The 1153433-nt window shown below is 39.6% G+C and overlaps 7 protein-coding genes across 33 annotated transcripts; 4 read left to right on the top strand and 3 right to left on the bottom strand.

The window, feature by feature from the left end:
- The first annotated feature begins 15939 nt into the window (after positions 1-15939).
- SLC39A6 (solute carrier family 39 member 6) lies at positions 15940-38873 on the top strand. Of its 2 annotated transcripts, none has more exons than XM_075084477.1 (10): positions 15940-16057; positions 17544-18293; positions 19589-19769; positions 20044-20213; positions 21479-21691; positions 23303-23372; positions 24594-24971; positions 33296-33376; positions 35395-35585; positions 36390-38873. In XM_075084477.1, exons 2-10 carry the CDS (start codon positions 17574-17576, stop codon positions 36540-36542), a joined length of 2157 nt encoding a protein of 718 aa, XP_074940578.1. In that variant the 5' UTR covers positions 15940-16057; positions 17544-17573; the 3' UTR covers positions 36543-38873. The 2 variants fall into 2 exon arrangements, with proteins under 2 accessions (XP_074940578.1, XP_074940579.1); XM_075084478.1 differs by lacking the exon at positions 15940-16057 and adding an exon at positions 16122-16200.
- A 181-nt stretch (positions 38874-39054) lies between these two features.
- ABITRAM (actin binding transcription modulator) lies at positions 39055-42134 on the top strand. The gene is made up of 6 exons (XM_075084479.1): positions 39055-39194; positions 39266-39317; positions 40644-40773; positions 41569-41645; positions 41717-41786; positions 41855-42134. The coding sequence occupies exons 1-6, from the start codon at positions 39122-39124 to the stop codon at positions 41978-41980; spliced, it is 528 nt and encodes a 175-aa protein (XP_074940580.1). The 5' UTR covers positions 39055-39121; the 3' UTR covers positions 41981-42134.
- A 262-nt stretch (positions 42135-42396) lies between these two features.
- Positions 42397-101293, bottom strand: CTNNAL1 (catenin alpha like 1). 2 transcript variants are annotated; one of them, XM_075084475.1, is made up of 19 exons: positions 101074-101292; positions 81552-81741; positions 75212-75399; positions 70884-71003; positions 68601-68690; positions 68114-68284; positions 66197-66397; positions 63214-63300; positions 59561-59719; positions 57847-57939; positions 57395-57545; positions 51186-51223; positions 47906-47956; positions 47654-47808; positions 46897-46945; positions 46030-46086; positions 45769-45888; positions 43481-43564; positions 42397-43373 (listed from the first exon to the last, which is right to left on the bottom strand). In XM_075084475.1, the coding sequence occupies exons 1-19, from the start codon at positions 101197-101199 to the stop codon at positions 43206-43208; spliced, it is 2298 nt and encodes a 765-aa protein (XP_074940576.1). In that variant the 5' UTR covers positions 101200-101292; the 3' UTR covers positions 42397-43205. The 2 variants fall into 2 exon arrangements, with proteins under 2 accessions (XP_074940576.1, XP_074940577.1); XM_075084476.1 differs by lacking the exon at positions 59561-59719 and having other exon boundaries at positions 101074-101293.
- Positions 101294-152159: 50866 nt separating this feature from the next.
- On the top strand, positions 152160-186287 carry ELP2 (elongator acetyltransferase complex subunit 2). 2 transcript variants are annotated; one of them, XR_012659133.1, is made up of 22 exons: positions 152160-152315; positions 152410-152488; positions 153448-153533; positions 154075-154225; positions 155506-155583; positions 159759-159823; positions 162915-162981; positions 163893-164027; positions 164965-165060; positions 166875-166975; positions 169019-169150; positions 169638-169787; positions 172968-173156; positions 175289-175358; positions 177597-177692; positions 177818-177875; positions 181446-181518; positions 181953-182139; positions 183749-183870; positions 184216-184377; positions 184916-185029; positions 186003-186287. XR_012659133.1 is itself a non-coding variant. In XM_075084474.1 (22 exons), the coding sequence occupies exons 1-22, from the start codon at positions 152184-152186 to the stop codon at positions 186157-186159; spliced, it is 2481 nt and encodes an 826-aa protein (XP_074940575.1). In that variant the 5' UTR covers positions 152160-152183; the 3' UTR covers positions 186160-186287. The 2 variants fall into 2 exon arrangements, 1 of the variants encoding a protein (XP_074940575.1); XM_075084474.1 differs by having other exon boundaries at positions 184235-184377.
- A 37767-nt stretch (positions 186288-224054) lies between these two features.
- GABBR2 (gamma-aminobutyric acid type B receptor subunit 2) lies at positions 224055-715125 on the bottom strand. Its single transcript, XM_075084470.1, has 19 exons — positions 714811-715125; positions 609144-609281; positions 522707-522877; positions 484468-484569; positions 477468-477533; positions 471435-471626; positions 470090-470326; positions 434320-434380; positions 399206-399286; positions 395904-396054; positions 395287-395419; positions 381887-381994; positions 367528-367650; positions 265983-266093; positions 252284-252508; positions 245865-246047; positions 243322-243451; positions 233676-233793; positions 224055-226540 (listed from the first exon to the last, which is right to left on the bottom strand). Exons 1-19 carry the CDS (start codon positions 715123-715125, stop codon positions 226375-226377), a joined length of 2811 nt encoding a protein of 936 aa, XP_074940571.1. The 3' UTR covers positions 224055-226374.
- Positions 715126-719185: 4060 nt separating this feature from the next.
- Positions 719186-772147, bottom strand: GALNT12 (polypeptide N-acetylgalactosaminyltransferase 12). 2 transcript variants are annotated; one of them, XM_075084472.1, is made up of 10 exons: positions 771358-772147; positions 757206-757375; positions 756304-756493; positions 753567-753752; positions 751121-751238; positions 743662-743838; positions 740860-740991; positions 733397-733510; positions 728558-728713; positions 719186-721264 (listed from the first exon to the last, which is right to left on the bottom strand). In XM_075084472.1, the coding sequence occupies exons 1-10, from the start codon at positions 771747-771749 to the stop codon at positions 721160-721162; spliced, it is 1740 nt and encodes a 579-aa protein (XP_074940573.1). In that variant the 5' UTR covers positions 771750-772147; the 3' UTR covers positions 719186-721159. The 2 variants fall into 2 exon arrangements, with proteins under 2 accessions (XP_074940573.1, XP_074940572.1); XM_075084471.1 differs by lacking the exon at positions 719186-721264 and adding an exon at positions 721436-725046 and having other exon boundaries at positions 771358-771927.
- Positions 772148-783361: 11214 nt separating this feature from the next.
- ANKS6 (ankyrin repeat and sterile alpha motif domain containing 6) lies at positions 783362-828314 on the top strand. 23 transcript variants are annotated; one of them, XR_012659119.1, is made up of 20 exons: positions 783371-783841; positions 786628-787127; positions 791185-791229; positions 794541-794745; positions 797828-797934; positions 799382-799530; positions 805336-805546; positions 806124-806173; positions 807205-807408; positions 809611-809776; positions 810380-810549; positions 814037-814226; positions 815654-815770; positions 817655-817722; positions 818992-819108; positions 820232-820328; positions 826726-826932; positions 827300-827459; positions 827543-827588; positions 827903-828314. XR_012659119.1 is itself a non-coding variant. In XM_075084466.1 (18 exons), the coding sequence occupies exons 1-18, from the start codon at positions 783489-783491 to the stop codon at positions 827904-827906; spliced, it is 2799 nt and encodes a 932-aa protein (XP_074940567.1). In that variant the 5' UTR covers positions 783371-783488; the 3' UTR covers positions 827907-828314. The 23 variants fall into 23 exon arrangements, 6 of the variants coding, with proteins under 6 accessions (XP_074940568.1, XP_074940569.1, XP_074940567.1 ...); XR_012659124.1 differs by lacking the exons at positions 826726-826932; positions 827300-827459 and adding exons at positions 821592-821978; positions 823030-823521 and having other exon boundaries at positions 827780-828314; XR_012659120.1 differs by lacking the exon at positions 827300-827459 and adding exons at positions 821592-821978; positions 823030-823521 and having other exon boundaries at positions 827543-828314.
- The last annotated feature ends 325119 nt before the right edge of the window (positions 828315-1153433 follow it).

Genomic DNA, 1153433 nt, shown 5'->3' with positions numbered 1-1153433 from the left:
GCTGTAACTGCTTAGGAGACAGAGCACAGAGAATACCTGAAGGCTTTTCTGAATCCACCAAATGAGACACAAGATAATGAAAAAACACCTTTCTCCTTTCCCTACAATTACATTGTTAGTTAAAACATTGGTGGTTAAAACATTCTCCCTGGAGGACAGGACTTCTCTCACGGCAGGTCTCACTTTTGCTCCATCCTTTCACCAACCTGCAACAGTTAGTCAAAGTTAATCTTTGGGCATTGGGTCAATGGCTTCAAGTAAAGCTTTTAGAATATACCTCAGTGAAAAATCAGACTTACTAGAGCTGTGCTGCACTACATTAGCACATGTTGCCACTCCATCAAGTCAGGACACCCTCCCGGGGTTGGTTGGAGCAGATGGTATAGGCAATGGTTTTCATATATCTGTAGGTCTCTAACCCAAACCTCTGATCTCTGCACTTGGTGAAGTAAGCAGACTGGAGGCACCATCTTTCTCAGGATACAACTTACAAAGAGAACTCCGTATTATCAGGCGGTTTGGAGACGACAACCGACTTGTGTAACCACCACATCATTTGTTATTTCCCTGTTAAAAACATTCTGGTGACTCGTTGAAGAAAATAAACTCTCCTCAACTGTGGAGGAGGGGGAAGAGGCGTGGTCATCTGGTCAATGATTACACAATGCTCATTTTCTAGATGCCCACTTGCAACCTGATTTACAGACAGGCCAAGAACCTCTCACAGGAGCATTTATCATCAGGGCAAGTTTTGCCTTCTAACAAGAAGTTAGTCAGAAAGTATATTGGGGGGGAAACAGAAAAGAAAAACAAACCACAAACTGGATGCCTAGACTATTGTGCAGTAAGCATAAAACCCCTTTTTTTTCTGATGCTACCAGTGCAGCATCTCTGCAGGAGCTCTCAGCGTTGATGGTATTGTTGAGCAAAACCAGTGGCACAACTCAGCACAGAAAAAAACTGGCAAAGGCTTGAACTGAAATTCTTGCACAGAGAAGGATTTTTTGCTGTCTCTCATGCTCTATTTCCAGTTTTGTTTCTCTATTTTACTTTTGCACAGACATCTTGAAAGCACAAATGGTAGGGGAAGTAGTGTCTTTTATCAGTATGTAATTTTGTTATTTTTTTAATGTAAAAGCATTAATGCATTTTTAGTAACTTTGTGTGATTGACTCAGAACTGTGAATAACACCTTCCAATTATACAGTAGTATCTGGATTACTTCAGAATTTTGCAAAGTAGTTTGCTCTCAAGCTGAAGAAAGGAAAACAGGCAACTGTCTTACAAGAAGAAAGTTCAAAACTGAGTAGGACGAGAAATATGAGAAAGTTAGAATCTGAAAATTCTCTGATGTCCCAAACAGAAGAAAGCATTGAACAAGTCACGGTTCATGGCAGAATATGAAGTGAAAGACTTAACAGAATCCAGATGACAGAACCCAGGCAAACTGTAATATCTTAAGTAATCCACCAACACTCATTTTCACAGGGTTGAAGAGCCACCGTTCAGGGTACTAAAGGACAGGCTGCTGTTTCTTCTGGAAGGGACTGTTAAGAACTAAACCTGCGAGCAACAGCTGAAAGCAAAGGAAGAGCTGCAGAATTTGACAGCTATGACATTAAAAGTACCCGTGTACTTGTATGTCTGAGGCAAATAATATTGTACCTTAAAGGTTAAGTTAGGAGAGCATGTTTTAGCTATAGCTCTCAGGCCATCAGATCACCTGAAACAAGTCAGAATGAAAAAGCGAGTGCAGCACAGCATTTAGTGTGCTGTCAGTGCCCAATAACAGATACACTACTTACTGAGCTGTGGTTTTGTTGTCATAGTCTGGCAGCAAGATCATTTGTTTTAATGACCTTCTGCCATCATGTGAAAGCAATAGCTCTTTTGATTGGACATGTGGTAAAATTAAAGGCTAATTCGTATTCCACTGACAATGTACAGTAGGTGCCTCATTGTGCTGTTGACAAGATCTGATGGATGCAGCTTCAAGAACATACAGGTTTAAAGGAAATTAGTTTGATAGGAAAAAAATTGCAGTGCCACATTTTCAAGTTATCTACTAGTGTTCTATTTCACAAGAGATATTATACCATCCAAATTTAATACATACCAGGCAGAAGAAACCAGAATGACAATAATCCTAAACATTATTGTGGCATCTGTCATATGCTGTATGAAGTTATTTTTGTATCACAGTTTTGAAACAAGCACGCCTGAAACAGCAATAATTTAACAAGAGTGAAGACAGAGTACCAGTTTATCAAAACAGGCAAGTCTTTAGGCCAACAACAGCAGTCCTACCCCCATCTCCTTTTTCCTACTAGAGATGTTACAGGAAGTCCTGAACATTAGAGCTGGGCTGCTAGATATCTAGAAACCCTGCATACTCAAAGTGGTTGCAGAGGTGTAGTGTATCTAGAGTGTCAGAAGTGCTACATGCAGTTTTAGAGTGTATCTAGTTATGTACAATTAGTACAATGCATCTTGGACACTATCTATTCTGCAGAACATAAACAAGCAGTTGTGGCATGTCCCAAGACCTACCCAACACATGTCCTATTTCTTTCCAGAAAGCACCACAGAGAAATATTGCAATAATTTTAATCTATAGACTATATAGTAAACGTTTGCATCCGTGATCTTGCATCAGAACAGGTTTGCTTCAAATATTACCTTAATTGCAGTCATAAAAGCTTTACTGATTAGAATTTAAGCTTACAGTATTCATTAGAGATGACCTTTTAAAATGGCACGGGAACTCTAGATCCAGACTGCAGAATGTAAGTAAGTGGCCTTAGATGCTGAGTATCCATTAGCTTCAGTGATTTCAAAGGCATTTGTGTCTGAAAACTTTGATTTTAAACTTGAGATTAGAGTAACAACTTCCTGAACGCATTCCTTCCCATTATCTTCTGCGTCCAGCAGATAGCCTAAAATACAGCAAAAAGTGCTGTGCTCATACATGCTTTCTGAATCCATCTTTTAACTCTCCTAGCTTTGCAAAGTAACATGAACACTAAAAATGTATTCCAACAGTACATTAAGAAGCTATGACTTCCGTTATTACAATCCCTTTTCAAAATACACAAACTAAAGTGGCATCATTTTTCTGTTACGACAAAGCAAAGCACAGGGCAAAACCAGAGCAGAATGTGTCAAATGGAAAGGTGGCCAGCCCTAAATCCAGTACTGTGTTCAGTCCAGGTAAGAGCCACAAGAGAGCTCATCCTAGTTCAACATCACTTTTACAGGACACTGCACCTAAAACTGGAGAGAATAAACGGCTACCATGAACATCACTCTTCACCACAACTTTTTTCATTGCAAGTGAACGTTGCATTGCTGGCTCAGGTAAAGAAGTGAAGGCAATCACAGTGTCAAAAAGCACAATGCTCTCCCAATATGATTTGCAGCCCACCTTTGCTGACTGAGCCAGGGTGTTAGAGATTCAGGCTTCTACTTACACAATCAAATGAGGAAAAAAGGAACAGACAAATGAGGAAGCTATTGCTTCTCTGTTTTTCAAATATAACTTTTTCTAATTAAGCAGAAATTTGTTGACTAAAGAATTGCCACCCCTGTGTTCTAGACACACATAAAACGCAAGTGTTTTATGATGCACAATCTCTTTGGCAACTTTTAGAGGTAAATAAAAGCTCAAAGCTCCAGGTGAAAAACTATACTCAGACACTTTAACTATTAAATTCCTGTAGCACAAAGGAACAGATCCCTCCAGCAGCTGTTCTTAGACACTCCACCTGCCCAGTAACTGGCGGCTGGATCCTCTGGTATCTCCAGTTGCTGGCATCTGGACATATAAACCCCTGAGGCCCGTAGCCCCATACAGGGTGCTGGCACCCAGACCCCTGGTGCACATGTGCACACTGAGGCACACACTTAGACTCTCTCTGGTAACTGGCCTTAGTCAATCTAGTACCTGACCCCTGAATCTCCTGGTCTGACAGTCACCTCATGCACAAACACACAGCAAACAGGCTTTCTCGCAGCTGGTCCCCTGATCCCATGGATCCTTGGACATCCTGGTCCATAAACATCCATAAGCCCAGGCTTATGGATGCTCCAGTATGTGGCTCACAAGCCTCTTATCCTACCAGCCTGCTAGTCCAGCTTAACATTCATTAGCAATTACATGCACTGATATACACATCCACACAATATGCAGGCACTCTGGTCTCTCCAGTTGCTGCCACTGCAGATACACAGACACCTATGACGCTTGGCCCTCTGTCCAGTTGCTGGCACTCAGACCTCCACGCACTCCAGCCTTTCCAGCTGCTGGTATCACAGAAGCATGGGCCTCTGTGACCCCTGGTCCCCTCTCCAGCCACTGGCATCCAGCTGTCCATCCACATAGAACAGATGCTAAACCAGTTACAAATGGAGTTCAGTAACAAGGCCAGACAAGCAGCGGTGATCACATAAGAGAACAACCCCCGCCTTGGAAAGAAGTGGTATTGTATATGTTTAATTAGCATGAATCTAGACTCCTCTCTTTTTGATCCAGCACTGTTTCATGTTTTAATATTTAACCTAAGCTTAGGGACGGGATATCTTGGCCATCAGCAATTATCCATTCAATCAAGGACAAACGTTTCTTTTAGAAGAAAATTAAGGAGTTGGCAAGAGAAAATAACCTTAAATTGTCCTTGGGTAACAGGCGACCATATATATGGTTAAAAAGGGTTACGGTACTTCATCTGTAAAGACCCCCAAAGAGAGGAAGGCATGCACAGAAGAGCCTGAAGTGGAGCCAAGAAGAGTGACTTAATGCTATTATGCAACCTATGTTGATTAGAATGAATATGTATTAGATAGCAGAATATGTATGAACTTATTGTATAAATACGACGAGGTAGCTGGCTTTGGTGTGCCTGATTTGCGGAAAACCACCGAGCACCCAGCCTTGCGCAACCCTGAAATAAATTAGCAATGTCTCTCCTGAGTTTGTGATTATTGACTCATTGCACACCAGGCGATGAATCTGCTTTTTGGACAGCAGTTTTTGGCAACCCAGGTGGGACAGCTGTGAAGCCTTGCCCAGATTGTCTTGCTGGCTGCCAGTAGGGAGATGCTGCTCTTTGGACTCCAAGTACGCACTGACCTGTTGTTTGGAGGACTCCGTGAGTGACCTCCCCATCCGGAGCAGGTAAGCAACTCAAAGGTGCAATGCATGATACAGAGACATTGCGTGGGGTAAAAATAGGTAAAGCTAAAAGTGTTTTGTAAAGTCTTGTGCAGGTCTGGACAGTGACATCTGGAGTGCACGGAGCAACAGGTAAAGGTAAAAGTGATGTAAGTCTTGAGCACACTTGGACAGTGACGACTGGAGCGCATGAAACTGCATTTCATAAAAAAGTTCTTTTGGATTACATTATGGGAGCAGGACAGGGGGCAAGACAATCTGCGGAGGTCTCCCCTCGCTCCCCATTAGGATACATCTTGAAATACTAGAATAAGTTTGGTGGGGTTCCTCTAACAAAAAGGAAATTAAAAGACTATTGTACTCAGTGGTGGCCAAAGTATAAATTGGAAGATGATGAAAAATGGCCAGAAATGGGGTCTTTGACTTATAATACAATCTTGCAACTTATGTTGTTTTGTAAAAGACCAGGTAAATGGGATGAGATTCCATACATGGATTTGGTCTTTACCTTAAGAAACGATCATGAAACAAGAAAGAAATGTAAACTGCTGGTATCTGATTCAAATGTATTAATGATGATGGATGACATGAAAAAGCCTTTGTGGTGCTTGTAGCATAGGAAAAAGATGTTTAAAACTGGAAGATGAGGAAGAGGATATTCAAAGTTGGTAGCTCCAGATCGAGAAAGTGTTATGAGTGGAACAGAAGGTAGAGAGAGGGGCAGTGAAACCTTTAGCCCAGTAGGAGGGAGAACCCCAGCACAGTATCACCCTGTAGTACAGGCCCCCTTCATTGGGCAGTGGGTCCAGACAGTTCCCCAGGATATGTAAAAGAGTCTGCAGGATCCTACTGGGATAATCCTGACAGAATGTACCAGTCTTTTAGGATGATTGTTGAAAATCATAATCCAGATTGGCAGGATATTCAAGTATTGTTAAATAATTTATTTACACCAGAAGAAAAAAGAATGGTCATGGAAAAAGCAAGGGAAGAAAATGGGCGGTGGAACGCCAGCGATGGTCGTGAGAAGTTTATGCCGACTCAGGAGCCCAACTGGAACCAGAATTCAAGTACAGGGAGATTAATGATTAAACAATATCAGCAACTGATTTTGTACAGAATTAAAAATGGGACAGCTAGACCAAAGAATCTTGCCAAATTGTATCAAGTAATACAGGGTAGAACAGAAGATCCATCCACCTTTTATGAGCGGTTGTGTGAAGCAGCTCGAAGATGGACAGATCTGGACCCTGAAGATGATGCAAATAGAATTACTTTTACTGCCTTATTTGTAGGACAGTCAGCACCTGGTATTAGGAGGAAATTACTAAAAGTAGAAGAATGTCAGGAATGACCATATCTCAGTTAATTGAAATTGTGTATAAAGTCTATAATAGGGAGGAAGTTGAAAAGAAAGAATGTGAAAAGAAAAATTAAAATCTCAGAGGAAGAATTCAGCAATATTCGCAGCTGCATTTGTTGATGCACAGGCTCCATTTAGAGGTCGAGAATTCAAGAGGGGACCAGGACAGGGAAGGGGTCAAGGTACAGGGGGAAGATCAGGAATTAGAATTCCACTGGAGAAAGATCAGTGTGCTTTTTGCAAGGAAAAGGGACATTGGAAAAATGAATGTCCAAAAGGACAGCCTAACAGGGTTCCCATCTCAGCTACAGCCTCAGTATCTGGGGAGATGATCAGGATTATGGAAGAGGATTCAGACTGATGGGGACCAGTGGCTGAGGAAATTAAATCCCCAGCTGAACCCCTAGCTGATGTTAAGCTGGGGAATGAAGTTAAATTTCTAGTTGAAATAGGAGCAACCTACCCAGTATTAAATAGTTGCAAGGGACCCATGAGTAAATATTCTATGGCTGTTGTTGGTGCAACAGGGAAGCGGGAGGTTAGAACCTTTTTCCAACCAATTAAATGTAAAATTGGCAACAAGATGTTTGAACATGAACTTTTATACGTTCCAGAATGCCCGATATCTCTAATGGGAAGGGACTTGTTAAGTAAATTAGGGGCAGAGATAACCTTTGACAAAAACAAAATAAAAAGTCCATATCTGGCAAAATAATGCCTGGGAAGTACAAATATGTGTATTACAGGAATTACTTGAGACAGCGGAAGACAACGAGAAGAAGGGACCAAGCAACCCCTTTTTGGAGATAGAAGACACTGTAACCCCTTTTGTATGGGCAACCGAGAGTCCTGGAAGAGCCAGATCAGCTGAACAGGTAAAAATTGAATTAAAGCAGGGAGCTAAACCAGTAAGATGAAAACAATATCCCATAAAAATGGAGGTCGATCGGACTGGAGCCTATAATTAATAACTTTCTAAAATATGGCCTGTTACAAGAATGTCAATTGGAATCTAATACCCTGATTTTGCCTATTAAAAAGCCACATTCACAGGAATACCATTTAGTACAAGATCCAAGAGCTATTGATCAAGTAGCAACTACGTACACCCAGTGGCACCCAGTCCTTATACTTTGTTAACAACCACAGTTGATTCAAATGTCTATTTTACAGTACTGGACTTAAAGGATACCTTCTCCTGTATTCCATTGGAAGAACAAAGTCAGAAGCTGTTTGCCTCTGAATGGGAAAGCCCTACAACAGGATGCAAGATGCAGTTGTGCTGGACAATACTCCCTCCGAGGATTCAAGAACAGCCCCACAATTTTCAGTAACGTACTTACAAAAGAGCTGGAAAAATAGCAAGGTAAAGGAACTAACACTACCTTGTTATAGTAGGTGGATGATATACTGTTGGGGGCAGACACAGCCGAGGAACACAAGAAACAACCATAAGTTTCTTGAACTTTTTGGGACTAGCAGGTGTCAAGGAAAAAAGCACACGTTGTTCAGACTAATATGACATATCTGGGGTTCAAGATTTCCCAGTGAGAGAGAAAGCTAGGGACTGAAAGAAGAGAAGGAATATGCAAACTGCACCACCCCAATCAAAAAGAGAACTTAGAGCATTTTTAGGAATGGCTGGATGGTGTCATTAGTGAATTCCCAATTTTGGATTGGCCAAACCTTTATACAAAGCTGTTAAAGGGCCAGAAGAGCTGCTAAAATGGACTCCAGACTGCCAGAAAGGAATTGATGCTATCAAAATTGCTCTCATGAGTGCCCTGGCTTGAGGTCTTCGGAACCTAACAAAGCCTTTTAAACTTTATGTACATGAGAGAGAGTATCAAGCATTAGGAATACTTGTGCAGCTTTTGCGGAATTGGAAAAGGCCAGTGGCTTACTTTTCAGAACAGCTAGATAAAGTAAGTGCTAGATGGCCAGGATGCCTGAGGGCAGTGGCAGACACTGTATTACTGATCCAGGAGGCGCGGAAGTTGACTTTGGGACAGAAAATCACCGTTTATGTGCCACTTGCTGTTACAGCAGCGTTGGAACAGAAGGGACACCATTGGCTGTCCCTGGGCAGAATGGTACAGTATCAGGCAATACTGCTTGAACAAGAAGACGTGATAATGAAAGTGCCTAGTGCATTAAATCCAGCATCTCTCTTGCCTTCACATGAAGAAGAAGGGTTAACACACGACTGCTTACAGACTATTCAGCAGGTATACTCCAGCTGTGCAGACCTGAGAGATGTCCCCTTACGGGACCCTGACTGGGAATTGCCTACTGACAGGAGCAGTTCTGTCACCAAAGGGGAACAGAAAGCTGGATATGCTGTTGCCACTTTGGAAAAAGAAATAGAGGCAGGACCTTTGCCAGTGAACACTTCTGCACAAAAAGCTGAATTAATTGCATTGACTCGAGCCTTAGAAAACATCGGAAGGAAAGTGAGCTAACACGTATACGGACTCAAAATACGCATTTGGGGTAACACATGCACATGGTGCAATTTGGAAGGAGAGGGGATTGTTATCATCACAAGGAAATCCTATAAAATATGGCAAGGAAATTTTGAGACTGCTTGAAGCAGTTAATAAGCCGAAGGAAGTGGCAGTGGTGCATTGCAGAGCACCCCAATCGGGACAGACTGATATAATTAGAGGAAATCAGAGGGCAGATGAGACTGCAAAAAGAGCTGCTCTATTTACAAGGATAGCAGCCTTAGTTCCTGAAAGAACTTTTGGTATTAATGATCCTGAATATACAGTGAAAGAAAATAAACTGTTAGAGATTCTAAACTGAGTTAAGACCTCTAAAGGATGGTGGAAGACTCCAGATAGACAATGTGTAGTTACTCCTCAAATAATGAGAGAAATTATGAAAAAACCACATGGTGTCACTCATACAGGAGCTGAGGCATTAGCAGAAATGACAAAAAACATATGCATAGGCTTTAACATGCTAAAAATAGGCAAAGGTATTACAAAAGGATGTGAGACTTGTTTAAGGAATAATCAAAAATTTCAAAAAAGACCCTTACCAGGACAGGTGAAAAGAGGCTCTGTACCTGGGAGTATTGGCAAATTGATTTTTCAGAATTACCAAAGCATAAAGGATGTACATATTTATTGGTAATTGTTAATACCTTTTCAGACTGGCCAGTGGCTTTCCCCATGTCGCACCAACAAAGTCAGAGAGATAGTAAAAGTGCTTTTGAAAGAAATAATACCTAGATTTGGAGCCCCTGAGGGATTTTTATCAGACAGGGGACCCCATTTTATAGCAGAAATTATCTGAGAAGTTTCAAAATTTTTGCAGATTAAATGGTATTTACACACCCTGTGGAGACCACAGTCTAGTGGGAAAGTGGAAAGGATGAATCAAACAAACAACAAATTAGAAAATTATGTCAAGAAACCCAGATGAAATGGACAAAGGTTTTGTCTTTGCCATTACTTAGAATCAGAATAACACCACAAACACAATAAAAAGTTAGCCACTGTAGCACCTCTGTAGACTTCCACACCGAAGGGACCTTTGAAATTAACACCAAATCATATCCAGTATTGAATTATTCAAATAATAGTATCCAGGGAAAACAGTTTTCTATGATATGCATAATTATTTGTGAAACTAATAATGAAATGGTTGATTGTTGTAGGTGTTCTGATAATTTGGATGGGAAAGAATGACTCACAAATTATGCTACCCCAATGGGACAGAAATCAAAATCTACAGTAATTACTAGCCCGAGAGGTAACCAATAGATCCTCCTTTTGTACTGGATCTGGGAATTCAGTAGGAGACCTGTGTAGCTCATGCCTGATAGGAGTTCCCGTTCCCCTAGAACTCCAGCACATATAACTGGAGGCCCTTGCTCTATAGGAAGATCAGCCCCTTACTTTTAAATAAAAAAGATATACAACATGAATCGAGAAAAAGGAGATGTTCATCAGCTACCTCTTGACTGTGATTCACAAACCATTTTATATGGTCTAAATGAAATCACAGCAGCTGCCATTCTCACCCCTGGAGTTGGGGCAGCAATGAATTACCATATCCTAAAATTAGTTGTTTGTGTGCTGGGAAAAGACATAAATTTTACTTCATAGGCCTTGGCAGCTATTAGTACTGAAATGACACAAATCCTAGAAGCCACTTTAGAAAACTGGGCAGCTATTGACTGTTTATTGTTAAGACACAACTGTGGTTGTGAGGAATTTAAAGGAATGTGTTGTTTTAATCTCCCAATTCACAGTTACTAGAAAATACGACAATTGAGAAAAGTAGCCTCTGGAGCTTATGAAGGGAAAGATTGGATCTTTCTTGGTTAATCTCATGGCTTCCCAATTTAGGATAGCTAAGCAACTGTTCATAAGTATCTTCCTAATTTATTAATAATCATGACTACTTTTTGTCTTATTCAGTGTATCCTGAGGAGGTTTAAAGGAATGGTTTGAGGCTTAGAGGTGTTAAGACACCTCAAGCCTCAAAAAGGGGGGAGACCATTGTCAAAAAAACAAACCCCCCTTGGAAAGAAGTGGTATTGTATATGTTTAATTAGCATGAATCTAGACTCCTCTCTTTTTGATCCAGCACTGTTTCATGTTTTAATATTTAACTTAAGCTTAGGGACGGGATATCTTGGCCATCAGCAATTATCCATTCAATCAAGGACAAACATTTCTTTTAGAAGAAAATTAAGGAGTTGGCAAGAGAAAATAACCTTAAATTGTCCTTGGGTAACAGGCGACCATATATATGGTTAAAAAGGGTTACGGTACTTCATCTGTAAAGACCCCCAAAGAGAGGAAGGCATGCACAGAAGAGCCTGAAGTGGAGCCAAGAAGAGTGACTTAATGCTATTATGCAACCTATGTTGATTAGAATGAATATGTATTAGATAGCAGAATATGTATGAACTTATTGTATAAATACGACGAGGTAGCTGGCTTTGGTGTGCCTGATTTGCGGAAAACCACCGAGCACCCAGCCTTGCGCAACCCTGAAATAAATTAGCAATGTCTCTCCTGAGTTTGTGATTATTGACTCATTGCACACCAGGCGATGAATCTGCTTTTCGGACAACAATCACATGCAGGAGATGGTCAGAGAAATGTACTGACCAGTAGCCTTTCAGCAGGCCCCTTTTGTCACCTCTTCCCCATCTTCTTCACATTTGCTCCTCCTCAAACCACCCTGATCCTCCTTTTCCCCACTTTGGTCCGTCCCCTGAATATTTTACAGTAAGTCTTGCACAACCTCAAGAATCTCTACCCCTGCATCCCATGATGACTCCAACGTCCCTCTCAGGGTGACGGGGTGTCTCTAGTGACGCAGGGAGCCTCTTCCATTGACTCATCTGGCAAATTTCACACTTGGACATGAGCCTGATCCTCCCCCTTTGACAACCCAAGGTCCAGATCAGGGTGTGTTCCCTGACTAGGTCACTGGAGTTTCATCGCCTGTCACTGCTCCTCTGTGCTTATGGCAATGAGCTTCTGATCACAGCTGATCTTAAACTAAGATACTTCTGTGTGTTATTGTTACATTAACAAGCAAAGTTTAACAATTTCCAAATTATTTTCAATACTGGTATTCCAGATACATCATAAGCACTGAAGAACAAACAGAATAAAAATTACTGAAAACAACTGCAAAGGACCCAAACCATAAAGTTCTTGATTTGTAAATACCTGGTGATCACATGCTCAAATCACTAGCTTTTCCACTGACTTCAATAAATGATGGATCAGGTAAAAGATGTTCTGTGTGGAAAAACCAGCATAACTTTAATATTTTATTTATATTTTTTACTATTTTAATCATTTCAGGGCTTATTCTTTAGAAGTTATTTGTAAACAGGTCCAAATTGAAATGCTGTGACTATAGCCAAAATTTATAAGAAAAATTATAAGAGTCAAAGCCCTGCCCTGGCAGATAGTGCTTCCCCAGGCATTTGAGCAGCTAAGCACAGAACAAAAGGATCTAATGCTCTTGCTGTGCAGCTTCCATATAATTGTTTCTTTTGTTAAAACCTCTCTATTTCTGAGATGGAAGATAATTCGTTGACATAAGAACAAGCCACTAAAGAGAGTTAGGAGCACAGTAGAAGGTCCTTGAGAGTCTCACATAAGGACTTGCATACTGCTTGTTAGCTTCTCTGTTGGAAGGATGTATGTTTATATATGTTTTGTTACTTAAGAAACGACTGCTCTGTATACAAGCTAATTTAAAAATCTCCAAAGCTCAACTTGTAGGTTGCTGAAAATCTGCAGCCATTCAGCAGACCTACCTAGTAACACTATTTTTTTTCCACATATAATTCTAAAGCGTTTTGAAAATCAATATGGAACACACATGAACTAAGGACATTGTTAACTTAAAATATATCTTTAGGACTTAGAATATAATACCGTTAAATATGCAATTGTAAACTAGTTGTTCAGTATGGTATTGGAGAGAGGAAACTATTGGAACAATAATAGAAGGAATTGCTGGTTTGGGCTTTTCTTTACAGTTGTGAAATGCTGTTAACAGAATAAAAGGATTACTGGTGATTTTAAAGAAAAAACATGGGAGTTTTGCATGAGGTTACATCTTTCCAGAAACTGTGTGGTAACAGCTTTCTAGTTTAAAACAAGTATTTTTGTTACTTTCAGAGTTGTCATTTATTTTATACAACATTTAATATTTCTACTCACATAGCTGTTCTCAATGAAAAGTTAAAAGACAGGGAAATACTAAACTTTTCAAATCTCAAGAACCTTTCAGTGGCCGAAGCTCAGAAGGACCACAGCAGAGTGGTCCTCGGCATCATGCTCGTGTCCACTTCCCTGCCCACTTACTCATCATCACCTCCCTTAAGTGTGTAATGTTGGGCTTATACAGCACACTTGTGATGAAGCCTTGCAACAGCTAGCAGTTGCAAGCAAAGACACTAGAACTGCACGAACAGCCAGATCCTCACCAGTCCCAAACTGCTAAGTTTTAGAGCATTTACCCTGACATATACTCAGCAAAGTAATCAAGAACTTTTTGGGCAACACTAGCTGCAACAGTTAAGCAGGTGGCATTATTTAATAAACTTTTCCACTTCCATTGTATTGATCCTCATTCATCTCTTTTCCAACATGAAAAGGCTGTCACCTCCTGAAAGGCCCTTCTCAAAAGAAAAAAATAAACAAAAAATCCCAGTGAGGATTATTTTTTAATTCCCAACATACCCTAATTGAAACAGAGGCCTGGAGCTACACGCTGCAGTTAAGATGCAGTCTTAGGATGGATTAAGACAGAGTTGAACCACTTCCCGGTTTGCTCTCTGCTCACTCTCTAAATGTTTCCCATTTGTCTACAGGTTGAGAGATTTTTATACATTCATTAAACCATCCACAACGCACACCAAGACCCTTGTTTTATGTGATCACAGCTACTCCAAAGCTCATGGCTGGACATGTATTTTGACTAAGTCACTGCATAACAGAAAGAGCAAAAATGACTAAAGTGCTTTTAATTTTACCATGAGATGAACTTACTGAGATTAATTCAGGTACTGTAAGACAGATCTGACCTCAAGTTTTACTGCAAGTAAGCTTTTTAGGTGGACTGTTTTTACCAGCGTGGGTTCTTTTTGCCAAGCTGTTGTGTGTTAACTACTCAAATTAAAATATAATTAAAAAAAAAAAAAAGCATTTTAGCACTGAAGACCAGTTCTATGTGACCTAAGCTCTGACACTTAGATCTGTAAATGACCTTGACAAGATGTGAGAGGAAACTGCAGATTTGACACAATGAAACAGCCGGAGACAGTGAATGCATTCAAGAGGCTAGAAAAACAGGCCCCATCGTTTAGCACCGGTAATTTGAAAAGATTAAAAAAAAAATCATTTACAATAATGAAATGCCTAACATTAGCATTTTAGGGATAAATGCTGTGTTACTGAAATATTACAAAGGCATCTGGTAAACAGTATTCATGCAAAATCAGTTAGCATTAAAGAAAAAAAAACCCCATCCACTCCTGCACTTTATAGCCTCCTTCTCTTCCTCGGGGGTGGGGGGAGGAAAAGTCAGGCTGAGGGACACAGTATTAAAAAAAAAAAAAACAAACTTCAAAAGCCACTGCATGGAATAAATCCATAACCTTCTTACATGTTGCTCTGTGTTTCTGGACTTGTTCACAACGCATACGTCCCTCCTGTCCTTCAGTCAGCTGAACCCATAAATTGTTTTAATTCAGTCAGAGAGTTGGAGGTATTAGGCTTAAAGAAGATAGATCTGTCACGTCCTGACTGGTGAGCAAGGTGGTACTGTCGAGAGCAGCAGACAGCAGGAGAAAGACAGCCAAGAATGGTTTGGATGTTAAATTTAAGTCTCTGGCATAAGATTCAGGAGCCATCAGAAAAGCCAGACCCTACAGCAGGATTCAGCGCTGCCTTCACACTCCATCAAGCTGAAAAGCCTTGGCAATTGACCACACAAGAAAGACCAAATTCCATAGCCAGATGGGATGGGCAAACAGAGCTGCACCCACTGTACTACCAATACTAATCAATGTGATGGTAGAAAGTAAAACTCTGGAAATGGTGGAAGAAGAAATGAGGAAGTGCAAGAGACACGCAGCAGTCATCGGGTCATGGCCAGTGAAGAAAAAGTCGTACAGCAAAGCAACATTTGAAAAATACAGTATGCCTACTCAGAAGAAACCAACATGTCTATAGAAAGTTTCAAGCCTTTCTCTGAGATGACCTCAGCCCTCTCTTACTGACTCTTTGCCCACTTGTGCACAGAGTGCAGTTTTCTTCTACCAGATCATTAATTATAATGACAGGTTCAACCAAACAGCGCTCACTGCAGTGCCCTGGTGCGTGCCAACAAAAAAATGCCATCGCTTGCTGTTTACCCGCACCCCTTATTCACAACCAGCCAGTTCACTTCCAGTCTTTGCTTGCTCGCACATGTACTCTTTTCAAGACCGGGAGTCCTTGTACGAAACCTTTCCAAGACTCTAAGGGACGGTACCACACCCAGCACCTTCACCTACGCCACGGCTGCAAGCTTGCGTTTTTGGTGAGTATTGCTCTGGCTCTCGCCTACAATCAATTTTAACTCTCTTGAGGGTAGGTGGGGGGTGGTGGGGCGGGCGGGCCAGTCTGCCTGCCTGCCCTCCTCTTTTCCTGCCTGCCTTCCTTCCTTCCTCCCTCCCTCCATCCCTTCCTTCCCGCCGCCTTCACAGGCGCCGGCGGCGGCTCCAGCCGGCTTCGAAGCCAGCCCGCCTGCCGGCCGCCGCCACGCGCCCCGCCGCCCCCACGTGACCGCTGCCCCCACGCGACAGCCGCCCCGTTTGCCGCCGGAAAGATGCGTGACGGCGGCCGTACCCGGAAGAGGAAAGCACGAGGGCGGGGAGGGGCTGGCGCGCGCGCGTGGGTAGCGGTGGGGAAGGGTCCGGCGGCGGCGGCGGCGGCGGCGGCGGCGGGGTCCGTCCCCTCCCCTCCTCTCCCGTCCCGGCGGCGAGCGAGGTAACCTCCCCATCCTCCCCCTCCCCCTCCTCCTCCTCTTCCTCCTCCCCTCGCGGCGGCGGGTGGGCCGCGTGCGCGTGTGCGCCTCACGGTCGGGCAGGAGCCGGCGGCGGGTCGGGCCGGGCCGCTGGAACCGCCGGCGGGTGAGGAGGGGCGGGGCGGGGCGGGGCCGGGCCGGGCCGGGCCGGGCGCTGCATCGCTGCGGGGCTGCGCTTGTCCCCGCCCCCGGTGGGCGCTGGCAGCCGGGGGTGGCGGCCGGGCCGGGGGCTGCCCTGTGCTGCAGGGCCCGGGAGCGCGGGTCGGTGGGGACGCCGCCTCCCGCCGGTGCTTTTGGTGACGGGGACGGCGAGCACAGGCGCTGCGGCTGGTCCCGGCGGTGCTGCGGGGGGTTTAAGGCTGATTGTAATCCTATTGAAAACCCTGGAGTTCTCCGCGCCGCTCTGGGAAAGGGCCGGGGCCGCCCTCTGACGCAGCCGTTACGTCACTTACTTTGTGGCATCGGTGGGGTATTCATCTTCTCAGTGCTTATAAATATCTGAAGGGTGGGTGTCAAGAGGATGGGGCCAGACTCATTTCAGTGGTGCCCAATGACAGGAAAAGGGGCGATGGGCGCAGGTTGGAACACAGGAAGTTCCACCTGAACGTGAGGATAAACTTCTTTCCTGTGAGGGTGCCACAGCAGGGGCACAGGCTGCCCGGGGAGGCTGTGGGGTCTCCTTCCCTGGAGATATTCAAAACCCACCTGGATGCGTTCCTGTGCCCCCTGCTCTGGGTGTCCCTTTTCAAGCAGCGGGGTTGGATGAGATGATCTCCAGAGGTCCCTTCCAACCCCTGCCATTCTGTGATGTGTGGAATAAAACACTGTGAACGTTTGTTCTGCAGTAGTGATCTGCCTACTTAGGGAAAAGAGCTGTAGGATGGCAGCGTTAAAACACAGATAGAACATGACAACGTAAGAAATACTTCTTGTGGAGTGCTGAAAACTTGCCCTGTGGGCTTGCCAGGAGCTGTGGGAAATGCACTGATGGAAAGTTGGAATTTTTGATTTTAAGCAGAAACATATAATTTATACTACTTATTCTTTGCTAAGAGTGAAGTTATAAGGCTTCTTTCAAGCACAAGAAAAGCCTAACCTAGAACTCGGTTGGTACACCCTTGAAGATGCTGTCATTGTTTACCTTCTGTTGGAAAACTGACTCGGGCCAAGGTAAACAATGGTAAGCTTACACCTGGGGGGTGCTTATGGCCAGTGACCACATCATGGTATGCAGCTTCATCTCCTGTTGCCAGAGGCCATGCATCTGGGAAAAATGCTGAATGTATGAGAAATTTAAATGGCTTTTCTTCCCTTACTGCATTGATACTTTCAGCAGGGCTTGTTTTGTTTTGTTGTGGGTTTCTTTTGTTTAAGCAAATTATGAGCATCTATGACAGAGGAAGATATGATTGGTTTTATGCGAATGGTTAAAATTTTTTCTTTCTCTAGATTTTCTTTCACTGCTAAAAAGAAACTGCAATGGAGAGTACAGTATCGGTCACCTTCCTTGTATCGTTTTCCATACTACTGTGTGAAAGTTACCATCATGGAGTAGAGACGGCTACTGTTGTGCATACATCGGAGAGAAATTTTCCAGAAAAGGCAGCTGGCGTTAATATTGATTTGGCAGGATTGATACAGAAGTTTCACCTTCAAGAACTTTTTCATCGTTATGGAGAAAACAATTCTTTGTCAATTGAAGGGTTTAGAAAACTGCTCCAGAACATAGGTATAGATAAAATGAAGAGGATTAAAATAGACCATGATCATGACCACGATCATCACCTTCATCATAATCATGTTTCATTTAATAAAAACTCAGAGAAGACTGTTTGCCCAAACCATGAATCTGACGCTAACAAAGACCACAGGAGCGGCCACTCAAAGGACCCTCATAAAGTAGAGATTGTAGAACATCAGCAGAACTTTCTACACAGCAAGAACACCGTTAACGAAATAACGGCATCTATCATCGCTGCTCCCACAGATGGCCGCTCTGAATTACAGAACGTGCAACCTGGAGAAGGCAAGCCGGTTGTTCGTTTAGGTCTGACCAGTTCTAATGCTGTTAACGCCACAGGTGGCAGCAATGCAAGCTGGCTTGCTAACAGCAAAACAAATGAATCTCATACTTCTCTGAAGGACTTGGAAAGAGGAAGTTACCTGTATTCTAAACTGAAAAACCAAAACACCCAAGAGGTGAGACTGGTTCTGTTGTATTCTTGGGGATCCAGCTCCACTGGGAATGTTGTTATGGCTTATTTGTCAGGTGCTTTTCATTTAACTGGGTTTTAACAGCTTTGTGGTGGAACAGTACTCATAGCAAAACACCCACAAACACCTTTCCTTAACACTTAATGTTTTGATGTTGTGTTATGTACACAAGCTCAGAGGAAAATACATATGCAATCTAGTTATTTTTAATTTTTTCTTTTTTCCTGAAAAGAAATAGGTACTTATATTAAGTATAAACGTACACTAGGTTTTAGATATTTATCATTTATATATTATTTTAAAATATTACTAAAAGTGAAAAACACTTCACATTTAAAACTTGCTGTTCTGCGTTAAAGGCAGAATCTGTCTTGTTTTCCTAATAATGTGTTGAAAGTAAAAAAATCTAAAGTACTTCAGTCTTATGAAAGCAGCCTCACAGTGCTAGGTAATCCTATGGCAGATAGTGTAGAACTGCAGTGAAGTAACTGGCACCTTCCTCCTTCAACCCCCTCCCTCCCCATCTTTAAGACTGTATGTAGAGACCAGCTGTGAAAAAGATTGCTGCAAAATGTTATCTGTTACTTTAAAATCGTAAAAATTAGTGCTGATAATGTCTATAGTTGTGTTGTAGGCAGTGTTCTTACACAATCAGATCCTTCTCCATTAAACACTTTGAAAAGCAAGTGTTTTTGGATCTTAACGTATGCAGCCATGCCAGGTAATTCAGAGTGGGTGTTGCGTAGCATATGATCGTAGGTGCTGAATTCACAAGGTGTTACTGTGTTCTGCAGTCAGAGTAGAAGTACTACTGTTACTTAAATCCAGCGAGACTGTAGGGTTGTACTGACTCAGTCGTAGGACTGAGGTTGTACAGTGGGGAACTCTACTAGAGGAGGCATATGCAGAACTTGTTCTGTACACGACTTTCCATAGTAGTCACTTCCATAAAAGGGTATTTAACCTTGTTATACTTCCTTATATGGCCTCTAAAATGGAGTGAAAAGTCTGTTTTATATTTGCACAGCAAAGTGTCTGACCCCCTTGTACTGAGAATGAGTGACCATCTACCAGGACTCCCAAACTAGCTTTCTGGGCCAGAAGGGGGGTGGAGGTACCGTTCTTACTAAATTGGTTTGTTACTAGTTTTTTAATTACTGTTGATACAGCTGTGTTCATGTGGTGCCACTGCATTTCAATTAAAATGGGATGCGCAGTCCTCTTGAGAGATACCATGGTATTTTGGTTCTGGTTAATCTTTAAAACGTGTGTCTTTCCAGTGCTCCAGTGCGTCAAAACTGATGCAGTCCCATGGAATAGGCCCTCAGGTATTGTTGACTGCTACAGAATTTAGTTACCTTTGTCCAGCTCTTATTAATCAGATTGATGGCAAATACTGCATAGTCCATGCAACTAGTGAAAAAGCGGAAACTCCTCCAAAAAGTTACTCTCTGCAAATAGGTAGGTGGTTTGTTTTTTTTTTCATGGAATAAAAGCTTACTGGAAACCCATTTATGTGCGTTACAAATTTGAGAAACTTATTTCAAAGTTGAAAGAAGTTTTTAATTTTCTTTTGGCACTTGACCATGTCTAGAGAGAAATCTTTGTGGTGTACCATTTGTTAACATCTGATTAATTGAATTATCAGGGGGTTTTGATAACTGCAATGTTAAGAAAACAAAATCTCATACAGCTGTTATTTATTGTTGTTACTTTTTGCCTTTTTTTTAAACAGCTTGGATTGGTGGCTTTATATCTATCTCCGTCATCAGTTTTCTTTCCTTATTGGGTGTTATATTGGTACCGCTGATGAATCGAGTGTTTTTCAAATTTCTTCTAAGTTTTCTCGTGGCGTTGGCTGTGGGGACTTTGAGTGGAGATGCCTTCTTACATCTCCTTCCACATGTAAGTATTAATTACTGTTCCATTCATTAGCTCAAAGCAGAGAATTTGATACCTGTGTGTACTCTGAAGTGACAATTTTAATCCCTATTAATTAATACCTACTTGGTGAGTCATTTCTCAACCTTGTAAAGTAGATTATTTGATGGAGAGGTTTCCCTTTTGGAACTGTTTGTATTATTCATTTCATAGTCCTTACAGTGTAAGAACTTCACACCATTATCCCTCAATCTATTTCCTGTTCTTAGTCATATATGCTGCCAAATCACTCATTGTTCCTTGCATGCAAGAATTTTGCATAAATGTTTTTAGTCACTTATTGCAGTGCTGCCTCTGTGTTTTCTTTTTCCAGTTTAACGAACTTCAGAGAGAGTGGAAATCACTCACTGTATACTTTAAGTGTGGAATAGATAATCCGCTATTTTCTGTTATCAGCCATTTATGTTGATTATCCACTCTAATTTTTTATTAGAATCAAGCATTTCTGAAGTCCTGGGCAAACATTACTTGATAGACTTTGGTGTTACATGTTGCTGTTATGTAATATGGACAATGAAATCGGACTATAATGAAATTTCTAACTTTGAAGCTCTTAAACAGATGTTCTCCCTGTCTCCTCCCCTCCCTCCACATAACTTGTTGCAGCTTTCAGATAAGATGAATAAAAAGGGCAGCAGATCCTGTGGTGGTTTCTCAGCCTTGCCTGTAATTCATCGGGTGGTTCTTTTCCCTTTCAGTTAATTTTGCATTTGCTATGGGAGGTTATGTAAATCTAAACATGTGTGACAGAGGTGTCCTAGAAGTTTTTTGACTCTGAACATAACAGGAGCCAGTGAGGAGGGAAAGAATGTCAGAGTTCTTTTAAAGAAGGAAATTACTGCTAAGATCCTTGTAGAAAAAGGTGTCTGATGTCGATGAGCTCTCTTAGATGGGAAAGTAATTGGTGTGCTGGCTGTGACTGCTACTTAAAATTCAGTTTCCTTGACGGTGTCAGGAGTTTTTGTGGGGGCAGTTGTACATCTTGTATTCAGCAGTACGCGTGTAGCTTCAGTGAGAAGGCAAATACGAGACCTACTCTCAGTTCTTGCAGTGTTTCTTCCTATCAACAGATATTTTCCTAATTGTTTGAGTTTGTATTCAGAGCACCTACCTGATTAAAATTGTCGGTTCTGGACTCCAGACTTGAGGAAAAGAATATGAAAAATACTTTTTCTATGTTATCTGTTCTTTTGAATGTAACGACTTTCCCCATTTGGTTCTCCCTTTAGTCTCATGGAAACCATCACCATCACCACGAAAAACCTCTGCTTGAACAAAACAAAGGCTCTATGTTCAAACATCTTGTTTTTCAAAGTTTAGAGGAGAGTGCTTACCTGGATTCTACATGGAAGGGACTTACAGCTCTTGGAGGCTTGTATTTCATGTTTCTAGTGGAGCATCTGATCACTTTAATAAAGCAGTTTAAAGACAAGAAGAAAAAGGTAGAAAAACTATTACTTTTGAAGCTATACTGTATTGCATGATCATTTCTGGATACACTTATAAAAAACCTTTGAGTATCGTATGTAACACTAATCAAGTCAGCAATCACTATTAAATCCAGATAGACAATCTAATTTGTATTAGTGACACACATAGTCTTAAACTACATGATAGCTTCTTTGTGTGGAAGAGCTCTCAGCTATTTCTTTAACCACACATATAGTATAGGCTTGACACCACAGCAAATTAATAAGCAAACATCCAATCGCGCCCTTTGTTTTAAGTGATTTAAAAAGTTACTCTTCATTATTGACCTCCTTCTGACATCTCAAGGCGGTTATATAAGTATCTAAACTGTTGTTATTTTAGTTCTCATACCTGATGAAATAAGATGGCCTCATACAGTTACTGTACTCCTGTTGGGGGGAGGTACTTACACAAAATGAGAAAGGACGGCAGCAAGGGCTTACATAAATAAGCATCCAACTACACTTTAGAAAGTGACTTCACTAGATGGTGTTCCATTTGGAAATGCAGTCTGCCAAGCTGCTCGTTTCTTTCCCTTCTCTCCCCGCAAAATGAAGAGCAATACAGCTTTCAGATTACTATGCTATTTTTTATGTGGGAGATAGATAACCCCTGAATTTTAGCAGGTCATAAATGTTGGTAACTTGCCAATCATTGGTAACTGAGTTCTTTAAAGACTAGTGTAGCCAGAAATAAAAAATGGTGTAAAAGTTGACTCAGTAAAAAAAGATACAGTCACAGCCGGCAATATCTTAAGCTTTGCTTGAAGAAACTGAACTACTAATTACTTAGCTTAAAAATAGCTAATTTCTAGGCTACCACAATGGCTGATAACCTCTGTTTAGTTTTATTGTGAAATTGGTCATTAAGGCAGCAGTCTCAGAGCAGGTGCCATGTAAGCTCTTTGGCTTTGGTCATGGGAGTTTGTGTTGGTATGGTTTATGCTGAAGCTAAACTAACTGCGAGCGACAGGATCGCTTTCCCTATCTTTAGTTAAATTTATTTGCTAAGAGAGGACATGAAGAATTCTAAGCAAAGCAAGTATTTTCTGCGTCCTCTCAGCCACTGGGAATAGGCTTCTTGTTGGACTAATTACACCCTTCTAGATATTGAGTCACTGACTATAAGTTGTTGTGATACAGACATTAGTGAGCAATAATTAGGGATTTTACTTGGTTTTCTTACAGTACAGTAGAAAAAAAAAACATTGCAATGCAGGATATTACAATGCAAAAGAATTAGTGGAGTAACTTTTACTCAGTATTTCCTGTGTTTTGCTTCTCAGATGAGCCCCTCTGCTCATTCCTTGTGCAAAAATGTGGGGTATTTATGCATGTGGGTTTGTTTGGGTTTTGTTTTTTTGATGTTTCCCTCACCCCGCCCCCTTCGGAGCCCAAGGAACCTTCATTGCCTTATTGGACTTAGAAGAGGAACGTTAGAAACTCAGCTGCACTCTTTCTATGGCATCCATGTTGTCCTCTTTCTGTGCAGGCTGCATAAATGTTGTGAATATAAAGTTGCTCATGTATATCCTGAAAAATAAGTAAAATATTCATAACTACAGTATTTTCTTTTGGGATAAGAAAAAAAATGAAGATGATGGAGAAAGTAAGAAGTTTTCAGCGAATGAAGAAAAGATAGATACAGATGATCGTAAGTCTCAGTAATATCGCACAGTTATTTTGTGGCAGCACTGTTTAAAAAGCACCTGATTGATGGCAGCTCATAGATCTTCATACTGTAGGTTGGGTAACTACCTGCTTGAATGCTTTTGAAAACACAACCTGTCTGCATTGATGTGTAGAGGGCTAATTCTATTTGCCGCTTTCCTTTAAAAAGGATCGATAGGTTGGAAGTAGTGAATTTACAGTTCTGAAACCTTTAGCCTTTTAATTCTGGATTTAACAGCAGAAGTTGAACTCGTTCTTTGAAGCTCTTTGGGCTATACCTGTTGCAAATACAGTTGTACCTACTGGCTTCTACACTTCTCTTTAGACTGTTAGATGTTATATGCATGATCCATTGTTTAGATTTCTGTATATATTAAGTCTGGATTTTGTTAGTTTGTTTAAAAGGTTGATAATCTGAAATCCTAGATGTTATTTGAAGTATTTGGACTGCAAATGATGATGTGTCCCCAAGATCATGCTCTAAGCCAAAACACACCTCGCTAGATACTTGTTAGCTCTTGTAGCTATAAGAGGCATTCAGTTTTTCAGAATAATTTTATAACTAATGAAAGAGATGTTGGTAAACCAGAAAAAAGCGTATTTGTTCATTTAATTGCAAAGGAAGAATTTAGCAGCTTGTAGGAGTTAGTTTAAATAATTAGCTGCAGTGTGCCAGTAATGTTTATATGAGGATGTTTCATGGTCTGTGGTGATGACTTTGAATGTTTATTTTTGAGGTGTTCAAACTTAAGCTTCTGTATTTATATGAAATATAGGAGTTTCTAAAATTATCTATAATGTAATCCTCTTCTGCATTCTTATTCCTCAGCCTTAAGATGAATAAATGGCCTATGGTTTCTAAACACTGCCTTTCTTGAAGCAATCGAACTAACAGCCTTCATGGCTTTTTATCTTTTAGGAGGCGTTTGTGGCCATAATGTAGGGGCTGCTTCAGTAGTCGGGAACAGAAACTAGAAGTTTTTCTTATTTTGAACTATTGGGAATTTTCTCAGAAATGGGATTTAAAGAAAAAGTTCTGGAAACCCTTGGTAAAAAAACTGGTACAAGAAGCTGGGGTATCAGTCTCAACTTCTAGACTTACTGGTTTCTTCTTTACTGTGTCACTTACTTGTTGATTGTATCTTTGCATCCTAGGTGATTTTAAAAACGTATAATAATAATATACTCTGGGTTTTTGTCACAGGGCCTGAGGTCTATCTAGGGACAGACTCTCAAGATCCATCGCCTTTCATTTCTCAGCAGCCAACTGTACAAGAAGAAGAAGAAGTGATGATAGCTCATTCTCATCAAGAGGAGGCTGACAATGAATATGTGTCCAGGGGCTGTAGAAACAAATGTCATTCTCACTTACATGATACTCTAGGACAGACAGATCATCTTAGTCATCACCACCATGACTACCATCATATTCTGCATCATCATCATCATCAGAACCATCATCCCCACAGTCACAGTCAGCGCTACTCACGTGAAGAACTGAAGGATGCGGGGATAGCAACTCTGGCATGGATGGTGATTATGGGAGATGGACTGCACAATTTTAGTGATGGCCTAGCAATCGGTAAGTGTTGGCTTGGACACCGCAGCTTTGTTATACGTGAGGATGGTGAAGTCTTCTTGCTGTCACTTATCTCCTTTATTAGGAACATAACTAATTAGTGGTGGAGCTTTAAAGGGTAAAGTTTTTTCTGATAGTAGCTTTGAATGAGTATGAAAAACCTCCAGTTTAACGATCTGGAGGTCAATGACAAATGAAACGGAAATTATGTGCTTACAGCTATGTTTTTCTTTAGGAAATCTATAAACTTTGCTTTATTTTCTACTTTTGGCAAAGTTAAAGCTAGCATTTTTCAAAACTAAAGTTAGGCTGATAAAACATAGGAATTAGAGGCGACTTTGTATTTCAATGCCTGCAAGTGCTCAGCAATTTTTTTAAAATTTATTTTAAGACAAGCTTGTCTTCATGGTCACATATAAAGTAACTGTGGTTTTTCCAGTTCAGTCAGGCTGCTAGTATTGTCGGCTTCTTTATTTCTTTTTTGCTTCCATCTTCACCTGTTAACACAGCAAGGTAAAGTTCTGCACTTTGTACATCTGGCTTTGCCTATACTGGTCCCTGGTTACACATCATGTGTAAGTTTCCCCAGAGCACTGGTGAGAGGGGAGATGGGACCCTGGTTTCAATCTTCTTTAGCCTGAAGATTACCCAAACAGATTAAGCATCATGTACGTGTGATTCTTGTGCTGTGGGAGGTAGGCATGTATTCAAAAAATGAATGCATTCTGTAAAACTTACCTTACAAACTTACTTACACTGTAAAATGAATTTGGTTCCAAGGACTGTGTTCTCTAAGGTGCTTTTACACTTTTGCATAGCAATCCTGTCCAGATTCTCAGATCTTAACCGTCCAATAAAGAGTAGCACTGGAGTTTTCCTAGTGTTTGTACTAACCTTCCAGAGAAGGTCTTTGCTGCTTTTTGTATCGTAGGAATGTGTGTATTAATTACTAGGACATCAGTTAGCTATTATGTGTCAGAAATATGATTCATGGAGAAGATACCTATAAAGTCACTGTATGTTGCCTTTATCCAGATTTTTGGATTAAGAGTGTCTATATCAATTAAAGGAGCGTAGAATAAGTAGGTTGTTCAGATGCTCTGTGTGCTGTACTCAATCTCCAAACAGGCTCAGTCTCTCTTCTTGGAAAAGTATTTTTAAAAAATTATTTTCTGAAACACCAGTCATACTTTACTCAAAATCTTATTCTTAAAGTTGAACATAATAGTACTTTTTTTTTTAAATTTAAACCAGTATAAACAGTTATTTTACATATAAACAGAACATTTATCTTTTTGTTTCCTTTTTGTTCACATTCCAATTTTTCCCTTACACGTTGTAGTTGTTGAGTGTTTTTTGACAGTGCTTCAGTAAAAATACTTCTTTATCACAAAAATAACAGGTTGAATATTATGTTTTGGACTTCTGGCTGGGAGGTCAGGTTTGGGAACTCCCTTGTTTTTTTCTAGAAGGAGAGCTAGACTACAGGTATTTTAAATTCAAAAGATTAAAGCAAGTTATAGAAAGTGAAGTCAAATTGGTAATATACAGTTCTTATGCTAGTCTTTTGTAATCTTGACTTCAGTATTTAAGACTAATCTTTGCAAGTATTGGATTAATTTCCAGCTTGTGTAGCGTACTGGGGTCAGTTCAGAGATATCAGTCTTTCTGTGAATTTTATTGCAGAAACAAGTTCATTCTTGTATGAGGAGAAAACCCAGTAATAACTATTTTCTCATAGCGGTATTTGCAGTTGTTCAGATTCAGTCAATTCAAAGTATAATGTGAAAAGAGACTTCTGATTTAATCTCACTTTTGATGAAAGTTGAAGCACAGAATATAAATTTCCGAGCAGATCAGTAGTGAAGATGTGGTAGAAGGAGGAGGATTTGCATACAAATGACAGGCAGAATCAATTACCTCTTAGCATTAGGAAGATTTGGGAAGGAGCTATGACTTTATAGATATGAAGGGAAAAGTACGAGGAAGGTTAATAAAGGCTTATTGAACAAGTGATGCAATAGCTTTTAGAAGTGCTGCTGCGTAGCTTGTTCAGGCTGATGGAAACGTGGGTTTCCTTTAGTTCTGGATGTGCTCAAAAGTATTATGGAAGAACATCAATTTGATGTTGTGCAAATGCCAATACTACTTGTAAAGTATTTTATCTGTATTTAAATGAAGATATGAATGCTTCTCTGAAGATAGCTTTAGCCAGAGTAACCCTTCACTTAAGTTCATTCAATTCATGGGATTTGATATGCATAACTTCCATCAGTTACTTTTTTACTCAAATCTGTTGTGCCTATTATGTAGGAATAAGATTTTAAGTGTGCTTATTTTTCTATTAAAGCATGGAACAGTTGAATCTAACTTGTACAAAACGATCTTCTGTGATTTGAACTTTTCTGTGTAGCTTCAACTAAATAACTAGAATCCATAGCACTATTTTTACACTAAGCTTGCGTATAGATTTTTTTCTTTAGCTCTTTCTTGAAAGCAATGATGTCTTAAAAGTATATTTGAAGATACCATGACGCTATTAAGTTAACTTCGCAAGTTGGGATAATACCAGATGTATTAACGTAGCCTTCAGTTTGTTAATGTTTCAAGACATCTTTTTAGCAGTGAGAAATAAAAATGGATATTCCTGCTATTTAAGCTTGTACTTTGGTTGCTTTGTATCTGTACTGTATGCAGCCACATCAGCCACCTAGGCACTCTGCAAAGCAGCCAAGTTTTACTTGGCTTGCTTTTGTGGTGGCAAAATTAGATTTACCATGTCTCATTAAGCTGGATTCTTGTATTTTTAGTTTTCCTCTAATAAGTGATAAGACTGGGAAAATGTATAGAGACAGTAATATAGAGGAACTTGTAGATTACTGAGGTTGCAGGCATGGGAGAAGGTAATTACCTTCTGCCCTCCTCTACTTACCTAGTCTCCTCAGAAACTGAAGCCCAATTGAATGCTGATGAATTCTTCTGTATTAGTAGGAGATAACTGGAGCTATCCTGTCTGTCTCTCAAAATCTGACTCTAAAACTCTAAACCAATGTTTGGAGGTAGGGAAAACAGCTGCCTAGAAAAGACTGCTAGTATTCACTAATAGCCTCTTTTGCTAGTCAAGTAGCAGTAACTCCTGTCACTTACCTATAAATTACTTTGTAGACTCCTGTGACTAAATGTTTTATAGTCCAGTGGAAAACACTCCTGCTGAGGGCTCAAGTCAAAATAGCTTTCGTCTTACATGCTGTGCAAGTCTGAATTGGACCGCAAAAAACAGTCATAGAAATGGGTGACCTCTAGAGGTCATCTAGTCGAACCCTCTGCTTGAAACAGCTCTTGGGAACACTAGATTAGATTGGGTCAGTCAAGGCTTTGCACAGTCAAGCCTTGAAAACCTCCACAGATGAGGAGATTCCACTATATCTGTGGCTGACCTCTTCTAGTGTCTCTTAATTGGGGAAGCTTTATTTATCTCCAGCCCAAAGCTCCCAAATTGCGATTTGCAGCCTCTTCCCCTGTTGTGTCATCTGTCACTGCTTTGAAGAGTTAGACTCCTTCATATTTGAGACTGCACTAAAGGTAATTTTAAGCTGCTGTTAGACCACCCCTTAGTGTGATGGAGAGGGAGGTTAAATATACCTAGCTTCCTCAAGCTTTTAGGCCTTATGCTGTAGACCTCTGATCATCTTGTCAGCCTCTGTTGGTCAGTATTCATATCCACCTTGAACTGGGACACCCCAAGTGGACAGAGAATCCCAGGAACAGTCTCACCAGTGCTTAGCAGAGGGGGATAAGAACTTAGTCTTCTGGTCTTGCTTCTCCTAAGACTACAGTTGTGATTCACTGTACTTGCACTGAGAGCACACTGTTGGCTCATATTCAACTTGTTTTCCATGATAATCCTTACATCCTTTATGGGAAGGCTGCTACTCCAGCGAGTCAGTTCCTACCTTGTACTAAGGCATGAGGTTATTCTGTCTCATATGCAGAACTTCTCACTTTTCCTTTTTGAGCTTCATAAGATTTCTGTTGGCCTAGTCTTCAAGCTTACCATGGTCTTTCTTATCGAAAGCTCCAGTGCTTGATGTGTCAACTCAGCCCTTACTTTCTCCCTCCTGCCCCTCAATTTAGTGTCATAGCAAATTTGCTGATGGTGCAGACTGTTTGCTCCAGGCCATTAGTGAAGATATTGAAGAAAATGGGTAGTAATATTTGTCCTGGTGAACTCTACTTGTTAATAGCCAGCCATTGAGCCTGTTAGCCCAGAGGTCCAGCCAATGTGTAATTATCTGTCAAGTGTGTATTTCCTCTGCTCCCAGATGAGACTGCTGTAGAAGATAGTGTCAGAAATCCTACTGAAGTCAAGTTCTCTTATATTCACTGCTGTTGCCATCTCTATAGTCGGTTATTTTCTCAAACTGGGTCAAGCGTTTAGAGGGGGATTTGAAGAGGATATTTAATATGATCTTTCCAGGAACTGAGGTGAGGCTGACTGTTCCCCTGAGTCCTGTTTTTTGCCTTTCTCAAAGATGGGAATAATGTTATTCATTTCCCATAGTTCCACTGGGGCCTTCTATAGCTATGGTTTTCCATAGACGATAGACTGCAGCCTTGCAGTCACATCAGTCAACTCTGTCAGTGCCCTTGGGTGAGTCCCACCCTGGGATGCATCTGAGTGTTTCCAGTTTTTTTCTAAGTATCTTTAAACTGTTGCTTCTCTGCTGCTTGCTGTCCCTTTCTTTTTGTAATGGTGCTGGGATCTGGTATCTGGCTTTGTCTATGAAGACTGAGATTAAGGCAGTGCTGGTGCTTCAGCCTCTCTTGACATCTACTGCTTGGGTTCCTTTCACATCCATCAAGAGATCCAAATTTTTCCTGAACTTTTTTTCTCAGCTAGCATTCCTGTAGAACTCTTTATTGTTAGCCTTGGTGTCTTGGTAGTCTTAGCTCCAGCTGGGCTCCATTCTGGATTGTGTGCCCGATGCTGTTACCTTCACAGCTGAAAACTCTCATGTGAATGGTGGTGGCCTGTGTGGTTGTTCCTAGGTAGCCTTGTCCACCAGCTTTTCATGGTTAAGTGCTTTGTAACTGTATTCCTAGTGTTACTCTGATCTTGACCAAGAGACTAAATAGGCACAGGAAACTGCATTCATACACAGTTTTGTACTGGAGCTTTGTGCAGTGAATGAACTCCTTTATGTAGAACACAAGTCACAGAACCACAGAATGGCAGGGGTTGGAAGGGACCTCTGGAGATCATCTTGTCCGACCCCCCTGCTTGAGAAAGGGACACCTAGAGCAGGGGGCACAGGAATGCATCCAGGTGGGTTTTGAATGTCTCCAGGGAAGGAGACCCCACAGCCTCCCTGGGCAGCCTGTGCCACTGCTCTGGCACCCTCACAGGAAAGAAGTGTTTTCTCAGGTTCAGGTGGAACTTCCTGTGCTCCAACTTGTGCCCATTGCCCCTTGTCTTGTCATTGGGCACTAATGAAGAGTCTAGTCCCATCCTCCTGCCACCTGCCCTTCAGATATTTATAGGTATTGATGAAATCCCCCTGCAGTCTTCTCTCCTCCAGGCTGAACAAACCCAGGTGTCTCAGCCTTTCCTCATAAGGGAGATGTCCCATCCCCTGATCATCCTGGTAGCTCTCCGCTGGACTTGCTCGAGCAGTTCCCTGTCCTTCTTAAACTGGGGGGCCCAAAACTGGACACAGTACTCCAAATGTGGCCTCACTAGGGCAGAGTAGAGGGGGAGGATAGCCTCCCTAGACCTGCTGGCCACACTCCTTTTAATGCACCCCAGGATACCGTTGGTCTTCTTGGCCACAAGGGCACAGTGCTGGCTCAGGGTCAGCTTGCTGCCCACCAGCACTCCCAGGTCCTTCTCAGCAGAGCTGCTTTCCAGTAGTTCAGCCCCCAGCCTGTACTGGTGCATGGGGTTGTTCCTCCCCAGGTGCAGGACCTTGCACTTGCTTTTGCTAAATTTCATGAGGTTCCCCTGGGCCCAGCTCTCCAGCCTGTCCAGGTCTCGCTGGATGGCAGCACAGCCTGCTGGTGTGTCAGCCACTCCTCCCAGCTTGGTATCATCAGCAAACTTGCTGAGGTTACACTCTATCCCATCATCCAGGTCATCAATGAATATGTTGAACAGGACTGGACCCAGCACAGACCCCTGGGGAACACCACTAGCGACAGGCCTCCATCCAGACTCTGCTCCATTGATCATGACCCTCTGAGTTCTGTTGAACTAGTTCTCAATCCACGTCACTGTCCACTCATCCAACCCACACTTCCTTAGCTTGCCTGTGAGGAGGCTATGGGAGACAGTGTCGAATGCTTTACTGAAGTCAAGATAGACAACATGCACTGCTCTTTCTTCGTCAGTCCAGCCTGTCACGCCATAATAAAAGGCTATGAGGTTGGTCAAGCATGATCTTCCCTTGGTAAATCCATTCTGACTGTTTTTTATAACCTTCTTGTTCTCTACATGCCTGGAGATGACCTCCAGGATGAACTGCTCCATCACCTTTCCAGGGATATAACTGGCCTATAGTTCCCCAGGTCCTCCTTCTTGCCCTTTTGAAGATGGGAGTGATATTTGCTGTCCTCCAGTCCTCGGGCATCTCTCCTGGCCTCCACAGCCTTTCAAAGATGATGGAGAGTGGCTCAGCAAGAACATCTGCCAGCTCCCTCAGCACTCATGGGTGCATCCTGTTGAGGCCCATAGGCTTTTTTATTTTCTTTCTTTTCTAGGCAGTCTGTATCTACCCATGACAGGCCAAATGAGCTTTGGTGTTGTCTCCACAGCATCATCAAGGAAGGCTCTGGGGAAGTAGTGGACTTGTAGCTCTGGCTGGCAGGTCTGCCTCTGCACTCTGTCCTGCATGGGAGGGAATCTTCTGTCACTAAAAATCTTTCCTTTCTTTTTATATTGCTGGCCCTAATCTGATGTGCTGAGTGAATATTCTGGGCTAGGCAGAACTCATTTATCCTCTCACTGCTCCCAGGGTCATGACCATGTTCTTCAGATTAGCAGGTGCAAGTGGGGACTGAGGGTTCTTCCTGTCACCAGGCTTCACTCTTGTCAAATTTTACCTGTTTGGGAATTCACGTTTCCTGTTCCAGTGCTACTTTGGTCCTACCTTCCTCTTTAGTCTGAAGGGGCTTGGGCTCTTGCCTCTGTAGAACTTCTTCTGAATCCCCTGTTCATTATCCCTCATTCAAAGATGCCTCCTCGCTACTTCTTGCATCTCCTGCACTATGTGCCACAGCACACATCCCAGAGGTAAAGCTGCTGTTATTGCCACTGCAGGGAGGAGCATCAGTCCTTTTTTGCAGATGAAGACCTGGATAGCAATGTCCACCCTCAGGAGTTACATCTGGGTAGAGGCTGCTGGAGTACTGGGGGTGGTGACCCTAGTGGAGAGAGGGTATTATTTCCCATGGTCTCATCACCATTGTAGCTCTTCCCCTGTGAGCAGTACTTTGGGGTCCCTTGTGTGCCGACTACTGTGACATGGCCTCATGCCTCTTTGACTGCTTATTGGCAGCACCTTGTTTGCTGGCATGCTCCTGATAACAGCTGAAAAGGAAGCTGGACATGGTTCTGCAGCATCCCTCAGTGAGGTTCTCCGTGCAGCCAGGGAGCTTCAGTGCTGTGTGTGAGCTGTGGTTGAGCTCTACAGCCCTGCTGCGTGCTGCTTCCTCCTGAGCTGCTGTCAAATAAGAAAAACAGCAAGCAGCAGGAGTGGAGAAAACAAGAAAGATGAGGACTGTTGGATGCGTTTAAGAGGTTTTTGTGGTTGTTTTTTTCTTCCCTTCTGCTTAAAGCATGGTAGTTCACTGACATGCAACCTGTCTAGAATTCAGTCTTTCACTGCTGATTTCACATGACTATATAGCCTCTCTTACTGCTGAATTGGCATCCCTTTTTCCAGTGCCTGACTCTCAGAGGCGTCTGAGCTGCCTTCTTCCCTTTGTATCTTTAAAAAAAAAGAAGTGTATTTCCTGACAGTATTTCTATTTACTGCATTTTTTGGGGGAGGGTTGTGTTGTTGAAAGGTGTTGGCCTTAGTTCAGAAATAAGAGTGAAATTTGGTTTGCTTTAACTAAGTGGAGGGATTCTGTGTTGACTCTGACTTCGAAACTTTAAGAATCATAAACAACAACCGTTCAGTTAAAGTTTAAATGCTTCCACAAGCATAAGAAAAATTTGAGTGAAATTAATGTCCTAATCTGACACAAGCATGTGCAACAATGCTTCTGTACTTGAGGTCTGAATACGCAGTAATGTTTTTATTTTTTTTTCCCCTGTCTTTTCATAGGAGCAGCCTTTACTGAAGGGTTTTCTAGTGGTTTAAGCACTTCTGTGGCTGTATTTTGCCATGAATTACCTCATGAACTAGGTAAGACCCCAGTGTTTCCATATGCTGCAGATATAGGTACTTACAGATGCACTCTGGAGAATTGGAAGTGATTTTATTCTGTGGCGTAGTAAAACTTTATCAAAAAACTTGATCTATGTCAGACTGTCTACTCAAGAATACTTGTAACTTATTTAAAGACTTTTATTTCTTAATTGAATTAATCTTCCTTTTAAAAATCTAAATATTTCCGCTACTTTGTTTAAAACTCAGTGTCTCTTGCAGTTACTTACAACTTGTTCTGTATAGTTTAGGTGTAGTTTTTATTCTCCTTAGCAACATAAACTGTGAATTGCAGGAGAATGCATGTCAGAATTTGCTTTTCTCACGTCCCTGTTTAATTTTTTTCTTGTGTTTGTGCTGTTAAAAGGAAGGTCACAATTAGTCGAACTCCTTTCCGTGTAACATTTGCTGCTTTTTCATTAAGTCTTGCAAAGAACTGCTGTAGCTCTAAATTAAACCTGGAACTGCTTAGAAATCTTTCCTAGAAATAGCTTGTCTTTCAAGCTCAAGTGATTTAAATTCATGAACGTAATTTCTTATGGGAATGCACGTGTCTTACAATATAAGTTTAGTATTTGGCCCTTTTGCAGGGCAGCTCATGAGAACAGGATATAGCTGCTTAGTTTCACTCAGAACAGAGCCGATCTTTCCAATTGTCAAATCGTTTTGAATGTGCAGCTGGTATTTCTTTCTTAGCTGTCATGGCCACAGTCATACCTGGTATATAGACTGAGGAAAGAACAGTTTGCTTGTGGTTTTTTTTAAGGTTCAATTCCCTAGAAAGCAGAACGTTCAATTTCGTTTAATGGAGCTTATAAACCAGCATGTGTATACATTGAACTATTTATTATACAGTTTGATATATTTATCTGTCTGTACAATAATGTTACACAGAAATACATTACTCTGGAGAAAAACGTACCTGCTTTTATGACACAGGAGGAATTGAGTCTTGTTTATCTTAATAATAATTCTACAGGAATATTGGAACTTGTATTAATTACATGTACTCAGTGTTGTTAGTACGAATATACAAAATAAATTCATGTAACAAATCTGATAATTTTAGATTCAAATGTTCTGTTGGTTTTGGAAGCAAGAAAGATCTTTTAAAATTCAAATCATGCTGCTTTAATCAGCACAGAAAACTTGATAGAAATACCTTCTTTAACAGAGCACATGAAGTGGCGTAGGAACACTGAAACAAATGGGGCTAGCTGAAGTTAGCTGGGGATAAAATTGCATCATTCTGTTGTTAATGCTAAACGATGTTTATAACATGACAGTTCATTTTAGTTGCAATATCTTGTGGGAAAAGCTGTTCTAACAAATCGCTCGGCTCAGCTTTGAAGATTACTTTTGTTTACTTTAACTGGAGATAACTTATGTTTTTATATAGAATCCAAATAATATGCTTATATTTTTACTCTATTTTAGATCTAATTTATCTAAACAAAAAACTTCTGTCCTGAATTACGGAAAACATCTTTCTGGCTGGTAGCCTATAATTTCTTCAAGTAAAAATAAAACATTAAGGATCATTTACTGAAATTAATAAATAAATTATTTCCAAATTTATGAAGCAGCTAGACTTAAAGTACAAAGAGCAGTTACAGGATAATAAGTGGAAACATCACCATTGCTTTAGGCACTTAAGTGGGAATATTTTATTTTAGAAACTTCTTTAGGACGCTCATGCATATCAGGTACTGCAGTGTTTTACAGTGTTGGCTTAAATGCAGACCACACTAAAAGCTGCTTCTTCCAGAAATCCTAAGACTTTAAGGTTATAAACCTACAATGTTTGCTGCTGTGTTGAATCTCACGTGTGCTTTTTAATTTTCTGTCCCTCCATGATTTCTTGATTTTTATGAAGAAAAAGATAAGGTGGACGACAGCATAAAAACAGCTTAGTAGTCTTGTGAGAAAGAGAACTCACAAATTCTGCCATAGTTACCTGAAGATGAAAACTTTGTTTTGTTTTTGCCCTGTTGTAGGAGACTTTGCTGTACTTCTAAAAGCCGGTATGACTGTCAAGCAAGCTGTGCTTTATAACGCTCTGTCAGCTATGCTGGCCTATCTTGGAATGGCGACTGGGATTCTTATCGGTCATTATGCAGACAATGTTTCAATGTGGATATTTGCACTTACTGCTGGCTTGTTCATGTATGTGGCTCTTGTGGATATGGTAAGTGGCTAGGTCTACCTGAGCTTTCCACAACATAGTTCAAGGATTAATGCTAATTATATTTTTATCTCAAAATAAATTCTTCCATCTTTTCTCCCTCAATTAACTTTTTATGTGCCTCCAAGGTGCTGATGAGTATGCAGCATGAGTGCTCAGTTACATGTTCAGGTAGAAGATTGCTTTTAGTTATATTGCTGTAGGAACAGAGATTCCCCCCCCCCTTAGTTATTAAACAGAGGCAGTTAACAGCAGAAATAGAGTAAAAAAAAATAAAAATTGCTTCTGATAGTGGCTAGTGTAGCAGATAGCCAGTAGGGCTGCAAGCTGCACGCTATCAGCACCACCAGATGTGCTTCGGCTTTTGCATGAAATCATTACTGCTTCTTGGGATGAAGCCAGAATTGTATTAAAATCTATACTGTACCTCGGAAGTATGTTTGTTCAGGAGTACGGAGTATTTGAGGGATGTTTGTGAAAGCTTAACTATCTCCTTACGAATAAAATTCTTGGTATGGCTTGATTAAATCAGTTGGTAAATAATCATATCCTGAGTAAATGGCTGACTTAAGACATCAGCATAATTATAATGAAAACAGTAAATTAGAACATTACAGATTCTGTCTCTAAATATGAAAGCAGACTCTGATAATGTTGTTCATGTTGCGTCACACCTAATTCAAGGAGTAGTACTAATGCAGTCAACAGGAAAGCCTAGAGGAGTAAGACTCCGCTGCCTCATGCCTGAGGAACTGGGTTTGGAGTAACTGTTTTTTGAAGGCATTCAATACTTTCTCGTTTGTTTAGGTGCCTGAAATGCTCCACAACGACGCCAGTGATCATGGATGTAGCCGCTGGGGATACTTCCTGTTACAGAATGCTGGGATTCTGTTGGGTTTTGGGATAATGCTGCTTATCTCCATATTTGAACATAAGATTGTATTCAGCATAAACCTGTAATCCTGGTTGCCAGGAAGAGAGCTTGGTGTTAAGTTATAAGTGGTAGGTTGTTTTTTTTCTATTAAATACCCCAATGGAGAGGTATGTTTGATATAGGCTAGGTATTTTTATTGGTGTGCTTTGTTGTGTCCCTCCCTCCCTCTTCCCCCCAATAGAAATGAACACTAAGTTTTGATTTTTTTTTTTTTTTTTTTTTTTTAAACTTAGGATTTAGCATTGCATATGGTACTGTGGAAAGTTGTGCTTAGTAAAGCATGGTGAAAGTGCCAAATCTATTAATGGAATATTGTCTGGGGGGTTAGGGTTTGGGGTTGTGTCTTTTTAGGAAATTTATTTACTGTATGTAATTATACGTGATTTTTTTTTTTTTACTTCAATGGTTTTGTTGGCTTAAAGAAATGAAACGACAGTGGTTTTTATTTTAGCACCATCAAAATCAGTGGATACAAAGCACAGTGAGCACTGTAAAACCAGAAAAAGGCACGTAATGGGTAGCACGTGTTTACATCAGTAGAAACTCATCTCTTCTGCATCCACCTAGTTTACACGGAGTGGCAGGCGAGTCCACTCCATCCTTTTTGCGGTGGTTCTTCTCTCAATAGCTTGTGGATTATTTGCATCTTATTCCAGTTGGTTTCTCCTCCAAACAAATTCTTGTGCTGCCCAGAGAGGTGGTGGATGCACCATCCCTCGAGGTATTCAGAAGGTGTGTAGATATGGTGTTTCAGGGCATGGTTTAGGAGACGTGGTGTTGGGTTGACGGTTGGACTTGATGATCCTAGAGGTCTCTTCCAACCTTCATAACTCTGTGATTCTACGATTCTGTCCTTACCTGTGCTATGTTAATTTCTTGACTTTGTGTAGCTAAGCTCTCCTTAAAACCTGCTTGCTGATCTTCATCTTCAGCTCTGTTCTGCTGAAATGTAGTGACTGAGATGCAACCTCACTGCGTCCTAGGGGGTTTGACAGGGCTTGAGCACAGTGTATAACAGCGGTCTGGTAAACCACCATAAATTCAGTGTGCTTTAGCCCATGGGTCTTTTGCCTTCTGTCCCACACCCTCAGCCCTTACAGAAATGGGGCATGCTCATCTCTTCAATCATGAGGGATTTCAGACTTGGATGAGCTCAGTTCACTTTGAATTTTTTACTAGTGATTTCTGCTAGCCTACAACCTTAAGAGCTGCTGGTTCAGCTGGTCTTCTCTTGTCCATGTGCTGGACATGATATAGAAAGCAGGCACATAGCCTAGTATTGCCCACAAGATTTTAAGATCAATGACTAAACAATGGGGGTAAATCTACAACTTTCAGCCACTGTTTCCAATGGGTTCTTGGCTGGCTTTTGGTGTAATTAACTGACGGTAAAATATCTGCATATCAAAACATATTGCAAATGTAACAACATGAAAAATAAATTGTCTTTAGACCACGTGGGCAGAAATGTCTTGATAAGCTAGGCACAAGTGTCTCATTCAGTGCTCTTTGATGGAGAGGTGTCCATGATGGACAGCTCTCCAAACCAATAATTAAGGAGACCATAGACTGACACCTACTGTAGGTTTGTACCAGCACAATGACAAAAGTTTGGATTTCTTTTCTTTGTCAGCCTTATAAAATAGAACCTGCATCTGTCGCTACATACTTGCGTTGAAAATACTCATGGCTCAGCAAACTGATGGGGCAGAGCCTCTAAGCAGCCCTTTATTTTTATGTGTATATTTTTATGCAGCAGTTGATAATGTGCCTGGCTATTCCAGCAAGTGTCTCTGTTTTGTGTCTCCAACTGTACCTTAATTATAGTGCAGACCTTAATTTTATATGCTGTTACAGCTGCCTTGTTTAGTGCCTGTGCTAGATGTGGGTAAATGATAGACAAACAATGCTGGAATCAAAGTTACCAAACCAGTAACACGTTCTTCTAATGGTTTTGGCCTGTATTTCTACAGAAAAGGTGTCATGTGTCATTACTGAGTGCAGAGACTCAAAACAAAGCTGTTTTGACCTGCCCGGCCCGTGGGCTTCAGGTGCCGGCCGGGCTTTCTCTACTCCTTTGTGCCCGGGCTGTCAGAGTGATGCCGGGCGTGGTGTGGGAGCGGGGCTCGATTATGTTTTTATAAAATAAGGTCGGGACTAGAATGGTGCCTGAATGGAGAATTAAAATTTCTGTGAGGAAAAACTGGGCCATTCTGTTTGCCACAAGCAAGAAACAAAAAGATGTTTTAATGAAATGTGGTTTTATTTAAAATACTTATTTTCTGGGGTACATATGGTTGCTATAGCTAGTATTGTATTGCTGTGTGCTAGAGAAAATAAACCACTGAACAAAATGCTGTTTTTTGAGTGTTTTCCTCACTGATGTAGTTATGGGCAGTCACGTCAGTCGTTCACCTTCTCAGGGGAAGAAAAAAAGTGTTTCCTTACGGTTAGTCAAACCACTTGCCTCCTCGAGCTGCTTCCCCACCTCCGGGGTGGGGAGGAGGGGGAGGAAAGGGTTTTGCCGCGGCGGCCGAGGGGCGGGAGGCGGGACCCGCCCGCCCGTCATCGCGGCGCGCCGGCGAGGCGGGCTCGGCCGCGCGCCATGGCTGTGGCGATGGCGGCGGGGGGGGCGCGGGGCGGCGCGGAGCGGTACTTCACGCGCTGGTACAAGCCAGGTACTGCCGGGCGGGGGGGCCGGGGCCGGGGCGGCGGCGGGGCGGTCACTGGTGTTCGTGCCCTGTTGCAGACGTGAAGGGGCGGCCGTGCGAGGACTTCTGCGTGCTGCAGCACTCCAACAGGCGAGTGGCGGGGCCGGGGCTCGGGGGGGCCCAGGGCGGGTGCCTTAATTGCTACAATAAGAACGGTGGAGCCCGAACTCGTCCCCTCAGAAAGAGGCGGCCTCCCCGGTCCCGCGGGGCTGCTGGGCCGCGCTGACAGCGTTGCGGGCTCCGGCTCCCCCTTGCGGGGAGCTGCGCGGCGGGAACGTGCGAAGAGGGGCGCAGGGGGACGGCTCAGCATCCGCAGGGAGAGAGCCGGCCCTGGCTTCCTCTACTGTTGTGTTAATTCTGGTCCTTGCTCTAGGTTTTAAACTCGTCTTAAAACAGAACAGCTTCATCTCTATTTATTGGCAAGTCCTGCGTTCTCAGTGTGCATTAGGCGTGGTTCTAGCCTAGGGGTGAAGGTAGGCCTAGTCTCTACAGCTGGGCTTGTCTCAAACTCTCCAGTTTCATGACAGGAAATATCGCTATTTTAGAAAAAGATAAAACAGAAGCAGCAGGTTAACTAAAGCCCAGATCAGTAAAGGGTTCATCTGCTGTAACTATTCACTGCTATCACCCTTTAGCTGTTCTGAGAAAAACTGCCTCGTGTTGCATCTTCCAACAAAAGCCTGTGCTTTACGTGATCATCTTACGTGAACATCTAGTTCAGCTATCAGTGGACAATTCAACCATGTATGCTCCCATGGGTACCAACAACAGACAGAATAGCTCTAGCTTATTTAAAAGCTGTGGTTCTGTTTAACAGAGAAGTGTACTGCTTTTGATGATCCAGTCTAGTAGCTCAAAATCTGTGGGAGTTGCTTCAGGTCAGAATGCAATTTTCATTCGGTTTGGTACAGCAGCCAAGTAACATGGCCTGAAGAAAGCGAGTCAGATTGCATCCTGTATCTGACATTTTTTGTAAGCAGGAAGCTAAAATTTGTCTCTAATTGACAGCCAACAATTACCCTCTGTTCTCCTTCATTAGCTCAAGTAAATTGTGTTCTAGGTTACCCTACTCAAGGCCCATGCTGTCACCCAGAGACCTCTGTCCTTGCTTCCTCCCCAAGCCTGGTAGGTGCTTGTCCTGTGACTCCCACTGCATTACGCTGAACTGTCAGCTTAACATTCCTGCTGAGCTGTAGAGGGAAGAATGTTGTGCTTTAAAGAGTGGCAGTAAACAACAGCTTCCACAAGACTGGAAGTCTTGCTAGCATTTCAGACTAGGAGCCCACATGAGGTAGTCAGTGTCAGTTTTAAATCCTGCCAGCATACGCAGAGGTGGTTGTGGAGCTTACTTAGAGCATGTAAGAATATGGCTACTCACACACAACTATGGCATAATAATTATATTTCTTTTTGCAGAATCTGTGTCATCACCTTGGCAGAAGCCCATCCTCTTCTTCAAAGTGGAAAAACAATTAAAAGCATTAATTACCAAATCAGTGCCAACTGTAGCAGACTCCAGAATAAGGTCTCTGGGAAGTCAAAAAGGGTATGGCTTTTTGATTTGGTTAGTTTTCATTTTCATGTCTGTCACTGCCTGAGGCTTTCTGCCCGTTCCAGGATAGAAACCAAGTGACCTTTGCATTTCATTTTAAAACAGCCCCTTCCCAGTCAAAGAAGTTAGACTTTCTCAAGAGGCGCCTAACTGTCCCAGCCAGGGCCTTACAGTGCTGCTGTGGCACTGGTGGTTTCGAGTGTTGCTCAAACCAAGGCTGACAGTTGCTTTTAGTAATTTTTTTCATAGTGTACAGAGGGACTCAAACATCCCTGAAAAGATAAAAATTTGGTTCCACCAGAATGACGGTTGGACTTGATGATCCTACAGGTCTTTTCCAACATTAATGATTCTATGAAAAGGCCAAGGATTTGGAGACTCCCGCTTTTCTCAAATAGACTGAGAGAGCAGCTGAGCTAGTTCAGTGTGCTTCATGGTGGATTTTCAGATATGTGTAATTTAACCTGGTTATAGGAAGTCAACAGTGGTGTTTTTCTCCACTTTCTTCCAGTTTTAATCTGATCAAACTACAAGTCTGTTATTCCACAAGAAAGTCAATTATGACTAAACCTGTAAGCTCTTAAGAAGCTTCCATTCGATTTGTGCACATAACTAAGTTGGCATCTTTCCTTCTGTAGGGAAGCACAGCTGTGTAACTTGCCCTGGCCTGTCGCTATCACACTTCCTTGCTTTGTTCGGAGAACCTTATGAACTGATGTTGCTGATGGTAATACTTAAAGCCCGGTATAATTAAAAATATATGTATGCTTATTTATTTTTCAAATGCAGGGAGCTCAGTTTTTAACAGAACTTGCCCCTCTGTGCAGGATATCTTCATCAGATGGAGAGGAATACACTGTTTACAGGTAAGGTTCTTCCCTTTCTCTTCTCACCTTGACATACCACGCACTGCTGCTGAATCTAAACACGTTTGCAGTTGTATACGAGGGCGACTGATAGAAGTGAATGAAAACATTCTTAGCAATCCCGCTATTCTGCAAGAAAAGGTAAGACGCTTTCTTGCTTTTTATTTTCTAACTTTTATTTCACTGCTAACTTCAGTCTTGCTTCTTAGCCATCAACCGAGGGATACATCGCCGTGGTTCTACCCAAATTTGAAGAAAGCAAGAGTATAACCCAAGGACTTCTGACGCCGAAGGAGTACGAGGAGGTTTTGTTGAAACGCCGTAATTCTTCATGAAATTATTTAGTATCAAATACAGATGGTAACTGTATAAATAAGCTACTTTTAATGTACACTGTAACTTGTGTTGTATTGAAAGGCCTAGCAGCTGTTTGTAAAAGTAGAACTTAAAACTATTCATACAAGAATAAACCAGGTCAAATAGTTTGTATGTTAAAGTGTGCTTTCTCTTTTTTTCTGAATTCTAGCACTACAAGTTTTTAAATAAGCACAGAGTGATACATTGGGGAGTATTTATGTTCCACAGGCAGCTTTGCTTCTGACTCAGAACAAGCATAATACATACAGAAAAATCATGCGATTTAGCTGTCGCCTGATTTAGTTAAACTAACACAATATGGAGTTTGACAAAGGTGAATTGAAAATAAAAATGCAACAGAAGCCTGTGTACAAAGAGCAGATAAACTTGAAAATAGGTATTTCACACCAGGCTGTATTTTCATGGCATCCCAAAGTCAAATAATGCCCTTTGTACAGAAGTTTGTCATAATCAGTATCTATTTTCTTAAATTTTACATGGTATGATAAAGTCTACATAATACTTCAGTGGTTCTAAATGTAATTCAAATTCTGCTCAGTAAGTTTTAACAAAGGAAGCAACAACTGCCAACTACAAATAACAGTAAAAGAAAAAGGGGTTGAGTCAAAAGTATTAATCACTTAAAAATACTTTTGGAAATATGAATCATGTCAACAAGATTAAAATTCAGCGGTGCAGCTGTTGAAAGAGGGTTTTTTTTTTCTAGAACTACTTAACCGCAGGTATAGCTCATAACTAAGAGAACATTTCAGTGCTTTAGGCCGCAGCCTTTCAGACTGTATTCCTGATTCTGCTTTATCAAACACACACACACTGAAACAGGCCAGAGATGAGTTTACAGACTTGAACAGTAGTGTTACATATAGCGTATGCAGCACAAGGTTCTTTAGATAGAATGTCTATTAGCAGCATCTTTGGGTTGAAAAATCCATTAAGACATTCGTAAGCATTGATTACAAAACCAGTATCAATAGTGAGCATAGGAAAGGCATTCACATTACAAAAATACATAACAATTAGGCTAGTCGGTTTTGTAACTGCTAAGTTATGGGACGTCTATTAGACATGACAAAGGTCAACAGTTTTAATTCGGATTCACCTGGTTTGACTTTCCACAAATGAAAGCAATATTGAAAATTCAAAAATGTTACTTTCAAATGGGAGTTCCCGCATTTCTAAGCGCTATAATTTCTTGCTTTCTAAAAACGTCATGTTTGTTACATGATTTTCTAAAGACTTGATGCCAAATGTCTCAGCTCTCCTTCCTGGAGTGTGTGCATTTGTACCAGTTCGTATTCTCTCTTCTCTCCACGGTGGAGCAGGTTTAAGGCAGGTATTTCCTGCTTTATTCTGTATATTTAAAAAAAAAAGAAAATCTTAACAAAAAAACTACAAAAAAACCCAAAAAAAATCCCCCCCCAAACCTTTAAAATACTGCAGATGAACCAAGTACTCACCTTTCTCAGTAATTTGCAGCAAAGTGGAAGAAGTTGGCATAAGACAGTCATCACGTTCCTTGTTTTCAGAATGCATGCATCAACCTAAACAAGACAATTAAAAGTATAGTAAGACCACTCATTTTTATTAGGCAGTTGTTTAATGTGTGAGGTGATAGTTATTTCGAGGTTGAACAGACAATATTTATCCTTCACAAATCCTAATCACCTTTTTTGTATTTATAATACATGTAAAGCGACAGCATCCCTTCTGTTAACCCTACTTGAGCTAGGCAGCAGAAGGGAATGACACACATCCCAGGAGAATGAATAATATATAATATTAAACAGTAATATTGGAAAAGAGCTCTTACCATATAAGTATGATTCATCACAATTCTTCATGTTTTTCCTTTTATGCCCTGTCAGCATGATTTAGAAAGCCATGCATCACGTAAGCCTTACCTTGATAAGAGTTAGACTAAAAGTCAGCTAATTCATAAAGGCATTTGAGTTTATGCCTCAAGCACAAGTCACAAGGCTGGGCCCTCAACAAACATTAGTTTGATAGCTTATTATCGCTGTGTAGTAGTAAATCACTATGAACAGAGTGGAGTTCCCATTTAGTTTATCTAGAGAGCGTAAAACAAACCAAGCAGCAGCCCTGAGGTGCTCAGTTTGGTTTTGAGCGGCTTGGGTGCTCCAGCCAGTTTCAGTCCCTGCTGTAAAATCGAAACACCTTTTCCATAGCCCTTTGGAACAAACATCCAGGTGTACAGAAATGGTCTTGCTCACATTGATCATATTGCTGCTCAGGGATACCTGAAGTTCATCGGAAAGCCTGACCTCTATTCCCCACTAAGGTTTGCGGATCTACTTCTCACAGTAGCAATGCTGAAACTTTTATGGCAGCTGTATACATATTTACTTGTAATAGATACAAATAATATCAGAGTAAACTCTGGGCAGTCCAGGGTAGACTTTACCTACTGAGAAGCAAGCATGTATTTCGTTTCAGTAATAGAGGCTTTGGGGTTTGGAATATGTTACGTTTATGTTAAGTATCAAGAACAACAGAATACCAATAATTATTATAGTGGTGGAAATAAAAATTACCTTCATTACTACTTTGATCATTGAAGTCCTTTCTTAGTGAGATATGCTTAATTACAGTTAATATTTTTCTGAATAAAGTTCTAGTGGATTACCGTATATTATATACAGTATTACTCCAGCTCATATTATTCAGCTGAAAATTCTTAGTTGCAGCATGATGGAATTCCAGTACCTCTCTTTAGCGAGTGGGTAAGTTGAGGAAGATGTTGACAGAAGTTCTTCAAAAAAAGTTCTCAGCCGTAAAAAGCAATATAAAGTAGTGGAAGCCTATGGACAGGTTTCCACCTTTTTTTTTTTTTTTTTTTTTGTCTTTTAAAAGACCAGTCCAGGAACCTCATTGTTTTGGGAAACATTCCTGTAAACTCTTTCAACTAACAGTGAAATCCAAAACCCAAATGATGATTTTGGTACTCTTAATAACAGGAAGGAAAGAAAAAAAAAAATCACATTACTTATTTTACTGATTCTTAGACTCTGACGTTAATAAGCTAGGGGTAGAGAAACTGTCCCTTAAAACATCAATATCAGCGGCTTGTGGCCACTGGGCCAGTTACACAGAACTTGGGTATCCATGCTCCCTAAAGAAAACCTTCATATAAGCCTGTATGGTCATACTATCCAAGGCATCCAGTGACAGGCTTCCGTGTGTGCTGGGTGCCAGTGTACCGTATTTTGCCTCCTATCAAACCCTCAACAGGAAGGAGGGGGTCAGGTCAGGATAACCGTCACTGAAGCCCTTCTCTGGTAGTGGGGGTGGGGGAATTCTTTTAAAAAAGGCTAGAAAATAGTAGCTCTCATGCTGAAGAAAATCCCTTCCTGAGGCAAGACAGCACGGTAAATGGCCTGGATTGCAGTTATCAGTGAGGGAAGTCCCAATAGACCAGACATTCTCCGCAAGAGGAACGCTTCTTACTGTTCTTCCTCTATACTTCGCACATCAGCTCCTCAAGAGACATGCGGTGCGAAACTACTTCAAGTTGAAGTAAATTCCTCTTCTACACAAGGAACAGCAACAATGACGTATTGCACAGCAGAAACAAGGCACAACAGCATAATCTTTATGGTCCTTTGTCAACTGAAGTTCAGCTGTCATGAACTGTTCCATATTTTAACAGGAGCATAAATTAGTAAGTTACTATATTTCAAAACAGGTTAGGTCTTACTTCCAGGAATATATGTAATTTTTACCTTACCTTTGTAAATGTAGCACTTTTACCCTGAACAGAAGCTTTAGCCGTTATCTGGAGCTGCTTGCACATAGAGATCAGTTTTTCAGCCTCCAACAGAAGCAAAGGTTTGTCATCATCGAGTACCTGAAATGTGTTTCAGGAAGACAAACCCGCTCTGGGTTAAAGACTCCAAAATCAAGTTAACGGAGAAGACAGCACAACCAGCTTTTAAGCGGTATCACTAGTGGCATAAGCTGACCGGCGGCTTTAGAGGTCATACGTCACCTGATCAGAAAAGGCATGAAGAGATGAAGCAAGCTTTGTGCCCTCTGTAGCAAAAATCTGAAAGGGGAAGAAAGCATGTAACAAAATAAACCACAATGAAAGATACAGCTCTTCTTCCTTATTGTTTTAATAAGTAGTGTGCTATAAAGTAAAAAGGTAGCAGGAAATACTTGTTAATTACAAATGTATACAACTATCACGAGTCAGCAGTTTGCAGTGACTTCTGAAATAAGCTAAGCTACAAATTGCCATTCTCCCATATAAGCAAAGTTTAAAGGCTTTCCCTTTACATAAAAAAAACCCCTGACTTCCAGTTATTTTTTGCGCTGTAGCAGCTCACAAGAGTTTTGTGGGCAGGTGACACCTGCCATGTTTGTTTATGGTCCTGACAAAGGCAACCAGCCTCCTGTTAAACACAGGCATGTACCTTGGAAATACCACACCACACTCCTTCATTTGGCCCCTTGTCTTTTGTTTTTATTATTCAGATTTTTACATCTTTGTTCTTTCCCATGAAAATACTGCTGCTCAGAGTAGCATGGAGTGTCTCGTAATGCTATCAGGGACTGAGCTAAGTGACACAATGAATACTACTAATGCTCTGAAGTCCACTATGTGCCATAATGCCAGTTTGCTATTCCTACTCCTAACTGGAATCCGTCTGTTAAATGAGTGCTGCCTTAAGCTGCTACTGAAACGCTGAAAAGTTAGCTCTCAGAAAGTAAGTACAGAGTTGGGCTGCTCAAAATCTACAGTTGCCAGTCAATTCATGGTTCAGTGTACTTATGTGCAAGGAGCTGGAGAGTTAAGTTCTAGTTTGTTCTTCACTCAGAGCGCCTATCCCCTATTTTGCTAAAACTATATTACCTCTGCTTGATGAAATAAATCTTGAGTAGTTTTCAGAAGTCCTTCTCCTCTGTGGGAAATAACAAAAGCAGAATATATGTCAGGTATAAACTGCAGACTATTTTGCCTGCTACTTGCACAGTTTATAGCCTCTCTCTCACCCCCATTCATACCACTGAACTGTAAAATAACAATCTTTTAGAGGATGCTATGCCCAACAATAACTTACTACAGGAAATATGTTTCAAAATATTATATAAACACCTCAGTGGCTAGAGCTCTATTGGGAAATTAGCAATGGTTCACTTATCAGCAGAACAAGGACAGAAATCCATGTGTCTGGCATACTGAGTATTATTGGACTAGTAGGTAAAAAAAAATCCAACTCTTAAAAGAAAAACCCCTGAATTCTTCAAATAAGAAAGCTGACATTGCATTGGCAAGTTTTGGAAGAACACCTTTCAGTACAGCAAAGATCAGTAATTCTAATCTGAAGTTATATACTTGTGTTTTAATTCCCTTAACTTTTAAAGTATTTATGGATATACTTCCTAAAATGTTTTCTGTACCCAAGAGGTATTTAAATAGCTGTTCTGCAACAAAACAGATGTTTAGCACAGCTTAGAAATTTCACTTCATAAATTCTTGTAAGGATAGAAATAACTCCTTTCTGAATGTGTCCCAATTATTACACTCTGAAAATTGAAGAGTCTTATTTCTTATAAACACTGTTAATGCTGCTCTTCCCACCAAAACATGCTGCATAAAGTGCAATTACCTGGTAAATAAGTACATGGAGTAGGCCATACTTGACATGCCTTGTCCATGTTGAACGATCTCATTCTCCTGATCCTCCCATTTCTCCGTCTCAGAATCCACATCAGATGTGAGCAGATGCAACTCTAATCCAAGTTTTGCAATTTTTGCCTGTTCCTGTAAATGGTAACCATATTTATGGCACTTGAAAACACATTCTTCAGACAAGGTAAAAAAATTTAGAAATTTTTTTACTAAAATGATGGCATCTTACCTCAGTATCTAGTTTGACTGGCTTTAATGCTTTCAGATTTGCATTATGCTTCTGTTTCAAACAAAAAATAATATTTTTAAATAAAAGGAATTAGTAATTGTTTTACTAACAAATCATAAGAGGTGGCTCTAAACTCAGAGGGAGACTTTGCAGGTGAGTTCCAGCGTTCAAACTTCTCAGTAGAAGCTGAGAACCTGTTCTGATCTGGCTGTCCTCCTGAAATGGCATGTGCAAACAGGGCCTGTGCCTACAGTCACCCTAAAGTTTCAGTGAAAAGACTTCCACAGTTCTCATGGCTCCGCTTCCTCATGCGGTACCACCTCCTTCCCTTATCCTCTAAATCCTCAGTAATACTTAGGACTAAAAAACAGTCTTAATCAAGTACCACTGCACTGATTTTTCTATCACAGATGACACTGATGTAACAGGGACTTGGAAGTTGATTTAGCTAGTAGCAAGCTGATCTAGGGTACAACCCATGCAAATGCTAGTGGGACAATGCAGCTCATTATTCTGCATCACTTTGCTGAAGCAAATACTGACACTATGATCTTTTTATGGGTTTCCTTCTTTTATTTAAGTCATGAACTATCTGAAATACCAGCCTTGCTGCAAGCCAATTATTGGCTCAGATTAAACAGTCTGTGGTACTGATGCTAGGGGACTGTCTGATAAGGCAGAGCTTGCCAACTGCATAACACATACACACAGTAATACATGATTTGTTTCAAATCAGTTTGCATGTAGAGGACAGCAGTTCCTGTCCTTAAGTTCACGTGCCAGCACTGTCACTCTGCAAAGACAGCAAAAGCTAACAGACATGGGAGCTACAGTCCACATTCAGAAATTGCACTGGAGTGCAGAGGAATGGAAAGTATAAAGTTGGCGTCATAACTTGGAGAGGTGTGAGCCACTGGAGGAGGCTGGATGATAAGAGTACACGACTGACACCCTTGTCTGAGAATCTGAAAAGAGCTGCTATTCATTAGTGGGAGTACTTGGGCAAATTAAGCTCAGTAATGCCTGCAGGGGTAAGAAAAAAAAAAAAAGCACCATTCATTGTGAACAGCATCAGAAATAAGCTCCAGGTGCAGTCTTTATCTCTCATTTCAAGAGTCTGACCAAAAATAAAGTAGCACGATTGAAGTTCCTACTGCATTTTGCTGCTCAGTTTAGCTTTCATGCCATTTCTCTTGTCCCCATCCCCAAATTTTTAAATATTCTGAATCTTATGATTGTTGACCCTGAATAGACGCTGTAATTCTCTCTATGTATTAGAAATGCCGATCTCATATCAAAAGATTTAGCAAGAAGTGTAAGAACTGATACTCCTAATTGTCATTTTAAGTTTGAGTATATTGCATATTAGAGATGCAATTCAAGAAATGCTGGTTTTAAGGCAGAGTCTTAAAACAAGAAAGGAACACAAAGCCAAACTAGATTTGTATGTAAACATGAACTACAAGATATTGCAAATATTTCAGCTGCTGAGTGAATGGTACTCAAGAAAACCAGCACTCTGGCACCAATAAGTTTTTCTGTCCACAGATAACTAAGGAAACCTCAGAATGTTCGTCAGATTTGTAGTTTTCTCCATTGTAGGGCTCACTCACACTATTTGAATAGGAAAATTGGCAAAAATCAGCTAAGCAGTTATTCTGCTTTTAAAACATGATTTGACACCTAATACTATAGAGAAAAATATACCTGTGCATTCAGCACACACATGAATCATCACTACCGCTCTGTCCTCAACTATGGCACAGTCTAGGATGCTACTCATTACAAGCAACAGCACAGTTGCAATTTAACAGATGTAACAAGATATGTAATCTAATTAGATCAACAGGAACAGTGTGGCTTCTGTGTAGGGACAGCGTGGACATTAGCCAGGCACAGCAGACCTCTGTGATGGCAGGGAGAGAAGAGGCAGTACCGAGAGTCACAGCACTGGGAAGAGAGGCAGATCCAAAGGTTAGTGCATCAGTTAGGCAAAGCAATTACTCTGTTGCCTTATGGACGTAATCTACATTTCCTGTCTACCTCCAACCTGCACATTAAATCAGAACTCCCTCAAATCTATGCATCTTGCAAAATTCAAAAGAAGGCGGCGACCTTTCAAACAACAACAAAGCAGAGCTGTTTAAATCCTGGGCACAAAGTTTTTATTGAAAGTATTTTTAAAAGGCATACGAATCCATATGTGGCGATCTGACTTCAAACACCGCTCCTTTAAATTTTGGCTGAAGTCCAGAAGCTATGTAGCTTAAACTGGTGAGGGACAAAAAACCCCATCAAAAGTCACTGAGCCAACCTATTTTCCAGTCTCACTATTTAGTTCCATAACCCTGAAATTCACCCATGCCTACCCAGCCTAACATTATTCTATTTAATCTCCAGATTGGATTTATAATGTATGACCTTTTCTGTTTTCATTAAGGGTCAGAAGTAGCATATTGTGTTTGAAGTCACAGAATTGCAAAACAGGAGATATGGAAATGGGATCATTACACACGCAAATTGCTCAACACTACAGGTTAAGGAAAGCAAGGAGAGAAAGAAACAAGCTAGAGCTTAATGTACCTTCAGAGATCATTCTTCCCCTTTTTCCTACCCATGAAAAGATTCCGTATATGGCAAGTGAATGAAATGGCTGATTATATGACATTAGCAATTTTTAGGAGGCTTCCTAACACAGAGATGCTCTTAGAAACAATGTAATATTAATTATAATCAGTTAAGGATATTAGTTACCTCACAACTAAACCTGGACCTTTGGAGTGGCTTTTTTCTCTGCTTTAAAAACATTTAAGATCAAAGAAGGAAACAAAAACCTATTATTTGAAGAGCCTACAACAGGCTCGAACATGTCCATTTGTTCCAAATGGATCAACTCGGGCAACAATGTTAATAAAAATCAGATTACCAAGACTTATTTTAAGTTATGTTACAGCATATTCTTACTGTTTTAATAGTAACAATGCATTTTTTATTATCTAGTGTGACAACTGAGTACGTGGTAAAAATATGTTATTAATGAACAGAAATTAAAGCTCATGTACAGTCAAAGTCATTGAAGCATAACTAGTTACCTTAGTTTTCAGTATGTTTGCTATTAATTTATTAAAATTGACAAAGTTCAATATTTTACTGTCAGCCATTCAGTCAGGATGCAGGTTACCAAGATACTGCTATGTCCTCAGCAAGGCATGACATGGAAAGAAGTCAGTTAGTTAATAGCAGATATCAAGTAAATACAACAATCCCAAAAGCAACTTACCCCTGGTCTGGGCAGTGATAGGTAGACACGCTTCTCTCCTATGAAGAACACACACACATTTACACCAAAATTTGTATGCAGATTTTAATCAGTGGGATCACACGCCTTACTTCATCCTTCCTTAAGTTGCAGCACTACAAAAGCAAATTACTTACCCGTAATTCCTCTTCTTGGAATATTGCAGAGGATTCCCCCTGCCTTGTGCCTCCAGAGAGAGACAAGCCAAGATCTCTGTACCGTTCAGATTTTAGCCCACTGCAACTGGCAGTTACAAAAGCTCCTCTGAACAGTTTCCCCTCAATAAGATTTCTAGTCCCCTGCATGCAATCCACAAGCAAATAAAGAAACTATCTCCAATGACCGAGTAGCTATCTCTACATGCACTCATTTGTTGCGAAGTACAGAACACACAATGGTAGCTCCACATAAGGCCTCTCTGGGCATGGGTTGGATGGTCTAAAATTTGGAGCAGGCAATGCCACTAGTGAGAAATACCCAGGCAGGTTTTTTTTAAGTAATGCCAATAAAACTCTCGTGTTGTACTGTACTATTTGTATCCCACGTTCACTGTATTTTATAAAGCAAAAAGCTTTATAGCATTTCACACACTTATTGAATTATTTCCCCAGGAGCCTCAGATATTCCAAGTCTGAGCAAAACAAATAGAGGGAAAAAACCCATACCCTTTTAGGTGTTACCTAAAAGAGGGTAAGAAGAGTTTATCAGCAAGAGGCAACAGTGCCTGGGCTAACAGCCTAAGATTAGAGCTCCAGTTACCAGTAGGCTTAATTATCTGTGAAGACTACATTTATTACAATAGATTCAGGAGAGGAAACTCTGCTAAATAAAATTAAAATAAAGAAAATAAAAAAACTGAAGAGCTAGTGAAAACCAGATTTTACTCGAAGAAACAAAGGGCATGCTATAATGGATATCGGTACCAGGTTTGCATAGAGATGATGCGTCTCGGCAGACAAAGGACGAGCAAACCCCCCTACAACTGCTATTTCCACTTCTTGTATCAGCTCCTAGGGAAATTCCATTCTGAGTCGTCAGAAGACTGTTCTCTTCTGCATTCGTGCTTTTTGAAAGCATGTTCTTTATCTCCTGACACCACAGAACTCCATGAACTCCATGTCTGTCTAGGCAACTGACCCCTAAAAAATGTCAGTAAGTTGGCAAGTGTCCCTCAACCCTCTTGGTAGGTATGAAAAATATAATTCTTCCTGTCAAAGATCACCTCTTCCTTCCTCTGCCCAGTTTTGCAAGAGATGAAATGAGCTATCAGGGCACAAGTTGCCTAACTATTCTTTTCAGAATGCAGAGTTATTCAGATATTAATTGCCCAAACGTGCATCCAAGCAAGATTTCCCACTAAAGACTGATAACAAATTAAAAGAAGTGCTCTACAACATCCTATGTATCAAAATACCAGCTAAAGGGAGTGTAAGAAAGCATGTAAGACATACCAAGAACAAAAGTTAACTTGCAAGTTTAAAATGCTGTAGCATAAAAAGCCTCCTTGGTGCTATGTAAAAACCCTGTTGTGACACTTAAAAAAGTTCAAACACAGAAAGCTTTGACATAAAAAATGGAATACAAATGCATACAAATGACAGGACACACTACTCGCACTCACAAGGTGGGCATTCAGAATTATGGAAACCAAATGAAAGAGATGGTAAACAAAAACAAGAAAAAAAACCAACCTGTTTTTGCTCTTCAAGCAATTCCCATTATTTGGCTTTGCAAGGTTTAGTTGCTTACCATATTCGAAAGAGGATAGATGTCACTATTTATTTCTTGGAATATTTTAAAAAAAAAACACAAAATAAAAAAAACACCTCAAAAAACCCCAAACCCCACACATACACAAAACCCCTACCTCACTGGACCCACAGATACCAGACCTTTCTAAAGCACAGATCAACTCAGGCCAGAGATAACCTTACTTAGTCAGAAAATACTTAATTACATCAGTACAATCACAGAATTTATATTTTATTCCATTAACAAAATGTATTTTTTCAGGCATTAAATTTCCTTAGTTTGTAAGTCAAATCTTTGCTATAATAGCAAAAGGCTTTTTGCCATATTATGATCTTCCTTTTATTTATTTGAGTCTGCCTTTGTTTTTCCTAATGTGTTTTCTCTAACCTGTTTTTCCTTGTCTATTTCTTTCATTTAAAATTAATTTTTACTATTTCATCTTCTGTCTGTTCCAATTTTCTACTTTCCATAGTTCCAGTCATATTTTTCCCTTCCAATATAGCACTAATTCAACTTCTAAATCCTGCTTTTGATCTCACTTCTTACTGAGAGAAGGATGGCTGCATCCCTGCTTCACCCTTCTTTCTAGAATTCTATTTTCTAAATTTTGAAGTTTTGGTCTGCATCCCCTATTCATTAACTACAGCCCTCCCAAATCCTTATGGTCATTTAAGTCCTCTCAGATCAAGCGGACAAAACAAAAGAGGAGGGCAGAAGAGGAAATTATCTTCATAAATCATTCTCACTCCTGACCAAGTCACAAAGGAGCAATTGGGATTATTCACATTCTTCTCCTGCACGTTGAAACCAAGGAGTTAGAAAAGAAGAGACTATCTGACATCAAACAGATTGGATCAGTGAGAAGTACTTTTGCTGGGCGATTCATCTCAAAGTGCAAGAGCATTAAAGTATCTAACCTACACTAGTAATTCTGAGAACAAACCAATCCCTCCACAGACTGAACCAATTCTCCCAGCTGACGGAAGCCACCCTCTGAGAGGAGCCCGGCACTCTCCTCCACCCAAACCAGCCACGCAACATTTCACACACCAACATTGTGCAGAATGGGCCTCCTCACTGTTGGATTAAAAAGTGTTTCAGGGTTAAGCAGCGGAAGGCCAACGCTACCTCACCGTACAGTTCTGCATAGCACAGAGACATTTTCAAGAGACACGCGAGGGTTACTGGGCTGTGATATGCTCACCAACCTCCCCCACCCCTATGTGCATGTGCACCCCCCTCCCCAAGACCAGCCCATTTCAATTTGGGCATGATCTGGTGTAATTATATTAAAATTGAGTAAAATATGGTGTAATTTCCAAGCTAAATCTGGCTTTCTATCCATGTCAGTTTTGAACCTCAGTATGAGAAATACCTAATTTGCTGATATGAAGGAAACACTAGGTAAAGAGTTATGCAATTGCTTGTAAAAATAAAGAAATTAGTATAAACAATGTGAATCTAGTGTAATCAGAAAAATGCTTCTTTTATTTGATGTGTCCAGCACATTTGAGTCACCATTCAATTTTTGCCTCTTAAGCTGTATTCTGAACGCTCTAACAAAGCCAAACATTTAAATTGGTAGTACAAAAATACAAGTTTTTAAACTGAGGGGAAAAAATATATATACCTTCTTACTGTAATCCTGTCTTTTGTTACACAAAATCACAATTCTACTAGGAATAAAGCACTTGTTACATTTTAGTCCGTAAGATAAAGACACTTTTACCAACCTCAACATTAAGACAAGAATCATGAGTTATGAGAAGAATAAAACATTATAAAATATTGTGAAACTTCATAGTGTTTGGAGGCAAAAGTTTTGTGAATGCCGCTCTATAATCTCTTAGCAAACAAATACTTTAGTTGAGTTTATTTATTGGGTCATCTGTCATGTTTTCTACAAAAAAGTGAAAAAATGTTGGAAGTGGCAAGGTAACTTCAGGGTATTTTCTGGAAGCAGAGAGGTGGGAGTATGTGTGTGAGCCTTCCCCCCTCCCTTTTGGTGATGGTTTTGGTTTTTTGTTGTTGTGGTGGCGGTGGTGTGGTTTTTTTTGGGTTTTTTTTGACAAGAGTCACTCTAAAGTCCAAGAGAAAACAAGCAAACTAAAAAAAGATTAGCCCACAATACAGAGGAAAACTTTGCAGAAGACAGGTGGATGTAGAAGACCAAGTTACTTCTAAAGAGATAACTGACAGTTAATATGAAACAATGCAGATTCAGAGAGAAGTCCCTTACTAGGCCAGGCCACAAGACAAGAAAAAATAGAGACATGATTTCTTAAGCATTGTTCTGGCAATACAAGACCTAATGAAACCAAGGCCATAAAAAGAATACAAGCTACACTTACTATCTTACCAATGGTGTTATCAGAACACTTTATGTTGAAAGCCAGACTGAGGAAACGAGAGACGCTAACAGGAACAGACTCATCTGGCTATGCCAAACAGGAGAAGATAGTCTTCACTGCACCCAGGCCCACACATGCTATAGCCTCCAACATGCTCAGCAACACCTACCCATTCTCTTCTCTCTCCTTCAAGCAATGATATTGGGTTGCCTTGTGAAATGATGCTTTAAAGAAACTGGAAAGTACCGCTTGTGGAAAATGTCTGTTATCTGCTGTCAACAGCCACAAGAGAAGAGAGAGTTACTAACTACAGGAGAGGAGAATCTGCCACAACACTTCAAGTACTATTTATTTGGAGAGCCAAGTATATGCTTTACTGTGGCTGCAAGATTCTTATCCTATTATTTTATGTATACATATATAAACATATCTATATAAAAATATTTTAAAAGCTTATCATTCAACCCTGCTAGACTGAATATGAAATTATAGATATATGAATATGAAAAAATCAGATACTGCATGATCAGTCCTGCAGGTTCCAGATTTATTATAACATGTTAATATTAGAGTAATATCATATTTGAAGTTGCATTATATAAAATCTAAAGCTGTGTATAAAGTCAGTATGTCCTTGGCTCCCCAAACAAACAAAAAGCTCACTGAAAGTTAAAAGGCCCATAAACAGGATTTGATGGCTACACATCTTTATATGGCATTCCAGATCAAGGTGGAAGAACAAGCTAATAATCATATATTTCTCAAACACTCAAATTCCCAATAACCTGCACTACACACAATTATTGTAAACCCGCTCAGAACTTCAATATATGTTTTCCTTTTACAAGTCTTCAGGCTTGCACACATTCATCTAGCCACCATCAGCAACAATTTAAGATATTACTGCCTTGTGTTTGGTTGTTTACTGTCCTCACAACAAAGTTGGCAGAAAAGAACTGCTTAACCAAAGACCTGATCAAGTACAGAAAATACAAAATAAAATGACAAAATAAACTCTAAAAATGAAAAAAAAGAGTCTCACATGAATAACAAGATGAAGTATTCTATCATTGATAAAGCATCACCTAACCTGAATAAGGTTTTTTTTTTGTATCTAAGATACAGAAAAAGTAAAGTCCCTGTACTTAACTAAATCTAAACTTTTAAACCTGAGTGATTTTCTTAAAAATACAAGACATTCATTATTATTATATATTACATTCTATCTGTATGCAATTATACTTTACAGACTGAAACAAACACGTAGCCGCAAGAAGTATGACAGGCTACACTAAAGACGACATCTGAAAAAAAAAAGTTAGATAAAAATGAAAACCAAAATGGCTTCCATTTTTAAGGTAAATTACCCTACACTAACAGTAAACACGGAATTTTTTTTTTCTTAGGATTCCACAGTTTTCTTCTACATGTTGTACAAATACCAATAAACTTACCAACCAGAGAAAATATCCCAAGATTGTGCAGAGTCGCCAGAGATTCCATCCAGCAGAAAGGATAGCAGTTTAAAAATCAAATAACTACATTCACTACATTATGAAGTGAATACAGGGCAAGCTGACAGTTATAGAATACATAAGTATATCTATATTTTCCAGGAATACAGGAAATGAATTAAGCATGTCACAATTCAAGCTACATCTTGGTTGTTATGAACTGATAATGTCCTACACAAACCAAGAGGTGGGATGAAAGCCCTACACACCAAATATTTGGACACCACTGGCAAAGAGCTGTATCAAATACTTTCGTGTCCTTTGAACAGTTCCATTTGATTTTGCTGGAACTAATCACAGTGCAGAAAGTTAAACATGCCTAATTTTACACAAATCAGGCCTTCAAATTTTTGGATGTTTTGAAAAACAAAAATCCAGTAAGCACCCTAATTTGACATCTATACAAAACCAATATATTTGTGTATTGCCACCTAGATTCCACATTGCCATATGGGACGTGGGATTGCTTATTGCTTTCTTCTCTTAAGAACACAGTATTTCCTAAACACACTTAAAATTCTTAGACTATGTGTTTTGAAGACTACATTTTTCTATTTCTACATAGCATTCTTACCTCTTCTTCCTTCAAACACATCATTGATTTCTCTTAACAACATAGACATGTCGCTCAGTTGAGACTCCCAGGCCTCACAGAACACCTCAAGATTTTCTTTTGCAATCTTGCTAGACGGATGTAATGCCAGTGTTTCTGCAGCAGAAATTATCTGGACAGAGAACAAAACATTCGCTATTGGAAGTCCTAGTACATAGTGTTGCACACGAATTCATAAATGCTTTCACAGGCAAAACACAAACTTAAACTGCTACTATTATGTCACATGAATACAATACAAAGACATTTGCAGGCATGATCTTATACATTCTTTTAGCTACCACCCAACATTAAAGTGTAACTCTTCTTAGAACTGCTTTGAACAGTTCAACATTAGGTCTCCAAAACATTAATACAAGTAATTTTTATTGATTTATGTCCAGTAGAAGTGGCCAGATAAAAGCTAAGCATACCTGTGGGCCAGTCACCTGAAAGGTATCTTCTGCATGTATGCAAGTGATCTCGAGAGGCTCAGTTCCAGAAACATGCCTCAATAAGCGACACATCTAAGTATTTTTTATAATTCAAAGAGGAAAGAATGGTAAAAAATATGCTTTCATTAGTAGTGAGAAAAGGTGCACATGCACAAACACACACACAAAAAATTATTGCTAGTCCATTCAAAAAACTTATTGGAGACTGCAGAGCTGGTTGTTTCTCACAGAGCATTTACAACAAAAACAGGGCTAAATCCTGACTCGGAATGTGTAGAAAATCACCAAGAGAAAGAAAATTCTTAATAAATAAATAAAAATAAACCAAGTATCTCACATATTTATGACTGAATAAACCTGAAAGTAATCAGACACCTATGGAACCTGGAAAAATTATAGCATAAATGATTACACCAAAACAGGAAAACAGGCTTACTCAACAATTAGCAACTGTGTGGAAAATTTAGGCCTTCCTCATCCAGGGGACTGAATTATCATTGAGTAAATCAGCATAAAATTAACTTAGGGAATAAATACTGTTTCCTTGCACAGTAAGCAAGAGGTAGTCTTTTTTTTTTTTTAAATGAGACTAAGAGTGAACGTTGGGCTGAGTAGGAACATCAAAGTTTTCAGATCAAAAGGAGAATTTATAAGACAGAAGAGACAGCACATATTAGACTAACTGCACTTTCCATCATCAGAAATGCTATAAGGCCTCACATACAAACACTATTTAACCTCATGGTTGTGCCTAAAAAAAAAAAAATACCAGTGTCTTGCTGGAACACGAATTAGTCCCAGAAAAAGGGGATGTTAAAGCTGAAATTAAAAATTCAGAGTATTGATTTGCCAGTTCTGGAAGTTCAAGGTTGTTGCTTCTGATATTCATACTTCTGGGATGAATCCTCAAGCCCCATATGATATCAGAATTTTTTAGAAATTAATGAGTATTAGCTACCATACAACTACGTCCGCTGGCATCACCATGTTCCAGATCAAACTGATGTATCTTTGCATGGCTCCTACTGGTACAATTACTTCTGCTCGTCTGTTAGACGAGAGCGCAACAAGGTATATGTGGCAGACATCCTCTCCACAGGCACTCCTAAGAGCCATGATCCCTCAGTAGTCTTGGAAGTCCTATTCGTTCACATGTGTGAATACTACCATATGAAACCATGAATGTATTAGTACATGAAACATATAAATTGCTTTTCACAAACAGGAAAAGATTTTCAGTGGCCCTCTTGACTGACAAAAACACAAGATCTTTAAAACAGTCAAGCTCACTGCATTAAGAAACTTAACGTTACATTCCCAGCATTCTTAAAATGTGTCTTTGGATTCAGCTGTTCGCTGGACAGCTACTGCTTGAAAGAAAGGGGCAGGCATCTCTCCTTGGATCTAAAACCAGATTTTTAAATTAATATTTTAGCCCCAATACATACACACAGAATGAGTTTATATCTAGGAGGAAAATTGGGTATGACTGTAAATCCCTTCTACAGCTGTATGCCACAGTGACACCTCTGGCTCGGACCCTACCAAGAACAATACAAAATTCAACAGTATACTGGGAAAAATAAAATAAAGATTACAAGAACACAGCCAGTCTTCCTGAAGACTAGATTAAGATAAATCCAGCCACTCATTTTCCAAGTGCCTTACAAAATTAAAGTAGCCATGAACCCACCTCAACAAGCTGTTCTTTCTGCTCTGATAGCTTGCAAGCATATTCTGCTACAGCTTCAAGATTTCCTTCTACTCCTGTGATTTTCAGTGCTTTAAGAACCATATGATCTGTATGGTATTTTAGCAGATCTGCTGCCAAAGCTGTTGCTGCACTGTGGACCTTGAGTAGCATTAAAAGAAGAAGGAGAGATAAACCTTGGAAGGCAAAAATCTTCATGCAGTTCCAGGTCAAATAAACTTAAGAGACAGAGTAGTTTTTCCAAGAAGCAAAAAACTTACTGCCATGAAAGCTCATATACAACCTGCATGTTATGTGGTGCTTTAATTCTCCAATTACTATTCAAAGTCCAAACATAAATCTGACTGCAGTCAAAAAAAACCCACAACCAAATACGGAGGGAAACAAAAGAGCAGCTGGGTAAAATGAGGACATGAAGCTATTGCACTGCTGCTTTCTAATAATGTTACAGCTGCGAAAAAACACAGGTGCATGAATTTGTGGGGCATCAAGTTCAGCATAAGCATGACACAATGGCCAGTTCTCATAAGAACACACATTAAACTGTGTGAATCAGACTGAAGCCACACAGTATCTGAGTTTGTAATATATTAGAAATTAAGTTCCTACTAATAAATTGAATTCTCAGTGATGCAAAGAAAAGCTTGAATATAATCAGCTTGTGACACAGCCTTAGAAAAGTAAAAGGCATCTTTTCTGCAAGGAGACTGAAGCCAGAGATGGGTCTTGGAGAAGTCTCAAACTCTCCCCTATACACTCCAAACAAGCCAGAAGACGCTTCCCCTTGAAACACATCCCTAAATCCAGACATACTTTCAGACCCATAGATCTGCTGAAATTGTGCTGTGAAGGACTCTGCCTGACAACTGCTATCAGCAACAGCTGCCGCTAGTTCTAGTGACTAGTCATAGTAGGTTTACCTATGCCCTGTAATCAGCCCCATTTTAAAACCATAGGTAAAAACAAAATAGCAACCTCATTAGAAATAGCAGACCATTCCTATGCTCAGAAGACTATTATGAGTCTTGTCATATTACGCTTACTTTGCTGGACTGCACCGAGTATACACACTAACCTTCTTGAACAGCCAATTTTTCAAGTTCGTGTGAATGCAATGAGCTTGAAATTGTGACACTGGTGAGCCTTGACTCTGTAGAGAAGGGCATGTTTACTAGAACGGTATGTTGGTTTTTTCATTCCACTGGACTCTACCTATTTTTACCCCCTTCCCTGGCAGCACTTCCTGTGCAGTACAGAATTAAGGGTTTGTGTTTGTTCTTTGTTGTTGTTGTTTGTTGTTGGGGTTTTTTAATTATTATTTCATGCAAGAAACCTGAATTGTTGCCTCAAAATCTGCTGTGTCTGTTTTTCAGAGAAGAAAAAAAGCTATGACAACCTGTTATAAGCTATTTATATAACGTTGCTCACATGCCATTAAAAATTAGCACAAACCACTAATCTCAGAAATGAAATCAGCTCTGAAGAAAGGATATCTGCAAGGCTTGTAAAGTTAGAATAGGAACTGGCAATTCTCTTTTATATATAGACTACATAAAAATTACCTTTTCATTACATATTCTTTTCATCCTGATCTAAAAAATAAACTTCCTTCTACTTAACACTGTTCTCTGATCACCAGCAGGAAAATCATCTCAAGGAAGGAACATAACTTTCATTTCTTCCATAAAGTGACAGAGATGGGAAAAAACTACTTTTAACAAGGCTGCCTTGTGGTGTGTTCTCAGCCACCCAGGCTCTCAAAAACATTTTAATTCAAGTCACAATACTTAAGCTTCACCCATCGAGATCCTGGCTGGCGACTGATACACTGCAGCACCTGAAGTCACACTGACAGGACAGTCCTCCTCAGCCATGTACAGAAGCGTAGCTACTCTGAGATCAATCCAATCACCACATGGAGAACAAAGAAAATTACGTAATACTCTAAGTTTACTTCTATAAGCAGCATGAATCCTGTGCATTTTAGAAAGCTCTTACTAAGCAAGCTTTCATACTCTACATGTCACTAAAAAAAGTCATACAGAACTTAGGATTTATTAGTTTAGAACCCCACACCCACTCAATTTGCTCCATGATTTCTAAAACACTGTGCTACGTTTTCACCTGCGTTGCTTTTAATATAGAGCTACATCACAGGGCACAGGTAACTTACTATTTTGTATTTTATGCCACCTCTGTTAGCCTGTTTACAGAAGGTAATTTTCTATTGTTGTCACCTGACAAAATCCTTTAACTTAAATGTGGTAAATGTGAGGTCTTTGTTGCATGACATTTTCATAAATAGAAACACAATATGGTATGAGCTGCAAGAAAGTAGAAGATATTAATGATTTCTTCCACATACTGTATTCCAGCCACCTTCAGCTTTATGATCTATGCAATTACATAATCACACACTATTTTGACTGGGAACCCTTCTTCCTCATTCAGCACATGGGAGTGATGTTACTCAAAAAGGAGGATCTTATAGTTAAAGCAGCTGAATGTCACTCCAGAAAAGCTCTGCTACCAACTTCCTACATAATGGTGACCAAAGAAAAAAACTGATTAATCAAAGTGCACAAATTATGCATCGTCCATTTTCTGGGAGCCCATCACACTGCCTGACAGCAGAAGCACAAAGCACTTAACTGCAACTGAAATAGCGTCAAAGCACTGTTCAAATCTTCATGACAGCTGCAGGAATTGTAATCTAGAAGATAAAATGTCTCACTTTGCCTCTATTAAAAATATGCAGCATGATTTTTTGAGCAGTTGAGGTTTTCCAGTTACAGCAGCTGAGAGCTCAGTCCAAGCACGTTCACCATATTTTGCTAACATCTTTGCACTGCTCTGTAGCCTAGTATTGAAATCCTCACTGTCCTTAATTCTCCATCTGTTTAAAGGAACAATAATAGGAAGCAGTTGAAGATATCTGAATGCTTTGCAAATATTATTTTGGAAGATGCCATAAACCAGTAATTCTGTATTTGGCTCAAATCTGTGGGACAAGACAGCAATGCTATCCATTAATGGCGGGGGGGAGGACCCTGATCAGCAAGTGCAGTCCATCCCATGTACCAGATGAGGCAGCTATCTCATATGTGTATGTTGACATGCAGCATGCTTGCTTTTAGGAAAAGAATGATTTACAGCAGGCACATACACAGCTGCCAACTGTACAGAAAAACACCTGAATATAAGGCACTGTCACAACACGTTTCTGCTGTAGAAATCATTAGAACAGGTTAAGTACAAACAGCAAATTTAATTTATTCACTTAAGCACATACTACAAGTATTTAAAACAGTGATGCCTGCATCCCCAAGGAAAGTTTAGCCTTTACATTTAAAGTAATGATTAGATATGCAGTAATTATTTCCAAACATCTTTTTTTATTTACTGTTGTCAGAGTTAGCAAAGAGCCTATGCATCCCAAAGATTTCTAATCGGTTTTAAGTAAGGACACAGAAGATGACTGCATACTAGCTCCCAGATGCAATTCTGATTTAGCTACTCCTATCTACAAATAGATACTAGCCTTTTTGGGTACAAGATCCTATTTTACAACTTCACATACAACAAATAAGACATTCAAGCTTTTATTCAATTTATGCTGCTTAAACTAGACTTACCTCTCTTTTAAGTTCATTCATGCACTGGCATGTTTTTAAAATGGCTACTTCCAAGTCTTCCATAATATCCTTTGTCTTCTGGTTTTGCTACAAGCCAAAGAAAGCAACCAACAAAATATTACACGAAACCCCAGCAAAACCCACCTTCACATCATGTGTCATTACTTCAAGTTGCTTTAGAAGACAGCCTTTTCTTTCTAGGTGTAATGTTTTCATTTGCACATCCTATGTATATTTTACTTGAAAAATTGTTTTATAGAAACTTTCATCACTAAATCAAATGTAGAACTAACAGTGATACAAGCTAATTGGATCCATTCAACAGGAATTTATTCCTAAACCTCACTGACCTTTTTTTTCAGGAAAAGGGTTTCCTTAAGCTTTACAACTTCCAGAAATCTTCTATCTAAACATCCTGAAGTACAGCAACAGCTTAAGGCATTTTAATTTTTTAAATATAAACACCCTTTTAAAATAAAATGATACCTAAAATATTCCACCATATGTTCTACACTGAATTAAAAAAAAGCTTACTTAAAGCATCCTTTTAAGATTTTAGAGCATCTAATTTTAAACATGTACAGTAGCTAACAACATTTTGCTGAGGTAGCTTCAAGACAGAGCTCCCACTTCTGCAAATAGCACCTATCTATGGAACAATACAAACGTCAAGAGGCATACGCTGGGAAAAGAATTAAGTAGCAGTGATTTTGCATTCTACTCCAAAATATACTGGAAACAGTTATCCTAGGTGGGACTGTTAACACAGCCATAGCTGCAGAAAAAACAGCCCCTCAGAACCTAAATGAACAAACACATGCATGCACAAAATGTGTGTGGGATATAGACATGCACACCCTCCATTTTATTTAAAGGGAAAAAAAAACCAAGCCAAGCCAATATGATAATTTTATCAGGTATTCTTAAATGTTCTAAGTCTCAAAGCTACCTGTTCCTCAAATTTAATGCTTTCCTTTAAGCCATTTGTGTAGAAGTGTAACATCACAAGATCACTTTTAACACAAGTAACAAAATGTTTTACACTCACTAGAGTGTCCTTTTTATTTCTTTTACTTATTTAATGTGCATATTTTTGCTCCTTCTATGTGCAACATTTTTTTCCTATTAAACAGAAGTGAAGGAATTATCTAGCCAAAATAAGGTTACAGAAAAACCTAAAACAGAACAGCAGCTTGCGACCTTATGAGCTCAAACATACACAGGAAGGATTTCCGAAACATTTAAAATTCAATCAATAGCATTAGATTATCTGTTGTGCTCCAGCTAGTTTTCATTAACATACAACAGCTCAAAAAAGAGCAGTTCAGTGATGTCAATCTAATTCAGGCTTGACCTCGGTTTCAAGACATTTCTATTTTAAAATACACTTTTGACAGAACACACAGTTACTCTGCTTGCTAAAACCAAGTATGGTGAATGGAAAGGGAAATAACTGGGCACTCTAAGAGCTCTACACATCCCCCAGTTCATGCATCCCCAAAGCATGATAGTTTTGTTTGTTTTTTTTTAATCAACACTCCCACTTGAATTACATTAAGTCACTTGGAAAATATTCACCCTCTGATCAAGCTGCTGAGCTGAAACTAAAAAGCTACCTCAGTGAGCTGATGTTAATTTATCTGCTTACTGCATCTTCAGTCACAGCTAGGCTGGGTTTTTTATTAATGAAGCTACTTAATGCATAAGCACACATGCGCATGCCCAAGTATTTTCACAGGTCATATATATGCATAGTCTTGTACACTATCACTTGAAACATAGCACGTAAATTATTTAAAGGTGATAATTTTCCACCAGTAACAGAACCTAGAAATACCCAAGTGTACTGGCTTTGGCTGGGACAGAATTAATTTTCTTCACAGTATCTGGTATGGTGCTGTTTTGGATTTGTGATAAACGGGGTTGATAATGTGGGGATATGTTAGCTATTGCTGAGCAGTGCTTACACAGCTGCCTACCAGGGCTAACCACCAACACCAAGCTAAACAGTTTTAGTTTCTTATAGTTATGGGATTCTGTGCAATTAATATTTTATATGTGTTTTCTTTGTAATAACAGTCTGTATTATCAATAACATTTATATGCTCTTCAAACTGCACTGCTGCATTAAGAACACCTGACTGCAGGATCTGATTCAAAGAGGAACAAAGGAGCAAAACTGCTTTCTCATAAGTAATACACTCAGTTAAGTAAGTAACCTATACTAGCACACATCTGCCATATTTCAGAGTGTTGATAAGATTTTGTGCTATATGTTTCCCCAGGAACAAGACTGAAAGCACGTCAGCATCAGAAACAGAAACCGCACTGTGCATCTCTGCTTTTTCTCCCCCTTTCACACGTATCTTCTATCATCTTCAATGAACAAGGTAAGACAAATGACAGAGGGAGGCTTAATGTGCTGCTGCTTTAAAATGGAAAACTACCATCATATAAATCTTGTAAAAAGGACAAACAAAAATTGCCTGTAAGTCTTGTCTCTTTTCTCTCCCTCCTCTTTCCACAAGATTAAAAAACAGTAAATTTATTTAGAATATTTCCCTTTTCAATAATTTAAGCATTTTGTTTCTTGTTTTCAACAGAATATTGAATCTGTGGTCACTGCCATGGGATCAAGGCAACTGAAGTGTCTGAACTACTCAAAAGCCCTAACTGTTCAAGACTCTGCAATGACTTTTCATTCGCCTTCTTGTTTCCACTTACAGCTTCAGTATAATTATGCTACCACCACTAGTAGCCTAATTTAGCCATCAGAGAATCAAAGCAGCAATACCACTGGGGCGGCGGGAGGACAGAACACATTGAAGCTGCAGAAGCACAGAACAAACTCTGGCTTCCGGGATCAGCTCTCACTGTGAGGAATTCACACAGTTCTCTCTTCCTAGCCCAGAAGAAACAACTGCATTAAAAATTTCCTTCCAAAGTAGAGGTGAAAAGATTTACTTTGCTAAAAAGCTCTTACAGCTTGCATCCACACTGAAACCAGCTGCTCTAGTTCCATTTTAGCCTGTTTAGACAGCTCCAAAATGTGTTCTCTGTGCTCATGACTGGTATAGGCAGAGTCTGTGAAGTCCTCCGTATGTTCCAGGATAACTTCCAGCATTGTTGAAAGGTTCTCTTTTGAGAGAAAATAAAGATTCTCACGAAGACCCTCCACCTTATTCTGAAAAAGAAGCATTATCAGTTCCTTGAGAATTTATGTAGTTTTACAGTTGTGAAGCAATTGCAGAAAGCAGATGCATTGTTTTACTTTTTTATTATTATTATTCACTTATCTTCAAAGTAATCCAACAATTTGCTATGTGCTGATTTTGGCAGGAACAGAGTTATTTTTCTTCATTGTAGCTAGTATGGGGCTGGTGTTTTGGATTTGTGCTGAAAACAGTGTTGATAACACAAGGATGTTTTAGTTACTGCTGAGCAGGGCTTACACAGAGTCAAGGCCTTTTCTGCTTCTCACCCCACCCCACTAGCAAGGTACACAAGCAGCTGGGAGGCAACACAGCCAGGACAGCTGACCCCAACTCAAAGGGATATCCCACATGATGTGACATGCTCAGTATACAAAGCTGGGGGAAGCAGAAGGAAGGAGGGGATGCTCGGAGTGATGCCGTTTGTCTTCCCAAGTAACTGTTACACATGATGGAGCCCTGCTTCCCTGGAGATGGCTGAAGCAGTGAACGAATTCCTTGTTTTGCTTTGCTTGTGTGCCTGGCTTGTGCTTTACCTATTAAACTGTCTTTATCTCCACTCATGAGTCCTCTCACTTTTACTCTTCTGATTCTCTCCCCCATCCCATTGGGGTGGGCGAGCAGCTGTGTGGTGCTTGGTTGATGGTTGGGGTTAAACCACGACAGCTTGTATGCAGATCTCCAGTTTATGGTTTGGGATTTTTTTTTTTAATATAGTAATAACATCAGCAAATTACTGGCCACTTATCAGAAGAAACAGCAAATATGCTACTGTTCTAGTGCTGTCAATAAAAAGTTTAAGTTCAGTAAGTTTCAGAAATTGTGTATTCACGTTTTGCTTATCTTTCCACATCTGTATCATCTATTTTGATTATTTTTCTAAAAATTTACATGTAGAAAATTGAATACTTTCATAGAATCATAGACTCATTAAGGTTGGGAAAGACCTCTAGGATCATCAAGTCCAACCATCAATCCCATGCCCTGAAGTGCCGGGTCTACATGTCTTAAATACATCTGGGGATGGTGACTTCACCACCTCTCTGGGCAGCCTGTTCCAATGCCTATGGGGCACTCTGAAGTGCCTTTGAGGCACTTAAAAAAAAGTTCAACCAAATTCTAAAGGCAGGGGAATAAATAAAAAAAAATAAGAAAAAGTGACTCCAAAGAAATAAACCACAGTTGTTCATTAACTGTTCTTAACCTAGTATGAAATTCAGAAAAGCCTTTATCAGGAAAAAGCAACTGAGCTACAAGATAATTTCAATTCATAACGTTTCTTCTGAATGACAGTTTGCTCTTTTAAATGTTTGCATGAATATTTTTGTACGCAGTTTTAATAATACTACCAAGCACAAAGCAAAAAGTCTTCAACAACAACTATTTCAATGAAGTTGTGATGGGTTTCCTGATACTGAGGTTTATTCAACGTCAAGGCATCACCTCAACAAAACACTAGTCCCTAATGCATTCTGATTTAGGAGGAGATGGCAAGTATCAGGTGTGTTTTGGCAAAGACAATGAAATTATAATCACCTCTTGTCAGATTCTCTAACATTCTAGGACAGTTATTTAAGTTAACACTGCTGAAAAGAGGAAGCTCCACCCTTTGGAATTTTATTTTTTTTTAATTCTGGTTTTGAGGTAATTTATTAGGATGTAGAAAACAATACTATTTCTACTCTTACCTTGAATTCTTTGATGCCAGAATATATGCTGATGGGGGCCATTTCATTTTCTCCATTTGGTCTAGAGTCAGTTACAATTTCTATTACCTGTTCCAAAGCTATTCTCATACGATGAAAAACTCCATCTTTGTTTATACGAGCAGATTCACAGTCTGGATGCCTCAGACAAGTCTTTTTAAAGAAATCAAAGTAAGTATTATGAAAGAGTACACATGCAGTATAGTGAAATGAATGCTTCCTGCTAAGGCAAGTATAAAAAATGTGTTAGCATACGATAAATTCTTTCTGTTAAACTGCTATTGTGTTAATTAGAATTCAAACCATTACTCAGAATATAAAGATTTGCTTTTCCTCTACTCATTCTTTACTCTTACACCCTTCTTTAGCATGAAGTTTGAAGTGGCGCTAAGAAAGAAGAGTCAGCTATCCTGCCAGATGCCATACTCTGATTTATTCAGGTTGTGTAAGAGTGCACATACTCACTCACCTTTGAAGCGGTTAGGAGCATCATGGTGCACTTCTCAAGAACAGCCCTAGATGCTGCCATTCTTGCCTTTTTCTTCTCATCCTTCAAATCCTAAACACCAAAAGGAAAAAGTGACCTGAATATTACACAGCATCTAAAATGTTCACTGCTTGTGAGACCGGAAAAGGAAACTCTCTTGCAGATGGATGAGTTGTCAGGCATAAAGAAGCTTTCTCACAACTGCTATTTTCAGCCTAACTCATGATCTAGAACTTGCTTTTCAGACAGATTTTAATCTATGCATTTATTCTTGGCTCTATTAAATTCAGACTTCAAAGTACGAAGATCTCAGAGATACAGAGCACGTTATGTAAACTGTCACTAATTTTGCTATCTTGATCATATAGCATTATTCATAAAACAGAAAAATTAGAGGAAAGGGATAGCTGACAAAATATTTTCTGAAATGGGGGAGAAGGTAAAACAGACAGAGAACACTAGCTTTTCATTATACTGTAATGAAGGAAATGTAAAATAAATCAAATCATCTGTCTACTTGAGTGTTATTTGTTACTGGTAGGTAGTAAATATATGATTTCAACAGGCTAAAAAAAAAACAGTTCTCTGTAGAAAGGCATTGAGTACAGAAACTTCTCAAGAACTCTCTAGTGAGAAGGATATACCTGCAAAACCGAACTATACCCCCAGAAAAGCTCACCAAAAGGAAAGAATTTAGAGTCCAAATTCGGACGGGGGTGGGAGGAGGGAAGAGGGCAAGACATGAATCCTTCTACATGTAAGAGGGTCTAACAAGAGGAAGAACTTATATCTACTACTAAGAACTTCGATGCTCGCAAATATAGCTGCTATTTAAGTGTTACACAGGCAACTGAATGGGACCAGCTGAAAAGGGAACAGTTTACAGGGTGGAATTAATCCTAATTTACCCTAGATTAGCAAAAAAAGCCCAGATAAATCACAGCAGCAGTCTTAAGATTTTTGTAAAAATTTTATTTAGCAACTACAGAAACTCTTTAAGACCAAAATCACTACATTTACAAAACAAGCAAACAAAAAACCCCACTCATTTCTGAAATTCTGACATTACATTCTGATAAATCTGACCATGCTCAAGAGTTTCTGGTATACCTATTATAATTATACTACAGAAAAATAATTTGAGGGTTGTCTCCTCCCAATAAAAATAGAAATGCCACATAGCAGCCTACACACTGTACAGTGATCGTATCAAGAAAGTGCTGAAACAATTTAAAAAGTAGTAATGAAACACTCTTTCCAAAAGAGTCAAGTTTTGGAGGGGACAGCCAAAGACCAGTTAACATTGAAAACCAAAAACAATTGAAAAGAATGTAACTTAATAGTAATGCACACTTCTCTTTCCAAGTAACAACTGTTATGAATATTTCAGGGAAACAAAGAGTTCATTTCCAAGCAGGTATTTCCTTTAGTTACAACGTAGCTCTTCCAGAACAGATTCTTTGATACTGAGCATGTACTTAGCAGACTCAGAACACATCAATAATAAAGAGATGTATGAGATTGGCCAATTGTTTATACAAATTGAATTCTGAATATTGCTTGATGTTAGGGACTCTGTATATCTATAATCGAACCCTGGTTCAGTTCCGAATGGAGGATTTGATTGCCAAGAGAAAGCAACTAGAGCTTACAGCAGAAGCCTTAAGCCTCCGCAAACCTTATTTGCGCTGAAGCAGCAGCAAAAAGCTTCCTACATTAATGAAAGGCTTTGAAAAAGTAGCTGCATGCAAGAAGTAAAAAACCATTACCTCAACATAATAAGGTTTTGACCTAAACCTAGAAGAATATTCCAGAATAATTAAAAAAGGCAAGCAAATGCTTTCTTAGGATCTAAATATTTCACATTTGGAGTTTCCTAAAACAATTACTCTACTTTCAAGCCTCTTCACTATGTGCAAACATCAAATGTTTCTGTCAAGTAACAACAGACAAATTCTCTAACACAGTAATAAGCCAGAAACGTTAGAGGGAAAAGACAGCGATTGAAGCCAAAGGACACCTCAAGTAACATGCACCCAGGCTTCCGGAAGACATGCAGATCAAACAACGCAGTGGTATTTCTCAGGCTGAGCTTTAAAATCAAAGCATGTCCTTTGGATGGAGCAAGCAGAAGTTAGGTTTCAGAGACAGGACACTAACAATTGTTTTGTAATACTCAATCATCCCAGAAGAACCAAATCTTCCAGTGAATCAGATGAAAATGATACCTTACAACATCTCTCACAGCTTTTTATTAATACTTACATTCTGACGATCTCCAGTTAAATGGGCAAACTCTACCATTTCATTTCCAAACTGGCTGAATATTTGTACAAACTCCTGGAAACTACTGACTTTTTCTAGCTGTTCCATTGTTGCAAGAACCTGCAAGATAAGGGAAAATACTGTAGATTATCAAGATGCTAAACAGAAAACATTACTAAATCACAAGTGTCTGCAAATAATAATATTCCTAGATCATGCTGTTGAAGATGTATACATTTTTTCACTATTTAAGCATTAATAACTCAAGAGCTGGAAATCAAGTCTAAATTAGTCATCATGCTTCATTTAATATGTTGTCAACCCTCAAAAAACATTTTCCTCACTCTTCCCAGAATCAAGAGTAATAGTATTACAGGATTCACTTTACAGTTTCAGGAAGAATGTTACTGTTATATTAAATTCAAAAACATAAGTACTTGAAATTAATATACAGATTATATCCCTATGTTGTAACTCTCAATTTAAAAATTCAATTTCAGGTACATAACCTTCAAAGTCTAAAACCACAGTTGCACAGATGTTTTGATGGCTGTGTGCATTAAAAAAAAGCAACACCATCCCACAAACGAAAACAAGTATAGCTTTATACTGTCCGTAACAACTTATTCTAACTCTGAAGATTTTTATTAGCTTTATATAAAACAAAGAACTAAAGGAACCCAAGTTGGATCAAACCCTTATTTACATACATAAAAACCATGTGAAATCAGCAATTTTTTAAATATTCAGCAAAAAAAAAATAGCATATAGCTTATAAGTTACAGAAGCTATCCCTCCTGAAGTCACCACAATATGGTTTATAACAGAGATTAACATTAGGGTTTTTCAGGTTAGAGGTATAGTTGCTAATCCCTAAGTGATCTTTCAAATCCACTAAATGTCTTCAGAAAGGCAGACAGTCAAAGCAGTTCTTTATTGTGTTTCAGACTGGAGATAAGCTACCACGTGAAAATTTAACAAACTGTACTTGAAAGGGAGAAACAGAGAAACTTCAACTTATTTTTCCTTTCCTATGCCAAAAGTATCTTCCCCCTAACTAAAAAAGCAGTCTACATACCTGATTACAAACTACCCCTTCCCTGCAACCCAGGCAAACCCTCCTAGAAGCACCCTTTCTTTTGTAACGGAGCAACTGATCAATCTCATAATTTATGTAAAGCAAATGTTCCACCAAATCCTGTGAGCACTGTGGAACTGACTGCTTTGGCACGCAGTATTAGCTGAAGTTTCTGTCTGAGTATCTTATGTTATGTAGCCAGTTCCACAAAGGCTGCAGAAAGATGAACTTTAGTGATTCAGGTGTTGATGCATGAGCAAGGCCGGGAAACAAAGGACTTGGAAGGAAGCTGCACAAAGTTGAAGATATGAAAATAGCAGTATGAGAGTAGAAGAAACAGAACCACAGGACTAGCAAAGTGAGGATGTAGACAAGTGAATGTGGAGAAAGGAGAAAACATACAAGTTAAGGTCCAACTTTCTTTTCTAAGAATGGATTAAAAAAAGATAACAGCAATTATGCTCTATCATTCTACGTTTAGAGGAAGTATAGTACTTAACGAGTACAGTCTTGGTTGCAAGCAACTCTGTTGCAGTTACCCTAGAGCAAGTGTTTCTGTCATGACAAATATCTTGTCAGATAAAAATTTCAGTGAAAGCATATGCATTTCCATTACAGCTTACAATTTTAGACATTCCAGACATTCCAAGAAACTACATACAGGGAAAAACCATATAGTCGGCTCTAAATTTGTCTAAAGCTTATTCAAGAAGCTGTTAAAATGCAAAACACCCATGATGTCTTCATAATTTTTCATTTTAAACTTTCTTCAACATGAAACACACAAATAGTAATTAAAACACGCATTTTTAAATACAAGGTTAAAAATATGCTTCAAAAAAAAGGCTTTAATTTCCAGTTTCTATTAATATCTAAATTAGAACTTAGTATTACACAGCTACTGCTGCACTATGAATGTGGCCTTTCAGATGGTAGTTGTAGGCTGACATCACTTCAGGGCACATCCATATTTTTATCCAATCCACACAGTGCAGCAACACCCCCACTACCTGTCACCTCCCTATTCATTTTTCTGGCACTCCTAACCTGACTGATGACAGTAAGCAGAGCAAGACTTTAAGCTCACTGATGCAGTAACTAAGTCTGATGGACAGCAAAACAAATTTTGTAAGGTAGGAAAGATGCAGACAGGGACTTAAGAAATGCACACAATCTAAGAACACAGGGACAGTACATATGGTGCAGAGGACACAGAAGCAGGGACAGTCTCATTGGGATCATCAACCAGAGGTCGGGTTCTGGAGCACATCACCATTCCAGAAGATTTCAGTTACTTCATCAGTCTATGAGATTGGATGTCCAACCACTAAACAGCTGTTTTTCTGTCCTTTGCCCCTGGTTGACTTAACTACTCTTGATTCATTCAAGGAAGATGATGATAATGAAAATGAAGGTGTTCAGAAAGAGGCAGCAAGAAAACTGGTGCTAAAAGTTTAATATTGGGCATTCAGTCTCTAAGAGGAAAATGCAGCTGAGACGATCTGGAACAGTAACCTACTCCAAGAAGCTGGCATCTGCTCCACTTGGCAGTTCTGATGGTCCTGTTCCTGCCTTTCCATCCTCTACACCATATTATACTACACTGCCTCTGAGTATTTGTGTGCACTTAAGTCCCTGCCCACATCATCCCTCTACCACAATATTCCTTACAGGAAGAACTGCTTTGCTATCCATCATATCAGTGTCTGACCCACTTTTCAGGAGTGTACTCTACAAATATCAGGTTATGCCTCTATAAGACACCATCATTTGTTTCATTTGGTCCTAGAGATGGGAATTGCTCTACACGTAGCATAAACAGAAGCAGACATTCTCCAACACATGTAGACTACACACAGAAAGGAGAAGTCAGTAAAACCCAAAAGAGCACAAAGACTAGGGTGACTATGGCAATCAGAGTCAGACACACTCTGGAATGAGACTTAATTTTACATACCTTCAAAATGAAATCGTACCTATGCTTGCTGTATTCATATAACTGTATATATGACAATAGTTTCATATATATTTAAGACTATCATAAACCATGCCCTGCTGCTGAAACAATATATTTCTCCTTATCCCTTTGTGATACAAGCATTTGCACAGCTGCTCTGTAGCCTAAATCTGTGTTAACACCAGCCACTTTTGGAAAGGTAAATTCAGATCCCTGCATGGCTGCAGATGACAGCAGAAAAGATCAGGAAAGGCAGCAAAAGGTATTAAATACACCATTCTGGTCTCAAGAATATGGACCAAAGCTGCAAGTAACTTCAGCAAATTAATATTGATAAAATTGCTGCCACCTTCACCAACCACTAGGAGACAAGAGCACTAAGACAGCAAATCAGTGCTGCTAAGTCTAAAGCCAGAGTGAAGCAGGTATTACCATAGTTTCTGAATCCTGGATTCAGAACCAAGTGTCTTGGATCTAGAAGCTGCAAAATAGAGACAACAGCATGTCTAGAAAGCAAACTGGGACAAAGGAAGAGAAATAGCTTGAGGAGTCAAAAGAGGAAACAGGGGCTCTGCTCTGGATTACTAATTGAAAATTAATGGAAAAACCCCTACCAAGCTCTCATTCTTCAAACATGAGGTTTTTCTATTTTTGTTTTAGCACATCAGGGAAGGGAAAAAAAAAAGAATATCCTACAGGCAAGACAGGGCAGTACATGAAACAGATTACATTTGAGGTTAAATGGGCCTTCATACATTATTTAAATCAACTAAGTTTTGAGCTAAGTTTCAAGACATAAGTTAAAATGCACAAAAGACTTTTAAACTGTAAACCTCACTTCACTAGCAAGACTTTTATCAGCATTCCTCACAGCTTTTTGCCTTAGACACATTCATAATGCTCTCCCTGTCTTGATCCTGAGAGTACAAACATCCTGTCCTTAGCAAGTAGAAGCTTTTGTTAGCCATTTTACTGACAGACACACTTTCCACCTCACAGCAAACTTAAAGTTAAGTAAGCAGTAACACAGCATCTTCTCCAGCATACTAAGTCAGCCGAGAAATACAGGTCACGTAAAATGTAGAAAGTCACTAAAAGCTGCTGGTTTATTCCTCCTGACTTACAGCCATCCCCTTTCAGACATCTAGTAGGTGAACATGTGCAAGACATTCATTTTTACCTCTATATTTCACACTTCCTCTAGAGATACAATGAAAATACCACTTAAGTTTACCACCATTTTTTTGACTTGACAGCAGGTATCAGTTAAAATAAAAAAGAAGTTACAAATACCTTGTTTCTGGAAGTTATAATTTGCTTAATAACAATTCTGTCTGCTAACACCAGCACCTTTGTGACAGAAGAAAGCAACAACCTTGCAGCTTTTACCACACCCGTTTTGTCCGTAAAGATTGTTATGTGGCTATCAGATTCTGGATGATCCAAGCTTGCCACATCTGTAAGCTGTGCAATTGTTTCACCTTGAGGGAGAAGAAGAAATAATTAACTTTTCATACTTACAAAAAAGATACCAGGCCATTATGCATTCTCAACTTTTATCTTTGAGGGGTAAAAGAACATTTTCAGAGCTACCTATACCTCTTTTTAATGTCACTTTACTTCCTTCTACTGACTGTTGGTGGCACCCTCTCCATATTTAAATTTGCATTATTATTCAGTACTGCCTCATTCTTCCATCTGTAACACACACTAATTTTCTTACAGTTGTCTACAGATACTGGAGATGGAGGGGGTGGAGCTGGGGAGTGTTTTCTCCCTCCATTCATGGGAAATATTTTCCCAATTTTAATAGCAAAAGTCAAATCGGTGTCAATACTTGTAGCATCAACCCACTGAAGGAGTGGGATGTAGCAAGGGAAGGAAGAACTGCAAATTCCCCTCCACTTTCCAAATTTCAGTTAGTATTCCCATAATTTATGAATTTCCTGTTCCTGTAGAAGTTTACAGGCATGAAGAATAAAGAGATCCCAAATAGTAACTTTATAACTTATAGGACTGAAGCATTACAGTGAGACCTTTATGTTCAAAGGAGGGCTACCAGACAGTATGTTGTCAGAGACATGAGAGCAAAAAAAGAAAAAGCAGCACTGATTTTTAGTTCATAAGCATATTTTTATTCAAGTAGCTCTTAATATGATAATAGTTAAATAGCTCTATTTGACCACTTATTTTTACACAGTTAAAAATTCTGTGATCCAAAGCAGACAATGGATCTCCTTGTTTGAGAAAAATGACAGGCCCCTATCCAATTAAATCTTCTGGATTATGCTAGATTATAGTGCAACAGAGGAAAGGCATTGAGCAGTTTCCTATTCCACAACCACAGAAGGACTGATGGGAGACTGAACTCAGGCAAGCTCTGAGGCATGCTTTTTGTTAGCATGCAAGACAAGATGATTAACCCACAACTAACCTGCAGATCATACTTGAAGATAAAGTCTAAGTCATTTGATCAAGTTCCCTATGACTCATCTTCAAAACCTCAACGAGGGTAATTCAGCTAAGCAGAAAAAGGTACTCCAAAAGCCTGATGAAGACAAAGGTCCCATATGAATATGGGAAATACCTCACACAAACACTATGGAAAAAGTAAGGCCTGACAGTCCTTGAAACCGCAATGCTCCACGCTTCACAGTGTATAGAATTCTCTCCTATGACAATTGTATCCCTTGAGCTCCTAAGTTGCCTGAACAGGTATTGCACTATAGCAAGGAACTTCCAGTACTTTTTCTAGGCCAAGGCTGGGTCATAAACGCCATGCTACAATCAATCAGAGGGTGTCTCTAGTATAAGCATGCAGTATGATAAACAGAGTATACACTCTGAGGTGGTGAGTTCCACAGCTGAAGGGCCTGAAAATTAATAGAAGCAAGAAGTGGTGTAGCTATTATCCAGTGAGGGTAGCCAGATACACTGACAGTGAAGCTGTAGGACAAGGTTCCAGTCAGGCAAGGAGATCATTTAACAGCAAAACAGATTGGCCATTGCCTTCTCCACGTCAAATTTATTTCAGTTCAAGCAATCTCTAGTTGGAACTGTTCAACTTTTTCCGGCAATTAACCCCAATCTCTTCCTTTGACCTCAAAATAAATGTGACAACATAAAATGCTGTAGAAACACACAGAGAACAATTAAAATAGACATAAAGTGCTTTTGGTAACCAGAGACAGATGCACAACATCATTATCCCATTTCCTATGCTGTGGGATTCACCTTCTTCAAGATGAAACACCAAATCATAGGTGTAGCATCTAGGTATACCAAGTGTAATCAGAGAATGTAGAGAGAGCTGCAACATCTGCCTGTCAAAAGTTCCAGACAGCCCTAGAAATTTGATACTTTTGACAACAGAACAAATGCTTCCTTCTCTGATGGCCAATCTGCAACTGCAGGAACAGGAATGGCACCCTGGGAGTAAGCTACAAGGAGCAAGACCTGTTAAGGTGAAAAGACTGAGCTAGGGATTATTTAAGCCAGCTGGGCATACACAAATCCATGGGACACATCTCAGAGTCTTAAAGGAACAGTTCAATGTCACTGTAATCTTGCTATCATGTCTGAAAGATTGTGACAATTGTGACAGATTTCCAGTGACAGAAAGGCAACTGTCACACCCATCTTCAAGAAGGGTAACAAGAAAAATTCAGGCAATTACAGACTAGTTAGCCTCACGTCAGTCTCCAAGAATATTATTAAAATAATCTTGGAAGCCATTACCACATGAAGCAGAAAAAGGCAATGGGGAAGAGCCAGCACAGACCTGCAGTGGTGAATACTCCCTTAACAACATGAATGCCTTCTACGAGATGGCACCGTCTCTAAAAAAGGAAGTTATGGATGCTGTATCTCAACTTTAGCAAGGCCTCTAACATGAACTCCCATGGTGTCCTTAACTAAATGATGAGGTATGAACTGGAAAAGCAAACAGTAAGGTGGGTAGAAAACGGGCCTGACTGTTGGGCTCAGGGACAGTGATAAATGGTACAAAGTCCAATGGGCAGCCAGTTACCAGTGGTGTCCCTCAGGGCCTGACATAAGGCATCAAAACTGTTCTCTGGATGATGGGCCAGCACATTCAGCAAGTGTGTAAACAATACCAAACTGGGGGAAGTGTCTGATATGCTGGGGAACAGGGCTGCTAGACAGAGGGACAGGCCACAAAGGTGATCTGACAAGAAGTTTGTGAAGTCCAACAAAGGCAATAATACCAAGGCCTGCATCTGGGCCAGGGTAGCACCATGCAACAGCACAGGCTGGGATCAGCTGTCTACAGAGAACCTTTGTGGGGAAAGACATGGGGGCCCTGGTGGACAAGGTGCTGAACAGGAGTCAGCACTGGTGGTCAGCTGCATGCTGGGTTGTTGCCAGGAATGTAACTGGCAGGCTGCAGAAATGATTCTTCCCTTCTGGTTGGCACTTGTAGTACAGATGCTGTCTCACCATGTCCAGTTCTGGGCTCCCCAGTACAAGGGAAAACATTGACATAGAGGAGCATGTGACATAAGGGGAGAAGCTGAAGGGTGCAGGTTTGTTCCATCTCAAGAAGAGAAGTTTACTGCAGTCTACAACTACCTACCTAATGGGCAGGTATTGAGAAAAATAGACAGACTGCTCCCAGAGGTGCATGGTGATAGGACAAAAAGCAATGGACAAGGCAAAATACTTTTGCCACTGTAAGGGTGGTCAAACACTGTAAGAGGTGTACCAGAATTTGTACAGTCTCTGTTCTTGGCATTAAACGTGCTTTCCAACCTAAGTTATTCTGTGATTCTGTTTATCCATTTTAAATTGGTGTTCAACCTTCTTAGTTTAGTCCTTCTCTGTACTAAAAGACAAGGCAAAAATAGGAGAGAGCTATTTATTGCTTCCATTTTACTCCATGTCTTCCTTTAGGGCTATGTAGTCAACTGGCAGAGAATACTGAAAATGTTATGACACTAACTCATTCTTGACATGTGTTTTCTCTTCTAAATTAACTAGTCTTTCCTAGTTTCAGAGAAAAGAAAAAAAATCACAGATGGGCATCTAAAAATGTGCTTCTTTGAGTTACATTCCACTATTATGCTGTCACTGTAAACACTGACACAGTGCAAGACTAATGTTAGGCAAAATCTGCTACATGACCCTCTGCAGTGTTTTATGGTTCTATTTTGAGTCAATCAAATTACAAGGTTTATTACAAGGAAATAGTCATAACAAGTCTGAAATACTTCAGATCACTGATTATACCCTTCACAAGAGACAGATACAACATCTGTCATCCTTTAAAGCCTCTGCAGGATATGCAATTGATTTAAAGATTCCCTACTTTTCTTAGCAACCGAGACAATGTTCTAAATCCTTTGGTGTTGAAATCTATCTTCTATGCCTAACAAAGTGCCCCTTTAATTTCTGAGGCACAACCTAATTTATTGGCTAAAAAGAAGAACGAACAGCATACTACTTTCTTACAACATCCTCTGTCCTAAACAGGAAGGGCTTTCTGCTGCCTATGCCATCAGAGCATGGGATTCTTTTATACAAGTCAATATTCTTGGCTATAATTGGCCAGGAGATTTTACTGGCTTGCTTGGGAACATGAAAGTTGTTCAAAATGGCAACTAAGCAACGGCATTCAAAGACGGAATTTAGAGGACAGTTATCCATAGGACTTTATCTGCACAAAGACTGCTTTGCTGGACTGTCTTACCTTGTCCAATACTTAACAGTCTACAGAGGTAACACCAGCACAAAAAACCCACCAAACAAAAAATCAGCAGCAGTCATGTTTGATGTACTGACTTTCCCCTGAAAGACTCCAGTTTGATCTCAAATGGATAGCTCAGAAAGAAAAACTGACCCATGCCAAGGTAAATGTGAGGCTTGACAGAAAAGTAAACATTCTCTATCTACCCTCCTCCAGATTGAGGCACATTACTGCATAACAGGAAATAAAACTTACAATGTAAAAAAGTAGAACTATTTGGTACGAGAAAATACTGCAGACTATTTTTAGATTATGGGCTCCTCCTGGGTGTGCTGATAGGGAGAAAAAAAAGCACTTGGCTATAGCATAACTGGCAAGTCAAAGAGATCCAGATTGCACTTCTCTTCTAGCAGCTGAGATTATCAACGTAAACTTTGGCAATTTTGGCTTGTCAGCATTTTACATGGATCTCTGAAGAAAAAACACATGCTTCACATAACAAATGGAATGTTTTCAAATTAGGACATTTCTGTTTGCAGCCAGGTTTACTGGAGCGACTATAAATTTTCAGCCTGAAGTTTATCTAGATTAGTCCTTCAAATCACAAAAACAATCATTCATCATGAGCGTGTTTCTAGACATTGCGACTCATAGTTGAGTGATTTTGAGGATTTCTTACAGTACCATGCCCAATTTGTAAGCTTTTCTTAACAAAAAAACCACCACAAGAATAGTATGCACTGCATCCCCAAAGTTTGAGGCGAGCATGGTGATTCCTCAAGAAATATACCCGCTAAGATAGCAAAAGGCAAGTTTCTCAGGCTTCTGAGGTTATTCAAAAGATAAACACCCACATAAAAGTCCACTGTGTAACTTAACAGATCAATTTTAAGTACAGTAACCCATGTCTTGGAGTAGACTACTACTCCTTTCTGCAGTCAAGACATCAGTGTTGAAGGGTCACTTATTTGCCTCCAGATTCAGAAGCTCAAGATTGTCTCCCTAAAGCCACAGTTAGCAGAATGTCTGTCACACCTGTGGGTACTTCCACCTGCTTAAACAGGAAAAGCTTCAAGTAGAATTTCTCATCATCCAAAGGTATTTGAAAGAAAAAACAAAACCTCACCACCACTAACAACAAATGTTCTAGATATCATCTTCCTGAAGGCTGCACTGCAGATATACAAATATACATTTACGAAGAGCCACTGAAATATCATGCAAGGAATAGCACTTAATATCTAAGAAAGTAGTTTCTAGCATGACACTGACGTTCTCTTACAGTATCAGAAAACATAACCCGCTATTTGCCTAGACAGGGACTTCTCAGGAGAGGAGGAGGACAGCAGGCAACTCAATCAATTATCCATACTTCACATTCAATCCACTCACACAGCAAGTTTGCGACAAAAGCTGAATCCAGCAAGAAGGCACGTACAATATCATTTTCATTCTACTGAGGGGAGTCATCAGATAACTGATATGAGTCATCTTACTGAGTCCTGATGAAATATGGGTTGACATTGACCTTCATTCAGACATCGATATTTAGAATGCAGTGACCTCACTAGCCTAACACTCAAATTAGTTTAAATATTCCACTGTTTTAGCTTGAGAGCAATAAACTCTAAGGTGTATTTTCAACACTCTGCTCTTTGTCTGTAGTAACATCATAAAACAAAGAGCAGTTGGGTAATTCCTTGTGGCAAAAGATCCTATAAAAAAAAAAAATCAGAGCCAACATACCATTCCCTGTTCATAAGATGTCAATTGCAGTAAGTGACAAAATCAGGTAACAGATCAGGCCTTGAGTGAACCAGCAGAAGAGTGTTAAGCAATTAAATAATAAAGTCCTCACATTATTCCTGACACTAAAAATAGCATGCCAAGAACAGCACAAGCACAATTTAATGAGTAACTACATACCTGCTCTCCTTGCCTCAATGCAAGCAACACTCATTTCCTCTTTCAATTCATGATTTTCATTGGCTATAGCTTCACCTACTGTAACAAATCTTCCAACTGCCAGGTTAACTGCTTGGCCCACTCGCTGAATGGCTTGCAGAGTCTTGTCTGAACGCTTTGGTTTATCCTTATGATTAATAAGAGTAGTTATCTGTGAACAAGAAGAGTTAATAATTAGAACTGTACGAAAGAAGACATTTTAACTTCAGTATTAAAGGCAAGTTTTGAACTGAACTCAGTAATAGATTTTTACCATACTTCACTAATAAAATTTAGTGGTGAGTCAGGAGGTATCATTTAACTTATCAGAGAATGAGAAAATATTTTGGAGTATAATTAAGTTTGCTTATCTGCTGTGACCTCAGCTTATCTCACATCTCAAATGAACTGAGGGATTTTTTTTCCCCTCCCATTTGCAATATTAAAATAAGCTTCCCTCGGTATCTCAACGGGCTTTCACACTACACAGTAAAAGTTGAGTCCAAGAGTAGGCACATCAACATCATCTTGGGTTTGCCACCATTGGAAACTTTACAGTGTTTTTGTACTGCCAGGTAACTACACACACACTCATCAACTAGGATTTAGGAGCTTTGGATCTTTTTACAGAAATAAGCCTTTATAAATGACATTTTATCCAATTGATTAAGGCAGGATTTAGGAAAGAACAAGCAGTAGCACACTCTTTACACAAGAAGAACCATTCATCTTTTAGAGGTAGTCTGAAATATTCAAGTCCTGCCCCCATTAAAATATGCGCTCTACTTACAACTTAAACATCCTCAATTACATGTGTTTTCTAGAATTTAGAGAAAGGTTACCATTAAAATATAAGTTATCAGTAAAACATTTGTAAGGACATTCTTATTCTGAACTCCACACCCCGTATTGGCTTTTCTGCCCAGTACTACATCACGCTGTACAGTCCTTCTTGGATCACAGTGACCAGAGATCAGCTGCACACAGGCTGCAGGGGACTGATGATTTGCACAAAACACCAAACATGAAACAATGAGATCCCTCTCTTTCTCCCAAAGAGAAAGGCAGAATTGTTGAAGTAGCTTCTCAACCAAGGCATTAAATAAACATGAGAACAGTGTTGAATACTGCCACTCATAATTAACTCATTACAAACTGCATTACAAACAGTACAGGATCTTTACATTTTTGGTATGACAACCATTTTCTAGTGAGATGCAGGATGGAAGTTGAACTGTGTAGTTTCGAGCATCATAAACCAGCTTAAAAGCCATCCTTGCCAACAAAGATAGTCCTGCCTGTCCTTGCCTCTCTCGATTTTTGCAATTAATGTATCTGGTGTGGGTTAAACCAGAGTTGTGGAGTTGGCCCAGTCCAGTTCACTGCACAGCTTTTGCCACTTCTCTTGGCAAAAGGGAAAAGGTACAGACTGGAGACAGAAAGATGCCCAGAAGTACCCCTTTCAGCAGCAGCAGCATGGTTAAATGACCAAAGAACTGCATTGTAAGCCACATCCACAGGAGGTCAAAGATGTCTGCTGAGAGAATCTCAGAACTACAGGAATTACTGAAGTGTTTGAACACCTCAGCTGTACCAGCTTAATCAGATGTCTTTGCCCGTTCCTCAAAAAGACATAAATCATCATTCACTCATATATTCTCCTACCGGTCAAGTCTGTGGTAGGACAAGAGCACAGAAGCTGTACCTGTAATGCTCACATTGGATCCAAGGACAGAGCAGGAAGCAGTGTAGGAACCGTTCTGCTTCATAATTTGATCAATGCCCAAGGCTTACCCTTCAGATATCACCAAGTTGTATTTCTGGGAAAAAATTTAGTGGTGTTTTTTAACACCTTACTGGGGCTGGTTTTGAATGCCAGGAGTTGGTTTAGTCAAGTTTGCAGTATTAAACTCTTTGCAGTGGAAAATGTCAATATTTCAGAGCACTTTGCACCAAAAGAAAGCGGCAAAAAACCCCAAAAGCCACCAAAAAAACCCCACCAAACCCAACCCAAAAACCCAGAAAAAGCTAAGAACTATTCCAATAAGCAGTGCTGCTCTATGGAAGAGCAGCTATGGGAACAGAAGAATACTGTGTCTTGGTACAAAACATTGCCAGAGAAATGCATCATCTGCCCACTGCCTTCTTACATGTGCCCTACTTCTCCAACTTGTACCTAAGACAAGTTCTAAAGGAGGGCCACTTTCTGTAATTCCTACAACATATCTGTCCCTGTAAGAGTTCCCCAGTTCACCACACTTCAACCACAAAGCCTATGAATCCCTGATGCCCATCCAGTGAAAATATCATCTGATGATGAAAACAGAGTGAATTAAGCAAACATCTGAACACCTTCAGGTTCATTCCAGAGGAGGAATGACATTCCCCAAAACACACAATTAGCATCACTTCAGTGGAAATTCAGATTAATATCAAGTGGATATTAAAAACAGCTGCACTACGCAGCTGTCCTGAATTAGTGCATTGTAGATGTTCCAGGTATACCAAATGATCTAATACCTGACAGCAGCCTAACAACCCCAGCTGGCAAATTCTTAACTAGTTATGGGCAGCAAGCCTAAAAGAGTGTTAGATCAAATGCTGAAGAAAACCAATTTAACAGAGGGTCACAACTTTGTTTCCTCAGCTGATTTTTAAGCAAACAGCAACCCAATTCTATGCAAAGGGCTAATATTACATCCATACAGCTACTGATTTCTCAAAACTATACATAAAATAAAAATAACACTGACCGAAGACAAATAGACTACTAGTTGGATGCACATCCTGGCTGCAAGTGTACCTCCCACAGCATTTTATACCAGTAGAGGTTTAAACATGTTCTGCATAACCCTGAAAAAATGCATAATCAACTAACACTGCAGAGCAAAAGGAATCCCATTGCCTCTTACAAATCATCAAGGGCATTTTAGTCCCATATGCTACTGTAGAGGTATGCAAATTATAACAACCATGAAGCTGTCACAGTTTAAGCTGCTTTATTAAAGTCTTACAAAACACTTTCAGAAACGCTTTCGAGACATGGGTGAAGTTTACAATCCTATCACTTCTTAGCACCCTCTTCAGAGGGGATCATTAGTTTTGCAGAAAAAAAGGCACTCCCTCTACTCCCCTACATAAGGTGAAGCAAGATCAGCAGCTGTTTTGGCAGGTCCATCACCAGGGCCACCTTAACCTCATGAAGTTCAGCAAGGCCAAAAACAACATCCTGCACCTGGGTTGGGACAATCCCCAGTAACAATGCAGACTGAGGGATGAATGGATTGAGAACAACCTTGCAGAGAAGGATTTGGGGTACTGGTGCATGAAAAACTGAACACGAGCCAGCAATGTGCGCTTGCAGCCCAGAAGGCCAACTGTATCCTGGGCTGCATGAAAAGAAGCGTGGCCAGCAGGACGAGGGAGGTGATTCTGCCCCTCTGCTCCACTCTGGTGAGATCCCACCTGGAGTGCTGCGTCCAGCTCTGGGGCCCTCAGCACAGGAAAGATGTGGCCTTGGAGCAGGTCCAGAGGAGGCCACAAGAACGGTCAGAGGGCTGGAGCACCTCTTCTATGAGGAAAGGCTGAGAGAGTCAGGGCTGTTCAGCCTGGAGAAGACCCCGGTGAGACCTCATTGCAGCCTTTCAGCATACAAAGGGGTCTTATAAAAAAGACAAAGAAAGGCTTTTTACCAAGGCGTGCAGTGACAGTACAGGGGACAGTTTTAAACTAAAAGAGGGTAGATTTAGACTGGACATAAGGAGGATTCTTTTTTTTTTTTTTTTTAACAAGGAGGGTGGTGAGACACTGGAACAGGTTTCCCAGAGAAGTTGTGGATGTTGCAGATGCCCATCATTGGAAGTGCTCAAGGACAGACTGGATGGGGCTTTGAGCCACCCAATCTAGTGAAAGATGTCACTGCCCATGGCAGAGGCACTGGACTAGATGATCTTTAAAGGCCTCTTCCAACCCAAACCATTCTGTGATCCTATGATCTACTCTAGGCACCCTCTGGAGTAACTTGTATATGCAGACTAAACCCAGATTGGAAGCCAATGGTTATACACAGTAGCTAAGGCTTTGCAAATACCTCCTAGAATAATGAACTCCTAGCTGGGTAATATAATTTCTTCTCTGACTAGCTAACTTAGAGCCGCTACAGTAAGTAGTTTAACATTAGAATGGAGGGAAGTTTGTTGAGCTCCACCGTTTGTTTTTTTTTTTCTTTCCAAGAAGTCAAAACCTATATGGCTTGCCAGTTAAACACAAAATTGTGAAAGAACCAAAACAGAAGTTGGTCAAGAACTTTGAAACATATCAAGACAGTGAGCTTCACGTAACACCTATTTCAAGTGTTACCAATGTTATGTAGCAAACGCAGCCAGTATTAATATAGTAACATTTGCATAGAATGTTTGTTTTAAAAAAAGTTAATAGCCCTGAAACAGGAGTAGGTAAGTCACAATAAAAGACAGACAGAGGAAGATATGAAGTATATATCGGCTAAAGGAAAGAGGGCTGTCTTTGGCTCTAGAAACATGAGATAGGCATATACCAAATGTAAAACGCTTAATAACAAAGGCATGAAGAAAGTTCTTCAGATACAGATGGGCTTCTCATAACCTTCCACCTGCAGAAAACATTGCTGTGCAAACAAGGAGAATATATAACTCTGAGAAATAACTTTCTCTTTTCTTCATGAAGTGTTAAGAGTGACAGGTATATCCTCCATGTAAGATAACGTTATGAAAAAGCAGAGGTAATAGCAACTGCAGTTTCAGATTCTTTTCAAGACCTAAACTTACAATTAACAATCAGGATTAAAAAACTAACAAGATCTTAGCTGAACAAGGAGAGGAATTTCGCTAGTGTGTTAAGTGATTAACTGAAAGAAACTGCTATGCTAATAAGCAGCACAAAGATTATTTAACCAGTTCAGACCATAGTGAGAAAAAAAAATCCCCAAGCAGTACAACTGGAGGTGTGTTAGGGAAAGGCATACAACACCATTTGCTTCAGGATACAAATAAAGCAATGAGCATTAGAAGGACAATAAGCTAGGCTTCTAAAATAAAGAACAAGCAACATTTTTGCTCCTGACTTTTAAAAACATTTAAAACAGAGATATAAAACTGGACAAGTTAAATGGAAAAAAAGCAAAGACTCACAAGAAGTCTAACAAGGAACTTTCTCCCTAACGAACAACCACCTTCCTCCAAAGATATCCTAAGAGCCTGTCAGAAACTGAATTAGTAAAGACTTGCAGCGTCTAAGGGTATTTCAGAACTGCTTTTCCCCTAGCGGCCCATTCAGCTGCAACCAGACCAGAACTATTACTATTGTGTTTTGCTCAGTTTTTTTAAAAAGGAGGAAACCCCTGTGACTCCAAGAACATTATCTAAGGTCTCCTTTAGGCTTAACACCCCCCAAATATTTAACCTGTTGTATTCTGATCATGTATCACCTAGGCACTAACATTTATGGTGTTTGGGCAAGAGTTAACAGCTGAAAAGATTACCTGCAAGCCCCTTGAAACAAGAGTAGTACACATTGCATGCTGTTTATTTAAGGATTTACTGATCAGGTCCTAGAAAGGAAATAGTCCTTTTGGATGGTACTCATTTAATGTGAGCTCCTACACTATTTCCATGGAATGCTTATCTGAGATTTAAGACAATCTGTTTAAGGAGCATAACTGACAGTTTCTTGAGACTGTACAATCTTTTGTCAATTGTTATAAGCAGCCCCAGAAAAATGGCCTTTTCCTAAGTACTTCACTGCAACTAACATATATAGCCATAATGTATCAAGGTGTACTTCACATTTAAAGAAACAAGCTGTTGTGGCAGTTTTCGAGCAGCTGTTTTCAGAGCTTTTTGAGGGCCTTCAGACACTGACATTTAAGTAGTTATTTGCTTCATGCACAGGAAGCATCATGACAGCATGCTTAGCTAAAAATATTCTAATGTCTATTTATTATCAGTGTAATTAAGTCTTGCATGACAGAATTAAGTGATACTTAAGAGATTGGGTTTCAGGAAGTATTTATAGACAACTATAAATAAAACCAGGGGAAACATAGCTATTTCACAACCACTGCTACAAACACAAGAGTTAAACTGAGAAGTCATGTTGGAAGATACCCAGGGTGGGAGGTGGACAGAGTAAGTACCCACATTGTACATAGGATGATTTAGTCTCTCAAGAGTAACATTTGTTACTGCCTCACACTAATCAGTTTTCCTGCTAGAAAAAAATATTCAAGATGTTTTCTCTATGCAACAAGAATTAGCATCCTTATGGTAACAGCTCCTCTTCCATTTTGTGTATTTTCTGCTTCTTACCTTCCAGTAATTGCATAATGGTAGTAAATGCCTTTCTAAAAAAAAAAAAAAAGTAATACCAGGTATGGAAAACCTTTGCTAAGAATATGCAATGGCACTACATACTAGGGAAGAAGGTACAACCCCCTACGACAGACAGAAGTGTGCTGCAAAGTAAATTTAGTTGCATTTAATAGGACATGCAGAAAACTTGGTCAAAAGGGCCTTTCCCACACTGCTCATTTTATTAGTTCATCTTGAGTTTGGGCACAGGGTGGAACTTCTAATGCTACATAAAATGTAGCTACTGTCCCTCATTAAGTCTTGTGTACTACTTAAGGATAAACAGGTCTTCAGACTCATTTAGCTAGACAACAGCACACATTGTTCCAAGACCCACATCTGCTACAGAACACAACCACACATGTGAGAGAGCACAGAAGCAGCAGCTGGCATTTGACATCCAGTCCATAAGGGTTACAAGCAGAACTGTCACATAGACTTCTCATCACAAAAGATGAGCCTCAGGGACCTTGAGAAGTTAACAAGGACTACCTGCTTACCCATCCTAGAAATCAAAGGTCTCTTAAGATTAGATACCTGCCCAGGCATTAATGAAAGTCTTACTAAGCATCTTCTACAATTTCAAGCACTGAAATATTTTTTAGAAGTCTGGCGAATGTGCAGATTTTTAGAATTGGAAAGCCTTATCTTCTCAGTTCTCATTTTGTAGAAAAATCCCACAAGTAAACTTTTATAGAGACTCGACTTCAAAAGTTTTCAAAGGTTGGAAAAGATCAACCAAAATGAAATGCAACTGCATTAACTACTAATGCTCTAGTTAACTGTAAGAATCCATATTCTATTTATCCTGAAAACATTATTTGAGACAACTGCCTCTGCTTTATGGACACTTGAACCAGAACAGTTTCTTCTACACATTATTATTCAAAATGGGCAACCAACCCCTTCCTGCATCGATGCATTGTTCAGGGCCCCAAGCCACCACTTCTGTAAAAGAACAGCTTCCAAGAAGTGGTATGATCCTGCTACCCCTTAGTTATGTATTTTCCTCATACTGCCTATGCACTGGTGTCTAGAAGGGCAGTACAAGCACGCTGAACGTCCAAGACTGCTGAGTTCCGTTACGCTTGTGGTATTGAGAATGTTGTATCTTCACCTGAAGGTTTTTTAAAAGCATCTTCTCATTGCTTTTGTAACATCTTTCATAAAAGCCTTCAGGGAAGCAAATGAAATAAACTAACCCGTAAGCTGGTTCACTTATCTGTGGGCAAATGCTAACATGCTTAGAGGAGCCTCAGGTAATCTTCCGCATGTAGCGTCTAACAAGCTGATAAGCCACCTCTGAAAAGAAAGAAGGAACAATCCAGAACCTGCAGTGACAAGTAGAAGCTGACAAGCAACACAAGAACAGCCCTACCAAATCAGATCATTGGTATACCTAAACTAGCATTTTATCTCCTATAGTACCCAAACATGGGTGCCTAGAAAAGAACATGAGAATAAAACAAGCAAATGGGACATCAGCTATACTGCAGTTGTAACCAGAGTTTTGGTTAACTGCAAGTTGTACATTTCATTTTAAAAAACCACAACATTTAGTTGTGCACTCTTCACAAACACAAGAGCTTCAACAGGTAGAAAATATTATTTGGAAGGGGTGAGAACAGTCCTCTTCCCCTCCTTCAGATCTAGACTTCAAAACCTACTCTTTGTAAAGTTTGCCAGGAAAGACAAGAGTACACAACTTCAAATTCAAACACACACCCGAGATTATTAGTACCCTTGCCATGTACTTGTTACACATTCTTGGAATTGTTAAGAGATCAAAAGAAAGGATTCAACTCACAGCAAGACCGTACTACAGTAGCAAATACCCTTTCTTTGTGCTGAATGCATTCTTAGAAAACTAAGGGCCCTTTAAATTTCAAGATCCAAACCAAACACCATTGAGAAAATTATTATCCACAATGTGATACTGATTAACTTGTTCCATTCAGATGTAGTACTTTGATGACACGAATTTATTTCCTCCAGTGTGGGTTATTTTGGATTTGGGGACTTGTGGTTTTTATCAAAGTAATAAAAACTCTGGAAACTTCAGAATTTTTTTTTTCCACTGGGATTAAATTATTTCCAACTTTTTTGCAAGTTGTTGTGAAAAGGAACAAAGAAACAAAAAAAAAAAGAAAAGAATGAACACAGTTGACTAGTTCATGCAACCTGTGGATTCTTAGATATTATGTGGAGGTTTGAATTACTTTAACAATGTTACTAAAGTAACACTATTGTAGAGGAGAAATACACTTGCTTTTTAATGTTCACCTTTCACAGAGTCCTTAAAATGGGGGATCCCCAGTGCTTTGCAGATACGAAGAAGGAAAGTACATGAAAACTAACCCACACTCCTGCCATCCTCCCTTCTTTTTCCCCCCCTACACACTGAAGAGGAGAGGGATCACCGGAGAATGCTCAATGAGGCTTGACCACGGATCAAAGCTACCGTGTTTACTCTTATTGTCACATGTCTTACAAGTCAGATGACTGCCCTGTCTTCCTTCCCCAAAAAAGGTGGCCTTAGAATTTCTATACAAATGAGTGATGTTGATAAAGATCTTAATTTTCAGACAAGTCAAGTTCAAGCTTCCTTCTCTGTTTGAAAAGATGTATGGAAGCTTACAGACTGAAATTTGCACCTTTGAACAACTTGACACAAGTTGGCAAAAATTGTTTTTCACATTGAAAGTCCAATTTGACCTCTTCTGATTACATGAATCAACATATGATATGATCACCAAGTATACTGAGCATCAGAAAATACGTGTTTACCTATCATAAAATGCATTCAAAAATAAAATGGCCTTTAGTGCACTTTTCAATGTGGATTGGCTTTCTAACTCAACCTCTGTCTTGACGTTTGCTAAAACACAAAACTACCTCACTAGAAAAGGTGAACCTAAGCTAACAGACCAAATAATGGTTTTTAGGGGTATACAAGCCAGTACATTTTCCTCCCCTCCTGTTGCCCTCTAGTTCAGTATCTTCTTACACAAATAGGTAGATTTCATAAACAAAGCTATTACCCTTTTTCATTCTGCACCTAGAAACCCTGGGCATGAGCAAGCCTAAGTAAACAAAACCAACTCAGAGGGAAGTTCCTTGTTCAAAGTGTACTTTCAGATGTGGTCAAAACAGATGCAGACATGTTTTCAGCACCAGAGAGATGCAAGTCTTAGAAATAACTCAATTTACTATCATGATCAGGTAACCTCAAAACCAGAGACTGAATGGCAAATTATTAGTGTGGCTTTCCTCCCTAACTTGCCTTTGTTAATGTACCTAACCCTCTACTGCTTCTGCAAATAATGCCCAAGCCAGCTCTGAGCTGCTTATTCAAAAAAGGCCACTGCTGTAGAACTACAAATTCAGACTTTGTAATAAAGGATGTAGCAGGGACAACACACTGATATCACCTGCAACTGAGAATTATTCCTATTAATTTTGGGGTTGGCTGCTGAAGATGCAGAAAAATTTGCTTGCTAGTCTCAAACAGGCAGCTTCACTGCCCGAATACCCACCATTCAATCCCTCTGGTACGGCAGGCTGGCAGACAGGACAGTTCCCCCAGCCTTTTTTAGAGAAGACTTACTTAGTAGCACTTTGACATACCACTTCAATTCAGAGCAACACCTGGTATTTCATCTTGAAAAGCACATATTTGCCCTAGGGATTAATAGAGAAGTACAGTGTGCTCTGGCAAAGGCTATGCAAATCCAACTACTATCCACCTACAGGAGTGTAAAACAAAACAAAAACTTCATATAATCCAGAAACCATGATCTTATTTATGTTGAAGAGCCTATATATTTTTCTGATTGCTTCCTTGAAGAGCTCAAGGGCAACAAAAACTCATTCAGTTGGAAAATTTAAGAGTATTTAAATGTAACATTGAGATACAATACAGAATCTTTGATAATTACAAGGGAACATGACCTACATCGGTCTAACTCCTACATGCTAAACACTTGCAACTTTGGACAATATTAGTCTTCTAAACAATTTTGATACCTGTGAATAAAACAAAAAACCACACAAAAAAACAAAACACCACCCCAAAAAAACACGTTTACAACATTACATTACTACAGCACAATTTTACTTTATTGTTATTTGAAAATACATGGTTTGTGTGGTAACATTCATTCTGCTTAACAGAAAAAGCCAATACACAAATGTTTCTAAGACAAAAGCAACTGCATAATTTTTTATTTTTCCATATACATCTCAAAGAACCTCAGGATTTGCTAATACATGATCTTTGTAACTTGTGTTTAGGAGTTATCTTACCATGTGAGAATTCATTTTATGTATAAAACTAAGAAATCATCCCGTTCAGTAGCTGGAGTAGATTAACAGTTACAAGTTAGCACTAGAGTCTATATCACTACTCATTTACCGCACCAGCTTTAAACAAGGCTAGTGATGGAATGTGATACAACTCAATGAGTAAGAGTTATCATTTAAGGCTCTATCTGGCAAGGGTTATGCTTTGTCAATGAACTAATAAGCCTAAAATAAATCCATGCAGAAAGCCACAGGCTCATAGTACCATACAGCAGTTTTACTGAACTATAACCAGAGTTGTTTGCAATCATTAATTCATAATTCATCCTTTGGGGATTTCCCCACCTAATCTGTCTAAAACCATCTGTTAACAATGCTGAGTAGCAAGCAAGCTACTCTAATCCTTTTTGTGCAGGATCACTATGAGGCAGTTTTGATTTAATACTCATTCTGCTGGAGAAATACAAAAACTTGTTTAATCTATAGAAAAGTTGTTAAGCAGGTCTCATAAATTTGAAAGATAAGATTCCATTGAGAAAGAGCAATTGATTTTCAGCTATGTCAGGAAGGAGCATCTTACTTCAGCTACTCGAAATGTTAGTCCTTGATGTGATAAGTGAGTCAGACTAAGGTACTGAACATTATAGAGCAGTAGCCAAGCTTAACTCAAAACCAGTTTCACCATCCAAGGGTTCACAGAAAAAAAGCCCTGGAACCACAGCTGTTTCATGGTAGTGCAGTTGCTTATGTGATAAAATGCTCAAGTATAAGTTTTCTTGTAAAACAGAATATCATTAGTGATTTTAACATCATTAATTCTTAACGCAACAAAATAATTTCAGTTACCTATTTGGGATATTCTGAGGTACTCCTGTGCTCCCCAGCACACCTTCAAAAACACAACTGTAAATTATCTATTTCCCTTTCACTGTTTCATAACAATGTCAGTTCAATGACTAAATATGACTGTCAATTAAAAACTAGCCTCAGTAAAGGGAAACGCACAATCACATCAGCCCAGAAATACAACTGATACTGTGCCTGCAGAAACAGATTATCTACAGCCAGACTACAAACTCATAGGATTAACTTTCCTGCATCAATCAAAGAGAAAGAATCATCTCCTTTAGGAGCACAGAGCACCAAGTGTAGGCTGAACAACAGTTGAGCTGCTACAAGTTTCATTTTCCAGGAAAAGAATTTGTATCAAGAGGAAGATCTGTAATACAAACCACAAGCTCAAAAGTTAACCCACAATACCAATGGAGCCAAAGGGAGGAGAAGAGTCACTGAGTTAGTGACTAATTGAAACTAATGAGGTGCAGCTCTGTACACAGGCAGCATACCAGATGCTTCCAGATTTGACAGCAGTTTACGCGTATGACTCCGTATCCATGGCACAGTTTCTCTGCGGGACAGGATGTAAACTAAGAGTTTAGCAGGAGGTTTGCTTCACTCAGTACAAGTTACAACGCAAGCCTCTACGTCGTAATTCATAATTTTATTACTCAACAGTAGTCCCAAACCTCAAGTCTAAACTGAGTACCAAATTAACAGAAACAAGAAAATCCTGGGAAAGAAGAGAAACAGCTTCTCAAAGCTTGCAAGTTACCAGAATTTTTAAAGTACTAAAGGATAAAGACTAGAAGCATTCCAAAAGGAGTGCACTCAGATTTTTTTGTATTTCCTCAGATGCACTGACGAAAGCTATGAGAGAGACAAATATGGATTACCCTACTTTTCCAAAGAGGAATCTTCCCATCTTCCAAAAAGAGCCATGAGGGACAAAGCGCAAGCCCTGGCACCGTACTGGAGCAAGAACAGCCAACAATATAAGAACCTTTTAGCACCTTAGAGGTGAGAAAGGGAAAGACCTAGTGAAACAAGGCAGCCAAGAGACTTGCTGTAACAAATCTCTCAATGCATCTGCTACATGAGAAATGCAAGTAAGTTGAAATGGATGAGATCTTGGACTGAATGCTGAAGGTCAGGAAGGGAACAAGACTACACACATTCCTTATTCATAAATGTTGTCCAGAGAGTATGAGACACACTTCTATTTAGCCTTTAAAGGAGAAAGAGAATGCATTTGAGTCACGACTAGTTCAAGAGTAGGTATGCAATGAGCCTATACAACAATACAATACTACAAATACAGACAATCAAACATCATCTTATATACAAGACTGATGTATGATGTGGAGGAAAAAATAGGGAAAGCGTGTGTTCCCCCCCTCCCCCCTTAGTTTTTGTAGGCTTCCAAGAATAGAAAGCTAGTGATATCAGGTTAGAGTTCTAACAGTGCTCTTAATATAAGACTCTCTGCTTTAAAGCTGTTAGCAAAACCACCATTAAGACAAATCCATGACGATGTAATTCCCAAGTTTTGCAGCTATTAAGTTTAGAAGAAACAAATGCTCATTGAAAGGTATCATGTATATGTATGTCACTTATCATAGATAAACCTCTTACATAGGTTTTGGGCAGTGTTGGCGCCACACACATGCACATCCCCCCAAAAATAAGCCTTACAAAGCTCCTTTGCTACATCCAGAGGCAATATCCTTCAGTAAGGAGACATACTAAGGTCCACATCTACAAGTATACTGAAGAACTGAATGCAAGTTGCTGTTCAGAGTTCTGTTGCTACTAGGTACAACATGGGCAACCCAGAAGTTTCCAGTCACCTGAGGACTTCCAAGCCAATGAGACCACAAAAGTTCCCCCAAAGACACTGCTAGCCTGGAGACAAAATTCAAAGACCAGTGTCACGGAACAGTAGCATACTGAACTCTATGTTTTACAGTTTTACACTTCTCAAATTTCTCACTTCGATAGAACATGCTTGTTCAGTTCCACTGAGAATAACATCAGTTCCACTGAACATACAGTAACTTACCAGCTATCACAGCCTATTTCTTCAGGAGTTAACCCTGACACACTCAGTTACTCCCTTAACACAGCTTTTCCCTATCCCTTTGACAGAAAATAAGAACAGAGCACAGCAGCTATTCATATTTGTGCTCAACTACAAAAGTAAAGTGATCCCTACTCCAGAATATATCTATGTTTTGTACTTAGAGAATATGTTTGTAATCAAAATGACTGCAGAAAAGGCTATGAAAATATTAGGTAAAATGAACCGCTGCAACAACTCACCTACATTAGATGTTATTCACTACGATTTCAAGGGACTCAAAGATGCAAGGGATTCTATCAACTTTCTCATACAATCTCCTGCTTAAAACTATATTGACAGTTGAGGTATGGAGGTTGCCCAACACTTGTACATGGCAAATCAATACAAAAAAATTAAGAAAAATGGAAGCAGCGGGCACCCAAATAAATATGACGTACTAGCAAAGAGTCAGCATGGTGTTTGTTAAAGGAATTCCTGCCTCACACAATAATCAAATTTCTCTGTAGAGATCACTGATTGCAGGGATAAGGAGGCGCTCTGCTGAAAGAAAACTAGAAAGCAAAGTCCATACTGAAGTTTTCAAAGGACACCAAGCAAGTGTCTGAAAAAAACTAAAAAAGGCCCTTTGTATGAATATTTAACTCATTAAGAGACAGAATAATGAGAAAGAAGATGAAGGAAGGCAGGAAGTAAATGATTGCTTACTTTAATAGAGGGAGATGACCAACGGAGTTTCACAGAAACTTGCGCTGGGACGTGGATTATTCTACATAATCATAAAGAGGGAAGAGAGAGAAGCAGGTAATAATATGATGTAAATTTGCTGATGATCCTAGATTATTCAGAACAGTAAAGATAAGATTTGACTACAGAATAATAATTAAAAAAACCACTGCAGATTAAAGTGATAGAGATAGGAAAGTACCATCCTACCTTCCTATATGAAAGCTAGGTCCCAGCTGACCTTTACTCCTCAGCAGCAAGATCTTCTCATTACAACACATACCTCCATTCAAAAAAAAAAAAAAAGATCAGACTCATTTATGACAAAAGGGACTTCCAGGGTTATCTAGTCCAGCTCCCTGCCCAAACCAGGTCCAGTTAGAGTGTGTTGCTCAGGGCCTCATCCAGTTAGCTCTGAACATCTCCAAAACTGCAGACTCAGTAGGCACTCTGCACACCTCATCCAGCGTCTGACCACCCTCACATTGAGAAAGGGCCTTTTCTTATACCTCAGACTTTCCCACATTCCAGCTTCTGTCCATTGCTTCTTATCCTATTACCGTACATGTCTAGGATCAGTCTGTCTGTCTTCTCCATACCTACCCATTAGGTGGGTAGTTGTAGGCCAGAGTAAACTCTGCCATTGGCCAGACAAAGTTACCACAGATTGAAGTGATACAGATGTGAAAATACCGTCATAGCTTCCTACATGAAAGCTAGGTCCTGGCTGACCATTATGCCTCTTTTTCTGAGGTGGAACAAACCTGCACCCTTCAGCTTCTCCCCTTATGTCACATGCTCCTCTATGTCAATGTTTTCCCTTGTACTGGGGAGCCCAGAACTGGACATGGTGAGACAGCATCTGTACTACAAGTGCCAACCAGAAGGGAAGAATCATTTCTGCAGCCTGCCACTTACATTCCTGGCAACAACCCAGCATGCAGCTGACCACCAGTGCTGACTCCTGTTCAGCACCTTGTCCACCAGGGCCCCCATGTCTTTCCCCACAAAGGTTCTCTGTAGACAGCTGATCCCAGCCTGTGCTGTTGCATGGTGCTACCCTGGCCCAGATGCAGGCCTTGGTATTATTGCCTTTGTTGGACTTCACAAACTTCTTGTCAGATCACCTTTGTGGCCTGTCCCTCTGTCTAGCAGCCCTGTTCCCCAGCATATCAGACACTTCCCCCAGCTCACTGTAGGGGAGTTCATATGCCTGTTAAACATGCTGGCCCATCATCCAGGGAACATTCAGATCATTAATAAAGATGTTAAACAATAGGGGCCCCTGTATCAGGCCCTGAGGTACACCACTGGTAATTGAGATAAAAAAAAAATAAAAGTTACAATTATATATGGACCTCTAGCTTGATCCAGCATGGTTATTCAAGGTCATACCTTCAGTCTGAAAACAGCATCTGTGAGCTTTTCACATAAATGGGAAAGCATCAGCTGTTGGTTCTTCTTTGGGCTCTAATACATACCTCCAGGAACTTCTGGAAAACCAGAATACTGGCAGAACATTATTATGTAACATTATATAACTATATAACATTTACTGAAATGGAAACTTTTTAAGCTAGCTTCACAGCAAGCAAGGAAACAATACCATAGTAAAGAATAGGTTTGTTTTATCCACACCAAGGCATGTGCCACTGTTAACTTCTCCAGAATATAAGACTAACAATAACAAAATTCAGGCACACGGGTATTGTGAGCTTTTTGTAGTTGTTCAAGTTTTCATTTTAACTATATAGGTCAAGCCAATTCCAAAACCTCTGACAGGATCTTCTGTAACAAGAAAGTTGGAAAACCATGTTCAGTAACACGTGGGCACACAATCATTCTCCAAAGTGCCTATGATAAAACAGGCTTTCTGAAGGTCGAGCAGCTAGCTGGAATTACACAGGTCTACCCTCAGGATGTTGGAGGATAGGTCACCTTCAACTATGAACACTGACTTTTTTTTCTTTGGGGAACGTATGCAGACAGAGCTCAGAGCTTCCCCTCAGTGAACTTTTCCCAAGCACCTGACTGTGAAGGCTGACAAAAACCTATTCCAAAGTTTCTCAGAGTGCTTCCTTAGAACAGATCCAGGCAGACAGACTCCTACAGCTGTGAAGATACCCAGCTGCTGCCAGACTAGCAAACAGGTACATAATGGCAGCTGAGGAAGTCACTGGTGGAGCCACATCCTGGAAAGTGCTTTTTCCCCGTCTTTGCCTTTCCTCAACTGCTTAAATGACTTGTTATTAAATGAGTCAGCACTGACCACTTTAAACACCCTTCCTGACTTGTGTTGCCAAAAACTTTCCATAAAAAAATAAAACCCAACGTAATTAGACTGGAAATGGGTAGCAGCAGTGAAGGAGATGTCTAGATTTTAAAAAATGCTGCGCTATAGCTCAGAGTTTCCCATGTAAAAAGACACATATCCAGGAGAAGACAATTCTACATGTTCTAAAGAAAACTGTGGGGTCTGACCCCAAAAGCCATATATTCTGAACTGCATGCCACGTACTTCGCACAATACCATAGAATGATTCTCATCACAGTAGAGAGAGGTAGATAGTAACAAGAAAGTGTTAGCATATATGCTTGGTACTGCAGCTTGGAACTGTTGTCTTCTTTTGTCATTTGTAGCACTATTAGAAAAGGGCCACATCAGGGTCCTAGTTTAACTCTGTAAACAGTAAGTCTTAAAAACAAGTTTATTAATAAATATGTCCAGTAATGACTCCAAGGGTAATTTCTCCTGCCAGGAAAACAGGGCTTTCATACCATTGCTGGCAACAAATATACTGGAACTACATAGTCTGTAAGAAAAATTAAGCTGCAAAGTGCAATTAAGAAAAAAATAAAACAAAAATAACCCTCACATTTGCTGAGTAAGAGTAAGCAGTCAATCACATGTTTACAGTGTTACACATCAATTAGAAATATGTACTATACAGTACAATAATTTAAATAAGAATCAATGCAGCTTTTTCTTTTATTTTATTTTGCTTAAATAAAATAGCTTTAGCTCCACAAGAGAGATTGAAAGTGAGTTTGTCGGACAGGGTGCCTTTTGTTTGCTCTTTGCTTAAAGTAGTGAAAAGCAGTAGCAACATCCTGACTACTTTTTTTTCCAGCAGTGTACAAGTATCACATAGCGCTTCTCAGCTTTTAACAAAAGGGTAAACTGTGAAGTTAGCTTCACAGCAAGAACAAATCCCTTTGCAAGTGTATTTCGTGCAAGTAGAAAAACACATTCCTGAGCACTACTGCTGATATGCTTATGGAGAATATAAAAACAAATTCTGAGATTAAGTACTCTATAAAACACCCTTTCTGCGTAAATACCCAAACAAAGCCAGCCAGTGAGACCTCTAGTGAACAACCTAGATGAAACAGTACAGACAGAACTGATAAAACCAGCACAGTAAGCGGGGCATTGTATCAGGCAAGCTAGGGAGCTACTGCTGATACCATCAACAACTTCAGCCTGAATCTGAACGGAGCTCAGCGCTCACGCTTCAAGGGAACAAGCTTGTCTCAAGACTAGAGTGCTTCACCAGGAAAACAGCAAGCTCTGAGCGCTCACAAACGCTCAGACACCTTACGCTGTATACAGGGGAAGTGAAAGATGCTTAGCACTTCTGGAAGACGCAGTCATAGGTTTTGTGGTTATGTGCAACAAACCCACAGAGAAATAAGACCACTGTTCTTAAAAGAGTATTCCAGAGGAATAAGAATGTGCACATCTTCAGAGAAATCTGTTAAAAGTAAGAATTTAGCATATGCATGTAAGTTCAGCCTTTGCAATCGGAGGGGTTTCTGCTTGCTCTTAAGCTTCCTAAAAGAGGTCTCCATATTTTACCTCTCTCAATTGTTTCAGGAGTAGAAAATTCATTGAATTGTATACTTCATTTTACTTTGCTATGGAACAAGTGGTTTAATCCCTTCAGTTGGGCTTCTTTGGACTGACTGCGATTTCTTCACACAGAGAAAGACAAATTACCATGATAAGTACAGAAACACAATTACCCATCACAAACCCTTCCTGCAGCCCAGCTGTACAAATGCAAAACAAGGCTTAACAACAGTTGGTTTCCAGACGGGCTATGACGGTATAAACATAACTTGACCTCACCAGGACTAGGTTTTTTTTGTATAGCTGTTCCACATTGCTTAAACGATTTGTGCAGATAGGTTTTTTTTGACTTGCTAGCGTTAATAATCAGTACTCAAAGTACAAAAATGCTATACGGCAAAACCGCGCCGTTTTCATACGATATTCGACAAGAAAGAGAAATCTGATAGGGTATATCAAACACCAATTTTGTAACTAAAGATCTTAAAAAAAAAAAAAAAAAGAAAGAAAAGAAAAAACCAACACCGAAGCGGGCATTAATTACTTAGCAGACCACTTGAAAGCCTGATTTTTATCTTTTTTTTAAGCTCCTTTAGCACTGCGCGGGCCACGTGAAGAGATCACCGAGCTACAGTCTGCATATTATTTAACTTCTTAAAAATCGGGTGCTCCCCTCGGGTGCGGCAAGAGCTCCAATCAACGCAACGCTCCGGCCAGACCGCGAAAACACAAAGCTCCGCCGAGCCCCCTGGACGCCGGCCCCGCTCTCCCAGCGCCCGGCTGCGAGGGGAGGAGGCGGCTCCCACGCGCAAAGCCGGCCGGAGGGAGACCCGGGAAGCCGGGGCGGCCCCTCCGCCGGGCGGGCGGCGGCACTGCCCACCAGCCCCCCGGCCCGGCACCCCGGGACTCACACCGCCGCCGGCGGCTCCGCGGCGCCTTCTCCGTTACGCAACGGCACGGCGACCTTGCGGGGAACTTCGGGGTCTTTCTCCGGGAGGGGCGTGCGAACAGCATCCCTTCCCCCCTCCCCATCCCACCTCCACCCCCCCTCCGGCGGCGGGATCCCACCCGCCCCCGCCCCGCCGGGACCCCGGGGCGCCACGAAGGGGGAGCGGCTGGGAGAAGCCGCCCCCCCCACCTCCCGCCAAGTGCCCGGAGAGAGGGGGGTTACGGAGCGCCGCGACCCTAGCGCCCAAACTTCGGCGGCGGCCGAGCTCCGGTCGCGGGTGGGGAGGGGGAGGCGGGTTCCCGCACGCCGGTTCGCGGGTTGGGATGGGGGGGCGGGAGAGGGGGATCCGGCTCCCGCGTCGATATTTCTACCTGCGACACCAACGGCACCAGCGTCTGCTCCACGGAGCGCGTGCGGATCTCCAGCCCCGCGTCCGCCCCCAGCCCCGACGAAGACGAGGAGGAGACGCCGCTGCTGCTGCACGGGGACGTGGCCATGGCGGGGAACCGACCGGGACCCCCGCCGCCCGCGCCCCCTCGCTCCCGCCGCGCCGCGCCGCCCCGCCCCCGCCCGCCGGGGCACCACCGCCTCGCCGGGGCGCCGGGCGATGCCGCGCGCGCGCGCGCTCAGCCCCCCTCGCGGCCCCTTCCACGCCCCTTGGGACGGGATTTAAAGGGACCGCCTCGCATCACCGCCAGCTCTCGGCCACCGCCACCGCCCCCTCCTCGTGTTTTTTCCCCCCCGTCCCCTCCCAGCTTTCCCGCTCCCACCCGGATCCTCCTCCGCCGGCGGAGGAGGAGCGGGCTGGTCCCCGCCGCCCCCGCTCCCACGGAGAGTTTCTCCATCGCCCCGGGCCGAGACAGGCGGGGGCGGCCGGCGGGTCCCTGCGCGGGTGGGGAAGGGCAGACGGGGCGGTGTCTGAGGGGGTCGGTTGGCCCTCAAGGAAAGATGAGTCCGGGCCGGTAACGGGCCCTGGGGAGCAGCGGCCCCGGCTGGCGGGAGCCCGGGGAAAGGCGGTCCCGGGCGGGGGCGGCGGGGCGGGGGGCCAGCAGGGAGCCGCGCTCCCCGTGAGGGGTGTTGAAATCACGACTCGGCTACTTCGTAGCTTCTGGAAGGAATGTCGAGCTGTCTTAAACTAAACTCCGCTGGCTTCCCTCTGAGCAGCCTCCCAAAGGAGGGGGGAAAAACCCACCTCCTCCCTTCTGTATGCTATGCCTGGCCACGGGCTGCTGTCAGGGAGCAGCTGTCGCGTGTGCCTGGTTTCGCCCAGCTTTGCAGCTAAAGCAGACCGTCTATGACGGACCTAGCAAGGAGGCGGCAAAAGTAATTTCAAAGGAATAAAAGGGTGTTTTTCTTTCGGTTGTAGAGTGGGCTAGGCACGCTTCCCCACATCGGTTTGTAACCTGTATTCAAGGAGCATCAATGCATGAATGCTCACTCGTCTAATTTGACTGTATGTATGTGATAAGGCTGATTCTTCTACAGGCTTGTCTGCGCAACACTGTGGAAACAGAAGGGAGCTCTTCTGGCTGTGATCCAAACCACCAAGGTGCAAAGCAGCTCCAGTCCAGAACTGGGGTAACTCAGTGCGGCGCTTGCATGAGCCAACAAGCCCTATGTAGGCTCTGGGCTACTAAACCGCTCTAACATAACTACTTAGTTTCCTGGTCAGAACCGATGATTTGTGTTTGACTGCTCCGCTCGCAGACAACACAACTCTGTAAACGTGTATTTGGCTTCTTTACGTTGTTAGATCAAGGGCTTTGTAACATTTTTTGTCTTAGGAAAGATTTCTGACCTCTTTGACAAAGCATCTTTTACATGATTTTGAAACTTAGCCATAAGATAAAGGACAGCATTTGTTGTCCTTTGGAGTCCTGTGGAGTTATCCATATTTATTATAAAAGAAAATTGCCAGAACTGCAAGTATAACCCTAGATAACGATACGACCCTGTTCGTAGCTCTTCAGGAAATTGGTTTCCAGCATGGTCTCATATTTTCTAAAATGACATCTTATATAACATCAAGTGATACAGGAGAGAACTGAAGGCTTAAATCTGTCGTGGTACAAAAACATCTAAATGATGGTGTAGACTTGAAATAAATGCTAGTTGTGCTTGATCAAAGTGGTTTAGAGCACACTTGAGCTTTCTTGGGTGTTTTCTCCTAAAATTTTCATTTTCTTACAGCATCTTTCATTCTTTTTTGGGTAATTCTTTTTCACTTTACTTCTCAATACCCACATTCTAAGCCTTTGAAAACAATTGTTTTCTGTTATGCTTTGGTAAAGTACTGAGGTCAGGTGTGATTGCAGCCTCCCCAGGACTCTACACTGGTACAGGAAAGTTCTGGATCATATGAGCTGAAGCATACACCAGACAAAATGTCAGTAATACCGGAGAGAGAGAAGTGCATTCCTTTGCCCTCTTCCTCCTGCCCCCTTATACCTGAAGTTGTTTCCTCCTTCAGAATTGTTAATTCCCATTCACTGATGATTTTATGAACATTACTGCAATATAAATTATCTACATCATCAACATGTACAGATATGAATCTACGATTCACATTAGGAATTAACTAGAAACACACACACACTTGGATGCCCATGTGGCTTATAATTTGGTGTGGTCAGCCAAGTCTGCATCACTGAATTTCAAAGACAGCTATCTGTCTTCTGCAGTAACGGATCAGACTCCCCAGGGATGATCATTTCCTGATTCAAAGCAGAGTTAGTAGCAGAGGTTGACAATGAATTTGAAAGATTTTAACTTTGCATTGAAAAAGAAAAGTTTGGCATAAAAATGGTAGCAAAAATAGCAGTTTAAAAATAATTTTCCACACAGATTGGACAAATGGTGGGAACTTTGCAATGCCTTTCTGGAGACGGAAGTCCTATTCCCAATTTACCGCTCTCTTTCCCTGCATTGATTTTGTTTTCACTAGAGAAGCAGCATTAGTGGGTGGTGGTAGTGACAACCCAGTCTACTTCTCCCACTCCTCCTTTTCAGGCGCTTCCAGTTTAAACATGGAAACCACATGCTCTGCTTCTGGGTCCTGTGCTGAGCAAACAGAATGTGTGTTGTGATGGTTTTAATTTAACACAACTGAAAAGCTGTAGCGTGCTCCAGGCTAACGGCTTTGAAGACACCTTGAGGAGATCTTCAAACATGATAGCCCGGAGCTTAATTGTGCTTTTTAATTACGTTAAGACAATTTGAATGAGCCAGTGTGATAGATTGCAACCACACCTTTGGCATGCCACCACATACTTCTGAGGGAGTACTCTAAATGTACAATGCACAGCGCTAGAATATTTTGCATACTATCATTTTCAGCCCATGCGATGGATTCAGGAAAGCAGTAGCCCATCACCCCAAAAAGAATGTCCCCCATGCCTACAGGATGTGAGGACCGCTGGCCATGGCAGTCTCTAGACAGCTACCACTGTTTAGTTCTGCCTTGCATCTGAAAAACATTTGAAGTATAAGGATAGAGGATAGGATGCCTAATCGACTATATTTCTAACTTCATAACTTTGTCAGTGTTCAAGGGGAAGTAATTCATATTCTCATAGCATTATGAACATGTCTGTCTGATCCTCCTCATATTGTTTTCCCGACTTTGCTCAAGGATGTGACAGCTTCTGCTCCTCTGACAATGCGAGTCTCCCGCAAGCTTGGTTTTTGCGACTGATGACAGGTTCCTACACAGAAGGTAAACCAGTTTTCCCTCATCTAGCTCTTCACCTTTGTCTGTCATATCTGAAGCACCTTTTATAGGAGAAAACATTACCATCCAGCACAGTGCCACACCAAAATTCTCAAGACTTTTCTCTAAGCTAATGTCCCCCATACCCTCACAGTGACAATGCTCCTGAGAGGGGTGGCTGTTTTGAGCCTTTATGTGTAGTTAGGCCTCTGACCATGGTTGCTGGCCTCTTAGCTTTGATGGGAATGATATGAAATGTACTAATCAGTAAGCCCATCTAATTCTACCCACACCATGGCTTGGCTGATCAGGCTGTCAGTCAGCCTCAGTTTGATGGACTAGCTAGCACCTGCTCTTACCTTCCAGCTAAGATACGTGTGTTCCCTGGTCTGTGTTAAACAAAACAATGTGGGTAACACTTTAACAGTTTAAATAATGTTTTTGCTAATCTGGTAATTTTGACTGGCATAGGGTCAGTGACAAGGGCAGAAACCTGTTCCACTGTAAGTAACCTTGTGTCTAACCCTTAGGAAACAGGTTGCTATAACTGTTGTGTATGGGCTGTTGAGGCACGTGCAGCAAAGCAGATGCCATTTAACCAGTCAAGACGGGTTTGAACTTGTGTGCTGTGAAGGGCAGCCTAACAGTTTCTGTCCACAAAGAGCAGTTGGTCTCAGAAACACAAACTGCACGGAGAACAAGGAAATACTGCTAAAGGCCAGCCGATGCAATCAGCGGGCTTTTCAGTTAGTTTGATAATGAGCACTTTTCCATGCTTGCTTGTAATGAATCAAATAAGACATAGGAATTATCTAAATTAATAGCACTTTGAGGATGAATTCCAAGAGTGGGTAATTGCTCTTTATCCTTCCATAGAGGCCATCCCAAATGTCCAGGGGTGAGAGGAAGCAGTGCTTCCTTATCTCCCAGCTGCGGTCTGGAAAGCAGAGCTGAGAGGGTTAAGTGTCAGATTGCTCCCTTTCTCTTTCCTCCAGGTGAGAATAAAGTTAGAGCAGTGTGGGAGGGGAAAGCACATCAATCCTCTTTTCATGTGAAATTTAGAAATCCACTCTAAGATTAAACTTTTCCCTTGATTACCTCCAGTTTCTTCTAAAACTTGACAAAGTTGTATTTCTTTTTGTTTTGTTGGGGATGTTTTGCAGGCAACTTGTGAAATCAGTAATTTTAAAAATCACTAAACATTTTAGGCTTTTGAGAAATGTCAAAAGATGGGAGGCAAGCATTGCTTGAAATGTCTAATCCTGATTGTTAGTGGTTATTAACTCCAAAGCACATTACACTTCTCTATAAAACCAATCTTTTATGTTTATTTCATACCTCATAGTAAAACACTTTACAAAGATAACATTACTTTTTTACATGGAGACCATTTTATGTGACTATACAGTGACTATATATTTTTGTCATTTTGTGAATTACCTGTTTCACAATGGGATTGCAGCAGTTATTACAGGAAGTATGAAGAAGAGGGGGACGTAAAAATAACATATAGACATATTCAAAGGACTACAGCTAGTGTCTATCTTTGTTCTGAATGTTTATTCAGAATGCCTGTGTGCCTATACAGCCAGAGCATGATTTCAAGGAGTTTGAGTTTACAAGGTGGTAACTGTCAAAATCTTTAGCAACTAAGAGCTATTTGGCCATGCTACCAAATGTCGTACCTCTCCAAAACATTTCTGTTTCCAATGGCTGTCACAAAAAAAATGAGGAACTTTGTTTGGATCGTCAGATCTTGATAACCCATCGTGGCTTGACTGCTTTTTCTACAGAGCACATAAGAATACATTTACCCATGCTAGTTCTCCAAGAAGTGTAAGGACCCAGTATGCTTCATAAATCCTAGTGCCATCAAGAGACTTCTTCAATCAGTAGCTTATTTTTGAGAATACATCTAGGTATAAAGCATGAATTTCCTGTGACATGCTGAATGCAAAGAGTGCGGAAGCTTTAGTCAACTGATCAGAATTAAAGAAAGGTCATTAAAACCAGAGTCTGAAGAATATATCCTACCTTTTCACTGATGTTTCCTACCCAAGCCCCCTATAGTTGTAGCAGATGTATGTCTGAGGGAGGGAAGAGAGGTGGAACTATTTTCAGTCTTGTAAGATTTTACTTTTTTAGTGATAATATGACTTCATTGGCAAGGAAAGATCCAATGGATACTACTAGAGTCACCCAAGATTTTCTATTGTATGACTCATGCTTCTGGTTGTATATGAATATGCTGAACATCAAAACTTTGGTGTGGTTGTCCGACAGGTGTTTGTCTCAGAATTATTTATTCTTTAATTTTAATTTTCAGAAGAAATGGCATAGCTTTGTTTAAAAAAATAAAAGTGAGACTAGCAAAAAAGGTATTTGGTAAAACTGAATAATTCTTCCCATTGTTTTGCTGAGAAGGTCCAGGCTGGCTCCCAAAGCTGAAATTAGTGACATGTAGGTAAACAGAATGGGACAGTCAGAGAAATGCGTTTTGTAGTCCCTGAACAGTTTGCCTAAATTTAGCTGAAGAATAAATGTCTGAAAACTGGGAGGGGGAGTTTGATATGTTTTGTAGAACTGGAGTTCAACTGAATTTTCAGAAACCTCCATGTCCATGGAGCAGCCTAGTATGTGTGCCAAATGTAAGGAGTAGGAATAAATGGGAAAAGGGAAGGCTGAAGGAGGGCACAGCAAGTGATGTGAGAATAAGGGCCAGGCTGTGAGGGAGATGTAAGAGGAGACAAGTGCTGTGCTAGTCAGAGATTTCGGTGTTCTCTGGCTGCAGGAACTACCTTCACAAGGTCTTGCCTTTGTGACAGCCAGGGACTTGGGACTTTTACATAGGTATGAGGTACTGAGGAGAAGACGAAGGTCTTCTGTAATCAAGCCTGGTATTTTTTCCTTTATTTAGGGTTTCCTTGTGCTGTCCTTTAATAAATATTATTGGTATATGGACATGTGTCTAACACTGACACTGGTGTGACAGCTTTTGGAGATGAAAAGTCTTACCAGTTTAGATTCAGCTGTGAATTGGGCCTTATTTCAAAAGGGACATCTGAAAAATACAGTTTCATCTTGAACTGTTAGTAAAGTGCAGTTTTATAAAATCATACCCTAGGAATGACAGAGTACAGGACCTTTTCAGACTACCGCTATATAGATCTATCAATGCGTTAATATACTCTTCAAAGTTCTCAGTGCTGCTGTAATATATCAGGCAAAATCAACTCCTAAATGATCAGTTCCTATATGCTAAGCAATAATTTGGGGTTTTCCCCTTGCACCCTGTGAAATTCTTCTTTCATACATGTACATTTTTCAGAGGCCTCTTGCTGAGGCTTATTCATTACATCTAGGACCCTGTTCTAAACAAGAGCTGGCACATTAGTTTTAGAGGAAGGTATGAGCAGCTTCACAATCTGCAGATACACAGTAATCATTCCCCGTGAAAGTCTCAAACAGATCTGCAGTTAGGGATTGGATTAAACTTTGATGCCAAATATTTTACCTCTTTCAAATCTTCTATCATCCTAGCACCGAGCGCATGTTTGGTTTTTTGTGGGTTTTTTTTTTTGGTGTTTTTTTTTTTTTTTAATTTTAACCATTCCTGTGGGCTATAAAATAAATATGGAGGATTAAAGGTTTGAAGAAATCTCTAGCCTGCAATACCTTTAAGAGTATTTGCCACCTAGCAACAGCCAGGAACATGTCTCCTTCGAACAATCTGCAATTGTGTGATTCAGAAGAAACCTCCACAGTGTTTATAACTGCAACTGTAACTTACGTAGGAAGGGAAAATGCAGCAAAAGGCTCCAGTTACATCACTGACAAAAGGATTTCATTACCATAAGAAGTCCCCTAACAGGGTGACAAATAATCATGATTAAAAAGAATGTGTGAGACCAGCAGAAAGGGAAACAATGATGTTCCTATTATAGCTGTGGCCTTTACAATAAATGATATGTCAGCTTTTTCATTTTGAATTGTGCTGAATAACTTGGTGATTTTAATTCATCAGCAAATGAATACTTAGATTAGAAGCTATTTTCTTTTCAAATTTGCATTTGCTAGCTTAGTCATGCAATAAATACCACATTCCTTGAAAAGTTTGAATTATCTCTGTATTAGTTTAAAATATACCATTTACAGATGTTAATGATCTAAAAATACTCACAGATACCATGTTAGTTTGCACAGATATGTGAGGAAAGTATGGGAATTATATGAGAGGAAGGGTAATTGCAAGATGCATGAGCTGGCTGACTATCAAAATCCCATTGGTCTGCATTTTGTGATGTTAATCAGATAACAGGAAAAAATTACACAGATGCTAATGCACATGGGTTCTATTTAGACTGCTCTCATGCATAAGTCTTTGCAACATCTAAGAATATGTATCACTGGATGTCAGTTATTCCAGTTGCTCTATTTTTCTCCTTTTTTTTTAACCTCCTTGGAGGAACAAAACTAGGGATATCCAAGGACACTGTGTCTTTCATACCTCCCAGACCTCCACACTGTTGACACTTGTTAGGGAATTTTACCCATGTGACATTGTTAAATTAACCTGGATGTGTTCTAAAAAAAAAATGGACAGCTTCTAGACTCATGGTTATACCACTACTTAAAATTCCCTGTCTGTTTCAGTGTATGTTCTTTTTAAAACATGGGTCCTAGCTTTTCAGTTAACAAACCAACTTAAACCCAACAAAGACATTACTAATGTGCATTACCAACAAAATAATTTTAATGCTAGAATATAGATGGTGTATTGTTGCTAAATTAGACTACTGTACTATTTGGAGAAACCATTAGCCTAACCCCTTACAGGCAGCTGGTAGGATTCAATTCTGTTTCTGGCAGCAGGGGAGTACATGCTGAAGTATCAGAATTGGAGCAGAAAATTGTAAGTGCAGCTGAAATGGAAAGGGAAGCGGCAAGCTATTGCCAAGGGAACACAAGGATTTTTGTAATAAGTACATTCAGTGAGTTTATACTAAATACAAGAAGTTCCAGAAAACATGAAGTAAATAACTGAAAATTTAGAAACCTCTCTTTTTCAGTCATGTTCAAAGTACTTAAAGTATTTCTTAGAACTTGAGATTTGTACTGAATTGCCAGTGTAATGTCAACCATTTTTTGGAACTATCACAACGTAGAAAGGCCCTAATAGGCAAAAGTTTTGAAAGCAAAATGAGGTGTCGGAGTGTAAGGAGCACATTGACAGATTATTTTTTTGCTGTACTCGTTAATGGTAGTCCTTACTCAGCAACGCTTCCATTGATGTAAATTGGTGTGGTGCCAAATGAGGATGCTCAGGACACTGTGCATGTTCCTCTAACAGAGCAAGTTTGCAAATCACAGGTGGAATTCACTTCAGAGTCCAAGCTTTTTTGTTTCACAGTTAGTCTTTTCTAGCAATTAATTAGAATGTGAAACCTAATTGCGCGCTTTGGATAGGGAGAAAATTATTTCCTAATCAAATATTTCTTTAATCCTGTTTATTTAAAAATAATGGCAAGAGTCCTGCTTCTCTGACGACAGGAGAAACCAACTGATAGGAGACAATTTGTGTTTTCAGAGTTTTGTGCTGCTTGTCAGCTATTTAGCCTACAAGTGGCTTCAGGATTGTCAGGTCCTCATTTAGTGTCTATACCTATATATGTACCCATTTTCATTTGTTACAATACTATGTATCTTAACAGAGCAGCATAATTAGAAAAATCTTAGTCTATTTTTAAAAAAAGTATAATTTTTGAAATGTAAAATATCACAGAGTAATATATATTGATGATTACATCCTGATGGAATTCCTCCCTACACTGCCTCTCATGCTCAAATACTGGCACGCATCAGGTGGGGGAATCTCAGCCCTTTCAGCAGGGACTGTGCAACAACTGTATTTTGTCTATTTCTCTGTCCTTCTCAAAAGTGATGATCAAGGTGCTAAGAGAATACAGCAAATGATAATATCCTTTTAGCTCTAGCAGAGCTTGTCCTTGACTTCCAAAGGCAGCAGATTAGGATTCATATATTTTTAAAAATAGGCATGGCAGGGACAAGACAGAAAGTGAAAATCCACATAGATCAATGTAGCCTGGTGTCCAGGTCACACATGTAGCATTCAGAACCTGATTAAAATCCCTTCTCAGCCAGCTTTAGACTGTGGTCCTGAAACTAGATGCCCACTTCCCACATGCATGTTCAGCTGTGGATGTTTCAGGGTGGTGTCTTTATTTGAAGAAGCCTCAGGCAGGCTTTGTCTTCATCCTGATACAAAACTGAAACTGCTGTGTTCCCCACAATTAATTCTTACCTGAATCTAGGAAAAATTAATAGATTCAATAGGAAATTTTCAGTCTTAACATTTTAGTAACTTACTTATGATTTACTGCCCTTTTTATTTCAAAATAGAATTGGGACTAGAAAGTGTGATCTGGAGGAGCTCGTATTATGTTTAGCAATGTTCCTGCAGGTTTATCTTTCATCCCAAATAAATGGTGCTAGATTCCATTTAAGGATTTAAGCATAAATGTTTCTTTCTTCACTCCTTCACTCCTAATGTTCTTTTCAATATATAAAGATGCTTTAAGACACTTGCCCCCAACACCTTCCTAATGGAAACTGGATTAATACTTTTGACTTCTAAGTCATGCATCATTTTGGTTCTTCCTCTTAAAAGTTTCTTTAAAACCCCCACTTGTATATGAAATATGGGTTTCAGAGGAAGTTTACCATACCATTACCATTACCTTACAAAAGGCGTGAACACCTGTCTTCAGACAGGGATTTTGTATATGTAGACTGATCCCAACAGACTTAATGTGCATGATGAAATTGTGCTATAGCTATGCAGTTTGTATTAGACTGTTACTTTTATATCTCTAATCAGTACTCCTTTCCAGTTAACATTCTCCCCATTTACATCTTGAGTTTGTTATCCCCTAGGAGATTTTTTTCCAAGCTTTTACAGAGCAAAATGTTCATATAATTAGAATCCTGTTTGTCATATTCCTCATTTTAATACAGCAAACCCACTTATAGCTGGTTCTGCTATACTTGGTTGCACTCCTCTAGCAAAGAACAAAACCCAACAAACTGTTTTGGTACCTTATACTTCTCCCATTAAGATTCTACTAAGCAAATTCTTTGGTGAGAGTCATAATCCTTCAGACACCAGCCTGAAACTGTTCCCATGGAAGTCAGCAGTCATCTCCTGGGTCGTCTGCATCAGGCACAGGCCAATAAAGGGCACTTTTTTGACTCCCTACTTCCCATAACCCATCTTATAGTAATCTCAAGGTCTCTTCTTCAGAGACTGCTGTATGCTGGCTTCCTTCCACCTGACAACTTTCTTATCTATCAAGGTAGGCTCTGTTTAGCACTGTGCACACTCTCAGTTTTTGGCAGGCACGTTGGAAAGATTACTAGAAGAAATTAGGTGCAGGGAACATGCACCCGCTGCACCTTACAAAATTTATCATCATCATGCCTCTACTTTTGTCCTGTCCTTCTAGAGTTGATAATGAGAGACATTTCATCCCTGTTTGCTCTTTCTACATTTATTTCCTTTCTAATGAGATGGATGCAAACTGCTGGGGGGGGGGGAACAACCCTTCCCTGCTCTCTTCTGATTACGTGATACAGCTGCTCACTCTGAACAGTGCTGAACATCAAGTACCCCAGTAGCTGTAGGGACTGACTTCACCCTCTAATGATGGATATGAGTTATGCCTCTGTTTTTCAGAGGTACAGACACTTCTAGTCAAAGATCAATGACAGCTTCCAACAGAGGGGAAGTAGATTTGCTCCCAGTAGGGAGACAATACCTTCCTCTTGTCCTCTCTTGGCAGTTTTGCTTCAGAAGAATTGGTCATAGATTATCCTGGGATTTTTTTTTTAAAGTTTTTCCTTTGATCCTAAGAATGCACTGAAAGCTGATCCAACCATAGTTAGTGTTCCCTAACTAGTGTTCCCTAGTGAGGCTGATGGAAGAATTGACGTATTCAATTCTCTGGCTTTTACTTTCAATAGATCCCAGCCTTGGAGAGCATCCTAGGTCAGAAGAAGTAGCTAATGGTATTATTGTCCCACAGGACCTCATACTACTCCAAAAAAAGAAAGGGTATGCATGGTTTAGCTGAGTAGGTGTTTTAAGGATTTCTAGTTGAGACATGTTGTTGTGTACATTTTTATCCTTTTCCAGTGGATGGTAGACAAAATTTTGAAACAGTTAATTAAAGGGAAGCTTAGAAGAGTTTGTTGGGTGGGAAAGTAAGACTGTATTAAGTTCAGGCTTGGTAGAAGACAATACCTGGAACTCTGATCAAGGATAAAAAGGCTAAATTTAGTCCATTCCTTTTAATCTTTTATCTGATGTCAAGGTCTTATTGTTAATAGCTCCCTTTCTTTGTGCTAAGTCATGCAGTTTAGGTTATATGCTTCCATATCAAAAAATACCAGTATGATCCAACATAGATATTTAAACTCTTTATACTTTTCCAACCATGCAGCTGTTAAGCACTAACCAGTTCATCATAACCATTCAACCTGAGAAGGCATTATTCAGCCAATTTTAATACTATTTCATGGAAGAGTTCAGTATTTTCAGAGGCATATTTGAAATATAAGCCTGTTTGCAAACAGAGATAGCTGAGCCTCCTCTGTTCCACAGCACTGAAGCACAGAGGACAGGCAAGGCAAGCAGACTAAGCAGGTGTAATAGACAAAGCTTTCTTTTTAGAAAAATTTTTCTAACATATTTTGCTAAGCTATAGGTTGAATATACATGGAATTTTTTGTCCAGTATAACGTAGAGCAAGTAACCTTCAGCTATTGCCATTTCTGACCTAGGGCTTAAATATTTGGCAAAAGCTGTGAATCACTAAATCTGAGCTTTGAGCAGGAATCTGGAATCCTATAACAAACTAAGTTCCCGGACACTCTATGAATATGAATCTTAATGTTTCTAGGTATGTAACACACCTTAGTTCAACAAAATAAAGAGATACTGGATTAAATTACAGTATCTAGTACTAAGTTACAAAGCTGGTAGGTCCTGGAAATGCCTTTGCATCTGAAAGACTCAGGAACTATGTATCGGTTGTGGTAAGGAAAAACTGAACTAGCAGTTACATAAAATTGGAAGTGTTTTTGTGCAGCAGCATCTACTCATGGATGAGTAAAATGGACCAGACACCTGTGATGTCTTAGAAAAGACTATAAAGAACATTATTATTGTTTGCTAACAGCCTATCATATAATTTATAACAGCCTGAAGCAATCAATATAACTTCTTCCATACTTTTTTTTCCAGTGTAGGCTTTACTGGAAAATGTTAAACAAGGTTTTCTTTAATTTCTTATACTCTGCTGTTTGCCATTTGAAAGCAAAAATTAAGCTAACATTATTGGTTATAGATTCCCTGGTAATTTCTTTTACTTCGTTGGAGGTAGAGCTTTTATCAGATTTCTACAGTGATTATTTTCCAAAGTAAATTCAGAATTATTTTCAACAAATATGTCATAGTGAGACTGGAATTCATTTTATGCAAACATATCATAGATGGTACCATTCAAATGAATAAGTGTAGAATATAATGCATAAAATCGATGCATCAAATTAAGTTAAATATTTATGAGAAAAAAATATATCCAATACTCATTTCAGCAGTTTTTGTATCCTCTCATAAAAAAGATTTCCAATCCCACAAACTTTTCTGGCTAGGGATTGGAGTCATGTTCTCAAAGAAACATGTCTTTACATCATGAAGTATAGCCCCACAACTCCTAAGCTTGTGTTCCCTATTAATTTCTCCTAAAGCTATTTTCAAAAACCTCTTATTTTCTTTCATCAATTAATGTGTCTAACCTGTATTCTTTGTAATTATTTTTTATATTTTCTCTGTAATAATTTTCTATGTCATTTATCTCAAGGGAATTTGAACTATTCAAACAAGTAGACTCTATTTTGTCATCATTTTAATGATATAATTTTGATAATTTCTTTATTATTTACCATATAGTTTTATAGATCCTGTCATCCAATAAAGCAGCCCACAATGATCAAAAGCCTGCTGATGAAATCTCTGTGCTTAGATTAGTTCTCTGACGTCTGTCACTTTTTCCGCTAAATGAAATTTACCCAGCGCAACTGAAATATTAGCCGGTGCAAAAAGATTGCTGGAGCACCTCTGCCTCCGGCGCTTTCACCCCCTGCTGCTGCTCAGATAATCAGGTAAGCAGCACATCCATCACTTTCAGCAGACGAGCGGTGCCACTGCCTACTGAAGTGGGAGACCTGGAGGGACTTTACCTGCAAAGGGCTCTTTACACCCATGGTGTTGGACTGATTCCCATACGCATTCTTCCAGGCACAGCTTGCGGCTTCCAGCTCGATTTTTAAATAAAAACAGTACCCAAGTTCTAAATAGTTCTGACTGACATTAATTCTGTTTATCAACAGGTGTACTGGATGTGCTTATAATTGTCAAATTACAAAAGATCCTTATTTATTCACTGTAAGAAAATTGAAGTGGTTTTTGTATATTTTAAATATGTAAAACACATAAGTACTTGCAATCGATGCTGCATCCTATACTTTCCAGTTAAATTCCACTTGGTAGCATTTTGGACTTTACACAGTTCAACTTTTCAGTTACCTTTCATGTCCTGATTCTGCCAAACTAAAGCTTTTTTTTTCTTTTTTTTTTTTTTTCCAGTTCTAATGTGAGAAAAACACATAGCTTTCAGTTTTAGCTAGAATTGTTGTTGACCAAAATAACACAGTTTGCCATTCCTTTCAAATGAATTTCTCAGGCTGCAATGTGGTCTGTGCAGTTAAAAATGTGGCAATAAAATGAATAGTCTTATAAATTCATGTACAAGATGTTCCAAGAATGCAGTCAGAAGAGAAGGAGACAAAGAGGTCTGGTGAAGGATAAAACACTGTGCAGTCTCATTTGCAGTTCTACAGTGAATGCCTTTATGTGGCTGGTGCCTTTCCTTTCCCCTCCTTCTCAAAAGCAAGAGACTTCCAGGAGAGACTGAACTTTAAATTCGTTTTGGCATTTCTTACAGGGAGGAATGTACTAGGAGCTACAGCAAAAAGGGCTAGTGAATTAGGACTAACTTCAACATATTTGCTTTTCCTTTAGCTCCTTAAAGGCAAGACTTTTATTTTATAACATAGCCAGATATTTTTTCTTTCTCTAGTTTGCAGACTGAGTTAGGGGAACAGAAAGAGTTCAATTTACTTTGATATCCACAGCAAATCCATAGCTAAGTCAGAAACATGCCTGGGTTCTTCTGTCCCCTGTTCTAACCACAAGACTCACCGTGTGGTTTTGCCAGTACCTATGTGGTAGCTTGTGGTTACTGTGGGTAGCATTCTGAACAGTTAGGAAGCTGCCCAAGTAGAAGCTGAGTCAGTAGTGGATTATATTTTTAACCAGTGTCATCATCTCACCATCCACTCTACCCAGCATCAGTTTGGCTGTATATTTCTCTTGCAGCCCATCCGTTTGCTTCTACTCTGCTCCTGCCAGAGAGGGTTTCTAAGCTGCTCTGCAGTGCGCTCCACTACTTATGCAAATCTCCTATGGTATTCTGACATACTGCTTAAGAGAAGCTAGCAACCTAAGAGCTACATGACAGGCAATTAGGCATCGTTTATACCTGTAATATAATTCTGATTATAGGGGCAAAATGTGCCAAACATTATATACACACAAAGATAGTACGTGTATAGTTGATGGCTCCTTAATAGGCATTTTTATTGTAGTAAAGCCTGACGATGCTTCAGCGTTACTTTCACACTGACTATTACTACCATTAATGGAGTGAAACTATACCAACCAAAAAATTGGAGAAGTTATCAGTTCCAAGACATTTAATAAAGTTTCATAATTACAGAACAGAAAGATCACTGCAGAGCCAGATAACAGCAAGGAGAGAAGCAGAGGCTGAGTCGAGTTACCAGGGTTTTTTAGTTGTCAAGCAAATTGGAAAGTTGACTAATGTAACAGCTAATGGAAAAAAAACCCTCAAACACTGGTATTGTTGAACCTCAGGAGGAATCACTCCAATCCTTGCATAATACAATGAAGAAGTTTTACCACCCTAAACCAAAGGAAACCCAGAGCAGATACTTTTAACAAAAGGATTTAACTCTTTCTCTCTAAAACAAACCCAGAACACTGGCTTTCCACCAAGCAATTCAACCTATATAAAGGAGAAGCATAGCTAAACTGCCCTGGGAACTCTGACTCACAGTGTCAAGCATCCTCCTTGTTGCAAAGGGGAAACAGTTTGCACCACCCTTTTTCCTGGCACAGCCTGTTTCCTCCTCTCCTGCTCTGGGCTGCAGCCCAGCCCGCTGACCCAAGAGGTCACAGTGCTTTACATCCTCTGCCCACCTCCAAAAGAAGATAAATCGGTCCATCCACAGCTCCTTGAGGTCACATACAGGATGACAGGTAGTCCTTGCTCCTCTCTGCAGGCGTGCAAAAGGGCTCACAAAAGGGCTTCGCATATTTGTACAAATGTTGACGTTTTGGGTGATGTTTGAACTTCATAAAATAGATCAAAATGTTATTAATCTGACTAATACTTTAGTGAATTTACTATTACTTTTTGGCACATTTTCAGCAATTTCAATACGGTGAGAACTTCTGTTGTTCAGTTTATGTCAAATATACTCTGTTAAGGGTGCCAGAAAAGGTGTACCTACCACTTAAATGCATCCAATACAGTTGCTGAGTCTGAGTGCATGGACAAGGTTTTATGCCAGCCCTCCTAAACCCTGACCTTGAGTTCTGGTTTACTGGTCTCCTCTCCTACCCACTCATGGAACAAATTAAATTGAAGGGTACACTCTCAGTTCTGCTGTCATTAAATTTTAAGGTCAGGTAAAGCATCATGAGCTCAGCTACCGATGTGGTACTGGTCCTTTGTGGCACAAACTTCACTGTCAGATGGCCTTCCAAGTCACACAAAGTATATCCAGGTGTGTAGCAGATCTCTTAAGATGGTTCCTAGTTCTCTAAGTTCAGGGAGTTGGATTCGATGATCCTATGGGTCCCTTCCGACTCAAGATTTTCTATGATTCTATGATATGAAGTTGGACCTCTCCCCCTGCAAATTGCATCCCTCTCTTCCTGTTTTCCTCAAACTCAAAGCCCTAGAAAAAATACTGCGGGTAGACCTGGATCCTGTGGTTCTCTGGAGGAGCACTCTCCAAAACTAGTTTCAAACGCAGTGTAACAGTCCTCCAATTTCTTGCCCAGGAAAGAATCTACTCCACTCCCTCCTTCTTCTGTCCTACTCCTTCATGAGCCCTCCCAAGTGAGATCTAACTTTCCTCTCTCCTATCTGCTGGTTTATACCTCAAATAAAACTGGGGACAGATCAAATGATGATGGTGATCCCCTCCAACGAATGTCCACACTTTGCCTGTGCATGTCAGAGCTAGACTATGGCAACGACCCAGTCGTGACTGGGTTTCCAAGCCACTGAGAGTCCGAGATTGTTGCAAGATGGACAGTTTCATTAAGCAGGATATTTTACTGTGAGCAAGCGTGCTAGTGCTTTCTTTTCTGCAACAGCTGGTTGAGGATCGTGGTTGGGGATTCAGAAGTGTTGCTTTAAATATACAAATCTCTAGTTGGCCCACGATTTATTTCCATGAGACTGTATTTTCTCCTGCATTGTGCTACCTCGCAGCTGCCATGTTCAAGTTAGAGACTTTTAGCTGAAGGATCTAGTGGCAGTGCTTTTTGTGCTTTTGCTATTTGTTTGGAAGGGGATTTCCAAGCATGGAGGAATCTGTCATTAGTTCCATCAGTGTATTACAGTTCCTTTTTATCTGTGTCTACATACCAAAAGAGACAGCAAACAATGAATCAATTCCTTCAGCAATATTACATTGCTGTTATCTTTACAGAGAGCTGGCATCAGTGGTAGTCTCCAAATCTCAGAATCTTATTTCTGTTGCATCTTGAGAAGAGGAAATTCTCTTTTAATATTTTTAATAATCCTTTTTCTTCCAGCTTACGCATCTTGTGGACAGATGACTAAAATATACCATGGGTTTTAGCAATGACTTCACAGTTACTGCTTCCCAGTTTAAATTGTAAAACTTCTGACATGGTCCGTAAAGATATCTTGTAAGTTTTTCTCTTACAGTGGATTTTCATTATAAACTGCTTTATAAATTTATCATGAACATAAAGGAAAAATTCATGAAAGCTGAGCACACTATAAGCTGTATTTGGCAGCTGCATTGGGTAATATACATGACAGAAGAATCGAAACAGAAAAATTAATAGAGAGTGGCTATGAATATGATATATGTCAGACTTGTTCTAAATCACTAAGGTTTGACAAAAGATTCATTCTCCAAAGATAACTTCTAAATTATTGGATTTCCATCACTTTAGTATAAATTATCTTTCCTTTGAATATCTATTTGGAAAAGGAAGTAGAGATTAAAGGAAAATTATCAGATTTACTTTCCAGTTAAACTCCAATAATGAGACACCTTTCTAGAGACACATTTCTTTCTTGATATAGGTCAGGTTAGTAAAAAAAGTTACATTATTTCTTTTCTTATTAAAAAATATCTAGCCAAAAAAAAACCCCAAACCATTTATTTCATCAGGATATTTCAGGGGTGGCTGACTCCAACTGAGACAGCTTGGTTTGAAATGTTTTTATTTCTTAGCTCAAATTACTCTCAGTCAGGCAGTCTCCCTGATACAGTGCACTGCAGGGGCCATGGGCAACGGCAAAGGCAATCTGTCTGGGAAGCCCAGACTGTTGAGAAGAATGAGAATACAAGTCACATCTGAGGTACCAAGGGAAGGCCAAGGGACAAGTTAGTTTCAAACCAAGGCAAAATTATGTGGTTTTACATTTCTCAACTGAAATTTGCTACTTGAAAATTAATAAATTGATATTTTGGCTTTTGGTTATCATCCATTTTTCAGCGGTGGAATTCCCAGGAACTACAAATTCTCATTTTCAATAAATACTACTAGAAACTAAAATACATGGTGGACCTCTTAAATACCTTTTACACAAACAGCTACCTAAGAACATCCTCTCATTTAGACTTCAGCGTTACAGGTCACAGGGGTGCAAGAGTAATAGCTTTCTGAACTGCTCAATTGCTAGTGCTGTTTCAGAGGATTTATTTCAGATCTGTCAGAGTTCTGTGTCCTGAGCAGCTGGGCTGTCCTGTGAGTCCTATGGCAATGCTGCAGGGACTGGGATGGTGTAAGGACCTAGTCTGAGATAAAATGGCAGGTCACTGTACAAAGCAGTGGACTAAGGTTTAGGATTCCGGTTTTGTCTTCCTAGGCTTGGCTGCTTGCTGGCTTTCTAAGCCAGTATGTCATTTGTAGAAAGATAAATGTCATATCCACAATGGTGACCGCCAGCATGCCTTGTCTGTTGGAATCAGCTAGCTGTGCCCCATACACAGCAGTCCCCAGAGGGGCCCAGAATATTTAGGAACAGTGCCTTGGCAAAGATGTGCTCTCATTGCTACAAGCAAAAGAATCCCACAGAAACAATTTTTCTGTTCAGAGTATTCTTCATAATTCAGTCCCTACAGCTTTATTCATGCACTTTCAGGACCTTCTAATTCCTGTGTTTTCTATGCTGGAATAGCCAGGAGTCTCTTATTCCAGAGCATTTGCATTTTGGTGTGGGCATAGTGCATCCTTCTGTTCATACAGGACCAGAGCACAGCCTGCAATATGAAATAACAAAAGCTTTAACAGATATGGATAAAATCCTATTCTGAAGAATTTTACCTCTAAGCTGTTACATACTTCCAAGTATTTCACTTTCTAATATGTATCATAATAAAAGCTCGTGTTCATAGATGTTGCTATTAAAGACCACTGGCTGAACCCTTGCTGAATGACATTTTATTTTCCTTGTTTCCACTCAGCATGTATCTTTGGATTCCTCTTTTTAAACATTATCTCAGTCACTATTAAGAATCACCACTTCCCTGTCACTGTCTTTCCCAGAGTTTCCACAAAGCAAACTCCTGCCTGATGTTAACCAGCACTTTTATTTTCCCAAGGCCAACAGTTTCTGTTTCAGTTTAAGAGAAGATGCTCTTTTATTCTTGGACATGAGATGCTGACGTCTTTTCTCTTTGGATTATCTGTGATTTTTGTAGGACTGATGTAGTGGGAGATAAAAGGACAACTGGGATTGGACCAGCGGGGAGGTTGGCTGGGCTGAGTCTCAGGAAGGTCCTATGGCAGCAAAAATATTGCCAAAGTTAGAGGATGGATGAAGAGGAGGTACAAACTGCTGGACAAGCAAATGAAGAAAAGTATTAATGCCTTGGAGTCAGAAGTACCTGTTGGCTTTGGGAATGCAAGGTGCTGGGAAAAGAGAGATCACAGAGAGGAGGAAAATGAAGAGGGAAGGGAAGGGGAGGGGAGGGAAGGGAAGGGAAGGGAAGGGAAGGGAAGAGAAGGGAAGGGAAGGGAAGGGAAGGGAAGGGAAGGGAAGGGAAGGGAAGGGGAGGGGAGGGAAGGGAAGGGAAGGGAAGGGAAGGGAAGGGAAGGGAAGGGAAGGGAAGGGAAGGGAAGGGAAGGGAAGGGAAGGGAAGGGAAGAGAAGGGAAGGGAAGGGAAGGGGAGGGAAGGGGAGGGGAGGGGAGGGAAGAGGTAGGTGTGCCCATTCACTCAAATCTCACTCAGGTTTTGACCTAACACACAGCTCATGCTAAAGCCTGACATATACTTGGGAGCAGTGCTGTCAGGTGAAAGAGAGAGCAACATGTACACTGGACGCAACAGACAGGAAGAGATAAGGGCCATCCTGCAGCCATTGTCACCTGCAGCTGATATCTGCTGCAGCCATCAACTGCATTATTGCAACAGTCCCTGTGGGCAGTTTTTTCAGAGTCCACTGGCTTACAGAGTCAGTATAGACCAAAATTCCAAGCTGGGAGGTATGTCAGCTCACCCAAAAAATTTTTGGAGTGGATCCAAGAGCAGCAGGACTGCTGAAGCTCTCATGCTCCCTGGTGTGATAGCAGGGACACCTGCACTGTGACAGTGGAGGAAGGAGGAGCACTCTCACCCTCGACTGGGGACCTGTCTTGCATATAAACATGTGAGAACGTGTGAGTTGGTAAAGTTTATGAGTTAGGGAATTTGCGAATTAATGAAGTAGTGTCTTGGAAACTTAGCAAGTTACACTACTTTATTAAAAGCTGATTGAGTCCTTGTTTGATTTTTACCTAACGAGCTCATGAACTCAAGTTTAGTTCACAGTTGTCCTGTAAATTTGAGAGGTCAAAATGAACCATGACATTAGGACTGGCACAGTGTGTTGGGGGAAGACAAGTTGTCTTTGTTTGCATGTTTGGGAGAGTGATTGGTTGACTGGTTTAATTTTACACTGACTGTTCTTGCCATTTTTCTGTTTGCTACTGTCCGACAGCATTTTTTTCCAGGCCTTTTGGACTTTGTCACTTCACTACTTGAAATTTACTGGTGTTTTATCTGAGCATGATTTGCTAATGTCAGATTACTTCCCTCAAGCCCACATAACAAATTCCACTTGCTCCTCATGCTCTCATCCCCTTTTATTCACCCATGTAAATTGTTTTCTGGATTTGAACAGAACTTCTTCAGAACAAGGGCTAACAGAGCATGGGGGAAAAGAATAGGAAATAATCAGACCTTACAGCGATCAGCCAGGCAATGGGTGCTGTCTTAAATGTTTTTCAGTAATATTTCTTGGTACTATCTAAGATGCTGGAGCCAACACCAGGTATTTCAAATTGCCAGGGAATGATTACTCTGGAGTCCATATTTATTTCTGAAATTAGCTTTGGATAGTCAGAGGCCAGAGGCTCAAGTGATCTGTGGTTTTACTTTACTGAATACCTTGCCTAGTCCTGTGGTCCCATTTACATTAAAATACAAACATCTTGAAGTATTTGTACTTGGGACATTAAAGAGTAAATAAACTATTCAAAGATGAGATATTCAGCATTGTTATGACAGAGAGAGGAAACAAACACAGGTCTCTCGGTTCTTTGAGGGTAAGGTACTGGGACATTTTGGAGAAGCATGACTGTTTTCCAAGCACCCACTAATTTATGCCTTCAGATAATTCTCCGTAATGTGCATGTGTCGATTTTTTTGTGTATTTGGTCTCAAACTGCCATTTCTAAGCATTCTTGTCCTCTTCTCTCATTACAGAATCACAGAATCACAGAATGGCAGGGGTTGGAAGGGACCTCTGGAGATCATCTTGTCCAACCCCACTGCTTGAGCAGGCACACCCAGAGCAGGGGGCACAGGGACGCATCCAGGTGGGTTTTGAATGTCTCCAGGGAAGGAGACTCCACAACCTCTCTGGGCAGCCTCTTCCACTGCTCTGTCGCCCCCACAGGAAAGAAGTTTTTTCTCATATTGAGCTGGAAATTCCTGTGTTCCAACTTGTGCCCACTGCCCCTTGGCCTGTCGTTGGGCACCGCTGAAAAGAGTCCAGTCCCATCATCCTGACACCTGCCCTTTAGATATTTATAAGCACTGATGAGATTCCCCTGCAGTCTTCTCTTCTCCAGGCTGAACAAACCCAGGTGTCTCAGCCTTTCCTCATAAGGGAGACGCTCCCAACCCCTGATCATCCTGGTAGCTCTCCACTGGACTTGCTCAAGCAGTTCCCTGTCCCTCTTAAACTGGGGGGCCCAAAACTGGACATAGTACTCCAAATGTGGTCTCACTAGGGCAGTCTTCTAGACTTACTGGGCAGTATTCCTCAGTAGTATCACCTACTGGGGATCTCCAAAAATGCAATGACTATTTCTTGCACATCTTCTCTACAGAAAAAATGTTTTCTCTCAACCCAGTGGAAGTGCTCTCCAGGCAGGTCATCACAAAAAGTCAGGGAACCTTATTGTCACTCAGGAGTGTTCAGTCTACATCCCAGACCCAGAAGTGGGGTTTTGTTGTGTGAAACTGTTCTCAAATAGCACGAAAACAGAAGATGCATATGAGAGGAAAAGAGCATGAGACAGCTCTAAAAAATAATTTGCAACTGTTGGTCTCAGTTCCCAGCTCTCTACCATTTCCCCTTACTTCACAACAGCTGCTGTGCAGACCTTGTGGAAGATTTCCAAAATCTTCAACAGATTTTATTATAGAATAATACATATTATTATAAATATATATAATTCATAAAATATATTGATATTGTTATCTGATATATATCAGAGATACATATATATAAAACTGATTATTATATAATAACATGTTTATCCTATAAGAAAATCACAATTTCATTCTTATTTCCAGTTGCAGAAGAAAACAACACCAGCTTCTTGTGGATTTAATCCACAGTCCTCTGAATCCTGAAAAGGCTTTCTAAAATCACTTGGAATTTGCCACGGAGAGAGCTCTACTTGAAGTTCAGCACAACTGCAGTGGAGGAACCCAGAGCAGTGAGGACATGAGGCAATAGTGCAGCTAAAACTGCTCAACCGTCACACAAACATTTCACATTCCATACTCTGATGGATGGCAGCCCTTCAGACTACGCAAGTTGGGGGCCAAATGTGAATACATGTCAGCAGCAGCTAACACAGAGTGGAAGACCACTGAAATTCTCTTGGCTGACCAGCTCCTGCAGGCATCCTACCTTCACATCCCTCAGATGTATCAGTACGGGATGAGAGCAGTAGCTGCTCATCTCATGTGACGAGGGATTTTACACTTATTATTTTTGGTGCTTTGGACAGTTATGCCATCCATTTAACTAATCAGCACTATCAGTCATCAGGGGAAGGGACAATAATCAGTAGCAATGCTTTGACTTGGAGATACTTCTTAAACATTGTCAATGTCCTACCAGAAGCCAGTTACAGGAAGATTATTTATTTCTGTAAAATGAGAATGGTGACAGTATGACACGAAACGACATCAGCAGAAAGGCCTTTAAGGAAAAAAAAAAAAACCAAGGCTCTTAAGAATAGTACTAAAAAGGATTGCATGTTAAACCAGACATTCAAATGCTCCTTAAGAATTCATGCTTATCATTACATAAACTGTCATTTGTCATTAATTTAGGTTTATGATTAACTATTAAATTGTAAGAGGAAGTATGTTGGAATCAGAGAAACACATTAGACGTATTCTTAAAAATCTTTATTGATGAAACCAAGAAATACTATTTACAAGCTCTACTGTAAGGATTTTCAAATGCTACAGCAGATAAAACCTCAGCAAGTTTGCTGATGATACCAAGCTGGGAGGAGTGGCTGACACACCAGCAGGCTGTGCTGCCATCCAGCGAGACCTGGACAGGCTGGAGAGCTGGGCTGAGGGGAACCTCATGAAATTTAGCAAAAGCAAGTGCAAGGTCCTGCACCTGGGGAGGAACAACCCGATGCACCAGTACGGGCTGGGGGCTGAACTACTGGAAAGCAGCTCTGCTGAGAAGGACCTGGGAGTGCTGGTGGGCAGCAAGCTGACCCTGAGCCGGCACTGTGCCCTTGTGGCCAAGAAGACCAACGGTATCCTGGGGTGCATTAAAAGGAGTGTGGCCAGCAGGTCTAGGGAGGCTGTCCTCCCCCTCTACTCTGCCCTAGTGAGACCTCATTTAGACTACTGTGCCCAGTTTTGGCCCCCCAGTTTAAGAAGGACAGGGAACTGCTCGAGCAAGTCCAGTGGAGAGCTACCAAGATGATCAGGGAGGAAAAACTTCTTTCCTGTGAGGGTGCCAGAGCAGTGGCACAGGCTGCCCAGGGAGGCTGTGGAGTCTCCTTCCCTGGAGACATTCAAAACCCTCCTGGACACGTTCCTGTGCCCCCTGCTCTGGGTGTCCCTTCTCAAGCAGGGGGGTTGGACAAAATGATCTCTAGAGGTCCCTTCCAACCCCTACCATTCTGTGATTCTGTTAGAAACAAAGTACAGCCCCCCTCCATCGTGTGTCTGAAGATGTATGCCATTCAGTGAGATACTAATGGAAAGCTACCAACTCCTGAGCAGACCTTGCAAAGTTGTCATACTCACCTCCCAAGTAACACCTGATTAAGGTATCCACCATGTAATGACAGAAATATTCAGACCCCTAGGATCTCCAAGTTTTGAGGGAGGCATCGGTGGAGCCCAAATACCCTTTCTGTGTGTCACCTCTAATCTCTTACCAACATCCAAAGTAGCAGAAACATACCGTGTTTCACAGGAATGCCGTAGTAACTCATCATGGTGGGTCTTTGAGGATGTAGGTGGAATTGCCTGGCAAGATTTAAAAACTCTGGACTTTACAAGAACAATTGAAACAATGTTATCACCTCTGGATGGAAGGAAAAAGGATAACTATGCAAAAACTTCAGGAGATGTTTTAAGCAGGAACTCTGTAAGCTTTAGGTGTACGTTCACAGTTCCCTCAGATATATAATTCTCTACTGAATCTCTCAACACATAGTATTCTTCATACATATTATTATAAAACAACCCAATTCCAGCCTTTTGTCACATTTCAGCCCTTTGATCATACTTATGACATGTTGAAAATTGGTATTTTTTCCACAGTAGGTGGCTGAAAATCTGTTTACTCATAAAAAATGTGAAGTCTGGTTTCTGAGATGAGGTACATTACTGAATTAATCCCTTCTCACACCTTGTGCTGTGTTCTGATGTGTTTCTTAGATAAAGTTACATCTATGACAAAAGAATTTTTCATCAGTTCTTGGTCATAGCACTCTGCAGAGAATGCATCATTTCAGAAACCTCAGCATATAAAATGAAACTGGTCTAAGATTACATCATAAAAAGACTTTTTGCACACTGTAAAAGAAATATAAGTAGCATTCAGTTAGCAAAAGTGGTCTTCTATCATCCGTACCTTCATTGTCTTTAAACAATTTAAAGATTGCCTTTGAGAAATTCTCACCTAACATACAGAGATGACTTACAGAAGCTGGAAAACCCTTTAAGTTCCTTTCAATGGCATTACAAACAGAAAACCATTTCTGGTTAATAAGCCTTAGAAAATTTGTGTATTCTGATGACAAAATGGAACATGTCCTGAAATTCCAACACTTTTTGGTATATGAGAGTGATTAGAAAGCTTTTTTGCATAACTTTCAAATAAAGAATTATCAGTTACATACGTCATTGTTTTATGCAGCATATGATCTGAGCAGTTAGAAGTAAATATTGTTGAATTTATTCAGATAGATATTAGAATATTCCCCTTGTAAACCTATAATAAAATGATTATAACTATTTCATTCCAGTTAGCTAGGGTATCAGGCATCACTAGAAAACTATATCCTTTTCATCAAAGTCTTTAATTTCTACTTTTAAACCAGAAGCTATTATATTTTTTGAAATATATAAAGGGTTTTTTTCCTCCAAATTGTAGGTGAAAGAGTCACCCACTTCAGATTAAATAATCTACTGTCACAATCATGATTCCTTTGCTTGGCACACTTTTATTGCTTCTGTAGAAGTCACTTCTGCCTTTTTCTCTTTCTTACCAACAAAATAAGTTGTTTATTAGCAGAAATGCTGGAATTGATTTTTATTATTATTTATTATTTCATCTTTTACTATGCTGTCCTATGTCTGATGATCCAGCATGAAAAAACTGGAAAGCTCTTATCTTTTTTGATCTATGTAGAATTCTACAGTGAAGGGGTATCTCTTGTTTTGCTGATGGGATGTTTTAATCATCTTTAAAGTCATGGCCATCACGTATATAGGTATATAATTAAACACAAATAGAAGTACATGAGGGTCACAGCCAACCCTAACTCACAATCATTCCTCGCCTCTTTGGTGACTGTATACATGCCTATTAGATAGACAAGCATCACATATGACTGCATATGACATTCTGAGCACAATCCTACAGAGAATTATTACAGAGGGTAATTTTAGCTGAAGATCTTGGAAGTAGACTACAGCTTTTCTGGAAGATACCTAATGTACCTTCTTATACTTCAGCAGCAGCAGCTTTCCATATGAAGTTTATGAACAAACTTATGAAATTTGGGGTTCAGGATTTAATTAAAATCCTAGGAGTAAGCACTCACCATACTTCTCTCAACTGTTCCTAGTCTTCAGAAAACAGAAAGCATTTACATTTCATGCTTTTTGGGGGGATGTACTCCACCTCTGCTCTCTCTGGAATGCTCATGTGGTCTTTGTCCTAAGCTCAGAAGGGCCTCTGCTCGCTTTCTGGTCCCCTCAGGAGGCCATAACTCTTCTTTGTGCAATGTGATAGTGTGTGTGGGAGAATACGTCAGTGACACAGCAGAACCCCCCAGTTGCTGAAATTCTCCTATATTTATAGGATGCTGAGCCTGTTATGAAACTTCCATAAAGCTCTGGTAAAGCCTCTATTTAAAAAAAAAAAAAAATATAGAAACCAGAAGGGCTGTTTTGTTTCATGTTTCTGCCCTTCCCACAGTACTCATTAAACATGTGTAATAAAACATATTAGACTTCAAACAACGTTAAGTATTTTCTGTTCATACAGCCCTATGTGACGCCTTTGAAAGGTTCCTTTTTTGCATGCCATTTCTCTAACTGGGTTACAAATGCAGAAATAAAAGTGTGGGGGAACATCAGTCTTCAATAGCCAACAGCTCAAATACAACTCCACACCCATTACTTTATATCTCCCTGGGCTTTGTCTTTAGATTTTTTTGAAAGATTTAATTTCCTCAGGCTGAACTCTAGCCTGAAACAGGTTTTAGTCAGCAGTTAGGTCCCTTGGTGTTGCCAGGCAAAACTCATGCCAGTAGCATTTGACCGAATGGTTCAGCCTTCTCTATATCCTTATGACAAGTAAATTAAAAAAAAATACGTCCCTTACAATTAAAGATGGAGTGCACCCATGGTGAAAATGGTCCTCCTGCCAGCAGGGAGTGCTAACCCTTGTGGGGTCTCATCAGCCTTCACAGACTTGAGTGCATCAGAATCTGCCCATTTTTTTGGCATTGTCCTTAAAACCTACCTCTGGTTAGATAAGCCCAGGCAGATGCCGGCTCACTCAGAATGTGTTGTCATCAACGATGTAGTTCAGATCAGAATTATGCTTTTGAAGTGATTCTCCTGATTGTGTCCACTTACTGTGCTTTGGTTTGCATCATGGAGAGGTCTTGGCATGTGTGGATGAGGTCTTCCTAAGATCCCTAAAACAAGCTTCCTTTCAGATGAAACCAAACCAAACACATATGCTTCAGGACTGCAGTAAGTGTGCTCCAGCCACTACTGGGCAGTCAGTCCAGGCAACCAGACAAAAGCTGAAACGTGTAATGACAACATTGGATCACCACCACAACCTCGGATTGCTATCCACAAAGTTTGATCTGCCACAACTGCATCATACAACTTTCTGATGTAGACTAGCCTTGGCAGGAGAGAGCTGCAGAGACGTTTGCTTTTAGAGGTCAAAGAAAAACATCTTTTGCATGGAAGAGTCCTATGTTCTGAGTTCATGGCTCTAGTCATCATGCTTTCTGCATTTGCCTTCTAGATTTTTAAATCAAAAGGAGGTTTTGGACATAGTAATCTGGGAGGACACACTATAGCCTCAAGGTGGCCAAAAAACCCAAGCTTCTTGATTTTGTCTTTAATGAACTGTGCCTAAGTCATGATGTCTACAGGCAGGTGCTTTCAGACTGGATGTTGGGAACTCACGGAAGACCTGCAAATTAAAATTTGATTTTAAAAAAATGGATCAATTCACTGCCCCTTTAAAAAAGAGCATTGGACCCAGCTTGAATGAAATGGGAGGTCACTGCTGGCGCATGTTTGCACCTGCACATCTTTGCTGTGAAACATTGTCCTTGCTTAGAAACTAGAGCGTAGCTGACCTTCCAGGAATGGGATAAAAACCTACCTTCTGGGCAGCAATGCCACCGTCATTAACAGCTTTGTTTTTCCCTCCTTGGCAAAGTTTTAAGTTAATTGCTGAGATCAGTGTCGATCTTGTGTCCTCTAAGTTTCGATTTTTCCCTTCTGCTGCAATTTGGCATTGCTTCTCCACTGCCAGAAGGAGCTTTGAGGCCAGTGATGGATCCCAAGAAAATTTTATCAATGGGCAGGGAATGTGATGGGACACAGATATTTAGCAGAAACCCATGCAGCATCCTGTTGTCCCCGCTGGTATTTAGGTCAACCCTGGTAAAATAAAGGGACAGCTGGATATGTGCAGCAGCTATTTTTGGTTTCTGGAACAATCATTTTGGATTAGAGGAAGCTAGGGGCAAATTAAAGAGACCTATAACTGTCTTAAAATTTTGAGGATTAGTGACTAGCCAGTTAGCCCTAAGAAGGGTGAACAGGAAGATGGAAGATAATCTGTTCTAGCAGAATTTGTGAGCTGCATTGTCGTCAGCATTTGCCCAGAAGAAATCTTCAGACACGTCATGTTTACAGCAGCTGTTCTGAAGTCTGAACGATCAAAACACAGATTTCTCCCGACACCCTGAAACTGAAACAGGCCACGCTGAAGCTCCTGCTCACAGATGAAAACTCCCAGCTATTATCTTCTGTTTATTTACCATGCCTGTGGAACAGACCATGCCAGCCTCACATTGATTTCCAGTCCATCCTGCTGTGCCTGCAGAGGCAGAGGCAACACAGCTCTCTCACAGTGGTGGGAAGCAACTACCCAGGCTGCCTGCAAAGGCAATCCTGAACATGGTGCTGGGTCTATTGCTCTGGAGAGCTTGTGCTGCCCGTGGCGAGAGCCAGGATTTCAACCCTGCTGTGCTGAGCAAGACATTGTTTCCTGTAGCAATTCTTCCCCAGGACGAGTGATAAGGAGGAGATTAAACTTTCAGTGTGATCCTCCTTCTGGCTGTTGGAGACTTTTGAAGAGACTGTGACGGTGATCACTTATGAGCTAGGAAATTAAAAGTAGCTTCTCTCCTTTTAAAATGCAGAGACACCACTCTGGTCACGGTGGATGTGAGACCTGCCTGGTTACAGAATAAGGATAAGAGCTCATTTGGACTTAATCCAGTCCAGCGATAGAGAGAAGTACAATGAAATCAAGCATTTCAAAACATAATCATGCCAGAAACAGTAAACTGTGCCCAAAGGACAAATTCTGCACCAAAATTTCAAACCCTGCCTGTTTATGTGCATTCAGGAACAATTTTACATCAAAGCAAATTTTTTTTTTATGATGGCTGAGTCAGAAGGCAGTGGGATTTTCTCTGGAGAGAGCTGTACAGCTTTTTCTTTAGAGCAGCAAGGTCTTGCATGGTTGGCATCGAGTGGAAACCAGGAGAGCTGCTGGACCAAGAGTTGTAAGGAGTGGGATTTCTTGTCCAGATGAGTCTGATTGTGTTAAAAACTACCAAGAGGCTGTAGTAGAGCAGTGGACTAAAATCCAGATTACCCATTATAGATTTCACAAGGCTACAGTGGGTAGATCCCACCCTGATAGAGTGAAATTAAAGGGCATGTTTCAGCCTTCAGGGCCATGAACAGAGCTCGATGAACTGCATTTTACAAAATCTCCTGTTTCTTTTGGGTGTGTGATTAACTAGGCTGGCACCTCCAAGCCATTGAGTCCAAGACTGCTTCATGAGCCATCTGTAGGGTCCTTTGCGCTTTGTTTGCAGCTTAGTCTCAGGCTTCATATGACTGCAAAGACACTGCAGTTTGAGAAATCTTAATATGCTCATTCCTTGAATAGGAATGAGCACCAGTCAGTCTAGGTGCCTAATAACTAATGACCTTCTTATCTGGGTTAATTTCCTAAAACAAATTTTCAAATGCAAACTCATAATTGTTTTTTCTTCTTCTGTTGATTTTCTCAGCCCTGTTCACAGGCCTGCAGGGTTACAAACTCTCTCTGATCATATCCTAATGAGTCATTAGTACTGACTGTCTGTTAATGTGAATAAATCACCCCTTCTTAGTCACTCTTTGTCCAAATAAAGAAGTCTATTCTGATAACAAAAATGCTACAAGCAGCCAAGAATCAGTGAGATAAAATTAGAACAACTCTTCCTCAGGGCTGCCAGGAGCAGGGCTCAGCTGGCTCTGCCTCTGCCTAGCTGGTCCTCGCTACCACTGCCCCCTTGTTTTATCCCCTTGTTTTATTTAAGCATACGTGTTCATTTAACCACACTTTTGAGACTAAGATTGCATAATCGTGTTTCAGTCAGACTTTAACTTCTTTAGATGCCTAAGAACAAAAGGTCAACACTGTTATTAGCTGTGTAGCTTTACTGAAGTGTGACTTTTCACCATAAAATTGGCACAAGGTCATTTTAAGATATTTTAACACTTTCTTAGCAGAGGGGAATTACCCATTCACTTCTGAAGAAGGTTAAATAGCTGACAACAGCTACAGGTTAAATATTAAGCTATTGGTCCTTCATTTCAAGTAAGAAATTGCTGTTGTCTTCAAAAGCACTTGAAAGTTCAGGCAGGATTTTGGAGCCGGTACAAGGAAAGGCCACTTTTAATTAGCACAAGGGAACTGTACAAATTTTGAGCCAAACTCTACTGTCTTGCACTTTCATGCAACTTTGCAAGAATAACAAGGGCATATACTGCTGTTTGAAAAACTCAGCATATTTTTTTAAAGAACAACCAGTGTTTGCTTGTGTTATATTCAGCAGGACTGAAGATGCAATCAGATGAGATGGCCAAGCTGACTTCACAGCTTACTGTTGCTAAAAAATACTTGTTTTTTTCGTTTGGCTTTTTTTCCCTGGGTTAATTTCTACTACTTTCATGAGCTCAGCTGCCTCCTTGGAAGGTCAGATAGCATCAAGTTAGCCCAGGGGAGAGCTGGGGACCACTGGGGTGAGAGGAAGAAGGAGGGCACTGGTGACAAAAAGGAGGAGGAGGAGGAGAGGGAGGAGGAGTGCTCCTTTTAGCAGCCTTGACCTGCTGGATCAGTTTAGCCTATTTAACCTTACTGGACCCTTGGGGTCCTACAGTAGATTTGGAATATCCCAGAGCCTCCACAGTTCAAGCGTTTAGACCCAGATTTAACAAAATGTTTAGGGTCATGTTTTTCTGCTAGATTTGTAACTTCACTTTTCATTTGCTTTTCAAAGAGTTTGATAACAGCTAGGATCTATACCTTATTGTGTTTGGGTCTGTAGAATTATGATTATGCTGATAACCTTGAAAATATGAACTAAGTTGAAGTCACCTGTTTGCTCCTAGCTTGCAGTAATAGCAACTGTAGGGGGTAAAAAGCCACCTTCAGTTCAGACAGGGCCTGTGTGCTTCTACAGTGCAGGATTTTGGTATTTTTTTCCAAAATGTTACTGATTTTGGTGTTTGTACTTTAAAATACACCAGCTTGTTGCATTTGGCCACCAGCCATTTCTCACCCCTTTTCATAGTCAGGGCATGCTTGCAGCTCAGTTTGCCTTCCTGGTTTTCCTCACATGGCTTTCTGGGCTGCCTGAATTTTGGCACATGATGCCTGAACCTTTACCTGAGTATAAGCATATGCCTTCATTTACTATCCAGCCATACTACCAGCCCTGAACTATAGGATGTTCTGGCTTAGCTCTTGAAATCTCCTTGGGGACATGGTTCAGAGCGGAGGCAAGAGACGCAGCCAGCATTTCTAAAGGTGGCCATGACCCATGTTCTGCATGTTGTGGGGCCTGAATGAGTACATCAGGCAGAAACAGAGGCTAAAAGGTGGCAGTCTGTAGCTGTGTAGAAATAGGGATTTTTTTTTAACTGCGTTGAACACCCACAGGCTCTTAATTCATAAAAGTTTAAACTCAAACTTATTACCTTATTTCAGTTGTGTTTAAAATTGCCTTGAAAAGGACTGGAAAAGCTTAAGTGTCCTAGGATGGCCAGGAGGCCATTTAAGAAGGTGAAGTGCCTCAGCTCAATTTTGTGGTCTCCCAAAACACATATGACATTGACTGTAAGTCCTTCTAGTTTCTTCTAGTTCAAACTAAAAAAGATGTTTCCACACACCTACTTAAAATTGCACTGAGATGAAGAGAGAACTTCCCAGAGAGGAGATGGCTGTGTAAAGATCACTTAAAAGCTTTTCCTTACTGCACCTCAAATGCTAGTTGCCCCTGGCTGGCTGAGTAGTAGCTGGCTGTATGCTGATGTGGTCAGAGCAGCAATGGGTCAGGCAGTGCACCAGAGGAAAGGTCCATGCTAAAGATTGGATGTAGATATGCTCAGTGATGCTGCAGGCTTTGCGCAGTGGTAAAAAAACCCTAGCACTTCACCACGGTGATGTTTTATAAACAGCATCTACTGTTGCTTTGCTTTTGATAACTGCTACTTGGCTACTAATGTAAAATTTCTGATATGTTTTCCTTACATTGTATTTTATTGATGCCAGTGCAAATCTGATTATCTCTGACAGATGACTGAGGATGCATCTCTTTCCAAATGCTGAGAGGTGCCCTGCAACATTTGCCAGCTGCCTTAGCCTAGGTCCAGGGGTGGTGATCACAGCTATGGGACTAGATTTTCTTAAGTAATACTCTAATTCATTTAATAATGCAAATGTGGTCCCAGCAGTGCAGCTTTACTGCATAATGACTAATCTCTGTCACAGCAGGATGCCGAGGATGAGTTTCTCTGTGAAGCTGTGGGTATGCATAATGAACAGCTATCCCTAGTAAAGTCTTTTTAACCAGGAGTTTTTCTCCGATCAATTGAATTAAATGAGTTTGCACTTTGTAAACACAAGGGTCCAAGTCTTTGACTTGAGTAAAACACCGTGTCTACTCTAAAGTTAGTGAACATTTTAATAAACTGACATTCTAGTCCTAAGAGTTAACTTTCATGCTCATACGTGTGAAAAGAAAAGCCCATGTAACTCTGTACTGCCCCCAGTTAATGTACATAGAGTATGTGATACTGCTTTGTGTGCACGCGTTTCATTTTCCCTCTAACAACCTTGGAACACAAGTCACGGCCAAGGACTCTCTATTTGCCAGTATATTTCAACCAAATCTGAAAAAAAAAGGACAGAGATTCAAAGACACAAGTTTCCTGTACATTTGAAGAAAGCAGGTGAGAAAGGAGACAGACTGTATGTATGAGTAGTATTCTGAGTACTTTTTAAAGTACTAATTTTAAAGCAAATTTCCCATTGGCCCACTCTTGCTGCATGTCATTTCGTATCATGGAGTGGTCTCAGTGTGTACAAACAGTCTTCCTTTCAGATGAAACTGAACTGGGAGATGCTCTCCCAGATTGTCCTCAATATACTTCAGTCACATATGGGCATACATTCCATGAGACCAGGCAAGGGATGCTCAAAAAGCCCTGAAATGTAGATAGCAGAGACCATGACGTTCCTCTCTACAGACTTGGTCCTACTGGTCTGAACTTGCTTGCTAATATAGACATGGCCATCAGCGCCCTCACCCAAGGCACCCCACCCTGCTTGACATCTCTCAGATGCTAAGTGCTCCCACTTCAGGAAAGCTTCAGCTGGAGCTCATATCTTATTAGATGTTGGAGAGCCTCATCTCCTGTCAAAGCTGGTCTCTTGATTGCACCTCATCAGGGAGATCTGACTGAAACCAAGTAGGCCTCCTGAGGTCTGGTGTTCACAGGACTTCCTGTTTAATAGAAACAGCTCTGCTTCCAGTCTGACAATTATACAAGTATAACTGTTAGAAAAAATCTGTCCTGGTAGTCTGGACCATTGTGGTTGTTCTTCTGTATTAAAAATCACTTCAGCAACACATTTTCTGTTTGGGAGGTTGTATTCCCTGAGGGTTTTGCAATTGAATGTCACAGCATTATAATTAGGCATGAGAATCTAAATGAGTAAAAATGACAAGTTTGCTTTTGATGGCCATCCTGAGTGTCAAGGCCATTAACTTTTTCTAAATACAGGTATAACACAGGTGTAACAGACTGATATTTTATTAATGGGATCACTACCAAGGAATTGAATCTGCTTCTTAATATGACCATTGGCTTGACAAGATTTTGCAGGCTTATCCCAAATTCAGGTGCTTCTTTTCCTTATTTCCCCTGTTTAATAGAAGGTAAGTCTGTCTTGAGCTTCAATAAGGATAATTTAAATTCCCAGTACAGACAGTAAGATATTCTTCTTTCTCCTTGACTGTTTCTATATTGACTACAGAGGTTAGAGCTGCCAGTCATGAAAGTTCAGATGCTGCTGTGGTAAAAGTAATTTTGTAAAAGAGGCTGGAAGCATCTTCTTATTTTTTTTCTTTCTTTTTTTTTTTTTTTGCTACATATTTAATGAAATAAGAAAGATAAGTTATTTTCATGCCAAAGATGCAAAGTAAAAAAGCAGGATCAGTTAATAATTTTTGCCTAATTCCAACACCATTTGCAAATACTGTCCCCCTGGAATTTCACACCGAACAGGTTTTGTAAAAATCTAAGCCTCTAAATCTCATGTCTAAATTTTTTATGACACACAATGTGTCTGGCAGAGGGAAAGCCCATAGCCCACCCAGGGACATCACACAGACTCTGCTGTTGTACTGTATAAGCCAGCAGCTACTGCTCCCACTTTGGGATGGAAACGTTCCAGTCTTCTCATGGAAATCCAGCATAGCAAACCTATTTCTTCTGTTAAAAGCAGAGTTTTGCCTTTATTTTCTGGCAATGGTAACATGTTTAAGTTTTTCTCACATACTTGTCCAGTTAAAACTGTAATTATTGCAAAGCCATGTCTGGCTTCTCTGGTTTTAGAGTTTCACAAAGCAAGTCATCACTAGGATGGGAAGCCCGGGATGGTCTGTTGAAGAGCTGATAAAAACATGTCTAAATTTGGTTACGCATAAAAGAAAGACAAAGGGAACCTCCACGGTTTATCTTCTGGGTTTCTTCCTCCAGTGCTTGATGGCAAGTGTAAACCTGAGGACCATTTCAGAAGGCCAGATCTTTTTGCCTGAATTTTTGACCAAGTCATCTGGATCTCAACCTCATTCCTGTCATGCTATGTGACAGTGTATATGACAACTATAGCGATGTGTCATCTAATATAATGTGCTGCCAGTGAGCAGCAAGGAAACCTGGGAGGAACTACTAGATTAGGCTCAGAAAAAAATCCATCATAGATTATAAACCTGTTTTTTTCTGTGCTTGTTTAAAATCAGATGTGGGGTGTTCATTAGAGGGGAATCTAGCTCATGAATAGTATTTGAATTTTTCTATTTAAGCACAACCACTATCCATTTATTTAAATGTTTAAGAGAGAGAGAGAGAGAGAGAGAGGAATTATTTCCAGTTACCAAATTCAAACTTTTCTCTCACTTGATCTAAGAGACCTTCTTTTGTGAAAGTGAAAATTGATAAACTGGTCTGAATTTCACAGCCAGTCTCAGGAGCTATCTGAATACTATCTGAAAATTAAATAGGGTGTTGAGGCTATTAGTTACAAAGAGATCACCTGAATTTTGTCAGTGGAGTTATTTGACCTGAATTAATTTGTTTAGCAAGGTGTTAGCTAACGTAGAATCATTTATAATGCTGATATTTTTATCTTCACAAACCTACATAAAACTACAATCCATGTAGCTTAAATTGTCACTGCAGCATAAATCAAAGGCATTAGTATATCTCTTCTGAGGATGGCATATATGTTAAATGTCTATTCTAATACACTAGATTAAGTTTTGTAATTAGTAAGATGCAGGAAGACATATACTTTACAGTTATACTTTAAGAAATATACTCACTAATGGTGCCCAGAAGCATTAAAAAAAAATATTCCTTACTAATATGTTTAAAAGCTGTCACTGTGAGCAAAAAATCACAGATATGAACGTTTAAGGGAAATTGTGTCTCTACTCTGCCCTGTGAAGACCAGCCTGTTCACAGCATGGCCAGAACGGCCAACGTGCCTGAGGTGGCTGGTGATCAAAGGTGAGTGTCTCTGGCAGGAAACCTGCAGCTGAAGAGGGATATTTGAGCCCCGGTCTTGACGTGAGGTGGGGGCCCAAGTACTCCAGTTATGAATCTGGCACGAGGACTACTGGTGAGAGAAAAAACAGGTGAAAACTAACAGCATTTGGCTAGTTGCTGAGGGATGCTCTTCACAAGGAAATTCTCAAGTCTTGCTGATGCCTTCATAAAGCTGATGTCTTTATGTTTCAGGAGTCTTGGAGGTTGTTAGGGAAATTGCCTCACTTTCACCTTCAGCAACCAGTAATATTGTATTCTGCAGCAAAAATCTGTTTAAATTCTTTTTTCCTAGGGGCTCAAAAAGAAGCCTGCTTGAGATCTGAGAGAATCACAACTCCTAACCTCTACCATTTCTGTAGCTTGCTAACACTGTTTATTATTACAAAGAGGACAGGAATTTTGGAGGGAAGTCTCAGGTAGGGCTGAACAAGAACAATTGTAAAACTGTATCCTGCAAGCAACCCACAAAGCACTAAATGTTATTGGTAGTAAGTGCTTCGCTCACTGCTGCCTGCCGGACTCAGCTCTGCCTCTGCACAACCTGACTGTTCTCTACTGAGTTGCTGGAGTTTTTGCATTTGGGCTTTTTCATTTTTTCAGGGCCTAATTCTCTTCCAGGTTCTCTAAAATAATCTCCTTTGGATAATTGCTAAAATGATCTGAAAACCATTAGCCAAAGACAGTGTGAAGAAGACAGCATGAGCACAGTAGTTCTGTGTGTTGTTTAGCAAAATGAGAAGAGAGACCTATGTTGCTAGTGTTCACGTTATTTGAAAAAGTGTTCTCAAAGTACATTAATCTCAAGAAACATAATATAGCCGTTCCATTTTACCCCTAGTTTTCCCTGAACTAGTACCATACCTGACCCACCTTTATCATGGGTCTCTGATTTATGGATGTAGGAATGTGAATATTTTAAAATTGCTGCTCCTCAAGAAAGTGAGCACAGCCTGTCCCAGCCTTTATCAGATCACAGTAACAGCATGTGTTGCTGGATGCAATTTAGCCCTAGGTTTTAAATGAAGTGTACATACTGTGTGACAGACCCATAACAACAACAGCTTCAGATGGGGAATAGTGTTTGCCTTTGAAATATTCCAGACTCTGTCCAGGTTATTCAAGTTGTATTGTGAAAGTGAATAAACATTCATGCTTAAAAATACCTCACAGCTTTATTGCCGTAACTCAATCTCACTGTATTCTTTTTTGTTGGATATGAATTGTATACTTTACCAGAAAGCCATGCTCTTCAGGAGAAGTGATTTCCCATTACATATTTCTCATAAGAAAAAATATCAGAGTGATAATGGTTCATCTATTTAAATTGTCAAATCATTTGCATTGTGAAAATAATAAAAAAAAAAACCAACCACAACAACAACAACAAAGGCTGAACATTTCCAAAGAGTCTCTCTGGTAACCTGTCTGTAAAACTGAGGGTGCTAACACTTGATGGTTATCTCTGGCTGGGATCTATACAGCCTTGGTTAACAATAAAGAATAATGATAAGCCTGAACACATGTGCTCTTAGTTTCCAATTCTCTCCATGTTGTAGAGGATTGAGTATTTGTAGAGGGACTCTCTCCCTTTCTCGTGCAGCTGTACCCAAAACACCCTAGAGAGTCTGGAATACGCAGCAGCGAAAACTGAGTTTGCCTTGCATGTTGTGGGCAGTGGTGGTGCTACACGCTCAATCCCTCTCACAATGCCCTGCTAACCACCTTCTGCTCCCAGAGTCCCAACACCTTCTCCTCTACCTCTAGAGAACTGTTTTGGCTGCTTTATTCTTCCATCAAGTGCATTGTGCTGTTTCTTACAAAGATGCAACATCTATTTTAGATAATAATACAAAAGATGGAGGGCGTTTGAAGTTCTTCTGCTTTTCCTGGTGTTAATAGTAGCAGATGGTGGAAATCAATTTGCTATTAATTTACTTTCATGTCAAACACTCAATATAATTAAGCAAAGTGTCATCTAAACTCTGATTACTTACTTTCAAATTAAAATGATGTGTAAAACAGACTCCTAATTATCATGCTAATACTTGTGAAATGCTGTTTTTGGTTTCCAAGCTTCATAGTCTTTTTAGTATCAGACTTCAGAGTCCCCTGACAGGAATTATGGGTAGGAAGGTCAGGACTTAAAGCTAGATTTGTTTAATATTATCCTTCATGTGGGAGCCCTCGTTTCAGTTGTTAATTCCCTTTGCTAAATTCCGCACATGCAATAAAGCATGACTATTGGTGTTATACTCAGGGTACCACTGCTCCACCTGCACACATAAAGAAAAAGTGGTATCCTCCTCCCTGATACTAATAGAAATTATCCAAGTGCATCACAGGCATGATTTAAACCTTAATACAGTATATATCTGTGTTTATATTCAGAAAAAAACCTATTTATGTGAGTATTAATTAAAGCCAAATTAGAGGAACAGAAAAACAAATCTGACTGAGGAAAACATCATCATGACATTTGCTTTGAAATTGTGCACGTAGCTAATTAACCTTCCATAGGCAGGAAACATCAGATAGGACTATCGAGCCCTTTTGCTTATTACCTGCTGTAGTAAAACATTTTTCCTCTATAAGCTATTGCATCCAACCTTGTTTTCAATGTTTCAAGCTAGTGACAATTTTTTTTCTCCTGGGGAAAACTCTGTTTAATCATTTACAGACTGACCAAGAATATGTTTCCAGATACTCACCCAGCCTTTTTTATTCCTCTGAGTCATCCTCCTGTGTCTGCTGCTGAACTTCAAAACAGTATTATTATAAGTGGCTTACAGACTGCAAACTGGATATAGGATAAGCCATTTTAGCTTGATCCTGTCTGAAAAACTGTGAACTAGTAGTGGGAGTAGTTTTTCCAAGTAATAATTTTCCACATAAGTAATGTCTCTTTAGAAATATTGTTGCCTCAAGTAACAGGGGAAAATCATAACAATCGCTGTGAGTGGGAGGGAGGATGATCCATGCAAAAATTCTTTCTCACTAAAATTTCTTGAAAAGGTTTGAAAATCAGCTTCAGCTGAACCACAAGGGAAAAAATCAAGGAGTGGGGCAAAGATCAGCAAGGCTATCATCATACTTCATTAGGTGAGAATACGTGTGCCTTCGTAGCACAGCAAGAAGCAACCTACAGGCAGAAGCTCTTTTCAACCGGGAGAAGAAATAAGGACATCCACTTGCCAAGTTTTAATAAAACCAGCCATGTAGGGCTTTGACCAGCCTGTCAGTGGGAGGCTGAGGACAGCCTGTGTAGACGGTACAAAAGCAGCTCTGACAAAAGTTTCTAGAACCTCTCATAGAAAGTGTTGGGTGACTTGCCTTTATAAGGCTGAAAAAACTCAGGACTGTCCCCAGGACTCCTGACAGCCCTACATTTAAAAAAGCAAAAGGATTTAGCTTCTACTTTGGAGATTAAATTAATGTAAAGTTTGTTATTAGCAAAGTTACAACCTCAGTGTACTGTGGTAAAAGCCATGCTGAAGGCTACCCAGCTTCTACCGTACATTCCGTATATGGTGCAGCTTATACAGGGGCCACATCAGCAGATGCAGGCCTCAGAGTACAGCACACTCCGACATCTTTATTACCTCCTTCCAGGCCTATATAAATGATACCTAGCAAACTAAACCGAGTTTATTTTAAACCAACCTATACTCAAACAAGAATAAAATAAAACCTGAACTTCTTAAGTGCCACCAAAATGATTAGCGTAAGGAAAATGTTTTTTATTAGAGATGCTAACTTTAAATGTAAAAATATTTGCTGGACTCAGGGATGGGACCAAAATACCTGTATGGCAGAGCAATAGGTTTCCAGGTAGTGAAGACCAGAATCACATCTCTCGTTTGCCTTTATGTGGGAGGCCACTTGTTCAAACAGTTCAAACTGACCCCAGTGCTCAGAAGTGGAGGAGAACATTGGGGTCACAGGTATTACCTAAATGACGTAGAATGACTGAAACCAATGACTACTTGAAACCAAATGACACTGAAAAGATGGATAGGTTTTTGAGAGATAGATGCACTTGTGCAAATTTGTGTTATGTGTGCGAAGCTATATAGCTGCTGAGATACAGTGCTCCTGCCTACCTAAGAGTGGTACTCAAACACCTCACCACTGAATGCAAACTGGATTCAAATGCGATATATATTTTCTTCACCTCTAATGTCTGCCAATTAAATAGGAATGGAAACAAATGTATGACATCATGCTTTAATTGAAAACGTAACTGTACTTGCCTTGAAGGAACTTGGCTGCTTACTAGATGTAGCAATATCACAGTATCTCACGATAAAAGATGCCGGTTCTGGAAATCTGTATCTTATTTTGTAGCTGCTGAACAGGAAAGCGGTACAGAAAATAATCATGTTTTCAACAGAGAAGAAGTGTCCTCATTTATGAATGCTGTGTCTTGCCTGGTTATTGTATTTGCTCTGCGGGTTGAGGGGGTTAATTAAAAAACTCAGGCAAAACTTACTGCAGCCATTTAGGAAATAACAAAATGCATCAAGCCACTCTGCACCTTGGCTGCAGGTCGCACCTCGCTAGTGCGGAGCTGGCAGGACAGAAGTGTTTGCTCTGAAACACGGTACAAAGCCTGCCATCTTAAGCTGCATTCAGGTTATTGGATTTCAGATCACCTTCAGCCTTGTGGGGTAGTACACGTACTCCTGGATCCATAGTAGGACAGTACTGATGTGGCGGTGGAAGGCAGAAGGGAAAAAATGCGTTGTCTTCCACTGTGCCCCTCTCTCTATAGAAAGGACATAGGGATGGGAAGGATGGGTGGTGGCCCATGATATGGCCAACTGGAGGACCAGGACTTAGTGTTAGGGATTTCATAGGGATTTCAGCAACAGGTATAATATTGAAAAAGGAACATGAAGCACTTGTAAGGGTTGAAAAGGTTGTCCTCTGAGAAAAGCAAGAAGAGGAACCAGCTTCACTGGTCCAAGCTGGAGAAGATAGATCTAACTAATGCTGCTACCACGAGACGTTACAGTGCTAAGCAACACAGGCAGTTCTATGGAGCAGTTCTCCTTTTACAAATATTTTACAGTAACCTTTTCTTCTTTTGTTAAGTACAAAATGTAGCTTGGTTTAAGAAAGCTGTAGGTCACCAACTTGCTACTGACTCTGTAAGGGAAGAACTGCAAGTGACCAAACTCAACCAGATTTACAGGATGGTGAGCAATTGTCATGCATTGATACAGGCAAAGCCTTAACCAAGTATTTGCTAAGACATTCTGTGAAGAAGGCAAAATGGAGAATTGCTTTATAGAAAAATAATAATATAAATCTCTAAACAGAATAGGAGCAGGGTAAATAGTATATCATGGGAAAAATGGAGGCTATGGGAGAATAGAATATGAAGAATAGGTCATGGTCAAGATTTACTCAGTGTCTTGCCTTTTAAAATTCTGTATGGAATTTTAGAATCTAAGATGATTTGCATACAGAGAGTTTTGTTGAAAAGGGTTTAAGGAGAAGAGAGGTTTGGGGTCAAAATTCAGGAGACAAGAACTAGGTGAGGGAATGCATGATCAGAGAAGATGTCACATGTAACAGAGCAGAGACAAGTCATGAGGATTTCGGTGGAACAGTGCGATGAGTGAGAACAATTCACATCCACATCAGCTGGGAGTCATCCCCTTTGCAAGGTAGGTCACCTCTGGTTTATAATGCTTAACTTGGATTTGGAGCCCAACTTCATGCTCCAAAGATGTGAAAACTTTACATTTCTTTAATCTTCCTGTCCTATAACTCAGAAGACACTTTATCAGATAACTTCTTGTCAAATGAGACATAATCAACAGAGCAATCACAAAATGTAAACCCTAAAACAGATTATCTCAGGCTCCAATGTTCAAGAGGACTTTTGAGTTAAAATGTGATTCTCCTTTTATGGCTATTATAGATAGAAATTCTAAACAATTGCCATATTATTAAATTCTGTAGGTTAATACATTTTGTAGCTGTGTATAATATTTGGTTTGCCACTAGATCTTATAAGAATTCAATCATAGTCAGAATGAAGTAGATCACTTAGCAAGACAATAGCTAACACATTTAAATCCCTTAGACATAACAATATTTTATAAAGTTCTGAAAGGCCAAAATATATACAAGCTAAAAGCAGAAGGATGTCCATGTACTAAGAAGTAAAATATTCATGTGATAATGTGCTTCTAAGAATCAAGGTAGGATTTAAAGTAACTGGAAAGACAGGAAAGAAAGCGAACTATTACATGAGAAAATATGGACAAAAAGAGAAATGATAACCCTACGCTGTTTATTTGAACAAACCAATACAAATAACTTCATTAAATTTATACAAATAACTTATTAAAGTTCATACAAATAACTTCCTTAAAATGTAGGTTGATGTTTTCACTTGGAAGTGAACAGCAATGTGGAATAATGGTAAAACCCCCATTAGTCATTCTTTATTTATTAAATCTTCTTCCAACATATTGTCATATTGCATCTAATGATCTCTTTTGAAAAAAGAAATACTTCTGGACAAAGAGAAATAACAATATATGGAATAATAGTGATGCAGAAAATAGAAGAAAACCCAGGTATTTTACAAAGATACATGAAGATGAGCTATTTTTAATATCTGGAAAGATTTGGATCCAATTATCTGTCATAAAACAACGAAGGTAGATCCTGTTCATATGCCATAAAAGCAAACCCAAAAAACTAACAGAAGGGAAAAATACTGCCTAAGAGGCCTCTGATCCTTTTTTTCAATTTCATGAACGCCCACCTAAAATTTATTCCATTTCATTTCAAACTGCAGCACTGAAAAAAGGCAGATCAAATTTCCAATGTTTAGAAGAGGATATTTATAATGTAATATGGATACAAGATAGCAAAATTGATTTATGTCATAGTTTACTGGGAATATCGAACACTTACTAAAGCAAAGATGAAAAGGCCACTTACTTTCTCACAGTCCAGAGGCAAACCCTCAGAAGATGCAAACAAAGAAAGATTTGCTCCAATAAAAGTAAAACAATTTATATTAGCCTGGGACAACTCCTGTAATGTTTTGCATGTCTAGAGAGAGATTAGGTTTATTTTAGGAATTCCCTGAATCATGACTTGATTAAATAAAGGAAAATAGAATTTTCCTGGATTGATGGAAATAGTGAGAAGGAAAACATACTCTCTTCACAGGTCTCAGAAAAAAAACCAAAAAGGATCATGTTTAAGAAAAAAATATGATGTTTAAAACATTTTCTTAGCATTTTCTAGAACATCAACATCTTTCATACCGTACAAGAAAATCTGTGTTTACATCCTAACAGATGTTACATATTCGCATGGGGATCAGAATATATTTTCAGATATAAATTTTGATACAGAAAGTGACAAACGTATGAGATAGAAATCATAATGACTGTTACATACCCTAAAGCTAATCACTACCTCACGCCATAACTTTTTATCCACATTGATTCCTTTTATTGGGAGAATTTTGAAAAGGTCGTGATAACAATTCCATTGGTATACATCTGGAAAAATATACCTAAGTGTGACAGGATTATTACAGATTATACCATTCAAATACAATCAGAATCTGGCTCTATGGTTTTAGACCTTACCTGCTAATATTTTAGTTGGTTTTATTGTAATTACGTTAGTCATTCCTTCTACTAAAACTCCATAAAGATGACTAATCTTTGATGCAGTTGGATGCAGGCTGTAATAAAGTCCAAGTAAATGACACATATTTTTTTTGGCTCCAACAGGAATGCACCAGCTGATATTTCACTTTTCCTTGAGGCTAAAGATTTATCCTCTTTTTGCCATCCGTATTATTGCGCACCGGTGTTCAAAAGGTAGAACAGTGCTAGGGGTAACACCACCATCTATTAAGCTCGTGGTGTGTGCAGACTGTAACAGACCAACCTGGGGCTCCTGCTTTTTCCTGATACCCACCTGAGGTTGTCCTGCTGCAGTGACCTTGGGTTTGGTGCAGGCTTAGGCAGCTCTCTCTTGCTGAAGACCTGTGGTGGAAAAACTTCTCATTAAGAATAAAGTTTTGCCATCTGTCACAAGTCTCATGTAAACAGTTGAACCAAAACATCTTGGCTTCCCCGGATCCTGGATCCTGAGTGCTTCCAGCAAAAGTCAGGTAATGACTAATGACAGCCAGACCAAAAAAAAATAGGCAAAGGTGAATTGAAAACAGAATAATTTAAAGCCATTCTCAGAAAGTGCTAAACAAGAAGCAGAAAGGTGGGGAGGTAGAAGTCATCTCAGCATCTCCCTTTTTTCTTGTTTGCTTGATATACATTTTTGGGTGACTTGGTAGCATTTATCAAGCACACATGCTGTACCAGGAATAGTCTGGGAATAATACGGAGCTCCCCAGCTCAGTGTAGCTGGTTTCTGTATGGGGCATTTATGCAACTCTCCAGTGCAGATCCGTCAACTTCTATAGCACTCTTTTTCTTCCTTTTTTAAAACAGAATAAAAACAACTAATTTACACAATTTAGGGAACTTGCTATAGTTTGAGAAATGTAAATGCAGTGCAAATGCACTGAGGTGGGTGACAGTGTTTCAGCCCCCGGTACTTGGGCTCTACGCCATCTCACTAGCATCTTGAAGGGCTGGCTTTCGGGGCTGTGAGGTGGGAAGTGAGCTAAGGGTGCAGGGGGGTGGTGAGCCAAAGGGGCAGGGTTACAGATGCTGGCACCTGGGGCAGGGAAAAGGCAGAGGAGATTGTTCCGCACCAGGGAGGGGGTGAGGTGAGCAGGGAGAGGGACACAGCAGGGCTCATTACGGATATCAACAAGAAAGGCCAGACAACAAATGGCTTAATAAAATAGCAGGTTTTGTATGATAGGGTAAGAAAAGGAATATAGACAGTAAGTACATCTTACATCCCTCCAGGTGCTGGGCACCCTGTGGTCATGCAGCATTGGATGGAGCCCAGATGGATTTTCCCAAGGGATCCTGTGCAGAGCAGATCCTGTCCATGGAGAGATGTTCTTTTCCTTTTAATCACTTGAGTTACTATAGGCTTTCCTCACAAGAAAAAAACTCTATTCCCCTTTCCCCTGCAGCTCTGAGGCTCAGCAGATGTTTGTCTTTGCACACTTAGCACTGGGAATTGGGTTTTTCTCATACAATCACATAATGTTGTTTGTATTTCCTCCTAACCGAAACCCGTGACAGCTCCAGACTGGCAGGCTAGAAGGTTATTACTTTTCATATCCGTGCTCACCAAGTTACTGTGTGTGAGACAGTGACAAGCAGCAGGGAACAGTGACGTTATCACACAGATAAAAAGGCTGCCAGCTCCTAGTGCCAGCAACCAGACCCCTGATATGAAGCCTCATCCAATAGTGGGAACCTGTCTGACCACCAAAGGCTTTGGTCAGGCTTGTACTTCTGGAAATTACTGAATATCATATAACTTGTGCAACAGCGCTTCAAGATCAAATCTATTATAAACATATGTATAGAGGATGTGGTCGCATGCATATACATATGTGTAAGCACAAATAAAATCACTCATTGACATTAATTCAATATATTGGGTTTTTTAAATGAGCATGAAGAGGCATGTCAGGAAAATATTACAGATTTTATTTTTTGGTTTTGCGAGATGTTCTTCTATAGTGCGGAACAATACCTTATCCAAGTCATACAAGAACTGATGTTAATGTGGGATTTAAGCATAAAATATGATTTTAACTATTCAAGATTATATTTCTGAGTACTCTTTCTTTTTTTTTTGTGTCTGTGTGTATGTGTACGCCCTCTGGAATGCATGCCTGTTATCATGTCTCCTTTTAGAGCTTCTGCTTCAAAAACATAATGCATAATCAGTTTGATTATGCGACAAGCTGTTTCATGCTTTTTCTTTGTTTGTGGGTTTTTTTTTTTTGTTAATCCAAGCAATTTTCTAGGTCATGTTTGCATTTTGGTCTTCCTTTAAAAAAAAAAAAACAGAGAGATTTTCTGTGGAATTTCTTTCAGCCAGCAATTACAGTCATTCTTTGGAGAGCTAATTTTGATATTTCTAAATAATCAGGGTTTTTTTTTTCCTTTGGAAAATCAGAAATCTGTTTAGGCAGTGGGAACACAAGCCATTCATAGAATACTTAAAATAATGCCTTCAAGAAAAATGTAAATACCTATAGTTAAGATTTGTTCAGGTCAACTTCTGTCACCAGCATCATTCAACTTTCAGCACAATGAATTGAAGAAGTTGTCTCTAAAAGCTTATTCTCAACATTGTAAATTAAATCTATTCAATATCTGCTTTTTTTAAACCTCGAGAAATATATTGAAAAAGGATGCCACAGGCTTACATGATGCTCAGGATACACTGGAAATCTTAACTTTTATTGAATGTCGAACCAACAATTCCAGTGTCAATCAGTGGCAGTTAAAAACTAGTCTGCCACTGAATTTTAATGGACCCAGACAGTAGCTTTAGGAATGGCACTTGTCCTTGGTCATCCCTTCTGGTAGTGAGTCTGGTAGGTGCAGGCTCAAGGGAAAGAAAACCCAGCAAACCCACGAGTTAGCAGTATTCCTCCTGCACCGAAATGCCTTCCAAAGCAGATCCCACAGCTGGCAAAAAGGGAGAGGCTGGATTAATACTCGAGACGTCTAAGGCAGTGGGTTGTCCCTAGCTGTTGTACGGGTACCCTCTGGCAAATAACTTAAACTCATCTTTATGCTTATGGTCACTACTGTTTATTACTTATTTTCTCATGGCTCTGGCTCCGATCCCTCTGGTCAAATCCTGGCCCTGCAGGATCCGTCAGGAGTGTCCCAGCGCTGGAATACAATTTCCAAAACATATGAATGCTTGCAGTCCCAGCTGGAGGCAATGGGTGCTGTGGGTTGTTAGCCCCTCTCCTGAATGCTGTTCTGCGTCTTCCACACTGAGCATTTCATCACTGAAGAACTATGGTGCTTTTGTTATAAATTCTGGTCCTAGGAGGAAGTTGTCACCCAGAAAATGAATATAATACTACCCTAATGGTGATATTGATTGTAAAGAAAAATATAATTAATACATTTTTCTGAGACATTCAGGTACTGTGGCAGTAGAAGTCACAAAAAAAAAAATGCTATGAGGAAAAGGATAGTTCTGTGCTAAGAATTCTGTACAGCAAATTAGGCCTGGGGCCATGATATAATAAATGAGGAGAAACTGAAATACTGAACAGCTGCCTCATTCACCAGGCACTATTCATCCAGGTTGCTATTGGAGGCAAGCAACCTACAGTAAAAATAGCAGGCAGTAATCTGAGTATGAGGTAACTTCATTAATGATTACTCCATAAGGCATGTAGACAGTGAAGACAAACAAAGATAGGCGAAGTTCAACAACTACGAGAAGAACAAGGCCCCCAACCTTTGAGTACTTGGCTTTGCTAATTTAACAACTTTTAAACATTCTTCTATAGAATTAAAGTGCATACAATTAACTTTAAACCTAACATATGATCGCTGCTTTTCATAGTATCATGCAGAATGACCTGTCTATTAATACATACTCCTTTACACCAACAAGACCCCACCCAATAAAGGAAAGCATAAATCTTTGTCTATCAAAGACCAGATTTCTTCTCAACAAGCATTCAGTTAACAATACATGCAATATATATCCAATACTCTCCTCATAAAACAAGAAAAGTAAGATGAGGCTAAATATGCTGTATAATTCGCTGGAAACATTCTGCAGGAAGTGAAAATGTATTTGCAACATTATTATATTTTCATGTCATTGTTTAGACATAATTAGAGAAAGATATTAAATATTATATTTAATTTTTTTTCTAGTGTTGTGTTTTCTTGGTCTCTCTAAAACCTTGCAAGCATAACTGAGTTGAGACCACATGAAAACCACTTAAGCCACCTCTGCCTGAAAAACCTGACTTGTAGACATGAATTTATCATCAAAATGAATATTTTTGCTACTATTTTGCTATTGGAAAGACAGAAGTTATTCCAGTATCTAAGTGGTGAATTTATTTTAAGCTCAAGAAACCTTTTGTCAGTATAAGCAGTATCTCACTTATGGGAACTTGGTGTAACTCCGTTGGCAGAACCAAACTGTGACACATAAAAGATGTGAACAAGGCTATGGAATGACTTATGACTTCTGAAGTCTGCTTAGGCACCATCACAACCTTTTCTCATGTGCAGTGAATTGAGTTCTTTCTATGTCTCAAAAATTACACCAAAGGGGGGAAAAGAGGAAGATTATTTTTACATGTATGTCTGAAAAGTGAAGAAGTTATTTTCTGGGAAGATGAAGAAAAACAGCAAGGACAGATTAGAATTCAGTAAGGTCATTAGCTACAAATGAAGACTGGCAGTTGGTGACTCGCCCAGAATATGTCATTTTCCATCCTTGTAACATGATTGACCACTGCCAGTACTTCCTTATAATGCACGTGTTCCTAAAAGGCACATTGGTTCTGTTATAATTATCTGATATTCTAAATTTCTCATACACTCTCCTACAGATATTTTCATTTTCAGACATAAGAGAAGATCCTGTAATGTCAAAACTCTCAAAAAAATCTTTCTTGGATTAGATTGAAGGCCCAGCACCCCATGTGAATGAGGGCTTGATCAGACATAACACTTAAAGAAAGTAACAAACTGGGCTTGTATAGGCTGGTCTGTCCTAATACACACCCAGCTTTCTACGCTTTTTGGCCATACTGTTGTGGTGGTGTCACAGCATTCCCCACAGGACTTTCAAGTCCATATTCCGTGTTGATTTACCCCCGTTCTCTCGGTGTTGGGAGGCGTTGGGGTGGCACGGGGGTGGCAGTGACAGACCTTTGTGGCAGAAAGGAGGCCATCACTGGCAATACCTGGTGCTAGCAGCTCCCTGCAATGTGCTCCCTCAAGTTGCCTGGGAAAGCACCATTCCAGGGGCGGTGGCCTAAGGCTGCCTGAGGACTTGCCCCACAAAACCCTGCAGCATGGGGCCACAGTGCCCTCGCACCCTCAGACGCGATGCACACCTCCAAACCTCTCCGACACAAGCAGCACCCAGGGTCCTCCTGTTGACAGGACATCATCATCATCAGGTTATCTAACAGATGAGTAAACTTTTTGTGTCACAGAGCAATCATCCACCCAAATCCATCTTGGAAAAGCTTACACTTAGCCCACAATCAGAGTCAGGGCCAGCTTCGTTCCCACAGCAACAAAGGCAACTCCTACAACATGCCCCAGCTTTTTGGCAGAGCCTGACCTCCTCCTGCCAGAGCCTTGACTCTGACCCTGGCAGGGCATGCTGAGAAGGGGGTTGCTGTGCAACCTGACTGCTGGGCAGCCATCCTCGGCAGCTGGGGACAGCACTCCTCCGTTAAAGCACGCTTTGATGCCTGGATCCATGCATTTTTGTGCAAGGAGTCATTTGTTCCCCTAGCAGCTAACATTTCTGGCTGTATCTTGTATGTGATCAGGCACAGTTTCCTTCCTCTCATACCCACTGGAAAAAGCCGTTCCCAGCTGCAATATTTCTGTGTCAGGTTACAGCGCTGCCAACAGCCAGTATTCATGAACATACAGGCACACAGGGAGGTAAAGGCCAGGCAGGAGTGGTTTAGGGTCCAAAGTGTTCCTTGTGCTATGCAGAGTGCTTCCCCTGGATGCCTGCTTGCTTTCTGCTGCTTCTCTTCCTGCTCCCGCCATTCCCTCCACAGCCACATATTGTTGTCTTCTCCCTCCACCATAGGCTTTACAGCTTTTTATTTCAGTTTTGATTATTTCAGGATATCCCAGGTGCAATCTGTGGGCCGGAAGCACACGACAGCTGTAGGTAGTCACATCTCTGTTTCCTCTCCCTTTTCATGCCTTCTCTTGCATAGTGGTCCATTTATACTTCATCCCGGCCTTTGCTCCAGGGCCTTCTGCATGTCCTACATTTGGAGGCAGAGCGGATGTCTCAAAGGTCCTGCTAAGACTCCTGCACAGCCTGTGAGGCAGCAGGTTGCATCTATAGCCACTGGGAACTGGCACAATTCTTGAGCCTGTGAAGCCAAACGGCTCAAACAGTTCATAGCACACCCATATAGTGCAATGTCCTCTAATGATCCCATTTCTTTAGGCCAGTGACCATGCAAGTAATGCCAGAATATCACTGCAGTACTTATTTTTCTTGATTTGGTTTCAATTTCTTGGGCAGGGAGGGCAATAAATATATCAATAAATATCAATAAATCAAAACCCAAAAATATAACAGATGGAATTCGCTAATCTACTGTGATCTCATCTTTTGTCTTGAAACACAGAGATACTCAAACATATTCAGATCACCCCACTGGGGCCCTGGGCATTGCTTGGGTGAAAATTCCCTTAACTTCTATGACAGTTATTCCAGGACATCTGGAATAATAAACTCTAATATTAAACTCAGCCTGAACTCAGTGACTTAAGAATGATTCTTCATCAGAGGGAGGCTTTGCAAGTGACGGAAACGGATCAGAAATGGTTAATAACAACATGATCTCTGATAACTCAGTTCAGCTCTTTCCTAGTTTGTGCAGAATCAACTTCTACGCACACACAAAAAAAAGAGAGCTTTAAACTTTTTAAACCTTTTGAGTGTTTGACAAAAGGTGCAATAAAGATTAAAACTCTCCCCCTTACACAAAAAGCATCCCCAAACAAACTAATTCCCATTCCACTCACTTTTATGCCCCATTTTTCAAGCCCCTCGCCCCCCCGCAGCCCTGCCACTCGCGCCTCAGGCCCCGCCCCGTCGGCCGCCGCGCGGCGGTCGTTGCCAGGGGAGACGCGCGAGGTCACGCACGCGACGGTGAGGAAGATGGCGGCGCCCGTGGAGGTCTGTCACGTCGCCTGCTGCGCCAACCGGGCGGGCGGTGGGGCCCTGTCCTGGGGACGGGGAGGGCTCCTCGCCTTCGGCAGCTGCCGCGACGTCGTCCTCTACGAGCCGGCGGTGAGCTGAGGCGCCGTGGGCGGGCCGGGGCCGGGCGGCGGGGCCGGGGCCGGCAGCGCGGCCTGACTCGTGGTACTTTCTCGCTCTCCCGCAGGCAAGGCGGACGGCCGCCGCCCTCCGCGGCCATGCCGGCAGGGTGAACTGCGTGCGCTGGGTCCGCCGGCGGGACGGCGGTGAGTAGTACGGCCTTTCCCCCCCCACTCCCCGTCCCCTCGGGCGGGAGGATGAGGGGGGTCCGCCGCGGCGGGGGTCGGGGGCCGCTTCCCCTCGGGACCGGGGCCGGTGCTGCCCTGGCCATCGTTGGGGAGGTGAGGCGGGAGGGACAGCTACAGAGGAGCTGCGGTGTAAACTGAAGGAAATAAGGAGCTGCGGCCCTTCCAGAGTATCCTCTTGCCTTAAGCGCGGCTTCCCAGCAGGGATTCTTAACAGGTGGCTCTGCAGGAATCTGACCTGCCAAACCCGCGTGAGCGGTCCTGTAAGCGAGGGGATCCCATCAGGCTGTCTCCTCTGGGCCCTGCAGGCATCACCAGCCCTGGAGGCTGTTTTGCCTGGGGCTGTGGTGGCTCCGACAGACCACTGGTTACGATGCTTGGTGCTGCCACTGGGCTTTTTACAAAGGGCTTGGAGTTTTGCGTATTTTGACTTTGTAAAGTGCTGGGATGAAAACAATCCTCTTTAATAGTGGTATGAACTGCCATCGTTTCAACTGGTTGCACTAAAACATTTTCTTAAAATTATTTGCAGGGAACTTGGGAATTATATTTTCATGTGAAGCTTTGAATTCTATTAGGTTAAATTTCCTTTGCTTTATTTTCTTATCTTCCAAAAAGGCCAAGCAAAAAAGAAAACACTAAATTACACTATTAGATTTGAGAATCTTTTTTGAAAGATCACATTCATATGGAACTCTAAGTAGTCCTGTGACTTTTCTCTTTCTGTTGCCTTAGAGAATACCTTTGCTGTTAAACTATCCTGCACAGTGCGACTCATATTAGCTAAACTTTACTTTGAAGAAGCCTTTGCTTACAGTTGATACCTGATATTTTGTGTGTAGTAACCAATGTAACCACTTATGTTGTTGACTGCTTATACATAGTAAGTGTTCATAAAACTCACCAAAACGTATTTTTAGCTTCTGAAACAGAGTTAATTTCTGGTGGATCTGATAAACAACTCATTCTTTGGGAATGGAATGGAACAGGAACGTGGAATAATCAGGTAAGCAGGAATAATCTCTTTTTAAAGTTGTTGTTCTCTCCCCCACCCCCAATTTCTCACATACCACAAATTATCTGTTTTGCCTGTATTTCTTATTAATATCTTTTCATTTTACCTTGATTATTGAACCCCATGCGTATCTCCTTCAGATTGTTTCTTCCTTTCTGTAGTTTAAGTAAAACATAGTGTGACAGAATACCAACAATGTTTAATCTTTTTTTTTCAAATAAGCTTTCATTAAGAAATAGTGGGGTTTGTAATAGTGTACATAGGAACGTTTAATTCAGCTTTGAACAAAATCTTATTAAGTTAATAGTCATTACTGCTACATCCCGTCTCTGTGTTTTTCTGGAATATGCTATAGAATCTTAGAATCATAGAATTGTTAAGGTTGGAAAAGACCTCTAGGATCATCAAGTCCATTGCAGGTATACGTCTCATTTTCAGTATTAAATTATTTTATTTCTTAAAATGGCTTTAAAAATTCTCCCAGATAAGTTACTGGAATTTAAAACTTTGTAAAACTTTCTGATGTGTTCAGCTTGTGAAAAGCATTCCTCTCAGAGGCCATGCTGATGCTGTTTGTGCTGTGGATGCTGTCTACCAGTCACATGAACCTGATTTAAATCTGCTAATAGCTTCTGCAGCTTCTGACTCTACTGTGAGAATCTGGTCTCGGCATGGTTCAGAAGGTAACTTTTTTTTTTTAACATTGGAGACAATATACTGGCTTAAATAAAAATGATAAATGCTTATCCATTGAAGTACTTGGCTAAATACTAATATCTTTTAACGGAACTGCATTGATTTCTCTTCAAACTTTGGTACATCAAACCACTGTATTACTCTTTGAAAGCCTAGGATTATACTAGTTTAACAGCTTTGGGTCAGATTTGTTCTGCAGAATGATTTATCTTTGTTTTTCATCAGTGGTGTGTTGGCTGAATTTGTTTCCTTTTAAGATGTGTTCAGAATCTGATAATCTGAACATCATTTTGCCCTGTAACATGGGGGCAGACTAGCTGTATGTATGTGTGAAGTAAGATTACTTAGTAAAATGATTAATGCTGGCATTAGAAAGGTGAGGTTAAACTAGTGACTTGTTTGTTACTGTTGACTTGAGTCCAATGAAGTTTGGGATAATCGGATCTTGACCTTCTGGTGAGCTAGGCCCTTCAATGGACGCATGGGAGAACAGCGCTTTGAAATACATAAGAAATAAATAAGGTGGATAATCTAGATTTAAAAAATTACTTGCTAGTTGAGTTGAACTGACTGCATCTCTCAAGCTACTTTCTTCCGTATCTGGTGTACTAGAGGATTTCCCATTGCCCTGCCTCCATGAGAGAAATAGGTGGGAGTTCCCAGTCTTCATTTCCATGTTCTGGAAGGCATTTCTCGTGCTCCCAAAGAACAGCATGAAGTCCTGTCCTTTCCTTTTTGTCTTGCTGTTGTGGGTTCCAGTGGTGGAAGGACCAATTATTTTAAATTTTGCTTCTGTAGAGAGGTTTTTCTGCTGCCCTGTTGCTTACTCTGGTCTTGATGACTTACCAGTTTAACCACCTCTAGGATCACAGGGGTATTTGCAGGAAGGTTGGTTTTTGCTCATCTCTCCATCTGCTCCTGCAGCAAATGGATTCAGTTTTAACTTCTGTGTAGTGAATGCTGTTGCCACAGGATATAATTTGCAATATTTATCGCTTCTGATATGTTACCACAGTGACGCTGTACAGCTTTAATACTCAGTGAGGAATGTGACTTATCTTCTAACTCAACTAAGTCTGGATGAATTTCTGTGGGCCCACAGAAGATACCATTATTATTTAGGCATTTGAAAAACTTAGAAGTTTTTCAACTCTTTAAAATAAAATTGAATTGGAAATTTTAACTACATAATGACAAGAGGAGATGACAGCGTAACTGTAATACTTAATGATAGATGGGATCAACACTGTCTGTTCGTGTTTTCCAGCTAAATGCATTGAAATTCTGCAGTTTGGAAATGGATTTGTTATGGATGTCTGCTTATCCTTCTTGCCTGGCAGCAATGGTAAGTACAGCTGCACATCTTGAATATCAATGCAGGAAACGTAAGATCTAAGAAATCCTTTAAATGTGTAACAGGATTTTCATTTGACCGACTCCAGACCCTTCTGCCCTGTTTCTTGTTTTCTACAGAATCAGCCTAAGCTGCTGCTTGTATTTAAAGATTTTTCACTGAACTCTTCTTAGCAATTAGAAGAATACTGGCTGATTACAGTGTCTTCGAAGTGATGCTCAAATGGAGTTCTCTAGTTGACCTCTGAGACGGAGAGCTGTCAAGGGGGGGTAACAGGGCTGTAAGTGAATGGGATAGGATGATGCTGTTAGTTTCACCCAGTCCTTGTGGTGCTGCTGCCAATGTTTGTCCTTGTTGTTTGGATTGAAGGGCAAGATCAAGATCCAGAAAAAGAATATACTGTCCTGCATCAAAAATTGTAGATTAATGAGCAGTGTTTATCACCTGCTCAGTCTTAAACATGGAAAGATTTAGATGCTGAACAAGTTTAACCTGACTGTTCAGTACGGTTTATATAGTTTTCTCTTAACATAGATGTTCAGATTTTGTAGCCTGCTGCAGACATATTTTTCTGTTGCAAATCTGTAGAAGGTATTTTTTTAAAACCAAATGTATCCTTTACTGCAATGCAAGCCACATATGTTGAGTTAGGCTTGCATTTATGTGTCATCAGAGCCTTTCACCTGGATGGAGGAGTGCAAGGCTCCCAAGAGAAAAGGTACTAAAGCTTTTTACTCTGTCTGGAGTTTTCAACAGTTTGCTGCATGTGTTGTTTGATTGTATGCCTCCAGAACAGTTATACAAGAGATTATTTTATTCTTTGGCTTGTGATAATTCTGGGAGATATGAAAGCTCTATCAAGATGTCATCCCATCTGGAGCTGCTAATGTCCACTACCAGAGTGTATCTCATATCAAAAGCAGTGTCTGCCCACTGAAGAACTTTAAGCCTCTCTCTCTTTCTTTCTCTCTTGTAAATATACTAACAGGTGGTTGTTGAGATGAAGTTAAAAGGCTTGAGGGTAAATTAAAATCTTTACCTCCAGTGTGAATTTTCATTAGAAGTGTCTGTGGTGCCAGTTTTATGAGTATAAAATTCATATTGCAAAGCAATATATTATTTTTTCATCTATGATACTGTACAGGTAAGAAATTCTCACTGCACTTGAGTAGCACATCTGTTTAACGCTGAAAATATATTGTGTACAAGAGAGATGACCATTCATTTTGGAAAAACCTTAGGTGAAGATTATCATATTAGTTGTCAAACTAAATGCTTCTGAAACCAAAATTGCATGGACTGCTTGAAGTGCCTTTAATTGCTGCAATAGCAAGCATTTTGTTTTACTGTGAAAATCTCCCGGAGTCCCCAAAACCCAGTGCTGCTTAAAATTGCATTCAGAGCAGGACAATTCTTTATTATGGCCTCTTTCCTTCCCAGTTTAAATTAGTTATCCAAAACAACACAGCGCTTGTAATCTGAAAGAGTACTTTACTTCTCTGAAGAACATAAATTATTTTCAAATGAGAAATTATTTGCATAGGTTTTGTACAGAAATTAAAAAAAAAAATCCTATTTACGTTTTGAATGCCAGTTCCAATATGAATGATCTGTGCTGCTAAAATTATCAAGAAACAGCTTAGATTTTGAAACATAAATGTATGGTTAGAAATGTTTCCCCTAGAAATCTATAAATGGGCTTTTAATAGAGCATAGGCATATTCTGTGTTTTATCCCTAAACCTGACACAGTAATCCATACAACCGTACTGGTTTTGTTCAGAGGAGTACGTTAATTCTGAAATCCAAATGAAGTAGCTTAAAATAAAATAAAATACTATTAAAAATCTCACTGGTGATCATTTTGTCAGAAATACTAATCTCTAATGGCAATTTGGAATTTTAATGAGCTTCAGGGAAAAATGATCTTTGATAACTTTAGAAGTTGCTCTAAAATCTTTATGAAGGCTGCATTGACAGCTGTATTAAGATTTAAAGAAGTTTTTCTCTTGAGGACAATGTGCAGTTCTTAAGTGAGGAATTAAATCAGAATTACTTTTCTGAAAGTTGTAAACTACTCTCCTGAACTAGAAGCATTTTACAGTAACCTCTGATTTCACCAAGCAAACAAATTAAAAGCTTGCGTTGAAAATGGATTCATACATAATGGGTGCTTTACCTTTCAAAAGACCGTTGGAGTTAACTCACTGTCCTTGAAAATAAATTATTAAAAAAAAAAAAAAGAACCATTTTTGTGAAGAAGTCAAACAGGGAAAGCCAATACACTGCTCATAAAAACCTGAACAATCATTTGCATCTGGAGTACAGCTGAAATGCTTTACTGGCAGCCTGTTAGTTAAGAAATTTCTTTACAGTTGTTTTCCGGGTCTTGAAGAAAAGGTTCCTACTATTTTGTTTGGTTGTTATTTTTGCCTTGCAATGTCTTCAGCAACTCTGTTTCTAAAATACTGGGAATAGGATTTACTATTTTACAGATCTTGATCATATTCTTCCTACCACCTGGGTAATTGTGGTGCCATAGCTTGGCCTCTGACAAATAAGAATTGTCTCCTCAGAACTGAAATGCAACAGGTGAAAAAGAAGAACAAGTAAACTTGAAAAAGCTTTGCTGATCGTATTGTCCCCATTGTAATTGGACCACAGTTTCCAGCTCTTCTTTTGCTTTGTTTTGTTTCCTGTTGCCTCTGCAGGACTTTATCTCAGTCAGATCCAAATTCTATTTCTCTCGAGCATTTATGTAAAAAACTATATAATAGCCTGGTTTTGCCAGTTACATCCTTCTTGATAGGGCTTTTTGAGTGAAAGCATTTGCATTTGTCTGATAGAGCAACTAGGTCATAATCCTCTTCTTGTTTTTGTTAGTCAAACTTTTATTCCATTGAGTAAATATATAATTACTGCAATGTTCCATAAAATGTATTTCTCAGGAAAGCGTAATACAGGCTCCAAGAACATTAATTTTATTGTATTTTGTGGGAAAAAACCTCATTCTTGTCCAATTTTTGTGGACCTGCAGACCCGGTCTTTCTTCAAAACAGCTCATTACCATCAGTCTAAAGCAATCTTTTTTGGCCCCATGTAAGGCAAGGAGGAGATCGAGGTGAAATGTGACTTAGGCTGGCAAGAAGCAGCAAGTGATGGATATGTAAGAAGGTGAAATGTGACTTAGAAGTGCAAGAGGAGCAGCAGATAACTAAGCACAGGTTTGGAACAGACAGAAGGAGGAAATTAGCATAGAGCATAAACTTATGAATATTCAAATTGATTTTTGGTTTATCCATGATAAAGATAAAATTACCCCTTTAAAAAAACTAAATGTCATCCCTTTAAATGAAGTAGCTGACTGTAGCGAAATGTAGCATTTTATTTTCTACCCAGACTTGAGAAATGTGAATATCTAGCCCTGATTTATTTCATTATTTTCTAACTAATTCCTTTTCTTCCACTATATCAGTCCCTGGAAGTACTGCTTCATCCTCATGACCCAAAAAGAGTGGAGTGAGGGTTAACTATTCTTTCCCATCATCTTCTGTGGGAGACATGAGCTAATACACTGCCTAATTTCTGTTGCTTTCCCCTTAGACATAACTTTGTCTGGTTTGATTCAACAGTGTTGGGGTTTTTGTGCACTTTCTGGGTAGCTCGTAGAAGTAAACTACTACTAGTCAAGATTGAGTAGGTGTGTAATAATGTTAATTGCTTTCATATCCTTGTGTACAGTGAGTGGTGGTCTGTTTTCCTTTTTTGGTCTGTTTTTTTTATTTCCTGTATAATAATTACGTTAACTCCATCTGTATATTTATTTCAGTTGATTAAGGAACCTGAACTGTATTAGTTCTGAGTCATTTTGTTTTGCTGATTGCTCCTTTTGTATTTAGAGCAAATGCCTGTTAGTATCAGTAAAATAAACATTATTAATTAAAAATCTCTAGTGTATGGACTTTCTACAGATATGTGAGCTTGAAGTAAACTCCTCTTTATCATCTTAAGTATTTGTAGGTAAAAAAGTGGTATCATGCTTGCCTGTCTGCTGGTATTAATACATTTATTGATATTATATTGATTTTTGTATTATTTATATAGTTTTTCATATCCTATAATATTAGATTTTGTAACTTGAGTAATGAAGACTTTTTTCCTTTCTAGTACCAATACTGGCTTGCGGTGGTGATGACTGCAAAATAAGTTTGTTTATACAGCAGGATGGTCAGGTAATTACAGTTTTTGTCTCTTGCTCAGAGCATTACTCAGTTCTTCTGCTTCTTTTTTCTTTGCTTTTCTGAGCTCTTGAAAGAGGGTATTGATTTATAAAAGTACCCAGGGAAAAATCTTTCAGAAAGCATTATGTGTCTTCCTGCTTAAGATGTTGCAGGCCTATGCGGGAGAAGTAAGTAAACCGGAGGATCAAAATAGAGCTTTAAACCAAAACATTTTTCTGTTGAGCTTGGTTTCTGTGAGAAGATTTTGCAGTGCATCTTCAACTATGTTTCCTCCAAATAATTTGGCCTAATTGAGAAGTGGAATGAAAGACTCAGACATAATTCTGGCTCTTCCTGATTGGATGAAATTAACAGCTGGACACATCTAGTGTCTGGTGGAGGAAAACTGAAAAGCTTGGACGTTTGTTGCCAAATTTGCCAAACAGTACTACCAGGCTGGTCCTGAAGGACGTGTACCCGAAGTGTAGGCAGAGTTAGTGGTGCAGAGTGTGCTGGCCATGTCCACAGACAACCTGGCTTCATTAGTTCTGCCACCTACAGCACAGCTTGATTCTTTGCCTAAAAGTAAAGAGACCAGATTGCTGCTATGCAAAAATGTTCAGAAATTATTAAGACGCATGGGAAAGCCTGCGAAGTAGGTGAGTCAGATCATGAGCTGTTGTTACATTTAACTGTTGGTACTGTTAATTTCTTATGTATCCAGTGAGAACTAAGGGGAAAACTGAAATAGTGAAGGACAGATACAAGACTGCAGAAACAAAATCTGTAAAACTGAGAAGAATGACAGATCAAAATACTTGTAAATATAATCTAGGCAATAATAAAACCATTGACTGAATAATTTAAAAATAATGACTATATGTATCTGCAGGAAGCTTTAAATCGATGCAGTTTTAGAACCAAATACATCTGAACAAACTGAATGTGTGACACCAAGGGACACAGACTTCAAAGAAGATGGCAAAAACAATACTAAAAACCCAAGCAAAAGGGGGTTGGGTTTCCTTGCTGAGCTTCAGTGCAGAGTTCTTATTTTTATGGGAAAAAATATTTTGAAAATTTTGAGTGAATGCATGTTCTGTAGCACAAGAGAACAGCATGCTTGACTGAAAGCTAAGTAGTGCCTAAAAGCCTATTTGGGAAATGACTTAGAAATCTGGGGTGGTATTAATAACCTCAAAGTAATTAGTTTTACTCTTTAAAGAGAAAACAAATGTCTGCTTTTCTTAATAGTTCTGTTTGATGTGAGACGATGAGGGTAACGTAAAAAAAAAGCCACAATAACTTGAAATTAAAAACAGGAAAATGATTAAACGTGTGCTTAGATTAATATTAAAGTCGAGTTTCAGAAGATACGCATGCTGTTTAATGTAAGAAGAACCATAAAAGACAAGAATGTTAGCAACAGTTCAGCCCAAACCAATGTTTCAGCTGGAAATAAATTTACCAACTAACCTTGGTGAATGTAAAATACAAAGCATTATGGCAAAGATCATAAAAATGAATGAATAAATAGGTGTTATATCTGTTTAAAATATGACTTGCTGAAAATATTTTTTGTGTGTGTTAATGTATTGTCAGAAACAGGTGGTTTTCAGAAAAATCTTTAGGTCACTGTTTGATCTCACTTCCTGGGCTGCTCCTGCCTTTATTTACACATAACCAGTTGGGTGTTTAACACAAACATATATCCGTAACGCTGCATCCAGAAGTGCCAGTGAGTGCAGAAGTGACTAGCCAAATGAGGCTTAGGTGGCTGTGAGAACTTGTTCTTAAGAACAGAACTTTCTGATTTGGAAGCTTGTGTTAAGCTGTTCTGGTCATGTATCACGTATACAGATCGTTCTGTAACATTAAGACTGCAAATGTAGAACAAGGAGAAGCTGAGTGATGTTGTTTGATGGGAAGGCGATTTTGGAGAATGTCAGGAACATTGGACCAAAGAGAGAGGGGCTGGTTTTTGAGTATGTTTTCTTTCATACTCATACAAATTTTTCCTTTGGTGAGCTAGTGTTGCTCACCGTCTCCTCTGAAGCTGGAGGCAGAGATTTTGAGAAAGAGCAGCAGCACAATAAGAGGGGCTTTTTTTTACAGATAGGGAAAGAGACCTCAGTTGCAGGCTTGTGCTGGTAGCAGAGGCTATCGTTTAATCTTAACTCTTAGTAGGCCTAGGTAAGGGATTTAGCAGAATATAATGTCAGAAATAACATGATAATTATTCATACTAAACTACACTAACATATTAACTGTAGTGTTTTTTTCAGACATTTTAAGTCAAATTGGGATCAAAAAATGTCATGGAAGTAGGGCTTCTTCTGGGCAAAGGAAACCAGAAATGGTTTAAATGCTAAGTAAGCAGTAAACACTTGCACCTTAATTGAATCAAAATAGAATGGTAATATTTTCATTCATAACATATATAATATACTACTAATGAAAGTTCTTAAAAGGGAATCCATTCCTGTGTTCTGAGCCTGTGTTCATGCAGAGTTTTCCATCAGCAGATACAGTTCTTGATGTATACCTTCCTTAGAAACTTAGTCAATAAACTTAAGAGACATAGGGAATAATTCTAACCCCATAAGTAATTCTTATTAGTAGTATTATATGGCAAATTATTGAAATAATTTTCAAAACATCTACTTGTCTTTTTACTCTTGATTTTACCAGTGTTCATTTTCCACATCATCTGCAGTTACATCCATCTTACATGTGTAATAGTAATTATTTACTATGTCATACCTGCCTTGTGTTTTTCTTTGTGTACTACTATAAGCTTAAAAACATTTTCATCTGTATCATAGAGATACAGTAGCCTCTTGAAGGTGAGCACCTTAAATTCTCATTCTTTCCTGCTCACGTGTGAGAAATGCCATAATGTGACACATGTTTACCCAATTGTGGTAAAACCAAAAAGGCCTGTTTAGAATCTATCAGCATCAGAATCTGTCGTAGCAGCTTATTTTTCCAGTTTCAAATAATAGAAGCTGTAAATATGAAAGACTTGAGAATCCAAAGCTAATTGCTGATATGTGTACGGGAATTAAATGCATTTCTATGATGTAACAGGAATTTTTTTCAGTTTCAGAAAACGTTAATACTCCCTGGCCATGAAGATTGGATAAGAGGCATTGAATGGGCAGTCTGTGGTCAGTATGAAACATGAATAAAAGTGGAATACAGGTTTAATGATAGTACTACTGTTTTACCCCTCCAACTGATGGCTTTGATGCACCGTAGGGCCTAAGCTCTTGTGGTTGTGATTATTGTTTTTTTTTCCCTGAGATGGTGGTACAAATATTAAAAATTGAGATAGAACTTTGTCCTGTTAAAACAGAATTGCTGAACCTCTCCTACAATTATGTTTTAGTTATTAACATTATGGCTACAGTAAGATTGATACAGAATACTCGCATCCCTCATTTTGTCATGCTTGCTTCAAATATGTTTACCTAATTGGCAACTAAATGCAAACAAATAAGAGTTTTAGCAACTTGTCCTTTTCAATATGCAAGTATCTGAGAGAGAAAATGTTGGCTGCTTTGTCAAAGTTGGGGAGAGTAGGGGGAAATAGTACTTTCCTCCCCGCCCCCTTTCCCCTATTTTAAGAACAGGAGATTAAGAGGAGAACCTATTCAGATGTTAACTAATCAAATAGTCTTGCAATGGCAAAAATAAAATAGAAGGAATTAGAAGATGCTACAATCCTGAAGAAAGGAAAGGAGTTTTTCAAGAGTATTGAGGGTGTCAGAATTTTGAGCGCAAAGGCCATGAGTAGTAGGGAAGTATATGTACAATATGTACAGTATTTACCATGTCTTCCATGTCTTAGAAGCAGGGAAAGGTCCACAATCAGCGTGTTATAAACTCATAGAGAGTTTGAAATGGGAGAGTGTGGTGATATTGAAATAAACCAGCAGTTTATGATAATGTGTATAATAGGAAAAATTAGGATAATGCTGGTTTGGAATGTTTAGGAAGCTGGTAGGTTAGTCATGGCCGTGGTTGCAATGAAAAAGCAATGAAAACATGGCTCTAATTTTTTATTTTATTTTTAAAGATGAAGACCTTTTCTTAGCAAGCTGTGCTCAGGATTGTTTGATAAGAATTTGGAAAGTGTGTACAAAATCAAAGCAGATTCCAGAACATGAAGATGATTCCATAAGACTGAAAGAGAATGTTTTTACTGTCAAAGGTAGGTAACAGCTGTAAAATTCTCTTGCACTTTTCACTTGTGTATCTGTTTGTGGTTTCAGGGGAGCTAACAAGGTGGTTACCATCTGATTTGCTTCTTGTATTAAAAGAATCTGAGACCAGTTTGACTGCATTATTTTTATTCAGCTGTAGAAAAAGTGCAGTTATTGTTTTAAAGCTGTGACTATGTAAAGTTAATGATGTGTTACAAAAAATGGTAAAGCAGTGGAAGAGCTTAATACCAAAATGCATTGCTACGCATATTCCAAATGCAGTACATAGGAGATATATTTGTCTGTGGGAGGTGAGCTGTTGGGCAGTTCTCCTCCAGTTTAATAGCATACTGTTGATTTTCTTTCTAATTCAGTGCGTTAAGAGGAGCTACTGTTACTTAAACCTTAGAAAGGTACTGGAGAGAACAGATGAGTATGTGCAGGCTTACTTTATGGTTATTTAACATATTTGAGCACTGTAACATCAGAGGCTTGCAATGCTGACATTTTGGGATCAATTATTAGGCAGCCTAGATAGTATGAAGTTTGTATGGTGTTATGTGTAAAAACAAATCCTCATGGTACTTGCTGCAAAGCCTGATTCGTTGTTTGAATTATCTTAGTACTTGTATTTACAGTCATTTGGAGGTGTAAATATGCTTAAGAGTATAGGTAGAGCCAATGTCAGAGTGTTTATTTCAAAATTGCTTGAGAGTTCTCCAGGAATTCTGTTATACCCGCTGAGCCAACAGGCTGACCTCCTAGCATCAGTCTGCTCTCGGGGCTTGTGGCAAAGTATGTTTTCAAGGAGCTGTTCAATGTCAATAGGGTGTTGAGATACTGGTGCTGATGAAACCAGTTGATTTTTTTCACTAAAGATACCAGAAATAACCTGGTCTTTCTTGGCTTTTAGAAAGAAATGTGCTTTTCTCTGATTTGTGGTAGATACTGATACAACGTATGCAATTACTTTGGAGTCGGTGTTGGCTGGTCATGAAAACTGGGTTTATGCAGTTCACTGGCAACCTTCATTTTCGAAAGGTAAAAAGATAACAAACGTAGCAGTTATGTTAAGTGTTGTATACATACAGTGCAGTCATGTCTTTGTATTGTGTTTGTGTGTTCACTTGTCACGGTGGACTACGAAAATGTTTAAATTCTGCAAATAATCTTTTTTAAGTAAATGGATGCTGCCTTTTACTCAGGTTTTCTTTAGTGAATGAAATAAAATAACTGAGCTATACTGGCTTTATTGTAATTGATTTGTTGTTTATGGAGTACAAATTAGTTTAATCACTATGAATTAATTGCTGCAATAGTTCACTTTGATACGTGTATTTGAAATGTTTGTTCTTCTGAAGGTAAGCATTAACTCCAGAACACGCCTGCCTTTCTCTTGGAGTAGAAAGGAACAAATAGCAACATTCAGAAGGTTAATCTTCAATCTTCCATGCATTAATATAACAGGCTAGGGATTCCTTGAGTATTAGTTTTCTCTAGCATGTAGCTTTAAGGCATGAATACAGACTATTATTGAAAAAAATTATTTACAGTTTGATTTGAATTTTGCCCTAGTCTTTATCTTTCCTTTTAAATCCTTAAATTCTGACAGCCTTTTTTGCAGTACTGATTTGCTGGTGTTTGTCTGCCTGGCACATAAGGGAAGGATATGCTTGAAGAAGAGTTTGACATGCTTGCAGAATCAGAATGCCTCTGTGTATTTGTATTGGCAAAGGTGCCTTTTTTTCTGAGATGTTTTAGGGTTACTGATGGCAGGTGACTTCACCAGTACAAAGCACAGCTTTACCGGTGTACATACAACAGTTGAACAGTAGAGTGTAATTAGAATGTCAAAATGTAGTGAAAGACACAGGACTTGCTTTAGACATTGGGCTTAGTTATCTGTTCATTAACTTTTTTTTTAGACACCAATAAGATTTTTCCTGTTAAAGCAAGGTTTAGGTACAATATAGGCATGTAAGTCTTGCACTGCAATCTGAAAAACTGTCTTGTTAGACCATGAAGTTTTCCAGGTGTCTTTATATCATGCTTCTGCTTACATCATGTTTCGGCATGCATACAGTTGCTTGCGTTCTGTGGCCATGCTTGATCTTGGGCTCCTCAAAAGAGATTTTCTTCTTCAGTAGAGGCAGACTGATCTGTGAGGCGTTCTCAGTGCAGAAGGCAGCAGGTGCTGACATAAGCTACCACCTCATATGATGCCCACCAATGTCTCTATTCTCAAGAAAAGTTCCTCAGTGTTTCCCATAGGGGTTTTGCAACTAGGTGATGAACCAGTTCCCTCTTCCCCGTTCTGTGTGGGGCAGTTGTCTGGAGTATTTCACTGCATTTTATGGAGCCGTCCTTACTACTGTATATATTACAAAGTGCTAGAGTCTGTTGAAGTCTGTAGTGAATCTAACGCTTTAATTTGGAAAAAAAAAACCCTAGTGAATACTAACATAGAAATTCTTTTGTTTTAAACTAAATCTCTTAGTAAAATCTTATTTGAGGAATAGAACTGAGAACTGCTGTGTAGCCTCTCGGTGCAGCTCTAGATTTTCCTCCAAATTACATTTGTTTCAATATCAATTTGGAGTGAATAAACAGTAGAATATGGTTGTTCTCGTCTATGTGTTTTACATTTCCTTTGAGAGATTATGGCTGAAAAATACAATACCTCTTAATGAACGCCTGGCAGGAACGTAGAGCCTGTTAAGCCTGGCATTTATGTACTGCATTGCACATCTCTGATGCTGAACAATATTCTTAGTGTGTTTGGATTTCAGTACGACCAAATTATTTTATAAAGTATTCTCACAGGTTGTAGGGTAATTGTTCTCATTGTACTGTAGATGGCAGCATGCAACAACCAATGAGGATATTGTCTGCATCCATGGACAAAACTGTGATCATCTGGGAACCTGACAAGGAATCTGGAGTTTGGCTAGAACAGGCAAGTACCAGTCTTTCTCACAATACATACTGTATTCAAGTTGTGTTTCCAGCATTGTGTATGTACTGTAGGGAACGGAGACTATAAAGTGCTGGGAGAGAAAGGCAAAAGCATTTTCTTGCAAAAATACTAATTCTGATGCTGTGTTGCAAGTAAAACTATATTTTTTCAAAAATTATGTGATGCAATATGATTTTTATTGCTCGTTTGCTTTCTTATTACCATATTGGGGAGTTTGTGCTCAACTGTTGTTCATGGTATAGCAAGCCAGGTGCTGCATAGTAACACATGTTGTGTACTCCTGGTAAGAAGAGGAAGAAACCCTCCTAAATTATTTGTAGTTAATTCTTGCAGGAATGTGCACCCAAGCAGTTACTACAGAGCAGCTGACACAATTCACAGGCTTGGTTTTACTCACAGTAACTTGTTCATGGTCTGCGTCATTAGGTTTTTCTTCCATTTGAGCTGGATACTCACATGTCACTGCAGTATTCTGAACACTGTTCTAACATGGATCATCCTAAATAAACAAGTAGCACGACCAGATTTGTCTAGTGCTTTGGTAGATGTCTTTATTTTCGGGTGACCAGCTTTTCCAAATTGTAGTAGTTTGTCATAACCCAAAATGAACAATTTCAGCCAATCATTGTTTATGACCTTTTCTGTCACAGAGAAAGTTCTAATCCTCTCTTGGGTGGAAAACAAAAAGAGAATTACAGTAGTGTATTTAATTTTTCCCCTGTTCCATTGAAAAGTTCTTGTGTCTTTCCACTTAAAGTAGAAATTAGTTCATAAAGGGTGATCACACAGAGATGCCATTTGTTGTCTCCACTTGTAACGCTTAGTTGTGGCTAAATTTATAAGCTTCTAAAAATGGGTTGTGCAGTAAAGCTTGTTGCAAGTTGTTACCCTTTCTTCTTACATTCTGTTTGCCTCAGATGTGCGGCTTGCAATTCAGATCAGACATTTTAACTGCAACAGTCCTTTTTGCACTGAGGGAGGGAAACCCTAGCCGGAAGCTTGCAGGGAGGAAGGGCACAAGGGGAACATGCCATTTTCTCTCTTTCATTTTGATATGATGAAAAAGAAGTCTTCAAAATCATTCCCCTGCTCAGAGGTGAGACTAGAATTCTACCTCTCGCATGGCATATCAAAGACACTTCCATATAAGCAATATTGTTTTGAATGAGTGCTAGTAAAATGGACATACTAGTCTATGCTGCCATTCAGAATGAGGTGTAGATTGTCATTGTGATTTTAAAAGCAGCTGGATAATAATGAGGGAATTGTTAAGAGTTCAGCTGGAAAGGAACTGTGGTCTTATCTCTTGACTAAAACTTGAAAAACGTAACTAATAATGTGTTAATGTAATTAAAAACTTGGAAGAGTTCTAGAGCATCCCTAAGGTGTGTGTGAGTGTATGTATGCATACATACATGCAAAGTCATGAGGGAAGCACAGAATGGGGGCCAAAATATGCCACAGAAAGCATGTGGAGCAAATTGACTGATGGAGAGAGAAACAGGGAAGTAGAAATATGGTAGTGAATCTCAGAAATTAAGGAAAAAAAACCCAAACAACAACAAAAAGTGATTGGCAACTACTGTTCATTTGAAAAATTTTTCCATTTGGTGTGAATGGAATGTTCCAAATGGACAAAAATGTTCATTTGAACCATTTTGTCCATTTAGAGCAACAGGAAGGCAAGAGATGACAAGAAACTGTTGCATCCAACAGGATGGACTGAAACATAGAAAAGTTGAGTTCTTGTCTTATCTACTTCAGTGTTTTCTCTCCCGTGGGGGATTGAGCAAGATCCTATCTTGAGATATTTGTGAAGGGAGGCTCCATTAAAGTAGCATGCAGCTTTAATTCCCATGATATTTTAGTGCTTAACTTTACAATTAAAATATTCATTAAATGTATTTTTCTGTGTAATGCAAACTCTTGCTGTAGCTAAATTTTCATCTCATGAGATTAGCATGAGTTTAAATGAAGGCAAGGCCATTTTTGTGGATATTTTACTTCTGATCATTAATTCAGGTGCGGGTAGGTGAAGTGGGTGGCAATACCCTTGGATTTTTTGACTGCCAGTTTAGTCCAGATGGTTCAATGATCATTGCACATGCTTTTCATGGAGCGCTACACCTTTGGAAACAGGCTACAGTTAATAAGGTATGTTGGTTTTGTAATTATTAGTATTACTTAAAAGAATTACATTTATATGTCACTTGAGGTAAGTTTTGTTGTTACTAGAAAAGTGTAACTGGACAATTTAAAATTAGTGATTGAAATAGTCCTTCTGTGCATATAGTATTCTGTAGGAGTCTGGCTCCTGCAGAGAAGGGAGGTTGCAATCTCCCAGGTTCTAAAACCTGTTGCTTCCCTGTGGGAACCATGAAGTCAGTGGAATAGACTGAACTCCTTTGTGGTTGTGCTTTGTTCAGAAGTGGCAGCTGAACCAATAATACAAGTTTCTTTTAGACTGGAGCAATAAATCAGTATTAGTATCTCTTTAGCCATTCCTGAGTTCTAATAATTTGCTGTTTTCAAATGTTTCTTTTTTGATTTCTTAATAAGGACATTGCTACTTTTATTTTGCGTAGAATATGCCAATCAGTCAATTGAAAACCCCTTGCTTTTTTGGTGCCTTTTTTAATAGAAAGAATGGACTCCAGAAGTTGTGATTTCAGGACATTTTAACAGTGTAGAGGATGTAAAGTGGGATCCAGAAGGAGAGTTTATCATCAGTGTTGGTTCTGATCAAACTACTAGGCTCTTTGCTCCATGGAAAAGAAAACAAGAGACAGAGGTATGATATTCAAAGATATTGTGAGCTTGGTAAAGACGGCTTGTCTATCCTGAGTTCGGAACAAGTTAGCTGAATATAACTCAAACCTTAAATTTCCCCAAGCCGTGTTCTGTTCAAAACTGCTTGTGTAAACGCTTGGTTTTGTCATTCAGCGTGTGCTGTTTTCACTTTAAAAATACTACTGACAGAGTTTTAGCAGTCACATAGCATGACTGCTGTTTAATCCTGAGTTCACCTCCGGGTTACCTTTAGTTAGTGTTCTCCCAGGATCTTAAAAATCATGCTCTGCAGTAATTCAGGAGGAGGAATACATGGCTGATTCTAATCACCATCTGTTGCCCTTGTTTAACACTTGACTAAGCACTGCTGCAGGTAATCATAAAGAAACTCAACTTTGGTTGTGTGTTTTTACACAAGCTTAATCTAAGCAAAGTTCTTACTGTGTTTTTACACTATTTTGTTTATGACTCTGTTTTCTGGAATGACTGTCTGAACTGCATGAGTGCAGTTGGTACCTGTGCAAGCAACTTTTCAGGAAGAATTATTCCTGAATAACTTTAGACTTATTTTGGAACACACGGATCTTGGTGTGGGAAACCCTGCCTAGGAATGCAAAAGTTCCTGTTTGTAGTTGCTCATGCATTTTCCTCATCGACAAATACAGCTTTTTCTGGCAGAACAATACTAATGTTCCATTCAAGAAACTGCCAGAAACTAGACTGATTGTAGTAGTGTTGTGCAAGCTGTGCTATTAGTTGAGGGGGCAAAGGGTGGCTATTACAACTGTCTCATCAAAGCTTCTGAAGTGTAGACCAGCACAGGATGTCTGATGTTTCTGGGAGAGTGGATTTGGCATCAGCTCCTTGATTTCCTTCTTCCAGGCCACACGGAAGTGGTGGCAGTCGCAGCTCAAGTGCTAAGCTTTGCCTTGTGTTGTAGGAAGGGCATCTCCAGTTTCCCTCTCTGCCTTTTCCCCCTAATCTGCAATCTGGAGGGTGCAAAAGCTCTGTGGAAAAGATAGTGTGTTGGATTTGACATTTGGAAGCAAAGTCCAGGACCAGCACATGATGTAAGTTGGCAGCATTCAAAAGAGTTTTCAATGGCCTACTGAAGTGTACCACTCTTTATTATGTATGCTGCTTGCTAAATTTTTATCCCGTTTTCTGAAGGAACTGAGCTTTGTATGATTGACCTGCATAGCTGTTCCTGCTGTCCTTGAAACTCTTGAATTAATTGATTTAGCAGAGTGATTGCAGTCTTCATATCTAAGTTTGGTGTGAACTGAATTATTGTACTTCCCCTTCACGTTCTCATGCGGAGCAGCCACCTGGCTAGTTCAACCGGGTGTAAATTCAAGTATCATCAACACTTGTGGCTGCATGGGGTATGGTAGGATCCTGTCGGTGGGGTGGGTTGAGACAGAAATGGGTCATTCAAAGGGGTGTGTTCAAGACTTCTGAACCCTGAAAACCAGGTGTTTAGTTCTGCTGCACATGAACTTAGATAGCATAGGCTTTTAAAATGCCTTGCTTTCTTTACCATAATGAGCTTAGCATCTGAAAAATTGCAATGGATGTCATCTGATGTTTGTCTTAACAAGACACCATGGATGGTTCAAGTATCTATGAAAAGTTAGTATTATAGCTTAATATTCACATTTTCTCTATAAAGTGTTAAATGCAAATAATTATCCCTTCTTAAAATTTCAATTCTGATACTGTACTGGGCTCAAACATCAGAAATGAGGGATAACAATCAGCTTCAATTGGTCATGCAAATTTGCACCCTGATTTTTCTGGAAGAAGTTCTTTGCATGACTTCTGCAGCCCTCTCTGACAGTTTTGGGGTTTAGGTTTTTTGTTTTTTCATTCCTGTTCTGTGCTGTGTTCTGAACTATGCAAAGATGCATGTAGTAAAGGATAAGAAGGGTTTGTTGCACTGTTTGCTTGTTTGTTGTGTTTCGTGTTTTTTTTTAATGATTTTTTCTCATTGGAAAATAATCAAGCTCTTATGAAAGTATGAGATTTTGTAGGATCTCTCAAATATCCCTTTAAGGTTCTATCAGAAGCTTCAGCATTTGAAATTCAGTTGATTTTTAGTGTGATATATGCAGTTTACAGTCAATGTCATCAGTTTCCTTACGTTTGTATGATTTGTAGTACAATGTAAATTCTGGCTTGGATGAAGTTTTTCCAGGCATTGTAATACTGAAATAGTCTAAATTAATTCTAATTGATTAAATTATTTCTAATTCTGCTAGCTGTTAACTCAACTGTATACTGTATTTTTCCAACTGAATTATCATGTAGGAGTAGTAGCAAATGACACTAAAAATCTTTTCATGAAAGTGTATTTGCTTGAAGACAAGGGTTATTTTCTTTCTTTTGAAGAATCAATTTTTTCATGTGTAGAATAAATTAGACTTTTAGAAAAAAAATTTAAATAATTTTTTTTTTTTGCTAATATTCTTTGCTTAGTGTAACTATAAAACTAACTTGTCTGTCTAATTTCTGGTCAGCTGTTAATTCTGGTTTTCTTGGATTAATACTTGAAGTGTAGATATGAATATTTCAGGAAACTAGAAAAAATTTAATACTTCAAATGAAATCACCTCTAAAATCATCAGGATTTTTTCAGTTATTTTCACTATAAGAAGCTATTTTGGTTTTACCAGATTTTTGCAAAGCTTCTATTAAATGGTCTCACTAAAATTGAGTATTTAAAGAAAGGGGGGAAGTAGGAACCTCTAGCCTGGTGACAGCAGTGCTGCTGTGCTTTGTGAAAGACAGAAGAAGGAAGCAAGGTAATTATCACTACCTTTCTTGCATGTTTCAGAGCTACAGTTTTGATAGTAGTAAGTAGCGTACAATCCTCCTTTTGCTTAAGCCAATTGAATCCTATTCCTGACTGTCTAGCATAAAGAAGTTGCAGGAAGTGCAGAGTGCCCTTAGTAACAAAGGTAAGCAAATGCCTTAAGCATATCTGTGCAGGGACACAGTTTGCTAATTACAGGAATTGTTTGGTGGAAAATGGGATTTAACTGATGTATGTGAGCATACATCAGTTTTATGAATGTCAGTAGAAGGTTGCAAGTAAAGTATTAGTACTTTTTTTGGAACTCAAAATCTTGCTGCTTCTCTGGTTAAGAACTGTGTTTTAACTATGTGTCTGTCTGTTTAGGTAACCTGGCATGAAATTGCAAGGCCTCAAGTACATGGATATGACATGCACTGTCTGGCAATGATCGGCCGGTTTCAGTTTGTGTCGGGAGCAGATGAAAAAGTGCTTCGAGTATTTCGTGCTCCCAAGAATTTTATAGAAAATTTCAGTAACATCACTGGTATTCCAATGGAGAACCTATGCTCCCATGTAAGTGTGCTAAAGCTATGCTAAATGAAGACAGTACTCTTTCATGTAAACAAAATTAATGCGTTAGAAAATGCCAAATTGCACTAGACTCCATAAAAATTCTTTTAATGGTTCTGAAACCTTAACCTTGTTTTTCCTTTCCCTTCTATTTGTTTCCATATGTGTTATCTCATATGAATTTTCATGGTGTTGTCTTACAAAACAGGTTGTGTCTGAAACTAAATGAGACCTAGTGTCTGAAGACTGTGAAGGGTATGGGTAAATTTTAAATAAGTCAGACCAAGACGACTACCGTACACACTTGGTGGTTTGAAAGCAAACAATAAAGCCTGGGAATGTGCTTCTCCATAATTTAAGGGTGTAGTAATCTTGTCTAGATGTAATTATTGTTGTGTGGTTATGTGTGGTTGGTTTTTTTTAATTGTATGTTTGGAAATAGTGTAAAGCTTTCAGCACTGTTGTTAGTTGTTACATATAAATATTTATAAATATGCAGTTGTTCATGCTTTATTTCCTCTTAGCGTTGGAAATTTTCTTGAGGCCTTTATATTCCATTCTTAGTTGTCGATAAGTATAATTCCCTACTCTGTGGAAGGATAAGACTGTAGAGTTGCTGTCCTTTTGTGTTGCTCCCCATTTGCTTTAAGATGTAATTCTGTTTTTCTCTGCATTTTGTAGAGCAGACCTTGTTCAGGAAGTTGCCTCTCTGCAGTGCCTTGCATGCTTTTTGCATTTCTGGCTCAAAAGCGGTGTTTTCTGTGCAGCTTCTCAGAGATGGATTAGCCTTTCCATTTCATTTAACAATTGAAACATCTGGGAGAGAAATCTATTCATTTTTGATGGCAAGAAGTTACATAAGTGGCTGTTTAGCACTTTTAATTCTGTAAGACTTTGTAAGCATTTGCGTTAACGACATTGTACAAATAACATTGTGCTTTTTTATAATGCTGGCAGATGTCATTATTTTACTTTTATGTAGAATTTCCTTATCAGCTCTTCCTCTGAGTGCTATTTTTTGATTCATGATACCACGAAGTGTTTCACATGGGCTTTGTTTAAAGAGGAAGGCTTCATGAACTCTAATGATACAGCTACTCTTAAACAGCTTTATTGAAACTGTTTTCTGCGAATGCTTTTTTCAATAAGTGTGCAAGTTTTTTCTTAATTTAGCTCAAACGCCTTCCCAGAAAAAGTACTTAAAACCAAAAAAGCCAGCTTTATATTCAGAAAGGGTTCAGAAGGATTACATTCAGTTCAAGTCCATGGGCTTGTATACTTTGGGTTGCAACAAAGAACCGTTTTGTGGTTTAGAGGCCTTAGACTGGTGTGTGTGTGTGTCATACATTTTCTTACCAATTATCAACGTTTAAATAACTAACATAATATTTTAAGCTGTCAACTAGATTATTAATCCAATTGTGTAAGACAGTCTTTCTTTGAACTTTCCAGACACTGTAAGGGAGGGGTTTTACAGCTATTAAATCTAATCTTTTTCCACCTCTGCACAAAGCACCCCAAGTTAACTTACTCTTTCTAAATTTTGGCTTTTCCTCCCATATCTTTATGGAAGTATTTTCTGTCTGATGATTTGACTTTCTCCTGTGCTGCTCTAAACAGCCATGTACTCCATCCATATACCTCTGCTATGTACTGGGTTGTGTTTGAAGTTGTGGGCACAGGCACTCACCCTCTGTCCCCTTTTCCAAAATACTGCGTTATTATTTCACCTCAGAATGGACTGTGTCCCAGTCCTATTGTGTTATCAACTGCAGTTGACTAGATATCATATATATCCTGGAATAAGTAAGACTGTGGAATAAAACCTGTAATTAGGGCTGAAGACGCATGCTTTACAGCAGAACCCTTGAGCCTTAGAAAAGCTTTTTTTTTTTTTTTTTTCTGGCAGAGTACTGGTCTTCATTTTGTCCAGGGTATGTTCTGGATGAGTTGGGAGTTTTTCAAATTGCCCCTCTTCACTTCTCTAGAAAAGGTTATTTTTAGTCACTCTTTATCACAGGGATTCCTTGAACTGTGGCCTTTGAAATCTGAACTTATGTGGCAACTTGTGTGTAACCGTTCTCTCTCTCTCTCTCTCTCTCTCTTTTTCTTTCTTTCTATTTTTTTTAATTCAGCAATCATCTGATCTTCCAGAAGGTGCAACTGTGCCAGCTTTGGGATTATCCAATAAAGCTGTTTTTGAAGGTATGGCTAATGAAAAATAATGGCGATGGTTCTTCATGTGGATCTTCTTGTTAGGGCTGTTATTGTAAGCTTGACTGCAAGTTTAGAACCTAGAAATAAAATTGTGCAAAGTGGTAATTTCTCTGGTAGCACCTAAATATGGTGCTTAAAAATAATAATAATAAACACCCCCCCAGTGAGAATCTTTCCTTTCTCTGACTTTGATTTCTTCCCTAAACATCCCCTAATGTCTTGTGCAAACCCAGAATGCTCTTTCCCTGCCTCCTATACTGTGTCTTGCACCCCTGTAGGAAGTAACCCCACACAGTCTGCACAGTGAGAGCCCCTCCTGATGAGTTTCACATGGATGTTGGGGCTTGTTGCTCTCCAGTGATGGGTCTGGGAGCATCCAGGGCAGGATATTATTTGAATTCCCCCACCTGCCATTTTTTCCATATTCACAACCTGTGCCTCCCTGCGATGTGGGGGACTGATGACTTTTAGCCAAAAAAAAATTAGTATCGAGTAGCATACTGTGAAAACTAGGTACAGAGTTGTTAAAGCAGAACTACCTGTTGCTACTTGTGGTTTCTCTGTAAAATATCTTGACCTCCAAAGCTATATTCTGGCATCCTTTTCACACTCTCCTCAAATGTTAGGACCCTTGTAGAGGCTTATAGGAGTAATGATGCTTTTAGGGGGATCAGTCACATTTTCTGTTCCAGTGAAAATAGCCAGAAACCTTCTCCAGGTAAATGATGCTTTGTGAAAGTATTTGGGAAGGAAGAATTAGTTAGCCAACAGTAATTAATGTCCTGTTAGTAAAGGCTGGTGAGGCACCAGATTAATTTATTGGAGAGGTGGTGGGAATTGCATTGTGGGGGAACAAGGAAGGAGGGACAAACATCTGTCTAGGATGATAATAATAACTGAGTAGCGTCTTGAGACTGTGGATGGGACTGGTGATCTGGTGTTTAATAAACTCTCTGGTAAAAATGCACTTACACTGGAATCTACAAATTAAGTCAGACCTGCTTTTTCTCTGCTTAAGGTTTTATCAGAAGGTGTGAATTAAAATAGGAAGCATTTTAATAAGCTTTTTCTCCAGGGTCTTCAGTGGCAATACAGCTAAATTTTCTTACGTCTTCCATGAGAGGAAAGCAGCTTTGTTGTACGTGAAGTAACTCATAAAATATATTTTGGCAAAACCTCATTTTTTTTCTGCTTTCTCATGAATCCTTCCAGTGAGAGAAGGAACAAAAATTCCTTCTCCTAGAGTATTGTCCCACACAGAGTAATTACCATTGATTACATGTGACGCACCCAGAAGCAGCACCATGAGTAGAAAAGCTGACAAATTTTCCTGCATTGTTAACCATTTCCCACCCAATGCTGTCAGCACTGATGGCTTGGGTTGAAGTCCCGCAGACCTCTCTTGCTTACTCTGCAGAGGTATCGTCATGGTGAGTAATGATCAGATAGTGGTCTTAAATTAGATAAATGTTGCTAATTTCATTTTCAAGGGGAGAGAAGACAGGATGAATGAGGAGATAGTCTTTCTGTCCTGCTTTTTCTGTACCTGCTCTTTTAAACTGCGATATTTGAAATGTACATTTGGCAAAAGGTTAGATTCTGTCTGAAAGCAACTGTTCCCCAACTCTGTATCTTTTTCTTAAATTGTCCTTCAAAGTGAAGGACAAAGTTGAATTTAAACTTAACTGAGTAATTTCAGTTACTTCTGGTACTTTTGCCTAAAGCTAAGGACTGAGCCCTTGGCAGTTTTGCTGAAGTTTGCAAATTGTAGATACACTTCTGCAAGTATGGCTTTTCATTTGGGGTCTACATGAAATTTAGGAATTCATCACTTGTTTAAGGCAAAAATCTCATACATTTCAAATACAGAAGGAAAGGTTTGACATTGGGGAAGCACAGGTTCAACTCCTGGTGACTGCTTATTTAGGTAAGTCAAAGTCTCTTAAGAATCTCTAAAAGAGACTGTTCTGATGGAGAGAGGCCAGTCTCAGAATAACATTAGATTTTATTTATTTTTTTTCCTCTTGCTCATTCTCGTGTGCATTAGGGTAACTAGATTCTAATAGTCATATTATTGTAACTCAGGAAGCAGAGAAACCTAATTTCAATTACTTATATTGTAAAAACAATAGATTTTTGGTTTTTTAAACTTGTATAATAAGTCCTCATATTTTCCTTCCTGTCAAGTATGGTCTCTCTAGCTAATGAAGTCCTTACTTTGAATAGGAGATATGGCTGTTCAACCAGCTGAGGAAGACGAAACATTTAATACCGTTTCGAATCAGTATCCTGAGATATATTTTCAACCCTTGATCCTTACAGGTATGAGATTCATTTCTGTTGTTGGAAATAGAGAATGAGGTTCACTGGATATAAACTTGAAGCATTCATTGCAGATTTTTAGCTTATTTAGTACCAAATTCGAATGTTGTACAAATGTCTTTTAGAACCTCCCCCAGAGGATCACTTGCTGCAGAATACCTTGTGGCCTGAAATTCAGAAGTTGTAAGTTTTACTTTTCCTTTTAATTTAATTTACAAAACTTCCAGAAAGCTATTGCAACATATTAATGTAGTCTGGTCTTGTAACTCTTCCTATTTTACTACCTGATTTGACTTTGTGTGCAATGCATTGCTTGTAAAATAAATAAATGATATGTATATAAATATTAGGAAAAAATGTAGAAAATGGCAGTTAGAACTGATGTGTCACAATTTTATTTCACTAGTTGTTTCTGTACCGGTGAAATATGTATGTTTTTTAGCCCAAAGCTGTTCTTTTGAATGTGCAGTGATCAGACTTTTGTTGTCCCTTTGGATGTTTGTCTTTTGAAGGTCTGTTTAGGGCACTGATCCCAGTTTATTTCCTCTGTGTTCCAAGAGAATAGAAATAAGAATAAGCTAGGAATGGGAATCCCTAAGAATAGGAATAAGCTATAAGAAACACATGTTCTCATGGTCTTATTTGTGCTTTGGAATGTGGTGGGCCTCTCTTTCTATACTATAGCCTTTGTTTATGTCTGTCCACTCAGCACATCTGCTTAAAACCTTGCCTATACTGAAGGTGTCTCTGCATAAATTTTCTGCTTCTTTCCACTTCATGGCACAGACTTGCAGATCAAGTTTGTCTTTCTGGTATGGAAGTAGAAGCTGAGGCATCAAAGGAGGAGCTTCCACCTAAAGCTTAATGGAGTTGTAAGATGCAATAGATGGAAGCAGCAGCCAAAACAGGATGTGTCTAGTGGTAGAGCAAAGTGATGAATGTTGAGTGAGATGGTTAAAAACCCAATTTGGGTATTGAATGCTGACAGAGTGGGTTGTGGACTGAAAGATAATAAAGTTACGTCGTCATGACAATAACTGTTTTGAGGTTAAAATTCTTCAGCTGTGTTTTGTTCTTTTTTTTCCCCTGAGATTCACAACAGTTTGCAAATGAAGGCTGTCACCTTATTTATTCCCTAAAAATCCTGGTAACGTTAGGCTACACTTTCACAATCCTTCAAAGTTTTAGTATCAATCTTCAAAGTATAGCACAAAGAAATGAATCGTCTCAAGCTCTTACGGGTTTATTTATCTGAATCTCCTGAAAGAGTGGTCTCAGGCAGGAACAAGAATAATGTTGAGCCTTTGCTGATGATTACAGGTACTTTTTATACATACAGTTTTGTGACTTCAGTTGAGAGGGCAGGAAATCAAAAGCTTTGGGAAAACAGTTTGCATGTTGCTTTCATTTGACCAAGTGGGAAGTTTTGTGGGAGCTCATCTTTTACCTTCAACTGGGCAGTTAATATTCTTTGAATGCTTTTAAGCTCTTTTACTGTGTTTGTACTCAGAAGTGCTTCTAGGAGGGAAGGCGGGGGATATTAGACCATACCTGCACGTTCTATAATTTCTAACTGTTAGGTTAACTGCTTCTCCTCTGCATGCTCTGCCCGCTAATGCATCTACTTGCGTAAGTAGTTCGATGAGGGATCTTTAAGTAGTGAAAAGGAGCCAAGGCCAAAATTTTTCTTCATTTGCCTTTGACATTTCTCAAAGTCTAGTGAGACATTAATCTTTGATATTCTGCTACAGGAGTACTGCCTGTCTGCTTTTATATCCTGCATTCAGTAAAATAACTGCATTTTATTATGATCTCCAGGTGACTTACCTGAGCAATTTTTTTCTGTTTTTAGAGACGCTGCTGATGATAGGGATTCTTTTATGCAAGGGCAACAAGATGTAAAGCATTCATAGACTTCCAGGTTTTTTATTCAGGATAATCTTGAAGGAAGTAACATGAAATTGCATAATGTAGATTTCAAGTTGCCATAGCAGCAGAAAAGAAGTGTGAGGAACTGACTTGCTAAAAATAGCTTGTTCGTCATTGACATTTGTGCATTCCCAGCTCTAACTTGACATGAAATTTTGAAGTATTAGTGTTGGATTTTGAAAACTGTTTGCTTGAGTAGGTTTTAGTATGAAGAACTTGCTAAATTTTTTACATAATCTACTAACTTTAAAGTAAAAAGATGATAAATCCTGTGAGAGTATGCTCATCCTTATCCTCTTGGAAAATTACCGTACAGAGTTTATATGCAGCAGGCTGAGATTAAAGCCTGAGTGTTGACATAAATATATATGCTTATGTGTATGGACATTTCATGTAGTACACTGGAAGTCTTGAGAGATATCTTGACACTGGAAAATTGCTGTAATAATTTGTCTGGACGGTTTGAAAGTCCAGTCAGTTTACCTGTGCATAACAAAGAGCTGTGAATTGCACATAGGTAAGGCAAAATTGCTGTGGTTGAAAATGTCATTTCATTATTCATTCATGCAGTTGCTTCTTTCCATTGTGAGCCTTTTTTTTGGTGTTGTACTACAGAATGAAGGGATCAGACTGCATATATGGGGGCAGGGGAGGGGGTTGTACTGAATCTTCTTTACTTGTGAGGCTTGTACAGTCCTGTAAAGATCATTTAGGGGGAAGACATGCAAGAATACCTTCGTCACTGTAAGATACAATGAGACTTGCAAATGAACACTCCAATTAAGCACAGACACCAGTCCCTCTCCCCCTTGAAGGTCCAGGCACAGTTACTCTTCATGAAAATGCAGTTCGTCCCCAATCTTCAGACATGAGTGCGAGAGTCTGTCTATGGGATACGCTCAGCAGCAGCTCTTCTGGACTGTGTTCAGCAGATACAGGTGGTCATTTGTCATTTAAACAGATGGCTGTGGTGGCTGCAAGTGAAATCCCATGACATCAGTCCCATATAAGAACTTCTTTGCAACATTGCTGACCAAAGGAGTTTATTAAGAGAATTGCCCATCTCGTCAGAGCTGGGAATCAAAGGAAACCCTGCCCACAACTGGTATTTAGCTTATATTTGTCTGCTGTTTATAGACTGCATCTCCAATTTTACTCTACTTCCAGTCTGTTTTGTGACTGATTTTAATTTGTGTTAGTTAATGTGGCATTTCTGGTTATTAGTTAAATCCCAGTCCAGGTATGTGAGCTTGAATTCTAGCAGAACTCGAGCAAAGACTGATTAAAAATGTATTTCTGGAGGAAGCTAGAAGTTTTGAGGTTTTTTTACAGTGTTGTTACCCTTTCCCAACATGATTCTTGTCCTCTAGTTCAGAAATCTTTTTTCAGTATTTCACAGAACAGGCGTCCTTTGGCTGTGTGTTTGTGGTATATTTCTTTGGTGAACTTCAAATATGCGGCTTCTGATTTCTATTAATAGTGTTAAAATTGCTTTACAGGAAGATAAGAATACTTTAAATGCTGCTTTAGTCTGCTTTGTTAGTCACTAGTATAGCTCCTGCAGTGCTGGTGCTCTAGGGCTGTGGAATGGGCTGAAGAGAGTGTTGTGTAGTCAGTTCCTAAATGTGAAAGAATTTATGCAGGTGTTTATATTGAATGCTGAACATTATTAGGAATTATTTGGGGCATAATACTGAAACAGTGGTGAGAAGTTCCTGGCAGGTGCCTTTCATTTTTGCAAAGGGATTTAAATTAACTTAAGAACCTTGATACATACTGCAAAACGGCTGTGATGTGTTAAATATCTTTTCACATTTATTTCAGATATGGCCATGGATATGAAATTTTTTGTGTTGCTTGCAATAATTCAAACACTGTAATTGCCTCAGCGTGTAAGGTAAGAAAAGATTCTAGCACCATCTAGTGAAAAGTGCCACCAGATTTCTAGGGCTGACAGAGCAGGAGTCAGAAGTCAGTATGGGCTGAATTCTGCTCTTTCACTTAAATGGGAAAGATTTTGTACAGGTGACAGTTGCCTTGCGAAGGTGGGAGCGAATGCAGCTAAATTATTGTTCGTAAATTATGTATGATTCATTTGAAGGTATTAGTAAGATAAATTCTAACAAATATAGGTATAAAGCATTTTCTTACTGATACATTGTCAGCATTAGTAGAAAGTAGTGAAACAATCTTGAAACTTCCCAGAGGAAAGCTGATTCTAGCTTGATGGCAAGCCTTAAAACAAGCCCCCTAACATCATAGTGTTTTGAAACGTGTTACTTTTATATTTGCTTTCATTAGTTCTCACTGATACTTTTTCCATCAATACAGGCTTCCAAAAAAGAACATGCAGCAATTATTTTGTGGAGCACTACTTCTTGGAAGAAACTGCAGAGTTTGTCATTTCACAATCTGACTGTTACTCAGCTGGCATTTTCTCCTAATGACAAATTTTTATTAGCGGTTTCTAGAGACAGGAATTGGTCGCTGTGGAGGAAGCAAGACTCATCAGAGTCAGGTAAGATATGTAAAGTGGATACACGCATTTGAAGACTTCATGGTTTGTTCAATATTTTTGGCTTCAAATATTTGAAAGAGAATTGGTAAAATATTTTAATGGCCATTTTCCTTACAACATTTCAGAATTAATAGTGTTGTAAGCTCTTGTGGCTTTAAGAAGTGCAATTACTGGTGTATAGGAAAGCTAGAAAGGAAGTTAAATGTGGAGAAGAATATAATCAGGCCTTAAATGCTGTTTGATTGATGGAGGTAATGAAGTCTCCTATTTTTCTTCCTGCCTTCTGCTTGTGATTGTATGTTTCAGATTTACTGAAATCAAGTATAAATGCTGGAGGGTAATGCCTGAACATCAAGCTGGTATTCTATGAAGGAAGACCTTCATCTCTGTGTCCTGTGCAGTCTAGGCTGGAGATTCATTGCTACACCTATGTCCTGAAGAGCTGCCTTGCCCCTGTTTGCAGGGCATAACACTCAGACTATAGACAGGATTATCTTCTGTCTTTGCTGTGGCTTTCTGATAATCCTGCACAATCGATGAATTTGACTAGGACTGGCTCTGCCTGGAAAAAGAGCTGATAGTAAAGATTCAGATGACTTTCTCATTGCGACTTTGAGCCTTGCAAAATCATGAGGAGGTTGCTATTGAACACTTTAATGGGTTCCTAGAACAGGTGCTTGTGCTGAAAACATTTATCATTGCACTGTTGGCTTAATAGCACATTAATGCTACTGGGCTCTAAAGAGTTTTCCTAGAGACTTGGCAGTGAGTTTTGGCCCCTTCAGACAGTGTCCGGTTGTATCCTGGCTTGAGATTTCTGTTCTATTCAGGCTTCTATTCTAAAGCTTGGCACATTGTCTGCAGTAGTTACACAATGTTTCAGGATAAGGAGTATGAATTCTCAGGAAGCAGGGGAGATCTTTTCATCTGTTCATCAATAACTTTTCTGTCTACCAAGAACATAATTATCAGTGTAAAGCAAAACTGCTGATATTGGCATCCTAAGAAGTGGTTATTCAAAATCTATGCTCCAAAATGACAGCCACTTCTACTTAGGAAGATCATTCCTGTTTACTGATCTGCTAATCAGATTTATTGCCTGATAGTATGCATATTAAAGTGGCAGCCTGTCTTTTTGGAAACTGATTAATCTTTACAATTAGATTGTTACGATTTGAGCTCTTGGGGCTTTACTGGTAAATAGGAACTGTAGTGGAAATATTGGGGAAGTGTTTACACGTGGTAAATGTTGCACTATACTAAAACTTTTGAAGTCACTGTTCTTATGAAAAACTTGTATGGAAAGAACCTGAAGGTCTTATACTTTGACTTAAATTCTTCTGAAACAGATATGCATGTAAAAGATCAAACTGTTCTTACTGTTTTACTGATATAAGGGCTGTCTGCGATGGTCTTGAACAGGTGCTAATTATCATTGTGGTAAGTGTTGGAAAAAATATTTGTGGTGCTCAGTATTTCCAGTTCCTTTAAAGATGAGTGCAGTAATGTCCAAGTATTTGCGTAGTTCTTACATAGAGTAAGAGTAACAATTACTTTTAATATGTAAAATAGTTGAATCAAAGGGTTTCCTTTCTATGTTTTATTCCAGGATCAGTTTTCAGTTGCTGTGCAAACACAGACAAAAATACAGCTCTTCACAGTCGAATCATTTGGTCTTGTGATTGGACACCAGATAGCAAGTATTTTATTACTGGCAGTCGGGACAAAAAGGTAATTAATATAAAAGGAATTGAAAAAGCCCAGAATTATTTTAAATGTATTTTAGATGAGCAAATGCTGTGTTCTAATGAGCCCATGTTCTATAAATACACAAAAAAGCTTATTGTGTATATTACCACAGAAATCAGTGAGACTGCCATATGCTAAATAAAGTGCTTGCATATGTATGTACAGGACTGTGGTCTGCCAATTGGACTTTCTCCCTTCTTTTTCATACAGTGAGACAAGCGTATGTCACACAACTCTTATGGTCTCTAAGTTTTTTTTATTTTCATAACAGAATCTGTTTTTGTTGTCAGTATCTTTAATGAAATCAGACTAAGTGAAAATTCCTAGACGATTCTCTTTCTTACAGGTCATTATCTGGGGCCAGTGCGATTTGTCTCTTACTACTGAAGGGAATATGTCGGATTCAGTCAAGCCTTGTTCAACAGTACTGGATGCCGGGGACTCTGTTACTGCTGTTAGTATCAGCCGTGTGCTTACTCCTGATGGAAGGTATTGCTGTTTTTCTGTACTGCCATTTTGTGTTTAATTAAAAAAAAAAAAATTTTTTCCCCTTTAGTCAGTTTGCTGTGGCTAAATGGCTCCTAAAATCTAGTTGTCAAATATTTTGACCATTCTTTGAACGGAATTAAACCTCCTTTTTTATTTCCTAGTCTTCTTTTCAGGTGTATGGTGACTTCTCCAAACAGTGTAATAAGGGCAAAAAAACCAAGAGGGGAGGGGGGCATTAACACAATTAATGCACCTGAAACACATTCATTCTTCCAACAATATTGACTGCTCTGATGCTGTATTAAGCTCCTTATACTTTTCCTAACCAAATATATTTTTCAGGTTTCTGATTTGCTCATTTTTTATGAAGAAGCTTTGAATTAAAATGTGATATTTTTTAATGAAAAAGTAAATATTGATTTGAAGGGGAAGGTGCAACAGAGTGTTTGCTAGTTCTTTTTAGCTTGCACTAGAGCCAGCTTCACTGAGCTGCCTATTGTAATCTCTTTCAGAACTAATACAGTTGTTCTCTTGATAGATATGTTATTGCAGTAGGCTTAGAGAATGGCAAGATTATCTTGTACACATGGAAGCAGAGTGGGCAAGAACCAGCACTAGCTGATTGGACCACAAGTGGTGAGGTGGATAACAGGTATGTCTTCCAAAGTAAGTTAGGAGTAAGGAAATATTATACTTGAGACTAATAGTGCTGGAGTTCTGTTCTTAAAGTATAAAATTATATGAAACTGGTTTATTTGCATATAAAAAAAATGTTATCCTTTTAGGAAAAAGCTGATCCCTGAAAGTCTAAAGATGTCTTTAAGCAAATCCTGGAAATAAAACTATTTCTTATTTAGATTTATTAAAAAAACGCAACAAACTCCAAGAAAAACCAAGCGGGGGTTAAACCCCAAAATACTTCGTGCTATGCAAATGCCTTGATAATTATTCCCCTTTGTTTCCCCATTTTTTAAAAAAAGCTTTGTTACCTTTGGCCATAAAATAAGATGGTAGAAAACACTGAGGAGGGAGGAAAAGAACCACTGTCCAGATATATAAGCAAAACGTTTTGGAGTGGATGACAGCAAGTTTTCAAGAGCAGCTTCCAGGAGAAACCAAAGGAATAACAAGTTATATGTGGTGCTGCTGCAGTGCCAGCAAGAGAAACTCTCTGTAGGGAGACTTTAAATGTTTCACTTGGAGCACTCTCCTAGATTCTTCCTTCACGTACTGGCTTTGGTAGTACCAGAAATGAAAGTTGATGTTGACTTTGGCCCGTGCATGCTTGAAGTGAATTGCAAAGAGACACCAGATAACAGGAAATCACAGGCTGAAAGCCAGAAATCTGTCATATCTCAATAACCGAGATGCTAGACCTGCAGCTTAATGTGGTAAAACTTGAAATCAATCGCTGTTTAAATTATTGATGAGAGAGAGGATAAAATGTCACTACTGTTAATGGCCCTGCTTATTTTAAGAACTTAATACCTGCTGGTTGTCACAAGTCAGTTTTTCCTTAGTTGGTAGTGTTAAGAGTACTAATTATATAAATGTTGATGTTTACACTTGCATACCCAACTGTGTTTGACATTTTGCAGTTACATATGGATTTCTTTTTGTTGCAGCCAAAGTCATGCTCTTGCTGTGAAACGTTTATGTTGGAGACATCATGTGGGCAGAGCTGGACATAATGATCAGAACAGCAGCGAGTGGCTGCAGCTTGCAAGTTGTGGGGCTGATCACTGCGTCAAGATATTCAATGTCAACAGATTTGCTCTTTAGCAAAGACAGCAAGCAGATTCACAACATTTTATTTCAGCTTTAGTAATTTTGATTGTTGAATTTTCTGTTTTCTGCTGTGGAAGGTGAAACATCTGACATGTAACTTATTAAAAGCAACTTTTGTGGTAGTTTGAAATGTCAAATATTTTTCTAATTCTGCAGTTCCAGGAACGTAAAGGATTTTATATGGTTTGGTTGGTGAATATCCTGGAACTGAGTGATGGGAGAAGGATTATGAGACATCTCTGTTTGCTCTGACTCCAGGGGTGGGTGGGAAGCTGCCAGTACTTGGATGGTTCTGTGCTTGGGATTGTGAGCGGAGTACTGAATTGTTTTGAACTCCGTAGTCCTATTGAACTCAGCTGTCAGTTGGCCTGCTGGTGCTGACACTGCATGTTTAAGCATGTGCAGTTAGCCAGAGACCAGAGTTAAATATACAGCTTTCTCTGATGGTCTTCTGAATGTATATTACAGCCCTGATCCAAGTCTTAGACCGCCTTACTTTAGAAGGAGTAGTTTGTGTCTGTATGCTTGGACAGGCCTGCTTGTTTATTTTTCCTGTCTATATTCATCTTTCTTCTGCTATGCAGAGTGCTGGGCTCATGCTTCTTGGTCATGTGGGGCTTAAAGCTTAACTCACAGACTGCTTAAATCTTCTGGTGTCTCCTCTGTGTACCTGTGAGCCCTTCCTGAGCAGAGTGCTATAGAAGAGCCACGTCTTACTCTGTCTGAGGGCTATCCTCTACAGTTTGGGCTGGAAAAGCTTACAAACATCAGTAGGCAGGAGCTGAAAGGTGGCAGCCATTCCTTATATTGCCTTGGACTTTTCCTGACTTTTCATTGCTCCTTATCTATTCTGGTGAGAAGTTGAATCAATTAACTTATTTGTCTGATTGTCTTGTAATTTAAACAGACTGATAATAGACCTCAGCAGGTCTGTCTCCAATTCCAAAGTCCAATTAGAAATCCGTTGAACATTGGCAGTGAAATTATTTTTGTTCCAGAACCACTTGCTACCTGAGCTGACAGTGCAGAAGTAGTCGGAATTGTGCCTAACTTCCTACTGTATTGCATCTTTCAATAACGAACAGTTCTTTCAGAGTGGGCCAATCTCTTTTCAGAATAATTATAGCTTATATTTTAAAGGTTTTTATATTTTAGCTTTTTATTTCAATTCTGTTTCTCAGCGTTTAAAAAAATATCATTCTTTAAAAAAGACTCAGGTGCTTTGCTATGTTTTACCTGTTGTACCCTATGCTGTCCTTACACGTGTGCTTTTTAAGCATTTCAGTAGTGCATTTTACTTGTCCGGGAATTTTTAAACAACCATAGACTGTATCCTGGCAAAAGAAAGACATAACTTGTCACTCATGAGGCTTCAAAAAGTTGCCACAACTGTAACTTGGTATCTTACCTGGAATTTGATGATTACACTCGGTAATACTTTCCAGTACTAGTACGTCTTGCCGTGCAGCCCTTCTTGCCTACAGGCAAAAGTGAAACGTCATATTGTCCCTCTCTTTTATCTTCTGAGATGCTGTCATTAAACGAGTACGAGCTATTGCATGACTCGGTAATCCATTCCGTTACACCTGGGATTTTTGTGACTCAGTCCCATTGAAGAATATATCTCATTGTTCCAACTTTCAATACATCAGATTAGAGTGTTGATCTCCCAAGTCTAAATGTTTGTAATAGACACACTTTATTTTCAGTGAAGTTAGAGGTTGTCAAGAGACACCATGACACATGACTAATATTTTTTAAGCACGTTATCTTTGTTCACACATCACTTTGCTATGAATTTAGTGGGTGTGACTTTTACATATGGTTTTGTCCTGTCAGCAAATCCACTAAAGTTTTTTCAAACTGGCATGTAAATCAGCATCGGGGTAACAAGTCACACACTGATTTCATTGTCTCAGCTAATACCAGAAGATTATTTGGGTCAGTGTAAGTGTGATACCATGGAAAAATCAGTGTAAATTTAGTGATCATTTTGGGGTAGCAGTGGCTGCCTAGTGAAGAACAGAGTACTTTAAACAGCAAAATATTACCCTTTAAGATTATAATAATGAGTCCCTAGAAAAATTGTTTTATCTTTTGTTTGGTTTCTTTGTTTTAAAAAATGAAGAAAAGCAAGTATTTGCCAGACATTTACTATATTCATTCTACTTCATTATTCTTGTTTTGTTGGTTTGATTAAATCCTGCTGGAATCTCAAAACCTGTCTTAATCAGGTTTTTATTTGAAAGAATCTGCTGTTGGTTTTGTCCACTGAATGGCTATTGCTTTTTCTTCCATGTGCTTTTTTTGTGTGTATTTACGCAGAGAGGCTATTCAATTCATTTAATTCATTTTTAAGTGCATACATTCATATATGATTTAATACATTAAAAAAACCCAACCAAAATTACAACTTCAGTCATATTTACCTGACTGACCTGACCATAGACCCATTTACCTACCAAGATGTCTAACTGCTATAGATATATCCATTTTTATTTTTTACATTTTCTTCTATGCTTCCCTGGTGCTCTGGCATTGCTGTTCTCTCTTGTGAAGTGCCATACTACTTTCCATTTCCATTCCTACCCATCCTCCCCCCCGCCAAAAAAAAAATGTTACTGTTTTTTTTTTCATGGCCTCCCTTAAATGAAAACTAATTGCGCTCAGGTGTATTCTGGAAGATGGGGTTAGCCTCTATACTTTGTAAGTTGCTTGCAGATAATTCAATGTCGTACAATAAAAACAAAGTTGAGGTAGATGTAATCTTATTTATTTCTTCCCATTTATCTTCAAGACTACTAAATAAGCCCTGCCAACTACAATTTTAGGAAGCTCCAACTTTTCACAACACAGCCTCCAATATTGCATTTGTTTCCCCTCAACAATGCGATGCAAGACCGCGTGCAATGGTCAGAAGTAAAAACTCACTGTCGGGAACCGTGGTGGTCCCAGCTTTGCTCTTTCCCTCCAGTCCCAAGGTAAGGCATAAGGACATTATTCTGCTGATGGAAGCCCAAATGGTATATGTCAAAATGTGCCTGTCTATAGCAGCTTAATCCTTCACATGAATTTCTCACTCCGGTAGCGTTACATATTTCTGTGTTGCTGTCTTTATTTCTGTTATCAGTTTGGAAAAGGGCAGTGTGTTTATTTTAAACCTCTGTGACATAGCAGGATACAAAGCCGATGCAGCACCCCCTCTGTGCTGAGGCTCCCCATAGTGCTATTTACGCTTTACTGTCCAGTGTTTTTAACCAACCTTTACACCCAAAATGCACAGAACTGGGTCTCTGCAGGTTTAGAGAGCTAAGCTGCTTAGTGCCTCTGCAGCCCTCAGGTGCTGCTTTCTGAAGTACGATGGGCTGATTGACATACGGGCTCATGTACCTTACCACTAAATAATAGCATATATTTAATCAAGTGTTGCCATAAGCACTGGCGCAGATGAGGCCTTGTTTCCCACAGATTTGGGCTCTTTGCAGGTGTGAGTTTTCATCAGTTTTTCCTGTGAACGGTTAGTCTTTACAGCTGTTACATGTGGATTTTCATCTCCTGCACGTGGGCTCAAAGTGCAGCTTCTTGTCCTGACACTGATGGAATTATTTTCTTCTGCCTCAAGCCTATAAATCTGTGGATTTTTACCTTTGAACGCTCTACCTTTCAGGTGGACCTGGGTTGAAATGATCCAGTTGATTAAAGTAACACGTAGGATGTGTGTCCGTGTGTGTGAACAGAGAAACAAGATTGGGGTACTCTTAAGAGACCAGGGGGAAAACTTAAACCCAGTTTACAAAGATGTAACTAAAGGTCTGACAAAATGCCAGCACTCACCTCATGTTTTGCCCTAATGCAATTAATGCTTTAATTGTCACTTTTTATGGTGGTCTTTACCAATAAATATAAAGCTTGCATGGTGCCAAGGAAAAAACAACACAGAACATCTATCTTTAAAACCAGTTTATTTCATCCATATGGTTGCTATTGGAAAACATCACAACAGTGGTACCAGCTTTTATCCCAAAATCTCAATTCCAGGAAGCAAATTGTCTCCCACACTGCAGTTGGTGAGTAAGTTCCCAATTTTTTTCTTTTTTTCATTTTAAAATATGAGCTGTTGCATCTTTCTGCATCGACTATAGCCATAAATACATTTCAAAAGCCTGTAATCATCCCAGTCTGAATCTCAGTGGCATCTGCTTTCAAATACTATACACCATAGTGTTTATTCCCACTGAAATTTTCATTGTAAAGTTATACTGCTGCTTTATCTCCCCCTACCTGATTCAAAGGCAATGTAAATAAGCTGGTGCCGTTAGCCTCTCCAAGGTGTCCCATTAATAACCACCTGGAAAGCGCACCACTAGAAAGGAGAGCGTTGTGTTCTGAGGGACTCTGTGAAGATTCTGGCATCTTTACGTGGCCAAAAAAAAGTCCTTTTGTTGCAGATAAGATGTGTAGAGACTTCTTTAAACTTACACGTTAAAGAGCTACACAGAAGACCAGGAGAACGCAGTTTCTGGTTTCTCTGAGGCTTTTTCCTTTGTTTTAGTGAGCATGTAAGAGCCCTTATTTATCTGCTGCTGCTGAAAGTGAAGCTCTAGAATTATTTAAAGTTCAAAACTTAAGGCTTCAGACTAGTCAAGTAAATAACTGAAAATGAATATTATTTTTACTGACTACAAACCATTATGCACTAGAAGAAAATGTAATAAACTGTAGTCCCCTGGACTAGTCTGAAATAATACTTTAAGAAAAGAGTTGTCTGTAATGGACATGGTGCTCTGAAATTGCCTGCTTGTTGTACAGTGCCACTGAGAATGGAATTGAAAAAACTGATGGGATAAACTAAAGTGTTGCAAAGAATATTCCAATGCCTTGTGATATCAATGTCCTGTCAATATTTTGGATGCACGCTACCAAAAGTATTTTACTGGCTCTACGCCCTTTTGAGGAGACCTTGTGGCCGAGGATATGAACAAACTGGTTTATGTTGTCAGACTTCAAGGAGTAGGATTGTCTTGTCTTACAGCAGAGGCATCTCTGAAAAAGAAAGCAAGAAATGGCCTGGGTCTCGTTATTTATAATCTGAAATCTATAACCAAAATCAAATATTCATTGAGGTTATTCAAAGCCATTTTAAACCTGTCAGTCCAAACTGTAGCCATCCTCAAGTCTGTGATGGCCCAAACAGGCAGGCTAACGCTGACTTCAGTAGCAAGGGTGCTGTGGAGTGCGCTTAGAGCTGAAGGACAAAACCAGCTGCTTGTGTAAACTGGGACGATGAGAGATGCTGACATTCAGCCCTAGGAACACCTGCCTGGGTTCCACGCGGCAGGCTCTCTAAACACTGCTGCCAGTGGCGAGCTATCGATTGTGCCCGTTTTTCAGTTATGAAATGGGAAAGAAGGAACGGGTTCCACGTCGTGCTAAGCCTTAAAAAAAAAAAAAAAAAAAAAAAAAAAAGGTGTATTCTTCTGCTGTCATCTGTCTTGTGGGCTGGGGCTCCAGAAGTAACTAGAAGCTGGTGAACATTTCAAGGAAGTCAGTTACTGAGCTCTTATCTATTGAAAACATCACTGACAACTCTGAGTAATCTCTGTTTTCCCAAATATTTAACGGGAAGAGATGAGAATGCTCCGAGGCTCGCTGCCGATTGCAGCTATTGCGGAGATGAGGGAAGAGGAGGAAACAGCTGTGTCCTCATTTAGACTCAAATCTCGCTTTAAGGAAGAAGTGGCTGTTGCAAATAAGAAAACTTTAAAATAACTGAAATGGGCAGCAAAAATATTGCTTGCTCTGTTTTAAGGAGCATCTGGAGCTGTACAAAGGATGAGACAAAATCTCTGACAGTACAAAAATCTGAATTTGCCTTCAGTGCATTAGGAATCCACTACTGCTGTCTTACCAGCAGTACTTTACCAGGATCTGCAGCGGTAATTTTGAGGTGGCAGGGCAGTGTGTTTACCCCGTGACTTCCCCCGTCCTTGACCCTCCAACCATTCCCACTTTTTCCCTGCGTACCAGCACATCCTCATACAGTTGTGGGACCTTCCTCCAGACCCTCCTCATCCCCAGCCAGGGGCTGCCTTTGTGCCTGTGCCAACCACTGGATTCCCCTTATCCTGCTTCTGCCTTTTCTGGTGAAAACCCTGGAGGCCTATGGGCTCCCTTTGCCAGTCCCTGATACTCACACTCAGGCACAGCTCCTGTTCTTACCTTGTGTGACCAGCTCTGGTGACTGTATTCAAATAGTTTGGTTCAATGGTATTTTCAACCTTTGCGAGCATCACCATTTACTTTTCTGCAGTAACTCTTCTGTGCCATAATGCAGTGATAAAGCTGAAAACGACTTCCTGCTCTTTCTGGAAGGGAACTAGGGTAGAGCATATGACAAAACCCAATGCTGTACCATAACAACAGGGCTAGCTCCGGTACCCTGGGGTTGCTGTACCAACCAACATTGCCCTGGACTTGAAATCCTCTAAGAGAGATGCTCCTTATAATCGGTGTTTGCATGATTCAGCCGTTACTGCTGTATAGAGGAGAGGAGGGAATATGCCCGAGGTAATTGCCATGTTACGGTAGTGTCACCCTTATATAGACTCCAGCTGATCCCAACCAAAGTAACAAGGGATGCCGCAGACAGAATTTTTACTGCAGAGGAGCTATTTCCCCTTGAATCAAGAGCTTGTGCAAACAAGGATGCCTGATCTTGTGGTTTTTTTCTAAGCCTTTTCTCTCTTTGCTCACCCACTCTTCTAAGGAGGCATTTTGCCACCTTAGTCCCTTTTCCATTCTTTCCGGCCCCTAAATCCTCATACAATCAATCCTTATTTTCTCAGTACCCCCTTTTATCTTCCTATTGTTATTGTAAGATAATCCTATGCTTTTAAATACATGATCCTAAGAGAGTTTATACATATCAAGTGCAGCATCCTCTTGGTATTTTCTCTTCTGCTTTCTATGTCTCTGTGTCTGTTTCTTCCTTTGCTGGGTTTTGGGCTTTTGGTATTTACACAGCCTTCCCAGTCTCATTACCTCCTTTTTTCCCTGTCAGGAAATGTGTGAGCAGCATACCCTCCCTCCCTTGCTAAAGCATAAGTTGTCTACCTGCCACTGGGGGCAATTTCTCTCCTCTACAAAAATGAATTGACTGCAGCCTCCCCAAGGGAAGCTCTCCTAGTGATTTTCAAGATAAAGCAATCGTTATGTTTGCCTTTCCATTTCATAATCTTTGAGAGTCTCCATCCTAGGAGTTTTCATATAAAGATGTACCCCTCAGAAGAGTATCCGTACTCCACAGACACTCTTTTTAGAGCATAGGAGCTTTCTGCTGTTTAAGGTCTTTGATTTGACATGGCAGGCAATCCTATATGAAGCAGTTGCCTACCAATTCTCTAGATGCTGTAAGTCTTCACCATTGTCCACTGGGAGCACTGAGCTGCACCACACATTTCTTTTTCTCTGCAGAAAAGTTTCCGCCAGGCAGGTTAAAAAAACTGCAGTGCAGGAAAGCACCTGAGATGCCTGTAGGTTCCTCTGCATAGGTCTTCAGGGTGGGTCTGTCTGACCTACGCAGGCGCTAAAGGTGCAGTGTTGGAACCTGCCACGGGTGCTTTGGTCAAACTTCTGCTTCTTTAGTCTGTGCGTACAGTCTCTCTGTATTGCGAACGTTGCTGTGCCTTCAGTAACAGTTCCGGTTCCCAATGCCCATTGGGATTACTTAAGGTGGGAGCCCCTATAGAGCTGGTGAGCATTGATTCAGGCTGGTAGACTGCCCCTATAGTTACACAGAATGTAGTCTGGTAAAGCCAATCAAAAGGTGTAAATGCTGGTTTTGGTTGGCTGCTACTAGGCAGAGGACAGCTTCTACCCATCAAAAAGAATTTGGGTATGTTTTATCATGTAAAAACTACTATCATAGCTCGAAACAGGAGTTACACCTGGGATGTGGAATTCTGCAATTCTCGTTAATTGCTTGAATGCATTTCTGTAGGTAAGTAGTACTGAAAATAGTTATCGCAGAGGTTTTGTTAAATGAAATAAAGCCAGATTGTAGTTCACAGAGCAATAGGCTCATGGGATTATCAAAATAGGAAGGGAGCTTGAGAAGTATCTAGTCCAAACTTCTGCTCCAGGCAGGGTCAGCTGTGAGATCAGACCAGGCTACTCAGAGCTTCATCCAGCCTGATCTTGAAAATCTCAAAGGATGGAGACCGTGCAGCCTCTCAGAGCAACCTGTTTCACTGCTGACTGTCTTCATGGTGAAAAAGTTTCTTCTTATACAAGCTCTGAACCTCTCTTATTTCAGCTTATGCCCTCTCTGTCATCTTCCTGTAGCTTACCACTGCGAAGAGCTGGGTTCCACCTTCTTCATGGCCTCCTCCTAGGTATCAGAAGGCTGCTACCGCATGCACCCAAAGCCCTCTCTTTCCTAGACTGAACCAGTCCTGTCCCTCTGCATCCCCCCACAGGGCAACTGCTCCAGTTCCCTTACAGGTGGCCCTCTGCTGCACTTGTTCCAGTTTAACAACATCCATCCTGTACAGTGGGACCCAAAACTGGACCAGTACACACAGTCTCGTTACCATAGACCAGTCTAAAGTCTATTGTACAGTTTCCTCCCCTATGAAGTCCAAGTCTATAATACTTTCTTCTCCAGACTAGCCTTATAATGTCCCTTTTCTGCAATATTCTTTTGCATGCACTTGACTCTGTGGTGGCAATGCAAGCCTGAGACTGAGGGCTGCAGGTTTTAACACCTTCCCTGTACCCCGACTCCGACCTCTCCATGAGACGTGAACTCGGACATCGCTTGGACCTTGTGGCTACGCTGCTTCTGGGAACCAAAGAGCCCGTTTCGTACTAGTTAAACCCCCTTGCACTGTGTTTCCACCACTGGTGAGGTGGAAACTGCGGAAGAAAGAGATGATGGCTTGGCTTTGGCTGGAAGCTCTGCTCTCCTCCTGCCCTCAGGCTGAGCACAGGGAGCACGGCTCCCAGCCCAGGAGCATCTCCAGAGCCCACAGCGGAGCCACAATCCATATTAACCATTGCCCTGTGAGCTGGGGTGGCCACTGCAGCCATTTATTTACGTGATCAAGAGCTGAGTACACTACACACAGGAACTATTGTGTTGGTGGTAAAACAGCCCTTCACCCCTACACATTCTGTATTAAAAAGGTACTTGCCTTCTATCTCAGGGGAAAAGAAATAAAATGCTTAAACTGTGGTCATTTTACTGAAAAAATCACTGAGTTTGTTGCTTTCATATGCCTAGGACCACCAGGTGGCAATGTAAGAGAAAGGATAAATATGCATCTTCAGCATCTGCCACGTATACCCGAAAATTCAAAATAAATTACAAATACATTCAAAGGCAGGTATGTGGTCTCCTCTCAGTGTTTTAAATGCAGTGTTTTGGTGATAAGAATTTCTCATCATGCAACGCTGATTTTGAAAGCATTCTTTCTTCTGTTTTGTTCCTGCAGTTGGAAAACTCTGTGCAACTTCAGAAAATGATGAGCACCTCCTAATTACACAGGGTCTTATCATCTGTTATATACATTCTCGCTCACCTCAACATCTCCATCTGAAGAAGATATAAAAAAAATATTTATTTTCTTACTTTAATTTGTTGAAGTTGTCATATTGTCACCATATTGTCATACGGTAAAACTCTCCCAAACTCCAGTGACTTATGTTTCAGGAACGTCTTAAACCAGAGGAATCATCCTTGTGCCTATTAGCTATTGAGGAATTTCTTTTTCCTTCCATGGGTTTGTCCAATTGCTTTTTTAATCCATGCAAACCCCTAATTTCCCCAGTGATTAGTGGGAAATAATTCCCCAGGTTAACCCTGTGCCAATAAGATGATGCATCTCTTGTTTGTTTGGAACGTTTAATACCTGCTTGTTATTGTACTAGAAAAGAAAAAAATGGGTTGTTTTTCTCTGTCTCCATGTCATTCCTGATTTTATAGACCTCTAGCATGTCCCCCACCCATGGATTTCTTTTCCAGTCTGAAGAGCCCTGCTGTAGTTAAGTGTCCCTTCTATGGCAGCTGTACTTTTCCTTTCATGAAACTTATTGTTGCTTCCCCAGCACTACAATATTTCTACCAATAAAGAAGTATTTTTTACTCTTTTTGCACATTTTTGTTTATTAGTATTTGTCTGGGAGTGCCTAGTAACTCAAACTGCTTATTTAAAATACTGGCAATTTTTTTTTTAAACAACTCAAATCTTCCTTATTTGACGGACTTAAGGTATGTGATGTGAATCCAATGCTGTCCTTTGGGCATTTGTGACAGAGTGCAGCTTCTTGCCTTTGGTCTGTTTTATTCTTTTCTCATTTAAATCATAAACTGATTTTTCTAGTATTTTTCTGGTCTGCAGTGACAAGCGTCAGGGGCCTCAGAATCGCTGCACGGTGTGGAATGATTTGCACTTGCTGTTAAAGGATAAACCTAATACTAAAATAACAGGGTATCTGCAACCCAAGACTGAAGGTACTGGCAGCATATGTTTGGGAAGTCTGCGCAGCAGCTGATATTATGCCTCCTGTGTCTTTGCAACTCTGTCAAAGGATCAGTCAATCACGGTGGTGAGAATTTCCTTTATTGACTCAGTAAAAATAGAGAAGGCTGGGGAGTGACTTCTGTGTTTCAGTCAGAGCCTTTCCAGCCACGTCAGGAGAGGGGTTTTCACACCGTGTGGAGAGCCTCCCAGCAGATGTGACGGATTCCAGAAACCTTTTCCAGTTGACCTTGCCTCAAAATTAGTGGAGAGGAAAAAGTTTCCATAGGATTTTACGGATTTAAAAACAAACAAATCATCGATTTTTTTTAAGTACAGATGAAAGTGCTGTAGCTGTTCAGCTTGTCCTTCTGCATAACATAGGAGGGAATTATTGTACCCTGCTGAGTTACTGAGCAGTGCAGTGACTTGTTTTTGTTTTTTTTTTTTTCTTCCGGTGGCAACACTCTGTTAGCCAGAAAGATCTTTTAAAATGCAAATGAAGGTTTGAAACACCTCCTTGCTCCTCCACAACTGACACACTATAATGTGGCTAAAAGAGGTTCTCCAAAAGCAAGGAAGGGCTTGCAAGATTGTGCTGTCCGTCTTAGAGACTTGTTCTGTTACGGTGGTGGTGGAGTTGACTGGTCATCATCTATAAGAGACCAAAATGTGGTCTATTAACCATTAAGAGAAGTCATGTAAAAAGGCAGTACCCACTTGTCTGCACATATCTCGAGGAAGCAAATGAAAGTTTGGTTTTGATTTGCCTGTAAGAGGAAACAAACGTTAAAAAAGCATTGCCCGGTGTTGTCCCTATCCCTCATCCCCAACAGCTTTTTGACTGGGGGTGAGAACTGGTATCCCAGACACAGCCAAAGAGCCAGACCAAACCAGGCAAAAATGTCTGATTTCAGCTCAAGCACAGCTTCAGTGTGGCAGAACCACACCAAATGAAGGTGTCACAGAGTTCTGAGATTTACCTAAGAGCTCAATGGTTGCAAACCCTTCCTTCCTGGGAGCAGACCACACTCTGCTGTGGCAATGACGATGATGTGTGTGTGGAGCATGTTCCACACCTTGCACTTCTGCGTAGGTGGGGGAGAAAGGTGAACATATGCTTTTGAAGAAGCTCTTGTATCCCTGTCTTCTTCTAAAGGTGTCATATGTGCTCTCTGAGTCACTGGGGCGTGATTTACCCTGTGATAAGAGTAGCTTTTGACTGCGCTGCTGGTGCAGCAGGCTCAGAGGTTAATATGGGGGGTGATGGGCTTTTGGATCTGAGATTCATATTCAGCACCATCCCCTCAGCTAGTGGTGGTGACAAGCCTAATCTTGCTACAGCTGGGATATAGGGGCTTGGGGTCATTCTTCTTTGTGGTCTTTTTCTTACAGACATCTTCCCACCTTGTACCGCAGCCAGTGGAAACCCTTTTTTAGGTAAGTACAATATTTTGCCAACAGGGTGGCATCTGAAACTGGCCAGAGTTATGACTTTGACTGTGACGGCATTCCCATGTTCAAATCTCAAAGCAGATTGACATGTCTCATTGAAGCATGTCTGCAGATGACCAATTCACCTCAGCTCCAGAAAGCACACCATGTCCCAGGCAGACGTTGTCTTTTTTGTCATCAGCTGTTCGCTAATATAAACAATATTCACTTCCCAAGTGGCACAGATATGCAAATGAATCTTTCATAGGTTAATGGCCTTATGAAGCTTTGCTAGCAGGCATTCATGACATGTGGAGGCATGTTGGTGCCAGATGCTTGTGGGGTTTTGGCTGTGCTAGTCTCTTTTCCAGTAGGATAGTCAGTACCAGGCTATTTTGGGAGATCCACTGCGGGCCCAGATCAATGATTGGGGCTTCTTTAAAAGCATCAGGCAATAGTGCTCTCCACGTTGCCACAGGATTAGTTGGCCCCTACACAGTGCCATTCTGTTTCCTAAAGCCCTTGGCTTGTTTAGCTGCTATGAAGTCTTTCGCAAACACCAAAACAATGTCATGTTGCCACATCTCTGAGATGTGACAGTCTTTCATGACACAGAATAATGTATCACACTTAGCGAAACCTCAGGAATCATGTTGTGATGGGATGAGCAGAGCTATAACAAAATCATCAGATTCTTTTGTCTTTCCAAACTAGGATAAAAGCTTGTATCACTTTATAGAGTCTTTTATAATGAGGTAAAAGCCAGTCATACTGGTACACATGGAACTGTACATTTTTTGCGTCTTTATTTGTGAGGTTAAAAGACTGCCTGATATATTGAGGTCTGTTGCCTTATCAGATATAAGAAAACATCAATCTGCTTTCTGTTTTTCTTCTCTGAAACTTAAAGCTCACTTAAAGTGGCTGAATTCAGTTTATTGCTTGGCCAGCAACGGCTGTACAAATGAGATGATTCTGGGGCTGGTGACCAAGACAAACTCATAGCTTTTGCTTGTATTCAGATCCCACCCTAACTGTGGAAACCAGCACTTCCACTTCCATCCCACCACTAAATATTGAGGGGCAGGATGAGACAGGTCATTGGTTTGGGAGACCAGAAACAGGAATTGAATCCAAATGCCCACTGCACAGATGATCTTCCCCTAATGCTCAGTATTGTGTATTGGGAGGGGAAAGCAGTAGCTACTGCAGTGCAGCGTGGTCCATACAGACTTACTTGGAGGGGAGACGTTGCCCAAGATGTCTCTGACTTTCAGCAAGTTCGTTGTCAGGAGGACAGGTACAGCCCTTCTTGTGAAGTGTCTTACTATTTGAGTGGCCACAAAGGAGTTGTCCTGGGTTTTACCTTGGCATTTTGCTCCGAACAAAATTAAATTAAAAGAGGGAGCAGGGACAGCAGGGGAGCGCAAAAGTGTCATGGGTGGGTGGCATGGTGGTTTTGAGTGTCCAGAGCTATCTGAACTCTTCTTCCTTCTGCTCACTGCAGAGCTAAGGCTTGCAGGCTAAGGCTGACAAAAATTTTTTCTTATATAGAGGAGAGATCTGTTTTATATCACCCTCTCACTGGGAAGAGTCCTGTCCTAACACCTCTGCCCATGGAGCTGGAGAACCAGTGCTTTGCCTGGTTTTATGTGGGATGGTTAGGGGCAAGAAAGAGCCTTGAGTAGTCTCTCCTCTCCCTAATCCACCTGCGTGTCCTGCCGTTGGGTAGCCAGCCTGCTGCTGCTTGTCTGATTGCCGAGTCCATCACAAGTGCAGTGCTGACACTGGGTTTTTGTGATTACTGTTACCTACTCATGCCTCGCAGTGCTGCTTTTCACTAGATCGTATTTGCTCCATAGGCATCTATTTTAAATAGACCAAAGCTGACTTTAAGTAGACTGATCATTTGAAGGGGCTTGCATTTCTGAAAATGCAGGCAATTATTCCAGCACCAGCATGACTGCTTTGTTTGCCAAACACTGATCTGATTTATCTCTATATTAGCCTGAAAAGCTAATGACAGTCAGCTCCAACATCTTTTCTCAATTGCCTGTTATTGTCCTGAACCAGACTAATTTTCTATTTTCTTTGTTAAAAATGTAGAAGGGGAAGAAAAGGTTGTTTTAGTGATCAGTATTGGACTACTGAGAACAGCCAGAATTCAATCTGCCATCAGGAAAGCAGAACTACAGCCTTGTTTTTTGGTAGTGACTCACTCCATGAATTAAGCAAGATGGTCCCCAAGGCTTAGACTTTTCATGTACTCTGCATCGTGTTAGAAACATTAAAATATTAACAAACTTTGATCCCAGTGCAGCTGGATGCTCGCTCAGCTCTGTTTTCAAGCTGGAATGCACTCCATCTTTGGAGTCTGTAGTAAACATCACAAAACAGCCTGAAAGCCAGAGCATCACCATTCAGCAGCATCTAAACTCCCTGTTCAATTATTTAAAAGCCATTCCAAGAGCCTCTTTGGAGTCATGTTACAGATATTTGTTGGTAATACATTTTTTTTGTGAAAAGGCACACCTCTCTGGCCATCTCCAGTTCTTGTGAATGAGATTGTTACCATTTCTACACAGCAATCCCACCACTTTATTCTCCCTAACACCTTGAAATGATCAATGTGTTTATGTCATGGGGATGAGACCTTAAGTACCTTAAAGGCATTACTAGGTAGCTAGTGGTTCTCACACATAAGAACCACTGAGATCAAGTTTCAGGAAATGAAAGAGAAAAGGTGGTTGAAGGAATATACCTTTTTCTTTCCCTGAATATTTCAACAGGAGCATTAGGTACTGGCAAGCTAGCAAAACTTTCTTCTTTCTCCCATGGACTTCCCCCTTGCAGCCCTTCTTTCAGTGACCTTGGTGGTGGCTGCGGTGAGGAAGCACTTATTTTGTTTTGAAAAGGTCTTCTGAAAATTTTCTTCCGGTTAGGGCCATGTGAAATCACACATCAGAAAGAGGTCTGGTGTTGCAAAACAACATGGCAGTCACCTCTGCATTTCTCTCTCTGAATGTCTTCCAGCATTTCTCCTTCAAATTCCAGCAATACCCTCAGTTTTAATTGTTGCTTCTCTTTGATCTTTGCATAGCAAGTATTTTTCAGACAGCTTCACCAGAGGAAGCTGAAGTGTCACTTAAGGGTGACGGAGAAGGCTGAGGAATAAGCGCACGTCTAGGACAGGCAATTAGGAGGAAATATCTCCTGCTGGCATTTGGGGGTCCCCAAGCGACCAGCAGCTCTGGACCTGTACTTCCTTCTGACAGGCAGCTATTTTCACTCACTGGTGTGAATTTCCAGATCATCGGACAGACATTAAGAAGCCCTTCTCACTATGGACTGGCTGTGAATTGAATGAAAATGAAACAATAATCAAAATAGGCAATTCTGAGTCTTGTCATTGGCAATCAGGATACTACGAAGTGGCTTTGGTGACCCTGAGATAGAGAGCCACTGAGGCTGGAAGGATAATTAAGGAGGGAAGGAGATGTAGAGGATAACACATGCAGACCTCCGGTAGGCTGAATAGAATACAGATCACAACTTTGCTTTATTTCTCTTTTTTTCCAGCAGAAATTTTCAGCGTGTCACTAAACTTCTGGTTCTCAGTTTCCCTCAGACGATGTCCCTGTTCCTCCAACAAATACCTGCTTCAGCAGAAGGACTAGCTGACTGCAATTTCAGAACACTTTATATATTTATTTTCTAAGTGATTACAAGATGCTTTATCTAAAAGTTATGACTTCCTTTCTGTTGTTCTTACAGACAGACTTGATTGTGTTCACAAAGGACACCTCCTACTTGCAAAGGGACAAACAAGCAAGCTAAAAGTGCCTAAACAAACCACGTAAAAATTAAAATATAAAACAGACCTTAGGAATTAGGCTGAGGAAAAAGCACCTGAAAGAATAAAATTGCTTTCTTGCTTGTTAAGCAGCTGGTCTCTATTCAATTCCCAGCCATGTGAAAAAGTGTATTTTCCAGCCTGGCTTGGTTTTATTAGTAATTAAAATCTAAGACTGATCACAAAATGATACGCAACAATGTCACGTTCCCATCACAGGGTGAGTAGTGTTAATGGCAGCAGATTAACGCAAACAAAGGGCCTGGGCTGGCAGCACAGCTTGCTGCATACACACCATAATTTGCTGACAAGGATTCTTGACGCATGGGGTAACCCCAGAAAGGGCCAGGTGTATATGCCCAATGGATGAGCGGTATGTAGAGTGCGTCAGACATTTAAATGCAGCACCAGGCTGATTAGGAAAGGGATATAGCTGCAATGCAGAATGTGCATAAGGGAAGCTGTGGCTCAGGTGCTTGGAAGTCTGGCTGCGAGGATGGCAGCCACCACTTGTCTGTGTTTGGCCAGCAATATGCCTGCCCATCTGCCACCGACCCAGGTGAAGAAAATCTGAGGATGATTTCGGTACCAGGTTGAAATTAGCATGTCTGAGGATTCCTGGCTATGGGGAGAGACAGACCACAGTGTAAAGAGAACAGATGTAGCTGCAACAAAACCTAACGTGTGGCTTAAACATCTTCCCCAGGCTCAGCTTTTCACAGTACTTTCCCCACAGGGCATCTCTCTGGTGAAGTTGAGTTGCCTCTGCTCCCTGGGAGATGGCAAGCGTCTGTGGGTTAATGAGTTGCACCTGCTGCTGAAATTAAGCTGTAATTATCCTGCATTTCTATGCAGAGTTGGGTTACCTGGCTGCAGGGTGGTTGTGGAGGTGTTGCTTTCCTGGGGAGGCTCTGGAGGCTGCTGCAGGCTTTCAAAGAGGAAAAGTCTTGTTTATCCACTGGGTGAAGCTACCAGAAGGGCACGTGAAATAAAATCTATGTGTTTATTAGGAGTACAGAATATGTGTAGGCTGTTCTTGATAAATGGTTTTCTGTGCCTAAACATCAACTGGAAAGTCACTCATGCATCTAAGAAACCCAAGGGAAGCTGTGAAATGGGATCTTGAGAAGATTTGAATTTGGAAAACAATGAATTTGGACAATTCAGTGATTTTGGCAATATGTGGCAAGAGTGGACGGAGGAATACATCTTGGCACTGCTATCTTATTTGTTCTGGAATTAGGGCGGTTGTTTAAAGTCCCTTCCTAATATAGGGAGGCAGGCAGCAAAGATAACAGAAATTGCTATGGGAGCGCATTAGCAAATAATTTGAAAACCAGTATAGTGTACCGTTCTAAAACATCTTTTATGCAAACAGTGGCCCAAACTGTTTTTTAAAAAAATCAAAATAACCACAAAATAAAGTGACAAAGAGTGTTTACTGCTCAGATAGTGTCCCAATTTGGGCTTAAAAGTTGATGTACTCTAATTGCTGCTGCTGTGTGTTTAAGTTGTCCTTTAAAAACAGCAGATGAGTGAGTGTTTCTGGAAATACTGTTAACTAACTGTTTCATAACCTCATTTCATAACGTCAGTATTCAGCTTCTTTCCTCAATTAATGCTTTTGTAGAAAAGTACAAAAATGTTTCCATTTGGAGGATGAAACAAGTACATGGATTTTATTTGACTTAAACAGATGTATTGGGTGTGTGCTTGCAAGTTCCTAGTAGCCAGTGTTAGATATGAAGCTGAAGTCCTGTGCATGCAGGGTGAAAAGCATTGGCTGTGTTTCCATGCTGCTCAGGAGGGAACACATTTGCTTCTTCCCTTGTGTTTAGAGAGGGGACAAACTGTCCTGGATCCTGGCCTGTGCGGGAAGGATGAGGCAAGGGAAAGAAACCTGCCCATTGCAGGGACAGCTGGTGACGAGAGAGAGGAGTCTCAGGAGCAGATTGGTACGGGCACTTCTGAGCGAAGGGGGAAGGTGGGGTGGAGGCAGAAGCTAACAGCTGGTGGGGTACTGGCTGTGCTCTTCTCTAAAACCCTCTGTTCATGGTGGGACTGGGGCTGATAGAGATCGGTTCAGGGTGAGGCTTTAAAATACCTGAATCTGACCACAGCATGTTGGCCTGAAGCTGATCATGGGGTCCCTGTCCAGCAGGTGAGGTGGGCAGAAGCAATACGGTGAGGGAGCAGGCCTAGGACTGGTAAACACAGCCCTTACTTTTCAAAACAAGTCTTTCCTGACAAAATTTTATTCTAAGTAATTTAAAACCTTTGCCTGAGGGTGGGCACTCATGGTTACTGTGGATGTACTGACTTTAACTATCAGCTGATCTTGAGGACACTGGTAGTATCCCTATGCTTTGCTGCCCATATTGTTGCCCAAGCATATAGAGAAACAGAAGTATGGATGCTACGTGGAGCTGCTGCACTATTAGCAGTTCCCCCCTTCTCAGCAGTGCTTCTTGGCAATGAAATTGTCTTTCTCTCTGACAACAAAATTGATCAGCAGGCTCCTCTGGGGTCTAATCACCACCTTGCTGCTTACACTACATAAACCAATTTTTAATATTCTTTCTTCTTTATTCTGTTTTGCTGCATTATGTAACAATTCTGGTTATTATTAAAAATGAAGAGGATGCTTTTATAGACCACTGAGAGAGCTACAGAATCGCCTATGAGTCCACTTCCCCTCTGGTCAGCTATGCCACAGTAAAAGTCCTTGATAATTGGTGTGAAACTACATCAGGATTTTCATCCAAGTAGCAAACCTGTGTCCATCTAGGCTGAAACAAGTGTTTTCCTGAAAGACTGTAGAAATGCTGATTAGAATCCTATATCTAAAGCACTCTACATCAAATTAAATTTTTTGTTTTTCTTTAAAAATATATAAACAGATGAATTAGACTGGGAATCTTGCTTCTGTAATCTGTAGTCAGGGATCAGAGCTGGCAATGGCTGTAGCTCTGCTAGAAGTGAATGAGAAACACAGCAGTTAAATTTTATTTGGGTCACTTGTAACATTTCATTTTCACAGCCAGTTCGGTTGGCAGAATATTTGATTATATATTTTTTGCATAATGAAGCAATGGAAATCCACAGCAGTTCTCCTTGATAAAAGGCAGTGGGATGATACATATTTAAAAAGTCCGCATGGGCTTTCCTGTAAGTGTGAGGCTCAGGAAGGGAGGTTTTTTCTCCTGTTAAAGCCACCAGAGTGGAGCTAGGCCTTTTCAAAATGGTAACAACCCCCTAAGGAAGGAGAGAGATGAGAAATACAGTGACATGAGGGAAGCAGGAAAAAAACGCCCCACCCCAAAATGCAAGCACTTAAAGCCATGTAAGGGCTGGTCCTCTGAAACAGAGACCAGGCAGGATCCCCACCCTCCTTTGCCAGAGGAATAAGAATGGATTTACATCTCATTGGTGCGATCCCCCGGGGCAGGAATCAGAGCTAAACAAAGGCATCATCTGCACTACCGATGGAATCACAAGTATTTTATGTAACGGCTAAGTTTTACTCTTCGGTAGACTGGCAATACAGAGGACTTGACTACAGCCACCACCAGCACACGGCCCGGTCGGTCCAGGCTGCGCAGCACTGGGGAAATGCAGCATCCAACGCCTGAGTGCCTCGGTGGCCACGGTCAGCTGCCAGCAGTGGCCAAAAGCGTCTTGCTTAGCTTTCTGAGTCTTTGGGGTGGGGGAAGCAGAAAGCAAGCAGGTTGCATAAATTCACAACAAAATGAGTATACTGAAATTGCAGCACTTCTATTTCTTCCCTCTGAGTGTGGGCACAAAAAAAAACCATTTTCAGTAGGCAGGGAGTGGGTGCGTGAGAGAGCGGAGTGTTTGCTCCCCGTTCCCACCATCTGGAAAAGGGTGGACGTTTCGGGGGAAAGGATTCTGACAGCAGAGTTCATCTTTGATTGGCACATCATAGAGAAGTCACCCATTTACTATCCTAGTCTTAAGTGGTTGCAGAAGACATTACGGAAGGAATAGACAAAATGACTATTACCAGCTCGCCAGGACTGGAAGACACTCACCCAGGTCTCCTGAAGGAGAATGTAAGGGTGCAAGAGCTGATCTGCATGCAGCAGTGTGCAACCGCTTGTCTAAAACCAGTTTGCTGCTATAAGGCTGTTACAAGCATGATGCCAGTCTTTTAAAAAGGTTTCCAGGGGAGATACTGTTTCCAGAGGGGATACTGTAGGCTGGTAAATTTGACATTTGTGCTGGGAAAAATAATAGGAACTATAAAAGTAAGAGAATTAGTGGACAGGCAGTAAAAATGCCAGACAGAAATGTTAGTGTGACTTTGTGCTGAAGACCTGTCTTATAAATATATCAGAGCTCCCTGAAGGTGGGTACGGCTGGGCTGCTCAGTATAATCCTTTTGGATTTCCTAAAGGCTTGTGAGGACCTGGGTTGCCTGGGAGTAAGGACAACTTCACCTCGGGTTGCCCTGAACAGTTGGTAAGAGATGGTGGGGCTGATGTGAGGGTGCAGCTAATAAAGGAGAAGAGACAGTGCAGAGGTTTGAGTCGCAGAGTGCGGGGAGGAAGGTGTAGCAGAGCAGGGACTGAGTGGGAATAATCCAGGCAAAAGGAGAAGGAAGGAAACCAGGGAATGAAAAACAGATGTGGAGAGGCAGCTGTGCACTGGATTTTTTTGTTTCTAATTAAGAGAAGCTGAAAATGCAGGGGGGCAGTAGGACACTGACCCAGCATCCAACAGTCTGCTGGTGGCTGTGGGCAGGTGTTATGCTGCAGGACACGGTTCCCTGCAGCAACTCAGGCAAGCACCCTTGGCACAGCAGAGGCTTTGACTCAATGCAACCTCCAAAGGGAGGACGCTGGTTCCCAGTGGAAGGATGAGAGGCAGTGGGCACAAACTGAAATATGGGAAACTCTGTTTATACATCAGAAAAATCTTTATGGTGAGTGTGGTCTAACACAGACACAGGAGGACCCAGGGAGGTTGTGGAGTCTCCATCCTTGAAGATATTCAAGATCTATCTGGACATGGACCTAGGGAACTGGCTCTAGGTGCCCCTGCTCAATCTAGTCTAGTTGGACTAGATGACCTCCAGAGATCCCTTCCCACCTCAGCTGCTGTGTGAAGAGGACGATGGGGCTACTGTCTGCTTGTGGAGCAGCAATGGGAAGAGGATAGCAATGGCAAGTGTAGGATCCTGCTTTTTCTCTAAGTCCTTTTTTAGGGGGCAGGACAGAGAAACCAGGGACAGCTAGTCCTCTGTCTGCCAGCATGAGCAAGTTTCACTCTAGTAAGGCCCATGGAGTCTTTTGCTTTACCATGTCTGTGGTTTAATGACGGGTGAAGGAAGGCACAGGCAGTGGCAGTGACTGTGATGGTGATGATGAAGGACAGTGGGAAACTGGCGGTGGCTGCAATGGAGATGGGGTTACCTCCCTCTCAGTGCTGAAGGGACTGGTGGGGAAGGAGGTGCAGAAGCCTTGCTGCTGCAACAGCAGCTCCCACCCACAGAAGCGGAGTGGGGTGCTGGCCCTGCCCCACTGAGAGACCAGGTCCTGGGGGAGGGAGGTGGCAGGCTGGCACCCTGAAGACATGAATAAGTTGTTATTTCTGAGACAGAGATCTCAAAATCCTGATGTTCTTGTGAATATTTTCATTTGTTCAGACACCCACTAGGCACCTGTCCAGTTTGGGCTTGTATTGGGAACTGGTGTCTAATACAACAATCAGTCAAAGGGGTAATGAAAGAACTAAAAAAAAAATCCTTCTCTTAGGCAAAGAGAGATGAAGGAAGAGATGGAGAGGGACTGAAGAAGTCCTGGATGGGGAAGATGGAAACCATGCCTGACTAGCCTGTACAGCTTCTCCTTGTGTCAGCAGGGGCAGGGTGTGGGTCAGAAATTTGATAGGGCTGACCTTAGCAGGTTTGCTTTATACATGGGTAGAAGAATGTATCTGTGTTATCAAGCGGTATGCGGCCTCCTGTTCCCATGTGCAAAGCATTTGTGAAAGCAGCCACTTTGGTGGGGCTTCTTTTTGGTGAGGAAGGAAAACTGAACCTGGGTAGGTTGTCCTCCTACAGCTGGGAGGGCTACGTGGGCATGGAGGGAAAGCTAAACATGTGAGCAGTAATCCATCCCTTTTCACTCCTTGCAGAGTGAAAACCCTTTCTGGATATTACCTCCTCCCTCTGTCCTGGGGTCTTTGCCTAGGAAGCTTAGGGCTGTTTGGGCCAGAGTCTGCAGAGGTCTGTGTCCCCTGTTCAAGTCACTTCTTAGGCTACGTTGTACCCAGTGTGCCTGGAGGTGGGGTAGGGTCCAGCACTATTTTAGTCAGTGACAGCAATCTGTTTGCCTGGGAGAAGAAGCTGCAGGAAAAAAAGTATCTGAAAGGGATCTTTTTTAAAAGGAAGAGAGAGTTTGCACTTAGAGCCTCTGCAGCTTTCACAAGCAGCATAGTACAACCCATCGAAGGAACCATCTGGGACTGCTGTCAGTGGTGCCCAGCAAGACAGAGCAGCAGAAGTAATTGGAGTGCAAGATTTGTGGCATATGCGCGTCATAATATATTATGACCCGGCAAGTGTAGCCAAAGTCATCCTAGCTAGCAATGGACAAATGAGTCAGGTCATCGAGATTTAGCAGCCTGAAGCACCAAACCTATCTGGGAAAGGCAGTAGTTCCTTTGTGCAACAGGTTTATTTCTCCTTACATGGATTTCTTTGTACTTAGGCATTAAAGTGAGAGCATGATACAACCAGGAGCAGGGCTGAAGGAGGACATGGTCAAGCCTCTTACTGCTGTCTTCTAAGATGCGAATACTCTGGGTTTTAGGATTGATTCAGCTTTTCTGTACTGATGTGTTGTCTCCCCTGTTGTCCCTTTCTGTTTGTTTAAAGCTCGTTTACATAATACCACTTCTTCATTCAGCTTATTCTTGAAACCCCAGAAAGTATGATTTAACTTCCAGATTTCTAGGTGAAAGCTTTTAGTGAAGAGCTCTCAGAATTGAACCAGCCCTATTTCTGCCAATCAGTACCCAATACAAGAGTTTTGTTCTTTCTAAAAGTCACTAGTTATGTTGTTTTTCCAAACGCACTGTTTTTCCTTCTGTGAACAAGCGCATCAGTTAAACTGTGATTAACCCCATGTTCTGCATTACATTTTGCCCTTGAGTTAATTTCTTGTTGTTGCAAATTGAAGTACTCCAGGAACCAGTTAAAGTTCTCAAATATCTTAAAGGCCAGCTTTCTCTTGAGTCATTTGGTAGTAACTACAATTGCTTGAAGCATTAAAGCTGACATCTCACAGCTTAGCTGAAGGAAGCTGTGACAAGCGGTATTTTCAACAGAAGAGACCTTGACCTTGGAAACAGCTTTTATGCTCCCGGTACAGGGACTGTACTGTGCATCTGAAGGTTTTGCTGCAAAATTTCCTGGCTGAGAAGAGCAGATATATCAGGAGAGGATGATGGGTGAGACTTACTTAGTGGGGTTCATGGGTGGTTCATATTGGTTGACATTAGCATACGCATGGTTATTTTCTCATTTTAATACATTTTACCTTCGAGCCCAGAGGTTTGGATGACTTTAAATACCTATTTTATGTGTAGTTTAAAAAAAGACAACTTTATCAGTAAGCCATTTAGCTAGAAACTTTCTTCGACTCCCTAGTTAAAGACACCATGTGGTGTCTTGTTAGAAAGCCTAAACGGAGTCAATAAGAGCTAGTTAGGACTGCCATCATCTTTGTATAAAGAGAATTTACTTTCCTAAATTAGAAAGCTATCTAAAGAGAGTGCATCCTCCCTTTCTTGAGAGGAAGACCTCCTACCTTAAGTTTTCAGAAATTATTAGTGGTTTTTAGATACCTCTGTTTTGCATGTCTGATTACAGACTACTCTAAGAGTCAAGTGGTTTTGAAAACAGAAATCCCTTAAATATATTTTGGGCAGTCATCCCCTTCACCTGGTTTTCTTATAGCTCTTAGCTTTTGTCTAGTACTGAATAAGTCACTTTCTCTAAGTATGTGCTCTGTTCTTCATAGCTAATTCTGTCTATGGTTTTACTGGGGAATAGTCCACTTCTTACCACAGGTTTCAAAAGCACCCAAATTAAAGACGACCCCTGAAAGTTCGCAAAAGATAACCTGCTGCCTCCAGAAAACCGACTTTCTAAAGGCTCAATTTGCTGTGCAGTCACCAGTGACATAACAGCACAGACACAATCAAATAAAACGGTGTTAGCAAATCTGAGGCCTGATTGCCTGTCCTCCTCCTAACACAGCCTCTTGCTTTGGGGATGCCTAGCACTGCCAAAGTAGCCTCATGCACATATGCTCCAGCAGTGTTGCAATTATGTGGAGTGTTGGCTGTGGAGACACCACCTGAGCATGTCCTGCTAGCTAACATGTCTTGATTTGAAGGTGCGTTGGGAATGTTTTGGAAAACAAAGGGTACAAGGCAGTAATTGACCTCTAAGTCCCTTTCCCGCTTGGTGTTTCTTTTTCATTAGTTTTTCTGGCTGTTTCTTATCACCCCCAACAAACTAGCTGAAGTCGTGTGTTCTTCACCAGCAGCTGTTATATCCATTGCAGTAAGAGTTCTTTTAAAATACAACAGCAGAAGACATCTGGGCTTACATGTACCACGGTAAACATGAATAGATGTCTAAGGAAAAACTACTTCAGTAATTCATTCAGCTTTCACTGTGCCGTCAGCCTGCTTGGTGGGGTCTGCCATCACGTAGAGCCCTCCATCTGGCTCATCCTTTTGGTGTAGACTTCTGCTCTGTTCTCTGGATTTGGCCGCTCTGAGTATCTGTAGTGACAGAACATAAACCTGGTATTTTCATGTAATTTAGAAACCTTCCAGCTGTCTGACAGACTGTTACAGAGGTGAGGATATGTTATAGACCTATAAATACACATTACTCTTGTAATAACAGAAAAACCTATGTCAATTTTCTTCTCCCATTTGGCAAGAGTCCAAGCATCTGTTGCCTAAGAATATGAACTTTTTGTAGCAAATCAGCATACTGAAACAGGATAGGTCCAATTTTCTCATTCCCTTAGTGACTGGAAAAAAACAGGAAAATTGCTAACAGACAGCAGAAGATAATGAGAACTATGGGGTCAGATTTATGTTCCTTATAACATGCCTCTGGTAGTAATACAAGCATCACATTAGATTTTATTAAAAAAATAACAAAAAAAAACCCTATTCATTTCTTCTTCCTTTAAAGTAAGTGAAAATTGGGACAGGCAGGGAACAGATCATCCATCTTACATTTTGGGACATGCTTGTTTGCTGAGTTATCCACACTCACTAGAAAAACTCATTGTACCAGGTGTTGGGGCTGGAAATATCTTGAGCTTCAAATAAAGGCAGGTTTAAAATTCTTTGGACAGATCTAGCCATGGTCATCATCTGATTACCTGGTCTCTGGTCCCGAGGCAAGCTACCCCTCCTTACTGCTGTCTCCCCAGATTTTCCTGATGCTGGGAAGAAACAAGGGATCCATGCCTCACAACTGAACTAGGAGGTCTGCTCTCCAGCCATCCACATGGCAGGCAGAGGCAGCAAAGAGGGTGAACAGCTCCTGGTGGCACATTGATCCTTAGGTGTTATAGCAATCTCCTGAGTTCATTGAAGTGATTTGCCAGAAGGCTTCAGCAGCAGCAGGAAAACAAATCCAGCTGGAAGCCACCTAGTGGGGCAGAGGAGGAAAAGGGGCAGAAGAACATAAATTATGTGAATTCTCCATGTGGCAGCAGCTGAGTGGTTAAGGACAAAGAGTACTGAACCATGGCTGATGGCTTAAGTCATGCCTTTTGGGGACTGCAGCTGAGGCCAATGATCTAGGTGAACACCAGGCTTTGGAAAGCAGATAGTAACAACAGACATAAGTCTTCCTGCTTCTACCAGGGTAGACAAGTGGTGGAGTGTCCTACCTGCTGGACTAATGCTGCTGCCTGGGGACTCTGACCTTGAGGTAGCAGCAAGATGGCCTGCTAACCCTTCCTTGAGGAAATGATGTAGGAGGCTGTTTGAACCCTCCAGCTGCAAGCTGGGGAGGAAATCATTATGAACTGCCAAATCTGCTAACCAAACAGAAGCAAGGCTGCTGCAGCTCCCTGTCCCCTGCTCCAGCCAGCAGCAAGGCTGAACAGGTACGCCCCTCAGGCACACAGGACATGTATACACATGGCTGGCTGCTCAGATCAACATGGACAGAAAACACAGCACTCATAAAAACACAGATGGCACCAGTTACCTCATCCCGTTTCCCTTTCTGGCTGGTCAGAATGAAAGTGCTTTAGTAGAAAATATATATACATACACAGTATAGACCCCTCCAGTAGCTGGGCTCAGACAGTCAGTCCATCCAGCAGCTGTCCCTGGACACCCAGGTCTCCCCAGCTGCCGGCACCTGGACATATGAGCCCCTGAGACCCACAGCCCTGCTCCAGTTGCTGGTGCTCAGGCACACAGATGCACACTATGGGTGTCTCCAGTCATTGGCCTTAGACCTTCAACCTGGATCCAAGCTGGCCCTTGGATCCTCTGTTCTCCAATTGCCTCAAGCACAGACACATACATACAAAGGGATCTCTTAGTTGCCCCTTAGGTCCCACAGTCTCTTCTGTAGCTGGCTTTAGGTTCCTGGCCCCTCCAGCAGCCAGCTCTCATACCTTCTCGTCTCCCTGTTATCTGTCCCAGACTTCTGCCTGATACAATACCTGGTTGCCAGCGCTCCTACCATGACCAACAGCTGGTCTAGCTTGATGTTTGTTAGTGATTACACAGCAATATACACATCTATGCATGCAGGTAGGCAAGCCAGTTTCTCCAGTTGCTGGCATAGACACAGGGTTCTGTGACTTGTCCCCCAACCCCATTGTTAGCACTCAGTCCCCCTTACACACACATGTGCACAGAATAAAGAGCCCTCAGCCAGAAAAGTAGCTAGAAATGGAGTTTAATGAGAAGACAGGGCAGGCTGCAGTGATCAGGCACAGGTCATGGCTAGATAAGTGTGCTGATGAATAACTTGTTTGCATGCAATCGGTTGCTTTTATCCCCTTCCCTGTCTTTTTTTTTTTCCATGCTTATTCCTCCCAAAGCACCTTGACCCCTCACTGTCCCTGCCTCTGGTCCTTCCTCTAAACACCCTGTAGTAAGTCTTGCACAGTCCCCAAATGCTCTTCCCTTGCATCCCAGAAGAAACCCCACGACCCTTAAGGCAGTAACCCCTCCTCAGTCTGTAAGGTGATCTGAAGAGCCTCTCCCACCATCTCTATGGGTTTCTCACCAGGACGGCAGGCTGAGCATCCTCCCATGATGGGTCTGGGAGTAGCCAGGTTAGGGTGGTCCTCTCTGGTTAAGATATTGGAGTTTGGCAGCCTGTCATCACACATCTGTGCTCCTTTCTGCTGGTGGAGTGGGACCTTTGCTGATCTGACTGCTCTCCTGTGATGCCCAGGCAGTAGCAACGTCAGGGCACTCTGTTTCCCTCGCTATGTTGTTGGGGATTCTCTGCCTGTTATGGTGGGGCTGATTAAGTAAGCGCATAACCTAACAGAAATGACACAAATCCAGGCTCACGTCCGGTAAATCAGTTGCAAAGCTGAGTTTTGATAGCAAAAAAATTAAAATCTAGATAAGAGAACTTGAAGAATTCCACCTTTGTAGGAAGGCTGCTCATCCACAGCTGTCCTTGCAGTTAAGGGGAGGTGAAGCTAATTAAAACTGCTCAGGGTTATTGCCAGCAAAAGTACATGGAAACACTGTATTCATTATTTAGTAAGCTTTGTATGCTAAACTTCACCACATAACCTCACCTTTATAAATTGTAGTACATTCAAAGAGCAGGTAAATGGGCTTGGGTTTTGCCATATGCTCATTTCTCATTCGTTTAATTCTTGACTCATGAAGCTATTTTTGTTTCACACTCCTAAATTAAAAATGAATTGGCCCAAGGTTGTCAATTTAACGTTAATGATTAAAAAAAGAACAACAACAGAGTAAGGAAAATGTATAAAGCCAGGACAATGAAAGCTATTGACAAAGGTAGCTATAAATCTTGGCATGCTGCACAGTAACAATACAGGGAATTGTAACTACTTGCTGGCGATGGTCACCCCACATTTCTGCTTTACCAGAATAGCAACAATTTATAAAAAAATGTATGAGCCTAGAACATCCTGTTGAAAATCCTTATATAATAAATCAAAATAATATTTATGTAATATTTATTAGCTTATGAATATGGGTTATATTAACTCTTCATATAGAACCTCAATGTCCTGAATTTGGCAGCAGGGAGGTTTAGTTCTGCAGTATAAAATCAATGTGCTTGTACGTACGCAACTTGTCAATATGTCCAGACAACAGTTTCTGATGCAAAGCTTTGGTTGGAAAAAACGTGGAAACTTATTCTAAATGTCCTTATCATTTGCTGGAAGACTAACTGATTTTCTAAATTTGCTTTTAATATATGCATCCATACATATGTTTTCCCCGTTCTCCAGACTCTGTTTTGTTTTGCAGTAAGCCCTCACCCTGCTTTATGGTTTTCCATCTGGGAAACCATATGAAATAACTATGGTTCAATATGGAACCATCTTCTCTGCATGTAATGTTTTCTGCCCAGTGACTGGTTTGACCAGCATAACACCTGGGGAGGAGGGGTAAGCAAGTGGTGGCAAACTCACTGTTACTTTTTTTTGTTTGTTTGTTTTTACTGTTTTTGTGATGTTGCTCAGGTTGATCTAAAAAGCGAGTGTAAAATGTTTTCTCCCAAGGAGAAAGAAGGGGGGAAGTATTCCTCTTCCTTCCTCATGTATTCCGTAGTTCTCTTTTTTTCCCCCCTTTGGTGTCCAGATACTTGCCCCTGTTTAGAGTGTTGATTAAAAAATGATCATAATAAGGCAACAGTCTGTCCTCTCCCTTATAGACAAGATTAAATTGTTTTAATAGGGTAAGCCTAAGATGAATTCATAGTGGCGTAAATACTAGAAGAAATGGTGAATGTTAAGGCAGAAGCAGGAAAGTACTTCTTGTTGTGTGTGGTCAGCCTTTTTCAGGACAATTTCAGGGAGCATTGAATTATTTAGTTTATGTAACTCTGAGGATATAGACTCGTTTGTACGGAAAATATCTTGCATCTCACATGAGCTGGTGAAGTCCATGCTCTCTTGCTCTCTGGTGCTAATGCTGGCGGATAGGAGAAGAGGAGCAGATGCGTGTTTTTTCAGGAGATTGAATGACTTGAGATGAAAGAAAAGTCACTTTTTCTTTGTTGAGTTAGAACCCCATGAAATTTTTGTGGGCTTTTGTGCTCATCTTTCCCATGCCCTTCTGGGCCCTAAGGTCAAAGGAGCCACGCTTCCTTTAGAAGAAAGAGTTCGTTGGTGTTAGTGACCCAAATTCTTTACCAGGAGGAGTTCAGTGGTGAGAGTGGGCTTTCTTCCTCCAATCCCGGGTTGGCTTAGCACAGTTATCTTTGGATCTTCCTAGACAGTCTGTTTGGCCACTCTTTCTTGTTGGCAAGCTAGCTAGTTATACAATGATCACTGTGTTTTCTTAGACCTTTATTGTATACGGTTAAAGCCATACAATTGCAGAGTCAGCTTAAAGCTAAAGAAAAGACCAAGTTAAGCAGTTGTTCCCAACCCTTTAGTGATTTTTCAGGCATAGTCAAACCAAGCTCAGAGCTGCCCAAAACACAGCCCAGTAAATCCTGATAGCAGGGTCACCAGTCAGTAAATGCAGATAGCAGAGCCTGCCACTAGCAACAGCAGCATTGTATCTACTGGTTTACATCTTGGACACAGGTTTTGTACTTGGGGTTCATGCCATTTCACCTCTAAAAGAAGGGCTCAGTCAGTTGTCTAACAGACTATTAGGTGGCCAGATGTGTGCTTGGCCGTTGCAAGGAGCAGTTTTGGCCACCAAAGAAACCCAAATAGATGAAAGTGAATAGTCAGAGAAATTCAGAGGAGGCTTCTTAGGGTTTGAAGCCAGAAACTCTCACAAACGGGACTGAAGAAAAACAAGGAGGATGCTAGGTAGGGCGAGAAGGAATATTGTAATTCGTGGGTAGCCAGATGACTGCCTGCCACCTGCAAAAGCAAGTTAGCAGATTGTGGAATGTTCTGCTGCAGAAAGGTATGTCTCCAGGGAAGTGCAGCTCTGTCCACAGCAATTGCATCAGGAGCAGTGCTAAAGTGAAGGGATATGTGACAGACGCCTGTCATCAGCAAAGAGGCATCCATTGTATGCTAAGCCAGTGATCTCTATATTAAATATAAAGTAAACTACAGTGCACAACGTAGTGTGTTTCTTGATGTACCACAAACATCCAAATAAATCTTTGCCAATTAAGTAAATACATCTCTGAGAAACATACGATAGGCTACTCTACCCTTCTCGTGGGATAATGCTATCTTACTGTGACATACAAGCTACCAACAGGAAATTTCTCTGTCACAGATACAGACACCTATCGTAGACCACCGTAGTTTACACAGTGCAGCTTACAACATCACATGTAAGTGGAGAAATACACAGATGTAACCCAAAGAGCGGGGGAAGTTCCATAGCAAATAAAATCCCCCAGGCCACGGCTATCCGTCCATTCAGCATGGGGAGTCTGAGGGTAAAACCAAATTCAACATCTCACCATGCCAGCTATGACAGAAAAGAAGAAAGCAGTCTCATGCCATGCAGCAGAGGACTCTCATCATGGGTGTCAAGTGAGGTGGTGGAGTGTGAAGAAAACACTTTTTAAAAAATAAGCGGGTGACTGGGTTTAACAAAACTAAAAGATGACCTAAAGCTTTGGGATGAGGATCACTGATGACTGCTTCATGTAACGAACTTCCTGCCCCAGGGAGATGGCGATGCTTTTCAAAGGACCAGTTCAAGACTGGAACAGGCTTTTGGAGGAAATTTTGACCTCCATAAATCTCTTTCCCTTTTTTATGGTGTTAAAGGTATTTTTAACTTCCACGATAAACATGAATTTTGTAGTGTAAGTAAAAAAAAAAAAAAGCAGCTACTTTCTTCACTCCACCTTAGTTTTTCTTACATAAATATGAACAGTATAGTGTAAGTACTGTTCCCCTATAGGAATAGAAAAGGGGAAAAATAAGATGAAAAGTCCTTATTTGCATCACTAGTGTAGTGCTAGTAATGTAATGTAATCATAATGAAGGTAACGTAACATCTATTTAGAACAGAGTAAAAGAACTGAATATCAGTAAAAGGAAAGCATTATTCTGAAAGAGAGTGAAATTTATGAGAAACATCTTTTCATCATTTTGAATATACCCCATTAAATTAATTTGAGCAAGGTTGTCTAAAATCTGATATGTTCATAGATGTTTTTACGCATACCAAGCTGAACTAGGCCCTGAAAGAAAAGTGCCTTCCTAGACTCTTTCTGTATATGCAGCCAGAGGAGCAGGGTATTCATCAAAGCCAAAAGCAAAGTGCATAACCAGAGATTTAATTCTTGAAATTGCATTTCGCCACAAAACTTTCAAAACCATGTGGAGAAGGCCTTTATGTAGAGTGTCTTACTGTAGCTTTAGAGTATGATAAACTAAATTAATTCAGCGAATTTATTATTGCTTGCAGTTTGCTTGTGATGAGGGCTGGGACTATGTTTTCTTTTTGGAGCTTGGATTTTAATCTATGTTAATATTCACATCAACAGGGTAAGTTAATGAGGCCCAAGCTCATTTTATTATCTTTTATTTAACTGAAGCTCTGAGCTTCTACCCGCACAGCCTGGGATATGCACTCTGCATGCTGGATGAGGAAAAGCAGTTTATACTCAAGCATTTGTACTGCACAGACGTGAGTGCTCTGTGGTTGGTGTTCTCCATATGGGAAAGTTCATTTTGTTTCTGTCTTGCTTGAAAACAAACAAACAATAAATCAGCAACATGACCATGGAAAAAAAAAGCAGAAAATAGCGGGTATGAAAAAATAATGCAAGCATGCCTGCGAGGTCTGAAATGGAGCTGGTTGTGCACTTTTTCTTTGTAGAAGAGAATAAGTGGTTGATGATTGCTGACGTACACCAGGAAAAAATAGAGACCTTATTTAAAAGGAGGCTGTATTAAAATAGGCAATTTTTAACTCCTGAAACTATTTTTGTCACATTTGGGACTCCTGAAGTGAGCGCTTGCTCCTAACGATTTCTCAGATAAGGACTGACAGCCTTTCCAGAAGGATTTGAACATATCAGATGTTCCAGCATTGGTAACAACTACACAAAGATCAATGGAAGTGGCACATGGAGTTAAGCTGGTGAGGGAGCTGAAAAGAAAAAAAAGATAGAAGGAGAGATGTGCAGCAATGCAGCCTTTCTGCACGTTGCACTGCAGGGAAATGTTGTTTGGAGAGGGTCTGTCCAGCTGCTGAATGTCCCAGCTGCTCTGCCTGCCTGCGAACACACAGGGTGCAGTAGCAGAGTCAAGCAGGTGCAGGAGGATGAAGGAGAGGTTTCACCTTCTTGGTGTATTTAAAATGACTCAGCCAGGAGAGTTTGTTAAAATCTGGAAGCAGAGGGGAGGGTAGTGAGTCTTGCTGCCCTGGGATCAGGTTAGAATTAAGTGCAAAGAAAACTTCTCTTGAGAAGAGTCAATGGACATCTGATGCGACTGCTCCCAGCCTGCAACAAAGCAAGTAACCTTAGCAGGGGGAGATGCCTTTGGATTCAACAGTTTTCCACCCCTAATACCAGAATCCTGTGCCACAGTCCAATTAAATGAATGTCTTTATATGTCTTTCCACCTTCATTACAATTTTACTTGCCCCTAATACAAGTAATTTTATATCAAATGGCAGTATTGTAGAGAGCATAATGGGATGGGAGAGGCGGCAGGCTAACACAAAGCAAGAAAAGGTCTATGGAGAATTGACATGTGCTAGTCTGAATTTCACAGTTAATTCATTCACCTTCAAAAATTTACAAGCCAGTTTTTGTGGGGATGAGGGCAGCTCCAGTAAGCAGTGAGCCAGCAGAGCCCAGCGGGAGGAGCAGTCAGGTTTGATCCCAGGCTGTGGCAGCCTGAATCAGCCACTCATGGATAACTGAGAGCTGACTTTGTCCTCTAACTCAGTGGCCAGTTAAATCTGGATACATTTACTTGATCTTGTTTTTAAATTATTTTAATTTGTCCCAGTGAAATACCTCCAAAAGTTTTGAACTGTAACAACTACTGTTCTTATTTGTTTACACAGATTATTCTGGAACAACACATGCATTTTTCCCACTTTCCTGAGCTTCACTCTCATCCTGAATTTCTTATTTAAGTTCAAATGTTGATTAATCCATAAGTAAATAAATTCTTGGACTTCAAAAGTATAACAAAGCAGTAAATATAGATATTATCTGGGGAGGAAGGAAAAAGACTGAAAAGTCCTCAAAGAATGGGGATGCTTATTAAAGAAATATTCCTTACTACAACAGCAGTATGGGAGCTTTTCAGCTGTACTTTCAGCTTGAAGTTGGAGAGTATATAATCTCAAAGGGTAATTTTGAGGAAGCCTCTGAAAACAGTAAAATGTGTATACCTAGGGAGAATAGTGAAATATGCCTTCTCCCCACACCTTGATTAAGGCATTCCAGTGAAAAACATGTTTCTCTGTGTGTGTAAGAACCAGTTTCCATAAAATTTTCATAAGGATTGGTAATTTGCAAATTTCATGCTCCTGCAGCCCTCCAGTAATAAAGAAAGCCTGGAAACAGCCTAGGCTGTTGAAGTATTAAACTGAATTTCAAACTTTTATCCTACTAGAAACTGAGGTCAAATTTTGGAGGAAAGTTGCTCCCATTTTAGTTACTAGCAACACCGATGGCGGTTAGTGGATGGCATTGGCTTCGGCTCTGACAATTTTAACAGCTTCGTTTTACAGCAAGCTTTGTGGGATGACAGTGACTATCTTTTGCTAGGGGTGCTTGTATCTGATGCTGACATTGATGTGTCTTCCTCAGAAGCGATTGCAGCTGAGTCCCTTGTTCATTTGCATTTTATGATTGTCAAGCCATCTTCTCATATGAGTGTTGATATTTTTTCCCTTTTCTCCCATTAGCTCTGTTATTTTGCCTAAATAGTGTCTTCTAGTGACCTAAGTATTGGTCAAGGCAAACCAAGGAGGATTTCTTTCCAGTGTTGAGAGTCAGGATGAGCTGTGGGGCTTACGGAACTGAAAACTTAAAGCCTTTAACTTTTCTCTTTTCATCCTTCCTCTGCAGCTCTAGTGTGAAGCTACTGTCCCTGCCCCCCCGTTATTGTCCTTTCCCATGTGCCCTCGCTCCACTTGCCATTCATCACAGGGAGAGACAATGCCTTTGGGAATGTGACTGCCTTTAAGATGAGCACCTAAGGCTTTGCTTCCTTTTACCTTTCTTGAGGAGAAGCTGTTCTATGCTCAGCAATTTGATTCTCTGCAGCAGGTCTTTTAGTGGCACCTACATCTGCAGGTGCTCCTCAGAGCATGATGGGCAGGTGGTCCTAGCACTGCTGCCTCACTTGGCTTTAGCTCCTGAACTGCCCAAGAGATTGCTTTCATCTCTACTGTTTTGTCCGTGGCTCCCTGCTTCAGAGGCATCAGCTGTCAGCACAGCTCTAGCAGGGGCTAAAGTGAAGGGTTTGTCAGGTTGGAGGAACAGTTTTGCTCTCTGGGGTAGCAAGAGCTCTGCTGGTGCTGTGTTGTACAGAGGTGTTGTCCTGGTTTTGGCTGGGCGTGGTGCTTAGTTGCAGGCTGGGGTTAAACCATGACAGGTGCCCAAAGAAACAGAAAGACAAGGTTTCCCAAAGAGAGATTTTCATATGCTGGAGAGGGACGTTTTCTTCTTACAACGCTTGTTCTAGTTTGTATTACCAGTTAGTAGCCTACTTAATAATGTGAACTAATTATGTCACCTATCTTATTTGGTGAGGATGTGACATTCCTCCCTCCTTCAGAACAGATGTCTTCATCCCTCTGTCTGTTGGAAGGGGTCCCTGGTGTTTGGAAGGACTGGAGTACCCTTAGGCAGGGTGGAGTAGGAGCCTCTTGGGATAACTGTGCAGCAGAGCGCTTTATGAGTACAAACACAGGCAAGTGTTTCTTGTCCACTTTTTTCCACAGTCTTTCATTTCTTCTTCATGCTCCTTTTTCCTTGGGCCTGGACAAATGTGAAGTTCAGCTGCACAGGCTCAGGGTTTTGCACTGTGTGGCAGAGTGGGCGAGGGTCAAGGAGAACTAGAGAGTCAGGGATGGCTTGTGTGCCTATGTCCTTAGAATGGGTTTTCTTTTAGGTGCTTGACAAATTCCCAGAACAGGGGGTAGCATGGATGCCTCTGCCTTGTCCCTCATGGTGTTTTCCAGGCCATTAATACTGGGCTGCTTACACTTGCTCAGTGTCCAACCAGTGCTCTCTGCAATACACATGCTATTCTCCAGTCAAACTGACTTGCCAGAAGGGATGATTTCATGTCTGTGGGGCAGTTTGCTACCACTGTCAGCTCCCCTGCTCAAGCAGGCATCCCACACTGCTGTCTGCAGTAGTAGGTAGGTGCATGATGTGGTCCTTGAAGTGATTACAGCTGTAGGTTGTAAATTTAGTTGATAGTTTTCTTGGCTTAAGTTACACCCAGTGTGTGTGAGTACAGGGCCCCCGCTGCATAACCTCTTGTCAGGAGATAAAAATCCTCAGTTCTAGTCAAAGCCTGTGTTTGTCGACACATGAAGATGTCTGCCCTTTCTCCTGAAGCTCAAGGTCGTCTGAGCTCCTTTCTGCTATCCTTCTGCTAGTAAGCCAGCCCAGAGGCTGCTTGCTGCTGGTATCTACAGCTGGCACTCCCACCTCCCACTTCTGTCCTCAGATCTCTTTGACCTCTACTGAATTTAGCCTCTAAAGTTCAGTCACTTGTTTAAATGCTTGTGTGATGCTTGGCTGTGATGGCATCAGTAGCAGCCACATTCTTGGGGGTGATGAAGGGTATGCTGAGGGATTGGGGTTGCCTCTCCCTCCTTTCTCCTCCTGCCTGCCCTTCACTCTCTCCCTTCATTTGGCCCACTTCAGCACCTCATCACCAGGGGAAGGGGTTTAAAACAGTCGCCGTTTGCAAAGCTGGCAGCTCAGAATGTCTGTAGGTAAAAGAGGTCTGTGGCAACACTGATGTGATGGTGCTGCCACCCAGGGTTGCCCTTGCCAGCAGCCCAACAGGGGCTCTAGCTGCCTCCTCCCCAACTCTTCCAGATGCTGCCCTGGTCCCTCTATTGCTCCTCTGCAATGTTGTTCAGTGAGTAGTGATAAGCGCAGTAGTGCACCGGCAGAATCCTGAGCGGCTCAAGAGGCAGTGTGCTCTTGAAAGTGCACTCGTGAATAATATTCATGCATATTAAGGTAATGGCCGTAAGTACTACTCACCATCTCAAGGGATGGGAAAAGCAGTCAGTAACTGAGAACTGAACTGTGATAAAAATCACGGTGTTTAAGCCACTGTAATAAAGCTGTCAGTCTTTTCAGGCAGTGAGAAGAAAATCCCTATTAAACAAGTCAGCAACAGGGAGAGTCAGTTTGCTGAATGGGCAGACTGGCCCGTCCTTTGCGTTGTGGTATGAGAGCACAGTAAAGCCCTGCAGATATCCATGTGGTGCTGTGGCAGTGCTGGGACAGGTCTTGCTGGGCTGGCTTCCAGTAGCTAAGCAAGCCTCAGCAGAAAGGGGCGGAAGGACAGAAACACTAACCCACTCCTGGGGAGAACAGGCACACCATGCCAGGATTTGTAATGAACAAACAAGTTCTGAAAAGACCAGAGAAGTTTTAATTATAAACCTTTAAGAAAAGGTGTTATATCTTTTGAAAGAAAGAGAAAACAAAAAGTCTCTCTCTTGCTCTTCCCTTACCACCCCCGATTTTATTAATTATTAGAAAGAAGTGCTACAATTTTAGTAATCTTCCATTAATTCAACAGCAATTTTATGATTTTATAGGAAGCATATTTGCCGTGACTGTGGAAACTCAATAGTTCGAGTAAACTTGCTCCCCTGACATCTCCCTCTTATTTTTTCCTTGACCTCTTAAAGCAATGTTTTGTTTTCTCCTGGTTTCCTATTAGTCTTGAGCAACTCTAAGTTCACATCCTCCCACAATTTCTGGTTGAATATAGGTTTCACAATAAAGTTGGTCTAGATTATTTTTTCCTTTCGTGAATGAGCTTGATATATCTGTTTGAGTTTCTTCTGCCATCTGCTATTCTGCATTTAGATCCACGATCCATGCTGTTCACTCCTCACTGGTATTTTCTCTTTTGTTATGTGTTCAGTGGGACTCCTAAGCTGCATCAGAAACCTACAGAAAACACATTTGTGGTGGCTCTGAATTCCCTCTTCTTGGGCTTTATGTCATTTTGTGCTAGCTTGAGGGTGCTCCTGTTGAAAAGCAAACGACTAAAAATGCTCTTTCCTCTAGCTGGCTCATTGCACTACGTTCCCACCCTCCTCCTGTTCTGCCATGCAGAAGAAGCTGGCTTAGGACACAAAACCCTTCACATGCGTCAAACTGGATGGAGAAGTTTAGTGTTTGCCTTCACAGAACAATTGGTGATTATTCTCAGAAACTTCTCATTTGCTGCAGCAGAGATTTTACTACAGAGCCAGAGATTGGCTCAACATCAGTAATTTATGTGAAATAGTAATATCTTTTTCTCCTGAATTCACACTCACTGTCGTGCAAGAGAGAATAGCGCACCTATTAAGTGTGGTTTGGATGTAAATGTTCAGCATATGTTTGATTATTTTCCCATTTAAAAAAGGGCTTAGTCTTCACTCATGAGTACTGCAGTAATTGTATTTCAGGGCAGAAGCTCGTCTATCTATTTTCTCTAGATGTGAACTCTTCAACTACTAGGATGTATATTTTGACTGTTTATTACAAAGTGGTGTTGTAATAGGATTCCTCCTTCTCCAGGGAGGCTTTTATAGAGATGTATATTTATATATATACTCACACACACACACACACATTAAAAATGGTTTTGCTAAGGGGGAAGAGGGCATTGAGTCCAAAAAGCTAGATTTTATATATTTTATTCATAAAAACAGATTTGCAACAATTTATTAAAAATTGATCTCATGCAGTATAAGGTTATACAAGAAATTCTTCATTTACATTTTATTCTGGCAGTTCCAGTCTAGTTTAAAGCATTTGTGCACTAACATCATTGGAAAATGCCATTGGGGCACAGCCTCTTCATAAATTTACAGTACATTTTTGCTGCAGTATAAAAGAACAGAAACATTAAATAGCTATATTCACTTGGTTGGTCTTGTTATCTGCAGTAAAGTAAAAAAAAAAATGTTATGGGAGAAACTACAGTATCATTGAGACAAAGAATGTACTGCATGGTTTAAACCTAATAAACGTCACACAGTCAGTATTCACGAAGTTACAGACACACACACACACTCACCTCCAATGGTCCGATATTTCTGAATTTTTTTTCCTGCTAAGTTGGAATAATATTTCTACAGAGAACTTTGTGTATACATTATATACAGTATTGTAATTTTCTCTTTTTAAAAATTAACATTCCTTTTAAAATAAACCAGGCCCTGATGATATTAATAAAGCAAGAGAATACTGTCAACACACATTGAGTGACAACGTCAGTGTTTAGTGCTTAAACAGAGTAATGAGTTCTATTTTATCTGTGTTTATACTTACATGGTTTTGTTCTAAAAGCTACAGATATTTCCATAACCTCTCTTACTGTATGTGCCAAGTGAAATATTTTGTGATGCTCCTGATCGTAAGATTCAGATACATATTCATGTTGGTTTTGGCCACTATGAGGTGCGTTTTATTTTTAATGGAGATTTATGCTAGCTTGTCAAAGCTGCGGTTAAGTCCCTCAGCTAATGAACCCCTTCAGCTGTGCTTCAGTCATTGCTGATTTGTAACCCTTTGTAGAAACGTCATTCCAAAGGTTTGGTCTGAGGTGCACAGGTGTTGGTCAAAGAAAACTGAGAGCCCAGTGGGTGCTTCATGTGTCTTTCCCCCCTACTCTTAGCAAACAGCCCTGGCAGTGAGACGCCAGATTTCCAGTCCCTTGGAAAAAGAAGCTGCATGTGTGTCTCACCTGTGCCTGAGAGTTTGGCTCCAGATCTGGTCCAGACGGTATGCCACCATCATTCCTATAGTTCCTCTAATCACTTCGGCCCAGGGGATGGAGCTGAAGTATAAAAACCTTTGTTTTTTCACAGTCCCTTCAGGATTCAGGTAAAATATTCTATTGGTAAATTTGATTTGTCCTCTCTATTATCCACTACAACTGTCACACTCTCAAGTACGAAGCAAACATAGTATATATCCATATCTATGTGCTCTGCAGGCTTCGCCTGCAGCAGCAAAGTGCTGTGCCCTAACCCCTCCCCCCCAAGTCCACTAAATTAATTTTATTGTAATTATGTGTGACATAATTAAAACAAACTATGAGAAACAATCCATCCTGTGACATTAAGACTTTACTACCCATCTGTCCTCAGCTTCTTGAGTTATCAGCACTAGGACTTTTCGAGACAATTTAGTACATTATGGTTGGTGGTGTTTATTCCGAAATAGGTGCAGAAACTTTGCTAAAATGAAGCTACAGATGGTCAGCAGTCGCTACCATCATCCCTGGAGAAGGGTGAAGTGCTCCGCTTCCAACCAGCAGCCCTCCAGCTGGTGACAACTCAGAGCTGGAGCCTCAGCCTCTGCTTGGGTTTCACATACAGCTGCAAGTTAGAGGTGACCCTGCTCACAGCACTGCAGAGTCTCAAGGACACCCAAGGAATCATTTCTCACAATCCTCCTTTCCTACCGAACATCGTCCCTGAAGTGAAAACAAGCAAGACTAACCAGTGCAGAATGTTTCCAGCAATATAACACAACTCTTGTAAAAATGAGTGTATCTTTCAATAAATGTGGTATAGCTCAACCATTGTGTTTTCCTTACATGGATACAGTATAGAATTGCATGTTCTCAGCAGCCACATAAAGCTCAGTGACATTTGAGTGTTTTTTTTATTTTTTTGCTAGCGTCTTTTTTGCAAGATCCGTATTTCCCAGCCTCCTTGTTGCTAGTAGAAATTTGGGAAGAAATGTTTCTCAGTGACTTCTACGTGAAGAAATTAAAAACTCCATGAATAAGGCTACAGATCAAACTCCTTGCGTCCTTCTCCTTTGCCTTCCCACACGAGTTACACGGGCACTCCTGTGATGATGGCCTCAGTGGTAGTTCCTCTGCGATAAGAGCCAATGTTATATGTTTGTAGCAGAGTTCTAGGTCAGATGTTTAGTCCAGTCATTGAGTACTTAAAAGCAGTTCAGGAAGCACTGATCTCCCTTTCCTACAGCCCCGAAACCATTACTCGGAAGGAGGGCGGCACGTGTCTGTGCCGAGGACTGGCACTGGGGCTTACGCATGGACTGGCACAGCTAGCGTCAACTCCTCCTATGGATGGCAAGTAGGCATGATGAAGAATGGGCAGCTGCAAAGACAGCCGACGCTGTATGCTGCGAGAGAGACAGAGAGAGAGGAGGGTTAGCCAAGAGGAAAATGTCATACATTACATGCTTGGTATGTTTGCAGGTTGCTGCAAGGATATTTTCTGTGCCTGCTGCTGTGATAGGGTTAATGCCAAGAGCATTACACTCGCTGCTGTTGAGCTATGCCACCTCGGTGTTCTCTCACCTTGGGGAATTTTTCTGACAGGCTAGACATGACAAAGGAATCTAAGGGTATGTTCTCAGCATCCCACAAGCTTCTGAAATTCCCAGGCACTTTCAGAGTAATTGTTAGCCTGCTGATACCAGAAAAAGTTGAGGGCATATGGCTTAGTAAACCCCCTGCCCCTTGCAATGTGCTCTATTGCATGCAGAGACCCAGCTAACTGCATAGGTATGCACGAGGCCACAGGCTGAGTTTTAAGCCATGCATCACTTAGCACGAGGATTTTAGAATTAAGGATGGCATTTTTGCAACTCCAGCCAAGGCAAACACAGGGGCATGGAGGGAGGGAGGGAATTCGGACTGGTGGCTTTTTCCAAGTAGTTCCCCTTTGCGGTTTTGGTCTCTGCTTTTGAGGTGCTGAATGATGTCGAGTTCCCAGAGTCAGTGCTGTGGGACTGAGGAGCTGTCACTCTAAAAGCAGTTTAACCTACCGCCTACACTAAAACTCAGGATTTAGGAACCCAACATTCTGTACCCAATTTTCCATGCAGATTGATATCATCATAACTGGTGGGGTGTTTTTGTTTGCTTGTTTGTTTAAAGGGACACTACACTGTGCTCACAGTAGCCCAACTAACCCCTCTCTGTGGAGAGGATGGTGCCATGAGACATGGGTTCTGATACCCCCATGCTGTGGATATACTGGCACCATATATAAAACCAAAATCCAGCTGAGGTTTTCAGCGACTAAGATGTCATCATACCAGGATTGCTTCTGCATTTGGAGACATTCACTCCTGAAACACAGAGGGACTTTTTAAAGAGAAGACAGGTGTCAAAGTGACAGAGCTGAACCGAAGACCGGCTTTTTGATTCCGGGAGAAAAATGCCCTTACAAAGCATTGTGTCAGTACAATAGAGTTTTAAATTTATATTTCCATGTTTTCTGATATAATGATTGTGTATAGACAGGCCTTTATAAGAAGTATATGTTTGAAAGCTTGCCTTTGGACAGCCTTTCTGATTCAAATGCATGTCATTTCTTTTTTGCTTTGTGTTAGGAAGCAGAGACAGCTACCAAGGCATCCATTGCACTGCTCGGGAGCCAAGCAGTATAGCTTTCAAATTCAAACAGAAAGAAACGTAATGCTGCTTCTCTTTAGTTTCTTAACTACAGACTAAGGCTTGTTTATACAGACGTGTGGTGGAACTAGTTGCAGTATGCCTAGCTGGGAAACTCTCATTTCCCTACCTGCCCTCCCCTTCAAACTCCCTTTAGAAGTTTGGTGCAATTTTAATCCACAGTGTTGATCATTGTAGTACTGGCAATGCATTCCTGGGACTAAAAATCCATTCATTGTTATTTTGCTACTGTGTCTGACTCTTTCTGGTACTATCAATGAAATCATTCCTCGTTCCCAAGGAGCGCAGAGGTGGCATGGCTCACTGCTTCCATGTGCTGAATCCTTATGAGCCTGATGCTGTGGATAGTCATTCTGTCTCTCGTTGCAGGGTCAATCGCAGAATTGCCTGCGCTTATTTTCCCACCAGTGGAAAGGCTTATTTTGTTCAACTGTTACAGACTTCTCATTAAAAAGCTTTTTGAAGCTATTCTAAGAGAATCCAGTTGCATAATCAAGTGAATGGGATTTTTTTTCCACCCATTTAACTGTTAGCCATACCATGGACAAAGCATGTTTATTTGGCTGTGCCAATGGTGGCTGCAGTGGGTGGCAAATTTTGCTTTAACTGTACTTAAAGTTTACTTTCACTTGAAAACTTGGTTCCTGGAATTGGGGCGGAGGACTGTAGCCTGGAGACTCACACACAATTAACAGTTTAGGCAAAACTCTTAGTGGGAAAACAAAGACAAAACTAAAAAAGTAACAAAATCCCAACAAAACTGCTACTTTCTCCTTAAGCAAAAGTAAATCTTGTACCTTGCCTCATTCTCTGTTGTTGTTTTTTTTTTCTCCAATATCAATGGGTTTTCCCTTCCCCCACCCCTGCCATGTTTGTCAATGCTTTTTGGTGCAACCCCTGCTATAAATACAGGCTGGGGATGAAGGGATTAAGAGCATCCCTGAGGAGAAGTACTTGGGAGTATTGGTGGATGAAAAGCTGTACATGAAGCTGCAATGTGTGCTCACAGCCCAGAAGGCCAACCATATCTTGGGCTGCATCAAAAGAAGTGTGGCCAGCAGGCCGAGGGAGGTGTTTCTGCCCCTCTACTCTGGTAACACCCCACCTGGAGTGCTGCATCCAGCTCTGCAGTCCTCAGCATAGGAAAGATATGGACCTGTTGGAGCAGGTCCAGAGGAGGGCCGCAAAAATGGTCAGAGGGCTGGAGCTCCTCTCCTGCGAAGAAAGGCTGAGGGTGTTGGGCCTGTTCAGCCTGGAGAAGAGAAGGCTCCAGGGAGACCTCACTGCAGCCTTTCAGTACTTAATGGGGGCTTAGAAGAAAGATGGGACAGACTTTTTAGTGGGGTCTCTTGTGATAGGACAAGGGGTAATGGGTTTAAACTAGAAGAGGGTAGATCCAGACTAGATATAAGGAAGAAATTTTTTACTATGAGGGTGGTGAAACACTGGAACAGATTGCCCAGAGAGGTGGTAGAAGTCCCATCCCTGCAAGCATTCAAGATCAGCTTCAACAGGGCTTGGAGCAACCTAATCTAGTGGAAGATGTCCCTGCTCATTGCAGGGGGAGGGGTTGGACTAGATGACCTTTAAAGGTCCCTTCCAATGCAAGCCATTCTATGATCCTATGATTCTGTAATTTTGTTTTGAGTTATCCATACAATATGGATATGTCAAAGCATATATATGGTTAAGTATGTTGGGGAGGGAATGGTTAGCATTAGTGGTTTTGGAATCATAGACAACCACTGAAGGAGATGGAAAGGAAAGGTGGTGCCACACACAGAGCAACCACTCATCAGGGTACGGTGTTAGAATAAGGCATATATCCTCAGCTCTGTACAGAAATGCCATTTACTAGGGATAAGTAAAAGTAAGCAAAAGCTTGACTTCCAAAGTCAATGTGCATAGAATTCTACACAACGCAGTGTGCATGGGAATGTACAATGCTACAAAGGGGGCAGAGGCATTTGGAAAATATTTTGGTTCTGCTATAGAAATGCAATGATGAGATCCATTGGTAAGTGGAGGGACTGAAACAACTGCTGCTACAGTCAAACAGCTGAAGATCCGCGGGAGTGTGTAAACTGTGTCTGAGCTTTCAGGGATCATTTCAGTCGATTCTTCAGCCCATTAATGTTGATTTTTAGCAACTGCTGGGAAACTGGAGAAGTTCTAAAAGACTACAATAAAGCAAGATCTTGTATTAGCAAGTAAGCTAACCATTCTAAATCCACCTTATTTTAACAACAGTTTTGAATAGGATCATAGAGTAATATGAACCACTGTCAGTGAAGAAACTGGATAACAGAGGCATGTTCATACCGAAGCATATGGTTGTAATGCAATAATCCAGTCACAGCCACCATTTTCTGATGAGAGGCTATTTGGCTGTCTTTTAAATGTTGCTAAAAGCAGAGCTTTAGTTCAAAAAAGTCAAGGCAGTCTCCCTTATAAGCAATTAGCTGGTTTGCAGGTTACAAAGATGACCGCATACAGGAAACAGTCTATCAAAATGGCAGGTTTAAGTGGGGTCTTGCAGAAATCTATCACCACCTTTACTCAGAGATCCACAAGGCTGTTACATATTGTTACTGTTAAAATGAGAACAGTATAAATTTTAACAGTCCTGAAACCTAATTCACTGAATGTAGGTCACTGATGAGATTGGACAATGTGCAGGAATGAAGGTGCACAGAAAAATGTCTCTAAGGGTCACAGAAGACATCCTGCTGAATGTATTTGTGTGGCCATCGTGCAGATAAGCTGACTGATGTGATCCTTAGATAAGTAAGCAGGACTGCCCAGCAGGAAAGAGTTGACTTTGCGTGATAGACGCCCTAGCCTGCTGGGAAATGAACTATTATATCTATTCTAAATTGGTGCAGGCTGATCTCTCAACCTGAAATGAACTGGCATGGTGCGGCCTCCATCCATGCAGCTAAGCTCCCTCCAAAAAGGATTTACAAATACCAGATTGTGCCTGAGCATTAGCTGGGAGAGCACAAGTTGATACAACTGTGCTAGGGAGTACACTAATATGCACCATGGAAAATCAAAGTGCAGGGCTTGAGCCTGTGCACCAGTACTGCTTTGCCTATTATAAGAAGTGTTAATTTACACTGTGTAGCCAGTGTGAACAGGAGAGAAATCAGCCAGGACCCACTTTTTACTCCTCATGTCTGATGGTTTGACTGGGTATAGCAAATTTTACATGGCACTGTCAATAACCTAACGGGTCCTGCCCAGCAGGAACAGGAATAAGAGGCAAAGGGAACTGTGAATCACCTATATTAATGCTCTACGGTTGCCTTACAGTCATACAGACTGCATTTTCCTTAGATGCAGGGTTCTAAATCTGGGCCAAGCACAAAACACCTGTTTTTCACATTACCCCATCAACAGATGTGAAACAACTTCCTGCACTACTCAGCCTGAAGTGTATGTGTGGTACTGTGCCTTCACTTTGGACACAACTGTAGAGTAAGGGATCATACTTACAGTTAGTCAAAGGCAGCACTAGTGGTAAGAAAGAGTGAAAAAATCCCAAATCAAACTCTTTTCTGCACTCTACAAGAACTTTCATACTGGAGGAGGTCACCTCTCCTGAGTGCTGTCAGTAACAGGAAGCTGGGATGCTTTTTCTTGCTGTAGCCATTAAAGAGTTAACATTCCTGCAGGCAAGTTATTATTTTCATGTCATCCTTTCATAGGTTTGTGGCAAAGAGGAAATCTTTTTCAGACTAACGTCCTTGAGATTCATGTTCTTGAATAAGAAGTAGGTTCAGCAGACTGTGTGACTCCCTCTCTAGCAGATGCCTCAGGTATGCAGTGAAATGAGAAAGGGAAGGCACAAACTACAGCTTGGCTTTAACTCTTTTTTTTTTTTTTTGACAAAAACGATATGTTTAATAACCATGGAAGGCCAGAAGTGCTGACAGACGAGTTGAAAAAAGCCCATGCATGCAGAAGGATATTCTTAAAGAGCACCAGGTTTGAAACGAGGCAATCTCTTGCAAAAGAGAGGGAATCACAAAACCATAGTCCTGAAGACAGCTACACTTCCCCTCTCTTGTGGATCCACTGTGCCTGGGTGGTGTGGCTCTGATACCCAAACTGCCAGTGCATCTTCAGGGGAGATGCTTGTGACCCTTGGACAGTCACAGCTATGAAAGTGGTGAATGACAATGTTTTAATTTAGCAGGACTTTATTAATTGCTTTCTATAAATGCCAGTGACTGTCCAGATTTGTACTGATCCGCTCTTTAAGACCTTTAGGAAATCTCAGTCTTCTCATGAGTTACTACTATCCTAGAGGAGGTTCTGTCATCACCAAATGTTGGTGTGGTTTTTTTTTTTTTTTTATTAAATCTATATCGGGACAACTGGATTATCTGAGTGTCTGTGTTTTTCTTAACATCCTTCTTAATGTAATGGGGCCACATGCGGATGAGGCTGCATTCACACTACATTATTTCTGACAAATGGTGCTGGAAAAAGACAGACCTCTAATAGCTATGCATTAAAGCACTCTGCTGACCCCATAAAGTCACAGGAGCTTTCTAAGTAAGAGCTCTGCTTTTGTGAAATAACCATATATTCCAGCTACTGGGGGCTTTTTTTCTCGTGTGTACCTGTGCTTGTGTGTGTGGATGAGCTCCTGTGCAGGTTTGGGTTGGGTTTTTTCCTGAGTGCAAGGACAGAGTTAGAAATCCACGTTTTCCTGCACCAGGTAGTACAAAGCAGTAACTGCTATCTGAAATCAGGTTTGCTGACACTGATGTAACATGTGACTCAGTCTAGTAATTTGTTTAATTTATTCTGTTTTTAAATAAGCTTTTAAGTTGCCTGTGTACAAACCAGGAGTCTGACAGCTATTAGCTCAGATCCTGATGAAGTGGTGCCCATGTAACTAGGCTGCCGTGGGGAAATGGCTGATCCAGGGACAAACAAGGACGGCGCTGCCCTGAGCTCTGGCCCACAGCGGGCCCTGCTGAGCTGATAGAGGGTAGTACATGAGTTTATTGTGTAGGTTCCTGGAAAGAAAAGCTGATACCGTAAGACTTTTTCCCCTCCATGAATCTAGCAAGTGCTTTGTGCCATCCTTTCCTTGTAGCCACAGCATTGTTTCTAAGGGAATCTACTTGGTGTGGGTTTTCTCATGCCAAAACTCAGGGCCAGCTGCTATGGCAACGTTGAAAAGCCATCAGACTGTTTTTATTTCTCAGCTAGCTTAAGACCAAAGGAGAGCAAAATGGCTATGTAAACCACAAACCCCCCTAGCTGGTGTGTGGAAGGACTTGGACCTTTGACAATAGTCATAACATGTGTGTGCACATATGTATATCCTCCTTTCTCCTTAATATATGTTGGTGGTTGGGCACAGCTTGTCCTGTAACTCTGTACAGAAACTTTAGGCACCATGTTATGGATGTTTGCCTTTGGGGCACCTTAGGATCTAGCGCCCCTGATGTCCTCTAAATTTGGTGGAGATGGTGAGCTGGCGGCAGGGAGGCATCACAGTATGACATTGCTGCCTACTGGTGCTTCAGGAGGTGCCATTCACATCTTCCGTTGCTGATGGTCCTGGCTCTCTCTGTAGCTGGGGCTGGCTGAAAGGGTTTACAGTGAAGGTTTTCCCACAAAAATGCATGAAAGAGAAATATGGGTTTTGATGAAATGTAATAATTTAAATTAACATCTTATCAGCAGGGCAGCTGATGTCCAGGATGGAATTTATGGCTAAAACAGTAGAAGGTGTGCATGTCCAAGCACATGCATACCCGAGAGAGCAAGGGGTGCCTCTTTCTGTACCAGTATGTAATGGTGTATACTTACTGTTCTGGAGAGTTGATGTCTTCTATAGGATCTTTGCTTGTTCTGGAAGGGTCTGATGAGCCCCACTGTGCTGGTGGATTTTGATCAAGATGATTTTTCAAAATGGCTTTCTCACCATCTGGATGGACAACACAATCAATTTTACTTTACTGTGAACAAGTGACCGTCTTAAAATGGCTTAATTTTAAAATTTCCCAGATGTTCATAATGCCACAAGTAAACTCTTTCTGCCTATATTCCAATACAGTCTTAGGTTTCCCTGAGAGTTTTGGGTACTCTTATGCTTTTAATAATGTGCCCCTTCATAGGAACTACTGTGAAGAAACAGAAAAGGGACAAAACCTCTTTTCTCCTTTCTTTACTTCCCCCCACCTGTAAAAAAAACCCACAAACCAAACCTTGTTGCCCACCTCTGTAGCGCTATCATGCTCTCTCACCAAGTCTTAGGCAGTGTAAAAAATTAATGTGACTGAACCATCATATTATCTTGCACTCAAAAATTGTTAACTTTTCATATGAAAAATATCCCCATATTTAAGTCTTTTCCTAGAAAAAAAACCAATCTAATTGATATATAAAACCTTGGTACTCTTGCAATCACATAAGCAATTAAGTGCAATCATTTAACTACCTGCTATCATTTAGCACGGAAATATGATTCGTATCAGTTGCACTGGTCCATAGGCTGTCTGCAGGAAGGACAGCTAATGATTTCATTAAAATTTCTCCTGCTGTTCTCTTTTCTGCATAGCGATAACATAGAAGATCATCATTTCCCCATAGGTATCTTCACTTGATTCCCCTGGGAGTCATGGGAGTCCCTGGCTAGCTGTGCTGAAGCCTGTGGCATTGGTCCCCCATGAGAAACACGGACAAACACAGCCATTTTAAGAAGGCTGTCTTTGCTGGGGATCCTTTCTGCTCCTGCTCGCTTTTTCAAAGTCTCTTACTGTGTTAAGCCAAATAAAGTCACATGGAAAACATCTGAGTAATGAGGGCAGTGCACAGTTTTCATAAATAATTACAGAGCCGCTCCAAATCCATCACCGGCAGTTGTTTGCCACACACACAGAGAAACAGTGATTGCTGCAGGCATTAAGGCAGCATGGAAGAGGACTCAAAGGTAAAATCTTGAAAAGGAAACTGGAGGATTTGAATGCAAAAATGGGTGTGAGGGGGAAAAGAAGGAAAGTGATATAGTGAAAAAGTGAAGAGAAAACGAAAATAGCATGAAAAGCCCAGTGCGTACTGAAGGCTTAAGCTGCTTCTCTGTTGTACTAATGCTCAGAAGCCCCCCCAAAATGCTTAGGTCCCAGCATGCAAGGAATATATACATTATTAGCAAGCACTGGTGGGACAAAACAAGCAGCAGGAACAAAGAGGGAGGACAGAAGCTGGAAGCAGAAACAGGAATGTTTAAGGGAAAACTCCCAACACATATAATTGCCCTCCTAGCGCGGTCATCCCTGGCATTATTTTGTAGCATTCACTTTCTGCTGTGAAAAATCTAACAAGGAACTTGGAAAGAAGTGAATAGGTGGGGATGCAAAAATGTGCAGGCATGGGATTGCTACGGCTCAGAAGAGCAGGAGAGAAGATTTTTCACTTATGTTGCATGGAAGGGAAGGGTCTGGGTGAGAAAGGAGGCGACCAGAACACATGGAGCTGCTTCTGTTGGGGCAAGAAAATGTCAGTAAAAGATAGATAAGGAATTCAGCTGTAGCAAGAAAGAGTGCTTAAAAGGAAGATATGACAGGATTCAGTGATGGCTTAGATGTGAAGGGAAGACGGCAAAGAGTCAAATCTGACAGTGGCTAAGATAAGCAATGAAGTCTATCATCTTGGGGCAGCCTGTAGTTTGCTGGTGTGGCATTTGCTGTCACAATAATGCAGCTTTTATTTTCCATATACTGCATTTCTATGTATATTGAGCTTGACATTTGCATAAAAGCCTTGTGGTGGCTATAAACAGACACGTAGAAAAGAACACTTTTTACTTCCATGATTAAAAATGTTCAATGCTGAGCCTATCTAAGCTGACAATGGAAACGGCTGACTTTATGATATAGACCAAAGTTAAAATTTGAGTAATCCTTGTAATTAGGGATGGATAGGAATAGATGGTCTATTATTTAACTATTTTAGAGTTCCAGCTCCTTTCGCCAAGGTAAGCAATTTAACCTTTTACAAAGCCACTGAAGATACCATTTTTCATCTAGTGATTGGAATATGCAACTGTTTGGCTTCCTGAATATGTGGTTTTGTATATTAATGTGTTGTATGCCCTTAAAGGGGTTTCTTGTGCTTTCAGTTATGCTGAGAGAGAGAAAGAGAGAGAGAAGGAGGTGGTCCCTGTCAAAAAGGTGGGGGATTTAGTTTAAAGTAGAGCAGAAATCATGTATTCTCTGCCTACTCACCCCTCAACACCAACTGCCCATGTATCACTGTGTGTTATTCTTCATAGGCCCTTTTCTACCACTTTTGCAGATGACTCTCCCTTAATACATTGCATAAATTTCTGTATACAAGGTTGCCATATACAAGTTTTAATGCATATGCATAAAATACAGACAAAATCCACATAAAAATGCTACAACATTGACCTTTTTTTCTTTTACATTTGCTTCTTTCAAAATAAAAAAATATTGGCTAATTTTTATTTGTTAAGCTTTTTGGGAGAGGAGTTGTTAGATATTCATTCTGCAGCTATGGAAACTAGAATATCTTTTTTCTGTTCTTTTTTTCATTTACCTTTCATTTAAATAATGAAGAGCAAGATTCTCACTTAGTCATATGCTTCCAGGAGCTGGAGCTTAAATAAAAAACACTATTACCATATGCACTCAAAAAACTTAATGATGGAAGAAACTGATTTTATATATACGAACTTCTGAAGGAAAATAAATTAAGGGTAATGGTAAACATTTGAGTTCCCAGTTTCTCCTGGGAAGTGTAGCACTGCTTTTAGTACTTCCCCATCTTTCCTTCCTCTTTCCATTAAGTATGCCAGCGGAAAAATGCCCTTCATTCTCAGGGTACTGCCTGCTACTGCAGATGCTGCTGAATAAGTTGCACTGTGATGATCTATCTAACTACCCTTAAAACTGAATTTACATTAGCCAGAAGCACTTTCTAAGTAATTTTCACCTTCGTAGCCCTCAACCAGAACTCAGAAGTCTGGATAAGTGATGCCTGAGCACTTTCCTTTCAGAAAACCATCGGGATAAAAGACAAATAGATCTCAAGGGCCTTGCATGGCACTCATTGATGGGTTCATTAGAAAACAAAACCTGCTGCCCAGTTGACAGTGAGAGCCAGAAGGCTTCAGCTCAGGACCTTTGCCTACCTGCAGCAGAGAAACAGCTTCCAATTACAAAGCTCTCAGCTGCAAGAGCACATCCAATGCTGGCTGTGGCGAGACTCAGTGTGGAAGTCACAGCTTCCAGCTGCTTGCCTCGCCCTCTGTCGGGGTGACGCTCTACTTCAGACCTGCCGTACATATAACCTCTGCAATGTGGTGCTGTCAAAATTACCTGGGCTGGCTTAAATGAGTTGTGCATTTTAACGACTTCCGTTCATCTGCAGGCAAAAAACACCAAGTGATGGCCACTGCTGCAATTTCTTCCAATATTTTAGAAACCCTATTTCTTTAACTAGAAGCTTGGGTTTTTTGACATTTGTACACTGCAGCTTTATTGAACATCTTCATCATTATGCTTTAGTGGCAATATTCCTGCGATGGCTTACAACTAGATGGCAGAACTGCTCTTCACCCCACATCTTTCAATTTCACTGTTTTTTTCTCTTTGCTAGAAAGCATATTTTATGCTCCACAAAGAAGTTAGTGTGGTTTAATAATGACTTGTAAGAGCTGGCAGAGAGAACCTTGCTGATTTACTAAAGAACTCTGGAAACTTTAAAGCTAGAGGTAGCTTTTTAAAATCTACTGTAATTTTTCCCAGCTCCTGTGTTTGGACGGCGAGACATGACTAGCCAGTTTCTGTTTTTCATGTGAATGGGATGAAAAGAGAGTAAAATGAATGAAAAAATTAAAATGATCCCATCACCTGCTGGGTATATCAGAGAAAGTTGTCCTGAACTAAGCACACAGCACTGGGCAGTCTAAATCATGACTTCTGATAGTTATGTTTTGAAAGGAAGATTTTTTAACAAGAAAAGCCAGCAAGATTATTCTCTGATTTATACTACTTTAAATCAGAAGAAACTCCCTTTACTACAGATTTATATCTGTGCAAGGAAAGGCAGGCATTGAACCTCTGTTTGGTCTCCCTGTTGAAATAGAAAAAAGCTTCAATTTCAGGATTGGAATCCATTTGCTAGGCTTCATAGAAACTACTATACCTCTCTCTATATATCTTTATATACAAGGGATATAATGAACTCTATCCTTTCTTCAGAACAGCGTTCCTTTAAAGGAGTTATTTCTGAAAGCCTTTCCTTTGAATCTGTGGTTTCAATCTCAAGCTTAATGCTTGAACTGCATTAACTTCATAGAAGTAATATCTCCCCCTCTATCACAGATGAACTCTGTTTTGCTTCACATTTATGAGCAACATGCCTTTGAAATCTGTTTTTCTTTGGGGAAAACTGTTTTACGTGGGGAAAAAACTAACACTAGGAAGCATTGGAGTGGGGTGACAACTGACAGAATGTAGGCATATCTGACATGCAAATGAATGTTCCCAGTCCATTTACAGCAATGAGTAAAGATTGTTTTCTGGCTCAAAACAGAAGAGGCTTTCTGGGCAAGTAAGGGTGCCTGCAGAGAGAGAACTTGCAAAAAGGGTTTGTTCATAAGTGGGGACTATTGCAAGGCTGTCTCTTGCTTCTTATGTACGTTCTATAGAATGGTTGTCATTCATTAATTTCCCTAATGCACTACTCTTAAATGTACTGGCAAAGGTTGAAAGAAATGAAGATTCTTCTGCAGGATTTCTTCTGCGATTGGCTTTATATGAAACTCTTGCAATCTAGGAATCATTCATGTAGAAATAGTTTTGTGTAATGTCAAATAGAAGTCAGAGTAAGATAGTAAGGTTCCAAGCACAGCAAATTATCCAACCACCCCAAACCACATAGTAGCTTCCCTCTGTATTTTTCTCCTCAGTAAATTTTATGCCTGCAGGAACCTGCACAGTAGAAATAACTTCTATCTTCATGACGTCTCTCCTGTTTCTGGCACACCAGCACATGGATGCAGGGAGCCCTTTTGGGAAGCTCTGGTTTGTGCCCATGCCAGGGTCTTTCTTTCCTAGAGTGGTGCGGCACAACCTTGCTCTTTACATGGCATCACTGTTACAGGCATTTGTCCTCCTTTTTCCAAATGTCAGCCTGGAAAACTCAGACGTGCCTCCAAGTTTGGCTCTCTTTGCTGAATGGCACTGCCAGTTACAAGAACTGCCCGAGCCAAGTGTGGGTCTCACCCACAGCCGATCCCTGCCTCAAACACAGGCTGTAATGAGCTCTGCTGCTCCAGCAAGGTGATCAGATCCTGCAAATGGCAAGCCAGGGGAGAAGCTAACGTTGTGCTGTGCACAGACCCGAGGTCACTAGCAGACACAGTGAATCAAAATCTTCTGAGGAACATATCAGATGCAGTTAAGGGGATGGCCTTCTAAATTCAACTGGAGAAGCCATTTGGGGTCCCAGAGCTGCAGTCCATGGAGCAATGCTGAGAACTGCATGACCACACAAAGCTGTCTAGCAGCACAGACAAAAGCCTGCGTTAAAAAAAAGCAATCGAACTGTAAACTACAAACCAAATTTCCTAATTGCTTTTCTTACATAGCCAATTGCCATAGATATCTCAGGTACATGATGCGATTGTGAACAAGAGATGAGTGTCTTGGATAATATCTCTCTTTAAATGAGATGTACTGAATTGAAATGTGCTGTAAAGAAGGAGTCTGATGCCAGCAAAGAGCTCCTCGGATACACCAGGAGCTGTTGCTGTTGATAACTAACCAGGAACTCCAAAATAATGAAACTTTGCCTGAGGTCCCACAGCTAGGGGAGTGCACAGCTGTGTCTATCTGTTTGGGCTGAAGTAATTTAACTTTTGTATCCTAAATCTGTATTTGATGTAAAAGAGGGTGGTGGGGAAAGAAGGGAAGAATCAAATAACCTCCTTTGGCACCTGGGTGTAGGAGTTAGGAATTTTAACTCTGGGCAATTTTTACAGATCAGAAACCTGCTGAAGTGTACTATGACATTAAAGTTTGATTAGGACTTGTTCAAGATGCTTTGCTTAAGTCCTGTGTGATTAGCTGTTCTCTGAAGAGCAGCGCCATGAATTTGTGTAAGCAATAGCAATGGGGATATACTACATTGCATTCTCTATGTGAACTTCAGAACAGCAAGGTATTTTATAAAGAAGATTGACATAGGATTCAGCAATGTCCAAAATGCAAATGTGGCAAGTGATTTGCTATGATTTTTAGCTCCAAGTCAGCTGTTATTTTTAGTATCTCTCTTCACTGTCCTACTCCCTCTCTCTCTCTCTTTCTCAGCTCACATTTTTTTACAAGGTCCAAGGTAAGCATAATTCTTGTCATCACCTTAAAAACATCATTGGACTGGCTTCCCCAGTTGCACAGTGGAGGCAAGAGATGTGGTCACTTCTAGTTCATGCTAATAAATTATTTACAATTCCAAAGCTTCACTCAGGTACCATCAGGGATGCCTAATTCCAAGGTTCTGTACTTTCATTTACAGAAAGTTACATGAAATACATAGCTACAGAAAGCATAGTTATGTCAGTCAGAGTTAGATTTCCTGTATCCATAAGGGCCAGAATTTTTTAAAGTACCATTTAAGAGATGTCTGTTTGCATCTGCACAGAAGCAGCAGTGACTCAGCAGCATGAATTCTCCAAAGCCTTGTTATTTTGATTGGAACGGCAAATTTAAATTAAGCACATAGGTTGACTGTTGGGAATGGATGCAGTGGGAGAAATGCAGAGGAGGTTTAGACATTTAGGTAAGGGAGACGGAAACAGGGAAAGACAGAAAACAAGAGGCAGAAGAAATGGACATGGAGGGCAGAAAAAGGCTAGCAAGGGTTGCTGAGCATGGTAGCCCAGAGCCTGGAAGTATGAATATTTGATGTCACTCGGGCTGGGATCAGGATACTCCATAATACTCATGCTTGGGGCATTCACCACCAGGTGTGGGACCAAGCTTTAAACACCTGCTGCAAATTGGGATCCAGGTCTTCCTCATTCCCAGGTGAACGGATACTCTAACCTATTGCATATAAGGATGGACAAGGGAAAACATCCCTAATTTCCTTCCCCCTTTTTGTGCAGAGCTTTATGTGCTAGGTCCGTTCAGAAAACTGTGTCCGGCAACTTCAGTATGCAGAAGAATATCTACCCTGTAAATCCTGATAGTGCATAGTTCCAAGTGTCCTGGTTTCAGCTGGGATAGAGTTAAACTTCTTCGTAGTAGCTAGTATGGGGCTGTGTTTTGGATTTTTGCAGGAAACAGCGGTGATAATGTGGAGATGTTTTAGTTGTTGCTAAGTAGCACTTACACTGGTCAGGGACATTTTTTCAGCTCCCCGTGCTCTGCCGGGTGCACAAGAAACTGGGAGGGGACACAGCCGGGACAGCTGACCCCAACTGACCAATGGGATATTCCATACCATGTGACATCATGCTCAGTATATAAAGCTGGGGGAAGGGGGGACGTTTTGGAGTAACGGCATTTGTCTTCCCAAGTAACCATTACGCATGATGGAGCCCTGCTTTCCTGGAGATGGCTGAACACCTGCCTGCCCATGGGAAGGAGTGAATGAATTCCTTGTTTCGCTTTGCTTCCACGTGCAGCTTTTCCTTTACCTATTAAATTGTCTTTATCTCAAACCATGAGTTCCCTCACTTTTACTCTTCTGATTCTCTCCCCCATCATACCAGGGGGGAGTGAGCGAGCGGCTGTGTGGTGCTTGGTTGCTGACTGGGGCTAAACCACGACACCAAGTTACTCAGTACATTAAGGCTCAGTATGTACAGGTGATTTAAAATATGTATCCTGGAGCAGAAATGTAGAAGTTTGGGAACTGTACTGGGGGAAACTTAGGAACACAGACAATATTGGATGCTGGCATGTAATGCAGCAGTTAGGCATCGATGTCTTTTGTAGATATAGCCACAAGTAAGTGCAGAAAGGTTATATTTTCTCCTTGATTTCTTTGCCAGCATCCTACTGCTAATGGAGTGCAACCTGCTGTGGGAAGCATCCCATCCTAAATTTATACCCAGCGTATCTCTTGAGGATCATTTTTATTTCTCATACCCATACTCAGATGGGCATTTGGCACAATGTAATGCATCTTTTCTGCTTGAAATATTATTCATGAGTTATCATTTTCCTGCAGCATCTGACATGAGTGGAACATTCTATGTGTTCCTTTCAAACACTTGGTAGAACTGCCTCATCCCACTCACTGATGTTAGTTCTTGCTGCTGATTTCAGCCCAATAATCACACGCCTCCAGCAGCTATTTACGTTTTCGTTTTCCTCCTTTCCCCCCTTCTGTTTTTTAATTTTAAAAAGGACACTTGGAACTCTATGGAGCTCTTCCTTTTTTTTTTTTTTGGCCACAAGTTACACAACTGAGTGTATACCCAGGCTAAAACAAAGGGCACATGAAAAGGTAACCTTATTCAACCAAAATTTCAATATACTTCAAAAGCATATATGAACTGTTGCTTTTGTTTGTAAAATTATTCTTCAACACCTATATTTACAGGAGTAACTTCTGTTCCACTTAACCAAGCTTACGCAAGCCTAGCATGCAAGTCTACATACAAGTCTACGGCTTCCCAAAACGGGGCAATTAGTTTTCCACATACTATAGTAATATTCAGCTGTACAAAGCCATTTGCCAAAAGTCACAAAGTAGATCCATTCTAGAGTCAGAAATGGAAGCTGGGTGTCCTGGCTTCCACGTTATTGCACTATGCACCAGATCTTATTGCTTCCCAAAAGTGAAATAGCTTTAATGGAAGTAATTCTTTTGCAGATATTTCTTCAGGGAGCGATGCAAAAGACACAGTAGAAACAACTTATGAATATTATGGTCATCATGAAATCTTTTTTTATCAGTTCCTAGGGAAGAATTTTCATACATGAGTGCCTTCAATTCTGCATTTAAAGTCCAAATCAGTGCTGAAATATTTACATGCTTCTGTTCTACTTGCTTGATAGCAGTGTCCAAAAGCAGGATTTGAACGTCCTACTCAGGCGAGCACATAATAAACTGGGCTTCCTACTGCTGAAGTGTGGCACAATTAACTCTCACAAGATCTGAGTCACTGTGACTTTCCTCCCTCTGTGCAGCACAGAAAACTTGACCTCTGAACCCAAGTACACTTTTAAAATTTTCCCACTTTACCATGTGTATTATAGACATATCGCGTACAACAGAAGACACAAGTACAGAGAAATATCTACTCAGTGGGTACTGTATAGCTTATTATGTGAATCTGCATTCTTTCTGTAATGCAACCAAAATACTTAAAGCTCTATCTTACCAAGGTCCGAGTGCTCTGGAACCAATCTAATGAGACTGCTATTCAAAATCTTGGTGGGTTAAGTCACTAATGGATGTTACTAACTCTCACCTTTGCTGTCTGTAAAGTTCCGTATACTAAGAATGTCATTAAGATCCTGATAGTGGTTCTGCTTAATGTATGTCGTTTTCTCAGGAGTGTCCTGAAGCTGCATTGTGACCTCTTCCAAGTCTTTGTCCAGCTGCAAAACAGAAAGAGTATGAATCCCTACATATTGAAGAGTCACTGCAGGTATCTGCAGTCACTGCATAGCTTTCTATAATTAGACTAGAAGGCAGGTGGTAATGCAGTTGTCACACTGTGCCAAATAAAGTTTTCTTGTAGCACTACAACACTACCTCTAGAAATCATTCTACAAGTAACAAACCGCGTTCAGCTGTGATATTGCACACAGGCTCTATGAGAAGAATAAGCTTTAGTAGTTGACAGTTGAAGCAATTCAGATGTACTGCTGAATGGGAAAGAAACGGGCATTACAAAGCCCAGTCTGAAAACCTCCCAACTATTTATTATTTATGCATACAAATGTGGCATACATAGCTATAACCACTTTGTTAAGTCCATCAAATTATTGAACATAGAAGAGAATAAAAGTGAACTATGGCTTCAGGGGCATGTCCAGCCACGTGAGTGACTGCAGTCAACTCTACCAGGAATGTTTTGTTTTCCTAAAGATTATTGTTACTCCTTTTACCTTTCTTAGAGAGAAAGACTCCTGCTAGAATTTTTATTTGTGTCTCTGTGTGTGTGAAACTTTGAAGAAAATTGAACTCACAGTTTTTAGTTTTCGGGTTGAGAATACTCTATACTTTTGTGATTTGAAAATCACCTCCATATTTTTTATCTTTTGTGTCTTAAACTGGGTAATCTGATAGCTAGCACTAAGCTGTCATTGCAAGCATAACTTTCCAAGAGGGAAAAACATGGAAATAAGAGGAGGGGGAAGAAATAAAAATCCCACCCTCCCCAAAAGCATCCTTAAGACTACAGGGGGAGAGAGAGAAGCACAGATATGTTCTGACTGGAAAAGCCACAGCACAAATGCCAGGTTGGTACACCCCTCGCTTTTAGCACTGAGCTGAACACAGGGTGCTCTCCCCAGATGCTAACTTGCATTCAGTTGGCTACAGCCTCAGGAGAAAATAACCAGATACAAGCATCCTAATGGTGATCTGGGATGCTCTCTGTGAAGAGTTGTCCAGGATGCAGCATCCAGAGTATGTCCCAATCACTACTGGCTTAACCAAGTTTTAAAAGTGCTGAATTTAGGTTTACATTGTTTCCTTCTGGAACTGGGACATAGCAACTCAAGGTAGATAGGCCAGAGATGTAGCTACTAGCCAGGGTAGGGCATGGTCCAAATCCCTTTGACAGTGAAACTCTTATTTAGACCTACTGCTTCTGGGTATTTAATTTAATCTATTTAAGCAAAGTCTAAAAAGATCAGCAGGGCCCTGCGCGCACTCATATGGCTCAATTGCCCTGGCCAGCCTTACCTGTGATCCCTGTCATGAGCCTTGCGGCACATGCTGAGATCTTGGAGTTAGGAGGCTTAGTAGAAAAAACTACAGTAGGATAAAGAAATTGAAATAGCCAGAAGACAGCTGAGCCTTCACTGAAAATTGCAAGGCTCTCACAGGAAAGGGTCCTGGCAAAGCTGAACTAAATTTCTTTAACAAGGCAGAAAGAACTTTTGCTTGGAGTCTTTGGTAGTCTGAGTAAATGCCTTTTGGTTACCTCGGCAATTGTCATTAGTTAAGATCCAGATGAAGAACTAATGGTCGCAATAAAATACCTTTTCTTCAAGGTATAAGAATACTTCACAGACTAGGCAAGAACAGGTTAATTGTTTGTAAGATATAGATCAGTTATGGTTATCTTGTCTCACAAATTGGCAGTCTTCAAGGTTGATTTGTCATCATTTGAGGTCTCCTGAGCAAGGCTGGACATAATTAAAAATACACATTATAGCTCTAATGGAATTCATGCACTCCATGTACTTAGCCTTTCTCTTGGTAGAGACTGAAGAAAGTTCATGGCTTTTGTGCCAAAAGGGTAGGCTTACATGAGTGTAAAGGTCTTTTCTACTTTAAGAAAATATGTAATTCTGTTTCATGGCAGATGTAAAGATCTGTCTAGCAAGTCTTTGAGTGAACTCTCAGAGAGGCTGAGAAATAACAGCAACAGCAGTCTCTGAACTCAGCCATAAACAGGAACAAAGACAACTCTTAAGTGCCCCTAGGGCTGTGGGTCTCTGTTATGCTTGCATGTAAAGGTTGCACTTCCAGAGCTATTGCTCTATGGTGCTCAGCACGCCCATGTGAAGCAGCAGCATAATTGGCCTGTTACAAATAAATAGGGAAGTTTCTTTTTAATTTGCTAAAGCACATTTTCATTTTATCACACCTGCTAAGTATTTGCTGTATTAATTAGCTATTCATATAAATAAACTGTTTCCTATTATTTCAATATTTTTCTATGGGGAAAGCTAATTTTTCCTCTAAAGAGTAGCCAACATTTAAGCAGATTACAGAATTGCAACAAAAAAAAAAAAAAAAAAAAACAGCCGAGGCAGTATATACAATAAACAATACCTCTGTAATTTTCATTCTCAAGCGGTGGTTCTCTGACTGCAACCCTTCTAGTCGAGATGTGCTGGCCTGATTGACACTGGTGACCGATGTTGATGTTTTTGAGTCTTCTTTCTTTTGATTTTGAGTGAACTGAAATCGTCTGTTCTGTGTGGCTGCATCTGGATTTGTCCTCAGTGTGATGAGCTGAAAAGTTTAAAAGCCTTAAGAAATCCTGTGCACAGTTTTATTTTTGCAGCTATTTCTTTTGTATCTCAAAATATTGCAAGGCAAATAAAAAGTTCCTTTTTGACTTTCGAGTACAAAATTCTGGAGAGTGAGCTTTGCTTGCTGTATGCAGTACTTGAGATGATTTCTGAATAACTTTATAGAATAGGTTAAACCAAAATGATTTTGCAAAGAGAAGTGTTAAAAAATTAGGAAAAACTCATTTGAAAGATATTTAACTGGATTTTAATTATGTTAAAAATATATTTTAATATTTAATCAAACACATTTTTTTTCCTTCACTGATATCTTTATACTTTCAAAGGATATTTTTCTTCTTTAAGAAAAAACAACCCACCAAGTTCTTCTCTTCCCAAGCACAGTTTCATCTGAAATTTCTCCTTTCCTACTGTTACAAGTAACACTTAAGTAGAGAGAGGCATGAAGCAGGAGTATTAACAGAAAGAACTCATGGGAGATTGCACTCTGGAGATAACAGAAACTTAATTAGGTTTTAGTGACCCAAAATAAACCAAATCTGTTCAAATAAATTAAATAAGCCACTTAAGAAAAGGTTAACCTTAAACATATTCAATTTAAGCAAATAAGCAAGTAAGATTTGACGCTCAGGGACAACTTGAAAATATCACCTCGACATGAGGAGAGAAAGCTACTAGCTGTTTTGCAAGGTGAAGAGAGCTTCTCAGATTACTCTAAGGAATACAGAATTTATGATTTCTTGCCAAGCAGCATACATATATATTTGTATACAGACAATGCTGAAGGAGCTCCCTGTCCTGAGAGCACAGGCATGGCATCATAAATCCAAAGGTGTTGAGTTGCCTGAAAAGAGAGAAGGGGCAATCATTTTGTAAGCACAGAACAGCCAGATTTTGTGCTAAAGCCCCATTTTGGAATCGGTTCCTCTTGCTCTTCAGACCGTGAAACTGTTCTGCAGCTGCTGTGGCATGAAATGAGGACCTAACTTCTGACAGCGAGAGATCTGACTGATCAGACACTGAAGCCCTTCGTCCCTGGCATGTATTTACAGACCAAGTCTGCGGATCAGGATGATGCTTGAAGACAATAAATTTCCTTTCTCAGGTGATAAAGGAGGTGGAGAAGGCTGAGGCACTCAGTGTCTTCTTCACCTTAACCTTTACTGGTAAAATTTGCCTTCAGAAATCCTGGACCCCTAAGAGTCCCAGAGCAACTGAGCACAAGTTCACGCAACCTGATGAGGTGTGTCCCTGAGGTCTGAGGGAGCTGCCTGATGTCATTGCGAGGCCACTTTCAATTACCTTTGGAAGGTGATGTTGACTGGGAGGGGTTCCTGAGGGCTGGGAGGAAGAAAATGTCACAGCTATGTTAAAGAGGGTTGAGGAGGAGGATCTGGGAAATACTGCGTCGTCACCTTCACCTCAGTCCATGGAAGGTGCTCCAGCAAATCCTCCTGGGAACCACTTCCAAACATAGTAAGAGCAAGAAGGTGATTAGAAGCACTCATCATTGATTTATGAAGGGGAAATACTACCTGACCAACCTGGCAGCTTTCTTCAGTGAGATATCTGGGCTGGTAGACGAGGGGAGAGAGATATTTTTCTTGACTTAAAGATTTCAACACTGTCTCCCATAACTTCCTCACAGTCAAACTGGTCAAGCAGTGACTAATTAAGTGGCTGGACAGGTGGACTGAAAACTGGCTTAACTCCCATACTCAGAGGATTGTGGAAGCCAGTCACTAGTGCTGTACCTCAGGGGTTCATGCTAGGACCAATACTGTTAAACATTTTTACTAGTCACCTGGATGGTGGGACGGAGCGCGCCCTCAGCAAATTTACAGATGATCCTCAAAGAGGAGGAGGGGCTGATACACCAGATGATTGCACTGCTGTTCAGTGGGATGTCAAGAGACTAGAGATCTGGGCCAACAGGAATCTCCTGAAGCAGAGCAAAGGGAAATACCAAGTCCTGCCCTTGGGTAGAAAGAAACCCCAAGCACCCACCCAAACAGGCTGAGGTGTGTTTGGATGGAGAGCAGCTTTTCAGTACAGGCATTGGGGATTGTGGTGGACACCAAGTGGAACACGAGCCAGCAGTGCCCTGGGCCAATGAAGGTGGTCCTTTCTTTCTGCTCAGCCCTAGTGAGAGCACACCTGGAGTGTTGTGTCTAGGTTTGGGCTTCCCAGTACAAGATTACTGAAGAAAGCCCAGTGAAGGGCCACAAAGATGGTGAAAAGGATTGGAGCCTTTATTATACAAGCAGATGGTGATGATTATTAAGCCTTGAGATGGAAAAGAATGGGAGGACATTATTCATGTGTATAAGTATGTGATAGGAGAGAGTAAAGAGGATGGAGCCAGACTCTTCTCAGTGGTACCAAATGAGAGGAAGGGAGGCACAAACTGAAGAACAGGAATTTTAATTTAAACATCAGAAAAAAACCTTTTTCTACTCTGAGCATGGTCAAACGCTGGTATAGCTGCTCGGAGATGTTGGGGAGAATTCATCCCTGCAGATAATCAAGACCCAACTGCTCAAGGCCTTGAGTAACATGCTGTAGGTGAGTCTTCCTAGAGCCTCCTGCCTTTCCTCTCCCCCATTTCTTTGATCCTAATTAGGCTAGTTGTAATGACTTGTGTGTCTAACTCCCAGACCAAAAACTACATTAAAATGAAGTTAAAGGTGAAGAATGGTAATTACAAGGCTTCTTAAATTAGCAGGCAAAAGTGTTACAAGATAAAATCTCTGCAATTTGATGTGGTCTAAGTTCAAACTGAATATAAAATAAAAGTATAGCCATCCATCAATTGACTCATCTTCATCTGGGAGTTTATAGCTAAAGACTGGATGTTTTGCCGCAAGGACATATGCTCTAATGAACCCATTCACATGGCATGTATTAGATGGAAAAGTCCGTGGGCAATGTTGGTAGTTCACATTGTACAAGGGATGAGGTTAGATGATTTTTTTTCCTTTTTTTGGCAATAAGGCAGTGGAACTTGTGTCTTGATGCCTCACACCTGTACAGTTTCAATTTCTACAGTCAACGTTGAACGTCTACAAAGAGTTGGTGCCAAATGACAAAACATGCTACCAACACAGAAAACCAATGTTCTAGTTCTAGCGCCCTAGAACTGATTTTGCCTTGCTGCTCTACAGGAAACTGGATCAGAATTAATGTGTTAATGGCATTACAGCCAACAATCGTATGTGCTCAGTGGGTGACTAGAAGCGAACATAGTGTTCTGTCTCAAAAGGGATGGAGCAGAAAAAACAGAAGGACACAGAAGTTTGATAAACATGGGAAAATTACATCATGAAGGGACAAGACATATTAGGATCGTTCTAAAGAAGTAACGAGTGTGCTGAAAAAATAATATAGACCTATTGGTCATTGAAAAGATAATTAGACATAGCAGTTAACTTCTAACAGGAAAAATATACATTATATATATGTTTAAAATTTGCAGATCACTTCTACAAGATATTCTTGACCCCAGAATTCTATAATAGTTTTTAAAATGTTTGGACATTTTTTTATCAGATAACAAGAAGGTCTATCTTACTCTACTATGCGATTTTCCTCATGCTTTTCTGAGGCACTTGATGCTGAACAAAATGGCAGTGGATAAGGTGGACATTTAACTGGAGAAGTATATTAATTGCTTTGTTATAAGCAAATAAGATTAGTAGAACTGACATGAAGTAAGGGGAAAAAAAATTGTGTTTTTTTCCCTCGTTTGTCTACAATGTTGAATAGTTGCCTACTGAGATGCATAAAAGGGCTGTGGGACAAAACTGAATTCCAGCACTGTTGGCCCAGGAGATTGCTGAAGATTAGTTAAAAAGAATGTGTTTTACTCTGTATAGCAGAGAAGTACTCACCAGGCCAAAAACCACATTACTGCTTGTGTCTGTCTGGCCACAATCTAATAAATGAAAAAGTGTGATCCTCCAAGTCTTCAGGATCATCTCCTGTGCTTGATAAGCCACAGGCTTTGGCCTTTCACCAGCGATCTTCCTATGTCACCAAAATTGTACTAATTGACTACACAGTTGTTAAGGGAAGAGATTTGGTGCCCATCTCACACAGACATCTTACATAGATGTACAAACAGTGTGGTGTCAGATCTAGTCTTCTGTGGGGTCCAGACAGGCTATTGTGAAACCTGTGCTGGAGCAGGTTGCAGGAAAGAGTGCTTGCCAGCCATCTTGCCGTAACTGTGGCACAGTGTGGCGGGAAAAAGTGTATGGCAAAATGTATGGGTGCAAGAAGAGCTCTCCAGCTGTGAAAGCACTCGCATGGGCATTGGAAGTGCTGCATTCCAGCTTCTGCTTCAACCTGTTTTTTTGTACCTTATCCAATGATCATTTTTAATGCAAAATAGATAAGCAATTGGAAACCTGACAATACATGGAATGAGATGAAGTACTTCATGCTAGAAAGCTACGGTTCATGTTTGTATTTTGAGTAGAAAGGACTGAGAGGAAAAATGAGGGCAGGGTAACTGGGGCTTAAAAGAAGAGCAGATGAAGGGGTTAAAAAAGGAATCAGAAAAGTCATTTAAGAGCCTGTGGCAGCAGCAAAGAAGGACGGGCAAAGGAGCATAAAGGCAAAGGGGCAGAAGAGCACGTCACAGCATTAATATTATTTTCTCTTTGAAGAGAGTTCTGACATTCTGTGGAGGTATTTTTGGCACCAGAGTTTTAATCTGCATTTTTGTACAGCTTACACACTTAAATTTTGCAGTATTTCAAAGTACTTTCCATTGCTGTGGTTGTGAATATTCCCTTAACTAGAATGAAGTTGTGATTCTTTCCTAAGATCCAGAATAAAAATATGACTACATATGCCTGTACAGCCTCTTAATATTTGAGAATTGAATTGCAGAACTTGTAAAAACATCCTGGTTAGTCGGTCCTGGAGAAAGAATTACTTCGCTTTTTTGCAGATCAGAAGTCAGCTTCTATTGCTAGTCTGTGCCTCTAATTTCTTTCAGAGGGTACATTTTGAGATAAATTTATTAGCTTGTTTCTTTTTTCATATATAGTTCTTGGTCCCCCTGTTAGAACCATCACCAGGGATGCCACTTAGCACCAGAACCTACTCACTATAATTTGCTCAATACATTGATTGAACATGGACCAGTAAAGAGTCACAAACTTTTTTATCACTACTCATTTGAAAAACCTGAAAACAGGTTCCAGAGGTGAAAGGACCTGCACCTTGACTCTTGCCTTGCCAATGTTTCAGACATCCAACTGCATATGCATCTGATTTGGGGTGATAAGCTAGGTTTATGTAAGTCACTTAAAATGAATATAATTATACATTTTACTTCAAAATATCAAATACATTCTCCAGAACTTGAGGTTTGCTAAAGTAAGCTTATGTAGAAACAAGTTTTTTCCTTCATTCAGGATCTGCCATACTCATGTCTAATGCTTAACTCTGTGAGTGAAATGATCAAGTTCCAGCCCCCTGTGGGTCAGTGTCTTCTCAGTTCTTCCAACAATGTGAAACAAACACATCCTCAGAGCACAAAAGAGCAAAAAGAAATGAAAGCATATGCCTCCCAGTCTGTGCCTCACTTTTAGTCCATTAATATACCCATTAACAAATATATCTTTAATGTCAGCATCTGCAGTGTATACACAGTTTTCCTCTGAAGGACTGATAAGGCCTATTGACCACCGTACTTGAATACCTTAGAGGTTTCAACATAGCTGACCTTACAGCATGCCAGTGAACTAAAAATGTCTTACTGTTTTGTAGGTATATAAGCAGAGATCCTGATTGTCTTGCTTTGGGTGCATAAGATAAGTGGCAGAGTAGACAACTGGACCTCTCCCTCCTGAATCCCCACTTACCACCCTTTCCAAAAAGTTCCTAAAAGGTGGAAATGGAGACTATTCCATTGAAATTACAGAAAACAACTGTTGTTATCCCAGTCACATATTCAGTAAAGACATAGGCATTAGAAACTCATGCATTCACACTCCTGTAACTTTGCATGTCACACTTTCTCCAAAATCTCATGAAGCTTTGTTCTTCCTGTCAGGATCCAGAGACATGAGATTGTAGATGGGCTTGGTTTAGAATTCACAGGCATCCCCTGTACTTGAAAAGGCAATGAACTTTTACATATTAAATCACAATTACAAAACAGAAGGAAAAAAATCCAGACCCATGCTAAACAAATTCACCTACCTTAGGTACAAACACAAGGCAGAGCGTAATGGTGCTGCAGAATATTATGACTAAAGCAACAATGCAGAACTGCACATTGGGTTGGTCCCGAGTAAGAAATGAAACAGCAGCACCAATAATGCACATTATCCCCACGTTGTACACACTCATTCCAATGTACTTGCTATCATTCAAAGCAGGGATGCTGACATTTCGTGTCTCCCAGGCTAGGAAACACCCAAATAACTGAAATAGTAAAAAAATGAAAAAAGATTATAATTATAAGAGGAATTGGCTGGCATCCAGAAAAAGCATTAATTTAAAGCTGGTATGTTTTCTAACTTGACAAATATAGGTGATATTACAATACAGAGATACACACCTACCTTTTACCCAACATCTAATTACCTTTGTGATATTTCTTGCTCACTAGGACAGAATCCTGTTCTCACAAGAAAAATGTGAAACTTGGAATTTGTTGTGATGGAAACATATTTCTTTAAATCCTATGGCTATCTTCCTTTTACACTTTTAGTAGTTTTTGAAGACAGTCCTTCCTGTTTGCTTTCAAGGATTCCAGTAAGGATATAATGTGCATTGTTCTTTTAGCTATTTTTAGCAGCCCTTCTTAATATACTTTTATCAATCCAGTCATTCATTGTATGATTATCACCTACATTAATAAATGGCAGTGCCAAGATGTGTCCCATGGGAGACAAATATACAAAGTAGAAAGTGTCACCCTAGTTGTTCAGACTGCAATTATAATGTCTTTTATTATAGTGGGAGTTTGTAATGGCCTTTCAATTGTAGTTGTCTAATGATTTCTGGGATAAACTATTCTTGTGGCAATTTTTTGTTTGCTTTTTTATTTGGTGTATTTTTAAGTTTTAGCCCCTTTGTTATTTGCAATATGCTTTTGCAATTCAGCAGGGGAAAGTCTTTAGTGTAAGGAAGCTGTCTTCATCCCTTGAAATTTAATTAGATTTTTCTACAACATGAACTGCTGCAAACCATTATTTTCTTCCTCTTCCATTCCTCAGAGAAAGTCTGGCAACGCAATGAAACCATAAATGAACTCAAGCCTTTGTAAATAGGTAACCCAGCCTACGGTCTAGTTAAAGCCCGGTGAGAGTGTATGGTGCCCTGGGAAGAATGGCAGATGGTATTGAAGGGAAGGCAAGGACAGAGAGATAAGCCATCACTAAGACCCAAGATATGGTTTCTGTGTTTTCTAGCTTTTTTCTGATCACACCGCAGGGACTGACAAGAAGGAGAAAGAGAAAAGGTGCACTCCTATTGACCTTGGTACCCTTCCTCCCAGACCATCACATTTGTCCACTGCCACACCATGGAGATAATTGTCTCTTTTATCCAACTGAAACAGATGTAGTAATCCAGGAAATTAGAGGTCTATGATGATGCCATTTGGGTGTAAATTGCAGATGCTTAGTAAAAATTTACCTTCCACGTTTTTCCTAAGGGACAAAAACGTTAAAAATTCCAAAGGCAAATAACCTGGCTAGGAGAACACTGTGTAGCTGCCAGTCAAGCACGGGAAAGTTAGGAACTGACAGATTCATGATTGCTGTACAAAGTCAGTTTTGCCATTACATGATTTCAACTGTAGTAACAACTGGACATTAATAACTGCAAATTTCCTTGATTATTTGCTTGGTTTTTACCTCAACTAACAATGGCAACAAACCCAACCATTTGTGACTCAGCTGCTTTGCACTCCTACAGAAACTAGCAGGCTGCAGCCACCTACCTACTCACCCAGGCACTTGATTCCAGGACTTACTGTTGAACTGCCAGTCCTGCCCTCCCATTGCTGAGCTTGTCTGCTAGCTTATTTCATTGTCTTGCCTACAGCACATATGTTACTGTGCCACATGTTCATGAGCAGACCTGGCTGGAAGGCTTTGGTGGATCAGGCATCAACTCTCAGCCATGGAATGTGCCAGGCTAGATGTGCTCAACCACTTTCCAATGCTGCCATCACTGCCGCAATCTGAGTCAAGATTTGTAGACAGGGGTGGCCCTTCCCAGCAACAGCAGAAGCAGTTGCCCTTGCAATCCTTACCCAAGTCTTCCTCAGCACCGTTCCCACCCTGCCCTCTCCACACACTCCTGGAGGAAATGGTCCTCTCCAGGGCACTCCCTTGCCTCCTTGTTACAGACCTACCTCTTCTGTTTTACCCATTTCCTCTTGAAGGACTAGAGCCCACACCTCATCCCAGTCCCTTGCTTCTTCCCCTGCCCTGCCCAGCAGCCTAAGTGCAGGAAGAAAAGTAGTGGCTGCGGCAGGAGGAGCATGGGGCGGGGCTGCTCTTGAGGAGTTGAGGTAAATATAGACAGCTACCTGGAGAGGAAAGGGTCTCAGAGCCATTCAGGTAGGGCAGCTGAGGTGGTAAGTTGTTTATTGAGCTGGGTAGCTTTGTGTCAGAGAAACAGCTTATCCCCTAATACGTTTTCTAGAGCCCCTCAGGTAACAAAGATGATGCTTCCAATAAGGAAGGATGCAGGCAGCACTCCTCTGCCATTGGGTCTGGCACTGTGCAGAGATGGAGCAGGGAACGTACAGACTCCTTTACAGGTTCTGCAGAAGCAAATCATCCACTGTATTGACCTGGCTGCACTGGGGACATACGCTGACGATACCTTTATTCAGGATGCAAACATACTCCTCCCAGACACTCCACTTTCTCAGCGGTTGCCTGTCCCACATTCCCTTCACTCTTGCTGCTGTGCAGCTCAGCTGTGCTGCAGATTTACACTTTGCTGGCCCCTGAAATGACAAACAGGCTGGTCTGGGCTGAGCTGTTTTGAGGGGTAGAAGAAATCCTTAAGTGTGTGTGTGTCTATATCATGTTTTTAAAGGGGTGAGACCCTGATTAACTATGGAGAAGATTTCTATCTTCTCCTGCAACAACTGATTATTAATGAGATTTTTTTTTTTTAGGGTTGTAGGTATCCCTTATTTTACCCCACTTCTCCCAGTATGAACACATTCCCTTCCAAAATCATTATTCTGGGAATACAGCCAACATACTTAAATGAGGCCAGCACTTATTACAAATAATGGGCATGAATTTATAGCTGAGGCAGTTATAAAGTGATCTGAAATATCAGTTATAATGGAAAAAGATCATTTGAACAGTGTTGGGGGGGTTATGGTTTGACCCATTCTCATTTATAATTGAGAACAGCATGGAAAACAGTTAAGTATCTTCCAGATGAAAGGAAGATATTTATTTATATGATAACTAAAGAAAGGGAGAGGGTCTTGCAGCAAGTGAGTTTCCTCAGAATGATGCACTATAAATTTGAGAGCATTGTTTTTCATTTTTATTGGCATTGTGGATCAAATGCTTGCCTCAGGAAGAGAGCTCTCCTTTTCTAAAAGTCACAGCTCATCTTTGAAACTCAAACACGGATAAAAGCTGAGAGTTTTCTGCAGCCTGCTGCCAGGACAGTGGTGATCGCAGAGGTGCTCCTTGTTTGCCTGCTACAGCTGTCTGCAGGGCTCCGTAGGGTTGATAAGATTGCTCCTCGGAGACAGAGCCTTCCTGAGGGAACATGACTCTTTGCTTTCTCTCCATCTGCCCTTCTCATGTTCCCCTTTCCTGAGGCTTAGCCAATCTGTAGAAATGCAAGATTCACTTTCATGACTGCAAAAATCCTGAAAAATCCCTAAAATGGCTTGGTTGAGGAATGGGATGCAGATGTTGCTAGTGAAAGGTCCAGATTTCCATGGTTCCTTGACAAGTTTTGAATATTAAACATATGAGTTCCAGTTAAAAACACGGAATCTCTATACCCCAATTCAGCTGCTCTCTGCTTCTGGTACCTGAACTCTAAACATTAATCTTCCCCAGCTATGTAACTCATGCTTCTTATTATGCTTGGGGGCACCTAAGTCTTGAGACTGCTGTGCAATTTAAGGGATATTTGATATTTAAGGCCTGCTGGGATTTGCAACGCAGCTGTCTCTCCTCCTATTGCTCCTGGAGTGCTCAAGCCGGTAAAGGCTTCTCAGAGCATGTCTAACGGCTTGGGCTCCACACAAAATACAGCATCAGCCATCTTCATTCAAGACAACGATGCTGGTCATGACCATTGCATATCCTCATGTTTGGATAACATGGCACAGTTCCAGCTTTTGCCTGAGATGTGCTCCCTAGCCCCAGACTAGAGGCTGTCTTCAGAAGGAGCTCTCAAACTTCTTTCAGAGCTGTCAGCTTTTATGTAATGAGAGACTGACTGTCTTAATTACTTGGGCACTTGTGTGGGATGTTAGTTCTGATATCTGCTGAAAATCATGATTAAACAGTCTTTAGAGAAGGCGTGCATGAACACACTGGGATGGAGACAGGCAGCTCTTACCAATGTTGATGTGCTAGATTTGAGAGGGGTAGGACACACCTGTCCCCACTGTTTTATACCAGCTCGCTTAGGCAGCTCCTTGCTGGCAGTTACAATTCCCATCTTGAGGCCCTTGATGGATCCTGTGCATCACAGAAGGAGTTTGAGTAACTCAGGGCTACACATTCTCCTATAGAAAGCAGTTATCTAAAAGTTAAGGAGCACAATAGTCAAGTCTAATGGTCTAATTTAAGTCCCTTTGAGGATCTCAACCAAACACACACCGAGAATGCAACTAGGAAGGCTTCCTACGCCATTAGTCATGAACTTAAAGTATTTTCCCATTTTGGTCTACTAAATACACATCTTGTTGATGTAGAAAGTGTCATAAAATGCTGTTTTGGGTTTTCCCCGAAGGTATGGGCTGTACAGGCAAGATTGGTTTGTTTCGCCTTTTGTTTGAGGGTAGGCAGCTTCCATTTGACACTACACTGATTTAGCGTATTAACTTTGTAGCAGTTGATATGGTGGGTTTAGACTGTGTTTTCAGTGCACCTAAAAAGGCTGTAAGACAACCATTGTATAAATTTGGGGAAAAGAGTATCTGAAGGCAATGGGATTATACCACTGTGACTAAAGACAGAATTCTGGTCACTAAGAGAAATCTGTATTAGAGTCTTAAAGGGATAACAGGACTATGGAGAATACAATATTTGTGTTTACAGAGTTTAACAGGCAAACTTTAATTTTTAAAAATCTTGTACTGACTAAATTGTGATAGACGGGAATATAATAAAAGTGTTTATAGCTGAAGTTTTGGAAAACATTTAATTCTGTCTTTCAAGACTCTACTAACTAGTTCATTTTGAGTCTTGTTCACCAGAATTACTGCTAAACACAGTAACGATTACCTACTGATCCACAACGTGTATTCACACAATCAACTGTCTAATTTGCTATTGGACTGCATAGACTGGCAGATTACAGACAGGAAATTATTTATCCTCCTTTATTCCCTCTTGCCCTGTACTGCCCTCAAACCATTTTGTCTATATGTATCATTTCAAAGTCATGTCTGCTTATACATGGGTTATGAGCAGTGTTAAGAAAGAGAGATAAAGAAAGAGAATTATACTGAGGATATCAGACAAGAGCAGAGAAATACCAGAGGAAAAGTATTCAATCTTACCAGAAGTCATGCTTGCCCATAACTAGAGAGGGTATAGTTTTGGAAAGGTTATGTATTGGACCAGGCTGCAGCTTTGCAGCTAATTACTGTATTGTAGTAGCACTTACTGAGCTCACCTGTGGATCACAGCCCTGCTGTGCTGCATGAAAGAACAGAAGCAAACCTTTACTTCAAAGAGCTTACATCTGGGGATTTCTGCTTTGTTTTGGTTTGGGGTTTTGGGGGTTTTTGAGTTTGTTTTGTTTTTTTTCCTAGCCAGATTACTGGCAGATTTTCCCTCCTGCCACCCCTTAAAACAAAGGCAGTTCTGGACTCTGGCCTTAAAAACCTCTCAGTCTAAAGTAACTGTGAAACTGGAGCTGCCTCGTATCCCTACTCTTGTTCATTCATTAAATCCAGATCATCACTGACAAAGGCACATTTTTATTTCAGTGAAATGGCTACAGATTTTTTTTTCAAAGAGAATTTTCAAAGCTAAAAAATAAGCATTTTGATTTTCAAGTTTTCACTGCAGAATTGGGCAGTAAAACATACTGAGCAGTTTTCAGGAAGATGCAGGGAAAAGCGATTTTTTTTTTTTTTTTAATCACCAGCATACCAAGTAAGGTTAGCTAACGGAAAGACAAAATATACCCTTGTAGGTCTCCTACCTTCACAGTCAGTACAATTTGATGTTAAACCGTCACTCACTCCCCTGATCAGGTATGAGTCAGCTGCATATTTAGTTCATTTTCACACAGCTGCTCTTGATAGTACTAAAGGGAAGCTTAATATTTCTATTGAGCATTAGGATAATAGCTAAATATTTTTTTAATTGCAAGATACGATATTCAGCTATTCAGCAGAGGGCTTTCTTTGTAAAGGTCTTGGCAAAGTCCTTTACGCTGCAGGGCTTTTAGTAGGGACCTGCCCAGAGCAAGATGGAAAAACAGCTGCACAAAGAAATGGACACTAACATGCATCCAGAAAAAAATTTCCATTTTATACTCCAGCCTCCCAAATCAGCAGGTTAATAAAAATCTTTTCCCTTTTGCCTATGCAGACTGTATTTGACTTTCTTCCACGTAACTTCGGCTTAGTCATGAAACACAATATAGTAACTAAGTTGAAACAAATGCACAATTGATTATGAGCAAATATCCATTTGGAATAGCTTTATATTGTCTCTGGCATAAGATTACCACAGACAATCCCAGCACTGTAAAACAATCAAACACCTCTGATAAAAACAAGTACGTGCTACAATTTATATCTATTTCTGCTATATAAAAAATGATGCCAAGATATGTAAGGGAATACTGCAATTTCTGCAATATTTCAAGAATGAATTTGAAGTTTCCTTATGGTCATAGTAGGGAAAAATTTATCCTACAAAACCATATGGTAACTTATATTTTGGATGCTAAAACACTGTCAATGTTTTATTAAAGATATAACAAATATCTGGTACCACTATAAACTATTTTCCCCCACAAAAAATCTTAACTATCTTCCTCTCTAATGAGTGTAAGATGGGACAGATGGGTTGGTGCTAAAGCCACCATAAATATGAGCTGGAATCGTGCAAAGTAGGCAAAGAAGGCATCAGTCCCTTCTTCTGAGTACTTTTTTCGGTCATGAAGGGAATTAGGAAATAATGCAAATAAATGAGTTAAAAATCAAAGGTATTTTCAGGAAATAATTATGAATTTTAACATAGCCTGGAAACTATACAATATTTCTATACAGGAAATTTATTAATTTGATAGAGAAATTAATTAAGAATAGGCAATTTTTTTTTTTAATGTAGTATCTTAAGCTAGTTGGGAGGAACTTGAGGAAATCATCTAGTGCAATCTCCTGCTGAAAAAGCAGTCTCAGCTGCTCACAGCTTTACCCAGTTTGGCCTTGAAAACTTCCAAGGCTGAGTGTTGATCAGTCTCCCTGGGCAACCTGCTCCACGGCTTCACTTTCCTCAGACAGAAAAAAAATTTCTTTATGCATAGCCTCTATTAAGTATAGTAAAACGATAAAAATGAGGAGCACAGGTTACACGCTGCAGATGTGTTGTTCATAAGCAACTCCTGGGCTAGCTGTACAGAGAGGGCTCAAGCACCTGAAGAGGTAGTGAGAAGCTACATCCAGTGTCCAGCAAGACCTGCCAGGCCATCCCTCAGCATCATCTGTAGGTGTTTCTGCTTCTGTGCACACTAACAGCTGCCTGGACTCTGCTTACTGGTGCCTGCCACACAACCGACCTCTGCTGGCATTCAGAGAAGGGGCATTTCAGGCTAGAGAGGTCCATGTACCGTGGCCAAGACACTCTCCCCTCTTGCCCACCAAGGCAGGAGCACCAAGTGCTGAAGGAAGACTGTGCCGCTGAGCACTGACTGCAGCCCAAACTCTAAACCATGGTACCTAACTCCTTTTTGAAAATCTACTTCCAAGCGCAGAAAACCATCAGAAAAGTAATGTTTATGGATTAGCCATCAAAGTGAAGAAAGCTACTGGGGAAGGGAGCAGGGGAAGCAAAAGGAATATCTACAAACAGCAACTGAAAGATATTTGGGTATGTGGTGTAAACAATCTGCCCTAAACTTCATAAACGTAAAGAAGCTTTCCTTACTTTAGCAATTGTTTTGGTTGTTGTGGAATGTAAAAAAAGCAATAAAATTGGGTGAAGACTAGAGAGAATGTAACAAATGTTAAAAAGAGGAAATGCATAATAATGATTATGAAAGAAAGTTCTAAAATACAGATAGTGGAAAGGGAAGTTAAATATATAGTAGAAAATGAATGGCTAGCAGCATTAACAGAATTCATAAAGATTTCTATAAATATATGTGGAGAAAAAGGAATCCTAATAATGATTCATTCCTTGGAAGATGGCAAAGTCAATAGTAATGATGCATTTTAAGATGTGCTTAATGAATATTTTTGTCCTACATTTATATAGAGGCGGAACAATGCATTCGCGTCTTGCCAAACCAGTGAAATGCAGCTTACTACAGCAGTAAGAGAGCCCTTGAAAACCCTGTCAAGAAAAGCTGTTGTGATCAGAGATCCAGTACCTTGCATGCAGGATTTTAAGGAACTGATTTAGAAGTTGTCTGACCTGCTGGACTTAATTGTTGATATTTATTGGAATTCTGGCAAAGCTCCACTTAAGATATAAAGAGGCCACGTGGGAAAAGAGAAAGTGGAACATCTTCAGTGATTACAGAGCTATTATGGTAATTTCTATCCTAAGCAAATTAATGAAATGGCTGATACATGAACTCAGGCAATAAATGACAAAAAAAATAGATAGCAATATCATTCAACATGCTATTTTATTTCAATGAGATTGCAAGACTGAATAAAGATAATCATATTTATGCAGCTTACTTGGATTTCTCAGTAGTGTTTGTCTTAATACTCCACAGTATTATTATTTTTAAATAGTATGTTTCAAAATCAATACAACAAATTTAAACCAATTGAAATCTAGGTGATGGTTCTCAACATGTAACTATTAATGAGAAGCTGCTGAAAAAATGGGTTGGTTTTAAAAAATTTCTAACCTAAAGCTGTCCCATATTTGTACATTGACTTGAAGGAGGCTATATCACTATGGCTGAAAATGATGCAGAGGAAGGAATCGTAAATGGATTAATAGGAGTCATTTTCATAAAGTAGTACGATTTTTAGTAAAGTTACAGAAATCTGGCCAAACTCAGGGTAGTTTACCTAGAAACAAAGGCATCAGGTCATTTTAGAGAAAGGGGGATAACATATACGTAAGACCCACCAAGGTCCAAGGTTTGGAAGTCAGAGGTGGGCAATTTCAACTTAGTGATTAGAGAGCCTCAGAAAGCAGAGGGATTCTTTCAGACTTGAAAGTAAGATTGAACATTATCCCAAAGATACATTTAAATTGAATTAATACTGTTTTTTTGGCTTCATAAATCAATTATGGAGTTGTGTTGTGCAGTGTGCCATCTATAGTGACCAAAACAGAATGCTGGAATATGAATTGTTACAAGGAATTAAATTTCTTATTTTTAGTGACCTTTAGCAAATCCCAAGATGTATATGCTTCAGTTTTTCCTATTTCCACCATGAAATATCCATGTTTTCACTCTGAGCAAGGTTAGCTAAGGATGATACATTAAAAACTGTGTATCAAAAGTGGTCAGTAATACTAGTTACAGTTTAAAAACCCCTCAATTAACACAGGATAAAAGTAGGATTTGATATGCAGAGCAACAGCCAAACCGAAAATATACTTTGGCCTTGAAAGCCTGTTTCTCAGTAGCTAAATAATATGTACTGTAATAATACATCAGCAATAAAATGAAACTTCCAACATATGTACACCTTGAGCCTAATGTTAATTAAACGCATTATCAGAAAGAGGGGAATCAAACTGTAGACAAGTCTGTCTAGTGTGTATAGTTAATAAGGAAAGTGCCCTAGAGGAGTCCAATCCATCCTTAATCTGGTGTTGTTCTGGCTGAGATCAGAAAAATAATTCATACCCCTCAGAAAGATATTAGTGTATTCACTAATAATGCACCACTGGCAAGTTTAAGATGGTGTGATTTCTACCATCCTTTGGAATCTATGAAATAAAAGTACTTTTCAATCTACCTCATCAGAAATCAACAGCTAGACATCCTGCAGCTGATGATCACCATGTACACACAGGCAGACCTTGAACTTGTACGTAGCCTTTTAGGAGCTAAACCTGGAGATGGGGAAAAAAACTGAGTCCCATATGTATCGTGAGACTTGGCTAGGGTCCCTAAGACAGCCAATACAATGACAAAGGCAAGATTTAGGACAGTTATCTTCCTTTTATTCTCTGGTCACCAGTCCTGAGGAATCTGAATCCAATAACTGAGAAGCCTTCATGCAGTTAGTAAGCATTTCTTCACATCCTTTCAAAGGCAATTGGAGAATCATGAATCTGACTTTTAATGTTTGCTTACTTTAACATAGAAGGAACCTGTGCATCCCGGTGAGTAATGCCTTCCCTTATTTTGCCTTGCCTTGCCTTCCCTGCCCTTTTCTGCCATTCTGCGCTCCACCCTACTCTGAGTGATTTATTCACTGCATCAGTGATTTTATGTCATCAGAATTGACAGTATTGCTTTATGTCTTCAAGCCAAAAAAGAAAAATGCTTTTTTAGGTTAACCCAATTTTTTGTATTCTCATTTTGAGACAGCAAGAGGTCATTGTAAATAATTTTGGCCGGGGCAAATCATTAAGCCCTTTCACCTTGAATATTGCATTGCACTGTAATTAGCAATATGATCTCTTTAGTATAAGATATGTTAGAGATAAGTATTTTATTATTACAAACTGCAGAATTTTGTATTAGATAACCCTTTATAAAGTGATACAGGAACACGAGAGGTTCTGGTTTTGTTCTGAAGGCAATGTGTAGTATACAGAAACACCTTTAGTGATGAGATAAAATGCATCAATCCTGTGGCCCTCATATAACTCACCACAGCAATTATTTAAGAGATTCAGAAGAGTATCTTCCTTTTTCATATGTAGCGATTTGTGTGATAAAAGGGCACTGGAGTAATAAGAAGTGTGTATTTCACTGGTGGTTATGAAACACTGTGTGCCTGGAATAAGTATAGTGAGTAATGCCAAGTGGCATTTGCAAACTTAAACAAACTGAGTCACATATCTTGTAGAAAACAGTCCAACATACATGCCAAGAAAGCAATCTAGGGCAAAGGACTAGTGAGAAACAATGCAGTTTGGTTGCTGCCCAGCAGGACTAAAACTTGAAAGAAACTTCAGAGAAAATTACCCGAGAATGTATTTTTAAAATATATAATGTTATTTCCCCTCTTTAATAACTAATTACAGATTTTTTAAATTGAAAACATTATTGAAGTCACTTTTGCAAAAACCTCCACCATTTGTTCACCTCCTTCAGTATTTTTAAAGGAATTTTAATTTCATTTGTTCATTTACACTGCTTTAAGTGAACCAAACATATTTACTTGTTTACTTTTCAAACAGAACCACAGAGAAAAATGTCTTAAGCACGTGTATAAGGACCACTGGCAAGTTCTACCTGGGAGAACACAAAATGAACTGTTCAAAATTTCTATACAGGCAGATTGGAAAGTAACAAAAGTATGGGAAACATTGTTCCTTTTAACAAACTATCTAAGAAAAATATTGTAAAATTAAATATGCAAAGTGAAAAATACTCTCCCAAGGGAAGAGCAGGAATTTATTGGCAGCTATGGCAACCAGTAATAAAGTAATATACTAGAAAAGGAGCTAAAAGTTAAGAACTTCATGCCTAAAGATAAATAAATGACCTAACAGATAGAAACCATCACCACATACAATATAAATATTGCAATAAAGTTAAGTACCTTGCCAGCAATTGGGTACTAAAGCTATGCTTTTCAGTTTAGCTGTGTCTCTTTGGAAGCTTTGGCTTGAAAGAGACAAAATCAGAAACTGGCACTATGCAGATTAGGAGGAATCAAGCAAAGAAATATAAGTAGGAATTTCAGAAGCTCTCAGCTCCACGTGGGGACTTGCAGATGGGCCCTGCTATGGTGCAGGGCCGTGACAACCTGATGGAGCCCTTGTTCCCTTTTGTTCCCTTTTATTTGCAACGATCATCCTGTTTTGAGCTGGAGTAGTTCACTGGTGTCCAAAGAAGCTCCATAGACAATGTAGTGGTACAATTTGGGGTTGTGTGGTGTTTTTGCATAAAGCATGATGTTTTATGCCAACGGACAGTTATATCTTACTGTGGCCCCAGTGCTGGTCAGTGTCACGGCTCCTAACCTCTGGTGGCCTTGCCTTCAAAACAAAAATGCCTCAATGCTGCGCTACACGCTGACATTACTGTGAATACAGAGCCACTCAGAGCTGCCCAGTAAGAAATGCTAAGATGTGGAATCTCTCCTAATTCCTGATCGTTTTGGGGAGATGAAGTTTGTCCTAGCTTTTAGTTTCACAGCCTGCTTGGACATTCTCCTAAAAATAGGCATCTACACAAAACGTTGCCTTTTTTTTTTCTTCTTCTTCTTTTTTAAATGGGAAGGTGGGAAGGCTTCCTTTTGTCCTTTTGGTTGGTAGCTCCAGGATCAGAGCTCACACCTGGGAATGGAGAGACATGGTGGTACTGCCTTCTCTACCTGAAGGCACTCCCCAGCAGAATAGTCTGAACTAAAAAAACCCAAAAGCTATCATTTCGACCTGTTGAACCTCATATTGCATATTTAAAGATCTTTCAGCCCGAAAAAAGCAGCATGAAAAGCAGCAGCACCCTGCAGCCCAGCAGAGCAGTCATTCAATGTGGAGAGGAAAGACAAGTACTCCAGGCACCGGCAGCTCCCTCTCCCTGGCTTCCCCCAGGGCAGCAGCACCAACCACGCTGAGTGGAAGCAGCTGGCCCAGTCCTTCACGGGTGTCCTGATGAGCAGGCATGTTACAAATACACAGAACAGACTGAACCCTTTGGGCAGTGTAAACTACTGTTTATCTAGGTTTAGGATCCAGATGGGGCTCAGCTCAAGATAGGTGTTCAGCTGGTCAGTGCTGTCAAAATCAGATGTTTTTAAAACCCTGATGCTTAGGAGCTTTTAATCACTAATAGTCACCTTTTTTTTTTTTTTTTTTTTATTTTTTAACTATCAAGGTTCAGGATTCCTGGTTCCTGAGGTCCATTTTAGTAGCTAAATCTTTTTGTGGAGATGGGCCTCAAGTAACACAAGGATTATTTTGTTTCAGGCTCCAAATTAATCTTGCTTCTCCTGTGACTGTTCCTGAAGGACATTTGCTACTCAGAAGCAATAATCTAGAATAACCTAGTCTCACCTTTTTGGAGAACCTAAAGGAATTCAGATGATTGGGCTTCTTTGCTTACAAAGCTGTCTCATTCATAGACCCATCTTTTCACTGTTGAATTTCTTGATTTGCAGTATATCTATAGTATTCAGATTAAGTGCTGTTAGAGTCTCATTTATTTTATGTATTCATATATCCACATATTACCACCTAATGAACTTTAGAACAGGTTCAATTATAAAGATGTATTCAAGGAAGTTTTAACTCACTCCCAGCCATCAGGAAAACAACTACAATTCAGTTCATGCCTACCAGCAAAAAGCAGCTTGAAGTCAGCGTTGTGCAGAACAAGCTATGCTTACCATCAGCAGCCCTTTATAAGCATAGACAATCCCAAGCCAAATTGTCATGTGAGTGTTTTCACAGTGCTCCAAGATTGGTCGGATAGAGATATCTCTGCCCGCAGGGTCCGGCTGCAAAAACAAAAGGTGAAATATTTGGATTCAGGTTTCATTTGCATTCACACCTCAGAGGTACTTAAATCTATTCTCAGTAGATTGAGGATGTGTAGAATACGTAGTGGACAACTTTAAAGTAACTTGTGACGACCGCAGACCCACGAACCTGCAAAGGAATACAGTGAAAAGCAAAGGTCTGCGGAAACAACTGCATGATAGCTACCACCAGGTGAGGTCACCTCTACTGCAAACCAGAAAGAAAATGTCTGAAGTCACTCTGTCTTTAACAGTGTCAGTCACATTTATGAGCTTTAGGACATCTAATTTTTCTACAAGGCAAATAGCTTGAATGCACAGGCATGAAAATAAATGTGCTTAAAGTCATCCCTCCTTTCACCTGCAGTTCTGTGTCACTGGCAAATGGCTGATAAACAAAGTATGAAACACTGCTGTGCTTCAGGTGTTTTTTGTTGATAACCATGAGGTAAATCAAAAACCGTTTACTATGGAAACTGCATCAGTAGCTTAGAAGAAAGTATAAATCATAAAAAAATCTGTAAAAGACAACCTTTAGAGCAAGTGAATGTCTATGCAAAACTTAATACTGCTGGAATCTTTGTAGCTTTCCATTTATTTTGAAAAGGAGATTGTAGAAAAAGTGTGGAATCGAGAGGACTTGCAGACTACCAGGACTGTTTGTATGAGGGAGAAGTTATAATTAAGACTCAGAGAAACCTGCAAGAACAACCCTCAGTCTCGCTCACTTTTTAAATTTTTTTACAAAATGAAAAAAAACCAAAACAGTTGACAGAAGGAGTGAATGGGTACTAGGTACTATGCCGTCTGTGATTAGCATATATATTAGGGTATGGTCCAGCTGCTCTTTAATGGTGTGCACTGTGTAAGAACACAAGGTGCTTCTCATATGTGATTCTGAGAGATCCTGTTTTAGTTACATACCACAGAATCGTCCTGTTGGTTGTTCTGAGCTGTGTGTACCTACGGTCTGTTTTGCTTTATGGAATACACTGAAATACTGGAAGCCATTTTTCCTTTCTACTTTGCAACACTGGATCTGAAGTTCAGCTAAACTAACATCAACTCAGACATAACTTTCTATACCTGGTTGTCCCAGTGGGCTTTGCAATTTCCCTTTTTGATGAATAACACATGCAAACCGTCTCATGCAGAAGTATAATCATTAATATATGAGATAAGGCAAAATCACATTTTCACCAACTGAAATGTAGAATTGTGTGTGGAACTTTAGGGAGATCTGAATAATTTCCTAAAGTTTATTCTTGCTGCCTCTGATGCTGGTATGAATTTTGCTATGTATTTTAGCGGTCACAGCATTAATCTGCAGCTCAGTTTCTTCCATCAGTCCTTTTGTATTGCCCCTGACCTCATACACTGTGAAAAGATAATGTAACAAACAAGGAGGTGGAAATGGGGGACAAAAAACCCCAGACAACCTTCTGCTATGCACTGCAGAGTCAAAGGATTGACAACTTTGTTTGCAAATCCTGCAGTAGGCAAGACATTATCATTTAAAACTTTTTCGTATCCTGGACTTCTATAGAAATCTTGACCAGGAGAATAAAGAACTTTGAAAAAAACATGTCCTAAAAGAACATAAGACAAAAACCAAGAAGACAAGATTAACTCTCCTAGAGAGCTTGTGACTCCGCTCTAACTGTTGCTGAAGAATTTAAATGACTGCAAACATTAAGTGCCATCACAACATTTAAGATGCTACGAATGTTTGTCTGACAATCTGCTGAACTACCTCATTCCCCCTCATCGATGACAAAAGCCCACTGCTAAAATTTAGGTGCACTGAAGGGAAAGTACCCTTTCATGTCAAAGTTACAATCTGCGATGTTCAACATCATTTTTGACTAGTAAGAAGTAAAGTTCACATGACAAATCATTCAAATGTAGCTCTGAATGTGTAACTGATGTGTGAACAGGACTGTACTACAGAGACATTTTTCTGGAATTCTAAACTACACCTGAGCCTGCTATAAAATTATTTTTTCCATCTTTGTGTTACAGTATGCCAATAGTTACATCCTTCATGGCCTGGAATTGTGGAAATTACATTAAATTTCAGATTGTGGTCGTCAGAATGTCTTTTTTTGTTTGTTTGTTTTAATTCACACTGGGGAGTCAGCACAGGATGTCTCTTAATTTCCCCAGCTCTATGTCCTTTCTGCCATGCACTCACTCGATTTCAGTTTCGTACTTTTGTGAAACAAAAAGGTTTATAAATAATGTAGACTTCCACTCGGTGCGATGGACGATGCCAAGTGGTTTGTTTCCCTTGTCCCTGGACTGAAACCTTCATTCACACTTAGCCTGAAGCATTCCACGACTTTTAACCAACTATGAGCAATTGGAATTGTTCCTTATTTTGAAGAATATTCCTGAAATGCAAACTCCTATTTGGTCAGTGGCAGATTATCTTTTTATTTTCACTACACGGTTATTCTCTAATGCAAACTTGCTTCAAAATTGGAAAGCATATATCCATTCATTACTCAAAAATGAGAGACCCGGGCAGAAAAATGATGAAATGGAAAAGATAACTTGTTTTCCAATCGTATTAGAGAGAAAGAAGTTGAATAATTTATTTAGTAGGAAGATTGCCAGAATTTATAAAGCAATGATAGTTTAAAAAATATGTTAATTAAATAAAACAGTGTATTCAAATTTTCTATGTGAGATAAAAAATTCTTCTGAAGTGCTATAGAGGGAGCAGGAAAAGAGAGAATCCTGATTGCAGCATCAGCAAAAGTGTACATGGGACAGCGCTTCTTTCAAAACACTTTCCAGATCTGCAAGGTGGTAGCATTTTCAACAAAATTTTGCTGAATACTTGTGCATGTGGAATGAAGCGTTGGCAGGTAGCAGTAATTTTACAGTGAACTGATTTTCCTGATTATTTATTGCTACTGCAAAAATGACACTCCTGTTTTACTGCTTTTAATTTGCTATTCTGTTTCTTCACTGATTTTGCATGAATTAACTAATCATCGCAAAAGCTGGGTTAAAAAAACATATGATATTTTCTGATGTCAAAAGAATTTTTAAAAACTCTACAATTACAGCTGAATGGAGCACTTCACTGACCTCTCTAATCATCCACCATTTGTGCACTTTGTCACTGCTTTAGAGAGGATGACAACATAAATGCTACCAGTGATTATATATGTACTGGAAATTTGCCCTTTCCTTTTATAGAAAACAATCTAAATGCCCTTCAGATGTCATTCTCAAAAGCCTGAAGAACTCCTATCTTGTGATTAGGCTGAAGCTTTCCTACCTCTTATGAAACCTAATAAGGTTTCTGACATTGACATCAAATTCTGGAGTGTTTTCAGCAGTTGAACATAAACAGTTTAATCTGTTCACTTCATACAAGAGTTGTGTATCACCAGTAAAATGCTTGTTTTACATGAGATCTGCTAGGTCTAGAAAGCAACCCAAACCAGTAAACCTACAGAAGGTTTATATCCCCTCTCTGTGCATGTTCAAATAATTATTAGTCACTTCTGTAGCTCTGTTGCGCTTTCATTTACTTTGCTCTTCAGTCTGCTGGTGGACTGGCAGATCCTTGTCGTAATAGGTGGACGATGGCTTAGGTGGGTACTGCCAGAGGGAGGAATGAAGCTAAAAACTACCTGGAACCAGCAGGGAAATTTGCAGGAGACACCAGGGCAGGAGCAATGACAGAGACCACTGAGTGCCTCCTGCCTTCCTACACCTTCTCAAAATAATGAAGCAGCAATGAGGCTCTTGTTTCCTTCCTGTATTTATTGATTATAATAAAAAACTACAGGCTGAGTTTAAGCTGCTTTCCAGAGTGGTCCATGTTAGGGAAGCAGAGTGCAAGTGCCATTTTTGTGGAACAATTATCTCCGTTCCTTTAAGATCCAGCTCTACTTGAGTAAACAAAAGTAGGCAGCGTAATGAACAGCTTTCCTTATCTCAAGCGAGGGTGTAGGAAGATAGGGCAAATCACCCTGAGGCACCTGTGCCTTCTGGGCATGATGTTATTTGATCCATATAAAGACAGCACGTCTCCTTTTTTCATCTGTAACTATGATTTCTTATTGGCTATTACACTAGTCAAAATCCCTTTGGAAAAGACCCTGTTCAGTGGGGAAGATATTTGTATCACAATTAATGTATCATTGACTTACTTTGTGTCTTTATTGCCATTCCCTCTCTATAGCTCCCCCTCTCTATAGCTTCCCTCTCTAAGGAAGGGTCTATGTTCCATGAGGCATGTAATCCAGCAAATGTCTGCGAAGAACAGACTGGGCCACCACACGGTATCCAAAACTCCTTGAGCTTCTTAGGGTACTTCTATGTGGTTGTGCTGCTACTACAGAGTTGTGGTGCTGCTGAGCTCATGGGTGGACAATCTCAGCAAGCTGTCTAAGAAACTTTGCAGCAGATTTCCAGTGGGAAATCTTGCCATTTCTGCAGCTGCAGTTTCATCAGTGAGAAAATCAGAACGTTAGGCCTCAGCCTTCTCCAAAGATGGATATGAAACATAAGGTAAATAGTTGCAGCTTCTGTTTACTAGGTTTAAAATAAAATGTGCAGCTCCCATAATATAGGAAAATACAGGATCATACTCTTCTGTCACACTGTTAAAATGGTCTTCATATACCATCCCACTTTCTGTTTTATCTTCCATTGAAATGGCTTCTATCTAACTGGCATAATGACTATACTATCGCTAGTCTGCAGCATGAATTAGACATCTCTGGCGTTTTTAATTTGGCACATTTACCAAACATATGGAGCCCAAATGTGATTCCTTATTTGAAAATCAGACTTTGCTAAATCAGAAGATTATCCTTACTTCTTTTTAAATTCACTCCCCCCCACCCCCCCAAGGATAATTATAGCTAGTTTATACTATAAATTCTGTAAGAAATTAAATTTACTTGCACATTGTAACAGGCCCTCCTCTGTGCTAATCTGTAGGGAAAGGTGTTCCACAAAAGGATTTAAACAGCTTTCACATGCAGTGTATTGTAGCCAGGCTCTCAATTACCGATGAAAAGAGAAAGAGAAGGATCAGAGGCTGTCTACTTCTCAATTACTTAATAATTTGAGGGTATTTTTAGAGAAAAACAACTGTGATATGAGAAAGAGACTTGCCAGGAAATGGATCCCTTTTGTTTCATATATTTTTTATTTTGTGTAGTCATACCTTCCATGAATGCAAAATAGCAAATGCAATGCTAAACTGGGGTAGCTCGCTTGGAATGTCTTCCAATGAAATATTTGGTAGGCAATGTAGAATAAAAAGCTTGTTTGTCTTCGTTCATATCTGAGCTTGGGTTCAGATACATTACAAATCACATTGTATGTTGTATTGTAGCTCAGCCGAGTACAAAACCATTACTGGATTCTTGCGGTCCAGTGATCAATTTAATTTCTCCTCAAGATTAATTGAGAAGTTAGGTCATTTCTGTAATAGCCTAATGATCCAGGACAGTGACTGATTTAAAGACTTTTAATGTATTTTTCTTTGATTCAGAGTCATGGGACTATTTTGTCATGGAACAGAAAATCAGCTTTTAATAGGTAAGCACAGTACTATTTCATATAGTAAGGGCTGTTTTGCAGTATAGGAATGAAGGATTTCCAGTATAGGAATGAAGGATTTCCAATACAGGAGAATCCAGTGCAGGATTTCCAGTATAGGAATGCAGGATTCTGTTAATAAAACCAGGCAACAGCCCTTACACCTGGTCACTCCATGACTCCTGCAAGAGGAATGAGAAACATAAGTCTTCTGACTTCAGGAGAAGGTAAGGACAAGGTTCTGAGTATCCCCAATGTCCATTGCATCCAGTGTGCATACCTGATGCTCTCTCATGCAGGACCCCAGGAGAACATTGTTTTAGACTAGAATTTAGATTTGGTTTTTTCAACTTTTTAAAATAGTGTTTATATTTGTAAAAACATTTACAGTTGAGACTATGAATACACAACTGTAGCAAGATAGCATGCTTTATCAGTTCCCATCTGAATAGAAAAACTTCTTATAAAGATCAAAAATTTAGGAATGTTATTTTTATTCCTTTCCATAATCTGTGGTGGAAGACAAAATTTTATTTCATTAAATAGTTACAAGTGCTTCACCCTCTAATCTGTGTGTTTACCTAATTTGTACGAGACCAATGAATTAATGCTCATGGCACTATCAGAAAGGAAGCTGTTATTTTTGTAGTTGAGAAGGAGAAGCCATATGAAGGTTAAGCAAACTGCCTAGGAAATCAGAAAGGAAGCTGTTATTTTTGTAGTTGAGAAGGAGAAGCCATATGAAGGTTAAGCAAACTGCCTAGGAAATCTGAAAGGAATTCAGACTGTTATGCTGTTCCTCTTAGAGTTAGAAAAAACACCTTTCTTTCTGATAACTATGATGAATATAAAAAGTATCACTCCAGTTTTTATTGCTCCAGAGATAGAAGCAGTTTTCTACAGTAAATGTCAAATTAGAAATTAGAATTAGGATTTGCTAAAATTCTAATTCTGATTTTTAGTTAGATATTTACTGGAGGAAACGCTGAAGAAAACTTTCTTTATTTGAATCTTTTTTAATATGGAAAAGGATCAATTTCAATAAATTTAATGACTTGAAATTAGATTTAAAAATCAGTTTTGCAATCCCTTATGATGTCCCTCTGCAAAGTTATTTAAAATTAAAACATGTGATTTTTTAATTGTGACTAACTTTTAAAACAGTATTTTTTTATATTAATTATACAGGCTAAAAAAAAAAAAGAAAAAAGAAGGCTCTGTGTTTTGTGAAAGTTTTAGAAACCTTAAGTTTATTGTAGTTTGTAACAGAGAAGATTCCAGCCACTTCATATACATTAATGCATGAGGTTAGGGATTGCACTTGAGGTTTCCAGTGGTTCCACAGTGTGATAATTACTGCAGCAAGGCAGTAAAGCAGTATTATTTCAAGCTATAACCCCACTGCTTAGGCTCAGGTGGGAACTGTGTGGGACAGAAGTCAGCCTTGGGCCCTTCTTTCCAAACCCACAACAGGAGTGGCCCAGTGGAGTCCTCCGGAGGAGTATTTGCACAGAGCTGTGGTATAAAGTGTTTTGGGGTGCAAGGTTTCTCATGTAGATCTGAATACATACCTCCTGCGCCGGTGATGTGAAGTACAGGATATCTTTAGGTTATCCAGGGTGATTACAGGTTATTTTCTGCTTCATTAATTTTCTTATATTGAAATTCAGCTCCCTGCCCCACTTCAGTCAGTGGACTAGACTTAAGCATTATCTGACTTCACAAAAACTTCAAAAATTAAAGTCTTCCAACAGTTCAGAAGAAATCCTGTTTACATTGTAACTCCTAAAACATCTTCATTCCGAGTGGTATTTTAGCATAGCCTACACATGGGACAGTAATTCTGTAATGGTTGGCTAGCTAGAGATCATCACAAAATGAAGTGACATTTGCTGGAATATCAACATGTATATCTCTTTTTTTTCTTATCTGGTCACTTTTTTACTTTCAATTTGGTTTTCTAAAACTTAAAATTTATGTACCATATAAGCCAAGGAAAAAAATACCAACACATTTTGGGGCTTCAAGGATATTAATGTAGTTATTGTACACTACTCAACTTGCTAAAAATACAGAATCCAGGTCTAACTTTACAAGTGGATGGGAGTGAAGAAAGAAAGCAAAAAAAAAAGAGAAAACATGTTAGAGATAACCACTGTAATTCCTATTACCCCAAAATGATAAGGTCTGGTAATACAGTCACAGTGATAGTCACACTGTAATATCTTTAAAACAAACCTACTTTCTAGCTCCCCATCTGTCTCTTGCACAAATAATTCTGTAGAGCAGTAAGCATAAATACTGTAAGTTAGTGTGATTGAAAGATGATAAAATGCCAGAAGAGCTATTTTTAAGGTCTTATATTGTGAATGTGCCCATATATTTACTTTTAAGGAAAATCTCTCAGCAGAATTATTTATAACATCACTTTACCTAATGATTTTTATTTTGCTGTGTGGTGCTTCATTTTTGTTTAAATAAAACTGTTTTGTGAGAGCCAAAGGTTCCCAGAGATTTCGTGTTATTTTTATTAATATCATCCTCTAATCCAAGCAGTTTCATTTATTTGCATTAATGTAAAACACAAAATAAGAGATTAAACTGTGTAAAGAAACCTTTGTGATCCCTGCAAAGAAATGCAGACTAGCAATGAAAGGGAAAAGGCAAAATTCTCTTGTACCATGGAGTGTTTCAAACAACTGTGACTAAGTCTTCCCACTCTGCACTCGGTGGTCTCTTCAGTAGAAATTTTACATCATATTATTTCCTCAGAGAATGTTGCTCCAATTACCTATCTACAGACTGGATAATGAAGTGTTTCTGCATATGTGCATGGAGGCAGCGGGACAAGTGTTACAAAGACTTAATAAAGCATTCTCAGTAGTAGAACATGTGTTATTCTTTGAAGGGAGGGCAAAAGGCCATGATACATAAGAAAAGCAGGTTAGAGAAGTGAAGACCTTTGTCACTACCCAGACCCTCCTGCGCTGCACAGATCCTTCCAGAAATGTGCACTTCACAGTATCAGCTTCACAAGCTGAGAAAGAATATTTTCCCCTCCTTTCCTGTCAAACTGCCTGGAATCATGGCTGACAAACTGGACGTGTGGTTTCTTCTAGTTTTTTTTTCCCTTTCCTAACTAGATTTCTTACTACACTGGAGGCCATGCCAGCCACTCTTATTGGTGGCTGGAACAATTCAATACCTCCTGGCCTACAGTAATGGAAACAGCATTAATGTACAGCAAATGCATGAAGGAGAACAGTAGAGCAAAATTGCAGAGGACAGTAATAGACAAAAAGTTAGGGTGACCCCAGCAGGAACCAAGGCAGAAGCTCTTTTTGCAGATAATTTTCTAGTGGGTAGGCTTTGAGTTATAAGCAAGGATATGACTTATCTTTCTTTCTGTGGAACTTAGAGAAACACTATTTAGCATTTTTCCTGTAAATAAGCTAGATTTGTACCCAACAGCTAACAGAATCTATTACTGATTATTCCTCCCAACAAGAAAAACCCTCACGTCCTCAATTGTGCCCAGCTCTTTGGGCCAAGGAGGGCAACAATCTCACCCCTGTAATCATCTTAGGTTTTCTGTTCAGTGCTGTAATTCCTTTGGTTTATGGATTCTAACAATATTTATTACTATGCCTATTTGCATTGCAGTGACAACATCAACAAATGGACACTGACTTCACGCAGAAAGTGAAAAGTCCATTCCCTAAGAGGATTTAAAAACATACATATGAGGTGTGGGAGAAGAGAGAAGCATAAAGTAAGGTTGTATGATGTTTTCAGAGGCGAATATCAGTGGAGACCACTGTCCCCCTGTGCAGGCACTGACACATGAATAGTTTCTGGGCTGTGGCAAATAAAAAGGATTACTTCTCAACATGAAGGACATTTTAATTTCCTCACTTATTCTTTCATACTCTTCAGAATGCTTAGATGATGGTCCATCAACCCACTACTGGAGGATTTTGTTGCTATTTTTATGACTGCACTAAGATATAATTCAGAAACCGTGGTATTAAGTGGAGGTCTTTCCTTTGTTTTCAAAAATTTTGAGCAGATCTTTAATTTCTAGATGCTAAGACTCGCTTAATATGTATATACTCATACTTACATCACAATACTTGTATCAGAAGGACCTACATCTCCTCCAAAATCTTTCTAGAATTTGGTTATTCAACTTCCCCTTCACAAAAGTTGCTCTGTCTAAAATCAACTCCTAATTTCTTGTTGACAGTCAAATATAAGGTTCATCTTAATATATGGAAGTACGTGAAAACATTTGTCTCTCATAAGAGTGTTGAAGATTTCAATTTTTTTCTCCTACCTTACAACACTAGCAATGTCTCGGTTATAAACATTTTTACATACCATCATCCAAAAACTGAATGGATGAATAAATAAATAAAGATCAAATCAACAGAAATATTTTCATTACTTCAAAAGATTTAATTTGTTTTTGACCTTTTAAAACTGTTAACCTTATTTGATATAACCTAACTCCATTTTTAAAAGAAATGTCATGTTGAATTAAAAGAGATTTTCTTTAGTTAACAAAGGTCAAAAAGAACATTTTAGCACTTCTCTACAAAAATAATTCTGCATGGGGAAACTCACTGGGATCCCTTTTTTCTTACAACCATATAGATCTTATGACTACTCAGTGTTTTCTGAGAACAATATCTCAATACCTAAATTAAGGAACATCATCACCAATAAGATTGTAAATCCATGGTCTTGCTCGTGATGATTCACACTTGATAGTGTAACTGATCCTATATTAGAGCAGAATGACACCAATGAATGAACCACAAATCTTTACAACTTTTACAGGCATAATTATTCCAGCAAAGCCTACAGACTGGAGGTAAGTACAGGTGACTAAAGGTACAAAAAGAACGCCTTCATCTTTGGTAGAGTCCTGCTTCAGCTGTGAAAGATGTAGCCCTCAGCAAACTAAAATTACTCTTGGAATCTTAAATCGACACCTTTCTGTCTGAAAGAAGGAATCAGAAATGAGGCTTAGGATTCCATAGTCATATTGGCATTACAGCTAAATGAGGCCATTTTGATAATTGTCTCATCTTTAGCAAAACACAGGTTGTAGATTTCTCTTGCATTAACTCCAGTTTGAAATAAAACAACTTTTAGAAAAGACCATGAAGCTATATAACTCTTGCTGAGTCAATTCTGTTGACTGCAAAAAAATTGGCCCTCATTTTGCTCCTCATTTCTAAAATGAATTCAGCGTCAGCTTCCATTAGTTCTTACCATGTTTTATCTAGTGAATTGAAAGGTTATGTAACAAAATTTTGTTCCAATGTTGGTATTTACAGATTTTAGCCCAGTAAACTCTTAGTGTAGTCCTTGGTAAGCTAAATAATGATCTCCTAGTGTTTTTTCACTATGGACATGTTTTATCTTTCTTTAACTAGTCTCATTGCTCTTCATTGGACCAGCATGTTTCCTGAATTCTGAAGAGTGGAACAGAGCACACTATGCTGGTCATGGTTGCCCTGAAGCCATATCCAGGATTAATACCACCATAACACCCAAGGTCAAGTTAGACCAAAGTGTATATATGAAAACGCAAATGCCATAGAATATGTTCATTTCTCTTTTCTCTATTCTAAATGAATAGAGAAATGCTAAGATAGTTTAAAAGCTTTAGAAAAGGAAAAATACTTATTTGCCAAGTATTTCTCCTGATTTCATAGGAATAGTTGACATAACTAAGAACCAGTAATAGTTGCACTAAGCTACCTTGAAAGTTACATGACCCCAAAATACAAAAACGATAGTTATGGATACTCTTTTATTTTTCCATTGCATTTTTCTTCTACAAATAGCTATTTCAGTGTTGCCACTTCTATTGACGTTATTCAGAGCAAATCAGGTAGTCATGGGAATTTTTTGTTTCTCTCAGTTCAGTCAAACTTTTATGCAACATTTTTCTTAAATAATTCATCTTCTTTCAGCATCTGTCAGACCAGATTTCATTTAACACAAGTCTACCACACACTTTAAATGTTGCAGGTCCTTTGCTCTGGTATACAACAGAAGAATTTTCAGTTGGTAAGAAAGCAAGCCCACATGAAACAAAACCTAGCAACCATAAAATCCATTTTATATTTACATAGAATTGTTTTTTACATTGTTGAGCTCCATATCATATAGTTGATTTTTTTTGGCTTTTGAAGCATATGTTTGATATATATCTAGTACAAGCAGATAACTCTGAACCTACTCTACCTTGCAATTCCGGCATCAACTTGACAAAGTATATTTTTTTTATTTATAAAGATTATGTTTCAGTGAATTCACGTATTCAAAGATCTGGATGAGATAAAATGCTTATTTTCAACCTAAAGAATTGTAGGAAGCATTGATCTGTAACCATTCTCTGATGTATTTTCATATTTTTTTCTATAAGCATAGACTGTATATCTATAGCTGTACATTATTTCTCTTGTTGTGTGAACTTTAAGTTTCCTTGGTAGATACAGATAATCTTACCTACAAACATCTTCCCAGTACAGATGTGTCAGGTGTCAGTATAAAAGGATTGTTTCGGGATCCAGTATTGGCAGCAAAGCTTGTCATTTTCACTGGCCTTGAAGAACTCATCGAGGTGGTTACTTCTGAGGTAAAGTGCTTTAACCGTCCTCTGAATCTATCCATCCTTTTTTCTACTAGGCTGTACTTAGGGATTTTATCATTCCTCCTGATATTTTTTTTTTAGGAATGCCTATTCCATCATTCTATTTTAGCAGGTGAGCATGTGTAATTCTCCTAGAGCACCTCCAGAGCTGACATAAAAGCCCTCAAAAACTCTTTCTCAGCACAGCCCCTGGCAGCTTACATTTACACCCAAGTGTTCATTTTTGAGAACAAGGCATTGAAAAGAAACAGTAAGTGGATCAGTGCTTTTGTTCTTCCATACCATTTTTCACTGTTCCCTGAAAGACAGGCAGAGGACGAGATAAGCACAGGCAGACAGGCAATATCAGCACGAGAGCAGGAAAAAGCCGCATATATCTGAATGGTGATGGTTGGTGCCAGCTAGGTTTGTCTGACGTGGCATTCACCTCCTTTGCGGTATTCACACTAGCCTGTCACACATTTCAGGACAAACCTCTTCTGTTTGAGCTACCTGAGCAATTATTATGCTGTCACCATATCCCCTTAAGGTAGCTCTGTGACAAGACTTTAGCAGAGGAAGGAGTTGTGACCTTCTGGCACTTTGCACAGGACTGCGTGCTGCAGTGCTAGAGGACTTCCTTGGAGCAGGACCAGCCTAAATAGCTGGGTAAGATTAAGCAGGAGTGATATGGCCCCAGGAAATCTCCATTTTGCTGTTGTGGTTTGAGAAGCTAAGGAAAATGCAGAGCGTTCTCCTTCAGAGCTCTTAGATGATTTTCCCCAAAGTAAACCTACACTGAGGATCTCTGGAACAGCTATGGCAAGAGTCAAATGATCCTAGCTCCTCTGCTGGAAGAAGCTTTCCTCACCAATGAGAAACTGAAGCTGGAGCTTGCCTTCACAACTCATCTGAGGCTTGAAAAAATGTCAGTGGTGACTGTTCTCAATCACTTGATTCTCTATACAGCAGAGCAGACATTTGGTAAATTGATCAGAAGATGAAATAAAAGCCTTGCAAATACATCAAGGATAGAAATGAACCTTGGGAGATATGCTGAGATCTGATGGAACAAGGAAAATATTGAAATCCTAAGAAGACTGAGACATCAGACCATTTTGGTTCAAGACGACTGTTGGGAAGATGTGAAATGGTGGTGAAAATATTCCCTTTTGCCTGCCAAACTAAGCAGAAATGGAGAAGGGGGCGAGAGGATAAAGTGGCCAAGTTCACATGCTCCCCCTAAACAGCATCTCCTTCTGCCACTGCCTGCAACAGCTAGTGGGATATGAACTGACTCAGCATCAATCCCTTACAGAGTGCCCCAGTTAACATACATAAACAAACCCAGAAAATAGTTTTTTCTGTAACCTGGTCAAAATTTTTCTGTCTAAAAAGCAGGATTTTATTCTAAGTGTATTAACAAATTCATTTCATCTTTTGATGAACTTTTATAAAAGTGATTTTTCTTTTGGAAATGTGTTTGTGTGAGTAAATGTGTATTTCCATGGCAACAAGGCCTGATGTTCCCACAATCACCTTGACATTATTTTACGAATACATCAGGCATTCAATACAACAAATAAAACAATAGCAATTATTTCTTAGAAATGCAAACCCCACTTTCTTAGAAGGTGATTGAAGGGTACGAAATTCACATCTATAGGAATCGGAAACTATATTATTATTTTAGGAACACGTACTCCTAACCAGGCAAAATAGAAGTGCATTGTTTTGATCTTGACTTAATAAAACCAGTGTGTATCAGCCTGAAAAAAAATCCGTCCAGTGTTCCCATACAGTGAAGAATGGACAGGGACAGACATATGACAGTTATTCACACACTTGTTTATCTTCCACTGAACAGTGCTAGGATATCAATAGGATGGACAAATATAAAGATTTGAGTAGACCATGATTTAGCTAAACTGTTAAAACTCCAAGAATTACATGTTACATAGAGTACATAAGTGGCTTGGTTTGTCTGCATATAATTTAGGGATTAGAACATTTATTGTCCATGAAAAATTTAAAAACTACTGCCAAAGTAAAGTTGGTTCAAAGTACTCATACTCTTATTTTCAGGAAAAGAAAACCCAAAATTCTTACCTTAAATTTCAGAATATTAGATTTTTCATGTTTTTACTGGGACTTATACCAAGTAAACTTTATAAGGTAAATCTGGACTTTAACTTTAACCTTTAACCTTTAACTTCAACCAGAGTTAAAAGATACATGAACCTATTCCTTACAGACAGTTTGTGATAGCCTTCCTCAATTAAGTAGTACCATATTCTACAAATAATTCTCACTGTAGTAGTTAGGGAAATGTGGAGTTCAGTATAACTAAAAATTAATAAGGATATCTGAATCCAGCACTTCAAAAGCAGATAGTCCACATTACCTAATTTGCATGTTAAATGGTACCTTAGTGCTGTATGAGCAAACTGTCACAATCTGGCCCTATGCATTTAAATTTTATGGAGGCATATTAACTTCTTATTGTTCTTTAAATATTTTTTCCCCCCAAAGAAATAATGTCTGTCATATCTCGATAACTATATCTACTAATTAGGACTAGATAAAAGGTTTTAATTTACAATGTAGTATATTTAAATCCACTGCTTTCAAGTACTGTGCCAAATAAAATAGTCACACAATACGCAATTTGGATTGAATCAAGCAACCATGAATCTAGATGTTGAGGTATGCATTGTTCATATGTGAATCAAATGAAACCTGAGGACCACTGTCTCTTGTGACAAGCAATAACAGCTTCCTCCAATACTCTCTGATCTCTATTAGCTGTGTAAATATGTTCTTTTTAATTAAAAAGTATAGTCTTATAATGCAGATGTTATAGTTTAATTTCTATTCCCAACATATTTTCACAAATATGACTCCTGACTCTCTCTTTAATAGGCTCTATGTTTGCCAAAATAGTCTCAAAAGAATCCAGTAACGTTTAATTCCATGGTTAAAATCATTTGCCTATGTTACAAAGACACAGCATGTCGCTTACAGACTGAAATCTAATCCACCAGGTACCATTTTTTGCTTCTGGATTTTTTTTTTTGCCAGAATATTTTACTTGGTGGAGAATTAATATAAATATATACCTGAAATTCCCTGACCAAACTCCTGCCTATACGGACATAACAGTATCTTTACTGCCATCTCCCAGAAGAGGAGTTATTTGCACGTGTGAATGGCTGTCTTCAACCCTTAGCCTTCCAGCATTATCTAAATGAAACAATAACAATAGAAGTAGTAGATACACAGATGAAGGTCATGACTGAATACACTTTTTTCCCATCATCATTTCACTTATTAACAAATAATGAACACTCACGTCTGTACAAAACACTGTCTAAAATGGCTGTAAAAGACAGACAGGTACAGGTTGTTAGCAGAGGAATTTATTTTGTGCATATGGACAGTGGCAAACAAACATGCTATGATGTTATTAAAGCTATCCATTAATATGACTGTCCAACAGTGTTAATGGGACTTTACTAAAAGGTGCAAAAAGGTGTATTTTTCTAGCTCTGCAGACAAGTGCAATTCAGAGTATATTATGACTTCGAATCCCGTATCTAAAAATCAATTGCTGTAGTTGTTCATTCTTGTCACCCAGCTGCCAAGGCGGGGAGACTGCCTACTCTGGGTATAATATGCCTTCCCCAAAGTGAATGGGAATCTTATTTTTCACTTTAGTGGAGTCAGGATTGCACCTGTGATCTTTTGTATTTTTCAAGCTTGACAGGGATCCTAGACCTGCAGCTACTTAGAGTCACCCTCTGTATCACATTCTGGGCTAGGCATGCCTATTCAAACAAAGTTCTGTGACCTGAATACCCACCAGTGGATGGAGCATGTTAGGCACACTACTGGAGCACAACTTCTGGTTTAGTTTCACTGGAAAGGACGCCAGTTCTTGTCTTCATCTCTGAGAACCATTCCAGACGTGCATTCCCAAACTAAAACGCTGATGCAGACAGACTCAAAGATCCTTGGGGAGGGAAGCCACTTCATATCATAAGTCAAGACTTAGATCAAACTGAATAATTTGCATTATCAAATGTACAGGTGTGTATGTGTGTCTATAGTTTCATATGACATTTGTCTGATACGGATTTTTTTTTTCAAGAGGAAATTGACATTTAAGAAGCTGCAAGCGAAGACTCAGAGTTTCTCTTTTAATTTGCATTAGAATGCTGAACTGTAATTTAACAAGAATATCAAAACAGAAAACCAAACCACCTTACAAAAGCTGTCTTTCAAGCATGTAGAGATTCAGAATGTTTTTGTAAATTGCAGTCTTCAGGCTGATTAGACATTTGCCACGACAGCATCACCACAGACAGAAACCTGGAGGGTTTTTTAAGCTATATCCTCACTCTAGATCTGTGCTTTTTAACCTATGTCAAATAGTGATAGCATAGTATCTTGTATGGTACACCTGATTGGTGAGGGTAGGTCCTATGTACCATAATACAAAACTCTAGTCATTCTCAGTAGTTCCTTAGAGGTGTTGCATCCAGCCAGTCACTTGTGATACTGTAGCACGTACAGGTATGCCTGTGCATGTGCAACAAGTCCAGGACTTACTGAAGACGATCAGGAGAAAAGCCACAGTGTGCTATTTTCTCCTTAGTGCATACAGCTTAAAAAGCCAATAGTTTGAGCACCTAGTAAAAAGGATGGTCCCCAAGGATTTCTTCTTATGGCCAAAAGAGTGTCTTGTGAGGGAACTGGCAATTTTTGGAGCATCATGCAAGCTGCATACTTTCTAATACTCAGCATATGGCAAATCCTCAGTGCACGGAGAATGAGGATAAGGGACTGGAATTTCTCCCAGTGTGCTTTCCTGTGTTTTTTGCTTTCTATCTACATCTTCTGAAGAACTTCTGTAGCTCAGTGGACAGACTGTTGGAGGGGCAACACGGTATCAGGCTATTCACGTATTCCATCTTCAGGGAATCATGGAACAGCTGATTTCAGAAGGCACATATGGAAGTCATCTTGTCCCCTCTGCTCCAAACAGGGTCATCTAGGGTCAACCACATACCATGATCTTCTGTGGTGGTATGCGGGGCCTTTCTAGAAGTGACTCCATATTCAGCTTGTTTGCCCAAAGCTGGCCAAGCTGTAGTGCTGCAAGTGAAGATAGGATAGTTGGTGGCTCAATTAGCTTAGGCCTGAGTTTCTGGCTTGTCCTGAAGTTTGCATAGAAATACTTTGGTCTTCAAGTGTGGACTTTGGTCTGCACTCAAAAACAGCATAGATATGCCAGTGGAATATTCTGTACACAGATCCGCAGAAAAAAATCCCATGTATTATCTTCAGTTTAGTGTTCATGTATATAGCTTTTCCCCTAACATATGTACCCAGTTCCCAAAGTGCTGGGTATACTGAAAATTTATGCATGCTTTACATTTAATTTAAGCATTTCCATGGCAACTGCTAGATGTTAGGATGTTTTACTTTTCTCCCAAGATACAGAATAGATTATTCTCAGAACAATTTCCCAGGTTGTGTTTAGCCACATTCATATGACTTTCTACAATTCAATTTTCAATGAAAATTACTGTATCGTCTACCAGAAGCAAGAGTCTTAACAAACAGGTTGACTTTTATGACTTCTTCCGCCTCACTCTATATTTAAACAAGTAGTCCTGCATCAAGTGGAGCTAATGAAGCCAGACTGCTCAGAATCAGTGTTTTTGATTGATAGATGCAGGGGTTTAATAAGGTCCAAGTCCCAACCGACACAGTCTTCACTCTTGGAATAGATCAAAGATGTGTCTCCTCCTCTGTTTCTCTCTTTTTTCCCTGCCCTCTGTGCCTTTTACACAGATGTTCTACTGTCATGAGAGTCTAAAGGATGAACATGGTTACCTAAGGTCTTGACATTCGACCAGTGTTCATACTGACGTAAAGACAAGTAAACTAAATATATGACTGCCTGTATGCTGAAGTCTGGAGCAAAATTAAAGGGACTTGAGGTGATGTAAGGTACACCTAGCAGTAATGAACTGAGGACCCATACTTCTGTATGGGTGACCTTAAACCACTTTTAAAAACATCAGAGATTCAAGTTGGAATAAAAAATACAATACAGGTAAAAGAGGAAACACATATACAAATAAAGGAAAACAGGGGACATATGGGAAAGAAGATCTTCCTTGCAAATGTTCACTTCTTTCTCGTCTGCATCTTACCTTTCTAAATTGCACTTCCGAAAAGGATTCCACAATTGCAAGCTATTCTTCCTGCCCCTTTGCTGTCACAATAGCAAACTTCCATCATATCTGATTCAAGTTCCAGGAGCACAGCTGCTACAGCATGCACCTTTTATACTGGTATACCTCCATGAACAGCCAGCATAAAGCACAAATCTAATGGAGAGTAGGCGAATGAAGAATTTAAACTTGCCATGAGGTTACGCACACATTACCTTCATTTCGTGCAAGCAGTAATGCCTAAGCCAGGTGGTGAACAATCAGGCTTCCTATCCTGTCAGGCAGCAACCTGATGCTTTACTTGCCTGATATGTCACACAAACCTGAGCTGCTATGTAAACAGCAATAAATAACAGAGAAGTGGGTGGTGGCACATTTGCATTTGCAACTTGCACATTTCTTTCAGTCTCCATCACTTTCATCCCAGGAAGCAAGCAAGGCAGTAAAGAGAGAGGTACTCTCAGGATCCTGGCAGGCTCCAGGATATAACCATCAAATAAATCAATTAATTTAACCCTAATGTAATTATCTGCTTTAGATGAAGGGTGATTTTAGCTTGCTGAATTCACTTATAAGATGAAACAGTTATCCTAATAAGTTTATACTGTTCTAAAGATGATAGTATTCTCAGCGGCCCTGGTACAACTCCAGTGGCTTGAGTGGAGCCGCTATACACTTACATAAATGAAAGCAGGTTTCATTCAGGCAGCAAGGATTTGATTTCCAATTCAAAAATAAAGCCTACCATTACATTTAAACTGTTGTGGGACCTACAGTGATCGTGTATCTGTAGCACTGAAATTATGCTTAATATATGGATAGAAATTTCAACAACAGATTTAAAATCAAAGCCATTTCTTCTGGTTTCCATGCCTAATCTGTCCTTGGGAGAAGGGGCTATGGGTGAGGTTCACAGCCAGGACCCAGGGTATTAAATGTTACAATCTAAAGATCTGCTGGGTTGTTTGGTATTTCTTTTGTAAAAATGAGGAGGAACAATGTCAGATGAGGATTCATAAAAACTGAGCACTTGGTTAAAGGGATACGATCTTTTCAGCTCCTGATCACACAAACAGAAAGGCCAAGTTACTTTTCTAAGAAATGTGATAAAAGCCAGAACAAAAATTTATAAATGTGCATCCTACATTCCCACAAGTTATTAGAGTAAAGAGACTACCACTGCTGTGGCCTCTGTTTTGAGTCCTCTAATGCAGACAACATGCCCCAAGAGTGCAAACAGAAGATAAGATGGAGGAGTGTTCAGTCTGTGAACCCTGGCAGAGGTGGAGGAGCCCAGCTGCTCAACGGCAAACAAGGCTTAGGCAGTTCTCCCCTAGAAATGGCACTTAGGCGTCTGAAAAGCATAAGAGCTAGGATTTCAAAAGCCTGCAAGGAGAACTGGCAACTATACCGAGGTCGTGAGAAGGTTAATTTGCACTTAGGTACCTATGAGGCATCTAGGCAATTAAGAATTTAGATTAATTTGGGGGTCTTGGCTCTGTATTCCAACATACCTCCTAGAGCGCTTTGGCTATTGCTGGCTTTCCCCGAACAATGCACCACCATGCAACAAATACTATTGCCAACTCACAACCAATGTGTCTGCTGCCACCACCTCCTTTCCTTCTGCTTCCGCCACTGCCCATCTTCTGTCCAAAGGAGATCCCCTCATTAGCTCTGAACATCTTCCAGGTAGCTAATTAGTTTAATTCCTTTCATCTTGGCATTTGTGGGCACATTCTCTGTTTATGGCTCCCTTCCTTTCTGGTGGTGGAGGTGAGAACAAAACAGCCAGGTTGCTATGAGGCTGAGAAAATCTGGGAAATGCTAGGGAGGCAGCCACATTGCCTTGTGGTCTGGGGCGGCTCATCCCACGAGAGGCTGAGCAACAGGCAATCCATTATTTGTGGTGTGTGGGAAAGGGATATAGATGTCTGAGAGGAGACTGGAACAGTAAGACTACAAAAAACTGGTAATTGCCCACTGCACCTAGAGCTCCCCAAGCCAAACAGAAGCTATCATGTTTAACTTAAAAACTACATGTGTATTCAGCCCATCTGAAACACGAAGTTGGTAGGCTATAGAGACGACCGCCAATCATAAAACGTCTATTGAACATATAATATCAAAGCAGATAAATGGCAACTGAAGCTAATAAACTGTTAATAATGTATTATTTCAGCTATCCACACATAAACTGGTCAAAATTCACACTGGGACAAAGTTTAGAGAAGAAATTTCTGTACAAATTAAATGACTGCCTCAAGCAAGACCTAGTTCTGAATACCGAGATGGCGGCATGAATCTCAACCAAAAATAATGACTTCAGCTAAAATGAATTTGGACATTATTATTCTGAAACTATACAGGCTACACAGATTAACAGTAAAATAACCAAAGGTAGTAAATTATTTAAATATTTCAGTTCGTGTTTATTTGCAGCTCAGTTCTCAGTCCTAAATCTAGAAGCAGAAGTTCATTTCAGCAGTAACTAGAGTTGAAACTTAAATAATAATTAAAAGCAATTTCCTTGGAGGAGAATAGATAAGGATACAATGCAAATGCTATTTATATCTATCATGAAAATTCAAACCCATCTCAAACACAGCCATTAGAACATGAAGAGCAAATGGGTATATAGACACAGGAATAAATAGCAGGTGATTCTTTTAAATGTATTAGATGGAAGATATTTTATGAGACTCTTCTCACCAGGACTAAAGACAGCAAAACAGAAAAATTAAGGCAGAGAGAACTGCTACAAAGATGCTCAGTGCTGTATTTACAAAAGGGACAGGGTGCTGGGTTTCAAGGATGCGTGTCTGTCATTTTGTTATCACTAGTACCTGTGGGGCAGGTCATCTCTGTAGGCACCTGATTCCTGTGAGATATCAGTTTCCCCTGCAAACATTTCCAGAAGGCACCTTCATTTCCGCAGTTAGGTGCATGCATGGCACCTCAGGACATTTGTTCACCTGTAGCCTGTCATGATCAGCCTTACCACAAAATGTTTCCCAACTGGCTGATTTGTGGGGACTGATTTGGTAATGCTGCTTAGGCAGCAGCTATCCCTCTGTAAAACACAGCTTGTGGGAAGGAAGGGGAGGCGTCCTTTTCCTCTTCCCTCCCCCAACCTAACTCCCTAACAGGACGGAGGAGGGATGGGCTCCAAACTCTCTTCTACCTCATCAAACTTGAGGCAGTATCTTCCACTTGAGTCCTCTAACCTGCTGGAGCGCAGTAAATTTTAAAACCTCCTACCCAAAGTGGAAAGACAGACCATGAGAGAAAAAGCCACCTCCTCGTGTGCCCTACACCTTGATACACAGCTGTCAACTGGAGCATAGGAGATGCAGAAATAAGGTACTTCAAAACCTGATTTGGGGTCAGGAATTCTATTAACTGGTGCAAGTACTTGAAAGGGGACCCCGTTCTCCATGTGGCTGAGCAGCGGTGAAGGAAATGGGAGGAAGGCAGGCAGCTAGCCAACAGCAGGGTATGCAGGTTAGGAAGGAGGTTGAGAAATTTTGAGATGGTGTACTGGAATATGGAAATCACTGGCCATTGAGTGTCTCTAATCCTCTTCTATTTTTGGTCTAACATTTCATTATAGGTGGCACAGAAATCAATCCTGCCAGCTGTTTTGTTGGCTTTAAAAAGGAGAAAAACAAGTCCAAAATGTGCTAGAAGTCAAGGTAAATTAAACTTTCTTGATAAATCACTGTATGACTCAAATAAGCAAGAAGGTAATAAAATAAAGAGACAGCATGGTCATCAACAGTCTGAACTACGATCAACAGATCTCTTCATATTTTTTAAATAAAATTATCTCCAGTGCCTGCATGTGCACAGTAAACAAATAATTTCTTCTAAATGGGAGTAATGCTGTCATACATTCATATACTAGTCACTTTTTGAAAAGATGGTGACAGGAAGATGCATGTGTACTATCTATATTGACTTTTTGAAATCATTCTTTCAATCAACAGCCAGTGCCTTTAATTTGTTTCCTGGGGATGAAGACAGCTTCTACAGCTAATCCTGACTTTAAGTCCTTAATATTCTAATCCTTCTCATACATGGGCAACACTTGATTAGAGGTAAGCTGCATTTGGTAGAATATGAAACCGCGCAATTATCTGTGTCATCGTTCAGCTGGCTGGCAAAAAGAGAGGAGGAAAACCATATACTTTTCACAGGAATTTGGTAAGAACAACAAGAACTGTCACAAAGACATTTTACCATTTACCTTATTTTAAAGTAATAAAAAATGATACCTTTTTAACCCCCCCAGTAGAGTACCCTAACATAGATGCTTTTTAAAAATAAACATATCTTTTATTTAAATTTTCCCACTCCCAGTCCCAACAGCAGAGTACCTCCAATATACCTTGAAGAAAAGAATGATTATCCCATTTTAGTGGTAGGGAACTGTGAAAGAGTAAATAGATTGTCCAAAGCCACAGAGGCAGTAACTACGTTCCAGTGGACCTAACTGGAATCCTGAGTTAGTTATAAGACCATTATGCCAATCTACTACCCTGGTTATCAATAGCTTTGATTGTATTTTGCACTGAGCATCATAAGATCCCACATGTAACTTGCTGCAAAGCAATTTTTCATGGCATAAATTACCATTATTGAATTAATATCAAGGAGAAACCTGGTAAGAAATGAAGCTTCAACCTTACACTTTGGTATCTAAAGAGCTTCTGAGAACTGGGTGGGGGGAAATGAATGATCTACCCAGAAGTGTCATGACAACATATAAGCAGCAGAAACTTCTGCTGTGGTAGTAGAGTTGCTTCATTTATATAAAGAATTGCTTTATTGCTGCTAGTAAAGAGCATTTCATTTCATGTAAGTGGACCTTAAATAGAACATCACAGAAAAAGTCATGTCTTCTTTATTGCTGTTGCTATTTTGAAGCAGTGCTCATCTTTCACAGAGGCAGGTGTGAATCTGCACTTAAAGTCATCATTTCCCTCAATGTTTTTGCATTTTTAGGATAATTAATATATCTGCACTGCACCACAGCAAAGACAAAGGAACTGTCACTGTAGATGAGACCAATAGCCAGTTAGCTGCTTCCAGAGGTGCTTTGCAAAGCGTACAAAACTTGCTAGCCAACCATTTTTCCAGGAAAAAAAGTCCTTCCCTCAAGCTGCTGGAATTTTGTTTTTTTCTGAAGGAGTAGAAAAATCTTTATTACTTATATAAAGGTTATACTTTCTTTTATTTTTTTCTACTGCACCTTTTAATTTTGTATTTCTTACAGAAGTGAGTTCAACAGGTTAATTATGCATAGTCTGCAAAGTACACCCTTTTATCTTTTAAAAATATGTTGATAAAATTAAGGCTTCTGCTGTCGGTTTGCTTATGTCACATTAGAAAGAGTAAATACTCACACTCTTTGGCCTTTTTCACCATTAATTATTTTATATACTGCTGTCATATTAGCTCCTATGTATTTTCTGAGTTTTTAGAAAGCACCCGAACTAAACTCTTTTATGATTTTTATTTGAAATTTCTCTTTAATCTCTCTGTTCTTGCCTTCCTACATTTTCCACTTTCATCGCTGTGTGCCACAGACATCTATCATTGTTATCAGCTATAAAATTGCTCTCCAAAATGGAAACAGTTACATTATGCTTCTCTCTGCTGCCCTTTCCTCCGTCCTTTTAAACTGTCTCACAACACCCCTAAATTTAACTGAACTGATTAACTCATGGTGAGCTGTAAATTCTGCTACCTAAATATTCATGACAACCTTTATATAAATTTGTTAAGCAACTCTGATCTTCACACTGATTTTGAGGCATTTCATCGTTCCATCAAATCTATACATTTTTCTGTTTATTTCTAACTGATAGATGTATGAAGCCAGCCTTTTCTGAACCGCTAGCTGCTTTTTGAACTAAAGTAGCAGAACAAAAGCACCATCCTCTGACTTTCACTATTAAAATGTAAAGTAATAATACCACAATGCATTTTTGGTAACAGAATAATGACTGCCTGGATCATGAGTTTATATAATACATGTGAGTTCTTTTCTTGTGATATATTTACCACTTAGTGCCTTGTGGTAAGAGAGACAGATGCTGTAAGAAAACCTTTTGAAAATGTATGCCGTTGCTCAAGTCTGTATACAGTCAAATTTTTTCTCAGGTATTCTTGAGAAGAGAATATTTCAGTATAATATATGTATGCATAAAGTGCTTTAAAGAAAATACGAGAGACAGGAACACTTTGCTGTTTTTGTGATGTCTGAAAGGAGCGGTAATCTCGTATTCCTTCAAAACACCTCAAAGGTGTTTGAAAGCAGGCCATTTCACTTCCTGCTGTACCTGAAAAGTGGAACTCCAAAGGTATCCTCATTGACTACTGCACATTTTATTTATTAGAATTACATTTCTTTCTAGGCTTCATACTTGAAAGTGGGAGGTTTGTCCTATAAAAGTGTTTGAAAGTTTCTACTTTCTTCACGTATGACTATTAGAGCATGTAGAATACATTTAGTTTCTGTTTTTCACAACTGGATGTAGTGACTCACGCTTTGTGGCTGTTCTCTTCATTTCAAAGCAATTATTCCTGAAAAGGCTCGTATATCGAGGTTGTCAGCTAAATATTTCTTATATGCCTGAAAAGAACGGGCATCTTTTCAGAAACCCATCATTTGACAGTTTGCTGGAGTCTATGCTAGTGTTATATTTCATTGAATATTTCAGTTTGGATTTTAATCATTTTTGCTTATAGATGTTAAATTAATAACGTGATAAATCCAGGACCAAATTCAACCTTGATGGAAGCATAGATTTACTACCTTAAAGCAAGTTTATTCACAAAAACAACATCAAGAAGAAACCTTCAGGGAGCAATTTATTAAAATGCACTTCTCTATACTAAGTACTTAAAGCATACAGAAAAGAAAAGCTACATTTCAAGCTTGTTCTGTGGTCACCACAAATAACCTGTATTTTAAACACGTAACTCAACAGTACATGAAATCTGTAAGCACATCTCATGTAGGATTTTACCCTTCTGGCTGGGGAAGAAGAGAAAACTATGACAGTTAAAATATTTAGCTTCTTTATGCTCAGTTTTTTAAAACGAATGGTAGAAGCAGAAGCAACCCATTCTAGTGCATAGCCAGCGTTACATGAGGATGAGACACTTCATGAGTTCCTCTTGTCAGAACTTCCTGTGACTGTAATTATTCCTTCCCAATGTCAACCTTGCTGTAGACATTTCCATGCCTGTGACAAGGAGAGGAAATTATATTCTCCCGCGGCTTTAGGGATCATTAGGTATAATCATGGCAAAGCTCCTTTATCAGAACAAATCCAGTTTAGCGTGACATTTTTGGAGGTCTCTTGAGATGGCTAAACCTTAGAGGTTTTCTCGTGTAACTTTTACTGTGTCAAAATTGTGTTTCTGACATACTGCTAGCCAGTTTTCCTTTAAAACAATGTATCACAGGTTCACAGGAAAATTCTAGTTGAAAGGGACCTCAGGGACCTGTCTCTAGTTTAACCCACTACCCAATGCAGGGTCAGCTATGAAATCAGACCCACTTCCTCATCCAGTGATCTTAAGTCACCCTGAAGTTTCCTCTTCTTGAGGCTGAACAAGACCCATACCCTCGGCCTCTTCTCTCAGGTCAAGTGCGCCAGCCACTACCATGTTGGTGGCCCTCTGCTGAACTTGCTTCCGTAACAGGCTTACAGATATTTAGTATGTGGTAGTGTTTTGCTTCAATCCCTGTAATAGCACAGCTCCCTACAAGTCAAAGAAATTGTATTCCAAATAAAATTAAAATTTTTTTGAATCACCAGTGGTATAGAAGGCATGCCAATTAAAATTGTAATCACACACATTTTAGACATTAAAAGCAGGGATTTTAGGACCAATAACTGGCCCTGTCCTAGTTTCTTCCTTCATCAGACTTAAGAATACATGTGACCTAGCCCACAAAAGAATGTTAATTTGACAATCTCTGTTTAATGTGAATTATGGCTTTGACAGGTGGATGTGGGCATGTTTGTAAACTCAGCAGCTCTACTTGACTGCTGACAGTGAGTAGCTGATTCTGTAAGACAGAACTGCAATAAAAGGCTTCTGCACGCAACAAACCAGGTGAAAAGTACAAAGGAGTTAAGGTTCATTCCGAAGCATCTGCCATGGTTTATACTTCATTTGAGATAAGGATTTTAAAATTGATGTCCAACATAGGAAATTATCTATTTTATGCCAGCAAACACATTGTGGTTTTTTTTTTGTTACATTGTTTTTACAGTGAAAATAGTTAGCAACAAGGTTATGTAATAATTTGAAACCTGATGAAAGGGCATGGGGAATTATCTAGCATTTTTTTTCTGAGATGATGAGACATCTTGTTGAAAGATCTTCTAGACAAAACAGCAGCTCATGGACTCATGGACACTCATTCAGCCCACAGCTACCTCCATGTGCTCCTGAGACCAATGAAGAAGCGGACCGCAGGCAGAAAATGCGTTAGACCTTTATGGTGAATGAGCAGGAAGGTCAGAGCAGCCAGACGTGTACAATGTGATTGATCTGAGGACATGGAGTCCACCTGATGCTTCAGGAAAGCAGGGGGTGTGTTATGCAGGCCCAGACAAATGCAACTGTGCTGTAAAGAAGGGGATGAGGTGATGTGGGGAGAGGGTGTGCTAAATAGCTCCCCCCCCAACACTGCAAGAAAGGTGGATTGCCCTGCAGAAGGATATAAATAAATGGCTTTCCAACCTCTTTTCCAGGAAAAGAGCTACACCATCCAACACACTCAGCCCTCTCATAACAAGTTCCCTATTGCGTATTTAATTAAATACATAGAGGTAATAATTTAAACCAATAGAAAACAGAATAACTATACTTCCCATTGTTTCCTGCAAAGAGATAAATCTTCCCAGATATTTCTCAGGCTAAAAGATGCTTGAAATTCTGAAAGAAGCTTCTCTTTGCCTGCAAGACTTGGAAATTGGAAATTTCACTGCCTGAATTTCTAACACTCTCTTTAAATTCTGATGCAAAATATAGGTGGAACACTTTCCGAGTGCTCTTTTAGAAATGTCAGTAGGGATATGAGTACTTAACAAAATGTATCTCACCTGGAATTAAGACTGAGAGTTTTTTTTAAACTTAGATGAATCAAACAAGATTTTAATGAACCACATTTGATGTGGCTCATACAGATTTTCCCCAATTTTTATCTTACTGTACCTAAAAAAAGTAATTTTCTGTTAAAAAAAATTATTTCATTTGCCCTTAGAGAAAACCCTGTTTCAGAAACTTGTTAAAAGAACAATGCTAAAGAATGTCTGAACTCGCCAAACAAAGGCGAAAGGATGGGTTCATTCAACCATTCAGGGATTTACAGCTCAGGAGCTCCAAGCTCAGATGTCTCCTTGGGTTGAGGGGATCTGAATTTCCAATTCATGCCTCCCCAGAAAGTGCATTATCCCGCTGCTATAATGGCCAGTGTGCTTTGCATTTCACTGTTGATGCCCTTTCACTGCATTAATAGACAGTAACTCATATGAACACTGATGCATATACTGCCTAACCAGCAAATGTCCCAGCCACATGGCTGGAGAATCAGTCTCAGACGGCTCTAATTTTTTGGTGTAATTATGTCAGTATTTAATAAATAATGAAACAACCTCAATGGGGAAGAGTGAGGAAGCTCTTGTTTAGAATGTGGTATAATCTGGTCATCTGTACCTCCTCCTCAGCCTACATCCAGCCTTCAGTCTTGCAGAGGGTGGATTTTAATAGCACTGAATCAAGTCCCTTCCAGTCTGCCACAGTACTCTAACCCGAGCCAGCAGGCAGAGAGATGCTAATTCCCCTTCTCTAGCTCAAGCATGCATCTGATGCATCTGGTTGAAGTGTTTGTTTTTTTTTTTTCCCCCCACATGAAACTATTTAGTGAACTGGATGTACACCTGTAAGATGTTTCAGAACAACTGAATTTGCACTTTGAAGTGATTCCCATTTTTTCCCACAACAGTTGGGAAAAACTGTCCAGCTCTGTCATAACAATAAGCCTCGTTAGTGAATACTGTTTGGCAAAGAATAGCTACAACTGCATGCCTAGAAAGCTAAACACAAAAACAAAACGGAGAAAAAAAAAAACAATATAAAAAATTAGGACACCATCAAGACTTTGCAAACAGAAATTCTAAGAATAATAACCAAAGGAACATTGCAAAAAGGGTATTTTGGGTTCTGTACGTGAATACAGCAAAGCACTGCTGCTAATACCCACCAGGTGGCTCTCCACGCTGGCGCACAGCAGATGGTAAAAATCCCCTTTTGTAAGAGAAAGGGGCTTGTGCGTACCCAAAATTACTAAGATTTGCTTTTGAATCTAAATATCAACCTCAACTTCTGAACAGATGCTCAGCCTAAGAGACGGTGCAAAAGCTTCACAGTCAAGTCTTCTGTTTATTTTAAGGCTGTTATTTCTCAGCTATTGTTCTGGCTCTGGAAGGATTGTAACCCCCTGCTTACTCAACTCCGCATCCTGCAGTGTATGCAAACAGGATGTACATCCGAGTTTGCTGGATGCCTGTCTACGGTAAAAAATAATACAGCTAAAGTCTTGTGCACCACTAACATCCCAATTAAAGGGTCACGCGATCTGACCTTTAAACTGTTTTTCTTGCTGGCTGAAACTTATATTTCTCTCAAAATCTTTTCTACCTCTACCCATGACTGCCTGTTTCCATGAATTCTCTGAAATAAAGCTCTGATTCCTTAATCATGGAATATATTGTCACTTTATTATGGTGGCAGGCATTTATAAGATGTTGTTTTCTTCCCTGCCCCTGCATACCTGACATAACAACGATTATCAAAGTCATCATGCTAAACCTAGATGTCATTACTGTGTTCGAGTCTGAAAAGGATGCAGCAGAGAAAATCATCTTTATGAGGGCCCAAATCCTGCTTTAATTGAAGGGCACAGCAGAATGGCTCCTGTTTCACTAACTTTAAATGACCTTGGTCGTCTTTGCCATTTTAGAGGAATCCACCGTCTGAGTGCTTCATTTTTTCATACCTCACAGCATTACATCATCTTTTCCCCTCTGCCTGTTTAATGACAAGGTTTTAACATTGAGAAACAAGCTTTGTCTGAGAGCAACAGCAGTGGAGACACAGTTATGTTTGTTTTCTTTCTCATCCCAATTTTTCTTTTTGTATTGATTCTTCATAATGCTGGCACCCGGACAAAGAAAAAGCACTTTGCAGCCTGGCATTGCTTCTTTGTGGGGTTATCGCATAGCCCTCATTTCAATCTTTACAGAGCAGCTGCTTGTAATGTAAAATGTTATCACTAAAGCAAGCTAACAAAAGAGATTAATTTACTGAGAAACCAAAGCTATTCTTACAAAAATAGGAATATTTACTGATGTTATGAGATTGCTGTGAAATAAACTGAAGTGGTGAGTATGTGAGGAGATAATCCCTGAACCAGCTCACAGGTGCTGCTTTTTTTTCTCAAAATTCTAACCCAAATTTCATAATCTGGGGAAACATGAACCTATCCGCTAGGTATAATGTGTTATATAATAACTAAGTATTTAGAGAGTGTATATATTTATAAATACATCTTTGGGCTTTTTTTGTGTGGGGTTTTTTTTTTGTTTGTTTTTTTAAGTAGGAAGACTCCCAAATTCAATGCTAAAATGAGGAGCACAAACTGCCTGCGGCTGAAGACCAGGTTCTGGTTTGCCCACTTCTGTGTGTAAAGTCTCATTAACTTGCTACATCTTACCAGGTGCCTCACCAAGAATCATCATTCTGGCACGCTGATGTTGCACACAAGGAAGTGGAAAGTACATAGGCAATCTCCTGGGGAAGCAACATGACCACACTCTTCTCCACTCAAGGATGTTAAGAGAGAGAATGTGGCCATGGCAACAGCAAAGGGATGGATGGGGCCTGCCTCCTAGGAAATGCAGAGAAATCACTCTGCCAAATAGCGCATATGTCACAGATGGTGGTAGCATGGGCGACCCAGGGATGCTTTCTGCCAGCAGCAAGTGTGTTTCCACACATACACCCAAGCCCACTCTATGGAATTACAGTTGACAGGCTTTTAAAGAAATACAAGAGTTCTCTCCCAGTAGTCTGTTCTACCTTAAGGTGCGAGGGCCAAAGCAAAATGTAGTACTTAACTTCATTAACATCCCTAGTTTATCCCTACTTTAATCTTAGTTTATGTATTTGTAAAATATATATGGTATTGACTTCACAGACACTTAAACAAAAGCTTAAAAATATATATATATCTTTTTTTTTTAATGAGAAGGCTACATATGTCCTAAGGATAATTAAGGGGACAATGAAAAAAGCAGCAGTCCCACATTTTTTAAAATATGCAATGAAGAGCAGACTGTCTAATGTCAGGAATGAGTTCACTTCTAATTTCAAAGTATGGCCAAGACATATATGCTAATCATGAGAAGTATCCTGTTAAAATTAATAGTACACAGAAACCATTTTGAATAAAGGCAAAATTTTTCAGGAGAGGAGATAAGAAAGCCAAGACAACCCTCAGAAGCATGAAGCTCATGATAACATCATGAAAACTGCAAGGCAGTAGGCTGATCTTTCTTATTTTCTATGACTGAAATCCAGCTGCACTTATAGATGTATACCTAACCATCTTTAATGTTACCTGGCATTATTATCTGAAGCCAGAACATTATTTCTTCACTTTCTGCTTTTGTAGTGCTTTTAAATTTGTGATATGGCTGTACTAACATAGTTTTTGCATTTGTTCTTCTTGTTGCTTTGCATTGTCATGAGGAAAAACAGAATAAGAAAAAACTTTCTGCAGTTCTAATTGTTACCAGCCTAATGGCCCATGGGGCTCCTGTTCACAAAAACTCTGGATGCAGGTCAAGTTCAGACTTGCCTCTTTTTGCCTTGAGGCATTTTTCTGCAAGGCTAATTCTATAGGGCAGAAGCGCATAACATTATTCTCAGACAGACAGCTATTTTTAGTGGTTGAAGACATCTTTTTTTAACAATGAAAGCCTTACAATTTGCAGAATAATTGTGCTATGCAGCAAAAATTACAGATACCCGGAATGTGCAGAAATGGCATCTTTTTCATGACTGCACTTGTCTTCTGCCCTTGATAGTGACAGCTTATTTATTTTTATTTTTTTTTGTAAAGACTCCGGAGTGCCTGAAACACAGTGTTTTTCACATAAAAACAATTCCAGCAGCAGCCTGATGTGGAAGTTCTTCTTACAATCAGGTCAAACACAAAGAATGCAATATTTTAATAGTGGGAAAGGCTAATCATGTAGGAAGCACTGTTTTGTAGCGTAAGCAGTATTAGGCAGCAAACGTTAGAGCAAATTGCCACAAAGAATGAACAAAGCTAGGTTTTAAGCACTTATCAAGTGCTTTTTCCAATCCCTGTTACTGTTCATTATCTCTCTGGGGATGCTCTTATAAAAATGGAGCTGGGGAATTTCACATCTCCAGCCAACAGAGGAGTATCAGAGAGGCTGATATCTGTCAATAAAACTGATATTTACAGCAGAACAAAACATGATGAAAACCAAGATACAGATGTGTGTGAATTACCCTTGGTATCCCAAACAAGGAGATGGAGTGGAGCCCTCCTAACAGACAGGACTTGCCTGCTGATCCAGGAAGATAAGCATTTGAAAAGAGGCTATCAAAAGCCACTCCTGAGCAGTCTTTTCTTCCAGAGCAATTTTCCTTGAGGATACAGGAAATCAAGTGTTCATTGATAATGTTTACTTTGTAAAGGAGTCATGTGGGCCAGATTATCAGATCCACTTCACTTACTTTTCACAATTCAACCAGCAGCGAGGATTTAAAAAAGAGACACATTTTGCCAGCTAGGGATTCTTTTGGTACAAGACAGTTCATTATCATCACAAATACAGTAGTATCCCACCATTCCTAGCAAAGGAAACGCGTTGGAAAGGGCTATAGTTTTCTTGCACTCTGCTTAGTTTGGCAAACAACTCCTTCAGGCCAGTTGCTAATTAGCAGTCTTCAGAACAGCACTAAATTCTGCAAATGCCATAACCCATGCAGAACCATCCCCAGAATCAGAAGCCAGGCAGTCCAAGCAATGCTCATCATGAATGTGAAAACAAGTTTGTTACAAATAGTCATTTTGTTCTATGAAAAAATTAGATATTTTAATTTTATGCTAATTCAGAACAAATACAATTGTTAAAATACCTTAATTTCTTCAAGACAGTTTTTCCTTGGAGCCTCAATTGAGACCCACAGCAGTGTCTGTCTTAATAACGCTGTATAATTCTTCCCCTTGAATTAGAAAGGTGATTTTTCTTTGTTTTGCATCAAGAATATGACATACAGGTTATGCACAGGCACAGAATGTGTGCATGTGCGTGTGTGTGTCTCATCTATGTCTTAATTATTGATTTTTAAAATAATTTAAATTTGGGAATATGGTTTTGTTCCCTCCAAGTGTCTGACTTATTGTGTAACTATTTTGGTCATAATAAATAGTTGACTGGATGTCATTCACATTTTCAGTGTTATGAAAGTAATTTTCAGACACCTCTGATCATATCCTTGAAAAAATTATGCTGTCACCAAGAACAATTATGAGTGACTGCTTCTTTTTCCTGTCTTTCCGATTATATTCTGTTTCCCTTTAGTTTTCTCTCCTTGCTGGATGGAAAGATGAAAATTACCCATGCTCTCAATTAATTTTCTCACTCTGCAAATTAAACTTCCTGAAAATTGTTCCCTTAAAAATGAATTTGTTACTCCTGCAACTGCAATCAGTCTGCACCCAGATCACCTCATCTTCACCCTCTCTCACAAATACCTACTAGTCCCCAGTGGTTCCACTTTATTATGCCCAACTGTGGCATTAGGAAAGTCATGCAGAAAAGGGTGAGTTCAGCATAATCAGGTGTTTGCTTTTTGTTTTGTTTTTTTTTTTTTCCTTAAATCCAATCCTTACTACAAAGTAGAAGTGTGCTGTTTGGAAGACACTGGCTGAACAATATTGACCTTCACCAGCATTTGTAAGATGCTAAAAGTTATAGTCTGCTTGTTGTTGAGATGAAAAAAGGTAAGTGACATTTGACTAGCGAAATCACTGAACTGAACAGAGCCTCAACGGTGTGGACATGTAACCTCTGTGTATTACACTAAAAATAAAAAATGTTTTGCATTTTTCTACAAAGGATTGCAAAATGCCTAAGCCACAGTAATATGTTTGGAAATGGTTCCCAGGGTAATTTACTCCTTCACCTCCACAGGGATTAAGGTAAGGCTGACTGGCCTGTAGTTCCCTAGATCCTTCTGCTTGCCCATATTGAAGGTAATGGTGACCTTTGGTTTTCCCATCCTCTTGGGCCTCCCCCAGTTACCATGATCTTCCAAAGATAATCAAGAGTGGCCTCACAATGACATCAGCCAGCTCCCTTAGTCCTCATGGATGCATTCAGTCAGGTCCCACAGATCTGTATGTGTCCACTTGGTTTAAATGGTCCCAAACATGATCCTCCTAACTGAGCATAAAACTTCATTGCTCCAGACCTTCCCACTGGCCCCAGGGTGTGCAGTTCCTCAGGGAAAATTTTATCAGTCCAGATGGAGGTGAAGAAGTCGTTGGATACCTCATCCTTTTCCACGTCCTTTGTCATAAGGTCCCCTGCCCCATTCAGTGTCAGGCTCTCATTTTCCCTAATTTCCCTTTTGCTGTTGGTGGGCCTATAAAGGTCCTTCATGTTGCCCTTCCTGCCTCTCCCAAGATTCAACTGCAGATGGCTTTAGCCTTCCTAACACCATTCCTGCACACTCAGAGAGCGTCTCTATATTCCTCTGGTTTGACTTGTCCTGGCTTTCACCTCTTGTACAATTCCTTTTTTGGCCTGAGTTGAGTCAGGAGCTCCTCCTTATTCATCAGTGCAGGCCTCCTGCTGCTTTGGCTTGATTCCTTCCACATTGGCGTTCATCACTGTTATGCTTGGAGGAGGTGATCCCTGAAAATCAGCCAGTGCTTCTGGTTTTCTCTCCATGACCATCTCCTGTGGGATCCTTCCAAGTAGGTCCTTCAACAGGACAAAATCTGCTGTCCTATAATCCAGAGCTGTGCTCCTTCTATTTGCTGCCTTTTCTTCTCTTAGTATTAGAATCTCCACCATCATGGTCATGGTCACTGCAGCCAAGATGACCCCCAACTTTCATATCCCCAACCCTTCCTTGTTTGCAATGGAGTGTCGGCCATTGTTGCATCACTGGTCACCACTGTTAGGAATTTCTCAACAATGCATTCTATGTATCCCCAGGATTGATTGTTGAATGCTAGGTTGTCATCTAGCACGTATTAGATCCCCCATGAGAACCAGGCTTTTGAATATAAGAGTTCTTCCCCTTGTCTGAAGACAGCCACATCTTCTTCCTCATCAGGCAGTCTGTAGCAGACATCTGCCAGAACATGGTCTGCCCTCTAATCTTAACCCATAAACTGTTGACTGGCTCATTGTCTGTCCTCTAATCTTAACCTATGAACTGCTCACTGGCTCATTGTCTTTCCCAGGGCAAGGCTCCATGAATTCATGCTAGTCTCACAAAAAGCTGAATGCCCCCACAACCTTCTCCACCTGTCCTTGCTAAGGACCACGTGTCTATCCCTTGCAGCATGCTGGTTGTGGGAGCCTTCCCACCACGTCTGTACAAGGTCATAGTCCTGCAAAAGTACACATGATTTTGACTGCTCCTGGTTTTGTCCCATGCTACATGGATGCATTGGTGTAAAGGTATTTCAGAGAGGTGCTCCAGCCTGTTGATTTCTCAGAAAGTATGAGAGCTCTCCCCACGATGCTGTCCTCTTGGTTCTTCCCTTCAATGCATGTGCTTGAAGTGAGCCTCCTTCACTTTACTTTGTCATTCTTAAGCCCTCTCTTGTCTACCCTTTGCACTTTCTTGCCAACATAGCCCACCGCTTCCTCAATGGACTGTGGGTCATCACCTCCCTTCACCCCCCTATGCCGAGTTTCAAGGTCTCCTCAGCAGGCTTTGCTGCCAGTCTGTTGGCAGAGATGCTTTTGCCTGAATCCACCTAAGAGCTATTTCCTATAATCCACCTAAGTACTAATTTCAGACATTTGCATTACTAAGTGGAAACCACACAAAGCTAGGCTGAAAGAAATCTCTGAGACAGGATGAAGTATACGCAGCTCACTCTTGATTACACATTCATCTAACGTGTCCTCAGAAATCTCCAGTGAAGGAGACTGCACAGCTAGCATGTTCCAGCACAATCTGTCCCACACTTACTTTTTCTTAGCATCTAACTTAACTCTGTCGGGTAAATTCAGCTAACTACCTTTGTCCTATCTTCAGTTGATTGGAGGAAATTCTGATTTCTTGCAATTATAATAATCTTAATATTTCACTGTTCTTTTTATGACAAGTTTTCTCATATTTGTTTAGTTCAAAACAAAGAAGGCACAACAAATCAGCAAATTCTCAAACCTCCCTCAAAAGCCATTTTCTAAACCTCTCATACCTCTTCTGACTTTCCCCTGGACTCTTAGCAATTTGTTTACCTTTTCCTGAAATCCAAGCATCTGACATAATGCCCTCGTTAAAATATCATGTGTAAAATAAAATACCTCTTATCTCCCATGCTTTACATACATTCACCTGCTTCTTTTTTTTGCAGCATTATCAAACTGTGGTTTCATATCTATATTGTGATCCACCCCTGTGCCTTTGTACAGTATTATCAGACTTATTACAAACTTTCTGTGTGGGCATTTTATTCTTTCTTAGTAACTGTAGCACTTCTTTCATGTTTTCTGAATGTAATTTTATTGATTTCAGACCACTTCTTCAAACTACCATGACTTCTGAATTTTAATCCTGTCCTCCAAAATATTCCCTTCTAATCAGCAGAAAAAAATATTGCAACTTTTTGTGGAGCATTTTCTGCTGATTAATGGAACTGGAACAACACACAGGAGAAGTCTGTAAAGCACATTATATAAAACACCTTCCCAATTTGATAGTGAACTGTCATAACTATTTTTTAGTATGTTTCTGCAACAAGTGGGTGCACCCTGCAGATGGCAATTTCATCCAGAACATTTCCCTAAGTTGCTTATGAGAATGTAACTGCTGGTGTGTCAAAAGCCTTATTAAAGTCCAAATATATCACATCCACTGCTTCCTTTATGTCCGCTAGGCCAGTTATACTGTCAAAAAGGAAAACAGATTGATTTGACTTGATTTGTTCTTGATGAATTGATGTTGGCTGTTTCGTATCACTTTGTAATTTTATTATCTATGTGCTTATAAACTGATTACTTAACAATTTGTTTTGGTAACTTTTTGGCTATTGAAGGCAAGGTGACTCTTCTATAATTTATATTTTGTCATCAGCAATGTTTTACAAAATGAAGATAATTTCTATTGTTGTCAAAGCATTCTCGAATGCCCAAGTTCAAAGTCAACAATTTATGATGTAATTGTAAATATTATACATTGTTTTAACTAAATTACAAATTCTAACAAGAATTTGTGTATCTCTGTCCCTGCTTTTGTATTTGGGTTTTGTCTTTTTTTAATTCTACTATTGCAATTGTGCCTGCTCCAAGCCTGTTTCTTTACGATGAAAAAAAAACTAATGAGGACTCTACAGAGACATTTCTGAATTCCTTCTCTGAATTAGGCCACAAATCTCCTTTCTTACCCTCCTTCAAAGTCCTTCTCAGGAAGATCTTCCTTCATGATCGCTCCTCAGAGTTAGTAAAACAAAAATAGTTTGCTTTGGGCCTGCCTGCAAACTCCTAACAACGATTAGCAAAACAAAACCACGGATTGGATGTTTTATCCTTCCTTTGCCAGTTGTCTCTGTACATCACAAGCGTTTAGGAATTCAAACTGTCTCACTGTTTGGACAGTGCAGCCTGACAGGACTAAACAAGAAATCCAGTGGGATCTACCTACAGCAATCTCAATTATAGATCTGCTTTCACCTCCAAACCTTTTCTTCATTTTCAGCCTGACTACATGGAGCGAGGAATCTGTAACTTCTGAGGGGCAACAGTTTTAATTAGTTCATAGTACAATGCAGTGCAGCAAAAGACTATGAGAAATAATAAACTAGCAAGTGCTTCAGCCTCGAGACAATATTGCTTACAAGTGTTATTCTTACAAATACCTTCAGTAACAGAACACTTTAAGGTTGCTATGAAAAATCTGGATGCTTTGAACGACAGGTTAGACCATTATGCTGTGAACTGTCTGGTCTTAATCATTATTTGGAATGGTGCCCCCTTACTGCATGACTCCCAGGACTGCTCTGGATGGACTAGGAAGGCAAGGAGTTTCCTGTGCTACACAGTCCTACAGCTTTATCTTATTTGAAGCTGATGGAGTAATGGAATATATTATCCAATACTTGCATGAACTTAGCACTCGGGTGCTACGCAGCTAACCAAGTCAGAGATAACATTGTCCCAATTTATATCAGCAACTTCTTTTAAACAGGAGAAATTCCTTGTAACACAGGGCCATGCTACTTTTGGTTGGCCATGCTGCTCCTACACTGTAATGCAGAGACCAATCGACTCCCACATGTTGCTTCCTCTTCACTGCAGGATTTGTCAAAATAAGGTCACTGTAATGCACTTTTCAGAAAGAGTTTGCCTGTGATGCCTGAGAGGTTGAAACAAGGTTACATGGAAGGATGAGTAGGAGTTAAGCCCATTACACTACTACTTTCAGCACCACTGTACTGGCCTCCAGTGAGCTCCCGGGTAGAAGTGAAAGGACAATTTAAGCCTATAAAGCCCTAAACAGTCCAACAAGGGTCTAAGTAATAACGGCAAAATCCACTTTGGAAATAATTGTTCTGTACTGCAGCCTCTGAGGGTACCAGAGAAGCAGAGTCTCTGCAGAAGATGTGACAGGCAGCTAGCATTTTGCCCTGAGAGATCTTCAGTTTTACTCTCCTCACCCATGCCATTTGTTAACTTTTAGCATGTTGTAACAACCAATATTCTTCTTCTTGTATTTCAGAGGAAAAGGCAAGATCAAAGTTAGAGAAGGTGAGGGATAATTGGTGTAAGTATACAACAGAGTACAGACCTATGTGGGCACCTGTAACTATTGCTGAAAATCCATGCGTTCATGCTTTCTGATCCCAACATCTATGAAAACTATCTATGCAAACTTGCAGATAAAAAAGTTTTAAATTTAATCTAAAACTTATTCAAACAAGTTAAATCACATTAATGCCAGTTCACAAGCACTTCAGTCATATTTCCCTCTCTTCAGGTCTCAGACAAGTGATACAAAGACAAGACAGTTGATCAAAGTAAAATTTAACTGCCTGTGGCTGAGATTAGGGAAAAAGTAATAATTGCTAGATGGGAGAAGGCACTTGCCTGTTCACAGATGCACAAAAACCTTAGGTCTATTTGAAATGCTGTGAACTTCACAAGTTGGGGGAAGGCTTGCATGACATTAACTGCATGCTGCTTGGCACTTAGGGGGACAGAAAAGCTGCAACAATTAAGTATTCAAGTATTGGGTAACTTGAATTTAAAGTTTCAATTGCTGTTTTAATCATTGTTGTGAGTGGATAGGAATTCCTACGAAACAGACTGCCAGGAAACTTGCTTGTTTTCAACACCCTTTGTGTTGCTGTCAAAATTGAAGCGGGGTAACTCCATTTGTCAGTCACTTTTCATCTTCTCAGCCCTTTCCTTTCGTTTTCTGCTTCTGCTATTTACAGAAGAAAAAAAAACCACAGGAGCACACACAAAATATTTTCTTCTCCTTCATCACTGCACACTCCTTCCCACAAAAATCTGCAGTTTTGAAGATCGTGCAATTTCCACAGAGGACAATGTAATCTAGCAATTCCTCTAATGTACTTCAAAATGTGTTTACCATGTGCTGATGCTATCACTTGTTACTCCACAGGGTATTGCAGGAATTCCAATACAGAGCACTCATGAAGTTGTTTTTGCATGGAAAAGTAGCGTGAGCTGTGTCTGATCTCTCAGAGCTGTTTAGCACTGATCTCCATTCTCAAAAGAAGAAAAAAGTTTCAAGACTTCCTTCAATCCCCTAAATAAACTCTTCCATTATATAAACATAACTATGAATAGGAGACACACATTTTCTTCATGCTTATTTGAAGGCGAATGCCTGCAAAGATTGAGTCAGGTTTCTGAAATTCGTGTTTCTTTGCATACCATGTGATCCAGGACAACTTATACTGTGTTTCACAGATGTACTAGCATGAATGGGCGACTTTTATGAATCCAAATACACCTTGGAAAAATACACACTAAATCAGTGTTAGAAGGAATGCTCTCTTCTCCTCCAGCTCACCATTTTCCTGTCTCTAAGATGCCAAGGAAAGCATACCAACAATACAGGTGGAATTAGAGAAGCTTAATATGAACATGTTGCCTTTTGAGGTAACTAGTACTGATACTTCTTTTTTCTGACTTTACACTATATTTTGTCATTGATTTTCTTTTTAATGTTTCCATCTGATATGCTAACTTTGACAGCAACAAGGGTCCCATTCTGCTTGGAAAACAGTCCCATGCAGTGCTGCCGGAAGCTCCATGCCTTTTGCCTCTTCTCCCCATGCTTTAAAAAGACATTGCTGAATGTTCTTTTAGGAAAGAAAACACTTTGAATGTCCCATGGCACGGAGGAAGATGGGGGCTGGAGGGAGTGGAAGAAAAGTAGGAGACCTGGGCAGTGGAATTGGTGAAAGAGAGAGTTGAAAATTATTCTTTGAATGTTTGCTGAATGTTTGTAGAAGAAAACGTTACCATGTTTCAGTACTGTCCCTGGACAGGGTCTCCTGTTCTAGTCCTTCCAGATAGAACAAGCCAGGTCTGGGGCGTATAAGGCAGTGACAATAATGTCGGTGTTACTGAATTAAGGGAGAACAGTGTCTGATCTCCACTGGATTAAGGTGCTGGTCTTCAGATGGCATCCTGGTCAGGAAGACTTTCCACTTAATGAAGGCAACTGAGATGCCTGAGTTAGGAGCATAGGGTTCAGATATTTTAAGTGGAGGCTTTGCAAAGTAACTGAGATAGCACCTGCTTGCAGGTATAAGGTTCACTGTGAATCCACATATAATCCAGTCGTCTGACTTCGACATAGATACCTTGCTATTTGTACCACAGTTCTTTACTCATGTGATGATTAACAATGAGGTTTCGTGCAACCAGTACATTCCTTGAGGAGTATTTTGTTATAATGAAGATTGTATTCCTTTTTTAAATCAACAATCCTGTTAGCATAAAACCAAAGAACTCAAGCTGTTAAAAGAGAATAATATTTTGGAGGATGAATATTAACATTGTACATAACAAAAAACTAGCAAGCTGATTTCTTGTCAGCGCTTGAATTAATGTTTTTAAATTTTGCACTGATTTGCTAATTTGAAACTAATCAGAGTATCAGTTCTGCTTACTGAGCACTATAAAATTAACATCTACAGGCAGTTTTTCTGCAGCTTGGCAATGCAATGCATCAGTCTGAAACCCATGTTATACCAAGTTACACCTAGAGAAATTACAATTTCCTCAGTTTCTAAATAGAGGCTACCTAAATAAATTGCGATATTGTTATGATGGTGTAGGTAGGTTACTTTTAACAGCATTCAGAATTGCATGCAGCTAATTTAGTATGCCTCCCCTTTACAGGCATCTGATAAAACAGAAAGTTTATTGCTGTGTAAAGCTCTGAAATAAAACAATTTCTCCACTTCTGGAGCACACATTTTTAACCTAATTTACCTCAGCAAAGATTAGCTGCTGCTTCTTTTAATAACTGTGCTCTTCTGAGATGTGCCCTTTCATGTGGAAGCTGTATGTACACACACAACACATGCAAGACAATATATGCCTGTGTATATGTATAAAGGCCAAAGCATATATGAAGAGTATTACATAACTGTAGGTTAGAACATAAGTAAATTGATAATCAGTAAACAAAATCAAGTTCAATTAGAATGATAATATCAAAGAGGAGCAATTTTGTAGCCTGATCTGTAAATGGTATATTGTAGCAGATGCTACTCAAAACTTGTCCCTCAGTGCTCTACCGAACCACTGGATGGCATCAACCCATAATGTAATCAGTTGCTACTGCTTTTATCTTTTTACGATTCTACTGATTATTCTACCCTTTGCAAGTGCTTTCTACAATCTGTGCACTCTTCATCTAAAATCCCACTCCTGTGGGTCCATCCCTTTGGGAAAAAAGTTAACACAGTTTATAATCCTAATAGAGATACTAAGTGTGACCTTATCACCATTTCAGTAACTGATTTTAATTATACTACAATATACAGCACTAGCTGCACAATACTGGAATAGAAACCTTTTGTTCTCATTTATACAGTTCACAGAGCCTAATAAACTCTTTAAGGACTCATGATCCTTTTATGGTGAACATACTTTTGAATAAAAATATAGTTGTAGAGTATGAAAGCATGTACTGTCAAAGAAATGTCTTGGTTTATATCTGGCATTATCTGCTGGTAAACCAGGAGAACTATATATCTAGTCATATTCTATGAAGAAGACATACCGCTTTTTTTCATTTCTGAAATTCAAATACGGAACTTTTACTGAATACTCATTCCTAATGGCTGTGAAAAGCCATGCATCTCATGTTCAAAAAACTTCCCTCTTGTCAAAGGTATTGATTTTGCAGAACCGTACATCTGGCCATAAAGTTAATGCTGTCAGTGGGAATCTTTGTAGGCTGAGTTATTTGCATGCACATCACACTTTGCAGGAATGGGGCCTTTATGGACTCAATTCTGCCTTCAAGTATATCTGAACAACTCCATTTCAAGCCAATGCAAATTAGAAAGAAGAACTGAGTGCTGTTTGTATAGTTTGGCATCACTGATAGTTGTCTTCCAAGGAGAGGAAAAGTGCTTGACTGGGATGGCCAGATTGTTATAGATAAATGTTGAAATTCACTGGCTCAGCTGAAATGCGATACTGTCAAATCTGTACATGAAGTTGTACATACTATTCCAGCTATGCTGTGTACATCCAGCGTGTGGTACTTGCATGGATGGCCATTGCAATAAAAAAGCCCCAAACTAAATAGGACTGACAGTATGTCTTATGCACTACCTAGAGAAATTACAAACTTGCTCACTGCCTGTACAGGGTGTACTAGCCAGGATCTACTGGTAGAAGCCTCATAGTTCTAGTTCATGTTACAGTTTGCAATCTCATGCCCATCAGTGTTTCTGCCTTCATGCTGTTTCTGCTTCACTTGAGGGCAGGAGTCATCTCCGTTTATCTCTGAAATGTTCAACAATGAGCATCCAGTAACAGTCCCTATAATTCATTTTGGTCTGTCTTAATTAAAATGAGATTTATTAGAGAGAAAGAATCAAATTAAACTTTAAGCAGAGTAAAAACATAGTCAGATTAATGTCATGATAAATTTAACTCTCTAGGCCAGACTCTTTCTCTTTTTTAAGGTTGCAGTTTGTTAGACAGAAAAGAAGGAATTTAAAAAACTACATTTCATAAAGTTAATTTGCTGTTGCCCAACAGCAATGTGCTCTTAAGGCTGGATCCAATAAGTGACGATCCCAAAAGTAAGGCCAGGGATGGCTATCTTTCAGGCATCTGTCCTCACAGGTTTTGTGGCTAGATTAGATATATGGACTTAGATATATAACCTCAAATGGGAACCAGAACAATTAGTATCTTAAGTGGAAAGCTGCCTGGATTTAGGCAACAAGATAGCAGGATCATTAAATCTTGCCTCTTAGGAACATCATCCAGATTCCTCTTTTTTTCTCCAGCACAAAATCCCCTCATCAAACATACCTCTGAGCTTTTCTTTAAAAACAAAACCAAGAAGTGGTATTCCATTTCTACAGAAAAGCTGGTGTCTTAGAACACTGATCAGGGAAAGGGGCCTACCTTGTGGTTCATTGAATAAAATGCAAAAAAAGTAACCTTGAGATTATGGATCAGTCATCTACAAAGATATCTCCAATCCAATAATGCAAAGTGACATAGTTTTCTAGGAGACACACAAACATTCCTACAAAGAAGAGTCAATGCCTGGTGATTAGGGCATTGATTGATTGATGAACTGGGAGCTTAAATGCTGAGGACAGAACTGAAACTGGTGTCCCAGTTCCTTGGCAAAAAAGTTTATGATCATTTTGTGCTACATAAAAGGTTGTGTTTTACAAGACAGGAGAAACTGTCACAGAGGGTTTTTTTTGATGTCTAAGTTTGTCAGAGTGAGTTAAACCTAATGGTGTCTGAATTAAGCTGCTCAAGCTTAATTACAGGAGTGATGCTTCCCTTCCAATACTGGGGTAAAACAAGGTAAGAGTTTGTTCCATTTTGCCAAGACTGAGGCAACTTATTGTGTGTGTTATCATTCTGGAGGATTTTAAAGCAACAAATGGAATGTTACTGGTTTAGGTGACAGCTGCACAATTGTCTTCAGCAGTTTTGGATTTAATTACGTAATTCTGCTCAAGTCCCAGTTAAGGTGCTTGAATATTTTTCTCTTTAATTTCAGTTTTTAATTTGCCTGTTGAACTTCTAGCTTTTTTTTTTCATGTTGCATACTGGCTCAGCATTGCAAAACTAAGAACAAAAGAAGGCAATCAGTAATATTAATCTGTGGGCCCAAACTTCTCTTCACAGGTTCTCAAGTCTTAAACCAAAATTTACTCTACCCTAATATAACTCAGTCTGTGAAGTAGGTTGGGCTGATGATTATGTACAAGAGTCCAAGATATTTGGACTCAAAAAGTGTCAAACAGAGCAGCTTTAGCACTGGCTGATGCAGATATCAGAAAAAGAGAGAAACTGGTCTTTCTGGCCCCAGAGATTGCTGGCACTGAGGGATGGAGTCTCAGCTTCAGTTTCCTGCTACTTTGTCCCATCACAGCATGGAGAGGTCATTGCCACTGCATGTACCTATTCAAACAAGAATAAATAGTGCCTGGAAAGGTCTCTGGATATGTCTACACCAATCAACTACTGTAGGTAAGTACTGCTCCAGCAGTGGTGCACCTTTTGGGTTAAAAGGGAGTTATCTCTCAGGGAAAAAAAAAAGCAACTTTTTAGTCTACTTTGCTATGACAACTGACTTGGGGTGATGCAGAAGAGGCCAATACTGTTAGTGTGCAACAAACTATCATCATGTCAGCTGGTAATGTGCATCTCAGTCCAGAATCTCCACTGTATTCACTTCTGCAGAGCTGCTCTGGCTAACTGCATATCATGGTCCATATTGTTCTTTTTAGTAAGTGTGGTTAAATCCTATCTCTAGCTATGTGATAAGAGTGTGAGAAAATCTCATTGTGAGGTTTCTGGTAAAATCCTTTTTTGCCTCAAAAGTCAGGAAAATGCTTTTCTCTACACAGTAAGGGACGTCACCCCTCCATCTCCTCACAGGAGATATCAATAGGATGGAGGACATGCAACAGTTTTAGAAACTGACCTCAGAATTCAGGCATTCAATTTTTAGGCTGGATTTGAGACCATTAAGGAATTATGGTCTTGTATTTTCATCTCAGCTATACAATCTTACTCCTATATTATTTATATTGGGTAAGGGAACACAGATTTGAAACAGATTTATACAGAATAGACAGAGACCAGATTAAAATAGCATATCTGAATATTTTATCTAGTCTGACTCTCTGGAAGGCTCGTCTAGATTGGTTTAGTTATATTGAATAAAAAATTACTTTTCTAAGAAAGCATTTTCTTCTTTCCCCTCTTTGACCTTTTCAATCTCTCATGCTGTCAGTTACTTCTGGATTAAATCCATTTTTGTCCTGAAATCCCAGCCCAGTGAGTCTGTGTCATTTGCTTGTAAAAGTCTGACAGTATCCATCATACTATCAGAGAAACTGATTGTAACTCTATCACCATTCCAGCGATACAGTGTCTAATCGGGTGCTCTGTCTGAGGTGGGTAGAAAAGTTTTTTGCTCCTGGTAGATTAGCCACGTCTCCCATTTCTGCTGCATACACGTCTAGCTCTAGTTGTGCTTCCCAGTTCCATCAAAATTTAATATTTCAAATACACCTGCCATGCAACTGGTATGTTACTCAGCGAAAAGAGGTCAAGGTCCATGGATCTTGGATGACATTTCAATTATTCTTGCCTGAAGACAAATCATGTGGTTTGTCTTTGTATCTTAAAAGAAAGGGTCCATAACCCATGGATTTCTGCCAGCATGTATTCTTCTTTTTATTAAATATGAATTATTTATAAATTTCATAGGTTTTAATCTGTCATAGTGTTAAGCAGGTTAATGTAAAATATTCCATTCCAACATTTGCTGAACAAATCCATATAAATGCTAGCACCTTCCGTCATGCCAAAAATAACCTGAAAACAAATAGCCAGCCACTTATCAAAACAACAAAAAAATTTTCTTATTTATTGCTTATCACATAAGTACTGTTTGAATTTCCTGCATGGATGATTAATACTTTACAAAAAGAAGAATGAATAGTGGACAAACAATGTGTTGGAAAAACAAATTTGCTCTCTTAATATGTATTAATTTGCCGTAAAGTTCGCAATGTTTTTAGATTTGAGAATAGTTTTGCTAAGTATTTTAAACCTAAATGCAGAATAAATAAAGGCATCACAAATGACAGAATTATATTGAGCTAGTTAGGGAAGGATTTTCTAACTAATACAATAGCTAATCCATTATATTAATTATAACAATGTCAACAGTATGAATGTCTTCGTAGCAGTGGTATAGCTTACCAGGAGAGACACCAACAATTGCAAAGATAACATTGATTTGCACACACATAGACTTCAGAAAAGGGATAGGACTTCAAAAAGAAATTAAATAATCCACGATATTTCTATATAACCTCTCCTCCCACCAACCAAAGAAGCTGACATATTCATACGTTCACTGAATTTACTATATGCACTGTTTTATTAAATATTTGTCTTTATGTATTACATAGGGATATTTTCATAGCCCTTATACTCTTCGGCTGGTGCATACATCTAAGGACTTCTAATGCCTCATCTCAGAGATATTAGAAACTTTTATTCCGTCTACCACTTTCAGTCACCCTAGAAGCACGGGGAGGTGATGGTGTAGAGAGAAAGTAAAGTAGATAATAGGGTCCACATAGACAAAACATTTTGAATGTCATTTCTTAACAGCAAATAGGTTTGGATTCAAGTAATAAACGTTTTTAATAAGGATGCCAAAGGACATCTCAGAGAGGGCCTGTAGTGTGGCCTCCTATGGCACAAAATGGTATGTTTTCATCTCATTACTCATTCTCCTTCTTGTACTGGCTGGACTGGCCTTTCACATTACCTGGCAGCCTGGGGATCATTAACTGTTTGAAATAGTCTCGTGGGTGGTTGTTTACACCTGGTAACTGCTGTGCTGAGCAAGTTATTTCTTGCTGAATGTATAAGGTTGAAAATTGCTCCCTTACACAGTGAATACGGCCAATGTAACAAACACAGTGCAGTCTGTCAGGATGTGAAGTGTGACTTCTTTTTTAGGAGAACAAAATCACTGCAGACAAACTGGATTGTTGAGTTTCAATATGTTTTCAGGAAGAGTGGATGACCATGCCTTCTGTTTGCATGTGTTGAGGCATCTGTTAAGACCATACATTTGAAGGGAGAGGAATATGATGCTGAGACTGTCTGTGTTCACCACCCCTGTGTGAAGACAGTTCTAGAGAAGTGATACTATAAATGCCCATATGCTGCTTCGGACTGTCAGCCAGCTCTGAAGTAGCCTCAGGTGGAATCTTGGAAGTGAAGTCATGTGGGATAATGATTATAATCACATAGTGATGCAAGGATTTATGGTGACTATATTGATGATATCAACCTGAAACCTTGCTGAAACTACTCAGGATCCCAGGGTTGCTCCTACAGAACCAAGAACGGAGCTGAACTTGAGAGTTGCAAAAAAATCCTGAGATCCAGATGAGCATGAGCAAGGCCAATGTCACCATTCTGAGCTGAAGGTCCATATGGGGAAACTGACCGAGCTGTATTGGTTATAGCCCTCCATTTTCTCTTGGATGTGCAGTAGGAAGCAATACAGCTAGCAACAGAAAGTTCTTCTGGAGCTCTGAGATGGAAGTAAGATATGTAATATCTTCATGAGGCATTGGTTTACAAAACCTATTTGCAAATGATTTCAGGTGTTGGAGAAGAAGAAATGGCAACTGCAAAATGCGAGAAGGAAGGTGTGGGGCTCTTATTAACTTGGCTAAACATGCCTCTTTTCCTTAGGAGATGAGACGTCTTGTGTCTTGCCCTGTTTGCAGGACGGTCTTGTGTTAGGATGTCCAATACCAGTTCATGTATTAAAAAAAGTTCCTTTTATCTGTTCCATTAATTGAAGTGTGGGCTTGAAGTCTATTAAAGAATAGAAGTTTAGCTGTCACAAAGAACTTTCATCCTTTCACTGACATCTGTCATTAACTGTAATGCTTCAACAACTTGTATCTATGAGCCATGATGCATTACACCATAACTAGGGGCCAGAAAGATGCATGTACATAGATGGAAAAAGGTGTGTACCTTTTTTTTTTTCATTATTTTCAGTACTTCAAAAAGATTTCTTAAAAATGTTAGGGAAGTAAATGTGACTTTGAGCAACATCAGAATAAAGCATTAAGGAACGGGGCAGAGACATTAAATGCAGGAAAACATTCCATAGTAAAGGTACAATGTCAATGTGATTGACAATGATAATGTCAACCTGAGTCCAGAGACATGTAAGCAACAGAACTGATAATAAATACCAGATTTTTCAATGCTACGGATTTCCCAATCCATCTCATTTCTTTACTTGTCTGATCTGTAACATATTTTCCAAGAAAAACACCTCTATTTAACCAATGCAGGACTCCTGTAAGCCAGAAAAATCCTACCTTATGGTGGCCATTGTCCTTCTACACTGTCTGGATACAGTGAGATGTGGAAAGAGGAGAGTCCTGATAACTGAATTGCAATACTGAAGGCAATTTTAATGGTAAATCAGAATATGTCTTTCACAGAGATTGAACTCTCTAAGGAGGAAGTTACAGAGCAATTAGAGATGCAATTACAGTAAGTCATCAGGACCAGATGGTATTTCATTCAAGGATTGAAAGGAATTACGTGAAAGAATGTACTGAAGAGGATATTCATTCTGTAGCTTCCAAAGAGGCAGGCTTCACTCTCTCAGCAGAATGAACAGCGTACTGAATAATCACTGACAGTTGTCCACTGAGTCTCTGGTGACACAAGATCAAGCACCTGTCTCTGGGTCCTTACAGCTCCCCGAGTAAAGGAATGAGTCTTACATGGTAAATGAAAGTCAACACATTTGGACACTGAAGAAAATTTTACTTTCACAGAGAGTGATTTCTACAGAGAAAAAAGGTTTCAAGAGGTCAAGATGAAACTCACCAATATTACCACAATCTCAGATAGCAAAATTAGTAGAAATGCAGAAGGCACTGCATTTGTTCCTTCCTGAAATAGGTAAGCCATGTGGTTCAAGATAGACTGGTTGCATCTGTGAAGTAAATACAAAACTAGCTAGTAAGAAATGTCTCAGTGCAAAGGGCCAAACTGTGGCTGATGTATAATGTGCAAACAGGTGCAATGCATCTCTCATGGCAAGGTCTTGGTACAGGATTACAGGATTACCAAAAGGAATATTGCCCCACTACCCCAGAGTAAGCCATATGATTCTTCTTAACTAAGACCAATCCTTCCCTGCGAGTTGTCCCTAAAACTCCCCTTGTTTCAGTTAAGTGTTACATGTTTTTTGACCACAAAGAATTTTGTCTCATATGGCCTAGAAGTTGGGATGGGTTCTGTGCATTTCCATTTTTGGCTGCTCAAAGTTTAGCATAAGCCTCTTGTCTACAATGATGCAGAAGAAAACTTTCGCTGAACGTAAAAGAAATAAAATACATAAATGAATAAAGACATTTATAAATGTTTTAATTTATAGCAGTTTCAGAGTATTTCATGTGTCATATCTCATCTATCACAGTAATCCAAGAGAGAGACATTTGGGGGGTGTGTGATATTTTAATTGCCATTTTACTAATGGTTAAGAACTAAGCAGCTTTGGGCTTATGATGGTAATAATGAAGCAGACCCACGTCTGTTCAGATAGCTACATATGACACAATATTTTCTTATTTAATACCAAAGACTCAAAAGGTTTATTGGGTAAAAGGTAGAACAGATGAAACTGATGTAAACGTCTGGCATTCAGACCTTCAAGATAGGTAACAACTATTTCAGTAAGTAGGCTTTTACACTGAACAAGCATGTATTTCAACCATGTTATGCTGGCCAATAAGAACTGATTAAATATTGAAGATTAAATCAAGCCCTAACATTTAACAGCTAGAAAACATGTTTCCTTTTTTTTTCTGGGCACTTGTGCATATTGAGCTAGCTCTACGATATATCCAGAAAACTGTGTGCATAATCCAGTGCAATTAAACTTACTGTTTATGCAAGTTATTCTTAAAAACAGCAACTGTTTCTAAAGATAGCAAAGCTGCTCCTAAAAAGACAATCTTGGAAACTGTAGATAGAAGCAACTTAAATCAGAGCCAGGGAAACTGTCTGAGAATCTAGTCAGTAAGTTAGTAAAGCACTGATAGATACAATTTGAGATGATTAAATTTAACATCTGATCTATCAGATAAAACAAACAAACAAAAAAAGCACAAACTTTGGCACATTTTGTCCTCCCTGAAGTGTGCCTGTACTTAGGGTACTTTTCTTGGGTGAAACATCTGTGCAGTAGCCCCTAGTAGTCTCTACCCAAAAAGCCAGTGTCATTCCTGGGTGTCCAAAGTATAGCTGATAAATAAATAAAGTGACAATGAGCGTAGCATATACTGGCTTAGAGCACACAATAGCAGGAAACTGCCATTTTCACGCTGTTCAGCAGGGTGAAAGGTCAAAATGTTATATCCTTCAGAGCTAAAATAAGTAATACTTATTTTACATATTTATATAAAGAGACAACTGGACTAAAGTTTGCGTTACTAAAGTTTGCTGATTGTACTAAATGGTTCCAGCCATTAAAATACTACAGAGGACTTAAACTACAGAAGGATTTGCACAAATTGGGGGTATTGGACCGCCTTACACCAGATGTTACAGAAACGAGCTCTTTGCCTTCTGAAAGCACTATGCCAACATTCACTAAATCCCTGGAAAACCTTACTCTGATTTGGGCTGTATAGGAGTATGAATAAATAATTTTTATGACACAGGTGGGAAAACTGAGACAAAAGCTTATGCCGGCTAATACTATGCCAGGTTTTTGATTCCAGCAGTTCCAGGGCATTCATCTATATTCCTCAAGAACACTATCCATATACATATATTTGTAATTTTGAATGCACAGTTGAAACTACAAGATGGAGCTTTAAGGTGCACATAAAGCCTTTCTTATCAAGACCCAAGTCTGTGGCCTGCTAGAAAGGAAATAAAACTTTGGAGTGTTGTGGACAATACATAGTTCACCAGCCATTTAAACTATGAAGTAAAACTAAAAACTGTGTACTCTTTATATTCTATTAAAATCCTTCCTGTCCCCTCAGAAAACAATGCTGAATATAACTGGACAATTTTCAGAACATCTGGGATGTAGAACATGTTAGAAAATAAGACATATAATCTGTTTCATTTAACAATTTACCAATGTTTACCTACAGGATTTGCGAGGGCTGCAGAGGTGAGCAGCTGAGATGCCTCTGTGCTTTGATGGTTCATTGGGATGAATCCTTTCCTTTCTGCAATATGTGGAAAGGCAGAGACTGGCTCTGTCACTCTTTTTCCAGGCATGGCAGTTTCAAAACTCATCTGATGGAGCCTGAGCGTGGATTAGTGTATCTGTTCTCTGGCTTAGTCTTTACCTACATTTGTTCAGCTCTTTGGAATTTTTGGCTGGTAGGACGGCCTTCAGTTCTCCAGGAGAGCTGGCTTATGCACAGCTTGTTATGCTGTAACCCTATTTTGGATAAGATTGCTGTCACTCCTGGCCTGAAACTGTGCCTCCTCAGTTATCATCCATGCAGTCTGTTCAGCTCACTCACTAGATAGGTGAAATATCACCAGCAGACAGATGAGACAGAGTTATTTGAATGATTTGTTCCTGAGACGAGAGAATCCTCCACAGAAAGCACTGCAGGGAAAAGGCCGTAAAATGACCATCCCAGGAAATGTTTTTTGCAACATTAGCAGCTCTAAAGGAAAGACTGTAATCCTGATACTGTTGACTCACAGTGAGGATTGCAGTAGGGTGCCTGAAGCTGTTGTATAACCATGCTGAAGGATGGCTGAACCACACCTGAAGCAGCCCCTAAACTGCTGCAGAAGATAGTCTGACAGATACCATAACTTTTTCCATCTCCTGGGTTGCAAAATTCATGTGTAGTTCAGCTACACCTGCTTTGGAAGGGGCAACACCTGGGGCTAGGGGTGGGAAAACTGGTAAAGGCAACATGCACTTCTGCCATATCTGTTAATTCACTCTGTATCAACTCAATTTGGTTGAAACAGCAGGGAAGAACAGTGATCAGTGCACCAACCTGGACAAGTAGCTACACATCGTTTCTCTATAGTGTGAACTTGAATGCTTCAGGCTAGTTCATCAGACTGTGAATTGGTATAGACAGAGCATGTAAATAGATGGTTTACCAGCTCTCTGCTCTTTTGCAGAACAGAAAATAGCTTGTGATCTTCCAATGCGATCAGCACTGTAAGAGGTCTGTAAGGTGTTCTTTTTTTTTAACTGAAAACTAATAACATGTAAGGGTGGTCAGCAGCGTCTTCTTTTAGCATTGATAGTAATGTAAATCTTCTGTTTGTAAATTTAAAACAAAAAAGATAATATATTTCTCTCCTACCCCAAAACACATAAAACATTGCAAATCTAAACAGTTTTGCAAATCTTGATTCTGGGGTGCTGTGTTTTGGCAGAGGAAGATGTCGGTCTGTATCAAACTGTTTAACCCAATCCTCATATTAAGTTTCAGGGCCACACTCAACCCAGATGCAGAAATACAGCTAACTGTAGCAGTCTTCACAGTAATGAGAGCAAAATTTTAGCTACAATAAAAATAAAATGGCTACTGCAAAGGTAGCTGTCAGTAACTTCCAGATTTTGGATGTTCACGTGTGCCCCTGGCTTAAATAGAAACAATATTACTGCTTATCTTTCAGGGGTACTGGGAAACAAATAAAATGATTGTAATTCTTCTTGGGTTTTTTTTTTCCATAAGTCAAAAGTTAATTACTTCACAGATGGCAGAATGGCAAATGGAACAAATGCAGTCAGCTTGCCTAGGAAACTAGATTCCAGAACATGTGCAGTGAAATGAGACAGAAAAAAGGGCTGGCAAACAATAAATATCTATTTCCTTTTTACTTTAAATAGACTAAAAGGTCAAGAGAAATATATGACATATTTATCCAAGTAAATAGTATTACATTACTAGGTATACCGGTCCACAAGCAATCTCAGAAAGAGGGATGAGCACTGAATTGGCTAGTAAAAGATATCACTTCATAATAACTGATTTCTTTCATAGTCTTTAATCAGAATAGATTGAAATGAATAGTCCTAAGGTTCACTGATATTCTGCCTTATTGTTAACAGTGATAGAGATCAAGATTTTATTACACATTTAAGGGATATAAAGAAAATATTTTCAAGGTTTTAAAGTGTTTTATATGTAGGAACACTACAGACAGCAATTGCAGCAGTCATGGTCTGCACATACGAAACATTTAGTACCCATAGCAAAAGATTCCCTTTCACTCTTTTGTGCCAAAGTTGTATGCCTCAGTGAATAGCAATTTAACACTGACACCCTATTAGTGAACTATACTTTTAATGAGAATGGCTAAGGCATCCCAGAATGAGCTAAGCTAAAATATTAGGGAGCTAACATTAGAGACAAGACTCTAAAGCTACATAAGTAATGCGCCAGTTTTGGCTAAAATCATCAGGCATGTCTACACAACTGCACTGAAGACAACACGTGCAAGTGAGTGCTAGGTTCTCCTTAGACCTTAACTTAATCTATTAGGTTTAATTATTTCAAATATTATATTGTATGGGCTTATGCCATGGCCATCAAAGCCTTCCCATGGAAGCCTACCACCGCCCTCACACATCACCTGAGTTTAGGGAGAGGGTGTGTTTAAAATCAGCTGTGTTCAAAAAGCCATACACAGGTGATACGAAAGATGAATGAAACATCTACTGTCTGAAATAAAACACTTCATCATTAATTTGTTTTAAATTCATTCATTACCATGGGCAACCTGATCTCCTTCTATGACCAGGTGACCCGCCTGCTGGATGAGGGAAAGGCTGTAGATGTTGTCTATCTGGACTTTAGCAAAGCCTTTGACACTGTCTCCCACAGCATCCTCCTAGAGAAGCTGGCGGCTCATGGCTTGGACAGGTGTACTCTTTGTTGGGTAAAAAACTGGCTGGATGGCCAAAGCCCAGAGAGTTGTGGTGAACGGAGCTAAATCCAGCTGGCGGCCGGTCACAGGTGGGGTTCCCCATGGCTCAGTGTTGGGGCCAGTCTTGTTTAATATCTTTACCAATGATCTGGATGAGGGGATTGAGTGAACTCTCAGTAAGTTTTCAGATGACACCAAGTTGTGGGGGGGAGTGTTGAACTGCTCGAGGGTAGGAAGGCTCTGCAGAGGGACCTGGACAGGCTGGATTGATGGGCCAAGGCCAACTGTATGAGGTTTAACAAGGCCAAGTGCCAGGTCCTGCACTTGCGTCACAACAACCCCACCATGCAACGCTACAGTCTTGGGGAAGAGTGGCTGGAGAGCTGCCTGGCAAAGAAGGACCTGGGGGTGTTGGTAGACAGCCAGCTGAACATGAGCCAGCAGTGTGCTCAGGTGGCCAAGAAGGCCAACAGCATCCTGGCTTGTATCAGGAATAGTGTGGCCAGCAGGAGCAGGGAGGTGATAGTGCCCCTGTACTCGGCACTGGTGAGGCTGCAGCTCAAATACCGTGTTCAGTTTTGGGCCCCTCAGTACAAGAAGGACATTGAGGTGCTGGAGTGTGTCCAGAGAAGGGCAACGAAGCTGGTGAAGGGTCTGGAGGCCAAGTCTTACGAGGAGCGGCTGAGGGAGCTGGGGTTGTTTAGTCTGGAGAAGAGGAGGCTGAGGGGAGACCTTATTGCTCTCTACAACTACCTGAAAGGAGGTTGTAGCGAGGTGGGTGTTGGTCTTTTCTCCCGAGTCACTAGCGACAGGATGAGAGGAAGTGGCCTCAAGCTGCATCAGGGGAGGTTTAGATTGGATATTAGGAAAAATTTCTTTACTGAAAGAGAGGTCAGGCATTGGAACAGGCTGCCCAGAGAGGTGGTGAGTCACCATCCCTGGAGGTGTTCAAAAAACATGTAGACGTGGTATTTCGGGGCATGGTTTAGGAAGCGTGGTAGTGGTGGGTTGATGGTTGGACTTGATGATCCTAGAGGTCTTTTCCAACCATTATGATTCTATGATTCTATGGTAAGAGTTCTTTAATTACAATCTGTAAGGAGCCTCAGCTCTGAACTGGTGTTGTATGAACTTGGATAGGCTGAGTCTGTCAGTAACAGCTTTGTGATCGGATTTTGTCAGTCAATGTACATGAAACATTTTCCACATCCACTTCACAACAGTGACAGCATTTATATAGCCATCCATGGATCCCATATGGTACTAATGGAACAGTATGATCCACCATAAAGGATTTTTATTTTGATGTGATACTTTGGCACCTGAAATGATGTGATCTACACTAATTTCTAACAGTAAATTTTTCATATGTGATAAAACATCCATTTGACTCTGAAGTGTAGGTACTGATTCTATTGCATTCATCAGAACATCAGAATGAAGCAAACTGTCGATGCAATAACCAAGACTTACACACAAGTCAGCAAGAGTGACACATCCCTGCTTAGATGAACTCTCAGGTATAGCAGCAGTTTCAGCACCCTTGAAAACCTAATGGCAGGATGTGGCATGCTGAAGAGTATGGAGATGAAACTGGTGTATTCCTGCAGGGACCCTGGGTACTTGGCTCAGGATTCATCCTCTACAATGAATCATTCTTCAGGAAACGCCTTTTAAGAGGGCAGATTGCAGTTTTCATTTATGTAATAGTCATCCTCAGTACAATAATTTGTAGTCTATTACGAAGTCTTTGTCCTGCTGGAATTTCGCTGTATAGGTAAGACTGCAAAAGAATCTGAGAGATTTAAGCACCTGACTCCCTTAGCTACCAACTGGGACTTCAGTGTATATTTCTTCCACACCCCTTAAATATCATAGTCTGGGGAGAAAAGAGTCTGTTTTGGAGATGGATATACTTAAAAAGCTAGTTACAAAAATTAAGTCCTATTTACGCACAACCATGGTTACGCTCGTATTTTTAAAAATTCCAGGGCTTGATCTTGGCAATTCTAGGCCAATAAACCTCACATCTAAACCTGGCAAATGGGTTGAAATGATAAATTAAGCAGAATGAAGAGAGACCTGAGAGACCAGGCTTGCTGGCATGATCTAATTGGCATGGATTCTGCAAAGGAATTATCTCTTACTGTTCTTTGACTGTAAATAAAATAGTGGGTACGGAAGAAAAAATTAATATATTTCATTTAAAATGCATGTTTTGACAAAAGGGGTTATGCAAAGCCGTGAGGTGGTAGGCAAAATGCATGCAAAATCAATGAACTGCAAAAAGATAACACCAATGTGACTTGAAACAATGGGCTGATTCCAAACATCTACTTTAAAAACCCAGTATAGGTGTGAGGGGGGTTTGTGAGGTTTTTGCTGATGATGCTGTTTCAAAGGCAGAGTGATTCAAAGTACCTGGGTATCAAAGTATCTGAGTTAGACATTTAAATTCCCAGTGCAGTCAATGACAGATTTACAGTCTCTCTGTGGTATCTGGGAAATAATGAAGATTCAAGAGGTCACCAGTTGGAGCTGTTTACCTCTGGCACAGGTTATTGCCACTGTAGCAGATGTGGCAGAATGGATGATATACTTGCTGCAATTCAGTGCTCACATATTAACTTAAAACCACAGCTGAGTTTCTTTTAGGTTAGTAACTTAGGCAGCACGCTGTGGCAGCCAAAATGTCATTCTGTCACTTCCGTTAATGATCTGGAGAGCCCTGGTAGAGACCAGGCTTGGGTGTTTGGTGGCAGTAAATTGTCCAGAGACCATCTGCTAGAGCACAGCTGATGGCAACTGAGGTGCTTCTAAACGGCATTTCAATGTTCTTTCAAAGTGGAAGCTATCCCAGAAGGAGTGCTAAGCAGTGCCTGACCAGCTGACCCCTCCCAGGTGCTTCAGCTCATGAATGAAGGTTGCACAGTAGGCACTTCAGTCTGCTCAGATCCAGAACTGAGAATCCTCTTCTGCAGGTACCTGCTTCTCCTTTCAAACAGGAGAAAGACTGCATATACACTAGGCAACAGCACTGAGTAATAGCAAACTCACCAAAAAAGAGGAATTCCTAGTATTCTTGTTGACATGGACCTGTCTCCGTACAAATGCCAAAGAAAGTAAAAAACCGCTGGTTATGAAAGAGCGCAGCTGGATTTCGACCCCGCTCCCAGAAGTCCCCATTTTCCATCACAGAAATGGGCAATATAAAATACAAAAAAATCTATTTAATGAATGGATTATGCTAAGTAGATTACCCTAACAAAATCTCATTCATCTGCTGCAATTACATACAAAGAATGCGTATGAAAGAGAAGCAGCAAACAATGGTACATCCAAATGTAGCCCCTTCAAAGTTAATGAGTGAAACGAACACTGAAAACGTAGCGCTATTTTGTGACCTGAAGAGAAACTCTTTGCAGAGCTGTACAAAGAAATAAACCTGGAATACAGGGTAGGACACAACCCTGTTTATTATCTATGCAACAAAACCTTGGTTACTCTACCAAAACCTGATATTACTCTGTCAGTCTTCATAGAACTCAGATTATCTCTGCAAAGCATTAGTAGAGCTGTTCATCCAGCCTTCCAGTTACATAGTGAAGACTACATAATTTACTTGTGGTAGTATAGGATCACGCTACATCAGCTTTTCCTCTAACCTCATACTTATATATAGAAAGAAATCCTGCAAAATATAGCTTCACGGCACACAGACAGAAAATATGGAAATATGTCAGGTGTCTTTCTCTTCCACAGAGTGGAATAACAGCAGGTTTTTTTATATTCAAGCTTTTCCAGCATGATTTTAGATCCAAATCTGGAAAAAAAACTCCACCACTTAACCATATGCTTCTCTTTAAGTATGAGTCACCTGTTGACTTCAGTGTGACTACCCATATGCTGAAGGTGTACAACATATTAAAATACTGTCTTGGTTTGGAACCAAAGTTAGAAACAAGATATACCCTTCTTCTAGAGACCTGAAATGGTGTGAAGTTCCCAATGTGAAAGATTTACAGATTGTATCAGGATAATAAAAAATAGAAAATAATTATCAACGTAATTGGGAAGACGCAAAAGAAAGGGATTAGAAAATGGCAAGGAAATGTCTATATTCTGGGATGACTAGAAGAAGATTAATTCATGGTAATACAACATTGGATCACTATGTTTTTTGTAGTTTGAATGCTACAGACCACTCTAATTTCAAATTCCTTACCTCTTACCCAGAGTCAGTGAATAATTCTCTGATACTGCAGACTCACCACAGTGAATGTTTTTGGAGATAAACATGGAAATGCAAGGTTATAATGGTATCCTCAAGGTTAATTCCTAATAAATACCAAAACTCCCCAACCCCAAGGCCAATCCTTTCAGCGAAATTAATACTATGACATTTGAAAAGCAAACAAGCAAAAGTTAAGACATGTCAGATAATATTTGGCGTACAACCAGTTCTTTCACACTGGTCATTTGGGAAAAAGTCCTTTAGGGAAAATAGGACTGAATCACAGTACAAGCTCACAGCAATAATGAATTACAGTTGCAAAGGTATAAAGGTAGAAGGTTTCCTTCCCAATTTATTCTAAGATCAAGGTGACATATTGAAATGAATTAATTACTGTGACTCTTACTAGCAATGAAACAGTCTGCAAAATCAGTAAGTATGGAAAACATACCTAAAATATTCTAAAATTCTAAATTATTAGCAGACAATAAAATTTTAGGTCAATTATGGGAATATCAGTTATGTTTGTTCTATGAGGAAAACCAAAGTAAAACACCTAGACTTGCGTGAGTAAGCTAAGTATCTTACATTTAGTCTAACAAAGAAAACTGACAGATTCCTGTCTTTCTAAAAATCATACCAGTGTAGTCATTCAACTTCCACTTTAGTTACATAAGCTCTTGACTGTCTCATCAAAATGAGGCACATATGAGGCAAATTCTTTGTATTAATCAGTATCTCTCATATATGTAAACTCTGTTACTGGGTTGCTGAATGTTATGTAGATGCTTAAAGCACAGAAACCATATATTTTCAGGCCAAAAGAGACTGTTAAATAATCTGCCCTGTTCCGTCAATGAGACAACGCCTTTTTTCCAGTGATACTTCACAGAAAGAATTTTCTCCTGTGTTATGCAAGTGAAAATGATCTGCCCTAGAGTACATTTTGGAGAAAGCCATCTAGTTTTGAATTGAGGGTTGCAAAAAGAGAGGAATTTACTACATGATCAGAATGGCCTAATGTCTGATTACTGGTGTATTTAAAATGTCCTGTCTAGCTTCTTAACGTGGGCGTTGCTAATTTTGATTGTCACTCCGTAAATCATGCTCTTTTTGTTTACCAGATGAAAAGGCTAGCTAACTTGTACCTTTTCTCTGTGTATAGGTATTTCTGAATGCCTTAATATTGTATTTGAAAATACACAACCCAGACTGCTGCAGCTGGCACAAAAGTTAGATCAGGCTCTGAAAAGCTCAAAAGCACTTGGTAATGCAAACCAGCAGGGTTATGAATTGTATTTATTTGGGCATTTGGAAATTGCATTTGATACCTTTTCCAAAAGGTATTTATAGCTCGGAGGAATATTCACTGAGCTGCGCAGTCCCAGCTCTCCCACTTACATATGGTAATATTTCTGAACTTTCAAACTCCTTAGCATCAGTCAAGACCTCTTAGTGCTATTGTTCAGGAGTAAGTATGTATCATGCATTTTACCCGTGAGGTTACATAAGGATATTTTAGGCGGAGCTGAGCATAAACCCCAGGTTTTTCATGACACAGCTACAAACATTTTCCCTTGCTACACTGCACCACAGAACAAACTTCCTAAAGATATGCAATATTAGTGTTGTTCCAGCTCTAGTGTTTTAATGACATAAGAAAAGCAGGTTTTGTAGGAGGAGGTGGTATGTTTTGTTAGATTGACTGATACTACTGGAAAAAAGCAGATAAATGTATGGGTTTATGAGCTCATTATCAGGTCTGAAAAGGAAGCAAAAATTTCAAACTAATAAAGGAAGAGAAGGAATGTTCTAAGTTAAACTTAATTTTGTTATGTACTTAAGACAATTTGAGACAAATGGGTAGTTAGCACGAATTGCTAATATTTGTTCTGAATATCAGAGAGATCCAAAAGTGGAAAAACTATTTATGGCCCAGGATATTGGATAGATAAATGCAACAAGACTGACCTAAGGAGTACCTTAGCTCAAGCACTGCTCTAGATTTTGACTACCCAATGACATATTGTGGTCTTTTAAAATTTACTTTATTTACAACTAACACTAAACTAGCATTTTCTCTTTTGGCCTCATTGGCAATAAAACAGTTCCTCTGTATAGTATCTACTGTACTGCAGTCCCATTCAGTAGGATGCTAGAGCCATTCTTGCTTAAAAGACTAAGGTGGTGATCTTTGTTGGCTGTCAGATTCAGTTTCCCTATCCATCAGCATGGTCTGCATGCTTACTGGAAAGCCACAGCTGCGCAAATCATTGTGACTGAAATGCCTATTACCCACAGAAGTAGTTCCTTCTCCCTCCTGGTTTTAGTTTGCTGGCAGACCACTGTAGGAGAAAACTTAGTCTTAATCCCAATCTGTAGACATAAAGCTTCACTCACTAAAACTACCCACTGGTACTGTTTCATCAGTACTAAATATATATGGAAGAAGGTAATCTTCAGATTAATCTGTATTTAAAAAAAAAATGTAAAAGAATTAATGCATAATGCATAATGCAGGTTACAACTGTAGATAATAGGGAGAGCTACTCTCATTACCTCCGGATTCTGCACTACAAAGGACATCATACTACCCCCCTTTCAGACCACCACTAAAAAAAGATCAGATTTTCACCAGAGCAACTCTACCCTGTCATGTATCTGGAAAATATCCAGATCTCTGAAGGACTCAAGTTCCGTTTCCAGCCTTCTGCTCTGCTCTCCCCACTAAGCTAGGTTATTCAATGTGGTTATACTGGCAGTATACACTTGACTGCCCTCCTCTCCTCAGTGCAGTAAGTAACCACAATGAATGCTGAAAATAAGCCTGTTATGAAATTCCTTCCCCTTCCAAGGTTCTTCCTTAATTTCCAATGACAACTTGCTCAGTCTCAAGAAGGGTGAATTTATATATCCAGGCTTTCTCAGAAACTGCCAGAAGTATGTGTTAGGAAGTAAACTTTCTCTTTCCCTAGAAACAGTCCAGATGATTTCTTTACATCTGTATTACTGACAGACAGATTGTAAACTTATGAAAGCAACAGAACTCATAAAAGCAGCTTTGAGAAGACTGATTAACTAGTTCTATCATAGGAAGTTTCTGTTTTCTTAGTATATAATCTATTTTAATTAACCATGAAGTGGAATGTTAATTACTGTTGTCATTTCATTTTAGACAGTCACATCAGTTTCAGAATGGACTTCAGTGGATGTTGTTGAAAACGTATTTCAAAACCAAACATGTGACAAATTAAAGTGTTTTAAACAGGCACCATTCAAATTCTATCCTGCAAGTAGGTGGGGAAATAATTTTGGTCTGCAGCCTAGATCCTGGATGGCATGTCACTGAAGGAAAAGCCTCTGTGGCAAGGAGATTAACATATACAGTGATTTAATTTTCCACTTAACCAGAATTTTTGCAGTAGACACAGGCTGTATAGACATAGATGGGCAGGGCAAGAGGAGGAGGGGTATTTCTAGACAGAAAGCTTCCCTCAAGAATTTTGGAATATTTTCTTGTACCAGCTCATGTGTTTTCTTATCTGCACTTTGCAGCCGTCTAGCAGACACTAATGAGAGATTTCATGTTCATACCAATTACTTGAAATGTTTAATGTCCTTCTTAAGGTGCATTTACACATCAAAGAAATGACTCAGTCCAAGCATTCCACAGTGCTGCAGAGCGAAAAAAGATGTCGCTACTTTGTACAGTAATAGACATGACTTTGAGTTCTCCTGTAGCTAAGGCTACATCATCAGTTTTATTTTAGACCTTCATTTTCAGAGGTTGATAACCCACGACAAAGCACGGTATCCATACAATTCTGGGTAGTTAGTATATCGGCCAAACACCACAGTCTTACCCTCCTTAGCCAGCTAGTGACATTTTTAGGTGGGCAGAAGTCAGGGTCCCAAAACAACTTGGACACAACAATAGTGAAATATGCAGTGTGTAACTGATAGCCAGCTGGACTCTGAAGGAAAATTGCCCATCCTATGCTAAGCAACTAGGATGTTGGATATCGGTTTTGGAGGTCTGGGACAAATCAATAAATTGCTTTGTAAATACACCCTTCTGAAAATAATCTTCCTTTATCGGTTTTCTTAGAACTAATTCGATAATATTCATAAAACACTTCTGTGAAGAACACTGGGTGCTAATTAACCTTTTGTTATTTAAAAAAAAGTTACTGAAACAATAGGTTTTAATAGGTTAGAAAACTGTTAAACATGTAGGTTAGGTTCCTAGTGATGTGTTGCAGTGATGGTTGCCAGTAAGTCTGGTAGCAAGTCTCAAATGTATAAGATTTTTTTTTTTTTATAAGCTGCTAGAAAATATATCCAGCCATTTCTACCATAATCAATGTGAAACCAAAGAATGCCAAGTTTGTTAAGTGAAAGGATCCAATTCATTGTATATCAATCTCATTTTGTGTACTACTATCTCATTAAAAAAATTCTGATCATGCAGCTCAGGGTAGTTGGTTACAAGTCACTGTTGCCTATGTGTGTATTAACCTGCCCCTGCCTAAGACGGTCTACAACTACAACATTTCTAGTTGGTGAACAGGGATGTGATCCATGCAGAAGGCATGATCAGCTGGATGGTGAGCCCAGCAGTGTCTGCATGACATACCAGGCACTGAAGCACCCTCCCTTCATTGCACCATGAGGCTACCTCCATCCTGCCATTTTCCATCCAAAGAAATTGTTATTATTGCCATAGATTGTTGCTCACAAAGACATCTTACCCTCAGTACATAAACATTATCTGAATTTAGCCTCACATCCTTTAAGGTCTTATTAGATCTGTCTCTGGTAAAAAAAACACATTCAGCTGTTAGATCAAATAACATTTTCCTAACACACATATTTCAATGGCTGAGTTTGGTTCACAGTTTACTGCTTCACTCTGTATATACTTCAGTCTTTTTAAGAAATACAAGTCAGCACTGGGAATACATTTTCAACCTTAAAATAGCTGGAATCATAATTGTAATTAGCTGTTTTCTTTAAGAATACTAATACAAATAAATGAAATCACAAATATGAGGTGTACTTCCCATATGAAAAGAAAGTTTATAAATAATCTCGGGATTTGAAAATCTGTAATTGCCTCCCATTTTTCACTGTTATGAAGAGAATTTAAAATCTTACACTCATGGAAATTAAAAATTAAAGTATCAGTCTTTGAAAGACAATATAGTTCAAACTATAACAAAAAGACTGCATTTTATTTTGATGGGAAAGTGTTAATATTCAAAATACCCTATGTTTATCTTCTCTATACTGAATCTGACAGTTCTTTTTTTAGTAAAATACATACTTGTCATTCCATTTAAAAAAAACTAGTTACAGAATTTGGATGAGAAAATTTGTTATTATTAGTGCAGGCAGTCTTGGTGTGATTTGTATGTCAGATAAAAAATAGAAGTCCCTTTGACTTTGTCAGTTTCATGTTTAAGCCTTTTCCTCAGTTAGTACTCCTTTAGACTAGAAACTATTAATCTTTGTGGTTTCTCATTCCTAAGAAAAATTAGCTGTTGGTACTTAACCTTCTTTTAAATAACTTTTATTTACTTTCCTGTGGTGAAATACATCTGAAATGGTTGAGAGGTGCCCTTTAACTTTTGTGACTGTGTGGTCAGTATTGTTCCAGGCAGAGAATAAAGAAATTCAGCAAGTTTCCCAGAAAACATTTGCATCCTCGTTCAGAACCCAGATATTACACTGTCAAAATGACATTAAAGTCTCTGCAGAAATGTGCAGCTGCAATGGAAACCAGATAACACTGTGTGTAGTTTCACAAAGAGGTGTGCGGGGTGGTGTGGTGGGTAGGAAGAAAAAATCTACCAAAAGAGGTTACTGATATGACAAAATCCTGGGACTTCAAGGGAACCAGGAACACAATTGTCACCGGTCTCCAATTAGACCTGGGAACTAAATACTTTCCGGTATCCCTTTTGCAAGTTCAGCTGGAATGGACACAGGATACGCGACAGGACATGATACAGCCATAAGTCAGCCACAGACTGCTGTAGCAAACAAATAAACTCTCTGTATGGGTCCATAACAGCATGATTCATGTGTGTGTGAAGCTTTCACACCATCTTCTGAAGCATTTGGTATTGCCTGTCACAGAAAATTAAAATGGATCATATCACTAATGTATTTCTTCACTGTATTATAGGATAATTGGTATATACACCAGACCTGGAGGTGATAAAAGACTGTGAAGTATAACTATACCCACAAAAGGAAAGAGAATGCAGAGTTAAGGGAATTGCAGGGCATGAAATACAAAGGGATAAAAAGGTAAAATTACCCACAGGATACCTGTAATACCAATGCCAATAAAAATTCTGCAGGTCAGAAACTCATAATATTAAAGAAGAACTGTGTAGAGAGTGAACCAAGTAGATAAAAGATTTTAGTGAGATACTAACAAAATCTTCATCCCTGTGCTCAGTTTTAATGGGCACAACACACTTTCTAGAAGAGCCATGATGGGATCACCAGCATATGGCTTTCCCTGTTTGGAGCCAGAACAGTTGACAAAATAGGAGGAGCAGTGTAACAAAGAGGAATGATCATAAGATTGATAGGACTTAAGTAGTTAATTTAGGAATAAATATAATTAGCATAGTTACATGAAGTATATAAGTGTGTCCTTACCTGTCTTGCAGGTCCCCACCTGCAAGAATTTAAAAGGGGTAACCTTCAAGAAGGTATTTCTCTATATTGATATAATAGTATATCTAAAAAGTGTTTACAGGTAAACTAAGCAAGGGAAGACTTAAGATTGCTAAGAGCAGATACTTTATGAAAAGTGACGTGTCTCCAGCTGTCGAACGGTCTTGGAAGTATGATGATGTTGGAGGATACTTTACACTGTGTGGGGCTAGCATTGCCATTTTTGATATTTCTGAGCACCAGCACATAAAGCAAAGAACCAGTACAGAGAGGAAGCAGAGGTGGGAAGTGATGATCAACAAGTGTAGGTAGTGCCCCTGCGACTCAACAAGAAAAGAGGGCAGTCTGGTCAGGGCATTTGGCATGCCCGGAGCCCATCAGCTTCTCCGAGTCACTTGTCCCAAGAAGCCCTGCCCTGCCGCCTGTGAGCCTGCCTGTTTACCAAACCCATGACTAGACAGGGCTGCCTCAATCGGGTAAGCACTGAAATGGACAGAGCTACAGCATTTAGTGTGAAGCGCATTCCTGCAATGCACAATAGATGAAAGAGATGACTCGAGTGCTGTCTTTTCAGTGTTTAGTTTCTGTGTGTCTCAGATTAAAACTGTAAAGGCGTGTTATGCAAAAGGACACAGGCACAGTGTGAGACCCGGCATTGCGGTGCCTGGCTTTGAAGAGGCTGACATCTGCTTCTGAAGCACAATCCACAGCCCCATGTTAGCCGCCTGCGCTCTCTACGGTGGTCATCTGAATGAGATTCAAAGCAGCAGCACACTGAGCAGTGAGCCACAAACACTGCTCCAAGGAAAGAGCTAACAAGAGAGGTGTGTCTTAAACCGCACCCTCCTTCAGCTTTGGACTCCCAGAAAAGGATTAGCTGTGCCAGGGAGTCACACACTGGAATCTCTCTGGGACAGTAAACCATCTTCCTAGCTTCAGCTTCTCCACTGTGTAGAGAGCCTACTCCAAACTTTTTGGACTGGGACACGCAGACAGTGCAGCTGCAGTAATCCCCAGTTGTATAATACATGTCTTATTGAGGACACATGGAACTGTAGATGCCGAGAATCTGAACCACCATCTCACTTGCAGTCCCACCTGCAGAAACTGCTGTTGGTCCTAACAGAAACCATTCTGGATATGTTGGGCTACAAAGAGAAGGAAAAAGGTAGCACAGTACAAAAGTCAGGCTGATGGGGAACATCCCAGTTAGTGTGGCTAAACCAAAGTAGTTCCTCTACTTTTTTAACAAAAGCATCTGGCACTGCTGAGTTTTCAGCAGACCCTATTCCACTTGTATGTATTAGACTTGCTCTGATGACATACACTAGACTGAATGCCTAAAGGGATATATGAAGAGAAAGGCCTGAGGTACAACATGGGTACTGAACTTCAACTTACATGGGGTATGCGCAGATGCAGAATTTTAGGCATGAGAGAACTAACTGGTGAAACTGAAGCGTCTGCAGACCAAGGGGCAGGGATTTCTAAGCAAAGGATAAATACTGCTAAAATCCCCAGAAAGAGTCCAAGTCCTTTTGTCTCCTCAGAAGTTGAAATTGAGAAACAGGAAAGGACAGAACTGGAGGAAATACCAAACAAATAATGAAAAGTAGTTTTCGTTTTTTGTAAATAGCAGAGGCACAAACAATGGTGTAAGTTACATGTGAATTAGACAAGTACAATAGCTGTGCTGAGTACATACAGACCACCAGAGCCTGCCCTCAAAGGCTACAAAGCAAATAATATCAGGTTAAACAGTGTAAGACATGACAGGAAAAAGTGAATGCAAACCCAAAAATTATGGGAAAAAGATCACCACTATTTTCATTGTGAGAGTGCTTCAGAATCTGATACAGGATTATATGCCACTGTGAAGAGTGCTGCACACACAGGAAGAATATTATTCTTGCTTTCTAAGAGTTAAGCCTATGAAAAGTGCTAAATCATATACTAAGACATATGGATTTTACTAAATGTAAGAATTTGTCGTAGATGTCATTCATTCACCTTTGCCAGTTAACATAACCAACCAACACCATTGCTGCACTTTGTCTCTATTCTTCCTAGTTCTCACTTGTGTACCCCTGACTGCTTTTCTCCTTGTGCAAGGAGGCATACAGATGTGCACTGACAACGAGGAATACACTGTCCTTCTCATAATGTTCCACAATCTTAAAAATAAAATAGAAATAAGAAGCTAAGAAAAGGAATTAATCTTAACGGCAGAACAACAGAAGTGATGTTTGGCACATTCTATTTTTGTGCATGCATACAATGCTACTACATACACCTTATGTACAAAAAAATCCCTGCATTACAAAAGATGGATAAAGTTGCAAAGTAGTATTTAAAGGATAGAAGCTTTATCTCTTTGAAAGATTACGGGTGTGATTTGGATTCCTACTGTAGCTCAAATATTGTAGCAAACTTTCCTGTGACTGGTACAGCTTATTCTGAGTCGAAAAGTCATGACTTAAAACATAATTCCAAGCACTGCTCAAAACCCCTCTACTGCAGTTAGGTGGATCCTTGATGGTTAATTGGTTCATGCAACGATGACATGCAGGCAGAAGACACAAAACAAATACCCCAGAAGAATAAAGGTGAGCGCTATTAACAAATCCAATTACATTTGCAACCATAGGTGACAGGTCCTTTCCCTCACAGGCTGGACTCCTCGGTCAGCAACTGCTACCGTCTTTGGTGAACGGCTTTTTGTCTTGGGCTACTGAACAGTGCTGACAAACACTGGCCTTACTTGACCATGGTCATTAACTATGCTCACCACCATGAATTTAGCAGCACTTCTGTTTTATGCTACTTTCTCTGACCCATTTCTTCCTGGCTTCTCACTCAGACCTGGCTCAGGGTTCCTCTTTGCCAGGATGAAGCCTCAGTGTGAAGTTTTCCCAAATGTCTGTGGGTTTTTTTTCAACCTGTGACCTGGCCTGGATGGCTAAATAGAAGAGGCTCAGCAGTCTGTCAGGTCTGACAGTTCCCCCAGGCTAGAGAAGCAGACGTGGCTCTTTCAAGATGTATTGGAGTGCCAAGGGGATTATTAAGAATAAAAAAATAAGAAGGGAAAATAGTCCATTGGGTCCTACTTTCTGAGCATGCAGTGTGGAATAAAGAAATTTGTGTCCTAAGTTTGGGACACCACACAGGAAAGCAAGGTGTATACAGGAAAATAAAAACGTAGGTTTTCTTGCATTCATAGTTACAGAGCATAGTCATCCAGGTAGTTCAGCTTTTCACAATATACATTTCATCTAAGAAAATTTTCTATGTTTCTCCACTCAACTACTAAATTATTAGACGCAGTTGTGCAAAATTTCATACTAAAGAGTGATTTCGCTAATTTGATACTGTCAGGGGCTACGTTTTGTGGATAGAAAATATGCAGCAGTCAGAGAAGAGACCTGAGTAAAGGGAAAAAAGATAAGCACCATAAAAGATCATACCTTAAAATATCATTGGATCAGAAATCTCACTATTGTTGGGATGAGCTGATAGCAGCGAGCAGCGGAAATGATGTATTTCAGGGAAGGATAAATAGGCTCTTCCTTAAGTGTCAGCTATTTGGACTCTAATAATAAGCATGTATAGGTTAATGGAAAGAATGCAGCTTAAACTGTCAAAGGTGGTTGGCTCTACAATTTATAATCTGGGTGTCACCTCCAAAACTAGAATATTTCTTGGAACACAAACCAGCCTTCCTGGCCGCTCAGGACAGCCTTGCCAGTGAGGAGTCTCAAGTGAATTATGATGTTCTCCCATTCATCAGTGAGGATGAAATCAATAACCCATTGTTCAGTGTTAATAATAATCTTTATATAACAGCAATTTAAAAAAATGACAAGAGTATTTATGAAAAAAATCTGATTTATCGCACATTGAGAATATGCTTTGCCTGCAGCAGCCATCTGTCTATGCACTTCACAGCTCTGTTTTCTGTAGAAGACAGACTGTCATATGAAATGTTTCTTTCTGCTGTTTATTTTGGGGTTCTCAGTTTGAAGGAGATCAACTATTTTGTATCTTTTTTTCAGCACAAGAAGACATATTTGAAGGCTGACACATGAATCAAAGGCCCAGGGAAGGTGTTAAGCTCGCATAAGAGTTTAAGTGGAAGCGAAGACTGGGTCAGAAAACTGTCAATGGCTGGAAAAGCTTTAGAGCAAAGAGCCTTAGAGAAGGGTAGTACTAGTGTTCAGATATGAATGAACCAGTGTACTGAGCAGAGTCATTTGGAAAAACAAGTATGTTGCCTGTTCCAATACCGATATGACCATTTTAACTTTTGACGGTGCAACTATGGCAAGACTGCCTTTTTATCATTCTCTCCAAACAGGCATTGTTTGCATGGATGAACACGGAGTTCTATTAAGAATGTATATTGTTATCTCTCTAAAGATTAACTCCTTTCTTTAGCTTTTTATTTCTTTTTTGTTGTTAAGATTCTGGAATTTTGTGGGAAAGGCAGTGTCTTCACAGTTGTAGGTGCACATCTATATGCCGCATCGTTAACTATATCTACATAGACATAAAAGGGAGGCTTCTGGGTGAAAAAAAAAAAAAGAGAGAAAAAAGAGAATAGCTTCAGATGTTGATAAAGATCTAATCTGTATTTGATTTATATGTTTCAGGGAGAAAATAGGGGGTGCGCTTTCCAGCTTGTTCTGCAGCAATATGGCCAACTTTAAAACTGTAGAAGTAATAATAATAAAAAACCCCAGTAGCAGTGACACTAACATTTTTGCTGGACAAACACGTTATGGAACATGCAGCTGAGCAAAATCAGTGCATGCCTCGCTAGATACAGAGGTAAGGTAGCAGAAAAGGAAGTACTCTAGTTAACCGAACACAGGCATGTCCTCAGGAGAGGAGAGGCAGGCAAGCATTTTTCCTTGAAGGAGGAGTAAATGTAAGCTTTCAATAGCAAAAGCTGAGGTAAGAGACACAGTAGGTTAAAAATTAATGAATAAAGGCAGTTATATGGAAAGGACTCAGCTGAAACACTGAAAAGGAAAAATGCAAAAGAGAGAAAATAGATTAAACCAAGGAATGAAGGGGAGAGAAGAAGAACTTTTAAGTACTTATCTGGATCAGCCTAAAGCCACTTATTTCTGGAATACTTTTTCATCAGTTTCAACAGGAATTGACTCAGGGTTATAACTTGAGTTTATTTTTTCTATTAGACATGCAATTGTATGCAGAAAAAGGAAGAGATTTTCCAGGATCCGGTTGTTTCAAGATAAACAGGAATTCTGGGCTGGAAAGTTCAGGGGAAAATGATCCTGCCCAAGTAAGCATTAAAATGGCTTAGAGCATATTCTGGGTTTACATCCGTGTCACGTGGGTTCAGTTGGAAAGACTGTGCAGATGTGGTGAATACACACCTCACTGCTGCTCTGGTGGTTGTGTTGGTTTGGAATAGAAGTCCATTTAGGACAAGTTGCACCTGGGAGGGAAGCAAGAAATAGAAGACATTTCTGGTACAATTTTGTTAGATACTTGCAAAGTAAAAGGAGAACATGTATGTTGAGATGGAAATGCATGCTGTAAGTGTTATAAAGTGAAGAAGGGCTTGGACACTAACTCCTCCTCAGGGCTTAGGTACACAGAATCCATAATCCCTTCAGTTTAAAAATGGGTTTTTGTTGTTGTTGGGTTTTTTTCCCACTTTTTAGTGGCAAACAAAATTGAAGACGCCTCATCTCAGGCAAGACAGTCTCAGATTCCACCTTCCTTCAAGGTCAAATAAAATAACCAACAAAAGGGCCAAATTCCTTTTTCTGAGAAGTGTAAAGTAGACTCATTACATTGGCGCACCAAAGTCCACAACTGCAGAGAACTTAACTCAGGAGCAGGGGTAGCTTATAGTGATGGCGATGGAGTCAAACTTTTGATAACTGGCAGCAGGGCTGCTTCTTTCCACATTCCTGTATTTGAAAAATGGATCCCACCTCTCTGCTCTTTCCTCCTGTCCTCCTTTTATCTGTGCAACAAGCCTGGGGAGAAGGTGGGTAGGAGGAACACAGGGGAAGAGGGAGCAAGCAGACTTCACAGGAGACATCTGATGTGGAAGTTGCCAGGGTGCATAATTAATTGCTGAACTGGTGAATCAAAAAAAGAGTGTGGGAAGAGCACAAGCAGGCCAGACTTCTTATAATAAAAACACCCAGTGGAAAATGAAAATCTGTAGTATATTAATAACGTGTAAGAAGATAAAAGTTTTCTACAAGTTACTTCAACACACATTTTCTCAGGACAGCAACCTATTCTGGCCTCAAAGGAGCTACAGCGCACAGGTTGGGGACTTCTGGAAAGAGCATTGACAAGGCTGAGCTTCTGCGCTGAGTGCCATTGTACTTTCTCTACCTTACAGGAAGAAATTCAGCAGATACATCTGCAGTCAGATGAATTTTGAAGTAGAAGTCATGTCCTCCAAACACCCAGTAAGTTTTAAGGCTAGGCAATACATGATAACTACTTTAAGTCAGCAAAAGTTTTTGTGTTAATCATCTTAGTGCCCCAGCCAGGAGAGCCACAGGTATTGCCATAATGCTAAATGAAAAGGAAAAAACCATACTTTTTCTTGCCAAAACATGAATATGTGCCAAATGCTTTTCAAATTTTTAAAAAGTCAAAAAACACGAAAGTGTATTTTTGTGTTTATAACATTGCTGGATATTGGGAAGCAGTCCTGATAACAGACATCTGTTACATTAAAATGACAAGCAGGAAAAGGAAAGGATAGGTTTGTAGTTTGCCTAAACAAAACTCCCGATCATGATCAGATCTCTGATCATTTCTATTACTCACAGCTCATTCCTTCAGCAGGTGATATCACCTGCTGCTATAGCCCTTATTCCATCAGAATTACCCTTTGGGCAAATACTGCAGCCTAGGGATAGCCTGATAAATAGCAATCCCTTCACACTGAACAGCTTTATTTGGCAAAACTAACAGAGAAGGAGATCAATCATAGGGTCTGCAGCTGTTCAGCTGTACCAGCCAAAACAGAGAAAATAGGTCACATAAGGGGCTACAGCTATTCTGTAGCTTGAAGACCTTGGAGACTTTCTCTTGGGATAATCCACTCTTTCTAGTGTTCTAAAGTCAATTATTTTCACCCAAATTTCATGTAGTTCCATAATGAATCAGCAGAAGGCTGGTTTTCACAGAGTCTATAATCTCTTTTTGATGATCCATGTAATTTCCAGTGGCTGTGGTTCTTAGTAGTTTCTGAGTTCCTGAGTTCTTTCTGCTTATTAGAAATTAGTTAGAAAAAAAAAAGCATAAGTAATACAAAATATTTCAGGTTGCTTGCCAGTGTCCTAATGCTATTCCTTATAACACATTACAATTTTTGGTAAACGGCCTCTCATTGGAGTTTTTCCAGTAGTTACTGACTTTACTACACATGCCACCTTCATGTTTTTGCCCTCTGTCACTGGGTTTCCATCCTGGAGCTCTAAACCAGCACTCTTTCACCTGGACTGTCTCAAGTGAATATTTATTTTCATTGATGAGAAGCAACACAAATAATGAAAAGGGGAAAGAGAAAGGGGAAAAGAAAGGGAAAGAGAAAGGGGAAGAAAAATCCCATCACCTCTCCCGGAATAATCTTAAATTTCTCAGTGCAGAGTCTGGTGGTGAAAGGAATACTGCATGTGTTAAGAAAAGTCACAGTTCAGCCACTAAGCACATGCTGGTGGCTGTGCAGAATAGCTTGCAGAGTCAGGGCCTGAATCAGCAGTATAACTGGTAAGAAAAAAAGATAGACACCAAAAATCTACAACATATGTTATGAGGAGCTGCTTCATGAGATGCAGACAGCAAAACACCATTCTGTGCTCTGGGTTTAAGGACAGGAATTTCTAACAGTAGTTTTACCCAACTCTTTTTCAAGTACTAAACATTAGGTCAATAAACTTCACAGTCTGCGCTGGCCATATTAATTACATACTTTGTTTCACAGTGGTCTTCTACCTAGTCTCCGGAAAGAAATACCTGTGAACAGTCAATACTTTCTTTTTAAAATGTAAGCAACAATTGACAGTGAAATTCTTCCAAGCCTCAAATTACTCTTAAAGCAAGATCTAAATGGTGGATAGTTTCACTGGTCTTATCCTCTGTGCACACAACAGGTTGCAGAAAACATTATACTGTGTTATTGTGTAAAGATGATACTAGTAATAAATCTAAGATAATGAGAAATTACAGACATTCAAAAAAAAAATGCAAAATACCAATCCACACAGTTTTGCATTCAAAGACATACTTCTGTTATTTTCTCAAGCATTCAATGAAGTGAGCAATAGTATTTGTTTTATTTATTATCAATTTACCTTATTCAGTTCCTCATTCCCTTGAGAAACTACTTCTAGGCTTCATTACTTGATTTCTTCTGCTTCTCTGCCTTTGGTTCCATGGCAACCAAGGTAAAATGAGTAGCAGAGAGGAAATCCCAAGCAGTCCTGAGCTAGAATCTTAGGAAACTCACTGTTTTGTTTCACAGAATCAAAGAATCACAGAATGGTTGAGGTTGGAAGGGATCTCCAGAGGTCATCTGGTCCAACCCCCCTGCTCAAGCAGGGCCACCTAGAGCAGGTTTCCCAAGACCATGTCCAGACAGCCTTTGAATACCTCCAGGGATGGAGACGCCACAACCTACCTGAGCAACCTCTGCCAGTGCTTGGTCACCCTCACAGTGAAAAAGTGTTTTGTGATGTTCAGAGGGAACCTCCTGTGTTTCAGTTGTGCCCACTGCCTCTGGCCCTGTCACTGGGCACCAGTGAAAAGAGCCTGGCTCCATTTCTTTACACCTCCCTTCAGGTATTTATATACATTGATAAGATCCTCCTCAGCCCCAGCTGTCTCAGCCTTTCCTCATGGGAGAGATGCTCCAGTCCGTTCTTCATTTTTGTGGCTCTTCGTTTGATTCTCTCCAGTATGTCCATGTCTCTCTTGTACTGGGGAGTCCAGACCTGGACACAGCACTGCAGGTATGGCCTCACCAGTGCTGAGGAGAGAGGAAGGATCACGTCCCTCGATCTGCTGGCAATGCTTTGCCTAACCCAGCCCAGGATATCACTAGCCTTTTTCACCACAAGGACACATTGCTGGCTTCTGTACATTTTGGGGTCCACCAGGATGCCGAGGCCCTTTTCTGCCAATCTCCCTTCCAGCCGGTCAGTCCCCAACCTGTACTGCTGCCTGGGGTTGCTCCTCCCCAGGTGCAGGAATTTGCGCTTCCCCTGTTGAGCTGCATGAGGTTCCTGTCAGCCCATTTCTCCAGCTTGTCGAGGTCCCTCTGGGTGGTAGCGTGACCCTCTGGTGTATGAGCCACCCCTGCCAGTTATGTGTCATCAGCAACCTTGCTAAGCGTACGTTCCGCCCCATCATCCAGATGACTAATGAAGAAGTTGAACAGGACTGGACCCAGTAATGATTCCTGGGGTACACTGCTAGCTACTGGACTCCAGCTAGACTTCGTGCCACTGATCACCAACCTCTGGGCCCTGCCATTCAGCCAGTTTTCTGTCTGCTAATCCAGCCCCTACATCAACAGCTTCTCTATGAAGATCTTGTGTGAGACAGTGTCAAAAACCTTGTTGAAGTCTAGGTAGGCAACATCCACTGCTTTTCCTTCATCTACCAGGCTAGTAATTTCATCATAGACGTTCATCCTCTTTATTTAAAAAGGAGGATGTTAAACTGAATGTGTGGTTTGATGAGATAACTAGTTCTGTATCGGGATTTATGCGTAGTGAAAATTGATAAGATATCTGTACTTAACAGCCAGTCCTTAAAACACCAAAGTGCTTGGAGAGCCACCAAAACTAGCAGAGTATCAGGAGCTACAGTTTCAGGTCAGTAATTGTTGAAAGCACTTGGCCAGCACCCATTTGAAAAACAAAACAAAACTAAAGAAGCAAAGCTGGAAGAAATAGAATTGTCACCATTTTACAGGTTAGGATGCAAAATATGTATTAATCCAAAAATATCTGCAAGTACGTTTGTTTGAACTTCTCTCTGGCATATGAAGACATGGTGAAAAGCTTTGCTGTTGCTGTGACTATCACTGCCATGGGACAAGCTAAGATGAAAACTTTTAAGCATGCAGTTGCAGGGAACAGTTTGAAATTCCTGTCTGTTTCATTTATCAGGCCAAGAGCTAATTAGTTGGAATAAGTAAGAAAACTTCCCTCATGGCATATTAATTCACCGTGCATATTCATGGGGGTTCCTACTCATCCTCTCAAGCATCCTAGACTTCCTACAGAGAGGCAGCATGGTTTGCCCTCCAGTACTGCCCTGCAGAAAAGTGGGTATAACACCACTTACTGTGTTTTGAAGTCTAATTAGCTGTTTGCAAAAAGAACTGAGGTCGGCAGATTAGAAGTGCTTCAGAAATGCAAAATATTATTATTACTATTAATAATAATAAAGAACATGCACCAAGTAATTATCATAGCAAAATAACACTGATAATTTTATAAGGTTCCCACACCGTATGAAATGGATGTTAAAGGGAAGTTAGGAAAATACCTTCTTTTCCTTCAGCAAAACCACTTAAATATTATTGTTCTTTGTTTTTAATAGATTCTGTTAATAATACAACTGGCATTAAATGCTATGCATAAGCTAGGTGACTTTTCTAAATAGACAAAATAATATGGGTAATGTTTTAAAAACAAGTCTGTATTAGGTTAACAAATACTGAATGTTAATCAGGAGGTTTTCCAGATTTTCAAGCACTGAATTGGCTGGTCTCTTGAAAAACATGACCTATTTTTAAACACTGATCTTCAAAACGCTCTACTTACAGTCTTACGTTCAAAGTATTAGGCTGCAAGGTTTGGAACAATCTAAATAATTGATGATCTCCTAATCAAAAGGGACATACATCAAAGAGGAAAAGCTACAGTTCTGTTCATTGAAAGACTTAGGCAAACATGGAAAAAAAGAAAAAGGAGGGTAGTGACCGAAAATGTGGGGAAAAAAAAAATTAAATCACTACTGAATGTGTTTTTACAGACCACTCCTATGATAAATCCCACAAATTGTTTATGATGAATAATTCAGTTGACAATACCAAGAAAAACTGAATCCCAAAGCAAACTAAATTTTCACTTGATTTCCATAAGTCATACTTTTTATCCCTTTGCACACAAACCAGTAATAGACCCTAATCCAAGTACTCAGATGTCTAATACTTCAAGATGCAGAACTGCATAAGAGAACAAGATTCCAGGCCTTCAACTTATTCCACCTAGTGTGTGTCTTTGTGACAAGGAAGTTGCTAGCTTGGAAATTCATGGCTTCCCTACATAATAAGCATCACTGGCTTAATTCAAATCAGTTAAAAATATGTAAGTTAAAATGATGAAAAAAATTGCAGAATTAGAAAAAGGTTTTACATTAGTAACTGTACACTGGCAAGAATTCTGATGTGAATTAAATGGGTATAAGCCAGGTCAAAATCAATTTAGAGATGTCACAAAATATGTCCAATTTAGAATACACCTTTACTTAAGCCCTCCCAACTTCATATGTAAATCTCACCTAGGGATACAGAGACATCTTAAATCTTTCAGTACCAATGGAAGTAATTTTCCATGGATTCTAATTTATACAAAAGGAAAATAGCATCTGTTCCATATAGGTGTGGGGTATTTCTAACACAGAAGAATAATATTGACATCACTTCACCATGCAATTTTCTGAATAGATCTTTTAAGGCAAGAGTGTTCTTTTTAATTAACGTTTACTAACTGCACTATAATTGTCTTACTTCCAAAACACACTACAAAACCCCATAATTTTAATAGCTAGACTTCATTAACCTTTTAAAAATAATCTATTCATGTACTGCTTTGATGTCTGTGTCTAAGACAATAGAAAAATTGTCTTGGTATTTTCTTTATGGATGTGTCTTAGGTATGTCCAAGCAGAGTCATTTGCCCTGGTAGCCACATATTTTTGCCTTGTTTTCTTTGCTGGCTTCTGGGACTCTGATCTGAAAGAAGTGTCTTCTGCTCCTCTTAACTTTTTTCCTTAGGTCACCTTCACCTTCACTCCTCTTTCTTATGTTTTTGGTCAAGTAAGATTAACAGAAAAGGGCTTCTTGTTTTTCCGTATCACTGGTGTACATAGGCAGCCTTATAATTCAGAAAAGTTTAGAAGATTCTGAATCATACTAACATTAAATTATTTTAAAAAGATTAATATGTAGTTTTTAATCTGTTTTATGGGTTAACCCTACCATTATAAAAGTAGCTCATTTTTTTGTCCTTTCTAGAGCTTTTATGCAGAGCTCCAATAAAGCTGTATTCTCAGTGAGCTGGATATGGTGCAAACATATGATGGAGAGTCTATGACACAGGATGCAGGACTGCAGCCAAACAAGTTTGCTTTGTGTGAACAGCTACCAGACACCTGGTGAGGTACATCAAAACCAGCGAAGAGGAAGTCTTGATAGCACAATTCCCACACCCTAAGGCAACCACATCCATAATTTTTACTACAACATCTTGGAAAACAAAATACTTTTGAGAAAAAAAAATATTAAATTAAAGTTTGTCTTTTACAGGATACACATACGTAATGCCTTGTACTATCTGGATACAAAGAGAAAATTTCCTGCAACTCTCCCGCACCCACCACAAATATAAAAAGAACAAATGAAAATTTTCTTCTAGCTAACTAGAATGTTTTACAGGGTGACAAAAAAAGGTCAGCACCTACACTTGGCACTTTCCCTGATACACACATACATGTTTTCCCTCTTTGTCCCTCTAAATCACTGTCAGGCTTTGAATAACACCAAAATAATAAGTAGCCATTTCCTCTAGCTGTCCCCCCTTTCAAAACTGGAAAATAAAGGAAGACAGTACAAAAATTACTAATGAGTTACTAAGCTATTTGAGAATATGGGCTGAATGTCAGATGCTAAAATCAGATTTTATTCCCAGACTTAAGAAAGGAAAGGTCTTGGGAACAGTTACAGACTGGATAGCCTAATAGCTTGGTATCTCCCATGTCTGAATTGTACCCAAAGACTAAACTAAAAGCTCGCCATGCAAAAGAACAAGACTCTAAAGATCTATAAAGTTGCCTTTTATCCCACTCTTGAACCTTTACAATAATTTACTGAAGGGAAAGTCAGAGCCAGACTTGATATAAAAAGGGCACACACCTTTAGTTCTTCTCCAAATTAATGAGAATTGGATGTCTTAAATGACATACTAGGGTCCTATTGCCATGTGAAACTGAATGCAGAAGGACATACTTAAACTGTAAAATTTCCTTTCACTTCAGGATGTCAGCATGACACTGTAGTTAACAATGAGGGCTGTTGCAAGTGCAGAAATGCAGGACGTAAGTGGAGGATGTTCACTTACAACTAAAGTCTCTTGGCTTGCAGCTCAGTCAATTTCCCATTAGATCTCAAGGTAGGCAATATGGTTCTTTTCTTCTCTACCTGCTCCAAAACATGGACAATAATTGCCTTGTAATGAAAACAATTAGCTTAAAAATTATGCCATTTTCTGTAAACTTGACAGTCATGAGAAGTCGCAGCAGTATTTGGTGGTAAATGTGAGGTTCATTCACCAGAGTACTGACTGGTTTGCTTCAAACACAAGACTGCTAGTAAGAAAAGGGAAATGTTTTCCTTTAGCCCTTCTCATGATTATTCTATTAAGTTCCTCACACAAATTAGAGTACACTGCTCCTAGTTAAAAGGTGGCAGCTCGTTGCTGAAGGACTGGTTGTCACTATTAGACGCTTTTGTCCCACAGTTGGAAGCACCTTAATTCTGAGTTTAGATGAATATGCCTCTCTTTCACCAAAGGTGGCACAAAACCTGGGGAACAGTTTGTTGTGAGCATTGACACAAGTCTGTCACATTTTAAGCGGTATATTTTTTTGTAATTTTCCTTGTCTTGCTTTTCCTATTAGTTTCTACAACGTGCTGTGACAGTTCAATAGATTCAAAGCCCTAACAGTAACTCATAGAGCCTTCTCATGTAAAATGAAAACAACTATTTCAAATAGGTTAAATACATTTACACACACACACATATATAAAGACGTTTTGAGGTTCGCAGATGTGTATTACTCCATGTTGGGCTACCGAAAAGTAGCAGTGATTTAAAAGAGACTTTATTTAGCTATGCTTTTATTTCTCTGCATTTGGTACAGCCTTTTACTTTCCTAGTCAGCAGCATGCCACCTGCTCTTTCATTTCCTCAAAGTAGGTCAGCAGTCAGCCATCAATCTTTCATCTTCATTACAGCTAAACCCTAAAGCCTGAGGCAAATGAACCATTTTAAAGGAGAAGCAGTGATAGCTGTGGTATTCTCTCTCTTGTGTTAGCCATTTGTGGCTGAAAAAATATCACAAAGTCCAGATGAAGCTAGCCAGGCTTTAACTGGAAAATAACAGGAATGCAAGCAGTTTTCACAAGTTCTTTGTAAAAATCTGAGCACCAGTTCAAGAACACAGAAATGTGGGTCCAGTCTCCACATCATATAATCTCTGATTATTAAACTCTGAACTTCAAATGTTAAATTATGATCCCGCTACAAAAAGACAATTCTAGATGTTCGGTATGTAGTGCCTTGAAAACATCTTCCTTCCAGCTTCGGTTTGCTCAGGATTAATTTTTAACTATTTTTTCATGTCTCAGTACTGACATACAGTTTGAATAGTTCATCTCCCCTCTTGGTCTTTAATATTCCATGAAATATTCCAGGAGGAGATAGTAATCATATCTCCTCCTAGCATCAATTCTGCAAAATTAAGCAAGCTATACTGTTTTAGACTACTTTAATAAGAGAGGTTTGCCATTTTTCTGATTAACCCAACATTTCTTGCATGTACCTGTTCCTTCACGAGTCCATTTTTTGACCAGAGGTGACTGGTTTTAAACAAAATACCATTATTCAGAGTTTATCAACAAAGTTTGTTGAAATTAGATTTTTTTGTCTAATAATTGTACATATTTATACTGAACCTTGAAAGCCTTTTGCTTTCACACAGCACTGCTGTTTCTATAAGTCAATGAAGCAAAGTGAACTTCAGAGAAGCATTGAATGGTTTTCAGAAATACAGATATCTGACAATTTCACCAGATACAGGCAATAGCTCTCTGATTTTTTTCTTGAACAGCAAAAGACTACACAGAGTGAGGTAGACAAGAAAGAGCCTGAAAACAACAGAACGGGGTGGAAGGAAGCCAACATGAAGTGTATGCATGCAAATTCCAGGAGGAGAGGAGTGAAGAGAACAGTAGGGGAAGCATTCATGCTTCTTCTGGGAAGTCAGCATGATGGAGCATGTCTCTGAAGTGCCTGTACACCAATGCACACATGCAGCATGGGGAACAAACAGGTGGAATTAGAGGTATGTGCATATTTGCAAAGCTACATCCTTACTGGGGTCACAGAGATGTAGTGGGAAAGCTCTCATAACTGGAGTGCTGCAACAGCTAAGTAGGAAGGAACAGGCTGGGAAGGGAAAAAGGGAAAGTTGCCCATTACATGAGATAGCAGTGGGAATACATTAGGCTCTGGCTTGGGATGGATGATGAGCCAGTGCAGAGTTTAAGGGTTAAGATTAGAGGGCAGAACAAAGTGGTGTATGTTGTGTTTGGTGTTTACTACTGACCACCTGATCAGGAAGAAGTTGTTGATGAGGCCATATTCAGGCAATGGGAAAAAGCTTCATGTCTGCAGGTCCTGGTTCTCACATGGGACTTAATCGCCCTGATATATGCTGGAAACACAACACAGGAACCCACAGATCCTGGGGTGCATTGACGAGAAGTTTCTGACACAGGTGATGGAGGACCTGATGAGAGAAGGCACTCTTTTGGACAGGATACCTAGAAAAAAGGCGGAAGTGTTGGAGGAGGAGAAGGTCTGTAGCAAACTTGGCTGCTGTGGGCATGAGATGGTGCAGTCTGTGACCCTGAAAGGAGGAAACAAGGCAAATAGCATGATAACAACCCTGGGTTACAGGATAGCAGACTTTGGCCTGTTGAAGGATCTACTTGGAAGGATTCCACAGGAGATGGTCATGGAGAGAAGAGCAGACCAGGAGAGCTGGTTAATTTTCAAAGATCAGCTCCTCCAAGAATAAGAATGGACCATCCCTACATGGAGGAAACAAAGCAACAGCAGCAAAAGGCCTGCATGGATGAATAAGGAACTCTAGACTCAACTCAGACCAAAAAAGGAATTGTACAAGAGGTGAAAGCCGGGACAAGTCAAACCAGAGGAATATAGAGACACTCGATATGCGGGAATGGGATTAAAGAAGCCAAAGCCCATGTATGGTTAAATCTTGGGAGAGATAGGAAGGGCAACATGAAGGATTTTTACAAGCCTTTCCACAGCAAAAGGGAAATTAGGGAAAATGAGAGCCTGACACTGAATGGGGCAGGGGACCTTGTGAGAAAGGACGTGGAAAAGGATGAGGTATCCAACGACTTCTTCACCTCTGTTTGGACTGATAAAATTTTCCCTGAGGAACTGCACCCTGGGGCCAGTGGGAAGGTCTGGAGCAATGAAGTTTTATGCTCAGTTAGGAGGATCATGTTTGGGATCATTTAAACCAAGTGGACACACACAGATCTGTGGGACCTGACTGAATGCATCCATGAGGACTAAGGGAGCTGGCTGATGTCATTGTGAGGCCACTCTTGATTATCTTTGGAAGATCATGGTAACTGGGGGAGGCCCAAGAGGATGGGAAAACCAAAGGTCACCATTACCTTCAATATGGGCAAGCAGAAGGATCTAGGGAACTACAGGCCAGTCAGCCTTACCTTAATCCCTGTGGAGGTGAAGGAGTAAATTACCCTGGGATCCATTTCCAAACATATTAAGGACAAGAATGCATTTGGAAGTAGTCAGCAAGAATTTATAAGCAGGAAATCCTGCTTGACCAAACTGATAGCCTTCTATGAAAAAATGCCTAGCTTGGTGGATGAGGGGAGAGCAGTTGTCACTGTTTATCTTCACTTGAGCAAGGCTTTCAACACTGTCCTGTAACATCCTCATAGACAAACAGATGAAGTAGGGACTAGACAGGTGGACTGTGAGGAGAACTGAAAACTGACTAAACTGCCAGACTCAGAGGATTGTGATATCCAGCAGCATGATGTTCTACTGGAGTCCAGCCATGAGTGGTTTATCCTAGGGATCAACACTGGGGCCAATGCTGTTTAATGTGCTAATGATGTGGATGATAGGACAGAGTGCTTCCTCAACAAGTTTGCAGATGATACAGAAGTGGGAGGAGACATTGATTCACTAGATGGTTGTGCTGCTATTCAGCAGGATGTTGAGACGCTAGAGATTTGGGCTGACAGGAATCTCCTGAGCTGAGCAAAAGGAAATGCCAGGTCCTGCCCCAGGGAAGGCAGAACCACAGACACCCATGTGTACAGGCTGGGTGGTGTTTGGCTAGAAATCAGCTTTGCAGTAAAGGCCCTGGGGTCCTGGCAGAGACCAAGTGGCACATGAGCCTGCAGTGTGCCTTTATATTAGGAATAGTGTCACCTGCAGGCTGAAGGAAGTGATTCTTCTACTCAGCCCTGGTGAGATCATATCTGGAGTATTCTTTCCAAGCCTGGGATCTCTACTGCAAACGTGACATGGACATACTGAATTGAGTCCAGGAAGGGACCCCTAAAATGCTCAAGGTATTGGAGCATCTGACTTGAGGAGAGGCTGAGAACTGAGGTTTTGCCTTAAGACAAGAAGACTAAGGAGAATCTTATCCATGTGCCTAAATACAGAATGGAAGGAAGTAATGAAGATGAAGCCAGATTTTTGTCAGTGATATTCAATGGAAGAACAAAAGGCACAAATTGAAATGCAAGAAATGCCATTCAAACACCAGAAAAAAAGCCTTTTTTATGATGAGGGTAGTTGAACACTGGAACATGTTGCCCAGAGAGGTTGTAGAGAGTCCATCATTGAAAACACTCAAAACATGACCGGGCGTGGTCTTGAACAACCTACTCTAGGAGACCCTGCTTTGAGCAGGGGTATTGGACTAAAAACGTCCAAAGGTCCCCTCCAGCCTCAACGATTCTATTCTATACTTCAGTTCTTGATTTCAGTTTCCTTTTCATGATTCACAGTTTTGTATTAATTAAATACAAATGGATAAACACTGGAGACCTCTTCCTCTTTATGACATATTAGATGAATATGTTTTCCCATTGTAGCACAGTTATCAAATGCTATAAAAATATGATATTGTGACATACTTGGAAAAGAATGCAGGACACCTGGTGTTGAGAATTACTTCCTAAACATTCCTTCATCAATGTTCAGAAGTGCTAGCTGCAGTTTGTCAGAACACCTCCTATTCTACAAAAACATTATAAAGAACAGAAATAAAATTAAATGCAAATAGAATTTAAAAATTACAGAAGTATCCCCTCTCTGCATAGTTGATGCATATAACAACAATTATACTTGCTCACAAATGTCCGTCTAGCCCAATATGTGTCTAAAGTCCTAACGTACCATCCCTTCCATTAAAGGGATGCCTAGGGAAGAACCTGAAAACAGGTCAAGCATATAGAAACAATTCCCTAGAATATTCTAACTCTCTGCCACTCAAAGATAGCTTGAGAATGAGGTTATGTCTTTAACATCTCTTGACATATTGTTATTCCATGAATGTGCCCAGTTGCCCCCGTTGCTACATTAATCCCACGTAAGCCTTTAGGATGGACAACACTCTGCAGCAAATAGTTCTCCATCTGTTTTGTGTGTTTTTTTGAACCTGCCAGTTCCATTTCATGCTCCTTAGCTCTTGTATTGGAATAGACTATGTGTGATCGTTTCTATTCACATTTTCTAAGCCACTGAAGATTTTGTACTTCTCTGTCCTCATCCATCTCTCTTCCAGACAGAAGGGATGCCAGCCTGTTCCTTGGATGGAGGCTATTCCACACTTCTTTTCAATCCTCTACAAAGCTATGTCTGTACCTTTTCCATCTCCTGAAGGTAGGGAAGTATTCTGGAACTGTACACAGTGTAGGCATAACTCCACTCTGGATTTATATACTGGCATAATATTGCTTTGTGCTTTGTTCACTACTTCTTATAATTCCTTATGCTTGATTTGCCTTTTTGACTCCTACTGAGCATCAGGATGATGTTTCCCTATAACTGTGTACTATTGTATCAAGATCTTACCATCACCTGGCATTTAGTTTACATTCAGTTGCACCTACCATTTAATTTTCACTGAAAACAGAAATCTTGCTTGAGATTTAATTTTATTAAATAAATGTCACAGTGACTTGTGGAAATGACTTGTCAAAGTTCATAATTTTAACCATTTAAATAATTACTTTGACCATTTCTGTTATCACTGTCATTTCAGGATAATTAAAATCTTATTAATTTATTGTGAAAGACCCTCAAATACTAGCAAAATTGGAAAAATATCCAAATTATTTCACTCCTGCCCCCACAGTGAACTTTTCCATCTTGCTCCAACCTGATTCCTTTGTAATGCCATTTGTTATAATGTTGTTTGATGATCTGCCATCATACATACATTCCCACCCTGAATGTTTTCTCCACAGTGCTTTAACTGGCTGTTCTTTCTTCTATATTAGTATATGCAAATGAAGAATACAAAAAAACCCTTTGCTTTAAAACTTTGCTCACAGCACTATTGTAAGATTAGACTCCAGTGAAAATATTAAAGATATGTGCCTTCAACCTATATAACAAAGCTGAAGAACACCTCCAAACTGGCAGTAAGAAATTTTCATTTTGCTTTCATCTCCTGCACAAAATTATGTACTAGCTCAACGGTATCATTGCAAATAGAAAATTCCATAGTAAATTACTTTCTATCATTAGCTCTATAAATTTATTATGTAGGTGTTCTGTTCCACTTTTATTTGCAACAGTCCCACAAAATGAGAGGGGTTTAATCAAAGCTGTTAGACCAAAATTCCTTTTCTCCAGAGAAGTAACCAGCACACAGGAAAATATAACAGGGGAGATATCCAGCTTTTCGCCTATCACAATCAGACCGATGCGTTGTTTCAGCTATGTTTGGTTTCTATACCATTCCATAAGAGATTCTTGAAATTCACATGCAAGACTGCCAGAAAGCAAAAGAGACTCCCTGCTCTTTCTCTGTGCGTCTTGGAGAAAGACATGTACGTCAAGTTTTAGAAAGAGGAAAAAAAAAAAAAGACATCTTTAACTGGATGCGTGTCCATCTGAGTTATCACTGACCAGATACCAGAAATGAAACAACAGTCGAGACATTAAATATAAACATGCACACTCATTTAATACATATATGCATATATACGCACCATACTGAAATTAAATATTTAGAGAAGCATTTTTTCACATATATGTGCCTTTTGGAGTACCTAATTTTGTAGCATACATCAGAAGAGATTCTTCTACATGGCTAAGAATTACACACTATTTTATTTCTTAATGAGAAATTATGCAAAGGCATGCATAATGATTTTAAAGTGTAAGACGGAATTTTCATGGAATGAGGATTCTAGCCTTGTAAAACCTAACCTGATACAGTAATAGTAACAAAGGAGCTATCAACTGCTTTAGAAAGATTCTCCAATCTCTAAAATTCTTATTTGGGTCAAAGCTGCTGCATTAGAAAGCAATAAAAATATCTCAGAGTGAATGGAAATTATTGAATAAACCAGCAATACTAAAGAAACCAGTACACCAAGACACTTACATCTGAAATGTTATTTGAGATAACCAGGGGTCCCTCAGAATATAATCATAATAAGGAAGTTGATAGAAAAAAAGATATATATTGGAGAAGAAATTATATGAGAAAAATTGGGATGGCTAATGCATGTTTTCAAGAGCATTTAGCTAAAAGACAATAGTGAATTTCTTTATATGTACCTGAAAATAAAATATTGGACCCATGACATTGCTGGAGTTAAGGTGAAAGTAAAGATGACAGAAGAATGAAGACTCAGCATTTTCTGTTGAAGAGAATGTTGACAAAATTCCAGTACCACATTTTTCTTTTCAGGTAACAGAAATTATTTACTCCACAGGGATTCAGAAGATTTGAAACAGAAAGATATATTAGGTATTCATTATGTAATGTATGCCCAGGGATAATACTGCTGTTTAATTGTGAAAAATAAACTAAAAATGTAGTTTGACAAAGACTGACAAAAATATATAGGCTTTTCATGCAAATTGCTTTCAAGCTGGAGGGCTGAAGGGTAGTAAGTGCTGCTCCTACCTTTCAAAAGCTGTAAGGGACATGGTATGAGAACAATTCCTGGGAATACATAGAAGCACTTGTGCAAGCTGTGAGATGACTGCCCTCACACTGGGATGGACTTAGACACAGACTTCATAAGCATTGGTGTAGGACAGGTAAGCAGCTGCTACAGGTCACAGAAAAACTCCTGTGGGGTGCAGTACTCTTACTGCCTACCTAGCCTATACAAAGAGGACACTGACTGTCAAGTAGACTACCACCAAAAAGCAGGGCTGGTAGGCAACTACAGCTATGGCGACCAGGTCTCTCCCTTTATGAGGCACTGTTTCCACATCTCTTGGGCGCACAATCAGTGACAGCAGCAAGCCCAGCTCTTGCCTGTGCCCTCCAAATCTCCCTGACTCTTCTCAGCTACCTTTGGCCACTACCACCTTCCCAAATCCTGCAAGACCTTCACCTTAGCTCACATCCCACTCTTGGCCACTAGGAACTCGCTCCACCACTTCCACATAATTAAGTTAGTAAACATTTATATTTGATTCTTACCCCAAACCATTAAATCAGGTCATATTGAGAAGCCTTGAGTTGACTGTCTACAAGCATGTCAACACGAGCCCGATGATACTTAAACCATGGCCACCTGCAGTGAGGTCATTACCAGTCTTCAACAGCTGCTCACTTGTAGGCACCAATCTAAAATGGTGCTGACCACAAGTTTGCTGTCTTTTCATGCAGTCGGTTTTATCAAAGAGCTGCAGATTATGGTAGTGAAAATGAGCAGGAGGTAAAACTTGGTAAGTATGAGAGTTCATGGACACAGGCAGGAGAAAGTATTATAGGAGGGTGGAGAAGCATGAGAGGAAGGCATGTACTTCCCAGGGTGCAGATGCAGCTGCTGGATGTGTAAGAACCAGGACAGTTTGTAAAGTAGATGTTAGGGTGATTCAGACCATTATAAAGCAAAAAAAAAAAAAATCCGCAGTTTTATAGCTTTTAAGAATATATGTGTCACTGTAGCATTGCTAATGCATATTGGTCCCATTAACAATGTGGTTAACAGCTATTATGTGTTTCTTCTCTTTTCTCCAGGGAGAGAAGAATATACAGCAGGATGTTTTAAAATAAAAATACATATGCATAAACACATTCTGCTGCATATTTATGCTGAAGAGAGCTAATTTGGAAACAAACCTTGCTTTTGTAGAAATAAGGAGATTTGTGATAATCTGCATTTTTTGTAGAAAAGTTCATTCTAGTGTTAGGCAGATCCCAAAAAAGCTTTTTCTCACTTACATATGAAATATACATTTGAAATTTTAGAGTGTGCTTATCAGAGAAGAAACTACTTTACCTTCTGAAGAGAAGCAATTTTTAAACACATAAAGGGCATCCAAAGGCCTTGATTTCCTACTGTATGGGAAATCCAAGCAGAGAATGGCCTAAGGCACTCGCAGTAAATATCCTGTGCTGGTACTACTGTTTTTCTTAAATAGTTTTCAAAATATCTATATTTCCATGTCCAAATATATTGTATTGGTGTTTTGCAGATGATAAGGTATAAATACCTAAGACTGCATTGCTTTGCTGGGGTGGGACAGGGTCTTCAAGGTTTGGGTACAAATATGGCATCCATATACTTACGGATGCTGCTCTGCAAGAGTGCTTAGCAACAGTGAGGAACTCAGGAGGATTAAATACAGAAGTGAAATGACTTGTAGTGCACAGACATAAAGAGGATGGCTTTGTGCATGGAAGTTCTTCTCCAGGCCCTCTCCCCAACAGCATAAAGTCTGTTTTATATGGATTGTTTCCAGCACTCAGCCCTCTGCTTATTGCCTCTGTGTGTGCCCATGCTGTCTAGCTGGTTCACCGAGCGTCTCCCTGTGTATGCTAGAAACAGAAATGCTACACGTGGCACTTCGCCTCTAAAGTAAAAGTGCTTCAGCACCTATTAAGCTTGAGAAGCACTGAAGTGGTTTTAGTGCAAAGCCAAGGCACCTCTTTCAGATGAGAGTGTATTACTTCATGGTTAAGCGCTGCATAAAGTTCTAGTGGCAGGTGACTAGATGGCTTGCCTCTCCCCATTGACAGCAGGGCTAATCCATCACTGCCATTAATGCATTTCAATACAATGTCTTGGCCAGAACTCAGGACATTCCGGGTGAATAATACTGGCTATAATCACTTATAATTTAAACTGAGGCTTGCCTTGACCCTCAGATTGCTCATGACTAAAGGTATGGTTTTAAAGGAGTGCCATGATACTCAGGATGTGTCGTTTCAGTACCAGCCAATTAAACATTTGAAGGAACAAGGGAATATTCTTCCCCAAAGAAGCATTAATTACATTAGACAATTTTTTATCGTAAATAGCTATTTTAACACAAATTTGTTATCTTCAGAGAAGTCTGATAGAAGGATTTTATTTGTCTCTACTGCAGCCTCAGCATATTCTCAGAGTAATTCATTATGCTTCATTTATTCTGCATCAGCATCTGTTTCCTGACATAAGCATTAAAGTCTATCTTTCTCTATACAGTGGTGTTTGCTTCCACAAGACAACAGAGGGATGTTACAGACCTAGAAAACACTGAAGATTGAATGTCCAGGATAGAATGCAACAAGGAATATTAATCAGTTCCTGGAGTCTGTTTTCTGGAAGTTTTTCTTAATCAGGCTTTTGTGTTTGATGGAGGGAGAATTTTCTTGTCTTTCTTGCTTCTGATATTAAGAACAACTCAAATCACTGACAAAAGAGCGAAAAATGTTCCTGTCTGCATTATAATGCCTCTAAATCTTGACACTTAATATTCTGTCCAAGTGAAAATGCGTCCAGAGATCCCTCAGAGATTTATCTCTGAAAGAACAAGGAAAGCCTGTGAGGAGATAAGCTTCTAAGCCCTTGCAAGTGTAGCACTACTGAACAAATGCTGAAATATCCTAAAGCCAGGTATATTGCTATTTGGTAATCAGTTCCTGACTGCCAGAAAACATCAGTTTTGTCCTACACCAACTCTGTTGCTGTTTGTAGTCTTATAAGGGAGCATAAAATCAATGTAAATTTTGGCTGTGGCTTCAGCCTTCAGAGGAATAAATCTGATTGAATGTATCCTATGTGTTTGAAGTTTAAAGTGAGGAAGCGCCACTGGGCCTGTCATATACTGGGCTTCATCAGTGAATGAACAAAACTGTCACAGTGCCTTCTGTGTGAACCAGCCAGGTATCAGTGACAGATCATACCTCTGTTGCTTTTAATGCTGACTAGGTTGTGATTCATTTACTGGTAGTCTCACACTACACACAGCAATCTCAGCAGTGTTGTTACCAAAACCAGTAAATGGGTTCTTTTAGTCATCCGTATGTGATGAATTTATTGGTGTTAGATATCTCCCACCTGATTTCCTTTCCTCCAATAGGCTATTTCTCTTAGGACTGGGGATTATACCTTGAAATACCAAAGGGACAGCAATAGTCTGGATTGCCAAATGCAGTGGAAAGGATGGGTCCTGCTGGGTACCTCTGGTAGCTCAGTCCTCAGAACAGGAGGAGCTACAGCAAAGTGTTTGCAAAGCAGCAGCAACATGCCAGAAGTGTGACTACATAACAGCAGAACAAGTAACAATAATTATACATTTTTTTAAAAAAAGTATCATACTTCCATATTCCAGAGTAACATTTCCACTCTAAGAACCATAATTCCATACTAAAATCAGTGTTGCTCAACAGCACAAGCAGGAAAGCATGCAGACAAAAATGTTGAGGTTAATTGAGTCTAAAGATTTGTGAGGAGAGTAACTAAGATGAGTGGGCCATATGATGACAAATGGAATTCAGTTTCAGTAAGTGTAAAGCCATTTCAACCTAAAACCAGTGGAACTACTTATACATTTTCTCAGGGTCTTAATTAGTGCATGGAAGCAATCTGGGAATCACTTTGACTGCAGAGTCCAAAATATTGTTTAATGGTGTACAACAGTGAAAAAGAATACACTAAACATAAGGAACAGGATGAAAAATGGATAAAACCATTACACAGATCTTCTAAAATATGCAATATTAGTCATCCTAACTAAAAAGGATGCTTTACAGTTTCTATGTCATAGGAGGAAGAGCTTAATAAGATCAGGACTGTCTACCAAAGAGAAAAGAGGAAAATAAGGTTGTAGAGTAAACACACAGATGTATAGTAATGACTGGTACTGCAAAAGTAGATGTGGAAGATTCAAATCTTTTTTTTCCCTAAAACAAAAATAATGTATGTTCAATGGGAATGAAAAGCAACATTTCCAAAACTGAAAAAGGAAGTTCTTCACACAGTGCATAATTAGCAATTACACTGAACTGTGAAGTTAGCAGGAGTCAAAAATAACCGACATTTATGGGAATAAAAAAAGTATTCAAACAGCAAGCATACAAAACAGTTATGAGATACATACAACCATACATCTGAAGTCACTACTCATTATGAACCATTGCTAAAAATTTAAGCATGACAGATGAAGTCTTGGATGTGCACAACACATTTCTAGCATCCACCTCTCAAAGTATTTGTGCCAGCCATTGTTGCAAACAAGCCACTGAAGAAGACAAACTACAAGTCTTGTTGATGATAGTGGTTCCTGTGTTCCTGAGGTTGGGAAGTAGCGTTTATTGGGAAGTGAATAATGGAGCCAGAACTAAAACTGGGATTGCTTACTGAAGAGGAATAAATGCGAGCAAGCCTCATCTTATTAAGTAGCTGAAGCAGCAGCCATTCATCCTGCCATTTTGGAACTGACCCTGCCCTATTTCTTTATTTTTGCCAATTTGATACTTGTTTCCATGGGAACAGAAGCAGGACTAGCCACCAGCTGAGTCAATCTCAGCTGCTGGCTCCCAGTTCTCACGTTTTGTTCCGTTTCCTTGGAAACTGATGTCAAATGAGAAAGAGAAGTAAACCAGCTTTTGCTCTTTAATATTTACTCTTTCTCTGGACCTGCTCTAGATCCTCTGGGCCGGCGGAAGGTTTACAGCTGACTCTAATGGCCATTCATTTTCCTTCTCTCTGGAATGGCTGCCAGCCACCGGTGGGCCCCACAGATGCAAGTAAGAGTTTTCAGTTTCAGCTACTGCTGGCGGGCCGCCTGCTGTGAGCTACAATGTCAGGGTTTGAAAGCAGGCTACAGATTTCAGGAGACATTTGGCTCCCACAGTCTGTAATATTTCAAATTGGAAGGAAAGAGATTAAATTTATTTAAAAAATAGTAGGGGAAACAGATGGGCATAATGATATTTAGAGAACAAATTGACTAACAAGCTCTGACCTGCATTAGGCTGAACACCCCCAGAAACTACTTCAGCCAATTATATTCTTAATTTCATAATGTACATTTGACAGAGTTCTCTCTAATCCAGCTGTTAGCTGACTGAACAGCCCAACAGCACAATGTAAACAACAACCCCATAACACATCTGTTTATGCATATGTACATATGCAGAATGAGAAAAGAACATGATCTGATTGTTTCAAAATGGCAAGGAATCTGCGTAATTCTACTTCAGCATGTGAATTTGAACCAGACATCTTTACCAATTCCAGGCCTATGTTAATCCCACGTTTTTCTCACGCGTATACAAACACACGCCCATTCCCCTGTATATAATTTTGGGCCAGACTATTTTTCACTTCCTATAGCAGCAGTGTCATGACTGAAGACAAGTATTAAAGAAAAAAAATCATAAAAGTTGCAAAAAAACCCATATTAAAAAAAGAATATTAAAGAATATGAAAGAACCCTGGAAAAGCATGCAGGCAACTAGTCTAGGACTTAGGTAAAATTTTGTATGGAAATGATACTCAATTTACATCTGTGCACTTGAATCCAAATTTTTGTATATTTTGTTTAAAAATGCACAGACAAATCAATTTCACGAGACAAAATCCTGTCATGAAGAAAATTTTTATGTTTGGTGGCCTCTGCTCTTAGCTAACTGGTCTAACTATTAGGCTGTAGCATCATGCTCACCTCGGACATGCTTTTACCCTTCCTCTCCTTTTATACCTAATACATGAACTCCTTCCTGAGTTTTCTCTACATCACATCTCAGTTACATCCACACAACCTTCACTGATCAGTGGCCTGACGTTAGTACCTTGCATAACTTCTAGAATCATATATTTAGTTCAATTCACCTATAGCCCAAACGGTAACTCTGTAATATTCATTATTCAGCTACTACACTAGGAACAGCCTCAAAGAAAAGGCAATCAGATACTCAAGAACAACATTTATTCCTCCAGTCTTGTTGCACCTGCATCTGTCTACTGAGAATATACTCAACATCTTTGGGCATCCGCAGAGTTGTGTCAAGTCAGCTAACATTGTGATTTTGTTCCGGCTTAGTTATTTGAATGAAAAACTTAGGCAGTTTTAGTTGTTTAAAATCAGGCTTATTACAGAATCACAGAATCACAGAATGGTAGGGGTTGGAAGGGACCTCTGGTGATCATCTCGTCCAATGCCTCTACTTAAGCAGGGACACCTAAAGCAGGGGGCACAGGGCTGTGTCCAGGCAGGTTTTGAATGTCTCCAGGGAAGGAGACTCCACAGCCTCCCTGGGCGGCCTGTTCCACTGCTCTGACACCCTCACAGGAGAGAAGTTTTTCCTCATATTCAGGTGGAACTTCCCCTGTTCCAACTTGTGCCCATTGCCCTTGTCCTGTCACTGGGCACCACGGAAAAGAGTCTGGCTCCATCCTCTTGACACTCACCCTTTTGCTATTGATAATCATTGATGAGATCCCCCCCCAGTCTTCTCTCCTCCAGGCTGAACAAACGCAGGTCTCTCAGCCTTTCCTCATACGGGAGATACTGCAGTCCCCTGATCATCTTCATAGCTCTCTGCTGGACTCGGTCCAGTAGTTCCCTGTCTTTCGTGAACTGGAGAGCCCAGAACTGAATACAGTACTCCAGATGTGGCCTCACTATGGCAGAGTAGAGGGGGAAGATAGCTCTCCTCAACCTACTGGCCACACTCCTTTTAATGCAGCCCAGGATACCATTGGCCTTCTTGGCCACAAGGGCACAGTGCTGGCTCAGGGTCAGCTTGCTGCCCACCAGCACTCCCAGGTCCTCCTCAACAGAGCTGCTTTCCAGCAGTTCAGACCCCAGCCTGTACTGGTGCATCGGGTTGTTCCTTCCCAGGTGCAGGACCTTGAACTTGCTCTTGTTAAATTTCATCAGGTTCCCCTGGGCCCAGCTCTCCAGCCTGTCCAGGTCTCACTGGATGGCAGCACAGCCTGCTGGTGTATCAGCCACTCCTCCCAGTTTCGTACTATCAGCAAACTTGTTGAGGGTACACTCTATCCCATCACTCACATCATTGATGAACATGTTGAACAGGACTGGACCCAGCACAGACCCCTGGGGAACACCACTAGTGACAGGCCTTCAACCAGACTCTGCCCTGTTGATCATGACCCTCTGAGCTCTGTCTTTCAGCCAGTTCTCAATCCACCTCACTGTCCACTCATCCCACCCACACTTCCTTAGCTTACCTGTGAGGATGCTATGGGAGACAGTGTCAAATGCCTCACTGAAGTCGGGGTAAACAACAGCCTCTGCTCTCCCTTCACCTTCCCAGCCAGTCATGCCATCATAGAAGGTCATCAGGTTGGTCAAGCATGGTCTCGCCTTGGTGAATCCATGTTGACTATTTCTGATAACCTTCTTGTTCTCTACATGCCTGGAGATGTCCTTCAGTATGAACTGCTCCACCACCTTTCCAGGAACGGAAGTGAGGCTGACTCGCCTATAGTTTCCCGGGTCCTCCTTCTTGCCCTTTTTGAAGAGGGAAGAGACACTGGCTACCCTCCAGTCCTCAGCCACCTCTCCAGTCCTCCATGACCTTTCAAAGATGATGGAGAGTGGCTTAGTGACAGCATCCGCCAGCTCCCTCAGCACTTCTGGGTGCATCCCATCAGGGCCCATGAGTTTGAGAGGATCCAGTTTGCCTAGGTGATCTCTAACCCAATCCTCCTCAATCAAGGGCAAGTCCTCCTTTCTCCAGATTTTCTCTCTCACCTCTGGGGGCTGGGATGCCTGAGGGCCAGCCTTAACAGTAAAGACTGAAGCAAAGGCAGCATTCAGTAATTCTGCCTTCTCTGCATCCTGCATCACCAGGGCACCCACCTCATTCTGCAGCGGGCCTACAGTTTCCCCAGTCTTTCTTTTACTACTGATGTGTTTGAAGAATCCCTTCTTATCCTTGACTCCCTTGCCAGATTTAGTTCCAAATGGGCCTTGGCCTTCCTCCTTGCATCTCTGCATATCCTGACAATGTTCCTATATTCCTTCCAAGTGGCCAGTCCCTTTTTCCACATACTGTAAACCTCCTTATTCCATCTGAGTTTCTCTAGAAGATCTTTGCTCATCCATGTGGATCTCATGGCTTCTTTGCCTGACTTCTTCCTCCTGGGGATACAACGATCTTGAGCTTGGAGGAAGTGGTACTTGAATATTGACCAGTTTTCTTGGACCCCCCTACCTTATAGAGCCAAACCCATGAATAAAACTTTATTCTGTTGTATACAAAGAGATGAAGGATGTGCTGAATTTACCTAGTCTATTTATGGGTTTCCTCCGGCTAAACATAAAATCAACATCTAAAATCCCATCTTTCTTTGTATCAGTAACACTTTGCAGAGCAAACAAGATAATAACCTTTCAGTTTGCTGCTGCAGCTGCAATCAAGAAAGACCATTTCACTTTATGTTGAGCTTTGCCATATCCCTCCAGAATTCTTCACAATCAGCCCTCATTTCTACTATCCAGAATAACTTACTGTAACCATTAAAATTTTGTCATCTCATGATTCACTTCCTCTTCCACTGAACAATATGAGTCCCAGCACAGGCACAGAGACTGGGACTTGTCCTGAAGGACTCTATGGGCTACATCCGTCTTTCCTGGAAAATGGGCTTTTAGTTATTCCTTATATTCTGTTTCCTTTTTCTAAAGATTTTTATATCCATTTGAGGGCTTCTGTCTTGTTCCATGGCTGTTTAATTTCCATAAGACCTTTGGTAAAAGAAATCGTTGAGTCCTTTTTTGGAGACCTAGCAGGCTGTGTCGCTTCTGTTCACATGCCTGATGGCTTCTTCAAAGGACTTCACTGCGTTTCTGAATGATTTGTTCCTTCACAAGTGATATGTCAACCCTTCCTCAATGTAGCATATTTATTTTTAATTCCACTCCTGGTTATAATTTTTATAAGTTGGCCTGCTATAGACATTAACTTACAAGTTTGAGGTTTCTATTCTGTCTTCAAAATATGGCAAGACATTTGCAACTTTTCACTCAGATATCAAAGCAGTTCTGAGCTAATGATTATATACTGCTGTCAGTAGTTTGACAATAACTCCTTTGAATTGCTTTAGAAAGCCTGGGAGAATATAATCTGTTTCCAGTGATTTATTTCTGATCATTTTCTCTATTCCTACCAGCAGCTCCTAGCCACTCTTCAGTGAGTTCATCAGAAGGGTTCTAGCATAGCAATCTCCACAAGCTCTTCCATAAAGAATTTAGCTGAACAAAGCAGCAGAACAATCATTTAATCATTCTACATGGCCTTGTTTTCTGCAAGCAATGCTCTTATATTCTGATCAAATAGATTCCCTGGCAAACTTCCTGCTACCGATATTTAGAGAAAGATTTAGTATTAATTTTTTTTAAGCTTTTGCAAGATTTTTTTAAGCCTGCTTTATTGTGCTCTAGATTTAACTTACCAGACTTTATGATCCTTTCTGTTTTCCTCATTTGGATACAACTGTGGTTTTTTGAAGGATGCCTTCCTGCTGTTTCATCATGCTGAGTTTATTCTTTTTCCGGTCTTACTTGATGTGTGGCATGCATTTACACTGTCTCCAATGTGATATTCTTAATACTCTCTAGGCCACCTGCAAAGTTTTAATTCTCTACAGTGTCCTCTTTAGCATCTTTTTAAGAGGCTTCCTCAGTTTTATGTTCCCCTTTCTGAAGTTGAACAGCACTCCACTGATATTTTTTGGTTGTTGTTGCTTCTTCAGAGCTATCAAAGTTATGAACATTTTATTTGCAGCTACAGAAAAGTCCTTCAATATAAATACTTTGGAACAGATTCTGTATGCTATCTAGAATGAAATCAAAGGTTAATTCTCTCTTTGTGAGTTCTCTAATCTGTTGAATTATGAAGCAGCCACTGCTCCTAAATGAGTTAGTCTGAGCAGCACATTTGTCCAGTTTACATAGCCATTTTTTGCTCTTGCAATGTTTATGACTCCCTCAACATATCAGCCAATGCTGACCTTCTGGCTTGTTGGTTAGTAATATATGTCTGATAGCACAGTTATACACTTGAAATGCATAGAATTCTGCCTCTCTCACTGGAATGATTAATTTGTTAATCTGAATTTACTCCAAGTTTTCTCTAACAGACTGCTCTACTATGCCTCTGGCACAGCCTGCTCAGTCTTTCCTGCATGTTGATATTTTTGTTACAGCAATGTGCTCATACAAAGATGGGCATTCTTAGTTTCCACATTTAATTTCTGTATCAATGCTAGAAGCCCAAATAGGATGTGTCTCACTGATCTGTTTTTCTCTTCTGTATCTTCTAAAATGGCTCTCTGTTCTGGTTTTTTTTGGTTTTGTTTTGGTTTTTTTTCCTCTCCATTTCATGTTTATTGCCATCCCAGGACAATTCAGTGTGAAACCTTAAATACTGATATTCCAGATAGAGAATAAAGTCTATTTTTAAATATTGCTAATGTTAACATACGGTTGCATAAGAGGAAACATCACAGACATAACTACATAACTGGAACTAAGACATCAAGGAATGCAAAGGTTGCTGCCCTGGATAAACAGATTTTAAAATACTACAAGAAATACTGGCATCCAGTATACATAGTAGGACTTTCCTTGAGTCTAACAGTAATGCAAGACTTTTTTCCCTTGGGAACTATAAAATCTAGTCCATCTACCCTATTATACAATTTCTTATTTATTAAACATTATCATTGGTTTCCTTCCAAGGCCACAGTGATTCAATCTTTGTCATAGATATTTGTGTTGGGAGAAGACAAGCCAGTCAGAGGCTTTCAAGCTAAACTCTAGAGTAAAAGAATTACTACACCACTGTATTATGAGTGAGAGGTGAGTGTGACTATGTCTACGCGCAGACTTACTGAACTGTAGTAAGTACCTAATTGAATTATGATATGGCTATTACACAGGGAGAACAGATTCCATACTGTAAAGGATGTTTCTATTGCAAACTGTGCTTTCATTCCAACACAGGTGTACCAGTGAGCAACTGAAATTAGAGCTAGCTCATTTCCTATGTATTTTTTGTCTTGTGGCTGTATCCTCTGTGTCTAATTAAGCGTGAAGCTCCCTTGTAGCAGGTTATTTATAACGTTTGTCTTTAGACAGAGAGGTAAATTCAGTCTGTGACCCTCCTTTTAGGGGAGACACTACCAGAACCTCTCCTCCACACAGCTGGCTGTTTCCATCAAACCTGTAGCAGTGCTATGTCCTTAACAGCTGTATCTGTTCTGTCAGGTTTGACTGAAACTGGCAAAGTTTGTTAGGCAGTAGGAAAAAACATGCAGAACGACCTTGCACATAAACATTGCCTTCTTAAGAAATCAGGACAAAATCCAGATGGTTGGAAAAAGGCCTTGCCACCAGGGCAAAGCTCTTCCACAGCTGCATACACAAAAGCACTGTAATTTCTCATGGCCTGTTGAGCCCAAGAACCCAGCCAGTGGGACAGCGAAGGAGGATGCACTCCGGTTCACACAACTAGGAGAAACTTGGTCTGGCAGGAACCTAGTTGAGATCAGATCATATCCTCAGAGCATTTTGATTACGACAAAAAAGGTGAATTATGATGAAAAAAGCAAATTCCAAGTTCAGCCTAGGAAGAAGCTAGTGAGAAAAAAAGCTATTGGTCTCTTCACTGGTCTGAAACATTAGCAAAAGGAGAAACATTACAGCCAATGTAACAAGCAAACCAGATGAATAGAGGTAATGTTATGGATTAATTCAATTTATTTTTACACTGCTGCTTGAAGATGAGAAGCATTTTGTGTCAGAAAATGCTTCTGTGTTATGTGAGAATCAAGCCTACCATACTCTGTACAAAGTGTACGTAGGGGAACCTTACAGTTCTGCTGGAGATCAGCGTACAGCTATGGAAATTTTAAAGTGGTCCCTGCCACTGTAACATATTTCTCTGTAAGCTTTTTGTTTTTATCCAATGATTTTATTGTCTATATCATATACCAAAGAACTGCCCTACTCATGTTGGTGGATGTTTTAGGGCTCAGTCATCAAAACTTTTACCATGATCTCTTATGGCAGCCATAGATGTGCTATTCATAAGGAAACCTGACATCTAGAGTCAGGATGCCAGGGACCAGTCTGAAAACTGACAGACCCAACATCCCATCTGATTTCTTCCTTCTGTCAGGGGCAGAGAGTCACCACAAGTGCCTTCGCTTCCCTTTGTATTTTTAGATACATGCTCAGCTTTTGAGGCATGGATAGCTTGACTTTACAAACAGCTCTGGAAAAGGAGCCTGGATTTTTATTTAATGCTTGATAATTCACTGGTGTTGGTATTCAAATGGAATATTTTGTGAATAATGCCAAACAGCAAAGGACACAGATATTAGGCTCCTCATCTTGGTTACTTTGATGTGTTTATGAAGACACAGCTAACAGAGGACCACCTGTTAGTGGCCAAATGCAGAATTTTCACATATGAAGCCGATGAGTATTTATGGTTAAAACAGCACTCAAATGGTTCATTAGCTAGAATGACTGATTGCATTCGTACCTTTGGAGCCTACATGTAGTTTAGTCTCTGGATCAGTTGATCATCTGGATCAACTTTAACTGAGACAAAATATCCCTTTAAAATTATTTCATAGAAGCGAGTGGGACAAGGAATACATGACACAGTATTCCTGAAATAAAACAGAAACTTGCCTCCAGTATTGTTTACTATGTGATAAGTACTTTTCAAACACAAAAGATAATACCTGCTTTAGCAAGCACAGCTAAAGAATTCACAATTGCAGAATACATTTTAAAAATCTAAAATTAAAAAGAGCAAACTAAAATAATTAAAAAGAAAAAGGCAAATACAATTGTCATTTGCTTTGACAAAGGTGTTCTGAGACATGAAGAGATCTGCTTCAGGAAAGCAAAGTGCAGTTCACCTCACTCACTGCTTATATAAGATAAAAACATATGTACAGTATTTTAATGACCAAATTTGCTTGCATAATACTTTCATTTCCTTCCCTCCCTAAATACATTAGCTTAAAAACCATTCTGCACAACTTACAGTAATAGCAAAAACCTCTAATAGCAAGTTTTAGTCAATTGTATGCTGAGTGTTCAAAATATTACAAATTCTCGTGTGCACATTCAGTGAATGCGAGTTTGCATAGGCTTACATAGTTCCCAGAGAATTCCAGTTCTGATACAAAGTTTGGGCAACTGGTGTGCAGCCCCATGGTTTAGATAGCACTGAACATGGAATAAGCATGCTAAGTTCTCAGTGGTATACATTACACGACCAAAGATTATACGCTGATAAATTCAGATGGAAACTGCAATCATTGAAAACTGCAATAAACGTTATATTTCAAATATCTGGTATTTGCGGTTTGATAACTTCACAGTTACTGCTGCTGTCTACAGAAATTTTACCTGCGAGGTTCTGCTAAGACCAGATATCAGGATCTTTAGTAATAGCTTCTCTGATCTGGGAAGAAAGTAGAAGTCCTTCTAACTCATTCAGCCACAGCACTGAAATCAGCAGTATTTCAATTGGATTTTGTGACTACTCATCATATTATGTTTGGTTTTATATGAGCAGTGAGACAGTTAACAACACTGATAATGGAAATATCAGTTGCAATGCAGTTGGAACGTAGTGAAGCAAACAAGGCTAAGGACAAGCTGTGTTGTTTCAAGCTCTACAAACATAGACCAGAAGTGTCTCCACAAGACAAATTTCAGTTACAGTTTCCATTTTTTATTGACAACCGTAATAACGGGGGAGTCTCTTCAAAAATAGTTCAAACTCTACAGAATGACTGAAAGGTATCTTTTCAGACTCTAAAATTATTTTGAAAGGCATCCCTTGCAGTTTAGAAAGCATCATTCTAGAGATATCTTCTACATATTATATTCAAATAAACAGTTAAATCTTCTCCTAATAAAATTCCAGAACTACACTGCAAAGCAGGAACAAAGTAAAAACAACAGACAAAAATATCATATCTTTTCTTGCAAAGGTTAACATCAGAAACCTACCATTCTTTTTCTTACTGATTGCCAAGTATTGGAGAATAGAATAACACTTCTAGACTGCCCTCCTATAACCTAATTTTCAGATATCACTGGTTTCCTTGTTGGACGTAATAAACTCTCAGACACGGCTAATCTGCATACAGACATTTTTTTTCCCTAGTTCTGCATTGTTGGTGCCATTGTTCTTTCTGCCAGTTTGTCCAGAAAGCTCTACTTCTAGACACCAACCAGAACGCTGGAAAATTTGTACAAGGGGAATTAAGCTATTACCTCCTCTCTATCAAAATCTCTAGCATGATCTTTCTGGAAATGACACTAAAATAGGAACAATGAGTATGTGTGCATGCACACACTATTACTGAAAATAAATATAACAATAGGTAACATAATTCCTGAACATCTCCACAAAGAATGCAGCCTAAGCAGTGACCTCTCCTGCACTTATCTTGAATGAGCTCTTCCTGAAATCTGCTAATGGGTTCTGGTAATCTATTATTTATTGCAACAGACTCTGATAGGCAGTCTTAGCAGAGGACTTTCCTGTGTTTACAACACTTTCATCTAAAATCTCTCACAAGTGACAGAAACGTGGCACCTTCAACCTCAGATACATTTTCTTCTGGTTGCAGTTATTTAATTTCTATTTGCTTTTAAAAAACAGAACCATTCCCCGCCCCCCCTCCAAATACACAGCTTGACCTGCTTGCATATAGCCTAGAGCATCTTTAGCTTGGTCTTACAGAAAGCTGTAGATACTGATATGCAACCGTAAGTATTACTTGGACTTGAGGACATACCTCCATGTTATACTTTTCCACTGTCCTTCTCAAAGGATCCACAACCTGCCAGCAAATCAAGATGCAAAGATCAATCAGTAGCATCCCTCCAACTATCACCAGTAGCTTCTGGTCTTTAATGATCTGGAGAGACAAAAAAAAAAAAAAAGGAAAAAAAAGGGAGGAGATTCCCATGAGCCATAGATAGATCCCTGTACAGCTTTATTCCTACATAGGGAGGAAAACACAGGTTGCTAATAAAAAGGTTTTTTAACAGTGAGCAAAGAAAAGTTTCAGAAATATCAAAAGATGAAAGCAAGATGACACAAAACTATTTTAGTTTGTTTCATATTTATTCAAAGTATCTAAAGTGCATTCTGACTTCTAAAAAGAAACTGAGAGGACCCTTAAATATTAATATTGAAGTGCAGGTTTAATGTTAACTCCTGGAAAAAGAAAAAAATATATTCTAGAGAGCCACTATTGTGTTTCTGTACTCAAATGTGGAAAAATGTTCATTACAACTTGCAGAGCAGCAGGAGCTAAGAAGGAATTTAGTTTTCACTAAGATTTACAGTGTTCACTTTTTCATAACCTTCTTGGATGTGGAAAACATACTTGCAAGGTATTAAAAGATAAGTTCATTTTTGAGGGTGGGTGTGGGAGGGTGGGTGGGTGTGTTTATCATTTGCCTGTTACCCAGGGAGCAAAAAGGGTTGTTGTACTTTTTCTATACTCCAAAAGTTAGTCTTTTATGCACATGCAACTTAAAACATGTTTTTAATTTTGCATGATTTTGGGGTTCAAAAAAGAAAACTAGATTTGCTAATAAAAAGAACAATCCAAACCATGTATTAGTCTTGTATAGCTGCATGCAATCCCTGTATTACTTCTACTGTTATAGCAACACAGAAAAAATACACTGCAAGTACATTACTTCAGTTGCAAAGTTGTAAACATGTTCAAATATCAGGCTTCAGTTAACTTTATGTCAGTCCTCTTGTGCCTATGTTAATGTTTTTTAAATTAATACATACTTCCATTATTAATGAGCACTCCTCTAATACTCAAAAGGTATTGCCAGATTGTTTTAACATGGACAAAACTCACATATTTTTCTCTTGTTTTAGTTTCTAGAAAGAGCTGGTTTAATCCAAATGAAATATTCAGAAATATTAAGCCTGAGCAGCTTAATAAAGCTGTGATTATTTCAGTTCAATTTGATGAACTTGTTAGGCTTTTGAAAATGCATTACAAAACCAGAAGTGTCAGCTAATATTAATACAGGCAAGGCTGGTATTCCTGCCTAGAATAAATTGTATTTGCATTGAATTCCTATCAAGCTTAAGGAAATTATAAAAATGAATACAATTTGAAATAATGTAAGAGGAACTTTAGAAAATTTGTTTTTCATATTATCTAATTAGATACATTCTTTGTTTTGAAAGATGTTTCTGCAATATTGTGCACCACTCTTTGTTAATCTGCTAGTTTAATTTATAAATCATTTGGAGTAAGCTAAGTGTAGAACTAAGGCTAGCAATCAGAATGACTTAAAGGACTTGAAGCATTTTTTTTAATTTCCAGAGACCAGTTATTTAAATCCATGTAACTCCCATCATCATAAAGGACCAGAAAATTATGCTTTCCACATGTCTGCAGCAGCAACAAAGCAGTATGTCCATCTCATCAGAGATAGCACAGGCATGCCTGGACAGGGAGGGGAAAGGGGAAAGGTGGTGGTATGTCTTGCTGTTGGATGGTTTGGCAGGGAGAACTTCGCAAGGAAAAGGTGTCTTGGTGGGAAGTGCAGCGGGAGGAAGACTGTTGCGATGTGTTTCCCCATTAAGCTAACAGGAAAGCAGATTTTAAGCACAAAGATTCTCAGACACAACTTGGTCCCTCGTCTTCTTTGGAAAAACATAACTGCCCAACCTTTTAGCCACTTACCAAGTTACAGTCAAAGCTGAAAATGGACTGATAATCACTGAGGCTACCCTCTGTAGAAAAAGCCCATGTATTTTTTATCTCTTTAAGACTGCCTCTAAACAAGTCTTGGGTGAAACATACCTAGTGCTGCTCCTAGTATGAGTAGAGACATAGGAGAGAAAACCATGGGGAATCAAGTCCGAAGAGAATTTGAATTTACATGAAATTTAGACACCTCAAGCCAAATTTATTTTTCTCCCTCTTTAGTGGCTAGGTCATTTGTTTTATTGGCATATTTTGGTTGCTCTTTTGTTTTAATTGATGAGGTTTATTTTACTGAAGTTGGCTGTTTAAGCATTATGTGTCCTGCCACTCTCAGTAGCCCGTGGGCAGAGACAAAACCCTTCAAAGGACAATTCCTCCCACCTATCTTGGGTACAGTTTAGGATCAGAGAAGTCAGTGTTCTGAAATGTGCCCTTCCCTCCCCTGCTGTGAGGGTGTGAAGACAATTAACTTGAACTAAAAATATTCTTTGGGAAACCCAAAGCTATGTGAAAAGAATCTGCCAGAAATGTTGCCCTCTGCTCTACTGAACCATAAAAGTTCCTTTAAAAAAAAACCACCCAAAACATCAGTAATGATGTCCTATCTTTCTGACAAAAATAGTGAACATTTTACCTAACAGGTAAAATACAAGACAACTAGCCCACCGTATTCTAAATTTATATGGACCATAATGATATTGAAAGTAGGGCTGCATAAGATGCAGATTTACAAACATGTGGCAATATTAATCAAACTGGTACAGCAACACCAGAAACAAAAGAGTTAAAGGATACTATTAAAAGCAGTAATACTGATAATCCACTCACTAACAGGGTCAAAAGCAATCTCATATTAACACTTCCTATTCAGGATGACATTGCTACCTGTCCTTCCTTACTCTTGTGCATCCTTCATTTGTACCTGACCTTGTACTACTGCAGGTCAATATTCATATTTTAGCTCACATGCAAGTTTGGTAACCTTTTCTTTGGGGCAGGTAATTAGTAGAAAAATAAAAGCAGAACTCCCGCAAAGAGCGGAGCTCTTCCTTGGATGCCTCTTGCAGCATTTTTTTCCTGTGTTACATTGTGAATGGCCCTTTTCTGGACAGAAGGGGAGAGGTGCATAGCAGCAGCTGTCACTGGCAGCAGGTATTATTCATCCCTTACTTCTGCCAGACAGCCAGGAGGAAGACAAGCAAAACAAAGCCCATAAAATAACCCAAGGAAGCTATCTGTGTTACTCTGATGGGCCCTGTAGAAGACAGTGCTACCAATGCTGCGTGCAGGGTGAGCAGGCTAAAAGCAGGGGTCCTGAAGCTACCTCATGCACCCATCACAGCCCTGCTCTGCACTTGGCAAAACTGTTGCAGTAAAACAGCTCTGAAGAAGAACTCTTCACCAAAATGTTAACTTTTCAGAATGAGACATTGAGCATTGAGATTTAATTGTTTTTTACTTCTGCCAGTGACTAGCAGTTTGTCCTGACATAAATTTACTCTGAGAAATGCCATTGGTATATCACTAGCAGCAATTCCAAAAGGCTTGCTGATCTCCCTCCACCCTCAGGAAGCCCAACTTTCCCTCTCTCCAGCCATCACTCCCACCCACCAGCACTCCTTAAGTTCAGTACATGCACTCCTTGGGAAACACCAGATGCACTGAAGGACTCTTGACTCAGCTCTTGTGAATCCAACAATTCCTGTCTTACAAAAGAAAGTAATGAGCAACTGAGGCTCCTTACAATCAAATATAACATTTGTCTTTTACAGGAAGATTCTTATTTTTTCTCTTTTTCATCCTCCTTCTACCATACAGTAAATCAGCCTTGGGAGAAATGCACAGTAGCTAATAAAATCCATTTTTGCAAGTGCTCCTGAATCCTTGCTGAAGCCAAGCTCTCATACAGCAGCATCTGTGAGTAATATTTTCTACCATCTGCGATTGGATAGGTGAATCTGTCTCATCCTGGCAGATCTGCCCACTGCTATAAATGCCATTGCTACCAGTCTGGACTATATATCTGGATATGGAGCTAACTGTCCTCAAAACAAATTCACTCAGAAAAGAAACGGGTAGGCCATTTTCTTCTCCTCAGCAACATCGCTATATGAGCAAATCAAAATTCTTCTGAAAACTAGTGACCATGAAGACAAGTTCAAGTTCAAAGTCCTTGCCTTCCATGGACCTTGCGGTATGATCACAGGAGGTATAAAGTCTGCCTGAAGCTCTGGGATGAAGTTTCTGCTCATGCAACTGTTGGGGATTTTCTAGAACTATCATAGGCTGTACTACCTGCCACGGCAACTTCAACTGTCCATCGGTTATTATTTCATACTCCTATCGGGGGACTTCTGTTCATTTGCTTTCTAAAGCCATTGCGCCCTGCAGGACCCTATCCTCAACCAGCTTATGGGATCACCTTGCAACTTGGAAAACAGCAGCAATTAAACATTAGGCTCACTTTGTGTAGTTAAGGCTAACGCAAACTTTTCATTTCTTACCTTATTGGAAACCAACTCTGCAAATGGATATGGTACGGACATTAAAGCTGATCTCTGTTCTTAACCAAGAACAAGGAGTCTCATATATGGACTCACCCTCTTCTCCAGGACGCAACATTAGCTTTGTACTCTCTGAGTTCCACAAACAAATTTCCAGCATGGATTGAATAGTTCATTTCCTCCTGTCTTTTTTTCAGAGTTACTTACTTTGTTACCAGGAATGTCACCTCCCTTTGTTAGAATAAAATATCTTTAAATTTAAAGGAAGATATGTTAGCTAAATCTTGGTGGTTGTTTTTCTTTTTTTTTTTAATTCACTGAATTCACGAAAGCATCTATTTATAGGTTTTGAGATAAATATAGGTTTTATTTTTCTTTCAAAATTCAGATTTTTTCTGTTTAAGAAGGCAATTCTGGTTTCTCTTCTGTAGATCAACCCTTTCTAGTCCAGCTGACAGATCTGTCCCTTGCCTTCTGGCACTAGCTGGATAAACACTTAATGCTATTCAGTAACTTTTTTTTTTTTTTTGGTAGTTGTCCCTCCCCCAGACTCCTGGGACAGAATCTGTAGAGAGAAACCTTTAAATGATCCCTCTGTGAAGCTTCCTAGACCTTATTCCATTGAAAGAGTAGCACTGACAGCAATTATTGAAGCTCTCAGAAATCTGAAATCCAATGTTCCTCTCCCTGGTACATACAGAAATCATGCTGATAGGAGTCCTCCCTCCAAACTGGAGGGGAAAGAGAAAAAATAACACAGTTTGTGGGGAAGAAAAAATATAAAGCCTGCAAGTCTGGAAAAAGGGACCATACACTTGCCTTAAGCATATTATCTCTATTGCATAAACTACCCTTTCATTTCTCCCAGTATGATTAACTGGGAAACACCTTAGGGTTGCTCCCCTACATTTAGTGGGACAACACAGGTGGGATGGTGCCATGATGTTGGTGATGCAAAGTCAGTGGCAGATAGGTGAACTTTGCCATATGTGGGCCAAGGGAGATATCTATCTTTGAGCTATTAAAGCCATTAATATTTTAGAGGACTATTCAGTAATACATTCTTAATTTCTATTGTGTAATGGAATGAGAAAGAAGGACTATTGAAAACACATTAGGCACTTGTTCCCAATAACTCCAAAATGCTTTTTCGACAGCTATTACGAATATTTCCTATAATAGGTTCTATGATTAGTATTGGGAACACTTTTCACACTGCAATTACATTAGTTTTAATGAGTGAATACTAACACTTTAAAAAGCATATTTTGCAGTGGCAAGCATTTTTGACCAGTAAGTCACTTGCAGTAGGAAACTATGCTTAAGACAATTAACTCTCTTAGGTACTTTGATTAATTTGATGAAAGATTTGTATATCTACTTATAAATTAGAAAAATAAATTTGGTTTCCGTGAGGATCTACTGTGACCCCTGCAGTCTGAGAACTTGATGATTTTTGCTGCTTTCCTGGATAGTGGAGTGAGCGATACTACTGATAATAATGGACAACTGGATATGACCAAAAAGGTTGGGTTTGAAAATTAAACAGCCATAGTCACTAGCCTGCTAAAGCACACATTTCTAGAATATTTATTCTTTGCTGACTCGTGCTCAGAATAATTCTACCGCATCTTTGGGCAGACTCACCCTCTCAATAATTGCATTGTAAATGCGAATGTGTTGACTCTATGCCTTGCTGCCAGGAGAAGCTATCCATTCAGAAAACACCTTTCACCTATCCAACGCACATAAAAGACAGGTGGAAGATCCTAGGGATGCTTCCTAGGGGAAGCAGCAGATAGAAATTTTACAGAGGTTAGAGAAGGGGAGGGATTCAGTGACAGCTTTAAGACATTATAAAATTCTTCATCTTTGAAAGCTTGTGCCTCAATCATGTCTACAATGCATTGAAGAATTGGAGAGATGACTGTTTTACTAACATTGCTAATTCAGCCTCAGGGAGCACACAGAGCAACATGGCTAGTTTCACAAAATGGTCTTGAAAGTCTTAAAAACCAAAATGGCAATAAAGAAATCAGACTTGACAGTGTTAGAACCAACCATTCTTGCTATTCAATGATTTGGAGAACAGCCTTAGAAAGGGACCTTAGCATCGTGTTAACTTCTGCACTCATAAGTAAAGCTGGCTATGCTGCTTCGAGCTCCATATCCCATCAAAAAGCAGGTCAAATTCACCTTTGAGAGAAATCCATCTGCTGAGCCCAAGGTTGCATCGTCTATAAGTGTGGAGGAATTTCTACCAGGGATGTGAATTTTCATTGTTAGCACTAAAAGGGAGCCCATTGTTTAGGAAAAGAGTGTACAAAGGATTTGAATGGTCTGGAAGAAATGTTCTGATTTTGTTTGAGATAACATTAAAGTATCTAGACTTTAATATTTTCTTTAATGAACAATTCTGTGTGAAAGCATACTATATCGCTACCAAATAGCTGGGGACATCAATGCACTTGATTACATTTACAATCCAATTTCAAGCTATTCAGGAATACATTGCCTCATACTGTTTAGTGACATGTTCTTTATTTCTCTTTCATCCATTAGTCTCATAATACGAGAAATTATGGTTGTAGCACCGTTTATGAGCAGTTACGTTTCACAGAGGGTTTTCATTGTTTTCGTTGCTACTGAGGGTAAGCCTCATCAAACTGTACCATGCAGAAATTTACATACGTAAATTACTTCAAAAGCAGATTTTTCTCCTAGATGTACAGTTCATTAGCTCAACTTCTTCCTGTGACATAAGCTTGAGATTTAGCTCCCGATCCATACTTATATGAATGTAAATTTTAGAAATGTGATTCCTATTGTTCCCTGGCTGGCGTTTTGGCTGATCAGCTCTTATGAAAAACATGATGCTTATTTTACATCTAAATATGGATTCTGAGATTACATTGACTATTTTCAAAGCTTTGGACTTAAAATTTATAGTTATAGCTATTCAGGGAAAAAAAGTAATAAAGTAATTTGGTTTCCACTTATATCGCTTTAGGAAATAATATATCTGTATATTAATAACCCATGAAGCTGTACCTGAATAATTTACACTGCATTGTAAGTAAAATGGATTACTTGGTCCAGTGGTAAATATTCATAATGGAAAAAAAAAAAAATCCCCTAAATAAACAACTTTCAAGCCACTGTCTTCTTTCTTTCTTTCTGTCAAAGACCGAACAATAACGCTGAACATTTCTTTAGGTATCCATATGTTCATTCATTTTCAGCAGATGGCCCCTAATAGATTGTTGTACTGTTGGTATGGTTACCCAAAACTAATTTTTGGATCCTGACACATCTCCTTTTCAGACTTATGATCTCTCACATATACTTAGTGAAATACATGTGTATCCTAGGGTAAATCCAGCATATAGCTTTTTGTTATACACACAAAAAGCTCTAGCTAGATTGAAAAAAATGTCCTGGAAAAGTATAAATATTTACAGTCTGAAAACTAACCTGGAAAAATATTTTATAGCACTAGTTAGAGAAAGAATTGATTAGGTAATATAATCTAAATTTATGCTAATACAGAACTACATCTACAAAGGCGTTTATTGAGTAAATAAGATGTGGCCTGTGAGGTTCTTACCTAAACCCTCTGTCAATATAACATGGAAAACTTCGCTTTGCCTATTTTTAAATAATTAAGATATTGAGCACCTTTTTTAAAACTCCTTTAGGACTTCTGTGAGAAAGATTATAGGTTGTAATAAATTCTAAATTCCTTAGGTGGCTTGAAAAACCTATAGAAAAGTTTATAACTAGAGATTTCACTCATCCCATAAACTTTTTTGCAGAGGTTTTCAAATGAGGAATGGGGATAGCAATAATCAGAGACAAGTTATGAAGGAAGGCAGCAGCACACATGCTCATAAGTGTGTGGCCTCCAGCTGCTCTCTTCTCTCTTTTTTTCTTTTTTTTGTTTGTTTTTTTTTTTTCCCCAGGGACACTGTGCGATTGCAGGTATGACAGTTTCTCTGCAGCTGGTACCACGGGGTGAGAGCACACTGCCAGCTGCTGCCCTCCCCGACTGGAGGGGTCAGGACCGGAGGCTGCTCAGAGCAACCCATCCCAGAAAGAACATGGGTGCTCTCTTACATCTTCCAGTCTTCCATGCTTCTCAGTTTATGGACCATTAAGTATGTGAATTAGGGAGGTGGGTTGGGCAAACTTGTGTTAAAAAATGGAGTGCAAAGGCAACAAGCTAAAAGTTTGATAATTCCTGCTCTGCTTCACGCAGGTGATAAATTTGCCTCTCAAACCCCAGTTCTATCTGAAAACTGTGCTCAGAGAGATTTCTAAAGCATAACAAATAATTCTGGCAATTAATTCTTTTTCTTCATGCTGGCATTTAACCATCTTATACCCGAGACCACCTTTCTCAAAACTCCTTCCTTTTTAATTTTGCATTTTTTTCTGGTTTCAGTTAAAAAGATTCCAACAGAAAACTACTTCTTCTTATTATACACATTGAGTGTGTCCTAGTGCACACTCAGAGCAGACTCACTGTGTCTGCTCAATGACACTGGCTTAGTGTCATTGCACTAGTGTCAGTAAGCACATTTAGAAAACTAAGGCTGCATTGGTGTCCTAATGATGCACATGGGAGAACAAATGTACATTGCAGAGATCCTAGCAAGCTGTAGGTTTTCAATGATTGACAGTTTAGCCACAACGTAAACCTTTTGACATTTTCATGAGCCCATTCTTTTTAAAGAAAATGAAAAGAAAGATAATTCTTACAGAGCACGCTGCATGCATCAGCGAAAGAAGCCTTCAGATCTTTGCACACCTCATCAGCTTGAGCTAAAAGAATAACTAGTAGCTATCATGAGTTGTACAACAGCATAACAGGAAGACAAGGCACATATTTTGCCTGTAGGTTTTACAGATACATTGTAATAGAAAAAAGAAGAGTGAAACTCTAAAATATTCTGTTCAGTTTTTATGCTCTGCCCACACTTCTGTGCAACCATTCTGGCCCGTCCTAATTTCAACTTTTTCTTGCCTCTTATTCCTTTCCCACCCCTACCTTCCTTTCCCTGCCTATGTCCCTACTTTTCAGGCCTACCATCCTGCCTCTAAATTTCAATCTTAATCTAATTTTAAACTAGGCCTAGTCTTTCAACTAGAGTTTGCTACTTGAATCCCAAACTCAGGCTCTATGTTCCACCACACTCAGTTTCCTTGACCACTTCTTACAGCCCTCCCTGCCCCATTCAACTTTTTGCTGGCTCTCAATCTTAATTTAACTCTGGGAATTTTTATCCAAATACAGTCTTCTTCTTCAACTCCTTCTCCCAGTCTACTATCACAAGCTTTTCCCTGTTCTTTTTATGCAGACAGGCTCCCATTCCCTCTGAAGCCCTTAGCAGCTCAACCAATTTCTCATTCTCAGCCTCTTCCCTGCTCCCTACCTTCTGGCCCCGTGGTTCTCTTGCAGTGCCAGCCTCCCTTTCCTGTGCTAGTGTCAATGAAATAGGCTGTACAATCTCCTGTCTGTCTTTGCAATGCATGAAGACCACATCTGTCTTCAGAAGCCCTTTAACGACTTAGTAGGAAATTAAGAAAGTAAGTTTTCCAGACTGCAGATTGCTAGGCATAGCTAAGTCAAGTTGGACTTGTAAACCTTTTTTCTCTGATTGTAACTTTCTAACCCTGGGATAGTATCAATACCATTTCTCAATACTTGTTAGGCTCTCTAACCCTTTCTCTAACCCTGTAGATTGAGAACTTTACAATCACATAGTAAATTTAAGAAAAACTTACAAAATATTATCAATGAGTAGAATAATGTTGGCAAAACTATAGCAGCACAAGTCTTAAGAAAAGATGCACTTATATTCTGTGTTTACCTTGTAACGACATTTTCAACATGAAGACACATGCCACCAGAAGTCTATAGCAGTAGTAATAACTGAGTACATTGACAATATTCTCAGTGCAAATTAAACATAAAACATCCCTCCCCGACATCACATTCAAAGGATTAAACACAAGAAGACAGAGCTAGAAAGTACTATGTTACAGGTAAGTCAAGCTTATCATAGCAGCATCAACTGAGAAATACTGCACTTTCAAATACGAGCTGCAACAAGCAACATTGTGATCCAGATCATCATGCTTTATTGTATTCACCTACAAAAGGTCAAATACTTGTCTTTGTAGGGGCAGAATATATAAAGCTTATGGGGCTTTAAATACCGCTGCTTTGAGTTTGTTTTTATTCTGGTATTTGTCAAAAATGAATAGTCTTTATTTGGCATACTGGAGTTGTGCAGGAGCAGTCACTATGTGGGACTGCTTTAACACCCCCTAAACCTAAGACAGTGCAGTTCCCATCAAAAAAGACAGATTCACAACCTTCTAACTTTTTCCAGAAGTGCTGGCTTCTTCAAATGGTTCAGCTAGCTAAAGATCCCCAGGACACCACATGTTTTCCTGCTGCTGATATTCTCCTCTCTCTCCTCTTATCCACTACCAGTCCTCCTCTGCTGGTGAGGGAAACATAAAAGCAGTCCCCATCTCTCACTGAGCAGAAGATATTCTGCTGTCCAAACCAACAGACAGGAGATCTATCAAAACCAAAATTGCATCTCAGTTATAAGTGTTACAGTTATTTTTAATACTAATTTTATTCTACTTTCCATTATCTGTACTAACCTCTTTAAAACTCAAAAATAATTCATCCCCCCTACTGATTTGGTCATTTCCATTTGCCAAAAATTGATTCCCTTCCATCTCTCTTTCAGATCCAGCTAAAATTAATACATTTTTAATTTGCTTCCTTTGAGCCCTAGCAAGATCAAAGATGGTGACAGAGCTCTGGGAATCTTGCAAAATTTATCAGTTAGCAGCCTGATAGCAGAAGTGTATGTTGAATTTTATTGTTTATTTTTTCCCAGTAACAAAGGAGTGGATGTATAAATGGGTGAAAATAAAAGAGATTTGTGAGAGCTTTATGAACAGAAGTTATCACAGATCTTCACCTAATTCAAGACACTCTAAATCATTTAGTTCCACTCTCCACTGCACTAAAATGGAGCTATAGTGTATTATTATTTAAAACTCTACACTTTTTCTCAGAGAGAGAGAAAATCCACTCATCTCTTCACAAAGCCATGGTGCACAAATAGGGTAAGTGTCCAGTAAAAGTTTGGAAGCAAGCTTGCACTATCTGATGAAGATAAATAGATTCACTCATTACATCCTTCTGTACTTACTTAATACCTACTTCCACAAAATGAATAGACTAGTATTTTCAAAAGCTGTGCAGAGATTCTTCCACTTTGTGAAAAAATTTCACTGTTTGGAAAATTTTCCTGATGAAAATATCCAGGATGACAGGCAAAAAGTGGTACACCTAAATGTCAGATTTTACTGACATACTTTTATGCAGGTGGAAACTGAAGCAATCACAAATCGATAGGATCCACAGTACTTAAATAACTTTGGCACTTTGTACTCCTCGTATTGAAATGCCAGTCGTCTGTCACGGCACAGCTAATTCAAAAAACATTAATGTGTTTTTTCATGCAGCAGTACTTTTGTTTATTTGTCAGTTTAGATATTGTTTGCGAAAATTTCTATTGTCTATGCTTCCATAGATACAGAATGCTTTGTCTGTAAACTACATCTACTGAAAATAGAAATGTCCTTCTTGTAAGACATAAGTAAAGAATACCATGTTTTGCAATCAACTCATAAAACCAGCTTTATCTATCCTGGCAAATCAAAGACAGAAAATGTATGACTAGTAAACATTTCTTATGGATAGCTAATTTGTTTTCCATTAAGAAAACTTTTGTCTTTTATGATTCATGCTTGTGTTCTGGAGTGGTATATTCAAATAAAGCAAACCAAGATAATTCTGTGGAACAGCCATTCTTTTAAGTTTACAGGACAGAATGCGTCATTTACTTAATTCCAGAATATTGTCTAAGGTGCCCTAATAGCCTTGACGTTTCCAGTATCACTCGGAGTGAAGCATCTCATTGGTCAGCTTCCAGATGTCTGAAAGTTTGTCTCCCTTATCCTGGTCAGTGTCTGATCTTAAACCATTTTTAACATGCAGCTGTGAATAAACAGTAGCAATCTGCAGTTGTTGATGGGCCTGTTGAAGAACAGGCACTATGTAGAATTTGAGGATTATGTTTAATCAACAGGCAGCGAAATTTAATATTGAGTAGCAACCTGAAGTTTAAAATCAAATGTTTTCTAAAAAACAATAAAGCAAATACTTAGTGACAGTCCAGTGAAGTACCTGATCATCCCTATGTGGAATAATATGTATTGTAGAAATGATAAAACTCTCAGGAAAATAAAGGTAATTAAGTGAATGCTTTTATGGTTTACACTGGCAGTATCTTGTGTAACTTCACTAAGTTAAAAAGATTTGTACCAATATATGAAAACATATTTGCAATAGAAAATTTCATTTTTTCAAGGAAGTAAAATACTGGCTCAGCTTTGGTTAAAAATCTTTAGCACAGGAAGTGTAAGAACCTTGAAAAATGCATACTGGACTCCAGTAGCCTAAATGGATGGATTACAGTGGGATCTTTGCACAGGTGCAGAAAGGGTGGTCTGCACTTCACTCCATCCAGAGTATCCCATTTCCGGTACAGAAATTTCTTATAATTTTAGTCAGTTTTAAGACATTTGATACTTTTCATTATTTTTCATACTGAATGATATTTGGGATATAATTAACAAATATTTAAGCAAACCTGACAAGACCGAATAGTAGAGGGAAGGACCAGGTGGTTGTCTTGTTAAGGTGCCAGAGTGCTAGGTCCCGTTCTAGCCACGACACATATTTCCTTTATAACCCGAGACATAAATCCTCTCAGAAACTGAGTTAACTCTCTCTCTGGCTATCTAAAGTCCAAACCTTTTCAGGAAAAGGTGTATCTTGTGGTGACAGCAACTCCCTACACGTTGCAACTGTAGAAAAAGTAACGTAGTACTAACAAAAAAAAATATAAATTAACACAGCTATTCCATGACCCCACACAGAGGGGAGCAAACAGAGGAATCTGATGAGGTTTTGGAATGTTGTTCTACTTATTTTGGGTGTAAATGACTCTTTGCCACTTATCAGAATAAATCTATTCAGCTGCATATAGGAACTGCATTTGGCACTACTTCTCACTCTATAATATATGAATTTTGTTTCTGTTTCATGCACATTTCTCTTAATGTTTTTTCCATCAGAATGACTCCTATTAATCAGTTTTCCCATTTTTAAATAAAGCTATCTGATTAAAAGTACTTAATGTGGCAAAAGAAGCTCCATGGGAAAAATATCAAGTGAACAATACATACATGAGGTGTTGTACTACTCCTAAGCTGAGCCTAATTCTTTACAGAAAATGTTCTGTACAAAAATGCCAGAGACGACTACTGTGATCCAATTCCAATCAGTCTTAGGATGAGCTTATGCAATTTCAATTAAAATTAGAAACAGAAAGCTGTATAAACAGCACTTTCTCTTGCTTCCTCCTACCAATCCATGAGAAACCTGTCTGTAATACCTGTATCCCAAACAGACGTATGCAGAAAACATTTTATAACAGCAGTGAATCTACCACAAGGATGCTGAAACAACATACTGAACAACAGCGAGGATCTGAATTCACTTTGACAGTTTACAACCATCTCTGCTGTCCACTTCTTATAATAAAGATTGAAGGGCTGACGCTCAACCCTTACTCTCAGACACTAAAAAGGAGCCCAAGAAAGCCTCAATATCAAATGACTCAGAATCTTTGAATGTGACACATGAACAGAGTCAGCGCAAGTACAGCCACCCAGTAAAGATAGCAAAAGAGCTAGAAAATTACATTAACAGGGCAAAGAGAAAAGAGTTTACTTCCCCTCACCTTTTTCTTCATTTTTACATTTTTGAAAATTGCATGAACTCTCCACGTTTTTGCAAACATTGCTCCAAATGCAGTTGTGTATCCCACTGTAAGAATCCAGGTTCGGACCTAAAAAAGTATATATACAAAGAAGACAAAGCCATTTAATTTTCAATAGACAATATGGATATCATCATTTCAGCCAAATTTTTTCTCAAGACTTTAAGAAAAAAATATTCAAAGAACTTCACAAAAGTGTTCACATTTCAGAACTGTTTCATTCATTGCTTTCTTGCTTTTTTTCCTCCTCCCTCCATCCCCTCTCCAAGTATAATAAATCTGGATGCTGAATTAACCATCTTTTCCACATACAAAAACACAACTCTCTTAAAATATTCTGCATTTTTTCACTTTTATTGTGTTCTGTGCAGACAGAGGAAGGAACTAGTGGAGGAAAACAAGAGACTGAGACTATAAAAACTACCCAGGGAGCTATTATTAACAGCAACATTTTGAACAGAAATTAAGAGAGAAGTAGAGATGTTATTCAGAGTGAGTAAGAGGAAATTGTACCATGTGAGGTACACATCACTTAATGCAGACCCTGAGCATTCTGGAAAGATAAGAAAAACTGACGTCAAAATTATCATATAGGGAAAATGGCAAGACAGGAACATAGCCTTGGCGAGCAGGCCTTGGGGACAAGACTTGAATCAAAGATAATACCTGCCATATGGGTTTAAGAAAAAGGGGATGGTGAACTTACACAGAACAATGGAGTAATGGGACCCTGAGCTGGCCACAGCTTTTACTTACACCTATCTAGACATCTTCCCTATAGTGAGCTTCCCAGAAGAAAACAAAATATTTTTAAACTAAAAAAGACATGATGTCTTCAGAGAAAAAACTAGAATTACTTATTTTTTTAATAGAAAAACCTCAAATTGACCAGGGCGGAGAGAACACAAGTTATAAAAGCTTTTTTGTGCAATTCTCTCCCTGCCCATAGCATCCTTGTACGTAGGTCCTCACTTTCAGAGTTGGTTTCTGTAACTGCGACTTTCAGAACTGTAGCAAGCTCTCCACAGCCCCCTCTAATTCCTCGGAAATTTCTTGTTTCATTACCCTGGAGGTCTGACTGTTTGAAAGCTTTTCTGCCCTTAACAGATTATTTTCTTCCCCAAAGAGGGACTAGAGACTACAGAGCGTAGCAGGTGGAAGACCATGCAAGGGGCACAGCAGGGAGCTGGAAGCCTACAGCTGAATCCGAGAGCCTGAGAAATCACACTGAGGAGGAACAATCTTCTTCTCCCTTTAGAGAGTCCACCTGGGCTGGCTGTCAAAAAGGGAGCCCACACAAAAGTGAACAAAGAAGTAAAAATATAATGCACTGTGAATTGCAGATGGAAAAACTGGGGGAGAGACAATGGCTGGAAACAGGGAAGGCAAAGCTAGAAAAGGGGAAAACAAGCCTTCTTTTGGCCATGTGGCCCATGCATCCTTGGCCAGTAGAGCTGGGGTTTTTCTGATATAAAAACAATCTGATTTGTGGAAACCAGGACATTCTGAGAAAGGATTTGGAAAAAAAAAATCTTTAGATGACCCAAAGGCAACGTTTTTCATTGGAAACCAGCCTGGTTTCACAACTAAATTCTAGAGACTTTCAGATTTTTAATTTGTAACTTTAGGACATACAGATTGATGAGAAACTAGGTGCTTAGTAAGATGCAAAACTTGGGAGCTAAGATGACTATTGGGAATAATCTAAGAGTTTCACTTCTAAATACATGTTACCTAGATTTTGCCTTTCCACACATCTTCAGAATTTCCATTTTTGTATTCAAAATGTGATTTCTTCCCCCCCCCCAAATGTTCTATAAAATAGAAATTCTGATTTTTAGTAAGCATTACTGACTGGGCATGAAGGCAGAAAAGAAAAAAAAATATGGCTTACTCAAATAAAAATGGCAAAGAAATAGGAGAAGTAAAATTACTACAGTTCCTTAAAATAAATAAATACAGACCGTAAGTATGGTCAATAATGGTGAATTAGGGAGAGAAAAGTATGTACAGAACAGGCACCTTGGGTTTTGGCAAAGAGGAGGGTATGCAAATGGACAACCAAAACTGTCTGAGAAGGTATACGCCCGAAACTGGTACACACACCTTGAGTGTGCAAGCGCGAACTCGGTGGGTGCGGTCGCACTGGCGTGGGCATCGCCCAGATGTGTACAGATACACACAGAGGCAGAGAGCCTGCGTCTCCTGCAGGGCGGGTATGTACAGGGGAACCTGCACGCCCAGAAGAAAGGGTCTGCTGGTAACCCTTGTGTCCTGTGAGCAGCAGGTGTAACTCAGCGTGTGCGTTTATTAGAAAACGTTGGGATTTCGTATAGAAGACTGTTTAGATATTTGTATGTATATAGTAATATTTTATTAGCATCTAATGTGGTTTACCTGTTGCATTGCTGGTATTGACTTTGAACATATAGTTCACATTGACTGCTGATTAATCTTGTTATTAGTAAAATCAGCAAACCGACTGTGATTTGATTCAAACTACATGAGTTATGACACTTTGTGACTTCCTTGAATGTGGTATTGAAAAAAAAAACAGCCCGTAGCCAAAAAAAAAAAAAGGGAATAGATATTTTGGGCAGCAAAGTAATATTTTTACCTTAAATATTTTTTGAACTTTTTGTTCATTATCCATTACCATACATTAAGATAACAACTTAAGTAAAACCACAGTTAGATCAACTCTGAGTCATTTAAAAAATACATTTCATATCAACATGTTCATATTAGCCAGTTACATCTTTTTTTGACTTCCCATCAACTGAGCTATGATAACATTCTTAGCATTCAATCTTTTTGCTGCTATTAATAAGTATTCAGCTCTTCTGTGTACAGTTTAGTGATATATTTGGCAAACAGATACATGGTATTTTCATGTCTCTAGTAAGACTCTGTTTTGTTCTCACTGAAACAGTAATTGCCTCTTGGGAATAGTAATAAATTCAATTATGCTCATAATAAGTTTCTAACTCGATATTCAGAAAAATGTTATTTTTATCATGTTTGGTTCAGAAAGTTTTATGTATTCCTGATCTGTATTATGCAAATTAGAATAATATAACTATTGGCTATATTGGAAACATTCTGGCTTAAAGATATCGGAAGATTTTGTCAAAACGAGATTGCTGATGCTAAGAATGAGATGATAAGTTTCAGATGAGAATAAATTTTTAATTTTGAAAAAAATGATCTCAAATTTGTCTGTTATAATTCATTAATGCAGCCAGCAAAATGAAAAATTTAGAAAACAGCAAGAGCCTCTGAAATTCATTTATCTGCCCATTTATATTCTTGAATATATTATACCTCCAAACCCCACTCATTTGAAAGAGCATGATAAAAATAACACCAATAATTGGAGAGCATGACCATGGTGTCACACAACTGATCAGTAATTCTCTCATCTTGGAAGTTTTTAATGATGCATTTCGACAGAAGCGGCTGAGGAAGATCACCCTCCCTCCGGTACCCACCAAATGAGCAGGAAAGGCACCTACTTAGAAGGCAGGAAACTTGCATTCAAATCGCGACTCCAAACTAGACACAAAACCTGAAAACACCCCTATGCTTCCATAGAAGGATCATTCATAAAAATAGCTACTCTTTATCTTTTTCTTAAGAGGTTAGGTCATTATAAAATTCCTCATGCCTTCACTGAATTTTAGGATATACCTTCAATTATCTGCTTATATTTCTTGGTTACTTCTTTTTTTGAATAAGATGTTTTGGCTAATTGAATATCTCCTACCCTTTTTATTGTCTGCTGTCATTCAAAGGCAACTTGCAAGTGTCAAAGGAGACAATATTGTTTTGAATACAACAATCAAGTATGTCTACACAGACGCTAAAACGTAGTTTCCTAGTTTTCTTTATGCTTCCTACACTATTTTGGTTTAGGGTCTATTTTTGAAAGTATGATGTATGGACCCATAATTGGAATTTGCACTTTTTATAAATTATTTGATAGAAGCTCTTACAGGTTCATTACTTGTTATAGCTGAAAAAGCTAGAAATCATTTATTTAGTGGACAACACAGCTGACGACCACCAAACACTGAAAGTGTCTCTGCAAAGAAGCAGGCCATTCTGGGTAATTTTCCAGACCTGGGACAGATATGATGTTTATTTAAAACAAACAAAAAACCACCTTTGTTTAAACAATGTTGTAAAGTTCAGCTAGAGAATCACTGCATTTATGAACACGATGCTCCTTACATCTTGTAGGAGCATTTCTTCCCTTCACAACAAAAAGCCGCTGTTTTAAACCTGTCCATAAGGTTCTAAAGATCTTTTATTTTTTTTTAAGTAAGACCATTCTTTCATCATATAATAAGCACAGATAGCTTAACAGCCTTATATAAACTTACTTCCATCTGGATCATATTTCCTCTCAACCTTGAGCTTTAGCTGGCTAGTCTATGTTTTGAGTGCTGCTTCTTGATATCTTCACACAAGTCTATCTGCACCTTTCCCATCACCTTATTATGTGAATAGTGAAGTGATTACTGTTTATATATCTGTCTAACAGACCTACAAAGCGATTTGATATTACAACTCATTATTAATAGAAGAAGCCATCTAATTGTGAACAATGAGTTAGTAAGGGGAAATTAGTAAGTGGTGAAAGCTTCAGAAACGTTCTGAACAAAGAAATAAAAGTCTCTATGTACTCTAAGAATGAAGCTTACAAACAAAACCACTATTTTAGCTACTGTTAACTTTCAGATAAACAACAATCTTATTTGAATTTATTTTAAATCATTTATTATAATACAATTACAATTCTATATAAAATTATAAAATAAGATTATCTTGGAAAATGGACTGAATTGATGAAAGGTCAAAAGTTTCACTTTTAAAGAAGTTCTGTTATCTTCCCATATTTGACCACCACTGCATATGCATTCAGACAACCACACAGTCATGAACTGACAAGGAATGCCTGAGAAGGTATTGAGCTCATGAAAGCAATAATAAAAATGTCAAATTAAGTTGATCAAGACAGTGATGTATTTTTCTCCTCTGTTAAGTTGAAAGAAAAAAAAACAACAATCCTTTGAACAGAATATACTATGCATTCTCTCTTTTTTTTGTGTTGCAGTTTTAAATTTGCTATACTAATGCAGTTTGCCAATATCAGGCAAACAACAAGAAGATGGGATTAAAGACTCAGAATGATGAATAAAGAAAACCAAATATCAGCACAAAGAACTTCCATGTGTTGCATAAAAAGCTACAAACTTAACACCTCTCCAGGTCACGATTTTTTTTTTTTTTTGAGTAACAGTTATTTGAATGGGGTAGTGAAACAGATTGGTTAACGTCTTTTTCAGTTAGCAAAACATTTAGATTATGTTCCTGCAGAGGAATCACTTAGATTTAAGATTCCTTAATTCTTGAAAGCAGCATTTTTGCCATTTCAAGACCTTAATTGTAATGATTTCTTTCAAACAAAAACTTTCAAATCTTTCACAGGACTTGATGCTCCAGACCCTCTCCAGCATAGGTTATGAGACTCAGGCAGATTCAGTTTGGGAATATCAATAATTAGCCAGTTTTTCACACGCACTGGGTTGGATGCTGTGGTGCCCACAGGGTTAGGCTGCAGCTGAATGTGAGTGCTGAGCAGCTTGCTGGCATCTTAGTATTAGACTTAGGCACTTAAAAATGACAAACGCAGAATAAACCATGCTGTGGGTTTAGGCCTGGAAAGCACAATTATCTTTAAGGAGGCAATTCTGTTGATTTCTGTGGACTACTCATGAGTTGAAAATTAAGCACCTTCTATTTTTCTTGGCAAACTGGGGACGTAAAGGATAATTATGATGAACAAAACTGTGCCTTCTCAACAAATTTTCACTGAGGCTTGATCCTGCTTCTATTAACCATGGCAAAATCCCCAGTGTGAGGACAGGCAGGCCCCAAAGAATGAGTTTATTAATTTGAATTATACTTTTCTCATTTATATCAAACATTTTTTAACACATGTTTACGACTTTAAACTAATTCTTTAGAATTTGTGTGGCACCGGCACATTCCTTGTAAAACGTAAGTGGCAATAACACTAGAGAATTGAATCCTGCTGTTTTCGCATAAATTAAGTACAGTGGTTCTTCACATGCTGTGAGATCTCCTGTGGTGATTTCTTAATATATTTCAGACCATTTTTCAGAATTAATCCATGGGTAGTGTAACAGATATTACAAATACTCCTGATTCTATAAGAGGGCTTTAAAATCTGGCTGTTGTCCTCCTGAACAAGAGGCAAAATGTTCTAAAAATATTACCTTAATAAATCTCTGGCGAGGTTGTTGTGTATTTGCTTCAGCATATGAAATAATTTTGTTTCAAGGATCTATTCAGCCTTGTAACTTTTGTCTCTACTTTTTTCCCCCCCTCCAAGAAAATGCCATTTATTAAAATAGAAACTGATCAGGCTCATGTTAAACTCAGTAACAGAATTGCCTTTGAATTAAATAGGAGTGAGATCAGTCTTAGACTGAACAACAGTGAGGACAATTATGGAAGTGATTATACAGAAAAGGGAGATTAAAATTAACAGCTAAACAAATAAATAGGAAATAAACTAGAGAATACACGCAAAATGAAAAAGGCCAGACTAAAAATACAAACAAAGGGTATGGTTTCCAGAGACAAAGAAATGGATTAGAGGCCCAAATCCTTTTGCAGTTCAGTAGAAGCTGAGTGTCTATCTGTTGCTTTTTTAATTCCTGGCCAAAATTAAAACAATTTAAGGAAAATAATTAGGCAAACAAAGTCCAAAAGGGGGAAGAACCCCCAAAACCTATGGCAATGCCTGAAAAGCATAAAGAATACGAATAAGGAGCGCATCATCAACTACTAACCAAATATCAAGGCTAGATGCTATTTGGTAGCATGGGGTCTAGTCCAAGTGGCCTTTGCCCAGAGTACACCAGCACAGCCACAGCTTTGAGGTGGCACTGCCCAGACATTTGCCTTTTAGTCAGTTCCCCCAAAAATGGTTAAACAGAGAAAACTGGAAGTGACAAGGGAAGACAAAGCAGAAATAAAGGAACAGACAAAAGGTTCCTACATCTTTTCCCTCTCCCTGCTTTACCATTAAAGGGAAGTCCCTGCTTCCAGAGCTGCTTTCAGCCAGCTCCACAACTTTCACAGTTCTAGCGAATTGCCCAGCATCCCCCTCACCCTGCAGCTTTCCCCCATCCCTAGGAACCCATTCCATAACGTCTCACACCTGGCTTTTCTTCCCTGCTCCTCACTGCAGTCTCTCAGTCTCTGTTTGACGTGGCTTTCAGGATCTCTCCGCTCTTATACCACCCTGCAGTCCTCATCTTGTACAGGTTCAGGGTTCCCAAGAAAAGGTGCAATGTGGACCTTGGAGTTCCACCCTGCCTAGCTGTTCTCGCAGCGGGGCAAATGTATGACTATGAAAAATTGGTAAAAAAGAACAAAACTTGCCTTTCACATTGCTACAGGACACAGAGTCAGATTTCATGTGTTTATGATCTGTAATTAAGAATAATATTAGCCAAAAAACCCCTAAGTGCTTCTGGATAAATACACTCTTGAGAAGATAAGGCCTAGAGCATCTACTGTTGCCAAGAATGTACATGTTCTCAGGATGTCTGACTGAGAAAAACACAAAGTCCGGATAGTCACACACACTACAGTAGGTAGCTGGACTTTATCAGTGGTGTACCTACTCTTTCCTTCTCTCTTTCTATCTCTTCACCCCACCTCACTGTTTGGTTCCTTCTTTCTGTATAAAGACTGTTTCCAAATGCCTGCATCATGGCTGAGAACAACTGACCGAAATCCGAAAGCCTGAGAGCAGCCTGGGATGGATGAGGGCACTGTTGAACACCACAGGTGTGCAAAAACCTTCATGTGCTCTATTTACTTTATCCAAGGCGAAACGCTGACAGGGCTCAGTGAGATCACCAGGAATCACAGAATATCTGCCTGGTTCTGGCAATTCATATCAATTATGCTAATTAATGAGATAAACAAGATAAAGCATGGTTAATTTTAGTGACTGTGTAAATTGCAAGACTTAGATCCTCTTATCTTTGATGTAACACCTTTGCAGAACTCTGGAGTGTAAAGTAGACTGGAAGGTAATTGCTATCTCCAGAACAGATATCTCCCAGAACAGCGTGAATCCTATATTGAACTATTCCAAACAGATCATTTGCCCCTTCCCTATCACTCCAATCACCCAGTGCAGCACACTCTTCAGGATAAAGTGCGGCTACACGTCATGACTACCAGGACAGAGGAGAAGCAGAGCTTTTCAGTCTACTTCAGTACTACTACCTAACACATCAGACCTTTCTGGGTGGAAACTATGGGCATTTGACTGCAATCTGGAGTACTTAAAACAACCTTCTTTTCAGCCCCAACCTAATCAGTTATATCCAGATAATATGAACATCATTTTATTTGCATACTTCAGGGAGATGCATAACAGAGAAGAGGAGACTATGGTCCTTCTTAGGGCCATAGTAGCCTTTCTTCCCATAGCAGTTCCAACTTGCAAAGACATTACTCGTCTTAAATATAAAGCATGAAATTCTCAGTAGAATGTATTACAGAAGTCTAAACGTTATGATCATATCTAATATTCTATTTTAAGTATCTCTATTTAGTATGTCAGCTTAAACTCTATTCATAGGATATGTCACTGACATTGCTAATTTTGAGTCTCTCTCTTCCATATAATGAATGCTTTCAATTATTTTTCCACTTGCTTGCATTTTTCCAGTTGGCATCACATCTCGTTTCACACCCTTATTTCTAACTTCTTTTTTGCTATGATACCATGGTAATTCTGAAATTAAAAACAAAGATAGATCATCCTCATTCTCTCTCTCTCCCTCATATCTGAAGCACTTTCTACTTTGGCATGCATATGCATTTAATGAAATACTGTTTTGCTTTTCCTTTTTCTGTACAACCAATAAAGTTGCTATTAAGTAAGACATGATCTAACGGTTCTATAATACACTGACCACTTTCTCAGAATTCACTGCTTTGGACTGAGTTAATTCCATGTAACTGGAGTTTTACAATATGACAACTAATCTCTAATTCTGACATGGAACTAAATAATGCTACCTTTGCTATTATGAATTCTTACCACAAGAACACAAATTATTAGGTATTTGAATATACTTGATTGCTTTTCCATAGGCAATGGGCATACCAAGATAAAAATGAGTTAGTCTGGGAACCAATTACCCACCCTAGCACAGAGTAAACTCTATATCATCTCAAAGACTTACATAATACCCCTATTCAGCAAATTATTTGACCATATGTTTAAAGTGCTTTGCTGATTCTCAAATACATTTAACACTTGGTTCTGTATTTCAGCATATTGACTTATATACCACATCCTCCTACAGCCAGCACCTTACAGAGTGGAAAAGAGTGGTACAACTTACCGAAGAAATCCTTTGAAATTTTCAGGTGTTACTGGTGTAATTTTGTAACATGTTTCAGTGTCCCTGGAATATTACAGTGTGAAACACATGCCATATGTAGATGTAGGTTGTAGAAAAGCCAGAAAAGACCAGAGATTGCAAAGCACTTCACCCTCCAAACAATGCTACAAACACGGTGCTATAGAGGAAGAACTCACAACAGATTTGGAATGTAATACCTATGATTTGGAAACCACTCTTCCTGAATCTTGTGGGTAGACTCAGGACTATTTAAGGACCTTCTATAAGTGTTGTCAAAAAGTTATCAGAAAATGAAACTGTAAGACAGAAGGATCACAGAAACCATGTATAACATATCTAATTAAAGAAACTTGCTATCTTGTATATACTGCTGCTCTGGCGAGACCTAATTGCTTTTGAAGTATGGAAGACAAAGAGGATGGTTACTTAGGTTAGAGAGGGGATAACACTAATGACAGCTTTTTAGTTTTACATGTGCTTATAAAGGCTAAATCAAAAATTTTACTTCCCTAAAAAAAAAAAAAAAAATCCCCCTCCATTGACATGACTCTTCTCTGCGCCTGAGATGTAGTTATAGTTACACTCACATGTTTTTGGCTCAATAGGTTTTTATGACCAAACTCCATTGTAGCTGGTTCTTTCAAGGACTAAGTCACAGTCTTGCATAAAATGGGAATTTTAAACTAATCTTTAATATGGCTGGAATGGGTAATCAAAATTATGCATTTCCAGAGAAATGGATGATCAAGAGACATTTGTACTGGACTGATCCTGTAAGAACCATAACTGTAATTAGTCCTTATGAAACCACTAAGCATATTGCCCATATGGAAATATGGATGTTCATGACATGGCGCCAAATGTACATGCTCTACACAGCATTTAGGGGATGTTTTTGGGGGAAAGGAGAAGAGACAGAAGAGTTACTGTATGGAAAAGTGCGTTTGTCTCCCATATTTATGAATTCCTTAGCATTAATTAAGAGTTTTCTAGATACAGGGAAAGTGTGTTGTCACAGTCAATGGTGGCCATGTAAAGACCATTTCTAAGTGAAGCATAAGCTATCCCATTGAAAATATTATAATTGGAAGGGGAAATTTTATAAGATTAATTTTAATGAGCAGGAGGTTGGAAAAATTTCCTGAGAGGTGGCTTCTGAAGGGTATCTTGCATCTGTGATTGTAATACTAATCCCCAACAGAGCTGTAATTTATAAAATAAATCAATAGCCATGTTCAGGAAGGTGCAATCAGAAATGTTTCTGTGCTGGATTGAAAACATGGAAAGCTAAGACTGAGGAGGAGTCTCATAGACTCTGCTCTGTTGATATAAAATTTAACTATATCAAAACAAAAAATCTCTGATTAAGGCATGTGGTGATACCTCTTAACCAAAGCCTGGCTTTAAAAATACAGTATTGTCCCCCACCCCTTTCTTTTATTGGTCAGTTAAGTAAAGTAGTTATCTTATTCAAGTGCCTGTCTAGATCTTTCCCTCCACGGCAGACAGGCAAAGAACTTAATGTAATGTGACAGATACAAACTGGGGAGACAAAAAAACCAAACCAAACTATGTAAGATAACACAGAACAAAGCAGCCCTCACTTAAATTTTGTTGCATTTAGAATATGAGAACAGTGACTACATTTTGAGAAGCGAATTAAAGAAAAATCAGATAGCTCAAGTGTTCTAGCTCAGAGACACAAGATTTTGGATGTTTGTTCATTTTTCAGAGTTAAGATTGAGCTGTGTCACATTTAAAGGAGGACTTAAATTTAGTTTTATACAGCTCAATCTGGCTGGAAACCTGTTCCCTAGAACAGCTCCATGTTGATAAGTACCTCTGGTTCCCAGTTTCTTTCCTCCTGTTCAGCAATGCTTGGCTGCTTCAAGAGGAGGGTTGTAGCCTACTCATACAATGGCCTACAGCCTGCCAGTGGAGTCAGAAGCTCTGAATACAAGCCTTTCAAGGCTGAGGAGACATCAGGACCTAAAATTTGCACCTCCTGCCACTAGATTCTTCTGCAATGAAGGGTGAAAAAAGAACGGGGGTTGACATCAACAACTGCCTTCCTAATGACACTTCTGATCCATTAGAAGCTGGTTCATGAAAAAGAACATAATTGCTGGATAAAAAATGGATGCTGGCTTCTCCCACTTCCTATTGAACCCTATGTATTCAGAGAATTATATACTTAGTTTGGGAGAGGTGAACAGGATTTTGAAGTCTTTGACCTCAGTCTACTAGTTATGTAGAGAATTTGCACTCTAGCTGTAAGAAGACTGGATATTCTCTCATTCTCCGTTCTTTTGCTGATAACATTTAGGTGTCTAAAATAGAGTTGTGTCCAGGCCCAACTAAGGAGGCTAAGACTTTGCCCAGAAAATCCTATATGTTCACCTATACGATAGGTTCTAGGGCACCTTGACATGTACTGAAGAGGTCTCCAGGGCTTTGAAATGGTATCACTGAACAAGTCACATGATAGTTCACTTCTATAATGGTTTTAGTCAGCATGGAGGATTTCAGTTGAAATATTGGGAAGTATGTGCACCATCTAGCTTTAGCCATCCAACTTTCATGCTTTGAATTATTCTCTGGAAGTAAAGTTTATATCTCTCCAGTGATAGCATCAGAAATTCAGGGTCCTAAACAAATGTGCTGTGAACTGCATCTTTCTAAAGACCTGAAAAAGGATCAGAAACAGTAAGGATAACCACTTAGTAAGTTTGATATTCTCAGGCAATGGGTGAAGCATAGTCTTAGGATGTTTTGAGGAGAAAATACCTGATAAATTTAAATGTTGGTTGTATTTGCTTTGGAGGGAATACCCTTACAATTGAGTTCTTTCCCTTTCTTTGAAATGTATTCTGAAGAGCAGAATTCTGTAAGTCAAGCTGCTCCCAGAATTTAGTTTGGAAGCCTCTGTTTTAAAGGGTTGAGTGCATCACCTAATAATACTAAGGATTATAAAGACACACTGACAAAAGTAGACGACTACTGTAGGCAATGGTAAGACAAAGTATTTGAGTCTTTGATTCTCACATTTCAAACCTTTCGTTTGTTGTCAAAACAGGATTTCTAGGAGATAATTCATGACAAGCAATATTCAAAATTTTGCATGGAAGCCTAGGTACTATATAATGCTGCTGCTATTAGTCACACAGATTATTCTAACACTGGAGCTGAGAACCTACCATAGTCGGAATTGGTGCCTGGTTGCAGTGTGCAATCAGCTTCCAATACTAGCCAAAAAGCAATAGCAGCCAAAACCCCCTAACAGTTCATGCAGCAAATCCAATCCATAGAAACATCCTTATTGCAGTAAGCAATTAAGACATTACAAGCTTCTAGGTGGACATACCTCAGAGTTGCTTATTTTGATTTAACTAGAACATATTCTACATGGATCTAAGCTTGTGTGAGTTTATAGTCTAGCCTGGAAATAGTAGTAGAAGTCTTTGGAGATTCAGCCAAAAAGACTGAGTAAAAAGACCTGAACAAGCAGCAGCCATGAAGCATAAAGTAATATGGAATCTATAAAGAAAACATAGTAGCTTCACTGATATTACTAGTTGTTATGCTACAAACACAGCCTTTAATAAATCATCTTCATATATATAATTTCCAAACAAGAAAGTACATCTACTCTTTTAGTCTGAAGCCAAATCCCAATGCACCTGAAGCTTTCACTAATAATAATACAGCTTTATGCATATTTCAGAATTTGGTCCCTGAAAATATCTCAGGAAAGAACTAAGAGAATCAGTGATTAAATGGAATGGAACATCCAACTACTGAGCTTTTCTGTTTGCATATCTTGCAGAGCTTTCTGAAAGACCATCTTAAACTAGAATATATGGAATTACTTACTGTGCAAAGTGTCTCAAATGTCTTTTCGGAGACAAAGGATCCATCAAGACCAAAAAGAAAAATAGATGCATAAGAAAGCATCCCTCCAAGGATAATAAGGTTGTTCATGTAGGGACTGGACATCTTTATTAGTCTACGGACAAAAAGTGATAGTGCATTAAAGAGGACAGGATTACTGCTAGGCTATTAGGCAATAAAGAAGAGCTTCTTGTAACCAGGCAAAAAGATAACTCTTCTTGTAGGACTCCATGAAATCTATAGGCATGCACACTATTTGCTGTTTCATAGAGTCTAGCATTGTTTCAGGGTTTTGAATGTTTAGTAAAAAGACCTCCTATTTTACTGATGGAATAATTAGCTAGGGTTAATGTCAATAGCAGACAGTCAAACATAAATAGAAAAATTACACTTTCCAGACAGTATAAAAGAACTTGTCTTAACAGATAGACAATGTTTCAATGTTAATATATTACACAGTTAATTCAATTAAATAGTTCTAAAATAGTGCCTTTCCACAGTTTTAACATTTTTTATACATATATATATATAGATGGCAGAGTCCACAAACTTGGCATTTAAATACAAAAGTAGTGATAGAAGTCACATGAATGCCTTACTTCTGATTTCTGTTTTTGATGTTGAAGAACAAGAAAGCACTGGCCATTATCATTCCTAGGATGGTGAGGGCAGAGAGGATGCTGTAGAGAGGCAGGGAGATCTTGCGTAGCTCCTCTTGTATAATTGTTTTGTCCTTTGGAGGCTCAAGTCCTAGAATTACAAGAAGAAAAAAAGGCTAAAGCTCAGCCAGATGTAGAATTTCTGTAAGATAATTTGCTTTTCCTAAGTACTATACCTTGATTTAGCAGATTTAGCAACTGTGAACCACATCAGTAGCTGATAAAATCATTGACTTTGACAGACATATGTTAGTCACATTGATTGACAAAAAGGTTTGTATTTCTGGACCAGATAAACATCCTCTTTGGAAGAAAAACCACAGCAAAACCCTTATGCCCCACAAAATATATCCTCATTTTAATGTGTAAATGAACACTAAAATGCATACTATGACTGTAAAGTTTACCAGGAGGTTACGTTTTCCTGCAACAAGTGACTGGGCAATGAGTAGAAAACAGAGGGCATAGTTTCTCTGTGTACCAGGGCAAATTAAAACAGCCTGTCTCGATATGTACCACAGCTGGAGACCAGCCTTGGTATGGCATTACTGGAGCAGGAACTGAATGCCCCGGGGGGCTGACATGGCATCCTCGGCTGTGGGCAGGGTGGGGAAAGCCCCAAGAGCAGGGAGGCAGGGCTGTTGGTACCCTCGGGACTCTACAGAATGGAACAACATGGAAAAATGGGTAGCAAAAGTTTTATAGGGATGGACCCATTTTGCAAATCCCTGCAGATGTGGACTTGAATATCTGAACTTAAAAACTTAAAGCCAAGTGCTTGATCGACAGTCAGCTGCCACTAATTAAAGGCTTCTTGGTTTAATGAGAATTACTTTACGACAACTGCAATAAAGGTCTGCATTCCCTACTTCTGATACTCCATTTTACCTGCTTACTAAATTTTTCCTTGGTGCAGGGGATTGGCAAAAGGCCTTTTGCATCACTGCCTTCCTTCAGAAAAGGATTTGTGTGCCCTATGGTGACCGAGCCTGTCCTTTCACGACAGTTCTCCATGGGGCTGCAAGAATGACCACAGAGGGTGGAGCAGTCCTGTTTCCCAAAACAGCAGCACAGGAAGGGCTTTGTGGAGCTGCTGATCACAGAGCTGTAAATAACTGACCAGCAGCTGCCATAGCTAAATTTCACGTCCACTCTTCTGCTTTGCACCTAGAAGAATATTCAAGGCTTTGTACAAGTAGAGAGAATTTCATCTATATCAGTTAAGACAACTCAGCCAATGGAAACTTGCTATCCTTTGGCCTTTATGCCCAACATTTCTGCAAAAAAAAAATTTCTTTTCAGGTGATCACAATAAAATGACATTCAAGGGACCATTCACTGATTTGATACTGGAGAAAAGTACCTGAGATTATCCCCTTTTCCTCTTCCCACCTCAGAGCGTGCATTTACAGTGCATGATACTTCATAAAATTAGGTAACCACTAATGAGCTAAAAATACAATGAAGAACATGCCTGAATTAAAAGAACTAATATTAAAGAAAAAAACCCACCCTGCTGTATGTAAAATATAGAGTATATTGATGATTTGTATTTATTAAATATAATTAACCAGTGATTCTATAAAATGTATTTTCTTATTAGTGCAATGGCCATTCAATTCTATTGCTTCTAATATTATGATTTATTCTTCTCTTGTGTGCAATTTTATGCAATGCTTTAAACACGGCTGTATTTACTACTCTTCATTTCAAACACTTCAAGTTACTAAGTTCTTTATACTGCCTGGAAGATGCTACAACAGTGTCCTCCACACCATATACCTGACTGCCTGAATGAAACGTTAAGGTATGTAAATGGAGAAGGTTCATTTAGAGTCATATAATGCATCTTAAGACAAACCTAAAACAGGCTACGGGTAGAAGGAACACCAGATGCAGTCAGAACAAGAACTAGGAGTCTGATCTCCAAAAAAGCCTGAGGAGATAATTTTTCCCATCATCTATTGTCCATAAAGACATGAAATTATGAACAAAACCTGTCTCCTGTTACTTGGTTAATCCTGCATATATTCTCTGGAAATTAATGGTGTTGAATCAGTGTTCAACAACATCATCCATTCCTCCTTGCAGCAAAAATAATCTGCTGGTTCCCAGACTTTGGCAGCTGGGATAGATTCCGTATGTGTCATTTCCAAAACCTCATTCTCCAGACAGATGTGAGAAGTGCATGTAGCTGTGCTCTTTTAAGTCCAGCAAAAGATACCAGAAGGGAGGGTGGAAAGCTCCAGCAGATGGACAAGCAGTCATGGATTAGATCACTACAGTCAAACTCTAGTCATGCTCATGCAAGCCCTGGGTGTTGGGACACTGGAGGCAGGTGTAGGAGAGCACAGGATACAGCAGTTTGATCCTCATCCACCACTCCCAGGGGAGATCGAACAGATCTCATGAAGCTGACTTTACCTTCCTTTACTGAATTGCACCATAGCAGAGGTCAAGATTAAATCATAATTATTATCTTTAAAACGAATGTATATGTCTATATTGAACAGGAGAACCCCTTAAAAATTCATTTCAGCTGACATCTGGCTGCAACGATGATATGCTCAGAAAGGCATGGGCATGCCCACACTCCAACCGCTGTGAGGGCAGAGGATGTCCCCATGCTAACTTTGGAGCAACCTGGGGAAAAAAGGAATACAAGAAGATACAGCAACACAGGCTACATGCCTGCTTTGAACCTTGGGAGTGTTGCTGGGCTGAACACCCTCTGTAGCCGTGTTTCACATGGGTCATCTTAAAGCTAGACTTGGTATTTTGAAATCCTATTTTCTAACTGCCTAACAGACACCTCCCAAAGAAAAACAACCACCTCCTCCTTGATTGTGCAAACATAGCACACAAGAGCAGCCTTCAGGTAAGAGAAACTGGGGGATTGGGAAATGGGGATGAAATTAGAACATTATTGGTTGGTGGAGATTAAATAGAAGACGCATCTGCAGCTTGCTGAGATATCAAAGAACATTTGTGTACACACATAAATTTGAATTTGTCCTGGTCATTGGAACGCAAAACAATTATACAATGTCTAAATGTTGTGATTTTCTTTTCAGAATTCTCCTTCTATTTTTTCAGCACAGCTCAGTTCCCTTTTTCTTTATGCAGTGTCACAGCTCTTGGTATTAAAAAACCTAAAACAGTTCTTTAACAGCATGCAGTCTTAAAAACTACATATATCTCTCCATGTCATTCCTGTACCTCTTTCCAGTTTTCTCTCCTACCTTGGAACCTGATGCTGTTGTTGATTATTTCCAGTGTGTCAGCCACAGCATTGTACTCTCCCACCTTCACTTCCTTCCTTTCTGCAGAGGAACAAAGAAGAGTGATTGTTTATGGCAGTTCACATGTTCTCAATTATTTAACTGATTTTGCCTTCTTTTTTGACAGTATGTCAAAAGGAAAAGGAATATGTCTGAAGTGTATGAATTATTAAAGCAGAATTCCAGACAGCTAACATAATTAAAAGAAATATTGCTGATTCTTTAAAGAAACACAGAGTATTTTTAAGAACTCCTTTACATAATCAGGGAATTGTTGTTACTGGGCACAGACAGCTCCATCTTAAAGATCACATACTTACTTACTGGCTCACGCCATGCAGGACATTTTGCTGGGAGAACAGACATGGCTAAATCACACATTCCAATCTCATTTTAACAACTAGGACATCTTGCTTAGTGAAGTATTTCCCAGGGGAGTCATAGTGGCAGGCTCCAGCCAGTACAGAGTAGACTGGCTAGTTAATAGATATGCTGGGTATCTAATCTCTTATTCTGACTGGAAATTAGCAACTCATTAGTACACTGACTGCAAAACATACCACGTTATATAATTAAAGCCAATGTGCACTTGAGCTAAAATTTTACTGTTACTCTCATCTGCTATTTTGGGACTATCATCACATATATGGCCTTCTTGTACCTAATGGAGTAGGGTAACACAGATATAAGAAGTTGTTTGGCTGTTGCCTTGACCTCAATAGCTGGAGCTCTGGCACACATTTGTCCCACCCTTCTGATGACGTCTGGCATTCATTAATTTCCGCTCTGTCTGTTCAGGTTTAGGTATGGTTTAGAAGTGCAGGAGCGTACTAGACTACCACTTTTACACTAAAACTTTTACATTTTGATCAAAGACTTATAAACCACAGGCACATTGGTTAAAGCTTTCTTTGATAAGCTGGCTCAGGACAGCTGGGATAGTCCACAACATCTACTGTGCCAGATAGTCCACAGCATCTACTTGTACCAAATAGGGAGGACATGCACCTTGGTGTTGGTCTAGCCACAACTTTACAGCAACAGGCTAAAACCTGACAGTTCTGATGAACAATGAAGAGAAACAAGTAATTGCTCCACAAACATTTCTGTATGGAGCAGTTACTGGGATTAGATTAGATACGAGATGCACATAATAGGTGGGTAAGCATACACAAAAGAGAGTGTAAATCTGTGGTCTACTGATTAACGTGCTGCAATTGAGAAATTTTTTCTGGGATTGCTTCGTCTGACATAAAATGCCCATTCCTTTTCAAGATTTATGAATTCTTAGATGGCTTCCTTTACAGACGAACACTGAGAACGTGCTTATGATGGTAACTGCAGTGTAGTGCAATATGGATAGGTAGCCTACAACTAGATAGCCTGGGTACCAGGAGCTAGCCCTTGTAGAGCTCAGTAGAGCTATTTGGAGAAACAAACTTCCACGGTGGACTGAGCTGAAGAGCTAGACTCTTTTGGATTTAAGAATCCAAGAGTGTGGAAAAAAACAAAAAAAAAGTGGTTAGTACATAGGAACCTCGTTATCAGTGCCTTGTCCCTTACAAATGGGAAAGGACAGTTCATAGAGCACATGCCAAGGTTTATTGAAGTCAAGAAAAGCCATAAACATATTTAATATCTTAAAGTAGTTGCAATTGTGTGAAGTAGTTCATGAGGGAAATAAACCATATTTTTATTGAGAGGAAGGATATACTATCCATATCACAGCATGATTACAGGGTGCTGAGGTGGAGACACAAATAGTCTTTGTGCTCTTTTGTACTCCCAGCAAGGAGTACAACTACAGCTGTTGGTTTTTCAGTTCCCCAAGCGCAAATAGTGATCAGTGACAAAGTCACCTCCAAATATTAATTAAAGGAAGCAAGGAGGCAGCAGTATGGCCCTCTGCTCTCTTGCACAAGCAGTGCAGCTAAAGACTGCAGGCTCTGCTTTTCTATATGCCATTCCCTTGAGTTCCCTTTGGAAATTCTGAATTATTCAAGCCAGTATACTGTTTGTATAATGTAGCTCATATCTGTCAAAATCTCTGTGTGTTCAGCAACAAAGAGACAGGAGGAAGTGGAACTCCTTCAAATAAATACACCAGCAAAGTTCTTTACACAATATCCAGAATACAGTGCTGGCTTCTTTCTGTAGTGCTTTCATTATTTTTAACTTGATCTTTCCATACTCATGATGGAGAGATTGTACTTTAATGCCCCTGCTCAGGTTAAAATGGGGAAGAAAAATATGAGGGAAAACATATTTGTTTTGTGAGATAATGTTTGTCCATACCATGACAGGAGCAGTGTGATTTTAGAACTTGAATCTGCAGCTGTTCTTTCACACAGGAACATAAAAGTACGAAAACTAACGAACCAAAAGAAAACTGGCCCAGACGTATGTCACTGAAAATTATCCCTAACAGAATCATAAACAACTAATCCTTGTCACAGATTACTGATATAGCCAAGATTAAACCCTTCTGCCAACAAAGAACTCTTCAAGGTGAATTAAAATGTTTTCTTCTACAAGTTTTATTACAGAATTTTATAGCCCACTTTAAGCAACTCCAGACAAACTGACACACTACTATTTAATTCATTGGGCCATATTTAAAAAGGTAATACAACAGATTTTTAATTGCATATCAGGTAGTAGTTACATGTTCTTGTAGAATAAAAGCAAAAATAATCCTGCAACTGACATCAACTGAGTAAAACTAACTTACCGAAATACACAACAGTGTTGTGATTGCCAGTATGACTGATAACCACTTACATTTAGAATTTTCAGACGAGACTATGCTTAGTTTCAGTTCCTTTCACTATATGTCATAATTTCCATTTGCACTGCATTTTTGTAAGTGTACTTATTCACACCTTAAGAAGATAGTTTCTACTGAGAGATCACAGAATCACAGGTTGGAAGGGACCTCAGGGATCATCTAGTCCAACCTTTCTAGGAAGAGCACAGTCTAGACAAGATGGCCCAGCACCCTGTCCAGACGACTCTTGAAGGTGTCCAACGTGGCTGAGTCAACCACTTCCCTGGGGAGATTATTCCAATGGGTGACTGTCCTCACTGTGAAAAACTTCTCTCTCATGTCCAATCGTAATGTCCCCAAAAGCAACTTGTGTCTGTTCCCCCTTGTCCTCTCCAGACGTTTAAGGATGAGAGAAAGCACTTGCAATGCATAAGAGATGGGACAGATGGATTTCCTTATTTTCCTCTATGTAGACGATGCTGGCTAGCTCCTAATGACACTAAGACATTGTCTATATCTAAAGCTTACACTACCTTCAAGTATGTCAGTCCGACTGAAATGGTACAAGCAACCCTGGTGGTGATGCAGTTAAGCCAATATAAACATGTTTATACCGGTATAATTTATGCCTATAGTAGTAAGGGCACTCTTAAATAATAATATATCCTACGAAGTTACAAAAATATGTATATTGATATGTGAACACATTCATTAACTCCTACATATCTAGTTGATTATAACAATGTAAAAAACTATGTCCAGCCCATCAGAACGAGGACAAATGAACAGACCTGCCATAACATTACCGTGGTTCCCAAACTGCATGGCTGTAAATGAAAATTAAGGACCTCAAAGCTCTAAATACCTTACCATAGCCTGACACTACTAATACTTTCTTACGTCTCAGCTCTTTATAAAGCTCGGTTTCCATGCAAGCTACAGAGCCAAACATGTACAAGTGATGAGTACTCACTTTCCAACAAAGTAAAATTTAAAGAAAATTTTATAACATTCCTATGGACTGTTCTCCAGATAAGCTAAGGGTCACTGAGATTTCTCATCTAAAGGACACTTAGGGTATTCTGAACTTAGAAGTAGCAGAAAAAAAGACAACCTACAGCTGAAAGCATACACAGTATCTAGGTCTTAGTTTGTCCTGAAAAAACATCCCCGCATAAGGTGCCGCCTCCATATCTCCTTCTCCTTGAAAAGTTTTTCAAAATTTTTTTAATATAGCTCCTCCTGCTTCACTGCTCAAGAAATTATCACTGTACTCCCTGAAAACCTTCCTCTGACATGAGTTTAACAGTCCCTTCTCCCACTCTTTGTCAGCTGCCCCTCTTGCTTAACCATCATAATTCAGTGGGAGTGATTAGATACTTAGCACATTAGAAAATCTTGCCGCATATTCAGCACTTAGCAGCCTACCTCAGGATCCAATATTATTAAACCTTGCCCTACAACAGAAACATTTAGCTCTTGCACATTGTTCCTCATCCATGCATTGCAGCCCAACAGGAATGCTGAGTGCTTTGGGAAATATTTACTCATCAGATCTCAGAAGAATTTTGGCAAATGCCCAAGTGGCAGCCAGCAGGTGAAACTGAGCATGGAGCATACACACCTGAAATGCTTAAAGATCCTTAGGAAGGACTTAAAATTTGCACTTAAAGTTTGGAAATATTTTAATTTTAAATTTAAATTTCAAGCCAATCTCCTAGATATGAATCAAAAATCATGCCACTGCACAAGTACTCACACTCTCAAAGACACATCTAACCTATCTGAAAGTTCACCATTCACAAGCTATTGGCAACTCATTGACAGGTTCAGGCCAGAGATGGGGTGACAGGTGCATGGACACATTACATTACTGTGTCCTGAGGTTTACTTTTCTCCAGTTTGGTTTCTGGTCACATTCCCTTTTAAAGAGTGAATGTTTTTCTTTAGCACTTTAAACTGTCAGTCACTTAGTAATCATTTGTCATGGACAGGTCTTGGGTCTTCTTTCTCATTCCCTCTATTACTGTGAAGGCTCCTGAAGAGCTATTATGCCACACTAAGCAACAGCAATCCTGCAACCAAGGGTATTCAGAGAACCAGTCCCAGGAAAGAAGATGGGCCAAACACAAGCAATTAAAAACCTAAGCTGGAGACTGCAAATCAATGGTAAAGTCTGAGAACACTTCCCATATTTCAGTTAATCCTGTGCAAATTGCCTGCAAAGTCTCTTCTAACCTGCCTTACCTTTGTCTCACTCGTTTTGAAACCTGTTTCGCAAAATAACGATCTACCACAAAAGCTGGAAATGCTGCTTTAAATGCCTTTACATTACTGAATTAAGCCAAGCATCACGAAAGCTAATTTCCTTCAGAATAAATACAGAAACATTTTATGTTGTGGATCCTGCAGAAACTCTTAGCTAATTAATGTAATCTTAACTTTCATAATTTATCCTTGTCAAACAGGACCAGGAAGCTTTTCAGTTATCCTTACCATATATCAGCAATAACCAATACACGTTGAAAGTTTCCAATTAAAAAAAAAAAAGATCACAAGAGAAGCTTATAAATAATGAATGAGCAAAGCCTTTTTTATGAATTTTTATCCACTTGTAGGCAACCATTTCTTTGTTTAAAGACAGCAATACTGAGATTAAGAATTGCAGTTCAAATAAGGAAGAAAATGTCATGTCAGATAGAAGATTATTCTTCAGCAGAAGCTGCCACAAAAGAAAGAATCAAGGAAGAAAAATATGTTACCCTTGCAAGGATTTGAATTACCACAGCTTTTACACCTGTAATTAGGAGTTAAAAATTGGTTTTGCCAAAAGAAATATTACCCTCATCTTTAACTCCTGCATAATGATTTCCTTCATTTGAAGTTCTTGTCTAGTGTTTTATTTCTGAAATTCTGGATCCCAGTGCACACAACATACAGGAAAGCAGTATATATAGCAAGTGATAATTACTCTTCATAGCCACTTCTCAAGTCCTATATTTCATTCATCCATAAAGCAAGATAGACAGAAATGTTAAACCAGCCAAAGGCCAAACAGTGTATGTCAGTCTTAGAGTCAGGATAAAAGCTAAGAAGTCTTAACCCTGGGCTTATTTCACTTCGTTAGTAATGGTATTTAGCTAACAGGAAATAGCAAGCAAGTAAGCAAACAGCACGTAAAATGTCATTAAGTATCCTGAACTCACAAAAAATCTAGTTGTTTTATAGCCCAAAAAGATTTTTCCATAAAAAATTCAAGCATATGCATTTTTAACCGCTTATAAAAATTAAATTTGCTGATTCTTTTTAACCTTTGTTTTTATCTTCCTGATTTTACATCTGTCTCTTATTTTGCCTGTTAGACTGGGTTCTAGCTCTTCATAAAAATTTAGTAGTATAGTTCATGTGGATTTTTAATCTTAGGTATTTATATATTATGTAGAAAAGAGCTATGAAATAAATATTTCATAATTGAATGAATTACAATCACACACAAACAATGAAATAAAAAATAATTATTTTGAGTTTAAAACACTTACTTCTTAAAATCTGAATTGCTAACACCATCATTATACCTTTCATCCAGGAAACTGAGAAAGTTACAAACAAATATACAATAACGAAGGCAGATTATCCATGAAGTATAATGACTGGTGTGACAAAGCAAGTGTACAGAGCTTACATTAACTCTTCTAAAAAGAAGTTCCCATTTCTTAGGATGTTTAATAGATTCTGTGATAGTTTGAAATGAGATTGTATATGAGATCACACTTCTTTTGTTTTTAATAATTCTAGCATAAGATCTTAACTGACAATCATAGCCAGAGTATAATCCCCGAAACATATGTCAATAAATTGAATTACCTTTAACTCCATTAAGGAAGCTAACAAACCCAAAAATATATTCAAAGAATAGGTACGGTATGATTATATTTTAGGATACACACATGCATAATAACTGCAACATCTCAATCCAGCTGAGGGTTTTCCTATTCTGTTGTTCATCCCCTTTTATGGGTTTATTAACTTTTCATAGAATGAACATTGTCATCATTCTAAGAGTTTATTTGCCAAAGAAAATTATTCTTTGAAGTCACACAGCACTTCAGAGTTTAAACATGCATGTGCTTTTTATTATTAATATTTATCTGAGTGTAACATGGCCTACAAACAAAAATTGATTTTTATTTCACTTATTTGGAATCACTTCTTCCTAGCAGAGTTCGAAATCAGTGTGCTTTTCCTGACTCAGAAATAGCATTGCATGTGTAAAACGACAGGCAGCTACCATAAGAAGGAATTTTTGTTTATTACTAAATTATTGCACAACTTCATTAATTGTCGTATGCCTCTAAGTACCTTTACTCTCATACGTTACTCCATTTGCTACAGTGTGTGTGCTAGAATCAAACTGTGCAGACACAGTCTTGGGCTGGCTTCCCAGGAGACCTCCCAGGAGCTTCTCGGGTTTGAAGGGCTGTCCAGGCAGTGACAGGTTTGGACACGAATGCCTCTGATCTGCAGAGAAGTCCCCCTGGCAGCAGCCCAGGGCCCAGCAGCAGCTCCATCTGTCAGAGCCTCGCCAGGAGAGGGACAACTGAAGCCAGGGCTGTGCAAGAGGTGAAGATGCCGATGAGAAAGACTGTGGCCACATTTTGTTGCCTTTTGAGCTTGATTTCAGAGTGCAGGAACATCAGAGACCGTGAGGCACAATTTAAGATACACCATGATACTGCACTAATTCAGAGATAAGGGACAGCAAACCATAGGACGGCAGCGTATCCATTTTGACAACCTATGAGACTTCCAAATAAACTGTTGTGGTTTAACCCAAGATGACAGAGCTGCAGCGTTTCCAGATCTCTTATCCAAGGGGAATAAATGCAATTATTATCTCTCTGGTGCCCTGGAGATTGAGTAGGCACAGTGTGCACTATCAGGAGAGTCTGGCAGAAGAAACATTTGAATCATTATCAAATTACCAAAGAATGTTTTTTCAGTTAACCCAAAAGTTGCCTATGAATTCAACTCAAATTCCCCAAGTGGTGTTATTTATCTAGAGAAGAAAAGACTGGATATAACACTGCTGTCAGCCTATTCTGACTCACCAGGTTAAGGTTCATTTGTTGACCAAAAATGCAAGACACCCCTGACAGTAGCCTAATCCTGGCTTCCATCATTTCTATCTCTTAGCTCAGTGTTTAAACTTTCCATACAAACCTGGCAGAAGATGCGACTGGCCACCACCAGGGGATGTCCTGACAGAAGATACAGCCCTGGAGACCTGGGCTGCCCTGATTCCAGCCCACCTGCATACTCTAGTTGAATCACACAGAAGATCAGGGTGACCTTTTCCTCCTCCGGTATATTAAGTAGTCTAGCATTTAATTTGATTTTCCCATGAATGCCCAAAAGAAGTGTTTCACTACACTTACCTAAACACATTACATATCTAACTGAAATTTTGAATTCAATCCAATGTTGAGTATTGCCTGTTTTTTGGAGGTGAGAGGACAAATAAAAACCCTCAACAAATCAGTTACTTAGAAAATAGTAGAGCATAGTGTTGATGGCACACTGATGTTTTAGTTGTTGTTAAGTAGCAGCTAAGTGTCCCAACGTAGTGCTTACACTAGTGAAAGACTCTTTCAGCTTCCCAGTGCTCTGCCGGGGGCACAAGAAGCCGGGAGGGGAGAGGGCACAGCCAAGGCAGCTGATCCAAACTGACCAAAGGGATATTCCATACCACATGGCATCACGGATTGTATATAAAGCTGGGGGAAGAAGGAGGAGGAAGGGGGACATTCAGAGTGATGCTGTTTGTCTTCCCAAGTAACGGTTATGTGTGACAGAGCCCTGCTTTCCTGGAGATGGCTGAACACCTGCCTGCCCATGGGAAGCAGTGAATGAATTCCCTGCTTTGCTTTCCTTGCGCTCACAGCTTTTGCTTTTCCTTTTCCTTAGGTTATTATTGTTATTATTACTATTACTATTTTGTTTTACCTATTAAACTGTACTTATCTCAACCCGGGCGTTTTCTCACTTTTATCCTTCTGATTCTCCCTGCCATGCCACTGGGGGGAGTGAGCGAATGGCTGGGTGGGGCTTAGTTGCCGGCTGGGGCTAAACCACGACACCTGAACAGTGTGACCAAGTCTCTGCCACCGCTTTTTCCAGGGCTGCTCAGAGGTACAGAACAAGCTACATGATGCAGTCCTCCGTTTGAGGGTTGGGTGGCCCTTTCTGATATACCTCATAACCAAGCTTAAATGCATAACATAATGGAAATAAAGACTTCCCCCACCACACAAGATGTGTGCTTGGCCAGAGGATGGGAGCAGAGTAGCATGCCAGCTATTCAACAGACATGACGAAGTGACTGAGTGCTTCACAACAAGGTGGTTTTCCTTCCACTTAGCAAGGCATGCCTGCTTTCTCGTAATCTCACACAAAGCAGGGATAAAACAAAAGCTCTGTTATGGCTTATTTGGATGCATACCTATGATTATATGATTAGGGCCTTCCCTTGCCATCTGTCAGGGTTGTGCTTTCCCTCCCTTGGGAAGGGAAGGCCTCAGCACATGCTGAGCAGCCTTGCAGCAGGCTGTGCCTGGTCGGCTCCAGCTGAGAGGTCAGAAAACGAGATGCTCTGGCTTCTTTCTTACACACTACATCCTTAAACTTCTTCAGAGTTAAGAATGCATTATTTAGAGGTTGAGGTTTCATAATTACCATGCCTGAGATGTGAGGAGAGCAGCAGCTGTTGTGCATATTATGAGTGTTAGATCTGAACTACTCACTATGTCCTTGAATATCCATTCTTGCCATTACACCAGGTGGCCTGTGAAAATACTGTAGCACATAAAGAGCTTTGAATATCTTCTTCATCATTCAGGGTCAAACCCAAAGGCAGAATTCCCACTGCCCTCACCATAAGATATAAAATAAGATAGCTGAGGCTGTGCTGGACACATTTATACAAAGCTGCAAACTCTATGCTCTTTCCTGTCTTGTAATTTGTATGGTAACTGCTAGGGTTTTTTTCCTGTACAAAAAAGCCAGTTTTGACTCAGCCTGGCTGGCTTATTCCAGATACTGTATTCAGGAAGGGTAGGGGAAGTATTCCAGGAAAAAATCAGAGCAAGAAAAAGCCCACTTGTGTAATACCCTGCAAGTGATCCCTTGCCGAGGTATAGGGGAGACTATAAAGGCACCCAAGTAGTGATACTCCCCTGATCTAGGTTCCAGTGCTGAGACGAACAAGAAAGCTGTCACTCAAAGAGCCACTGAAAGCCGCAGACACTGTGACTTTCAAGCTCTAGCCCTCCCCTGACAATCAGCTCCCTATGCAGAAGCCTGGCTCGGGGCTTAGAGCCACATGGGATCACAGATTGTATTTCTCTGTCCTCAGGGAGGTATGCTCCCTATCAGGGACGGGCTTGTCACTGCTACATTTAGGGATGGCACACCAGGGAGTGAGAAAACAAGAAATGCTACACAAGCCCAGGACACCCATCAAACCATGAATTGCATGATTCCTTGATTCGCAGGGTGGGAAAAATGTCTTCAAGAGTGCTACTTTCAATGTTTTTACAAGCAGAAGTGGCTGCTGGGAAATTCCTCTTTGAAGTCTGTGTTTCTGCCTGTCTTTGACCCCCAAGAGGCTACCTGAGAAGTTTGGAAAGTTTGGGGTGCCCCACAGGAGAAGGGGTGCTGCGAGACCATAAGCACACCTGTGAGCAACCTAAAGCCTGGGACACCGGCCGAGGGGTGCAGGTGGTGGGGCTGTGCAGCTCCATGCCCTAAGGCAATGGAAGACATGAAATCTCTGCAAAATACTGGCAGCCAGAAAAAATGACCGTGCCCTACTCAGTTCTCACAGGCTTTAAGAGACAAATCCAGGAGATGGATCCACTCATGGGAGGCTGGTGATATACAAAAAAAGTGGTTGGTTTTCAAAAACCATCATTTGAAATGTTCTGTGCACCAGCCTAGCCCAATAGGTCCCTACAACGGTACTGCTCCCTTTATGAATTTCCATTTGACACCTTTTTTTTTTTTTTTGGTTGTTAGTGTATGTGAATTTTATGTCAGGATGAGGCCAAAACAGTTTTGAAAAGTAAGATGATAGTAATAGTCAAATCACCCTGAAACACATTTTTCATGTTGTAGAGATGTTTGGCTTCCTCCGGTTACTACCGGTACATTTAAGTAGGATGCATTCTAGTCTTGAGCTTCAAAATTTATCACCACTACTATTTCTTTATTTTTCCTTTTAAATTCTAATGATGTTAAAACTTACATGAAAAAAACCCATAATTTTTTTTTTTTTTTAAAAAAAGCTCATTCAGGAAGCTGCTTTGGATTGGTTAGATGGTTTTTTTAACCTGTAAGGTGATCTTGTATTTGAATGAAACACACCCCAACCAGAACTTGCTAAAAGTCAAAGTTCCGGAGAAATAACTCATTTTTCCTGCTAATTCAGTGAACCTCTGCTTGCTTTAACCTGTTTCTAGTAGACTCTTTGTATTACTGATCTACTGGAAAAAACAGAAGGGAGGAAAAAGAGCCAACAGTAATCTCCTCCTACTACTACTAATTAGGAACAACATGCATTTTACTAAGAGTAAAGAAAGTGGTGCAGAATACTGATTAAAACAGAAAGTTTTGAAGTGATAGTACCTGATTTTATATGTAATGATTGCTTCAAAATTTTACTACAATATGGTATGCTTCATTGTTGTGCTTTTTAATTTTGAATTCTGTTTTATTTTTCCTTTTATTTCCTCATATGGAGCTTGAATAGCTACAGAAAACAGGCCTGTATTATGAGAAAAAACCTCCCATGGAAAGCTACAGCCATTAAATCATAATTACTCTAAATAATAAAGGATTCAATAATTAATATAGAGCAGTTATATAATACACCTGACAGACAGCTCTGGAATAAAGTTGCCTGGAAAAGCACAGCCAGATCACACAAGCATTTATGCAGAAGCATAGCTTTGTTTTTGTGCATAACATTAAACACATTCATCTAAGAGTTTCCAGAATCAAAACTGGTATTTTAAGTACTGAGAGAAAACAGTTTGAAAAAACATTCATAGTTTGCAAGAACCTATTCTGGCCAGAAAATTGATAGCATACAGCAGTGATGATTTTAGTTTGAACAACAACTTGTTACAAAAGGACAGGATTTATGACTGTAGGAATGAAATAAAATATAAGGCAAAAATCCTTGAAAAGCTGATTAAAACTAGAAAAGCAGAAGTATGCATTTTTCTTATGTATCACCATATTGCAGCGTGACAGTGAAGAACTGCAGAGACTTTACAAATGGCTGGGCATAAAAGACTAGATTAAATAACCTCTGAGGATGCACAAAACTCTGGAAAACTGGTGTACAAAACTCCCGTCATCAGTTTTTCATTACAACTGGAATCAACGCTTGAAAAATTCTAGTGTTTCAAATGTGAGGGATACTCGTCTCCCTGTTCTAGCATAAAGTTTTGCCTTTTGCCTGACATAGTATTAAAATTGTAGATGCATGATGAATAAAGCAAGCTAGATTTGTTTGGAGTATGAGAGCAGGAGGAATCCTGGAAGCAAGAAATGCCAAAAATAGTTTAAAGAAAAAAATATTTCTAAAAGCTTTCCCCTGAAACTGCTAGCAAAGTATTACTATAAGCTATCTACAAAAGTCAGTTGATCCACGAACTTTGTAACAAGTTTGAAAGTCAAACCCACAGTGATTAAACTGTGAGAAGGGGATTTAAAACTTACCTGAAGAAAGTGAGTATGCATCTCAGTGCATATGTATCTAAGCAATTGCTACCAATCTCTCACTAGTTACAGCATTCAATGGAAATTCAAATTATGGAACATTTCAGAAAGAAAAAAAAAAAACAAACATTGAATGGAGCAGAATCATAATCCATGTCACGTGTGTTTTATACAGTTAGCAGAATTATGAAAAGCAAGCACTTTACCTATTTGACCATAAAAGTTTAACCCCCCAAATTTTAAGAACCTCAATATAAAACTATATTTGAAAAAAACTACTAAAACTTAGGTACAGTTTTAGTCTCTTCACCTTCTTGTACACAATTACTTCTTATGCAACAGCTTTTACAGATTAATGGGAGCTAGCAGTGCAAGTCAAATGCTCTTACTAACTGCTTTTCAGTACAAGATGTAAAAATGTTGTCTTGCTTTCCTGTGTTTTGGGTAGTACAGAAAAATTTAGCACCAATCACATGTTTCTAGATTTAAGTAACTTTGATTTAAGCCAGAACAATGGGATGTAAGACAATAAAGGTCAAAACTTATGAGCATGCGGCAGCCAGAAACATGTGAAACATAACACCTCTTGTGCGACACCACTGCCTGGATCCTCACTTGCATATTTGGAAACCAGGGATCCCCAAATTCCTTTCTTTATTCTTTATTCCTGATGCCCTCCTCACCTCATCAGTGTTTCTGTCTCAGCATTTAGCACCTCCTGACTTTCTCAGAGGAATGTTTGTCTTGGTAGGACCAGGACCAAGAAGGGACAACAAAGGGGCTAGGATTTATGACTCGCATTGCATGCCACAGCACATTTTAAGACAGTTTGCCTGTGCCAAAAGCCCACCCTGCTTAAATCACTTTCTCACTCAACTACATCACATCACTCCTCATTGCATCAGTAGCATGGGTAAACATGGGGGAAAACACAGCTGCTGAACAGAACAGTGTTCGTGTGGCATCCTCCTCTGTTCTGGCCTTGCTGCAAGAGATGTCGCTGGCTCCTCTTCAATCACGCCATTCACGGGAGAGCAATGCTGTTTGGCAGTGCCCCTGCTTCCCATGTACAGCATCAACACTGTAGCTTGCTTTGCCTTGCTCTGCTAAATAAATTCTGGCATGCAGCAGCAGATGTATTCCTAGAAATGGAAATTTCTTACTTAAATGGAAAATATTCTGTAACTTCCTAACAGCCTAATCCAGGAGACAGAATGTTTCTGCAGGTGCTTTTTGTACCTGAGCTGTAGAGGATACCAGTGTTGCAATTCATGCACCAGGGTGAAAGTGATGCTCACTTCTGCAACCAGTACCGAGACCATGTCTACCTGCTGCATCACTTGGGTTATTTCTTTCCTGTGTAGTGTGCCCCCAGTCATTCTGGCAGATTTTGAAGCTGTTGTTTTAAAGATAGCATGTCATAGGTTTTCTGGTGTTTCTTGTGCACATATGTGGGAGGGACAGTGGAGCTATCAAGAAAATTTTACGGGCTCTTCTGGACAAGCCACTAACAACACAGTCCTTCCCAGTTCATGCTCCTACCCCCAGAACACTGAATCACTTCACTGCTTTGACACCCTCCCCCAAATATACCAAAAATATTCTGTTTATATGGCAATATACCTCAGTTGTCCCTAGTAAAGCCAAAAAACCTTAACCCATGCCAAAACGTCATCATTTTTCTTTGTTTTTAAGTTTCAGCAGGATTATAAGACTGAAAAACATTTTGTGAGACCAGAAGGACTGACAGAGAGACCAGAGAGCAGGCTAATACACATACAGATGCAGGACGCAGCTCAGCGGTCAGATAGGACAATCTCACTGAGCCCAGTGACCAGAAGGCACAAGTGATGGGAGGGGCAGAGAGATGGTGGGAGGGCAAGGACACCGCCTCACCATGCTTCGTTACCAAAAGTTATACCAGCTAAACCTGGAGAGACCAGAGCCCTGGGAAACAGCCATGTAGATCCATCAACCCTGTGTACCCCCAAAAGAAATATTATTTACAGGCCTTTTTACCTAACATTAAGTCTTTAATATTCTCTTATTTGGAGGATTTATGTTCCTCAAAACTCATCAACTGTTTTGGGCATATCACTACTGTTTTGAAGTTTTCAAGAAAAGGTCCAAAGAGTTACGGGTCTCTTTCAGCCAGGTCTGGTTCAAAAGCAGCAATTCACCAACCAGAACACTGTACCTACTCAGTTTGTGATTTTTGTCTATAAATCTGTCCTATTGAGCGCCTTGATTTTGCCTATAAAAATGAAGTAAAGAACAAACGGACAGAAAACATAAACTTATACTGTATTTTTGATAATGTATGAAATCATTACATGTTTAACTCAGGGCATGATGTTCGCAGATGCACTGTTTCTATTTCCTTCGGTGGGGCTTTCCAGACCATAGAAGTTTTTTACAGAAAATGCTGTAAAGCTTATTCTACTGAAAGATAACTGCATTCGACTGAAAACAAAAACCAAACCCATCTTCTGATGTAGCTTATACATTCTGTGTTATCTTCCATAGTCAATACTGTTTTTGTGAAAACCTGCCCACTGATTTTAGTAAAAGAAATTAAATCTGTTCTGAAGTGGTCCATTTTCCTGCTCCTAGTTTCTTAATAAAAGCCTCCTTCTTTACACCCCATCCAAACCTTTTGTTGAGTTTAAACACAAAATTACCTGCTATCTGAAACCCAATAATATGCTTCTTAATTATCTAATTCCTATTCACTTAAAACAAATGATAATCAGTTATTCTATACCTTGACCTAGCACAGAGTGTAATTTAATAATCAACAGAGCACTATACACATAATTTGGTGAAAAATCCATTTAAGGAATCTTGAATTTCTCTGCTTCTTGCATGAGACGTTTTCTTAGAGGAATCTGTGTATGACTAATTTAGTTCTATATCGGAAAGAAAACGAGCCTCTTGAAGATCGAGTTGCACAGAACTATCGCAATTCGTTTTTGCTAAGAGCATGCCATCTCAGATGATATTTTCTAAAATTATATTACTATAGCTTTTATAGAAATCACAAATAAAAGAAAGGGTTTTAAAGCCAGTTTTAAAATTACTACTTCCAAATCAAGTTACAATTTTTCTCAAAATATTTGGTTTTGGGTGGAAATAAATCAAAAATTAATGAAATCAACTTACATTTCTTCTTACTGTATAAATGGTAATTTTTTAATTTTCTCACTAAAATGAATTCATCTTGCAACTTCATTTGAATGCCAAGCGTAAACAAAAAGTGCAAAACATAACTTTAAAAATATTTAGATCTCTTTCTTTGGTGTTGTACAGGATTACCACATTTAGAGAAACTTAGTAAGTTATCACAAATGTTAAAAAAAGAAAAATAATAGTGCAGAAGAGAAAGATTTAAAATTATATATTTATAGTCAAACACAGCATAATACTTTTTGCTGTGGAGCTGTGGAGCTGTGACTGTCAAAATGTTCTCCGCTGATAAAAAATTTGGTAAGAGAGAGACACAGGAGTTGGCTCCATCTGTACTCAGGCCACTAGGCTGCCGATACCAAACTGTCTCGCTTACTGCACTGAACAGCAGGCACCACAAGGGACAAAGTCAGCCACAGCTGTCCAGCAAGTCTGAGGCAATGAACAGAGAGGTGCTTCAGGGAGTCCCCAAAACCCAGGTATGACACTAATGATTCTTGTGCTCTGAAAGTTCATTCCAGCACTGAACTTGTCAGCCTGAGACGATACATCCCACAAGACTGCTCAGACAAGAGAGTCTTCAGCTGAAGACATATAAGCTACCATTTCACAGGCTGTTGAGTCCCTAACCCAGATATACTGTTCAGGTACAACTGAGCTTTGGCATCATGAATACACATTCAGAATTATTTCCCACATCGTTATCTTTTACAAAACTAATATGCTCAATTTTTCAGAATAAATTCTTGTTCCCAACTGTACAGTCAGCCTAAAGGCTGAAGCCTGACCTCAACAGAAGTTTTCTTCACTTGTGAACGGATCTTCCAAATCAGAGTTCAGCCATGGAGAAGGAAAGAAGTGCAACAGAGCCCGGCATTAGCAATTTACTGAAAGCTTCCTTGTTTATGGGTGGTATAACTGTTTGGAGTTTACCATGATTTGCAGGTACAAGAAAAATTTATGCACGCAGCAGTGTGAGCTAGGATGTTAAAGCCTCCTTTTTTCCCTTGTCCTGCTAGAATAAGCCATTCAGGTTGATATCTGAGGGACTAGTCTTAGGATTTGCTTCTTCTCCAGATTACTGTGCTGCTGCAGGGGTAGGGGAGACTCTACTATGAATTCACTCTTAATCTTAATTGGCATTACTGAAAAGTACAGTTTGGGCTTTCTCAGCAAGGATGTTGATTTCTCAGATTTACAGATTTCATTTTTTTGGCTTATTCTTCAGCAGCAGCAGCAAAGTATTTTTGCGAGATCTAAAGACAGTAAATAATAAAAAACATCTGAACTTGGTTATTTAAACTTTATGATATGATGTGGCTGCAGAGTTCAAACATACAGAACAGGCAACCGAACAGTGCTTGATTTATCTCATTATTATTACTGTAGTTAATTCCTCCCTTTCACAGCTACTACACTGTTTATTAGTTAGAAGATTTGGTGGGATCCATCTGTCCAAACTTCAGTTAGTGAGGCGTAGACTTCTCTGTCTCAACTACCTTGTCCAAGCTCCCTGCCAATATGTTGGAGAAAACAGGCATATCTTTTCGAGTGTGATCTGCTTGGTCTAATGAGGACACATGCTTAAGGATAAGACTGAGTTTCATTCTGGAATTGCCTGTATCTTTCTTTAAGGTGGGCCAAGACAACTTGCCCAGACATAAATATCTGGGTAAGATATTTATCTTTTAATGGATATTAGAGACGAGACAGATTTCATCTTCTGAGGTGACCGTCTTAAGAAAGAAAGGTGAATGAAAATAAACACAGATCTAATAAATTATTCCCTTCTTTCACACAGATTTATTGCGTGTAGTAGCATAGCCTTGAAAAGAGTTAAGGAACAAATGTTTGGGAAAGATGTTTGTAAAAAAGCTACTAAGGAAAACAATACCACTAATGAAACACAAAAAAATCGTGCTGTCAGTTAAACCTGTACAAATAGAGCTGAGCACACAAACAACAGAAGCTGAGTTAAGCCGAAGATGACTGCTCTTGCACTGATGTGTTTGGGCTTAGGCTATTTCTTGAAATTTCCTACTGTTTTAACTAACTTAAGCTAATTGTTTAGCTTTTTCTGGTAAGGAAGCTCTTCAAAGGTCTATGACTGCTGAAATACAAGGTAAGGAATTTCCACTTCTCTTTCCAGTTGTGTTGGCCAGCAGATTCAAGGACGTGGCTTATCAAAAACCTAGGCACTCAGGTCAAACTCAAATACGGGTATAATTAACAGTACAAATATATTCTAGAACTGACACAATACCTTTTTTTTTTTCCCACAATGAAGAGAAATTCCTGTTAGCTCCACTTAGCCCCCTAGCTCAGTCACAGAAGCACTCCTCCGAGATCCAGTAAAAAAGAGTTTAAGTTCCTTCTCTGAACAAGCTGGATGAGAGATCTAAACTCAGCTCTCTCCCACTCTAGATGAATGCCCTGACTCCTGGACTGTCATTTCGTGCTTTCTTTTTGGTAAATGAATATTTAGTTATTTATACATAGCAAAAAAGATCCAGCATGAAAGACTTAGAGATTCACCCCAGATATATCTCAGGAGCAGTTCAGTGATTTCAGAAGAAAGAAACGTTTTGCTCCAAATCCCTGCTCCACATCAAGCAGGGCAGGAACCAAACCTGAATTATGCAGCTTTCATGTGGGTGCTCTGTCTGCTAGGCAGGGGGAAGTCTGGAGCAAAGCCTTGCCTGAGAAGGTACTTTCCTGGAACTGCAGAACACCCAGGAATGTAAGAAAACACGTAGTTTGTCCTGAGGTACTAGTGCTTAGACGTGCTGTATTTTAGTGTGAGTCTGAAGCAGACAAACGCTGGTGTAAATATGGGCATGCAGGGAGTTTAAGGTCAGGCAAATATCTGAGGAACAACTCTAAGGACTTACATTCTTAAGCATATACAGCAGGGTAAAATTGTTGAAATCTCTTTCAGTGAACTCCATAATATTTATTTACTGAATAAAGCAAATTTAACATCCAAAGTTAGGTAATTTTCACTTGGCATGCACAGTGAGTTTATGCATGTGTCAAAAACAGAACAAAAAATATTCAAAATTACATGTACAGGCACTTGCACAAACACTAAATTCTATGTCCACCTTTTGCATTTCTACTCCTGTGAGAAGGCATTGCGGAAGACTTTCACATGCCTGGATACCTCTGTATTTCTTCAGGAAAATAAGGATTTGTATTTCATATGCCTCAAGAAAATATCTTCTATAATTGGGTACTTATTAATATTGGTTCAGGTTTTTTATTATATACAATGAGATCAAAGTAGGCTGTGGAACAATACCTTAAAAATTAAAACCAGCTATAGCCACAGATGAATATTTAAGGCATGTGCAATGTGAGGTCTCTCGCAATGTCTGTGAGATTACAGGTGTGATTGTGCAAGATGCTGGAAGCCCTGAACGTCTAATGAATTTAACATTTCAAGATCTACTCAGAACTTTGCTGGATCAGGCTCAGAGTTTACAATGGTACAACTACACCATCTTCATAAAGCACTGCCTAATTAAAATATTTATATACACAGCAGTAATTCATCATAGCATAAACTATTGCTGATTAAAACCAGTAAGCTGGTTTTAAAACCTTGTACACTCATTATAATCAACAGTAGGGAAGGCTTCCTAAAGGCTTGACCCACTTCCAATGCAATTTGACCCAATTCAGCGTGATGCAGCTCCATTTATATCTTTTCTGTTGATATATTTTATCCGTCTAACAGATCAGCTATTGATTTCTACAAAACAGCACAATTTACAGAATCATTCCAGATGAAAAGGTGAAATACCTATTGTTCAGCTTTGTTTGTCCTTGGCCACCCCAACAGGATTAATTATCTAACATCATTTTTAGTAGAAAAAAAGCTAGCCTGTTCTGAAAAATGAAATGTGGATGGCATAACCTTCCTGGCACCTTGTTCTACTGCCTGACTGTTGTGTAGAGTTACCCAATGATTTTGCTGACATTTAATCTAAATATTCCCTTACATCTTTATCTAGCCTCGTAATTATGGACTAAAGGCAAAAATCCTATCCTTGAGAATGGCAGCTAAATTGTAGTATAGGAAGGGAAACCCACCATGTGTACAAGCCAGGAAGCTTTCCTCCTGTTTTAGACCTTTATGAGGCACCCATATCTTTTTGTTTAGGTAATCAGTGGCAATTTCTTGAACAGCAATTCACAGATCTCAGACGAGGACAATTCCCAGCAAACTCATATTATCTGAGAAAAGCAAGTACACAGGAGAATATTCTAGACAAAGGATTTTACCAGTATTTCAGGGACTGATTGCTCCTGGCCCTCTACAAATACTGGAAAATACATACATGGTAGTGACAAAGGGGACATACTGTATATTCTTTATGCTGGGTCTGAGACAACAGTATATGTACAACACTATTTTATATACAAAATTTAACCAATTGTAAAGTGCCTAGCATCTTTACCAAAGGAAGAATTGAACCTAAGTTTCAAGGTCTGCTTTCCTAGCAGTCCTCAGCTCTGGCAGGACACCAACAAAGATGAATACAATAGGATTGACAGAGGGGAAATTCAGAGAACCTTGCAGTCTGTATCCTGTTTCTATGTTATTTGTAAATGCTAAGTGGCAAACCATTTGACTGAATTAGAGTAACATTATGAAACATTTCAACTCTTTGTTTCCATCTCCATCCTGAGCAACATAAAACAGGGACAGAATTTCACTTTCTTAATGTAAAGTGACTAAAACTCACTCTATGACCTAATCTTTCACCTACTTAAAACTGGGTCTGTCAGCACAGAGTATTCCAGTTTCTTTATCTGGACCTTGAATGAGCTTACCTCAGCTGCTTGTAGCTTTTAAATTGCAAGAGATTTTCAGCACTAGTCATTTTATTCTTAAGAATAGAATGAAAAAAATATTTGTGAGCTTTTACCTTTGATCCTGTAATTTCTGGCTTTCGAGTGCTTGATTTATGGCATGCAAATGTCACATTTCACTCCCTTCTCCCCCTTTTTTTGCTTGGTTTTAATAATAGTTGCAAAGCCAAGAAAATGAAAGGAAAGGAAAGTAAATGGTATATACCTCGTCTTAAATAAATAATTTCATAATAACTCACCTTAAACTTATTCAAAATAATGAGAATATAAATGCCACCTGGAATGAATACTGCTTGAATCAGTGTAAACTACAGACAGTCATGAAATCAATTATATTGTAAGGAAGGATACTGCCAAGCCACTTTTACACCTGTCTTTTAGTCTATATATTAGTGAGCTGGTGAAAGCAGAAAGCAACAGATACTGCTAGGGCCTAGAAATCATCTCTTCTCTCACCATCCTTTGTATCGGCATCTTGTAGTTATCCAGGGTTCAGGAAAAGCACTGCAAATTCTGGGGTTCCAACAAGCATGATTTTAATGCATGGCAAGAGTCCATCGTTGGCAGCAGCCCCTAGGATGAGTGCACCTTCCCCCTGGTGCCCACGCCTGGCTATGGCAGCACTGTTTGAGGGAAGGTGGCTGCACGTACGTAATTCCTCAAATCTCTCATGAAAGGGGCAGTGCACATTTCTGCTAGTAGCTGCTGCCCAGCACAAGGAGGTATATATGCAGATTGTGAAAGCTCAAGTTATTCTTCCAGTACATCTGTCCGTGGTCCTATGGGATACAAGGTCCTGCCAGGGATGCTAGCTGAATTGATTTGTTTGGGTGCATCTGTAGGCAGCAAAAAGAGCCTTTTCTTCCAACTTCTTTGCCTATGCAGGAGCAGCCAAGGTTTTGCTAAATGGGAGAGCCCCAGGCCAATTACTGCAAATAAAATGAACCTGACAGATCATTTAAGATGAACTTTTATTCCTTTTAGGATCTCATGCTAAGAAAGTCTCAGCACAAAATTCCACAACGCAGAGCTGAGGAATGCTTCTACCTAGACCATTCTTCTTTTTTAATGCAGTAAAAGAGCAAGAAAACATTACTATTTTTTCTGGCAAGGTCTCCTTTCTCAATCACAACAAATGTCTAAGGGGAGAAAGGCTTGGAAAACTGCTTAGATGTTCAAGTCTTCAGTTACAATGCCAAGGGAGATGCATTTCTCTGACTACTTCATCTTACAAAACAGTTAGGTTAAAGATTTGCTCTGAATCCATTTTGGGTAGCAATTTCAAAATGCCTAAGTGATTTAGATATATAAGTCTTATGATTCAGTTCTCTTTCCCCCTAATATTTTATCTTTTATATTCTTACATTTGGTCAACCTCTTCCATATATGTAGACAGAACATAGAAGGCTAAAAGAAATAAAATTGAACTTTGGTTTAAAAAAATTATTGAAATATGAATCAATAAGGGGAAACAGAAGCATATGTCCAATTCAAGCCCAGAGGAGGGGTGGAATATTCTACTTACCTGCTGGTCCATGGCATCAGTAGGGCACTCTCTATCCATAGGGCAGCTGTATATGTATTTATGACTAACAAGCCCAGAGTCCTTCCCAGAACTCAGGCTTCCGTAAACCCCACCAATTCCAGAGACAGCCCACAGTGTGAGTTATGTGCGCCAGTGATTTTAGCCATCACGGTACATCATCAGCTGGCCTAAAGCTGCCTGAGTTTTGGAAGGGTTTCAGTGATTAAAATAGGCCTACAGTGCTGAAAAATGAACCTGTAACACACAGGCAATAATCTAGCATTTGGCTCCAGGTTATCACTTAGATTGTCAGCTGAATTTATCAAACCTGGATATGAGCAGTTAAAAAGCTTTTGATGATTTATAGCTTCTGTATACAACCGCAAACCTAAATCCAACTTAAGATTTTCCATGAGTGAAAAGTCATGACTGATTTTTACAAAAATTTTTCTCTCTTCTCTGAATTCAACAAACCCTTCATGTATTTACTGACCTTTGTGACTCACACTTCAGGGGCTTTTCATAGACTTTCCCTTTTGAGGGGGGAAGCACAGGCTAAATATGTGAACAACTTCCTCCTTTTTATCAGGCCCTCTGCCATTTACTAACACAACAAACACAATGTTCGCCTGCTGTCACATCAGACTGCCACAACCATGCTCCAAATGTCACATTAGCAAAGTCAGGTTAAAATCACTTTGTGTTATAACACTTTCTGCATTGACCTTTTGAAGGGCCAGAATAAGAGGAAGGCTTCATTCCTCTTGCTCTGCACAGGAAGCCTCTCCCTCTCCTTACTTTCTCTTCTAAAGGCAAGAAGCACATGCTTTGTATTCGAGAGCCTGTTGGAGTTGCCAGCTTTTATGAACGTGTAACATCTCTGCAGCCCACTGGACCTTCTGTGGCTTCATCCTATAACCTGTGTGGTACAAGCAGTCTTGTAAAAGAATAAAATTGATTGCTCAAGGATTTGGGTCTCTCTCCACAAAAAACACCTTGTTCTTTCCAACATGCAGGTTGAGGAGCACAGGAATCTGCTTCCCCTGGCGTCCTCAGCTTTCTGCCACTGTTCAGGGCAGAATGTGGAGCTATTTGCCTCACCAGGCTTATAAATAACCTGACCTTTTAAAATGGCCAGAACAGGGAATCTGTATTACTAATTTGGGATCTGTAGCATCCTTTTAATTGAGACAAGGATCCACCATGGCTTTATGGCAGGTGGGAATATATGTCTCCCAGGGCCAGGCTATCCAGCCTGCTCAGTGCAAAAGCTGGTGTGCAGCTATGCAGGAACACTTTAGGGGATACCCTTTCAGTGAGGTATTGCTCTTTTCCTCCTCCTTCAAACTAGCCCTTATCGGTAGCCCCAGGATGATTTGCAGTGGCCCAGCCACCGACAGGGAGGCTGTGCCAGTGCTCCCCATGTCAAGTGGGGCTTCTGAGCCCACCTAGTCAGACCACACAAGTCCCAAATCTGGTCAAACAAAAGGAAATTGATTACTATACATATATGTTCCTACACAAGGGATTAACCAGCAAAGACTGTACACAGTCTGTCAAGGTCAAGCATGCCCTGGATAGCTCTGAATTAGGTATGCAGAAAGCAGTGCAAGGAGGAAAAATGTGTCCATGACAAAGAGGTTAAAAAGAGGGGGTAAGAATATAGAGAGGACACAGTGAGGTATTAAACAGCTTTGTGTCAGTAGTTAGGGATCATATAAAACAGCACTTAGTTTTATGTACAGATGACAGTTCCCTATTCTTCTGCCTGACCCTGTTTCTTACACGTACAGTATTAATTCAATGCATTTTTCATTCTGGCAGTAGTTTGAACTAAATCACTGCTAAATCATCTGTGGTGAAATCACTTCTTTACAGGTAGATGTACTAGATCTATCTAATGAAATAATTCACTTATGAAGAATTAATCCCTTGTCATCCATAATCATTTAAGGAAAAAATTATACATGCGCTCCAGTTGAAGCTAACAAATACAAAGACGGACAGAATTGTAAGCAGACATTTTTCTCAACAGTCCACACTCATGTTCTCCCTTTGGTTTCAATTTCTGAACCAATAACTCAAGAGTAAGAAAAGTATGACTCAGTCATTTTGTTCCAGGGACAAGGGGACATTAGAGTCCATAGTAAGCTTTTTAAAGATGTTTTGCCTAAGTCTTGAATATCTGAGGGTTTTTTGACTCCCAGAGGCTGCAAGAGGAAACTCTGGAAAATGAGCTTGCTCTCAGTCAGCTTATGTGACTACAAAGGGTCTATACTGGCACTGGAAAAAAAAAGAAAGGGAAGGCTACTAGTTCCTGAATGGGCATCCCCACTTTGTTTCTTTTGAAAGAGAGGGGTGATAAATTCCTGTTCAAGCAAGTCAGAAAGATTCACTGAAAATAAACAGTGAGATGCTTATCACAGAAGCATAACAAATTTAATATGGTTGTTTTAAATGACTTATTCAAGCCAGAAAATTACACCTGTGCTGTTGCAGAGTGTTACTTAAAGTCAGACATTTAGAAACGAAATTCAAAACAAGTTTTTCTCCTTCTAAATCTATTAATTACATAAGCTCATCTTCAATTACGATGTTTACGCATCAGAATCCTTTAATTTCTGAACTGGATTCCAGTGATGATGTATTGAAGCAGATTGTTTTTACAGAAACTATAATGTCAGCTTAGAGAACAAGGTGCCAATACAATGACTGTATGATCAGCTATGACTTGTAATTAAATTAGCACTGGTAATGACAGAACAAAACCTAACTATGATTAGGATGCAAAAAAGAGGGACTAGTGAATCTGAAAAGCAATTCAGTCTTTTTGTGCCCTTAATAAAGAGTTAATATCTGGATTAAAACTGTTCCTGGACTCTCAAAGGTTTAATACCAAGGCCTGTATGAATTCTGCAGGACTGGATTCACAACTGCCTCTGATCACCGACACAGTGAACATACCCATCTTTACTGCTTTTTAAAGTGTTCCCTGTTCATAACCCTTATCTACGATAGGCCTGCCTATCATCTTTGTTTTCTCATAGTGATAATATTGCCTACCACCCTAGAAGTAGTTGTCTAAAGGAAATTTTTGTCAAATATTCTTTGTTATAAAATTCCATTGACTTAGAGATCTGTCAGGCATTATAACCTTATCTCGGTATCTCTAGCCTACAACTACAGAAACCTTTACGTGCTGGCATGGCGTACTACTAAACAATATTCCATTTTTGTCTGTTCAAATGCTGTAATGTCAAGAAAGAAATCTATGTCCTTTTAGTGACCTAGTTAAACCTCATTTTCTTCTCTTCCATTCATTAAGAATTAAAGTTGTCCTATTTCACAGGTTTGTATCTCTTGGGGAAATATTTGAACTACAGGTTAGGGACGATGTCTTTGCAATAGACTACATTCTCTATTAATTACGTCAAATGACATATTTTCCCATAACATATCCCAGAATCTGATGGATTTCTCATAAGCCTTCTGGCTTTTTATCACCCTGTAGAAACTGTATTACAACCCCTTCCATTAAAAAAGCATCTTTCCAAGATGCCAGGGGGAGCGACTTGCCAGCACACAGCTCTGCAGAGAGCAGCAGGTTGGGGTGGCTCCACAGCCCTCAAGAGAGACTTTGCTCCTCTTCAAAAGGTGAGGAGGACTGGGTGGTGAAAGGGTGGGACAGCATTGTACATGACCTGAAATGAAACATCCAAACAAGTTAACTCTGGTAGAGGTAGCATTTTGAACACCAATTGCAAAAAAAATATGTATTTTTTTAAGTTGTGGTAAAAGTAGGAGAGCTCTGAAGAAGACAACTGACAATTCATTCAGGTCCTTCCCACACACCATTTCTTTAGCAGGGTACTAATTTCTGTTAACTTTCTGGAGCTGTACACTTCAAACTTTTGTACAGATTTATTACTGTAAAATTATTTTAGGTTGTTTTCCAACTTTTTTTTCTTTGCTGTTGCTTTTGAAATTTAGTGCTTTTCCTTGGTATTTGAGACAATCTCTAAGACATTTTTGCACAAAATAGTGAAAAAGCCTTATCAGTTTCTATGAAACACTTTGTGTTCAGAGTATGCCATGTGAACCAAAATGGAATCCTATAAAAAATATACCTATTTCTATAATATGTGTGCTGTCCCAGTAATAATTATTTGCCCAGTCCAAACCACCTCTCAAGGAATAAACTGCTCTATAAAACACAGGCACAAACAGAGCGATAAATAGGTCTCCCCTGCTCCTCACACAGGCCTGCCTCTTGAGCCAGGGGGAAATAATGAATCCAATTCTTCCCAACGACTCTCTCTTTCTTACGGCGACCTTGGGTGGCACAGAAGTACCCAGCTAGTCTTAGACTAGCCAGCTTGGGTTCTGATAGCTGCAAAGCTGTGGTCTCCCATAGCTGTGCTCCCAAAGGAAAGGTTTCCTACCAAAATGCTTGGTTTGCTCCCTGGCAGATTTCCAGTTTATGGTCTGTTCCTTGTTATTGTTGCTACGCTGCTAGCAGCACCCCAGTTGGCCGGTTTAAAGCTAGCTCAGGTGAAACAAAATAAGCTGCCGTGACAACCAGCAGCTGCAGAATCAGCACAGCCATTCAGTGCATCCTCCCTGGCCTTGCAATGTATATCCACACAATACGGCTTGTTCCAAATGAGGCAACTCTAGCAACTCCACACACTTAATCCCATTAATCTTTCTTTATAAGTAATGCCCTAAGACCCCACACAATCTCTGTAGCTTTTATCTGTGCTTTCTCCAGTTTGACAGTACATGTGAACAACTTAGGTACCTGAATCTCAATACAATATTCCATGTTTATTTATAAAAACTAAACAAACAGAAACCTCAACTACTAGTAAGTAATACCAACAGAACAGATTACAAGAGGAGTAACTGGCTCAGGGGAAAACACTGCTGCTAGTAGGTATGGAACAAAAAGAGAAGTTGAACAGGAAGTGTGTCCAAAATAATCTGACAGTAAAAGGGGAGAACAGCTATAAACATAATTAAGATTACAGTCTTTTCTATGTTTTCATCTGACAGAAGACTGGTATAAGGGTGGCTGAGATACTGATGATAAATGACAGGTGACCTTCAGTGCTAGCAAGGTACAGAGTAACATAACAAAAGAAAAGTAATAGCAAGTATACATACATAGAGGTTGGTACTAATTAATTAATAGCATCCAGGATGAGACCTTGGACTTACTGTGCCTGGCGCTTTGAAAACATCAGTGCTGTGCTCACTGGTGGCCACAGAGGCAAAGAGAGAATGACTGCGGTAGAATCGCGGATTGGTAAAGCAGTTAAAATAACATGGAAAGGTCATTCAACAGTGTGAGGTATGGAGGCGGATGTTTCAATGCTACATGTGGCTCTCATTAAGCTCTCACAAAAAGGGAGTGAGAGTATCAGAAGAGGTAGGGGATTATTAGAATTACAGAGCATCTTTTACATGATGAAAAAACTAAATGGACGGCAAGGACTTGCATTTCTAAAAGACAGTCACTGATAAGAGAGATCTGTAAAACATGAATGACATGAAGAAAGTGAATAAGACACAATTATTCATTGCTTCTCACAGTACAAGAAGCACGGTATGCCCAATGAAATTGTGAGATAGCTAGTTCAAAATCAACAAACAAACAGATGGAAGGACTTCAATCGTTACATGCATAATTATTTTGTGAAACTCATTGTCACTGGATGTGTTGAAGGCCAAACGTATAAATGCATTCATGAAAGACATGGCAAACTGATAGAGGATAAATCCACATGCAACTGTTAAACCTGGTGGTCCAAAAATACCCTCCATCTCAAAAAGTCATGAAAAGACTTGCCTCTGGGAACTCAGAGTGTAAAATAGAGAAAAAACAATTCTATATACGCCTGTTCTGATACAGATACTCATAACTAGCATATGCCATTCCCTTCCCTCAGTATCCACTACCAAGCAGATACTGAGCTGCACAGAGCTTCTTATCTGACCCAACACTGCGTTTCTTCATGCACTAGACATACAAATAATTATGATCAGATCCAAACAGGTTACCAAGCGTTACATCATTAGGCACTGAAACATCAAAGCCTCTGTACTCCAAATCCCACTGCTTGGTACACAGACCAAGGGATAAAGGATAAGTTTCACTTTTCTATTTGCGGTTGTCAGGAGGTAAATGGTATGTCTTCATAGATTTCTTAACTATCAGTGCTTTTTTTTTTTGATGTGCATGTGTATGTGTGTGTGTCAAGGGGGGAAGGAATCACCTCTTTCTGTCAAGAATTGATCAGGAGTCCCTTCTTTAAACACATCAGCAGAAGGGGAGGTGCAGCACTTCACTTTCATATGGTACCTATTCAGATATAAATGGTTAGAAAAGCCATCATATACTTGGGAAATTCCAGCTTTAATTCACCTTCTGCCTGTGGACAACTGTAATTTTCACCTCTTTCTATTTATGACCAGGCTATACATGTGTTTGGATAATTACTTTCACTATTTGCCCTGCTAAGAATCTTGTACAACATTAAAAAAAAAAAATCAAGACTGGTAGACCAGAAGACAAATGATGAGAGAGGCTGCTCTGTAACCTATTACTAGTTATGATCCTCACTTGGATGAGGGATCCAAGCCCCAGAGATTACTTATGCATTTTACATTCAATTAATACATTGGATTTAAGGCAAAAACCCCAAAATGTAGAACCGATGCTGGAAAAGCAACTAGATCTATGTTTCCTCCTTACAGATAACCTAACCACCAGCCTAAGGTATCATGCTTATCCTATCTCTCTTACTAGAAACAATTAAAAGAAATTTAGCAAATGGTATTAGTAGCATACAGTGAACAAGTACCTGCAAATAGAGTGTTAGAATCGTAACAGGCACTGCAGTGGAGTAATAGCTCAAGTTTAAATACGTCTGGCTTAGCAGAGACCTCAAGATGTAATAAAAGTCACCTGTTGTCTCAAGGCATGATGAATACATCTACACCACTTCAGAGGTCTGTTTAATGTATTCTTCAAAACTTCCAGAGGTAGCAATTTTATGCACCCTCCAGAGTTTAAACACCCTTTTCATTAGAAAATTTTTCCTAATATTTGGCTCAAATCTCCACTGCTATTATTTAAATCCCTTACTCCTCAGCAGCTGACCAGGGCAGGACAAGCAAACGTTTCAGCAGCAATTGTCATGTATTTCAACCATCTTCTCTTCTCTACGCAGCCTAGATCTTTTGCGTTTTGTAATAAGGCATGTTTTTAATTTTCTGTCATCTTTACACGTTTTCCTTAAATCAGCACTGGATTAGCTGTAGCCTTTTGGCACTGAGTAGATTAAAAGGATACTATTATTTATACATCTCAGTAAAGAATTTGTCTCTTTTTTTACCTCTTCATGTTTTTCCTTATTCATGTTCAGCCTGTGACCCACTGTAATCCCTAGTTCCTTTTATGTTTAATTGTGGCCTGGTGAATTGTTCCCCATTTTGTATTTGTACAGCAGTTTATTCCCCATGTAGCACCAGGCGTTTGACCTAAATAAACTGCATTCTGTTTTCTCCTGATTACTTCTTCAATTTGTTAACATCTTTTTGAATCCTCATTTAGTCCCCCTTGTGCTTGCTGGCTCCCTCAGAGACCACTATACATTTGATAATTACATATTCTAGTTCATCATCTTAATCAGCAATGTCAATATTCAGTGACTCCAGATTTAAGACACACCCTTTCAGGACTCTCTTTGGTATAACTCTTCATATTAGGAGGCTATTGTTTTCACTGAAATGGGACTCTAAAACCTTACAGTTTCATATAGATTATACTATCTCAAATTGCTTAAGAAAACAGCATTGCCAACGAAAGAGGGAAGCGGTTCTTGCAGAGGTAGTGTGACTGAAATGCAATGCCTAAAATATTTGTTGAAGGAGCATTCTAAATGACAAGCTGTAAGACAAGATCGCGCCAGTGGGTTTTTGTATCCCATAGTTCAGACTAGCAGGATGAACTGGTATTGAAACATCTGCTAGCGTGTAAAAAACTATTATTTAGGGGGATTTCAGTTGGGAAGGTTCTATTAAAGGTACCATGTAGTCACCACTAACTGCCCTAGAGGTGAAAAAGCAGGTTTGGGGCGGGGAAGGTTCATGTATGTGGTGTGCTGGAAAACTGGTACAAACCACCATGGGTACTGTTTAACAGACCTAATTCAACAGGATGAATTGACCACTAAGCTAAAAAAACCAAAGCGGTCACTAAGATATGAATGCTACAATCTAACTACACTACTGTATGCAGATAAAATGGAGTGGATATGGCAAACCAAGAAGTCAACCAAAGACACATTTTTGTGCCTGCAGTCTAGCACCCCAGTTAGGATGTGTCAGAAGTAAGCTTTCCAGACTCCTTAATTAATTCCCTTTTTTGCATGCAAAATTATAGCCTATAATGACAGAATGATCTTTTCCAGAAGAATCCAGCTGCCCAGGATAAACAGCATGCAGTTTGTTTTACATCTTTATTGTTCATTACACGACACTAGCAATTATTTATTATTCACTATTCAAATTCTGCTCAGCCAACAGAATTCTGTACTTTTTTATTTACTTTTCCCCTAAGTTCATATCTGGCTATTTGAAGGTACTCCTTAATCTCTGAAAAAAGTTAATATTTACAAGGAGATTTTATTCTCACTTTGTAAATATACTACAGAAGCAGAGTAATCTGAATCCACTGATCCTGGATATTTGACACCACAGATTCCAGATATATGACATTAGATATTTCAAATTTGAGTTTTCAGAGTTGTCAGTAAATATTTTCTGTTTATTGGATTATTTGTTCAACATTATCACAGAAAGAAAATCCACAAACTGCTTCTGTGGGGTATATACTGGGCAGACATTAAATATATATTAAAAAAAAATCAAAGGCAATGAGTGTCATTATTTATATGAACCCTTATGGAAGCAAGAACCTAAAGCAGTTAAGCATCTGCTGGATTGTATTTAGAATAATAGAAGGAAACCTTTCCAGGGTTGGACCGATGCCCCTGGAGAACAAGCTATTATACCTGTAGGTGATTCTGGAGAACTACTAATGTCTCTTTCATTGAAGCAGTTGTGGACAGCAAACAAGTCAGAACTACGTAGATGAACTGAGGCTCCAGGAAAGAAACCCTGGACTCTCAGGTACCTTGCTTTTGACTGTAGAGTAGACATTTGTTTGTCTATTTCTGTTGATTAAACTCAGAGAGTAATATCTGGGGCTTTTACTGCAGAAATTCAGTAAGGCCTTTTCTAAGAAGACCACACTCTCACTCCTGCTTGGTACCCAGACCAGCCTCCAACACTAACAAACATCATATCATATTAGCTGGCTAAATGAGTTGAAACTCTTAAATTCTTCTCAAAAAGACACAGCAGATGAGCACCCACTTTCTTCAAGTTTTCTCAATGTGCAGTACCACAGATTTTGTCCCTGTCTTACAACCACCACGATTCATGCACATTTCAATGGTATTTGCAGTTTAGCTTTAATTTTCCTTTTTAACCTATTCCAGCACAGAAGTCTCTTAGGTTTTCTCTAATGCCTGACAGAAATAGGAATATGGCTGAAAGCAAGGTGCCTTTTAGGGACCAGTCAGATTTGTCAGAAATGATCTGCCAAAGCAAAATGCTTTGCAGGACAGGTACGTATCTGTTCTTGCAGCCTCCTGTATCACAGCAATCTACAATCTCAGGTTTGTTGCTGCCCTCCCTGCTACTTGATGTGCACACAACAGTTGCCAGGATCCTCTTTCAGCTCCCACTAGCCAAAAGACTTTGGCCATCTACTTCAACTACCTGTCTGACAATGAGAATAGTCCTTTAATTGCACCCGTGGAAAAATTGCTTCATTAGGAACTATGCCAGCTTCAAACATCACTTGGATATTTGAGCTAGACTGACAGACTGCTCTTTATTTGCCAGTAAGGTAGGGAAGCAAAATGCTGTTACATGTGCTTTGTATCCTCTGCTGCATACTAAATCATTCCTGGTGGTATTCATGATCTATAAAGCAGTAAGTAGTTCGGTCACAGCTATCTCTGGCACCATCTGTTTGACCACTTGCAAAACTAACTGGCTGCACAGAAGCTGAAAAAAAGAGACATGACTAGCGTAAATTTGGGAAAAACTGTATCTAGCTTCAAAATTAAACCAGCTATTCAAAATTTCATCAGAGGGTGTCAGGCATACTGCAGTTACCCTCTGAACCCTCACAGGCTGGTTTTCCCTCGCCTCTGGCAGACATAACTGTCTACTTTTTCCATAGCCAAAATGTTTGCAGATAGCCTCATTAACACAAAAGTTTCTAGCAAAGGACAGTCTACCCAGCTGATTTTCTACCCTGGCAAATGAGGAACCTTGTTTTTGGCCAAGGAATCCTACTTCTGATATATGATTACCTACTTACCTCTTTTATTTTTCTGCATTGAATTATTCATGATAACTGTTCATTTTCATTCAAATTATTAATAAAACTATAAACCAGTATAGATGAAGAAATTACTTTTGAGGTAAAGAACTCTAAAACTTATGATTCCCAATCATTATGTTTGGATAATAAGCTACTAACACATTTAATATATGCTATACTCATAACTACAATTAATCTCATAACAGCATTTACAAGACATCTTTGATGTGGTCTTTTTTACCTAAAAATCATGATGATTTGTATTATACTTTTAAAAAAAGTTTAATGAATGAGTTGTATATCTGTCTTAAGCTTCATAGCACCTAACAGCTATAACAACAGAGGAAAAGCCCATTTACCATTTTCAGTACTGGACTTAACTTCTTTCCATTATTAGGAACTTTCCCAATAGTCTAAGATTTATTAAAAGTTAATGTGAATGTTTCAGAAAGCTTCCTAACCAATAAAGAATTATTTTGAACAAATTAATAATTTCTACAATTATGCCACGAGTATTGAATATAAAAGCCTTGTAGAAAAACACCAGTGAAAGAACAGAAAAAAACTGTTAATAGTTAGAATATAATTTGCAGTTAAAAACAAGATAGTTTGCTTTCACCTATGTTGTTACACTGTTCCTTATTTCAATTTCTCATACATTTTTGTACATTCTCTTCATTGCCAAAAATTAGTAAGAATAAAACTTAAGACCAGGCTTCAGATGTGTTGATGGACTATTGCTTGCATGAGGGAGAAACCAGCCCTTCTCCTGCATTTCTCCCTAGTACGTCTGGGTTGTAACAAACCTTCCTGCAGGTTAATTGGAAACCTTTGGTTGATGGTATGTGCCTGAATCAGTTTTGAAATAGTCAGTGTGCAATCGCAAGGAATAATGAAACAGGTGGCTGTCTCCTATGTTCTTAGTGACCAAACAGTACTTCAAGTGATGGTAAAAACATTGCTGTTAAATAGCACCTGTTGTGAAACTGAAAAGTGTTATAAAGAAGCTAAAATTTGAATGGTTGGAAATAAAAATATTTATAAAAATAGCCCCTTCAGGTTAGTTTAGAAGATAAGTTGCATCTCCCCATGATTCCAAATCATGTCCTTAATGTGCAGAGGGAATGTGCCAAACTTCCTCCTCACCCAGATGCTCTAGCAGGGTACATACAGCTGCCTTAGGCATAATGCATAAGGGCTCCTTCAGACTTCTGAGGAATAAACACCTCTTGTAAAATCGCCTTACAATAACTTCTTATCATTCTTTCACGTGGGTGCTACTATGAAAAAAAAAAGGGGGAGAGGGCCGGGGAGAAGAGAGGGCAATCAATATTTATCATTAGAGTTGACCAAGAATATCTAAATTATATTATCATGAGTTGACACCTGCAAAGCGTAAGTGGGTAGAAATGCTTCAGGGAGCATGAGCTAATTCCATCAGTTATAGTTGTGAAGGGAAGAGCAATCCTGAAGACTGCTTCAGCAGATTAGAATCAGTAACAGATCCCCCTCAAGTGCATTGCTGTTCATTAATAATAATGCTCATACAGCAGACAACTTCTATTTAAAGGATGAGCCTTTGTAACTTGGTCAGCAGGATCATGTTTAAAGTGCTCTCCTGAAGACAAAGGGAGTGCAAGCTTCTTTCTCATGCACTGTCTGAAAAGCATTTGCCAGCTTTCTCACTACTGCTCTCACGAGAGCATCCAAATGCAATCATCCCAGGTTTTATCTGTCTCAGCCTAGGAGCAAAAACATGAATTGCATTCTATAAACTGTAGAAACAACTATGACATGTCTTCTGTGAATCACCATTGCTGCAAAAAACTCTCCCAAGCAAGCACCTCTTCCCGGTCCAAATGACCCTTGACAAATCCCTGCGGCTGCATCTGTGGTCTCTGCAGCTGAGACCGTTCCCTGCAGGAGCAGCTCAGGCTGAGAGAAGGCAGCAGGCTTGGCAAGTGGCCCTGTGGAGTGTGTTGCCTCAAAGGGATGGGGTCAGCAGTTTGTGTTCTCTGCAGGCTGAGGGACTGACTCCTGAAGCAACTTTTAGCAAGCAGTTGCAGAATGTCACAAGCGAGTCTTCAGAGAGCACAAACACTAACTTGAAAGAGCTTAACAGCAAAAAAACCCTGAGTTCCTCTTCAGACATGGTTTTCAGAAACAACTCTGTTAAGAAGTGGATGCTTAGCTGACCAGTACAACTTTATAGATCGGTAGTTTCTGTAAGTATGTGGATTTTCTTCTAGAAAAATTCTTGGAAATATCTGGGAATATCTCAGAGCACACAGGGTTCAAAACAGTATTTTAAACAGGTAACAAAACTTTCCAAGTACCTTGTTGCATCTTCCAAGCAGTTTCTTTTCAAAATAATGGTACACATTTGAATCATCCTGAAACAAATGCAACTGATACACAAGTTTGAAACTGCATGCATAATTATAATAAAAATTAAATTGTTTGCAACCTACCTTGGAATTGCGTAAATTTGATGGTTCCCATCCTCTCTCCATTTCTGAAAACAACTTGACCCTAAATAAAATAAAGAAATACCTTAAAAGTTTTATAAATCTCTCATAGTTTCATTAGCACTGCAATTATTTTCCTTCCGCTATTAAAATTACCCAAGCAAGATTTAAACTTTGAAGATAGCAGGTTCAATCAAAGTTAAAATGACTCAGTAACACCTCCTTAAAGCTTTCTTCCACAGATTTAAAAATGGCCTCAGAAAGTTGACCAGTGTTATCACCTGCTTTTCATGGATGGAAAGGGAGGTATGATACAGCCAGTAACTTACCAAATCTCAGATGATGAGAGATATGTAAACAATTCATTTTCACTCTGTGACTTTTTGTCAAGGATATGTAAGACCTATCAAAGATCACACAGGAAAATGGTTCTCCATTTCATTCATCATATGGTTCTCCAAATGGCTCTATGATCTACTTACATCAATGATTATGGAAATCTGTAACTTTTGTGGCTTGGTTTTGTACTACATCAACGCGCGTGTCCCAGCATTCTTTTTAAATGTAAAGTCAGTACTACCCTTTGTTGTACTCTGTATGTTGTTACTCTTCAAAATAATGACCATGTAATGCTGAAATCTCCTCACATACCCCTAGCAAATTACTCCCATCTTTCATACCATCTTTCTGACTCAAATTAAGAAAAGTTCTTGTTAAATTTCTTCCTTACTTCAGCTATTTCATGACTGAGTATGAAAGAAGAGGTTTTCATTCATTTATGCTAAGAAGTATTTTTAATCTTTTGAACCTGCAGTGGAGTGCTGAGTGCTGCCAACATATAGATTGCCGTTTTACTGCATCCCCAGTTTGGTCTATTATTATCATCTCCGTTAATCTTTGTCTTAGCAGACACCAGGGTAAGAAAAACCAAATGGCAAGCATGTAGGGCTACAATAAATTTCTCCGTGCAAGCCAGCCCCTTTTGGATAACCCTTTCCAGTCACTAAGGGGATGCACTGAGAGCAACCATCTGAATTACTGAAATCAGCTCCCTGCAAGGAACTGCGCGACAGATGTGTAGTACGGAACACTCACCCCACATTTCCTGCAAGCCACAAAACACCATTTCCCTTGGATAAATAGAAGAAGACACCTTTCAATAAGTGTAAGATACCTTGTGCTAAGCCTTAAAAGCGAAAAGCCCCAATCTGTGACAAAAAGAGAGCAAGAGAAATGAACACTGGTAATGGGAGAGCCTCTGGAAACAGCTGCAGAAAGGCAGAAGAGCTGCTTCTACTGAAATCCAGTTGAGCTAAGTCTCATCTGGTGGCTGCTAACACAGCTCCGAGAGAGAATGTAAAATATTAGCAGGCAGATTTATGTGTGCACCTTAGCAGCCTTCATCCAGACCTCCTTTAGTTTGGAGAAGTAGTTTTTTAACATCCGTTCATTTGTATGAACATAATCATAACACATTTGGCTTCTTGGTTTGAGTGGCTAATTGGTTTAAGTAAAAAATAGTAAAGGAAAGAGCTGTAAAGATGCTCTGCGAGTATCACTTATTGCAGATACATATCTATGATCAAGGTAGTCTTAATCTTGATGAATTATTGATTCTGTGACCTGTGTTGGAGATTTCTGTAATAAAATATTTCACTGTGTGGAAAAAATACTTTTTCATTTAATTTTAAATTTACTGCCTTTAACTCTGTCTCCTCCCATTCTTTTATTACAAGATAATAGGACTGGAAGTTGTAGTCTACTAAAGTGCTATTTATAGATAAACATACAGCAAGAATCACTGCTATCATCTATGATGACAGTCATCTACAATTGTCATCTGTTAGTTACAGAATAATATACCAGCTTATGAAATTTTCTAGATTCCAAGCGCAACTAGTTTGCAATATTATTGCTTCTTGTAAAATCACCCACATTTTTATCATTCAGTAGGACAGACATACACCATCTGCATTTGCTGACTAGAGTTAAATACTTGCATCCTCATTGACATGCTCTGAAACTATCAACAAAACATAAATCAGGTCTGAATATTCTGAATAAATGTAAAAAATTTTTATTTAAATATACATAAACAGAGTTATAGATTTAGAAGTGTTTGTTTTTATCAACCTCCCTTTGCTAAGGTTCGTGGCATAGAGTGATCTAAGCAGTAGATAAACAAAGATATGGATGATGGTACTGAAAGAGTTATGGAACAATTCATGTGAAAGTGTCCTTGTTACCTGCAAAAATATTCAATCACAGTGTTTTACTTTCATAGAATCATAGAACAGTTTGGGTTGGAAGGGACCTTTAGAGGTCATCTAGTCCAACCCCACTGCAGTGAGCAGGGACATCTTCAACAAGATCAAGTTGTTCAAAGCCCCATCCAACCTGACCTTGAATATTCCTAGGGGTGGGGCATCTACCACCTCTCTGGGCAACCTGTTGCAGTGTTTCACCACCCTCATTGTAAAAAATTTCTTCCTTATATCTGGTCTGAATCTACCCTCTTCTAGTTTAAAAGCATAACCCCTTTTCCCTTTGCTACAGGCCCTGCTAAAAAGTTTGTTCCCATCTTTCTTATAAGTCCCCTTTAAATAGTGAAAGGTCTCCCTGCAGCCTTCTCTCCTCCAGGCTGAACAACCCCAGCTCTCTCAGCCTGTCCTCGCAGGAGACGTGCTCCAGCCCTCTGATCATTTTTGTGTCCCTCCTCTGGACCTGCTCCAACAATTCCATGTCCTTCCTGTGCTGAGGGCCCCAGAGCTGGATGCAGCACTCCAGCTGGGGTCTCAGCAGAGCGGAGCAGAGGGCAAGAATTACCTCCCTCGACCTGCTGGCCATGCTCCTTTTGATGCTGCCCAGAATAAAGTTGGCCTTCTGGGCTGCGAGTGCACATTGCTGGCTGATGTCCAGCTTTTCATCCCCCAGTAGCCCTCAGTCCTTTTCCGCAGGGCTGCTCTCAATCCCTTCATCCCCCAGCCTGTATTGATACTGGGGCTCGCCCTGACCCAGGTGCAGGACTGTGCTGGTTTTGGCTGGGATAGAGTTAATTCTCTTCACTGTGGCTGGTCAAGTGCCCATGGCACATTGATGCTTCAGTCGCTGTTAAGGAGCGGCTCGGTGTCGCCAAGCAGCGCCTGCAGCAGTCAGGGACCTTCCCAGCTCCCCGCGCTCTGCCACGTGGGCAGGAGGCCGGGAGGGGCGGGGCCACAGCCAAGTCAGCTGACCCCGACTGGCCAATGGGATGCTCGTTCCATACCACGTGACATCACGACCAGTACAACTTGGGGGGCGGTTGTGGCTCGGGGACTGGTGGCGTTGGGTCGGTGGGTGGTGAGCGGCTGCATCGTGTGCTGTTGGTTTTGGTTGTTCATTTCCCCTTCCCTCCACCCCCGGTTTTGCCTCTCATTATTCTCCTTTTCATTGCACTATTGTTGGTGGTGGTGTTATTGTTTTATTTTAATTATTAAACTGTTCTTATCTCAACCCACGAGCTTTACCCTTCTGATTCTCTCCCCCATCCCATCAGTGGGGGAGTGAGCGAGCGGCTGGGTGGGGCTGAGTTGCCAGCTAAACCACAACAAGGATCTTGCACTTGGCCTTGTTGAACCTCATGAGGTTCTCACAAGCCCACCTCTCCAGCTTGTCTAGGTCTCTTTGGATGACATCCCGTCCTTCAGGCATGTCAACTGCACCGTTCATCTTGGTGTCATCTGCAAACTTGCTGAAGGTACACTTGATCCTACTGTCTATGTCACTGATGAAGATATTAAACAGTACTGGTCCCAAAACAGATCCCTGATGGATACCCCTTGTCACTGTTCTCCATCTGGATGTTGAGACATTGACTACTACCCTCTGGCTGTGACCATCTGGCCAGGCTCTTATCCAGTGAGCAGTCCATCCATCAAATCCATATCTTTCTGGTTTGGAGAGAAGGATGCTGTCGGGGACCATATCAAAAGCCTTACAGAAGTGCAGTTAGATGACATCTGTAGCTCTTCCCTTGTCCACTGATGTAGTCACTCCATCATAGAAGGCCACTAGGTTGGTCAGGCAGGACTTGCCCTTGGTGAAGCCATGCTGCCTGTCTCAAATCACCTCCCTGTCCTCCACATGCGTTAGCATAGCTTCTAGGAGGATCTGGTCCATGATCTTCCCTGGCACAGAGGTGAGGCTGACAGGTTGGTAGTTCCCAAGGTCCTCCTATTTATCCTTTTTAAAAATGGGTGCAATGCTTCCCTTTCATTAAAGCTTACTGGAAAATGCTAAAAAGCCAAATGGAGTATTAAAAGGAATAACATCTTCTAAATACTATGAGTTCTGCCATTGTTTTAGGTACTGGTCACAGAGTCTGTATGTTACACATACAGATACTAACAGGAAATAATTTTGAGAAATTGAAATTTGCTATTTATTCCATATGTAATCCAATGAATAAAACAGTTTTCAAAGGTAAAAGCAATAAAAACCTATATCAGTAAGAAGCCCCAAAGCAGAACTCTCCAGTGCAATCTATGACAATGACAGTACGTATTTATTACCCAGGCATCAAAACTGCAACCGCAGCTACAGTTACCTGCTGAGGAGCTTGGTCCTTTGCTCCTCAGGAACGTGGTGTTTCATAATAACATGTGACAAGCAGCCACAGTTTCTCAAGCACCTTAAACCCCTCAGGACTCTAAAATTCCTGTGTGCTGGGTGAGGAAACACTGCTAGATTTTTACTGGGGCTTTAGGTACCTCCAGCAGACACGGACATAGTGTTCCTGCTACAGTATTTGGTTCTGTCAACGTGGCAGAAAGGAGCAATCCTTATCAACACAGAGAAATTGTATAAATAGCAATACTTTCATTTCACTTTTACAAAAACTAACTTAAAACAGGAATAGGAAGGAAGCTAAAGAGAGTCATCTATTGCTTTATGCTTTCACAATTATTTTATGAAAAATAAGACAATTCATCTGGGGTAAAAAAGTGAAATAAATAGATAATAAAATATTGTAGTATTTTATTTTATAAACTTATGGCTATGCTATGAAGAAATAACCCAACCAGTGCTTCAGAAACCTGTTTTGTAGAAATGATGTGCTAATTTATGCCACGAGAAGTGAGTTATAATCAGATGATATTCTATGGCTTATGTTAAGTCATTTCTTTGCCACCAAGGTAATGTACCATAAGGTTCAGCTAGAGAGTTATCTTCTTTAGACTTGAGATTCACACTTTACTAACAGTGGGGGTTTTTCTTTATTTAAAGTAGCGATGTTTGACCAATACTCTTAATACACATATTAGGTGCTGACATTACAAAAGCAAACCTTAGTACTACTTCGTCCTTTATTTTTACCTCACCATATACTTCAGCACATGTGGAGTCTCATGTCTCCAGCTCATCTGGAACCACACCACAGACTGCAGCTTACAGTGTGACTCACCATAAAATCTAGATTTTATGAAATCCATTTGAATATAACAACAAATAAAATCCTCTTTTATCTTCCATAGTGTTATGGTGACACTGCACAGGGATATTTAGTTACTTATTAGCAAAAGGATCTGTGATTGTACAGATCAGAAGTACTGTTTTAAAGAAAAATAATAGAAGTAATGTCAATATCGTCAATACTTCAGAATGTGATTCTCAGATTCAAACAATATTTCCTAGTCAAATAGTAATTTTACTTTGAGAGATACAAAATATGATCTCTCTCCTTTAAATCAACTACACGAGTGAATTACTTTCACTTAGATCAAAACACATATCTTACTATACGTTAAAATATTTAATCAGCAAAGCTTTCTTCTTCATTACACACAGATCATCCCAATGGAGACCAATAGAAACCACAGTGGTATCTTAGCGCCTGTTTTATTTTCTTCAGCTTACCATCTACAGATTTTTTTTTCTTTCTTCACCAGTTGCAAAAACGATGCTAGAGTAAATACCAATTCTATAACTGATCTGCCCAACTTTGAGATGTGGACAGACACCTTCACATCAGCAGTCATCCTTGAAAAGATGATGGAAGGAAACAGAAAGTATGTGGCTCGGAGTCCAATAGACAGTGATGGAAGAGAAACTGAAGGAGCTCAGCCTGGCACAGCATGGTACCCCCAGATGTTGCTGCTGGTATGTACAGCCACTGCTGCACACAGCATCCCAATAACCTATATTTGGGATCCATTGCAGTAGCATGACTCATAATGCAGCCTTACAAAAGTGTACCTTGCTCATTTTTCCTAAATGTGCAACCATCCCATATGGGAATGGTTGTAATTGTTTGGTGCTTCCCCCCCCCCCCCCCCCAACAAAAGACAGTGTCTTAATGTCCTTTTCAAATGAAGAAAATCAGAACTGGACCAAACATTTCAGCGGTGTCGGTCTCACAATTGCCACATACAAAGACATCATCTCCACGTTTCTTCTGTACGCTGTCTTCTGTGTGCTCTGTTTTACAAGCCTAACATTGATTTCTGTCCTACTTATATGTACTTTGTTATACAGCATAACTGTGTTTCATCTCATTACTGAAAACAGTCTCTAACCTTCCTGGAGGTGCAATCTTCACCTGGAGGTACAATCTTCACCTTTATTTCTTGAATTGATGTTCTCTTAAGCTATTAGTCCTTTATTTGTGGTCAGAATAAGAAGTGCACAACAATCATCCAATTGCACTCACAAAATATTACATTAGCTTTATTTTAGATGCATGGGACTTCCCCTGTCTCTATATATTCAAGCTAAATTAATAACACAAATACACCTTCATCAGAGGAGAGATCATGAGCATGTTGACACTCACAACACAGCTGGATGCAAGACAGTTAAATGCCACAGAACTCATGTTCACCAAGCTTCTTCCAACGGGCCAATGCATTTCAGGGCTCTAATTCGCTGTCCAAGAATCTGGGCTACTCTCCCCTATAGGCAAGTCATCTCCCCATATAAAAGTGTTTATCCCCAGTGGCTTTCCCTGAAATGCCTGAGCATTTCCCTGAAATGCCTGAGCACTCAAATCAGTTCCAAAAGTGACCAGCAGTATTTTTTAAAAAAATACATTAACCCAGTCATTTTTGGAGTTCTTCGGTTAGATATTTATATAAAGTAAACCATTTAAATAAATGCATGCAGAAATACCTGAAAAGCAGCAGGACAACTAATGCAATTGAAGTTATATTTTTAATCTAAAACACAGTGCATGGCCGCCAGAGAACAATGAGTGCACAATTAAAACTGTCCCTTTAAGTTCTGTGACATCTGCTGAAATCAGGGTGTACTTCCAAACCTCTAGTGTCCTTATTGGACTAAGTCCAATAAAAGTAGGAGCCAAGGAGGCTGAAGCACCAGAGGACAGCAAACCTAAGAGCTTGCTAACACCCAAAGGGCAGGTATTGCCCTCCCATGTTGCTCCTATCTGCACAGTCCTACACCTACCTGGTGGTAGCTTGGCACTCATCAGGCCCCTATGTGAGCTGTAGTGGCATATTAAATGAGCAAAATGTATTCAATGGGATTTTTGTTTGGTCTTTTGTTTTATTTTGTATTGTTTTGGCAAGTGGGGGAGATGCTTCTGAATTGCTTTCCAGCGCCAGAACCAGAGCCAGCACATAGGAGCCCTAGAAGGATGCAGGTGCTAGCAGAAAGAGATGAAGGGAGGGTGCAACACACCCTCTGTTAGTCCCCAGCTCCTTTCAAAAGCCTTTCTGTGCAATCCAGAGAGCCCACTACTCATGTATTACACACCCTCGACTTATACAGGACTCCTTAGCTACAGACATGCCTTCCCTGACATGCACAAAACAGTGAGCTCTCATTCTGTTGGTCTTGACTCCACAACTTCTAGGCAGTGAAGAGCTACATGCTATAATTCATAAGCTCTTCCACGCTTCAAACATCGCATCTTAGACAGCAGTGTTTATAGAGAAAGGGAGTATCACTTAGTCTATCAAATTATGTGGTTTAGACTAACCCAACAAGCTTTTAGCTCTGCAGGTCTAACCTCACTTCTGAAACAAAACAGCAAACTCCCAGCTGAGGGCAGCTTGTGCACAACTCTTCTACTTTCAACCTAGTTATATCACTCAGTTAGCTGGAGACAAAGAGCTGAGCACAGAAGGAGTAAGCACAGTGCAAGAGAGGATACTAGGGAGACTGCAATAAAGTTGTCACCCTCTGTGGGATAAGGAGGTAGTTGTCACCTTTGGAACAGTGAGAAGAGAGCAGAAGGCAGAGGGTGATGAAAATTAAAATGCTCTATAAAATCAACAGTGCTCCTGAATCCATGATTTTATATCATTAGACCACTGTGGACAAAATGTTTCTATAACATTTGATCAAAGCAGATCAGTGACTGCTGCTTTTCAAGCCTTGAGACTATTTTCAGAAAAGGTGTTTCTGTCAAAATTTTCAAGACTGAAGATTTAAATTTGAAATATTTTATGATCGGAAGGGATTTTTTTCCCCTGCCTGTTTTCTCTCTTATGACATTTTCTAAAAGATTTGGGTAGCTGAACACTGGTGTCTGGAGAGCAGCAGCAGCAGCACAGCTCAAAGAGCAGGTGTAAAGCACAGCTAAAAATCTGGTCTTGGCTAACATTTTCTAAATGAAGCAATACCACCATTCTCATCTAAACAGGGTCTTAAAGGGAAGCAATGAATGGAAACAAGTCCACAAATGGGATGGCAAGAAAACCCTTCCCTTGCCCACCACATCCCCCCCCAGGGGGATGCCTCTTCACAATAGGTATGAGGCTATAGATGTGGAGGGCCAGTCAGTGGATGATGCGGGTGTTGATCCATCTACACCAGAGGAGTCACCAAGATCAGAAAAACCTATCCCCCATATTACCATCACCTCTGCAAGGAAAGAAAGATGGGTCATATTTGTAGGACACTCCCTTCTGAGGGGAACAGAGGGTCCAGTATGCTGGGATGACCCTCCTCATGGGGAAGTCTGCTGCCTCCCAGGAGCTCAGGTTAGAGATATCACTAGGAAACAACCTGGCCTGGTGTGGCCCTGGTATGTTTTTTTTGACAATGGGATAGCCTACACAGCACCAGGATTGCTGGCATTCACTAGCAAATTCGCAGATGACACCAAGCTGAGTGGTGCAGTTGACACACCTGAAGGACTGGGTGTCATTCAAAGAGACCTAGACAAGCTGGAGAGGTGGACCTGTGAGAATCTCATGTGGTCCAGCAAGGCAAGGTCCTGCACGTGGGTCAGGACAACCTCCAATGAGGGGGATGAAGGGATTGAGGGCAGCCCTGCGGAGAAGGACTGAGGGCTACTGGGGGATGAAAAGCTGGACATCAGCCAGCAATGTGCACTTGCAGCCCAGAAAGCCAACCGCATCCTGAGCAGCATCAAAAGTGTTGTGGAGGTAATTCTTGCCCTCTGCTCCGCTCTGCTGAGACCCCAGCTGGAGTGCTGCATCCAGCTCTGGGGCCCTCAGCACAAGAAGGACATGGACCTGTTGGAGCGAGTCCAGAGGAGGGCCACAAACATGATCAGAGGGCTGCAGCACCTTTCCTGAGGAAGGCTACCCGTAACTGAAACACAGATGCTCTTGTTGTGTAGAAGGGTGCCTCTATTTCTAACTAATATTTTGCTATCTGAACTTTACTGTATTTTGGACAGAACTTCATCTCTTTTTTTCAGGGAAGTACAGGAATGAGATGGGGAGTGGACAGAATTTCTTTGGATGAAATTTCTTTCCTCTATCTCAGTGGCATCCTCTGATGCACAAAAGCGTGCTGCATCCAGCACAATGACATGAGATAAGCCCAGACTAAGCTGTTCCATTAGATTAGCATTTAGATGCGTACACACAATTTTACACAGCTATGCTGAAATGAGACAGCACAATCATAGCATTTTATTCAGCACAGCAAGCAAAAGCATGATTAGTGAACATCTGAGCACTCTGTTTTACACACAAAAGCAAGTCTAAGGGAATAATGTACCTGACGGGGTACCAGCAATTCATAAGCAGATGAAGGTGGGCAAAAAAGGGTAGTAGCCAGGAAATCATGCATCCAACAGTACTGCACTTGCTGGCCATTACAGGTGAAGAAAGAAGAAACTTTTATGCTGTCACTCATTAATGTGTCTTTACACATACAGCTAGGCTTATGGTTAGCACAGGGCAAAGCAATCAGATGCTCTTTTTTGACATTCTTTCTTGTCATATCATTTTTATCTAGTGACAGAGTTTTTCTGCTGTGTGAGCCACCTCTCTGAGTGCCCATGTAAGCTCTTTGTTGGCTGCCTAAGATATGGTCATCATTAGTGGTCTTAGGTTTAAAAACATGACAGGAAAGAAATTAAAATGAAACATATATATTTGACAAAGTTTATGCAAGTTTTTCTGAATACTTTGGAAAGAAAATGACAGGCACGCGAATTGTTTGCTACAAATGCTTTCAAGTCTGTTGATATATGTAACTGAGTGCTGACTGCTAATATTTAGCCAGTTTTCTGATCTACGGTTGCCCTCTGAAGCACAAGCAAAATAATTCCTTTACTCTTGACTCGATCTCTTTCACATATGTATAAAAACATTGCTGTAAACAACCTGTCTTTCAGGGTGGCAAAAGGAAATAGTCTGAAGCACTGGGTCTAGGAACTCAAGCCTTTTCAGTGTGTATTAAAAAGTAAATATGAACTGCTGAGGGGATGTTCAGAATTATTCTTTTGAGGTTGAGTCCCTAATGATTTCAATTTCTAGCTCTGTGTGTCTGTAGAAACAGCATAACAGCACATTATATTCCACCACCACGGGGTTTTTTTCACTGCTTTTCTAAGAATGAATCAGAAGAGATGGCATAAAGCCTTTTAAGGACACCACTCTAAGCAGCAGTGCTATCTCTTCAACAGTGCAATTGCAGATGATGTTCTGAAGTAATTTCTTCCATTTGCTTTAAACTACATTAATCCCAGCGGAGAGCACAACCGCACAGGCTGTATTTCATTTGTTCTGATGATAACCCGAAAGACTGCAAGAGCCACTACCTCCTTTCTGCACTCTTCTTCCTGCCCAGGCTCTGTCACATTGTCTGAATGCAGGAAAAACTCAGTTTACTATTTTCTTTCTAAGAGCGGGCAGCCTATATTAGTAGTAAGATTTTTGCATCCAAAGTCGAGCACGCTGGCATTATTCACGTGTAAGTGCTGAGCACAATGTCTTCCAGCTATCATCATTATAAGTGAGCAACTTTAATTCAAAACTGCCTTAATGAGAAAGAAAAAGAAAAACAAGGCATGCAGACTAGACAGCTTTACAAATTGCTTTTTAAGTATGAATACCTGTCAGTCTTGGATGATTCTTGCTACTGGCTAGAGAAAAGGCTATGGTAGGAGCCTCATTCCTAGTACATAGCTACTCCACATCTGAAAATTGCACTGCAGGCATCCATGCCTAGAACACAAACACTGATTTGCCCTCTTTATTCATTATGAGGTCCTACACAGGAACCCAAACCCTTGTATTCAATGTTCATGATATGTTTCTAGTGACTAGAGGATTTTGAAAACATTCTTTGGCAAATCAGTTAAGGCAGCTCAAGGCAGGAATTGTCCAGGACATTAACTTTCTAACACATATTTCCCAGTGACAGTCACTGAAATGGGCCTGTTTTCCATTTCATAATGGAACAACAATAATCTTCTTTCATCTAAAATTTACAGCAGGCTTTTAACAGTCTCTTATTTTAGCCCAGCTGTAGTTTTGGCTTTCCTTGACAACTGTCAGAATTACTATAATGTTTAAGACGGCTATTTCTATAACGCTAAAAAGCCAAGGCTAACCCATGTCTAAACCTAGGACTCTTAGAATTACTTTTCTTTAAAATTTCAGATTTTGTCTGTATTGCTTTCCATACTAGAAAGCACTTGTGAAGACAGCTATGTTTGATGATAATGAAGTAGATGTTTCATCCTCTTCCACTTCTTTAGCACTGCATGCCTCCAGGTGATGCTTTCATGAGCACCAAATCCTGACTGAAAGTTGCAGAGAAGACCATTAGTGTTGCTGGACAGGAAGATTTGAACAGGTTTGGCAGTGGCAGGAAGGAGGTCTACCCAACATATTCTTTATAAAATCAAATTCAGCACTTTTCATTGTCCATTTTAATCCTTCAGGCTGTTCTAACCTGTGCCAACAGCCTGCAGAGAATCAGTGAGCTATAACTGGCACAGTTTTGAAACTTTAAAGATTCTCTCTTTATATCCTTGTAGCAGTTCTACTGAGGAAGGACAGCAGTCTCCATGTTCTTCAGAAAACAGTCAGATCCAAAGGTGTTGAGAGAGGCTCAGTTCGGATTCTGAGTTGTGAGTGATCAGTGTCATGTATCATTAGATCCTGCACAGCGTAACAGTTTTCCAGCTGGCATATATCAGAACTCTCAAAGGTGTAGCTCTCTTCAGACTCCATAAGGCAACGCTTAGGCTAATGATGTTAATTTGGGACCACTTTTCCCACATTTTCAGAACACTGAAGTTAAGGCTTACTGATATTCAAACATCTTCCCATTGTGACGGATGTTTCTAAAAACACTTTTGAACTACTTTTTGTCTCAAATACGTACTTTGCCTGAAATTAATTCAAAGTCAATGTCATACTAAAAAAATTGAGACATATCTAGAATGCACACTCAGAGAAACAGTGTATTTTTTTAAAAAAGGATACTGTTTGTAAACTCTTTATGATTCCCTATGACATGATGTTGGAGATGAAAACAAGGCAACAGACAATATTTCATTGTCACCCCTTAAGTCACACTAGCTAATTTGCAGAAATGAGAAGAAATTCAAGTTATTAGTAAAGTGAGTCCTCTTTTTGCTTTTCTTCTTACTCAAGGCAGTGTGCAAAGTGCAATTAATGACAGGAAATAGCTAAGGGCTAGACACGTCTCTCTGCTCCCCACCAGCGTTCTGATACCCAACACAATATCTACACCATGTTGTGCAGGCCAATTCAGAGGCACCCAGGCAAGTCAACTGGTACATCCAAGCCATCTTTCCACCACAAAAATTGCTATTATATAGGAGGTAGGCTTTTACCCACCCAGTTTGAATTGCCTCTCTCATGCACAAAGCGTATAGGGAACTTCATGTTCCAGAATGGAGGCAGGGACCGAATTTCCACATCCTGAAACAGAGACCTGGGAGGAACCATTCTGGGCTGCTGCTGTCTGAACCTTGGACTCCTAGATTATCTTTAAATGCCTCTGGTATATCTAAAGCAGACAGTTGCCTCAGTGCACACCCTTGCATTTTCTACTTTTATTTCCTCCAGTGTCTCTTACCGGAACCCTCAAGTCCTTCCTACATGATATTTTAATTGTCCTCTATCTTAAGAGGGCCCTTCCAATCCATATTATCAACAAGTAGCATAAATAACATTCCTACTTTTAGCATGAGGCATAAATTATTATATTCAATAATATAGGTCCAAGAGATGATATTGACATCCCCTCTCCTAGCCCTCTCAGTCCAGCCTGGGGTCACCTCTCCTACAGCTATATTCTAGCTGCCTTTTTCACTCATTTTTCTTGTGACCCTGCATCTGACTACATGAAAACCAGACAGATGTACTCTGCTATATTTCCCATGCACTCAGACAGACTTGCCCATGAAGCAGAGCTGCCTATGTATTGGGCATAGTCCAAAAAACAGAGACCCTGAACTTCTAGTCTTAGGTTTGATTTAATATATTTTATGAACACATAGTTTAAATGATGTCTACATGTGGGCATTACTAAATAAGTTGTGTAGTGAAAGTTTGTATCTTGTCACTTGCTTATTGAGTGACCAAGGCTGTCCTCTGATAATCTGGCAGAATAACACATTTCAATTATTTAATACTTAAGAGACTTTGAAATCGGTATATCTCTTACTTAGTCATATAAAAAAGGAAAAAGAATAAATTTAAAATGAAGCACACAAAATGCTGGAAAACAGGAAAAAACCCACAGAATTTCCTTGCATGGAAAAAGGACTTAAAATCAATTTTCAAATTTAAAAAATATTTTATTTGAAAGTATTAACTGCTCTTTTTTGAAAATGTAAAAACAAATTTCTACATTGTTGAAATATTGAAAATATTCAGATATTTAATTTTTTTTTTAAAGTGTGTGTATTAGGAGGCTGATGGTGGCAGCATATCTCTCAAAAGAATAGGTAATTTTTGATTGACTCAGAATTGCACTCCTTAGAGAATAAAATATACAAATGTACACTAATTGCCCTAACTTCTATTCAGAAAGGAGTGAACTCATTTGAATACAAGGTGAGGTTTCCTTTCCCCCAGATTAATGTCTCAACAGCAGTTGAGACCCCAGCCCCATACCCCTGAATCATGCTGAGCTGGGCTGAATTGCTGCCAGAGCCCCAGCAGCATGCTCTAGCAGCTGAGCAAGCTGATGCCAGTGCAAATCCTCTGGGACCAGAGCTGGCGGCAATGCAGCTCCTGCTGAAGGAAGTCCTGAAACTCTGTTCAGCAGAGGATGCTGAACTGATTTTTAGGGTAAGATCTTTGAAGACAAGCCCAGGGCCCAGCCCTTGCTTTGCCCATTTTTCCAGTAGCCAGGGAAAGAGAAGGTTGCCTCATACTCAAAAGGCTCCTGGGTCAATGTCAGTAAAGAAACCTTTATCTTATCAGTTTGGCTGCTTTCTTCAGCCCTCTTTGAGACATCAGACCTTCAAGGTCTAGAAAGCTTTACACTTGGAAGAGAACTCACTGGAAAACAAAGAAATCATTGTTTAAAGATGCAGTATTCTTCATTTTCCTAGAAAAGATCCAACGCTACAAGTTCTAAATAAGCGCAATTTGTTGAAGCTCATGCTGACACCTCTGTAATTAAAGCATTCCAGCATCAGGCACTTGGCTTCTTGGAGAGGAGTACATGAAGAAAGACAGCAGTAATATCTAAACAGCCTGAAGGAAGACAAATGACAGATTCCATTATTTTCTCTGGTTATCTCCAGTATCGTAACCTTTTCCTTATCTCGGTCAACACGCTCACACTGAATTGAATGGGACTAAATTTCTTTTTAATACTTTGACAAACTGCACTGCTCTCTGCAATAGCGGCAAACCTTGTATTCACAGCTGCCCTTACAAATCAGTTACTTCTGGTTTTTTAATACTAGTCATCAATCATCTATGCTAATTGGCCAAGTATATAGCATTCCTATAGCATATTAAATGTCCCAAAATAACTAATGAGAAGCCTTTTATTTAATCTGTCTCAAATGAAAGCGGTATTAGAATAAGAAAGTATTTCCTTCTCTGCCACTGGCATTCAATGAATATTTATGATGTTTTTCACCATATTGCAGTGATCTGACAATGTTGAATTCCAGCTAGAAAGAGGATACAGCACTTAAAAGGAGATCCTACTCTCTTTCTATCACTCATAAAGGAATTAATAATTGCAAAACAGCTAACACAAACAATTGCTTCTCAAATTAGATCACATTTCATCTTCATATTCTAAGGTGGAAAAGGAATCTCTTAATTTGTAGCAACAACTGTCTTTAAAAACACTAATAACATGAACCCATTTCTTAAATATTTGTAAAGCTCTTTTATGCACATTACTAATGCTGATTGACAAAAGTGTACATAATTAATGGACAAGAAAGCAATCGCAGTAATGGAAATCTTATTAGCATATAAATTTTCTTGTTTTCAAAAGCTTAGAATAACCGTATAAGGAAGATACCTCTTATATCAGACTGTTTTTCTGAAGCTATTAAACCGAGTCAACTTCCCTGGAAGGGCCATATTGCTGTGTCTTCTGGTAACAGAAGAAAAAATTATGCTCTGGATAGGAACTCATAGGAAACGATGAGGAAATTTCATAGCAGGTCTGGGTAGCAGGTGGTACTGTTGGACTATGTTACTGTCCAAGTTATATAGAGGAATTTATGCAGCACTGTTTTTCAATCCTATTTCTCTCTATTACTAGCCATGAGAAAATGTGCATTGGTAACCCCTGGAGACAGAGAAGGCTTTATCTGTCAGGGTCTTCCTTTTTTCTCATTAGAAGTCTTCCCTCTGCAATGTGGCTGAGTGACTGTATACAAGTAGAAGAGGTGAGACATTTGCTGAATGAGGATGTGACTTTTTTCACTCAATGTATTCAGGAGAAGGAATTTTACTTACTAAACCCTGATGATAATTTCTGTGGCTTGAAGCCAGGAACAATTTCCAGTGCTCTCTGATTTATCTTCCAGGGTGGACACAGTTTGTCCTACAGATGAAGACACAATGTTCATACTCTTGCCAGGGTATGTTCATACTCTTGAAGAGACACAATGTTCATTCTCTTACATATTAAAGACTGAAGTTTGTTTTGCTCCCTATACAGTGGTGTGCACACAGGGAGTAGTGGATCCAGTGCTAAAGTTGCTCCTAGTTGCAAACCTTTTTATATCTAACCCCCAAAAGACTACCAATAACCTATTTAAAGGCAATGTCCAGGGAGAAAATGCATGTCTCCAGTCATTCTAATCCATATTTGATCAACAGCATCACAGAAAATATTTGAAGTCTTCTGCTGAAATCACTGAAGTCTAGTTAATACAAATTTCTGTCTCAAAATACAAATGCTGTCTCAAGACAGCATTTCTCTTTTTTTGTCAAAATGTGTTCAAATTATTACTGTTTTTACTGAGAACATGCACTACTTATTAATAAAGACCATAATTTGGAGATTTTCTGAGCCTCTGAGTCTCTTTAAGTTTCATTCCTAGAAGCCAATCCACTACTCGATCCACTGAGATTTTATCCATGAAAGTATTCCCATGGAAAATAATGGGATAAACATTCTAGACCACATCCCAGCAAGAGAAACTTTCTTATTAGTTGTTCTCAGTGAGAAAAGTGAGACTTTATTTTGTATGTGGACTACCAGAAGCCACTCTAACCTCCTTGTCCAAACAAAATGCATTTTACACGGGGCCACGTATTGCTTCTGAAGTTACAGCAGAAGCCAGCTGCTGTCTTTAGTCAACAGTGCTTAATTTATACAATTTACACATGCAGTGAGCACTATGATAGCTCTTTGTTTCCTCCTCAGTGAAAATGGTCAGGTGGATATAAAATATTCCCATTTTTAAAATGTATAAGTTAAAGTTTATATAAAAATCAGTATGCCACACACCACAAATATATTGAATATGACTTAGTGGTTAGGAATAGGGAAATGGCAGACAAAGTAGTCTCTATTTGGATTGTTTATATTTAATGAAAAAATTGTAAATTCCATGTTATGATAGTCAAGCAGTCCAGCACATAAAAAATTATCTAGCACTATTATGCTATTTTAGTATTACAAAGCTTGCCTCTCAAATTTTCTTTTTATCAGAAAGAGTTTCCTAAAAGAATACCTCCAATTATAGCTTGAGATGAATCATTTTAGTTCCAAATTTATCTAAGCAATCCATGGTAAGAAAAGCAAATACATTTCAAAAGTACAACCTCCTAATGGAGTTTTATTTGAAAGATTTCTGTACATCAAATATTGCTCCTGATTCTCCTCTTCTCAATCGATATTGGTTATAATAAAATTGTACTTTTTGTTTCTATGTGTATTAAGTTAAATCAAGATTGTGGTGACTCTATGCGGTCAATCAAATTTGGTGTATCTCAGAATGGTGTTAATCAGGGAGCCATGTTCCACAACTTTAGCCCACCCTGTAATGAGCTAAGGGTGCCATCACAGTAAGCTCTTCATTATTCTTGGGGCATTTTGCTTCTTTCCTTTTACTTATCTCTTTTACCCAATGATGTAAACAGAAAATCAACCAAACAAAAATATTGTAGCTCAGTGTGTGACATAAACAGCAGTTTTCCTGAAAACATGGTACATTCAACAAACCTAAAGTCTTGGGTTAGTTCTCTACTCCTTTTCCCATTTCACCCACAACCACTGCAGCACTTCAACAAACATCAGATCCAGCAAAAAGTTCCAAGTTTCGTCAAATCTGGCTCCTCATTTCAATGTGCCACAAATGCAAGGAAAGTTTTTCATGCAGACACACTCCATGAAATACCATGCATTAAAAAGAAAGATAGTTAGAAAAATATGCATTCAAATTTTTGCTGGCTGCTGGCTAAACTTCTAACTCAGTCCACAACACTTAGAGCTGATTTTTGTGTCTGATCTTCGAAAACAAGCCAACTCACCATACAACAAGTAAACTGTCAGAGCCTATCACAGAATATCATTTCAAGCAAAGCTAGAAATGGTGCCTAATTCACAACAGTGTGATTCTCGTACACCAGCCCAAGACTACTGCTGCTGCGTTATTCTACTTCTACACTGAGAAACAACCTTTGAGTGGCAAGGAAGCAGTTTTTTGGACCCTCAGTTTCTCTCAGGGCTCTGTTTACTGTCCAGCAGAGTGGGTTTGCTGATTTCACAAAAGTGAAAAGGAAACAGTAAGGCAAAATGTGGGGAGAGCTGAAGGGCAGGCCTGAAACATGAAAATGAGACACTTTAAGATGAATCATGTTTTCTTGTTTCATATCCTGGACGACTAACATGAAGAGAATTATGACCCCTTCTGCTGAAGCAAACAGTACCATCTGGTTCCTAAGTAGGTTTTATTTTTTCTTATTTTCACCTTTTTTAGCAGTATGGGGATAATATGGCCTTTGAAAAACTGATGGTTTGCAAGTTACATCATCTTTAAACTTATACTTAACCTTTGGTCTGCAGTGAAATCATGTCAGGCCAGGTTTTGTTTTTCAAATATTGTAAAAACAGTATTTACCAACAACTTCCACAAAGTAGCATTCAATATATAGTTTTCCTACATAACTAGTAGGAACAAGCTTCTGTGTTTCACCTGTTAATTTGTGATAACTTTTGATAACCTATTTTTGGATTTGGAGGGGTTTTTCATAGAATAAAATAATAGAATGGCTTAGTTTGGAAGGGACCTTCAGAGGTCATCTAGTCCAACCCCAAAAGTGGTTTTCACTTCACCCAGACTGACTCAAGTAGAACACAAAAATGTCAACAATAGCATTGTCAGTAATTTTGGGGAGAATTTTGACACATCCAAGTTTTGAAGAAATATTTAATATTTTTAATGTTAAATGCATGCTAATTACTGCACATTTCAGAAGTACTATATAGGAATATCAGAATCGCTCACAGGCCTTCCCTTGCCTTAATTAACATTAGAGAGAGACAAACTGGACATACTCTGTCAGTAAAGGTATCCTTCTTACCCTGTCTGTGAAGAGACTGCACAGAGAAAGGCCAGGGAGGATGCCAGCTGTTCCCACCTACATCAGTACTGCCCTCCTGCAGTTAATTACAAGATTAAACTAACATAACATCCAGCCTTCAGGAATCTGGACAGCAAAGTAGTCAGTGTTTACAATAGAATAAGGTAGATCTAAACAAACTAATGTACAGTCTAAAGGCAATGAGGAAAAATGGTGAGGAGGAGAAGTGAAAGTGCCAGTGTCTGCCTGGAGTAAGTTTTGCAGTAATTTACATCAAGAAAACTATCACTTACAAACACTGCCACTGCAGAAAGATGTGAATTAATGAAGGGAAATTCAGAAAGCCACAACACAAAAGCAGCTTTTGCCAACATCATGCACGTCAAGTACTATTTCCCCTCTCAGATCACGGCATTTAAATCAATGGCCTACTCACTGCCACATCACTTCTTAACATATGTATTGGTAGAGGAATTTAAATCAAATTAAGTACATAGGGATTAATTTCCTGGGGAGGATTAAGATCTTTCCATCTCTACAGAATGGTTGAATAACAAGTAAAAAGATATTGCCACAAATATTTGAAGGAGGCAATCAGCAAAGAAAAAACCTTTTTCATTCAGGTAATGCAAAGGTAATTAAAGAACTATAGCACAAGAAGCAGATTAGAACTACAGCACAGAGAAGGCTAGGAGAGAGAAATATGTCTTTAATATAGACTTCAAGCTTTGGTCACAACCAGTAGGATTCTGTTGCAAGAATAGAAATAAGGGCAAAAGGCAGCACCACCTTGGAGTGGAAGAGAGGTGGTGGTAAAGAGCAAATCGCGTGCGCAGGGCTTCAAGGCTGTGCACCAAACTTCTGCATTGTTGCCCTGTGAATCAAACCATGTGCATCTGATGAGCTACAATCGGTGTTTAAGTCAAACAGATAGCGTAGTCTGAATTATTAATGTAAACAGCGCTTTATTTTGCCTGCCAGTTAACAAAGGTTAAAGGGACAGGGACTTAAAGTTGCATTTACCTAAAAGGTTGTGGTTATTACAAGCAATTTTTCTCATTTTCATAACTGAAAGACAATTAAAAAAACCCAGAATCTTGTGAATGTAACAGAGCTTAAATATTTTATCATGATGAGTTAATTCTTTTTACAAAAATAGGGAAAATATTTTTACTTTGGCAGAAAAAGAGAGCCATCCCTTTTTTCCCTTCCTAAAATCTCATTAAAGCATGAAGGAATGTGTTTCACAATTTTTTACCTGTTCCCCTTCCTGTATGTGATCCACTGCTGAATGAGATTATTCTAGTGACTCATGGGGAGTTTGGACCAGGTTCTTCCCTGGCTACTCTCTCCTATGTACTGCCAGGCATTACTGAGCATCGTGGAAAGCAGTCAGAGAGATGGCTGGTATGAAAGACACGAAAGAAAATAAGGTTGCTGTATTGTATTGGGATTGCATCACATACAGCTGCATTTTGTTACTGACTGAGAGGAGTCCATGATCTATGTATTTTAAAAAGCATTTTCAGACCTCAAAGAACAAAGCCAACCTAACACTGAAGTTATTATTGTAATTTTATTATCTCCATTTGATATTCCTATTTATAGTTTAATGCATGCAGTCTGCAAAAGCCTAACATGGTATATCTCTGCTAGCGTTGTAGTTTGGGTTGTGGCGCTGCCTTGCATGTCGCTCAGAGAAGTGAAAAGCCTGTCACAAACTAGATTTTCAGCCATGACAAGCCCCTGGGCTGTGGCATGGCTTTGTTGAAAAACCTAAGTCTGACATGCCTTTAATTTCACTGAGATGCACATTAAAAATTGAATAATAGTCACATTTTGTATAAACCAGTTTATTCTCTCTTACTGTTAGCATTTGTGATATTGTAAAACAGTTCCAGAAAGACAGATAACTAAATGTTAACTTTATATGGGAAATGTTTCTTTTACTTGGATACAACCCATCTTGCAAAACAAAAAAAATTGATTCAATACAGCCCTTTATCGACCCATTTGGAATACACATGCTTAATATTCAGTGTGCTTTTAAGCATTTCACTTAATCAAGCTTAAGAGAAAGACCAGTATAAACAGTTTGAAAGCCTCAGGGAAAATATTTTTCAGAAATAAAATATGAAATTCAGCTATTCTGCCCCAATATGTTTTTAAGGATCTGTATTAAGAAGTAGAGAAAGAATATTCTACAGTTTTTAAACATTTGGTTACACATTACATGTTCCTCTGATTTGATGGACAAATATGCAGTTTGACAATTGTAAATGGGCAATAGTTAGGATCTCCCATCTTTATTTTATAATTTTAATGGACTTCTTTCTAATCCTGCTCTTTTTCAGCGCTCATCATTGGGTGAGCCTTCGACCAATTTATCAATTCATCAAAATGCTTATCTAAAATACCCTGAATATATGAGGCAGATATTATGATTGTCAGGATATACATAAAGTGCATCACCCACTTTCCTGTGGAAATACTGTACAAATTTATTTCAATCAGATATACAATACACTATACTTATGTTTAAATACATACTAAATAATAAGACGCACAACAAAATCGATATTCTAGGTGCTTAGCTGCATCTTTACTTACCTGAACATTTTTAACAGCTGACATTTACTCACTGATGCACCATACAAATACAGAAATCTAAAATGCCCAGATCTTAAAGACCCCAAATGCCCAAATACATAAAAAAGATCTGAAAACAAATAACCGGCGGGGTAGTTACAACGCTTTCCTTCCTTTCTTTCTTCTATGTATATGCTATTTGCAGTAAAAGCTACAGAAGTTTATGAGCCCAATGATGCCACTACTTAGGTTTTAAGGGAAAGTATGCTTAATGTTCATGATCCATAACACTTACTTATCCAAATGTCTTCTGAACCGCATCTACAGGGACTTCTGTTCCCTCTGCCACAGCTTCTCCTGCAGCCCAGGAGCAGCTGGGATGTGTGCCACAAGTGCTCTGGAGCAGGTTCCCTCCCCTCCCTCACAGGTTCAGGGTTGTCCCAAAGTGGGGAAATGGCCCCTGCTGCGTCCCTAGGGACTTTGCAGCTGTGTTATGAAAAATATACCTAATGTAGAGAAAAAGCTTAATTTGATACGCGGCACTGGTAGGAAATACCCAGTAAGGGATATCTTTCTTCCCAGAAACTTTCACTTTTTGCAAGAGGGGAAACTTGACACTAACGTGCACAGGTGTGAAACATCAGGCTGAAAACTGACCACTGAATCGTTTCTAGAATACTAATTGCAGTCCCTTGACCTCTATAAAATAACCTGCATCTTCAACATGGAAACTAACAGAAAACATCAACTAGATACAAAAATTCCAAAATTTCCACAGCACCACAGCCTTTGCATTCAAAGAACAGGCTATAGGATAAATCTCATTAAAATGAGGAGCTTTAAAATCACACAAAAATTTACAAATCAATAAACAGCTTCAGAGTTTACAATGGAAAGGTCCTTACTATGGCTTTGTGATGCTGCTGAGGTCTACACAAAACTCACAACGATCAGTGTGTTACCCAGTATTTAATGCTGTGTTGGTTTGTTTTGCACGCATCCAAAGGGACCAACAAACAATTATTCCTCAGCTGCACGTGTAGGTTGACTGATTGACGTTGTCATAGTTTTAGCTGGGATAGAGTTAATTCTTTTCAGTGTAGCTGGTATAATGCTGTGTTCTGGATTTAGTATGAGAATAATGTTGATAACACACTGATGTTTTAGTTGTTGCTGAGCAATGCCTGTACTAGTCAAGGACTTTTTCAGCTCCCCATGCTCTGCCGGGTGCACAAGAAGCTGGGAGGGGACCCCAACTGACTGAAGGGATATCCCATACTGTATGATGTCATGCTCAGTATATAAAGCTGGGGGAAGAAGGAGGAAGGGGGAGGGGATGTTCAGAGTGATGGCGTTTGTCTTCCCAAGTAACCATTACGCTATGGAGCCCTTCCTTCCTGGAGATGGCTGAACACCTGCCTGCCCATGGGAAGGAGTGAATACAAACACGCGGCTTTTGCTTTACCTGTTAAACTGTCTTTATCACAACCCACGAGCTTCCTCACTTTTAACCTTCCGATTCTCTCCCCATCCCACTGGGGTGGGGGAGTGAGCGAGCAGCTGTGTGGTGCTTAGTTGCTGACTGGGGCTAAACCGCGACATACATCTAAGTTCAGTTTAACAGATCTATGTGTTCTTACCTGAGGCAATTACTATTTTGACTCTCCTATCAAATTTTGTGGTGTCATAATTGCTTGTTTTAAAATTTTGGCTTGTTTCTATATCAATGAAACTGTCACAATGGAGAGGAAATTGTGTAGCCAGACACTAGGAAAAGGTTTTCATTAAAAAAAAAAAAAGAAAAAAAAAAGAGAAAAAAAAAGAAATTAACTGACAAGATAGGTTTTTTGGGTCTCACATGCCAAGCTTCAGGGTAATTCATAACAAAAACACCAATAACAAAATTTCTGAGATGTGTCTATGATCTTAGAAAACTCAACATTAAGAAAGTCTAACACTTCCAATTCAAAAATATCATTGCAGCCTCTTTTGGAGGTGCTCACATGCTTCTCTGTTGCGCAGCAAACATCTGAGTTCAGCAGAAGAAGAGCCTCCAGGCTACAGAAGTTTAGTTCTGTCTCACAGAATTCACATTCAGCTGAGATGTGCACTTCTGATCACTGTAACTTCTTCTCCCCTTTGTAACTCCTGAAGAACATTTTCACTGAAGCAGCTCAATATGAACATGTTGAGGCTATAGGCCCGCAGTCACCAGGCAGATGCAGCACCACAACCACACCGCATACGAAAGCAAGTCAAGCAGTGGCATGCAGGACTAGAAAGCCAGGTGAGGCAAGACCTTCAGTTCCTGAGACTCCACAAATGATTCAACAAGCTATTTCCTACTAGAGGCACTGCGTGGAGCAGGACTCTGCCCCTTCCCTCCTGGCTGAGGGAGGGAGGGAAAATTGCCAGGCTTCCCGCTGCTCTGCCTCACTCCTGGGACAATACTCTTTGCAGTTTCTAGCTGTGTTTTTTTAGCTCTGCATATTTTGCAGCACTCATAATGATGACAGCTTATGCCCAACTTCATTCTAATTACATGATCAAGCACAACTGAACCGCTGTCTAATTCAGCAGCTAGAATGAATCCTCATTCAGAATTGAAATTTCACAGGCAGAAGAATTTCACCAGAAGTTTTGGGGGCAGAATTTACAAGGTATAAAATAATTCCTGTGTATTATATTTCACAAAAATCCATATGCCAATCCATTATAGATGGAAAACCACTATAGTTGTTGCTGATTTTGAAATACAGTATATGGACAATTCTTTCCTCAAATCAACCTCTATAATCTCTTGATTTGTGTTGATCTACTCTGGAAAATTCTTCAGTTTGTCAGTATTGCAGTGACACTCACAATTTTACATGCATTTTACCACGCAGCATGTAGAGTGTTCTCTGTAGTGATGAGGAAACATCAGCCCAGGACAGCTTTGTTTACATGATCTGCAATATTGTTTAACCATAAGTTCACTCTCTGGATTTAAGTTACGTTGTTTTGGTTAGAGCGGGGTTGTTTTCATCTATATTACCTGTTATGACACCTACTGATACTACATGAATGGCATGACACAGAAACTGTCGTCATACATAAGTGAGAGAGCTGGGTACAGCTTTGATTATCTTAGTCGCAAACACGAGATTTAACGTCGCCAAAAAAGTCCAACAACTTCTTGGATGAGAGGCAGAAAGACTTGTTAGGAGAGACAATAAGGTTTAATGATGCTTTGGCTAGATGGCGGAGGCTGCATATATACATATAGATATACATATATAGATACTCTTAAAAGTGCCAACAACGCAGAGATATGTGAACTTCTCTTTAGACCATGCTCTAAATGAATAATCTGTTTCCTGACAGTGGTTAGTGGGCATGGCTATAATTTTGGTGCAATTGATGTAATGAAAAAAAATTCACAGAACTGGGAAAATTATTGTCACACAGAAATATTCAACAAGTGAAGCATGATGGGTCCTAGATTTGACGCAAACTCTTATAACAAAATGAGAGAACAGCCTGTTTCCTGTCCAGTGTTTTGGGTTCATACACTGACAACCTCAGCTGTCATTAGGGACCAGATATAGAGTGGGTGATCATGCGAAAGGCAGAATTCTGGGATTATTTTTCTAAAACTTACAGAACAGAAATACAAATTGTTCCAATAAGGGGGTTGGAGAGGGGGAAAAAAAGAAAAAAGGCAGCCTACTTTAGTTTGCAAATTGCTGCTTTTGGCTGCTGCCTGTTTTGCCACAGCAGCTCTGAAGCTGGGACTCAACACAAGTAGCGCACGCTGCCCTAAACTGAAGGGGCTCGAGCAAGAGCCTTGCTGCACTTTCTGCCTCCTCACCTTCCACGAGTTTCTTCATGTGAAGAACTCCAAGGGGGAAGTCATACCATACCACATACTCTACTGAAGTGCAAGATCTTTGTTGCGTTATGACATCTAAAAAAGAACACTATCTTAACATTGCTCTAACAGAGGCCAGATATTTCAAAAACCACCCTCATCACCAACTGTTGAGGCAACAACCTGCTATGAAAAGATAGTGGGTAGAAGAGCATAGGGTAACAAATACTGAAGTCCTAAAAACTCATTCCAAAAGTACTAGAAAACTATTTGAAATTGTACTGTGAATTTGTCTACAATAAATGCCATTATAATACTTTAATTTTCCCTTGTTTCACTAAAATGCTTGCAGGCTCCAAGAATCCTATTTGCAACTGGAGCACCTCTCCAAGGAAGAAAACTAGTTCATCATAGAAATCATGACTGACAGAAAAGAGAAGCAGTGATGTATGAAAATATAATCCATTGAACATCAGACATGACAACCACAGAACATCTCCAGGCTAAGTCAACTAATAATACCATTTTTAACATTACAGGTGGATTCACACTCAGTGAAATGCTATATTCAAGTTAAGAAATATCTTTGCCTTGAGCTGTCATAAAGATTAACAACAGCAGAGAGTATGTTAATTGGTGAAGCCAAAATCTCAGAAGTACTACTGTATGAAGAGAGAATTAAAATACAGTTTGAAATGCTTATTTATTTTTTTTTTTGCTGGCCTGAAATTTAAAAATGTCACATTGCAAAATATTCCCCAAGCGACAACTTTGCTCTTAGGTGCACACAAAAATTCCCATCAGGCCAGATTCTATTTCTTGTAACATCAGTGTTGGCCACTTTCACTGACGACAAAAAAGATTCCTTTTAAAAGCTTTTAAAAATTGCCCACTGATGGAGTAACCTAGATGAAAACAGACCATAAATTACAGTTTGCCTGGCAAGTATTCAGCAATGGAGAGAAGTATTCCAATTAACTAAAGTCTACATATTTTTGTAAATGTGACCCAAAAATTTTCAGAAAAATGCATTTTTTTATTTCTTTTCTTGGAAGTATCCAAATCAGTGATGTAAAGGATAAAAATAAGCAGGTTAGAACTAACTTTATACTTCACAATTTATTTCCTAAATGAACCTGCTGTAAGATTTCAGCATATTTAGAAATATATTTATAATTTATGTGCTTTAATCATTTTCCAAACTCTCAATACTTAATATAAAGCAAAACAGATGCTGAGAAGAATTTAGAGTATGATAACAGCTTTTCAAAGAACATTAGAAGACATGTTAAGATTCTCACAGACTGGTTTATGATAGTCTTCCTATTGCTTCAACCTTCATAATACTATCTCCTTTATATTTTTTCCATATTACTATTTGATATTCCCAAATATCTGATACCCAGTTAAGAATTACACTGTTGTGCCAGAAGAATATATATAACGAGCACAACCGATCACTAAAATATTCAGCATTCCTTTGATCTACATGATTTGCATTAGAAGTTGCAGCCTTTTACAGGCATCAGTAGACGTTACTTTTTAAATTGCTATACTCCACCGCATTATTTCGATCGCTCACAGTTATTTGATGTGAGTCATGTAATTCCACTTAGGACACTATCTAGAAGCATTCTCCAAATGTGCTTGAGCAAGCTCTTGTGTCTAATCATTCATTACAAACTTAAAGCACTACAACTGATCAGAACTCTTAAAATACATTCATTAATTCTAGAAAACATTTCAGAAGAATTTTTTTCTAAATTTCCTGTGAGCAAAAGGATTTTAGAATAACATTTTGAGATATATACACAAATTATTTGTTAAAGCAGTTTGCTAGGTAAGGCCTCCACCCCCCACCCCACCCCTTGCATGATGAAGTTAAAAGAGATTTTGCACTGACTGAAACAGGAACAGGATCAAATCAATAAAATCTTCCTATACTTTGCCTGTACAGTGAAATAATAATTAAATGCAAGGTCTAATAAAAGAAGTGAGAACAATAATGCTAAAATCTTGCATAGTTATGGCATTTATTGTCCCAGAAAAGTCCTGGTGTGAAGCTAGTAAATAATAACTTCCTTATCCATCTGAAATCTCAGTGAGAATTTTAGGTAAGCAGAGTGGAATTACTAGAGCTGGAACAATCCCAAGGTAGCAGGGCTAACATCTGTTCCCATGGAAAATAAAACAAGAACTATAATACCCTCCAGCACTCAGGAATCAGTTTTATTCAATTTCTAAAATATGTTATCTCTAAAATCAGAGTGTTTTTTAACTCTAGAGTCATGATTGAAAGGCGTTCACATCTCAAACTTCAAGCTAACTCAGGTACTTCTGCAGTGCTGTCTTCTAGGACAGAAGGGAGATAAAGCAGAGGTAGGTGTGAGGATAGAGTTTGCAGACTGAGGCTGATGCAGGATAACTAATCTTGCTGTTCCAACCACCATGCATACTGAGAGAATGTGCTGCAGCTGAAGACTGTTCTATGGTGAATTCCATCCCCAGCCACTGGGCAGCTGAGGGCTTGGAAGTATCCATGGAAGATGTCTTTGCCTGTCATTTCAAATGGAGGCATAGCAGATAGCAGCAGTAGCGTCCCTAAATTTGCCATACATCTTTTTTCCTTCTCTTAGCAACACAAATGCAGGAATAACTATATCACTGAAAAACACTGTTACTCTGGAAGGTTCATAATTCATAGATATTTGCCTATTTGTCACTGCATCATCTGCAAAAACTCACCTGGAAGTACAGTTCAGCTGTGCCCGTGCCAGCCCGTACTTGTTTGGTTCACACACCATCTGCCAGGTAACCGTAAGAGAGCCTAGCTGGCTCTTCAGGACCATCACGCTCCATCTAGTAAACACTTACATGGCCCATCTTGTAAACACATGGCCCATACATATATGCCTATATCCGGACATATTCGTATAGAATGGATATAATCTGTTAGTGAACTGCTCTTCAATGAGGACAGTAAAATCAGTTTCAAGAAAAACACAGTCAGGTGAGAAGATGTTCTTTGAACTCTACAGAGTTTAATCAAAGCAAGTGCAAGACGCACTGGAGACTAGAAACTCAGAACTGCTCAATGATGCAGATTATGAGAAAGCCTTCCAGGAAATCTTTTCCTTTCCCATTATATTGTCCTAAATACATGTTTTCCTGCAGCCTTCCTTTTCAGACTCATTGTTGTTAAGAAAAAGGTGTGGGGTGGGTAAGGGCAAAGGTATGGATTGAATTCCTCTCTCAGGGCCTCTCCATCCAGATCTCAGACCCTGCTGATGTTTCGTCTGTCCCCTCTGCACTCAAGACATTGCTCTCTTGGGGAAGCAGAGGCCTTCCGTTTAACAATGGCCAAGTGCCAGGTCCTGCACTTGGGTCACAACCACCCCATGCAACGCTCCAGGCTTGGGGAAGAGTGGCTGGAGAGCTGCCTGGAGGAAAAGGACCTGGGGGTGTTGGTTGGCAGCCAGCTGAACGTGAGCCAGCAGTGTGCCCAGGTGGGCAAGAAGGCCAACAGCGTCCTGGCTTGTATCAGGAATAGTGTGGCCAGCAGGAGCAGGGCAGTGATTGTGCCCCTGTACTCGGCACTGGTGAGGCCACACCTCAAATACTGTGTTCAGTTTTGGGCCCCTCACTACAAGAAGGACATTGAGCTGCTGGAGCATGTCCAGAGAAGGGCAACGAAGCTGGTGAAGGGTCTGGAGAGCAGGTCTTATGAGGAGCGGTTGAGGGATCTGGGGTTGTTTAGCCTGGAGAGGTGGAGGCTGAGGAGAGACCTTATTGCTCTCTACAACTACCTGAAAGGAGGTTGTAGCGAGGTGGGTGTTGGTCTCTTCTCCCAAGTCACTAGCGACAGGATGAGAGGAAATGGCCTCAAGCTGCATCAGGGGAGGTTTAGATTGGATATTAGGAAAAATTTCTACACCAAAAGGGTTGTCAGGCATTGGAACAGGCTTCCCAGGGAGGTGGTGAAGTCACCATCCCTGGAGGTGTTCAACAAATGTGTAGACGTGGCACTACTGGGCATGGTTTTGGAGGCATGGGGGTGTTGCATTGACAGTTGAACTTGATTATCTTAGAGGTCTTTTCCAACCATTATGATTCTATGATTCCTTGATTCCTTTACAGGCAATAGTACTTGAAAGGGGCTTGAAATAATTTTAACCTGTGCTATGTAATCATAACATTCAAGACAGTTGTTTGCTAGACTACTGTATTAACTGACACATTATGTGCTAGCACATCTGCCAAGAACTGCATCAGGTCCCAGGACAATTAAAGCACCTGAGATTCTCCCTTCTTCATCATGCTTCACTTTCCTTCTGCACCTCCCTTAACAGCAATGTTCTAGTCTTTCTTTGGGAGGTTACAGCTGCCGTTTCAGTGAAAGAAACAGCTAAATTTCCCAAACACAAAATTGGAAATTTGCAACATCATCAACACCACACACCTTGCATCACATTTTCAATTTTGGATTAAAATTGCAGGAGACACTCTGTCAAAACAGTTATTATAGCATATATTGCAAATCCTTAACTCTTTTCCACAGGCTTGTATATGAAGATGGGAGACATGGATATTCTCTTGCTGGTATGGGATCATCACCAGATGTCCACACTGATGCATCATCTGCCTTTGATCATAAGACACTGGCATAGTTTGAAGACACAGTAGAGGTGGATGGAGCTACTCCAGGCTTTCTATTATTTTTTCAGAGATGGTATCTCATTGGTACACTTACTGCAAGAGGACCACTTCTACATAAGTGTCTGTAAGATTTTATCCTATCACCCTTTTTCAGTAGGCATATGACCAATATTTCCTGTCTCTTGTAAAAAAAAAAAAACTTGGTGGAGCGAGGCACAGGGCTTTACCATCATGCAAGAAGGTATATAACATTTTTCCATCTTTTTCTCCCACGTGCTGGAGGGGTGGCAAAGGAACACTTTACCTACCTAGTACTTCTGTCTAAATAGAACACAAAAGGCCATCTAACCATGCGGGAAAACTATCTCTACTTGTGCAAGAGATACCAGAATCTGTAGTTCCTATGTTGCTTGTCCACATGTATAGGCTGTCCCCTCTTCCGGTATCTTCTTTTTTTTCAAATGGCTCTTTATACCACCCTCTGATACAACCAGCTGGCAGAGGAAGAAACTGTTTTGAAAACTCCCTTTAAGACCACTGATACCATCTCCCGGCTTAACTGCTTACATGAAGCAGGACAGAGCTTCCAGATTCGGTAAATTTTATTTTTTCATTAGTCTTTCGCCATTGAACTTCAAAGAATACAGAAAAGAAAACCAGAGCAAAAGAATATACCACCAAAAAAAGATAAAACAAAGGTGGATTTGAAGCAGGAAGCTACAGAACAACGCACACACCAGAAAAAACAGGGTGGTGGAACTACTGAAATGTGCTTTGTTTCTTCAGAAGCTTGAGGGAGAGCTGCCCTGCAAAGCAGAAGCCTGCACCACCATTGAGCCAGCGCAATCACCTTCACTAGAGCACACTTTGTTTATTATTTGTAGGGACTTCCACTCATTGTACCCAAAGCAGCAACAAGGCATCTTCCAGGGCATATTATGTATTACATTAAACGCTGTCTAGATACAGGCATAATTAAATACAGAGCAGAGCAAGCTAAGAGGTGTTAGCCAGATCTTAGGAAATATTTCACTAGCTTTTACGTAAATGTATGTTGTTCATTTATTTTCATCAAATATCCTTGTATTAGAATGACAGATGCCATAGTAAGTGTTCTGCAACTTTAGTCTAAAGCCTTTTTTATTTGCCACCTACTATATCTATTAAAACGTCAGCTGCTGATTAGTTTGAGGGCTAATCTTGAAATGTCACGGTTAATCTCAGTTCTCCTTTAAAAAGTTAGGATTTCCTTCTGTATGCTGTTTTACACTGTTGGCAGATGAAAACATTTCCACTGAATTTTTCCTAATGAACAAACATTATTTATGACTCTATGCAAACTTCCTGATGGCTTCCTTTAGCGTCTCTCTATTTTGAGGAGCCCCCTAAATGAATTGGCCATATAGAGAGCAAATTATTTCACCAACCCACTGTACCACTCTCAGTTGCTCATCAGTGTTGGATAATGCACTGGAAGTCAGGAGGGAGTAAGGAAGTAAGAGATTCACCACATTTATCTCCACTGGGGGAAGCTCAGATTCAAGGTTCAGGAAAACCAAATAGAGATGTAGGAGGTCTTGTGCACAGCCAGACCCCAAGTATTTTTCTTTCTTGTGCTACACAAGAAACCCTGTAACAGGAAGCAAGTTCTGAAAAATCAAAAGGAAACACAAGGCATTAAGTTCAGAGTAGTTCGCATTCATAACCCTTGGGGTCAGGTGTTGCAAAACCAGATCTGCCAACAGTCAGGTGGGGTTGTGAGCACATGCGTGTGTGTGTGTGTGCATATATACATACATACAGCTTCTTGACTGTGCATTTTGCTAGCTTATTGAACTTCTTCAAATCACCCAATAATGGATAACGGCCAAATTCAAATTTTCAAATGCTCAAAATTAACATCAAACCAAATTCAACAGAACATTCAAAAGCATTTCGCAGGAACAGATATCTCTATAGTGTTAGGTATTCCACTGCACACTAAACCTCCACACCCCCACTCCCCTTTATAAAATTAAATGTACTTTTAAAGCACTATTCCAGATTAACAAGAAGCTACTTTATTAAAATTTCTGCCCTCCCCCCAATACTTTTATTATGTGCCCTACCTCAGCCATGCCAAAAAAGAAAATTTTACTCCAGGAATAAACAGCTCTGGAGGCTTAATTCAGAACTGTTCATGCAGATTAACTGCATTTATCAATGCCACTACAGAAATACTCGTTAGACCCCCATATTAAGCATAACTTCACTCTGCTGAAGTCCACACTAATTCCAGCTGATTCCCTGCCAAAGACCAACCTATTCCTTAATTTAACAGAATTAGAGTATGTGATTTTTCCAGGATGACATGAAATAAACACTTTCTCCCTGTTCCTATTCTGAAGCTAACGCCTCCTGTATGTCTAAGATTCCTGAACAGCACAGTGGCTACTGAAGCCTGTAAAGTGGAGGCAAGCTGCTAAAATCGATATTCAGAAGTAATCAGCATCAAAATACAAAATGAATTTCATATCAATAAGCATTTTTCCAGTTATGAAACATGACTGGATCCATTCAAATGCAGGATGCCAGGGACAGACTTGAAAGCTATTTCATGGCTGTGGTTTCAATTGTGCAGCAGCTACTGTGATGGAATTTTATCCTACTGTGCTAGAGTCTCTGGCTGACATAAAAGGAAAGACAACATTGTGTTTAATTTTCTCTCTCCTCCACTGTAATTCTTTTTTCATTACACACAAATAACAGAAGGCCATAAGGATGAGAAATAAACTAATAATTCTGAAGCCTGATTTATAATCACAGATAATAGCAATAAACTCAAGCAGCAGTTACAGGACTTCAGGCATAAAGCAGGGAGAATGGTAACAATCATGACATCACATCAGTGACAGAGGTAAAATGATTAGAAAATTAGAAGAAAGCATTTTTAAAAATAATGCCATGTTTTGCATAAAAAATAAATTGAAGTTATCTCCAACACTCATTGCATTTTCCCACCACCTGGCTACCCCATGGAACCAATACAAACTTTTACCATGCTGAGAACAAATGTGTATTTAATATCTTTCCAAGTATAACCAACATTTTTTGCTAACAAATATAAACATTGCTGTAGTTATAAGGTACTATGTAACCATCCATAGTCTTTACAAAGAGAAAAAAAAAAAGTAAAAAAATGACTAAACCAAAATCCTTCTATTTTCCAGATGGATCTTGATTCAGTATGCACTAAATATGATTCAGTGTCCTGAGATCGCTAATTCTTCACTAAGTATCAAGCCTACAAGTTATACTATGGTACTATTACACAAAATAAAGTGAAACTTTCTTCTTCTTTTTTTTTTTTTTTTAATCCTTTAGGCAAACAATCTTGCTTTGGGAGAATTATTCCAGCTTTGTGGAAAATTCTCTTTGGCTTTCACACATACATGAAGGGCATGTTATAGGTAGTATGCTATAAGCTTCTGTATAATTGACAGTCAGATATATACACATCCCAGATATATATTTTGTTTCCCATCATTTTATCCCTCTGTACTGATTCAAAGTAGTAACACTTCAACAGAGACCTCAGCAGATTCTCCAACTCTAAATTACCTCCAGTGGCTCTACCAGTTACATAAGGGGACTCCTCAGACATCTAAACTGTGTCAAAATAGTGTGAGTATTTGGTTTTTTACTTTTCATTTTATGAACTTAGGTTATCAGAGAGTGTACTATTTGAAAAGAGGGACATATTTAGCAAGGGAACAGGCGCTCGGCAGTTTATAAACCATTAGGGTGGCAGGGTTGCATTCACTTCACAAAACTGGCTTTATGTGGATTAAGAAAGGTGGGGAAAAGTGTCCAAAATCCTTTGGAGTTTAAGACTTTTTTTGTTTCAATAACTTTTCCATTAAAAAAGAAGTGTTCCGATAAGCAAGGAATTAGAAAAAATGTAAAGCATGAAAGCCAACCTAGTCTGAAATCAAAAGGACTTCTATCCTGAAAGCTGGTTGGAAAGAATGGACCATTCTAACCACACGATGCCTTACTCGATTTCAAAATGGCCAACATCAGGGGATCTGAATGCAGAATTAGGACATTCAGATTAATAAAACTGTAGGAACATCCCTGCAGGTCTTTTTTTGTTTGTATCGCATTTCTCCTCACAAAGTTCTTTTGTACCTGTGAAACAGTACACTTTGAAGAAGTGTAGCATATCACTATATTACTGTTTTCTAACAAAACACCAAATATATGTTTCCCTTCTCTATATTCAAAATACACGAGGAAATTATATGGTAATCAACATGACTATAAGTCAGATAAGCTTGAAGAAAAATAGCAGAAGGAACCATTTTGTTAAAAGAAAAAAAAAAGTGCAGAAAAAGACCAGAACCTTCAGGAATGTTTAAGGAATACCTATCATTTTCTTTCCAATAGATTTCTGACAGTAGAATTAGAATAAGTAACATCTATGTACTGAGCTGCTGATGCACAGCAAAAGAGGATTAGTCCTGTCAAGTCTTTGGGCAATAGCCTAAACTGTTTTCTAAATGTTGTCTCCTAGGAAAAAAAAGGGTCAATAAAAGAACAGAAAACCAAAATACTGACATTCTGTGTAATCAGGAACTAGCTTCACTCCCAGCAAGTCTTTTCAAAATTGTTTAAAAAATTTCACGAAAACATCACTCAACAGTTATTATATTTTTTGTCGTTTACTATAAATAATTTCAAAGAAAATGAAAATTGGGTAAAGGGGTTTACTATTTATGACATGACAGTGTTTCTGATATCATATTCACAGAAAGCATAAAGAAAGATGCTCTTTGCAATGGTGCAATTGAAAACAGAATGAGGTTATTACTACAAGTGACCAGTTCTTCTTATGTTATAGTCAGCATGCTTTGTACTTGACTGTGAAAAAAATTATAAATAAACTTAAATGGCAACTGAAGTATGTTGTAAGAATATCGAGGATGTACAGCACTGGAGTTGGAGACCTTAGTGTACTATAACCTATTATCAAAAATAAATGATGGAGGGAAATAGGAGGTATTTTCAGATCACATTCCGGCTACTCCTCAACTGCTAAAACAGTCACTTAAAAGGTCACTGCAGCTTACAATGCTTGCAGTTCCCTTGAGACCACTCTGAGTGGTTAATTCAGACTACATCCTTGCTTAAAAATCTGATAACCAAGGAACTGTACAGTGACATCACTTGGCATCAGAAGGCAGGTAATGAGCAAAAGTCTCAAGGCAACAGCATTAATTTTTAAGACAGAGTAGAACTGTGGAGGCTCTGAAGATATAAGAAATACAAAACCGTGTTTCTTTTTCAAGAGTATTTAAAATTTAATGCTTGCTTCAGCTACTGACTTAAAATCACAAGCCTCCTCCACCCCAGCAAGTATCTGGTTGAGACTTACCGTTACTCCAAAGAAGTTGGTTTCATTCATAGCATCCAGAAAAATTTTGCCAAGTTTGTGATTCGTATAGTTAAAATCTTCAATTTTTTGGTGCTTGTTGGTGGTATTGAGATACTTCATTGCCCGCTGCAGAGTCTTGGCAATCACCCATATTCCATCATAGGCATAACCATGAAATTTGCTGGATTGTCCATCACCGCGCTTAGCATTGTATTCCTTTTCATATTGCTGTGGAGTCTGTGGAGGAGAAAAACTTCAGGTTTACTTCAATACTTAACATTTTACAGATTTGGGACCAAACCTACACCTCAAACCGCAATCTCCAATTAGAGGCATGCATCACTAATACAGAAAACACTGCCAAAACAAGCATTAAGGAAGAAACATATGCTGCCTGATTTACAGGACTGATGGTGCGACTGGGTGGGAGATCAAGGAGACAGAGAGACTGAAAAGCAGTTGTTCTGCTTCTCTGTATGAAGGACAACTTGCTTTCTTTTGCTTTCAAACAAAAGGCTTCAGTTCAACCAAAGCCACCACCATACTGGCGAGCCATAATACTAGAACAGAGATTAAGTCTGTATCCCTGCAAATTAGTGGTTGATTAAACTGTTTAGGATAATGCAAATCAAATAACCTTTACTTGAGCAATTATTTGCTTAATGTAAATTTATTTGAGTGGCAATTTGTCTATGTTTTACAAGTTTAGTATGCTCTTTATGGTGTACTATCTCATGATGAGTTGCCTTTTTGTAAAATTGCCTTTCATGCTTACTCAGCAAGGCATGAAAGACAGATGAACAAAGATGAAAAGCAGCAAAATCAGCATGCTTATTCATTGGCCAGAGTTTGCACGCATTTGTTCAGTGAGAAAATGTTATATACTTTACGGAAATGCTACATATTTACATAATAAAAGCAAGCCCCGCCCCTAGTTCTGAAAGGCACAAATCATCAGTGAAATTGGCCATTTGCAGGACTGGGGTTAAACATAAAAGTTTTCTGTTTCTGTGCTCATCTATTTAACTTGGCACGACACAGCATGTGATACTGCATACTATAATTCAAGCTTTACTGTACATTGAACTGTAATATTCATAGAGGGGAAACAGGACAGATTTGAAGCAAGGAACTTTACTGCTTCCTTATCCTGTGGACACTGGAATTGATTTTTAAATATTTAAAAATTGCAAACCAGTGGAGAGATGAGAATAACCATGATGACTGCCAGCTCTCTTTGCAGAAGAACCCTTTAGCTTCGCCCCCTTCCCCCGTGCTTTGCTGTGTCAAGACACTGGCAAGACAACTGATTGCATAATAAACTACTTGGAGGAAAAATACTAACCCTTCCTGATATGGTCTTTATCATTTTTGAGCTGAGAGGTTCGAAATCTACTCCAATATAACCTTCCATGGCTGCAAGAAGATTTTTGCTGAGACATTGTGAGGAATTAATCCAGGATTCCCACCAAAGGTTTTCATACCACCCCGGAATAATCCACTGGTACTTGCTGCCATACATTTCTTCCTCATAAGCCTACAAAAAAAGAAAAGCAGAAAGGCTAACAGACATTGAAATAGACATATTGAACATAAAAGTAATTGTTTTCTGTTCATATTTTTCCCCATTATTAATGAAATTATGGCATAATTGAAGGATACACAAGTATTTTGAACAGTTTAGAACAATTACTTGCTAACAATGAAGGCTCCTTTCTTGAAGTTCCTGTCTTTAAAATTCAGGTAATGAGAAAAGAATATACTAAAACCTATTTTGCTTTCAATAGACCATTTATTCAAAAACAGAAAAATAAAATACTGGATTCTAAAATCAGGGGAGATAAAGAGGAACACTGGCAGGAGGCAGAGGATTTGCATAAAAAATTCTCCATAACGCAACTGTAAGATGAGTGGTAGGTCCAGCATGCTACCATGTTTAAGCTAAATTATTATCATCCTAATATCGTCCTAAAGACCACATAAAACAGGATAAGGCTAAACAAGAAAGCTTGGATCCTAGGCACCATCAAATCTCAATATTGCAAATATGGATTATGTGACTGTGCTAAAACAGAGACCACAGGGACATTAAGTAAGCAGTTTCTTCTGAGGAGCATGAATCAATAGTAAATTGATAAAGCAAGCAAATCTCAGTGATTTCTTTTTTTCATGAAGAAATTTCTTCGTGTGAAATTCTACATGGTTTGAATACTAAATTCAGCCCAATGTACTCCAACATACTGAGATGATGGTTATTTCCTTACAATACACAGCAGATACATGTAACAGGAAACAGAAGATCAGGCACATATGCTGTTGTGCCTAAAAGCTGGCCTATTGATGACAGATATTCTATTCCATTGTGTGGAATAATGTTCTAGGATAAAATTAGCAAATTTTATCTCAGATGTTTCTCTCACTGTCTTGTACCTAGATTTTTTTCTTTTGACATTTTAGTCAGACTCCATTTCAAAACAGCAGGTTTCAAGCTTCTTTGCCTCCTAATATAAGCAATACTGGAGATACAAGACATACTTACAAGATAAAAACTGCAAATTTTAGAACTACATGGTGCAACCTTAGAGTTCTTAACTGGAACACTGCTATATCTTCGCTGAAAATGTTACAGAAGGAGGAAATTATGAGAATGCAAACAGGAGATATTAGTCATTCAGAACATAACTGTTTTGAAAAGTATCCCAAAGATCATACCAGAAGACTATCAGAAGAATAAAGATGAATAGCAAAAAATGCAAAATAGGAGAGCCTCCTAAATACATTAATACCCAAATTAAAAGTGAGCTTTAAATCTGTGAAGGCTATTATAATGGTGTCAACTTGGTTCATAAATGCATTGTGCACAAAGCAGATTTGTTTGGCCCCTTGTCACAGGAGCTTTTGTTCAGCCAAATTAAAATTTTGTGTATTTGTATACAGTGCTGCTTAAAAACACTCCTGTCTGAGACCCCGCACCTTGCATCTCATATCTTACTTATTCCACAATTCACATAAATTACTTGTCTGTCTCTCACTCCTTAATTGCACCCTTCCAGAAACACATCTGCTTTTGCACTCCTGCCCATCTCCACTCTTCCTACAGCTATGGCAATACCGCATTCCAGGTCCACCTGTGAGGAAAATAGCAATCCCATCCTGCAACACTTTCTGATGTCTAAAAGAGTTTCCATTACAAAATGAGGTCATTCAAGACCTTTCAGTGATATAGTGTCTTTTATTTGACAGTTTTCAAATCACTGAGGACACAAATTAACCCAGAACAGCGCTTTTAGAGAAGGACAATGATCAGTAGCTTCCCCTGCTCTATACAGATTAAAGTATCAAATTGTGTGTTGCAAGGAAAGCATTGGTTATGAACTATTCTGAAACTGGAGCTGCTGGAAATTTTCTGTTTGCACTTGAGCCTGTTTCATGCAGTATCTGTAAACGTGCTGGGATACGGGCTGAAAATCGAAAGTTTAAAAATAGCCAGAAATTCCATCCTGGAAACAAGGGATCATTGTACTCAAAGTTTCACATTCCTGCAGGAATTTGGTTACACATCTACATTTTGCTTTAAAAAACAAAACCCAAACACTTTAAGAGCCGGCAACTCTTCATTCAAGACCTGGTGGCATGGTAGGGTTTGAAGGGTAATCTGGGGAAGGCAGAAGAAGGAGGAACAAAATCAGCTCCTCCACAGCTGAGCAGCATGACCATGCAGTCACTTTTCTAGTGACAGCACAGTTTTTAGTGTTTGGGTTCCAGAAGACTTTTCTCAAAATAGTTCTTTCTGCCACCATTTCCTCCCTGTTGATTTTGCTAAACAGAGATGATTTTGATGCTTAAAAGAGATATTTCCTTGAAATATGCAGATCTTCCTTGAACTGTTTGAATTCACGCAGACCAGTTCTTACAGGTTTTAGTTTTGAAGGTAAGATTTGTTGGCACACAAAAGTAAGGTGAAGAATATCTACAAGTGCTTTGTTTCATCAGAACAGCATAAAGTAGTCACGGAATCATAGAATCATAGAATCATTAAGGTTGGAAAAGACCTCCAGGATCATCAAATCCAACTGTCATAAGTCTTCCCTAACCTTTCACATGTACCCTACCTAGGCTGCCAATCCCGAGCTGCTGTCAAGCAGCCAGGAAACTGTCCTGGACTTCTTCTGCCATTGTGAACCTGATTTTTTTTTTCCAAACTTGTCATTCTTGTTTGAACCCATATAGAGACACTTATTTAAAACAAAGAAATTTATGTAAAAGATCTTTCTATGTGTAGTAAACAATTACTAGAATTTTGTTCAAAAGGGCCTGCAAAATCATACTGCAATTGAATTTCCATCATGTTTCCAACATGACAGCAGGGACACACCCTATATCCCACCCCTACAAGAATGCCTGTAGACTTCTGAATTGCAGTGGACCTTTATTTTTCTCATTAAAAACCAATAGCGCCTTTAATTCCAAAAGAGAGGCTCAAGGATAAAACTCTATCAGCTAAAGAACACCGTCCAGTCCTTTTGTAGCAAATGTGCTGATTAAGCCTGGCTTTAGTTATTATTAAATGTTTACTAAAAGAGACACCTAAAGCTCATGCAGTGACCTATGCATAATAGTATTCTTGTTAAATTGTCTTCAGACAGATCATTGTATCAGCTAGGTATCAGCCTTGTTGGCTATACTGCATTGTCTCTATTGCTTAAAGATAATGTATTGGAAAAATTTTCTGCAGAACTGACGTTTTCATTGGGAAGATGCAATTTCAATTTCAATTAAACCAATTTCAAATTAAAAAAAAAGATGTCTATCCAACACAGTTGACCATTTTGATTGTTGAGTGTTAAGTTTTGAGCAAAATACCCTAATTTCTATTCCATGAAAAATATCACAGTCATCCCACTGAGGTGAAAACAACATTAGAAACCTAAGATTTCCCATAGAATTAAAATTGCTAACTGCTTTTGACAGTGGTGTTCAATAAAGAGCTAAGCTTATTTAAATCACTGTAGGAAACACCTGCTAACATTCACTCTGGCTTGAATTAGTCCTGTCATGTTTTTAAAGTTTGCCACTGAATTAGACTACCTTTTAGTCCGTTTATCTTTATGTACTCTGCATCTTTTGTGTGTGTGTTTGGGAGGGAGGGGGAGGAAATAGGCAGGCAAAATTAAACTGAGCATATAAATTCCCATGGATATCCTGAGGAAACCTCACAGCATATAATTGCTGAATCCAGACAGAAAACTGAGGAAGACTTTAAAGGTTTTCCCATCTACATAAATCATTAGCAAATAATACTCAGGTTATAACTACAATCAGGATAAAAAAAAAACCAAAACAACTAAACAGACACTTGCACTAGTACAAAGGTACCTTCCTTTAACAAACCTAAAGCCTTTCTCTGGCTGACATCAACCATGCTCCAGAATATATCACAGAATCACAAGCGAAACCTGTCTGAGGATACACCTGGGGAAGGCGGTTAAAAAACTTGACATATCTCAATTATTGTGCTCATAGACACAATAATAGACACAAATAGAAACAATGCTGTAGGATTGCATGAGTCAACAATATATTTTATGTCTAATAACAAGCTCACTGACATACTGTAGTGCATTAATGACCTACTTTGAATGACCCTCTCCTACATTCAGTCTCCTGCTGAATCTCTCATATATAAATACATTTATACAAGCCTAAATACATGATCTTTCAGATTTCTCCAGGCTCCAGAAAAATCCATCTTATTATTTTTGACACTATCGTACTTTAGAAGCAGCTGTTACTCTACACTGCTCTGAGTTACACATGCTTCCCATGTTCATACCAAACCACTGCTGCAGAAAGCTGCACTGGGCATTCGTGTGAGAGAGACATCAGCCACCTGAAATCCTTCAGACTACAGTGGTGCGTACAAGGGAACATGCTGCCCCTCCAAGGACTTCTGGATTTCTTCAGTGGCCTCGCGGCACGTGAACTTTGATCGCGAACAGGCACGCGGACTTTGAAAAGAACTGTAGAGGAAGGCAACTAGATACTAAGGGCAGTGGCATAAGCAAGGCCAATCTCTTGTCTGACGTTGGGTTGGAAGACAGTTCTGACTGGGACCCCTCAGCTGGGGAAACAGCCCAGCCGCAAGAGATCTGAGGAGGAGCTGGGCTGCAGAAGGACCATTCTTTATTCCAGGAATGGAAAATGGGAGATTATCTCTGTGAGTCCAATTTAAATGCCAGAACAAAAAGATCTATATACAAAGACTGATCAGAGATGAGAAGAATGAAAAAGAAAATAATGCTTTCCATTTGCTTTTGGATGCAAACAGATTTTGTTCCTTCCAAATATACTCTACAATCTCCTTTCCACATTTTGCCAGCGACTGGGACAGCTGCTGAGTAAGAGCCAATATGTGGCTGAGGCACACGTAGCACTCAGATTTTGAACTTCTGCCTTTCCTTTCTTTGCTTTGATAGGTAACTTTGTCTCCCTAAATGAACACTAAAAAACACCCTCTGAAATTTTGATGCCATCATTATTCTTCCATTATATTTATTATGTTCTTGGCTCATACAGAATTAATCTATTTATTTAGACTAAGAGTTCAATACCAGTACAAAATTTAGGCCACTAAAATGTGCCTGTTTGGTTGGGTTTTTTTTGAGCAGGTACAAATGAAGATCACATTTTAATCTTGCTACTTTCGATAACAATTACGCTGTATATGTTTGCAGCACATTCACACACACAAACAAATGGTGAGGATAGTGAATTTTATGGATGCTGGTCTTACTACATTTCCTTTTATTCAAAAAAATTTTATTTTTTATGAACTAAAATTTGCTTTCATGTAAATCATGTAAAACATACTGCAGTCAAAAGTGAATGACAACTTTAAAATTAGCAACATTTTGAGTAGAAGAAACTATTAGGGTTGCTTAGTTGGCATGTATAGGAAGTGCTTGAATTTCTTATTCTTTCAAAGCAAAGCATGCAAAAGCATATACATGCAGACATTACCACCAGAACACAACTCTTGGACAAGATTACAATCTTGCAATTCTCTGTATGTGCTGCTAAATATACAAGCATTTCCCTGGATCTGACATGCAGTGAAATGAACAAGCTCGACTGGCATTTAATTCCACCACAGGAAAGCAATAAGAAGTTAACCATGTAGTCCACACTTAAATTCCACTGAATCCAAGTACAAAGTATTTTATTGAAACAGAAATGGATCTAAGCATGTGTAGCCTTTCTTGATGATATAAATCTTGACAAAGCTGAACCACATGAATAATTGTTTATGCTCAAATATATTTCTTATTCAAATGAACACATTCTTTATACTGATATGCAATTAAATATATTTACTTACACAGCAGAAAACTTTCACAGCCATTTCCTCATCAAACTGGCCAAGGATTATCCGAACATCATTACCCTGCAGATTGAATAAAATACGTGGCAGTTAAATAGTCACAGCCTTTCCAGAAACCACTTCAGTTGGCCATTCAAATTGTGTGGAAAGTTAGCACAGATTACAGCTGCAGACAGCAAAATTAATTCAAAACTGTTCCATTTTCTGTAAGTTCAAGAACTTGATATACTGTGAGAGCAGCTGAGGTGTTTGAAAAAAAAAAAAAAGATTAAGCAATAGCACTAGTGAGAATAAAACTGTAATGTTTATCTTGTCAAATGTTACTATTCAATAACACTAAAGTATCGGCTATTCTTTTAATCCCTTACAATTTTTTTTTAATTTTGCATATTAATACCAGCTGAAAATACATGCTTTTCACTGCTTACATGAACTAATGCTGTAAAATTGAGAGACTGGAGATTTGTAAGTGAGATAAAACGCCTTGATATTATGCCCGCTTTAGTAATTTTTAAAGGTTTTACTCATACAGCATCTTCTCTACAGTCACTGTAACACATTGTCAATCCTCTCTCTCCTCCTCTCTTCCACCTCCACACATTCAAAAAAACCATCATATTTCAAGAATCTATGATGAAGTCAAAAGAGATCATTTTACTTTCATACTTAGAAACATATTAAGAAAATATTGCTAAATTCAGGAGCATATGCAGGGAAACATTTCTTCAGGAACTGGGTTAGCTTTTTTCTCATGAAAAATTGCTAAAATCTATAAAGCACAGAACAGATACATTTTTGTGACTTAATATTACTTTTTGTTTCACTCAAGAGCTGAGTTCTCAGCAAAAGCTTGAGTAAATCTAGTTTTTCATTTCTTTTATAGAACACGGTTAGAATTACTAATAGCTCTTTGCCTCTCCAAGGAAAAAAAGGGATGGATGATTCAGTGTGAATTTCAGTGGTGAAAAACATTTCAGTTTTAATTAAATCAATTTATCAAAGATTTTTCAGTTTAGATAATTTTGATGTTTATTTCCTGTTCAGCAGAAAATACTATGATGGACAGTGCAAAAAGATACTCGAATGCTTCTGCAATTAAATGCATGAAATTATTATCACTCTTAGCATGGTTAAAGTCAGCAAGAATATGCTTTGCTCATTCTGAACCTTTGCATTTTCAGTAAGCCTGCTTATCTTTATTTCTATGTTTACCCACAGATTGAGAAAGTAATATAAAACTTATTGAAGTGGATTAGATTCTTTGTAAACAAATCTAACAAGGTCACATGAAACTAAACAAATAAATTACACCAATTAGAGCAATAGTATTACAGTTGTGTAAGGACAATAAATGGATTTAGGAACTATGCAGAAAAAAATCCTTTCATCCATTATTATATAATAATTTTGGTCACTCTTGGAACTCTGAATCGCTTGACCTCTCTGAACATAAAGATGCAGATTTCATATTTGAAAGAATAGTAGTAAAGTTTGGTTAAAAAATAAATGACACGGCACTCAATTATTAAACTTAAAATTGAATAAAATCCGTTTCATTTTATAAATGATGAGAACCAATTTTAGAAAACAGAACGTGTGAAGCCTCATAGTTTTAGAGCACCAGAGACTGTAGACAGGGTGTAGAGAGTAACTTTATAGTGCACATGCAGGAATGCTGCCCACTGGCTATGCAGCGACCTTCAAACTGAAGGTGTAGTGCCTGTGGTATGTGGTATCATGCCTTAAGACATTACTTCCACCTGTTTTTCTGATAAATCAGAGTACTTTTCCCACAGTGACTACTTTTTTTACTGTAAAACACTAAAAGAAATGTATAGTTCATCCTATTTTTCCCCAGAAATATCCTATCCCATTTCAATAATGTTACTGCTTGCAAGGATTGTCTTATACTAATATTACTGTGCAATTAGTTTGGCAATAGTATTCAGACCTAAATATTGTGCATTCAGCCACAGGAATATGTGGCTCTACAGTTCCTTTCGTCTCCAGGCATGCAAGGAAATGGGCACTCAAGAAACCAATCTTGAAAACGTTTTTCACGCAAGGCATAGACCAGCACCCATTCTAATACTGGCAGTCAATCCTATTTTCAAACATACTCTCCTCTTGTTCAGGCACCAAGCAAATGGGTGTATTTTCTGAATTGTCCAGCTGTCAGCAAATCCCAGTTCTGAATATCTGACCATCTCAATATCTGACTAAAGATTTCAGGAAGCTGGATTTTCTGTCAGGTAGGAATCTCCACTGCCAGCAAGAGCTGAGCTTCCAATGCCAGAGAAGGAAACCTGTGAACTGTGAGAACCACATCTGAACCAAGTTGTCAAATATCCCTGATGTTCAACTAGAAAGCTTCAAGGCCCAAGTTCAAAGATCAGCTATGGCTCTAGAACTTGACAATCCCTGATATTCTGTCATCCACGGAATGTATGATAGAGCCAAGATGCAATACCCAAATGGTCTTTTACCTAAAGTAATTAATTTCCATGTTAACACATAAATTACTGTTTTTGAAACACTCAGTACAGTAAGCAGGACATTAACGTGTCTGTGTTCACTAAAAGATTTGGATAGCATCCAACAACAAACTAACTGAAGAAGAACAAAAGGAATGTTCTATTACCACCGATTAAAGAATAAGTAACAATGTTCTTTTCCATGTATTTTTATATGCAATACGCTAAGAAAAAGAAGGTTTCTCTGACAGAAATATGAATCTCCAGTTTTCCCCCACATTTGTCCAGGTGTTAACCCTTTGAAGGGTGGTGAAAATCACAATCCACATATGCACAGTACTGGCCAGAGACAGATTATCCAAGATAATGCTGAAAGTCAATAAGTAAGTGACTGGAGGGAGAATCCAGTGAGAGAAAAAAGGAGCATATGTGAAGGAGAGACAGACCCAATAAGGAATGTGGATAATGAGTACTTACACTTTTTAGGCAAAGATGGAGCAAACAGCTGGGGAGGTAGCAGTAAGCTTAAGACCAGCATTGAATGTCAAACAGTGGAATGTCAAACAGTGGAACAGGCTGCCCAGGGAGGTGGCCGAGTCTCTATCTCTGGAGGTATTTAAAAGAAGGGTAGACGTGGTGCTTGAGGATATGGTTTAGTGGTGGGCTTGGCAGTGATAGGTTAGCAGTTGGACTCGATGATCTTAAGGGTCTTTTCCAACCTTAACGATTCTATGATTCTATGAATAAGGAGCTTGGAAGTGAGAATTAGAACTTTTCAAGAGTGTGGTAACTAGGAAGCTTGACAAATAGTTACTGTTAGGGCAACTGCAATCTCAAAAAGCAGGCCCAGAAGAAAATGGAACAATAATTGAGACAAAGGTACTCAGAGGGAGATGAGATATCAGAGAAGCAGAACATAACATTGGGTAAGCAAGGAAGTTCAGACTGGGATGAAGATCCAAAATGAGACAGGGATGTTGCTGGGTTAAATGGACAGTATGGGATTACAGGGTCAAGCTGACAGTGAATATATAGCTGAATATCTTTCTCTTTGTCCAGCTTCATAAAGCTGCATCATGAAGAACATAATATATAGTTCTTGTTTGTTAGTCATGTATGGGAAATCATAAAAGATTCCTCCTGTTTATAACCATGCAGATATCAATACGATGCTGTGAGATGCAGTGCCTGGGGGTTTTATGGCTTGCAGTTAAAAGGAGTGGAAAATTTAGTGTGCAGTCAGGTAACCAAAGAATTGTACATTAGAACACATGTAGAAGGAAGTAATTTAGGAAAGTCTGTACAATAGCTTTTCCTCTTCCATGCATAACATAACAGTATTCCTCTGTGCACTCTCCTGGACACACTCATCAGTAAGCCTCTTTCTCTCAAACCCTGTTTTCTGCATCCCCCTCCACATTTTTTTCAATATTTGTTCCTGAAGAATTGCATTCAAGATGGTAAATAAGCCTAGATTTATTTGATGCCAGGCTTGGGTCTGCTGGCTCTGTCCTGCATGACACCGAAGCTTCAAATTCACGCAACTGGTCATAGTTCACATCCGTTGCAGAGATTTTATCTGGATGGATAGTGAAGTCTCCATTGAAGTTTATCAGAGCTGAGTTCATTTCAGTGCTCACGGGTCAGAGTATATGTCCACATTATAGTCTCATGCAAAGAGATACATCAGACACTTACTGGGGCATAATTTTTTTCCCACTTCACTCACACTGTTAACTGACTATCAACCAGTATGATTTCCTGGCAAGGATATTCTATTCCTTTACATCAGCCTTCACAGGACTGATGCAAGTTAACACAGTGTAACTCTCTTGCAGGGATCAAAGAAGTCACCCACCGGATCCCAGCAAGTGTCAAGTACTCTTTCTTTCTCATAGAGTTGTAAATTGCTTGCATGGAGCTAAAGTGCATTTGATAGGAAAGTTTTTAATTCATGGAACTAGGTAGGTGATCTATGAGTTGATTAAAAACATCCCAGGGGGAAGGCAACTCCCAAAACTGCACTTATATAAAAAGACCAATGTTTAGACCATTTGCCAGATGGTGAGCTGTCATATCTACTCTTCTCAGAGATTAGAGTAGCAATATCAGCATTTAAACTTTGCCCCTCAGTAAGCAATACATATGTTCCCATATGGACTAAAGTTCAAACAAGAAAATGAAGACCAGTTACATTTCATTTACCCACAGTTGTGGTGGACTCTTGATAAAAACATGTTTTGTAAATTAAGACTATAGCACAGCCTCAAAAATGAATAAGTCTCTTGCTCCTTTCTTTCTTATAGGTGAGGATATTAGTCATCCACTAAATATAAAGTGTCTCTGGCACTGCTGACAGCTGAGTAGTGTAAACCCTGAAGACATTGAGGATCAAGACATCTAAGATGCTCCACTGAGGGATGAAGAACAACTTGTCTCCTCCACTGCCATTTCTAATAGCCTCAGATATGAGGCACTCTTTAGCCTTTTCAGAGTTTGAGTGATGCACATTATGCTGGAACAGGCAGCTATTTTTTTTCTGCCTGCCGAGCTTCCCTTCTGCGATCAGATTTTAATCTGTCTCATTTCTAATGAATAACACCACAATGTTGTATTATGCAGCTTTCCAGAGAAGGATTGCTACAATATCTCATCTGCCAGGAAAAGTCAATGTCTTGGCAGGCTTTTTATGAAATATCTAAATTGAACAGCTCAGGTTCTCTGTCATAATCTCTACCATGTATCTGACAGTCAAGATGTTATCAGTAAATCTACTCAAAGCTGGGTAACTTTGTCCATAGAGGTATCCACATGCTCTGCCTTCTACTTGTCCACTTGAAGAACTACAGATGAGCCTCTAACCTTAGGTATGGAATCACTGATGGCGAAGGTGAACTAGAGGATGTGAGCTCCCACCATCATAACACACTGGCAAAGCTTGGTGATGTCTATGTTAGCGTGCATGTCACTCACTTAGATTAAGACTGCATCCAAACCTGTTCCTGGCCCAGAATTTTAAAATTTCATTCACTTGACCATTAGAATGAGAGATCATGTTCAGTCAGTATCCAAAACACCTGTTGTATTTGGGAAATCAGATGGAAATGGTTTTATTGAATTGGAATTCATATATTACATATTTTTTGTCCTATGTGCAAGATAAAGAAAGTTGGAAGCTTTGTATTGCTCATACTATTTGCCTGTGCGGGCTTAGAATTTTTAAACATTTAAGTTGATGTACAAATGCATATCCTCCAACACCTGTTTCTCTGAACACAAAATGAGTGTTAAAGATATCCTTAAGCCTAAATTTACCTTCCAACTGTGATTCAAAGAGGCTGGAGTCAATGAAATAAAAATTAAGGTGTTGCTGGGAAAACTGTAGAGCATATATTTCTGCCAATCATACCAGATATTTCAATTCTGTATTGAAGAATAATTAATTTCATTAATTTAAACAGTGTTTATGAAAATATGGACTTTACTGACAACATGTACTGGAGTCTTGTCAACCCCAGGTAGGAAATGCAAATTGGCTTAGACTGGACAGAGACAAATGGCTTCCTATAAACATAACCTTTACCTATTTATATTTTATACATTCAGGCTTGCATCTCTATGGGAATAACAAAGCACACTTAGTTTACCATGCTTTAGACCTTTTCCAGCTAGCTTCAGTAGTGGCCTAGTCTTATGCAGGTTGATATCCTTGCTTCACTTTTTGTTTTTTTTGAATACCATTCAGTTTATTAGGCTTTTTAAAACCTGTTTTACACATATTTAACTATTTGCAGGATTGTGGCTTTGGTTGCCTGTCATACATATTTGATGCCACCAATGATTTGATCTTCACCATTTAGAAGTCCTTGCTCTCGGCTGTTCAATCATTTTTTTCATGTTCATATGCAGTTTAGGATTCATAGCTCCTAAGTCTAGTTTATTGTTGGTTGTATTACATGGTGATGTTAAAATATAGTTTTAATTTTATGAGATGCTGGGAACCTAATAAATCATTATAATAAGAGAAGGATGGCAAATTATTCTGGTATGAAATTTATTTTTCCTTTTTTCCCCTCTGTGTTTCTTATGAAATAATGCAGATGATCATAAGCAAAGAATTCAGTCTAAAATGTGTAATGAAGCTAATGGAAAGATGCTCGATGCTTTTGCTGCATGGTAGTTTACCTTAGAAGGGCTCTGTTTCCAAATCTCAAGAGCTTTCACATGTATGTCACTAAGACTGGTGCTTTAGGTACAAACATTAAGTCAGCAACAACTTGCTTTACTTTGTGTCCTTATCAGGATCGATAAAAAAAATTTACTATATGCATGAACATTCATTGATTTAAGCAGGACTAGACCCTCAAAATGCCATTTGTTAACCTTACTATGCAATGGAACGTAGTAGTATATAATTCTTTTGCAAATTTTGTTTTATTAGCCTTCTTCATAGGAAAAAAAATAAATCAAATGCCATGACATAATCATCACTTTCTCTTTATTCCTCAAACAGCAGGACATACCTTAAGCTTCTTTACACTCGTACAAGGATCGTTGGAGAAACTCTCAGTATCTGAGATTTCGATGTCTTCACCGTACAGGACGCGAGTCAGATCATTCCTCACCTGTCAGAAGTTGAGAAAAAGGCAAACCAGTGAACCGAGACTCAGTGAGGAGGAAGCAGATGGACTATATTTATCACTGTAATGACAAGCAGTGATCTCAACGATGATATATTCACCCACGTTTTGTTTTTCCGTTTTGCCTAAAATCAGATCAAGACACTATCCTTTTACCACCATAATCTACTACCAACAGGCGTACTACGTAAAGAGCTTCACTATGTGTGACAAAAAGTTCAGTGGGCTCCCGCTTTGCATCATGGGGATGGACCATTCTTGTGTATTTCCAGTGCTGTTAAGACCAAAAGCTTTCTTGTAGCCAAAGTGATGTTTGAGACTGTATAAAGGGAAAAGGCTGATCAAGAAAACTCCTACATATTCTCAGTGCTGAGGGTTGATTTGAAACCACTGTCAGCTGGTCTTGGCATGAATCAGCAGAGTTTAGCTTATGTCAGTTAGGGATTGGTAAAGCTTAATTAACTCCTCTGTGGCCCCCCCCTTCTTAAAGCATGCGTCTCGCTACATGGGCCAGTGAGTAGTATGGTTTGCTTAAAGGTAACACAAGCAACCATCTATCACAGATTTTCTCACCTGTTTTTTTTCACAGTGGCAAAACTCTGTCCTCTTTGAGGTGCCTAACAGCACAAAGAAGCCAGACAACATACAAAGAAATCTGGTTTACTAATGTAAGGGGGTTTTCCATGTAAGTACTTCAAGATTTTCTGTCTTAATCACTGCTGGTTTTCCTCCAGCCACGTGACTGCAAAACCAGAGTTTCACATTACTATACCTAATAGATGAGCAAAATTAATTTTAACTGAAGATAACACGGTTACAGATTGAAATGAAGAGAGGGGCACTCCAATTTTAAATTAATAAAATTATGATCACATTCATTGCACCGATTGTCTTTGTTTGTTATATCAGAAATAGGAGAATCAAATCACAGTGTAAAACAGGTATCTCAAATGCAAGCAGGGAAAATATGTGGAAGAGAAATATATATGATATTAAACAGGAAAATTTAGAAAGGTACAAATCACATGCAGATACTTTCCATTGATCCTCTCTACGGGTCGTTGGAATTATGCATTTTAAACCTCCCTCCTAACTCCTTTTCCTTGACCTCCTTTGAGAGAGAAACACAGTCCATTCAGAACAATCTGAAAATATTTGATATATAGTGACATGGTCAAGGAAAGAAGTGGAAGTGGTATCTGTCCTTCAGGAGCAGGAACTTCTTCATTTGAACTGAAATAACCATAAAGTTTATATATTGAGAAGACATTTTATCCATGCAAAAATAAGGCTCAGCTATTGCTAAATTTCCTGGGCTGAAAGTCTGTCACACTCATGCCTAAGTATACAGTAAAAGCAAGGGGATGCACTGAGACATGAAGGGTCACAGGTGGGAATTCTAAATTCTGCTGGCAGCTTTGCTTTCAAGACAAACTCATCTCTTCAGTAATCCCTCAGCCTTTCTTTAATATATGTTTGTAAGCACCCTCCCAATCTATGTACGTTAGTGGTTCTGCTGAGTGTATTTCATGCTTTTACATTTATCATGCAACTAACTTATTTTTTTCAGTATTTTTTTTAACTGTTATATAGAAACGCATTTTTTTGCTTAAAAAAGAGGAATTTTAAACTCTCTTTGTGCTTTTGCAAATTTCTTCATTACAAATCAGCATAATCTGGTTTCTGCAAAGTAGAAAGTGCATTAATTGATCCTCAAACAGCATTCTTTTTGGTCTTCCCTTTAGGTTGGTTTTGCCAAGTTCCTTTGTTGACCAATGCAGTATTTCCTGAAGATCATTAATTACTACACTGGCTGCCTTAATTACTTCCTTCATGGCCTCTGCTTCATCTTATCCCTATCTCTTTTAGCAATGCTCTAAAGTTACTAAGACGTGTTTTTACATTATAACCTTTTACAATGATTAAAACAAGTGGACATAGGTAATTTTTTTCTTCAAAATGATTTTATTATACAGAAGCAACAGTCAGAATGGTCAGTCCACCAAAATTTGAGTTACACCCTTCATCCTTTTTTGATGCTATAACAAGTTTTTAAGTGCATTCTGTGAAAATGTATTCACTGGCAAAAAATGATCAGTACTTACTCATTTTTCTGCTAGTATACTAGTAAAATTCATTGATATTTTAGCTCCAGCAACACCATTAACTGCTCCTTATGATACAGGTCTTTCTAGATACAAAGATAAATTGCTTTTCTGAAACAAACCATCAGTGATGGCAAAAGAAAACAGACCTCTCTTGGTCATAGTTTAGCTAAGGTCCAAAATCCTTCTACCTAGTACAAAAGCTCACTAAAACTATCATAAGTTACATAGAAAAAGTAAACTTTTCCTTAGCTAACAGAACTGTACTTTCCAAAGGCACGCAAATGGTCATATGCTTCTACCCCATACTGTCCTACCTTCTTCTGTAAAACAAGAAATTTTTTAGTTGCAGGTTTGCTTTTCTGATATTTTCTTAATTTTCTTCTGCAGCCATTTCTAGTCTTTCTTTTAATCTGAGAGAGACTATATTAACGTTACTCAGCTGATCTGAATAGAAAACAGCTGATTCACCAAATACAGTTTAGTCAAATTAGACCATTATTAACATGAGAAAAATTATTAAAACACACATTAAAAATTGTTTGACTAACACGTATAGATAAACTTCAATGGAGGGCACAAGGCTGAGATTTTATTAGACTTCAGACTGTCTACTCGCTTGCTGCCATTCCATCCCTTCAGAACTTGTTCATGAACTTTGCAATTGAGGTATTTAATTGCATATATTTTTCTTCTGAGCAACACTTATTTAAATTCAGCCTCTGAGAAATTTCTTTGACACCCCCCTGCCTGATCTGCTGAAAGTCCACTACCCTGTGGCCTTCAGAGCTCTTAGACTTTTTCTCTGAAATACTGATCAACCTCCCAAAAGACACACCTTATTAGATTTGGTACCAGAGAATTTGGAAACCTTTTCTCTTTGCTGCCACTATCAGATATTGGATGCTTTTCAGATGCATCTGTTGTGGAGATTTTGCCAAATGAAAGGTGTTTATTTCCCACTATCACAACAAGGTATTAGGAGCTTTATAAGAATTTACAAGGTTTACATTGCTTTTTTAGAAGACTTAATGGGTTTTTTTCCCCCCTTTCAATGGTATAGCCACCAGTCTGACAAATCTCATTTTGTGCCTGGTCTGGGGGGTATTTCCACTACATTTGCTAGTCTTTGATACCTATTTCCATATCTTTTTGTCACCATCTTCAAGTTCTTTTCTTTCTTTCTTTCTAAATATGCTAAATATCTCACGAATTGAAACTTTTGGTTTTATTCCTACAGAAGTTTTTCACTTCTTTCAAATAAATTTAACTACAGAATCTTCTGATTCGGATTTAGGTCCAATGTCACAATTTGCAAAGCCTCTCCATTTCTTGAGCAAATGTTGCAATTTTGGATTAAATTTCTGAAACTCAGAATACAAAATTCTGCATGTTTTGTTTTAGCAGATGCTTGCAGTCCTGGAAAGCGTGTCACCAGCAGTACAAGCATTTTTAGAGCTCAGCAGTAATTGTTTCATTCCACCAACTCTGAGTAAAGAAAACTGTATAATACTATACTTCTGCTTATTTATTGTGTAGAATAGGATCATTTCAACTGGAGGAAACTGCCGTAGAAAGTAGTAACAAAACTGCATTAGGCTCTGGTGGGGATCTACAGTTCCTAAGTAAACCTTGCACAGGTTTACAATACAGAAGCAGTATAATTCCATGTGGTTTAGTCCCTTGTTAACAATTAAATGAAGGTTGTAGCTCTAGGTCTGTTTATATAAATTGTACACACTTTAAAGACACCAACAGTTCATTTTCCCAAAACAGGGATTACCAGACCTGATCATCAATAAACCTGAAAGGTTTCACCAACCACTGCTTAGAAACCCTACTCCTTCACTCACATAAGAAAAAAAAGAAGAGCACTTTTACACCGCTCTCCGGTCAAAGCTAGATGAAATCAGTATTTCACCATACTATCGCATAATAAATTTATGTGTGGTCATCTTCAAAAATTACTGGGGTGCAAATATGTTTACCCAGCAGCAAGCTCCAAAAAATGAAGGGTTTGTATCATGTCTAAGGGATGCATTTGCAGGAAGAAAAGGAGGGTCCTTGTGCTTCAGGCAATGGACTGAATGCAAGAGAATTGTTTTTTATCCTTCATTCTCCCAGACCTGCTGTGTGATACAGCTCACATGACCTAAATAAGATTTTGAAGTTTGCTACTAAGTCTGGCTGTATCTTTTTTCTGTGAAGTGGATGGCAGCAATACTTGCCTACCTCTTAGCTGTTGTATCAAATTCAGTGATGTTTGAGAGGCAAACAACAAAGTCCCTGACCCTGCACCTGTGAAGGAAGAAATACAGGGGTTTTGAGGAGCCAAGAACTTGCATTGCCAAGGAAGAAATTAATTTCTTTAGTTTCCAGTATGGTGAGAGAGTAGACAGAATGACTAAATGGGCTGTAAAAAAAAAAATCTAGATGGGACCAAATTACAACACTCTCGTGGTCTCTATCAGAAAGGACGGATTCAGGTTTAAAGAAAAGAAGCAAATGTTGGGGAGTGGCACGGGCTGGCTGCTTCCTAAGGAAGGGGGATGTGAGTGCAGTAACACAGGTCCCAGACAAGGGACCTCACCAGCCAGCGCCCCAGCGAGGGGAGCTGGACATGCTCAGGGAAAACAGCCAGTTTCAGCCACGAGGCTAGACCTCCTGGCAAGTTCATAGGGATAAGGCAGGTCCAGGGTAAAGCTGGGAAGTCCATCCATGAGCCAGGGACAGGATCTGGGTCTTGGGAGAACCAGGGTCACACACAGTCCCGTGATTGCCGGGCACATCCATACTGACAAGACAGGTCTGAGGACAAGCCAGGAAATGCATCCAAACCAGTTGGGTCCATGCCAGGCACAGCTATGATGGAGAGAGACCGGACCTCCCACAGTATTGCTGGGCAGGGACTAATGGTGCCAGGCTGAGCACCATGCCAGGCTGACCCTGAAACAGAGTCCTGGGTCTTGGAGGGGGGGAAAGGAAGAAGCCTTGGGGACTGGTCAGGGTCAGAAAGGGCTTTTGGTGCTCTCAGGGCCCTGACACTGATTTTTGGTTGTTGGCATGTTTTTTACTTCCTGTATGACCTACGTATGATGATTCTCTGCGTACAATATATAAATGATCCCCTACCTCACAAGGATACAGAAGTTGCACACACAGCGATTTTGTTTTAGGTGAACAGATATTGCTCTCTTCAGTGGGATTATCAGTGTGACCACCTGCTCACCAATAGTAAATAGCTACCATCCATTTGACGACAATATTTCATTTTTATCAAGCCAATCTTATCCCTTTTTTCCAGGAAAATAGTAAAGCATGGTGATATTCCTGATGAATTGTCAATCTAATGATGACAGTTCAGATTCGGGGTCTCCACTGATAGATGGTTCAAACTATGTTTCAGATTACATGCTTAAAGGCACAGCTCGCTCATTAAATCCAAACTCTGACAGTTACAAAATATATTTAATAATTTTTAGATTAATCATACTACTTTGCTTTTAACAGATATTTCTGATGACCTTTTGGTTCACTAAAGCTGCATGTAAGTACTGCAAGCTAAATCCTTGTTGTTCAGGGAAGTCTAATCCTACCAGATGTTGATCATAAAAGACTCCTAATGAATGAGAACTGGTCAGACCAGATGGATTATACAGTCAGAATTTTTACTAAGATTTCCTGCTGTGAGATTTATACTGTCTATTTTAAAATGTTGTACTGTAGGAATTTCAGTACAGATATATAAACATATGTGTACAAAACAAATGCATGAATTATAAGAAAAAATATTTCCTCATTGCATGGACAAAATGTAAATCGTGAGTAATTGCAAAGGACAGATTACAGTTTCTGGGATTAGTAAAGATAGAGACATCTCACCATATACCAGCATTACAAGCAAACATAATTATCCCTATTTTCATTCCAATGAACAAACACATTATTCACATTTAGAGGCTTAGAAGCACTGAGTGAAACTTACTTTCAAGAACTACTCTATCTGGAGAAGAGAAATTGTGTAATAGGAAATACTGGCACTTGTCATTGCCCTTAAATACAGAAGAAAACTCTGGTGTACTTTCAAGGATATACACATCATTTGGGGTTACAAAAATGAAAGATGAAGTAGAACATTATTTTGCACCGGGATACAACACAAAACAAAAGATAAAGCATAGATAAACCAGAAGGAAACAGTAAAAATATTTTAGGTATTAGGAAACAGCCCCACTAAAGGGAAATTAAAAACCTAAATATATCTTATTGTTTAAAGGAGAAATAAAAACAGAGATGCATTGGATTTCCTTGTTTGTTCAATAGCAATCAGATGCTTTAAAAAAATCGCGTGTGAGGTTTTCAGGGTGAGAGGAAGGGAAGAAGGGATGCTGGAATATTGGGCTTTTATGTGGGAAAACTGTCAGTACGGGCTTTCAAGAAAAATGACATTTTTCATTGATGTAGGACTCTAGCACATGGATCTAACCTGGAAACAAATGCAATCAATATAACTCTTGCCTGTAAGAAGTTCCTGAGTGTTTCAGACTGAGTGTTTTCAACTGCAGTAATAATAATAATATTAGAACAAAAATAGGATATTGTATTGGTTTTTTTTTAACATATGTAACTACATCTTCCAGATTAAAAAATGCTCATTTTCCTCCTTCCTGCCTGGAATGTCAACATGGTAAATATGACTTCACATAAAGCCTACATATGCATGACTACCACACAGATCATTGCTGTTCAAACATAAACCTTTATAAAGTCACATATAAAATGCTCTAATTTCCCCCCAAATTTTGTAAAGTAGAAAAAATTTCCTTCTCATGTTTTTTGGTCACAGAAACTAAATGTAATAATTAATTCTGATATTAAACCTAATAGTTGTGGCTGAAAAGGATTAACAGGGATTTGGGGGTTTTGTGATGGGGGGGATGTTTATCAGGGGATTTTAAAGTAACTTACAAACAGTTTGAGTTAGAAAGTTATTTCTCTGCAACAAAAAGATAAAAATCAATCCATCTTATCAAGAGGTGGATCACTTGCTATCACGTATCTGAAGATGCCAGCATCCTACAATGAAATAAAAATTTAACTAGGAAAAAGAAACATGGAGCTGCAATATGAACAGATTAAATTCCCCTTAATCTGGAAGCATGTTAAGGGTCTGCACAATAGATTCAGCAGAACTTTGAGCAGTCTGAAGAAACAAACTCTTTTCAATAAAAGTGGATGCTAAGACAAGTAAACACACAAGTAAACACCTTTTCCCGCACAGCAGGGTGGGAAAAGGTATGGTACATTCCTGATAGGAAAAAATGCATAACACATTGCAAAGCCAGAAAGGGTCCCAAAGATAGCAGGCAAGGACTGAAAGTTAATGATATATGGCTATAAGAAATAACAGCAGTTCACATGAAGATTTCAGGGGCACTGATGAACAAAACTGAAGAAGAAAATATATACCAAATACACTTGGGGTTCCTTCAGTGTGAGGTATCCTCCACAAAATGGATGGCAATGAGGTTCTCATGGCTTCCAGATAAACAGGACAACCACTCTACTACGGTTTATCAGACTTGACTCTTAGAGGTAGCAGAACAAAAGCAAAGGGTCTGGAGGTTGCAATATTATACAACAAGTAATTTTCATGCCAGGTATTATGAAAGTCAGTAGAGGCCATATTGAGACTAAATTATTTAGTAATTTATAAACCAATACCAGGAGCACAAGTAATTAAGCAGGAAATTAGAAATGCTTGTTTATTAAAGCAACTGAATGTAATAGGACTACTGAAAGTTGGTGCAAGCATTCAAGTAACCAGGAGTGCTGAAATACTAAACACGATCTTTGAGGGAATGTAGAGGCAGACAAATAAAGGCACTCCATATCATTATGTGTGGAGTGTAATTGGAACACAGAATGCAAAATATAGAATGCACCTGGATCATCTTCTGACAAATAAAATTTCACAGGCTTTAGAGTATGTGTTTAGACAAAAAATACTTAGTGAAATAAAAAATCTTTTAAAAACTACTTAGAATATGTAGTAAATCTGCATTATATCAGTGAATTTGGTCTCAATTAGGAAATAAGAACAGAACATGATGGAAAGTCTCATGCTATCACAGAAGAAAGAGTAAATCACAGCTAAGAAAACTATCATGAATTTCTTTTGAAGCACACACTATTACACCACCCTCGAAACCACTTCTGTAGTAGTTTTCATGTAGCAAATAGACTGTTTGATTACTGAACCAAAAATTAGGGACTCAATATCTAATTACATTATTACAGGTGGACAACGTATAGTACTCATTAGTAATTCTTAAATATGCACACATTTCAAACACATTTATTACTCAGAAAGAGCCCATTTACTGAAATAATTCTGAGCAGAATCCATTGAGAGGGATAATTCAAAGTAACATGAAAGATAATTAAATGTTGTTTAAGAAAATGTTATAAGTGCCAAAAGAGTTATGATTTATAATTATAAAAGGAAGGTCTTGACATAAAATCCTCCTTGATTAAGCAGAATGAAAGCAACAGCAACATTTACAAATTTAGTCACATTCATGACAGATGAAATATTTTTTATTCCAACACTAACTAGGAAAGGTGTTACAGGGATATTGCCAAAGTTAAGATAAATGGGCATTTCTAAGCAATGAGTCATCTCATCCATAAATAGATGTCTAAAACAGGTGAGATGAATTGCACCCTGGAAGTGCCTCTCTCTTTTCTCCATTAACTAATAATGGAGCTTAGATGACTCTCAGATACAGACAGTTACAGACAGCTGAGCTGTAGCTGAATCCCAGGTCTCAAAATCTAACCCTGTCTCAAAATGGTGTTCCAGTACCAGTAACATCCACTGAAACCTAGAAACCCCAAAGATCCCTTACCTTCATAAAATGTTCTCAGGACAAGGTCAAAGGAGTGGGCTACTTCCCTGCACCCTTTCTCAGTCTGACCACCCAACCGCCAAGGGAGAACACACACGTTCTCCTAAGTCTTGGCTGGTAGAGGAGGTTTGTACAAACCACGGGTTTTGTGAAATGCTTGGAAGTCTTTATCTAGCTAGGATTTTTTTCTTTCAGAAAACCTGGGCCAAGTCTGAAGTTTTACCGTGCACTCGGTTGCTGTACTGAAGCTGTAGTTATTTATTAATGGTTTAATTGCATCAGACTCAGGCGACTACGTCAACATTTATGAAAACCCCTGTATTCAGGAGTAAGCATTGTTATCAACTAACAACTATGGATACAAGCTTCAGTAGGATACCAAAAAAAAAAAAAAAAAAAGAGATATTTACATAATATAAAAATTGGATGACATTTTGATGGAGGTGAGGTTACAGAAAGCATACCTGGGAGAATAAGGATGATATGAAATTATTACTATTTCAATAATCTTCCAAAACAGCAATCCACATTCCTCAGACTTCCTAAATGTGGGAAGGTCAGCAATATCTAGGTAAGATTTAATTCTGTTCTATGCCTGAACTATGGGAATATTTGTCCTCATTGCAATAGACGGGTATTTGGGCTTTCGGCTTTTTAGGAGTGAAGGGACAGGTTTGCTCAAAATTTGAGAACAGTCTGATAAAGCATTTCATTAACTTACTTTCCACTTGGCAATGCACTGCTCCAAACAGTTTTGTTTAGATGAACTTTGTAAAAAAATCCCCGTGGTTTAAACTTTGTATGTCTATATTTTTTTTCCAGGTGAAAAGGGGAAAACAGACACCACTTCAGGGATCCAAGATCATCATATGATAATGTTGCAATGAATTATAATGCTAATAAAAGCAGACATTAAAAATTTACTGTATGAACCATGCTTCAGCCCCATGTTCCTTCCTTCCCTTTGGAAAAATACAGAAGTCACCTTCTATCTCTCCTGACCCAAATAGGCTCTGCTACATTAGAGAACTAAATTAGATGCTATCTGGAGTGATATTACTGTGCAGAGACAAGTAATCAGGAGATTTAAAAAATTAAGTTTGCTCTCTTTCTCCGTTGTGTATCATTTACATTCAAAGAACTTTTTTCACTTGTACTTGTCTATTAAATTGTGCCTTTTCTGTTTTCCTCACACTGGAATTTTGTTGTGCATTGTACTGAGGACTGTAACTTCAATCCTTTTGGAAACTAAAGTTAGAAGAAACTAAACTGAAGATAGATGACACTAAGGTAGTAATGCATTCCTTACAGTGTTATGTATTGAAATTTCATACTAACGTTTGATTTTCAAAAATAATTGAAAAGCTTTTGGAGTCTTCATAGTAAGAAGCCTAACATACATGATCACTTGGAATATTTTCTGAGGAAACAACTGATTTACAAACCCAAAGGCCCACCTTCTGCACACGCAAGCTCTGCTGATCTGTCAAAATGCTTCAGCATCAGCTCTCTGTGACAGATATCATCTCTACTTTATTCATTTTTAAAATGCAGAACACCAAAATAATTTCACAAAAATTTCTGATACACAATTTCCTTTTGCATCCTCTCTGTTTGCGGGAGCCAGAAAATCAGCAGCAGCTCAGACCTTCCAAAGCAGGAGTGTGAATCTGGCTATAACTGTTGGCATCAAGAGTTTGCGCTCACTCATCTGTACCGGAGGAACTGAGGAGTTATGACACAATGAAGAACTAAAAACATCCTGTACTGAGAACTTAATTCTAAAATTAAAATTTTGTATGATGCAGTCGGTCCAGCCTTTAACTGTATGAAAACTAAATCCCTAAAAAGTATTTTCATCAGTTGCAGAACAGACAATTTTAAGTAGAACGCTGCTGTGAGTGCTTGATGACTTGACTCTACTGAACAAGCGTACACATGATGAAGGATGCTGTCCCATTGGAGGCTACTATACATCCTTGAAGATATGTCTTAGATAAAATCATGGGCTTGTTAAGAAATTGGAGCTGCTTACCAGGTCACCCGCAGTATTCTGATAGTTACCAAACAGATTCTATTGGCTAAAGATGAAGCTCTCGTTCAGGACAGCACAAGAATACGCAGGAACATAATACACAATCAACAATTATTTTTAGTAAACAGACAGGGCAACAGATGTTTGACCACTTTCAACAGTTCCAAACTCTTCTGATTCTTAAAGCAGTATATTAATTTCTACAATTTTCTATGCCAGAGCAAGCAAAGCATGCCAGGGAAAAAAAAGGTCCAGAAAACAAGGTATTAGGGTCTATGACCTTCATATCGGCTTGAAGCATACTGCAACAGAAGATTTGCCCTAAGTAAGAGCTGAAGATCCAGATACCATTATGATATGGCAAAACTAAAAATAACCAGTAAAATTCACGCCCTTCCTTCTTTTTTGAACCACCATTGTATCCAGCAATACCAATTAAGATTTAAAATAAATTAGGGGTGTACCTTCAACAGAATTTTTTCTCCACCTCATCTGTCAATTCAAATCAAGAGTTTATTGGCTTGTTCAATAAAAAGTTGTTCATCACCTCTTTGAGGAAGAGACATTAACCTTAAGAACACTGAAGTACTGATTTCTGTGAAAGCTATCCCCATAGAAGGATGCAGCAGCGACGCAGGAGCTGTATGGTGGCTACGCACCCACCTTTGACTACTGCTGCTACCAGATAAGGACAGCAGTGGTCAGATTCTGCCCTACTGTTAATCTGCCAACTATTAATCATTGTAGGAAACCTTACTTGAGTCTACCTATCTGTGAATGATTCCTGAAGAAACGTCTTGATGTTACTGTTCTGTTTCCAAAACCGAAAGAGAAGAAGGAATCCTGGAAAATGTCAGAAAGGCACATGAAGTGGAATTGGATCACATGTGCAAAACTAATTATATCTAAGTTTAGTTAGCCTGATAATGCCACCTGTTGCCTCAGGAAAAAGGATAAAATTAAACACAAAGCTGGCAAAGTCAAGACTAATAAAAGACAACCAGGCATACAATATCAACTCTTAACTACTTGAATGTCTTTTGAAAAGGTGCCATGCACCTGACACAAAATTGAATTGCACTTTTCAGGGAAGCCCAAGAAGTTTTTCCCCTACCCCTTATATGTAGTGGGAAGTTGAAGTTCAAGGTTGCTTAAATGAGTGAGAGAGACAGTTGGTAAAAGTCTGCAACAGACAATATGGTTGACGTTTAGATGGCACTCTGTGGCATAAGATGAGCTACAGCGGTTGCTGTCACGTGGGGAGAAGTTACAGACTAAACTACTATTTTTGCTTCTAATCTCTCTTTCTGTCCCCCTCTCCTTCCTCCTAGGAACTAATAACGGCACTATCAACTATTACATTGCTGATTCTCCCAAATTCATCATGAGAGACATGACTGTCCTCTTCGAGGGCTTCAGAGAGTAACCACTTCTGTTAAAAAAAACAAAGCAACTTAAAAATGTGCTGAAGCCATAATCACATTCCTTTTGGAAAGTTAACTCACGCTAGTTAAACTAATCCAGTTAATATATGCTATGCTAACTTTAAACTACATTCACTTTTTAATCTAAGTTAAAGTAAGGTAAAGCAAGATAAAGTAGTGGCTCTATTAGAGCATTTTCACCCTGTTTTCTAGGACCACTAGACGAAGAAACATTGTTTCAGAGTTTGAGGATTGTACCTTGGTCCTCTGAGTTTAAAGAAAATGCAGGCGCTACACTAACATTTTTTGAATATTGAAGAAAACCTTGCAGCAACTTTTCCCACAATGGTGTATGACTGTTATTTCACACTTTATTTCCTTCAGAATCCTCAGAAGGATACCATATGGTGGTGATAATTTACTGTACTTGAGCATCTCAGTTTGATTCACATACTTCCTCCACTGAGATTTCAATCGTCAGCTGAAGCTGTACTCCAGTTACCTGTCAAAAGTCCTTCTAGAAAAGACATTTTTCCCCGGGCTCTTGTACATACCTTTTTGAACCCTTTAATGCCTTTGTTAATTGCTCTTGATCTTTCTCCTTTGGCAGACTTCTATGTTCTGAAATTTCTTCCTTCTACTATCCTTTCCTGAAGCTTTTTAAGCCACATTAATTTTTGGCATATCTTATATCAAGTCCTTTACAAATAAATTCTGCACATTATGTTATTCTGAATGGGATTCTGGACAGGCATTATGCTGCATCTTTGCATGTTGTCTTAAGCAGCCTTACTGTGGTTGCACTCTTTCTTAGAGCAATGTAAAAATACCATGGTGGCATCTTTTCATTTCATTGGCTTCACATTCTCTTTTCCTACAGAGAAATTCTTCAGGGTCATATTAATACAAGGTGTTTGGTTTAAGCAAGTAAAGTCAATTTTACCCATGACTGGAAAATGTTACAAAAACATGAGCAGTTTATCAGTACTGTCTGAGATGAAGTTCCTAATTCAGTATGGAAACCAGAAGACAAAAATCTTCTAGGTTACCTGAGAAGCACTTGAAGTGCTTTATGCTGCAAATTAAGCAAGCAGATTCATTCTGTGTCTTCGGTCAACTTGTTGGCAACTTCAGGTGGTGAAAATTATGGACTGCCAGACATCTCTTTGACCATGTGTGTTACAATTTACTGTCGCTGCCCTTTTCATTTTAACATTACGGATTGTGCCCGGAATTCACAGAACACCTGGAATCAGACTCTACCCTTCTGTATCCCCACAAGAGCTAACAACAATCTGGCATGAAAAAATGTTCTGTACCTTCATAAGCATATTTAATGCTTTATTTTAGCTCTTTCAGGGAGGAGAGAATACACGTGGTGTCATTAAAGGTTATGCATTTGACTTCAACAGAATTGAACAAACCCCTTAAAAATAACTTTTATCTATTTCTGAGTTTTAAATACACTCCACGCCATTTGATACAACTTTTTAATTTGTCTGAAAGATAATACCATTTAACATATTTTTTATACGTAACTTTAATATCCTGTAACATTAATCTCCCTCTTTTAAACAAGAAAAAGAGACCTAGAACACAGGGAATAATTCCAGTAGCCCATGCAAGCAAACTCTGTTCCGGCAAGAAGCAGCTGCACTGGACAGGGAGTCGGGAGAAAGGCATTAGTTTTGTTTAGATGAGGACCTTTTTTTTCTTACAGAATGTTTCTGTTAAAGCTGTGCAGGCATATTTGAACTTAGAATTGTTGATCCTGCAATCGGAATAATTTTTTTAAGGTTTCATGTATTTATTCATTTTAGTGCTCAGAGATTTTGGTGGATAATAATTAGAGAAGCTTGTTTCCATAAAACGAGGGGCACTCCAAAATGCCAGAAGTATAGGTGGTATGCTAGCTTGTAAGAAACCACAACCACCATGATATATCTACAAAAGACATTTCACCATTTCTACTGACCATTCATTTGTGTGACTAAATGTTTTAAATATCAGTCTATTGACACGGAACCAGATTCTCCTCCACATTATATGAGGACGTCAGATCGAGGGGAACACAAAAGTTTACTGACATTTGGGACAAGAAAGCTATAATAGAGAGAGGAGAAGGGGAATCCTCCCTCTTCCTCTCCCCCCTCTCCCCGCCCTGATTCCACAGGTCACCAGATGGTGTGATCCTTCTAAGTATGGTCCTAAAGGAGAAGAGAAATTAAGAAAGTGAGAATATCTTATAAAACAGTGCATCTCTTAGCTTCCAATCATTTCTCCAAACTGCTATATAATAAAGTTTAATAGATTCATTTTCAGCATCAGAAGGGGAAGTGACACGCAAGTGTCTTCATACAGTGTCACAGTGTGAAAAGAACCTACAGGAACTGAATGGGACTTTCTACTAAGGCTACTTATCCTAGTGAAAATAATGATATCCAGAAGCAGAGCAATTTCCCCCAAAGAAGCTACGCTGGATTCTGGGGGAGCCCTTGCCGTGAACCTCTGTAAAATTAATGATGCATAAACACAGTTTCTCATGTTAGGGCTCTGACAAAAAGGGTTAATAGATTTTCTTGGATTTATTCATAGTGTAAAGGGGTGGTAGTTACCTCATTATATATGACAGACAAAAAGTACTGAGCTCGCGTTTCTGGTCTACTGTGGGTATTTCCAAAGTATTTTTCAGACAGGTATGAATGTGCTCTGCCCATTCTTTCAGGCAGCCAGAAGGAACTTCAGCCTATGTAACCACAATGGCCTGCAGCAGGGAACTAAGCTAGTGTGCTCTGGCTCTATGGCAGTGGTGTCCAAACTTTTCTGATCATGCACCCCCCGTGTATGTATATTTATAAATGATACACAGGTTCTTGCTGCTGTACTAATATATTATGCTTATTATAAAAAAATAAATAATAAACCCCAGAAATTAAAAAGGATAAGATAAAGATGAAATAATATTCTAAAAAAATTATTTTATTTATTAGAGGTAAAAAAGGCCCCTTCTTGCTTTCACTAAAGTGATGCGATTGAACATCCTTCATTAGTTTTTAAACTCTTGGTTAAACTCTTATTAATACAGCCATTTGAAGGTCTGGTTCTAAGTCCAGTTTATTTCAATACTTAGTTTTAATGGCTGCTAGCTGAAAATGGTACTTTACAAAGACATACAGATCCAAATGGAGGACGTACATCACTGGCTACACTTACTAAATTATGATATTAATTTTTAAGTCCCATCCACCAATCATGCAAAGGTTTTTGTTGAATTTTTGTTAGTAAGTTTCCATCTTCCCTGATGGCAATCAGTTATTCTTGCAAACTAATCAGAAGGTGTTGCATTTTTATATGTTTAACAACTGGGTTCAAAACCTACTGAAAATCTTGTTGGGAAGATTGTTAAACAGGCTGGAAAATTCAGTTTCTATGTTTTTTAAGTGTACACATTAAGTGTGTTTATTTTTTTGAAACTATCTGCTGTAGACAGATGTCGTCACAGAAAAGGCCAGCAACTTTGGAACGCTTGTCATTTTGTAAAAGAAAAATGCATAACATCAAGTTCAGCAACTTTTTTAAACACTTCACCATAAGAAAACTAGTGAACCTCTGAGGTGCAAAATATTTTTGTCGTCACTCCCATCTCATTACAGAGTATTGCACCCTGCAGCACTTCATGCACTTTTGGCTCCAGCTACTCTGCTGCAAGAGTTTGCCTATGACTGACACAGTGAAAGAATTTCACGTGTGATGCTAGCTCTGTAACCTTACCCTGGAATACATTTTTTATTCCAGCTGCTCCATTAGTGGTTACCCTTACACAGGTTTTCTATAAAACATTACTCTTTAAAGAAGTCACTTACTGTCGAGAATGTATCTTCTGCAGTACATTTTTCCTTTAGTGGCTCACAAAAAACTGTTTTATTATTGAGGCAGAATCCATCAAATACCATAAGCTGAGACATGTTAGAAACATCTGTACTTTCACCCAGCTGCATCAAACTGCCCACACTGTGTGAGTTGTTCTGATATGTATTTCGGCAACTCTTCAACTCTTCTGTGCATCTTCCAACAGCATTTCCCGACAAAGGAACAGACTTCAGTTTGTTGCCATATTGTTTTTCATGCATTATTTCAGCCATTTTTACTGCAGCAGGAAGAAGAGGTGCTTCCTTAATCGTATGTGGCTCTTTGTCTTTTGTTATCAAGAAACCTCAGAAGACGCTTTTAAATGTTTATCATTATGTTTAGTTATGCAAAGTACTGGACTGAGTATCACGACTTCAAACATGACTGAAAAAATCGCTGATCTTCATGTTCTGGATGCTTAATTTTTAAATGTCTTCCTAATTGTAATGGCTTCATATACTATTAATAGCTAATGTCTCAAGGCACAGTATACACTTAGGGTGAGGTTCATCATTAGCAACAGTAGCAACATATAAATCCATATTTCAAATAGTCTTCTTGAAAATTTTGTGCTTTTTTTGGCTGACATTCTGTCAGATCTGGTTAGCTTGTCATCGTTTTTACCCATAATGTGGCTGATGAAGAGCTCATACTAGCAGTAGAAGTGTTAGCTCTGCCATTTTCTCCTTGCTTGCTTGTACTGGCATTATCAGTATTATCTTCAATCTGCAGTTTCTTTGCAGGAATCTTTTTAAGCCACCTGTCCGTTTTGTAGTTTAGTAAAAACTAGATAATATAATCCACAAATCCACTTAACTGGGCACATGTAAACTGTAATGCATGGCAATATGCTGAAAGCGAACGAATGAGTGAGAATGCCACTGTCAACCCTTCCACGTTGTGGAGTACCCACTCTTCCCTCAGGGCACCTCATGAACCCTACATGGCCATCTGACATATGGACTGACTAAACGCACCAGTGTCAATCTGTATATTAAATATTAGTAAAGCTTAATTTCTTCCCTATTTTTTTAGATAAAAATAAATATAAATGGAAGTTCAACTATTTTCTTCCTGCACTCCAACAGATCGCCTTGCACATGTCCTCGGATGCAGATCCCCCCATTTGGAGACCACTGCTCTTTGGGATCCTTAGCCCTGCTTGCAGCTAGCTGGGCACAGTTCAGTTTGCCAGCCTCTATCTGGATTGCAGCATGGATTGAAAGCAATCCATGCCCACCTGCGAAAAGACATACACTTCAAGACATATGTTTATAAAAAAGACATATGCTTAAAGTACCTAGAGTCCTTATACACTCCTCTCCCAACACTAGGGATAGCTAATTCTATCCAGTTTTTCCACTAAAATCAATGCCAAGAAGAAACTCAAAATTTAGAGGAAAACCGTAAGATTGATTTGCAATTTGGAAATAGATTGTACAGTAAGAGAGTAAATGAGCTCTAAGATGGATTAAGACAGAACTGAATCATGATGATATAGTCTGTACATGATAAATTATGTGCTTAAGGAGATTTTCTAACTCCAATCTCTTTAATCTAGCAGACAAAAATACGTAAAATATAGTGACTGGAAGTTAAAGATGAAATAAGACACATTTTTAAATGTATATTGTTAGACATTAGGACAGTGACAAAGAATATAGTAAATATCCCAGTCTTCTGGTGTTCTCGAGGATGCATACTTGGAAAAACAATAGGATTATACATATATGAATTAGATTCTGTAGCATTTTTCTTTAGCAAATCAAGAAAATATCTGGATTTTGACTATGGGACAATGACTTCATACTAGAGATATAATCAAGCTTTCATATTTTGAACTTTTTACTGGCATCCACTCTAACCCCCACTAAAAAAGACATTCTTAATTTATTTGCACCTCAGTGTCTGTGTTGACAAAATGAGAATAAATACCCATAGATAACAAAGATATGACGTTCTTTTTAACTATTTAAGATCTATGGATGAAAAACAATGATGACTTCCATTTCACTGGCAGGAACCTGAGCACAAAGCAGTGGCGTGATGTAGTGGGTCTGGCTGGAATGAAGTTATAAGTCAACTTTCTTCACAGCAGCCTGTGAGGTGCTGTGCTTTGCATTTGTGGCTGAAACAGCCATGATAACCCACCAGTGTTTTGGCCATTGCTAAACAGTTCTTGCATAGCGTCAAGGTTTTCACTCCCCCACCCACCCCCAAAAGCCAGTGGGCTGGAGATAGGTAAGATGCTGGGAGAGGACACAGCTGGAACAGTTGACCCAAACTGACCAAAGGGATATTCCAAACCACATGACGTCATGCTTAACAATAAAATCTTAGGGGAAGATGTTTACATTCTCCTACACAACACTGTATTAAGATTGGCTGGTACGTAACAGGCTTTTTAAAGAAAAATATCAAGTTTCTAATTCCAGAAGGAAACGCACAACCATTCAGCCTGAACCTCTGCAAAAATACAGGGCATAATGCTTTAGTCAGAAAGTACTACATCAAAATCATGTAATGGAGATTGACAGAATCTCACCCTTAACACACAAAATCCTTTTGGAAAGTCATTTCTGTCTTGGAGACAGGTAAGAACTTTTTATTGCAGACTTATTCTCAGGGTCACACTTGGAATCTCAGGTCCCAAAGTTTAGCATTTGCTTATCAAGTAATCGTATTTAGCTTTCTTTTTTTCACCAATAAAAGTTTGCAGATAGGCCTAACTACAGCTGAGAATGTTTTCCTTCCTTGCATTGCTGACTGAAATGCAAACATCCATACTGTGTACATCTGAAAATACTTCCATTATTTTTCCCTTCCTGTCTTTCATTCTTACATTAAATTTTACAGGAAAGAGGTCTTTTGTACTGATAATTGAAAATGTATGTGCATTCAGTACTAGTCCACAGTTTTATTTTAAATTGAGATAGAATTTCTACCATAGTATCAAATGATCTGGGCGTCTTGTTTAAGGTTACTTGGATTTCTAGTAAATGTAAATCACTTCATCATGAATTACCACAGACTGCTAAACATTCATTCAGCATAACTGACATTTCTGCAAGAGAAATAAAAATTAATCCATTTAATAGGATTTAACCCTTTTCTTCTTATGCAAATATGATAAGCCAGTATTCAAATCCCAGTATGTTCCATATTTCACTCAGAACTGCCTGGTTTGTTGACTTTGATTACTGTCATTAAACTTCAATTAATGAGAATAGCTGTCACAACATAGCAATGCTCTACTGTATTTTTTGGTAAGGGACCGTAGACAAGGGAGGTTTGAGGAAAGGCTAAGAGGGTAGCTTCTGGAAAAGACAAATTAAATGTTGATACTCATGTCCTTTTGTGCTCAGGAGTTATGGAATTGGTGAGTTATCTGTCCGTTCCTAAAGGAGAATGGGGTGTTTAGCGTTCCGTCTTATTCCTAAGCATGTTACAGCATGGATCCTACAGGTTCTGAGTGCTTAGAGCCAGACTGCTTCACTATCAGCTTTATGGTGGTTTATCCCTGGACTCCTCCTTAGCTGGAATGAAATCAGAAGAATAAAATATTGCTTCTCCTGCAAGGAACAGCACTGTATTTGTGGAAAATATTTTCCTCAAGCTGCTTAGAGATAGCTTTGTCCAATTCCTTATTCTGTCTGAGTGGTAACAAACTCACACCACAGCATCACCTCTACTGGCCTCTCCTCTGATTCTGCCAGACTCTCATCCGTCCCATAGAAGAGATTACCTGCTTCTGTTCAAGTCTCTCCTTCACAACAGAGGGCAGCCCAATCCTCATCACTCTTTGCCTGTGTTTCCTGTTGAGCTTGTGTCCATCCACTGCAGCAGACCAGCCACGTAAATTCTCCCACCATCTCTCTGTTATTCCAGTAATGGAGTTTGGTGACTGCACGTGCAGCTCAAGTTCCTCCTGCTTGTTTTCCAGGATGCATCCATTTGTGTACCTTTGAGTCAGGTGTCCCTTCACACTTCTTTATTGTTCCTGAAGTTTCTCTTGTTCTCATCACCCTTCACCCTATGCTTTTGATCCCTATCTACTCAACCATGGGTCATAATCTCCCTCCCCTGCAGTTCCTAGTTTAAGTTAGCCAGTGGAAGACAGTAGGAATCTGGAAAGTATGATAGATTTTTTTCTATTGAGACACCTCAACTTGGGGTGAGAGGGGCCCACAGGCTACAAAAGTAACTTAAATGATTAGCTTAGACTAAGCACCCCTGTTTAGGTGGCTGATGTTACACAAAATGAATCCCAAACACAGAGCAATTCCTGTGAACAAAAGGGTGCATTCTGGCCCTGAGGAGTCAGTTATGCTGGCATATTTTCAGCTCATCATTAAAGCTGAAGCCTTTCATGGGTCATGCACTTTTAATACAGCAAATATTTAAGAGGACCAAATCTGAATCTAGTGTTCTTTATAAGAATGATAGAAAAACAGTCTGTTTTACCAAGCCTATTGAGAATCAATCTTTACCTAGTTTTCTAATTAAAAATTTGCCTAAGGATATCGGTCAACAATATACAGGAACCCTGCCAGTGAAAGAAAGGCTCAATCAGAGGTAAATTTAAGAAATTGATAGCAAGTATTTTATATGGAAAACACTAAACAAAAAAGTTATGCAAAGCATTTTAAGGACACAAAACTGAAGCTAAACAAGGCAGTCAAGGTGGGGGGATTTCTTTAGTTTTTTATTGGTAGAGCTGCACAAAAGAAAAGTAATTCCAAGAGAACAGGAAAGCTAAAACCAATCAGTTTCGAGGTGAAAGGGTGTTGAATAGTTCTTGCTTTTAGCCTTTGACAAACATTTGACCTGAAGTGTCTAATATTCATATAAACAAAAACATCCATGAAACCATGGATGAAGGAATCCATCACAGAAACCTTCATAGCAAATACCATGGTTTTTCATTTCAGCAAACTGGACAAGTGAAGCAAAGCTGGTCTGAGGGCAGACCTCACGACGGATTGCAGAAGACTGACAAGGGTAACACAGAGCACAGAGCACTTGTCTGTTCCACCAGTGCAAGAGCAAACACTTCTGCAATCATTAGACCTGACAGAGGCAAAATATGAGATTTTTACTAGGCTGTAGGCAAGTTAGTTTGCTAGTACATCACAACATCATATAGGCTGGAATTAAACAAATAAAGCTGAAGTGAGGAAAATGACTGGAAAGCAAAATAAGAGCTGAAGGCTACACTGCAGCGTGTCATAGTCAAAAGATAATTCATATATTTCCCTCCTCTCTTTCTTCAGGGCACACCATTTCAATGTGATGCAGACAGCCCTACAAACTCTGGTACTGAGAGGAGTATAATTTTTCAGTATAGCCAAAGAAATATATCAGAGCTGGGAACTTTGCAAGCATCACACTGCATGAGCATGCCAATTTGGATCAGTGCTAGCCTAGGGGGCTCTGAATTCTTATGAATTCTTACTGTAATTGTCAGGACTGGATACAAAACCCTATAGTAAAAATGCAGATTTATATAATTTGTTCTAAGCATTTTGAGTCAGATTCTCCTCCCTTATACCTTCCAAATGGTGATTTTAATGCTGATATAAATTGCTGTTTTACAGTCTTAGAGAGAAGATCTCTTGAAAAGACATGCGGACATCATCTTGATGAAGCTGGGCATTGATGAAAATTACTTGAAGGAAACAAAAGGATATGCTTTTCATTGATTAATTTGATGTAGATGGATTCTGCAATCCCATTCTGTTTAAAATTAGTATCACATATACATAATCACTTTAGATAGATAAAGGATACAGAGACCATACCTCTACTACATGCGACCTCAACAGGCAGAAGGATCACAGGAGGGAAGTTTTCAAACTGGAGGCATGATAAGATTCAGAGGAGTTCAGCACAAAGCAAGGGGGGAAAGTGGGCCAAGTAAGGTCTGGGGAAAACATTCCGGCTTCCTTCCTAGTGACTGCAAACAAGAACTTTGCTGTGTCCTGTGCTTGAAGGCAAGAGGAACTGTGGGGGAGTATGGTTCTATATTGAATAGGAGGTTTGATTTATGGATGGATTCTTGCTTCTATAGGAAGCCATGGTTTCAGCAACCACCATGCAAAGCACAACTCCTGATAACTGCAAAGCCATAACCTCCTGTTTCCCACATATTCACTTTAAGCAATGCATTTTCCCAAAACTCTTGTTTATTTTCTTATTAGGAAAGGCAACTGCATCCTAGGGTATGCACCAGTCCTTGATACCTGGTTGTTCTGTCTGGCAAGTTGCACTTGATCACAGAGTATTATTAAGGAAGCTTTGGCCTGCCCATTAGGGCCTGTTAATGACATATATCATCTTGTATTTCATGGCACAGTTTTAGTTTATCTTAGCAATCCCTCTTCAAATTTGGGATGCAAAATGTGTCAGAACAAATATCTGCTATATCTCTATATTGCAAACAAAGGCACAATAAAGTCACTCCTGCTCATGCCCCATTACTAACTGTGCAAATCTAAGGAATGACTAGAACAGTCTCTGCTGGCGAAAGACCAACATCTGCTCATTTCTCATCATCCGAACAACTGCCAGCTCAATGTCCATATACAGGCCGAACCTTAAAAAAGTTCTGTAAGTAAAACGTTCTCTTCAGCACTATCTAATTCTGTTCTGTAATCCTCCTCCCTTTAGTACACACGTAATTTGCAGAATGAAGCACAGGAATTCACCACCCACCTTCCTCCCTCAGAGCAGTGCAGAGCAAATATAAGCATTTCTTGCCATGCATCTGTTTAAGAGTATCTGGACACATTCCTTGTTTTCCACCTACACCGTACCCTTCTGGAATGGGCTGCACTCCATTTATTACAGTAGTGAAAGTACTTGGAGTTACTGCCAGAAAAGGATGCAGATGTCTGCCACTCTGTTGATTAGGGCTCCGTCCTTGTGGAGGGCTGATGTGAGTTTGAATTCCTTTCAGAGGATTCAAAGAGAAGGAAACAGAAAAGAGTTTCTACTCCCTTGGTGTGTTCTTGAAAGAGAAGCTAAGGCAAAAATATCATCATCTGCAGAAGTAGCTTTCTGAGAGAAAGGACTGACCTCCATTTAGCCTTTGAAGTACGGACAGTAGCACTCTGGGGTCCAGAAAATGATTCACAGATGTGAATCCTGTATGTACAGAAGCATATCTCTATAACCCCTGAGGAAGGCTTTAACTCCCTGGAATGTGGCAGGATTCATAATACACGGAAATCTTAGTGCTGACTCTTAGCTAACTTTGCTAGTTCCTTGGTCTGTGCACTGTCATCTCTGGCTCTGGTTTTGGGAATGAGTCAAAAAATTATTTATCCACTACTCCATCAACTGTGTAAGGAGGAAGAGCAACTAAACTCCACAGGTATTGGAGCTAGGGACAAGGAGCCTAAACACTTTTACAGATGTAGCTTTATGAGCCTCCTTAAAGCTTCCGCTAGTGTCAAAGCAATTGCAAAGAACTCCGGAGATGAAGCCAAGACAACCACTGCAATAACATTTTTAGTGAATTTAACTCCTATTTAACATGTATGCAATTTAGCTTTTGACATTTACAGAAAAGGTTGTCTCAAGTTCTCTTTAACTGTATTGACTGTAGTCAAAGTTTAGAAATGTGTGTGCTGGAAGCATTAATGCATTCATTCAGCCAGGGAATACTAATACAGTATCCAAGTAGCTTGTCTGATCTGGACTACAAAGACGGCACTTGGCAAAAATTGTTCATAATGAACTTATAATGTCTTCAAGTGTATCTTCAATATCATAACAACATTTTCAATAATAATCAGAGTTTGATTAATTCTGTATTTTCCAACAAAATGAAAAAATATATTTTTATTAAATAAGTTCTCCACAAAGTGATGGAACACTGATTAAACAAACTGAAAATCTTCACTTGCAGAAGGAGCTCACGGTTACAATTCTGTTTGATTAGATCTAGGAAAGAACAGGGAAAGGAGATTCTTGTTAAGGAGGGAGTGTGTCTAAAATCCACAAGAACTTATCACTGATAGGGACTGCCTGGGACAACCAAACCAAAGTTGATACATAGATTTAAAAAATCCACACACGGGAAGTCTCTTCATACGCTGTAGGCTGTAAAACACTTTCCAGAACCAAAACTTAAATCTGTAATAAAATATTCAAGACTACAGCTATAATGTTCCAAAGGAAGAGTTTAAAAGGGAGAGAATTTGAAAGCATCAAGAATGTCTTAGGGTCCTGCAACAGTTGTAATCTGTTAAATTAAAATCCTGGAGAGTCTAGGAAGCTTACCATATGCAAAGCTTACCACATATGAAGTTCTACACTTCATTTTCTGGTTCCTGTTAACAAGACCATCCAGACCACCCTTTATGATGATCTGTTTGTTCTTGTTGGAATTTATTCCCTGTGTTGTCTACAACTTTCACAAATTTATATGTTGCTCTCCCCTAAGTAACGAATTAATACATTGAAAACAATTGGTCCCAGGGCTATTCCTTCAAAAAAAAAAAAAAAATCACTCTCAACTTCTCTATCCTGATAAGTATCCTTATAATACTATTTGCTGCAGTCTTCTCTCTGGCTGTGCTCCTGAACTGCCTTAGGACTTCCTGCACCCACCATCTCTGTTCCACCCAGCTCCTGCAGGGCACTGTACCAACCAACTTAGATTTCAGCTAAGCATTAAAATCCACTCTATTAGTTCCAAGAAATAAATTCTTTTACCATCTCTGACATCATCTTCCTTTGATAAAACTAAGTTGATTTATCTTTCCTGCCCCCTGCCTCCCTGTTTTTTCTTTCCTTCAAGGCTTTGCTATTCCTGCGTCCCATGCAGACACAGCACTCTGTGCAGCAGTCTCTGGGCTTTGTTTTGGGATCTTCTGGGGACAAGGTCCAGGATCATCAGGGAACTCCTGGGAACCCTCTGAGAAACTTGAGGGTGCCTGCTGCTGTCAGGCAAGGATGAGATGAGGGGAGCCATGAGGGTGCAGGCCCGAGGAAGCTTTAGCAACTTCTAATGAGCATGATCAGGTACCCTTGACCGAAGGTGCCTGGAGCCTTTGTTGCAGCTGCCTTCTAATTACAGAGGGTCAAGAACCATTCCCACTGGTGCTCAGAAGAGTCCTTTATAAGAGACAGGCCCAGAGCACAGCTCCTAGAGGCAGCCAACAGCACAGCTGCTTGTATGGAAGGGTGCAAAGAAGAAGATAGGGGAGAGACAGACGCAGAAAAACCCCCAAACTAGGTTCAAACCAGCATAAACAGTCACAGGTATGACAGGGACACACCACAGAGCAGTTTCCCATCAGGTTTTGGAGCTGCTGACCCTACAAGAGTAGAGGCTTTAACCCACATGGTGTTTTCAATGGTGGATGCAGCCATCTAAGTTCCAGCCTGCACAGAGTGCGTGAAGCCTCTCTGATGCCAGGAGAGATGGACCTCTGTCCTGCAGGAAGTGTGCTGTCTTTGAAGGCTGTATCACTAAGTAGAAGAGTTACAGGAGAAAATCATCAGGCTGCACAAGATCAGAGGAGATGAAAGAGAGAGAGACAGAGCCTTCTCAGAGGCACTACGGTTTGAATAGCCCTGGACACCAGGCTGCAGTGGAGATGCAGGCAGTGTTCATCCCAAGTTGGTGACCTCTGGCACTAAGAGGAAGACTCCTGCTCTACCTAGAAGCTTACAACTATGAAAGAGATTCACAACCCTCGAAGTTGAAGAGGAGCCAGATATGCTTTCAAGCACTGTATCTGGGTCAACTGATCCTCAACCATGCAAGGCCACCAGGAAGAAGTGGCAAGAAATAGTAATGGGTGGCTCCTTGCTGCAGAGAACATAAGCACCCATCTGTGGACCGGACCTATGATCTACAGAGGTTTGCTGCTTGCTGGGGACCTGGATCCAGGACGTTGTACAGAGACTGCCAAAGGTTGTCTGACCCTCAGACTATTACCCCCTGCTGTTCTTCCATGTGGGCACCAATGATGCTGCCTGGAGAATATCAAAAGTGACTTCAGAGTTCTGGGAGAAATAGTCTGGGGCATGGGGTCCCAGGTGGTGTTGTTCTTCCTTCTTCAAGTGAGGGGAAGGGCTATGAAGAGAAGGAGGCTTATAATGCATGTCCACAACTGGTTGTGGAGCTGGTGTTGGCAATAGGGTTTTAGTTTCTACAACTATGGGACCCTGTTTGCGGATCAGCATTTGCTTGGGAGAGATAGGATCCTTCTAAGTGGGGCAAAGATATCATTGCTAATAGAATGGCTGACCTAGTAAAGATGCAGTTTAAACTAGGAATGACAGAGGAGAGAGTTACTAGCAGCCCTGAGAGGGAGTGATGGACATGAGGGCTGATGAGCAAAGGCCTGGAGCAATGCGACCAAAAGGAATCACAAAATCAATAAAACAAGGCTTAAGCAGGGTCACCTCCAGCATCTGCATTTAAGCAAGGATGTACCTACAAGGCACCACTATGGAGAAATCTCCCATATACTTTTTGGGAAATCAGCATACTGGGGTGCCTGTCTGAAGTGCCTGTACACTAATGCATGCAGCATGGAGAATAAACATGGTGACTTAGATATCTGTGTGCAGTTGCAGGGCTACAATTTTTTTGGGTAAGAATTACTGAGAATTACTGAGAACACCAATATGGGTGATACTGTAGTGGGGGCAATAATCTTTGAACTATCACGGTGACTGGGAGAAATGCCTGAAGACTGGAGGGAAGGAAATGTCAGGGAACTACAGGCCACAGATACATCATATACATTGTGCTTTAGAGTAATAGCTTAGGTTTCAGAATGCTCCTATAATCTATAGGTATGTCTAAACTGCCTTAGAAAATAATGTTTTTCTGGGACTTGTGATGTCAATTTGAAGGTTTTTTGATGCAAGACCTGAGGGACGAGATCTGGAAAAAGGAAATGTCTGGTTGACGTGTCCTGCATTTCCAAAAGTTTTGATACAGGTCAGTACCTCAAACTATTCTACTGGTTTGCAAAAAGGTTGATTTTTGTCAGCCACAATGTGAAACCATTTTCCAAGCTACAATCAAGATTAGAAAGTAATTTTAATGTACACCATTGGCCCAGTACCAGTCATTGGGAGCAAACAAGCTCAGAATATGCCAGTGGCAAATAAAAATTCTTAAGAAAAGGGGTGGTAATGAGGAATGTCATTAAATTTACCAGGTCATGTCTCTCAAAGACACTTTCTCACTCAGATAAGACATTCTGTTTAACAATGTAGGACGCTTGCCACCTACAAATGACCCCCTACTCTGTAGCTGAATGTGCACAGACCATTTCCTATAAAGAGGGACAAACCTAGGCTAATGTTCTATCTCTCTGCCTTCTCCCCATTTCCTATATCATAATCCTATGACCTTCTCATAATCTCATGACCTCTAAATATTTCACAGGACTCAGAAGAACCATGCTAAATCTAGTACCTCAGTAGCGTTCAAAACCTCTAGAAGTCACACCATAACTCTGACAACTTCTCCCTGTTTCATTTCCATCGTATTGTCATCATTTTTGCAAAGAACAAAGGAAATTCACCATGGAAACACTTTCCCAGTGAGCAGAAATGCCTGGATCTGCTACATGCCCCACTCCGTCTTGGAGGGGAACAAACTTCTCAAAACTGAAAAATAAAAAGTTTTCATACCAGCTTTCACACTCCCACCACACAAAATCTTCACTCTGCACTTTGAGTGATGTCCAATAAGTCTCTCTGAAAGCTAAGTTCCTGCTTCTCCGAAGGACATGAGAACTGCAGGGGAACTTATAACCACAGAGCCTGAGTCACCCTGCAAATGGAAGATTAGCTTTGGACAGATGGGCTGATTCACAACACAGTGGAATGAATTGTAAGATCAGGTGCAACAGAGAAGACAGAAACTTGGCGGGGGTGGGGACGACAGGACTGCCCCTTTCATCAGCAGCCTGCAGTTAAAGCGGAGTAAATAAAACATGAAACTGCACTGGAAGCCAAACTACACGCAGATCAATCTGTCTGCTCCAGACAAATGAACAAAGACTGGCCAGATGTTAACAGCTTAAGTTCTTATTTCTCTAGGAGACTGCCTGCCTGATCCATATGCTACAGAGTGGTCCACATCACTGGTTCTCTCAAGAACCCCAGTGCAACACTCTAGCACAGATAATCAGAGGACAAATGGCATTGTATTAATGACAGGGCAGATACATGTTTGGGGGGTGACTGAGAATATGTGAAAAAAGTCTTAGAAGAGTAGTGTTAATCCCCATCTTGGGCCCTTTCTTCCCTTTCTATACAGTAAATTAATAACATGAAAAGAAGGCAGAATTGTGATTGTGTGAGACTGCATATATTCTCCTACGTTTCTAGATTTGAAGTCCAAGAGGCGTGACTGGGTTGTCTTTTCTTAAACACTTTTCTTAGGGAAAAGGTAGCTCTCACTCTGCAAAGGTTCCACTCTCCTAACAGGGCACAAGTAGTTCTGCAGTATGCTGAAACTCAATCCTGAATCATAACAAAGCCATCTAAAAGCAAGCATTAAGACAGAGAAAAGATGGTATAAATTTGGGTTGGACGCATAATACATAAATAATCACAGTCCTTAGAATAAGATTAGTTTTAAAAAAAAAAAAGTAAATAAATATATCCATGAAGAGACAATAGCACTGAAAAAACCACACAGGGACACTTAAAAATTACTCTCATATCCTGAGCTAATTCTAGCTTTAATCATTCATAATTAAAGTGATAGGAGACAGACATATTTTTAAAATCGAACTTAAGTAACGGCCCCATTCCTGCACATGCTAACTTCAAGCAGTTTAACAGCTGCTTTATCTTCTTGAATTCAGCACTTGCAGATTAGCTTTCACCGGGAATAGATTCTGTTAAATTTCTGTACTCTTCCAGGAAGATTCATCAGTCCAAAAGACATTCCATGACTTTTACAGGATCTTATATTAACCTGTTAGTAATCAAGGCCCTGAATTTTGATAAATTGCTTCAGAAATGGTTATTTCACTGAGGTGAGCTTATTCTCTTCTGATCTGGACAATATCTCAGATTTTCCTACTACTCATCTACATCATGTGCACAACTGTGCCCACTTTTAAATTTTATCCCTGCACCATCGATTTTAATTTGAAAATACCCTGTAATTGTCTGATGAATGGAAGATAATTAGATACCCAATCAAAACTATTGTGTGGGGGGAATGCTTACAAGTTAAATCACTGTTTAGAATCATATTTCATCCTTGTATTATCATTTTCTAAAAAACAAGCACCAAGCATAGCAAAAACCAAAACAGAACTAGGACAATGCTGTGGTATAAGCAATAAAATTTCAATGTGCAATGCTAACATCTGTTACAACAAGCATTGTCTTGGAACATTTTTTCAATATAATCTAAATGGGCATTTTTTTCTTTGAGTATGGATTAGTCTTGGTTTCAGATAAATTGAGGATTTTTATATCAAATGCATTAGGAAACTCTTAACTATATGGAGTTTCTCAGCCATAAGGTATTAGAGGTATAGAAGGTACTGATCATTCTTCTCCTCTGCCTTGTGTTGCGAATACCAACCTATCACACATGCACAATATAAAGTTTAAACATGAAGGAATGGTGAGCAGTTCTCTAAAAAATTCTTAAGTTTGATTTCATTTTGTTCAAGGCATCTGAAGTCTGACAAGGACTTATTCAGTTCATGGGAAACCTAAGGCCTTTTAGGGTGGCAGTGGAGTGTGAATCTACAGTGCAAGATGACACAACCATATAATACCACTACACAGCTCTAATTCTCTCCCAGGTGATGTTCTGACCTCTTTTCTTTTTTTCTTTTTTTGTTTGTTGTGGTTTTGTTGTGGCTTTGTTGCAGGTTTTTTTGTTTGGTTTTTTTTTTTTTGGAAAGCTAAAAATATTTAAGAAATTTATTAGGAAACAGAAGAAGAGATTAAAAATAGTCAATAGAATACTACTGCCATAAGCAAAAAAAGTTTCCTAACATGGATGATCATAGAATCATAGAATGCTTTAGGTTTAGAGGCCATCCAGTCCAACCCCCCTGCAGTGAGCAGGGACATCGTCAACTAGATCAGGTTGATCAGAGCCCCGTCCAACCTGACCTTCAGCATTTCCAGGGATGGGGCACCTACCACCTCTCTGGGCAACCTGTGCCAGTGTTTCACCACCCTCATTGTAAAGAATTCTTTCCTTATATCCAGTCTAAATCTACCCTCCTTTAGTTTATAACCATTACCCCTGTCCTGTCATAACAGGCCTTGCTAAAGGGATTGCCCCTATCTTTCCTATGGTCCTGCTTTAAGTACCGGGAGGATGACTGCACAAAAGGCCAAAAGAGACTGATGCATGCCATCCTGAAAATTCTGGCAAGTGACCACTTGTATTTTACACACCTAAATATTTTCCTTTCACATTCTGAAATTTCTTACTGAAATAAATGTCTCTGTCTCTTCCATTCTAAATTACCACACTGATTTTTTTGCCCTGAAACCACTTACAAACACGAGCAAAGATACAGTTCCCCATTTATATGAATAGTATCCTGTGATATTAGCAGGAGTCACTTTCAGAGACTGCCTTTCTGCAAAGACCTTAATGTATCAACTTGAATTATAGGAAAGCATAATTAAAGCCAGAACAGGGGAATTAGTTCTTTGCAAACTCACGAGAACTTGAAGTAAGTTGTTCTTAAGATTTTGCTGTAGAAATCAGGCAAGAACCAGGAATAGGGCAATATGAAGGAAGATCTCACGCACATCTGTGCCTGTACGCCTGCTTTGCAGGACAGTTCAGAAACCACAAGGAGGACAGAATCTCCATATTTCTGTTTATCGAACTCACTGGAAGTATCTTTGGGAAAAGAAGATTGGGGCCTCTTGAAATTAGGAACCTAAAATACATTGCAAAGGAAAAAAACAAGCAAACAACCAAAAATGCATTTCTTCATAATATGTGAAGTTGGATTAAATACAGGCTTTGTTTTGCTAACATTTTTACGTTAGTAGTTCACAGCTTTCAAGGCATACATCCAAGCTTGGTGAAAATTTGGTTTTGCTTTCTTTTAAACCAGTGAAAGAAAAATTTAAAAACCCTCTTTATTTGATACAGTATGTATTTCAACATATCCTTAAAGAATATTTAAGGCCATATCAAGGCATCTCAAGCACCCTCCAAACACAAGAACAGACTATGTGAATAACTGTTCAGCAACAAGTTAAAAAAAAGAGACTACTCTTGCCTCAAAAACTTCATATTAATATTCCAAAGAAAGCCTAACAACATATTTTATCTCCAGTTGGCTTCATATTATTGAATACTGGCCAGAAGTTATCTGTTTATTTTTTCTCAACGATAGCAGTCGATGTTAGGAGAAGATTGCTCCTTCCGCAAAAGCAGGTGAGCACAAGGAAATGGGACAAATTCCTGGGTGGAACCAGGAAAGGAAAGACATAGCAGACAGAGATCTTATAATTTTCTTTAGGGATGAAAATATGAAGCAGTAAAAAGAAACTGAAAGGCTTTGTGGAAAGAATGAAATTGTGCAGGAAACAAACAAGAAGATGGATAGAATACATGAGGAAGACAGGACACCTTGAAAAAATAAGAAACAGTAGGAACAGATAGTTTGAAGAATTTCCATAGTTAAATAATGACATTTATAATGTCTCAGTTATCCTGCTCCTATTCTCTTCTTTCCTTGCTTTTTCACATATTTTTCTCTGACCACCTTCTGTGTCTCACGTGTCTTATCTTCTGCCTCTCTTTTCTACTTTTCTGCTCTCAAAGTTGCATGTACAAGGCTCCTTCTAGGATGAAATCACTGGGTACTACTCAGAGCTTCCAGCTTAAACATTGCTGTTACCTGGTTTATTTGATGCTTCCAAGCTCATTCTTTGAGAAGAAGCAATATTTTTCTTGCTGCCCTAAAACCTTTTGGCAACTGTGATGGAGAATGGAAATCTCTGCTCTTCTGTCTTTCCTCAGAAGCCAAGCCTGGGAAGTCAAAGAGCGCAACTGCACCTTGAAGTCTGCACAACGTATACCTACAGTCACCAAAACATGGTGCCTCAAGCTTGTTTTCGGGGTGAATTTGAAAGGTCACCAGATATCTAATTTCTTTTCTCAGCCCCTCAGTATCTCACTCATTGCATCCGCTTATCCAATGAATTCTTCTCAGAACTGACCACTAACTCAGATCCTAGCTTGCAGACTCCACAGTGAGTGAGCACGGCTACAATAAATAAACCTCTAGATTAATAAGACTTCTGCCTTGCTTTTTCTACAGGAACAGACATATACTACATTGAGAAGGCTTGTTTACTAGCTGCTTTTCTTTGGAACAATTTTATTTTTTCCAGTATTGTATTTCCTGGGATGAAAACTGGCATTTATGGATGCTAAATGCTTTCAATTTAGGTAAAATGGACCCCGATGACCCACTGATTTTTGAAGTGGATGTCACTGTACAAAATGCAGCACAGCCTTAAGAAATCCTAAGAGCGTTAATCATGTCAGCCAAAAAAGTACTATTTTGTCCACTTACAGGGGATGTTTCACTTTAGTTTTTATCGCCAAGGTACTTCTAGGTTATTAAACTCAATGAATATTGTGATAGAGTCACTAGAGAAAATATTTTATCTGTTCTTTTACACATTGTTAATCTATTTAATTAGCTTACTGCACACTTCTCATTTCTTCTGCCTTTTTGAAACACCACCTACACTGATAAAATTACAGTAGGAGTTCTCAATATTTCCAGGAAGGAGCAGAGAAATCACATAAATAAATGACTATTAAGAAGTAGAGAAAAACAAAGAGTCACTTAAGGTGATCGGAATTTAACTTGTTTTAAAAACAATTCTAGACAAGATACTTAGTGGGAGGAAAATATATATTTTAAGGAATCTAGAAATACCATGAATATGCTACCAAATGTGAAGCTAAAGTGCAGTTTCACTAAATTTTAACATGACAGGGAAGCAAAAAGGAGCAACTGAAGACAGACTGGAGAGAGTGTCCTATCACAAAACAAGGAAGCCAGAATCCCTTTTAGTGCAGTGAAGTGCCAACTTCCAGTTTGAAAATGTCTATAAATAAAATGACCAATACACAGAAAAGAAGAGTAAAATACTGAAGTAAGATGAACTAGAATTACTGATTAGCGAATACTGCATTACCTGAAAACCAGTACATGATCACGCATTCTTCTGTGTGACTGTCATATTCTGAAGGCTTTAAAACTTCTACAATACTGGTGGCTCACAATAGTTTTGAGGAATTTATAGCTAAGTATGACCTCATTCTCCTGACTCTCAATGCCAAAGCATGAAACGCAGCAAACACAGACCACAGGAATATCACTTGGTTTGCCTAATTCAAAATACAATCCCAAAAAGGTAGTGCTAGACAGCAGCAAAATTGGAGGCACCAATTGCTGCATCGTCTCCAATCAGCTGAAAGCTCACCTGGGAATTGGAAAAAGGACAGGGTCAGGAATTTTCTGAGAATTCTGCGTGCAACAGCTGTAATTCTTCAGGGATGATAAACATTAAAGCTAGCCTTGCTCTAAGCAGCAGGTTGGACCACACAACCTCCCGAGGTCTCTTCCAACTTAAATTATCCTATGATTATATACCATAGCAAACACTTAAAGCTGAAAATCCTGAATATATTTTGTAACCTCATTTATAAACCTCTGCCACAAAATTATTAACTTTTGAAACAGAATCTTCTCCCAGAGGATGAGAACAGGGCAGCAATCCACAAAATCTAGGACACAGAAGCACAATGGGTATGAACTTGTCCTAGTTAAGTAACAGAACTAAGGAAGTTTGTAAATTACCCTTATACCAAGATGACTTACACAATTTTAACATTAATCCAATGGAAGAGCCATTTCTAGTTGCATGAACAGACCTGAATAACTTACAAAGGAATACTAATAGTGAGCTGTGCTATTTGCAGCCATAGAATTCAGGTCACTTGGAAACTCATAATCCCTGGGATCCAAGCAATGCCAAGAAAGGGAGCCTCAAGCCATGCTAGCAGTATCAGATATATAGATATTGCCTATGTACTTCAAGAACTGAGACCATGCTGGCATAACCTTCTCCACTCTACCTACCTTTTGTCTCTTTCTGTGACATGGAGAAGAAGAAATAGAAATAAGAAATAGAATAATTTATAAGAAATAGAAGTTTCTCCACCAAGTAAAAGGAAATGGGTGATAACATAAAGTCTCTGCAAGAAGAGATCCAAAGGGATATGGCTGAAATCGAAGCAAGAGATCCTCTGTAATTTTGGCCTCCAGGGATAAAGTGGAGTAAGACGGATAATCTACGCAATTGAGACAACTGCCTCATCACAAGGCAAGGTAAACTAAAAAACAACTTAATGACTCAGGAGCAGCTAACTTGTGGACAAGTTAGGTGACCTTTAATTATCAGGATATAAGACCATAGTACAAAGTGCAAAGAGACAGAAGATGGTGATCCAGCTAAAGAATAAAGTGATCAGCCCAAAAAACCAGAAGTTAGATGGCAGATGAAAAGATGCCATTAGAGTTCTTGTTGACTAAACTACATGAGTATGAGGTTTTCTCCATATAACATGAACAAGAAGCCAATATCTATCCCCACATGGGTTTAGGTAGAAGGACAACTGGAGGAAATTAAGATATATATGCAAATTGTTCTAGATTTAAAAAAAAAAGGGGGGTAGGGGGATCTGTCAAAATGATGCAGACTTTCTGGGAGATCAAAAAATGAGAGAGCGCACGTCTCTCTCTTGCTGCTAAGAGTAAAACCAGCCGAGTTACTATACAGGCTTCTCCAAAGACCCCATTAATTTATTTCTGCTTATTTTATTTATGTGAGAGTAAACAGAGATGACATTCAGTTACTTCTGGTCTAGTGGCTTGTAATGCATTTTTAGCATAGAAAAGAAAAATCATATCCTAAACTCAATGGCATTTTACGACAAAGAGGTAAGTTTTAGATGCTACTCAACAATTGTTACTTTAAAAAAATAGTTTTGCCTGATGTTCCTTTAGAGGGAAAATTATGGTTTCAGTATATGAATAGACTTATACCAGCACCTGGAGGTCACTAACAGGCCTTAGCAGTCTCTCCTCTGGGATCTCCACCAACACTTTTAGTCCTGCGTCTTCAGTCTCTGCCATGGACCTGCCCAGCAATCACTAGACCTGACCCTGACGCGCAGACTGACTTCCCAGCTTGGCCTTGGACCTGCCTCATTGCCATGGGCTTACTTGCCTGATGGTCTGCAACTTTGGCTGAGCCTGTCCTTGACCTCTGGGCCTGCCCTTCTCCTCTGCAGTGGGCAGTGGGGCTGGGCTCTGCCCGGCCATCGCAAATTCTCCCCCTCTGCTGCTGGTGGCTCGCATCCCTCACCGCTCCCGGGCTGCCAGTTAGTTACTTCCTGTGCTTTCACCGTCTACACAGGGAAGGGATAAACCCTGCATGGAGCTGAAAAAGGCAGGATGGAACTCTAATAATTTCAAAGACTGAGGATTCAACATGCTTTATAAAAATCACCTGAATTCAAGGAAGTTTTAACTGGATCTTTCATTACCTGAAGGCTTTAATGAATCACACCAAACTGAGTTTGCAGTCTGACACAGAAGGTTTTGGCTTATCCTTCAAGAGGAACAGAAGGACTTTGAACTCAAGCGCAGCACTCTAGCAAACCCATGAAAGCTGTAGTTTTACCATTTCTTAAGTGACCCTGACAGACATGAAGTCCATCACTCTGTCCCAAAGGAAGACCAAGAGTCCCTAAGTTGTGTTCGGTTAGTCTTAACAAACCCTCCACAATGAAGGTTCAACAACCTACTCAGTCTATTCTACTATTTTCCACTTTAAATCTTTCTCATAAAACATGTTTCAATGTTTCTAGATTACTGAACTTTTTTATAGACAACTCTGATCTACCTCCTTCTTGAAGATGATACTAGACCTGATGTTCCAACTTATATCTAATGAACACTAAGTAGTGTTGAAGTTTACTCTGTGTCTCTTAAGTATCAATATTGCATCACATTGGGGGTGGTGAACTGAGAACTCTGCTTCCCTTCTACTTTTTACCATAGGCCAAGCAGTTTGACCTACTTGACCTTACCCAGTTGGTCGTTCATTGTATTGCTTCCTGTTTCTTTCTCTGGAGATCTGCTGCCTTGACAGCCATTTTGCACTTTTTCACTTACATATTATTTATATTAAAAACTTTCTCTACTTGTCAAGATCATGCTGAAGCCTAATCCTGTCCTCTGCAAAGTGCTTCCAGCTTTTCCCAAGTATCAAATACAGATTTAATAAACATTTTTTTCTATCCCACTATCTAGAGAAAACCTTATCTCTTTCCAGAGAAAACCACTTGACAGCATCCCATCCTTCTTGTTTGACAGCGAACCACTGATAACCACTCTTTGGAATTATAATTCTAAGTAAGAGAACGATAAAGCATATCATACTTTTTTGTGACTTTTTGCTTCACCATTTGTTTTAAAAACAAATATTCAACTGATCTGATGTCAGTTAACCTTGGTGGCAGGAATATTGGTTAGAGACTGCTCTTACAGTATCTTCCTCAAGATCAAGTTTCCCTACTTTTCTGTAGGAACACCTTTAACATTTTTGTAAGTCATATAACATCACATTTATCACCTACCCCATCTCCTGGAGACCTGTTATCTTGCCACAGAGGGAAATTAGATTGCTTTACATGATTTATTCTCGTCAAATCCATTTGGCCATTGTTTAGCATCTTTTTATCTTCTGAGTGATTGCAAACAGATTATCTGCTCAAGTGTCTTTCCAGGAATTAAGTTTAGCCTGACTAGTGTATAATTCCCTGGGTCTTTATGTGTTTTTTGGAAAGACACATAAAAACTTCTTTCCTCCCCCTACAATTCACTTACTTTTTATCCTTTAATTCTCAAAGCTCATAAAGGAAGACTAAGATTTCTTAGTTACTCCAGAGTGAATTAATTGTGCCAGACAATTTGAAAATATCTGACTCATCTAAGCATACCCTAACCTGTTCTTACCCCCCCTTCACTAGTTTTAATTATGCTAGTCTTCAGAACACAGTCAGCCTGTTTTTTAATGAATGCTGAGGAAGAAAAAAAAATCAAACACAAAACTGGCATGCCTCTATTAGTTTTTCCTCTCTGTCAATTCATGGGCCAACTCTTTCCCTTGTCTTGCTCTGATTGATAACTTATAGGATGTTTCTTTTAACTACTCTATTGTTAAAACCATGCTTAAGGCACTTGGCCCGTAATCTATTGCAATTTCTATGACCAAAATATTGCTCAGGGAGAAACTCAGAAGACTGGGTGGGTTCATAGTATGTGACCTTATCAATTCGGGGGGGTTCAATCATTTCTTTCTCAGTAAGCTCCTCCAGTATTTTCAGCCAAAGACTTATCTGATTTTGTCCCTCAATATTCAGACTTATCAGACTGATGCTTATAATAAATCAGAGCACAAAAAGAACACAATGAAATTAGATTTATTCTCTCTTTTAAGTGAACCAATGTCAGGATAAAGCCTCCTTCAAAATCATACACTTTGCAAGTCAAAGAGTATAAAGGAATCTTTGCTACAAAAAAAAAAAAAGGGGGTTTTTTTGCACTAGGGAGTCTGATACTAGTAGCTCTCTTTATGTCCTGGAAATTATGCAAATCTTACCTCAGAGAACCGTTGTACATCCTGGGTTAAAGTTCCTACTCTCTTCCACTGATAATATTTGAGTAACTTCAAAATTGCTGGATTCACTGCATTATCAGATGGCACTGTCCGGAAGAAATAAGGATATTTTTTCTTATCAGCCAACTCTGGGGTTGTTGCTGCAAATGAAAGCTGGAAAAAAATCAAACAACAAGAAAGAAAAGAAAGTCACCATAGGTCATCTAGTATTCAGAAGAAAAACTGCTCTTTTCAATGCAACATGGCACAATCCACACACTGCGGTCATGTAGAGAATTTTCATCATCATACAGCTTGGAAGTCCTACCAGGACCATTTACTCATTTATTTTCAAAGGGAATTTTAAAAATACCTTAGTTCTATAAATTACCTGCTACAAAATTAAATGAGGGAATCTTCAAAGTCAATGGTGTAAAATCCTCTGTTTCAGATCATGTATCTTACACATTGCACAGAGCAAGAAGCTCTAAGGGAGTAAATCTCTGTGATGAATTCCCCATCAACTTCCTTCTACGTTGTCTTCATAAAAGTTGAGAATTGTTCCAAGGGGATATTCTCAAACTCCTATATATCATTGAATTAGAGAGTCAACCTCTAGTACCACCTCTTCCTGTCTTCAGGTAATAGAAAAGGTACCAGAAACAGCGGGAATAAGTATGGCAGCAAGGACGCAGCTCAGAACTTTATCTGGCTCCCGGTTTCCTCCACTGAAGCAGCCCCCTGTGATCTGTGTTATCAAAGGGGACTCAGTGGCTAATTCTAAGCATCTGAAAACATCAGAATTTGTATATGGTTTGAGAATGCTTATAACAAGAGAAAAGAGGAAAACTGCTAACACCAAAAAACATTCAGAAAACTTTAGTGAATTCTGCCAAGTTAAAGGCAGCGTATTTTTGTGTATTCTGTTCTATACATTTGTGAATGATTTTCAGGCAGCATTACAAAGGGAATGCTGCATGTTCACTTTCTGAAAACGCTCCTATTCTGATGATACTTGCGGTTATTTCCTCCAGTATTTTTTAGGTTTGTAGGAATGTGTTTCTCAAGCTACTTTTTTCAGCCATGCATATCAGTTGAGGGTTTTTTGAAGTACCAATTTAAAGTAAATTGGTGTGAATGTCAAAAAATAGGCCCTAATACAATTGTGTTAAGTCTTTCAGAATCAGTAGAGTCAGAAAGTATAGGTGAGATCAAGCCTATATAAGTACTTCCAACTATATTATTAAGTTTACATTTTCTTCAATCAAGCATTCGGTAAATTTGGGCTAGAAAGCCTCTTCTGAGATTCAGAATAGACAATTTTAATCTGAAACAACAGCTTTTTCTTCAAGTTTATAAAACCTAGATTTAGCCTGGCAGAGAAAGAACTCATTCTCTGTCTGATTTTAGACTCTCAAACAACATATTGCATTGTTATAACCTCCTAAACATGAATACAGTTTATTTTCTTAATTAAAACCCCTGAAATCCAACCAATTTAGTGTGCATAACTGGACCATTCAAAAAGAGAAGATTCTTTCTCTTCAGCAGTCAGTAGCTAGAGGAGATTTTTTAAGACTTTCTACTGCCAACTATTTCTAAGATAAAATATTTTTAATATACCAACTGCTCTTTTCTTAGATTTTATGAAAAAAGTATGTTGCGAGGTACCGTGCTATTGTGGTCTTGATTTTCCAAAAACATATTGGATGGCTCACTTAGCCCTTCTTAACATTTAGCAATCAGCAGTGAGTCTGTGAAGAGCTGGTTTCAAGGGAAAAAGAGTTAAGGTCTGCCAGATAGACCCAGCCAGCTTTTCTGCCTAGCCTTGTAATGCTGAATATTATGCACCTACTGCATAAGGAAAGGGGAAATAAGGACCTCTATCTCTGACTGAAAAGGAGAGGAAATGTGACTAGAAAACCAGGATGAAGAAGTATGCCTCTCAGCGGCCTGGCTGCTTACAGCCTGGTGACTGCAAAGGACTTGCTTTTCAAGTTATTATGGTTTTGGATCGAATTTAAGTTGATTGATCCTTAAGAAAGAAATAAAGAGTAATGCTGAAGTTAACAGTAGTGACAAGCAACATTGGCAAGGTTCACCTAACTCAGGTTGACAGATTGAATGGGAAATCATTCTGATCAAAAGTACAAAAAGTCTTAGTAACGTAAGCCATCTCTATAGCTGTGAGCTGGCTTTAGGGCAAAGATCTGTGATATAAGCAAGGCAATTCAGATCCATCCTTTGACATATTAGTGACTTACACAAGGTGCCTAAATTAGTATCCTAATTGCCCAAATCTCCTTGGGAAACAATGAAGCAAAACCTTACCTCTCTTCACTGATTAAAGAAAGATGAAGAAGACTCATAACTTAGATTCCTCAGCCATGTAAAGTGAGATGAGATGAGGTGAAGCCACGTTTATGTGTAACACTAATGACACCTGAATTACAAAAGAACATTCCTCTTTTTGCAGACAGGTTTTACTAAAATATGAAATGGAAAAATTTCACGCTCAATTCTCAAACAATGGAATGTTGGATATGTTTAGAGGCCTGCCTTTCAAGCATCACATACACCATGGTTGGTCTCATTCTGCATCACTTTGCCATTTTAATAAAACACTCATGAAAGATGGATGAATAACCTGAAATAATTATGACAGCACCCCCTTTTTTATTTTCTCTCACAAAAGTTAAGCCATTGAAAATATTTAACTTTTCACAAAATTATCCCTATGAGAGTTTGGGGACATGCAATGAACTTAACCCAACAATTACCAGCAGTCAATATTCTGCTTTGAGAGGGACAAGGAAGGAAAAGGAGGAAGAAAAAAATCATTATATTTTAGAAAAGTGGTAATGAAAATATCATTTTAATAAATAAATGGACACAATGTAGTCTTACTGGAAAAGTATGTGATATAGTATGGTTATATAGAAATATCAGCAAAATATTCATAACAAAATCTTTAGCCTATGTGATAAAACTAGTAAGATCACAACACTGTCCACCCTCATATGCACTGAGATGGTACAGCCCTTATTAACTGAACATAAATCCTCTGTATTTTAGAGCTAAAGTTGTTTTTTCATGGATGATTTGAAATTTGAACCTATTAAATGGCAAACTTTTCATAGTTGCTTAACTTCATTCTACAGGACTGAAAGCCATAAAGATGTGATTCTGCTTTTTGTTATGGGAATTTCTTCTTATAACTTTTAGTTATTTAGTCAAAAATCTGGATGAATGGCAATTCTGCTGTTCATATAACTTTTTGCAAACCACAGAGGCACTGTTTTTCACATTTTTGTATTTTCAGCCCATGCATATTCATGCATTGCTAAAAAAATTTTGTTACAGGTGTTACATAGCTGCCTCTCTGCATAGAGAAAGAGTGAGAGATAAAAAAGTTACAAGCAGGATTATAACTCATCAATAAATGCCTGTGGGGTGTATGACATCATTCTTTCACAGAAAATTATTTTATGTAACTGCTAAAGGTGATAGCCAAAAGCCAAACTTCAGGAAGGCATGAAAGGCAGGAGAAAAGTTTTTTTCAAATTGCTATAAAATGGAGGACACAGTGGACGTATACCAGGTGATATATGATAATTGTGTGTGTGGTATTCGTGCATATGCAAACAAACTGTGTGCATATGGGTACGTAGATCTAGAAAAAAAATTATTCATATATATATAATACATATATCAGTTTGAATACTGTCAGAAAAACTGAAGCTACTTCTCAGGTCATCCCTCAGAAATCTTTCTTTAGAATATCTGCTTACAATTTGATACAATTTGTGAGCAACAGCTTCTGAACTTAAAATGAGTGTATGTAGGGAAACATATATAAGCTATGACTCAGATGGAGATTTCAGAGATGAAACAGAGTTTAGAACTTTCAGATGGAAAAGAACATAATATTTACAATTCAAGTAAGAATATTAACTATAGTACAAACTGAGAACCAAATAGACCGAAGTATTGAAAAACAAATGTTTATTTCTTCACAAAAGCAATAATTTAGTAAAAGTTCTGCTGCCTTAACATCACAATTAAGTCTGCTCAATTCAAAAATTAAAGACTTTAACAGCTAAAATGCGGCGTTTTTGACCTTTTAAATGTTTCCGATCGCTTGTGTGATCACTATACAAATGCATTATAGTTAGCAGAGTTTCGTCAGAATGTGTTTTGTCTGCACATATTAAAGAAAAGCAATAATGTTAATACCCTAGGAAACATTCAAGTCAGCAGTCATCATGAAAGAAATCAGTGTAAAAGGGCTTTCATGTTATCTGAAGTTGATTTACTCCTACAATGTTTAGCTTACTGTGGCATTCTCCCTATCGTATACCCCACAGACCATGTGGGAGCAAAAGCACAGCTAACTAGGAGGTCCATAAAGGGTGGCTGCAAGCCAGTATTTCAAAGTCCCAACCCCACTGAAGACAATGCCAAAACTTCCACCAACTTCCTCAGAGCCCAGATTTCAAATGTGTAATCAGATTTAGGTAATGAGATTTAACTACACCGGTGTAACTGTAACTCTGTAGGCCATCCTGACATTTTGCAGTATGCCTACACTCACATCAGTAGTAGTGCAGATTCTACTTTTTTAAAAATAAAAATATATGGCTGTCTCAAGAGTGAGCTGAGCAGTTGTGCTTCGTTGCTAGCAATGGAGAAGCATAGCAGGAACACAGCTAATGGCTTTGTCTCACCATGTGAACAGAAAGGAAGCAATGAATAACAGTTCTGGAATGGATCCAAAGCAAAAGAATTAAGGAAATGGTGTGAAGTAGAAAAACAGCAAAACATTAAAGATGATGCAGAAAGGACCCAATAGCACTATGTGTGAAAAAGAGTGTCTTATGGTAAAGAGTTTTGAGGCCATAGAATGTAGGATTTTTTTGTACTTAAAAAAAAAAAAAAAAAGCTTGGAAATTACCCAAAATTGAAAAAGCCAGTGAGGCAAATTTTACTGTCAGATTAAAAAAAAACCCCAAAAACAAAACCAACAAAAAAACCCAAAACAAAACCAAGCAAACATTATTCCACAGAAGTCAAGAGAATTTCTTTGGCTTCACACTGAGAGTGAAAGTAGATTTTAATAATGGAGGGGAGACAATGTTAAACAACTGTTATGAGAAATGCTTCAGCCTAATATGACAGATGGCCAGGTTAAGCAATTTGAACTGGTGGACTTTGCTGAAAAACTGAAAAATATACAGAAGGATTTTACTAAGGAGGTTTTGGGGTTAGGTATACGTTTTGATAAATTAAACTTTCTCCAGAATGATGATACTTTTTGAAACAGGAAACATTAATTTTGTTGCAAATCCATACAGTTTCATGGGAGGGTTGTGAGCAACGCTAGATAGAGTGAGGTGGAAAAAAAAGTTAAAGCAAAACGTAGAAATGAACAATTCTACACAAGGGGAGTAGAAGCTGAAATCGGGTGTAGTAGATTAAACCAAAATCAATCTAAACTGCTTTCAAGTTAAAGCAAGCATGTTCCCATTTTAGGGAAGTAACAGGCATTCCCTTTAAAAAAATAACAAACCACAGTACAGAAGTGGGAATGGGAAGATGGTAAGCTCTAGCATTCATTTAAGAAAATGGGATGCAACACTACGGCAATCAATGGGAAAGACTAGGAGTTATGTAAGAGCAGATGGATATTAGAGAGCCGAAACAAAATTAGAAAAGGACAGGACACTATTGTATATAGAGTGTATATGTTCCATATAGAAGTCTGGAGACTGGAAGCTGGCAGGCTGAAGACACTCTGCAGTCCCAAAATCTCCAGAGGGAAGGGAAGGCAAAAGTACAGAAGCCTGGTTAAATTAAAAGCACAGAACTATACCTGGGGTAAGCAGGGTCACCCTAACCTAAGGCAACAGGCCTGTTTTAGAGTCACATGTGTTTAAGAGGACTGCATTATCTGAAGTAAATCAATAACGGAAACCCTTAGCAAAGTTATTGTAGGTCTATAAACCTAGTAGGGCAGGAAACCACACTCTCCTCATAAAGCAGAGGCCGGCCCGTGGAGCAGAGTGGCTAGAGGATTGGGAGCATCTGCCACCACAAACACCCCAGCAGCTCAAAGGAGGCTCCTGACATGTGGCGGGAGGTGCCAGAGCATCTGGATTTGTCAATCCCGAGTTGAGAATGAAGCGTCACTCTCACCACTTGCCTCTCCGAAGAGAAGGTTGTGAAACAAGGTTACACACTGTGTGCGTGGAGTACTACACATTGAAGGGGAAAAAGAAAAAAAAAACAAAAGCCTTAGGTAACAGAGTAATCTCCCTTTAATAAAATGTCATCTGCTAAGACAACTGATTCATGTTTGCAAATGGGGAAAATTAGCTTATTGAGCACCAGAGAGATTAGCTTAATTTTCCTAGGCTTCTGCACCATGCCTTGTACAAGTAATTTATTAATGATCCCTGGAAATTTAAATCTGCTCCTGTTGCTGCAAAACTAGTCTTGAGGAAGAGTTTTTTATATATGGCAGATATCACCTGTATTTCCTGTACCTTTTCTAGAAAGCTAAATTATGGTGATAAATCAGCACTACTAAACAGGATATAAACTGCTGATTCAATCAATTGGTGATATCTTTTATTATCATCATAACTAAAGATTGCATGTCATGTATGCTTAGATAGGAAGCAACATTTTCTGTGAAAAAGGAAAATGCAAAGATTATTTCCAAAATGACAGAAAAATGTCAGAAAGCTCCACAGAAAATAGTCTTACAATAGTACAGGACTGCACATGTAGAATCTTGTCATAGGAATATAACAAGGAAGATGATAATTTGTGGCAATGTGTACTTGTGACACCACACACCATTCCTTTGTGTGCCTTGCCAGGAGCTCTAACACTTTGACAAGCCTGTGCCAGCAATAATACTCGAGCGTGGGCATGTGATGACTCGATGGTCCCAGGAGCTAGAAGGACCAGAATGGAAACTAACAAATAATGAAGAGTTAAAAGATTTGCCTGCCACATCTTTTGAAACAGTATTAGATGATGTCGTGTAGCGAGTGAAACAATATACTCAACCCAGAGACAGCATAGACTGAAGCATAACAATTAAATTGCATTTTATGGTAACTGATATTTTGTAATAAACATAAAAAGACACAGAATATAAAGATTTATGTTAAATGTTAACTCACTATGCAAAGATTAACAGTAACCTTACAATACAAGCCACTTTGCCCAGACATGCAATTAAACTACCACTGAAGTTGATCTTGCCTCTAGTCAAGTCATGAATAAATTTTAATATAATAACAATACTTGGAATAAGAAAATAGTTACATATGATCAAGAAGAATATTAAAGAGAACTTTAAGACATACATGATAGCATGTAAAGTAAAAAAAAAAAAGTGATATATTAGGCCGTTCCTTCCCATCCCAATGCACAAAATGTATCACCAAATCAACTTTCATGGATGATCCAGAGAAAAGGTGTGTGGATATAACATAGCAAAGACACTTGCAAACACCCAAATGTTTGGAAGATAATCCAACATAAGAAGCTAAGTGTAGCAATTTCATTGACAGGGCATTGCAAAGATCTTCAAAGCAGGTGAAAACAAACCACAGTAATAAAGATCAAGAAACAAAGGTAATGTTTCTTGTCAATCTGCCTGCACAGCTGCTAGTGTCAAGGGTGTCAATATACAGACAGTGAAGGAGCAGGTTCTGAACCAGACCTCGGAATCAAAGAGGCAATCTTCCCTACTAGCTAGACTCTAATCCTGATCCCTAAATAGCACAGGTGATGCACTAACATAAGTTGAAAGAAGAAGGAAGGGAGAATAAAGAAGAAAATATTGACAAGAAATTATGCTCTTCCAGCACTTTTTCACCTGACTTAAATACTTTTGAATACTTACGCGAATGAAAGCTCTGGAGGCTCCATCATACTTATGTTCAGAAGATTTTACAGCATTGGACAAACTTCAATGCTATAACAAATGAAACTAGCAATCATTAAAAAACGTTCTGTTAACTCTGTATGGGCTTTCATTGTGACGGTTGCAAGAGCAAAATAGATGTCTGGAAGAATATCTATGATGGCTCACTAGCTGGTAAATGGGCAGGATGCCTCATGCAAATGGGAACATAAAAATACACATTGTATTAAACACACTTGACAAGTATGGATCTCGTGGACGAACATCCCTTTCCATCATCCATAACACATTACCCATTTGATTAGAGCTACTGTTCCTTTTAAAATCAGATGTTTTGCCAAATACTCCTGCCCAATATCATCTGCCGTTACCTTCATTAATTCTGTGTCTGAAATTGCTTCCACTGACTGCCTTTTGGCACCTGAGAGTTTCCAGAAAAAGCATTTCCAGCTGGTCTCAAGGTTGGAAGGCACCCGCCTCCATGCTGATGGCATTCCAGTGAATTAATCCAATCACAATAAGATTGATATTCAGCTGCATGCTGCTCTGGGGACATTTCAGGAAGCAATTCTGGCTACTGAATGAATCAATGTTTTTGAGGACAGAAACTGGTTTAGATAAAATAAAATCCATATGATAAGTACTTCAGCTGAGAGATGTGTGCCCATAGGCTAATGGGAAGGAACATTCAGTCCTGTTCCCTTCCCGGCTGGGTAGGCTGATCTACTCCCAACACTACTCGGTAGGAACTGCAGATGCCTGAATGCAAGAAGTCAGACCAGACGATAAAGTTGGAGTCTTTTGGTGTTAAAATTTGCTACTCCCATCAAGTCTGTGGATTCTATTAAAGAATAGTGATTGAATCAATCCTCAGCTGAGGGGATCTTTATGTCTTCAAATAATGGAAAGGATGAACAATAGGCAAAAAAAAAAAAGTGAAGAAAATGATCTAGACATTAGCATTACTGCTTCACCTGCCTCTTGGGCTGGCAGATTAAAACTTCCATCCACCTGTTCACAGCAGCCATCATCTATGTTTAAGAAATTTGTAGAAAAAACTAAGTTAAAGGAATTCCTAGAACAACATTTCAGGTGAAGGAAAAATAGAAGAGTTATTAGTGTTCAGAGCAGAATAAAATTACTAATCAAATCCAAGTCCAAGTAATGGGATCCATTGAAAGTTCTAATAAATACTGCTTAACAAACCTAATGCATTCACCTTAACTTCCTTGGTACATCTCAGAAGTATCATGAAATTATGGAGAGTGTCCTTCAATTCAATGGTTACCCCTGCAACCAGTCAAGTTGAGAGACTTTGTGATTTATACAAAATGTAAGTAGGTAGCTAGCTGAACATGAAGCAGAATCATCTCAGATTACCAATTACCACATCCAAAAGTCAAAATTCAGCATTAGGCTTAACTTGATTCTTTTGCTATTGATGAGATAAACAATTGCTATCCCCTTTTCATTGCATATTTCTTCTGACCCTTTGTTTGAAAAGGTCTATCACAGTTTGAAGTAGATCCCCCCCCCATGAAAAGGTACTAAGAGAATAAATCTGGCAATCATTAATTGCTTTTTCTATTCTCTAGAAAATATTTTGAGATCTATATTAGGCACAAATCATTTACACCTAACACAGGTGTTCTGCTTACTGTTAGAGGTGGACCAGAGCACTGAAATTAAACGGTAGATCTAGAGAAGTTGCTGCAAAATTTGTTTTCATTTCCAAACAGAACAAAAGACAAAATCTTTTGAGTTTTTCATAAATGGAACTGCACTGTGAAAAAGGGTTGTATACCTTTGTCTGTCACACTCAGTTGCTTAGCATTTGGCTACTGGCCTGGATTAATACCAGGACTCAGCTTCAAATCCCTGCTCTGCTTCAGTCACAGCATTATTAGTTATCCTAAATCAAGCAGTGTCTCCTGCATTCATACTCTCACTACCCAGCTTGCTTGTCTCTTGTCTATAATAGATTATCCTCAAAATTTAGTGAAAACCAACAACTTCGTAAAATATTTCACTCTTGATAAAACCCACCAAAAAAAAAAAAAATCCTGAAAAAAATATTCTTTCCAGACCTATTCACAACAGCGTGTTCCTGGCTGGCTGCCCAAAACTATTATCATTCTATTAGTATTGTTTGTTTGTCAGACTTCATCCAGCTAACACATGTTAAAACTACAGCTGTTCTGTCTACATTTGGATTTTAAATAGGATATCTGTTTTATTATTTTTCCCCTTCTAAATGTTGAAAAGGAGGGGAAACCTTCCCCAATACAAAGATACGTTAATTATGCAATATAGGGTGTCTTGTTCTTGTGAGAAAATCAACCCTGTGCTCTTTTTGGAAATGGGGAGAGGGACCTTAGGTGAGATTTAAGATGATAATTCCCCAGTTCTTCTGTGGAGTGGAAATCCTAATACAATCCCAATTCTGTCCTTTCCATCTTTTATTTCTTTTACTGGAAATATGGCATCTGAAGAAACAAAAGCACATAATGTTAACTCACGATTTACTGGAATCCTTATAAAAATACTTTTTTCACAGCCCTAAGTCATGACTTAGCGGCTTATTTCTTCATTCTCTGATTTCAAACCTAAGCAAGAAATCCCAGATTTTTCAGGCCAAGACAGATAACATCCTCATTATGCAACATAATGATACATAAAGAAGCTGCTTACTCTACATGGAGCAGCACAGCTCAGAGCACCCTTATCAGGCCCAGGAGCAATACTCTGGCACTAATTCTGCTCTCTGCCTGGGCTAATTTGCCTCTTGTTTCAGCTCCGTAACTTTTCTGATACCTCATAGCTGCATGCTGCACTCACGGCCCACCAGAAGTATTTAGAGAGTAGTCCGACATCATTCTTTTGGAACTGCACCTTCTCTAATAACAGATAAAGAGGGGTTATGCTACAGAAATCAAGGGTTTGCTGGAGGGAAGGTGATGAAATAAAAACTGATAAAAAAATCAGTGAACTTCCTTTGGCAACAGGCATTGCCAGCAAAATAAGTACTGCTTGCCCAGCAGCAAGGGCAACTTGGGTTACATTGCCACTAAAAACCTTCAGCAGAAACGCCAATCACAATTATGATTATAATATATTTGGCACTAAAATGTCAAATATGTCATTGATTCTCTCTAAGAAACAACGAAGATCACACATACATCATGGTTTTCTTTATCTGCAGTCAATACAGATTTTAACAAGATGCTCTACGTGTACAAAACCTTTTAGTAACACATGCGGATATAGTCAGACAATCTGAATCACAAAATTATTTGTCAACTTAAATCTGTATTCTGTGGTTCTAACCTATAACTACCAGTGGTTATAAAAAAATCTTACAAGGCATTATAATCTATTTTTATAGAATGAAAAATGGCAAACAGTCTTGGTGCAAATACAGTTACAAAAGAAAAATCCTGCCTCAAATGTCACTGAGGAAGAGGAAGAAAGCACAAGTCTTTCCTCCTGGTGCCAGTACCACCAGGACATCAGTTAATCGTTGCCTGAGTAACCTTCTATGGTTTTTTTCTCAGTACCTATGCCCTGCAGGTCACTTCAGCAGTTACTATTAATTTAATAAGTGTTTCTCTATGTCTCCATTTGATTTCAAGTACAGTACTTGCCCCTGGTCTTAGAATGCATGCTGGGTAGAAAGCATTAACATTTTCTACACCATTTAAGATTACATACACTTCAATTAGATCTCTCAACCATTTTTCCCTAGAATGCTGCCATCATCCTAGTTCCTGCAGGCTGAAAGCTGAATGTTTTCTCTAGATCTTGTTATCTTTTTTGACACTTACCCCATAAAACTGTTCACTACAATCCCATCTATTCCTGAAAAAAGTCCTTATCAATCTGCTCTTTTAACAATATTTTCATTAATTACATCCATCCAGGTGAGATAAAACCTGAACTAAATCACTCCCCATCCATATGTAATACTAAACCCAATGTAGCCTTGATTTTTCACATGCAAGGAATATCTTTGTGCTTAATCTTTGTCACGGAGCTAGGAAAGCACTTAAGAATATATTTTAATTTTAAATATTTCAAGAATTATATTGATTTGTGAGAAGGAACTCATATATGAAAACTCAGTACATGCATTACAGTTTGGTAATGCTTATTAGTTTTGGAAGGCTGGTTTAAATATTGTCTTTCCTAATTCAATCTCATGTAATTCATTATTTATTACTCACTGTGTGCAGTGATTACTAAATGTGCAGTGATTAAATTGTAATTTTTTAAGTCACTTGCCTCTTCTCAACCCTCTCATTTGTCATCCAATGTTTTTTGAATTGCCATTTATTTTTATACATCATTTCTGACGAAATTGTTGTCATATTTGTGCTCTTTTCTTTGGCCTTTTTTTTCTTTATTTTTAACCACTTATGGCTTTCCTTACTTGGTCTTAACAGTTTACTGACTTTGGCTTCTGGTTTTTTAGGTGCTGCTGAGTTCTTTTGGTCTTTTTCAAATACCGCTCTTGGACATATTCCTGCCAAGTATGACCATGTCTACTATTTTTACTACATAGGACAAACTCATGATGGGACAAACAGCAGGGCAAATGGAAAGCATCTTTGACAAAGGTGACCAGTGCGATTCCAGATCAGAAACTATAAGCCATTAATATTCAGGCAAAGATTTCAGAGATTAAATTGGTGAGCTGGATGGCTTTTCCTGAGAAATTATACTTTACTTCATGCTAACCTACTTTCACTATGATTTTCAAAGTACCTTCCCCAGTTAAAATGTCGTCTTTATCAAGAATACATACCAAGACTACTAAAACAAAATAAGATTAATTATATTCACTCTCTTTTTTACAAGCAGGTTATTCAGAAATCCTCTGAAGTTGAACAGTTAAGTTTGTTAAATGAACAGCATCTTGTTTTCCCCTTTAAACTTACCTACTGAAGAGAATATGTCTTTGAGAATTGAGACTATTGGTATATTTGATCACTTATCCAGTAACAAAAGAGAAGGTAAACCACAAGTGACAGTAAGACCACCTCTCTGTTTGACTGAGCAGTAGTAAAAATGAAGGTACTTTTCCTAATATGTGCACGGTATCTTTGCAGTAAGTTCACAGAAAGTCCCAGAAATTAATAGGGCATTCTTTTATTTTTTTTTCCTTCTTTTCTTAATTCAATTATCAGATTAATTCAGCTTACTATCCCTAAATTACTGGAATTGCCAGCTTTGATTTCTACCATAGTAATAGTCTATTTATTCTCCAGCTTCCTGGACTCCTGATTTTCCCCTTGTAGAGAGATTCAGATTACTCTGAGCAGAAAAGCACCTCCCAGAGTCCAGATAAGGAGTGATCAGAAGAAGGCCAGCTTGAATACAACCTCTTGACCCATTCCAAAACAAGGCTCTGAAGATAAAACGTAGGGCAGAAACCCTGGCAGGAAATAAGCAACAGCACAAGAACTGGATAAAAGACACTGAGATAAATGGACAAATTACAAGAGAGAACAGAAGAGGTACTGTTCAGAGCTCAGAAAAAGAAAGACACAGTGTAGGGAAAAAAAGATATGAACAGACCAAAACAGAACATGGACAGACACAGTGGACAGATGCAGTGAACAGAGGGAATCTTGGCTTTATTTATAATCTGCTGAAAGCCTGGCTTTTTGAGTACTTGGGCTGATATATGCAAACACAAGCATCTAACCAGCCACGTGATTACATGTCCATGTGTTCACAGAATCACAGAATGGTACGCGTTGGAAGGGACGTCTCGATATCATCTTGTCCAACCCCCCTGCTTGAGCAGGCACACCTAGAGCAGGGGGCACAGGAATGCATCCAGGTGGGTTTTGAATGTCTCCAGGGAAGGAGACTCCACAGCCTCCCTGGGCAGCCTCTTCCACTGCTCTGGCACCCTCACAGTAAAGAAGGTTTTCTCATGTTTAGCTGGAACTTCCTGTGTTCCAACTTGTGCCCCTTGCCCCTTCTCCTGTCATTGGGCACCACGGAAAAGCATCTAGTCCTATTACCCTGACACCCACCCTTTAGATATTTATAAGTATTAACAAGATCCCCCTTCAGTCTTCTCTTCTGAACAAACCCAGGTGTCTCAGCCTTTCCTCATAAGGGAGATGCTCCAGTCCCCTGATCATCTTCATAGCTCTCCGCTGGATTCGCTCCAGGAGTTCCCTGTCTTTCTTGAACTGGGGAGCCCAGAAGTAGACACGGTACTCCAAATGTGGTCTCACCAGGGCAGAGTAGAGGGGGAGGACAGCCTCCCTAGACCTACTGGCCACACTCCTTTTAATGCAGCCCAGGATACCATTGGCCTTCTTGGCCACAAGGGCACAGTGCTGGCTCAGGGTCAGCTTGCTGCCCACCAGCACTCCCAGGTCCTTCTCAGCAGAGCAGCTTTCCAGCAGTTCAGCCCCCAGCCTGTACTGGTGCATGGGGTTGTTCCTCCCCAGGTGCAGGACCTTGAACTTGCTCCTGTTGAATTTCATCAGGTTCCCCTCAGCCCAGCTCTCCAGCCTGTCCAGGTCTCACTGGATGGCAGCACAGCCTTCTGGTGTATCAGCCACTCCTCCCAGCTTGGTATCATCAGCAAACTTGCTGAGGTTACACTCTATCCCATCGTCCAGGTCATTGATGCATATAGTAAACAGGACTGGACCCAGGAACACCACTAGTATGGGCCTCCAACCAGATCCTGCCCCACTGATACAGAAGTTCAACTAAGGAACTTCAGAGGTCTACAGCCACTGAAAAACCTGGGTCACTTGGATCTCAGAGAAGAGTCAGTAGAGGATAGCATATGCTTTCTAAGTCTTTCCTTAAGTCTACATGAGGAATTTTACCTCTCAGTATATTTACTGCAGTTTAAAGCCTCACATTTGACATGATTTATATTGGTACATCATAACTTGTATTGACTTGCCTGGGATAAACCTTAAGGTGAGATGAATCACTCCTTAGAAGCATCTGCTTCTCACTACTGTAGGCACTAATGGGAGATTACAGTGACTGTATCAGATGCAGCCACCTACACTGTACTTGGTCGAATAAATCCCATGCAAATTTCCCAAACCATACAGATATTTAAGCATGTGAAGAAGTAGTGAGGCACCCAGAAGACATTTCAGCCTTTAACCCTGAGGATATTTAGGTATTTGATCTCTTTAAAAGTTTAAACTAAATGGTTAATAAAACTGCTGGTGCCCTAATTCTTCAAAAAGATTTTGATAAGATACTTAAAAGGTAACTACAGATGTCAAAATGTTCAAGTGGACCTATATCTTCACTGCCTGGAAAAATTCCTACCATAGTTCTAAAGTTTAAGATAACTGAATTTTCACTGTAAATTCTCTCAGTCTTAAAAATACTTAAGGATTCAGGTCAGGTGTCTCAAAACAGTCTTAACCCTGTCCTTAACGCATCGCTCATCATAACATAATACTTCCACTTTACATAAACAGGGGCAATTGTTTACTTTGTTGAATAAGACTTGCCATTTGATCCAGCGATTTTTTTTGTAGTGTCATTAAGCATGTACTGTCATTAAACAAGTTATACATCATCCCCATATAACATGCCTCTATGACCAGCAAGCTCATTTACCTTAAGCCTCAAGCAACAGCCAAACAAAACAATACCCATATACTTGCATCTGCTCCTTCCAAGCTTTTGCATGTACACTCACATGGCTAAGGCTGCAGGTAGACCTGCGATATATATCAACCCAAACAAATTCTGCTGCTGAACTTCCATTGATACCACCTGTTGTTGGATTAGGCCAATGCTACACGCCCCTGCTATATACCAGCTGCTGTATGACACCGGAGCTCTCACAGCCATGGGGCTAAGCACTCACTGTCTGTGTCAGTTTTCTGCACATTCTGCTTTACCAAAAGTCAAGTGCAACACAGCTGAACTATAACAGGAAACGTACTTTACCTGACTAAATTAAAGACGAAGAACTACAACTTTAACCCATCCCTTTCTACACTAAACTGCATGGCTTTGAAGAAGCATTGTAGTAAAATTGAGGGAAAGAGGATACTGGACAGATACTGCAGCCAAACCCAATCCATTTTTGATTTGGAGAGTCACGCACAATTATCCCCTATGACAACCAGCTGAAGATGGAGGAGAGACAGATGGGTAGAAGGCTATCTTACTGTTCTTCGCACAAAGCGGTGCACCACAGATATGAAGTTTCCCTGGAGACAGTAGGAGCCACAACCAAAAAAGCAAAACAGAGTAAAGCCTCAGAAACATATGGTCTGGAAATGTTTTGAATTAGTGGATCCAGAAAAAAGAAAAATATATCAAAGTATTATACTCTCCTTCCCTGCATTGTCTATAAAATATGTTGATGCTGTCAAGATGTCATTCAAATTGTAGTTGTTTCAAGTCCTTTTGTGTTAAAGTGGTGTCTACTTTCAAGTTATTGATCAAAGGAAAATGGAATGGCCTCACTGCTGATGGAAAGGATTTTTTCTGTGTTCACATAGAGTATGCAATCATTCAGAAATTATGACGCTATTACTTATTGAAGTTATTGAGAACTCATAAGCTACACATAAAGATCAATATACATAATTTTCCTACGTTGACAGCCTTCATCTCTCACTGCCAGTAAAACCATGCATTTGTTCAAGTTCCAAGCCTGCAGGACTCAATTCACAGTGGTGGCTGAAAGGGAGGTAAGTCAGGAGGTAGCAGGGGAGGGCAATGACTCCAATAGGAATATTACAGCTTCCAGGTGTTTCTGGGTGCTTGTTTCAGGAAAGTACAGCACTGTTTCACAACAGCTTTCAAAGAGAGAGGCCACTGCAAGTTTTTGGAGGGTGAGGTTGGGCATAGACATGCACCCCCCTATGTCTTCGTACCCCTCCCCATTCTTATGCAATACACAGCATTTGCCTCTTTCTTGAGACCCACAATACAAAGGCACAAAACAGCCATCCTTCTCTCCCTAAGGTAACCTCAGCTCGCCTCCTCTTGAGCTGCTTGGAAGAGGTAAGAATCAGGAACTGTTCCAGGAGGAGGTGGGGTAGAAAAGTGAGGCTAGAACAAGCATCCCAGCAACTCAATGGGCTGGAGAAAGTGGTGCCTGTCCCAGCTGATCTGCTTCTCACTTCCCTCCCGCAGTGATCCCTCTCCCTAGCCCCTGCCCCACGGCTGCCAAAGACCACTGGTCAGGGAAGGAACAGATACCAGAGGGCAGCCTGCCCCTGTGTCCTGGCACAAAGGCGAGGCAGGCAGCCGCCACAGCACCTCTGCCCCTCACAGCTTCCATCCAAACCTAACGCTAGCAGCATGCACAAGCTGCTGCTGTTGAGCATGACTGGGATTCACAACTATAGCCTGTTGCGAGTGTGCAAGCTATGCCTATTTTTGCTTCATGGAAATGAAGTTGTTCATAACGCTAAACATTGTCCTGCTTCTTATAAAATGGAAGGATTGAACAAAAACGTCCTTAGGGATTTTTACAAAATAAGATATTTGCTCCTATTTATACACATATAAGATCTCCCTTGAGCCTTCTCCAGGCTAAAGGATCCTAACTCTCTCAGGCTGTCTTCACATGACGGATGCCCCATGCCTTTAATCATTACAGTAGCCCTTTGCTAGACTTGCTCCAGTATGTCCATGCCTCTCTCATTCTGGGTGGTCCAGACCTGGACACACCACTTCAGATCTGCTCTAGCCAGGGCTGAGCAGAGGACAAGACTCACCCACCTCCCTTGACCTGGTGGCAACACTCTCCGTGGTGGAACCTGGGTGCTCCTGGCCGCCTGTGCCGCAAGGGCACATTGTTGGCTTATGTTCTATTTGGTGTCCACCAGATGCCCCAGGGCCTTTATTGCAAAGCTGCTTTCCAGCTAAACACACCGAGCCTGCACAGGCTGGTGTCTGGGCTTTATTCCTCCCCAAGGGCAGGACTTGGCATTTCCCTTTCCTCTGCTTCAGGAGATTCCTGCTGGCCAAGATCTCCAGCCTCTTGACATCCTGCTGAACGGCAGCACAACCATCTGGTGTATCAATCAATCCTCCTATTTTTGTCACACCAGCAAACCTGCTGAGGGTGTGCCCTGCCCCATCATCCAAGTCATTAATGAAGATGTTAAGCAGTATTGGCCCCAGTACCAACCCCCGTGGTCCAAATACTAAATATTTTTAAATGCCTACATGCATACTTGAATTCCATGCTTGTCACCTTCTCAAAATTTTTTTGATAAAAATGAATTAAAACGGTAAAATAAAACCAGTGAAATAAAACAGTCATAAAGATGACTTAAAAACCACTAAGGTGCAGTTGCAAGTTAAAGCTCTAAAGCAGAATAATATGTATGGTATATCCGTCTATTTTCCTCCTTGCCAACAAACTGATATTAGAGCAAACACATTATTCCTTACGAATGATGCCCCCTAGCCCTATTATTCATACACAGTTATACAGAAAATATCTTCACTAAATCTAAAGTAACAGTGTTCAACCTCAATCCTTCATATTGTTTCTGTATATGCAGTTACTGTGCAGTATTTTAGGCTCAGGTAGCCAGCTTACTGTCTCATTATTTAGATGGTTGTCATTGAAAAAACATTGTTATTTGAGTCACATAATTCCAATACATGATTTCACAAATGCAAATTCACAAATCCCACAAATGCAGTTATCTCCATTTTCTGCACTCTGAAACTGCCATCCATCTAAGAACTGCAGATAAGAGAGTAGCTTTAGATTTCACCTAAGATAATCATCCATAAATTTGTTATCACTTCACTCCTCTTCATGAAGCTTGAGAGCTGGCAGTCTGAGGAGATGAATGGGAAAAATCCACAAAACATTCAAATTTGTTCATTCGACTTTACTCAATCAAGTTGTTCACAAAGGAAGGCAAACACCTATGCTGGGGTCCACTGCGCCCCACGCTCCAATTCAAAAAAGCTTAAGAACACGTCAGGGGAATGTCTGTACCAGGTCAAAGCAAAGACATACACCGCTGTTCCTTCACCTCTGTGCCTGCTCTTTCCTGGACATCTGCTCTCAGCCACTATTAGAGACATCCCCAAAGGAAACTCCCAACCTCTAGAAATTTGTGGCTCACAGATTTCTTTGGATCTTTCTGATGTCCTTGCATTTAATATGTCTCACGCTTTTTTCCCTACCATGAACTTACCTAGTTCAGCTAGTTTTTGAAGGTGTAATTTTTGGCCTGCATAATAATCCACAGCTTAACCATACTTTACTTGAGGAACCACCTCTTCTACTTTGTTCAGAACCTGTTTCTTTCATGTTCTATTTTATATTGCATAGTTCTTGCTTAGAAAAGAGAGCAAATAAACTACTGGTTTGTTAAAAGTTCACAAGAATCCATGATCAACACTGTTTTAATTACCTCAGCAATACCTTGTGCTCATTATCATACTAAACAATATTTGTATTTAATGAAAAAGTCAGGATTTCAAGATCTGGGTACACCTGCTTAGCAGTCCAAGGACTAGTAAACATAATGTTGGCAGAGACAATGGAAATATTCCTTCTACTAACAAAAAAAGTAGATGGTTCATGGGTAAATAGTGGGGTTTCTTGCCTGTTACAATCCTAGATTGATCAGTAATATTGTGTATCCCGTGGGTAATGTTAGAGTTGTTATAATTATTGGCATGCCTTAGAACTCCTATCCAGCAACATGACATATTAAATACTGTAGGACAACTGGACTATATGCTGACCTTTTATATGCATACAGTTCGACATCTTTAAAGGTTTATGCTTTATTACTGAGTCTTCCTATACTCACTGCAGCTCCCCACACATACAACAAGTAGAGGGTTGGAGCTGCTGGCACAATGCTGCAACTCTGGCAATTCTTAGTTGGAAGCTAAATCTCTAATCCTCAGGCTGCTTTAAATTATACCGAGATAGGAAATAGCATGGAACTGCTCCCAGGATAAGAATTTTATAAGTGGTTCCATAAAAGCCTGTCCCCACCCCCTGGCAATAAATAGAGAGTATGGCCACACTGAGAATCCAGCCCCCTTCTTTCTTCAAAATGCAAGGACAGCTGTAAATTAAAAAAAAAAAAATATTCTCAGATAATGAAGCTTATAAGCTGATTTTTCAGCAAAAATAACTACATGGACACATTCTGAAATTCCTCAAGTTTCATCTTGGTAATTAGATTTCACTGGAGCCGAGCAAAGACGGACAAGAGAAGATGCTGTGAGTCCTGTATTTGAGGGTTTGTGGCTGTTACATGTATCGCTAGGAAGTCAGCAACGCTTGCAGCTGTCAGGAGTCCTGCAGTTCAGAGTTCCTGGGTGTTACAAGCTCCGTCAGGCAGCCGGCAATGCTTTGAGCTGACATCAATCACCTGCTTTGGGGTTCACAGCTGTTACAAGCAGTTCCAGCAACTTGGCCGTGCTAGTAACAATTTATTTCACTTAGCAACAAATGCTGGCATATGGGTGTTGCTTATAATTTCTAAGGAGCTTTTTGCCAATGCTATTAGCTTCCAGAGTCAGCTGGGGCTACAGTAATGGCAGATTTAAGACATTTTTAAGAATATTTCTAACAGTGGTGCCTAACAACAAAGAGTACCTTTGGCTAGAGTAACTGTGCATACAAACATTGCTAATATGTTGGCAACTTTCCTGATAATAACCAAGTGCTTGATACTACCTACAGCTGTGGAAGCATTAGTCAGTGCTTCAAGACACTGCTGCTATGTCAACAACATGTATAGAGTTTAACAAGTGATTCTTACAATACCAGGAGATATTCTGCCAGAGCTCTGTGCCGCAGCTAAGTCCCTCAGCAGGGTATATTAGCTCAGGCTCAGCACTGTGCTAATAAAGTCACACAGATTTTGAGCAATGTGAAAATATTGAAAGCTACACCGCCGAGAGCACAGGATGCTGAGAACACAGAAAGAGGCTCTCCTTCTGAACACCGAACAAGGTGATTAACACAGCCAAGAGTCTGAGTAGAAAATTTTAATTCAGACATGACTGCTGTTATTTGTGAAGATGTCTGCAGATTTTTTTTTTAAATCTGAATTGAAAATGAAAAGGAAAATGCTTGATGTCTTTTAAACAAGTTGCAGATTTTCTCCATCATGTCTTAATAAAGAGAGGTTCAATATAAAGTATCAGAATGAAATAATGCTCAAAATTAACATAATGTGAAAGCTATATTGTAATTCAACCTCTGAATCCTGTAATACAGAAGTGCATTTTAACATTATTCTACTGCAGAGCGGGAAAAAACCTGCCAAATCCTTCCTTAACTTCCAGTATCACCATACCTGCAAATTCCACAGGAAAGTTTGTGAAAATTTTTCATTTTTTTTATTGGCAGAAGAGAAATGCCTCTCAAAATTAAAGAATACCTGTGAAATTATTCATTTCAACTCTTCTTAGTAGAAAAAGTATATTACGTTTAATTTCCTCATTTCATTTTGAAAACATTTAAACATTTTCTTCTACAATTCTTTGGGTCAGCTTGGCTTGCATTTTATCACATCTAAATATGTGATATTAAAATTAACGCATTGAGGTGCATTATCTTGTCTAAACCTGTTTAAAAGTAATTTTGATTTTTAAAATTTTGGACAGATGTTGAAGTACACAATTTTACTGCATAACTGCCTCCGTTTTCAAGTTTGTTTCTTTTTCACTGATGTTCATAAACATAAAGGCAAATCATGCTAAACCAGTCAGATCACCTTTTTTGACAGAAAACAAACTTTGTACCTGAAGGAGAAACAAGGGAAGCCACACAACTTTTTTTTAACAAGGCTTTTAACACTATCATATGATATTTTCTAAGCAGGCTAACAACTATCCTAAGCAGGCTGAACTACTATTTAGTCGGCATATAACTAGCTAGAAAACTACAAAAGAAAACTAGCTACGGAAGTGTCATAGGATGTCAGGCGGTCTACACCAGATTCATGTAGTTTATTCCAGTTCTGCTGTCTTAAGAGACCAAATGATGAAATAACATGTAAGCTATGACACTTGCATGTAACTCTTCAGGGAGGTTCCAAGATACAGAATTGCAGCTGTAGAATTCAGAACAATGGTAAATGAGAGAAACACTCTGGAAAAAATAGGATGAAATTCAGCCAGAAGAAATGAAATACCTTTACACATTTAGGAACAATGAAACCCACCAAATTAAAAAAAAGGCTAAAACAAAAACTTAGTCTTGCACAGGGGAAAAAAATCTGAGCATACACAAGGTTGCAAATGAATCAACAATGGTATTCTGCAGGAGAAAGGGCATGCTATTGCGCATGAACAGGAGTGGTATCTGTATCCAGTGGGAGTGGAGTTTGTCATCTACTGCTGATATATGTCAATACAGCAGCTGAGACTGAGAACATATTATTGTTACAAGTACCAAAAGGAGGAGAGGTCAACCACCTCTTTTGTGCTTCTTTCCAGAGGTTATGCACAAGATCAACCCAGAAGCTCCAAGTGATACAACTGCTGACTTAAAAGGCAACCATTTTCAGTTGATGGCACACAGTATAATCTGCCTACTGTAATATAAAACTAGACCTTGATCGTTAAATCCCATTTCAGCAATTGCAGAGTACCATGTAGTAAGAAGAACCTAGAGAACATGCACTCCAATAACCCAAATCCGCAAAATACTCCCTATACACTATATTAAACTGGAAACTTGTAGTAAAACCCCCATGAAGACAGCAATGATGTGCCACAAAACGAGAGCATAGAAGGATGAGAAACACTGCCAATGCCCTTGACCTACAGAGAAACGGACAATTTATTCTGTGAAACTTCTAGTGACCTTTGTTAGAGTTGCTGAATCTGTTGGGCCAACAGAGGCAAGGCTGCCACAGCTCTGTGCCCCCGGGTCTAGCCAGTAGCGAGGCTAAACAGGTATTCCCTATAGGGAATACACATATACACGCATGTGACCAGCCACACAGATGAACACAGACAAAAAACACAGCACTAGCAAAAACACAGACAGCATCAATAGCCTCATTCTGTTTCCGTTTCTGGCTGGTCAGGATGGAGGTGCTTTAGCTGAAAATATATATACACATGCAAAACATGGGTCCTCCAGTAGCTGGGCTCAGAAAGTCAGTCCATCCAGCAGCTGTCCCTGGACACCCAGGTCTCCCCAGCTGCCGGCACCTGGACATATGAGCCCCTGAGACCCACAGCCCTGCTCCAGTTGCTGGTGCTCAGGCACACAGATGCACACTACAGGTCTCTCCAGCCACTGGCCGCCTTAGACCCTCAGCCTACCCAGTAACTTTCCCTTGGGTCCTCTGTTCTCCAGGTGCCTCAGATACACACACACACATGCAAAAGGGTCTCTCGGCTGTCTCCCAGGCCCCACAGTCTCTTTCGTAGCTGGCTTTGGCTTCCTGATCCCTCCAGCAGCCAGCTCACCAACCCTCCAGTCTCTCTGTTATCTGGCCCAGACTTCTGGCTACCAGGACTCACACTGCTCACCAGCTAGTCTAGCTTGATGTTTGCTAGTGATCATACACTGCAGACATACCTGCACTTGCTCTGTTTTCTGGCACTGCAGACACATGGGTCCCATGAGTCTTGGTCCCCACTCCAGTGCTAGCACTTAGACCTCCTTACACACAGATGTGCACAGAGAGCCCTCAGCCAGAAAACTAGTTAGAAATGGAGTTTAATGAGAAGACAGGATGAATGGTCAGGCACAGAACACGGCCAGACAAGGGTACTGACCAGCAGCCTGTTTACACACAACCAGCCTCTTTTAACCCCTTTCCCCACTATTTTCCCACACTTTTTCCTCCCCAATTTGCCTTGATCCCTCTCCCTTTTTCCCTGCTTGTGGTTCCTCCTCTAAACATCCCATAATAAGTCTCGCACAACCCCAAGATACCCTTCCCCCACATCTCATAATGATTCCCACACCCTATAGGGCAGTAACCTCCTTCTTTTCAAAGGTGGTCCCAAGACCACCCATTGACTGATCTTGACGGGTCTCACACTTGGACAACGGGGCCCATCACCCTTTTGCAGCAGACCTGTGAGTAGCTAGGTCAGGGTGCTCTGTTTATCTGATAATCTTCTGGCATTCCTCCACCTGCCATTGCCCCTCTGCTCCTCTGTGCTCATGGAAACAATCCTTTGATCTCATACTGTAACAACCTGAACTACTGGACTATGTCTCGCATAGCAGAGGAGTAGAGGAAGGGGAGGAAGTCACCACTAGCCTGAGGTGGCAGACTTGTGATCCTGATGCCAGCCAAGGCAGCCACCTACACCCGTAAGCAGGACACACCAAGTGAAAGAACTGCCTGCTAATAGGAATACCATCATGCCTTGCCCCACTCTCTGTCTCTTTCTGTACCCAATTTTCAATGCTTAAAAGAAAGGCAATAAACAAATAAATGAAGAAGCAGAAAAAACCCAAGTTGTTCATCTTAGGGGTTGAAATCCTTCCTGGTCTGTGATGGCACCTAGCAGAAAACCTTGAGTAATATGATTATTTATGTGATATTCATGTAATAATTGTCCAAATTACCACAACCAATAGAGCTCAACACCTCTTAACCTCTCCTGGATTTACCAACCAGTCAGACATTTAATGACTCATCCTGAGTCTAGCTGTTTTACCACAAACTTTCAACAGTTTCTCGCACTTTCCCTGTATAAACAGAACAACACAGTCTACACAGAGCCGTTAAATCTTCCCTATCTCTCTGCACCCACAACTCCTTTGATGTAGGCTGTCCTAGAGCTTCAGTCTTTGGACATTTAGAAACTGTTTTAAAACCTTCTAATCTAAATACTTTATGACCACTGTACATGCATTTGCTCTTTCAACAGAAAGAATCATTCTTTCTCCTTGATAATTAGCCTCAAAGTCAGTTGGAAAATATTCACGTTTACTGAAATGATGATGAGTACAAGTTATGACATTTTTAATCTCTTCCCCAGGACACATCTTCCGTTCTTTTATTCACCCCTTTTGGGCTGTTCTAGTTTAAATTTTGTGAACACCTTGGCCAGATTTTTGCAGAATATTCTAATGATTTAATGAGGCATTACCAAAGTCTTGTACTATGGTACTGTTTCCTGTTCCTATCAAGAACCCCATTGCTGTGAGAAAAATGGATTACCTTTTGCATACACATCACACTGGTGATGTGTTATAGATGTGTTATAGATGGCTCAGGCTTCAGGTTTGTAGCAGAATTTTTTATCAGTTTCAGAATGCATGACTTCCTTGTCATTTCTATTGCTCTTTTCAAAACCGCTTGTTGCTCCTCTGGAATTGATCAAGAAAGCTTTCTTCAGTAATACAAAATGCTACAGCTTTGACAAGAGGGTATGTAACTTCCCCCAGATCGTTGAACTGCTGACGGTTTTAAGGGGTCTTTGTGAGAAGGTAATAGATATGGACTTGAAATCCTTCAGAAGGAGAAGGGCACTAAATCTGCATAAGCACGCTTATGATCCCCAACAGTTTTAAAGTAGATGTGCATGAGCAGAGGGGGAGGAGTAATAACAGGAAACATTGAGGTATGTTGGACAAACTTACTGATATGCATTGCTTTTGTGGAGGAAGTGTAATTTATTGGGATGGTCGAAGTAATGTTATATTTTGGGGGATATTCTGCCTTATCCATTTTTGTTATTTACTACAGGGCATAAATACAGCAATGGGTTGGTGTGATTTGTGTGTCCTTTTATATTTATCTTTTATGAGGAAATTTACAGACTGGATAGCTTTGTTAATATGCACTTAATCAATGTGCTAGGTAAGAGTTGTTGATTTTACTTGATAATAAAATAATTTTCTCCCTCAATCTAGTTGAAGCAGTGAGATTTTACAGAAATACTGAAAAAAATTACTGTTGGAGGTATTCTGATTTTTTTTTTTAATCTTTTTATTTTACTTTTTATAAGTATTTCTGATTTGCGTGCTAATAATTTCCTTTGGCAATATAATCATGCGAAGTAGCCACTGAAGACAACAGAAGGTACAACAGAGACAAAGATTAATAATTTTTGATACTAATTAATTACAAATGACCAATTAGAGGATCCATTAAATTCATTTTGTGGCACCAAATCAAATGGCCTGTGTGTGAAATGAGAAGAGTGCTTCTTGCAGGGGCAGGAAAAGAACTAGGCCATTAGGGTATAATCTGTTAGCTTTCACACACACAAGTCCTAGCAAGGATAAAGAGAAATCTGTCTAGCATTCAGTGGCAAGATCTGTCCCAAATTTGCCTAATTGCTTCACAAGTGCTATTGAGACAGGAAATGTAGCTGTTGCTGCAGTTGTAAAATGAAAGGAAGAGAAGGAAGATGGTTATTGAGTCTATTTTTAAGTATGAAAAATGCACTCACGTAGTACAATGATGCAGACATTCAGACACACCAGAATGGAAATATGAATAGTACAGTGAAAGAACAAGCTTGTGTTACATTTCAAGATAATGACATCCACCCTAGACCTACACATTATAAAAACACAATGGCTGAATAGCTTATAAGGTTTAAAGTTTAGTAGAAGTACCCCGCAGATAATATTTCATGTGTAAAATATGCTTTTGAGCATTTTATATTACATCACAGTTTAAGAACCAGAAGGGCTACCGTCCTGTGAGTTCACATAACTTAAAGGCTGTCAGTACTTCCCTGAGGTCCCTTTAGCTGGAGAAACAACTGACTGTACTGATAGTGGCCCTTCTATACAAAAAGCGTGAATGGTAACTTGTATTTCAGGTCCTATTATAGTGACAGAAATTTTCAAAAAGTACTCCTTCAAGAGCCAGGTAGCCTCAGAAGAGGCAACATACCTTTCTTCATTACACCAGGAGAAAAATCACTGTAAGGTACACCAGGATCTGGCATACCTGTTGTATATGGATAGTCCTAAAGTACCAAGCTATGATGACAGCAAAGAACTTTATCACAGAGTTAATCCCCCGCTGAATGGATGGACAGGACATGGCACCAATGCAGCATAATGCCACCAAAGCATTTCCAACTATATTCAGAAGGGCTTTTAGAGAAAGAGAAGCTGACTATTGAAGATAGGTCACAATCTCTACATGCCTATAGCAAAATGCTCCTTCTGAGTGGCATGAATATTGACTGGCATTGAAAAAACAGGTATTTTTCATTAACAGAAGTATTATCTAAAAGAACCCATTTTAGCAGTTAACCTATTACAATGTCTGCTATTGCTGATAAAGATAAACAGGTCGAGGGGAAAAAAAAAAACCTCAGTGATTTTTACAGTACTGCCAACATCAAGCATTTAAAAACCCACTTATTCCCTTCCCCAATTAAAATAAGATTAAAAAGAAATCACAGTGGCATTATCTTTTTCTCCCCTTCCATTCTCGGTTCATAGTTCAAGCTTGACCTACTCATTTAAGGGTTAAAAAAAGAAAAAGATATTTTTTAGGGAGTATTGAGATTCTTGCATAACAATAACAATGCAGGAACTGAGGCATTAAGTATAACACCAAATATCACAAGTGTTGCAACTGAATCCTGAGGGCTGACAGCTCTGTTCAGTCCATGCCTCCAGGGCCAGTGGCAGCTGACAAGCTGGGGCTGAAAATGAGGGAGTTTGTGTACAAATGAAGATCTGATGATATGTACCCACGGACTAGCTTGTGGGTGATGACTCAAATAAGTCTGTTAATCACTTACTAAGAATAAGGCCCTAATTAACAAGTTAGTGTGAATGTGGATTTATGGCTTTCGAGCAGTCACCAAATTACAAACCTAATGTCTATGTCTGAATAAAAAAACCTACCTTTAAAAAAAGCATGGTTTTTTTTTCCCCTCGGCTAAATAATGAAATTCCATTGCAAGTTAACCCTTATCTTCCTAAATCACTTACCTAGATTTCAGAGAGGTATCTTAATTAAATTAAAAGAACATCTCTCCATGGATGGTTATCCTGTTTGTAAGCTTACTGAACCATCAGGTTGAATCATGTAGGGTTGGCAGATGAAAGAGTCTGCTTTCTTCACACCTCTCCCAAAGCCTGGATCCGCCAGTGGCTCTTTCAGGTTCAATCACAAATCACTGTAATTTTAAAGTAATTCTGACAGTCCTCCAGACTCTGCTGGGGTAGCTGGAAATCACAGCAAAGTGGAAGACCCTCAGTCAGGAACCATTCATCGCTTCTCCTCGTTTGCAGTGTCCTCAGAACTTGGGAGACCCAGGAATAAAAGACATGGGTGCCTTCAGATTAGCAGTTCCTGATCCTGTTTGGCAGATTTGCCAGAACACGTGTGTGGCCTTTGGCTTTCAGTAGGCAGCACATGAGAACAGTCAGGTGCCTCAGAACATTCATTTGTGTAACTGTCAGTAGCCAGAGGGAAACAGCAAGCAGGAAAGCAGGTATGACACTCTGCTTTCTGCCAAGATTATGTCTCTCCTCTCTGTAAAAGCCTAGTGGCCAGGATTTCCAGGACACGTGCTTCCCTTTAATTCCAGGTGTTCACATCTTCCCCTCCCACCATCCAGGATATCACCATAATCACAACTACACCAAGGAAGGGCACACCACTTGCACCACGCAGTAGAAGGTCATCACAAACCTCCCTTTCTTGGCCCAATCTCCTCCTCAGAAGAAGAAACTGTGGAAGTCACTGAATTTCATAATAGGCCTGACCGCATTGGTGTGGCACAGACACTTTCACAACATGATTTCTGGTCAATGCTCTCGGGAGATTTATGCAAAAAGTCAGGTTTAAGCAGGAGCCAGGTTGACACCACTCAGATTACAGCAGTTCAGGCGTGCGTACAAGCGTGTCAGCACTGGCAGACCTTTAAGTAGGGACATGGCAACTAACTGTAGGCAGAGACCCCATGAAAATTCAGTTTCTACAGCTTTTGTTTTAGGTGCTTAAAACCTTCCTACATTCAACATTAGGTGCACACACTACCCCATATTTGAATTATCCCATAGAATTGTTATAACAACTTTCATATCATAAAGGGGTCTCTATTGCCTCGGGAGAGTTTATGAGTTAACTAGTTATGCAGTGGGGCAGAGAGATGGGTTTGGCCACTAACTCTCCATTTGGTTTGTGTCAGCCATTTCCTCAGCAATTGTTTGTGATCTTAAAACTAGAACCATGAATTCATGGGGTGATTAAGCAAACTGAGGAAAATGGTAACTTTATAAATACTCAGCAGAATGTACACTAATACATCTTCCCCCAGAGGATTTCAGTCTTTGCCACTGCATTGCTCTTCCGTGCCTAAGAGAGGTTTGAGAGGAACACAGAATACTACACTTACTTGAAAAAAAAAAAGTCAGCTGGCATTTCTAATACCACTAAAATTAAATTTAAGCTTATTTTTATCCATTTTTTGTCTCAGGTACTACTAGAAAGACCCACAGAGATTCTGACTTAATAGACTTAAAATAGATCCATATAGAGATACACATGTGCTGACTGTCAGTATAAAAGCTACAGATAACATCACCTGAAAAACATGTCTACGAGGAAGAAGAAAATTTCTACCCATTGGAGGAAGAGGACTATACACACTACATGAGAGACAGAAGGCAGGCATGCAATGATAACCCAAGAACCAGGATAGCACAGGAAGAATACTAGCTGGTTTTATAAATGCTATAAAAGGGTAAAGACAGAGTAAAGAACCTGTTGTTTTGCCAAGAGGGATTTGTTTGTATTTCCTTGCTGTGAATGGGAACTTGGTAGAGCACACAAAGCAGAAAACGCTTGGGAGATAATCAGAGACATTAATTTCTGAAGAACATTAGTCAGTGATTGCAGACTTCCTGTTAAATGAGCCTAGAGGTTTAAAAAGTATTTTTCCATGATGAAAAAAAATTAAAATCTATACGCATATGCATCTACGGAAGAAAAAGAAGCTGAGAAAGAGCCTTTAAACATGCAACAGCAGGAACGAGACAGGGAATGAAATCAGGTATGGGAGGACGGTGTAGCAGGAGCCAAGTCAGAGAATCCTACAGCGGGCTGGAAGGGATCTAAGCTCTTCTGGCAGACAGACTGCTCCATTTCCTGAGATAATCTGACAAACGCTTAATAAAGTTGGAAGGTTGTTCCTGAAGTCTGAGCTGAATCTTTCTCACTGTGGTGGAGGAAAAATCCTGCCTCTGCTCTCTTCCTCCTGGTAGTTACCTCCTTTGTGCTTCAAGCTTGTCTCCATTCTTCCTTCCCACCCCTCCTTGAATAACATCAGTTCTTCTCGCCTTTCTTTGCAGGTCAAGTTTTCTGGACCTATAATCACTCTCATTGCTCACCTCTGAGCACGTAATCTTCAAGTGTCATGCCCAGAAGTGGACACAGGCTTTACCGGGGTTGAGTGCTTATCCCATTAGCACACTTCCCCCTTGTACTTCTCCCGTTGGTCAGAGAGCTGAGCTAATTCTTTGGGCTTTATTATGTTATTTCCTTTAGGAAGGTAACAACAGGGTCAAAATTCAGACAGCCCTTTGTGGTTCAAGCTGTACTAACTAGCTGAACACAGAACAACAGAGCTGAAAAAGCTCATGAACTTGTTAGTTTCTGGACTACTCAAGGACATTCTTCCATATTTCTTCAAAAGCCACTGTGTTTCTTGCTCCTTGTTGGCATTTTTCTTCCCATTTTTAAATGCTTCAAATTCCAGAATTGCCTTTCCTGTCAGAGAAATTGTCAAACCAAAGAAAACTTCCCAGTGGCAAGCCACTCATCAGCCAGTAAGCAAAGCTAACTCAGAGGGACAGTGAGGCTACACTGTATTTCTGAGCACAACCATGAGATAGCAGGAGACAGAGATCCTTCGAGAGCTCTATTTCTTTTTGTGCCACTGCTACTCCACTGCTATCTTTGAGTATGCGATTATTGCTTTAACAATTCAATACCCTTCAAACACAGAACACGCTTATTGTATCATCAGATAACACTAGGTAAAGATGGGCTGTGAGCAAATAGAACTAATAAACAAAATCTCAACAATTTGAAGAAATAATGCATCAGGAATTCAATAGAAATATGAGCAAGCTATCACATTTGCAGGCAGAAATAATCACCCACACAAACATAAGATGGGAAATGAGTGGTTTTTCAGAAAAGAGCATTGGTCCAGTTCAGGGAATGATACTTCAAGTAGGCTGTGGACCAAAGAAAGGGTGCCCAGAGGTGAGTATGAGTAATGACCAGAGGCCCAGAAAACAACACTTTTAGGGAAAAATTGAGGTTCAGCCTTGCTGAAAAGAGACAGTGGAACTGATCGGAGTGTTCAAAAATATAACAGGCTCATTTCATAAACAGAGAATAATCTTTACTCTTTTTCAAAAGGAAAGACATTATGAGTTTGGATTGCAGCAAGAAAGATGTCAGTTAGATTTGATGAAAAAATAAATCTGCCAGCCAAGCACTGGAGAAGGCAGGTTGCAAAATCACCATTTTGAAAATCTTTAAAAACAGATTAGTAGAAGAACTTTGCCAGTAATGATACAGATAGAATTTCTTTAACTCAAAGTCCTTTCCAGCTAGGACTGCCACAGTGACAAGACAATGATTTCTGATTTTTATTTTTTTTTTCTCTATTGGGACTATTAGGTTAAATATAGAAATCAAACTAATTTTATTCAAGGTCAAATATTCCACTGTATATATAGTCCCAGTGGCTTGCAAAATGAATCAGAAGCTAAAGTGTCCAAACACCAGAAAAATTGTGGGTTTTTATGACCAAGTGAATTCTGTGACCCGCTCTACCTTTCAGACCTATGCTGAAGGTTCAGGATGATCACAGCCTGAAAACTTAGTTTTATCCCTGTGCCCTAATTAATGTCCCATACAGACTCCCATAAGCCCACTCTGAGCTGGGAAACAAACTTTGTGCTATCTTCAAAAATTAAAAGAATTTAAGCGAGAAACTGTTAAATGAATTGAAACAAACATACTAAATATGAATGGAAAGTTGAATATGAAATATTTTCAACTGATTCCACTCTAAACCTGATGTAATGTAGAAAGAGTACCAAAAAACCCCCTCTCAATCTCCTACTTTTCCATTTTCATATATTGTTTATCCTACATTTTTGCTATTTTTTTTGTTACGTAAGTTGTATGCAGAAAGCCAGGCAAATATTATATCTTTACATGACAGGTGTATGAAGATTTATATTTTTATCACTTCCATTTCTAAGCAGAACAACTTTGACAGTATATGAAACAAGATTTAAAAGCTTAGTTAATTTATATAAAAATTTATTTTTTGTTTTCCCCAACTGAATACAGAGTTTACAATCTTTGGGCAGTGGTTTTAATTATCTACACCTTTTTTCAACTTTTGGCAGCATTGAACAAATTTTCCATTATCTAGGTTTTCTTTCTGTATCACTGGATAAGTCAAACTACTTCTGAAAGAACTGAATGTTTACCCATACTCAGAAAATACACAAAAGAAGCATGTTTATGATGAAGAACAACAGAAAAGCCTGAAAAATTGTCTTAATGTACAAGTCCCAAAATGATGGGGACGGCAGATGACAGTTACCTGATTATACAGAAGGCACTTCTGCATCTTAGCAAAGCAAAGGCACATTCCCCGTGGTCAGAAGCAGAACAGTAAGTTTTGGGTTCTTTTTCACTTGTTTGTTTTCTTTGCGTGATATTGAAAAAGTCAGTCTATCCCAACCGAAACATGGCACAAGGACAATACTAACAGCAGATGCTAACTGCCATGGGTTTTAAAGTACTTAGCGAGTAATAACTGTAATTTAACTGAATATATAGAACTGGTTAAAAAATGATTGTGTCAAGTATTTCCTTCACCTTCCAGTTTTTCACATCTGAATTTCTTTTTAAGCAAGAAAAAGAATAAAGAAGATTGCTACCAACATATCTTTAGTATGATTGGTAGTCACAGCAGACAAACTCAACAAAACATTCTAATTGCTGCATATTCACTCAAATACATTACCCAATGTAATTGGTCTTACAGAACGTGTTTATCTAAACGTGTAAAAAGACAGATTTTCTTTAATATGTTTTTATCTGATAGTGTAAGAGAAGGTTTGCTTTTTTTTAAAGTGGTTTGGAAATAACATGCGTGTTTTACTTTCCCATCTGCCTGTAGGCGTGAGTTGGCATTTGCTCTACCGCAGTGTTTGTGGTAGCCTACTGAGTTGCCATCAGGACTGCATAGGATGTTATGTCACGTCAGGCCAAGAGTAAATGCAACCAGATTTTTAATTAAAAATAGCAAAACTGAAGATGATACTTGTATAAATGTATACAAAATGAATAAACACACATACAAGGAAATAACCCATTGAAGTCCAGTCAGGGAATTTTTTTGTGTGTTTCTGCAGGAGAGGGGGAGTGGGATAGCACAGGTCTTTTTATTTTCCCTATCCAGCTTCTTGTTCATCTGCTTTTTAAATAAATTCTTACTAAAACTAGTGGGCAAAAGTGAAGTTGTCAGTCCATTAAGAATGAGGAATTACACTGTCCATAAACCCCAAGCTCCATTTTTGTTAAGGGGAAGACTTTTGTGATTCTATTTCCTTAAAACCTGCAATGTACTTGATATTTTCAACAACTAACAGCAAAATATATGTTACTTCACAACATGCCACATTTCCCAAGACCTCATATTCTTTGGCATAAAACTCTCTAACAGGATCGGTATATTTAACTTTCAGGCATCTTATGATTTGGGAAATTTTTCTGCCAAAAATGACTGCCAAAGTCATGATAAAGGCTTTGATTCAGCCTCCAAGTTTGATGCATATGGGGCACATATTGCTTTTGATATTTGTCAAAGACAGATCCTTCTGTGTGTTGTCATTAGCTACTGGTGAAGCAAAATAAATGTCTGCAGAAGTTATGTATAGATATACACACATAACACACACACAGAGTCCGACACTGCAAACACTTTGTAAACACCGGTCCCTCATCACTGAAGTACAAGAACACTAAGCACTGAAGGTCACCATATGCCTGCACTTTGTACTACAGCATGACTAAACGCTCAGTGTGCTGATGGAGTCTAGGCTGCCTGTGACACTTATCCCTGAAAAGACTGCAGAAAAAAAATGAGTGCGCACTTGTTCTTCTGTAAATCTCTAGTCATGTTGCGCGTCCTTTATGACGTAGGCAGGGGTGTTACTGATGACTTAGAGAACAAAGTGGACAAAATGTGATATTGTAAACTTGTTTTCATAGTAAAATAATTAAATATTCAGTTATGTCTACAGGATTGAAGTACTAATGGATTTCTATTGAAATTACCTTTTGGAACAATTATTCACAGCAGACAAACAACTTCACGCAAGACTGCAAAATTTAAATACGTAACGTACAGACTTAGGCAGAGTCTGTCTCCAGGAGTCTTGCCTTTTCACTGCAATGAATGTCAAGACAATTTCAAAAAGACTGAAAGACCTTAACAGAAGATTAATGATAAGTCTCAACTAACAAAGCAGCTTCTTCTGCTGCCTTCTGCTTCCGTGATGAGAACAAAGCAGATTAGAAAACCATTAAGACATGATTCCCCTGAGCAATGCACCCTTGTACATGTATACATTGCCACCTTTGATAAAGAAAGAAACAACCAATTCATCGGAGTGAGCCAGAATACTCCTCCTCCTCCCCAGCCAAGCAAGGATTTGCTAGACGTGGTATCTGGAGAACAGCTCTTCCCCCAGGTAGCACAAGCAGAAGGTAGACCTCTTCTCACAGCATTAGGAGCATAGGGCATACAGTACCGCCTCTAACACACTGCTGGGCAGATCTGCATTGTCTCCTCTTAGAGTAAATGCTTTCAAGAAGAACTTGAAAGAAGGAGTAACAAAAACTACACACAGTTCTCCTCAGAGTTTAGGAAGGTGCAGGAAAAAGGCGAGCTATTACTGCAACAGCTCAGGCCCTCAAAGAATATTCTGTTCAACATTTAATCACTATCTAATTAACTGGGCATAGAGCAGCAATTTTAGAGGTATCTGAATGCGAACTTAAACTAATATATGTCAAACCTCATGAAATATAAAAATGCTTGGTGTGATAATCATTGCTGCCTTAACATTTTTACCTCACCAAAACTACGGCTGTGGCTAGTGTCTTCCCCATTTTCTGTAAGAATGCATGCCAGTCAACCTTTTCAAAATACAATGACTTTATCTACACTTTAATATTCAAACCATTTTTTAGTGTTTAATAGAACTGTTATGGTTAAAGTTGGTTGGCTTTTTTTAAAATCCCATTTGCATTGTATCCCTTTAACGTAGGATTTATATGTCCCTGAAAAGGTTAATTCACAGGCCTGTGATGCATTTTACTAACATATTGAACCAGTCAGATTATAGTCACTTGCACACGCGAAATGATGTACTAGTGTGGATGCCCTCCGTATTGTTAATGTCAGATATGCGGAAAACTATGGATCAACTCTTCTTTTTATGCAGAAGAGAGGAGCAGACATGCTAAGCAGTTTTGGAAGTCCAGTCTATGTGGAAATTAAGGACCTGTATCAATAAGTAACTAACAGGTGTGTTAGGTAGGCTGCTGGTGCGCACCTCATTCTTCTTAATGGACATTATGGCACAGCCAGTTGCTAGTCACTTATGGTGCAGTAAATTCAAACTATACTTTAAAATGTCATTAGGAGTTGTGAAATTCAGGCTTGTTGAAACAAAACAAAACAAAACCCCAAAAGAAGAGCTTTTGGAGATTTACTTATTCCTTTTCTGAATAACTTTTTTCCAAAGATTATCCAACCTCAATATGTACATTTTCTTCTTTCCTAGAAGACTTTTGAACACTGGTTAATTATGTGAGAATGATTTTTAACTCCTTTTTAATAATAGATGTTATGTTTGGCAAAGGATATCTCTCATTCTTATAGTATAGCTTTCACTCAGAGCCCACTTTTGCAATTTGCATCATAGGAATGGTGTTTTATATCCACAAAAAAAAAAAATTCTTAAAATCTCTCTTCTGGGCACAAGGTTTTAACAGAGCAGTAGAATTAATTATGCCTTTAAGTTGTAACAGTAGCTGATAGGTTGAAAAATATCTGGAAGCTAATAAATAGAAGTTGAGAGAGGTCCTCATGCTTGTCATTTAATGACAAACTGTTGTTTGTGGTAAAGAGCTGCTTTGAAAGAGTTTATTTTCCCCTTTCCTTCCCCCACCCAAGCTGTTTCTTTGCAATACCCCCTCCTTGTTTTCCAAGGCCATCCATGATCAGGTTTTGCTCACTGCAACAGATTTTGATATGTCAACAGAAAAACGATGAGGGCTCTGCTGTGCACAGTTGCTATACCAGTGTTATTTTTGAAATGCCCGAAATTATCTACCATGATAAGGACTTTAAAAATCACTATTCCTAAGCTGATCTTACTGCTTAATTCAGAATCTTTATTTCAATGCAACCAAGACCATATAGCTAGAAAACAAACACAGATTAAATGTATTCACTTATCTGAATTTCCTTCTGTGCAGATCCTATATTTCAGCAGACGCTGTTAAATGGCTACATGTTTAAACAATATTTTACTATTACATCATCATAAATATTTCCTACAAACTTAACTACTTGTGGTGCAACTTGCAGCCTTTCTATCTTGGTGGCATCTATACTCCAGTCTCAGCAGAAAATATCTAGGATTTTCAGAATACATAACTAAATATTTCAAACCAGCTACGCAGTACTTCCCTGTTTATTAAAGAAAAACATAACATGAACCAGCAATGTGCCCTTGTGGCAAAGGCGGCTGATGGCATCCTGGGCTGCATGACTGCTGCCAGGAGGTTTGAGGGAGATGCTCCATCCCCTCTACTCAGCACTGGTGAGGCCACACCTGGAGTGCTGCGTCCAGTTCTGGACTCCCCAGTACAAGAGAGACATGGACATACTGGAGAGAGTCCAGCAAAGAGCCATGAAGACAATTAAGGCACTGGAGCATCCCTCCCATGAGGAAAGGCTGAGACAGCTGTTCTGCCAGGAGAAGAGAAGGCTCAGCTGGAATCCCATTGATGTCTATAAATACCTGAAGAGAGGGCAAAGAAGATAGAGCCAGGCTCTTTTCAGTGGCGCCCAGTGACAGGACAGAAGGCAATGGGCACAAACTGAAATAAGGGAGCTTCTGTCTAAGCATCAGGAAACACTTTCTACTTTGAGGGTCACTCAACGCTGACACAGGCTACCCAGAGAGGTTGTGGAGCCTATATCCTTGGAGTTATTTAGAACATGTCTAGACATGGTTCTGGGCAGCTGGCTTTAGGTGGCCCTGCCTTGAAGCAGGGCGTTTGGACCTGATGGCCTCCAGAGGTCCCTTCTGTGACTCTGTGCTTACACGTTTCTCAGTTATGTATTTTTATAATGTTGAAGTATATAACATCATGAGGTCTACTGTTAAAAAAAATTGTACTCCCTTTTCAGGTGACTTTCATTTAGGACTCTCACTTTCCAGAAGAACAATATTTTTGCTAATTATCTCAAACTGTGTGTTTACTTTGTGCTCTGTCATGTCAAAAAGGAGCACAGTTAATTCATATTAGCATCTAAATGGTCTATTATAACTTTACTGAGTTGTATCACCCTAGTGAGGGCCCATCTGGAGCACTGCATCCAGTTCTGGGCTCCCCAGTTCAAGAAAGACAGAGAACTACTGGAGAGAGTCCAGCGGAGAGTTACGAAGATGCTCAGGGGACTGGAGCATCTCCCTTATGAGGAAAGGCTGAGAGACCTGGGTTTGTTCAGCCTGGAGGAGAGAAGACTGAAGGGGGATCTTGTTAATACTTATAAATATCTAAAGGGTGGGCGTCAAGAGCATGGGACCAGACTCTTTTCCGTAGTGCCCAATGACAGGAGAAGGGGTGATGGGCACAAGTTGGAACAGAGGAAGTTCCACCTGAATATGAGAAAAATTTCCTTCCTGTGAGGGTGACAGAGCAGTGGAATAGGCTGCCCAGAGAGGCTGTGGGGTCTCCTTCTCTGGAAATATTTGAAACCCGCCTGGATGCGTTTCTGTGCCCCCTGCTCTGGGTGTCCCTGCTCAAGCAGTGGGGTTGGATGGAATGATCTCCAGAGGTCCCTTCCAACCCCTGCCATTCTGTGATTCTGTATTGTGTTTACTATCAGATCCTTTGAATAACTTTCCTCCACCTCCTAATGTATTTGTCAATTTTTCACTGTTACCAAGCTTTCCAAGCAAAGTAAGAGCTGAGAGCAAAAGAGGATCATGTAAGAAGACTGTGTTCAATATCTGCATGATTGCAGGACTACACATTTTTTGTAACATAGAACAATGTGCATCACATTTTAAACTGCCTGATGGACTACTGGAATTTTAACATAAAAGAATAACATGAATTTGTCAGATCATCTGTATAACACCCAGCTCCACTGAGTTTCTAGTGGAGCTGGAGAAGTCTTCATAAATAATCCAAGGGATGCTGAGTTTAAAACAACAGCTTGCTCCAGCGTCTAATTGTGGTTTCTGTTAATAGTTTGTATCTAATTCTTAATTTGCTAATTTTACTTTCTAGACACTGGGTACTTATATTTTTCATGATAGTTTTAAGGGCCTTAGTTAACATCTTTCTTTGTATGCACTTATAAGGCCATAGAAAAGTAATGTCTCAATAGGTACATTGATGAAGCAAATATTATATTGTACTTTACATTACTGTACTCATACCTAAGATTGCAGGAAAAATGCAGAAGCTTTTTAAACTGATTTAGAGAGGACATGGCATTCTTGGTCATAATGACAGTGAGTAGAGGACCAGGCGAACTCTTTAACTTCAGAAATCAAATTAGTTTCAGTTGATTTTTTTCTGAACCAGCTTGAAGAATTGCAATTCCTAAATATACTTCATTCAGCATGAAAGGAAACTTCTTACTCCACATTCTCTTTTTCTGAAGACTTGGACATCATTGTAAAGGGTATACTCTCAAGAATAAAATCAGCTAATAAGCTTAGACAAGAATACTAGGCATAGACTCTTAAACAGATACCTGCCATCCTGATTCTGACTTTAAGTTATTTTAGAGAGTTTTTTAAAGGGGAGAAAATACTGTACATGTGCTGCAAAAAGAACAATTCTGGTGAACTGTGGAGGTTCTCTAGGATGTGACAAAACTCAGTGTTTCTGAATCACAAGGGCTCAGAAATATCTGGTTACTCTTGGGTGCAATGACAAAAGCTTTCTAAAAATCACTGAGGAAATTTTCTGAAAAGCACCTCAGAAAATTGTGGACTTTGAAGAACATACTTTCCCTAAAGCATACCTTTTACTTTTTCCAAATCAAATGGCATGTGATAGAAAGTGTCTTTGAGTTTCAAGGCAAGACTAGCCAAGACAAAACTGCTACTTGCTTTTCCTTCACTGCAATGAAAATGTTATTTATAAGAAGCAACTGCTCTGAGAAGCTATACAGATTCATTACTTGAAGATTCTGGGAGACGAGGTGAGGGAGGGGAAGAATTATCATCTTCTGGCCGATCTACAGATACTTTCTACCAAAATAAAGAGGAAAGGCAAAATATTGCATTAGCTACCTTTCTGCAACTGAAAGGACTCATATTTGTCCAGCATTTGTTTTGCAGTTATATACATATGTGTGTGTATATATCCATCTATCTCATGGTAGGATCATCAGATATAAAGATACCAATGCTAATAAATGGCAGAAGTGCCTTACTCCATGTTGCATTGCAGGTACTCAAGTGTCCTAAAACTGATGTATTGCTAAGGTTGCCAAACCTCTCTTCTGTCTAAAACAGACTATTTTTAAGCTTATATTGAAAAATCTACAGTTTCCATGAAATTCCTTCCTTGCTGTTAGAGCAGTTAAGAGATGCTAGTACATAGACTACATAGAATATAAAAGCTTTACTATAAGTTTTGCACTGTAGTATTATTTTAGTGACTTTAAAACACACATATATTTCAGTTTTAAGAAAAACACCAATATGGAATTGCTGTGATGCTAGAAGCAACATTCACCATGAAAAGCCAGAGTGAAATATAATGTGATTGGACTGTAAAAAAAAAAAAATCATAGACCCGAGCAAGGACTCAGATTTATACTGCGTGCCACAAAACTGTTGTTAATACGATTTAAATTTGCTTCTTGTGTGTGTTTGTGTGGAAAATAGCCACTCTCAGATGCATAAAACAAGGAGGTATAACCTAATTGATACGCCTCATTACCCCAGGCGTGGGCAGCATGCACAAGAGCACGGAACTAAGAACCATGAGCTCATTTTGAACAGGCAAGTGCAGTGCCAGGCAGGAGTTTTAGCTCAGGTCCCCAGCACACTGAAACCATCCCCATACGACACTGAGCTCATTTAGCCTGCCTTTCAATAGGAAATAATTTGTGGGGAGAGCTGCACGCTCACAGCCACCAAGCAGCTATGCAATTCCCTGCTCCAGAATTAGCTTAGTCGCTGTATTCCTAGGACTTTTGGATCTCCAAAATGGCAAGGTCAGAGAGTGTCTTTTAAATAAAAAAAAAAAAAAAGGTGACGAATTGAGAAAGATGCAGAGGGAAGTATCATTTCTTTAACCTGCACCAAGGAGGAGGAACAGGAGGACAGTCAAGCTAACAAGACATAAAAAAAAAAAAAACCCAAACCAACACAAAACAAACAAACAAACAAAAAAAACCAGAAAGAGTGCAGAGGCTGTGGCTTATTGGAATCTATGACTGAGGAAATCTCATTGACCAGAAAGATGAGCTGCCAGGACACAGTTGGTGTGGAGAAAGGACAGCATTGGAAGAAAAAGTGGCAGGCAGTTCTCCAGGGGAACGTCTGCGGGGAACTTTATGCAACATGGAGTTACAGTCTTCTAGATGGATTGTCTCACATATCTTTGGGGACAAAAACAGTAGTCATAAAATATTCCTCAGCTCTGTTGGTGAATTTACTATTATGCCATTTGTTATTCATTGATTTTATTTCTGTCTTCAATACTTCATTTAGGTAAATCTAGATTTTTTTTTTCTTTTGCTGTCTCTGCTTAAAGTATCTGATGTTGAAAGCACTACTCTGATATCTCCCTCTGGTTGCAGTCATGCTGCAATTACCCTTGCCTGTCTTTCCCTGAGCTAAAACATTTTTGTAAAATACAGAGTCATCAGAACTGGCTATTGATGTAGAATGAAGTAGTAGTTTAAGACCTTTCCACTTGACAGCTATTCCAGACATATCATATAGGTAGCAGGGATGCTCAGAGAAGTTATTTTTGTTGTAGTTTCACTTTCCACTCAGGTAGATTTCCAAGTCCAAGCCCTCTGAGTGGTTTCCATTCTTCTGGAAGGACCAGCCTGAATAGGTTGGGCTGGATGACTGTTAGGCTTGCAGCAGTTACAAGACTTGTCCTTACTTTGTAGAAACAGAAGAGAGTACTGTGCACTTATTTCTTAAGTTAACACAGCGTCTGAAACTTGTTTCTATTTTACAAACTATTTAACAAACTATTGTTTAAAGGGAGCATCTTTCATATTTTTCCACATGGATAAGAAGAAACTCACTGTGAATTGTACTTCAAAGTTCCATCTGCTACACCTGGAGTATTCTCTCCTGAAGGTCACAATTAAGATTTTATTTCATTTCTAAAGCGAGGATATGGCACGAGATAAATATTAATGCATTTGAAGTCTCTATCACTACTCTGTGTTCACAAACTATCCCCCAATTAATAACATTTCTGTATACAATGTGTTAGATTTTATTCAGTATTCCACCTGAGAACACGACATAAATTTCCTTACTATGATTTCCCATTCAGCATTCACTTTATGTTCATCAAATATAACAGTATGCAAGACAAGTAAATTAAAAAATGCAAAATAGATTTTAAAAATCCAAGAAATAATGTTTACTCTGCTGCCTGAAAAAGACCAGTATTGGATCATCAAAAGATGATGGAAGAAACTCAAAACCAGGCTATACATGAAGCTTATTTTAATTTTGTTTTTATTCACTCCAGCTAGTGACATCTTATGGCCTGAAATCTATGGGTTTTCATCACCTATATTTAGCATTTACCTTTATTCTTCTCTGAAGCATGTAAAATTGTATTCATGTTTCAAATAAACAGTATATTAAAAAAATTCTATTAAGTGATTGCTTTTATTTATATTTTGAATCACTAAGTTTTATTGAGTTTTAACACACAAGAAAAATTTAAAGCTGAAGGAGGGTGCATTGGACCCAGGCAGCAATGCCCAGCTATGTAATATAAATAAGCACTTACGGTGGGAATCAGAAGGCGGGGGGAATTGGTGCTGTTGGTGGGGGTACGGGTGCTGTTTTCTAGGTCACATTTTAAAGAGTGGGAGGGATTCAGAAAGATTTTCTTTAGCTAAAGGAAGCTGGTATTCTCTGATAAAAGAAAGCACTGCTGCCTAGTCTTTATATAGGGCAGTGTTTTCTTCTTTCAGTTGACATTAATTGAGTGGAGTTGTCCAATTTCTTTGTTTACAGCAAACAAAAGACACCAAGTTTCAAGTCTGGCTTGCTGTGGCTTGGTTGACATGAAGTCCCCATTTTAAGACCAGTACTTTTCCATTTCACTTGATATGCATTTGCAGAATCATAGAAAGGAGACTCCAAATTTATTCATCAGTCAGCATCAGAGTAAAACCAGTACAGATCCTAGAATTGTGTTTGCAATAAGGAAATGACAATCTTAAAGAGGACTCATTAGAAAATTCCACTTAAGAGTCAAATAAGAGAGTGAAGATAAATTAAGTTTTCTGAAAAACTGGGCTGCAAGGAAGATATTAACTCTAGGGAATGAGTCCAGCAAAGGGTAACAAAGATGATTAGGGGACTAAAGCACCTCTCCTATGAGGAAAAACTGAGAGAGCTGTGACTGTTCAACCTGGGGAAGAGAAGGCTCAGGAGGGAACTTATCAATGTGTATAAATATGTGATGGAAAGGAGTGAAGAAGAAGGATCCAGACTATTCTCAGTGGTACCCGGTGACAGGACAGGGAACAATCCACAGAAACAGAAACACAGGAGGTGCTCTCTGAACATCAGTAAACACTTTTTTACTATGAGGTTGACAGAGCACTGGCACAGGCTACCCAGAGAGGCTGCAGAGTCTCCATCCTTGGAGATATTCAAAAGCTGCCTGAACATGGCCCTGGTCAACCAGCTCTATGTGGCCCTGCTTAGGCAGATGGGTTGGACTAGTCAGTCTACAGATATGCTTTCCAGGCTCAACTAGTCTGTGAATACCACAAAAATGACTGGAGTTGTCAGATGCTAGCCCGACAGCAACATGTCAGAAACTTACCAGCTCGTACCAAAGAGAAGGCTAGTAAGTCAGTTGATATTCATTCATATATCAGTAGGTGGGAGGTACGTACATTCTTAAAAAAGAAGCTATAGATGTGTTATGAGGATTACTCAATTAAATAGCTTGTGTTACACAGAAGGCAAGTCTAAATGATGATAATAGAAATGCATTAATTTCTTTGCCCTTAAAGACCTTCTAGGTGGTGTTTCAAGTTAATTTACTCCAACCAAACCTTTATTTTATCAGAAGTCAATTTAGTCAAAGACAGGTACTACAGAAAATGTCATCTGACACGTGGCTAAGATTTTGGAATTCTAAGCAACTTTTAAACTCTCACTTTTGAGCTTTTAAAACTCATCATATCCTGTGACTCCAGTGGTTGCTTGATCACAGAAACAACCACCAGGACTAGTGGGTACCTTTACAAGGTAAAGGTAAAAGTCTTAAGACCTGTATGAAATAAATTCCTAACAAAAAAAAAAGGGTGCTTAACCATCACTATAACTGATTTCTTTTCTAGAACAGAAGTCAATTGACCATGTCACTGCTCTATGGCTTGTATCTTAAAACAGAAGGTGCTGCAGCCCCACAGGAACCATTTGCAATGACAAATATATCAACTGAGTAGGTAGATGCAGTTTCCTATGCTGGTTGGTTTACTGGTTAAAGACTGGATAAGAGAATGAAGAGTATGGCAAGCACCAAGATGAATGCAAAGGGACAATATTGGTAATGTGGTGGGAAGATAGTTTTCTTCTGCTCCATTTGCCAGGACAATACATTTCCTGTCACGTCTCAAGCAGCATTAAGTAATCAAACACATGCCTGACAGGTCAAACACTCTCTTAAGGTACCATCCAAACTACCAGCTTGCTGATCCAAGTCCAGAAAAATCACACCTTGCTAGTCTTGAAACATGTCTTTTTGGCTAGGAAGTGGGATGATTTTACAATTCCTACTTCAGTTGCAGTGATTTAAATTCTCATTTAACTGACTCGGTTCTGCAGTGCTACTTTTATCTTCTTCTAATTGAATGTGGCAAAATATTCAGTCTACACCTTGCAGCTGTGCAGGTGATAGCATAATAACATGCAATAATTACATTTTACTGTCTCAGTTGTTATTATCACTTGTATTCAAAGTTACACAGTTTTCAGCTGTCACCTTTGGAGTTAAGACTGCAATAGGTGAGAACATCTGCCTTTTAGCTGCAGAGATCTTTTATATTGGATTTGGGGGTTTTTTGCTACCTTATTTGCCCACAATTTAAAAATGTAGCCTTTCACGTAACATCATGAACTACACTGAAAATTGTTTCACATCAGTGTTTCAGGTCTCTCAAGAATTTGTGAAAATGATGAATAATCCCTGATGACTTCTCTGTCCACCTAAGACATCACATTGTGCCATAAATATTTTTATGTCCTACAGGCAGCTGAGCAAGCTTAAGGTGGATATATAAGTGCAGTATATCTGTACATCAATAGTATTCATGCATGGGAAGCCATACCCATGTAGTAAAACCAAACAAAACCTGCAGGTCTGATTAGCTGTATACAAAGTTGCACTCTAAAGCACTAATCATGATGTGGTTATGACAGGCAGGCCTTTGCAGACATCATGTTAATGTTCAATGGTAGCCAAACATTTCAACAGAATATTAAGAATTTCTAGAAGATGACTACAGCACAAAACAGAGGACATCCTTATGACAGTGTATTTACATCCATGATGTCACCTTGCCCAGAACACTGTTTCCAGCTCTCTTTTGCATACTCCAAAAATGAGACGGTAGAAACAAAGTAGGTACAGCAAAAGGGTGCCAATGGAATGATTCCCACAATGTGACATTAAAGAACACAGCCAGAGCCAGAAATGAGTTTACAAAGGAGCTATGAAAACATAAATAGTAGTAGGGAAGACGATAAGAAGGGGGGGGGGGGGGAGTTAAAGTGAGAAAAGGACGATACTTCCCCAGATTCTCCGGTATGTACTTAGAGACCTGATCTTTCAAGTGTGCAAGTTAAATTTAAAAAAAAAAAAAAGAAAAATAAACAGAAAAAAAAACGTTAAACAAAAAAGACCATTGCTTATATGTCCCATCTCCCATGCTTTTAGACTCCCACTGGGGGTGGGGGGTAAAGATAAACCATACAATCCAGCATCAAACAGTTGAAGTAAAATCTTGCAGATGATGTGGCATTCCACTGTACTTTGTTGTTGTTGTTTTTTCCAGTACATCATCTTATAGCATAAGATACCATTATAGCTGTGAGATGCAGCCCCTCAACATAGAGCAAAGAAAACTGGAGAGAGAAGTTTCCAGAAGACAACACCACAACACCACTCCTCTGTTTCAGCCACATCCCTGTAGTTACCCAAGTTCATTTCAGAAGCACTCTCTAACACGGGCCTCCCACACCCAGTTCCCGTGCAAAAGCCTAATCCAAAGCCAAGTGGAGTCCTTCACTGCCCCGAGTAGATCAGATCCTTTCGACCCAGAAATAAGTGACTACTGTCACTCATTACAGCCTTCTCCATAGGAGATAAGTTGTTGCATTAATGCTTTACAGAATTTCAAATGAAGTGCAAGTTCTCATCAAACAAATGTGAGTAAAATAAACACAGTGCACATAACAATTTTCTTCCTCTGCTGTGAAAGCCACTCTCGTACCATTCAAATTAAGGTTTTTCCATTGGAGTTTGCTCATCTCTTCTCTTTCAATTCTATAAAAAGAAAAAAATCACTAAGGAGCAGCTGCCTGTTCTTCAAGAGCAAAAACCTGCAACCCAATCTAAATTCTGTTTTTCTTGCTACATAAGCATTTTTGTTTCTTGACTTGCATCTTAAACTCATTTAGCACTAAACATAGATTTAAAATGAAACCAAACATGTTCCATTTTCCACACAAACAATCACGGTAAGTGGTTTAACAATGGAAAAAGACAAAATACTTTCGATACATAAAGCTAACTGACCTGAAACCAAACTTTATATATTGTCACACACTGAAGTGATTTGGTAGATATCTATCTGTTGCTGTCTTTATCTACTTATTTTTATCAATTAACTTTAAGGCAATCCCTGCTAAAACATCCTAGAGCAAATTTTTAAGACTGGTACAATTCTTGCAGTTTCAATACAAAGCCCCAGCAGTGCAGCAAACCTCTTTTAAAAAACAAGGTAGATGTGTCTTATTTGTCATGGAGCTTTTCAAGGCCCAAAAGGGTTTCTTGAATGTCAGAAACGTTTGATATAAATGAGATCTTTGTTTCCTCAACTGCGCAGCCTGATTCAAGTTTGGAAAGATTGCAGATTCGTTGTTCCCCATACAAACGCTTTCCTTTGTACCCAATTTTTTTTTTTTCTTTTTAAATAAAGATGCATGCACTACCACATTCCCTGTGGTTTTCTGTCTTCACTAACTCTGCAGAAACATTTGTGCAGCACAACAGGCTTACTTGCAGCAACAAATTTTCTTCTGGTTGACATTTTTCCCATCTTTTAGCTGAGGAGCTCTTACACAGCACACATCTTGAAGCTAGTTATAAACACATATTAATTTTCTCTTAATTGAAGGTCACTTAAGGATGTGGAAGACAGTTCTTGTTTTCCTTAGTTCCCTATAGTGTTTGACATTATCATATATTATCTTTTTTTCTCTATGTTGGATAATACTAGATCTTTTAATTGCTTATGTTTTTAGCTAATAATTCTTCTTTCTTCTTGGATACCCTCTCCAATTTAACTACTGGCTTGTAGGTATGTATCTACTATTGTAGAAACATTGATTACACTCAGTACAAATAAGTATGTTATTCCTTTAAGATAAGAGACCGAACACTACCAAAGATTAAAAGCCTGGAGACTGTAAAATTAAGAGTCCATGATTTATGCATTTAAAAAAGCTGCATCAACTACAAATGCATCAAATCACTGAAATCAAAAAGCTCTATTTCTATTTTTACCACAAAGTCATTGACAGAATAAAGAGACTAAAAGTAGTGCAACATTCATGAATGATTTAGTAAGAGGAGAAGATGCCGATTGCATCAAGATTCAGATGTCAGTATTTGTCAGCCAAATGGGACAGAAAGCTCCTTATAAATGAACCCTTAAAAACAGCTGAAATAGAAAATGGAAGTGCTGTCAACAGTTTTAATTCATTATCTATAGATAACGCAAATGTCCGGTATGTTGTTCTTGCATCTCTTAATATATTTTCTTCTGTTTTCTGTATCTTATCATGTGAGATATAAAAGGATATCTATAACACGAAAGGAATAATCTTCATCTGACCAAATGTATAGTCTAAACATCCGCTACCTCCCCATCCCTATTCACTATAACATTAAATCGTTGAAAAAATAAGTACAACAAAGGTACTAGACTCCTCTTCTGTAGAACTCTGACTGTATCTCCCCATAATGTACTTCAGTAGAAGCGCCTGGACCATACAAAAGGTTACAGTTTAGTAGCATCTTTTGTAACTTCATAATTTTAATGACAACTTCCTAAAATCTGGTTTTAACCTGGCCCGGGTAACCTGAAATAGTTCTTTTAGAGGTTTTTTGGTGAGTTTTTGATGTTTGCATTTCATTCAAGAATGGAATTTAGAATTATATATTCTATTCTAAAAGAGATCGTAAAATTAATTACTTGGCAGCTATAAAATATCAAAATTAAACTGCTGATGCAAATAGTATGTATGACACAGTACGAGCTGACTGATATTCTTATCACATGGGGCTTAATTATGTTCCACTAGAGGTGGATCTGGATGTAGCAAGCTAATTTGGAACTAAAAATATGGAAAAACCCAACAAAATCTGCCGCAAAAAGATTTGCAAATGGAAAAAAGGTCAGTGTAGCCATCCAAGAAAAGCAGGTCAAAGTGTAGTATCAATGATACTAAGATAAAGTAAATTCCATGCCCAGGGAAAGGCAGATGTCTGAAAATTCTCGGGGGAGCAAGGGGAAGTCTAACAAATTCCTACCAAAATAAAGTGGCGTGATGTACAATGGATAACCTGAGGAACTGGAGCCATTAATTCATAAGAAAATAGATCCCAAAAATGGATAATAAAATACACTGAAGCATGCCTCCATTTTCTTTAGGGACAAGCTAAAACCAGAGAAAACTATTCCATTACACCAACACTATGAAACTCAGGAATGGAAGCAGGTTTTCCCAGTACTGTGATACATATCAAGGCTTTAGAGATTAAAATGGAAAGACTTGAAAAGAGTTTGCAAGGGAACATACACAAGTAGCTGAAAACATGCAGGACAGCATTTTGTAGATCCTTTACACAAGTAAGAGTAAACTGGAGAACATGCAGCCACTTTTGGATACATCTACATGAAACATCAAATCTTGTCTCAACTCCTGCAACGCAACACTGGGCAACAGTCTTCAGATTCAGGGAGCTTTGTAAATTACTTGAACCTAACAAATAAGGTTTTTCTCTAGATTCATGAAGTTCATCAGAGGGACTAATAATTCCATCTAACTATGACAGTTCCTAATTCTGTGTTATTCTCTAAAATGAAAGAAACCTCTAAAAAGAATACCTATAACTCAATATGCTTTACTGAACCAACAGTTTGAAGATAAAATTATTTCACTTTCATAAGCTACAGTCTAGGCTTTAAAATAGAATCATTTTTGCTCATTGCAGTCTTAAGGTCAGTGACTAACTGCCCAGCAGGTGACCAAAGTAATGTTACTTGTCAGTCTGACTGCACTGCGATTAACACCAAGACACAGAGTCCTTTTTCTAATATTCATTTGTTGTGTGCTAATTACATGATGACAGAAACAGAGCACTTCTAAATAGGATACTTCCATTTGCATTTTTTAGCCCAAAAAGCACTATTTTCCTACCTTCCAATTCTTTTCCAGGATAGCTGAGGTGACATCCTCTTACCACATCCCAAGAAACACAAGTCTCCATTTAATACCAGTGGAAAACAACAACTATATGGAGTGACAGAATTTAGAGGGTGAATTATAAAAGATGAGCTTATTCTGGGGTAACTGCAAAGTAACAAAATTTTTAATTCTGTACAAAATCTTATTTTGAGCTAACTGAAAACTCTTTATTTTAATTTCCTCTTTTTGCATTTCATTGCTATACAACAAAAGAATGGAAACAAAATAGTTTCAAAATGACAGTGAACCTTCTTATTTATAAATGTTTAAGTTACTAATTTTGGTCTACCCATTCTGATCTCCCTGAAATTATATTGCCAGTTTTTCTAAAAAAAAACCAAACCCCATATTAGAAAAACCTCACACAAAAGCTCCTATAATGTTCCTCCAGTTTCATAAACCATTTATTTTCAGCCCAACTGCCTGCTCCAACAATATAAGTTCTCTGGTCTGCCCTCCAAAAACTGATGGCCTGTTTGAAATTTCTGAGTGATTCACTCAATGAGATTTGGAAGTTCATAGTCAGGACACTACCCACTTTTTGTTATGTGAAATCAGCTGCACCATAAGGCCCCTAAGTTATAGTAAGCAGCTAAGGAATGCAGCTAAGTCACATCAATGTGGATTAACAGGAAATGAAATTTATTTATGACAAAATTGAATCAGAGTATAGTAAGGTTACTTCTGGAAACAAACTTGACTTGGCAATAAAAGCATGTGCTTGAAAGGTACATGAAAATAAAACCGTTAAATGTAGGGGAAGAATGGAAACATCCATAGGTAACAGTTCAGCATGCCAGAGAATAAAAAAAGAAGAGCACAATCATAAGCAAATAAAAACGACCAATTGCAGATAAACAAAACAAGTGGCAGTTCTGCAAAATCAGACTTTCAACCAGAAATTCCAGCCTTTTTCTACACGACGCATTTGTTTCAGCTAAACAAGTATTAAAGAGTCAGCGCATAGATGACAAAAAAGACTCTTATGTTGAAAGTAGAGGGCCATATTTCCTTGGGTTCCTCAACAAATATATAGTCAAAAAATATAAAATTGTAATGTTTTTAAAGAGTGGGTTCTGATATGGTTAATAAACAGAGCATCAACTCAAAATATGTATCGTAGCATGCTCATTTTGATAAGGGAAAACTTTTAACACAACTTCACAGTACAAAGAATGAAATTCTGTGGTTTGTATTTAAAAAAACAATTTTAATTGAATGAGGAGAACAAAAAATTTCATGATCAAAAGCTAAAACTTGTAAACAACTACACAGAAATATTTCTACAGAACAAGTGAAAGCAAGTATGTGAAATCTAGTTAGTTAGAATTAAGAATACATCATACCTAGCTTATTTTAGAAAATTCAAGTTTTATGTGTGAGTGATGGCTTATCTTTATCAAATAATACTGGGCATGGGTCTACAAGGTAGGTGTTCTACATGTGTGTCAAACAGCTTTCATTTTAAGCGGTACTTTCAGGGATTGTTTTCAACTAAATACTATCAACTGGGTATGCAGCTAGAAAGAGCACCAAGCTCCTTGCAAATTCCTTTTAAAATGAACAACGTGCAGTAAGGGGCCATGTAGTGTTTTACTGCCTCCCATGCAAATGATCTCTACATTTTTCTCAAAAACAAATTCAGAAACAGCTTTCAGTGACATTCCATATTAATTGAGGCACTCATGGAGAAGATATTTTGACTAGAAGCTAAAAAGCTAAAAAACTAAGGATGAAGAGGTTGTGCAGATGGAAGGTGAATTTATATCACAGAAGATTTCCAACATGTTGATATAATTAAGCCTTCTTAATGAGTTAGAAATCCAGGCTAGTCACACAAGCTGTTTTAGTTTCTCTAGCCTTCTTCTGCAGTCAATGGAGAAAGACTCTTGAAGGCAACGCCGAACCTGGGAGCTGATATTGTTCTCTAGAGGGCAGCCTCTTGCTCTCTTTCTGCACTGACTACAGAAAGACATTAGAAGGATTAGAAATTAACAATATCCCTTTGTGAAGAACCTTATTCCATGCTAAATTGGTGTGTGGAAAGATTGGCAAGAGCAATTACTTGGAGGAATTAAATATTGTCCCAGGTATAAAGCCCTGTTTTGAGTTTAAGAAAGAACCCAGGATATCTGTTAATGCAACATCCGCAGCAGGTTGGAAGGCTTCTTTCACGATGATTAACCAGTGACATGTCTTGTTAAACAGTGACTAAAACAAAGTGAAACTATTTTCTTACTGAGAAACTAATACTAGAAATTTGTCTTTATGTTTGACAAATATTTATCATTTGAAATTTATTTAAGACAAACCAAACTATCTATTAGATATCACCTTATAGGAATTCTACTGCAAAGGTCTGTTCAGGCTTTCTAAAGTGATGCAAACTTACAGAAGTACTCTTAAGAATGAACTACTGTGCCAGTAAGAAATTATTATTGCAGACAGTTTTCAATGAAACCTTTCAAACATGAAATTAAGAAGGTGTGGGAAGGAAAATTTTACATGACACATACCATCCTATCTTGAAAAAAAAAAATAAATTTATAAATATACAAAGTCTGTAAAATTCCAATGATAAACACTCTTTCAGGACCACTGATTCTGATATTTATGCAGATTAAAGTGAGAGAATACATTTAAAACAAAGTCTGACTAGCTTCTTGACTCAGAACGAGAGTTAAACCTAGAGGAGATTACTTACAAACTGGTCTGAGCAAATGAGAGACAGTGTTAGGAATTTGGCAGCCTGCCAAAATAGCAGCCTGCACTAAGGTTGTATATCCTCACTAGCTCTTATCTTCTGCCTTGTTGCACAAATAAAGGACATCTAAATAAAAAACAAGCAATAACCTGACTTTGCATTTTTGGGGGACTGCTGTAGGCAGAAATAACTTGTGCCATCCCCTTCATTAAGGGAGGGACTAAAGGAAGGTGGTGAAATGCAATAATAAGATACAGAGAACAGTAAATAGTCAAATGTAAGAAATAATTGCAGAAGTTCAACAGGGCAACTTATCTCTATTCTGCCAATGAGAAGCAATGGAAAGAGCAAATCACATTCAGTGTGAAACCTCTGGTAGACTAGTCTATGCCTATGTCCTGGCTAGCACTGAAAATTATCATCACTTAGCAGAGGAAGGAAGGGAATTGAAACCAAGTTATCAACATGCCAGCCCATAATGGTAATGGTGTTGACCTCTGTTCTGAGGCAGTGGGATTCAACTCTGAAACACACACTGGTCCTACCATCATTTTGTCTGAAGAGGAGGGGTATATGTGTATGTGTATATAAGTATATACACACCCATTTTATATATATGCAAGTAAATATAAAAATGTATTTTACCAACACTTCAATAATAACTTCGTCTTAGAGCTTCAAAGAAAAAACAAAACCAAAACCTTTAAGCATAAGCAGTACAGCCACAAACCCTTCAGAAATATAGGAAACTTGATCAGGAAGGCTAGGAAGGAAAAAAAAAAGGAAAACCCACACTTCTAGACTGGCCAAGTCACCTTCCTTCTGCATCAGCCACTTTGGCTAAATAACAGAAAAGTCATTTTAGTGATGTTTTATTACCTTTTGAGACCAAGCACCATGACTCCGCTCTCTCTCCAATGCCATGTGTTACTAAGGAGCAAAAATGCAAATTCTTGATCCGTAGGAAGCTAGCTATAGGTATGGATGAATTAGTGAACATCCGCAAAGCAGAACAGAAGGGTTGGTGTCTGTCTTTTACTCCCGGTAAGGCTTAAATAGTTACCTTCATCCGTTCACACCCAAAATCTGAAACGTCAAACCTGTGAAATTCTCTAATTTCTTCTTTTTAATTCTACCCCAGCAAACAGCAAATGTCCTTATCCTCTAAAGGCATAAAACAGCGACATCATCACCAGCACGGACATTATGGTCCCAATTATATGTTGCACTGCTACGCCTGGCAGAACTTGGGAGCTGTTAGATGTTCTTTTGTCTTCCTGAGTTGGCAGAGAATAGAAGCCTGAGACGTGAATTTCCCTACCCTTGGTTAATCTAATTGGGTTGTTCACTTATTTTAAGTACCAGCATTAACTGTTCAATGATCCTGTTTTGGAAAGCAGTTGTGAGAAGAAGTGGAACTGGAGCACAGGAGGATCAGCTGGGAGTTCTCAAAAGCAATAAAACACAGAAGGAAAAAGTAAATGAGAAAGAGAGGATGAACTGGAAAGAAAATGCTAAGGATGCCAGGAAAGAGAGAGAAAGGCAATAAAGAGTACCTCTAAAACTGGCTTTCCAGCTCTTTGTAACATCCAGTCTCAACAAGATGCTTCCTTAATGTACCGGCAGTACATTTAAATATTTTTATTTATTTCAGCTTCGTAAGAACTTTTTACTTACTTTACTGGGAAATCTGTGGTGGGTAGAGGGAAGTGGTCGGTTCACAGGCTGTATACAGAGATGGAAGGTGGACTTCTCATGAGGATGTGTTCAGTCCCAAATTCTAGTTGGGATTATCTAATCCATCTGATGCAGAAGGGCATTTTAATTTTTGTTAAATGCAAAATAAATTTCAAATGTTTACAGTGCTCTGGTCATCAATTCAAGCAATATGTACTTTTCTGAACAAAAATAACTTCTTGTCTAGAACCTGCAATAGCAGGGAAGGCATAATATGCATTTAGCTTTTAGAGGCAAGTTAACTGTTTAATAACAAATGCTCAGTTATCCATGATGACATGACATGCAGAAGAAAGTAGAAAACTTTGTTACTTACACTGTTATTTCTTACATTGGAAAAAAACAGTGGTGGGGGAGAGGTGCGGGTTTGTGGCATCTGTGCAAAACCCTGCATATTGGGCCATGTTACTGGTACAACAATAAGAGGACTTATTTGCCAGCAAATTTATTTTTGACACTGCTGACAGCACAAATTGGAGAATAATCAACACCGCTTAATAACACAGACAACTGTTCATTAAGCAATAAGAAGAAACTGAGCTAAGGATTTTAATTTAAATGAGTAGCGGGCATCTTTCAGAAGTATTATGTTACTGTGAGGAAAGGTGTGGGGTTGCAGGCATGTTTCAGTTCTAACATACTGAGGTACTGAATGCTAGACACATAAAAATAATTCCTTTTTTATGACTGAAATTAAAGGCATTCCAGAAAACAAACCCTAACCAAGTATTGCAGAGGTAAATGAAACACACTTCACTTGACATTCAGTTAAAAATATTCTTGACTTCAAAGTTTTGCTGATTATTGAAGTGAATGACAGCAAAAACAGGGCTCATCTTGTTTGTAAAGAAATAAAGTGTTGATCATCAAGGGGATATCTTTCGGTACCTTTAATATCAGAAATGGAAACCTTCTGCTGCAAGTAATTAAGCTATGGCACTGAAAGCAAATAAGGTGTTTGAATTAGAGCGACATACCCTATCTCTTGAAAACATGGCTGAGCAAAAAAGACAGATGTACTTCATCAAGGTAAAAATTGGATTACTGTTAGAAAAAAGTAATTATCAATATTAACATTTTCATACATGAGAAGTGTATAATTACATAAGGATCTCAGTCTATAGACTTTCTTTACCTAAATTTAGTATTTACATGTTACTTTTTAGAAAACAGGTATGATTAAAATATTTCTAAATACTTTGGGTTAGACAAAGGCCATCGGAATTATCTGATTATAAAACATCATGTTATTATTTACACTGATTCATATCTAATTACTTAAATTCATGTAATTTTAACAAATTTTTAAAAAAGCAAATGTACTTCAAACTTTGTGAGTGTACAGAGAGATCTAACTTTACTGACACCTTTTTAAATAGCCTTATAGTAAGAGCCGTAGTATGTGTGTTGTATTTTGCTTTCTTGAACCAGAAGAATGAAAACTGAATACTCAAACATACACATCAATAAAGATTTCCTCCTTTACTATGATCTTACCGTAGCTTGGCCCTTTGATTTCAAGAGTCATCCCAGCTAAATCCCAAGTTACAGTGAGAATAGTTTTGTTAAAATAACTGAAATTAAATTAGATTCCCATAAACCAATACTGAAAGCTGGAAGAAAAAAAAAAAATGATATGCAGTGATTCCAGTCACTTTGTCAGAGGAGATTCAAATATCACAACGGGCAAAGTATTTCTCTGGTCAGAACAGGAGAGACATATTAAAAACCCCCACACATTCTTTAGCCTCTTTTGCAAAAAATCAACAAAGCAAAAAATGAAAATACCGTATTTAAACACATGCTGCCTTCTTCTCAAGAAAAATAAAAATGTCTAAACAAACGAAACTAACATGAAAAGCAAAACCAATGCAAAAAGGATAAAGTCACTTGCACTAAATAACCAAGAAGCTGACAAAGCTTGTTTATCAGGAATTCATTCTATAAAATAGACTTAGTCTACAGTGCCAAAACCAGTTTGGTAAGAAATCTGTGTGTGTTTTTAAGTACGTATTTATTATTTACAAGGGCAGTAGATTTTTCACTAAGGAAAACGTGTCTTCTAACTTAATTTATTAAGTAAAAGTTAGTTATAAACTTCGTAGAAAGAAATTATATCACTTTCAGTATATTTTCTGTCAACCTTAAAACTATTGTTCTGGTTATCCTAAACACACTACCACTAAAGCAAATAAATCATCGATACCAATAAAACAGCTGGGGTACCTCAGCAGTCAGTCGGAAGCTAATATTACTTTTCTAACTTGATTTTATTTGCCATAAAGCTATATAGCATAAGACAACTTACTAAGAAACATTTGCAAGTCTTTGAAAGTAAATCCATTATCTTTTCTAGTGTTTTCTTAGCAAGTTGCTTTTCCTTTTTAGTCTTTTTGCTTGCTAACAAAGCTCTTGTTGTACTCTGTCTTCACTCTAAGAAGGATAGCAATACCTGCCGAACCCTCCTGCAATAGTTACCACACAGTTTTTTTTTAATGGCAGATGCTGAAAACGCACAGAGGACATTAAAATCTTCCCCTTATAGCATACATAATTCACAGTTTGTGAAGTCCTCATCTATAAGATAGTTAACAGTCTAGACAGTTTTATTTATGTGTAACCATTAGAAAAATCATACAGAGAGTTACCACTGTAACTTGGGTTTAAAAAGCCGCTAATGCTGCCAAGAGGGAGCACGAGGAGCAACACACCTTCTCTGCTGTCACAACGGTTGTGACAGGCTTTGGGAACAGACAAGCAAACAGAAACATCCCTTTCTAATTTCAAGCTTTCATCTCTATCCATCAGCGGCATGGCAGCAAACAGTCCCTATAGGGTTAACAGATAGGACATGTAGGGTGTGAGGCCCAGAGGAGCACCCACAGTCCAGAGAAGATCGTTCATCACTTCCCACACCAACCTCCAACCACCTGTGCTTCACCTGGAAAACACCATTCAGACGACTTCCAGTAACAGCAAAGCTCCCACAACTCTTTGGAAACTGCAGCTGGCCATCGCATAGAAAGATGATGTCTCCCCATACAGGCATTTGAATTTTTGTAGCTGAGCAAGGGATCACATTCTGTTTGTCTGCTAGGTCAGAGAAGGTCAGTAACATTATAAATCAACTCACTGCATACAAATCAAGTTCCCTAAATCTTCATTTGATCTCAGAGAAACTAGTTTGAAGAAAGAACATGAAAAAAATTGCCAAATCATTCACAAACATTTACAGCACCATTTTCATAAATTTAACTATTAAAGTCTTCCAATACATGTAATATTTGAGTCCTCAAACTATTCTTCCTGCAGTTTCTGCAACATAGGTACAATACATAATCCAGTAGTTCTACATGTTCTAGAGTTAGAAGTAAACCCATCTTCTTTCTTCTGTATTTTCTTGCATTTGCTTTATTAAACCCGTGGAACCACGTGTTCAGTTCATCCACCAAGATTACTCAAATTACTTCAGATTCACTGACATTAGTCTTTGCAAGTCTTTATACTTGATATGCAAAATTTATATAAAGTTAGGATCTATTTTATCACATTTGTTCCAAAGTAAGCTTTCTACACCACTGTATTACATGTTCAGTAAAACTCCCTTTCTTTTACACTAAAGAAGAAATTCTAGACCCTATAATTCTAGACCCCATATATGTGGATGAAGCTGAAAGGAAATCAGACTTGAAAACCTACCATAATACAGAATGGAAATGGCAATGATATAAAGACCTATAGAAAGACTAAAACAGATTTGAAAAGACAAAAATTAACATTATGAAGACGACCAAAAGATAAAATGCTCAAGAATGTACTTTTAGCATTGGCTTCAGTATGAAAAAGGGATACTCTTGTTTTAAAGATCACAGGCATTTCCTTTCACAATTCATCTTCTGTCACAGAATGATACACCAGAATTTCTTCTTTCATCAAAAATTAAGTCCCATGATGTTGGACTATAGCTCAGCAGGTACCTAATTTCTCTCTTTCTTGTAATCGCACACTAAAATCAACAGGCAACAAGGAAGATAAATAGCAGTGAAGAGACTAAATTTGTAGCAAGAACTGATACGTGTGCTCTGCATATATGCGCCAGAATGACAGCTCTGAATGGTGCCTTTTCTCTCCTTGCCTCTTTCAATTTTTATTATGTTGACTTGGTAATTTCTGATTTCAACATTTGGCCAAAACATAGACTGGACAGGACCTCTCAAATCAGAATTTAGTCCCTTGCTATTACAGGTCTGACTGCTCTTATTGAGAGATAGGTTCAGAGCATCACTACTCTGCTGATGACAAACCTCCTCAATTTCAACATAAACATACCAAGAAGTTGTGCATTCTAAAGGATAGTGGCTTATCCTCCCAAATCATGTAGAGAAAGCAATCAGCCATTCCTGTTTGCAGCTGACTGCTGAAGACTTGTCTGTTGAGCACTTCTAACTAGATTACAATGAATGGTTCAAAAAGATGGGAAGCAAACACTAGTGTTAGGTCTGCAGAGGAAACAGGAAGAGCTGGAAACATTGGCCAATAGTTTCAGCCACACAGCTTAGGCTGCCTATTCCACAGAAGTTCTTACACTGCACTTCGCACCACAGACTCAAAACAACCTAATGAACAGAGCAGCAGTACAGACTTGTGGAAATGATGAAGAAAAGCTGCTCTAGCAGGCTTCAAGCTTAGCCTCCTCTCTGGCACATGGGAAAAAGCAGGTTCAGACAGGGACTGTGCGTGATCTCCATGATCACAGCCTAAGATATGTGGCCATACTGCTTGGAAAGCATGCAAAAGTAACTGTTGAAAATATTAATCCAACATAAAATTTGTTCAGTATTTTCAGCTGTGAGTCATGGTTTGCGTCTTTGCAAGGGACAGAGTGAGGAAAAAGAAGTGTATTACTTCGGATTAAAATTAATTTATATTGTCATGGAATTTAATGGCTGCCATTGCAAAATACAGAAGTTGCTATCAGATAATTTGATGCCATTGTGCAGCAGAATACAGATGACTTCAGCCACATTTCCAACTATTTGTATGAAAAACTTCATAAATCACTTGCAAGACCTTCAAATCACACATGTGCATGACCATACTCTGGCCAGTTCATTTATGAAAATACATCATCATTCAAATCAAAATATTTCCTAGTCAAAAAGCTGGAAGATCATTCTGCGTAAAAACACAACGACATTACCTCCCCACACACAGAAAACTGTGTATAACCAGCATACAAACAGCCTTCAGCTTTTGTCTTTGTGATGCTCCAAGCAGATTCATACAAAAATTAAACCATAAAAATAGAAAAGAGAACTGCACCCCCCCATCATATAGAAAACACATCAGAAATTGTGACAAGCATTATGATTTTTTTGAGATCTTTTCCAATTGAGACTGCTACAAAAAACCAGAAACATCTCTTTCAGAAAAAAATCACCACTGCTTTGTTCCTACATACAAATAAGCAAATACTGTATAAAAGAAAGATGTTAATGATGGTAATAATAGTGTAAAAGGGACAAAGATGAAAATGTAAATGAAAATACTGGCTTAGCTTTAGTCATAGTAATCTTGAGAAGACTGTGGGAAAACCAGAGGAAGAGAAAAGAGGAGTTTAGCAAGAATTAACTGAAACATGATTCATAATTGCACATAGAGAGCACAAAGGAAAAGAGGTCATGGAATTAAAACAGTTGAATTGTGTTGGTTTTTTAGTAAACATATTTGATCAAATATGTTGATTATCTGACTGCTGCTCTTAGCTAAGGAGTTGAAAATTTGTTGAAAATAAGTTGTTGAAAATACATAAGAACTGAAATATTTGACCTTGATAAAACAATCATGCCAACCAAGCAATCTACCAAACATATTGTTAATGATCAGTAGAGCTGAAATGCAGTTATGTTCCTAACAATGACAATGACTCTTGACATTCAATAATTTTTAATTAAAATGTTTGTGTACTTACTGAATACTACCAGGTTCACTTATATGCCTAAAAGTTAAGTATGTAGTTAATTTCTTAGCTGAATCAGGACCTTATATAACAAGTTTATTTTTATCAGATACATATCAAAGAGTATAATATTAGAGACATTTTTGAATTTGAATGCTGACAGCCTGGCTTCCCCGATTTAAAAATTTCCAGACTCCATGGTTTATTTATAGAAAAATTACAAAGACAGGCATAGTCTTTGTTTGATTAAAAGGGAATAATTAGGTAATAGAATAATACTGTTTAAATTTTGTGACACAATACACTGTGCTAGAACTAGAGATTCATTTTTCTTTTAGCTATTAATTTGCATTGCTTGTACATTGGCTTGTCTGATAGAGGCAATATTTTGTAATGGCTAGAGAACCGGGAGACAAACTGCAAGTGAATAAAAATGAGTTCTGTTTCCTGATTGTTAGTGTCTTTCTGTGTAATTTTCAATAAATCCAAACGCCATGCCTCAATTTACTCATTACAAAACACCAGTAGAATTAATTTTAGGAATCACCATCTACCTAAATGTGGCTGTCTGTCAAAATATTGAGTTGTGAAATCGAGATTTAGTAACCAGCAATACAGAACATGGGTAGTTCAAATCTTGAACCTAATTATAATACTTCTTTTGTCGCATGTCAATGAAGTCACCAGTTTAGACTGCCAGTTCAATAACATACTGCTTCACAAACATGTGCCTAGGTGATTGGGTTAAATGGGGACCTGCTGCCTGTTTTGGGCCTAGGTGCCAAAGGAAATGGAGCTTCATTGGCCCAGCCACTTGTTTGTGGTGGTGTTCTCCAAACACCAAAGACAGCAGTTTTCAACGAGCTTCACACACATCCTCAATCACGCAGAGGAGGGAGTCCTTGTCAGGTTCTCTCAATGACAGAAAGGCTGAAACACTGTGTAACCACACTTGTGGTGTTACTTGACACAATGAAAGAAGCATTCAGGGTGGAAAGGACCTGCCCTGCAGATCATCCAGGGCAACTCCCTGCTTTAAGCAGGGTCTTCTAGATGAGGTAACTCAGGGCAGTGTACAGTCAAATTTTGAGCATCACTGTGGACAACGATGCGAAGACCTCTCTGGGAACCTGTTCCAGTCTCTGATCATTCTCAAGGTAAAAAATAAAATAAATCTCTTTATATCTCACTGTATTGCAACTTATGTCCATCACCGCTTGTCCTACCAGTGTACACCTGAAGCTGAAGACCCTGGCTCCACCTTCTCTACGCTTCCCATTAGGTTTTTCTAATTTTATCATTTGGTGAAAAAAAGTCTTTTTAGTTAGTAAAAAAGATTTTAGTTAGTAGTAGCTGCAATAGGAATGAATTTGAGACACAACTCACTTAAAAAAATAAAAAATAACTATGTTATACCCTCTGAAAATGATGACAACTGTGAGGTAACAAAAAGGAATACTATTACAGGCTTTCTCCATTTCAATTCATGGCCATGGTTTGGTAAAAAAAGCTCTCTCCATCTCTTGAAGCTCAGTATAACTATTCTATATAGAAAAATCAAAAAGGGTACCTCTCCTTTCCTTGTTATTCCCCTGTAATTGGAAATAATTGAAAACAATGGGATGTTTTAAGTTCTGGTTTCTTTTCTTTTAAAGGATTTTGAAAATGCATGCCACTTTTACTGAACTATTTTCCCAAGGGCAGCAAAGTCTCCGTTTGTAAGTACCTATGTGTTAAAAGATTTTTCAGTGGCAAGCAGCTCCTTGACAGACAAAGGCACAAAGACGAATGACTGGAGTCTGAAGCTAAGCAAAGTCTGACTGGAAATATTTTAAGAATGAATGCAATTAATCAATGGAACACCTCACTTAAGGGTATGCTGGGTATGTTAGATTCTCTGTAGAACATTTAAAATCAAAAATGAATGTCTCTTATAAAGATATGGTCTAAGTTAGCCATAAATTACTAGGCTGTACAAAGATATACAATAGATGAAAAAATGTGGCCTGAGTTTTAATTGGACGTCAAACTAAATGTCGTAGTTGCTTCTTCTGACACAAAATTTTGGCCTCTGCAAATACATTATTTTAAACTCCTACAAAACAGCAGTTTCAATAAAAGTTTGTAAGGCCCAGAGTAAGAGTATGGAAAGCCTCAGATATACAATGGGATAAGCTCTGTGTGATAATGGCATCCATATGGTTTCATGTCCCAGCCCTGCGAATATTTGGGATTCTGGTTGCCAAGATGACTTTTCAAGGCTTCTAAAGATGAAGGAGTTAAAAAAAAAAAGAAGCCCAACAGCTTTTCAGGAGCCATATTTACCAGCCACAGATGACAGCAGAAGGCATCACCCTTTCCTCCTCAGTAGTTTCTGCTCCTCCTGCCACAGAAGGATGGCACAAAAGGATCCTCTGCATACTTGCAGTTCTGGTAGGCAGTGCAAAGAAAGAAGAGCTGACCTGCCTAGCACAACAGTTGGTGCTGAGGACCCAGTGTCCATCACATCATACAGATTAGCTGTAAACTGGTCCTATGGGTAAGCACCAGTTTCTAGAGGAAGAAGAGTTAATTGTGTTCCTATGGCACATATAGCTCTTGGTTCTTCCTTGTGGAAGCTGGGTCATGCACTTGAACATCTCCCCTTGGCAGGAATCAAAGCATGGTAAGCAAGGACAATAGTAGGATTTATTTCAAAACCACACTCTAGATCTGAACTAAAATGCTAATGTAGATATTGCCTTAGAGAGCAGGCCAACTGGGCCAGAGGCAGTTGAAAAATACAGGAAAAACACAAGGACAATTTTCCTGAGACGGCACTTAGAACCACAGAATCATAGAATTGTTAAGGTTGGAAAAGGCCCTTAAGATCATCGAGTCCAACCGCTAACCTATCACTGCCAAGTCCACCACTAAATCATATCCTCAAGCACCACATCTACCCTTCTTTTAAATACCTCCAGGGATGGAGACTCCACCACCTCCCTGGGCAGCCTGTTCAAATGCCTGACCACTCTCTCAGTAAAGTTTTTTCCAATATCCCACCTAAACTTCCCCTGGCGCAGCTTGAGGCCTTTTCCTCTTGTCCTATTGCTTGTTACTAGGGAGAAGAGTGCAACACCCACCTCGCTACAACCCCCTTTCAGGTAGTTGTAGAGAGCAATAAGGTCTCCCCTCAGTCTCCTCCTCTCCAGACCAAACAACTTCCATACTCCTGCTGGCTACACTATTCCTGATAGAAACCAGGATGCTGTTGGCCTTCTTGCCCACTTCTTGCCACACTGCTGGCTTATGTTCAGCTGGCTGTCAACCAACACCCCTAGGTCTTTTTCCTCCAGGCAGATCTCCAGCCACTCCTCCCCAGGCCTGTAGGGTTGCATGGGGTTGTAGTGACCCAAGTGCAGGACCTGGCACTTGGCCTTGTTGGCTCCAGCCCAACGATCCAGCCTGTCCAGGTCCCTCTGTAGGGCCTTTCTGCCCTCCAGCAGATCAACACTCCCACCCAGCTTGGTGTCATCTGCAAACTTACTGAGGGTGCACTTGATCCCCTCATCCAGACCATCAATGAAGATATTGAACAGGACTAGCCCCAACGCTGAGCCCTGGGGAACACCACTCGTGACTGGCCGCCAACTGGATTTGACTCCATTCACCACCAGTCTCTGGGCTCGGCCATCCAGCCAGTTTTTAACCCAGCACAGAGTGCACTTGTCCAAGCCGTGAGCAGCCATCTTCTCCAGGAGAATGATGTGGGAGACAGTGTCAAAGGCCTTACTAAAGTCCAAGTAGACAAAGTCCACAGCCTTCCCCTCATCCACTAAGCGGGTCACCTTATCATAGAAGGAGACCAGGTTAGTGAGGCAGGACCTCCCTTTCATAAACCCATGCTGTCTGCGCCCAATCCCCTGGGTGTCCCACATGTGCTGCGTAATGGTATTTAAGACCATCTGCTCCATGACGTTTCCCGGCACCGAGGTCAGGCTGACAGGCCTGTAGTTCCCCACATCCTCCTTCCGACCCTTCTTGTAGAGGGGCATCACATTCGCTAGTTTCCAGTCATCTGGGACCTCCCTGGTTGACCAGGACTGCTGATAAATGATGGACAGTGCCTTGGCGACCTCCACTGCCAGCTCCCTCAGCATCCTCAGGTGGATCCCATCCGGCCCCATGCACTTGTGAACATCCAGGTGAAGGAAAAGGTCGGTGACTGCCACCTCTTCAACAACTGGGACTTCATTCTGCATAATATCTCCATCTCCTAGCACAGGGGCCTGACAACCCCAAGGATGACCAGTCTGACTATTAAAGACTGAGGCAAAGAAAGCATTAAGTGCCTCCATGGCTTCATAGCTGCAAAAGAACGTTACATCTCTGATGTCTTGGGGCATAGTGACAAACTTTTCTTCACAATACAAAAAGCTAGGAAATTACTAATGATGAAAATTGAGTCTATCTTTTTATGTGATATAAGGAACCAGTGTTCAAAATTTAATAAGATTATTTCTGTTTTAATTTAAGAGCCAAGTAAAAAATAAGTGTATATAATTCCTTCCCCTGTCTGAAAACTAATGTGATTTGGAACACTATTTCCTTCCTACCTTCCCCCAGACAACAGATTCACATGGACAAGTTTTCCAGTTGAAAATGAAAAATGTTCTGCTCCCTGAAAAGGCCAAATATTTTCTCTTTACTGAAAGACATTTTCTTACCTCTAGACCGTTTTCAAACATCAGAAGAGAGTCATTCAATTTTTTCATTTTGGATTTCTGACCAAAAAAAATTCTACCAAATTATTCAAAGATCTGAGCAAAGAACTTCGTTAGTCATGCTTATTTTTTTTTTTAAATTGCTTTATCTTGTGTACAATGAACTGTTAATATTCACTACAATTTTGCTTCATGCAATTTCCAGATGAATAATTTCCTTCTAATACTATTTCATCAATTTAAGACAATAAGTAGCTTTCTCCATTATCTAAGGAAGGTTTTCTGATTTTTTTTTAAAAGGTCATTTTCCATGCTTTAATACAATAAATGATAACACTTCAATTTTCCTGTAAAAACATCTGTGTTCAGCTGACTTGTAGATAAGACTGTACCAAATAATTCTGAGAATCTAGGATGACCTCATATGCATGACATGCCAAAGGACTGCCCTGAATTGCATTCTTTTTAACCTACAGCATAGCTTTAGAAAAACATTTGCTCTTGACTTGCTAGTAAGGTAAAATTGAATTAAAGCTTCAGCAAATTGTTATATTAAATATCTCTACTGTTAAAAATGTATACCCTATTTCTAGCCTTATTTTGTCTAGCTTCCACCTCGAATTATTCTTGATATTTTTCTTTGTAGTCTGAACCAGTTAGCGAAATTTTTTATATATTTCAGGTGACAAAATTTCACCATCATCTGTCTGGGGGTCGAAACAGAATTATTGGAATCTGTCCTTAAAAGGAGAACTTTTTACTGCATTTTATCTGTTTGCATAGCTCTTCTCTGAAAACTTTGGAATTTATTGACTTCTGACATGGGCACACAGATTTTCTTCCAAAATTTCACCTATTTATTTGCCTATCATTCACTGAATCCTGTTTTGTTGAGTACAGCATCACACTGTGATGACAGGCTAATTATCTACCAAGGTTACAGCTCTTTTCAGGAGCACTGCTTTTGAGAAGATATGAGTATGATCCAGAAGAGAGGAGTATGAAATGTATTAAGACATGCTGTTCTCTCACTAAACCAGAATCACTCTGTACTAGTGACTTACAATTCCATAACCTTTGCAAGGCAAATGCCTTATGAGACATTACTTAGAATCTAACTCAAATTATAAAAATTGATTTTTTTTTTCTCAACAGAAATTATAATTTCATCAAACCAAGACAAGTTTGGCAGGAGGTAATTTTTCATAAATCCATATGGGTCATTTTTCTCTTCCCTCTGTCTGCTCATTATTAGTCAAAACCTGTATCATCTGTTCCATTTTGTAGGACTCACTTCAGCCTATATCAACTCAAACTATCCTTTATACTCTTTTAACTTACTAGTGCAGTGTTACGTTCCTTCTCATTCCTTTGAAGCTCTTCAGTGGCCCAAAGATAAGAATTCATGACAGTCACAAGGTTCTTTGACTGATTTGTCAAAAACTTAAATACAAAATTATTTAGAACAACTTGTTTTAAAATATCTGCTAATCATTCTCGAAGGTTACTGCATAAAAGCTTACAGCATTTGTTTTGTCATCTGGTCCCCCAAAACAGACACAGAGAGTAGAAGAATACTAAATCAACACTTCTACTGTTCATACGTTGTTATTGACAACACAGTCTCTTCCTAACAATGGACTAGTATCACTGTTAGATTTCCTTTTGTTCCCAATATACTTAAACATGTCTTATTGCTATTTCCTTTCTCTTACCATCCTAGAATCACAGAATAATTTAGGTGAGGAGGGACTTCCAGAGGTCGTCTAGAACAAATCTCTGCCCAGAGCAGTGCTAATCACATCAGATTGCTCAGGACCTTGTTACGTTCCAAATGTTCCTGCCTTCTGATTTCCATCAGTTGTTATCACTTTCTCCTCTTCTATTTTCTTTGCTTTAAATGTCAGACAGTGAGCAAGTTAGTTTTTCATTTGGTTTTATTTGGTTGGGTGGTTTTTGATTTTTTTTATAATCAGGACAGCCTGTAGATGTCTGGATATGGAATAATAATATTAAAAATTCACAATTATAAACTGCGTTAATTTAAAAATAAACCTCTATATTCAAGAGTCCTTTTTTTCTGTTGTTCAAGAAGTTGAAGTTTCTAACATATTTCATCCAGACTGAAGTCCTCTATCAAACATCTTCATTTTCCCCTGTATATATCATAAGCGCATCCCAAGTTCATCATCTTGCTTTCTAGTGTCATCTGATAGTCTTATGCAAACATCAGGAAATATCTTTATAATGATTACTTGCTTCATATTTCTCTAATCTGACAGTAATCCCTTAAATATTCATTTTCTTTCAAGAGGTCACTGACACAGCAACAAGAAATGCTATATTTGAGCGCTCCCTCTTGACTTTTGCCCACTTCATCTTAAAGAGGCTGTGACTGTTGAATTTAACACCCTGATCATGTCAATCTTTCTAGCAGGATTCAGTAACACATAATGTTGAATTTATGTTTATAGATGAGCAATTATAGTTGTTCTCATTTGAAACTCAAGTGCAACCAAGTAAAGAATGTCTTGACCTTTGACGGTTTGACCAGCTGTGCAAAATAGAATTTTGCATTCAGTAGGTACGCTTTCTCTTTTCCCTACATTCTTTTTTACTTTCAGTGCAGCGATCTTCTGACCATCTTGTTCAACCTACCTCCCCCAGAGTTTGCATCCTTGTTTTAGTGAAGAGGAAGCCATACAATTTATTCAGTCTCTGCTCAGGATAGAAGGCAGCCACAGTTTTGTTACACTATTTCTGTACATTTCTGCCTGCCCACTTCTTCCAGAGTGGCTGGAAAGGCGCCCAGCGGAGAAGGGCCTTGTGGTGCTGGTTGGCAGCCAGCTGAACATGAGCCAGCAGTGTGCCCAGGTGGGCAAGGAGGCCAACAGCATCCTGGCTCGTATCAGGAATAGTGTCGCCAGCAGGAGGACGGAAGTGATCGTGCCCCTGTACTCGGCACTGGTGAGGCCGCACCTCTAATACTGTGTTCAGTTTTGGGCCCCTCACTACAAGAAGGACATTGAGGTGCTGGAGCGTGTCCAGAGAAGGGTAACGAAGCTGATGAAGGATCTGGAGCACAAGTCTTATGAGGAGCGGCTGAGGGAGCTGGGGTTGTTTAGCCTGGAGAAGAGGAGGCTGAGGGGAGACCTTATCGCTCTCTACAACTACCTGAAAGGAGGTTGTAGCGAAGTGGGGGTTGATCTCTTCTCCCAGGTCACTAGCGACAGGATGAGAGGAAATCAGGTCCAGCTGCATCAGAGGAAGTTTAGGAACCATTTCTTTACTGAGAGAGTGGTCAGGCATTGGAAGAGGCTACCCAGGGAGGTGGTGGAGTCACCACCCCTGGAGGTGTTCAACAAATGTGTAGACGTGGCACTTCTGGACGTGGTTTAGGAGGCATGGGGGTGTTGCATTGACAATTGCACTTGATGATCTTAGAGGCCTTTTCCAGCCTTCATGATTTTGATTTTTCGACTTTTGAGCTTGACAAGACTTTTTGAAAGATCTTTGAAAGTTACTGCCTGTCGTAGTTACTAAATGACACTAAAGATCAAAAAATAAGAGGCCCAAGAGCTTTGCTTCTAGAACAATGGCTTTAACACTTTGGTAACCATCAAACGTCATTATGGCAAGAGATGTTGTAAGTTCTGTTTATCCAAACATAAACACTATTATTGCAGTTTTTGGAAAAGTGCTTATTATCAGCTGGAAAGCAGTATGTTTTCAATACTACACAGTTACTGGAAAGCAATTTTTCCTTGTTTGAGAATGATTTTAAGCCTACATAAGCCCAAATCACACACTCCACACCTTTTAATATTAATGTCTACCTGCCACTGGGAGTTTTCTGAAATCCATTTACTCTGACAACTTTTCAGTCCTCTTGTCAGTATACTCAGCAAGAAGTTATACCCTCCACATCCAGCCACAGAAGACCACATTTGTATCCAGAAATGATCATAGGCAACTGAGGCAAACAAATACTTTCCATATGATCCAAAAGCAGATCATAAAATAAGCAATTCTAAATGCCTATTTTAATTTCACGTTTCTTTGTAGTGTAAATCACTAGTTGGAATACTTGATAGGAGTTGCACTTAACTGCTGGTAAAGCACTATCATTTCCACAGTTCAAGAAAAGTACTGAAAGTGACTTCACAACAGACACTCTGCTTTCTTGAAAGCCATTGCTGTTGCAGGAGTTCTCTGTTGGAACTACCTTCAGGAGTTATCTAGAAAACAGCACCAGATTAAAGTTTTCATGGATCTGATGGCAGCTCATTACTGCAGAAAAGCTCTATGTAAGAACTGACATTATCCCTAGTTTAGAGATTATTCCCCTCTCCCCTAGTACAGTCACTACAAAAATCATTACACCCTCTATGGGGGTGGGGGAAGAACAACAAACAAGCAACAACAACAAAATCTAAGCCAAAAAAAGCCTACAACCTGAATTGTAGCACTATGATAAAATACATCAGGAATAAAAAGCAAACATATCACTTCGCAAAGACTCTGCTATCATCTAGAAATACATGAACTCAAAATTAAAATTTTTGATGCACTTGCAATTGCTAATAATGCCAACTCTTTCAGAATTATGAGTGAAAGATAAACCACCTTTAGTGTTCTAAACGTAACAGGAACTGCCATGGCTCAGCAGTTTCAGGATCACAGAACAGAGAGATCAAATAGCCCGACCTCCTGCTCAAGGACGGTCAAACCAATGTTATTTCTGTTATTAAGAACTTTGTTTTTCAGAAATATTTATTTGCTCATGGAATCATATTCAATTCAACTCATAGGTTATAGCTCTCTTGTTTCATTGTTATTACTTTTAAAGCCTGAAGGACGATTTGGAAAAAACAGTTACAACAAATGTATACTGAATTAAACAGGATTAAAATGAAATCTGTTCATCATTTTTAGTTCATAAGGGTATCTGTAGTGATTTCGGCCTATCAGCGTAATTTCACTGCTATTACTTCTGGTTTTTTAGTCTACAGTACAAAAATCAAAATGAAGGCTACATTCACAGAATTGTGGAACAGCTGAGGTAGGAAGGCACCTCGGCATATTGTCTAGTCCAACCTGCTTGCTCATCGCAAAGTCTACTTAAGCAGGTTTCTCAAGACCCTGTCCTGTCACATTTGTGAATACCTTAAGGGATGAACTTTCCACAATTTCTCTAGGTTTGGTCACCCTTACAATGACATGGACTTTCCTGCATTTCAGTTTGCGCCCATTTCCTTCTATCCTTTCACTGGGCACTGCTGAGAAGAGTCCAACTCTGTCTTCTCCACTCACCCCCTATAAGGTATTTATACACATTGACATGATCCCCCCTAAGCCTTCTCTTCTCCAGGCTAAACAGTCCCAGCTCTCTCAGCCTCTCTTTATATGGCAGACGCCCCAATCTCTTCATCATCTTTGTGGGCCTCCATTGGACTCATAACAACATGTCCATGTCTCTCTTATACCAGAGAGCCCAGATCTGGACACACCAACACACCACTCCAGATGTGCTCCCACCACGGCTTTGAAGAGGGGAAGGATCACCTCCCTCAACCTGCTGGTTACAGTCTGCCCAGTGTGGTCAGGCCCAGGGTATCAAATATCTCCAAGGGTGGAGACTCCACACCAACCCTGAGAATCCTGTTCCAGTATTTGACAAATCCCATGATAAAGAAAATTTTCTTGCCTATCTACTCAGAAGTTCTGATGTTCCAGCATTAAAGTATCCAGACTAGGAAATATATTTATGCTAAAACCAGAGAATAAATTTAAAACAGGAACTCATTTGTGCACTGCAAATACAGCTCCCATTTTTATGACTCCAGATATGTTGAGTATTTTTCTAAAGAAAAATTAAACTTAGGGTCAGATAGACATAAGACATCAGTGTACAATATTTGTAACCTCCAACCACAATACTAAGGTATTTCTCCTGAAGGGGAGTCTTTTCAAAACTGTTTTATGCAGAAAATTGTTAAGAATTTGCATCTTCATCCAAGAGAAAGCTACATAGACTAATCAAAACACAGAATTAGGAATACTGACAGATATCAGTATTTAATTCTGCTCAATTTTATTAAATTATACCTATTTTAATAAAAACTTCAATATTTTTAGCTCTGATCGGCATGCACTATCACATTTTTACAGTGCAGAATCTTATATTTCTTATGATTCAAAAAAAAGTTGTGATACTGCCATGGAAAAAATTCTGGAGGTTCATAAATATTGAATTGAGTAACAATTCATTGCCACTGAATCATATTGAATAATATTTGGAGTAGTACATCGGATCTAGGAATCAGCAAACAGAGACGAGTGTCTTCAAAATATGAGGATACTTAGTCTCTGAATTTGCTTGAAGAAAGCTTGGAAAAAATTAATTTTTATTAAAGTGTAAGTTTTGAAATATTAGAGCTTGTATTTCTAGATTGTGTGCAGAACTAAAAGAACTAGAAGATTACAGTTTTTGGTACATGTAGAGTACTTTCATATATGACATCATGACTTCCTTAGCCGCAACTTTTCATAAAATAAGGAACGTTGTGATCTGTGTATTAAGGTGGTGAAGTATCACTATAGTGACTCTGGAAAACACTTGCTCTGAAGTTCTGAAAATTGAGTGTAATCAATACCTAAGCTACATAATATTCTTCCCCTTTGAGTACATTTGAAAGTTATCCACTAGATTATAGATAAACTGAAGGTTTCCCTTACTTCATAAAAAAAATTTCCAGTCACTTGTTCCTGTAAGATAGATGAGTGCCCTATCCTGAACTGATTCCAAAGAACTGACAATATTCTACATGGATATAAGTTCAGACATACCAAATATCACACCTTACATTTAACAAAAATTAAAGCTAACAAGATCAGTCATATACTCTTTAAGTGATGTTTTGGGGAGAATAGGAAATGAAGTGTTCCTCTATACATACCTAGAATCTTTGAAAATGAGCCCTAAGCTATAATCAATAAACCAGCTATTTTCTGGTTCTATCTGTACCATGTGTTTATATTGTACAAGGTAACTTTAGGTAGCATAGTGAATATGAACTCAATTATAGATTAAATTAAGTATCCCAGTACCTACAAGTTAAATACTGCAGAACACAACCTGTGGGAGCTGGGTCCCAGAAGAGGAGCCTGTGCACATTTATCTTCCTTACAACATGAGCTGGAAATGATGGTGGTGCAAAAACACTGCCAAAACCAAGCCATATACTAAACAGGGCATATCTAGCTGACAGGAGTGCCGAGGGTAATGGTGAGTGCCAAATCCCTCTCTCCTCAAACACCAGGTGTATCAGTCGAGGTAGCAGATCCCTACATCCATCCTTGCAAATCACAGGCTGAAGGAGAGTACTGACACCTGTTCTGCCAAGGCAGCTGGCTACAGCTCATTATTTTATCTATACACACTGAGTGCCAGAGTGCAGGAACGCTCATATTTTAGAGACAATACAATGGTGTAAGTCTTGTCCAGGAGAAAGGAAGTGTAGAATGGGTGCCTCCTTCAGCTTGAGGCACTGGAGCTGTCTTCACCATCATCCTAAGCTCAGGGTGACAACTACCCTGGGCAGTCTTCTCCTACCTCATGTCAGTGATGCCCCATTGCACAGCAAAGTAAAAGTTTCATGTGACCAGAAAAACAGAGAATGCGAGGAACAATAACTCCGTAATCTACTGGTTATGGAACTTGGATGTGATTTTGACTATCTTAGAGGAGAACTGTAAACCTTCAAAATCCTGGGCAAGTGTTCCGACTGTATCATTTTAACAGTCATAAGTACCAGCATCTCCTTTACTACCTTATCCTCTGGAAACATCTTAAAGAAAATGAGTATATTTTGTTAAGGCCTATTTCTGCTGCTAAGTGACAGCAACCTGCATCAACTAGAGCAGGTCTAGGTATGATGCATAAAAGCAAATTCATACATAGCCAGCACCTGGAACCATCTGTCGTGGTTTAACCCCAGCCAGCAGATAAGCACAACACAGCTGCTCACTCGCTCCCCACCAGTGAGACGGGGGAGAGAATCAGAAGAGTAAGAGTGAGAAAACTTGTGGGTTGTGAGGAAGATAATTTAATAGGTAAAGCAAAAGCCACGCACACAAAGAAAGCAAACCAAGGAATGCATTCGCTGCTTCCCATGGGCAGGCAGGTGTTCAGTCATCTCCAGGACAGCAGGGCTCCATCATGCATAACAGTTAGCTGGGAAGACAAACACCATCACTCCGAACAATCCCTCCTGCCCCTTCCAGCAGCTTTATATGCTGAGCATGATGTCATACGGTATGGAATATTCCTTTGGTCAGTTGGGGTCAGCTGTCCCATCTGTGTCCCCTCCCAGCTTCTTGTGCCCCCCTCCCCCCACTCGCTGGTGGGGTGGGGTGAAGAGCAGAAAAGGCCTTGGTTCTGTGTGAGCCCTGCTCAGCAGTGACTGAAACATCCCTGTGTTATCAACACTGTTTCCAGCACAAATCGAAAACACAGCCCCATACTAGCTACTATGAAGAAATATAACCATATCCCAGCCAAAACCAGAACACATCCAAGAAAAAAAGGGAGCTGCCTTGTACATTTAGGCATTCCTAAAATCGTGCAGAATCTCCATGAAGGCGATTTTTTTTTTTTTTTCAATCAGTGGGCTGGTCTTCAATGTATAATACTTGCTTCAAAGCTCAGTAGAGGCATACGGCTTCCTCTGTACTGAGCCCATAAAGCTGTTGTAACAACTTTGAAGAGATTTCTCCAGATGACTATTAGATTGCAGAGCAGAGAAAAGGATTTGGCTAACAACTTTTCATTTTGTTCATTACAGCCACTTTCACAGCAGCCAATTGTGATGTTAAAATTAGAACTACAATTTTATATATGGTGATTAAACATAGCAAGCAGTTGCAGTATGATGAAAGACAGACATAGTTTCAGAAATACCTGGCAAACACTCATACTCTGAGAACATCAATGATTTTTCAGAGTAATGGAATACAAAGTTAGGCTTTTAAGCTCACTGTACAGCACACAGGGAGAGTTAAGTGCCTCAGGATGGGACTCAAACGCATCAGGCATGCTGGGCATGGAGATAGTTAGAGCTAGAGCAATGAGCCATTCCCAGCAGAGGAGTGCATCTGCAATCCCAACCTCCACAGGGCTTAGGTAGTAGACTTTGTAACTCCATGCTCTTGGGGACCAAAGTGCGCTCTGAAAATGGGTACACTTTGTTCTTCTTCACTCTTCTGTTTTTAGATGAACTTGAAAGATGGCTTTCAAGACTTCTTATTCAACAAAAAAATTGGTTAGAGCACCCAAAGAGAAGTAGAAACCCACCCCTCTCTTCGGTGACACAGGTACTCACACACAGAGCATAGTTACATCAGTAATCACCAGACAAGAAGCTGAGACACTTCCAATCCATAAACATTAATTTCACTAGGGTAAGCACTGAGCTCAGATCATTGAGACAGTTCACTGCACCTTTGACGTTTTCTGGCAAGACAGAATTGCCTCCCTCAAAGGCCAAAAAGCAAAGGAGGTATAAAACCAGAAATCATTATATTGGTCACAATAATCTTGATGACAATTCAGAAAAGTGACATTTGTTTTGATCTCTTTTCTGATTTCTTTTTTAATGATAACTGTAGAAATTGCAGTGCCATGCAGGCCCTTGTGGTTGACTACCAAGAAGACACACAGAATAAGAGACATATAAAGTCTGAAGCAGGATCAAGTGCAAAGTCTGGTGATAAGTTTATGAGATGAATGCTGGGACTGAGCTTCGAGGTGTCCTCATATAGTGGGGTTACCAAAACTCATTTCATACATGGACAAGTCTGAAGCTCTGTAGAATTCATGTGATCCACATTTCATTATTCACCTAGGGAGCTGAGGCAATGTTACACTTGAGGGTAACATTTGCTTTCTGGGACCACACATCTTACAAATTCAGCTTTTGGGGAACACATTTAGGTAGGATTTACATAGTCTCTTGAAAGTGCTATTTTGGAAGCCTTGACTTCCTGTCCATCCACTTATTCTCAGTAAACATGAATCATTAGATTTACTGCATAGTGCCCTCTCCCCTTTACACCTATGCTAAGAATGTCATATTCTGTGTGAATTCATTTGTGACTGGAGACACAAGCTGCCTTTCCAAGGCGATTATAATACTATAACGATCTGTCTGTAAAACAGTGGAATATTGGGCAACAACATTTAAAGTTTCATTTTCCTGGTTCACATAACCAGTTAGACCATTGAACTAACTACAAAATTACACCCTATTGGTTCATCTGCAGAAATAAACGTGGACTTCTGGATATAAAAATAAAAGCCTGCTGTTCAAATGAGCAGTCTGCAAGCCATGAATAATTGGCAATGTGTTGCCTTTAAGTCCTCCTAGCACTGCTTGTGGCAATGAGAAATTGAAAAGTTAAGAACGAGGCTAACAGAAAGAGCAAACCACAGAATTATTTGTGCAAAGAATATTACTCAGTTTTGTTGTCTTCTGTTTTGATGATTTAAATTGGAAAAAAAAAAACCCACCTTCTTTTAAGGCAACGTAAGCAGCAGAATCATAAGTCTCTTATTGTGGTCTAGCTAGTAGACAATGAATAGGAGACAAGTCAATCCAGCACAAGCACATTTGTTAAGACGGAAGATCTGTGTTATAACTGAGGATATGCCTTATGCAACCTTGAGTACAGTCTATGCATAAGGTGACTCTATGATAATTATAGCTGCAAAAACAGTAGCTTGAGGTCTTGATCAATAAAGGTAGATGTGTCAGTGAAACTCAGGGCCCCATAGCTGCAACTTTCTGCCCTTCGCTCTAAAAAAGGGAAAAGAAAAGAAACAATTTTCTGCATTTTCTCTCTTCTTCTCAAGCCAAAACTAGCATAAAGATAGGAGTTTATCACATTGTCAGAAAGACTTCCGAAAGCAAGGACAAAATCCCATTGAGCACAAGAGTTCTCACATTGACTACTCAAATAACTCATTATCAACATTAATCTTAACATCCTTAAGCATTATCAGATTTGGCAACAGTAACATTACTGAATTTCAATAGCTAAGGCACAAGGATCTGAAAAGCATGAAATTACCTACCATGAAATTTGCTAGGTAAAAACTGTTTCTTAAACTTCTGTCTCTATCGCCAATTTTTTTCCAGACTGGTCTGATTACAGTCTGTAGTCTGTAATTCTGAACTCCTGTATCAATGTCCACTAATAACATACAGGACCTTTATATAACAGTAAGCTACTGGTTCTGGTCTTTTCTTCTCTTTCAGATTTGCAGATCACGTATTTTTAACTTCTCATAAGCAAGCAGAATAATGCAAAACAGGTGAAGGGCAAAAACAACTGGAGAGCAAAAAGTCAAAGGAAAAAATTTTCAAAGCACGCTGCTTATGTAGCACCCACCTACGCATGTCAGACATTTCTGAATGAGAATTAATCCTGATGCAATGTAAGAGAATGCAACGACGTTTATCTGAAATGTAACAGTGCCCCATCAGCTTCAGACTGAGCCATAAAAAGGACTGAAGACAGTTTTAGATCATTCTACCTATATATGTGTGTGTATACATGTATATGCAGGTACACACCTGAGACAATCAGCACCTTAGTCTTCACACCTTTCTTTATAATTTGATTTTCATTTCATTAATAAGAGCTAAACATAATAGTGATCTTTTCAATTGCTTGCTCAGTCACTCTGCTTTTCTCAGGAGAATTCAGAGCCTTCAAAAGACAATCAATATAAGTCTGCTTACCTAAACAAATCTTTGCATTGATTGTTCAAATTAAACAAGAGACATTAGGAAAATAATCTCTTTAGCATGAGTATGTCTTTATAGCAAAACCCCCTATTATCATCAATGCTGCAAGTCCCTCCCACTTTCCCAGAACCGATCTTTTCCTTGCAAATACAGATATTCTTAAACAGAACAGTAGATCTAGTTTAGGGGTTTGCTTACAAATGCAAAACCCAGCATCCAGCTTTTGATTTATAACTGTCAGCTATTTCAAATTGAGTCTATCAATCATCACTCTTTTCAAGCTCTTATTTTCAAAAGGGTTATGCCAAAGAACTTTCTTGCTCTGTTTTAAAGAACACATTAAAACTTTATGTCAACATGGCAACATTTAATAATGAATACAAAGTTGTAGCTCCCAAGCGCATTCCATGCAATACTTTAGACTGCTGAACTGGAGGTCTTTCACTCCCTGATCACATATACTCTTGTTCCCTTATCTGAATATTGAAGGATTTCAACAAACCTTTCAGAAGCTGTGCCACTAATCTTTTTACTTTCAGGAAGCAAACCCACATAATGAAGCCACATCCTGATAGATATTGTGCCCTCACAGTAGCTTAATTATAAACAATCATAGAAGTTTCCAAGCTCAGTGATGTAGCATAATACAAACAAAGCTCATAGCTGTTACACTGTCAGTCCCGCTGTAGCTTATTAATCAGCTTGTGATAGGCTGTCTATCGGATAACAGTGTCTAATGGACTTCTGTGAAGTAAGGGAAGATGAGGACTAGTTCACAGGGGAAATGCTTTCTTTTACTCTGAGAATTAGGAGCAGAATATGTCATAGCTTAACACAGAATTCAGAAGTTTCAAGCTACTCATCTAAAAATTAATGAAACCAAGGCAAGACAAGAAATCAAAGTAAATCTGGATTTGCAACCACAGTTAGGAATTTCAACACACAGAGCCAAAAATGGATTCCAAAAGACCAGAAATGTGCAACTGTAGAGCTATTTTTCAGCTAAAAAAAAAGTTTAGACTCTTACTTAAGCTTTCTCTGCTACAAGTTTTGAATGTGATGAGATGGAAAAGAAAATACCTTATTACAAGTCTATGCTTAAGAGCTGTGCAATACATTCCTGTATGCAGTGTGATCCTAGGACCAAACCTTCTTGCTCCAACTATGGATTGTTTCAGCAGCAATCTTGTATGCATTTATTAGTCCTTTTCCAAGAGAGCCTGGAGGCTCTTAAGCTCAGATCTATTTTCCCCTGACACTGGTATTATGTTTTTGCTCTCTGTGATAACTAAGGCTAAAGGAAATAAATGTGTTTCCAAATCACTTTAAGTTCAATTAAAACACAACTACCCCTTGTTTTATAGGCCTTATTTCTCTCCAGTTGTGTTACAACCTAACTGATGCCTTCAGAAAGCATGCAGCAAGATCTGCAAGTCCCCAGGAACTGCTCTAGAGGTACGGACTACTGAGAATACGAAGAATTAAGATGAATGCTGTACTGGTCGTAATGCTAGAAGAATCATATACCAAGAACACTACAGTGCACTTGAGAATCAGGCCCTCAGAAAAGCTATTCTATGAGGATTTGTACTTCAGCACATACTTTTCAATAAGATATCAGGAATGTATTACTTCTTCAATGGAGCATAATTAAGCCTTTTCTGGTTTTAAAGGCCAATAAATATTTTATTTCAATTTCAAAATTATGTAAAGGTGGCTTCTTTGTGCAACTGCTTGGTTTATGAATCTGTTCTTCAGTCTATGCCCAGAAGCTGCCATTGCTGAATTCATATGAATTACACCATCCCTCAAAATAAGTAATTAAGTAACTGCTGCCACAACAGCATTCAGGGGAAAGCAGGTTAATTTACCACAATAAAGCCTTCCTTGTCCTATAACAGGACACTGACATGAAGGAAAACATCAGAGTAAGAGAGAATGAAATGAAGAAGTGGATTTAAGACTGGAGGATTAATGGTATGAAGCAACGAATTTTATGATACCAATTTTGCCTTGACCTAGTTTTATTTACCTTCTTACTGTGGCTATGTTTGTATGTTCCAAGGACAGCAACAGCTATGGCAGAGGGTGCTTTTAACTTCATATAGGGCCACTCAATCTAGGCTGGTCAAAGCAACTGGAGAGAAAGCAATCCTAGGGCTTTCCAAGGTGGCTGCTGAGAAACAGGTCAGCAAGCTGGTCATGTAGAACACAGTGCTACCTTTCACAAATAAATTAAAGCAATCACTCTGGCAAAGAGTATACCAAAATAACCAACTCCAGCTTTACAGAAATTATAGGCAAGATGAAAATAATCAGAAGGACCATATCTTGGGAACTGGTGGTAAAGGAAGCTTGAAACCAGTTTTCTAGAATATTTGAAACATTTTCATTTTCACAGAAATACAATACTATAATCTGAATGTTTTGGAGTAAATTAATAACAACTGCCAAACCCCAACCAAAATGTGACAAAGTTATCATATTTTCAGTGAAGTGAGATAGTTTTCAATCAAAGATAACCTTTAAAGCAGAAAAATCATATACGGCTGGGCAACCAATTTAGCGTCTGATTTCCCTGAGCTAGCTTTCAAATAAGAAACACAAAAACAAGATTTGTGTAAAGTCAGGCACGGGGAAAAGGAAAAGGGGGCCTAAATTTCAGTGCTGCAATTGCAGAGAAACTATAATAACGGTCCCACCTAACAATGGGAGGTTTCAAGCCAGGTTTGTGGGTCACAGAGTAATGAAAGTAATGGGATTAAAGAATCAAAGGATGATTCTTTGGGGTGGCAGAACTGTAGATAGAACCAAAGGTTATCATTAATGAGGTGTTAGTGTCACACAGGTATATCCCCACAAATCATATGATATGTCCCAGAGGAAGTTGAGAGGAGACACGCTGACCAGACATTAGACAGGGTACAAGAAAGCGTGCCGTGAAAAAAAAAAAAAAAAAATCTCAGATCTGAAGAAGAAATCAGCATATATCACAGTCTTCCTCATTCAGTAGAGTGAAGATGCCAAACCACAAGTTATTTCCCAAAGAAGCAAACCTTGAGTCTGCCTATCGTATCAGGACAGGGAAGAGGAGAAAAGGAAGAGGTGGCAACCAAAGCTACACATCTACTTCTCAAAACCATCTCCAGAAAAAGCAGCAGCAAATAGTAATAAACCAGCCTGAGGGGACAGGAAGGAATACCTTTTGTAGCAGTGAAGGAAACTGCAGCAATAGCTGTAAGGTGCAATACTGAAACAGTTTGGTAAATGTTAGACCTGACAGGTCTATCCTAGCTGAGGGGCTGCAAAAGCCACACAAGAAAAGGACTTCAGTTTTCTTTTACAGCAACTACCAAAAGGGGGGGGGGGGAAATATATGTAGAGACAAGAAAAAAAAAAGTTAACCTCAAACACGCAGCCATTATTTATTCTGGTAATAAATAAAGCTGGCTATTGTAAACACCTTACCTCACCAATAAAATGAGCTAGCGTTAAAACACAAGGCTCTGTATTTGGAAAAACATCAATGCTTGTATGTTATACTATGGGTTTGAGGGTTTTTATGTATCTTATTTTCCTTCAAGAGACTGTTCATATTCAAGGGAGGAGTATGTGGAGAAGGGGCAATATCTGATTTGTCCAGAATTAAATTTATTTTCCCAAACCCAAAAAGTATAACGCATGACAAAGTGACACCCTTGCCTTTCCAGTCTGTGTCTGTTCCCTAGACCACCATTCATTCCATATTATTGATACAACACTAAACAGAAGTGAATGAATGCGTACGGAAAAACAGCTAAGAAGAACAAAAATAAAGATTTTTTTTTTTTCTGTTAGAACATGCAGATCATATTTAGATTAAATATACAGTTTCAGCATTCAACAGCTTTGACCTACCTCTAGAGCCATATAAAAATACCTTTATTCATGCTTTATGTAATGAACTGAACTTGCTGACGGTAGATCAAAGGCAAAAAAATAGAGTGTATACTGTGCTTTGCTGTTTTCTCCAGCAGTAGAAATACAAGACAAATGAGGGGAAAAAGGACAGCTAGTCATATTTAAATAAAGCAAATACTGGATAGAAGCCAATTTCAAACTGATGGAAAGCCAGGTAAAACCAACTCATCTCACTATAAATCAATTTCATATATTTAAACAGAAAATGGAAAGAAGGGAAAGGAAGGTCCTACTAAATCTTGCAGTTCATTTGGAATATAGGATGTGCATTTCTTCCCATACCTCAGCCTGTAAATTTTCTGAATTTTCAATTTAAATTTTGTGGACCAAATTTCTGCTACTAACAGCAATGTAATGCTAGTGTCTTCTCCTCTGGGGTACAACTGAAATAATGCACTGGGAATCAGTGTCAGTGGTTTTATCACAATGAAGAAACTTTTGCCACTAAATTAATTCTTCTGCCCTAGACTAGTCTCCCCTGCTGCACTGCAACATTAATTTCTCTAAGTTTCAAGGTGAATATACAACCAACTTTCCAAGTCTATTTCTGCTCTACATTGTGCACGTGCACATCCATCCACACACAGAAAGACACAGTCTAATTAGGATGTACGCTACTGCTGATCTGTTTTGACTTCCCATGCATTTTATTCCCCAGCAGCAACCACAGAGCTTCAGGAGATCCACACCAATAACAGCAGAGCTCCTGCTGGCAGCTTGTATCAGGAGAAGGATTTGCAGAACTAAAAGGTCTGTCTCTCTCCAAAATTCACCAAAGCTTCTCCCAAATGAGGAGAAGCTTCACACGAAATTCTGCCTGAAGGTCAGTCCTGCTGTGTTTTCTTCCTGTTCAGGAGCTCCTGGGCATGCCTACGGTGAAGTGAGCAAAACTTCCTTATGTGCTCAGCTAACTCCCAAAGGCAAGACCAGAAGGTCATCAGGTTTGCACCTCATATAATAAGACCTCAAGAGGTGTTTCCCTTCACACACTTTCCCTGTTAGAAGTAAAACACAAGTATAGAAAGTCTACAAAATCCCTCCAATCCCAGGAGATAAAATAGGGTGGGGGGGGAAATATTATGATGGCAAATTGTGGGCCAAGAAGCTGAAGGCTCCAGTTTTGTGGTGCGTTTGGTCATATGCCAGTGGGAGAAAGGCCTGTTCAAGTGGGACCGCCTGCATCTTATAGATAGAAGTAGCTAATCTTCTTAGCCAAAGACTAGTTTAAATGCCCCTTTCATTGCTCAGACTAATAGCAGATGGAAATAGTGCAGTGAAGGCAAAAGTAGCACAAACTTACTGTGCTGGAACAAACATAACAAGGAATGTTAAAATAAAAACAAAAAAAACCAAAAAAAACCCACCACACTTCACACCAATATATTTATATATTATATTTATATAAATAAATTTCTTATTTAACCTCTGTGTTGACTTGCATTACTTAAGCATTAAAAAACTCTGGTTATAACCTGCATATAGTTGTGAAATTCTGTATCAACAAGAATTTTGATGAGTAACAGAACCAGCTAACAAACCTGGCTTCCTATAGATGCACGTGTCCTAAGCTTCTACACACGCACACAAACACACACCCCAGCTCCTACTTCATATTCTTCCAGGCTTCACCCCTCCTCTGCATTTTGCCAACTTTCTTTCCATTGCTTTTTTAACTCTCCTCTCAATGCAGTTAGTCCCCTTCCCATAAACAGCAGCAGGACAAGGAGCACAGCCTGTCACGGCTGGCTCCAAGCTCACGTCATGAGCCGGCTGTGCTCACGCTACAGCCTCTGCTTCATTCATGTGGATCTATCTCCTCAGCAGCTCATTTTCACAGAAATGTATAGAAGCTAATAATCTTTAGGAAATCCTTTGTTAAAATTTGGTTGCAACTGGGCAGGGGTCAGAAATCGTTAGGAAGAATTGACAGTGCAATCACATCAGCCTTGTTTCAGAAGGAAACCAAGGACTAGAAACATCACTGATTTTCTCTGACATCAGTAGTCTTTGTAGTAATTCAGAGGTGGGATCTTGAATGCCTATAGACCCCTGGGATAATAAATATCAGGTGTGGCTCTTTAATACTCAGCTACATTGAGCTAGAGAACCAAAGGAACATGTGAACTTGCCCTATATTAATATGGGAGAGACATTTGCTGGAAGTCTAGCCCACAAAATGGGCCCACATCATAATTAGGGTACCTATAGTTTTCTTAGAAAACTTTCCTACATGAGATGCTGAATCTAAAACAAGGTTTCTCTGTTCTGAATGATCTGATCACTGGATCACTTGTAGCAGTACATGCCTAGAAGCCAGCAGTTATGACTAGATTACATTAAATATGTAGAAACAGAGCATATCCTAATGAAGCAGTAACATTTACACTTTGTTTCTGGCAGAAGCTTACTTCCAGAGTTAAAGGAAACTGTAAGCGAAGCAGGCTGTAAGAGAATGAAAACAACGCAATGAAAGAAAAGGAGAAATCTCCAAAACGGAAAAAGTGTTTCACAACAAGTCGAATGGTTGGACTTGACGATCTTAAAGGTCTTTTCCAACCTAAATGATTCTATGATTCTATACAAATTAAGAAAGATGACCAGGTTGGTCAAAATCCTCGTCCCGGTTAAATGTTTATGTTAATATGGCAATCAGGAAAAGTGAGAGATGACAATGGAAAATAGGAGAAACGGCAACCTACACGAATTACATGCTTTTGCCACTGTAAGAAAATTCACGTGGAGAGGTAAACAGTTGATGGTATCCTGAAATAGAAGAGAAAGACTGAATTGCAAACCATCATCTCTGTTTTGCACTACCTGGATACTAGCAGGAATGCTCCAGTGTACAAAATAAAAATATATAACTGGTCTTTCACAACATATTGTAGATACTATTAGTGATTCTTCTTCACTCTGTTTAATTGCCTTGAATATACAGTGAAAGGGAATGGGGATAAGATGAATCTGGATGAATTTGACAGTGAAATAGTCCACCCTACAGCACAGCAACTGCCCAGTATTATACCTTAATGTCTTTATGACCCACTGTCAGATGCACAGAATATTATTGACACTTTTTAACCAAAATACCAAAGGTTCAGATGGATTCCACACCACAGACTGGAGATGGAAGCCACACGTGAAGTATTCAACCCATGCTCAGACTGTCAGTCAACGAAGTAAGGACTACTGGCACACAGAGATTACTCACAGGGAAGCTTTTCATTTGTTGGATTTGAGAAGCTAAGGAATGCGTGTCTGCGCACCCATCCTACTGAGAACGTGTGTTCACAAAACACATATTTTCAGTTTGCAGGTTGTGTCACCTAGCACACCTCAGTGAAAGCCTGTAAGGACGACTTAAGTATTTGCAGGCTAAAACAACTTGGCCTTTCCACAGATAAAAAATGGTCCATTTAAAAAATCATTAATTTTGTTACAGTAAGAGATAATTAAATCAGCCAGCAGTTGAAGACAGCCAGATGAGAACAGAATCTCCCATTCTGTTGCTGATCATAAGTAAATCAAAATTTGTCAAGATGGGGGAAGAAAAGTGCCCTCTGCTTAGATATGGTACAGAAATAAGGCAAGTCACCTTCAGACTGAGACTCTTCTCGACCTCTGACAGTCTTCCCTATTTCACATTTTGCAGGCCATCAGTGAATTGAATTAACCAGTGAAGTAAAAGTCAAAAAGACAGTGTCATTATCAACAGCATACAAGTAAGGACAGTAGAGACTGAAGGTGTCTTGCAAGAATTCCCCCCCCTCCCAATCACTACTATAACATTGTCTGAGTAGCAAATGCAAGGTGATGATTTCCAGCATATTTGTATTCTTTGCCTTTTACTCTGTTGCATGTTTTTAGAGACTCTTTACTAGAGAGAATGGGGAAGAGGCAGAGACGAAAAATTGTCCCAAACAGAGGAAAAGCAGTCGCACAGAAACTTTGAATTCAGGGCTAAAAGGCTTTCAGAAAAGTTTTTCAGGCAGTCAACCTCACACCGTATTTGCTAAGGAAAGTAATTTTTCAGTAGTTATATTCTGTTACCTTTATTTTCTTTCCTATTCTTCCCAGTACTATCAGTGTCATGCTGCATTTTTCTTGTGTGGAAGACAGTCATCACTTTGCCTAACCACCTCACACCTGTGTAAATCAAATCAAATATTCCTGTTAGGGTTAAGAGCTCTGTTTTCATGACTGCCCCCACAGGGAAAAAACATGGGAGTCAGACATCCACATGGATATCCTCTATTCAATAATACGATGTCAGGCTAGTTTTTGTCTATATGCTGTTTTCCCTCTTCTTGACTGGAACATAAAATGACTTCATCATGATCACAAATTCATATAACTATTTATGTGAGTTTATTGTGATTCCTTGAGGTGAAGCTTCAAGTTTTGGGGGAGGAAAGTGCTGTATTTTATCAGGCTGAATATTATTGCTCCAACTCTGAGAACTACAGATTTCTATCTATTCCTTCTATTCATGTTTTTAATCAAAGATGTTTATGACAGTGGATCCAGAGGAGCAGAGAGATCTGTACTCCGTTTCCCCACTATCTTACACATGCTGTGTCTGCTGATTTGCAGATACACATACTGCTGTCACCATATGACATAACACTTTCACAAACTGTAGACTGTTTCCATTCCTCCTATACCATCCACTAAGCCTCACCACACTTCCCGGCCACGCTGTCATGTGTTCTCTCATCATTCAGACAACCAATGTATAAAAACCTGACGCAAAGTGGAGTTATGCCATGTGAGGATTTATCTAGTGCCTGCAGGACGCTAAGCCCAAGCAGCAGAAAATCCCTTGATGTACTGATATCATTAATAATGTGTAAGACTTAGTCGCAGTTGTAATTGTTAAATACAAAGAAATAGATGCTGTCTGGTAGCAATGCTTCATATCATTATGTAAGTTAACACATATATTGACAAATTCAGGCATTTAAAAGCAAATAGAAGCTTTCTAATTGTCCTTCCTTATTGACTGAGCAACTGCATTAACAAATTGATTTTCAGACATTAGCGGGCAGAAATTGAGTACAAATGAAAAGGATTTAGCACAATGAAATCCAACCCCTTGAAACATCCTACATCATCTGGAAGTTCCATGTGACAAATTCCAAAAAAACAGAGCTCCAGCCACATACCTTCATTACAGGCCATGGACTAGGCAATTTTTAAGAGCGTTAAACAAGAGTTTCAAGCTTTCTGTTGCTTTCTCCATTATCTACAGAGATATGCTATTATTTTGTTTACACAGTAGAACTGATGTTTTTTACATTAGAAAAAATCCTGAAGCATAAGAAAAAAGATCTGGTATGACAAGCATTGCAAATACAGTTAAACTACTTTAATTATCCTCATAAGATTTTCCCATTTGTGCTCTGATCATCACCTTCTTCACAAACTTAATTATGCCTCATTTGTTCAATCTACATTAATCTCGGTGAGTATTCCAGGTGGAAAAGAGGAGTCTGTCTGTAAGTGAAACTTTAGGTAATTGTTATATATTATTATTTTGCTATAGATTGTTTTGTTTATTTTAATAAAAATGATACAAACTAATTTTTGGGCAATACGAATATTGAGTAGGAAGCTGGGGCATTTCCGCAGCTGAAAAGCAACACTGGCTGGCTACCTTGCATGAACAGCCATCAATTCAAAGATCATCACTGGACAGATGATTGAACAAATGAAGAAAATCATGCTGTTATCATCTGCATTTTAAACATTAGCATTAATAAACTGATTCCCCAGCAGAGGGAACCTTTCCACAAATTTGACCTTTGAGAAAGTCAGAAAGAAGAACAGCCGGGAATAAATGTGCTTTGTGAGTTCAATACTAAGATACGTACCCAGTTACTACTGAAGATTTATGCACTTCCAACACCTTTAAAGTCAACAGGAATTTATTACATTATGACTGAGTCTAGACCAATTAAAGACCCCAGCAAAATTTAAGGCTAGACAAGTTGTTTCCTCTAACTTTGGATAAGTCCTAGATTTGCTCACCTACCATGACTGAACTTCATTTCATTTAGGTTGCTTTTTGAGATTAATTAAATAAAAATAATTTAATGTATCTACTGAGTCACAAAACTGCTGCCCTACACTCAAACGCGTTTAAGCACAATACCAAGCCTTAAAATCTAGTACTATACAGAAGTAGCAGTTCTTCTTTACACACAACTTCACTGACCTTCAAAACTGAGATATGCTAATGACACAAAAGGTTAAGCTTGAAAAGTATCAAATACTAAGCTTTTAAATTTAAAAAAAAAAAAGAGATACAAGATAGTCATCATTTGAATATATTCCATTCCGTGCCTTACCTGAACCAAATTCCATCCCTTTAGAGATTCAGCAATGATAGAAGTAACTGTTGCACATACGCCACCAAAAACCATCAGGTGATTAGGTCCGTATTTTATTGCATCATAGAAGGCTTTGAGTCCTTTTGCATTGTCACACTGAAAAAAACAAAAGGAGGCAATATTCAATGACACAAATAACATAATTAAGAAATAAACTACTGGGCAGGAAAAAATCAGGGGTTGCACTGATGTAAAACTTGTACAATATATAACATCTTAAGAATGAAACATGAAAAATTGGAGCACTCTGTCCTGGACCCCTAATGTGCTGTAGTAAAAGAACGGGAAAATCCCTTCCTACATCATTCAAAAACCGTTATGTGTTCCTTGCAAGCAAAGCTACAATATCTGAATTTTGATAACAACATTTGTCAAAGACTAAAAAAAGCCCTAGCAGAAACTTGTTGACTGAAGCCTTTTCTACATTCAGAGCTACCATTTCCCAAAGCAAAATTTAGAAGGTAACACCAGACATCAGCAGGACTACCACAGCTGGAGGAACATTTGACACTACTCATGGTCTCTAAAGAAAGCTCTGCCTCTAATGCAGGCTCCTAAGGAACCTCTCCTTAAGGTCCAACCTCAGTATTCTGTGCAAAAATATATTTAGAAGGACAGCATGAAGTCTTCAAAATGTATTAAAAAAAAATATTCGTTTAAGGTGTTATGAATTATTTGGTCTGCTCTCATAGCTCACCCTGCATTGGGCAGAACACTAAATTACCTTCTAAAGTCCCTTCCAACCTGACTTACTCTGGGCTTCTCTGATAATTAGTTTGATCATTATTTCAGGTGTAAAGAATATCAGCATAAACTGAGACCAGGACTGAAAACTAAGAAACGAAGGGTGATGCTAGCCAGAATTGTGAAATATATGAATATCAATCCCTGAATGGAGTTGTATCAATTATTCATAATAACTTATGTGATCATGGCTTAATTCCTGAGCTTGCATCAGAGTATTATTAAAACATATACCTGAAGTTAAGAATTTGATTCCAAATTGTACTGGAAGTCAGGAATGGCAACAAGCTATAATGGTATCTGCCACTACTCCACTAGCAGCCACTTCTTTATCTCTCTTTCTGGGAAAAAAAGAATGTCCTGCCCTCTTTTGTCTCCTTTACAAAGTCTTCCTCAAATGTAGTCTTTCAAAGAACTACCATACTCCAGCCTCCAACATTTCATTACTACAATTCAATAAAACAGTTCATTTACTATCAGCATCCAAGTAGTAATTGTATTGCATTCTGCTGAGATAATAAAGATTTTGACTAAGAAGTTTGCAAGCTTATATTAATCTTCTTACTGAATTAATATGCTAAAAGAAAAATTATTCTATTTGCATTCTATCTGCAGGAATAGAATGATTGCGCCCACTTATTCAAATGGATACAGATTTTTACTGAACAGACTTTTTAAAATTGCACAATATAGTAAAAAAATCCTTATTATAGGAAGAAGAGAAAAAACAAAACAAAACAAAACAAAAACACACTAAACATTCAGTATGGCAGAGGCTCCCTTGCCAGTTTGATGGATTGGTGGCAAACTCACGTTGTGGAGGTATTAAGATTGTGATTACTGGAATAAGCAGTGTCCTTCCAGTCTTACTCTTCCACCCCCTAGTTAAAGATCAGTTTATCTCAAGCAAAACTAGAAGGCTCAGCTGCTTCTTTACTTTTATAAGCAGCCAAGGACACTAGAGCTTTCAGTACCTGAACTTAACTGACATTTAGCCAAGCCTTTGCCCTCATCCACTTCGCCATTTCAAGCTGCAGCAACAGAAATTGTTGAACTGGTTTTCATACCAACTTAAAACCAGATAATGTAATTATTTATTTTTTTGCATTATGTCACATTTTCAGTTCATCACTGAATAACAGTTTAAGAAGCATACAAGTCATATATGAAATAAGGAGGATATTGATAGTAAAGTAACAGTCAGAAGCTGTAGCCCATGAAGTGCTACACGTGTAAAAAGTTATGGGGAAATTAAGTTCTGTATTCTAAATGATAAAGACCTATAGTCTGTTATTTGAAGTAAAATTCATACTCAAATTCACCCTTACATCAAAAAAACACTGGTGCATCTTTTAACTATTATTTGTCTACAAATTGTTTCTCACTGCAGTAAAGTAATCTTATGCAGTGAAGGATCCCAGTAGGTCAATTTGCTGGGAGGTCCAGAATTACTATTATCATAAGGCTTTTTCCTTCTTGTTTATTTGATCTTTTCATGTTTATAAAGATACTTGCATGAAAACAACACTTTTTCAATCACAGTGATCTCTCGGGGAGGTAGGCTGAAAGCTTTATTCATCTCTCCCAAAGTGAAAGGATCACACTGCTGAGATACATTACTGATTGATCCAAAGTATGCACAAGAACTTGTGGGATTCTCTTCAGTTGAAAGCCTACCATGTCTTCAGCTTCATACTTCCTTCCTGACTAGTCTCAGCTCTCTCTCTTATAGGCCACCACAAATAATTACAGGACTCAAGTCTGCTCCTTGAGCAAATCTGCCAAAATAATCTGAAGTGTGTCTCAGAGATAAAGAACTTACTACTCTGGCTGGCCACAACTGAACACAAATGAAAGGAAAAATGAGAAAGATGGGAGAAAGCAGACTTTCACATTTGTTTAATATCACATTTCACAACATACGCTGTGTGTAACATTCTTCCCTGCAAGCAACAGAACAGTCTGTCACAAGCATTAAAAAATAAACATTCAGGTAAAAATAATAGCCCTACCAAGTCAGACAGACAAGCAGTTAGAAAAGGTTTCTTCCTGCCTCTAGTCCAATGAACATATCCTCAGCAAGTCCCCAAAGCCCTTTTAACAACATGACTTTCTCAGAGATCCCAGAAAGCCACCACTGCTGCTCATGATCTTCTGTCGGCAAACCCTACGTACATAACCCTAAAAGTGGACAACATTGTTGAAAGACAAGCACAGACACCACTTAAATTCCCACCATATAATAACCATATGAGTTCTTGAATCGCTGTCACCACATAACTACAGCTAGGTCCGGGAGCAACACTATGCAGCAATTTCATTACAGTACAACAAAAGACTCCATAAGAACCAAAACCCACATTAAAAAGCAGAGGCTAGAAAGTCCTGGCCACATGGGGATGACAAGAAGCTGACTGGCTTATTAATTGGAGCGTGACTAACAGCAATGAAGGAGAAAGAATCCCTCATAAAAAGTCACAAACTTAAACGATGAAAAATATCACCCCAAGGAGCCAACGCTGTTTCTGCTAGATAGTTTTGCTCTTTAACCGAAATTATCATCTACATCTCTATTTTACTGAGCTGAACTGCAGCCAGCTCACTTTCAACTCATATATGGAAACAGACAGCCATGCTGTGCTGCTGATCTTGAATGCATATTGAAACACTGAGGATGGCTGCAATACCTTTCACTGGAGAAATGTAGTTTTACCATACGTTTGGTAAATTTTGTATATGGTACGACTTTCTTCAGAGGAAGGGGCTGAAAACTACTCACCCCAAACACAGTAATTGCAGTGCTTAGTCTCAGCCAAAAGCTGGTAATAGGCCACATATAAATAGCAAACCTACATATTAATGAAATAATTACATTAAATGTAGCTCTTAACACACTGACTTGATACAGATTATATGGACAATTCACAAGGAGAAATACTAGCAAATCAAGCAAAGGTCTGTGAAGAGCCCCACCTCTCACTCCGACAACAGCCAATTAAAATCACAGGTGGCACCTGACAAAGGCATAGTTTCCATTTCCAAGGAAACAGAACCACTTTGATGAAGAGAAATAGCCAGATGATCTGCTGCATAGGAGAGGGGTTGAATGAGTTTGGGGATTGAAGCGTTAAACTTCCTGAACCCTCTTCAAAGGAGAGGCTGGCAAATAAAAACTGTCATCCTCCACCAAGAAAGTACCCTGAACGAAGAGGGAGAAAGTACTGCCTGAAGCATAAGGACAAGAAACCTTGCTGGAGAGAACAGTGCAGCAGCCGAATACACAAGCGAGACCTTCTTCAAAGGCCCACTGCAGCCGAGAGAAAGGATGTCCCATGTGAAGGACACACATCACTGAAGTCAGGAGAAGCAGCATAACTGACTCACGAGGGTTGCTGGCTGCCAGGAAGGCTCTCTGGCAGACACAGAGAGAGGTATCGGGGTGTGTACTCAAACCCTCAGGGCCATAAGCGTGACACAATGCAAATCCTTAGTGCACAGAATGGAAATTCGTATGGGTCTGATACGTAAAACTTTGCTGACTCCTAGAACATTGACAAGTTTGAGTAATTACAGGACTAGCAGAGGGCAGATACTTGTGATTTAACTGATCTCATTAGATTCGCATAGCAATGAGAACTGTTGTGAATTGATGCACTGGTCAGGTGCATGATTATATTTAGATTTCTACCTGTTGGAGAGCTATGCCCAGCGCTTTCTCAGTTAGCTATATTCTGGCACAACTCTACTTGTCTGAGTAAAAGTAAACCTGAGGAACCATTCTGGTATCTATTGAATTACTGACTACTGAGGTCAGAGGTCCTTTATGATAAGAGGGAATAACCAACAACTGTCATCTGCATAATGAAATATCAAACTTTCTGAAGTGATATGAGAGCTTTCAGCAGCACTCTGCACTGAATATCATTGGAAAGAGAAGCAAATGCTTATAAATATATGATGAGACTTCCCTGAAGAGAGAGAACAGAGGTACAAAGCCTTATTCCTATCTGCAAAATCTTGCTCAGGAACTAACTCCACATTAGACTATGAGTATGAAAGGAGATAAGAGATGAGGAACACCAAAATTATTTTCATCTGATTTTCATTCACTTCTTTAGAGTCATCAAGCAATACAGACAATTCAGTGAAGAACATACAGGCAACTGTTCCATGCTACAACAAAGGTCAATCAGGTTAATGTCTAGTGCCTGGGTTTGTGGGCAGGGTATGCTTCTCCTGAGGTATCCTCTTTGTTTTCAGGTGCAGCTTAGGTGTACAGCTTAGGTACTTTCAGAGCCAGCAATTCTATTTTTGCATTTAATCACTGTAGCTGGATTTTTCTGTCCATGGGTTTGTACAACTGCTCTTAGAGCCACCACTTTCACAACCACAACACGCCGTAACAATGTAATTACCCAGTGAAAGAAAAAGCACTTCCTTTCATTTGTTCTAAACTTCTTCACACCATGCAAAGTAGGTGTGAAACGTCTTGCCAGGGGATGTTATGTTAAAAGTTCACAAATACATGACAAGAAATTGGACTAGTTTGTAGATCAAAAAACAATCCCAAAACTTTTTAAGAGAGACAGTGATTTTCTCAGGAACCTCCTGAATCACAGAAATCCAGTGGCTAGGCCAGTGGTGTGGGGAAGCAGGATTAAATACTTGCCCTGTCCTGCCCTGTCTGACAGATCATGTCTTCCAGGACAATGCTGAGTACTTGCAACAAATTGTGGTCTGAACCACTGTAGCCATTCTTGTGTTCTATATTTGAAAAACAAAAACAAAAGCAACCCCCTCCAACAACTACGTCAAACTTTTGTATCTTAAAACTTTAGCTTATTCACCCTAAACTGTGGGCTTTTCTGTATGTTGCTCTCATCTCTTAACTACTAACAATCAGATTTTATTTTGGTTTAGAAGGAACAGACACGGCAGAGAAGAATTTAAACTGTTCAGTGAAATATTTCCCAGTAAATTAACCCTCTACCTTGACATCTCTTGACACGCTTTGAGGCTTTACCTAGCAACTTCTTTATCTAGTCCTGCCTGCTGTACAGGGAATAGCTCAGAGAGTGCTACCACTAAGGTATGGGTGCTTGGCATCCCATTTAACAGCTCAGGTGCCACCTGCCTCTTAAGTCACTGCCTCCACAGCAAGGATGACTACTCACTCTTCTGTCACCTCACTTCCTAAGAAACCTTCTAAACACCTTGTGAAGACTCAACTTCTTGCTCAATGTCATTTTCTTTTTCTTGGTTCACTATTTGGGAACTATTTGGGAACCCAGCAAGGTAAACAAAAATGTCCTGTTTCCCCTTATAAGAACAGTATATATACTTGCTCCATTTTTTATATGGCTTATATTTTCTTTCTTGTTACTATTTCTTTGAGTCTATAACATTTACACTGGAGGACTCCACTTTAAGAACTCCAATATGAAATGAAGTTGGAGTGTAGCGAGTAGATAAATCCTGTGTAATCAAAATTGACTCTGCCTACATTTCCACCACAGTTAAACACGCAGTAACAGTAGAGATCAAATTATCTTCCTCTTTTCACAGTATACTCTCATTCACCTTGGAAGTTGAAGTCTTTCCTCAAAGAACGTTGAAGCCTTTCCTTGACCTGTAACTGGTACACAGAGAGAAGTTCAGAAGATGATCAAGAAACATTTTGCATATTTGTGATATGAAGATCACTCCCTTTCATGATTCTGGATTGGGTTTACATGGCAGGATTTTGGTAGCAGGGGAGCTGCAGGCATGGATTCTGTGAGAAGACACCAGGAGCTGCCCCACCATGTCCAGCAGAGCCAGTTCCAGCCAGCACCAAAACAGACCCGCCACTGCCCAAAGATGTGCCCATCAGTGACACGGGTGGAACCTCTGCGATAACACATTTAAGAAAGAGTAAAAAACACTGCAGAGCAGCTGTGAGAGAGGAATGAGAAAAATGTGAGAGAAACAGCCTGCAGACACCAACACCAGTGAAGAAGGAGGTGGAGATGGTGCTCCAGGCACCAGAGCAGAGATTCCCCTGTGGCCCATGGGGATGCAAGTTGTTCCCCTGCAGCACATGAAGGACCACAGTGGAGCAGATATCCACCTGCAGCCCATGGAAGACTCCATGCCAAAGTAATTTTAGATGGGGTCCACTGTATCCTTCTTTTCTGGCTGTACCACAGATGAAATGCAGAAGTTGTTCTAGGGCTGTACGTTGATGAAATTCATAATTCAGGTCACACTGGCTAGGACTTTTGTAAGTTTGTGGACGTGAATTCAAAGCATTAACATCTCATTCTGGATCGCTAATGGAAAGCTAATATCTGGGCCTTAGAGAGTTCCTATTGTACAATATGAGCAATTAGTCAGATCCCCCAATATAAGTTACTGAGTTCTCCTGGATTATTCTGCAGTTGGACCCATCAACTAACCACAATCGAAGTAGTGTTGATTCAAATATTCCTCGGCCAGAAGGGATTTTATAACATCCACACTATATCTGCTCACCCACAAAATACAGTCCCTTTTACTTAACTCATTCATTTCTGCAGCAATGCAGTAAAATTACACAAGACAATTTTACAGATGTTTTCTAATTACCAGCATTCATTAAAATGAATGAATGTTCACACACAATATCATCTTGAAGTAGAATTTTTTTCCAAATATCCTTAAAGCTGCATGTGGTCACCCACTTTCACAGTTTTATAGCATAATGTGTAAAAAGCAAAACTAAGTCTTAGTACTGTATTGTTTTCCCTGATATCCCAGTGCTCAAACACTTATCTCATATTTTGGTACATTCAGTATTAACAAGGAAACCAATGTCTTCCTCACTTCTGCTTCTTCCTCCCTACAAAATCTATACTGCCCCATTGCTATTATGAAAATAACTAGAATTATGGAAAAGCATAAGAAGTCCAGAGGAATAGCATAGGAGAAATAATATATTCAAAGATGTTTAGAAAAACTAATAACATACCCTGCTGTTTATTTTCAACTGTCTTATTTTTCTACAGCTTTTCCAATTTTAACCAAAGTTCAATGTTACAATGATTTCTAACAAAACAAAGAATTAATTTTAATTATTCAACAAATGAGGAAAATATCTCTGTTCTTTATTTGCATCAAAAGGCTTTTTAAGATTCCCCTAGGAAATCAGTTGTGTTTTTGCATTTAAGTAACCTCAAAAGGTGCTAATTGTTTCAGACACTTGAGCCCCAAGATAATTATCATTTAAATTTATCGATGCAAACTACTTACTTTTTTGTTGCCTCTCATTTTGAGAGAAAGACATGCGCTGTAGTAGATTTACAAGGCATTTGCCAGTTGCAGCTCAAGTACAAAATAAAGAGCTAGGGGAGATAATTTTGGCAGGCTCAACACACAGTCACTAATGTCAATTGGTCAATTTTGTACTTGCCTTGTCTTTCTTTATCTCCCCTTCATTCATTACCATTTATTATTACACTACCATAAATAGCCTATGTTTTCACAGATCATACCGATCTAGTCACACTCTGGTGGAATATTTTGGTTAGATTTCCTTTTATTCCATTTGCTGTGCTTTTTGGAATACAGGGGAAAAGTCACAAAAGTGAAAGATATGTGTGATCACATTTAAATATGATATTTGGTTTTCTTTTCCAGATCTAGAGCAGGAGCACTGCAAAAGATATGACTTTCAGCATGAACAATGAAAAATAATGAATCAAAACAATAAAGTAGTACTTCATTCTATGTTTAGTAAAATACATTTTCTGAAACTGCCTTTAAAAAGCTGAGTTTTACCAATGTTCTTTTCTTACCTATTACTATTGACTATGTACTTGGTTTTAATAGGAGGATTGTTTTCTCAGGTGTGCTGGTTTTGGCTGGGGTAGAGTTAAATTTCTTCATAGTAGCTAGTATGGGGTTGTGTTTTCGATTTGTGCTGGAAACAGTGTTGATAACACAGGGATGTTTCAGTCACTGCTGAGCAGGGCTCACACAGAGCCAAGGCCTTTTCTGCTCCTCACCCCACCCCACCAGCGAGCGGGGGGAGGGGGGCACAAGAAGCTGGGAGGGGACACAGATGGGACAGCTGACCCCAACTGACCAAAGGAATATTCCATACCGTATGACATCATGCTCAGCATATAAAGCTGGGGGAGGAAGAAGGAAGGGGGGGATGTACGGAGTGATGGCATTTGTCTTCCCAGCTAACTGTTATGCGTGATGGAGCCCTGCTGTCCTGGAGATGACTGAACACCTGCCTGCCCATGGGAAGCAGCGAATGCATTCCTTGTTTTGCTTTCTTTGTGTGCGTGGCTTTTGCTTTACCTATTAAATTATCTTCCTCACAACCCACAAGTTTTCTCACTTTTACTCTTCTGATTCTCTCCCCCATCCCTCTGGGGCGGGGGAAGTGGGAGAGCAGCTGTGTTGTGCTTATCTGCTGGTTGGGGTTAAACCATGACACCAAGTCATTTTGAGAAGGAAAATCACCTAATGCAGGGAAGAGTCACCATCTCCAAACAGTTGGCTTGCTTCTTTTCAGTAGACTGAAAATGGTGAAACTCCTTTTAACTGCAGCTACGCTTTTTGCAGCAAATAAAAGAAGGGACTGAAATAAGGGAATATAGAAGGGGAACATCCAAACTTATAAATAACGATCAGGAAGCTCTTGTATGTGGAAGAAAATGGAAGTGTACTAGTGCAAAACATTTGAAGTAACAGTAATATGCCTGGCATCCCAGTCTTGAGTAATAAGCTGCAACTGAAACTAAGATAGGAGTGCAATGATATTTTGAAAAATCACTTTGCCCTAAGCAATCAGCAAGAATTAGTTCGGGGCGGGGGGTGGGGGGGAAGCCTGCTATATGAATTCATTCTTTCCCATGACCTACTCACTTCTGAAGAAGGCTCTAGGTTTTCTAAGGTTAAAAAAAAAAAAAGAAACCTTTCTTTATACTTTTCCACCATGAAATTTAAAAAGACATTATTCAGAGCATGAGAAGAGATGGAAAAAGAGCTCTTCAGTAGCTTTCTGCTTAAGAGTTGCATGTTGAAATAAAGTCTCCTGGTATGTGCCTTGGTCATATGGCAACAGAGCCTGTCTCTCAGTGCACACAGCCACAGAATTTTCTAAATAAACATTCACCGGGGATGACAAGAGGCACAGATGACTCCAATGCCCTTCAGAATTGTTCTTATAGCTTCTGAAAAGTCATTTACCTGGAAAACGTGAGAAGATCTTTTAAGCTATCACAAGGATGTCTGTGGCATTCTTGAGAATATATTTGAATTTTAATAAAAGGTCAGAAAGCACCTAGTATTTTTGGATAATAAGATTAAACTCTTTTCCTTTAGAGGATAATGTTCTTTACGAAGAGTGCTAAGTGGTACAAGTACCTCCCAGCATGGCTTTTTTCTGAAGCAATATTGTTTAATTTTTTTTCCTCCATTCCCCAACAAGAATTTTGGGAACACAGACACAGGTCAGAAGAACAATACAACTGACAGAATGAAAGTTTAAAAAGGATCTAATGAATTAAGAATATCAAAAATAAATTTATTGACCCAAAGGTCAAGAAAATCTGGTGTAATATTCTTCAACACAAATCTATGATTTTTAATTAAAATCTGTCTGTAATGTGAAACAGTTGAACTTTGTCTATAGCGACTAGAACTCTGCTAAGCTAATTTATTTAAGGAGAAATGATGTGTGATCATTTAGATAAGCTACCATTTAAGTTCGCCCATAAAAGCGAAATGAAATTTGTGGTATGTTTTAATTTGGCTTAAATTAACATAGCACCACACTACCATAATTCTTTATAGAAGTCTCAGGGTGGAAATGGATGGAGTGCATAACAGCATGGGTAAACACCATACATTTTTTTTTCCCTTAGTACCTGGCAAAAGAGGCAGTATGGAGAGACTACAGTTTTATTTTAACCACTACCCAGACATCACGACATTCAGTCTGTAAGTAGGCACTGTGCTTCACAGTCAGCAGGTACCAAAACCCCTCAAAATCCAAGTATCAGTTAGGACCCTTGCTTCCTTTTCCCAAAAGCCACAGTACCTTTTTCCTCCCCAAGGCTGAAAGCCTAATTTTGAATGGTGACTTGGGCTTGCCTCAGTTGTGCCTGACAGTGGATTTCTCCAATAGGTGGAATATGCCTGCAATGGCTACAGCACTCTAAAGGTTTCTCCTGATCCCATGGACCACCATATTTCATGCAGTGCAAATTGTCACAGTAAACTCTGCTATTCACAGGAGAACTATACAGTCCAATCAACTTGCCATTTCTGGGAATGTTTTGAAAAAGAGGAACTTTTAAAAGTCGGGTTTTTTAAAAAAAAAAAAAAAAAAAAGCAGCAGCAAATTGATCTGCAGCACCCAAGGGACTGAATGTGCTCCTGGTTCAAACCCACTGTGACAAATGGTGTCACCATGCATGACATCATTTTACCACGATGGTGCACTACCCATTTCTCACACACACAAGCACTTCCTGAGTGAAGAATGGGGCAAGAAGGCTGATAGCGACAGAGAGAATCCTGAAGGGAGATGGCAGACTAACAGAAACCCGAGGTGTCATGAACTAAGCTGCAACAAGGAACTGACTCAAATTTGAGCCTTAGAGGCAAAGGTAAGAAGAGGAGTAGCCCTTGAAGTACAGGAAGATATTGGAACGGAAATATGTTTAAAAAGGATTCAAACTTCATGAGCTCCGTGGGCAGGGTTATCACAGGTATTTCTTCAAGACTTTTATACAACAACTTGCCCAACATAATTTGAATTTTCCTTATTTAAAGACTCACCTGGATCTAGCTGGGTTTTATATTCCAGGAAACTAATTAGTAGATAATATTAGGAACCACTTCAAAAAACACGGAACAGTCGTGGTCCTGTCACATTCACATGTGGGCACTAAACTTCTCTGACTTTGAAGCTATACAAGCAAGATGTTGCCTCCATGCTGCAAATTGCAACCTGGTTAACAAAGAGCTACTCCTTTGCAAGATCAAGACAGGCTAGCAGACTGCCAAATAAATCCTCAACACTCAGGTTCAACAGCATACTAGGGGATTTCTGCAAGCAGAATGACCAATACTCTTCCCCCTTGGAGCACCTACAGAGAATCTTTAAGCTTGCCAAGAGCAGGGCATTACTCATTTGATGTATCAACCCTTGGGGGTTCCCTTCTCACGCTCCAGAAAAACATAGGACATGTGGAACAAAAGTGAAATTGAGCCGGGCTGTGTACAGGTGAAATGCCCACAGAGTACGCAGATCAAACCTGCAGTCAGCCCCAGATCAACCTCCCAGATGTTTAGAAGCAAATACACTCAGTGCAAGTCTGGAAACTGCAAAGAATCCATACCAGAAGCTAAGACCTGCTAGCTTGTCCATCTCAGCCTAATTAGGTCACCCTAATTGTCTTTCTTAGTTACTGATTTAGTTTGTTAAATGTGGTATATGGCTGTGAGACACTCACAACAAACTCATTTGTTTTTTGACGCCTTGCCTGCTTGCCAGCCAAGGTGAGCTCTAGGAGGCGTAACCCAGAAAATAAACTTTTTTTTGTCTCTGTATTATGAAGGAGAATAGTATGCAAATTCCCGACATGAACTCCCTCAGGCATGTCTCAATGATCTAGTAATTCCTGCTGACTGTGTATAACCAAACTCTACAGAAATCTCATTGACGTGCACCGTGAAGAAGTTCCAAACCACCAAATCCTCTGTCATTTATCCAGTTACCTTCACACTGTGGTTATATTTGGCACCTCACTGATTGCTGCTATTAGTTTGGCACGTACTGCTCTGCTAGGCACTGCTACCCCGTAGGCAAAGCTCATATGCACGAGTAGAATTCACAGCTCTGTAAACTGACTTTTTTGACTTGCCTAAACTCTACTAAAAATGGCTCGACTAATCTCTGCTAAACTCTAAACGACTAATGGCTACTAAATCATCATAGTGGAAAATTCTCAGAACAGTTTAGTTCCTGGATAGACAAATAGGCCAGTTTTTCCATCTGTCCACAAGACCTCCCTGCCTTAAAAATCTCCATGACACTGCCAGACTCGCTCAGTCCTAACCTGCCCAGAGATTAATATAAATAAAGAAAGAAATCATGCAAATATCAAGCTCCTTCAGACACCCTCCTTTCTGTTACACTATGTACTCCAAAAGAGCTAAATTGTTTTACATTGCACAGAGAACTGAGGATTCTTGACATCCCTTTCCAAGTAAGTACTGACTGTCACCCAGAATCCTAACAGGCTGAAATAGTATAAAATGCTAATAGGATGGTTTTAATCATTTTGTCAAGCGTGGCTGACACTACATTGTCAAGTGAAAAAAAAAAGTACTTTGTACAGCTCTGGATCAATTTTATTTCTTACTACCACATCATAAAGGTAAAAGAAAAGGTGTGAATGAGTTAAAATTTTCTTGGTGGTTTTTTTAGGCAACAAACTGAAGGAAAACATACAAGTCCAGACCAGGTGGAATATTAAATTGACAATGACCCTGCCCAGGGAAGCTTTTCTTAAAATGAACCAGTGCTCTCAATACCTTAATAGATTTCAAATGTCTTAAATACAACATTCAGAGTGCCTCAAGGTGAGGAAAGAGGTCACTGTCATTAAACCTTCTGGTACAAAGTAGTCATGTAGTAAGAAAGACCTAAATAGATTTTCTGTTGGTTACCTGAAACTGCATGAAAATTTACAGCCGTGGAAAGTGTTGGTGCAAGAGGAAGGCACAACACCTCTTTAAAAAAAACAGTAGCAAGAATGCATACTAGCAAGCCTGTATTACGATTTCAAGGATTTGAGAAAATACAAGAGCAGACACACTCCAGTGCCGTAGGACGGATGGCACAGTACTGCCAAGAAAAACATTTTCTACTTAGGTGCAGTCAAAAACCATCACCTGGCTGCTACCCTTCCACAGCTCCCTGAGAAGTGAGTGCTTTCCACTTCAGATAAAGCAAGTTTGACTGATTATAGTTAATATTAATAGTTGTTCAAATATAAGTGTCCTGGTTTTCACTGGGCTAGAGTTAATTGTCTTCACTGTAGCTGGTGCAGTGCCCTGTTTCAGATTTTTTATGAGAACAGTGCTGATGACACACTGTCATCAGTGTGTCCTGCAGTGGGTCCTACACTTGGGTCACAACCACCCCATGCAACGCTACAGGCTTTGGGGAAGAGTGGCTGGAGAGCTGCCTGGAGGAAAAGGACCTGGGGGTGTTGGTTGGCAGCCAGTGAACATGAGCCAGCAGTGTGCCCAGGTGGGCAAGAAGGCCAACAGCATCCTGGCTTGTATCAGGAATAGTGTAGCCAGCAGGAACAGGGAGGTGATCGTGCCCCTGTACTCGGCACTGGTGAGGCCGCACCTCGAGTACTGTGTTCAGTTTTGGGCCCCTCACTACAAGAAGGACATCGAGGTGCTGGAGCGTGTCCAGAGAAGGGCAACAAAGTTGGTGAAGGGTCTGGAGAGCAGGTCCTGTGAGGAGCGGCTGAGGGAACTGGGGTTGTTTAGCCTGGAGAAGAGGAGGCTGAGGGGAGACCTTATCGCTCTCTACAACTACCTGAAAGGAGGTTGTAGCAAGGCGGGGGTCGGTCTCTTCTCCCTAGTAACAAGCAATAGGACGAGAGGAAATGGCCTCAAGCTGTGCCAGGGGAAGTTTAAGTTGGATATTAGGAAAAACTTCTTCACCAAAAGGGTTGTCAGGCATTGGAACAGGCTGCCCAGGGAGGTGGTGGAGTCTCAGTCCCTGGAGGTATTTAAAAGAAGGGTAGATGTGGTGCTTGAGGATATGGTTTAGTGGTGGACTTGGCAGTGATAGGTTAGTAGTTAGACTTTACGATCTTAAGGGTCTTTTCCAACCTTAACAATTCTATGATTCTATGATGTTTTGATTGCTAAGTAGTGGCTAAGCGTCCCTAAGTAGTGCCTGTACTAGTCAAAGAATCTTTCAGCTTCCTGTGCTCTGGCAGGGGCATAAGAAGCTGGGAGCAAGGCAGCTGACTGAAACCAGTCAAAGGGATATCCCATACCATATGACGTTATGCTCAGCATATAAAGCTGGGGAAGAAGAGGGGAGGTGGGGGGGCAGTCAGAGTGATGGCGTTTGTCTTCCCAAGTAGCCATTACTCATGACGGAGCCCTGCTTACCTGGAGATGGCTGAACCCCTGCCTGCCCATGGGAAGGAGTGAATGAATTCCTTGTTTTGCTTTGCTTGTGTACACAGGTTTTACTTTTCCTTTTCACTATTATTGTCATTTTTACTATTACTGTTTTGCTTTACTTATTAAACTGTTTCTTCTCAACTTACAAGTTTTTCTCACTTTTACCCTTCTGACTCTCTTCCCCATCCCACCAGGGGGGAGTGAGTGAGGCTTTGTGAGGCTTAGTCGCTGGCTGGGGCTAAATGACAACAATAAGTCAGCTGACTTCACACTGAAAAGGATGAGAAAATTTCACATCATCCTCTCTACTTTGGCAAATCAGGATGCATATGTAGGTGTGTGTGTTGGTGCATGAATGCAGGAGCAGGGACAGACAGGAGGACAACAGCGTTGCCCATTGCCACAGATCTTCCTGCAGCACTAATTTGACTGCTGACAATACAGTAGTCAAAAGGAGATGCTCTTTTCAACACTATCTCAGCCTCAAGAATATGACAGTTTACCAGCAGGCTTCTACATAAAAAAGAAACCCACAAGCAAACTAACGAAAAAAAAAAAAACCCACCGATCTCTCCAGCAAATGGAACTGGAAGCACAAGTCAACTTGCTGAACTAAGAAGCACTTGGTGATAAATACAGTCTCAGGTGGCAGTTTATGAGACCATGGAACAGTCCCTTCCTCAGGTACAGCGGAGACTGTATGCCCTAGGAACAGTAAAACCAGTGAAACAAATGGACAGGTTCTCCCACTGCCTTCTACTTACACTACTAGATGTAGATTGATGGGAGACTGAGTGAATATCAGCTTCCAGCATGCTCAAAATGTAGTTTAAGCTACTATATGGGTTGGAAAATAGGAGACTCACACCCACACAAAGAAGAAAGACAGGCAAAGATGTGTATCAATCATAAAATGCACAATATTAACATGGATTTGGGTGGCATATGTGTGTTAACATGCAAATATGTGCCTGAGTTGGGGGGGAAAAAAGTGTAGTATGTCTCCCCTAACCACAAAAGCTTATTCACTTCTTTAAGCTCAGCTTACCAGAATTTTTCAACAGATATCACTTAGAAGCAGATATGACAAAACAACTACACCTCCAGATTTCAGAGCTCCTCTTGCTTTAAATTCACTGTGGTAACAAAACTCTATTAAAGGAAGGAAAAAATTGTCCACTGCTTTCTTCGCCATGTTGTAATCACTTCTGTGAATTTACTTTGTTCATAAACTATGAGCGGTTTGTGTTCAGCCATAAACATGAGAAACTAATATGAACATAATTGAGATCACAACAGAAGACAAATTTAGAAAAAATAGGCTACAAGAGTTATTTGCAATGTTACTCAGAGAAGTTATTTCTCAAGTTTGTATTTTAACATTCAAATCAACATCCAAAAGGCTTTTCAGTACTTAACACTTGGTACATAGACTATTGATAATCAGCTTCCAAGTGCTCTGTACCACAACATATGGAAAACAGAGATTAGCTCACAGCTAACAAAGTACTAGGTTCTTCTTTTGACTATCTCCTGACAATTTAAAAGAGACTCTTTAGAGTCTTCTCTTGGTGGTTTTTCCAACTTGGCTGTGCATTAACTCCATCAGGTGTATTATTAGCAACTTTGTACTCCTCACTGAGTAGAAATAATTTACCTTCTAAAGCAATTCTTGGTTTATCACTGTCAGCAAATTTGCACTCACACCTTGAAATGTCATTTAACTGTCTAGTTTGGGCTTTTCAAAAAACGTTTAGCAGCATTAGCTCCTGTACTTTCTCATCTTCAGTAATTATTGGATAAATTCTTAATTACAAATTCTTAGGGTCCAGCAAATAGTTTGCTCTGATTCTAGAGGCCATTAAATCCAAAGCATGTAAAACAATAGGACTATTTTATGAAAGACCTGTGAAATTAATCTGATACGAAGTATTAATTCAGCATAGCGACAATTTTTTCCCAAGAAATCACATTTCTATAAGATATCTGCATTAAAAGTGACACACACATTGTGCCGGATAATGCAAAAGAATGCAAACAGCACTCCTTTCTATTTAGAAATAATAAAACAGAAGTCATATTGGCACAGCTTTAAACCATTATAAATAATTTAATTCTCTGCCATTTGCAAATAAGCCCCATTTTAAAACCTCAGAGAGTTTCTGTAAGCACTCATATTAACATTACTCAGTCTGGGACTTCAAACTTTAAAAAAATATTTATGATTGAGTAATGTCTTCAAAAAGGTATTTCTTCTGCTTAATGAAAAATGTTTGCTTTGTATGGATGATTTTGTATCCGCTTAATATAAACCACAAAAACCGGCATCAAGGACCTGAGTAGAAGATATCTTTTTTTCCACGTGAACATCTAGACAGAGTAATGCTGTTAATTTACCTCAAATAATTTAAATAATTTCAGGACACTTTTAGCAGAAAAGCAGATGCATAGCATGTCCAGACCATCTTGGGCCTGGCAGTTAAAATGTCTTCTGAGTGGCAGGACTGAACTGCCCCAAGCTGAGAAGAGACACAAACATGAAGCTCTTAATATCAGCTAAGAGTGTAAACATAAAGGTCAAAGTCAGCTAACCCTCCTTTTATGCTGAGTCAAACCCTTGCCAGCAAGTGCTTGTCAGACAAACACTTTTTAGGCTCTAATCTAAATGCAGTAACTCCTTGATGCCATTGATCCCTGAAGAGTTTGGTGATGTACGGACATAAAACCCTATTTTGATGTCATTGATTAATTCTGTAAGAAGCTAGCAAAGCAGAGAATATTAGCTTGGAAATCAGTAAGTAAGTAATGATTCAGGAACTCTTCAGAAAATACAAAAAGGCAAAAGCTGAATGAGCTAAAGGGAACATCAAGGCAACCCCACAAACTGTGGAGCCAAGTGGAAAAGGACAGAGGCCACAACTTCACCTTGACAGATCTCTGAAAGATACAGCTTCCTCCTTCAGGAAAGTTGTTGTGAGCAAAGCACTTCAGTTTGCTCTTCCAGCTCATTTACCTAAGCTCAGCCAAGTCAAATTGTTATGTTTGTACTCTGGAGGGCTGGGCTGTCCTTCAGTGGGGCCTTGACAAGACAAAGGTATGGGTTGACAGCACCCTCGTGAATTCCATCAAGGCAAATCTGAAGCCTTGTATATAGGAGCAAACAGCCCTGTGCAACAGTTCAGGCTGGGAACTGACAGGCTAAGTAGCACTCTTTGAGAAAGGAAATGGGGAGCTGGGTGAACAAGAAGATGAACCTGAGTCAGCAGTGTGCATATCCAGTAGTGAGTGCTAATGGCAGACTGGTCTGCGTTAGCAAAAGCATAGCCAGTGGTTTGATGGGAGTGACTATTCCTTCCCCATCATCATTGTTAAAGCTGCATTTCAAGTTGCGTGCTCATTTTTGAGCCTTCAGATACAAAAGAAATGCTGAAGAACAGGAGAGAATCCAAAGAGAGCCATGGAAATGGTGATGCAGCACATGATGCATAAGGAACTGGTGAGGAAGCTGGGCTCCTTCAGCCTCAGGAAGAGAAGGCTACCAGGGTCACTAACTGTAGTCTTCTAGTCCCTAACAGGGGGAATAGAGACAGAGCCAGACTCTTCTTATAGATGCCCAGTGCAAGAATGAGAGGTCACAGACTCAAGTTGTGGCAAGACAAATTCAGATCAGATTTAAAAGGAAAAAGGGCAAACAGAGTGATTAAGCACTGGAATGGGTTACCCAGAGAGACATGGAAGTCTCCATCCTTGCAAATTTTCAACATCAAACAGGACAAGGTCCTGAGAAACCTGATATGTATTCAAGGTTGGCCCTACTTTGAACAGGATGTTGGACCAGATGACCCCTAGAGGTCCTTTTCAATCAAAATTAATTTATGGTATTTCAATAGCAAGTAGCCACAAGAGCTGAAGCAAAGCAAGAAAGACAGAAATCAGCCTCACAACACCATATCCCAGTCACAGCAGCCCTCAGTGCAGTGCTAACTCTAGCTAACCCAGCAGAAATTCCAGCATTGATGCAACAAGGTCTGCAAAATTTTGACCAGTAGCCATGAGGTCTAAAGAGAAGAGAAAAAAAAAGGAGGTCTTCTTCCCATTTTGGGGATGGGGATGAAGCTGTGCAGTTAAAGACTGCAAGGTTTCTAGGCTAAGGCTTGTATCACACCTTTCCACCACCAATAAGAAGCACTTTGCTGAAGATGACTTCAGCTAGCATTTACTTAAGACAGCAATAAGAACATATATAAAATGCTTGAGAAAGAACGGTGTTGTTAATTTTCACAGAACAACAGCATGATCTCTGGCTGTTATGTGAAATTTTATTTGAAATCTTGTTTTTTGTTTTGCTGTTTTAAATTACATTTCCATCATGATTCGTTCTCTGCTAGCATAAAGAACATTATTTACAAATTGCTATGGATAGTTGGACAATTGGTATCATCTGCTGTTTTCTTTGTGCTAACATCAGACTGTTTTGCTGCAATTTTTCTAACTAGATGAATTTCAATTTGCCTAGTTAAAAACTACTCTTTTTTTTAAACATCATTTAGTCAAACAAGTAATATCTAGGTACTTTCAGTTTTTACAGCCTTACCTCATGTTCACCGAGCAACTTCGAACAGGTGAGGGGAAAAAATACAATGTGACAATATTTAGTCCACAAACACGGGATGTCTCACCTTTTGCTGAGGACCCAGAATAGTTCCTTGCAAGTCAGAGTTTGCAGAAGCTCAGAGAAAGCAACAATAGTAATTTTCTTTGTAATAATTTAAATATTGAAATACTATAATCATTTAAGGTATTTATAACTTAACATAATTACAACTTCCCCTAGAAAACACCAGATTGCCTAGGCTATATTCCTAGAAAGAAGGCATCTGCTAATCTTGGTAAACAGAGCGGAAAAGTGGGATCTAATTTAGATTATACATTCTTAATATTCATTCATTGCTTTTCTCAGGACTATTCCTTGAACTGAGACCAGCCCCAGAGTTGCCAGCCTATGATAACACTGTGTGTAACCAAACCCTTGCTCCCCATCATGTCACTCTCCAGCTGTAGGGTGCGCAGTGTTTCACACTGGAGTTACTACTGGTCAGGGGACGTACAGAAGGCTGCAGCTACAAAAGAACAGCTTAAACGTTAATTCATGTGTTTCAGCATCAGGATCTTGTCTTTTGGGCAAGTACTATACTGTATAGAGCTAGGGTGTGGAAAAATAGTGTTGGGATGATTTTGGGGTAGAAAAATAGGTGGGAAGAGAGAGATGGTAAAGTTAGGAAAGGTAAGGGGACCTGAAACAGTCCTGGCAGACAGCAGTGGCATCGAGTGAAGCTGCACTAAAATACCCTTTGTCTAAATTGTGATTGTGAGCCCTTGTCCTTTAAAGAGAGGTCTCATTTGAATGACTTCCTTTAGATAATCAAATAAAAAATTCTTTTCATTTCCTACCACCTGATGAAAATGGGCAGGGAAACAGCAGGTGGCAGTTGTGTGAGCAATAACGTACTGTCATGTAGAGCTCCCAACTCTTCCACAAGTACTCCATAGCCCTAGCACCACTTCTGCCCTGAGACATCCTTGTTATTTTCAGCCCAATTATTTTTACGCCAATCCTTCTCCTTCACACTCTATTGAAAATCTTTCCCCATTCATGCCTCCTGCATTCTCTTACCCCAGGGCTATGATTATTTACAGAGCTCAATTAAAAATAAGCATAATCATTATCTTTTCTGATAAAGAGTGCCTATACAGCTTCTATATGCTTCCCTGTGATATCCTACTATCTGTCTTTGCCATACCTCCCAGCTCCACCAATACTTGATCCTGAGCTCAGATCTGTGTCTAACCCATCACTCCTGGTACATTACCAGTGCTTGTCCTGCACTCCCATTGACTACTGGCATCCCTCTTCAAAGGGTACAACCTGAGACGTCTAAATAAGTACGAGAGGCTGGGCATGCTACTGCAGCGGATGTACATACAGCAAATATCCTCTGAAAAACCACTTCTCTGACAGACTTTTGAGAACTTATGAAAACTTACATAACATAGCCGTGTGCTATTGTTAACTTGGATTTCTAACAGACATCCAAAATTTTGTTACTGAGCATTCAGCATCATTTTCACTTGGGAGGACATCATGTGTGTTACCTCATTATTGTATGCTCTGTTATTCAGTGCAGTTTACACAAGGCTTTTTCAGATCTAGCATTCTCAGATGTTGGCATTCAAATAAAAAGGAAATTGTCCAACACATGGCAGTATCAGTATGGAAAACGTATTTTTAAGGAAATTTGCATTTGAAGTTTTTTTTCATATCAGGAGATAAAAAAAACAGGACATGCTATCCCTATGTTTTATATAGTACTATCAACATGATCTTTTCTTTTTTCCTTTTTTTTTGTTTGTTTTCCAATAAACATGAATGAGATGGCAGTCCCAAATATTCATGACATTAAAATACTCTTGAGTGTAATATACTTCTATTGATCTGACTGATAAATTATCCATGGAAGATAATTTAAGAGCTTCACGAGAAGTATCTCACGCTAGATGTCTCCTCTTGCTTCTTCCTCATCTTTGCCCCAGACCACTGACCATGAAGAGAGGAGGATACATGCCCTTGCATCAGCAGACTAGTACAAAGCCTCTGTAATACAAGGACCTTTAGAACTGTCAGCAGACAATTACCTCAGCAGAGAACAGCAGCATGCAGCAGCTGTAATAGCTTCTGCACAATCCTTCCCATCCCCCATAGTTTTCAGCAAACATTATAAGACCAGAGAGAGACGGAATAACTGGCACTTTCTTGTTATTCCTGGCATACCAGCATCCTATCACCCACCTCGTGCAGGCAGTACAACTTAAAAACTTAAGATTTTAACAATTTTAATTAAAGGACAAGTAAGGAGTACAGCCAGTCAGCAGATGGGCAGGAGAAGAGTGCAGTAAGCCCAGCATTAAAACTCAACCTAATAAACTGCAGCGTATGAATTGCTTTGCCTGAGTTAGCCTCTGCAAGAGAGGAGGGGATATTGTTGCATTCCCGATTCTCACATTGACTTGTAGTTTGTCATTAGGCCCTGCATTTTATTTCTAGATAGACTCCGAGTTGGCTAAAATCCAGCCCTTGGTTGCTAGTCTGTGGATTCAAGTCCTACAAAGTTAGGTATAGGATCCTAATTAATTGCTAGACCCATGGTTGTCAACAGCAAACACTATTACAAACATTCTTCTGGGCCCAGAGTGGAAGATGAGCTTCTACAGTTCCTACCATTTTTAGTTAATGGTAGTGATTAATCATTGCCAGAGTTAATCCTGGCTCACACACACAAGAAAATAGCTTACTTCTGCTACCAATTGTTCTTAGTTCAGGCAGTAAAGATTTGTATTGTGCATCTCTTTTCTAAACATGATGCTTTCTCGTCAGGAGCCTGCACTCTGAATTGTTCAAGGTAACAAAAAAATCCATTTCAGTCTATTGCACAACATTGTTTATGAACAGTCAACAAACACAGGGAAGATTAGATACATCCAAAACAATAAATCTACTGCTACTATTCAAAGCCTATGCTCAAATCTTTTCTGGTAAAACAAAAGGGGGAATGCAAGGGGAAATTACAGAAAAACCGATGCTTGAAGTCTAAGTGATGAACAAAGAATGAGAAGGGTAAACTACTGTCACTCATCACTCCATTTAGTTGTCTTTAAGAAAGATGCTGGGAGGGCAGACTAAGCAGCCTAAGGAGCCTGGTAGACTCAGACAACTGAACCTCACCATCAAAACTACCACCCTGCCACCTCTGTACACACTGGAGGTGCACAAAGGAGTGAGCTGGTGCTGGGACAGCCTGACCAGGCTGGGAAAGGACCAGATAGCAACACCATGGCAACACATGATAGTGCCACCTCCTCTGCCTTTGGTTAGATCATGAACACCTGGGAAGCAGCATCTATGTTCCTGCTCTCTGTGTCTGTTACCTTCTGCCACTTCAGCATCTCATGTCCAGCAATATTCTCCTCACAAGAACAAGACCTTTAATAAAACCACTGTGAGCCTGTCCTAAAAAGGGCAAACTAGAAGCAGATTGTCAGGTCACAGAGATCTCCTCTGAGGACAGTCTCCCCCATACTCAACCATGGGGGAGAAATACACTTTTTCTTTTCTGTGGATGAAAATAATCTCATGTAAAGGTAGTGCTTCTGCTGTTTTTTTTAAGCCCTTATTTAGAAGTCTTGGCACTTAGTGAAAATTATGAAGTTACAGCAAGCAGAAAAAGCCTAAAAGCTAAGCTGTTAAAACGATCCATGCACACTTTCTCCACCCGTGCCCTTAACACAGCTGAGGGTACGGCTTATCCCAGTGACTGAAGCTGAAGTAACATCTTGCTGCTGACAAGAGCAAGAAGCCCTGACCTTCTGCTCCTGTCATACTCTCAGTAAATCTGGTTTTGACAGTCATCCGATCCCACAGTGAACAGACTGAAATTATAAAAAAGCAGAAACGTACACAGGTGATTTTTTCCTCTACAATCAGTGGGTTAAATCAGCTTGTCCTGAAGTCAGTGGCAAGGAGGCAGGAGGGGGGGTTAATGCAGGGAAAGCACAAGAATTCCCCCTTTCTGCAGCAGCAAACCCCTAGCTGGGCTGGCCGCACCACAAGCGTGCCCTCAATGATAACTGCAAAGCTGCCTCCCCAGTGTGTTTTAGAACAAAGGGCATGTCTTTCCATCTAAGGCCATACTCACACCTCTTCTCTTGTTCATTTGCTGATTTTCTATTCTTTCTGCCCTAGTTTTTTTGTTTGAGTGCTCGCACACACGCACAGCTTTTCAACATATGCCTTCAGCTTACAATTGTAATCAAAAATTATAATAATCTGGCTTTACCAGGCATCCAGCTAACTTCCTATCACATCTACATGTCACTGTGTAAAAGGACATTCAATTCCACTTCCATTTAGCTTGACTAAAAGATTATTAAACCCATAACTTTAACCAGACCCATAATCACACACACATCAAATGGGCAGTGGGTGGTATCCATTAACACTACCAACAGTAACAGGGATTTTTTTTCTGGCAACATTTCTGAAAGTCTTGTGGCCTAATTTTTAAGGTAGGATTTTCAATAGTTCCTTGTAAAAGCAGTTTCATGAAGAATTCTTTTGATATTACACATGCACGCCTGGTCCTTCTCTTCCTTACAGCAGTTATTTGCTACAGTAATTTCACTATCTTCAGAGGACTTGGTTCTAACTACATTAAAGTAAGTTCAAAAGTAGGCCACGGAAACAAAATTAAGTATGGGCAAAGTGCAAAAACTCTTCAATAGCCTCATTTAATCTGACATATAAAATAAATATGGATTTTATTCAGGAGTGTATTGTCATCTTCAAAGATTGCTAATCCTAGAAGTCATTTTATTGAATCTTTGGTTGGTGATTTTTAAGCAATAATTTATTTCAATTAAATGACAGCATCTTTTAATCTCAAGGAAGTGACTTGGCAGACAGCAATTCTGTCTTTGGAACTTTCATACATTTATTCATCTGCCTAAATTTCCTAAGACTTTGGAGTTCAGCTGAAGTTTCATCCTGAATTAATGATCTGGGGAAAGCAATCTGTTTCATTACAACACATAAGATATGAAACAAGGTGAATGGTAGGGTGAGCAAGCATAGTGTGATAACTTCAGCCCTGAAAAAAAGCAGATGCAAACCCACTGCAGTCATTGGCCAACTCACCTCTATGTACTAGAGTTAAAATTAGCCCACAAATAGCTATGATTTTTATGTCAATAAAACCATAGCTTTCCCTGAAAACAATACATGTATCATACAAAGCTGTTAAAGACTTTGAAGCAAGCAAAGGTGTTAAACTCAACTGATACAGTTAAGTACCACCTCTGTGCCTGAGAGAGAATGTTTAACATCACTTAGTTGCAAAATAATCAAACCCACAGGTAGGCACCACACTGTAGCATCCACAGCGATCTGACCATTCCTAACAGGGCTGGAGAATGCACTAATCTCCATTCACTCACACCAGGCTGCCATGAATTACTGTGCCCTGCTACAATACTCCATTTTTTAAATCTTTTTGCCTGCATATTACTGGAAAAACAACACCACCACCTGAAGCTTTCTGATAATATAGTTTTTTTCCCATTGTGTTTTTCAATTTGGAAAGAGCCCCAATAGCTCCCTTTTCTATAAATGGATGTTTTCATTTGGCAGAGGAGCAGCCCTCAGACACCAGGGCAGTCTTTTTTTTGTTGTTGTTCTGATGAAATTATTCTGCTCAAGTGCATCAGGAACCATCAAAATCTCCTGACAGAGTTTATCACATTTGATTTTCATATCTGGGTGAAGAAAGTAGTTATAAATTAAAAAGTAAGCCAGAGTTTCACAATTACATTGCTATAATTAGAAAAATTCCACACAAACCCCAAATTCCTGGCCTTATTCAAATATTCTTTTTGTATGTTATACCTACAGGTTATTGATCCAAACTAAGTTTTTGCTGTGTTGCCTCACCATCTCCCAAGAACATAGTTAGGAAGTACAAATGAATGGGTTTCAAAATCTGCAACAGTAATATCCATGAAATTGTTTAGTGTGCCGTAGGATAAAAGCATTTAACAAGGCACTCTGACCGCATCTCTTGTGCTCAATCCGCACATACACCTCCATACTACTTAGCCTAACAGTCCAGTTTCTACAGTTTCTACTCTGATCCATACATCTGTCACAAAAAAAAAAGCCAATCTGCGATGAATTCTTCTTCTCCCTGAATCTGGGATTTATTTCCACGTTATGTGCAAAGCTGAGCACCAAACAATGCTGAAATCCCGAAAAGCATCAGGATCATTACATAAAGAAATTAGACGAGCAAGAAATAGGGACTTAAATTGCACGAGACGTTGGTGTTTGGATTTATAGATAAGCTATTTTAATAATGAAAAGAACCTGGTACCACATTACTCGGAACCCTTGCTACACTTACATAAGCAGTGGGAAATGATCTAGGGGAAAACTGTATTTTTAAACTCAGGGTCTAACCAGTAGACAGTCCTATATTTTACCTTAGAAAAGTGGTCAGAGTGCTGTGATACAAAGAAAGAAAAAAAAAATAAAAAACCACCAAACACCACACACTAACCAAACAAAAAACACCACACAAAAAAAACCAAAACCCCAAAAAACAACACAACCCAGTCATCACCTTGAGAAACTGCTACAGAGCCTGAAACCTAGAGAGATCTACAGCTTTTTGCTAGCAGCAAGAAGGTGTAGTAAAAACAGGAGTATAAACATCCTGCAAACAGGATGAAATAGTTAAAATAGACATTGATATTTTCACTTTATGCATGCATATCGAGCTGAAGTAGAAACTCCAGTGCTGAATAATGAAAATAAACATTGTTATGGCTTAAGAGTCTTAGTAAAATAACTGTTCTTATTTAGACAGTGTGTCTGTAAAACCCAAGAGCTTTAACCTCTAGAGTAATAGTCCCTTCCAGGTTCAGCTTGTAGCATAGGTGAGAAATTTACTTCTGTGCAACCCCAATCATTATCCTGATCCTCTGGTGCTCATAACCCTTAGCTGCACCGGCAGCTGGAGCACCTGGAAAACTGACACACTCATTGAGCACTGAGAACATTTAAAGGGTGTTTACCAGTACTGCCATCTGAATCACACTGAAATAAATCAGGCCAAACTTCAAAATCATTTTGTCAGCAAACTCTGAGATACAACCTATGATTACCTACAGTTGGGTTATATTTTAAAGCCCAGCTTATTTGGAAGATGGAAGAGACAACAGCTGATAGAGGCTGCGTTCATACTTGTTCCCCTTACTAAGTGTTTTATTGCCTGTGGACATGCATTGTTTGGGGCGGAAATGCCTCTAAATGGTACATTATATACATTTTATTAGAAATGTTTTATAGTATTGTATGCATTTGATCTACACCTTTCTGTGTAGTCCAGCATTGTATCATAAGAATATTAATATTTGGTAATAGATAGAACCGTTTCTCATTACAGTGTAAACTTGGCAATATTTCAACTTTGTTGATTTCCTAGCAGTTACACAGCTTCAATGGCTATCATATACAATATTTTCTGAATATCACAGAATGGCAGGGGTTGGAAGGGACCTCTGGAGATCATCTCATCCAACCCCCCTGCTTGAGCAGGCACACCTAGAGCAGGGGGCACAGGAACAGATCCAGGCGGGTTTTGAATGTTTGCAGGGAAGGAGACCCCACAGCCTCCCTGGGCAGCCTCTTCCACTGCTCTGGCACCCTCACAGTAAAGAGGTTTTTCCTCATGTTCAGGTGGAACTTCCTCTGTTCCAACTTGTGCCCATCGCCCCTTCTCCTGTCATCGGGCACCATGCCGCCAGTCCTGGAGCCGCAACAACCCCCACGCGCCAACTGCCCCCATTAATGTACTGGTCGTGGCATCACATGGTATGGAAGGAGCATCCCATTGGCCAGTCGGGGTCAGCTGACTTGGCTGTGGCCCCGCCCCTCCCGGCCTCCTGCCCACGTGGCAGAGCACGGGGAGCTGGGAAGGTCCCTGACTGCTGCAGGCGCTGCTTGGCGACACCGAGCCGCTACATAACTGCGACTAACACATCAGCGTGCCATCGGCACTTGACCAGCCACAGTGAAGAGAATTAACTCTGTCCCATCCAAAACCAGCACAGGAGCCCAGAACTGGATGCAGTACTCCAGAGGTAGCCTCACTAGGGTGGAGTACAGGGGGAGGATAACCTGGTGGTTATCTGCTGGCCACACTCCTTTTAATGCAGCCCAGGATACCATTGGCCTTCTTGGCCACAAGGGCACAGTGCTGGCTCAGGGTCAGCCTGCTGCCCACCAGCACTCCCAGGTCCTCCTCAACAGAGCCGCTTTCCAGCAGTTCAGCCCCCAGCCTGTACTGGTGCATGGGGTTGTTCCTTCCCAGGTGCAGGACCTTGAACTTGCTCTTGTTGAATTTCATCAGGTTCCCCTGGGCCCAGCTCTCCAGCCTGTCCAGGTCTCGCTGGATGGCAGCACAGCCTGCTGGTGTGTCAGCCACTCCTCCCAGCTTGGTATCATCAGCAAACTTGCTGAGGTTACACTCTATCCCATCATCCAGGTCATCGATGTATATGTTGAACAGGACTGGGCCCAGCACAGACCCCTGGGGAACACCACTAGTGACAGGCCTCCATCCAGACTCTGCCCTGTAGATCATGACCCTTAGAGTTCTGCCATTCAGCCAGTTCTCAATCCACCTCACTGTCCACTCATCCAACCCACACTTCCTAAGCTTGTCTGTGAGGATGTTATGGGAGACAGTGCCAAAAGCCTTGCTGAAGTTGAGGTAGAATCATCCTCTGCTCTCCCTTCAACTACCCAGCCAGTCATGCCATCATAGAAGGGAAAAATACATATATGCGTTCTATGAGGAAGCCATAAATACATATAAATAATTGCAAGCTCTATAAATTATGAGGTTACGTTTACTCATGTATCTTGACATTTAGAAATTCTTATGCATTCTAATTACTTTTCCCTCTGTACAACATTTAAATGTCTCTGGAGATTTCACTCTGATGATTTCCATGTATATCAAATCACATTTAACAAACCTCAGTTCCACCAAAAAAAGAAAAAAACTTAAAATAAAATCACCATCTCTGCAGTAGCTCCAAATTCACAATTTCAAATGTACTCAAACTATAGCAAAAACACATCTCTGATTCTTTCCCAACCACAGATTACATTTGGTTTTATACTCTGTTAGCCTAATACTAAACATGCATGACATCTTAATGGATAATTTCTTCAAGAGCGTTCTCTCTCTCACTTCTGTCACTATGTAAGTCAATTTTAGTCCCATAGAGAATCAACAAATCACTTGGTTTCTCATCTGCTATTGCACAGCACCCATGGGGCAATCACAGAACAGGCTTATTTGTACATTAGGAGAATATTAGATTATTTCATCTGTGTTTCAATCAGGCATTTCAATTGGGGCATTCTTTTTGTTTTGCTTACATCTTTCCTTGCTGCTTAGTTTCCTTCAGCTGAAGAAAAGCTGCAAATCAAAACCATAGTACTGATCCATACAAAACCCATGGGTGGCATATGTTCCAGAACACCGGTCCTGCTGCTGCTTACACAAAGCATATAAGCAAAGCATCAGTATAAAAGGAATTCACCAGAATTAGGGACTGATGTTCAACCACTATAAATTCTTTTATATCCCAGCAAAGTAAGCTCACACCAATAGTTTGGTCTGCCCTTTAGCCATCCTAAACACCTTTAACTGTTCAGTGAAAGGTCATGCTTCATAACTGGCATGAATACTGTGCTCTTTGCCATCTTCCTTGAAGTCAATATTTCTCAGCCTATTTTGCAGTTAGGTCACAACTGCTTATTAAATAAATCTTAAATATTGTAGCCTGGTATTAAAAAAAAATCATTACTTCTGTTGAACTTCTGTTTTCTAGTTAGAAAAATCTCCACTTCTGCAGTTCAGGAGATAAATTTTTTTTTGACCTTTAACTTATCTTCAGAGTTTAAGCTTTAAACCTCCACACCCCACCCCCAATTACATTTATAACTTCAGGTTAAAATAATCAGACTATGCGATACTTTGCATTTAAACTGCAGTGTATGGGATAGAGCGGTACCCAGTGAAAAGTGTTTAAGCTTGTGTGTTTCAAAAATGCAGCAGACTGCTTCCATGACAGTATTGTACACACACTGCTACTGCAGTAGATTGAGACTTTGTCTCTCCAGAAAGCAAGAGAATTGTGCAACAGCAGAAGTAACTGCCTCATGGCACAGGACTGAATACCACACTGGCAGTTGCTAACAGAGCAAGGAAGCAAAGTACTGCCCCTCCCAAAGCTTCCGTAATAAATCTGTGCCTTTTTAGCCATATTTATGTGGCAAGTTTTTACAAGCATGGCTATTTGCACTCCACTGTACCCATATGAGAAATTTCTTCAAAGAAAATTTGGTCCTTTACTGCCAATAAAAAAAAAATCTATTAAAAAAAAAAAAATCACACTATGTGTCATTTAATCCTACCAATGTAATGCATTAAGCCAGTTAGCTTACGGTGGATGCTGTAAAACTGAGGATGGAGTATTAGAACATGCTGAAGTTGATGGTCAGTATTTTACAAAATTAAACCTAAAGTTGTACTGATTAATGTGTCATACATGTCATACAGTAATTCTACATTAATCTTTTGAGCAGGCCTAGACATATATCCCTTAATCCTTAAAATTAAGGACAGAAACAACACCATGTTTAAGACTGTGCATGCCTCACTGCCAACAGCAGAGTCCTTCACAGAGTCCTCTGAGTTGTGTTGAGCAATAGAGAACATTTTCACTGGAAAACCCCCAGGCTCAGCCCCAGAATTACCTATCTCAAAGTGATTTGTCACAGTTGTATTTTGGACCTACTAAGTAAAACAGAGGACAAGATAACGTTTTCCTTCTTCCAAATGCCCCCTCACTCCTTTCCCTAAGGCTGCGTTGGCCTCACTACTCAGCTTTGCCACCCTCTCCCACCCAGGTTGATGGCTCAGCTTTGCCACATGGCTCTTGAACATATGGCTCAGGCACTTGGCTCTGGAGCTGCCCGGCACACGCAATGAAGCTAAAGTAGGTTAATGCTAGGAGACTGCTGCAGTCAAGTTAAAATCTCACATAGATTCAAGTGAGCAGAATTGATGAACTTCACTGTTTCTCTTCACAGCATTGCTCTGATCTTGTTTAAGCACTGAATAGATACACTGACCTCTGTGTGTCTATTCCGCTGACCTGAAGGCAGCCACATGAATATATCCCCAAACGAAGGTTCTAGCATCTTTGCACACAAGTGATAACCCTTTTTCTAACAAAAGGAAAAGATACTTTGTTGCTGAAATTGATGCCTTTATGAGATCAACTATATTGCCATTATCGCCATTTACTCAAACAAGTTATTTCTGTTTATAAATAGCAGTGTGAAACTCATTCCCTAGGCACAGGTGGAGGTAGACCACTCCAAAGGTTAGGCAAATGAGGTAGGAAAAACACAACAAATCTCTTTTGTTTGTCACGCTCTGTTTAGAAGTTTGTTGTAGTCAAGCCTCACCTCCTTAAGTTTGCAGCAATGCTTAGATCCATCCACAGCCCGGTGCAGGACAGTAACCAAAGAACAGAAGGTGAACAAGTTTTGACACGCTTCAGCTTTCAACACCCTCGTAAGACTGTGTTATAACGGAAACCATGTTTCACTGTCACGGCTTATCGGTTCAAGTTCAAATTATATCAAGGTACATAAGTTCGTAATATGTACTTTACATAACAGCAAGCTAGATGTTGGAAGCTGGCATAGATCTAGTACTGCCAGTCAGGGGTTCGGCAGGGAACCCAGGTGGCAAGGAAACTGGATGCCAAACATTCACCAAATGAAGCCAAAACATTACCTGTATCTTCAATCTACAGTTAAACACAGCACCCTTTAGCTGAAAAACATGTTCATGTTTGAGTCACGTCTGTTACTCCTGACTTGGGTTCACTGCCCCGCTGCAATTCCCATTTCTCCACTACCGTATATTCATCCCTCTTCTCATTCCCACAACAGCAGTGATCATGAGCTTATTAGTAACGCATACCAACATTAGTTCTTTCACTTAAGAATGTCCAAAACTTCTCTTTTCATTCTCCTCACAGGAGTATCAATTTTCTTTTACGTATGGGCTAAGGGGCATTTCAAGTTTGTTTTCAAAGTGTTGGGGCAGAGGCTTACTTTTGATGTTAACATGAAGTTTACACTCTAAAAAAATTTTGAGCATACACTTCTGACGCTAGTCAGCTACCAGCATAAATCTGTCCTGTAGCTCTAAACTAATTCTCCTACCATGAAAAATAAAAATAGTGAATAGCCAGAGAATCTAGGTACTAAAGCAACAGATTAAAGGGCTATAACTAGTTAAAAGAAATTCATTTATTGAAGCTGAGTCACACAGAGCTACTTCTGAAAGAGGGGCAAAGAAGTTGTCTCCCACTATAGTCACTTGTCACAAAAATAATATTTTTCACTTAAAATAGTAGTGATTCAAGGTTTTTTAAAGACAAAATTCATCCAATTAATTTTCACCTTGTACTGTGTTATTACACAAGATAACAATCAAACAGCTTTATCATAGTTGAGAATGTAATTTTTTTTACATCTGCTTAATATTATTGAGAATATATCTCATTGCTCATTTGAATTAAAACATCTTGATTTACAAAACTGAAAAAATGGTCTTCAGTTCACTCGCAGAAAGCCGTTCTCAGGTTATACTATGACAAAAGACCACAGCCCTGGCAATGAACTGGCGTTAAGTAACAACATAGAAAAGGGACAGAGTTCTTTTGTACATTAAAACTATAGGGGCCAGTTAAAAACTGACAAATGTACAAAGAGACGAGATAATTAACACCTCTTAGTTCTCTTTTTGGTGTCTAAATTACAACCTTCTTCCTCATGCTGGCACACTATTAAGAGTCATTTTGTTCCTGCATCAAGTTAGACATCTGATGCAGCGTTCCTTACTGGCATCATTTATAACAACTGGAAACACTATAGATGTAAAAATTACCCAGGTCAGTCACCATCAGTTAATATGTAAAACTACACAGCTGTAACACAGAAAAAGTTGTTGCAATCTTAATAACTGAAACGAGGAATGAAGCTAAGGGCTTTCACATAGCAGAAATGAGGAATTTGCAGCTAGGCTTTTTTAAGTCTTAAACCCAAATTTTCAGAGGGTTTTAGAGATGTTTGTTACCTCTGCATCTCCAAATTGACATATATGAGAGGACCCTGACCATCAGCAGACTAGGGCTCTATATGTTATGAAAAATATGGCCCACAATCCCTGAAAATTTCCAAAGCATCAGAAACCAAAACAAACAATAATTTTTAGAATAGAAGGTTTGCATTTCTAAGTCACACTCCTTTCCCAGTTCCTACGCTCAGCAATTGAAAACTGCAAGTCTCTGGTTCCACACATAACACACCCAACATCACTCACTCTGTCTCCATCTGCCTCTTGTTCTATTTTCCTTGTTCCTCTATCACGTTTCTGTTCCAAATAATGGAAATTCTAGTTTCCTGAAGACATGCTACCATGGGCAAATATCCTTAGAGCAGAGGTACTGTTTGAGGTAGACACTGAGAACGTTAAATATATTAGGTATCAGATATTGGACACAAACATTAAGATTTAGGACTAGACAGTCTCCTGGTTATGGTTGCACTGACAGATGTGAATTTGTCCCTGTTAATACATTAAGTTATGCTGAGAGTTTAAACCTGACCTTAGGATTTTGACTCTTGTAACTAATTCTTCCTATTGGCGAAGCAAAATTAAGCAGAGGACCCTACTATGCTTCTTGCACAACTATTAGAAATGTGGTATTTCCTTCTCCTCCTCCCCTTTACCTCCTAAATGAATACAAGAAAATGAATGTAAGAAAGCTAACGTTGTGTAAGAAAGATCTTAAAAGAGCAATTTGATTCACCCATTGTTTTGAAGGAGGAAATAGGCCCTGGGGGACAGACCACCCAGGCAAGTAACTCCTTTGGGACTGATGGTCAGGATTCCCCTGCTTTGAAGGCAAATGCATGCCCTGCAGCAAAGGGCTGCACTGCATATGGGCTGGCTTCTATCAATTTGGCTTGCATAACAGCCCATCTGGTGCAGCCTTGCCTTTGTGCTAGGATTACGCATACTCGCCCAGTAGCTCCTGCTTTTTGCCCCAGAGCATCACTGGCTTGCACCCAGGCTAACTATATGAACCTGCTCAGACTGGGTTTAGCAGGACGCAAACACCCTCCTGACTACAACAGACACCGTAACTACATTGTTCTAGCCCACAGCTAACAACTGGACTACACAGCATACCTGTACATGTTGTATATGTAAGTGAACAGTAATTTACTTAGTCTGCAGAATCTACAGAGAAACCTAATAGTATAGACATGGAATACTCTGTTTTTAGGCACACCAAAAAAAGGTTTTCTTCCTAGGGGACTTCAGGGCTTCAGCTTGTGCCTTGAGACTCACTACCCAGGGAGCTCTGTGTCACGCTCAGATAGGTCGACATTACCTACTTATTTTAAAAGTGGTTTCTAAAGGTGGGGTAGCAGTTTCATATACCAGTTATGTTTTCAACCTTGAGTAACAATATTGCTAACAGGTCCACTTTGCAGAAAGAAACACTAGGTTCTTTCAGTAGCCACAATAATTTTTTGCCTTCATCAGGACATATTCAGCCACATCCCTCTAGCTCAGGGTTTCCGTAAGCATGAAGGAGCACAATGAGAGAAGGGGAAGGTGGGTGAGGCTATTGTTTTGTCAGTTTTGAATTTTACCCTTTAATCTTTCAGCCAACATGGGTGAGGTTCCTGCCCAGGCTCCAGCACGCAGACCAGCACCAGCCCTGCGCTAAGCAAAACAACGGAGCAGAAGCTCTTACTGTTCTACCACTTCTCTGTGTGCTTCACTCTATATTACATGGTGTCGTAGAAGTACAGTAAAGTATAAGTTTCCTTAACAAATTGAATTGCCTTATTTCACCTATTGCAATAATCTAGATATTTGCTGAAATATTACAACTTTACGGAATAACATAGTGAAAAACTAAAATTTAGCAGAGCTTGGATAAATGCTTATAAATGGGTAAAGCAGAACTACACACTTTGTAGTTCATTGGTTGGAAACAGAGGGAAAAATATTTGAATTTAACAAGTGTTTTCACACTTAATGTGAACACATCAAATGTAATTTTTAGTATTATGTACCAAAGTGTTTCCAGACACAGAAGGTAACCCAAGAAGGACTACCATGTACATCTCAAATCATAACATTCAGGAACGATTAATTCATAGTGCAACAGATGCAGAGAAAGGCTTCTAAAATAATAACGGGAATGGAAAGCCTATGTTAGGAGAAGGCTAAATAAGCTTGACTTATTTATCCCACAAAATAAAGGGTGCAGAGAGTAGTCCTGCTTCTTTGCCAACTACATAAGATGGAATTAAATGAGATAAAAAATTCTGTTTAATTTCCTAATTTCTACATTCTGCTTTAAGCCTCTTGAATGTTTTGAATATTCCATCTTTGAACAGAATATGTTTAGATCACAGCTAATGATTTCCACTGCAACTCTAAAGATGAGAAATTACTTTTCTTTTTACACAATCATTCTAAAATATCTTTCAGAGTATATAAATGCATCAAGCAGATCAGACCTGGCCCAATATGTGAGGAGAATCACACTTTCACATATGGTAACAATAGTAATTCTGAATCACTTCAAGCTGAAGCTAAAGTCAAAGACATTCAGGGAGACTAATATGCCTGACACAAGAAGAGGGTGTGAAATGGAGTAGTTGGAGACTGAGAAGACAACATTGGAAAGTTGTGGGTTTTTTAAATATGCTTACAGCACTAAAATACTATATAAACACTAAAGTTTAAAGTGATGAATTTAATTTTAAAGTATCACTTATTAGAACACTGTGGTCATTATCTGGAAAAGCAATTTGGATACTTAAGTGATTTGTGTGATTCAAATACATGAAAAGTTACACACAATTCTCTTTCTTCCCAAAGAGAATAAGCACAATATACTGCAAATAAGAAAACTACCCAAACTGCTTGGCCTTCCCTTCTGTACAAAATGTCAGTAGTGTTAATTGAGAATTTTTAGTGGATGCTTTCCATATGGAGATTATATAGATGAATTACATGGGTACAACATTACCATTTATTTCATTTTACACTTATTATAGTTGTCATATAAATGTTTCCATGAGATGTGTTCTTATGGACACCGAAATCTCACTGGAGGGAGGGAATTTATCTCTTATCTTGTTTTCTGGTATTAGTCTACTTCTAGAAAAATCTCATTTATAATACCAGTTATAATCACAGGATTGGTTGGCTGAATAGATATGCTGTCATTATATAGTGCACATTCCTCCTACAAAGTGAGCTAATACTTACGAATGACTTCAGAAGGATTTGTAAATGGAGGGGGTCTTTCCCTAACCCTTCATCCTGGGGAATGATATACACAAGTTCTCTACCACAAAGCAGCTTTACAGAAGTATTTATTAATGAAGTATTGACACGGAAATTCTTGCAGAAGCAAACTCATGTTCTGTTTTAAATGCAGAATTACCTGGTATACATCTTTTATTGGCTCTTCACACATACAGCAAAACACAACCTTAAAATGTTTCATGATCATATCAAAATATAGCTGAAGTTAAAAATCACAGAAACAATTTCACTCACTGGAAAATTAATTTTAAAAAATCCCTGCAGTTGTCATAGCTTACAGTTTAATGAATTGCTTCTTTTCCTTTAATTTCAAATCAAGCATGAGATACATAATAAAATGGAGATGGTTATACATTTTACTGGTACGTTAAGGTTAAGAAATAAATATGCAAATAAGGAATTTCAAATTGCTTTGGAGACCGTGCAAGCAGGCAAGATTTATAAACATGAAAGTAAGTCAGCCCTGGTGAAAACTGCTGCAGCTCCACTGACATTCTTAATAAATATGTATTTTTGGAAACACATTTATACCACTTCAGTTAACACTTTGGAACCTGTACAAATACCCCTCTTTACATATACTTTTTCCCCTAAATTCTGCCCTATCAACAATTTTCAACAGGTTCCTCTTTCCAAGATTACCCTGAGCTGTTGGTTGTGACTCGTCCTTTTGCTTTAAGATGAATTTAAAATTTACCACTATTTCAATGCGATGGATTTTCCTTTTGGTGCTATTTCTCCCTCCTCCATACTGTTCATTGCTTCTGTTATTGTTTACAAATACTGGTTCTGTGCTGTGACTGAAATCCAGAAAGGATCATCCTGTTCCCACAAATGGCAAGCTCCAAATCCTGCCCTGAGCATCAATCCATCAACCCCTAAGAGGGGTGTTAGCACAGATTCTCCCCTAGACCCAATGCATTACATGTGGGGGGGGATTGTCTTACACATAGCAAACAACTACAATGAGGAAAAGCTTCTTTTTAGTCCCCAGGCACTGAATTCTAAAGCTGCAAGAAACATCAAGTCTCGCTCTTTGCATTTTCACTTCTGGAGTGACTTCCTAACCGTGCCAGTTGTTTTCAGCCTGTCCAGGAATTTATCCTCTCCTCCTACCCATCACTCTCCTTTCATAACCCTTCACCTTTTTGAAGTACCAAAGGATTATTTTTAAGTTGGATGAAAACTAATGACCAAGTAACAGGAAGATGCAAACTCCAGACTTCAACTTGCAAGGTGAGACAGCACCATGAGCTCAGTCATCTGCCAAGTGGTTGGCACACGGGTGCTGTCTGGCTACGCACAAACTCCGCATTAGCCACAGCTGCCTCTTCCCAAGACATTAGGGAACACGAGCTAGCTGACTGTGCTACAAACGCTGGACAGCAACAACAACAACAAAAAAATCACAGCAGACACAAAGAAAGCTTGAAAATGTATTTATCACATTGCATGTGGAAATCAGACAGAGGGAGGCTTTATTAAGTATTTTTTTCTCAGAACAACTAATTTTTAATTGGGCTCTACATATTCAGGGAAAAGTACACTGTAGCTACTCCTTTTCTCCACAATTATATTATCAGTTACTGAATACGTGGGTCTTCCTTTCAGGGACGGGGGTGGGGGGGGCAGTGGAAGGGAATCCAGTGAAAATTAAGATATTTTTGAGTACTTACGGAGCTTTTCCCATTATTTGCACTACAACTAGCTTACTAGCATCAAAATTGTAGACTGTACTATCTAGCTTTAAAGGTTATAAAATAGTAAAATCACGGCTTTGTGCTTCCACGCAGACACACCTATTAGTGTGTAAGGTGAAATCAACTTTTCTCTTAATTGATTCCATGGAATCTCTTAAAACTGAAACATAAAGAGGAAAATAATCATGGCGTGAGGCCGAGGAGTCTCCATGAAAAAAAACAAACAAACAAACAATCCCTTTACACTATCCCCAAAGTAGCCTGGCCATTCTGTGACAGTCAAACCACAACGCTGGGTAAACTCAGAGTTTTTCACCATGTCTTAACACTTAACTCATGATTTTCTGGGAAATAAAACTGAAAAGCAGCAGTTTTTCTTAGCTTAGCTCTATTGTCCAAGCCTACTTAAAGCAAGCAAAGTTTAAGAATGATGAAAACTTCATCTTAAATTCTATCATACCCTGAGAATGTAATAGTTATTTAGAAGTGGCACACCAATTTAATGGATTTGTAAAGACTGTTGTGTAGGAGGTCACAAAGTATTTCCTCTCCTCCTTCCTCCTACACTTACAGTTTTAATTCCCAAAGTGCTCCAAAGTCCTCCAAAATCTAGACCTCCTTGAAAACAGGCGTATCAGCTGAGGTTGAGCAACAAGGAATCAGGGCCATTCAGTGACAGATTATCAAATTGCTGAACATCACAATAAAAATATGCAAGATAAACACAGACTGAGCTCTGCCTGAGATTTACTGATTGCAGACACCAGGCAGTATATTTGCTCCGGAGCATAACACCTATGTCCCTTTCTCATAAACTCTGTAGTGGTGACCATTAGGACGGGTGGAAGTGGCACCCTTCATATGCCCCAACTATTCTCTTTCATGCAGACGTGAATCTTGTGGAGTGTTTGATGACTTAAAGTAAGGAAAAGAAGACAAAAAGGAGGGATAGTAACAGGTCCAAGAGAGAGATCAAAAACAAGCTAGAGACTATCATCACAACTGCAAGGCTTTCAGCATTAAGACACCCACCTGCTGTGGACCTACAGCAAGGAACTTTTCTTCTTCCCATAATTCTCTAGAACAGGACAGGTAATAATTTAAGCACCACAAAAGCACACCTGCGGACCAACCAACCATCTATCTTCTTTTCCACGTATGAAAATTATTCACACCTCTTCTACTATCCCCATTTTTGCCCCAAGTCCTTAGGTATGTCACAGTCTGCTGCTTTCTGCATTGATGGCTTGATATTAAATGGTACCTTAGTTCTGCATTTTCAGATTTTCTGTTGGTTGGGCTATCTTGGAAACTCCCAGCTACCAACTCCTGTCTTCAGAAAGTACCTGGGAAGCAGACAAACAGATCCAACCCCCCCAACAGAACAATTCTGAGTAATAAGCATGCCTTGGCTATACCATCAATCAAGTCATGCTTTGACACAAACAGTCTGCCGAATCTAAAACCTCTCTACTTTGATTAAGGTCATCACGAAGGCAGGCCCATTCCTGGAAGCAAACACAAAAAACTCTGTTGATAAAGTTTGCAGCTGACAAGAAAGAAAGATTATAAAACAGGTGAAATGTTAATGATAACAGCTCTACACAGCTTTCTGGAGCACAGAGATGATCTGAAACTCATGTTTTTCAGTACTGCTAGGCCAGCTGACTTGCCACACAACCAGGAATACGTCCCACACTCAAGGTGGGGCATTATTAGTCTTGCTTTTTCTACAACTAATAATAACTAGACTGTTAATATTTCAATTATATTAAGATTAAATGCTTGCCTTTACCTCTATAAAGTATATGCTTATTTGTTTTCTTATATGCATCCTCTTTGCCCATAACCAAGATTTTCAGAATAACGGAAGGTCAAACCATTTCAGCCCCATTCAACGGTAGCCACTGCATCCACAGTACTTGTTTGAGTTGCTGGAGCTGTGGATTCCTGTGTCCACCTTTGTGTGCTTTAGCTTTGTAGTAAGGACAACTGAAGCATTTCCTGGGAGTTTGTCTTTTAAAGGCAAAAATTTACCATTTCTCTACAGGATCATTAGATACAGTACGTATGTCTTGCAGATGCAGATGATAAATATGCAGTGCATATTTATGCATGTATCATATAATTTCATGTAAATGAAAATCAGCTTTTCACATATTCGTTAAGTGTCCTTCTAAGGCTCCCAGCTGAATAGGAACGCCTTGTGCCCAGGAACTGGCACCTGCAAGGGCAAGCCAGGGCAGAGGGTAACTGAAGTCAAAAAGAAGAAACTGAAAAGCTGATGGAGTAGGGTTCGGTCATTCTCCCCACCCCTCTCACATCTAACTGCAAGAAGAAAGGGACAAAGAAACAGGACTGACAAGGAATTGAGGCAACAGGAGCACATGGTGATATGACTGAAGCCAATTTGGGGTCCTAGTGTGGAAATCCCTGAATCCAGCCTGCACCGGTCTGCGGCTGTGGGCAAAGCTCCTTGCTTGCCACGCGTGACTGCTCTTCCACAGCCCCCTCCCAGGCACCCCTGGAGTTCCCCCAGCCGCACCCTTGCCCTGGGAGCGGTGCAGGGTGCAGCCTGCCCTTCCAGCAGAACGACCTTCTCCCTGGCACGGAGTGCAGCAGCCAGCACCCAGCCCACAAGCAGCTCTCCCCTGGCACCCAGGCCCAGTCCTGCCAGTAGGAGTTACACCATGGGGTCTTTTTTTTTGCTTGTTTAAAACACAAAAATGAAACCAAGCATTATTACAGAATAATTTACCAGCATGAGAAAAGGGTGGGTATCTTTTGAGTATACATTGACAGAAAAAAAATGTAGAGAAGCCTCCAGCGCAGGTGGTTCACAGTCACCCAGGTTCAGAATATGCATGGACTACACCCAAAACCAGAAAGGATGTAATGTGCAGATCAGCCTTTTATCCAGGTGTCACAAGCCCCTGAATAATTCCACCTGATCCAACAGGGGCTTACTTCTCACACGCGGCTTTCTGAATAGCTGACAGTCCCATCAATAGAGCCACTCTCATTGTGAGATTGCACAAGCGCAAGCACAGATGCAGTTCTCCAAAACACCCTTATCTATTTGCTTTTTGAGCAAAACAATTTCTCATAAGAATATGCTGGTTTATATATTTCAAGACTTTGAACATTCTCCTCCTCCTGCCTGTTACCCAGGGAGACTATATGATGGCATGGTCACCATGGAAACAGTGGACAAACTTAAGATGTTTTCATTGCTGTAGATAAAAGCCATCTGCATTATTTTTTCATTTCTGTTTCTCACACCACCAGCGCAGGCTCCCAAGCCAAAACACAGCAGCTGTGGTGCTGTGTAGCAGCCAGGAAGCATGTACTGCTCCCAAACCCTGGCCCCCACTGCGTCCCTGCACCTGCTGGTGGGGAACAGGGCAAACCACCTAAAGGTAATATCAAAACGTGTCGGCGGCAGCAGCAGCCACCGGCTGCCCTCCTTCCTCCCCCACCTCGTAAGAATCTACTTGCAAGACATTTTTCTCAAAATTTTCTGACCTCATTCCAAAGGGAAAAAGTACATCATTTGCCTAAACACACAAAAAAAGGTTGGAGAGCGTTTGTGTAGGTTTTTACAGAATATATTCCAAATCAGATTTTGATTCTTTAACTATGGTTCTGGGTTATATAAAAGGAACTTTTTTCTCCCAAATCAATTCATTTCCATTCCCACACATTCATTCAAAATGTAGCCCCTTCTGGCTCCACAAGCTTCTAAGTCTTACTTTTGAGATCTTCTGTCACAAGCATGCTTTACTGTCCCAAAGGTACTGTCTTCTACACATCAGGGACAGATCTTATTCAAGCACACCCTATCTTCAATCAAATAATTTCAATAATAGATATTACAAAGAAAAAATTTGCTCACATAAGCAGGGAACTCTGGACACTAACCCTGATAGAATTTGAGCTACAGTGTATCTGTTCAGTTTTTACTAATACAGCAGTTTCTACTAATACAGCATTTCAAGGCTCAGATTCAGTCTTCAAAATTCAGTGTGGAATAATAATTTAAATTCCACTTTTTCCCTGAATTAGGTATCAGCAATCACCATGAAAGGTCTTGTCAATGGGTATTTGGCATTATTGATGCCATCTCTGTGTTTATTCATGTATAGTTGATCAGAAATTTATAAATAATTCTTTTCACAATCCATGAGGTGGAGATTCAGCACGCACTCTTGAAGTGGTGCTTTTTCTCTGTGGCTAACAAATAAAAACATTTTTTTGCTCTGCAGTAGGCCAAGATGATTGAATACAACCAGAAAGATCTATTAATTAAGCATCAAATCAAGTTTCTGCAGTGTTTTCCAGACAGCAACAACTAGATGTTCTATTACACACAACTTATTTGCCAGAGGCTGAGTTTTGGGTTGCTGTTCTTGCCCATTTTTGGATTTTTGTTACTTACCAGAACTTTAGGAAGTTTCTGTTTTCCCAGTCGTTAAGCCAAATTTGGGATATTGTTACATGAACATATCTTTTCCATGTATTAAAAAATTACATTATTGTAACAAGCCAATTTCTTCATAATGGCACTTCAATTAAGATGACAGACATCTCAGAAGATGCTTCTTAATTTCAGTAATCACTTGTAATTCTGCTTTTATCTTTCAGTGGGTTGAAACATACTGTTTAATGTTACATGGCTGTTACCTGCTTTTGCTGTCTGTAGTCTATAAATCCTCTGACTCCTATCAAAACAACAGTACTAAATAATTTTCTTATTGAATTTTGTTAAAGTTGGGAGTTTTCTACCAAATCAAGACCCGTCTGTAAGATAAAAACAGTCACAGGGGGGTAGCTGGTGTTTTGGACAGCAGGAGTTTCTTATCTGCTTCTTTACAGCCAATTCTACCCTGCACAAGCGTCTCCAACATAATCCTGTCCCAGGCTGTGATCAGGTCACTTCCTAAGCAACTCTTTAATAAAACAAATAGACTTTCTTTTTTTCTCTCATGTTAAGGTTCTTTTTCTTATCTTTTTCTTATTGATACTTTTTTTATAACTCTGAATCCTTTCTGGCTCCTTTGCTAAATGGATAAAACAGAACAAAGTATACTTTTGGAGTAAAGGTCTTAACGTTCAGTTAAGAATATCTATAAAATATTCCTACTACTGCTTGATATTCTCACACGTTCAAGAATCACAGACGTTTGTTCAGCCATCAAGTGATCCCCAAATCCTTCTTCAAGTCACTACATCCATTGTCACTAAACCCAATATCCCACGGATATTGTACACAAAGTATGAATACAATTAACTGTGGTAGCTCAACACTCTGAATTAAGAACATAAGTAAATTGCTGTTCATTGATTTCAGGTCCCAACTTCAACACGTAATTTACTTTTAAGTTTAAAATTTATTAGACTTTCAAATCAGTGAGACAGTCTGAAATCAGTTGACAGCCAGAACTATCTAGCTTCAAGAGAAGTCAATATAAGCTACAGAGAAAAGATAACTGAGATTGAAAAAAAAATTGTATTATAATATATGGTTTGCAACCTTTCTACCAAGATTTGCTCATGCCGTATCCTTTTATATAAATAAATGGAGGCAAACAAAGGAAAAATTAAAGCTCTGATACAATGGAGTGCTGTTTTCATTCCGATAAGGAATCCATCAGTGGCACACGCAGGACACTGGATGTTTTGTATTTCCTTACCAGCCTTATAAGAATGCAGCATTCAAAAAAAGACAGTAGTAGGAAAATAGCTGCAAGACATTAGCAGGTTTTGGTCAGTGTGAGACTTTAGTCTTTGTAGGCTCCTGAAAGAGTGTCTTTCTTAAGCAGGCAGAGATCAGAAAGAAGAAAATTAGAGTCCCTGTAAGACATTATAGTCTTCCCTCCAAAAAGACTTCCAAAACAGAAACTGTCCCTTAAGATCAGCCCTCTGGTCATGTTATCTACCCAACATTTTTGATTGTTAGTTTTTTTATCCAGGGCACGCCATAGTAGCCAGAAACAGGGACATTTATCATCCTTTTTGTGGACAGGATACTATAATTGTGACCATCCTCTCTAATCCAACCTATAAACTTATTAAGTCAATGTAGCCTATACAGGCCACAGTAGGTGGTCATGCCTAATAAGTTTAAAGATCTCCTTCCATTTCACCTTTGGTAAAACAAATCAAAAAGCATTCTGTCAGAATTTGTAGAGGTCCATAGGGAAGAAAAGATTTATTTTTAGAGACCAATCTACCAGCCAGAGTTTAATGAAATCTAATGGCTGCATGTTGTACATGGAAGTTTAAACAACAACCACCACATGCACCAAAAAAAACAACCCAAAAGACCCAAAAAAACCCAACAAAACAAATAAAAACCTTAAAGCAAAATTAATAAGTACATATTGAAATAATTCAGAGATATGACAGATTCTCCAAAACTATTAGTAGTTGATTCCATATGAAATACAACCTAGTTCAAACAGAATTTATGGGGATGGATGAGCCTGGAACTTGACCTAGTGATCACTTAAATTACACGTTCTTTTCGGTCTATCAGCTCCTTACTTGGGTCTGCACCGAAACAACCTTATATACAACCCTGAAGCGTCTCTCATGCCATGTAGATTCTGGGGGAATCCCTGGCTACTTTCTTAATTCTGCTATCAAATCTACACAATCAGGCATCATATAACTGATTTATTTCAGTCCTTGAAGTTGCTTACACAGAAGTAGAAATGCACATCAGAACATACTGCTCTACTGTCCAACACCTCTGTGTCCAAAGCTGTCCGCTCTTTCAGAGTGTGCCGAGCTATATTCAGTTTCCCTTAATCTGTTTGTCTGGCTCACTCCCCTGTGTGGGTAGGAAATAATATGGAGCTTTTCTGGGCTCCCTTATGTACTGTATGGAGCCATAGCAGACAACACACAAGCTTATGACTCCCTCAGTGCAGTAGAAGCAGAATGAAGATTTGAAATTGAAGCATTTGTGATGGGATTTAGTTTGTGATTTGAAATTCTACCTGTTATTTGAACTATAAAAATTTCTCACTCTTCAGTAAAACTTCTCTACCACAGTAGAGAGGAGGAACGGTTTGTTTTGCAAATATTCTTTAGTGTATAGACTAAATCAAGGCACCCAATGCTTCTTCTCCACATTTGTTTTACTGTAATTCAAAGCTCTATCTGGAAGGCGGCTGTGGAGAAGCAACGTAAGGGCAGACTGACGCTACATTTTGGAAGGTTGGTGAGGAGCAGAGCGCCAGCGAGCACAGCAGGATGGGACAAGCACAGAGGTCAGGGAAAGGAGGCAAAAACAGACCAGGAGGAGGAAAGAATATCTGAGGGACTATCTTTAAGAAAGGAGAGGTAATGCTGGCAAATGTGAAAGTCAAGAACACCGTATGCAAGCAGGTCCAGGTCAGACGACATTCATGGAGAGTCAGATATGCTGCACTGGAAGGCCTTGCAGCAGGGTGCTTGAGAAGAGCTATTGCCAATGAAATGGCTGGTTGAATGCCTTTCTTTAGTGGGCCTCTGCCTCATTTTGTAACTAATTGATGTTTTTGGATACAAAAGACATCCATTGACACCACAACTAATTCTGGGAAAGCAAAGGATGAGGATGAGAAAGCATGGTTCGGTATTATCACATACAACATTAGGAACTAGTAAGATACATAAATACTTATATACATATAATATACATATCCTTCTTAACAGGGCGGTAATCCGAATTTCAGATCACAGGGCACATAGCCTTCCCTCATGCCATCTGCAAGCTCCTATGGCCTAGCCCTCCTTTGAACCATTATATAATATAATTATATATATTTCGTCTTTCACCTCAACACTCCTATTCCTGCCTGACGTGGGAGACAGTCTGGCCGGTCTCTTGGAGGTTTTTCCCTTCCAAGTATTTCTTTACTACACTAAATGTTATCCCCTGTGCTGGACCAGTTACTAAGCAACTCCTTGCTGCGATGAAGGTCTAAATGCTTGTCTTCTTTTTTGGAAGCTATTTGGCTCTATGCAGCAGCAAGGAACACATCTTTCACTGAATCTTACAGTTTATATCACTATAAATAAAAGAAAAAAACCCAATGCAATGTAAATATTTTAGCAGACTAACCTAGTCTATCACTGGCTCTTGACTGAGACATGATGTGATGGTAATCAGCCCCTTTGGGGTGCCAGCAGTGTTGAGGCGATCATAGATCATCTACAGAGGACAGGAACTACCTAAGTCTTACTACTTGACTACAATCCACACAAAAGTAAGGCTGAGAAGAAAGTAGTTATTTATCAGGCACCCTGCATATTGCATTATTTCCTTCTGTGTCGTAAGGGAAAACTGTTCTTTCATATACAAAGAAGTATATATACAGGTGTCTTCTCCCACACATTTCTAACTAATCTGGTTAGATCTTATCAGGTTAGCATCCAGGCTACATCTCTACATGCCATAATGCTTATGCCTGTTCACTTCTGCAGTTTACCTTCATTGCATGAAACAAAAAACTTACTATGTCTACAGGCCAGCTACTAGAAGGAAATCACATCTTATTATTATGTGAAAGCCACGTGTGCTGGAAATACATTTGCTTTTTATCTCTCACAGGAAATCAAAGAAAGATAATTAGGTAATTCCCCATTGCTATTTGAACCAATTGAAAACAAAATAAACTCCACTGATCTCATCCCATCCCCATATTTCTTAAATTCTGGTTTATGACAGAATACTGAATTTTAATAAATTTTACACTCAGCTGATTTTATAATCAATAAAAATGTTTAAATAGATAAATTTAAAACTTTAACACAGAGAAAGAATATTCTAGAACATCAATAACCTACTTTAGAATTGCAGGACTAAAGGACCTCATGAGATTATCTACTTAATCCCCAGTCAGCATATTTTCTTATCTTGATATATATTCTTGCATAAATACAGAGATCTTACAGAGGAATAAAAGGATGTATTTCATACATACATGAACAAGTCTATGTTAGTTTGTTTAGTCTTTTTTCCACCATTCTCCACAGTGTAATTTAAAGCTTTTTGTCCGAGTTATTTTTAAATGTTTCACTTCATTGCTTCCACTTATTTCCATTAAGCAAAAATTTTCTTTAGTCTGTTTAATCCAATTATTAAACAAATGTTAATTAAAAGGTTAGTCAGGGGATTAGAACGGGGGAGGGGAGAGACTGTTCAGCACTTTGTTTCCTGTCTAAATTTCCATTTGCATTGTGTTTCTATCTATGAATATCACTGATTGCACATGTCATGTTAGGTCTAACTAATGTAAGACTTCTGTTTTTCAGAAGAAACAGGTATGCTCTGTTCCTGACTTTCCAAAAAGCTACTCCACTTTCTCAGGAGGAAGATGCATCTCCTGTGCTTGCAGGGTACCGAGTCAGCTGCCAGACTCCATGCAGTGGTACCAAATTCTTTTCCTTGGACTGTATAGGCTGGATCACGAACATCCTGAACACGTGCAACCAAGGAGCAAGATTTCACCCACTCCCTTAGTCTCAGCTTGGACAAAGGAGAAGAGCGAGAGACCAGTGTGCCTGGTGCACCACTACAGCAGAGAGCGAGCACAGGTTCTGCTTGCTAACCCATCTGGCAGCAAGTCATGCCAAGACTAGACGGCTGGAAGGGCAGTAAGTTGTCTCTGAAGCAGGGACATTAGAAACTGGGAAGTCACCACTGGAAATGAGAGTCAATCATGTATTCTTACAGATCTTTTGGAGAAGCATGCAGCTCCATTCTACCCATAGTTTACTGCATAGGCTTAATTTAGCCTTACATAAATTACCACCTGCAAGATGGCCCTAAACATATTTTTTGTTTTTGCAGCTTTCCACATATAGTTCGTTCTGGGCAATACTCTGACTAGCTATGTAAACATTTTTCCATCACTTTTATTAGCTGCTATTGTTTCAAAATCAGTGCTAGTTTGTTTTTCAAGTACATCATTGCACCACAGCGTGATTTAAGAGCTAAATTGTCATACTTGAGACCAAGTTTTTAAATCCTAGCTCTAGTCCCAAATACTGGATTATTTTATACAGGTTGCTCAATTGCCAGCACTACCTCTTCCTCACATTAAATCCTGTTATCAGCAAGGTTGGACTCTCTCCTTAAGGCTATGAGATCCATAGCCGATATCTATGAATCTAAAACCTTTCCAGATTCCTATGTATTTTTCTACTTGAAATTTGAATGTAGAGTTTACTAAGGCAGATTAGGTGAGGAGGACTCTGAGCTACTCCCAGGCTCCCCCCATTCCTAGCTAAGCGCTTCATATATTTTATTTTAGGCTCCTCTGCCCTGGCTCAGGGGTTCAGATAACCTCTTCTGTGCTAGGTAAGTTTAGGACACAGGTGATAAGGAAAAGTCTGTTTCACTGTTTCAATATGATCAGTTAAATGCAGGAATTCTTTTCTAGAAGGTGGGGAAATCTGGAAGGAAGGAGATACTGCAGAGAGATTTCTTTACAGAAGTAGCTAATAAATTGCTTTATCAATGCTAAGAGGCTAACCGAAATTGTTAGTGCCGCAAAGAAAAAAAATGTATAGAATAGTTGCATAACAAGTAATGAATTTACTGGGAATACTGGAGGTTTTCACATGTTCACTGCAAGCAGTTTAAGAACCTTACTTAGCGCTGCCCAATCATCACCAGTAAAATCACTAAAGAAAGTCATAGACAAAAAACTTCAAGGTCTTTTGCATTTTCTGTCCTTGTTTATGTGGTTGCTTAATGGCAACAAATAGCTGATCTTGGTTCATCAACACATTGAGAGAGTTGTAATAATATTTTTGGACAATGTCCCCTCTACCCCTGTGTATGGAGGGACACTTTATAAAAGGCAAAGATCTATTAAAAAATGAAGTTAAAGATACATTATTTTGAAAGACAGGTTATCAAACTGTGTTCTGAAGTATTCCATAAATTGTTGCTAAGATCTCAGTGCTGACAGCCTAAAGTCAGGACTTGCAGATGACTTCTTTCTTGAGTACCATAGCCCAAATGTCCCCCAGCTGGGAAACTGACAGTACACACAGGCTCAGAGGCAGGACTTCGTTAGCAAGTTTCAAAATTAAATAAAGCCACAGAAGATTTAGTCTGCAAGAGCATAACAAATATAATTTCTGGTCTGAAGTAAACCTATAGCCAACATACAAGCACTGTTTCAAACAGCAGGTGAACAGATATGTCTTCTCACTATGAGGGACATGACTGGGTTTCAGGAAGAACCAAGTAGTCTATTCCCTGCCTTATTAACAGAAATACAACAAAAATCCAGGTGCGCTTCCTATAGATAAGGGTCTATGATGCCATTTGTTTCACTGTGAAGCCATCTGACAGCAGAGCCTTCCAAAGTCCTCGCCTAAATTAGACTCCAGTCAAATATATTCCAAGTTGATCTTCTGACACTTTAATAGGTTAGAAATAATATATAAGCCTAACACAACCAACATCCAACTGATTGAAAAATAGCACTTTGTTTTATGCAAGCGGAAAAAAAAAAAGTAGCCCTCCTCACTGAATAGCTTAATTTGGCTAACCTTATAGGGGCTCCCACTAAAATCATGGGCTTCTATTTTAATTCAATAAGAACAAATGCAACTTTTACATTTTCAGATATATAGATGTAGGAAAAATTACTATGCCAGGGAAAAAAAAGGGGGGCAGGTGCTGATCTCTTTTCATCTGACTATATACTATTACCTTAAAAAAGCAAGCACCATACCATATGAGGAAGAATATTGTCCATAAGATAACCGGAGCAGTCCTTTTGCTCTGTGTGGCACTAGCGAGGTCTTACCAGCACATACCTGGCACTAGCCAGGTTTTACCAGCCTGCTAAAACTAAAGAAATATCCAGATTCTCCGCAGTTGGCTGTTGGGTGAGCAATGGGACCAAGCAGAAGACAAAAAGGTATAGGCTGTAAGGAAAGCTGAAAGAAGTTGTGACAGTTTGGCCTGGAAAATGAAAATTGGTAATCATCATCAGAGCCTTCAAGAATATAACAGGTAAATTAAAGCAGTGTGAGTGTCATTTTCTCCTCCATGTCTGCTGGTAGTAAAGCATGGTCTTCCATCACAGATTTAAGGCAGCAAGTTTCCTGTGCCCAACACTGAAAGCTAGAACATAAGACTAGAAGAGGATTTGAATCTCCATCAGAGGACGTTTTTAAGAATAGGTTAGAAAAACATCTATGAGAAGTGACAGTTACAATTGATCCGTTTATATTTGGACAGGTACATGGAAAACACAGCCTCTCAAAGTCCCTTCCAGCTCTCTTCTCTCCAATTTGCCTGTCAAAGATTTGAAGGGTTTAACTTGAACATCTCACATTTTTTTCACGCCACAGCCAGTTTAATGGCAAAGCTTATGTAGCTTTTAAGAAATTACTACCCAAGCAAATTGGGATAAGAGACAATGACTAGCAGAACTAAGATTTGCCAACCAAAGGAGCAGACAGCAGTATTGTACTGCACCTTGTGTCACCATTCGGTTTACAGCCCACAGCCTAACAGTGACAAAAAGGTAAAGGAAAACATTTTAGTATCTGCAAAGATGCGATTCACTGAATCCCAGCTGCCTGCCAACAGCACTACAGGCAGATGTAGAGAAACACTGATGCAACCCTACAGGACCCCAGCAAGTGCTTTGAGCACAGGCCAGGACTGGAAGGCAGTGAGAACTCTGAGGCTCAGTTTACCAGCGACTGACCTTCAAACCTTGACAGATTTGGCCAGTATGAAAGTCTCTCAGGGACAAACATCAACAAAAAGCAGAAACAACAGGAGTGAGAGCAACCAGGATTTGAAGAAATTTTACAGGGAGAGATGCAACAAGGACTCTTTATATTAAAAAAGCCAGCGTGTAAAAAAGCCACAGGCTGACGTAACATTATACACGTTTCTGGGCAAAGAAGTAGGTGCAATACATTATTTTTTGTTAATCATTGCATGTAGTTTCCTTTCTACAACCGTTGTAGCAACCAGAGAGCCGTGTAGCTTCTGATCAGAACAGGGCTGTTGAACTTCTACTTTAATCTGAATTGGGTCAAACCAGCTGAATTGATGGTGACTCATTTCAGAGAACATAGTTTAGCAAAGTAATAGGAAAAGCTGGCAGAATTTCTTCTCCCATCTGAGATAGTAGTATTACTAGGAGTTAGAAAGTCTCCTTCACTTGCACTTTACTGAAAGCATGCGATCTTCCTTGTGACTGTGCTGTCCCAGTTTTAAGGTATTGTCATCCTGCTGCATGGGGTGACGCTTGGAATCATTTCAAAGCTGAAATTCAGGGAAACAAAATCCTGTTTTTGAAACACTGTGTGGTAGGAGGACTCAGAATGGTTACCCAGGGTTTACGGTGGCCTCTGCAGAACCTGCTAAAGTATACTCAGTTTGCTGCCAATTAAAAAAGCTGATTATTTCTTCAGGGACATACTGCCAACATTGGAAATAAGTTTTCTTCACTGGTTTGAAGGTACCTAAGTGTGCTTTCACACTTTTTTATCTGTTATGTACTAGATAACATTGAGTTTGACAGATTGCAAAATCCTGCTGATGTTCAATATGTGAACTGTTTAGTTGGTAGCATGAATAATAGTTCAGCTTTAGAAAGCATGCTCTAGACATCATATTTTATCAGGTATTTATGCTTAGTTCAGTAGAAGCACTAAACCCACAACGACTTTTGTATTGATAATGTATGGACATAAAAAAGTCACTGCATCAGTCTGCAATCCAATATCACAGCAGTAATAAAACTTTCAGTAGGCAAGGGAGGGTGGGCAAGAGCTTTAAAAGTTAGCAGTGGAGTCTGACACTTGGGTACTAGTACAAGCACCAAAGAGGGTTGCTCTGCCTCTAGCTGTCCCTTAGCAAAGAGCTGAGACAGCAAGACGCGCGCTTGCACTTCAGCTCTTCCTGTTCACAGTCTGGCTGAGAGAAACCCACTCTCGTCAGAACTTCAGTCTAAAAATGGGTTAAGAAATGGACAGGCTGAACCACAGACACTTACCTCATTCTTCTGACTATAATGAAGATGGTAACTTCCAACAGCTAGGGGAAATTAAATCAACGCAAGCAGATTCCTCAAAACCCACCTTCCAACTTCTAAACTAATTGCAATGCAAAACTGCCATGAAATCCTAAGCGCAAACAATCATAAACAGGCTGACTGCAATTAAATACATGGATACTAGTCAGAATCAGCTACAGTTATGCAAAAGAAAGCACAAAACTTTAAGGATTTCTTATCCTTTTTGCAGGTCACTCTTTCCCCTCTAACATCTTAACAAATAAAAGAAACCCAGCAGTTCAGGCACACAGTTGGCTTCTCCTCCTGTCACAGGAGGTGACCTTATTAGACTGCCACATCAATGATTCTTTGATGCATCTCTGTCCCTATGCTGCCCTGGTAATAAATCAAAAACATCAGTAACCACAGAAGCTAGGGATAACCACTGTGCCATATTTTCATATACTTACAGTACTGTTATTTATAAGCTACAACCAAATTCTGAAGCTAAGGCTTTGACTGTGATGCTCACCCAGCACTACAGCAGGTCCCTTGCATGAGAACTAGTTGCTCATAATATTCCATGTGAATTTATAAACCATGCTATGGTCCATAACAGTACAGGAGCTCTCTTTGCACTGGGGGGAAGGAGTTCATTCCTTCAAGATCTTTTCCTTCCCATTTGTATCACAATTCATGCCTGACACAGTTTCCAGTATACATTTACACCATTTCACATGATCCTGAGAACAAGACAGAGGGAAGAGAAAATGGTAGTTACTCTTCGTCCTGCCCTACTTGATTCAGCAAACAGTTCTACCACATTCTACTGGAATTCTCCTTCTGCAAGCTCAACATGAGCTCATACTGCAAGCAATTAATTTCTTCTGTGATTCCTCTATAAGTTCATTGCTATATCTACACGCTTTATATATTTTAATAAATTTGTTTTCACAACATACCTGCAGTAAGAACGAACTATATAATTTTTAACATTAAAACAAGGCCTAGAGAAAAAGGTTTAAAAAAAAACAACCACACACTTACTACTAATTTTGGGTGCTCAGTCTGAAAGTGCTGAAAATTGCTTTTTCAGAAGACTCGTTTCATAGTACTCTTCCCTGTTCAACGCCCAGCTACTATTAACTTCAGCTGCAGCTGCAAGTACTCAGTTCTTCTGCAAATCAAACACTGAGGTCTCAAGTCAGCAACCCAGAAAATGAGAGCCACCTGTGAAAAGCTGCGTTTCTCTGCGGTGACTGGCACTGCATTAGCAGAAATGCTTCTTCACAGCTGTTCAGCTGTGACTAAGGCTAGGCAAGATATCTGTTTGTTTTGTGGAGGGTTCTTTTTTTTATTAAAAAAAAAAATAGTAAACTATTTACAAACTCAGGTTGAATTCAGTTAATAGAGAGCTTTCCCACTTGCCAAGCTCTACAGATGTCTTCCCCCTGAAGCAGCCCTGGCTGAGGGGTGAAGTACCTGGAGCAGCCAGCCCTGCTGCTGCTTGGGTGTCAGCGTTGCAGAGACTTCGGCTGGCTCTCTTTGTGTGAGGAGGAATCACCTGCTATCTGCCCTTCCTTTCAAGGAGGAATCAGGGTGCAAAGAATTAATTCAAGCTCTTGGAAGTACTTTGTGTTTCCTGCCTGTGAACAACTTCCCATTTCACTGCAAAGTAGCAGTGGTCTGAACCGGGGTGGGCCAGGGAGCAGGAGCTTAGAGAGCCCTGTTGGGCCCATGCCTGAAGCAGCTAGGATCCACTGTACTCATCAGTATCTGGGCCAGCTCACAGGTGCATGGCTTTGCTCCAACACAAAAATTGCACTTGGGCCACCTGAATGTTCTGAGCTTCAAGAATTTAAGAGCTTGTGTTCAAGATGCTAGCAACAAGCTAGTTATTCCCCCATTAGCTGCTTATTGGGGGAGCCTGTGTGCTGATTCTTTCGGAGGGAGGGAGGAAGGAAAAAATAACTGTTATATTAGTTGGATTTAAAGTCTGTAGAGGTTTTTAGACCACTCTACAATTCACCCATGATTTTTTTCCAGGTGATAGTCTTCATTTCATTATTGCCTTCAAGATACTTTCATGCTTTGATTTTTATTTTTCTTGCATCATTTTGCTAAGGCTCAAGTCTTCTAGTAAGTAAACTATACTCATAACCAGGCCATAGGAATAATTCAAATTGCCCCCCTAAGGAAAACAGTTTAGTGTTTATTCTTTCAAAATTATGGTTGTAGAGGTACATGACTTGCACTTTCATTATATATAACCTTGCTACTACTCACTGTATTTATGTCTCTGCTATAAATCTCGTCTCTGTTATTAAGTGCTGGCCAGTGCCTCTGGCCACACACAGTAAGGAATTACAGTAGTAAAATCTGGCTTACTTCTGGCAACATGCTGGAAGTAAAATTTTCAGAGGAATTCTTTTCAGTTCAAGTACCTATTTGAAGCTTATAAAACTAGATGATGCTGTGTACTCTTTTCCCATTCTATTTCCAATATCTTTATTAATTCCCTTTTTATTCATAGTTAGATATAACAAAATTCCATAGAGTTGCATAAAACATTCAGATTAATGAACACAAAAGCATTATTTTATGCTAGTAGGCTGCTGTCCTTTACATTAATCATTTTCACAAAGGACATATTATTTCTCACATTGCTTTTACTGGAATACAATGAATTTTTTTTCAGTTACAAATAAAAGGTTTACTATTTGCTTTATTCAGTACTTTGTAGGATTTTGTTTTGGTTGGTGTTTTGTTTTTTTTTTTAGTAGTTTTCAGGCTGTATCTCTCTTGGTAAGTTGTCTGGAATGATTGTATTGCCTTATCTTGGTCACCTTGCCTCAACCCATGTTCCTAGGTAGCTGCTGAACCAGTCACCTGTTCATTTGAATCCATCACTTGTTCTGTGTTGCTAGAAACCAGTCTTGCATGGGCGTCTTCTTGTGCCCTTCATGTTTTACCTCTGTTTATAGATGCTAGTTGCATTCCTGGCCAGCAAGACTATTGGAAATCCCAGGAATCCGGCTATTTCTGCATAGTAATATTTGATTTGCTACCACTAGCTTGATGCTTGCAATCAAACTTTCAGCTGCTGCTGGCTTCAAAGCTTCATTTGCTATAAACAAGATAGTCCATATACGGTGTGACATGAGCTATACTGGAAGGCTGCCTTTGCCTTCTGCTGGTGTTTTTCTCTAGTCTACTAATTCTTTCTACAGGCTTTGTTATTCTGATACACTCCCACTTACCTATCCCTCTCCATCTGGAGGCGTGGGGGGAAAACTCCAACCAAAAAAGCAAACAAACCCAAAGCCCAGATTTTTGGCAGTCCTGACAAATTTTTTCTGCTGTGTCATGGTAGAAATTGTGCTTCAAAGAGGATTAGGTATGTTCAAGCTTGTGACAAGAAAACTGAGGCCCATCAGCTGTAATAACACTTGACATCTTCTGTTGTTCATTATGCTGTCAGTGCTATCAGGTTACAAACCTGAACTTCATCAGCCAAACGTTGTAGTGTCACCTGTGTTTGTATCCAACCCCCCCTGAGGCCTCATACACCTAAACTAATGTCATTGGCACCACTAGGGCACTAGGAAAAAATGCAAATGTCCTTCCAAGCTAGGTGTATCAGCCAAAAGGAGGGCAGAAGGTCAAAAGAATAATTGTTTTCTTTGTAAACTTGCTTTAAAGAATTCTAAAGGGAAGCATCTAACACTGCCTCTCCTGCCTGTGTGACTGCTAGTTTTTTAACAATTTTCAGTTCAGAATAATTTAATATGAAGTGAAAAATCAGCAAGTCAGTAGCTATGAATTTAAAAGTTATTATGCTATTGATTCCATCTGAAGATTGTATGATCTTATTTTAAATCTTCTGCTTCCCCCAGGCTATCAATTTGGTTTTATTTCTTCTTCCAAAGGCACTGCTGTTGTAATATTTCTGCAGGGTTGATCTCCAAATGATTTTTCAAGTAAATCACTTAAGTCTTTGCCTAATGTATCCAGGTTTTTTATAAATTACAATCTACATTACAGTATGAGGTCATTAATGTTTCTAAATACAACAGACATTTGTCATTATTAAAGTCACCGGCCTGGATGTACCTCTAGTACTGATAGCAGACTATTACCCCACTCATGGTTCTCCCTCCACACATTCTGGCAGATTTTAATCTCTTAACTCTGAAATTGTTGTCCAGATCTTTATTTGTACGATTAATCTTTCTTCTTTTTCAGAGCTCTACCCCGAGGAGTAAGAAGCTTGTGCAAGTTAAATTAATTTCCCATGTAACATACACTTCATGTTTGCTTCTGCTAGTAAGGGAATCCCTGTTTAATCCAGGCACTGTACAAGCAGAGTTACAAAGATGTCATCCAAAGGCTGGCTGGCTGAACAATAGGATTACCGGCAAGCAAATTGTTTTCCTGTTGCATTTGCACAGATTAACCACATTGGATAGAGCAAATAGCATCACAAAGCAAAACCAAGTTATCTAAAATAGTTGAGTGGCTTGCATGATAGCCATTGCTTCCAAAAATGAGTTATTTTTGTCAAGGTAAAGAGAGATGCTTATAAAACTGTTTTAAACGGTTGTAACTTGACCTCAAGATTTGCACCTGCAGTAATGCAAATACCATTATTTATTGATTTATAAACCCTAATTTGCAATATATGTATGTTTATATAGTTTCAAAAAGATGCTGAAATTATAAGGAGGAAAACAACAGACAGCATAGTAGTGTTTTCCACTCGTAGAAGATAAACATCACATTACCCTAGCAGATAAATATTTACACTTGCTTTGATTTGGGAGGAAAAAAAAAAAAGCAACCCACAAAAAACCCAAACCAAACCAACAACAACAACAACAACAACAACAAACATGTCTGCCTTGGTAAATGAGGTTCCTCTGTCCCTCCTGCCAGCAACTTGATAAGAACTGAGCCATAGGGTCAACCCAAAGACCCGCTCAGGCCAATTACCTTTATTAGGCAGTGGCCAGGATACATTGCAAGGAAAATGTAGCTTCAGGCTGGCTTTGGTACATTTCCAACTGGAAGGCAACAATATGCCTAGAGTTCCAAAAAAAAAAAAAAAGAGTATAATCTTATTAGACTGCAATTAAAACTTTTTAGGCACAATCTTTCCTCCCTTCCGCTTTTAATCTTGTCAACAGAACCATTTTCGATGGCCAAAGTTAGGGTAATCGAATAGGTGTATTAAAACATTCTCCATGAAGAAACAGTGACAGAGCAGTAACTGATTTTGTAAGATGCATCGCCATCCAACCCATGTCATTTTAGGGTGGGATGGGGCCCAGGGTGCACTGTTCCCTCAGTCCTCTTGTGTTCTGGTTTCTGGTGGAAGTGGTGCTGAGCAAAGGGCTCCGCGTACCGTTCAGGGTACCGCATCTGCGCAGTTGTGGTTCCAGCGCTTCAGAGCATGAAGCAAACACGCTCCTCCGCTAACACGCAGCCTGTGAGCACATTACTGTAACAAGAGTCTTTGCAAAAAGATGTGAGTAGCCTCTTACATCAAAAAGCTGTGTTACCTCCACTTACGGCATTACTGTTGGGACGTTTGAGGAGGCGGTACTGTGACCATTATTTCAAAAGAACTTTTCATCTCAAGCTTCCTATGGAGATTCTGCCTCTTTCAAAAAAAAATGTTATCTGGAAAAATTATCTGAAGACTGGTTTCAGTCATCCTTTTTTCAGTCACTTGTATTCACCAGCAGATAACAGTTGGAAATTGGCACTTTTAGTGGCCACCAAAAACAGTTAATCAAAAAACAGAAGGCTTTCTGTCAAATGGAGATTTCAAGGAATAAATTGAGAAAGCAGTATTAAAAAAAAAACCCTCCACACACACAAAGAAAACATTTTTTAAGTGTCAGTAGTTGCTATTGCATTGGAAGCATTAGTACTTTGAATTTAAAGATGTTTTCTTCCATATTAATTGTTTGGCTGGTGTATTCAAATTTACCAAACTGGGCTGCATTGTATGTCTTTTTGAGCAGGAGAAGGGGAAGATTAGCCTGAAAGCTACAGGGGCTGCTACAGCCCAGTTAGAATCTACATCAAGCACTCAAAAAAATGAGTTACTTTATACAGCAGAGAAAGGGATAATAGACACAATTATCTGTTTACAAATTATTTTATTTTCATAACTACCACTGGAAATGTTAATATGACATATTGACTGTAGAATTATGTTCTCAAAAGAAATAATAGCCAGGCACAGATGCCCTCAACCATTGGAAATCATTGACATAGTTGAGAGTGACAACTTCTGCGTTTGCTTCAATTTTATTGTTCTTACAACATCAATTGTAGGCAGGTCCTTGCTTCACAGCCTGGTCTCAGCTAGCTCCGTGGCTTTCTGAGTCACAGCAAACTGTGCCCAGCCTCCTCTGTCTCTAGGAAATTTTTTCAGTCACTTCTGTCACTGGCTTTCTGGTCCCTGCTCCTCCCCACAGCCTCCTCAATGCTCTTGCTGCTCTGCAGGCTCCCTGCCTCTTGCTGCCACCCTCCCTCTGGGCAGACCTCTGCTCACCTGCCCCAACGGGAGCAGCCTCCCATCCCCACCCAAGTCCTGCCCAAACAAGTCCTTCCAATTAAAGGAATGGGATAAAACATGAAACAAAACAAAAAAACCCCAGCACTCAAAATACGCCATCAGCTGTGCCTCACGGTCAGGCTTTATTCTGTCCCCTCTGTCAGTGGAACGGAGATAGTTGTGACCATCTTGTGTCTTTATTGACCCCTCTACCTCATCCACCTGATCTAGAAATTCAACCTTAGCTTATCCCTTCCTCCCTCCTTCTTCAACTCTTACCTCTGCATCTTTCCAGTCCTTCCTTATCCTACAGCTTGTTCTACTCACTGTGAGTCTAAACTCAGTCGCCTCTTCTTAAATCAACTCTTAATTCTGCTTGCCCATTCAGTTACTTCTTTCCATACATAAGATTTTATGTCACACTGGATTTTGTAGGACACGACATTGACTGGAGTATTCTGACACGTGGTCAGATAAATAAAATTTCAGTACCATAAAAAGATCCTTTTTTTGTCTTCTATAAAATAATGGGGTTTTGTGCATGGGGGTGTGGATTTTCACCTGTAAAAATTGAGGTTTTTACTTTTTATTTTTGCTTTTCACTCTGAAACCAGAGAGCAGAAAAAAAATGTCTAAAGCACGATTTCTCCTTCCGAGCTCCTCTCATCAACAATGCTTTTGTTTAGTTATTTTTTTGTTATTCTGGCTAGCTCCTGTTGTCACAGCTACTCACTTACTTATTCACTGTATAAAGCACTGGGTTTGCCCCTTCCCCCTTTTAGTTCTGTTACAGTTTATAACTCCCCAAATAATTCAATATATGGTTAATTAAACAAGTCTTATCTCGTCCGTGTCAACAACAGCAGCTTTTTATGCCCATTTGTCATCCTCCCTACAAAAATCTTCATACTTAAGTGCATTATGTTACAGAAAAAGGTCTACGCAGAAAAATAAACTCTTTCAAACCCTTTCCAACAGGACACTTACTTACAAATCCTTACACACCTGCCAATCTGTTGAACTTTTTACACTAATTGCTTTTGCTTTTCTACAACATTTCTGCATGCCACTCTTATCATACATTTTGTACCAAGATAACAAGATTTCTGGGATAGGAACATCTTTTTGGTGACTAAAGTTGCAGCATGTGAAAAAGTACTCTTTTCGGGTCCGATTGTCATCACAACATAAAGAACTTTATTTGTTTTGGTCACTGAGTCCTAAACTGGTTTGTATTTACATGCAGATTTGACCCTGACTCTTTATGCCAAGTCATATTTCATGTAAACCCCAGTTCTGATCTCGTTGCTCACAATGAACACATTTCTAAAGGAAAACAATACCCTTTAAAGCGGAATTGAAAGAAAAAGCAAGCAAAACAGGAAATATGTTTCCACTTTTTTATTAAAATGAGAGCTGTTGTAAATGTCAAACTGGACAAAGGACCACAAAGAAAGTCAAGAGGTTAGAGGCATTTATAGAAGAGATTCCACTCAAATACAATTTATACATAGACGCTTATACATGACTTACAGACAAAGTTTGTGATAGGATGCATCTACTGTGTTCTTAATACCCTTAAAATAATAATGTGTATTGTATGGAATTAAGATGGGTTCTGCGGTTACTGGTTTTTTAGTAATTCATCATCTCTGATTTAAAAATACAATTGTTTAATAATCATTTAACCATTTAATTAGATGACTGAAAATGGATTCCAAAAGTATTGAAGTGAAGCAAATCCCTTATATCATCTTTAACAGCTTCATGGAGACTAGCAAAATCTCTTTTGGAAGAGATGGGAGGCATTCTGCATGCACAGAGATATCACAGATCACCCCCTGTGCTGTCCTCCCTGCGAAAGCAATGCAAGAGATGTGTATGTTGCTGATGCTCATCTTGTGAGTCCACAGCCAGAAAGCAAAGATGAAGCTAGCCTACAACCACCCTCCATGTTGCCTTCCTTCTGCAACTTAATCAAGTGTGAACTTCAACTTCAGTTTGAGGAAAATAGGCCTTGCATCTTAAAGCCATTTTAATGATTACGATAAAGATTCATGCATTGATTTCTCTGATCTACACAGAACTGTTTATGCTGGCAAGACTTCTTGAAAGCATACCCTATTTTTTGTGGAACTTGTAAGAACAGCATCATTTTAGAAAACATCTTATCTTATTTCTCAAATACTTCTCAAACGCTATGACATGATGCAATTAGTCTGCAATGTAATTAGCTGTAATTAGATTACCAGAGGGAAGATATTATTCTCTTCTATTTGGCACTGTACCTGGAATACTCTATCTAGCTTTGGGTCTCCAACAAAAGTCCCGTTAGCAGGATGGTCAGCAGCCTGCAGCACACAACCCAGCACGCAGAGGTTGAGGGAGCTGTGCTTGTTTAGTTGGCCAGAGAGCAGGCTGGGTGGCTACAGAACTGCTTGAAAAGGAGCTGCAAGGATGACAGTCCGGGCAGATGAAATAACAACGGGCAATGCCTACAAACTGCAGCCTGGCAGATTCAGCTGGACTTCAGCAGTAACGTTTTCCCTAGAGCAGCACTGGGGCAGGTGGCCCACCAGGGCTGTGGAGTCTCCACCCTGGAGGCTTTTGAGGTTTGGCTAACTGAGCCATGCTGACCCACTGTAGTACAGGCGAGAGGGCTACTTCACGTGGGAAATTAGAGTAGGTGGCTTCCAGGGATGCCTTCAAACCAACATGCCTATGATTCTAATGAAGTGTACACATAACTGGACAGAGCCCATAATACCATATTTTAAAACAGACTCCCACCTAGAAGTTACGCATACTACAAATACCTATACATTAAGAAAGCTGGTGAAAATTTCTTCTGAAATACTTTTGCTTTAAAGATTTTGCAGTATTTTCCGTACATATCTGCCAATTTAACTGTTTTGCTGTAGTCAGTTCAGCTTTTGTTCAAAATTTTCATCTAATGGCACAAGGTAGGAAGGGACCCGAGAGAATAATATTTAAATCCATAAAAAATGGTATAGAGCTTGACTGGTAGTTACACCTGAAATATAAATGTACCTTACCTTTGACCAACCCTGAAGATGTACTTTGAAATGTGAGTGCTAACTTTAATAGCTCTGTTTAAAATTAAAATGGAATAAAATTGTTCTGAACTGGAACTGAGTTATACACCTCCTCACACTGATCCTCATTCAGAAGGAATTAAAATGTATTTTTTGCTTTCAATGGTAGTACTTTCTCTGAAGACTGATTCAGAGTTTTACATAAGCAGGTCTACTCACACGCTTAAAGCCAGTTCTCATTTGTGTTTTCTACCCTGACCTGCTTTAATTTTCATTCTTTTTTACAAAAAGAAGTAAAATTCATAATGGTAGAATTTGTGTGGGACACACGAATTATATTTTGTTCCAGTCGTATTGTGGCTTTGCCCTCTATACGCTATTCAGATTTAAAAAAAGAAGAAAAAAACAACAAAACAACCCACTAGCATAAATTCAAACAGTATACATTTGCTAGGCTAGAAAAAATAAGGAGCATGTGTACTGTCCCTGGATAATTCAGGACAAGGTCCACCATTTTCACGTGTATCACCCATGTGCTACCCCCTGAAACACAACAAATCATAAGTACGCAACAAAAACTTCATGCCAGCAGTACTGAAGGACGAAGAAAGTGTATTTCAGAACCCTCTCAGGCTAATATCTATCATCTCCCCCACTCCTCCTGAGCTTGCTGCTGCTTTTCCACTTAGCCTCTCTATGAACTACTTGAGGATCCAGGCTATCATGTTTTCGTATCACAGTGTATCTAAAGGAGTGTTGATAATACACATGAAAATACTCTTTTGGAGGGGAGAAAGAAAGAATCTGCTCATCTTGGCAGATCCAGCAAGGTCACAATTTCAAGGAATCTGAAGGAAACCAAATCCACACCTGCTGGACACTTTTCTACAACTTCTTCCTTTTTTCTGTCTTCCCAACACCTTGGCATTTGAGATTCAGAAAAGAAATCTTGAGGGAGCTGACCGTTCTGTGAGAAGCACGGGTTTGCCCAGAAAACTGGGCAAAAAGCAGTCCTATCAGAGGGAGCCGATCCTGTGTGTAGCAGGCGACACAGAACTGGGTATGTTGTTGCAAGCTGTCAGTAATGACGATGTAATGAAGGCTTCCTGCCTTACTGAGCATCATTACCATGGATACAGAAAATATCTCAATTCAAGTTTTTTGGCTTTTTTTTTTTTTTTTTTTTGGCCAGTAAAGTGCTTGCTGTGCTTCTCTGCTGAAATCACAGAAAGTTCTAAAACCATGTTGCCCTGCAGCTGCCAGGCATAATGATGGAGTCTGATGCATAGCAGTTCAGCTGGAAACTGCCAAGGGACAAACAAGGAAGAAAAAAATCAGAGCTACATTTGCAGATCCTCACACAATTGCATGTTGCGTGTAAATGGTTCCCTTTCCATACATTTCTATATATTTGTTTTTCAAATATTGCAACTTTAACCTAAATTATTTCAATGACAAGCTTGACGTTCTCATCCTCATCAGGCAGCAACACCTTTCAGTACTTTCTGCATCTGGATTCAGTACTACTGCATCTGGTAGCATGCACTAATTAAAACTCTAAAAAAAATGTTTATATAGTAAACATATAACACATAACTAGTATGTTATATGTATAATTCTTCTATATATCTTCCGTAATGAACTGGAGCCTTATCTCCCCAAGATACACCTTTGCCAGTGCCAAACAATGTTCAGCTCTTCTGTGTGTGCATAAGGATTCATATTTTAGCAAAACCACCAACGGGGACACTTTTTTATTGTTATATTGCTTCAGAAATGCAAAACGAGATATCCACTTGGATGATGCAGGAGGTGGAGTGCAACACACTTAATGCTATGTTTTACCACAGTGTCATTTTTTTCCCCAAATTAATCTGATGGGCAATTCTAGTACAGAACAGGAATGCAGTAAATTATCCCACCTCCATCTTCCAGATAATGGAGCAAATCATTACCCACTGTAACTGAGTTTTAATTTGTTACAGTGGAAGAAGACAATTACAGGTCAACCTGTCAACGGAGTAATTTGAGCAAATAAAACTAGTTGACCTTTCTGGTATGCTGTTCCAGGACCAGAATCGCTCCCCTGCTAAGCAGCAGCAGATGGCCAGAGCTCTGCAGTTCTGCTTCCCGGTGAAAAGTAATTTATTTTTAAGGATTGTTGGGTATGTAAAGAAAGAAGATGCAGGCAAGCCCTTATTTAAGAATCCCAGCCCAACACCAGAACACGTCCACAAAAGTGGCAAATGAAGTGGCTGGTTGCTTGGGATTTGGCTTAAACCTGAGACTCCTGCATCAGCCTGCAGCATCCATGTTGACCAGAGCTACCCAGAAACAGCCATCATAGCATGCTGCATGTCAGAAACAGCACATACCGGTGTTATAGCACAAGGACAAAAACGGTGGAAAAGAACATCATAATTGAAACTATAAGGGCAGAAAAACATGAAGAGGGAAAAAGCATGAAGTAGAGAAGATGAAAACATTACGGGAAAAAGAAAATTTCAATTCGTAACAGTGACAAACAGTGAAATTTTAAAACCAAACCTGAGGCTGTGGAAGAACAAAAAAAAAATCCCTTAGGCTTGGCTAAATAGTTTTCTCTTACACAGTGTGAATTCAAAATAGGAAATCTGGAAGAAAACCCTACAGTAACAGTGTTACTGGTCAATACCCAAAGGCCAAGAAACAAGAAAATTTTTTACTTCTGTCCTCATATATTAAAATAAAAGATCTGATTCACCCCACTATCCCTCTGGTTTTATTCTGTTCAAATCTGTTTTGTTTTTGCCAGCGTGAAAAAGGATTAACACTGGGGAATTAGAGGAAGCTGTTACAGAGGAACACATATGCTATTCCAAATAACCAAATCTTTCTTTTTTTCCTTAATATTCTTAAGGCGTGCAGTCTTCAATATCAGCACATCACTCTACTGACCACCTTAAATATTAATTTCCTGGAATGTTTATGTAGTATATTGAATACAGAGTAACAGTCCTTGATAGTATGTTCTTGTATCTTAGGTTGCCCAAAAAGTGCCTGACGCTAAGAAAAGATTAATTTTTGGAGATAACTTTTCAGAAGTCTATAGTTACAATAATCTAGGTATTTTCTTCTCTAAGCATGCTGCATTTTTTTTTAATGTGAGATGAAGTTATGCTGCCATTTGGGCAAATGGCGTTTTGTTAATGTGGTTGTTGAATATTTTTTAAAGTCAAGCAAGGCAGGTTCCCTAAAATAACTTGTTTAAAAAGAATTTGCATTCAACAGTGCTCATAAATAAACAGAGATTTAAAAAAATCCACTCATTAGTGGTGAGTGGGAAGCCACTAATTCCCTGTTGTAGGTCCTAAGCCAACAATTCCTGCTAGTTTTAGGCTTTCATTTTTAAAGCTATTAAGATTAATCCTTTTGAAGCAAATAAAGCATTTCAAATGAATGTATGAAAACCAAAAGAGCGAGTTCTTGATTCTGCAAAGAGCTTATGCACTACTCACAGTTTTACCAAGAAATGAAAGTTTCTGATCAATTTTGCTCTTACTCACTTGACAATATCCAAAGAAAAAACTAATTATCAATACTCCTCATATCCTTTAGGCTCACACACCTGATGTGTGTACAGCATGAGATCAGTTAGGAAAGAAGCAAAGAAATAAAGTTCTTGTATTTGAACCTCTTAGCTCTGCTGCATGACCTCCAGGCTAGCATTAAGTCCCTTGTTTACACTGAGCCATCCATGTAAGAGGCTAATCTGGCTATCTGCACTTTTGGCTAACTCTTCCCAGACCGATGAATGGATTTTCCAGAAGGGGGTGTTAACCAAGCACTTACGATCTACAGGCGATACTTACTGGGTCAAAAGTCCAAAACGTTTTGCTTGCTGCAGCGATGCATCAGCTTGAATTCATGCCAAAAATTCTTACTACCATTGACTTTATAAGGCGTCGTGACCCAAATTATTGCTGTATGTTGAATCCCCTGCAGAATGCTCACAGACACTAATCTCACTAATTCCTCTTGTGCATACATAAGACTTCACATGGTGTAGCTCGAAAAAGCCTATCTGTATTAAATTAAATTTGTAAAGCAAATGTCCAGGATAAAATGATGAAGCTTGATATATGTTACATCTGGTCTTAATAACAAGACAGAAATAGGCTATAACATAAACTTAACCCATTCTATGGTTAACAAATGTGGCTTTTCGGGGAAAAAAATACTGTCAAGCATGTGGGAAGTTTGTAAGCATGGATGTGTATATAACTACCTACACATGAAGACGAAGTGCTTGATCTGAAACTTAGTTACCCAAGAATTAGGCAGGTAGTTCATGTTGTAAATGTTTTAATTAAAAACTTTTGCCACACAGGTAGTAATTGGAAGAGTCTGTTTCAGGGCTTCACTTTAAGAAAATTCAGAAACATTGCAATTGAGGAGCATTAAGGCATTACATACAGTCATTGTTCTCTGACTTAGCTTTCTTTCCACATATGAGCCATCTGTTTGGAGGAAAATGGGAAAACGTCACTTTTAATAAACATACAATGCCTGTGGCAAATTAAGATTGTATTTGACAATCCTACAAAACTACAAAGGAGGCAAGTTTGTTAATGCTGATTATCTTCCAGATCTTCAATAGATTTTCAACAGCCATTAGAATAGGCATCTTCAAAGAACTTGTCAGGGGAAAAGTAAAATATGGTTATGTGGAACAAATTCCTTCATACAGAGATTCTTTTTACGTGGTTTCCTATCCAGAATCATTGGTCTTTCTGCAAGAAGAGGAGAATGGTTTGAACCAACACATTTCCTATTGCATTTGTAACGATTATTGTTTAATTTTGTGACAGTATTCTCTTAATTGTCAAACATTACATGCAATTTTGCATTTTGTATTGCCTGAGCAAACACACTAAACTTTGTCGTTTTAATCATCCATCTTGAAAGCAAAAGTGTACATGGACTTTAACAGACTGTACAAATACAAAATTGTGCTTGAATCTGGTAACATAGAATGAAATTGTTATTAATAGGTCAATTAAAAATCAGCACAAGGATTGTTAGTGTTGTTAAGTAACTTCTGCCTTGAGAACGGGGCATAGGACATAATGAATCTGTGAGGTTTCATTATGCCACAATGTCTGCCAAAACCTTTGATCATAGTAATATCTTAATTTCCAGTTTATAAAAGAATTTGTCTTTCTTATACGTTCATTAAAATTAAGGTTGCATTAAACTGAAATAGAAGGATGAAAATAATGTTGAAAATCAGCTCTAGTTCTACATCATCTGTGTGTCTGGACTTCGATCTCTGCAATCGAGCCAGCAGCCGGCAAATAACTACTGAACAGCACCCTGTGGAAAGGACAATTTCTGGCCATGGTACACCTTGCTTGCACTGAAACTGCTCCCAAAACAGCAGCGAGCAAGTGGGGAAAAGATTTCTCTTTGGCAAAGAGCTTCACTGAAAACACTTCAATTTTAAAACCTCACTGAAGCACTCAGAAAACATTCTCAGATCAAAATCAAAACCTACATTCTCAAAAAGGACATCCTGGACATTCCTAATATAGAAGGATAATGGGCGAGCTTTCTATTGCTGGCAGATGAATTGGTACAAGAGCCTAGCATTGCAACCTGCTGATGTAATTGCTCTTCTAGCAACTCAGTGAGCTTATACTTCTGATGCCAAAAGATCCGGGTTCAGTCTCCAAAACAGACCTGAAGGAAGCTGCGCAAGGCAACTACAAAGGAGAATCCCACTGCCCCCAAGGGCAGGAGTAGGCATAAAGTGATCCTGGAAAGATTTTAAATTTTAAGAGGGCAGAATGATGTAGATGCTTTTGGAAACTACTGATACTGTCAGACTTGCCTTCTGTTTTCCGGAGTTTTTGATCTGGACAGTATATCCTTGTTGATAACCAAGTGATTTTCCATGTCCTTCCCGTTCTCCTTCAACATCAGCTCAACCCTGAGTGACTGCAAAATTAGTAGGAGTTTCCCCTTAGTCGTAAATAAACTCCAATTTTGGCTCTCTAATACCTCTCTTTAAAATTACAACGTTTTGGATACCTGCTTCAAACTACACCATTGCAACTGCATACAAAAGGAAACCTGATTCTGGTCAAAAATAGAATCATAACCACCTTTCAACCATCTTTCTTTATGAGATCATGTATACATCCAGAAAGAAAAAACACTCTAAACCAGTTCCTTAAAGATGTTTTAAGGTCCGAAGCCATGTCTGATTTTATATTACTGTTCTTTTATTTTATAATAAATGCTACAATAGAGTACACTATATATGGTATATACTATACTATTATTATATACTCTGACTTATCAACATATTAGAAGACAATACACCAATAAGTGCATTATAAATGATAAAAAAAGTTCATGAGAGCAACACAGCAAATGCCTCTGCATAAACCTCTGGCTGCCATATCTACTTTCTGCCCATTACTTTAGTTTTATGGGAAAAGAAACACTGGGACCTCTGAGCAGCTACCTGGCAACCCTCTGGATTTTTCATTTGCATAACACTTCCCATGATAAAAGCCATTTCTGTGGAGATGTAGGACTCTAAAAGGTGATGTAGTACTGAGGAAGAGAAGTGTCCTTTCTTGTGTAGATCTGTATATAAAAATCAATACAGATTAAGCCAATCTATGCAGATCATAGTATAAAATATAATTTACTGTTTCACACCAGAAAAAACCCACCTTGGGCTTGGGGCTCCAGTTCCTCCATCATCAACTAGCACAGCATACGAATCACACTCATGTCATGCATCAGTCTACATAAAACATAAACCTTCAGCAAGAAGCAGTTGCCTCTTTCAATGAGGCAAGAGGCAAGGCCTTCTTTCTTTCTTGCTGGTTTCAGCAGGTTTTCGTTGTGCTTTGTTTTAACCAGTGTTTCTCACTGTCCATTCCTCAATAATACCACAAGGACACATGCTACCCCTAAGTCCAAGACACTATGAAGTACTGTTCAGGAGCAGCAACACAAAGCAACCCCTTGAATAAGGTTTGTTTGGGACAGAGTATGCTTTAGCTACATGGACAGAGAAGGAAGGTCCCCCGTTTCTCCTGTTCTGCCAGGGATTTGGGACCGAGAAGGAAGAAAGGTTCAGGGAAGGAGGCCCTGGACTGAGGTGTTTTTACACAACTAAGAACAGTGAGATGGACTGTGGACAAATGACATTTGTGGAGCATCATATGATAGACTAACAAATGGGAACAGCTATGAAAAAATAGGCCAAAGAAGAGTAAACAATATCTAGAAACTTAGCCTAGGTCCTAACCTGGGATCATCGCTCCTTTCCAGCTCCCCTACCTCTGCTAGCCCACAGCTTGGACTTTTCTGGACAGAAACAGGGCCCTTGACTTTTGGCTTGAGGAGCTGGGAGTTTGCTAATCGCAGCTGGGAAGCAAGAACTGTGACTGCTGCATATGCAGTCAGACCATATTTTCTATTTGAGTATTATCTTGGTCTGGTCCTCTTCTCCACAGAGAACAAGGGAAAATCAATCTAGCAGGACTCTTCTGCTTGACAAAAGGTTTTGCTCATGATTCCTAAAGAGATCTAAAACCTCTCTACAGGAGCAAATGAATGCAACAGGCACTGCTTGAAAGACATATGGAATTCGCAGGCATCAGGTAGCACCAAAGATGTACAGGATAACTGCGTGAATCTGTTCCAAACTTAGGAACAGAGCTGCATGCAACATAAATCAGAGAAGACGCAGAGAATCTCAGAAGAAATTAAGCGTGAAAGGAAAAAGAGTAGAGATAAAAGCATTTATATGTATTTACATAGATTAAGCTGGGCAAATTGACAACACGCCAATATACACTTATGGAAGTGGCTGGCGGCAACTGATTACAGAAAAGGAGGGGAGGAAAATCATAAATTTGCAAGTGCTTCTAGGATATATGCATCCATATAACAAGATGGAACAGCTGAAGAGAAGAAAGTGATTTTCCAAAGCCACAAAGAAAATCTCTTTAGGAGAACATCACTTGTCTGGCCCCAGGGAGAAGAGAAGTTAGATTACCCATACATGTTCTATCCTATGCAATGAGGAGAATATAACACTAAAGAAATGGAAAACTGACTTCAGCTCTGGGATCATAGAAGCCTTTTTTTTACCGTAACTTTCTCATACATAAACCTAAAATGTACTAAAATAAAAATTTTTGTTTTCAGTCCTCATTACTGTTAAATAAATTTTATTTAAGACCTGTTTTGCATGGAGACTTTAGCTACTCTTCTGAAGAAAAGCTCTTAGGTTTACAGGGTAAAGTGGCCTGAAACCCATTCTTGTATCCACTCAAGTGGCCAGGGTCAGAAAGGCAACATTCCAACACACTGCAAGAGGCAGAGCTAAGGGATACTGTAAGATTAGAAATAGACAACATAGAGACAAGGATCATTCGTTACCTACTATCCTGAGACTGGAATCATCATTTTTTTGTCCATGTGCTACCTTCTTGCTGTGAGACAATCTGCTTCTGCTGTGACTTGACTACTTGAGCAGGTCACTTCTCAGCCCACAGTGTCTGATGTTGCTGTTATCAGCCTTCTTCAGAAACCTAAGAATAACATCTCTAACACAGACCCATCAGCACTTCTTCTAAACACCATGGTGAAACCCTTCTTTAGGCTGTTTCAAATCATAAGACCCATGGCATGGCTCTCCCTTGACTGCTGTGCTTAATCTGCACTTACCCTGGAAAGTTCTGAAGGAAAAATTGATTTATACATCTGCTATTCTGGCTAACATTTGCAGACCTACCCAGGCACATCTCAGAGATCCCTGTTCTTGCAAAGCAGCCCCTAACAGCACTCCAGACCTTCTTCTTTTTTAGGGCAAACCCCCAAAGCCATGATAACCTTCTGTAATCAGGCTTTTGTCTCAACTTTGTACCTCCTTATGGTTTGTTTTTCTTTTAACACCACTACAGGAATGCCCAAGAACTGGTTTTGCGTTCATCTGCAGAGGCAGCAGTCCAAGCTTGTATTAACCTGTGTCAGCAAGGGCTACACGCTTATTTATTCAGTGCATTCATTTCTCAAAAACAACAATTCTTTCAAAGAAAAAAGAAAAAATAATAATGCTAGAGATGATTAGGGTATAACACTGAAAAAAGAGAACAAACTTGCTGGTCAGAATGTCATCTTTGGTCTACCCCTCACTCTGATGCACTCTCTCAGTTTAAAAGTATGTTGTTGATCATGAAGTCATTTATACTACTGTCTTGTTACACCTATGAAGATAAACAAATATATTTGTTAATGTATGTAGATTTTACCGATGCACAGATTTTGTTCCATAAAAAGCTAGCAGCTGGAGAGATTGCTGGGGCGCTAATGGAAGCGCACTGTTCCTTCCTCTTCCCAGTTTCTTAATTCTAGCAGGAATCTCTCATTTGACCTTGGGCAAGGCATTTAAATTCTCTGTGCCTGTGTTTTCTCATCTGTAAAATTAAGGCTATAATGCCTACCTACTTCAAAAGAGGGACAGTGTTAAATTTAATGTATTAATGTTTTAAAGTGTTTTCAGACAGCTGGATCAAAACCACTACAGAATGTAAGTTATTATTAAATTATGCTTCACTGAGTTAATGCTGTTGCATTACTGTATCTGATTAAATAAGGAAAAATATTCAAGTGACACCTCCTGGATTTTTTTTTCCAGAGGATGAAACTGATGTTCTTTCATGAGCCTAAAGATGGACTTGAAGGCTTATTTTGGAGAAAGAAAGAAAGAAAGAAAGAAAGAAAGAGAGAAAGAAAGAAAGAAAGAAAGAAAGAAAGGCGAGGAAATGTAGTAGCCAACAGAAGTGAGAGCGTCCTGCAGAGTGGACGATTACAAGGGCATTTAAAGCAATGGCGAGGTAGAACTGAAGGCAGCTGTGCCTCATGCCCCACTGTGACATAGCAGTCTCTGGTAGCAATAAGGTCTCTGTTCATCTCCATGCCAGTGCGACAGGAACACTCCCTCCGTACCGTCACATTAACTGCTGCATTTGTCCTCCGGTCAGAGTAATGAAGTGCAAGATCTGTAACCTGGAGTTGCTTTCCTGGTGGAGCCGGCCAGCTCTCAGGCACAGTTCAGACATACTTTGAGTCTGTTCAGTCATGGCAGCTAACCCGTCTATGATGAACGTGGCACATAAAAATGTCAGTTATAAAAAGGGGGATTTATCGCAGGAGGGTTGTTCATACCTGATGCCTCTCCTACATCTCCTCTTGACCTGATGCGCAGATGCCTGGTCTTGTCCTGTGATCTCACATCAGGATCTTGTTGTGTGGGGGGAAGGGGAAGGAGTGTTTGGAGCAAGAGCTGCAGGAAGATGAGAAGGGTTTTTGACAGCATGTTGAGTTGGATGGTGGACTGGTGTTGATGCCGCTGGTCCCAATGCCATCAAGGCATTTCTTGTGGATGACAAGGAATCTAGGAAAGTAGTGATTAACATGCATATCAGTGTGATTGACAAGCTATGTTGTCTGCTTTGTGCTAATGTATTTCACGGACAACACCTATGCTAGGCATATCAGAATCAGCATATAGATTTAGAGTACAGATTTAAATCAGAAATATTTAGCATCTTTCCCAATAAATAAAGAAAAACTGTTTGATAGATCTATCTGCTCAATAGACCACGGAGATCTGATTCTGTCTGGTGAGGGAATGTTTTTGCCTCGCAGGGTACAAACGGACAGTAGGCAACATTCTTTCAGATTGCAGAAAGGCCAATTAATTTGCTCTCCCCGTCCTCCACCCCCAATTTATGACTCCCAAGGCAAGAAAAAAATAAGTACATTGGGTTTGATAACCTTCTGATAGTAGTGAGCTATTAAATATACATAAATCAGGGAGCTTGAAAAAATATAATCAGGGAGCCTATTGTCTACCTTCCAAATCTGCCAAGAAGAATGAAGTGGAGGTTGCAAAGTCTAAGGCTGTATATATATTTTATATCTTTTCTGACACTATGCTGCATACATCAAAGTAGCCATTCTCCTTTTTTCTTTTGCTCTTATCGGATCTGCAGAGAGGCTAGACTACATGTTTTATTCCTATACCTGCCAAAGATCACATGGCTTTCTAAACCACAATGATGCTACCGCCATTTGAGAAAAATCTGTGGGACATGAAAACTTACCACAAAAGCGGTGATGCCACTTTTGTTTAGCTGAATCCCTGCGGAGCTGCTGCTGTGTAAAATGTGTGCAGTAGCTCCTAGGATTAACTCTGTATGTTAACTCTGCTTTCTGATGGTATTACACACAAAGCTCCTTCTCAACTTTCCTCTCTTCACCAAGGCACATGTAAGCCTTTCACAATGACTTTGCTTTTTTTCCTCGACCTCATATTTTATAAAATCTAAGTGCCTGAAGATGATTTCATAACAACATCTGTTTTATTTGTTTGCTTATTTGGCTGACTGGTGATTTTTAAGTCCCTGGTATAACTCTAACACATGATCATCCAGAATCAGCCTCCTGCTGCCAAAAATTATCTGTGTCCTTTGATTGAAAGATCAGCCGCTTCCTCTGGCATTTTTATGCCAAATATTAACTCTGAATCCTCTATCAGCAGCAAAGAGGTAACATTTTGCAGTCTGTTACACATGGAATATGCTACATCTCCATGTAATTTCTATCAGATGATTAACTGCAAGGATCTGAATAACCGTATTACTGAGTGGTAAGCACGAAAATGTGTTGTCAGAATATCCTCAACTAGGAGATCACTACCTGATCACCACTGCAGCAAAAGAGTTTTCTTCCACCTCTAATTTTAGTGACACCATATCTTCTAATATTTACAATGTTACCTTACAATATCTAGTTTATGCCTCCCAGCAAGGCTGGCTGGAGGAACAATGATGTGATTTATGTGTAAAAGCCATTTCCCCAAAACAAACTACAGTAAAATAAAGTACTCTCAAAAGTATAATTTGAGACTACCATAGTCACAAGAACATAAAATACGTAAATTTGTATTTCATTTAGGAATAGTAGAGCAATCAACGTTTCCAGTAATATTTCAAGTGACTGATTCAGCCGGCTGCTGTGGGGCAGTGGGACTGTTTAAGTTGCAAGCTAATTTCCTGATATTATCTCTATGCACAGAATATAAAACCTTATAGATAATCATTTGGCTAATTGCAAGGGCAAAATGAAATGGCACTGTGTGTGCAAAGGACAGTGTAGAGAAGGAAAGCGAGAACCAAGTGACAGAACAATTAAGCAGACACAGTGAAATGTAAGGATGTCCAGTCGTGAGCAGAGTGAGAACACTGGGGGGTGCTGCCAGAAACGAAAGGAACAGGAGGAGGTGCAGAAAAGATGATCACCCTCTAAACAGGTAACAGCATGGCCCCCTGCTGTGGATTCTTTTTTAACGATCTACAAATGAACTGATTCAAGAGGTTCCACATTTCGCTACTCCTGGCACAATAAAAACACACTATATTTAATACTTTAAATTCCACAGGTTGAAAGATCTGTTCCGTAGTTTTAAATCTTCCTAGCTGTTTCACAATGAAAAAGGAGAGGGAACGTGGGGCTGTTTGCTCTGTATGATGTAGCAAGTACATTTATACCCCTGGCATTTCCCTTCCATTGGCAGCTCCCCCACAGAACACCCTGCGCGTGGAGAATATAGAAGCAGCAGGACAGAACATCACAGCAATCACAAGCCTCCTCTGTATCTGAAGCTGAGATATCTCCAGCACTGAAGCTAAGAAACAATTTCAGTGACATCTGGCAGAATCTGCCAGATGTTAAGATGTGAATTCATGCATGGTAAGACAGGAAGAAATGCAGATCTTCAGTGAATGAGCAGTACAACATTGAAGAACTGAGAAGAAGCAGCAGAAATGAGTCGTAAAAGAAATAAGCAAAGAAAAAGATAGGTCCTTCATATGACCATTTTGCAAGCACACTTTAGATTTAAGTGAACGTTGTTATAGGCCTTTGTTCTCATCAGATGACAACTTCTTATAAGATTTTGATGTATTTAAGGTAAGAGATTTAAAACAACCCTGACTTCCAGACTGGATGCTTTTTCATAATAACCAGAAAAGTTCCTTTTTTTCAATTCCTATAAAATGTCTTGTTTTCAGGTAATAAAGATTCTTCCACTTTTGTTTTCCCGATGTATCTTAAAAATTCTGCCCTAAAAACATTTGGAGCCTCTTGATGAGTAACTACTGATTAACAGTTCTACAACTGTTAATCTTACATATAGATGGACTTTTGAGTCAGGTTTAATACAACAGATGAACCCAATTGCTGACTGGTTCCAGTCTTATTAAGATGTTTAGTAACTTGTAATAGTTGCTAAAAAATTACTTCTCTGCCAGGAGTTAACAGCATTCTGAACAGAGAACTATTGTCACGTTGTTTGCTTTGTTGGGGACAACTTTTCATCCACCTGTTCGTTATTAAGAGAATTTGTTTATCTGCCAAATGACTGTTGCAACACAGAGTGCAGGAGTAGTAAACAATTCACTCATTTACTTCACTGTGCTTTTGCAAAATGTTTATGGCAAAACGCAGGTTTGCTTATAACTGATTAACATCCATCCATTTTCATTTCTAGTGTTGCTACAGAGTTCAAGATATATATGGATTATAAGAATGTAATATCCCTCCTTGTATTCATCTCACTACGCTCTTTTCTTGTCTTGCCATTTGTTTAGGTGTTGGGTTTTTTTAAGCTCCACTATTTCATATTACTAAGACTGCAAATTTTAAGCTGGAAAGGGAGTGGGATAACATGTATAACTTTGACTCTTTAACATGGTTAAGTGAAATGCCCAACCCTTACCAACTCCAATTACCTTTCAGGTTTCCTATTAAACAGTAAATCTAGGTAACCTCATACTTCAGATACCCAGATATTCCTGAAATTCCTCCAATGCTTCCTACTCAGGCTCAGCTTATGTCACCTTGCCAGACAATCACAGAATCACAGAACCACAGAATGGATGAGGTTGAAAGCAACCTCTGGGGACCATCTAGTCCAACCCCCATGCTCAAAGGAGGGTCAGAAAAAGCAAGCTGTCCAGGACTGTTTCCAGTTGTGTTTTGAGTACACAACTTCTCTGGGCAGCCTGTTCCAGTGTTCAACCACTCTCACAGTGAAAAAAAAAAAAATCCTTATATTCAGATCGAATTTTCTGTGTTTCAGTTTACGCCCATTGCCTCTTCTTTTCTCAATGGGCACAAATGAGAAGAGTCTAGATGTTTCTTCTTTATACCCTCCCATCAGACTTTTATGAACATCAGTAGGTTTCCCCTTGATCCTTCCCTTCACCAGGCTAAATAATCTCAGCTCCCTCAGCCTCTCCTAATATGAGAGTTGCTCATCATCCTTGTAGCCATTGGCTGGACTTGCTCCAGTAAGTCCACATCTCTGTTTTACCGGGGTGGCCAGAACTGGCACTCCAGATGTGGCCTTACCAATGCTGAGTAGACAAGAAGGATCACCTCAACCTGTTGGCAACACTCTTCCTAATGCAGCCAGCCCAGGAGGCTGTTGGCCACCTCTGCCACCAGGGCACATTGCTGGCTCATGGTCAGCTTGTTGTCCACCAGGACCTCTAAGGCCTTCTGGAAAGCTGCTTTCCAGCTGGTCAGCCCCAGCATGTACTGGTGCCTGGCGTGCCTGCTCCCTGGGTGCAGGACTTTGCACTTCCCTTTGCTGAACTTCATAAGGTCCCTGTCTCCCCATTTCTCCATTTCTCCAACCTGAATGGTAGCACGCTGACCTGGTATGCGAGCTGTTTCTCCCAGTTTTGTATCATCTGCAAACCTGTCAAGGGTACAGTCTGCCCTGTCATCCTAATTATTAAGAGGTTAAGCAATACTGGCCCCAGTATTGATGCCTGGAGTACACTGCCAGTGACTGATCTCCAGCTAGACTTTGTGCCGCTGATCACTATGCTTTGAGCCTGCCAGTTCAGACAGCTTTTAGTCCACCTCACTGTCTGCTTCACTAGCCCATATATCAGCTTATGAGCTCCCGGATCACTTGTGTTGTTAGAAGGTTACCACCAATGCCCTCCAGAAACATCCTGAGCTGCTTGTGCCCTTCTGTGTTGTCCCTCCAGCAGACATGAGAGTGGCACAAGTCACCTATAGGATGAAGAGATGATAGCTCAATATGGTAGTTGCACTTTGCCTTCATACTAGTCATTCACCAAGTATCATCTGTTTTGCCTTCCCTTACATATAGTATTTCAAAACTAAATTTTAAACTAAATTTTGTATATCATGTGTTCCAAAACAGTCAATCATCTTGGTAACCCTCTGCCGGACTCATGCCATTACATCAATGTCTTATACCCAAGAGCCCCAGACTCTTCCTTTCAACCCAATCTTATTGAGTTCCCTCTGTATAGAGCCCTGCCTCCAGCCACCAATCACTCCTTCAACGTGTTGTCATTGACAAACTTGCTAAGAGTGCACTCCATCCCATCCTCCAGATCCATAATATAGGCATTATACAAAATCAGCTCCAGTGTTGCTCGACCTCTGAAGGTCACCACTGCCTAGACTTCTCAGTCTTTAGAAGGAATATAGTCAGAGGGATAAGTTCTAAATTACATGGTTTAGAACTGAAAAAGAGTATTTATAATTTGTTTCTCTATTTAAGACTCTGTGTCTGTATTTTTACTGACCCAAAAAATTCATTCACTATAGCAAAGTTTAAGTATAAAATATTATTACACTACATTTTGTTTTCAGAAATTGAGGACTCTTATCTGACCAAGTTCATTCTTTATTTATTAATTACTTGCTCTGTTATACACACAATTTTGACTCATATTTCTGCTTTAGCACAAGCAGACCTACATGAATTGCATACTGTTACCAGAGGTAAACTAAAAAGCCTCTTAAGAAATGTATTATAAAGAAGAAACCCAAAAGAAAGTTTCAGATAGACAAACTACATTCATTAAGATAAGTCTGAAGTTGTTAACAAGATATATTTCTCCAAAGTCAGATACAACAATATAAAGAAAACATCTACCCTGCCCAGGAAAAAACGCAAGAATTTAATTTCACTGCAAATGGGCTGACAGTTACTCTGCTCCTTACCTGACTGCTACACATTATGAATGTCTTTCATATTTTTCTCGTATCATCCATTGTAGATGCTCAGAAGTCATGAGTCAGGCTCCAAGATAACATGAAACTGAACATAATCATAATAAATTTGTATTGCTTATTTGCCTTTTGATTTCTGAATGCTTTTCTATTACCTTTTCAAGTTTTACTCTGTAACCACACAAGAGACTGCAAGTCTATTTTTAAATGAAAGCATTAGAGTGGCTTCCTGACCATTCATCACACCATCTTCCCCACTGCTGCCAGCACTCACTTCAGAGCTCTCTCCTACTTGCTTTCTTCTTGCGTGCTATGGAAAGTCTCCAAGACAACAGCTTCATATTGAGGACCCAGAGTTTTCCCACACCTCCTTATGCCCTAAAAATGCCATGTCTGGGCAATCTTGAGCCAAAAGAAGGAAAGGATGATCTGGGGTAACCTTCACATGAAATAATAATGGAAGCAGCAATTTTATTTATCAGTTCGAACAAATTAAAGGAACTGATACAGGACAGAACAGTCTGGGTATGACTTACCTGTGCATTATGCATTGGGCAATACAGTAAGTAGACTGACTAACACTCACATTAAGACATGAAATACTGAGAATCTACGTGGATACTCCAGTGAAGCCAGAAACCACAGTCACGGAGTTCTACTTGTGATGTCTGGGACGATGAATATTTAATTAACCCAAGTAAAATGCAACAGCAAAAAACCCCAAAGTTTGGTGTTTTTTTTTTTTAGGGAAACTGCTGAGTAATTCTTCTCAAATGTGATACTTGGGATTGACCTCCTCTTTCAAATCGGGTAGCACGGGGATTCAATCGGATCCCAGCTGTGCACGTGTCTCTTCTGTCTGAAGCATCTGCAGGCCTCTGACCAGCCTTGTCACCCATCTCTGAACCCCTTCTATTACTCCTGTAATCATATCTATGATGGAGTAGAGTACAGCTCATGTACAGATGTATCACTGGTTTATCTAATTTCTGTTTATAATATTGTATCCACTACTTTCCATTTCATTTGATATGCATTGCACTTCGATTTTAATGTATTTGCTTTCCTGACGCATCTGCCCACTGAGTGGGAATTTTAATTGAAAACTAAACTCGAGCTGTCTTAGAATATTTGAAATTTACCGTATCATTTTATATTATCTCACCAAGTTAATTACATATGATTACATATGTGTGACAGGATGGTCTGAACTGTGGCTGAAGTACCGCAGTGATGGTAAACAACAAATTACTAAGTTTGCGAAAGGTGATTATGATTAGACTGTCAAAGGATCAGTGTCAGCACAGTCCTGTTTAACATTTTAATTTTTATATGGAAGGAATAAACAACTGGTTAATTTGCTGGAAATTTGCTGATGCTATTAAACTAAGTGCTACTGAGAATACTAACAAAGACAAGGAAATAAGAGCACGGAACGTAGTTTAGAAATATGTTTAGAAAATAGCAAAAGAGATTAAATTTTGGAAGCTGCAGAACCATTAATTAGCAAAAGCATCCTGCAAAATGAAGATATTCAATAACAAAAACAAATCTGAACTCAGTGCTAGAAGAAGCATTGGAAGCAGAAAATTAGACAAACACGAAATCTACAGTGGAGGTAAGCAGAAAACATATTAGGTAACACAGGCAGATGCTGAGAGATAACCGTCCCTCAGGTACAAAGATGTATTTCCATTAGCTGGTTTAATTCTCAAACACTAAATCATAGAATTATTAAGGTTGGAAAAGACCTCTAGGATCATCCGTTCACCCAACACTACCACAATTCCTAAACCATGCCCTGAAGTGCTGCGTCTACCCGTCTTTTAAATACCTCCAGGGATGGCAACTCCACCACCTCTCTGGGCAGCCTGTTCCAATGCCTGACCACTCCCTCCGTGAAGAAATTTTTCCTAATATCCAATCTAAACCTCCCCTGACACAGCTTGAAGCCATTTCCTCTCATTCTATCACTGGTCACCTGGGAGAAGAGACCAACATCCACCTCACTACAACCTCCTTTCAGGTAGTTGTAGCGAGTGATAAGGTCTCTCCTCAGCCTCTGCTTCTCCAGAATAAAACAATCCCAGTTCCCTCAGCCGCTCCTCATAAGACCTGCTCTCCAGACCCTTCACGAGATTCACTGGCCTTCTCTGAACATGCTCCAGCAACTCAGTGTTGCCCTTGTAGTGAGAGGCCCAAAACTGAACACAGTACTCGAGGTGCGGCCTCACCAGTGCCGAGTACAGGGGCACGATCACTTCCCTGCTCCTGCTGGCCACACTGTTCCTGATACAAGCCAGGATGCTGTTGGCCTTCTTGGCCACCTGGGCACACTGCTGGCTTATGTTCAGCTGGCTGCCAACCAACACCCCCAGGTCCTTCTCCACCAGCCAGCTCTCCAGCCACTCCTCTCCAAGCCTGTAGCATTGCATGGCGTTTTTGTGACCCAAGTGCAGGACCTGGCACTTGGCCTTGTTAAATCTCATACAGTTGACCTCGGTCTATCGATCCAGCTTGTCCAGATCCCTCTGCAGAGCCTTCCTACCCTCCAGCACATCAACACTCCCACCCAACTTGGTGTCACCTGCAAACTTACTGAGGGCGCACTCAATTCCCTCATCCAGATAATTGGTAAAGATATTAAACAACTGGCCCCAACACTGAGCCATGGGGAACCCCACTCGTGACTGGCTGCCAACAGGATTTAGCTCCGTTCACCACAACTCTCTGGCCTTGGCGAACCAGCCAGTGTTTTACCCAGCAAAGAATACACCTGTCCAAGCCATGAGCCGCCAGCTTCTCTAGGAGGATGCTGTGGGAGACAGTGTCAAAGGCTTTGCTAAAGTTGAGGTAGACAACATCCACAGCCTTTCCTTCATCCACTAGGTGGGTCACCCTGTCATAGAAGGAGATCAGATTGGTCAGGTAGGACCTGCCTTTCATGAAGCCATGCTGGCTGGGCCTGATCCCCTGGATGTCCTGCACTTGCCTGGTGGGCTCCCTCAAGATTTATCACTCCATAATCTTCACCGGTACTGAGGTCAGGCTGACAGGCCTGTAGTTCCCCAAATGAATGGTCTCTCATGTAAAAACCTAGGTGGTAGCCAGGTACTGCATTACCACACACACACAAACCTGAAGGTATTCCCTGGATTAAGAGAAGATCAGTCCATGAATAGGAAAGAGTGAAAAAACTATAAATGCACAAATTGCAAAGTAGCTGGTCAATGAGCTAATGATCTTCATGTATCTGAACAGTACAAACAACAAAACCCTATCTATACGCCGAGATACATAGCGTGATTCATTTGAGCAAACTTAAAACAGTTATGCTAAATATTCTAGGTTAGTTTTATGGACAGTGGAAAGAAACAGGCTCTTCTAGGACAGGATTCATCTCATCCTAAAGCGGACCTCTAAATGTCTTGACTCTAAAGGCTGATCAGTTCAGACACACATGTCTAAAAATAGGTATGATGAATCAGACATCATCTTTGTATCTGTCAGCACTTATCACAGGTCCGCTCTGCTGGGTCCTATCCATACGTATGGATCCTGGTTAAGGATCAGGCTTAAGAAGGGAGTGGAGGTATTTAGGAACTTTATAAGGCTAAACTAGCAGTACTTAGATAAAAGTAAGAATGAAAGAATTCTCAGTACCTTTCAAGGCAGAAAGTCCTACAAGTTAAGTGCATTATAAAATAGTTGTTTAAATAAAAAGTAATGGGAGCTTTAGAAATACCATCATTTCAAATTAGGTAATTTAACTGTACATAGTTCTCTTCCAGAAATTTAAAGAAATGCCTGTAAAGCATAACAGGTCTCATACAGTAGAGATGCAACCTGAAGCAAGAAGACAAGTCATTGTGATTCTGTATTGAGAACTACCCAGAATCCCACACCTTTTCCTACATATTTACACATACAGGCTTTTTAGGTAAGCTTAAAGTCAAAGTAAGCAACATGTCTGTCATATCATTTCTATTGAGAGAACTTCATATTTATATATGTAATGTTCGGTAAATAAAGACTGACAAACTTTCACTGATATGTGAAACATTGTAAAAACTTAACATATCTTCAGTTTCTCATGCTAATGAGGTTTTTTGTCATCAGGGAGTTGGGTTTCAAATTTCTCTCAAGCAGAAAAGATCATACTGTGGTTCTCCCTATCAAGAAAATTGAGACTGAAACAATTACATTTTAACTCCTAATACTTTATGAAGACAGCCTGTATCTCAGCATTACTCCAAGAAGGCAGAGTAAGTGCTCTCTATGGGCTGTCAACTCAAAGACATGTCATAGTTTCTAGAGACACTTTTACCTTCACATACAGTTTAAAAATAAATAGGGCTCTTTTCCTGTGTAAGATTTGTATCCCTCTTGTTCCTCGGACTCAGCACAGCAGTAGGAACAGCAATGGGAACCATGCTTCTACAGCATGACGATGAAGTAGGAGTCAAGAAGGGGAACGAAGAATGGTGATACTCTTCTGTTCTCTCTCCAGAAAACTAATTCAATGAATGATGTAACTCATGGAAATCCTGCCTTGCAGCAAGAAAATAAAAGCACTTTGTCTGTTTATCACAGCTGAAAAAGTGGTGAAATGAACATGATCCACAATCAGCTACACAAAGATGACAGTATGATCTTAAATCTAACAGACACAGCATTATATATTACAACTGAAATATGAAATCAGCAAAGTTCAAGCAGAAATAATGTGAAAATACCCATCAGTACAACTTTGCAAAAGATGCAGTAAATTCTTCATCCTTGGAAGACTCTGAATAAAAATGGCACATCTTTCCAAAAGATAAATTACAGTTCTGAGGGAGACTGGTGAACCTGATGTAGGAATCACTTGATGGATAGAATAAGTGCTCCATGGAAGTTCGGGCTAAAGAAGTCAAGATTACCATATTTTGCAAATTAATCTACTGGTAGGTTTTAACCAAGTTAGGACAGACAGCAGTAACAACAAAAACGAGAAATGAAGAACTAGCAGTTCTTGTTATAAGCACACTGCACTCAACCTACTAACACCTTTACCACCATCCCCATCATTGCCAAGATTATTGTACCTAAACTATTATTGCTATACCAATATCTACATGCAAGCATCCCTTGCATGGCCTACATGTTTTATTTTGCTTTTCAGTCATCCCATTTTCTCTGCTGTTTGGTAAGTAGGTTGTGCTACAAAGGAGAAGCTTTCCAATATTCCTGCCAGTTCCTCTTGTGTTTGCCCATATAGAAAGCTCTCCATACGACCTCTTAATGAATAGAGATTAGTCCCAAGGATAAAGGCTTGGCACTTCCCTTGGCTTAAAAGCATTCCTATATTACAGCACCACTTTGACTACAGCTACTAGCTCACCAAACTTAAGACGAACGACCTTCTGACTTTTCTATCTTATCATTGCATTTCTACCAATTCCACAGGTTAAATGTCTTTACTAATACTGTTTTTCAAGTTTTGTGTAGAGAAATTTACACTGAAGTTCATTCTTCTGGCAGTGGTTGTGATTTCTGGTTATGTAGACTTAACGATCAGACCTTTATAAAGCACATTTACCTTGTCAGTAAAGAGTCCTTTGTGTAAATCAGAATCAGACCAAGAGTATTCTCATTGTAATTAAAGTATCTCCATGATTGCTTGCATCAGTAAAATTTAGTAATCTAATAGGTATCACATAAATTTATAAACCAACTCCAGCTACCTGTCAGATCTTCATGTGAGTTTTCTTATGAGGAATTCATATTTCCATTAGTCTTGGTTCAGAATTGGAACATCATTGAAACAAAATGGTGAATGCAATTCAACATCCCTACCTTCATAGTAAAAAAGAGCAAATGTTTAATGGGACATAATTTAATCACAAAACTGAGAAAAATCACAAAAACCTAATGATTTTCCTTAATTCATTTAACATCACTTTCAGAAATTTTTCCATTCCAACCTGCAATGTATGAAATGCCCTCCATAAAGTACTGCAGAAATACTGGATCCACTCAGCAACCACAAGCTCACTAGAAACAAACGCATGAACAAAAATGTATTTCTCTGTTCTTCTTCCTGTTGCTAAATACCTTTGGAGTTCATGTCCCTCACTACAGCTTCAAACCCCACTTCTTCAAATACAGCATTCTGTTCACAACATTTGGGTCTTTGAATTTCTACTGGTTTAGATGGTACTAAGACATGCACTCCTAAAGGATGCCGGTGCTTGGAAATTGCTCACAAGATATTGAGGCAACACTTTTTCCTGTTCCTTCTCTTTTTAAAACCCTGCGAAACGCCTACTTCCTCTTCACAACATTTCATCAACCTCCTGTTGATGACTCCTCTCTCTTGGATCCCTGCCTCTCGCGCTTACTGTGGGCAGATGAGAAATCACAGGGCGCTCAGAGTCAGCGGTCATGGGCAGGAGAAAGGAGCTCTGGAGCAGGAATGATCTGAGCCCTGAAAATGCATATGCTAACTGTGAGCAAGAAGACTCCTGCAGCGGGAAACGAGGATAAAAGCCATGTACGGAGGAAATGGACAGCAGGACTGAATACTTTGACTATGATGGACATAGAAGATTTGGAGAATAGGCAGAAAAAAAAACCAGCCTCAGGGAAAAGTGCTTCATTCCTTTTTTATTCCAGATTCCTTCTATATGTTTAAAATATTTAGTGTGCCTCTGTGTCAAACAAGAAAATGCTTCCAATAATGTGGTATCAGTTGGTATCTGAAATGGATAGGTACCTCAATGGTACCTGAAAGTGAAAGACATTTTTATTTTACAAGATTGCTTATGCAAAAATAATGAATAAACTTCAACTGTGATGCAAAACAAAAATGTTTAATCTTTCAGTGAAACTACTCAAATCAGTCAGGAGGTCTGACCACCTCCTACTTACTTTGAAAAAAACCCTGTTTTACTTCTCCTGACACTGTATTAGTTGTCAGCGGTTCACCATTCTTGGAGCAGTTTGTGAGGCTGCCACACTTTAGCTTAGCTGCAAATGATCCAGAACTTAACAATTTTTTTTCAATTTTTTTTTTAATACCTTGACTTCAGATGCAAAACAGGTCCCTGCATTTTTATCCCTGGTTTATGGTGAAAGCTAAGAAAACTGCAAGATGTGTCTGAGGATGACAGCAGAATGAAGACATCACTGGTGGTATTTCTTTAGAGGCTGACTGCACAAGCCACAAAAAAAAAAATGTAAATTGCTCCAAGATCAATAGTATTCACCAGAGACTTGGATTCATTCAAACACAACACACCAGCATAAAAACTTGCACTGAATTTGCCCTAAATAAAGTGTACTTAAACGTACTAATTTTTCCAGAATCTGATTATTCTGATGGATCTCCATTTTCATTTTAGAAGCCAAAAAGAGGCATGTTATGAAACTTTTACAATAAAGATTACAAAAAAATGTATCTGTGTAGAATTTCATAACAACAAAACATCCATGAGGAGACATAAGCAGGGAGGTGGAGAACAGGAGCAAGTGATTTTTGTGAAGAATTTTGCAATGGGTTTTCTTGTTATTAGGAATAAAAATCCCAGACATTCAATTTCTCCATGAAAGAGAATTCTAGAAATAATCCATTTTGTGTTGACTGAAATGTTTAATCTTCATAAAAACAGTAATTTTAATTTTTACTTTTCTTTATTTTGAATTTTAATGTGTAATATAAACTATCATCTCAATTGAAATTAATTTTGAAAAGAAAATGTAAGCACATGTAATTTTAAAAATTATGTCAAGACTATCTAAACCATCCTTCCTTTGGCTTTTGAAATTAAGGCTTGGTGATAGTAATGTGGTTTCACAGTCCTTGTGATTTTGAAAGAAACTGAACACTGCATGAATAGTTCTCCTCACAGTTTTCTCCTTATACAAGAGTTAAAACAAGACCAGAGAGCAGGTTATGTTTCCCCAGGGTCACAAAATTTAGTCTATGAAAAGCTATAAACGGGGAGGCATACCCACGCCACGGCCACGTGCCACGTGGCAGCAGCAAGCCCTTCACCAGCTCAGGTGAGGGGTGGCCTGGGTGCCCATGGTGGTGGCATGGAGGAGATTCCCAGTCATCACTCCTGGCTGCTGCAGTGCTGCCACCAAGCCGGTTCCCAGCACGTGATCATGGCTTTGCCAACCTGGTTTCCAGGTTTTCTGGCTAGACATGAGAGACCAGAGAAGGATGTTTTTGTAACCGATGAAGTGGGGGTGGTGGTAAGTGAGTTCTCTGGACCGCCTGCTGAAATCCCACTGAAAGCCGGAGGTGATGGAAACGCATTGTTACTACAGCTTTTTACATTAAAATTCCCACAGACATCCAGGGTAGGCTCTAGCTGACGCAATATAGATCTCCACATAGGAGACATCTACATCTATACTAGCCAGCTGAGGCTCCCTTTATACTTCACAGAGAGAAATAAGCTTTCTGTAGGATACAATTCTTTTAATCTTAAAATAGTCACCTAAAATAGGTCAGATGAATTTTTCCGCAGAGAAATGCCTACTCCTTGATGGTACAGGAAACCCCACCACACTTGCTGAAGGAAGATACCCCCAGCCCAAATCCCCAAACGCAGATCAGATGAAGCCCAGTCCTAGCAGAGCCCTTCTGCCCTGGACATGCCTGGAAACACCCCCGGCTTCACAGCACCAAACCCCTCTCTGGCATTGTCAGCCCTCACTGGACCCACCAGCCAAGCCCCTTGCTCCAATTCCTTTTGGCTCAGAAGCAGTAACAGAAAAACAAAAGATGCAAAGCCCAAATCATTTTTCTCACATCAGATGTCTGCATATAGACCATCCCTCACCACCATCCATCACACCAACGAGGTGCATTATACCAAGCAACTTCAAAGGCCTGAAATAAAAGAAGGGTGACACTAAGAAGGTAGAGTAAAAAGACGGAGTTACATCAACAAACAAAGACTGAGTGCTCTGGGGCCAAAAGGTAGGAAAGACTACATTTCTTTTTCTTTTATGAGAATTAGCTCAAATAACATTTAGAAAGGGTTAACATTAGGCAACTGTTGCGTACCCTTTGTACATCTCTAAACCTCTGCTGCACATGAGAATAAAACTGAAACTGGATTCCTTTCGTGGCAGTTCTCAAGAACAGCTTATAAGGAATTCAGCCAGGCTTACCTACTTATTCTTTTTCTTAACTATATGATTTAGAAAACAAAGAGCTATTGCAAGGAAGTATAACAAAGGCTTTTCTGAGGGAAAAAAATATAGATAACAGAACACCTTTTCTTCTTGTTTTCAGTTAGACAGTTCTAATAATAGGGATAGTAATACGGCAGTTTAGGAAAGCTAAAATTAGCATTTGACAAGTATTTTATGGTTCACAATTTTCATGCCTACGATACTGTATTGAGAAACTGTATTCTCCAAGAGGCAAAATACGATACCTTGCTCAAGTCAACGTTAAACATCAAGAACTGACTTACCAAACACATGGTCTTCTAATAACTTCCTAGGACACCAATTTACAAAATCTTCCAAAATTTACAAAATCTTTACCAAACATGGATGGCATGATGCTTTCATTTCCTATGCCTGTCCTGGCAGATGGTTTCATAGAGCCTCTCAGAAGACATGAATGTACAAGATGGAGTTACAGATCATATGCAATGAGTTGCACACATGAAAATCAATAGCTATTTTTTCTCAGTTATGAAATAATAATCTAATCAATAAGTGATGTTTTATGTTAATGCCATTGAAAAATGTCTAATTTTTTACTTGCTTTTCAGCAGAAATTCCTGTACATGTACAATCCAAAAAACCACACAATGCTTCAGTTTACTGCAACTTGAGCCTGAAGCAGAAGTTTTTTCTTATTTAGGTAGGATAAGAAAACAAGCACACCTCGAAATCTTCACTGTAGAAATAACTTGGTTATCAATGTCGCCTTCAGTGATTATTCCACTGCCGTTTGTTTTTGGTTTTTTGTTTTTTGCTTTTTTTTAATAAGCACATAAAGGTATGCCTTAAATAAGCTGACACACAGATATCATGTTACTGTGTCATTCCATTACAAAGGAACCAGTTTATTACCACAGAAAAGAAAACCAGCCTTTAAGTCAGACTGGGACATGGTGTATCATCCCCATCAGAGATGATACACATTAGGATAGACTCAGCCAAGTGTCAACAAGCAATCTGAGTGCAAATCAGCACTACTCAGAAAATCCCAGTGGTAGAGTTAAATTTATTTGTATGCTCAAGCCACATCCCAGTTACAGAACGTGGATGTTTCCTGTTAACATCATTGCTAATCAAAGCACTGGCTTCACAGGCCTCGTATTGGCTACTAACTCACAGAACACTAGGTAAGAACAGAAGAATAACTCTGAAAGACCAACATGTTGTTCTTTATCCACCAGTAAAACTATTTTTAGATTTGCCTAATCCTGTAAGAATCCACCAGCCTGGTCATGCTGAGGAAGGCATAGAAGGAGAGCCTCCAGATGTGAGCCATACAGTGAAAGACAGAAATAAAGTGACACGCAGACAGCTCAATTATACCTGGCTGCCCACCCCCATGGGTAAAAATCTCAAGGCGTAATTTCCCTTTCTACACTGAAAAGCTGTTCCATGGTTGGAGTCACAAATCTGCTGAAGCAGTTTTTCTGCCTTCCCACATCCTTCGTCCAACACTTCAAGGATTAGGGCTCTCCACACAACCCAAGTTCAGCCCTGCTTCAGTTAGAGGGGGGAAATACATCACACCCCTCTCCACGATGCCCCTGCTTGGGGTGACTGGAAAAGAGGGACATTTGAGTCCTGTTAACACTGTCCTTCTGGTATAAATAAATAATCATTGCAGGCATCATAGATGTACCATTTGAGGGATAAGCAGTCATCTACCAAACTAGAAGATCATTTTCACTTGCTTTCTCTTCATTCTTAGTGAATATTTAAGTATTTTTTATGGGAAGTGCTACATCACAAGTGTTCAAGGGATTCCCACTTCCAAGGAATTGACAACACAGTAATTAGGAAATGCATGTTAAATCACAGAAGACCTTAAAGAAATCAGTCAAAGGAAAGCATTCAGTTCTCAGCTCAGTGCCAAAGCCACCAGGTTACAATGTACTCTGCTGAAGAAAGTTTTCCCAAAGGCTCCTGCTGAAACAGCTTCATTTAATACAAAGAACACAGTTCTTGCAAGAGTGCTCCCTTTGCCTCATAGTTACCATTTGCATTCTGGAGTAGTGATGGCTTAATTAGTTGAAATAAAACAGCAGCAAAGCAAAAGACTGAGAACCCTCCCCAAAACACCCTACCATGCAGAAGGGCAGTGCTCTCTCACGGGAGGCAGAGGACGTGGATTCAAAACCCCAGGGGCACAGGATAGAGTGCAGCCCTGCTCCCCTGTGCTCATGAATGAAACTACAACACTGTTCGAGCCCTGTGCAACATCATTTTTTGGGTGGCATAATTTCTTTCGATTTCTTATTTCAGCAAAAGTAATACAAATATTTTTTGATATAACTTTTCTCTCTTCCTAGCTAACTGTGCCAAAAAAATCAATTATCTGCCTCATTCCTGAAAGATCTCACATACAAAGAGCAAGCATTGGTATTTTCTACTTAAAAGAAAGTTAATGGAAAGGTTGTGTAAGGTCACATATGGCAGATGTGGGCTCACAACATTAATAAACAGAATCAGTTCTCTTGCATCCATACTGTCCCTGAGAAATGATTAAATCCAAGGACCTTTGTAGCTTGTCTGTAATCAGTACTTAAAACTAGAGACTGTGCCCTCTACTCTCAGAACGAGGAAGAAAAATCAGAAATCTTAACGCCTCACATTTTGTTAATCTCTTACAAGTCATCATGACATGTCTTTTTCCAGGGTTGTTTCAGAAAGATAATTACAGATTACTTCAATATTTCAATTCAAATTGTAGAGGTCAGTGCAACAGAGCTGATGTTCTGCAATTCAAATCTATTGAACATTTATGTGGGGAAAAATATTTTGGAGTTGCTCCTAGAACTGGAAACTGTGCAAACACAATTAACAAATAAACATCCACCTACACCCCCCAGCCCAAATGAAAAAGGATTAAAGGCACTGAATCTGAGCAAATACCAGTAGGTTTTAATTGCTGCCCACTTAAACTCACATCTACACTTCCCAGTTATTTAAGCTGAAATGTTACTGCACATCTTCATCTTTTCACATGAGAAACTAAGTCGTACCCATTTTTCAGGACTGCATATCTATAATTACATGTCCAGTAGGAACTTCTAAACGAATAAATAAAACAGTGAATTGTATTAAAAGTCATTTATAAACAGACATTTTCTTAATGAGTATATGCAGTTGATACATTTGTGTTACATTATTAAACATGGAAGCTCAAGTAACTTTATAGCATATGGGATCATGTTTGTTATATGGTAAGCATTTCAAAAATTACACATAAGTGCTTATGAACGAAATGCACAATTAGAATTACATTAGAATTTCTCCCTTGGATAATTTTCTAGAGCTTCAAAAGGAGACATATAATACCTTCTTCACATTACATAATGCAGTGCAACTGTTATTGGTGCAGTAATGTCAAATTTTAATAACTTAATCATAACAGTGGAGTCCATTTTTAAAGGTTTTAAAAGTAAAGCAAATACATTTAGATGCACTGTTTTGCAACTTCAAAAAATTAAGCAGTTTACTACTGTATATGGAGCCTACATACACATATGCACGTAAGTGTGAATGAGTCTGAGGACATCTGCTCCACAACACGCCTCCAATGCAGGAGACAGAAGTTCGAATCAGTGAAAATCTCCTTAAGAACAGGTTTACAGTCCCACATCACCCTGATACGTCCCTCCTCTTAGTTTTGTCACATTTGTTTTGCCCAGCCTAAAAGACAGGCCTCAGAAATTGTCTTGATTTAATTTCTGCACAGAAGATAAAGAGATATCTCAGTCCTAGTAGAAGAAGAAGACACAGCCTTCCTCAAATTTTAAGGTATTACGTCAACAGATACCATCTCAATACTATTTATATCTAGCTCCTCAGAACCCTCACCTCTTTTGTATCAGCCCTTAATTTTTCCCCAAACCAGAAAGCAAGGCTTTACACAGGCAAATGCCCTACCCCGACGGTGCAGCACAGACCTCTTGCCTGCTCACATGGAAGCAGAAATAGAAGGCGGCGATCTGTAAAGCTGTCACCGGAGAAAGCAGGAAGAGCAAGACGCAGAAGACAGAGCAGAAGAACAGAACAGCTCAGCAAGCCATGGATTTGGGGAACACTTTCTGGGTACCTCAGAAACACCTCAAGAGCCATAGGTGTTTGCCATCCCTCCTAATTTGCACACTCTTTATTCCTGCTTCTAGCACCAGCAGGGCACGATTGCACTGCAAGATCCCCATCACAGTCAGGCATCCACCTAACTGCCCAGACTTTTCCGGACAGCCACACTTGCTGTATTTCAGCAGAGTGGGATTTGCCATGGAGGGATTCAGTCACCAGCTTTCAAAAGCATGATCACAGAGGAGGCTCACACAAAATTCTACACCTACGTCCATTTACCTGCGTGTCATGGAATGATACCTGGAGTTCATAGTTCTTCAGCATCCACGAATGCTTGTATAAATGTTTCAAGGCTAAATGGACAGCAGGCAACACGCCTGCCGTTAGGTTTCTCCGATCAATCAGGCAGCTGGTGGGTGAAAGCCCGAGAAGAGAGAGGCGAGTGCGATCCAGTTCCTCAGAGCACCTGATTATTAGTAACACAAACAGCACCAGCATGTCTAGCTTCCCGTTCCAGAAAACCATCTTTCTTGGTGCTTTTCTCTTTTTTCCTTCCCTTCCCCTGCAGCCCACATCCCTGAAGAACAGGCCTTAGATTCCCTGGTTGCCCGACATTTTGCAGCTTTCCTTTGCTTCAGTCAGCTGTGTCCCTCTAAGAAAGGAGCTAATTGTTATTAAAGGATAAAGACCTCTCTATGGCTGGCTTTTCCAATTTGGACAGTAATCCAGCTCACAGCAGTGCTGTGAATCAATACTTCACAAGAATAATCTCTAGGCAAAGTGCTTTGCCAAGTCTAATTTTAAACATGTGTCATTTTAAACATTTCTGTAGCAGAAATACTCATCCGTAGGTGACAAATCAATAAACAAACTAGTACGATTCTTTTGAAAATGGATATCGTAGGGATTGATCACAGTGGTTGCATACTGAATTCATATTTGCAGCAATCTGTATAGCGTTGGGTCGGAAGACTGCTTCAGTTTGTTTTATATCGCACATATCACATTTTCAATTGGCTTCATACAGCCCAAACAGAGAATATAGAGTCTTGAGTATTGATAATATTTTATACGCTTCTAGTGCAAAAGCTGCATCAGCTCAAAACTGTATATCCTCTGCCTGGTTCTGCTTTGCTCAGAAGACCCATGCTTCCCTTAAAAATCAGTGTGAGTTCTGAGCATATACAGAATTCAGGCCTGTTCCTCCTATATACAGTCACATCACTTTTGACAGGCATTTCACATATTGTCGTAGCTAGCTAAGTGACTTCATCACACTATTTGCAGTTTTCCAAGTAATATGCCAGGCTACGGAATGGAGCGGATGCTATGCATACAGAAATACAGAGAAAATAGTAATGCAGGAGAAAAATCTTCTACACTGCAGGATAACCAGAACTCTCCAGGGTGAAAAGGGAATATATATGGGACCACCACACCAGAGAAGAACCCGCACCTCTGTTCCCCAGCGCTCACAGCCTACCTCACCCCTCAGACAAGCACCATCCTCCCTGCCCCCTTCACAGCAGCAATGCACTTTACTCTCTCATAAGCAGCCACCTGAGAGATCCCTTCCCTCCATGCAAGCAGCCAGCTCTCCCCACCCCACCCATGCACAGAAAGTCCCCCACACCTACTGGGATGCTGTCATAGGCAAGGGAGGGAAATGCAAGAGCCAAACCCAAGGACGGGGAGGAGAAGAACATCTGCCCTGGGAGATGCTTGCTTTTCCAACAGGAGAAAAGCTCCGATTTTTAGCGCAGTGTGATTATATATGCAGCTGAAGAGCAAATTCTTTTGCCATCTTGTGGAAATTCAAGATTTCAAAAGAAATGCTCTGTGCCAAGCTGGGATGGAAACCCAAAACCTCAAAGGTTTTCATGACTCAATAATCTCAAAGAAAAACAAATGGAAGGGCTCATAGACAGACGTTTGATTTGGTATAAATCAAATTTGAAATTATATGTTCAGAGCTGGGCAATTTATTTTGTGAATACTTGACATTTCAAAACAAAGTATTAGTTTGCTGCAGAAAGTAAGGGTGTTTTTTAATTTTCAAAACACAGTGTTTCAGGTCAATAAATTATTTTGAAACTGACATGCAACTAAAAAGCTTTTACAGAAAATCTCCAAATAAAGTCTAATTATAAACATTCTGATTTATAATTACAATCTATATATTGCATGACATGAGGGCATCAAAGTAAAAAGATAAATAAATGCAAAAAGAACAAAATAATATTGGATGAAAAAGCAACAGATGTCTGCCTTGGGCCCAGCAAATAGCCCCAACTGGGAGATACGCTCAGTTTTTTACTAACTTTCTGGAGCAACTCTTCTGCCAACTCATTTGTGCAATGGGGTGGGAAAGAAAAGAGCCCAGCCCACCATTATTCCTCTCCATGCATTCTTGGACACAAACACAAGGTGAAATAGAAATACCTGATGCATAACCCTTGCTGTTCTTCATCACCACTGCCTATAGACAGAAAGCAGCAAGGCTGTACGGAGCCCTTCATGTGGGGAAGGTGACACTGCTTTTCTTCCTGTACAAGGCTATGCCCAAATCAACGGCAGCAGGGTCAAAATTTAGTATGGGAATTCCCTAGACTGAGAAGTTTAGCACGTTAGCTGGGCACAACACTAAGCAGGAAGCACATTCTGGTAGCACAGTTCTGCACATCAACAATTTAACACAATGACTTAATAGGCATTTCCTATTGCTTAGTCTTATGATTCTATAATGTCATTATCGAAAAACTATTTTTTCAACACTTTTTAAACTCAGGATGAGATTCTTCCTGGAGCAGAGGGTCAATGTAGGCCAAGATGTTGCTTAAATCGCATTTAATAGCTTTCTTAGAGGCTTAAAAAGGATTTTGTTGGTGAATAGTCCTTGGACCGGCCTTCTCTACCAGCATGATTTCAGCATTGACTACACTAAGGGAAAGGAGGGGAGGAAAGCGGGAAGCATTCATGCTGCCAAACCTCAGCAGCTAAGGTGCTCTGAACTGCTCTTCTTCCTATGCCTAAATCTTTTCACCAGCTAAGCGGGAACATGGAGCTCCATGACTCACAGCTTTGGCTCATATTTAAGTAACAAAAAAATGTGGTTTGAATATCCAATATCCTCGTCTGTGTTCAAAAATCTAATCTGCCACCTAACCAATGGCTTTAAATTCATGAGAGATCAATGGCGTATCAGAGGCTATGAAATAATTTTCAGCACCATACGGATGGACATACATTTTAAGGACATACGTTTTAGGGAGCATCACCTCATTCTACAGATACGTGACTGGCTTCATCCGAGACCAGTCTTTTTTTTTCACCTTTTGCTACTTTCAGGTCTCCTCAGCATTGCTGCATTTAATCCATGCCTGGCAAAGGAACAAACAAGATCACGCAGTAGTGCAACCTCGTGTTACTTGCTTCCTTAAAGTCTGCTTCCTGACAGAAATCTTTAATTATCTAACTAGACAATTGGTTCCTATAGAGTACTTTATTGCTAATTAATCCTGTAACACTTGTGTCAAAACATGCCCGTATGTTTCCATTCTGAAGAAAAAAAACCAGCCATATTTGCCATGCACATGATTGATCATACAGGTATAATTTTCAGGTTTAGAATAACATCTCCTGATGCTTTAATACCTACCAAAGCACATTGTTATGTCCCTGTCACACATTTGAAGATACAGTCTTTCACCTGGGTTTACTCAAAATCATCAGAATTTACTACCAGAACATAACAACTGTGAAATCTTAATCTGATAAATCAACTCACCACATCTTACATGCATTTCTCAAATGTGAAGCTGCATTTCCACAATTATTTGAAATAGTACTAATTTTAAAACTTGATTTCAGTGTCAGAAAATGAAGGCCATTTCATTTTAAACCCTGCCTCCCCACTACTTTGGGAGGCTTTACCAAAGGTAAATAGTTGTTTTTCAGCACAGTAAGGATCACTATAGCTTTTGCAAGAGCTAGCTGAAAGCCTAAGGACAGAGCTGGTGACCAGCTGACTCACTGTTGGCATCTCCTTTGTGAGACCTGCACAAACTGAGTAATTTTCAGAGAGGGAAACTGTAGGAGGAAATTGTAATCCCTCGTAGGAGCACAGTCCCTGAGAGCTTAAAAAAGGAAAAAACCCGAACACCTGGCATAAATGTATTGCCTATAGTCAATACTTTCCAAAGGCAAAAGGAGAAATCTTTTCTGTGTTGTCCTCCTTACCACATTATCCCCTGCTTTTATAGCATTTTAGATTGAGTTCTCAATTCCCTGATCAGTATTTCTGAACCATAAATCACTTAAAGAGTTATTAGCTCATGTAAAAGGTTGACTACAGACTGTATTAACTGTGTTAAGGCTGGCTATATATTCAAGCTATATGTCACCTCACGCCTCCCACACAGAACTTCATACCCCTTGAGTAACACCCATTAACATTTATAGGATGTTCTAATCCCAGCCTCAAATGTTAGTTTTTTCAAAGTAGGTTATCATTCACCCCTCTTGTCCCATGAGTCTCTGATCTTGCTGCTTAATCGCTCAGTGTAATTAGAGTACAGAGCACTCACACATCCTAAGAAACCTTGGTAATGCATTGGAAACCATTACGATTTATTTTGGATGGCAACTTCTGTTGTTACGTCAAGACCAAGCCTCTACCTATGCCAACAGCAGCTTCAATATTGAGACACTATTATCTGCTCTAACGTGTCCCAGCTTTTTAAGTAGCTGGCTGTTCAGCTAAAATTATTTACCTCCCACAGCATTACCTAAACCACCAGGCTATCTACTTCCAACTGCCCTACCAATGCTGACCAGATTTGCTTGTAGCCAGCAAGATTCATCTGGAGAAGGAAAATATTTTTTTTTTTGGCCACAAATCCTAGTGTCTCACTCCTCATATGTAGCCTGAAAATCTCATCTCTGCTTCCTTTCCCTCTTCCCCAGCATTGCAGCACAAAGATCAAATTCACTTCCTCCATTCTGAACAGAAGGCTTGAAGAAAGAGATAAAATTACTAGTATATACAGCATCAGTGAGATTATTCCTGAAGTAATAGATCAAATTCTAGTGGCAGCACTTTGAGAATGAAGATGACAAACTGTAAAAGATTCAGAAGAAAGCCACAGGAATGCATAAAATGCTGGAAGAAAAAACCCTGAAGAAGCTCAGTCTGTCTAGTTTAACGTTCAGAGGTGGCTTCATCTGTAACTTGCACTATAAGGGATGAAAAATGGATTTCTAATAATGCCAAACTTTTGAACTCATTAGTCAAGGAAAACACACTTTCTACCCTTCAGTAAACTATCCCCTTTAAATGAAATAACCTTTATTAGATCAGTTAAAAAGAGCTGTTTGCTGCTGTAACTGCACTAAGGGCTTCTGCTGACATTGAGATAACACCTCCTGATACCCACCAGTGGCATAACTGTGCCAGCCGTAAGGGCCTGCCTTGAGTGACAAGGGCCTAAGGACACAGTACTCCCACCGCGTCACTCCTTTTGTTTACATCATGCAAGCTGTTATTTTTGCCAAGGTCAAACATACCATTTCCAGATATGAGTTAATTACAAAAATTACTATTTTTTAAATGACTGGTTTTTAAAAATACTGGCACCTTGCATATTTCTCAGCTACAAGATCTTTGACATGCAATAATCCAGTTCTAAAGGATATTTAATTCTAATAATACTGACATGGATCCTGAAAGTATGTGTATCCCAAAGGCTGAACAAAATCAGCATTTTATTCGACTAGGCAATTTGGCAGTTTAAAACCAGTAACTACAAATGCCTTTGTTCTTAATTAAAAGTGGCAATTCTAGGTCTCCTCCTCATAGAAGCATGTTGCATTTTCATAGGTGGGCTGGCTTTTTAAAGTGCTGAGCATCCCGCAATTCCCACTGATGTTGACAGAAAATGCAAATCACTCAACGCATTTGGAAAGCAAATCTTCAGCCCAGGGACCTAACCTGAAACTCTTCTTTTTAAAAAGAAGCAATCTGGAGCTGATACCATTAGTGTTCTTCACAGCAAGAAATGAGGAGCCTACAGGAGCTTGGCTGAATTTATAGATCTGGAATGCAAAACTTTTTGTATCACTTTCTCTCTGTAGTGGTAGCTATTGCTATGTAATTTTTTTTCCTATATTGCATACAGCCTTCCTGCCGCTGGCACATCCCTCCAGATTAGATTCTCATCAGCAACATGGAATTTGGTCCTGCTTATAATTTTTCAAAGGGGAGAAAGTGGAAGGGAAAAAAAAAGAGAAAGTTGGCTCTCTATCTGAGTTAACTTCCTGTAAATTATTAATACTTAGGGCTCTCTAAATTCACAGAGGAGAGGGGAAAGTGAAACCCAAGGTGCTTTTACAGAACTTTAAAATTATATGAAAGACCCCACAGAAATGCAGAGTTTAATATTTTTATATGTGTATAGTAAAATACCTCTGTATGCTGCTGTTAAGATACACAGGAGTGAGTCTGATAATCGCAATGCTTGAAAAATGTTGCGTGTTATATTTTGTACCACATTAAGTGTTAATCTGTCAAAAACTGTCACTTGAGATAGAGTAAAAATTGTAAAGAGAGATATGTATTCTTTGCTGGAAAAACATTAAACTCCCTGTGAAAGCAGGAGCAGTAAACAGTGGAATGGAAGTTAATTAACATCCCAAAAGGGGCCTCTCACTACTTCTCCCTGGAGGTTTTGGATGTAAAATGGTTACTTAGACACCTATTGTGTTTATGATTCTTCACACAATTCCTAGTTCAGTGAAGCTGCAGCAGAAGCTGAGGCCTACCATAGGTAAATGGTAAATTAAAATATGTAACTACTTTAAGGAAACAAAAGATTGAACAAATATATTATTTTAAAGATATATGGTAGTGATTCTTTAATAAAAAAAACCTTGAGATTCTGGAAATGGCTTAATCAGACAGAGAAGATGAGTTCCTCTGATGGGGATTGTGGCAAAATTCTCTCACAAAAAAGGTGGATGTAGAGAAGAAAATGGGGTCCAGCCAAGAACTCAGAAAATATCCTGCAGAACCAGCTACTCAGTAAAGGAGCACATGAATCTGGCAGACCCACCTTGCCAAAAAGCAAGCTAACAAGGTTTTCACATACGGTCTGTGGCAATCTGAAGACGGAAAGAAGACTTCCGACTCCAGCAGAATCTAATCCATCAGACAGCCCTTCATACAAGGGTGGATCCCCTGTATAGCCTTAAAAAAGTCAGAAACCCTTGGTCACCCTGCACAGCCTGCCTTGCCAGCATTTTCCCAGCTCCATAGCTGGGAAGGGATTGCAGGGAGAGCAGCATATGCAAAAGCTGAGAGCTGCTGCTCTCACAGCATCAACAGTTACAGGGTCAGCAGAGCTTAAGCTGGAAATAGTAATGGACTTTTAAAGGGATTTCAAGCAAACCACGGAGAAAAGTTTTCCAGGGCGGAGGATTTGGGGGGATCCTGAAGACAAGATCTAAAGTACATACTTCAGTTCACAGTGGAGCAGGCAGAAATCCCTAAGTGAAATATACGGCCTATACTGTAACAGCTGGATAATCCTAATGGTCCTCTCATCTTAGAACTTGTTAATTATTTAAGAGGAGTACTATGGCCATAGCAGGAAACTTAAGTTTTCTAACCCTGTCCCTCAAACTCATGATGTTCACCTCAAAGCAATTAGTCCGCTACCTGGGCCTTCATCTCTCAGGAGCCTCACTAAGAATTTGGACAGCCCTGCTGAACTAGCCCTTATATTCTTTGTTCTTTGTGACTATTATTTTCAGAGAGAAGGTGGATATTTGCCTTTAATTTGTCAACTTTCATTTTCACAGTTGAGAATACTTATTTGGTAAATACTGTGGATAAAATTGTCAGAACTAAAGGCCGATGATAATGAAAAACTAATGGCACAGAAACTGGACATCAATCACTGACTTGGCAATGAGATTACATGGTTATTCCATCACAAGGAAAGAAAAACCAGACTGAAGAAAAAGTGTTTGTCAGTCAGTATGTCCCGTTTCCACTCAGCAGGCAGTATTAAGCAGCCCCCAAATCCAGCACAACTTACCTACAGCAAAATCCTCTGCAAATAGAGGAATCCCTGTCTAGCAAATAAGACATCCTACAAGTGTCAGTGGCATGGCAAGGGGAGACACAGCATGACTGAAAATCTATTCCAGCTGTTTTTAGGGGCACTACCTTCTTCAAATCGGAATGATGCTGTGGCTGAACCACTTTGCTTCAGGAGTCAGGCTACTGGCCCATTAATGCTGAAGCCAGGGAACATGGAAAGTACTGCAAATCTCATTTCTAGCTCAGCTAGACCCACAAATCAGAGAACAGTGCATCTGGCTCCTGAAAAGCTTCAGTCTCTGTCACAGATTTAGTTCCAGGATTCCTAGCTCAAAAATAAATTTAAAAAAAAGTGATGTATGTGCACTGTACCCTCTCAGTTTGGAATCCCACAGTCTGAAATAGAGTTCCTGGGATATATGGGGCTGCTGAGTATCAACACACATCTCCACAGGACTGAGTCAAACCCATGCTGACTGTACCTCTCTGCTAGCCCCAGCTGCTCCAAAAATTATTTTAGCCAAAATGGATCACAGAGGGTTTTCCTCTGTTAACTTCCACCACTTGATTCCCTGAGTCAGACCTCTGTATGCAATGGTTCGACCCTTCCTAAGGAGAAGTATCTTCTTTCCAGTGATAGCAATGGCCTCCACTTGAGTTTCATGAAAGAGCTGTTTGGCTCCCAGCTCCTCATTTTGCTCAAACGCATTGTTCTTCCACCATATGCCATGAAAAGGCCCATAAAGCAATGAAACTGAAAGCAGAGAACACAGCTTGAGACACACAGGCATCATCACACTCAGACCATTAATGTAAGATGCTGTTTGGTAGCCTTGACAAGCGATGCTATTTATGTGGTCATCCCAAATGGTTACAGCATTTAATTAAAACAATATAAATATTATGTTGGTGACATTTTGTGTGAATGCCACCATTAAATCTCTCTCTTCTAGCTCCTTCCTCTCCCTTTTCCTATCGCAGATATTTTCTTCACAGTTATCACCCGGATATTACACCCCATCTTTTCCGCAAACTGGAGTAATTCACTTTGGTTGATAACTGTATCAGAGGATAGGGCCTTCCCCCTCTTTCTTCAAGTGTAAATGGAAACTCCTTCCTGTATTTATTAAAAAAATAATTTTTTCCTTGCTGATGGAGTGTGTTTGGCATTTGAATCAAAAGATTCCATAACAGTGTGTTTTGCAGTATGCATAGGATAAGTTATCATGAAATTGCAAGACATATGCCAGAAAATGATACATTGGCTTTAATTTCTTTGCAGAGATATTTAGAGGATATACATTCTGCAGGTCTGGGATCTGCACCCAGAGGAGTGGGTGCAGTGAATACATGATTTCTCTCCTCTCCCCACCCACATCTTAGCATCAGCGGAGAAGCCAGCATAGAATTAACATAAACACTTAACTTTTAGATCATTCCCTCTAAGTTTGCAAAACTCCAAAGCAAAAAGAGGTTATGTCGCAAATGGAGCCATATTATGCAAAAGTCAAAGGGGACACTGACTATTTAAAGAAATATGTCCCTTCCAAGCAGAATGTCACCATCAGAGTAGACAGCGATCATCACCCATACAGAGAGCGCATTGCATTTTAATGCTATGCTTTTTGCCTATATCAGACAGCATAAGCACTTGGTAACATTTAAAGGTAAGAAGTTACCAAACTACTTCAACATGTGCCAGACACAAGCTCATCTGATGATACAAGAACAAATGTCTGCCAGTTCAGTCTGCCGTAAACTGGACCCTCTTTTAGACCCTGACATCTCCTGTGTATTCAGCTGACTGTTACTCTTGGATGCCCACGCCACCACCTTATCTGTCCTGTTCTGAGCACTACTTTAAAACTGAAAATAAGGCTCCATACAATTCAGTACTCGGAGCACTCACAAGCAGGTCAAGGCTCACCCCCAGAGTCCTAACTTGGCTTTGGTACACCATACTTCCCCATGCCAAATCAAGCTGCTGTTGGAGTGACTTGAATCTAGGCCTCCTGAGACAAAGGGCCTAGCCTATGCATCGTATGATTTCTTTCTGCGGGGGTGGGAGGGTGGGGAGGTGCCCTTGCTCATTTCTGTTAGGGCAGTTTGTCAGATGGCAACCGGTAGCTGTCTGTCCCTCTCTGAGGACCATCAGGTGCTATTGAACACTGAGCTCCATGCCCCTGGATGGATGCCTCATTTTGCACCACTGACACAAACCTGCTCTCCCGCTTCCAGGAGATATTTATTCCCCATCCTTAATAAGAATAAATGTGGCTCTTAATTCAGCTTGCAGGAACAAGACATGAGTTGACATTGTAAACATCATTCATGACTGGATTTTCTGGAAAAAGCATCTTTATTTGGAGGCTGAGGTTCTTTTTTAACTTAGAATAACTGGTAGGAATGACCCAGACTGGTACACAACCTATACAACTTTCTTAAACTTTGAGGGAGGGGGGTTTTACTGAAAATACAGATAATTTTTTAGTAAAAGAAGAAAACAAAGAGAAGGTTTATTTATAATATACCTAGACTGTAATTTTCTGTCAGATAAATTAGGCAAGGCACTTTCTACTTAATTACAGAATAGGAGTAGGCAAATATGTATTAAATGTCAATAAGTTCATGTTTTCCTTCAGACTTTGTGGAGTCCTGTGCCTTTTCCAGAGCTCACCCTTCTGTGCCAACCTGCAATTTAAAAGTATTAGTGTGAATTATTACACAAAGATGAGACTGTATCAGGATTACCACAAATTATTTGTAGTAGTTAGAGAACATTAAATAATCTCATCCCCATAGTACGCATATTCTTCCCTCTTTGTGATAATATACCCCACTTGCTTCTGGAAGATATTTATTTCAGCTTGTCAAGACTCACTTTGATCTTCAGAAACAAGTGACAGAATTCAAACTTGCATGCACAGCTTCCCTGACTATACGTGTTTAGATTTAAAACAAATTCAGCCTGTCTGTGCACCACTTACATCTCTGCTACAAGAAACCAGAAAATATATATGCCATATTCAAGGGAAGATGTCCAGATGCAGAAGGGCAGATATCCAACTGCCATTAAAGCCTTTGTCTTCTTCCACTATGCCTCTTCCTCTAGTTTCTGCATGGTCAGTTTTTGACTGACACAAATTAAATACCATTGAAATTGATAATATTGTCTACTAGAATGTTCAATTCCTTTCTTTTAGGGATATTCTGCTTCCACCACCACCACCCCCACCCCCCGTAATGGGTATGTGTCAGAGTACTTAAACAGAAATCATCTTTCCCGATTTACATGAAGTTGTGAACTACATCTACTGTATGTAGAGATTTTTATTTCATTATTCTGCAAAACATTTCTTAGCATTTTTGACCAGCTAAACTTACAGTCATGGGGCCAGGAAAAAGAAGTATCATGGTTGTTGATCCAAAGCCATAAACTATCAAGCACCCTTAACTTCTAGGACCTGGTCCAAGGGCCGTTGGAATCAGTGAATTACTGCCATTAATTTCAATGGGTTTTGGATGAGACTCTCTACAGATGATCACTTTATAAATTCTCCAGTTTCTAAAATAACGTAATTACGAAATTTTGCCTAAGAGTCTCATCTAGAGTTTGCTCCCACTCTCATTGAAATGAATGAACAGCACAAATTAAAGTCACTAACTTACACCGAAGTTCTGCAAATGCCTTCACCTGAGCTTTGTTTCATTGACTGAGCCTATGTAGGCATGTCCAAACAGATAAAGACATGCCCATGGGATAGCAAAACAGAGTTCACCAAACTGGATCAGCATTGCACTTCAAACACATTTAACCATCAGAAATACTCCAGCCAGAAACCTCTGCATTTTTATGTATTTGCTGTAACCTGTGGTCATATTTTCTAAAAAAGATGTAATTCACACAGCCACAACTGCTTGAGATGCAGACTAAGGATTGTACTTAAGTGCTTAATTCAGTTTAAATGCTTTGAAAAACACTAGGGCTGCTGCTCATGTGCTCAAATGCTAGCGAGTTCAAGTGCTGACAAACAACAGTCTAACTTAGAATGCACAGAGCAATTGTTCAGATGGTTCACCAGAAAGTAAAGGCATTATGATGCTTCAAAATACAAATCATAAGAATCAAGCAAACTAATATATTTGGTTCAATCCTGACAGAAAACTACCTGAATGCATAATTTAAAAAAAAAAAAAAAGCCAATTTGTTAATTTTCATTTTTTTCATGAGTTTTTTTTGTTAAAATATTATGCAAAACTACAACACAAACATCGGATTGCCATAATATGAGATTTTGGAAAGACGTGAGGGAGAATATATGAGTTTCTGAATCACTGCCATACATTTCCTAAGCATTATAAATACACTACAATTACTTCTCAAGCTATTAAAAAAATCCCATGTGTTCAAGGCTCCACACTCTCTTTTCAGGAGCCAACAATGTCACAAACACCACCTGCGGAAGCTCTGAGAGGGAGAACTACTCCCTGGTCTGTGATTATGCAACGATAAGGATCCAGGCCCTTCAGGCATACCTATTTATCCGCGACCTCAGAAAATAGGCTGAGGACCAAGTGGGCATGATGAGCCATCTACCCTTCTGCTTTACCGTAAGTGTACTGAAGGAATAATGTAATGTCTGAACCGAGTGAAAAAGTTTGTACTGCCATTATGTATTTAATAGCTATTCCAGCTATTAGTCTATTCCGTTTTGGTGCAGTCAATCTAGTGCTCCTCATGAACACTAAGTTATTTACTTGTCGCTATTAGGCATGCAATAATGATCCAACCAACTCCAAATATATACATCCGCCTGACTTAGCATTCCATAACCATCCGTTCATTAATTGCTTAAAAGCATTCAAAGCTGCATAGCAAGCTGGCAACATGACCCTGATTCTTTATGACCCTGGAGCGCAAACCAGGAAAAAAGCAATTTTTAAGAAACTGATACTCATTCTAGAACAAATAGGCCATTTTTTGCCTGAACATTTTTATGCTAACTACCTAGTTCAGAACCCAAAATCTGTATTAAGAACTTCAAAATATTTTGACTGCAATGAACTGCAGCACCTTATTGATGATGGTGTTACTGTAGGAAGAAGGAAGATCTTGCCTAGGCTTCTCTACTTCTAGGCATGTGTTATTTTTGTATCAATCCCATCCAAGTGAAGGATTTAAACAGAATAATGTAAAGAAGACAGGATTAGGAGAACTGTGATTTTTTTTCTAACAAGTACCTCACTTTATGAAACAGGTAATGCCATTCAGAAAATCCCCATAATTCTTTTCATTGTGATTGCAGAGTTCCCCGAGATTCATTTTTTTAAGGAAACAAACAGCTACTCTAGGCTGATGTTTCTTTCCTATATTCCCTTCCAGTACCTCAGTCTTACTCACACGACACAACACGACGGCAGCATGCTTTCTCCCAATAACATTTTCAGCGATATTGCCCTCCATGCATTTCTGCTCGGAGATACCGGAAAAATTCCTATGACAAACGTATCTCAATAATAAGCTGCCACCCTAGAAGGAGAGGCTTTTGCGCTAATTCTGGGGAGGGAGACACTGTCACCGAGCGGCGCAGCACTGCTGCTCCCAGCTTGCTCCCCCCGCATCCTGAGACTCGAAGGGGAGAAGACAGGGGTTTCCTTAAATTACAGCCAGGAAGATTTTCAGTAGTCGCTTGCTTTACCGGGGGTTGTCTTGGAAATGGGCACCCGGCGCCGGCATTACACAAGAAAGGACTGCCACCTTCAGGAAAGCCTCGATACTGAACCAGCAGGTACCCTCCGCAAGCACACGGTCATCGAAGTTCCGACCAAAACCAAACGCAGTTGCGGTGGCTGGTGGTGGGGACCAACTTAACGCAGCCCTTCCCTCGCTCCCTGCCTCTCTCCCTACCCGGTGAAGAAGGGATGTTTCCCCGCACAGCCCCGCGACGGGCTCGGGAATGCAAATTTAACTCTTTCCGAGGAGCCGGTACCGCCGCGGGGAGGGGGGGGCGGTGTGAGGGGGGAGACCCGGCGGAACCCTGTGAGAGCCTCCCCGCCTTCTCCTCCTCCTCCTCCAGCTACGGCTGCGGCCGCTGCGCCCCGCGTCCCGGCGCCGCATGGGATAAACCGGGACGGCAGCGTGCGTGCCCGCGGGCGGCGGGGGCCAGGGCGGCCGGCGTGCATCTGTTGCTGAACGGGCAGCGGCGGCGGGAAGGATGCGGCCGCGGCTCGGCTGGGCAAGGGACCGCCAGCGAGAGGCAGCCAGCCTTCCTCCCACCCACCCACCCGCGTACGTGTGTGCCGAGGGCGGCGGATCCCAGCCGCCACCAGAGACCCCCGCCAGCCGGGCACCCGCCCGGGCCCACCCCCGCGGCGAGCGGCGGGGCGAGCCCCGGCTGCCGGGGGAGCCGCTCCGGGTACCGCGCGGCCAGCGTCGATACGGCCCGCCGGCTCCGCTGCCTCTCCCTCCGCCGCCGGTCCCTCCACATCTGCCGCCGGCTTGCGGGGCCGGGCGGGCTCGGAGGCGCCGGGCAGGGCCCCGCCGGCAGCCGCAGCCCCGGCCCGGGCGTCCGCGCTGCCCTTGCGCCCCGGCACCCGCAGCGCCCCGGGACCGGGCGGCGGCGGCGGCGGCACGGGGCCCGCGGCGGTCCCTACCTCCGTGTCGTAGAGCCGCAGGTCCAGGAAATAGGGGTTGAGCAGGGACTCGTTGCGGATCTGATCCATGGCCAGCTGCACGGCGGGCAGCACCCCCCGGCCGATCTTGCTCTTCTGGTCCTCCTCGGACTGGCTGAGCGGCATCAAGCCCATGATGGAGATCGGCGTGGTGGCGTTGGGGGGCAGCCCGGCCGCCCCCCGGGAGCTGCCCCGCGGCCAGCCCCAGCCCGGCGGAGCCCAGCCCAGGCACAGGAGCAGCAGTAGCATGGCAGGGTTGGAGGAGGCAGCGGCCGGTCTCCGCGGAGAGGGATGCATGCTGCTGGATGGGGGGGGGCGAGGAGGAGGAGGAGGACTGGGGGGGGGGACACGGCACGGCGGACAGAGCGGCGGAAGGCAGCCGAGCCCCTCTCAGTCCGGGCGCATCCCCCGGCGGCAGAAGCCAAGGCGGGAGGGAAAGAGCCGCCTCTCTCTGCTTCACCGGGAGCCTCGGGGTCTCCTCTCTTCCCCCCCCCCCCCTCCCCTGGCAATAATCCTTCTGGCAATGGCGTCTACTCCTTCCCAGGTCTGCCAGCTGCAACCACCAGGAGCAATAAATAAATAAATAACCCCCACCACCACGCACACACAGACACGCTCCCCGCCGCCCTCCTCCTCCTCCTCCTCTCTCCCCGGCGGCAGAGCAAGGGAGCGGGACCTGCCTCTGCCTCCCCGGCTGCTCTTCCCCCCTCTCCGCTCAGGGAGGGACAGCACCTCTCAGGCGCGGAGGGGGGGCCCGAGCAGCCCTCATCCAACACCTCCCTCCTTCCCCCCTCCTCCTCCTCCAAAGGGGAAGACAAAAAAAAAAAAAAGATGCTCCGGCAGAAAACGCCGAAGAGGAAAAAGCCCCCCCTAGAGCCGGGGAGGCGGAGGGGAGCGGTGCCGAGCCGGGGCGGGGGTGCTAGTGCCGCATTCCCCGGGAGCCGGGGCAGCGCAGCGGGCGCCCCGCGGGGCGGGCAGCCCCCGCCGCGGGTGGGAGGCGCCGCCTGCGCCCGTCCTTCGCGCCGGGCCGGGCCGGGCCGGGCCGATCCGGGCCGCCGAGCGGGGTGCGCGGCCGGGGGCCGGGGGCAGAGCGAAGTGCGGGCCGGGGCGGCGGGGCCGGGCCGGGGCGGGTCGAGCTCCCCTCACAGCATCAGCATTCGGCGCCCGTGGGCCGGGCACCTTCCCCAGGTGGCGGTCGCACCGCGAGCGCGGGTGGCCGCGGGGAGGCGTTTCTGTGGCCGCTGCCCACCCGCGCTCTCCTCGCGCGGAGGCGCAGCCGCTCCACGCGCGCCCGGGCACGCGCGCGCACCCCGTCACCCTGTCACACACACACACACGGACGGACGGACAGACAGAGGCACGCACACCGGCGCGCCCCCGCAGCCGCTGGCAGGCGCTGCCCAGTGCGGGCGGGCGGCCTCGGCGCACACTTCCCGTCACAGCCCTCCCACGCCCGCGCACACGCGGCACGCAAACACGCTCCCGCTCGGCACCTCCGCCAGCCCCCCGGGCACGCCACGCGCACACCACACGCGCACGAACGCGCACACGCCCGGCCCGGGCCCCGGCGACTCTGCGGCACGCGGGAGTGGGGCGGTTTGCAAGAGCAGAAGTCGGGATTTTTTAAAACTGTTCCATTATCCCCGCAGAACTGGCGGGTTTGTGCAGCCCGGCTCCGCTCGCGGCCGCGAAACACCCAAAAGGCTGCAGCAGGGCTCTCGCGTTCCCCCGAGGGTTGCCGCAACCCCGCGAGTAGCCTGGGGCCGACGAGCCCTTCCCACGCCTCTTCTCCCAGCTGGTTACCTCCACATCTCAGCGGATGCGGGGCGTACCCCACATACGCCCCCCTCCCGGCGTGTCCCCGCTCCCCCGGGGAGCGCATTCGCGCTGCCCACCCGCGACTGCGGCTTGCAAAGTCCCCGAGGAGCGGCGGTGTGCTCGTTTGCAGCCGACTGAGAAGATCCGGGAGGTGACACAGGTCACCGCACGTTTCACGGCAGGTGGATCCCACGCAGGAGGCGTTGCAGGCAAAACGCAAAGCTTTTCTTCACCCTGCCTTAGGCACCTCACTCTATGCATATTCATAATTTTCCTGAAGTCACTCGCAGCAAATCTTTGAAGATCAACCTAACGCATCTAATTTATATCACATATGCGACGGTGGCACCTGTGCAATAAATTAGAAAGAACCTTAATGGATTAATAGATTCTAAGATCACCGTGATGTGACCTTGGGGTAAAAGGCCTCGACCAGTAGTCTCATGACACTCACCGCTTTACAGCCTTTCCCTTGGAATGACATCCAGCAGAGTTGCCTGAAAGACGTTGGTAGCGAAGAGTTCAGCGCATCTCTTGATAAATCATCTCAATCATCAATTAGCTTGCTGGGAGGCGTATCTCACGTTCAGTAACAATTTGCCTTATTCCGGCTTCCAACCGCTGGTTCTCTCATGCCTTTATCAGCTTCAGGGGACACAGTATCGCTGATCTTCTCCCATGCACATGGGCTAAGGCTAATCACTGCGTTTTGCTTTTGTAAAATAAGTAGACCGATTTTCCCTCACCTCAGGAATTGCTCTTGGAGGCATTTCCAAGGCACCTCTCCTTCTTCCGCTTTCTGTGTGAACTGGCCCTTCTGACTCGGCAACCTGTCAGCACCGGGCCACCAGCAGCCACCTCAGCACCTCCCAGCTGCTCCGAGGGCCGGGCAGGTCGGGAGAGCTAACCCCTACGGGCAAACCAGCCAGTTCGTTGCCCTTGTGGGGCTGCCTCTTCATGGAATAATCTACACCGTGTTTTGAATCCATACTGCCTAAAAGCATGAACTACTTCTTTGCTCCGGTGCACCTGATCTTGCATTAGGATAAATCAAACTACGTGCTTTGTTTGTACACGTGACCTGTCCAGCAGTTTCGTTGTCACCTGCAAACTCATCAGTAACTTATTTTCCTCCAGAACATTGATGATCATGACACGAGGAGCAGATCTTCCTAGGATGCCAACAGGAATAGGTGCCATACTGACTCTGTATGATGTTATTTTTAATCAGAATTTCATATGCTACATGATGTTTCACTATTCTCAACTTGATCGGCGTTAGATACCAAGCCTGCTTGTCAAAATCTGTTTCACAGAAAACCATTCTTCACTGCTTGTATCCGGTATCATTCTGTGATTTTCTCTAGTACTTGGCTACAAGGACTACAGCTACTTGGATCGCTTTGATTATCATTTTACAATATTGGCAATGTATTAGCACACGCACTCACACTGTCTCTGGAATGTCGTCAGCTTTCTAAGCTTTCTCTTTTTTTAAAAAAAGGCAATTTCCCAGTTTTTGAGAACTCAGTCCTTCTGAAAAAAAACTTGAGTCCAAGTTATGTGGTACAACAGAATTAATACCTTGAATATTATTAGCAAGTGCTTGACACCCTTTTTTGTTACTGATGTAGCAGCAAATGTCCCTTTGTTATTTTAGGAATCGAATGCACCTCCTCGCTTCGGGTTGGGCAGCTATTGCACAGTTCCCTCCAGCGTGAGGCTGGAGGCTTGCTCTGGCGCGGGAGGCAGAGCCCAGCCGCCGGTGGCGCCCGCGCAGAGCACCCGCAACTCAGACGCTGGGGAGGTAGGTTAAAGAAGCACACCTCGGAAGTACCGCATCGTGGAGCTAACGCTTACCAGGGAGTACAAAAACAGTTCCAAAAGCAGGCCCAGGAAACCAAGATTTACCCCTATTTGCCCGGAATGCTAAGGCAGACTTTCCAGAGGCAGTCTCTGACGATACCTTCCTCATTTTGGGGGCGCTTGGCAGATCCTTTCTATACGCCATTCTGTGCATCGTCGTGTGCGCGATGGGAGCCCTGGGGCGACAGTTCATCTGTATGCGTGTTTCTGGTCAAATCAATCCCAGCTGCTGTGTCTTGTCTGAACTGCAGAAGTCTGGAGTATTGCTGGATATCCCTGAAACCAAGCAAAGCTATGCTTCGAATTAGAGTATTTAAATAACATGGTACTTCTGACCTTAATTGCTTTGTCCCTGCATTCCCTGTCAGTAAAACAGGGGTGCTCTTCCTTCATGGTCATAATCTGAAGATAGAGTAATAAACATTGGGGAAGCACTAAGACACTGTAACATTCAAGTTCACTAAAAAAAAAAATCTAAGAAAATAACCTTTATTTTTCAGGCTAGGGTTTTACTATGGGGAAGTAAATAAGGCCATATATTGAACAACGAGGATTAGGCAAAGTAAGCCTCTCAAAATCCTTCCTCTATACTCAGTGAGGCATGAAAAAGACAGTTTCCGTATCTTTGGTTAAAAAACCCATGGAACATAATACAAGAAAATCATGTAAGTAGAGACAACAGTTTAATAGATGCACCGAGGCTAAATTTAGATTTAACAAAAAACTTTATTTCTGACATGTTTAAATATTGCATTTGCAATCCTATCAAAAACTTTCATGTTGTACACAGACAAGCTTCCCACATGATGTATACATGTATTTTGTAAACCCTGCTTCTTTCCAATTCTCAGCACTAAGAAATTTCTTATTTCATAGGTACTACCCTTTGTTTATGCATAACAGATGCCCAGGTAACAGCTACTTTTAAATAAAAGGAGTCCTAAAGGAGAATTGGACCAAACTGCTTATTAAAGGTTGTGTCAGACACGGCTGCCTGCCCAGCTGCCTTTTTTTTTCCCTTAGAAATCTCCAGAATGTTTTGCTACCAGGGAATCAGTAAAATGCATCCCCTAGAATGAAATCCTCTGAAGCAGCAGACATCCTTTATCTGTTAGGCAAAAAGGCTTTATATTCTTATTTGGTGGTCTACACCAGACACCCTCTGTATCGATTTTTTGTTGGCTAAAATACCGGTTCACAAGAGTTGTAAATTCTGTTCTCTTTGCTCAAAAATCAAATGTCACTTCCTTCCCGGCATGTTACCCAGTCACCTCAGCATTCCAGTCATGTGAGTCCTTCAAATATATTTCAGTAAAAACAGTTATGTCAAATATCTTCCTGCTAAGGACCATTTCCAATTTCTCTCAGTTATTATTAAGTCTTCTTACAGTGTACGCACAGTTAACATTTTTGTTCATTATATATTCTTTATATTTGCTCATCTCAGAGTACCTAATTCATGAATTTAAGATCTAAGTATCTATACTGGTATGGCTCCCTTGACCACTTTTTGTTCAGCTGCAAGTTAAATATCTTCAGAGCATGGGTAAGTTCAAGAAACCCAGAAAAGTGACTTTTCCCTTACCACCAAGAAAGAAATTGCATCTACTGCAAGGCCTCTCCCACTCTGAGAGATGGTCTGATGCTACATGAAACATGTCATGCTACCCATCAGGCCAGTGACTCACTTCCTGCACCTTCCATCTTCTTTATTATTGCTTTTGGAGTTAGGAGAAATCCTTGGGGAGGTCCTGCCCTGTTTCTGTCTCCAACCCCCTTTGGAAATCCTGGAAGCCTCTAAAAGTATGTCATCTACAGGTACATCATTCCTGTCAGTGCTCACTAGGACCGGTCTAGAGGCTTTGTCTATTCATCTAAATGTCAGTGAGTAATGGACTGAAAGACTGAAAAATGTTGATCTAGGCATAGTACTTTTAGTACTGCATGTACATACCTAATTTTTATATTCTGTAAATGGGAAGTGGAAGAATACTGCAATGCTCCAATTCAATCCCAGCTATGGCTGTTGGGGTTTAACTGCTAGCACCCCAAGCTCTGCTGCCCCTCTCTTCCCACCCTCCCAAGGCCTTTCCCACCCACCTCAGCTAACTTGCTAGCACAGTCAGGATTTTACCTTCATTATGAGCTTATACAGCATTCTCAGTCCCAAACACTGCCAGCCCCCCACCCCACCCCCTCAGTTATAAGCGTATATACACAACTGCATGATCCTAACCCTACACTCTCCCTGGACATCTTGACTGCTACATCTTTATATCAGGGTATCAGAACAAACCTCAACTTAAAATTAATCTCCCAATCGAAAGGCTTTAAGAGAGCCAAATTAAATTAAAAGAACATCATATTTTGAATTACTAGCCCACCAGTATCACTGTGTCACCGCCCATGTTTTCCTACATAGGGAATATAACACAATCCCATCAGTCCCGGTGTTACCAACCAACATGAATTTCCTCTTCCAGTAAACCTTATCACTTCCTATAAACGTAACAAAAATTGAACACAATTTTGAGCCTCTGTTTCAGTAGAGCTAGCAAGAATTACCGCTTCCAGTTCATGTTGGCCGATGCGTATACAATGACGACTGTTGTTCCAGGGTGCTTGTGCAAGCTCTAGTAATCCTGCATCACAATGGTTTGGTCAAGACTGCACATACAGAGGTTTTAGTGGTTTGTATCTTCGAAGGAAGGTTCATATACTGTCTTCTGATGAAGTGAAAGTCCAGTAAGTTCTAGCCCATGTCGAAGACCCACAGTGTTTAAATGAAAGGAGAATGGTGGAAGAATAAAAGAAAAAAACCCTGCAAAATAGTTACCTGATGTGTTCAAAGGAATATGATACAGAAGTAGGCACCAGACTGCACTCTGGATTGCAATTTTTTTTAATAAAGGAATGCAAAGACTAAGAAATAAGCAGTTTTTTAATTACAATTTTTTTAATTACTTTTGAATTTCAAAAAATTCAGCAAGTTCCATCAGTACTTACAACGCCAAATTCTCCTTTTGGGGTTAATACCATCAGGTAATTTATTAAAGGTTAAAGGGTCCTTGCACATTACTATTCCCTTCACAAGGTGTATTCAGCACAGGATATGGAAAATTGGGAAAACATTTTGCACAGTTTAATTCTGTGAATTAAACTGTCTCCTGACTTAATCTTTTGTGCCCCAACCATGCCAAATACGCCCCATATCTAGGGACATCCAAGGAACACCAGACAAGGGGAAGGGAAGGAACCTGGGAGAACACAGAATCACACTGATCCAGTATAATGCCTAAAAAGGCAGTAAACATGGGAAGGGCTTATTCACAGCTAGGCAACGAGGAATGAATACAATCCATTTAGAGGACAGATTTCTTTGTCTCTATCATAGAATTTTATACAGCGTACTGTGCGCTGGGACAACACCTTCTTAGGACAATTTGTTCAGTCCATCTTTCCATATTTAAAAAACGTCCTTTCTTGTTTTGAACAGAGTGATGGTACCAAATGGAAGAAGGGCCCTTGAGATTTCCCAGTTTGTGCTGCCAGCATCCCATTATTTCAATCTAAGGTTATCAAAAGGCTTGAGTTGCAAGTTTTGGTTTTATGGGTGCTTCACATGGTTAGTGGCAAAGGGGAAAAGAAATGGCTCCCAGTATAAAAGGAAGATGAATACTAAGAAAGGGGGGACCTACTGGTTCTTGACTTGGACCGTGTGGAAAGTATTCCGCTCTCTCTCTTTTTCAGAGAGAGCCCTAAGAAGTCAGAACCAGACGAAGTATCGATTTGCCACTGAGGTCCTCCAATTTCTCCATTCCTATGAGGCATCCAGCCCCTCGTCTACTGAGGAGAAGCCCAAAGTCCAAGTGCATTTCTCAGCAGATAGCTCTGACCTTCCCCAAAAGGAAGTTTGAAGATATGCATTGTGACTCAGATGCTTGATGGAGTCCTTCACCCTCCAAATCTGAAGCCAGACATTAATACAGTTCCAGTGAGTTGAGAAGAAAAGGATATAAAGGAGAAAAATGGTAAGTAAATTGACTAAAAGGCCACTATAGGGAGAGCAAGCTGGTGACGTTGCTACATTCAGTGTCTGCTTTTGACTGCAATATACATGTGTTTGCCTAGCAAATATCCAACCCAGGCTAGCACGTTTGCTGGCATATGAGAAAACAGCTCAGCTGCCTGTAACTAGAAGCCCAAAACATCAATACTTCCCTCTAAACAAGTGCTGAGTGGGAAGACAGTAATTGGAAAATATTTTTCATACAAGTTTCCCTTGCTTACCACCATCTGGTGATGAAATCTTGAAGTGCTGAAACTAAGAAAACCTCACTGACCATTGACTATCGACTATTACATATGACTATGACTATTACAACACAGTTGTAATAGCTGGGCTCTCATTAGGTTACTAATGTAATTCAATCAACAGTCACGAAGACAAAGCAGAAGAAATGAACAGAAAAACCTTGCTGCGTTGCTGGAGCTCTCACAGTTCTCTCATGCAGCCAACAAGTTTTCATTTGTGGCTCCACAAAGTGCACACCACTGCTGCTAGCAGGTGAACAGAAGCATTACTGAGTGAATGAGGAAATTACTGAGGAAAGGGAACTTAAGAGACCATAAAATAAAGCTGTCTTGTCCCAAGTGCTGCAGGGATCAGAGCCTAAGAGATCAGCAAAATGATTAAAAGAAAGGCAGCGGCCATAAGAAGAACACTCCCATAGTTGGAATGACAGCTCCTAACCTACTGAATCACAAAATGTTTTATTAATTCTAACATCAATTTCATCAGTCCAGCCCACAGGGACAAAACTTGAAAGGTGCTCACAAAAACATCCCATCTACATGGGTCTAGAAAGAACTTGGAAGAACCTACGTATGCATCTCCTACAGGCACAAACCCTCCCCCCCACACCCTAATCATATAAATAGATATGCCAAAATGACACGAGCTTATGAGGACTCAAAGGGCTGCACATTTTTTTACAGAAAACATGAACAAAGGCAAATAATAGTAGAAATCCCAAACTAAATTAAACAGATGCCAAGACTTCTGGGGAAAAAAGGCTGAAATCTTCATACTTCTACACATAAGCATACCTCCAACTGATATAGAGAGAATCTTTCCTTATGAGTCGAAACCCTTTTAATCAATATTGTAATGATGATGGTCAATGACCAAATCATCGCTATACACACCACTTGTCTGATTGGGTAAAGCAGATCCTACACACCACAGCAGAAGACAACTTGTACCAGTGCAGAATAAACCCCGTGTTTTCAAAAGGACTGTACGTGCTGACACAAAAAAGTTATCAGAAAAGGAGTTCCCAGACAAAATGCAAGTTATTTCTGAAAGACAATTCTTTTTGTATTAATATCAGCTGCATATCATTATCGATTCCTTGCAAAACCATTTTTGTTTATACAATCATTTTTGTATGAACCGTTTAAACATTTACAATTTAATGAATGATAATTTCTTAGATTCATTTTCTCTGTGATTTTGAAATCTGTCAAAAAAAAGTATTGCTAGGTCTGATCTCACAAGTTTTATACGTGTTGAAAAATCCACATCATGTTAAAGTAAGTTGTACAGCCTGGGATACAGACACATAGCTAGATCCATGTGAATCTAAACAGCTTTTCCCAGAGCATCACCTTTAAATATTGTTGCCTTACTTCTTTAAGAAATATGGGAAAATCTCCATTTTACTCCCCAGGCTTAAGCATGATTAGAAACTCATCAAGTGCCATGAGCATCTAAAATCGTCACAACATTTAATGTATAGTATTGACAAGCATGTGCAATCTGTATGCATCTAGATTGTTGTTTGTGCAAAAGACCCACTCTGTCTTCATGTGCAAATCCACACTGTCTTCAGTAAGGGTTTTGTGGCAGTCACTTAGGGCAGAATCTGTCCTATATTTACCTCCTTGGTTTTTAAGGAACAAGAATTATTAACTACTCTCTGCTAAAAGGCCCAACTGCAGAATGTTTTAGTAGAAAAATAAACATTTTAAGTTATTGGCAGATAACGTTAGTGCAATTATTTTGACTGCCTTACTTCCACACAGTAGATTAAAAAAATATATTGTCACTTGTGAAAAGAACCTAAGTCACTTCAGAAGCAGTTATGTAGCTGCCAAATAAAGAGAAAAGAGGAGCAGATTATGTGGCATGATATAACCACAGCACTTACTTTATGTAGCTCTCAATGCTTAGTGCCTTTTAATGCTCCAGAAAACAAAATCCAAGGCTTGTAAACTAATGACAGTTCTTTCCATACAAAAATATATCACTTATGTGATTTTCAGAAGGCTGACTAAGTGCTGACTAGAAAGAGAACATTTTCATATTCAGCTATATCCTAGATGACATCTGGATCAACTTCTTTCTCTGAAGAACCATTTTTGGTAGTCCGAGTTGGTACACGGTCGTAATAATGGTGCTGGGTTACCATTGTAAGCGTTTGATTCAGCTTGCACACACTTCTGGGTGTGTAGATGAAACAAAGTACCGTCCTACAAAAGACAGAAATAATTTTTGCTTTTCAGGTCTTAAAAGTTACAGGCATTTCACTGTGTTCTAATAATAACAGAAGATATTTGTAACAAATAAATACAGAATCACAGAATCATTAAGGTTGCAAAAGACCTCTAGGATAATCAAGTCCAACCATCAACCCAACACACTACCATGTCTCCTAAACCATGCCCTGAAGTGCTGCGTCTACACATCTTTTAAATACCTCCAGGGATAGTGACTCCACCACCTCTCTGGGCAGCCTGTTCCAATGCCTGACCACTCCCTCAGTGAAGAAATTTTTCCTAATATCCAGTCTAAACCTCCCCTGACACAACTTGAGGCCGTTTCCTCTTGCCCTATTGCTTGTTATTTGAGAGACAAGACCAACCCCCACCTTGCTACAACCTCCTTTCAGGTAGTTTTAGAGAGTGATAAGGTCTCCCCTCAGTGTCCTCTTCTCCAGACTAAACAACCCCAGCTCCCTCAACCTCTCCTCATAAGACTTGGTCTCCAGACCTTTCACCAGCTTCATTGCCCTTCTTTGGACACGCTCCAGCAACTCAATGTCGCCCTTGTAGTGAGGGGCCCAAAACCGAACACAATCTCATGGGGCCATGCAGTGAAGCCAAATGCCTAACTTGAGGAACTCTGAAACTTTATCAAAAGACCCTGCTTTTAAACTTATATTAACATTGCTTTAGAGTGATTCATGCCTGTAAAGGTTGTGCTAACTTCACTTTCGTTGCCTGTTGTTACTGCACCAGAATACAGGCAGAGAAAACCAAAGCTAAATACAGGCATTACTAAAATTCACCCAAATTCACCAACTTATTGTACATCTTGCAAGTAAAATGTAAATGTTTTTAGTCAACTGTAGATGTTGGATATATTTTTAGCAAAAAAAATTTCCCCTTTCTTCACAGGATATATTTTTAGTGGAGAAGGCAAAATAATCTAAGCATGCTCCTTGCCTGCAGATGTGTGTGAAGCTAGCTTTGCTTTGCTGGAGGGCAGCACAGCTGCCTCGGCCTTCACAATGAGGTTCCCCAGAAAACATATTTTGAGACCTCAGGCCCTCCTATTACGGGAGTCTCCAGGAACATTTTATCTCCAGTTCATGTCACTTGCTCTAATCCAGGAGCTCTGTCAACTAGGATAGCGGGCGCAAAAAGGTGGCATGTCCAATTGCAGAGAAGTGCCCGGCTCCAAGACCCTTCCCTCCCAGGTGACATTCCGACACGTAACCATTTCCAAAGCCTCTGATGGCCTCAAAAGAAAAACGCCAACACCTTGTTTCTGAGCACATGCCTGACTTCTCTGAAATTCTGCTCTTCCGTCGTCAGGAATGTCACACTAATTGTGTCTCGAGCTGCAGCCCCTGATGCCCAATGGTGTGCGCTTGCTCACAGGCTTGCTGACAGACATAGCTGCTGAATGAACTTCCTGTTTCTGTTGTGATAATTCAAATTTTTAAGTGGATTAATCAATATCTGCCTCACTCAGTTTTGACTCAGTGACCGTAAGAACTTAATTCTTGCCAGGCTGCTGGGAAGGCTGTTCAAATCTTTGATTATGCTACATCCATAAGGACAGCTTTTTCAGTGTCTGACACTTCTCCACACAAAGCAAGAGAAATGCGGTACTGACACCTCACCCATCACTTGCCTTGAAAGGTAGGGACTGGTGATTTTGATTTAATGCCATAGAAGAGGAATCGGAGCAGAGCAGTACGTTCAAATCATGCACAGACACAAACTCTACCACCTATCACTGGTGGTAGTATCTAAGCATCAAATTTTGCAACCATGGAGCCCCTAGAGTTTGGATGCATTATGCAGATACATTATGTAAATATACCATTTTGATATATTATGTGACCTTTCCCCTTAACCAAATAATAACACTCCAAAACCTGACCAAGGCCATAATTTTTAATCAAATTTATTTTCTCTTTCAGGCACCCAGGAACTCCTTCAGAGATTAAAAACTACTAAACACAAGGTTTTGTAAGATCACACGTTATGTTTATTAATATACTTCACACTTCTCAGTATCTCTCCCCTCTGGGAGTAGACATTAAGCGTGAAGAAGAAAGGTACAGATTTGCTGAGTCCCCACAGCCAGTAAAGTGTGTCCTGGGTAGGAGTAGGGCACAATTTACTTTTTGATCATAAAATTATTTAGGTTGGAAAAGACCTCTAGGATAATCAAGTCCAACCATAAAACTAATACTGACAAGTCAACCACTAAACCCTGCCCCTAAGTACCATGTCTACGTGTCTTTTAAGTCTTTTAAGGGATAGTGACTCCACCACCTCTCTGGGCAGCCTGTTCCAATGCCTGACCACCCTTTCCGTGAAGAAATTTTTCCTAATATCCAATCTAAACCTCTCCTGGCACAACTTGAGGCCATTTCCTCTTGTCCTATTGCTTGTTACTTAAGCTCTAGGGAGTGATAAGGTCTCCCCCCTCAGCCTCCTCTTCTCCAGGCTAAACAGCTCTAGCTCCCTCAGCCGCTCCTCACAACACTTGGTCTCCAGACCTTTCACCAGCTTCATTGCCCATCTCTGGACATGCTCCAGCACCTCAATGTCCTTCTTGTAGTGAGGGGCCCAAAACTGAACACAGTATTTGAGGTGTGGCCTCACCAGTGCCGAGTACAGGGGCACGATCACCTCCCTCCTCCTGCTGGCCTCACTATTCCTGATACAAGCCAGGACGCTGTTGGCCGCCTTGCCCACCTGGGCACACTGCTGGCTCATGTTCAGCTGGCTGTCAACCAGCACCCCCAGGTCCTTCTCTCCAGGCAGCTGCTTATGGTGCATCAAATTACACAACTGCACATTACATTGCAGAAAAGCTCAGGGAGCACTTCTGGTGTTCACGGGGAGGGTCAAGAGAGATGGTTTGTAGAGGAGAAGCAGCAGCTGCTTGAAAGCACAGGAGAGTGTAAAATAGTCGTGGTATATGAAGTGTCAGGGATACATGGTGGTATAAATATCAGGAAAAAGAAAGAAGGCAATGAAAGGAGAGCAAAAGTAGGCCAGCCATGAGACTAGCTGGGGAAGGGTTATGGAAGCACCTCAGTTCTCAGGAGAGGACAGTAGGGGTGGGATGTGAGAGAGAACTGAGCACACAGAGAAAGCTCTAGATGTGGACAGGGAGAAGAGAGAGCTCTGCCAACCTTCCCAACTCCTCTGAGGTTAAGAAAGGTGCTTTCCTTCCTCTCATCTTCCTATTCTTATGACTGGCATACTCTTCACCTGCATGCTGCTGCTACCCTGTTCCACATTCAGACATTAAAATCCAATACAGCTTTTTTCTCCCAGAATTTACACTGATGTTGTGGCCTGCATGACATGTGGGCAGAAAGAAAAAAAAAAGAAAAAAAAGAAAAAACCCAACCAAACAACAGTTGCCCTCCCACCCAGTCCCTCTCCCAAAAAACCCAACAATTCTCCTCCAACTGCCCAAAAAACAAACCCAAAGCCAAGCAGGTATACTTACCTCTCTGAAAACAAACTTCTGGTTTTCAGGAACACTGTGGATGCTTTCTTGACACAAGTACATTGTCAAGTAGTCAGTCCCTGAATCCACTGCCACACAGACTTCTGGCTGTCGGGTGTTGTAACGTATTTCATTATGGGATGTGTACTCGAAGAACTACAAACCGAAGAGAAGAAACAAAGGACAATAGCTGTTTCATATGTACACAAGAAAGGAGGATAAGGAGGATATACTAAGACACTATAATTAAGTTCACATATCAAAGTTGCTATTGTGGAGAGAAATTCTGCCAAAAATATTCAAGGAGCCTTAACTGCTGCCATTTCCTTACTATTTTATAGACAAATCAATCTCACCACAGCCCTGCTTTACTCTGGTAGCACTTAAAATGTATGAAATGCTGAATAAATTCCCTGGAAAACAGACATTCCAGCATTAAAGAACTTACAGAATTTGACTGTAATATTCTACTTTCACATTCTAGAGCACCCTTAAAAATAGCATGGAAACTAGTTTATAGCCTGACATTATGCCTTCTTAACTCGGTTGTCACAAAACAATGTTACTTTTAATTAAGGAGTTGCTCACTGCATAGTTCAAATGCAGTTTGGTCAAGGTTCATTTCCAGTTACAAGGTACTCGGGATGCATGGTGATGAACATTTTATTATATAACGTTTTAAGGTATTATTTGGAGCAAATCAGCTACAGCTGCTTTTAAACATGGACAGAATATTAAAGGCAATTTACTGGCTTTGCTTGTTGTACAATATTATACAGAGGTGTTCTGAACATGCTCTAAAACATCTTTGCTTTTGTAGCAATTATGGCTGAAGACTTCCTTAAAATTTTTATATTTATCATGGACACATGCCAAATTTTGGATTTCATTAAAGAGCGGCAGAGTTTTAGAGTTGTTTGCATTTAGCACGCTTGTAAATAATTTAGATGACTATAGTGCACGGATGTGTGTTTAGATCTGATTTAGATTATACTCAGTAGGGTACAGGGGAGTTTAATACATATCAGAAAAAATGCGTGTTACCAATAGTATAGCTGCATTAGTGGAAAGCAATAAAAGGATGAGGGAGAGAAGGAATCCTCCTTTGTTTTGTTTCACCCCAGCAGAGGAGACTGTAAGGCTTTGTGAAGGGGTCTGTACCGATTCAGAAATATTGTATATGCTTGAACCACAAAACCATCCTTAGCAACCACCAAGGCTAATTAACCTTGAAAGAAAAACTGGAAATGGAGTTTTAATGCAAAAAGGACCATGTGATTACAAAGTCTGCAGTTATCCACTTCCAGGTGTAAGAGCTCGGTTCTAAACTATGGTAGTAGTTTCATGAAATCTCCTCTGCCCTTTCCTTTATTGCAACCAGACATTTCTCTGCCAAGGTGGCTGTCGCAGCCGTACGCAGCACAGCGTTGTCCACTGCGTCAGCACGTGAAGTTCTGTGGCTTTTCTTTCGGCAGTGATGCAAGTGACCCCCCCAAGAACTAACCTGTTTGCCATCATTCATTTGTGGTAAGCCGCAAAGGGAACTCAGTGTTTTGTGAAAACAACTTCAAGTTTGAAGTCTACCTGCTGACATAACACCCAGGAGACACTGGTTTCCCCTTGAAACCTATTGCTAGGAACTGTTTCTATGCTGTAGGCTGCATTTGCTTTATGCCAGAAATGTCTCATCATCAACAAAAGTCAGATGTAATAATATTGGCCCAATTTTTTTCAATTATTATTATTTTTTACCCCAATAGGAAGGGGCTGTTCCCTGGCCTTCAGGCTTAGTTCCCAGGTTCAGTATCTGATTGGCACATGGAAAGCCTGCTACTCTGGGCACCACAGTGAGCTGGAAGGGCACTCATTTTAAGCCTATGACTTGTGAATTAAGAAAAAGCTTCACTCCTGCTCATTTCTGTCTGGGTGGACACTTTTTTTTACAGCTGCCGCTTTTACAAGGCCACATTTAGAGCCTTGCTCATTAGTGGATTTATAACAACTCTTTTTAGCAGTTTGTATTCAATATCTACGAAAGCCTGCAAGCTGCTGATTGTACCAGGTGCGTCAAGATAGAGGGAGCAGCCACTAGGTCAAGAGCGCTTCTTACTACTGACATCTTTCCTGAATGGTCTCTCAAGGACGTGCCTCAGATTTGGAGGAGAAGAGCAAGTAAAATGGTTAATTTCTGGATAACGTTAAGGATTGGGGTTATAGTATTAGCAACCAAGCACTCCTGCCTCCTTGCCCAATGAACATTATACAGTTCTTTCTACTGTTTCAAATACAATAAACACTTCAGGCTTCAGGCTTTTTCAAGCTCCAGTAATACATGAGGTAAATCTCTTCCTCCTCAAATGGTGAAGTGTTTTTTATTGCTCTTTCCTTGCCCAGTGGGTTCTGTGGGCAGAAAGGAAGCATTTTCAAACTCATCCATGGCCCAGTACCTACTTCATTTCTTTCCTTCAGAGAACCAGTAGATTCCCTTAAGTGCTACTGGGAAACTTGATGAGGCCTTTTACCCAGTGCCTACCACTTCTGGGCAACCTATGGGATATGCCTCAGCTGCATCAGTGCTCTGTGGTACAAGGGGTGGAAGCAGATTTTGGCTACCTCACTTTCTTACGGCTTACACAACAGCAATTCAAAAAGACTAAAGGGAACCCTCTCACTTACTGCATGAATGCCACGAAAAATAGAAACAAATTACCAGGGACATCAGTTTTCTGAGAGTGGTTCTACTTACTAAGACATAAAATGGGAGCAGGTGCTGGACTATGTAAATAATCAAGAGCACAGAGCTCTCTCCTCTCCGCACAGTGCACACAGATATTCAGAGATCACTTTAAGTGGAGAATTGCTTCCAGTGAAAAGAGCTTTTGCAGTTGTCCCCTACGTAAACAGCCACCTGCCACTAGCATATCATGCCAGAGGATGGGTTTACTGGAGTGTAAGGCACATATGGCTGACCAAGTTAACCTTCATTAATGTTAAATCCTATCAAGATGTTTTTTGAGAATAACCTTATTGAGCTGCACTCTGGAGAATAAACTTCATTCCTTTATACCATGAGACAGTGTGAACATGCAGCAGCGAGTATTATTTGAGGAAGAAAGTGATGAACGGTGGAACAAACTCTGCAACTGGAGGAAGGGATGAGAAGGAGGAAGGGATGAGGAGGAGGCTAGAGGATTAAAAAATGGGAGCTAGCCAGGAAAGAAGAAAGGCATGTGAAAAGGAACAAAACGTGACCTAGTGTGGGTAGTAACTGGTGAGAGGAACAAGTGAGGGGAGAGACAGAGCAAGGGCATTAGAGACTGGGAGCCAGTCAGCATGGGAAAAGAAAGTGTTAAATAGCACGGAGTGAAGAAACTGGAGCCACCTGCAACATGTCGTACAGGGGACTGGAGTAAAGCTTTGTAATGAGGGTTTACTGTTAAACCTGTATATAGGCAATGAGTGAAGTGATGCAAGCAGACCGGAGGAGAGCAGGCAGAAGAGCTCGGTATTAGCATGGCAGATTCCCTTCCAAGGACAAAACAGAAGTTAAGGGCTGCCTGTTGTCAGCAAACATCTGTGAAACTCTGTGGTGAAGTGCCTTGCTCTCCTTAGCATTGATACAGCTAGAGGATGACCAACCTTGTCACCATCAGTTCCATCAGCTGATAGTGGTGGATGTACACATGGAAGATTTGACTCTTTCGGTCCTGCTACTGTCACCTGCCCATTGAGCTCAGGAATTCACACCACCAGGAGCAGCATGTTACCTTTTAAGAATGACTGTCGAAAGAGCAGGGGGACAGGAAGGAAATGGAGAGAAATGTCCTGCTGGTAGGTTTCACGGCTATTTGTGAGCCAGAAAAAGGAGGTGCAAGTTCAGCAATCCTGACTTCCATTTCCCATCTCACTTGTGCTTCTAGGTCTTGTCTTATTTTAGCCTCCCTCAGTTCCCCCAGCCACAGCTCTTCTTACTGTCCACTCCTCTTGCAACTACCACCTGTCACGCCTACTCATGCCCCCATTTGCCAACTGGTATCTCTGCTCCCACGTTCAGTCCCCTTGCCTCTTTCCACTAAAGGAGTCTTAAGTGATTCTGCTTGTTTCACACTCCTTCCCTGTAGCTCGTAGCTACTCCTTCCTCTGTCACACATGCCACGCTCCTCATCTGTTGCCCCACCCCTATCCCAAACTTCTTCTGACCTCTGCCACCTTGGACCCCTTTCCCTGGCTCCTGTCCGCCCTCCCATGCCTTTTCCCCATTTCATTAATATTGTTTTGCCCATTTCCTGTGTTTGGCCTTCCCTCCTCAGGCTCTGCAATTCTCTTGTGTCATCTCAGGTTTTCTTTTATCAGTTTATATTGCAGTCAGGTAGTTTCTTAATTTCTCCTTCCTCCTGCTCCCCGGATGCCAGCAGAGGGAGCACTAATTGCACAGCTCGAAGAGCATTGCTGCTGTCAGTCTGGTGCCCGCTATCGCAGGTATGCGGATGCATCACACCATCAGCAGAGACGTAGGAGCATTAATATCTGGTAATGCAATATCTTTGCAGTAAATTCAGTTAATCTTTTAGTGCTAGCTAAACAAAGAATAACTTTAAAAATGTCATCTCAAAAGAACATTTATCCTATGAATTATACTTGTCTTTTGCTTTTACCTTTTACCCTATGTCTGACCTCAAGACATCAAAATTAAAAGCATCCAGTGTAAGAATCAAAATTAGATGTAAGATCACCTCACTGTGGAAACATATTCTCGAAGCCATACTGCAATGCTTTATACCATACTTTCTACATTAATCCACAGCATCGGTCAAAATGAAAATAAAACATGAATCTTACCTGATTATGTCCCATGCCATGACATGGGTACAGTATGATCCTGTGTCCAGTTACTTGGTGTTCATTTGTAGGGTTATAATCAAAACAGAAGTTTGCCATTCCTCTATTCTTCAGCTAATCAAAACAAAAGAATATTTTGAAGTATTAATCTAAAGTGAGGAATATATGCTGTAGTCACTTTACACCCATCCTCCTGGGCTGTGAGGTTTACATCCCAGAGCTAGTTCAGACTAATTGGAATAGATCAAATGGATCCAATGGCAACATCTCTCTCAGACTAATGTGAATAAAACTTTTGGGACAGTCTTGACTTTGGGCATCGAAGCAGCCAGACACGATGGCTTCCCCTAGGAATGACACCGTGTTCCAATGTATTTGCAAATGAAGTAGGTAGGGACTACGGAAAGCTGTGTTGAAACCCAACAAGCCAGCACTCCCACAGAACAAGAGAGTCTGCCATGTCTCTAACTTCCTCCCCGGGATCCACTTGTTCAATTTTCTTATGAAAAGACGACTACATACTTTCCTCAGTTTGTCAAATGGGAGATGTTAGAAGGATTTGTTCTCAAAAGGACTCCAGTACCCTCTTGAGGTTGAACAAGCAGTCAGATTTTAAGACCAGAAATCATGAAACTGGGTAAGATTCATCTTTGGAAAGAAACACTAGAAATTACTTCAGAAGTTCTTTACTAGCATTGTTGATTTCCAATACAATAGTTGCATAACTTTTAGATTAATTTTTAAAACACTAAATTACATTATTTCAGAATAATCAGGCTAATTAACAAGGATTTGCATTCAAGTATTCAGGATGCAAAAGTAACTGAAAAGAAGTTAAACGATGCCATAACAATTACTAACTCCTAGTATTAGCCACTTAACCAAATTTAAAATTGCACAGAGCAAAACAGGTTCTGTAAACATAGGCTCAAGCTGAACGCCCCCATTACTGAGCATATTATATTGCAGACAAAAAGAATAAGCAGAATAAATCTCAGAAGAGTTATTTCAGCAAGGTGTAACTTCACAGCTCTTCCCTAGTCGTGATAATTGTATCCCCAGTTCTTAACGTGGAGAATGAACGGACAAAGGGATTGCAGAAGGCTAAAACCAACCAAACAAGACAAACCCCACAGGACCCAAACCCACATAGAGCAAACCGCGCAAGTTGGAAAATTAAATATTTTGCTTTCCCACCTTCTACTTTTATTGCTACCCGATGTCTTCTTTCCACTGCTTTGTGCCCACTCCCACTGAAAGACAGCCAAGCTCTCGGTTCTCTGCATAACTGGGCTGCCTGCCCAAGCCAACAGCAATACGCTGGGGGACTAGGGAGGACCACCGAGCCGCCACACCTTGGGGCCTCATGCAGGGCTGCTGGGGCTCTGAGGCTCTCCTGTTGGAGCCAAATGTACAAATGTAGGACTGAAGCCCTACCCTTACAGGCTTTACCTCTTAACTCCTCTCTGAATGTGCTTCCACTATGCATTTGGTGCAAGTTTTCAGTAAAGGATAAACTAACATCCAAGTTTGGTGTATGATAAAATTCATCCTTAGATTTAGTGTCCAAGTTTACCAGAAGCAAAAGAAATCCCCCGGGCACCCTTTCAACAGAAAATGTTGCGTGGTTTGATGGGAACATGCTAGACCACTGCACCCCTCCCCAAGCTGTCAAAAGACGACATTTTGTTTAGCTTCATAACACTAGGCAAGAATTACACTTACAAAAACAGGAAAGTATCTTTTATGGACAACTTTTAACACCACCACCGAACTACATAAACCAAACAATAAGCTTCTCATGTTTCTACATTCTATATCAAGAAATGTCAACTTAAAGTCATAACCACTCAAAAATGGAAACTGTATCTCTAAAAACATAAATTGGTTTCAGTTGTTGTCAGTGGCTGTCCTCAGGATCAAAGGGTCGCTCATTACCATGTTTAACAACGTATGACTTTGCCTGACTGTCTACTGGCTCCGAGGGAAGATAAACGTAGCAAAGCACTTTTCCGTGGTGCCCTTCCATACAACCCAATGCCTTCGCTACTGCTCCAAGCGTGCACTCTTCGCTGTCAGCCCCCAGCATGTGTGTGAGCACATGCTCCCTTTTGTGGCCTGGAATTTTAAATAACCTATTTTAAGAAGCCGTGCACCACCAGAAGTACTGTAACTCTCCTACACACGTTATGCAATGCCCAAATACAGACAACAAAACAAAAGTTGTGTACAAGATTACTAACATAAGCTTAATTTCAGATGGTTTAAAACTGAGCCTGTACTCCCAGGATGCTACCACGTATGTTCTCTCATTTTTCTGTCATGCACAAATGCTTGTGATACGTGCAGACGTATTCCTAAACATACATGGTCCATATTTCAGTCTGGTTCTTTAGTTTCTTTTATTGGTAGATGTTCTTTTATACCCATGCTTCATAAGGAAACCTAATAGGCATTCAAGACCTAATTTGTGGGGAAAGCCATACTAAGCTGTTAAATGACCTGATCTGAAATTACGAAGATATGAAAATAATAAAATTTGAAAACCTGATCACAGCACCGTTTATATATATAAAAAGAACCCCACCCTCTGTTCCAAGGCAGAAAAAACTGAGAGAATTTGTGAAAGTAATATTTTTCTCTTGTCAAATGAGAATACGCAGTTTAAGTTCCTTTTGTGTACAACAGCTCTATCAAAACAACAATCATCCATTCATTTCTGAAGCTTTGTTCCCATATCCACCATAAAAAAGTCATGCAATAAGAACAAAATTTTCTCCATGACTTACCTTAATTCTTTTGCAGAACGCTGCATTAGAGAAACAGAAGCAAGAAAAACGTTGATCACCTTGCCATTAAAACGCATAATTCAGTTCTAAAAAGTTCTGCCTGTGCAGGATTCCTGGCTGCATCTTTCTAGGACTTTTGCCTCCTACTGAAGCGTTGCCCGTGTACTCTAACGTGCCATTGAGTTACCATTCTGCTTAGAGGCTGAGACATGTACTAAACAGCAACTACTGAGATACTCACATCAGACCTTCACCCCTTACTTCTTGGATAAATTTTAATCTGTTGTTTTCTAACATCTGGACACTCGCATAAAACAACACAATACAGACAGCATTCTGTAAACAATTTGCTTTTTTTTGTAAGATATAATCCATTTCACATAACTGTAAGCAAAGCATCAACAACAGATTTTTGACATTAAAACTTCATTACATTAGTTGATAAATACGGCCAGTGGAGCACAGCCAACCTTTCCCTTCATCCACAAAATAGATCAGAATCCTCTTTATTCTGCCACGGTAACGCTAGTGCTGATGCATTAGTGGTATGGGCAGATGATACTGTGGGATGCAGTAAGACATGAATTTGTAGTAAGCCAACAGCGTCATGGTACTGACCAGGCATAAGCTTTTGCCTCAAAGGTAACCTGAGCAGTCACAGGGAATGATTTTACTGAGTGGATGCTATTTTCATATCAATCTTTTTGGAAAAAAAAAATTGTGAATATCCTCAGATTTCTGTTGACTTCTTAAGTGCAATGCCGAAATGGGTATACAATGTTGATGACTAAGATCCTTTGAAGGAATCAGTGATGAGACACTGCTGTTGGAATTCAGTTGCTCACCCCAGCAAATCCAGTCCTCCCTGGGAGGCTCAAAAACATACAGAAGCACATGTCTCAAGTGACGGTGTGTTCACTTGAGATTAATATCAAACGCTTTAATTTCTCCGACTTCCTTTTAAAAAACCTGTCTCAAGCTTTCAGGGGCTCTACAGCCAACGGAGTGGTGCCTGTTTCCTGTGATGGGCATCAGATCTCCAGGTCTAGTCAGCCATAATCTTGGTTACCAATTCAATCTCAAGTGGCAACTCTACAAATGGTATTATAATGCAGTTTTAGAGGTATACCCTAGAGGAGGCTCTTTTGGAGCCTGATCCTTCTGAGAACTTGTAACACCATACAGGCAATAGTCTTTTTGATTACATAACTTAAGCCACACAGCTAAGGTCTCTTCTTCTGTAAGCCTGTCCATATATATCATGTGTTAATCTAGATAATTTACAAAATGTTCTCTTTCATGTCACAGCAAAACAAAATTCTTCATAGTTTTAAAGGTTTAAAATCTTTCTTCCTGATTTTTTTTTAAGGTTATATATGGTCTAAATTAAAAGAAAATTATGACTAAGCGTTTGGAAATTCATTGAAGATGAGATGGTCTTGCAGGAAAATGTGGAAGGAAGCTGCCAATAGAAAACTTCAGGTTTTTGATCTCCCAACTGATTCAGTCAGTCACAGATGCCTTTAAGGACAGGTGGTGAAAAGAACCATCGGCTGGATAGTCACACAGACATCTATCAGCTTAGTTGTTTCACATTCAGTTGGAAAGTCTCACTGCCAAGTGATCAAACTTACAGAAAAGGAGAGATAAAATCCTTATTTTTTGTGTCAACACTGTCTTTTAAAAGCAATCTGTAGGCCAAGTTCAAAGCCAAATTCACTGGCTGACCGTAATCTTTATCCTCAGATATGCACCTGGAATGCCAGCAATACTTAGTGTACCTTAGCGGGGGAGGAACCCTGACTCTTCCCTTGCTTTGCAGCCATACATTTCCAGTCACACACAATCACCAATAACATGAAAAGACCACAGAGCTGCCCAGAGCTATCTTCACCTAGCTGCACAGTGCAGCAATGTCACAGTACTATTATTAAACACATAAGACAGCTCAAAGTTCTTCCCAGAGGTGCCCACTCCATCCCTTCCCAGGGCAGCTAAGATTTTTCAAGCAGACCTAGTCTGGGCTATATCTAGGCGGGCAATCTGCACACACCTGGGGTTCACATCTTTTTCAGATTTCACACCAGCTGAAGCACAAGTACAGTATACACTTTGGCAGTAAGTGCATGCTCAAGGATGGACAAACCAGGGGCTATGCCAGAAAAAGAGACGTCAGTGCTCTACACAAGAGATTTTCAGCCTCTTCAGCAATGCTGACATCTTATTTTAACCCACTAAGTGCCTGCCAGCTTCACTCTCTCCCGCCCCCCAAATAAATCATTAAAGTTGAAAGGTTTAGTTCATGTCCCACACAAAGTTCCAAAGCTGCATGGAGCCCAAGGGCAAGTAAGAAGGTATTTCCCACATTTCTAGGCCTCAAGACAGTTTACAGGAATGTAATCATACCTCATGCAAAAATATTCAAAATTCAGTAAGTTTATATAAAGCTTTAGGGAGCTAACTTTTTAGACAATGAAGTTTAGTATAGATATTTTCATCTACATATCAAGAGAAAAAATTTAGCACAAGTGTCTACTTGTCAGTGCATGGCACTGAATGCTGCTCAATAATTCTTGCATTTATTTCAGTAACATATGGCTGACCTACGGGTAATCTTAGAAAGATTTTCAACATCATTGTTGATGTTGAAATGTTGATGATGAACATTGTTGATGTTGATTTTTCAAGGGAGGGGGAAATCCCCATGTTCCTTTGCAATCTCTTTGAACAATTAAGTAACCTCACACTAAGCCAAACTGTTAGCAAAACCGACACTTTTAAACACAGTATTTTTTTGAACCAGAAAAGCACTACACAGCTAAGGCAGCAGTAAAGAACAAGATCAATGATTCATTGAAGTTAGCAGATGGGACTCAATATCCACAAATCAGTTGAATCAGTAGGTGTCATTTTTGCACTGTCACTTTCTTAGAGTATAACTGTACTGTAATCACATTTTAAATTCCTCCTGCCAAAAAAAAAAATATGGTGTATTCTTATTATGCTCACAACTAGATGACAGCATTTAAGAATTGTTTTTAGAGAAATATATTGAGCACACCTAAATTACGCCGTAGATACCTCAAGCAGCTCTGAACGAGAATTATTTCTAGGTATTGTCAACACCTTTCTTGAGGATGACACGTGCAGTTAAATCATGAAAGAAACTGCACAAATCCATTCCCCTCCCTAGGAGGCTGAAGCGCTATCGCTGCCACCAGTCTAGGCTTTCTTTTTGAGGGTGAAAGATGGAGGTGTAGGGGAGGATAAGGTTACTGAAACACTCCTGGAAGGTGTCTTACAATATCTTATTGCTTCAACCTTCTCTGACCTTGTCAGTTAGCGATCCAGCACAAAACAACAAAAAATGAACCAATGTTGTACCGGGGTCTGTTCAAGGAACCGGGTAATGGTGGATACTACCTTTCATGCCAGTGATCACACAGAGATACCAACTCAAGTGCAATCTCCAAGACAAATGGAGGAGGGTGGCTCCTCTCTCAGAGGCTCCTAAGGGCTTTGCTGCCAACTGATGCGCTCCCTGTGGGAGCTCCTACAGCTCTCTGTGGGAAATACAGCTCCTTATGGGAAATCACAGCTTTTCCACATTAGCATCTTTTTTGTTCAACAGGTAACAAAGCTATTAGGGAAGACTGCAGGGAGACTTGGTTCCTGTATGTTTTGTACACCCATGGTGATCAGGCTCTTTCCTCCGCTAAAGGAGATCCAGAAGAGACTGAGTAATTGAAGCGCAGATGGCAGCAAGACAAAACTGTTGTGAAACGGGCGGGATGCGATGCAGCAGTGTGGGAATGCAGCTTAGCTTGATCTGCAGTGGTCAAGTTACCAGCAAAAGTACTTCTAAGTCAATGTGGCGTTGTTAATCAGGAAGGCGTTTTATACATCTCTGCCTGGCAGAAAGGTGCAGCCTTGTCTTCCTAATAAGACACATAGCAGATATCTGCTGATTTTTCAGAGGAAGCAGGTATTTGCTGCATCATCTCTGCCTTCATCCCTTCCAAATGAAATTACAGTAATGTGATATACATGGAGCTATAGCTTATATTTATTTGTAAGCTGCAAATAGCATAGAAAGTTGTTGACTCTTAAAAAAGGAGAAGAGGATTCTGATATTGAACTGATGAAAATTGCTTGTGAACCTGTGCTGGTCTAAAGTCACCTCCAGATTAAAAATGAACATGTTGGTTTTGACATACAGAATCCTGTATGATCTGGGAGCACACAGCACCAGCTCTCTTTCCCATCACCAGAGCATCATTGTAGTTCTCACCAGCTAAAATGTGCAAATACATGTTTCAAAGCACACTCTATTTTCAAGTTGACAACTAAAAACTGAAACACTTGAGTGCTCTCTTTTTTTTGCTATGCAACATTTCAAGAAATAAAAAAAGTCATCCTTTGCTGCCTTTAGCACTCCCAAGATACCACTTGGAAGGTGCAATTCATGGCAACATTACCTGTTCTCCTACCCCCTGACAGAACTCCTTCATAAGCAGCATCCCCTAGAGTAAAGATTCTGACAGAAACCACATTTTAAAGCCTACCAATTCTAACTGATTTCTACCAAAATCCCCAACAGATTTTGGCATAAAAATACCTTCATACTGAGTTAGTAGAACTCCAAGAACTGCAGGGAGGACCCTTGCCACGTACCATTCCAAAGAAACCCGGTCTGTCTTCGGGTACGTGAAGCTCTGGGTACACGTTCTCCAAGAACCATTTGAAGTCCTTACATTTCAGCTTCTCTCTAAGAAGTCTCCTTTCTGTCACATCTCCATAAGGTTCCTGAAAGGGAAGGGGGGGTAAAAAAGAAGAAAGAAGAAAAAAAGATAAAAAAAAAAACCCAACCAGAACAGATGCTCTCTTTTAAATTATTTGTATACATTATTAGGAACCGTATGCTAAAGTGATGAGTAGGACTTGTAGTCAGGAAAAATCCCCATATTTGGGTGCTGCATTTGATTTCATTATCCTTACATTTGTTAAATGTTGACAAAAAAGAAATGGAACAGTGCATGTAAAACTGTAAAATATTCTAGAAGACAGTTCATCTAAGAAAAGTCCCCAAATCCGCATGTAAGAAAGTCCTTGAATACAAATTTTGCTGGGAACTGAGAAGGCGTATTGGAAAATAAAACTTCCTTTAGATGGATAATTGAAAATCTCAAAAGCAGTGAATGAATCTTGAGAATTTTAAGTTATTCCACCATCCATTTACAAATTACCTGTAGAGACAGTTTTACATTTAACTGATGAAATCTGTAAGATCTGCTAATGTTTCCTTTGAAGCTCATAGTTTTGGGGAGTGGCGAGTATGAAATCTTAAGCCTCCAGAGAAAAGCTTTCATTGCAGACTTTTCCCTGTCTATAGATCAGAGCAGAGTTCACATCTTTTCATGTCTGTCTTCAAAAATCTGTCTTTATATTGACTAGGGATTTCAGACAGTCAGGCATGAGACACTGCTTGCAGCCCCCAGATTTTTACAGGTCACTTGACACACTCTTTCATCAAACCACAAATACGTTTGCATTTCTCAAAGCTGTGGAAATATCACTGAAAACACAAAGCAGATGTAAAACAGAGGCAGAGATGCCTGCTGGAATAAACAAACAGCACGACAGCTCTGAGGTCTGAACATTAATCTTGAAGCAAAACTTTATGGAACCAAATTTTGCAGCCATAGCATCAATCATTTTTCTATTATGCTATGGAACTGAATATTTGAGTTAGATGAAGTAAAAGGGTCTGAACTCAACCGCTGCAACAAGTGGTACACAGAGTATTACGGAAAACAGAGTGCATTGGTGGCAGCTTTGATATGTGCAAAAACCAGACAAGTCTCAGCTTACACCCACTGTGTTACAATAAGCCAATGTGCAAAACTTCCAATACTAACACACAAATATCGTTTAAAGTTAAAGTTCTTTCATCGCAGGTATCAGCTGCCCAGAACTTTACAAGAAAAACTGTCAGTATTTACTGATGTTTCCTCTTTGCGTATGACAAGCAGAATCAGCCTGGCATTGCCTGGGAGCTCCAGTCTTCAGATACACAAACCCCATATTCCCCTCAAAGTCAGACTTTAATAATAAAACCTAAATGGCTTTTATGATGTTAAAGTAAAACAATTATTACAAATGCATAGACTACAATAATCTCATTACCCAGTTTAATCCAAAGAAACACGAGATGGAAGCTAACCAAATTCAGCTTCCCCAGTGTCCTCCAGCATATCTTTTAAAAGCGTAATGGTTTCAAGAGCATTTTCTCCCCCTGCGTGTCTATTGGGGTAGGTCACCCAAACGCGTGGGGAGCTCCCTGTCCCCCCGCCTATTCCCTAAGCTCTGGTCTGACGTAGCCAGAGGTGGGTGCCCAGCAGCCCACCGCAGGGCAGGTTTCCCCATGCACAAAAGCAGAAAAAGGGCACTTAGAGCACTTTCTGTGCAAAGAGAAGTAAGTGCCTGGGGGGATTAAGCACCTCCGGAAACAAGCAACAGCAGAGAGTGATTTCTTTCAGGCCTGAATTTTGGACTTTGTGCCAGAGGTTCGTATAAGTAATTTCTAGACATTGTGAGGATATTTCAGTGTTATTGTCTTCCAGCCTACAGGCCCCTTCGTGATAAATATATCCAGGCTATGAATTTGCACAGTGCTTTACTGCTCTGACCTACTCAATTTTCACAGTATTTATCTCCTGAAAAATTCTGCAAGTAAATGATCTTGTATTTTCTTTCTCACAAAATAAAAATATTAGCTTTTTTTTAAAATAAAAAACAAACCAGAACTTCAAACATTTTATTAGGAACATTTTCATCTCAGTTTCCAGAACTGATTTTGATTATTTTAGTCTTTGCAATATGGATTTTGTTGTTGCTCTTTTGTTTGGTTTGGTTTGGTTTATTTTTGTAGGTTTGGGGTTTTTTTTGTATCAGATGTTATGCAGTAGTAAAACAAACAGAAAAATCAATTTTGTCTTACATCAGTCCAAAATTTTACAATTATCACAGGACAGGTAATTTTGCTAAAGATTATTACCGTGCCATTCACTTAAAGCTCTACTGTCATTGAACCTTGTTGATTAGCATTCGTTAATTGGGTGCCTCTTCTTTATTGATGGAATCCTGTGTCGGCTGTTTCACAGAAGCGTACATTTCAGGCTGAAGAGCTCCCCTTTACTCGGGTCACCTTGCTTAACTTTATTCTTTCATTTATTCATTCATTCATTTAATATTAACACAAACGTGGCCACCTTCTAGTCTTAAGGAATTTCTGATTTTTTCCAAGGAATTACAAATTAACTATATATACACTTATTCTATGTTTGGGAAAAAGCTTCAGAAGAAATAAGAAATAAACATAAAAAAATAATTCATGTTAAATATTAGCTAAATTAATAGTTATTTCACTGGAAACAAATTCTACTGAAATTCCAAGAATAATGGTCTCCAACTTACCAGGCGAGCGTGTGGGTTTCGGTGGTAATAAAGTTCTTTATAGTCATCCATCCACACTTCAGCTGCACGCACGCTGTTTGCCAAAGCTTTGGACCGTGAGTAGGGAGCTTGTTTAGGGAAAACATGACCTACATGCGAGCACGGATGGATCTCAAGACTTCCTCCACACTGCCATATCTGAACAAAGAATTGACATTGCGCATCATTAATTTGACTCTTTGCAAGCAGAAGGATACAGTAACAATAAGCTTTTGTAAGGATAATACCTTCTCAAGAATATCATAGCATACTATAAGCAATATATACAATAATTTTGTGTCTCATTTGATGAATAAGCCAGATAAAATGACATTCTTGTGAACTCAGAGCAAAACACTGTGAGTAACAAGGAGATAACCCCATCTCTGGTTTTATCTGGTGTGCAATTATCCCTTTCTTAGCTACACTTTCTCTGAAGGCATGATAAGAAATGGTCCACAATATTTCTGCAGGTCTAACTGTGGTCTGTAATTCGAGTTATACAAGTTATATTTGGAAAAAAAAAAAGGAAAGAGGAAATAAAAAAAGAGGCATGCTTGTTGCCCAACTTAACCATGCAAATAGCTGTCTCGGAAAGAAACCGATGACTGATAATTGATTTCTTACCAGAAATCTTTGCCCATATTCTACTGGAAAGCTGACTTGACAAAACAGGTAAGCTTGTGATACTGTCAACAGGTTGTGTTACCATTTCCATATTCACTATTTCAGAAGAGAGGCATGGGTGCCTGGTCATAAAAACATAACTAACCTTTTCCATTATAAAGCTGGGAAAGGAAGCCTAGACCCAAGGCGTGAAAAGAAACTGCAAAGTAATTCTGTAACTAACTCACAGTGGTCTAGCCAAAATTAGTGAAACCACCTCCCCTATCTAAAGCAATATTCCTACTTGCTGTCAAGGGAAGTACTTGAACCTGAATGTGGAATTGGCAGAACTCACTCTGCCCTTGTCCTCGTCCTCCTGCCTCAGGTTCCCCAGGTCAGGAAACGTATGGCCCTGGAGATAAAGCTCATAAGTGACCACCAAGCAGACACACTAACCTCAGCACTCCATGCAAATTTTTGTAATTATACTCTACTCCTTTGAAAACCATGGCCTTTTGGCAGCTCATCCACACAGCCGCTTCCCCATTATCTTCTGATCTCAGGTTTGGTATTATGAAAGGAAAGCACAGCTAAGTATTTCCTATTTAATACTGTGCATGACCACAATGTGGCAGGCACCCTGTTTCTGAAGGGTGCCTGAAAAAAGGTTTCTGAAATTTACTCAGATGGGGGAGTAGGACACGTTGCTGCACTTGAACAAACTCGGGGCTATCACCAATGGCTCCGACAGACTTCCCGTAGCAGTCTTTTTGAGACCTGGCTCTCCAGTGAGCTAATTCTCCTTGAGTATTCAACGACATGTAGGCGGCAGCTCATCTTTCTTTTGTAAATGGAGGACAAGGGAAATCAGCCGAGTTATGTTTAAGGGGTAGAGAGCTTTTCTCCCTGACAACCTTCTTGTATAGCAAATAACACAGCAGCAGTGAGAGCTGTGAGGTAGCAAATGATAACAATGACAACAGATCAGTGATGGGACTTTTCCCATCTCTCTCCCTGGGACTTTTAGGGATCTAGAAAGTCACTACAGATGACGGCTTTCAGCATACACAAGATGGACACGTCTTCAGATTGCTATTTTTTTAAAGTTACTTATGAATTCTCTCAAATTTCTTAATTTAGAAATCAATGAATGTTGTCTCCGTTGATTTGGTTTTGGATAGTGATATCAGACATTCACACATGGCACAATACTGTGCTTAACAGCAGAATTGTAAGCACTCCAATATGTAAGTTTACTTTTAAAACAAACTGTTTCCTTAAAGGTATAGGTAATTCATTATTCAACTACAGGAAGCACTGGATCATCTTTACCTACTGGATTTAAAATTTTAATTTCTTGCTTTTCATGTGAGGTTTCTTTCTTCTTTTCGGTTGCTTTCTGGGGAATTGGTATATTTGTCACGTGAACAGAAAGATGATTAAAGGAAATATACAAGAAATCTAGAATTCTGTCCTGATCTTTTAAAAAATTTGCATATTTTCACATCGAAGTTACACTACTGCCATTTTGAAAGCTGCTGAGAAACCAGCTATCCACTTCCACTTTACGATCTCCCTTTTTGAGGTTTGTTTCAAAACAATAGCTTTCTTACAATATTATTTCTATATCTGAGATTACTTTTCTAAAGTTTAAATTCATCACACACGACTTGTTTGTCAGCAAATATTAAGCGCCATTAAATTTATTAAAGTTTAACAATTTCCATATTTGTTATATTCAATATAAGCATTTTTTAATTGATCATTACTGTTTTGATCAGTCTGTTTTTAAACAAGATATGAGGAATGGACCATAAAGACTACTGAATACTGAATGTACAGTTAAGAAGGAAGCACATTCTTCTACTCACCTGTGATAAAGTCTGACTTAAATGGAGTAAAACAGACTGACCATACCTCTGTTAAATTGATGCCAAAAAGAGAATTCCACAAGCGCTGATTTTTCAATAATTAAAATTCTGAATTTCTCTTTAAAAAGTAACTCTAAGTCGCTAAGCAATGTGCATTAAATTTTGCTTCGCTTAGTAAAAGTTCAAAACTCTTGTCTTCCTGTTACAAAAAAATTAAATATGTTTTAGCTAAACAATTCCTCCAAAGGTTTATTTATTTTTTGAATGGAAAACACATTTTGACCTCTATATAAAACCAGGTACAATTGAAGAGCAAGGAAAATAGAAAGAAAGCAAGGAATTCCCTAGAGAAACAAAGCTGACTACTAAAGGCTAAATAAGTGACTCTGGACAAGGTTCCAGTTAGGTCCCCTAAAACTATTCGCACCTCCTTTAATAGGGAAGCACATTAGATTTCATGTATATTTTGCATGTGCATGAAAATATGTTTCTTTACCAGGTCTGGCTAGCTCACAGCTCATTATAAAAGCATACTTTTTTCCTTCAGCACAAAAAGAAAACAAGGTGACATTCATTTTTACTTTCACTTTCATCATGACGCATGCAGACTATCAGTATTTTTTCTCTTCTTTTTAGAAGCAGATGGTGGCATTATGAAAAGCTACAGTAAAAGTACAGATCTCGCGTTGGGATCCCCATCCCTGCCAGGGTCTTTGGAAAACTGACCTAATTGCTGGGTCAATGAACACTAAATAAGAAAAGCTCTGTAAGCTCTAAGCTCTGCCACCTCCTTTCTAACGTTTGAAGACCCTCCAGAAGAAATGAAAAATAAAAAAAGGTTGCTATCTCCTGAACAAAGACAAACTGTGGAAAATAATCTGTTCCTGCCCCTGCCTCCGCTGCAGTTTTGCTTGCTGACTTGCGGCTGAGCCCCCCTGCACGGTGCTCACGCATGATCCGCTGGGAGCCGGGTGGGCAGAGGGCCTCCCCAGCTGCATGAACCCCTCCCGGCTGCTCCTGCTCCAAGACAGGTTTCCAGATCCAGGCAGAAGGAAACAGTACAAAAAGATGAGAAAAGAGAATACCCAGGCAAATCAGAGGCATATCATCCAGGCCTGTGGGCAATGAAATTTCCAACAGAAAAAAGGACTTAGCAGTCCTTTTTGCACATGCGTGGTTTCCTCTCATGCCATGATGCTAAGCTGAAGGACAGACCGCAAGCGTATCAAGTGGCGGTCCCCAGAAACAAACTTACATTGCAGTGCCACTAGCAGAACCAAGAGCAGAGAGTGGGCGGGGGGGGGAAAGCTGCAACCAGGTTCCCCTCACTCCATGTACAGGAGGGGGAAGATGAAAGGGCATGTTTTGCACGCCTCAGAAAGAGTAGTTTCAATGCCCATTATGCCCATGAAGTGAAATTCTATCCAGCCAAATAGCATTAAGCAATTCGAAATCAAGGCACATTGACTTGATCCTGCATTCAGCACGCAGCTTCCACCTCTCTTAGTCATCGTGCTTTTAGCTGAAGCTTTGTTCTTGTTGCCCCTCTCAAAACCACAAATAATTCCTTTAGTTTAGAATAATCGAAGTACAAGAAAGAGGAAGCTTGAGGACAAGTCCTTTCGTGTCATCAGAAGAGGGTGGTGTTTTCAGAGATGAGAAGAACAGTGAATTCATTTACAGCATTTTTCAGTTTCCCTGCTCCTAATTTTCAGGTCTGGCAGGTCTAGAAACCACAGAGACAACAGAATTAACGCTGATTTATCGCTCTTGACCTTCTTTAGCACCGTGGGCAGCCAGAAGAACACAGTTAAGCAACATCATAGCACTCTGCTCTCTTCCATCAAAACCCTCACTGCAGGAGGCACAAAGTAAAAGGGCTTGAAATGAAATAGAGGTAAGTATGTTGTGCACAATTTGGATCCAAATGCCTAGATCCTACTGGCAATCTGCACCAGTAATATCAACACGCCCAGGCACTTGCTGGCCAGCATTTGCTGGCCATTGCACAGTCCATCCTGCAAAACTGTCGGCCTCCAGGAAGAGAGCTGCTCGATCCACCTGCAGCCCACAGGGACCCCACATTGGCCTCTCTGCTTCCTCATTTAAGCACCTCTCTTACTGACCACAAGCCACATTCCTGCTCTCAGCCCTGTGCATGACACACTGCGTGCCTGTGGCTGCTGGAGGAATGCCCTGAGACCCCAGGCTGGTGCACCCAGGTGCCTGCTCAGCCCCTGCAGGGTACAACAGTGGGCTCGTGCACACCCCACAGCGCACTGGCTCCTGGGGGCTCTGCTGCTGCCCCCTTTGTGCTCCTCCTGTGTGCTAGGCAGCCTCTGAGGCTTCCTCCAGCCCACGAGATGACCAGTCTTCTCCATGCTGAAGGAGCAAAGGCACTGCTCACACATGGTGCTGCAACCCACGACACCTGGTTCAAGGGAACCAGTGACATCAAAAATGAGACTTGATGCCAGAGCCTGGCAGCGATAGCTTGGGTCTAAAGCAGCAGCCAGTGCAGGGGAACTCTGTGCTGTACAGGGCAGGGGTCAGGCTTGTCCTGGCTGCAAGCATTGGTCTCCCAAAAAGCGCGACATGAAGAGCAGAAAGCCAAGAACTGCATGCAGAAAGGGCTGGTTTTGAGGCTTTCCACAATCCATCTCAGAGGAGAAAACCACTGCCACCAGGGGCAGTGCTAACCCTAACTCCTACCAGTTAGGGGGCAACCATTTTGGTGCCACCAAATCTGAGGCAGCCAGCGTCACAGAAGACTGCAGACATTTAAACAATGTGAAGCAGATCCTGTAATGTCTAATTCTGTCAACTGTGGCTGTTGTTTCCAAGCTTACTGCTTTGGGAGAGGTGCAAACTTCGGCTAAAAGGCGGAGCATATAGTACTACTTTCAAAAGCAGCATCCTCTCCACGCCACAGGTGCTTGCTCTGGTTGCACGTGCACTAGCAGACACAAACAAGTGCCTGCAAGAGCCAGTCTTCCTCAGGAGATGCGCATATCCAACACGCTTGCTGCTGGTATGCTACATTTGTGGGAGATAGTGTCATGCTCTCTGACGTAGCTTGCTGCTAAACCGAGTCTCCTGTTTCTGCTTGTTTGTCTGCTGAAATAGCGTCATAGCTGAGAAAGTAAAAGACACAGCAAGCCCCACGGCAGCAAGCATTTGTACCCAAAAATGCATGACTCCTTCGTTGTCATCACCCCTTTCAATCCCTCAGTAAGCAAGAAAAACAATTTTCCCTTGCCAGAGTTAGCTGGGGATGGTGTCTACCACCAGGCTGCTTTCCAGCTTAAGTTACCTTGGGTTGTGACTCATGAAGGGCACGATCATTTCTTTGTGCCCCCAAGTATGAACCCAATCCATTACTACTCCTGGCTCCCTCAGCATCCTCTCCTTTTGGAGGCATAAAAATAATTTCATCAAGAGCTATTTCATAGCTCCTGACCCTGTGACTGAGCAACTATCCCACAGAAAATAAATCCCTTCCAGTGGAAAGGAGGAACCCACTGGAATGTTACACAGCAATGCAGGCTACACCAGAACTGGAGGCAACTGGAAGACTCCTGCTTCAGAAGCTCACAGAGCCGATGGGAGGTGGGTAAGCTGCTTTGAGATTCAGGTGGAGGTCTGCTGAATTTACTGACCCAGACAAGTGGGCTGTGTGTTTGTACTTACATGCCAGCAACTTTTCCCTATGTGAGAAAGGAGGTGGTCATGAATTTATATCAGACGGCGACTCCAGCTGAGAAATCCCCCTCCAGAGAGAAAACATGTCAACTCAAGGTCTGTGCTGTTCTCCTCCCTAGTCTTTCTCTTTCCTTATTTTTGTGCTCTCTTTGCTAGGATTTCTGCACTACAGGTAGCAGGAGACAGGAACAGCAGCCAGGAAGACTCGATGCTCTCCGGGCAGGCATCAAGTGAGACAGGCTGCTGATGTCTCCTTTCTCAAGAAAGTGGTTTTGTAACATTAAAATACTATTTACCCCTGAAATCTGCTGCACCTGCTAAAAACCAAACCAAGAACATCAACCCTCCTGCCCCACAATCCATTGACACACAAATATGTAAATATAACCAATAAAGTGTACCTGATGATGAGCAGAAGACACACAGGAAATCCAGGGCACGAAGTTGTGAACTCCCTGCAAGCCAAAACCGGCTCTGCAGTGTTACCTCCTACACCACCCCTGGATTGCTTCAGTAAGCTAAGTGTGGTATGGGGCAAACGACAGGCAGCCTGTGCTCAGTGGGAATCAGCAGCAGCACAGGTAACAGAAGTTGAAACAGACAAGACTGTTTTGCTCATCAGCCTGGCCTGTCTTGTATCTCTTCCCTCTTCCCCTGACATAAATCCTTCTCATTCCAGCTATCTATCTGCCTCACACCTGAGCACCGGTACACCCTCTGTCGGGGTACAGCTCTACAATTCCTGGAGAATTTCCCCATCACCTTTTATAACGTTTATACAAACTTTTCCTGAAGCAAAACGGAATAGAAGCCTTAAAGAAGTGCAGGGGCTGGTTTGTCCTGTCCCACTGGTAACTGCCACCAGCTGCCTCCTGCTCACTCCATCAACCACAGTGACAGCTCCAGAGTCATATTAAAGCATTATAAACGTTTCTTTCCAATGGTCCTCTTCAAGCCTCAGAATGTAAACTTCATCCACTAATATCACACCACTACTTACATTTTATAATGGCATTCAAAACAAACGATGTTTTTAATTGGTTTTAAATGGCTATTCTGAAGGAAAATATAACTATACTGAGGCGTGAGGAGAAAGAAAAGAGATTCGTATAAACATCTCCCAAAATATTCTCCTCTTAACACTTGCTTAGATTACAGCTATCTCATTAACTAAAAGGGTATGAAGAAATAGGAAACTTGTTTTGTTCTCAGTGGGAAAAAAATCCAAAAAAAACCCCTTACCTTTCAATTGAGCCACTTACCCTAAACGAGAATTCAAGGTTTTCTCCTCCCCAGACTTCCATTCCTGTGTCATATGAACCAAGATAATCAAAATACTTCTTGCTCACAGAAAACAATCCACCTGCCATGGTTGGAGACCTAGAAAAGAGAATAACAACTCTGAATTGAATAAAAAGCAAAAAAATATAAATTAACAAAGCACAGATCAAAAATACAATATCTTTTTATTTTCCATTTTCTCAGTCTTTTCTGGATACAAAGTAATAGTCAGCCATTGATCAGTTAAGTAGTATATTGTCAGGCCATTTAAATTTAATTTTGTAGTAAAAAATTGTTTCAGAAACGAGCTCCAGAATGTACTAAAATAAAAATAACAACGAAATCAGAGAAGATAAACATTGTGTTAATACAAATTTTTGCAATTACAGTGTCTTTGTGAGCGGCCATGAATTACTAGCCTCTCACCTTCACATAGTACAACATAAGGGTTTTTTGTGGCAGAATGGTTTTAGTCAGCTCTGAAATTCTAAGTGCAGTATCCTTATATATTTTACTTTAGTAGTAAGTAAACATGTTTGTGCTTCAGTAATTAATAACAACATTTCTGATGCATTAATATCAAGTGGAAAAACTCTTACACATCAACTGAGCAGAATTAAGTAAATAGAGCCCCTGACAAGATTTTTTTCTTTCTAAGATCTGCTTATCTGTGGGGTTTTTGGTTTGTTTGTTTTGTGTTTTTTTTGTTACATTTGGAAGAAAAATCAGGGGTCACGACTGGATCCTCACTGAGGACCACAAGGCCCAGAGCAATAGCACACTTAGAGGATGTACTTTCTGCAGGGTGGTGTGTGCACATATATATAAACTTGAATTTGTTCATTATTGTTCCTAATCATTTACAGTCTTAGAAAATGACCCTCTTTAAAGTGCCAAGCATATAATGCTGACTGGAACTAAATTCAGCTGACATTTATGAGTTTTACTAAATTGCGGCTGAGGTAAACATTAACAAACGCTAGATGCAGTAATCAGTTACCCTTAATCTGTCAAAACTATTTTTACCAGCCATCGTTTTGAAGCAACACTGTCTTACACCGTCATATGTTGTTTCAAAGAACAGAAAGAGATGAGGTGAGACAGAAGGAAAAAAAACCCCAACTCCATAACCAGTCAAGCTCTTCTGTCTCACTCCAGATCTCGTCTTTCCAAACACAGCTGTCAGCGACACCACGCTCAGCACTGCTGCTTTCTCCAGACACTTGCCGAGCTCACAGTCCTTAGGCTACTGTGAGGCTTTATCCCTCATCATTTTCCCATTGGCATGCCAAAGACAAGTCTTCCTGTCGTGGAGACAACATCATATTTAAACTAAAGGCTTTAAAAACACTTACTCTATTTTGAAATGTTTTTCCAGGAGGATATGGACTCATATATGCTATGAAGGACTAAATTACTGCCTCACTTTTCCCATTAAAAAAATAAAAAAATGTTTTCTTCTCTCAGTTGAGGATAAGTTCATTAATATTTGTGAAGTACTGGGTATCATTGCCATGATAAGCGACCTAGAAAAGACTGAGAAAATTCTGAGAGAATTCTGTTTTGTTGTAATCCATAAAATAACAGATTATAAACAAAATGCAAGGACTAACAAAATCATTATGTTAAAAATGCCAAACTGCTTTATTTCTTACAATACACTACCAAAATAGAGCAACTTCCAAACCGAGCGTAGCAGACCCTCAACTCTCAGGATTTTGTCTACAGTGTCCATTTTCCAGATGCACTGTTTGTACCTCACCTCTCCTAAAAATACAGTATGGAGTGACAAATAATACCAACTGATTGCAACTTGTCTTAAAATAAAACAAAACTAAAACCCACAAGGAAGACATCTGTGTCAGCTCCTATGAGTTAGCCCTTTGTAGAAATATGGTAAGTAGAGCTGTATCATTTCATCCCAATGAAGAACTGGCAAACTGGCTCACCTCTGAAAACAGAGCAAGGAACCACCACTAGCACTACAGCACAGATAAAGTCTTCAAAACTACTTCTGCCTTCGTACTGGTTGATGATTTTTTTTTCCCATTTCATTGTTGACCATGATACATTTCTTACAACGTGGAGATCTCTGCTTTGCATGGAGGACATCCCGCAGTATTAATCAGTTACAACCTTTCCACTTGCTGATAAGCATCTGCGGGGAGTTTGCCTGCAGGAGTCTAGAGACTGCTTGTGCAATAAGGAATCTATATGAAAGATTTCACAGGCATTTCAGCTTTTAGAAAAGTATTTTTTCAGGAGCATGGTAAGCAGGAACTATTTTGGAAGAAAGGGGAGCTAAACAAGATACATAATTTTTAGCATTATGCTCATTTCTCAAATATTTTTCAGCACCTGGGATTTCCAAGTGAAGTCAAAAGCACCGGTAACATTCACAGTTTCATAAGATGCATAAAAATTAACCTGATCACATCGGTCTTAGACTTCCTCCGTTTTTGTTCTCTTTCAGGGGTAGTATGCCAAGTGAAGACCAGTCTCCAGTCAAATCCACCAATCTGCGGCTCACCAGCATTTCCCAAGTACTCAAATGTATTCCAGTCAATAACATCAATAACAGGGCAGACAACGGCTGATTCTTCTTCTGCAATCCTAGTATGATTTTAAAAGAAAAGAGTGACTTCCATTAGAAATATCTCTCAAAAACTAGAACTCTCAAGAACAGAGAACGCTTACGAATACCAAATGCAAAGCCTTGCTCCTTTTCAGCTGATGCTGCAATACAAGGAAAGGATAGCTTCAACAACGGCCACCCATTTCTTGCTGAGGATGCATCAGGAGCAAGCATCAGGACAGGTGCAGCTGTAGGCACCTGGCTTGAGATAACACATTCAGCATCTGGCCTGGCTGCCACATCCAGCACCGCATTCTCAACAAAAACATCTATTTTGTTTTGTACAGGCATTCAAGATCTTTAGAAAGCAGCATGACTATCATTCTGCAAGGAAGAATAAGGTGGCTGGGCTCTTGGCTCATGGTTGTTCTTGAAACCAATCATCTTCAAAAAGTTACACTGAGCACAACAGTAGCTCAGAAAGAAGGCATGAGCTTAAACAGAAAAAAACATGCAACACAGGATAGATCTCCAACAGTGAAACATACGTGCAGGAGGCCTCCAGAAACCCTGACAACGTAGGAGATGAAAAGGAGAAACAAGATAGCACTGCAGAATGACACACCTATCGGCGAGGCTGATGTAAAGATAGTTAAGATATTTACCGCACTAAGAATACTAACAACATTTCTTGCAGATTTACTTCTGCAAGGAGATAAACTCCTTCCTCCCATTTCTCAGTACCATGCAGGGTTTTCTGGATTCCTTTCCAAAAGCATTTGCCCTTACAAAAAAACGTGGGATCCTTTGCCTTCACCTCAGCTTCTGGAAAGGCCTCTCAGCCCCAAGAGAGATCAACTTCAAGCACCCAAGCTCAAGCTAAGGCTTTTCTCCTAAATCACTCTTCAGCAATCTTCTCAGCACTAGTCTTAGACATCTCCTGTTAGTTCAGTGAAAAACTGACTTGTTTGACTTTAAGATGCTGGTACTTGTTTTAGTCTTGCATCTTCTGATTTGGGTATTCCAGAGGAGAAGAAAAACTGAACACATTATATCGCCAAACAAGGAAAAGATGATGTATCTATCATTCGAGGGGAACCAGTCCCTCATGGGATTATTAAGCTTAAAACCCGCAGGCTGACTGAGGGGCTCTGACTCTGAATTAGAGCAGCTTGTGGTTAAATGCGGCAGAGAACAGAAGCAGTTCCAAAGAAGCATTGTCTGAGCTGAGAAAGACTGCCTTAAATATGTAATGGTCCCCTGTTGCCAGAGGGAAGATGTGACACAGCTGTTTTCTTCTTTATGATCTCCCACTGAAATCCTGTGTGGTAAAGTAACAAAAGGGCTTATACAAATATTGCTATCTCCTGTCTCACTTGCATAAAGCAATATGACAAAACCACAAAGCAATGAGAATGATACGTACACAGAGGAAAAAAATTCCCATCCCAATAAAATGTAAAAATGGTTTGTTGTTCCTGTAAAGGAGAAGGAGTAAGAATTAGGTGTCTGGCATGTGATTTCAGTTACGAAAGGAATCAGGTAAGTGAAAAACCATCATCTTTTCTGCAAGTTAATTCTTGACTAGATGGTACAATGCACAGGTGGGCTTACAAATACAACTGTGTTTGCACTGCAAAATACTAACACTGTTGTATTGCTTTCAAAACTTTGAGTCGAAATATGCCATGCAAACATCCCCTTAGAGATGTACGTCTGCATTTGTAGCAAGGGCAAAACTTCCAAGACACATCCAGGGCTAACTTTTTACAGGAGGTGATTTATGACACTGAAAATCATCCCAATCCTTCCTCAAGATTGCCATCTAGTGGTTTGCTAAAGAAGTGAAGAAATTACAGCGTTGTCTCCACAGTTCCGTAGTGTTTATTCAGAGGACGGTTATTAAAACCATGCTTATGCTTTGATTTTTACCCCTTTTCCTGTCTTCACGCCATCTACACTGTTCATAGTTAACCCACAGTTACCAGGAATATATTTGGTATGAAATTTAGAAACAAGTTAAATATCAAAATTTTAAGAAAAAAAATTATTCCATATAAAGTTTCAAATGGACATGGGGAGTTTGAGAACACAAGTTCTGCCAGGACTCAGGAAGACTCACATGCCTTAGGACAGCGTGTTCTTTAGATAGATTAGCTCGGGACTGGGAAGATGGAGTTTATTCACTCCTCTTCCAATCTGCTTAGTACATCGCCCTGCAACAGGGGACGTCTCAGGGCACGCACCTTTCCAGCCCTTTTCATCCACCAACCAGGTGGACAGAAGTAGCCACTCCTAAGATAGTTTCAAGGCTGGAGGAGGATTCCTCGTCCTGAAAACAAAACTTTCCCTTCTCTGAAGAAAAAGAGCAGCCTGGTCCTTGGGAGAAAACAAAAATCCACCTCCTGATCTTCCACACTTCCATTCACTACCCCACTGCCGGGAAACAACACTTGCATTGCCTCAGGGACCAGACTGTGGTAACCTTTGGTAAACATCTACCAAGAGCCATTCTTCCACGGCACAGATGTGCCAAACCATCTCTTCTTCTGCAGCGGGACAGAAAACCAGCCCCGAGCATAACCTCACCTTGCCAGCAGCGGCTCCAGCCAGCCCTCGTGGCATTCGCAGTGGCAGTCCAGGAACGTCAGGATGTCTCCTTTTGCCACAGACGCCCCCAGCAGCCGGGCTCGAACCAGCCCCTCTCGCTTATTGGCGCGGATAAGACGCACCTTGCGTAACCCAGCCACGTAGTTTTCCAACCTCTCCTTTAAATGTTCTGTAACAAACAAATAAAACAAACAAAACAAAAACAAATGGTTTACGTCGTGCTACAGAAAGTTCTTTTTCAGTAGCGTATTACTTACAGCAGTGCCTTGAAGAGTGCATTTTGAACTCTGATTCTGCTGTACTGCCTACGTTAGGAAAGGACAAGGGAAAAGCACAGAACTTGGATGGGCACAAATCGCAGTTACTTTCAAGAAACTGAATGCTTAGTATTTGCCTCTGTAATTAATTCCCAAACTGTTAAGTGCTTCTCAAATGTTACGTAAAACTTTTTCCAGGTAAAAGTTTTATCCTTACACAATTCACATGCGGTGGAAAACGCCAGCATTGTCTTTGCGTCCCATAATTCAAATGAGAACAGATAACCAAGTACCTCTCACTATACTAGACACCAGGGCAACCCTGGAGCAATTGAAACTTGCTCAAATTAGGAAACCTGAAATGCTCTAACTAGACTGTACATTATCTAGATATGCAAGCACTCATGTTACAACACAGCAAATGTGCTTTCCCATTCTAAACTAAATTTGGTCTGGAAGTCAAATTTTTCACTGGCACAATACAAGAAAAAATGTTTTCCTATTAGATGCCTATGTTGTACAATTTTATGCTATGTTACCCGAACAGCATATCTTTTTCTCACGTGGACTGCCTGACCAAAAAAACCCAAACCCGTCAACATCATTTAGAATTATTCCTCCTACCTTTGTCACTGTAATCATCTACAAGGATAATTTCTTCCAAAAGTATATCTGGAGATGTCTCAAGAACACTATGAACAGTTCGCAGAAGTGTTGACCAAGCCTCATTATAAAAAGCTATCACAACGGAGGTTTTTGGCAGGCTGTAATAATCATACTTCATCTCTTTGCATCTGTGAGGGAGGGGATTACAGTTAGAACAAGTGCAAAAGCATTTGTTAATCTTCAGAAATCTATTCTCAAATTAGTATTTTGTATGCTATTACTAACTGTCAGCCAGAACATATAAAAGGATCTTGAAGAACTGTATGTACATGGAAAAATCATGTACACACTTTCAGGAAGCTGGTCTTCCAGAAGTCCCATTTCTGCAGCAGGATTATGACTAAAATTCTGCGACCCTCCAAAATGACTAAAAAGAAAAATAGTAGGAGGTATTCTAGGCTGGCGTATGTGCAGTAGCTGTTTTTGTACAATATTACATCAAGCAGAAGAACAAGCAACGGCGAAAGCACGCCTCAGATTACAGAATTAAAAAAAAATATATATATATTTATATGTAAAACCTAAGTGCAGTAAAAACAGTAACATAAATTACTGATAACTTCTGCTTTGGAGAATAAAATGAGTGCTAGACAGTAAAAATATAACTGTGAAGGAACAGCAACATATAAAGAGAAAAAAAACCACAACAAACCAGCAACAGAACTGAGACGTATGTACACTGAAGCAGAATTTGGGAAGGCAACAGAACTGCCAAGATATAATAGTAAAATCCACAAAATACACAGGCAGACATAGAAATGCATGGGTTTGGCTCTATGGAGAGCCAGCAAGTTTGCAACCCTTTGGATTAAGCTCCAGAATGTATTTCCTATAAATATATGTGTGTGTATATATATATCTATATGAACTTCCCTAAATGAGCATAAGCATGCCAAGAAACTTACATCTGAGCCAAATGTGTAAATTGTTAAAGATTCCCCTGGTCTGAAAGAATTTTAAAATAATGATGGTATTTATTACCATTTCTCCCCTTTTCTTAGAGCATTCTGTATGAGCAGTTTTGTTAAAAGCCAGCAGAAATGGTTTAGAGATGTTTACATTTTTGTATGCCTGCAGCTTACTGCCAGGGCTCGTAAGGGGCAGAAGGACATACTTCAGCTCCTGTAGACTGCTAGGTCACAACAGATACCGAAGCAGGTAGGACATCCCTCCTACCAAAACAGTACAGCAGCAAGTCCCCCAAAACCTATGCTACGGGGAGCTGAAGAGGGCAACCAGAACTGATCAGTAGAAAACATGACAGCAAAATCCTTTAGGTTAATTTAGGGGAAAGATAATTCCCTAAAACACCCAGAAAATTACATTAAAAGAAAATTGCTGACCTATAGCACATTGAGAATGTATTTACTGACTACTTAACGATGCCGAGTTTGCAATTAAAAAAGACTTCTTATAGGTTTATTTAAAGATTAGGCAATATCTATCAAGATCCATGGTACAAAAAGAAAAAACAGAAGTCTGAATCTGAATATTCCTAAAATTAAATTTCTTATGAGGAAAAAAAAAGTCTGTAGAGTACTTTTGTAACAAACACCTGAAAAATAAGGAATCGATGAGGAGAAATGACACTTGGGCAGAGGAGGCACACAGAAGGCTGCTTCTCAAACATGAAAGTAATGCTGTGCAACAACACTCTTTGTATATGATGCGTAAGCATGCAGACACACATACAGATATACAGAGATCGGTAGATACACATACACACACACTTACAGAGAAAAGTACAAAAATGTCCATCCCTCCAGGCTGTAAGTCGTCCCGAGGCAAACGGGCATTCACACAGAGAACTGCCTCACACCAATGGCTGGTGACAGAAGTGATTTATCTTGCCAAATGTTCATGTATTATCACATGAAAAAGGAGTGACACTGTAATTAACTTTAAAAAAATAATGCAGAAGAAACCTACTGTATGAATCCAATTTTAGAAATACATATTTACATCAGCCTACTAAAAAACATTTATGCTCAGTACTGCCAGGAAAAAAATTCTTGTACGTCACTGTCACTTGTACCAGGTAATTTCAGTTCATTTCTTGATCGAAATGGCATCTTTAGCCACCTATTTTAGAAAACTGAAGGAAAAAAAGAAATAAATAGAAACCCTCCAGGAAAGCTTTCTCTGGAAAATATGTCAGAAAGATTCATGCAATAATAATGTTGTATTCCATTAGTTAGAAAAGGAAACCAAAAAGTCTAAAGAAGCTTATAAGCCTAATTATAGATTAAAGACTTCAGTGGATTTGCCTGAAAATTACATGCTGGAGACGGGAAACATTATTTGGTGCAGAGCCAGGCAGTCCCCAAACCCTGCTTCATTGTGCCTTGCTGCCTCCTTCGTTAAGCACACCCTATGTTGCGGAAGAAGGTCAGCCTCCTACGGGACATACCAGAGTACGCGCTTCTTAGGTTTCCGAAGTCAAAGAAAAGGCCAAAACTAAAAAGGGCGTTTTATTTACTAGCTGCACAGTGGAAGGCAGCACACAAGTGCAGGGAAGTGACTCACCAGGGCGGCGGGGTAGGCTGCGGGCCGGCGCGGCCACGCACCGAGTGGTGCCCGGTTCCCTCGCAGCCCGCTTCCCCCAAACAGGCCGGTTGGCCAAGGCCAACAACCTCCTGGAGAAAGAAGCCACCTCTTGCCTTGCATGTTGAAATAGGGGGAGCATGACTAAAAGCTTTGCTTTTCAGTACATTATGTTTATTTTGGCAAAAACTAAGCATCACATGTAGACCAACTAGAATTTTGAAACTTTTTTAAACTCTTGAAAGTTGAAACTTTAAAAAAAATTAGAAAATAAGAGTTATTCAACTTCTATGCAGATTTGCATGTTTACCTCAGAAATCATTTCCAAGCCATATATTCCTTACTAGATTACTGCAAGATCTCAACTGCTAGCAGTCTCAAATACTGTTGATAAAATGAAGCATAATTTTCCTTACCTTTCTGTTTTGAAAGAGGTTTCAGAGAGTTTTGCTCAGTCTTAAAAAATAATCCCACTGGGGAGATTACAAACCTAAAGTGTTAAACCCTGGAAAAATAATAGTGTAAGAAAATCTTAAAAAAAAAAAAAAAAAAAAAAAAAAAAGAATGAATCCCTGAAACTGAAATGCTTGGAAGTGTTGTTGAGTAACAACTGAGCGGCGTGCATATGGACGCTGAACATTACCACTTCACACAAGATACACAGCCTTCAAAAAAAACTTAGTACAAGGATGAAGCCTGACTCAAAGCCTAGGTCATAACTCGGTTTTTCCATTTTCCAGCTCCTATTTACAACAGAACCACCTTCTGTATTCACCTTTGCAAGCTTCAGGATGTGTTTTTATTCTCCGTGTGTCAGCCAAGTATCCAAGCTCCTACCTTCCAAGTGAATCATTTCACTCCTACTTTGGGTTATTCCGAAAAATAAATGTGTATGTTACAGTATGTCATTAAAATGACAGGGAGGATACAAACTGGTGACGGCAGTCCCAAAATATGTTGTTGCAGATACTGGGAATGTATATTTAAATTGCCTATTCTGCAAGCTGCTTACAGCTTCCGACTAGGGCGCTCTTTAGTGCCACCCTCAACTGTGAAACACTGTCCTTTCCCAGTATAGGGGACCACATTAAGACAGGATTAATTGCATCTCACTTTAGCCATGTAAAAGCTAGGCGCTATCTTTGAGCTAATCGTCTGGACTCTGCATGTCCGTGAAGGCGGATCCAGAAGGCGATACACCTCACCCTCCTTAAGCCACCCATCTAGCACAGACGCACAGTCCTTCGTGGGCCCCCACCTCCCCCTTGTCTATAGAGGTTTAACTACAGAGCAGATGCTTAACTTTCTACAGCTGAAGTTAAACAACAGGAAACTGCCTATAGTCCCTACTATTGGCTGCCTGATACGTCACCTTGATCCTGGTTATCATAACCACCAAACGGTTCGCAAAAACATAACATAGACGCGACGAAATGAGGTGTCTGTAAATGTGATGTTTCCCAGCGTGGACAACAAATGCAGAAGCACTGTCATTTGTAGTCCTACATATTCCTTCACTACTCTCATTGTCTTATTTGACCACAGGAACTTTACTATTTATATAGGTAACTATTACACATATTTAAAAAACAAACAAACAGACAAAAAAGCCAACACTTAAAAATGCATGCATGTTGAGTGGGTTCATTTTCTTCAGAAAAGTACACACCTATCTCTAGTCAAGCTGATTTTTGGAAAAAGTTACCAGTTACCAGGATCAGTCACTGCGCAAAAACCCATTGCCAGCACATGAGAGCAGCTTTTTTAAAGCCAACAACAAAAAAAAAAGGCATGTTTTAAATAGCACTTGGATTTCACTGAAAAACACTGATATACAATGGAAAGCAATGATAACGGGTAACGCGCTGCAAAGGAGCGACACCTGCTCAGCCTCTGCCCTCCTTTTCCCTGCAGCTCTGTGCCCTGCTCCTGTTCTCTGCAGCCCCACTAGAAAATGCACAAGCAGAGCCTGTGCACAGCAGAGCTGCACCCAGAGGAAACACAGCCAGGTCTGCCCCTAACCACCTCCCGGGGAGCGGGCTGCGACACTGCCCTGCTCCAGCAGCAGCCTCCTTCGGCATCGCCCTTGGTTTCCCTCAGGCACCCTCCGCCACACTGCGTGGATGCTCCAGGAATCCTCCTCCTTGATTACCGCAGCTTAAAAGACAGGTAATAAAACAAGAAATGCCAAAAGACACAGCTCTTGTTTATCAATTTATAATAAACCAAACATCTACATTTAAAAAATTCTAATTGTATTCGCCATGAATCTTTAAATTCCTAGACAGGAGGAGAGGGAGAATAACATTGTCCCTGAACACAAACTTAAAAACAGGCTCACTGTGTACCATCTTTCCTGGATCTTTCACTACAGCACCCGCTCAAACATCTACCTCCACAAAATGCAAACTGAAGCAAAGCATGTAAGAGTGTATCATCCTACATCCACATTCCTGTGGGTTTTTGGTTTTACGTTTTCACACTGCATTTGCAAGTCACAGTCTAACCGAGACCATACAGCTGACAAGTTTAATAATTTAACCTTGGAATCGACTACACTACAAAATCTTCTGTTAGCAAGTTTTACAATAGGTTATTTATTAGAAACTAAGGTGACATCAGTCAGGAAACGCCTAAACAAAATTAAATAGGCTACTTTGGAGAACATTTGTGTCAATTAATGTAATCACTCAATTAATTTCACTGTGAGGAGATGTTTCTGTCTTAGAGATGTGTATCTATACACAGGGAGAAAAAGCACGAATGTGTGCGCACCGGGCAGGCTGCCATGAGTTAATTAGGAATGGTTGCTGACATACTTCTACATAAGACTTTCACCACAACTGCAACAACGATATGGCAAGAGAAAATACAGTTTTAATCTCCAGATTTTATGTTCTATATGCCAAGCTAGTCGTATTGTAAGAAAAAGTACAAAATGTTCTGTGAGTTTTCAAAGATTTGTCGAGAATACAATTGGCTCAAACTATTTCATGCTTTCTAAAGGTATAATTCTCTTTATAAATAGTTTACTGGAATATTTTTAATGGAAAAAAGTGTGTGTTCAAAATCAAGATGTTAAAATTGTTCTCAGCAATCCACAAAAACCAAATTGTTCTAGACTGCTGAAACTTCTACGTTTTGCTTTTGAAGTTGCATTATGAATGCCTGAAAATGCAGAAAGGCAAGATTCTGTAGCTTCTCTCAGGAAGTTTAAAACAGCACATGTCACTGCTGTATCTGATTTAATGTGATTTACGCAAGTACAGTACGTGACATTGCCGTATACGCACCATCACAGCATCCTCTATCAAACACTGCCAGGACCCTGCTTCAGGCCGGGTTGCACGCAGTGGGCAAGGAACCAGGCTTGCGGCGTTTGTTACGGCGGGTGGCGGGCATGCCGGCTCACACCACCAACTAACTCCTCCTCTCTTCCTAACTTGAACAGGGTTAGGACGTTGAACAGCAGATGCCTTTTTAGTAAGGGGTGTGCTCAGATGTGGCGTTTTGGAGGCTGTAAGTAGTAAACGGCTGATCTGGATGAACGGGCGTCTTCTCAATCCAATTTCACCTTCTCCACTCTCCACCCCATAAACTGCAGAGGTGGCAATGTGAACGCAGGGGTCTGCCAGGCATCTTCGCCCAAGAGAAAAAGTCTCCTCCCGCCCTCCCAAAGCCACGGCAGGGGACACAGCTGTGCTGGGGTCCTCTTCTCCCCCCCCTTCTGCTTCTCCCTTCCCTCCTGCTCCCAGCAGCAGCTGAGGGTTCAGCGGGTCCATCCACGAGCATCCCAAGCTCAGCGGCACGGCATGGGCCGCAGTGCTGGTTTCTGAGCGACCCTGCAGAGATCCAAGGCCGTGTTACCTACTCCAGACTGAATGTGCATTTGAACAGCCGCTCCTCACCCCTCCCTGAGGGAAAATAACCTCCGGATAAAATCGAGTGTGTGAGCAAAAAGCGATGCAGCCCTATTACATCAAAACCTGCGATATACAAGTGCGACATTTCCAGTGGAATTAAAGGATATGATAAATCAGATTACTCTTATCTCCTCCAAACACTACCCAACTTTTCATGCTAATTTATTTTCTCATATAAAACTACCTTGGACCAATTATCAGTTCCGTTTTGGGTTTGTTTAAAAAAAAAAAAAAAAAGAAAGAAAAAGTCTTATCTGAGCATGGACAGGCTGCACCTGGTTTTGCACACCTACATATCCCATGCGTATTTGGGTATTACAGAAAAAGGCACTGATGGTTACAGAAGGCGTGTCTTGGTCCAATTAGCAAAGCAAATAGCAGCAAGGTGCTGATAACCACCAGAAGGGTGGAATTATTTGGGGCAAGGCTGGAACACCTAAGCAGTGCAAATAAAAGCGGTGCTGGCCCACACTTCCCCACCACCCACTCCCAGTCCAGCAGCCCAGGTAAAAGCTCCCTAAATTGCATCTGCTGAAACAAACCTTCCAGGAAAGAGCCCTCCAGGATATGGTTTAGTCTAAGACACCATGATATGATAAAGTCTTTAAAAACAGAGGCTGGCTAGATTGTGAAATGGTTTTCCGGATTATTTGATGTTTTAAAGAACAATTTTCCCAGTGACAATAAGGTCTCAACAAGACAGACTGCCAAACACCGATTTCAGATTTCAGATAATAAAGGGCCATGCTGTCTAGTATAAAAACATTGTGAGAATCAAGGAAGAAAGCTGGAAAGTCTGAAACAGAAGCAAATATTTGCAAAGAAGTTTGAGAAACAAACAAAAAAAGCAAATCTGTTTAAGACACATTAAAAATACATTAAAAAATTGTCTAGAAAGCCCACCTATGAGGGTGAACTAAATCTATATCCTAAAATTCACATATTTAAGAAACCCATAGATCCTCCTAATTCCAAATTGTTAGAAAAAGGCAACAGAAGTTCCTACGTAGCCCAGATTCTGCATGTGCAGATGAGACGGCATTTCTGCATGTGTCCAGGGGTAAAAACGTTAATTTTTATTTTATTTTGCTGATTTGAAACAGGTTTCACTTTGCTCAAATGGTTATCCATGTTTGCAATTTTCTTCCAAGGTAGTGAGATACACTGGACATTTGCACAGAGCCAAATGATTACCTGCACCTACCTATTCAGAAACTTACTTTGCTGTAATTGGGTTCAGGACAAGAAAAATATTTTGCAAAGTAATACCATAACTGAAAGAAGTTATTGTAACCATCGCTAATAGTAGGATGTGGATGCACCTGGTCTTTACAGATAATCATGTATAGTAAAAGCACTGTTTCAATAAAGAAAAAAAATAATCATAATTTGTGGTTACTATCACTGATCTGAGAACTTTGCCAGGTTAAAAAGGAGATCAACCAAAACCGAGCACTCATCCAGACGTCAGAGGAAGCTGAGGTCCTCTACCAGAAGCTCTAAAGAAAAACAGTCAAAAAATAATCATGTGAGCTCTTTTGGAAAATGTTTGCAGGCGACTATTTAGTGAAAGCATAATGACAAAGAAAACTGACACATTTTTACAGAGGATACAAAACAAAACTAGTAAAATATCCTAAATGTCAAAGTGCTTATGGCAACATTGCTGTATTCTGTACTGCTATTAAATGCAAGCCTGCTTATTTAAAAAAAAAAAAAAACAAAACACAACCAAACCCCAAAACAAACAAAAAACAATGCTGCAGATTTATTACTCCCCCACTTAACTGTGTGAGGGAGGAATGAGATGTCCCAGAAACACACTGTTTTGCAGGTCTAAATCCTGTTTATAAATGCAAGGAATCCTGCCAACTAACAATAAAGTAATGACTTAAAAGTATTACCATTAATGCAGTTACCAGTAACCAGTTATCCATTCCAGAAAAGCTCAGAAAACAAACAAAAAAAACCCCCCAAACCAGTGGCCGCAGCATTACAAAACTACTAAAGCAAATACAGCCATAAGTGTTTTATGCAAAGCATTTGCTTGTAAGTAGAAGAGTGTTGTGTCTTCTGGGCTCTGATCAAATGTAATGCATGGGAACATGCATGCCACGTGTTCAGAGGGAAGGGACGTGCCAACGTGGTCAAGCTGCTACAGATGCGCTCTCCAAAGAGTTCACTTCTACTATATGCACTGCAAAACAAAAGTCACTGCAGTGATTTCACCTTTAGATAACAGATGAAAGAGAAGCTCCCGGGTGAAGTCAGGCAGCCGTGGTGTGCTGGGGAGGAAACACCTGGCTGCTGCGCCATTTCCTGCAACGGGGCAGATTAAAACTCCTGGCAGGAGCACCGGGACCATCAAAATCAGATGCTATGAATTTTGGAGTAGAAGAGGGACCAAAACCTAGTCTCGAGGATTATTCAGGGATTTTGCTAGCAAGATACTATCAAATGAGCAGCTTGCATAATTTGATACTTACAACCCAGTAAACAAAACAAACCATGGTAGCAAGTGAGACTGTAAGAGAATCGCATTCAAATCTGGGGACAGGAAAAGCACTTTTGAAAGTTGGAAAACTCTTAGCACAAGATTATTACGCTAAACTCAAAGACAATATCCCAAAAATTAAATAATTTTTAGGCATAAATGATGGTGACAGAGGAATTTATTTGTACGTATTTGTATCTATCTATATACAGATACTTAAATATATGTAAAAACCTAAAAACATATATATAAACAAGCTCTCTCTCCAAAACACAGAAAACTATCTAGAATAAAAGAACAAACCTCTAAAACTTTTTTTTTCATAACCACTAATTATTATGCAGATGACATTCAATATTTTGGCGGCTACTCAAAATCATTTGCCAGGTAAGGAAAGGCAGGACAGACTTACAAACCCATTTGCTTGTAAGCACAAGTGAAATGAGGCCCAAGGGCTGATTCACGCTTCTGCCATGAAAGAGACAACATAAAATTCTGAGTCAGCACAAAAGTGCCTATCCCTGCCTTGTTCCTTTTGTAACAAGAGTCAGCCAAAAGAAGGCTGAAATAAATGTGCAACGCGCCCTGACTGTGAGAAACGTAGAAAGAAAAGAAAGAAGGTAGGATGTTTAAAATCAGGAACGATGCTTGAGAACAGTCCTTAACCTAAAAGAACCCAAGCAGAAAAACTGGAAATGTATTTCTTACACCTTGTAATAAAGTGTAAAAGGCTTAAGGGACCCTATCAGTTGTCTGCCTAATCCTGCGGTCTTGTAAAATGAGCACGCAACGAGAAGCCCAGCACGCAGCCGTGCTGTTGCGCAAGGGGAAGGAAGAGCAACAGCGGCCAAAACACACGGCCCAGAGAGAGCTCATCCCGCTGCACTTACAGGGCACCAGCCCCAGCACGGCCCTCAGTAGGTCAATGGATGCTTGCTTGTTTTAAACCTGCTCTAGTTGTTAAACTCAAAGAATGAAGGACAGACATTAAGAAGGCAACCTGGGCTGTCTAGACCACATTATAATCGGTGGAAAAACAAAAATCACTGTGGCAGCAGTATAGCCTTGAAAGAAGTGTCCAGAGAGGCTGTTGAATCTCCATCCTTGGAGACTTTCAAAATTTGACAGGACAAGGATGGCCTCTAGCAACATGCTCTAACACTGAATTTGCCCTGCTTCGAGCAGGAGGTTGGACCAGAAGCCCCAGAGGTCCCTTCCAACCTCTGTCATTCTCTGACCCTATAGCATATTTCACTTCTAGCCTTGTACAAACTGTATCACCATTTAGTAATTTGCTTATCTTCTTATGCATAATATTTTACCAAAATAACATTTTAATGGTTTGTTTATATGTATGTTTACTTACTTTGTTTATATGTATGTTTAAATATATATGTTTACATATATATACACATATAGGTACATATATATACATAGATATATACACACACAATTCTAGCCACCAACAAAACTAGAGAGTTTCTGTGTGATGAAACACAGTATTATCAGTTGCTGACCTCAAACGCACACGGTTAAAGGAGGCAGCAACTGTCTAAAGGAAACGACAGCAGTTGCTGAGTTCACCAGGTCTGTGTTTCAATAGAAACAGAGTCAGTGCTCAGAAAAAACATATCACAGTGGTCTGTGAGAAAAAGAAGGAATAAAGGTCTTCTGAATATTTACATTGGCTGGAGTATATCAGTAGGAAAAACACCTGAAGTCTAAGGAACTTCATAATAAAGTAAATAACATCTGGGTAGGATTCATAGTCAAGTATCATTTGACTATACGTATAAACAATACATTATTTGGGGGACTAATCTCAAGTCAAACTATTCTTCTTTTCTTCCTGCGCAGAATTACCAGGCATGGGTATTTGCAAACAACTACTGCCACATTTCTGGGCTGATGACAGGTCCAGGATGTACAACATGTAGCAGTGGGAAAAGTTTTTTGTTATCGGTTTCTGATAAAGCAACACCTTGTCCACATAATTTTGAAGACCAGGTTTAAAGGCTTACTGGCTCAGATATTCTCAATATTATTAGCAAAATTCTAGTTTTCACTAGATTCATGTTTATGATTTTCACAGTCGACACCCAGAGTGCGGGTTCACTAATGAATGTGGGAGGGCATTTAGGTTAAAGGAAGCAGTGGGCCATCCAGGTGGTGGGGACATTGCCTATCTTTATTTCCCTTTCTCTCCTCTTCCCATTTTCCTGAGGTCTAAAATTTCCAAACTTGCCTCCACACATGTAAGAATATGCTGAAACAGACCAAAAGCCCATAGCCCGGAGCAATGCCTCCAAGCATAGTATCTGTTAATATCTCATGAATACTTCATGTCAATTTTCTAGTAGATGGAATTCCTTATACTTTACAGTAAATAGATTTTTGGAACAAGGAGGTGGCAGAATTTGTGTTATCCAGTACATGCGTCGTATCACAGCAGCTCAGCAAGAGGTGCCCTCGCAGTAGCGTGTCTTTCTGTCAGGCTGACCAGCTGTAAAATTAGTCACTTCTGTATGGAAGACATGCCGTAAGTTGAACAGCATTGGGTCCAACACAGATTTCTCTGGAACTTCAACAGTAACTCTCCACTATTTAAAAAAAAAAAAAACACAACACAAACAAACAAACAAAACCCCCACAAAAAAAAACAACTCCAAAGAAGTGCTTCTCGGCTTTTACCCAGTTATTCATAAATGCAAGGAATTTCCACCTACTTCACAGCTGTTTAAGGAACTCGTCAAAAGCCTCTGGAAATAACACCACATTTCCTTACCCATATAATTATGACCTTCAAAGAAGTCCAATAGGTTTGTGAGACACGTCATCCTTGACAAAGGTCAAGTTGACTCGTGATCACACCTACCTATCTGCTACTAATTCTTTTCCTTACCACAGTTTGTAAACAACCTGTCTGGAAAAGATCCAAGGCTTGCCAGCACACTGTTCTCTGGTTCTCCTGTTGGACTCCACTAAAAATGTATGTATTTGTCGCCTTCTGGTCTGCAGGTACCAAAATTCTTCAGTGTTCACATTTGAAAATATAGCCTTTGCATCATATTTGTGGACAGCTGAAGTCCAGTTGAAGTCTACCATTACTACTTATTTCCTACCACTGTAGCCTCACCCAAATGTTCATTAAAGATCATGAATGGTCAAGCATTACCTACCTTAAAATAAAGAAACTAAATCGTATTTTTCCTAGACAAGACTTTTCAACCTATAGAGACTCTAATCTTACACTGAAGTGCAATGCATTTTCTATCACTACAGGCTTGTGGATATCTCTTTCAAAGCTTTCTGTTTTTTTACTTAGATCTCTTCTTAAGAGACGTAGTTAACAACTTTATTGCAAAATTGTCTTTGAATAAGTTTTTTTTACATTTCCTGTGTGAGTTGGATAGATATTCTGTGATATTTCTGCCATAATTTAGATTTAACTGTGTGAAAAGGCATGAAGAACCTGCCAGTAGATACTACAAGAGTACAATACAGCTCCATCCTCAGAAGGCAATTATATCTGAGATTATGCGACTGATGCCTTGCAATCCTTTTGGGTTGAATACATTTTTTCATTTCAACATCCAAATATTCAAACGAAAAAGGATATCTCATTGTAGCAAAATCCACCTGCCCACTTACATTATTTTCATTTCAAGGATCTTCCCCCCCCATCTATAATGTCCCCTGCTCAAGGCTGTGATCTTCCACTTCCTCCAACGTCCTGTCTGAAAGAAATGGCAGGAGTCCAGAATAATTAATCAAAATGGTTTAAATTCTTCCTGTAGAAATGCGACTAAAATGGTCCTTTTTAGCCTGTGGTCTATAGACTGCTTCTAAGGGAAGAATAAAAGATAACTAAGAAAAACAAGCCTACTGTCATGTGTAAGTCTATGATAAAAAGATCTTGCACCTACACTGCAGGGTTTTTTTAAGAGCTATCGTAGGATTCACATTTTAGATTCAGCACTTACAACCAGAGCTGGGGAGCTACTGGACAGGACACACCAACACCACGCAAACGCACGGTAGAGACAGAGCCCTGCTTTTTCCACACCTCTCTGCTACCGTACCGCACAAACCTGTCGCAATGAAATGAACTGGCTGGAGCCAAGCTCAGGTGAAACAGAGGAGAGGGCTCTGCAGCCACGGCTCCGTCCCGACCCCTTTGGCTGAAGGCACATACCTGTAATTCCTGGGCCCATTCCTCTCACCAGCCGGCTGCTCACCGGCCGGACGGCCTGTGCTGAGGGGAACCACCACCCAGCTAACCTGAGTGTTTGCGTTAGGCCAGAACCGATCCTACAGTTGGGCCCGCTGTGCAGCACTAACAACTGCGCTGAACCGCTGCCCGTAAGCTAGAACCATCTCATCAGGCAGTATCTAATCCCTAGTTTACAATTGTTTATGCCATCCTCTGGCATTAGCGTCATGATTGTAAATGTAATTTGCAAATGTAAACTGTCCCAGCAACAAGCAACGTCCCAGCTTAGGAGAAAGTTACACATCTCTGTGAGTATTTCTACATTGCTCCTGGTAAATCTGATGATAAATCAATCTGCTTTATACCGTGTGGCGTACGACATTTCAATGCAATGCAAAGCTTCTGTCTGGGAAGCGTGACATTGGTAAAGCTGGGAGTGACTGGAAAAGCGTGCTGCTATCTACGGCGACTTATCCAGGGGACAGCAGCAGGGGACGGCCACAGGGCACCAGGGGACGGGCACCAGGGGACGGCCACAGGGCAGCATGCTGCTGCTTAAGGGCTGAAACCACACCGCTGGGGCTACCGGAGGGAAAACTACCTCTTCCCAGTTGCACAGGCACCACCGACAGGATCCTGGTCCTGCCCCGTGGATGAGCGGGAGCCAGGCAAAACCATCGACGGTTCTACCTTTGTGCCCAAACGCTGTGATTTGAAAGCGGGGGGTGGGAGCAGTAAGTTTTAAAAGCCTCCACGCTTCCGAGCGGGCTGCCGCCGGGACAGGAGCACCCCGCGCCGACCGCTGCCGCCAAACGCGCCTCTCGCTGGAAGAGCCGCCCTCGGAGCGGCACCAGGGGCAACGCGGCTCCTCCGCCCCGTCCCCACCCGCCCGAGGGTCGCCCGGCGGCGGCGGCAGGTGGAGCGGCGGGTACTCACAGCGGGTTCCAGCGCTCGGGGAGGCGGCGGTGCAGCGAGATGCGGTCGCTCAGGTAGATGTTGATCTGGTGCCGGCGGATGCTCTCCTCCTGGCGGCGCTTCTCGGCGGGGCTCAGCTCCAGCCGCACCGCCCGGCCCAGCTCGCCCAGCGCCCCCGGGTCCAGGGCCGGCTTCGCGTACACCGGCTTCCGCAGCAGCTCGGCATCGGCGGGCGGCGGCGGCGGGGGGCGGCGGGCGGCGTGGGGGGGCGGCGGGCCGTGCCGCCAGGCGAGGACGCCGACGGCCGCCAGCAGCCCCAGGGCCAGCAGCGCGCCCCCGCCCCGGCAGCCCCGGCAGCCCCGGCCCCGCTTGCCCATCCCGCGGCACATCCCGCGGCCGAGGCGGCCGGCCATGCCGAGCAGGCGGCGGGGCCGCGGGCGGCCTCTCCCTCCCGGACACGGACACGGACGCGCCTCCGCCCCCGGGCGGACTCGGCGAACTTCTCCCGGACCTGCCCACGCCGCGCCAGCCGCCCGCCGCCAGGAAACGCGCCCGGCTCCTCCGCCGGCGGCTCCTCCCTCCTCCCCGCCCCGCCGCCGGCCAGCCCGGAGGGGCGCGGCGCGGAAGAGCCGGGCACGGGCGTTGCCGTGGGGCGGCGAGGGGCTGCCCCCGGCGCCCCCGGGCGGGGAAACTGCCCCGCCCGCTCCCCAGGCGGCGCCCCGGGAGCCGTGCTCCTCCGTGTCGCGGTGGCCGGCGGGCTGCTCGGCCCCGGGGGCCCCAGGGCGCCGGGGCAGGCACACACCTCCGGCCGGCGCCGGGCTGGCACGGGGGGCACGGCAGTGATGGTGCTGACCCAGCCCCGGGCGCTGGCCCCACGCACAGCTCCCGCGGAGGGGAGGGAGCCGAGCAGGGCCGGCCCGGTGCTGCTGGGTCATGCGCTGCTGGGACGTGGGGAGGAGGGAGGAAGGCATGTCCCCTTGGCACACATGCCGTTCCCGTTCAAGGAAGGGGCGATCCGATCTCCCTGAGGCTTGGGGGAGCTTCATGAACATTGGTAGCTGTGCGGCAGATACGGGGGGGTACCCCCAGCAAGGGAAGTTTTGGCTGGCCCGGCCGCAGCAAGTCGCTTTGGGGATGGCCCCAAGGCTCGCTGCCTCCTGGCAGAGGTAGCCAGGGCTGCAGGAGGACAGCAAGGGAGGGAAGTTGCCACGGAGGGACTAGGAAGAACGCTGGGGCTGAAGGAAACAAGTTGGTAGGAAACCAGGCTTCATCCATTCTGCTGCCTCTAGGATAGCGTGTGCTGTGAAAGTTAACAGAATATGGGCCGAGAAGCCGTGGGAGTTAATGACAAACTCTTTTGCTGAAGGGAGCAGTGTTCTTGGGTGAAAAAAAAATGTCAACCAATGTGGCCTTGTGGAGAGAAATCCAGAAGACAAGTGAAAATCCCGATTTTATTATCTTGATAATGGGCAGTCCATTTTGTGGCTTGACAGAATTGTGGGAGAAAAGCAACTGCGGCATTTAGTAGAAACTTCCTAATTTGCCTCATACTCAACAACATATCCATACTGCTTTTTCACTTCGCCCCCTAATAGGATGCAGCCCCATATGTCTAAACTTGCAATCCTGAGGCCATGAGATTACATGACAGTTTGCGACTTCGGGTTTGAAAAACCTTAACGTAAGTGTAACAACTGATAGAATTTACCTCTCACATTCAGCAGGGAGCCGAAACTCTGTGTTCGAGGTGTCACTTGCTCTATGCATTTTCCAAAGAGTCTGTTTACTGCACTATCCTCTGCTGTTGGAGGCCTGTCAAGGCCAATCCAGCAGAGGACTCTGGTCATTCCCAGAGAGGGACTTCAGCCGGGTAGGTGGTATTGGGTGGTGCTCACCAGTGTTGCTGAGGAGTGGATGAAAACACGTCTGATACTAAGGAAAGGGAAAAACATTGTTACTACCAGGCAGGGTCACAGCATACAGCTACGAGCCATTTCTGATTTTACGTGATAATAAATATTGTGTGTGACAACAAACAGAGAGGCTCTCAACTACTGTGGAGGCCTTGCTCTGGACAGAAGGTTGCTGAATAATAGGGAGTCATCCTGGCACAAACTAGCACGAATCAAGTAGCTTGGGTGGATTTGCAGATGAGTGTGTGTGTGCGTGTATGTATAGGTATAATTTATTTCTTCTTCAGCTATACTAATATCTATCACAGATAATTATATATGCATAAAATCTAGTTTCAAAGCATACATACCAGCTGGAATAACTTACGCATAATAGCAGCGAAGCATGTGTGTGTAAATATGCATTGTAGACAACTACCACATACCACTATGCTGGACATGAGAATATACACTGTATATAAAGGAAGCTGTGTCTAGCGAGGTTTGGGTCTGAAGAGTTAGGTGGCACTAGTAATTTCATTCCCGTTGATTGTGTTTTCTCCTTGATCACCATCCTTCCTGAATAAAGGAAACCCAACTGGTGTTGTTCGTACTGAGTTTATAGCAGGAGTTCCCTAGTTTCTGGCTGGTGGAGGGGTAAACCCCAAAAACACAGCTAACATTTCTGGAACATGCTGCTGGTTTAGATCTGGTTCTTTGGAACAAATATTCTTGGCTTTTACCCTTTATGTAAGGTTGCAAATTAATTAGAATAGGGTAACAAAAATACTAAGCATGAGGAGCCCAACACGGACTTCCTGGAATGAATCAAAGGAGAAGTAGATCCTCCTCGACTCCCAAAAGAAATTATTGGGAGAGGCTGAGAAGATGTAAAGAGCAAAATGTAGGACTGAGTGTTAATTAACAACAGTGAGAAAGAAAACAGGAGGGTTCTGCTGCAGGAGTTCTTAAGTATTAGAAAAATAAGTATTTTATTTAAGTATTTTAAGTATTAGAGCAGTATGGAAGAAACACAAGAATATGATCACATGAATGAAGTTTTGAGATAAAAAAGGGAAATGGAGAAGGAATGTGACAGGACAGCAGGAGGCATGCTGCAATCAGTGATAAGATCAGACGAGACTGTTGAAGAAGATAACAAGCATAGCTACCTCTCAGTCAGATTTTGAAAGGGAAGAAAGGGCTTGAAGAAAAGGTAGGAGAGCATCAGCTCACTTCCACAGAAGCAAGAAGGGCTACAGCTGGTGGGAAAGTAAGGGAGGCAGCTCTCAGTAGTAATAACGCCCTTAGGGCAAAGTAGCTGCGAAGGCTTTCTGCGATCATCATCGCAGCGAGGATTAAAAAAAAGTAATACTGCTCAAAGGTAGTTCCCTGGGGATGATGCCCAAGCACATAAATCTGAGGAAGTTCAGCAAGGGAAAGTACAACAATGGTGTTAATGCAAAAATCATTAAGAATAAATCAGTGGCATTCACAAATAAGTTTGAACAAGATGTAACGAATATGAAGTCAAAGACACTTTTTCTTAAACATTTTTAAAAGTTTGTGGGGTTTAATTAAGGTGGGAAGACTGAAATTTCTGAGCTGAAACATTTAAAGTATAAAGACGTCTGCTCTGAATATAAAAATAAGTCCCAGAGGAAAAAATATCTACAATTAATAAGGCAAATGAGTTTCCTGCTATCTGTAAAGCATGTTTTCACGGAAAAGTTCCTTTTAAGCAATTCTGTTGGGGTTTTTAGGTTTAATAACAACGGAAGTTAAGATGATTGGTTTTGAGATTATTATTTTTTTTAAGATTAGTAAGAATCTTTGGTAAACTATAAATTCAGTTGCTTCAGGAGTTGTAGTCAGAAGTATGCAGAGTAACTGGACAAGTCATATAAAACCTCTAATTACTTACCTAGGAAGATCTGTTATGCCCTCAGTTGTCAAAATTAAAACAGATCATCACTGGAATAATGAATACATTCAAAGAGTTTATTTTAAACAAGGGAAATCATATTTTTTCACCAAAAGAAAGAAGAAACAAAATATTAACTAAACCTTTCAAAAAGCACTAACAGAAGACGACTAAACACAACAATATGTAATTGTCCATAAGAACTTATACTGTAGTGAATGCAATAGCTGAAACTAAGAGTGTATCTGCTGCTCACTGAAATATCCATTTGAATTGCAGGCAGTATTTAGTTACCTAAAATACATGACCTTATTGAAGAAATTGGTCTACAGACAAGGAAAACTTGAAATGATAAGCTAAGATGAACTATTTTACACATCTTTTATTATTAAACATTATTCTTATTTTATAGTGATGACATACACATTGCAGGAAAAAAATGTGGTATTGAATTTTGCAAAGGCTTTAAAATTTTCCTTATCTAACACTTTCTCTTTTTTTATTAGATCTGTAATTTCAGTGAAAATGAACAAAATTATAAAATGGAAATGAGGTTTGAGAAGTATTACCTGATAGAGACTGCATTTTGAATAAACCTAAAGTTCAAATTGCTTCCTAAATTCATACTTTCAGCGAAAATAAAGTATCAAATAATGTGTTTCAAATTAATGTTCCCAGTTTTAGCAACAGCCAACGCTTAGGTATTTAAAAAGCAAATTATCAGAGGAACATGGTGTACAAATACATTGCAGATAGATAGGAATTTTGTTCAAGGAGAAGCGATTCAGCCAAGTTATAAAACATGACCACTGGAGATAGCTTTGGACCTATGGGTCATTTTTCAATGTTGCTTTCACTCAGCGTAAAAGAGCATTGCCCTGCAAAGAAGCAGCCCCCCTCAACTCCCACCTGGGCTGCTCTTTCCCTCCTTTGTCAGCACAGATGCCCCTGTATTTTTAAAATATTATTGTTCATCCCATTGTTCGACCAGTGCCAAGGATTTTTTTTTTAATTAATATGTTTGTATTGGAAGTGCTGTTATCTGAGGCAGTTGCATAGCACAGGCAAAACATGAAATGGGCTGGGTCCCCGCTTTCCCAGCTGCAGGTCTGCACCGAAGGGTGGGCGCTGAGGTCCTCGGTGCTTCGGCAGGGACCCTGTTTTACAGGTTAGGCTTTGGGTCAAGAATGAAGCTGAGTGCATAGCACAGAGGCAGAACATACCAGGAATTGAGATGAGAGGAAGAACAGTGGTACGGAGTCCTAAAAATAAAATAGATTAAAAACACAGACTTGATGAGTGAGATAGAAACTGTCAGCTATTTCAGGGATCTTCTATCAGACTGACGAATGCTGTGTAATTCTCATACTGACATGCCAGTAAAAACAGGCAGCGTTCAGTGGATGCTACTCGGGCAAGACCCAACCTGTACCAGTTTGCAGATCTCTGTAGTACCTGTATGTGCATATGTAGATATATATGTCTACACATATATAAATATACACATACACCAGATATCTTGTTCAAAAGGTCATATGCAAGCCAGGATAGCTTAAAGGTAGTAAGGATGTGCATGCCAAAGGCATCGATCAGTATATTTGCTTGGTATAGGTATGCATTGTTGATATATAAATGTTCTCTTTAGCTAAATAGCAAGCATGAACTGTAGGCAGTAGAAAAGATACTGTACATAAAGGAAGACGTGGCTAGCAAGCCTAGCTGTCAAAAGCTATAGGAACAAAACTGCAGTCCTGTGCACAGGACATGGTACAACGAGAAGCATTACTGAAGGGACTGTTTGAGGTCTGTTTTATGGGAAACCTGGCTGATTTTTTATATGTTCTTGGGCAGACCCAGTGAATTGAAATACTGAGCTGCAAATTATTTTTGAAAGTTTGATCAAGATTATGGCATATTCAGAAATATATAAATGAAGTCATTTCATCACAAAGTTACAGCAGTTGGCTATAGCAGACAAAGTGGAGACCTGCTATATATGCCGTGATTACAATTCTGAACCAAGAACGTGGTGGAATTAATTTTAGTCATCCTATACTGTAGGCACGTACCACCGCTTTTTTTTTTTTTTAGCCATTTTTCAAGGTTATTTCTTTTCCTGTGCCTGAAAGGACCAAAGTTAACATATGAGTCTAATGATACCAGAGGAACATCTGCTTTTCTCTGATGGTATGTCTAATATATGTGTCTATGTTTTCCTTTAAGACGGAGATAAGAGTCTTCACACAAAATGCATGCTAAAACTTTTAGTTTTCCTTTTCTCAGAAGTATGACTTCCTTGTGATTCACATCAGTAACGTTTTACAGTCGAAAAGAAGCCTTTCACTCCTTGAATTGCCATGAAAAGAATGCCATTGTATTTGGGGATTTGAGATGCCATCATCCCCAGGCTCTCATAATAAAGATTAAGACTGAGTCAGCTATCTCTAGGTCTCTGGATTTCTTTGGAACAGATTGCTTGACTACTCACATTTTTCCATTTCCAAGATGCTTTTGATTATGATGGTGATTTTACAGTCTTCCATATTATGTGATTCTGAATTATATATGAGACAGAAATTTCCTCGTGTCATGATATGAGAATATGTCCAAATGCATTACATCCTATTACTGCTGTAAGAGCAACAGAATTTTTTGTCGTGTTACCTGGCCAATTTCTAGTTCTGCATCACTGCACATTTGCCATATTATACTTACTTTACTAGTTCCACGGGTACATTACATGCCCTAATGGTTTCCTAGGCTTTGTTTTGCAAATGTCTCTTGCAGACGTTTGCAAAACCTCTCTTGCTCTAAGTTTATCTCCTTTATGTTGCCTTGTATTATGAGTAGCTTTAATAAAGCTTAACTTGGCCCATTTATCACCCTGCTGGTGTTTTAATGTAATTCACAGTGGAGATTTCTATTAGAAAAGTTTCACAAATGTTAGCCTTAAATGTTTGCTCTTGCCTTACCTGTTCTGCTTTTTCTGGTGTGCCTGTTCTCTTCCTTGCACTTTTCTCGCCTCTTTTAGACTAAAGTAATTTTTACATTCATCAGTTTTTTCTGTCAATTTAAATTATTTTAACCTCAGAGCAATCCCACACTGACCTACACAAATTAGCACATTGGTGACGTGAAGGAATTTCTTGTCAAAATCAACGTATTTTTCACTGACTGGATAAATTAGATGCAGTTTGGGCAAACCTTCTGTGCAACTACCACCCTGATATTTGCTGGAAACCTGAAACAGGGAGGCACACACAGTCAGGGAGGTTCCTGCAGAGCATGAAGGATAACTTTTTGACACAGGTGGAGAAGGAGCCAATGAGGTGAGATGTGCTGCTGGACCTTATACTAATAAAGAAGGTCTAGTTGAGGATGTGAGGGTTGGGGGTAGCCTTGGCTGCAGTGACTCTGTGATGGTGGAGTTCAGGATCCTGTGTGGTAGAAGCAAGGCAACAAGTAGGATTACAAGCCTGGACTTCAGGAGAGCTAACTTTGGCCTCTTCAAAGACCTGCTAGGAGGAATCCCGCGGGTTAGGGCTCTAGAAGGTAGGGGGGTCCAAAAGAGCAGGTCAATATTAAAGTACCACTTCCTCCAAACTCAAGATTGGTGCATCCCTATGAGGAAGAAGTCAGGCAAAGAAGCCATGAGACCCCCATGGATGAGCAAACAGCTTCTAGAGAAACTCAAGTGGAAGAAGGTTTACAATATGTGGGAAAAGAGACTGGCCACTTGGGAGGAATATAGGAACGTTGTCAGGATATGCAGAGATGCAATGAGGAATGCCAAGGCCCACTTGGAATTAAATCTGGCAAGGGATGTTGAGGAGAAGAAGGTGTTCTTCAAATACATCATTAGTAAAAGGAAGACTGGGGAAACTGTAGGCCCGCTGCTGAGTGAGGTGGGTGCCCTGGTGACGCAGGATGCAGAGAAGGCAGTTACTAAATGCTTTCTTTGCTTCAGTCTTTACTGTTAAGGAGTGGAGAGAAAATCTGGAGAAAGGAGGACTTGCTTTTGGTTGAGGAGGATTGGGTTAGAGATCACCTAGGCAAACTGGATCCTCGCAAATCCATGGGCCCCAATAGGATGCACCCATGAGTGCTGAGGGAGCTGGCGGATGTTCTTCCTGAGCCACTCTCCGTCATCTTTGAAAGCTCATGGAGGACAGGAGAGGTACCCGAGGACTGGAGGGTAGCCAGTGTCTCTCCACTCTTCAAAAAAGGCAAGAAGGAGGACCTGGGAAACTATAGGCCAGTCAGCCTCGCCTCCATTCCTGGAAACGTGATGGAACAGTTCATTCTGGAGGTCATCACCAGGTATGTAGAGAACAAGGTTATCAGAAGTAGTCAACATGGATTCACCAAGGGGAGACCATGCTTGACCAACCTGATGACCTTCTATGATGGCATGACTGGCTGGGAGGTGAAGGGAGAGCAGAGGATGTTGTTTACCTCGACTTCAGTGAGGCATTTGACACTGTCTCCCATAGCATCCTCATAGGTAAGCTCAGGAAGTGTGGGTTGGATGAGCAGACAGTGAGGTGGATTGAGAACTGGCTGAATGGCAGAACTCTAAGGGTCATGATCAACAGGGCAGAGTCTGGTTGAAGGCCTGTCACTAGTGGTGTTCCCCAGGGGTCTGTGCTGGGTCCAGTCCTGTTCAACATGTTCATCAATGATGTGGACGATGGGATAGAGTGTACCCTCAACAAGTTTGCTGATGGTACAAAACTGGGAGGAGTGGCTGATACACCAGAAGGCTGTGCTGCCATCCAGCGAGACCTGGACAGGCTGGAGAGCTGGGCCCAGGGGAACCTCATGAAATTCAACAAAAGCAACTGCAAGGTCCTGCACCTGGGGAGGAACAACCCCATGCACCAGTACAGGCTGGGGGCTGAACTGCTGGAAAGCAGCTCTGTTGAGGAGGACCTGGGAGTGCTGGTGGGCAGCAAGCTGAGCATGAGCCAGCACTGTGCCCTTGTGGCCAAGAAGGCCAACGGTATCCTGGGGTGCATTAAATGGAGTGTGGCCAGTAGGTTGAAGGAAGTTATCCTCCCCCTGTACTCCACCCTAGTGAAGCCACCTCTGGAGTCCTGCATCCAGTTCTAGGCTCCCCAATTCAAGAAAGACAGGGAACTACTGGAGCGAGTCCAGCAGAGAGCTATGAAGATGATCAGGGGACTGGAGCACCTCCTGTATGAGGAAAGGCTGAGACACCTGGGTTTGTTCAGCCTGGAGAAGAGAAGGCTGAGGGGAGAATCTTATCAATGCTTATAAATATCTAAAGCGTGGGTGTTAAGGGAATGGGACCAGACTCTTTTCAGTGGTGCCCAACGACAGGACATAGACAATGGGCACAAGTTGGAACAGAGGAAGTTCCACCTTAATATGAGAAAAAACATCTTTCCTGTGCAGGTGACAGAGCAGGGGCACAGGCCGCCCAGGGAGGCTGTGGAGTCTCCTTCCCTGGAGACATTCAAAACCCGCCTGGACGCGTTCCTGTGCCCCCTGCTCTAGGAGCGCCTGCTCAAGCAGGGGGGTTGGACAAAATGATCTCCAGAGGTCCCTTCCAAACCCTGCCATTCTGTGATTCTGTGACTAATGCACAATGTGCACTTGAGAATTTTAGTTTTGTTTTCTTCTGTATTCTTTTCTAACCTAAGCTTTCTCCATTCTCTTACTAATGAGCATTTTGAAAGGCTTAGGTTGTTTTTCATTCGTAGGAATACTCCATAGCACTTTATTCATTTAAGAAGAGATCTGATTATTTTTCTTTTGCCCCATATTTTGATTCTGTATCCATGAGAGAAATCACTGAGTGATGATATCTGTATAAATGCCTAGGATGCTGACTGAAGACAGTAATGGCCATCAGATGACATCAACAGAATTTAGCACAAGTAATTTCCTCTCAAACCCCAGCAAATATTTCCTAATGCTTTCTGAAGAGTTTTTTAAATAATAGTTGCATCTTTTACTGTTAGGTCCCTAATTACATTCATGGTATCTTTGTCTGGAGTTTCAAACCATTAGTAGAATTTTATAGTGTAATCATCAGCTGCATGACATAAATTTGTACAGTCAACATGTTCAGAAGCTTATCTCAAAGATAAACTGGAGTGATCCTGTCACTAATTTGACTGCATCCGAGCATGCACTTTGATATGGTGTGACCCAGTTTTTGTCAATCATGAATAATGTATTGCATCAATCACTCTTGCCATTCCCTTCTTCCAAGCTCGGAAATCTTACGCAGAGTGAATTGCACCATTCAGCTTTATTGATAATGGCAAACACCTCATACTATTGTAATCTAAGAATGGCTGTACTGACTAGACCAAAAGTCTGCTTAGCCATGCATCTTGCTTCTGATGATGGCCACTATAAGCATTTTTATGCTTAAGGAAATTATTTAACATAAGTGCATATATTACATATTTAAGTATTTTACATATTTTACATGAGTTAACACATAGTATCGATAACGGAGGAAGCATCACTGAATATTTACCCTGCCTAGAAATTCATCCTATTCCTTCTGTAATGACAAATTTGCAAAGTTGTAAGTACTTTTTTTTTTTTCCTTTGCTGTGAATGGTACATTCCCAGAGGACTGGTTTAAGCAGCTATAAACACAGCCAGGACTTTTGTTTGCTGGAGCCTTTCTCCAAGTGTAACTTGTTTGGCCCTTTGCCATGATGGTCTGGCAATTGGGATTTTCAAGTGAGTTGGAGGCAGAAAGACATATAACTTGGAAGATATGGATCCCACTGTCTAAAACCAGGGGATGGCGCCATTTTAGTGGCATTTGGTGGTTTCACTATGCTCCCCATAACCTGTCCTAGCCCTCTCGTCCACAAACCCTCCACTGCTGTAGTAAGTGCCATGTTCTGCCACTGAAGTCACCGATTTAAGTAGATAATGACCTGCCCGAACTTACAGGGACACGACACAATATTCTTAAACGACTGGTCAAATACAGTTCAGGAGTTATTTCATTGGTGCTTTATCTTTCCCCTCACTTTAGCTGTTGTAAATCAATATAACCTGAAAGAGATTTCAGGTTACCTGGGAGGCTGAAGCTAAAGAAATCAAAACTTCATGCTCAAACTCTTTAAACTGAAAGACTAATTGATCAGCGCTGTCAGGGGGTGGGAGGTAATGTTTGTTGGGGAATAACTCAACTGTGTATCCTGTATCTCAGTGAAGGAAAAGACTGAAGAAAAAACAAAGTAGGAGGGTGCAAGTCAAGGCTTAAATATCATGTAAGCGGCGTGGGGCTGACAGATAGGGACCAGGCCAGGCTGTAGAATTCATGTTGTGAAGCAAGAAGGCATTGTGGTGGCTGGTGAGAGCAAATAAGCCCCAAAGCAAAGCTTGCTGCGATGACCCTGGGCAGAAAAACCTGTGATGCAGAGATGCTTCTTTGTATGGGAGTCAGTAATGGTAGCGGGAACATGGTGTGGAAAACAGCTGCAGTCCAGATGTGAGTGGATGACATAAGAATCATTGAATGTCCTGAGTTGGAAGGGACTCACAAGGATCATCAAGTCCAACTCCTGTCCCTGCACAGGACAACCCCAAATTCACACCATATCTCTGAGGGCATTGTCCAAGTGCTTCTTGAATACCATCAGACTTGGTACCGTGACTGCCTCCCTGGGGAGCCTGTTCCAGTGCTCCACCACCCTCGGGGGGAAAAGCCTTTTCCCAATACCCAACCTACACCTCCCCTGGCACATCTTCCTGCCATTCCCTTGGGTCCTGTCACTGGTCACCAGAGAGAAGATAACAGCGCCTGCCTCTCCTCCTCCCCTTGTGAGGAAGCTGCAGACCACGACGAGGTCTTCCCTCAGTCTCCTCTAGGCTGAACAGACCAAGTGACTTTAGCCTCTCCTCATATGGTTTCTCCTCTAAACCCTTCACCAACTTCGTGGCCCTTCTCTAGACACTCTCTAGTAGCTTTATAAGACACCTGGGGAAGGGGTCAGGAGCCGTTGCGACCCAGGCGTCGGCTGGGGCGACGAGGGTGTGACACGGCGGGGACTGCCAGCTGGGGCAGGGGAGGGCGACCCGGCAGGGAGAGACGCCGAGGCCCCAGGCCCGGGCGGGGAGGCCCCTCGCCGGCTTCAGGGAGGGCGGCGTGCGGCCCAGCCCGGCGTCCCCTCCCCGCCGTGCGAGAGCGGCCGGGGCGCTACGGCCGCCCTCGGCCGGCCTCCTCCCGCCAGCTGAGTCCCCTCCTCCTCCCCGCCGCCTTCCCGGCGGCTGCCGAACCGCCGGCGGCGGGGGCGGTGGCTGGCGGCCGAGCTGCTCGGGTCTCGCCGGCGCTGCCCATGGGGGAGTGCGGGGTGCCCCCCCAGGTCCAGCTCTTCCTCCGCGCCTGCGAGCAGGGAGACTGCGAGACCGCCCGGCGTCTCTTGGGGCTGCCCGGCGGCGGTACCGCCGATCCGGCGGCACCCTCTTCCTGCGGTACCGAGGAGGCGGTGGCGGCGGAGTCCCGCGGCGAAGCGTCCGCCACGCCGGCCCCCGCCGTGCCCGTGGATTGCACCGACGAGGCCGGTAACACTGGTCTGCAATTCGCCGCGGCGGGGGGACACGAGCAGCTGGTGCGGTTCCTGCTGCGGAAGGGGGCTTCAGTACAGAGTAGGAACCACTACGGATGGAGCCCCCTCATGCAGGCCGCCAGGTAGGGGGCGGATCCTGGGGAAGGCTGGGGCGGGGGGTCTCCGGCCGCCGCCACGCCTCGCCGCGGGGCACCGGCCTAGTCCGCAGCGGGGCGGCTACCGCGCCGGCGGCGGCCCCGGAGCGGGGAAGCGAGGGCCGCCGCCGGCGCTCGGCCCCTTTGCCCTCAAAACCCCGCTCCCCAGATTGGGGGTGGGTGCCCGGGGGCGCTGGGGGGCTGCGGGCGAGTCGGCGTGGTGGGGGGGCGGGCGAGCGGGCGGGGAGGCGCCATGTTGTAGGCCGCGGTCGCTCGTCACCGGTGGCATTACCCGGGGGGGTCCGAGCGGTCACCTGTTACCTTCCCCGGGGGTGGGTGAGGGAGGGCTGTCGCGTTTAAATTTGGATAATTTTACACTGGGGCGTTAGGTTTCCTCTTCCCATATTCAGGATGTGCTGATGGAAGCTGTGCACGCTGTTGCATGGGTAAGCCAGTGCAGGACCGTAGTCAGAGGTAACCTGAACATGAAAACACTGCTCCCTGCTTGCCTTTTGTGGATATAAGATATGTGCACACCCTTGCTTCATTTTCTCTTCCCCCCCGCCCCGGGTGTGTGTGTGTCTTACCTACCTGTTGAAAAGTCACCTCTTTGCCCTCAGACACATGTGAATTTTGGGGTTGTCCTGTGCAGGGGTAGATGGACTTGATGATCCTTGTGGGTCCCTGCCAACTCAGGATGTTCTATGATTCTGAAAAGCACACTGAAGCACTTGGCATTTCCACCTCTTCCTGAATGGCTTGCTGGAGGATATAGAAAATCATTGCTGAGGTTTTTAATGACAGAACTGGACTGCTTTCTGCATCAATGATGCTATGCTTTTGGTAACCCACTGCTGGGTTACAGGAGGTTCACACATTGCTAATGCTTGTGTCTGCGCTTCTCTTTACATACACAAGTACCCTCTGGGTTTACAAACGTGTTTTGCAAGGTTGGAGGGCAGTGTCTTCCTGTAATAGTTGAATGTTTAATTGAGAGGATAAATGTTTTTTGGGTCTGGTGTTTTCTTGTTTCATAACATTAAAATACTTGGAAGAAAAGAGTCTGTTTAAAAGTCAATATTTCTCCTTTCAATTAAAGCCCATAGAAAGTTCCCAAAGAATGAGTCACACAGCTGGCTTCCCAGTAAGAACAAGGAAGACAAGGTTCAACACTTTTGTTATTTTATGAAGGTTAGAAAAAGGAAAAAAGTTGCAGAAACATTCTTAGATTTCTTCCTTCTTAATGAAAACCGTACGTTCCATTCTCTGAAAACAATAAACTTAAATCACCATAACCCTCTCACTGCTTTAAAGAAGTCCTGCTGCCATTTGAAAAGTACTGTAGGTATCATTGTAATCTGGGGAGAAAGCTGAAAGCGGAAGAGCATGTTTCTTTTTTTATTTTTAATGGATAACCAAAGAGGAAACATTGTGTTTGTACAAACATAGGTTTGGAACTATGTACATGATCAGTTTTCTGGCTGTGGTTAGTCCTGTTGAAATTGGACAAGAGGCAGCATATATGCGTGAAATTTATCATGTACGGTAGTTGCAGGCTCTACTGAGGTGACACAGTGAAGGCTACCAGGATAGACCTAGGGACTAGACAGGCCCTGGAGGCTTCCTTCTGCAACTGTGTACCTCCTGAAAGGAAAGTAGGGAGTTTTGGTCACATGCCTGCTGTTAGTGGTCAGTAGCGTTCTTTGGGATTTTCTCAACCAATGTTTGCTTTGCTGCAGTGTATGAAGTCTGCTTTCAGGATCAAAGCTTGGTTGTGTTGAACACTGCACAAACATACAGTAATGCATGATAGGTGCAACAAGAGCACAAAGTACACATCTTTTCAATGTGTTACGTTTATTAAAATGTGGGATTCCTGAGCTGAGGAACGGTAAAGGGTTTCCATTTTCTCATGGTTAACTAGCTGGTTGGGTGTATGGCATGCATGATTGTCTTTTGCTTACTGACAAACTACCAGAGCCTCTCTGATAGCCAAGTGGTATTAAAGCTGGGTTACTGGTGAAAATGGTGTCAGAGTTCGGTACTCTGACCAAGTTCTTTTAGGTTTAATGCTTTAATACTATGTTTCCTTATTGGAAAATATTTGATGTTACGCAGGATTTTGATTTAGCCTAGTGATAAAGCAATCTCCTGAAATCATAACAGAAGCCTAACTGAGCAACTGCAGCACACAGATGAACCACAAGACAAACATGGTTCATAACTGGAAAGCAAGTGATGATGCAAATACAAAAGATTGGGTACCCCGTTCATAAAATGGTCTTTTTTTGTTTTTCCTTTAGCATTGACTGTTTGAAGTTTTTATTCTACTTGTGCAATAGTAATGAGGGTACTTAATTAAGATCTCTGCAAACAAACTGGCTTTGATTCCTGAATGTGATCCAGGCCTGGAAGTAAGAGGATGAAAGTGACTGTGTGGTTTATGGAAGTTATGTGTTGGTGTCATGCAGTTGAAAATGAGGCTAGCATGTTGCTGCTTTGGCCAGAACATCCTCTTAAGTCAGTGCCTGATTCATTAGCATGGTCACTGGTACCTGTGGAACAGTTTAGTTTGCAGTCCTCAGCTGTTGATTGGTGCCCTCCAGTAAGGTCACCACTGTCACATTCAGTGGTACATGCGTGATCCCTTGTAGTGTATTAGTCAACAGGCCAATTTGGTAACAAAGTTTTCCGTGTTCAGAGTATGTTGGTTTTGTCTGAGGAACCTATGCCATCCAAGGTGTTAATTCTCCTCCTCATCTCTTTCTCTCAAGGTTTGGACATCTAAGTGTGGCTCACATCTTGCTGGAGAATGGTGCTGACCTCAATGCACAGAATAAGTTAGGAGCCAGTGTCCTTACAATGGCCTCCAGAGGCGGCCATGTCAGCATGGTGAAGTTGTTGCTGGAATCTGGAGCTTTTGTAGACAATTACGACCATTTTAGCACAAGTGTACTTAGCAGCAGCAGAGAGGACCTTCCTGATATCACTCCGCTAATGGCAGCTGCTCAGCATGGACATGAGGCAGTGGTGCACCTGTTATTAGACTGGGGAGCTGATTGTAATTACACTGTGAAGACTATGGGCTGGAGTCCTCTAATGCTGGCAGCTGTTAGTGGAAAGGTGAGCTTGGCACAGCAGCTTATGGAGAAAGGTGCCAATCCTGATCACCTGAATGTACTACATAAAACACCTTTTGAAATCTCTGTTGGCTTCAAACACAAAGACATGAAGGACTACTTGGAATCTCTCACAACGATCAGACCCCAGGCAGGTATGGAGCGTTAGTTTTTTGTCTCATGTACACATGTTCTTTACAATTTGTAACTAGAGTCTTTTGAAAATGTTGGAGTAGGTACACCTACCTCAGGTGAGGCAGGAATGCCCAACATCAGCAGATTTCCTCCATGTTAGCATGACAAGATTCCTGTCCTCCAAGAAAAATAATGTGAAACGTTTTAAAATGTTTTAATGTTTAAAATGTTTTTTTGCTTTTAAAACACACGATCCAGGTGTTCATTTAGGAAGACAACTAAAAAGGCCTTCTTGAAATGGCACTAAAGAAGGGACATCAAAACCAGAGTAGGATATGAAAGAAAGGATATCACAGACTCAAAGAAAACCTGAAAGATACAAAATCTAGAAAACCTGCCTTGTAAGGAGAGACTGAAGAAGCTGAATTTGTCTAGTTTCATGAGGAAGTGGTTAAGAGGTGTGATTAATAAAATGCCCATGTTAAGGACAGGAGGTCCAATACTGGAGGCACTTTTTATATGGCAGCCAAAGTAAAAACTGTGAGTTTAAAGTTAGAAGGTTTTGATTGGGAAATAAGATGCTGTGTTTTGCAGTGAAGCTTAGACCTGGAGCGACTTAGTAGAGGTGTGCAATCTGTAACAGTTTCAGTCAAGGTTAAATGCCTTTCTAAAACTCATCATCAGATTCTTTTCGCTAGGTGTTGCATACAAGGCCTGTGACATACAGAAAGGTGGATGAGGCTAACCTGATGTTTTCTTCTAGCACTCTCCGAATATGTGAAACCTCCTTGAAGTCCTTTGATAGTAGACTGTGTATTCTAACAAAACCAAGTATTAATGTGAGTAATAACAAGTTGGCATGTCCCGTACTTTTCCATTCCTTGCTGGAGAGGGGAATACTCAATTAACTTCAGGGCTTCATAAAATTTATAAGCAACTTCCTCCCCTCAAATGTGAATATACCTCTGTGTGTGTGCACACACACTGTGCTTGTGTATGTACAAAACTAATTTAAAATAACGTTATTTCAATGCAAATCTCAAATAAAATGAAGTTAAGAAATGCTGCTTTTATGGTTTTTAATTTTGCCCTATAATGCATTCGTTATGTGCGCTGAACGAGATAAGAGAATTGATAAATATTTTGTGACCATATATTTAAATCATGTGTGGTGGTCATGTGGCTATAGCCATGAGCGTGGAAGGATATAAGAAATCCAGGATTTTGTAGAGAGAGGTAATATCTTGTACTAGGTGATCTGAAGGCTTAGGAAGGCGTGAGCAAACTTAGACCACAACATTTTTCCTTTTGTCTTAACCAGTATATCCAGTATGGCGCACACAACCAAAAGGACAGAATAATATATTGTGTGTCTTTACCAGTAATTTTCCAAGTTGTTTTATTTTTTTAATTACTAAGCAAATTTGTATTCTCTTGACAGTTTTTAATAGGTAATTTCCTAGGATTTTTATTGAAGATAAAGGTTAAACCTACTTGCTATCACCTGTCAGTTTGAAATGTTAATTAATTTAGTTTTTTAAAATATTTTACTTACTGTTGATATCTCTCCCAGATATCTTTCCAAATTAGCTCATATTTCTAGCTGTTTCTATAAAATAATGTTATGAATGTCTTATGTTAGTTTTGTTCAAGTATTGTGAATTTGCTTCTTTTTCCTTCTCCAGAAGTTTGTTTTTGCTAACAGAAATGCATTAAATCTGTTCCTGAAATCAGCCAGTTTGGTTTGGACATTGTGTTGGACATTTGAACATCAATAAGTGATTTCAGAGGTTGAGACCTTATTCTGTTTGTGTCTGTTTGGGGACACTTTTCAAGGTATTTGTGCTTTATGATGTAGACCGGTGCTGGGAGGTGCTTAACAAGAGGGTTTAGAAGAGCTGAATCTGGATTTTTCAGCTTTGGAGTACTTACTATGAAATCTAAGGGTGTGGCTAGCCCTAGAAAGAACCTTTTCCAGGTGCTTCCACCCATCCAGCCATGGTGGCAGAAAGCCTGTAGGGTAGGATAGTCCCCTCCAAGCTCTTTGCCACTTGTGATACCCAAATAGGCTTATTTAACTCTTACTTAATTATGTCTATATTGCACTACCATGTGGACATGTCCACAATCCCCCAAGCCGTCAATTTTTCTTCAAACTTGGTGTCATTCCTGCAGGTCAAGCTTCCCTTGTACTTTAAGAAGCAAGGTCAAAAATCTGACATTTCTTTCTGCCTCAGAGATGGTGTTCGCTTAGTCAGATGTTGACTCATAGGTTAAGTTGGAGTTAAGTGATTTCATACAGCCACGCTACCAAACAGGACCAGCTGGCCGTAGACGTATGCTTATGACCAGTCTCTGAGGAGTAGACGTCAGTCGGTTACAGTACACAGGGAGAATCAGACATCTGTGGGATTCACTAGTGTAGTGCTTTATGCCTTGTCCATGTGTTTGAACATGTGGAATGTATGTGCACGCAGAGTTGGCCTGCTGAGTCTTGACAGTCTTTTGTAGTCATATGACTTAAAGTATTGAAGAAGTCTGTTTAAGTTGGGAGAGCAGACTTGCGTTAAAGCAGGTGAGTGTTCCCGTCACCTCTGCCGAGGGGGAGTTCCCATCAGCAGGAGGTTAGTAACTGATTGGGGGTAAAAATGTTAAGCTTCCACACAGATTTCTGCATTGTTTTTTGACCATGGCTTCAGTCTTCTTGTAGCACTGGAGTCTTGTATATCCTGGGAAGAAAAAAGATCCTTTCCTACAGAAGGCAGCAGAAAAGGACCTTGTCTTGTCCATTGCCGTAGATAGGGTGAATTGCCATGCAAAAGCAAGCAACTCTCTTCTCAGGGCCGTTTTCAGTAACAAATCCAAAATTACTTGAAATGGCCTGGGTGTTGCCTGTGTTCTGTCCCTGTCCTTGTTTCAGCTTACTGGGACGGCAGTCCTTCCTTCTGGCATCTCCTCGTGGTTTCCTGCTCCCCAGAGGCTGCCTGTCTTCCAGGCTTTTCACATGCCAAGTACAGAATCTTGTCCTTTTCTGAACTAGTCTTTTGGAATCTGTTTTTTCAATGGTGGGCTCATACACAATTCATTCTATAAGATCAGTTTCTGAACCAGGAGAAAATGTAGGACCCACGACTCTCTTTCCTGGTCTTAAAATAAGAGTTTCTTCTGTTTTTGCAGGCTTTCCAGCAATTGCTTTTGTTCATTATTTTCAAATTACTTCCTCTGGAGTCAAGCTTTAAACATTAACATTTTCTGTATTATCATAAAAATGACAGAATTGAGCTTGGGAGATCTCTCAAGGTCTTAAAATCCTTAAAATCTTTTTACCCTATTGGTTCTGTAGTGTCAATAATGCTTTGGAAGATGGAGGATGGTATATTTTTCTGGCTTGGGTGGAAGGTGCAAACTATGTCACTATTTTTTCCTCACCTTACATAGTGTCAGCAGTTTCAAAGCACTTTGAAGGCATGTCGAAGGAAAGATCCTTCACTCAGAATATTAAAATTTGTAACAATTACAGTTCTTATTATGGGGATGATGATATGGGACCTGAAGGATATCTATCTTCAAAAATAGCAAGCTGTGTGGTTAAAACATCACTATTTTTTTTTCTGACCTTAACAAATTAACCTGGCAATAGTGAAGAGGAAATAAAAATAGGACATCTTGTAAAACTCCTTTTGAGTCACCTTTCAAAATAATCCTGTGCTATTTGAGTGTTTGCTGTTGTACAGAGGATTAGACCAGACCACAGAACTATACTGTGGTTCTTTAATTGATATTTTAGTCTTCCAGGCAGGAAACAGAAGTTTCCAAATACGATTTCCTGATAGAGAATGGAAGTTGAAAGGCAAAAGCCTGTACCAGTATTTTATTACAGTTTGTAGCTTTAACTCTGCACAGGGACCATACAGGTGAGTCATTCTTCCCAAAAGGAATGAAAAGGTTATCACTGCTTTCTTTGCTCTGTTTTACAATACCTTTATGTACATTTTAAATAGTTTTTGCTATAAAAATTTTACTAGAAATTATTGCTTTTTCAGTGATTGCTAATAGAAATATTTTTATTTCTTCTAGACACAGAAAAGAGGCAACCTGATGTCTTTCATGCTCTGAAACTGGGTAAGTACTGACAGGACTCTTCCGCAATGTCTGGTTCTTATAACTTCAGAGCATGTTTGTTTGTTAACATGGAAAACCAAGAGGTGTTCTGTTTTTACATGCGACTTTGTTTTTTCCCTTATTTTCCTTTTCATTTTAAAAACATATATTTCTGTAGTTTATCTTTCTTCACATTCCAATATGAGAGAATCTTTATGAACTCCTGGTTGTGCCCTTCATGCCAAATGGTGCAATTCAGTAGTTCCAGTTATTCTAAGACCATGCTACTTTTAATGTGATCTTTTTTTTCTTTCCTGATAAACTTGAAGTATGAAACCAAAAGTGCTAATTGGTGCAAAAAAATATGCTTGTCTCTCCTCTTTATGAGCATTGTAATTGCTCTTTAAAGTTGCTCCAAGGAAAGAATAAGTGTGTCAGATCTTGCATGTTCTCTCATGAGCAAGAGTGACTTTCATGAGCACACAACTGGTAAAACTGTTCCATGGCAAACAGAAAGAGCCAGTGCCATCCTGTTGATTTAAATTTGATCCAGGCTCTGATGGCTGCACCTGTGGTGGATGGCAAGCTGCTTTCTGGTTACCTATTTTCATGGATCTTCCAGCATAGGAAAAAGTGCTGAAATGATAAGTTTCACTTGAGGCTTGCTATCTGATGGTTTTGGCGTGAGAAACAGAACTGTTCACTTTTCTGCTGAGTTTTCTGATAATGTCACAGGTTAGAAAACTCTGCGCTGTTTGCAATCTCTTTGATAGGTTAGAGAGGTTCAGTGCTTGAAATTTACCCGATTACTGCTCTGACAATTGGTATTTTTCCATGTGAATATGTTTTCAGCTATATGATAGCACATTTAGCCTATTGCCAGCAGTCCTGGGAAAAAATAGTCAGTCATAAAGAAAAGTTCCTGATGGATCTATTTTTTTTTTCTTTTTTCAAATATTGGAAGATGTCATTCTCATGTGAGATTAGGTCTTAAATCCAGTGAAATTGTGAGAGGTGTCCCATGAGACCCAAGAGGTTTGTTTCTTCTCCAGTCAGCCTGCCCTTACTTGGGACTAAGATGTCCCAGACAATGAGGAAACATTGGTAATACAGCCTTGTGCATGCAGCAGACCTAATAATCCTTACTGGGGCTGTGCTTTCCATGTCTGAGACATAGAAAACCTGGTCATACTGCACGGAAAGCTGACTCTACTCCTCCTGACTGTGATATGTCCATACAGAATAAGCGAGCTGTAGGGTTGAGCACAACTGCCTCTCATTTCAGCATATTTGTCCATGTACCCACTCCTGACTGTAACATAATCATGAAGTCTTCGGTGTGTTTCACCTTCTTGCTTTCAGCAGGGAGCTGCAACCTGAAGAGAGCTCTGATTTAGCAACTTTCGCAGCTTCTGATGGATCTTTAGATCTTTGTTTATTAATAGTAAATGAATGTTTTTTGTGAAGGAAAATACCATTTTTTTTCTCAACATCTGTCCAAATGGATTTCAGCAATGCATCTTTAAATTGACAATTATCTTCCAAGTTTTATTGCCACTGCATTCCTATTGGAAAATTAGAGGTGTGTTTTAAATGGTCAAGCCTGGCCTTAGCATTCAGATCTCATCTGGGATTTTAGAGTTCAGCTGCCTGTCTTGTACCCCTGTGACTTTTTTAGTTTGAGATTTATAAACTTCAGTGTTGGGTGGGAAGGAGTCTTAGGGGGTGAGCCAAATTAATACTGGTCAGCATATTCCTTTCATTTTTTTCTGAAGTACTTGGCTGTGGATGGCAGCACTGTTAAAAAAACAACCCACTAGGTTAAAAAGTGTCCAGACCAGAGTTCAAAGTCAATTCCGGAGTCTCTATAGATTCCAGGGTTTGTGTTTAACAAACTCTGTGATGTGTGTCTGTGTTAAAAAAGCCACCTGGTGTCTTTTACTAAATTGGGACTTCAGAAAAGTAGTTCTGTGCTTTTGTATCTTTCCCGTTCCAAGAAATTAGCTGAGTGGTGCGCGTGGGTGTTAGTTTCAGTGAGTGCATTCAAGTGCCTGCAGGGATTGTCTGGGATTCTGACTGGCTTTCCAAGGAAAATGTTCATGCCTGTGATTGAGTTGAAGCCAGTTCATGTCATGAAGCAGTTTACCATCTGAAGGTTTTTTTAAAAGGTGATAATTTTTCCATTTCCATGACAGTTGATGATTTGCTGCTTCTTGCCTCGGTTCTTACGGTGTTACATATTTGGTCACAGAGATTTTTATTTTTTTTTCTCTTAGCTTCTTCTGTGCTTTTGCCTGCCATACCTGATCAAAAATATAAGGGAGCTGGGAGAGCTTAAGTTCTCTGCTTAAGATGACCCTGACTACCTGATACATTTTAAAAAGTGCTTGTTCCTGCCTTTATTAAGATTTAGAAAAAAACCTCACAGCTTGGTTAAAATATGTTCAGTAGCCTATTTTGTACTGCCGTTCGTAATCTAGACAAGAGCTCACTGACGACCTGCCTTTCTATGTGGAAACCTGAATGTTAGGTTTACCTTAAAGAACTAGAAAGATGACAGGAGTAATGCATTACTCTTGAGCAAAGAGAAGTTTTACACTGGGGAGTTAGTTTAAATATTGGAGGCAGAATTAAAAAGAAACTTCTGAATATAAGAAAGTTGAGCACTGCAATGTATTAATTCCTTGGGAGGTTGTGGGACTGTATCAGTGGAATTTTTTAGAATCGGTGAACCACCTTTGTAAGAGGAACTTACGGGTCAGTGTGACATGGGGCATTGTTCTATCTGCTTAAGGCAAGGGATGGCCTCCACCACCTTTCAAAGTGCCTTTGTACACACTATCTTTGATTCTAAAATGATTGCTTTCTGTGATTTCAGCCTATGGAAGTGCAGCAGGGGTCTTTGTGCTACTGAAGGATAAATCATGGTGTCTCAATATCATCAGTTTTCCTTGCATGACATCATCTTAGGACAATTTACTAGAAATATTCCCTACTCATGTCTTCACATGTGGGATGCACTGCAGTTCATACAGCCTTTATAGCTTAGCTGTTAATTTCAGAATACAATTCTTGTAATGGGATTGTACTATAAGTGTACAGGTGGGAAAAATGTAGGAAAACAGTGCCTGGGAAGATGCAGTGATCAATGGAAAGACCAAAGATCAGTACAAATATTTAGCTTTAGTGTTGCAGTTGCTCTAGTGCTTCATTTTTTTCTGTTTTAATTCCACTAAATGTAGACCAGTGTCAGCAAATGAAAATACATATGAATTCACTGGCTAAGCAGTTCTCTGTTGCTTATGTAGATGGTGTTTATCACTATTTTACAGGAAACTTTCAGCTGGTTAAAGGGATTGTTGATGAAGACCCAAGTCAGGTCAATATTACCAATGTCGATGGCGCGTCTCCATTAATGATTGCGGCTGTAACTGGACAGCTGCCCCTTGTTCAGCTCCTTGTTGAGAAAAATGCTGATATTGACAAGCAGGATAATGTTCATGGCTGGACAGCACTAATGCAGGCCACATACCACGGGTAAGAAACACGATCTTTTTGGGTCTAGCAGTAAAGAAGTTTCATTCTTCTTACATCCCAATAGAAAAAGTCTTTTTGATACTGGCTCTGGGAGCAGAGATGTCTTACAAGAAATTGAAAGACTTGTGGCCTCAGTTTTCCATGACTCTTATACTGCCCTCAGCTTTTCAGAGCAGACCCGAATGCTGTTTAGATTTCAGAATGAGTGTCATATTTGGGAACTTGAATCTGGCTCAGTGAGTGTGGGGAACATAGTGCTCCAGGCAGGCACTAGGAGCTTTGGTGCAGATTTCAACTTCCATCCTTTGATGGTTTTTGGAGTTTTGTAAGATAGTATCACCTCCTGCCAGGGTTGTAGGCCTACATCAAGTTGTGAAACTTCAAGGCAATCACCCTTTTATGTGCCATATTTTCCAGTCTTAAAACCATTCTTATGTTCCCCTATTTGACCTTTAGTTTTCATGGAGTTTTCTGAAATGCACCCACTGGAGAACTGATTGCTATTTTCTCAAAGCTACTTTATAAATACAAGTAGGCCCTTAAGAGTCAGACCCTAGAAATTGGCCTGGTACTTCATGTGTGATCTCTGTCATGTACTTGGCATTGTCTGCCTACAAATACTTCCTTTAGGAATGTAAACTTGTCTCCATTGTTGTAGATGAGGCCCTCAGCAAGATAAAGATTCACTTCGCTGCCTGGTAATGCTCATATTAATTGGTCAAATCTAGATATTCTGCTCCAGCTTTTATTTTTAGTCAGCAGATCTCACTGGGCTATGAAAGTGCAACAAAGGGGAAAAATAGGAGGTCAAGTTGTCATTGCTTTGTGAAAAATTTCTGAAGTAGTTCCTGGAGCCTATGTAAGATGAGATTCTCTGCTTCCTCACCAACACAGTACTGATAGTAGCGACAGGCATTTCACAGAAGTGCCTGCAGATCAGTTTTTCTGGTGCAGCCATTTCGCTTAGCAGCAGCCACCCCAGTGCACAGCTGGAGTAGAAGCAGCCAGCAGAAAACAATGTGCAGGGCTTCTGGCATGTCCCCTTGCTGGTGCACAGGCACTCCTCTTGTCTGTGGAAGCACGGGGCGCAGCTGAGTGCTGTGTGCGCTCAGATACTGGCCTTTCGGTTTCCTGGAGGACTGTTAGGAAAATTCCCTTCCTTGTTATATCAATCAGTCTTTATAGTATGAAATTGTATTGCCTTTGTTAATAGTCTTAATGTTTGAGGTAGTGGAATTTTACTGCAGACTTTGGTGGTGTTCATGCTTAAATAAAGCAAACTAAAGGACATGGGCTCAGTGTCCAGAAGGACATCCCAGCCTTGGAAATAAAGACTGGGCTTCTTGGAAACTCAGAGCTATCCATGAAGGATAAAAGATACCCCTAGTCAATCAAGATAACACCAGCACCATAGCCCCTCTAACACACCTTTGAAGCCCCCCCGGTGTTGTCTGCCATCATAGATAAGTAACGTTAGCAAGACTGACTCCAGGGACATCTGGATCAATAGATGAGTGGCAAGAATGCTGCAGAAATACAGTTGCTTTGCAAAGTTTTACCGTGGTTAGTAATCGACAGCGTGCGTGGCAGTGATGACTCAAATCATGTTGTACCTAAACACTCAGAGTGTACAAGAACCCTGTGTAGAACCACATTCAGGGTGCCCCAATGTGGCTGGGACCCCTCATGTGCATGAATAAATATTCACCCGTGTAATTCTGTACTTTGCATCCTTGCCTTTCTCCTTAGTCGGCATGGGCCGGTTGTGAATTTTCCTAACAACTGGAAATCTTTAGCCCTCACAGAGCCTCAGCTTACCCTTTCTCAGGATCAACAGTGGTGTGGAGGGTCTCTGGTTTGAGGGAGGGAGCAGGCAAGGTCTGTGTCAGCCAGGGGCACCAAAGGATCATGTGTCTGCGTGCCCTCAAGGTGGAGGACTGGAAAGCAGGATGGGGAATGACACAGTTTTAAGGAAGAGAAGGAAAGTAATGGGAAGTATGCAGAGGAACTGTGGTGGGGATAAGCAGAATTTTTGTTAGAAGAGAGGATGAACATTCCTCCTCCATTTTAGGTTGATTTTATCGGGAGTGAGTTCAGGAGTGAAAACTTAATCTGTCCAATAAGAATGCTCTGAAATGGAGAGGTCAAGATCTGTTTGTCAGCTTCAGTGTTAGAGTTTGCAGTCACCTGTTGCAACTGAAGAAATTTTTGCTCTGTGTTGCTTATGCATATAAGAGTTTGTTTTTATACAAGGTCAGTCTCTGCTCAAGAGAAGTTTTGTATTAAATAGATTTTCCCTAGCTTTGTTGTCCATTCACTTATTTTGTAGGCTGAATTACGGTATTATTTTTAACTCACAAGGCAAGTCCTGCTTATTTATTCAGGTGTATGAGAGGGGAGAGAGGCTAATGGGAATGGGGTGTGAGTCCATTTCATGCAACTAGCTTTTATGAGCTTTTGTTGGGAGGTATTTGTGTTGGTTATCATGTAATGCTGATTGTTTTTGCATTTTAAACACCTCAAGGAAGTGTGTTCTTCTCAATTATATAATTTATATCTCTGAGTGAAGTCCTGTTTGGAGTTTATAAATTATCTTCTGCAAATTTGGCTTTTCTGTATGCAATTTATTACCTGCTCTGAATATGAAGTTGTGTGGAAGTATTAGTGATGGTGTATGATGACTACTGGACTGACCTGTATCTTTCCATCTTTTTTTTTGGCCCTAGGCATTAATGCCCTTTCATTCAGAAGGTGTTTGGCAACAAATTCCAGAGTCAGTTCCAAAGGGTCCACTTAAGAAACTAACTCTTCAAATCAGGTTTTTTAGGCTGTCTTTCTGCATGTTGATTAGTCTGTTTTATAGTGACTAAACAGTGACTGACAAAGGAATCACAGGAGCTTCTGAATAGCTTGTGAACAAAGTTTAGACTTGGTTAGCTATAGGAAAGGTGAAAACTCTGACCTCTGAGGAGCAATGATATGAAAGGATGAAAATGGAGTATTGGGGTTTTTTTGGTGGTTTGGTTCTTTTTTCTTTTTTTTTTTTTTAACATGAGCAATGCCTTTTTTCCTTCCTTTAAAGAAACAAAGACGTTGTAAAGTATTTGTTAAATCAAGGAGCTGATGTGAATCTTCGTGCAAAAAATGGATACACAGCTTTTGACCTCATCATGCTGCTGAATGATCCGGGTAAGTTACTTCAAAGAGCACTGAGGAAATGTACAACATAAATAGATAAACATCCCTTCCAACCTAGGAAATAGATTGAAGTTGCTAGGAAGTATCCTCTGAGGTCTGGGCTGGACTGGACCAGACCAAGAAAGGATGCTGCCTGAAAATGGTGGGGTTTGAGTTAATTGGTTAGGTGAGTGTATACGTTTATGGGATAACAGATTTTCTCCTTGCCTTTGTTTTTGAAGATGCTCCAAAATGTGTTGTTTGTATCACCAGAGCGAGTTCAGTGGCATTTGCCTGTGGTGGCCCAGATGTTCTGTAGTGTCATTAGCACAGAGCTATGAACTGAAGCTGGCAATTTCCACTCAGTAAACAGCAGTAAAGGGACAGGACAAAGAGAGCACAAGCAGAACAAAACTAGTGAACTCCTGGCTGAACCTCCCACTAAGTCTGTAAAGACTGAGAATAAATCCCACTTCAGAGTTCAGGTTGTTTTTATGGGAGTGCTTTAGAAAAGGCAGCATGTTTGGGGGAGACTTCAGGGAAACATATTTAGTTTTTGTTGTAGTTTGTTTAGCCTATATAATTTGTTATTGCTAACTTTGCCTGGTACCTGAATTGCTTTATCTGAAGCCAAAAAGCACTACTGCTGATGGAATTAATGTTTGTTGTCCCTGTATTTACTAATATACTAATTGGTCACTAGCAGATACCTTTCATTTGTCAAAAGTAGATCACTAATGCTATGAAATTTTAGAAGATAAATAAAGTGAATTATTTTATAACTAATTTCTTGTAGGACAGAGTAGTTTTATCTTTTTACCTTTCAACAAGTTCTGATTGCCCTTCTGAAAGTCTTTCCTGACTTCTGTATAAAATCTAGATTTAAAGAATTTTTTTTTGCTTTCCTGTCCTCATCTCATGCTGTTTTTTTTTTTTTTTCTTCCTCTTCTTTTCTTTTTTCCTTACTTTTTTTTGTCCACCTTTTTACTTACCATGTCTTTTCAGTCCCTTCATTGTCCAGGCTGAACATCTTTCTCTTTGGGATTTAATTCCAAGCTTCTTTTCTGCAACCTACGCTTGAAGAAAGAATATTCATTTTTCTCTACTCTCTTCTGTGTCAGGTGAGAAAAGGGAGCATCACAATCTCATTCTCAACTTCTACAAAGTGTGAGAGGAGGCAGTTCATTTGGTCACACATGACTGATTCCAACTGAATAGCATGCTTGCTTATACTGAGAAATACCTTTAGAGAGGTGGTGGTTAAGACTGCAGCCCACTGTGGGGAGAAGGCATGGGAAACCTAGGTCAAGAAAGGAGGTTTGGGGGATTTATCTGCTTTGTGTTTGAGAGGTAGATCAATTACTACTTATGTGCGATTTATAGGGAAAGTGTCAGCATATCAGTCATAATTTGGGAAAGCAGAACAGACTAAACATTATCCTAATTTGTTTTATTTTAGACACAGAGCTTGTACGGTTACTGGCATCAGCATGCATGCAAGTAGACAAAGACAAGAACAAACTGAACAACAGATCATCTTTGCCTTTTTCCAGAAGTAGACAATCCTTAAATGTCCCAATGTTGCCAGATGACAAAGGAGGACTAAAGGTAAATATATTCACTCTTAATAAATAACTAATGCATTGTTTCCTGTAATGTATGAAGTAGAGAAAGTAATTGCTAAGAAGTACTTTGGATCTAACATGTAACTGTTTTTTTGGGGTGTGTGTTCTGAATTCCTCATTGACAGCACTTCCTAGTTCTATGAAATGTAGCATGTGTTCAGCTTTCATTTTGTTGGATGACAAGGCAAAGGGAAGACTTCTAAGGAAGAGTTTGCATTGAAGTGTTTCAGTGCCTAGAAATAGATCTTGTAATTAAGTAGTGGAAGGTGCCATGTTCATAAGTCTGGAACTGAATTCCCATTATGATCTTAATCTGCCTTTAAAATCCAAATGTACTTCAGTTTTAGTTGACTGTTTTTATACTCATTGCTAATTTTTTTCTTTTTCTCTGGTTGTTTTGTTTTTTTTTTTAATTGGAGTGGATGTGTTATGAGGATCTGGCTAGTATCTCCTAACATTGTGAGAAACTGTCTATTTATATGTTTGTTCTATGTAGGAATGGGAGCGGTAGTTCTTTTATTTTACTTTTATGGTATTTAGTAGACTCTAAAAGTAGAAAGTGTGATGTAGGAAGGAAGCTGAAGCTCTGGTAATGTACTTGAAAATACTCCTGGGACTCTGTGTGGGACAGCCCAAGAGTTTGAGGGCCATAACTCTTCTACCTCTGGGACAGAGGGTAGAAGTAATTTCAACCATAAATGGAAACAGGCTATTGGCGTTTAAAATTAGGAAGATCATAGGAAAAATTCTAATATGAAGAGCGAAAGAGTGTATAGTTCAGGCTTATGTGTCCTCTGGTATGCTGTATCCTTAACTCAGAACTGGTGGTGATCCAGTAGGATACAACAGAGTCAGAACAAGTGCATACCACTTAAACAGAGATATTACGGCTTACGTTGTCTGTTTGCAAGAGAAGAAAAAAGTATTAGTTTATTTTGTTGTTGTTGCCGTTGTTCTGTATTTAGGTGAATAGTTTTTGATTATGGTGTACCTCAGAATTTCCTTGAGTCCATGATCTCACATATTTTTTTATAAAAGTTATCAGGGTCTTGGAAACACACATGGTAATTTCCAGGCTATTATTCACATGAATTTTAAAGTTCATTTAAAGTTCTACTTTAGCTCAAATCTGTTTTGCAGTTTTAACTATGAAGCCACAAGTGGTTATCTTCATATTATTCTATTCTTTTGTATGATACAACTTCAGTATCCATTTAGATGGATGCAGTTACTTCAGTGGGAGATTGTGAGAACAGCTTTTGGCTTTATGGAATACAGATGAACAACAGGTTAGATTGCAACTCTTGCAGTGTTGCGACGCACAAGCTGGAATGAGGGTCATAAAAGATTATGACATGAAATTAAAAAACTATAAGATTTGTCAATGATAAAGATGTACACATGAGTAGTGACACATTTAATATTTTGATGTGTGGAATGTTTAAGTATTTGGTCTCAAAACTACAAAACATTGCAGTGTTGACAAGTTAAGTCCTAGTCAAGCACTTTTTCAGCAGAAGTTGTATTCCGTATAATTCTCTGATACATATAACCTGAAAGCCAATAAAGCCTCCTCTTCCATCACTTCTTAATGCTTTATTAACCATTCTGTCTGACCACAAGTATGCTACATATCTTACATTTTAAAAAAATATTCAGAGAGGGTAAAAATGACATTTCGAGGTTGGCAAGGTGGGGTCCTCAAACTTCTCTCTCTTCGGACCAGTATGTGAAGAGAGTGCTAAAGTGTGGGACCTCACCTAGGTTTTGTAGCAGTAGTGCTTTCATGTGGATAACTGCTGCGTGCTGAGCCAGGACTGTAAATAAAAGATATTTGTGGTGACTCAGCCAGTAGATAAATTTTCTGTCTACATCAGTGCAAATGACAGAATGTGGGGTCTACAGAATCATGGAAATCTAAAAATGAGAAGGAACTCGAGAGAAGTTAGAGACGCTCACCTGTCTTTATGTAAGGAGACAGAATGAACATGCCAAGAACATCCTTGACAGAATTCTGTTCCCTTTTCCTTCATTCTGGTGAAGAAGATCCCTTGGTCCTATGGTCCCGTCAGCACCCAGTTCCACTGCTTGTCACTTCTTGCAGTCACAATTTTTTCCCCTGATCTAATCTATGTCTCTCTTGCTGTGTATTAAGTTGATTGATTCTTGTTCAGTGGCCACCTTAGTTTTTGTAAGAACTTTCTAAATACTGAAAGAATTATCATTCTCTGCAATCTTTTTTTCCTAGAATAAACAAAAATCATTCATTCAGATTTCCTTGTTTGCAGGTTATGTTTCCTAAACTTCTTACTATTTCTAATTTGTCCATATCTGTCAAGGGGAGGGATGCAAAATGAGTAATGGGATTCCAACTTGGGTCTCAGTGTCATACAGTGGCGTACACAAACTACTTGCACAGTTGTGTGTTTCATGCTGTTATCAGTGAAATTCACCTTTTCTGCAGCAGCAGTAAGGCACTGTGCATCTATACTTAGTTTATGGTATGTTACAACTCTGATTTTCTTTTTTTTTCTTTAGTACAGCTGCTTTGCGACTTACTTCCTTTTCTGTGTTTGTACACTTGATTTCTTCTTCTTAACTGTCAGCTTGACCAATGCTGAATAACGTCAATGTTTAGCGTTTAAATGTAGAGTATCTAAGGTGCTCACAAAACTGACCAATTAGATGTCTTCTGTAGACCGTGCAAAATATGTTTCATTGCTGCCGTTGTTAATGAACATTTCCAAACTCCTTTTTCACTCCATGAAGTATGTCTTCCCAATCTGAGATCAAATTGTTGGTGATTTGTCTCTTAGTATATTTTTTTTTGCTGTGGTGCTTCTCCTATATTAATTTTGCCTGAACCACGCTTTCCTCAGTCATTTGAGGAATGTTACTTGGAATAGCAATAAAAGCATTAATAGAAGTGAAGCTATGTTTCAGCTTTTCCTCCTTTCTGCTCCACTTGACCAGTTATTCTATCAGAGAGAGAGATTGATTTGGTGGGATTTATTCCCAACAAATCCATGCCAGCTATCTCTTACAAGCTGTGATGATGTATGAAGTTTTTTCAGTGACATCCTTTCATGTTAAGCTTTTTGATCAGTAAATTTTCAGATTTTCCTCTTCGGGGTAAGGGTGATTATGTATTTGCCTTTGGCCTGATTTCTGTAACTTCTTCCATCCTCTTAACTTACCTTGAAGATAATCAATATTTGTTCAGAGGTTATATTGCCTATGATTACTCTAGGGTAATTTTAATCAGTTCTTGTCTGGTTTTAATTTGTGTAAGATCATTTAAATATTCTTACTCTGTTAAGCAAATGCACATATATTCCTTCCTTCCTCGTCTTAATGGTATTCATACTAAAATATTTGATCACAAGTAGGCTGCTTTTGAAGCTTAAAAAACCCAAACCCTTTTCAGCGTCTCCTGTTTGATCACTTTTGTCATTAACTAGTAGGCTTTTGATTTTGTTGTGTGTTTCTTTTATTTGTAATTTATACATAATACAGGCCCTTGTTCCTTTACCTACTGATTAAGTACTGGATAACCAAGATTTCATTCTGTACCCAACTGCTTTGTTTCTCACCATTCTGCGGACTTGAAAACAAAGTTCTGCCTTTCCCATATGCAAAAATTCTATTTCTTTCTTCCTGCCCATGCTTCTTCAGCAAGTTATACTCTCAATGTCAGTATTAAAGCAGTGTGAATTATCCCATTCAGTTTTTTTAGATTAAAGTTGTTTGAGGGCAGAGATCTCTAGTTCTTCCCTTTATTCTGCGTTCCTAATATTGCTACACATGTCTATGGCATTTGGCAAGCGGCAACACCATTTTTCTGTTCTTTGATACTGTTGCCTTCTCCCACTGCTGCTAGATTTCAGCCTTTTGACAGATGCTATTTTTAAGCAAAAATGCATTTTTGTTACTTGGCTGCTTCAGTCTAGTTTAATGCCCTTTATTCCAGCTTCTTATGTGTGTGCTGTGGTAGGGTGTATGGAGAGGCCGCAGCCTTCTGCAGAGGCAGGTGGGAGACTCCAGAGCTCAGACCACCATACTTTCAACACCAGAGGACAAGATGAACCTCGCCACTATCATTCCTTTCTTGCTGGAGAGCAGTGGTTCTTTATATGGTAACATAGTGGCTGTACTTAATCCATTTCAGGTTAGTTTGTGGTGCGAGCCTATGCTATGGAAGCAGAAGCACTGTGGCGAGGAGTAACAAAGATGATAGGAACTTAGAAGTGATCTTTGTTACAGAAGCAAGCTAGCTTCAGTGAACAAGACCAAACCACGTTGTGCAAGCAGTCTCTTTTGTAAGCTCATTGTACTCTGTGTTAAAACTAGATGGATTTTTTTGCTCTTTCAATTCCTTTTGGAAGGTGAATAAACGCTGAACTGTGTGGTTTTTATTGCTTTCTTGGAACTATTTGTCTCTCTTGCCTTTTTCCATCAGGTCTTCGTTGCTGTAAGAAATGTAAATCTTTATTAGTTATGTCTCCAAAGAGATACAAAGGTCTGAGAACTCTAACCATTACTAATGCTCTGTGCAGATTTAAAATCTTTTTAATGATCATCTGCTAGAAGGATTGATTTACAGGTAATAAGTTTACAGTTTATATTACTTACTTCTACTGTATGACAGTTGGGAAGACATATATCGGTAAGCAGCTGAAAAATGTTAAATGCCAAGGGCAGAGGGGAATATGTGTGGTGAGAAGGAATAGCTAAGAATAAAGAGTAAACTAGGAAAGCGCGTTATCTGGGTTGGATGTCAAGTAAAGCTGGCCTAGATGAAGTATCATCACTTTTATATGACTTTATTATTTTTTTAAAATGTTCCAGAAAGGGAAGAAGAAGCTTTGCTAAGAAATAATCGGAAGATATATATAGTCTGTCTTACTTATTTACAAGCCACATAATCTTTAATACAGATCACATTGGTCATCTTAATATAGCCTATAGGTCTCATATAGTCTAGAGAAATATCTTGCTAAATACTTGGAGCATCTTGCGCTGTCTGCCGGTAAACATGTATACGTCTATAAATACTTGGATAAATTTTATTTTGAGCAAAGACAGTCCTTTCATGTAACATTTTCTGCATATGTGGTACCTGTATTGGATGGAGGTTGTAGGTGCAATAGTCCTAAGTTTTGTGGTGTTTTCACAGCTGACATTTCCTTGCCTTGCTCTTTTTCAGTTTATAGCCTTTCCAATCTGGCAGGGTTTAAGTTATCTGTGTAGTAGCTCTGTATGGATTGTGGATCTTTAGTTTGACAGGAATACTATCAGAGCTCTTCTACTTTGCCACCGATTTAGGAAATCATAAGCAGAAGCTTTTATGCAGATCAGATAAACTAATATGCACACCTCCAAAAAGCAGAAAATATACATGCCAGTTCATTGATGCCATAGAGTGTAAGAATGGATGGTGAAATTGGAAGTTAATGGGAAGATTAAATATTTGCAATGTAGCTGTAAAATTTCCTATTCAAATTGCCCTAATGCTTTTATCTACCTTGTCTTCCCAGATAGTGTGGAAAAATATTGTAAGGCACATTTGCCAGATGCAAAATAAGGACAGAGATTAATCTTAAGTGTACAAATTATGGTGAAAGATTCTGCTGATAATTGCAAACCGCTTTAACATTGCTTTTGTAGTTTATCTCAAAAACTCCTTGGCAGATTTATCACTGCTGTAAGGCTTACTTAATTATACATTTCTTTTCCTCTTTTTTTCTTTTCTTTGGAACTAAATTGTTGTGTCGTCTTATCAATCTAGTCCTGGTGGAGCAGGATGTCCAATCGATTCCGCAAGCTGAAATTGACTCAGACGTTGCGCCATGGATTTCCTTCCAATCAGTTTGTGCCTTTTCCTGATGAGCCTGAACCATCATTAAATTCCACCATAAAAGCAGTTCCACAGAGTGATACGGACACCTCTGGAAACCCTGATGCTGCTGCAGCTCGGATCACAAATAACAAAGCTAGTGGTAAAGCCAGAGTTGTCTTGTGGGAAGTGAGCTCTCATGGGATAGTCAAGATTATGCTATTTCTGATGTATTGATTTAGTTTTTATTTAGCTTAGTATAACTGAAAAGACACCTAATGTGTTTGTAGTATGTAGAGAGATGTTTGAGCTCCTTACTGTTGATCATGCTGAAAGCTGAGTGTAGCATCATTTAAGCAAGAAAATGCTAATATAACCATATTACTGTTCTGTAGCAAGCACCATTAAATTGGGCAATAGAGACAGGTCACTCAAAAGTTCTTAGCATCTTTGATAAACTAATTTATGTAATGAAACCCAATTTATTTAAACAAATAAATAAATAATTTTGAGAAGAAAGAGAGATTGGAAAAGCCCAAATCATAAAGCACATCTACTGAGGTAGAGCACATCTACTGAGATTGTACAGCTCTCCACGCTGACATGACAGTGTCATTGGCAGTCCTGGTTCTGTGTGCTTACTGAGGGCAAAGCTGTTGAATGTTTGAAAACAATAAGCTATCCATGAGACCAAAAGTAGGAGCGTGTATACAATAAAACAACATTTATATATTTTTCAGGTGTAAACACTGCAAAAGGAGAAAAGGATGATGAATTATTGACAACCATGGTATGTCACAGTGTTCTTGCTGTGTTCAGCCCAGTCCAGAAGGTCATGCGGCTCCTATAATTTTTATTATTTTCCCCTCCTATCCAAGTCACCATTAGAAAGAGAGCTATCATTTATGTGTAATCACTAGACAGGAACCGACAGGCTATGATACATCAGTTGTTCTTAGACAAGGAAGTACTATAAGTACTATGGTGTGGGAGCTGTTCACAGGTACTGACTTTTTTTCAAGAGTTACCCATACCTTGTGTGACCAGAGATGAATTAGTAAAAAAGATGGAACAGCTTATTAGTTGCTGACAAGCAGTATGCTGTAAAGAAAACACGGATGGAACCATGTAAAATGTGAAAGTGAGAAATTACTAGTAGAGGCAACCATGAAATATTTAGTTTGGGATATTTTTTAATTTGTATTATTCTATTCCTTTTTCCCTATGCTGTAGCTTTAAATTCCCCTACAGCTTACTTGCTGGAGATGTCATTACATTTGCCTGGTTGTGCTTTATGTTCTTTTTTTAAGAAGATTGAGTAACTTTTGATGTGGCTGACTGACAGAACTCCAGGGAGCCAAACCAGTTGTGTTGGTATTTCCTCTTCCTAGAGAGCATGTACAGCAGGAACAGGCAGTTGTTCGCTGTTTCCAGGTGTCCTGATTGGGAATACAGAGAGGGACTACCTTGTTAGTTCTTTGGAAATTAATTGTTAACATTCCTGTTAAAATAGGTTTGAAGAAAGATTCAGCCCAATGAAAGAAGAGACAGTTTCTTACACCTAATGAACAATATTCCTTGTATTAAATGAATGAGCATGCTGACAGGTGCCAGAATGTCCACTGGATTTTCTCTGTTATGTGTTGTTGATCTTCACAAATACCACTATTGTGTCTCATTTCCATTTTATAATGTTTAAAAATGCATTTTTGTCTATATTTTTATTTAACTTAAAATTTTGAAACTACATCATCAGCTCCCAGTAATCTTTCTTATGAAGAGGGTCTTTTCTTTTTCCCTTTCTTTGTTTCCCTCTCTCAGTTGAGAAGTAGTGCTCCATTTACCAGGCTGCCCAGCGATAAACTGAAAGCAGTGATACCGCCTTTCTTACCGCCCTCAAGTTTTGAGCTTTGGAATTCTGACCGAACACGACTCAGCAAAGATGGCAAAGCTGAACAGATGAGAACTGCCTGGCCACAGAGGGCAATCAAGCATGATTTTAACAGCAGTGGGAACTCTGATATAGTAAGCAAACAAAATGTGTATGAAAATACTGTGCTATGTCCAGGCCATGCTGGCTGGTGAGCCATACTGTGTTTCTGATCAGAAATTGTCTCAGTTACAGCTTGTCCTTGTCCTTGTTTATCTTGAGATAGGAAGCAAAACAACCTCAACAACCTTCGCTGTCATAGTTAGTAGGAGAAAAAGAAGTGCTTACTCCCCTGACTTTAGACTGTAATAGCCAAGTGTAGAGAAGAGTTTGTTTTACTAGTCCAGAACTGTATTTTATGACAGTTCTAGAGATGGAACAATGAAGATATTTTAGGAGGATTTTTTTTCTGTCTTCCTTTTTTAAGTAAAAGTTAGCTTAATATCCGTAGAGGTGATTTAGGTATAATAAGGTGGAGTATTAGAAGGGAAGTGATAGATCATAGGAAGACAGATGTTCATCATCCTAAAAAAGATGATTGCAATAACATAAGTGGATAATTGGTGTCTGTATATAAAGTGAGGAGCAGTGGAAGTAGGGGAGGACTAGCCACCAATCCTTCTGTGGGGAAAGAAGGTTTTTTGTTAAAGGAATAGGGAGAAGGAGAGAATCCTAGTAAGGCAGAGTCGGAAGAAGTGATTTGAGCAACAGGATAAGAAACATGAAAAAGCTGAGCTGCAGGAGCCATATGTCAGATGGTTGGCAGTGGCAAGTGGTGTAAGAGCAAAAGAATTGAAGGAGGATGTGGATGTGGCAGAGGATTTGGCTAGTGTATAGCTAGATCATTAGTGCCTCAGTTAACAATAGTCAATAAAATGGTGCAGATAGATGTTTAGAATGAAGGGGATATGAAAATGCAACTGGACAGTTCATGTCACTTTTTGCAGCTTAGTAAGAAGCAGGGATGTGATAGATGAAAAGTAGGTGGTAGCTCTTTTGTAAGATGGGAGAGACAAAACCAGGATTCTGCAGGAAAGAAGTTTCACATGTGATAATCCCCCCACCAGCTCTGGCTTGTAATGTTGTATATCATATCTCAGGTGCATCATATACTCATTTTGTGTTAGCCAAAGGTAAAGAAGAACTAAAGCCTTTATTATGGTGTAACTTCTTTTGTGGAATATGTATGTTCAATGTATATATATTTACATAAATATTTTTATGTATAAATAAATAAATATATTTATTTATGTAAATATATATTCAACGTATTTGTATATGTAAAGTAGTATTATTTCAGATATCCCTTTTGTTCTTCAGTGGAAGTTTCAGAGCTTATCATAAATAAAACAGCCGTTGAAGTTTGATCTTTCATAGAATCACAGAATCACAGGTTGGAAGGGACCTCAGGGATCATCTAGTCCAACCTTTCTAGGAAGAGCAGAGTCTAAACAAGATGGCCCAGCACCCTGTCCAGACGACTCTTAAAGGTGTCCAACGTGGCCGAGTCAACCACTTCCCTGGGGAGATTATTCCAATGGGTGACTGTCCTCACTGTGAAAAATTTCCCTCTGGTGTCCAATCGGAATCTCCCCAAGAGCAACTTGTGTCCATTCCCCCTTGTCCTCTCCATGGGAACTCCGTGTAAAAAGGGAGTCTCCATCTTCTTTGTAGCTGCCCCTTAAGTACTGGTACATGGTGATGAGATCCCCTCTGAGCCTCCTTTTCTCAAGGCTGAACAAACCCAGCTCTCCCAGCCTATCCTTGTATGGCAGCTTCCCAGTCCTTTGATCATCTTGGTGGCCCTTTTCTGGACCCCTTCCAGCCTGTCCACATCCTGTTTGTACAGTGGGGACCAGAACTGTACACAGGACTCCAGGTGTGGGCTGACAAGCGCTGAGTAGAGTGGGATGATGACTTCTTTATCTCTGCTGGCGATGTCCTTTTTGATGCAGCCCAGCATCCTGTTGGCCTTCTTGGCCGCAGCAGCACACTGTTCATGCTCATGTTGAGCTTTCTGTCCACCAGGACCCCCAGGTCCCTTTCCACAGAGCTGCTCTCCAGCCAGGTGGATCCCAGTCTGTGCTGCACTCCTGGGTTATGTTTTCCCAGGTGCATGATCTTACACTTCTCCTTGTTGAACTTCATAAGGTTCTTGCTGGCCCACTCTTCCAGCCTATCCAGATCTCCCTGCAGGGCAGTTCTCCCTTCAGGAGTGTCTACTTCCCCACTCAGCTTGGTGGTGGTGTTTTGCTTAAACGAGAAAGAGGAAAATTATATTTCTCTTTGTTTTCCAGACATCTGTTAGCAAGGGTACTAGACCAGTCAAATTACCAACATTTGCAAGAAGACCTGCATCTCCTTCAAACTCCAACAACTTCAACCATTCTCCCCATTCTTCTGGTGGATCCAACAACATTGCGGGAATTAACAGGCATGGGGGAGAACTGCATAACAGATCAGGTACCATGCTGCTTTTACTTTTAATAAGAAAGCAGTTTGTATCTGGTTTGGCTAAAAAATTAGTGTTTGTGATGATGGTAGAAGGTGTACCTTTTCTGAGGGCTCCTACTGCTCTATAAGCAAAACTTCTCTAAATTTCGTTGAAACAGGATTGGGCTTTGGACACCTACATAAGGGAACAAAAGCCTCACATCTGTCTCATAGGTTAGCTGCTCTCTCAGAAAAAATGTTGATTTTATTGAGTCAACCCACAATGGATCAGGTGGATGCTTGTTCATTGCAACATATATTTCATAGAGCTGTCCCCTACTCCTGTTGTGTGCTTTTTGTTTAAAGACAATATGGTGAAGCAGCTCATGAAACCTATATCCAAGAGTATGAAAGTCAGCTCTGTGTGTGCACAGACAAGGCTGGCTTCTGCTGTAGCTGATTCTTATTGCATTTGCTGAAAGCTGCTGAACAGGTCTGAACCTTATAATTCTCTCTCTTCCTTCATCCAGTCAGTTTTTAAGAGAGAGTGGTAGGCAGAGGTGAATTGAGGATTAACAAATATTTTTAAATGATGGTTTCCTTGACACCATTTTGATTTTATTTTTTCCTTAGGTGGAAGTGCAGATAATGTTTTGTCTCAGATTGCAGCCCAAAGGAGAAAAGCAGCAGGCTTGCCTGAACAGAAGCCCAACCAACAGCATAGTCCAGTCCAGTCAACTCCTTCATCCACCCTCTCTGATCTGCAGTGTGCTCAAATTGTTGGCAATGGACATGTTGTGAAGGTACCGGGAAATGTAAATTTTTGTACTTCCAAGCTGGCTAATCTTAATATGTCATGTCTCAGTCATGAATGGTTGATAAATGTAACTGCAAGATATTGCACAGCCTAAAATGAATGAACACCTGTTACAGTAGTGGAAACTTGTCAGCTCCACGAACCTTCCTTTTCATTACAAGTCTACAAAAGATCAGACCTAATAATAAAACATGATTTTGCTTCATTATTAATTTCACTCTATTTTAAAAGCAGTAAATGTAATACTTGATATTAGGGTAGATCTGCACTGTTATTTTGGTTTCTCGTTTTTTCTTTCTATGGCCCTGATTGAGTCCAGTGTTTTATGTTAGTTATTCCTGGGCTTTACTCTGAAGTGGTATAGCGACTTTCCCTCCAAAGGCACAACCTGAGTGCAGGACATGAGATAATTTGTACCAGGGTCTGCTGACCACAACAATATGTGTGAATCCAGTCTGCTCCACATGGTGTTATTTTTAAACAGTATGAACATTAAGTTGTCACCACCAAAGTCAGGTTTTGATCCTGAGTGCAGGCCATGTTATCTGCGCTGACTTACCTATCAATTTCCTGGAATAGTTTTACCCTCATGACATGCCTGTTTTTGTGCATGTACTTTGAAGTTAACAACTGCTTTGTACAAAATTTTTAAGGATTAAGATTTTAAATCTTCAAAATCTGCAGAGACACAAGTTAGAAAGCAGCATCGTAACAAAAGATGTGATACACTCGTGTGAAATGTATGGGTTTATTCACACAGGGAAACATTGCATTTCAGAGAGCAAGAGAAAGAAAGCGCATAATTTGCGGGTTTACTTCTAATGTCTGGTATTCTGAAAATGTTAGAATACATGACCAAGAGCAAAATTTCTAAACTTCTTTCTTGTGTAATGTCCAAACAGCTTTGTTGTGTTTTCTTTGCATCTCTTCATGAGATTCTTCTTGGAAGTTTTGCCTGAAGAAACAAAAATGGCCAGAGTATAAAGTCATTATATTTTCTATCTTGTACTGTGATGTCTTACAAGGCAACAGTAAGCAATATGTATACTTAATCAGTAAATATCAATGATAAATGAAGTTACAAAGCTGGTAAATTATTTAAGTGGAATTTCTGGAGGGCAAAAATCAGAAAAAGTGTGCAATTACCAATGCCAAAACAGTTTCTATGAATAGTCGCTTTGTCTCTGATCTATCAGTCCTGATTCTGAAGGGACTACTGGTAGCTTTTCAAAGATGAGGTTGGGAGCTAAAGTTTATAACTCTGCTGGACCCCCAAAAGCTGTGGGCTCATACTGATTCTTTGGCACATTATAGTCTTTCCTCCCTTTCTATCCCACGTAACTGCTCCCTGGGTTATAAATGATCTGTCTCTCTTTCCTGTTGACAAAGCCACTTCAGTATCCTCTTCCCTCGTTAAAGTTGTGTTTACTCAACAGCTACTAAATGCTTTTTCTTTCAGAGGTGGGCTGACCAATACATTTCTAATTAAACTCTGAGCAGTTCCTCTCAGCTTGTTTTTACCTTGGAAATAATTTCAGAAGAGCTGCTTGTGTGCCCCCAAAAATCTTATTTTTCTCCAGCTATATTAGTTAGCCTGTTAAGAGATAATACCTGTGCCTGTGAGCTTTGGGCTGCAGATCTTGGGACCTGTTGTTACAACAGTTCTGTCATTGAGAAGTTTAACTATTGTTCCCACTGAAGGTAGAAGACATTAGGGGATAAAGTAGTAGTGAGGTGCAATGCCCTGCAGATCATCTCAGGGAAGGGCAGTTCATCATACTGTTGAAAAGACTTTTAAATAAAAATGATGCCAGTATGTTGGAAAGGCAACAGTTCTTTCAGTGCTCTTTGCTTAAATGTCTAGACGAATTTCAGTCTATCCACCAATAACGAAACATGTAATCAGTGTGGATCTCGCAATAGAAGTTCATGTATCACAGATCTGAGGTGATTTTTGGGACATCAGTGTGTGTTGGGAGTACACAATCACACATGGATCCGTGCTGGCTGCAAAAGCTTAAACAGCCTACCGTGTTGTTGTAATCAACAACATAAATGCTGAAAATTTAACATTTATATCCATTGTGGAAATGCTTGTGCCCTCCCACTAGGATCAGGCTGTCTAAACTTGGAAATAGCTGATCTAAAAATGCAGAGATTTTACACTGATCAGTGTTGCAAAAGTTATCCATGAGGGGTGGGATTGTACAAGCCTTAAGAAAAGGAAAATAAAAACTGAATAATGATTTACAGGGTGATGTAATTTAAATAAATGCAGTCAGTGTGCTAGAGAGGGAAGACCTTTCTGAAACACAAGTGGCCAATAACAGAATACAGGGAAATTTGGGACAAAAAATTGAAATTAGTTCATGATGCTCTTCAGAGACCTCTCAAATTTGTACCATACTACATTACTTCTAGTCAATTTGATGCAGGGCTAAGGGGGTGGAAGATTCTGGCATAGGATGGAGTAATGGAAGACTGTTGCCACTCAGATCAGTTTTATCTTTTTAATCTGCATCTCTTTCATTAACTGGCAAAGTTCAATTTATGGCATAGCACAGAAGCAAAACTGTAGAGGGGCAGGTGCCACTGTCATTCTCCCTTCTTGCCTTGTTACCCAGCTCAGCTTTCTTCTTATGTTTTTCTTGTAGCAGCCTGACTGGCAAAAGGTATTTTAATTTAAACTCTGAATTCAGGAATCCAGGAGCAAAATCACCTAAGACTTCTTTTCAGGTCACATAATGCAAACATTGAATTGTGTGAAGCGAGATGTAGATTGAAGAATTTAGGAGATGAGGTCCATTAACTTGTTTTGGAAAAGACTGATATACATACATGTGTATTCTTATTCCTCATTTTACTTCGTCTATTTTCCTGTTCTTTATGCCTCCAAATGTATTAAATACTGGCAAAATATTTAATAAAGTTGAATCATTTGACTCATGTTAGGTAATAATTTTAAGGGTTGACTGAAACTTTCATTCCAGTGCAGCAAGGGGTTTAAATGCACCTGAAACTTAGTTTATGCTTGCTACATATTTCTGGTTAATCCAGCATGAAGTGCTACTTTGAATTAGCATCAGAAGTACTTTGAAAAGCTTTAATTGAGGCTTTATTTAATTAAATCTCTGAATGGAAAAGACCTGTTTCCAGAGTCAAAATAATTTCAGCTTTTATAAAAAGAGTAATTGTAGTGCTTGTATACAGTATTGTTTTATAAGAAACCATTTTCTTTTTCCAGAATTACAGCCTTAATAAATGTATTTTTCTTGACGAATTTGAAGGGACAGACTCTCACCTGGGATAAATCAATGTTGCTCCAATTATTTCAATAGGAATCAAGCAGAAGCTTCTAGCTGTGGCTACATGCTCTGCAGAAATGATATGCAACTTAAGTAATATCGAAGCATCATATATAGGTAAACACTTTTTATTTTTTTAAACTGAAATCATTGTATCATTAACTACAGCAAAAACTGGAGATGAACAAAAGACCTCCATCTGGGACTTCATCTACATCTAAAAGCACATCACCAACTCTTACACCTTCCCCATCACCCTCCCCGTCTCCTAAGGTTCACAATGCAGAGTCCTCTCTCTCTTCTTCTCACAGACAGGCCAAGAGCAACGGTTCCAGCAGTGGTACCATTACAGAAGATGGTAAGTAGGTCACTGTAATTATAGGAGACTCATTCGTCAAGAGCACAAAGTGTTTAAAGCTATAACTGTACTGGATTAGTTTGTATCTGCACGAGTGAGAATTTTTTTTCTTTCTGGAAGAAATATTTTGGTGTTTCTTGCTGCGAGATTGGCATTCCTACAGTAACTGGCTATTTCTCTCCCAAAAGCTGTGATCCCTTCCATTTAGAGGGAGATTGGTACCATCTCAAGGCTAGCATAGAGCATGTAGGTAGGCCACTTTCACGTGGCCTCCCTCCTTACCCCCCTTTCTAGCTTAGATCCTGTTTTTCATCCTTTGCTGAGGGTAGAAAATGCACTTTCTCAACATTTTTATTTAAATGCAGTGAAACGCATCACTACGGAAATACAATTTTGATTCATAGCAAGTCATAGCTACATGCAATTGATTTTTTAAGAGCTGTATTGCATTTATTTTTTTTAATTGCAAAAATAGCCTTCTTTTGACCTGATTTTTAACTTTAGGTCATAAGAAAGGATAAAAATGTTACTACTTTTCTGACAAGATTACTGCCTTTTAAGTTGAACTTTAGGTCTAAATTACAATACTTCATTTTAAAAAGTCATGTTACTGCATTGTAAACAGGATATCAATTACTTTGCTTTCGTCTTTAAACATCTCAAAAATAGTGGAAAAAAAGCAACATGACTCAGAATCTTTCAAATAAGACAGAGGTACCTTCTTTCTGGTGTCTGCAAGACGCCCTGTGTACTATTTTTGATTCTTTTGAAGGTGTCCATATTGATTTTGTAATGTTTTCATTTATGCTGACTTTGTCCATTGACACCGTACTTCAATTTGATGGTAGAGAGGGGTGAAATTTGACCTGCTTTCTGTCCTTATATCATGTCTTAGCTGTAAAATATTGTACTGTCTGCTGGAGAAAATCCTTTCACATTTTAGTGAGTGCCATTTTATAACGATGGCTTGATAACATAAGAGTTGTCAGTTTAGAAATATATAAAGGGAAGAGAACTTGCTGTTGGATAACAAGGGGAATTCCCCAAGCTATCAGCTGTTCTCATCTCATCTGGTGAAGCCGGGCTTTGTGACTGCACCACTACTGCCATGACACAGTGAGTTTCCTCTGAGGCACAGGGGTAGCTTGTCAGAAGCCTGAGTAGTTCTGGGTTCATTGTGCTTGTAAGCTTTTGCAGTTAAGTGGTCCTTTAAGGGCTTCTTTTACTGTGATTTGATTCAGCAGCAACAGTACAAATGCTCGTAGCCCCAGCAGTAATCAGAAGAATAAGTACAGAAGACCTGCAATGTTAACTTTTCTTTTTCTTTCAAATAAACTCACATTAAGTAGGAAATTGATTTGCATTGAATATTACTGGAAAGGAACAGTAGGCAGCAGGGTTCAGAGGTGTGCATGGTTTCTTTTTAGGCAACCACTTGGTGGACCATCAACAGCTTGTCCCTATTCTGAGAACCAGTGATGTAGAGAATCATGAAAGACGAAACCATGTGAGGGTAAAAGGAGGCTCTGAAAACTGGGAGAAAGGTAATCTTACCGTACTACTACAGAATAGTGCAAAAGAGGTGCTGAATAGGAGTAATGTGGTAGAAGTAGTAAGAGCTCTGAGAACCTTTCCTTTCTTTGGGGATGTAGGTAAGGAGACAAGGTAGGGCAAAAGAAAGACTTAGTGAAAAAGCAAAGGAGAAACAATATGTTATGCAAGAGTTGTAAAACTGAGAGGTTTCAGGTTTTGTTCATACTTAATGTATAATACAGGAACTGGAAGAGGGAAAGAGGAAAAGCAAACATGAAAGGCCGGCCTACAGGTGAAAGCATTGCCGCTGTGTGCGATAACTGTTAGATGTTATAGTTGTTTATGACAGCAAGGTTCAGGGCTCAGAGACACTAAAAATTTCTTCCCATATCAAAACCTATAACTTAAGCACACCAGTGTGATGAAAAATGAGAAGCCTAACTAACAACGTAAAAGAGAAAAAGGTTAATAATATATCTAAGAGCTTCTAATGAAACTTTTATTTTCTTTCTGTAAGATGGTGTTTTTCATCAAGCTGCATGGTGCTGTGTTTTTAAAGCTTGTTACCTTTTCCCATGGATTAACCTCAGGGTACTAAAGCTTTTAGCCTGAAACCATGCCAACCTTTACAAATCGTGTTAAGCGTACCAAATTAATTGGCCTTGAGGTAAAAATCAAAACCCAAGCAGAAAATAAGACTTCACTAGAATTTTTCACTTCATTTTCCTATGGGCTCTTCTACGTAAAGGAGGTTTCCAGAATGGGGCATGGAAAGGTGTGTCCATCTCAAGATACTTCATGTCTTCTGAGAAGCTTAGAGAGTGAGATTCTCTTTCACATTTCTACTGATGATGAAAGAAAAGGGCAAGTCAAAAGTCAAAGAGGTGAAATAAATAAAAGCAAATTATATTTGGGAGTGGAATAGTGATGTCTTCACAATGAAAGTTAGTTTATAAGGGAAATGTTTAATATAGTTTGATTGTGTAATGTAGTCATTCCTGTTCTTCATTTTGACTTTGACTCCTTAGTTTAACTGACCACTTTGGTACTTCTTGGAAATAAAAAATTAGTCGCTTGTCACAGCAAAGCAATAAAAATAAACAGAATTCTTAGTTGAGAGAGGTAGTTTGTAATTAAGGGAGGTAACAGTGCGTTATTCTAAAACTGCACTTACCCTTTTTAACTGGGTAATCACATCCTAAATGTGTGGGAAGAGTCAGTATCAGGTCCTCCTACTTTGAATTTCCTTAGACTTTGAGAGGAAACCCAATATCCAGTGTTTAGTCTTGGAAGAGAAGCTTATGGGGCTTAAATTCTGCCCAGCTCTTGTCTTAGCTGGACTTCAGCTCTCTGTGTGTTCAAGATGCCTGGACGTCAAGCACTTAAGGAGAAGAGGTTCAGATATACCCTTGCGTATCAGTGTTTTGAAGCACCTGGGTGGTTGCTTGCTCTACACTTTGCCTTCCTATGATCGTGACATGGAAATACACCATTTTAGTTCATTGCCTGTTTAAGGAGTTTTCCTGTCTAACGTGCATGACCTGGGTCAGCCATCTGGGGCCAAGCACCTGCGTTTTAGGCATTGAAATGCCAAAGCTGTTCTTAGTGGTTTGGTTTGTTAAGATCCTTTTAATGAGGAATGAATGGCAATACAGCAGAAAGATTTTATCCTAGCAAGGTAAGACCAGATGGAATTCCAGTATGTGGAACTAGGTGAGAACACGATAAACCAATATTTTAATTTCTCATGCAGAGTAAATGTGATTGGGGTTTTGTTATCATATATCACTGGGTGGAATATATGTTTTAATATATATTTTCAGCATTTAACAATGCAGAGATCACTAAAATCTTTCCTGATCCATGGGGGCTTTTTTTGTTTTCTATTTTTACAGATGAGCTGACTGGCATCCTTAAAAAATTGTCACTTGAGAAATACCAGCCTATTTTTGAGGAACAAGAGGTACATTTTTTTTAAAAGATTTATTTTGTACCGTTTTAGAAAAAGTAGGGTGCAACAGACATTGCATCAGAATTGTGATCAAGAAACTCAAATTTAAACTTTCACAACTGTTTCTAGTTGCAGAGAGGACCCTGAAACATGGACCAAGTGGTGTTCATGGCATTCTCCAGGGTACCACAAATATCAGTGCTTTTTACACTGAACCTACAATTTTGATACAGATAGGTGCTTCAGATTTTTTTTCCCTTTCTGTTTTTACACTCTGCTTTTTCTGTATATGTCTATATCCGGTGTGGCTAAACGGTTTATAGGATGTACTGTATCATCCCTGGAATCACAGCATGAACCCCATTTCCAGACAGAGAACAGCATGGTGTGAGTCACCAAGACGGCTGCTTTCTCTTTTTTGCCTGCTATGAATAAGCAACAGGAGAATTAAATTGGGGAACCTAAGCATCACTGTAGATGAGGCCTGTGACAGTGACTTGCCTGAAGGATGCAAGGAAAGGAAATATTGCTGAAAATAAGTAAAATTAATTTATTACAATGTTTAAGGCAGTATCAGAAGTGAGCAATAATTGTGTGTTTGTTTGGCCAGAGGCAGAGGGTAGTGAATGGACGTACAATAAATGGACGTTGCTGCAGGGTTCAGGATTCGGCACCACAAACACAGACTATGCAGCAGCATCACAATACACTGGGCTTATTATTGCTCCACTACATGATAGGGAAGGGAGTGCTTCGTAGAAATGAATATGCTCTGTCTGTGAAGGTTATATCAATATGAAAAGTTTTAGATGTTTGTTTTTATCACAGGCTTATGGATGTTTTGATATAATATAAAATGGTATATGAATGAACCCTAGGTTCTCCTCAGGAGACACTGGAAATGTATGCACAATATTCTGAAATTCAAAAAACACCAGGGGTGGGGAGAAAAGAAAAGAAAGAAACCTTAGGCTTATTCAGCTAGCTGCTACTGTAAGTAGAGGAATTTTTGTGGAGAGTATATATTTTGTATTGATAGAGCCTGTCTGAAAAAGAATTTTAAAAATTAATATTTTAAATATACGATCATAATTAACTGAGTTTTTAACAGCAGATTTAAAACCTGACAACAGAGTGGTGAAGTGGGTACCATTTGGTGCTGGTAATTCATTAAAAATTTTTGTGTGCACAATATTTACAGTAAGTCTGTACAATTAAAAGAAAAATCAAACACTTTTAACCTGTAATAGTGATTTTTTTTTCCTTTTTGGTAATATGCAGGTGGATATGGAAGCCTTCCTTACACTTACTGATGGTGATCTGAAAGAGCTGGGTATTAAAACTGATGGATCAAGGCAGCAAATTTTGGCAGCTATTTCTGAACTGAATGCAGGAAAGGTACGTTTTGAAGTACTGTACTTAGTAAATTAATTCAAGGTTTGCTTATATTGTTAATTTAACATACATTTCAAAATTCAGTTGTAGATGTTAGTTAGAAAAGCCAAATGAATATTTTCCAAACAAAATATTTAATGTATTTGATTAGTGAAAAATATCTTCCTTTGTGGTACTCCCTGTCTCTTGCATTAACTCTTTCCTAGTTCAGTGACTGTACAGTTCTTGTACAGACTATTGGAAGTTATATCAGAAGCTGCTGGTAACATAAACATTTGCAGTATTGCAGTTACTGAATATTTATTTCAGTGATGCTAAAAAGAATCATCTGGCAACTGTAGTCCAGCTACAGAATATAATGTAAAAGGAAAGGTCTCCTTTGTTTTTGATTTCTCGGTTATTAGGTAAACAGCACTTCTTTCATTCCTTACACTTCTACTGCCTCATGACTGTTGTGTGTTTGAGTGAGTTTAATTTTATAAGAAGGCTCTGAGAGAAGGTACTCTGATAGTTCCCTAAAGGAGCCTCGGGCATATGAAGCAGCATGATATGAGAAAGGGTGCCAGGCTGTGATGGGGATGAGCAAAAAGGCAATGCTGGGCAGGGAGACCCTTAGGTCAGCTCCCAGTACCCATTGACATAAACAAATTTGCTAAGAGTGGCATACAGTAAGCAGTTTTCTTGTCAGAGGGATTATGGACCGGAGCATCTCTTTAATTAGGCCTGCTGACACTTCTTAGCTGCTTTTTCAGTTTTGAGGTCCTTACTATCTCTGATACTGGAAGCTCAGATAAACAAGACAAAGATAATTTCCCCAAGTTAAGATCAACAGCAGCAAATGATGAGGCTAAAAATTAGGGGAGGTGGATGATGCCCCATGCTATAAAGCTATGAAGAAAATAATGAAAATATTTCTATTGCTATCTGGTAGTTTAAGGAAAAGATGACTACAAGTTTTTCTACATAATCTGGGAGGTAAGGATTTGTTATTATTCCTAATAGTAGACAATGACTGTCTGGGCATAGACAAACTTATTTAGACATTTTTTTTGGTGAGCTTTTAATAAATGTATTTTTTAAACAGAAATTTAAGAGTACCGTATTTGAATTGATTGTGCTTTTACAGGGACGAGAGAGACAGATTTTACAAGAAACAATACACAACTTCCACTCTTCGTTTGAGAGTAGTGTTAGTAACACACGACCTCCAGGTCATTCCCAGTGTAAGTAGCACCTGAAATTAATTAAAAAATGTGTGAATACTTTGAATTAATACTGGCTAGAAGACAGAATATGACAAACAAGCCAGTTAACTGCTTTCTGGGTTAATGATTGATGCACGTCTGTGTCTTTTGCTGAGACTGTAGAGAAGATTTCAAGGTAAAAAGGTAGATATATCTCTTAAGATTTTTATACCTGCTTCAGTACTATCTAAATAAGCATAAGATTTCTGTTATGCATTACTAAACACAGAAAATGGACGTAAGTATAGCAAACTATAGTATACAGTATACTGTATATAATGAGTATGTATATATATAGCAGCAGTGGGAGGTGTGTTTATGATGCATGATTTACATTTGCATACTCTTTATAGGAGACAGTTTTCTTTAGTGTGATCAGGAAGATTAAATATATTCAAAGTTTACAATTTAGTATACTGCCTTAGAGAGCTATGTTGATTATGTACTTATGCATGTATGTATTTAGTTGTTTTATATAGGTGATATTTTTATATGATTGTCTGTAGTCAATTTCTTTGGAATACACCTATTCCAACCACCAGTGTTAAATGCTAGCCATTGCTGAAGAAACTGCCTTTTAAAGTGTGCTATCTATAATCAAAATGTACAGAAAGGTGTTGCTGACCTGTAAAAAATGAATACCTTTACTACAGTCACCCTTAGATATAAAAGTTGCAAATCTCTGTCCTGCCAGGCACCTGAGCCAAAGGCAGATATGCATCTGTAACGCAGGGTTAAGGAATGGGTCAAAACCTGTTTAAATGTGTATTTCTGGATCCATGTTTTCGGAGGAACACGAAAGCCATTGAATAGCCTTGAGAAATTCACCATGTTAAAGCACTGCTTACTCTCCTTCAGTTGCTTATTTTGCTGCTTGCATCCACTCACAGAATCATTCCATTTGTTTCGTGGTTAAGTTAAATATTTCAGGTGTTGTATGCTTTAGGAGGCCTTAATAATGAGCAAGTCCCAGTTGTTCAATCTCAGTCAGCTGAATATCAACAGATAGGGGAAAGCAGGTGCTAATTCTAGTCCTACTGCTGTCTTGGGAAGCCTGGGCATTGCTGGGGTAGTTGGTCAACGTGGCCACTTTCTGTATTCTGTTTGCTTGGCTGAAAGCTGCTATCGAGTGTCACTGTGTGCATTGTGCAGCTTACTTCCCATTCTCAGAGTAGTCAGCATGTGTGGGAACTTCTGGATGTCTCTTGATAACATCCCAGACTTGAAGAGCCTCTTCTGTAGGTACTACTAGGTGAAGAGAAGCTGCTATTTGGGATTTGATAATGTGGTGCAATGAACTGGAATTACTCAAGAACTGAAGAAGCATACAGATGTAACGTGTCTCCAAGCAACTTGCTGAGCCTAACCACTGAGCTTAAAAGTGTCTTGAAAACAGCAAAAGACAGTAATGGTGGCACAGAGATGGGAAGAACATCCTTTTCTAAGAAAGGAGGCAACGGTTGCTCCTGCTGACCAGTTGACAAGGTGCTGCAAGGAGGCTGCCATCAGAGATCTAGCTTTTGGGTTTTTGTGTGTGGGAGCTCCATGAAAGAGATTTGGCTGTGAAACAGCAACAAACAGAGAAGGAAGAGGAAGAGCACATGTAGATAGAAGAAGTTTCTGCACCAGGTAAGCTGCTTTTTATTGTAAAAAGTAGCAGTGGGACTCTTACGCAGTCTCTGGAACTTGAAGTAATTTCCAGGAATGTGTAATACTTTAGAGTGTAAGAGCAGCTGTACCAAGTCAGATCCAAGGTGCATACAGTTGTGTTCAGCTTTTTCATCCAGTCTCATTTGATGTTGGTGTGAAGAGCTTCTTGCTTTCATTTGCTGTGAACTTGCCATGTCCTGACTTCTTTTGCTTCATCCTACTGGATCAGAAGATATAGTGGACAACTATTCTCTCCTCACTGCCTCCATGTCACTGATGATTTTACAGATATCTGTGATACTCTTCCTCAGTCATGTTTTTTTCCAGACAGAAGACTTAAAGGCCGCTTAATCATTCCCTATACCATAGTTTTTCTGGCCTCTTTTCCTTTTCTACTACATCCTTTCAGACTGGAAGGTACCAGCCTAGCATACAGTATTAAAGACACAGGCATACTGTTGATTTACACAAGACAGAGTGATGTTTGTTTTTCAGTGGTGTCCTCTATTTTCAGTTCTCTTGCCCTTTCCCAATTACTTCTAGTACTCTGCTTTTTTGGCTCTAACTGAAGACTGAATTGGTATTAATGGGAACTACCTTTTACAAACCAGCTCGTCTACTGAGTTTGAGCTCAGACCCTGTCATTTTATATAACCACTCATACATCATTTTTTCCATATGCCTTGCTTCATATTAGTTCATATTTATCTTCATCAAAGTTTGTCTGCCATCTTATTGTTTGGGCACTGATGCCTCATGAAGTCCTTTTGCCAGTCTTCTGTTTGCCTTTCTTTTTAATTTACGTGGATAACTTGGGAAAGTTTGTCACTTCACTCTATATGCCCTTTTGAAATCATATACTGAATATCCTGAGTCCTCATACAAATGCCTATGAAATGCTAGAGGTGAATTTCTCTGCTATGGAAAAAATCACTGTTTACTCCCACGTTCTGTCCTCTGCCTTCCTAACTGATTATTTATCCACACAAGAAATTTTCTTTTTACCCTGTGGATTCCTTATTGTCTTAAGAGCCAGCCTTGGACCTTGTGAAATGCCTTGTAAAAATCCAGGCATCAACTGGACTGCTGTTATCTACAAAACTGTTGGCACCTTCAAGGAATTCCAGTAGGTTGGTGATGCAAGACTTTCAAATCTCTTTTTGATTGTTTTCCACAAAATTTCAGATTCTTTATTATGGTATATGTTAATCTGCCTGGTACTACTGGCCTTCTCACTGGTCTGTTTCCCTGGATCTTGCCTTGAACCATTAAAAAAAAAATTAGCATCATTTTTATCACTTCTCCATTATGTGGCAATTTAAACAAGAACCTGTGCTCTGTACTTAGCAGTTCAGCTGCTTAATCCTTGTGTTCCTTTAGAATGTCTTGCTTAGCAATTTGTTATTATTTGCTTTGTGTATTTGTTTCATAACCTTTTTTTACCGATACTTCAAGTTAAGATACCTTGGACTCCCACATAAAGAAGGCTTCTGAAATGGGAACCTTCCCAAGCTTTTGCATGGTGAATACATTTAGGTTTTCTGATGTGAACTTACTTTTCTAGCTCATTACAGTCTAATCATTGATTTGCATCATGGCATCTGTAACTGGCTGGCTCCTGCAATGTGTTTGAGAAGTAATAAGTGACATTTTTATGCTTTTTGCATGGTCCACAACCGTTGCTTTCTCTATAGGTTTTCCCTAGGACCCTGTCTGGACACCATTAGCAAGAAAGCCACTTCATGATTAGCCCTTTTAGAAAGCTAGAGGTAGCTCATAGGATGATGAAAACATCCTGCTCTTCCAGCTGTGTCACTATCACTGTTTTCACACCTATCACTGTCACTTCCTCAATACTTTCAGTCATTTTAAAAGCTCAATGCCCAAAACAGTGTGGCTGCCAGGTAGCTCTGCTTGTGTGAAGTTTCCAACCTGTAGGGGTGTAAGGAAGATAATGAAATATTACCTGAATATATCCATAAGACTCAGAAATTATAAAGCAGGGGGAAAGAAACTAAATCCTCACTTTCTTGAAATGTAGTTTATAATTGTGGGAGGTCTGTAGGCTGGCTACCATCACCAAGCTTGCGAATGTCTACAGCTTCTACATCCTTCCGCATCCATAGCTCCAAAGCCCACTCAGCTTCAGTTTGCCCCAAAGTGCCCCAATCTACACTGCCCAGTCTCGGCCCCTCCCTTGGTGCCACAGGATCAGCTGTTGCTGCTCTTTAAACCTGGTGTGAGATGGCAGGCATCAGAGATAGAAAAGCATCTAGATGAGTGTTTCTGGAATGGTCAAGAGAACTACAGTGATTATCTACATTTACGCTTCTAAGGCATGCAGTAGAAGGAAAACAATGAGAGGCAGATAAAGTAAAAGCAAGACCATCGGAAGTAGAGGATTGGTGGTAAAACTGATTTCACACAACAGGCTCGTTTAGGGAAGATACTACAGTTTCTTCTCCATGTTTTTTTGGGCAGTTGAAAATCAATTGCTGTTGTATCCTCAGCTAGCTTCTGGGTGAGCACCTCCTGCCTGGGGTTACTGCTCCTGAACTCACTGTGATACTCGCTGCAAGAACTTGTAGAAAACTGTTGAGTGTTTGTTGGGTTTTGGCAGATGAGCTATTGCAATTATAATAAAGATCACTGCTGGGAGAAAGGTTCCTTTTTACGTCAGTTGCTGTGTCATCCCTGGGACTGGAAGTGAGATGATTCTGCTTTGTGGAAAACAGGCTTTCACATACATTCGTTTTCTGTCAGGAGGATACAGCAACCACATCCTCCCCACCCCATGCCACTGATCCTAGGTTATGCTGCAGGAGCTCCATCTTCCAGTCCTTGCTTGAACTGCATAAGGCAGATAACTGCCCTGACTCCAGTATAAATAATTCAGTGGTTAGTGGACCCATAAGTCATTAGGTTTGGGGGCGTTGTAGTCCTTGTCCCTGTTCTGAATAGGCAAACATTACTTGCATGGAGAGTGTTGTCCCCATCTCTTTTTTTTAATGGAAATTACCTTCAGAAAATTTTGCTGAAATTAATTCGTTCCAAGTGTGAATGTTACAGGGTTTTTTGACACTTTGGTAGTTCTCAAGGATAAAAACATGGCTTGGAAAATTGGCCATGCATGCTAATCACCCTGTCCTTGATAAGAGAAACTACTAGGAAGATACTGCTTCTTTATAACCCAGTGAATTGTGTCAAACAAACACAGAATTAGCTTGCTGCTTCTTCATTTAAGTTTAGAGCAGATGACCAGCCCTTGGAGGCATGAGGCAAGATGACTGCTCTGGGGAACAAAATGTTCCTCCTTGGTCTGGACTCCAAATTCAATGAAACAGCAAGTGGCAGCGTGAAGTCCAGATTTCTGAGGAAACTGGATTTAAGAAATTATATCACCCCAGGAAATGCTTATGTTTGTAGTTTGAGGTGACCTTTTTGCTTACGTGATTCTGGTAAAAAAGAAAATGAGACTTTTTGAATGCCTAAGTGCCAGGACTAATTGTTTACGGTTTGGGAGGGGAGTGTGTGTGTGAAGATTCATGCAGTCATCAGGTGGATAATTAAGGGGTTGAACAGATCTGGCAGTGGTCTGCAGGTTAATTTGAAAGAAATTACACCAAAGGAGAGAGCACTGCATCTCAACACAGACTTGCTGAATCAGAAATTAAAAACTGAAGAAAGTTCATGTGGATTCTATTAAATTCTATGGAGAGAGAAAGAGCAAACCAACTGGAATGATTTCTTCCAGAACAGCAGAAATAAAATCCCATATGTTAGTTACAATACATACATAAGGAAGTGCTATATTTTAGATCTGTGTTAAAAAATGGAAACAGTTTATGGAGTTCCCTTGACCAAGCCTGAGGCTTGTAACAGAATTTGCCATTTCTACAAAATTGACATTAAAAATGCAAGAGAGCATCCAAGGTTTATATTCTGGAGGACTGTTGTGGTTTGACCCCAGTTCGCAACCAAGCACCACAGAGCTGCTCGCTTACACTCCCCCCCTCAGCTAGGATGGGGGAGAAAATTGGAAGGGCAAAAGAAAGAAAACTCTTAGGTTGAGATAAGAACAGTTTAATGATTATAATAGTAATAATTCTGTAATAAAAAGAAAACAACAAAAAGAAACAAAACCCAGGAAAAAAAAAAGTAATGCAGCTGCTCACCACCAGCCGACCAATGCCCAGCCAGTCCCTGGGCAGCAATTGCTGTCCCCTGACCAACTCCCCTCAGTTAATAACGCTGGGCATGACGTCACATGGTGTGGGATATCCCTTTGGTCAGCTGGGGTCACCTGTCCCAGCTGTCCCCTCCCAGCTTCTTGTGCACCTCCTCACTGGAAGAGCATGGGAAGGTGAAAATTCCTTGACTTAGTGTAAGCACTGCTTAGCAACAACTAAAATATTGGTGTCCTATCATATCATTCTCATGATAAATCCAAAACACAGCACTGCATCAGCTACCAGGAGGAAAATTAACTCTACCCCTACCGAAACTAGCACAAGGACACAATCTTCTTTTTCTCCTGGGGCATTTCTTAACCTCATTATAAAAAAAAACTAACAAAGATCTGTTGGAGGTAAAGCTAACTGCCAGTTAGCTTAGTTTACCTTATCAAGTTTATTGAAATGCTCAAAAGACAAAGATGAGCCTTGTCACTTGGTATAGACATTCAGTTTCTCTCTCCCACCTAAATATAACACTTCTCTTACAACAGGTGGGAAGAAAAGAGAACACCCCGCCATCTAGCAGGGGCACTGAACAAAGGGAGGATTTAGATATCAAAGGAATATACTGAATATTCTCCAGATACAAGTTAAATGAAGAGTAACTATGCCTATGATGAAAAAAAAGAGTATGATGCCATTCAATCTATAATTCTTTCCGGAAATTCTGGTCTTCCAGTTTCTCTTGACATATGATGGTATCTTACATATTGACACGTACTTACACATATGTATCTGTAGATACACATGTAGGTATTTTAAAGGATGTGACAGAACAAAGTGGAAAAGAGTGGGGAGTCATTTGTATATTTACTTTCTACTTTTGGATTCAGAGTGAGAAATACCAAATGGAAGTTATCCAGAGGAGGAAGGTACAGAGATTGTAGAGTGAGAAGTAAAAATAGGAGCAAAACCAATATAGCTTTGCAAATAAAAATCATACAGGATTCAGGTAGTAACTTGCTGGAAAGACACACATTGCAAAAAGAGAAACACCGGAAAAGTTTGTGGCAGTAGATGACCTTTTCACATTTGACAATGTCTTTTTATACCTTCTCTGTACAGGAGAGGGCTTAAGATGAGTAAAACCAAGAACAGGGTCCAATTGTTGGAGTCACAGAATCACAGAATGGCAGGGGTTGGAAGGGACCTCTGGAGATCGTCTCATCCAGCCCCCCTGAAGTCTGGTATAACAGTGATATTGGGAAATGTGGGCCTGTCTCCGGTAATTGTGGAATTACTCTGTCTTTTTTAAAGCTGCGAGTCTTGCTGGTTGCAGTTTTTCAGATTTTTTTTTTTCTCTTACAGCACCTGGCTGCTCCATAAAACCACAAGAAGCTGTTCCTCCTAAAAGGTAGCTACTGGAAAAAAAGATTTTTTTTTTCTTATGGTGAAATTTGGCATCTGGCTGAGTAAATCCAAGTGTACAGATGACTGTCTGAAGTTAGTCCTAACTACACCTGTATAGGACTTTCTGCAGTAATGTGCTTAAAAATTGAATCCCACAAAGAATCAAAGAAAATAATGAAGATATTGTTTTTATAGTTCAACCTAAGTGTTGAATTGTTCAAGGCATCGGTGGTCTGGATTTGAGAAGAACAAAGAAGAGCAGGAAGAATAAATGACCATATACGAAGACTGATGTTTTCATTCTGCTCTTGCCCATAGATGAAGACCCCATAGGAGGCCTGCATGGGCACAATCAAGAACAATAAAAATATGGAAGAAGGCATGAAAACCACCACAAACTACGAGAGCTTCTATACGGAGGAATATATAAACGGACTATGCCTCTGTTGACTGGACACAGATAAAGGAGTCCAAATGCAAAATGTCATGGTTTAATGAGAAGGAGTATAAAGGAAAAGTAATGCTGCATTCTTCATTAACCAAAATACACTTTATCTATTCAACATTAAGGGGTTAGAACAGCAGTAAAAGTAAATATGAAATGTCTATTTGTAAAAAGAGCACTTTATTTAAGGAAATGCATAATCTGTCACCAATATTTAAACAAATAGCGTTAAAATATTTTATATTGCTGATCAGTTGTTTTAAGAATAAAACCATTTAACTGATACTGGCTGGAGGTTTTTTTTGAACAGTAACACCAGCAGATCCTTAAAATAAGTTTTTGTAACTTGTTTTTTAAATAATTTTGAAAGGACTATTTATAGTAATTATGAGTGGACATAATTTTCTGCTTAGTAAATACAAATTCTTGAGCAATTAAAATACAAGTCATCAGAAGCCTCTGACATGATATTTATGTTTCTGAAGACTCACATGTATGTGTACATGGACAAAACAATGTGTTCTGTTTTTCAGTGCACATATGTCAAGAAACTTACAACATTTAGCATAGTATTTTATATTTCCAACATGCCTTACACCTAAGAAAACCACTCCTTATGCAGAACTGTGCTTCAGGATTAATTTCATAAATATGTAATTTCTGCTTTCACAGTTTTGAAGAGCTTCTGCTAAAGATGACATGGCAGGCCAGATCTATAGAAATGTTGGGTACAAACCATATAGCATTAAGCTAACAGCCTTGTCCTTTCCTGAACAAACCTGTGGACGGCTTTGGTTAAAACACTTCCAAATGCAGCAGACAAGTAATTGCAGCTTCTTATTACGACAAGAAAGCAGTCACTGCTTCTGACCCAAAAACATGCAGTGGCACCTTGGAGCCCCTATCAGTGTAACTGGGAATAAGTGATCTGTAACGAGGCGAAACATCTCACCTAGTACCTAGTGCCTGTGGGCCCTATGGCAGCACAATTTCCCTGTACAGTTTTGTGCTTTCAGTGCAGCAGGTGGCAATCCAAACATCCAATACACTTTGGAGGGAGTCACCTCGAGCCAGCTAATAAGGAAACCTCAAGGCAAGAAGGCTTCAGCCATTCCTAATAAGAGCTTGCAGGCCTTATTCTTTGGAAGTACTCACCTGCAATAAATTGAGGGGGTGGTTGGTTGGTGTGGGGTTTTTTTAAGGTCCTTTTTAGTAAGACATTGAACAGTAGTTCAGTGTGAAAAAAACTGCAACGTTGAGAGATGCATTCTTTCTACAATCTAAGAGGGTTCAAATTTCATAGACTTTCATAGAATCATTAAGGTTGGAAAAGACCTCTAAGATCATCAAGTCCAACCATCAACCCAACGCCCCCAGGCCTCCTAAACCATATCCCGAAGTGTCACGTCTACATGTTTCTTGAACACTTCCAGGGATGGCGACTCCACCACCTCTCTGGGCAGCCTGTTCCAATGCCTGACCACTCTTTCAGTAAAGAATTTTTTCCTAATATCCAATCTAAACCTCCCTGATGCAGCCTGAGGCCATTTCCTCTCGTCGTGTCGCTAGTGACTTGGGAGAAGAGACCAACACCCACCTCGCTACAACATCCTTTCAGGTAGTTGCCGAGAGCAATAAGGTCTCCCCTCAGCCTCCTCCAGGCAACACAACCCCAGTTCCCTCAGCCACTCCTACCACTGCCCAGAAGACTGTGGGAACATTAAGGCTGTAAGGCAAGGTAGAGGCATGCTTCGTTCCTCTGGCTGAATCTGTCTCACTGTGCAGAAAATAATTCAAGATTGACAGGTTGTTGCCCCATAAGACATTGGTTAGGATGGAGAAGAGTTAGGCTTTAGTTCCTCTAGTTGATTTATTTTCCAATTCCTAACCTACATAGGATAAACAGTGCTATAAATTTGGGAATGTTCGCCAAAGTGCGTCAAAGAATGAGGAGCAGAGAGGTTTAAATGGAACACAGCACTATCAAAGGAGACCTACTGGAGCACAAGTGTAGGCTTTGTGTTTACACAACAGCCAGAAAGGGTTCCTCAGACTGTCCCATCAACAAGTCCCACTACATAAAGAATTAGCTTTATTGACACAGGAACAAAAAGACATGGTTTTAGAGTTTGGGAACCTTTCATATCTTCTGCTGCACTTACTTCCTAAAGGTGGTTTATTCCTTCTGCCTGATTTAGCTGCTGTTGTAAGCAGAGAAACAAAACGGGTTGCTTACCACGGCTGCTTTTTATAGTTCTGAGAGGAGGTAAGTTTGAGACCAACACCTATGTTTATGTGTCTGACATGGGTAGCTGTGTGAACTCCACTGTAGGCAGTGGAGGTGTGCTGGTTTTGGCTGAGAAGGGGTTAATTCTCCTCACTGTGGGGGTCGGGGACCTTTCCAGCTTCCCGCGCTCTGCCGCGTGGCGGGGGGGGGGGGGGCTGGGAGGGGCGGGGCCATGGTGGGGACGGCTGACCCCGACTGGCCAATGGCAGGTTCATTCCATACCACGTGACACCACGAGCAGTACATTAAGGGGGGGGCGGTTGCGGCTCGGGAGCGGCGCGGCGTCGGGTTGGCGGGCGGCTGCGGTGTGTGTGGTTTGTTTCGGTGGTTCGTTCCCCCCTCCCCTCCCCCGGGGCTTTGTGCCGCTCGTTGTTCTCCTTTACGTTGCATTTCTGTTGTTGTTTCTTTTAATTTTAATTATTAAACTGTTCTTATCCCAACCCACGGGCGTTACCCTTCTGATTCTCTCCCCCATCTACCGGTGGGGGAGTGAGCGAGCGGCTGTGTGGGGCTGAGCTGCCGCTAAACCGCGACAGGAGGCCTGGTCAGTATGGTCACTGGGGCTTCAGAAGCCAGTATCTGACCAGCCGAGACCAGAAGCTTGATTCAGTTGCCCAGACATCCACTGGCACTTGCATGCCCTAAGGCATCCAGAGCACCCATAAGGTGTGCCAGATGTGGCACTAAGTGAAGGTTATGATCAGTTTGTTTGTTGCAAACAGTCACTTGGACAAAGAGACCATTCAGAGATGGAGACTGTCATTCACTGACCTGTCCTGATTTGTCATAGATGTTGAAAGGTAAAAAGCTGTTCCCCATTTGCTGTTCATTTTCTGTGTCCCCCTCATTAGTTTAAATGAAAATCATCATTGGCCAAGTTTACTTACCACATAATGAAAAGTGATACTTTCTAGCTTTTGCCGAAGAAGTAAACACTAGAAGAAAGAGTTCTTGTTCTGATGCAGTCTAGAATTATGGACTTGACTAATCTGTAGTTGTTAACTCTAAGATGGCTTAGTTTGCTGAGGAGTACTGTTATTTTACAAGAAGCTTTTATGAAGTTCTTTGAATTTCACTTTCTTTTTTTCCTGCACTTTGAGCACTGATCAAGATCAGATTTTAAATAAAAATACTTCATTATCTGGAAATGATTCAAGCAGTCACCTGTAGTATTTCTTATGCTTCAGCGAATGCCTCAGAAGCCGGATAGCTTCTCAAGGGAACAACTTTGGTTTCCAGAGTGAAGTGGAACATAAAAGTTCATGCAAACAGATTTCTTTAATATCAAGATGACCTTAGTTTAGAATTCCTTGGCTGGCCTGTCTCTAGCACTAATAGTCTCAAACCTGACACGTCTAGATTTTATTTTATTTCAAAGTCCTCTTGGCGGTACAAGGGTACATTTAGTGGGAACAGGCTTTGTCCATTAACCGCGAAACTTCATCTGCTTTATTTGAAGTTCATTTGGAATACGTAATTTCCAGTCTCTCAGAAGTTTGTATTGTTGAAATAAACTGTTAATGCAACGTTCTCCTTAGAGTGTTACAGCAAAGAATTCTTTCAAAGCAATTTTTGCCACTTGTCATTCACAGCATTCCAGTGTGCATTAAAACTTAATGGAGTTAACATGCAGTAATAAAAACAAAAGCAAATAGATTTTTGAGGTATGATTGCCATATTCCCAACATTGCATCTATTGCATTTTAATTGGCTTCTTATTCCCCTCAGTTCTCATCAGTAGGTATGTGCAACAGTCAAAATAGGTCTGTCTGGTCTGAAGAGGAGCGCCGTATCATGGCTGTTAGCAGAGTGGCTAGTGCTGTACTGGAGCAGGGTTCTTGAAGGTGACAGACAGGTAAATGTGAATGTAGAAAACCAGGCACCTTCTTACAGATAGTCTAAAAATATTCTGTGTTCCTACATATACTTGATATGCGGCTGTGAGTTCTTGTTTACAGTAAGCCTAAGTGATCTGTAACGCCACAGAATCGGTGGCCTGCAATTAGATGGAGGAGAGGTTTCTGTTTTGCTGACTTGTGGAACAAAATAACTTCGCACAGAGAGCAGCCAGCAAAGTGCAGTGGACTTGATCACCGTGGGCCTGATATCAATTGTCCTCAACAGATTTCTTCATATATGTTTTTTCCAAGTCACCCTGGGCTGCCAGTTTGTCCTAAGAAGGGGAAGATGAAATAAAAGGAACACAAACTGAAAAAAAGGGTAGAAGGAGATTTTTACTAGATTGGAATTACTGGTTTTCTTTCCAGGATCTGCCTCTCCTTTAGGCTGTTTCCTGAATAGTCAGAATTAATATTGAATGCCCTGGGACTCTCTTCAGCAGCTCAGGACTCCAAAGCACTTACTGTTTATCACAGACTCAGTTCAAAATCCATTGCTCACAATCCTTTACTCAGAGGGCAAACAGGAAGCAGCATTCTCTGTGCTGGTAATTAAATGGTGTGTGAAGAGGTCCACCTTTCCAGCCATCTGGGCTGCAGAAGACCACTCTGATTTGTAGATGCTCCTAATACGTTGTATGGTTTATCTCCTATCATGCATTTTAATTGCTTATTTGGTGTATGTGTCAAGCATACACACAAACTGTAGTCCTTAAGAATGCCACAGATTCATTTCACAGAATCACAGAATGGCTGAGGCTGGAAGGGACCTTTGTAGATCACCCTGTCCAATGCCTCCCTGCTCAAGCAGGCCACCTAGAGCTGGTTGTCCGGGACCATGTCCATTGCCTGCCCCCATCCACTGAGACAGTCATTGTAGAAAGTTATCAGGTTAGTCAGACATTATTTCCTCTTCATAAATCCATGCTGATTACTCCCAAGCACCGTCTTAAAATATTTGGAAATTATTTCTGGAATTATTTTCTCCATCACATTCCCCACAATCACGGTGAGGCTGATTTGTTCTGGTACCCTGGATCCTCTTCCTTTCCCTTCTTGAAGACAGGGATGACATGTGCTTTCTTCCAGTCCTCAGGGACCTTGGCCAATCATCACTACCTTTCAAAGATAATTGAAAGGAGCCTTGCAATGACACCAAACAGCTCCCTCAGTACTTAGGGGTGCACCCCCCATCAGGTCCCATGGTTCTGTGTATATCATACATCTCTTGGAATGTCACATAAGGATACTTTGTCACCTACATGTCCCCCTCAGAAAATACCACAGGTGTTCTGCGTACACCTCTGCTAGTCCTTTGATGCTTTATAGGCATCCTCTTACAATGAGCTTCATAGTAGTTTGTCAGCTATATTCCAAGCATCCCCTTATTTTGGTTGCACAGTGATGGTATTCATGGTTGCCATTCTTCGGGCATGCTGTGTTGCTTCTTAGCAACACAGTGACAACACTGTCACAACACACAGTGACCCATCAACTTTGGGGTCCTCCTTCCACTTCCTTGAGCAAACTGAATGAACAGGTTCCAGCTAAAATTTGCCAACCCTTTCTTGTGTTACCAGCATTCAAGCAAGTCCAGCATCATCATGAAGTGGGTGAGGGTCTATTTTAAAATGCTGAGACTTTGGTGGGCTCTGAATAATCTGAGAAAAAAACGTAGTACATACTAAAGACTGCAATACCCTGTATTTCCTAAATCAACCTAACATCACTTTTGGCACTCACTACATCGGCGAGTACAATAAAACAAATTCATTCAAATAAACACACAGTTAGGAAACAAGCTATTAGATTTAGAAACAGATATAAAATCCTGCAATAATGGAATACCTCTTATTAGTGTAGCCACAGGTGTTTTCCTGTGTTTTATCCAGATAACAGACTGACTGTGAAGTCATGCTGACTAGTAGTATGACTCAGCCAGCCAGGTAGCCAGTGGACCTGGGTCCAACTCTCGGGGAAGCCAATTGCTCCAGGTGCTGTTTTCCACACAGAAATAATTAACTTGCTGCCAAGCTCTTCCTTATTTCCTCTGCCTGAGGAGATATGCACCTTCTGAAGTATCCTGAAATGTTAACCTTGATTATCAGACAAAGATACTGATTTATAACATTAATATTGTCAATTTGTTGCTCTGTTTAGAGCAACACTGTTGCTCAGTGTTCTCAGATTAGGTAGTGCCCTGTGACAGCTCCTAAATGTGCTGGGTTTTGTGATAGTACTGCTTAAATGTAATAATGGTTTTCTACTGGTGGCAAATATGCTTGCTGAGAAGTTCTAACAAAAAAGAATGAAATAACTAATGAAATAAAGAGCCAAATACTGTCCTGATTTGTACTGGTGTAACTCCACCAAATCCAAGCCACTCTGGATTTAAGTGCAGGGAACTGAAACAGAATCTGGGCTGAGATAATCTAGAAATGGAGCATCCCACCCACCATGTTGGACTGCATCATTTCTGTGCAAGCCTGGTGTGTACACAAGGAGACTATAGGTGTATTCTAAGACAAGTAACAAGGAATTTGCCTGCCGTGTCCCTTTAGATATCACTTTAATTTGTCAGAGCTCACCTCCCTGTTGGCAATCATTGTGCCACTGTCTAACACCTTGGAAGGCCGTGCTGCTCTCTGGTCTGATAAGCAGAAATTTGATAAAACAAGTATTATAAATGTTAGTAATGGACTTACTTTATATTGCCTTTCTTTTCTGTTGGATCAAAGCAACATAAAAAGCAGTTCCTAAGTAGAGATGGGGGGACAAAGAAGACACAAGAAAACTAAAAAAAAAAACCCACTAGAAAACCCAGACTTGACTGGATATAGCAACATAACTAAGCAAATGATTTAGCCTGTTTATTATGTGAAAATTAGCAATAACTTTGTCATTTGTTAGCCATTATCTACATGTGTATATTTTAAATTAGTTTGGGAGAACTGTACGTAAGCACAGCATGACTAACACCTCCTTTCTCTCCTGGAGACAATGTGCAATATAGGAAGGGACGCACAGCCGTTTCACAAAAGCATTCTCAGCTTTCTGCTGCAGCTTTCTTCTTCCTCAGGTAGGAAAAGCCAAAGAAAAAGCAAGTACAGAAGCCAGAGCTGATGATAGGATAGAAATCCATGGTACGCCATTTTCACCTTCCATGTATGGTTCACCGTGTTACTCTGGATTCCTTCTAGTGTACTTCCACACAGGCACAGAATAACATTTTGTGCCTTTAAGAAGACTTCTGGCAAAGACACATCAGTGGTTTCTTAGATGGAGCAAGGGTAATTCAGGAAGGGAAAGGGGGGGAAAGACACCCCTCTGTGCTTTTTGCATTTTCAAATTAAAAATTGCATAGAAAGTTTTAAAACATGAATGAGAGCTGTATAACTACATTTCTGTTGAGATGCAGTATTTTTAAAACAAAACAAAACCCCCCACATTTATAAATTTCTTATAAAAACACCAAAAAAGATACTTTTATTTTCCATTTCCAACAGAAATATTTTTGCCTGTTTTCAGTTCATGTACCTGCTTTTTTCAGTCTGTCATCCTAGGTTTTTTAACATTCCCAATGAGCTCGTGTTCCCTGTAAGTGCTTATTATCAGAGCCAAGTGCATGTTGCAATCCAGATAACTCACTTCACCATTGTATTGCTTTTTTGTCTGTAAATTAGACACGCATATTTCTAATGCAATGAAACCTCAGGCTGAGGTCACTGGATGGAAGAAGTATTTATTTGTCTCATGGGTTTGAATGGAAGAGTATGTTCTTGGCAATAGTTGTCATGTAATGAATTTAGGGATGATTATGTGACCAGGAGGTCCTGAGTTCTGATCCTGCCTTGACAACAGACACGTTGTGTGATGTTGAGTAAATCAATTTTCTGCCAGAGTTTCCGTTCAACAATAGACAGCTAGTAATATTTCATCCTTAGCTGGTTATGCAGTGACCAACACTGACAACAGAAAGCTCCAGGAAGAGTTAACATTAGCATTGGTAGTAAACTGGGTTTTCTTCTGGGCATTGAAAAGAGAAAGTAAAAACTCTGTAAAACGTTTGCAAATGTGTTGGTGCCCAGACAGGAACACCACCCTCCCCCAGACTTTGGATCATGCTCCTTCCCAGGATTCATGATGAAAGCTGGGAGAAGAAAGTAATTGGGAAGAGTCAGCATGAGTTTACCAACTGCCTGACCAACCTGATTGCCCCCTATGATAAAATGTGTAGGTTTGTGGATGCAAGGACAGAAGCTTGACTTTAGCAATGCTTTAACACTGTGTCTCACAATATTCTTATATCCAAGGTGAGATACCACAGTTTGGATGAGTAGACAACTAGTAAAGAAAAAAATTGATTGGATAATCAGGCCCCGATGGTAGTAGTTAATGGTTCGTGCTTTACCTGGCAGCCAGTAGTAAGTGGAGTACCTGAGCAGTCTATCCTGGGATCTGTCCTGTTTAACATTTTTATCAATGGCCTGCAGGAGGTGATGCACTGCTTTCTCCTCATGTTTGCAGGTAACCCCAAACTGGGGGACCAGTTGATATGCTCAAGGGCAGAGCTGTCATGCAGTTGGATCTGCACAGTGTATAGGAATGGGCCAGCAGAAACCTTACAAAATTCAGCAGGGACAAATGCCAAGTCCTGCACGTGAGAAGGAAAAACCATGTGCAACAATACAGGCAGAGTGGTGAAGGAGCAGCTCTGTGGAAAGGGACTTGGGGGGCCCAGTGGATATAAGACACGGCCTGGAGTGTCTGCAAAGATAGCCAACACCCTAGGCTGTAGTAGCAGCAGGCTGAGAGGAGTGACAATCCCCCTCTACTCAGCATTTGTTAGACCCCAACTGCATACAGTTTTGGGATCCCCAGTGTAGGAAGGACATGGATAAACTGGGGTGAGTTCAGCAAAGGGCATGAAAATGGTTGGGGACTGGAGCTCTCGCCCTGTTAGGAGAGGCTGAGGGAATGGGGCTTGTTCAGCATGGGGAAAAGAGGACCTCAGGTGACCTTCTGGTAGCTATGCAGCTAGTGGAGACAGCAGCCTTCTGATACCCACGAGGAGGCCATTGAGAAGATGGAGCCAGGCTCTTCTCAGTGGTGCAGGGTAGGAGGACAGGAGGCAGCTGTCATAGGCTGTAACAAGGCTGTGTATCAGCGATGCTTTTTCACCATGAAGCCGGCCAAGCAGTGCAGCAGGCTGCCCGAAGGGCTGTGCAGGCTCCAGTTTTGCAGGACTTCAAGACCTGAGTGGATGAAGCCCTGGACAGGCTGCTCTTACCTCGTAGGTAGCCCTGCCTTGAGCAGGGGGCTGCATTAGAGCACTAAACCTCCCGAGGCCCCTTGAAACGACAGATCTGTAATGAAGGGCTTCCACCAAAAACAGTGTCCCGCCCAGCCCCTCCCGCCTCGTGTCAGCTTTTGTGTCAGCTCTGTGAAGGGAAAGCTTGACATTTTGTAGAGGAAAATACCCCCGCTGCCAGCTCCCTGCATCCTCCTGCCGCATTTCAGGAAAGGAAAGGGTGCATTAAGCATTTCAGGACTTTTCTGGATGAAAACTGCTAGCGAGAGCCAGCTGATACAGGCCGAGCAAGCATCAGAGATCTACTTTAACAGTTTCCCCTTTACTTTCGAAAAGTTTGAGTCTCCTCTGACCTCTCGATACCCTTATCACGGGCACCTCTGTCTCTGCGACAATGCTTTGAATTATTCAAGGCTTTCACAATCACAGAAATTAACGTTCCTTCAGCAAAAGCTCCAAGAGAGCGCACTGCAGCACCGTGATAATAATGATCAAAGATTAAGTGAGATTACGGACGGCGACCTCAGCGTCGGGGCCTCCCCCGCGGCCCTCCCCACCGGGCCCCGGCCCCGGCCCCGGCCCCCGCCCCGGCCCCGGCCCCGGCCCTGGCCCTGACCCTGACCCTGGCCGGGAGGAGCGCGGTGCCGGCGACCGCCCGCCAGGGGGCGCTGCCGACTCGGCATTGGGGCCGCGGCGGCCGCCAGCAGAAAGCAGCCGAGCGGGGTGGGGGGGAAATAGCTGGTAGGGGAAGCTGGGGGGGTAGCTGGCAGGAGTGGGGGATAGCTGGGACAAGCGGGGGGATCACTGGGACAAGCTGGGGGATCGCTGGGACAAGTGGGGGGATAGCTGGCAGCTGGCTCTTTTCTCATGAAACCGCTGTGGAGCTGACGGGCACTCACACGTTCCACATCACCTCGCCTCGCCTCGCCTCAGCCGCTGCGCCATGGCTCTCGGGGAGCCCCGTGTTTCCCAGCAGGGACGGAGCCCTCACCTCCAGCGTGAGGGGTGGTTTAAACACGCTGGTCCTGCCAAATACAGCGAGGGGAGCTGGTGTGGCCCGCGGCCCTGGCTTGTTCCCCGAGGACGGTGTAGGGGGCCAGGAAAGTGTCACTGCAGCCAAGGCCTGCGTGTCCTGCGGTGGGGCGGCGGCCCGGCTCGCTCGTCCCTCACAGCGGCAGCTTCAGGTGCTGAGGGAGTCTCATAAAGCACTTGCAACCTCTTCTTTTGCTGTACCATGAACAGAGTCACCAAGTTTACGGCGAGAGGACGGCTGAGGAGCCAGCTTGCACCGACGCGACTGCTTAATGCCACCGTCAGAGCATTTCTGGCAGTTTGTCTCCCACTTAACGCAATTGCTGCATGGGAACTGATGCTGTGGCAGCTTCGTGGGAAGCTGGGTGAGCTTGCCAAACCGTCTCTCCAGCAGGTGTGAGATCTGAGCTTCCCCTGTTCATGTACAGGAAAGGAGAGCCCACAAAAGAATACCCGCGGGTGAGTGAGCGGCAAACCAAATTTTGAGTACCATTTAAAATTGCCCTTGTGCATCCTCTGCCCCAGACACGATCATTTATATTTACTGTAGGAATAGGGTGTAGAAAGCTCAAGGAAGAGAAATGTGCTTGGAAGGGCACATTCTCACACAGACCTCAAAACACACCAGCGTTGTTCTGCGTTGTGGTCAGCATCCCCATTGCAGTGGGAAGAAGTTGGACCCTCCAGGTTGGGTATCTGTTAGTTTAAGCCATATGAATCAAAAATTTTTATGGTAGTGAAAAATCTCTGATCTGCTTAAATTCTTCCAAATTTAGGTTTGGGGTTGAGTCATTATTTCCTGTCAAATGGTTTTGTGAAGTCGCCCAAAATAATGAGATGTCACTTGCCTGGATACATTAATAATTAGAAAGATTTATTGTAGCAGGCATCATGGGAAAGTGTAACTTTCCCATTAGATGTCCTTAATTAGAAAAGAATGTGTCAGATTTCAGATCAACGTAGGGGAACTACAACTATCCATTAAAAAGAGAAGGACAAATAACGCAAGTGACAGCCCTTGCAGAAGTACAAAGGTTTAAATACTTTATAAATTAAGGGGATTGAAGGTGCTCCTTTTCATCACTAAAGCTCTATGACCTGTCTTCATTGTCAGAAGGATGCCGTCTCAAAACTGAATTAAACAACATAAAGAGCAAATGCTGTATATAATTCTGACAATAGAATATTTCTGTAATCAGCAATTATTCCTTTTGTCTTTCAGCAACATCTCCTTAGGGTGGGCCAAACTGCTCTGGAAAGTGTTCAATTACGCTAATAGGAAGATTTGATAGTGACAATGGTATCCCTTGAGCCACAAGAACTGTAGCTAGTACATTTGTTCAGCTGGTGGCAAGATGTGGAATGGAGAAGTAGTTTGACTGGCTTTTAGATAAAAATTGGAGGCCTGTTAGGTAATTTTAGTGTGTGGGAGGCATTACTGTAAATCCAAGAAGAGTGAGGTGCCTGACTACTCAGGCATGTGTAAGGGGTTAATTTAAGTACCTGACTTTTGTGGCTTCCTTTTGGCTGTGGGTAATTCCTCACAGACCCAGGCCAAGGGTTTTACTGGGTGGTACACAGAAGCTAGAAAGTAAGTCTTACAATGCATATATTTATTTACAGCCATGAGCAGAACCAGTTTACACTCCTATTTCTGCCCAGTGCTTTGTTAACATGCTGGCTTGTATTTTATTTATGCAGCCTTAAAATCATGCCATGAATGATACCAAAGCAAAAGTAATTTAAGGAAAGGGAACACGTGTCCGCCATTTATTTCAGCTTGCAAAGAGATGATGTTCCAGGATGGGGAAACTAAAATTTTGCAGCATAAGTAACCTACTCCTTCTGGGACATCAGATCTATTCACCCAATGCCAGTTACACCTGGAAGTTACTACAAGCTAATGCTTTTTCTGCAGCCTCTAAGAAATCAGTCAGTAACGTTGGACCAGTGCCTAACTGACAGGTGGCCACATTACCAAGTTATCAGCCTGTTTGCTGCTCTTGATAAGTGTTTCATTAGGGCAGGTTTTGGTAGGAAAGCTGAATTTGTTTCTTATGGGGTAAGGAAATCCTTTAACAAGGAGGCTGTGCTGTACAAACAGGGCCTTGGTAGACACGTTTTCAGTTTGAGTGACCGTTTTGTGCAGCATTTTGCTTGAAAAATATGTTTCTGGTTTTTCTGACTGTTCATCTGAAGCATAATTTTGAGCACTCGGTTTGAATTTAGAAAAGGGTAGATCTAGTTTACCAGAGGGCATGGTGGACATAGGTGCTCAAAACTTGTGTAGTTCAGTGGGATTGAAAAATGTGCATGTATTTCACTCAGAAATTAATTAAAACATAAAGTCTAGGTAGAATTTTGGAGGCATGTCATAGAAGTCCTTTTGAAGTACTGGGTGAAAGCCCTTTTTATTGTTAATTTAGCCTTCTCTTTTATAAACTGAACCTTTCATCAAGTACTAAATCCTAAGAGGGCTAGGGAACACAGGGTGTGTTCTAAGGGGATACATAAAAATCACCTTACTTCCGTAAGTCATTAGCAACCAACATTTGTGCTTCTAATGAGCTGAAATGAGAACTCTTGTAAACTAATTTGAACAAACTACAGTGTCTTACTCACAGCAAGATGCCTCAAACATCAATCAACTCTTGAAAGTTTGTTTGTGAGCTACTTCTCTAAGAATCTTTCATCCTAAAAATTACACTTGAAAACTCCACAATAGATCTTGACAAGACTCACACGTGAATGCCCAAGAGAAAAGTGATGAATTGTTTTACTGTGGAAGGTGGTATAAATATTCCACTTCTGAAGCTAGGTCTAAACAAAGCTTACCCACTCATTAAAATGTAAAGAAACTTGACTGTTTTACATACTGCTTTGTAAATGAGATTTCCTAAAACACACCTTTATTTTCAAACTTTCTCTGAAAAATCCTCGGGGGATAAGCAAAGTTCAGCACAATAAAGAAAACATTTTGTTCAGCCTTAAGAGCTGGAATGCCTGCCTCAGAAGAGTGTTATGTAGGATGGCTACATGCCACACTGTCGGTGGAGCCAACTATTCTCTTCTAGTAGTAGTATTTTTAGTTTTAAATTAAAATCTGCCTGAAGCCACAGATGAGTTCTCAGCTCACTGCTCTCTAGATAAGGATACAAATCAAAATTGGCACTTTCCTCAGAAAGCCACTTTGAGGTTAGCTGTCCACTTGGGCTGACTGAAGCACCTTTGACTTCAGGAAGACTGTTGTCCTGCAGGTGCTTGCAGGCCCAGAGTGCCCTCAAGCACTTCAAAGCAGGAGACTTCCACCGTAACAAACAGTAGCCCTTTCAACTCTTTAAAATCTAGGACAAGTTACACTAGAGAAAGAGACAAAGAAACAAATTGAAGCCAGATGACCACCCATTTATTTTTTCAGCAAGCAAGGGTCTTCACACAGCTGAACAGAATAATTTCAGGGTTTTTGCCTTTTAAGAATCTCTGTCACATGAATTCAGATTGACAAACCAAGATACCTGTTTGACTTTTCATGTGTTAAAATACATGCCTGACTTAATTTTGCCAGTAAAGGCAATGTATTGAACAGATAATACATTGAAAAAGGTGGCCAAACCAAACAGATGATCTAGCTATGCCTGCAAAGATTGGAAATTCAATCATTCAGACAGCTTCAGGTACCAAAATATGCAGATAGATGTTTCACAAGATTATGAAACATGCCTGATGCCCCTTGAAATCAAATCAGGTATGCTGAGTGAGTCTTGCCTATTTTTGATGGCATACCCTGTACAACAATAATGAATAAATATATATCTCATTACTTATGGGTAGCCATGTATACTCATGGCCAAAGAAACTGCTCAGAGACCAACACCTTCCTCTTTACTGGGCTTTCAGTAGCTTGTTTAATTTTAACAGTGGTAATATGATAGTAATCAAAGTCAACAAAACAGGGCTTATGCAGGGTCTCCTCAAGCATTTGCACATAAGCAAGGAAGTGCTTACAAGGCACCATTATGGAAAGACCCCAGACCTTTACTGGGAAATCAGCATCCTGGGGTACCTCTCCAAAGTGCCTGTACACTAATGGATGCAGCATGGGGAATAAATATGAGGAAGTAGAGATCTGTGTGCAGCTGAAGGGCTGTGATGTTGGGGTCATAGAGATGAGGTGGGATTGCTTGCAGGACTGCAGTGCTGCAATGGAGAGTTACAGGCTGGGAAGACAAGCTGGTGGAGTTGCCCTTTATGTGAGGGAACAGCTGGAGTATATAGAGCTGTCTAGGGTTGGATGATGAGCCAGCTGAGAGCTAATGAGTATCAATTACTGAGCAGACCAATATGGGTGACATTGTAGTGGGTGTGTGCTAAAGGTGGCCTGAGCAGACCAGGAAGAACAAATGGATGAGGCCTTCTGTAGACAGAGATAGCCTCATGTTCACAGGACGTGTTTCTCATGAGGAGCTTCGACCACCTTGATATCTGCTGCAGGAAAAACACAGATGGGCATATGCATTTCTGGAGGTTCCTGGAGAGCACTGGGGACAACTTCCTGACCCAAATGACAGAGGAGTCAATGAGGACAGGGGCTCTGCTGGACCTCATAATTACCAACAAGGAAGGGCTGTTTGGGGTTGTGAAGGTTGAAGGCAGCCTTGGTTGTAGTGACCATGAGATAGTGGAGTTCAGAATCCTGAGAAGGGAAATGGGGGCAAAAAGCAAGATCACAACCCTGAACTTCACGACAGCAGACTTTGAACTCTTCAGGGATCTTTTGGTAGAGTCCTATGGGATAAGGTCCTGGATGGAAGAGTGGCCCAAGAAAGCTAGTTGATATTTGAGGATCACCTCCTCCAAGATCAAGAGCAGTTCATTGCAACGAGCAGGAAGTCAGGCAAAAATGCCACGAGAGTTGCATGGATTAACAAGGAGGTCCTAGCAAAACTCAAACATAAAAAAGAGAGACATTGAGCATGCAGAAATGCTGTTAAGAAAGCTAAAACCCATCTGTAATTGAATCTAGTGAGGGATGTTAAAAGTAACAAGAAAGGCTTCTCAAAGTACATAAATAGCAAAAAAGAAGTCTAGGGAAAATGCGTGCCTGCTGCTGAACTGGGCAAGGGCCCTGGTTACACATGACATGGAAGAGGCTGAGGTCCTGAATGTCGTCTTCACCTCAGTCTTTACTAGTGATACCCACCTTCAGAAATCTGAGAGCCCAGAGACCAGGGAAAAAATCTGGAGCAAGGAGGACTGCTGTGGTTCAGCCCCAGTCAGCAACTAAACACCACGCAGCCACGCATTTACTCCCCCCACCCCTGTGGGATGGGGGAGAGAATCGGAAGAGCAAAAGCAAAAAAACCCCACATTTGTGAGTTGAGGTATGAACAGTTTAATAATTAAAATAAAATAATAATGATTATGATAATAATAACAATAATGATAATATAAAAAGGAAAAGGGAAAAAGGAAAAAAAAACAAAACCACAAACAATACAACTGCTCACCACCTGCCGACTGATGCTGCCGGTCCCCGAGCTGCAGTTGCTGCCTCCCTCCCCGGCCAGCCCCTCCCAGGTAACATACTGGGCATGATGTTACATGATATGGAATATCCCTTTGGCCAGTTTGAATCCACTCTCTTAGCTGTGCCCCCTCCCCTCCCAGCTTCTTGTGCACCTGGCAGAGCTTGGGAAGCTAGAAGAGTCCTTGACTAGTACAAGCACAATCCAGCAACAACCAAAACATTGGTGTGTTATCAGCATTATTTTCATTCTAAGTCCAAAGCACAGCGCTGTGCCAGCTGCAGGGAAGGAAATTAACTCTATCCCAGCTAAAACCATGACAAGGACTTACCGCTGCTGGAAGAGGATCAGGTTAGAAAATAATTAATCAAACTGGACATATATAAGTTCATGGGCCCTGATGGGATGCACCCACAAGTGCTGAGAGAGCTGGCTGTCACTGCAAGGCCACTCCCAATAATCTTTGAATGATCAGGGTGACTAGGAGAAGTGTCTGAGGACTGGAGGAAAGCAAATATTGCTCCAGGAAGGGCAAGAAGGAGGACTGAAGGAACTACAGGCCAGCCATCCTCACCTCAACCCCTTTGAAGGTGATGGAGCAACTAATCCTGGAAACAATTTCCAGGCATACGAAGGACAAGAAAATAATCAGGAGTAGTCAGCATTGGTTCACTAAGCGGAAGTCATACCTGACCACTTTGATAACCTACAATGAAATGACTGGCTTGGTAAATGAGTGGGGAGCAGTGAGTATTGTCTATCTCAACTTCCATACGGTTTTCTACACTGTCTCCCACAGGTTTTCATGGGGAAGCTGATGAAGTATGGGTTGTCTGAGCAGAAAGTGAGGTGGATGGAAAACTAGAGAGAGTCCAGTGAAGGACAACTAAGATGATTAAGGGACTGGAGCATCTCTCATACGATGAAAAGCTGGAAGAGCTGGGACTGTTCAGCCTAGTAAAGGGAAGGCCCAGGGGTGATCTCATCAGCTTGTACAAATATCTGAAGGGAGTGTGCAAAGAAGATGGAGCCAGGTGGCTGTGGAGTCTCCATCCTTGTAGAGGTTCAACAGTCATGGTCATGGGCAGCCAGCTTTAGGTAGCCTTGCTTGAGTGTGGGGGGTTGGACAGGATGACCTCCAGAGGTCCCTTCCAACCTCAGTCATGCTGTGACTCTGTGAATTATGCCATGCTTTTATTTCAGGTATGAAGACAGATTAAATAAATAGTTCTAATCTGTATTTACAACCAAATATCTGAATCACAAAGTGTAAAATTTTAGTGAGGAAAAGAGCTGCAGAGGGTCTAGACACTGCAACAAGTAGGGCTGTGTTCTCTAAAAACTAACCAGTAGTTTTATTGTCTCACTTTGGACCTGCTTTGAGTAAGTAAAATGGCTAAACAGTATCCAAAACAATGGGGAATTAAACACCCAAATGAGAGATGTATTCATTACCCTCACTTAGGGAAAGAGAAAAAGGAAGATGCATAAGAGAGGCCAGAGGGAAGAGACAATACTTGCACGGATGTCCTGCTGTTGTATCAGGAGTTCTTCTCTGATGCAGGCAGTTGGCAGAGCCATGGCAGATCTTTTCCTGCTATGCCAAAAGAGCCACCCTTACTGCTCCCTGACACAGGAGCTTCACATCAGGATTCTGGAGCAACCTGGAGGTAGGGCAGAAGTCCATGTGTTCACTCCTCACATTTAAGTCTTGATACTGCTTACAAAAGAATTTTAGCCAGTGTTTTCACAATGAAGAAGAGGTCCAAAAACTGGTGCCAGAGGAAGATCTGTGTATCCAGATTGATATAGGAGCACTCAAGCTACATTAGTTCTCAGTCTTCTGCAAAGACGGCCTCAGACTGTAGTCCAGATGAAGTGGTTATGTGCAGATGGGGGTCGGTCTGAATCCTGTGAGATGTGAGTTTAAACATCTGCCTCAATTCTGTAGAGCAGGGAATGTAGAAATGAGCTTCCCAAAACATTGTGGGACAAAAGAGGGGCACATGAAAAGGATTTTGCAAGGAGCCTGTCTTCCTCTGCACTGATTTGTGAAGTCAATAGCTCCTTGCTCCTCAATGTGCTGGCCAAAAATGGTCTCTATTTAGAGGTGGGGGAAGTTGATGGAAACAGTTAACATGTGCCCAGGTCCTTTTTAGCTGCCTGACTATAAACATCCATGGATATTAGCATAGTTTGTGTATATTTTTCCAATTATCGTGGAAGTGAGCATTGCTGCAGTGTAAGCATTTTCATCCATTTGTCTTTTGAGTAAAACCAAGAAAAATAACCAATAGCAGTATATTGAAAACATTGCAAAATCAGTAAGTGTTCATTACAGCTCGTACAGATGTCCACTTTGACCTATTGTAATGCCATGAGTAAAGTCCTCAGTATTTTGGCAGGCTTCATTTACCTGGTTTCATTATCATTTCAATTAAATGAGATTTCAGCTGGATATTTTTAAATTTGGTTTTATTATTTTTTGCATGTGCAATGTGAATTTGATTGGAAGGATTGCAGCTTTTTTGGTGTATCCAGTAAATGTGGTCTGAATTGTCTTTATACACCCAAATATGATTACAAATATGAACAAAGTCACCAAAGCATTTCCTATTCCATGTGGCCAACAGGGCTGAATTGGCTATCACTGTGCTAGATGACTGAAGCTTCTGCTTTGCATCCTACAGTGTTTCAAAGCATAATGCAGTTTCTATTTCCCTGTTGTTATGATTGTATGAGACAATCCCTAGCTTTAGAAAAGGCAGCAGCAAGTCAGGGCATTAAAATTAAAGGGGAAAAAAATCTACACAAACCACTTACGCACACTCATTATTATGGCCCTTGCTACCTCAGGCCACTGGAGAACTTATAATTTAGTCGGCATTATGCGGTTTGAAGTGTTTTATGTTCTGCATGGGAGCAGGCTGCAATTCAAATATCAGTAGCCATGAAAAATATGCACATACGTTTAGTGTGAAAATCTCCAAGGGCATAACAGAATAGACGGGCACATGTAGCTGCAGTGTGATGGAGAATTTCTGTGAATTAATCATTTGGACATAGTTTATCACCATTTTATATTTTGCCAGAGACGCTTCCTCACCATTTGTTGGGAAAACTTATTATACATGCACATCTTAGGAAGATAATAAGGCCAAAGCCTTTGATGCTTAAAGGCAACAGGCTTTGTTAGATTCTGTTATGACACAGACAACTTCTCCACTGACAGAGCCATTCAGATAACAAGAGTAATTGCTTATTTTATCGAGTTTAGGGAATTGCGCTCCATTCTCCCTCCTTGCCTATTACATCAGCTATTATGACCCATCTTCCATCATAATTTAGGGGGAGTGGAGTATGTGCGTTTTGAAAGCTTTTCTTGAAAGAATAGAGCGCTGTATTTACATGTTTCCTTCATTATCCCAAAGTGGAAATACTTTAATATATTCCTTCCAAAGAAGCAGGGTGGCATCCGTGTGTGCATGTGTGCATCCGTTTATGTGCCTAGGTGTTTGTATGTTGTTTAATGTCTGGAGTGGGTAGGGGAATAAGAAGGGTTCATTTGGTTGTTTCTTTATATCCTCTTCTGACTGGAGACAATACCATTGTAACAGGTATTAGCAAAACTACAGAGCAATCGCTTCTGACACTTTAACTTTATTGACATCGCAAACACATGGGGAATTTTAAAGTAGAACTGTAGAACTTTTCCATCTGTGAGGCTTAGTGTGATCAAAGGCCTGATAGCAGCTCCAGATTACTGAAAATGAGGCTACAGACCAGATTCTAGCTCTTTTTGGAAAAAAAAGAAAAAAAAAACCTTAAATTTGATTCAACCTAATACTCACAAAACCATCAGAACACTAGCATTGCAAGGAGAGAATTTAAAAAAAGTAAATAGATGCTTTCAAGTTCTATATGCCATCCAAAGGTTTTAAAAAGTACAAACCCAAAATTTCAGTGTAGGATTCAATATCTTAAAATGCTGCTGTGCTGTACAATTTTATTACCTAGAATAACCAATTTTTCCCACTTCTAAAGTGGAAGTTTTAGAATACAATCACTATAGCAAAGTTATGAAATGGTCTGGCTTCTGAAACAATACGAAACAATATTGATGTTAACAGAAGGACAACTTTCAAATAGAAGTTGGGATTTAAATGGAAACCAAAGTAAGTTATACCTCTGTTACTATATAAAAATATAATCATCTTCCAAAAGAGTAACCACATACAGAGGCCAATTCTAAGCGCATTCTATCAACTATTTTATGAAAAAGCAGTTCACGATATTTTTCCCCCAAACAGGACAGGGTGATTTCACACTCCAGAAGCACCAGCGAAGAGTTTGCGACTCATAAGCGAGAACTTTGTGTTCATTAACATTTGTTTTCCTGGTTCATGTGAATGCCCTAGTAGAGTATCTGAACTCACTCACCTAGCATCATTGCTATCAGCTGGGTAGACTGGATGCCAGCTTCAATTCCCTGATGCTTGTTCTGCTTTTGTCTCCATAAAAAGGTCTTGTTAATACATCCACCTTTGTGTTTGTCATATTCAAATGTGCAGCCAGATTCTTAGTTTTGCAAGAACCTTTTCATCATCTTTTGAAGTCACTCCATGAGACCGGTAACAAATGAGAGCTTGCCAGCTACAGAATGGGTATTAACAATGAATTTTCCACAGCAGACATTAATGCGTTTGTCTTGTGGCTGGCTGAGAGGACACAACTGTATTCTGCATCTCAGTGGAGCAGCTGGCAAGGTAAGCAGAGTGTCTGGATTAATGCGCTCTTCTCTAATTAGCTCTGCAAAGAGGCAGTTGGCCTAGGCAGAGGTCTGTGCTGGAGTAATGAAAGTACACTTTCTTTTCAGGACACTTTGTCTTCATAGCGTTGGTTTGTGTAAACAGACCAGCTCATTTGGGTCAGCTTATTTCTGACTAAACAATGCTCCATGGTGCTTTGCCGTTTCCAACTGCAAGGCCAGAGGTGACATTTCTGTAGACTTGATAGCCTTGGCAAAACTAAGGAGATTTAGCCACCATGTATTCAAGCAGTTTCATGAAACTGAGGGAAAGAGGATAGTGATTTGATATTTCCTTTCACAGATGCTCCATCCCTATTTTTCTTCTCAGGGATGTCACTTTGGATTGTTTCTTGAAATGGCAGCTGCTACTCTCCACACCTCCATGACCATTATGGCTGCAGGGCTGTTGGGTCAGGAGGGTGTTGAGGTTCCCTGGTAGGCTTGCACTGTCTCTAAAGGGCTATCCTGCTACCCTTAAGTCAGTTGTATGTACAGACAGTGAGCCTGCAAATCACTCCCCACCACCTGGCTGCAGTGCAGCTGGGACTTCCAGGTTGCCCAGCAGCTTAGCACCCAGCTATATTCCCTCCACCCCACATGATGCTGTGCACGTGCAATGACTCTGACATACTGGTCATGCCAGGCTCACCATGCACGCAAGCTCTGTGTGTGCAGCAAATCCAACACACTGTGGATTTGCTGAGCTTGTACTGTGTGCCCAGAGTGACTCCTCTGCACCTGAGTAGTAAATCCAAAGTGTGCCATGCACACACGCAGTAGTCATTTGTGACTGAGTTCTGGGCATCAGGCAAGTAGACCACACTACTGCCTCTGCTCTGACGTGTAGTCTAGGACAAATGTCCAAAGCCCCTTTTATCTGTCAGAACAGCAGAAACTGCTCCAAAGAGAACAAGGCATCGTATCTGGCAAAGATGAGGCACATGGCACCTACATGGGAGGTAAGCAGATCACCACACAAGAAGAGTGACAGAAAGCCACTTCAAGAAAGAGAGACATAGCCGTTAATAATGCATTGTCCTGAGGTCAGATTGTGTTTGACCCAGTTGCTTCTTGACAGCACTGAAATATTCTCTGGCTGTGGCACATTCTGTGTTACACTGCCAGCTCCCATGCTTCGTCTCCTAGGGGTCCCAGTAGTCCAAGTCCTATAGAGAAATGGCATGAGTAGGTTTTTAGGTTTGCTAAGAGTTAGTCATGGCTTCTGTATTAGGATGTAATTTTACAGCAGAGCTACTTCAGAACTGTTTGAATGATGCTTTACTACAGCTACTGTTGAGTTGCCTGAAGTAACTTGGAGCACATGCTTCCCTGTTTAACCTTCTCCTTCTTCCCACTTCCCACTCAAGTCTGCCTTCCCTCCTCTTTTCATGTTGCTTTCAATATATACTGCTTGCTGTTTGTGTTTATTGCTGGTAGTGAGAGTAAACAAACAGCAGTAAATGAAGATTGATTCAAGTAGCAAGCAGTGTGGGACTTGCAGGGGCCGCCCTTGGGCTTCCCAGGGCAAGGGCAGGGAGAACTGGACAGAATCGTTGATGGAGAGGCCAGGAGAGTATTTCCCTCTGCAGTGCACTTGCGGCCTGTGGTCCTTCTCTTACTTTTGATGTAGATTTTTCTTTTTAGAAGCAACAGCCAGTGATTGTATTTTGAAAAGGAGTTTATTCATTTTTCTGTATTGCCACATCCTTTCCAGTTTGCGTCACTGTAGCCTCCCTGTCGGGAATGCATTTTCGCTCTTTCAGGTCATTTGTCTGGTCTTTGCTGCCCAGCTTCTTGCTGTTAGTTTGTTCTCTGTTTGTTCAGCCTGGTCGCTAAATGAGTTTTTATGCCTTCTAGTTACAAGTTTGGCATTGTAAGTTGCTGTTTCTTCTCTCCAAATTAACTAACTGCTACTTTATAGACTCTCTGGAAAATGGAAAATCCAGGTCACTTCTGTAACCTGAGCATAAAGACTGTAGTCTAACAGACCACAAGGCCTAATAGAGCAGAAAGCTTGTGACCTAACTATTGCTTAATCGAGGTTATATATATTAATAACAGAAACTGCAAAGGTAGCAGAAACTGCAAGTAGGGACAGGCAAGATCAAAATGGCTCTGGCAAAAGTTATTTTAGTCAGGTAGAGTTTTTTTATTTATTGCTTGGGACAAAGTATGGACGCAAGCTAAAATTGCAACAGCAAATAACCCCAGAGCATGGCGAGTTATACTTAGCTAGCATTAAGGTAATGTCATGTAGAAGCAGAATATTTGTGGTTAGCTAAAGTGACAAAAATACAGCTGCACTGATATTAAGCCTGTATTAATCTTGTAAGGAGATGGGATTTTGAGAAATACAGGTCTTTGGAAGGGATCTACCTGCTTCCTCTGCATAGACCAGTTTTCTCTTTTTAGGCATTAACTGAATTTGCTATTCTGATTTTGTTGTTGAAAACCTGGCTAAGTAGAGAGCCTAGTTTTACTGCTCACTTATCTGTGAGTTTTATGAATTTATTTGAAATCCTTGTAATAGCCCTTAAATTCTACTGATCATTAGAGGTCTCAGTTCGGGAGTTTTACTGATGTTTTAATAACTGGTCAGTAACTCAGGATGCGTTTTTAAAGATGCAGCTGCTGGCTAAATACTTCTCAGTTGCAACGTGGAAATCTGAATGGATGCAATGTGATTTCATAAAGCATTGTCCTAACTGGGGAAAGGATGAAATGTATGCTTTGAGTTATGTGAGTATATGGATAGAAGTTGAATGCTTCAAAATCTGTTATATATATTTTAAAAACATACCCTGGCTTCAACGAGAGCACTGCAGGTGGTATAATTCTATTCTGCAGAGCACAGTAGTGTATATGCATGTATCTAATGCATAAATATGAACAATATTAGTATTACTCATTATAAAGTCACTTTCACTTGAAAAAAATGTGACAAATAGTGTAGTAAATAGCTGTTACTCAATATGGCTACAAAATTTGGTTTTGCTGAGATATAAACAGGAAAATGCTAATATTCGAAGTAATTTGCTGTAGAAATAGGCTAAACTGAATCTGCGAGAAGACAGTCAGCTCTTGCAATTTATGCAGTGTTGTTATCTGTTATACAAATTAGATTAGAACTGTAAGGTACTTGCAAGTCCTAACTTGTCTTTTTTTGGTATAGGAATGGTGTAATAAACTGACCTTGAGAAGTGGCCTTATATATTTGAAGCAGAATAGCAATGCTCATGTTTTTACTCTCTACTAAGGGGTTAATCGGATCCCATTCTGTTATTATCTCTTAGCATTTATTTTAGTTCTTCATTTCCCTGGGAAGTACTTAGGTGAGAAATGTTGGTAGTGAGGTGGAGACAGCTTGGGTAAGTCTAGAAACCCTTGAGCTTACATGGCCGGACATCAGCCTTTCTAACTAAATAACTACTGAGCAGCACTTGCACTCAGTGGAATTTTTTCCAATAGTAAAAGGGGAGAAATCATGATCTTCAAGGTGTTTATAGCGTTGGCCAGTGTCCTTTTTTCCTTTTCCAGTTTCCACTCATGTTACTGTGCCTTTGGATCTATTTTTCCCCAGACAAACACACTCTGCAGTGTTTAAAAACTGTCTGCACCACAGTTCTTTGAAAAACTGGTGGAAGTTTGCCTCAGAACTTTTATTTTCTGTATTACTGGATTAATGGTTATTGTTTTACTGGATTACGTAAAGAGACTGGTGATGAATACTGGGGTGTTCGTGACTTCCCCCCCCCCCCCCCCCCCCCCAGGAAATACAGTGCCAAAATGAGAGTTCCTTTTAGCAAAGCAAATGTTACAGGTGTCTGTTGAGTTTTCAAAGAGAAATGACAAAGCAAACTTGGGACTTTTTACGCCTACACTGTTATTTTGAAAATTGTATCATGGGTACCCAGCATGGATGTTCTGATGTATCTAGGTATCAATCCTTGTGGAATTAAAGTATTGCAGAGGGAAAGGCTGTTTGATTTGGAGCATGTACCTTCGATTGTATCTTCTATAGTTTAAGGGAGGTAATGGGTGAGAGGATATTGCATAGCCAGCTGTTTCACATGGCTTCCCCTGCAGCCTCAGCTGCTGTGGAACGAAGCAGCACTTGAGGTGGGGGATTTTCACTGTGATTCATGCTTTAGCAGGATAAGAACATATTCTTGACAGCTGTACAAAAGAAAAATCTGCAAGATATTTTTGAGGTGTTGGTGCTGTTACTGCCACATTCTGACCAGCTAGAGATATTGATATTTGCTCAAGTTGAGGCTTCCTGGTAGCAATCTAATTGATTTCTGAATTAGTTTATTGGCTGTTCAAATGTCATTAGCATTTACTTCAGTAGAAGAAAAATTCCTATAGTCTCCATCCTCCCTTGATTTTCACTCACAACACTGTCTAGCAGAGTGAATGCATACTCGAGTTTGTTTCTGTTTGTTTCTGTTAAATGATACGAAAATTCTGGTCAGTACAGTGCTACGAATCTACCATGTTATTTTAAATTAGACTTCTTAAAAAATGGAGGAAAGGAGAAACTGGGCTATTCCCAGTAGCTTGAAGAAACATTTTGGGAACACGGGGTATCACAGGAGAAGTAGGAAGACTCTGGTAAAAAATGAGAAGATGCAGACAGTTATTTGGACTGCTGTATTCCTTTTTGTGATGTGTGTTTGGGTACTTGCCTGCTAGTCACCTGCTTCTCCACTAGGGAAGGGAGGACATTTCCCTGCAGCCTGTGTAAGCCACAGAGGCAGGAGAACAGATTGGTCAAATGGCTTCCTTCTCATCGAGGTATTCCTTGTTGATCAGGTTGATCAGGTGAGAAGGAAAGGAGAAATACTAAGGGTTAACAATCAGATATATGTGCAAATTGACTGAGTCTTCTGGAGGGACCATCCATTTAGAGCAAGTAAAGAAATTATTCGTGTTCCTTGTCCTCAGTGTGACTACAAGATGACTGATCAAGTTGTCAGTGGTGTTGGTCTTGCAAAAGAAACACTTGAAAACTGGAGGAAGTACCTTCATATTTAAATGGCTAGTGAGTGATGAGAAGATCATTGATGTTTTTTCCCAGTGTTGGTCAGTCTGAGCTAGATTTAAGTTATACATCTAACATATACATCAAAAAAGGAATTTGAAAACTCCGTCTTGATACCCGCAGATAGTAGAAATAAAAGAAAATGGAATCGGTCATTTGGTGTTACTTCACTTTGTTTACAACATAATGTCCTAAGCTGGTAACAATATGATACAGTATAATGTCATAGCAACAAGATACAGTCCCATATTAACATCTTCAAGTTTTCTTGCTAAAATGTACCAATATCACATAGATTGTGTCTTTATTTTGTGTTGCAGAGTTTTTAGCTGTTGGCAAATGCAGGTGAAATCAGAGGAACTTGCAAGGAAAGTAAGAAATGCATAAATGAGTACCGTAAAAGAACAAGCTACAGTATCTTTAGAGTGGATGGCTTACTTGGAGGCCCACACCAAAGTTTTCTTGTTCATCATATTTGTGCTTAGAGGTGCTGATTTATGTTCTTTATAAAATGTATTATTTTCCAGGGTGATTGACTGGGGGAAGTCTGATACATTCGGGGTGCTAATCATATGCCAGACATTGGACGCTACATGCAGTGTAATCCTCTTGCAGCTGTCTCATTATTGGAGTTTTTATGGGAGGGTGAAGCAGAGCAAATAAGCCAGAAAAATTTCTGTTGACTTCAGTGGATATTGGCTTATGCACTCAGAGGTTCATTGTAACAGAGTCAATAAGAGAGAACACAACAAAGAAAAACCTGGGAATGAAAGTTTTACCACAACTTCCCTGACTCCAGACATGTAAAAAGCCCATGCAATGCTGACCTGTCCCTGCATATAACCCATTCAGGTCTGATGCAAAACCCTTAGCTGAGGAGTCCCAGGTCCAGCCTGTGCTGAAAGGAGATGTGTTTTTCTCAGAGCTGTCAAGCTATTGCTGTTCATAAGCAGTAAATTTATACAAATTAATTTTAAGAGATGGAAAACAGTTGAGTTTGCTCACAGGTAATACATTTGGACTTCAACAACATGAAAAATTTAAGAGCAAGTGAAAAGAAAGAGAGAGCAAGCCATATTTTTTCCTTATATTTAATGAAGCACTATGAATTTCTGGCTCTTTGGGAAAGGTGTATGACTAAGAGTCATTAATGGAACCTAGGCTTAAAATACACTCAGCTGAATTGCTGACTGAAGAAATGTCTATGTAAAACTTAATGTTTTCCTTTTTGTGGATATTTTAGAATCTTCAAAAATTTTTTTGAGGAAAAAAAAAATCAGTGTTACACCTCTTACCATTTGCTTTAAAAAGGATTTTCCACTTGCTCATTTCCAGAAGGTCATCTCTGAGATGTACAAGCTAGCCCTTCATTTAGGTCTCCTCTTACATTCATATTTAACTTTCTTTCATTCTGTGGCCTTTATTAGCTGAGCTCAAGGAGCTTGTAGCACATTTTAAACAGCAACACTGGGAGGATGTAAATGCAGAATAATGTATCAGGACTCAAATTTGCATGGTCAAATGTCAAAAAAATTAGGCCTTCCCTAGAACCATGTCAAGAGAAATAACATAAGTGGCCAGCTCAACAGCAGGCATGCCATTATCAGTTAGTTCAACCTGTCATCACTGACTGGGAGTGGAAGCAGTGGTCATTAGCTTTAACTCTGCCAGGGAAGGTTGCACTACTTTTTATTTTATTATATATATTTTACGCCATCTGACAGTATTTCACGGAGCACCACAATGTTATGGTTTCCTCCTTGACAGGGGAAGGAGGGGGAGGTGCAAGTGCAGGTGAGGGAGTAGAGAAGAACACTTGCAATCATCTGTTGTCAGCTGGAGGGGGCAGGAATTGCATTGCCTTTCGGATAAATACTCATTTAGAGTAATCACTTTATTTCAGCCCTGTAATGACATTAACAAGCTTGGAATACAGGGAATTACATGAGTCAGAACAAATAATTGAATATTCCACTGCTGGGGAATGCAGCACAAGTCTGACTTAATGTCATGCCATCTCTGAAGCCAGCACTAGCATGCAATTAGATAATAAGCTTAAACAGCATATAATTGGCACTACTATATGAAAAACACACTATTCATTGTTAAATTCTTACCTGCTTGTAGTGTCCATGAAATAAAAGTATCTTGCGTGTCTTCTTAAACAAAAAGAACCACAGGAAACATTTCAGTAAGTTTTTAAGAAAATAAGGGTTGCTAGCGAAGAAGAGGAGAAGAACTGCAGTCTAGGATCTAGAAGGAATAACTTTAACATTAAAAACTGCAATGCTTTTTTTGGTTTTAATTTGGAAAGCATTTGATTGAGAAAAGGATGAGAATTATTTAATATATCAAATGTTATCATATTTAATATCCAGAGGGAAAGGTCCTCATTTGTCCTTTTCTCTTCAGTACATTTAGTCAGTTCACTCTTTTATCTCCAGATACTGTTGCCCCATAAACTGTGATCTCACAACTCTGAGCCTTTTTTCCAGTCACTCATTGTTCTTGGGATGTGGTTAATAATGCAAAGGTCTTTTTACAGAAATATGCCAAAGCATCCAGAACTACTCTGGGCTCTGGCAAACAAGGAGGTGGAGGAATCGTGAAGGGATTGATTAACACAACACTTCATAGTTTGTCTGATTTATCACCAAACTCTGGGTTTAATTTTTGACATATTCTTACAACATCCCACGTCAGTATAGTTTGGCAAATTCCATCATTTTAAGCATCAACTAATGACTTAATCCATCAAATTTTACACTCAGTGGTAGAATATTAAAAGGATTCAGTTGCATGTGTTGTGTACATTGAATGATTTGATAGCAGTTACCACAGGTGGCACAATTCCTCACGTGTGTGCCAGTTTAGGTAAAGACTAGTGTTGGACAGATAGAATGTAAATACAGAAGCAGCAGCATCTCCATCACCTACCTAGATTAGCTCTGAAAAATCACACTTACCCAACAGATAACACATTACATTTGCAACAATTGAACTAAACACAGTGGAGAACTTCTCACATTTATTATAAAGATTAAAAGATTAAGCCATCTTAAAACTAAAATCCTGTTCCAGATCTTTGGCCATTGATTTCAGCAGTGTTGGAGCTTCTAATAGTTAAAACAGTAAGTAGTACTGCAGTTGGTATGTATTTTTCTCACCAGTCTATCATCAGACCACCACTGACCCTTCCGTTGAGATTTGATCAGAGTACTTGGCTGTAGGAACGTGACAGGCCTAGGGACGGTCTCCTTTTCCTAGAGAAGGTTTGTGGGAAAGCCCAGGCCCTGTGCAGCAGTTCAAGCTGGCAGGTAGGTTTTTCTTCAAAAGGAGAGAGGAATCCAAGCTGATGGGGAATTGTGGGTTCTGATAAGCGGAGCTTTGCATGGTTAGCCGACTCTCAGAGATCTGAGACTTGTCATGTTGAACATTTATTTCTGTTCTCTTAACAGAAGAGAATGACCCCACCTATTGGTTTCCTGAAGATAAGGCATTCTGGGTGATCGTTCTTCAGATTATCACTGGCATTTGGAAAATGTGACCCAGGTGTTTGAGAAGTTGGCTTGAAGAAAAGCTGACTGTAAAGTAGCAAGCACAAGCTTTAGATTAGAAGGTCAGGTGAAATATCTACCTTAAAGGGATGTAGTTGATCCCTGGATGGAATCTGGGTATGCCACTCCTGTAATAGTGTAGCTTTGAAATATTTGAAGCTTTTTTTAAAAGGAAATATTTGGTGCATTGCTATTAATTAGTGTGACAATTTTAATCACATTTACATTATGATTTTTACTCAACAGATGGCATACTCTCAAGTACTTCTACTTATTATATCAATGAGAATACTTGCAAACCTCATCTCTCTTAATTTTAATAATGATACTGGAATTAGAGAATACATTCACAATTGATCTACTTAACAAAATTTATCTTACCAAAACAATACTAACATTTAAAAACATTGCAGTTACTATCACCAGTCTGAACATTTATATTCATTTGCTATAATTTTCTACTTGTTTGTATATGTATTCATTCCAAGAAGGCAATGTTTTTAGTGTATTAGTATTAACCATGCATGTGCTAGGATTTTATATTATTATGCTGGTTCAGTTGTTTCACCGTGGAACTGTACTAGCACCCCTGAAGAGCCCACTAAAAATGTTAATTTATGTCAGAGTAGGAATTTGCAGATAATATTTATAAAAAAACCACAGAAATATTAGGAAGCACCTACTAAAGAAAGGTAAATGAATGCAGCACTGGTTTCCATGTTGCTTCCAAAGTATTTGCCAGGTCTCTGAGTGCACCCACTCACCTCTGTGGGTTTGGCAGCCTGGGCTCAAGGTAAGTGCTGATATGGTGCAGCTGTGTGGCCTTAGACCCAACTGCTGTGAAAGTAGTTGTATGAGAAAGAGCTGTGAGAAGTCTTGTTTGGGTTCATTCCCATTTTGCTTGAGTGCTGTATTTAAGCTCAGACCCTTGCTTGTTGCTGCTGCCTGACGTTTAGTGCAGCTATGCCTGTGCTTGGCCATATACCCCACTGAGCCAGACACTGACTTGTGGACTTAAATGCCTGGTTTGGATGTGGATGTGCCCCAGCATTACAGACTTGTCTAGTAGTCTGAACTCTTGCTTCTGATTGCTGCCACTAGACCTGCTTTGGTCTTTTTTAGGTCTGAGGGTCTGTGTCCTTCCTTGCTGATGAAGCCTCTGCCTGCCATGCTGCCTGGCTCCCCTTCTTTTATGGAGGAGCCAGGCCTTGCTGCTCCTTGCTGGTTGCCTTGGACCTTCTTAAGCCTTGAGCCAAGCACTGTGGAGTCTGGCCTTTGGGTTGTGCAAAACCTTTCCTCCACCTTGCAGTCTGCACTCAGGGTCCTGACAGCATTCCTAAATCCTTAACAAAGCAAATAATAACTTTCATAGCAATATAAGTTTGGGAATGACTTCAAAAAGGCCAGCTAGTGCCTTTCCACTCATAGATAAATTACCTAACCTTACAGATACCCATGTAACGTTTTCTTCAAAAGCTTTAATGACTGAGATTCTGCAGCTTTTCAGGCAACTTTGTCCAGAGTGGAACGGTTCTTAAGATTTTGCCTGAGATCTAACCTGAGTGTCTTCTGCTACCATTGAAGCTGATTATTTTTGTTTCTTTCTCACTGAATATGAAAGAGTATTGGTAATTTTATGTTTTACTATAAATCTTACAATATTTTGAGAGATGCTCCTCAGTAATTCTTTCCAAGGCTGGACAGCCATAATTCCTTCCACCTGTCTTCACAGGCAATGTTGCCTAGACCTGTCACCGTTCTTCTCCTGAGCACTTCTCTAATTTCTCTGCTTTCTTGAAGTATGTTGCTAGGAACTGGTCGCTGTGTTCCAGCCAAGGCTGACTGAACACAGAGTAGAACGATCTTTATCACTTTGGTCATGTATTTGACAGTCCTACCAGTATATGCTAAAAAAGATTTTCCTTTCACAGCAGCAAAATCACAATGTTGAGTCTGTCAGTTTATGGACCATAATAACTCCTCTCTGCTCTAGCTGTGCAGTTATTCTTATATCACATTATGCACTTCACTTCTTCAGGCCGCAGTTCTTTGCATTTGCCTATTGAATGTCTTCCTGACTTATTAAGTTAATTTTAATACCATTTCTATCTCTGGTGTGAGACCTTCCAGATCAGTGACATCTGAAAACTGGTAATTTTTTTCCTCTGCCATTCAAGTTTTAAATTAATGTGTTGAATACAGTTTGGCCAAAGACAAATTCATGTTCTGTTCCAATTGAAATGTATTCCCAATCTGACACTGATATTCCTAATGTACATGTCTTCTGCCAAGTAAATGGTCACCCTATTGTAACTTAATCTCCACTGCCTTTGCAGGCTCACTTACAAGACTACCATGACAGAAAATATCAAGTTTTAGAAAAATTAGTATATCATATCTGCTGCTTCTCTCTTTCCATTATTATAGTTATGCTATTAAAGAAGATGAGGAGCTTGATGTGATGCAACAGGTTCTCAGTGTGTTGGCAAATTCTTTGTCTTCTACGTGCTTAAACCCTGATTCCTCAATATGTAGTTCTAAGGTCTTGAAATTGGGATGTTTTGTAATTCCTTGTATCTTCCTTTTCCTTCCTTTTAAGTACTTTGTTTCACTTTTGCTGCTCTATCAATCTCTCCAAGTTCTCAAGAATGAGTGGTTTAGAGATCATCGTGACTCCTAAATATTGCAGGGCACTGATTCCTCACCAGGGAAGCCGGTTTCTAACCAGGCGGTGAGAGATAAGGCAGCAGGGATATTTTGAGGTAGCAGGAATAAGGTACTGATTCTGAGCTAAGAAATCATTGCCAGACACATTCTTGCAGTAGAGGAAGCCCAGCAGACATGGCAAGACTGAGATAGCAAGGAGGGACAGGCAAGCAGCTCTCCCTGCAGAAGCCCCGAATGGTGCTAAATTTTTCAAATATGGCTTGATTACAGAAATATTGGCAATGTCTTCTCAAATTATTTCTGCCAGGCTCTGTAGATCTGAATACATGGGGAGGGTGGGGTTGGTTAGTTTAGTTTTTGGTTTGGGGTTTGTTTTTTTTTTTTTGTAAGTCTGGTATTCTGTCTGCTGAGAATTAATTGTATTTAAGTTTGGGAATGACTGGTGTTATTATGAAGAGGTAGACCATGCTCCCTTTAAGGGAAAACTGAAAAGAAGATTCCTGGAGAGGGAATTAATCTTTTCTCCCTCCTTTTGTTTTGACATTTTTCAGAGGAGAAGCCATGTGCAATTGTTGAATGTTCTGATTTCCTGCTATTTCTCCACTTCTCCCCTGTGGTAAGCAACCAGAGCAGCTTTGCTTCCTGCTTATCCTCTGATAATTCAGCATTCAGTGGACTAATAATGTAGGTATTGAGGAAGCCTGGAACAGAAAGTCTGCTTGCTGACGAAGCATAAATAAGCTTTAACTTGGTACTTACAGACAGATGTGTATAGCAGCTGGATCTGAAAGAAGATTTGGAGTGCTCAGCACTTGTTTGAAGGCTGCATCCATATATGGTTTTCATGTCTGGATAAGCAGCATTTTGTGTTGTCAAATACTGCGTGGGGGAGAGAGGGAGGTATTATGGTAACATTTGGTGCTTAGCTGCGAGACGGCACTGATGCCAGAAAATATTTCAACATCAAGAATAACTACATTTCTGTACACGCTTGAATAGGACCCAAGGGGTCAAACCATCCGATTCTTGTTTTCACTCTGCAACTTGCGGAATATCAGAAAAGGGACATCAATGCAGGACCAGAGGAGTTTTAAATTTATAAATTAAACTTTCCTTTTATTTGGAGCGACCTGTACCGTGTAATGTTAGGCATGATTCATTATGAATCTTCTCAGGCTATTCAGCTGTTGGTTATTATAGATTACTTCTTAAAGAGAAGGAGCTTTTGCTCTATAAACTATGTTTATTGCTAAAGGTGTCTATGCCCTCACGAATGCACGTAGCTAGACTGATCACATGCCACAATATAAGCAGGGAAATAAGAAATTTTTCCTTCATATCTGAAGGCAGGATGATTTTTGATGCAGTTGTGGAGTTTTCAACAAGAATGTCAACATTTTTAATTGAAAGATATGTTATCTTAGAGTCCTGTTATGGCTGGAAGAGCCAAGTTTTCTTAAGTTCTCTTCACCACAGAGGGAAGTGACAGTAGACTCTTTTCCTTCTTTCTCCACCATGGGAGTAAAACCACCATTTCTTTGTAACTCTCCAGGTGGTCTTAGCAGATTCTGGTGGTTTGTTCATCAGCTAACCTTGTCCACCACCACAGCGGAGGAATGGGAATGTGACCACAGACCCAGTTCCCTTTGCAACTTTCTGAAGTATCACAACAGTGGAGACTTGCAGAGTGATTCTCCCTCTCTGTGTCCCCACACAGTAAGCCGGAGGCTGGGGGAGTGTGGCATCATTCACTGATCTCTGCCTGGTGTTAGGAGTGCTGTGGCAGCTGGCTTCCCCTGCGAGGAAGTGTTGCTGTGAAATTATGATTAGAAGAATAAAAAGAAAAGTTTGTTGTTTTTTTTTAAAGAGGTCAAAGACAATGATTCTAAAAACTTAAGAAATCTTAAATTAAAAGATTTGAGTGATCCCCAAATGAAAACAAAGCTGCCATTAGACTCATAGGAAAACTCATGCATACTGTGTTTAATAATAATTCACCCAGTATTTGCCTCTCTTGCTGACAATCATAAAAATTCTCCCAATGAAAAGAAGTTTCCCGCTGGGAGAGAGGAATAATACATCCATACCTCTACAGTACGTCAGCAAAGAAGCGTATCAACTTAAAACCACAAAATAATCCAGTTCTGTGATACAAACAATATACATATAATGAATATGGAGCTCTCTGTGCTCACAGGGACTTTGGATAAATTTCTGAATACAGGCTGGTATTTTCATGGAAATGGCAATTCTTACATCAGTGTCAGACTGGCAAAGGGCTGGTGGGATGAGAAACCCTCTTGATGTGTTTGCCCAGACAGATGTTTAAGAAGACGTTTTAAAGACATCTGCATCTCCGTGGCATTCTCAGGTTGTGCTGGTTCATGGCTGTTCTGCCTGCTGGTTCAAAGGAGTTTGACAAGGCAGATAAATACATTTGGCTTACCTGCCTTTCTATTTTTCCTCACGTCATAGTTTATTTTCAACATTTCTCTGACCTTGAGAAGACTCAGGAGAAGGGATTTTAAATGTTGCAGTCTTCGTTCTATCAGGTTGAGCGACCCGGTGCGTATTCCTGCAAATGTCTTCAATATGTCATCCTTTAAAAACCTGTATATAAATATCTTTCATGTCCGTACCTTAACATAGGTGCCTTTTCTTCCACTTTGCAAATTTATTCAAAAACATAAGTCAGCTTTCTTCCTTTCTCTATTCCTGTAAGCAGAAGAGTTTTATAAAACATACAATACTAAACCCCTTGCTATTAAGTTGTTACCTATGGATTCTGAAGAGATGCAGTATTTGTCATGTTCATAATTTCATTAAAGATATTTTCACCCTCAAGTATAGATCTATGGAACATCAAAACTGCTAATATGTGAGTCATTGTCTGTTTTGTATAAATTATCCCTGGCATTACAGAATTAATTTTGTGCCAGTGTTAACTATCAGTCCCAGGTTTGTTCATGATTTGAAGTGGGTGGCTCTGCATGGGAACTCCAGCACATGTCCATGGAGTTCAGGGTGAAAGCAGTTCAGACACAGTGATTTTATTTAGCCTAAAATCCAGACCATTAATAAACTTGATTAAGATTCAGCAGGCCATTACTGCTGTTCAGTCCTACTGATTTCAGTGTATTTGTGTAATGATTTGTCCCCTTTGAGATCCCCATATGTTAACCTAGAAACTGTATTTACAGATTGTAATCCTTTGTGCTCTACAGGCCTCAGTAATCAGATTACAGTGCACCAACTTTAGAGAGGCTTGCTGTTTAAAACTGAACAAATTTGAGGCAAGAATTTGGGACCAAATTTCTTATTAATATTTTTCCATTGACTTGTTGAACAGTTGTTATAGACAAGACATTGCTATGGTGGTCACAAGGTGACTAGACCTCAGGAAGAATTGTGCAGTCTGAAGAGGTTGCCTGTTAAAATAGATATTTTTCCATGTGTCTCCCATACATTCTGATGTAGAAGTGCTGTTTGGGGACATCTCTGATAGCTGTGGGGTCCTTGGAGTTTAGTTTGTGATGGACGCATAGGCAAAAGTTCCCAAAGAATGGATCACAATAAGCATCCAAAACCCTGAACGTTAGTGACATCTTCTGAGTTCACAAAATCAGATGTTACTATTGAGACAAGAGAGTCTCCCCTGCACTGCCTTCTGGTTCCAAATAGAAGACAGACATCCAGAGTTTTTAAAACCTTGATAAAACTGGTGTCATACTACAGATAAGTTTATACAAGTAAATACAGTGGGGTGAGGGTCCTAGTCCTTTGAGCTGTACACTACTCATCTCGTATTTCTTAAAAAAAAAAAAAGTCCCAAACCCCCCAAATCCCCAAGTTTCTGTTAATGTTTGAGAAAACATGTACAAAAAAATACTATATAGCACTGATAATTTGAAAGCACAATTTTTTGTTAAGGTTCCTTGGGCAACTGAAACCTTGGGTAGGTGATAATGAGATTTTTAATTAATTTTGAAAGCACATTTCTGTGTTTTATGGTTCAAAGTGTAGCCCTTTGGGGCTGCTGCCTGGTATGTGGCCCCTGCAGTTGCTTTCACTGCAGGTACAGAGGCTGAGAAATGCCAGCTTCCTTTGCTACAACTCAGTGTTTCTCATTAGACCTTTTCAGGCCATTATGCTGAAGAAATTCAGGGACTTTTACCCATGAGTAGCTTTAGAATGATGTCCAGTTTTTCAGAAATTAGTTTCTCATCAACTCTATTAATTATTAATTATTATATTTTACAACAGCTGTACTTTTCCGAGTTAGCATTAAAATGATCCCTACATTGTCTTTCTACAGTTTTGTTCAGCTGATTAACTCTAACTGGTTTATCGCTATGCCATCCATTTAAATTAACAATCTGCAAAGAAAGCAGATAAAATGCTTCACATGTCCCATTACTGGGGTAGTAAGAGTTACTCAATTAGGCACAGATACTCCAGTTTCCAATCTGTTCCTTAATGATCAACACAAGACATTAATTTAAAATATTATTAACCAACAAATCTATTTAAAGAGATATATTTTAGCTGGTAGAAACAACATTAATGGCGAGAAAAAACATGCTCTTTTACTTAGTAAGCATCTGCACTACAATTGCTATCATATCTATGAAGCAGTACAGTGTTACTGACTTTCTAACTGTGACCTCCAGTTGCAAGAGTACAGCCTGATCGATTGTCCATTGACTTGCACAGGCGTTGAGCTAGGAACATTTCTGAACACTTTTTCCCATCACATGGATGGGGGGGTGGGGAGTTGAGGGTGGGGACAGTCCCCATCTTGCTATAAACTTTATCTAGCATTTGATATGTTTTGGGAACTCCTGTGGAATAATGGTAATAATTAATCTTTAACAGTTATTTAAGCAGCTGCTGTGTTAGCAATCTGGTAACAAAATTGGTCATAGGGAACATAGCTGAGAACAGGGAGACATTAAAAAGACAGTTTGATGACATATAGCAAGTCCTGTTCTTAAGCATTAACATTTTTACACACTGGAGAAAAATAAAATGGAACATACTGAAAAAACCCTGACAGTCTTTCTGTCTCGGGAGCACTACTGTAGAGCTGCATTTATACCTTAATACGCTTCCAGTATATTCAGTGCTGCATTAGCAAAATGGCAGCTCTAACTTGGAGAAATACTAGCATGTTCTGCCTCCAAAATGCAAAAAGCATGACTCATTAATAATTTTAACATTTAAAAAGTGAAACTACACTTAATTTTTAGCACTCTGTTGGTGCTGCAAACATAGGAAATCAAATGTGTGGGTACTTCTGACATACGTGCTACCAGGATTCTGAAGCTGAGTGCTTCTATGAAGATTGATTAAACATCATACTAATTCTGCACAATCAGCATGTTACACAGTTTTTATAGGTGGGTAAGCCAAACCATGGAGAATCTGCTTTGCCTGAGATTACACAACTAAGTTGATACCCTTGAAAACACCGGGAAAAGAGTAAAGTAAGGAAAAAATATGTGGAAGTCTGAAATTAAAAAAAAAAAAAATATTGCCTCAGCAACTGATAACTGGATAAATATTTTGTGGTTTATTAAGACTGAAACATATAATGAAATTTTGTGATGAAAAGAAAAAAAGGTTAAAACTCCCTTGAAAAGACAGATATTGTTAGATCAAATTTGCTTTTGAACTTATGTCCCTATTATATCCTTGCAGATATATTTTCAAAGTACATTCTTTTCATCAAACATCCCATAAAGCTTTAACTATAAAATGATTGGTAGCATTGTTATTCACAATTAAAACAAAACTATGCTTGTCAAAATAAATGAACAAAGTACACTCTGTGATGCAGTATCCTTGACTTTTTTAATCCTGTTTGTTTATTTACACGCTAATTGCAAAAATTGATAATCCGTATGAGGTCACCTAGGTCCATGCAAATGAGTTTTTACTGTATGTTCTGATACTGTAAATATTTATTTAGCTGTCCAAGTTATTGGAACTAATCGCTGTAATTTTTCTGTAAAGGGTAGGTTTCTCTGTGAGAGCTTCCTGAAAGGGAAAAGACAGTAAGAGAAGAGTTACTTGTAGGAGCGTTCTTCTTAATGTTAACATGCAATATTATGTGTATTTTGTATAGTTATATAATTGTACAATATTATGATCGCATACTATCATCCACGTATATCATGGTATAATATGCCATGACATAACCAGTCTTATTTGCTATGTTCAAACAGCGAACGGACAATTCCAAACCATGTTGCAGTCACATTGAAGTTTTGCTGGCTACCCTTACTGCTCGCTGTTTCCTTGCGGAGAGCAAGTTCGCTGAGAATGGTCTTAAGCTCATATGTTGAGCTTTTCCTCCCTAAAGTCCAGATGCAGCAGCCAAAGTCCCCTTTCTGAAGATTCTGAAGTTAAGTTCTTAGAAAGTGGTAGCATGCATAGACTTTAAATCCTCATCTCCATGATTTCATTATTTAGCAGTGTCTTAGGTCTGACATAAAGACTTTTGCTCCTCGTGTGTGAAGACCAGAGCTGTTCAGACTAATTTATAACATGTCATTGATTCCATGAATTGTGTTTGCAATTGCTGAGTGCAAGTTGCTTGTTTATGGATATGCTTTGTTACATGGACAATTTTATATGAATAGTCTTTGAGAGTGAATTGTTGAACCATTTGCTTCAGCTGTTCACTCTGTGCTGTTAATTCCTCACGCTGAGTGGCAGCTCAGCTGCCTAGGACTGAGTTGGCTCCCTGACGGAATGACTGAAACTTTCACAATGCAATCAGAAATGAATAATATATGATAAACGTTCATGTCCACACATGGATAGCCTGGTTTGCATGCAAATATTGGAATTCAGATTGTTCTCGGTGTTTTAGAATATCTCCAAGAGTGGCCTGAGAACAGGAAATCTCATGGCGCATTATTTTAAGTATTCATACCACATCACTGTTAAGTGTAAGTGCACTCTCTCTCCACCAGACCTTTCATGGTCCTGCAAGTTTTAATGGGCTCTTCTTTGTTGCCATTGGGGATCCATATCCTCCATCTCTCAACCCACTTAATAAAATTGCCTTCAGTTTTGTTTCATAGTAGAAGATGGTAGTACTGCTCCATTGCTACTTGAATATATGGGGCTGATGGCAACACCAGAGACCAGGTGGCATCATGACTCTTTTGACAGGTGAGCTCAAAGTGGTGTGGCGCATTGTCTTCTGGCAAGGAGCTCTTCTGCTCATTCTGCCTCAAGGGAGAAATCTGGTTGATAAAATGGCAGTAATGAATTGTATTTGCCTACATCTACCCCTTAAAATAGATAAATGCATACATACAAATATATATTCATATATACACATACATATATAAACAGATGCATATACACATGCATACATATGTGTGTGTGTGTATTTCATGGTGGAGAAGGCTAAGAGGCAGCTATTGCTCAGCCTTCACAAGTAATTTGGGATTCTTTACCCTCTGTGTAAACATCTAACTGCACTCTCGTGAGTTCAGTGTTTCTTCCCTGGGTGTCCTTCCCTGATGGTCATCATAATGGGCTTCTGAAGCTAGCAAGGCATGTCAGGAAAGGTACGTAGAGCCTTTCCCAAGGTTGCTGCAGTGGGAAGATGTCCCTTAGGATGATATAGTTCCTGGTATCTTCATTATAAGCTGGTGTTTCAGAGGTCTGAGCTGACCTTCAAGAAGCTGTCCTGGGAATGCTTCATCCACTGCATGTTCGTAATTGTTTTGTCTTGGAATGAATTCTCCTGGCTCGTTGCTGAGTCTTAAATCTGCAGGGGAAGCTTGTAGCAAGTTAAAGATTTTCTCAACCAGTTTGGACCTGAACACATGCTTCTGTATGTGTTCAGGTTAGGCCAGAAATCCAGCTTGAGAAAATGAGAGAAAAATGCATGGTAAGAATGCCATTCTCACTGCCTCTCTGAGAAGAAGCTACTGGTAAGTAACATAGAAAAGAGAATTGGAGGTTTCAAAATTCTGTCTCAGTAGTGTAGCCTTTGCCTTCAGAAGCTGGGTATAATAATGTCTCTAGAAGATGCTTCATCTTTTATAAAGGTGACTCAGATGAAGGAAGCAACTACTCCCTGCATATTCCACATTTTTTGACACTGAGATGTTTTAGGTTGAAAAAGGTAACTGAGTCTACCCAGAATATCTGCATGCCACATGGGGTTCCTGTGGCCTTACCATCTCTCTTTATGGAGAAATCTACATGATGCTTTACTTTATACATATTTGTGTATGAGTAGTGCCAAATAACGCCTTTAATTATATCAGCATAAAGAGGGATACAACAGCTATCAAACATCAAAAGTTTTTACCATCATGTGCATTCCTATCACAGCTATCTGTTGACTTCTTGGACTGTTTTTCCTTAGTACAATATATCTATATTCCATATGCAAATTCCACTGTGAGTGATTTGCCTGTTTTGTAAGCTAGACTGCACCTGTAACATGTGGGATTGAGTTAAAAATGACAAGCAGACAAGCACAAGGCACATTATCTTGACAAACTCAGCCTCCGAAAATTAGCCTGTGCCTGAATTATTAAAATAACAAGGAATATTTCACTCAGCTGTGGAGAAATGCTCCTAATTGTCCACTTTAGCCAACTTCTTTCAGACTTCACGATCGGTCAATTTACGGTAGTGGCTTGCAAATTCCTGAACTCCCATTAGAGAAAAGTGCAACAGCAGTCCAACACACCCTCATTTATTTTAATAACCTGCCAAGCAGACATGAAAATGTTAAAGTTGGAAGGCTGTAACATGACAGGAACCTGACTTGTCACAGCCACATTATAATCTAGTTAAACTACTTTCTTTCTGCCTTTCATGTCTTTTCAGGTAAGTGGAAAACTAATTGTCAAATTACTAATTTTGTTGGCATTAATATCAATACTAAGGCTAGAGAAGCATGAACAGGTAGGCATGTGGGTTTTCTTCATATTGTGCTTGGATGCTGGAAAGCATTCTGAAAATACAGAAGGGTAAAATCAGAGCCCAGTCTTTCTATCAACACTGACCTATTTATTTTAAGGGGCATTGAAGCTCTATAAAAAGGGCTAGTTAAAGTCTCTGGGTTCTTTTATTATTATTATTTAATGCCTGGAAACCTTGTTTACTTCAATCTTGTTTCCTTTGTGCATAATAGTGTACCTGATGTAACAGGGCTAGTATTCACATCTGAAGTATTAATGGCAGAGTCTGATCTTGTAGGAGAATACAAGGAACTGCACTACCAAGAAAAAAATCTTCAACAATGTCAGGGTCACACCATCTTTCAAAATCAACTCTAAGTAGGTCATGCTTCAAGGCAAGAGTAGCATCTCAGGCAGGGTTGAGAACATTACTGCAAAAAGTGCTTGGGATGGTTGAGGAGCATGAGCCAGGGACAGCTCAGGTGGCTGGAAGGAGGACCTAGTTGTGATGAACATGGAGATATTAATCCAGCTATAGACATGCTGCTTGACCCTTAGACCTAAAGGGAGTTGCTTGCCCTACATGACATGAAGGTTCCTGTGTGCTTTCTCAAGGCAGGACTGGATCTATTATTATGTCTTCAATCCATTTTTCTGTTTCTTGGTTGGTTGTTTTTTCTGGGGGGGAGTTGTATGTTTGTTTGCTTGCTTGTTTGTTTTTCTTGCCCATTTAATGATAACCTTTCTGGGGCATGGGGCTTGGCTTTGCGTTTGCACAGATTTTACTGGCCACCATGGCACAGATAGCTTCCTATGAATAATCAGCCTTCCACAAAGAAGAGTGAGATGCCTTAATAACAAAAGAAGCACAGCTTTTCCCAGTAATACATGGAAGCTTTTCCTACCAAGTACTTAGCTGTGCCTCTGTTTCATCTGGAATGGGCCTCTTATAATGGGGCTAGGGTACAACGGCAAGTCCTATTAGCTGTGGTTTTGCAGGGAGCTGGGTGCTCAGATTGTGGAAGCACGTTTTTTACCTGCACTTTTTTTCTTTGCTGAAAAGAAACATGCAGAAGCCCACGCCCACAGCCCCATAGCACATCGATTCTGTGCCAGCAGGAACTGGAAAACGTGGCTTTGGAAGACAAAACTCGTAATGTTACTGACAGGATTAATGAGTGGGATTGCACTCAAGTGAGTCCTGATGGCTTTGTAAGTATTTCCTTGTGGAGAGTATGAACATGGGCAAACCCATAACAGCACTGAGCAGTGGTAGTTCTGTATGGGACTGAAAAATGGAACTCTGAAAAGATTCTCTATGCCGCTGTCTGTCTTCATCCCTCCTCTCTTCTCACCACTCTCACCATGCTTCATGCAAAATGGGTTGGCTAGGTTTGGGCTATGACACAAACATTTGCGAAGTGGCATTATTGCAATGAGCAGGAAGAGAAGAGGAGAGGAGAAGGGAAGTAGGTCTGCTGGAGGACAAGCAGGGAAGGGCGAGCTAAGTGGTACAGTTAGCTTTTCAGTTCCCAGAAGATAATAAGGATCATGTGCAAACTTGGGATAGTAAAGGAAGCAGCTAAGGGTAGAAGAGCTGTCAAGCAGCACTGAGAGTGGGTCTTACAAATAACTGGTTTTCTGGTGTTGCTGGCAGAGCAGGGAAAGTTTCTGTAGTCCCCTGAGAACTTGGTCACCTGGGAGCAGCTGCTACAGGACTTCACTCGGTAAAATGGTAGCTACCTCATGAGACGTGAAACTGGCTTTTGAAAAAACTCACTGATCCCCAAAAAGACTGATAGTTTTGCTTGGATGGAATTTTTGCTAAATAATTTTCCTGCCTAACTGAAGCGTTTTGAATAATTAGAAATTAATAGAAATACAATGATTTTGTGTCAGTGACACTGCCTTTGTGTTCACACGTGTGTATCTGTGACACACACTCTCCTGTACTTGGTTCTTCCTGTCAGCAACCTACAAAGTACTTATAAATGTGCTTTTTACTTTTCCCATTGTCTATTTTAAAAACGTCTCCATCTGGGGAGACAAGAAGACAGCCGTGAATGTTTAACTTGCCATTAGCATCTATATTTTATGTTTGAAACATTTAAAAGCTTCTGTTTTAAATGAAGATAAACACATCCCCAAATAGCTGTGCAATGTGTGACACAGAACAATTGAGTAAGTATCAAAGTGCTTAATAGATAAAACAGTGCTGGATGCAGTAAAATAAACAGGACTTAATCCCTTTATAACTTGAGTAAATAAACACAGCTTTAATTCAGATACAGTTTTGCCTTTAGGTTGCTCTGTTCTGTTAACACCTCTCTGTCAGCGGTAATGCCATGTAAATGAGCCACTCTGAGCCTTTCCCCTTGCATCTTTTTTAATCCTCTTCCATTCTTCTAATCATCCTACACACAGAGGCCAATATCTATTTTCATCTGGCAAGATAGGATCTCCTAAGGAATTAAAGATGGTTTCCACTTAGCTCCACAGTAGGCAAAGGCTGGGCTGTGATCTAGGGCTTTAGGGACTTCTCATAATGCGCTGGTGCTCGCTAGATCGAAGAATTGAGTTCTGGCTACTGGATTTTTAATCCTCCTGTGGCTGATGTTGGGAGCTCCAGTGATTTAAGATCTTTGATTACTCAGAGCTTGGCCCTTTGATTGAGTGAACTTCTGAAGACAACGTGTGACTGATTTCAAGTTAGTGGTTTTAAGTAACTACTGGAAAAAATAGATAGGAAAAGCCCTGTGATTAAGATGCACTGTCTCTTTTTTTAATTGACTTTCTGAAGCTATCATCTGATGCTTTACTCTATACAGAAAAGAAAAACTGTATAGACCAGTATTTGTTCTAATGAAGAACTCAAGTGTCATAATATTTGTCTGTACATGTTTGCAGTGACATGTCTCTTGAAACTGTAGACACTAAAGGATCTATTTTAAAAACATACTCCTCACAGGGCATGTACTAGAAGTAGCAGGAAATATAGCCTTAATGCACAGGGCTGAGTTAAGCAGTTGATATATTTCAGTTTGCAATACATTTTCAGATACTACATATTTGCCAGCAGAAGAACTGTACATGCATAAAGGCAGGCAGAGGTCATGGAAAGCTGTTTATGTTGGCAATTTGAAGTATTAGCAGTTTCTGAAACTGAATGTAGGTGTTTGGATGCATCTAATCATATTCTTGCAGAAATGTTTAACAGCAGCCTTTCTGAAGCAGGTGGAACTTCTCTGCCAAGAAATGTTGCAATAATATTTGCCTTTTTTGGAATTAAAACAGTTTTTTCTTAAAATAAAATTTTTGTGCAGTTACCTTGTTTCAATGTGGTCCTCAAGAAAAAAAAGTGCAGGCATTGGCTTTTTATATCTTAGATGTCTGTTAAAAGCAAAGATACCCTTCTTGTATAAAAGGTGAGATGAAATAAGGTTACAGGTTCAGTGGGAGCATTGCAGGGAACTGTTCAGTTCTGTCTCTTGTTTGAAGGTCCAGAGTCTCTACCTTGGGAAATAAAAGAGAAAGGAAGGATAAGAAAATTGGCTTAGAAAAAAGAGTGAATATGCGGGAGCCAATTCAGCTTGTCCATTCATCTTATGGGTGAGCTGCAGAATTATTAAGAGGCACTAGTGAGCTATGGAGAGATCCCAGACTTATTTTCAGTAAGATTTTAAATATGAAGGGAGTGAAAGAGACTGTGTGTCTGACTTATTTATATCAACATCATTTAGCATTTAGGTTCACATTTAAGAAGCCTGAACTCTGGTGGCTTTCTTGGAGAAGAAAGGGAAAGAGCTGGGAAAGATATTACCTTCCCAGTGGAGGGCTTGGCCATGAGAGAACAGAGCGCACACAGATGTCTCTCTCACTTTTTTTTCCAGAAGTAGAACCCCATGGATGCACGGAGCAGCTATGCAAAAGCAGCTTCTCTGAGTCTATAGTAAAAAAGCTCACAAGGTGAAGCTTGCCCTTATCAAAGCTTTTTTTATTTTTGACAGTAGGATTATGACCTGCCACTTTAGAGTGACCTTGCATATTCCTTTAATGATAAAGCTAGGGCTTCTGAAGTAGGACAGTGGGTGGGAACTGAACACCTTTGCTAGCTGGGAGCTGTTTTCCTTCTCCTGTCTTACTTGCCACTTAATTTTCAGGTTCACAAAACTTTGCAGAAGGATGCCACTTTTGATCAGTGAGTCAGACGTAGAGTATTAATCATGTTGCAGGACAGCCACAGCAGTTATAGGTATCATTCCCATTCACGGGGTTTGTTAATTTCATTCTATTTCTTAGACCTCTCTGCAAAGACAACAGCATCAGGATCTTTGCCTTAAAGCAATACAGACTGTTCAGGTATGCACCGTGAACAGCTGGTTGCTTGAAAAAGTAAAAATGATACCGCACCTCTTTACTGACACTGCAGATGAAGGGTTTTTTTTATATACTTATATAGGACACTTTGTATGTTTTGTATATGTTTCTATCTATAAACCACATGTGTGCACATCCCCTCACTCCCATCTATGTGTTTATACGAATGTGGTAGCTTTGGGAGCTATGACAATGATTTGAATTCCTCCTTTAGTGAAATAAAGTCTTGCTTGCCTTCTCCAGTGAGGGTTCCTGGTGTATTCCCTTCACCCAACTGCGTGTTCAGAACACAATGTCAGGCTTTTCTCCTTTTCACTCCCTTGTTGCTTTTGCTTTGTGCAGTCTTGTTAGCTTACTGCGTTGGGTGCCTGTCTCACAGTAGTTGTATGTCTTTCCCACAATTCTCTTTCACAAGCTAATGTTTGCAGTCCTCCCAGACGTCAGCTTTTGCATGGGAGCTGCACCGACTGGAGGATGGAAGCGTTTGATGCTGATACCCTTTTGTTCTATGTGAACATCCTCTGTAATCTTCTTGAGAAGGCTTTAGGGAATACACAACTTTGCTTTTGCACTTGAAACTGGGCTGTGTGAATATGCTAATAAACTGTACATATGAGATTGGGAATCTCATTTGTATAGTGTAGACTGTTCTGCTGCATTTCCGATGGGCACATACTTGGTCATTTGGGCGTTCTTTTATGTGTGCACATGGTGGGGCAAATCTGCATAACCAAATATTGAACAGTATAACATTCCCTGTATAATCATTTGTTAATTTTATTAAAGGTGGGCTGGGACTGGAATGAGGATTAATTAGAAAAAGTAAAAAGGATAATTAGTAGCATCCTTTTCCTCTCACAGCTTTCTTTTTCTCTGGGTTCTTTTTCCTGGTGCCCTAATTATTTCCCAACTTTTAAAATTAACTTTAATTTCAATTTAACTCTCCCTGGGCATGCAAACTTGACAAGTGGGGATTTTTTCCACCAAAGATTGATTGACAGCAGTTTCAAAACTGTCACAGTGCTAATTAAAACTTTGAATATGTGTCTTTATGAAGCCCGAAACACTCTGCATTGCTGCAAAATCCTGGATCTTGTGTTTTGAATGAGGTTTTTTTAACAGCTAATATGAAATCATTATAACTTGCCTTTCCTCAGGCTTGATATCTACCTCTCTCCTTCACACTTTTTTTATCACCGAATTTAGAACTTATGTTGACAACATGAGAAAGAGAAGCCCTCCCAGGCAATGCTAGCTGCTCTTTCTAGCCAATGTCATTTTACAGTTTGCCAAGCTCTGCTTGGCAGAGCTGGGCAGAGTTGGCCCTTAGCAAAGCACAGCACAGTTTGACTCACAGTCCTGGGGATACCTGAGGAATTCATGTTAAGGATACAGTGGTCATATATTACCATCTCTGGACTGACTGACTCTACTGGAATTGTGTGGTCAGGAATCTTCTACCTTACACTTCAAAAAAAGAATATTGATAGCATAAGACATTGATTGCTGTGTGCACTGGACTTGGGTCCTGCTTTCTAGCTTGCAAACTTGCTGGAGGCCAGAGTATTCCCAGAACATTAAGAAAGGCACAGCTGGAGGCTAAGGCAAGTATCTGCCACTAAGCCACAAGTGTAAAGGCAAGGTAGAGTAACAGTCCTTGCATTCAGTTGGAATATGGCTGTATTCCTCTCTCTAACCCTGTATTAGTCAGTTTTCCAGTAAACCGGAGAAAAGAGTGTGGAGGCAGGGTGAGGATTCTGCACCCCTTCTTTTACAGCAACCAGCAGAAATGGTTAACTGTGCAAAGCTGTGTGAGAAGATATCCTGCAGCAAGCATGCTACTGGTCCTGGTCAGAACGTCCAGAGCAGGGCTTGCTGCTCCTCATGGTCACAACAGAACTGTGGTACCTCTTTGTAAGTACAGATCATTTCATACAACAATATTTAGTGTGACAATATTGATTACATAAATAAACTAAATGAAACTGGCCTGACTACTTCAGGTTTCAAGAATCTGTTTAAATAAGATGCACAGAGGTATTAGACTAAGTAATCCGTATTATCAAGTTTTGGGTTTTTCTTGGGGGTGTGGTGGTTTGTTTTTCTTTAATTGCCTATCTGACTATGGACAGGTGATACATTTGGATTTTCTGCAGTCTTACACTTAAAAATTGGCTAATTTCCTCTTTCCGGTTCTTGTTGACATAAGCATTCTGAAAGATTGTTGTATTTAAAGAATTTTTTAAAACAGAGTGATCAAAAATAGAAAATATTGCCCTTAGTGGAAGTATTCTTGTAATTGTACTGTGTTACAATTGAAAGTTTAACATTGTGTTTGTATGGGGTTTGCATGGCAAGGTTTTGGGAGTGGTGGGACTACAGGGGTGGCTTCTGTGAGAAGCTGCTAGAAGCTTCCCCCATGTCCGAAAGAGCCAATGCCAGCCAGATCCAAGATGGACTCACCGCTGGCCAAGGCTGAGCCCATCAGCGATGGTCGTGGCACCCTGTTGGTAACATATTTATGGAGGTGGAAAAGTTGCTGCGCAACAGCAGCTGCAGCCAGAGAATGGAGTGAGAATGTGTGAGAGAAACAGCCCTGCAGGCACCAAGGTCAGCGAAGATGGAGGAGGAGGAGGTGCTCCAGGCGCTGGAGCAGAGATTCTCCTGCAGCCCATGGTGAAGGCCATGGTGAGGCAGGCTGTCCCCCTGCAACACATGGAGGTTAATGGTGGAGCAGATATCCACCTGCAGCCCATGGAGGACCCCACGCTGGAGCAAGTGGATGCCCAAAGGAGGCTGTGACCCCGTGGGAAGCCCACGCTGGAGCAGGCTCCTGGCAGGACCCGTGGACCCATGCAGAGAGGAGCCCACACTGGAGCAGGTTTTCTGGCAGGACTTGTGACCCCGTGGGGGACCCACACTGGAGCAGTCTCTTGCTGAAGGACTGCACCCTGTGGGAAGGACCCACGTTGGAGAAGTTCATTGAGGACTGTCTCCCATGGGAGGGATCCCAGGCTGGAGCAGGAGAGGAGCGTGAGGAGTCCTTCCCCTGAGGAGGAAGGAGCTGCAGAGACAACGAGTCATGAACTGACCACAACCCCCATTCCATGTCCCCCTGCACCACCGGTGGGGAGGAGGTAGAGAAATCGGGAGTGAAGTTAAACCCGGGAAGAAGGGTGGAATGGGGGGAAGGTGTTTTAAGATTTAGTTTTTATTTCTCATTACTGTACTCTGATTTGTTATGTAATAAATTAAATTAATTTTCCCCAAGCCGAGTCCATTTAGCCTGTGACAGTACCTGCTGAGTGATCTCTCCCTGTCCTTATCTTGACCCATGAGCCTTTCCTTATATTTTGTCTCCCCTGTCCAGCTGAGGAGGGAGTGATAGAGCAGCTTTGGTGGGCACCTGGCATCCCGCCAGGGTCAAACCAGCACAGTCTTTTTTGAATTAAGTTGATGTTGCTACAGGTGATAATTCTTGCAGAAACAAGATCAAAATTTAAACAGTTTGGCTGAAAGTTCTTTCCTCTCTCAGACACTCAACTTCTGGTTCCTTAGCTTTAGCAGTCTTGTAATTGTTCATTCTCCCAGCCACCATACTGCTTAGGCCCCAATTTCCCTATGCTGAAGCACAGCAAGATCATCAGGATCACCTGCTGGAGAAGATGCTGGCTTTTCGGTGCCTGAGACCTTCCTGAACATGATGTGCTGCCAGACTCAGCCACCTCATCTGTGGGCCTGAATACCCAGCATAAATCTTTCAGTGTGAGTGCCTTTGCTCTCTGTCCGAGTGGCTATGTTTCTATCCTCATGGTCTTCCTCTGCTGAATCAAGGTCAGCAAGACCATCCAGAGGGAAGGACAGAAAAACAGCATAGTGACAAGAGTTAGCAGAGCTCAGTATGAATTGATTGGTGAAGAATGATTTCAAAAGATCTCAGCTGTGGTAAAAACAGCCACTAGAAAACACCAGTTTCCACCAGAATCTCCACCAGTTGATGATAAGGATGATATGACTCTTGCCTCTCCATCCCCCACCCTATGCACACCCTCTCTAAGTATTTGAACTGTATGTATTTCTTAAGTCCCTGCCTGCACCACTTTTCTGTCACAGTAATTTTAATGGGAAAAATTGCTATCCATCAATTTGCGAGCTGTTGGACTTTTTAGGAACACATTGTAAGCATATCGGGGTATAGAGAAGAGAGGTGAAAATGCATTTAGCTATGGAGGATAAAAAACAGATGTCAATGATACATTTTTCTCTTCGCTGTGCAAAAACATTTCTGACAAACTATTATAAGGAGCTAAAGCAGTTATTCTTCAGTAACTGCTTTTACCACATATATTCCGTTGTGGGTAGAGTGGCTATTGCTTACATTTCTGATTTTAATATGAACATTTGTACAAAAAATTGTATCCGGTGATAGTAACTGCCTGCTGTGGCAGTGATTGTACTTAATTGCAGTTAGGAAATATCCATAGGTCCATCCTCAGTCAAAAGCTGCTCATTGGGATGCCTTCTGCTTATAGAAGTGCAGGGGGTTATCAGATTTTGACTCCTTTTTACCTCAAAGGAACCTTTATCAGTCCCTGAACACTCTGCAGCTTTTCAGATAGCAAAAATTACAATTATTTAAATATTAAAAAATGAATTTTCCACTTTTAAATTATTGGTAGTACTTATAACGGAAGTGCCCTGATCAAGAAGTGCAAGGGTCTGTATAACATGTAATATAAATACTCTTGCCTACAAATGCTTATAAAGTAATTTTGTGACAAGCACAATGCATTATAACCAGCTAAATACAGGATGGGAAGGTGGTAGGACAGCATAATGATCTTGTTTTGCATGAAAAGCAATAATCTTAGTTGATCACGGTCTGAGACAGACTATAGTTCAAAAAAAGGAATAAGCAGTATTAAGGCAGAAGATGGTAATTTATTTTTTCTGAGCTGGACTTTCTTATCAGCGTGCAGACACTGGAGGCTCCCTTCTCCTCTTGATGGGTATCAGAGTGCAAAAGGTCTAGCTGATAAAATTCTTTAATGATCTAAAAGTAACTTTGGGAAGAAAAGGATATCAGATTATTGGAGGCTGAATGAACTATTGCTCTCTGTATAGTACCAGTGGCTTATCTTTCATACAGTGAAAAAAGTGAGCAAAGTTTGAGGCAGAATGATTGTTTATTTGGCTTTGTAAATCTGGATTTAAACAGCAGGTGGAGTGGAGAGAACAGAGCAGTGGGAACCACTGTGGTTTTCATCCTTCCTCAATGAATTTGTTTCTGTTACTGTTCTTGGACCAGAAGAAAAAAAAAATCATGACGTTGTTATTAACCATATTTATTATTGCAGTGGTTAAGGGCCAGCCAAGTATTGATCCCCATTTTGCTAAGCCCTGTACAAACACAGGGCTGACAATCTAAATAGAAAAATTGCAAGTAATTTAAAGCATAACTGGAGCAAACTGGTCATAGCAGGATCCATCTTGTCAGTTCCACAATTAATTTTAGTAGGAGATGAATCATTCAAAAGAGAAGCAAAAATAACCTGGTTAGGGAATGGTTGAAGGGCAGTAAAGGAAGAACGTGGGAAAACCTAAATATGCGTCAGACTCACAGAGCTGCTTACAAAGTAAGAACTGCATTATTATTAAGAGACAGTCAGCTACTATGGAGTCATCTCTCTCCTCCAAAACAGAAAATAATAGTCTCATGGTTGACATTAAATCTGTATTCAGAACCTCATTCAAACTTACATTTATTGAGAACAACATACTTTTTTTGTGTTGCCAGCATACAAGCAACTTGATTTCACCCATTTTTACAACATCATGTGGTAACATCCAGAAGAGTTGAAGGCAACTTGGGCCTGATCACAGCTTTTCAGCTCCTCTCCACCCTGTTCTCTTTTCCTCAATTTCAACATAAGCCAGTTTCTAATTTTTCAGATCAGTTCTTTTGCATCACTGGCACTATTCTGCTCCATCAGACTAGGGCATGCCAGGCCACCTCTACAAAGTCTTCTTAGGTTCTGGTGTGGCCGGGGATTGCATGTGATTGCAGGGCTTTGTACTCCTCAGTCTTTGTGGAAGTGCCACTGCTCCTGAATGTGGCCCACTTTGTGGGGACCCTCCGCAAAGCAGTCCTTCATGACATGGGGCCCTGCAGGACAGGAAATCCTTAATGTGCCAGTGGCTGTCAGACACCTCCCATTGCTTGCATTGTTTTTCTAGTACCGTTACTGCATTAATACACTGGAACAGTTTGCCTGGACAGGCTGTGAAATACCCATCCTCAGAGAGCTTCAGGATGTGATTGGACAAGGCAATCTGATCTAGCTTTGATGTTAAGCATGCCTTGAGCCATATGTTCGACCGGATGGCCTCCCATGGCCCCTTCATACCTAAATTACTCTGTGATGACCCAAATTACTCTGTCAGTAGGTCAGTAAAATCTCTGGGCAAAAATTTTAATTTGATCATCCTTTAAGTGTTTAAGGAGGGATGGAAAAGATGAGTCCTGAGTTGCCTCCAAGTGATAGCGTAGCTCTTCCAAAGCTGCATTTGAAGCAACTGTGACTGCTCCAAAAACCTTGTCACTAACATCAGATGCTTTTTTGATTTAGCTTTCTTTTGTGGATTTATCTTTTCTTGTTCGTGGAATTTAAAACAACTGGTGCACAATTCTTCATTATGGATGATGTTTTATTTAAGGCCTTTGGTGGATTAAAGGAGTTCTCAACAGACCTTAAGTTTACGTGATCTATTTCATGGGACCTTTGCTAGCCACTTCTATATGCCTCTTTCAGAGTTTCAGGAAAAGATTTTTTGTTTTTTAGAGTTCTAAACTTCTAGCTACTAGCAAGTAGTCTTTTGGCACAAAAGCAACAGATCATGTGGCGATGAATATATATTTGTAAAAAAACCTATCTTAATTCTTTCCTCTCCTGAAATAATTCAGAAGAACTTTTGTGTTTTTAGCTGAAATAGCTTCAGGTTCATTCACAGTGCAGCAAAATTTAATAATTCAATAAAACTTTTCTCAATATTAACCTCTTTGTGCCTTTCAAGCCTTTCTAGTGTAATTATAAAATACCTGAGAATATATTTTATGCATGCAAGCTGTTAGCTGTTTTTTTCAGTCTCATTATTGACCATAAGGAAATGTAGGCTGGACATAGCATTACAGTTTTAGTATCCTTATTCAAGAAAAAGGGAACAAAAACTATGAATCATTGATCAGATAAATACAATGATATGTGTGTGTGTGTGTATATGCAGATGTATAATAGATATTAGATATGCATCCCCATGTGCATCCCGTCCTCTTTTTGGTGTGCCATGTTCAATCTGTTTGGAACAGTCATTTTCTTGAGAAGAGTACTTGGTTTTCTCCCTGCATATGTAATATTTAGGCAGTATGATATATCCGAATTCCACTGAAGTCAATGAAACTGGCCAAATTCAGTGGTCTTTCATTCTAGGTTCTGGTGATGTGTTGACAATAACGTAAATGCCTGTTTCCTATTCAGTGGTGTTAATTGTTTACAGACTAAGTGCACAATAAGTGCATCTTTTATTGAGCGGCCACTCCCAGATGGAGCTGTATGAGATAGAAGAGAGATGCTGGAGTTTGGTCTATGCTTGATCAACTTGAGGTAATAGTACTGTACTTCATCAGTTACACTGTCAGATAAATTGCTTCTGGCTCCAACATGTTTCAATGCTGCAGCAGCCATGTGTTCCTGTTCCTAGTGATCATGCTGTTACCACTGCTGTTCTCTGTCCTCTGGATTGTCTTCCTGTCAGGTTGCATGTTAATTTTGAATTTTTTTTTTTGTTGACTTTCAAAGCATGTGAGGACGAAACCTTTCCATTATCATTAATCCACAAAGTTTTCACAAACCTGTATAGGTACAGGCTGGGATTTGTAAAGGTGCATAAGGACCATGGGCATCCATCTCCATTGGCACTGCTGTGGGACTGGCTTCCCAAGTTCCTTAGATGCCTTTAAAAATAGCAGACCTTAGAGTTTTCCTGAACAGGATAAATCTTAAACGTATACCTCATTAGATGTACTAATTAGCTATTAGTATGTTTCCCTCACCTCCGGTTTCATTTAAGGTTGTGTGGATCTGCTGAGGGGTTTTTTAAGTGGGCAGTACATCATCCTTTCATTATCTATGTTCTTCCAATATATTTGCTGATACATATGGATTTTTCTAGGTTGCCATTCTATTATAAACACATCAGTATCACTCCTGTACCCATTTGGCACCTCAGCCTAGAAACATGACTGTGAAGAGACTGACACAGCTAAGCAGAGAACTCATTGTGGAGCTCCACTGCAGACAGGCAATATACGCAGATGGTGCAAGCAGGGATGGGCTGTGAAGAAGGAATTTAAGAAATACTGCCCAGAGATTCATGGAAGGTGTTAGGAGGCCAAACCTCAGCTGGAGTTGACACCTGTGCCAGTTATCAAGGGCAATAAGAACTTCTATTGTAACATCAGTAATAAAAGGCTGAATAAGGAAAACGCGGCCCCATTGCTGAATGCGATGGGTGGTTTAGTAGCAGCACATACAGATAAGACTGAGATACCTAGTGCGTTGTTCGCTTCAGTCTTCACCGACAAGATATCCCTGGCCTCTGTGCTTAGTGAAAGGGTTCAATGACAACTACCAGCAGTGGATGTAGATTGAGGTGGGGTAATCTGAGAAAACTCAACCCATACAAGCCCATGGTCTGTATCCAACATTGTTGAGAGAGCTGGCAAGTGCTCTTGTAAGGCTGTTTTCTATCTTCAGAAGGCATTTGACACTGTCTCCCACAAGATCCTCATAGAGAACCTGATGAAGTGTGGGCTGGATGAGCACAGTGAGGTCGACAGAAAATTGGGTGAACAGCCAGGCCCAGAGGGTGGTTATCAGTGGCACAGAGTCTAGTTGGAGGCCAGCAATTAGCTGGAGTCAATAGTTCAAAATCTTAATTGATGATCTGGATGATGCAGCAGAGTGTAACGTCAGCAAGTTCGCTGAGGGCATAAAACTGGAAGGAGTGGCTGATATGCCAGAGGTTTGTGCTGCCATCCAGAGGGACCTCGACAAGCTGAAGAAATGGATTCACAAAGTTCTGTAAGGGAAAGTGCAAAGTCCTGCACCTTGGGAGGTGCAACCCCTTACACCAGAATGTGCAGGGGGCAGACTGGCTGGAAAGCAGCTTTGCATAAAAGGACCTGGGGGTCCTGGTGGTGGACCTTGAACATGAGCCAGCAGTGTGCCCTTGCAGAAAAGAAGGCTAACGGTATCCTGGGCTGCATGAGGACCATTGCCAGTAGGACGAGGGAGGTGATCTTTCCCCTCTACTCAGCACTGGTGAGGCCACACCTGAAATGCTGGATCCAGTTCTGGGCATGCCAATACAAGAGAGACATGGACACACTAGGGAAAGTCCAACAAAGGGCCACTAAGATGATTAAGGGACTGGAGCATCTGTCATATGAGGATTGGTTTAGAGAGCTGGGGCTGTTTATCCTGGAGGAGAGAAGGCTCAGGGGAGATCTTACCAATGTATATAAATACCTGAAGGGAGGGTGCAAAGGAGATAGGGACAGGATCTTTTGAGTGGTACTCAGTGATGGGATCAGAGGCAGTGGGCATAAACTGAAATACAGGAGATTCCATCTGAAAGAAACACCTTTTTACTTTGAGGGTGACAGCACTGGCAGAGGTTGCACAGAGGCTATGGAGTCTCCCACCTTGGAGATACTTGAAAGCGATCTGGACACGGTCCTGGGCAACCAGATCTATGTGGCCCTGCTTGAGCAGGGCAGTTGTACCAGATGACCTCTGGACATCCCTTCCAACCTTAAGCATTCTGTGATTCTGTGACTTCTTCAAAAAGACATGAGATCAGGGAAGGATCCTAGTGACTGGCTGGAAAATCAAGCTCAGAGAGCAGTGGTTAGTTGGTCATAGTCTACCTGGAGTTGAATGACAAGAGCTGCAGTGGTTTATTCTGGAACTTGTCCTTTTAAACACATTTGTCAATGACCTGGAAGCAATAGAGTCCTTGCTTCTCAAGCTTGCAGGTGGCACCAAACCGGGTGACGGTGACCAGTTATAATCAAGGCCAGGGCTGCCATTCAGAACCACCTGGAGAGGCCAGGCTGAAAGAATGGATCAGCAGGAACCTTTCGAAATTCCACAATGTCCTGTGCATGGGAAGGGAAAACCCTCTGCAAGAATACAGGCCAGGGACAGAGTAGCAAGGGAAGAGCTCTGCAGAAGCTGGACATAAGCCAGCAGTGTGTGCTGGCAGCAACGGAGGTCCTGGACTATATTAACAGAACAGCCAGTAGCTGGAGGAAAATGATTATTCCCACCTGTTCATCTAGACCCCATCTAGAGAAAGGCATTTATAAAGAGCAGCAAGTGCAGCTGGGCTGGGTGACTGCTGTAGGTCCCTTCCAACCGAACTATCTGTCCTGTTCTGTTCTGTTCTATTCTAAAGTTCAACAGAGGGTGCAGAAGGTTGAACTTGAGACCTCTTGAAGTCCCTTCTAACCTGAGTTATCCAAAGAATCTATGCTCCTATCCTAGGAATCCTTTTCACAGTGAACAATCCCAAATATGCCAAATCCTTATGAATAGGAGTTTATGTGATACTTCCACCTAAAATTTAATCAACAATATTAATGATGTTCTGAGCTTACCAATAGGTTGGTTCCTTTAGTAGGAATTTGACTGAATTTCTGTCTTGTTTTTTATACGTTCTCTATGCAAATGCTCTTGCTATATGTGTCTTTTCTTCTGAGAAGGGTGAAGAGAGAAAAAAATGGTTAATACCTTGACACAGGTAAATTTACTCTTCTTCCTCTTCCTGTTTGACTCAGTGATTTTTCACATTCAAAGGTGCCTGTGACATCTGCAATTTCACTTGCCCAGGTGACCTTTGTCTCTTACGCCCCTCAGCAATGAGTCATGCTACAAATTTTTATCTGACTTTGCAATTTCTATAAGCAAAATGATGATGAGGTATAAAATAGATATGACTTTGGACTGATATCTTTGTTAGGCCCATCTGCAAATTCCTTAATTTTTTGGTACTTATTTGCACTAAGAAAGCTGAAAAAAGTAGTTTAAATTTTGTGTTTCTTTAAAAATCGTGCAGTATACAAGTATTATGTATCTCACAGTTCTCAGTAAAGAGTTTTCTGAAGAAGCACTAAAAAAAGTCTTGTTTGGGTGTCATCAGATTATTTTCTTGAACGATGAGCTGAAGAATCAAAGATATGCAGAAGTAGCTGCAAAAATGAAAGAATGACAACTTCAGCAAATGCTGTCTCTCTTTTCCTGTTCAGGTGTCATTACTTGGTGTCAGCACTGATCGGTCTAAGAGCTGAAATAGTCTAAGCAAGGATCTTTTGGATTGTCAGAGATGGAAGCAAGTGATACAGGAGGGATATAATTCTTGATTTCAGGATCTTTCTCATTTAGCTTTTTACACAAAATCAGGCTGTAGATACAGCAGAGTGGCAGAATAATTCTAGGGGCCAAGCCTCAGTGAAGAAGGGCAGCATGTGGGATACAAATTTTCTTCAGAGGTTTATGAATAGAGGTGAATGGCATGCTGTATTTCTTTGTAGATCTACAGAGTTCTGGGGCTTCTTCCTGAAGGAGATCCTGAGTCAAGCCAAAGGTGGTATTTAAAAGCACTGATAAGTACCAGATTTTTCTTTGTGAAAAATTCATAATGGTAAAAGAGGAAGTTTCAAAGTTAGGTGTCTAATTCTTTATTTGACCACCTAAGTGAATGAAATTGTTTTCTTTTATGGCAAAGCAGCAGAACCTTTGAGCAGGATTGGGCTTCAAATACACTTCTTAAAACAGGTAATTTTATTTCATGTTAGCGTACTCGGCACTAAATGATTATACATTATTGATCTGTGCAGCCAGTCTTCAAAACTGCTATTAATAAAGATGCTTCTTCATATGGAAGCATTTTTTGAAGAGAGCACAGTTTTGCTCTTTTTAGTGAACTAGAAGTAAATTCTGAATTTGCTTTCTTATCATGTCCATACTGTGGCTCTGTAATAGGTTAGTATATGTTTCAAGTTCTTGAGGTTTTGGATATGGTAAGAAAAAATGTAAGTGTCACTTCTGGAGTATACAGTAGGTAGTTTACTTTATAAAAAGCTAATAACTCAGCTTTTTTCTTCTCCCTCCAAAATATAGGTGACAGGTAATTTATAAAAACACATCTTAGGTGAGTAATTCAAACCTCAAATTTTTATATTCTTTTAAGTGTCATTCTTTCCCTAAAGGCTGTTATCAAAATAATCTAAATCACTTTCCTTATATTAATCAAAGAATTACAGCACTTAAATTTGTAGTTGTCACTCACATAGTTTGTGCCTAAAGCATTTTGAAATTGTTTTGTGTGGTCTTTTCAATCACTGTGGTATTTTTTTTTTCTCAAGACATTGTCAACATGTGCAAAGAATGGGATCACAATTGTAATGAATTTCATTCCTTTGGGACTTTGAAGGTGAGGTGTAATCTGATCTCCAAGGGTTTTAACAAAACTAGTCATTGTTTCAAGAATTCTAACATTAAGCATGGTCAACGGCTACTCAGTCATGGAACATCTTTTCCAGCAAATGGAAAAATAACAAAACCAAGAGTTTCCTACTCAGATCAACAAAACTTAATGAAGTCTGTAAACAAGCATCTTCAAGAAGTAGGTTCTAGTTTTCATATTGAATGTTCAAAGACAGTTAACACCGCATCATTACTTTGGGCATTTTATATTACAGCAAAATTCCTAAAACAGCACCTGCATTATGACTTTATATTAGGTTAGGTTGTTCGTATTATTATTACAAGGAATTATTTGTTCATGTTGTAGAAACTTGGAAAATTAGATTATTGCTATGTTAGAGAACACATGAGCATCTTGAAATAAGTGTTTTTGTCTATTAATAACAGGTACTGTGAAAAAAGATGAATAGTTCACTGACTGATAGAATAGATGCATTTCGTTACCGGACAGTCATGCATAAAACAAATGTGAGAATAATATCTCTAATACAGACTAATGTTAGTAATTTTAAGTAGACTCATCAGTTAACTGGACATTGTTGAGGTCTAACATATTAATCTTTGACTGTGTATCTTTGTAATCAGCTCAAATTCAACAAACAGGATTCATCTAAAGACTTATGGGATAAATAAATACAAAATTTAGCAGAGCATCTTGAATATATACTTTCTGTTAGCACAGCGTCTTGGATATATACTTTCTGGGGTGTTATAGACATTTTTTTATTACCTCTGAGTGAGACTGCAAATTAAACTGTAAAGGACAAAGGAGAGGAATATTAATTATTATGTATAATAGAATATTATTTCAGGTTCCTTCTAAAAGGTCTGCTATAGAGTTTCACACTTTGCTTAGCTCACTGTAATTATGTTATTTAACAGGCATAATTCCTAAGAGAAATAATAATTAGTAATATTTAACACTTAGTGTGGTGTGTTTTTGTAGAGCAAAATAAATATTTGTAAATTATCCATTGAAGTTGGCCACTACTTGTGTAGTCACTTACATCTAGGGTACTTATCTGTGACATGTAACCTCCTTAAGTTGCACTGAATTAATTTAAAAATTAGGCAATAAAATCAACAGTGGTAGAAAAAACCCAGGAAGGAATTATGCTTGGATTTGGACAAGTGCATTGAAAGAAATAAAAATATAAATGAAGGAAGTAAATGTGTTCTTTTTTCTTCATTTTATTCAAGGAACAGCCAGAACTCTTGGGTAATTTTCTCCACCTTTTTGACAGCCCTGACAGAAGTGAATGTTGTGGTTTGATGCCTTTTTATTTTTTTAATCAGTAGGACAGCAACTAAGAATTTCAGCCACAATAGCCAGAGTCAGAACAAGACAAGAAAGGTAAATTTCCTCTGGTTACTTTTAAAAACTTACAGGCAGCTCTGCAAATACTTGAAAGCTTTATTTATTTTATGATTTTCCAACTGTTTTGTTGGAAATAAAATTTTAGATTAAAAAAATGAAAAATAAACTTCCTAGACAATTTTCACATTTAATTCTGAGATTAACAAGATATTGAAGCTAATATTTAAGATATTAAATTAATAAGGATTTAATAATAATTTAATAATGAATTAAATACCTTGTTCAAATGTCTAAGTTTGGAAACCTTTGGCATATTACTGAAGAGGTGGGGCAGTTCCACTTCTCAACTCTAACTGACTCTGAGACACATCACAATCAAAATATTAATAATAGCATCTCTTCAAAAATACGTGTTTTATTTGCTATCTCTTCTTATTTTAGTAGCTTGTTTGAATTTTTTTCACAAGGTGATCTTGCTTCTTTTTTAACTTCTCTTTTTTTGTTACTTTAATGATGCCTTTGATATCTGTGGATGTTATGACAGTGGGAGGGAAAGTAAGAAAGAGAGAAAATGTGGAAGTGAATGTATTCACTGAAAAAGAAAACAGAATTTGGCAAACAGTTGAATTAACTGTGCTTAGCAGGTTGTCTGCATCATGTCATCCTTCCCACACACAACCCTGGACTGTTCTAGTGTATTTTAAGGAAGATATCTGAAATCACACAAAGAATTGAAAGATCAATAAACTAGCTTAGTTGCTCAAGCAGTAAAAATCAATTTTGTGGTGTCTTGTTTTCTAAGCAAAGTTTGTGGAATTACACTGTAATTATGGAGAGAGTACGCAAAAAATTAACCTCCGTGAAGGATTGAAAATATGCAATTCTATATTTTTTCTTTAACAACCAGTACGGAATTCCATTCTTTAATGACAATTTCAAACTAACAGAAAAGGTTATCACTTAGTAGAGTTATCTATCCGGTAAATAAAATAGTTATTTTTCATCCAATATATATTTTATTTCTATTATTATATAATGTGTATGTAATAATACGTATTCATCTTCATCCTTTGTGTGTAAAATGGGCAAAAAAATTTGTGCCTTTGAGTACAGTGTTCTTTCTGATTTGAAAGACAGACCTTTCCTGTCATGAATGGAACAGATATGCTATCTGGGGCAGTGGCCAGTTCATTCTGGATTTTCTTCAGTAGATCCAGAACGCATCCATACCAGCAGCGGCAAAAGAGAATGCACGGTCACGTGAAAAGTCTGGATCTCGGGTCTGTTGTGTTCGGTGAGAGACTATCCAGTGACTAGCATTCTGTGAACAACCGACTCCAGTGAGATTTCCATCGAGTGCTGTATTTTTATATTTCAAATCCACCCCCCCCGCCAGAAGCAACATACAGGAAGGTTAAACAGCCTCACTCGGTCTGGGAATGCATCACACCTATTTTGAATGTAAGGCAACAGCTGCAAAGCGACCAGTGTGGGGTTGAAGGATTCTGGATATTTTCATGGCAGACAGATGTCAAAACTCACATCGCTTATAGGATCACCTTACAGTAGACTACCTAGGTGATGCATGTTCTAGTCCATAGGCTGCACATATAAAAGGTTTGCTCAGTGTTTTTGTGAAGGAGAAGCTATCCCTCTTCGTAGGATTATTTTACAGAATTGTCTTGTGAGGGATGGTGTCAAACACCTGGCCTGCCCAGGAAGGGGAAACACTGACTATCCTTATCTCTGTGTCAGGCAAATGCTGTATCTGCTAGGTAAAAATTAGATCTTGTATGTACAACATATCACCATCTAATCATTAGGGTTTGTGTGGAATCTGAGAATATAAAAGTAATCAAAGTCAACCCTAGGAGTGAGATAGGCAGAAGTGCACCTGGTTTGAAATTCTGGCTGATGTGTGAAGAATGGCTGCAAGAGCGCTGTGTGCCATCAGGAGATGGGTAGCTATGTTCATGGCTGGCAGCAGAAAACTAGAGAATGGTATTAGCATCACTGAAACCCTGAGGGGCTTCTCTGTCTTCAGATTCGGCAACACAAAGGGAAGGGGACAGGTGAATTTAATATTTAAATTTTAGAGTGTACCATGGCACTGAGAGTATTGAAAGCTAACACAAGGCTGATGTGGATGAGGAAGTTCCCTACTCCCATACATACAGTGCTGCATGCACTGTGTACTGATCCTGCAACCACGGGGTCAGAGACTTTAATCTCCTCATCAGGCTCAATCTTTCTCCCAGTCACAGTTGCACTGCTGCCGCAAGAGCCAGGAAAAAGCTGTGGCCCTGTGTGTGTGGGATGTAAGTGGGAACCGGGGGGTCTAAGCCCTCTTCTGTTCCTCCTATCTAGTGCTCTTTTTTCTCCTGAGAAACTTCTATCCATATAACCTGATGGAAGAAAAAGTGTGACAGTGGATAAGGTTCATAGTTCTAGGCAAACATTTCACATACTTAAAGAAGTGGAGGAATTGTAGTCATCACAATGTTTTAAAAGTCTTAGCAAGCTTGTTGCTTGTGTTTTTAGCATTTACTCTACTCAAATTAAACTCCAAAAGGATTTTAACAGAATGAAAGATTCACAAGTAGCATTTCTTAGCATTTAGAATTGAAGCGGCCTCTCAAGCAAATGCATCAATGAAAAAGAAAAGCCAAGCTTGCCTGTTAGAGTTCTTTAAACAGAAAGACTTATTTTGATTGTAACAAAACCACCCATAAATCTATCCACATATATATCGATCTTTCTTTCCTCTTAAAAATGACTCTGTCCCAGTAAGTTGGCATATTTCATAAACAAACCAACAAATTATTGATCCGTCATACACTCTAAAAATCCTATGAAGAATCTAGGTTGCTTTTAAGTTCATGCTGTACCTAAGGGAATGAGAAACTCCAAAATGAAAAATAGGTATTTAAAAAGAAGCACAAATAATAGAAGATGTATAGCTACTTTTACTTCTGCTTAACCTTTCATCGTAATTCATTCTCTGGTCATCAAAACTATTCTTTGTGAGCTAATAGGTTATATGATATGGTAATATGATTCTTTGTGGTAGCTATTAGTTATTAAATTAATTGTATATCCCTGCAGATACCTTTTTGGCCAAATAATGTGATAGTGCATATGTTCTTAAGCAGGAATCATACTAAATCAAAATGATCTGGCATCTTGTTGCTGAAAGCAATGTTATGTTCAGTTTGGATTAGAGACGTATTCTAGTCATATGTCCATTTGAAAAGGAAATAATGAAGTACATTGCAGACATTTATTAGTACTGAGTTAATGAACAATGCTATGAAATGTTAGAGCCAGGTAGCTTTTCAGTTATTCAACCTATCTTCCTTACACTGTTTTGAAGAGCTGACATGACACACAGAATCACCAGGAGCTTAACTGTGAATGACTTCCCCGTGAGGGATGGCATCAGGCTAACATTGCCTTTCAGAAAGGAGAAGAATTAGTTAGTGGTAAAATAAGCCACTGTTAGGGGTTATTTATTCAGTCACCGATCCATTAACCAGAGATGCAATTCTCCTCCATTAAAGTGTAATAGCAGGGCTGCAGAAACTAGGACTATTTTTGCCTTGAAGTAGCTGAAACTCCTGTACTTAGGCAAATATCAGAAAAAAAATCTCAGACACTTAGGTACAAAACTGTGGTCGAAAAGACTTTGCTCTCCACAGCCGTTTAATACTGGAGATCCTTTCCAGTTTGGCCTGAAAGTTCCTCATGTTCCTGCTCTTCTTTTGTCCTTGCCCCTTTGTACTTGCTCTTACCTGTGCAGGTAGATATCTTCTTCTGATGGGGCAGGAAACAGTAACTCTATAAGCAGTGTTTAAATCCCCTGTTTGATCTTTACCAGTAGGCATGCTATAAACTCACTTATTCACACTCACAGGGTTGGGCATGAACTAGAGCACATATCACTTGTTCCTATCTACACAATGGCACAGCTTCTATAAGAACAGAAGGTGCATACAGTTACTTTCTGCTCCCTATTCCTTTAATTTCTTTCCCGTGTCAAGCAAGCAATGCCTTACTTTTAAGGCTTTTCTTCTGTTTTGTCTGCTATGTGAACCAAAGGAAGGCTGAAAGGATCATTCAAATCTTTGCAGAACAATGTAGGGGTTGAATAAAGATGTTTTCAACAGTGAGCATAAAGAAACCTTAAGCAGCATACGGAATTGTTATGATAACCACAAAAATTTTAAAAAATTAGAAAAATAAAAGTACTGATCTAACAGCACACTGAAACACCTGAAATACAAATCATGGAGCTGATTCATGGGACTGTACTTGTTAAATCTTTTTGCCCTCTCTTGCACCACAGTGGGGTGGAGCTGTGCAAAGAGGAAGCCTTTGGAAATATTTGCTAACTGCCATTTGAAATCACAGAATCACAGGTTGAGAGGGACCTTAGGGATCACCTAGTCCAACCTTTCTAGGAAGAGCACAGTCTAGACAAGATGGCCCAGCACCCTGTCCAGCTGACTCTTGAAGGTGTCCGACGTGGCTGAGTCAACCACTTCCCTGGGGAGATTATTCCATGGGTTGACTGTCCTCACTGTGAAAAATTTCCCTCTGGTGTCCAATCAGAATCTCCCCAAGAGCAACTTGTGTCCATTCCCCCTTGTCCTCTCCATGGGAACTCCGTGTAAAAAGGGAGTCTCCATCTTCTTTGTAGCTGCCCCTTAAGTACTGGTACATGGTGATGAGATCCCCTCTGAGCCTCCTTTTCTCAAGGCTGAACAAACCCAGCTCTCCCAGCCTATCCTTGTATGGCAGCTTCCCAGTCCTTTGATCATCTTGGTGGCCCTTTTCTGGACCCCTTCCAGCCTGTCCACATCCTTTTTGTACCTAGCGAATGTTTACTGTTGTGTGCTCTCTGCATTTTATTGGAAAGATTGAGTCCTATGAGCAGGGGAAAAGCCAGCTCCTCTGATTGCAACTTTAAGCATCAAGGGCTTTACTAGAGGTTTTCTGAATTCTCATTTGACTTTGCCAGCCTGTATTTTGAAGAAATCTCTAGCCTTTGTGGAGTGACATTCTACGGTGCTGCTGCTGAGGGGGTTTCTGAGCTGTGATGTGGAACTGGGAAAAGAAATTGGCTTTTTCTGAGCTTACAGTAAGGCCCAGCTGAAGTTTTCAGAGAACTGTGGTGGAAAACTTCCTTTAAGCTGGATACAGACTCACTTATTGAGACAATGTGAGGAGAGGAGCATCAAGCTTTCCCTCACTTGTCTGAGGGGGAAAAAATCTCAGCACAACAAACAGGGAGAAGTATTATTAGTATTCACTCCATCAGAGGGATATCAGAATGACTCAAACTGAGCTGCTGCTCTGAAGGCTGCTTTATATTCTTAGCCCACCTGGTCTAAGATCAAGGCTTCCCAAATACGAGTACTTTACATGCACAGGCTTAACAGGCTTTATACTTGCACTGACTTTTTTAAAAAAAAGGATCTTAAGTTAAAAAAATTGTGAAGCTGTGAATACTACTTCCATTGAAATTTAGGAAGATGCATTTGAAATATATTTGTAGAACAGTTGTTGCGTATTCAGTGTGATGAATATCTAAAGGTGATTGTATAATATTTATTTATCATGGGCTATCTTATTTATATTTATTATACTGGTTTTATGGGACACAATACTTTGAACGATTAGTTCAGTACACCATGTGTTGTGTGATAAAGATATGAAGCTGAGCCTAAGTATTGTTTATGTGTTTTGATTTGGTAAATAAGATGAGAATGGATCATAACTTTGACAGTAAATGTAAAAGTAACATTGCATCAGTCTTCCTTCAAAAACAGAAGATGTCTTTAAAAAAAAAACTTGAGGGGTACAGAGACTTCAAAATACAGGAACATCAAATGTTTCTGATAATTGTTCTGCACAAGATAATCAGAAATTATAAACTATTTTTTGTTTGATTATTTTTGAGAAATTCAGCATTGTCCAGAAAGATGAACAAAGTATTTTTCGTAGAAATAACCATGACAAAGTTTACAATGATTGAGAAATGGTTGCTTAATTCTTCATGAGAGACTGTCAGATGCAAAAAAAAAACCAAACCCAAACAGAAATCATAAAAGTAATTTTTATATAGTTAAGAATGCAATTATTGAAACAGTGTTGCTACTAAGAAAATCATAAGACGTGTGCTACCAGAGTAATTCCTTCAGAGGTTCTGTGTATAAGTACAGTTTAGTGAGTGCTATAAGGCTATGTTTAAGGAGGAGAAAAATCTGTGTATTGTCAATAAAATGCCAGTTCCTCTTTCAGATGAGGAAACAATAATTAACTTGGTTGAAATGTGAATGTTTCTTTATTGCTACTAATACATCAAAACAATTGAAATATGTAATGTTTCCAGCAATACATAAAAGTAATGCACCCTTTTTAAAGACAGCAGTCAAATTGCATTAGAAATATTTGATAATGAAATAAGTTTAAGAGAATTAGAGGGTTTTTTGCTAGTTTTTCATTATTCAGTGCCTACCATGCTACTGTTAATTTGGGGAGGAAAACAGTTCATGATAAATAATGAAAAAGATTTGCTTCTAGCTAAATACTTAGCTCATATACTGCATAATGCAACAAAGTATATGATAGTTTAGTCATCATTTGATCACGTAGAAAACATAACCGAAGTTTTCAATTACAATGTATAGCAAGCAGTCTTCTAGTTGCTGGAAATATTTAATTTTCCTAACTTTAAATATATGGAAGTGATGAGCTATGTCGCCCTAAGATTATCTTTATGAGGTTGAAAGATTCTTGATTATTTCCCATCTATTAAAAGTTAGATATCAAATGTCAGATAAGACTGAGATTTTTCAGTTCTCTGAGGATGAAGAAATGGGAATGATGGATTCACAGCTGGTGCCTGAATACTAATTATTTATTTTTCAAAGTATGTTAAAAGATAAGTCGGAAAAAATGTAAAGTGTCTCCATTTAATGGTATACAATTGCTCTCAAATACCTGACTTCACTTTTTGATTTGGCAAACAAAACTACCCTTACCTGATTCAGTCACCTTTTGAAGAAAAAAACATCAAGCATTCTTGAAGGCTCAGTAATGAAAAAGACAGGTTATAGAGTGTTTGTCAGGAATATTGTAGTGAGATGCTTAGTAGAGCATGCACACAGCTTCAGAAGTGTTTTGGTAGGAAACAACGGCTCAGTCTTCAAATCCTGAGTATCTTAATTACTCAGGATCTGTGGAATTTATGTTTGCTCTAATACAACAGTAAGAATGATATTTCCTTGAGTAAACAAGCTTGCTAAGAATACAGAAATCTGATAAACATGGGTTCTGTAGAGACTGTTTAAATTTTATTTCACTTATACATGACAAAAGTTTTACGAATTGATTTACAATGCCTATTTGCATGGAACTGTATTAAGCAGGTATCACTTAAAATTTAAACCTACAGTACTGAATTTTATGTCTGAAGTCAAGGAAAAATGAATGTGTGCTCATATACACACACTCATATTTGTATGATAAACATGTTAAACACAATAGCGTTCCCTAAAATATTCGTTGAAGCAAATTTTTCAAGGAAAAATTTTTGTTTTCTTCTTTGGAGTCTCTTGATCAGACACTTTCTGGGGACATGGGAAGTAGGCGTTTTAATCCCTTTAAGTTGCAGAGGTCTCAGAGCCCATTCTACTGCTTCTTGGGTGTGTGCTGCAATTGCCAGGTGAAGAGTCTTTGACTTCTGCAAGCCCTGAGGAAGCCTTTCAAATACCCTTGGTGACTTACAGCTTAATATACAACCCTTGTTTTTCCAGGTCTGGCATCCCACTCAGCACAACCCCATGCTTGCTGTATGCTCATTTCCCTCTCCTTCTGAAACAACCTCCCACAACAAAGTATTGGATCTTTGTGGCTACCTGCAAGTCTGGGGCTTCCAGACTTGCCCTATCCCCTCCCACATGTGGCATACACAGAAGCTAAGGACATTGCAGCAGAGGAGCACACCACAAACTGCAGCTGTGTGTTGACACATCTTACTAGAGTGAGAGAGGGCAAATGGAGACAGGGCAAGGTGAGGGGGCCAGGCCAGACCTGGCTTCCTATCCAGTTGTTCCTAACAATTGTTTCTACTTAAACCAGAAGTTCCATATCTTACAACTTGGGGAACTGTAAATATGTCTGCGAAGAGAAGATTGTTCTTGTACAGACAGAGTACTTCTTCTGAGGAATGTCTTCCATGGGTTTTTAAAAACTGATCTGTAATTCTGTGATTCAGATTTCACTACTAGATATGCCAAAGTCATTACAGAGAAACTATGACCCACATGGGTTCCTGCCCCAAGAGCTGGAAAGGATATAGGCAATGCCTAAGGTTTGAGAGGCAAAGCTACAGCTGCATTTCTGGATGGGTGTACAATCTCTACCTCTGCTTTGGGCTATGTCTCAGAAATATAACCTTACCTACTAGCATCACCTGATGTTAATTAGAAATGCCAAAATACTGGGTTGGACTGCAACTTCTGGAAAATTTAGATCTTGATTTTGACCTAAGTTTAGATTTAGCGCCTTTTTTTTAGCATAAACCACCTTCTGTTTTGTCTAAATGTTGCACCAGTGAAAAGAAGTTCAGAAATTACTAGAAACACTGAGTTTGCCATATGTGTCTCTGAAATGTCTTGGGTGGTTTTAAGAACAAATGTTACCCATCCTTTGTACAACGCCTTGTAGCTTTGTCCTCCATTCTGGGCTCTTAGTTAAAATCCTGTCTGAACTGATCTCTGTAATGGTACATGAAATGTAACACACATCATGGTTGTTTGCAGCGTCATCTTGCTGCTCACATAAGAATTCTCAGCCACCCATTGAGGCGGAAGAATCCGTGGCCACCTCTTCTCACATTTCCACATTGCTCCATTCATGAGAAACCCTTTTCCTAACACTGTCTTTAGACCTTTACTGATGTGCACTTGACGTGTCTCTTGAATGTTTGCCAACCAGGCTTCTTCCTATTATTGCTGCCTGAATAACAGGACTTTCAGGACCAGACTTTAGCTTAAATCCTGTAGCTTTTACCTCCCACTTCTCTTTTGTTTTAGTGGGTATTTTTTCTCGCTGAAGCATCCATTCAGAATTTGATCTCCCAGTGGTTAATCTCATTACAGATAATCCCATGTACTGAAAATCCTTCCAACAGGATAATCTTGTGAACAGCTTCCCTCTTCTGCCTTCTCACCATTCTTTCTGGTGTGAATCATTTTGATCTATTAAATAAATGGATCTTACCTATATAAATGTAGTCTTCCCCTAAGACTAATTGGTTGGTACTGAAGTACTAGCCTCATGCTTTGCATCCAGACTGACTTCTTTACTAGGCAATAGAGAACCAGGCTGATGATTTGGTCACCACTGACGTATATGAAAGAATGGCAACATGGAAAACTAGATTCATAGTCAAAGACTGGTGACAAAATGAGGCACAGACTTCTGACCTGTCTATTAGCTGTGGAGTATGGAGATAGCAATTATTATAATGATGTCACTGGAAATTAACTACATGTAAATCTAAATGTCATCTTTCAATGCATGTGTACATGAGTATGAATTTATACTTGTATGTGTAAATACAGCACAAAGTACATTTAAATTATAACATTTGCTACAATTTTAAAATGCTTTCCATGGAAAAAAAATCACAAAGAGATTGTCAAAGTAAGAGAAATAATCTTATGTTACATCAAAATGTGATTCTTGTTGATAATTTCTAAAGACTAATTTTCCTCACAATTTGTATATTATATTGATGGTCTGAAATTTAAATGACACAGTACAATAGAAATCTTAGCTGTGGTCTGCAAGATATGCAGGTATGGATATGTACACAGCTTCTTTCAGCATATGTGTCTTGGCCTGTGTAAACAGCAGTGAAAATATGAGTTTAAAGCTCTGAGCAGCCTGCTTTCCTGCCTGGGTTATCCAAACTTTATCTGGGAACTGGAGAGTCAGTCAAATGCCATAAAGCATGTACAACTTGCCAAAGAATAAGGCCAATTTTTGTAAACAGACTTTTAATTATTTTTAATTAGGCGACGTCTTAGATTTTATTGGAATTTAATGGAGCTTGTCAAATACTTGAAAAAACTATTCCTCAAATAAATTATTCAACAAATATTGCCATTATACATGAATTAATTTATTCAGTGAATAACATTCAGCCAGCTACAGAATTGGTCAAATGCTGCTAAAAGCTATTTGCTGAAGAACGATTTTGATGAATAACAGCAGTACTCTTTGAATAATGCATTTGACAAAGACTACCTGACCAGTTCTATTTTTATCAGGTTAGAGATTTTGAAGTCTTGCAATTGAGCAGCCAGAGAAACTCTAGGTACACAAGACCTATGTGAAACTTAGTTATTTGAGTAGTTCTTCCTAACACAGTGAACTAGGGAATGGTGAATATTTTGCAGTAGCTCACATACCATAAATATCTTCTGAAAATTCAGTTTGCAGGACCGCTGATTCCACAGACAAACCATCTGATTGTTTTGGCTCTTTAGCATAATGCTTAGTGGACTTTTGTTCTCTGACTTTTTACACGGTAACCTGGCTACAACCCCCAGGTGATACAGGGCTTCCTTTGTCTCTCCAGCAGCTCCAAGAAGACAACCGAAGCTACTGAATTCTTATTGACTTTTGAAAACCAAGGGCATCTCTAGTTGTTTAGATGCAGACTTAATCATGGGATTGACTTCAGGCTCTTAAAAAAATTGTTATAGATGTCGAAGAGTTAGAACATGCTGCACTGACCTGCTGAATTCAGAAACAGTGAAAAGCAGGAGTCAGAGAGGCAGAATCTCCCCAGTCCACTGACCACGAGATTTAGAGGGATTGAAACTGCATGAACTAGCAGGTTTAAGTACTGGCCTTGTTGACAGGTAAATGAGTGCAGTCTGAGAGAATGAAGTGGGGGTGGTGTGGAGGTGTGTGGGTGTAAAATAGGATTTACATGATTTAGCCCTGGCTTCAAAGCTTTGAGCTTCATTCACTACAATACTTAGGGACATTAGGTAAACTGCTGCATTCAGAGACACAGCAGGGTTAATTAATCCAAGCCATTTCAGATTGTGATGGCCTGGCTTTTTGGCACTGTGCTTTTATTGAGATTAGAAGACCAGGACTCCTCCTGTTCCACTTCCTACTCTGTGTAGAAGATTTGTCCTGCCAGTCTTTAGAGAAGGACTGATTACGCTCGGTGTGTTCGAGTGATGCTGCACAGTCTGTTTGAACTATGGTTAGAGCTTGTGGACATAACTGTGGAAACTGGATTTAAAATATAAAATAGATATAATAAAACCCACCTGGGAAGTAAGGTACTTAAACATGGATCTATGCTTTGCTGGGCTCCAGCTGCCCAGGCTGTCCTGTTGTTACACACAATAGTCTACTGCTGTAGCCTTACGTGAAGTTAAAGTTTAAGCATGTCAAGATGAACTGTCCTCAGACGTTGGGCCTATAGACACACCTTCACAGGATATGTCGATATTAACCATTAAATTAGTCCAGCGTAATAGGAACAGCCTTCTAGGAGCCTTCTAGGATCCAACATCTCTCCTATACACATGTCCATGGGGTTTACTTTTGGCTAGTTCTAGTCTGATTGCATGGTCTGAATGCCTGATTCCATCTGACGTGCATTTTGTGTGTTGCTGGGGAGCGAGGATCTTCCAGTTTAATCTCATCCAATTAGACTCTCTGAGACTGCTACACCACACAAATGAAAACATGGTAACCTGGATGGATTGAGAGATTTGCTTCAGAAGTGCAGTCCTTAGTTGAACAAAACATTAACATAGACACATACATTCCTTATTACTCATGGAAGTAGGCTTGCTGTGTGTTAGATTTTAGATAACCATGGAATCAAGTCAGGGTTTTATTATATGTTCTCATTAAAAAAGGCAGTGGGAAAAGCAGGTACAGCTTACTGAATTCTATCCTTCATATTTCTTTGAATGAGCTTGCACTGGTGAGTGGGTCAAGCAGAGGTGTGAAGTGAGGTGTTTAGGATTTGAGAAATATATTTATTCCACAGATTAATTAAATCTGGAATTACAAATGTGTTAGTGTTTGTCAAAGTCCCACAGCATTGCATATACTGTTAACCATTAAAATGGATTAATATTAGCATCTCTTCTGAGCTGCAAAACAACGTTATTAGGCCCAGTTACAATGACAAAACAAAAACATAATTTAAATCCTCATTCCTACAAGTTCTGGTCTCTGTTCTTTACTATCTATGAAACAATCCCATCCCAAATAGTATGACAAGCAAAATCCTTTAAATCTGCACTCCCTCTGGAGTATATCAGTTTTACTGTAACTGTGTCCATGAGTTAGAAGTATTATGGGTCAAAAGCAGGCTTAGGAGGCCATCAAGTCTGACCTATTTATCTACAGTACATTTCCACTTTTCTGCAGATACAGTTCTATATCTGGAGGCCAATTAATTTTGATGCTATATACAGTGGAGCATATTTTTATGTCTCTTGTAGTCACTTGGGACTTAAGAATACTATAATATTTCAGTATAATAACAGAACATAATTGAGATAGTGATTTAGTAATATAATAAAGAGCTCAACATCACAGCTAACTACTATATGAACTACACCAGAAACATATACCTGTATGCCTAACATTTTAGACAGAATTTGGGGTGAGGAATATTAAAAGCCAAACCTCTTAATCTCAAATCTACTTGTCTCCATTTCGGCTGTGTCCTGTGTAACACAATGTCCATACTGCAATGTGTGAGCACACTAGCCAGGACTCAGTCCAATCTAAATGCCCTAGAAAACCATTATTTAATTGGTTTTGTGATTATTCTGCTGTGTAAATCGGAGTGATTTGTTTAAACCTTCTGCACCTTGGTTTCCTGGTGATGACATTCAGTTCTGATTTTACACTGCTTTGACATACCTTTGTGGACTACCAATGCAGAGGAAATAATACTTACTAGTAAATCATCCTAGTTATTGCCCTCTCTATTATAAAATAAGAATACTTCTAGCTAAGTGCATCATCCTCTAATATGAAGCTGTTTCCTCTATCTGTGGAGTGAGTTCAAGAGGGCATACACAGCACTGCTTAGGGTGACACCACTTCTGTGCTGGAGCATGTAAGACCTGAGAAGCAGAAAAGTAATATTTTAGTGAAAGTACAAAAAAAAAAACAACCCCAAAAACTCTCCCCTCAAAAAAACAACAACAAATTAAGGAATGAACAAGGGCAATCACATTTAAAAGAGACAGAAAAACAAATGTGATGACAGATAAATAAAAAAAGCAAGATGGAATTTCTAAAGCACTGAACATTGGACTGGTGATCTTCCATCAGTGGATACTTCTCAAACCCCATGTGAAGTTTATTCAGATGTGCGTTATATTGGGTGTTATGTGCCCTGCCCTCTGTGGTGACCTAAGTCTCTCTAGAGTATAACATAGAGTTTCTTAATGTTCAGCCCATGTAGCTTGTCCATTTGTACATGCACCTCAGTCTGGCATCACACTTGCTCACTATTATTATTTTAAAATTCTGTGAGTAACAGTGCAATGAATGGTTGGACTATTTATTTTGCTCACTGAATACACACTGGGTGCTCTGTTTTGTTAACAGCCCCGCGGCTGAGCAGCACATTGTGTTCAGGATAGGAAAACTCTAAAGATGGAGGGGAGATTGTACCTTTCCTTGAGAGTAATCTTATTGTGCAGCTGGGAGAGGCTTCCAGGCTGTGGGGTGGTGCAGGTTGGGACGGCTAGAGGTGGGGTGGATTTTAGTAACATGGGCTTTGCAGGAAAGGAGGGTAGACATGCAGCTGAGCCTTGAGGTGATGGTGATAAAAGACGATGCTGTAGAGCTTCAGAAGGTACAGTGATGTTTGTGCATGTTAGGGCTTTGTTATTACCTTGAAAATCAGGGCTAAAGGGAAGGGTATCCCTGCAAGGGAGAGTAGGTAAAGGCTTCCAAACCTCTCCTTTCAAGCTGCTATATTCGGCAGTCCTGAGCTATTACCTTAGAGCTTGTGCTATGTTAAGCCTACCTTTAGTGTGTGGGAGCTTCCCTGCGTGCTTGCTGTCAGGGGTGAGGTTTCTCTTCTGAGTGTTGGATTGACTGCTGTTGCAGGTGGCTTTAATTCTGTGTGTGGTTCTTGGGGTTGCTGTTGGGCCAGATTGCGTGACATTGTGGGACTTTGTTTAGTAGGGGACAATTTGCTTCTTTTAATGCTGGCTAAGCATTTAGGAGTTCTTTCTGTTTCTCTTAAATAAGGCTGCTATTGATTCTTTCACCATATCTATTTCTGTTTATTTTATATTTGCTGAAAGAAACAAAATAGTGAGTGGATGTTACTGTGTAAACACTCAAATGCGTTTCTTCTCCTTAGCTACATAGATGCCAACATTCTAGAGAGGGATTTTGATGTTTCTTTTGAGTTTCGACTTCCGAGTGCCCATCAGAGAAGTCATTGGTAAGGAATTAAAAACTAAATAAATGAGTGTATAGAAAATTATACTTCTTACAATGCATGGGCCTGTAATCTCTCTGGGAGAAAAAAAGAACAGGCTCCAACAGCCAAAAGCCCAAAAGGAGGTGGCTTCTGAACTGAGTCAAACACTGCCTGGAAAGTAGGAGATTAGAAACACATAGGTGACAGCTCTTCACCTAGAAGGCTTTATTTCATCTGTTCAAATCTAGTGAAAAAACAATAAAATTGGTGACAGCTGAGAAAATAGTGACCGATGTTACACTGTTGGAGATTTGGTAAAGTATAAGTAATAAGTAATACTGAGAAATTGGGGACTGAATGTTATAAGAACTCCAGGATGCCCAAAGCAGTGTATTTGTAGCGCTGGTAAGACTGAGGTGCCGGGAGCACCACATACTGTTTTTTCACTAATGAGAACGAGTAACTGAAACTGGGCAAGTTCAGCTGAAAAACAAGGCACACATCTTAGATGCTGAAAGGAACTAAGCTTATGAGTGATGCAGTCTCAGCCTTGGTCTTCATATCAAGACTGACTACCTTTTGGAGGAAGACGTCTTGTAGATGAATGTAAGTTTCTAACCAGAGCAAGAATATCTGAGTAAAATTTTGTGTTAAACTGAGCCTTCTGCTAGTTCCTTCTGCCTTTAATATGTGTAAATTCTCATCTTGTTGACTGTACTGGGCACAGGTGCCCAGGGGCTGGCACGGGGCCTGCAGGGGTGGCCTCTGTGAGGAGAGGCCAGGGCTGCCCCGTGCCAGACATGGCTGGTTCCAGCCAGCTCCAGCCAGCTCCCATGGCCCCACTGTGGGGCACAGATGAGTCCCACAGCCGAGACGGTGGTGCCTTGGGGAAAGCCTGTGTAAGAAAGGGTGGGAAACACTGTACAGGCAGGTTTTCGAAGGATTGCAGCCAATGGGGAGAGCTCCTGATGGAAGCGTGGAGAAGTGTGAGGGGTAGAGGAGTCTGGAGTGAAGAACTTCATTCTGGGTGTGGGAAAGGGGGAAGGAAAGGTGTGGTTTTAATGTTTGTCTTTGCTTCTTACTACCTGAATCTGTTTTAATTGGCCATAAGGTAAATGAATTTTCCCCAAGTTGAGTTTGTTTTGCTCACAACAGTAACAGGTAGGCAGTCTCCCTGTCTTTGTCTTGACAGGGAGATTTCTCATCCTATTTTCTGCCCCACCGAGGAGGGGGTGTGAGTGAGAAGCTGGGTGGGTATTTGGCTGTTAGCCACAGCTGACCCACACATTGACGCATAGCAGTGAAAGTCTGAGTATGCAACAGGAACCTAGGGTATACTTGTAAGCTGCAATCTTTTAAGGGGGTTGCTGCAGAAACGATGTGCATAGAATGCTTAGTTTGGTCAGCTTTCCTCTAAATTTTAAGCATTTGTATGCCACCTACTGAATTAAATAGGACAAAATATGATGTTGACATTTTAGGCTCAAGGAGAAGTTATGTAGGTAGAGATGCTAACGGATGACTTGGAAAATTCTGAAACTGGCCCAAAACAGAGAAGGTTTAAAGTTTTGCTGTAAGGTGGTGCCAGAAAAACCATTGTTGTGACTATAATAAGAGTGGCTGGAGAACATGATATTGCAGGTCAGCACATGTCTATTTCCATGTAGATGGAAGAGGATAACTACAGCCTGTAAACAAGGTGGATGAATTTAATTAGAAATTGAAATGACAAATGAGAAATTGTCCTGCCTGTATGATGTGGAAACAATGATATAAATCTGAACCTACATATATGTGTGGTTTTGGTCTCCCCACTACCTCTTTGGAAGAGGTATTAATCCACATTGCTACTCCGATTCATGCATGTTGAACCAAAACAGCAATGCAACGTGGGGAATTTAGGTAAGAAAACCTAACCAGGACACAGCTTAATTGGTAAAGTAGTGATCTTACAAACAACAAAACAAAGCGAAATAAGCAAACAAAAACCATTAAAGAGAAGGTTGAATGGGATTTTGCTTGGTAAAAGTTAAGTTTTGTTGGTTAAATCTATATGGATTTTCTGATAAGTGGCCACAAAAGTGTTTGTGACGTGATTTGTTCTGTACTCTTTCCACCTCCTGGGCATTGCAAGCAGCTGAGGATGACCTTGCCTGGGTATGCCTGGCGGCATATTAACCATACAAAGCTTTCTGGACTCCTTAGGGAAATAGGTTTCTGTGTGTTTCAGAGGATAGCCTTCTGCTTTGCCTAGGGCTTCATGTCTGGGGTTGCTACCTAGATAGGTGGTGAATCTGGAACTGAGCAGAGAGCTCCTTTCACATGACAGTCTGGATGTACTTGTGGGCACCAGATTTTCATCTGGCAGGGCTGGACCTGGGAACTCTGCAGTAGTTCTGAACAATGAGCAGTATTGGGTAGGTGATATTAAAATTTATGGACGTAAAATGCAGCATATTATGTTCCAACCACAACCATTCATTTTACAGTTCTGTCAGGTTAGGCACTGTAAGATGTCTACTACACTTAGCAACTCTTCTAAAGTTATTATGAGTTTCCTGGCCCCTAAAGGATGACAGTAATATGTTGGCCAGTTGGTATACATGTGCTGCAGAAGCAGTAGTGAAAGACATTAACAGATATTGGAAAAAGCAGGGAAAACAGAGGTTGGGATTCTAGGTGCTGGAAACAATATTAAATTAAAAAAAAATTTTACTGTGGACACGTGGCAATTTTGCCTCTGGAGATGCATATATATGGCATGCTTCTAGGGCATGTGCTCAGTCTCCAACTTTCATAAGTGCTAAAATCCAGCAAATTTTTGATATTTCCAACAGACCTCAGTGGTCTTTGGGGAAGACAATTCTTTTTAGCACTGTAGCTCTTAGAAAAAGGATAAAGCAGAAACGTTCAAACAACTTTAAGTACCTGACTCAAGAGGGTCAAGCTTAAACCATCATTTAATCTCTGCTATGCTGAGACTAGAGGTCTGAGAAAGGATATTTGTTTAAAGCAAAATTGGTGAATTTGGACTTTTGTTTTTTGTCTGTGAGGACAAAATCAGTCCATGCTTCCAATACTGTTGTGAAAAATAACTCACATATTTTGAGACAAAAAGAAATAAAGATGGTTGCAGATATAAAATTTAGTTGAAATAAAACCAGTCTATTCTAGTAATGCTAAAAGGAGTAGTTTAAAAAGCAGTGTCATGGGATTCAGGAGCACAGATGTAGCCTTCATGACCCTTGTCTTTGTTAAAAAATATTTCATTTTCCCTTCTCCTTCCAAATATTATGTCTTTCTGTCTTGCCACTTTCTTGTGTTTATGTAGGTGACTTGCAGGATAGTTGGAACCTGCAGTCAGGTATCCATGAACTAGCCTGAAACCCAAGGGATGGATTTTTGCTGTAACATTAACCAGAACCCAGCTTCCTAGGGAGAACTTCCCAGTTGCAACTTTTTTTTTTGGGGGGGAGTAATTTTTTCCAGGTTTCAAAGAGTGACGGAGTAGAGCCTTATTAAAACTCCTCCATTTAGGCACTATGAAAACATATGTGCATCAGCATCAGTTTGCTAAACCCCTTTGATATAACAGTAACAGATATATAGATTTCCCCAATCATACCCAAAGGCAAAGACCACAGATTGTTGAAATTTGTAGTACTTTGGGGCTGACGAGCTACTTGGGTATGTTCTTTAATTGCTAACAGTGAGAAGTAATAGCAGATATTGCCATATAGCAAAGCGATTGGCAATTACTGAACAGCAATAGCTGCTCTGTAGTGGTTGGTGCTTGTGAAGCTCTACAGCTCTTGTCTGACTGATGGCTCCTGGCTCGCTCTGTACCTGGCTGCTAGAAGTTCACATGTGGGAAGGCAGCCAGCTCACGGTATGGAGGCAGCACAACTATGGCTCCATTGCCAGAGTAGGTAGGAACATGAAACATGAGAGTGTATGTAATGGGTTATTGTCACCAGCAGAATACGAAAGGGGCTAAAGCTTAAGAGATGGAGGGGGCTGAGAGACTGACAAGTCATGCAGGATGTGTACTCGCTGAAATGCTCTGAATCACAGTTTCCTCCCTGACCTTCTGTATGGCCAGGTCAGGTATTTATGGCAGATAATTTGGGGAGATGCACTGAGTTTGGCCTGTTTCTTCTGTGTATTGTGTGGGCATCAACTTCTAAAATCTCTGTTGCAGCTAAACATGTTTTACATCCATCTCCAGGCAGTGACGGTCTGTTCACACTGTAAGCATTACAGGCATGGTAGAACACACAACATAGTACTTTGTGACCCCCCCTTACTCTCTGTAAGAACATGTATGTGAGTGTGGTGCAGAACTGCTACTAAATAGTCAAACCATCTGTACTGCCCATGTACTCCTCAGGCTCCTTTCTTCCTAACCTGCTCTTAATTTGAAGCTCTTCATGGCTCAGTCACACTTTCCTAAGTATGGGAGTTGTCATAAAAACAGATCCTCCTCTACAGGGTTATCAAAGCTCTGCAGAGCCTCTGCAGTGTGTTTATGCTGGTGTGTGGACACATCCTCCTGTGCTGGCATGTTATGTACCAGTCAATGAACATGTATTATAACAAAAAGTGAGCAAATGTATTTTACTGTAGCAATTATAGCAAGGCCTGAATTGTCAGTTATTTCTGCTAAAATCTGTCTTTACATGCTCTACTTCTGTTTGAAGGAGGGTATGAGTAAGGCACATACTATGAAATTCTAATTGTAAGACTTTATTATCGAACTCTTTGTAACTGAAATATTAAAAATATTTCTTTGGTAGACTATTTCAGGGAATTTTACTTAAGTAAAGCATATTTTTTTTTTCTGGTGTTTTTCTTGTTTTTATTTTTTTTTCCCCTGAAAGCTTTTCAGGCTTTTCTAGTGTATTTTTTTCTTTAATCTTCTTTTGTAATAACATGATAGTCTCACATTTCAATAGAGAAACTGGAACTAAAGTACACATGAAAAAGTCCATAACAGCTCTCTTGCTGTTTATTTCAACAATCTTAATTAAAGAAAAACCTAATCCTACAACAGACTTGTGATTTGCCTTTTCTTTGAAGCACAATTAGTTTTCATTCATATCCCTTGATGTCAGTGAGGGAAAACTATTGGTGGGTGCATCAGTGCTGACGGGGTTCAATTAATACATTTTTTTTTCTGAAATGTATCTCACAATAAAACCATGCACACAACGCACGTGCACACACACATACGAAAGTAAGCTCAGTATTCATGCTGCCTGCAAAGCCTTGTCTAAGTCTCTCTTGGCTGCTAGCCAAGGTCTCTAAAAACCCATTAAGGCTATTAGAGAAATTATTTCTCTTCCTTTGTGAGCTGGGTAAATTTCACAGTTATCATTGCAGGAGGAAATGAATTGGGAATATATCTGTCTGGGGATGGTTGGCCCTTCAGTGGGAATTAAGCCAACTCAATGTAAAGCAGCATCTGTGTGTCAGTGCATGTACTTGCAGGAGAGAGTCAGTGGATGGCACTGTAATATAACTATTGTGCCAAAAAAATGTCTTGGAAAATTGTAAGTGCTGACTGGTATTTGTGAGTAAATTCATATATTCTTGCAATTACAGGCGTTATTGGAAATCAGCTTTTGCTTTAAAATTATATGGAAACCAATATTTCCCACGCGGTGTGCTTTCCAGATGCAGGAGAACTAAGCAATTCATTCCCAAAATAGTGCAGCAGCATCATGTATGGCATTGTATGGTGACCTTGTCAGACCATAATAACAATATAAAAACATACAGTACAAATTCAGGAGATTTACAAAGGTGGCTGGACTTGGCTTGTGTCCTATCTTATGTTTCACAGTTTTTGCATTTTGAATTACCAGCTCTGGGGAAGTTCTTGATTGGTGTGGAATTTGGAAGCTGCAGAATTCCCTTTTGATTTGTGAGCTTTGGTAAGTACACCTTATGCAGTCTGCCACGACAAAGTTCACAAGAGAACAGAATTGGTTTTCTTGTTTTTAAAATATCACTTTTCAAATACTGCGAGCTGAAACTTTGAGTTTCTGGAACCTATGTGTCAAATATATGATAGAACAAGTACAGTAACACCAGATAAATCTTCAGCTTCATACTTAGTCACAGGAAAGGTTTTTATCTATCAAGTGAAACTAGCAAGATATGTTTCCCAACTTCTTGCCAGTATTTGTTTTAGTGATTTGGGAAAGGAAATGTGTTTCCTACCCCATATCATATACTCTTCCTGAGAGGGCTTGTTTTTTATCTTTATTTTATTTTTTCCTCCTTTAAATTGTGGCCTACTTTCTTCGCCTCTTTGTCTTCCTGGTTGCCAGCAACTACCAATGGTCTGTGCAGAACTTTTTTACTGGTCTGCTTTTAGGTGCTGCAGGTGATCGTATTATGCAGATTGTCTCAAATTATGTTCTTTGTACCCTCTGATCCTGCAAGATTTTTCAGACCTTATGTACGACAATTTCTTAGAGGGACTTGCATGTTCTCCAAGCTTCTCTCATAAATCTGCAACAGCGCAGGACTCAATGGGGTAGGACAATGGCAACTGAGCGGAAGTGAAGCCCAGTCTTTCCAAAGAGTGCATACTTTTTGTAAGCTATGTTATAAAACTACCTGTTTCATCTAGGTCTGATAGCAAGATATTATCCCAGTATGAAACGTTTCTTTTTCTCCAAAAGGGTAGATATAATAGCTAGAGGAAATGAAATTAAATGTGTGGACCTCTTGAAAAAAGGAAGTAGCCATAAGCACGACTTCTGCAGTTACTAAGTTAATCCTTGGTATGATATTTGCCCTGAATATCTTGTCTTTTTTCTCTGCTTCTATTCTGTCGGGTTTTTTTTTTTTTTCCTTTTGCACTTGGAGTTCACCATTGAACTAATTCAAAAAAGTTTTCTGTACAATTCATTAATCTTTTAATATAGAATATTTGATTATTTACACTTATTTTCTCTCAGTGGTTCACTGATCTATAAAACTGCAGGGTAGTTTTTCAACTTATACTTTTGAAAAGTATAGTAAAACAGTGATCGTTTCAAAAGAAGTAAGTCACCATGCCCACATGATATATATCCAAGTGTTTTGAAGGTGTTTTAAGTATGACTCAGCTAAGTTTCTAACAAAACCAAGAGCTTGCTTAAAAATGGGCTAGCTGGCTGGATGATAAGAGGATAGAAACGATGACCATATCTATTAAAAAGGTTCTAGAGGAGCTCTGCGGGACTACTTGTTGATAAACCTTACTGGGTACTTTGCTGGCGTAACACTGAAATAGAAAAAGGAGTTGGAAGATAATCTATAGCTAAACATGTAGTTCTGCAAAGCAAGCCTTGGCTGGCCAATATCGTAAAATCCTTTGAACGTGTAAGCAAGAGAACAGAGGGGTTGTTAAGTATATCTTTCAAAAGGCTTGCAACAGGGTCACGGGTGAGAGACTACTCAGCATTGCCAGCTCTCGGGGTTTTCTCTTAAGCCCCATATTACCTGATTTTTTTTCTTTTAATTTCTTCATTATGGAAGTCAGGAAAGGGAATAAGAAGTTTTTGTAAAAAAGATAAAAATCTAAAAAACCGCCAACCTAGAAGCTCAGGAATTAAAGCGCACGATCGTGAATCAGTCTAGCTCGGAAATCGGACACCAGGAGAAACAATTGTTATAGTCTCTTAATATGTCATGATTTGTAAGCTATCGCATGATTCTGTGGCTAGTCATGCATGGTTTTTTGAAGGTTGTGGATTGATAACATCTCTCCTAAAAGAAACCAAGTAGCCGTGAGGCAACGTAATATCATGGATCAAAAAGTAGCTGAGAGGCAGGAGACAAAGCAGGAACAAATGGTCTATTTCCATCATGGCAAAAGGTTAATAGCCACAAGTTTCTGTGCTATGTCTGTTGTTGTGTAATGTATTTATTAGCTATCTGGAAAGGGGAAGGAGAAATGAGGCAGCAACACCACGTTATTGGTAGATAACCTCTTTGTAGGTTACTTGTTAATCAAGTCCAGAGAAGCCTTAAGGAATTTCACCAGGACTCAATCAGACTAGGTAACTGTGAGGTACATTCTTTTTGAAGAAATATAGAAAAAATTTAAAGTAATTGCATAGACAGTCTTTGTATCAGCCAACAGTGTGGTGTTATATAAAATTTATTGAGCATTACTGGAACGTCCATCTTGGAAAAAATATTGCGGAATTGGATAGGCCCAGAAAAAGGTAGCGGAGAAAGGCTAGTGACAGACGTATCTGAAGTGATTGTTTACCTGAGGAGTCAGATGACAGTGGGAGTGATAAAGTATGTGGTTTAAAAAAAAAAGTAATGCAGCAGAAAGCAAAGATCAGGAGACTATAGTTTTCCCTGACTCTTAAAAATAAAGAAGCACTTACCTAAAGGTGCCTATATATAAACTGTGGAACTCATTGACTCAGGATGAAGATGAAATCAAGAATTTTACAAGCTTCAAAGAGGGAAGGGACGTTTATATGGATAACAAGAATATCCAGAGTTATGATAGTAATGCTAAAAAAGAGTATTTGAAGGGATAAAAACCCTCATGCATTGGGATTTAAGGGAATCTATAACTAACAGGATTAGGATGAGACCTTCAAGGGAGACAGATCATCCTGCATCTGGGGGGGTTTTCTTGTACCTTTCACCAAAGCATCTGGTGCTGGCTACTGCTGGAGACAATATATTAGGCCTGGTGGGTGACAAGTTTGAGCCAGAAGGGCAAGTCCTGTGTTTATATCTGAAAAACACTTAGCGTGCGTCATCGGTGTTTGTGTCTTATTTCCACTACAGCAGGCTTAGTCTCTTGTTTATTTGCATCACGATTTTGTACTAGGTCAGGCTCCTGTTTCTGATGGTACAATGTACACTTGAGATCATTGCAATGAAGAAGTTGTGCGAGCTAGTGGGCACCACGCAGCTTCTGAGAAACCATTAACATGATAGGCAGCCAGAGAGCAGCTCCTCAGTCTTTTTCCCTATTTCACCAGCTGTGAAATGGAAAACAGTAATATTTACTTCCCATGGGGAATTACCAAGGGGAATTAATTGTCAGTTATTCTTTGAAAGGTGTTGTGAAGTGCTATAGTCAGTACAATTATGTCCTGACCATTGTGTCCTGACTTCTTTCCTAGGACTGTGTTTTGAATGTCCCTACCAACCTGTGATTCTGTGATTCTGTGATATTTCTATTTATACAAGTGGTGGCTGTGTCCAGCCTGGGCACTTTAGAACAGGTTAGCTTTTGCAATTTCGTCTCATTGTCTTAAAGGAAGACAAGGACAACTTCAAAACCCACTAGCAAAAGAATGTTCTAAAAAATTGCCTGTGGAAAATCTATCTTTATATTTGATTAATTGGGTTTTTCTGGCTACAAAATATATGTCAGAACTGTGTGGCTGTGCCCATGTTTTTATCGTTTCTTTTATTACTTAATTTGCCAGTGAGCCTTTTCTTTTGTATATTCCTTTTTGAAGAGTATTTGGCATAATTCCTGATTTTTTAATTGACCTTTATGTTTAATGTGTTTGACTTAAATGTTAGGACTCCTGTATTTCAAGGGCTTAATTTGGCCCATATGTCAGTAAGACCTAAGCCATGATTTTGGCTGCAAAATCGTAAGAAATTTCTGAAATTCCATGTAAGACCTCAACAGTGGTGTAACCATTTACTGCATCACTTTTTTATGCAACCATATGGCAAAGTAAGTTAGTATTGACCAGGTAAGTTTTCTGTTTCCCAGATTTCATGAAGCTTTGGAGTGTTTACACCCACTGTGTGATGTGAATTAATTCAAAAAGTATGACACCTAATGCACAAGATAGTTGTACTAATTAGGCTTTTCATGAATGACAGGTAACATCTCATCCCTATGATATAAGATCTACAGATACTGCAGCATTCTCTGAATTCTGAAGCATGTGTTCACGTCTAAATTTTTCAGGTCTTCAGTGTGTTTTTTTGTCCTATCCACTTCAAGATTTTATGGCTCAGATATTCAGTATTAGCCAGATTTTATTTTTTTTTTCCCCAAAGCCACAATGGTTTCTAGTTTAAACACAAACACGCTACCTTCTTTTTGTATAAATCAAACATATTGATGTACATATCATAGTTTTATCAATTTGGATAAGTACTTTTGCAGATTCTTTTTTGTTAATTAATTTGTATATTTAACTGCCTTGTCTGGGAAGCAGTAGTGAAATTTGGCAAATCATTTTGTAAAACTTCTACAAAGAATGAACAAAGTTCAGCTTCTATGACACTCTTTTACAGTGGCAAAATTAGTAAAATTGTAATTTGTTTCAGTTTTAAATCCATTTTGGCCCAGTGGTAAATTCAGGTATCACAGTCTGCCTGGCAAAAATTGCAGCCTGTCAACTCTTTCACTAGGATATATGACCTCTAAGCTTTATTGAAAGTGAGTTGAACAGTGTTCAACTCAGTCTGTATTTGGTAGTAAGATTCTAGGGTTATGCAGGCTGATTTGCAGCTACTTCTGCTATGCTTGAACAGTAAGTATTACTTACATTATTGATACAAATAGTCTTTGGAAATACCTGACTGCTTTTGAGAAAATCTGTTCAAACCTCTCTTCTCTTCCTAGGTCGTTCATGTGTTTGATGAAGCCAGATAAGATGTCAGTAGATTGTGTTGAAAAATGGCAGAACAATTTCAGCAAAATAGAAGCAACTTCAAAATTTTACATTTAATATGATATAAAATAGAGCAACTTTTATCTGATTCTTTTTTTCTGTTTGTGGAAAACACTGTAGGCTGATGAAATGGCAACATCAAAATTATGCAGCCCTAACATGTTCTTTTCTCATCCTTATCTTTCTCCTTGCAATGAAATTGATAATATCTGTGATTTAGTCTCTTTTTTTTCTTTTACTGCTCTGCAATTTCAGAGCCTCTTGCAGTTTTAGGAGGTTGCAGAATAACAATAAAAAGAGGAGTAAAAATAACCATTTCTCATTTTTTTATTTTGAATAGGGAAAATAGAAGGTGTAAAAGAATGCCAAACTTGTTTTTTTCTCCTGTCTGTGACATAATTTCAGTTTGAACCTTTATTGGTAGCTAGTTTAATTTACCATTTGAAAAGTTGAAATGATTATTGCTCTAGCAATATAAGAAAAAATTAAAGACTGTTTCTGTAGAGAAGTGTTGAAGCCATCTCTACAATGGGCTTCTTTGGAGGACAGGTATTGTGCAGTAGATACAGTTAACCCATTCCTCACTTGAACACTCTCAGTGCTATGTAGTGTCTCTCTTGTATCATCTGTGTGGCAGATAGTGTATTTCCCCTGTAATACTTGTAAAAATATGCTCCCCTAGCAATGAAGTCGCAATCATCTTGTAGTGTAGTTCTTTGACAGCTAATCAACAGTGTTGTAGTTGAAGTGAAGTTGATTTTAACCTCTTCTCTGAAAGCAAATTGAAATAACTTTCTGCAGCAGCTTTTCTTAATTATTTTTATAGATCATGTAAGTTACACCTAAACTAATATCACTGAGAACCAAAGGGAAAATAATGTGGAACCACTTCCCCAAAAACAAAGGTTAGGTAAGGAATAACAGCTCTTTTAAAATACATGGGAGGGTGGAGATGCAGAAAGTGACATATGATGTTTGGGTGTTAGATGTTAAAATGTGCGTCTGACAGTAAAAAACAATTAGCTCCTATTTCATGCAGTGCATATCCCGGTTTATATAGTCAGTGTTTGAAGAGGGCTACTGTACAGACCCTGTCATCATTGTCCTTGCTGGGCCCATGTTCTGACTCATGGAGGAATCTTGTGGTAACGTGTTGGCTTATTTTAATAAAGATGTGGGTCTCTGTGTTCCCTCAGAGAGGCCAGCTCACCTGTCGGTTACAATAACATCTGCTTCACTAAACAACAGCTTTGAGTATACACCAGCAGCTTGGAAAAAGCACAGCTACCTCAGAAAATGCAGGTAGAAATGCCCCCAGAGATGCCAATACAATGGCACTTCTCGTGGCAGACACTTGTTTTGAATATAAACTTCCAACAGCTCTGTGATCGTGGCCCCTGTGGGGTCCAGGAGCTCTGGGCATCCTGAAAGAACTGGAAGTCCTTTAACCTTGCTTCATTGTACACACTCCTGTTATCATGCCTGGTTTTCCCATGCTGATGGGTGATGACTTTTGGCACATACAGGAGTCCTAACTTCCGTTGTACAGCTCAGTCCTGTCCTCAATGCACCTGAAGTAAGTGCCGGATTATCTGTGTGTCACTTTGCTGTTTCTGCCTTAAGTTTCTCTTCCCTGATTCTTCTGGACTTTGGGAAAATAAAATCCTGTATTATCAGTTTCTTCTTCCTTGGGACCCTATGATGTCCTGTCTGTGACTGATTAAAAGTAAAATGTTTCCTATGTGTGTTCTTTTTTAATCAACAGTGCTTTTTAGGTTGATAATGGTCTAACTGAAGTTTTCCTGTTTTAGAATAGTGTATCTGGCTCACAGCAGAAAAAACACACACACACATCAGGCTTCTGGTGTCGTTAACAACTAAAATACCTTATTCAGAATAAACCCAAGGTTCTTCTGTATGGCTTTAGCAGTCCAGCCTTTGACCTATCTCTACTTCTCGTCTTTCTCAACTGAGAGCCCTTGTTCATAGTTCCTTGCTGTAAGGAGAATGATCTTTTCAGCTGACTTCATCCCCCCAGCAAAAGCCAACAAATTTAAACAGCTCCCCAAAGTCAACATGAAGACTTAACATTCTTGGAAAGATCCAGTCTAAGGGAAGTTCTATTGTAAATCCTGAACTATTTTTACTGTGATGAGTATGTTTAAATCATGTCATGGTGCATGGCATGGGTTACCCACTGGTGGTATCAAACGAGTTGGCTGCAGAGCAGACCCTGTCAGTAGGACCAAACAGCTTGCACAGTGGGGCATGAGAATTCTTCTTCTATGTCTATGGGTCACTACTCTCTTTTATTGCACCAGATACAAACAGATTTGGAGCTTGCTCAGTGTTCTCTGACATGTGCCCAATAGCACAGTGTGGGCATACTTTTCATCACCTTGGAAATGCGAACCTTTCTGAACCATGTCTCTTCTCCTTCTGTATAAGCATATTTTCCGTAGCTGTCTATGGCCACTTCTGTTATGTGCAGAATTCCCCTGATTTGCCTGTGAAGTGGAAAGGACCTGTGATTTTTCTTGAGGTGCGGTGCTCCAATTATAAAACCATAAGCTAAATGAGTGCCTTAATTATAATGGAAAACAGATTAGAATATTGTCATTTGCCTTGCTGGGGAGTCAAGGGGAGATTAAAAAGCCAGTGGCCTAAATTTATGTTATTTGTATTTCTGTGAGTCAAACCTCAATCATGTAAAATAGCCAGTAGGCCTGTATTAATGGGAGAGGCCAAGAGAACTGAATCTCAAAGGGCTGTTGCCCTTAGGACATGGTACATTATGATAATGTGATGAAGAATAATTACCAAATGTGAAATATATATTGTCAAACATAAGAGCAAGCTATTCCTTGCTGAAAATGAGGATGTGAGAAAGACAGTGAATGCCAGTCAGCCAGGGCTAGGTTTCTAAAGGCACCTCCACTAAAACTGGCTGTTAAAGCACTGTATTGGCCTTCGGTCCTCACAGGTTGAGGTAGGTCAGTGGAGTGGAGCAAGCTTGTACTGTTTGTATTGAAGCCAGATCTTAAAGCTTACTGCAGAGATTATAGGTTTATATTTATGACAGAGATAATAATAGCATTCCTGATGATGACCATTGTTATCATGATATGAATGGCAGTGATGACGAAAGTGTAAGACTTCGGCAAATGATGTTAGAAGATGATGCAAAAATGGAATGGGAGCATTTATATAAATATGTGCTATTGATATTGGTTATTTCTGACAAAATACATGACTGTCAGACTTTCTCTTCTTTCTAGGTGTGGTAGGATTTTTTTCAATAGCTCTTTTTGTGGCCATTGTGTGTAATGTTGTCTGCGTCAATATTATGTTTGTGACATGCAGGGTGGGACACTGAGCACAAGCAGTCCTCTCTGGCAGCTTTTCTCATCATACTTGTGTGGTGCCAGGAAGCAGTATAGTCTCTGTTCCCTCCTTTCCCCTGACATTTGTCTTCAGGAAAACCATACTGAGTGTGCTGAAAGATTTGGTTTTGGTTCTTCAGTCAAAATAGTAGCCTTCTCCACGGTGTATTGTAACTGGTCTAAAGCACAGGGCAACCTTGCAAACTTGTGATTTTGGTCAAAGGGCATATACATAGGTGTAACCTTAAATAACGTAGCCAGCTGGACTGAGTCCAGTGACATTATTTTCACGCTTCAAGTTATGCATGAATTAAGTGTTTTGCTGGATCAAGACTTTATTATGGGTGTGTACACAAACTCTGAGTGAAACCCCTCTATAAACACTCAGGTAAGCGTATAGCTCAAAATAAAAGCATGCCCAGCTAAGTTGGTGGGGGGACATGGACCAAAACCTACTTGTGATAATAAGGCAAAATTAATTTTTAATGAATTTTCTGTCTTGGGAGAGAAGAGTGATTTGGCACTGGATGTAACCAACTATAGACCAAAACTGTTAGCAAATTTGTCAAATGTATTTCACTTCTTCATTTGCCAAACACCATGCTTGTGAATTAACTTCCACTTGAGATGTTATCTGGTTTATGTGTTATATTATTGATATCCTCACAGCTCTCAAAGCTGCTAGCTGTGTGCCTTGTTCTATAATATCTGTATCTACACACTACTGCTGCATCATAGGGTGGAATTGTTGGACCCTTATAAAGATGGAGAGTTAGTGTTCAGATCAGCTTGCTCAAGATCAAACAGGGAATTTCTGGCAGAGAGCACTGACCCTATGCTTTAGAAGAGCATTCAAAGTACTGCTTTCTCTCCATCTTTGCTTATCTGGCAAATAAATGCCATCAATAAATCACTAGAAAGAGCTTCCTTCTGTTGTTAAACTAAATAGCTTCTCACTGGCCCTGATGAAAATTTAGCATCTTTTAAGAGTATTTGCATGTCACTGAAGGAAACATTTCAATAGTCTGGGAACCTTACCACTAAAGAAAAATACAAAAATGCATACCACTACTTTTAAAATATAGTGATCACTAATCTTGGATTGCCAGAATGTATGGATCACAGGCTAGACATCTAAAATAACGGAACAGTCAAAGTAAATGGGCACTTCTGAAAAAAACTGCCTTTTTATGAGCAAGAGAGAGAAATATTTAGTGTAAAGAAATAAGGATAAGCCTGAAATTTGTACTTCATATTTTGTATACTATAGGCAAAAACAACAAACAAATGCAATTTTTAAAGACCGTGTCAAGTGTGCACACCTTTTGCTCCCCCCGCTTTTCTGGATTTGCTTTACAAATCATAATTACATGACTTATAGCTAAAAGGTTAAAAGTAAACAGTGAGACATTTGTCTCATTTTCTCTTGAATTTTGTAATGGTTTAAAGATGAGGGAGGGGTAAATCATTGACTAGATGCAGTCTTCACCTGCTTCTGGGATTTAGGTCCATTTTTTGAGTCATATTGTAGACACAGTATTTAGTTTTGTTTTTCCTGAGTTGAATGGAACAGCTTTTCTGTTCCAAAGTCTTCCAAATGCTGGAGCTCCAGCTGACAGAGGTAGATGTTGAATAAAAACAGCAGGAATCATGAAATTCTGTCCACAAACCTCTTCCTCTGCAAGGAAGGGTGGTAAAGCAACAGCTGTAGTGCATGCTTTGGTCTGAAACCATCTCTCTCTCAATTTGCCCTTAGGCCACTGTTAATTGCTGGAAAACCAAATGGTATGAGCAGGTTTCCAGAGTACTGTACCGCTGAAAAATAAATGCAATAAGAAAACAAGATAAATACCCAGTGCTAAGAAATGATGATTCTCTAGATTTCCTCAGTCAAGCAATATTTATCAGGTGCATTGATTTAACTAGCGGCTATTGGCAGTTACAAATGGATGATGACAGGAAACAAAAAACCACCTTCATTTGCCATAAGGGGGCTTTTCATTTTAATGTAATGCCTCTTGGAATTACCAGTGTCCCGACTACATTTCAAAGATTAATGAACATCATCCTGTCAGGTTTAATATATCATACTTCTCTAGTACACTTGGACAGGATACTGTTCTCATAGATTCGAAGAGTTTTCAACAACGCTTATGAGATTTTATTTTAAGACATAACTTCTGAGAGGATCTAAATATTTAGGAGTTTAAAAGAGAGCTTTCATGCCAATCTGGACACACAGTAAATACTATAAAATTAATTTATGGCTGTGGAAAAGAAAAGTGTCTTAAAATGCTGCAGGACCAAGGAGAAAGTTGCATATAGCTGTGTCCTGTTATTCTGGAAGTAGTACTCTATTGTATAAGTGGGAAGAAGCAAAAAAATTACTCTCAGACATGAGGAATCATTTGACAACCTCATTAAGTTTCAGGGGTCTCTTACAAAAGTGGGATTGAACCAGGAAAATGTGTTCTTCATTTTTTGTAATTTGAAGAATACAGCACAGTAGATTGCAAACACTGATACTAAAGCTGATATTAATAAACAAATTCAAGTTGGAACGTTAGTATTCCAAAGTTATAATGAGTTAAAGTTAAAATTAGTTTGTATCAGTGACTTTATTTGATTGTCCCATATGCTCAGAAAGCACACAACCACATTTTCTGATATAAACCACACTGTGTATGCAGTTATGATGAAATAACATCAAACTTTCCTTCATAAAAAAGAGAATAATTTTCTTTTTCTTGAATAATAGTCGAATTGCCATTAACCATTACATTAACCACTACACTTTGGCACATATGAAAGCATATTCCAAAATGATAAAAAGGAATTCAACAATATTTGTTACACTTCACAAGCAAATATATTTTTTCCTTCTTTTACATTAGGGAACACCTTCACTTCTGAAGTCAAATGGAGAGATTTTTCCTGACTTGTTGAGTCTCCCAGGTCTCATTCATAAATGTGGTATTGAATGGAGAAAATTTGTTTTACCAGTGGACTACCTCACAATGTAGACAAAATTTGATCTTAGAAAAACAGTTTCCAGTGGATGGATAGCTTTCCAGAATTATTACAATAAATATAAAATTAATTGTGTTACTTATGAGTTAATTTAATTCATGTGTGATTTAGCTATTTCGTATAGAATATTCCACTAGGTTCCTGTAACCCATAAAGAAAATATTTTATTTTGAAAAACAGGAAATGCATATGCAACTTGATATTAAGATTAGTCTTCACATTAATGTTAAGATGTTGTTTCAGGGCTGAATTTCATGTCAGAGGTGCACAGAGCACCTCCAATGCTCTTTTCTTTTGATTTGCATAAATATATACCTGCTGATCTTTTAAAACTATTAGACACGATTCTAACTAATTCCAAAAGGTAGAAAGTCCAGTGCAAGGGCAACAACAGAAACTAAGTACATAGTTTTAAGAAAAATGGAACACTAGCAAATACCAATAAATGTGGTGGATTTATTTCACCAGGTTTTTAAATTAAGGTCAGATATCTTATAGAAAACAGCTTTCGTTCAGCCACAAGTTTCTAGTCTTGATGCAGGAATGATTGTGTGACATTGTGTGGCCCGTCTTGCACAGGAAGTTGAAATACAAGACCATGATGACTCCTGATCTTAAATCTCTGAATAATTCCTTTGCTTTCATTAGCAGAATAGAAGTGTGAAGATGGAAGAATAGTTTGCCCCTCTATATTTTTGTGGTGTTTCTTTGGGACAGCTGAAAGTTAAATAGTGACATACTTGGGCTGACTGGTTAATTTTGGCATCTAAAATTTTTGTGTAAAAAAAATCAGAAAGCCTGTTTATTAGCTGGCAGTGGTTTTTTTTAAGTCTAAATGTGTGTTTTTTTTTTTTGGTTTTTTTTTTTTTTTTTATGTTAAAATTAACATTGTGTCATCGGTAAAGAAAAATAACCTGTGATCAGAATATCTAATGCAGCTAACACTAAACAGTAGGCTGTATGTCACTTCAAAACTCTTGAAACTGTTACTTTGTTTTAGAGTTTTGAAATTGCCAAGGAAATGCAGTTAAAAATGCCTGGCAGAGGATTCTTACCCTGAGCCAGCTGTTGTCTGAGCTGTATGAGAAACAAAGTTTGTGTCCTTTGGCCACAGCACCCTGCCTTGAATAAGCAGCAATGCAAACCGCGATAAGACTGATCCGCAGGTGCGCAAGGGTGGCTAGCACACAGCGCTACTCACCTGTTTTAGGCGGAAAAACACTTGTTCCTTATTCCTTCTTACAAGCGCAGATTTTTCAGAAGGCTCCTTAGAATTTTCATGATTTTCACATTGAGTTCCTCTTCCAGATTGGCTGTTGGAAATTTAATGGGCGAAGATGGATGGGAAAGAGGAATCTGATAGTGAACACTCATAAATTTGGTTTCTTTGGGTTGGGAAAAAGCCTGATGCATCAAAATGTGCTTTTATTTTTGCAGTAATTTTTGAAGAAAAAAACAATCCTAAATTAAACCAGCACAGCTTTCTGTTAAACATACTGTGATAACTGGGGTCATTCTTTGGGTGTTTCAGAATCTTCACAAATTGCTGGAAAAAGCTCTTAAATGCCATTTATTTCTTCTGCTATGTAAGGCTTGCTTTGCCCTTCAACATGGAAATACTGATTATTTCCTCCATTCCAGAGTTGTCCAGGACATTCTTCACAACCTCATAGTCTCTGAGAAGTACATCACCTCGGGCCATCTTCCTTAGCTGCAGCTCATGCACCTCTAGTCTGTGTATGTATGTTATTCACTGTGATATTAGCGATGAGTCTCCTTCCTACGCTGTGATGCTGTGGTGTTTCTCAACCTTGTGCTACTTAGCATGCCAGCCGCGGAAATCTCTGCATACTGTGATTGGGTAATATTGCCTCCAGGAGTTTTAAGTCTTGCTCTCAGCCCTTCCTTAGTTTTCCTATATGACCACAGGCAAATCTTGATCTGGTCTCTCTGAGGAGTAAAAAAGGGGTTAATCTTAAATGTCTATCAACTTATAATCAAGCAGAGCAGGAAATTGAGTCTTCCACTTGTTCCACCATTTCCTCTTCTTTTTTTTGCTGGAAATTGTTTGTTCTTTTCACCCAGAAAGCTGAGGTCATCTGCTCGTGTTTCTCAACTAAATTGTTAAAAATCTCCTGTGTAGATAAGTGACTGTTTCTAACTTTTGTGCCTTCAGCTAGTGTACTGTAGATCCTTCTGGTGTCTTACGGAGCCCTTTACAGCTTTAGTCATTGTTGTCACCACTCTCAGTGGTGCAGTGAGATGTTGAAGACCTAATTTTATCAAACTGGAGTGACTTTATTATGTTCTCTAGTTCTCTAGTCACCATCCCTGGAGGTATTTAAAAGATGTGTAGATGTGGCGCTCAGGGACATGGTTTAGTGGTGGACTTGGCAGTATTAGGTTAATGGTTGGACTCGATCTTAAAGGTCTTTTCCAACCTAAATGGTCCTATGATTCTACAATTAAAAACCAAAACAGAACTAAACATAACAGGAAATACTTTGTTTGGGGTCTTGGCCCATATAAGGCAAACCGAATGTTTCCAGATTAACTCAGAGCAGTCACCACTATTTTTATGCAAGTTTAGACACTGCAGTAAATAATCTGTGGGTAAGAGGTAAGTATATAAATTACTTATATCAATACAGGGCACATTGCTGTGTGCCTAATATTAATAGTGATTGGAGTGAATACACATAAGTTTCCTGCATAGCTCTAATTAGTTTGGAATATGTGGCTGTGTCACTCTAGTAAGGTGATGCATTTAGTCGCTATACGCCTGTTCAGTGAGCAGCCTCATTTGCTCATGGAATTGACATTAGAGCATTCTGCTTTCAAATGCATTATCCATCCTGAACAGAACACGAACAACATAAAAAACCTAAGAAAATGATTCTCCCCCGAAAGATAATGCCACATAATTGAGTCTCTGTATAGGTTGTTTGGAAACAGTAACAAAGAAATGTAAAACAGGATCCCTGAAACTGGTACAGCTTGTAAAATCTTGTTAAGCCATGTTAAAAAAAATACATTAATGCCCCCATTAGAAGCTGCAGTTTATTTATTGCATCCTATTCTTTAGCCCTAGTAGGCATAGGCTTTTTTTAATCTTCCATCCATCCTTCCCCCTCCCCTTTGAAAGTGCACTCATTGAACTCTTGGCAATTAGTGTAATTGAAATTTATTGACAATGCGGCCGTCTGCTGAAGCTTCATTGTTCCGAGTGCTTAGTGCAGAGCGCTATTGAGCAATGCCATGGCAGTGTCAGACAGCTCATACCTTGCTCAATTATATCAATGGACCAGTGACTGCCAAAGGTTCCTTTGGGGGTACGAATGTTACTTAGTGATAAGAGCCTTTCGAAACAGAATCCCTGGGCCCCATCTCTAGTGGGAGATGGAAATGAAATATGTATTTCTCTGCTGTGGAAAATTAATGTAATTGGCTCCCTTAAAAAGCTTTGACAAGTTGACCTGTTTGAAATCTGAGGAGGGCTTATACTGCGGTATCATATTATCTCCAACATAAAACCCCTCCTTTGGTGGCGGTGACAGTGCGATAAAATGGAATTTGGATAGTAATAATAAACTTCAGCTCCACTGAACACGTTTATATGTTTTTCCATTTATAGCTGCAAGATGGGGTCGTATAGAAATCCTACCTTTTTTGTATTGTCATCTAATCTTTTTTTGTTTTGATTCATACTAGTGCAGGAGAGAAAACAATGTGTGTAAGATCTCTACATTTAGCTTTTCTTCTAAAACAGGTATGGATGGAAATTTAAGTTATATGTCAAACGAGAATATTTGATTCAGGATAATTCTGAAATCAGAGTTAAACTCTCAGACAAATTAATCAACGTATTCCTTACATGCATACAGGTTTACACACCAAAAAACAAATAAGAGCTTGGCACAGCAGCCGAAGAACAAAGCTGAATATCAAAATATGCATTTTACCTTGTGTTTGAATATAGATGCGTACAAGTGTTGTGTTTTATTGGAATTAAAATACCATGATAGAAATAGGAGGCATTTACAGTGGACCATACTCTGTCCAGGCTTCAACATCATGCATTTCTATTAAAATCACTGCAATATTGTGTTTGAAAACTAGGCAGAGTTGAACTAGTGTTTTTTTGTTTCAGATACTATAATGACTTGACAATTTATTTAATAGACTATTAAGAAAGAAAGGAGTTTGAAAGGGAAACCTCCACATACAAGTCCAGGATTTTATTGAATTATTATTTATTTGCCTTTCTATTTGTCTTTTTTCCATATTAGAACAAAATCTTTTTTTGCTAAGAGATGGGGGAGTGATTATTCACATTGTGAATTTTCGCATTAGAGTTGTCTTTGATCTTCACCACACAGGTGAAGATATACCCTTATTCATGAGAGTTCAGGGAATATAGGATTCTGCTTCTCATATGTGGGGTTTTGGGACTCTCAAATCCCCTTTTGTCACCTAAAAAGATTTGCCAGTAGTGAGAAGAGGCATCTCTGGAAGACTGAGGCATCTGCAGTGGCAGAATCTTGGGTGAGAAAAGTGTAAGGGAGCAGGGCAAGGGGAGTGTGCTTTATTTGAGGTAAAGAAAAACTGCAGTAGAGAAGAGAGAAAGATAACAAGGTAAATTAGTTTTTATTGCTCTTTAAATAAAAAAAAAAAAAAAAAAAAAAAGGTAAAGAAACCAACACCTGAAAAACAGATAAAACAAGTGGAATTGTCTCTTTTGAATTGTGTCAAGACAAAGCTTGGTGATAACTTTGTGATTTGAATTGCTTCATCTGAATCTACCCCTGCTTCTTTGCTTACCATTGCCTCCTAAATTGGAAGAGCTCCTTTCCTGGGTTCAGTTTGGATGCTGCCAAAATCTCTTGAGAATATCTTTCAAGATGCAGAGTACTGTTAAATCAGAATTAAAACTCTAGCCAGAATTTGGCCTCAGGCCTAGAATAATCCTGCTTTTCTTCCAAATGAATCTTCCTCAGCTTGTCGCTACTCAAAACTTAGCAACATTTGAACTCACTGATACATTCCTAGTGCTAAAAGCTTTAAAAAGAACTCTAGACCTAAGTCGCCTAAAACTTAACCCACCAGATATAAAATGATTCAACAAATACCCTTCAGTGTACAGAGTCAAGTATCTCTTAGTTTTGGAAAAAATAATGGGAAAGGAATGTGAGAATATGAAGAATTAAAGTGTCAATATGTGAATGAAAACACTTTAAATAAATTGTTTTAAATGAGAAAACAATGATTTTCAATAATTTAATTATTTTTCAGTATATAGTATTACCTGTATTATTGGTATTTAGTATTATCACAGAACATAGTTGTAGTTAACTGGAAGTCTACATTGATAAGCTAGAGTTTTGTATAGAGACCCTCTGAATCCTGCACTGAGTAATTTCTTTATGTCGTTATCACCCCTTGATTACTGGATGGTAAACTAGTTAGTAAAGGACTAATCCTTTATCTCTGAACCACAAGATGTAATCAAAGCTCAATCGTCAAACTTATCCTCCTAGGGATCTTCCAACTGCAATGACCTTTCTTTTTCTCCACAAGAGAGTCTTACAAAAGATAAATATATATAATACTGGATTATTTTTATAACTTTAAATAATTTCCTTTAATTGCATTAGACTTCAGTGAAGGTAGTGCATGTGATGGGTTTAAAGCTTTCATCCTAACTTCATAAAAGTTCTTTCAGAGCCTGTACTAGAGAATGATCATTCTGAATTGCTACTAACTAATGTAAGCATGCAATTATTTTAAATGTTCCTCCCAGGGATTCTCTTGGTAAAGTATTTTAAATTCATATATAAAAAATTAATGACAATGTGAGTTTAACTTCTTCCAAATCTGGGCTGACTGCAATCATTACGTACAGAAAATTATTCAAATATCTTTATTAAAAGTGTAGTATTGAGATGCACACTTTTTTACTTAATGATTTGCTTCTCTAAACTTCATAATATTGACATGCAGTGAAGTATAGTTTACCTTTCAAATCAATAGGTTACCTACTGCTTGTTTGAATAGTCTGTTTTTAGTCTTAGGAATATATATCGTTGCTTTTCTTCCATGCATTCTGCATACTGGCAGATATAAAGATTAGGCAACTTGCTAGCAGCTTTAGGGGATAACTATGGTCTGAAACAATATACAGTAGGACTGGAAGTATTTTAAAGGACTATCAATTTTTTTAATTCCCCCACTGCTGCAAACATAGTGTATTATTTTAGGCATTTTGTGGATTAATTAAAATGTACATGGCATTATCAGCTCAAGAAATATGGGGGGGGGGAGGGCAAAAGAGAGAGGGAGCTGAAACTAAGCATGAAACTCTTGTACCTGCGTACATGTACATCTGGAGGAAGAAAAGGATCCCCAAGCTCTGAACCTGGTTACATTTGTTCTAAAACCTCATAAATTTCTGCTTAGCAGTCCAGCTGGGCAGAATCTTAAAAGAACATCAAATAGATACTCATCTTGATAAAGCAATTATGTTGTCAGTTCCCTTGATCAGCACAAGCTTGACAAAGCACGCTCCAAACTTGTAATTTTAGCCTAGAGCTCACAAAACCTGAAGAGGTGATCTGTGGAAAGGAATGAATAATCTGAAGATATGGGTTTTCATGAACTGTTCCTTAAGCGCCAAATCTTGGCCTGCAGTTATTCAAAAGTTGGGCGGTACCAGCCCTGGGGTGGAGAGAGGAAAGAATATTTAGGCAGTGAATGCATTGTCACTCCCAGCTGACAGCTCCATACCATAACTGTCAGCCGTGACATCTATCTTAAGAGCATAGCACTTTTCAAGTTCTTTTGTGTCTGGCATTTAACTATGGACATGCTGTGTGAAATCCTGGCCTTGCCTTGCAGACAAAACTCTTCGTGACGGCCTGGATTTCGTGCCCCCTATGCGGAGTGGGGGAGAGGCTGTTTCTGCCTTGTATATTTCTGAAGTTGCACCCCAGGCCTGAAAGGTCGGAGTTGGAAACTCCAGCCAAGATGAAGAGGGATGCGAGTTATGCAGTTGTGAAGTAAAGAGGAGTAGAAAACTTTGTACGAGTCTTCCCTTTTGTGCTTGGGCTGGGGCTGGGCAACTACACAGCACTCAGTGAAAGAGAAAGGAAAACTGTAGGAAACACTGTGCATGAGAAGTGTAACCTGTAATCACGAGATGCGTGTGTAAACCGGCAAGAGTCTGGGGAAAGTAACTGGTATCCACATCCTTACGGACTATTTAGGCTAGGTTTTATGTCTCAAAGTATCTATGACAATTATCATTGTGGAGGTTTTATTGTTTTGTTTTGGTTTATCTTCCTTCTGCAGTTAGAGAATAAATTCCTAACAGATTTCAAGTTGAAAAAAGAAAACCTTTTAAATTCCATTTTCTAGGACCACGTAATTGAAATATAAGTTCCTAATTTTTATCTAAGCATTATTTAAATATCATGAAGTTATAAACATTTATGGAGCCAATGTAGTACGTTCTTGATTTTGTGACACACAATGTTTTGTTGGACCAATGAAAGGTGGCAACTTGACTGGGATGCATGTATTAGATCAGAATGGTACTGTGTGCTTTCCTTGAAGTTTTGCTAGTGCACTGCCCGGTGCTTTTTAATTCATGCTAGTACATAAATTTGACACATTGAAGTATTGAGTATTCAGCATTAGGTTTCTGATAGAGCAAATGCAGTCCCTTGGCTGTCCAAGAGTATAAGTGGTTGGAAACATGATCACAAAGCCTGGGAGAAATCCGTCTAATAGGCACTAGGGAGGGTCGACACTTTTAAAGGATGAAAGCGTATGGTAGTCATACAAGAAGGTGCTCCTTTGAGACAGAATTAACATGAGATATTAATAGTAGTTCTTTCAGATTAACATGTTGCATAGTCATTACTAGTTTCGTTTGCATTTACTTAATGCATTTCTTCCGAGGTACTTTCTCAATAGGGATTGTCTTCTAATAAACACTGCGAACAAGTGATGTGTGATGTAAAGTATGTTCCAGCATATTCTCTGAAAAACATGCTGGAAGGAGTGAAATACCATGGCCTTTATGAAAGTGCAGAAATAACCTGTTGAAAATTAAAAAGTCTGCAGAGCTCTTTGTAAAGGCATATTTTAAAAACTACAGTAAAGCTGAATAGTGGGATTTAAAAGAGCTATTATCTTTTGGCCTCCCATAATTGGAGCAGATTTTACATGTTTGTCTGTGCTTTTGCAAGCTTCCTTGGACTGTTAGAGTGGCCTTTTGCACAAGAAAATGAGAGAGGTGCAAAAAATACAGTGAAATTTTACCACAAAATAAGTGTTATGTTTAGTAAAAGTTGGTAGTGTTTGTTAAGCAATAAGTTTTGCCGTCTGGAGTCTAGGGCAACATTTGCCAATTAATTGAACTTGCACAAGACAGGTTATTCACAATTTGAATATCAGTACGGTTTAGTAGAGTTCTGCTTCATATTGAAACTTTATTCTTCATACAGCTATTTAAGAAATATTGCAAAGGCCTGAAAAACATACTGATGGCTTTATGAGAAACTAGAAATGGAAAAGATGCATGTAAATGAGTTTAAACAATGTATTGCTATAAAAATTAAAATGCTACTTTCAAGCTAAGAAGTGTTCCAGCTGTATCAAAATACTAAGTTATCTTACAGGAGCTACTTAATCTTTTAAAAAAACAAGTGTTCAAGAACGTCAAAAATATTGCTGGAAAAGGTGTATTATATTTAGTGGGCTAGCTATTAAAAAAATTGTTTTTAACATCTGGCCAACATATTTTATCTGAAATTTTTGTTTGAAATAGAGTAAATTATTCTATGACCTCCTGCTAGTGAGAAGGTTGGTGTTTTATTAATTTCTTTTGTGCCTCATGCTACGGATCCTTTGCAAGTCTACGTCCTGGGTTCCTCTCTTCTACCCTATTTTTGACAGTCAGTCAGTCCTAAAACCCTATTAGCACAGAATCCTGAACCCTTATGTCTTCTCATAGGTCAAAAGAAATAGGACTTGTTTTCTAGACAGGGAGTATCATGCATTATGCTTAAATATGGAAGGTTAATATTAAAAACTAGAAAAGCAAGCAAACAAATCCTCCTAGTATTCATAAATCCTTCTAAAACTAAGCCAAAGCAAAACAAGCCTCAAATCAGCCAATCAAATTTAAAAAAAAAAAAAAAGGCAAGACAAAAAGAATTGCAGGAAAAAGTGCTTGGCATGTTTCCTTTTTAGGACATCCAGGGAAGTCGTGTCATAACTGAAATTTTGGTCAATCATCATCCGTGCTAAACAAGTGTAGTGTGACCAACAAACATAATGGCATGGGGGTTTTTTGAGTTCTATCTCTTGTTTTTCTAACTCTGATAGACCTGAAATAGTTTTCCTTCCAGTTTTGTGCTGAGAACAAGAAAGTTGTTCAGATTTGCCAGACAACTACATCATCACTCTCTCTATAACTTCCTGCCGTAATTTGAAGAAGTCTACAGGGTGTGTTGCTTGACATAATGTAAGTAATAAAAACCAGTGGTTTCTTTAGTGTGTGTCTGTATTTGCTATTACATGATTTACAAGAGCTATTGGCAGATTAAGCAATATTGTATGTTTTCTAGTAGATGAGGCAACTAATGGAGGTTTTTTTGTGTTTTCTGATTTAAGAGAAAGGAAAATCTGACTTGTGTTTGGAGTTCTGTCATCCAGGCACTTTTTTTTTTTTTTAAATATTTTGTAGGGGAAGTTAGAAGAAAGTGTTAATTGAGTAGTCTTGATTTGTAAATGTCATTCAGTTGAAAAGCTTTTACCTAGCCCTACTCTCACTGAAGTAAGTCACAATGCTGATCACTTTGAGGAGAGTAGAAATAGTCCTTTATATTTTTGGTATGTTTGCAGAGTCACTAGAGGAATGGGAATAGTTTTGAAAGAGGCAGGTGTATTTAGAAATCCCAAAGAGAATATTTATAGACATTTTTTAGTGTATATGATCTTTATATGAATTTGTATAAAAAGTGCTGGCTTGCTGAGAAGAGGATTACAGTAAATTTACTGGTTTTATGTACAAGCAGTTTCACTTATGTAGGAAAACAAGTGCATATCAATGTGACCAACCTACTCTGAAATTTCTCCATGTCATTCTATAGGGACTATAAATACGCAGCAGAATGATGTTAACTTGATTTTTTTAATACCAAAGGCAGCAAGTGGAAAAATGTCATAAAATCAGATTTTGTATGACTGTCACAACTTGTCACCTACGTAATTTATGCTGTAAAAATATGAATACAGCAGGATGCTATACATGATTTATAACGATATAAATAGTAAATAGTGCTTGAAATATATATATTTTTTATTGCTAGCTATTCTCTAACCCCATTGTATAATGCTGAAAATTGAACTTGTTTCACAATTTTTAACTTTTTGTCTCCAGCAAATCATTCACAAAATGTAGGGGCTTTTTGACAGGTGATATTTTGTCTGTGTTGAAAAACTCTCTGGATGTACTTTTGAACAGTATGAATTTCCTAAGGCTTGGGAGGAAATAAAAAAAATATGTTTTGGGGGAGAAGGGATAGGGGAAGGAAACTGCCCTCATTTTTAAGGATGCAAAACTTTGTTTACAACCTATGAATGTCATCAGCGAGTTGTGAGTGTGCTTTTTAGGATATTAATTGAGAATGTATTGGCATACATTGTATATGTCTCTCTAGACTGATATACAGCTACTGATATGGTATTGATCACGAGGCCTTCCATATCAGGGATAGGCAGGCATGCCAGTAAGTAAAGTTCATTCACTATGGTTCCCATGTGAGTCTCATTACTGATTTCTACCCAACCTTAATATGGCTTTGTTAGACATTAGGATCAGATCTTCGTCTTAGACGTACACGTAAAGTCATTTCACTAGCTTTTTCTCCCATGTTGTTTTTTGACTGCTCTTTAACCAGGCTGCCCATGCTGCCTCCCAGGCCAGTCTGAATTACTATTATTATTACTTTATTATTATTATTATTATTTTGGAGTAGATTTCTTGAGCTAGGATATCAAATGTTGTATGTCTTGGGGAATATTTTAATGTCACATTATTTCCATCTCTGCGTAATCATCTGTCACTTTAAGTAGCAGTGTCAAGTGAAAACTCCAAGTCCCTCAGGCCAAAAAGCTCATGCTTTCCTCCACTATAAATTAGGGAACATTAGGACTTACCTTCTCTTACAGTTTGCATTTTATGCCATTCTTGCTGATGATGACCACCTGAAGAGTTCTTCCTTGAGGTACCTAATATTTAGTAATTTTTTAATTTGTGGAGGAGAAAAAGGAAGCTTGGATAATACCCTGATATTTGGACGAGGGCCTAAGAAAACCCCGTTACCTGTCCCATAGCTGCTTCTGAAGGCTCAGGTCACTGCATTGCTACACTCTGGATTGCTCGTTCCTTTCTAAGGAGATCCTCCTAATGCAGATGGGCTTATTTCTAGGTGCCAAGAGAGAGGTGATGCTACTAAGGGGATTTCTCACCTGCCTAGAGGACACTTGCTGTATGAGGGGGATCCCAAGGTCTTTCTTTTCAGATATCTCTCTCTTTTTCATAATCTCATGTTGAGAAACCATGCAAAACTCATCATGAAGATAGGCTGGAGCTGTTACAGGATAATCAGTGTCAGAGTTGACCAGTTATTGTAGATTAGTGGAGGTACTAAAATTTTGTCAAGTATGTAGACAGAGAACCTTGCAAACCTTGTTCAAAGCTGCTTGTAGAGGAGACGTTTGTGCCACACCAGAACAAATCCATCTCTGCAAAGTTCAAATGAGGTGAAGACAATGATTTGTGTGGCTGTGTAGAACTTCCCATCCTTCTGAGGCAGAGCCTCTATGCTTGCTAAAATAATGTCTCTCTCACCTTGCAGGAAGTCTGTCAGAGCTGACAGGTTGCATAACTTTGATTTTGGCCTCTGCTGCAGGTGCCATCATAGGAGAGATCATAAAGATCATAAAGATCATAAAGATCAAAAGATCATAAAGATCCTCATCTGATTGTCTGACACCTCGAGTTCCCAAGTTTTCATGGAAGAGACAGGTAGTGAAGGCCATTGTAAAAAGCAAGTATAGGTCAGCCTTTCTCTCCTTCCCATTAATGCCAAGCCAAGCCTGGGGCAGAGAAGAGGATAATGGAGAACCCCTGAAAGCACAGGAGGAGCAAGTACATTGCTCTCAGGGAGGGGCACAAAGCCATGTAGCAGCTGTAAAGGTTGTATTAATTATGGATCTTTGATGGGCTTATGAGGAGCAGAGAACCTTCATGGAGTTAGTAATTACTTAATTAGTAGTTGAGATTTGATAAGAAGTTCTAAGTTCTATACTACCTGTTAATCAGCAGGAGCTTCTAAAGCAGGGGCCAGGTTTATCTTTGTATGTCAGGCAAAGTTGGCACAGCAACTTGCACACACCTTCCTTCATGGGAGGTCAGAAGACTTGCCAAATGTCTAATAGAAATACTATTTTTTTTCAATGGGATTTTGGCATTGAGTTAATGATTTTTTTTTTTTGTTTGAGTCATGATATCTGAATGTTTGAGACTGGTAGTAGTATAAAGTAAGAAATGTTAAGGCCTCAAAATTTAAGAGGCCTCCTCACATCTCAGGAGGAGCTAAAGCAATACACTGATTATGCAAAGAATATTCTTTAGTTAAACATCTCATTTTGTACAATAACGCAGAAGAACTGAATATAATTGGAAGGCCTGGGACATGAAGCAAAACATCTGGTGGTTCTTTCAGGTCTCCAGCTGTTCACACTGGTGTAGATTACACTTTGTGGCCATGGTTCTTCCTTTTATGAATGTTTATGAAGAGAGGTCTCCTTGCTACATTTCTCTAGTTGGATGTTTCAAGTAATAACATTGGTTTTAGGCTTTGCTCTGTGAAATACTTCCATCCTGAAGCAAAATGAACTGCTCTAATGTCTCTAATAATTGAGAACTTCACAGCAGAAGAAGACGAACAGCTAGATTATTAGGAAGCATAAGGCCTGGATTAATCCTTGCCCACTTCCATCCTTTGGTTTTTGGCTGCTTCATAGCAGAATACCAAGTCTGGGGTTCCTGAAGCATTGGTTAGATATAAGCACAGGATGTGCTGAAAAGATCAACATTGTTGTAGTATATTATTTATGTTATTAGCCAAAATTATTTATTAGTGTTTAAGAAAAGTTTTACATCAGTGTATTAAGAATGAAGGCTACTTCTGTGGTGACTGGATACAGTATACAGTGTTTCTTAATCTTTTCCATTCCCCACAATTACACAGCAACATACTGCACGTGCACGAATAAGTTTTGTTGTTGCATGCCTATGCTAATATGTTTGTCTTGAGATGCCACAAATCTTTCAGCATGCTGCTGAGTGTATGGCAAACTTTTTTCATGCTGTCTTTACCTGATCCGTGGCTTTTCCATGGAAGTTCTCACAGTTCTGGATCTCAGGCCTCTAGGGCTTTCTTTAATGCTGACAGAAGACAAGTCAAGGCAAATAAGGAGATAATGTATTTATATTGTCTCCAGAAAGTATTAATATCATATTTCTGTGGTCTGGAGAGGTATACTTTCAAAAGTATTGCAGGTGTCAAGAGCAAGTTGTCCAAGTGGCCGTTTATTAGCCATTCTTCTCCTGATGTCCTGATGTCACCGGCTAAGTCATTGGAAGGGGTTGATAAAAATTTATTTTCCAGGGCAACCACGAACCACTGAGACACAAGACAAATCTTAGAGCCACCACCTAAAACCATACTAACGTGTCAGATGCATACTTCATCACTGGAAGCAGCACTGGAAACACTGCAACCAGGATGAGGAGGTCCTGAATTGGTATGGTTTTGGTCCCATTTAGACCAGTTGTTTTCTTCACTGATGGAGAATTTTCAGTGTGTATAGCAAGGAAGACAAAATTAGTGATTCCAGCTGAGCTGATGGACAGGACTTTCATCCCCGGATCCCATTTTTCACCTATCAGTCAAAAAATTAGTCCTGTGGTCCATGATTTTCCTGCACAGGCCAGTTGGCTGAGGTAAAAACTTGCCTCAAGCTAGGCAATTTGTCTCCATATAGGCAAGCTGAAGGCTGCTGTATTTACAACATGAGGACAGGAGGCACTATACATGCGAATTACAAGGACTATACTTTTGTACATTGTCTCTTCTATGACTTATACTACAGTCCACTAATACTATAATAAAAATCAGCTTTGTCTTCTAGCATAGAGATAAGCTTGTGAAAGCATAAAGCGCTCACCATTAAGGCTTTCTATAACTGTCTGTGGCTACCAAGTAGAGTAGTGCTGTGGAACTCCATCTTCCGTGTATGTTTAGCCATATTTTGGCTGAATGTATAAACAGCATAATAGTTTAAAAAAATGTTTAATATAGATTAAGCATAGAAAATTTTTTGAGATCTTCTGGAGTAAATATTTAAATATATATTTAAATTATTTTTTTCCCTAGGTCTGTGTGCGTTTTAGAGAGTTGGTTCTCTTTAGTAGATAATTATAAGTCAGTCTGAATTTTTCCCTCTGGGGTTTAAAAATGCTAACACCTACTGAAACAGTATTAAGAACAATTGTCTTCATTGTCTGAATATTTTGTAATCTGTCTGAGCCAATCTTCAACTTAAAGGTGGTATATTTTGTACACCTAACATCAAAAGAGGTTTCTTTGGTAATATTTAAAATATGTGCTTTGCTTTTTTGTTTCTCTTTTTTTTTTTTTTTTCTTTCCCACTGGCACAGTGTTTTGTATGCTAAAATTATTTCAAGGGAAGATCTTCCTTTTAGAAACTGACTTTTCATATGTACGCCTGGAGTCAAGAAAAGCATACTACTGTTTATTCCATTAGATCAGACAGCCAATTAATCAAGATTTGAATGAGTATCAAGATGTAGCCTTCATTCTGTCTGCTTATTAACTTTCATTATGTGTAAATCTGAGGTGTAATTTTTAACAGGATGGATTATGCTGTAAAGTTTTTTTCCTATAACAGCATTCCTTCACAGGTCCCCTTATTAAAGCATACCCAGGGTGATATATTATGTTAAGAAGGTTTAAAACATAAGGTGACAATGACCTTCCCTTTAATTAACTATGATGGAAATAAAGGTGAGAACAATGATGATGAAGCTCTGCTGGATACCATAAATCATCTGCTGCACTGGTTAGACAGGACACAGCTACAAAAATAACCTTGCAATTCACAGGTTAAATGGTTCTTCCATTGTGCTGCATTCACTATTGTTTTTATTTAAATACATACAGATAACTTTCATTTTGTGACCATGTAAAAATGTCTTTGATCAAACCATGAGTTATTTTCTGAATAGACTTGAAAATACTTAAGTAATTTATTTGTAAAATATTTCTTGATATTTCAGCTTTTAAACAACAAAGGAATATATGGAGCAATGGAAAGTTGGGGTACTACTGTGTTTTCTTTTAGAAACCTGTGCTATAAAGGACAGAAGGCAGTCTAATGTTTTATTGTAAAATAGTTCTTTGTTTCTCGTAATGATTCTGGGCTTTCACCATCGTATGTGAGATGCATTGCCAATTATATTTTTCAAGATCTGAAAAAGGTTTCTAACTTACTTAACTAGGCTTAAGAGTGTATCACATGTTCTTAGCAATAATACTACTTCTTTTACAAATACATCATTTTATCCGAGACTTATAGTCCTGTACCATTTAATATACCAAACAGAGTCTGCAATATAATGAAAACACTTCAATTTGAATTACAGTTCAACAGAAGTGATAAATACATTGACTAGTGTCAACTGCTGCACAATAAAGTGAGCAAGACTTCTGTCACCTTGATATCAATATTGCAGGAAGGCCATTAAGGCCTTCCTGGTCAAACTGATATACCTTGGATAATCCTACAAAATCAGAATAGATTCAGAAGCCTTCCTATTAGAGTAAAAAAACAAACAAACAAACAACAAAACAAAGTAGTGAAAGTACTACAGAATATTTTAAGCTTCCTTTTTGGTTTACATCTCTTGATTTCTCCATGAAGATATGCTTTCAGTCTTTGAGACTGGTAGACCTAAACTTGGAAAACAAGAAGTTTGGTGAAAAAAAGTGCTATAATATTTTGAAGTGGATGTTGACAGGCATTAAGTAACAGAATTTTGGGATATTTTTGTAACTGATAAGAAAAAGGTAAGTCCTGTAGAACTGAAAACACCTGAAAGAAATAAATATAACAGCAGAAAGCCCAGAAATAACTGTCTGTTCTTTTCTGTGTTTTTACGCCAGCAGGCATTGCTGGGGTAAGTTTTGGGTGGTAACTTTTATTTTTAAATTTTAGGGTAGGAGCATGGGGTTTTTTTTCTTAGTATATTTCCCAGCTGCCTGAATTTAGCATGTTAAGATAGATCGTCAGAGCAGTTTTGGCTTTTTGAAGCGCTGAAGCACAAGTGAAGGCATCATGGCGGGAGAGCTAGCTGTCTGGGAATTACGTTTGAGTAGATGGACTTCCTAGGGCAGTGAAATGTTATATAGTTAAGGGACATTGGTATATTTGATTGTCCATTTATGTGTTTAAACAGAGTGTTCTTATTGCTTCAGTATGTCTTGTACATAGCACTTCAGCACAAATTTTTTTTTTTAAAAGTATTTAGTCTGCATTAGTCCTTGCTTTATGTCTGCATGTGGGTGGCAGTGTGCATAGGCCTTGAGACACAGGGAACGTTAGCAAGCTGGAAATCAATTTTCTTTGTGTGTTGGGAAATGTGCAAGTGATACACTCAGCATTCTGCATCACCTTTCCCCCTACAACACAGTGGGAGCATTACTCTAATATCAGTTCCTTTGATGCCTTCCTGCACACGTTGAGCAAGTAACAGGAGTGACTGGGATGTCATCAGTTCCAAATGTGTCAGCGATATTAGGGAAATGACGAGGCAAGATGCCTCCAAATGATCCAAGTATTACTCTGTATTGGGTAGTCCTGTAAGTCAGGTGATAATGGTGATAATTCCTCCTCAGCACACCTTTAATGCTCTGTGTGATGCTTGCTATTTAATCAAGAAATATCACACTGATGTGGGGAATGATGCTCAGCATTTGCCGTAGCTCATGCTCTTTCACACTGCTCAATACCCTCCCTCGGTCAGTGGGTGGTCTCTGATGCTTCTAATCTCTCCTGACCTCAACACAGATAATGAAGGAGGAGAAAAATCGTTTCCAGCTCCACAGGCAGTTGACCCTGGAACAGAAGACTTTGTGCTTTAGTGTAGCATAGAACAACAAATGTTCAGAGTATCTTCTGGACAGAAAATAATAGAAAAGCGTATATTTAGGTTAGGCAGAAAGGCCCAACTCTTGCCCAGTCCCTACCAGACTAACTTCTTTCTGACATTATTTGCACACTTAATGTGGCCCCACCCCTTTGGATGGCATTGATCCCCTTGAAACTTTTTTTGAATTAGTTACTCCAGCATTTCTATGAGAAAAGCTTCAGTCTCAATCTGATTTTCAGTCTTTGGATCATATCTTATATCTTAATAAACATTTCCAATGGAGAACATTTTTACCACACAAATGTAAAACAAGATTTCTAAAGAATAACACTCTGGTGCTGGTGTAACACTCTCACATATTTTACCAAAACTACTATTTTCGAGACAGTGGAGAAAAAATGCTGATGTCAGAGCACTGGTGAGTTGGTGGTGGGGTAAAACGCTGTAATGGGATAGCAGACATATCAAGCATTAAAGGCAGAGTTGGTGAGAGCCTCAGGCAGATCCTAGCTTGGCTTCTTCCTGCACAAATGGCAACACACTCCACAGAATGCAAAATTCATTTCCTTAGTTTAATTTTCTCTGAAGTAGCTGGTCAGTAGTCCATCTTCCATAAATAATAAGTGGAAGACTTTGCGGGAAAATGAGAAACTACTTTGCTGCTGCTGCTAGCACCTCTTCTTCTCTGGGTCTGTAAACCTTTTGGTTGTGACTCAATTTGGCTCAATCTTTTGAGGAAATAATGTTTTTTTTTACCATTGATATTAATTCATAATAAGAGTGCTTAGGTGCGATTCCCTCCTGCTACTTTGTTGCTTTTTTGGTTAGCCTTTCTACTAGAAGGGATAGCTTTCTACAAAGTGCTTTAATTACCTGTGTTTCATAACCTTGATTCCTGCCCTGACCTAGTTAAGTGGTGAAGTTCCACAACACTTGCTTAGTATTTCATTGGCCTCCCACAATTCCTTAAAAATTCTTTCTTGTCTGTACATTGTCTCCACCTGGCCCCAAGTTTTTCTCAGTATTTTATTTTCCTATTCTAATAAGTGCTTCAAGACTCACACCCACATTGGAGCCAAAAGTCATTTGTAATTTATGTGGTGAAGATGAAAACCATTTCTTCTCAGCACTTCTTTTGGCTTTCATGTTTTTAATATAAAGGGAGGTTGTTGTTAACTTCTGCATTGGAAATTTGGAAGACACATGGATAGTACTGAACAAATAAAAAAGGTAAAGAAGAGACATAAGGGACAAAGATCAGAAATGAGGGATGGAATGTAAGTGAGGCTGCTTTTTAAAGTATCATGTTGGCTTGTTCATGACAAGGAAAGGGTAAGGAAAGAGAGAAAGAAATTGTTGCAGGTTTACTCATCTAATGACCATTAGGAACCTTGGAAAAGTTCCCATGAAGATGCACAGGTATACAGTTAAGAAATGTGGTTAGACTTGTTAAATCTAAAATAAACGTCGCTTATTGCTTCTCTGTGAAAGGAGAAACATTTCTTTTTGATGACTGGGTTTTTGTTTATTTAGCTTCTGATTTCTTTTTAATGGATTTGAATGGAATTCTCTTGTCTTACACTGGAATCCCAACTTATTAAAACACTTAGAGTTTTGGGCAGCCAAAGTGATTACATGTTTATAGTCATGTTTAACTTCCAGAAGGTTTTAAGGAAAAAAACCTAGGCTGAGAATCTGATTTGGGTCATGTAATAATTTCTTATTACATAAGGTGGTGGAGTCACCATCACTGGAGGTATTTAAAAGGCATGTAGACTTGGGACTTCAGGGCATGGTTTTAGGAGACATGGTAGTATTGGGTTGATGGTTGGACTTGATGATCCTAGAGGTCTTTTCCAACCTTAATGATTCTACGATTCTAGGATTCTTCCCATAGAATCTGTGAAAAGACATGAGCTGTGTATGCAGTTCAGTGGCAGAACTCCGTTGTAGTAGTGTCAATGAAAGCAGTAACATCGTTTGCATTTTTAGAAGGGTGTGAAAACTGTAAACAAACCTTTCAGTACTATGCAATAGGAGGTTACATAATGTTGTCGAGCATATCTCAGTGTGTGGAGTTCCCTCTTTAAAGGGGGTCTCAGCCAGTGAGCTGACCCAGTACATGCATTGTGTGCTTGAACTGTGCATCTGTGGGGGACTATACATTGCATACCAATTGAGACTAGATTCTCAGTACATGGTATGCATACACTGTATCTACAACCTCCTGATTACTTAGGATGAATTAGATGCAACCACTGTTTTAATGTTGGACTAGGTTCAAGTATATTTTCTCAGGTAAAACATTACTGTCTAAGAAATGCCATTCACATTACAGAATTCTGTAATGTAGACTCATATTTAGGATCTGTACCGAAATGAAAAGTTCATTTTTAATATTGTGGAGGGAAGGAGATAGCTACACAGATTTGATGCTAGGTGTTTTGGCTCCTGTTTAATCCTATTTAGGACAGAGGGCAAGAGGAGTTAGTTTTGTAATTTAAATTCTAGGTATCGTTGTAAGAGATCTTTTATGTAAATGGTGATGTTTTAACACAACTTTTCTTAGGTTGTACTTAAAAATAAAAAAATTGAGGGTTAGTATGTAAATCAACAGATGCATCTGGTTCCCTTGAGCTTTCTGAAATATGATTTAATTTGGTTGTAAATTTTTGCTTTGATTCCGTACTAGGATGAGAAGAAAGCTTCATGGATTGTCCATAAGATGGAAGACTATTGCAATCACTGACTTTTGATCAGTCTCAGATTTTGAGATCAGGAATTTTGAGGAGTTGTCAACAAAAGCTCTTTTGTTTAAGTAAAGGAAGTGGGAAAATGGGAAAGCCCTGCTGACTATAACACCCTAGGAAAAGGTTATCCTTACAGGACATCAGTGTTAAAGTTTCATCCAGTTTCCTGACTGGGATGAAAAATGTTGTGCTAGACTCTCTCTCCAGGAGAGTTTGCAAGAGTCTTGGAGTCCTCCTAGAAAATTTTGAGATTTTTGTTGAGAATGTGCTCAGCAAGTCTAGTTGTTACCCAGTGCAACGGCTGAATATTTTGGTTTACATGCTCTTTCTTTCAGTCACAAGCTGGTAGGAGAATAAGTCAAGTGGCTTAGAATGAGAGAAGCAAAGGGTAAAATAACAGCATGATTAGAAAGTCCAGTAAATCAAAACCTCCCACCCAAATACGCGGTAAAATTATCTGCATTATAGTATTAATAGCTGTCATGGTACCAGTGGGATGGTAAGAAATTCTATTCTGAATCATTTATTTTAAAAAAACAAAACCAAAACAAATCTGGAAGGAACTATAATTTGTAGTTGAGCAAGTGAAAGTCAAATCAATGTGACTGGATCTTTTTAAAAACAGATTTTGCTTGGTTTGTTACCATTTTAATTTTTTCCCATACTTGGTGCTAATCAGGCATGACAAATAGGCTCACCTTTGAACACACTTTGCACTAATAATGTAATAAAGTAACTCCCTTTAATTGGTACCTCAGGCCACTGTCATCAAACAAGCTCATAAAAAGAAACTAGTGACAGCTTTCACTTCTGCTGGATTTATGAAAGTCTTCTCACCCATGCCCAGCCGGTGTGTGTTTACATTACTGTTCTAGGTTTGACCTTTGATCAAAGAAGCAATATATTTTGTGTTCCATGATGAACTCACACCATCACTTCAATTCAGACATTTATTCTTGCAATGCATGGCTATTGTCAAAACTTTGCACTTAGACAATACAAAGGGCAGTCAGTTTAAGGCAGGCTTACAGTTCGCTGTAATGTAGTAAGTATGTTTTGGAGCCAGATACATAATTTAAAATTAATAATTTGTTCCACAATTGGTATTTTTTTCTTCACAGATTGTATAAGCAAAGACTCTCATATGTGCTCATTATTCAAAACTATTCACCCGATAACTTCTGTGAATAATTCTTGGTCTTGGTCTGTAGCTCATTCTCAAGGATCTCATTGTGAATATTTGATCATCGAAATTCCAGCTCAGTGACTCATCACCTAAATCATATGGTATGCTTCTGCCAGGATGGAGGAACACAGCCCTTAATTTTCTACTTAATGATTCAGAAAGTGGTGAGCACTTGTCCTCTGAAAGTCAAGGCCCTTTATCAAATATCCAGAACTTAAGGCCTTATATTAGCCATTGGTTTTAGCAGATGTTGGAGGTAATAACCAGTAAATGCAGATTCCAAATTCTTTCTTTTTAATTATTGAATTTTAAATTAGATGCTTTGATGGATGCTCCTACTTTTATGCAAGTACTCCAGGCAACTAAGAGATAAGAGTGAAATTATTCAAAGTGTGTTTCTGCAAAACATCGGATTTATAATAGCAGAAATTCCTGCTAATGTCCAGTAATACATGCTCACAAATTGTTTATGAAAGTAAGAGTTTATTTTCAGCTTTACAGTATAATTCTGTCTGTCTTTATTTGGGACAGTTCACAGTAGAATTTCTGATCTTGATTTAGAGAATCAAATTTCAGAAAATATTTAGATTTTAATTTCTAGATTCTACAGGCACACACTTCTCATCATGATTCCTTTAATTTCAGAAAGATAGAAAAAGGATTTTATTTCAATTCTAGTTCAGCTGTAGTTTTCCTCTTTAAAGAACACTAATTCTTCCCATGATAATTTGGTTTATGATGTAAATTTTGTATGAACTGCATTTTGTCTGCTCAAGTGCTTTCCCTTAGTAACGAATATTGCTAAACTAGAAATAGATTTATTAGGTTTAAATGAAGGTGGCTTATTTGATCTGTCCATAATGCCTTGGTATTTCGTCAATTTGCACTCTCAAACAACTTTATTTCAGAGGTTTTCAGTACAGCATGGCATTTAGAATGAATGAATTCACCAGTCATATTTATGGTTCATAGAAATGTGCATTAAGAGTTAACAATATGTTTGGAGTATAACTGTGCATTGGTTTATAATTTGCCCTATACCCAGGTCTTTATAGTTGACTTTCCCATGTTTCAGGCTGTCAGGGTTGAGAGGGACCTAAGTTAGTACACTATGAGCAATATTGGAAAGGAGTTAATGATTCTCAGAGTCCTAGTTCTTCCTCTTTTCCCTCTTTGTTATAGCAGTGAGAAAGTTATTTCAGTATTTTCTATTTTACCTATCCATCTGCCCTTCTCTTGACAGTCTGTATAGATCAGTTCAGCTTTGGTGATACATAAGTCGTGACTCTATTAACCTCTTTAGGAGAAGACACTCCCTGTCAAAAGCATAAATGTACTATCAAAATGACAGGATGGATACTGTTCTGAATGTTGTTTATAGCATTTTATTCACCATCGGTGACTTCTGTTTTATAAACTACATGAAGCTGCTGTATATATATTCTTATTTAGTATATGGGTAAACTGTACATCCATCAAACTTAGACATGTATTCTGCTTAAAACTAGGTCTGTCATAAAACTGTGCTAATGAATTAAAGCATTTTAGACATGTTTTGCAATCATGTAAAAACATTTATTCATTATGAAGAACGCATATATCTATTCATTATATTTGAATAGATATATTTGGAATGCTCTGCAGCCCACAGTGTTCAGGGAAAATAAGATTAAAAGATTTATATCCAATCTGAAACATTTCTAGTTGGATTTTAATAGTGGTTGGAGAAAAGGTGACATAGTGACTTTAAATGAATATTGTAAAAATAGCTTGTAAGTTACTAGATATTCAACATTAATATAGGTTTTCTTCTTCTTTTTTTCCCTGTGGGTAAAACTTATATGTAAAATGCTATCACTTGCATAGTTTATACTTGATAAAAGTTTCGAGCAATACTTCTCCATTTTTGGCCTGTGTGCACAAATTTGCAAACCAGTCACGTACCAATACTAGATATGGCAGTAGACGCATTTGGGAAAAAAACCTTTCAGTAATGCCACAAAATATTATTTCCTAATGTGCTCTGAGGTTTCAAAATTCAGCCTTTCAAAGATGTGAAAAGCCAGTATAGAATAGAAATAGCTAGTTTTTCATACTGAAAAATTCAAAATGTGCAGTTAAATAACAGTTTCGTTTAGCTAGATGAATTCATTTGAATAACTTCTTTCTCAGATCCAGTAATTCTCAAGCTGGGGTTTTGATCTGTTTGATTTACAATGCATTTAGTGAAAAGACTGGAGTAGCTTAGGAAATTCTGTCTTCCTTTTTCTAATAAGTTTCCTTGTTCAGTGTTCGATGAGATTGACTATTTTCTGTTGATCAGCACTGTTTTCGAATGTGGGGCCTGTCTTCACCTTCTACCAGATAGATAAGAGCCAGTGAGGGGAGAGCGATGCAAAGCTTTTGCTTTGGGCTGGAGGAGAGGAAGATTAGAATGAACAAAATTTAGGTTTAAATGCTCGTGACAGGAAGCAGTAACTGTACTTATTATTACAGAAGGTGTATGGCAAGCAGCTTGAAAGTAACCTCACTGGCTACTTCTGTTTGCAAATTCCATTCACCTCACAGAGCTTCTTTGTAGAGAAAGACAGGATGGGAAGGGACTGCTAAACATGAAGGAAAAGGCGCTAACTTCCTACAAAGCCACCAGACTGGAAAAGAGGTAATTTTGCCTGAATCTATCCTGCTTCACTAAGCCAAATAGCTTGAAAAGGTACATTGTACTCTGACGTTTTCCTGTTCTAATTTATTCAGTTGACACTGGAAATATGATAAAGAAACCAGTCAAGGATGCCTTGCTTTGTAAACAATGCAATAACAAAGTGTTGTTAGGGATTTAGAACTAGAAGGTAGTGCCCTAGTTGCTTGTCTCAATTAACAGGCGCAGTTCATACAGTCAAATCTCAGTCTTTATTAGATATACAAAGAACTAAATGTATGCTAGTTTAAAGGATTTATCCCAATTGCTCCAGGTGAAAAGTGATATTCTACTATATTAAAACCCTGTTTTTCAGATATAATTCAGTAGAGGTTTATCATGAAATATAGGATATTTGGGGTGTGAAGTTAAACCAAGGTAAAATCTCTCCCATTTCTTCCCCTTATTGAATCTTTCCAGAATCAGTTTTTCTGCTGGGGCAGATGGCTCCTTAACTGCAGGGCTGATGCCGCTTCAGGTCACAGGGGGAAAGATTTTTGGAGGAAAAAAGCACCAAACAGATGGTGAGCATTTAAAAAAAAAAAATGTTTTCAAACATCCTGATGTGTCTGCAGGACAGCAACAGAGAAAGAGGTAGGCATGGTTGGGGAGGAAGGGGTTGGTACAATGGTTCATGGATTTCCATCCTTCCCTCTTTTATGGTAGTGTGCAACTGCATGTGTGGCTTGTACAGCCTTAGTAGCTGCAAAAACTACCTGAAGGAGAAATTCCTTTCTTCCAAAGCTAATGCGATCTAGTTTTCAGGTGGTGTCCAGAAAAAGAATATTTGCCCTTTGATGTTTTTAATTACATGTACTTAGAGTAATGCTCTCAAACTCCTTAACTGTAAGAATTCCCGCCTTAAGTATCTAAAAATTGTTTGCCTTTGATGAATGCAAATATGATAAAATACTTAAAAGTATGTTAGTATTCAGAACTGCCATAAACTTGCTTAAATACTGTTTGCAGTGAACATGAATCATTTTTAATATATCTAAATTCATACTGCACCTTTCAAAAAGGTGGTTTCACTATAGTCTCCACATAATAGTTTGAGCACATTCTGCATCCCCACACTTGTTCATACAAGTGACAGAATTTACACAATTAAACCCACTTATTCCAGTGCAGTACCGTGAGATTTCTGTATCAAACCTGCTACTTCATAACCATTATTTATAACTACTTTTTTGCCTTTTCTATATTTGTGCTATGTCATAAAGAAACTCAAAATACAATTAAATGCTGAAATAAAATGTCATTGTTAAAAATGTTTTGTTTTTCTTTTTTTTCCCGACCTGCTAATTACAGGTGCTTTGTCATTATTTTGGTTTGGATTGTTTTTCTTGTTTTCCATCTCTGGTTGCCTACCTATGTTGAGGGAAGTGCCTTTGCCCAAAATGTAACTCTTTTCATTCTGAATACGTTTCTAGGTTGTATGAAAAATACATGTTTAAAGAAAAAAGCCACAGAAAACACTAAAACCCCTCAGACTTAGCAAAATAATTACCAGTAACTTGTCAGGATTTTTTTTTTTAAAATCTGCAACTCCAATAATCAGTAATGAAGAAACAGTTTTAAGTGGGTTTAGTGTTTTTACTCAAAGCTTGTAGAAATTATTACCTTCGTCTCCGCAAGTGTCAAAACATTAATTTGTGTCAAGAACATATGCTTTCAGTACTTAAAACAAGCTTGGTTTTGTGCTGTTGCTCTGCCTTGTTAGTTCTTACACTTCGATTGTCTGGAAAGGTTGCCCCTCTCTCCTACACACAAAAAAGGGCCAGGCATAATTTCACCACTGATTGAATGCGTGTAGCGAACAGTCATTCCTGGCGGAGAAAGGCTGAGCCTCCTGCCATTGTTCTCTCGACAAATAGTGAGTGTCCTCCCTTTCCACTGTCTGACCTTGACTAATTGTGTAGAATTGGTGCAGCTGTCCCTGGCTCATTCAGCGCTGCAACACAAGGGCATGTAAGAAACTTGAAGCTGCCATCATAAAACTCCAGTTTGAGGACTTCATCACAATGCATGGTGCTCACTTTTTTTGTTGTTGCTGTTTACTTCCTCTGATAGCGTGTTTTATAGTCACACTGTTTTCCTCCCACTTGCTTTTGTACATATTTCAGAAATCTGTAGAAAGTGGTAACAGTTTCTAAAATAGCTAGATAAAGTCACAATGAAAAATACTTATAAAACCATCAATTACAAAATGATATGGGAAATTAAGCTTATCTAGAAAGTGAGCGGATAACCATGTTTGTACTTTTCTTTTTCCTTATTACTGGCACAATCTATTGTTGGAAATTCTTTTGGTAGAAAGCTTCAGTGCATTAACTTGGAAACTGAAGAACATAAGCAGAAAAAGAAGTACCACATGCATATTCATACAGGGATAAAGTTTTCTGGTGCTGCTTTTAAATCTTAAGCCTAACTGAATTTTTAATTATCATGTGTACCAAAGAAAGCAAAGTATTTTTCCTGTACAGGTAATTTTTCATGATACAGGTAGTAGTTAAATACATATTAAAAATATAATATATAGTTAATTAACCTGGAAATTTTACCAGAAATCTCTTGAGAACTGTTATTATTTTATCTGCTTAATTAGGGCAAAAATTTGCCTTGGGAAGAGGGAAAATTCAGTGCATCTACGCCACTTTTAAGTCACACCTAGCTGTTAGTGTTAGGGTTAAATGGACTTTTGTCTGGATGGAAAACAAGTCTTGTATTTGGGTAAATTCCTTTCATATAGAAAGAACCATTGGCTTGCTTTATTTAAGGTTGAACCTCGTTCAATAAAGTTCAGTTTGTCATCTACTGTGCCTTTTCAGTCACGCTGCTTCTCAGTGACAGATTCTTTTGACAGAATAAGTAGATTTCTATAAAAACATCATACAAAAGTGAAAGGCCTTATTTTGTCTGCCCAACCTATACTGTAAGTCTTTCCAGAATAAAGAGAACTTCTGGGCCCTTGGACTGTGTTCCTGTCAACTGGATGAGTATTCAAGTTAGGCACATGAAATAAATTAAGAAAAGTAAATAAAAACCCCCCAAGAAGTATCTGCAGAAACACAAGTCTCAGATTAGGTGGCAAAATATTTAATGAAGGAATGCAAGTAGTAGATGAATTTTCAGAAATGATGAGTGTTTGGTAGCTTATATAGACCTGGGCATGTCTAAGTCAGACAAGACTGCCAACATAACACTTCACCCCACGGACTACTTTCCTGGATCTGCTCCGAGGAGTGTGACTTGCCACAGTGAGTAGGAGGACTTACATAATTTCATTCATGAGATCTTCCGCAAATACTCTGCTGTTGTTACCCGTGTTGGCAGGCAAATCAGGTGTTCTGCCCGGCATGTTGCTTACTGCAAGGAAAGAGTGGCAACATGTGGCAGACATTTCAAACATGATTGTTTTGGGTTCCTGGTATTGCAATATGTCAGCAGACAGAACTCTCTTTAAAAACACTCCTTCCTGTCCCTGATACTCAGACCTGTGCTGGGAAAGCATTTAGTGCCAGCTTGTGACCTGTTGGAAACATTTCCAGTGAAATTAAAATTTAGGGAATGTGTTAATTGGCTAAAAAGTCTGGCCTGAATGAGACTTGATAGTCTCACGGTGATGTTGTTCAACTGTGGTGTGTAAGTCCCTCCTTGGTTTGACCTGAAGGCACATGATGGCCACTCCTCCCCTCACAGCCTTATAAGAGATTTCTGACAGACCTCGATTTTTCTTTAACTTCTTGTGTAATGGAGGTAAAAACCTCATGTTACCTGATGGCCTATTTTTGACATCTGAAAATTATTAGCTCTTATTTGAAACTTGGAGCAAGCCATATTGAGAAGTACATTGCTAGATGTTGAAGGTTGTAGAGTCATATTTTAATAGCTCATATGTAGAAAACAAAGCTTGTTTTAGTTCATATAATAGCAGCAAAGTAAAATACATATAAAAAGAATTGCTGCTATTAATGTCTGGGGTGTCCCTAAAGAGCATTCATGACATGAGAGGCCTGGTGCATCCATACTGCCGGAGGTGAACTGACCGCCTAGGGCCACATTGGGAAGTGGAGCCCAACTTCTTGGACTCCTACCTAGCTTCCTAATAGGCAGGTGAACAGTGATGCCCTAGTTGTAGATCCATGCTATGTAGCCCTTTGGCGACAATGCCATTTTAAGTCCTACTTGAAGCTGCAGGTTTTTGTTGTTGCATGGCAGCGTGCTGCCGTCCTGCTTGTGCCAGCGCAGGTGCTGCAGGCAGTGAGCTGGCTCAGGGGCACATCGGAAGCCAGTCAGTAAGGCTTACACTTATTCTTCTCCCATTTTATGGGGAGTTAAAAAAGATAAAAGGCTGGAATATGCCCAAAGACAAGGGATGTTTTCAACCCTGGTCACACTGACAGTCTGGCAGTTGCAAAGGCACTGCTGGGGCATGTGAGTTTGTTGCACGTGGATAGTAACTGGAAGGTGTTTTGAAATCTTTAATCTGACTTTGTTGCCAAGCACGTTGTTCTGTGGAAATGCATACACTGGATGGTTTTAACTGTCAGTGTTTTAGATTTTCTATTGTGTGTAGATTAAAATATGATTAGTAAGACACCACCTTTGTGCTGCCTGTCTTCAAGTCTTGTGTGGATCTGGATTTCAGGCACTGGGAAACAAGCTTATTCTCCGGAGCAGGTGTGAAGGGATGAAACAGAGAGCTTGCCAGTTTTTTTACCTTTTCTACTTCTGTCTGCCCAGCAGCAAACTAATGTTTTTGTGAGAAACAAGGAAACAGAGTGATAGTATTTCAGGGTTGTGTTTAGGTATGCCTTTGCACGCTTAGCTGCACCTAGCGGTATAGTACTGGCTGACTCAGGCTCTCCTACTTTGTTTTCCATCAGTCTTAACGATGTAAGCCATCAAATGAGGTTTGCTGGCTTATGGCTGGGAAACGGGACTCCTTGAGATGTTTATCTCTTTTCTCCATAGAGTATATGGAAACTTAAGAGAAGTAGTACTTCCAGAAAAACTTGCAGCTCTAAAATAAGTGGGACAAGAACACAGGAGGAGACAGGGTAGTCATGTTATTCAAGAGAAGATGGGATAGGGATGGCTTTTGAACATGCGCAGGTAGGATCTTACTTTCTCCAGTGTCTTTTCTGCTCCTTTTCCCTTGGTTATCTGTTCTCAAGGTCTTTTCATCCCTTCCTTTTCTGATTTCCCCTCCCAGACCCAGTCAGAGGGGTCAGTGAGTCCTGTTCCAGCTTCTCTAAACTCTTTCTGCCGCAGGAGGGACGACAGAATCACTGGAGCCTAAATCAGAGCAGCAGCTGGTGCAGGTTTTGGGCAACAGTGGAAGAGCTACCATGTTTTACAGCTTGGCATAATGCAAATAAAAAAGTGTAATGAGTAAAAAACCCAACCCAACTGTTTAAATACAGGTTTTCTATTGCGTGACACAGAGAAGCTTGTTTATCATACTAGTAGCTTGCCTGCTTCTGGTTCTGAGTGCGTGTCTTCACTCCTTGGGACTCTGGAGCAGGGCCACAATCTTGGCATAGCAGGGCCTCAGATGAGCTCCCCAAACTCTCTACTTATGCTTGGAAGTATTGGTGGACAATATTCCCCAGCGGAATTCTGATTCATCCTCAGCGGGCTGAACAACCTTCCTGAATGCTGAGGGCTCTATATGTGCATGTTTTCTTTACGTTTGAAAGGAAACCCAGACAGAATGGCTTTCAGGACACAGCACAGAAACTGCAAACTGAGGAGCTTAATTTTTTATTTAGGAATGAACACTGGCATTAATTAGTTAGGCCCTGAATAAAATAACAGGTTTGGTAAGCTTATTGTGCAGCTGGGCACATCTAAACTCTCCTATCCTAAGTGTTTTAAGAGCAGCTTTATTTATTAAGCAGAAGTAAAAGTCAGGAAGATCACGTTTTTTCTTGGCATTATACTGCCTGCAGTATTTAAGGCATCCCATGCACAAAGACAGATATGCATACAAAAGTAGGGAAAACATGTGAAGCATTACAGAAGAGCTAGCTAAACTATTTGATTTTCAGACGTACAGGCACATGATGGGACATGACTTTAGTACAATGAATCTGTTCCTTACAATCCTATGCACCATATTAACTAGAAATTCAAATAAAGCCTTGCCTTTTCTTTCAAGTAGAAGAGGGATTGGCGTATTTAGATTTAAAGCTTCTAAGTTTTCTTCAGGAAAACAAAGCATCAAACAGGGTTGGAGTGCAATTTTCTGAGTAGGAAGACAGTGCTGCTCAGAGACAGAAGACAAATTATTATATGTCTGATTTCTGCAAATCTTGCTTCACAGGAATTGTAAAAGCCAAGTGCCGAGGAAGACATGCAAGGGTTAATATGATTTCCATTCCAGCGAGTTTTTGCTTGCCATTATTTTCTTTTTCTTTTCTCCCTTTTAACTGATTCATAGCATAAAATCTTCCTGGACACCTAATTATCAAGCCAGCTCACAGTCACAGCTGTCTGCTTGGAGAACCCATTAGATGCAGCAGTTGAAGCCTCCATAATTCCCCAAACTTCCCGGTTGTGAATATTAAGAAAAGATTTTTACATGTCATATGCAATTCGGAGGTGGTGTGAATGGCGTTGGAAATGACGAGCTCTGAATGCTTGTCCATCACTCCATTCACTGGTTACAGGTGGTCTCATTTTCCACTTTCAGATATCGGCTAGCTATGACAGCAGGCACTTAATTTGCATGTTCGACAGACAACAAACGGCCCTGTGCATGTCAAAATAGGTGGTGATGCGTGACAGTTCCTACACAATACTGTCTCCTCTTTGTTTGACCTTTGACCTCCCTGCATGTCTTCTTTCACAATCAGAAAAAAATGCACTTTTCGGCTTTGGAATAAATTTGATACCAAATTGATTATTTTCCTTTCTTCTTTTTATTCTTCTTTTTCCTCCTCCTCCACTTCTAAAGTATGCATGCATCCAGGCTTTCATCTTAATGGCTACAAAACTCTGCCAGAAGAGTCTCATAAAATTTAAAAATAGGTAAGGAGTGAGGACAGGAAGCCACCTTGTTAAAATTCATTGTAGTTAAATTGCTTGAAAGTTCTTTGTAAATGCAAATGTAACCTTTCAAAGAGACCTTAAGTTGGGTTAGTGTTTGTTAAAAAAAACCCAAGTTTTGGAAAAAAAAAAAAATCACAAAAGTGCTTTATGTTCATTTTTCCTCGGGACGTATATCCATCTTTATATTTGCAAGTTGAGTAGTTTAATACACGTTTCACTAAGACATTCCTCCAGTGTTTTTATGGCTGCTGTGACTTGTACTAAGGTTTAGTAACAAGAATCAATCTTTTAGCATCATTAGAAGGACACTTAAAGTTTACAGTTTTATTTAACTCAAAATGCTGCGACGTGATTAAAGTGCAAAAATGTTTGAATGATCACAGCTCAGTGCAGTTTATTGGGTTATTTAGTGTTTGGTTCCTGGGGATTGCAGCTTTTTGTGTGTGCTGCTTCCTGGTTAAATCATATCAAAGGGAAAACTAAGGCGAGGTGGATTCAAGCACAGGTCAGCATTGCAGAGTTCACCCCAGCACCTGAATTTTAATTCCAAAGATACACGTTCCCTCTTGTCTAACCAAGAATGACCATAATCTTCTCACAGTTCTTATCTGAGGTGCAGCTCTTGTTTTAATTACGAATTAAAGCATGACAGCAGATAATCACACCTCTGGGGTGTTACAAGATTTGAGATGTGGTTGCATACCCAGTACCCAAGGGTGTGATTATTCTGCGATAACCCCACCCCTACCGACTCATCCTGTCCAGGGCCTCAGTAATGGGCAAAACGCATTGCTGTTGGCTTCAAATGTTGAGCTTGATCAGCAATGCACAGTGGGCTGATCACAGGCAATAATGCACTAGCATATTTTTTCTGTTGTTTTTTTAAGACATCTCACCTTTTTCTTTAGGCTTTTTGGTCCATCAGAAGATTTTGCAAGTTGTAGGCATTTTTTACCCCCTAAAGTAAAATCTTCTTTGTGAAGCAGCACCTGGTGAAATTTGATGGATATGGAACTTCAGTGTTAATTTAAGATATGAGATGTTGGCTGAAGTGCTTACAGCATTACTTGGTGAGCTTGTTCTGACTTTCTTGTTGTTCTACAGCACCTCACTGTTGGTTTGAATGGTGGCTGAAGCCAGCTGACCAGATCTGGCTCCTCAAGAACACTGAAATATTTGAACATAATTCATCGGTTAAGAGCTCAGACGCATAAATGCAATTTAGATAGGAAGTTAGTATAATACAAAGCAGGACAATTCTCTCATCAAAATCCATTCCTATTCCTAGTGTCAATCATGCTGTTGAGAGGTGGACTCTCAGAGCCATGTTTTATCGACTTGCCTAAACCCTAGTTGTCTAAGGGGTGGGGAAGGAAGGAACCGCTGCTCAGAAATGAGGCAGTATCAGCTTTTGGCTCCAAGTGGTGCTGGGACAGAGCTGCAACAAAGGGGCTGCTCTGTGTGGTACAGTCAGTGTGTACAAATGCTGGTCTCCTTTCAATGGGAAATTTTGCTGGGAAGGGCAAGATGAAAGGGAAGGTGGGATGGTCATATCTCCTGTCAGTCAGATTGTCCGCTGATAGCTCAGGAAGGCATTTTAATCTTTATCTTGCCTCTGTCCACTGGCATTAGCACAGACACCAACTGAGGGAACAACTGGTTTGCTTTGAGGGAAACCATTCTTCAACGTGGTCTACTCTTCAACAACACTACAGAGTTGACTGAACTGCTAGCTCTGCTCTGGCCCAGGCAGAGACTTATTTCTGAGGGCAGACCTTAGACTTTGAGACCAGATGACCAGTGAGGTTGCAGTAATTTATGATGGAGGAAACTTTGTGGAGGAACCAGGTCTGAGGCATCTGGAATATCTTGCCTTAGTGGTTCCTGTAAGAACAGAAAGGCTTGAATTACTGTAGAGTTGAATGTAAGTTCTTGCTTTAAAATCTTTTATATAAATTTTATTTTTCATCTGTCAAGGCGTTGTTAAATAATAAGGTGGGTTATCTGATGCATTTGCTGCTGATTATGGATTTCTGAACAGAGATTTTATAGGTGCCAATATCAGCTTAACAGGCTATACAAGAGCAGCTGATGCACAGAATACTGTAGACTGAGGCAGAGCTGAAGTCTCTGCCTGTGTGGACATGAGCCAGCAGCCGTTAGTGTCTCAGTGGGTCTTACCAACTGAGGCTCAGTGCTCTACTAATGGCTATCCAGCTTCTGGATCTGATTAGTTTGTGAACAGCCAGCTCAGAGCACAGGCAGAGGAGGGAAGCAAGCACATGCTGTGCAGTGGCCCATCCAAAGTGGATAGATTAGAGAATTATACTCTTGCAGAGGGCAAGGTGTATTCAGAGAAATAAGGAAGGGATGCAAGATGAAGCTAGCCCTGTAACCACGACAAATAGCTTATTTTTCTCCTCCCTCACCCCCCACCCGATAGTAATCCAGTCAAAGGTGAACTAGGTGGAGCATTAGTGATGAAATAATGGCTATAGTGATGTGCAAAAAGCCTGTGCTCTGTCAGTTTTGTTGTCTTATGCATTTGCTTGGCAGGCATCCTGAGGTGCCCTGGATGGGTAGTCTGCTTTCCCAGTAGAAATTCACACCTGTATCCAGGAAGAATTAATAATGACATATCAAAGCCTGAGTGAAGTCCCAAAGAAGAGGGCAGTTGCTTTTCCAGAAATCCCTTCCAAAGTGATGTGATGACCAGCTTCTTTGGTTATGAAATTGTATTTTTTCCTTGATTTTTGTGAATTAAAGAGGGATGCAGGTCCAACTCTCAGTTATCCAACCCTTACTTGGGTGACCATTGCTTGAAGACCTGCCTTTACATATAATTTCCAGGCTTTTAATTTCTCAGCCTTAGTTGGGTACAACCCACTCATGAAGGCCCAGTCTTTTTAAAGCTTTTTAGCATTGGAGTTCTGGTGAGTTGTGCAAGGCTTTCTGGAGGTCTGAGGCTGTAAGGTAATGAATTTCTCAAAACTATGGGGGACTTAGGCCTTATCACTTTAAATGGAAACAAAGCTGAGAAGATAAACTTACTGTTGTTAATTCAATTAGTAGAAAGTGATACATTAAAGCAATAGGAATCAAGATTAGTCTAGTTTATTTTCTCCTCAGATCTCAGGTTTGAACATAAAGGCTTAGAAGTTCTTGGCAATCTTTCTGTTAAAAAACCCCACCCTTATTGCAAGACCGTATTTGTTACCACCTAGTGCACTTAAATAGAGCATTTAGTAGCATTCCATCGCTCCTGGATATATTTGTATGTGATTGCTTTTCATTGTGCAGTTTTGATGCTTATTAAAAGAGGGTAAATTTTATCGTCTGTTTACTACAAATATTTTTTTTTCTTTCTAGTAAAACCTTTCTGGATAAATAAAAAGGAAAGGAAAACAGTGTGACAATTGCTGTTGGATCCATGGTGACACAGCTCCATTTACCTGTCTTCCTTTCAACTCAAGGATGAGTACCAATTCATGATTAAATGCTAAAAGCTCATTAAAATGTCTTTTGCTCTAAGTTTGACATCTTTCTTTTTGATTTCTTTTTAATTGTAATTGAAGAATAAATTTAAATTAGTAAATAGTAAATTCACAGTGTACTTACATATTAAATAAATTTACAGCGCACATACTCCTCAAAATGAAAGAGGACTAAAACAAGAGAGATAACAGCTACAGCATCAAAAAAGGATACAAAATTTTTTTGCTTGTTTTTATTCTCTTTGGTGAAAGCTGGCAAAACACAACTGTAACACAACTGCGTCTTGTTTCAGGTTAGACTCTGTTCCCTTTCTGAGATCTGGAGTAGGCAGTGTCTGTCCAACACCCAGCTCAGTGGAGCCAAAGATCTTTAAAAACTTTTCATCAGTGAGAACAGTCTAAAAAGTTTCAACTTGCCCTCAAAAACTGGCCCAAAGCATATTGCTGCATCAAAAGGAAAGATTGGTTTCTTGCATAGTTGAGGTCTGTTTTCACTAGTTAAAATGATAAGATCATCTCCACTTGTCTTTATTTGTACATATGGTGTGAATGAAGGAAGTACTGCTATTCCTTTTTATTCTCTTCTCCAAGTGTTTGACATAGAAGCCCTGAGGTGTGATGCTGAGGATACCAAGTCTACTGTGCAACAGTTTTGGGAAACTGAATCTGGAACAAGATCCAGAATGTGAGTAAGAAAACTGTACTGTGCATGGACTTATCTAACACATTTTAAAGCCCTGCATCAAATTTAAGTTCATTAAGCTCCTGTAATCAGGAGACAGAATGTGGTTTCTTTCAGGAAAAGGTCACAAATACCTGGGATAAATCTACCATTGCCGAGTGAGGGAGTGTAGGCCACTGTCTCAGACTAGATGCAGTACGTTCAGATGGATGTTAGGTCATACAAGTTCTCTTGCACATATTTATTTTCAGCATAAACAGTTGTTACTACTCTGTGACAAAAAGATCCTGAACAGAGTATGTGCGATAGTTTGTGATCATGGAATCACATTAAGTTTTTGGGCTCCTATGGCTTAGGTTAGAGACTCACATGAGGGGCATGAGAGATGCAGTTACAAAATGGTTGGGAAAGGGCGAGCAACAGACTATTGTAAGTTGCATTGTTAAAACATGCCTTCTAGGGTCATAAAGTCTTATGATGATCTTATTGCAATTCCCAAAGAGGATGGAGAAAAGGGACTTCTCCCTTTTCAGGTATGCTCCTTCTTTCAGGAATGGAAAAAGATGCAAGTTTTGCCCCTCCCAATATGAGGTGTATCTTTATCACTGTTTACTCCTGAAGCACTGTGTATGGCTAACTGAATTGACAGCATGCAACTATAAGAGCCTTTCACCAGGGCAATGGTTCATATACATGAGCAATAACGTCAGCTCCCAGGTCAGCTCAGTTCACTTCTGAACCTTCACCTAAAAAACACTGTGAGTTTCACCAATAGCCTTTTCAATTTGGGTTTGTTTGTTTCTTTCTTTTTTGGTTTTTTTTTTTGTTTGCTTTCTGCAGCAGCACTCCCCTACTGATTTTGACAGTGCATTTAAATTACAGCAGCCCTAGAGCTGCTCCAAACTTATTTGCAGATATTCTGCTTTTTCTTTGTTTGCTCTTTCTTGACTGTTGATGTTTCAGCTGTCAGCATGCACATTGCTTGAATATATTTTTTCTTTTAAAAATTTGAAAAGGAGATAGAAGCCTACTTCTGACTTCATTTTTTTTTTCTTAAGTGTGATATATGATGACAAGTAGATCATGTAAGAGTCAATCTGTGGTCAACCACATCTAAAACTCAAAACCTTATGGCTTCACCTTGCAGGAGACCATGCGAATCTTCCTAAAATAATCTTTAAATGCATACTCTGTGTATGAACTCTCAGGAGCTCTTTTCTGTGAGTATAGCATTGCAGCATATTTTCCATGTCCATGTGGTCATAGAAGAGTAGAAAATTGTTGTATATAAACATATGCACTGGGACTACCCACTCTTAATCCTTTTGCAAGACACATACAGCCCTTGTGCTCTAGGGAGAGCAATGATTCTGGTTGGGCTCCACTGCTGTGGGAAGTCTTAAAAGGCAATTAGAGAAGGGAGCTTGGCCTAGATCATTGTCCCCTTTGCTCCAGCTAGGACCATATGTTGTAACTGAGCCATTATGATTGAAAAGACATAATGACGCTGCTATATATTTCCTCTGCCCCTTACTACTTCTTTTGTAAGGGAGACAGAAAAAAATCTTCTGACTCCATAAACAGGTAGTTATCACTAAATCTATACTATGATATTGCTAAGTTTTGTGCTAATTTATATCACATCAACCCAGTTGGTTTTCATAGTCGCATTTTGTTTCAACCAAGTTATGTCCTACAAGGAAGTGGAAAACATTCAAATCTGTTCTTTAGCACATGAATATTACTAACTCTGTACTAATAGTAGTGACTATACTATTACTATTGCTATTGCTGTTGCTGTTGTTGTTGCTGTTGCTATACTACTAGTGGCTATACTAGTGACGTGAATATAGTGTCTCTACTTCCTAAATTTGGTCACCCAAATAATAAACTTTGTTAAACTTTCCATGGAAATTGAAAGTATGTACTCTCTTGAAAAAAAGAAGAAAAGAAAAAGAAAAAAGGTCTCTTTCTTATGTTCACTGCTCCAAAAGGTACACTTGGAAATTACAGCTACTTTTCAAAAAATCTTGCCCTTTTACTATCTTGCCTGACACATTTCGCTATAGAATGTCACTCAATGAGTGCAGTGGGTCTTTCCTTCATTTAGACTTAAGAATGTTATCTAAAAAGAGAAGCACATTTTTATATAAAATCATTTACTTGTAATTTGACCAATTATTTCCTGAATTTCTAGAATTTGGAAAAAGTACACATTTCCCAGTGTTTCATTGGAAATAAAGGAGAAACTGAGACATTTAAAGTTTTTCCATTTTTTTCTTGTACTTTTTTTTTTTTTTGAGAGAGATGTTTTTGCACATTTATGAACTACTTTGAATAAACTAAAACCTGTTTTCCTAATGACCCCAGTAGGGCAAAACCTTACTTATGTTTTACTTCTCTTTTTCAGCCTAGCCCAGAATCAGTGAGGGGAATAATGAGCAGCATAAAAACTGTTTCTCTTCTAGTTTGTAATGAAGAGCATGAAGAAGTGGAGAATTTTGCAAAAGGAACAGGGTTATATAAATTCCACGTCCTTACGTGCAATCCTGATTAGGCAGAACAAAGGTGCTGATGAGCTTTATTTCCAGAGATTACTCCTAAACACTTCCTTCAATGTCAGGTTCAGATAGAAATCCAGCTTTTCAGAGTTAATTTCTAGTTTAGTGATTTCAGGTAATCACCCAATCTTTTGGCTTCATTTAGAAACTCGCCGACAATACAGTTTATCATCTCTGGCCCCTGATTTTAGGAGAGTTTTCATTATTAGAGTCTCAAGATGCTGCAGATTCGTGAGTTCTGATTTCAGCTTTGCCACCTCAAAGACTATTAAAGAGTCAATTCTCCTTTCCAGCAGATAGTGCTATATAATTAACTTCTTTATACCAAGACATGGAACCATAGCTATCCAAAAGGCAATTTTTTTCTTCTGACCGTTTTATATTGGTGTAGGTTTTAATCTGAATTAGAAGTTCCCTCCTTACCTTACATCAACCAAGTCATAAGTTTCCTTTTTTCCTTATGTCAGGCTTTACATGTATGACCTAGGGCAGAATTTGAGCATCTGAGATCAAATCTATACACAAACTGTCTGTTGCACCGTGTCACCTCACATTTAGGTTTCCTCTGCTATATGGCATTTGTGTACAGCATGGAGCTCTTGACATTGCCAGTAAACCCTTACTGGCACAGATGGGGCCTAAACTAGATTCCTAAATCTCTGAGGCAATCATATGGTTGATAAGCAATTAATTTACTATTTAATGATCTTCCTTATATAACCTCTAATGATAGGAAATCTGATAAGGAAAAAATAATCAAACTAATTGTTTAAGAGTCAAACAAAGCCAGACAAAACCAGTCAAAAAAATCCTGTCACTCTCCTCTAGAACTTCTAGTATGATTCATTGCAGTTCTCCCGAGCAGTAAAACTATATCACCAACAACAATTAAGAGTTCCTCCATGCCTGTTTCCATCTTCTACTGCAGTTCCAGGATTAATTTTAACTCTCAGAAGCTATTGTGATACAAAATGATTTTTAGTCGTATTTCATTTTTAAAAGAGCAAGTAATTTCCAAGGGGAAAGTTAAAATCTCACAATACTGTACAATGTAAATATGAAACAGAGATCTTAAACCACAAGGTATTTCATACTGCTGGCAGCTAACTCCTGTATCATATCTGAAGCAGAAAGAAACACTTTTCCTGAATTTCAGGTTACTTTTTTGTTTCTCTTTTGTTGTCACATCAAGTGCTGCTTTTCCTATCAGAAATTTGCTGTCTTGTGTTATGGAGTGGATGCAGTAGATATAACTGTATCTCCCTTCCCCCCCACTGTCTCTAACCTCCTTTCTCCAAACCTAAAGGATGCGTCTTTTATTGGAAAATATCAGTCTCAAATGCTGATATTAAAGTAATAAAGATAATTGCTCTTATTTCCACTGAAAATATTAATGAAATATCCAGAAGCTCTAAGTAGGGCTACAGTGTTCAGGGCATTTTTAATAATTAATGGCTGTGTGATAACACAGACTGTAATGTTGCAGACATCTCCATGATCTCTGCTTATAAAAGTGTTTTCTGCAGCAATACTGAAGCATTGTTACATTGAACTCTTGGAATGATTGTAGAAATTTTATTACATACCAAATGTAGAAACAGAAAGATGAATGAAAAATTTAAAGGCAGCATAAACATGACACAGGCATAATTCCTACCATTTTGTGTCATTGTGTTCAACAGCAGAAAAAGCAAAAGAGATGGTACGCTGTCAAACTACTCAAAATATCATAAACATTAAGTTACAAGTGCTATCTCTCATACATGCTGTGATAGCTTTGTAGCCATACCTTTTTTTTAGTTTTTATTTGTGCTTTGTGCTTCTGATTTTTATCGGACTGAGCTGGGCCTTTTGCATTTCCTATTAGCAAAATTCACACTGAGATTATATAGGGTTCTCTGGGATGAAGAATCTTGATTTAGGCAGAGGTGCCAGGTGAGACCACATACAGCATCTCCTTGAAGTGAAAATACCACAACCACCAGAAAGGACAAAACTCAACTGCTTTTCTTTTGTTACAACACACATTGAAAAAGTATCTCTCGAAATAGAGGAATTCACAACTGGAGAATGGATATGGAGCAGATAAAATCCCAAACCATTTCCAAAATTAAATGTTGATGAAAAGAACAAGTAAAACCTTTGTTTTCATCCTTTTGTTTTCTGTACTTACCACCTGCAGTTTTTTCAAAGTCTTAGCATATGTCTTACGCCTCAGACCAATATTGTACTGATCACAGTAAAAAGCATAAATTAAAACAAGACCATAAACTTAGATAATTGCAAGTCCTTAAATTACTGTCAGTCTATAAAAATGTTGTTCCGTGCTAACTTTGTTAAGCCTTGATTGTAGCTACAGAATATTCAAAATGGAAGGAAGTTGCAGCACGTGCATTTAAAGCTATGAAATTATTTAAAAATGTTTTGCACCAAACCAGCTGTGTAACTGGCAGCATTATTTTTCAATAAATTCAGTCCTTCTTCTGTTCGTCTTCTGTATTATCTGAACTGAAAGGTATATATAACATTATGCACACAAAAAATAATTTTGCATCTGTTTTTGTCTGGAAGCTAAGCAGTTATAAGTTTAGAAATTATGGAATTAAAGAATGAAACTCAAAATCAGCATTTTGGATCTCAGAGCAGCTAAAAGAACATGCAAATATGTGTGCCTAAATATGTGTGTAGCAATAAATTGGAAGAGTTTGCTATAAAGCCATGCAAAAAGATCACTTGACAGGTAGACTACCTAGTCTGAGCTCACTAAAAATGCTAGGAATTGCGAACACAGTTGAATTAATCTGCAGCTGGAAATGCATGTGAGCTCTTATCAAGAATGTTTAGTACTATTACTGGGAAATGCAGGGGTGTTCTTGAACCCATAGTGGATGAAATGGTGGGATTAAGTGTAGAATTTAGCACACACTGGGACCTCTTCAGTAATACTCTTGACTGATATATGGGGAGATGGGCTGAAGAGGTTTTATCTTAGCAAACATCTTTATTATCACCTGGAGGGTGTAGGGGTGTGTGTGGAATGCCAGGTTTGGATGGGAGAGGAGTTCAAGTAGTTACAGCGATGTGAAAACAAGAAGTTACCAAGTATTTGCAGCCTTGACTCCAGCAGGTACTTCCAGACACCTGGCAGGAGCCTGAGTTATTATATTTGTCTTGTTAGCTCCTGGAGTGAAAAGAGGCCAGATAAGTTCTGGAGGCCAAATAGTTCTCAGCAATTTACATGGCAGCTCCTGTGTTTCAAGTGAAAATAACCTCAGGCTTGCTTTCCGTTTCTGTGTCATGTTGTTACCTGTGTTTTGATTATAGTAAACCATGACAAGGCTGAAATCTGAAGTATCAGAAGATACAACACATTAAGGCTTTGTTCTTCCCAATATCTTTTTATCAAGCGATCTTTATAATTTTCTCATCTCCTGAACCACTCCCTTGCAGGAGCTGGTTACCCGCTGTTGTTTCCCAGTGGTAGCTGTGGTTTTCATTACCCTTTTGTTGGATATGTCAAAACTACATAAACTTAGTTTGTTTGTGCAGCTCACCTCTTAATATACCCTTTCATAAACCCATTTAAACAAACATAATTTCAGCCGTTTGATCTTTTATCTTCTCTAATCCTAAATACTTTGTCTTCATATAAATGTGGCTGTAAAAGGGAAGGATTTCTTTCAGTGCCTTAGTCTCTAATATCCCACTCATTTGCTGCTGCTGTCATTCACTGTGATTTTTATTTCATTGAATGCTATTTCATGACCACTCTGTTCTTCCTTTTTTCCTATTTGTACTTCTGTCTGCACAAATATTCAGTATTGGGGTCTGAGGTAGTGCTACCTCTTAGGAACTTGCTTTTCACATTACGCTATTTCTTCTGTGCTTGAAACTCTGCAATGCAGCGCCCTGAAGGAGGGATTGTTTTCTTGTCTGCCCAGGCTCAGTGATACGCGTTTTTGCTGAGAAGGTGCAATATTATATAAGAAACATATTTATTTCTCATATCTTGTATGGGGCTGGGGTAGCAGATAGCAAATATGTATGTAATCTCTCTGATGTGCTTTGTAAGAAGTTTATTCCCTGTTTATTTTAAATTACGTGAATGGGCTAACTTTGTACTAAATGGATGGTGAAGTTAACACAATACTTCCTAGAAACAGAAGAAACAGGAGGTTCCTAGAAACAGAAGAAAAGTTATTTAAAGTTCTGGTGGTTGTCACTTAATTGGCTATATTTGGTAAGGTGCACTTAGTGAGTCTCACCTATGGTTCCTGGCTGCCAAATGCACAAAGCTATTTTTACACTAATTCATGTGACTTCAGCACAAAAGGTTTATCCAACAAGACCTGTTGCCTTCAGGTCTTGTGCTAAATCTGACCTTCCTTTTTTCAAACTGTGAACACAGAATTTCCTGTGTAAGAGGAGGTGTATTGTCCCTAGAGCAAGGCTACGCTGATACCGGACCAAGAGCCCTCCCCAGCTCCCCAGCAGCTGGCCTCTCTGTACCTCATTTGTTAACGTCTCCACAAAATTTTAGCTCTGCCAGTATGAGACTGCTACCTAAGAAACGGAAAGTAGAGACACTCTCAGATATCTTACTGACATTAATTAAACAAGACTTGGCTATGGCTTGGCTACAAAGCAGTAGCTATGTTTCTGCTTTGGCAGGCGTGTGGTTGGGATGCAGTGTCCGTTCGAGTTGTTTCTCCCACGCCTCTGCCTGCACCTGGCCAGTCCTTGGACACAGCCATATGGAAAGCTAGGCTCTCTGGGAAAGTAGGGCTGATTTATGATTTTAGCTTGCCTGCACATTAACAAAGCTGTAGGAAAGAGGTGTATACAGAAGACTGTTGCTGTAGCCTTGTAGTTTATTTCACTGCATGCTCAGCTTCAGAACGGACTCTGACATGCCAGCAGCGGCTGAGTGCACCACTTCTTGATTTTGATTCAGAGCTTTTTGTTCTGTAGAAGAGCCAGTGAGATGCATCTAGCAAAACTTAATAAAAATAAATCTAAAGGCTTGTTGCTTGTGAATGTTTCTCATCAAAGGTGTTCAGTGCAGAAGGATTTTTGTTGCAAGGATGGGGCATCCCTTTTTCTGCTGCCCTGCATTAAATTGGAGTAGTGCGAGTTCTATTCTGATAATGTTTTTGTGCACTGGAGTCTGATATGAAGGTAAGCGGGCAGCTGTTCTGAGATGCCCTGCAGCACACAAATCTTGCCTTACCAGTTCTTTGCCCTTGTTGCTAATTAAGATGTTGCTGAAGAAATTCTAAAGAAATAACTCTTTGTAATAAATTATATTCCCGATTTGATCATTCTAAACCAAAAGTGTTTTTATATACATTGTATCTGCAGAAAAGAGCAATGAAATAGAGGGAGTGCCAGCTGAAACAAACGAATGTGGAAAAAAATACAAAAGTATGTGAAGAAAAAAAGGCTAGGTAATGCTTACTTTTCCAGGAGAATAGAATCCTAAAGAGAAGGAAGAGCAGCATTGTAAAATGAGAAGCTGTGACAACTAGCCCTGCCTTCATTGTTTCTGCAGATAACAAGAATTTCATAAGGAAAGTGTGGATTGCTCAGTGTGTAGTTAGATTTGGAAGCTAGTATATGAATCAGCCCTTTCCCATTTTTTTCTTGCAAGAATGATTTTTTCAGATTCCGTCATGGCAGCAATGTGAAAGCTGTCAAATGTAGGAGGCATGTTTCTGCAAAGAATAAAGAAATGGTGCAGGGACACATTTCTAATCATTATAATTTTAGGAGGAAAAAATTAACTTAAACACTAAATCTTTACAGCTAAAATACTGTTGTCTGCTTTCTATCCAGTTCTGCAGAGAGTGAATATGAGGAAATGAAGCTCTATTGTAAAACTAAGAAACTGCGAAACATCTTCCACCCCACATTTTGAAGGAAACCCTGCATTGCCATAAATCAAAGCTGGTATAAGGATATTTTGGTTGAAGATGAGGTCTTTGGAGTTGTTCACCTGGAGATATCAAAGTACCTACTTCAGATCTGATCATTTTGATATTTATGTTGCACAACGAGTCATGTTTTACACTTTGTTAGTCGTGGCTCTGCACAAGAAAATTATTTGATCCTCATTTGCCACTAAATAACAGTTGTATGTATATTCCTGGAAAAGATATTTTTGTGTTAGTGTTTATTTTATATCTTTTCATTCTTTGGTATTTTGCAGAACGTCAGTCTTCATTTTATTAAGCCTTAGTAGTTGCATTGTGATTGGATTTTAATTTTTAAAGCATCTCCTAATCGTAGATTACTTTGCCATAGTTTTAAATGCTTTTCCTTAAATGTTGACACTTCTAAAAATATTTTGGAAGCAACTCCAGAAATGTTCCTAGGAAATGGTTTGAATACAGTGATATACAAATAAATTTATTTCATTGTGTTCACTTAACAGACTTGTATGTGTGTGTATCTCGTCTGCTTCAATTTTGGCTGTTTCCATTTCAGACCTGAAGAAAGGCTTGTGTGCTTGAAAACCTGTCTGCTTTTTCAATTGCATCAGTTAGTGTAATAAATGAGATTGAAATAGAGCCTATAATTGCTATATCCTTTACTGCAGATGGTACAAAAGTGGTGGAAACTGCAGGACAACTTGTTTAAAAGGACCTCAGTAAAGCAAAGCTACTCTATGTACTTCTAGCTTATTTTAGGAGTGTGCAACAGTGGGAACAATGAAGAGGCCAGCGTGATGCAATCATAAAGCATCAGTAAGTGCTTCATGAGAGTAGTAACTGATAATAGACAGCACTTTAGAACGAGGTTGTGTAAGACATTACAAAAATAAAGGCTGCTTGGAAATTCCTCACTGAAGTTTTTTTAGGAAAGGTTCTTTATGAAAGTCGAGACTGCCTTTTAAACTTTGCCCATTGTACAGAGAACCACATCCTGAACTACCTGTACTATTTAGACACTTCCTGTATGCACTGACCTCTGAATTAATATCTGCTTTAATCAAAGCAGAAAACAAGAAAAATTAGTAAGATCTCTTAGGATATAAGATCTCGCTGAAAAAAAAAAATATTTGGCAAGTGTTATTCCCTTAGCAATACCTGTAAATACAGTTCAGACTGTGTATCTCTTGCAGCATCAAATAGATAGATCCACATGAGTATAATGGACATCAGAAGCAAAACAGTAGTAGTACAATGCAGCAGGCACGGCGATTCAGCAGTGTTCTTGAAAACAAAGTGCTCAGTACCTTTAAATCCTGAAGGCAAGTGATTTTGCCTAACTCTATATGGACAACATCCAGCCCTGATCTCAACTTGAGATTCCTCTGGGGCCCAAACAGACAAATAATATTAATTATCTCTCAAAGAAAGATGTAGATTCCACCTTGAAAATATATAAGGTGGGTTACAGGTGTCGCAGAAAACCAGATTTTCTGCAGCTTCTGGTATACAGAAGCCTGGATATTTTTTTTCATTGAACTGGGCCCTTAGCTAGTAAAGAAAAGCAGTTTAAAATGTACTTCGGCAGCTTTAGTATGCTCAAAATGTACACTTATTGCTATATCATATCAAACACATTTGTAGCCTCTTTCACGCTAAACTTTTCTTAATGTGCTTTACAGAAACAGATCAACATATTAAAGGGACACTGTCAAGGCTGTTAGTCCTAAAAATTGACCTACTTTGACACTGGTCTCCTACTGAAGCTTTTACCTCTGAGATTTGTTCTGTGTATTTTTTGCCAAATAAATGTTCTACACAAGGCCTAGATGTATCAATATACACTCAAATTAATTTTGTATTAAAAGGGGAATTTGAGAAAAGATGGTGTTATGGGCAAAGTTTAATTTTGGGGGCTTCAGCAGTGTTTCTTTCTTAAGCTTCAGACATGACGGCTGTTGCTATCAATATGAGATTTCTGAGGAGATCCCAGTGCAAATATGATATGTGACTCAGAAGGCTGAATGTTTATGCGTTGGCAGGTTGGTATATACAGAAGTGACTAAGATCTGTTGAATGGCTGCATAGAGTAAGATGTCCATTCAGGCAAAAAGTTTTTTCTGGCTTCTCAAAGTTAATAGCCTTTTTCCAAAAGATGATTTACTTGTATTTACTTGGAGCAGGTATTCTCTGCTTTCCCACAGATTAGGCACTATATTAGAAATGAAGTACTAGTTAACCACTTAAATGCTTGGACCTGCCAGGAGCTTAGTTTATGTGTACTGATTCAGTAAAGCATTCATGCAGCTCATTGCTTGTGAGTCTGGTAAAAATAATACCACAAACTGCTGAATTTATTGCCATGACTATCTTGTTCAAATCCTAACTTTTCTCTAGTGCTTTATATTCTTAAGGAATAATAATTAAAAAAAAAAAATCCGTACTCTTCAGAGACAAATATCTGTAAAGAAAATGAAATAGAGTGACACCTCAGCAACTCTGGATTGAACATGAGTACCTAGCTCATAGTGTTCACTGTTTCCTTCCTAATTGTTTGTTACTTCGTGACAGGTATTCTGAAGTACAGGGTAGATATACTTTTACATACACTATGTACTGATCCAAAGTGTGGACATCCATTTCAAAATCCAAAACTCATATTTCGATTCTGGGCAATTGTGTTACAAAAATCAAGTTCTGAGTGCATGGCTGCACATGACTGACATCTCATCCCCTCTCTATTTGTATTGGCTAGTAATATTAAGAAAAGAAATTACTCATAACTGATGTTTTCATGACAACAGACCTGATGCTTACACAGGAAAGCTGACATCTGTAAAATCTTGTGCCAAATCCCATGCCAAGTCCCGCATTTCCCAGGAGGTGTGATCTGGCAGTAGTTTTGCTGGATCCATACCAAAGAGAGAATTTAGCATCCTCTTGCAAATAATGTGCAAGACAATGCTACTGGAAAGCAAGTGAGCAGTACCTATTCATCTGCATTAACTGGTTTATTGTACTTAACAGAAACATTTTATTTCATTACTCAGCCATACTGCTTCTCTGTCACACCTGTGTAGCTAGCAGTAAGACCCACATTTTGTTTCAAAACTCTAGTTCAAAGTAATAGAACAGCATCGCTATTTATTCTGCTACTGTGTTTCTTCAGTGGTTCAATATCTAATAATGCTTCATGGTACTAATATTTGGGGATTTGGCTGTCATCAGAAATGAACTGCCAAGGAAGTACTTATTTTAACAGAGATAGGGTACCGAGAAGAGTATAGGCTCACACTTCATCTTGTAATGTCAGAAAAATTTGCTATGTTTGATTTTTTTCCTGTGCTCTCTTCTTTGGGGAATTAATTTCTACAACAAATGGACATTACAGATGGATTTTAGAACAGATTCTGTGCAGTTTTCATGGACGCCTCTGGCTAGCTGAAGGCTGCCATCACATAACTGTTGCTACCAGGCAGGCTACTTGGTTGGTCTTAACTCCTATTTTCTCCCCTTCCCCTCAGGAAAATTCACCGAAGTTTGTATCCCTCCTGGCTAACCCCGTAGCTGCCTTAATAACCTGAAGCCTGTCCCCAGGCTAGCTGTCTTGGTGCTATCTCATCCTCTGTCTTGCAAGTCCTAATGTAGTTAATGTGACTTCAGCAGAGGGTCAGGATCACGCTGGGTCTGCTGCTGTCTGTCTCCTGAGTTTCTGAGCTGCTTTGGGTCCTAACACAGAGCTCCAGCAAGAGATGTGTGCTAATCTCTATATGCCATTTTTGACAGCTCTTCTGTGTCCACCTGGAGAGTGAATGGTTGCTTAGTGCAGGGGAAGAGGAAAGTGATCAATACAGGGTTCAGATATAGTTATGGGCCAAATATGTAATGTGAATGTAGCACTGCACTTGGAGTTTCTCTTAGGCTGGAGTTGTTTGGCTATGTTTATGACACAGATGAGAACCAACATACTATTCAGTTCTCTTTACCACTTCTTTGAAAACCCTGGTGTACAGTCTCCAACATTCTGAGCACTTTATCAAAAAGCAGTAACTGAACAAACATGATTTGAAACCCAAACATAAAGACACTGAAGGACATTTTTTGGAGATCTGTTTTCAGTTCTTCTTCTTTATCATCCTTAAGTTTTGTAACTCTGTCCAAGTGGAGTGTCCATTATAATTTCTAGCTGTACTCATGCTTTTTCCAACACTTTCCAGAAGGAACATTTCTTCAGCAAAGACTTGCTTCTGAGCGTCTGTAAACTGTCTTGTAGCCCAATACTGCACACATAAACTTTTATGTCTCTGTCTTGTTTGTGTTATGTTTCTCAAGAGCTTACATCATGTCTGCAATTTATAGTTCCACTCTGTTTTTATCCTTTCTGACCGTTTTGGTTCTATAGTAATTGCAAGAGCCAACAATTATGTAAAACATTAGATCTAAGAAATTTGTGGTAGGGCAGAAAGAAGTAAGTGTTCAAGCTTTGGCTGCTAGGTGTTGGGAATATCACTACTGCCATCAGCTCCACAACTGTGAGAACATGTGGGACCCTGTTACACCAACTTCCATCACCTACTGGTTCCCAAGGCTGCTCTCCAGTGGTGAACCACAAGGAGCTTCACAAGGTGGGGTGTTTGACTAGTTTATAGAAAAAGAACCCATGCCGTAGAATCAGAGAATAGTTGAGCTTGGAAGGGAGCTTTGGAAATTGTCTGATCTAACCTTCTGTTCAGAGCAGATCTAACTTCAAAGTGAGGCCATGCCACTTTTTTATGGTTCTTCATATTTCTTGTTTACTTACTGTTTATATGTATAGTGTTTTATGTATATAATGTTCATTACACAGGTCTTTGGTCCAGAAAAATGTAAGATGTCACCATACATTTTTACTGTACATGCATACATTAACACACCTTTCAAACTGTGGTGTATCCCTATAAATCTATACAATTAATATAAATAAATGTTTGGTTTTCATAGGTCTTCACCTATAAAAGGATTTCCAAAATGCAGGGACCTGCATTTCCTTACTTGCATGATATTTTTTCCTGATGCTTTCTGAAGTTTGTTGGTTATTAATGATATTTCTTTTATATTCTGTTATTAATTTCTTATTTTAACTTTTCTTTGAGTTCCAGGTTGACCTCTGCCTTGCTGCTGGAATGTATACCTGTCCCTTGTGAAACTAGAGCACCAGCCATCTTATTTGTGTCTGTTATCTTTGTCTTACGGAATGTCCAATCTTCCTCCAAGTTTTTGTCTTAATTTAGGACACTTTGCTGATTTAATTTAATTTTTCCCTGTCTCTCATATTTAATTATGCAATTGTTTCAATTTTAATGCCCTTTTTGCAGCTGGACTGGAATTTGTGCCCTCCTGAAGTGGTCAGAGTGCATGGTGCAGTGTCTTCACTACCAACATGAGCAGAGGGATTCCTAGGAAAAGGGAAAGCATTATCATTGGTAGGAGAGAAAGAAATGGCAATATATTTGCAGTGATCCTAGCTGAAGTATGCTTGCTTCTGTTCCTGTATTTCTAGTAGAGGGAGTTTTTGTTTATGTTCCAATGGAAAGAGTAAAGGATGTTGTTCCAAGCATGCCATTCAAAGACAGGTGTTTCTCTCTCAGTAAAAGGGGTCTGGTGGCCCTTTGTGACAGTGATGATATAAAAATGCCATTTACTTGATTTTTAATGAAAGCACCAAGTACATATTTCACATCCCCGCAAAGAGAAGAGCTGTCCTGGTTTTTCTCTCCTGTACATTCACAAGGAAATACAACCGCATTGTTCTGAGGTCTGACTCTGCACTTTTGTCTAATCAGAGCAATTTTCCTGCTTGTCATGCATAACATTAGTACAGCTTTAAGCAATTAATTGGGTAGTTCTCTACTAAGATATCCCCAAACTGAAGACTTTTGGAGCATAATAGATGAGCTGTCTGCATCAGAACTGCAGCCTTAAAGATGACAACCTGCAACGTCCAGCAGAATTTCTTTCTTGAGTGGCAGTCCTTATTGCTGACATATATTTGATGTATGCTAAGCACTATCCATTGCATGTCATTTTATAGACCTTTAATTCTGCAGACTTTTCACATTTGTTTTGAAATTCTCAGTACGAGTTTTAGGATAAATCTTCATAGACTGAGATCCTGCACAGCTCTGCTTGAAGATTACAACCTCATTATAAACCTCATTTTGTAAAAAGTAGAGTCTGGATTTCTTCGGCCAAGTTTTCTTGTCTTATCATGAAGTGTACTATGCACTGACTGGCTGTCATTCTCAGCTTAAAGGAGCTGAGTTCATTTAAAGCACACTAAAACGGTTTTGTGGGGAGTGGTAACAGGTGGCACCTCAGTAATGATGAAAAATGTGATATAAAATGATCCAAAGTGTTACGGTTAATTGCTCCAATACCTCAGAGTTTCTATGTAAGTAGCTTACGGCAAAAAAAATTCTTTCTAAAAATTTCTACAGCTACTGGGCAGAGAATGGTTCATTGCTGTAGGGCCTGTGTGTATCATTGGCCTTTCCACCACAGACAAGAATGGAGTCATCAGTAAGAGCAACCAATCCCCCAAACTGCTGGTGTGGAAAACCCTTATTCCAAATTTTCCAAAACCAAGTGTGGGGCATCCTTAACCTGGATAACAAAATTACTAATGCAGATCTCGTGCACAGTTTTTATTATTTGAATAATTTCTGTTACTAAAACTTCTCTTTTGAAAATCAGCTGGTCTTATTAATTTCATGAGAAAAATACACATTCTCAAAGCGGTGAAGAAGTGTGATGACCAACTTAAAAATCAAGGAAGGTCAAAATTAGGGGTTTATTTGTGTGCATTGCTGCCCAGTCTTTAATTAAATTTGATTATATGGATTAAGCTTCTGTATTTCTGTTATAATGCATGGTAGCTTTGTCTGTGTATTCTCATGAGTTACACGAAATAGGTAGGCTTAATAGAATACCTGTAACTTGCCTATAAGTATTACAAAATCTCTTTATCTGCTTTTGCTTTCAGGTTTAGGTCTCCATATATACAGGATTGTATTCATGTTCTCCCATTAACTTTTTTGTCAAAATAGCGCATCTTTTTTGTTTTAAGCCATTTATATAATAACGGCTGTAGTTTTCTTAATTAATGCAGTGATGTACTAGACATCACTGTACTAGTTATTTCAGCTTTTAGTGGGCTGAAAATAGACTGAAACAGTTAAATAGTCACGAATGTATTTTGGATGCATATACTAGGACTTTCCTCTTTAATTCTCCGATCTGTGGCGTGTTGTACAGTTGCAGCTGACTTTGAACTTTCCATCCACGATTCACACATTTGATTCAAATCATGTTTAGGACAGACTGCAGCAATTTAAGGAGCTAGATGCGCTTAGGGTAGTTAGCTCACTATTTTCTCCCCTTTTGTCTGGACTGGTCCTAGCTTAGGCTGGTTCTGATGTTCCAGGATAAAAGGGATTGAGTTGTGGCCAAGTAGATGCTGAGAGTATAGAAAAGGCTCTTGCTGGACTGCTGAATTCCTGCCCAGAGAACTTAAAGCTTGCCAACATCCTGCTGTAATTTCTGAGTCAGGTAATATCCCTTCCAAAACATCCATTTAGGAACACAAAATCTCTTGAAACTCTTGATTGAGGGCAGACATTGTCACATTAAGTCAAATTCCTCTCAGCTATTTATAAATTGTCTGGTTTCAGTAGAGCTCATCCCTGGCTTTACAGTCCTCTTTTTAGGAATTACAATGGTGTTTGCTGTCAGCTGGGATTCACCAGCTGTGGTTAGAAGAGCAGAAATTAGAAAGTGTTAAGAAGAGTTGCTTTTTCTTTGTTTTGTGAAGTAGATGAGTGATTAAACAAAATTCTAAAAAGAAAAAACAAAAAATAAAAACATTAAAAGTTAAATAAGTTAAAGATAAGACCTATCTGAGTGTGTTACTTGCTTTGGAATATTAATTTTCATTAAAATAAATTTTTTAATTGAAGCCCAGTGACTCTGGGCTTGCTGTCCAGTGTGGGGTCTGAAATGAAAGATACTAGCATTCTCCAAATAACAAATTTGTTTTGTTTGGAACTTGCACTCTCCTGTGCCTTCCTGGTACCTCTGTGGGTTGTTCTTCAGGATCTTCTTGCCCTATCTTTCCCTTAGTAGAAGCTGCTTCTTCAGGCTGCATCCCACACCAAAGTATTTCCTGCTGCTTGCTAGAATTCTCTGAATAATTCCCTCAGAATATAATTTCTGAAAGGGAAAATAAAAGGAAGTGGTATAAGACAGTTACCCTTAGCTAGGAGTTTAGGAGTGAACCTCTCATCTTGAGGAGAAGCCAGACAGCAGACCAGCCATGCAGGCAGAGATTTATTTACCAATAAGAATGAAGTGTAGGCAACCAGTGCCATAATAATCTGAGTATGCTGTCAGTCAGAAATGCCTTTGCGCAGAGGCATTTACCATTCTTGCATAACTGGCACTTGCAAAGTTATTTTTTTGCAGGATCTTCCTACTGCAGGTCAGGCTACTGAAAAGATCATAAATGGCACTTCTGCTCTTATAAAATCTACTGCAGAGCCAGACTGATGCACCATGTTGTTTAGCCATTTTGTTGCTGACCTGGTTTGCTAATTTTGCTAAATTTGGTTACACATAAGCTGGAGTAATGTCACCACTGAACTCCATCCAAAAACCAAGAAAAATACATAATGAATCTCTTTCTTATTGCCCATCCTGAGGGACAGGAACAACACGTCCATTTTACATATATGCCATTTTTTTTGCAAGTTTCAGATTTCTGTAACTAAAGAAATTTTTATGCCAGCAAGACTCAGGATTAGGCCTACATTGCCATCTTTTTCCTCTACAGGTTTGTTCTGCATAGTTGCTGTTTCTCTTCAAGGAAGAATTTCATTTACAGGATCAGTGTGTGTCTGTTTTATCTTGTCCACAAGTGGATAGAGGAAAGCCAGTAGTGGCAGGGAATGAACAGAGATATTTGCTTAGTGATTAGCTAAGCCGGGGTATGAATGAGCTTACCTACTTGTATTTGCTCCTTGTCCAGATCAGCAAGAAAGCTGAAAGACAATCTAGAGAGATGCCGTGTTAGTGACGTTACCAAACATTCATGAGCAGGATAACAATTTATGAAAGAGAATAGAAGAAAACTGCAAACCCCCCCCAAATTTTATTTTTTTTTTTGTGGGGGGAGGAGGTGTGGACATCCTGAATATTTAAGGGGATTTCCTGACATGCACTTTCAAAGAAAAGCTCAAGAAAGGGAAAATGAAATTTCCCAGGCTTTGTTAGTACAATAATAAGTAGCATTTGTTGCCATTACTGTAAATTTCTATAGTTAACATGTAGTTAATAGTAAAGCAGGAGCTTCCCATGTCAGTATTAAATAATTGTAGAACTAGTGCTTTTTGGGGGGATGACCTCTCCCTTGCTGGGGGCACCTAATCCTCTGCCTTCATACATTGTCATAATCTACATTTTACTCCTCCTGCTTTGCTCTGGCAGTAAGTATTTGTCGTGTAACATTTCTTTCTGCCCCTGCTTCACAGGAACAGGAATTCAATCAATTTGCTATTTTTATTTGTGCACGTTGTTCTTGTCCAGTCACTCTGTAGAACCTGACACTTTGCTTTTCCCTTTCCCCTTCTCTGTCTCTCTTTTGTAAAGGATTGAGTTGTGTTTTATCCCCTAATCCTTTCAAAATACGGTGTACCTTTCTAAATGATGGCAACCTTCTGACAAGACAAGAAGATGAGAAAGCTGGAAGCCACATCAGGAGGACCTGCTAAGTCTGTTGTGACAACAGGGGAGGAATGCTCTGGCTTGCTCCATTTAGGTCTGAAAGCTCCTGTGCTGTGTTTCTGACAGAGAGGGAGAGATGGTGGGCACCTGAACTGCTGGTCCTGTTTTGTGCTGCCACTCAGTCCAGCCTGCATCGCTCTCCCTCCCTCCCTCCCCTCCTTCCCATCTCTCTCTTCCCCTCCCTTCCTAACAGCTGAAGAAAGTGTAAAATAGCAGGCGGTTTTGCTAAGAATTATGCAACTCATATCAAAATAGACAAATTACCCTTTCCTGACTGAAAAAGCAGAGTAAGAGAAGCTAATTTGTGATTGTGTGTGTCACAGGCACTGCATTCCTAGGTTCCAGACTGGATCAGTTGTTATTTTAGTCCTGAACAGACTTTAAAGAAAAAGCTGCATTCTTTCTGGTTTTGCCTAGTAAGGTTCTCATTTACATGAAGCTGTCAAGTGTTATGACATTTAATGTTAATAATGCAACTTTCATTATTTTAGTCTGTCTGCTGCACTCTTTTAAGAACCAGAGGTATGAAACATAAATGTTTCTAATGATACTGTCATAACCAAAGACACTGAAAGAAACTCAGCTAAGATGCCTGTTACGGGTACCACAAGAAGGACAGACACCTTGCTATCACTCCATCCTTGTGGGACAATACTCAGGCCATTTGTTCTTCCATTGCATAATCATATTCTCAAAGATTTTGTTCAACCTGTCATTTTATGATGCCAGAACTTAAATAATGAGCCAAATGTAATATATGAAATATATGCAAACCTAGACACTGACAAACTTAAATACATGTTTTGCTACTGTTATCGTAAGCCAAAAAGTTTATTTGACTCCTTACACTGTTTTTCTTTTTTCTTGCACTGGCCAGTCTGGAACTTTGGGTGCTGAAATGTATTAAGAGGCAACAGCATTGTCATGCTCGTTCTATATAGTAAAGCACATGGAATGAGTTATGAATTAGAAGCCCAACAGCTTTCTTGTGATGCGTAGGTAATTTTGTTTCATCTTACAGAAAGAGAAGATGAGACAGGTCGATGCTGAGAAAACTTTTCAAAAAGCAGTAGTAAATCCAGGATTGTAAAACCAGGATTATAAATCAGTGTTTTTCTATTCTTATTTCTGTGTTCACTCTAGTACATCAGCTACCCCAGGACAGAGAGACTGTCCTCACAAAATTCCAGCTCAGGTTTGAAAACCCATGTGTCCCTAGGTAAGCAGAAAATTTTGTGTGTTCCCTTCTAAGGGAAAGTTCAAAAGACCTAGAGTTTTTGTGTAATTGGGATAAGCAACGAGAATTTCATGCTTATCCAAATAGTGATAAACCTCTCAGTCTTTGAACTTTTCCTTAGAAGGGAGCACCAGAAGAAAGTTAAAGGGATGGGAAAGAGGGTACACAGAGGGGTTAAAGGAAAGATAAAATACAGAAAAAAGAGAAGGGGTAACTTTTTATATATGTGTGTCTATTTGTGTGTGTGATCATGGAAGTCTATTTTACAGTGATGGGGAATATTTACTTTGAAGGCGACAGAAAGGAAAAAGACCATGGAAATACTGCATGTATAGTCCAGCAGTGTACAGGATCAAACCTTTAGGTCCAGCCTTTCAAAGGAGCTGAACTTGTATTGAAGCACATGAGTATACTTGGTAAGTTTATCAAAGTGTTTGAAAATCAGTCCATATATAGTACAATAGACTGGGACCAGACTTCAAATTATGCTCTGAAAATAGAGTTTATAATTATGAAGTGGTAACCTAATTTTCTTCCTTGTGTTGAAAACAACAAAGTAATTATGGTAAGAAATGTGTTAGTAAAATAACTGCAGTTAGGGATTGATTGTCCTTTAGCGTGTTTCTCACAAATGCAGATTGTTTGCAGTGAACTATGAGCTGGATGATTATTAATCAGAACAGAAATTCTAATAAAGTGGTTAAATACCCATGTTTAGAATGGATAAATGAATGATTTCAAGCAGGATATAGCAAGAAATAATAAATGAAGGTAGTAGAGTAAAAATCCTTTTAAAAAGGCAAACATATTCAAATCCATATCAATATGAACCATGGCTGTTTTATTGATCTCTTTATTAGTTTGCCAGTCTTAAATGCTCTGGAAGGTCTATCGGAAACTCTGTATCTGCTACTGGCTGAATGAAAGTAATGAAAGTAATTCAGAAGTCTGAAACCATGATTTAACTGAATACCCATTTAACTGGAACTAATTCAATTTATCTGAAAACAGTTTTCCCAAGTAGTGTTTGTTCACAGCTAACCCTATTAGTGCCATCCATTAAATATTCATTGAGAATCTGATTCTGATTTTCTTCATGTTGATAACAAGTGTTTTATTGAATTCAGTGATAAGAAAGTTACATACCTTTAATGTTCAAAGCAGTTTATAACTCCCAGAAATCAAGCAGTTTAAAATCAGTGCAAAAGTAATAACTCATATTTTTGAGGATATATATAAAGCACGTTAGGTGTTATTAATTCTAACTATATGTTAAATCAGTGAACTCTTTACGTTAAAACTCACAAATGTAAACTTATACCTTGAGAGGCCGTCAGAGTCATGTGACATAATAAGTCACCACCATGGGAAAAGCCTCCGGCTTCAGACTACTTTTAGGCACAGATACTCTAGGTTATCTTTTTTGTATTGCTACACTGAAGTAATTTAACTGACTCTGTACTTGCAACTCTGGTACTTACTGATTTAAAAGTGGTAAGGTTTATGAGTTGCAACTTGTTACTGAAATTTAAGTGTATTATACAGAAGTTAAAATAACTGTACCATCAACTCAGTAAATTACTTTAGGTAACAACTTCAGTTGCCTTGAGCATTTCAGGCTCAAAACCTGCCTGAGAAACTCAGGAAATCAGTTGCAAACAACCTCAGGATGCTGTGTCTAGACTGCTTCTGGTGTTGGTGTTAGCTAGCGCAACATTTACTTGCATCTCTCTTCAGTAGTCACTGCAACTGCAGGGGAGATATGCTCTTATACATGGGTTTTTAAATTAGGGTATTTAAAGTTGGGTATTTAGGCTCCCAAAAGTTATTAGAAGTCAATAGTTTGGATGCTTATCTGCACAAGGCTTTTTTTTAAAAAAATTATTATTTTTTAAGTACCTGCAACCCTAGTTGTATGTAGTTGCATCTTAGGTGGCCATTGTTGGTCAGCCAAAGTATCAGACTCTTTTCCATCATGATGCTTGGTTGTGGTGGTTTCAAAACCTGAATGATAAGAGTCAGTCAGAACATCAGGTAAGCTTCATGTGAAGTGACTGGACACCAGTCTTAATACATGAAGCAATTTATGTTCCAGCTAAGAAGCAGGGAAACTTTTCATCCTTTTCCTGCCTACACAGTGTTGTTGTAAGAGTTGCTCCAAATCCTGTAACTGAATGTCATGTGACATCCTGCTTTGTTCTCAACATTTCAGCAAATCAAGGAAGTGAAAGAATTGTTCTGAACATTGCCTACTGGGTTCTTATATTTTGCACTCACTCGGTCCCTGTTTGTCACAGAATTTAAGTACTAGACCAGTGATGGAAACTCTCTGTAAATTCCCTCTAATTTTGTGGGTTGTCCACCACCAAGGTTGTACCAAGTCCTTGGTACAATCAATGGAGTCAAATCAGTTGACCAAAAGTAGATGTCTACTGAAGGGTTCTTCAGTGCACTGATTGCACTGATTTGATGTTCAGTTCAGTTACCACTCTTGTCATTGTAGACAAGCTAAGGTATCCCAACCTGGTCTTCACTGCCATCCCAGAAAGATTCAGCTCTCCCATAGACCTGTGTTATATCTGCCTTACAAATATCTGTGATAACCCAAACAGGTCTGGATGCCTATGTTTAGACAACTGAATTAAGACATAGGTCTCCACTGACAGAAGCTCAGATGCCAATCTCACTCGTAGACTCTTAAATGCTGACTCCTAAATTTAAACCAACAAATGAATCCCACCCAAAATGTCACGGCGATGACTGTTTCCTTCAGCTGTTAAACGGTTAATGAATGTCTGTGACATAATCAGCAAAGTTGCTGTCTTACAATGCAAGTGATATATTGAGTACATACACTGAAAAGCTTCTAGCGTAAAGAAAAGCAGGTTGTCCTGGTTTCAGCTGGGATAGAGTTAATTTTCTTTGTAGTAGCTAGTATGGGGCTTTGTTTTGGATTTGTGCTGGAAACAGTGGTGATAATGTGGAGATGTTTTAGTTGCTGCTAAGTAGTGCCACTAGTTAAGGACTTTTTCAGCTTCCCATGCTCTGCTGGGTGCACAAGAAGCTGGGAGGGGACACAGCCGGGACAGCTGACCCCAACTGACCAATGCGATATCCCATACCATATGATGTCATACTCAGTATATAAAACAGGGGGAAGAAGAAGGAAGGGGGAGGGGATGTTCAGAGTGATGGCATTTGTCTTCCCAAGTAACCATGACGTGCAATGGAGCCCTGCTTTCCTGGAGATGGCTGAACGCCTGCCTCCCCATGGGAAGGAGTGAGTGAAGTGAGTGAATTCCTGATTTTGCTTTGCTTGTGTGCACAGCTTTTGCTTTAGGTATTAAACTGTCTTTATCTCAACTCATGAGTTTCCTCTCTTTAACTCTTCTGATTCTCTCCCCCATCCCACCGGGAGGGAGTGAGAAAGTGGCTGCGTGGTTCTTGGTTGCTGACTGGGGCTAAACCATGACACAGGTTGTGGTAGACAGATCAAATATGTCATCCCTGTTGACCCAAGGCTCAGGTACCACTGACTCAAATTCTGTTCTGCTTCACAACTAATAAAATAAGATTAACAAGAATCTGCAGATACTTTATATGTAAAAGAAAGCTTACCTTTTGGGTAATTCTTTCACTTTCTTAAACTGCTGAAATATTGAGAGCAAAGCAGGATGTCACATGATATTCTGTTATTACAGGATTTGAGGTAAGATTAATTTGGGCTTTATCTATTTCTTGAATGCCACTTTTTTTCTTAATAAAAAACTTTCTTCTTAAGGTGATCTTCTGGGTAGAGAGTAAAAGTTCTTGGCCAGGTGCAACAGGTCTTGCTTCATTTCACTTAGATAGTCTAAGTGCACAGTACCTAACAGAGGAGTGAGGGGAGAATGGTACCAGATATTTCACCTTCTCTTCATTGTTCATCCCAGACTGTACTGGGTGAAGACAAACCTTTCAGCTGAAAGAAAAGTGTGTTTCTTCACAATACAGCTGGGTGTCATTTCTAGTTGTTTGTTGCTTGATATGGTAAGAGGAGCCAGCCAAACCTGAGCTTGTTCTAGACACCATGGAATGAATATCATTCCCTACCTAAAGAAGGCATGATCTTAGTACAGAAGATAGGACAAATAATGACAAGAAGGATTGGGCACACACTTGTGGTACTATTTGAGGATCATTCCAGCTCCACAATAAGAAAAAACATTATTTTCTTTTGTTTCATTTTCAGGAATGATTGGCTGAAGGGAAAGCAGTAGACTGAGAAAGGAGGCAGGGAGGGAAGTAGGTTAGAAGAGAAGAGGGAAGGGAGGTTTCAACACAGTTCCCTTCAGGCTACTTGGCAGTCTTTTTTTTTTTTTCAGATTCAACACCGAAGCAAATAGTACTTTGCAGGAGTGTGCTTGTTTCATAACAGTATCAGGGAACTTTGAACATCTCTCTCCCCTAGCTTGCCATTGGCTCCTCATACTTCCCTGTAGCTGTTTGCCTGAGCATCAAAGACATGGTTGTAGTGTTGCTTACACTTTTCTCCATAGTGCTTCAGACAGAAGTCATCTGGCTTTCTCCCTATCTCATTTTGGAAAGAAGTGTGTGACTGGGACAGAGGTTATTACTATTAACAGTGCAGTGGTCCATTTCGCTTAAGGTGTCCTTTGTCACCCTTTTTTTTCAAAAGCTTAAAGACCCTGCTAAGTTACTGCAATGACTGGACTCCTACAGTGTGGAGGTTGAGCACTGAAGGTCTGTATCCCTGTAAGCTGCCACCTCACTGTGTTTCAGTATTGGCCTCCCCTTTCACAAGACAGCACTTGCATGGTGAGCTGCTCTGAGACATCTGCTGTGATATAGATAACGTATAAAATAACATAGATGTAGATATTTCCAAACAGCCAGGAATACATTACCTCCACGGTTAAATTGCACATCATCTAAATAAGACAGCCACAACAGATTCCACTATATTGCTGAAAATATATTCCTATAGGAATAGCAGTTCTTTGCAATACTTTTAGAAATAGACATTTATTTAACTGAGTTTTGTACTTTGGTGGGGTTTGCAGCCAATAATGTTAGTAGCAGTCTATTCAGAGAAAAAAATAATATAGAGGATGATAAGGTGTAGGAAGGGTAAATTTATAGTCAGTTTAGGGTATCTGAGAGTTGGCATGAGTCTAGTCCACTGAGAAACAAAGATTTGCTTCTTTGTTATTAAGATGTGTTGGACACTGCCATACTTCTGTTTCAATTTTATTTCAACTTTTTTACTTTCTGGATGTGTGAGGATACTTACTGTGAGATGATTAAAAAAATATTCATGCATTGATCTCCTGTCATTGTTTGCCTTCTGTGAATTCTATCAATCTTGCAAATTTTTCCTCAGTGAAATGATACTGAATTATAATGTATTTTGCTGAGATGAGGCTGTATCATTTGTCCTGATGGAAGGGGTACTATCTAGCTGGATCAGAAGGATATTCAAGGTGGAAGACTATCATTGCTAAATAATATTAAACCGTAAGCATATGGATATATGAAGAATATTGGGCTTACTGCTAGTACTTACTGATACCTAAACATTTTTTCATGCATTGAAAATGTTATTGTATACATGCTGGACAGGACATAAAGACATTGAAAAAAGGAAATGAAAAGCAAAGTTATCTCCAGTATTGCATGCAGAAACTTATTTTATATATCTATTGCATTATGCATATCCCCTGCCCTCCCCGCCATCTTTGCATTCTAGGAACATGTTAGTCTTCACTGACATCTTCACTTCACTCTCACACTAATTAACATTCCATTTTATACACAGCTTTATAACTGCTTTTCATCACTGTGTTATCTAACAAGCTACTAACCAATTTCTACTTCAGTGAATGTTTTTGTGATGCTATTTTTATTATTTTATTTCTCTCACTGTCTTATTTCCATTTTCCCTTTTATTCATTTTTGTTTCCACCTAGGGTGCCAACAATTAACTCCCAAGACAACAACAAAATCAACCAAATATGATCTCCTGTTTTTTCCTGATGAAATTAGCTTTACTGACATTTTTGTGTGGGTGATCCAGATTTAGAGGTTGCCAAGCAGTATTAGTTCAGCCAGACTCCATACTTGCATACTGCACAGTTCGTTAAGGGCTGAAGCACCTCATTCTTAGGAAACGTAGTCATCAAAATGAAACATTTCTTGCTTTAAAAAAGTGTATAAAATAATGACAATTTCATCAAGTCCAAAGGCTGAATTTCATAAACAGCTCAATTTTTTTAAACCAGCAAAATGGAGGCTGGAAGGAGGTATAATTGATCTGCATCTGTTGTTCATTAGGGATGAAGGGAAGACAAGGGAGCAACAGTTGACATTGAGTCAATAAAGAACTTCTAGCACACAGTGGTAGCTAAAAAACCTGTGCTTATAAGTTTGCTTGGAACAACTTCAGACTGAAAATGAGGTTTTTAACCCTTGAATGAGTAAGATTTTGTAAGGGTGGTGGAGGCTAGCCATCAGACATGTTTCAAAGCAGAACTTGTTCAGCTTTTGCAATAAATTGTATGTAGACATTTACGAGGTTTGATTTGCTTTGATAGCCAGACCTGGTTCCTTCAAGTCCTGTATTTTACTTTAGCTGTATGGCTTTACTTATTTTGTTCTAACTTGAGAATGTAAGTTCACAACAGATGGAGCATAAGGAACCCCATAAGAATAGCGCATGTGATATTATTTACTAGGTATATTCTTCCATCATCCAAAAAATTATGGCACAGGACCATCAATTTAGGACCATCAATTATGGGCTTCATAATGGTGTGTGGTAGCCTTACCTTCCATGGATTGGTTTGGTCATTTCTTGCATCCATGTGAATTTTAGCAGCCACAATGTGTTCTGGCACACAATGTAGGTTGCCTGAAGGAATCTCTGTTGTTGTTGTGTTGCTATACTGGATGTGCAATCTACTAATCTACTTCATGCACCTAGCTCCTGTATTGATGAGAAATGATGAACAATTGCTCTCAGTTCATCATCTTCTGCCACTTTTGATTCTATAGACCTCAGTCATTGCTTTTTCAAGCTAGACTCCTAGTTTATATTTGTTTTTCTTCGCAATCTACTTCATACCTCTGAGCTGACATTTTCATAAAGTTCCCAATATATCTTCAATATTTTTTTATCTTGGGTAACAGCAAGTCAAGAGAACATCCCCATGTCTGTGAATAAGGAAAGTTCTTTCCCCTCCTTTTTTTTATGTTATTCTATCTTGAAGTTCATCTGACATTCTATCACTAAGTATAATGAATATAATGTAGTTCTTAGCAGTCACCCCGATGAGCAACAATAAATTTTTTCACCTTATCCCCTTTCAAGAATGTTTCCATTGCATAACACACTCTCCATGGCATAGCTCTTGGTCAGACTTCAGTTGCAACCACACAAGGTGGTCAAAAATGCTCACTGTTTCCTGCCTTTTAATCAGTGCTTGGTTCTGTGTGCAGATAGACATTGTTCTACTGAATTTTAGGTTCTTTAAAAGCCTTTAGTGAAGGACATAATCAAATGAACCTATATAACTGTCTAACTGTATTACCACTCTCCTTCATCCACATGCTTGTTCTGATGATAAATGTAAACATTATTGTATTTTGTATGCCATATATATCGGTTACAATTTATCTCATGTCTTTCAGTATTGTCAAGATCAATGCTTTCTCCTTTACTGAATAAAGCTGAACCACCTTCTGCCTGAGTTAATGCTTATATATCCTACAAAAAGGACTGGGTCCTTCTCCTCTTTTTCCAAGTCTAGCAGACCTAGTAAGAAGCTGAACCATATTCTGCCTCTTGCAGGTTCAGAGTAGCTCCTGAAGATTTGCAAAACATAAAGAAAGGGACATCTGGGCCTGGAAGTTGAGTTCATAAGACCTAGAAAGGCATGGGAATTTCAGATGTAGAAGCAGCTGCCAAGTGATTTGCAGTTTGTAAGAGTTTGCAAGAGTTTACCTTCTTAATTATACCTAATTTTTTCTTGTTTGTTTGATTGTTTTTATTAACTTTTGAATCTCCTGGCTCCCAAGTACAAAGCTGATTAGTGACTTGGCCTTACAGGTTTATGCCCTTAAGACAGCACTTCCAGTAACACAGATCTGCTATTACTTTCTAGCAAGCCTTACTGTTAGCTTTACGTTAATTTTAATAAAGTCTAAAGCCACAAATACAAAATTCTTTGCTTCTGTTTTATTTGAGATCTGAATCTCCTTGAGAATATTTTTTTTTGTTTGCTGCCATTGGCAGATGAGCTAATATCCCTTCGAAGCAAGCAAAGCACATAATTACTTACATGAAAAGCAAGCTCTTTGGGAGAATTCTTAACTAAACCAATCCCTTAGAGGAAAATAGGAAGGGCACTGGCAATTAGATAAGCTGCACTTCAGACATGAACAAACACATTTATCAGATAATTAGTAGATACTTTTCTAGGTATTTCTGGCACTGAGATCCAAAAGCAGTGCTAAGGCAGGTAAGCTCATCTGATGAGAAAGAAAAGCCCTGTGGCTGCAACAGACTGCTAACTTGAGAGGGAGAAATGCCCTGTATTGTACCTCCTTGCCTACTTCAGACATTCAGTGTTCTTTGTCTGGAGTCTTCAGCCAGTGTAACCTATTCTCCTGTCATCATGTGGAAGGCGAGAAATGTCACTTTCAGAGAAAGAACAACCTCCTGTGAACTATCTGCTTCTTGCAGGGGAGAAGCCCCACCTTGAAGAACCTGAGAGGTATTTTGGGAAGAGTAAGTTGAGGGAGCAGACACACTAAATGAAATTATCTGGAAATGACTTCTAGTTCACATTTCTTCTTGGATATGGGGACTTGGTGTACTATGCTACAAACAGTATTATTTTGGTAGAAATAATACTCAACAGTATTATTTTGGTAGAAGTTGGCCTACCAGGGAATTTACTACTCAGATGGATGGCTCTAAACAGTTGACAGTGACCTGTGGAGGCCCCTGGATTTTTGTCTGGACCACTAGAGACCTTTAGAAGCAAATCCTGTAATGCTTTTTTATGGAGAGACCAGAGTTAATGTGTTCATAAGGGTGGGATGTTCTGACAGTTGGAGTAAATAATGATTGAGATATTGTCTAATGTTTACCAATGATTAAAAGAATGGAAGATACTGCAGAGATTTCGTAATTTCTGCATTCATGTATGTGTATCCATGTACATATAGATGTGCATATATATAAAGAATACGCATGAAAAAAGTCTAGTTGGCTACTTTCATAAATTAATTATCCTTTTAATGATCAAAAGCATTAAAGGATTGAACAACTAAGTGACTGAACAATCTGATATTTTCATTCAATAAATAAAGGGTTCCAGGCTAGTCAATATTAGAATAATAAAATCACAGAATTATTAAGGTTGGAAAAAAGCTGTAGGATCATCAAGTCCAACCATCAATGCAACACTACCACGATTCCTAAACCATGCCCTGAAGTGCCACTTCTACACATCTTTTAAATACCTCCAGGGATGGTGACTCAGCCACCTCTCTGGGCAGCCTGTTCCAAGCCCTGAACAACTCTTTCTGTGAAGAATTCTTTTCTAATATCCAGTCTAAACTTTCCCCAGTGCAACTTGAGGCCATTACCTCTTGTCCTATCACTCGTTACTTGGGAGAAGAGATCAACACCCACCTCACTACAACCTCCTTTCAGGTAGTTGTAGCAAGTGATAAGGTCTCCCCTCAGCCTCCACTTCTCCACACTAAATAAGCCCAGTCTCCTCAAACTCTCCTCATAATACCTGCTCTACAGACCCTTCACCAGCTTTGTTTCCCTTCTCTGGAGACACTCCAGCAACATAATGTCCTTCTTGTAGTGAAGGGCCCAAAACTGAACACAGTATTTGAGGTGCAGCCTCACCAGTCCCCAGTAGAGGGGACGATGGCTTCCCTAGTCTTGCTGGCCACACTATTCCTGATGCAAGCCAGGATGCTCTTGGCCATCTTGCCCACCTGGGCACACTGATGGCTCATGTTCAGCTGGCTGTCAGCCAACACCGCCAGGTCCTTGTCTGCTGGGCAGCTTTCCAGCCGCTCTTCCCCAAGCCTGGAGCGTTGCATGGGGTTGTTGTGACCAAAGTGCAGGACCTAACACTTGGCCGTGTTGAATGTTATGCAACTGAGCTCGGCCCACTGATCCAGCCTGTCCAGACCCTTCTGTAGAGCCTTCCCACCCTCAAGCAAATCAGCACTCCAGACACCAGTTTGGTGTCATCTGCAAACTTACTGAGGGTGCACTTGATCACCTCATCCAGACCATTGATAAAGATATTAAAAAAGACTGGCCCCAACACTGAGCCCTGGGGAACCCCACTCATGACTGGCCGCCAACTGAATTTAGCTCCATTCACCACCACTCTCTGGGCTTTGGCCATCCAGCCAGTTTTTTACCCAGCAAAGAGTACATCTGTCCAAGCCCTGAGCCGCCAGCTTCTCTAGGAAGATGCTATGGGAGAGAGTGTCAAAGGCTTTGCTAAAGTCCAAGTAGACAACATCCACAGCCTTCCCCTCATCCACTAGGCAGGTCACCTGATCATAGGAGGAGATCATTTATTTGATTATTGTGAATAAATTTCTTTTTCAAAATACAAAACACTTGTGATACTTAAAGGTGCAAGTTTATGATATAGTCTTTGAAATGCTCTTCTCCCAGTGAGATATATGCCTGTAGAAAGTTATTAGAAACATTTCTCAATGATCAGAATAATAAAACACAATCTGTTGAGAAGTTTAACAAGATATCTAACGTTCCTGACTTTTTCCTCTGAATCTTTCAATATATGTATATATTTGTAGATATGCACATTATATAATGTATAGAAAACATGCTTATCTAGTATTATACATCTATAAGGGGAATTTTAACACTTGAAATTATATTTTTTCATGAATAAAGGTACAGTATTTTAAAAAAATAATTTCAAGAACAATTTTGATTTTTCTTCTAATTCAGAACAAACACTATGTTTTTTAAGTAAACATTTCAGAAATAATGGTGAAACCTGTTTTCCAACTAGTCTTATAAATACACTCACCAACTGTGCATAATGCAGTATCATGTATTAAGTTGCAAAGTTTCCTCTAAACTGCCTTAGAAATATATTAGAAATATATTTCTTCTTCTGGCTAGATTTTAAAGTATCTCAGAATATCTGATTTTAATCTTCTGTTATATGATAATCACCAATCACAGGTTGCACAAAAATGAGAGACAGTTGTAATTTTGGCACTGCTGCCAAGAACCATTTCCTCCAGAAAGCAGCTTTCAAAAGTCTTTGTTTCATATTTACATTCATAGGGTGAATATTAAATGAAGCTTTGTAGTTCTCAAGAACTAGAATCTATCCCATGTGTGCTGCTGTAATTTCAACAGCTGTATAAGAAATACAATAATACTATTTTGCTAACAGGGAAGCCTAAATTCATTAATGTTTGTAAAATGGTCTGAAAGTCACACACTGAAGGTAAGTGCCTATGTAGGAAGGCAACAAAGATTACTCTAGCTGTATGGCTTTATAGATAATATAACATAGAAATGCTATACTCTAACTGACCAAAGAAATAAGGGTTATCTAGCATGTTAATGGTGCTGGGAGAGACCCATTGCCTTCTTTGCATGCACCTATACAGCAGTTTTAATACATAACTTGTTTATTCTGCATTTTTACTTTCACTTTGGAAGTGAGATCACAAAACTTTATCAATTATCTACCTCTAAATATCTATTCAGAGTGGTATTTGTTTAATGTCAAGTTAGCTACCTGAAAGCTAGACATCTAAGTGCGCTAGTCTTTGTATTCTGTCTATAATCAGCACAGAAAAACATTCATCACCTGAGGGCAGTTCTTCCTTGGTACACATCAAAACTAGGTGGGATGAAATACCTTCTGGAGATGTCTATCTGCATCCATTAACTATAGATGGAGCCTATTTTAGATTAGCTTTATCTATCTCGAAGTTAAAGACCAATGGAGCCAAGGCTCTCCTTTACTGCTCCATTAGCAAAAGATGCTGCCAAGCCCTCCAATTATTTTCTAAAAAGGAGGGAAGTAGACCCTGGCCCTACTAAAATCGGTGTATTCACAGACTTTAGCAGGGCCACCACTGCTGCTGCCAGGTTCAAGGCTTTTTACACGTGTGCAAAATATCCAGCTTCAGTCTAGTCTTTCTCTTCCTTGAATAAAGATTGTTATTGTGTAGAGCTATTTTATGAGCACAGCAAGCTTCTGCAGCTGCAACATAATGAAAATATAACTGAATCTAGGAAGAGCTACAATTAATGTAATGTTTGTACTTTACTAAAGTGAGTGTTTATTTACTGCCTTTAATTCTTTGGTTATACAGTTCAAGCAAGTGCCTAAATAATTCATGCCTTTCAGGTACTGTTGAGGTACTTAAAATACTGATAGTCTGCAAATGAAGACAAAAGTAGAAATGGTGGGAAAACAGAGATAATTGAGGCCAGCTTTAAGCAGAGACTGAGCTCAAGTAGATGGCACCTGCTTTGCTGCAATAAAACATGAGGTTTTCCATCCCATGCATGAAAACCAAGTGAGTGACTTTCTCCTTATCTTAAACATGACAAATTGAATTTTGCCTGTGCTACTGAGAAAATTTGGGCAGGCCCACAAACCAATAGAATGCAGTTTGGTTTCTAAAAATTCTGCCTCCTGTGAAGGGTGCTGATGACTGTGAGCAGGAGCAGACACCTTGTCTGACTTAGGCTGTCAGAGACAATAGTCAGGCTTGTGGAGATAATGAACTTTTAGAGTAGTGGTTTTTCTATCTGATTGCTGCAGAAAAATTTATGCCTTTACATGTTCAGCCAGTGTTGAGCATTACTTATATCACAGGTAATCTCTAAAATGGAAAAGGTTCTTGAAGCACTAAAGATAGCAACGGCAGGTGAAACAAGAATTGCTAAGAAGGAGTTTAGTGTAAGCCTGTTCACGGAAAGAATTGAGCAGGTAGTAAATAGTAACCTCAACAAAAAATTGCAACAAGAAGAGGTGTACCCATTATTTTCTGAAGAAAGAAAACATCCAGTAACATGCACTGATTATGATAGTTCATTAGTTGTGCAATAGATATCAAGATATGCACAGTATTGAACACAGACAGGTGCAGACTTCCTTTACTTCCATGTTATTCTGTCTAATAAAATAGAAGAGCAATAAAAAGCAGATAATAAACTCTTAGTTCTGGAGCCTGACACCAGTGTTGGTTCCTGGCTATTCATTCCCTTTCTTCAGCCTCAAGATGCCCCAATGAAAGTCTCTGGGAAATGCATCTATCATACCCTAACACATCCTTTATTCAGTATATTGTTATATCCTTATTCAGTGCTTTACTTATTCAGTCAATGCATCCTTTATTCAGTGTTTTAGAGCTTTCTTGAACTGGCTGCTTTGGTGAGTTTTCGAAGAGATGGCATGTCGTAGCATCAGTGCAAGCCTTGATGAAATTGCAGGTAGCTGCTTGTGAAAGGTATACATATATTCATGACATAAGCAGCTAGCCCTACATCAGGAAGTACTGGATGACCTTAAAGGTGATGACACCAGTTCTATCTATCCTTAAGGAAGCTGAAGTTCATAAGAACCACTCTATGTTTTAGATTTCTACTTCCTAAAACAATAAGACTTTTACTATCTTAATCTGTAACATCTTAAGAACAAACTTAGCATCTGCAGAACATATAGAGGAGGCATACAGTTATGGTAGTTTCCACTGGAGCCTTATTATGTAGGAAAAGCTAACTTTTTAATATTTGAAACTGCTGGGAAATGTCGGTAGCAAGGAGTTCATATTACGTTTTTTGAGATGATTTTCCTCTCTTTTTCAGAGAGTGGACCTGTCTTGTCTTTAAGCAATATCACTAATAACTCTCAATTTTCATGGGGTTATTTACCTTCCATCCTCCTGCTAAGCTGGATGCTTTGAGAAATCCAGGGCAGTTATGAGAGTCCCTTTTTGCTCCTTTTATGTAGACCTTGCGAGGCTCTTTAATAGCCTGTGCTCTTCAGCGGCAGATTGCATGGGGTCAGGAGGGTCAGGATGATTTGCGAGCTCTTCCTTGTGCGACAAGTTAGTTTCAGCCGCAAATGCACTCAAATACCGTATTACGCACTGATGGCTTTCTGAAGTTGTTCTGCCCCCACACGCTGAAGAAGATGGATTGTTCATGATCTGTGTGTGAGATGTCTCTGCTGTAGTCTGTCTTTAGCTCCATCTCACATATCTCACCTCTGGGCAATAGCACTGTGTAATTGATGTTCAGCATGCCTCAAGGGGTTAAAAGATTAGAGCACCACAAAGGTATCCTGTAAGCTGCAGTTTTAAGGAGCTAGACTCCGACCTGCAGTATTAGGTTTCATTAAGAGGTTAAAAAAGAAGTTGTACCAGAATATATATTAGGCCAGCAGCTGTAAATAGTTGAATGAAGTAATAACTTTCTGGAAGTTTTTGTTGCTTGTGTATATGATTTCACCATGAACACTAGGCGGGATTATATTTGACAGCAATATTTTCTTTAATACAGGTAGTGAATCAGTATGCAACAATGGTTGTTATTTTAAGAATTTCAGAACAATTTATATAATTGTAAGAATTTAAAAACATAACTAAATCCAGAAGCCATTATTTCCCTGCTTAGGTTATAATAACTTCTTATAGCTTCAGTGAGAAGCTGCAAATGTCCAGAGCAAAAAAAAAAATTGACTCCAAGTGTATATATGCTGGTATGAGCGCATACCCACACGTGTGTGTGTATATATAAAAATATATCCATGTCTTCTCACCCTCATTTCTGATTTTTTCTGTAAATGATTAGCTCCATGAACAGTCTGTCAAGGACACTCACAATAGGCAGATAAAGTGTTATTGCAGTGATTGTATGGAAAGCTGAGCGACATTAAACTTTGAATGTGAATGGATTCTTTTCCCAGTAACAAGCTTAGATTTCATATCTGATTCGAGCTTAACAATAGCAGTAAAAGGCAAAAGAGAAAAAAAGCTTTTATGTATATTCTGTTTAAATTAAGCGTTCTACTTTTTAAATTAGATGTGTAGAAGTTATTTCACTGAAACTGGAAATTAAGTTCACTGAAAGCATTTGGCTATTAGCATAAATATCACAGAGGATGATACAAAAAAACCCGTTAAGAAATGGCATGACCTGAATAAGCCATTAATATTAAAGCTGCAGTTTGGCAGCTATTTAAACAATAGTGAACATCACCCTTCTGGCCTGTCTCACTAGAGAAGTCTTCAATAGAAGAAGTGGGTTTAGTCTCATCTGAATCCAGACTCAATTCTAACTATTTATATATAACAATAATGTGGTCATATCCAGTGTAATTTGTTCAGCATTCTCAGGGAAGTTAAAAAGGCTGGTTTAGAGTAGGTACCCCTGGTCTTCAACCTTAGAAATTGAAGCAACAAGCATGTCACATGCCAGCATAAAGAACAAAGTTGATTAAATGCCCGATTGCCCAGTAGATCTGTCCTATCTCTGCTTCTGTTACTGATCTGCAGACATAATCTGCATTTATGTCAATGTTTGTCTGGTTACAAGTGATTAAATGCTTGTACAAACCAGGGTTGTTGGGAAAATTTGTCAGTATGAACTGGAAGGAGTTCCTATTTCCTTTCAGTATTTAGCAAAACTGAACAGAGCTGGGATAAAATTGAGCAATTGATCTGTGCATAAGAAAAAATGAAAACACTGATCTCAGTGATAAAAACAGATGTTTAAAACATGCCGTGTTTGTAGTGAATTACTGGGGACGCTTTTTACCTTCTGGTTTCTGTGGAAAAGTTTTGGATGAGAACACCATGTCTGCCTCCTCTTGAATTGGCTTGAAAAACCTGTGTTTGAAAATTCTTTTCAATGAGTGAATGAAACAAAATGGCTAGAGAAATGGAGTAGAAACCCTATAAAAAAGAAGTGGGTTGAAAACAGGAGCAAAGAGCAGACAATGTGGGAAAGTATGGAGAGAGCAGTATATTGAAAAGAGACACTAGAAAAAATTAAAAAACAGCATGCTATGGCATATGCAGTGCTTAACGTATCTAGACGTGTTGAAATTTTCCTAACTGATAGAAGCTTCCATGTCTCCAGAATTTGTTTATTATGGAGAATGTATAATTTATTCACAGATATATTCTGTTTTGGAGGTTAGAGAGATTGCCATTATCCATTTAAGTATGGTGATCCCCTTCAAGTTGACTCAGCTCCCACTTCAGTCTCACAGCTATAACAAACTAGCTTGCAAGACCTCCAGACATGAAGTTCACAAGCCTTCAAACACCACATGGTCTGACCGTGTCAAAAACAAGATGTGCTACTTTGTGGTAACAAGGTGGGAATCATATAGCAGGTTGCTGGAAACAATGGTAATTACACAGTAAGTTAATTATACAATTATCAGGAGATACCTGCCAGAGGTAATGTGAATCATATCACCACTATAATGCCAAAGGATATTGCAGTCTGGAGTCAGCTGGCGTTAGCATTAAAAAAGCACCAGACTACAAATGTCTGAGAGGACAGACTACGGGAATTTAAATACCTCGAAGAGGTGAGGACCACAGCATTAGGACAAACGGGGATCTCTGCATGATCACAAATCTTGTCTAATCTTGTCACATTATTTGCAAAACAGACTTTAAAGGCATCATTTGGTTTGAATGACAGCCTACTAATTACACAGAAAATGTAAAATTGAACCTCATTATTAGCCAATGGTTAGTGCCTGACTTTTTTTCAAGCTTTATTTTCTCTTTTAATTTTCTTTGTTCCCATTCTAAGAATCCACCCTAGCTTGCTCATAAAATTTTACATTCATGTGACATCATTAAAAACATAGACTGTAGTTTATTTAAGGAATTAAGCAATTTTATTAAAGAAATTAAACTTAACTTTACCACAGAATTTAGTTTGAATGAAATGTTTGCAAAGCTCTTAACAGATCCCTTGTTAGTTCATAAGGAACTAGTGCTGTACTAGTAAGTACTTGAACCACATGAAGCTTTTGCAGATATACCTGAAAATGATACAAAATAATTTCACTTTACACAAAATCAAGCTCATAGTACTACCTGATCACTTTTTCTGCGGTTGCCAAAGATTTTGAACATGGTCAGCTGTACATTAGAGTGAAATGAGATAATAAGACTTATAGGACCTGCTTCCCTTGTCTTTGGTCTAATTAAGCTTATACTGCAAACTCTGCATTGAGGGCTGTTTATTACTATGGGTAGAGATGGTGCCCAACCTCACCTGGGGCCTGTAGGCATGATTATCAGCAAGCAGTGATTACAATCAAATAAAAATATATTTTTAAAAAATTCAAATGTAATCTGTCAGGTATTTTAGGGTGATTTTATTGGAGTGCCTTCTGAGAACTGGCAAACCTACTGCTGCAGTACAGAGGGAGAGAGGGTTGGCTTTTGAAGAAAGCATCACTCTGGAGGCTCTGTGAATCATAGCAGCTACAAGGGCTACAGCTGGAGGAAGACTGAGTGCAGAAAGAGCTGCAAGAGATGAAAGGGAGCTCAACACAGGCAGTAAGGCAGCTCAAGGAGGAAAAGTATCACTGTGTCTTCTAGCAATGTTAGGGAGGAAGCTGGAAAAGCTGGAGGAAGCAGGAGGGTGTTCAAGGTGAGGAGGAAGAGACGCTAGAGGAAAACAAATTCCCTCTAAGGCGAGGAGAGCATACTGGCCTGTTTACTCTTACACCACTGAGGAATATGGTGCTACTTTCTGTCACCAATCCTTTCGGCACCAAAACGATACAGCAGTAATGGGAGCAAAGGTCATTGTCGGACTTGAAACAAAACAAAGAACACAACAACACCTTTCATTCCTATCTCTAGAGTTGCCACCAACGAAACTGTTTTGTTAATATTTTATTGTTATTAGTCATAAGTACAGCAATGGAGCTATTACAAGTGAAACTATAGAACAGACTGAGCTGACAGTAAATGAAAACATGCCTAGGGCAACAAACAATTTTTTTAGTGTTAGGACTTTCTAGTTTCTGCTTGCAATTAATAATGTGTCAGAAGAATCCCTGAGCTCCTTTACTGATTACTAAGGTTGCTGAACAAATGATCTGGAAACCAATCCAGCTTTGGGGTGACTATTTGGAAATCACCATTTTCCTTTTGTTAAAATATCCATGTTAACCTGGTCTTTCAGATCCCTGATTCAGCTACTGCCTATATATTTACTTTTCCAAATGAGGCTGAGTTCCCCAACAAGAAGGGTGCATCTATTTGGAAACCTCAGTCCTGCGCATGTCAACAGCCCCCCTTTTTCCCCACTCATCTTATGCTCTCTCACAAGTTGAGTAAACCTCAGATTCTCACTCCTAATGGGAAAAGAGTGACGGTGACTGCTCTCCAGTTCAGGCATTGGTGCAAAGTCCATGTAAAAAGCTGTTCTTACTTCATAAGGAAAGATTGAGAGAAGAGAAGCCTGGAGAAGAGAAGGCTCCAGGGACACCTTATTGCTACCTTTCAAATCTTAAAGGATACTTATAAGAGAGATGGGGACAGACTTTTTAGTAGGGCCTGTTGTGACAAACAGGGGGTAATCATTTTAAACTGAAAGAGGATAGATTTAGATTGGACATGAGGAAGAAATTTTTTACAGTAAGGGTGGTAGAACACTAAAACAGGTTGCCCAGAGAGGTGGTAGATGCCCCATCCCTGCAAACATTCAAGGTCAGGCTGGACGGGGCTCTGAGCAACCTGATCTAGTTGAAGATGTCCCTGCTCATTGCAGGGGTGTTGGACAAGATGACCTTTGAAGGTCCCTTCTAACCCAAACTGTTGTATGATTCTATGATAAACACAGTGCTTATGAAGTAAACTAATCTGGGAATGACAATCTGAGACTCATCCTGATGACTGAAGGCCAGGTATCTGAACCCAAGAGCGATTAAAAATTTTTTTCTAGGCTGTGCCTGAGTTTTTTGCGAGCTTCAGCCCATGTGTCTACATAAGCTGTAAACTTTCAGTTTTTGTATGCTGTTGCCTTCATTTTTAGATCCTTGAGTTGGTTGGAAATGGAGTTACATGGGCTAAAACATTTTTGGAAACCAAGAGCTCCTGTATTTCTTCTGATGAAAGACTTCAGAATTTTTTTTCTATTTTCTAGCTCTACTGGCTGACCTCATGAAAGATATGTCTCCTTACAGACATTGTCTTACTGATTTCTGTTGACATACATAGTCTTAAACAAATTATGTAAAGTCCTTCTAAAGTCTAATTTTACATCTTTATTTTAATGTTGTAAGAATGGCAACCAACAGGCCACAGCTCCTACACTCTTCTGGTGTTGCTGCACATATGAGGGAATTACCACTGCTTTCCATATCATTTTGGGTCATGTAGCTTGCATAATTCACTGCAGCCAGCCCTCTCTTGAATTCTGTGACTGGAAGGGAAGAGCAGGCTCACATTAGTGGGCATAAATGACTTTTTTAAAAGTAAGCAACACAGACTAAAGTGCTTGATAAGGAAGGGACATGTCTTTTCCAGTTGTAGGAGCTGCTGTTCTCCATTTAAGTCATTACTTTCTGTGAGCTTTTAATGGAGAATACTACTGGATATGTTTGTGTTTTTTCACTGGTTTGAATATTATTTCCAGTAGTAGCTCTTGTGGGAACTGAAAAAGACTTCTCTGGGCAGAGTGAAGCTTAGTTTCTGTATCAGACAGCAGTGTGATTACAGAAAAGATGAAATTATTCTCCAGAAACTGAAGACATTTGAAGTAGAAGAATTTCCACATGGCTCTGCAAATGACGAGCTATTTTCATAAAATGAAATAAGGGAAACATTAATTGTTAACTTAAAAAGGGATCAAAATAGAAAAATAAAAAGTCTGTTAGGCTGTTTTTTTTCATTGTGTAGTTTTTCAAAGGAAATTAACAAAGAAATATATGCTTTTTTTTTCTGGCTGAATTGTTATGGAAACCATTTTCAAATTTTATGAAAAGTACAAAATCAAAATCACTCAAAACCTAAGAAGAAACTGCCAATGAAAAATTCTTCCAAATGAAGCAGCTTTTGTGCATTTATTCTGGTTATCCACAGGTAGAGAAAAATTCATACTTTTAGAAAATACTCAGTTTTTTCAGTCGGGGGGGAAGGGAAAGAGAGATAAATCTTCAGTGAATGAAGCCAGATAGGAGCAGCAATCTTAAAACCATTCCACGCGATTCAGCAGGGAAACAGGTACAAGCAGCAGCTTTATTCTTACTAGTGTTCTCATTGTGTTAGTAGACTATCTCACAAATGAGTCAACAAATTAGTCAGTGTTTACCATTTTAAAACATATTGCTCATCCTTCTGTTTTAGGAAAGGTTTGGTTACATTTAATCCTTCTAATCTCTTGATTGTACAGAATTATTCTAAGGCACTTTGCCTTCCCTCCCACTGAACTCAGCCAACATGACCCTATCTTGTTTTTCCTGTAATCAGAAGCTAATGGGGACTACACAAACTGCTCCCTTCCCTCTACACCATTCTTCTCCACCTCCCTCTGAGGTAATCAAACTGTGTAATCATTAGAGAGACTAATCGAGACAACAGGATTAAGATCCAGAAGCTCACTGTAAGCCTCCACTGAATAGTTATCTCTGACTAGGCCAAGAATAGAAACATGAGTAAGTCAAAAGTTCTCTAAAAAAATCATAGGTCAGGTACGAAAAAAGGATGCAAACTTACTTTTTGGTGATTACATTAGTTTGTGTGTGGGGTTTTGACTACAATAGAGACAGCATGTGCACTTCCTTTTTTAAAGCATACATGTTCTTTTTAAAATCTACCGTCGTTTATATTTGGTAGTTGTTTGTGCTGTGTTTCTTAGTTGTCTCATAGCATTCATTGCTATGTAAGAATTCTTTTTATATGTATGTGTAGCGATGGTCTGGCAGTAAGCTTTCATGTATATGAGTGCTTATTCAGCAGAAGTTGTCTCAGAACCCGAAGTGTAAAGTATATTAGAAATATTCAAAAGCTTTGTGACATGTAAGAAATAATGTATATAGAGCACAAATGGAGAAGAAAGGGGGAATCAAATCCTAGTTCTCTGTGTGTCTGAGAGAGTGCATCCATGTAGGAATGTTAGTCTTTATAAAAATATTGTTTAAGCACAAAGAGATGAGCTCTACAAAAGAACTGAAGGAATAAAAAACCCCAAAGGATCCAGAGATGCTGGGGAAAATAGCTTTCAGCTTTTCATTGCTGAAGATTGCTGAGGATTTTAGAACTAAATAGTGGTCTGGATTGCCAGAAACCCTTATAAACGCATTTATTTATTTATTTATTTATTTTAAAGAGTACTCAGGTTTATAGTTGGCTATATTTCTAAAACAAAATAGATGTAGAACAAACTCTTTAAAAGAAGAGAAACTAAAGATAGAGTGTTGATCTTTAATGTTATTTTAATAAGTTTTACTTGCATGCAATACATTTATATATAGATATTTCTAGAGAGAAAGAGAAAGTGCAGGGGGTGTGCGTGTCCATTTATGTGAGAAAACAAATGCATGTTATGTGAACGGATGACAGATTGACTGTGTATACAGTAGCTGGTAATGGGCAGTGGTAAATGTACTGGCCAGATATCAATAAAAAATGCAAGGTTGTCTGGGGTTTTTTTACAGTAATTAATGGGTGATTTATTTTACAAATGTGTTGTGGTAATTCAATAAATTTGCTAATTTAGTGCTAGGGTTTTTTATTTGTAACCATCAAATATTTTACTGTGCACATCTGTGTCATGGCGAATTTTGCCAACGTGCTATTATTTCACTCATTTCAACAAATTTGTTACACAAATATCAAGAGGAAAGAGTGCCTGGGATGTTAGGAAACTATAGAGTTGCTGTACGAACATGCATAGACACGTGAGAGTATTACAGGCTCTGCTGAGCATTCCTCAGAGGTGTTAATGACTTTAAGCTTGTCAAGAATGTCTCCAGCTTGTACAGCAAAGACAATTCAACAGTTTAATAAAAAGGTGTAACATTTCCTACAGGTGAGCTCAAGTGATCAAAGGATATAATAGAGCTTTTGTTACTTCATTCAAAGAATGCGTTCTGGAGTTTAACCTTTGCTTTTGATGTAATGTCATCTTTGAAAGCTAACAGCCTTTTCTAGGAAGGATTAAGTTGTTTGAAGTGTTTTTTTGGTCTTTATTTAGGACCTGGCTTTGGAAACTAAAGAAAGTGTGGAGAACGTGCTATAAATCATGGAAAGGCTTTAAATAGTAATATCTAGAAGAATGACCAAAACTCATGAAGGAGAAGGTCAGGATTAGATGGTTGAGTTTGATCATACTAAGCTTATGTTCAACATAGATGTCTGGAGTTTACTTATATAAAAGAAACCTTTTGGATGAGAATATTTGTGAAATGGCACCAACTGGTCCATTTTTGTGGATACAGTGTACTTGCATTTCCATTCTGGGATAGAATTTGTAGCACAGGAACTGGCTAAACAACCAGGGGTAGATAACAACAGGAAAGCTGAAACTATTCAGGCCCAACATCTCTTCCAACTGCCTGACAGATGTTTCTGTTCTTGCGGCAGAGAAATTGCGTTTTGTCCTAAACCCTCACAGATTTCACCTCAGCATTTATATTAATATTGCCAAGCCTATGACTGTGGCTGCTGATGGCCTATGCAAGAAAGTCTTTGCATTTGGGTTAGTGAATACGGCATGGCTGGCAAGTAATTGTGACTTTTGCCATCTTCTTTTAATCTTACTTCAAATACCTGTTAGAGTCCATGGTCACACTTTCAGCATACCGGGAGATGCAAAGGTAGGAGCCACAGCGTCACTATATCTGCCCAGTTTTGCACTGTTCCTAATACACACTCATGCTTTCTCCTTCCGCTCACGAAAATCCAGCCCAGCAGGTAGAGCGCCTTATTTCCTTATGCTGTACTAGTACAGGAGAAAGCACAGATACTGAAAAGTAATATGAGACCTGACTTTTAAATAAATTCAGATGTAATGCTGTCTAAGATTAAGCAAAATATATAGGAAAAAAGAACAGAAGTGACAGCAGGAAAGAGATGTTTATGCTTTATTTCTGAGTAATGAAGGCAAGGATGATTAATTCTAGTAGTTATTACCAATTAATTGATTGACTTGGCCTGGAAGTACTAATATATCTCCATCCTCTGGCATGAGGTGCTTCAGGTTGTCTTTCAGGAGCAGCTGCCTTGACAAGGGAAAGCAAAAGGTTATTGAGGGTTACAGAATGGTTTTAGGCAAGGGTGAAAGCTGTGGGAAAATGCAGAAATGGCTTTCACATTTTGAACCAACTAGTTGAGCTTCAGGCAGGCAATTTTCCCGGATTACTGGAGCACATTGTACCTTCAAAATCTGAAATAGAATGGCATGGGAATAGGTAGGGAATATGTATCTTTCAAGAAAGCCCCCTTGACTGATTTTTGTTTTTCCACCCTCCCACCCACAACTTTCCAACACTAGAGAGCAGATGGTGAGCCTAGGAAAAACAGCCATAAGAGACACATTGCAGATTGCCAGAAAAACAGCATTGTGGTATGTTTTAAAGTTCAGAGTGAGATGCCCTCTCTCAAGTCATTGCCTTCAGTGAGCACCTCAGTTTTGCTACAAATAGCAGCTTACAGTTGGCACTGGAAATTCAGTTCAAACTAGAAAGTCGCTGGTTGTGCATCAATACCTGTCTATTGCCACAGCTCCAAAGTGTTTAATAAATTAGCGATGGAACGTATTTGTGTCTTTGAAGTATTTGCACACAAATGCAACATAGATATTAGACTCCATTCACCACTGATGGCTTTGAAAGGTGCAAGCTGCTGGGTCAGGACAACATGAAACTCTGCTGAAGCACTGCCATGGATGGAAGGTACACTTCAGAGATGTTCTGAGTGAAGGTCACAGGTGAAATGTGGTCCTGTTCAGATAACAGAACTCTTCACAGAAGTGATCTTTTTTAAGACTTCATTTCATACATGATTTCTTTTTCCAACCCGCAGCTTTCCTTTTGGGAATGACTCTCTTTCCTCGTGATAAGAATGATCTTCAAGTGAAGGTCTTCAGGCTTCTCTGGAGCTGGATTGCATCTTCAGACTTTGTGGAAGAATGCTCCAGGACCTTTTCAGACAACACAGATGAGAAAAAATTGTCAGGAGGAATGGAAGAGGGAAAGGAGAGCACTATGGGACTCCTCTGACTGGTGCAAGAACTATGAGGCTGTTCAGATACATGCTTTTAATCTCTTGGGGGACATCAAAGACAGATGTTGTGAAGGGAGCCAAAAGAATTATGCTGAGCATCCAGTTGTTGCTCTAAGGTTCTTATGCTGTTTTCTCTGAGTGATAACATGAAATGTTTTACTGTGGCCTGCCTTACATCAGAACAATGTCACATATCTTTTGTGTAATATTTTTAATCAATGACACCAGAAAAAATGTTCTGAGAGTAAAATATTTTTTTTTAAGGGACTTAGAAATTTTGAGGCAATGGACATTTTATAACTGAATATAGTTATTATGTATACTATTTAAAGTATATATATAGAATAGAATCACTTGATCCCCTTGTCCAGATCACTGATAAAGATATTAAACAGAACTGGACCCTAATACTGAATACTGAACCCTGCAGAACACCACTTGTGACCAGCCACCAACTAGAGTTAACTCCTTTCTCCACAACTCTTTCAGCCCAGCCATCCAACCAGTTTTTTACCCAGCGAAGAGTACACCTGTCCAAGTCATAAGCAGCCATTTTTTCCAGGAGAAATCTGTGGGAGACAGTGTCAAAGGTTTTACTAAAGTCTAGGTCAACAACATCCACAGGCTTTCCTTCATCTGCTAAGCAGGTGACCTTGTCATAGAAGGTGATCAGGTTAGTTAAGCAGGACCTGCCTTTCCTAAACCCATGCTGAAAGGGCATGATGACTTGCTTATCCTGTACATGCTGTGTGATGGCACTCAAGATGGTCTGCTCCATAACTTTTTCCAACACCAAGGTCAGGCTGACAGGCCTGTAGTTCCCTGGATCTTCCTTCCAGCCCTTCTTGTAGATGCTGTCACATTTGCTAATCTCTACTCAACGGGGACCTCCCCATTTAGCGAGGACTGCTGATAAAGGATTAAAGGTGGCTTGGTGAGCACTTCTGCCAGTCCCTTTACTACTCTTGGGTGGATCTCATCTGTCCCCATAGACTTGTGTATGTCTAGGTGGAGTAGCAGGTCACTAACCATTTCCCCTTGGACTTTGGGGACTCCATTCTGCTCCCCATCCCTGTCTTCCAGCTCACGGGGCTGGGTACCCAGAGAACAACTGGTTTTGCTATTAAAGACTGAGGCAAAGAAGGCATTAAATACCTCAGCCTTTCCCTCATCCTTTGTCACTATGCTTCCCCCCACATCCAATAAAGGATGGAGATTCTCCTTAGCCCTCCTTTTGCTGATAATGTATTTATAGGAGTGGTTTTTACTGTCTTACAGCAGTAGCCAGATTAAGTTCTAGCTGGGCTTTGGCCCTTCTAATTTTCTCCCTGCATAACCTCGCTACACCTTTGTAGTCCTCTCGACTTACCTGCCCCTCTTCCAAAGGTCATAAACTCTCCTTTTTTTTTCCTGAGTTCCAGCCAAAACGCTCTGTTCATCAAGACCAGTCTTCTTCCCCGCTGGCTTGTCTTTCGGCACATGGGGACAGCCTGCTCGTGTGACTTTTAGACTTTTTCCCTGAAGAATGTCCAGCCTTCCTGGACTTCTTTGCCCTTCAGGGCTGCCTCCCAGGGGACTCTGTCAACCAGTCTCCTAAACAGGCCAAAGTCTGCCCTCCTGAAGTCCAACGTGGCAGTTCTGCCGACCCCCTTCCTTACCTCTCCAAGAACTGAAAACTATCATTTCATGATCGCTCTGCCCAAGACAGGCTCCAACCATCACATCACCTACAAATCCTTCTCTATTCATGAACAAGATACATGCATTCTGATCTTTCATATGCTTTCTCTCTGGTATTCAGCATGCTCTTCTATAGGTTCCCCAGGGCTCAGTATTGGACCATTTCTGTTTAATATCTTTATCAGTGATTTGGACAAGGGGATCAAGTGCACCTTCAGTAAGTTTGCAGATGACACCAAACTGGTGTCTGGAGTGCTGATTTGCTTGAGGGTGGGAAGGCTCTACAGAAGGATCTGGACAGGCTGGATCAGTGGGCCGAGCTCAGTTGCATAACATTCAACAAGGCCAAGCGTTAGGTCCTGCACTTTGGTCACAACAACCCCATGCAACGCTTCAGGCTTGGGGACGACTGACTAGAAAGCTGCCCAGTGGAGAAAGACCTGGGGGTGTTGGTTGACAGCTGGCTGAACATGAGCCGGCAGTGTGCCCAGGTGGGCAAGAAGGCCAAGAGCATCCTGGCTTGCATCAGGAATAGTGTGGCCTGGCTTCTATCAGGAATAGCAGGAGTAGGGAAGCCATTATCCCACTGTGAGGTGATTGTATCCCCCCCACTGCTGAGGCTGCACCTTGAATACTATGATCCGTTTTGGGCCCCTCACTACAAGAAGGCCATTGAGTTGCTGGAGTGTGTCCAGAGAAGGGCAATGAAGGTGGTGAAGGGTCTGGAGAACAACTATAACAGTTGTTTATTTTTTTGTGTTCCCAGAATGTATTGCTCAGAAGATGTTGGATTACTTATCCAAAAGTATTCAGCTGAAATTCTTGGTCTTCAAAGAAGAAAAATACAGTATGTTCATTTTAGACATCACTTCATTTTAATTTCCATAATTGTTAGAGAAAATAACAGTCTACAGGATTAGAATAAATTAACATTGATATTGCTGTTAGCTATGATTCTAGTTTTTGGGTAGTACATGCTTACATGTAAGTTTTAGGGCCACGTACTAAAATATGTTTGTTTTCCTCTCGTAATACTAACAAATCCATATAAATACTATTCAAATGAAACAAATTATTTATGATGCACAACTTTCAAGAATTATATTGTTTTAAATTGAAACATTATTAATCAGCATGTATAGTGATTCATCTTTATGAAGTCTGTGTGTTTCAACAGCAGTAGATTTTTTTCCCTACTTCATTAAGAGTGGAAGGTTTTTTATGAGAAGAGACTCCTGATCCTGTGAAACTATTTGAGGGAATAAAATGAATGCAGATCCTGAGCAAATGTGTTCTTTATTCTGTGAACAAATCCATGCTATAGTTTTATTTATAGAAGAATCAGTGAACACTAAGCAGTGTTCGTTTCTTTGTATCTTTACTGATAAATTATTAGAGAAGTGGCTGATGTTTCTGACCAAAGAGTGAAAAAACCCTGACAAAGAACTGTAAACAATTCCTTGAGGTCCATTTGCTGGACTGACTATTTGCTGCTTTTACTACTGCTGATGAAAGAAATGGTGGTGGTTTATATCCATATGTTTATTTCATGTATCTTATGAAAATGAATATTTTACTGCAGTAATTTCCTTAAACCATGCCACAGGGATATTTTGTTCAGAAATTCCTACTCAGTGGCAGAGTAAATGGTTTTACAATATGGAACTTCAGATAGATATGCTTCCTGTAGAAAAGCAAATTAGTTGACTGGAATGTCCCAACTTGTACACCAAATGGTAATTTTATTAGCTGTTTTGCTAGTTCTGCTGGTCACACATTCTTTTTCATTGTCTAATAGAAATAAAGTGTAAATAATAAAGTATACTTTGTTACAGACAAATCTGCATACCCCCAACTGTATAATGCAAGAGCAACACTCACTGGCATAATTCCAGCTTTCCATGGACTTCTGAGCTGGATTCTTTTGAATCTGAAGAGAAAATATGAAGAAAACCCTACACTTATCTTCCAGATTTTTAAAGCCCATGCTCTACAGGCTGCAACTTACATGTTTTTTCTATTGTAAGAAGAACTTCTTCCATATTTTGTCTCTTTTCTAAATCAGCATCTTACATAGGAAGTTTAGCTTAATTTTACATTATATTCACTGGAATTGTTTCTGGACATTGAATAGGAAAAAAAAATTAACATTTGTGGATCTTGTTTCATAGTTGATTTTGAGATTAAATATTCAAAATTTGGCAATATGTAAAATGCAGTGGTCTGCTTGAGACAAAAAATATACATGCGTTTGGCATTGTGCAGTGCTTTTGTGGACCTACAACACCTTTTTCAGTGTGATGAGTAACAGTTATGCATCTGTTTCCAAACCTTTCTCTTTCATTGGAGCCAAACTTCTGATAGTTTGTGCTTCAGTTGTGGCCTGAGGTTTTGTGTCAAAAGAAGTGTGGTAAATGAAATATATTTCCGGATGACTTTCTTGGACCTCTAATATTTCTTTGTGTACGAAGAAAAACTGAACAAATTATCAGAGAGTACTAGCACATTAAATTATCTTTCTAGCTCTTGTTTGCTTCTGTCTGTTTTTGAAGATCATCTGATTGGTCTTTGCCTTTCTGTCCTTGTTTTTAATCATTCTATATGCATCTGTTCTGCTTGGTCTCATTAATGTTCAATTTGCAGCAGAAAGCATTCCCATATACTACCAAAGTTGTATTTAGGAATGTAAACATTTAATCTTGTATGTGACAGAAAATGAACTCTAAGGATTAGATTAACTTCTGTTGTTAATCAGACACTCTCAATTCAACTCTTAGGGAAGAGAGAAACATAAAGGTACATTTTTGGTCTTACTATGGAATCTCAGAGTTTCAGAGGATAGACTGCACGCTGAGTGAGTGTATATAATAGGTTAGTCTTTTCTTCCTAAAATTTACTCTCTAGGTCAAAATTAGTGAGCCTTCACAAGAGGGCTCATACACCCTTTATCCAGACTAGTACTCTTGCTATCCAAATTCTGTTGTTAAATTTCAGTTTAGATTTGGTATTTCACACACCTTGGGTATGGAATATATTTTCTTTCTCATGTCCATTTCTGGAATTAGAGTTATTAGTCATTCAGTTGCTGTTAAATCATGACCTTATCTCGTTGTTTGTATAAAAATGTTATTTCTTTCCAGTCAAACTACTCCCCTATAACACTAAATAACAAGAGGGGAGTTAGATGAGATTCTGCCAAGTATTAGAGAAGAAAAACACTACTGAAATGAAGCACATAGATATGTGTGTGTCTGTGTATGTCTGTGTGTGTCTGTCTGTATGCATGCACACAGCATGTAATGGTGTATAGCAGAAGACTGGAGGATAAAATATTAGGACAACAGCTTTACTGAGCTAATTTCCTGGGAGATAACTTAGCCTAAAGAAGTTAAATGGGAAATACTCTAATTGGAAAAACATTTAACCGTTGGCAAATGCTGTTAACAGTTATTAAACAGACGCCGCATATGCATCTGATTCTGAGGTTGCATATATGAATGAAGAGGTTTCTCCAATAAAAGTGGAAAGAGGAATCATTTTCTTAGTACTCAGAATTCAAGGTCATGGCATTTTTTACCCCTTTGCCACTTTTTCTACAATACAAAGTTAAGACAAGACTGGATTTTAAATCTTGTAATTTAACAGTGCTGTTAAGATATTAATTTGAATTGATGTTATTAAATTTATTTCTACTGTTGGTTCTGGAGAGTCTGTGGTAGGTTTCAAACATTGGTTTTAATCTGATTTATTTCATCACTGTATTCCTTTCTGGTAAAAACAGTATTTTGGAAGACATAAAGGTACAGCAACATCAACACTTAGCCAATTGCCAAAGAAAAAAATGATAAGTACAGGAGTCTGATCTGTGGTATGTCCCATGTCACTTTTAACTGCTTTGCATCATAAAGTGGAAATAGGGCTACTGTATTTTAAGGATAGACTATGCCAGACTTTCTTCCCTGTGGTATGGCCTTGACGCAGAGCTGACTGTTTTAATCAGAAATGACAGCAGCAGCATTCAAACTATGAGTGAAGGACATTGGCCTATATTTCAGTACATAAACAACTAACCACATGTGACCACATAAGGCTGGATGCATCTGTTCTTCTGACCCCTTACATGCTGAATACTCCAGAACAAAAGACTTTGTTCATATAAACATAAACATACCTAAGGAAATAGACACTCCTGCCTATGACTTGTATTTGAGGCTGTTTCTGTGAAGGGAACAGCTCTTCTTCTTTTGCCTGGATGGTGAGTTAGGGTTTACTGATTGGTTCCCAGGGTAATGTCATGTAGTATCATGGTGGGGGGGACCAACTGGTCAAAAGTAGATGCTGGTTTTCCCAGAAAACTTAAAAACATAAGGTCTAAGAACTTTAAGCCTGGAAACCAGCAGGCAGAAAACTATAGGGATCATGAGGTTTACTGAAACTGGCATACATCCCCTGAACATGCTGCTCTTGAGCAAATTTTTCCTTTCTGGCACCATCCCCCTCCCCCACCAAATGACAAACAAGTCAGATAATTTTGGAGGAGCTGCGAGTACTCATTTTTCCTCTTGCTAGAAAGTTCTTACCATTGAGGAGGCAGGGCATCATCTTACAATCCCTCCTGTCAGCAGACGTTGAGTGGGACAAAAGTACAGTCTCAAGATAGCAAGGTACAGGATGTCTCCAGTTTTGATGAGAAGGTTTTGCTGAGTCCAAGCCTTAGATGATGCACCTCTTTCTTTGTGTGCGGCAGTAAGTTCTTATATGAAATGTAGGGTTGCAGGCCTTGGTGGCTTCCAGTGCTGAGGGATAAGCTTCTCTGGAGCCTGTTGTATAGGTAGCAATACCCAGAAATGCAATTTCCTAGCTCCTTTCACCCCAGTAGAGCTCTGAAGGAAGGTCAGCATCTCCTTTCTGTTCCTTCCCCAGTCATTCTGGACTCTGGTGGGCGCCAGCTAGTATGCAGAAAGGTAAAGATCTTCTAGCAATGTTTATGACATACTTATTCACAAAGTAGGATAAATGAATCTTTATACTATTATTTGCTTTCTTATGAAATTTGTCAAGGTCCTGCAGATTCTAAGTATGTCACATCAGCAGAGCATGTCACCGAGGTGGGGTTACATGGCTATGCCCAATGTCTTTCACGCCTCAGGTGAGGCTGAGGTGCTGCAGACTGTACTGAATATTCATTAAAGTGCATTTACCCTCCTCTATCAGACAGGTTCAGTAACAAACCCAGGTTTTAAAATAATAGTATTAGCAACTGTTCTGTGCTACAGCCATGTTTTCTAGCTCAGTTACAAAACCAGAGGTGTTGCTAACATCCATAATATGAGAGAAGTCAAATCTTATCATAGGAAACATCACCTGATAAACAGAGACCTGTAGTGCCTGAGAAGTTGGATTAAAGTTGCTTGTCCTGTGACACAAGGTCTCTCCCAATCCCAGTACAGAATCTTTTTGAAGAGAACTAGTGGCTGATTGCAGTCTTGAGATGCTGCAGATTTCAGAAAATGTAGTATTCTGGTGTAAGACCATTTTGGGTCATTGGGAGAGTATGTCAGGAAGGCAGAATAATACAGCCATGCATTTGTTGTCCTAAATTGCTGTGCAACGTTCCTTTACATAGTCAGACAGCTGTTCCTCTGCAGGCCAGTGCTAGATGTTGTCCTTATACAAGCAGCCCACTGTCTTCTCCGATTGATGCTGCCAATCAAAATCTTTGGAGCATTAATGGGAACAGGATAGCTGATAAAGTTTGTAACATGATTGCGACTTCCTGGGCTAAAATGCAAATGTTGAAACTCAAAGTTTAAGCAGTGGCTTACAAACGCACAAACCGTTTGAGGTCTTTGCTTTATTTGCTCAGATACATTTTTTTTTTGTAACCAGTGCTAGTTTACCTTTTAAGAAACAATAATGTAAAAGTGGCTGCCTATATACTGTTTGATCTGTTCGTTGGGAAATTAAAGTAGGAGGTATTTCTTCAAGTTGGGTCATTCTAAAGAGCTTTTCATCATAGCTTCTTTCTGACAAAGTAGGGCAATTCTGGACAATGAGAGAGGATAAGGGGAGATGAGAGAGACTATAAAGCTTTTCACCTGGAGCAGAGGAGTTTTTTCTCTCATAGTTGTGTTAAAACATGTTTTCAGCTTCTGTGATTTTTCCTAATCCTGTATGTTCCTTTCAGCTGTTTCAGCATGCAGAGCGTGTTTACAGACAAGATAATGTAGGCAGGATCACTAGTTGGTGAGAAGAGTTATTCATAGATTTGTGCATAAGTTACGATAAACAAAAGAGTTTATTTTCTTGACAAGATTCACTGTGTTGAAGTTAGATGGAGTGAGTTTAGTGTGTTGTCTTAATCCAGCTCTTACAAACAAGATATTTGTTCAGCAAATCCCTTGCAGTGCATTAAAACCTTAACTTTTTGAGTCCCTTAGCATGAAGATAAATCACAGAGAGAGGTAGCCTTGAAAATATTTCTTGGTCATATATACACATTTGAAAGGATGTTTATGTATCTTAAACCAAGATAAAAAAAGGTCTTATAGTATAAAAAATTGAACATAATGACAGAAAACATTCATTAGAGTGAAAAATAGCTAGTAAAAATATATATTAATTAATTATTCTCATACATGGGAATATTAATGGAGTCTTTCCAATTGAGCTTTACAAATTAATACTCACTTAGGCCTTTTAATAGGTTGAGAAGAGATACTGACAACTCAGGGCTGCACTACCTTATACAGACAAATGATTGAATTAGCCCTTTGATAAAACTCATCTTTCTACCCCAAATTCAGTCATCTCTGATTTTACAATGACTTTAATAATTAGGTTTTCTCCTGATGAAATTTCTTCTTGTCTTCTTTTTTCCTTTTGGGCAGGTGTTCTGTCATTCTGCATGCTAGAAATACATTATTGTTTTATACGGAAGATTTTTTCTGTAGAAGCTTGCCACAGTGAATAGTTCATGACATTTGTTTTGATATGTGTTTTTAAAAGTTTCAGCCATGTTAACAAATGTGCTTCCCTTTCAGAACAAGTGAATATTTTTCTCACATATTTATGCTCACACAATGAAGAGTGAAGTTTGTGGAGGTGAGGTATAAGTATCTATTCAGATCTGGAGTCAAAAGTTTGAGATGCTGAGCAGACAGAAGCAAAGTTTCTTTGCCAAAGAAATGTCTTACTGTACATCAAACTGGTAGACTTTGGCATTTCAGGAAATAATCCACAATTCCAGAAATAATTGAAATATTGCTGGGTGCTAAGTTTCAAGCAGGTCAAGAGGATATACGACCAAGTTCCCAGGGAAGCCAGTGGTAAAAGACCATACCACAAAGCCTGGCCGTTTTTTCTGGTGCATCAAAAAATCCTTCTTTCCAAAGTTAACTAGACTTGCTTAGATTTTAATCTTGTGCATGTTGGTTACAAAAGCTCTTGCTTTCCTTGTGCAAACTCTAGGCTACCAGATTTGACCCTTTTCTTCCTGTTGGTCTCTTATTCTCTCATCGAACAAGTGAAAAACCTCTTGACGTGCAGTCAGTAGTCTGGTATGTGATATAGCAGAGATTATGTGAGTAGCAAACCACAGCTTCAGAGGTGGCATGTGAATAATTGCTGTTGAGCTGTTGGAGATGCCAATCTGGCACACAACACGGTGCCTGCTGAAGAGTGCAGCTGTGCTAGGAAAAGTCATCATTCCCTTCCTCGTCTTTTCTGTACACAGTGCAGGGAGATTCCAGTACCCATTAGGCTTTTTGTTCACTATCACTATCACTCATAAGCAGCTGTCACATATCGTATTTTCCATCCTTTCAAGCATCAGATGTGGTACTACTGAATAGCTGCAGTGCATTGATTCTGGAGCAGTGGTTACGCTGGGTTGCTGAGTGACTATTAGCTGTGGCAGGTCGACAGACTTCTTCCCAGTAGTACTCCTAAGGGGGTCCTCAGTAAAGAGGCAGAATGATTTTTGAAGTTTCTTTTTCTATCTGACTGCCAAGAGCTTCCAAATATAACCCCTATTGCTCCTGCTATTAGAGCTGAGGCTGGAGCTATGCGCTTGGGGAGCGTTCGCCAGGCTCAGCGTGGATCCTGGCATTTCAAAGCCAGTGCTGCTCCATGTGTAATTCAAGCAGAAAAGTACTTATACCCCTTGCCCTGCAGTGGGCTAGGCCAACTGTCCTGATGAATTTACAGGCTTTAACGTTTCACAGCTACTTAACATTAAGCATGACTCCTTCTGACCCCCAGCCCTCCCAGGCTGGAATAACAGGCCGTTCAGTGCCTTACCTAATTGGTAAGGCAAGAAAATAATGAGAGTAAAAGAGACACGAAGACAGATCATGCCTAAATGAACACAGGGGAGCTTAACCAGCAGGAATAAGAATAACTAAGATCTTGTGCCTATTGTTTGCATAACATCCTGTTTTTATAAATGCAGCTTCCTATCAACACTTCAATCACACTTATAAATGCACAGAAAAGGATGAATGCAGATGCTTGTGACACCGTAGGAATGACTGCACAACATAAGTTGAGCTGCTGTACGTCTTCTCAGAACAAGGGAAAAAAAATGTCCTGTACGCTTTTTTTTTTTTTGCCAAAGGCTTCCGTATAGGAGTGGAGTTTTTTTTTTTTTTTAAAGTGGCCAATTTAGCAACACAAAGGAAATACAAATTCATCTTTGTACATCTAAATTTATTTTAAAACTGGCTCTGCAGAACCAAGGTCTCTATAACTCTTATAAAAGAGATATTCTGGCCTTTTTTGGATTCCTTAAAAGTGCTTATCAAGATGAATGAGAACAGTGGTGTGTAATTTCAAAAATGTAATTGCTTTTCGCTCTAGCTTTCTCTAAGCATTTTCAAGGTCACCCACAAAAAGGGACAGATAAACCTATAATCCAAGTCTTCTCCTGGTGTTCCATGCTAGCGCATATTACTCCCTGAATAAAAGTTTTATAACTTCTTAAATCGTTCACTTCTACTTTTTCCCCCTTCTCAAAAGAGAATATGAAACTCCTACCAGTTTGCATATCATGTCATAGCATTAAAAGTCTGAGTAACAATGAAGCGAAATATATTTCCATGTATTTGAAGACCAGCTGCAAATAGATGAAGAAAATTTGTGTCCTTGTAATCTGCAGTATGTATCAATTCTGTTTTGCTTCTTCAGTCTCGCGTGTAAAGAATAGGCCTGTTCAGAAGGGCTGCAAAACTTGAGCTTGTGTCCCCTGCATGGTATCTGCAGGCCTGCTTGAGGAGATGGTTGCCTGCCAGTGAGCTTGTCCTCCCCTCTCCTTGAGCAACATTAAAGCAGCTGCTCTGATTTTTGTTATCACAACAGGATTCTTCTCTGGAGGATCTCAGTAAGGGGGAACCCCACTGCTGTGCTGTGCCTGTAACAGCCTACACATAGCTGAAAGGTCTCCTACAACAATGTCCCTCAGTGTGCTAACAAACTGGATCCTTGTGCCGGACCATGACAAGGGAGATAGGAAGCAGAAGGAAAGGGAATATGTAGGTGCCAACGTGAGCATTCTTTGTGTACGTAGAAAATGTGACAAAAATATCCTATAAATACTTACACAGCTTCAGGCCACTTCTTTACTGGAGGTTGTGGTTCTAGATCCTGATTTATGTCAAGCATCACCAAAGGAAATGGTGAAGCTGCTTCAGTGCCTGAGTGGGTGTCATCAGTATAAATCTGTCATTGTCAAGATGATCCTCTTAAATCTTATGATTGCTTCAGTATTAGGCCTAAACCGCATTAATTGCCTCAACTCAAGAGAATTTGCAATATCTTAAAAGGGACCTGAAGAATAAAATTCCAATTTTTCTGTGGTATCTTTATATCACAAATTAATGCTCACCCTGCTCTGACACTTTGGTTTAACCTTGGTAGTCCTTGGAGTGTGTGACTGGTTACTTGTCTTCTGACAGCTGATGACAACTGCTGCGTGCTCACACAAGGAAGCAGGAAGCAGAACACTTCTCTGCTGCACTTGGCATTGCAGAGGAGCAGCTGCTACCACACCAGCACTTAACTTTCCCCGCCACTTAGGTGCAGAGTGGCCAGCTCACTGTGACCATTACAATTCTGTTGTGAAGCACACTGGTCTGAGTTGCATTTGAGTTCCCTCTTCGCGTTGGTAGCAGAGAGTTATGGACGTTTGTTCAGGTGGTTTACAAGATGTCGGTTCAGTCTTCTGGAGATTATGTCTTCTACATAATATCTAAATACTTACTTCAATTTTCTTAGATAACAGGACACCTTTCTTCAGGTCATTTTAGGAGATGGAGAAGCCAGGAAATCTGGTGACATTCTCATCATGTAACTCACTTGGGATCTGCTTCTTTTATGGTAATTATCTACTGAATAGGAAAACCTGCTTCAAGGATGAGCCATCTGATACAGTCACACTCTGTCCAGAGGTTTTCTCCTAACCCCCATCTGTCTTTGACACTGAACTTGTGTTGGTGTGGCTTTGGTGAAGCTGGCCTATCAAGATCTCTCTTGCTAGCTGCCACACCCCTCTCCTGAAACATGAAGGTGTTCTCCTCTCCCTGGCAGGGAAAGGGTTACCAAACTAATCTGAAAAGCAAAACATGTACATATTCATTGCAGCAGTTTCCTTATGCTCTGTAGCCCTCTTCTCTGAAAGCAGGTGGAGGGAAGACAGAAGCAATGCTCTGCTGTTGATTCTTTCAGGACTCATTGGACCGTTCCAGGAGGGATTAATTTTTTCCTGTCCTACAAGGGGAGAAGGGCTTTTGGAGCATTGTAATTTTCCAAATATTTGGCAATGATACTCTTTCAGGCCTATTTCTGAATAAAATCCTGTAATAAATACAACTGTTTTGCACACACACCACTTTCTCTGATGCTTTGTAACTGCAGGTTTTGTGATAAAGCTGTGTAGGAAACCTGAAAAAGTGGCTAGGAAGGTAAACTGGGTAGAAATAGACAAGTGGAAACAGAGTAGATTTTTCTATTAAGGTCTCTCTGGAGATTTACTTGACTGACTGAAAACAAATTTTGCAGAGAGTTGTATTTTTGTAGCCAAAAGTTATGCTCCATGACAGAGGTCCTCTATACTAGATGCCACTTCCATCATCATGTGAAGGGTCTATGAGGAGGACCATATTGCTATCACCGAACTTTACATCTATTGTACTCAAGAGGCAAAAAAAGACTCAGTACCCTACATAGAGTCCCCTCAGGTACCCTAGGCTACCCAAGGCTCAGCTACCCAAGACTCCTGATTGTGTAGAACATACTGTGCTGTTACCAGTTCTTGTTTTTTTATTCTGGATTTGCATGTGAGCTGTTACTTTCAGTGTGCTACTTTCCAACAAAACAATGTGTATACACTCTTACATAAAAAACTGTATTTATTATGAAAGCAATGTAATTTCCTTTCAGACACACACGTCAAACCAACAAAAAGTTAAACAGTATTAACTGAAAAGATACCCTGCTTTTAGTGTGATCTCATGTAGAGATGCATGAAACCCATCTTTTGCTACTGCAGTGAGTTAAATGTAATTAATCTCTGCTGGTGTATGTAAGTAGACACTCTGTCTAGGGCTACAGGGCCCATGCCTTTTCTATACAACTATCTGCATGTCCATAACTGATACATTGAAAGTCTAACTATGTTACATTCAGTCATCAATTCCAACAACAAAATAATAATGATAATGATAATAAGAAATGTATTTCATTAAGACAACAGATAGCATCTCAGGATTGCCATTGGCTATTTTTTTCATCTTGTAGTGCACCTGTAGGTCCAGTTCTCCTCTAGGAATCTTGGAATTGCTAAATATTCTGCAGCGTGGGGACATGCTTCTGTTATCGTGATCAACAAAGATATTCCAGATGGAACCCTATTGACAAAAACTGCACGTGGGGACAGGCTACTGGTGAGGGTTCTTCTGGAGAACTACCTGTTCCAAATTTAAAAACCCACTCTGATCTACCAGAAATCTGATTCATTAATCTTCTAGACATACTGGAAAATCCCATCTATTTTAATAACCACTGGAGAATAGAAATGGTTGAGGGGCCTGTGATTGTGATTGATCTTTGTTAGGTAATCTATGGAAGACACTCTATTAAATTATGTTGATCGACAGTACTTGAGTTTGTAATGTTCAATTAATTTTTTTAAGGGTTCCAAAGTCTGGATTGCTGTCGATTAGCATTGTTATAAATGGATATAAATATGTTCCACAAACTGTAGCAAATTGAACTTCTAGATTTTTGTCAGTGAATTTATTCCTAAATCAATTATTCATAAGTATTTCAAATGATGATCAAGTTTAATGCAATGCCTACTCAACAGAAGTAGGAGAGATATTGAGAAAGCCTTCTTTGAAGGGCCAGTTTGCCTTGTTTCATGGTAATCCTAAATTAATGACTGGCCAAATTGCTCTGATTTTTTTTTTTGCTATGTGCCTTTTATTTTATTTCTTGGCATAGATTTCAGTTATGGTTTTTCATTAATTTGGCAAGAGAAGCCCAAATAATTCTCTTCCATTGTGGCTGTAGCCAAGGGGATCCTTAGAAATTGAAACTGTCAGTAATTCTTAGTATTGTTTTCCACTTCCATGGAAAGCTATTGCTCCTTCTAAACAGAGGAGATTTAGGGATCCTTACAAGACAAAACCTTCATGGCTTGCTTTAGTAGTAGGCACGAGGCCGTTATCTGGAAGTCAGCTACCTCTGCCATTTGGTCTCAATCTCTATTTTGAAATCTGTAAATTGACTAGTATTTCAGAAAGCAGCATTAAGTTTTCCCTTCTGTGTCTCACTGCAAGCACTGTAATGACAAAATAGTGACAGTGGATCTCTGGGGGCAGGTGACAAAAAGATCAATACTGTTGCAAGAAAAGAGGTATCATTTTAGGTATCATCCACTCTATCCCTGGTCATGCAGGAGTGAGAACGTGATCTGTTTTGTCCAAACTCCTGTTAGTAGAAGAGGGAATATTTTAAGAACAGTGGGGTTTGCATGGAATGTCTTCAAGGTTGAACAGGGAGTGAAGTATTTGCATTTCATGTATTTCAGAAGATTCAAAGCTGTTTCCAACGCATGGAAATTCTTTCTTGTCCAGCACTGGAGAAAACAGAAATTTCCAACTCCGTTCAGTCAGCTCAGCTGAAAAGGAGCTTTTGTCTGAGCTGTTTCCCATGTTAGCTGGTAGTAGGTTAACACTAAATAAAGAAGGGAACAGAAGGCACCGGTGTTCTATCTCTTGGATATTTGTCTGCCTCCAAAATCAGATGACACAGTGCACCTTCACAAGCCAAATTAATCAATTTAATTATGAGTATCTTGAGGGGTTTCATTCTATTAGAAAGAACAGGCTTACATCATGCTTTTCCAGAATAATCCTTTCAGTCCATTTACCTAAGCAGATGAATCTTGAGCTGTCCTCTGGGCTTCAAAAAATATGTAATAACTTGCTGTAATAATATTAACAGAGAAGCAGGGAAAGGTTCAGTTACTAACACTACACAGTCTACCTCAAACCTTGGTTTTTTAAAAATATTTTTTCAAACCAGAAGTGTAATTTAAGGATAAGACATTGTTAGCTCTCCTGCCTTGCTTGGGGCTTTGCTGCAGAGTGACAGGTCTTTCTTCCTCCGTAGAACGAATGCTCTAATTACACCTACTGTAAGTCAGAGCTACACTACTACAGCATCAATGCAAATGTCAGATGTCTTTTCACTTTAAACTGTCTAATCTCTTATAACAGCATCTCATTTTCAGGAATAGTTTTTAGGAAATTTCTTTATATTGAGATACCCTTTATTTGTCTCCTTCATCTTTATGTCACTAATTGTGTTCTATATCATATTTCTTTTTAGAGGTCTGAGTGTAGTGCTTTGAAAGTTTATATGTTACTTGCCAAGGTCAAAACAAAGAGAAAACATGCACTGATTGTTTAACGACAAGTAGTGTGATTCAAAACAAAAGTTTAATGGAGTGCTCTTTGTTAGTAAAAAGTACTAATTCGGGGACATTGAACAACTGCAATTTAATTCAAACTCAGCCAGTATACTGCAACAGGTTTAAAAATACTTTTTAACATCATTTCCCCCCTTATTTCCTTACAAATTGAAAGCCTGGTGAAAGCCTCACAAGTAATTTGGCCTGATCATGCAAGCCTTTGTTCAGGAAAGTCATCTATAATGCTGCTTTTGCATATGCTTGTAAAGCTGTGCTCTTTGATATATTTTTTCTGCTGCTAAAAGCCAGTGTATAAAGCACATGAATAGATTTTCTTGCCGTATCTGCATCTGTCAAAGATGACGACTGTCTTTGGTAAGTATAAGAGAATTCAGAATTGGCTTTTTATGATTTCTAACTAAGAACCACTGAAATCAATAGTGATTTACAATGCCTCAAGTAGAAGCAAGACCTGTATTGCTACACAGCATTTCATTACATTACATAGTATTGAACAAACTTTAAAACACTGCACAGAATCATAGTGTATTTTGCAGAACAAGAACATTTTGGTCATAGCCTATTCTCCCCTCATTTGGTTCCTGCAAAACAACATAATTAATCCAGTTTCTTTTCTTATTGTATCTGGTTTCCAGTAATAAGTATATGAAACCCATTTTGATCAGTACATAGATCACCCATAACGTATTACCTTACATGTATTGGAGATGAGCAATTAAATGCTGCGATTTCAACTGCTTTAAATGTTTGGGGTTTTTTAATAGACGTATCTCCAATATGTCTACTCAATAGGAATGGTATGGTTCAGTTTGAATAAACAGCATTCAAACATCTTTCATAAAATATTTCCTCTTGTTCAGAGTTATAAATGTGCATGCAGAGTTTTTCTTGTGTACGTGTAGTATTCATGTGTGTTAGAGGACTGTATCTTGTTCATTCTATATCCATGGTATCTAAGACTGATTTCCAGAAAATAAAATAGTTTTCTTACTGTGTTTATCCTCATTACAGGTATGGCACAATGCTATTCTACTCTTCCCTGTAACTGTCCTACTACTTTGGCTTTCAGTCTCAAGTGTTAATGTTTGGTATAAAAATAAAGGGATTTTTTTTCCTTTTTTTTTTTTTTTAAGAAGAAGAGATCATTCTCTTGGCTTTCAGCCCAAGCAAATATAAACTGTAGTATGAAAAGCTCTTATGTAAAAAATGTTGTTGATCTGGCCTTTGTCCTTCTCCATCTAATGCGGTAGCTGAGCAATAACAAAACTCAAACAGCTGACAAACATGCGCCATTTATGTACAGTAGATGATGTTACCAATCGGTTAAGACATGTCTTTCACTGACTTCTGCTGCAGGTGTGGCTTTGGAAGTAAGTCACTGCAACTTTCTTTATGAAGAAGCAGCACCGTGCCTGACTCCAAAGTTCTCATCCATTCCTGATAGATGTATCAGTGTACATTTCTTCAGGGAAGAGTCATATTGACATTGTGAAAGAAATACACCAGCCTCCTCCCAGCTCACTGAATAACAGCCTGTTCTTACAAACTATTGTGTGGAAGTGACATTACAGTGGTTACGACATAGCTATAAAATATTTCAGTTTTCCAAGAATTTAAAAAATGCAAATGCTTTTTATCTGTGTTTCTCTCTACCTGCAGCCATGTATTTCTTGTGAAATGTCTGCTTACCTACTAACGGAGCCCTTGGGCGTATTTATTTCATATTTGTTCTACTGAAAATGATGTTCTTTGGACAGTTCAAGTCCATTATACTGGCAAAATGGGTTACTTCCACATAACTTCTTCCCATTGTTTTGTTTGCAAGTAGCAAGTAAATAGAGTAATGCCAGTAATAAGTTAAAGGCATGTTAGTCAACATATACTGGTTTTTATTTTTTTGGAGTGGAGAGGTTGCTGTTGAACTTTTGATTTATTTTCTTATTGCTGAGGAAGACTTCTTTCTTAAATGACTCGTAAATGTAAAATATATTCTTTTTTAATTAATTTGCTTCTTTAAAACAACAAAGCATCTTTGGCAAGTGAAAACCACTTTATCTTTTTAGTTTGAAGAAAGTCCCCTTGGAGACAGCTTGTCACGTGCTCGTTGTAAGATGTTTCTTACATATCATAGAAGCTACATTTGTTTCATAGGCAAAGTAAAGGGATGTTTCTGATTCAATTTGCAACTTCTTTAGAAAAAACATGAATTTCAATACTAAATGAGGACTTTCACGTAACAATAATCCTGGAAGAAGCTCAGAATTTGTGGTAGCAAAGTTCTTTTCAGTAAAATGAAATTGGGAGGAAATCAAGCACTCTTCATTTGGAAAGCAATTGTTTATTTACAGAAAAAATGGTTATGTTTTTGCGGGTTTTTGTTAAAGAATTCCACTGCTTGGCAATTTCTTGAAAGATTATTTTTCACTACCATTTGTCATTGGTCTTGCATAACTTTTAATAGACAGCAGGAAGCCTAGTGTTAGTCAGGCTTCTCGGTGGCCAGTATCTTTAATTCTCAGGAGCACAAAGAGATTACATTTGATCTTCCTCTAATTCTTAATTTATTTTCTAGCAAATATCAGTGATCAAAAATAAGTGCCTTGCATTCATTTGCAGGCAACAATTTCAAGTTTCATTCTTACATTTTCATTTTCCACTTCCATTGCCCATCACATTCCTCCCAGCACTTCATGTCTTGAACTGGGATGAGGCCCAGAAACAAAATTTAAAATCAGAGCTTATCTCACAAATCAGTCTTATCTGAACAAGGAAATATTCAGTTCTGAATTTCTGGTCTGAGTCCTCTGTAACCTGGAAAATCAGAGGCAAAGGAAGTCATGTCTTTCCATTTGGTATCATGATTGTCAAAGCAGATAAGACTCGTGGCAGCTGTTAGTGGCTTGATTACAACATTTGACAAGAAAGAATTTTCTCAGCAAGAAAAAAATATAAACACTCTCTTCAACACTTGTGGATATGAAAGTTGAACGATACTTAAGTGCAGATTTTAAATTATACATAGTGGTGCTGAAGCTGAAGTGCAGAAACCTACATTAGTGTTAACAGATTTTTAAGAGTCAGACCCACAGTTGAATAAAACTATTAGGATACGTTGGAAGCTTAACAGGGATTTGGGAGTATTAGCATTTTGCTTTTGGTTTTTTAAAAAAGAAAACTGCTCTATACATACATTTATTATTATCATATACGTTTGTAAACAATATTTTGTCCACCACTTCCTAAGAGCAGATAAAGGTGACCTTTAAATGCTGGTATTTTTTTTTTGGCAGCGAATCTTAAGATGCTAATATATGTTATAGGTATGAAATGTTTCTTTGAGAAAGCACCATGCAGCCCATCAGAGACTTTATATGTAAGTAAAAACTGTGAGAGCTACTGGAAAAATGTGTCTTTACGTCTCAGGTGGGCAAGCAGTTTCAGAGAAGAAAGCAGTTGGCAGAGAGATTCAGGATCACATCAGCTAACCTAAGCAACAGCTCAGCTGTGCCATTCTCTGGCATTTTAATTGTACTGTTATGTAATTTTTAAACAGTCACATCATTATGCAAATGTTTTTTAAAATGCACACCCTTAGGTACCTTAGCTAACCATCAAGGCTTGTCCACTGCTGGAATTGTTAGCCTTAGTCTATCTGTCTTATAATGATTAAACATAATGTAAGAAATTTAGGGGTTTAGGCCAAATAATTGCTGCAGAAGGTCCTCCAAGGGCACCCTCACTCTGTCACTTGCTCTGTATTGGACACGATTTTCTCATGATTAAAATTCAGGTGCAGAGTCCTTAATCAGGCACAAAGAAACAAGCATTATGCTTGTGCTGGGCTGATGCTGATTGCGTGGGAGAGCTGGTGGTTTTGCTCTGAGGATAGGTATTGTTGCCACTACCACATTCTTCCTTTAGCGATTGACCACAGTGGTCACTGTAGGTCGATGTAAGGATCTGCACAGGTAGAAGGAGCCTTTCCTTCACTTGGTCATGTGAAGATGGGTTGGCTTCTGCAGTTGTTGCAAGCTGAAAGTACACTATGGCTTAGCACTGGCCTAGTTGTAATTGCAGCACAAGCAAATGTGAAGATGGTATGTGCAGCATCTGAACACAAAAATTCAGATATATTTGCAGGAAACTGCAGACAACAGAGCTCAATGACAACTTGGGATGCATTGTCCTAAGCAGTCTCATGTACATAATTACACAAAATCAAAATTTTGAGGGAGAAGGGTCAAGGTAGTCCTTCTGAAGCATCTTATGACATATTTCAACAGGTACTTGGAAATATGTGTGTGTGTCTGTGTCTGTATGTGTCTTTGTGTGCTGGGGAGGGGCAGCACATGCACAGGACAAACTTAGGAAGGAAGGAGCTTTGCTTCAGAGTCTTCTTCACAAAGAGACTCACAGGTGATGTGGATGAACCCACACAATGGGACTGTACAATCACGGAAATCGCGTGAGCAGAATCCCCTGCAAAGCTGCCCATGGGGAGGGGGGAGCTTGGCAGGGCACAGACCAGTCAGGAGACCATCCCAAAAGTCCCAGAGACGCAGTGGGAAGTGTCTCCCTGCGTCTGCACCATTGAAGACTGTCCTTGTGGCGTATTCCTTCTTGCACATTGAGTGGCTCTTGCAGTCCCTCTTGCTGTCCAGGAATGGCTCCTGAATGAATCTGAGAGGCGGATGGTGCCGCAGCAGGTGCCAGGTCACTTTTTGGACTGCTGTACCCTTGGGCAGCAGGAGCAGTTGCCAAAGTGCTCATCCTGTAATTCAGCTTATCTCTCCTGACGCTTGAGTCCTGCCCAACACCCAAAGATACAGAACCATCCGTAGCCTGAAAGAAGAATGCTGTTGCAATGTTTCCCCCCCTCCCCCCACTTTTTAGCTTGAGCTAGATGAATTGTCAAAAATAAATAAAAAAATCAGGAGGAATTCACAGAGAGAATATTTATTGAATACAGTTAGGTTCTATTGCTCTTTTAAAAAAATCCTTTTATTGATCCTATTTCCCTCTCTGTGTATGTTTATGTGTGCATTTGTATGCATTTATACATGACTGTGTAAATTTTATAAATTAGACTTATTGCTATTACAGGGTTTTCATTAGTACAGTTTGATGTGGAAGGTTTTGTATATTTATGGGAGAGGTATTTTTATAAGAAAACTGTTTTCAGCCGTCTGATAACTAAGCAATAAGGCGCATGTTGTCAAGGTGTATACCATAGTCTAGAGCGACATAAATGGTAGGGGTGAAAGCTCGGTTTAGAAAAGGAGGCTATATTTAACAAAGTCATTTAGACAGTAGTACCTGTCTAATATTTATGTTTGCCTTTCTAGCAAGTGATGTTGCGGTTGCACACAGGACAGTGGGTTCTTAGCAGCGAAGAAGATGCCAAATTAACCTAGGTGGGACCTAAGTGAGTGTTATAATCTCTATGAGTAACTGGAAATTCTGTCAGGTGGTGAGAACAAGGCCAGTGTGAGTTATCTGCCGAAACCACGAGGCTGGAAAAGCAGAGCACAGCCCGACGTGAATCTCAGAGGACGGTGATGCATCGGCAGGTGGCAGCATCGTCACAGGCCTGGCAGCTCTGGCTGGGTGACAGACCCACATCCTTCCCCCTGCAAGTTTTACATATGGAAAGTTCTTTGACCTTTCATAAATTTATTGTCACCCTGGTTGAGTGGCACTAGGTGCAAATAGTCCTCCCCTCCTTCAGTGTTTGTCTGTGACTGGGTCTGGTAATTACAGATTTCCAACTCTCCGAGCTGCTCGACTCATTTGTTCCACTCATTGTTTTTGCTACGTGACACAACCTAAATTCTCCAGCTTGTATTTACATGAGCTGGTTCTCAGCCTCATGCAGAGAGGAACCGGGCTCCAGCCCATTATAGCTGTGCGAGGATGGGTTTATGTGAGGGTGGAGGGGAAGAGGTTTGGGCTTGTTCATGGCTGGCTGTTAAAATAAGTAACTCTGTGCAGAATTCCAAGGGCAGTCTTTTAGAGAGATTCCTAAAAGAAACTGTGTGTTCTGTTTGTGCTAGCAGTTCTGGCTGATAAACACATGCATAAATGTAAGCGTTTGTTAGAGGTAACATTATATCCATATACGTAGAATGAGTGAATGATCCTGACCTAGGCTGTGCAATCAGCCACCTAGTTCTGATGTCAAATAGCACCTTTCAAGGAGTTTTTTCTTTCTTCTTTTTTCTCCATACATGACATACACCTTCCAAAGAAGGGTACTTCTTTTCAGGTTTTATCAGATTCAGGAATCAAAGGTCAAGCCCAAGATCATGAATTCCACCCCCATCCCCCAAATTTCTACTAGTGAGTTCATAGTGAAGTTACTTTATCTTCAACTACAAACCAATTAGACTTTCACCCCTGACACACTGGTGAAGTGATAGTAGTATTTTTTTTTCTTTTGATTGTTTTTAATCTAACGGCTACTGTAGACACAGAATTATTCAGCCTTGATTAAACATTTTCAAGCTGTCTCACCAAGCCAATCATGTGCACATACATTTTCACACACGTTTCTCACAGTAAATTAGTAACAATTGCTTATGTGGTTAATAGTTCAGAAAATGAAGTTCTCCCTTCAGAGGTGTATTGTACTGCCATAATGTATGCCCCAAATTGACACTACATAGTTGTGTATGCAGGTTCCACTTAAAGTGATTGTACACTGAAGCACCAGGATTCATTAAATCGAGCAGAGTTTCTCATTAAATGTGTAGATTGACAGTCAGAACTGACTGTCATTTGTTTTTTTTGCAGTTATTTTTTCATACCATCAATGCTTTATTTAGAGTGAAACTTTACCACCCGGTGGCTGAGAGGTAGCTGGTTTGTGAGGGGAAAAAAACAAGTAGAAAAATATTTTGCATTATTATTTTCCTGGAAAAGACAACTAGAAAATTTTCAGATCTAAGTTCTTGATCTTCTCTTCTCTTTATTTTTTTCCCTATGTCTAATTTATACTCTGAACAATGTATGTTATCTGGTTTGCAATGTGCAGTGTATACATGTATGTTTGTTTTCTAAAGGGAACCCAGTTAGTCCTCATCTATTTTCTAATATAAACTCCTCTGCAGAGGTGTTAGCAAGTATATTTCATTTTAACTGTGCCCTATAAATCCTTCATGGAAAATTCCAATTAATATGGTTATGTAGCAAGCTGGGCCAAAAAATTAACTGATCTGTTCTTGCTCAGCAAAGTGACTTGATGAATACAGGAATGGAACAGACTCAATACAAAAATACTGTTTCTCTTCAAGGAGCTGGAGTCACCAGGTGCCACTGTTTTGCATCTTAACATAAAAATCTATAAGACTGCACCTTCTGGTATTAACAGATAACACCAGAATGCTCTACCCCATGGCAATTTGCTGAGATGCAAGATATCAATGCCCTGAGACTCTCAAAAGACTTTTTTTCTTTCCATAAACATGGGACCTCAGTCACTGAAGAGCAGAACTTGAGGCACACACTCTCACCATGAATTGGCCTCCAGGGGGAATGCTGACTTCAGGAAAAGAAATTATTCATGGGGGACATTCATGAGATGAAGAACTCGGAAGGGACATCCTTCAGAAATGGAGCACAGTCCCTTTGTTAGGACATAAAAAATATGGACTCCGTGGAAGACCGAGTGAGTGCATAATCTTGTGAGGAAAAGTCTTCAGGGGAGGAGGAAGCAAGGACATGCTGCCTCTACCTCCCATGTTACAGCCTGATGGCCTCCTGGATGAGTCCAGAAGAGGCGCATACAATGTTTGGCTTTTCTAACGTATCCATACTTCTGACTTGGGACACATTTCACAGTATCACAGAATAGTCGAGGTTGGATGGGACCTCTGGAAGTAATCCAGTCCAACCCCTCTGCTCAAGTAGGGCTACCTAGACCAGGTTTCCCAGGACCATGTCCAGACAGCTTTTGAATATCTCCAGGGATGGAGACTCTGTAACCTCTCTGGGCAATCTGTGTCAGTTCTTGGTCACCCTCAGAGACAGAACCTCCTGTGTTTCAGTTTGTATCCATTGCCTCTGGTCTGGTCACTGGGCACCATTGAAAAGAGCCTGGATGCCTCTTCTTTGTGCCCTCCCCTCAGGTATTTATCAGGTATTGATGAGATCCCCCCTGAGCTTCTCTCCTCCAAGCTGAACAGTTCCAGCTCTTTCAGCCTCTCCTCACAGGAGACATATTCTTGTCCCCCCATCATCTTCATGGCCATTTGCTGCACTCTTTCCAGTAGATCCATCTCTCTTGTCTTGGGGACAGACCTGGACTCACCACTCCAGATGTGGCTTCCCCAGAAGGATCACCTCCCTCGACCTGCTGGTACCACTCCTTGATCACCATTACCGTAAAATCTGCATCACCAGATTGACAGAGGTGGGCACTGAGCAGTGTGAGATACTGCTCCCCATTCAGGTGAAGCATTAGGAGGCTTCTTTTTCCTACTTGTGTGCAGCTAATGGCGCTGAGCAGCACAAAGGCCACAAATGTAACCTTCTCATATTTAGAGGCGCTCAGATCCCATATGGATGGCAGGAAGGCGAATCCTAGACAGATGGTTTCAACCTGAGAACTGCTTCCACACACTATTTCCATACAGCACATATATGGGCCAGAGTCCTGATTTAGTTTCTAACAGAACATAAAAATTTTCTGACTTTTTACATGATGCATGTCTTCTAAATATTCTGAGAAAGCATGGCACCACTGCATTGGACCAAATATCCCGAGCCTATGTTCCCAGGTAGAGTAGCCAAAGTCATACGTGTTTCTTTTGGTGAAAGAAGTGTCTTGAAATTGTAGTCATGTCATTTTTCCTAGCATTATTCATTATAATTTTTAAATGGGAATATTTGCAAAGTCTTTCAACTCCACAACAAGGAAAAAAAAAAAAGACTTTTTTTCAAAACCCTTCGCATAAAAAATAAAAAAAGCCAAGTTAAAAAGGAATAGCTCAGGAATATAAAAAAGCCAATTTCCATGAGAAAATAGCCCTATTTTAAAAGAAATTTTGCTCAGTTTCCCAATTCAGACCTGTCAGATTTCATAAGCCCTCGTAAGTTAAGCTTAACTGTGTGTTAAGAAGACAGACTAATGTTTAAAACTGTTCCACTGATATTGGTCATGCTTTCTCCTACCAAGATTTGTATCTGCACAAAACTTAATATAAATGCTACTTATATGTTTGTAGATCGAAGTCAACAAAAATAATAACATACTAAAAATATTATGCTCTATAAACATAATGTGAGGAGCTGAGAAAACAACACTGAAGGAACATCTTCCAAAAATGTAGTCATTGAGAAGTGGAGGTTTTGGATAGGTACAGGTATTAGAAAAAAAAATATCAAAAGGAGTACTTAACACTACAACAATTAGAAATTAAGTAACACTTTTCAGGAATAGATTTCAGTGTGTTGATTTAGGTGCTTGAGTTTCTTCTACATTGATTAGGGCTGTTTTAATTGTCTTGATTGAGTATTAACAAAAAGTGACTGAGCTGGACCAAAAAGTGGCTTGGCCTGAACGGGTTCAAGCTTACGGCTTTCATGTCACATAGAGATTCAGGATAACCACCAGCCTTCATGAAGCTGGCTGGAAAGGACTGATCCTTTGTTTCCTCGTTGAAGGTGGGCAACAGAGCAGTTATGAATGCAAAATCCATGGCTTCAAAGAAAGTGAACACAAGAGGGTGTATGACTTGGTAGCATGGGGCCAGGGAGCTGTATTGGCAGAGGGGAATTGCTGGGAACCTTGTGTTGGGTACCCAGGGCTCATCTGCCTTCTGCCCAGGACTGGGTGTGTCATGGTGATCACCATATCCTACTGGCTGGTACAGATTCTTTCTTATTCAGTTCTGGAATTTGTGAATACCTTTTTTCTGTGTGTGTTACAATATTTTGTCACACACATGGGATGTATAAGCCACTTTTAATTTGGGGGAGTGATTCAATTTTGATTTATTCTGTTGTATGTTTTTGCAAAAATAAATTTAAAATGGCAGTGAAGCTCCCTTTCTCTCACCATAGGAAAATAAATTAGAAAGAAAATATATACTGGAAACTTGGAAAGCACTAATATTTTTAAGAGGAAAAACAAATTTCTTAGTTCATTCTAGGTACAGTGTGTGCTGTGGAAACAAATCTCAGGAGTATGAATAGCAGAATTATCACCACATCTCTACATTGACTGAAAAATTCAGGAATAGCTTTCTAAAATGCCTTCAAATATGTTATGGTAATTTTTATAGTTTTTTAGGGTCCTAATTAATTAGGGCTAGCTAGAAAACAATTATCACAACCTCATGTCTGGAAATGACATTTGTAAGATAAATTTGCAAGTATATTACCACACACACAGTTTTGCTCATCTGTGTAAATCTTTTTATATCTGCCAGTAGTTAGCCTACACAGGATACTGTTTTAGAAATCAGCATTGTCATTAGCATATGGCACAAGATAAGGTAGGCCAGGCATTTCCAACAATAAGAAACGTTTGTGGACTCTTAGTACATAACTGTGTACATACCGCTTATATGTTGTGTAGTTTTGAAGATTCTGTTCTGAATCCGCTTACTGGGAAAAAAAATTACCTAAACTTATTTAAAAAGTTTATTTTGTTGTTCTGTTATCCTGCTTCCTTTGTAAAAGCTGTTTCACTGTGTACTCTGTGTTTGTTGCTCTTCAGATTACTGAAAGGATGATACTAACGAGTCATTGTAAGAATTCAACACTTACTCTACATTTATTTAATGTTTTACTAACAGTTCTCTATTTGGGTAATTTGGCTGTAAAGCACAGAATGCAATAATGAGACGCGCTTGGAAAAGGTAATGGGTTATTCGTCAGCAGAGCTGAAACAAGGGTCACTCTCTAAATTTGGTCTACTAGAAGTGCAAATGCTCTGACCAGAAGAACATCATATCTAATGAAATTCTGGCAAAGACTGTGTTCACCTCCATGGCCCAGAAGCATACAGAGCTTGGAGGTCTCACAAATCATTGTTCCTCTAAGCATATCTGAATGTGTGGCACTGCTTTACGTGGATTGCCTTAGTGGTCAGTACATTTCTTCACTAAATCCATGTCTGTCCTGCCTCTACTCTAGCACCAGTGCCATCCGTGAAGGTACTGGTTTCTTGTCTTGTAGACAAAGCCTACCGTAGAGGAGGAGATTGCATTGTGCTGGGTGGTAGTTTATTTCACAACTAAGTAAGGGCACCTTGTCTTCAAAACTAGCATAGCTGGTTTATTTTATTCTGAAGAGTAACATCTGCACAGAGGCCTGGTGAAATGTATTTGGTGACTTATGCTATTGTTACGCTTTCCTTAAAGGTTATTTGCCTAGGCAGCATGCACAAAGAAACCAATTTACAGCCTGTCAATATTGCCATATTTGTAACGTATCCTGGAATTCTGACTTGCTTTCTAGGCCTTAGCACATCAGCACATCAGCAATTTGCCTCAGGATCTGGCTCCTTAAAGATTATGGTGATGACTACAGCTTTTAAGTAAATGGTCTCACACTTACATTTCTAGATGCAAGCTCCAATTTTGTGATAAATCAAAGCAGTTCATGCTCTGCTTCCTGGAGGTCACAGCAAAGCTAAAGTGGATTTGCTTCATTTATGGTTACTGAGATATGTATTTTGTGAATCTCTGTATTTTCCCCTTCCCCCCAAAGTGCACCAGCACAATCAGTGGATGCATTACTCATAGACGGTGCTTGCATGAAGGTATGCCAACAGGGATCCCAGCTTGCAGTAAGTACATTTTTATAAATACTGTACTCTTCTAAGTTGCCTCTTTTTATATTTGAAAATATGAAATAAATTCCTTTGTCATTTCCATGAACACACAGAGGTTTTCTTGAGCTTTGGAAGGAAAACAGGAGGGAAAGGAAGTGTGTGGCATGAGGGGTATTTCATCCCGTTTTCCATTCATGACTCCTCTGTGCTACCCATTGCTCAGAGAAAAGAAAGTCTAACCACATGCTTCAGAACAGAAAAACACTGTTTGAGCGGGCAAGATTATGCCTAAGTTTGCATTTTAATTAAAAGAGGGACAAAAAGACTCAGATGGAAACCCCCAAATCTTTCCTTTAACAGGGAAAGAATATGTTTCCTCAACAGATACAGGCTATGTGTGAAGTGCATAAATACCTACTTCTTATTGCTGAAGAATTTATACAAGGTACCTGAATGATTCTCTCTAAGGCACTTTTTTCTTTCAGGGTTGAAATACTATATGGCTTCTCTGAGGGAAAATTAATCTACAGTTTTCTATAGAGTACCATGGGATAAAGTAAACAGTGCTTTAATATCTCTTCTAAAGGACATACTATAAAAATAAAAGTGACACATTTTTTACTTGTTTTGAGTGCACAATTTTTCACACCACAAGTAACTATGTAATTTATTGGAAATTACACATTTACTTTATTCATTAGTACTTGTAAAAAATAATTGAATTACTTCTAGCCTATTCTAGTTTTATGGAAAATGAAGAATGACTTGATTCAAACATTATTAACTAAATTAAGTAATTCTTTATGAGGCATTTATTTCTAGACTGCCAGGACTTTCAGCTCAAATAAGCCCTTTAGACCAGGGTAGAGATTAGTTCAGTGAAAGCACAGAGCTTCCCGTTCTCACTTTATAACATTCATCTCGTTAGATCATGCAAGATCTGTAACTGCCCAAAACAGGCAGAGAACAAGAAGTAAAGGAATAAGGCAGATATATGGAAAGAGATGATAAAGAAGGAGAGAGCTTTCCTTTATCTGTAAGAAATATATCAGGCCAAAGCTAGGAAACAATAATGTAAAACAATATGCTTGTCAATTAGAGAAGATGAACTTATCCTACTAGTTTGGTAGTAAATGTTTTCAATATTTACAGATGTGCTGTAACACAAAGGCTACTAGGAACTATGGCAGCATACCACAAGGCAGTATGCTACAATTTTGCTAAAAGGATTGACTGTGACCACACAGTTAACACTGACCAGTGTCAGTGTTAAAAAAAAAAAATAATCAATTTACAGTAGGGAAAGAGCAGGTGAGAGAGCTCTTCCGTAGGTGCTGTAAATCATGTAAGCCAGTTGAAATTCAACCTGTGATGCTCACAGATCCAGCTGAAGCAGTTGCAGACCAGAAACCATTTTCTCTGAGACCTTGTGGAAGTCCCACAAGTGAGAAAATGGCAAAGCTGGTCTTCAGATATAAACAAGAAAAGGAGGAAGAAGTAGGAAATATAAGGTAGTTACAGAAACTTCCATTCCTAGAAAAAACATGCACCTAATAGTGACAGAATTTGCAAACACTTGAGTGACAACAGAGAGGAATAAACACCCAATAGGGAGTTGTGAAGGACAAATCACCAAAACTAGCGCGTGATAAGTGAAAGAAGAAATTGACAATATACATCTTTTGGTAAGACATTTTGCACTGTGGTGCTATAAGAAAGTTTGGCAAATGTGGTTGAGGTTAAATTGTTAGTAGCACAGAAACTGATGGGAAACCATTCCCAGTCTATAGCTATTAGCAGTATATTCTCAAAATGGAAGACTGCAGTGAATGAGACCTGACAGAGATCTGTCCTGGTTTGAGTTTCTCACTAGAGAATTGGGCAAAGGACTTGAGAGGATGCTTAAGGAATCTGTAGATTGACTGAGGCATGAAGTGCATCGGTGGACAGGATTAGAATAAAAAAAAGTTCCCGACAAATTGGAAAGATAAAGATACTGAATCAGCAGAGCACTGTGCTTAGACAAGAATAAATAGTTGCAAGAACAAATACAAGCTGACTAGGCAGAATGACTGAAGAAGAAGATCTAGGTGGGTTGGAATGGACCCCGCCTGAGTTAACAATGCCAGTGGTGTTGCAAAAAAGACAACCACCACCATGGGCTGTCAAGAACATACCCTGAAAAACATGTGACCTAATGCTTCTACCCTGCTCAGTGTTGGAATGGCCCCAGCTGATGTACCATGTTCAGTTCATTAATATCATGCTTCTAAAAAGAGGAAGATCAAATTAATAGGGGAATGAGAAAGATCAGAAGTGCAGAAAATGGGACCTATGAGAAAAGGTTGATTGAAATGGTATTATTTAGCCTAGTGAAAGAGAGACATAACTATAGTTTTTATATGATGGGAATAAACTTTTTTCCTTTTCAGCAAAAGACTTATGTGTTCTGCATTAGAACAAACAAAAAAAAAGAAATCCTTCTCTTAAAGTAACAGGTGCACAGTTCTGCCGGGGAGGTTGTGGGATCTCCATCATAGGAGTTTCCAAAAAGAGTTGGAACAAATGTCTGTCATGAATGATGAAAGTAGAGATGGTCCTGGGCAGCTGGCAGGCCGAGATGACCATGTAGGTTCTGTTTTTCCTATTTTCTATGACTTGTGTAGGAACAGATGACCAAGTAAATTGGTGGTTCACAAATCTGTAGATTTTATCATGACAATAAATCATGATTGCTGAAACCAAAGAACTACTCATAGACAGAAAGGAAAAAAGCCCTAAGGCCTAATATAGTTTTTGGGAGACCTTTTATACCACACTGGTGAAAAGAAACCATAGGAATGTAAAGAAACTATACAATCGACCGATGTTCCACCCTCAACACTATACGCCACTGCACTGCACTATGTAAGTCTAATATCTTAATAAAACATCCATTTGTTAATTATGAATTTTCAACTGTTTGCAGTTTCAAAATAGGAGCTGTTCTTCAAAATCAGCCACAATGTTCTGAAAAAGAGTTAAAAGAAAAAGAAAAATACCCACAACTGTTATTGGTAACCATGCCTGATATACAGCAGTCTGAAAAGCATAAAAGCAGGAATGTTTCAATGTTACTCATTACAGAGATTAAAATAAGTAAGGAATCTGTTTGTTTTGTTTTATAATCATAATGTACCTGTGTAATAGTCGGCATGCATATGAAAAGCATTCTTTAAAAATGCGTTACAAAAATACATTGCAAAAGTCAAAACTTCAGCATTAAAATCCAACTTGTCTTTTCTTGGTTAAGTGAGCTTGCTTAAGACATATCTTCAGGCAAAACTTGATCCTTTAAAAATTTAGATGGACAAGCAAAATTAACAGCCTGAGATTTCACCCTGTTCAGAGCTGACAAACCTTCATTAAATTCCCTCTTAAAGTCCTACTCATGTCCAATACCTGCTGCTGTTTTTTTTTTGCAGAGTACACAGCATAGTTTGGGTTCCAATCTAGAAGGAACAGAATTTTAAATACGTGCTGCTTCTAGCTGAAGATTTCTGGAGGTCATGTCATGGATTCATGGATGTTTTTTCTTTCTGTACTTTTTCCTGCTCTCTTGTCAATCTGACGTCAAGAGAGGTCCAACTGAAAAGCTGCTTCCCAGCTGGTCTTCTGTCAATTGTTATGGTTCTAAGGGGCAATGGGTTGACCCCAGCATCCTCCAACATTTGGGAGTCAGCATGTCCACAGTGAGATGTATTTTTTTGGTTGGTACAAAGCTTATACTTCTGTAACTGGAGGTATCCTGTGGTCCAGACCATCGCCAGACTTTATGACCAGTTTCAGTATGTATGTGAGTTTTACGTTGCTGACACAAATTTAGTGATTAGAATATTTTCTAAGAGGGCCATATTCATCAGTTATGTGCTTTCTGTAGCTAAGAATTGACTGTAAGCCAAGGTAAAAGACATTGTTGCATTTAATCGAAATAAAGTACTGGAAGATTTGGAAATGATTATGGGTATCACATCGTATGACATGTAGAGAAATAAGTATGCCCTCTAAGTCACTCTGTGAAGCATACTGTACCATGTAGTTTGAAAATGAATTTACATTATTTCTGTAGCACACCAATGAAGGAAGACAAAATAGGGATTTTGATTAATGATTGTTGACCCAGAGCTTATTTGCACTTTAGCAGGATTTTAGGTTTGAGCAAACTTTTAATATTTGTAAAGAAAAAGTGGAAAGCACCACATTATCAGAGTAGTGTGCCTTCTGCCTTCTGGTATGTTTGCAAAGAACAGACAGCTAAACAGACCATTTAGCAGAAAGGTTGCCTTTAACCTTGTCTGCCCTAAAGGCTTGAAGCCATAATCTGTGCTCTTCTGGTCACACTTTACACTTGCACTGTCTAAATCATTTTACTTAAAATTGTGTTTTTCCATATGAAAGTGTTCTTTTGAGAATGGTATGCTCATCATTCCTGATTTCAACATCACTGGGTTAGTGCCCAAGGATCAGATTGTCTTGGTTGTACACATATTGCAGACATGGAAATTCAGCCTAATACCTTCTCCCTGCTGGAGACGCTAAGGCAGGTGAGGTTGGAAAATGGTTGTGGTACCAAAAATTTAAACAGACACTGTCTGCATTTTTGTGCCCCACCCACTTGTGTCCTCTGAGATTTCCCCAACAGTTTTCCATTACTGCAAGGAACTGCTGTAATCCTGCAGATGAGGGCTATGCAGATAAAGTGATGGAATCTTATTGACTTTGTGCTTGTTCGTCAACTTTTTAGTGTGTCATAAGAAAGCCTAAGATGGTGAATACAAGTGGGTGTCTTTGTTGAGGTGCAACAGATGCCATCCACAGGAAACCAAAACACCATGTCTGCCTCATGTTGTGGCCAGGCATGCAAAGAGTCAAATCAATCTGCCTGCACATGCTCTTCCTTATGGGTTTTCCAAGGGCAAAAATGACTAACATTACATAATCATTGTGTCTGTAACTTTTTAATGACATCATAAAATTCCTTCTTCAGTACAAAAGATCACTTTACGATGAGCTCATCAAAGGAAGCAAAAATATTAAATGAAAAATAATTAGTCTTGCTAGTCTGTATAAATATTGCTTTGACAGTATTACACATTCTGTTTGCCAAAGATTGTTTTAAATGATAACTAGCACAGAATTCCCAAATATCATGAAGCTTTCATCTTTGTTAATACTGTAGAAATCCAGAAAGATCTTGTCCCAGCTTTACAAATCCATGTTAAATACTATAGTTTTTTATAAATTAGAACTGTACAGTCACCCTAAACCCCCACAATTTCTTGTCTCAGGCATTAACATTTCACTGATAATACTCTTTTCATAAATCTTGGCATTGCTGTTAAATTATTCATATGGTGTTATATGAAAACACATGACAATTTTTTAAAATGTATTCGTCAAGCATCTTGCAATCAGCTAAGATGCCACTCTGCTGGTTATTTTTCTGACTCTTGCCATCTGAATGCTCTGAATAAATTTTATTTTATTCAATAAGTTTCACTCTTGTTTCCAAGCATTTCTTTTATGATTTCTACAGCTTCACTTATATCATATTACCCTTCTATTTTATTTTTTTTCTTGTCTTGATTTCCCTTTCTATCTGCCATGTGCTCTATTTTACCATTCTTGCAATCTATCATTTTAGCTTTGAAAAAGATATTCTCTATTATCTGATCTTCCCTGGATGTACTTAACTTTGTGACATTCTTCTTCTCTGAGTGACCTTTGTAATATAAACTTTCATTGCTGCCTCCTGAAAGTGTATTCTGACAGTAAAGGCTGGCACACCTTTAATTCTTAAATACAGAAACCACACTTCTTGACATTCCCATATTCCTCTCCAATGCTTACATTTCAGCAGTGTGACAATTACATAGTGTTACTAAGTTGCATTATACATTTCCTTTTTCCTTTTTTGAATTGTCATACATTATTCCTTTGGTGTTGATCCAGAATGTGATGAAATATAGAATGGACTTTCAACTGAAAAAATAATTCAAGGCCAATGAAGCAAACAAAAAGCAAATTCAATGATAATAAGAATATTTGTTAATACAGGGTTAAATTGCAAATATCTTTTGGTTATTTCTAGCACAGATCCCTTCAGAGCGTACTCTCAGAGCTATTCTCAAAAATCACAAATAATTTAAAGCACAAAAATTACATGGGGTAGTTTCACTTTCACTTAGAGCATCATGAATATGGAGAGGAGCAATTAAGGTAACCCAAACAATCTTAACTCTCCTCTTACCACATCTCTTTTCTCAAGGTAGTGAAACTTCAGAGAACTCTATCAGCTACTAGTATACACCCCAATAATAATCATAAACCAATGTTACTCCTTATCTTAATAAACCTCTCCAAGACTGCATGAAAGAGGAGCTTGTTGTAGTTTCAGCTTATACTTGTAAGATTTTTTGTAACAGCCTGGAACTGCTTTGCAACCCTTGAAAGTTCAGAGGGATCTCTATAGAATTCACTGAAGTTTAAATTAGGAAAAACTGACTGGCAAAAAGAAAACAAACCTAAAAATCACAACAGTCTAAAGAAACTTCAAAGTACCTTTAACTTTATTTTATGCTATTTTTTTCTGAAAGTGAAAAAAATTCAGATGAGATTTCCAGACTATTATAGAGGTTTGACAAATTGGTCTGAAAATCCCCAGAGATGATCCTTGCGTGAGAGTTTGTTGTGTGTGTGTTAAGCATGAAATTATGAGTGAGGCATAGATTTATCTATTATATTAAAAAGGGCGAGTGGGGAAAGAAAAGAAAAACGCAAACAAAAATAACTGGAATTACTTTATTACCCTGATCTGATCATCCTGATCCTGAGTGCACCCTTGGCAAGTTTGCAGATGACACCAAGATGAATGGTGTGGTTGACACACCAGAGGGATGTGATGTCATCCAGAGAGACCTAGACAAGCTGGAGAGGTGGGCTTGTGAGAACCTCATGAGGTTCAACAAGGCCAAGTACAAGGTCCTGCACATGGGTAGGAGTAACTCCTGGTATCAATACAGGCTGGGGGATGAAAAGATTGAAAGCAGTCCTGCGAAGAAGGACTTGGGGGTACTGAGGGACAAAAAGTCGGACATGAGCCAACAATGTGCGCTTGCAGCACAGAAAGCCAACAGTACCCTGTGCTGCATCAAAAGGAGCATGGCCAGCAGGTCGAGGGAGTTGATTCTGCCCCTCTACCCCACTCTGGTGAGACCCCTCCTGGAGTGCTGCGTCCAGCTCTGGGGCCCTCAGCACATGAAGGACAAGGAATTGTTGGAACAGGTCCAGAGGAGGGCCACAAAGATGATCTGAGGCCTGGAGCACCTCTCCTATGAAGAAAGGCTGAAAGAGTTGGGTTTTCAGCCTGGAGAAGAGAAGGCTGCGGGGAGACCTTATTGCAGCCTTCCAGTACTTAAAGGGGGACTATAGGAAGGACGGGGGCAATCCCTTCAGCAAGGCCTGTTGTGACGGACAAGGGGTAATGGTTTTAAACTAAAGGAGGGTAGATTTAGATGGGATATACGGAAAAAATTTTTACAGTGAGGGTGGTGAAACACTGGCACAAGTTACCCAGAGAAGCGGCCGATGCCCCATCCCTGGAAACGTTCAAGGTCAGGCTGGACGGGGCTCTGAGCATCCTGATCTAGATGAAGATGTCCCTGCTCATTGCAGGGGCGTTGGACTAGATGACCTCTAAAGGTCCCTTCCAACCTAAACCATTCTATGATTCTATGATTCTATCTAAGCCTTGTGTGAAAATCCTAATGAACATTTCAGTAACTTTCTTTAAAATACCATAAACATTACAAGAACGTACAACAAAATTTTAAGGGTTAGTTTTCAGAAAACAATTTTCGTGTCCAACTCATCATGTTTACAAGGTCCTAGACTTTAAAAAGGACACAGAACTGAGACAATGAACAGTAAGCTTCTTGATGATCTGTCTAGATTGGCACAAAATGTCTAAAATATTCAAAATATCAAGTCAGATTAGAAATACTGATGATGTGTATGTGTATTTTTCCCCATCCCCATTGAATTCCGCTGGAGTTTTCCCATGGATGTCAGCTGACCAAAAAGTAATTTATTCCTGCAAACTCCTCCAGGAGGTTATAAATGAAGAACTGAAGCTCTGTACAAATTTGGTCACCCCTTGCCTCTCCACTTCAGTTATATTAGTATTTATTTGTGACATATCATCAAGCTTAAATTTATTCTACTTGTTTATTCAAATAATGTAATTCAATTCAACAGTGCTATTTACCTGAAATACCTACTGAACACATAATAGAAAATGTTACCTTTTAATTCAAAAAACAATGGTATTGATGAAATAATTATTTTTAGTAACCATTCTGTAATCCTCAAGAAAACACATTAAAATATTTAATAAGAAGGTTGCGAAATTTTTAGGTAATCCAGAAAGAAAATGAAAAGTCTATTTTAACAACAACAACAACAAAATCCTGACCCCAAATATTCACTTCCAAGAAAAGCCATTTTAGGGAAAAAACCTCCTTTGAGTCAAAACACTGAAGTCTGATATAGTGAAAGGATATTAACTAACACGTAGGCATTATAGTTTTCTTTAGTAGGCATGTTAGCAAACTAGGTATCAAAAGAAAACAAAATATTCACTTAATAAATGGTGGAAAAATGTCATGCCTTTATACTGAAATTTCTGGTATTTATACTATGGGGTCAGCTAGATGTTTTATGGTAATTTAATGTAGAAGAGCTTCGAAAATCTCACCCTAAAGTTTTCAGATCAGACATTATGACTTACCTTTATTCGTTAGATATTTGTGTTAATAATCTCCTTTAACTCAAGGTGCTTGAGATAAATTGAAACACAATATCTCAAACATAGTTCTTATTTTTATAATTGAATTATCACTAAAGAAATTGCAGAAGTATGCCAAATTATAAAAATACATTCCAGGTTAAGTTACTAGTTTCTAAATCTGAACAAACTTCTTTTTAATGAAACAGAATAATTCCTTCCAATTCAGAAACCAGTCAGGAAAAAATGTTATAACTGGATAGCAAAGGAAATTACTTTGGGCAAACATAATGGCTCTTTCTGGCCTTAAAATTTACAAATGTATTAAAAATGTCTCATAATCCAGATCATAACCCAACTCTTTTGCAAGTCTATGGCAAAACATGACTTTACAGCTTCCCCAGAAGTTAACAAATCCTCTCTTGGCGTTTAAGAAAAGCAGGTAAGAGCAAGACAGAACAACCTGACAGCAGAACTTTCATTTTATAACCTCAGAAGATAAAAAACATAAAATTACCATATTAGGTCAGGTGAAATGTCCATGTAACTCAGTATTGCATCTTCACCAGTGGCTACTACAGGGCATTTAAGTTCTCTTTATAAACTTTGACCTTCTGGTCACTTCATAGATTACCTATGAAGCTTGGGAAACAAACTCCAAACCACCAGTTTCTTGTTTTGTTACTAATTTTTATTTTTTTTTTTTATGTTTGTAGGAAGTTATTCCCTAAATTCTTTTTATGTGCCTTATGGTGCTTTTATATGTAATTTGTCTCAATTTACGCTTTTTAAAAACTTCTTCAGCTGGATATGACTAAGGGGGATAATTTCCCGTTTTTTTTTCAGATTGCTATTGCCTCTAGCTTTTCCATTCAGCCATATGGTTTCCTATGGAACATATGAGAAATATTTTTTGATGGTGGGGGTGATTCATAGTTATAGTGAATGTCTAACACATTTTGTTTAAAAAACTCTTGTATCACTTGCAGACATTTTATCCTTTTTGCTGTTCCTTTTAATTGAATTTTAACTAGTTGCCTTCTTGGAGAGCTGAACGTTTTTTGCTAGTCTTTGCTGCAGCAGAAGAAAAAAATCTCAGGTAATTGTACCTCAAACAATGTAAGATTCTGCTAAGTAAATATAATAATTTTTAAGTACCTTCAGAAAAAATATCTCCAGAAATTCCCATTTTTAGCTGTCACCACAAAACTGTTGGCAACATTGTGGTTCGCAGAACACCAATAAGCTTTTTGTGTGATACACTAATAAGGAGACTGCCTCATTACCCATTAGTTTCAATTTTTGTTTGGTCTTAGCATAAGGCCTAAGTGGCCAGTAAAAATATTTTAAAACCAGAATCTTTACTTCTTTGCTGAAATCCTTTACTTTCAGATTATTTTACTTACACCCCAGAATAATGGCAAAGGAATTTTATAATGGGCAAAGGTAATAGACTCCTTAAAGTAGAAAGAAGTGGTTAGGTCTTGCCTCTTATCCTTTGCTCCAAAGGGCATTTTCCATAAGCCATATAAAAAAGATTTATGTGACTCATCCAGAATTCCCTAAGGAACTACCATCTTAGCTACAATGCAAGCTGAAGACCTGAGATTCCCCCAGAATAAAAAGGGCTTCAGGTAACCACATGTTAATATGGCATGAACCAAAACACAGACGAAAAAATCAGGGTCCTCCCTAGTTTCAGGCCTCCCAGTATACCCTCAACAGCATTTTCAGTTAAAGTTTGGAAATTGTGCAGCTTCTCTGTGGCTTTGTGTTGAGATACAGGAAAGAACATGAATCTGCCTGGTTTTGACTTAGAGTGAGTGAGGAGCTGATTGTTTCCATGAGTTCAACTTTCAGATCCCTTTCTCTCATCTGAAGGAAAAAATCAGAGCAAGCAAGTTAGTGATGATCAATACAAAACATGACTGAGAACCCCTGTTTACTGACAGCTTCATTTAAAAATATTTAACGGGAAACTGCAGGGCTGGAGCTGCTAAGGTTCCTGGTATGTTCCCTTCCAACTTCTCAGTCAGTAGAATTTCGTTTTGCTTCATTGCATTGATGACTAGCTGTTGTGGGAAATTTAATAGTGATGTCTTATGCAAATAGTGTGATCTACAAGTAAAACAAATAAAAATGAGGAAATGTACACATTGTACCTTTGAAAGGTTGCAAGCAGTGGCGCAGAAGACTTGGGTTACAATAACATCTGAAATGAGCCTGGGAGTGGGAACGTAGCAAGGCTTGTTTCAAAGGGGAGCCAGTTCACTAAACACCAGAGTGATTTAATGCACCATCAATTATTTCCTGCTTGTCACTTAAACAGGCTCCACATATGCATGGCAGGTCCATGAGTGCAAAGAGGAGGTAGAAAGCATGATTTATTGGCTGGGGCAAACACCTGTGAATTAAGCAGCTCAGAAATTAGCCACAAGTAGCATATTAGTGCAGCTAATCAGGCACGGTTCAGTATTTCAGTTTCTTGATTTGCCCATAAATAAGGCTGTATGTGGCTGCCCTGAGGCGTTCTGGTGATTAACAGCCCTGACCTACAGTAAAGTGTGCAATCTAAACAATTTAGTGGGGTCTGCAGGTGTACATTGTAAGCTTGTTGCTTATAAGGCTGCTACATTCAGTATGTAGAAAGCTCTTGGTATCTGGATGTCTTGTTCATACATTTTATCACACCATTTAATGATCAATTTTCTTTTTATTCATTTACCAGAGCCTGGTAACATCAATGAGTTTTAAACTATGAGGCACTGATGCACAACTGTGAAACCCAGTTGTCTTCCTTGTCTTATTCGGATGCCAGAAAAACGAGATCATCACTCTGTGCAGTACACTTTCATAACTCACACAACAGTTGTTGACTTTCATCACAGCTGAAATGACAAGTTGCTACTTGATTATTTCAAGATCTGTGGTTGGCTAGCCTACCTGTTGATTGCTGATGTAAAAGCATTGTGTGGAGGAGCCTGTACACAGCCAACAGCAATCTGCTGTTCTGATTTTGCAAAACACTGAAACAAAGACAGAAATTTTTGATCACTGCATACTGACACATTAAGCACATATACTGGAGGAGGTTTGAAGCTCTCTTGAAACAGTATATGTGAACTCATATAAAGCTCAGCAGCAGCTATATCGACTTTAACTGTTGGAAAGATGACACTTATGAGAAAGAAAAGGAGGCAAGAAATCCCCCAAATAAGCAAGATACTGGGTAAAGCATCCTGGTTACCCAGAGTACTCACAGTAGCCTCCTAATTCCTCACCTCCAAAAGAACAAATGAGGACATGCACAAGGATGAAGATGGATGACTGGTGGAAAAGTTATGTCATGTAGCATCACTTGTGAGGGAATGACATTGTGTAAATTCAGAACTGTCAACATTTTCATATTAAAAATGCTGGGACATTTTAGGAAGGAAGCACAGAATAATCATAACAGATACAGGACTGACAAAAAGTAGGGTGACCATTGGTATTTACCCTTTTTCTCAGTATAAGAACAACATGGTAGTGCTTCTTGGGCCAAAAGGCAACAGATTTTTTTACACAACAAATGATTAATTACTTTAAGATCCCACCGAGAGCCCAGAATTATTCGGGGAAGAAGTATTAAACATAAAAAATGAGCACATTCATTCACAGATAATTAGAGCCCGCAACTATATTTCATAAAGGAAAACTTTACTTACAAGGGATAGATCATCTCCTGTTTCATATTTAAACATTAAATTTAATTAATGCTTTTTTCTTCATTTTCCATTACACCATGCTGTACTGATGACTGCTGGAATACATGACTCAGTGTGACAGTGACCTGATCTGGAACGCCTTTTCTTATGTTTATAGGCTGGAGACATCAAGGCCTAAAAGTACTCATGTACCTATTTACCTCTATAGATAACCAATACTGTTCTCAATGCTGCTTCCTACATGCCACTGAGAGAGACGGAAGGCTCTGATTGAAGAAGCCAACTATTTTTTTGCTGAAGCAAAGACAGAAGTCGGCACCTTTAGCTCACTGTCCCCTTCCCCTGCTATAGATTGCTTCCCAGTAGTAGGAGTGGCTGAACAGTGCTCTCTTATGAGCTGGCATAATTTAGAAACCCTTATGTTAAAGTAAATCCACATCTATTTGATTTATAACCTTGTCAGATCATCGGCTGCAGCTCTTGCTTCATGATCTTTGTCAGATTTAGCATAGGCAGCTGAGATGTTGCTTCTGCTATTTGGCTACCCCCATATTAGCTTTGTGACTTGCTCCAGACATTCACTGCACTTCCCTAGTATGTTGAGTGAGGGTGGGTGACATCCATGCCTCTCATGGCCTTCTCCTCCAGCAGTATGTTGACTCTTTTGCATTGCCTAACTTCTCATTGGTCTAATTTTGTACCTGTTTCAAGCCCTTTGCATCTGCACCTGTAAGAATCTCATGCCACTTGCAGCACATGTCTGATTTGCTACATCCTCATACCAGCTCCCACCTTAATGAAGGCCAATTTTTGGTTTTTAGTTTGGGGTTGTACTGTTCATAACCATCAGCATGAAATGCCCTAATGGGTTCCTCTAGACAAACGTAGAGAGCATGCCCCAGTCTTCTCACTATGCCACCCTGTGCCCCACATCCAGGATAACCAGAAGCACTTGTCAAGGCTGGTTCTTTTCTTTGGTCTAGAGTTTTTTTTTCTTATTGGGACTAAGACATTTACAAAACTGGCTGAAGTTTCTTTCAGAATTAATATAACTTTATACTGGAGCAAAGATAGTTACAGAGCTGCCTTCCATCACTCCATATTTCTGCTTTAATAACATGATGCTGAGGTTATGTACCATGTGCAGAGGGGGGTGGGATGAATGTGTTTTTGAAAGTAAGGTGTGGGCAGACTGTGATGTGCAATGGAGCAAGCCATCTCTTACCTGTACTTGCCTACCTAAGTTATCAGCCATGCCTGGGTTCTGCCTGGGTAAGGACCTCATTGGTTCATCCCAGGAAATATCTGGCAGTCCTGAAGTGTGGCCTGTCAAAGAAGCAGGAGCCCAGAGTGAAACTGAGCAATTAAACCAATGGCATAGGCACGCCCTGTGCATTTTTCTGTTATTTTCTCTGTTTAGTTGAAGCAGAAATAAAATGGGGCAAAATGGTTTTGCTGGTTGACATGAAAGACTGCTTTTCTTGGAATAACTTTAAAAAGGTGCTCTTTCCCAGTGCATTTTATTTAGCGTGTTGTCAACCTCATACCAGTATATTATAAACTCCTCATGTATTTATGAAGAGAGATAGAGAATTAAAAGCATAAGAGAAGGTAACAGAAATAATAGATGTAGTTGAGAACTTTGCAATATCACTATATACTACAGTGATGTATGGAAGAGTTACAAGATGCGTGTGAAAGAAAACACTCAGGGGCCTTTGCAAGTATTGATAACAGAACAAAAAATGATCAAAATATAATGCATAATCTAGAATAGAAAGATGGCAGGACAGGGACAGAATCAGATCTATTAATATTCTTCTGATACATCACAGGGTTTCAGACTATGTCTTTGGAAAATTTAAAGTAACGTTTGAAGGTGTATCTATGATTTTGAAAAGTGTATAGTATCATCAGATCACCAAAGTGTCAAAGCTCTCGTTATAAATAGCTTTTCCTTTTGGTAAAGAGGATGTTAAATTTAAAGTACAGCAAACTCAAAATGGCTACGTAAAACCAAGCAAAGATTAAAAAAAGCAGATTTATTGTGAGAACTCTGAAATGATATCTAGATGATCCCCTGAGCAGCCCCTGAGATGTCAGAGATGATAATACAGTAACAACATTTGGGAAGTATTTCTAGTTTTATACTTAGCCTTTTGGCAGGAATTTATTAAGACAGAATAAGCCTGTGACTTTTCAATTCCAAGTACAATTTGTTTCTCTAATATATCTGCAGGAGTAATGTGTGATGGAATTTTTCCTGTGCTGGGCCCAGTAGTTGTGGGTGATGATGTGCTATAATAGGTTCTCACAGGCCATATCTCAACAAGATAAAACACAACACATGTACATCTGTGGCCCAGTGTCAATGCCTTAAATGTACATCAGAAATGCATTAAATCTTCTGATTGCTATTTTGTTTGTACAGCTTGTTGGTTCAGAGTTTTCTCTGTAATGTACCCTGCTGATTACCTTGAATTATTGGCATATCCTTGGTAGAACAAGCACACCTTGTTCAGAAATACAGCTTTACAGATGTGGCTTGAATCTTTTCCTTTATTAGTAGAAACAGAAGAAATGTTCTTCAGGTTATTCCAATACGCTTCCTGAAAGCACATATCTCAGAATCAACTGTGTCTAGCAGTGTTTTGGACCAAAAGGAAAGGCATGTGATATTGCATCAGAAATTTATCCACACAGTTGTTGATGTGTATGCATCTGTGCCTGTGTCTATATATAATGACATTACAGTTCAGAAAATAAAGTATTATGGACAGCTATAGAAAATGATGCATCAGAAGAGACACTTTTAGTTTTGGGCACTCTTTCTGGGTGAGATTCTCAGCTGGTTTAAAGCTGTACATCATATGTGAGATTTTTCTTTTTGAAGAAGGTGAACGTTTTAGAAGTAATCTTGAGCTAAACATTAACAGAAACTATAGTTTTTGATAAAAAATTAAAAAAATATATAAAAATATTAGTTAGTGCCAGCCAACTCGAGTCTTTATTGTTCCTGCCACACCATATCTGTGCTAAGATAGCCTGCTGAAAGCATATACTTGGGCACAGAGATACATCATTAGGGTTAGACATTCGGTTTATGTCTAACCACCTCATAATGTGTCCAGGGCAACACATTGCAAAGTAAAGCTTTTGTAGATGCATTCTCCCTTTTATCCATTTGGTCATCAACATTAGTTGTGAGAGTTGTGTGTCTGTGCCTGTGTTGACACTGTGAGGCTGATACCTACTCGATGAATTGCACACCTGTGGCATTTGGACCATCCATCTAGGAGAGGTTACTGGAGTGGCTCTTTTCTCATTCACATCCCCAGGTTTCTTTTCAAAGGGGATCATGGGAGAGTTACTCAGGGTACAGAAGAGGTGTCTGCCTGGGGATAGGCACTCACCCAGATCACTGAGCTACACAGGATTTGAGGTGGAGGATTTTGGGTCAATAACACATCTTATTAAAGTAGGGAATAAAAAGTGATGCTCTTCCATTGTCTGCTCAAAACAATTTTTTAAATTGATTTTACATGTGGATATAAAGTAATGTGTATTTAACACACGTGTGACACTTCTTCACTGGAGCTCACAACTTCTCAGAGATGGATGAAAAAGTCACAAGTCTCAGGCAAGCGGTGAGTACTGGCTGGTCTACCACTCACTCCCAGCTGAACAGCTCTTTTTCACAACACTGTAAAGTGGTCAGATCATTCTACCCTTTCTGCAAATCAGATTTAGTTCATACTGTTGTTTAGAGAACGACTGTTCTTTGCATAGATGAATGTATTATTGCTGTTGTGGCTACATTAACTACTGCTTATAATTTTTAGTTATTCAGAAGTATTATCAGTAAGATAAATGTTACATAGGAAAGTCAAAATCTGATTCTTGTTCACTCCTAATACAAATTAGCTTTCATAAACTTTTCACTGTCTACAGATGAGAAATTAATATATTGCTAGAAATTAAAATATGCATTTGTTCTGTATTTTATTACAGTTAATGGGACTGTTTTTAGAGGTGAATATAACAGAATTGATATCTTGATTGTTACAATTATCTGTTAATTATAATAAGCAACAGTTCCTATTTCTGAAGGAATTGAATCATTTTATTGATCTGCCAGGTCCTATGGTTGCCAACAGTGATTTTTATATTGACTTCAGTAGAAGTAGGGGGCTAAGGTTACAACTAAATAAAAGAATACTTATGTATTTTAATATTAATAATACATATTGAATTACTATATATGAACTTGAACAAATACAGCTGATATGACTTAATTTGGATATACAGGCTTAGGTCTCCCTAATAAATGTATTCTAAAGTGAGTGAAAGCAAATATAGCTAGCAAATGTGACACTCCTCTACAAGAAGGGTCGGAAGGAAGATCCGGGAAACTGCAGGCCTGTCAGCCTGACCTCGGTGCCGGGAAAGGTCATGGAGCAGATTATCTTGAATGACATTACGCGGCACGTGCAGGACAACCAGGGGATTGGGCTCAGCCAGCATGGGTTTATGAAAGGGAGGTCCTGCCTCACTAACCTGGTCTCCTTCTATGATAAGGTAACCTGCTTAGTGGATGAGGGGAAGGCTGTGGACTTTGGTAAGGCTTTTGACACTGTCTCCCACAGCATTCTCCTGGAGAAGATGGCTGCTCACGGCTTGGACAGGTGTACTCTTTGCTGGGTTCAAAACTGGCTGCATGCTGTGCCCAGAGAGTGGTGGTGAATGGAGTCAAATCCAGTTGGTGGCGAGTCACGAGTGGTGTTCCCCAGGGCTCAGTGTTGGGGCTAGTCTTGGTCAATATCTTCATTGATGATCTGGATGAGGGTATCAAGTGCACCCTCAGTAAGTTTGCAGATGACACCAAACTGGGTGGGAGTATCAATCTGCTGGAGGGCAGAAAGGCCCTACAGAGGGACCTGGACAGGCTGGATCATTGGGCTGGAGCCAACGGTATGAGGTTTAACAAGGCCAAATGCCAGGTCCTGCACTTGGGTCACAACCACCCCATGCAACGCTACAGGCTTGGGGAAGAGTGGCTGGAGAGCTGCCTGGAGGAAAAGGACCTGGGGGTGCTGGTTGGCAGCCGGCTGAACATGAGCCAGCAGTGTGGCAAGAAGTGGGCAAGAAGGCCAACAGCATCCTGGTTTGTATCAGGAATAGTGTGGCCAGCAGGAGCAGGGAGGTGATCGTGCCCCTGTACTCGGCACTGGTGAGGTTGTACCTTGAGTACTGTGTTCAGTTTTGGGCCCCTCAGTGCAAGAAGGACATCGAGGTGCTGGAGGGTGTCCAAAGAAGGGCAACGAAGCTGATGAAGGGTCTAGAGAACAAGTCTTATGAGGTGTGGCTGAGGGAGCTGGGGTTGTTTAGGGTGGAGAAGAGGAGGCTGAGGGGAGACCTTATTTCTCTCTACAACTACCTGAAAGGAGGTTGTAGTGAGGTGGGTGTTGGTCTCTTCTCCCTAGTAACAAACAATAGGACAAGAGGAAACAGCCTCAAGCTGCACCAGAGGAAGTTTAGGTTGGATATTAAAAAAAACTTCTTCACCAAAAGGGTTGTCAGGCATTGGAACAGGCTGCCCAGGGAGGTGGTGGAGTCTCCATCCCTGGAGGTATTTAAAAGAAGGGCAGACGTGGTGCTTGAGGATATGGTTTAGTGGTGGACTTGGCAGTGATAGGTTAGCAGTTGGACTCAATGATCTTAAGGGTCTTTTCCAACCTTAACGATTCTATGATTCTTTATTACAGATGCCCTGGTATAGCTGTCTTTCAGTAAAGGAACAGAGGTTAGGGGAAGGCAGGCATGTGTGTCAGTCTCATGTTAGGGTCAGAGTATGACTTCCCTTACAGGAGCTCTTGTAAGCGCCACTTTGACTGTAAATTATGAGCCAATATATTGTATATTTGTATTATGATTTTATTAAAAGTAATTTAAAGTTTATTTTCTGTTCTTTTAAAAAGTGAACTATAAAAAGTGAAAGCAACGTATTTCTGTATTTGTAACAAAGTTACACTATAGGTCAATTCTTTTTTACCAAGTAAAATGAAACTCATTACAAATGTAAAACCTATACCACCATATATGTCTACTTGTTTTGTAGCTACAAATATCACTAGTGAAATACTGAAGGTAGTATGAGAATAAATAACAGGGTTTAAAAGTGACCACAAGATATTATGGATAAATGAATAATTAGGTTAGAACTGTTGAGGAAATGTGAAATGCTGTTGCTGTATTATGAAGCAGATACATTGGTTTCAAAAAGCAGCTATTTTTACTGCATAGACACCTCAGTACAAACAAAAAATGAAACCTATGCAGATTATAACAGAAATAACTGAATTGTTTAGGAATCTGGGCTACGGTATAATTTGCCAGATTCTTCTGGTCTTTAATTCTGTAATCTGATCACTGTGCATCTACTGGCTCATTATACTTTCCTATTTCTATTAATGTCATTTTACCACTTCTGCTTCCAAAATATTTGTCATACTCTTTTTTTTTTACTGTCCATTTTGAAAATTAGTTCAGTCTATAATATTTCAACTTTATAGTGTGCAAGCTCAAACATGTATGTATGCACATGTGTAGATCCGGATAATTAGCATTCAAGGAGAAGAGAATATCAGCAGCTAGTCCAGAGGTAACTACTGCAACGCTGAAGGTGTCATATTTAAAAGTGTGCTGTGATTATTTATTTCACATGCTAAGGTGGATTGAAGCCACAGTGCATTTTATTATTAAAACTTTAATTTCTTTTTGGCTTCAAAAGTAGACTTTCAGTCTTTTCCATACAAACATATGATGTGATTTCAGTAGAATAAATTCACTTCCACAATACATTCAACACCTGATTAATTCATATTACTGAGGCAAGAGAGATATGATTAACTTATTCGTGTCTTACAGTTCATAAACTATGCTACAGATAACAATGTGAGCTACTGTTGATACTTTATTCAATAGGTCAGCTTTAGGAACATCAGTAGAGACTCGGTTTTTCATTAAATATAGTTGTAATCTAATTTATTTGGAAAAATTAGTATATTTCTTGAAACTGCCATCATACATAAAAAAAAATGGAGTTTGACAGTAGTTTTTTAGTATTCCTAGAAGAAATGAAAAACAGTTCTGGGAAGCGTATTGTGCTGGCACCATTCTGAGATAATGTTCCAGAAGCTTTTCTACATATTTCTAAGAGGGTGAGGCATATGACTCAGTGCACTCTTCTAGGCAGTCTTCACCAGTACCACAATACTGTGAAAAAAAGACAAGGAATGTTTTCTATCCAAAAGATGCTTGGTAAATATATCCTTGCCCTCAAATTACGAAACACTCATATTGGAAAATGCAGTGACAGAATATGGTGCCAGTGCTTGGTCACTGTCACAGCAAAAAAAAGTGTTTCCTGACGTTCAGATGGCACCTCCTGTGTTTCAGTTTGAGCCCACTGCCTCTGGTCCTGTCCTGGGCACCACTGAAAATAGCCTGGCTCCATCTTCTTTGCACTCTTCCTTCAGGCATTCACACACTTGATGAGATCCCCCCTGAACCTTTTCTTCTCCAGGCTGAATAGTCCCAGTTCTTTCAGCCTCTCTTCAAGGAAGTTGCTTCAGTCCCTTAATCATCTTCATGGCCCTTCACTGGGATCATTTCAGTAAGTCCATACGTCGTACTGGGGAGCGCAGAACTGGACACAGTATTCCAGATGTGTCCTCGTGAGGGTGGAGCAGAGGTCAAGGATCACTTCCTTCAACATGCTGGCAGTGCTCTTTCCAGGCACCAATGAGAGGCTGACTGATCTGTAGTTCCCCTGCCCTTCTTGAAGATAGGAGTGACATTCGCTCTCTTCCAGTCTTCAGGAATGTCTCCCAGTTTCCATGACCTTTCACAGACAATTGAGAGTGGCTTTGCAATGACATCAGCCAGTCCCTCAGCACTCATGGGCGCATCCCATCAGGGCCTATAGTTGTGCATGTCCAGTGTGCATTCCTATCCTGATCCTCATCCACTAAGGGTAAGTCTTCCTTGCTGCAGATTTTCACCCTGGTCTCAGGGCCTTGGGATTCCTGAAGGTTGATCTTACCAGCGAAGACTGAGGCAAAGGCGGCATTAAGTACCTCAGTCTGCTCCATGTCATTTGTCACCTGTTCTCCTGCCCCATTCAGCAGCAGGCTTTCCTGACTCTTCCTTTTGCTGTTCACATACTGGTAGAAACCTTTCTTGTTGCATCCCTTGATGGATTAAACTCCAGTTTTCCTAACCCCTTCCTTGTATGATCAGACAGCATATACCTCTCCTAGGTCACTTGCTTCTGTTTCCACCTCTTGTACACTTCCTTTTTATGCCTAAGTTCAGTCAGGTGTTTCTTGTTTATCCATGAAGGCCTCGTGCTGCCTTTGCCTCATTTTCTACTTGTCATGACGAACCATTCCTGAGCCTGGAGCCTCCTTGACTATCAACCAGTTCTCCTGGACCCCTCTTCTCTCCAAGGCTTTATCCCATGGGATTCTCCAAAACAGACCTCTGAAGAAGTGAAAGTTAAATCCTGGGTCATGGTACTGCTTTTTGCCCTACTTTCTCCTCACAGGATCCTAAATTCTACATCTCATGGTCACTGCAGCTAAGACTTCCCTGACCAGTTCTTCTTTGTTTGCAAGTATCAGGTCCAGCAGGGTGCCTTTACTTGTTGACTCTTCAATCAGCTATGTCAGGAAATTGTCTTCAGTGCACTCCAGAAATCTCCTAGATCTTGTGCTTTGCTGTGTTGTCCTTCCAGAAGATATCATGGAGGTTGAACCCACGACGATCAGGGACTATGAATATGAGGCTTCTTCCAGCTGTTTGAAGAAGGCTTCATCTACTTCTTCCTGATCAGGAGATCTGTAGCAGATACCCACTACAACAGCACTCATATTGGTCTGCCTGCTGATTTTGACCCATAACATAAGCTTTTGACTGGCTCCTGATCCATCCCAAGGCAGAGCTCAATGCATTCCAGCTGCGCTTTCAAATAAAGTGCAACACCCTCTCCTTACCTTTCCTGCCTGTTCTTCCTAAAGAGCCTCTATCCATCCATCATAGTACTCCAGTCATGTGAGATATCCCACCATGCCTCCATGATCCCAATGAAATCATAGTCCTGTAACTGCACAGACTTCTAATTCCTCCTGTTTCCTTCCCATGCTGCATGCACTAGTGTAAAGGCATTCCCGAGAGGCACCCAAGCATGCTTATTCCCCAGAACAGTTTTCCCATAAGGCCATTCCACAGGCACTTCCTTTACTGCATATCTCCACTTGAAGTGATTAAACTTCAGTCTTGTTTTGATGTCTGCTATTTTGCTTTTGTACCCGCCATCTCCCGCCCTTGACTCACCTACCTCATTCACAACTACCTCACTTGTCTGTTGAGGAATATTTTCCTAGCCCATCATTTCTAGTTTAAAGCTCTCCTCACCAAGTTTTTAAAGCTCTCCTCACCAAGTTGGCCAGCCTGTTGGCAAACATACTTTCACCCTGCTTAGTCAGTGGATCCTGTTCCTTCCAAGCAGACCTTCAAAGGGAGGTCCCATGGTTGCAGAAACAGAAACTATGCTGCCATCACCAACTGTGCAACCAATTGTTGAGCCATAGGATCAATCCAGTCCTCAGGCCCTTCTCCTTCACCAGCAGGATTGAGGAGGACGCCATCACGGCTCCATGCTCTTGTCTATTTCCACCAGAGTTAGGTAGTCACATTTGACTTCCCAGGTCACCCCTGGCAGTGTGATTGGTATGTATATGGAAGAGCAGCAAGAATACTAGTCAGAGGACCAGATAAGCCTCCATAGCTTCTCTACAACACTACTAATGCAAGCCCCCAGAAAACAGCAAACCTCCCTGAACAACAACTCAGGTCTGCAGATGAAGGCCTCTGTCACCCACAGTAAGAAGTCTCCACCACTGTCACTCACCATTTCCTCCTACTGGTCCTGAGTGGCTCAGGCTCAGCTGCCAAATATGCTACTTTGATGGTACTCCCAGCTCCTCATCTGCTATGAGGACACTACCTATTCTGTTACTGCAGATCTTCAGGTATGGCAGGAGCCTTCCTCCCAGTGTGAGAAGCCACCAGCTTCTAGCTTTTCTCATGACAGGTTTCCACTTTCCAGTCTCATGGGCACAGGCTTTTCCTGCCCCTCCACTACAGCTGAAGGTTCAGGCTTTTGAAGGTGTTGGTTCTCAGAGAAGATACAGCTGATCTCTTTCTCATCCTCTCTGTGCAGTCTGGAGACCTCCCCAGCAGCTCTTTTACTTGGCAAGAAAGCTCACTGACAACAGCACACCTGCTGTAGGCTAGAAGACTATGTGCAGCAGGCTGAAAAAGAGGACCCAGGTGCTCCCTACTGCTTGAGATTTGCAGAGCTGCACCCTTCTCTTAAGCTCCATCTGGGTCCAAGCTACACCTGATAATGAAGGGACAGTTACTCCAGTGGCTCCTGGGGAAGACGCTGTGTGGCACATCACCACCACAGCTAAGGATGTGTATGCTAGACAAAAGAATTTTCTGGCCTCTTCTTTGTGCCCTGTTCTGCAAAATGCTGCATCTCTTGGGTGCACATGAGGAGCTATGCTCTGGGCCTCGTTCTTACTTAGGCCTCTCCCAGGCATGGGCTAAAAGGGTGCTTGAGCCTCCATAATAAGGGAGGTTGACTGTGAATTTGCAACTCTGTGACTTTGAGATTAATTTCTGTTAAAAAATTTTGAACAGTTCTATATTTAATATCTGCAGGGCAGAGTCATTGGCTCACTAACATCCTGCTTGCCTCCATCTTATTTCAGGATTTCTGTCTATAAATATCCCCTACAAATAAAACAAAATTTTGTTCATAGAATGTTGTCCTGAACTAGCTGATATTTTACACTATTCACATTTGCATAAATGTTATGGCATTTCTGGTACCCAGAATATCTTGGGAGAAGAATTTGTTTGGGAAACGAGAAGGACTCCTCGGCGAGTTAAATATAATCTGAAAACAGATGAGCAGACAGCTGGAGAATATGGTCAGTGATTATGAACACAAAGACTGGTAATTGGTAGCTGTCACCTAAAGTGATCATAATGGTACTGAACATCATCTCCAGCATACCTAGGCTAATGTGTTACTGAATGGTGCTGTGTGATATTGAAAAAAAACCCTGAAACTAATTTTTTTTTACTAAGAGCTGAAGGCATATTATGAAACATCATTGATAAGAATCTCCCTGTAATATTTTTGATACATCATTCTATGCATACGGTCAGTTTCAAAGAGATTATGACTTTTCTTCTTAATTTGAAGTATGACTGGAATTAAAGCCAAACCAAAATGAGCTTGACATAGACCAAACAAATTGTCAGTTCTGGAATGGCTGCTTTACTCTCCTTCAGAAGGCAGCTGTTCCACCTGTCCTCTGCATTTGCAGCAATGTTTGAAGTGGGTTAGTAGGAACACTATGCAACCCCATACCTAAATATAATGAAGAAATCCTTTCGATTTGTGGCATTTCTGTGAAAGCACTTTAGGCAAAGAATAAAACCATCAGTGTTTTTCCAGTCAAATATATGATGAAAAGAAACTGAAATATAGGAACCTGTAATGAGGTGAAGGCACTGAATAGAATAAAGTGAAAATATAATTATTGTGCTGTGCATAAAAGTGGATGATTAATAATAATCAACGCTAAAGTTATGAATAAACACAGGCAGGTGTATAGCTACAAGTTGTACAGCAACCAGGTAGCCCATATTTTTGTAAATTTAGGGAGAGTCAAGTCTCAATGGAGTGAACACCAGATTTTTCACTTGATAAGACAGAAATATGTAATCAGTAAAAATTTATTATTAAGAGAGGGCAACGATTTATCCTAAATTATAATAATGTAATACTGGTTGTTTGAAGAGTTGGATTATTCATCACAAAAAATAACTGTTGTCAAATTTTATTTTGCCTATTTTGTCTTGCAAAGAATTCACAAACTGTATCTGACATCTAAAATATATTAATTTTCCAGAACTATTTTACCTTAATACTTTTCAGGGTTATTTCTGAACAAAACATTCTGAATTGTGTATTTCATGTGCAGTATTGGGTTCTTTTGAATACCAAAGCATGGTATTGTTTTCATTTATAGAGAAGAACAGAGCTAACTGAGTAATAAACAGGAAATATTGCTCTTCTGATAAGAAGATGTTGATGAACAGCCATTTGTATTAAAGCTCAGGAAAGTATCAGGCCTCCAAAATTCAGAGCTGATGGTCGTGCAGATATGCAAACAGCAAGGTTTATCTGTGTTACAGATGGAAACATGATTTGCTACAAGTTTCTTAACTTTTGAATATGAACTATCCATTCTCTCAATGCCTTGTTCTGAAGTCCTAAGAATGCTTTGGTTTTATTTTGTTAAAAGAAGTTTTTGAATCTCAAAATCAAGCCCTTGTAGGATAAACGTTATGCATCTGTAATACCATTCTTACCTAAGTGCAAGAGAGTTTAATGTTGGAAATGTTAATGAGTAAAGAGAGTTAATTAAAGGCCCATGTCCTACTTATGTTGGGGGGCCAAAGATCTGAACACAGCACTCCAGGTGGGGTCACACGAGAGCAGAGGGGCAGAATCACCTCCCTCACCTGCTGGTCACTCTTCTTTTGATGCAGCCCAGGATACAGTTGGCTTTCTGGGCTGCAAGTGCACATTGCCAGGTCATGTTGAGCTTCTCATCAGCCAACACCCCCAAGTCCTTCTCCTCAGGGCTCCTCTTGATCCATTCTCTGCCCAGCCTGTATCTGTGCTTGGGATTGCCCCAACCCATGTGCAGGACCTCTCACTTGGCCTTCTTGAACTTCATGAGGTTCCCCTTCTCCAGTCAGTGCTACCTTCACGGGACTGCCATGACTTCTCAAATATGATGGATAGTGGCTTAGTAACTTCACTTGCCAGTTCTCTCAGGACCTGCAGATGCATCTCATTAGGTCCCATGGACTTGTGCACTTTAAGGTTCCTTAGATGGTTTCAAACCTGATCTTCTCCTACAGTGGGCAGTTCTTCATTCTCCCAGTCCCTGCCTTTGCCTTCTGGGACTAGGGTAGTGTGGTTTCAGCACTTGCAGATGAAGAGTCAGGGAAAAAAGTCATTGAGTATCTCAGCCTTCTCCATATCCCAGGTAACCAGGCCTCCTGTTTCTTTCCAGAGAGGACCCACATTTTTTCTAGTCTTCCTTTTATCACCAACACACATATAAAAGCTTTTCTTGTTGCCCTTGACATCCCTAGACAGATTTAATTCTATCAGGGCTCTAGATTTCCTAAACTGATCCCTGGCTGCTCGGACAATTTCTCTGATTCCTCCCAGGCTACCTGTCCTTCTTTCCACCCTCTCTAGGCTTCCTTTTGTGTTTGAGTTTGCACAGGAGCGCCTTGTTCACCCATGCAGGCCTTCTAGCTTTTTTTAGAGTAGTTTGTATAACCCCCATGGAACATGCCTCACTTCCCTTTCCAGTCGATTTTGCTTAAAAGCAACAAGGAAGGCAGATGATTAGAATTCACTGTTTTGCACAATCCTTGTGAGGAATATCTACTACTCAGTTACTTGTTGAAGTTTTCTTACACAGTGACTAATATTTGTTTAATACTCCCATTTTCTCACAACAACACAAAAAAGGCTCCCTCTTTTGTAGAGCTTCATATTTATATGTCAAGAAAAAGTCACCATGATGAAAAGTCAGTTGAAATGAAATTGAGTGTATATGTAATGTTGATAATTTAATTCCATTGCCTTCCATTATTATTCTTTAAACTGATTTATGAGACTCTTTTTGCAAATCTCAAAGTGCTCTATGAATTGCAAACTGTGGCTCTTAGCTAAAGTCCTATAACCAGACCCTATATTACCACACAAGAAAAACTTCAATTACAGCTGAAAGTGAACGTGCCATTTAATGGTAATAAAACATTATAGTGATAACGTAGCTCTCTTTAAATCAAAGATATTCAGAGCTAAGTTGCACTCAAGAGAAATCTGAAAGTATTAGAGTGCAAACCACCCCAAAGACTTCACTTTTGATCTCTGATGATGCCTTGCAGTGGCCCAAACCTTATGATTATAGAGTACTAGCCCTGGAGATCCAAATTACACTTAAAAGTTTTTTAAAGTCCTTAGACTCCTTCTGTCTCCTTTTAGTTCCTCCCAACTGATAATCTCTTCTTTGTAACTAAGGGGAGATCTGTATCGACTCTGATTCTAAGAAAGGAATTCTGTAGGGTTAAGGTATTTTTACAAGGACCATAAACGAAGGACATAACTAAACCCAGTGAAGTAATAGAGGTGGACATTGACATTGGTCTGTTTCTTATGTATAAAGTTTTAGACAGCCTTGATCTCAAAAAGCTTGTGATTTTGGTGTCAGTAATTTAGAAGAAAAAAACAAGTAATACCAGGACTGTATGGTTGGTTCATTTCTAAAATAGGTCCTCCTACAGTGAGCTTGGATAGGTATATCAAAAATGTGATAACCCTCCCTCTCCCTTCCACCCCACAAGATGGACACAGAGTTGTGGTGAGAAGGGCTACATTTGGCCAGTCTGAAGGATCTCTGTGGGAACTTCTGCTGCAGTCCTGTATGCATTCCAAATAAAGCAATTTCGTTTAAGAGCATCTGCTTTTCCCTGTTGCAAGATACTGCTAATCAGCCGATTGACATTGTTTCGCCTCTGTAATGCCAGGGGCTCCTGAATAAAAACATTAGTGCTGCTGTGCTGGATCAGATGAAAGAGTCTATCTTATCCCAGTTTCCTTTCTTCGTTGGTGACTAGCAGCAGATGCCTAGGAAAGCATACAGTGATAATTCCCTCTGTGTACCCTCTTAGCTGCCAGCAATGTGTGGACTTGGTGAGTCACAGGCAGTATCTTTCTGACTTTTCTTCCATGAACGTATCTAGGATTTTCTGCTTTTGCTTTTTGTGTTCATTATGCAATACAGTATTGCCCCTTCTAAACATGCTATTTCATGATTTTGATTCACCTAGGCCACTCTTGATTTTATATCACTTTCTCATAAATCTATTTATAGACCTTTGTTCTTCCAGATGATAGAGTTGTTACCTCTTTAACTGTTCTTTGTATGGAAAGTATGCCACACATCCTTCTTTCTACAGCTTCCAATGATGTTTTAGCCTTTGTGGGACCAGAATGGCACCTGATTTGATTGTCTATCCTCCCCTTAATAATGGTTATCATTTGTACTAGGCATATCCATTTATCTATTCTAACTTGAGAACCATGAATAACTTAGTAACATCAGCTAATTTTGAACACTGCAGATGCTAGTGCAGGTTCCTGCCAGACTCCATTGTTGACCTACTTCTACAGAATCACCATTTATCCTACTTTTTGTTCCATAATATAAAATGGGTACTTGTGTCACCCCTTGGAATTTTAATTTCTTTTAGAGCCTCCCACAAGACATGTGGCAGATAACTTTGTAAAGATCCAAATATAGGATGCCAACCAAATCACCCTCACCTTCAGTCTTACAGAGATCATTAATAAATGGTAAGCACAGTGCTTCTTTATGAATACCAGGTGATTTCTTCCCCACTGAATCACATGCGTCCTTGAGTCTGTTGTTTCTATGGTTTCTATAGTTTCTACAGGTTTCTAGAGGTTTACTCAGGTTTGGTGCCATACTTAATGACTGGAGTTCCCCAGATACTTCTCTCCACTGGAGCCATTTTAAAAATTTGGTATCATGTGTTTACAAAGAGTTACACTTTTTAAGAAATTGGTATTATGGATCACATCTATTGACAAAACTAACACAAGCTAGGAACAGATATGTAAATCAATGTCTGGAATGACAGGTACTGACTTCCTGGCAATTTATTTTCTTCCTTTTCTATTAACTGCATTGAATCCCATTTATTTCTAGAAATACTTTTTCTTTTTTTTCTTTTCCTAAAATGTTACATTTTAATTACAAAAAAATCATGCATTCAGCCAAACTCCTCTGTGGAAAGTCTTGTCCATATAAGGGTGAGAAAGTAAAATAAATGCTGTTTTAATAGAAGATCTTACAGAAATGGTGTGTCACTGTATTACAGAGGATTTTTAGAAGATAAAGAGGATTCTATAATATTCTTTTTTCTTTTCAGATTTTTTGGTAAGATTATCTCTTGGGCAGTATCTGGTGAACATGATGTAGCGCTACTTAATTTCTTTGAAATATTTGATATTTCTTTAAAAAGGCCTATTTATATTAAAAAAGGGTACACGCTTTTTTTAAAAATTAGAGTATTTTCTGAGAGGGAATGGGACAAGAATGGGATGTGGTTGACACTATGTTTAATTAGGTAGTAAGCCAGACACTGTGTGGATATGAGGAAGAAGAGATGCGTGGCTTAACCTTTGCCCAAGGCTCCCAGAAATGTAATGCCACCCCAGCATATGGAATATCTTGAAATCTGTGAGTACATTGTGTTGACGCTTCCTATCTATCTGGCTCCTTTCTCGAACCCAGTTAGGCATAATGGAGTCATCTGGTTAGTTATGTCATAGAGTAGACTTCCAAAGTTGCTGCAATAATTTTATGGCGAATATATAATGGCTCTCTAGAAGTTGGCTTCTATTAATGAAGCTTGGAGTTAATAAAGAAGCTTGCACCTTGAGAAATGTGAAAGTTGTTTCAGCTGAAGCTCAAAGGCTTCCTCAGACCACATAGTCAAACCCAAGGCAAGATGACTGAAGAATTGAAAAGATTTGTTATAATCTTATTAACCCAATCTTGCAGCCCAGCTAAAGCTACTTTAAACTCCTTTTACATTCCTGAAAGAAGACAAAGTAAATAAGTATATCCATGAAAAAGAAGCCATGCTGGCTTAAGAATGAACAACAGAAGCCTGTGGATCAAGAATCCTCCCAGCTTCACTCAGTTCTTCCACTTTTGGTTTGGAACAAAGAAAGTCTTTGTTGGGATGATGCATATTAATAGTCTGTGACAAGTTATAAATACATTGTGGTTGAATGGAATTATTTTTACAATAGATTCTTATAATGTTTCTCTATCAGAATTATATGCATGGATTTTAAACAACCTGAATACCTTTTTGGAATTATATCTCTGAAAGTTGACATGATAGGCAATAATGCATATTTAAGATGATACAACATAAAGTCATTTGGCAAGTCTATGACCTAGTAAGGTAGAAAAGAAAGTATGCTTATTAAAAAAAACCCACAACTAATTTTTATTATGAAAGAGATTTGAGAAGTTAAAAAATGTCAATTTCACTGTATTTTCACTACCTTTTGTGGCTTGAATTTAAGTAAGGAAGAATAACTCATAGTATCCTGATTTAATATTCTGTGTTTTCAAAAGATAATGTCAGTGAAAAAAGGATAGTATTGTCATATTTCCTTGACAGTTAACCCACAGTTATAGCTTTCTGTAGGGACAGTAAAATTTCCTTCACAATATTCTCTTAGTTCCCCTTTGGAGGAAGCATATAAATAGTTGAAAAGAACAGCGTACATCTTTTATTAATTCCTTATAATTAATGGTAGATATTTCTAGTGAGGCTTATTTGAATCATTTGAAAAAGCTTAGATTCTCAGAACTCTAGAATCTCAGAGAATGACTGCAGTAATCAATGTTAAGATGATTTCATTTGTTTCCAAGGGAAAAATATGTGCCTGCAATTTGAATTTTATGACATCGAGAAAGCAGAAGACTTTGCATATGAAAACCAATGAAAAAAACACTAAATGAAAACAACTGGTTTTGAATATTTTCCAGTGATATGTTTTCCTGCAAATGAGAAAAAGAAAAATGCAGAAGTTCTTTTAAATCTTACATAGTTACATTTAAAACTGTCCCCTGAATGAAAAAAAATTTCATAATTAATAAGATTGTGACTAGCATTCCATCAGAAACCTGGTTTTGAGCTCTCTCAAAACATGCCTCTGGCTGAATACTGAATGTGTTAAATGTGTATTAAAATGTATGTCACTTGAATACACCCATGGTGCCATGTGATCTGGATATGTCTGAATAAGCGACCTATTCTTATCATTATTTTTAGTCAATCAGTCTCTGTGTTGTCAATAAACTTGACCAGTTATTTCTTATGAATAACAGAATTAATGAATACACTGACCAGTATTATTCACTAGAAATAATCCCACCAATTTATTTCTCAATGTATTTGGCTATGAGATCTGCCAAATAGTTACTTTTCAATTCGGATAACTTCTATTCTTTTGATTTTGTATACTGTAGTTATTTATATAGTGCTAGTATCCAATAATAGTTCAAATATCCAACAAAAAAAAGAAGTATGTAACTGGATCATCTTATATTTTTATGGCCATTTTCAATTGTCTAATTATGTTTAATCACCACCAAATAAATAGAGTATTTCTGAACATATTCCAAAAACTATTGATTTATGGTCAGTTTTTTCCTAAGTACGTGGGAGATGCAAACTAAAAGAAGCATTACTTACAAGACCCATATGTAAAATGTAAGATGACATGTAATAAAGGATTTAAATTTAGTTGCAAGACTGCAAATCTATTGTGGGTAAGGAAAATGAAGGTTAACAATACTTTACAACTTTCATCAGTTTTGGAGGTGAGGAATTTGGGAAGAAAATGTCCATAACCACTTCAGTACAAATTAATGTAATAGTTGTCTACTCCTTTTTTTTAAAAAAAAACACGTTATTTTGTTAGTTACTTATATTTGGGGAAAGTGGAAGGGTAAGGAGATGGTGTTTGTTTTACTAATCTTGCTCTCAACCTGTTGAAAATTTTATCCCTGTCTGGTAATATTTAATATCTTAGCTAGTGATTTGTGGTCCCCACAGATGGTATGGTGATTTACGCTTTTCAGCACGAAATCCAAATTGACCGCTAAGAAGGGAGCTACTGAGGACTAGCCCAGACACGCATGCTTGAGCACAGGCATATGCCTGTCTCTCTCCAGAGTCTTGGGAACCTCATCCACTCTGGAATCATAAAAGAGAATTTTAAGCTTTCTTCTGGAGAAATAGATTAGACTTGCTCCTTGAAAATATAGTAGAAGGACATAACTTCATGGTTAAAACCTTTGCACAGCATGTGGGTGGCCTGGAATCCTCAGCCTAAAGCTGTTCAGACCAAGACATTCTGCTCTTTAGAGGGTACCTGAACCACCAGACTATGATCGTTGCCTTGGGCTGACTCTGTTCCTATATATGGCAAAATCTCCAGTGTTCACAGCATTTGAAGAGTGAAAAAGAAGTAAAGAGAGAGCAGGTTCTGTAACCTGGCATTTATGTAGGATATTTTGAAATACTGCTTGCCAGCCTTTGCTTCCAGGAATGTTTGTGCATTCTGTCCAATGACCATATAATATATGAACATTGCTATAATGACATTTTATAGCACTAGGAGTTTTCAGAGAATTACAGACTGAGAATGGTAAAAATAAGTTTCAAGTAAGGGATGTATGATCTGACTTGTGAATGCAATGTGATTTTGAGCAAAAAGATTATGAATAAATGGAAAAAAAAATCTGACAGTTTAAGGGCTCATCCCTAAAATACATGAACTGTTCTTACACAGTAAGTATTCAAGATTAATTGGGGAAGGGACACTTTGACTTTGTGCCTTGTTTTTAAAAAGACACCAAAAAACATTTGCATATATATAAAAGTTTATCTGGGACAGGAAACTAGTTTATTAACTGATTAACCTATTTCTTAACTTGGTATTTGATAATTTTTTTAAAATTACAAAAGCTCAGCTTAAGTGTAACAACTTTCCTTGTTATATATCAAAACAGTTTAATAACTACCATATTCTGCATTTTCTTTCAGCAACAATGCATTAATATAGATTTGTTTTAAAATGAGTTTGATTTGACTTAAAACTTGCCTTAGATTTTCCTAGAAACTTGGCTGCACTCACAAAAGCTTTGCAGGGAAGTGTGGCAGTTTTTCTGAAGGCTGGTAAAAAGTGCTTTTATGGCTTCTTTTTGTACCCTAATGTTCACTTGTTACTGGGCGACTGAATGTTTTAACAAATTGGTGATACTTTCACGATGCATGGAAAATTAAGAGAATCGGGTTGTAAACTGGTTTTCAATTTTTCATTTACATAGGAAGTGCAGTCTGCAATTACTTTAATAATTTGGGATCTTTTTGCTTCTTATAAAAGCGCATTCCTTTTCTGGCAGATATTTTTGGGGGGTTGTGTTTGGGTTTTGTTTTGTTTTTTAAATGCTGAAGACTGTTACTTCTTCTGGATCTTAGTTATGACCTACAGGGCATGTGGTTCCTTTGACATGAAGTTTATTTTTCTAAACCCACAGCTTGATATTCTAGCACTTAATTTCAGAATGCAGCTTAAATCACAGAAGCCATAATATGTCAAATGATCCCACACTTGCAGGGGGAAAACAGTAAGTAATGAAAAAGCTATGATTGCTTTTCTGTCCCTCCAAATGACAGTTATCACCTCAGTGACCTGCTCCGGGCGGACCCATCTAAACATGACACACTAAGGGATAACGTCATCTAACAGGGTAGTTACAAAAATCAATACAAAACCCATTTCAAAGATACTCTGTGTAAGAATCCTGGTGTAACGTCCATTTATTGAACAGGCCTGAGGAAAAAAAACCCCAACTTTTCTGATAGATATCCTTTAGCTCCCAAGCAAAGGAATTCTGTAGGTAAGCAATAATTGTATTTTTCAATCCATTATTTAGTCTTGCCAAAGCTCAGCCTAGAATCTAATATGTGGATGACGGCTATAACTCAATTATGAAACCTAAGCAGAGCTCTAATGCATTTGTAATGCAAAAGGGACATAACAAGACAATTGACTGTACTTCTTTCAGTTGAGGGGTAGCTGTCTGTGTTTGTGCAGGGATGAACAAAAACAGGGAGGGAGACTGCGATATTGTATTTTTCACTGAAGGCTTAGGAATGTTCTGTAGTTATCTTCACTCATTAATATAGAAGGTATGGTTACATCGTTGAAACAACTGCTGGCTCACAACTGACAGAAAATAGGTTTCTATTGTTTGCTTTCTCAAATGACAATAATGCTGAAGCCTGGAGCATTTTTATCCAGTCATATCCCATATTCAGGAGATGCCATTTAAGAAAAACTAGTATTTATTTTCCTTATGTTTATCAAACTCTTCAAATCTGTATGAGCGTTATTCCTCTCAGGAAGTAAATAATAAATATAGTATGGATCTTCAGTTTTGACTTCTTATAAAAAAAAATGCAGTATAGTTTGATAGTTGTAAAAAAAATATTATAAAGCTGGTACTGCTGCATATTAATGTGAAAACATTTTTTACGTTTGGGAAAATACCTTGTTTTAGCAAATGTCAGCATTTTTTTATGTTGGCTTTTGTTGCCACTTAATCACTGTAAAGGTCAGTATTTTTTATATTCAAGTTACTCTTGAGGTATTTTGTAGTACAATATGGGATCTTACCCTCACACGGCAAGTCCTACTGAGAGGTGTTTGATCACTGAAATTGTCTCACTGAAACCATCTTGCAGACTTTGAAACAGACTAATGGGGAGATGAATTAAGAAAATGATGTGACAATTTCTGAGACCACTCATAAAAGTGTAATGAAAATCTAGGCCTTCTGGTAAACAGGGGTTGCACTTCTAGAGTAGGAAGACACCCAGTCATCCATCTTCACACCTAAAATATCAACAAGATTCAGAAATGGGTGTCTCTGATCATAGAATTTGAATGGGAATATTAAAAAAAGTTAGCTGAAGTGTTTCCTGAAACATTGATCTCCTAAAGAGCTGATCTGACACTCTTTATATCCTCCCAAAAACAAGCAGTTTTTTAATAAACAACTCTTTTTGTTGGATCATCTCTATTTTCCATTCCCTGCTGTAGATCAGCTGCCATTTCGCATACGGAATGTAACTTGGCAACTGGAATAAAATTTACTGAAGCAGAATTTCCTGAGAAACATGGCCAGTATTCTCTTCCTGAGTAAACTCTACCTTAATTGCATCCTGTGTTTCCTCCAAAGACATGAACTGCTTGCATAATTTGTGTGCCTTGGTCCTTTGTATTCAATTCAGTCTGAGAAGGCCTGAAAAAAGTAGCTTTTGGAAAACAGTATCCCACCCAAAGTATATGCAAGTATGGAAGAGACAAGATCTGCGACAGTCTGTGAATATGCCATATGAATGCCATGCAGAAAAATACTGTTTTAATTCTTTCTAGCATGCTTCATTTATTGGCACAAAGGACTTTACTGAAGCTTATTTTTAAAGAAATTAGTAGGGTTTTAGTATTCATCTAGTATGTACTCAAGTTAAGTTAGGGAAGAACAGAGCCCTGGTGCAATTGGCAGGGTAAAACTAATACTGGAACATGTGAATATCATTAACAGGTGTAAATGAGAGGCAGAAGAATGCTTTCTTTGGGGACATGATTAATATCTGACTTTCCTTTATGAAAAAAGTGGGAGAAGGGGGAAGATCCATTGCCAATGATCATTGACTAGGAAACAGCAGCTAATATTGCCCCTTAGCTTAATGGCTGCTGTATGAAGCTCTGTTTCCTATGTTGCTCAATTATAGATGTTGGTATAAATTTTATTCTACTTTAGAAAAAGTGATTGCTTCCTTTCATCTTCCAGTCTTTTGTTCTAAGCAGTATATAACTGCCAGGAAAATCTTGAGCATAAGCCTACCCTAAGAGATTTCAACCCTCATCCCCAAAATCCTTTCTAACTAGGGCTTGAGTTCCCTGGAAGTCAACTGATAATTTGTTTTGGGGAGACCTACAGGACAGCTTAGGGGGTGGGGGGGAAGGGTCTGAAATGGGGTCCTGGGCCATGGGTAGGGTTGGGAAAGGTCCTGGGAAGGGTGGGCAGGGACAGTCACAGCTGGCAGTGCCTCAGGGCACTGACACTGTATGTGGGAAGTGAGATATTTCCAGGTTGCTCAACATTTTCATGGTTGCCGTCCTAAGGGTGGATATCATCTGAAAACATCCCAGGATGGGACATTTATGGGACTATTGTTTTCCTTTATAATAGTTAGATACCTGTATTGAAACACGGAGGGCACATCTGGCTTTAAAGATTCCTTTAATTAGTGCATAAAGGTTCTTTTCAAGCAATTAAAACTAAAATTTTGGTTTCACAAGGTCTTCATATTAATAAAACTCTTACGTATAAAGGACTACGCCAGTGTGCTTGTTGAAATGTCTTAAACCACGGATATCCAGCTGGAAACAATGTTTGGAAAAGCTGTTTACAGTCTGTACCAAATTGTGAGTTGAAGAGCGGAATCATTATTGTGAAAGTGCAGTTAATGAAAAACTGATCACAGTCCCTTCTAGCTGGTATCTCAAAAGCCCTTGGAGGAGCAGGGGTCTACAGCTGTGAAACAGCCCAGTAAGTAAAAGAGCTAGAGCCTGCGTGACTGACTGGTTGTCTGCAGAGGGCAAAGAAAAAACTTCAGCAGCTGTTCTTCTGATGTGTCAGTGTGTCCTCCGAGAAGATTAAATGACTTTAGAGGAATAAGCAGGGGCAGTATCAGATGTTGCTTAAGACAAGCAGTGTTGCTTTGGAGAAACCCCTCTGCAGTCCTTCTTCACTGCTGTGAAAGAGAAGCTGCTTGTCATGCAGAAAACTGGCTTAAGCGACCGGTATATCTTGGTCTCTCCCTCACCATAGCTGTAAACAGAAGTCCTAACTGAAATTTGAAGATATGCACTGATGACTGGAGGCATAGGCTGCTTAACAGAGCTACATTCATTCTTTGGGATAACTCACCAGAAATAAAGTAGTTTAATAGTCTTGATTTCGAGGTGGATATTGTCTAATGGAAGCGACACTTCAGGTTTGAGGAAGAACTCTTTTAGTTTCATCTGTGAATTGCTCTATGAGTTCTAAATGCTCTTGGAGCACCTTAATAATGTCAGTGTCCAGATTCTGAAAATTAGAGTCCTCTTTATTTACCAAGATGGCTTCATTTGTTCCCACATAGCTTTGGGAAACATCTGGGAGAAAAAATTGAGGACTCTAAAACTGTTAACTTTTTCAGAGGACAAATTTCACCAACACATTGGTAAAGAGAGTCTCCATTTCTCCAGGAATGCTCTCAGATTGCAATTACATGACTGAAGCACTGGGACATGGGTATGCCATCAACTCAGAAAACTGCATGTCCAAGAGATCAAATTGCAGCAATATTAAAACTCCCTTTCTGTTCTTATTAAATAGAGAGTTGTGCTGATCCTTGCATTCTTGCATGTTATTCTATAGCTTGATCTCAGTATTGAGTTTTTGTCTTATTTTGGCATTATATTGTTTCCTTTGATCAGAATGTGAGGGGGATGCCATATTTGCTGAAGCTCTTGCAGGTTTTTTTCAGTAAGCCCTCTGATTTCTACAGATGAGTATTAGAGTGTTTGCATCATAAGCTGCATTGTAAAACACCACGGAGAATATAGAAAATCTAAGGAATTCCTGGTTCTCATCTTTTGGTTAATTCTTCCTCCTAAGCTGAGCACTCTGTCCTCTGTCCTCTATCTTCCTGCAGACTTCCATTCTTTTCTCTCAGTTACTGTCTGTATCTTCTCATGCCCATGCACACATACGCTCTGACCCTCAAGAAAATGTCATAGTTTTTTAAAGATCTAGTTAATTTCTTTCCATCAAACAGCATGAAGTATTAAACTGTATCATAAAGCAGTCATACCCTGAAAAGGGCTGCAGAAATACAAAGCACCATATTTAGAGTTAATACTCTTTCCAGAATAAGAACCACAACATTTTCACAGGACTGGCCTGCTCTGCGTGACAACATTGGAGCCAGTGTAACTTCCTGGGATGTACGTCAAGACATTGGGCAAAACACGTCCTATTAAAGAAAGTGGAGAAGTAACCACAGCAAATATGGAAAACCCAGGATGTCCTTAACCAGAAGTAGCCAATCAACCAGTAGAACTAAAACCAGTTGCATCAAAACATGTGTCGGTTGGTGGTGGTCTCCAGGTCAACATTTCTAGTAGGGGAACATCCTGAGATTTTTCAAGTATTACAGTGAGCATCTGGCTCATATTTGTAAACCAGAGGTAGGGACTCATTCATATCACAATTGTGTGTTTGCACTTTTGCCATTATTAGTTCAGAAGGAGGTGATATTCTACAAATAAAGCATATAAGCTCATTAGATCAATCAGAAAGCATTTTCCTTCTGTAGTTTTAGCTGCTGTTTAGTACCAGTGTGGATGTTTGCATTTTTTGAAAGGTAAAATTGGGTCTAGATTGGCCATGATTGGGTTGGGCAGGAGGGGTGAGAGAGGGACTGTGCAGTTGAATGACAGGTCAGTGTCATGTGAACTGAAGCATGCAAACTGTATTAGGCCATGGTAATTGGGGGGAAGAGATTCAACTTCCTTTGTTTTCTCTCCTCACGCAATAAATCCACACTTGAAAAACGTCAGGCAGATTTTTAGCTCTATAGGTATTTTAATGCATTTGTGAATTTTTGATCTAACCAGAGATACATGCAGAATATTACAGTCTTCTGTGTATTACCAGTGTAGCTGTGTCTGGGTAACAGAGTGCCTTCATGTTGCACACCAGTATTTTACAGTAGTCTTTTCAGAAATCAGTCAGCCAAGTCAGATCAGGTCATAGTGTTAACTATATAGTATCTTGAGGGAAACCCAATCAAACCCAGCCAAACTTTATAAGGCATCACAAATCATCCTGTATTAGCATCACATGGATTATTTATGAAAATGCTGTTGCTTGTCTGACAACCTAGGTGACATTACCTCTGGAGGATGAGCATCACCATGGCAAAACAGACATGTCACCATTAGACATTAGTCTACTGTAACTAATTTATAAGGCTGTCCTGTAATTTGTTTTGATCAGGCAGCCTGAATATAGTTGAAGGGGATGAGAGGGAGAAGGGAGTACAGAGAAGGAGGAGGGAGAAAGAAAATCCAATATTATTATTAACTAGAGAATTCAAAACTGTAAAAAATAAAGCAAGGAAAACTGCAGCAGTTTTTTTCACCTCCATAACTTCTGTCTTTACACACAGACATAGCTCAGAACCTCTAATACAACATTTCTCTATTGGTTGTAGAATTTTCCCACAGTATTTCTAACTATGCTTTCTATGCTTTTATTTTGTTCAAGATACTACACGATATCCAACCTCCTCTGCTTGCAGTTCTTTTTAAAAGGAAGTATGGATATACTCTTAATGTGACTTTGTGAAAATGGCAGCAGAGTTAATAATGTTACAGGAAATGTCATATCAAGTTTGTCTGTCAGGAAGAAAAAAGGAGAGTTTCGAACTGTAAGGTTTACAGGCCAAAGAAAACATGTAAAAGTCAAGCTTTGAGCTGTGTCTCTTCTAATTTACAAAATTCTTCAGTAGAATAATACAACTTAAATAATCTTTTCTAATTCTAGTTTATAAATAAAATTAAATAAGGAAGAAATAATTGATAGGCTATGCACAAATATGAAATAGCTTTTCTTCAGCTATAGTTGATAACTGCTAAAAACAGAAGGAAAGGTGTTATAATTACATAATAATATGTCTGACCTTGAGATGATCTAAGTTAGCATAGACCCTGCTTCTGGGCTCAATTTTGCATGGCTCCATCCTGTAACTCACTTTTGAAGGAAGATATTTTCTCTAGCAAAAGGGAAGATTACACTTCTAAAAGGAAATCTGTTCTGTTTAGAGTCAGGGGCAATGAGGGAGGACATCAACAAAATTAGGGAAATTTCCTAGGGAAACTACTGATCTTCAAAAGTCCCCAGAAGATGGCATTAAAATTTACTAAAGTGTTCCAAAGAAAATTGTTCCATAGTCTGAGAAGATGCTGCAGTTGACACAGAGACCAGCGATTTTGAAACCAGAGGTCCCCTGGTTAGCTGTAGCTAGCTGAAACCAAAGAGAGTCCAATCTTTTGTGGCAACATCCACACCTTTTTTCAGTTTTCTTTCTCAATATCACAGCTGCAGAGTAATCAATATTATAGTACTATGTCCCTATTAATTCAAGAGATAGTAAGTAGAGACTTAACAGAAGAACATAAATGGGCTTTGTTTGTATTTGGAAACTAGTATGGTTAGGAGTAATAGGTGGAAGAATGGGATTGCTCATTTGGAATATTTCTCCCTCTTCTTGTGAGCGGAGATATCAACTTTGTTAACATTTTTGTTCTAAAGCATCCCATCAAAAATTACCTCTCCTCTCCCCCAGCCTTTACTGGACATTGTGCAAACCTAAAACTGCTTCCATCAGAGTGTCTAATATAAATAGAAAAATGGCATAGCACATAATAGGGATGAAAGATGGAAGGATAAACAAAGTATCAGGAACAAGGACTGCTTATATTTATTAGATTTACTTTTTCCTTGTATCGTGGCTGCTCTGATGAACTCAGGAGGAAAGCAGAAGGAAAAATACATGGACATAATTTGGTGGTAATATGAGCTTTTGCTCTAAAATCACATGATAATGATTACTTTTCCTATTTTTACCTGCTAGTATCTCAGTTCCATGCTGTGGTCTCTGGCCCCTAAAAACATGGCTGGCAGTGTCTCAGCTCTTTAAAATCTTGTTAGGCACGTTTGAAAGCAAAAGAAAGGGACTGAAGAGGAGAAAGGATGCTCCTGCTGCTGGCATTTTCTCTGCATTAGCGCTTTGAGCACTTAGAAAATTTATTTGTTCTATTTAGATAGTATTATAAAATACCACCAACTATAAGGATTGGAAAGCATATAGATTTGTGTCGTAATAACTTAGCACCATTTTGATTTTTTTGAGCAAACCATTTTCTCCAGTAAGTTGTTTCTTGATTTTGGTAGGTCCAGTTTTTCTCAGTCCCTCACAAATTTTCCCAAATGCAATATTCTTCAGCCCTCCCAGTAAACAGTTGGCATCCCTGGGAATGATGCAGTGTTTTCTCCTATTTCTCCTCTTCTCCTCAGCCTGGAGAAGAGAAGGCTGCGAGGAGACCTTATTGCAGCCTTCCAGTACTTAAAGGGGGACTATAGGAAAGATGGGGGCAACCTCTTTAGCAAGGCCTGTTGTGACAGGACAAGGGGTAATGGTTTTAAACTAAAGGAAGGAAGGTAGATTTAGACTGGATATAAGGAAAAAATTTTTACAATAAGGGTGGTGAAACACTGGAACAGGTTGCCCAGAGTGGTGGTAGATGCCGCATCCCTGGAAACATTCAAGGTCAGGCTGGACAGGGCTCTGAGCAACCTGATCTAGTTGAAGATGTCCCTGCTCATTGCAGGGGGGTTGGACTAGATGACGTCTAAAGGTCCCTTCCAACCTAAACCATTCTATGATTCTGATTCTATGATTTCTTTCTCTAATTGGCAAAGTATTCAAACTACACTGCAGCATGGTATAATTATGTTTTCCTCCTGCCCCTTCAATCCCTTCAATTGTGGTCTACTTGCAGCACATTTTTAATTGTATATCAGTCATATTCTTAAAAAAAAAATTTAACAATACTTCCTCTACAGTTCCCATCTATAGCTCCTCTATAATATCTATTGCATTCCATAGTAATAAGAATTTAATTAATATTGCCACTGAGTCTTGTACAGGCAGCACTTTTTGAATATCTACTATGAAAATATTAATAACACAAGGCAGCAGTTTTTCTTAGCTCAATTAATGAACAAATTCAGCAGTTTTTCTGAGAATTACACAGAAAGTGACACTGTTCCCAGCTAGTTATTGCCCATAGTGTCTCTAAAAATCCAAGTTTTAAGTGTGCTATGCAAACAATACAGCATTCAGATATCCCTAAATATATCAAGTTATGACATACCCTTGGTGAATATATTTTTTCTTTAAAGAATATTATTGTATGGCATCACCATTCTAAAGTAAGCTTTTTATTTGACAGAATGCAAATAGCAGCAACAATATAACCTACATAAACACATTTCTGGTTTAGTAGTTTTCTTGCATTTCCTCATATACTGAGCTTTCATTCTTGCAGCTTGTAAAACTCCACCATAAAACATAAAAATCCTTCAGTAAAACATTTCCCTTTATGGAAATGCACTTTTGATGCAAGCTTTCTCATACAAAATTCTAATTCTGTGCATGTTTTCTGACATTTATACATAGTAGCATATCTAAATATGCATGCATAAAATATTCTTTTTAATCTTATACCCAAAACTTCAGGAAAGTAAAATTATGCCTACACTATACATAGTAAAGGTAAAGTAAAGTAAATTAGCCTTTACGAAGCTCCATGATGTTGCAGTGAGGCTGATTTCAGTCAATGGTTGAAATAGTTTGCCTAAAATTAGTCAAGGTATTGCTGCAGCTTGAAGTGCACATATAATATTGGAAACATAGTAATACTTTTAAAGTCTTTATTAATTTCCTTCCTCTACTAGTAAGACTAACTACTGCTTTTTCTGCCAATTTTACAGTAAATTTAAATAAAAATATAAGTTGCTTATGCTGTAGAAGTTGTGTTCATCATGTTTAAGTCCATAGCAAAATTTCTGTTTTATTCAACAACTGGACTGTAGGACATTTATGTAAAGGTACTGGGGATCACAGCAAGGCTGAAGAATGGAAGAATGCAAACAGTAAGTTCAGAAAAGCTTTCTAATGCATTTTAATAAAGCCATTTGTAGCATGCTGTAACTACCTTTTTGAGCAAGACATTATCAGACTCCTGTTTATGGAAGATCTCTTGAACTTGAGATGTTCATAATGTGAGAAGTACTATAAATGTTTAGCAGCACAGGACATGAAAACATTGCTTTTTTTATGGTACTGTTCAACAGAAGACACTGTCAGAACGAATCCCTTCACAAATAAGAGCTACTATATTTGTCTTTAATTTGAGGCCCTCTCCTAAAATCCCCAAAATAAAATTTCTGGCAAAAAGATGGGTTATCAGAGTATTTTCACTAATGAACCAACTTTACAAGTATCAACCCAAGAGGAACTTGTGTCTAATAAAAATGCTAATAAAAATAAAACCTTTTTTTTTTGTTTTTGTTTTACTTATCCTAATAAAGTAAGTTTGGAAATTGAATAACAACTTTAATGTAGGTGCTGGTTTTGAGTTTTTGTAACTGTCTGACTTCTCCTGAGTTACTTGATAGCTAAGTTTTTTGTGTTGTTCATTATCAGACCTGAGTAAATCTTCTAGAACACAAGATTCTAATTTTTCTCTATTTCAATTAGCTGTACAGTGAGCTGCAGAATGTCTCCTCTTACAGAAGATACAGCTTTGTGACAAGAAAACAGCAAATGATGTTTGTTTTAGATGTGTCCCACAAGGTATCTGAGATCTGACATTCTGCTTAATGCATAAATTCTGAAAATTGTTTCTCATTTACCCCATTAGAGGGATGTGGGAAGTTCCTCTATCCCAGGAGTGGATATGTGAGCACACATATCCAGACTCTATCCTTAGAGATGTAACTCCAAGTAAGTAGCTAGGCAACCTTTTGTTGGAATGATCTGCAGGTAAAATGATGCAACTGGCTTGTGACTGAGTGCTTAGAAAGCTGTTACCAGTTTCATCGTTTTACTTCCTGCAGTAAGGCAGCATTAGGCCTGCTGTGCAGTTTGTTCTTTATTTTGCTGAGATTCTCTCAAAAGAGAAAAAAACCAAAGAAAACATTTACATTGCATCCTCAATTTACACATTTTTTGTAGTTCTCCAGCATCTTCTATGATTTGAAATTCTGCTGATCTTCTAAATGAAATGGGATAGAAAATATGTTAATCCTTCTTCAGAGGTGTCTTCCTCAAACTAAAGCTAGGCAAATGAGGAGCTAAAACAAAAAAATAAGAAGGCAAGGTTGTCCAATGACTTAGGATCAAAATAAACAAAACAAAATGAAAGGCAAGACTGTTGTACATTGATGAAACTTCACTATTGTTGCTTACTCACTGTTGTGTGTGGGGCCCCAGAGGAAATACTCTGGGCTGCACTGTTCCTCTACACACTCCCCCATATGCCTCAGTTACTGTGGGAAGGGAACCCAAGCCAAAAAAAGCATAAGGGGTGTAAAAATGGCTTGTAAGTAAAATTTGTATCTGTAGAATTGCTGCCATGATTCAATGGCAATCACAAAATTCCATAATTACACACTTAATCTCTTCTCTGGCTGGACAAATCCACTTCTGGTAAAAAACATGTTCCACCATTTGGGCCATCTTTCCCTTCACTCCCCCTTTTGTTCTCAGTGTCTGAAAAAGCACAGGAACTTGCAGCACAGAACTATGACTTACCAAGGAGGCAAAATATATTTCTGAATCTCCACATGCCCCACTTTCTCCAGCTGAAAAATTTAGGCAAAAATATTTCCCAAACCCAAAAGTACGCTGTTAGTAATATCCAATAAAACAACGTCAGGGAGTGGGTATTTTTTAAATGCTTGAGAACAATGGTAAAAAATTTTATTATTTATTAATCAAATAACCAATTATTATTTAATCCAAGAAAATTAAACCAGAGCTCCTGCTACATACATCATGTCTTAATTCTCTCTTTCATATCCTGATATGTGCAATTAAGGAAATTAATAATACTGGTTTGTCTAGGAGATGAAAAAATATCTCATTGCAAAAATGTAACAAAATTCTAATATTCATTGTAGAAATTATCCAGAAGGAACATATGAATTAGGTGCAAACCATCATGGATCTCATATTATTGACAATATTCAAAATCATATATAAAGTGACTTTCAAGATAAACTTTTTTTAGTGAACAATAACGCTTTTGTACTCCATTTCTATTTGAAATAGATTCTGTGGAGTCAAAAAACCATTTCAGCTCAGAGTGCAATTTTCCCTTTAGTGGTGACACTAATTTAGATATTTGTCTTTGCTTTATGTAGCTGTCTCTTTTCACAAAATTTGGGGGAATTTAACCTTTGAGACCTTAACATCTGAACTGAATTTGACCAAAATTGGACAACTGGTTCAAAACTTATTGTAGAGGGGAGGACAATTGTTTGCTAGATGTACAAACAGGAAAGGCAGTCATACAGGCTCATTTTGACTGGTTATTGAATTAAGTTGTTGGTTTGTGTCATGCCTAGTCTTCCTGGCTTTTTTTTTTTTAATCAAATAAGAGACATACATGTTCAGTTTGTCTGATATAAAGTAAAAATTATTAGTACCTTTGTCAACTGTAAGCTTTTGCTGTTTGCTCTGCTACTGTAAAGGTAGCTGCCAAACAACTTCAAAACACAGAAAATGCTCAGGACAACACACCACCAGATGACTAATTTTCCTCAGCCATTACTTGGATAGACCAGACTAGTAGTAATACTATTGCAATGGTACTGTCAAACAAAGCTTCCTTCAGTGAACCGAGGAGTTTCTTATACTTCATCTGAAATAAATATGTATTTTGAAGAATACTTTTTCCCAGTCTATCTGAGATGGCCATTGAATTTAGACCAAACATGTTTAGAAACACACGGGCTCAAGATCCATAGGCTTGGGAAGGACCACTTAGGACACCAGATTTGTCTGGCAGAGTCGAAAACATTAATGCAATTAGGTACCTGTTTCTGAAGAGTTTCTAGAAATTGTCTTTTCTATATAAGACACAACCAAGTAGATAGAGTTGTGCACCCTGCTTTACCTTATCCTCGGCCCTGGCCAATTTCTAATTCTTAGGAACTGGTGAACACCACACTATCTTTGCCTTGTTCTTTATCAAAACCATTAATGGGGAGGGGAAATAAAAGCATCACTGGCTCCCACAGCAAGGTAAACCAATAAATACATCCCCATCTTATGTTGTATTTGTTGAGCAAGGTGATCCTGCACTCATCGTAGGCAGTCTGTTTCCTCCTTTTAACCAGATGACAATAGTGTCCCTTCTGTTTTCATTCTTTCCTTTGGCACTTTTATCTTCTACATCTCTGACAGGGATAAGTTGGAAGCAGTAATAGTTCCTAACCATAAATGGGTGGGAACAAAACATTTGCGGATTCAAAACCACAATTTCTTTTTTAGGGGAAAGATGGAGGAACAAGTTCTGTCCCTCCTAGGCATCATGGGACGAACTGAAAAATGCTGCAGGTAACTCTCAAGACCATCTTCCTGAGTACTGAAAAAATGCAACACAGGAACTGCTATAACTGATCCAAAACCAGGTCTACCTACTTAATTTTTTACGCCTTCTAGTATGCTGAGCTCCAGAATTTTCTCAGTATAATATGCAAAAACACAGGATTGGTTTATCAGTGCATGAACAATTTAAAATGTTCAAAAAAGAAATGCCCATACTAAGCAAAATGGCTTAGCAATTGGGTTTTTTTGTGTGTGTGAGAATGGAGATTTAAATAATTTTATCATTATTCTCTTATTCATATACATGTTTTGGTATCCTGTGAAGCTTCTGACACACGGGTGCATTTCATCAGTTAATGAGGTTGCATGAAAATATAATACCATTTGTCATCTTCAAATTTGTCATACTTAAAATTATCTTCAGCTGATAATCTAATATCTCCTTGCTATGGTATTATGAAGAAGGCTGCACAGAGGTGCCCTGTATGTCTCTTTTAAACTACTCATTATTTTGTCCCATTTTATTAATTTTCACTGGGAATTAAATAGTTTCAGTCATCTCATTCACTCTTCCTACTGACTACTTACTGAAATGACCATATTTCTAACAATTGACATTGATTGTCTGTGTAACTGCTTACTTTCAGTGATCCACCCTCTTGGAGCTCCATATTGTGCTGTCATACAAGTTCCTTCCCCTTTCAGCAGATGCAAACATTTGTCCATGCAATCAGGATGATGCACTGCTATGCACAGAAAACCCACATCTGTGGAATTCTCAAAGCCACCAATTTTTGCTGGGACAAGTAAAAACCTATTCCAAATGCCTATCTAGGACATGGAAATACCACTGTTGATACATGTCAAATACATGTACATGCATCTATATATACATAAAATTTTCCTTGCAAACGGTTGGAAGCAATTGTATTTCTCTTTGTATTTTTGCATATATCTTCAATGTATAAAAAGCCAGCCTAGGTTTTTATGGTAATCTTTGCTTCCAGCTCTGAGAGTCTGACCGACCTGAGATTCAAACAGCAAATATTTCAAAGGAAAACAAAGATCTGTGGTTAGTTGTGTATTGAATACTAAAATTAAGGTCTTTCCATACAATTTTCAATCATTGCATGCTGGGACTGCTAAAGCAAGAGATATGTATTAAAAAATTAGAACAAAATTCCAAAACGATAGCAGAGGAACAGAAAACAGATAAGTAGCAAATTGGGAGCTGAGCAAGTATGGATGGAGGGATGGAGAGATGCAGACTGAAGATATTGACCAGTTCTCAGTTCCCAGATAATTAAAATGCAATAGACAAGAAGTGTTTTCTTTATCTGCTGAAGTCTGCTGTGGAGGCAGCTGGTCCAATAGACTCACAGAAACAAAATGTTATCTATCTGCTATACCTCTGTTCTTTTTAGATATTGACCCAACATCCAGGAATGAAAGCTATATAGTAAAGGCTCCTACCTTTATCACAAGTGTAGATTCCTACCAGAGAAGCCAAGGTGGCTTCCTAAAGCTTGACAGCATTTAAATTACAGAGCAGAATGTATGTTCATGAGTGTTGGAAGTCCTCCCCAGGGGTAAATCAGTGGAGCTAAGCAAGTCTAAGGTAAGACCAATGACTTTTTGAAGAACAACGGGATGTGTTAAAGGTAGGGCAGAAAGGGCATATTAGAGATTAATCTTAACAATAATCTTATTTATAACTGAATGGTAACCTTCCTAACCATGCATATGACAAAAATGCAGAGTTATTTCTCTTATGCTATCTACTTCCTATTACTATCTTATTCCTGTTTAACCTATTACTTATGCAGGTTAGGATCTTCATATTTCCTCACAACAGTTTCATTTCTTTGGCATCTTTTACACTATTTGGAAATCTGGATAGATTATATTCTGCAGATGACCTTATCCTTATGTGATCATCCTTGTTCTTGTTAAGGACTCCCTGTGCTCTGTGAAGCACGACTTCAGACCTGAGTTCCTTGAACTCTGCAGGATGTATCAGATCATCCTGATCAGATCATCTTGAGTGCCATCATGCAGCACGTACAGGATAAGCAAGTGATCAGGTCCAGTCAGCATGGGTTTAGAAAAGGCAGGTCCTGCTTAACTAAACCGATCACCTTCTATGACAAGGTGACCCACTTTGTAGATGAGGGAAAGGTTGTGGATGTTGTTGACCTAGATTTAAAAAAGCCTTTGACACTGTCTCCCACAGCATCCTCCTAGAGAAGCTGGCGGCTCATGGCTTGGACAGATGTACTCTTCTCTAGGTAAAAAACTGGTTGGATGGCCCGGCCAAAATAGTTGTGGTGAACGGAGCTAAATCTAGTTGGCGGCCAGTCACAAGCGGTGTTCCCCGGGGCTCAGTATTGGGGTCTGGTTCTGTTGCAAATGCAGGTTTGTGGATACGGTTGACTACACCAAATTGTCACAAATACAACCTTGTATATCCTGCCATCTACACCAAATTGTCGGGAATATGATTTGTTACACAGCTTTAGTTAGCAATTTAAGATTTACTAGCATTTTTGAGATAGATCACAGTATTAGATTGTATAATTCTTAACAGTATTAGCCAATTTAAAACAGCAATTTGATTGAATTTTTTACAATCAACATAGCGACTTAGTTAAAGATTTGAGAATGGCAAAGTTCACTCTATTCCTTACATAGAAGTGCACAAAGGCAAATTGAGGTATACTCGAATTAGAATGGTTCAGAGGGATTGTAGATGCAGGGGGATAAGGAGGACCCTCCCATTGGGTCACAAGGTTCAGGATAGACCCCCTTGCTTTCTAAACTTCTTGCAGAGAGAAGTCTAGGTGCGGCTAGGTCCAGTCTTAGGCTCAGACTTGGCCAACTGTTTATGTGAATAGAGATAATATATATATATGTATGTATATCTAGTCAAATTGCACACCCACCCACCCCAAGGTTAACCTGTGAGTAAAATTTCCCTCTTCATGAGTTTCATAAATTACTCACTTTTATGTGCTGGCATTCATCAGCGCACGGCCAGCAAACCTCATGAAATCAGGCCTTTGAATCCTTGAGAAATCATCAGCAGATGATCCTTCAATCCTTGCAAAATCTACACTGAGAGGCGTCCCAGCCCAAGGGGAGAAGCAGCGTCACACAGCCCACTGTGGTCCCAGAGAGCTCAAAGGGTCTCCCTCTTGGATAGTTCTTTATAGGATCGAGATGATTGGCTTTGATCAGTATTTTACGTTCTGGCCACAATTCTGGTACACAAATCAGGCAGCAGATGGCCCAGGTGTGGACAGAGATTGCCTGGCACCCAAGTCGTTGTGACTAAGGTAACAACACAATAGGGTTTATTCTGGAATCCCAGAGTGGCCGGGTCCAGGGCCAGGTGCTGCACCACCACAGGTTCTGTTTAATGACTTTATCAATGACCTGGATGAGGGGATCGAGTGCACCCTCAGTAAGTTTGCAGATGACACCAAACTGGGTGGGAGTGTTGATCTGCTTGAGGGCAGAAAGGGTCTGCAGAAGCATCTGTACAGGCTGCATCCATGGGCCGAAGCCAACTCTATGGGGTTCAACAAAGCTAAGAGTCAGGTCCTGCACTTGGGTCACAACAACCCCATGCAACGCTACAGGCTTGGGGAAGAGTGGCTGGAGAGCTGCCTGGCAGAGAAGGACCTGGGGGTGTTGGTTGACAGCCAGCTGAACATGAGCCAGCAGTGTGCCCAGGTGGCCAAGGCGGCCAACAGCGTCCTGGCTTGTATCAGGAATAGTGTGGCCAGCAGGAGCAGGGAGGTGATCATGCCCCTGTACTCGGCACTGGTGAGGCCACACCTTGAATATTGTGTTCAGTTTTGGGTTCCTCAGTACAAGAAAGACATTGGGGTGCCGGAGCGTGTCCAGAGAAGGGCAATGAAGGTGCTGAAGTGTCTGGAGAGCGGGTGTTATGAGGAGCAGCTGAGAGAATTGGGGTGGTTTAGTCTGGAGAGGAGGAGGCTGAGGGGAGACCTTATTTCTCTCTACAACTACCTGAAAAGAGGTTGTAGTGAGGTGGGTGTCAGTCTCTTCTCCTAAGTAATGAGTGATAGGATGAGAGGAAATGGCCTCAAGCTGCATCAGGGGAGGTTTAGATTGGATATTAGGAAATACTTCACTGAAAGGGTTGTCAGGCATTGGAACAGGCTTCCCAGGGAAGTGGCTGAGTCACCATCCCTGGAGGTATTTAAAAGAAGGGCAGACGTGGTGCTTGAGGATATGGTTTAGGGGTGAACAGGCAGTGTTCGGTTAATGGTTGGACTTGATGATCTTAATTAAAGGTCTTTTCCAACCCATACAATTCTCTGTATTCTGATGAGAAATTTTTTAATTTGGTCTCTTTGTTCCACATTTTTCCACCAGTTCAGCATGAGCAAGACCATCTGATAAGTCCTGCATAGAAGGGTTTTTTTTGAGAATCCTTCCTATGCTTCTCCACAGGGAAAACAGATGGAAAACATTTGCTGAGTTTTCCTACTGTAACTATCATCTCTGAACTTTCTTCTGTGCCTTGGTTACCTACTGGCCCTACAGGTGGTTTGGCAAGTTTCCTGCTACTGATGTGTTTAAAAGCGGGTTTATTACCTTTATGCCTTTTGGACATTGTCCTTCAAGCCCTTTCTTCTCTGCCTTTGTGTTTTTAATTTTCATCTGTTGTGTTCAGTATGGTGTCTTAAAGTCACCACAGAAGTCTACCATACAACTAATAGGATTCACATGAATTTCTGTTCTACCTTAAGGATGAATGCTCTGAATACATACCTTTGCTGCTCCTGCAGAAAAGCAGTTGATGAAAGCTGCTGCAATAAAAGTAGACTTTCCTCCACTAACGCTTCAGTGGTAGGAAAGAATTACGGGTAAGAAACTGGTATTTGTGTGGCTGAGGAGTAATGACTGACTAATCAGCATTCTTATATTGGGGAAAAGCTGGACGGAGTTGATCATTGGGCTATATCAACTCTTTCTGTGTGGATCAGAATCAGCTTACTTATGTTTTGGACAAGTGACACCTCTGTTACTGTGACACATCCATAGTGTGGAGGGTAAGAAGACATTAAAAATCAAAAGGACAGATCAAACACAGTCTCACATTTAATCAGTGCTTTAGTCAACCATATGATTTTAGACATCTCGCTCACAATTTTGAAATTTTATAGTTGGTATCTGAGATTTGGTGAAATTTTAGGGTTGGCAGTTCTGCTACTCAGACATTTAAAAAGATTAAGTCTTCTTGAAGTGTTTCCCAGATTTCCTAAGTTCCTATGACTTTCAGACCTGTGCTGACATACATACTTAGTTGAAAGTACACTGCAGATCTGATCTGATCCCAGAAACTACTTAATTGTTGGGATTTTAAAAAAATGTTTCTTCCTTAATTATTCTGTATTTCTGTATATGCTGAAGGTTTTTTAATTCTAGTCATTATGTAGTGCCAAAATAATAATTTTGAATAGGTTTGGCAATTTTTTTTTCCGTTATAGATAGTAGTTAACTATTGCCAGTTTTTATTATTTTAAGTATAATTAATAAAATATACCATAAACAATTATAATCTAATTTTATCTAATATCAAACCTCTATTAACAGACTTTGGGAAAACACAAGGGGGAGCACAAGGCAGGGCAAAAAATATCTTTCATTCGCATGTATTGTTGTGAAACAATGAAATCTGAATATTGCCTATCCTGATCCCCACTGGGATCCCTGAGTCCACAGAATCATCCTAATTGAATTTTCCCTGCCTAAATGGAGTATGCCCTGTTGTGAACCTGCTTTGAGCATGATGACAGGATAGGATGTCTCAGAGCATCACTTCTGTGAGACCCAGGGCCTTCCTTCTATTACCTCTATTATCTAAACAAATAACCTTGGACAAATCAATTTACATTAATCCAACCTAGTGGTTTAAATCTCTCTCCTTTCCTTTAAAATGTCTCAATCAAGTTTCAAGTAAAAATGCTTGAACATTTCTTCCTTCAAATGTGCCTGTGTATAACACGACAAATATGTAATTTTTTATTAAAAATATAGAAATGCTGAAAAGGGTAAATTAATGTATGGCAAGTTTTCTGCTGTCTAACACCAAGCACAGAATGCCTTAGCAATGCTTGCATCTTTATTTATGCTAAAATAAGTTGTCTAAGTGAGATTAATCTTGGATTTTTTTCTGTTTTCTTCGTTCATTCATCACATGAAGAACTCAACATTTTGTTGTATAAAATTAAAAATCTTCACCCACAGTGAGCGTCAGCCATGTTTACCACAGCAATCACACAGGATTAGTTCTTTATGGTGCTTCCTGTGTAAATGCACTTGAAATAGATAGCAGGATGAACAATGATTATTTAAATTTATGGGGAAGTTGTTTGAAACTTAATGAATTTCATTACTCCATTAGATAATATATGATATTTTTCAAGTCTTGCTTTTTTTAATGTATAAAGGATTTCATCTAGAAAATAATCTAATTTAGTTTTCTCTTATTTTGGAAATTACAGATCAGTGAATTATTATTTTCACACATGCCCTGAGTTAATCTATAATCCTGTCTTTGTGTAATAATTCTAGTGTTTTATGAAGTTATGATAGTTTTATGCATAGGAATAGTCCTGTTGTCAAGTTAAGCTCTTGTGTTTTGTCTATTTTTGCTGGTTTTCTTCTGATTCCTTATTCAATGAGTAGACACTAAGGACTGACAAGGGAAGCTAGACAATGCATTTAAGAATCAACAATGTTTAATGCACAATTGAATCAATAGTTAAGTTTATATATATATATGTACTTAAGTTCTTAATGTTTCTACCTGCTGAAGTTTTCGTATTCAAGTGTTAAAAATCATAGAATCATCAAAGTTGGAAAAGACCTCTACGATCATCAAGTCCAACTGTCACTCTTTGCCTTTGCCTAACTTGTTAATTTTCCTTGTTTTGTGAAGATGTTGAGGTGGATATTTCTAGCACTGGTCAACTTAATATAATGTCTACAGGTTTACAGAGTATTTTGTATGCAGCTGCCTCGTATGTTCAGGGGAGTAAGCATGCCTTTTTGAAAAGATACTGAGATGTGATAAGCTACTTGGATGATGTCCTTTTAAATTCTACTACATTTTGTTTTCAGGTTGTTATTCCACAAACTTTCTATGACAATTTTGCAAATAGTTTCAACTCCAGTTGAGATTTAGGTTTAGATACATTGACCTGCAAAGAAAAATTGGTTTGTAATGCAACTTAACTCCATCCATAGCAAAGGCAGTAATTAAAAAAAAAAAATACACGCAGGCTATAAGACAGTGCACAACACAGTGTTTCAAAGACCTTATATTTCTGATGTTTATGGCTAGGGCTTCATACTGAATAGCCAGAATTGTTAAGTGCCAATGAATTTGTCATTGCTGTGTTTGTACTCCTAAAAATCTTTTTATAACTGTTGAAAGAGGAAGTATTCTTTGGTTAAAACCAAAGGACTCATGGTTGAAAATTTTGTATTAGTTTAAAGTTTTTCTGTTCTCCCTAGTCAGTTCAGCTCTAATTACTTTTTGTCAGAGTGACACCAGGATGCTCTTCAGTGACCCTTTTTCCCCATTCCCAAGCTCTGACTCTGGATTGCATGGGGTAATCAGCACCCCAGATACATTTTTCCTGTGTTCTGGTACAAAGACGAACCTTGAAAACTCTACTGAAGTCCTTCCAGAAATATCCCAGTAGTTGGAGAAAACACATGGAGTGAGAAAGGACCCAACTGGGAGAGCTGCGATCACCTTGCCCTCACCAGGCTCGGTACTGCTACGGCTCAAGAGCTTCATTTAAATCTTGCTCTAGTACCTCTGCACAGCCTTGCAGACTGCAGCGCAGGCACAAGCCAAAATTACTATTATAAAACCCTCAGCTGATTCCCTTGTGCTGCACTCTAGTCTCTACAGGGAAAATTTTATCACTTCCCTCATATTTTAATTGTATCCATTCTACAGCTGGTTAGCAAGATGTCCGAACAAATGACATGAATTGACAAACCTTTCAAAAGATTGAAGTGATTGGGTTATACCTATTGGTGTGAGAGAGAAAAAAACAGGAGAGTAAATGAGAAGAAAAAACTTAAAACCAATTTCTTCCCATGCACTTTTCTCCCAAATAAAGCAAAAAGGTGAAGATTGTATAACCTCTCTAGCCTACTGCTTGTTTATGCAGTAAATGTATACCAGTAGGAGATTTATTAATTTAACTGTGGTCTTGCATATAAGAATGATATGGGTAGTCTCAGATCATATTTATTCATTTAATACAGGGATTTATTGGCTATGTCTGATAACCATATTTTGTAGTTTAGATCATTGTTTTTCCTTCATATTAATAGTTTCTCTCTATCTTGCTGTTTAAGTAAGACATCTCTGTAGTGCTGAATATCAACAAAAAAAACTCTTTAGCTTGATGACATAATTTGGCAATCAGCAAATTAGAACAGCCTGTAGCTTCTGATGAAAAAAATATTAAATGTGTGTCTCATAACTCTGCTGCTGAGGTTTAAACACATAACCTTTATTTGAACTTATCTCATTAATCATGGGCAAAAATGTAGCTATTTCACATATGGGACTGTGGAAAAAGATAGCATGGTCATTTACCACTGTGGCGTGCTCCCTCCCTAAAGAAGAAAGATAATTTCTGTAGGGAGAGTTGACAAGGCGCAGGTTAAATACCATACTGGTTTTTCCCTGGAAAGTTCATGAAAATGACTACTTTTTTTTTCCCGATAAATTAAAAAAGGTTTACCTTATTAGAGGTTGTTAATAAGTTGTTAATAAGAGCTCAAATATTTCAGGATTTTTTAATTTCAGTGTGACAGTAGTTTCCTATTATGGACCCCAAAAGCGTCGTCTTTTCATTTGTAGTCATTCCTTCATTTTTGCTCCTACTTAAATCTGCAGTCCTCAGTTTCACACTGACAACTAGGAGTTTGACAGTTTCTCAGCCAATAGGTTTTTGTCCAGTTTGATACCCCACTAGCTCACTGGTTTCCTGTCTCAGGTTTTGCAGCATCCATCAGCCACCATTTACTTGACTTGTTCTAGGGATCTTTTGTTCCTGAGCTGAGCTGACTCACTGCTATCTATGGCGTCTTGCTAGATGCTGTGACCTTAAAGAAAGCAATGCCCTGTCAGTTTCAAAAATGACCCTATGCTACTGAAGCACTCTTTGTATAAACCCTCCCCTGAGGGGCAAGCACAGTACAGTGTTACACTGAAATGTTGCCATTTCCTTCCACCTAAAAATACACAAGGTCCAGGATTCTCCTAACATATCAAATCCCTGGCTCAGTCCACTGTGACATATGTGGAGATTAAATTTCATCCTCCTGATGATGTGGGAATTTGGGAAATTAACATTCAAAGCTTCTAATTATAAGAAGAGTGGTGTGCCTGTCAATTTCAAATGATATGTGTGGTAAGACTGTGATCTTACTGAGTTTTCTTAGGAACCCGAAGCATGCATATGTTAGATATATACACTTAGCTCTAATCACCCCCTCAAGGTACCTCTCATAGGCTGCCGTTCCTCTGTGAGGAATGTATATTTAGGCTGTAGGTGAGACATGAGACTACACAATCACATGATATAGAGGACATTGCTGGGGGTGCAATCACTTCCTTCTTCATTTTTTACTTCAGTTAATAACAATACCGTAAGTGTAAATTGCTCCAAAAAACTTGTGGTATCTTGAACACCAAACTCTATAAGATAGAACCGTAGCATCATAGAATCATTTAGGTTGGAAAAGACCCATAAGATCATTGAGTCCAACTGTAAACCTACACTGCGAAGTCCACCACTAAACCATGTCCCTAAGCACCACATCTACGCGTCTTTTAAATGCCCCTGAGGATGGTGACCCAACCACTTCCCTGGGCACCCTGTTCCAATCCCTGACAACACTTTCAGTGAAGTGATATTTCCTAATACCCAGTCTAAACCTCCCCTGGTGCAACTTGAGGCCATTTCCTCTTGTCCTGTCACTAGTACTTCAATACTGCTAGAACCATAATGCTTTTGGCTGTGTATCTCCCTTTTTCATTGGCTAAGTAAATGGTATGTAACTACCAAAGCAGGTCCCTGAGGCACTGGTAGACTGGAATGACAGGAGCAAAGACTTGACTATGCATTATCAGGTGAACGCTGTAGGCATTTGGGGTCTTCTGCAGGAACTGCGCCAGTGAGTATCTGGAGAGCAAGGACTCAATGCCTAAGTCTCTCTCATTCCAGCTGAGTCATCCAATTTACAAGACTGTGGAGTCAACAGCTTTCCTGTTGGTCTCAGTGAATGTTAAAATACTGATGTAACACGGCAGAGTCCCTGTGAGGCAGATTACTGTCTACAATCCTCCCCCAGGATGGAGATTCACATCTGTCCTCTAAAACAGAGAGAATGCACGTTAGAGTAAGGGTCTCCACTATCGCTGGTGACTGTTCTTACCATGGGTTTTCAGCAGCTCTGGGACTGTGCCTTCTCTTGTTGTTTGCTGAAGGAGGGCTCAGTAGAGTTCCCACTTTAAAAAAATTAAAAACAACAACAGTCATTGTGGAAATAGCTGCCTTTTTTCTGGTTTTCAATACAAGAATCTTACATGGTCGTACATGACCACAACACTCTTGCACACTACCTCCAGGACCTAGAAGGTGACTCCCAGTTTCCAAATAATGTTTTGTGTGTGTGTGTGTGTGTGTGGTTTCTTTTTTCTGGCCAGCTAGCAGTAAATAAGGGATTAATCTGCAATGACAGACTATTTAAGCCAAGATCCGAATGAGTCTGGCAGGTGTGAGTCAGATGCTGTCTTCACACACTGCCCAGACATCTGCAGGTCCGCAAAGCACCTAAAAGCCACATACCAAGAGCTACCGATGTGCGCTGTTGCAGGGAACGGTGATAGTCTCTGATTTGTTTTCAATGAATACCATATTCAAAATAATAGTAAATATAGAGCCACAAGGTGATGTTCTTTTCCTGTCTCATAAGCATGGTCAGGTTCATGTTCTGCAGCCTCCTGCATATGGACTCAGTGTCAGGCACCAAATCCTACAAGAAGAGCACGCAAAGCTAAACCATGCAACTGTGAAAGTGTTTGCATGCATCAATGAATTCCCAGAAAATTCTGAAACATCACTGCAAGCCCAGAGCTGGTGACTGCAACACGTGCATCCCTGCAACCTTTGGGGGTGATGGTTCAAGTTATCTAAATCAAGTCAGGAGTGTGGGCAGCAGGTGGTGTCACCTGCAGATTTTCCAGGAGAGGTCCAGCTGGGAAAGGCCAGTGCAGATAACCACTGAAGGGTTCATATCAGCATGGGCAGAGGCTTCAGGCTGCAGAAGAAATGTGCTGAAATAGCCCATCCTCTGACCCACTTGGCCATTATTCATCATTTGTCAAGACCCTTAAAATATGGCTGCTATAACTGGTGGCAGCCTGTTTTGGCAGAGCGGTTCCAACCCACCTCCCAGATGCCTTGAGTCATGACTGAAACTGTGTTTATCCAAAACATTATATTTATAGTTTTGTGAATACCAAATTCATCATTTGCACCCTTTTTGCTGGGTGCTTGTGAGGAGCCAAAAAGAACAAGAATGCCTTATAGAAGTCTTACCTTGTATCTGTTGTAATAGATAGATGGGATGGGGACATTACCAGAATCATAGAATCACAGGTTGGAAGGGACCTCAGGGATCATCTAGTCCAACCTTTCTGGCAAGAGCACAGCCTAGACAAGATGGCCCAGCACCCTGTCCAGACGACTCTTGAAGGTGTCCAACGTGGCCAAGTCAACCACTTCTCTCGGGAGATTATTCCAATGGTTGACTGTCCTCAGTGTGAAAAATTTCCCTCTGATGTCCAATCAGAATCTCCCCAAGAGCAACTTGTGGCCATTCCCCCTTGCCCTCTCCATGTGGCTCCTTGGGAGTCTCCATCTTCTTTGTAGCTACCCCTTAAGTACTGGTACATGGTGATGAGATCCCCTCTGAGCCTCCTTTTCTCAAGGCTGAACAAACCCAGCTCTCCCAGCCTATCCTTGTATGGCAGCTTCCCAGTCCTCTGATCATCTTGGTGGCCCTTCTCTGGACCCCTTCCAGCCTGTCCACATCCTTTTTGTATAGACGGGACCAGAACTGTACACAGGACTCCAGGTGTGGCCTGACAAGTGCTGAGTAGAGTGGGATGATGACTTCTTTATCTCTGCTGGCGATGCCCTTTTTGATGCAAACCAGCACCCTGTTGGCCTTCTTGGCCGCAGCAGCACACTGTTCGCTCACGTTGAGCTTTCTGTCCACCAGGACCCCCAGGTCCCTTTCCACAGAGCTGCTCTCCAGCCAGGTGGATCCCAGTCTGTGCTGCACTCCTGGATTCTGTTTTCCCAGGTACATGATCTTACACTTGTCCTTGTTGAACTTCATCAGGTTTTTGTTGGCCCACTCTTCCAGCCTATCCAGATCTCCCTGCATAGCAGCTCTCCCTTCTGGAGCGTCTACTTCCCCACTCAACTTGGTGTCATCAGCAAACTTCATCAGGCTACACTTGATGCCGGTATCCAGATCACTTATAAAGATGTTGAATAACATTGGGCCCAATATCAATCCCTGGGGGACTCCACTAGTGACAGGTTGCCAGTTTGAGAAAGAGCTATTTACCACCACCCTTTGGGTGCGGCCTGTCAGGCAGGTTCCCACCCACTGCACAGACCAGTTGTCTAGGCCATAACACATCAATTTCTCCAGGAGGAGACTGTGGGGGACTGTATCAAAGGCCTTGGAGAAGTCCAGGTAAATAATGTCCACCGCCCGCCCCATGTCAACCAGGCAAGTCACTTTGTCATAGAAGGCCACCAGGTTTGTCAAACACGATCTGCCTTTAGTGAAGCCATGTTGGCTTTTCCCAATCACGTGCTTCAACTGACTTGTGATGGCCCCAAGGAGGATTTGTTCCATAACTTTCCCAGGGACTGAAGTAAGGCTGATGGGCCTATAGTTACCTGGATCCTCCCTCGAGCCCTTCTTGTAGATAGGGGTAATATTTGCCTTCCTCCAGTCCTCTGGGACATCCCCTGTTCTCCACGGCTTCTGGAAGATTACGGAGAGTGGCCTTTTGATGATGTCAGCCAGCTCTCTCAACACCCTTGTGTGGATGGCGTCAGGGCCCATTGATTTGTGGGGGTCAAGCTCCTGTAGTAATTCATATCCTAACTCTTCCTTCACTGATGGTGGGTCGGTGTTTGGTTCAATCGGCAATTTCGTTCCGAAAGCCTGGGACCCTACAGTGCTGGTAAAGACAGAGGTGAAGAAGGTATTGAGGACCTCTGCCTTTTCTGCATCATTGGTAATTGATTCTCCTTTTCTGTTTAATAGTGAGCCTGTGTGTTCCTTCTTTTTCTCCATATGGTTGACATGCCTGAAGAACCCTTTCTTATGTCTACAGCCAGTTTCAATTCAAATTGGGCTTTTGCTTTTCTTACTGCGTCTCTGCACTCTCTGGCTATGCCTTTGTAGTTCTCAGCTTATCATTGAAATGATTCAGAGAAAAGAAAAAGGACATAAAGATATCTTGAGGTTTTAAAGCAATTTGAATATATGTAGTATTAAAAGACCATACGTAAATAAATGCAAGTTTTTATGCCTAATTTCAGAAGCCCTGACCAGTTTTCCAAAGCTCATGAAAATTTCTTAATATCATTCATCAAAATCTCTTGCAGTAAGCAGTACTAGATGTGTGGGCTATAATGTAGACAAACATCTGAAACTTGAAAATCACTGCCCAGACATACCCATTGGCCTATACTTTGAGTCACACCCAATCCTGCCATGGATTTAGAAAGACAATTCAGATGTGACAGGCTAATTTATTGCTCTGGTTTATTCCAGTTTCACCTACTACAAGTGGAATCATAGGGTAAGTTGTGGGGATGAAGCTAGAGGAAATGTGTCTCATTTCCACTCTCCCAGGCTAGTCAGATGTTCTGTCTGATGGAGAAACTCCTTGAAAGGCAGGTTAAAATTAGGGAGCTTTCTGCAGGACTCTAGGACGTGTATTTGCTGTACATTCTTCTGAAAGAAAATTCCACACTTAGAGAAATATTTGTAATATTCTTTACTTTTCTGCTTGTAAAGACCTTTTGACACCTTGACCTCTTTGCAAATATTATTTGGGTAATCTTTCAACAAATTATGCTAAACCACTGGCAGGTTATAAAGGACACATGTGCTAGATGACCACTGATTTTTCTGTTAGTGATCTTAAGAAGAGAGAAATTAATTAGCAAACAGTGGGATTTGCCTGTTCTACACCTCCTGCCCAGTCAGCTTTGGAAATGTCTGCCAGGTGAAACTGTTAATTAGGCAAAAGACAGGAAAAGCACTGAATGAATATGTAGGAATATGTTTCTTGTCAGAAATATTTCAATTTTGATATGAAATGTGGCTTATAAAAAGTTATTTCAACATTTAAAGCCTCTTTGCTAGCCAAGTGGAACACACAGTCTAAAAGGAAATGCAAAAAGTATCATAATTCGGGAATTAGCATAGTCCAAAATCTGAAAATAGTTGACTATTGAATGAGCTGCTCATGAGCTTCCAAATAAAAAAGTAAATCATATGTGAAACACATATCTGTGCCCACCACTTATGTGGTAACTGAAGCTCTGGCTTGAGGTCTGTTTATATGGTAGTATCCAGGAAGTTGAAGAATATACGCTTCATTCTACCTTTTAACCGAGTGAAAGCCAGTGCTGTATGTCCTGAATCAGGGTTGCACAAAATGCTTCTTGCCTGTGAGATGAAGAGGCAGTCTTCTGAATGCAGGGACTGGGGGCTTCCACGTGCCCTGTTTCAGTGAGTTTTAGTAAGGGGAAGTGAAAAGGGAACTACAGGGTTGTGTTCAGGGTGCTCCAGCAAAGAAAGAATAGGATAATAAGAGGTAAGAATGAGAACGTCACTGTCTTTTTTTTTTCTGACAAGAGGATGCCAAAAATGCTTTATCGATCTGGCCACATAAGTAAATTAGGAGAGGCACTACTTAACTGGTGAATCATGGGACAATACAGTTGAGAAGCTCAACATAATGAAAAGCAGATATTTTTGGAGCAAGCTTATATTCTTTGAAGACCTTGGGAATTTAAATTTTGAAACAAAATACTTTCTGTCTTTATGCCAATTAGATGGCAGCTGAATCGGCTTTAAGATACCTCTGTTGTGGGCAGAAGAAACTACAGCAGCATACCCTGTCTCAGTCTCACTGCGGATCTAGCCCAAATGCTACAGTCCTTATTCACACTGAATAGTACCTGTTCACCAGAATGAACTAATTTGAAGCAGACTTTCCCCATGGGAAAGCTGTAGTAAAAGAAGGAAAAAGTGAAAATACAAAGAAAGTTCATTTGTGCTAGTTAAAGAAAGTAGTAAGTTTAAAACAGTGAAATAAATTAGAATTTCTATTTAGTTAACAATGAGTTATCACAAACCATTCCCATATATTTCCTGATCGTTTACCATTACATAACCTGTTCTATATTTATAATGTACATCTGGCATACTGTGCTTCTATTCAGATCTCTTTAATTAAACCAGCCTCCAAGCTCCCATATAAAACAATGGAAGTTCTGAAATGCAGGAAAACAGCAGCACGAATTCATGAATAGCCCTGTATGTGAAGGCAGGCAATCTGCAGATTAGTGCGGTGGTTTCCTGTTGTTAACACCATAAACTTGTTGAACTCTGTTAGCTAAATTCTTCTAACTTCATCCCAGTCGCTGCAGCTACCGCAGAAGAGATGGGCCAGAAGAGAAAAGGAAGAGATGAATAGCTTTTTTAGATTGGAAAAGGGGGGAAAAAAAACACCCTAGCTTTGTGGGCTTGAAAAGAACTGCAGTGCTTCGGAACTCTCTAAAATTACAATATCAGTGTTCCCTCTCAAAGCCAAAAATTGCTTAAACCAAATAATCAGTAATAGATAGGCATGAGAGGCAATGTTGAAACAATTTCTAAAAAAGCCTTGATGATTTAGACTTAATTTTCAGTAAATGTCTTGCTTAGCCACCAATCTCAGAGGCATTGAGAAGCTCCCAGTAGGCAGAGCTCTTCTTATGATGACCTCAATTATATGTATTTAAAAATAAATGATACTTCAGTGTTTGGGTGCAGAAGGTTATTTCCAGTCTCTAAAAATCTTGATAACCTAACAAGCTATTTAAATCCTCAAGCAATTACCAGAGATTACTTTTAAAAGCTACAGGATTGATATAATTCATTATTTTTAAACCTTGTCGCAGGCCTTTAACAAATTCTCAGTATGGATAAAGACCCTTGTACAGGCAAATAAGTCTGCTGATTAAAGACTTACTTTTCTTAGCTATTTTTTCATGAATGCTGCAGAATCTGTGAACAACAGCTAGTAAAACATGAATATAGGATAGCTACTGTTATAGAATGTATTTATCTCTATATAAAAATACATTATTAGTATATTCTACAATGAATATAGGAGAATAATATTCTATTACAGGCTTATAGTATCATGGGATACTTCAGATTGGAAGGAACCTTAGGAGGTTGCTGAGCCAATCTCTCACTCAAAGAAGGATAGACCATGAAGTTGATAGTTCCTCCAATAGATATCTGCAACTAATAAAATCAAAACCAGCTGAAACCTTCCCACAGAGCTGGGTCACAATATAGCCTAGTGGTTTTACTGGTGAAGTACCTTTTGGTGCCAATTATTTAGTTCAGCTGAAAGTGGAATTAATTGGTAAAGGTTACGTTATCCAATTTAGTGAACAGAATGTGTGCCTTAAGCCATCAAATGAGTTCTTAGTATGAATGCTCACTCTATGCAATACTTCATGTGTAACTGATCCAGACCTCTTTACAGTATATTCTTTACTAAATGCTTTGCCAAGCGGTGCAGTTCTCATTTTTATGTCTCTTTGCACCTTTTTATCCTGTTCTTCCCTTCTGGGAGAGTGTCCTAAACGCAAGGCCATAGACATGAAAGTTTTATTTTCTGATCTCTTGAACAGAAAGGGCTATTTTCACCAAATAAATTATTTGCGGTGCTTAATATGACCAGTGCAAATAATGCCATAAGCCACAGGGAGAGATGTTTCTCTTTTTCCTGCTGCTTCTGCTGTTCAGGGAGATAGTGAAGTTTTAGACATTATGAAGATTATCCAAAATGACATTAGTCTAGTCACAACTGTAGCAAAATCCTCCTGTGTTATACAAATTAATTTGCTGTGAAAACCTGTATAAAGAGATTCTGAACAAATAGAGAACTACTGAAATCTTACTCTTCGTTGTACAAATAAAATCTGTAATTAAGCTTTAGGATGGGGAGTTTCTATTTCTGCTTCCAACAGCCCTTCTCTGCAGAGCACTGATATCCCTTTTGTTTAAAGATTCAGGAGTCAGAGCATTATTTTATTGTAAATTACAGGATGTAAGAATTAACGGCATAATTCCAAAGGGAAATAATTTTAATGTAATGATATAATATTCTTATAAGGCAAGACTCTGTATGGCTGTGTGGGAATGTAAGGTGCAGGGGAAGAGAAGGAAGGGGAAAGTGGAAGAAAAAGGAAGGATCAGGATGCTATCCCTATATATAAGTGCATATGGCATCTCAGAAGGAGCAACAGACAGACAAGGATCCAAATGCCTTACCCTGCCATGGCCAACTGAGCAGGGGCGATAAAGTGGCTGAAAAAAGAGGCAACTGCTGCGTCCTCCTGCCAGTCTGAGACCTGCAAAATTGCTCCTGATGCTGCTTTGTTCCCCAAACTGCTGGTGTGAGCCCACCCCTGGTGGCATGAGCATTGTACTTCTAATTGGTACCTTGTGAAGACAATGGCTGCAACTGCAGGAAAGAAAATACAGCTATACACAGCAAAGTGTGAATTTACTATGACATTGCTTGGCTTGTGATTGCACAGACCAAGCTTATTCTGGAAATCATGAACATCTGTAATTCCCAGGGAAATAATGACATACTGACATCCAACAGGATACGGCGATGGTCATTTTCATTTGCTTTGAAATTCAAATTCTAACATTGATTACTGTCCTAATATTAAATATTATTCAACAACCAGTCAAGAGCAGGATGAACAATGCTGATGTGTAAGTCCTGTATGTCATAAAGGCAAAATGGTATACAAAGCTCTCAGTGTTGCTTGGTCTTCCTGCCAGGTATTCAACACAGGTGAAGAGATTCCTTTGTATATTTTGTATACATAGACTTTAAAAATGCAAACAGAGAAGATCTGCCTGTGTTACTGAAGCAAATTAATGAGTCTATGTGGGCTCCTAGTCAGTGGAGCTAATCAGTGATATAGTCCTTCTGGAATGGGAGAAATAGGTCCACTAGAGAGAACGGCAGTCGTAACACTGGGAGTCCAGGTGCAGAAGTCACCACTGATGTACTGGGAACAACAAGAGAATGCAAAAGATGAAAAACAAAGCCCAGATCTGTAAAAATAAATGGCTGTGTGATCTGCAGTAAAGAAAATTAGGGTACTTCTTTATATGAACAATAAATTCCATCTGCAGACATTTTACAGCGCACTTCAGAGTCCCAGGGAAGTGGGCAGGAGAACAGCAGCTGGGCGAATAGAGACTGGGACAGAAACTGCCAGTTATCAGTTATTAGCCAGTAACAGAGAAAAGCAGAAAAGAAACACTTGTAGTGCTTCAGCCTTTCAAACACTGCACTATAAATCCTACTGTTTTCTCCAGTTACTAGTCTTTCTGTTTTCACAGGGAAAAGAAATCAAGAAAAACATGGGAAGGATCACGTGTAAGTTATGGCCGTGTAGGGAACTGAAAGCTCCCTCGTGGACGTATCAGTTGACTTAAAATAACTGGAGATTAGGTGTCCAAATTCCTTAAGATGTTTGAATGTTTTAGTCACTTCATTAATCACTGAAGCTAGGAGGGGGATAGGGTGTGCTTGCTTCCATGCAAGGAAACATAAGAGGGTTTTCTGTGATTGACACAGATGTTAGATGTCAGATACCGAGAAAGGTTTCTTTGGGCTCATTGTTTATTTGATGAAAACTGCAGCTTTAGAGGAAAGAAAAGAACGTAAAGTCCCAGATTTCGATTCAACATTTGCAAAATAAATTACCTTGGTTTTTGAAGTGACACTTCATTTCAATATTGCCTGAATTTAATGCATAAAAAAGAAAAGTCATTTTGTGCATACAGGTGTGCTAATAAGATATGGCATTTCTATGTATTGCTGGTCTCATCAGGTTTTCAAGGCCTGAAAGACAGGTAAAGCACAATGTACTGTGTGGATCTTCTAGATTTTAGCTTGCCCCCACTCCCAGGCACAGAATGGGACAAATATCCCACATATTTTAATCTAAGATTTGCATTTGACTCTGGTAGAATGAAACATACATGCTTGCCAAAGAAATAGGATTTCACAGTAGAAACTAGCTAATTTTAAGCTGTGAACAAAGTTCCAAAATGTGGGTAGCATCCCAGGAACGTTTTGCTATATAACTCTATTTCCACTAAAATTGTCGCCCAGTAGCAGTGACTATAAGGTTTTATACTATATTTAGTGTGGGGAAGACTTGGCTAGAGAAGTTACCTTATTTCTTAGAACTATATTTGGATTAGCTCTACTGTGATCATATTGAACTGCATGAATTTCATTAAATACTTTAGCACGTGAGGAATTGTTACAGCTCTTGGGAGATGCTGCATGAAAATCAAGCAAAAGGGGTAGGCTGAGCACAGCTGTGAATGGGAGTGAATGTATTTAAGGGAACTCTCATTGCAGTGTGTTCCTCCTTTTAAATAATTTTATCAATTAAAATTATTAAATAAAAATTATTAATTATTTTAATTAATTTTTTTGTTTTATCAAGTAATTTTTGCTACTTGGCATGATGGTTAAAAATCTAAATATTGCAACCACCACTGTATAACCTGAGACTCTGTGCTATTGATAAGCCCCATAGCCAGTTATATCTTCTGCAAAATGTCAAAGTATATTTGATATTAGATTGTATAGTTATTTCTGCATTGCAAAATCAACCACATTTCCAAAATGTTTAAAAATCCAAACTGAGGTTGACCTAATACGAGACAATGAATTCATTGAGCTTTTAGGATATGTTCACAGTTTTTCTTTTGTCTCTTTTTTAACATTTTGAGTCAGCAAAGCTCCATGATGAAAAGGTCTAATACCTGTGGTTTACAGTCATCTGTTACCCATTCATTAGAGGGGCTTCTCTGAACGTCTCCTTTCCCTGCCCAACACTGAGGTTTGAGAAACAACCCACACATAAAACAATTGCAGTCAACAAAACAATCAACCCCATTGTTCTCTGCAGGGATTTGCTCCAAAGAGTACATCTACTGGAATTATTTAGAAAACTAAATTACTGCAATATGGAGTCAGAAGCATATTGGCAACACTTTGAAAAATCTTCTTGCTTGTTCTCTGCTTGCTTTTAAAAATATCTCTTCGTTAAAAACATTAGTGAGAAAATATTAATAGAAAATTGCACATAGCAATTTCAGTGTAGGAATGAGAGCTTATTACTTGACTTTTGTGGTCTACTGTAATCCTCTAATGTTTTACATGGGATTTTTCATGAATGCAAATCATTCCATTTGAACACAGTGATGTATAACATCACAGCTGAAACATTTTCCCCATATTTGCTTGTATCAAAATTTTATAGATAATTTAGTGGGAATCAAGCTGAGCTGAGGGCGGTGATCAGCTCTTTAAGTCACAGGTCCCTAAAGCAAGTTATCTGGCAATAGTAAAGAGAAGACATTCCTGATGCTGTTAATGACATTTTGAAAAATTTAGTTCATGCTCTGCATGTTGGCAGGTGATGTCAGAACCTGCCTTCACACAAGATCACCATGAGAATGAAGACACAGTGTGTCCTCTTGGCCATTTTTTGAAGAGGGCAACTATGCCTATATCTCCATTTCAGACAGTCAGAATGAGCTGTTGTTATCCACAAGAAACAGAAAGGGCAAAACTCAGTGACTTTTAAGGGATCAGGATTTCCCTCAGAAACTAGTTTCAGTTACGACACTGATTTACGCATAGCTACCAGTCACAATTAAAGAGTCAAGATAGGTCAATATCTGAGACAGGTTTTTTCCTTCCCAGTCTAATTCTAGTAAGCCCAAAAGATAACAGTTAGCACAAGATGAGGTTGGCCAAGTCATTTAGATTACAGTTTTCAAACCTGAGAGACCAAAATTACACTCTAAATGCATATTTAGGTCCAAATTAGCCATGGGCTGCTTTTAAGCCTGTGTCAGTGAAAGATACCAGTCAAATCTAATGATTTAGTTGCCTAAAAGATAGGAATGGTTAGCTAGCCAAACAACCGATGTAAAGATGTTTGGAAAATTAAATACCAGGGAATTAGTACTTGTGGTAATAGCTGTCTTTTAAAGAGGTGATGATGTGAAAAAATGTATTTCTATCAGTTATCAGCTCTCTTGACTGGAAAGCAAAGGATTGCCTGGAGTATATTTCAGTAACATAAGTGACTTAAGTATAGCAGGTAAAGAAATGAAAAGATTTCGGGATAGAGCAAGGGAAAAAAACCACTGTTTCTGAGCACATGACAAGGGCAACTTGCTATTATTAGATTTTCTTTTTCAAAAAGCTAGATTTCTTTTTATTCAGAGGTTATTTAATTTACACTGGTGTCTATGGCACACATGAAGTAATTTAATCTGTAATTTCATTGTGAATTTCATTATATGAAATTATTTCATGTGACAACAATCTATGCTGGAATGTCATAAGTGTATCCCAGAAGGGGGTGCTTATTCTCTGGGCTGGTGATAGTTAGAGACCATCATGCGCAGGAAAGCTACCATGCATAAGAAAATTAAAAGTGCACATGGATGTTCAATTTGATGAGTGGAGCTGATAAATCTACATGGATAACTCTCTTACAACTCTTTTTTTTTTTCTCACCTTTGCTAGTAAAGCTTCGTAACCAAAGAAGACGAATATTCACACGTTCAGTTTCAGTACTGTTATTCTTGTAAGAGAATTTTATGATTGCAACTACATTTTAAAAAAAAATCTGTTCTATTAATTTCTAGTGGTAGACAATGTAGGGATTTTACCTGATTGCTTAGCATCTTCTCACAGCAAATTAAGATGACTGTCACTCTGATATTTGACTTTTTTTCTCATTAAAGATCAAACAAAAAGTGATTACATATTGAAAGTAGTCTCCGCATTCACACACTTTCACTATAAATTCTTGATCATACATCCTCAAATAAAAGGTCGGTTTTCTAATACAGAAAATTTCCTACTCAGGGTCCCATAACATCTGAGAATGGATAGACCTTAATATATCGTAGTCAATGACAAAAATCAATAAGGTGCTATAATACCTAGTTCTAAATCAAATAGGAATAACATTTTAAGTCACAGATCTCTAGAATATAATTAATCTAATCTAATCTAATCTAATCTGATATGATATATGTATAAAATAAATAATACTGATAAAATTTCAGTGAGTCTCAGTTAAAAATTATGAACAGGGATGACCACACAAAAGATTTGTATGAGTACAAATGTACCATTAGCTACCTATTGAATAAAAAACTCCAAACATACAAATGGCACAATGCACGGATCCACACAAATGAGGCTGATAAAAAGTAATATTATATGATATCCGTTATTTGGAATCAATCAGCTGATTGGAAAGAGCAACAACACAGAAAGGTTATTTTCTCTTCCTTGAATGATCATTCCTTGGGACACCAGGTACCAGAAAAGAGAAGGACTTTCTCAACTCTGGGATTATTTCAGAAAATTATGATGTACTCACATCGCACAGCGAATAATACAGACTGCAGCACAATTAAACTAACATCCAGAGTAGAAATATCCAAGAATTATTAATATGGGGAAAGCTGTACAAAGGAGAGTTTAGAAAAGAAAAACAGGACAACATAAGAATTTATATAAATATATATGAAAGTAAATATATGTGTGTGTATACATGTAAAACTATATATTTACAAATATACACATACAGGTATATATATATCTCTGTGTCTATATCATTACACATACCTACATTTGTGTGTAAGAATAGAACTGGTAAACAAGAAATGGATTTTAGCTCAACGTGGAATAAGATAGCTTTCATTTACAAAAAGTAAGACAAGCTGGAAAGGAGAAAAGCTGATGAGGAATGAGAGAAGAAAACAACATATACATTTTTAACTCTTGGGAAGGGAGACATTGTCAAGAAAATTCGTGAATTTTTTGCTTTACCATGGAGCAGAGGGAACGTTTAACTCAAACACTGACCTTGAATGTTAGCAAATTATTCCTTTGTCTCCATTCTACAGAAGGTGGTGACAAAGGTAAAGTATCCCAAAAGAACAGCTCTATTCTAACACAAGCAGTTAGCATAAGCTCTACTCACAGCAGAAAGGTTTTGAAGACCATCAGTTTCTGGCCTTCTAATGGGTTTGAGAGGGAAGCTGAGAGAATACTGCAGTGTCCTTGATAGCAGAGGGGAAAGAGGTCAGCTAAGGGACTGAAAGGAGTAATTTGACTAACCCAGAAGGCCAAGGCATACAGAAGGAATAGGTCAGAGAATATGACTGTTTTTAAATATACTCATCTTAAAATGTCTCATCCCAGCATATTTAAGGAACTCAAAATACCACTTCTGGGGTTGCTCCATTTACTTTTGAGATCTTACAGGGGCAGATGTGGTATGAAACAACGGAAAAAGAAGAAACATGGTACATATCTTTAAAAATGGGGGGGGGGGGGGGGGGGGAATCCTAGAGCGTTATGGATCGTTGAACTCAAAAAAAACTACTGGAATAACTAATCAAACTGTTCAGGTATAAAAAAGCCAGGAGATGAGTAGCAGTCAACATGTCAACACGGGTTACTTAAGTGCAAATCATGTCAAGCCCATGCAATTTTATTCTATCACAAAGATGCATTATGGACAGAGGAGAAGAAGAAAATGTCATCTATATCTTGACTTTAGACTTACTAAAATCTTGACTCTGATACTGTATCTCATTATATTCTTATAAGGAAACAGTGTCTTATTAAGTGTACTTTAGGATAGTGTAAAACCAATAGGAAAATCATTGATAAGTAGTATTTATTAATGGGCTACTCCTAAAATGAAAGGAAGCACTGGGTCTGATTCTCCATATGGCTGTTGGGGATCTGGCATTATTCCGTGTTTTCATTAATGACCTGAACGATAGGAAGGGAGAGGGAGTGGTAATTAAATCTGTAGGTGGTGCTGAGATGGAAGGCACTGCATTATACTGATGGATGGGATTTCAGTTCAAAAGGATCTTGACAGATTGAAAGCATAGTCTGAGGAAAACCAAAATGCAGTTCAAGAGGCACAAGTGAAACAGTGCAGGTAGACAGGCCTAATCAGCCACACAAACTCAGGGTCTAGAAAAACTGGCTGAGAAACAGGCCAGTAGACAGGGATTTAAAGGCATTAGTAGATCACAAGTGGAACACAAGTCAATAATGTCATGCTGTTGAGAAAAAGATAAGCACTATCCTGGGAAGATTAAAAGAAGCAAAGTGAATAAACATATGGTATATCTTTCTGCTCTGCTCAGCATTTGCAAGAGTTCAGGAGGAGTACTGCATGGGGTATTTCAACAGAGGTGTGGGAGAACCCACAGGAGAAAAAAAGAATGGTCAGAGATCTGAAAAGCAGCTCCTGTGCAGACAGGCTGAGCAATCTGCTCTTTAATGTGTGTAATGCACAGAAAAGAAGAACAGGGAGAGTATTTGACTCATACCAGTCTTAAAAGGCTGCTGGAAGACAAAGAGAATTGTCTTTTCTCCACGGCCACAGTAAAGAGGAAGAAACAGGCTCTATTTACCAAGTGGTTTTGGCTAGATATCAAAAACCAGGATTATTAAATGTCAAAAAAAGTTGCCAAGGCATGTGTGGGATCTTCATCACTGGTCTCTATGACAGCTCTTAGAGACTTTACTAACTGTTTCAACAAGGGTCTGTCGGGTATGGTATACTTAACTTTATCATGTGGAGGGCCAAAGGGCTGGAAGGATCCCTTGGAAATCAAGTGTACAAAGTTTCAGTGACTCCTTGCACGGTGTGACCCCTTTGAAAATGTAATCCAAAATATTTGGTGTGAGAGTGGAAGAAACAAAACTATGATGGAGTGGTGGGATAGGAAAGCTTACTTTACTGACTAATATTCCCTCATGCTGGTAAATATGTTTTTTAACCGTCAAGTTGGGAAAGGAAAAGAAAATTTGTTATAAACCATCCCTTGCACTTACCGTTGTTTGCACTGAATCTTTTGCCGCTATTTCAGTTGTATTTTTGCTGAAGGTAAAACCGATAATAATGATCTACTTACATGGCCTGTTCTCTGTATATCTGTCATATTAAAGTCCGTGCTGTTTGTTTATCATGCAGTGATCTATAACTCTCTATTAATTTAATTATACTAAAAGATCTTAAAAGCCTTGGGCTAAGTAACATGTCAATTACAAATGAGTTTAACTTGGAATAAATATAAACTTAATACTTGTAATTTATTGCTTTAAATATAAACAAAGCCCTTTCTATGACACAATCTATTATTAATTGCTCCAGTGCCCCAAGTCCAATTAAGCAAATCCATTTACATTTTCTTCAGAGGAAGTCGATGTTCATTTCTCATAGGAAGTGCAGGGAGCTTACCTTTCCACTTCTTTTAAACCCCCTAATGCAACAAAGCACTTCTGTGTTTAATGAAGTGTATCATGTCGGGGGTGAGGGGACTGCTGGTGGCGTGGGAGGTAAAGCCACGTGGGAGGGCTCATATTTCCTTGAACAAAGCAACTTTCAATCAAATATCTGGTCATATACAATTATTTCTTTAGATATAAGTAATGAATGCATGTTTTCTAGTTGAAGAGTCTGTATTATATTTCTCCAGTGCCCTTTCAGTAACGAGAAGAAGCTGTTTGGTGTTATACATGTGTATATGTGCATGTGTGTATGTACATTATATATGTTCAACTGAAAAGTATCTTAAACTTTTTTATATTCGTTATACTCACATGTATTAAAGTAGCTAAACTGATTTTTTTTATGTGTGTGAAAACGTGTACATATAAAAACGTCAGCTGCTCTGCTGAGACCTGGTACTTCATGCCTGGGGTAAAATTTTATTGCCTAGTTATAAAAGAGAGGGTTTATAGTGGAAACCCTGACACAACATTAGCTATGGTTATCCTATCAAAGGAGTGCAGCATTTAAGAATTTTGGAACTATTTCATTTGTGTGTGTACAGGCAGTCTTGTGTCTGCCTGTGTCTAAAACTTCATCTTGACTTACACATGCCTTTTACATTTATTTTTGAACACTTTGAGAAGCAGAGCCACAAACTGGTTCTGACAATGGCATCTTCATATGTTTATCCTTCCTACTTGTTGTCTATAAACAATAACCACATTTCAAAAACTGGAAAAAAATCACCAGTAGAGTACAGTATAGCTTAAAAGTGGATGAGAAATGCTTGATTTTCTATTTTTTTCAAGTTAGAAAACTGAGTAATGCATAGTGAGTTGCAAGAATTCACACACAAATCAGTTACAGAGTTGGGACCAGAGTATAAATCTTCTGAGTGCCAATCCTATACTTTAGATTCATGGCCTCTGCAGTGGTATTAATGAAAAACTGAAATGAAATGAGCAGAATGGAGATTATAAACATTCAATGGACAGAACAGAGATTTTGTAGGAATGAGCTCAATCACACATCCCTGTGGTATCTGTCTGTCTAATTGCATCAAAGGGAATGGCCCAGACAATCATCCTTGGATCTATCACTCATCAAGTTATGAGAAAGATAAGGGTTGTATCTATAAAAATGCATAGGGTTTACAAAATTTCTCACGTGACTTGCAGCTAGTTCACTGACTCCTCTGAACATGAAAGGTTGCGTGGGAGGGGTAAGGACCATCACCTGGGTTGCCTGTAGCAAGAAAACAATAGAATATGGAAAAAATGTAGGCTAGGCACTATTTCAAAGGATCTCAAGGAAATTAGGTGCTATAACACTATTCACTCTTGATGTAAAGCAACGTTACCTCCTAGAAAATAACTCCTGCATTTTCTTGTGTATGATAATGATATCAAGAAGAAAGCAAAAACAATTCTTGTCACATTTCCAAAAATCTTGTTTTGAATCTTATGATTCTGAAGGCTACTAGCATTGCAGAAATGCAAATATAAAACATTACTACTTTTTCCATCTTATAGTACGTGGCACACCAATGTGCCGACCCACTACAGGCAATATGTTTAATTACTAGCTATACAAGGGTAGCTGTCTTTAAGCAGTTAAACTGCGTTAACATGAACTTTTAACTGTTGATAACACAGAACTTCATGGAAATGTTATACTCCAAGATTTGCTCCCTGGGGATGGCCTTTTAGTGAAAAAAAAGGAAAGAGATACTCTAACCCCAGTGATAGAGAATTATATCCTTACCATTGAGGTACCTGTGCTTGAAACATCCTCATGTTATTTCAAATATAGCTTTGGGATCGTAGACTCACAGAATAATTTAAGTTAAGAGGAACCACTTGAGGTCATATAGTCTAACCCCCTGCTCAAAGCAGGTCTAATTTGATAAAGGTTGCTCAGTGTCTTATCCTGTTGAGCCTTGAACACCTACAAGGATGGAGACTCCGCAACCTCTCTGGGCAGAATGCTCCAGTATTTGACCACCCACACAATATAATAATTATCTGTATATCTAATCAGAATTTACCATGTTTTAACTTGTATCTGTGGCCTCTGGACTGTCATGGTGTACCTCTGAGAAGCTTCCGGCTCTTTTATCTGCATCCCCTGATCAATGCAGTTGCAAACTGCAGTAGGGTCTCCCTTTAGCTTTCTCTTCTTCAGACTGAATAAACCCAGATCTCTCACCGTGCCCTCACATGTCAAAAGCTCCAATTCTAGAACATTTTGGTGCCTCCACTAGATTGGCTCAAATAAGTCAATATTTTTATTATACTGGGGACACCAGAACTGGACAAAGCGCTCCAGATGCAGTCTCCACAAGCATCAAATAGTGGGGAAGGAGAAATTCTCTAGATCTTCTGGATGCAATCTTTGTAATACAGACTAGGATGCAGCTGATCTATGCTTCTTCCTTGCTGCTGCTCTGCTGACTCATATTCAACTTGCTGTCCACCATGACTTGCAGATCCTTTTCTGCAGAGCTGTTTACCAGTTTGTCCCCAGCCTGTACTGGTGTGAGCAGTTACGCTGTAACAGACGCAAGGTTTTGCACTCGCTCTGGTCAAACTTCATGGGGTTCTTGTCAGCTTTCTTCCAGTTCCCCTTAACTTTATTCCAGTTTTTATTAAGCTTGCTCAATTACCATGAGCGTTAAAAGATGGCGCTGCCTTGTCATGATGACACTGGCTGACTCCTTCAGCACTCTCATATACATCCCATCTGATCTCATGGACCTCTGTGCATACCTTGTGATTGAATGATCAGATGTTGTCTAGCAATTTCCATTTGTATACCCATGTTTTTCAACTGCTTCAGAAACGTCCTCTTTCTCCGATGTTAGTAGCAACATAAACATAGATTATATTCAGACTTATTTAATGGCTCCTTCAAACAGCCAAAGCGCTGTGAAGGCCTTTAGTGTAGAAGAGAATACAACTCTCAGACTGTAATTAGAAGAGTGTTTCTTTCTGTGGCAGGCTGGCTAAGCCTCAGCGCTCCTTCTTGGCTCCAGACAAGTCCCTCTGTTGTGCTGGTACAACTATTTGTGTGGCTGTTTGGTGAAATGGTTTTCAGGGGTTAAAACTAGTCTTGCTTTTTCTATAAGATTTTAAAATCCAGCTCCCTTATCTTTTTAGCTTCCTGCAGAACAGTCCCACTTCCAGAAATAAAGGGAGGAATGAACACTGAGGTGCAGTATTGAGGAAGAAACAACAAGGCTGATGGTAAAATTCTTGCCATGCTGCACCCTCAGAACAAGAAATAAGAACAAGAATGATACAAGGCATGAGAAAAAAAAAAAACTAACAAAAAGTAATCACACCATCCTATTTGCTACCTTTATTGTAGCATCCTACCATTCTGGCATACCTAAAAATCTCTCAGCATAATGATGACATTTCAAGTAGCAGGATCAATTGTTTTTGTTATGGTGCTTGTATATATGCAGCGTATATGCCCAGTAAAACCTGATTCCCTACATTGTTCAGTAATCACAATTTATGAAATTCCTAAGATAGATAGAAAAGTACACTTTTTATTACTCCATTCTAGCTATCGTATCTTAATGAAATAGTAGGCACACAGAAATGTGTAAACCGTAGTATCTTTTGGTAAATGTGAGGTGCTCTTGAGCTGAGCCAGTCTGCACCAGTGAGATGGACTTTAAGAGAAGCAGAGGTAAGACAGAGAGCAGATTGAGCAATAAAATATTCACAGAATAAATGCCACAACCACAAATAATTGAATTAAGCAATAACAAGGCAGACACAGGGCATTTCCTGGGGATTAATGACTAGCTGAGAGAGTTGATGGTCCACGGCGGTCATCAATTCCCCAGGAAATGTCCTGTACCAAGGTCATCGTTGCTATTATATCCCCCTTTTCTTCAGCAAAAAAAAAGAATCCCACATTTTACTTATTTTCACACAGTGTCATCACTCCTTTAGATGACTGTGGAACAGATGGGTTTGAACGGCAGAGATGCTGAAGGATTTCTGTGTAATTGATGTCCAGTGCCACAATCAATCAAAAACACCTTTTCACCATTGAATTTTTAATCAGGCTTATACAATATTTGAGTTTTTTACTTGTTTAACTCTCATGAATCCTCAAATAATAATTTTATTTTATTGGGAGCCTGCAATCCTGACAAATATGTGTCTGCATTATAGCTAGGTGAGCTGGAGGAAGCTGGACATATTTTATTCCTTTAGAAGTTTTCCTGTGGCATAAAGAACCTGCTGAGAGAACTGGCAGAGAATTTATGCATTCACCCTGCTCTTTGGCAATAATGTGTGGATTTATAACATAAAGTACTTGCTTAGAACAGGTCAATAATGGAGATAATTAAATCTGTCTTTGCTATTCAATAACAATTATGAATTAAAATTTGTTATGGCAGGTTCTTCAATATAAGGGCTATCATGGCTGAATTCCTCTAAGTCATAATTTTATCCAGACATGTTTAAGATACTATTCTGTGGCAAGTATGTAAATCTCTAAAATCTATTTTTTCAAACAGTAAAATAAAAAATAAAGCACTAAACCCAAAGGTCCAGAAGATAAAGGAGCTTATGATTATCTGCATGCTCTTGGGTCAAATTTATTTTACAGTTATGCCAGTATTCCTTAACTCACTTACCTTTAGGATTTGTGAATCTTTATCGCTTTTTTCCTTCAAACTAACATTTCACATTCAATTAACCTAATATTGAAACAGAACACTGTAGACAATACATTTTTTAAAAATTACTGTTTATCATCCTTTATTCATGTTCCATTTACGCACATTCTCTGTTACTGTTGGCATTTGCATAGTTTGTGGTGTGCAGCAAGTTGCTCTTTCTTCACTTCAGCATGATGTAGTTAAACTGCTTATTTTCACATGCTTGGAATTTTTTGGCTCCATATACCCATATTAATTTAACTGGCCAATTAGTTGTTATTAAAATATTTTAAAAGAACATACAACAACATATGCACAACAAATTATTTCTTTCCACAATTTTATTAACATTTTTGTAGGTAGTTTCCAGTTTCTCACCTCCTTTTCCCACCAAGAGAGACTCTCCAAGTTTAGGAATACAGACTGCACGTTAGATTCAGGGCCCCACTAAGTTTCCCTGAACTCCTCTAAGCTATGTTGAGAACATGGAGAAAATGGGCTGAAGTAATGAAATCTTAGATCCTTTTCTTGCTCACTCTAACATTAGGAACATGTGCCACCCTTACAACATGATAGATTCCGATCATCCACAATAACAGGCTGGTGCTCCAGGAGTTTTCAGGAGCACTGAGAAATTATCAGATTTAGTTGCCCGACTAGGTGCAAGTGAACAACCAACACATTAAAAGGGATGCAATGCCATGTATTTAATCTTTTTTTTTTTTCAGTCAGTTCTAACCATTTACCACATGTTGTTCACAAAGATGATTCTGGGAAGATCAAAATAGAACTGGTCTTTACTACTGAGGTTTTAACTGTCAGTTTGGCATTTGCAAGGGGAATGTACCTAATTTGTCTTGTAAACCTTTTTTTGGCAAAAATAGCAGCTTTGTTTTGTGTTTGTACATCATTTGGTTCTTAATCTGTGATTTGGACTCCCAGATAAAATATCAACAGAGAAATAACTTAAAAAGTGCTAAATAATCTAGCCAGTCCTTCACAATTTTCCCTGATCAGTCCAGTTCTGCTGTACCATAAACAAAAGTAGTCCTTAAATACACAATCCTACTGCTACCAGATGTATCATTTCCCATTATAATTGCACCTCTTCTCAGAATTAATCTAAGCTGGGTGTAGTGGTGACCAGACAGCAGAGAGGTAACAGGCTGGAAGACTGCAAATACTTAATGCTCCCTGTGTGTGTGTGTATTAGTACATAGGAGTGTTTACCTTGCTCAATCTTTGTCCAACGATACTATCATATTTAAGATATGAAATTTACAAAATAAAAAATGGATTTTTAAAGATGGAAAAAAAGAGCTTCAGACACAAGTAACAAAATATCAGAATGGACTTCAACGCTTTCCCCCCATAAGTCTGCTCCATTCTTTCCTGCATTTAGAAATAAAAAATAAAGCAACAAAACCCCCCTGAGAACACATTTTAAAATAATGACATAGTCCTAAAGTGGTATCAACAGTAAATCTGTATTGAGGGAGAAGTAGTTAAAGTACAGTAGCTGAGAATCTGGGCTAAAGTTTGCACATAAAATAAAGATAATAGTAAAATCTTTGTTTTCTTCATGGGTTTACACATTTGGATTTAGTGCCATAGATCAGGTGCGGCCAACCTTGACTGGAAGTCAAGAATGTATAATGTCAGAGTGCCTAATTTAGTGTTTTATAATAATTTTTTCCTGGAAATATTACAAGTATTGAGCTCCACATTTTATTTCTGGAAATGAGAAGAGGAGCATATCTTGTCTTAGCATATCTTATATTACCTCTGTGGGACAGTTGAATGATTGCTAACAATATTAATGCCAGGGTCCTGCAACAATTAAAATTTCCCAATGCAAGAACAGTTACTGTAATTGCCGCTATTACCGGGCTTTACCTTTAAAAAGGATGGTATGTCAATAGACTAAAAACCAAGCTACGTTGCTTCAGCACTAGCCAGTGAATGAGATTCTCTTAAATATTGATTCCAGAAGTATAGTCCTCTGCTCCCTTGCTGCTAATATATACAGGCAAATAACATATTTCTAGATGTCCTTTTATGTCTCTAGGCTCTTCCACTGTAGATGAGAATGGAAGCTCAAAACTGCTCTATAGCATGGCCCAGAGGCAGCAAAAAATATACTATTTCCCACCAAAGTTGTTGCTGTCCAGGGAATTTTCATGATGACAAATAGGGAGGAGGTAGTATACACAATTACAAGCAAGATGGAAGGATGCCAGTGAGGTATTCTTTATATCAAGTGTACCACAAACCAGAAAAGCTGAGTGTGGAAGGAGGGAACTAAGTGGGTGCTGTTTGTTGGTGGGAAATGGGATGTGACTGAGTGGTTGCATGACAGCCCAGCACTCTTCACCCTAAAACAGCTTCTTACTAGTTCCAGGCCACACCAACAAGGATAGATGAGAGCTATAACTGTTTGGAAAACCCCTCCTGAGCTGCTGCCACCCTCTTCTGCCTGGCCCAGCCGGGCACTTCCCAGACCTTTCCAGAGAGGTGGCAGCCTCTCAGTGTATCCGGCGATGCCAGTGGCTACTGCTGCTCCCAGCTGCTAGCTGGGGCCCTGCATGCGATCAGCATCAGCTCCTTCAACAGCAACACTTCCCCCTGCCCAGAAACAATGGAACAAAAGCAGACAATGTGGGCTGGCTGCTCACACCATAGGCTCCATGGGCCATGCACGTATTTGGGACCCAGTGGCAGCAGATTCTTCAATAATGCAAAACTGACCAGCCAGAAGAGTCCAAAAAGGCTTAACTTTACCTCCATACTCAAAGCACTTTGATTTAAGCGATGGAGCGCAGACATTGCATGCAGAGCATGCAGAGCTGTTTCTGAACAGGTGAATACACTTGTTTGTTAACCATCCAAATACTTCTGGCAATGTTGTAAGGTATTTTTATACTGTTCTTGTGTTAAAGAAAGCTTTCAGTCTGATAAGTTATAACATCACACCTGTGTAAACATTAGGTATGATGCCATAAGCTTTACTTACAATTACAGTTGTTTTTCTTAAATTACATGAAGCATAATCCACAATAAGACACTTCATTGTTGGCAGTTATTACAGATGTATCTCTGAAAAGGCTGATTGCTTAATTACACCTCTTATTATGACTATTCTGGCAAATTTCTAAAAAGAATCTCTAACAAAGAACCGGATGAATGTTTCCTCTGTATTCTTCGGTTAAGGTTTGATTGTTCAACCTTTAGATTTATTAAAGTCAATCGGTTCAGCTTCTATTTTCTATTCAGTGTAATTTTACTTCAGGCAAATCTCACTTATGTGGTATTTAATCCAAATAAATAATATTATTCCAAACCCTCTTGCTTCCTATTGCACAAGGTTTTTAAACAATTGTCTACAAAAACTCCAGTCATTAACTATGACAAGTCTCAGTGTTGACATGTAATTGTTAGCATTTGCAGTAAATTGCCTCTCTTACTAATAAATACTTGAGTTAAATATTAAATAGATTTTTTTCTGAAAATAACTCTTCAGTTACTTTTTACTCCTTAAGCACAGAGAACTTCCACTTAGATGAATGGAAATTTCAATGGGTAAGCAAGTGAGGATCTGGGTCCATGCAAAAATGATACCAAATTTATGGGTACCTAAATTTGGTCTTTGTATCAGAAGTCTGATGAAAACGTCATACTCTATGTAAAGAAAATTACATTATTTAGAAAATAAGAATTAATCTCTCTCTCTCTACTTCTCTCTTCTGTTATCTTCTAAACAGATCATTCTTACCTTCCATGAATAAAAGTAGAAATTATATTTAAGGGTTTCAAAATTATTTCCTTGATTTAATTTCACAGGGAATTTTAGGAGCTGGATTATTTCAGTGGAACTACTTCCAATCCCTGAATTTAATCAGACATCTAAGTCTTTTCAGAATCAAGGCTAGAGTAGAAATATATTTTATCATTTCTGGAGAAAAGACCACTTTGATGGGAATATTCATGAGTGCTTCTTCTGAATGAAGGCCTAAAAAAAGGAAGAGTACTCGAAACTTCTTACTTAACTGATAATGTTCATTCACTCTTTTCCTTCTAGATCTTTAGTAAATTTCAAGTATTTGAGAAATACTCAGATTAATTAACTATTAATTAAAGTGCTTGTCATTATTGATTTGGCCCTACTCTGAACTGTATGTATGCAGAAATCATACTGTAATGAATTACTTGTCTTGAAGTAGCAACTATGTCTCTTTAAGCTGTGCCTTTGGACGAATTCCTGCTTTTGTCTTTCTAAAACTAGATACTGGAGCTGGTTAAATTCAGCCAGACAAGACCACGATCAACACGACATAACCTTGAAGTGAGCCCTGCTTGGAGCTGAGGTCTCTCCCAACACAAATTATTCCATAATTCTAAGATGAAATTTAGTGTGGGTTGAATATGAGAAGGACTACAGGTACCAGGGCCCAAACAAGCTATGGCAGAAGGATTAAAAATGTGGCTTCCTGTTATTGAACAATAGCCTCATTACACACAAAGCCGCCTAGGAATGACACAAACCAGAACCTGCCAAACAAAGATGAAAATGATAACTGCAGTAACTGCAAATTCACCACTAGACTGGAGAATCCCCCTGCATATACCTTCCTCCTCACCTAGGGACCCTTGGTAATAAGAAGGCCAGAATATACTTTCTAATGCATTCGGTTCTTACGTACTTGACATTAGAAGTTCCAAAAAGGTAAAACCAAAGAAACAAAACTCAAGCCAAATTAACTGCTCCAAGTTAAACCTGTGTAACTGTAAAAGTGATAGCACATATCACTCAGCAGAAATGGACCCAAAAAGTTAAAAGAAAGTGCTTCTTAAAATACACATAACAAAGTAACACTGACATTATTCACCGACATCCCGGCTGTTAGGAAGAGTGCCAATAGCAAGTGAGGTTCATAATACAGTGATGCATTTTCCTACGGCAAGGCAAATAATTTCTCTGGCAGCTGAAATAAAGTGTTGACTCTTCTTGAAAATTAATTAGCACAGAAACACAACAGAAAAATGAAAGGCTTCTTGTTCCTAAAGGTTATTCTGTAAGGAAATAAATCATATGAAGGTATGAAGTGTGCTCTCCTGTACTTTATGATTAAGTGCTTATAATATAGACAGTCTCTAAGCCTCAGCTTTTGCTAGGAAGTTCACATCAAAGGTGAGTTAAGTCTTTATTATAAATACATGGTAAAATATAGAAACCAGAACTGCTTTAAGTTGGGAGATCCTCTGGTTTCAGCAGAAAGACCTTTCTTTCTTTTTATCGACTCATTTTACAAGTGATGTCCCAAATTTATGCTAAGAACATTTTCATGAAGCTTTTGCTCTCCTCTTGGCAGAAGGCCTTGAAATTTGTGTCAAATAAATTAGAACTAATGTCTTTGGCTAAAAAGAGGAGCCTGTTAAAGGGCAGGAGTAATCAAGACAAGATAATCATTTATCTGTGATTTTGTGGGTATTAGTCTAATATCCTGTCTATTCACAGCATGTCAAAGATAACAGCAGTCACCAGTTTACTGTTTTTCTGCCCTCTCCTTCCTCCCTCCTCCATCCCTCAGGCCTCGGGAGATAAAAGATAAAAAACACATATTAGGCCAATTGCAATAATATTCCGCTAAAAGGAATACACTGTTACTATTATAAATGAATGCTCTAAAACTTCAGACTGAAAAAAACTACTATTAGATAATTATCTGCCCCTCAGATAATTATGCACATGAGTAATTCTGCCTCTCTGAGGACTTTATAGGATTTACTGGAAGTCCCTAGAGGTATCATCACCAGTCACAAGCGAACCTGTTTACAGGACTGTGACTGTAGTTCCAAATGACAGTCATGATTCCCAAAAAAGTTTCAGGGTGGAAAATAATCAAGATAGATTCCTCATTGGGATTTTTTTGTCAATTCTTTTGTTCCTATATCTAGCAATTTAAATGTTAGGGTTTAAATCTCATACTTTCACTGGCCGGTACAGATACTATTGGAAAAAAAAGATCTTGGATGTGTTGAACTTCACTCTAGATGATTGCCAGTAGTTAGAGATTTAATCCTGTTGATTTTGTCTCCTTGCTACCTTTGAAGGGTCTCCTTCCTGATGGGGAACCATATCTAAAGGTCAAATAAAGCACGTAAGTGTCCATTCTGCAGTCTTTATAGCCACTTTCCTGTCATGTAGTAATACAAAGCAGCCTCGAGAGCTGACTCTAAGAGCCTCCCCCGCTTGCAGAAACTTTAGGCTCACACTAGTTAGTGAAGGGAAAGCAGTTTTCAGCCTCACATTTTTTTACAATCTGCTTTTTGGCATAAGTGTGAGTATTTTCCCTTAACTATGTTGGGAGTTGAGGCTCAGTTCACCTCCTAATTAATTAAGGCAAAGTAATTTATTTAAAATTAAATTATTTTGTTATTGTGCACAGTGGCTAACCTTTCACATCTGACATATTGTATAGATCTGTTATTTTATTTACAAATGTCTGTTTAAAGAAATGATTAGTTCTGTAATTTGTTCAGCAAGGCTTCTTTATAGCAAAGCCCTCCTGGGAACTCTTATGCAAATAAAATCCATCTGGAGATTGGAAGTAATGCAGGTGAAATTATAAACAATATACTTAATTTTTAGGAGGATTTAAAGGGATATAAAAGCACACTACATTAGAAAATCCAAGCTACCAACATGTGTCCTAGTCACTGTTTTACAGGAGTGCTGCTGCATACAGCATCAGCTTCCTTTGAGGTCTTCCCCAAACTACTGAAATCTGTCCCATATCAAATATGCATATGATTTATGTATTTACTATATTTCAGTTTAGTGACTGACTTGTATCTTATAGGCAAGATTGAAATAGAAAATAGCACTGTGCAGTGGAGATCTGGTGATAAAGAAGTGATTACAGCATCCAAACAGGAGGTAAGGATGCATTTTCTATAACCCGTCTTATGCTCCATAGCCTCTGCCAGTTCTTTCATCTTCTCCTATATGGTGAGGACCCTGGTTTGTCCAGGAAGCTGGTGTGCTAGGAGTAGAGAGTGCAAAGAAAAACCTGCTCACAATTAGTAAAATTTCCAGTGCTGCCAGTAGATTATGTATTCTAGCAAACCAGAATCTATTATAGTCATTAGGAAATTATTTTATTTAGTTTCTTTTATTTCAAAATTAAAAATGGCCCATGAGTGGATGTTATCAGGATCTGTATTATAGAAATTAATTAGAAGTTCGTAGCTATTGTTTTCTGTAGCTATGGAAGAGCAAAATAGCATAAAAGGAATGTCTTAGTTCTCTACTTTAAAAGTATATGTGCCATGCAAATTTCAAGTCACAGTGTGGTTATTGTGTAAAATTTAGAAACTAGGCTTACTTCCATGAGCAGAAAATATGCCTCCCAATACCTGCCATTTAAAATGTGTGGACTCCATAGAATCTAGTCCTGTTTTATCACTCCATCACAAGGTAAGCCCCAAAAGATTAGGGGATTTTTTTTTCCCCATGGAAAGAAAAGAAAGGAGAGAGAAAGGAATAGAAAGAGAAAGGAAAGAGAAAGGAAAGGAGGAAAAGAACTCCTGACATTGGGGGGAGGGGGAGGAACCTTCTATTAAAGTACTCTTTTGGGACACATTTTCACTTCTATATGATGTACTTCATCCATCCCTAGCAGCGGCAAAAATTTAAGTGAGACCATTTTGACACGTTTCATATGTTTCTAAAGGTAAGTGCATTAAAAGGAAAAAATGGTGACTTTCTTTTGTGTTTTGTGAAGACTAGTTGATTTTCCTGAGTTTCATCTTAAGAATGAAAAAATGTAACTGAACAATTTGGACAGTTCTGACAGTGTCACCTAATCAATCTTTGTTCTTTTGTTTGCTTAGAGTCAGAGGAAGAGAAACTTTTGTCATCAAGGAGCACCATTATAACAATGGGGTGTTCTTCAATGACAACAACATGCTAGGGAGGGATGGAATCCATCTGTCTAAAAGGGGTAAGGGAATCTTCAGCAGTAGGCTGGCTAATTTGGTGAGGCAGGCTTTAAACTAAAGGACTTGAGGGGTGGGATCCATGGCAAAAACACTCACACCAGCACATCCAATGGGGGAGTAAGTCAGGCCAAGCAGTGCGGTGATAAAGGTTCCTTAGCTGTCTCCCAAGAGGTGAAACAGAAGAGTACTCAACTCAAGTGTATGTACACAAATGCACGCAGTCTAGGTAACAAACAGGAGGAACTGGAGCTCCATGCCCACTCAGAAGGGTACGATCATAGGAGTAACTGAAACATGGTGGGACAACTCAAACGACTGGGGGATCACTATGGATGGTTACAAGCTCTTTCGTAAAGACAGGCAGGGTAGAAGAGGTGGAGGAGTTGCACTCTACATCAAGGAACACCTTGACTGTATCGAAGACAACTATGGTGATTGCGACTGCTCTATTGAATGCCTCTGGGTTAAAGTCAAAGGGGTCACCTCCAAACAGGACCTCACAGTGAGCATCTCCTATTGACCTCCTAACTATGGTGACGAAGCCGACGAAGTGATATTTAGGGCACTAAAGCAAGCTTCTGGCCAACGGAACCTGGTCCTGATGGGTGACTTCAACTGCCCAGACATCTGCTGGAAGAACAATACGGCAGCTCCCATGTCATCCACAAGTTCCTGGAATGTATAGAGGACTGTTTCCTGATACAAATGCTAGACATGCCAACCAGGAAGGAGGCGCTGCTGGACTTGCTGTTCACAAATCAAGAAAGCCTGCTTTGTAATATCTCGGTTAGTGATAGCCTTGGCTGCAGTGACCACAATATTGTGGAGTTCGGGATCCTGCTGAGTGTGCTGAAGGTCAGCTCTAAGACAAGGATTCTTGATTTTAGAAGAGCAAACTTCAGTGCACTCAGGGCTCAGCTGGGAGGGATTCGATGGGAAGCTACCAGGGAATACAAAGGAGCTAGTGAGAGCTGGGAATTCTTCAAGAACTTTCTATTGGAGGCACAAAGCAAATTTATCCCCTACAAAGGAAAGGGAAGTAAGTGGAGCAAGAGGCCCCCATGGCTCAACCATGACCTCCTGGGTCTACTCAAATCCAAAAGGGAAGCACACCAGAAATGGAGAAGTGGAGGATTATCTGCCGAGAACTACAAGGGCATAGCCAGAAAGTGCAGAGACGTAGTAAGAAAAGCAAAAGCCCAATTTGAGTTGAAACTGGCTGTAGACATAAAAAATAACAAGAAAGGGTTCTTCAGGCATGTCAACCATAACGAGAAAACGAAGGAAAACATAGGCTCACTGTTAAATGGAAAAGGAGAATCAATCACCAATGATGCAGAAAAGGCAGAGGTCCTCAATACCTTCTTCACCTCTGTCTTTACCAGCACTGTAGGGTCCCAGGCTTTGGGAATGAAATTGCCAATTGAACCAAACACCGACCCACCATCAGTGAAGGAAGAGTTAGGATATGAATTACTACAGGAGCTTGACCCCCACAAATCTATGGGCCCTCTCCATAATCTTCGAGAAGACATGGAGAACAGGGGATGTCCCAGAGGACTGGAGGAAGGCAAATGTTACCCCTATCTACAAGAAGGGCTCGAGGGAGGATCCAGGTAACTATAGGCCCATCAGCCTTACTTCAGTCCCTGGGAAAGTTATGGAACGAATCCTCCTTGGGGCCATCACAAGTCAGTTGAAGCACGCGATTGGGAAAAGCCAACATGGCTTCACTAAAGGCAGATCGTGTTTGACAAACCTGGTGGCCTTCTATGACAAAGTGACTTGCCTGGTTGACATGGGGCGGGCGGTGGACATTATTTACCTGGACTTCTCCAAGGCCTTTGATACAGTCCCCCACAGTCTCCTCCTGGAGAAATTGATGTGTTATGGCCTAGACAACTGGTCTGTGCAGTGGGTGGGGACCTGCCTGACAGGCCGCACCCAAAGGGTGGTGGTAAATAGCTCTTTCTCAAACTGGCAACCTGTCACTAGTGGAGTCCCCCAGGGATCGATATTGGGCCCAATGTTATTCAACATCTTTATAAGTGATCTGGATACCGGCATCAAGTGTAGCCTGATGAAGTTTGCTGATGACACCAAGTTGAGTGGGGAAGTAGACGCTCCAGAAGGGAGAGCTGCTCTGCAGGGAGATCTGGATAGGCTGGAAGAGTGGGCCAACAAAAACCTGATGAAGTTCAACAAGGACAAGTGTAAGATCATGTACCTGGGAAAACAGAATCCAGGAGTGCAGCACAGACTGGGATCCACCTGGCTGGAGAGCACCTCTGTGGAAAGGGACCTGGGGGTCCTGGTGGACAGAAAGCTCAACGTGAGCGAACAGTGTGCTGCTGCAGCCAAAAAGGCCAACAGGGTGCTGATTTGCATCAAAAAGGGCATCGCCAGCAGAGATAAAGAAGTCATCATCCCACTCTACTCAGCGCTTGTCAGGCCACACCTGGAGTCCTGTGTACAGTTCTGGTCCCGTCTATACAAAAAGGATGTGGACAGGCTGGAAGGGGTCCAGAGAAGGGCCACCAAGACGATCAGAGGACTGGGAAGCTGCCATACAAGGATAGGCTGGGAGAGCTGGGTTTGTTCAGCCTTGAGAAAAGGAGGCTTAGAGGGGATCTCATCACCATGTACCAGTACTTAAGGGGTAGCTACAAAGAAGATGGAGACTCCCAAGGAGCCACATGGAGAGGGCAAGGGGGAATGGCCACAAGTTGCTCTTGGGGAGATTCTGATTGGACGTCAGAGGGAAATTTTTCACACTGAGGACAGTCAACCATTGGAATAATCTCCCGAGAGAAGTGGTTGACTTGGCCACGTTGGACACCTTCAAGAGTCGTCTGGACAGGGTGCTGGGCCATCTTGTCTAGGCTGTGCTTTTGCCAGAAAGGTTGGACTAGATGATCCCTGAGGTCCCTTCCAACCTGTGATTCTGTGATTGTGATTCTGTGATTAGTAATATCAACATTTTATCAAAATGAGACTATATTGTCCAACCAGTGTTTCACCTTCAGTATTGAAAGACATTCACCTTGTCTTCATGGGTTAAAAGTCGCTCCTTTTCCAATAAGATCAACCTCAATGGTTTCTTCATTTGTTTAATGTAAGAAAAAACCACACATTTCAGGTTGCAGATAATGCTTCTCAGTACAAAAGAGGTATGAGATTGTGCTCTTTTGAACTCTGCATAAAGCTGGTGTCTGTACAGATTGTGAGAAAGGCAAAATGAATAGGAGGACAACCAGCAAACAAAATAACTCAGAGAGTATAGAAGACACAACCAAGCACTGTTGTCAGACAGAGGCACACTATTCTTGCAGTTTGTGGCAGAAAAAATGCTGTAGAAGGAAAGATAATTGTGGTCAGCTTGTGTCATCAGAAAGTGGAGCTGCAGACATGGGATTCTTGCTTTAAAAGCTCTTAAAGTTCCATCAGATCTCTTAAATCTTGGGGTATATGAAAGATCGATGGTGTACAACCTAATTTTCTTTCATAAGGAGGCAAACTCCTTCTTCTCCTCAGGAGTGAATTCAATGGGAAGTCCAAGAGGAAGAATCTTCTAGGAATTTATCTTCAAAAAAACCACTCTCAGGTAAAGATAATATCAATCCCTACAATTCTTGAACTGTAAGGTGAGCCATCCAAAAGAAGAAATGTGAAAATTAAGGTTCTCCGTGAAGCCTTTGTATATTTGCTTCACAGCACATGTCTCATCTGAGACCATGGAATATGACACAACGTTTCCCTCCTAAGGAGGATGTGCCAGCTGGTAACATCACGCTTTCCTGCTTTCTTTTTAACTGAAGTTTAGCAGCGTGTTGGCCTGTACGTCACTGTCCATGCTTAAACTTTATGTACATTATACCCTGCAACTTTTGATTAGTCTTTTAAACATCCTTCCACATCAAACTACTATTCCTTTTTTTTTTCCCCAGTCATTGCTGCCTGTGATGTGAGTCAGAGACTACAGTTCATTCTGACAGTTCCTAGGAAGTTGAGCCAGATGCCATATTCGTTTTCTGTTTGTAATGCATTTCTCTGTTTTATTTCTCTGGCTTATGTATTATTCTGCATGTTTATGTGTATGTGTATGTATGTATGTACGCGTGTGTGGACATATAACATTTCTGTTATCTATCCATATAGAAAACATATTTATAATATGCACACTTTCTTCTTTCTTCTTAATCTTACCACAGACTTTTGTGTAACACATAGAATGTGTTAGAGTCTGTAGCAAAAAGAAAGGAAACAAGCAAAAGATAATCTATTTTTTTCCAGTAGTCTGTACTGCACACAACACATTTTGGAAGGTCCTAAATAGGAACAGTTTTGCTGCATGTAAGGTAAACTGCCAGGGTATCTGCTAATGAACTTCACAAAGCCTGCTAGAGCATGCAGAACTTGCACCTGAATTTCAGGCCTACTTTCATTTCTGCAAAGCCCAGTGCAGTCCTCCCTAAGCTGCCTGTTTCTAAGTTTAGGAAAAAGTCTTGTGCGAAATGTACTGCAGACCAGCAGCCTGACATGACGGAGGTCTATCCTCTCATTTTTCAGTTTTCCAGCTTTAACATTTTTTCCTTGTCTTACTGTCCAAGGAATTTTATTATCACTTGAGAGTTAGCATGTTTTTCACTCTTCTTGTGCAGCCTTTATGCCTTATCTCAAGCAAATACTGCCATTTGCACTGTGACTCTACCAAGGACAGGTGGCAAGAAATTCCCATGGGGGGAGTGGAGGGGCAAAAATAAGTCAATTTTACCTGCTTATCTGATGGCTGCTAGAACCAAAATAATAAATTTTTATATTAATTACAAAAATGAAGTTGTTTGGTTATTTACCTAAGAGGCTTTTAGCCTTCCCAGTAATTAGATGTGTAACTGTCTACCTGTAGATTTAGTGGCAGGAGTCAGTCTCATATTAGTAGTGAGTAAAATTTGTTTCCGTTAGGTGTCTCCTGAGAATGTATTCTGGAGTAGAAAAGTGACCAGAAAGATTGGTACTGGCTTACAGCTTTCTTCAACATTTCATAGATAATCCAAAGAACAACCGGGCATGGGGAATAAATTCTACTTCCTTCAGAAAAAATAGTTTCTTCTGTCCAGGTAGAAAGTACGTTGGCTCAGCAGTGAAAGAAACTTGCACTGCCTATGCTGTATGTAGGCTGTCAATAAATAAAGAAGTTCAATTTCCAGGGCTGTCAATAAATTTATTATGTATGAGGTTTTTCATTATGTTCAGATGCAACGTGAGGTATTGTCTCTGCCTTCTTGGAACTAAAGCTATTTTTCTCAAGTAGAATAGGATTCCCTTACCACATATTTGCAAATACATTAATAAGCCAACGAATTGCATTTAAAGACATCAAACAGGTTATTTTTCTTTTCTTTTGATTCCTTCTGGGTGCTCTGAGTGAACTGAAAGGTGATCTTAAACTTCTTTTTATGCTGACTTCATATACGGAGAAATGCAACATTTATAGATAAACACTCTCACGTTTAATGAAAATTATTAGCTATCAACATTTTGCTTGGAGGCATAAGCCATAGCCCAAACTCCATTCAAATCCATTAAATATGCTTGAGACCCAGCTGTCAATAGGCACCATGAAGTAAATTTAATTTTCAGAGTCAATACAGAGCACAGCTGCATTAAGCATAGGATAATTCTGGCACATTATTAATTTGAATGGCCATGTAAGGCATTGTCTAGACAAGATATAAGCCCAAGTTTTCATAGGCAATCTGTACATAAAATGAAGTATGTCAAGGTTGTAAAGAATACTAATAACACAGATCTGGCCTATTAACCAATATTGATTGCTCTTACTGTGACATGCTCCAGTAACTTTAGAGGTGAAATAGTAAGATGTTCAGCACTACTGCTTCTTTTTGAAAAGCAACACTAAGCATGGGCTTTTTGAGATGAAACTTGCATGCATGTGATCTCAAATGTTTACTAGCATTACACACAATTTCTAGTAATCTCTTTCTGAAAACAGGAGATTCATCAGAAATAGCAATTAGTCTTGCTGGTAATATGAGGCATTTTTATTTCAAAAGCTGTCAATGTTTGATTTTTTCACAATAATTATAGCAATGCTCTGCATAAACAATGTCTGGTTTAGAAGGTTAAGCAAATTTATACTTGATACTTACACTGCTCATACATAGCTGTACAGAGCCTGTGTAACATTTCCAAGAGAAAGAAATAAAAAAATTTAAATTAATCTTTTGAAAGCTGTACAACCCTGTAGTAAAATTGTTCCAAATTATTTCTGTGGTCCTGGATGAACTCTGTTACATGACTGAGTATTTTGGTGCTTGCACTGTTTTGTGTGCAAACAGACTGGAAGTTCTTCTAAAATATTAGTGAAATAAATCTGTTTCACTTTCAGATGATACTGTAAAAATGTTTGGTCTGTTTTTTGTGGACTCTTTCATGCACTGAGCCTGGATGCTTAGATTTATTACTAGCTGCCCTAGCCCTAGCTGCGTCTGCATTAACAGCTACCACAGACCAATAGGAGTGGATCTGCGGAGTGCAGCAGTTGGTGCTGAGGACCAACATCCTCAGTGCACCTATTTCCAGTACGTTTTAATTTGGACTACTCTACCAGTGAACTCCTAGGGTGCATCTTCCAGTTTTGTTTCATCCAGGTCATCTGTCCCAGTGTGAACTAAAGCACAGGAATGGGGAGGAAATTGGGAGATAAATTTCAGGAGCTGAACTAAAACATTAAAGTGCACAAAGCTTTTGGGTTCTTAGTTAAAATCACTACGTAACATAGAATAATTCATAGGGTAAGTTAGGTTAGAAGGGTCCTCATGAGGTTCTTTAGTCAAACCTTTTCAGCTAGCAACCTAGACCCACTGCAGTGGAGAGGAATAACCACCTTCACAGCACAAGCCAGCACATGCTATGATCTGGAACACTGCTCATCTCTTTTTTTTTTGCTCCTCACTGTTGGAGGAAGACAAGAATAACAGAGCTGGGCACTTGAAGTGAGCTGGGATAAATGCTTAGCATTTAATGCATAAAAAATACCTGTAATTCCCAAATTCTACCTCAACAGAATAATTCACTCTTTCTGAGACTAATGGGGCATTTTATTTCCTAAATATGACTAACACTCCTAGTTTTATCTTAGTTAGTTCAATACCGTGAAGCATTCTTAATAAAATTATGATTTTACAGCTGTTTATGCTTTTATACTTAATAATGATACGCATAAATCTGGTATTTATTTAGGACAAAATGTACTGCAACTGTGAATCCCACAAGTTAGTTTTAAAAGTAGTAAATTATTTCCTTGCACTTGTTTAAAATTTGTGTTTCAAAGAAATCAAGTGTTCCTTTATTCTTTTATTATAGAACATTTAGTTATCTTTGCCTGGAATGGATTATTAAATTATACGCTAAGCACTAACTAGCTTCTTAGTCTTCTTGTTTTCAAACAACCTTTTATAGAATTCTTAGTCTTCCCTCATTGCCAAGTGCAAACGGTCAGAATTCAAGAGACTGAAGTTAAAAAAAAAACCAAACCAAAAATTCTGAAGAATATAATTATTTTTAACGTGTAAAATTTTTATTTTTTGATTTAAATTAATTCACAGGAAAAAGTCTGACTCCAGTAATATAAACTTTGAACGAGACAATAAATACTTCAATATTTACACAAAATCATGAGAACTGGCAACACAAAACTTTTGTTCTTCTGCTGATAGTTTTCTTTAAGGAATCTCACTGCTGGTTGGTGTTCCCTGGGACATGAAATCAATTCTTGGTCCCACTGAGGCTCAGTCACCCAAATGCACTGTTGCAGTTTGTAGTTTTAAAGAGAGATTCGTGTCTTCTGAGCATTTAGGCTTTCTCACATCACACCTCTCTTAAGAACACCTCTTTTTATCATATAGAACAATCAGATCACAGAATATTTATTTTCTTTGTTCCCTGCTTCATAATTGCCTTTTGGTATGCCTTGAAGTCTGCAGTTAAATAATATTTGGTATTAGAATAAATATAGTTTCCCTTTTGATTCCTGTATGTATTTATTTTCCCCTCTAGGTTTTTTTCCTTAGAACATCTATATCAGGTTAAGTACGATTATATTTTTTTCCTAAGTTAGTTCGAATTGCATGCAGGATATTACAAAGTAATCACTATTTTCTGATTTTCAGATTGCTTTGTTGGCATATTACAAATATTTAATGATAAAAAGTTTTCACTTACATGTTTTGAATTCTGTAGTATAACCACCTGTTTCTAGCCTGACTGGCTATTGAAAAATCTCTCTTCAGGTGGTTTCACCTCCATCTCACCTCATGATCTTTCTAGAGTAGTTCATGGTATCTATAATTTTCCTGCAGTCCAAAGGATGAACTTAAAATTTCTAAAAATCGCTCCTTTTTGATTTTCTGGTTTTGATTTTCTTAGTTAGGTGGACTTGTTGATTCCTGCAGGTAGTTTGTTTCTGCTAAGCATTTCAAATTTTCCTTTGTTTTACTATCTGCCTAGGTCATCATGTTTTCCTTTGGGCCTCTTTATCCCATTGCTATCCAGCAAAGATAATTTTTGGAGGCGTGTGAATTTGAAGTCCCACAGCCATTGCTCCTGCAAACTGGTCAGGATATTGATGTGGGTGAGAAATTAAGGGAACAGATTCACTCATTTCCAGTTTCGTGAGAAGGAAATCCTTCTGGAGGTTCATCTTGAATAGTCAGATTCTAGTATCTGTACTGCTACTGCACAGCCCTTCTCAGAAGACGGGGGGATCTTCTGCACATGTAGGAACCTTCCTCTTTTTTTTCAGTGGTGTGTGACCTGAAACCTCAGAGTGAATACACATTAATATTGTCAGAGAGTGATTTTGATGCAAACTTGGACATTTTTGCTAAACACAGCTACTGTTACCAAACATTTTTCTTACACACTTGAACACCCCTTTTAAAAAGGAAGAGAAGTTTTTGTACCATTCTTACGTAGTGATGGGAAGTGTCACACTCACCTGGCCAACCTGGAGCTAAAGAATCAGAATCCCCCTTGAGCAGAGAAAGAATCAGAAACAAAAGACTAAAGATTTGTTAAATGACTCCTACTTGTATCAACACCTTTCAACATGTAGTGTACTTCTGAAAATATTGAAGTCTATAAATCAATTTACAGCAGGGCTCATCAAAACAATGCAGATGGGACACAGACCCAGAAGTGATCTTCTTCTTTGAAACATACTGAAATCACTGAGATGAATACTCTCTACCTAATGGCCTGGAGGTCCGGGCTACTGCCCAGATTTTAAAACTGCAAAATAAAAATGCATTAGTCTGCTAACACAATGCTACACCAGTATTACCACTGAGCATAACCAGTAAAATTTGCCATATAACAACATTCCCTTTGCATTCCAGTAATAAGAACATGAATCTGCTTTTTTAGCAAATCTGACCTGTGGATATTGTGAAGAAGGCTCTGTGTTTTTATCAGAGTAGAAAAAAATTCTGACTCTTTTATGCAAAGGCAACTGAAACTTTAAGGCAGTTTAAAAAGATGACTGCTATGAAAAGAAAACACAATCTACTAATGCTTTCTGATGTGTCTTCTTCTTGCAAAAACCAATTAACGAAATAATTTTAAAATCAAGCAGATCAGTTAACATATTTTTTGTCAAAGTGTTATCTCATGGATGCTCTCTGTGCACAGTGATGTGACATGACAATATGGTATCTTGTAATGGACAGATATTGCTTACATTAGTGACGGAGAAGCAGCAAAACCCGTAACCTGACTTTTAAAAGATTTTAGACAAGTCCCAATAGTGTTTTTGTGTTCCTGGATCTTGCAAAATCTCAGCTGTGCCTTGGACATACATTTCATCTCTCTCCTGCCATGCTTTGGTTTGTTCTGCCAGTAAAAATCCTAGATGCATAAACCAGCAGGAACCACAGCATACCCTGGGCACCTCTCTCCACAAGAAGACTGGGAGTAGAGAGCACCCTGTTGAGTGTCACCAGCCCCTTACACCCATTGCTTCTTCTGTTGCAATGGAGCCCACAGACTCCTAGCAAAATGTTCATTTTCTTTTTATGACAGTCAGGCACAAAGCACAAGAGGAGGAAGCGAAGAGAAAACAACAAAGAATAAGACACTAGCAATTAGTTCAGGTATTTTTCACTCCGATTAAACATTTCAGAAGGTGACCCTTGCTGAGAAATTGTCAGCACTTCACTGCTGCAATTATGGCTCCAGTGGAAATCTTAGTGAAGCTAATGAGTGCTTTCATGTACAGACGGCCTGTTGGATTAGTATCATCACTCACTGTACAACCTGGGAGAGCGGCTGCAGCCAAGACGGGAGCCCTACCAAGCTACGCACTACACCAGCACATCGCAAAGCGCAGATATAACCCCCACCACAAGTTTCTTACAGTCTAGCTGTAGGCAAAGGAGAGGAGGAAGGAAGCATCTCAGCTCTCTTTAGCTCTGGGCCAGAGCTCAGAAACAATGAAATAATCAGCCGAAGGTCATACAGAAAGTCTGTGGCGGAGAAAGAAAGTGAATGCAGATCTTCCCAGGTAAAATCCAGTCATTTCAGCACCAGCCTGTTGTGTGCTCCGAGTCATTCACGTGAGCAAATGAGGAACATTTTTTGAGAAATGCTCAGGGATTGAGTCTGCCCAGCTGCTATGCTTTCTCACAGCATATCTCTTTCCCTATAGTTTTCTTTAATAGACTGTAAGTTACTGACTATATGCAGGTAGAAATAATGAATGATATAATTAGCTAGATAATTCTGTTTTTCTTCAGTAAAAGCTTAATAGTTTGTATAAGAAAGCACTAGATTCCTTTTAACTGTTGTTGTTATTTGCATATGCTGAAACCACAAAGGACATTGATTATTTTAACTATGCTCAATTTGCCTTTGAAACCGACATTCTAAAAAGCAAAAGAGCTTAAACAAACATGAAAGTAATTTAATACTGACATAAACATGAAAGATAATCAGATTACTATGAATTGATCTAAATATTACTTAAAATAATTAGAAATGATTTTCTCATGGTATACCATTTAAGTTAAGCTGCTTTTTAATGTTACTTAGAAAAACAAGCAAAGCATTACTTTCCAGAATTTTAGTTGTTGTTGTTTATGACATTCAGTAAAACTATGGGCACATATGTCTTTCTCTTTATTGCTTTATATTTTGCTTACAGTTTGTAACCAACTAGTCTAGTTTTGCACCAGCCAATTTTGTAAGGGCAGGATTGTTGCCATTTTAATACTGTATCATTTTATTACTTTAAATCATGAAGCAATTGGGGTTTTTTTCTTTCTTTCTTGGCACCATTTCTACTAGTTAACTTTATGGAAAGCAGTAACATGAAGGAAACAAGCCATGCTAATAACCCTTACAGCCACCAAACAAAAATGGCATGCATAGAAAAAAATACCAGTTAAATTTCAGTGCCGTTTGTCAAATTAGCTATGGGGGCCAACCCCCAAATTAACCAAGTTTGGCATTGCGTTCACTGCCTCAGTCCCAAATGATTTATTGGAAGTTTGGGTCTTGTAAGAAACATAGCATTTGGTTTTCTTCCTAAGGATTATCTGAGTTATCCAAATATAACTAAGTTTTGGAAAATAAGATTAAAATCTGATAGCACGAGGCTTTCTCTCAAGATTTAAAGATCTACCTGGCTTTAACCAGTCTGGCAACTGTTTTCACTTGTTATTTAAGAAGTAGTTTTCCTGATTAGAAGGAAACAAAAGATATAATTTGGATAAGCTATTTTTCATTAATGAATTAAATATTTTAAATGCTAAAGTGAATTTAAAAATAAATCCACAGAGGAAAGATACCTGGGTATCTGTCAGAAACATGAGAAAACCCATTGTGTTTCACATTTAGCTCTTCAGTATGGATTTACGAGGTTTTTCTCTGCATGCCAAATCTAAGAAAAAAAGATGAACGCCCTTTTGGTGTATAAAGATTGCCATTTGTACATATTTATCAAGGTGTTTCATTAGATGTAATTATAGTTTCTCTGCAGCTGTATTTGGAATTCAGGTAGGAAGGGCGTGGAGAGACACCTCAACAATTGTTCATGGAGCACAAAATACAGAAGTAGTTTAGAAGACAGAAAGTTTTCTGACTTGAGTGTAAAAAGAAAGGGCCTTGACACATGGCACCTGCTGTTCATCCATGTGGGAGAAAGGGTAATTGTTCCATGGCACGCTCTTTCCCCCAACTTGTCATTTGACTCATGATGTTGGGATGCCTCATGATGGACATTAGAATTCCCTAGAGCAAGCAAAGGAAAGGCTTTTAGGCCTACTGAAACCTAAGGATAGCCTTATACCAAGATGACTTTCGAGGCAGTACTCTCACAAAGGGAATTCCATGAAAATGTCCCTTAAAGCAATTGACTTTCGAGGTCAGACATGGAATGCTTGTGGCAAGGAAAAGGGAGGAGACATGGCCAGAAGTGTACACTGGAAATGAAAGGGAAAAGCTAATGCTATGTTTCCATAAATTCATGGGAGAATACAGAAAAAACATCTACTTCTTTACCAGACTCAAATATAACATTCAGATTCCCATTCTCTTGCCTTCCTTCCTCCATGCTATCCCAACACCACCTTCCTTAATACTGGAGGTATCTGCATTTCTTACATGCCTGTTTCTACCAGAGAAACTCCCAAGATCCCAGAATTTCATAGAAAGGGCTGTCACTGCCTTGCTAGAACTGAGCTGTAATGCTAGTCTCATGCACAAGAACTCACAAGTTTAAAAAGCAAGGTGTGTTTCTGCCCATCTCACTTGCAAGGTCGAACTTATCCAGTGGCCAGGAGTAGAGTTTCCCTCTCACACCATGGAGATGAGCTCTTCACTGCCTAGGAGCGCTCACCTTTTGAGTGAATTACGATCAAATCCCAATTGTCTCTGAACACAAATCTCCCACAAAGGTGACAATCCATGGACTAGTGAATTGGTACCTCTTAATCTCTCCCGCTGGAAGTGCTCTACTTCCAGTACGTGATTAACATTCATCTGAGCAGGGGCTGCGACTGGATTCTCCCACATCCCAGGGGAGTACCCTGACCATTGGACTGTAGGATTTGTTTGTCATTTTCCCCTCTTTCTTCTAGCCCAGTGAATATTTCATTTTTTTAATACACAGGCATACAAACATACAGAGAATCATACATTCACAGATCCATAGAATAATATCTATAATTACAGGTGTAGCAATACATGGCTGCTTTCTACAACTGGAGAATTGCAGAAAACACTACAGATGCCTGGCACAAGTATACCGTGCTCATCTTACAAAAAAGAACAAAAAAAATTTAAAATGGAGGAATGAAGAATTTTTACATTAGGAAGCAAATTTTTTACCTATTAACATTACTACCTCACAAGTGGCTGAAACACATCTTTGGCCTGATGCAATGACTCCCAGTATGTGTGTATTGAAGCTGTGCAAAAATCCTAAACCACAAGTAACTCCCTGGGTTTCAGTTTTCGTTATAAGCTCAACACTCAGTTCAGGTTCACTGAAAGGACATTACAATCCTGGAAAGTCCATGAATGATGTAATGCAGACCTCTCATACGGCCTACTGTATTGCACAGCAGAGAACATTGACAGCATTTGCTTCCCATTTAGGGATTACTATCACTGTAGCACTCCAAAGATGCAGAGCTGTTTCATGTACACATCATGAAATGAAGACCCGCTTTATGTTGACAAAATGCAGGGAAAGATATCAAGACAAGAAAATCATTATTTAAAGTGCCTGAAGAGGAGTGATGCTTAGGTGGCAAATTCCAGAAAAAGCAAGTTGGGCAAGGTGAGATTTACGGTACCCTGAGAGATCTTACTTCTGCTCCTGTGCACATCCAGCCTGTGCAGTGAATGAAGCAGTCTGATGAAAAAATACCCTGCCGCTACATAATTAAGGTCTGTAGCATAATACAGATTCACAAAGGATCAAATAAAATTTGCTGAGACATTTTATATGTTCTTCTTTCTGAGACGGAGTGTGGAGAACTATGAATCTTTTAAGCTAAATTTCTCTACATATGAGTACTTAAGTTTTTTAAAAAGAGGTAAAAATCAGCAGTTTGTTTGTAACAGTAACTTCCACACAGCACCAACAGAGTTAACTGCTACATTTTGGACATTAAAAAAAATTTTTCAAACATTTAAGCTAAACATAGAATTACTGTGAACAAACACAGAAGGTGGTTGCTATCTCAAGGTAATCTTGCCCTACACCAGCTTTTAGACAAATGGGTAATCTAGTAGCTGTCAGAACACACTAGCTGAAATAGTGGCATACAAGCAGAATTTTCCTGAGGAATCTAAGCTTAAAAACCAAAATAATGATTTTCAAGACTTTGTAACTTAGCTGTTCAAGGGTGGAATACCATGAAGAAGGGAAATCTACTTCTTCAGCCTACAGGCTGGGTTGGGTTTTTTTTCTGCTTTTGAGGTTTTTTTTGGGGGGTGAGGAGGTTGCTTTACCTTACATAAACCCTTACATAAACTACTCAGTTGCCTCTCACTAGTACTGTAAATGCCACTAATTCTTTCTCAGAAATTTTATTCTCTCCATAGACAAGTCTTCAGCAACATAGGAAGTTCCCACCAAATAAAACAAGAACTGAGACAGTGAGAAAGGGGGTTCCTTCACAATTATTGTGGAGGGACACTGTGTAGCCCTGCAATGACTGCATTTTGCTAGTCCAGCTGCCATCCCTCCTGCACAGGAAAGGGAGTATCTGTCGCACCATTGTGGTGGCGGATCCCTCAGTTCTACCCTGTGTCCTGGCTTTGTAGCAACTACTTAGGAGCTTTCCTAAGTTGGACACACCAGAGCACAGAAGGGATGCTCCCCTTCCGCAGCCTATTAATCCAGCTCCCTTCTTTAGTCAGAGAACAGAAGAGTAGATTTGTCACTAAAGGAGGTATAGTTTGCCTTCAATCATCTCAGAAGAGAGCTACCTTTGAAGCTTCTGTTTCTTTATGCCCCTGGCAGAAAATAGTGGATAAATTTAATCTAAGAAATGAATTCCTGCTTATAACCATTATTTGATAAATCTTATTATTCTGACTATTCAACAGAAACCACTCCTGCACACTAGTTATTATTCTCACGCAGTTCTAATCCATACCATGCAGCTTTTGTACACAGATTAGTATTTTATTATATCTAAACTAAATATTGCTTGTATAATCTAATTAGATATTTTGCAAATAAATACATTCTGACTGGAGATACACTATCTGAACAGTAATATAAAGGTCTGACTACTTAAAAAATAAAATGGTTGCTTACCAGAATTTTCTGCTGTATTAATTAAACATCCAGCTGGCTTTGCAAAAATTAAAGAACCCTACTTAGTCTCCTCTATTCATATCACATTTCCTTTCTGTAAGATTTTTTGAGAAGATGCATGAGAAGAAATAACATTACAAGATGGGTGTTTATAATTCAAAAAATGTCCTGCTAATGCTGAAAAGATTGACATTTCTTCCTGAGGTTCTGACAGAAAATACAATACAGTGTCTTACGTCAGTTGAATAATTAGAGATTATAGCGATTCTTGGAAGGCTTTCATATGTGGCACATTCTGAGAAAATTTCAAAAGATGAGATTTGCGTAAAGGTGGGTGTCATGAAAGACTAGGTGTCTCTTCTCCTATAACAATGACATACTAAAGAGAAAAAATTAGAACTCCTCTGGGGAAAAGTGCTGGCAATGCTCAGGTAAACGTTGTGAAAGCCCGAAGTGGAGAAAGGAGTTGTCAGTGTGCTCCACACCGTGTATGGGAAGTGGTATATGAAGACAATAACAGAGCGTATAGCACCGTTGGATTCAAATCCGGCAATGAAAGAAAATGATAACCACTTGCAACGATTTACAAGATCACTTCTAAAATTCTTAAGCAAAAACAATGTATTTGAAACATCAGTGACTTAATGCCATTTCCCCTCTCCTTCTTCCCTTTAATATTGTGTATATATTTTATGTGCATTTTATATACGTTTGTCAGGAGAATATTAATGTTCTGCTTTATGATTACCACCACCTTTCTAATCATTGCTTTTTATTATTCTTGTTCAGTACAGCTTAGCCGCCAAGCATGAGCAATGAAATGGGGGGAAAAAGAAAAGCAAATACTGTATTATATCATCATCTGGGGAGCGTGATTGTTTCTGCTGTGTTAATTTACACTAAAATCTATGACCCAGTGAGTCTGATTGATTGCCAAGGGCAGAAATCCAGCCCCTGGCCTAGTTTATTTTGTGAACTGTAGCCTCAGATATCGCTGCAAGCCACAATGATATTGATTTGATATACACTAGATGGCTCTTTATGCTCTTTGGGAAATTTATTGTGCAGAGTCAGAACTCAGACAGATGGGGAGAAGCCGCTCTTTAAATTGAAGAGGGTTATCATGGTTTGACTCCTGGGTCACTCGGGTTACCAAGTGGCCTGAGCGTGGCTGGGTCGGAGCGGGCTCGAGGGAGTAGTGCTCATCAGTTTTGAATGTCAAATCTCCTCGGTGGACTTGAGTTATTGCTAATAGGAACTTGCTTGGACCTATAACATTTGGATGGCCTATAAGTTAAACATCATAACCCTTTCTTCATGTCACGGTCCTTTAAATTATGGCTGAGCATACCACCTTTGCTCTGGACGTTTAGCAGGAGACGGCTGTGTGTTATAAAGAAACTTGCCTCCAAGGTGGACCGCACCATTACAGCTGCTGTCTGCAAAAACGCTGTACCCCCACGCTCCCCACTTCAGACAGTGTCGCAGCCGTGTCCCGTGCCTTCTGCTGCTCACGTGCTATTACCACCTTGGCTTTGCGCAGGAGGTACAGCATAGTGAAAGCTAGAGCACAGCTCTACATTTCCCTGATTTTAGTATTTTTCCTTCAAGCGGGAAGGGGGAGGAGGAGGTCTGGGGAAACTTCTGGCTGTGGGATGAAAAAGACTGGTACAGTGGGAAATTCCATATTGTTTGGGCAATGAATGAATGAATGAGGAAAATAAATGTGCTTCTAACTTGGGATAAAGCGTTCTTTCAGATTTAGGAGATTCTTGTAGATAAAACAAGGCCAGGTCTGCTATGATTAGCCTAAGTCTAATCAGCATTTTCACTAAAGCGCTGCTAATTGTTAACCAATATTTCATGCTACAGTAAATGCTGAAGAGACAAGGTAAAATAATATCTATGAATTTAAAGGGAGACATTATTTTTTATATCATAATGCAGCCAAACTTTTTAATTACCAAAAAAGAACCTCACCACATTTTAACAGGTATCTCCAACAGAGTTATAAACCATTCACAGCCCACATTTCCACACTCACTGTGTTTGAATCAGCATTTGAACTGTTTCCTTCAAGATCAAGAGAAGGATTTTCAGTCTCATTCAGAGGAGCAGGGAATTAGCCCGAAAGAAGTAAGTCTGACATGTACCCAGGAGATGGAATAGGGCTCCGTGTTGCCGTTACGCTGAGAAAGATAACTCTCCCGCTTTTATGGGTAGCTGCTGGCTCCCTATGCACGAAAAGTAAGAGTATTCCTCTATTTTTCTTCAATTAGTATGTGATTCACACAGGAATGGGAGAAAGTAGAGACTGTTTTTCTTAAGTAGCTGTTTCCTTTTCTTGACCTGATTTTGGTGAAATTGGGAATTAATGCTTTTAAAGAAAATATAGTTTCCCACAAGCTAAAAATGCAACATTTATTTCCATGAAAAAAAGGGTAAAAAGAAAAAAAAAAAGTAGAAAAAAAGAAAGAAAGGAAAAAAAGCATTTTGGAAACACACATCTATTCTATTCCATTTTGCATACCTATCCAAAACAAAGAAATCTCAGGAGGTTAATAGTAAATGGCTTAGCCTAGCCTTTTGGACTCTGTTCTTGGCAATCCACTGCAGCTCTAGCTGCATATTATAGATACACTATTACCATTTAAACATAATACTGCCTGGCTTGTGGTCCGAGATTCCTGGGATTTTATTCTTCATTTGAAGCGAATACTAATTGAGAAAGTTACACATTTATATAGCTCCTGAAGAGTAACACCCACTTCACCTATCTCTCTATTGTAAATTAATATGTAGCAGATGGTGAGCTGAGATAGTTTGACAGCCTACTTACAGTACCATCACTTTAACCTCTATCTGAAAAAAAAAATCCCATTAGCTTTTCTGCTGTTGGGCTCTTAACCCCCCAAAGTATCCTTAGTTATCATATCATGGGATTTTCTGCTATGCCAAGGAAGAAAATAATTAAAGATACCCTCTTCCATTTAAATGCTTGTTCTAATTTTACTGGGCATATCTTTTCCTCTTAACTTCTCCAATAATTTCAATTTAAATCTTCATTTAGAATGAGATTTTTCTTCCAAGGGGGATTTTTTTTATCTTCAGGGACAACTTAGTGCACTGCAGAAGCAAACACAGAAGCTCTTCCATATATTATGATTAATGTGGTGTAAGGAGCTCCCCTTGCTCGAAATGCAGAATCAAAGGAAGCAGAGCCCATAAGTAGAATTTAAATTCAATACACATTGGAATCTTATGGTTCAATTCAAAGTGGCTCTAAAGGAAGTAATTAGACACTCACCAAGGCTTTCAGTAAGAAACAACTTTCCCTAAGAAGGGCCTGCTCAAAGTCTTCATTCAAAGTACTCAGTCACTTTTTTTTCCTTCAGTCTTTCTAGGAGAGAAAAGAGAAGGATTTTTTTAAGATTTGGGAATCCATGTTAAAAGCTTTAAATTTAAGTCTGCTTTAAAAGAAATGGTTTAATTGAATGTTTTCTTCTGATGGGCTAATAGAAGTGGTTTATTTGTTGCAGAATACAAATGTATAGATTGTTGTCAGATATTTGCAAGAGCATTGATAGTGTGTATTTAGAACTCTTCCACATGGGCTGAGACAAGATATTGTTCAGTCCTATGGCATTGTTCACGCGCTGTTGTATGGGATTTTTTAAGTCACAGAGGAAATGTTCAGTGACTTGAAATAATATCTGGCCTGGAAGTATCACTCTTGCAAGAGAACAGGAATGTCCTATAATTTGTGGACTTGATAACACTATTGACTTCTTAGGCCAGTACTTTCACCAAAGCCTCCAAAATGTTGCCTTAACTCTTTCACATTTTACAGCAAAACCAAGCAAAACTTTACTTGCAAAAGGTTGTGATTTCCATTCAAATATCCTCGTACATGAGAGTGTGACTAGAAATCGTCAGCTTCATCATTCAGCTCATCTCCACAGCTCTCCTTTACTTTGGCAATTTTAATACACACACATGCACACAAAAACAGGGGCCCATATAGATTTATTCTTTTTCTGCTCTCACAAATATTTACGAAAAACAAATGCTGACTTAAACATACATACACTAAAATAAAGACTGCCTTTCACACATATAGAGAAGGAATTCATGTTAAAAATATCACTGGCACTTTCTGTTTAGATGTGTCTTTTCCTTTCCATTTGTGAATGAATATAAAAGGCCCCTGCTATTATGGCTGACACCTGGAAATCAGGGATGTTCCAAGCCATTATCACACCAGTGCCATCTACTGTGGTGCAAACGGGAAAATGTCCTCCTCTTTCACTATTTTTTAACTCCCTTGAGCAGTGTGGAGCACCTTTTTCTCTGGATAGGTATTCAGTCAAGGAAAGGCAAGAGAAGTTATAAATTGCACTCACAGGACAACAAAAACAGCTCCAAGCCTTATAAACTGCATGGAGAGATTGCAACTGCCATTCCCAACCAAGCATTGCAAAGGCACAGACGAGAGCAGCTGGCTGGGGAGCTGGAGCGGCACGAAGTAGTCATGAGCCTCAGGTTGGGAAGGATGAATTTCACCTCACCAGTCCCTTTACACAGCCATTGCATAGACCCCAATTACTCTGGCTTCATGCGAGTGCAGGGGATTGAATTTCACCCAGAGAGTTAGAAATACAAATAAACATTTTATTAAATAATTAGAGTCCATAATTATGGATTACCTTTCATTTGTATTAGAGGAAGGCATGGTATGGTCAGACCCCCAGAATCCTGTTCGGCGTTAAAATCACATCTGATTGTTAACTGACATTTCAGGATTGTTTATTTTCTTTCCTTCTAGATTTTTTTTCTATTTAAATTGATTCCAGATATCAGAAATGGAATTAATTTCCACTCACCCTATATTGAGATAAAAGGCTGAAATAGCAGCTTGAACACAACCTTAATTTTGTTTCTAATAAGAAAATACTTCACTTTTTAAATTGTTCACTTTTAATATTTTCTTTCTGCAAGTCTGAGAGGCAACAAAAACATTTTTTAGTTGTTTCCTCAATTTTATATGCTATGGAGAACGTCGGTAATGTCCCTTAACACACAGACCCACAGTAACATAATAAAGCCCCCATCATACAGTATAGCAATGTCAGCAGGAGGCTTAAATATGACTTTGAAATGCTTTCAGTCTCTTGTTTTTATATAAGGGAAATAGGTCATGATTTTTAATAACACTTAAAGTACTTGTGGCTGATTAAAACTTTATTCCTTATCTGAAAAGCTTAATTTGGCTCTTGATTCAAATTTTTAGATGAAGTCCTGCTAAAAGATTTTGTGCTGCTGTCTTTTACATAGGGCTGGCACTGTGATTTCCCAGGAACTAAGGAGGAGCAGGGGCTTGGTCACTCTTGGAGAGAGAGTGGAAAGATCCTACCTTTTCTGGGAAAAAGTGCTCACAGTCAAACTTTTCCAGGATTTCCTTGCTGGAGGGGAAGATAGTGAGTTGCCTCCTGGTGACAAATAGCACAGGCTTGTGAATTGCAAGCTGAGCAAAGCACTTTAAAAAGACAAAGTCTACTGTGAGGCTTGTGCTTAGGACCTACACATTTTTCAGGCACTTGCGGAGAGACCTGAACCCAAGAAACAGATCAAAGAAGCCAACTAAGCCCCCCAGTCCTAGTGCTAAGCTTTTGAAATGGAAAAAGAGAGGCCATGATGTTTTTGATGAACTCTAGTATTTGTGTATTTTCAATGTATACTGCAGTGAATTGCCAGAACAATTCCACCGGTAGCACTACTGACAACACTTCAAATCCCCACCTAGGTTTGAAAATACAGCATTTGTGATTAACCGCGGTGGCTATCCAGAGCTGCATTAGTTGCCGTTACCTGAGAAGAACAAAATCCTTCTCATATAGGCCTGAATGATAGTAGCCTCACCATTGCTAAAAGCGTGAATGAAGGCTTTAGCCAAGTGCATGTAGAATCCAGAAATAATAAGAACGGAGTGAGATGATTTTGTCTTGTCTTTTGTACAATATAAGCCACCCCGGAATCACCCCTATTCGGCTCTTCTGGTTTTTTTGGGGAAAAAAAATTTCAAATAAAATAAAAAGTCACCAAACAAAATTTTAGAATCTCGTATGTTAGCTAATCGTCCTTAGAAAGTCGTCCGACAGATATCTACACTTTCACTACTGAAAATGTGTTATTTTTCACTCTGAATTTCCTAGGGTTTAACTTCTAACCATTTGATCTTATTATACTTTTGTCTGATAGATCAAAGAGTGCTCTGTTACCAAATTTCTGTTCATCTTGGTACAGCATGATACTGGGAACCCTTGTTCAGCTGATTATCTCCCATTGAGCTTGCCTTCACCCCAGGAGTCCTTTTCATCATCTCCACTTTATACATTACAGTCTCCCATCCCATAAATATGTTCTTCACTCTTTGTGAGTACACGTAGGTTTTTACAACTGGCTACGTTAAAATGACCCCATATTGCCAAGCAATCCAGATAGTTCTGCAGCAGTGACTTGTCATCTTTACTGTCTCCTGTAACTGCTGCTCCTGTGCCACCTGCAAACTTTATTGGTTACTATTCAAAGCTGTCTTCTCAATCACTGATAAAAATATAAATAGAACAAAGTGTAAAACTATTTTTTTCAGACCCCATTTAGAAGCACAGGCATCTGATGATAATTTCCACTTAGAAGTATTTTTTGAGACTTACTGGTTAGCCAGTTTTTAATCCATTTAATATATTACATGTTGATTTTGTACTGTGCTCATTTCTTAATCAAAGTGTAGTTTGGTAATAAGTGGAATGCCTCACTGAAGTCTCAGTACTCTATATCAACCTGATTATCTTTAGCAACCAAATTTGTAATCTTATTAAAAATAGATTAAGTTAGCTTGATAAGATTTATTTCTGGTACACCCATATTGACTGAGAGTAGGTTTTTTTACTCTCTTTTGATTCTTTATACATCAAGTCTCCTATCAGCCATCCCATCATCTTTTTCCAGTGTTATTATCATGACAGCAGGCCTGCAGTTACTGACATCATCCCATTTTCCCTTTTAGAATATCAGTACCTCACTGGCTTTCTTCTAGCCTTCAGAAAAGCCTCAATGTTTTAAGAATTACTGAAAAGCAACAACAATAATCCAGAAAGTTAATGCTTTCAAATTACTGGAAGCAAATTATTTGGAGCTACCGATCTCAAAATGCCCAACTTTAGAGGCCTTTTAGCATTCTCTTGCATTACTATGGGAATGGAAAATATGCCATGACCATGACCATAAGATGATTAATACTTCATCCTGTTTCTTCTCATAATACAGAGCATCGCTGTGTTATTTACACACCTCCCATTACCATCTGATAATGGCTCTGTTCCTTTACTAGGATTCCCTTTATTCCTAAGCTACTTTCAGACAAGCTCTTCTGTCTTGTCCTTAGCTCTTTTGGTCATTGATTTTTTTTTTCTTTTATTCTTTGCTTCTCCCTCTGCTTTGTACAGTTCCCAGTTTATATTCATTGCTCTCTACTTCTCCTCCCCTTTACTTTCCTCGTGTTTCTGTATTATTTTTTTATTTCATTTCTGTATAGCTGCCTTCACCTCCCCACTAAACCAGGCTGTTTTTTGTATCCACATAGCCTTTTCTGTCAGATATGGAATTGTGGGTTTTTGGACATCTAGTAAAACATTCTTAAACAGTTCCAAACTGCCATCTATTTTTTCTATTTGATTTCTTTTTCTGGCCTGATATGCCTTGTAATTATTTTCAGATTTGTGAAGTGGTCTTTAAAAGCATCGAATATGCATGCTGCATTTTGGATGCCCTCCTGACTAGTCTAGCCAGGCAGTCTCTGAGAACATTGGTTCCCCTTCTACTGAGATGGAAACCATCCAAACTCTGCAGCACGGTATCTCGTCACAGACGGCGAAGCAATTTTCTAAAAAGAAAACCTTTTCCATGTACTACTTAATTGATTAGCTATTAAAGCTCTTACTGGAAATTTGCTGTTGTCAGAATTTTCTGCTTTGCATTTCCTTTCTCTTTTGGTACAGGATATATTCTCTGAAGAAAATGTTCTCCTCTTTCAGCACCTGCTTTAGTACCGTTAGAAGTTGGCAAACTGGGAGGTGTCTTGTCTAGAACAGTGACCATTTAACTTGCAGGATTTGCTAATCTCAGAGTCACATTTCATCTCCTGGTCTCCCAAGACAGAATAAAATCCATTTTCATGCAACATGTCCCCTGCATGATGCAGTCTTTTAAGGAAAGAATCCCTAACTAGGACCATGCCATGAATCGTGTCTGAACTATATGAATATAATTTGCCAGACGGGGTTCTCAGAGGCTCTTCTGTCGTTTCCATACTGAGAAGATGAGTATATAACTTTAGCCATGCTGAGTTTACTCTGGGACTTCTCTAGTGAGACTCAGCTCTGGGTTAAGCTTCCTAAATGTAGGAAGGTAAATCCACAGGAAGGTATCTAGGTGTGCAGCAGGCGTCTGAAGCTCCTGCCCTAGTGAACCCATGTCCAGCCAGCAGAGCCAGTGGAGCTCAAGGAAGCATTTTGGCTCACTCAAAAGAATCTGTCTCTTCCTAGTACTGAGTATTTGGTAGACTATATTAAAAAATTAAATCCCGAGATATCTGGAGATAATGAGGCACTTCTGAAACTCAATGAAAAATGACAGGGAAGATTTGGAACTGTTCTAATATTATCTTATGGATAAGCTCACAGGAGCAAGAACTTCCCAGCTCACTCACAAACTTGCTCAACCTATCACTCAATTTGACAAAAGTTTCTGTGTAGCTCTATGGTAAACACAACACCATCAATAAATACCTTTGGGATTTTAATGGTTGAGAGTATATCCATAAAAGTGGTTACAACCATGAGGTGAGAAGTGACATGTCAGCCATTGCTCTTGACCTACATTGCTTATCAGTTACTTGGTAGAAAGACAAAATATGAGTGTCTTAGGGGATCTTGATTTTAACTTTCATTAGAAAACAGAATGAAAAAGTCTAAGATAATGTTAGTAAAGTCAGTATCAAGTTTAGTACCTGAATGTCACCATCGTTTTGGATCTAAGAACCCATTCATACTTTCTATTTGTTGAGACTTGAGGAACAGCAAGACAGGTATGGAACAGCTCTTGTTTGGAGGATCACTCAAGTTGTCTAATGATCCAGTTAGTTTTCACTCTTCTAATAAATTGTAAATGATATCATTTTTCACTCTTCCCAAATGAGACAGTTAAAGCTTGAATAATATGTAGCTATTATATTGCATTTAATTTAGGCATAATATATATGGAAGGAAAATTTGTGAGGCCAGGTGCAAAGTTTATAATCACACTACACATTAAACAGCCATTTCAATACTCCCCTACTTCCTTTAATTTTTATGTATGAGGAATATATCCATAGCAGCCTTATCTTCCTGAGCTTAATACCAGCCTGGAGACTGCACTCCCTGCTGAAAGCAGAAAGATTTATTTCTCTGATTCCTAACTTAATGTTTATTTCTTCTGTGTACCTCTTAGGTCTTCTTTAAATTGATGATTTTAGATGCCTAGGCTTTTGCAGCATCAGTCAGACTTCTCTACCTACTGCAGTTTCTTTGCATCTTTCATCAAAAAAATTAGAGACTCAGAACATAAAGTGCTTCAAATGTGGCAAAAAGCCACTTTTGCCCCTTATCAAAACAGGAAAACTTAGCAGTCCTGATCAAATTACTTGTTCATTGATAGACACTGAGAGCTTTAGATCTCTTTTCCCATGTTTCCACATGAATCAGCAATTCAAAAGTTTTATGTTGATTTACTTTCTCATGCTAAACAAAGCTTAACAATTTGCAAATCATAGTTATTTTAAATGAAAACAATGAAGACAAACAGAATTTCATCAGGCTGCGTTACACCTCACATGCTTTCGTAAACTGCTGTTCATTGTATCATAATGAACATAGATCTTTGTGCTGGAGACTGCTTTTGAACTACAAAAGTAAGCATAGTTTTGCATATAGCTTTGCCATGGTTCCTGACTTTGGACCACAGAAACAGACAGCATTTCTTTTGTGTACCTACAGTCGTAACTGGTGGTCAGTATGTGCTGAGTTTTATATGATGAAAATCATTACATTTAGCCAGCTAATTCATCCCTCTTTCCACTTCTAATAATTTTGGAATTACTCAGTCTTGGTTTTGCACAGTGTCATTAAAACCTAAGTCCTATTTAAAAAAATAACATAGAAATCCATGTATTATTGACAGCCAGCATGACTTAGCTTGCTCAGTGCCAGATTGAAGCTGTATTTGGGCAGTTAGGTGCCGAGTAGGCCTTTCAGAAGCAGCTAAATACTGAACTCCTCTAATAAAACAGACAAAAAGCTTTACAAGACTCCTTCCTAGACCCATTCAGTAAAGATTCTTTTCTAGCTTGTTGATTGCCTAATGTACATAGCAGTCCTACAAGTATTTAAAAAGTTTAAAGTACATGTCTGTACAAGGAAAAAAGAAAAGTAAAAAAACAAACCAAAAGTTTTGGAAGTGAGAAGCCTCAAGGTGTCTGCATTTCTCTCCAGGAATACAGAACATCTGCAGAAGTGGGCTGTGGGACAGAGTGTGGGTGACTCTGAGGAAACACGGCACTAAGCAAAAGGATTGCTCTTCCACAAACCTCCTTTGCCCCTGTGCTTTCTGAAGCAAACTCTGCTGCTTGTCATTTGCAAGAGGATTACATGGATATTCCTGTTTTGAATCACGCTACTGAAAGATGTTTGACCTCCTTCTGTGTAAAAGTTGATTTTTTAATAAATCTGTTTCCAACTGGGCGACACAATAAGGGTGCGAGGGAAAGAAAGCTGGGGGTAAGCAGAGAGGGTACTACAGCATATGGAAAGTTTGTATAAAACTTATGATGTTAACATGACTTCTTTCACCTAAGGAGAACCTATAAACTTACCTATTTTCTCAGCCTACAAATTCCTTAGTATTTCCCTGGGGACTGCTGAATGGTTCAATTCAAAGGATTTTTTTAATTCTTGTAACCCTAATCTTCATCATTATTTCTAATTCCTCAGTACGAAACCAGAAATATTGATGATCTAATACGTTTTACAGAGCAGCACACAACCTTCTTTATGGCACTTACATCATTATGTAATATGTTATAAAGCAACTTGCATGTTGTAAAACTCATTAAAAGATATATTTTTTTTCTTAGCTTGAGTTCACGATGGCCAAAATTGAGGTGGAAAGCTATTAAAGTTCCAGAAATCCTAGCAGTACACGTTCCTTTCAAATGCTCTTTTCTGCCCTCTTACTTAGTGTTCTCTGTCACATTTTCAGTATTTCTGATGTGGGTCTATTGAGAGGTAATTTCTCAGCACGGCAGCCGAAGTAAGACTCCTATGGGATTAGTAACCCAACCTTATAAATCGTTACCTGGTTTCTGTCATCTACCCTGATTTGGTCAGGACAGTTGCTAACTGAATGAAAGTGGCATAAGCCAAAGTGAAAGAAGAATGATACTGAAATATAATATAAAAATATAAATTAAACTTTTTTTCACAAGTGACTGGATAGATTTTAACACTTGTCAGAGCTTTATCGACAGTGAGCTACTAGCCACTTTGTCTGGGAAAGCCACAGAAAAAGATAGTACCTTGAACATTCTTAAAATTCATTTAGTGTTTTTAGCTTTTTATTGTATTCAGCACTTCTCAGGTTCCTCTGTTTTCTGTTGTCTTGCATATTGTATATGTACATCTTGTGCTGACTTTGTGGGATTTTTGGCTGCAAGAATAGACAATTACTGGGGCACATGCTTACTGCTGTAGTGGTTGGGAAAAATAGGGACTGTCATTACATTAAATTATCAGCAGGAATAGAGTTCAGTTCTGTTTCCATTGAAATTAGTTGATTTCAGAAGAGCTATGTTTCAGCCTTAGATTGTAATCTTTTCTGCTGAAAATGGCCACCCCACCAACAGCATCGTACTTCGCTTGTAATTTAAGAACTAGCATAGCCTGTCAAAGCTAGCAGCAAGGAGGCAAATCCTGCTTTTGCCAAGGTAGAGTAGAAGTCACTTAGCTGACAGTAGCAGACACCCATTTCCTGTGGTGGTCAGCACAAACTGTAATACAAACTTGGTCATATGGGCAACAAAAAACATTATTGCTGTGTTTTCCATTTAATTTAGAGATAAACAAAAGTTAAACCACAAGTTGTATTGCACTATTAATTTACATGACATTTCATCCATTTTTTAATCAGGTTACTGAAGAGACCTTGTCTTTCATCTGGGCATGTAAAGACCCTATCACTACGTGAACGTTACTCTAAGTCCCTATAACCTTTGGATAGACGGTGAAACTGAGGCAAGCCTTTTCACATTCCCAAGCCTTCACTGTTGAGATTGATTTCCTACTGTCAGTCATGAAAAACATAAACTCCAGTTCTCTTCTCCAGAAGAGTAAAAGCCCAGGTATAAAGCAGGCCTTTACACAGGATTCCCCTTGCTGGACAGGGAGATAAATGATTAAACATATTGCAGCATATTCAAAACAGGAGTGTTGTTTCTGCTTTCTGGAAAACATTGCTGCTGATTAAAAGCAATGCAGCTGCTTAGAGAGCTAAATGGATCCAATAAGCTACAGGCCATACCCTCTCAGTGCTAATTAAGGTGTTAATTAAGAAATGTTATCTTGAGGAGGCCTGGTTGAGGGAGGGAATCCTTCATACCTTTTGGTGTACCAGTAAGCCAAGGGTAAGAGGCAGCAATGTTCTTACTTCTGGATTATTTTTTAATGAGAGGATTGATGGTATTTGTTGTTTTACCTAAAGCCCCAGTATATAGAGCTATTTAGCTGCTAAAAAAAACTCCATCTATTGCTATGTAAAGTCCAGTCTTGGTGACTGTAAGAAGATGGAGTACTTTGATGGTGTCTGCTCACTGTTTGGTTTTTATGACTCTATAGCACTCAAACCCAATTTTGGGAGTGTAGTGGATCTCACCTACAGCTGTCTCACCAGGGGATGTGTTCTGGTGGTTCTCAGTCTCCCTAGATGATCATAAAGCAAAAAGCCACTCCACTGCAGGAGACAAGTGACTATGAGGGAGACAACTTCCCTGTTTCCTTTTGTGTTCCATAAAACCTGACTTCTAAACAGATAGGAAATGCATGGATGTGTGAAGACAGGAGTAATGATTTGTTCTGAGCTTGCAAAAGAGATACTAATTTTGTTAACTGGCTGCATAAAACTAAGATTCCAATCTGAATTGTATCCCTATATACAAATGAATATACATAGAAAGAAAATGGCAGACTTTATTGTTCAGGGATGAGAGGTAACCAAAGCAAACAGGAAGACCATGCTAAACACTTGAAATCCAACTTGCCTAAAAAATGGCAGCTGGCCTTCAGATTCAACTTTCCGTTTGGAGGCCATTCCTTCACTTCCTTTACCTTAACGTTATCTCTGCACAATATTCTCTATTTTAATCCCTGTCAGCCTCTAGTAATTTGACTGCAGCTAATTGAGTTAAATGAGATTTACGTGGTGCCACTGCAACTACAAAATGGTTCCAAAATGGTTTATATATAGATTTAATGGCTTTAGAATGCCTGCAGAGAGGCTGCTAAATTGGAGTTAAAACTGGTGAGTCCGTCCTGCTCCCTAGTTAGTATTAGTGCCTATTACAAACCTCCTTGTTACCCAGCCGAGGTGCGTGGCCAGGATAGTTGTGGGTGTGGGAGTGATACTGCACGGGCTGCCTGTTTACAGAAAGTTGAGCCTGAGCCAGGTCTCATAGTTTCTTTGCAAATGCACCACATCCGTAGACAATGTACCCTACACCTTTAGTTTAGATGTACCGGGAGGAGAGGGGCTTCTTTCACCGGCCCCTGTCTCTTGTGCGACCACTGCTGTGACACGATACCAGTTCAAGGATCAGGTCTCTCGCGGCCCTTATTTTGTCTACGCAGACCCTGTGTTAAGCTGAAAAGGCTTTTTTTTCTCTCTTTTTTTTTTTTTTTTGACACTGGCCTTGAAGCGGGGATTTTTATTTTTTAAATTTATTAGTTACTTAATCTATGAGCGGCCTTCTACGTATTGCCTGTCTCTCGTCAGCGCGGGGGTAGCGGCGAGCCGCCCGGCGCAGGCAGGCAGGCCGGCCGGTCGCCCGGGGCGGCGTCCCGGCGGCGGGAGGCCCGTGCCGCTGCCCTGTGAGGCGGCAGGGCCCAGCCCGGGCCCGGTGGCTGCAGCGGCGGGGCTGCGCGGCCCTCGGGGAAACGCGCCGGAGAAGTTTTTCCTCCTTGTTCTCCTCTTCATCACGAATACTCCTCTATCAGGCAATTAATTTAGAACAAGAGTATAAGCTTATAATACTTGATCCGGCTGACAGGAATCATTTGAGGAAATGGCATTAAAGGGTGGTTTGGGGTTTTTTTTCCTCTCTCTTTGTATTGTTGTTGGGATGTCATTTTTTTCCTCCCCCCGCCCCGCTTCCCCAGCGCACTGCGGGCGGTTGGGCTGTAGGGGGTGCAAGAGCTCCACCGAAGGCCGCCGCCCGCCGCCTCCGCAGGTCAGGCCCCAGGTTGAGCAGGCCTCTATGGCCCCCGCGGAGCCCAGCGCGCCCCTGGGGCCGGCCCTGTGAGGGCGGATCGGATCACCACGGGTCGTGGCAGTGGGAGCTGCGCCCTCAGACCCGAGGCTGTGAGGGCGATTTCGCAAAAGGGAGTGAGCTTGTTATTCATCCTGCGAGCCTCAGCCACCTCCCCCCCTCCCGCAAAGAGTACAGCATGCCAAATCTGCAGGGTCGATCACAGGAAGGGGGTATCTGCCCTGGGCAGGAAGGCCAAACTAATTTCTTCCCCAAGCAAATGTAATCAAGGGACAAATGCGGTGTGTTAGCTGTACAGAAAAAAAAGATAAAAAATCTAGAATAAGAAAACACTGTTGCCAAGGGTATTTTTATTTTTTTGTAATTAGTATTTTCTGGTATCTGGGGGATTGTATGAATGACGTATTTCTTTCTTTGTGGTATCATCATCACTATTCACTTATTTTTAAGCAGTAGTACGTTTCACTTCTGTACTCGGTGTTTCCATATGTCACTTAAGAGACCATTCCGCTTAAGTGATTGTCACTCAAATTAGTCTATTGTTTTGTGATACATAAGTCATCTTCTATACTGGTTGGATTAGCCAGTTCAATGGCAGTGACAAACATGCATTGTTTGTTGTTACAGAGGGGAGTCTCACATGGGAAAACACATGTACATCCAGTCGGGACACATGCATTTCCCACCAGAGAGAGAGACAGACAGAAGGAGAGTTTTAGCAAACTGGTATTTATTGCTTGTTCTTGCATGCATGTTTTGTGTGTTGGGTATCACAGCTTGACAGGAGGAAATAAGGTATTGAAGAAATGTTCAGGCACGTAAAGACGTGGCTCTCAAAGGATTAACAGAGCTCCTCTGCAGTTAAAAGTATGAACTGATTATTTATAACTGTGAATTTTGTAACACTGAAATTAGGGTTAAGCCTCAAAATAACAGGTACAAAGGGAAGGATCCAAATCTGCGCAGCCTGAGTTGGCAACGTTTAGAGTGAACTAAAGCCAACGGAAGCTGTGTGAGGCACTTGAAAAAATCATTTTGTTCCCACAGAAGCGCAAAAGCATCAGGAAAGAAAATTAATTCAATACTTGTATTTGATGATATGATATGTTATCAAATATTTAGGAAGAATGTTAAGAAACATATTATATAAGGAAGACTTCACCAATTAAATATATTTAACAAAACTGATACGCTTATGAGGGAATATTATAGTAATTTTCTTAAATGTTTTCAGTCTAAAAAGATTGTTTGCACTGTGCTAACTTTAATATTTGCTATGCTATAAAGTGTAATTTCTTCTCTGAAGTAAGTGAATTTCATAATACGTATCAATCCACTCTGCCTGGGTAGAAGAAAACCCAGTCAATTTCCTCTCACTGTTATTAGTAGCTTTATTCCAGAACAAAATTACAAGTTCTGAAGACCTGCCAGAAATTAGTTTTCTGTAGGTAGACAATGCTGGAAGAGTCATTTCAGCAAATCTGTACTGCCTTCAGTTTTCCCAAGATTCCCATTGAAAAATGATTTCCAAAGAGTAAAATAGGTTTTGATATCAAAACAAGAGGGATCATACTGTGACATTATAAGAGGTCCGAGAAACTTTTACATTAATTGTTCTCTTACTTTTCCCACTGAAAGTGGAATTACACAAAACTGATCTGACCAAAACATAGCTGAATAGTCCAAACAAATTTTCCCCTGTACCTCAACACAATTTTTATCTTGTTTTTCTTTTTTGGAAACTTCCTGTCTTCTCTGCTTATAAATACTTGCAAAAAACCCACACATTTTATTCTGGCATATTTTCATACACTAGGAAGCAAATTTTAACTGTGTTTTCTGTGGTCATTCATATAAAGAACAGATACCAAATCAGTTAATAAGAAAGAAAAAAATATCGCTACATACTCAATTTCGTTGGATTTTTATAACTAAACAGTACCACTGGAATTTCAAACATTGTTTTTGTTTCCTCATTATGAATCATTACAGAAAATATCTTCCATTCTTAGGTAAATATGAAATTGGATCCATTTTATAGACATGACAATAAAGCAAAACAAAAAAAAAGACTTCTCAGGTCTGTCTGTTTAAATCAACAGGACCGCTACAGTATGAGTTAGGGCTTTTACATGTACATGTTACCCATGACGGTTACATGGGTCGTTCTGCATTAGCGTATATAGCTATAGTCTCAATTTGCTCAGGATTCTGCTTCCTTATTGCTTTTGCATGGGAGAAATTCTGCTTTCAAAATGCATGGTTTTTTATTACATCCCAAGTTTTCATCTGTTGTTATTTTTTTCTGCAAGCTAGAATTGTTCCCCATGTGCATAATTTCATGTGTAATTTTTCATCAGAAGCTGCCGTAAAGTACATTCTAATTTTATTTATTAAAAGCAGTTGCCTCTTATGATAAAACTATTTTTTGACAAGGCGACACAGGCTTTTCTCTAGGAACTACTCGTGTTAACAATGACGTTGATTTCAGAGAATAAAATAATTCAGAATGAATCATGAAGTTATTAATGATTTGCTAGATGAAAACATATCAAAGTAGATTTTTTTTTAAAATCACAACTTTTATTCTGTTTTAAGTTTCTTTTGCTATGCATTGAGCTTGTGAGCAGAAAGCATTAGGAGGACTTTTCATCTTGATTAAAGATTGACGTGCATAACTCTTCGTGCACCGAAATGAAAATATGCCCCTTAGAGCAATGGTACTCGACCTTTAACAACTGAAGAGCCATTTAAAATCAGAAAGAGGCACACAAGTCAAAAATACCAAAATGCGTGTGACAATTTTGTTAAAAAATATGAATGAATACATTCATCCAAAACAGTTAAGAAAATCCAAAGGCACTCTGTAGTTTGTGTCTTACGGCAAAGTAATTGATCGGGTAGATTGTATGTTTTTACAAGAAGGAAAAAAGAAACTTTACATACGTAAATGGAAGGAAATGGTGAAAGATATCATCCAACAAGTTTGCAGAATAGCTGAAAAGAAACAGAACTGAGCCAGCATGTCATACGGTTTCTCACTCAGAGCCATGATAAAAGCTCTATATAGGCCTCTGAAGAATGAATTCCATAGGTTGAGTACCACTGCCATTAAATACTGTAGGTGCTGAGGTTGTTTTCATTTTCCTTTACTGTTCCTTTTGAAGTTATTCACTGTGTGAATATCAAGTAACGTTTTTAATGCTGTGGTGATAGATTCTGCTTTTAACAGAGTATTTTGCAACTAGGACAGCCTTTCTGTCGCTGAATGCAGATTTCGCTGTAGGGAAAAGCAAAACTCCCTTCTCTGATTATATTCAGTTATCTAACCTGAAAATCACTGCTGCATATTCTGCATTTGTTCTGTACAATAAATTCCCACTTGATTTCCAAAGTAAATCTGTGCAAAGGCTGAGTCAAGAATTGCAATAGCAATCCACAGTGGAAGGAAAATTCTTCCTATGTGTGCTGCTGCTGCAGGCTGCTTCACCAGGATGTCAGTTCTGAAGTACAGAGCCAAATTCAGCCTCGTGCTACCTCTTTTCAGACCTTTTTGAACTCAATGAGGCTATGGAGGGTAAGGAATTTGGGTTTTACTTATTATGAAGCTGTGTAATGCAAGATGTATGGCAAAGCAGTACCAGCTATGAAATGTAAATGCAGAAAAATGGCATGACTCTGTTTAACTCCTTGTTACTTTGCAATGCTATGGACAAAAATTGGAGCTGACATTTCTCTTTGATCTGGTTTACCCATCTTGCTCTTCTGCTATCAGCAGTGTGTGACAGCAGCAGACATTAGCTAGGGAAGAGGGAATAGGGAAGAAAGAAATGTAATCCTCCCCATGGCCTTCATGGGAGAATAGTGAATTAGAGCCAGACGCTACACCTTTTAGGTAGACGTAGAAAACAATGCCCTTCTCCCAACAACTGTATGTGCATGGGGAATACAGTCAAATAGACTCATTTATTTGCAAACTTAATAAAGACAAAAAGAAGGCAAAATTGAAAAAGTGGAATACAGCTGCACCCATGCTGAAAATGGGATGTTTTGTTTCATTCTGCTTAGATAACAAAATACAAATTGGGATGTGTGCCTTGTCCATGTGTATGCCGTTCTTCCTTTTGAATTTTGCCATATTTTTGGTCTCTGTAGCAGAGAAGAGGAACAAGGATGGTCAGAGGAATGGAGCAGCTTCTGTATGAGTAAAGACACTATTCCCTTCAGCTTTGAAGAGAGGTAGCTAAAAGGGAATATGGTAGGTATTAATAAAATTGTGAGTAATTTGGAGGAGGTTGAATAGGAAGCAACTTTCAGTATTTCAGTACAAGGTTTGGAGGGCACCCAAAGAAGTTATCAGAAAGCAGATTTAAACCACATAAACAACAACAACAAAAAAAGATGATGTATTGGACTCTCTAACCAGAATATTTAAAAAGCAGTGGGTGCATTCAAGGAAGATTAGTCCAGTCATGCCAGAAACTGCCCAGCCTTTCATGAGTTTCTCTCTTAATTCTCTGCCAAGTGCCCACTACTGCTTTTGGTTGGAAACAACATTCTCTACCAACTGGCTGATCACTATGGTGGTTCTGATGTTCCTATTGTGATTTCAGCAGTTTCAGTATGGGTTACTCAGAAGAATTTCCATTTCTAAGACTCAAATACATCATGCTTTCTTGTGAGTGTCTACTTGTGCTACTAGTTTAAGACAAGGAATACAAAAGCTATCAATAAACATTGTTCACTATTTTATCATAAACATATCTTAAATTAAATATATAATGTAACGTTCGCATAACTATCCTGCTACTCCTCCTCTGATCACCTCACAGCTTTGTGATGGTTTCTAATGCAGAACCCTGCATCCCAAATATAGTAATTCATTTGCCTAATGCCACTCTTTTTTTTGTTGTTGTTTTTCCTCATTTAAATTTTCCTTATATTTTAAGAACATTCCAGACTATCAACAGAATTAAATTAATATTTGGCATTTTAAATTATGATTTCTGTATTAAGTCATAATTTCTAGCACGTTAGACAGTCTGGTTCACTAAAGTTGTCAAGTTTTATATTTAGTGAGTTGGTGAATCAAGGAGGTAAAGGAGACAGCAAACTTCTTCCCCTTGTAATGGCTGAACACTGTAGCTTCCAGTGATCTTTGTAATAAAGGACATGGAGAAGACTGAGGTATTCAATATTTTCTTTGCCTCACTCTTTTACTGGTAAAATTAGCCTTCAGGAATCCCAGGTCCCTGAGGCCATTGGGGAAAGTCTGGAGAAAGAAAACCTTATCATTGGTGGTGGATCAGCTTAGGGTTCACTTAAATATACTGGACATAAACAGATCAATGGGATCCCATAGGATGTACCCACAAATGCTGAGAGCGCTGTCTGATGTCATTGTGAGGGCACTCTTGATTATCTTTGAAAGGTCTTAGTGATTGGGGGAGTTTTCTGACAACTGGAAGAAAGCAAATGTCATCCCTGCCTTCAAGAATGGCACAAAAGAGGATCCAGATGCAGACCAGTCAGCCCCACTGGTTATGTACAACATGATGCAGAAATAATTCTGGAAAGTGTTTCTGGACATATGAAGGACAAGACCTGATTTGGACTAGTCAGGATGGCTTTAGTAAGGGGAAATCATGCTTGACCAACCCGATAGTCTGTGATTAGATGACTAACTTGGAGGGTGAGCAGACAGCAGTGGCTGTATCTTGACTTTAGTAAGGCATTCAGTGCTGTCACCTGTGACTTCCTTACACATCTGGAGTGGTGTGTCCAGGTCTGGGCTGCCCAGTGCAACAGAGACTTAGGCATGCAGGAGCAAGGCCAGTGAAGGGCTGCAAAGATGCTGAAGAGACTGTAGCCTCTGACATACAGGAGGCTGAGAGGGAGCTGGGATCACTTAGGCTAGAGAATAGAAGGCTCAGGGAAAATCTTACCAATATGTGGTAGAAGGGGGTAAAGAAAATGGAGCCAGACTCTCTCAGTGGTATCCACTAAAAGGTTGAGAGGCAATGGGCACAAACCGAAACACTGAATTCTACTTAAACATAAGAAAAAAAATACTGTAAGGGTGATTGTTCACTGGAACAGGTTTCCCAGAGAGGCCCTGGAGTCTCCTTCCTCAGAGATATTAAAAAGTGCAGCTGGTCAGTATCCTGAGCAGCCTGTTGCACTTGACCCTGCTTTGAGCAGTGGGGTTGAACTAGGTGATGTCCAGAGGTTCTTTCCAATCTTAACGGTTCTGCGATTCTGTGAGAATAGCCAGCAACACCCACTCGAGAGGTAGCATCAGTGAAGCGCTACATGGGCAAACTAAGAATGAATGTGTGCTACTCAGTAGAGTATTGTACACGGTAGTGATGACCAGGAGCCACAACAGAACATCTACAATAACCAAGTTTCTGCTTGCTGCTGCACTGTACTATATGGGCATGTTGTGTTTTGGCACTGCTCCTCCCTGACTTGTGTTATGTGGATATAGCTTAAACCGATTTCAAAATTCAAAAAAAATGTCAGTGGAAGATCGTTGTTGAGTGGACTGTACCTAGGAAAGCTTCCAGGTCTAGTAATATTCAAGGCTTTGATCTGGAAATACATACAGAACTGTAGTTGAAAAAATGTGGGGGAATTAACGGAGAGATTAACAGTGCTGGAGCTAGGTGGCCAAGTCTTGATGCATTAGTGAAAAAGATGCATTCATAGGGAGTGAGGGGAGGGGGAGAGACACACAAAATTACATGTCAAAGAGCACTGTGCGTAGCTACAGTTTGGAGACTTGCATCCTGAGAAGCAACTGATCCTGACAGTGGACTGTTTGAATGGCAGAGACAAAAAAAGGAAAATATGCTCCTTGAATATGATAACAGGGAAGTAATGAACAAATGAGTAGGTATATCCATGCATTCAATTTTCATATCCACGTTTTAAAGGATGCCCAAAATTGGAGAGAAGACCCACGGCGATTATTTGAGGCCCAGGAGGAAGCATTTTACTGCAAGAAACGTAAAGATCATTCTGCTTATCGTATTAAGAATGTCAGAGGTGATTTGATCTCACTGTAAAAGTAATGTCAGGAGAGATAGTGCGGGATACTAAAGGCTCTTTAATCTAGTAGAGAGAGGCATAATTAGAACGAGTGGCTGGAGGCTGAAGCAAGGCAGAGTCATCTGAGAAATCAAGTGCACAATTTTACAGTAGGTCTGAGAAGCCCTTGAAAGAGATTACTGGGGTAAAGTGGTGGCTTTTTCTTCTCCTGGTGTCTTCAGCTCAGGACTGGATATCTTTCTGGAAGGCATGTTACTTCAAGCTATTGTGCTGCATACAGTGAAAACAAGATGAAAGGCAGGCTTGTTATTAGTCAGGGGGTCAGTTTTGCTCAACTGATAATGGATGCCCTACAAATGAGTTCTATGCCACTGCAACTGAGGAATGAAGGTCTCTGCCCTGTTACTGCCCTGAAGTTCTTTTAAAATTAACTGCTTGGTACAGCAAAGTAATTGCTTTTGGCCTTAAAATCTATGGTTTGCATGAGAGGAGTGAAAGAGCTCCTTACTATGTATTTCTAACCTTAACTATCCTGTCCTCCTCTGCCCAGACAGATGTAAGGCAACACCACAGCCACCAGCTCTATGGCCTGATCTGGCTGTCTTCAAAAAGCAAGGGTTGTGTGTATTAAATGCTAAATGTATTCTAAATATTGTATAAACTGAGTTTAGATGCACAAAACTGAAGGAGCAGTTTCAGGGCACTTTAGTTAAAATAGTATATAATGTTTACATAAAGATGATAGAACTATTATGCTCTATCTAAAAATGAATCCATTTTATTGCAAGGTGTCAACAGGTTAATATTTTATAGCATAAACACCAGCAAAGAATCCCCACATTCTCCTCTACTTCTTACATTTTCATGAGCTCAGTAAACTGAAACAATAATCTTAATTGTAAGGAAAAACGAGACCGAATTACAAGTTGCAGAGGCTATTGTCAATTTTACAAATCCAACAATAGCCTGCAGGGTTCCAGGTTTGTTTCTAGCTGCTCAGGAAGCTTGTGTGATTTGCTCACACGTTTTTTTCTTATACCCCAGAGCTGTGCATCTGCTGGAGTCAGGGATCTAATATTCTCTTTGAACTTCCTTAGCATCCTAGTGCATGCTGTGATCCATAATTAGTGCATGCACACACACATACACACACACTAGCTATATTAACTCCTAAATGTCAGAAGTTTTGCTGTGTCCAGCACCTGCTTTAGGTGCTGCACAAGAAGAATACAACTCTTGCTTCAACTTGAGGTTGAAATTCTGCAGTTATAACTTGTATTCTTAGGGGGAAGGAAAACAGAAAACACAACATTTTTGTTTTTCAAGTGTGATACTATGATGCAATTTTCCAGATGTGAAGAAGTTCCTAGGATCAAGGAAGTAATTGCAAATGGCACAGAAACACAAACTGTTTAAAGTTCAATTAGTGATAAAAGATGTGACTGCTAATGCCCCTGGAAGATTGACATGCTTTCTTTGTCCGTAGGGCAGCATGGCTAAGATGTGTCAATATGTATCACTTCTGGAGAGAGGTCTTTGAAGTCAGAAGGCAGTTGGGTTTTTGTGGGGTTATTTTGTTTTTAAAAACAAACAAAACAAACAAACCCCCTAAAACCAAGAACAAAAAAACCAGAACACTCGGACCCTGCAATCAGTGGGGTAAGAATGCAGGTAAGTCTGACAAGTTGTGGTGTTTGCGGGCATTCTTACTAGTGAATTGCATGAGTGTGTACCAACCTGTCTGAAACAACTGGATAAAAGTCAACAAATTCCATGGCAAAGTCCTTGTTAGCATGGGAAACTGAAGGCTTGGAGGGCTGCCCAGTGCTCCACTGTGAGGACTTCATAGGCTTCTTAGGGAAGAGCAGCACTTTTTGGGTAACTGCAATTAGGAGCACTCTCATTTCTGTTAATGATTGTGATTCATACAAACCTGCATTTGTTTTGCAGTAATGAGCAATACATTACACACTTGTATCCTTGAGGCATCCAGTCTGTTTCGATGGCAATAAATAAAATAAAGACAAAGAATAAAGGGGAGGAGGGGCACTGATCAAAGATTCATCATGGAGCATAAACAGTAATGTAGAAGGATCATGCCTGTATGAACTTGTAGGGCTTTAGCTTCCTAGTAACTGGTGTGTTGCATCTTAATTGCACCAAAAGAATCATTAGGTTCAGCCATATTTAGCAAAACAGTTCTGGATCTGTATTCCGTTATTGTCAGGGACATCCCGACAGCTATGTTTGAAGCTTTGCACTTTTTTCAGAGACTGAAGAAGGATGTCTATTGAAGATCTTTGAGATTATAAACTGTCGTAAGAGAGCCAAGACCCCAAGTTAGCAGAAGGCTACCTACTCAATAAGGAATTCACTGGTCAAATTGCATTACTATCTTAAATGTCTGAAATAATTGCAGGGTCATATATTCAGATTCCTGATACTGGTTTTATTTTTTTTTCAACATGCCACTGGAGTGCGACAGGCTGTCACTAAAGTACCGCAATATGTATTTTTGTGAAAATTAATTTACAGTATTTTGCACCAGTTTGCTCTTCTGTCAAATGTTGGGGGTTTTTTTCAGCTGTGTCTTGGAAACTTCCTGATGCAGTGGGCACACACCATTACTTCCCAGATTATTAGATAACCTTCATTCAGGCTGAGTTTGTTGTTGCTTTTATTCATTCTTCTCTGGTACAATTAGCAGGGTTTTGCACACATATAAATATAAACAAAAGGAGAAAGAGAAGATTACTCCAAAAGTTCAGGCCTCTCTGGTTAGCAGATGGCCCAAAGGCTATTGAGTCTTCTGTTGGAGTGTGGGGTGTATAGATATCGCCTTCAGGGTGAACAAGAATGGGTGCATTAAACACACTAACCATATTGTTCTGAGAGATTAGCATCAGAGAATTACAATTTGATTTAAAGCCAGCTCCATGACTGAATGTCCAGGTGCCTCAGCAAGATCAGAGGATGCCAACACATTTCTGGAACTTGCATGAAGTCCTTCACTTCCCTGCTCCATCCCACCTGCTAGAATCCAGGCTGTAGCTGGCTGTCCTGCAGGTCTGACAGAGGAGGACCTGAAAGTGATGTGTTGATTAGGTTGCCTGTGTGCTGTAATCACAGGATTCTTAAACTTATTTACTAGCCGCAACTTTTATACAATTAGGATATAAAAATCTATTCTGATGATATAAGTGCAAGTTAAGGTTCTGCCTTTTGCAACTAGCTGCAGCAAATATTTAGAACAAAAATATGGCCATTCATTATTATTTATTTATGCTTTCATAGTACTACTGAAAAGTCCTACATGTGACCACTGCTGGTTTCTCTGTAGATGCAATAAAACTATCTTCTAATCTGCAATTCCAGACAAGAGGAGAAATAAATAGAGTTTAAATATTGGGTTAAAAAAGGATTTTATTGCATTATAACTGGTCCCTGGTGTCAACTGGCACTGGTCATATTTTGATTTCCTATGGTAGTAGTTAAGGTTAAATGTGATTGTCATTGTTCGCTACAAGGGCATGCCGGATGAGACCAAAGTGCTGTTTGGAGCACCTAAGATTCAGAAACATGTCATCTACTCTTAATGATGACCTCACTCTTGCTTTCTGGAAATAAAAAGGAAGGAAGAAGTTCCTGTCACATTCTCCTTTCAGTAATATAGAGAAAAATCTGGATGTAAACAAAAATCCTTCTGTTTGAGATTAGAAGCCATTATTAAAACTGCTGAACATGGTCTGGATTGGTGTTGTTACGAAAGCACCAATGAAGTAACACCTGTGATAAATTATCCATGGTATAATATACTAATCGAAGCATAACAGTTTTTCTGCTATCGTGCAAGCGATGCAAATAAAGGGTCAGAGTACACAAATGAAATGAAACATATTTTAATCTGAAGTCCTGTAAGTCACTTTGTAACCTAGCGCAAATGTGTAGCAGGTCTTAATCTTCTTAGAATCATTAAGCAAAAAAGTACACTCTGCTACTTGTTTACGCTTAAGATACCAAGCAGTCAAAACCTTAAGATAAGGTATTCTTTTAGGAGGACTTGTAGTTTGGCCAATGTGTGACTTAATACTAGGTAGAAGAGAATTTCTCATGAGGCTTACATTGGGCACAGCATGACGTGTAACATGGAGCCAAGCTGTACACCAGGGAAGGTACACAGCTTCTGTATGGCTTCCATCTCCATTAAGAAACTAAGATGCAAGTACACAGAGAAGTAGAACTGTTGGAAAGCTTGTGGGTGGGTTGGTTGGTTGGGGCAGGGGGGTGTTGATTTGAATTTTTGGTGGATAGTTTTAGAAAATAATCTTCAGGAAGAAAGCAACCTAACAGCAAAGAAAGAAGTACAGTCTTTGTCTGGTGCTGTTCAAACTAAATGCAGGCAGCTTTAAACTCACTGCCTAAATTGCAGAATCACAGAATGGTAGGGGTTGGAAGATTATTTCTATTCCACTGCTTCATGGCAGTTCTGACCGATTCAGGCCAGTTTTGAGGAACTCTTGCAGCATGAGTATGTAGTCCTGCCTACCACATCATCTTCCATTTCTCTCTCAAATGTGGATTAAGAGTAGTTGATTTCGGTGCTTGCAGATGCTAGAATGATCGTAAAGCAAAATTATCCCTCCAAGCTCCAAATGTATTGCAGTAGACATTAACATGTTCTTTCTCTCCATGTCTCACATGCAAATTATTTGTTTGCTTAAAAAAACAATTGTGAAGGTACTTTCAATCAGGAAGTATACGTGCATTAGCTCTGTGCATATATCTCTGTTTATGTTTGTTCTACAATCCTTTACAAAGTGCACAGTGTGGATATCTGTTAGGCTTTTAGCTCCCTACCTGGTTAGAGTGTATCATAAAGCCTAAAGTAGATCAGTCAAAGGAACCAAAGGAGTTTCCAGCTTTATTTGATTCAGAGAACCAGCTGAAAATTTCCTTTACAAACACAGTATATTTGGGCCTTCAGCTATAGTGAACTACCACTGGAAAATGATAGTTTATCATTCACAGCAGTGAAAAAGGAGGTCATACAAGGATCACCTCTCCAATGACATAAACATGAGACTTTTCTCACAAGCTGTCAAACTTCAATTGTTGGTGAGATCTGTTGTGTCAGTGTTTCATAATAATTGCTTCTAAGTCTTGTTAAGGGTCTAAAACAAATTACCTGAGTGACATGCTTTTGGCACCAGTGAAGGAACAGCGAGGGGAATACATATTGCATAACAGGCTTGCCTATCAAGACTTTTTTTTCAGTTTATTGCAGCAATTTTACTATTACTTTCCATTATTTGAAATACCATAATAAAAGTTGCAAGTTGTCTCATGTTCACAAGGAAACATTCGTTCCCTGGATAATAGGCTAGCTGGCCAACATAAACTGATTCATAACAATAGACTTCTTTTTAAGAAGAGGTGTCTTAAACTGAAAAAAGTTAATCCTTTCAGTTATGAAGGCCTTTCTTTAGATGTAAAAAGTAATATTGACTGTCTTTGCACTGTGAGTCAGGTACTATTTCTTTTATATCATATGCAATAAATGGATGGCAGGTTATATATGTTAATTAAAATCAACAACACACCTGTTCTAACCTATGGATATGCAGACAAAAATATATCCAATCAGATATATTTTTATATATAAAATTTTTATGTATTTCCTATATAGATATAGGAAATATGCATCTATTTCCTATATAGAAAATGTATATATATTTTCCATGTTAACAGTGTAGAAGAAAGTGAAATTACTTTCTGCTTGCAAAACACTGCTCTTGTTTGATTATGTATAATGGGATTTATATGAGACTGTGGAAAGGGGTTCTGGGATTGGGTTTTTGCTGGTTTTATTGTTTGTTCATTTTACATTGACCAAAACCACAAACAAAAACCCACTGAATGCAGAATGGGTCAGCCTGCCTCCTTTTTACTCTCATAAGCATATTTCATACAGAAGATCACATACATGAGCACCGTACCTTGCAAAACTTGCAATGTCGGCAGTGAGTCAATTTAAGTATAAAGTAACTCAGAGGCAGACAAGAAGGACAAATACTTGATTACTTACCTGTGACTGCCACTTCTTTAGGCTTTTTTTAAAAAAACAATACAAAACAAAACAAAAAAAAACACCTGCCAAAGCCCCTCACTGCTCGCAGGGCCAGGTCTATTTTTCAAACACAAACTGCTTTTTGGATTTGATAAACAGGACACATCAACTAACAATTTAAACTCCAAAGCCATAGTAATAGGTATGTGGCTTTTTCCCAGAGGCTTGAAGTTAAAATGCTACAAGCGCTGCAGAATGGCAGCTAAACATATGTCCCTGGGGCTCTGCAAGGCTTCATTCTGCACAATGATGGAAATGTGAAAAACAAGTTGAATGCAGATTTGGCCATTTCCACCAAGCTGCAAAAGCCTGAAGGGTTTTGTCAGTTATGTCAGGGGATCAAGCTCTCATTGCTCAGTTTAAAGCAAAAAGTTACTGTGCTGAACTTACTTTTTACCTTGTCCAGGACTACAGAGCTCTTAATTAGGAGCTCACAGACATGATGTTATCCTTAAAACGGGCATATTATATTGCATAAAACAAAAATAACCTTTCTTTGTAAACAGCTTTTTCTGTCTGGGAGTTTTTTGTAGCACTTTCATTCTACTTATTATTCGAGTTATGTTGTTGG

Source organism: Phalacrocorax aristotelis, chromosome 2, assembly GCF_949628215.1.
Source record: "Phalacrocorax aristotelis chromosome 2, bGulAri2.1, whole genome shotgun sequence".
NCBI lineage: Eukaryota > Metazoa > Chordata > Aves > Suliformes > Phalacrocoracidae > Phalacrocorax > Phalacrocorax aristotelis.
This window is presented reverse-complemented; position numbering and strand designations above follow the sequence as displayed.

What these genes read in the sequence shown, in the direction of transcription:
- SLC39A6 (XM_075084477.1), top strand. Translation starts at nt 17,574, where the DNA reads ATGGAGAGTACAGTATCGGTCACCTTCCTTGTATCGTTTTCCATACTA. An exon ending in AAAACCAAAACACCCAAGAG is followed by an intron (nt 18,294 to 19,588) that starts GTGAGACTGGTT and finishes GTGTCTTTCCAG; the next exon opens with TGCTCCAGTGCGTCAAAACT. An exon ending in TCTTACATCTCCTTCCACAT is followed by an intron (nt 20,214 to 21,478) that starts GTAAGTATTAAT and finishes TTCTCCCTTTAG; the next exon opens with TCTCATGGAAACCATCACCA.
- ABITRAM (XM_075084479.1), top strand. Translation starts at nt 39,122, where the DNA reads ATGGCTGTGGCGATGGCGGCGGGGGGGGCGCGGGGCGGCGCGGAGCGG. An exon ending in CACGCGCTGGTACAAGCCAG is followed by an intron (nt 39,195 to 39,265) that starts GTACTGCCGGGC and finishes GCCCTGTTGCAG; the next exon opens with ACGTGAAGGGGCGGCCGTGC. An exon ending in CCGCTATTCTGCAAGAAAAG is followed by an intron (nt 41,787 to 41,854) that starts GTAAGACGCTTT and finishes CTTGCTTCTTAG; the next exon opens with CCATCAACCGAGGGATACAT.
- CTNNAL1 (XM_075084475.1), bottom strand. Translation starts at nt 101,199, where the DNA reads ATGGCCACGTCCCCGTGCAGCAGCAGCGGCGTCTCCTCCTCGTCTTCG. An exon ending in TGTGTTTGAAGGAAGAAGAG is followed by an intron (nt 51,224 to 57,394) that starts GTAAGAATGCTA and finishes TGTTCTTCATAG; the next exon opens with GAGAGAAGCGTGTCTACCTA. An exon ending in ATTTATTTCATCAAGCAGAG is followed by an intron (nt 46,087 to 46,896) that starts GTAATATAGTTT and finishes TTCCCCTTTCAG; the next exon opens with ATTTTTGCTACAGAGGGCAC.
- ELP2 (XM_075084474.1), top strand. Translation starts at nt 152,184, where the DNA reads ATGGCGGCGCCCGTGGAGGTCTGTCACGTCGCCTGCTGCGCCAACCGG. An exon ending in AACAGGCTACAGTTAATAAG is followed by an intron (nt 169,151 to 169,637) that starts GTATGTTGGTTT and finishes CTTTTTTAATAG; the next exon opens with AAAGAATGGACTCCAGAAGT. An exon ending in TAATTGCCTCAGCGTGTAAG is followed by an intron (nt 181,519 to 181,952) that starts GTAAGAAAAGAT and finishes CCATCAATACAG; the next exon opens with GCTTCCAAAAAAGAACATGC.
- GABBR2 (XM_075084470.1), bottom strand. Translation starts at nt 715,125, where the DNA reads ATGCATCCCTCTCCGCGGAGACCGGCCGCTGCCTCCTCCAACCCTGCC. An exon ending in AGGGATGGAATTTGGTTCAG is followed by an intron (nt 522,878 to 609,143) that starts GTAAGGCACGGA and finishes ATTTTTTTCCAG; the next exon opens with CTTTCATTTGCAGCAACAAC. An exon ending in CAAATTTACGCAATTCCAAG is followed by an intron (nt 399,287 to 434,319) that starts GTAGGTTGCAAA and finishes GTTCCTCTGCAG; the next exon opens with AAAGGAAGGAAGTGAAGGTG.
- GALNT12 (XM_075084471.1), bottom strand. Translation starts at nt 771,749, where the DNA reads ATGGCCGGCCGCCTCGGCCGCGGGATGTGCCGCGGGATGGGCAAGCGG. An exon ending in AGATGATTACAGTGACAAAG is followed by an intron (nt 756,494 to 757,205) that starts GTAGGAGGAATA and finishes TGTTTGTTACAG; the next exon opens with AACATTTAAAGGAGAGGTTG. An exon ending in CTGGAGCCGCTGCTGGCAAG is followed by an intron (nt 753,753 to 756,303) that starts GTGAGGTTATGC and finishes AAATCATACTAG; the next exon opens with GATTGCAGAAGAAGAATCAG.
- ANKS6 (XM_075084464.1), top strand. Translation starts at nt 783,489, where the DNA reads ATGGGGGAGTGCGGGGTGCCCCCCCAGGTCCAGCTCTTCCTCCGCGCC. An exon ending in CACAAATAACAAAGCTAGTG is followed by an intron (nt 805,547 to 806,123) that starts GTAAAGCCAGAG and finishes TATATTTTTCAG; the next exon opens with GTGTAAACACTGCAAAAGGA. An exon ending in GCAGTGGGAACTCTGATATA is followed by an intron (nt 807,409 to 809,610) that starts GTAAGCAAACAA and finishes TTTGTTTTCCAG; the next exon opens with ACATCTGTTAGCAAGGGTAC.